Raw genomic sequence first — 1,103,391 nt, forward strand, 5'->3', positions numbered from 1 at the left:
TGGATGGTGTGAGAGTCATTAAACAAAAAAACAACACAGTACAGCAGGGTTTTAAGGTTCGGGGCTAATAGTAGTGAAGGAGGGCTATTAAAGTTGGGGGATTTGGAAGTCCTTTCCCCTTAGCTGGCAAACTGGGAACGAACTGGGAAAACAGGCAAATGCATCTGTGTTCATGTCTCTTAACTCCTCCCCCCCCCACACACTTATTTATTAGTAGCGCCATTTGTGTGCATAGTCGCGTGCACTTATGTGCGCATTCAGCCTGTTTTATAACGTGCATATATATACGCGTCTGTTATAAAATATCCGCGTCCCTGCGCATGTGCCGGCAAATGTGTGCAGATGTGAGCTCGTGTACTTGTTTGAAAGTTACAATCCCAAGCCCAACTTGAATGTGCTAATCCCGATTTTGGCACTTGCCGAACTTTAAAGTCTACCTCTATCTGAATAGTTTAAGAATATTACCAAATTTTCATATTCTGCTTGGGAATGGTATGAGTGTTATTTCAAAACAGGCACGAGGGTACATATATACGTGTGCATCGGCGCATGCCCAGGGATGCAGCAATTGATTAACATAGACGCACGTATGCACATATGTTATAAAAATGACTAGTCGTGAGTATATGTGCACCGGATTATGCAAGCGGGAGCGCACAGCCGCGCCTATCAGTGTATGTGCAACTCAACTGGGGGAATTTTATAAAAGGCACACATCCATGCTATGACCAGTTTCACCCGGTGCCCACCAGTTCACCCAGTGTAGAGGTCCTGCAAACCCCCCCCCCCCCCTGGTTCTTTAGCCTGCATTTCCTCCTGTTACCCCAGACCCATAAACCCCCAGTGATGTTTGGATTTTTTTTTAACTTAACCTCCTCCTTAGCAGAAGTAAATGTCCGCAGCACAGGACCTGGGCATGTGCACAGGCATATATGTAACTGAGCGCACACCTCCTGGCCCTGCCCCAGAATAGCTAGGCCCCCGCCCACTCCATGCTCACGCCAGGGCCCTTTCTCGTTCCAAGTGAGATATTTGCATATCTGGAGCTGTGCGTGCAGCTAGGACCTTTTTTAAATCAGGTAGACACACGCATTACTAAAACGTAAGCACATCTCTGATGTTGACGAGCGCATCCCTTTTAAAATTCATCTGTATATGTTCATACATAGGAAACTACTTTGGGATTTTTATAAGTTATAAGCTAAAAATTCTATCATTTTTACAGCACCAAGTACCATATCAGGAGTTTCTTCAGACAGTTTCTATTTATTACTCTGCTTCAGGTGCTAATACCTAGATACGGTTACTTAAAGTATGACTTCCAAATAAATATTCCGCAGTACAAACTTCCTACTTTTCTATGAGCAACCACCAGTACCTGGAACTACGCATTCAGATTCTTTCCATTTATATTGCTGAATTCTTTTTCTAAACCTCAATTATCTCTTCACTATTAAGAATGCAATGGTGAATTATAGAGTAAGGTTAGAGTTGATTAATCTCAGCTTTCTGCTTTCAGCAGGTCCCAACCACTACAAGTGTTTCCACACCAGGTAATTTTATCTCTTGATAAGATTGTTGTTAATCTGTGCTGACTGTGAGAGCAAATACTTTTATGATTTCATTTGATGTTTCCACTTCTGTTATTTATTGTTTCTGTCTTTCATATTTTGATTGTGTGTTTTCTTTTTATTTATTTGAAATGAAAAATCAAACTGAACATGTTCATTGATGTAAAACATTAAAACAAATTGAAGTTTAACCACAAAGTACCCTATCTCCTGGGCCTCTTCCTATTCCTCCAAGCAGATCCTTTCCCATCTTCCCCTAATGGTGTCTTTCATTTCATGACAAATCTTTCCTGGGCTGGTGCAGGCCTCACATTTCTGCTATGCTTGTAGCCCTAATTGCAAATAATGCCAGCAGATCAACCTGGTGCTTTCTTTTCCAGGAATTTAAGTCTGCTGGCATTATTAGCAATGGCGGAGCGAAAGCAATGGGGGTTTGCTCCTGATCCATGAAATATTAGAAGGAAATAATAGGAAAAGGGATATAAGATTATGGGCAGAATCTGTTGTGGCCCAGGATATTTATTTTTTGGTGAAATGGCAAGGTGCACATAGTAGAACACCCTATATCTCCAGATAAAATGGAAGCTGAATTTTCAAAGGAGTTGTGCATGTAAATGTAACATTCCATGATAGTAATATTTAAAAGCCATGTATCCATGTTAAGTGCACTTAGCACAGGTACAACCCATTGACAAATTAATGGCATAGATCAGTAGCAATTTTGAAAAATCCAGTACCATGTTAAAAGTACATTAACACATGCAAAAACTCAGTGGTAAGCATGTAGATGCTATTGAATCAGGCCTTCTATTTTTAAATGTGATTTCAAACTTTGATGAAACAATATCACTACATGTGCCCTTTCTTCATACTAGGATAACATCCAATGGCAATATTAAGACGAATGAAATAATGTTTTAACCAAAATCTTCATATTCTCCTTGGAAACTGTATATTTCCAAAGATGGGATATACATTTTAAGGTGAATTTTAACAGTCAGGAGTGAGCTAAAATCAGGAGATGCCTGCACAAGTTGGGCTTGCCCATGCCTACCGAATTTCACAAGGTGCCCAGATGCACACGTATCTCCTGCGGCATGCACTTCTCTCTCCAATTGGAAAAGTGGCATGGGTGGGTTTTTTTTTTTTGGGGGGGGGGGGGGAGAGATGTGCACGTAAATATGTACGCACACTGGCACAAAACCAAGATCCAGTATCACTTAAATTTTCGTGTGTATGGAAGAAGTGCAACTTTAAAATTAAAAAACGCCATTTCTGCTGGGTTTAAGTGCTCTGTGGTAACTAGAGGGAGTGCAGGCTTTTATACCAGTGGGGTTTAAAGGACTTAGCTCTTAACTGGGCAAATTGATGGGCGATCTGAGAAGTTGGCAATGGTGTGGGTGCGTGCCCTTTTTAAAATCTGACTTCCATGGTAGAAGCAGGAATTGGGTGCCCATATAAAATTGGGCACTCGTGTGTGCACGCCAAGGCTATTTTCTAAAATGCACGCATATGTTTGCAAGTTATAAAATTGCTGCGTCCCTGGCTGCATGCTGGCTCAGACACACCAAAATGTGCCCGCACAATTGTTTTAAACGTTACTGACTTTATGTTATAAATTATAACCTAAAAATTCTATGATTTTTATAGCAACAGTTGCCAAATCAGGAACTACAACATCAGGTAATTTCTATCTCTGCAAAAGTTTTCACTTGCTCTGTTTCTATGTAGTTCAGATGCTAATACCTAGGTATGATTACTTAAATATTACTTCCAATTAAATGTTCAGAAACAGGAGCTTCCTGATTTTTCTATAAACAGCCACCAGGACTGGAACTACAAATTCAGAACATTTACATTTATATTTCTGTATTTTTACTAAAGCTCAATTATCTCCTCATTGTTAGGTATGCAATTCTGAATTATAGCATAAGGATAAAGTCTGACTGAAATTTTATCTCTGTGCTCTCTCTTTTCATCAGGTTCAACTCCAAGCCCTCCCAAATCAGGTAATTTTCTTTCTTCATCAGATTGTTGTTCACCTGTTCTGATTGTGTGAACAAATAGTTTCACTGATTTTTCACTTCTGTTCTATTTATTATCCCAGGACAAGCAGGATGCTAGTCCTCACATATGGGTGACATCGGTAATGGAGCCCTATGTACGGAAAAACTTCTCTAAAAGTTTCCATGAAACTTTTGACTGGCACCAGAGTGCCTACTGAGCATGCCCAGCATGCCATGATATTCCCTGCCACAGGGGTCTCCCTTCAGTCTTCTTTTTCCGCGAAGCACTTAGCATCGCGGTATTATTGGAGTCCTGAGGTGAATTCACCACCTTAAAAAAGTTTATCTTTTTCGGAAAAAAATTAATCCCACCGCAAGGGTTTCCTTTCGATAACACCGCGGTAACTTTTTTTCCCTTCGGTTTCTGGCCAGTACCGAGATTTTTTGGTCATCGCCGTCGACGGCTGTCCGGCAACATGGCCTCCGGGTTCAAAAAATGCCCGAACTGTGCGCGGAATATGTCGATAACCGACCCGCACTTGGAATGTGTTCTTTGCCTAGGCAAAGATCACAACATAAAATCGTGTAATTTATGTGCGGAGATGACCTCAAAAGGCCTTCGTCTCCGAGCTGAGAAAATGGAGCAATTGTTTAATATACAGTTGCTTCCGAAGGCATCGACTTCCATTCAGTCATCGCCATCAGGATCCGTTCGTCAGGTCCTACTGAAGAAAAGTCGTCCGGAGGCTGGAGACGCTTCCACGCCTTCCCCGTCAATATCATCGAAGGCATCCACTTCTGGGAGTGAAAAACAGAAGGAAAAACATCGACACCGGCATCGACGATGCCAAGCACCGATGACCGAAGACCCATCGACAGGTACGGCCTCACCCGCAAAAATACCTCGGACGAGTGCGGAGGCTTCGAGGCCTACTGATCCAGGGCGATCCCCACCGATATCGGTGCCAGGTTCCGTACCCCCTCAGGGCTCTGAGGGGGTATCGGCATCGCCATCACCGCCTCCCTCCATAGCTGCTCTGGTATCACAGCTATGAGAGTGGAACTTGACTCATACATACGTCAAGCGGTGCACCAGGCTCTGCGCGATGCGATTCCGCCACAGCCACCGACACTTCCATCGATGCCGATTCCGATGCTGGGAGAACCATCACCCTTGAAGCCGCCGGCACCAACGATGCCACGGGAACCGCTCCCGATGCCTACCCCGGTACCCTCACCGGTGCCACCGATGACTACACCGATGCCAGTGGAGGATGTCTCGATGCTCCATCCTTTTATCACTAAATTGGACACTCTGCTGGATATCCTTTCAAATAAAACACCAGAAGAGCCTATTCCAGGCCCCTCTGGAGTACCAAGACCTCCAAGGCCTCATTCTCCTCTGTTACCAGCAAGGCCTAAAGCACCTTCCATAATACCAGTCACTCCTCACGCTCCACAGGAGGTGGCTACTGACACCAGTTCCGAATATTCATCAGATGCAGATATATTTTCAGAACCCTTTCCACCTGACGACCACAGGAAGTCACCTCCTGAGGACCTTTCCTTTAGAAATTTTGTAAGGGATATGGCTGATATCATCCCCTTTCAACTACAAACAGAGGTGGATGCAAGGCAGAAAACCTTGGAGGTTCTACAATTTGTAGATCCTCCTAAGGAAATGTTGGCAGTACCTGTTCATGAAGTGTTTCAAGACCTTCAGGACAGAATATGGGAACACCCAGGATCAGTTGCAGCAGTCAACAAAAGATCAGAGGCAACTTATTTGGTACAACCTATTCCAGGTTTTCAAAAATCACAGTTGCCGCACCAGTCAGTCGTCGTAGAATCCGCCCAGAAAAAGGCGAAGCGACTGAAATCACATTCATCTACACCACCTGGGAAGGAAAGTAGATTTTTGGATAACCTAGGACGCAAAGTTTTTCAGGGTTCCATGCTGGTATCCAAGATAACATCATACCAGCTATATATGAACCAATATCAAAGGAACCTCTGGAAGCAGGTTCAAGACCTAGCTCTTTCTCTCCCTGAGCAGTATCAAGAGCCATTCCAAAATGTCATCCATAAAGGCCTCGAATCAGGAAAACACGAGGTCAGAGCCACTTATGACTGCTTCGAGACTGCAGCAAGACTTTCTGCTTCAGGCATAGCTGCACGCAGATGGGCATGGCTAAAGGCCTCTGATCTCCGTCCAGAGGTGCAAGAATTCTTGGCTGATCTTCCTTGCTTGGGGGACAACCTTTTTGGGGAGAAGGTAAAGGAAGCTGTGGCGACTATGAAAGACCACACAGAAACCCTAAAGCAATTATCCTTACTACCACAGGATACTCAGCCTTCCACAAGAAGGGTTCCAAAGCGTGATACCAGACGTCCTTACTACCGTCCACGCAGGTATTATCCCCCAGCAAATAGACCCAGAGCAGCCCGTCCACCTCAACGCCAACAACCTAGGCAGAGGCCTCCAAGGGCACAACCACCACCACAAACTGCCACTACATCTGGTTTCTGAAACAACCCAGAGAGCAGCAGCCTTATCAACCCGTTCCCACATTTACCAGTAGGGGGTCGAGTAACACATTTCCAAAGCATTTGGGCCTCCATCACCACCGACCAGTGGTTGTTATCCATCACAGCTCACGGTTACAGACTAGATTTTCTTATTGTTCCAAAAGAAAACCCACCAATTCCATCTTGGACAGTAAATCAACATTCCATGATTCTTCAAACAGAATTATCCACCCTTCTGAGAGCCAGGGCCATAGAACCAATTCCTGGACCTCAAAAGGGCAGAGGATTCTACTCCGATATTTCCTCATTCCAAAGAAAACAGGAGGCCTTCGACCCATTCTAGACCTCAGAAATCTCAACAAATTTCTCAAAAAAGAAAAATTCAGGATGGTATCCTTAGGCACCATTCTACCTCTTCTTCAAAGGGGAGATTGGTTCTGCTCTCTGTATCTTCAAGATGCCTATGCTCACATTCCCATCTTTCCTCCTCATCGCCAGTACCTGCGATTTCTGGTAAAGAATCAACATTTTCAATACAGAGTGCTGCCATTCGGCCTTGCAGCAGCCCCATGAATATTCACAAAGTGCATGGCTGTAGCAGTGGCACACCTCCACAAACAAAGAGTGCACGTGTTCCCTTATCTGGACGATTGGCTCATCAAGAGTCAATCAAAAGAAGGAACTCTCACTTCTCTCAAGCTCACTATCCATGTGCTTCACTCCTTGGGATTTCTCATCAACTACCAGAAATCCCATCTGTCATCAACTCATCTTATACAGTTCATAGGTGCAGAGCTAAATACTGCAATGGCAAAAGCTTTTCTTCCAAGAGACCGTGCTCAAACACTTGTCCTCTTGACTCACACTCTTCGAAACCAATTCCAGGTAACAGCTCACCAGTGCCTCATTCTTCTAGGGCACATGGCTTCCACAGTTCACGTAACTCCCATGGCCAGATTGACCATGCGACTACTGCAATGGACACTCAAAGCACAGTGGATACAAGCCACTCAACCAATTTCCACTCCCATTCATATCACACCAGAGCTCAGATCTGCACTCATCTGGTGGACATCAATGAACAACCTGCTCAAAGGCCTACCTTTCCAGCAACCAGTTCCACAAGTAACTTTGACTACAGATGCATCCACCTTAGGGTGGGGAGCACACATCGGTCATCTAAAGACACAGGGCAAGTGGACGAAGCTCGAAGCCTCTTTTCAAATAAACTTCCTGGAGCTTCGAGCTATACGCTATGCGCTGCATGCGTTCAAGGACTGCCCATCACACAAGACTGTTCTGATCCAAACGGACAACACAGTAGCCATGTGGTACATCAACAAACAAGGGGGGACAGGTTCTTATCTCCTTTGTCAAGAAGCAGCACAGATTTGGGACTGGGCCCTGACACACTCAATTCTTTTTCGGGCCACTTACCTAGCAGGCATCCACAACATAGTAGCAGATCGCCTCAGTCGCCAGTTCCAACCGCACGAATGGTCCTTGGATCCAGCAATAGCATCCAAGATCATCCAACGCTGGGGTCAACCGACGATAGATCTCTTTGCATCCCATCTCAACTACAAAGTGAACAATTACTGCTCTCTACTCCGACAGCAGAACAGCCTACCAAAGGACGCATTTGCTCGCCATTGGAATTCAGGCCTTTTATACGCGTATCCACCGATACCACTCATAACCAAAACACTAGTGAAACTACAACAGGACAAGGGGACTATGATACTCATAGCCCCATATTGGCCTCGACAGGTATGGTTCCCCACACTGCTAGATATCTCAGTCAGGGATCCAGTTTGCCTGGGAGTAGCTCCCAATCTCATAACTCAGGAACAGGGTCAGTTGCGCCATCCCAACCTTCAATCCCTGTCCCTGACAGCATGGATGTTGAAAGCTTGATCTTACAGCCTCTCAACCTTCCATCCTCTATATCTCAAGTACTTATAGCTGCACGTAAACCTTCCACTAGAAAGAATTATTCCTACAAATGGAAACAGTTTACTTTGTGGTGCACTCAGAAAGATTTAGATCCTTTCACTTGCCCCACTACCTCGCTACTAGATTACCTTTACCATCTCTCAGACTCTGGTCTTAAGACGTCATCTGTAAGGGTACACTTAAGTGCAATCTCAGCTTACCATAACAAGCTGGGAGATGCACCTATCTCCACACAGCCTCTCGTCAGTAAATTCATGAGAGGCCTAACTCACATTAAACCTCCAGTTCATTCCCCAAGCATACAATGGGACCTGAACGTAGTATTAACTAGGCTTATGCGTTCTCCATTTGAACCCATAAATACCTGTGACCTTAAATACCTTACTTGGAAAATGGTATTTCTCATAGCCATTACATCAGCTAGAAGGGTCAGCGAACTACAAGCGCTAGTCACATACGAACCTTTTACAAAGTTCCTACATGACAGGGTAGTCCTCCGTACACATCCAAAATTCCTTCCTAAGGTAGTCACGGAATTTCACTTGAACCAATCAATAGTTTTACCAACATTCTTTCCTAGGCCGCATTCCCATCAGGGTGAAAGAGCCTTACACACTTTGGACTGTAAGCGTGCGTTATCCTTCTATTTAAACCGCACAACAGCCCAAAGGAAATCCAGTCAGCTGTTTGTTTCCTATGATCCAAACAAACCAGGTAAAGCAGTGGGTAAGCATACTCTGTCAAACTGGCTAGCAGATTGCATACAATTTTGTTATGAAAAAGCAGGCCTTACTCTTCAAGGGCGAGTAAAAGCACACTCAGTCAGAGCAATGTCAACTTCAGTAGCACACCTTCGCTCTGTGCCTATTCTGGACATTTGTAAAGCAGCAACATGGAGTTCTCTTCACACTTTTACAGCTCACTACTGTTTAGACAAAGAAGGAAGACAAGATTCGGCCTATGGACAATCCGTCTTAAAGAACTTGTTTCCAGTATAATCCCAACTCCTTCTATATCCAACCTGCTGTGATCTTCGGCTGATTCATTTCATCAACAATACTTCATTGTTGCTTCACTACAAAATGACTCAGCCTCTAGCTTGCTAATCACCCATATGTGAGGACTAGCATCCTGCTTGTCCTGGGATAAAGCAAAATTGCTTACCTTGTAATAGGTGTTATCCCAGGACAGCAGGATGTAGTCCTCACGAAACCCACCCGCCACCCCGCGGAGTTGGGTCCGATACGTTTTATTATTTTATTTTTGGCTAATGCTAATTGCTACAAAACAAGACTGAAGGGAGACCCCTGTGGCAGGGAATATCATGGCATGCTGGGCATGCTCAGTAGGCACTCTGGTGCCAGTCAAAAGTTTCATGGAAACTTTTAGAGAAGTTTTTCCGTACATAGGGCTCCATTCCCGATGTCACCCATATGTGAGGACTACATCCTGCTGTCCTGTGATAACACCTATTACAAGGTAAGCAATTTTGCTTTTCATATCTTGATTGTGTGGTTTCTTGTCATTTATTTGAAATGAAAAATCAAAGTGAACATATTCATTGAATCAGAATCTTTAAAAGAATTGAGCTAACATAAAGTAACCCATCTTCTGGGCCTCCTCAAGTCTCCCAAACAGATCCGGCTCCATCTTATCCCAATGGAGTTTTCATTCCATAAAAAAACTTTACTCAACTGCTGCAATCCCCTATCACTTCTGCTATGCTCCATCCCCAACTGCAAATAATGCGAGCATTTGAATCTTTGCGATTCCTTTATTCCATGAAAATGGATCTGCTGGCATCATTAGCAATGGAAGCACTGATGGAGCAAATGCAACCGGAGTTCACTCCTGCTCCGTGAGAAATTAAGCGGAAATGAGTATAGCGCTGGGGGAAAAAGTACAAAGCAGATGCTGGGGAGAATCCAGGGAGGCACAATATAATTAATTTGTGGTGCCATTGCAAGTGTACGTAGCTGAACACAATATATCTCTAGACAAGGGGCGCTCATCCACGCCATTCCCAGTTTCACCAGTTTGTCCACCAGTTAGTACAGTTAACACCTGTGTCCTCCCAAACCTCCTGGTTGAATAGCTTACATTCCCCCCAGTTACCACAGAGGCTTGGTTAGTTTATTTTTTAACTTACCCTTGGTCCCTAGCAGTGGACCTGGGTGCGCTCAGGCACATAAGTAGATTTGTGCATATTTCTTGGCCACACTCATACCCGTCCCCCAAACACCCATGCTATGCCCAGACCATGCCACTCCCCTCCACTTTTGACATGCCTGCCCATTAGTGATATGTGCCTATCTTGTCAGCTTTTAAATTTCAATGGGCACACTTACAGGTAAATTTTGAAAGCACAGCATGCACCAAAGCTGGGAGATTCACGAATATGTCGGGCCAGCACTTGCTGAGCAGATTTTAAAAGGTATCTGCGTACGTGCTTACTGCACACACACAAATGTGTTCACAAACAAGGGCAGGTCAGGGGCTTAGTCGAGGTCTCCATGGGCACTCCTGGACTTCACACTGAAAGTGGCGCATAAATACTTAGCCACAAAAGTGCGCGCTGGAGTCTCTGTCCCATAACTTTACTTCTGCTTTGGATGGTGTGAGAGTCATTAAACAAAAAAACTACACAGTACAGCAGGGTTTTAAGGTTCAGGGTTAATAGGAGTGAAGGAGGGCTATTAAAGTTGGGGGGTTTGGAAGGCCTTTCCCTTAACTGGCAAACTGGGAACAAACTGGGAAAACAGGCAATTGCATCGGTGTTCATGTCTCTTAACTCCCCCCCCCCCCACTTATTTATTAGTAGAGCTATTTGTGTGCATAGTCGCGTGCACTTATGTGCGCATTCAGCCTGTTTTATAACGTGCATATATATACGCGCGTCTGTTATAAAATATCCACGTCCCTGCGCATGTGCCGGCAAATGCGTGCAGATGTGAGCTCGCGTACTTGTTTGAAAGTTACAATCCCAAGCCCAACTTGAATGTGCTAATCCCGATTTTGGCACTTGCCAAACTTTTAAAGTCTACCTCTATCTGAATAGTTTAAGAATATTACCAAATGTTCATATTCTGCTTGGAAATGGTATGAGTGTTATTTCAAAACAGGCACGCAGGTACATATATACGTGTGCATCGGTGCATGCCCAGGGATGCAGCAATTGATTAACATAGACGCACGGATGCACATATGTTATAAAAATGACTAGTCGTGAGTATGTGTGCACTGGGTTATGCAAGCGGGAGCGCACAGCCGCGCCTATCAGTGTATGTGCAACTCAGCTGGGGGAATTTTATAAAAGGCGCGCATCCACGCTATGACCAGTTTCACCCGGTGCCCACCAGCTCACCCAACGTAGAGGTCCTGCAAACCCCCCTGGTTCTTTAGCCTGCATTTCCTCCAGTTACCCCAGACCCATAAACCCCCCAGTGATGCTTGAATTTTTTTTTTAACTTATCCTCCTCCCTAGCAGAAGTAAATTTCCATAGCACAGGACCTGGGCATGTGCACAGGCATATACGTCACTAAGCGCATACCTCCTGGCCCTGCCCCAGAATACCCAGGCCCCGCCCACACCCTGCTCACACCAGGGCCCTTTCTCCTTCCAAGTGAGATATTTGCATATCTGGAGCTGGGCGTGCAGCTAGGACCTTTTTAAAATGAGGTAGACACACGCATGACTAAAAAGCAAGCACATCTCTGATTTTGACGAGCCCATCCCTTTTAAAATTCATCTGTATATGTTCAAACATAGGAAATACTTTGGGATTTTTATAAGTTATAAGCTAAAAATTCTATCATTTTTACAGCTCCAAGTACCATATCAGGAGTTCCTTCAGACAGTTTCTATTTATTACTCTGCTTCAGTTGCTAATACCTAGATACGGTTACTTAAAATATGTTTTCAAAATAAATATTCCGCAGTACAAACTTCCTTACTTTTCTATGAGCAACCACCAGTACCGGAACTACACATTCAGATTCTTTTCATTTATATTGCTGAATTCTTTTTCTAAACCTCAATTATCTCTTCACTATTAAGAATGCAATGGTTTATTATAGAGTAAGGTTAGAGTTGATTAATCTCTGCTTTCTGCTTTCAGCAGGTCCAAGCACTACAAGTGTTTCCACATCAGGTAATTTTATCTCTTGATAAGATTTTTGTTAATCTGTGCTGACTGTGTGAGTAAAGCCTTTTATGATTTCATTTGATGTTTCCACTTCTGTTATTTATTGTTTCTGTCTTCGTATTTTGATTGTGTGTTTTCCTTTTATTTATTTGAAATGAAAAATCAAACTGAACATGTTCATTGATGTAAAACATTAAAACAAATTGAAGTTTCACCACAAAGTACCCTATCTCCTGGGCTTCTTCCTATTCCTCCAAGCAGATCCTTTCCCATCTTCCCCTAATGGTGTCTTCATTTCATGACAAATCTTTCCTGGGCTGGTGCAGGCCTCATCATTTCTGCTATGCTCTAGCCCTAATTGCAAATAATGCCAGCAGATCAAACCTGGTGCTTTCTTTTCCAGGAATTTAAGTCTGCTGGCAACATTAGCAATGGCGGAGCAAAAGCAATGGAGATTTGCTCCTGATCCATGAAATATTAGAAGGAAATAATAGGAAAAGGGATATAAGATTATGGGCAGTATCTGTTGAGGCCCAGGATATTTATTTTTTGGTGAAATGGCAAGTGCACAAAGCAGAACACCCTATATCTCCAGATAAAATGGAAGCTGAATTTTCAAGGAAGTTTCTCTTGTAAATGTAACATTCCATGATAGCAATATTTAAAAGCCATATGATCAAGCCATATGATCACATTTGATTTAATGACTGGAAAAGGAACAGTGTGCAAATCCAAGGCTCTCGTGCTAAACTTTCAAAAGGGAAACTTTGAGAAAATGAGAAAAATTGTTAGAAAAAAACTGAAAGGAGCAGCTACAAGAGTAAAAAATGTCCAAGAGGCATGGTCAATGTTAAAAAAAAAACCATTCTAGAAGCACAGTCCAGATGTATTCCACACATTAAGAAAGGTGGAAAGAAGGCAAAACGATTACCGGCATGGTTAAAAGGGGAGGTGAAAAAAGCTATTTTAGCCAAAAGATCTTCATTCAAAAATTGGAAGAAGGATCCTACAGAAGAAAATAGGTAAAGCATAAACGTTGGCAAGTTAAATGTAAGACATTGATAAGACAAGCTAAGAGAGAATTTGAAAAGAAGTTGGCCCTAGAAGCAAAAACTCACAGTAAAAACCTTTTTAAGTATATCCGAAGCAGAAAGCCTGTGAGGGAGTCAGTTGGACCGTTAGATGATCGAGGGGTTAAAGGGGCACTTAGAGATGATAAGGCCATCACGGAAAGATTAAATGATTTCTTTGCTTCGGTGTTTACTGAAGAGGATGTTGGGGAGGTACCTGTAATGGAGAAGGTTTTCATGGGTAATGATTCAGATGGACTGAATCAAATCACGGTGAACCTAGAAGATGTGGTAGACCTGATTGACAAACTGAAGAGTAGTAAATCACCTGGACCGGATGCTATACACCCCAGAGTTCTAAAGGAACTAAAAAATGAAATTTCAGACCTGTTAGTAAAAATTTGTAACCTATCATTAAAATCATCCATTGTACCTGAAGACTGGAGGATAGCAAATGTAACCCCAATAGTTAGAAAGGGCTCCAGGGGCGATCCGGGAAACTACAGACCGGTTAGTCTTACTTCAGTGCCAGGAAAAATAGTGGAAAGTGTTCTAAACATCAAAATCACAGAACATATAGAAAGACATGGTTTAATGGAACAAAGTCAGCATGGCTTTACCCAAGCCAAGTCCTGCCTCACAAATATGTGGTTTAAATGTTACTGACTTTATGTTATAAATTATAACCTAAAAATTCTATTATTTTTATAGCAACAGTTGCCAAATCAGGAACTACAACATCAGGTAATTTCTATCTCTGCAAAAGATTTCACTTGCTCTGTTTCTATGTAGTTCAGATGCTAATACCTAGGTATGATTACTTAAAATATTACTTCCAATTAAATGTTCCGAAATATGAGCTTCCTGATTTTTCTATAAACAACCACCAGGACTGGAACTACAAATTCAGAATATTTACATTTATATTTCTGTATTTTTACTAAAGCTCAATTATCTCCTCGTTGTTAGGTAAGCAATCCTGAATTTTAGCAGAAGCATAAAGTCTGACTGAAATTTTAACTCTGTGCTCTTTCATTCATCAGGTTCAACTCCAAGCCCTCCCAAATCAGGTAATTTTCTTTCTCATCAGATTGTTGTTCACCTGTTCTGATTGTGTGAACAAATAGTTTCAGCTGATTTTTCACTTCTGTTCTATTTATTTCATATCTTGATTGTGTGGTTTCTTGTAATTTATTTGAAATGAAAAATCAAAGTGAACATATTCATTGAAGCAGAATCTTTAAAAGAATTGAGCTAACATAAAGTAACCCATCTTCTGGGCCTCCTCAAGTCTCCCAAGCAGATCCGGCGCCATCTTATCCCAATGGAGTTTTCATTCCATAAAAAACTTTACTCCCCTGCTGCGATCCCCTATCACTTCTGCTATGCTCCATCCCCAACAGCAAATAATGCGAGCATTTGAATCCTTTGCGATTCCTTTATTCCATGAAAATGGATCTGCTGGCATCATTTGCAATGGAAGCACTGATGGAGCAAATGCAACCGGAGTTCACTCCTGCTCCCTGAGAAATTAAAAGGAAATGAGTATAGCGCTGGGGGAAAAAGTACAAAGCAGATGCTGGGAAGAATCCAGGGAGGCACAATATAATTAATTTGTGGTACCATTGCAAGTGTACGTAGCTGAACACAATATATCTCTAGACAAGGGGCGCTCATCCACGCCACTGCCAGTTTCACCAGTTTGTCCATCAGTTAGTACAGTTAACACCTGTGTCCTCCCAAGCCTCCTGGTTGAATAGCTTACATTCCCCCCAGTTACCACAGATGCTTGGTTAGTTTATTTTTTAACTTACCCTTGTCCCTAGCAGAATTAAACCTACGCGGCAGTGAACCTGGGTGCGCTCAGGCACATAAGAAGATATGTGGATATTTCTTGGCCACACTCATACCCCTCCCCCAAACACCCATGCTATGCCCAGACCATGCCACTCCCTTCCCCTTTTGACATCCCAGTGAGATGCCTGCACATTAGTGATATGTGCCTATCTTGGCGGCTTTTATATTTCAATGGGCACACTTACAGGTAAATTTTAAAAGCACAACACTCACGAAATCTGGGAGAATCACGAATATGTCCTGCCAGCACTTGCTGAGCAGATTTTAAAAGGTATTCGCGTACTTGCTTACTGCACGCACAAAAATGTTTTCACAAACAAGGGCAGGTCAGGGGCTTAGTCGAGGTCTGCATGGCCACTCCTGGATTTCACACTAAAAGTGGCGCGTAAATACTTATCCACAAAAGTGCGCGCTGGAGTCTCCATCCCATAACTTTACTTCTGCTTTGGATGGTGTGAGAGTCATTAAACAAAAAAACTACACAGTACAGCAGGGTTTTAAGGTTCAGGGTTAATAGGAGTGAAGGAGGGCTATTAAAGTTGGGGGATTTGGAAGTCCTTTCCCTTAGCTGGCAAACTGGGAACGAACAGGGAAAACAGGCAATTGCATCGGTGTTCATGTCTCTTAACCCCCCCCCCCATTTTATTTATTAGAAGCGCCATTTGTGTGCATAGTCGCGTGCACTTATGTGCGCATTCAGCCTACTGCTGAATGCGTGCAGATGTGAGCTCGCGTACTTGTTTGAAAGTGCAGATGTGAGCTCACGTACTTGTTTGAAAGTTACAATCCCAAGCCCAACTTGAACGCGCTAATCCTGATTTTGGCACTTGCCGAACTTTTAAAGTCTACCTCTATCTGAATAGTTTAAGAATATTACCTACATTTTCATAAGAACATAAGAACATAAGAAATTGCCATGCTGAGTCAGACCAAGGGTCCATCAAGCCCAGCATCCTGTTTCCAACAGAGGCCAAAACCAGGCCTCAAGAACCTGGCAATTACCCAAACACTAAGAAGATCCCATGCTACTGATGCAATTAATAGCAGTGGCTATTCCCTAAGTAAAATTGATTAATAGCCATTAATGGACTTCTCCTCCAAGAACTTATCCAAACCTTTTTTGAACCCAGCTACACTAACTGCACTAACCACATCCTCTGGCAACAAATTCCAGAGTTTAATTGTGCGTTGAGTGAAAAAGAATTTTCTCCGATTAGTCTTAAATGTGCTACTTGCTAACTTCATGGATTGTCCCCTAGTCCTTCCATTATTCAAAAGTGAAAATAACCGAGTAACATCTACTCGTTCAAGACCTCTCATGATAAAGACCTCTATCATATCCCCCCGCAGCTGTCTCTTCTCCAAGCTGAACAGCCCTAATCTCTTCAGCCTTTCCTCATAGGGAAGCTGTTCCATCCCCTTTATCATTTTGGTTGCCTTCTCTGTACCTTCTCCATCGCAACTATATCTTTTTTGAGATGTGGCGACCAGAATTGTATGCAGTATTCAAGGTGTGGTCTCACCATGGAGCGATATAGAGGCATTATGACATTTTCCGTTCTATTAACCATTCCCTTCCTAATTATTCCTAACATTCTATTTGCTTTTTTGACTGCTGCAGCACACTGAGCTGACGATTTTAAAGTATTATCCACTATGATGCCTAGATCTTTTTCCTGGGTGGTAGCTCCTAATATGGAACCTAACATCGTGTAACTACAGCAACAGTTATTTTTCCCTATATGCAACACCTTGCACTTGTCCACATTAAATTTCATCTGCCATTTGGATGCCCAATCTTCAAGTCTTGCAAGGTCCTCCTGGAATGTATCACAGTCTGCTTGTTATTTAACTACTCTGAATAATTTTGTATCATCTGCAAATTTGATAACCTCACTCGTCGTATTCCTTTCGAGATCATTTATATATATATATTGAAAAGCACCGGTCCAAGTACAGATCCCTGAGTCACTCCACCTTTTACCCTTTTCCACTGAGAAAATTGACCATTTAATCCTACTCTCTGTTTCCTGTCTTTTAACCAGCTTGTAATCCACGAAAGGACATCGCCTCCTATCCCATGACTTTTTAGTTTTCTTAGAAGCCTCTCATGAGGGACTTTATCAAACGCCTTCTGAAAATCCAAATACACTACATCTACCGGTTCACCTTTATCCACATGTTTATTAACCCCTTCAAAAAAATGAAGCAGATTTGTTAGGCAAGACTTCCCTTGGGTAAATCCATGTTGACTATGTTCCATTAAATCATGTCTTTCTATATGCTTTACAATTTTGTTCTTGAGAATAGTTTCCACTATTTTTCCAGGCACTGAAGTCAGGCTCACTCGTCTATAGTTACCTGGATCGCCCTTGGACCCTTTTTTAAATATTGGGGTTACATTGGCCACCCTCCAGTCTTCAGATACAATGGATGATTTTAATGATAGGTTACAAATTTTAACTAATAGATCAGAAATTTCATTTTTGAGTTCCTTCAGAACCCTAGGATGCATACCATCCGGTCCAGGTGATTTGCTACTCTTTAGTTTGTCAATCTGACCTACTACATCTTCCAGGTTCACAGTGATTTCGTTCAGTTCGTCTGACTCATCACCCCTGAAAACCATCTCCGGAACTGGTATCTCCCCAACATCCTCATTTGTAAACACGGAGGCAAAGAATTCATTTAGTCTTTCTGCAATGGCCTTATCTTCCCTAAGAGCCCCTTTAACCCCTCTCTCATCTAATGGTCCAACCGACTCCCTCACAGGTTTCTTGCTTTGGATATATTTTTAAAAGTTTTTATTATGAGTTTTTGCCTCTATGGTCAATTTCATTTCAAATTCTCTCTTCGCCTGTCTTATCAATGTTTTACTTGGAAATGTTCTGCTTGGAAATGGTATGAGTGTTATTTCAAAACAGGCACGCAGGTACATATATACGTGTGCATTGGCGCTTGCCCAGGGATGCAGCAATTGATTAACATACACGCACGTATGCACATATGTTATAAAAATGACTAGTCGTGAGTATGTGTGCACCGGGTTATGCAAGCGGGAGCGCTCAGCCGCGCCTATCAGTGTATGTGCAACTCAACTGGGGGAATTTTATAAAAGGCGCACATCCATGCTATGACCAGTTTCACCCGGTGCCCACCAGTTCACCCAGCGTAGAGCTAGGTTCTGCAAACCCCCCCCCCCCCCCCTGGTTCTTTAGCCTGCATTTCCTCCAGTTACCCCAGATCCATTAAATCCCCCAGTGATGTTTGGATTTTTTTTTAACTTAACCTCCTCCAAAGCAGAAGTAAATTTCCGCAGCACAGGACCTGGGCATGTGCACAGGCATGTACGTAACTAAGCGCACACCTCCTGGCCCTGCCCCAGAATTCCCAGGCCCCGCCCACACCCTGCTCACACCAGGTCCCTTTCTCGTTCCAAGTGAGATATTTGCATATCTGGAGCTGTACGTGCAGCTAGGACCTTTTTAAAATCAGGTAGACACACGCATGACTAAAACGTAAGCACATCTCTGATTTTGGCGAGCGCATCCCTTTTAAAATTCATCTGTATATGTTCAAACATAAGAAATACTTTGGGATTTTTATAAGTTATAAGCTAAAAATTCTATCATTTTTACAGCACCAAGTAGCATATCAGGAGTTCCTTCAGACAGTTTCTATTTATTACTCTGCTTCAGGTGCTAATACCTAGATACGGTTACTTAAAGTATATCTTCCAAATAAATATTCCGCAGTACAAACTTCCTAACTTTTCTATGAGCAACCACCAGTACCGGAACTGCACATTCAGATTCTTTCCATTTATATTGCTGAATTCTTTTTCTAAACCTCAATTATCTCTTCACTATTAAGAATGCAATGGTGTATTATAGAGTAAGGTTAGAGTTGATTAATCTCTGCTATCTGCTTTCAGCAGGCCCAACCACTACAAGTGTTTCCACACCAGGTAATTTTATCTCTTGATAAGATTGTTGTTAATCTGTGCTGACTGTGTGAGCAAATATACTTTTTTGATTTCATTTGATGTTTCCACTTCTGTTATTTATTGTTTCTGTCTTTTCATATTTTGATTGTGTGTTTTCTTTTTATTTATTTGAAATGAAAAATCAAACTGAACATGTTCATTGATGTAAAACATTAAAACAAATTGAAGTTTCACCACAAAGTACCCTATCTCCAGGGCCTCTTCCTATTCTTCCAAGCAGATCCTTTCCCATCTTCCCCTAATGGTGTCTTTATTTCATGACAAATCTTTCCTGGGCTGCTGCAGGCCTCAACATTTCTGCTATGCTGTAGCCCTAATTGCAAATAATGCCAGCAGATCAAACCTGGTGCTTTCTTTTCCAGGAATTTAAGTCTGCTGGCATCGTTAGCAATGGCGGAGCGAAAGCAATGGGGGTTTGCTCCTGATCCATGAAATATTAGAAGGAAATAATAGGAAAAGGGATATAAGATTATGGGCAGAATCTGTTGTGGCCCAGGATATTTATTTTTTGGTGAAATGGCAGGTGCACATAGTAGAACACCCTATATCTCCAGATAAAATGGAAGCTGAATTTTCAAAGGAGTTGTGCATGTAAATGTAACATTCCATGATAGTAATATTTAAAAGCCATGTATCCATGTTAAGTGCACTTAGCACAGGTACAACCCATTGACAAATTAATGGCATAGATCATAGCAATTTTGAAAAATCCAGTACCATGTTAAAAGTACATTAACACATACAAAAACTCAGTGGTAAGCATGTAGATGCTATTGAATCAGGCCTTCTATTTTTAAATGTGATTTCAAACTTTGATGAAACAATATCACTACATGTGCCCTTTCTTCATACTAGGATAACATCCAATGGCAATATTAAGACGAATGAAATAATGTTTTAACCAAAATCCTCATATTCTGCTTCGAAACTGTATATTTTCAAAGATGGGATATACATTTTAAGGTGAATTTTAACAGTCAGGAGTGAGCTAAAATCAGGAGATGCCTGCACAAGTTGGGCTTGCCCGTGCCTACCGAATTTTACAAGGTGCCCAGATGCACACGTATCTCCTGCGGCATGCACGTCTCTCTCCAATTGGAAAAGTGGCATGGGTGGTTTATTTTTTTTTTGGGGGGGGGGGAGAGATGTGCACGTAAATATGTACGCACACTGGCACACAACCAAGATCCAGAACCACTTAAATTTTCTTCTGCTATGGAAGAAGTGCAACTTTAAAATTAATAAGAGCCATTTGTGCTGAGTTTCAATGCTCTGTGGTAACTTGGGGGAGTGCAGGCTTTTATACCAGGGGGGTTTGGAGGACTTAGCTCTTCACTGGGCGAATTGATGGGCGATCTGTGAAGTTGGCAATGGTGTGGGTGCGTGTCCTTTTTAAAATCTGACTTGCATGGTAGAAGCGGGAATTGGGTGCCTATTTAAAATTGGGTGCCCATGTATACACGCCTAGGCTATTTTCTAAAATACACGCATATTTTTGCAAGTTATAAAATTGCTGCGTCCCTGGCTGCATGCTGGCTCAGTCACACCAAACTGTACCCGCACAGTGGTTTAAACGTTACTGACGTTATGTTATAAATTTTAACCTAAAATTCTATTATTTTTATAGCAACAGTTGCCAAATCAGGAACTACAACATCAGGTAATTTCTATCTCTGCAAAGGTTTTCACTTGCTCTGTTTCTATGTAGTTCAAATGCTAATACCTAGGTATGATTACTTAAAATATTACTTTCAATTAAATATTCCGAAATATGAGCTTCCTGATTTTTCTATAAACAACCACCAGGACTGGAACTGCAAATTCAGAATAATTACATTTATATTTCTGTATTTTTACTAAAGCTCAATTATCTCCTTATTGTTAGGTATGCAATCCTGAATTATAGCAGAAGGATAAAGTCTGACTGAAATTTTAACTCTGTGCTCTCTTTCGTTCATCAGGTTCAACTCCAAGCCCTCCCAAATCAGGTAATTTTCTTTCTTCATCAGATTGCTGTTCACCTGTTCTGATTGTGTGAACAAATAGTTTCAGCTGATTTTTCACCTGTTCTATTTATTTCATATCTTGATTGTGTGGTTTCTTGTCATTTATTTGAAATGAAAAATCAAAGTGAACATATTCATTGAAGCAGAATCTTTAAAAGAATTGAGCTAACATAAAGTAACCCATCTTCTGGGCCTCCTCAAGTCTCCCAAGCAGATCCAGCTCCATCTTATCTCAATGGAGTTTTCATTCCATAAAAAACTTTACTCAACTGCTGCAATCCCCTATCACTTCTGCTATGCTCTATCCCCAACAGCAAATAATGCGAGCATTTGAATTCTTTGTGATTCCTTTATTCCATGAAAATGGATCTGCTGGCATCATTTGCAATGGAAGCACTGATGGATCAAATGCAACCGGAGTTCACTCCTGCTCCGTGAGAAATTAAAAGGAAATGAGTATAGCGCTGGGGGAAAAAGTACAAAGCAGATTTATTTATTTATTTATTTATTTAACTTCTTTTACTCTACCGACACTCAAGACCAGGTCTTATCGTACCGGTTTACATTAGAACAAGGGGAAAAAAACCAATTAACGTATAAGTGGAAATGAGAAGTTACATTAAAACAGGGAGAGTAAAAACATGGATGTCGGAAGATAGGACAGAATTAAGTAATCAAACAATAAGTTAACAAAAATAAGTTAACAAAAAATCCCCGGATTCTGGGGAGAATCCGGGGAGGTGCAATATAATTAATTTGTGGTGCCATTGCACGTGTACGTAGCTGAACACAATATATCTCTAGACAAGGGGCGCTCATCCACGCCATTCCCAGTTTCACCAGTTTGTCCAGCAGTTAGTACAGTTAACACCTGTGTCCTCCCAAACCTCCTGGTTGAATAGCTTACATTCCCCCCAGTTACCACAGAGGCTTGGTTAGTTTATTTTTTAACTTACCCTTGGTCCCTAGCAGTGGACCTGGGTGCGCTCAGGCACATAAGTAGATTTGTGCATATTTCTTGGCCATATTCATACCCTGCCCCCAAACACCCATGCTATGCCCAGACCACGCCACTCCCCTCCCCTTTTGACATCCCAGTGAGATGCCTGCACATTAGCGATATGTGCCTATCTTGGCGGCTTTTATATTTCAATGGGCACACTTACAGGTAAATTTTAAAAGCACAGCACGCACCAAAGCTGGGAGAATCACAAATATGTCGGGCCAGCACTTGCTGAGCAGATTTTAAAAGGCATCCGCGTACGTGCTTACTGCACGCACAAAAATGTTTTCACAAACAAGGGCAGGTCAGGGGCTTAGTCGAGGTCTGCATGGCCACTCCTGGATTTCACACTGAAAGTGGCGCGTAAATACTTATCCACAAAAGTGCGCGCTGGAGTCCCCGTCCCATAACTTTACTTCTGCTTTGGATGGTGTGAGAATCATTAAACAAAAAAACTACACAGTACAGCAGGGTTTTAAGGTTCGGGGCTAATAGGAGTGAAGGAGGGTTATTAAAGTTGGGGGATTTGGAAGGCCTTTCCCTTAGCTGGCAAACTGGGAACGAACTGGGAAAATAGGCAATTGCATCGGTGTTCATGTCTCTTAGCCCCCCCCCCCCATCTTATTTATTAGAAGCGCCATTTGTGTGCATAGTCGCGTGCACTTATGTGCGCATTCAGCCTACTTTATAACGTGCATATATATACGCGTCTGTTATAAAATATCCGCGTCCCTGCGCACGAGCCGGCAAATTCGTGCAGATGTGAGCTCGCGTACTTGTTTGAAAGTTACAATCCCAAGCCCAACTTGAATGTGCTAATCCTGATTTTGGCACTTGCCGAACTTTTAAAGTCTACCTCTATCTGAATAGTTTAAGAATATTACCAAATGTTCATATTCTGCTTGGAAATGGTATGAGTGTTATTTCAAAACAGGCACGCAGGTACATATATACGTGTGCATCGGCGCATGCCCAGGGATGCAGCAATTGATTAACATACACGCACGTATGCACATATGTTACAAAAATGACTAGTAGTGAGTATGTGTGCACTGGATTATGCAAGCGGGAGCACACAGCCGCGCCTATCAGTGTACATTCTGCTACTACTCCCCCCTCCCGGTGCCAACACTTCATTAAACTGCTTATTTTACTCCATTCTCCCCCCTTCCGCTAACACTCCTTTCTGAAATCTACTTTTGCTACCCTAATGCTTTGTAGAAAATCCTGTAAATTTCCTTTGCCTACCCAGGTCTCTAATCAGTTTATCGACTATATGCCATTGAAGCTTGTAAATTGTTACTCCGTTTCTTTATTAGTTTTTTAGTTCCTTTTTACATAGTTATTGTTCCCTGTAAAGATCCTTTTTACATAGTTTTTGTTCCCTGTAAAAGCATTGCCGAATGTTATCTGTAAACCGATACGATGTGCAATATATAAATTCTAAATGAATTAATAAATAAATAAATAAATAAAATGTGCAACTCAACTGGGGGAATTTTATAAAAGGCGCACATCCATGCTATGACCAGTTACACCCGGTGCCCACCAGTTCACCCAGCGTAGAGCTAGGTCCTGCAAACCCCCTGGTTCTTTAGCCTGCATTTCCTCCAGTTACCCCAGACCCATAAACCCCCCAGTGAATCTTGAATTTTTTTTTTAACTTAACCTCCTCCTTAGCAGAAGTAAATGTCCGCAGCACAGGACCTGGGCATGTGCACAGGCATATACGTAACTGAGCGCACACCTCCTGGCCCTGCCCCAGAATACCCAGGCCCCGCCCACACCCTACTCACACCAGGTCCCTTTCTCGTTCCATGTGAGATATTTGCATATCTGGAGCTGGGCGTGCAGCTAGGCCCTTTTTAAAATCAGGTAGACACACACATGACTAAAACGTAAGCACATCTCTGATTTTGACGAGCGCATCCCTTTTAAAATTCATCTGTATATGTTCCAACATAGGAAATACTTTGGGATTTTTATAAGTGCTAAGCTAAAAATTCTATCATTTTTACAGTACCAAGTACCATATCAGGAGTTCCTTCAGACAGTTTCTATTTATTACTCTGCTTCAGGTGCTAATACCTAGATACGGTTACTTAAAATATGTCTTCAAAATAAATATTCCGCAGTACAAACTTCTTACTTTTCTATGAACAACCACCAGTACTGGAACTATGCATTCAGATTATTTTCATTTCTATTGCTGACTTCTTTTTCTAAACCTCAATTATCTCTTCACTATTAAGAATGCAATGATGAATTATAGTTGATTAATCTCTGCTTTCTGCTTTCAGCAGGTCCAAGCACTACAAGTGTTTCCACACCAGGTAATTTTATCTCTTGATAAGATTGTTGTTAATCTGTACTGACTGTGTGAGCAAATACTTTTATGATTTCATTTGATGTTTCCACTTCTGTTATTTATTGTTTCTGTCTTCATATTTTGATTGTGTGTTTTCCTTTTATTTATTTGAAATGAAAAATCAAACTGAACATGTTCATTGATGTAAAACATTAAAACAAATTGAAGTTTGACCACAAAGTACCCTATCTCCTGGTCCTCTTCCTATTCCTCCAAGCAGATCCTTTCCCATCTTCCCCTAATGGTGTCTTTATTTCATGACAAATCTTTCCTGGGCTGGTGCAGGCCTCATCATTTCTGCTATGCTGTAGCCCTAATTGCAAATAATGCCAGCAGATCAAACCTGGGGCTTTCTTTTCCAGGAATTTAAGTCTGCTGGCATCATTAGCAATGGCGGAGCGAAAGCAATGGGGGTTTGCTCCTGATCCATGAAATATTAGAAGGAAATAATAGGAAAAGGGATTTAAGATTATGGGCAGAATCTGTTGAGGCCCAGGATATTTATTTTTTGGTGAAATGGCAAGTGCACATAGCAGAACACCCTATTATCTCCAGATAAAATGGAAGCTGAATTTTCAAGGGAGTTTCTCATGTAAATGTAACATTCCATGATAGCAATATTTAAAAGCCATTTATCCATGTTAAGTGCACTTAGCACAGGTACAGCCCATTGACAAATTAATGGCATAGATCATAGCAATTTTGAAAAACCCAGTTACATGGGAAAAGTACAATAACACATGCAAAAACTCAGTGATAAGCATGTAGATGCTATTGAATCAGGCCTTCTATTTTTAAATGTGATTTAAACTTTGATGAAAAAATATCACTACATGTACCCTTTCTTCATACTAGGATAACATCCAATGGCAATATTAAGACGAATGAAATAATGTTTTAACCAAAATCTTCATATTCTGCTTGGAAACTGTATATTTCCAAAGATGGGATATACATTTTAAGGTGAATTTTAACAATCAGGAGTGAGCTAAAATCAGGAGATGCCTGCACAAGTTGGGCTTGCCCATGCCTACCGAATTTCACAAGGTGCCCAGATGCACACGTATCTCCTGCGGCATGCACTTCTCTCTCCAATTGGAAAAGTGGCATGGGTGGGTTTTTGTTTTTTTTTTGGGGGGGGGGAAGAGATGTACACATAAATATGTACGCACACTGGCACACAACCAAGATCCAGTACCACTTAAATTTTCGTGTGCTATGGAAGAAGTGCAACTTTAAAATTAAAAAGAGCCATTTCTGCTGGGTTTAAGTGCCCTGTGGTAACTAGGGGCAGTGCAGGCTTTTATACCAGGGGGGTTTGGAGGACTTAGCTCTTCACTAGGCGAACTGATGGGCGATCTGTGAAATTGGCAATGGTGTGGGTGCGTGCCCTTTTTAAAATCTGACTTCCATGGTAGAAGCGGGAATTAGGTGCCTATTTAAAATTGGGCGCCCATGTATGCACGCCTAGGCTATTTTCTAAAATGCACGCATATGTTTGCAAGTTATAAAATTGCTGCGGCCCTGGCTGCATGCTGGCTCAGATACACCAAACTGTGCCCGCACAGTGGTTTAAACGTTACTGACTTTGTTATAAATTATAACCTAAAAATTCTATTATTTTTATAGCAACAGTTGCCAAATCAGGAACTACAACATCAGGTAATTTCTATCTCTGCAAAGGTTTTCACTTGCTCTGTTTCTATGTAGTTCAGATGCTAATACCTAGGTATGATTACTTAAAATATTACTTCCAATTAAATGTTCAGAAACATGAGCTTCCTCATTTTTCTATAAACAACCACCAGTACTGGAACTACAAATTCAGAATAATTACATTTATATTTCTGTATTTTTACTAAAGCTCAATTATCTCCTCATTGTTAGGTATGCAATCCTGAATTAGAGGATAAGGATAAAGTCTGACTGAAATTTTAACTTTGTGCTCTCTTCTTTCATCAGGTTCAACTCCAAGCCCTCCCAAATCAGGTAATTTTCTTTCTTCATCAGATTGTTGTTCACCTGTTCTGATTGTGTGAACAAATAGTTTCAGTTGATTTTTCACTTCTGTTCTATTTTGTTCTGCCTTTTCATATCTTGATTGTGTGGTTTCTTTTCATTTATTTGAAATGAAAAATCAAAGTGAAAATATTAATTGAAGCAGAATCTTTAAAAGAATTGAGCTAACATAAAGTAACCCATATTCTGGGCCTCCTCAAGTCTCCCAAGCACATCCGGCTCCATCTTATCCATAAAAACCTTTACTGAACTGCTGCAATCCCCTATCACTTCTGCTATGCTCCATCCCCAACTGCAAATAATGCGAGCATTTGAATCCTTTGCGATTCCTTTATTCCATGAAAATGGATCTGTTGGCATCATTTGCAATGAAAGCACTGATGGAGCAAATGCAATCAGAGTTCACTCCTGCTCCCTGAGAAATTAAGAGGAAATGAGTATAGCGCTGGGGGAAAAAGTACAAAGCAGATGCTGGGGAGAATCCGGGGAGGCGCAATATAATTAATTTGTGGTGCCATTGCAAGTGTACGTAGCTGAACACAATATATCTCTAGACAAGGGGCGCTTATCCACGCCATTCCCAGTTTCACCAGTTTGTCCAACAGTTAGTACAGTTAACACCTGTGTCCTCCCAAGCCTCCTGGTTGAATAGCTTACATTCCCCTCAGTTACCACAGATGCTTGGTTAGTTTATTTTTTAACTTACCCTTGGTCCCTAGCAGTGGACCTGGGTGTGCTCAGGCACATAAGTAGATTTGTGCATATTTCTTGGCCACACTCATACCCTGCCCCCAAACACCCATGCTATGCCCAGACCACGCCATTCCCCTCCCCTTTTGACATCCCAGTGAGATGCCTGCCCATTAGCGATATGTGCCTATCTTGTCAGCTTTTAAATTTCAGTGGGCACACTTACAGGTAAATTTTAAAAGCACAGCACGCACCAAAGCTGGGAGATTCACGAATATGTCCTGCCAGCACTTGCTGAGCAGATTTTAAAAGGTATCTGCGTACGTGCTTACTGCACACACAAAAATGTTTTCACAAACAAGGGCAGGCCAGGGGCTTAGTCGAGGTCTGCATGGGCACTCCTGGACTTCACACTGAAAGTGGCGCATAAATACTTATCCACAAAAGTGCGCGCTGGAGTCTCCGTCCCATAACTTTACTTCTGCTTTGGATGGTGTGAGAGTCATTAAACAAAAAAACTACACAGTACAGCAGGGTTTTAAGGTTCGGGGCTAATAGGAGTGAAGGAGGGCTATTAAAGTTGGGGGATTTGGAAGGCCTTTCCCCTATCTGACAAACTGGGAACGAACTGGGAAAACAGGCAATTGCATCGGTGTTCATTTCTCTTAACCCCCCCACCCCCCCCCCATCTTATTTATTAGTAGCGCCATTTGTGTGCATAGTCGCCTGCCCTTATGTGCGCATTCAGCCTGTTTTATAACGTGCATATGTATATATACGCGCGTCTGTTATAAAATATCCGCGTCCCTGCGCACGAGCCGGCAAATTTGTGCAGATGTGAGCTCGCGTACTTGTTTGAAAGTTACAATCCCAAGCCCAACTTGAATGTGCTAATCCCGATTTTGGCACTTGCCGAACTTTTAAAGTCTACCTCTATCTGAATAGTTTAAGAATATTACCAAATGTTCATATTCTGCTTGGAAATGGTATGAGTGTTATTTCAAAACAGGCACGAGGGTACATATATACATGTGCATCGGAGCTTGCCCAGGGATGCAGCAATTGATTAATATAGACGCACGTATGCACATATGTTATAAAAATGACTAGTCGTGAGTATATGTGCACCGGATTATGCAAGCGGGAGCGCACAGCCGCGCCTATCAGTGTATGTGCAACTCAACTGGGGGAATTTTATAAAAGGCGCGCATCCATGCTATGACCAGTTTCACCCAGTGCCCACCAGTTCACCCAGTGTAGAGGTCCTGCAAACCCCCTGGTTCTTTAGCTTGCATTTCCTCCAGTTACCCCAGATCCATAAACCCCCCCAGTGATACATGCATTTTTTATTTAACTTAACCTCCTCCAAAGCAGAAGTAAATGTCCGCAGCACAGGACCTGGGCATGTACGTAACTGAGCGCATACCTCCTGGCCCTGCCCCAGAATACCCAGGCCCTGCCACACCCTGCTCACACCAGGTCCCTTTCTCGTTCCATGTGAGATATTTGCATATTTGGAGCTGTGCGTGCAGCTAGGCCCTTTTTAAAATCAGGTAGACACACACATGACTAAAACGTAAGCACATCTCTGATTTTGACGAGCGCATCCCTTTTAAAATTCCCCTGTATATGTTCCAACATAGGAAATACTTTGGGATTTTTATAAGTTATAAGCTAAAAATTCTATCATTTTTACAGTACCAAGTACCATATCAGGAGTTACTTCAGACAGTTTCTATTTATTACTCTGCTTCAGGTGCTAATACCTAGATACGGTTACTTAAAATATGCCTTCCAAATAAATATTCCGCAGTACAAACTTCCTTACTTTTCTATGAGCAACCACCAGTACCGGAACTACACATTCAGATTCTTTTCATTTCTATTGCTGAATTCTTTTTCTAAATCTCAATTATCTCTTCACTATTAAGAATGCAATGGTGTATTATAGAGTAAGGTTAGAGTTGATTAATCTCTGCTTTCTGCTTTCAGCAGGCCCAACCACTACAAGTGTTTCCACACCAGGTAATTTTATCTCTTGATAAGATTGTTGTTAATCTGCTCTGACTGTGTGAGCAAATACTTTTATGATTTCATTTGATGTTTCCACTTCTGTTATTTATTGTTTCTGTCTTCATATTTTGATTGTGTGTTTTCTTTTTATTTATTTAAAATGAAAAATCAAACTGAACATGTTCATTGATGTAAAACATTAAAAAAAATTGAAGTTTCACCACAAAGTACCCTATCTCCTGGGCCTCTTGCTATTCCTCCAAGCAGATCCTTTCCCATCTTCCCCTAATGGTGTCTTCATTTCATGACAAATCTTTAGTGGGCTGGTGCAGGCCTCATCATTTCTGCTATGCTCTAGGCCTAATTGCAAATAATGCCAGCAGATCAAACCTGGTGCTTTCTTTTCCAGGAATTTAAGTCTGCTGGCAACATTAGCAATGGCGGAGCGAAAGCAATGGAGATTTGCTCCTGATCCATGAAATATTAGAAGGAAATAATAGGAAAAGGGATATAAGATTATGGGCAGAATCTGTTGAGGCCCAGGATATTTATTTTTTGGTGAAATGGCAAGTGCTCATAGCAGAACACCCTATATCTCCAGATAAAATGGAAGCTGAATTTTCAAAGGAGTTTCTCATGTAAATGTAACATTCCATGATAGCAATATTTAAAAGCCATTTATCCATGTTAAGTGCACTTAGCAGAGGTACAACCCATTGACAAATTAATGGCATATATAGTAGCAATTTTGAAAAACCCAGTTACATGGGAAAAGTACATTAGCACATGCAAAAACTCAGTGATAAGCATGTAGTTGCTGTTGAATCAGGCCTATTTTTAAATGTGATTTCAAACTTTGATGAAAAAATATCACTACATGTACCCTTTCTACATACTAGGATAACAACCAATGGCAATATTAAGACGAATGAAATAATGTTTTAACCAAAATCCTCATATTCTGCTTGGAAACTGTATATTTTCAAAGATGGGATATACATTTTAAGGTGAATTTTAAAAGTCAGGAGTGAGCTTAAATCAGGAGATGCCTGCACAAGTCGGGCTTGCGCGTGCCTACCGAATTTTACAAGGTGCCCAGATGCACACGTATCTCCTGCGGCATGCACTTCTCTCTCCAATTGGAAAAGTGGCATGGGTGGTTTTTGGTTTTTGTTTGGGGGGGGTGGAAGAGATGTGCACGCAAATATGTACGCGACCTGGCACACAACCAAGATCCAGTACCACTTAAATTTTCTTCTGCTATGGAATAAGTGTTATAAATTATAACCTAAAAATTCTATGATTTTTATAGCAACAGTTGGCGAATCAGGAACTACAACATCAGGTAATTTCTATCTCTGCAAAGGTTTTCACTTGCTCTGTTTCTATGTAGTTCAGATGCTAATACCTAGGTATGATTACTTAAAATATTACTTCCAATTAAATGTTCACAAACATGAGCTTCCTCATTTTTCTATAAACAACCACCAGGACTGGAACTACAAATTCAGAATATTTACATTTATATTTCTGTATTTTTACTAAAGCTCAATTATCTCCTCATTGTTAGGTATGCAATCCTGAATTAGAGGATAAGGATAAAGTCTGACTGAAATTTTAACTTTGTGCTCTCTTCTTTCATCAGGTTCAACTCCAAGCCCTCCCAAATCAGGTAATTTTCTTTCTTCATCAGATTGTTGTTCACCTGTTCTGATTGTGTGAACAAATAGTTTCAGTTGATTTTTCACTTCTGTTCTATTTTGTTCTGCCTTTTCATATCTTGATTGTGTGGTTTCTTTTCATTTATTTGAAATGAAAAATCAAAGTGAACATATTAATTGAAGCAGAATCTTTAAAAGAATTGAGCTAACATAAAGTAACCCATCTTCTGGGCCTCCTCAAGTCTCCCAAGCAGATCCGGCTCCATCTTATCCCAATGGAGTTTTCATTCCATAAAAAAACTTTACTCAGCTGCTGCAATCCCCTATCACTTTTGCTATGCTCCATCCCCAACTGCAAATAATGCGAGCATTTGAAGCCTTTGCGATTCCTTTATTCCATGAAAATGGATCTGCTGGCATCATTTGCAATGGAAGCACTGATGGAGCAAATGCAATCGGAGTTCACTCCTGCTCCGTGAGAAATTAAGAGGAAATGAGTATAGCGCTGGGGGAAAAAGTACAAAGCAGATGCTGGGGAGAATCCGGGGAGGCGCAATATAATTAATTTGTGGTGCCATTGCAAGTGTACGTGGCTGAACACAATATATCTCTAGACGAGGGGCGCTCATCCACGCCATTCCCAGTTTCACCAGTTTGTCCAGCAGTTAGTACAGTTAACACTTGTGTCCTCCCAAGCCTCCTGGTTGAATAGCTTACATTCCCCCCAGTTACCACAGATGCTTGGTTAGTTTATTTTTTAACTTACCCTTGGTCCCTAGCAGTGGACCTGGGCACGCTCAGGCACATAAGTAGATATGTGCATATTTCTTGGCCACACTTATACCCTGCCCCAAAACACCCATGCTATGCCCAGACCACGCCACTCCCCTCCCCTTTTGACATCCCAGTGAGATGCCTGCACATTAGTGATATGTGCCTATTTTGGTGGCTTTTAAATTTCAGTGGGCACACTTACAGGTAAATTTTAAAAGCACAGCCCGCACCAAAGCTGGGAGATTCACGAATATATCGTGCCAGCACTTGCTGAGCAGATTTTAAAAGGTATCCGCGTAGGTGCTTACTGCACACACACAAATGTTTCACAAACAAGGGCAGGTCAGGGGCTTAGTTAAGGTCTGCATGGGCACTCCTGGACTTCACACTGAAAGTGGCGCATAAATACTTATCCACAAAAGTGCGCGCTGGAGTCTCCATCCCATAACTTTACTTCTGCTTTTGATGGTATCAGAGTCATTAAACAAAAAAACTACACAGTACAGCAGGGTTTTAAGGTTCAGGGTTAATAGGAGTGAAGGAGGGCTATTAAAGTTGGGGGGTTTGGAAGGCCTTTCCCTTAGCTGGCGAACTGGGATCAAACTGGGAAAACAGGCAATGGCATTGGTGTTCATGTCTCTTAAACCCCCCCCCCATCTTATTTATTAGAAGCGCCATTTGTGTGCATAGTCGCGTGCACTTATGTGCGCATTCAGCCTATTTTATAACGTGCATATATATACGCGTCTGTTATAAAATATCCGCGTCCCTGCGCACGAGCCGGCAAATGCGTGCAGATGTGAGCTTGCGTACTTGTTTGAAAGTTACAATCCCAAGCCCAACTTGAACGCGCTAATCCCGATTTTGGCACTTGCCGAACTTTTAAAGTCTACCTCTATCTGAATAGTTTAAGAATATTACCAAATCTTCATATTCTGCTTGGAAATGGTATGAGTGTTATTTCAAAACAGGCACGCAGGTACATATATACGTGTGCATCGGCGCATGCCCAGGGATGCAGCAATTGATTAACATAGACACACGTATGCACATATGTTACAAAAATGCCTAGGCGTGAGTATGTGTGCACCGGATTATGCAAGCGGGAGCGCACAGCCGCGCCTATCAGTGTATGTGCAACTCAACGGGGAATTTTATAAAAGGCGCGCATCCATGCTATGACCAGTTTCTCCACGTGCCCACCAGTTCACCCAGTGTAGAGGTTCTGCACACTCTCCTGGTTCTTTATGCATTTCCTCCAGTTACCCCAAAACCATTAAATCCCCCAGTGATGTTTGGATTTTTTTTTTAACTTAACCTCCTCCTTAGCAGAAGTAAATGTCCGCAGCACAGGACCTGGGCATGTAGGTAACTGAGCGCACACCTCCTGGCCCCGCCCACACCATGCTCACACCAGGTCCCTTTCTCGTTCCATGTGAGATATTTGCATATCTGGAGCTGTGCGTGCAGCTAGGCCCTTTTTAAAATCAGGTAGACACACACATGACTAAAAAGCAAGCACATCTCTGATTTTGACGAGCGCATCCCTTTTAAAATTCATCTGTATATGTTCCAACATAGGAAATACTTTGGGATTTTTATAAGTTATAAGCTAAAAATTATATCATTTTTACAGCACCAAATACCATATCAGGAGTTCCTTTAGACAGTTTCTATTTATTACTCTGCTTCAGATGCTAATACCTAGATACGGTTACTTAAAATATGACTTCCAAATAAATATTCCGCAGTACAAACTTCCTTACTTTTCTATGAACAACCACCAGTACTGGAACTATGCATTCAGATTCTTTTCATTTCTATTGCTGAATTCTTTATCTAAACCTCAATTATCTCTTCACTATTAAGAATGCAATGGTGTATTATAGAGTAAGGTTGGAGTTAATTAATCTCTGCTTTCTGCTTTCAGCAGGTCCAACCACTACAAGTGTTCCCACATCAGGTAATTTTATCTCTTGATAAGATTGTTGTTAATCTGTTCTGACTGTGTGAGCAAATACTTTTATGATTTCATTTGATGTTTCCACTTCTGTTATTTTTTGTTTCTGTCTTTTCATATTTTGATTGTGTGTTTTCTTATTATTTCAAAACTGAACATCTTCATTTTAAATTTTAAATCAAACTGAACATCTTCATTGAAGTAGAACCTTCAAAATAAATTGAAGTTTTACCATAAAGTAATCCATATTCTGGGCCTTCTTCAGTTCACCTAAGTAGATCCTGATCCATCTTCCACTAATGGTGTCCTCATTTCATGATAAATCTTTCCTAGGCTGGTGCAGGTCTCATCATTTCTCTATATTGTAAGTTAATTAAGACAGGTTACACCAAGTTACGTATATTACATTGACTGAAACCATTATTAACTTTTGCAGACTTCCATACTGTATTGCAAACTCTAGTCTTCTAAAACCTGGACACCAGCAACTCCTTACTACTAGGTCTTCCAGCAAGTCCCTTAAAACCAATACCACTACTGCAAAATTCTGCAGCAAGACTATTAGGATCTAGGAAATATGATCACATTACACACTCCCTGATATCACTACTTTGGTTACACATACAATCCAGAATCTGCTCTAATGTATTAACGATAATATTCAGCATCATTCACTCCAATAACAGCGGCTTACTAGGAGTGACACTACAACCTTACAACCCTCAATGTACATTAAGATCTCAAAATAAAGGTCTATTGTCTGTCCCCGTAATATGATGCACACATCTTTCACAAATAAGAGATCAAGTGTTTTCAATAGCGGATCCAAAGCTCTGGATTTCCCTGCCTGAGATATTCCGTATTTTAGCAAATAGAAAGATTTAAGCGTGAACTAAAAACATGATTATTGTAAACTGCATATAATCTAAGTTAAAACATCAGAATATACAGAACCACAAAAACAAGAAAGACAAAATAATAATCGAATCATAAAGAATAAAGCAATCAAATGAGAAAATGGAAAAGTCACAAAACACGTCCATGTGAAATCTATCATTTTGTTTGTAATTAACCATACTAGGGATGTGCATTCGTTTGCAACGAAATAGGAAATAAAGACAATATTTCCTATTTCATCGCATTTCAGGGGGGGCGGCTGAAACAATAGGAGAACCCACGAAATTTCTTGTGGTTTTCTTATTGGGTTTTTTTTTTGGGGGGGGGGGAGAAAGGGCACATTAAAAAAAACCCCAAACCCACTCCAACCCTTCAAATATAATTAATTGCAACTCTCCACCCTCCTGACTCCCCAAGATTTGCCCAACCCCCCCCCCCCCCCCAAGACTTGTCGAAAGTCCCTTGTGGTCCAGCGGGGTCTCGGGAGCGATCTCCCCCTCTCGAGCCATCAGCTGCCACTAATCAAAATGGCACCGGTGGCTCTATGCCTTACCATGTGACAGGGGCTACCGGTGCCATTGGTCGGATTCTGTCACATGATAGGAGCAATGGATGGCCCGCGCAGAGAATAGTGAATCCCGCGGTAACAGGGGGGTGGGGGGGCAAAACGGGGGGCCGGCTTTCACAAACCAATAGCGCCACTGTGAAAGGTGGTGCTACTGGCCGCGTTACTGACGGCGATAAGGCTCCTTACCTTTTCGCCATCAGTGATGTCTTCGTGGTTTCCGCCCCAGTGCCACCTCGACTCCTCCCCTTCCGGTGCGGACGCCGCCCAGAACCCGCCCCGATCTAGGTATCATACATGAAAAGTCCCTTTTCACATGCGATCCCTTTAGAAAATGACCCCCTTTGTTTGTTCATAGAGTTATACTTATGAATGTCACTTTGTAAACCATTGTGATCTATACATGGAATGACAGTATATAAAATGTCTAAATAAATAAATATGTTGTAGCTGCATCTGCAAAAAACTGCCAGCAGATCAAACCTGGAGCTTTCTTATTCCATGAATACAGATCTGCTGGTATCATTAGCAATATTAAAAGGAAATGAGACATTATTTAGGAAAAAGTATATAATAGATTGTGGGGAGAATCTGTTGAGGCCCAGGATATTTCATTTGTGGTGACATGGCAAGTGCACGTAGCGGAACACCCTATATCCCCAGATAAAATGAAGCCGAATTTTCAAAGGAGCTAGGCTTGTAAATGTAACATTCTATGATAGCTATATTCAAAAGCCATTTATCCATATTAAGTGCCCTTAGCAAGGGTAAAATCTATTGACAATTCAAAGGCAGATATAGTAGCAATTTTTAAAAAGCTCACTTAAAGGAAAATTGCCTTAACATATGCAGAAACTCAGTTGTAAGCATGTAGATGTGATTGAAAATCAGGCCCTCTATTTTTAAGTATGATTTCAAAATTTGATGAAAAATTTCCACTACATGTACCCTTTCTACATACTGGACTAACAACCAATGGAAGTACTAAAACTTGAATGAAGTCATTATTGGAACAGTAATTATTGTTTATGAACAGTATCAAAATCTCTTCACTGTTAAGCATTCAATGTTGAATTATAGAGAAAGGTTAGAGTTGATTAACTCTCTGCTCTCTGCTTTCAGCAGGTCCAACCACTACAAAAGTTACCACAACAGGTAATTTTCGCCATTTACCCAGGTTAAGTACGCTTAGCACAGGTAAACCTGATTGATAATTCAATGGCATATATAGTAGGAATTTTTTAAAAGCCTGATTACACAGGAGAAGTGCATTAAGACATGCAATATGTGTAAGTGCTATTGAAATTCAGGCTCACTATGTTTAAATGTGATTTTAAAATGTCTTGAAAACATTCCACTACATGTACCTTTCATACTGGAATAAAAACCAATGGAAGAACTAAAATGTGAATGAACTATTATTTTATTGGAACATTACCAAAATCTTCATATTCTGTTTGGAAACTTATTTTCAATGATGGGATATACTGTACATTTTTATCTAATAAATTAGAAACTAAAAATTGTTATGATTTTTACAGCACCAACTTCAACTACAACATCAGGTAATTTCTATTTAAATCTCTGCAAAAGTTCTCTCTTGCTCTGTTTCCATCTAGTTTAGATGCTAATGCTTAAATATTCCTTCCTATTAAATGTCCTGGAAAATAAAGTTCCTGAGGTCGGTATTCAAAATCAATTTAGGTGGATAAGGGAAAAGGTATCCATCTAAATGTCTACCTGGAGCCATATGTGGCTAAATTCTAGTCGCATAACGAGTTATTTATTTATTTTACATAGTCTTCTATTCTACTACTTCCAAACCATGCATTCACTGCAGATTACAATCAAGCAAACATTCATTAATTAAAAACATCACAATATATAGAACCATTAAAACATTAAAACATTAATACATCAGCATCTTAAAATCACATAAGCTTCTGCAAAAAAAACCAGGCCTTTATTCCTTTATTCTCTTCCTGAAGCCTCAAAGGAAGTGTATTCCTTAGTTTATGGCCTACATAAGATAGTGACCTATCACATGTTTTCTGCAATTTAAAATTAGCAATAGCAGGTAAAACCAACAAATTTTCATTCGAGGATCGCAGCATAAGTGGGAGAATATACCAAGTAAATGTCTTTGACATTATACCATTTATATTTAAATATAAAAGTTTATGGATCACTACTAACCTTCTAAATTGAGATCTGCATTTAACTGGAAGCTAATGTAAAGATTTCATAATTGGTGAGATATGCTCACAATATTTGACACCACTGAAGGGACGGTCTCTTCACTGTCACATATCAGTGAAAGGACCAATTACCTTTCAGAAAGCTGTCGTGAAAGGGGATTGGACCTTTCACTGACAAATGTCAGTGAAAAGGACCAATGGGCAATAAATGAAGGATTAAATAAATTAATATTAAGTGCCCGACACTTTAATATTGATTCATTCACTCCTTATGGTGCCGGCAGTCAGGTTCGGAAAATGGATGTTGAATTTATCAGTGTCTGTTTTCCTAAGCCATAGGTGTGCACTGGTTAGGAAAACGGACGCCGAATTTATCTTTGTCGGTTTTCCTAAACCGCACACAGCCAGGGGTTCAGGAAACCGACGCTTGTCAACTGAGTGTCGGTTTCCTGCACCGGACTACCGGTGCTTTTTTAAAATTAATTATTTTTTTAAAGATTTGTACCTCCTACTTAATATCGCAGCAATATTAAATAGGAGGCTGAACAGAAAAGCTGTTTTTTCTGTTTTTCTGTACTATTTTTAGGAGCGCTCAGCAATTAAATTTCTGAGCACAAAAATGTGCGTCTTAGACGCACAATTATTTTTTGCATTTGGAATGAATAGCAATAGTCTCATTCACATTGCATAAGGGGATTAGTTAGCGCCTATACAACCCACGTCCAACAGCAGGTTATACAGTGCGCTTGGCTGAGCACACTGTAATGTTTTGGCCCCTCAGTGTTATAGTTTTTCCGAAACACAAATTGACCTTCATTCAACACAGAATCCTCCATAAAATCCTCTCTCTGCACAAGAACACATTTCTCTGTAATGTTTGACAGTGTAGGGAAATTGGAAACAGGTCTAAAATTTGACTGCGACTAGAGTTATGTGACTAGAATTTAGCAGCAGAAGCAGGAGCATTCCAGAGGCAGGTGCGAGGCATTTTCAGGATGAGCAGCGTTGCGGCTAACTTTACTCAGGCCTTAGGGCTGGCCTAAAGTTTCGCTGGTTTGTACATAACCAGCTAACTAAGATTCAGCAGTGTGACCAGGTTCCTGAATATTCCCTGCTAGTTAGCTGGATACGTATAACTGGCACAGCCGCACAGCAGCTGAATATGGACCTCCATGATTTTTCTATGAACAACCACCAGTACTGGAATTACAAATTCAGATTTTCATTTATATTTCTGTATTCTTTTTGTAAACTTCAAATTGTAAAACAAGGGAGGAGGTGGCCAGGAGACGCCCATGAACTCATTAGCATGAACTAACTCCTTCCATATACAAGTGCTGGATAATTGTAAATTCAGTGGTGGGCGGGCAGCTGGCTCAGTTTCGGGCTGATACAGTACAGTGCCCTCCGGTGGAGCGCACTGTTAGCCCGGGTTTGGCCGCTCGTTTTCGACACGCTAGCTTTACCCCTTATACAGTAAGGGGTAATAGCGTGTCGAAAACGCGTGGCCAACCCCCCTAAACTAATAGCCCCCGCAACATGCAAATGCATGTTGGTGGCCCTGTTAGTTATTCCCGTGCGATCCAGAAAGCAAAATGTTCAGCGAAGCCGCACATTTAACTTGCAAAATTAACACCTGCCCAAAGGCTGGCGTTAATTTCTGCCGGCGCCAGGGAAGTGTTCAGAAAAGCAGAAAAAACTGCTTTTCTGTACACCCTCCGACTTAATATAGCGATATTAAGTCAGAGGTCCCAAAATTAAAAAAAAATTTTAATTTAAAAAAAAAAAAAATTTAATTGGCCCACGGGTCAGAAGATGGACGCTCAATTATGCCATTGTCCGTTTTCCGAACCTGTGGCCGTCAGCGGGTTTGAGAACTGACGCCGGCAAAATTGAGCGTTGGCTGTCAAACTCGCTGACAGCCGTCGCTCCTGTCAAAAAGGAGGCGCTAGGGACGCGCTAGTGTCCCTAGCGCCTCCTTTTACTACGGGCTCTCATTTAAAAACTGGATCTTGCACCCAGAAGAGTGGCCTAGGCTTGCATTAGGAGAGCGGACGCTCGCCTCGGAGCACCGGCTCTTCCGCCGATTTTACCGTATCGGTCTGCTAGTTACCTTAACTGCCACATATGGCTGCCAGAGCTCTACTATTACTCTTCCCAGCAGTGCTCAGTGCATGCTCTCTCCACCTCCCTCAGCCTGGAGATTGGAAACGGGCTAGAAGGACTCAAAGGAGGATGCACAGGAAAGGGAAGAGGAGAAGATGTTGTGTTCGGTGTTTGTGCAGCACAAAGTATGGCCCAGCTATTTGTGCCCTGCATGCTGTCCACTCTAGGGCTCATGATCCAGCTAGGAAGAAGAGGCTTGCATGATGATGCATGTTCTCAGAATGGAACTCCTATACATTTATACCTCACTGCTGGTGTCTCTTGTTGCTGTGAGGTGCTAAGAGCAGAGCCCAGGTGCTGGCCTGGATCTGAGCATCAGAAAGTGGTGACCCCTCCATGGCACAGCTGATCAGGTCTGAAGGCTATGGCATACCAATTGGGAAAAGTAAATACAGAATTGACTAAAATTTTAATTCTATGATATCTGCTTTCAATAGGTTCAACCACTTTAGAAGCTACCACAACAGGTAATTTCATCTCTTGATCAGATGTTGTTACTCTCCATTAGTTGTTTTAAGCAAAGAGTTGATCATTTTTATTTGTTTTTTCCCTTCTTTTCTGTTTTGGTTCATTCTTTTCATATTTAGATTGTGTGTTTTCTTTTTATTTATTTGAAATGAAGAATCAAAGAAAACATGATAATTGACAATGAAACATTAAAAAAAAAACCTAAAAATCCATCACAAAATAGCCTACCTTTTGGGCCTTCTGCAATTCCCCCAAGCAGATCCTGTCCCATCTTCCCCTAATGGTGTTCTCCTTTCATGATAAATCTTTACTGGGCTGCTATAGTCCCCTGTCATTTCTGCTATGCTGAAGCCCCAATTACAAATAATGCAGGTATGATGGTTTCAGAAAGGAGCTCCTACACATTTACAGCTTTTGTTGCTGTGAGGTGCTAAGGGCAGAGCCCAGGTGCTGGCCTGGATCTGAGCATCAGGCAGTGGTGACTTCTGCATGGCACACCTGATCAGTTCTGAAGGCCATGACACACTGGTTGGGAAACACTGATCTATAGATTACAAACATTAGACACAGATACATAGATGCTTAGAACCAGGTGCAAACCATAGGCTCTGGCATATTTTGGTCTTGACATGGGACCTTAAATAATAAACTACATTTTGTTATGAAATAGGCATGCTCAGAATATTAATTAATTTATTTATTTCATAAAATTATAACTCGCTAATCCACAGAGTGCGCCAATAGTTTACAATCAAAAAAATCCCATACAATACAAATTCAATGTCATTTAACAAACCATTCGTGTATACCATTGCTACATCTTCCACACCAGGTAATAAAAGATAGTCTTGGCACTGCTCATGACTCTTGTTCTGTTTCCTCCCGCACAGAAACATTTGGTGGATGTGTGTCAGATGGAATAAATTACATGGTAAGTGACCAATGATTGATAAACCCATTACTGGTATGTAAACCGTTGTGATGGTTAACCAACTTAACGACGGTATAGAAAAGTTTTTAAATAAATAAATAAATACTGTCTTCAGTTTTATGACTTATTTGTTCTTGACTGATAAATGGTAGGGGATTAAGATGACTGGAAGTGAGAGAAATTAGGGAATCTTATCTAGGCAGAAGGATGGAGTACAAAAGAGGAAAAAAGACAGAGCCCTGATTGAGCAGTGATATTTTACAAGTGCTCATACTCTCTGGTTGACAGCATGGATACATCCTTAGCAAGATGGACAGAAATAACTGAACATAAGAAAATAAGAAATTGCCATGCTGGGTCAGACCAAGGGTCCATCAAGCCCAGCATCCTGTTTCCAACAGAGGCCAAAAACCAGGCCACAAGAACCTGGCAATTACCCAAACACTAAGAAGAACCCATGCTACTGATGCAATTAATAGCAGTGGCTATTCCCTAAGTATAATTGATTAATAGCCATTAATGGACTTCTCCTCCAAGAACTTATCCAAACCTTTTTTGAACCCAGCTACACTAACTGCACTAACTACCTTCTCTGGCAACAAATTCCAGAGCTTTATTGTGCGTTGAGTGAAAAAGAATTTTCTCCTATTAGTCTTAAATGTGTTACTTGCTAACTTCATGGAATGCCCCCTAGTCCTTCTATTATTCGAAAGTGTAAATAACCGAGTCACATCTACTCGTTCAAGACCTCTCATGATCTTAAAGATCTTTATCATATCCCCCCTCAGCCGTCGCTTCTCCAAGCTGAACAGCCCTAACTGGGCAGATTGAATTGGTCAGTTGATCTTTTTCTGCTCTCATCTACTATCTTGATAGCTACCTTTATTTTAAGGTCTTAAGATTATTAATTTTAAGCAGCAGAAGAAATAACTAAAGTTTTTAACTCAGAAATTACATGTATCAAAATGACAGTACTGTAATTACATATTGACTATGTTATTAGTTGCGGTACAGAATCATTCATCAAAATGTGTTACGGCATTAACGCACATGATAATGTGTTAACGCATGTGTTAATGCCATAACACATGCAATAATAACGCTAGCGTACGGCACAAATGCAAATTTTGGGAAGGGGCGGGATTAGGGAGGAGTTTGGGTGGGATTTATGAAAATGAGGGGCAATATCGTACCGTGCAATAGCATAACGTACGCTAGTGCATGGTTTTAATAGTGGAAATAACTACATCTTTTTTCCTGGCCTTAAGCTGTGTGATATGCCAAAAACAGCTGTAATGCAATTTGTGTTAAATTTTTTAAATTATATTTAGGCCATTTCTGGGCTTGGGAAGGGAGAGGGGAAGAGTGGAGTGGAGTGGAGTAGAGTAGAGTAGAGAGAGAGAGAGAGAGAAAGAAAGAGCAAGAGCTTCTGAGGAGGCCCTCACAGTGTACAACTATTTATATGCCTATAGGAGTGGCATCTAATAGCTCGAGGTGAGGTGTTGGTGGTGGTTTAGGGGCCAGTTTTTCATGTAGAGTGAGATGTACAAACAGCACAGAAGAGACTGCTGAGGGGGATATGACAGAGGTCTTTAAAATCATGAGAGGTCTTGAATGAGTAGATGTAAATCGGTTATTTACACTTTCGGATAATAGAAGGGCTAGGGGACAGTCCATGAAGTTAGCAAGTAGCACATTTAAGACTAATCGGAGAAAATTCTTTTTCACTCAACACACAATTAAGCTCTGGAATTTGTTGCCAGAGAATGTGGTTAGTGCAGTTAGTGTAGCGGGGTTTAAAAAAGGTTTGGATAAGTTCTTGGAGGAGAAATCCATTAATTGCTTTTAATCAAGTTGACTTAGGGAATGGCCTCTGCTATTACTGGTATCACAAGCATGGAATCTTCTAAGTGTTTGGGTACTTGCCAGGTTCTTGTGGCCTGGTTTGGCCTCTATTGGAAATAGGATGCTGGGCTTGATGGACCCTTGGTCTGACCCAGCATGGCAATTTCTTATGTTCTTACAGTTCACCTCGGTGAAGATTTGACATCATTTAGAGTGAGGAAAGTCTCACAAAGATGACATTTTGTACTATGTTATCTCGCCCTAGCTTGATGGTACCCTGTTATAGAGTCCATCAAGCTAGGGTGAGAAAACATAGTAGAAATGTCATCTTTGTGAGACTTTCCTCACTCCAAATGATGTCAAATCTTCACTGAAGTGTTCTGTGCTATTCGAACGTCTCACTCTACATGAAAAACTGGCCCCTAAACCCTAGATCACCACCAACACCTTACCTTGAGCTATTAGATGGCCCTCCTATAGAGATATAAGTACTTGACTACTATGAAGGCCTTGTAGATATAGTCTCTCTCTCTCACTAACTTACTGGTTCATTCATCAAGATGTAATAGGGCCCTTTGGTGTGATAAATGTTCAAATCTGATAATGAGTATGCAAAAGCTAGAAAATTATGTGAATAAGGGACTCCTACCACATTTCACAAAAATGTAATGCACATTAATGTGGGATTTAAAGTCCAAAATAACACCACCTTTTTATTTTGCAGTAGAGTGGAAAAACTGTTTTTATGGTGCTATAGCAGCTGTTATCACGGCTATTGTCGCATGCGATAATAGCCACTATAGTACCTACACACCCTGCAGGGCCATAAAAAACTTCTTAGCTGCCCTGTCTTCCTAAATCTTCTATGTTAAGGAGAAGTGTACTAGTAGTGGGATACTGGCAGCTCAGCTGGCCCACTTACATGAATGAATCAGGATTTGTGTGCTCCTGTGTGCTTACATTTCAAATAGGGCACACATGTACCCGCTTTCAGCCTATTTGATACCATACGTGCAGATACTTGCCCATGTTATGATTGCGGCCACTGTATTACATAAGTTCGTACAAGTGCATGCAATTTTATGTGAACGCACACAATTGCACACAAATGCTGCCTCTACCACGTGTCGGGGATTTTAAAATACACGTGCATCGATGCAATTGGACATTTTCCCAGTTTATTCCCAGTTCGCCCAGGTAAGGGATAGAACTTCCTAAACCCTCCCCCCCCAGCCCCCCCTAGTTAAATAGCCTCCCTTTTATCCTCTTAGTCCTGACCCTTAAAACTCCACTCATCTCTTTACTTTTTTTATGTTTTGGGACTTACACGCCATCCAGAGCAGTAGTATAGTCACAAGGTAGGGGACCTGCAAGTGCTGCCAGCCTGAGAACCCAAGGGCTCTATCCGAGGGGGGAGGTAGCTGGTTCAGGTGACATCACCTGTCCAGTATACTGAGTCTGTTGACATATCTGCTGCTGCTGCCTGCTGAGGCCTGGATCATGTCTTTATGAGCTAGGCAGCATCAACTAAGCAGCAGCAGCCCAAGGGCTCCCAACCCCTAGAGCATAACAGATTGCAGAGACCATGAACTCCACAGATAGGTCTTCACTGTAGTTTCTCCAAGGTTTGATCTACAGGGTTCAGCAGCAATAGGTTTATCCCCCCACATCACTGGGCTCCTGCAGGGTCTTGCTGCTTGCCTAGATTCTATGCAAGTCAACAGCTTGCCACTTCTAACCCTAGTGGTGGTTCCACCTCCACCAGTGTTGCCGTCAGCGCTAATCCTTCATTTGGCTTCACCACCACATTATAATGGGGACCCCAAGACCTTCCATGGCTTCCTAAACCAACGCCTTATGCATTTTGAACTACAAGTCACCAGATAGAGGTTTATAAAATCATGAAAAGACTAGAAAGGGTAAACATGGATCAGTTATTTACTCTTTCAGATAAAAGAGCTAGGAGGCCTTCCATGAAATTAGTAAGTACACATTTAAAGCAAATCAGAGAAAATTCTTTTTCACACAACTCACAATTAGGATCTGGAATTCATTGCTCTAAGATGTGGTTAAGGACATTAGTGTAGCTGGGTTTAAAAAAGGTTTGGACAAGTTCCTGGAGAAGTCCATAAACTGTTATTAACCAAGTAGACGTAGGGAATAGCCACTGCTTATTTCCAGCATCAGTAGCATGAGATGTATTTACTGTTAGGATACTTGCCAGGTACTTCTAACCTGGATTGGCCACTGTTAGAAACAGGATGCTGGTTTGATGGACCTTTGGTCTGACCTAGAATGGCAATTTATGTTCATATATTTGTAAGAGAAATATAATGAGTACTTAGACATTAAGTTTAATTAGTTATATGTATTAGTTTTCTGACTTTGTGATGTTTTTAATTTAAGTATGTTTTAATTTTGTAAATCGCCATGATCTTTGCAGTGCTGGTTGAAAAATGTAAATAAATATGTCTTCCATTTTCTAAATCCATGTTTGCACTGCCTCATTAATCTATATATTTCCAGATGGCTAGTAATTAGGAATGTATGAGTTAAATCATGAAAGACTTGATTCTGTTGTTCCCATGTGTGGTGATGTCAATCAGTTTGCCCGACACTACTGAGCTCCCCTCAGACTGAATTAATCTTGGTTCATAGATTAGCCCCGCACTTTGGTTATGGGAACTCTTTCTTCTCATTCACAAGCACTCTATCCATTATTTGGTTTCACTCATGTGTTTCTATGATTTCAATCTCTACAGGTTGGACAGACATGGGAGGTGGATTGTAAGAGATACACCTGTGAATCACAAAAACTGATCATTGAATCTCAGTGTGCTGCACCTGCACCTATTCAATGTAAACCTGGTGAGGTGATGGTAACCAAGCCAGATGACACAGATCCATGCTGCCAACAATATGTTTGTGGTAAGTTACATTTATGACAGCATCACAACAATGGGGCAGGGTTATCATACAGTATGGGGTGCTGGTGTTGTGTTTATTTGTAGATGTTTAAGCCCTCGCTTTGGGCCTATGTTTCCTCCCACTTTATATCTATGGAAAAATTGCTTAATAATATATGGGGCCCTTTCTAATGAATTGTTACATGCTATGAGGCCAGTACTACGAAAATTTACAACTGATAACTTATGCAATTGAATAAAGAATCTCTGAAAGCAATGTTGGTGGCTTACACTTCCAGCGTTGCTGCCTGAGCAATGCTAGACGCTGCTGGGATCACAGTGTATTGTGATCCCAGCCCTGAAAAGGGGGCCTCCTTAGTTATAAATTAGCCTGTGCATTTAAAATTGTTTATTTAATTGGTGAAGGTTTTTTTGGTTGGTATGGAATAGAGTCAAACAAGAGATCCTAACCTTCTGTAGGGGGAGGTGGGGGGAGTATATGAGGCCTTCATTTGACACAATCCCTAACTGGGGTGGAGGTGGGAGCGGTGGAGGGAAGGGTAGTGCCAATCACTAATCAATTTTTTATAATACCAGGAAGGGTTTGATGGGAATGTGGGTCAGTTGGATCAGCAAGCCATTTTTTAAACACTCACTGGGGTCATGGATTCAGGCTGCTAGGCCCACTCAACATTTTGTTTTAGGTGGGGGTAACAGGCCATCACTGCTTAACTGGCTATATTATTTGGTTAAGCCAAAGTTCTGGCCACACAAGGCTAAGTAACTTTAGACTTCCTCTCTCGGCCACGTCTTGAGGTAGCCAAATAATTTATATCTATGTTAGCTGGCTAAGTTATTAGGGTAACTTAATCCCACCCAGGAACACCCCTGGGATTCCTTTATTTCGATACATTTTAGCTAGATAATGGCTTATCCTGCTAAATTCAGCTGAATAAGTACCAGAGATATTCAAAACTCTCCATTTAGCTAAATAGCTTTGGAGTTATCTAGCGAAATGGCTTTGAATATTGGCCATTAGGTTAACAGATCAAGAAGGTACTGAAAAATACTCCCTGGTAGGATACAATCCTAAGAATAATTTGCAGGAGGATCTTGTGAGACTGGAAGATTGGACATCCAAATGGCAGATGAAACTTAATGTGGACAAGTGCATATAGGGAAAAATAACCCTTGCTGTAGGGTAATTACATGATGTTAAGATCCATATTAGGAGTTACCAGCCAAGAAAAAGATCTAGGCGTCATAGTGGATAATACATCCAGCACTGACATTGTTGGTTCAGTGTGCTGTGGCAGTCAAAAAAAGGAAGGGAATGGTGAATAAAACATTGGATTTCATAATGCCTCTGTATCACTCCATGATGAGACTGCACCTTGAATACTGTGTACAATTCTGGTCGCCACATCTCAAAAAAGATATAGTTGCACTGGAGAAAGTACAGAGAAGGGCGACCAAAATGATAAAGGGCATGGAACAGCTCCCCTATGAGGAAAGACTAAACAGGTTGCAGCTGTTCAGCTTGGAGAAGAGACAGCTGAGGGGGGAATATGCTAGAGGTCTACAAAATCATGAAAGTACTTGAATGAGTAAATGTCAATTGGTTATTTACTCTTTGAGATAATAGAAGGACAGGGGGAACTCCATGAAGTTAGCAAATCGGAGAAAATTCTTTCACTCAATGCACAATTAAGCTCTGGAACTCATTGCCAGAGGATGTGGTTAAGGCAGTTAGTGTAGCTGAGTTTAAAAAAGGTTTGGATAAATTCTTGGAGAAACCCATAAACTGCTATCAATAATTAATAGCCACTGCTTGTTACTGCATTAGTAGCTTGGGATCTATTTAATGTTTGGGTACTAGCCAGGTGGTTGTGACTTGGACTGGCCATTGTTGGAAATAGGATAATATACGGCACATCTTTCGTTCTTATATAATAGCAACAGGGAATCATGCACATATACAGCAAAACGTTTAATACAAATTTCAAATATCAATGGGGCACATTTCAGCGCTTAATGGTATATATATGAATTTGAATTAGTATTTTTATAAAATTGATATTTGAAATTTGTATTAAACGTTATGCTGTATATGTGCATGATTCCCCGTTGTTTTTCTTAGATTTGAATATAGGCCTCCATATTTTGAAATTACTATTTTTATTAGCATTTGTTGAGAGAAATTCCTCTAAAGCAGATTTGATTTGTTTTCTACCAGAATTGTTACCATTTTTTCCTCCTCATATTCCTTATTCCTGTGGGAGACTAAAATATCTCCATATTTCTCTCACCCGAAGCACTGTCTGATGAGCTTTCGCTTATTGGCATTCCTGCCCTTATAAAATGATTGTGCTGTGTCGGGTAGCAGCTTTCATCCTGGGAGAGCTCCAGAGTGTGATCGTCAAGTCTTTGGTTTTGTAAACTGGCTGCAATTCACTGAGTGGTCAGCTAGTTTTGAGCAGTGCTATCTTTCTGGAAACTCAGATGCCGGTATTCACAAGTTCTTTTGAGGGATCGCAGGGCACATAAAGCAGGTGGAGGAAAAATATGCCAGTACTCAATACCAACAAGTATCCCCTAAAAATAAGTCCTAAGTTATGTGTCATTTAGCCTTGGCCTTCCCGACTCTGCAGGCTGGCTCAGTAATCAGACCTTTTCCTTCTTTCAGAATGTAACATCACGCAGTGCACTGCCGTCACAAAGACCTGCGATCCAGGCTATGTCATGGTGGAAACAACTTCTGAGGATAGCTGTTGTCCTAATGTAACCTGTAGTAAGTGCCTTCTTTTCATACAAAATGTTTACAGAACACAGGATATCAGGGAAAAGAGAAATTAGTAGCAACCCTCGGGCTCCTGGGCTGTGCCCCTGGAAACAGGAGCTCCTGCTATTCTCTGGTTACCTGCCATTTTCACATGAACTTGATTCCTTTGGAAGGGATGTAGTTCAATGCACTACACATGGCCTAACAATGTGACTGAGGACTGGAGAAAGCTAGGGACAACCTGCGACCATGTCCTAGAATATTGTCACAGGTGTAGCTCACTCTAGGACAGCTGAATAGCAGTGTTTGCCCTAACATTTCAGAATACAGTATAGTTCCCTGTTTCCAACCTTTCTTCATTTTACACTGGATTTGGAATTTTAGATGTAATTACTTGTCTTTTCCAAACCTGAGGCCAAGGTGAGTTACAGTTCAGGTACTGCAGTTATTTCCTGCCTAAGAAGACTTGCGAGCTAAATTGTACCTAAGTAAATGGATGGTGAAGCGATTTGCCCAAGACTTCAAGGTGTGTCTGTGGGAGAAGCAGGTTCACCCTGCTGCTCTAATCACAGATACAGCACAGCTCAATAGCAGGGTTTGCCCTAACATTTCAGAATACAGTATATTTCTTTACCTGGCAATCTGTTTCCAGCCTTTTACAATGTTACACTAACGGTTATTTTCTGATTCCTCAGTACAAACTGCATGCATTGCCAATGGACAGATGCATCAGGTAAGAACATGAACTTATTCATAACAGACATTAGCTTATATTTTATAAATACTTGCTATTTCTTTGTCACATGCTGTTAAAAGTGCAATATAATCATCAATGGTTTGATATGAAAAGAGCTCATGTTAATCCATACAAAAGTTTAAATGTGGATTCTTCAGTGCTATTAATTATTTAAAGGCATACAGTCCAGTTTACTGTTATACTGCTTAGTCATAAGGACTGTGGTAACTTGGATGATAGCGGCTTGGATACAGCCAGAAAGAATAAGAAGGATGTTTTCTTTTTCTGCAATTAATTTACAGTGAAAAAAATGAAGTGCAAAGCAAAGCAAATGATGCAGCTCATCTTAAAGTTCAGGTAGCACAGAGGCATCACACATAGGTTTTCTCATACAGTGGCCTTCTGCCTCCTCCCCAGGGCCTTGTCTAATCCTTCTGGGCCTCCCTTCACCCAGAATCCCTTGAGGGGCTGATTCTTAAGGAGGACCAGGCTAGACAGCAGTGGCCAGTCCCTTACAGTGGTTTGAGGGAGTTTCTGGTATACTCCCTTACAAGGACTTAATTAAAATCTTGGCGAGGAAGTTGGGTGGTATTCAGAAAAGATCCAGGAATTTACAATATGGCAGTCAGCAAAGCAGCCTCACAGACAGGGACCAAATAACTCCTCTGGTATATCCCGGTATGGTTGCCTCCCAGTCCTGATTACCACTGAGCCATGATTCAGTGACCCCCAAACGTATCAGTGTCTTCATGCACTATGGTGGACTCAAGCTCACTGATTTTGTTAGTCTATGAACATTTGCACCAATGGCTTCCAAACTGTTTTTCTACCTCCCACTTCTTGTTTTCTCTTTGTTTTTTTACTTTGCTGTCTCAATCACTATCACTCCTACCTTTCATTTCTTAGTTTCCATTTTTATGCAGATAATTTTGAACTTTCTTTCTGTAAAGATAAAAATACCCTTTGTATATATCCCCCAGTTCTTCCAGATTGGAAATGTGCCAGTCTACCCCTCGTCTACCTGTCTCCTTGCTCCCTACACCTTTTGTCTTTCAAGTCCCATTCAGTATCTCACGTCTCTCCTACTTCAGTGTACTTACCTGTCTAGTTGATACAGGACTCTGTATACATCCCCAGTCCCATTACTTAACCCTGTTTATTGTTTTTCTTCTTTACCCAAAGTCTTTTTTCATCATTACCCAATGAACCTACTTTAAAGCCCTTCTTACTAAGTAGCTAACAGTGGTGTACAACGACATTTATAGCAGAGGATTCAGTATCACTCTCTCAGTCCCCTTTCCCCTCCCACAAGCGCTGCCTGTCCACCCTCCCTCCCCTCCCCCCCTGTCTTCAGCAGTCTCACTCCCTCACCCCCTCTCCCCTCGATTCAAAAGGCACATGGAACCCATACGGCATTAGGCCTGTTGTAACACGTAATGGGTGTGGGCTTGGCCCTCAGAAAGCTATGAATAAACAATTGCAATATTGTAAACTTCCATGCCAAAAACAGCACTAACTGTCAGCACTCAAACTACAACCTTACCTACAAAAATGCAACACTGCAAATATTTCATGAGGCTCTAAAACACCAATATACCTCCTATTTAGAAACAAAACAAGTCAGGCTGCCTAAAATACCTGTAAAATAAAAAAATACATGTACCTAAAATATTGTACAAAAGCTTTTAAAACTAAATAAGTCCCTTCTTCAGATGTCAGATGAGAGACATTCAAATCTAAAGAAGGGTCTTTTATGGTCTCAGTAACTCACATACAGTATTTCTGTTTAATGTTTAATTAGCTCCAATAAAAGCTATCATAGCCTCCCTAGAATACAGTTTATCTCAAGAGACAAATCTTCTATTTCAATACTCCTATTACTCAACAGCAGCAATCCTACTCAGGAAAGAGCAGCACTGCAAATAGTACATCAGGCCCTAGAAGACCAATACACTTCCTATTGAAAAAAATAACAAGATGGAATTCTATAGATCCCCTAGAAACCATAAACTACCGGTAGCAGAATCTCTCACCTTAACCACACATACAGAACACAGAAAGACCCTTACCAAAGGCAAAATAAGAGACCAACAACAAAATAAAGAAATATAAAACATCAATCATAAAAATAAAACCTTACTAATAAAAAGAATAAATGTTTAAAAACTGATGAATAGAATAAAACCTCATAAAAAATGTTTATAACATTTCACAAAATACCAATATAATATTTCAAAACAGCAGACTTATCAAACATCCAATAATGAAACTTCAGGATTTAAAAAATTTCCCTCTCTTCATTTCTGGGATGTTTCAATTTCCTGCCACTCTAAGACTGTTGTGGATTGGGGGATGGAGAGCTGTACAAGCTTTATTCTCTCACTCACACACACATGCTCTCACTCCCTCACACATGTACACCCACACAAGCTCTCCACTCAAACTCAAACTCACACACATATACATTGCCTCACACCCTCCCACACTAGCTGTCACCCACACACACATACACATGCACAGGCTCTCACCTATACATCCACCCAGGCAGTCACCCACCCAAACATACACAGACAGTCATCCACCTATACCCACATACAAGCAGTCATACACACACACAGGCTCTCAACCTCCCCCACACATACACACATAGCCTGTAACCCACAAGCATGCACCCAGGCTCTCACCCATTCACCCAGGTAGTCATCCACACACAGACAGGCAGTCATGCACCCATAACCACACAGTCACACATACACACAATGGCTCTCACCCACCCAGGTTCTCACCTCCCACCCACACAAAAGCAGTCACATATACAGGCAGTCACTCACCCACCCATCCCTACACAGATACAGCCTTCACACACAACCACACAACTTCTCACCCACATATACACAGATCTCAGCCACACACACACACACACACACACACACCCAGGCGGTCACCCATCCACCTAGGTAGTCATCCCCACACACACATACACACACACACACAGAGGCAGTCACACATACATATACATCCCCACCCCCTCAGGCTCTCACCCAGCCATGCTCAGTCGCCCACTGACATCCACCCACACAGGAGATGATGTTTGGATAAATGCAACTCCTGCTGCCCATGGGTGGGGGGAGGTGTAGCTAGGCGTTTGGTTTATCCCTGCCTGATCCAATGTATAAATTTGGGGTGGCACTATGGGCTGGGGATTCACTGAATCCCTTAAAGGCAAAGGTACTGTTAACCTTCTTTGTAAAGCATATCTCACCCAGACTCAGGAGGTCATCTTTGTGAAATACTGCACCATTGTGCAAGGAATCAAAGTCCTGTTGTCAATACCATCTGTGCAGTCACGTTCATCTTTAAGATGTGCCTATCCCTTTCCATACCTTTACTGGAAGGTATCCAGGTATCCCTGCAGCTTTCACCTGTACTCCCAGTGTCTTGTGGTCCCATTGATTTGCTCAGGATATTTGCTGGCATATTTCATGCCTGCATGGATAAACAGCATGGAGTAAAGGGCCTGATGAGTTTCAACAATGTTTTCAGGGCTTCTGGCAGGCATCTCATTTCTGGACTGGCACCTCTGTCCTCTATAGAAGGGCGTTGCCAGCAACAGCAACCCCATTTCTCATTCTTTCAGTGCTACACTGAGATCCTCCTTCCCTTATTCTAGGACTGCGTATCTATCCTTTAACTGAACTAATGGGGACTCGACAGTGATGCTGTTTCTGCTGCTGAAGTGACAATATCCAGCTTCCTTCTGCCTGGGAAGCAATGTTTTCCTCATTCTCTCTTTCCTTTGTAACCATCTTTAGCTCATCATAATCTTGGAAGTTTTTGTGTATTTCTTTTAACAAATCTATTCATCCTTTTGTATTTGACTCAGCTTGGTCACTTTCTATTGCAAATCTCTTACCTGCTTCCTGAAGGAATTCATTAGCTGCTGGCATCTCTCACAAGTGTCGTCCATTGGTTCTCACTCATTTGTTGGACTGTACAGGCCTCAGCCCCACAAAGATCTATAATAGAAGTATCCTGAGTAGGATGACTAGCTTCAGCAGGATCCCTACAAGTATGGTTGGAGAAAAAGCTATCTGTGACGCTAGTTTTAGTGATGCAGCACCGAATACATTTTGGTAATATAATATCCCCTTAGGTTTTTACTCTTTATTCAGTAGGGTGACCTGGGATAAGTGATCCTAAAAATATAGGGGTGAATTTTCGAAACATTTATGTGCATAAAATTAGTATATACAGGCACATATATGTTCCATGCAGGTTACCCTAAGCATAACAAGGCTGCAGCCATAAAAGCAGATGGCCAGACTTTTCTCTCCCAACTTTATTTATATATTCCTTCTTGACGATCACAGAGGGCTTACCACTACCAGAAACACCAAATCAGACTGCCTCTGCCTCATTACCATCACGAGTGAACTTGATCAAACTTTGCTGAAGTAATGTAAGCAGCCAGATAGTTAAACCATAAATTTATTATAAGATATGCCCAGATGGATCCCTTGAATGCACCACAGGCTGGTTGTAACTTGTGCGCTGTGCAGGTTACCCCATGCAGAAATGTTTCACCAAACGTCACAGGTTATCCCGGTTCTTCACTTCCATCCTCTAGCCACTAAGGAACCTCTAATGGTAACTTTAAAACAAGCGCGCGCGGGCACCCATAAACGCTCGCACGTGTGCACATGCGCAGCAATTTTTAAATCATGTGCGCATTAGCACGGGCACGATGTAAAGTACACCAAGCATGCATGTGTGTGCTCTTAATTTTAAGCAGTTGCAATAGCAAACGAAGCTCATGTATCTTCCTTAGGATTTGGTTGGCTTTAATGCACGCACATAGGCGGATTTTAAAACATGCTCGCATGAAGGGCAGTCAGTTTTACCCATGAGTCCACCGGTTTGCCCAGTCTATCTCGAGGTCATCCACACCCCTCTGGTTCTTCGGCCTGCATCCACTGCAGTTTACCCAAACCCCTCACCCTGTCGTTTTAGGCTTAAAAAGGAATTTCTGCAGACTTACACCTCAACAAAATGAATGAATAAACCAAAAAGAAATGTTTTATTCTGCACGCCCCTAAGTGAAAGCAATATAAGATTTTCTTGCATGTCCCAAGTTACATGCGTAAGTCAGTGTATTTTAAAACATACGCGCATGAGCAAAATTAACAGTTTACCAATTAGTCCAACATTTTACCCAGTCCTTCAGGTCATCGAGACCCTCCTGGCTCTTCAGCCTGAACCCACCTCCCCCCCCTCCTGTTCACGCAGACCTCCCACCCAATCAATACTACACAATAAATATGGTTATATTACACCAGGTAATTAGCAGGTGTAAAATTATGTGAATAAGTTGGCAAATATACACATGTAAGTGTCTTTTAAAATGACATCTTATGCACGCAACTGTAGGCCCCACCCAGGAATGCCCCTAGTCTGCCCCTTTTATACACACATATGTGTGCATGAAAAGGAAAATGTATTTATTTATTTATTTATTTATTTATTTATTTATGTAAAGCCTTAAAGCTTTTATATACTGACATGTATATTTTAGACTTATAAAATATGGAATATGCATAGACAAGCTGCTTACGTGCCTATATGCTAATTTTCTCACCAGGTAACATTTTGAAAATTCATCTTTTATACAGGAGCACATAGATCCCTGAACTGAACTTTGTTATCATCGACTCCTAAAAATAGTTTCCATACAAGTCAGTCAAGGGAGGCTCTCAGTTCCATAGCACTAAATTGTCACAACAAGTTCATATAGTACTTGTGGATAGAGCATTTCCATTCTGGAAGTTCACAGACTTTGTACAAGAGCTTCCTCCTTTGCTTCTTCTGACTCATATTAATTTCCCCAGCCTGGAGACACATGGACAGCCAACTGCCAGATGTACACCTGTTCAAATCAGTCCATGGTTGCCGTACCTTCCACTTGTAAAACCCCATCTAATACATGCCTGAAGGAAGGACAGGTGTCCAGAACCCAGAAGGACCCAAACAATACGTGCTGCAATGAGACCGTGTGCGGTAAGCTGGCTTTATAAAGAAATCACAAAGAGGGCAGTTACATACGGGTTCTCTATGTTTTGTTCCTGCAGTTTACTGCATTTCTTGTACTGTAATCATTATGATATGTTTCATGCTACAGAAAAAGATATTGTCTGTGGGCGTGAGAGAAACTGAGGGACTAAACAGAGCATTTAAGTATTTAAAAGCTTTCTGCAATGGACAAAGACAGAGAAGCCCTTTTGGAAATTACGGTGTCAGAGTGGAACTCGCTGACAGTCGGCCTGGAATAGTGCAGAGTTCTCCACACTTTCAGGCATCAGAGTCTATGACCTAACCTGTCTAAAGAATGATGCTCGGATAGCTTCTTATCATAAGGGACAGGCTGACCTGGTTCTGGTTTAATCGTTTTCCATCTATGAACATCCAATTCCTGTAAGAACAGCAAGACCTCAAGTCCATAGATGGAATGGGGAAAAGCAGGAGGGCATGAGCATGTAGTCACATTGAGCAAGAGTTTTCTCCCATTCCCTGCCTACTGGGGGATATCATCTCTGACATTCACTGCATACAGGGGGGATATCATCTCTGATTGTTCACTGTATACAGGGGATATCATCTTTGATTGTTCACTGCATACAGAGGGATATCTGACAATATTCACTGCATACAGTGGGATATCATCTCTGATATTTTTCACTGCCTATAGGGGATTATGCCTGATAATAACCTTAGTTCACTTAGCTGTTTTATGTTATATTTGGCTGATTGAGTTGTAATATATTTTATTTTTATCTTTTACTTTTTTATGATTACTTTATATACAATTGTGTATATCTGTTTGTTGTACACTACCCTGAGCTTATTAGATGGACAGTATAATATATAAATGTAAATGCATATATACATACATACTATATATAAAATCTTTAAATCCCTATGCTAATATGACTTTTCCCATTTTGTGGAAAGTAAAATCCTTAAATATCATTCCTGTTTTACTTAATATTTTATTAATAAATTTCCAATCCTGTTAGTAACTCTTTTAAGTGCAAAGTCCCTAGAGAAATATAAAAATTGAAAACTGCAGCTCATATTCTTAGAATGCTGTTTCAGTAAAGAATATTCTAGATCATTACTATGATTTCCAGCTCTTCAGTGGTATATGGTGGCTCTTTATGGGATGAAGCATTTCATTGGTATTATATTAAAACATGTTATTCTCAAAAATTACTGTATATATTGACATTTTAGACACATTCCATGTGTCGTGAATTAGAAGGGTCAGAGAGGGCTTCTTATTTTAGGCATTCTCATTGTTAATTTTAAAGGCTGCATTTTAACTGACTCACACTGTGGAGCCCCACTGCGCCTGTCACCCAGAGCCTGCACTGGCTGAGCCTGCTCCTCCCAACCCCAGGGAGAGGGCGTTTCCTTTCCTTAATCCTTCCATAGTTTAACCCTTTTGGAAATTAAGGAAATGAGACAACGGAGCAATTATAGATATGTAAAATGGAGGTGATTTTGAGAAAATTGACTGATGCCATGAGTAATATTTCCTGTAGCACAAGTTGTATGTTTGTGCTAATCATGGCAGATGAAAATGTGATATTGTAGGGGTAGCCAGCTCTGATCCTAAAGAACCAAAAACAGGTCTGGTTTTCAAAATATCCTCAATGCATATGCTTGTCACAGATTTGCATGCACTGACTGCTGCTTATGCATTGTGTAAATCCAGGCCTGTCGGAGGCTCCTGATGACAAGAGCTGGCCACCCCTGCGATATTACATTGTAGCCTCTTTGCCTATTTATAGTGAGATGATATTAGCATGTAGCAGTCTCAGCAGCTATTTCTCAGTTTTTGCCAATGTAACCTACCTCTGATCCACTTAGTATGGTTGCTTTAATATAAGGTGAACTATAAGATATTTTAAATAAATAATAAATCCAAAAAAGAACCTATTTGTTTCTACAAGTAGCTTGCACCAGAATATATGCTATTTTACAGGTCGATACTCTAAGGCCGTGGTAGAAAGAGTGCGGCAGTGCCTGGCGCACCCTCGTTCCCCGCACGCACAGTTCTCTTCACCTACCGCTCGATACTCTCTTCTAATTGCATGCAAATGCATGCCGCGGCTGCGAAGTGTTAGGGAAGCGTTAGGCCCGCGCAACCCATTTTACGGTATAGAGTGCCTATACAGTAACCTGGGTGCTCGGGCCTAACGCTTCACGGCCACGCTGGTATCTGTCATTTCAAATGTCATTTCAAAATGTCATTTTGAAATGACAGATACCAGGAAGTCAGGATTGCCGTCCCCCTCTCCCCTCCTCCCAAGCAAAAAAAAAAGTGAAAAAAAAAGTTGCGAGAGAGAGAGGGGAGAGGACGGCAATCCTATGCTCGGCGACGTACTTTTGCAGCCCCCCTCCGGACATCGTGGCTTCCCCCGTGCCAGTTCCCCTTCCCCTCCTCCCGAAGCAGGGCGCGAAAAGCGCGAAGCGACTTACTTTTGCAGCCCCCTCCAGACATCGGACGACCTCTCCTGCCTCCAGCTGCTCGCGAAGAAGGACGCCTGCACGGCCGCTGAAGACGTGGCGTCACGACGTTTGGCGTCAGGCATGTGACGTCACGTCTTCAGCGGCCGTGCAGGCGTCCATCTTCGCGAGCAGCTGGAGGCAGGAGAGGTCGTCCGATGTCCGGAAGGTGCTGCAAAAAGTAAGTTGCTTCGCCGCTTTACACTGCCAGTCCCTTCTTCCCTCCCTCCCGGAGCAAGGCTGCTTTTCGCGCCCTTCTTCGGGAGGAGGGGAGGGGGAACTGGCATGGGGAAGCCACGATGTCCGGAGGAGGGGGGCTGTAAAAGTAAAGTCGCCGAGCGTAGATTGCCGTCCTCCCTCCCCTCTCTCTCTCTTGCAACTTTTTTTTCGCTTTTTTTTTTCTTCGGGAGGAGGGGGGAGGACTGGGGCTGCCCCGGAGGCCAGCATCCATGGACGCGGCCAGGGCAGGTGAGAGGGGGCTGGGGGAAAGCTTGCCGCCTACCCTTACCCCTGCCTCTAAACGCAGGGGTAGGGGTAGGCGTAAGTGTAGCAGGTTAAACGCGGGGCAAAATGACAGCGATAGTCGGGGCGCGCGTTACAGTATTGGAGGGGAATAGCTAATTCCTTCATTATACAGCTAATTCGTTCATTTACATATCATATACATGCTGCGTGCGGAAAGGGTTATGCGTCTGTTTTAAGAAGCGCTAAGGACGCGTGAAACTGGAGACTGTATCGTTGGATCGCCTTACGAGTCCGAATTGTGCGCTCCCAGCACGTTACAGACGGGAAATCTTCAACCGCACGTTACAGTATCGACCTGTTAGATACATCAAAAGTAGGAGGTGAATTTTCAAAAAATGTGCACGTAAAAAAATAGCACAAGATCTTATTATGAGTATTTTTGATTAATGTAATTAACAACATAACAACAGTGCATTTAGCAAGCATTTTTTGGAAAATATATTTTTTGAAAACTGTTACAAACATAACCGCAAATGATTGAGAAGAGCGGAAGCCCTTGTTGAACACGAGGGACTTTGTCTGGCTTGCTGATGCGGCTTTAGCTATTATAAAATTAATAAAAAAATAATATTATACACAATAATTGTTACAATAAAAAATTGTGATGATGAGTAAGAGTGATAATACTCTTTTTGCCTTTTTGGAGCTACATTTTCCTTTTTGGTTTACACTATTAAATAAATAATAAACATCTTTATATTCTTCTGTATGACTTTTTTTCTGCAGACTGTGCTATACAGGCCTCCAAAATAAAAGTAATGTAATTAAGTACCAGATCAAATTCTACAACTTTATTTACTTAATATTCCAATAAGCAGATAAGTATGCTGATCTGGAAGTAACTACGGCTGTTTTTACTTTGAAAACGTACTTTGTTTATGTGTTATATTTGTATTTGTCTATTGTTTCGTTGATATATTGTGTATGTAAACTTGTAAGCCACTCTGGGCTGTGAATAAGCAGCATAGAACTCAAACAAAATAAATAAAGTAATAGATATTAGCTCTGGTTTATTGAAACATCAGTGGCTGTTATTTGCAGTTACATTCTTCTTATTTTATGTCCTTTGTCAATGTGACTCATCACTGAGTCTTCTCCATTCTCTGACTTTATAACTGGTCACCTGACTATATCAGCACACGTCAGCCCTTTTTAAAATAATAAGTATGCTGTAACTTGTAAACACTGCATTTATTTCTTATCCTTTTAGAATGCGATGTATCGACCTGCAATCAAACATCAGTGATTTGTGATGTAGGCCTCCAGCCAAATGAAACAATTCCTAAAGGAGAATGCTGTCCTGTTTTCTCTTGTGGTGAGAATCTGGTTTCCTTTCACTGCTTTGAGTGTTGCCTTTCGTAGTCTGATTTCACATTGTTTTGCTGAGGTCCTACCAGGGCTCATCCAAAGATGCCATTTACTCATGGGGCAATTTGCAAACTGTTCATACAGGGTAATAATCGGCAGGCTTTTGCTTTGAAATTTGCCACAGGTGCACAGTGTGCACATCACTGGTATCTGCTTTTTGTGGGGTAGTTTTCCATAGACAAAAAAAATGCATGTAGGTATGAAAATGAAACCTATGGGGTGAATTTTCAGGAGCTTCGTGTGTACAAGTAGCTTGCACTGGAATAAATGCTATTTTAGATACATCAAAAGTAGGAGATGAATTTTCAAAAGATTTGCGTGTAAAAAATAGCATGAGAGCATGTTAAAAAGCATATACACAAGTACTGTATACACTAATTTAAAACCCACAACATAAGCAGCATGTAAATCACGGACTTTGAGTAAATTTTGGCATAAAAAAGGGGCGGGCCAGGAACATTCCAGGGAGGGGCCAACATTTATGCAATAAGTTGCTATTTTACAACCTGCCAACGTGATGCGCATATGTCTTTTTCTTGCATATATTTACTTCTGTTCAATATTTGGTGTAAGGGATCGGAAATATCTTAAAAGTGAAAAAATGACTGCGTTAGGGGTCTGGGTGATATGGGAGGACTTCAGGCTGAAGATCCAGGAGGGTGGTCATAAACTGCAGAAGGACTGGGCAAACTGCTCGATTAATTGGTAAAACTGGTAATTTCAAATCTTAAAATGTGTTCATCAGTACATAGAGGTGCCCCTGAAAGCTTGGGAGCACACAGTGTGAATGGACACTAATTGAAAAACCATTCAGATGGCACTGGAACCATCCAAAGAGTGAAACCAAAGGAAAACAGTAGTAAAGCAGTACAGAGCCTCAAGGCAAAGGGATTAGAAACCCAGAACGCTGGCAGGTGATTATGGATGCTGCTCACAGAGGGAAGTTTGAAATCAGGTTTTGAGACACTGTGGGTGAGAGGACAGTGTCTGTTGTCAGCTTTAGAGAAATTACTGCACATAGGAGAAGTGAGGAGTCCCAGAAGATTATCCATGAAATATGAGCCACTCTATACCATGTCATATTCTGTGTGAGACTGCATGCTGTTTTTCCCATTACTTTTCTCTGAGGGTTGATTTTTTTTTCATAAATACAAAATCTGCATACAAGCAAAATTAGAAACAGCACAAATGAAATGCTTTTAAAAGTTTTAAAAAATGATCTCCAAAAGACTATCATGTATGGATTACAAAAATTAGGCACAAGGGTACACCGATGCTTCAAATCAAATGCAAACCATGGGCTCCAGCAGATTTTGATATTGATGTGGGATCTTTATTTAATTAAAAAACTCAAGACTTGGCTGTTCCGACAAGCCTTCCCAGATCCATCGGACACACAATAGATGATTAACACTTCCCAAGACCTATGGACTTTGACATCCTTTAACTCCCACAAGCACAAGTCTCTTCTAACCATTTAATCTAGCACTAACCATGTTACCGTGTTGGTTTTTATGCTTTTATGTTTACTTAACTTTATGCCTTCTTAGACCTTTCTTTCCAGCTGCTTAAGCTTCCAAGTTTTTACCATCCCTGTTGAATGTAACTTTGATTCTTCTGTTTATCCACTTATTTAAATATGTATTTTCTGTTACTATCCCCTTGTTCGATGTAAACCGACCTGATATGGTATTTAACCATGAAGGTCGGTATAGAAAAATACTAAATAAATAAATAAATAAATAAAAATATATAACCTGCTCCATCTACAGGTAAGACAGTTATTAAGGGTATTTGCTGGTGAATACATGCATGCTGGAACTTTCTATATCTTCTGGTAAGGCCACAGGCACAGGTCATTACTTCTATGAGACAAAAGTTCCATTTCTGCATTGTTTTCATGAGGAATATTTATCAGGTTGCAACTTCTAAATTCTGACTGTGAAATGGTGGCTTACCATGGGATAATAGACTTTTTCTGTTCCCAGTATTTGTATTTATTTTATAAATTTATAACCCACTAATCCACAGAGCCCATAGAAACTTATATTCAAAACAAAAAATTCGATGAATAAATACCTTTGTTTTTAGTTTTTATTTTATTTTGCTTGAGAATTTCAATGCGATAACAAAAAAAAAAAAAATCAGTGGAACAAATACCTTTGTTATTACTCACAGGAAACAAACCAGTAGAAAAGTCACATTAAAGTTCCCATAAAAAAAATAAAATAAAACCTGAAAGTGAAGGCCCTTCTTATAAAATACAAATTCAATGACATTTAGCAAAGCATTCATGTAGTATTACAGAGCTGTGGGCTGGTTACCCTACACTCTGAGCTCTCGTCTCTATTGCTTTCATTTGTTTGCGCTTTTCTACCATTGCTGCATCTTCCACACACTTGCTCATGACTCTTGTTTTGCGTTTCTCCCACACAGTACGAAAGGACGTATGCGTGTCAAATGGAATAGAATACCCGGTAAGTGACAAGCAACTGATAGATCCATTACTCTCGTCAGCTTTGTGACTTATCGCTGGATGACCAGGAATGGAAACAAACTAGGGAATGGAGTGAAGCGTACAAAAGGGAAAAAAGACAAACAGAGTCTCAGGTGAAGAGTGCTATCCTACAGGCATTCATACTCTCTGGCTGACAGTGGGGATACAACCTTAGCAGGGTGGACAGGAATAACTGGGCAGATTAAATAGACCAGTTGGTATTTTTTCTGCTGTCATCAACTATGTTGATAACTACCTTCACTTCTTAGAAATAAGGAGGACTTAAGATGTTTCATTTTATGCAAAAGAAAAAAAATAACTAAAAGTTCTAAACTTTAAGGATTTACGTATAGCACATTTATTAATTTATTTATTATTTTATTTGTTTACAAAAAATGTTTATTCCGCCCAAAACAGAAAACTGTTCTGGGCAGATTATAGTAAATACATCCACAATAAATCAGTTAAAAGAAAACTATAACAATATCTTAAACCGAAAGATATACTATATAAAATAAAGTAAAACATTCGACTAACAGTCACATCCAATGACAGTCCTGTAATTACATGTTGACCATGTTAGTTATGGTAGTGTTATTGTCCTAGGTCTCTGACTAGCAGACAAGCAGCAGGTCGCTGGTAGTGCAGGAAACTCTATATCTGCTACCAGTGCAATTGTTAAACAAATTTAATAAAACACTATTTTTATGGAAAATGAGGCATCAAATGTGGGGCCTCATGAAATAAGTGAAGCACACCACCCCTTGTCATCATTTGCCAGACCCTTTTTTTATTTTTACAGTGAATATATGTGTTCTTTTTTTTTTAAATTTTTCCAAGAAATGTATCAGCTTTCAGTTTTTATTTATCAGACAAGATGCCAATGTCAATCAGAAAAACAAAATACTTAGGGCCAGATCTTAAAATCTACACATGGTCTAGATTTCGTATTTTTGCGCAACCCGGCCCTAGTGCATATTATAAAATCTGGGCTTGGCGCGCGCAAGGAGGTGCACACGTGCACTTGCGTATGCCGAGCCCAAGGGGAGCCCCCGATGGCTTTCCCCGTTCCCCTCCGAGCTGAAAAAATGTTCCCTCCAAGGCCGCTCCGATTTCGGAGCGGCCTTGGAGGGAACATTTTTTCAGCTACCCGCCCCCACACCTTCCCCTCCCTTCTCCTATCTAACCCACCCCCCAGCCCTAACTAAATTGTCCCCCCTACCTTTATTTCAAAAGTTACGCCTGCCTACTTGCGCACGCCAGCTCACCATCCCCCAGCCCCTCACCATCCCCCAGCCAGCTCACCATCCCCCATCCCCCGCTGGACCACCCCTCGACCTCCGCCCCGCCCGCGGACCGCCCCCTGACCCCCGGGCCGCCCCTTTTTCAAAGTCATGGGACATATGCGCATCCCGGGGCTTGCACAAGCCGCCGAGCCTATGCAAAATAGGCTCAGCACACGCAGGGGCAGATTTTCAAAGGCTATGGGGCGGATTTTAAATGCCCTGCTCGCGCTACCCGGCGCACACAAATGTACACACGATTTTATAACATGCGCGCGTTGCCACGTGCATGTTATAAAATCCAGGGTCGGCGCGTGCAAAGGGGTGTTCACTTGTGCACCTTCCGCGTGCCGAGCCCAAGGGGAGCCCCGATGGCTTTCCCCGTTCCCTCCAAGGCCGCTCTGAAATCGGAGCGGCCTTGGAGGGAACTTTTTTTTTGGATCTCCCCACCTTTCCCTCCCTTCCCCTATGTAACCCCCCCCCCCCCCCGGCCCTATCTAAATCCCCCCCTACCTTGTTCGATGGAGTTACGACTGCCTCTGGCCCCGACACAGGCCGCCGTGTCGGGGCACTCGGCCATGCCCCCGGACTGCAGCCACACCCCAGACACCCCCCCATACCACCCATTTTTGCAAGCCCCGGGACATACGCATGTCCCAGAGCTTGCGTGCGCCGCCGAGCCTATGCAAAATAGGCTTGGCGCGCACGGGGGGGGAGGGGTTTAAGGGTTACACGTGTAGGTATTAAAATCCGGCCCATATTGTAGAATGTCAAAATATCTGAAAAAGCTTTTGAGAAAAAATAGGATTTTAAGGCCTTCCTAAATTTCAGGTAATCTCTTTCAAGACGCAGTGATAATGGCAGAGTATTTCTTTCAAAGCTTGGTTGCTAATATTTTCCATTCGGTTTCAAATGCACATTCCACTTTGCATTATTGTGGCCAGTCCTAAAATTACCCCAGAAAGGCTATACCTTGAATGCCGCTCATGTTTGCAGATCTCAGTCTTCATCCGTACAGTGCAGCGGATCTACAGAACTATTTTGTGTTGGCAATCACATTTCCTAGAAATTTTGAAAATGTTGAAGACTTACTATTTACATTTATTTCTTGTTTCTCCTGCAATTAATAGCATGAAATTGGTTTTTATGAAAGCTGCTAAAAGCAAATTGTAGTCTCTTTAATTCCTGACCTGCACCTTACACTGTTATCCCCTGCGGCTGAGCCCTTCACCTTTCCTTGGTGCTTCTGATAATCGCAGAGCACATTTTCCTGCAAGAAATTAATCCTCCAGGAATGTATGAGCTAAATCATGAAAGACTTGATTCTGTTGTTCCCATGTGTGGTGATGTCAATCAGTTTGCCCGACACTACTGAGCTCCCCTCAGACTGAATTAATCTTGGTTCATAGATTAGCCCCTCACTTTGGTTATGGGAACTCTTTCTTCTCATTCACAAGCACTCTATCCATTATTTGGTTTCACTCATGTGATTCTATGATTTCAATCTCTACAGGTTGGACAGACGTGGGACGTGGGTTGTAATAGATACACCTGCGAATCACAAGAACTGATCATTGAACCTCAATGTGCTCCACCTCCACCTATTCAGTGTAACAAAACTGGTGAGGTGATGGTAACCAAGCCAGATGACACAGATCCATGCTGCCAACAGAATGTTTGTGGTAAGTTACATTTATGACAGCATCACAGCAATAGGGCAGGGTTATCATACAGTATGGGGAGCTGGTGTGTTTATATGCAGATGTTTAAATATATGCACAAAAGATTTTCTCCCATTTTGTGTCTATAGAAAAAATGCTTAGTACATAGGGTCCTTTGGAATTCTTACATATTTCTATTCAGCCAATATGAAAAGGCACTTAACCAGAAAACTTACACGTTATCCAGCTAAATGCCAAGGTTTCAATATTGCCAATATGTTTCCATCTAACCATTAACTGTATATATCATTATCAGGCTAAAGATGGGTGTTTTGGGGATATTCTGGGGCAAGACAATTTAGCTGGAAAAGTCATCTGGATAACTTGAGCATTAAGAGTTCACTGAAAACATTTTTCATCTATCTCTAGCCATCCTCTGGGAACTTGTTCCCAGATAACTTTAGCCTTAATCAGTTATATTCAAAAGAGTATAATTGGTTAAGTGGCAATGACCATTAAAAAATATGTTGTGCACAAGCCTCATGGTCCAATTTTCTAACTCTCCCACCCACCTAGTGCCTGAGTCAACTCCTTTCTAGTGCCGAGATTATGATACATTGCAATCCCGAGCGCTACTAATGTTGCTCTCACAGCAATGCTAATAAAGCCATCGACCAAACCCTGTTACCATCACCTTCTGCTATTCAAAGGATATGGAACGTATTGCTGCGATGGGTAGTGTTTGCCACTGCTTCATTACTTCCTTCTGTTTCCCAGTAAGGCAAAAGTAGTACTGGCAAGAGGAAACTTATAAAAATGATGCTAACGCAGGCTCCCCAGAATTCCCCAGGAAAATAATGTATAGCCCAGGCCCTGCAGTCCAGCTATAAATTCCAGCCTTGATTTATGTACAGGCCTACTAGCCTCGTGACTAGGGCAGCAAAATTGGGGGGTAGCAAATTTCCTACCTCTCCCTACTGCTGTCCCACAATCCCACCATGCCTGCTGCCGCTGTCCCTCCCCCAGGCCTCAGCCCCTGGCTCCAGCGCTGATCTTCACAGTGAGATAAGCGCGGGGGCTTTGCTCACAGTCCCCATCTCCTCTGCTCCTCCATGCCAGGATGGGGCCTGTGAGTGCTGGCTTAGTCCCTATGCTTCCTTCCTCACTCTGAGGATCACTGCTGGAGATGGGAGATGAGGTCACACAATTCTCAGAGGTTTTGTGGAAGAGGGGGAGACTGGGGGGAGCAGCATATCACCAGCAATGATATCAGTGCCTAGACCCACATTGTTCCCTCTAAGGAGTGACTAGGTGTACAAATTGTTTTTCACGTGAGCAACAATTTTTTTAAACCAACAATTGAGCGCCAGTATCAGCGTTGCATTTCTGTCTATAGCACAAAGAAAAATTGATGTGAGCAACCATGTAAAACCTGTGAGTGATGCTCCAAAATGTATGAGCAATCGCTCACACACTCAGCTTAGAGGGAACTATGCAGCTTGGAGCAACAGCAGACCAAATCTGTCCTTATATAAAGTTGTGCCTTCTTACAGAATAGCCTACGCAGATTTATTTTCTTTTCCCATTTTTTTTATCCTAAAATTCCTTATTCCAGTGTATTATAGTGGGAGACTAAATATCTCCATCTTTCTCTCACTAAAACACTGGCTGATGAGCTTTCGCTTATTGGCATTCCTGCCCTTATAAAATGACTATGCTGTGTAGGGATGTGAATCGTTTTTTGACGATTTAAAATATCGTCCGATATATTTTAAATCGTCAAAAAATCGTTAGGGCCACGATACAATACCAATTCCCCCGATTTATCGTTAAAAAATCGTAAATCGGGGGAAGGGGGAGGGCAGGAAAACCGGCACACTAAAACCCCCTAAAACCCACCCCCGACCCTTTAAATTAAATCCCCCACCCTCCCGACCCCCCCCCCCCCCAATGCTTTAAATTACCTGGGGATCCGGCGGTGGTCCAGAACGGCGGCGGTCCGGAACGGCCCCCTCAATAGAATCGTGTTGTCTTCAGCCGGCGCCATTTTTCAAAATGGCCATCGCAAAATGGCGGCGGCCATAGACAAAAACGATTCGACGCAGGAGGTCGTTCCGGACCCCCGCTGGACTTTTGGCAAGTCTTGTGGGGGTCAGGAGGCCCCCCCCAAGCTGGCCAAAATTTTCCTGGGAGTCCAGCGGGGTTCCGGGAGCGATTTCTTGCCGCGAATCGTTTTCGTACGGAAAATGGCGCCGGCAGGAGATCGACTGAAGGAGGTCGTTCAGCGGGGGTTCCGGACCGCCGCGGAACGACCTCCTGCAGTCGATCTCCTGCCGGCGCCATTTTCCATACGAAAACGATTCGTGGCAAGAAATCGCTCCCGGAACCCCGCTGGACTCCCAGGAAAATTTTGGCCAGCTTGGGGGGGCCTCCTGACCCCCACAAGACTTGCCAAAAGTCCAGCGGGGGTCCGGAACGACCTCCTGCGTCGAATCGTTTTTGTCTATGGCCGCCGCCATTTTGCGGCGGCCATTTTGAAAAATGGCGCCGGCTGAAGACAACACGATTCTATTGAGGGGGCCGTTCCGAACCGCCGCCGTTCTGGACCACCGCCGGATCCCCAGGTAATTTAAAGCATTTGGGGGGGGTTCGGGAGGGTGGGGGATTTAATTTAAAGGGTCGGGGTGGGTTTTAGGGGGGTTTAGTGTGCCGGCTCACGATTTTAACGATTTTTCACGATAGTTTACACACCCAAACGGCAACAAAACGATTCCCTCCCCCTCCCAGCCGAAATCGATCGTTAAGACGATCGAGGACACGATTCACATCTCTAATGCTGTGTTGCGTAGCAGCTTTCATCCTGGGAGAGTTCCAGGGTGTGATCCTCAGGTCTTTGGTTTTGTACGCTACAATTCACAAAGTTGCCAGTGGTCAGTTAGTGATGTGTCAGTTAGCTTTGACCTTCCCGACTTTGCAGGCTGGCTTAGTAAACAAGACTTTTTCTTCCTTTTAGAATGTAACTACACAACCTGCAGTACGTTCACAAAGACCTGTGATCCAGGCTATAACAGGGTGATAACAACTCCTGAGGATAGCTGTTGTCCTAATGTAACCTGTGGTAAGTACCTTCTTTTCATACAGATGGGCCAATTCTGTAAAGCCCGCTCGGCCGTGCACACTGGGGTTTGGCCGCATGTTTTCGACGTGCATCTATTACCCCTTATACTGTAAGGGGTTTAGCACCTCAAAAACGCGCAGTCAAACCCCCTGAAAACTAATAGCGCTCATCACATGCAAATGCACGTTGATGAGGCTATTAGTTAGTCACCCGTGAAAATGGGTGGCCAATCCGCACATTTTACACTCATAAAAGTGTACAGAAAATACTGCTTTTCTGTACACCCTCCGACTTAATATCCTAGCGGGTTCAAAAAACCAACACTCGTAAAATTGAGCGTCAGTTTCCTGAACCCGCTGACAGAGCCATCTCTCCTGGGCCAAGGAGGCACTAGGGGTGCTTAATCATCCCTAGCACCTCCTTTTAGCGCGATGCTTTATTTAAATATAGGACGTCGCGCCCAGAAGAAATCTCTCTGAAGGATCAGCAACACTTAACAATCATTCCCTTAAAATCCTTATGAAACATTATCCCCACACCTGCATACTTTGATGATCTAGTAGCAGCAGCAAAAAACTGGAAAGGGAAAACATGCCAGTGCAGAAGGTGCTCATAGTGGTTTTTTAAATGCATTTCTTGCAAAAACACTATGGATGCCCCCCAGCTAGACGTTCTGATTTAAGGAGCTGCCTCTTGCGAGGAGTGTTGAGTTCCCGTCCATTCAGGGCTAATGTTCTGAAATCAGCCATCAAGAGAAGCACTAAAAAAGCATTACCCCAGTTCGTAATATCCTCCGCCCCTCGGGCGCCCATAACCCCAGCACAAAAAGAACCTTCCGAAAGCGCCCTCATCATCCCATCTATGAACAATAACAGTGCCTCCAAACCATGATGCCCAAAGATCATACCGGTTTGCAAATGCCTCCCCTGCCCCATAGCCCCATTCCCACCCCTAATCCAACTGCTAGCATACTCTAGCAGAATCATGGAGGAGAACATGATACAACATTATGAAAAATGAGGTAGAAAACTGAGCCCAGTCAGCAGAGCTCCCCTGAACCACCCCCACAGTGTAGGAATATGAGCAGAATAAGCAAAGTGAATCCCTGCACCTTTTAATATATGAGAGGCCACCTGATTATAGAGAGAGAAAAGCTAATCAGACATTGGTGAGTCTAAGAACCTAGATAAAAAAAGGTTTGCTAGAAACTAGGGCAGGCAGATTGGCCTTTTCCACTATCTTTAGAGGATAATGAGTCTCCAGACTCCATAGTCTGCGACCTCCCTTCCCCACTTTTTGCCAGCAAGGTACTTCATATTGAGAAGGGATTGCCAGTGTTTTCTGCAAGAACAGTTTCTTGACCATGACGCTCGCTGCAGCCAAGATGACCTCCGCTTCTGCTACCATTTTCGCCTTAGAAGTGGTGTCATGTATTGTTATTGCTATGCCTGTGGGAAACAACCACAGGTAAGAAAATCCCTCTTTTCGCAAGGCAGAAGTCACTTCTCTAAAGTCCAGCCTCTTCTTTATAGTAATCGGTGATAAATCCATAAAAAACACTATCGAGTGCAATTCCCACAACCATGTTTGTTGTTTCCTGGCCACCGCCAAGACTTGTTCTTTGATCAGGTACCGGAGAAAACAAGCTACTATGTCCCAGGGCCTGTTCCCTACTTTTGGGCCCAGGGATCGATGCACTCTCTCAGTTTCCACCAGCACCACAGAATGAGGAGACTTTTGGTCTTTATTCTGGCCTAGAAAGAAAGCACATATATTTTGCTCCACTTCATGGCAATCTTTATAGTCCTCCGACTCCAGTATGCCACAAAATTGAAGATTGCAATGGCGATTCCAATTCTCCAGGTCCTCCATTTTTGCATGTAAGTCTATAGAATTCAGTGACAAGTGATCATATATATTTTGTAATTTCTTCAGTTTGTCCATGTGGGCCTCCAGGCGCACATCACATTCATCCACTTTGTGGCCAATGCCTGCCATTTCCTCCTTCAAGTCAGAGATCATAGCCATAGGATCCCATTTGGAATCGCACATATCCTTTCACAGAACCATTGCTGGAATTTGTCCCAGGTCAGGAGATCTTGATGTTGCGTCTCCAGCCCGCCATTGTCTGTGGTGTCCTTCATTGCCGGGGTGCTCAGGTCCATGGGCTTATCGGGGGGCTACAGGCCCTTGCGACTCAGGAGTCACTTTAATGTAAGAATATTGTTTAAAATCTGGGCCTTTTTGTTTAGTGCCATTAGCGGTGCTTGCAGACACAATCTGGTCCCCGAGATCGCCCAGATGCTGAAGGATGAGCAGGGATTGCAGGAAATTTGGCTTAAGGGTTGCTGGGGCTCAGATTCAAGTGGCCATCTTGCTTGAAGGCCATGCCTCCACCCAAGAAGTTAGATATTTTAAAGGATTTGTGAAACTTTTATGCACAGTAACTGCAAAAGGAATATCACTCTATATCATGATTTTGTGAGTTTCAATGGACCATTGATTCATGTGTGTTGTTGATATTTCATGTGAATTGCAGTTATTCATGAGGCACAGCTGCTATGCATGGGACCGTATGATAGACTGGCGGAGTATAGGGGAGGGTCATTTTCAAACTGGCCTGAATTCTCAAAGGGGATTTATGGCGCATAAGTCGGCTTTGAAAATGTGCAGGTGTTTTGAGTCCGCATGCTGGCGTATGTGCTCAAAGTTACAACTGCTGTCAAGCAGGTACTTTTGAAAACGAAAGGATGTCAGTAAATCTTTTCCCACCCCCATCTCTGCCTCCCCTTGCAAATGTGCATCAAAATGCAGGTACAATTACACACAGTTCCCTGGCTGATTTTCAAGCAGCAATTTACGTGCATAAACTGGGTTTTGTACTCTGAGATCTTTTGAAACTCAATTCCAAATTGCATGCAGCAAACATGCAGTGGATAAGAAAAATGGGCAGACCTGATAGGCTGGGCAGGGGTTATCTGACACCCGTTTCTATATTCATTTCTCTCTTTTTCCTTCCACACAGTATTGGTTGACTTTTCCTGTCTGGTCAATGGCATAGAACATAAGGTAGGAAAATGTGGTGTGGCTGACACACTTTGCTTTTAGTTTTACTAACCTGCCATTACTTTGCTGCAAAATTTGAAGTCCAATATGATTAGACATTACCAGAGCATATGTATCATTTGTTTAAATGGTAGCAAAGCTAACATAACATTTTTTATATTCACATGCTGATATTGTTACTGGAATTCACCTGCTATTTTTATTCTCTGAGCCATTCTGGTGCAAAAAAATGTTCATAAATGCCCTGCTCATTTTTTTCTCCTGCTGAACCAACATTTTATTTTTATCACAGACCTCCTTATCATGTGGTGCTCAGAAAGTAGGCTTACTGTACTGCTGTAACATTATGTCAAGGCTGTAGAATGTGCAAGCGAGAGACTATTCTTGTTCTTTGGACAGTGGTATGTTTCATGTCCATCACTACACTCGGTACTCCTGCTTTTATTTGTCAATGCAAATTCAGTGATTATCTTCTGGAAACCAGGAGCACATTGCTATAGTGAGAAAAGAATGTAATAAAGGGCTTTTCTCAATTAGAGTTTAGCCAAAACATTTTTTCATCAACCATAGCAAGGTCAATATTCAAAGCCTTTTAGATGGATAAATCACAAGTTATCCATCTAATTTGGAAGTAATTAATCTAATTCCAGGTTATCCATCTAAATGTAAATGTTTAGTTTTGAATACTATTCCACTCGGTACATCAATTCACTCAGGATGGATCTTCATCAAACTTTTGTGTAAGAGATTCTATTCTGATCATCAGAGACAGCCTGAGTATACCCTGCTTTTATCCTATCATGCATAGGGTGTTGTAGCTCTTATTTCTCTAAGAAAATCAGCACTGCTAGTCCATATACATATTCACAGTATACACAATATATAGCAAAAATAAGTATACTGGCCCCCTCCCATATACAGGGTATATAAATTATGAAATACACAAATGAAGCAAAATACTACCTTGAACTATAATCTTAATATTTCAAAATGTTTTGTTATTACAAACCAAATTGTTTTATTTATTGAATGTGTTAATACACTACAAACATGCTCTTAAACCACCCACCAAAATTAATTAAAAATATGTTCAACACTCATTACATACATGCCATGCTCATACTAGTTATACTTCATAAAATGCTTAAAAATACCACAACTATAAATTTCACAGCACCTTATCAGATATAAAACATAAATACTTTGGAAATCTTTTCAAACTGAGGTAGTAATTTGGCCCATTAGATGATCAAGGGGTAAAAGGAGCTGTTACAGATGACAAAGCCATAGCAGAGAGACTAAATAAATTCTTTGCTTCAGTCTTCACTGAGAAATACCCTTGCCAGAAATGATATTCAGTGGTAAGCCCCTCACTTCTGATCCAAAGCACTTCCTGTATAGCCTCTGGCAGTATGCTGTTCCAAAGACCCAAGACAGAACTTCCTCCCACTCTGGACTGCCTTTATAGGTCCCCTAGCTGGGACTTTCTGTGGCACTGGCTATTATGGCTAATGATGTCAAATCTTCCAGAAGTATATAAGAAAGTCTCTTGCAACCAACTAGTGCCTCAGCAACAGCAGGTCTCCTGGTACCTCAGTGGTCCAGTGTGTGGTGCTAGCCTTGACTTGTTCTATGGTCCTGCTTTGTTTCCTTGTGTTGTCCTTCCTTTCCTGTGCTCTGTTCCTTGCCTGTCTGCCCTTGCTCCTGGCCCTGCTTGTTTCCCTTCCTTGCTTGTCCTGTTGGGCTTGTTTGTTTTGTCTGTCATGTTTGTCTTGGACTTAATACCTGGATCCTGGCCCCTGACCTTCCACTGTCCATTGCCTACCCTGACCTCTGGCTGGTTACCTGTTCTGCTGTCTGCCACAACCCTTGATTGGCTTGGACTCTCACTCAGCTTAGCCCCAGGGACTCACCTAAGTCCTGCTGGCTGCCAGAACCCAAGGACTCAACTTGTGGGGGAAAGTGGCTTCATCAGCTGGTCCTGCATATTGACTTCTCTGCCAGCTGCTGTTGTGGGACTAGTGAGTTCGCTCACAAGGTGGTGCTAACCTTGCTGTAGCCACAAGAGTCCACTTCCTTGACAGTGCCACAGGTTGCTGAGGCCATAGATCTGGTGGTCCTGTCCACACTGTAGGCCATCCCTGGCATGGCGCAACATATATAGCAGCAGTCCTGGACTAGGTGATTACTAGACTGCTTGGTGACCATCTTGATGCCTTGCCCCTCCCACAGCTATCTCTACCTTCAGTATCTTCTCCACTGGTATATACCCAGATCAGTACAACAGCTTCCTCCCCCACCTTGATTCTAGGGGAAGCCATTGGAGTGCAGATGGTTCATTAACTAATGGTGGATGCATTTCAACTTGCAGGCACCTCTCTTTCCATCCGACAAGACCAAGTATATGTGGGAGACCTTGCCCTGGCCTGGGTGTTTCCCCTATGGGAGAGAGAGGCCTCCCCCTAGGTCATATTAATTAATCCCCACAGCTGGTAATCCCTTTCTAGGGAGGGAGCCAATATTCAGCTGCAAAACTTCTTGGACTCTGGGGCCACTGGAACTTTATCGCTGGGGATCTTGTGCGCTAGTGCCACATTCCAACTAACTCTCTGGACATCACATTCTCCATATCCATGGTCATCGGAGAGACTCTAACCAGCAGTGTCACCTGCTCCACAGCCCCCCTCCTGATGCAAACTGGCCTGCCCAACAGGAGAAAATCTGTTTATATGTCTTCCTGGGAAGATCAACCAGGCATTCTGTGCCTTCCATGGATAAGACAGCATCAACCTACTATTGATTGGGGCACCCTAGAGATTTCCCGATGGGACCCTTCCTGACGGATGAGCTGTCTCACATTGGTTCTACCCAAAAGATGTCTTGGCCAAATGATAGTTGCCCAGATGCCTGGTCTGCCTGCCCAAAATTCAGAATCTGTGGACATCTTCAGCAAGTGGCAGGCTGAGACCTCTCATCTGAGTTTGACTGCCCTATTGACCTGCTCCCCAGCAAATTTCCACCCAGGAGTTGAGTCTACCTTCTGTCAGTCCCGGAGCAGAGGCCATGACCAAGACATTAAAGAAAACCTTGACATAGGATTTATCCGCCCTTTTTTGTCATTCACCATGGCCAGATTCTTTTTTGTCGGCAAGAAAGATGGTTCACTATGTCCCTGCATAGATTATTTATTTATTTATTTAAGGGTTTTTTTAATACCAATAACCATTTGCACATCGTATCGGTTTACATAGAACTGTAAGATATGGGTGGTTGTGGATAGGATTTCAAAGATGCAACATTTTGTTCCTCTCCCTGTACTCCCATTGGCGCCCAAACATGCTCAACTCTTCACTCAGCACATATTCAGAGTCCATGGCCTAAATGCCAAAACAAAGAAGAACCATTACTCACATCCCCTAATCTCTGAATTCTTTGACTGCCTGCAGGGCACACAAGTCTTCACCAAACTGGACCTCCAGGGAGCCTAAAACTTGAACAGGATCCGAGAGGGCGATGAATGAAAATTCACTTTTAATACCTACGCAGTCACTATGAGTATCTGGCAAAGTCCTTTGGTTGTGCAATGCCCCTGTGCTATTCCAGTCAATGGTGAACGAGATCTTTAGAGACTTTCCCTACTCCCACATAGTTGTACACTTGTATGACATCCTATTGTTCTCTAAATCTCTCTTTGAACACAGAGACCATGTAAAACAGGTCCTGCAGAAACTCCATGGCCATCACCTCTGCACTAAGCTGGAAAAGTATGACTTTGAGCAAATGGAGCTCCCTTTTTAGGATATATTTTGCACAAGGCCTCAAGAGGATGCTGCTAAGATGAAGGTCATTGTGGAGTAGCCCTGACCCATTGATCTCAAGGTTTTGCAATGATTTTTAGGGTTCACCAACTACTACAGACAGTTTATCCCCAATTACTCCTCATTGACAGTCTCCCTGACAGCCCTAACTAGTAAAGGGGCTGACACCAGGAATTGGCCAGCAGATGCCACCTAAGCCTTTGAACAACTCAAGAGATCAATTGGGGTCTGTGCCTTCATCACCCAGAACCAGGAAGATCATTCATTGTGGAGGTATATCCATCCACCCTCGTAGTGAATGCTGTCCTCCTACTTCTGTATTGCTGTACTCCTGCTTCTCTAGGAAATTCTCCCTAGCTGAGAAAAACTAAACTATAGGAGGTTGCGAGCTGCTTGCAGTCAAATTGGCACTGGAGGAATGGCGGTACTTGCTGAATCGAGCCAAGAATCCTGTAACAATTTATATGGCCCACAAGAATCTTGAACACCTGGTGCAAGCACAGAGATTGAACGCCAGACAAGCCGCTGGTCCCTGTTTTTTTAACAGGTTCAACTTTGAGCTGTGCTACCACCCTGCTGACAAGAACCTTTGAGCTGATGTGCTATACTGCTCCTTCGATACAGAAGGTGCACGAAAGCCATGTCAGGCCATCCTCAACGCAGCCAAGACTGTACTCACAGCAGCCTTCACATTTATGGCAAAAGGTTCTAGAATGGGCCCATGACTCCCATCTCTTGCGTCACCTGCACCCTGAAACTCATTGTGCGCCCTTACTGGTGGCCTCAGATGAGAAATGACAATCAGTGTTAAGTGGGCACCTGCCCTACCTGTGCCATGCAAGAGAGTGACTGAGCCTGACTGTGGGGGCTCTTACAGCCGTTGCCAGCTCCCATGGAACTCTGGTTTTGTCTGAAATCTGCCTCCTTTGAATGACCACAACCACCATATGGGTGGTTGTGGATAGGATTTCAAAGATGCCGGTGCACGATCCCCAGCACAGCAGCAAAGGCCCGCTGTGCCGGAGTCCTCGGCCATGCCTCCCGGACCGCTCCCGACTGCCCAGCCACGCCCCCAGGACTGCCCCCGCCATGCCCTTGGACCACCTGCCCTGCCCCCGTCCCGCCCATTCAGAAAAGCCCCGGGACATGCGCGCGTCCCGGGGCTTTACGCGCACCGCTGGGCCTTTTGAAAATAGGCCCGGCGCGTGTAACCCCCCCTAGGCGTGTAAATCCCCGGGATGCGCATATGTCCCAGGGCTTTTCTGAATGGGCGGGACAGGGGCAGTCAATACCCAGAGGAGAGAAAAAAAACAACACAGCAGCATCTCTGCAGGAACTTGTGGCTTGTAGAAACAATTGCCTCTGCTATTCCATTTTAACTTGGTAAATCTGCTTATTAGAAGTATAAGCTGGGAAGATATTTCAGTGGCTTATGTCTGTAGCTTTTAGTCCATAGTGCACTGGCCAACAATGACTATCGCTGCTTACGTCAGCCTTAATTAAATCATTCTGATTTCCTTTCAGCATAATGTTTTACAGTATTATTTCACTCTGGACTGCACTGAGCAACTGTATCAGGCGCTCTCTGGCTGTCAACAGATTGAACTCTCGCATCCCAAAACCACAGTAGATATGGGTGAAGGGGGATGAAGCCCATCTCCTTCCCTCAACCTTTCTCCAGGAGTAGTCTGTACTCTTTCCTGGCAGAAAAGGGGGAGGGGGGGGCATCTCTTCTAGACAGCTCCTGTGTTGTCAGCTCTGCCTTACCCCGGCCCCTCCCACCAAAGAGAAACTGGCTTCCTGCCCGCTCAGGCCCAGGAAGCAAGGCTGGGTCCTCCTCCTGATTAGAGAGTTACAATTGTCAGTCGGTGGATACCAGGTGGTGAGCTCTGGCATCACTGCCTGGGAACCGAGTGCTGTCAATGCAGGATGCCTCTGGTCCTGAAGGTATAATGAACATTTAAACAGCACATATACACTGGGGCCAGTGTCACATATTCACTGGCAAAGGAGCTTTAAAATCTGGAATGCCAGGAGAAGCTTTGTTTATCCTTGATGATAACCCTACGTATTAAATGAGTGCACTTAATAGCAGAGTTTGAATTTCCACAGCCTGTCGATGTCTGGACCCAGGGTTGCCTTGACTATGAATGCAATATAAATAGATCTATGACCATTCAACCTCAGCCATGTGACTCAGAGCCTGCTATCGATTGCACGGAAGAGGAAGTGCTGGTATTCAAACCGAAGCCATCAGATCCCTGCTGCAGCATGCCAGTGTGTGGTAAGCGAGCTTTGTAACTAATTACTGTAACAGCAACAACAAAGATAGCATTTCATGGTACACTCATTGGTTTTGGCAGAATACTGCTCCAGTTTAATAAAAATAAATTAACCCCACTTAGTCTGATACTAAAATATTGGAGTTTATTTAGCACTATAATGTATAGATTTATTTATTTATTTATTTATTTATAATTTTTTTTTATATACCGACATTCAATCAGAAGTATCACATCGGTTTACATTCAGGCACTGTAAGGGTTTCCCTATCCCCAGTGGGCTTACAATCTAAGTTTTGTACCTGAGGCAATGGAGGGTAAAGTGACTTGCCCAAGGTCGCTAGGGGCCATATTTAGTTGGTTACTTAGAGGGAGAAGGAGGTTAATTCGAGTGTTGGTTTCAATATACATTGGATTTTTTATACAGTGATTGTATAACATAGGGATTATATACTCCGGTTTATACACACAGGCTTGTCAGTCAAGGATTATATACAAGGACTCTAATATATGCAGAGGATTATATACAAGGGTTATATATATATATATATATATACATGCCTAGGATAATACAAGAGTTCTCCATGTAAATGCCGTGGATGAGTGGCAGAGGGTGAAAGACAGGATCAGTAGCATTTCCGAGGGAGGATGGTATAATTTAGTAGCTACAGCTGTGCCAGCAGGAGAGCTCTCATGTTCCTGCTGCAGGTGAAGATCCGGCCCCTCTGTCCTGCCTTGATCCTAGCGGATGTGGACAGCCTTCAATGGGAGGGCACTTGCATGGAAGGTGGTGTTCATGTGTGGGCAGAGGCTGTGTTTAAGGGAGGGCTGCATTCATCAAGGGGCTGTTTCCTTTTTTGGCAGAAAGGGATTACATTCATTGGGGGGGAATCTGGCCTTCATGGGAAGGGTGCCTTCCTTGGGGTGAGGGGAATGTCTGGTTTTCATGGGAAGCAGGAGCGTTTCTAGGTAATTAAAAAAACCCAGGGCTTATGCCCATAAGCCCTTCCACCACCACCCCAACCCATCTAAGATTTCGTACCTTGCTTTGGGCATAAGAACTTAGGCAAGGAATAAATTTCCAAATTAAATAAGCTCAATCACGTTCAGCTTCCTCTCCCCTGCCCCAAGAACAAGCCTATAAAAACACATAATTGGTCATCACGCTTTTAAATGTTAAAATAAATGCTGAACAAACAAATCCTGTGTTGCTGTCAGTAATAGCAACACAAGCTCCCTCAACTATTAGTTCATCATAAAGCAATACAAAACCTTGCAAAAAATGCACTCAAACTCGAACATAGGAACAAAGGGGCCGATGTAATAAAAGCCATGCTAAAATTGGAGTTAGATTTTAGCACGAGTTATATTTTAAATGCTCACTAAAACTACTGGTCCTTATGGGATGCAGTGAGCTAATGACATGTTAGTAGACTACATGTAAAAAAAGCATGCTAAACAGTTTTTTATACTCCATGGCCATGCTACCTATCATAAGCTTAAATGCACACACACAAAAGAAGAAAACCAAGTCTGATCTTGCACCTACCGTAAAAAAAACTTAGGAGTTGATATTCAGCCACAGAGTGGCCCAGTAAGTTAGCGGGTTATACATATCTGGCTAACTTAACTGGGATATGCAACGGCAGGTCTGCGCTATTAGCTACATGCAACCAGAGTTAGCTGAATAGCGGAATTAGCCGCTTTACTTGTCTGGCTAACTTTGATCTCCCTGGAGTACCACCCTACTTATCTGGCTATATTCTAGCCAGATAACTCATTATCCTGCTAGAATATAGCCAGATAAGTCATTTAATATCAAGGTTTAGCTATTTACAGGCCGATGCAATATCGTGCACTGAGCCTAGTGCACAGGTTAATGAGCGATTGGACGCGCATTTTGGACGTGTATCCATAACCCCCAATGCAATAAGGGGATGAGTGCTTCCAAACCGCGCATAGCTAAGAGCGCTCATGACATGTAAATTCCATAGAGATGAGGCCATTAGCTATTACCCTGTGATGCAAAAAATCCCCCTGCACCAGTGGTGCACTTTTTAACCGATCAAGTTTTACGCCTGCCCAGACCAGGCATAAAGTCTTCCCGTGGGTCAAGGGCTCAACTTAAAAACAAAAAAATGCTTTTCTGTGGTTCTTCCTACTTAGAGTCATCGCAATACTAAATAGCAAGAACCACAGAAAGCAACATCATGCAAAAAAAAAAAAAGTCTTGATATAAAAAAAAGATTTTGGGGCGCACAATATACACCCACAATATACACGCTCATGGCCGTGAGCATTGTACGTGTTATTGTGCCAGTAAATTAGCTGCTACAGGATAAAACAAATGCTCATAAATTGAACATCTGTTTTGGTAACCTCCACACACAGGGCACTTAATATTAATTTATTCACTGCTTCACTTACTGCCGATTGGTCCATTCACTGTCACTTGTCAGTGAAAAGGACCAATCGAGAACAGCCCTACCGAGGGGTGGGGAGGGAGCATTGGCCAGGCTGTTGAGGTTGCACAGCCACTTCTCCTGGGCACCTGATGGAGAGTGCTAGGGATGCACAAATTATCCACTGTGCGTCCATTTTAGCGCAGCAGCTCATTTGTATATTGCATCGAGCGCCCAGGAGAGGTGGATGTGCACTTGTTCAAAAAATGTGCGTCCACTCTGGATGCACACTTTTTACTTACATGATATTGCATCAGCCAGTTAGATGGATAACTTTTGTTAACTGTCTAAATGGCTTTTGAATGCCCACCTCCTGGCTTTTAGCGGGGGCCTGAGCTGAACTCTCCCCCCAAATCATGTCTAACCCCTACTTAAACTAAGTAGTCACCTTGGTCTGTGAGTCCGGTGGGCCTCCCTGCACTCTCATCTTAAACAAATAAATCGGCCTGAGCCGAACGCCCCCAGTCTTCCAAACTCACTTCTAACCATTGAAGCCCTCCAGGATCCTCTGCCCCAGAAGGCCCTGCCTCTTTCAACAGGCTGTTCTTTCACCTCAAAGCCAGTTGGATCCTCTATTATGAAATGTCAGTGAAAGGACCAATCCCCTTTCAGAATTCTGAAAGGACAGCCTTCTGAAAGGGGATTGGTCCTTTCACTGATAGCAGACAGCGAAGGAATGAATACATTAATATTAACGTGTCCGACACCCATTCCTTCACCCAATATTGGAGAGTCCCATCTTCTGCCCTCCCCACCTATCCCATCCCCTGCTGTGTCACTTCCAGGAGCAAGGAACTTGATGCTGCATTTTCTTCCTCCCCATCATCTTCCCTGTCAGTCGCTGGGCTGCTGCTGCTGCTGTAAAACTTGAGCTTTTTCCTGATAAGGACTCTACTGTTCATAGATCAGCACAAGAGGCTCCACGAACAGCAGTGGCAGGAAGTAAGGAGGAGCCAGCATTGCAGGAAGGAGCTTCAGTTTTACAACACTGGGCCCAGACACGGAGGAGGGAAGATGAGGGGGAGAAGGGCAAGGGCAGGATGAGGGACAGCTGAGATTGGGGCACTTCAATGAAGATTTCTGGCATGGGTCCTTAGGGCCAGAACTAATGATGCCGCGGAGGGGATGTTGCTTCTATGGGGGCCTTCATGGGAGAGGACCTTGATGTTCAGAATGGATCAGGGGTCAGAAGACCTTTGTGTGGGTGGAGCCATCAAGCTCCCATCATATGGTTTATTAGGGAGATCAGAGGTAATGTCAGGGCTGCCAGGTCCCTTACTTCTTGTGCTGGGGCAGGACTGGGATGGGGGTTGGGGGTTGGGGAGATGACATCCCTTATGCTAACTGCCCTTTCACTTTAAACTGGCGGCGCTGGGGATTTTGCAAATCATCGCACGCATGATAAATATTCTGGGCTAGCTTGCACATTGATCAGGTGTGATCACTCTGAAGATAATACTTCTGCAGAAGTGTGTAGGCCAAGTGGTGATTTAGTGTAGGAAGCTAAAGTTTTAGCTCCAGTTTTTTATGTGTTTTAGCGCAGAGGCCCCATAGTTCTGGTCACATTAAGTATAAAAGAAATGGTGTGGTTAGCCCATCAGAAATGAAATGTGTTAAACATAATTCAGTGAAGTGGTTGAGTAAGGAAGCTAAGGATGCATGCACCGAAGATTACTCAAGGACTGTTCTTCAAGCAATGTGAGTCACCACAGTAATTTGTCACAAAATAATTATGAGGGTGGCTGGTAATGGTAATGAACAAAGGTGAATAGATAAGTAAGCAGAATGCCTGAGGAAAGCTATTAGGAGAGGGAAGAGAGAAGAAATGGTGAGGAGCTGCAGAGTGAAGGCTTTTATAGGCGAGTAAGAGGAGCCTGAACTGTATGTGGGAACGGATAGGGAGCCAATGAGGTGACTTGAGAAGAGGGGTTATAGGAGTGCAGAGACTTTGGCGAAACATGAGCTATGCAGCTGTGTCCTGGACAGATTGTAGTGGAGAGAGATGGTTCAGTGGGAGGCTGGTGAGTAGGTTGTACTGGTCTATGTGGGAGGTGATGAGAGAGAAGATAAACGTTTTGGGAGTGTGTTCAGAAAAGAAGGAGCAGATTTTGGGATGCACTGCTAGTCTTGTGGTGCAAAATAGAAAAGATGCACACCGCGCGCGCACCACACACACACACCAAAGTATTAGTTTGAATTGCTCTGGGTGCTTGATCGATAGACCTACAAAGTGAGTAGGCAAAAATGTTACTGACCAAAAAAGTGAAGCAGACATGAATTTAAATTACCAGCTTAAGGCAAAACTGCCTGAGCAATGGCTAACCTGGTTCAGTCATTTATGGACCGGCCCTATCTAATGGGGCATTTAGCATAATTCCAGATTGCCTGACACACTTCCTACCACAGACTCAGAGTGATTCTTCTCTGATGATGATAATGATGTGTAGATGCTTTCTAATAAGATAATATGCTGTGTGATTGGCATAAGGAATCAGCCAATTTATTTCATGTGTCTCTCCATCTGTTGCCAAACGTTATGATCTCCTTTTGGAATGACGGTATATAAAATGCCTAAGTAAATAAATAGATGTAGTAGCACTCTTATACAGTAAGAGGTAGCAGACACAAGTCATATTGATTTCTCCTTGGAACTTCCCAGTGTCACCCACAATATTGTGCAAAGCAATACTGCAACTGTAAAAGATCAACTGTAAATCTAAGGGATAAATTAACGCACACAGGCAATCACCAGAACTAGCCCAGACTAACAGAACATGAGGCATGAGATAATAGCACTGTGCGGCAGCTCTTTACTCTAATACCTCTCTCAAAAAAAAATCAAAAGGTTTCAATAAATAAATATAATAATCAAATGGGCTTCTCCTTTAAATGTTTCAAGAAGTCCAAATAACTCTGATTTTTCTCCTTGTAGAATGACCTGGGGATCTCACAGCCAGGCATGATTTCAGGATGTCCACAAAGAATGTGTAGGAGGCAAATTTGCATTATACTGAGTCTCCATGGTGTGCAAATGTATCTCATGCATATTTGTTGTGGATATCCTGAAAACCCGACCGGTTACGGGATCCCCAGGACAGGTTTGGGAATCCCTGTGATACACGAACCTGCAAAAACCCCTTCAGAAACGTGAGCTAGGCTACGTATCAGATGAAGTCAGTCCTGATAATGCAAGCTGTCCTTATGTAGATTCAAGGTAACGCTGGGTGTGCTGTGAACCGGATGCTCTCAGCGGGGGAAGGGGATTAAGGGTGGGGCAGGAGGGGTCAGGTTTGCCTTTCTGGGCAGGAGGAGGGGGGTGAAGTGAGCTTCAGGGAGGGGGTCTACATTTAAAATGTAGTTTGTGTTTTTGGGGTGGGAGGGGGCTTTTCAGAGCTGTGATTTGGGTATGTTTGGGGGGGGCTTAGGGGGGCTTAGGGGAGGCAAGATCAAGCCTAATGCCCTACTTTTGTTTCATTGGGGTAGAGGGTAGTGCATGAGCCTGGAAGGCCGCCAGGGTGTTTTTTTAAAATTCTTATTTGCCACTTAACCTGCTTCATTCTTTCAGTATAGCCAGCAAGTTTAAAGTTATCTGGGAACATGTTCCAGATCACGTTAACCCTGCTCTACGCACTTCCAGACTTAGCCAAATAACATATTTTGCTAACTGTGAATACTGGAGTTAGCCGGATAAGTTATTCAAGTTAGTGAACTTCACTCCAGAATGCCTCCAAAGTATCCCGATAATGACTTAGCTGTATAACATTCATTTGGATAAGTGGCCAAGATAGCCTAACCTTGGGTTTTTTCAAAAGCTATCCAGATAAACCCCCTTTGAATATTGTCCTTTTAGTTTTTACAATGACACTATGCAATCTTTTCTTTCCATACAGTTCCAGTATGTGTATCCAGTGGAATACCACATCAGGTAGGAAGCTGAACCTGCCACGCACATACCTTTCCTTGCATGACTTTAATCTGGGATTAATAGAAATAATGAGAAAAAAACTGGTTCATTAAGACTTATTTTTTTCATTCTGTCTGTGGGAAAAGCCTTCATAATTTAGACCTGAAATGTACAGGAAGTTTGGTTGGACCTTCTCAAAGTCCTATGTGTACCACCATAAAAACCAGTATAGGGCTGTTGCAATGACCTAGAGCCAGTGTTGGACACTGCTTTGCAGCTGTCCTGTGCTTGATTACTGCACTTGGACCAGCCGGGACCTGAAATAATGCAGAAGCAGCTTTCAGAACTTGCCAGAAGGGAGGGAGATGTTAGCATCACTCTTCAGCGACTCCTCCTCACTAAGGGAAGGGTTTGGGGGTCTCAGGAGCATAATGCATGATGGCGTAATGTCTGCAGGACCCTTATATATGCAGACTTTACCCTACATTTTCAAAGCAAACCTTATGTGCATACATTCTCTTTGAAAACCCTGGGATAGGTGGCTTGCGCGCAAGCTAACCCGCAGAAAATTCCGCCTGCTCTATTGTGAGGTCCTAACTTTTGTGGGTTAACTTACATGCATACGTTTTAAAATATGAATGTATGAACATGAGACCCAGCTCAGGTCTCCCCAGTTCGCATTAAAGTATAGGGAGCATGGAGTTATGTGCATTCCTTTATGCAAACTGAGCCCCAGGCTATTTAATAACATAAAATTGGGGTTTAGCTCATAAATGGCACAAAAAGTGAGGCCCAGAATGTATGCCGGACTTTTCTTTGCTTAAGCTATGGTTCATGAAGCAGATCTGAATCACAGGGTTACGCTTATCTCCCTGCTACAAAGAATATCGCTATAGCAAGCGAGCTATCTTCTTTATAACCACCGCCCTAAACCAAAGAATGCCTTTAACACTGAGCAAGAAAACAAACATAAAATATGAAAAACATGGAAAAAAATCAAAATACACTGAAATTGTAAAGCACTACTACTGTTATTACTGCTGCCACTGCATCTCACTTCTATAGCGCTCCTCGATGAAAGCAAAAACATATAAGAGACAGTCCCTGCTCAGTAGAGCTTACAATCTATTCAAATCAAACAGGACAAAAGAGACTTTGGGGATCTCGTTTATTAAGAAAATGGTTAAAATCAATAATGCTGTGAGTGGATAATTGGGGTTATGATTTAAAAGCAGCCTCAAAAAAGGTGCATTTTTAGACTAGATTTAAATAAGGCAAGAGAGTGGGAGCATGTCCATTTTTGCTCATAGATAGATTATAAACAGTGCTTTCCCTCTCACCCCTTTGAGATGCACATTACTCCATTTTCTGTTTGTATGTGTATCTTTTCTTTTGTGGCTGGCTTGGTTGGCTATAATCCCATTACATTCCATACGGCTGTGGTATACATGATAAAATGAGCAACCATTATACTTCCAGGAGAGAGGTCACCTACTGAATTTTAGTTATCAGCATTTGGATGATTGCCGTATCCTATCTGGATGGAAGGACTCTTCAAATTCCCTTCATCCTGGCCCCTGTCCTTTGAATGCATGTTGTGGTAGGAGCGTTGGGGTGATGGGCATGGCCTTCCTTGATGTGCAAAGGGAGAGAAGGCAAGGCAACGTGCATCATATGCATGGAACCTTTTTCATTCTTTTTAGAGGTTTTGGATTGCATGTGACACTTTCCTAACTCTTGCATAGCATGAATTGTCATGTACTTGAAAGTATGAAAGTTTTTGTGCCAGAAATGAAAAATATTTGTATTTTTCCCCTTGCTTCCTATGGAGCAGGACTGCATGATGATTTTTTACCATATTAAAATGAGGTAGTATAGCTCCTGGCCCTTAATTAAAGCAGACATCATGGCAGGAACATAGTCAGTGTGCTTACTCCAATGAATCCCAGGGATTATAACGTTAGCAGAGCAATGCCTTGTATCTGGAAATGGATAATGAGGCTTGTGCATATTTATAGTAATGTTGAGACTGAATTACACAATTCTGAGTCGAGCTCAGTCTGAAAACCTGAGCAAAGTGGGTTTATTCAGTTTTCCTGAGCCACACAGAAGTTTTGAGTCATTATTTAAAGCTTAGAACATGATTATTTTTTGTTTGTTACAGTCAATAGATGTCCTCCTACTGAAAAATGTTCTAAGTCTTGAATCTGGGTGAATTAAGCCCATTTATTTATTTAAAAGCATTTCTAGGCCACCACACCACAGATCATGGCGGTGTACAAAATCACATTCACAATAATTAAAACATATACTCACACCAAAAGACATCCCTCCATGCGGAAGGATAAGCATTGCTCGGTTGTAAAAAGAAAATACAAAGAAAGAATGCCAATGTTGTTTCAATCTTTCTGCACATGTCCTAAGTTGGAGTTTATTCTTTAACCTGAGATAGCATTTTAAGGATGATCTGCAAAGCCATTTACCTGGGTAAATTGGCCTGTCTGAATTTGTCCTCCTCTGCTTGGCTAAAAAAACATGTGGGCATCCATAGCGTGCATACTTTAGCCGGGTTAAAGGAGGGCATTCCCGTGGAAGTGTCCAGTCGGGAGAGTACATTAGAGTTGCATATGCACTTGCATTATGTTGCCCCCACTCAACTGCTCACACAAATAGCAGGTGCAGAGTGCACGGACGCTTTTAGCATGTGCACGTTGCAGTTGCTCTTTATTAAAGGGAAGCCACTCGGATAGAATGTATGAGGGCTAAAAGTGCCTGCGTACACTACAACAATGCGGCTATTCAGAATCGCCTCCTTTATCTACTGGAAACCTGGAACACTTGTCTATTATGCCATATTCTATTTTACATGTGTTTAACTAATACATTTCTATCATGTTGAAAGAAAACGTTGCTCAGTGGTAGACGCATAAAATCCGATAAATGTCTAGACTGACTCCATGGAAGTCCCTTTTCCTGTGTTCCATTCATTGTGTTTTCATGTCACCTTCCACAGCCCGGCTCCACATGGCAAGAAGAATGTACTGACTACACTTGTGACTCTGTGACACTGATGATCAGCGGTGCACCTCACTTCTGTAATGCACCTGCTAACGTCACGTGTGCGGAAGACGAGATTCTGATAACACAAACAGTGGCTTCAGATCTATGCTGTACTGAGGGAACGTGTGTCCGTAAGTATGCTTTTTACAGCATGGAGAATTACTTCAAGAAATGCGTGCCCATGCAAAGCTAAAGTACTATAACATATGAGCTAAGACATATGGGGGTAGATTTTAAAAAAGGAGCGCGCGGGCGTACATGTATGCCTGATTTTATAACATGCGCACGCAGGCGCATGCACGTTATAAAATCCGGGGTCGGCGCCGCAAGGGGGTGCACAATTGTGAACCTTGCGCGCACTGAGCCCGCTCCGAGCCGCGCTACCTTCTCCCGTTTCCTCCCAGGCCACTCCGAAATTGGAGCAGCCTCGGAGGGAACTTCCCTATCCCCCCCCCCCCCCCCCTTCCCTTTCCTTCCCCTACCTTCCCCGCCCTTTCCCCCTACCTTCATTGATTTCTTTTTATTGTTTTAAAACTTACTTCACTCTGGGGCTGAGGTAAGTTGCGCGCGCCGGCCCAGCGGCCGTGCAGAGGCCTCTGGTCATGCCCATGCCCCGCTCCCAGACTGCCCCGCCCAGCCCCCTCTCTGCCCCCAGACCACCCCTTTTGTAAAGCCCCAGGACTTATATGCGTCCTGGGGCTTTACGCGTGTCGCCGGGCCTTTTTAAAATAGGCCCAGCGCACGTAAGGCCGGTTACGCGTGTAACCTTTTGAAAATCCGGCCTATAAGGAATACCCCAATGTAATCATGCAATTTTTAAGCAACATCCAAAGAATATTTTAAAACTTTACTGTATTTAATCTTTAATCATAAAAGCAAAATTACATTGTTGTTCTCCAATAAAAACTTATAAACTAGTTACACATTTAATGAATGAAATGCAGTATTACAATCCTGCTAATATTCTAATATAAAAACCACATTCACTCAAACATTATTAAATCATTCCAATGTCATAGACAGAGTCAGAGAATCTTTTTCAGATATAACCAATCGTACACACACACATATAGTGAATTCCCATTCCAATGCAAAATCAAAGCTTTTTTTCAAATATTCCCCATCTCACAGCTTTACAATGAATCCATACCAGAGTCAGAGAAACTTTTCAGATATTTCACATACAATGAATTCCCATCAAGGGACCCTCATTTCACCCAATAAGGGTTTCCTCATCGCGGAATGTAGAACAACCTGATATATAACAACAATCTTCCATTCGATGCAAACACTGCGGATCTTGGGGAACACTATATTAATTCTTCTCTCAACCAAATGAAATAATATTCTCCAAGCCTGTACTTTATATTCATCTTTAGAGGTACAAATTTGACACAATCTCAAAAATTGACTCAGTAATGTTAACCTTCAACTGTCATGAATTTGATGTCCCAAATTGAAAATAATTCTGGGTTTACACGAAACTATTGGAATACTCTGACAAGGTTCATACAGGAAATCAAATTCTGTAGATGTATTTAACTTCTAGCCCTTGGAGTTTTCTAAGCTCCTCTTGTAAATCTAACATTGGATCAGCTGATCAAAACTGATAATACTACTCCAAGAAAAATTATATGCAGCTACTATAGTGTTAACCCAGAATTATTTTCAATTTGGGATAAATTACTACCATCAAATAAAAGGAGTAGTAATGAGGTTATCTACGGCCTCTTCAATTGCTTGTTTATATGTCGCACACTTTGAACAATGTTACATCTATTATTTTAGATTCTTATCAAAGATCCTAGTTTGGAAATGTTTTATTAATGACATATTCTGGATCTGGACTGGGACTAAGGCTGAACCTATAGATTTCCAGTCATAGATTAATACATTAGACTCTAATTTAGTTCACTATAAGTTTTCAGGTCCAAAGTATACCATTCTAAGATATACTTATTTACAAGACACCTGAAGACTGGAGGATATACTTATACCATGCTTAGATATACTTATACCATGGTTAGATATACTTATTTACAAGACACTGAAGACTAGAGGATAGAAAATGTAACCCCAATATTTAAAAAGGGCTCCAGGGGCAATCCGGGAAACTACAGACCGGTTAGGCTGACTTCAGTGCCAGGAAAAATAGTGGAAAGTGTTCTAAACATCAAAATCACACAACATATAGAAAGACATGGTTTAATGGGACAAAGTCAGCATGGCTTTACCCAGGGCAAGTCTTGCCTCACACATCTGCTTCACTTTTTTGAAGGAGTTAATAAACATGTGGATAAAGGTGAACCGGTAGATATAGTATACTTGGATTTTCCGAAGGCGTTTGACAAAGTTCCTCATGAGAGGCTTCTAGGAAAAGTAAAAAGTCATGGGATAGGTGGCGATGTCCTTTCGTGGATTGCAAACTGGCTAAAAGACAGGAAACAGAGAGAAGGATTAAATGGGCAATTTTCTCAGTGGAAGGGAGTGGACAGTGGAGTGCCTCAGGGATCTGTATTGGGACCCTTACTTTTCAATATATTTATAAATGATCTGGAAAGAAATAAGACGAGTGAGATAATCAAATTTGCAGATGACACAAAATTGTTCAGAGTAGGTAAATCACAAGCAGATTGTGATAAATTGCAGGAAGACCTTGTGAGACTGGAAAATTGGGCATCCAAATGGCAGATGAAATTTAATGTAGATAAGTGCAAGGTGATGCATATAGGGAAAAATAACCCATGCTATAATTACACAATGTTGGGTTCCATATTAGATGCTACAACCCAAGAAAGAGATCTAGGCATCATAGTGGATAACACATTGAAATCGTCGGTGCAGTGTGCTGCGGCAGTCAAAAAAGCAAACAGAATGTTGGGAATTATTAGAAAGGGAATGGTGAATAAAACGGAAAATGTTATAATGCCTCTGTATTGCTCCATGGTGAGACCGCACCTTGAATACTGTGTACAATTCTGGTCGCCGCATCTCAAAAAAGATATAATTGCGATGGAGAAGGTACAGAGAAGGGCTACCAAAATGATAAGGGGAATGGAACAACTCCCCTATGAGGAAAGACTAAAGAGGTTAGGACTATCCAGCTTGGAGAAGAGACGACTGAGGGGGGATATGATAGAGATGTTAAAGCACTGTATGCTCTAACCTAAATTCCTTTTGTATTATGTTATTATTCCTCCTGCCTTTCTTTCTTCCAGCTTTAAGCTTCCCAAGTTTTTGTTTTTTTTTTACTCCTTGTTAAATGTAACTTTGCCTTATTCACCTCTCTTGTTAATTACTATTTTATTTATTGCTTCAGTTATACCCTGGTTCTATGTAAACCGATCCGATATGGTTATTACTATGAAGGTCGGTATAAAAAAGTGTTAAATAAATAAATAAATAAATAAATGTTTAAAATCATGAGAGGTCTAGAAGGGGTAGATGTGAATCGGTTATTTACTCTTTCGGATAGTAGAAAGACTAGGGGGGCACTCCATGAAGTTAGCATGGGGCACATTTAAAACTAATCGGAGAAAGTTCTTTTTTACTCAACGCACAATTAAACTCTGGAATTTGTTGCCAGAGGATGTGGTTAGTGCAGTTAGTGTAGCTGTGTTTAAAAAAGGATTGGATAAGTTCTTGGAGGAGAAATCCATTACCTGCTATTAAGTTCACTTAGAGAATAGCCACTGCCATTGGCAATGGTAACATGGAATAGACTTAGTTTTTGGGTACTTGCCAGGTTCTTATGGCCTGGATTGGCCACTGTTGGAAACAGGATGCTGGGCTTGATGGACCCTTGGTCTGACCCAGTATGGCATTTTCTTATGTTCTTACCAAGATCACTAATGACCTCAATTTATAGGAAAAGTGTAGCAAAGGATACGCTTCTTCACTATTTTTCATCCACAACAGTTGAAGGATAACATTCCTGTAAGTCAATTTTTGTGGTTGTGTCAAATTTGCACCTCTAGAGCAGTATTTCCTAACCTTTTGAAGCCTAAGGCACACCTATTTTAACAAAAATGTTGTGTGGCATATTGACCACCATGGAGCAGGCAATGCGACAAGGAGAGGACTCATATGGCCAAGAGAAGACCAAGAGAAGAGCTAGAGAAACACTGAACGCTCCATCAGACTCTCTTCCAATTTCTAAAACAAAGGGAGAGAGAGAGTGTGGAGACCCATGTGAACTCATTAGGATAAATTAACTCCTATATAAAAGTGAAGGATAAGGAAGAATTCAGTTGTGGATAAACAACTGTATGACTGCCAGAGCACCACTACTACTGCTCTTCCCAGCACTCTGAATAAGTTATATGCAATGCTTAGTGCATGCTCTCTCCATCTCACTTAGGCCTGGATTCATCATTCATCGCCGAATGATGAATCCAGCGAAGGGGGGCGCGGGCCTGCGAAAGTCCACAGCCTTCGCACCACTGCGGTGTGCCAGCTGCCGGCTTTCACATCAAATAGTGCCACCGTGAAAGGTGGTGCTATTTGGCACGCTACTGCCGACGATAACATTGGTAATGTTATCGCCGGCAGTGAAGACATCGCCAACTCCGCCCCCTCCCCGCCCTGAATCCTCCCCTCCCCACCCCGACTCCTCCCCTCCCCCTAATTTGCATGCTATCGCATGCGATACAGCCATATCGCATGCGATAAGCCTTTCATAAATGACCCCATTAGCTTGAAGAAAGGAAACAGGCTAGAAGAACTCAAAGGAGGATACTCAGGAAAGGTAACATAGGAAGTTGCCATACTGGATCAGATCGAGGGTTCATCAAGCCCAGCATCCTGTTTCCAACAATGGCCAATCCAGGATACAAGAATCTGGCAAGTACCCAAACATTAAATAGATCCCATGCTACTAATACCGGTAATAAGCAGGTTAACTTGATTAATAGCAATTTATAGACTTCTCATGCAGGATCTTGTTCAAACATTTTTTTAAACCTAGATAAGCTAACTGCCTTAACCACATCCTCTGGCAAGGAATTCCAGAGCTTAATTATGCGTTGAGTGAAAAAGACTTATTTCTTCAATTTGTTTTAAATGTGCTACTTGCTAAATTTATGGCGTGCCCCCTAGTCCTTGTACTATCTAAAAGCATAAACAACTGATTTACATTAACCCATTCTAGTCATCTTATGCTTTTATTGACCTCCATCATATCCCCCCTCAGTTGCCTCTTCTCCAGGCTGAACAGCCCTAACCTCTTTATCCTTGCCTCATATGGGAATAATTCCATCCCGTTTATTGTTTTGGTTGCCCTTCTCTGTACCTTCTCTAGTGCATCAATTAGCCTCGTTCAATCCAAAAATTGTGAATTGAGAAGATTAGAAAGGAAGTGGCGAAGAGATCCTATACAGACAAATAAATTACTTTTCAATTGTAAACTTATTTCTTACCTAGATGCCATCAATACTGCTAAGAAAGCATATAATTCCTTGAAACTTTCATCTGTGCTTAATAACCCAAGAGAATTATACTCTTCTATTAAAAAAATCATGAACCCCTCTTCCACATTACCATCTACACACTGTGGGATGAATATTGCGGAGACATTTGCATGATACTTTAAGACCAAAAATGCAGGATACAATAAGACCAAATGCATGATACAATAAGACCAAAAATGTGAACAGTGTTGTTAATAATACATCTATTGACAATTCTGATGATTTGATCCTTGATAGCCAAGCTTGGAACATTTCAATCTTGTCTCAGTATCTGATAATGTCGAGATTATCAACAACATGAAACCTTCTTTTAAATCCCTTAACCCATGCCATACTGCATTACTTAAATTAATTAGACTTGACATTGAACCATTTATTATGGATTTCACCAATTCCTCCTTACAACATAGTGTTCTCCCGGACTCTCTAAAACAGGCTTCAGTCCGGCCTATAATTAAAAAACCAACAGCTGATCCAACTCTTCTCTCCAATTATTGCCCAATCTCTTCCCTATCATTTATAGATAAAATTATAGAGACAGCAATTCTCTATCAATTTTGTAACTTTCTTGATTCTAACAATATCCTTAATCAGTATCAGTTTGATTTCAGAAAACATCATAGCACTGAACTTACTACTACTTTCAAACTTTGACACAGTGAGACAAGGTTTTGACCAGGGCTCAGCTTTCCTTTTATGACTCCTTGACATTTCTTCAGCATTTGACACAGTGGATCATCTTATCTTACTCTGACGTCACGGAGCCTGTCAGTTGCTTGAGCGCGAGCTCCTCCACCCAGCGAGTTCATATCGGCTGATATCTCAGGCATCTGGGTATAATTGTCACCGCTCTTTCTCCCTGCCATTTATCTGTTTACTGATGTCACTCCAGTGAAAATGGTTGATTTCGAAAGTTTTCATATAAGAAGCAGGGTTCAGTGATTGCGGCCGACTCCGACAAAATGGCGGCGAGCGACAGCACAGATTCCAAAACTAAGCAGGATGGCGCTCCTATGCTTTCAGACTCGAAATTACCCACTACAGCAGAGTTTAGAAGCTGGTTTTCGTGATTTGTGGAAAGATATTGAGACCTATAAGACTGAAATGATGGAAGCAATGGGAGAAATGAAGGAAGAAATATCTGACCTGGGACGTTGGCTCTTTGAATTTGAGATGCGCACAGATTTTTTAGATGCCGAGATTAAACAGCTGAAAGGAGACCATAAATCTTTACATTTGGAATGCATTTCCTTACCTGAGAAAGTGGAAGACCTCGAAAACCATTCCCACTGCACTAATCTATGTTTTTGCAGTGTGCCTGAATCTCCTGAGTTCCAAATAGTGCGGCGGTGGTGTTACAAATAGGCTAGGTCCTGCTTGCTACATCGGACCTTGTGGATTCTCTCCCTAAAGAGAACATTAAATTGGAGAGGACACACAGATCTCTTGGGCGGAAGTTACCAAATCGCCCCCGCAATATAATAGCCTGCTCCCACAGCTATACCATCAAGGAGAAAATATATAATGTGGCAAGAAAGCAAATGTGGAAATGGGAAGGCCATGAGGTAATGATTTTTGCTGCTATCTCTCCCATAATGCTACGCAAACGACAAGAACTGCAAGATATTACCAGTATCCCATGCAAAGATGGAATTCGCTATCACTGGCTCCACCCTTTTGGATTGTGGTTCTCCATTAAGGGCATATCTCACCGAGGGAAATCTTTTTAAGAAGCTTCTGCAATACTAGAGGAGGCTGATTATTCAGTCCCAGAGTGGGGACTTCAACAAAAGGAAGACCCCCATCGGTGGCAACGCATTGGAAAGGGAGGAAGTAGATCGTGCAGGAACTCAGAAGGCTCTACTACTGCCGCAGATGCAACCTGAGACTCGGGGATGAGCTTCCTTATTATTTTCTGTCTCTAAAGAGCTGGGGCAGTGCTGCCTGGTGTATATAATTTTTGTATCACAGGGACAGGGCAATCAGAACACTTCGATTCAGAAAAAGATTTTAAAATATAATTTATTCAGCTGTTTATAAGAAAGACAAAGACAAGTGTTCTGGGAGATGCAATATGACTGCCCTCTATTAGTAATAACTTGCATCTCAGTGAATCTCTGACATGCCCTGACTTATATAATCAAAATACAACACTACCGAAGTTTCCAGAATGCCCAAAGATACATTATGCTGTTGTCATGACAATCTATCCTGTATAGAAAATGCTTGTGAGGATCACTCCCCCCATTCTGAGAATTCCTAACCAACTAAACCTGTATCCTCCCACCATAAAAAAGTTCCTTTATCAATCATGGCTTTGCTGGCTTTTGTTCTTCTGTTCTTCTCTTGATATTCTTTTGTTGTGTAAACAGGTAACAAGTCTGGTTTTTGAATAGAAACTCAGCATGAATTCCGTTTTGTGGCACCAGGATTTAATTAAAGCTGCACCCTCAGGGGCATCTTCATTTACCTGGCTCCTGTCAGTTGAAATAGGCATCTGCAAGACAAAAGCTTGCATCCTGATGTCATGTGCACCGAGTTTCCTTATATTGTGGTGCAAACTCTGTCATTGAATAGTCCTTTTCCTGTTGGTGCCAGTAGATCCATCTCAGAGATATTCTGCAAGTCATGCTCAGAAAGGCACTCAAAGTTCATTCACCTCTGACAAGCCACAATACCGCAAAGGCATCTGGGAATTCTTGGTTATCTGCTCGGCCTATTCTTCACTGGGAAGTTACAAGTACTCAAAAAACTCAAACCGCTCCTATTCCACTACGATTTCAGATCCATCCTCCAAGCCATTCTGTTCTCCAAGATCGACTATTGTAACTCCATTCTGCATGGTCTTCCAGCCTCTACCATTAAACCGCTCCAGCTGCTACAAAATGCAGCGGCAAGGATTTTGACAAATACCAATCGGAGAGAGCATATTTCTCCCATTCTAAAGATCTCCACTGGCTCCCAGTAAATTTCCGGATCCTCCATAAATCTCTCACAATCATTCATAAAAATATCCACCATCAAACCCCGCTTGACCTGTCTCATCCTCTCAGACTGCACTCGACAGCCAGGCCTTTAAGGGATGCTTACAAGGGATCTTTACACATTCCTACAATCAAATTAGTGCACCACGCATACCTCAGAGACCGGTCTTTTTCTACCGCAGGCCCTTCCATGTGGAACGCCATGCCTCCGGACCTCAGACTGGAGACTTGTCTAACAACTTTTAAAAAGAAACTAAAGACATGGCTGTTCAGCCAAGCCTTCCCCTCTACAAACTCCATTGCCTGATCTAGAATTGTACACCACACATCTCTGTAAACAAAACTCTCCAAATTTTTCATGCATAATATCCATTAAAGAGAGGTTGGCCCCTTGCCCCCTCTTCTGTATATAGTATTTATTCTATTTTATTTCATTTTATTTATATATTTATTACTCCGTTCACCCCTTCTTTATTTTCCTACTCCAAGTTAAGGCTTCCTTGTTATAATGTAACTGTATGCTCTGTATCTCTTGTTGATTGGTTAATTGTATATTCTGCTTAGTTCATTGTAAACCGAATTGATTTGATTTGTATCAAGAAAGTCGGTATATAAAAGCCTTAATAAATAAATAAAAAAATAAATGTTTGGTTTTGCTTTTACAGTTGACTGGGATTTGCACTTGCCTCGTGGGCTCGCTGGGTGGGGAATCTACTACCAATGGAATCATCATATTTTTTTGACTGTTCTGTAGGGCGATGGGAAGTGGGGTGGGAGGTGTGGGAAACAGCTACCTCTTATTATTTTAGTATTTGTTTTTTGTCACAGACATTTCAATGGTCATTCTTTCTATGGGAAGGTCATTTTTTCATAATAGTATTTGTTCCCCTGAGAATATGTTTCTGCTCAGTTAGTGTGATTTTAAATCTTGGGACAGTATCTTTATATAAACACAGGTTCTTTTCTAGCCATCTTTCATGGCCTCCTTCAAGATATTCTCTTTAAACATTAAAGATCTAAATATGCATCACAAACAGCATTTATCATTCTCTGATTTACAGAGGTTTCCTGTTGCAATAGCTCTATTACAAGAAACACACTTAAAAACTAGTTACAGATATCTTATTTCGGAGTTGTAGTATTCAAAGTGTGTGCAGCACAGAGTGGGGACCAGCTATTTGTGCCCTGCATGCTGTCCATTAATGATCCCACTCTGGGGCTCATGAGCCAGCTAGGAAGAAGAGGCTTGCATGATGATGCATGTTCTCAGGAAGGACCTGCTGCACATTTACAAGCCACTACTGGTGTCTCTTGTTGCTCTGAGGTGCTAAGAGCAGAGCCCAGGTGCTGGCCTGAATCTGAGCATCAGGCAGTGGTGACTTTTCTGTGGCACAGTTGATCAGGTCTGAAGGCCACGGCGCACTGGTTGGGAAACATGGTTATGCAGTAAAGATAGAGTTGACTAAAATTTTAACTCTATGTCATCTTCTTTCAATAGGTTCAACCACTCCAGGACCTACCACATTAGGTAATTTAATCTCTTAATCAGATTGTTGTTAATCTCCATTAGTTGTTTTAGCAAAGAGTTTGTTCCTTTTATTTGTTTTTTTCACTTCTTTTCTGTTTTGGTTAATACTTTTCATATTTTTAATATGTGTTTTCTTTATTTAAAATGAAGAATCAAAGAGAACACGATAATTAAAAATGAAACATTAAAATAATTGAAGTTTTACCACAAAGTAACCCAACTCCTGGGCCTCCTGCAGTTCCCCCAAGCAGGTCCTGTCTCATCTTCCCCTAATGGTGTCCTCATTTCATGATAAATCTTTACTGGGCCTGTGCAGGCCTTGTCATTTCTGCTGTGCTACAGTCCCCATTGCAAATGCCAGCAGAACAAACCTGGTCCTCGCTCATTCTGTGAAAATTGATCTTCTGGCATCATTGTCAACGGCAGCTATGGAGGAGCAAATCCAATGTGGTTTCGCTCCTGCTGCATGAAGATTTGGTAGGAAATGAAGGACACCATTAAGAAGAAAGGATATAATAGATTGTGGAGAAAATCCGGAGAGGCCCAAATTATTTAATTTTGGTAATGTGGCAAGATTACGTCGCTGAACACCATACATCTCCAAATAAAATGGAAGGTGTATTTTGAATAGAGTAATGCAGGTAAAGATAACATGCTATCGTAGCAATATTCAAAAGCCATTCACCCATGTCAAGGGCACATGAAATGGGTAACACCTATTGTCAATTTAATGGCAGAAACAGTAGTGATTTTCAAGTGACCACTTACACAGAAAAACTGCATTTACACACGCAGAAACTCAGTTGCATGCGTGTAAGTGCTACTGAAAATCAGGCCTCTTATTTTTAATATGATTTCAAAATTCCATTAAATAATTGCACTACATACACCCTTTGTTCATACTGGGATAACCATCAATGGAAAAATTAAAATTTGAAAGAAACAATGTATGATTGGAACAGGTTGTTTATAAGCATTATCAAATCTTCATGTTATGCTGGGAAACTATATATTTTTAAAGAGGGGATATACAATTTTATCTTAGAATTTTTAGGTAATAATTTATATGATTTTTACAGCACCAACTGCTGTGTCAGGAACTACAAAATCAGGTAATGTCTATTTATTCTTTTGCAAAAGTTCTCACTTGCTCTGTTTCCATCTATTTCAAATGCTAGTACCTAGATATGCTTACTTTCAATAAAATGTTCTGAAACAAAAACCTTCCTGATTTATTGATGAAAACCAGTAGTACTGGATCTACAAATTTAGATTATTTCATTTATATTGCTCTATTCTTTTTCTATACCTCAATTATCTCTTCTCTATTAAGAATGTAATGTTGAATTATGGGGTAAAGTTAGAGTCGATTAACTCTCTGCTTTCTGCTTTCAGAAGGTTCAGCCACTACAAGAGTTACCATATCAGGTAATTTTATCTCTTGATCTGATTGCTGTTAATCTGTTTGTTTATTTATTTATTGATTGATTTATTTAACAGCTTTTTTATACCGACATTAAAGTACACATCATGTCGGTTTACTTAATAACAAAAGGTAGAAAATACAAATAACAGGGGGAGGGGACGGGAGAACTAAGAAACCGGGGGTCGGAAGGGGGGGGGGTCCCCAACAATTAGAGAGAAGGAGCGAAGCGAGAGGAACGGTAATAAATGGTTAAATAATGTGCAAGAGTACAAAATATAAATGAAACTGGGATCCGCTGGGTCGTGATAGCAATTATACCAAAAATATGCATGGGTTATCAAGATTACCGGAGGGGGGTTCTGTGTGAGATTACCGGAGGGGGGTTCTGTATGAACAAATACTTTTATGATTTCATTTGATGTTTTCTCTTCTGTTCATTTTTATTTCTGTCTTTTCATGTTTTCTTTGTGTATTTTCTTTTTATTTCAAATGAAAAATGAAACTGAACATGTTCATTGATGTAAAACATTCAAAATAATTGAAGTTTTACCACAAAGTAATCTAGCTCCTGGTTCTCCTGTAATTCCCCCAAGCAGATCCTGTTCCATCTTCCCCTAATGGTGTCCTCATTTCATGACAAATCTTTCCTGGGCTGGTGCAGGCCTCATCATTTCTACTTTGCTGCAGCCCCAACTGCAAATAATGCCAGCAGATCAAACCTGGTGCTTCCTTATTCCATGAATATAGATCTGCTGGCATCATTAGCAGTGGCAGAGCAAGTGAAACAGGGTTTGCTCCTGCTCCATGAAGAATTAGAAGGAAATGAAGATACCATTTAGGAAAAAGGATGTATTAGATTGTGGGGAGAATCCATAGAGGCCCAGGATATTACATTTTTGGTGATGTGGCAAGTGTACGTAGCTGAACACCACACATCTCCAGCTAAAATGGAAGGCGCTTTCTGCCAGGTGAATTTTCAAAGGAGCTATGCATATAAATATAACATATTCAAAAGCCATTTACACATGTACAGTGCACTTACATGAGCAAATCCTGTAGACAATTCAATGGCATATATTGGTGCAATTTTGAAAAGCCCACTTACTCGAGTAAAATGTATTTCCTCAAACAAAACCCAGTTTTACAGATGTAAATGAATTTTTAAATTAGATACTAAGTGCACTTCCCATGGGTAAAACCTATTGAAAATTCAATGGCAGATATTGTAGCAACTTTCAAAATACCACTTACATGGGAAAAGTATATTTGCACATGCAAAAACTTGTTTTAAATGTGTAAATACTATTCAAATTCAGGCCCTATATGTTTAAATGTGATTTAAAATATCATGAATAAATTCCACTGAATGTACCTTTTTATACCAATCAATGAAAAAAGTAAAATGAAAATGAAAAAATATATTATTGGTACAGTTTATGAACATTAACAAAATCTTCAAATTCTGCTGGAAACTCTACATATTCAAGGAGAGGATATACATTTTTTCTTTATAAATAATAACCTATATTTCTGTGATTTTTACAGCATCAACTACCACATTAGGGCCTAGCACAGCAGGTAATTTTATCTTCTGATCAGATTGCTGTTAATCTGCATTAGTTGTGAACAAAAAGAGTTTTTTCATTCTATTTGTGTTTTCACTTCTTTTCTGATCTGTTTCATTATTTTCATATTTTGATTGTGAGTTTTTCTTTTTATATACTTGAAATGAAAATGAAACATTAAAAAGATTGCACCACAAAGTAACCCATCTCCAGGGCCTCCTGCAGTTCCTCCAAGCAGATCCTGTCCCGTCTTCCCCTAATGGTGTCTTCATTTCATGAGAAATTTTTACTGGGCCTGTGCAGGCCTCGTCATTTCTACCGTGCTACAGTCCCCATTGCAAATGCCAGCAGAACAAACCTGGTCCTCGCTCATTCAGTGAAAATGATCTTCTGGCATCATTGTCAACGGCAGCTATGGAGGAGCAAATCCAATGTGGTTTCGCTCCTGCTGCATGAAGATTTGGTAGGAAATGAAGGACACCATTAAGAAGAAAGGATATAATAGATTGTGGAGAAAATCCGGAGAGGCCCAAATTATTTAATTTTTGGTGATGTGGCAAGATTATGTCGCTGAACACCATACATCTCCAGATAAAATGGAAGGTGTATTTTGAAAAGAGTAATGCAAGTAAAGATAACATGCTATCGTAGCAATATTCAAAAGCCATTCACCCATGTTAAGGGCACATAACATGGGTAACACCTATTGTCAATTTAATAGCAGACACAGCAGTGATTTTCAAATGACCACTTACACGGGAAAATTGCATTTACACACGCAGAAACTCAGTTGCGTGCGTGTAAGTGCTACTGAAAATCAGGCCCCCTATTTTTAATATGATTTCAAAATTCCATGAAACAATTGCAGTACATACACCCTTTGTTCATTCCGGGATAACCATCAATGGAAAAATTAAAATTTGAAAGAAACAATGTATGATTGGTACAGGTTGTTTATGAACATTATCAAAATCTTCATGTTATGCTGGGAAACTATATTTTTAAAGAGGGAATATACATTTTTATTTTAGAATTTTTAGGTAATTATTTATATGATTTTTACAGCACCAACTGCCGTGTCAGGAACTACAACATCAGGTAATTTCTATTTATATCTCTGCAAAAGTGCTCACTTGTTCTGTTTCCATCTAGTTTCCATCTAGTTCCATCCAGTTCAGACGCGCGCTGCCCGTTCCCTCCGAGGCCGCTCTGAAATCGGAGCGGCCCCGGAGGGAACTTTCCTTCCACCCCCCTGCACCTTCACCTCCCTTCCCATACCTAACCCCCCCCCCCCCCCCCCCCACCACCACCTGTATCTGAAAAGTTTCTACTGCCTCTGGGCAGTAGTAACTTACGAGCACCAGTGCGGCAGGCCCCGACCCAGGCCGCTGTGTCGGAGCACTCGGCCATCCCCCTGGACCGCCCACACGCCCCCCCCCCCCCCCGAACACACCCCTGATCCGAAACCACGCCTCCTGGACACTCAGTTGCGTGTGTGTAAGTGCTACTGAAAATCAGGCCCCCTATTTTTAATAGGGATGTGAATCGTTTTTTGACGATTTAAAACAATTGTCAGATATATTTTAAATCGTCAAAAATCGTTAAGAGTCGCGATACAATAGAAATTCCCCCGATTTATCGTGAAAAATCGTAAATTGGGGGAGGGGGAGGGCGGGGAAAACCAGCACACCAAAAAAACCCCTAAACCCACCCCGACCTATAAAACGAATCCCTTACCTTCCCCCACCCTTCCGAACCCCCCCAAAACGTTTTACGAGTACCTGGTGGTCCAGTGGGGGTGCGGGGACCGATCTCCCGCTCTCGGCCCATCGGAACCATTTTGGCTGCCACTCAAAAGTGGCGCCGATGGCCCGATAAAAAAAAACCCCACCCCACCATTTGAAAATGCCCCGTTAGCTTCCCCCACCCTCCCGATCCCCCCAAAACATTTTAAAATTACCTGGTGGTCTTTAAAGATGGTCGCCGCCGTATTTAAAGATGGCCGCCGTCATAAAGATGGCCACCACCATCTTTAAAGATGGCGCCGGCCATCCAGTGCTCCTACCATGTGACAGGAGCCGGCCAATGGCACGGATACCCTGTCACATGGTAAGGGCAAAGGGCCATCGGCACCATCTTTATGAGTGGCAGCCGACGGCCCGAGAACGGGAGATCGCTCCTGGGACCACCACTAGAGCACCAGGTAATTTTAAAATGTTTTGGGGGGCTCGGGAGGGTGGGGGAAGCTAAGGGGTCATTTTTAAAGTGTCGGGTGGGTTTTTTTTATCGGGCCATCTGCGCCATTTTTGAGTGGCAGCCAAAATAGCGCCGATGGCCCGAGAGCGGGAGATCGGTCCCCGCGCCCCCACTGGACTACCAGGTAATCGTTAAATGTTTTTGGGGGGGGGTTCGGGAGGGTGGGGGAAGGTAAGGGGTTAATTTTAAAGGGTCGGGCCTCACTAAAAAAAAAAATAACGATGTGAATCGGAACTAATTCCGATTCACATCACCCACGATCAGATTTTTTCCCCCCTCTAGCTGAACCCGATCGTTAAGACGATCGGGCACACGATTCACATCTCTAATTTTTAATATGATTTCAAAATTCCATGAAACAATTGTACTACATATACCCTTTGTTCATTCTGGGATAACAATCAATGGAAAAACTAAAATTTGAAAGAAACAATGTATGATTGGAACAGGTTGTTTATGAACATTATCAAAATCTTCATGTTATGCTGGGAAATTATGGGCCAGATTTTAAAAGGGTTACGCAATTAAGCACGTAACCTTTAAAAAACCCCTGTGTGCGCCGAGCCTATTTTGCATAGCTCAGCGGCGCACGCAAGCCCCGGGACGCGCGTAAGTCCCGGGGCTTTGCTAGGGGGGGGCGTGTCGGGTGCCGGCGGGAAGTTCCGGGGGGCGTTCTGTGGGGCGTGGTGCCGGCCCGGGGGCGTTCTGGGGGACGTGACTGAGGCCTCTGGACCATCCCGGGTTCGGGTGATGGCGCGGCAGCGGGCCATCGGCGGCATGAGTTACGCCAGGCGTAACTTGTGCGATAAAGGTAGGGGGGTTAGGTAGGGGATGGATTGTGCGATAAAGGTAGGGGGGTTAGGTAGGGGATGGATAAAGGTAGGGGGGTTAGGTAGGATGGATTAGGTAGGGGAAGGGAGGGGAAGGTGCGGGGGGTGGGAGGGAACGGGCAGCGTGCGCAGGGCTCGGCGCACGCAAGTTCCACAAATGTGCACCCCCTTGTGCGCGCCGACCCCGGATTTTTGTGCGTGAACAAAAGTACGTACGCGCGCCGTTTTTAAAAATGTACCCCCTATATTTTTAAAGAGGGAATATACATTTTTATTTCAGAATTTTTAGGTAATAATTTATATGATTTTTACAGCATCAACTGCCGTGTCAGGAACTACACCATCAGGTAATTTCTATTTCTATCTCTGCAAAAGTGCTCACTAGCTCTGTTTCCATCTAGTTCAGATGCTAATACCTAGATATGCCTACTTTCAATAAAATGTTCCAAAAAAAACCCCTTCCTGATTTATTGATGGAATAGAAGTCGTACTGGATCTATAAATTCAGATTGTTTCCATTTATATTGCTCTATTCTTTTTCTGTACCTCAATTATCTCTTCACTATTAAGAATGCAATGGTGAATTATGGGGTAAAGTTAGAGTTGATTAACTCTCTGCTTTCTGCTTTCAGCAGGTTCAGCCCCTACAAGAGTTACCATATCAGGTAATTTTATCTCTCCAACAGATTGCTGTTAATCTGTTCTGTGTGAACAAATACTTTTATGATTTCATTTGATGTTTCCACTTCTGTTATTTTTTGTTTCAGTCTTTTCATATTTTGATTGTCTGTTTTCTTTTTATTTATTTGAAATGAAAAATGAATCTGAACATGTTCATTGATGTAAAACATTCAAAATAATTAAAGTTTTACCACAAAGTAATCTAGCTCCTGGTTCTCCTGTAATTCCCCCAAGCAGATCCTGTTCCATCTTCCCCTAATGGTGTCCTCATTTCATGACAAATCTTTCCTGGGCTGGTGCAGGCCTCATCATGTCTACTTTGCTGCAGCCCCAACTGCAAATAATGCCAGCAGATCAAACCTGGTGCTTCCTTATTCCATGAATATAGATCTGCTGGCATCATTAGCAGTGGCAGGGCAAGTGAAACAGGGTTTGCTCTTGCTCCATGAAGAATTAGAAGGAAATGAAGATACCATTTAGGAAAAATGATTTAATAGATTGTGGGGAGAATCCATAGAGGCCCAGGATATTAAATGTTTGGTGATGTGGCAAGTGTACGTAGCTGAACACCACACATCTCCAGCTAAAATGGAAGGCGCTTTCTGCCAGGTGAATTTTCAAAGGAGTTATGCATGTAAATATAACATATTCAAAAGCCATTTACACATGGACAGTGCAGTTCATTTCATGATAAATCTTTACTGGGCCTGTGCAGGCCTTGTCATTTCTGCTGTGCTACAGTCCCCATTGCAAATGCCAGCAGAACAAACCTGGTCCTCGCTCATTCTGTGAAAATTGATCTTCTGGCATCATTGTCAACGGCAGCTATGGAGGAGCAAATCCAATGTGGTTTCGCTCCTGCTGCATGAAGATTTGGTAGGAAATGAAGGACACCATTAAGAAGAAAGGATATAATAGATTGTGGAGCAAATCTGGAGAGGCCCAAATTATTTAATTTTGGTGATGAGGCAAGATTACGTCGCTGAACACCTTACATCTCCAGATAAAATGGAAGATGTATTTTGAAAAGAGTAATGCAAGTAAAGATAACATGCTATCGTAGCAATATTCAAAAGCCATTCACCCATGTCAAGGGCACATAACATGGGTAACACCTATTGTCAATTTAATGGCAGACATAGTAGTGATTTTCAAGTGACCACTTACACAGAAAAACTGCATTTACACACGCAGAAACTCAGTTGCGTGCGTGTAAGTGCTACTGAAAATCAGGCCCTCTATTTTTAATATGATTTCAAAATTCCATGAAACAATTGCAGTACATACACCCTTTGTTCATTCCGGGATAACCATCAATGGAAAAATTAAAATTTGAAAGAAACAATGTATGATTGGTACAGGTTGTTTATGAACATTATCAAAATCTTCATGTTATACTGGGAAACTATATTTTTAAAGAGGGAATATACATTTTTATTTTAGAATTTTTAGGTAATAATTTATACGATTTTTACAGCACCAACTGCCGTGTCAGGAACTACAACATCAGGTAATTTCTATTTCTATCTCTGCAAAAGTGCTCACTTGCTCTGTTTCCATCTAGTTCAGATGCTAAAACCTAGATATGCCTGCTTTCAATAAAATGTTCTGAAAAAAAACCCTTCCTGATTTATTGATGGAAAAGAAGTAGTACTGGATCTACAAATTCAGATTGTTTCCATTTATATTGCTCTATTCTTTTTCTGTACCTCAATTATCTCTTCACTATTAAGAATGCAATGGTGAATTATGGGGTAAAGTTAGAGTTGATTAACTCTCTGCTTTCTGCTTTCAGCAGGTTCAGCCCCTACAAGAGTTACCATATCAGGTAATTTTATCTCTCCAACAGATTGCTGTTAATCTGTTCTGTGTGAACAAATACTTTTATGATTTCATTTGATGTTTTCACTTCTGATCATTTTTTTTCTATCTTTTCATATTTTGATTGTGTGTTTTCTTTTTATTTATTTGAAATGAAAAATGAATCTGAACATGTTCATTGATGTAAAACATTCAAAATAATTGAAGTTTTACCACAAAGTAATCTAGCTCCTGGTTCTCCTGTAATTCCCCCAAGCAGATCCTGTTCCATCTTCCCCTAATGGTATCCTCATTTCATGACAAATCTTTCCTGGGCTGGTGCAGGCCTCATCATTTCTACTTTGCTGCAGCCCCAACTGCAAATAATGCCAGCAGATCAAACCTGGGGCTTCCTTATTCCATGAATATTTTATTTATTTATTTATTTTTTATTTTTATATACCGACATTCTTACATCCGATGTAAATCATACCGGTTTACATTAAACAGAATAGCAGGAAATAAATTTCCATAGTCTAATACAATGAACATATGAATATAGATCTGCTGGCATCATTAGCAATGGCAGAGCAAGTGAATCAGGGTTTGCTCCTGCTCCATGAAGAATTAGAAGGAAATGAAGACACCATTTAGGAAAAAGGATGTATTAGATTGTGGGGAGAATCCATAGAGGCCCAGGATATTAAATGTTTGGTGATGTGGCAAGTGTACGTAGCTGAACACCACACATCTCCAGATAAAATGGAAGGCGCTTTCTACCAGGTGAATAGCAATAGCAATTTTCAAAAGCTGTTTACCTGTATTAAGTGCACTTAACATGTAAAATATATTGACTATTCAATGACAGATATTGTAGCAATTTTCAAAAGTCTACCTTCCCGGGAAAAGTGCATTGACACTGCATAAACTCTGTTTTAATTTGTAAATGCTACTGAAGTTCAGGCCCTCCATTTTATATGTGATTTTAAAATATCATGAATATATTCCATTGAATGTACCCTTTCTTCATTCTGGGATAAGAATCAATGACCGAATTAAAACATGAATGAAATAATATATTATTGAAACAGTTTGCTTAGGAACATTATGAAAATATTCATATTGTACTTGAAAACTCCATATTTTGAAAAATGTGATATGATTTTATCTTATAAAGTATAACCTAAAAATGTCTTTACTTTTTACAGCACCAACTGCCGTAACAGGAACTACGACATCAGGTAATTTGTGTTTATACCTCTGAAAAGATTTTCACTTGCTCTGGTTCCAAACAGCTCAGATGCTAATGCCTAGATTTATTTACCTAAAGATATTACTTCCAATTAAATTTTATGAAATATAAACTCCAAAATCTAAGGAAACACTTCAAACTAAGCATTTCACAAAAAAACAATAATTAATTTCACACTGTTATATTTATTATTACAAAAGTTTACAAACATCAAGTTGTTCTTACTAAATTAATGCTTTACACCACTTAAAATACATACAAAAGACATCTGTGTAATACCACATATCCCATCATTCACACCACTCGTACCGTACGTACTAAAATTATCATCATGACAATCCAAACCCAGGAAAACAGGATCCTCTTTGTTTCGCCTGAATCAGGCTTCCTCAGGGGATTTTCTACAATGCTCAAATTTACAATGATGTTTTCTAACCGGAGAGTTCCATGGCATGACTCTTCCCGCTCCAAAATCGCTCATATTCCTTCAACGTGTAATAGTAAGACTGTCAATCTTCATTTATCAATCAGTTAATTCTTAACACATTTCTTCAAATCTCCGGTGCTGATAATGCTTAAATGTTTTCTAGAGGATATCACCACGCAGACCATCAGCGCTCAAATCCAATTTCCATGGAATACCTCTGCTTCAAATTAACTCATTGTATCAGCCTTAAACATTTTTTTATAAACAACCCGTTAATTAGTTTTATCACGGTGTTTTATAGACCAACTATAATTCACTATGAAGCTCACAACTCCCTTCCACTAGAACCTCCTCCACGATTAATCTACATTCACAATATATTTGCTGTTTGGTCTATAGAACATGTATTACCTCCACTATTTACCCCTCTATTTAACAATATATATGAACAATATTTACCAAATTTAAAAGGAGAAACTTTCTCTTTAAAAGATTTTTTACTGCATCGGACTCCTCAAGTCTCCTAATTTGTATCCATGGAAAACTCCTTCAAAAGCGTCGCTGCTATTTAATATGTCAATAAAATTCCTTTTTAAAATATTTCAAACACTTAAACCACATATCTAGCCCATGATTTTCAACTTCCATAAACGCCATTAACTCCCTCAAATATAAACGTCCATTGTTTTCTATGAATAACCACCAGTACTGGAACTACAAATTTTCATTTATATTTCTATATTCTTTTTGTAAACCTCAATTATCTCTTCACTGTTAAGTATGCAATGCTGAATTATAGAGCAGTGTTTCCCAACCTTTTGAAGTGCAAGGCACACCTTATGGCACAGCAACCTCCACGGAGCAGGCTGTGCGGACATGGAGAGGACTCATATGGCCAAGAGAAGAGCTAGGGAAGCACTAAAAGCTCCATCAGACTCTCTTCCAAATTGTAAAGCAAGAGAGGAGATGGCCCGGAGACTCCCATGAACTCATTAGCATTAACTAACTCCTTCGATATACAAGTGCTGGATAATTGAGAATTCAGTGGTGGGCGGGCAGCTGGCTCAGTTTGTTACCTTAACTGCCACATATGGCTGCCAGAGCTCTACTATTACTCTTCCCAGCAGTGCTCAGTGCATGCTCTCTCCACCTCCCTCAGCCTGGAGATAGGAAACGGGCTAGAAGGACTCAAAGGAGGATGCACAGGAAAGGGAAGAGGAGAAGGTGTTGTGTTCAGTGCGTGTGCAGCAGAAAGTGGGGCCCAGCTATTTGTGCCCTGCATGCTGTCCATTAATGATCCCACTCTAGGGCTCATGATCCAGCTAGGAAGAAGAGGCTTGCATGATAATGTACGGTCTCAGAAAGGAACTCCTATACATTTATACCTCACTGCTGGTGTCTCTTGTTGCTGTGAGGTGCTAAGGGGCGGATTTTCAGCGCCCTGCTCGCATAAATCCGCCCAAAACCGGGCGGATTTACGCGAGCAGGGCCCTGCGCGCCGGTGAGCCTATTTTACATAGGCTCACCGGCGCGCGCACAACCCCGGGACTCGCGTAAGTCCCGGGGTTTTCGGAGGGGGCGTTTCGGGGGGCGAGTCGGGGGGCGGGGCCGGATCGCGCGCCGTTTCGGGGGCGTGCCGGCAGCGTTTTGGGGGCGGGTACGGGGGCGTGGCTACGCCCCGGGGCGGTCCGGGGGCGTGGCCTCGCCCTCCGTACCCGCCCCCAGGTCGCGGCCCGGCGCGCAGGGGTCCCGCTCGCGCGCGGGGATTTACGCCTCCCTCCGGGAGGCGTAAATCCCCGCGCGCTCCCGCCCAGTCCGCCGCTGCTGCTCCTCCCAGCGCCATGTTGGTCCTGCTGTGCGCAACGTGCACCGCTGCTGCCCCTCCCAGCACCAAGTTGGTCCCGCTGTGCCCGACGTGCGCTCCCGCCCGCGCATGCGCAGGACAGCAGCTTCATTTCCCAAGGTAGATAGCATGTGTTGCATGTTTGTCCAACAGATGTCACTGTTTTCCCCACACACATGTAAAGGGGAAGGGAGGGGAAGGTGAGGGGAGGGCAAAGGAAAGTTCCCTTCTAGGCCGCTCCGATTTCGGAGCGGCCTAGGAGGGAACGGGGGTAGGCAGCGCGGCTCGGCGCGCACAGGCTATACGAAATCGATAGCCTTGCGCGCGCCGATCCAGGATTTTAGCCGATACGCGCGACTATGCGCGTATCTACTAAAATCCAGCGTACTTTTGTTTGCGCCTGGAGCGCAAACAAAAGTAGGCTGTTCGCGCTCGTTTGAAAATCTACCCCTAAGAGCAGAGCCCAGGTGCTGGCCTGGATCTGAGCATCAGGCAGTGGTGACATCTCTGTGGCACAGCTGATCAGGTCTGAAGGCCATGGAGCACCAGTTGGGAAAAGTAAAGATAGAATTGACTAAAATTTTAATTCTATGATATCTGCTTTCAATAGGTTCAACCACTCCAGGAGCTACCACAACAGGTAATTTCATCTCTTGATCAGATGTTGTTAATCTCCATTAGTTGTGTAAGCAAAGAGTTTGTTCATTTTATTTGGTTTTTTTCCCCTTCTTTTCTGTTTTGATTCATTCTGTTCATATTTTGAGTGTGGGTTTTTTTTTTAATTTATTTGAAACTAGCTGTGCCCGGCCACGCGTTGCAGTGGCAGAGTCAGGTTCTTTCCCCCCCCCCCCCCTCTTCCCCTTGCTCATTTACCTCAGTCACTCATCCTCCTCCCCCTTGGTCACTCACCCCCCCCCCCCCTTTCCTCCCCTGTCCCCACTCCAGCTCTCTCCCCTCACATTCACCCCTCCCCCTTCGGTCACTAATCCCCACCTTCACTCCCCTGTCCCCACTCCAACTCTCACCCCTCACACTCACCTCTCCCCTCTGTGTCTCTCCACTGACACTCACTGCCCCCTTCATTCACCCTCCCCTCACTGTCACCTCTCCCCGCCTACTCCCTACCCTTTTGTCAGTGACACCGCACCCTCTCTCAATCTCCTTCCCTGATTCTGATCCCCTCCGGCTCGCAATGCCCCCCCAGCTGCCCCCCCCCCCCCGTCCCTCTCCCTCTTGTGCGGTTCTGCGTGGCCCGCTCCCGAAGGCGTGAGGTCAGCGAGGATCCCTCCCTGTCGTGCACGTGAGCCGTACCAGATCACCGCCGCAGCTCCTCCCAGGTGTTGAATTTCGGCCGGCCGACACCACCACACCCGATATTGCCGCCGGTCCGCCGCTGCTGCTCCTCCCAGCGCCATGTTGGTCCTGCTGTGCGCAACGTGCACCGCTGCTGCCCCTCCCAGCACCAAGTTGGTCCCGCTGTGCCCGACGTGCGCTCCCGCCCGCGCATGCGCAGGACAGCAGCTTCATTTCCCAAGGTAGATAGCATGTGTTGCATGTTTGTCCAACAGATGTCACTGTTTTCCCCACACACATGTAAAAACATGTTTTTATCTGTAACCGTGTGACATCTATTTAATCTAGATAGAGAAGAACCTTGCCGAAAGTGAAAGCAAGGTTGTGTCCAAATTTGAAAGCAATTGGAGTAAATAACCAATTCACATTTACCTGTTCTAGACTTCTCATGATTTTAAAGACCTCTATCATATCCCCCCTCAGCCGACTCATCTCCAAGCTGAACCTCTTTAGTTTTTCCTCATAGGGGAACAGTTTCATCCCCTTTATCATTTTGGTCGCCCTTCTCTGTACCTTCTCCATCACAACTATATCTTTATTGAGATGCGGCAGATGGTTGACGCTGACAGCAGGTTTGGCCAATCTGTGCTTTGGAATCTGTTTGAGGTGCAGAACCCAACTCTCTCCCACCTAGGGCCCGATGTTTGGGTTCAGGCTGTCTCCCCCTCTGTTTCCAACAGCACCATTGTTGTTGTGCCCGTTGGCATCTGGTTGGGTATCTCTTGGTCCCCTTTTATGTTAGAGAGTAGCCTGTAGCTAGGGATTCACCCATGTGTGAGGACTCCCATCCTGCTTGTCCTCAGAGAAAGCAGAGTTTTTTACCTGTAACAGGTGTTCTCTGAGGACAGCAAGATGTTAGTCCTCACGAAATCCACCCACCACCCTGTGGAGTTGGATTTCTCCTAATTTTTCATTTAGATGTAATTCTGTGTTACAAGATTGGAGTGGTTAGAGTATGCTAGCATGCTCAGTGTGCCAAGGCAAAGTTCTAGAAACTTTGACATAAGTTTTCCGTGTCTGGGCTCCATCTGATGATGTCACTCATGTGTGAGGACTAACATCCTGATGTTCTTGGAGAACACATGTTACAGGTAAGCAACTCTGCTTTACTCAGGAAAATGTCGTGTTATAAAATTGCTCGCCTGATATGGGTAAACAAGTATAGCCTGTGAGCAGAGGCATTCCTGGGGATGGGCTGAGGGAGGGGTTATATGTGCCAGTTTTCAAATAACTCATGGTAACTACCTTTGAAATTTCACACTCTGATATTTTCCCTCCCTCAGGACCAACAGGTGTATGTGTGGTTGATGAAGTATCATATCAGGTAAGAAAATATCTGTGTAGCTGATGAACAATGCTTTCTCTTGGCATGTCCTTATTATGTGGCCGATGTATTAAACACACACTTTGTTTGGAGATTACCAGCTCGCATAGTAAATCTGCCTTTTGTGCCAGATTTATTAAGATTATTGTATGCAGTGTATGGAGTTTTCCTTATAAAAGTCCATCCAGCAGGGGGACAGCAGGTACTTAGTACCTGCATCCATTCACAACGATGGAAAGTACTTTACTTCTCTCCTACAACCTAACCCTGCCTCTTTTTTGATGCAGGTTGTGAACAACACAGGTACTTTTTTCCATACTGGAGAGGGGGCTAGGGAAGGTGAATTTTCAGCAGGGGTTTTAACATGGGCAAACAGCTGTTTTCCAAACATAAAAGCTTTGAGAAATAGCCCCTTAACAAAAGAGGAAGAGCTTCTTATGGAATGTAACCCTTACCTGAGGTGTTTAATCCCAAGGGCACACAATCACATTTATAACCTCTGGGGCTGCTCTGACTAGCTGACTCCTTCCTAGCTTGTCTCTTGATCCATGGGGGAGGGGGATTCTTTCTATGGGGGGAGACTCTCATCTATGGCTCAGACAGTGAGAAAGAACTTTTATGTGTCCCTTGTGTGTTTTGTAGCTTTGGCAACCCCTGGAGGGAGATGCTGCAAAAGAACAGCCAGGACCAGGAACTGGGTGTTTAAATAATAATTTACTGATTAGTTTAAGGCAAAATAAAGTCCATAATTCAGAAGTGTGAGATTACGTCTGACTGATGGTACAGGAATGTCCATTTTTATAGACATCTGGGTAGAGCCCATGGTGATTTTAAATGCGCATACTCTCCCAGCGGCTCTAAGGGATTCCCATGGCGGGGGGGGGGGAGGGGGGGTCCCAACTGCCTTGCAAAAATCCTATCTTTAGACGTCTTCTTCCCCTTAGACACCCAGCCTGTCCTAATTCCTTGATGTCCAGAGATCCAGATGGGGTCTCCTCCTCTTGCTCTTTCGTCCTTTGACTCAGTGCTTCATTTTCCTTAGCTGGAATTTCCCTTGTGGAAAAATCAGAGGATCAGGCTATTTCTCAGCACTGCTATCCCAGTGGAGAAGGGGGATCCAAAAAACCTCCCCACTTAACTCAGTCCAAATCATACTTTCAGAGGTTAAAATGGATATCTTCACTGCCCTCACTGTCTCTCACAGCAGGATCCATCACTGGTGCCTGCCTACCTAGGGTTCAGAGTGGGCTCACAGGTATTTGGTCCCCTGAAGAGAACCCCTTCACCCCAAAGGAGTATCAAGCGAAAACTCTCTCTCTCTGTAAAACAGGAGAAGGACCCTCAGGCAGGGAGTGCACTGGGAGGTGTCACTTCTAAAAGAAACTCCTTTGGGTGAGACTGGAGGCCTCACCAGAGTGTGAAAAAAATACATCTTGGTTCTCTGACTTCTCTCTAACTGAATCCCACAGTGTCTTAAAATGGCCGGACTAAATAGCACTGAGTCAACCAATCAGAACCTCCAGGTGGGAGGGGTTGAAGGTATGGATGGCTCCCTCTCTAAGTGTATTCTAAGGACAGGGATAGTAGCATCTGGTGGTCAGACTGGGAAGATCTGCGACAGGAACTTTGGGAATGTCTTGCAAATGACGTTAAATAGCTCTAGTGGAAGGATGTCTTTACGAACAGGAAAGTTATACAGCTAAGAATTCTTGTTTTAGAAAAGTTCTCCCGATTTTTTTAAGTTTGTCTGAAGATGTGCATTCTCTTGGATAATAATTGTATTAACAGTTAAAAAATGTTCCCAGTTAGTGCCCTATTTTAAGTCTACTTCAGAGGAGCAGAGCTTAGAATCAAAAGTGCAAAGATGCTATGTCCCGCACTTTCCATAGAATGGCGATATTAAACATTTCTTTAGGCTTCTCTAGGATGCAGTGCTGGCAGAGTTCCTCTGAGTCGTCTTCTAATTCCATGCCAGTGGAACTTGCACAAACTCATCCCTCCTGCCAGCAAGTCGGTTCAGGCTTCTACTATATAGGAAGGAAGCCTCCAGGCTGAATAGCAGTCATTTCCACTGATGAATACTGAGGGGCAGTCAGTACCAGGGTCCAGCTCCAGGAACCCTAACAGCAAAACTGACTCAGCACCACTAATTCCTCTCATGAGAAGCGAAGGAAAAGGCTTGGCCTGCTTGTGCAAAGAACATCATGACCCCCGGGACACAGAGATGCAATACCTCCAGGTGCCAGGAATTACCGTAGTTTAGTAAATACCACAGTAACGACCAATGAGCTCTTGGAAAGACTGCCCTGGAAAGGGGTATTTCTCCTTCCACATCTAGGGCAAAACTCCTTTCTTGTTCCTTAGAGTCACATGTAGTGTTCCAACAGTACTCTGCTTCTCTAAGGGCTGTATACACTGGAGATCCTGCATAGTGGTGAATGCACTCCGATCTCCATCTGCCATGTATGTGCAGGTTCTCCACCGGTAATTTCACATGCCTTGTGCTGAACCTGGGGCAGACTAAGACCTGCCTCCTTTCCTCACCTTCCCTCTCTTTTCTTTCTCTATCCAAGATCATCCCTTCTCTGCCATGAAGCTTGCTGCACACTGCACAAAATGCAGAATCTTACTGAATGCTTTTTTTTTCCTTGTATTTATTGTTTTTAGCTGGGGTCACTGATTCAGAAAAATCCTTGTGAAGTCTGCAGTTGCACTAATGAAATGGATCCCGAAACAATGAACAATGCAGTCTCCTGCATCGTAACAGATTGCTTTCCCAACTGCTCACTAGTAAGTTGTGTTTCCCGCCCAGCAATGATATGCAGAAATACAGATACGAAGGATGGAAGAGTGCCCATGAAATATACTTATATTATGCCTCCTCAGGGCCAGCCCTGATGTTAGCCAAAGTAAGACAAAAATACGGTAAGCTAAAATCACAGGGTACAGAAAGGACCAGGTTCTGGTGCTGGCCCGTACGAATCCTGGTCAGATTATAGTTTGGGTCTGGTGGCAAGCTACCACGTATTTTGCTGCTGTCGCTGCTGTTTCTCCTGTTACCCCAGTATTATACTGAGGTTTTCCGCTCATCCTTTTGTGAGAAGCCTTTGATTTTCTCTGTCAGCTCTGAGAAATCTGCAACTCTGACATCTTTGGGCTTTGTACAGTACAGGAAGAAATGCATTTCTGTTTCTTTCTCCAGAGCTGCACTGCATAAAGTTTGAATTAGTGGGGTTTTTCTGTCTACATATTTCTATTTCTAGTTTATGGTCTCTTGTTATGAATTTGGTGAGGGTCTGTGGTGAGGTGTTCTGTTAGCATGTAGTTTCTATGTAGGGATCTGTAGCAGGTGTATTACTATAATAAAATTGGATTTTAAGCCCACCTTTCTTAATAAGGCTCAAGGCAGCTTACAACATTTTTAGAATTCAGATACAAAGTCCCTTCATAAAAGAGCTTACAGTCTTAAGTCGGTACTGGAGACAATGGTAGATAAAGTGGCTTGCTCAGGATTCAAGAAGTATAAGTGGGGGAAATGGTTTCCCTGTTTCTCACCTCGCTACATTATGAATAGGCCACTCCTTTTCCCTGCTGGGAAGAATAGTAATGCTGTTCTTGGGACCAGTGTGACATTTGCATTGCTGCCTTTTCCTAGGCAGAGTTCTTGCTGTTTGAGTTTTGGGAGTTGGTGCTGTTTTTGTTGTGATTGTCCAATCCGGAAGTGGATCCTAGGGCCGACCGTCACGGAGTGACGAACGGGAGGCAGAACTCGATGGAACCGTAGAATCTTCACCTGGAAACCCGTGACCCCTCCAGAGGAGCTGTTGAGGCCCGAGTTGCTAGGACTTAGGGGTCTTCGCCCTGGAAGCCCAAGATCCCCCCAGGAGGAGCCCGTAGGGACCCGGACCGCTGGGACTTAGGTGAAGACTGAAGGATCCAGGAAGGAAATACGAACTGGAGACTGGCAGGCAGCAAGCGGGAGAGTAGGGGTCACGGACAGGAGTCAAGGCGGGCGGCAGACAGGCAGAGTAGAAGTCACAGGCTGAAGTCAAGGCAGGCGGCAAGCAGGCAAAGTAGAAGTCACGGGCTGAAGTCAAGGCAGGCGGCAAGCAGGCAAGGTGAACCAGAGTTAGGCAAGCAGAGATCAGGAACCAGGCAGGCAGGCGAAACCAGAGTCAGGCAGGCAGAGATCAGGAACCAGGCAGGCAGGCGGAACCGGAGTCAGGCAGGCAGAGATCAGGAACCAGGCAGGCAGGCGATCCGACGGCAACTAGCACTCCGAAGAGAGACCTCGTTGCAAGGCAAGTTGGAGTTCCCAGGTCCCCGGTTTAAATACCCCGCTCAGCGTCTGACGTTGGAGGAGGCGTGTCTGCACATCCGGGTGCAGACGCCTTAAAACGCAGCCCTTCGCGCGCGTGCGTTCCCCTGCCGAGGGGAGGAGTCTCTGGCAGCGTCTCCACGAGGAGACGCCGCTGCCACGCGGCCCTGGAGGCCAGAAACCCGGCGGTTCGCGGCGCCGCGGAGCCAGGTAAGAGCCCGGTCACTAGGCTAGTGACCGGGATCACAACAGTTTTGGCATGGCAGGATTCCCATGTAGGTTCTGAGTGACTTTTTGCAGGCTTTTGTTTTATATCATAATGTGCTCGGTAATAGAGGGAGTTTATGTCACAGTTATTGAGGTGAGAAAAGAATATGAAAACTTTTGTTATGCTGAAAAATAAAGGGAAATACCTCTTAGTTCAGATCAGCCATCTATTTCAGAGACTACTTTCAGCCAATGCAGTTTGTAGTGGCCTAATGATTGGCACAGCAGGTAATCAATCAGGAGAAACCAGGGTTCAAATCCCGCTGCTGCTTCTTGTGACCTTGAGCAAGTAACCTCACCCTTCATTATCACAGCTAGAAATGTAGGGGATGATTTACCAAGCTGCACTAGGGATTTACCAACTGGTAAGCAGCCTAACAGAGATAATGCGTGGTATTTCAAATACCACACATTCATTTTTACGTCATAAAAATGGTACAAATGCAGGTAAATCAGCTCATAAATGGGAATACAGGAGTAGCCTAGTGGTTAGAGCAGCAGGCTGAAAACCAGAGAAGCCAAGATTCAAATTCCACTGATACACCTTGTGACTTTGAGCAAGTCACATCACTCTCCATTGCTTCAGGTACAAATTGAAGATTTGATTTACAAAGATTTTCTCCCAAAGACACAGAATGGAAGAAAACCCTTAGTAAAGGAGGTCCTAGACTGTGCCTTGAGCTACCAATGGAAAAAGGTGTGAGCTAAATTAAATAAAACAATAAATAGGTAGATCAGATGGAAATCAAATAATGTGGTTTGCCTCAAAATTCACAACCCATACAAGCCTTCCCATAACCTCTCACCTCAGCCTTGGTTTTAACCGCACCTTAAGGACACTATTCGGCCTTAGGCCTTCATAGTCCGCCCCTACTTAGCTTCCCGGTCTCCCGCACAAGTTATACAGACCCAATTCTCAACACTTGCTCCACCCATATTACATTGTACAGAAAGGGGTAGATTTTAAGAGGCGCGCGAACAGCCTACTTTTGCTTGCGCATCAGACTCAAGCAAAAGTACGCTGGATTTTAGTGGATATGTGCGGAGCCGCGCGTATCCACTAAAATCCTGGATCGGCGCGCGCAAGGCTATCGATTTTGTATAGCCTGCGCGCGCCGAGCCGCGCTGCCTCCCCCCGTTCCCTCCCCTCACCTTACCCTCCCTTCCCCTACCTAACCCACCCACCCGGCCCTGTCTACACCCCCCCCTTACCTTTGTCGGGGGATTTACGCCTCCCGGAGGGAGACGTAAATCCCCGCGCGCCAGCGGGCCTGCTGCGCGCCGGGCCGCGACCTGGGGGCGGGTACGGAGGGCGCGGCCACGCCCCCGGGCCGTAGCCACGCCCCGTACCCGCCCCCAAAACGCGGCCGACACGCCCCCGAAACGCCGCGTCGACCGGGCCCGCCCCCGACACGCCCCCAACACGCCCCCCTCCGAAAACCCCGGGACGTACGCGAGTCCCTAGGTCTGCACGCGCCGGTAGGCCTATGTAAAATAGGCTTACCGGCGCGCAGGGCCCTGCTCGCCTAAATCCGCCCGGTTTTGGGCGGATTTAGGCGAGCAGGGCGCTGAAAATCCGCCCCAATATGTTCTTTTTTCCAGAGTATTTCTACCCTATTTAAAGAGTTATTCCAGGTTATTTCTACCCTGTTCATTGTAAAACAAGACTTTGTCTTTGTTATTTTTTGGTTGGTTGTAATGTAAACCGAAGTGGTAATTAACTCTGTTGATTGAACTCCGGTATATAAAAAGTTATAAATAATAAATAAATAAATTTGATTGAAAGTTAGCTATACCTTAAGAAGTGTAACTAAATTTCCCTGGAAGCACTGGGTTGTTAACACATGTCTCTGTGCTCCTGCGCCTAAGCCCTGGGTAGTAATATCAATCGGAGTCTACAGAGACATTCACCCCCCCACCCCCAACCCCTGAGGCCCTCCCGCCATGTTCCAAAACCCCTCCCTTTTCTCCAATTCACTTTCACCTCCCCAGGTAGATTACAAACGTCCCTGGTGGTGTAATATGGAAGTTAGAGCTCCCCCTAAACTGTAGTGCCAACACTATATTCAAAATGCTGCTGGCTGCCCTCAAACATTCCTTTTCCCGTCATGTGACAGAACTAAAGGAGCACCTGAGCCCAACTGGCGCCATTTTGAATATCAGGTCTGCACCACAGCATAGGCGGTACACTGTCCTTCCACACTAGACTACTTGTACGTTGTCAGGTTAGAGACCAGTGCATCATACTGCATTCTGAAACATGCTTGTGTTATATAGTTATTTATTTAGAGCTTTTCTATACCCGCATTCATGATATAATCACATCATGCTGGTTTACAGGTAACAGGGGGTGAACAGTTAACAGGGATAGAGAAGCAAAGAAGTTACAATAAAACAAGGATGTTAGAACTGGGGGAAGAAGAAGACAAAGCTAGAGTAACTTAACAGAAAGAGGAGCAATTATTTACATAGTGCTGACAAGTCTCTAGATAGAAATTGCGGTGATTCAATTAGGTTCGGGAAAGGCTTGTTTAAGCAGCCAAGTCTTAAGCCTTTTAATTTTAACTTTTAAGTTTCAGACCTGAACCTTTTGATGCAAAGTTTGCAGGTATGTTTACCTGTGGATTTAGCACCCATTCTCAGAAGGATACTATGAGCACATGTTCCCTTTACCATACACACTTGTAGGGGAATTAGTGTGGCACTTTTAAATAAAAAAAATGTATCCCCCTTATGTCCAATTATGTGTTTTTACAGGATTGTTCTGGGGGTTTGTGGGGGGGGGGGGGGTCATTATGAATGGTGAGTTCATAAAAATCTCAGGAGTGGGGCAGTGTTTTATGGATCTGAATATCAATGGGGTAGGGGGAAGAGCGCGTAAGGCTGAAAGTTCACCGGGAGTGCCCAATGCCCTTGCACTGCCCTGTGCCTCCATTCCAGGAATAGCAACTTCTGTCAGATTAAATGATTCAAAACACAAACGGAGGCTTTCATTTTCTGCAACCCTGAAGCAGGCTGCCTCTTGCACCTGGTGGGTTGGATTTCAGGGATAAATGAATTGGCACATTGTGAGGCCAGGACCTGCTTTAATGAGAGCCTCGACCATTGTAGGAAAGCCCCCTCCTCCTTGATTTAAATAGTCTGATGGAAATTTCTAGCATTGCTGAGGGACTTCCTCATCTCCAGGAGCGAAGGTCTTATGGTGCATTAGCAGCAGGCTCTGTAATTAATGATAAAACTGAGAATAGGAAAATCTGCACAAACCTTACTCATACTGCAAAAGTAGAATGTTCCTTAATTTGACTCTTCCACACTCCATGTAACTCACATAAGTCTTGCTAATTAAGGAGGAACATTATTCTCACTATCAAGTCTATCATCTTCTACAAATGCATGCGAACACTGCATGGACGCAGCCCAAGGAAAGTGTAAAGATCTCTAGCCGATGGCTAAGATTCGGCCTGTGATTTTGTTTCCTCTCTAGGGATTCCAGTATTTCCCGAAGGATGGACAATGTTGTGGGGAGTGTAAGCAGACAGACTGTGTCGTACCTCTGGAGTCTGGGGCTGTCACAATCAAGGTTAATATGGCTCACTCTATAATAGGACACTCTTAGGAGAGTGATATGTAATTCCTATTATCATGCTTTCATTTTTCATCCTATGTTCTTACCAATATGTTGTTTAGACTTAAGTGTTAATTTTAATTGGTATTGGAGAGGGATTTTTTTTTTCTTGGACTGGTCACCTTCCAGCCCAGTGAAAACCTGCTAGGCCCAGAGTCCGTCCAGGAAGAAGAGCACCTAGGGCTGAAGATTCATCCCTGTCTCATCTGGAGGTATTTGCCAGGTCCAGTTTTACCACAACAATCCTCTTATCAGAAGACAGAGATCATGGCTTTCTCAGAAGCCTGGCCAAGGTGCACCCCATCAGTGGACAATAGATACCACTCCATTTAGTTCAAAATTTACAATTATTACTCTCAAGATTACCATATTTAGAAGGCCCATGTAATTAGAACATGCCCATTGTTACATACTGATCATCCCTGGTCAATGCCCCACCAAAGTGTTCTCTTTGTAGGTCCAGTCACCCTGATACGTAGCCAGGCCTAGGTGGTTTAACTCCTGTTATTAGTACGATACAAATATTGTCTTGACTGGAGAGTTGCATTTTATATTGCTCTTAGATAACATGGACCAAAAGCCTACAATGTGAAAATGATGAATAATAATTTATTGTGAACTAACAGTGCTAAGTGTAAGAAATGTGCTCCACATGGTGTGCTCCACTTAAGCATTCATCCAGAACAGAAATACATCAAATACTTAATGCTGGATACCATGACTTAAGACACAACATTTGGAGCTTAGACATATAAACTATTAATTATAAAAGTTCCCTGATGATCATCTTTCCATTGTTCTACGTAAACTCATTTTCTTAAATCTCTTTCCAGCCTGGTGAAATTTACAATGTTACAGGCGACTACTGTACTTATTATGAATGCATCTACATCAATGGTTCCTTTATCACAGAGGAAGTACATACATCCTGCTTCTACCTCGACTCTTCCATGTGTGCCCTAGTGAGTATTATTTAGCTTGATACTTAAGCAGAACAAATGTCCTTTGCTATTACCAGGGAGAGTAATTTTCAACAGTCCATGAAAGTCAGCGAGTATGCCTGTAAATTGGTGCATATAAAGTTACAGGAGGTGCGCAGTTTCTAAAATAGCATGCACCTGTGCCCCGAAAGTACGTGCATATGTTTCAGTGCACACATATGTTCGTAATGCAGGGAAACATATTTTCCTTGTTTCTTAAAAATATGTATGGGGAGGCTGATATTTAGTGCTTCTTAGCTGGATAAAAAGGGACTTCTCCGGGGAAATGGCAGCTGCTGAGTACCTAGCTTCGTTCAGCAGCTGCCACTTATCTGGATAAGTATTTATCCAGCTAAGTACATGGCTGGATATCTTGGGAGAGGGTACTTGGAGGATCAGGATATCTCGTTACCTGAACTGGATTCGGAACGATATTCAGACTTATCTGGTTAAATTAACCAACTAGGTTAGGCCTGTTCAATATTCAGACTTATTGCGTTAACAGATTAGGATAGAACTGCTCGATATTCAGAAATTTCTCGTTAAGTTAACCTAACCGGTTAGATCTGCTCGATATTCAGACTTATCTGGTTAAGTTAACCAAATTGATGAAACCTGCTTAATATTCAACCTTATCTGGTTAAGTTAATCGAATAGGTTAGACCTGCTGATTTGCATCTGGTCTCCCAATAAATAGGGAGATCAGATGAAATCAAATAATGTAGTTTGCTCAAAATTCACCACCCGTATTATTTGATTGAAAGTTAGCTATACCTTAAGAAGTGTAACTAACTTTCCCTGAAGTACTGGGATGGTAACACAAGTCTCTGTGCTCCTGAGCTTAGGCCATAAAGGAGCTGATTTAACCCTGGAGCTCTTCTCCTCCCCTTCCGCTCTGGGTAGTAAAATCAATGGAAGTCTATAAGAGACCTTCACCTACCCCCCAACCCCTGAGGCCTCACCGTGTTCCAAAACCCCTCCCTGTTCTCCAAAAACTCAACTCCTTGGCCCTTCTATTCAATTTGGCCTCCCCAGGTGGGTTACAAATATCCCTGTTGGTGTAATATGGAAGGTCTGAGCTCCCCATATACTCTAGTGCTAACACCATATTCAAAGTGGTGCCAGCTGCCCTCAAACACTGCTTTTCCCCATCATGTGACAGGACCAAAGGAGCACCTGAGCCCAACTGGCTCCATTTTGAATATCAGGTCTGCACCATAGCATAGGCCGTACACTGTCCTTCTACACTAGATGTCTTGTAAGTTGTCAGGTTCAGGACCAGTGCATCATACTCACACAGGAATTGTCTCTCAGTACTGATTTCTTGTTAACAGTGGTCACAAAATAGCATTGCCTGACTTATGTACTGCAGTTAAAACTTAAACAGGTGGTTTGAGTTCACAGTAGTTTCTCTTCATAGACAAAACACAGACACAGCAAGAAACAAGACTTCTACTTACAGAAGTGGCTCACAGTATCACATAATGATACATTCATCAGACACTATGATGCGATTTTCTGAACCATGCTTGTATTATATATAAAAATAAGTTAAATTTTTAAGTATGGGGGAATTTTCAAACCTTAACCTTTTGATGCAAAGTTTGCAGGTATGTTTACCTGTGGGTTTAGCACCCATTCTCAGAAGGATACCATGAGCACATGTTCCCTGTTACCATACACACTTGTAGGGGAATTAGTGTGGCACTTTTAAATAAAAAAATGTATCCCCCTAATGTCCAATTATGTGTTTTTATAGAATTGTTCTGGGGGTTTGTGAGGGGGGAGTGTCATATGAATGTTGAGTTCATCAAAATCTCAGGGGGTTGAGGGGGGCAGTGGTTTATGGATCTGAATATCAATGGGGTAGGGGGAAGAGCGCGTAAGGCTGAAAGTTCACCGGGAGTGCCCATTGCCCTTGCACCGTCCCGTGCCTCCACTCCAGGAATAGCAACTTCTAACTTCAGTCAGATTAAATGATTCAAAACACAAACAGAAGCTTTCATTTTCTGCAACTCTGAAGCAGGCTGCCTCTTGCACCTGGTGGGTTGGATTTCAGGGATAAATGAGTTGGCACATTGTGAGGCCAGAACCAGCTTTAATGAGAGCCTCGACCATTGTAGGAAAGCTCCTCCTCCTTGATTTAAATGGTCTGATGGAAACTTGTAGCATTGATGAGGGATTTCCTCATCTCCAGGAGCGAAGGTCTTATGGTGCATTAGCAGCAGGCTCTGTAATTAATGATAAAACTGAGAATAGGAAAATCTGCACAAACCTTACTCATACTGCAAAAGTAGAATGTTCCTTAATTTGACTCTTCCACACTCCATGTAACTCACGTTATTCCCGCTACCACGTCTATCATCTTCTACAAATGCATGTGAACACTGCATGGACGCAGCCCAAGGAAAGTATAAAAATCTCTAGCCGATGGCTAAGATTCTTCCTGTGATTTTGTTTCCTCACTAGGGATTCCAGTATTTCCAGATGGATGGACAATGTTGTGGGGAATGTAAGCAGACAGACTGTGTCGTACTTCTGGAGTCCGAGGCTATCACAATCAAGGTTAGTATGGCTCACTGTATAACAGGACACTCTCAGGAGAGTGATATGCAATTCCTAATATCAGGCTTTCAACTTATGTTCTTACCAATATGTTGTTTAGACAAGTATTAATTTTAATTGGTATTGCAGAGGGATTTTTTATTCTTGGACTAGCCAGCTTCCAGCCCAGTGAGAACCTGCTTAAGGCCCAGAGTCCTTCCAGGTAACAGAGCACCTAGGGCTGAAGATTCATCCCTGTCTCATCTGGAGGTGTTTGCCAGCTCCAGATTTACCACAACAATCCTCTTATCAGAAAACAGAGATCGTGGCTCTCTAAGAAGCCTGGCCAAGGTGCACCCCATCAGTGGACAGTAGATACCACTCCATTTATTTCAAAATGTAGTTATTATTCCCAAGATTTTACCAAAATTTACAGCTCTTACTGCCAAGATTACCATATTTAGAAGGCCCCTGTAATTGGAACATTCCCATTTTTTAGCACTCATAGGTCCAGTAATCCTGATAAGTAGCTAGGCCTAGGTGGTTTATCTCCTGTTATTAGTACGACACAAATATTGTCTTGACTGGAGAGTTGCATTTTAAATAGATTGCTCTGAGGTAACATGAACTAAAAACCTACAATGTGAAAATGATGAATAATAATTTATTGTGAACTAACAGTGCTAAGTGTAAGAAATGTGCTCCACATGGTGTGCTCCACTTAAGCTTTAATCCAGAACAGAAATACATCAAATACTGAATGCTGGATACCATGACTTAAGACACATTTGCAGCTTAGACATATAAACTATTAATTATAAAAGTTCCCTGATGATCATCTCTCCTTGGTTCTACGTAAACTCATTTTCTTAAATCTCTTTCCAGCCTGGTGAAATTTACAATGTTACAGGTGACTACTGTACTTATTATGAATGCATCTACACCAATGATTCCTTTATCACAGAGGAAGTACATACATCCTGCTTCTACCTCGACTCTGCCATGTGTGCTCTAGTGAGTATTCTTTAGCTTGATACTTAAGCAGAACAAATGTCCTTTGCTTTTACCAGGGAGAGTAATTTTCGACAGTCCATGAAAGTCAGCAAGTATGCCTGTAAATTGGTGCATATAAAGTTACAGGAGGTGCGCAGTTTCTAAAATAGCATGCACCTGTACCCCGAAAGTACGTGCGTATGTTTCAGTGCACAAATATGTTTGTAATGCAGGGAAACACATATTTTCCCTGTTTCATAAAAATATGTATGGGGAGGCTGATATTTAGTGTTTCCTGTTCGTACCCGGATCAGTCCAGACAGTTGGTTGAGTCTCCTGTCCAGCAGATGGAGATAGAGAAAAAACTAAAGGGTATCCTATATCAGAACAGTGCTGACCCTGCATCCCTTCAGTATTTCTCTATCTCCAGCAGATGCAGATAGCAGACCATGCGGCTCCCCTCTAGTCAGCTAGATTGTTTGGGAAAATCTACTTTCTCCCTCTTTCTGTCTTATTTGGATCAAGCAAGTACTTAATTTCTAATTTCAGTTTTCAAAAAAAAAAAAAAGATCTTAAAGTTTTCATTTCTTTCTGGGTGCCTAGGGAAGTTTTGCCCCTTGAGATCCTCAGCCTAGCACCCTACCCAGTGACCTGTGTCCCTGGCTAGGGGTGAAACTGGTGGTCCAGTCCCTCCCCTGCACAGACCCAAAGACGCAGCATACCTCGGGTCTGCTGCAGAGAAGTTCCTCTGCTTCTTCAACTTTACCAACAAGTTAAAAAAAAAAACCCCAAAAACCCTTCCATTGGGGGAAAGAGCGGGTGGCTGAAATTTCACTTCCCTACTCTGAGCCAGGCACCAGCGATTCTTGCCGTCTCACACGTGACAGATCTGCCCCCCCCCCCCTCTCTTCCTTAGGACCCTTACTTTTCAATATATTTATAAATGATCTGGAAAGAAATACGACAAGTGAGATAATCAGATTTGCAGATGACACAAAATTGTTCAGAGTAGTTAAATCACAAGCAGATTGTGATAAATTGCAGGAAGACCTTGTGAGACTGGAACATTGGGCATCCAAATGGCAGATGAAATTTAATGTGGATAAGTGCAAGGTGATGCATATAGGGAAAAATAACCCATGTTATAGTTACACAATGTTAGCTTCCATATTAGGAGCTACCACCCAAGAAAGATGTAGGCGTCAGAGTGGATAACACATTGAAATCGTCGGTTCAGTGTGCTGCGGCAGTCAAAAAAGCAAACAAAATGTTGGGAATTATTAGAAAGGGAATGGTGAATAAAACGGAAAATGTCATAATCCCTCTATATCGCTCCATGGTGAATACTGTGTACAATTCTGGTCGCTGCACCTCAAAAAAGATATAATTGCGAAGGAGAAGGTACAGAGAAGGGCAACCAAAATGATAAGGGGAATGGAACAGCTCCCCTATGAGGAAAGACTAAAGAGATTACGACTTTTCAGCTTGGAGAAGAGACGGCTGAGGGGGGATATAATAGAGGTGTTTAAAATCATGAGAGGTCTAGAACGGGTAGATGTGAATCGGTTATTTATTCTTTCGGATAATAGAAAGACTAGGGGGCACTCCATGAAGTTAGCGTGTGGCACATTTAAAACTAATTGGAGAAAGTTCTTTTTCACTCAACGCACAATTAAACTCTGGAATTTGTTGCCAGAGGATGTGGTTAGTGCAGTTGGTATAGCTGTGTTTAAAAAAGGATTGGATAAGTTCTTGGAGGAGAAGTCCATTACCTGCTATTAAGTTCACTTAGAGAATAGCCACTTCCATTAGCAATGGTAACATGGAATAGACTTAGTTTTTGGGCACTTGCCAGGTTCTTATGGCCTGGATTGGCCACTGTTGGAAACAGGATGCTGGGCTTGATGGACCCTTGGTCTGACCCAGTATGACATGTTCTTATGTTCTTATGCCTCGATGGGCCTTTTGCCTCGCATGTGGAGAGCCTGCCTCGGAGGTGGCAGCTCCTCTGCGCCGGAGAGTTCAGCTGGTCGTTCCTGGCCCTGCAGATGTGCTGCAAGGATGGCCCCGTGCCTGCAAACTGCGGGAACAGCATCCATTTTGGCTTCAAACCTCGCTGAAGATTCTGAGCCTGATGGGGGCAGGGACTTGATTTTTCCTCACACACACACACACACACACCCTCACAATTTAAGCCCCGTGGACCCCCCAGATGCCAGTTCTGACCCAGGCAAAACTCCAGGGCTTTTTTCAGCTGATTTTGTTCTCCTCATGCATAAGGCTTATGTTGCCAGCCTTCTACAACAGGATGACCCACCAGATTCTCAGCTGCCTGCCTGCCCTCCTCCTGCCAAGGTCCCTAGATCAGCGGCAGTGCAGATGCCCAGGTCCCCAGACTCTCAAGGGCGAGCAGGGTTCAGTGGTCCCAGGGGTTCCGGTCCCTCCGGCCCCCACTGATCCGTCTGCTCCAATACCGGACCCTGACCCGGATGCCAATGTCCTCGCTCTGAATCCACCAATAGAGGGGGACGACCCCAGGGTGTTGCGGCAGTCAAAAAAGCAAACAGAATGTTGGGAATTATTAGAAAGGGAATGGTGAATAAAACGGAAAATGTCATAATGCCTCTGTATCGCTCCATGGTGAGACCGCACCTTGAATACTGTGTACAGTTCTGGTCGCTGCATCTCAAAAAAGATAATTGCGATGGAGAAGGTACAGAGAAGGGCTACAAAAATGATAAGGGTAATGGAACAACTCCCCTATGAGGAAAGACTAAAGAGATTAGGACTTTTCAGCTTGGAGAAGAGATGACTGAGGGGGGATATGATAGAGGTGTTTAAAATCATGAGAGGTCTAGAATGGGTGGATGTGAATCGGTTATTTACTCTTTCGGATAGTAGAAAGACTAGGGGGCACTCCATGAAGTTAGCATGGGGCACATTTAAAACTAATCGGAGAAAGTTCTTTTTTACTCAACGCACAATTAAACTCTGGAATTTGTTGCCAGAGGATGTGGTTAGTGCAGTTAGTATAGCTGTGTTTAAAAAAGGATTGGATAAGTTCTTGGAGGAGAAGTCCATTACCTGCTATTAAGTTCACCTAGAGAATAGCCACTGCCATTAGCAATGGTAACATGGAATAGTCTTAGTTTTTGGGTACTTGCCAGGTTCTTGTGGCCTGGATTGGCCACTGTTGGAAGCAGGATGCTGGGCTTGCTGGACCCTTGGTCTGACCCAGTATGGCATTTTCTTATGTTCTTATGGATCTGCTTATACCCCATGTTCTGGCCGAGTTGGGCTTAGATGCCCCTCCAGAGGGCAACGCTTCTGCCACAGCTTCTAGCAACGTTGACTCAGTCCTCACCAGCCTGAGGGCACCCCCGCACACCTTCCCTTTCCATCCGATGCTAATGCAGTTCCTGCTCCGGGAATGGGAGACACCAGAAGCCGGTTTAAGTGGCTTCTGGTGTCTCCCAGCTTGTCCATGGCAGAGCCATGGACAAGCTGTACCTGCTTCCAGACCCGTGTCTGGATATGCTCCGGGTCCCTAAGATGTATGCCTCGGTCTCCGCTGTCATGAAGCGCACTACTATACCAGTCGTGGGGGCGACTGCGTTGAAAGATCTTCAGGATCGCAAATTGGATGTCTACCTCAAAAGGGTTTTTGAGGTCCTAGCACTTGGAGTCCGGGCGACAGTCTGTAGCCGTCTCATGCAGTGGGCAAGCCTTAGGTTGGTTCAACAACTATTCAGCACCCAGGACCTACCGTCTGCAGAGCCAGAACAGGCAGAGCGGCTGGAAGGCGCCAATGCGTATGGGGCGGATGCCCTCTACGATCTTCTCAGGGTGCAGGTCAGAGCTATAGTTTCGGCGGTGTCCACTAGACGTCTCCTCTGGCTTCGTAATTAGAAAAGTGGACTCCTCTTCTAAATCACAGTTGGGCACTCTCCCATTCAAGGGGAAGTTGCTCTTCGGGGAGGACCTGGAGCAGCTTATTAAATCTCTTGGGGACAATAGGGTGCATAAGCTGCCAGAGGACTGCCCTCGGCAATCCAAATCCTTTTTTCCTTCGCGCTCTCGGTTCAGGGGTCAGCGCAGATACAACAGGCCGAGAGGGGCTTCCCAAAGACCCACCTCCACTAGATCCCAGTCTTGGTCTAATTCCTTTCGTGGCGGACAGCTGTTCTGGGATACGAACCGTTCAGGTTCCACCTCAAAGTCCTCCCAATGAAATGCGGCCGGCCCATTCCTCCGCTCCCGCTTTAGGTGGACGTCTGCCCCTTTTTCTCCGGGAATGGGCCAACATCACGTCGGATCAGTGGGTCCTCGATGTGATCGCCAATGGCTACGCGTTAGACTTTGCTCAGGAACTCCCCGGCCGCTTTCTAATCTCTCCCTGTGGCTCTTGGAAGCGTCCAGCGGTGTGCCAGACTCTGGGTAGGCTACAGGAGCTCGGGGCCATAGTCCCTATACCCCTGGAGGAACAGGGATCCAGCCAGTATTCCATCTATTCGTCGTGCCCAAAAAGGACGGCTCCTTCCGACCGATCCTGGACCTCAAGAGGGTCAACCAAGCTCTCTGGGTGCCCCATTTTCGGGGACATAGCAGCGGTTTTCTCAGGCGAATTTCTGGTCTCTCTCGACTTGACAGAGGCTTACCTGTATATCCCAATCCGCCATGACCATCAGAAGTATCTCCACTTCGCCATTCTGGGAAACCACTTCCAGTTCCGGCCGCTTCCGTTCGGCCTGGCCACCGTGCCGTGTACGTTCACCAAGGTCATGATAGGATCAGTCATCCAGGTAAGGGTGGACCAGGACTTTGTCGGGAGGGAGTCCTGATCCACCCTTACCTGGATGACTGGCTCATCCAGGCCAAGTTGGAGAACCTGTGCACTGCAGCGGTCGACAGGGTCATGACTTTTCTCTCCTCCCTCAGGTGGATTGCCAACTTCTCCAAGAGTCACCTCTAGCCCTCCCAGGTCCTGGAATTTCTAGGAGCTCATTTCAACACCCGCGTGGGCAAAGTCCTACTGCCCGAGCACTGGGCGCTTAAGCTCATGAACCAGGTACAACATCTCTTATCTCTTTCGGTACCCACGGCCTGGGACTATCTCCAGGTCCTGGGGTCCATGGCTTCCACCATAGATCTGGTTCCTTGGGCTTTTGCGCATATGCGTCCTCTACAGAAAGTGTTGCTGTCCCACTGGAAGCCGGTCTCGCAGGAGTTCCAAACACCCCTACCACTCTCAGACTCTACCATTGCCAGCATGCAGCAGTGGCTTTCACTCGCCCATCTCTTGAAGGAGTACCTTTGGAGATACCCCAGTGGATCGTTGTGACAACGTATGCCAGCCTCTCCAGCTGGGAAGCGGTGTGTCAGCAACAGTCTACACAAGGACAGTGGTCTCCTGTGCAATCCCGATGGCACATCAATCATCTGGAAGCCCGAGCTGTCCGTCTGGCACTCAAGATGTTCCTGCCCTTGCTCCGTCACAAAGCCGTGCGGGTCCTCTCCGACAATGCCATCACAGTGGCATTGTCAGAGAGAGCAATGGCCTGGTGCCACCCTGACGATTGATGTAAGCTGCTTACATCAATCGCCAGGGTTGCACCAGGAGTCGTCTGGTGAGTCTGGAGGCCAGCAAACTGCTCTCCTGGGTGGAGAGATACCTGAGTCATCTGGCAGCTTCCCACATTACGGAGACGGAGAATGTGCAAGCAGACTTCCTCAGCCAACAACACCTAGACCCCAGAGAGTGGGAGTTGTCCGACGAGGCGATGAATCTTCTGGGGCACAAGTGGGGAGTTCCTCACCTTGACCTGATGGCTACCCTGAACAACACAAAGGCTCCCAGATTTGTCAGCTGCAGACAGGAGCACTGCTCAGCAGGGGTGGATGCCCTGGTTCTTCCCTGGCCTCACGACATTCTTCTCTACATGTTCCCACCTTGGCCTCTGGTGGGAAAGGTACTCAGAAGGATAGAACTCCACAAGGGGCCAGTCATTCTCGTAGCACCGGAATGGCCTCGGAGACCGTGGTTCGCGGACCTAGTGAACCTAACAACTGATGGTCCTCTTCGCCTCGGTCACCTCCCAAACCTGCTCCGCCAAGGACCAGTATTTTTCGATCAGGCGGATCATTTTTGTCTAGCGGCCTGGCTTTTGAGCGGCGGCGCCCGAGAAAGAAAAGATATAAGGAAGAAGTTATCTCCATTCTCCTGCAGGCAGGGAAGACCTCTACCTCTCTTACTTACATCCGCGTATGGAGAGTGTTTGAGAATGCATATGCTGAGTCTGGAGTCCAGGCACCCAATGCTCTGGTGTCTTAGGTCCTTTCTTTCCTGCAGTCTGGTCTCTCCAAAGATTTGTCTTTCAGTTATCCGTGGGTGCAGGTTTCGGCCCTCTGTTCTCTCCTTGGGCGTATCAATGGTTACACGGTGGCGACTCATCCGGATGTCATTCGCTTCCTTAGAGGGGCCAAACATTTAAACCCACCTGTCTGGCCTACTTGTCCGTCTTGGAGCCTCAATTTGGTGCTTCAAGCCCTTTGCGAGCCGCCTTTCGAACCTCTCCGACAGGCCACGCTTAAAGACCTCACTCTTAAGACAGTATTTTCGGTCTCTTTTTGCTCTGCCAGGAGAGTGTCCGAGCTCCAAGCCTTGTCTTGTCGGGAGCCCTTTCTCCGCTTTTCTGACTCAGGTGTTTCCCTCAAGATGGTGCCATCCTTTCTTCCAAAGGTCGTGTCTTCTTTTCACGTCAATCAGTCAGTGGAGCTTCCTGCCTTTTCTCCTGAAAACATTGCACACACCTCTGGCGGGGACCTCCAATACTTACAGGTTACTAATGAATTTCGCATCTCTGATCATCTCTTTGTCCTATGGCGCAGCCCAAATAGAGGTAACAAGGCCGCTAAGGCTACATTGCTTGCTGGCTGAAGGAGGCCATTGCGTCTGTTTATATCTGTTGTGGCCGATCGGTTCCGTAGGGTTTGAAGGCCCATTCTTTGCGTGCGCAATCTACTTCTTGGGCAGAGAGTAAGTCAGTCTCTCCTCAGGAAATCTGCAGGGCGGCTACGTAGAAGTCTCAGCATGCATTTGCTTGTCATTATCGCCTCGACATCCAGGCGCCAGTGTTTGGCTCCTTCGGCAGGCAGGTGCTTTGAGCGGGTTTGTCTCGATCTCACCCTCTTTAGGGAAGCTTTGGTACATCCCACTGTCTGGACTGATCCAGGTACATACAGGGAAAGGAAAATTGGTTCTTACCTGCTAATTTCCATTCCTGTAGTACCATGGATCAATCCAGACTCCCGCCTGGGCTATGGTTTCTTTTTGATTTGTCCACTTGAAGGTTTTTTCCTTTTTTGTTTGGTTCTTAACAGCATTTTGGATCCAGTTACTTCCTATCAGAACTTCAAGGCACCGGAAGTCTTTCTCAACTGGATATATATGTAAATGCGGTTCTTTCACGTGTTGATAGTTCACATTACATGTTGGTTGTTACTTGCTTGATCTTCTACTGGGTAACTGTACCTTTTCTTGCTTTGATAACGTTTATATTGAAGGGATGCAGGGCTATCACTGTCCTGATATAAGATACCCTTTAGTTTTTTCTCTGTCTCCATCTGCTGGACAGGAGGCTCAACTCACTGTCTGAACTGATCCGTGATACTACAGGAACGAAAATTAGCAGGTAAGAACCAATTTTCCTCTACTTAGCTGGATAAAAAGGGACTTCTCCGGGTAAACAGTGCTATGGTTTTGAGGTGTTGGAGTGGATTCTTGGGTACTGCGGTGATGACCACTCCCATGGGGAGAAGCCCCATGAGGAACCGCAGTACTAGGCTAGACTCTAGACATGCAGACACAGAGAAGTTGTATTTATTGTACAGCTCAATGGTACTGCCTGGGGAGCAGGCAGCAATGGAGGTAACCCGTGAAGTAGTCCAGGGGTCTTCAGCAGAGGAGACCAGTCTCACACTTGAGTAGATGATAGGCAGCGCAGCGTAGCAGGGACAGGTCCCGGAAGTAGAATGGAGCGCTGAAGATGAAGGGTTAGTACTCACTGAAGCAGAAGCTGTAGTTGAAGGTCCAGTCAGGCAGAAGTTGTTCAGTGGCAGGCACCAGATTAGGGAGAGCAGGCCCTCGAGGAGCGAGTACCTGGTGTCACAAGATAGGTACCTGAAATAGAGCAAAAGGGCCCCCGAGGAGCGGATACCCAGGTTAGAGATGAATTACCCCGAAGGGCAGAAAGGGCTTCCAGTGGCAGCTGGGATGCGGCAGAGCAGCTTAGACCGGAGGCAATCCAATCCTTGCTAACTCGGTTTGTTAGCAAATGAAGGGCAGGCTAAATACCAGGATGTGATGACGTCACTCGGAGGTGACGCCCCGAGGTTACCGCCATGACGTCGATATAGACGTGGGTGGTGTGTACGCGTGCACCCTAGGAGGCCCTCAGGAAAATCATGGCAAACACCGTCACAGTTGTCGATCCAGGGATGCCAGAGAGAGCGGCATGAAGACGTGGCAGCAGCCATCTTCCCAAGGCTTGGCAAGAGAGAAGGAAGAAATGTGAGGCACAGAGGTCAAAGCGGTCTGAGACCGACGGACACAACAGTACCCCCTTCAAAGGGCCCCCTCCAGACCCCCTACCTGGTCTAGGTTTTTGAGGATGCGATCGATGAAATTGACGAAGCATCTCCTTGTCCATGATATTAGCCAAAGGTTCCCAAGAGTTTTCTTCAAATCTGTATCCCTCCCATGACAGGAGGTATTCCCAAGCTCTGCCTCTCTTTTTTACATCAAGGATGGCATTAACCTTGTATTCGATGTCTTCTTCTGCATCAAATGGACTAGGTTCAGGTGTCTTGGTGGAAAACTCGCTAAGAACAAGCGGTTTCAGCAGTGAAACATGGAATGCATTGTGAATCCGCATAGCTGGAGGTTGTCTTAGACTATAGGTGAGAGAGCCCAACCGTCGGAGAATAGGAAAGGGTCCGACAAAGCGTGGAGCAAAATGAGCAGATGGAAGCTTAAGTCTCAGATGTTTGGTAGAAAGCCAAACTTTATCTCCAGGCTGGAATTCAGGAGCCTTACTTTGGTGCGCGTCATAGCCTTTCTTTGCTCTTTGTCCTGCTTTTTGGAGCATCTCTTTAGTATTTATCCAGAGCTGCTGTTTTTGGCAGTAGATTGAGCTGCCGGGGACGATACGGAAAGTGGAAGTGGTAAAGGTTGTCGTCCGTAGAGCACTTCAAATGGAGTAGATCCAGTAGATGACGCTGGATGCGAATTGATGGCAAATTCAACCCAGGGCAACAGTTCAGCCCAGTCATTCTGTCGTGAACCAACATAGGTGCAGAGGAACTGTTTGAGAGTTCTATTTATTCTCTCAGTTTGGCCATTTGACTGAGGATGATATGCAGAGGTGAAGTCAAGTGTGATGTCGAATTTCTTACATAAGGCTTTCCAGAACTTTGCTGTAAATTGAGCTCCTCTGTCAGAAACAATATGTTTAGGCATGCCATGTAGGCGAAAGATGTGACTGATGAATAACTTAGCAAGTTCCATGGCTGAAAGCAAGCCAGGGAGAGCCACAAAGTGAGCCATCTTCGAACATCGGTTCACTGTAACCCAAATGGTGTTGTTACCTCTGGAAAGTGACAGGTCCACCACAAAATCTGTTGCAATGTGGGTCCAGGGCTCATCCGGTGCTGACAAGGGTTGAAGCAGGCCCCAAGGACGTACGGGCGGAGGTTTCTGTCTGGCACAATTGGAACAGGAGGATACGTAAGCTAGAGTGTCTTCTTTCATGGTGGGCCACCAATAGTACTTTCGTAGCTTGGCCAGTGTTCGCCATTGACCAAGGTGTCTGGCCAGTTTCAAACCATGAGCCCATCTTAGCAATTTCTTTCTTAGATTGCAGGGCACAATGATCTTACCTGGGGGTACCAGATATGTAGCTGTGAGAATCACTCTCTTCGGGTCAATAATATGCTGGGGTTAATCAGGTATGTCCTTTGAGAGGAAAGAGCGAGATAGGGCATCTACTCTGACATTTTTGTCACTAGAGCAGTATTTCAGCACAAAGTCAAATCTGTTGAAGAACAGGGACCACATCGCCTGTCGATGGTTGAGGCACTGAGCATGACAGAGATACTACAGATTTTTGTGATCAGTGTAAACAGTAATCTGATGTTGGGCACCTTCAAGCCAGGGGCGCCATTCTTTGAATGCCATTTTTATTGCCAACAGTTCTTTATTCCCAATACCATAATTCTTCTCCGCTGGCGAGAAGCGTCGGGAAAAGAATGAACAGGGGTGCAGGATCTTTGAATCACTGGTCTGGCTTAGCACGGCCCCTACACCTAAATCAGAGGCATCGACTTCCATAATGAAGGGTCAAATAGGGACCGGATGGCGGAGACATGGTTTGCTTTGAAAGGTGTCTTTTAACTTCTGGAATGCCATCACAGCTTCCATAGACCAATTAGCAGCGTTGGCTCCCTTCTTAGTCATTGCTGTTAATGGTACAGTCAATGAAGAGTAATTTTTAATAAAGGTCCGGAAGTAATTGGTAAATCCCAAAAATCGTCTTAGAGCTTTTAGGCCCATGGGTTGTGGCCATTTTTGAATACTCACAAGCTTCTGAAGGTCCATTTGGAAACTATTGTTTCAGACAATGTAACTTTAAAAAGGGTATGGATTCTTTATGAAATTCACATTTAGACAAATTGGCGTACAAGCAGTTCTCGCAAAGTCTCTGCAGAACTTTTTTGACATCTTCCTGATGGGATTGCAGGTCCTGAGAAAATATCAAGATGTAGTCGAAGTAGACAACGTCACATTGATAGAGTGTCTCATTCATACTCATCAATACTCGTTCTATAATTTAAAAAAATCCCTCTATTCAATGACCTACTCAGTGACAACAAACCTGATTTCATTGCAATTACTGAAACCTGGCTCAAAAACACAGATTCCGTTCTAATAAACCAACTATCCAATCAAGTTTACAACACCTCTTCAATCCACAGAAAAAATAAAAAAGGAGGTGGTCTAATGCTTATATCTAAAAAAAAGCCTTCAACTAACAATTCGCCCATCTAACATTCCTCCACCATTTGAAATGACTCACCAAAACTCCAAATATGCCTCATTTACTGTCCTCCAGGAGCACTCGATAAAAACTGCTCACCTCTAATTGAATATATTATGAACAACATCTCCCTCAACAAACCCATAATCATACTTGGTGACTTCAACATACATTTCAACTTACCAACTCACTCAAAAACCTGCCAAACTATCACTGATGCACTATCAACCCTATATCTAGAACAAATAATCCTACCTCAAACTCATAAAGCAGGCCACACAATTGACCTCATCTTTGTCAACACTGAAATCTGGAAATCAATCTCTACCCACACCCCTGACCACCATCTAATCCAAGCTAACTTACATACCAACCTCAACCTTAAACCTCCTCAAGTCACCACAAACAAAATATCCTACTGTCCACCATTCAACATAGATCTTTTACAAAAAACTCTTCAATCCGAATTAAACAGTCAAGTTGTTTAATGAATCCTGTTGTTCGGAGATTCGCTGGGCTAGGCCCGGATTGGCCTGCAAAGCGGTGAGAAGAGCCGAATCCATAGAGTTAGCAATCTGTTATGATTTTGAGGTGTTGGAGTGGATTCTTGGGTACTGCGGTGATGGCCACTCCCAAGGGGAGGAGCCCCGTGAGGAATCACAGTGCTAGGCTAGACTCTAGACATGCAGACACAGAGAAGTTGAATTTTTTGTACAGCTCGATGGTACTGCCTGGGGAGCGGGCAGCAGTGGAGGTAACCCAGTGAAGTAGTCCAGGGGTCTTCATCAGAGGAGAACAGACTCACACTTGAGTAGATGATAGGCAGCGCAGCATAGCAGGGATAGGTCCCGGAAGTAGAATGGAGCACTGAAGCTGAAGACAGACTGAAGAGTTAGTACTCACTGAAGCAGAAGCTATAGTTGAAGGTCCAGTCAGGCAGAGGTTGTTCAGTGGCAGGCACCAGATTAGGGAGAGCAGGCCTTCAAGGGGCGAGTGCCCGGTGTTCCAAGATAGGTACCTGAAATAGAGCAGAAGGGCCCCCGAGGAGCGGGTACCCAGGTTAGAGATGAATTACCCCAAAGGGCAGAAAGGGCTTCCAGCAGCAGCTGGGAAGCGGCAGAGCAGCTTAGACTGGAGGCAATCCAATCCTTGCTAACTCAGTTGGTTAGCAAACGAAGAGCAGGCTAAATACCAGGAAGTGATGATGTCACTCGGAGGGGACGCCCCCGAGGTTCCCGCCATGACGTGGATATAGATGTAGATGGCGTGTGCGCACGCACCCTAAGACGCCCACAGGAAAATCATGGCGAACACCGTCGCCGTTGCCGATCCGGGGACGCCGGAGTGGCATGAAGAAGCGGTAGCAGCCATGGCAGCAGCCATCTTCCCAAGGCTTGTGGAGAGAGAAGGAAGAAAGGTGAGGACAGTGGTCGAAGCCGTCTGAGACTGACGGACGCAACAAACAGCAGATGCTGAGTACTTAACTATGTTCAGCAGCTGCCAAATAGCTAGATAAGTATTTATCCAGCTAAGTACATGGCTGGATATCTTGGGAGAGGGTAATTGGAGGATCAGGATGGAGCTACTTATCTGGTTACCTGAATTGGATTCGGAACAATATTCAGACTTATCTGGTTAATTTAACCAACTAGGTTAGGCCTGCTCGATTTTCAGTCTTATTGGGTTAACTTAACTGATTAGGATAAAACTGCTCGATATTCAGAAATTTCTGGTTAAGTTAACAGAATAGGTTATATCTGCTCGATATTCAGACTTATAAGATTAAGTTAACCAAATGGGATAGACCTGCTCGATATTCAGACTTATCAAGTTAATTTAACGAAATGGGATAGACCTGCTCGATATTCAGACATATCTCGTTAAGTTAACCAAATCAATGAAACCTGCTTAATATTCAGCCTTATCTGGTTAAGCTAACAGAATAGTTTAGTCCTGCTCAATATTCAGACTTAGCTGGTTAAGCTAACTGATTAGGTTAGATCTGCTCAATATTCAGACTTATCTGGTTAAGTTAACCAAATAATTTAGTCCTGCTCGATATTAAGACTTATCTGTTTAAGTTAATCGAATAGGTTAGACCTGCTCATTTGCATCTGCTCTCCAAATAAAAAGGGAGATCAGATGAAATCAAATAATGTGGTTTGCCTCAAAATTTACAACCCATATTATTTGAAAGTTAGCTATAAAGAAATGTAACTAACTTTCCCTGAAGTACTGGGATGATAACACAAGTCTCTGCGCTCCTGAGCTTAGGCCATAAAGGGGCTGATTTAACCCTGGAGCTCTTCTGCTCCCCTCCCACTCTGGGCAGTAAAATCAATGGAAGTCTATAAGAGACCTTCACCTACCCCCCAACCCCTGAGGCCCTCACTGTGTTCCAAAACCCCTCCCTGTTCTCCAAAAACTCAACTCCTTGGCCCTTCTAGTCAATTTGGCCTCCCCAGGTGGGTTACAAATATCCCTGATGGTATAATATGGAAGGTCTGAGCTCCCCATATACTCTAGTGCCAACACCATATTCAAAGTGGTGCCAGCTGTCCTCAAACACTGCTTTTCCCCATCATGTGACAGGACCAAAGGAGCACCTGAGCCCAACTGGCTCCATTTTGAATATCAGGTCTGCACCATAGCATAGGCTGTACACTGTCCTTCTACACTAGACATCTTGTAAGTTGTCAGGTTAAGGACCAGTGCATCATACTCACTCAGGAATTGTCTCTCAGTACTGATTTCTTGTTAACAGTGGTCACAAAATAGCATTGCCTGACTTACGCACTGCAGTTAAAACTTAAACAGGTGGTTTGAGTTCACAGTAGTTTCTCTTCATAAAACACAGACACAGCAAGAGACAAGGCTTCTACTTACAGAAGTGGTTCAAAGTTTCACATAATGATACATTCATCAGACACTGTGATGCGATTTTCTGAACCATGCTTGTATTATATATAAAACAAAGTTTAATTTTTAAGTATGGAGGAATTTTCAAACCTTAACATTTTGATGTTTAGCACCCATTTTTTTTTTTTGATGTTTAGCACCCATTCTCAAAAGGATACCATGAGCACATGTTCCCTGTTACCATACACACTTGTAGGGGAATTAATGTGGCACTTTTAAATTAAAAAAAAAGATTCCCCTTATCTCCTATTATGTGTTTTTACAGGATTGTTCTGGGGCCTAGTGGTGGTGGTGGTGGGGGGTGGGGGGTGTCATATGACTGATGAGTTCATCAAAATCTCAAGGGGTTGAGGGAGGCAGTGGTTTATGGATCTGAATATCAATGGGGTAGGGGGAAGAGCGCGTAAGGCTGAAAGTTCACCGGGAGTGCCCAATGCCCTTGCACCGTCCCGTGCCTCCACTCCAGGAATAACAACTTCTAACTTCTGTCAGATTAAATGGTTCAAAACACAAACGGAGGCTTTCATTTTCTGCAACTCTGAAGCCGGCTGCCTCTTGCACCTGGTGGGTTGGATTTCAGGGATAAATGAGTTGGCACATTGTGAGGCCAGAACCAGCTTTAATGAGAGCCTCGACCATTGTAGGAAAGCTCCTCCTCCTTGATTTAAATGGTCTGATGGAAACTTCTAGCATTGCTGAGGGACTTCCTCATCTCCAGGAGCGAAGATCTTATGGTGCATTAGCAGCAGGCTCTGTAATTAATGACAAAACTGAGAATAGGAAAATGTTCAGAAACCTTACTCATACTGCAAAAGTAGAATGTTCCTTAATTTGTCTCTTCCACACTCCGTGTAACTCATGTTATTCCCGCTACCACGTCTATCATCTTCTACAAATGCATGTGAACACTGCATTGACACTGCCCAAGGAAAGTGAAAAGAACTCTCACCTAAGAATGGCTAAGAGTCAGCCTGTGATTTTGTTTCCTCACTAGGGATTCCAGTATTTCAAGATGGATGGACAATGTTGTGGGGAGTGTAAGCAGACAGACTGTGTCGTACTTCTGGAGTCCGAGGCTATCACAATCAAGGTTAGTATGGCTCACTGTATAACAGGACACTCTCAGGAGAGTGATATGCAATTCCTATTATCATGCTTTCATTTTTCAGCCTATGTTCTTACCAATATGTTGTTTAGACGAGTACTAATTTTAATTGGTATTGCAGAGGGATTATTTTTTCTTGGACTAGCCAGCTTCCAGCCCAGTGAGAACCTGCTTAAGGTCCAGAGTCCTTCCAGGTAACAGAGCACCTAGGGCTGAAGATTCATCCCTGTCTCATCTGGAGGTGTTTGCCAGCTCCAGATTTACCACAACAATCCTCTTATCAGAAAACAGAGATCATGGCTCTCTCAGAAGCCTGGCCAAGGTGCACCCCATCAGTGGACAATAGATACCACTCCATTTAGTTCAAAATTTACAATTATTACTCTCAAGATTACCATATTTAGAAGGCCCATGTAATTGGAACATGCCCATTGTTACATACTGCTCACCCCTGGTCAATGCCCCACCAAAGTGTTCTCTTTGTAGCACTCATAGGTCCAGCAATCCTGATAAGTAGCAAGGCCTAGGTGGTTTATCTCCTGTTATTAGTACGACATAAATATTGTCTTGACTGGAGAGTTGCATTTTAAATATATTGCTCTTAGATAACATGGACCAAAAGCCTACAATATGAAAATAATCAATAATAATTTATTGTGAACTAACAGTGCTAAGTGTAAGAAATGTGCTCCACATGGTGTGCTCCACTTAAGCATTCATCCAGAACAGAAATACATCAAATACTTAATGCTGGAAACCATGACTTAAGACACAACATTTGGAGCTTAGACATATAAACTATTAATTATAAAAGTTCCCTGATGATCATCTCTCCATGGTTCTACATAAACTCATTTTCTTAAATCTCTTTCCAGCCTGGTGAAATTTACAATGTTCCAGGTGACAACTGTACTTATTATGAATGCATCTACACCAATGATTCCTTTATCACAGAGGAAGTACATACATCCTGCTTCCACCTCGACTCTGTCATGTGTGTCCTAGTGAGTATTCTTTAGCTTGACACTTAAGCAGAACAAATGTCCTTTGCTATTACCAGGGAGAGTAATTTTCAACAGTCCATGAAAGTCAGCAAATATGCCTGTAAATTGGTGCATATAAAGTTACAGGAGGTGCGCAGTTTCTAAAATAGCATGCACCTGTACCCCGAAAGTACGTGCATATGTTTCAGTGCACACATATGTTCGTAATGCAGGGAAACACATACTTTCCCTGTTTCATAAAAATATGTATGGGGAGGCTGTTATTTAGTGTTACTTAGCTGGATAAATAGGGACTTCTCAGGGTAAACGGCAGCTGCTGAGTACCTAGCTACGTTCAGCAGCTGCCACTTATTTATCCAGCTAAGTACATAGCTGGATACCTTGGGAGAGGGTAATTGGAGGATCAGGATGGAGCTACTTATCTGGTTACCTGAACTGGATTGAAGTGAAAAGAACTCTCACCTAAGAGTGGCTAAGAGTCGGCCTGTGATTTTGTTTCCTCACTAGGGATTCCAGTATTTCAAGATGGATGGACAATGTTGTGGGGAGTGTAAGCAGACAGACTGTGTCGTACTTCTGGAGTCCGAGGCTATCACAATCAAGGTTAGTATGGCTCACTGTAGAATAGGACACTCTCAGGAGATTGATATGTAATTCCTAGTATCAGGCTTTCAGCCTATGTTCTTACCAATATGTTGTTTAGACTTAAGTGTTAATTTTAATTGGTATTGGAGAGGGATTTTTTTTTCCTTGGACCTGGCAGCTCTCAGCCCAGTGAGAACCTGCTTGAGACCCAGGGTCTTTCCAGGTAACAGAGCACCTAGGGCTGAAGATTCATCCCTGTCTCATCTGGAGGTGCTTACCAACTCCAGTTTTACCACAACAATCCTCTTATCAGAAGACAGAGATCATGGCTCTCTCAGGAGCCTGGCCAAGGTGCACCCCATCAGTGGACAGTAGATACCACTCCTTTGTTTATTTCAAAATTTACAGTTCTTACTCCCAAGATTACAAAATTTAGAGTTCTTACTCCCAAGATTACGATATTTAGAAGGCCCATATAATTGGAACATGCCCATTTTTACGTACTGATCACTCCTAGTCAATGCCCCACCAAAGTGTTCTCTTCGTAGCACTCATAGGTCCATTTGCCCTGATAAATAGATTGCCCTAAGGTAACATGGACCAAAAACCTACAATGTGAATGTGATCAATAATAATCTATTGTGTACTAACAGTGCTAAGTGTAAGAAATGTGCTCCACATGGTGTGATCCACTTAAACATTCATCCAGAACAGAAATACATCAAATATTTAATGTTAGATACCATGACTTAAGACACAACATTTGCAGCTTTGATACATAAACTATTAATTATAAAAGTTCCCTGATGATCATCTCATTTTCTTAAATCCCTTTCCAGCCTGGTGTCATTTACAATGTTCCAGGTGACAACTGTACTCATTATGAATGCATCTACATCAATGGTTCCTTTATCACAGAGGAAGTACATACATCCTGCTTCCACCTCGACTCTAGCACCTGTGCCCCAGTGAGTATTCTTTAGCTTGATACTTAAGCAGAACAAATGTCCTTTGCTATTACCAGGGAGAGTAATTTTCAACAGTCCCTGAAAGTCAGCAAATATGCCTGTAAATTGGTGCATATAAAGTTACAGGAGGAGCGCAGTTTCTAAAATAGCATGCACCTGTACCCTGAAAGTATGTGTCTATGTTTCAGTGCACACATATGTTTGTAATGCAGGGAAACACATACTTTCCCTGTTTCATAAAAATATGTATGGGGAGGCTGATATTTAGTGCTACTTAGCTGGATAAATAGGGACTAAGTGGCAGCTGGTGAATATCCAGCCATGTTCTGCAGCTGCAACTTAGTCAGAGAAGTATTTATCCAGCTAAGTAGATGGGTGGACATCTTGGGAGCAGGTAATGTGAGGATCAGGATGGAGCGACTTATCCAGTTACCTGAACTGGATCCAGACTGAAAACAGACTTATCTGGATAAGTTAACTGAATAGGTTAGACCTGCTCGATAGGTGGAAAAGTATATGTATACGTTTGGTGATAGATCTGCTTACAAACGTTCAACTTCTGTGGAAACCACTGAACCCCGCCTAAAAAAAACCCCCTTTTTTTCCCCTTTAAGATGTACATGTGCCACTTCTATTATGCATGTACTTTAGGCTTTTTTCAAAATACCACTTTCACGTGGACCTTCTGATTTTATGTGTAGAAACATTTTGAGAATTCACCCCTACATGTTATTTGTAGTACATAATGGTAATCTCTGCATGTAGAGCATGTGTAACATGCAAACCAAAGGAGAGGATAATGGATAAGAAATACATTTAACTCAAGTCCCGATTTCTCCTGCATATACTAAATGATTGATGAAGATTAAAATGACCCATCCATTCTACCCAAAGGAAATGCGTCCACTTTGGGTAAATATGTGTTAAATCTCCTACACCAACCCCCCTTCCCCCATGTTTTCATACCCCCCACCACCACTGCGTGGCAAAACTCTACCTCAGTGACAGCCTCCACCACTTCCACTATTAGGCCATCCCATGTCCCACCATCTTGCCTCCTACAACATTAACAGCCAAGTAAACATCTGGATTCCATTTGTATCCTGTTAAACTCTGCAATAATCTCCATACCCAAGGTCCCCTCCATGTCCTGGTCTCTGTAAGAATATGGAAACTTCCAGCGACAGGTGTTTCCAGTGATGGGTATTAAATTATTCAGTGATAGGAAGGGCTGCACCCTGACCGGGTGAGTCATCGGTCCATATCAGGAAAGTTGAATCCACGAGAAAGGTAGGAAGGGCTGTGACTCTCTGAGCTCTGGGAAGGGAAATTGGTTTTGCCTTTTGATTGGGAGGAGTATTCACCCTCTGAAGTGGGTAAAGGGATTCCAGCAGAGGTCCTATAGTCTGCAGTGCTCCGGAATTTGTTTCTCCCTAATTCTCCGGGGCAGGACAGCTTGTCCGGGTGGCTGAAGACACCAATTAGATATTTAGGTATCTTTTTCCTAGGAGGATTCTCAAGTTCCTGGGGGGGGGGGGGGGGGTGTGAAGAGAGAAATTACCACATTGGGAACAAGAGGAGGACTCTGATTTTCTGGGGATAGGGAGATATCTATGAAGCTGAATTGCCGAACTGAAGTGCCAAAAAGTGGAATATAAATCAAAGAAATAAATAAATGTATACACGTGTCACTCAAGAAGCAGGAGAAGCTGTGAGGTCTGTATTCAGACATAGTCCGAATAGCAAAGTTAGCTAGATAAACATATCTGGCTAACATTGGAGGCATATCCAACAGTACAGCCACACTATTGAATATAGTCAATTATCTTAGTTATCTGGCTAACTATAGATGGCTACCTTAATTAGTTATCTGGTTAACTATAGCCAGCTAACTTTAGGACAGCTCTTTGACTCGACCAGACTTAGCTAGATAAGTCATATGGCTAACTCTGAATATCGTAGTTAGCCAGCTAACCTAGCCGGTTAACTCAACTCCTCCCAGTTACACCCCTGGACCACCCCTAACTTATCCGGCTAAATTCTAGCTTCCTAACTTATTAGCCGGCTGGAATTTAACTGGTAAATATTGAATATAGCTGGGTAAGTCATTTAGACAGATAACTATGGCTTCTGAATATGAACCTCTGTGTTTTTGTAATCAACTTGAAATTCTACAAATTGTTGTTCCTATTTTTGTACTGCTGACACTTTTGTAGGATATTAAGTGGAGCCAGCAGATAGGTGGGAGCTGTAAAGTCACAAACATAATACAAGAAAAAGGAGCAAGAGAACCTGGTCATGCCATACACGAGAGTGCCTTCTGCTGCACCCATAGCACCTTTGCTTTTGTCTTCAGGAAAATTATATTTTGAGTTTGGAACTGCACCCAGTTGTGGCCACTCCATGTGTGAGCGACTGTGCCTTTGCTGTTGCCATGGAAGACTCCTGATCCAGAGCTGCAGCCAGGATTTCCTCCACGCTGCAGTATTTGAAGGCGACCTCGTGCCTGCTTTCTGGGAGTGCCTAGAGAATGGGGGTCAGACTACGACAAAGTTGGACATGGTCTAAGGTTTCGTCCTAAGGCATCCTTTCTAATTCTATTTCTTTCCCCTACAGGGAACCCTAACCACATCTCCAGATGGATGCTGTCAAACATGTAAGGAAATGCTTGTTCCCTCCAAATTGAATTTATACCTTTCTAATACGTCACAGTTCTAACCTTTGCCTCACTCTGGGCTTTTATCAGTAAAGTTTATTAAAATACTGTATTTACTTCCCAGAATGTAGACATAGTGCATGTAATTAATGAACTCCTACTAGCCATTTCTGCGGCCTTTTTTCCCCGAAGCCATCTTTATCCTAGGCAGCAGGTTATGGGTAGCACAGAGGGCCGCACTGCCCTGAGGGACGGAAGGGCAGATCCTCTGAGATCTATTTATTTATTTAGTTATAACATTTATAAATCGCTTTCCAGCTTTTACAATAAAATCTTCCAAAGTGATGTACAAAACAAACAACATAAAACTTCAAGGATGGCCCTCTGTGCCACGCACTGCCAGTAGAAGCCACTATTGAAGAGCCACTGCCTTCACTACAAGCCTGGATCTGTGGGGGTTTTCAGGCCCAAATTCCTTGCACCTCAGCACTGCCTGGGCCGCGGGGCTGGCCCTGGCACTTTTATATGTGCACATGTGCGTAGTGGATTTATGAGAGATATCGCATGGACCTCTATTCTGCAAAATGTGCAAAACTCAGAGGTGTGTAAAACATGCAGAGGGTCAGAATTGACTATTTCTGACCCAGCCTGAATTGTTTTGTTGCGTCCGTGCAAAAGGATGCTACACAATGAATATCTCCATCTATGCAGCCCTTTATGGAGCTCAGAACTGACCCCCGAGCACTTTATCATCCATATTTGCACAAGTAGAGTAAGCGACTCCTTCAAGGACACACAGCGAGCGGACGATAAGGAATCAAACTAGATTTGCAGCTCTCTCCTCTACTACACTGTGCTGCCTTATAGACCATTCTGACAAGAACCTTTTTGTAACTATTAAGATTTTCCAAATAACTTATGCAGAACAAGACTGTTTAAATTCAAGCAAAATTTTCCTGTAGTTGGTGGCCTTGAATCAGTCACTAAAGTTCATAGTCCTCGTGCCATCTTTTGAGAAAAAAACCCATTAAATCATCAGCCTCCCCGGAGAAATTGTACTGGCTACAAAAGCTAATTATCAGTAGTGCACAAGCCCTCGTGCCTGAGGACCCTTTCAACACAGATACTGGTGAACATGGCTGTGAGAGTCAGTAGTGTGGTATTCCTTTGTTACATTCTCCAAGTGTTTTTTTATTCCTATCTTATATTGTGCTGCCACATGAACGCAGGGCCCTCTTCCTCAACAAATCTTGCTAAATTTGGTAGCAGAGTCTCTTTCTGAGCTGCCAACATGCTTATCAAATTTCAGCCAGATCCATACATGGGGGGGGGGGGAGGACAGCAGAGCACAGAGTACAAAGCGTGCTTTCTGTGTGCTATGCTAGAAGTGTACACTTTTATTCTCATAAAATGGACTACATCAGATACACATGCTGTCTGAATGTCACGAAGTCACCCTTCTTTGCCCCCATAGCTAACAATATGGATTATTATTTATGTTGTATAGCATTGTATGCACTTATTATTCACACATGGTGCAGTTAGTCTGCCTTCAGTAGCTGAGAGTCTCCCTTTATTCACAGGTCACAGGAAAATTGAACAAGGTCTCAAGCAGTTTTATTCTACCAGTCTTACTTGATGTCTAGCTCCAGAGTAAACTCAAGTATTGTACTTTTATCTGCATTTGAGGGAAGTTATTGGCTATCTGTTTGCTTTTCTAGGTGAACTTATGCCAGAGAGTTGTAAAATAAAAACGGAAAACATTACGCTCACTGTGGATGAATGTACATCAGCTGAAGAGGTCACGGTCAACTCATGTGAAGGAGCCTGCAATTCATTCTCGCTGTAAGTTGGAACAGGGCCAGTAAAAGGTTTTTTTCAGCCCTGTGCGAACAATTACTGTGCTGCCCCCCCCCCCCCCCCCCGCCATTCATTCATTCTCTGTCCCGGACCCACCAAAAAACGCCCAGCTCCCTCCAGTGACACAAACTTTAAAAAGTGACACCACTACTCCCCCACCCCCCTACCGACCTATAGCTGGTGCAAGGGTATTAGGTGCCCCAGGCGAACCTTACAGCCTTGCACAACACCCCCCCCCCCTGCTCCATTCCACACACACAGTTAAGAGTTATGAATTTATATTATAAATGAAAAATATTAAAGTACAGAATTCTGAGGTAAAAATATCACATTATATTTACATGCACTGCTGTGATGCCAACCAGAAATCCCTGTAAAAAAGACACTTGGAACCCATATGGTATCAGTCCTGTTGTGATGTGTGTTGGATGTGGACTTGACCCTCTGAAAGCCCTAAAACACTAATACACTTCCTATTAGGAGAATACCTCACCTCATTCACACATGCAGAACATAAACAGACCCTCACCAAATACAGAATAGAGCAACCATAAAGTAGAAATACAAACACGCAGAGAAAAACTGTATCGGAAACCGCAAGAAGCCAGACTCTCTATGCAGTGCAACAATGAAAAAACAGAACCATCACCATTCCTAAAACATCAAACAATAAAATCAAGAAATAAAATAAATACATAATAATACTAAAAACATACTAATAATATAATTTCAAAAAAGCTGATGAATAAAAGATTAAATAATTAAAAACTCATATTCAAGTTTTTTGAAATGTCTCAATCACCAATAAAATATTTCAAAACAGCAGACACATCAAATAACATCTGAAAAATAAAACTAAAAAGGATTTTAAAAATTCATACTCCTCATACCTGGGAACTTTGATTTCCAGTCACCCTGAGATTGTCATGGAGTAGTGGGAGAGGGATACACAAACTTTCTCCTGTCTTTTTATATATATATATATATATATATATATATATATATATGAATGAGAGCCTGCCTGGGTTGTGCATGTGAGAGAGAGAGAGAGAATGGGAGCAGCCTGGGGGGTGTGTGTGTGTGTGTGTGTGTGAGAGAAAGAAAATGAGAGCCTGCTTGGGTTGTGTACATGAGAGAGAGAGAATGGGAGCTGCCTGGGTTTTGTGTGTGTGTGTGTGTGTGCATATATATATATACACACACACACACACACACAAGCTCATACACACATACACTCCCTCTCAGACAAACCCACAAGTGTCTCCAGCTCTTCTTTGGTTGCGTGACACACTGAATACATGACCGTCATGGGGCTAAATGTAAACATATGCACTGCATCCACAGGAACTCCCTCCCCCCTAACAATGGGTGCAATTCACCATATAAAAAATATATTCTGGTTCTGGTGTCATCTGAGTTTAGCCCTCCTTATGAAAAGACAGTAATTTACCAGCAATGCATGTCCTATTGAGAAAACACAACAAATAAGATTGATACAAATGCCTCCATGCTAGTAAAATACCTCACCTCGGGCACACACATAGAATCGACCTTCACCAAGTACAGAAAGGCTGCAAATTACAAATATGGAGACAGAAACTGGAATGGAAATCCAAAAAAGCCAATCTGCATGCAGTGCGAACCTGGAGTAATGGAAAGAGAAATATAGCACCTAACACAGTCCCAGGATCTGCAATAATGCACACAAACTAACCCGCACAAAGTTACACCTGTATTATGGAACACACACAAACAGTAACAACCCTATCTAAGCAACACAACTATTAAACCAGGCCCTAAACACTATTACATTTCCTATTGGGAAAACAGAATAAGCCAAGCTGCTATAGAGCCCCACACAGAAATAATTGTAAAGCTATACTAATAAATGTTACAAAACAGCTGCTGAACAGAATAATATCCAACAATTAAAAGCTCATAAAAATTATTTAAAATTGTCCAACTATCAATAAAACATTTCAAAACAGCAGACATCACATAATAACCAATACTTAAAATGGTAGTTAATCAAGAAAAATAAACAAAAAAAGTCACCGTTACTTACTCTCTCCAGCAACTCTCCTATTCCCTTTCCCTTGCAGGCCAATAGCACTCACTAGAAACAGCCACTGCTGTTTCATCTGTCTTCATGGTCCTTGTCCTTAGGGCCCACGACCGGACACAGACACTGACACACACATACACACACATACACCCATAACCAGTTTCTGTCTCTCATACTAGTGATCTCCCCGATCAGTCTCTCTCTCTCTCACACACTAGTCACCTCCCTGACCAGTCTCTCTCTCACATACACACCACTCACCTCCCCGACCAGTCTCTCTCTCTCACATACACATTAGTCACCTCCCCAACCAGTCTCTCATATATACACACATCAATCACCTCCCTGACCAGTCACCTTCCTCACACACACGTCTTTTCTCTAATCTTTCTCCCTCACACACACCAGCCATTTCCATGACCAGCCTCTCTCTCTCACACACACAAACACGTCACCTCCCTGACCTGTCTATCTCTCTCTCACTCTCTTGATCATACACATGCTCTCAATCACACATATGCTCTCTCACTTAGACACATACTGTCAAGCAGACTTGCATGAACATAAACTCTCTTACTTATATACATGCTGTCAATCACACTTACATGCTCTCTCTCCTTCTGGCTTGTTCTCACTCATGACACCCCCCCCCCCCCCCAGCACAAATGGTAGCTGCACTAGTCTCCTTCTCTAGTCCCTGCGGCTCGAGAATGAAGAATCCTATCGGCTGCGGGGGGCTAACACTGCTCTTTCTCCCGTCGCTGATTACCGGCTGTTTCATTTTAGTCTGGGCTCATGCTTCTGCTGCTACTTTATGCAGCATGGTCTTTTCTTCTTCCTGTTTGTCCCACTGTACATCACTTTCTGTTCCAGGCCATGGAGGCAGGAAGAAGAAAGGTCCATGCCGCTGATGTTGCCAGCTTCCACTAATGCTGCTGCCGTTCCTGCCTGGACGGAACAGCAGCAGTGTTAGTGGAAGAATCTCGCTGTGATGGAGGAGAGGGAGGGAAGCGTAACTGGGGCAGCGGCACGCCAGGAAGCCGCGACATACCTGCCAGTGCTTGGGGACAAACTGGTGTGTCGCAACACACTGGTTGAGAATCGCTGCCCTAGGGAGCTTACTCTTGATCAGCAAGCTGTAAGTGCCCACTCCAGAGAACAAATGCTTGCATCCAAGGCCCTTTTGGCAAGGAATGACAAGTAAAATTAAAGCACATGCTCTGGGATGGGCACCTACGGCTGAACAGGATGCCATAGTCAGATGCAATGAGCCAAAGCGCACACTGTTTTGCTAAAAGTGCTTGTCCCAGAAAACTTAAGCCCAGATTTTTCTTCCCATACATACCTTGCCAGAATGGTATTGCACACGAGATTGATGCTGTGAATCCCAACTTGTGGGCAGGTTCTCTCATTCAAGGCCATATTGACAAGGAATGGCAAGCAAATTAAAAGTATAAGCTCTCTCTGGAAGGTACCTACAACTAGAGGAGCAAAGCACTGGCTGGGTGAGCACCAACAGCTCAACAGTACACACTTTAGCACTGCGTGTGCGTGTGCTGTCCAGCTGTCCAGGAAAACAAAGAAAACCTGTGACTGGTGCCTGCCTCAGAGAGCTTACACTGGAAATTGAACTCCTGGGTCTGAGGTGGAGTAAACTCACATTTCTGATGGCTAGTGTTGGCTACTGTTGTGCCCAGTGGGGTATTCTACTTCAAAACCAGGAAGGATTTAAATTGGCAATGTAAGTTCCCTGAGGCTAGAACATACAGCTGAGCAATACATAAAGCTGTCTGGGGCAAGTATTTGCAGTTGAACTGTATGCCAAACTCGGGATGCACAACACCAAAGAGTATACTATTCAGCTGAAGTTCCCTTCCCCATAGAGCTTATGTTTTGTTCAGCTGTAGATGCAAACCTCAAAGGGCTTATGCTAGGAATGTAACTCTTTCTTTGGTCTGAGGTGGAATAAATTCACATTTCTGGTGGCCAAAGTTATTCTATTGCTGTGCCCAGTGTGATAGAAACAGCTAGACACTACCACATGGGCACAGCAATAGAATGTCATGGCCACCAGAAATGTGATTTCACTTTTCACTCCTGTTTAGGCCAAGGAGTGCTTTAAAACAAGAGTAAAAGAGGTAAGTGCTTGAAGCTGAAAGAAGTGTGACCAATATAGCTTTGCATGTAAAACTGGGACTGGGCATCCCAACTCGGGCTTAATCTCGCATGCCAAGTGAAATCGAAGGGTAAATTCTGTGGAATGAGCAGCTACAATTAAAAGGATGCACAGCACTAAAGTTTGGCTGCAGGTGCCCACCCTAGAAAGCTTACCCTTTGATTTCACTTGGCATGCCTTGGCACGGCCTTGCATGTGACATTGTGTCCAAGTCAGGATGCCTAGTGCCAATCTTGCGTGCAAGGTCATTTTGGTCACACTCCTTCCAGCTTCAAGCACTTACCGCCTTACTCCTGTTTTAAAGCACGTTTTAAAGGTGGTCTTCTGCATTAGTGTGGATTTTTCAGGTTAATTCATTTTAGTATATTTTTTTTCTTTTAGCGTGCTATTTTTTTTTTTTTTTATTTAGCTCTGCTTGATTCACATCCTATTAGCCTACTGATTTCCATGGGGCTCCCTGTTTTTAAAGCGCGCATTAAGTAAAACTTGCACTACAATTTAGCTCTGATTTTAGTGTGGGTTTTAGTCTATCAGCCACATCCAGCACACATTATAAGTCTGTCATAGTGACAGATCAGGATTTGGCCCCGTCTGTGTTCACGTTGAGCTGAGCCCTCTGTGTGTTCTGTTCCGTGCAGGTTCTCCACCGCCAGCGTAATGCCGACCAACTGCAGCTGCTGCCATTCGGAGAGGTCTAGCATTAAAAGTGTGGAGCTGTACTGTAAGAACGATACCACCGTTAACTTCTCCTATACTTATATTGAAGCCTGCGGGTGCGACGAGCAACCCTGCGAAGCCTGGCAACCATAGAAAGCGCTCGCAGAAGCCTCCTCTGACAACAGGCCGAGAAAGGAGGGGGAAAGAACATAACGCAGAGATGAACGCATTCTTTAGCTTCTTTGACTTTGCTTTCCACTTCACTAATAGCGTCCTATAGGGATTATTATTTAAACCAGGGGGTGCTGAAACGTTTCACAAATCTTGTCGCTGTCTCAGGAGGGAAATCTTTAAACGGAACGTCTTGCTCGCAGGCTGCGGGTACTCTGTAGTTATGGGCCTGCAAGTGAAAATGTGGGGGACTGTGGGGAACGGGATACTTGTGCAGCTGCATCGTACGGGGGGGCAGAGGGCTTGTAAATATTTCTAATGAGATCCCCTGCGGTACTTTACCGCTAAAAGTAAGCGTGCTGTCATATAGCGCGCGTGCATTCAGGGGGTTCCTTTTCAGATGGTGTCTTACCTTCAGAAACGCTTTTTTAAATTGCCCCCCAGATCAATGCTTATAGACGCTGCACTCTTTTTTTTGGAGGGTCTTTGAAATGTTGGGGGTCTTTTTTGGGGCTCACACATTGGCTTCAAGGAGTTGAGCGGGGGGGGGGGGGGGCTGCTGAAAAGAGAAAACTAGAGAGTGGACATCTCCACTTCTCGCTCCCTTCCCCATTCTGCAGCAGAAAAATATTTTAAAAGCCTTCCTGCAGAAGATAGACTGGGCGAGAGCAGAGCCAGATTTACAGCTTCAGTGCTTCTAGGGGCAGGAGGAGAGTCCCCCTCCAAGCACCTATGCAGGAGAGACCAGGGCAAGGGCTGGATGGGAGGAGCTCTTCTCTGTCTTGGGGCTGGACCCACCCCCCTTAAATGTGCAGGGGTGAGCCAGAGGCAGTTCTCTGTTACAGTGCTTTGCTTTCGATTTTGCCTCTCCCCCGAGTTCCCCTTGCCGTCTTTTCCTGTTTCCTGTAACCGGGTTTCCTTTCCCATGCCTCTTCTCCTTTCTCTGTTTGCCTCTCTTTCTCAAACTATTTCCTGTCATTTCTTTTTCCTTTGTCCCTGTCTTCTGCACATCAGATTCTCTTCACGTTCCACCTTCCTCTCCATCCCTCACCTCATTCTGGTTTTATTCCTCCATCTCCACGTCTCACTTCCTCCCCCCCACAGTTCCCTTCTCTCGGATTCTCCATCCCCAGCAGCATCTCACCTCTCTCTCCCAGCAGGCCCCCGGTTGTCTCTCTCTTTCCTCTGCTAGGCACGTCCCCCTCCTCCTCCTATATTGGCCACGCTCTGACCCCGGTCCCCCTGTTCTGATCTCACTTATATAGAGGCCCAACCTGGGCCCTCCTCATCCTTCTGCAGACAGCACTGTCTTCAGCGTAGTTCCTCCTACACCTGCCCCACGAGCTCTGCTTAGGTTTCTAGAGGGAAAGCAAACTCGTCTTTGTTTTCTGTGGAGGGAAAGAAGAAAGCCTGATGAGCCAGATAAAAGTGCTGGCGGGCCAGAAATGGCCTCCTGATAATCACTGGGGGATCTCTGATTGTAAATAGTGCCTGTGGTGACTTGCTCCAGATAAAAGCAAACTACTATCCAGTATAATGTAACTAACTGCTTGATGCTGCTGCCAAATAAATTTTATTTCACTGCACTTTCTAGGCATGGCTGCATTTATTTGTTTTCTGAAAAAATACTCCTTATGAGATTTCTGACTGGTAAAAATGATAATTCCAGGAGTAAAGGTTAATTGGTATTTTGATGTGATGCACTGTGAACTATTTTTAGTACACTCTGTTAAACTGAACCAAAAGGAAGATAATGTTCTCAGTAAAATGTTCTTTCTGGTCCTGCTAAATTATTTCACACTAACCCTGCCACCAAATATAAAATGATAACGTTTGCAATTCATCCATCTCCTTCTTTTGCATGTGCTGAAGATACAGAGGTCCATATTTCAGAAGCATTAAGATGGATAATTCAGAAGTTATTTGGGCCCTTAGCTGGTTCCTTTATTATCTGGCTAAAATGTAGCCAGGGTGTTCTGAGTAGGAGTTGCATTAGCCAGCTAAGTTACCTGGTTAACTCCAGTTTTCAGAATGATCTGGCTAAGTCTAGGCAACCTAAGGAGCTGTCCTAAAATTAGCTGGCATTATTCAATAGTGTGGCTGTACTATTGAATATATCTCCAGTCAGCCAGATACATTTATCTGGCTAAGTTTGCTATCCGGACAGTGACTGAATATGGATCTTGTAGGTGGCCAAAAAATACATCACAAAATGTTTTATTATGGTTAAGGATTTGCAAATGTTTGGAAATAGGCTCACGGATACATTTGTGGATTTTCCATAAAATCCAAACGTCAGGTTTATCCATAAGCCTTTTCCTTTTTAAAAATTAAATCCATGGTAAATTGATAGAAATCTGCTCAGGTTTTGTGCACTATTGTAGATTTTCACCACTTATCCATGGATAATACAGAGATCTGTGACAAAAAACATCTGCCTGAATTTTGCTATGAATCATGGATTTCTGCAGAATAAAAATGTTAATATCCATTATTCAATGGACTGATCTCCAAATCCCTAATTACAGTTTTATGAGGTTTAGTAGGCCTGTAAATGATTGACCTCAACAGGAACGGAGTTTAATGTGCTGTGTAAGAGTACAGTAATGTGGAACACATCAGGGTCTATTAATTTAACGACAATAAAGAAATCATACTTTTGCACAAATTTATTGCCAAATTCAATAAGGCATAATGGCAAGGAAATATCTTGCAGTGAGTCCTTTTTACCATATTGATAAGTTTCTCAGAAAGAAAATCAGTGATATGGAAATCATCATGCATATCTGGGAGTTTTGTATAATAATGAGCAGCAGTATTGTGCAAAATGGAAACAGCAAGCTAGCGGTGAAAAGCCGTGAACTTTAGTATTCAGCAGCTATTCATTAAACTGTCATAAGCTCTGATAGCCACATCATAAATGAATTAATGCCACATTTTCAATACCACAACAGCAACGAGAACCACAGTTTAATACATTACATACAATGGACCTCATAAACTGGGGCCTTCTGCGCTCCCTTAAAAGCTGTTCCTAATATTCTTCAAAGGACGCCAAGCGCTGAAAGCGCTCACCACTTTTAATCATTGGTCCCATATACTTTTTCAGTTTTTTTTCAAACTCAAAAACGTGCTCTTTATACCAGCTCCAGCGAGGCGCTACTGAATGCACCCAGGGAAGAGGACTTTTGAAGTGCTAGTGCTCGTCTGCCAGCCTGAGATCCAGACAGGGTCAGACGGAGAGAGAGAAGGAGTATCTCACAGTAGGTGGGAGAGTGACAGCTCGCCAGAACAAGGAAGTGCTGGAGTGGAAGAGAAAAGTGGAAAAACCTATAACCACCTTACAGGCACTTTCAGATCAGAGTGCTACAATAAGGCAGATGAAAAATAAAGTTCTAGGGCTTCCGTTTGTAGGTATTTATAAAATTGTAAATTTAGGTGTTTAATTCCAGCTACGTAGAGGCTCTATAAAGACACAAAGAATTGGTGTTTTCGCAACACAGGTACTATTGCTCGGTACATTTTCTGGTTGAATCAAATAAATACATTTGCATAACACAAATCTACTGCCAAAACAAAACAATAGTCACATTTCCCCAGTAAGGAGCAACAGCACTCACATTCCCCCTGCCACCAGCACATGCCCCCCTCCCCCCACCTAGCCCCAGCCCTCCGCTACCAGCATGTATTCAACTTTCTCCCCACCATACCACTCTTAATTCCCCACCACTGCTCATTCTTTCCTCTTACAGCACCTCAGATGCTCTTGTTGGGAAAAGCTGTGCAGTGGATCAGGAAGGAGGAGGTCGCAAAATCTTGTGCAGCCAAGGAGTCGCCGGCATGCATGAAACAGTGGAGGATCCAGAGCTGGTGCAAGGCTAATAGGCAGTGGCACCCAAGGCAAGCCTTCAGCCTTGTTCCCCTCATAACATTTTAATAAATAAACAATCTTGGCAGCACAATCCTGTAGAACTGGACTTCAAAAACCATTTCTGAAGGTAAATCCGGATTTCCTAGGGTAAAAGGACTTTCTGAAAATTGCCCACCCTGAGTGCACATTGAAATTTAATGTGGATAAGTGCAAGGTGATGCATATAGGGAAAAATAACCCATGCTATAATTACACGATGTTGGGTTCCATATTAGGTGCTACAACCCAAGAAAGAGATCTAGGTGTCATAGTGGATAACACATTGAAATCGTCGGTTCAGTGTGCTGCGGCAGTCAAAAAAGCAAACAGAATGTTGGGAATTATTAGAAAAGGAATGGTGAATAAAACGGAAAATGTCATAATGCCTCTGTATCGCTCCATGGTGAGACCGCACCTTGAATACTGTGTACAATTCTGGTCGCCGCATCTCAAAAAAGATATAATTGCAATGGAGAAGGTACAGAGAAGGGCTACCAAAATGATAAGGGGAATGGAACAACTCCCCTATGAGGAAAGACTAAAGAGATTAGGACTTTTCAGCTTGGAGAAGAGACGACTGAGGGGGGATATGATAGAGGTGTTTAAAATCATGAGAGGTCTAGAACGGGTAGATGTGAATCGGTTATTTACTCTTTCGGATAGTAGAAGGACTAGGGGACACTCCATGAAGTTAGCATGGGGCACATTTAAAACTAATCGGAGAAAGTTCTTTTTTACTCAACGCACAATTAAACTCTGGAATTTGTTGCCAGAGAATGTGGTTCGTGCAGTTAGTATAGCTGTGTTTAAAAAAGGATTGGATAAGTTCTTGGAAGAGAAGTCCATTACCTGCTATTAAGTTCACTTAGAGAATAGCCACTGCCATTAGCAATGGTTACATGGAATAGACTTAGTTTTTGGGTACTTGCCAGGTTCTTATGGCCTGGATTGGCCACTGTTGGAAACAGGATGCTGGGCTTGATGGACCCTTGGTCTGACCCAGTATGGCATTTTCTTATGTTCTTATGTTCTTATGTTCTTCTTATGTCAATTGGTGCAGAGCCTTGCACGACTTAAAGTCAAAATGTACAATTTTGAAAATTGTCCCCTATAACTTTAAATAATATAGGTACACGGTATATATAAATAAATATATGTGTGTGTGTATTATAGATACGTACTATATGTATCAGGTATCACATCCCAGTGTCTCATGAACATGTCATCTCTGGTTCTGGCGGGTAGACGGCAAAAAATAAAATTCAAGAAATACCTAAAATTTCTAAATTAAAAGAAATCCTTAAAATTGGCTGAAGACAGTCTCTGAAATGGCTGGCTGGTCTGAACCAGCATATGTTCCCTTCTTATTCATCATACAAAATATTTTCTCATTGTCAAACCTGTAACCATGTAACAAACTCCCTCCATTATCAGGCACATTGTGAAGTAACACAAAACCCTGCAAAAAAAAAGGTCACGCAAACCTCCCACGCTGTAACAGCACTGACGCCCAGAACTTAAACAGCACGGCAGATATTACCCCAGGCCCTACAACATCATTACTGGGCTTTCCAGCGGGAAACAGAAGTGGCCTAATGATTAAAGCAATGGGCAGAGAGCAAGCAAAACCGGCGTTCAAATCCCACTGACACTCCCTGGGCAATTAGCTTTGCCTCAGGTTACCCACAGATTTTGCAAAAGTATTCACGTGCTTAAAACTGGGGTTTACATATGCAAATGACCTTACCTCTGTAAGTGGGCTTTTGAAAATTGCTACAATTTATGCCGTTGAATTGTCCATAGGATTTATGTGCGTAAGTGCACTTTACTCAAGTAAATGGCTTTTGAAAATTGCTAAGAGAATATGTTACATTCACATGCATAACTCCTTTGAAAATTCACCTGTATCAGTATAAGCTCTTTAGAGCAGGGACTTACTACACATGGATTCTAAAAATGCTGTAAGCTGCTTTGAGCATGATTTGGAAAGAGGGGTTACAATGCAAATTTATTACTTGCTTTACACCTCCTATTAGGGGAACAGATCCGGATGAACTACATATTAGCAGAATTCTTACTGTTAGTCACACACAGAAAATCCCTCACCAAATACAGAATAAGTGACCCCCAAATTCTAAAACAGAAACATGTAGAGAAAACTGAACTCTTGTCTACTTCAGCTTTACATCTCCCTTCCTGTTCCCGGCAGGACAGAAGAGGATGGGCTGGATTAGGGAGCTATTACTCAAAAAAGCCAAGCGATACTTTAGAAGGAATTTTTAAAGACATTTATACCAATGTTTTAAAATCAAAAAACTTTTTCTGTATCATAATAATTATAGATTATTCTTTTGCCGCACCAGCAAGCCTGACAACGCGCCTCATTCGTTTTCAAAAGAGGCCGACCGGACTTTTCAATCATTGGCAGTCTAAGAATCTGAATTGTATCAAAAAATGTATCAGCGGTGATACCACTTATGTCTCATATCATCTTAGTTCAGGCTCAAAACCACTAAGCTCTCTTAGACCCCAAATGATTGAAAAGTCCGGATTTTTTATTTAAAAACATTGGTAAAAATTTCTTTAAAAATTCCTTCTCAAGTATCGATTGGCTTTTTTGAGTAATAGGTATCTATGGTTTCCTTTTTTTAACGTCTTACTGTGTGGTGGAAATCAATTTGGGCTTTTTTCCTTTTGCTGGATTAGGGAGCACCATGCCTCTTCTTTGCTTTGTCCACTCTGGCCTCTTCCACCTCACCTCTTTTCCCTGCATGGATACTGCAAGGGAGGGGCTGGAGCAGGAAGCAGACGGCTCTTCTCTATAGTAGCCAATAGAGTTATTGGGCAAACCCCTGTATGGCCATGCATAGAGAAACCTCTGTTGCTATCCCCAGAACTGCTCTGCTCTAGGCCTTTGGCTAAGTCTTCCTAATGGAAATGCAGGCCCGGAGGCAAGTTAAGAAAGAATACGAAGGGAATCTTGTCAGAGACAAAAACTAATAATAAAAGCTTTTTCAAGTACATAAAAAAAAAGTCTGCAAGAGAATCAGTTGGACCATTAGAAGCCCAGGGATAAAAGAGGTGCTCAGAAAGGATAAAACAACAGCATAAAAACTAAATGAGAGGATGTTGAGGAGACACCCACGCCTGAACCATTCTATAGATTATGATTTGGAGAAAATGGAGCAAATCATTGTGAGTCTGGAAGAGGTGCAAGAGCAAACTGACAAACTAAATAGTAGCAATCGCCAGGAGCAGATGGCATTCCCTCTGAATTCTGCCATGCTGGGTCAGACCAACAGTCCATCAAGCCCTGCATCCTGACTCCAACAGTGGCCAGTCCAGTCCAGATCCCAAAGAATGGGTTAATTTCCTTGCTGCTTACTCCCCTTGGCTTTCCCCAAGGCTACTCACTGTGTGTGTAAGGAATCTGTCAAAACCTCTTTAAACCTCCGCTATACTAGACATTTACCATATCATCCACTGCAAATTCCACATTTTACTTGTGCATAAACAGCTAAACTTTCAAATGCTGGTGCACATAAAAACAAGGAGATATGCGCGTGGCCAGGCTGTGTGTGCGCCGCAGGGATTTTTAAAGGGCCCTGGCCACACGCATATCTCCTTGTATGCGCCAAAGACCGGTTGGAAGTAAAAGGGGCAGGGTCTGGGCAGGGGCCGACAGGGTCTGGGCAGGGGGCCGGCTGGGACAGTGGCCATTAGGCCCTGTCCCACGGAAGCGCGCACCGGAAACCAGCTGTTGCAGGGAACTTACTGCAGCTCAACAGAGCGAGTAAGTTTTAAAACAAAGAAAATAGGTTAGTTGGGTGGGGGGAATTAGGGGTCTGGGAAGAGAGGGGTAAAGGGAGGAAGGGGTAGATAGGGGGATAGGGAAATTCCCTCCCAGTCCTTAACTGGAGCAGACTGGGAGGGAACTGGGCAAAGGCCCAATCACGTTGCTGCGTGTGCTTTAAAACATCCCCCCCCCCCCCGCGTGCGTGAGTCTGCACCCGTGCGCACATGCGTGCGCTGATACAAAATTGGGCGTGTGCGTGGGCATTGGATTTTAGAACGTGTGTAGCAACGCGTGCATGTTACAAATTTGGCGCTTCTTTAAAAATCTAGCTTTAAGTGAAAAATACTTTCTCCAATTTTGTTTTCAATCTGCCACCTGCTGGTTTCAGTGTCTTCCAGTCCTTGCACTATTTGAAAGGGTAAATAACTGTTCTCTATTTGCCTGTTCCACTCATGATTTTATAAACTTCTATCAGAGCCATCTCCTCTTCAATCTCTTTAGCCGTTCTTCGTAAGGAATTGTTTCAGTCCTTTTATCATTTTTGGTCGCCCTTCTCTGTACCTTTTCTAATTCCACCATATCTTTCTTGAGATAAGTCGACAAGAACAGTGCACAGATCTATACAGAGGCATTATGATATTCTCTGTTTTATTCTCCATTCCTTTCCTAATAATTCCTGACTTTCTATTTGCTTTCTTCACCACCACACACACTAATCTGAGGATTTCAACATTTAGTGACTCCAAGATCTCCATCCTGATTGGTGATTCCTAATTCTGAACTCAGCATTCTGCACCTATGGTTCGATTATTTTGTTCTTATGTGTATCATTTTGCACTTACACACATTCATCATCATCGTTTTAAATGTATGATATGTTTTTCTAGCAAACGAGTTCAAAGCAAGTCAGGTGCAATAACAAATTAAAAGCCTCGTTCACTAAGCCACGTTAGGCCATTTTAATGGAAGGCGGAAGCCCCACCCCCACCCTGCAATCCTGCCCTTTCACCGAAAAATACAGACCCTGGAGACCGGGAGCCAGGACTTCCTCCCCCAACCCTAACCCACCCCCTGGACCCCACCCTCTTTAAAGCACACAGCAATGGGGGCCCAGTGGACTGCCAAGCCCCCACCTGACCCCTCTACAAAGAAAAGGCTCCCTCGGACCCTCACCTCCGTGCCCTCTTTTACTTCATAAAAGGGTCATCCGTGGTGCAGTGCAGGCCCAGAGCCACTATGGCTGCCGCCTGAGCCACCACTGCACTGCTGACCTTTTTTCAAGTGAGAGGAGTGATCTAGCGGTAGGCTTGGGAGGGGTCTGGAGTCACTGGACCACCAGGGAGGCTTTTTCTGTAAAGGGGTGGTGTGGGGGGTGGGAGGTCGGGTGCTTCACCAGACCACCAGGGCCTTGTGTTTTCTACAGGGGTTCAGGGGGGTGGGCTAAAGTGGAAGAGGGGTTCTGCCTCCTGGCACCACATTTCTCTTTGAAGGGGCAGCGCTTCTGCCTTCCATTAAAAATGCCTTTTTTTTTTTAACCTTTCCTCAACTATGGGTCACATGCAAGGGCAGTGGAGGGGAGGTGTTACGACTGCTGCTCAGATTTAGTGGAACCACCGTTGTAGACCGCTTACCTTAGGAGGCGGGAGCCGGAACTTGGAGAAAGACAGCGAAATTCGATAGACAGTCCAGGTCAGGGCAGGCAGCAGACGATCAGGAACCAAAGCAGATAATCCAACAGGCAGGCGGCAAGCAGGGTAATCCAGTAGACAGTCCAGGTCAGGGCAGGCAGCAGGCAATCAGGAACCAAAGCAGATAATCCAACAGGCAGGCGGCAAGCAGGGTAATCCAGTAGACAGTCCAGGTCAGGGCAGGCAGCAGGTGATCAGGAACCAAAGCAGATAATCCAACAGGCAGGCGGCAAGCAGGGTAATCCAGTAGACAGTCCAGGTCAGGGCAGGCAGCAGGCAATTAGGTCAGATCAGACGGAACACAGCAGAATCCAGATGCGAGCACTCTTGAAAACACTCGTGGCCGAAGCAGAGAGCAAAGGAAAAGGCTCTCTTTAAATAGCCCGGGTTCCCGCGCAAGTGCTCCACCGTCGGCGTCTGACGTCATGGGGGCGTGTCCTGGCTCCGAATCCCGCGGGACCTGAGTGCCGACGTCAACGTGGAAATCCCGTTGACGCCGCCGGAGGGAACGCCCCGATGGGCACGGGACCGCGCTGCCGACGCTGCCGAGCCAGCCCTGCCGCCATTGAGCCCAGAAACGCCATTTCCCGCGCGGGTCCCCGCTGGTAAGCTTGTGGCAGCGGTAACAGTACCCCCCCTGCAAGGCCCCCCTCTCCTCCTCCCAGGTCCAGGTTTGGAGGGAAAAAGAAGATGAAACCGTTTAAGTAGACGAGGAGCCTGTATGTTATATGAAGGCTCCCACGTATTCTCCTCGGGCCCAAAGTTTTTCCAAGAGATTAGATATTGAAGTTGACCTCTAAGTCGTCTGGAATCCAGGATCTCCCGTACTTCATATTGATTATCATCTGGCACTACAGGAACAGTAGCCCTCCGCCTTCCCTGAGGCCAGGATAGGATGGCAGGTTTACGTAACGAGATATGGAATGCATTATGGATCCGCAAGGAGGGCGGTAAACATAAACGATACGTGACTGGGTTGATCTGTTGTTTGACAGGAAAGGGCCCAATGAAGCGAGGAGCAAATTTAGTGGAGGGCAACCGCAAGCGAAGGTGGCGGGTGCTTAACCAGACAAGATCACCCCCTTGGAGACGAGGAGCCGGACACCGCCTTTTATCCGCCTGAACTTTCATGGCGGCGGCGTGTTTGACCAGTAAGGCTCGGGTCTCAGTCCACAATTTGGTCATGGAGGCAACCGTGGCATTAACCGCAGGACAATTAGAGGAGGTACTGATGGGCAACGGAAGGTGCGGATGCCTGCCAAACACCAAGAAAAAAGGAGATCTACCGGTGGCCTGATGTACATAATTGTTATGGGACATCTCAGCCCAAACCAGTAGGGAAGCCCAATCATCATGTCGTTGGTTGACATAGGCTCGAAGAAAAGTTTTCATGGATTGATTCGTCCGTTCAGTGAGTCCATTGGACTGAGGATGGTAAGCAGAGGAGAATTCAAGTTTGACCCGTAAAAGCTTGCAGAGATTAGTCCAGAACTGAGCCGTAAATTGTACCCCTCTATCGGAAACAATGCTAAGCGGAAGCCCATGGAGACGAAAAATGTGATGCAGAAAGAGATGTGCTAGGTCAGAAGCAGAAGGCAACCCCGGCAGGGGAATGAAATGTGCCATCCGGGAAAAACGATCCACCACCACCCAGATAACGGTATTACCGTTGGAAGGCGGGAGATCCGTGACAAAGTCGGTGGCAATATGCGTCCACGGAGAAGTGGGAATGGGGAGCGGCTGCAACAATCCAAGGGGTCTCCTCCGTGGCGTCTTCTGGGCCGCACAGACGGAACAAGAGTCCACATAGTTCTTGACATCCAGCTCCCATTTCGGCCACCAATAATGTCTGGAGAGAAGTTCCTTGGTGCGAGACACCCCGGGGTGTCCAGCTAGCTGAGCATCATGGGACCAACGAAGCACCTTTAACCGTAAGCGCTTGGGAACGGCGGTTCGTCCTATCGGAACCGTGAAGGTGGCTGCCAGCTGGATGTGTGCCGGATCAATGATGTATCGAGGGGGGTCCGGAGTATCCTCACGATCAAAGCTTCGGGAGAGAGCGTCTGCCCTCACATTCTTCGGAGCGGGCCGGAAATGCAGAATGAAATAAAACCTGCTAAAAAAAAAGAGCCCATCGGGCCTGTCGTGGATTCAATCTCTGGGCTGTCGCTAAATATTCAAGATTTTTATGATCAGTATAAACTGTCACGATATGTTGAGCGCCTTCCAGGAGGTGGCGCCACTCTTCAAAGGCCAATTTGATAGCCAAAAGTTCTCGGTCACCAATGGTGTAATTCCTCTCCGCGGGCGTAAATTTCTTGGAAAAGAAGGCACATGTCACCCATTGATCCTCCTCCGACCTCTGTAGAAGAACCGCCCCTACACCTACAGCGGAGGCATCAACCTCGAGAGTAAAAGGTTTGGTGGGATCAGGCCGTCGGAGACAGGGATCCTTGGTGAATTCCTCTTTCAAGCGGTGAAAAGCCAATACCGCCTCCTCTGGCCAGGTCTGTATGGACGCTCCTTTTTTAGTGAGCGCTGTGAGAGGTGCCACTAAGGAAGAAAAATTGGAAATAAACTGTCTATAGTAATTGGAGAATCCCAAAAATCTTTGCAAGGCTTTCAACCCTACAGGCTGGGGCCAATGTAGGATGGCTTTGAGTTTGTCATGATCCATAGATAATCCTTTGTTGGAAATAATATATCCGAGAAATGGTAATTGGTGTTTGTGAAATACACACTTCTCCAACTTGGCGAACAATTGGTGTTCTCGGAGACGTTGTAAAACTTGGCGAACATGAAGCAGATGCTGGGGCAGGGTATGTGAAAAAATCAATATATCATCCAGGTAGACAATGACATGCGAGTAGAGGATATCACGAAAAATGTCGTTTATCATGTCCTGAAATACCGCAGGGGCATTACACAGTCCAAAGGGCATAACCCGGTATTCATAATGACCATCGTGGGTATTGAAAGCGGTCTTCCACTCGTCTCCCTCTCGAATTCTAATCAAATTGTAAGCCCCCCGTAAATCCAATTTAGTAAAAATTTGTGCTCCTTTGATCCGGTCAAACAATTCGGAGATAAGAGGAATTGGGTATCTGTTCTTGCGGGTGATATGGTTAAGTCCACGGTAGTCGATGCAAGGTCTTAAAGACCCATCTTTCTTCTTGACAAAAAAGAAACCTGCTCCCGCGGGAGACGTTGAGGGTCGGATAAAACCGCGAGCTAAATTCTCCTCAATGTACTGATGTAAAGCTGTGGATTCAGGCTCTGATAAGGTGTAAATCCGTCCTTTGGGTGGAGTTTTCCCGGGAAGAAGTTCAATAGCGCAATCGTACGGTCTGTGGGGCGGTAAGGATTCCGCATGTTGCTTACTAAAAACATCTTCAAAGTCTTTATAAGGAGCAGGAATGCCAGAAGAGAGTTGCGTGGAGTGAAGGGAAATCTGCGGAAGACCCGTAATACAGTTCTGGAAACAGAATGGACTCCAAGCCGTGAGATGTAAGGAGGCCCAATCTAGGTGAGGCTGATGAAGCCGCAGCCAAGGCAAACCCAAAATGATCTGATTGATGGAAGAAGGAAGGACATATAGCTGAATGCGTTCCTGGTGGAGGAGACCAGTACTGAGCAGCAGAGGTTTAGTGATATAAGAAATACGCATTCCTACGGATTGTCCGGACACCGAAGTAACAGAAAGAGGAATGGGTAAAGAGTCCACCGGAATGCGATATCTCTGAACCAGATGTTCCTGAATAAAATTACCAGCCGCCCCAGAATCTATGAAGGCTTGGCAGTGCAAAACATCATCGTTCAGCCAAATCGTTGTAGGCAATAAGAGTTGATGAGAGGGAATGGTGGGACCCAGGGAGGCCTCTCCTACCCGTCCTAGGTCCGGGAGTTTCCCGACTTGTTGGGGCATTTATTGATGAAATGACCTGCTCCCGCACAATATAAGCAGAGGTTCCATGCTCTTCTACGATTCCGTTCCTCTGGAGTCAACCGGAATCTATCAATTTGCATCGGTTCCTCCGTATCCCCAGATGCCTGGGCGGTCTGTGGAAGGACCATGGGTTGTTGAAAAGTAGGCGCCAGACGAAAATTCCTTCGTGTAGCGGCTCGCTCTCGTATCCTCTCTTGAAAACGTAAATCCAGTCGGATGGCTAGTCGGATTAATTCTTCTAAGGTCTCCGGAGGATCTCTGCCGGCCAATTGATCCTTTATATTCTCTGCAAGACCTTGTCGAAAGATGGCCGTAAGACTATCCTGGCCCCAAGCGAGTTCTGCTGCTAGGGTTCGGAACTGGATGGCATATTCTCCTACCGATCGTGAACCCTGCCTGATCTGGAGCAGATCATTCGCGGCTGAGGTAGAACGTCCTGGCTCATCGAAGATAAGACGAAATTCTTTAAGGAATCGATCCAGTGTATTGAGAATAGGATCATCTCTCTCCCATAAAGGGGAGGCCCATGCCAGAGCTGGTCCCTCCAATAAGGACAGGATGAAGGTAGTCTTAGTCTTATCATTAGGAAAAGAAGCGGGTTGTAATGAAAAATGCATTCGACATTGATTGATGAAGCCTCTGCATAAGGCTGCCGTTCCATTAAAACGAGGTGGAGGAGGTACTCTGATGGGAGAAGAGGTAACCACCGTGCTGGTTACTAGCCCAGTCGGAATATGGGCGAGGGCATCCATACGAGCGACCAATCGATCCAATACCCCTGTTACTTGGTCCAGAACTCCTTGTTGTTGTTGGATTTTGTTAGCCATGCCAGGAATGGCTTGTAAGGCGGTCAAATCAACTGGTTCCATGGCTTCGGCCAACTGTTACGACTGCTGCTCAGATTTAGTGGAACCACCGTTGTAGATCGCTTACCTTAGGAGGCGGGAGCCGGAACTTGGAGAAAGACAGCGAAATCCGATAGACAGTCCAGGTCAGGGCAGGCAGCAGACGATCAGGAACCAAAGCAGATAATCCAACAGGCAGGCGGCAAGCAGGGTAATCCAGTAGACAGTCCAGGTCAGGGCAGGCAGCAGGCAATCAGGAACCAAAGCAGATAATCCAACAGGCAGGCGGCAAGCAGGGCAATCCAGTAGACAGTCCAGGGCAGGCAGCAGGTGATCAGGAACCAAAGCAGATAATCCAACAGGCAGGCGGCAAGCAGGGTAATCCAGTAGACAGTCCAGGTCAGGGCAGGCAGCAGGCAATTAGGTCAGATCTGACGGAACACAGCAGAATCCAGATGCGAGCACTCTTGAAAACACTCGTGGCCGAAGCAGAGAGCAAAGGAAAAGGCTCTCTTTAAATAGCCCGGGTTCCCGCGCAAGTGCTCCACCGTCGGCGTCTGACGTCATGGGGGCGTGTCCTGGCTCCGAATCCCGCGGGACCTGAGTGCCGACGTCAACGTGGAAATCCCGTTGACGCCGCCGGAGGGAACGCCCCGATGGGCACGGGACCGCGCTGCCGACGCTGCCGAGCCAGCCCTGCTGCCATTGAGCCCAGAAATGCCGTTTCCCGCGCGGGTCCCCGCTGGTAAGCTTGTGGCAGCGGTAACAGGAGGGACAGGGTCCGGGGGTTTTCCTAACTTGCCAAGCGGTCCCTTTAAACGATGACGGTCTTACAGTCCTGGTCCACCACAGCACAGTATCTGGGGGGGGGCGGGCGGGGGCTTTTGTGACCACAGTATTTCCTCAGGGGGAAAAATACCACGGGATTAGTGAAGGACCCCATAAATGTGGCATTTCAGTACAAACTCTAAAGAGGGACATACAACACGTTCCAATAGTAGGGAACTGCAAGCCTCCAGCAAACTGACTTGCTTGGTAGATTATGTTTAGCAGGTGAGCAGGGTGTTTTCCGCCGGTTCAGAGAAATACAGATGTTTGCTATCTGCATATATGTCATGGAGGTTTGGATTGGGCACTAGCAGATGCTAATGACACTGGGGTAGATTTTAAAAAGCATTTACTCGAGCAAAACTGGTTTTTGCTCGAGTAAATACACTTTACTCAAGTAAGTGGGCTTTTCAAAATTGCTACAATATATGCCATTGAATTGTCCATAGGATTTACTCAAGTAAGTGCACTTTACTCGAGTAAATAGCTTTTGAAAATTGCTACGATAGTATGTCACATTTACATGCGTAACTCCTTTGAAAATGACCCCCTAAGACTAGAAGCTGCCTCAGACAGGTTTTTACTAGCCTTCTGAAAGATAGGAGGTCAGGGGTCAGTCTGATGTGGTGTGGGGGACAGGAAGTTCCAAAGGGTTGGGGCTGAGCCTGCTAAAGTTTAGTTTCTAATGCTGGTGAGGCATGCATTTATGTATGTATGTATTTATTTATTTAACGCCTTTTTTATACCGACATAAAAATACACATCATATCGGTTTACATAATAACAAAAAGGTGGAAAATACAAATAACAGGGGGAGGGGAGAACTGGGAGCGGGGGGTCGAAGGGGAGGACCCCAAAACTAAAGAGGAGAGAAGCGAAAGGAGCGGTAACAAAAGTTAACTAAAATGCAAATATACAAAATATACAAGAGTTACGAGATAGCGGGGGGTCATGGGAGAAAGTTGTAAGTGTACAGAATATTCAAGGGTTATAGAATACAGGGGTACAGGGAGGTCATAGGAGTTAGTCCGGGAATGCTTGATGGAAAAGCCAGGTCTTTAGCAATTTTCTAAATTTAGAGGAGCAGGGTTCCATACGAAGATTGGGAGGTAGATCATTCCAATGCGTGGGGTTCTCAGACGTGGGATCACAGGGTGAGCTTGTGACTGGGATCACAGCGGGTAGGTGGGCTCATAAGGGGTGAGGGTGATGCTGAAATACGGCAGGGTTAGGTCTTTTGAGAGATTTGTATGTCAAGGTCAGGATCTTGAATTTCATAGTGTTGGTAGTCAATGTAAGCTTTTCAGAACTGGGGTTAGGTGATCAAATGTATGTGCCCTCATATCTGTCGGGCAGCAGTGTTCTGGATAAGTTGTAAGCAGCAGTTTAGGGTGATAGGAATTCCTACATACAACACGTTATAGTCCAGGCGTGAGAAGACAGCGGCAGCATTGTCCAATAATGGTTGGAGGTGGCAGAGCTGGAAGAAAGCCGTTTGGTTACTGCAAGGATCTGAGCCTTGGCGGTGGGTTTGGAGACTAGTATGATGCCAAGACTCTGGCCTTGTGAACTGAGTGCAAGAGTTATTCCTACAAGGAACACTTTCGGGAGAGGGTGTTCCGGCTCGATTTTCCTGATCCACAGTATCTCTGTCTTTTCGGGGGTGGAAGCTCTATTTGTTTTGGTGTAACCAGCTGGCAATTTTCTTTAATGATCTATTGAGGTGAGTGATGACTTGATCCTGGTTTTACCAACTAGGAGTAGGACCTGGATGTCATCGGCAGAGGGGCCATGGGTGATATGGCATTCTCTGATGAGTTCACATCAAGGTGTTAGCTTAAGTATTTAATAATGAGGGTGCGAGGACGGACTCTTGAGGTACTCCACAAGAGAGCATGGGGGTCGGAAAGAGCTGCTCCCAAGGAGACAGTTTGGATGCAGTATCAGAGAAAAGATGTGAACTAGGCGAGTGCTGGGCCAGTCAGCCCTATGTCCCACAATCAGGAGAGGAGGGGACTGCAGTGTCAGACGCTGCAGAGGGGTCCCAAAGGATGGGTAAGGCGGTACTCCCGTTGCCATCTGCCATTTAGATGCTCAGTTTCTCATTCTCGCAAGGTCTTTCTGCAATTATTCTGCCGGTGTTTTAACTACTATGAATATTTTTGTGTCATCTGCAAATCTGATCACATCACTTATTGCTCCTTTTTTTTTTTTTTTTTTTTTGCAAATCATTAATGAACAAGTTAAACAACACAGAACCCAATGTAGATCTCTGGGTCTCACCCCTATTTACCTTTCTTCACTGGGAAAACTGATCATTTAGTCCTTTGCTTCCTTTTAACCAGTTACAACAAAACATTACCTCCAATCCCCTGACTTTTTAGTTTTCTGAGGAATTTATCAAATGCCTTTTGAAAATCCAAATATGCTCTCTTGGTCAGCCCTTTAACCACATGCTTAGTCACACTTACAAAGAATCCTAATAGGTTACTAAGGCACAACCTCCCTTTGCGAAATCCATGCTGGTCCTTCCCCAAAGTCATGTTATTAGCTAATCAAAAGAGAGAAAACAAAGAGTAGGATTAAACGGTCAGTCTTCTTAGTGGAGAGAGGTAAGTAATGGATCTGTACTGGGACAAGTGTTGTTTAACTTATTCATTAATGATATGGAAAAGGGAACAATGAGTGCAGTGATAACATTTACAGATGGCACTAAAGAACTAAATATTCAAAGTAGTTAAATCACAAGCAGACTATGGGGAATTGTTCATGGAAACTGCCAGATTATGGAACTGAAGAGAGACGGCACCCTCCCTTCCCCCATATTGTGCGTGAAAGAGTATGAAGAGAGGGTCTTTGGCTTAAACCTTCTTTCCCTAGGTGCCTGACATCAGTTAAATCACCGGAAGGGAGCTTAGATACAAAGGTATAACCGGGGAGGGGTTGCCTCTGCCCCCCTCAATTTTGTCTTAGGCCCCCAGCCGCACTAACACGTGGGTCATGTCCCATCTGCGTGAGTTAGAGGGTCTGGATGCACTGGAGTCACTGCCAGTGGATGATCCCCTTTTAAGGAGGATAACTTCAGTGGGAAACACCACTGCCCTTGGCTAGCCATGTAAAAGTTTGAAGCCATCCAAGTCTTTGTTTCCTGTTGGCAGGTAATTCTTTATCCTCCCTCCCCTCAGCCCCTTCACAGTCCAGGAATGCCTGGGCTGGCTAAAAGCCTGTTTACATACTTGTTCTTTGGTAGCCTGAGAGATTAACACTTGTATACAGGAGATGCCTTTAACCACAGAGGGAAAGTGAGTAACAGCAGAGCAGGCTAGGGAGAGAAGAGACATGAGATAAAGCATTGCCAGAAATTAAAAAGGGATTTGTAGTCCTTGCTGTGAAGACCTACATGGGAAGGGATAAGAGATGGGGTTAGGGTGGGGGTTAGTCACAGTGCTCACCCATGCTAAACGTATCCCCCCAAATCACTTCTGGCTGTGCCCCTGCTTAGAGAATGTCCTTGGTGGCTCCATGTGTGAGCAGAGATTGCTGAAACATTCTTACCTGTGGAAGAACCAAGGGATGGAGGTCACCTGGAGCAACCCCACCCCAAGGACCAGGAGTATACAGAGCTAGTCCAGGCAACTGGCAGATGAAGTTTAATGTGAACAAGGGCAAAGTAATGCACATAGGGTAAAAGAATCCTAACAATAGGTACACAGTGCTGGGTTCCCATAGGAACAATTAGCCTAGAGCCAGGCCTGAGGCTATTCTCACTTATTTTTCAACCCTAAGGTTGATTACAAGCTGCCACAAACCCGAGAATGAAATTCAAAATCTAGAAAGGTGTTCACTTGGTAGCTATGCTGTGAATTCCTGGTACAGCCTTTGAAAAAGATGCAGACTGTCTATCCTGGATTCTCTGACAAAACAAAATGAGAGCGTAGACGAGAGAAAATACACAAAGGGGGCAAAAAAAAAAAAATAAAGGAAAGGTTGGCTGAATTTTCAGGTTTAAAGATGGTTACAGCAAGCATCGGCTTTCCCCAACCCTCAGATCCTATTACAGCGAAAGAGAACCCAAAAGTAAAGCAGCAATGAGCAGCCACCACTGCAGCGGGCGCTCAGTATTGCCAGCTTTAATAGAGGCCTGCGGTGAACACAGTCCAGGGGAAAAGAGTTTTCTTCGTCCGGTCCACACCAGTGGGAAAAGCTTGGGACCCCCTCCTGAGCTTCACATCCAAATCCCTGCAGGAAGCGGCTGCAATTCCCTTGATGTTTGGGTAAAGGAATCCCCCAGGGGCAGGACTGGAGCCCCAGGCAGGGGGTTGCACTCCATCTGGCTTTTAGCTATAACACAGCGTGACCCTGTCACACCCTGTGCATGGAAAATATAACAAAGGTTAAGTGTTGGCAGGCCGAGGAACAGCTCCTCTAGAGAAATTAAGCTTTGCTCGTACTTTAAAAAAGGCTGAGTGACTTTGGTGGCCAAATTTAGGTGCCTAGGCTTAAGGTTCAAAATATATCTAAATCTAGGCTTGCCAAAATTGGGTTGTCTGGAGTAGACCTGGGCATCTAAACTCTGCATTAGCTGGCTATGTCCTCTCTAAATAAACAAACTGCCTTCCTCCCCCAATAGTTCTTTGCTTCACTCCCTTCCGCCTCCATACTTTCTAAGACTTCCTTCCAATCCCTCTTCCTCCTGCCTAGTTTTTAAAAAAATATTGACATCCCCCAGAACCACCTAAAGCTCTGAATACCAAGTTGGCAGGAGGCCCGGGGATGTTGCAAGGGGTGAGCACCAAGCCGTGGTATGTTCCTTATTACCATTTTGAGTGAGTCTGTGAGCATGCAAGCTCAAAAGGTAAGGAGGAGGGCACCATTTTGTCCATTTTGACTACCCTGAGGAAAACAAACTTATCTTCTACTGGCTCAGCATTCAGTGTTCCTTTGCAAAACTTAGCTTCAGACCCCTGCTGGACACCAGGCTGATACAAGGTAAGCTTGTGTCTTACCAACTTAGCAGTGGATGCTTTAGGGGTGGTTATGGGAAAAGGTGGTTGTCAGGCAACATTTTTAAAGTTTGGGCTAGTGGAAGAGGGATCGGAGGAATGCCCTGAAGGGTGGAGTTTATTTGAATACAACTAGGCAGATGCATATCCTTAGTGGATTTGAAAAAAATCTGATTGATGAGTTGGGGTTGGCATCACTGGCTAGATTTTGGCCAACTATCCCCTGTGCCTAAATTTAGAGGTCCAGCACTGAAAATAATTTTTATCTGTAACTGTCTTCACATCTCATGAACACAAAACTTCAGAAGCAGTAGTAGTATTCCAGAGTGCAAATGAAAATTATTAAAGAGAATCACCTCATAAATTAGAAACATCTTTCATTCGATATTATTTATCTAGTGTGATCAATATCCCACGACTTACATAAGGAAACCTATTACTCTTCCTTTAAAGAAAAAAATCAAAACAGCTATTCAACCATGCTTTTCTCTGAATCTGCCCATTTTACTGCTAGGTATCCTCCCTATATTATGAAAACAGAGTACAACTTTATTATGTGCCATGTTTGTTTATTTTATTGCTAGGTATCCTTCCTTTACAATGAAATCAGTATACATCGTGTATTTTTACCTATACAGTTTTGCACCAACTACACCCCCATCCCCACACACTTTTACCTTCCGAAACAAACACCTCCACATAGACACAGTCACAACACCTGCAAAGATGCTACCACAAACCCCACATCAACTCCCCAGACACCCCCTCTCCCATATACACTACACACACACACTACTACATACCTCCATTTATCTGTCCCCCCTACTTCTCACATCCACATACAAAACCCACACATTTCTACACATACACACCATAAACTCCTCACAAACTCACACATACCTACATCTACAACGCATACTCAGCCATGCTTGCCCACACATTGCCCCACTGTGTTTATCTTTTCCTTTTTTATGTAAAAGAAGCATGCATGTGTTTGTTGTTTCTGTCTAGTTTGTCTGTGTGCTTTGTTTAGTGGGTGAAAAGGGAGAGTGTCCTCCCTTCTACATTCCCTCTCCCTTCCTTTAAACCCCACATACTTTCTCAGTCATTCACACATGCCTTCACCCCCAATCTCAGCAAAGTCACAGCTGCATCAGTATTTAGTTCTTCATCTACCATGCATTACATATTGCAGGCCACACTTTAGATCTATACGGGGCATTTGAAAAATCATGAGATGACAGGTTTGGAAAGCGTTTTTGTTAGGCACTGTTCCTTTCTCTTTATGTAAATTTCATGAAGATTATATAACCATGAAGTGTTAGATATGTGTTAACTGATAAACGTAGTTGTAAATGTCTGTTCATTTTATGAAATAAAAATTATTTTTTTTTAAAGGAGAGCATCTGCGTCTGCTAGGCGAGAGAATGTTGAGTGGGTGTGATAGGCGTGTGCATGGGGCAAGGGAGGATAGGGGGGGGGACAGGTGAAAAGGGTGGGGCAGGAGCAGGCAACGGAGGAGAAGAACCCAAGTAGTTATGGGTCCAGAAGCAGCAGGAGAGGCGTAGAGCCAGGGATTATGGCAATATAAACCAGGGCCAGATTTAGGCATAGCAACATAAAAATGTTATAGGTGCCAAAAATTGAGATTTTTGGTACCTTCTGGCACCCTGCAGTCTGCTTTTCAGGGGAAGGGAAAGGAGGCACTCTTGCTTTAAGTCCTCTGCATATAGGTGCTGTCATCTTAAATCCATCCCTGTATCGAAGGGCAGGATCTTCCCAGCAGGGCAGGGTTTCTCAGCCTTCCTTTTGTTTCCATGGCGACGCGATACCATTATAATTTTGACAGCTGAGATGCTCACGCACCAAATCTTTCATAATCTCTTGGGACTTTCAACCTTTCTGTGTGCTGACGGCTTCCGTAGTGAGCTAGGACCTGCTATGCACGGCTAACGTGATGACATCTTCCATAGGAAGTACGATCTGCCTTTGACCAGGGCTAGGACAGCTCTCGCCACATGATAACCAGAGACCAATGGAAGTGCAGGAATAACGGAAGTGGCAAGTGCAACAGCTGCAACACAGCGGCTTCTACCGGAGTGAGCTGCCAACACCGCAGGTAAGTTCCGCCTGCCCCTGTTGCTTCAGACCTCCCCAGCGTTCGCGACAGCACCCGCTAATTTCTCGGCTTCGCCGCTCAGGGCCAAGTCATTTTCAGAGCGGGATTGTTGCTCGCGCGGCTCCGCCCATGTTCTGTATCCGCCAATGGTAGTAGGGTGAGTGAGGCCTGGAGGTGGGGTGAAGGTGGCACGCGCGTCGCCGAGTGCAGCGTGTGATAGAAGTAGTAGTTGGCGCGTTCCTGGCACCGGAACTCGCGCTTTCTTGCTCCGCCCCCCCTTGACGTCTTAGTAATGACACATCCTACGGAAGGAATGGGAACAGTGTTGGGGGGACGTGTGTTAGCAGCGGAGCCGCTTCTGTCGGTACCGAGATTTGATGTGGCATCCGCAGTTTAACAGAAACTGAGGCAGATTAGCTGTACAAGACCCGTTCCTAGTGCAGCCGGACCAAGCCTACCCTCTCGGATATTCCTCTCACCTTGCATTTATTCCAGAATTTGAGTTCGGTTTAGGGCGGGCAACTTTTCCATGGACCATAACTGGACACCCCACTACACTTCATCCCTTAGGAGGAGTGGGGAGGTTACAGCCTATTTTCAACTGTCGATCCACTCATTACTTGGCTTTCAACCCCCCCTCCCCTCAATATACTTGTTTTATAAAATGTTATTTCGACTGTCCTCATTAACACATCAACCTCTCTCGTGCAGTTTTGCTCTTATCACAACTAAAGCCTTTGTAATACACACCTCCATACTTCTCCATAAACACACAGCCTCCTATCATACACACACTCCCAAATACACGTCTCCTATCTCGAGTCACATGCACACTCCCAAACATACAGCCTCCTCTCAGACACAGGTGGGTTGCTTTCTCTTTCCTTAAAACCTTCCCAGCCTTTCATCTGACTTCCTTGTGCCACCTGTCTCTCAAGATGTTCCCCCTCCTCTGTGCACTCCTCTCTTGTGCTGCCCTCCTGTCTCTAATTCCCTTCCCATGCTCTTGTCTTTCTCTCCCTCCTGTCTCTCTCCTCCCCAGTGCCTTCCTCTTTATTTCCTTTCCTCTTGTTTCCTTTGTGCCTTTTCCATTCCCCCCCCCCCCCATCTTTGTTGCCTACCTTCCCTTATTCGCCCCTTGTGCCTCTCCCCTACCTTGTGACCTTTCTTCCATACCTCTGTGTCTCTTTCCTCCTTTGCTCCCCATGTGTCTTTCTTCCCCTTTCCCCCCACCCTGTGATTCTGACTATCTCCTCCACCTGCCCCTTCTTTGTTCCTGTATCCTTGGGTTGGCTTGCTCTAGCCCATATCTCAGATCTTGGCCCAGCACTCAGGGAAGGGGAGGGACCCAGAGGGCCATTGCTGAAGAGATCTGTAGAGCCACTAGGAACTGAGACAGAGAGGAGTTGGGTGCTGCTCTGAAACCTGGACAGCCTCAGGCATTTGAGAGAGGGAGTCTACTTGACTCCCCTGCTTAGAGTAGCCTATCTTCCCCTCCCCCAAACCTCCCGCCCTTCCTCAAACTTCCCTGCCCCTCCCTGCTTCGGCTGCCACTGCCAGCTGTGAAAGGCAGAATAGAAATACATTTACATTTTTTATTTTTATTTTTCACTTATTGTCAATCATTTTAAGCGAGTTATAACATAATAAAGGCATCTGTAGTACTAAACTAAAAAACAAAATAAACACCTTATAGTTACTAGCCATAATCATATGCTTCTCATAAAGCCTTCTATACATCACCCACCCTAGTACATAATACTTATGTTACTTAAGCAATAACCTTTCCATATGTTCCCTTCCCCCTCCCTCTTTTGCTTTCTCCTGGGTTAATGTTTCCAAATGGATTTGTTCTGTGCAAACTATGATAGGAATGAAGCAAGCCTCGATATGTTGAGAATGATCACAATCTCTTAAATTTACTGCTAGTGCTCTTTTTAATACTTGCTTTATGCCAAACAGAGCTTCCTTCCTGAGCTCAGAGGTTGTAACATACAGGCAACATATCAAGGTGTGCGTATACATTGTTTTTAATCAGGCCTGTATTGTCCAGTACAGCTGGGACTATAATTTTCTGACATGCTTTCTTGGTCTAGAATGCATCTCTTGGTACTTGATCGCTTTCTTCATATGTAGCATAGAATAATCATTTGCTACTGACACTTTTATCAGCAGTGTCATGTTGGTTATTAAGTTGGTTTGGATATTGTTTGTTAATGTTATTGATTAAAACTTGTACATTTTTTTTAAATAAAAGTATTGATTTTAAATTGCTTCTAGTTTACCACTCCTTTCCCGTATTATAGGGAAACAGACCAGGCAAGAATAATTTAAGTGAAATCTCAGGGAAGGCAGACCACAATTTGATGTCATCGAGCATTTAAGCTTACCTGCCATTGGTTGACATCAAGCAGTTTCGAAGCTGCCTTGCTATTGGTTCATACCTGTGGTCACCAGCTTACTCCTTGTGACCTTGGGCAAATCACTTCACCCTCTGTTACCTCATGTTCATTTTCAAACAATGTGGTTGCAAAAGCATGTGCGTGTGTAAAATAGCCCATAAGTGAGTGAACGATATTTTAAAAGTTGCTACATACATCAGGGACTATGAGTAAATTTGCATGTACAGTGGACCCTTGACTTATGAACTCAATCCGATCCAGAGGGCTGGTTGTAACTCAAGTTGGTTGTAAGTCAAGACTATTTTTTCCATAAGAAATAATGGAAATACCCGTAATGCGTTCTGAACCTCCCAAAGCACCCCTTACCTAACATTTTCATAATAAAAAAGGGTTGTATAATGTGTGTAATTACCAGAAACATCTATAATTTTCCTAGTGTACTCACCAAAAAGTTATAAAATGTGCCTAGCCTACCAGAAACAACAATTTCATACTGTATTCACCATTCAAGTTGACATCTTTAGCTTGCAGGAAGGGAGGAAGGGGAGGATTCCCCCCGCCCCACCTCCTCAGAGCACATCTCTGGCCCCCAAACACTCATTTCCCCCTCCCAGCATACTCATTCCTCCCCTCCTGATACCTTGCTGTAGCCAGCTGAGTGCTACACTCCCTTTCTGCTGCTGCACAGAAGCTTCCTTTGTCGCCAGTGTTGCTGTTGCTTGCTGCAATGCCGTGCCGGGTCTGCCTATGTGCTCCTGTGAACATTTGCATCTCTGGGTGCGCTTGAGATGGACAGGCCTCATCGGCAGCAGCAGCAGCCAATCACTGCAACAGCAGAGCAGAAGTCCCACTCACCAAGCCCAAAAAACCGCGATTGACAGGAAAAAACGCCCAATTAGAAGCAACTGCATGCACGAGCGGATACACATGGCCTTGGCCGGCACTTAGGTTGTAACTCAAAACTTTGGTTGTAACTCAAAACAAAACTTTTGGTTGTAACCCAAGTTGTTTGTATGTCAAGCTGGTTGTAACTCGAGGGTCCACTGTATATAAAGGGGCAGGCCAAGGGCATTCTGGAAAGAGGCCAACATATTTGTGTGTAAGTTGTTATTTTACAAACTGCCAAAGTGACGCGTGCATTTTATTATTTGCGCATGTTTATTTCTGCTCAATATCTGGTCTAAGTGATTGTAAGCATCTTAAAAGTGAACAAATGACTGGGTGAAGGGTCTGGATGACATGTGGGGATTTCAGGTCCATGAGCCAGGAGGGTCTGCACGAGCTGCATTTAGACTGGGCTAGCTGGTGGACTGATTGGTATAATTGGTAATTACCATCTCACGCACATATTAGAAAATTTAATGAATTTCATGCGTAAAAGCCAACAATTGCTAAGAAAAGTAAGTGAGTTAAATCTTCTCATATAAATGACTGCAATTAAGAGCAGAAATGCGCTTGTCGAGCAGATTTGCGCCACTTATCCGGCCAAGTCTCAAAAACCGCTACAGATCACTAGAACTGGAGGCTAGAGTGGCAGACCTGGAGGAACTGAGGCAGACAGAGAGGTATATAGATGAGACCTTCAGGGACATAGTAATCAAGTCCCAACTTCAGACTGGCAGCCCTGGTGCTGCCTTGGAGGAAGAAGGTCTCATGATGGGAGAGCACCAACCAGGTGCAGCAGGAAAGGATCCTGTAGCAAGGACCTGCTCTCCAGGTGATGCATTGTCCTTTCGCACTGAGGATATCTCCCCAAGGCCTACTGCCCAGGAGGGAAGGGTTAGGTCGGCCGTCATAGTTGGTGATTCGATTATTAGGAATGTAGATAGCTGGGTGGCTGGTGGGCATGAGGATCGCCTGGTAACATGCCTACCTGGTGCGAAGGTGGCGGACCTCATGCGTCACCTAGATAGGATTTTAGACAGTGCTGGGGAGGAGCCGGCTGTCGTGGTACATGTGGGCACCAAAGACATAGGAAAATGTGGGAGGGAGGTTCTGGAAGCCAAATTTAGGCTCTTAGGTAGAAAGCTTAAATCCAGAACCTCCAGGGTAGCATTCTCTGAAATGCTCCCTGTTCCACGCGCAGGTCACCAGAGGCAGGCAGAACTCCGGAGTCTCAATGCATGGATGAGATGATGGTTCAAGGAAGAGGGATTCAGTTTTGTTAGGAACTGGGGAACCTTTTGGGGAAGGGGGAGTCTCTTCCGAAGGGATGGGCTCCACCTTAACCAGGGTGGAACCAGACTGCTGGCACTAACCTTTAAAAAGGAGATAGAGCACTTTTAAACTAGAACAAAGGGGAAAGCCGACAGTCGCTCAGCAGCGCATGGTTCGGAGAGAGGTATCTTTAAAGGATACTAATGATGCATTAGAATTAGGGCATCCCAACAGTGAGGTTCCAATAATTAGAAAAGTAGTCCAAGTGCCTGTAACTAAAAACTCACCTGAGCTAAAAAATTCTAACTTATCCCTATCAATTAAAAAGCAGAATGAAAATACAAACAAAAAACAAACTTTGAAATGTTTGTCTGCTAATGCCAGAAGTCTGAGAAGTAAGATGGGAGAATTAGAATGTATAGCAGTGAATGATGACATAGACTTAATTGGCATCTCAGAGACATGGTGGAAAGAGGATAACCAATGGGACAGTGCTATACCGGGGTACAAATTATATCGCAATGATAGAGAGGAGCACTCAGGAGGAGGTGTGGCGCTTTATGTCCGTGATGGCATAGAGTTCAACAGGATAAACATCCTGCATGAGACTAAATACAAAATTGAATCTTTATGGGTAGAAATCCCTTGTGTGTCGGGGAAGACTATAGTGATAGGGGTATACTACTGTCCACCTGGTCAAGATGGTGAGACGGACAGTGAAATGCTAAGAGAAATTAGGGAAGCTAACCAAATTGGTATGCAGTAATAATGGGAGACGTCAATTACCCCAATATTGACTGGGTAAATGTATCATCAGGTCACACTAGACAGATAACGTTCCTGGATGGAATAAATGATAGCTTTATGGAGCAATTGGTTCAGGAACCGACGAGAGAGGGAGCAATTTTAGATCTAATTCTTAGTGGAGCACAGGACTTGGTGAGAGAGGTAACGGTGGTGGGGCTGCTTGGCAATAGTGATCATAATATGATAAAATTTGATTTAATGACTGGAAGAGGAACAGTGTGCAAATCCAAGGCTCTCGTGCTAAACTTTCAAAAGGGAAACTTTGATAAAATGAGAAAAATTGTTAGAAAAAAACTGAAAAGAGCAGCTACAAGTAAAAAATGAGGTGTGGTCATTGTTAAAAAATACCATTCTAGAAGCACAGTCCAGATGTATTCCACACATTAAGAAAGGTGGAAAGAAGGCAAAACAATTACCGGCATGGTTAAAAGGGGAGGTGAAAGAAGCTATTTTAGCCAAAAGATCTTCATTTAAAAATTGGAAGAAGGATCCAACAGAAGAAAATAGGATAAAGCATAAACATTGGCAAGTTAATTGTAAGACATTGATAAGACAGGCTAAGAGAGAATATGAAAAGAAGTTGGCTGTAGAGGCAAAAACTCACAGTAAAAACTTTTTAAAATATATCCAAAGCAGAAAGCCTGTGAGGGAGTCAGTTGGACCGTTAGATGATCGAGGGGTTAAAGGGGCACTTAGAGAAGATAAGGCCATCGTGGAAAGATTAAATGATTTCTTTGCTTCGGTGTTTACTGAAGAGGATGTTGGGGAGGTACCCGTAATGGAGAAGGCTTTCATGGGTAATGATTCAGATGGACTGAATCAAATCACGGTGAACCTAGAAGATGTGGTAGGCCTGATTGACAAACTGAAGAGTAGTAAATCACCCGGACCGGATGGTATACACCCCAGAGTTCTGAAGGAACTAAAAAATGAAATTTCAGACCTATTAGTAAAAATTTGTAACTTATCATTAAAATCATCCATTGTACCTGAAGACTGGAGGATAGCAAATGTAACCCCAATATTTAAAAAGGGCTCCAGGGGCAATCCAGGAAATTACAGACTGGTTAGCCTGACTTCAGTGCCAGGAAAAATAGTGGAAAGTGTTCTAAACATCAAAATCACAGAACATATAGAAAGACATGGTTTAATGGAACAAAGTCAGCATGGCTTTACTCAGGGCAAGTCTTGCCTCACAAATCTGCTTCACTTTTTTGAAGGAGTTAATAAACATGTGGATAAAGGTGAACCAGTAGATATAGTATAATTGGATTTTCAGAAGGCGTTTGACAAAGTTCCTCATGAGAGGCTTCTAGGAAAAGTCATGGGATAGGTGGCGATGTCCTTTCATGGATTGCAAACTGGCTAAAAGACAGGAAACAGAGAGTAGGATTAAATGGACAATTTTCTCAGTGGAAGGGAGTGGACAGTGGAGTGCCTCAGGGATCTGTATTGGGACCCTTACTTTTCAATATATTTATAAATGATCTGGAAAGAAATACGACGCGTGAGATAATCAAATTTGCAGATGACACAAAATTGTTCAGAGTAGTTAAATCACAAGCAGATTGTGATAAATTGCAGGAAGACCTTGTGAGACTGGAAAATTGGGCATCCAAATGGCAGATGAAATTTAATGTGGATATGTGCAAGGTGATGCATATAGGGAAAAATAACCCATGCTATAATTACACAATGTTGGGTTCCATATTAGGTGCTACAACCCACGAACGAGATCTAGGTGTCATAATGGATAACACATTGAAATCGTCGGTTCAGTGTGCTGCGGCAGTCAAAAAAGCAAACAGAATGTTGGGAATTATTAGAAAGGGAATGGTGAATAAAACGGAAAATGTCATAATGCCTCTGTATCGCTCCATGGTGAGACCGCACCTTGAATACTGTGTACAATTCTGGTCGCCGCATCTCAAAAAAGATATAATTGCGATAGAGAAGGGCTACCAAAATGATAAGGGGAATGGAACAACTCCCCTATGAGGAAAGACTAAGGAGGTTAGGACTTTTCAGCTTGGAGAAGAGATGACTGAGGGGGGATATGGTAGAGGTGTTTAAAATCATGAGAGGTCTAGAACAGGTAGATGTGAATCGTTATTTACTCTTTCGGATAGTAGAAAGACTAGGGGGCACTCCATGAAGTTAGCATGGGGCACATTTAAAACTAATCGGAGAAAGTTCTTTTTTACTCAACGCACAATTAAACTCTGGAATTTGTTGCCAAAGGATGTGGTTCGTGCAGTTAGTATAGCTGTGTTTATAAAAGGATTGGATAAGTTCTTGGAGGAGAAGTCCATTACCTGCTATTAAGTTCACTTAGAGAATAGCCACTGCCATTAGCAATGGTTACATGGAATAGACTTAGTTTTTGGGTGCTTGCCAGGTTCTTATGGCCTGGATTGGCCACTGTTGGAAACAGGATGCTGGGCTTGATGGACCCTTGGTCTGACCCAGTATGGCATTTTCTTATGTTCTTAGAACAACCACCGGCAGGTTTTTATGCTGGTGAAGATTTTAAAGGCTTGCACAATCCATCAACACGATCACAGAATTGATTTCTCATCATTTTATGATGGTCTTTAATTCCTGAAAATTTTACTCCACCACCCCTCATCAGTTTTTGTTCTCCAAGTCATACACCCCTGGAGCAGCTGGCGGCATGTTTTTGTGCTGGTGAATCTTCTCAGTTTCCGCTCATCCTGATTCATCTTTTGAGTGCTTTGACGTCTGTCTACACTCTGACACTTGGTGTCTAACAGAACATCAATTCATTCACCATAAAAACGTTTCTTTCACTGATAAAACCTAAAACACACCGGTATAAAAATGTGCTGGCAGCTGTTCTAGGCTGTAATCCCCCCCCCCCCCAAAAAAAAAATAGCCAACTATCTGGCTAAATAATATAGCTGAGTAAGTGTTAAAATACTACTTATCTGGCTATGTTCAACATTATATGCCACATATCTTTTAGGTACGTGACTGTGTTGGGTAGATTTTCGCATATTTTATATCGTGCATGCACATCTGTGTGCATGAGGTAAAATACATGTGCTTGCGTGTGCGTGTCCATATATACTTATGTATGTAGGCATGTGCACACGTGTTTGAAAGTTACCCTCCCTGATTGTAAGCCCTCTGGGGATAGGGAAAAACCTACAGTAGCTGAATGTAATCCGCTTTGAAGTAGCTGAAAGGCAGAATATAAATAAGATACTCCATTTCTTGCGTATTCTACTGTAGTGTACTTAGTACATAGAAATTCCTATAACACATTATCATAAACGTGCAAGTTTCTGTACCTAAGAAATTAATCAGACATCATGAAATGTTCACAACTCCTAGTTGTAGTGTCAGGCACAAATGCTAGTCATTTTTGGGATGCACCCTTCTGGTCTGCATTTTCTGGTGAGGTTTCAATACAATATACCTCAGTGGGTAGGACAGCTGTCACTCAGTGGTAGTGAGTAAAGATTGCAGAGATGGAAAAATATGTTTTTAATGATTTCATACATACTGACCTATGCCAGGCATTCCTGATGCTTGTATCTTGCTAAGTAGTTGAAGACTTTTCTGTGGGCTCTAACATGAATGATTTTTGACTACCTTGTTATGTTTTTTTACTACTTTTGCTTTATTTTTACACTTTTTTTTTTCTTTGCTTTCCTCCTCTCCAGCCTTTCTTTAGCACTTCTCTCTGGCCTGGGGCCACTCAGGATTGAGCCAGCTGCAGTGGCAACTCCTTTGAGGGTTAGGCCAGCTAGAGCAGTGAGTGACTTGTGCCCAGGATTTTTCCATCTCGGTCCCTATGTATCTGGTTCCCGCCTTTCTCCTATCTCCTGTGGATCTAGAGCATATGTAATTGAGACTGTATTGTGGTTGTTGAAGTGTGGCAAATGTTTTTGGCTTCTTGTTCCTAGATCATAGCTGCAAAAAAGTGAGAGGAAAGCCAGAGATCAGCAGGAGTCTATGGCACTGTGCCAGGAATGAAAATGAGCAGACTCGATCTACAGTCATCTGCTCTGTTCTGTGTTAGATCATGCTGACATTACTCCTTGAGCGTGCTCAGGGCATTTTGCTTTAGGTGATCAATGTCCTTAGCATGGTTTTGCCTGTCCAAGCAGGAATAATGAGCCTTCGTTCTAGTTTAATGATACATGTAATACATAATGTACCGCAGAGAGGGTCCAGCTATTTGCCATCGCCTCCTTGCTGGCCTCAAGTGGGTGAATTGCTCCTTAATATTTAGGGTTTTTTGGGGGAAAAGGCTCACAAAAACATGCCTGTACCTGTATGCAGGCAAAAATCCTCATTACATTACATATAAAATAGAAGATAATGAGATTCATTAAAAGATGCGAGAGGAACAATGCTTTGGTGAAAATACCTCGTTTGTCATAATAGTATTAGCTTAGTGAAACATTTATACTTACGGCTTCTGATTATTGGTTATACAGAACATAGAAACATAACGGCAGAAAAATATATATGGCCCGTCTAATCTGCCCATCTGCACCAACAGCTCAGCTCTACAATCCCTGCCACTCGCTTAGAGATCCCCTATGTTTGTTCCATGCTTTTGTGAATTCAGATATCCTTGTCTCCACCACCTCCACTGGTAAACTGTTCCATGCATGTTGGGCAATTTATTATTTTCTCTGGAACTTGTGTTTGAGCTGGCCTGCAGGTAGGTTTTACAAAAATGTTAATGCTGAGGTTTGGGATACTTGTTCAGAGTGAGGCTTGGACAGACTATAACATCTTGCTATGGTATTGATCAGAAAACCATTGCTAATACTCTGTGCTTTGATTGGCTCTTTCAACAACTAGGCCTGAACTAGCTGGGAGTAGAGGGAGACCAGATATGTGCTAAGGCCCTGTTACAAGTGGTGTTTACAGCCCTTTTCTTACCTCCCCCGCACTGGATGAGTACAGGGTCATTCAATATCAACTGGACCAGGGGCCCACGCTCAACCTCCTCCAAATCAAATAACATTTTGTGGTCTGAAACAAAACCATGCTAAATTTTTCACCTGGATTTCCATTGGTTGGAGAGGTAGAGGCAGTTGAATGGAGGTCCCCACTGAGTACCATGCTCCGCACGATCTAAAATGGCCATTTTGTCCAGGTGTTGCAGCCTGAGAACACTTCAGAGGCCTGAAATTTTGTGAATTAGTACGTGGTAAGTCCCAGTGCAAAGTTTGGAACATAATGTGAGCTTGCCTCCCTTATTATGGGCCAGCAAAGTATGTGAAAAATTTAACAAAAGAAATATAAGGTCTACTTTGACTCCTCATTGCTCCTGACCTATATTTTGATTCAGGCCCTGACTGGAACAGTAGTCCTGGCCTATAGCATATACGTATAACATTTGCACCAAGAGGCTTTACAGGCAACTGGAAGCAAAGCTATAATTACATAAAGACATGATGCCACTTTTTTATGCATATTTTTGCCAATTTTCAGGTGCAAATATCTCTAATGTGTAGTTTTTAAATCTTTTCTTTTTTATGTCATTTGAAAGACCATGTTTTTTTTTGTTTTTTTTCTACAAAAGTTGCCCTGTTTCATTTTGAACCCAGTCTTGCTTTGGTCAGAATTAAGGCCCCAACGATATGCATCATTTGCATGCATGGGTGTGCTCTGTTAAAAAAAAAAAAAAAAAAAAAAAAAAAAAAAAGAGGCATCTTTGGCACCCTGCTGTGTAACACGCAAATGAGCTAGAGATGTGAAATTCTACAGTGCGGCGAAGCTTGTGGAGCTTACCATGCTTGTAGCATATGACACATCTTGCTTCGACATACTTTTTTTAAATGACCCCTCAAAATGGACATTTTATTGTGCTGTGATACTTTTGCATGTTCAGGCTTGCATACAGTAAATATCACCTTCACAAGGAGCCATGGTAATGTCATGTTAGCAGTGTGTTGTGGCAGAGAATTTGGAAACATGCCCTGACCTGTGAACTATTGTGTTCTTTGTGGTATCAAATTTTTCTTTGTCCCAAAGGAGGACATTAAAGCAATCAGACCTGTTCAGGATGACAGGTGTAGCAAAAGTCATACAATTGCTGGCACAAGGGAAAATCATCAATTCAAGCCGATTGATGCAACTCAAATTTGCATTAGCAAAGTTTTGAATGATGTCACCTCATTCATTGCAAGTGTTCTAGGACATGAACGTGAATATTTTCCTGCCCTTCAAGAATCCAACTTCCAACTTGATCAGTATTTAGCTTGCATCTATGATAATTCCTGGTGGATTGGCCATATATGTGAAGTTTTAATTGAGGAATGTGATGTCTTGGTCAATTTCTTGCACCCCGTAGATCCTGCCAGGTCATTTTACTGGCCGCCCCGTAGAAACATCTGTTGGGTTCCAGAAGAGCACATTATCGCTACCCTTGCTGCACCCATAACAACTTCATCAGGGAGGCAGTATATTTATTCACAAGCCACTTTGTCATGCATTGATGGGACATTCAAAAGCATGGGCAAGGCAGGAGAAAAGGCTAAGTGAATTTTTGTGAAATCTGCAGTTTAAGCAATTTTCGTATGTAGTGTCTAGCCTCTTCTTGATTTGTGCTTAAATTAAAGCTTGGCAACCTGTGGCTGGTACCTTGTCTGGCTGGAGTGGCCCCTAGGCGATGGGGTTGTCAACTTTGCTGAATTGGCAGTGGCTCAGCCACCATTGACCAATGCAAGGTAACTAATCAGTATACAAAGTTTTGCACTGACTTTGATAACAAATTTATGAAAATATGCCTAAACAAATGTGTCAAAAGCTTAAAGTGTGGTAAGCACAGTAAACGGAGCTGCATTGTAAAAATTTGCATCTCTAGCTCATTTGCATGTTTCACAGTTGGGTGCTAATAATGTCTCTTTTTAACATAGTGCATTCATGCTTTCAAATGATGCTTGTCTTTGGGACTGTAATTCTGACCAAAGCAAGGCTGGGTCCAAGACAAATGGTGATTTTTGTAGCATAAAAGATGCTCTTTCAAATGGCAATAGAAATAAAAAAAAAATTTAAACCTACACAGCAGAGATATTTGCACCCAAAAAATGTTGAAATTTTGCATAAAAATGTGACATGTTTTTATGTAACTATATATTTTCTTTTTTTTTTCTTTTTTTTATTTTCTGTTTGTGCAATTTTACATATTTAAACAAGATTATATTCTTGATTAGAAATACAAAGAAACAGTAAGTAATAAGTTTCACAAAAAAGAAGAAAATCATACAGCAATTACAAATTATTGTTTCTTTAACTTTAGTCCTCAAATTGAGGGGGCATAGATATACACAACCTAAAGAAATATTTGTAAAATACTTCAAGAAATTAAAGCCAATCAATGTAGCATTCTAGACCGATTTTCTTTTCAAGAGGAACCGGGTACATTGTCACAGGGTTCTATGGAGCCCACGGGAGTCTTCCCTGCCAAAAACTGAGACAGCTGAGGGGGCTCAAAATCCCTATGTGTATCCTGCAAACTTCAGCCTCCTCTGGAAACTCCATTCATGTCATTACCAATAGATTGGAGCTGCTTTTGAATATCTGATAATGTGGCAATTGTATTCATGGTAAAATTAGTGCCTCGGTTTGTTTTGGGTATTTTCTTTTCTAAAAATGGTCTTATGAAGGCTGGGACTTGACCTTTGGACTAAGCAGACACTGCAGAAGGTATATTATGATTTTGATAAATGAAGGTACCATAGTATTTTCTTGTTTTGTAGCTGTCCAAGGTTCAAAGGATAGGTATACTACAGCTTCTGACCCTTCTCTCTTTATTCTCTGCTGCTGCCCCATCTTTCATTTGTGTTGTGTAGCTTGGGTGCAGTCCTCATAGTTCACAAATGACAGATCAAAGCCAGATTCTAGTTTTAGCTTAAGTGCATGGAAATCACGAGGGCAATGAAAAGAGCATTCTGACCAAATAATATCTGCCCCATCATTGACCAGGCATTGTAGTCCGAGTCATGGAGCGCTGATCATGACAGGAGAGAAAATAGTTTAGCTACCACTTCTTCCCCCAATAGGTTAAACAATTTGTCTATGTCCTGTAGGCTCTGTATAGGGGTGTACAGGGATAAAACCTAATTTGTTTTCATTTTTCGGTTCGTTTTTCAGGAGGTTCTTTTTTCATGAAATTCAATTCGTGGAATGTTTGCTTCATTTCATTCATGTGAAAAAAATGAATCAAATGTTTAAAAGAAAATACCAAAAATGAAGAAAAAAATGAAATCGAGCCCTCCTGCCCCGCCAACCCCAACCAATCCAGTGGGAATCCACCGGTGAGGCCCAGGCCCAAGCTGAAGCCTTGGCCTTGTGTAGGCTAAAGCCGTGATAGATCGACGCAACCTCAGTCTTGGCCTGTGCAAGGCTGAGACTTCGGCCTAGGCTTGAGCCCGGGCCCAGTCTTGTCTCGGCCTGGAAGCCGGGTTCCAACGCTAGGGCTTCGGCCCAGGTCCAGGCCCAATGCTGGGTCCCGATGCCAGGGCTTTGACCCAGACACATGCCCAGTGCTGGGTTCTAAAGCATGGGTCCAGGCCGAGGCCCCAACATTGGGCCCTGGCTTTTGGGTCAGGTCCTGGTGTCTGGCCTGGGTCTGGGCCAAGTCCCTGTTGTTGGGACCCATCCTTTTGGGCTGGGCTGCAGCATTGGGCCAAGGCCCAGGTGTCGGGTCATGGCTTACAGACCGGGTCAAAGCATTGGGCTAAGGCCCCAGCATTGGAGACCTTACGTGGTCAACTCAGGAGCATTCACCTCAATGGAAAGCATCAGTTGGAATAGAAGAGCCAAAGAATGAAGAAGCAGAAGAGGATCTCTGAGGCCTGGGCTTGACCCTGGGCCAAGGCCCCAGCTTTTTGACACAGCCTTTAGGTCAGGTCCTGGTGTTGTGCCTGGGTCGGGCTGAGACCCCAGCATCCGGCTCCAGCCTTCAGGTCAGGTCACAGCATTGGGCTGAGGTCCTGGCATCTGGACCCTTGCGTAAACTCTGGAGCATTCATCCCAGCGACTGACATCAGTTGGCATAGAAGAACTGAAGAAAGAAAAGGCAGAAGAGTATCTCCGATGCTGCGGATCTGTGCCGAGGCCCAGGCATCTGTCCCAGCAGGTTGGGTCTGGTTCCAGGTTGAGGCCTTGGCATTTGGCCTTGGCCTGGGCCCCAGCCTAAGCAGAGGCCCAGGAGTTGAGCTTGGGTCTGGGTCAAGTTCCTGGCGTCAGGAACCAGTGTCAGTGCCTGGGCCCTGGCCAAGCCCTAGACCTTGGGACCTGGCCTCCATGTCGGTCCTGGATCCAGGGTCGAGATCTGGCCTCCAGACATATGCCCAATTCAGTCATTTAAAATGAATGCAATGAATAAGGTTAGTTTCATTTGGGGTGCCTCGATTTGTTTCAAGGTTCCCTAAATGAAACAAATTGGCCTTATTTGTTGCATTTTCCATATTTGTTTTAAACAAATGCATATCCCAACTCTGTTATTGTCAAGCCCCAAGGGGACACTCTAGTTTCCCTCCCTCCTCACATCTCTGATTGCAAAGCCCAGTGGATCCAGAGGCAGTCTGTAGCACCAAGCTGCTTTATATTCACCTACCGGTAGGGCTGGTCTTAGCCTCAGTGGCACCCTGTGCAGCCAGTAGAGGGTGGGAGAGATGAGGAGTAACCTGGGGATCCAAAGAGTGGGGTGAGTGGCTGAAGTGCTAGTGGTAGCTGTTGTACCTGCTTTGGTTACATGGATGGAAAGCTGTTCTTGCATTGAACCAGCAGATGTCGCCACTGGTGTGCTCTTTGGCACTTTCACTTCTGCGTAGCAAAGAATCAGGATTGTATTAAAAGCTTACTGGGCATTTTCTCTTTGTTCCAAAGTACCTTCATGTTAGTCTGATTTCTAAACAGGTTGCAGAATGTGCTTATTTAAAGATGATTTATATTATAAATATTCTATAACTCTGTGTTCTTGGCATCCCCTAATCTCATTTTGTTTGTTCTGAAGTGTCAGTAGTTTTTGATATGAGTTAACTTTGAGACACACTCTTAGTTTTTTTGTACAAGTAAGGCCTCTGGCTTTGCTGTGTTTGCCATGTCTTTAAGTATATCATACAAACATCATCTGAATGAATTTAAGAGGAATTTGCACAAATTTATCTCTTGCTTATGAACTGATCACATACTTCTCTGACTTTACGAATCTCATGAGCATGAGTCTGTATTTTCTATTGTGCTGTGACTCCTTTGGTTTTAATTCTTGTGTCTCTCTCCGTCTGTCTTACAGTGGCATTGGCATCCTCAGTGTGGTATAGTCATTGAGTAATATGAAGGGTCTCTGCGCTGTACTCTGCTTGACTGTGGCTTATCAACTGACTGGTGCAACTCTGTCAAAGGCGGACTCCAAGAAAGCCACTTCTAAAACCCTGGAGGTGAAGGTAGGAGGGCAAGCCTATCGCTCAGCAGAGGTCATATGCCATTGAACCCAAATCTAGAATTAGTCATAGTGTAGTGTAGAATAGAAAAAATGCGTAACATAGCTTTTCTTTAATGTTCACTATTATAAGAAAGAAAAGAAATAGGCCGTACATAGGGTGAAAGGAGTGGCCCAATGATTAGGTTCCTGGTGTTTGAAGCTGCAGGTTTGAGGATCGGTGGTGTGCTTTGGGCCTAATGCAATATGTCAGGATAGGAAATGGGGCTTGAGAGTGAATTGACAGTGTAGGGGAGCGGGGTGATTAGCATTCAGGGGCAAATTTTCAAACTCTGCACTGAGACAAAGACCATGCATACGTTTTTCTCAAAGCAAAAATACACATGTGCTTTTGCTTTGAAAGCTGCTGCGATCACTTTTCTGCAGGAGACAACACTGGAGACTTTGTTGCTTTCAATTTTTGATGTATTTCGGTGAGGCTTTGACTGTGGCACCGAACACTTTTTAGTATTGTTTGCTTTCTCTGCAGCATTGAACACCATTGTCCATAGGTTGTTGCTGCAACAGCTAGAACTTATAGGAATGAGTGGTACCCCCTTAAATGGTTCACTTCTGTTTTTGGATCAGCAAACTCGGAGCGTACATTTGCTCAATAAACCGCCATCAGCTTTGTTTCAATTACACAGGAGTCCCACAGGGACTCCTGTGTAAGTGAAAGTGGGGTTGAAAGTGTAAGTGAAAGTGGGGTTGAAAGTGGCCTTTCAACCCCACTTTTTAATATTTATAGTGCTCCCATTTGCCAAGTTTTGGCAGATATGGATGTCGATTGTTGACTTTATGCAGACAACATCCATGGGGATTGTGCTGGTGTTTGAGCTCTTGCATGCTTCAGGATGGGCTTCCGCTTCGCAGTCTCCCCCATCAAGTAATGCTAGTGATGGATACTTTTATAAAGGGATGGGGGCACCCACACAGGATCCTTTCGGACCCAAGGCGTTTGGTTTCTATTTATTACAAATTTATTGTCAGCATTTGTTGCACAACTGTCCAAGGCGGATTACAGATTAAAACATACATAATCCTTTTGATAAACTTTGCCCAATAAACCAGAGTAAAACACAGAACACATTTTGGTCTGCGCCACATATAATTCAAGGATAAATAGCCACGAGGATTTATCAGACTGCTTTTTTTTTTTCTCCATTTAAATTTTTTTATGGAACTGCTTCAGCATATGGGGACAGGTAATTAAGCCTTCATTATCATCAAACAAACGTAGTATTACAAAGCCAAAACCCCAGTACATTAATCAGAATTATACATGTTACTTTATTTGAGACCCACCCTCTGCCCCCACATAAATCCAACCCTAAGGCAAGCCATAACATCATACCCTAAATTAAATCGCACATAAGTCTTCAGGTAATGCAGTGCAGTAGATAGACATGAAATATCCAACAAGCACAAAAACATATAAATAAAAAGAAAATTACCCCATATGGAGATGCTTGCCAGTACCCTAAATGGTAAGCAAAATCATACAAAAAATAACAATAATTGACCAGGGGACTGTATGGCCCATCTATGCGTTATTTTCTCTATTATCTTGTAATGATATAACATAGGGCATTCAAACCCATGCAAATCTGGTCAGGGAACCATTCCTATTGCTGTCAATTTTCCCATATATTAAACTCTGTGAAGCCTTCCCTGAATTGATAACAGACTTGGAACATCTGTTAGACACCATTTATAAGTTTTCTCACTTTTAACAGCCAACAACACTTGCACCAACAGTTTGTGCTCTATCTCAGGAAATGACTAGTTTGGGATCCCCAACAAAGTTTCAGATCCCTCTCCATGGTCTGTCCCATTAGTGACTTAAAGAATTAAATAATCTTGGCCCACAACTTCTGCACCTTAGGACAACCCCACCATAAATGAAAAAAAGTACCCTTATCCTCACATCCCCGCCAGCATGCTTCTTTAACCACTTGATATATTCTATGCAGCTTAAACGGGGTCAAATGCCACCTAAAAAATATTTTATAACCAGTCTCCATTATGGTAGCTGAAATAGAGCTTTTCTTTACAGCTAAAAAGCACTGATCCCACCCTGCTTCTTCTAATGGCCTCCCCCCAGATCTCGCTCCCATACCCCAATATGAGCTGGTTTATTCTTCAGATCAGCATTTAAAATACTATAATGTTTTGAGATTAATCTTCCTAATTAGTCGACTTGGTCACAGAAACCCTCAAATAGTGTCTTGCCTTTCTTAAGATCAGAAACAATCCTCCTCTGATTCACAAAGGGGCAGATTTTAAAAGCCCTACGCATGCCAGGCCTATTTTCAAAAGGCTCGGCTGCTTGCGTAAAGCCCCAGGACGCGTGTAAGTCCCGGGGCTTGCAAAAAGGTGCGGGACATGGGTGGTCTGGGGCGGGGTGGGGCCAGAGGCTCCAGGCACAGCAAATAAAGTCAACTTGTAGTTAGTCTTGCCAAGCTGAGTTCATCTAATTCTCCCTTCCCTGCAAATGGCTCTAGTGATAAGGGGAAAAGCAGGGGAGACAAAGGGCACCCCTTTCGGGTTCCCCTTTTAACTTTAAAGGTATCAGTATACCCCCATTTATCTTAATACATGCCTGTGGATGCAGATACAATTTCGGTATCCATGTGATAAATTTATATACCAGTTGAAACTTTTTCTAATACCTGAAACAAATAGGACCAATTAACTCGATTGAAGGCCTTTTCGGCATCCATTGCCAACAAAACCGCTGACTTACCTTGTTCCTTGCCCACCACAACAAATTAAGAACTTGACGACCATTGTCTGAGGCAAGTCTTCCCGGTACAAATCCTGATTGGTCCTCGTGGATCAAGGTCTGAGCAAACCCAATCTGTTAGTTAACACTTTGGCCAATATCTTCAGATCAATATTTATAAGGGAAATAGGACGATATGACCCACACAGCGTGGCATCTTGACCTGTCTTAGTCATAATTGTAATACCTGCTACATTTGCATTAGTAGAAAGTGCCCCTTCCCCACAGAGAGAGTTAAACATTGCAACCATTGGACCACCAGGACTGTCTGGAATGTTTTATAAAATTTGGACATGTAGCCATCTTAATCCAGGTGACTTGCCCAACTTCAGGTCTTTAATAAATTGCCATATTTCATCATTGAGCAAACTTCTGCGCTCCTCCTTACCAGCAAAGGAATATCCTTGAGAAACTCTTTCATCCCCACATCATCCATTGCACCCTCATTAGAGTATAACTCCTCATAAAATTTAGTAAAACGCAATCCAATGCTTGTGGAATCCATCAAGAATTTCCCATCCCTAGCTTTGATTTTTGTACATGATTCTGAGTAACTCTCTTCTTTAACCTCCTGGCCAATAATTGCCCTGGTTTGTTTCCAAAATAAAAAAAAATAGGTGTTTGGATAAATCTAATTAATGAGCAAACTTAGCAAGTTCTGAGGACCACAATTCCTGTTTCGCCCGCTCCAGTTTGCTCCAGATATTTTGATCTAACGATCTCTTATGTAAAAGTTCCCACTTGGCTATTTTTTGTAGCAATGCCAGTCGAGCTCCCTCCTTTTCTCTCTCGACAAACAAGGCTCTAGAAATCAATTTACCTCATACCACAGCCTTCATGCATTCCCACAGTCTCATTATCTAAATCAGACTGCTTTTGAGGTTGATTTAAAACTAAGTAACATCTCAAAAAAGATATAGCAGAATTAGAAATGGTACAGAGAAGGGTGACCAAAATGAAAAAGGGGGTGGAAAGGCTAAAGAGGATACGGGTCTTCAGTATGGAGAAGAGATGGCCGAGGGGAGATATTACAGAGGTCTTTAAAATAATGAGTAGCGTGGAATGGGAAAATTGCTTATTTATTCTATCAAAAAATACAAAGACTAAGGGAGATTCAATGAAGTTACTAGGTGATACATTTAAGACAAATAGGAAAATACATTTTTACTCAATGCATAATTAAACTCTGGAATTCATTGCTGGAGGATGTGGTGAAAGCTATTAGTATGCCTGGGTTTAAAAATATTTAGACAAGTTCCTAGAAGAAAAGTCCATAAGATGGATTTAAGGCAATCTACTGCTTATCCCTGAGATAAGGAGCATGCAATCTATTTTTATGTATGTATGTATGTATTTATTTATTTATTTAAAAGCTCTTCTATACCGTCGTTAAGTTAGATAACCATCACAATGGTTTACAGCAAGGCACGATAATGCATAAAGTAAGTGGTATAGGTTGCAATTAATCATGTGCCATCATAGTGCAGTAACAATTCACTTCAATAAACTATGTGTGTACATTAAGTTTGTCTGTAGGGAGCATATTAGACGGAAAGAATTTAACCTTAATGTGCATTTGTAGGTTACAAATAACAATTTCTAGTTTGGTGCATCAATCAACTGTTTTTTTTCCTTCTCTTTATCTTTATAAAAAGCTTGTTTAAATAGCCAGGTTTTCAGATTGGATCTGAATATTTTGAAGTTTCTCTGCAGTCTTATTTCGAGTGGCATGGTATTCCATAGCACGGGGCCAGCCAGTGATAGTGCTCTCTCCCTAACTTGCGTGAGGCGTGCTGTTTTGACAGAGGGAACAGTTAGTAGAGCCTTATTAGCAGATCTTAGGTTTCTTTGTGGGACATGTACGCGCAGAGCAGTGTTAAGCCAGTCAGCTTTTTCATCGTGGATTAGTTTATGTATTATGCATAAAGCCTTATATTGAATCCTTTGTTCAATTGGGAGCCAGTGTAGATCGGTAAGCGTTCCTGTAATGTGATCATTCTTTTTTTTTGCCAGTCAAAATTCTAGCGCCTGAATTTTGTAATATTTGTAGGGGCCGAATTGTGGATTGTGGTAGTCCTAAAAGTAGGGAGTTGCAGTAGTCTGTACTTGCGAATATCATTGCCTGCAAAACTGTGCGGAAATTGTTTGGTGTTAGTAGAGGTTTAAGTTGTCTTAGGATCATTAGTTTCGCATATCCTTCCTTTATTTTCAAGGATATGTGTTGTTTCATGTTTAGCTCAGGGTCAATTATTACTCCTAGATTTCGTACTTTAGTTGCTAGCTCAACGGTTTGGTTATTTTTAGTTGTGAGTGTTGGTTGGATGTGGTGTATGTTTTTACGTTCAAGGTGTAGGAATTCCATTTTGTCGATGTTTATTACCAGTTCCATCTGATTTAAGAGCTGTTTAATTATCTCAAGATACATATTAGCAAGTTTCATTGTTTCCTCAATGGTGTTTACAATTGGTAGCAGTAGCTGTATATCATCTGCGTATAAGTAGTGTACGATTCCAAGTCCTGCTAGTAAGTGACATACCGGGAGGAGATAAATGTTAAAGAGTGTTGCCGACAGGGCCGATCCCTGTGGGACACCAGTTAGCAGTGTGAATTTGTCCGAAAGTGTATTTTTAATTTGTACTTGGAAACATTTGTTTTTAAGGTATGACTCAAACCATTTTATTGTTTTATTAGTGAGACCTATTTCTTTCAGTCTATTGAGTAGTGTTTTGTGATTTACTGTGTCGAATGCTGCGGAGAGATCTAATAGAACTAGAATGTAGTATGTTCCAGTATCAAATCCTCTTAAGATATTATCTGATAAAGCTAATAGTAGAGTTTCAGTGCTGTAGTGTTTGCGAAACCCATGTTGCGCTGGGTAAAATATGTTGTTACATTCAGTATGGTTTGACAATTGTTGTACTGTTTTTTCAATTAGTTTGGCTAGTAAGGGTAAGTTAGAGACTGGTCTATAGTTATTGAGAACTAGTGGGTCAAGGTTCTTTTTTTTAATTATTGGTTTAATAATGGCTCCTTTCAAGATATCTGGCATTACTCCTTCATCAAGTGAGAGACTGATGATTTTAGTTAGGGTTGGGGCTATTGTGTTGGTGAGTTTTTTTAGTTCAGTAATGGGAATGGTGTCAATTACGTGGGTGGCAGGGTTCATTTGATTTATCATTTTCTCGACTTCGTCTTGTGATACTTCTTCAAATTCTGACCAGTTACTAACATCTTTAGTGGGCATTTTAATCTCTTGTTTGGTAGTGTTAGGGATTTTTTTTCTCAGGTTCTCAATTTTCTCTTTAAAGAATTGAGCTACCTCATTGCATTGGTTCTCTTGTAATGTTTGGCAGTTGTTTGTGTTATCACTAGTTAGATTCTTTACTATGTTAAATAGGGTTCTGGCGTTATTTGAGAATTTTTCTATTTTTGAGCTGTAGTATTTTTTTTTTAGTGTCTAGGATTGTTTTTTTTGTAGTATGCAAGTTGTTTCCTGTACTTTGTTAAATTATCAGCGGTTTTGATATTTTTCCATTCTTTTTCTTTCTTTTTGGGATTCTGCCAGGAACTTGTGACTTGGATTGGCCACCGTTGGAAATGGGATAATGGGCTTGATGGACCTTTTGGTCTGATCCAGTAGGGAAAATCTTCTGTTCATATGGTTGTGGTTTCAATATCGTGTGAAGCTCTCAGCTCTCTCCTCTGCAGAATCAGGCTGGCGCCAAAGGGACAGGAATGGAACATGGGTGTGTGTCCCGCTCCCTGTTATATTTCTGATTGAGAGATGAAGCAGGGCACCTACGGGTTTGGGATTTAAAAGCCACAAATAGATTATATGGCTCCAGTGGAGACTTGCCTCTTCACCCTTGCCCAAATGGAAGCATTCTTATCCCCATGGCACTGAATTAGCATGCCTGCTGTTTCTACATAAATACTCCAGTGGGGGAGGGAGAGAGACAGCCATCAGAGGAGAGACAGAATGAAGGAGCTGGGGGTCTGGGAAGGGGAAGGAGTTGTGGGGGAGGAGGAGGTAAGCTGTGAGGACCTGGTGGTTGGAGAATGTGCAGAAGAAGCAAGGGTGGAGTGCGGAGGAGCTGGGTAGGGTTTAAGATAAAGGGAACATTGAGGATGTAGCTGAGAAGAAGATGAGAGAGTGTAGGAGGCAATGCAATGGGTCAGAGGATAAGAGAATGCAGAGGAGATAGCTGAGAAGGAGGAGGGCTTATGGGTTGGGAGAGGTGATAAAATGGGAAGAGGTGGGAAAGGTGAAAATCAAGGTTGGGAGAGTGGAAGATGGAGAAATAAGAGAATTAAGACCATGGGAAGATGGAGATGAGGGGCATGTGAAGAGGTTTGTGATAGAAAGAAGGGAGATAAAGTTGTGGGAAACAAAGTTGGAGCAATGTGATATAGAAAAAAGAAAGGTGTCAGAGGGTAGAACATATTTTTATATTTTCTGACTTTTCAGTTTACATTTTTTGGAAAATTCTAATTTAAATTCTATATGTTATTGTTTGTACTTTTTTTTTTTTTAGTTTTTAAATTTGTAACACCTAGCTTGGAGAAGAGACAGCTGAGGGGGGGCTGAGGGGGGATATGATAGAGGTGTTTAAAATCATGAGAGGTCTAGAACGGGTAGATGTGAATCGGTTATTTACTCTTTCGGATAATAGAAAGACTAGGGGGCACTCCATGAAGTTAGCATGGGGCACATTTAAAACTAATCGGAGAAAGTTCTTTTTTACTCAACGCACAATTAAACTCTGGAATTTGTTGCCAGAGGATGTGGTTAGTGTAGTTAGTATAGCTGTGTTTAAAAAAGGATTGGATATGTTCTTGGAGGAGAAGTCCATTACCTGCTATTAATGAAGTTGACTTAGAAAATACCCACTGCTATTACTAGCAAAAGTAACATGGAATAGACTGTTTTGGAGTACTTGCCAGGTTCTTATGGCCTGGATTGGCCACTGTTGGAAACAGGATGCTGGGCTTGATGGACCCTTAGTCTGACCCAGTATGGCATGTTCTTATGGTTCTGATGTGCTCTACTGCACTATTTGTCAAATGAATTTTTTTTGGAGGGGGGGGGGGTGTTCATATTATTTAAAAGCCACCAGAGTATGGAATTAATAAAGGTCTGGTGATATACAATATTTTATTCATAGGAACAACTCCTCTTGTCTGAGCATTCGCAATTCACTCCTCCTATATTGATGCTTACAACGAGAGAAGCTTTTGGAATCTTTGTCGTGGTCCCTCCCGACACAGCCTTTGGGCGAAACACAGGGTCCGTGTCAATGGACTATTTTTAAGACTGGGAATTGTGAATGCACAGACAAGAGGAGTTGTTTCTATGAATAAAATATTGTATATCACCAGACTCCTGTAAGGACCTTTATTGATTCCACACTCTCAAAAAGCCAGCAATGTTATTCTGAGTGAGGGTTTTCGCTCTGGTTTTTTTTCTTTTTGGGTTCATATTATTTAACCACTCCTTGCCTCCCAGGAAGTCTCTCTGAAGTTTAATAGTTCAAACTTGCACTGATGGCAGCTCCTTAAGCATGGTGATCTGCTTGGACTGGAGTCCCGCCTTAAATTGATTTGCCCACCAGGTGGCGCTGCTCCCAAAGAAAGGAAACGTGGAGCTGCTGCTCACTGAGACCCTTTGATAACCTGAGAGATGGAGCGAAGCTGTTCTGTTTTTCATTAGTGGATATTTGATCATTTTGTACACTTGAATTTGATGAAAGACAACAGGTTGACAGCATCAGAACCTGAAACCTTCCATTTATCCGTAGAGCTGTTGCGAGTTTCCCTAAACTGCTCCTACAAAACGTGTTCTCTAAGCAGAGGGTGACCATAGAGCTCTGTCCTGCTTTAGCCTCAATGCATGCAAGGAGAATTGTTTGTTTGTTTTCTTCCCCTGCTGTGTTATTTTTTTTTGTCATATTCAGTTTTATTAAATGTATTGTAATTTTTATTAAAGTTGTACACTGCTTTGGGCAATCCTTTTAATTAGAACCAGGGAAGCATTTTATACATTTTTGAAATAAATTAGGTAAAATAAGTAGAGGGGGATTTCACAGTGGCAGTTTTTTCTTCTAGGTTAAGCTGGGTATTTGGTCCAGAGCCTCTCTGAACTGTGGCAAATTCATTTTTGAAGAATTTGCTCCATTTCAGGACTCTGAAGACCAGGCAAAGGTGCCGGCACTGCGGGCTGGGTGGCGGCACTTGCTGCCTGCTCATCTCCTCAGCTCAGCAGCCAGGAAGCACCGGTGCCCAGCTTTCAAGTTTCAAAGTGCTCACGGTACTGGGAGAGGGCAGCTGCCCTCCCTCCAACCCCCTGTGTCAGCGAGCGGTTCTCATCCCACACCCCCCCTTCTTCCCGGTCTGTGCTGGGGCAGCTGGCAGAGCTCGTCCTGCCAGCTGCCCAAGACAGGAGACTGCTGCCCGCCCATCCTCTTTGGGAAGACATGGAGAGAGGAGGAGGAGAAAGAGAAGACTGCCTCAGGTTCCCCTCCCCCTCCCCACCCCGGTACCTTTTTTTCTCTTAGAGAATCACCCCTTCTAGTTCTAATTTCCAAAGGGGGAAAAAAAAGCCCTAATTGCCATGCATGAAGTGGGGTGAAAGCCCGGCCGTCTCGGCCTGTAGCCGTATGATCGCCCTGTGCGGATGCCTCCGCTGAGGCTAGCAGCGAGGACGATCAGTAGTGAGCACGTTTCTTTGTACTAATGAAGCCATTTGTGCACTGACTTGAGGACAGGAGGCTGACTCTCTCCTGAAAGTTTTTTGTTTCCATTGAATTGACACCTACTTGAAATTAGTTCTTAAACCTAATTAATTCACACTGCTTTCCTTTGCCTGATTCCTAAAGAACATTGAACTGCTTCCAAATAATTAGATTCTGTGCTGGTTCCTTCATTCGGGTTTCTCTTCAGGGCAAATAACTCTTTAGAGAGTCTGGTGGAAAGAATAGAACGTGAGGTGCGGAAAACTTTCAAATGCAGTCAGTATGCAAGTCTAAAATGTCTAAGTTGTGTATCTTTTTTTTTTTTTTATCCCCTTATTTTTTTGTTTTAGACTTCAGATAGCCCAGTACAAGATCGAGGACTAGTGGTCACAGATCCCAAATCTAAAGACATCGTGCTGGAGCAGAAAAGTTACTGTGCGAAGAAAGCCAAGGAGCGGCACTTCCTGGGGAGTGTGCTCGGATACATCACGCCTGTATGTATACCTGTGTGTGTGTGTGTGTGTGTGTGAGATGTCATGCCTGTACATATACCTGTGTGTGTGTGTGTGTGTGTGTGTGTGAGACGTCATGCCTGTACATATACATGTGTGTGTGTGCGCGAGACATCATGCCTGTACATATATGTGTGTGTGTGTGTGCGCGAGACATGCCTGTACATATATGTGTGTATGTGTGCACGAGACGTCATGCCTGTACATATACGTGTGTGTGCGCGCGAGAGACATCATGCCTGTACATATATGTGTGTATGTGTGCGCGAGACGTCATGCCTGTACATATACGTGTGTGTGCGCGCGAGACATCATGCCTGTACATATATGTGTGTATGTGTGCGCGAGACGTCATGCCTGTACATATACGTGTGTGTGTGTGCGCGAGACATCATGCCTGTACATATATGTGTGTGTGTGCGCGAGACGTCATGCCTGTACATATACGTGTGTGTGTGTGTACGTGAGACGTCTTGCCTGTATTACGTATGCATATATGTGGTGGGACACAGATCATCAAAGTGTTATAATACTGCATTCATAGCACTTTGGTTTGTAGTTTTCACAAGGTGGTGTTTGTGCCCTGTTCTGAAACACTCCACCTAGCCCCAAAACATCCAAGTGACTATGAAAACTGGCAGAAGCAGTGCCTTTTATTCTTCTTCAAAGACTGTTACTTCAAAAATCACAACATGGTTACTTTCTTGAGTCAGTGCATATACTGTAGCTGACAGGCAGAGCACTCCTCACAAAGGCCTAAAAGCCCCTTTAAGCCTGTAGCCTACCACTTTCTGAGCCAGTCTTTAAACTGCAGACCCCCTAGACGTCTTACTGGATCGCACCCACCTAGAGTAGTAGCTCTAGGCTCTGACTGGCCATAGGTTCTTTGGCCATTTGCCCTCTGGAAAACACCTGCCAACCTCTTTGACCCTTTTGCTTATCACCTGCCCTGTCCAACTTTTCCAAGGGATTTCTTCTAGCTTAAACCATGCCCAGATTGTTTACCCGTCTCCATGGCTCTTGTGCCCTTGGAGCTACATTTCCATCAGTGTTTGATGATAGTGACATCACTTTCTTTCTGCGTTTTCTTCCGGGCAGTGCCCTCTTTTTCCATGGCAGACCAAATGCATCTTGGTTCTAGGCTGTTCTAGTCTAAAACAGATAGAGTGCTTATGTAGCTTAGGTGGCTTCTTAATATGTAAACCCTTGGTTCCATCACAAAACCACTTCCTTTTGTTCTCTACATATTAGACCCAGGAGTCTTTGCTGTGATTACCATAGCTACTGATATTGATGGGATACTGATGGGATACTGATGGGATTCATCCAAGGATACTGAGGGAGCTCAGAGATGTGCTGGCGGGACCGCTGTGCGACCTGTTCAATAGATCCCTAGAAACAGGAGTGGTGCCGAGTGATTGGAGAAGAGCGGTGGTGGTCCCACTTCACAAGAGTGGGAACAGAGAGGAGGCTGGTAACTACAGACCGGTTAGCCTCACTTCAGTTGTGGGAAAAGTAATGGAGTCACTGTTGAAAGAGAGAATAGTGAACTATCTACAGTCCGGAGAATTGATGGACCAGAGGCAGCATGGATTCACCAGAGGAAGATCCTGTCAGACAAATCTGATTGACTTTTTTGACTGGGTAACCAAGGAATTGGATAGAGGAAGAGCACTCGATATCATATACTTGGATTTCAGCAAAGCTTTTGATACGGTTCCGCACAGGAGACTGGTGAATAAAACGAGAAGCTTGGGAGTGAGTGCCGAGGTGGTGACCTGGATTGCAAATTGGTTGACGGACAGAAGACAATGTGTGATGGTAAATGGAACCTTCTCTGAAGAGAGAGCGGTTTTAAGTGGTGTACCGCAAGGATCAGTGTTGGGACCGGTCCTGTTCAATATCTTTGTGAGCGACATTGCGGACGGGATAGAAGGTAAGGTTTGTCTTTTTGCGGATGACACTAAGATCTGCAACAGAGTGGACACGCCGGAAGGAGTGGAGAGAATGAGACGGGATCTAAGGAAACTGGAAGAGTGGTCGAAGATATGGCAGCTGAGATTCAATGCCAAGAAGTGCAAAGTCATGCATATGGGGAGTGGAAATCCAAATGAACTGTATTCGATGGGGGGGGGAAAGGCTGATGTGCACGGAGCAGGAGAGGGACCTTGGGGTGATGGTGTCTAATGATCTGAAGTCGGCGAAACATTGCGACAAGGCAATAGCTAAAGCCAGAAGAATGCTGGGCTGCAAAGAGAGAGGAATATCGAGTAAGAAAAGGGAAGTGATTATTCCCTTGTACAGGTCCTTGGTGAGGCCTCACCTGGAGTACTGTGTTCAGTTCTGGAGACCGTACCTTCAAAAAGACAAAGACAAGATGGAGGCGGTACAGAGAAGGGCGACCAGGAAGGTGGAGGATCTTCATCGGATGACGTACGAGGAGAGATTGAAGAATCTAAATATGTACACCCTGGAGGAAAGGAGGAGCAGAGGTGATATGATACAGACTTTCAGATACTTGAAAGGTGTTAATGATCAAAAGACAACTACAAACCTTTTCCGAAGGAAAAAAAATCAGCAGAACCAGGGGTCACGATTTGAAGCTCCAGGGAGGAAGATTCAGAACCAATGTCAGGAAGTATTTCTTCACAGAGAGGGTGGTGGATGCCTGGAATGCCCTTCCGGAGGATGTGGTGAAGACCAGAACTGTGAAGGACTTCAAAGGGGCGTGGGATAAACACTGTGGATCCATAAAGTCAAGAGGCTGCCAATGAAGAGTGGGTGACTCGCCAGAATGATGGCTACTGCCTGGAGTCAATACCCTTATTAAATAAACATACACAGGCTTGACTCCAACATCGCTCTAAGCTTCAACAGCAAGAGGAAATGTGGAAAAAAGGATTCACACTCACAAAGAGGGGAGTAGCTGGCTTGTTACGGCGGTTACTACCCCAAATCAAATAAGCCTGATACTTCACTTTCAATGCATATACAGCATAGTTCTCTGATTCAACGGCAGGGGAGAAGAAAAACTGATACTTCACACATCCAACAGAGCTCTCTGCTTCAACGGCAGGGGAGAAGAAAAGAGGGTTCGCACTCACAAAGCGGGGAGTAGCTGGCTTGTTACGGCGGTTACTACCCCAAACCAAATGTGCCTGATACTTCACTTTCGATGCACATCCAGCATGGCTCTCTGCTTCAACTGCATGGGAGAAGACTTATACGTCACGCATATCCAGCATAGCTCCCTGCTTCAACGGCAGGGGAGAAGAAAAACAACCAATAAGGGCTAATAACATAGTCTGGGTAAAACAAATAAGCATGGGTGCAGCTTGCTTATTGCGGCGGCTACTACCCCAAACTAATCAAGCTAGATATTTCACTTGGATGCAGCTCCATCACTGCTCTCTACATTAAAGGTGGGGGTGGAAGGGAAATAGAACCAAGAGCTAAGAGAAACAGATAAGTATGAGAGAAAATATGTGTGAAGCTTGCTGGGCAGACTAGATGGGCCATTTGGTCTTCTTCTGCCGTCATTTCTATGTTTCTATGTTTCTATATGATACTATTTCTCATTGCTATAGCGCTACTAGACATGATAATGTCTAAGAGACAGGCCTTGGTTATCAAATATGTGGATGATACGAAATTATTCAGAGTAGTTGAATCACAAGCGGATTACATTACAGGAGGACCTTGCAAGACTGGAAGATTGGGCATCCAAATGGCAGATGAAATTTAATGTGGACAAGCGCAAGGTGTTGCATGTAGGGAAAAATAACCCTTGCTGCAGTTACATGATGTTACGTTCCATATTAGGAGCTACCACCCAGGAAAAAGATCTAGGCATCATAGTGGATAATACTTTAAAATCGTCAGTTCAGTGTGCTGCAGCAGTCAAAAAAGCAAATAGAATGTTAGGAATTATTAGGAAGGGAATGGTTAATAAAACGGAAAATGTTATAATGCCTCTGTATCGCTCCATGGTGAGACCACCCCTTGAATACTGTGTACAATTCTGGTCGCCACATCTCAAAAAAGATATAGTTGCAATGGAGAAGGTACAGAGAAGGGCAACCAAAATGATAAAAGGGGATGGAACAGCTCCCCTAAGAGGAAAGGCTGAAGAGGTTAGGGCTGTTCAGCTTGGAGAAGAGACGGCTGAGGGGGGATATGATAGAGGTTTTTAAGATCATGAGAGGTCTTGAACGAGTAGATGTGAATCGGTTATTTACACTTTTGAATAATAGAAGGACTAGGGGGCATTCCATGAAGTTAGCAAGTAGAACATTTAAGATTAATCGGAGAAAATTATTTTTCATGCAACGCACAATAAAGCTCTGGAATTTGTTGCTAAAGGATGTGGTTAGTGCAGTTAGTGTAGCTGGGTTCAAAAAAGCTTTGGATAAGTTCTTGGAGGAGAAGTCCGTTAACCGCTATTCCCTGTACGTACCAGGATCAGTCCAGACTGCTGGGTTAGGCCTCCCTTCCAGCAGATGGAGTCAGAGAAAAGCTGAAAAGCATCCCCTAGATAACCTGGTGTGCTACCTATGATCCTTCAGTATATCTCTGACTCCAGCAGATGAGAGCATAACCTACGGTCCTAATCCTTGTCAAATTATTTGCTACCTGGGTTAACAGGTTTGATTTTTGGGATATTCCTATGGCTAGATCAATTTGATTTTGAAAAAAAAATGGTTAAAAAGTTAAAAATCCTGTCTGCAACTTGTGAGCGTCCTAAAGGGCAGGCAAGGCAGGGCAGTGCCCTAATGCCATTCTTTCCCGGAGATAGTGTTACTGCCCGGTGAGTTGGGGAGAGTATTAATCGGTGGGCCGGTCACTCTTCCCCCTTCAGCCCAAAGACAAATCCTTTCCTCTGGAGGGTGCTGTTTTCATTCAGGAAAGTTTTTTCTTTGCCCCTGTTGGCTGGCTGTGTTTAAAAAAAAACAAAAAACAAATAGCAACGATAAATAAACCAGCCCTTACTTTTACAAGCTGTTCTTCAGCACTAGCCTGCCGTCTCTCCCGGGCCTCCGGAAGGGGTGGAATGCTTCACCCAGCTGCCTTCTCTTATTTCGCGCGCTCAAAATACTGAGTGGTTCGTGCTGCGGGGCTTGTGGGGAGCCAGCTTCTCGGCTCTCACGCAAAGGTCTGTGCTCCCAGTGTATTCCCGGGGGCAAGGGACTTTTGTGGAGGCCAAATTCAGAGCGGAGGTCTCCCTGCTGCGATCGCATGGCTCGGGGAGCGATTTGGCGGCTCGCAGGCAGAGGCCTGCTTCCTCCCCGAGTGGCTCGGGAGCAGCAGCCATCTTGCCTGCTCCGATTTCAGATGCTGTGCCAGGTTCAGAGGGTGAAGATCTCCCTCTTCTATCCCCGCCGGTTTTGAGCCCCCAACGGCCCCACGATTGGCAGCCAGACACAGACCCTCCCTCTACTTTACTTTACTTCCGGGGGGGGGCCCTTAAAGCGACAGCACCCATTTTCCTCCCAATTTGTGTTACTCCTCCATAGGGCATATCTGGAAGCGGAGGCTGACTGAGACGCGCAGCATCCGGCCCCAGCAAAGCAATTTAGAAGGGCTGTGGACCCAGGGGGTGCTGGACCTCGGCTTCCTCCCTCGGTTCCATTTAAGGGTTTCCTGGACCCTCCATTCCATTAAATCCACCCCTCCACGTTAGACTTGGCGATGATGTGGATAGTGCCACCCCGCTGGAGGGAGATGATCCACAGGTGCTCCACCTGTTCAGTAAGGAGGAACTGGATCAGTTAATCCCACATGTTCTTCAGGAGCTGGAGATCCCGACTCCGCAGGCAGTGTCTGATTCTTCTCCGGGGGATTCGATGTTATCGGGACATCGCAATCCACCTCAAACTTTTCCTTTTCATTCAAAGCTTTTCCACATTCTGTCCTGTGAATGAGATGCGCCTGAAGCCACCTTACAAGTCAGCAGGGCCATGGAAAAGCTTTATCCGCTACCAGGTGAGACCTTGGATCTTCTTAAGGTTCCAAGGTGGACTCGGCTGTCACGGCCATAGTTAAGCATACCACGATTCCCGTCACAGGAGGAGTGGCTCTTAAGGATCTTCAAGATTGAAAGCTGGAAATTTGCTCAAGCGGATTTTTGAGGTGTCCGCACTGGGAGTGCGGGCCGCCTTCTGTAGCAGCCTTATGCAGAGGGCTACCCTCCTCTGGATTCAGCAGCTGCTCACATCCCAGGAACTCCCTCCAGGGGAGACGGAGCAGGCGAACCGCATGGAATCGGCAGTTGCCTATATGGCGGATGCGTTATACAATCTTCCCCGTACTTCTGCACGTACCATGTCTTCGGCGGTTTCCGTGAGGAGGCTGCTGTGGCTCCATAATTGGTCGGCTGATGCCTCTTCTAAGTCTCAGTTAGGTTCCTTTCCTTTCAAGGGGAAACTGTTGTTTGGAGAAGATCTTGAACAACTCATTAAGGCCTTGGGGGACAACAAGGTTTACAAACTACCTGAGGATAAGCCCAGATCATCTCTACCCTTTGCGCCTCCCGAGGTTGTTTCCGAGGTCAACGTCGCTTTCATTCTGGCAGGGGGGTGCTTCCTTTGCTCCTCGGCAAACATTGGTACGGTCACAGACATGGGCGCATTCCTTTTGTGGCAGGCGCCTCCACGCAGTGGTTCCTCTCAAGGTTTCGCCACTAACAAAGCTCCCCAATGAAGGTGCGCCGGCCCATTCCTCCATGCCGAGGATAGGGGGACAGCTCTCCCTGTTTCACAAGGAATGGGTCAAAATCACGTCGAGGTTATGCTTTGGATTTTGCTCGGCCTCTTCGGGATCTGTTTCTTGGGTCTCCTGGCAGGGTGCCAGCAAAACGTCAGGTGATTCTTCAAACCCTGTCTCGGTTGAAGGACCTGGGAGCGATTGTCCCAGTTCCGCCAGATGAATGTTGGACCGGTCGGTATTCCATTTACTTCGTAGTCCCCAAAAAGGAGGGCTCATTCCGCCCTATTTTGGATTTAAAGAAGGTCAACAAAGCGTTGCGAGTCCCTCGGTTTCGAATGGAGACTTTGAGATCCATCATTGCAGCTGTGCACAAAGGTGAATTTTTGGCCTCTTTGGATCTGACGGAAGCTTACCACATAGGAATTCAAGCGCACCATCAGAGGTTCCCGAGGTTCATGGTTCTGGGAGAGCACTACCAGTTTTGCGCTCTTCCGTTCGGACTGGCAACGGCTTCCCGAGTGTTCACCAGGGTGATGGTAATAGTCACAGCCTGCCTTCGACAGGGGAAACTAGTGCATCCATATCTGGATGACTGGCTCATTCGAGCAAAATCAGCGGAGCTATACAAGGCCTTAAGGCCTGTCTTACACCGTCTGCATTCGCTAGGCTGGGTAGTCAATTACGGCAAGAGCCAGCTGGTCCCATCTCAAATATTGGAGTTTCTGGGAGCTCGTTTCGACACATCTGCGGGCAAGGTTTCCCCTGCCTCTGTTGAGGATGGAGAAGCTCATGGCTCAAGTTCGCCATCTATTGGCCCTTCCTTTGCCCACGGCCTGGGATTATTTACAAGTTCTTGGTTCTATGGCATCTAACCTGGAGATGGTTCCTTGGGCCTTTGCTCATATGAGACCGTTGCAGAGGGCATTGCTTTCCCGTTGGGATCCCAAGTCAGAGGAGTTTCACCTACCCTTGCCGTTGCAGGAGCCCGCCCGGGCCAGCCTGGATTGGTGGTTGGTAATGGATCACTTGCTTCGGGGTGTGGACCTGGAAAATCCACAGTGGCTAATTGTGACAACGAATGCTAGCCTTTCTGGGTGGGGGGCAGTCTGTCAGTCGCGAGCAGCACAGGGTCAGTTGACACCTCTGCAGACCAAGTGGTCCATCAATCGGTTGGAAACCAGAGCAGTTCGTTAGCGCTCTGCCAATTTCTTCCGATAGTTCGGCAGTGGGTGGTATGGATCCTCTCCGACAACGCGACCACCGTGGCTTACAAAACCGGCAAGGAGGAACAAGGAGTCGGCCGGTAGCCTCTGAAGCAGACAAGCTAATGTCCTGGGCAGTACGTCATCTGGCCATCATAGTGGCATCTCACATAGCCGGAGTGGACAACATCCAGGTGGATTTTCTCAGTCGTCAACGACTAGATGCCGGCGAATGGGAACTGTCCGAGGAGGCGATGCAGCTCATGATGCGCCGTTGGGGGACTCCTCGGCTGGATTTGATGGCGACTCGTCTAAACACAAAAGCAGCTCGCTTTTTCAGCCACAGATGGGAGCATGGGTTGGAAGGGGTGAATGCCCTGGTCCTTCCATGGCCTCCCGACATTCTCTTATATGTGTTCCCTCCTTGGCCGTTGGTGGGAAAGGTTTTAAGGTGAATAGAGTCCCATCGGGGGCTGGTCATCCTTGTGGCTCCGGAGTGGCCTTGGAGGCCATGGTTCGCAGACTTGATCAACCTCGCGATTGAGGGCCCCTTACGTCTGGGTCATCTACTGAATTTACTGAGACAGGGTCCCATATTTTTCGATCAGGCGGCTCGCTTTTATCTCGCAGCTTGGCTTATGAAAGGAAGCAATTGAGAAAGAAAGGCTATCCGGAGGCAGTGATTACCACTCTACTTCGTGCGCGAAAGACTTCAACTTCCCTCACCTATGTTCAGGTTGGAAAGTGTTTGATTCTTGGTGCAGCAGATTGAAGGTGTCTCCACGGCAGGCTTCTATCGTCCACATTCTTGCATTTTTGCAGGAAGGCTTAAAGAAAGGTTTGGCGTACAGCTCGCTTCGGGTCCAGATGTTGGCGTTAGGCTGTTTGAGAGGTAAGATTTATGGTTCTTCTATAGCAGGACATCCGGATGTAGTCCATTTTTTGAAGGGGGCCAAACACTTGCACCCACCAGTATGCGCGATATGTCCCTCGTGGAGTTTGAATTTGGTTCTCCGTGGGCTTTGCGGTTCTCCGTTTGAGCCTCTCAATCGGGCTACATTGAAAGATTTAACACTCAAGGCGGTTTTTCTCGTGGCTATTTGTTCGGCTAGACGAGTTTCCGAACTTCAAGCGTTGTCATGTAGAGAGCCGTTCTTGCGAATTTCAGACTCTGGGGTTTCGCTTCAGACGGTACCTTCCTTTTTTGCCAAAGGTGGTTTCGGCCTTTCATGTCAACCAGACAGTTGAGTTGCCAGCCTTTCCAGACATGGATTGGAATTCTCCTCAGGCCTGGGATATGAGGAGATTGGATGTTTGCCGGATTCTTTTGAGGTACTTGGAGGTGACTAATCCTTTTCGATTATCTAACCATCTGTTTGTCTTATGGAGCGGTCCTAAGAAGGGGTGTAAGGCTTCTAAAACTACTATTGCTCGCTGGTTGAAAGAGGCTATTGCCTCGACTTTTACATATGTCACAGGCGGCAAGTACCAGATGGTCTTAAAACGCATTCCATCAGGTCGCAAGCGGCTTCCTGGGCTGAAAGCCAATGTGTGTCGCCTCAAGAGATCTGCAGGGCAGCCACTTGAAAATCTTTGCACACGTTTGCTAAGCATTACTGTTTGGACGTCCAGGATCCACAAGTGGATACTTTTGGCAGCAGTGTACTTCGAGCGGGACTCTTAGGGCAGCTTGGGTACATCCCAGCAGTCTGGACTGATCCTAGTACGTACAGGGAAAGGAAAATTGGTTCTTACCTGCTAATTCTCGTTCCTGTAGTACCAAGGATCAGTCCAGACGCCCGCCCATGGGTATATATGGCGAGTCCGCTCAGCTAATTGTATTTTTCTCTTTGCAGAATTTTACGAAGATTGTGCACCTATACTATGACGTGTTTGGTTTTTTCACATGTTCTGGTTTTTTAAAGTTTGGATTGATCTAGTCATTGGTTTGTTAAATTTACTTCATTCTGCTTTGATATTGATTATACTGAAGGATCGTAGGTAGCACACCAGGTTATCTAGGGGGTGCTTTTCAGCTTTTCTCTGACTCCATCTGCTGGAAGGGAGGCATAACCCAACAGTCTGGACTGATTCTTGGTACTACAGGAATGAAAATTAGCAGGTAAGAACCAATTTTCCTTTAATCAAGTTTACTTAGGGAATAGCCACTGCTATTAATTGCATCAGTAGCATGGGATCTTCTTAGTATTTGGATAATTACCAGGTTCTTGTGGCCTGGTTTGGCCTCTGTTGGAAACAGGATGCTGGGCTTAATGGACCCTTGGTCTGACCCAGCATGGCAATTTCTTATGTTCTTGTTCAGTGGAGCTTACAGTCTAGTCATTTTTTTTATTTAGAAAATGTTTATTCCATTCCATGCAACATATAGTTTTTCAGGGCGGATTAAGGAGATGGTTAAAATTTGAAAAGACTGAAATATGGAAGAGCGAGATTTAAAAGTAGCCCAAAAAGGGACGGGTTCTAGATGGGATTTGACTGGCCAGAGAGGGAATTCTAGTCGCATAGAGAGGAAATTTGGGGACAAGGTCTGCAGGTGCTTTACCATTGGTTTTGCCCCATTTTACAAAGGGAAATACCTGCAGACTTTTCCTTTGAAACTGGCCGTGTGGACATTTGTGGGTTTTTCATGGAAAATAACAGACTTAGGGGCAGATTTTAAATACTTGCGCGATCGCGTACTTTTGTTCGCGCACCAGGCGCTGGATTTTATAAGATACGCGCGTAGCCATGCATATCTTATAAAATCCGGGGTCGACGCGCGCAAGGGGGTGCACATTTGTGCAACCTGCGCGCGCCGAACCCAGCACGGCCTGCCTGTTCCCTCCGAGGCCGCTCCGATTTTGGAGCGGCCTCGGAGGGAACTTTTCTTCGCCCTCCCCCCACCTTCCCCTACCTAACCCACCCCCCCGGCCCTATCTAACCCCCCCTACCTTTGTCGGCAAAGTTACGCCTGCTAAAAGCAGGCGTAACTTTGCGCGCGTCGTCTGGCAGCCCCGCTCCGTCCTCCGGTCCCGGGGGCTGGTCCGGAGGCCTCGACCACGGCGCCACGCCCCCGGGCACGCCCCTGAAACGCCGCGTTGTTTCGGAAACGCCCCTGGACACGCCCCTCCCTCCCCTTTTTGAAAGCCCCGGGACTTATGCGCGTCCCGGGGCTTTACGCGCGCCGGCGGCCTATACAAAACAGGTGCGCCGGCGCGCAGGGGCCTTTTAAAATCCGCCCCTTAGTTTTTAAAATACAATTTCCATGCAATATTTTCCTCTCCCAACCTAAACATGCCTCCAGGAATACCTCCTTTCTGTGCAGCTAAATGTATTCGTGTTGGGGAACCCCTTATTTATTTATTTATTTATTTATTTATTTATTTATTTATTTATTTAAAGTTTTTGTATAACAACATTTGTTTGGAGATACATCACATCGGTTTCCATGGAACAAAAAAATGGCCAACGGGGCTTTACATTGAACTGATAATAGAACTGGGTGGGGGAGGGGGGGGGGAAACAAAAGGTAATGCTGTACAACAAAGATAAATGCAATAAAATGGTTGTATAAATGCAATAAAAATAATTATATACAAGTGTATTATTTACAGTAAATATAAGGTGGAGGGAGAAAGGGGGGGGGAAATCGGACTTATGCTAGGGGGGGTGAATGGAGGGGTGTGGGAGAAAGTGGGAGAATAGTAGGGGAAAAGAAAGGGGGTTCATGTGTAGGCTCGTGTAAAGAGACAGGTCTTGAGATTTTGTCTGAATTTTTTGGAGCAGGTCTCAAGGCGTAGGTGGGTGGGCATCGAGTTCCATAGAGAGGGTCCAGCAAGGGATAGCGCACATTGTTTAGTGGCTGTTAGGTACAATTTACAGATAACCAGTGAACATTGGAAAATTGCTATTTATTCGCATAAATGGCTCTAAATTTTGCCCTTCCTGTTAGAATGTCTCTTTTTCTTTTCGTAAACTGTAAAAGGGTGCACAGACATACTAAATCCTAATTAGTAGGCCACAGCCGTATGCTGCCTGCACTGTAGCAATAAAATATGGCTGTGCTTTAACTGTATAAATTCATGGAGGACAATTTGAAAAGCTATCTAGCTGGGTAAACTGGTATGTCTGAAAACTGCCCTCAGTCAGCCCAGCTAAGAGCACACACAAGGGTCCAGGGCATGCTTATTTCTGGGGATGGGGTAGAGAGACAATGCATGGAAAACTTGATTTTCAAATCTGTTCACATTTGTTTTCCAGCTAATTTTTACCCACAGTAAAAACAGGTGTAAGGTCTGCAGGTACTTTTGTATTTGCAAGCAGTTTTTCAAAGGAAAGCTTCCTGCATAGTTTCTCTTTTGAAAATGAACTGCAAGGCGCATGGGGACAGACTTTGCAGCTACGCTCGCTTTCTGGAAATCACTCCAGTAGACCCTGTTCATGACATGGTTAGGACAGACCTGCCAGCGTTGCCAGAAGCACACATTTGGTTTATGGATAAGGAATGCATGAATTGCAGGGCTGCCTCCGGCATTGGGACTCATCTCAAATATACAGTGACCTCATGGAAGCAATGAATTGGATGATACAAACCGGGAGCAAAGAGCAACAGAAAGGTATTGCTTGAACAAATCCCAAACCCTCTTGTTACATAGGACCTCCCAAAGATTTCTGGGTAAGCCATTTCCCACCTGGGGGCACATACACACCACATCTTCTCTCAAACAAGACACTTCTTTTCTGGTTTGGATGCAGATGTGACATGGAAGTCAAAGGTTGACCTAATATATAATGATTCCCCCTACTCCACCTCATTTCTATTTTTTTTTAATTTATTCTTTATTCAGATTTTTAACAAAGTTTTTACATTTGCAAAAAATCAGGAAAATAACTTTAGTACATAGAAATAAAAAAGAAAAATATCTCTACAATATTTACTGTACCTCAGTAGTAAAGTCCCCAAATACCAAACCGCTACAAATGGTTCAGAACTCTGCAGCCAGAGTCCTTACAAACTCCAGGAAAATAGACCACATCTCACCTATCCTCAAAAACCTCCACTGGCTACCGATCCACTATAGAATCATGTACAAAACCATCAACATCATATACAAAACTATCAACCAAAACACGCACCTCGACCTACAAATACCTCTAAAAAAATACACTTCCGCCAGACCCATCAGGGAATACTACAAAGAGTCACTCCAAATTCCAAAGGCCAAAACCTCCAACATAAATCATTGAGTCTCAGAGCCTTCTCTTCAGCAGGTCCAACTCTCTGGAACTCTATCCCACCAGATTTGAGACAGGAGCCTTGCTCTCTAACATTTAGGAAAAGAATAAAAACTTGGCTTTTCAAAAAAGCATTTCCAAGCCTTGAATAAAACTTCCATTAAATAGCACAAACTCTTATTCAATAACTGGACCAAATACAATCCAACCAACCTTAAATTTACACTCATCAATACCTGCTGAGCTTTTATCATACCACTGTCGTATTTATGCATCTGGTTATTTATGTACCGTTTCATAGTGATGTATCGCCACAGTTACTCACATATTCTTATTTACTCACTATGCTACTCTATTACATTAATAGGCCAAAATGTAAATATTGCTCTGTACAATCTCTCCCCTTTTCCAGTTCCAAGTTGATTTCCCTGATTTATTGTAACTTTCTCACATCCTTTATCTGATTCACTGTATTTAAAGTTCAAGGTTCTTATTGAGAACATTGTTTTTACGTTATGTTATGCTTTACACACTCTGTTAATTGTAAACCGGGTTGATGTGATGCCTGTCATGAAACTCGGTATAACAAAAACAATAAATAAATAAAATAAATAAATATGGGAGGATATACAAGGTATTTTTAACCAAAGGTTAATTAAAGGAAAAGTATATGAAGATATACATCTGAGACTATTACATTCTTTTCCTACAATATCTTACCTCTGCTCTTTATCATTCAAAAATACCTCAAGATGGGTAGGATCTAAAAATATACATTTATTTTTTTGAAGAACAACTAGGCATTTACATGGGTACTTTAAATAAAAAGATGCACCTATTGCCAGGACCCTTGGTTTAAATACTAAGAATTGTTTGCGCCGTAACTGCATGTTACGGGCAACATCCGGAAAGACTTGGACTTTATGCCTACAAAAGGAAATATCTTTATTTCTAAAGAATTTTTGTAGTATTAAACTCTTGTCCTGTTCTCTACAAAAAGAAACCACTAATGTAGCTCTGCAAGGAATATCATCTAAGGATGCCTCAAGAAAGGAAGTTAAATTAGGAGATTCCTGTTGTATAATGTCTAGTTCCTCTACTCCATCTTGAGGTTGAATCTTTGATTTAGGAATATAGTCCAACTTTGAAATACTTTTTTCATCAATATTTGAAATAGATAAAATTTCAATCAAATATTTCTTAAGTAATTCAAATGCAGATAACAATCTGGTCATCGGGAAATTAAGAAACCTTAAATTTCTAATACGATTTTTGTTTTCTAACATTTCCAAATGTCTATGAATTACTAAGCTATCTTTAATAAATGAATTACTAGCTACTTGTATCGATGTTACCTGAGCATTTATAACCTTAACATTTTCATCTAAGATATTTAATCGACTTGTATGTTGTTCTATTTTATTATTCACTTTTTCAATATCTTCTTTAAATTGTGATGTAGAAATAGTTAAAGTTTTTCTTAACTTCAATAAGCAGTTTCCAAATATCACTTAATGTAACATTTTGCGGGTCTAATAATTCCATATTCATATTCAAATCTCCCCTTGATGACATTTCTTGAATTAATAACCCTCCCGCCCCATTTTGTATACCTGCAATTTCTAAATTCCCGGGTAACTCAGTGCTTACTGTTTCCCCGGTCCCCTGTACCATAGATTGCAAGTTCGAACTTGATGTCTCCATCACCGGCTGAGGTGATTGTAGAATGGCCAGACTCTCTGGTGAACCTAATGAGAAAGAGATTTCAGGAATAGAATATCTTTCAAGTTGACCCACACGCCTTATCACATGGGAGTCCATAGGGCATCTTGTTGGTACTGCTCTAGGGGAAGATGTAGCAAACTTTGTCTTCCTTTTCCTACCCATATATTAGGGTAGGATTCCAACAATTAAAAGTAAATCTGAAAAGAAAAATTTTAGAAGGGGCGCGCGGCTTCGTTCCGCTGTCCTTCCAGTTTTATTGGGAGTCCCGTCACCGCTAGATGACGTCAGCAGGGCCGGCAAAAAGGTAGATGTTCCCTCAGCTCCCTAGGTCCCCTGGTCTCACAGGGTTCCCTTCGCTGTCCTTTCGCACTCCTCGCCGACGAGAGGCACGTCTCACCAAATCCTCCAGGGACACGCCGCTGTCCTTCCGGTTTTATTGGGAGTCCCGTCGCCACTAGATAACGTCAGCAGGGCCGGCAAAAAGGTAGGTGTTCCCTCAGCTCCTTAGGTCCCCTGGTCTCACAGGGTTCCCTTCGCTGTCCTTTCGCCCTCCTCTCCGATGAGAGGCATGTCTCACCGAATCCTCCTCCACCTCATTTCTATTCAGATTTTCTCTCTCTTCCTTGTTGGTCCTATTTTTTACGTGTGAGATCCCCAGTTTACAGAGAGCTAGAAGAGACTTCTGAGCTGAACTGAGCCATTCATTGGTACTCTAGATAAGATGGAGCATCCCCACATCCCACCTCTCAAGGCATTAATGCAATAGTACTACCAAGCTGTGAAACCAGCCAGGTGTCCTAGAAGAGCAATGGCGAACTTACCCAGAATCTCTGCTTCTTTGCGGTCTGCCTGCACCCTGTTCCATTTCTGCTTGACAGTAAATGTATGGAAGTGAGCTTCACAGCCTGAAAGAAATCAGACCTTGGAATATAATGGGCTGGATTTTAAATGCCCTGCGCGCCGGCGCGCCTATTTTGCATAGGCCGCCGGGACGCGCATAAGTCCCGGGGCTTCGTAAAAGGGGCGTGTCGGGGGCGTCCCATAAATGACGCAGCATTTCGGGGGCGGGCCCGGGGCATGGCACCGGCCCGGGGGCGTGGTCGAGGCCTCCGGACTAGCCCCCGGGTCGGGTGATGACGCGCCAGCAGCCTGCTGGCGCGCGCAGATTTACGTCTGCTTTCAGCAGGCGTAAATCTGCCAACAAAGGTAAGGGGGTTTAGATAGGGCCAGGGGGGTGGGTTAGGTAGGGGAAGGGAGGGGAAGGTGGGGGTAGGGCGAAGGAAAGTTCCCTCCGAGGCCGCTCCAAAATCGGAGCAGCCTCAGAGGGAACAGGCAGCGTGCGCTGGGCTCGGCGCACGCAGGTTGCACAAATGTGCACCCCCTTGCGCGTGCCGACCCCGGATTTTATAAGATACGCGCGGCTACGCGTGTATCTTATAAAATCCAGCGTACCTTTGTTCGCGCTCGCGCAAAATTATAAAATCTACCCGAATGTGTGACTGCTCCGTTCTGGCAGTCACTGCAACGACTTATGTAAAGTTGGTAAATAAACCAGCCAGTAATAACTTATTTATTTTATTTATTTAAATGATTTTATATACCGATAGCCGTTTGCACATCGTACCGGTTTCCAGAAAACTAAAACTTTTGACAGTATCATTAAACAGAACTTTTGGCACTGCCATTACATAGAACAGTAAACTTTGTTACCAGGAATGTATGTATAGCCCAGTGTCGTATTTCTTTGTTTTATTGTTCTCTTGACAGTGGAACAGCCGAGGTTATGACATTGCTAAAACGTTTGGAAACAAATTGCCACTGTTGTCACCAGTCTGGCTGCAGGTGAAAAGACGAGGGAGGGAGGCTTACCAGGTCACGGGACTTCATGATGCCGACCAAGGTAACCTGCTTTCTTCTCTTACTTAATTTTGTTATGGAAAAGGATGATGTTATTTTTATAATATGCATGTGACAGTAAGATGAATACTAGACAATGACATATAACAACCGAATAGTACAAAACTTCCTTGCCTCCATTTCATTTCATTGATTTCATTCAGTGGTTCTTTTTCTGTCTTGTGCCATTCCTCTTTTGTTTGGATAAGTAACAGAAAAGTTCTTGATATTTAATCTGTACAAAAGTATTCTCAAGCTCAGACTCTTCACCACTGGGAACCCCAGACTGGACGGGTGCTAGGGCTTTCTGCTTGGCTTTGCTTTCTCCTGAAGCTGTGAGTAGTACCTCAAACCCTGTTGCTTCCAGGAGCAGTAGTGTACCTGCTAATGGAAACCAGGCCTCCTGCTTGCTAGTACAGCTCTGTTTTATCCTAGATTCTTATCTGTCTTTTACAGATCTTTATAAAGTTATATTGCCTAGTATTGTAAAATCAGTACTACTCCTGTCTGACCAATTGCAGACTGTAAGGATTTGGGTACCATTGTGTAAAGAGAAAAATCTCCATTTGAAAATGACATTTAGAGTCCCATTTCCAGATTATATCAACGAGTATCTTGGGTTATTTGTGATAGTGGAGAGGAGGAGGAGCAATGACTTACGAACCAGGGAAGACAGGGTTTAAATCCCACTGCCGCTCCTTGCGACCTTGGGCAAAGTTCTTCACTCTCCATTGCCTCAAGAAAAACCTTATATTGTGAGCCCTCTGGGGACAAGGAAATACCCACAGTACCTGAATATAACCCACATTTAAGTGGCTGAAAGGTGGAATATAATTCAAATAATATAAATACTTCTTTTTTATGTAAACTAAAGCCAAAGCCACAGAAAATAAGAATAAATTGTTGGATTCCTTCTCCTCCTGCTAGACTAGCATTACTTCAAGGATTTCCCCCCTCTACAGCTTCCAGAGACAGAGGACATCTTTTTCTCCCTTGTGACGTCATGTCAGGTATGAGGGAGGTGTGGCCTTAGGGAGTTGTCAGAGTTCCTGTCTCCAGCAGACTGCAGACTAGTGAGGACAAGTCTCTATTCCGCTCCCAAGGCCTTGGTATGGCCTCGGCCTAGTTAAGGCTATTGGCTTCTGGGACAACTGTCTGTAGGGATGACTTCCCCCATTAGTAACTCACTTACTTGGTGAAGGGAGGGAATAGAAGAAGAAGAAAGGCCTCTTGCCTGCCTAGTAGTTGAGCTCGTTCAGGCTTTCTCCCAATACCCCTAGGGTTTTGTGGAGCTGCCTTGGAAGGGATGGTGACTTAGTTGACCAATGCTGAAATGTCAGGGTTAGCCAGTTAGCAGCCAGTTATTTAGCTGTCCATAAGTAAATTAAAGCACAATCCAGCTAAATTGAGTTGATTATTCAGCTGCCACCTATGTTAAATTGCAGCTGGAAGTTCATGTAAAAATAGCTGTGTTTCCCCAAAAATAAGCCCTACCCTGAAAATAAGCCCTAGCTTGAGTTTTCAGGATTTTTGGAGTGGGCTCGAAATATAAACCCTACTCCAAAAATAAGCCCTAGTTATAGGTGGACGTGCGGTTGCACCCCAAGACTTGCCCGACACCCCTCCCCCCCCCCCAAGACTTAACAAAAGTCCCTGGTGGTCCAGCGGGGTCCCGGGAGTGATCTCCCCCTCTCGGGCCGTTGGAGATGAAGAGCCCGCCCCGGCTGTCCATTGCTCATACCATTTGACAGAGTCCGGCCAATGGCACCGATAGCCCCTGTCACATGGTAAGGGCAAAGGGCCATCGGCGCCATTTTGATTACTGGCATCCAATGGCCGGAGAGCGGGAGATTGCTCTTGGACCACCAGGTAATTTCAGCAAGTTTTGGGGGGGTCGGGAGGGTGGGGTGGTTGCAATTAATTACATTTGAAGGGTTGGGATGGCTTTGGGGTTTGTTTGTTTTTTTTTTTTTTACAACCCCGTTGTACGGTAATGGGTTGAGGTGGGTTTCGAATAAGGTTTCGGGGGGCAGCCAAAATAAAATCGTCCTGAATCGTGGGAAAATGAAATTTCCCGCGGCGGGCCGATAACGAAAAAAAAAAAAAAGACATCCCCTGAAAATAAGCCTTATCCTTTTTTTCGGAGCTAAAAAGACCTGTGTTATTTTCGGAGAAACACGGTAGTTGGCTAAGTTGCCACTCTGGCTTACGAAAATCTACCCACTAGTGAATGTCATTGTAATATAGTGATTAGTTTCATAAAGAACAGTCTGTGATTTCACCACTAGCAAATCTAATGATGCATCTGTATAGCAACCAAGAGCAGCATATTGACTGGAAAAATGAATTGCTTCTCTTTTGTAAACATGACATGCTCACTTTTATTATGTTCCACAATTAACCATGCTGGATTTTTCCCAGATCAAGTTGGTCTCTTTGAGGAATGATCTATAGAAATAATTATGCTTCCAAAATCTTTTTCCTCCTTCAGAAATCTATTCCTCCTTGAGAATACAGTGGTTGGAAATCTTGGATTCTGGTCATGTTCAGCCATACTAACAAATCAAACAGAGATGGGAGATGGGAAGTGAGACAGGCCATTAGATCAGCCATTTTATTTCAAATGCTTCATCTTCAGTGGATGAGCAGTGCATGTAAAACCATCTCAGTCCTTATTGCTGTCAAACTCCCTGTGACTGATGAAGGCGAGTAGCATTGCACTTAAGTTTTTTTGCTTAAAAAAAAAGGAGTAATTTAGAATGTCAACAAGAGATACACTGCTTAGTTGTAGTACAGGATAACGGCATCAGTGATGGAAACAGCTCATTCTTTTAATGAAGAAGAGGGTTAAGAGCTTGGCAGAATTACCTAGGGGGCCAGGAAAGGATAAGCAGGATGCAGAATGAAATTTGGTTGTCTTTCTATGAGTTTTAGCTCATTTTGTGCATGGCTGATTTAGATATGGTAAAAGTGTACCTAAATAGCTCTTCAGATGTTCTTTTTTTGTTTTGTTTTTTTTTCATTTGGCAGGCTGGATAAAAGAGGTAAAGAAAAATTCTAAAAGTACCCTCATAGGTGAGTGCTAATATTGTACAGGTATGTAAATGCTGCATTCTTCTCCCTTAGAGCCACCTACCTGCATACAATGTTCTAGACCATTTTAACTGCAGTATTCTAGCGCTTCAGATGTCTCGGGTGTAATGGCTGGTGGTGTTGGTCTTCTTTTTAATACTGCTTTGACTGTACCTTACCAATCACTGTAACCATCCATGGACGAGATTGCTACTTGGGTCTCCTTTAAATGGGAGGGCTTGAACATCTGCTGGGCTGTCCATGAATGGATATGGGGAAGACAATTCTCAAAGCCATTTCTGCGCATAAACTGGCTGTTTGAAAACTGCCATCCCTCAACACAGCTACAAGTATGCACGTTACACAATGTGTATACTTTTAGCTACGTTTCAGGGAGGCTTTTAAGTGAGGGAGTGTATGGTTCTTGCCCCAATATACCAGACATGAGTCTCTGAGAAAATTTAGAAATTTAGTAAAATGTTTATTATAGTAAATAAATGATTGCCAATCACAATATGTGTGCCTGGGAAGGAGAAATACAGGGTCAGTAAGAAACACTAGACGTCTTAAAATTCCTCCTTCCCTATGTCACAGTCTTACAAGGCTTATATACATTTTTTCTGATTTCCTTTGCCAAGTATTGATCATTTCTAAATGCGTCATTCTGGCCTGGCTTCCTTTCCCTAGACCATCTGTAACCCAAACATCTATTCTCTTTCTTTCATGTCCAGATGTTTGTTCTTTTTTTGGTACTACCTCCCCACAATTTGTAGGAAGACATCGATCACCTCTTCTCAGTATCTACATTTTCCTTTGTAGTTGACTTCCACACAGACCACACGTGCATCCTATGTGGGCCATTCTCGTGTCCTTCACTTCTTGCTGCAACCGAGCTGCTTTCCTTTCAGCACATGTTGGACATTGGCTGACACCAACAGTAGGACATAGTCCAGCAGTCAGTAATATACATTTTCTTCTTGAACCTTGAGTCACCGCTGAAACAGCGAGGTTCACAATGGAGAAGGGAAAGTACAGAGGACAGGTACACAGATAATCAGTAACACTTAGGAACACTGCAGCATGTCAATACTGCATAGTGCTCATGGCAGAGGCAGAGCAGGAAGAAGAAAGAGAATCAATGTTATCACCAACCCAAATTAAACTAAACCCAATTTAGAATCACTGAGAGGTGAAGCCAATTAATGAGCCAGGAACCAAAAGAATTCATTGACCAAAGGTTTGGCAAAGGAAAGAGACTCAATACAACAGTCTCTCAGTTACTAATAATATCATAAGCAATAAAGAATAAGCAATACAAGTGTAAATATATATGTATATATATGTAAGATTTAAACTTGCATTTCCTGTTCATACCACAGATCAGTCCAGTCAAGTGGGTTTTGCATCCCTACCAGCAGATGGAGGCAGAGAACTAAAAGCTTTGAGGTACCGCTACATAACTGAGAGTTCCACCTGCAGTCACTCAGTATTTCTCTGTCTCCAGTAGATGGTAGAGGTGCAAACCTGCAGTTAAGAAAGAGGGAAGAGAAGTTAGAAGACGCTCCCTGAGGTGTTAGGTTCCTTCGTGGGCCATTCCTTGGGTTGAGCTGGGCGAGTGGCGGGGTTGGTAATCCCTAATCAGCTTTAGGCCGCATCAGATTCAGGGGTCTGACAGCCAGGGGTCCTGGTTCCCCATTATCCTGAAGACTCCTTCCCAGAGGTGTAGCCAGCAGCAGGGAAGTATTCCTTTTTTCGCTTGAATTTCTTCCTTTGCTGTGGCTGCTGCTTCTTTAAAAAAAGAAAAAGTGTTACATTTATTTCAGCAGCAACAGCTCGAGCTGTTCCTGGCTTGATCATTGGGGCAGGCCCAGGCTGGGGAAAGGAGCAGTGTAGCCCCTCTGTTTCAGCTTCAGGCTGCACGGGGAGCTGGAGGCTGCGTTGGGCCGTGTTCCCCTCCTCTCCTGTGCACTGCGATCACATGGCTTCTGTTTCTCTGCAGCAGGCCCGGCTGCATGGAGACAAGATGACTCTGACAATGATTTCCTAGCGCGGGAAAGCTTCGGGGAGCTGAAGCTTGCATTCGGCCATGTTCCCCCTCCTCTCCCACGTGCTGCGATCACAAGGCTTCTGTTCCTCTCTAGCAGACCTGGCCGCAAGGAGACCAGATGGCGCCGACAGAGGTTTTTCAGCCTGGATCGGGGTCAGTTGAATGCAGCAGCGCTATGCTGAAATTCGTTGCTGGAGGGGAGGGGCCCTCTGGGGGGAATGAGGCTGGTAGGAGAGTCACAGTTTCCCAAGGCCCTGTCAGGATCAATAATAGAAGCCTATGTGACCTGTCAGACAGGAGAAGGGCTACAGCTCAGAAGGTGATGGACTCCCCAGAGCCCAGGGACACTCCTCCCTCGTTGTCTCCGGCAATCCCATTGGGGGAGGGGGGGAGGCGGTGGAGATGTGAGCTCTGGGCCGGACAGGGGAGAGGATAATGTGGAGTTTTCCCCAGAATTTGTCTTGCTTGTGCATAAGGCCTTTTTAACCAGGAAAAGCACTGGTTTGAAAGGGCATTTCTGTCAGCCGTCTTGTCCTGCTGCAAAATGGCTGAGGGACTCCTTGGCCAGAGGGTCAGGGGACCTCCTTAACTGGCTGGGCCTGGACCACCCTGAGGGGTCTGGTGGCTTGGATGATTTGGATCTTGATGACCCGGAAGATGGTTTTGGGGGTTGGTCCGAGGGTGGATCAGGATAACCCAGCAGATCTCCTGGTGGATGTTTATCAGGATGGGGATAAGGACATGGCTGATCCAGAAGAAGTCTCAATAATGAAGGAAAATGACCTGCGGGCGGTTCGTCTGTTCCTGTTTGGAAGGAACTTGGCTATTAAGGTGGTCCAGGAGGAGTTGGGCAATGAAGGGGTGGATCTGGTGTTGGTTGGATTCTGGAGCCCACGAAAGCCTTTCCTTTCCCTAAAAGGATCAAGAACCTGGTGAACCAGGAATGGAACTTCTCGGAGGCGAGCTCCCAAGGTGGCTAGGGCTGAAGCAAAGTTGTATCCCCTCGCAGAGGATATCCTGCCACTGCTGGTATTGGTGAAGGTGCATGCTTTGGTCTCGGCGGTCACTAACAAGATGACCATTCTGGTTGCAGATTTGGCAGCGAGCCTGTGGAAATCTGATGCAGAGGGCCTGTTTATGCTGGGTCGTAAGTCTCAGAAGCCTTCAGCAGACGCTGGCATTAATAGCCAGGCAACTCAGGTGGAGACTGGGATTGCATATGAGGCTGATGCGCCTTATGACTTGAGCTGGACTTCGGCCAGGAATATGGCTGCGGTGGTCTCGGTGTAACATCTGCTGAGATTGCGGAATTGGTCAGCTGATATGTGGTCTCTCAGCTCTGTAATCTTCCCTTTAAAGGAAGTAAAATTATTGTTCGGGGAGGACCTGAAACAATGAAGATTTTGCAAGAGTCTAAAGGGAATAAGCTGCTGGAGGATAAGATGACAGGAATTTTTTTCTGCCTCTCTCTAGGTTTCGGGAGGTGTGGCGTTTTTTTGTCCCAGTAAGGGTTCTGTACTGTCTTTTGAGGCACCTATAGACTTCCCTGAGAGGGCTCTGGCTAGGGGGCCAGCAGCAGTAAGGCTTCATTATGAAGCCAGGCTGGTCCACTCTCTCAAGATGGCTGTGAAAGGCCATCTATCACAGTCTTATGTTAAGTGGACCAGGATTATCTCGACCAATGGGTCCTGGAGGTAATAAGAGACTGTTATGCTTTAGAATTTTTTTGCCCCTTCACAGAAGCTTTCGTGGTGTCTCATTGCAGTGTCTGAGGCAAACAAGCAACGATTTGGGACACATGTCTCCTTCAGTTGCTGGCATGATTGTATCAGTGGCGGTCAGGGAGCATGGTCGCAGGAGGACCTCGATTTACTGTGTTGTGCTAAAAAAGGAAGGAGCCTTTCTTCTCATCCTCAATCTGCAAAAGGTGAAACGTGATACTGCGAGTTCCCTGTTTTTCCGTATGGAAACATTGCGGACGGTGAATAGCAGCAATTCATCGTGTGGAGTTTTTTGGGCCTCGCTGGAATTGACAGAAGACTATCTGCACATTCCCATTCGGGAAAAATAATGTTTCTTCATGGTATGGTTCTGGGGTAACTTTTCCAGTTTTGGGTCCTCCCATTCGGTTTGGTGACTGCACCTTGCACGTTCACAAATGTGATGGTGGTGGTGGCAGAGGCTCTCTGCAGAGAGGAGATCATAGTTCATTCTTATGTGGTTGACTGGTTTATCCAAGGGAAATCAGAGGAGGGATGCCGGCAGTCTGTGATCACGGTGATGGATATTTTGTGGTCCCTGAGCTGGGGGGTGAATTTGACAAAGTCACCTGAGCTCTACTCAGATGCTGCAATACTTGGGGGCAAAGTTTGATATTCAGCTCGGCAGAGTGTTTCTTACTTCTGAGAGGTTTCAGAAATGACAATCCCAGGTGGTGCGGATTTTGCGGATGCCAGTGCTCAGGGTTTGGGATTATGTTCAGGTCTGGGTTCAGTGGCATCTATGTTGAATTTGGTGCTAAGGGCTTTTGCCCACATGTGCCCTCTACAGTGGGTGTTGCTGTCATGCTGGAATCCATTGTCAGAGGAGTTTCATTAGCCTTTACTGCTTTAAGGTACTTCCAGGTCCAGTCTCTCATGGTGGCTGTGTTGGCCCAATTTGGAGAAAGGGATTGGCCTCGAGTTTCTGGACTGGATTATAGAGATCATGGATGCCAACCTCAAGGGTTGAGGGGCGATTTGTCAAGAACAGATGGCACAAGGACTGTGGTCGCCACTGGAAGCATCCTGGTCTATCAATCGCTTGGAAATGAGAGCAGTATATATATATATATATATATATATTTATTAATTTAATCTTTATTGAAGTTTTTCAAAAAGAAACACAAATATTCACAATTCTGTGCATAAACAGGAATTTTGATAGACAACATAATACTTAAATATAAAGTATTCATCCATTCAAAATTATACAAGTTTGTCTATCAAAAATAAAATAATGCGGGGACTGAACCTTATATAAACCTATATAATAATAATCAATAAAGAGAGGGTGCCTAATTATTTATTCCAATTAGTTGACCATTTCGTCAGATGTTACTGTTGGTATTATTTTATTCAAACTAACCTCATTCTTATCCTTCAAAAATATTTCCAGATGTGAAGGCTCTGTGAACACAAATTTTTTCCCCTGAAAATTAATAAAACATTTACTCGGATACTTTGTTTCTGAGCTCGAGTTTGATAGCCTTCAGTTCAGGTGTGAACCACGGTTTTCTGTTGTCCGGGGACTGGTGTAGAACTTTAGTGATTAGGGGGCAGGTTAGGTCTGCTACTTTATTGGTGATAGTATACCAAGAGGAGATAGCCGCATTTGCGTCCGAGAGGTCGAGATGTGACAGTTCCTTGGAGAGTTGGCTACTTAGGGAGTCTGAAGAACAGGGTTTCCTGTAATGGACAGTGGTTTTGGGGAAGGAAGGGGGGAAGGTGATTGACATCTTGAGGACCATAGTGATGACCTGGTGATCTGACCAAGGTATAGATGTACATGTAGGATTAGAGGAGAGTGAGATGCCTTAATTCACGAAGATTAAGTCCAAAGTATGGCCCGCTTTTTGTGAGTGGGGCTGTTGACGATCTGTTTGAAACCCAGGTGTCGGAATGTAGATAGGAGAGTATCGCAGTTGGAGCGTGGGGCTGAGTCAATGTGTAGGTTGAAGTCTCCCTTTATTATTGCTGGGGTGTCATAGTTGATGTATTTGGCGATGTATTCAATGAGGGGAGATGGGTCTGTTTCTAGATTTCTAGGAGGCACGGAGATAAGGCAGATTTGGAGCTGTTTGGATTTGAAGTATGCACATTCTAGGTTGGAGATTGAATTTGAATGTTGAAGGGTTATATTTAGGCCTTTCTTTGCTGCCAGAAGGAGTCCGCCTCCTCTTTTCTTGAGTCTTGGGATCGAGAATATGTCATACGTTTGAGTGGGAAGTTGATTTATTAGAACTGTGTCCGTGGGTTTCAACCAAGTTTCTGTGATAGCACAGATGTCTGGTTTGGCTTCCAAGAGATAATCATTAAGAATGTGGGGGTTTTTTTGGAGAGAGAGTGGGTGTTGAACAGAGTCAATGTGAAAAGCGAGAGGCCCAGAAGTTGTGTGACTGGTGAGATTATGATCGGAATTAGCCTTTTTTGCTGGATGGTGTGAATTGGAGGGAGTTTCTCTCTAGTTCTGAGGTGTTTGGTGATGATGGGGATGGTGAAGGTGTGCATCTTTAAGTGGTGTGGAGAGCTAAACGGAGTAATTGGCCTGTTACGGTTTCCGGTGTAGTCAGTGGTTGAGGAGGAAGGCGAGAGAAGCAGAATAGGGTATTGGTGGAATTCCTTCCACAAGTTAGAAGTCAAATGGTCAGAGTGTTTTCAGACAGTGCAACAATGGTAGCTTATATCAATTGGCAAGGGTAAATGAAGAGTCGCGCAGTTGCTCAAGGAGCCCAGGACCTTTTTGCCTGGGCAGAGCAATATTTGCACAGGATAGCCACTTCACATGTTGCGAGAGTGGACACTGCGCAAGCGAACTATCTCAGCAGGCAACAGTTGGACTCAGGAGGATGGAAGCTGTCGAAGGAGACCTTCAGCCTTATCCAGTCTCGTTGGGACAGTCCCCATCTGGATCTAATGGTAACAAGGAGCAATGCCAAGACAGCAAGTTTAGTATAGATGCTTGGGTTCTTCCATGGCCGCCAAGGATCCTGCTGTACGTGTTTCCTCCATGACCATTAATAGGTCGAATGTTTTTAGGTGCATCGAGAGGCATCCGGGCCAGGTGGTTCTGGTGGTGCCGGAGAGGCTGCATCATCCTTGGTTCGCGGATCTGGTTCAGTGTGCATTTGAAGGGTACCTGAGATTGGCTCAGTTGCAGGGGCTGTTAAAGCAAAGTCCTATTTTCTCGGATCGGGCAAATCACTTTTGTCTCACGACTTGACTTTTGTGAGCAGGCACATGTGATAAAAAGGATACTCTGAGCCCATAATTTTCAAGGGCTTAGTTTACAATTCCTTGCAGGTTCAGGTGGAAGCCTTAGGTAGTCTCAGAGGTATACTCCAGGGAAAAGGTCGTTGGCCTCACATCCAGATGTTGTGAGTTTTTTGAAGGGGGTCGAGTATCTGCGACCGCCAGTGCATAGATTGGGTCCAGCATGGAATTTAAAATTGGTCTTGCGGGTGCTTTGTGGGCCTCCATTTTGAGCCGTTGAGGAAGGTGTCGTTAAAGGACCTCATGCTGAAGGTGGTATTTTTTTGTGGCGATTTGTTCATTCAGAAGGATCTCAGAGCTGCAGACTTTGTCCTCTAGGGAACCATTTCTTAAGATTTCGGATGAGGGGGTGTCTTTGCGTATGGTATCCTTGTTCCTATCTAAGGTGGTATCTTTGTTTTACCTGAATCACTGTGGAGCTCTTAACTTTCCAAATTGATCTGCTGAGTTGCCAAAGGCAAAAGTCACAAACAGTTTTCGATGGTCAGATCATTTCTTTGTATTGTTTGGAGGTGCCAGAAATGGCACGATAATGCATTGGCTGAAGGAAGCTATTGTTTTGGCCTACCTTTGTAAGGGGAGAATTATTCCAAAGGGGGTTGCATGCGCATTCTACTAGAGCACAGGCAGTGTCGTGGGCCGAGTGTCAGTTAGTGTCGCCACAGGAGATTTGTAGAGCGGTGACATGGTCTTCTTTTCACACTTTATCTTGCCATTACCATTTAGATGTTCAGATTCCAGGAGAGCCAACCTTCGGCGAAAGTGTGTTGAGAGGGGGTCTTTCATGGGCCCGCCCAGTGAAGGGGTACTTTGGTACATCCTACTTCTCTGGACTAATCTATGGTACGAACAGGAAAGGAAAATTGGTTCTTACCTGCTAATTTTCATTCCTGAAGTACTACAGATCAGTCCAGAGATCCAGCTCCTTAATGTTCTCAAGACCGATACAGCTAACCCGTGTTCTGGCATGCTTACTGGGAAGAACTGTCAAAATGTATATATACAGAACTTAAAGAAGTTTGCCAGGTTGTGGCTAGATCCTTGGGTTGATTTGTGGGTTTTCTGTTTGGGGGACTTCAACTTTTGGGTTTAGCGTTTGCCCTCATTTAGGGGGTGTTGAGTTGTTGAGGAATTGTTACTCTACAGTTGCTTGGGTACAGGTCAATACTGAGAGACTGCAGGTGGCACTCTAGGTTATGTAGCAGTGCCTCAAAGCTTTTAGTTCTCTGCCTCCATCTGCTGGTAGGGATGCAAAACCCACTTGTCTGGACTGATCTGTGGTAGAGATGAGCTTTGTTGTTTTGGATCGGGTTTCAGTGCGGGCGCTTCGTGGGAAAACGAGTTTTCCCACGGATCGTGTTTTGCCAAAAACGAAACTGGAACCCGATCCGAACCCAGAAAAACGAATTTAAAAAAAACAAACCCTGAATCAGAAAAAAACCCCACCCCCAACCCTTCAATTTTACTTTCTTACAACCCCCCCACCATCCAGATCCCTCACCAAGACTTACTAAAAGCCCTAGTGGTCCAGCGGGGTCCTGCGAGCGATCTCTCCCTCCATGCCGTCGGGCCTGCTACGAATCAAAATGGCGCCGATGGCCCTTTGTCCTTACGATGTCACAGGGGTTACCGGTGCCATTGGTCAGCCCCTTTCACATGGTAGGAGCAATGGACGGCTGGCGCCATCTTGTGCTTCTACCATGTGACAGTGGCTGAACAATGGGACCATTAGCCCCTGTGACATAGTAAGGGCAAAGGCTATTGGTGCCATTTTGAATACTGGCAGCCAACGGCCCGAGTGCAGGAGATCACTCCAGGACCGCCACTGGACCACCAGGGACTTTTTGGATAGCACGGAGGAGAGATCACTTGCGGGACCCCGCTGGACTACCAGGGCTTTTAGTAAGTCTTGGGGAGGGATCGGGGTGGTGGGGGGGATTGTAAGAAAGTAAAATTGAAGGGTTGGGGTGGTTTTGTTTTGTTTTGTTTTTTTTAAATAAATGTGCCCCTCCCCCCCGCACTAACCCGAAAAACGAATTTTCCCCGAAGTTCGGGGAAAATCCTTTTTGTGGTTCAGGTCCCCCGAACCACTACGAATTAGGCAATTTCGTTGAAATTGCCTAATTCGTGATAAATGAATGCACATCTCTAATCTGTGGTACTTCAAGAACGAAAATTAGCAGGTAAGAACTAATTTTCCTTTCTAAGCCATGTAAGATACAGGAATAAGCTACAGGAACATAAATTGATTCAGCATATATGGGAACATGAATAGAAACAGTGGAATAAATGATAGCAGAAATTTCTGGAGGAAAATCATCAAATGATGGTGGTAAAGGGGGAAAAGGAAGAGGTGGTGGTAGTGGCTTAGCAACTGGTACTGTTACATGCAAAACGCGGACCATCATACAATTTTAGAACTTTAATAGAATTTAATAGAACTTTAAAACAATTTAATAGAACAAGCAACAAACAAAGCTAAAATAATACAGCCACCAAGGCCTATAGCAAGATATAGGAGTATTTTCGTACCCCAGCCTTTTACTTGTTTCCCAGAACGATAAAATGGATTTACGCCACTCCGGATCTACTATCCAGCCAGAAGGTAAATTATAATTTTCTGCTAGGTGTTTGTTAAATTAAGAATGATAGTTGTACGGTCAGTAACTGTCATACAACACTGACGACTATAATTAGTCCTTAAACTATGGCACAAGCCACTTTAGGATAACAGGAGCAAATCAAAGCAAAACAGTGATCCTGAAGGGTTTCAGTAATCTCACGTAACTGAAGAGCAGTATGTTTTAAGGTCTCAACAGTTTTTGCTGACTTAAGCCTACCTTCTGCAGCTGCAATGAGTTGCTTTCCTTACAGCACGTATTGGACATGTGCTGGTACCAACAGAAGGACATAGATCAGCAGTTCAGCCGTCAGCATTATACAGGAGGAAAATAACACTTGTAGACTGCATTTTCAAATCAATGAGGCCAATGTAATAAACTGCGCTGAGCCTACCGCAGGTTTTTACTCTGGTTTTAGTGCAGGTTTTCGGTGCTAACCTTACTCAGGCATGTAATATGGGTTTTAGCACCGATGAACGATGAATCCCACAGTATGCTTACCATGGATGCATGTAAATCGCATGAAAACAAAGCTATTAGCTATTACAGGCCTTTGCAGAGAGCTGCATAAGCAGGGAAACATCTTAGCGCTTGTTTTTTAACGCAGGAAATTTAGTGCCTAGGTCAGGGCAGGAGTAAAACTTAACTCACATTTCTCATGGCCATTTTAGTCCATTGTGGTGCTTTTTTGAGTTTTTCTGTGGCAAATATGGATTATGTACCTTCTTTTTTTTTTTTTTTTTTTAAATGCTTTGGTACATTTTGTGGGTGAGCTGAAGAATTAGAGCAGCAGAATCTTTAGAGCAAGGAAGAGAGAGAGTTTCTCATCGCGGAAAAACCAAGGAGGATCCGAGAGGAGCAGGCTGTCCTGGCTCAAGCTGTTGGCCGAAGGGCATGCAGGCAGTGGATATTTTGCCTGAGGACAACATTGCTGGGGTTACCTGAGGCAGATGATGTTTGGTCATATAGACTGTGCTGCAGGGAAATTTTCTCTCTCTGTGAAGAAATTGGAGATGATAATCTTCTAACCAATCATGGACATGACATTCCAGGCTTGGTCAAGCTTCTTTGGTAACTTGCATTTTCTTGCCACTGGTTCTTTCCAGAATTCAGTGACTGAAGTGGCCAATTTGAACCAGTCAACGTTTTCAAGGCATTTCAGCTAGGTACTGAGGGCCATGATGAAATGGGTCAAGGAGTACATAAAGTATCCACAGGAACTTACAGAGTGGCAAGAGATGAAGCGTGTTTTCTTTGATATTTTTTATTTATTTATTTTAGTTTTTTCTATACCGGCATTCGTGAGGGTATCACATCATGCCGGTTTACAATAAACAGTGGAGTGAAAAAAGGAACAATGAACGAGATAAATAATAGGTGCTAAACATAAAATAGTTACAGTTACAATAAAACAGGGATGAGTAAAACTGGGAGCAAGAGGAAAAATGAAAGGAACTTTAACATAGTATATTAACCGAAATATGACGGGGTGCATTACAAGAATTATTTGATTTACAATGAATTGTTCAATTGAAATATTACAGGTTTTTTTTTATATAAGGGTAGTGGTCATAAGTGATGGTTTTCTGCATAATGGTAGTACTTGGAAGTTGGTTGTAGGTGTTGGAAGTTGGTTGTAGGTGAGGTGAGTAATGAGTTTATGGCTGACTTGCCAAATGTAATGGGTACAATTGATTGCAACCATGTCACTCTCACACCCCCCCCCCCCCCAACACAAGAGAGAAATGGTATACCATAACAGGAAACATTTCTATTCCCTGAATATATAAGCTATGTGCAACGGGCACATGAAGATCCTCAGTGTTTCCAAGTTTTCTGGAAGCAGCCATGATGCCTTCATCCTTGCGTAGTTGATGATGACTTGAAATTTCATGGAAGGGAAATATGGCAAAGGCTGGTTTCTCGGTAAGTGTGAAATAGAAGACAAGCCAAAGCATAAGCTAAAATGTCAAAATGTAAGCTCTTTGGGGTGAGTACTGAAAGCATTTGGCACCTTGTGCACATTTTTGGTTCATGGTGCCAAAAGTAATATTCTGTTATACAATCAAGTGTTAGCTGTCTAAGGTAGGTACATGTAAGCACTCTGAGGTGGGTACTGAAAGTGTTGACTGAACTATGGGATGGATATCAACAGGTCGACAGCACGATTGATTTTGGTGCCTTGCACACAGCAAGTTAATGGATTGTTCTATTTCCAATTTTTTGCAGGAGATCCTGGCTATGGCTGCAAGACATGACTGTTCACACCCCTGTCTGCATTAAGCATGGTGGCAGAAATCTGCCATAGTAAGGTGCACACGAGAACAGGGGTGGTCGTAGAATGTACATTTGGCCTTTAGAAAAACTGGTCTTGCTGCCTTGACCACTCTGAAGGAGCACTACAGTATTCATCAGAGAAAGAAGCGGATATCGTCCTGGTATGCTGTATAACATTGCCTTCTGGGATTGCGTTCATCTGGATGTGGATCCAAACCTGGGGCCTAAGCCGAATGTTTGCACCTGCTGCAGAGGGAGATAGTACAGCAAGGGGAAATGATCTCCACTGGAAGGTCATAGTGGACTATTCTGGAAGTACATTTTTGCACACATGGGGGTAGAGGAGGTTTGTGGAAGAGATTCTAACTCCAACATTTGTCTCATCTTAGATCGGCATGAACCCCAAGGAAGATGAATGCCATGAAAAATACACACTGTGGCCATCTATCAGCTTTTGAATATGTTCTGAAATTTAATGTGATTTTAATAAAATAACTTTTTTAATGATTGACTGGTCTCCTTCATTAGTGTAGCTCTATTTTATCACAAGTCTGTCACCCTTGAGCCAGATTATCCCACATCAGTATGGAAATCCCTGGCCCAATGAGGCATGGTCCATGACAGGCCTTTAGATCTTTGGGCCAGGGATTCCCATACCAGTGTGGAAGTCCATGGCTTGTGACAGCTGTGACCCATTTTCCAACCAGATTAAAACCCCCAAAAAAACCATGTAACATTTTAAGATTTTTGTTTATTTCACTTCAAAAGTAATTGCAGAGTCAAAAATGCAAGGTTGACTTCAAAGAAATTGCATACATTTTGAAGAGCCATGATGACAGCCTGGGAAATACAGCATAGCAGGCAAAGTAACATATGCAGGGAAAGTCAATAAATGCAATCAACAGATCCATAAACTAGAGAAACATTTGGAAGACCAACGCCGACAACCTGGTAAAGTAGACGAAGCATCCACCGTCCGATGGTGCAGGAATGAAAACATTTTTGCAGACTGAAGTTATGAATGCTGATGGTAAACATGCATCCACCTGCAAAAAGAAGGGGAAAGAAAAACAAAGTGAAAAATGCAAATCAGAAGTCTAGAGATGTATCATCCAGCACCCACTATGGAACCTGAAAGAGTAGTACACAGGAATGTTGGTGTATAAATACTCATTGGAGGAGAAGAGACCAGCATCGGTGGTGTGGTGAGTGATGGGAGAAGTGTCCACTTAGAGATGAGGCATCCAAGTGGATGGCAGAGACAAGGGGGAGAAGTATCTGTTTAGAGAATTCCGAGTGGGTGAAGGGTCTGCACTGGAAGGAAGAGCAGGAGTAATAACCATCATTTCAACACACTGCAGAAAGGGGCGCTGATAATGCACCCATCTGCAAAAGAAAGGAAAAAGAAAAAAAAAGTGAGAAATGTAAGTCTGAAGCTCACAGAGTGACCATCCAGTGCCCACTGGGGCAAATACTCATGGGAGGAGAAGATACCAGCATCGATAATCTGGCAAGCAATGGCTTTAACGAGGCATCTGAGTGGGGCTTACCAGAAAAAACACTATTGGGAAAACAGAGCCTCTCCCACCAAGCAGCGGGGTTCAGAACCATTATTGGTGGTCTGGTATGGTAGTTGACAACCAATGTTTTTAGGTTCTCCATGGGAGGTGGTTCTTGGGGGCATTGTGCCTCGCTGGTGCAGGTGGTCTGGAGTGGGCCAGATGGGATTCAGAGGCAGTCATTAGTGGTTCGGCATGACAGTTGACAGCAGTTGTGTTGCTGTTCCCATGGGAGGTGATTTCTGAGACTGTCATTGGTGTTCTGGTGTGGGCCTAAAAATGAAAGAGTACCATACCAACGGGTCCAGCTCCGACATCAGTATCAGCTGCACATTGAGGGAGGAAACCTGACAGACAGCTATGTGCCAGCAACCAGTCACAGAAGAGAACACAGAGAAAGTAATTGTTGGTGTAACATGGCAGTAGATTGCAGGATACTTATTGGTGGTCCAGTGTGGGGTCGGGATGGGTGATTTAGTCATCAGGGTTCCAGCTGAAGTTGGGAACACTTCAGCATGGTGGGAACTTGCTTTGAGGATACGGCCTCTGTCCATGGTTCCTACCTTTGGCTTTATGTGGGGGGTTGCTGTTTTCCAGGGTTTGAGATTTGGATTATGAATTTGACTCCTAGGGAAACATGAGCCCAACCACATGGGTAAGGGTCCTGTTCCTTTCCCATCAAGTCCTCATAGGACACAGACAATGCCATCAGTTGAATCTGTAACTTGATTATCCAAAACATTGGCTGCCCCGATGCTTTCTCCGTCAGACAGTGTGGACTCTCCACAGCAGACGCATTTCCTTCCTCGTGTGTTCCATTTCCTGGTTTATTGCTGTTTATCCCACTATCATACTGGCCTCAATGAATTCTTGCCTCGTAAGCAATTATGCAGCTACCTGTTCTGCCACTGTGTCAATGCCAAAGAGTGGTGTTACTATTGGTGGGAGAATCCATGATATGGAACCTTACTGCCAATCACAATGGTGCCTGTAGAAATGATGCTACACTGGTACAACCTGGATGTTTAAGAACATAAGAAAATGCCATACTGGGTCAGACCAAGGGTCCATCAAGCCCAGCATCCTGTTTCCCAACAGTGGCCAATCCAGGCCACAAGAACCTGGCAAGTACCCAAAAACTAAGTCTATTCCATGTAACCATTGCTAATGGCAGTGGCTATTCTCTAAGTGAACTTAATAGCAGGTAATGGACTTCTCCAAGAACTTATCCAATCCTTTTTTAAACACAGCTATACTAACTGCACGAACCACATTCTCTGGCAACAAATTCCAGAGTTTAATTAAGAACATAAGAACATAAGAAAATGCCATACTGGGTCAGACCAAGGGTCCATCAAGCCCAGCATCCTGTTTCCAACAGTGGCCAATCCAGGCCATAAGAACCTGGCAAGTACCCAAAAACTAAGTCTATTCCATGTAACCATTGCTAATGGCAGTGGCTATTCTCTAAGTGAACTTAATAGCAGGTAATGGACTTCTCCTCCAAGAACTTATCCAATCCTTTTTTAAACACAGCTATACTAACTGCACGAACCACATTCTCTGGCAACAAATTCCAGAGTTTAATTGTGCGTTGAGTAAAAAAGAACTTTCTCCGATTAGTTTTAAATGTGCCCCATGCTAACTTCATGGAGTGTCCCCTAGTCCTTCTACTATCCGAAAGAGTAAATAACCGATTCACATCTACCCGTTCTAGACCTCTCATGATTTTAAACACCTCTATCATATCCCCCCTCAGTCGTCTCTTCTCCAAGCTGAAAAGTCCTAACCTCTTTAGTCTTTCCTCATAGGGGAGTTGTTCCATTCCCCTTATCATTTTGGTAGCCCTTCTCTGTACCTTCTCCATTGCAATTATATCTTTTTTGAGATGTGGCGACCAGAATTGTACACAGTATTCAAGGTGCGGTCTCACCATGGAGCGATACAGAGGCATTATGACATTTTCCGTTTTATTCATCATTCCTTTTCTAATAATTCCCAACATTCTGTTTGCTTTTTTGACTGCCGCAGCACACTGAACCGACGATTTCAATGTGTTATCCACTATGACACCTAGATCTCTTTCTTGGGTTGTAGCACCTAATATGGAACCCAACATTGTGTAATTATAGTTTGTCATGGATGTGTCTGGCCATGAGAAGTGAAGCTCAATTGTCTCACTGTCATCGTCTTGTGTTTTGGGTGCCGATGTCTTGTTTGGCAGCTGCAGACTACCATTGGGCTGCTCTGCTGCCCCTATCATCAAATGTGGATCCCGAGGTGCTAGCTGGTTCCCTTTGGCCTTGGCCTCTGTGGCAGGCACCTCTGTGTCCATCAGCTAATGATCACTTGGGAAAATAAGAAGAGCTATCGGAGCCAAGTACTATTACATCCTTTTGATCCCCCTTCAGCCAGCTCTTTTCACTCTGGAGATATATTTTTCCCCCAACATATTCACCTGTTCCTTCTACAACTTCAGTACTACCAGTATGGACACTAGCAAAATAGTCCTGCTGAAGAGTTCCCCAGATCAACTCTTCCACCGGCATCAGCTGCATTTCACATGATGGGCTTCCTCCCATCTGGCACTTGGATCTCTTGAGTGCCAGCTTGATCTTGACAATCGCCCTGGTGTCCTGCCATTGATGCTTCAAGCTGGTCCACTGTCCTGGTTGACACTGACAGGTTGCTGACATCCTTGGCGATGCTGTCCCAGATCTTTCTTTTGTCCTTCGAGAAGGTCTTCTGCCCGAAGAGTGCACTGTACGTCTCACAAACCCATCGCGCTAATGATACTTCTTTTCCTCTTTGAAGCGCACATCGTGTTGACACCAGTTTTCTTCCAACTGTTGGCTGCTGGTTCCTGCTTGCTCGTCATTCCCAGATGATGGCAAAGGTGGGTCACTGCTTCCCTGAGCATTAGTCCCACTACCTGCTCCCTTCCTCTTTCTCCACTCGCTTTCTTTTCTTCCTTCCTCTAGCTGCCCCCATTAGCTCACACATGCCATTCTCCTCCTGCCCAATCTCCTCTCCCTGGCTACATTCTGATACATGTACCACATTCCTCTTATGCTCTCTGTCACCACTAGCTCGCCTGCCACACTCATCCACTCCTGCACTTGCACCTCCTCTGTCACGCTCCATTTACTTCTTGGCCATGAACACCAACTCTACTCTTTCAGGAACCTAAACACAAAATGGACAAAAAGACAATCACAGATCAACAATCAGATGCACTCTAAAGATTCACTCAAGAAGACAAGACAAAAGGATGGGAAACGGCAAGGGAAAAACAAGCAGCACAAAAAACACCACTCAGCTATCTCAAGAGCAACCACCACTCCTACACCAGTATCACCCAGCACTGACAAAATGGTCCTGGAAGAGGTTACCTTTTCTTTCTCTGCAAGGTGGAGTGTCCAAGAAAACAGATGGACATCTATGAGCCATCAATCACCTGTCAGCCTAGGTGACTTCTATCAACCAATAGGGAACACTGCAACACTTCTCAAACTAGCACCAGTTTTTACAGTGGATTTCTGCATGTCAGTTTTAAGGCTGGTTTTGGTGCACCCCTTGGGATTACTACAGATTTTTAGCACCGGTTTGATTTGCTTACTATTAGTTTATAGCATTGATTGGGGTCCTGGGTTTTTGATATGCCTGGTATTAAAAATAGGAGCTAACAATTTGCACAGGTTTTATTACATCAGCCTCTGTGAGAGTTATTTTCCATGCAAAAAGCACACACACAAAATGCAACTGCAAAATCTATGAATATTAGACTAATTTTATCCATTATTTGATGGATGTTTCAATTGTTTGATTAGGTTTAATTACAGGGTTTTCTTTTTTTATGTTTTTATTTATCTGTTATTTTGATGATAATTATGCAACACCAAAAGAAAACCAACGCTAGGTTGAAATACAAAGCATACATAGAAAGACTACCACTTATAACACGGTCAGATCCTTTAATCCTTGAAACACTAGACTTCTGCAGTAAATATTGCTAAAACAGAAATCCCACTTTATAATCATTCAATTCCATCATGTTGAAATGTTCTAAAAAAGTGTCCTTTTTTATTTTGTATGTGCATGTAACAAATAAAAAAACCTTGTATAATTGCAATGTGTATACATTATATTCCATGTTATTCTTTTTCAATACTTATAAACAATGTGAAACCAAAATCAAGACACTCATCTCACAAGGAGCGTGCAAAAGTCAGCAAAATGCATGCATCAAAAAAAATCCCTAACACTGCTTCCGGTTTTGAATTACTTGTCTGCATTAGGGGATGGTTCCACACTCAGTGGAGTCCTGGTAATGACTTAAAAGAATGGAAAAAAGGAAGTGATCTTAACCAATCAATTCAGTCTACAATGATACATTCTGATTGGTGACACTTTGAAGTCTTTACATAAATGCTATCTCCAAACGGACATTAAAGGTGCCGTAAAACTGCAGAAGTAGCCCATGGCTTGGGAGTGTACTGGAGAACAGAAGTGTCTAGACTCCTGTTTGTTCAGGCAAACTTTTATTATGGACACAAACTAAACACAGAAAAGGCGACTTACCTCAACAGTAGTAGAACAAAAGCAATAGCACTTACATATATCTGTATACAGTTTTAATGTAGTTCCTGCTTCCTATCCATCTCTGGGGCCTGGCCAGTTATCCCTCTGCTAAGGGAAATGCCCTGGAACCAGGATTCCCTGCTGGTGTATGTTTTAAGCTGGACCAGGCCAGCTACCTGGAGCCAGTCCCTTAAGGTGTTCTGAACCTGCTTTCTGTACACTCCTTCACATGCCCTCCCCCTCAGCTCAACCTTCCTGTTGCGTTCAGACTGCCGGTACATCCTGCGGCCCATTGCTCTTACCTCCAGCCCGGGGCCATCCTCTCTGCCTCCTGACGCCACACCAGCCTTCTGAGACTTGACCGCCCACCACATCTGCCTCCAGGCTTCCATCTGCTCCCTGGCATCAGGTCCTCCTCTGGGCACGGCAAGAGGCCATGCTGCAACTGCTCTTCGTCTTCGTGGCAGGATGCCGCTGGATCCTCGGGGCACGCCTGGGACAACTGCCCTAACTTTAAAGGGCCAATGGCAGAAAACCTCCGGAGGTGCCCCTTAATAACATCATTCAGCCAGTCCTATAAAGGGCTGAGACCGAGAACCCTCCAATGCCTTGGCAATAGATTGTCTCACTTTGAGAAGTGCTTTGCCACCGCATTTTTGTTCCTGTTCCTTCTGTGTGTTCCAGAGTTCCTGTGTCTTGTTCCTGATCCTGTTTGGCAGCCCAGTTTGTCTGGAGTTCTTGTCTCCATGGTCAGTCTTCCTTGTCTGTCTACAGCATCTCCTGCTCCTGTGGTCCCCGTCCTCCATTCTAGTCACCCAATCAAAAAATCGATCAGATTTGTCTGACAGGACTTTCTCCTGCTGAATCCATGCTGCCTGGATTTTAGGCAGTTCACTATTCTTTCTTTCAGTAGAGTCTCCTTTAATGTTCCCACCACTGAGGTGAGGCTAATTGGTCTGTAGTTTCCATCCTCCTCTCTGCTACCATTCTTGTGAAGCGGGCCATAACTGCTCTTCTCCAATTTCACAGCACTACTCCCATTTCTAGGGATTTATTTAATGTATTTATTTATGAGAATTTTATATACCGTCTGCAAATCATGTTAACCAAGCAGCAATACAATAAAAAAAACAAGCAGAAATAAAATTAAGTTAAACAAACCAGGGGTACATTAAAACATAATGTAGTTCCTGCATTAAAATTGTTTTATTGTTAAAATATCTCATAATACCACTACATATCTGAAATAAAATTTCATTCATTAAACATAACAGACAACACAATAAACAAAAAATGGCAGATTACATTATTACAAGTTGATGTTAAATGCCTGTGTAAAAAGCAAAGCCTTAACTGCTTTTCTAAACTTTGCAAAATTACCTTTTGATATTCATGCTGAAACTAATATATTCCAAAGCAAAGGACTTGTTAGCTGAAGAAACAGCGTCTAGTTGACTCAAGATGGATCACAGAGAGTGGAGGTAAAGATAATAAACCCTTCTGAGAAGAACAAAGGGACTGTACTGTTACAAAAGGAGATAGAAATTTAGCAAGCTATAAGAGGGAGCCCAGTATGTATTGCTCGAAAAGTGAGACATACAGAGCAGCTCACTGCTTCAATGGTGGTGGGGGGGGGGGGATGAAGAAAAGAGGATTTATATTAAGCCAACCAACAAGGACTAAATTGCACAGGCTGGGTAAACAAGCGTGGGAGTAGCTTGCTTATTGCGACGGTTACTACTCCTAACCAATTAAGCTTGATACTTCATTTCTATACAGCTCCAGCATTGCTCTCTACATCAGTGGCAGAGGTGGAAGGAAATTAGAACCAAAAAGTTATCAATAAGGGCCCTGACCTCAATGGTCAGAGTAACAGATAAGTATGAGAAAAATAACTGTGAAAGCTTGCTGGGCAGACTGGATGGGCCATTTGGTTTTCTTCTGCCATCATTTCTATGTTTCTATGAGACATAAAACTTTGAATCGAATACAGTAGATAATTGGTAGCCAATGCAATTGATAAGATGAAGATATGTGATCAAATTTCTTGAGCCTGTAAATCAATCTAGCTGATGTGTTCTGAAACAATTATAATCTTTTGATAATTTGGTAGCCCCAACAATAAGTTACACTAATAAGTTACAGAATAACAGGAACGGCACTTGCATGGTTCAAAACGTTCCTGTGTAACAGAGGCTACAAGGTTAGAATTCACAATAAAGAATCCCCCCATTACAATTCCATCCTAGGAGTACCACAGGGTTCTTCCCTATCCCCCACGCTCTTCAACATCTACCTTCTTCCACTGTGCCAGCTGTTAACTAATCTGAATCTAATACACTACATATACGCTGACAATGTCCAGATCCTAATCCCACTTAAAGAAACCATCACAAAAACACTTGAATATTGGGAAAATTGCCTTCGAGAAATCAACTGCCTCCTCGCTAGCCTTAACCTGATTCTAAACTCATCTAAAAGTGAACTCCTTCTAATCTCTCCAGAAAATAGCAACTTCACATTGAATCCATCAGCCAACCTACCCATCACCCAAGCAAGAGACTTAGGAGTAATGATAGACAATCGTCTGAATTTAAAATCATTCATCAATCGCACAACTAAAGACTGCTTTCATAAACTACATGTACTGAAAAGAGTAAAACCTCTCCTTCACTTTCAAGACTTCCGAACGGTTCTTCAAGCAATAATCTTCTCTAAGATAGATTATTGCAACTCTATTCTACTAGGTCTCCCTTCTTCCTCCACCAAACTGCTTCAGATGATCCAGAACGCTGCTGCCAGAATACTGACACATACGAAGAGAAGAGACCACATCACTCCCATCCTCAAAAGTTTACATTGGCTGCTAATACACTTCAGAATTATCCATAAGTCCATCACCATGATCTACAAAGTCATCCATCTCCAAGCTCCTCTAAACCTTTAAATCCCGCTCAGACAACATTCCTCCTCCAGTCCCATTAGAGAAGCATACAGAGGATCACTTCATGTACCACATACCAAAACTACACAACACATAACATTCAAAAACCGGGCCTTCTCTACAGCAGGACCACTGATATGGAATTCCATTCCACCGGATCTACGACAGGAGCCCTGCCTCCCAACTTTCAGAAAAAGGCTTAAGACTTGGTTATTCAAACAAGTCTTTCCAGACCCTACCTAAATCTCAAATCAATAGGGATGTGAATCGTTTTTTGACGATTTAAAATATCGTCCGATATATTTTAAATCGTCAAAAATCGTTAGGGCCACGATACAATACCAATTCCCCCGATTTATCGTTAAAAAATCGTAAATCGGGGGAAGGGGGAGGGCAGGAAAACCGGCACACTAAAACCCCCTAAAACCCACCCCCGACCCTTTAAATTAAATCCCCCACCCTCCCGAACCCCCCCCCCAATGCTTTAAATTACCTGGAGATCCAGCGGTGGTCCAGAACGGCGGCGGTCCGGAACGGCCCCCTCAATTGAATCCTGTTGTCTTCAGCCGGCGCCATTTTGCAAGATGGCCGCCGCAAAATGGCGGCGGCCATAGACAAAAACGATTCGACGCAGGAGGTCGTTCCGGACCCCCGCTGGACTTTTGGCAAGTCTTGTGGGGGTCAGGAGGCCCCCCCAAGCTGGCCAAAAGTTCCTGGGAGTCCAGCGGGGTTCAGGAAGCGATTTCTTGCCGCGAATCGTTTTCCGTACGGAAAATGGCGCCGGCAGGAGATCGACTGCAGGAGCCGCTGAACGACCTCCTGTAGTCGATCTCCTGCCGGCGCCATTTTCCGTACGGAAAACGATTCGCGGCAAGAAATCGCTTCCTGAACCCCGCTGGACTCCCAGGAACTTTTGGCCAGCTTGGGGGGGCCTCCTGACCCCCACAAGACTTGCCAAAAGTCCAGCGGGGGTCCGGAACGACCTCCTGTGTCGAATCGTTTTTGTCTATGGCCGCCGCCATTTTGCGGCTGCCATCTTGCAAAATGGCGCCGGCTGAAGACAACAGGATTCAATTGAGGGGGCCGTTCCGGACCGCCGCCGTTCTGGACCACCGCTGGATCCCCAGGTAATTTAAAGCATTGGGGGGGGGGTTCGAGAGGGTGGGGGATTTAATTTAAAGGGTCGGGGGTGGGTTTTAGGGGGTTTTAGTGTGCCGGCTCACGATTTTCACGATAGTTTACACTCCCAAACGGCAACAATACGATTCCCTCCCCCTCCCAGCCGAAATCGATCGTTAAGACGATCGAGGACACGATTCACATCTCTACAAATCAACATTAACTTCAGTCAGACACTCCAGAATATTGTACATTCTGTAAATAATCACGCCTCGTTCTGTTAATGCTCTCTAGCTTTCCATCTTCTCCCAGTTGAACAGCTTGTTTTATTGTAACTTCTTGGTTTCTTTGCACTCGTTCCATGTTGTTGTTTTCATCCACCCCCCTTGTTAATTGTAAACCAGCATGATGTGATTCTTTCATGAATGCCGGTATATAAAAACCCAAAATAAATAAATAAAATAAAATAAATAATCAATTCTAGATGTTATAAATGCATGAACTGAAGTCTTCAAATCATATGATTCCAGAAAAGGCTGTAATCAACAAATAAATCTAAGGTAGAAAAAAGCCTTCTTAACAGTAGAAGAAATTTGAGGAACCATAATAAGTTGTAAATAGAGAACCACTTCCAAAGTAATTATAGTATTTTTCAATGGTATATTAATTCCAGTCATAACAGGAGTCAGTAAAGGAAAAGAGGCTTAAAGGTTAAACCAAAGAGCCTCACATTTATCTGGGTTTACTTGTAAATGGTGACCTAATAACCAGGAAGCAACAGAATCCAAAGGAGTTCAGAATATTAAGATTGCATTTAGAATGGGTTTTAACAAACATTGTGATCTGAATGTCATTGGCATAAAATGACGGCCGATTGCCATGATCTTGAATAAGAGTTGCCAATGGTGAGTCCCTTGAGGGACTCCTGTTGATGAACCCCTAATGTCAGATTTCTCATTAGACCAATCCACTTGTAATGAATGATCCATGAGATAAAATATAAACCAATTCAAAACACCATTCGCAACACCAATTTCTGCTAAATGATTGATAAGTAAAGAATGATAAATGGTATCGATTGAACAGGTCTTTCAATGGACTCAGCAGGACATCTGAGCTCCCGTAGTATCCTGGGATGTACCTCATCTGGCCCCATGACTTCGTCCCCTTTCAGTTTTCCTAGCTGTTCCCATACATTCTGTTCTTTAAAAGAAGTTTTGTCTACCCCATTCTCATCTACAGTCTTGTCAACCAGCAACAGTCCTCCTCCAGGGTCTTCTTTAGTGAACATAGAACTGAAGTATTTGTTTAATATTTCTGCCATTTCTTCATCTGTCTCTACATCTTGCTCCTCGTCATCTTTCAGTTTCACTATACCACTTCAGGCCTTCCTTCTGTCTCTGATATATCTGAAAAATGAATTGTCACCTCTCTTTACCAATCCTTTCTTCTGCATGACCTTTTGCTTTCCTGATTTCTTTCTTCGTCTCCCTCGGTTTCACCAGGTATTCTTCTGTGTTCCTCTTTTTGGGATCCTTTATACTTCTTGAACACTATTCTTTTCCCCTGTATTTTTTTCAGCCATCTCCTTTGAGAACCAAATCGATTTTTTTTTCCTTGTACATTTGTTTACTTTTCTAACATATAGATTTCTTGCCTTTGTAAAAGCTCCTTTTAATTTGGTCCACTGTTGTTCCACCTTGCCCATTTTCTCCCAGTCACATCTCCATTTTAAATAACGCTTCCTCCCTACCCTGTGTCCCTTGCATTTTGGTAGCATTGATATTGTCTTTGACATAAAATGCTACTTATCCCACTTTTCTATCCTCTCTGCCCTTCTTTAACAATTTATAGTCTGGGATGGCCATAGCCTAGTCATGGGACTCTGTGAACCATGTCTCTGAAATGGCAACAATGTCCAAGTTCATCTCCACCATTAGGGCCTGCAGATCTTGGATTTTGTTGCCCAGGCTTTGAGCATTTGTGGTCATAACTTTCCAGCTTTCCTCCTTGGTTTGCTTATCTTCATAATCACCTTTCCTGCTCCTTTGCTTAGGTGTAGAAGCTTTTACTTTATCCTCTTTGAAAAAAGAAGTGTGATATAAAGGCTAGCCAAAAAATACTCTCTACAGCTATGTAAAAGAAAGTTTTCAGTTAGCAAGGCTTATTTCAAACAACTATTAATAAATGCCAGCTGGTCTAAAAGCAAGTTCACTGTGAATATATACAGATGGGATAGCGCAAGTTAATAAAATCAGATGCAGGAGAAAAGAATCAAACAGCAGAACACAAAAATTTCTAAAGTGCACACTAAGATAGGAAGATATATAACTATATTGAACCAAATCACTTAGCAGATTGAAGTTCTGTATGCTTTTGAATCAGACTGCACACTGTAAGTGTGCCTCGATCTTGTTGGCCTGGTATTCCAGCCTAACCAAAAGGCTGTAGAGCATGTTAAAAAGAGAGAACCTTTAAATAAGCAATGATTCAGAAAAAGAAAAGTGATGATAGTCCAAATCCTTTTTCCTTTTGTGCCCTGTGTAAGGGGAATGGACATGGAGAAGACTGTTGGCTTTATGATAAGCAAAGAGTTGCAGGAACCCATGAGGAAAGCAATGAGGGGAAAGTAAAAGAAGCCGTCTGGGAATGCTTCTATTGTAAGGCTACAGACCATACAGCCGAGGCTAGAAGGTGTATAATGGGAGTGTGCCTAGCAGAGCAGAGTAAAAGAGATTGCAGCAAACCAAGGGAAGAGAAGGATGAACCCTTGGTGAGAACAGTTAAATGTAAAGTGAATGAGCATGTTGGCAAGGATGACTCCCACCTTGAGAATGAAGAGTGGGAATGGGAGTGGTCCCATAGTTTGGTGAAGCTGCAGGCTGGTGGATGGTCCATGTCTCTGATGGACTTTGTTGTCCCAGCCAAGTTGAATGAAGTCCCTACCTAAGCTTTGATAGATTTGGGGATGCAGAAAGACACTTGTGGGAAAGCAGCTAAATGGAAGACTAGGGGGTTAGCCATGAGAGAGGTAATGCTTGCCCATACATGTACATGGGAATCAATAGTACCCCACTGGTCAGGTGCTACTGACAACAACTGAGGACAGGTCTGTATGCAGTTTGAAATCCTGCCTCAACTTCCATATCTAGTACAGGACAACTTCAGATTATAAAGGATATTGCAAGCAAATTAAAGTGGTTGGACCATGGAAGAACCAAGAAAGGAGGAACCCTCACCTAGTTCAGGGTTCAAGAAATGAGGGGAGTGGGACTTCCAGGGACAGGGGCAAAGAGCCTCACTTGGTTATGTATAGGAGGTCAGTAGCAGTTAAGCCAACCTCTGAACCCACAGCTGGGGTAAGAGGGCACAGGCAAGCACTCAACCTTGTAAGGTTAAGTTGAAGGGGAGGGTATGTGACAGGATATATACCCAGGAACCATGGTACACCTTAAGAACAGGGCTTGGCTATCTGGCCCCGGTCCACCTTAAGACAGGGAATTTTGGGTACAAGCTGTCTCTTCTGACCCAGGGATATAATGTAGGATGAGAGGAGAAAAAGGGAAGCCCATTACTCCAGGACTGAAGGTAAGCAGAGAAAGGCAGCCCCTTGAAAATAGTGACCTGTTTATGTTGATGTATGTTTATAGGAGAAGGCAGCGAGCGCCTTGCATAGCTGACCTGAATTTGTGTTGTGCATACTGTCAATACTGATGGTTTTGTTGCATTGTAAATGAGACAAAAGCCTTGACTGTACTACAAAGGAATAATTGATATAACAAAGGAAGTGGTTGGGGTGGTGGGAATCAAACTAGTGACTTCTTGCTCAGGAACCAGTATTCACACCTTTTCAGATCAAGTAAGTGACCTTTGCAAACTCGCAATTCTCTAGAATGAAGTACCGCATGGCAGAGGGCCTCTAGGCTACAGAAAAGTCCTTGCAGCTTTAGTCACAAATGCATTTCAGACCAATAAAATACATCGAAGATGAAGGAACCGGTTAGAGACTAATTCCAGAGTCATTTGGTGAGGAAACTTATATGAAGATAGTGGTGCACGATATCTTTGCTTAAGGTTTGGTGTGGAACTTAACAAATTTCAGAAATAAAATCTGTTTGTACAGCTTTGTATTCAGAGGGGGTTCAATGATGAAAAATGACTTTTCAAAACTTGAGCTCTGGTCTTTCTGCTCATGACATCAGAAAACATTGGCTTACCTGTATGAGAATGGCCTGGATACATAGGTCACAGTCTGAGTTTTGTGCAGTATTTTTGCTGAGTAGTAAGTGGGTATTTAGCAATAGCTGTAAACCAGCAGATAAGATCTAGATGTTACAAAGCAGATACACATGCCACAATGAAAGCAGCTGCTAATTTCAACTTTACATTTCTTCTAGTACCTCGCATTCTGTTTGATGGCTGGTCCTACCAAGACTTTGAGAGTGTTTTTGGCAGCGAGGATGAAATAGAGGAGCTTTCCAGTGCCATGGTGCAAACAGCAAAGGTAAGGCTATCTCTGACTCACCAAAGAAACCACAGATGATCAATTCTGTTCCTTAGGGAAATAGGAAAAGTCTGTGATGGGAGCAGAGAACTATTACTTACTAATCTCCTATTTTGCTATGGTCTCTGTGTTTTTTTTGGCAAGCCTTTATGCCTCTGTATGACTCTTAGTTCCTTTGTTACCACTGGGTTGTGATTGTAACGATGACACAATTGCTTCTTTTTTCATGGCTTTCTGAGCACTGCAAAATTGCTCACACTGATGTCTGCTAGGACCAGATGCAGGAAGCCCATAGCCCCCTGTTGTGTCTTTCGTTTCCTGATGATGGTCTCCAGTGGGTCAGTGTCAATCACTTCTCTCTCACTTTCATCCACAATCTCCTGCTTCTCGGGGAGTAGTGTGCAGCTCGGCAAACCCACCGGTATTTTATTAAACTAATCATTCTTAAAGACCTAAGACTGTCCAGAGCCACTAAAGAAGAATGTAGATATGACCACAAAAACACAAACCCATCTACAGTGCTGTCAGTCTGTTCTCTCCTTTTCCAGATTCACAGTTTCTCAGCACACATGTAGCAGGGCCCCACTGAAAGGGAGAAAAAAGCACAGCAATCTTTGTAGCTCAAACTATCAATTTTTCCTTCCCATTTAAATTCAAGGCTTTCCTAGCCCAAGTACATCAGTGCATAGCTGAAAAAAAATAAATTTAGAAGTCTTTAGTCCAATTAGTAGTCCTTTCTCTTTTTAAATTCAAGGCTCTCTTAGTCCAAGTGTAGGAGAGCACAGTTGAAAGGGAAAAAAAACCCAGCAGGCTTTAGCCCAATCAATCAGTAGTTCTTTTGCTTTTTAAATTCAAAGGCTTTCCTAGCCCGAGCGTAGCAGTGCACACAAATAACTTGCTTCTAATTGGAGCTGGGTTGTTTGCCTCCACCCTCTTGTAGAGCCTGACTATCTGCAAAAGGTTTTTTTTAAATTGCATTTTCTCAGCCTCAGCTCAACCACAGCCACCCATGCAAACCATGTTGGTTTAAAGTGCTAGCTTCTTCTCTCGCATTTGATATTCGAAGATTCTCCTCCTTGGTTAACTTCTTGGTTTCCATAGGCTCCTCTGTACTGGCTTGCTCCAGTGTTCAGACTAAGACCTCCTCATAGTGATTCCCTGCAGGAAGGAGTTTCATTTCCTGTCTCCACCCTCCTTCCTGCTTTCCTTGGAATCTCAGTAACTGCTCCTCTCCCACTCCTTGGAAACTGACTCCTCCCACTCCATTGGATGTTCCATTCTCTGCCAGTCACTCTAGGAGGGGGCACCATTCATTTTTCCTGCCTCTTTTTCCCTCCTGGTGTAGATTTATCCATGTTCCTAGTAAGAGTTCGTCCCAGCCCAGTGCAGGTTGATACTTTATTTAATTTTATTAACTGCTCAGTTTGAGAAATCTCCGGTTTGTACAGTATTCAGCAAATTAAACAATACATAATACAGCACAATAAAAACAAATACAATTATTACAACTCAAAAACTATGCAAAATAAAACAAAATATAACTAAAATAAAATAAATAATTACAGTGAAATAGGAAATAGACTTGTAAGCAGTAACTCGGCTCTTGCTTAGCCATACAATTCAGCTTCACCATACCATCACATTACTTTGAGTTATTTGCATAGATTATTGTGGATAACTGCAACACTTTAGCAGCTGACAATGTACTGGTCAGAAATTAACTCACTGCAAAGCACTTTGACATCCTTTTTGTAGGAACAGTAGAAATCTGAATGGTTACTGTTAAGTTATCTGTTACAGTTTAAGGAAATATTTTAGAGAGAGAGTATTTTTGGGGACATGTGGTAGAGTATACAGGCAAACACAGTATGCAGTTTTGCACATATGTTTTCCAGCTCTCACAGGAAATTGATTGGTGGTATGAAGCTGCAAGTAACAGATGTTAATTGTCTGTTGTGAAGCGGACATTATATTCTGCTTTAACTTAAGATGAATGAAAGTAATTAGATGCAGAACAGTTTTGATTGATTTTATTACTATTTATATTCTTGATATGAGCATTTGCTATGCTGTGCCCTGCCAAAAGCAAGCTATTTAGATTACTAGGTTAGAAATGTTTTACAAATAAAAAAACCCAACAAACAAGGATGGCAGTATTAAAAGTAAACACTGCCATTTTAACACCACTACAGTCTGCATTTTCTTACAGACTATGTAAAGTGGCCCTGAGAAATATGACCACTTAATACAGGCTGTAAGGGAACCCATAGACTCCTACTGATTATGAGCAGAAGGAACCCTCCTGGCTGAGACCCTCTTATCCCCTCTCGAAAGTCACATTTGGGCAACCAAAATCTTCAGATATGGGGTCAGAGCATCAGTGGTGCCATTTTGAATTTGGTACTGCTGCTGGCTGTAAAAAAAAAAAAAAAAAAAAAAAAGCAGTTCCCTTCTGCTGGTGAGATTCTTATTAATGCAGTATTGTGGGACTAGTAGAGGGTGGTAACATGTAGTTACAGAAGATTATTTTGAATTCCAAAAAGGGAATATAAAGCCCATAGGCCCTAGTTTGAGTTTGATGAGAAGGTGGATGAGGTAGGCATCCAGTGGCCCCATTTTGAGGACTTTAGCACAGAAGCCCAATTTTATATTTACTATTGGGGAACCTAACACTAATGTGCATACAAATACCAGTGATTATATTCATGATGCAGTCTTTTTAAAGACTTCATTTACTATGTCTATGAGTGTATATGGCGCCTCTATATGATGATCATGATGATCAGTATAATGATGAAATTTAGTGATTTATTAGGAAGGGAATTATTAGGAAGGGAATGGTTAATAAAACAGAAAATGCCATAATGCCTCTGTATCGCTCCATGGTGAGACCGCATCTTGAATACTGTGTACAATTCTGGTCGCCGCATCTAAAAAAAAAGATATAATTGCAATGGAGAAGGTACAGAGAAGGGCAACCAAAATGATAAAGGGGATGGAACAGCTCGCCTATGAGGAAAGGCTGAAGATGTTAGGGTTGTTCAGCTTGGAGAAGAGATGGCTGAGGGGGGGATATGATAGAAGTCTTTAAGATCGTGAGAGGTCTTGAACGAGTAGATGTGACTCGGTTATTTACACTTTCAAATAATAGGACTAGGGGGCATTCCATGAAGTTAGCAAGAAGCACGTTTAAGACTAATTGGAGAAAATTCTTTTTCACTCAACGCACAGTTAAGCTCTGGAATTTTTTGCCAGAGGATGTGGTTAGTGCAGTTAGTGTAGCTGCGTTAAAAAAAGGTTTGGATAAGTTCTTGGAGGAGACGTCCATTAACTGCTATTAATCAAGTTAGGGAATAGCCACTGCTGTTAATTGCATCAGTAGCATGGGATGTTCTTGGTGTTTGGGTACTTGCCAGATTCTTGTGGCCTGGTTTGGCCTCCGTTGGAAACAGGATGCTGGGCTTGATGGACCCTTGGTCTGACCCAGCATGGCAATTTCTTATGTTCTTAACCATCTAAGAAGGTGAATCGTTCAACATTTTTGTCTATTTGGTTTCACCTGTTTGGAGTTGTTGAATATTAGTATTGTCATACAAATAGCATACAGCACTATTATATGGGCATTGGTTAAGGCATGTTAATGCTAGCATCTTTTAGTACATGTATTTATTAATCTATTTATATGTCACTTTGGGTATGCCCAAATAGAAATTGAAAAATGTCCCATACACTTGATCATGTACATGCACCTTTTAAAACAATTTTTTTCCAAATAAAACAATTTTATTCACTTTATTATATTATTTGGAAATTCTGTTTGGGTTTCTTTCCAAGTTGTTGATAACTAATGGACTTTGTGGACTTTACTTGTATGACTTCAGATCAGATATGAGGCCTTGAAAATTCCCTTTTACAAATTAGGGTACATTTTCAATAAGTTACACACGTACTTCACAGTTTGTGTGTGAAGATCAGGTTATTACATGCATAAAAAGTACATATATGATGGAACAATAGGATGAAAGAGGTGGGGGCTAATCCAAGATGGCAATGGCATAGCACACATTGACATTTTTTGTTTTCTGGGCCCTGAAATCTTTAGATACTTGCTGTCTTAATCTACGGGGACTCGCAAAGCAAAGCTCTGTCCTGCATGCTTTGGGAACGTTGGTGCCTACTCCTGCACTGGCTTCTGAATCGGACACAGAGTCCATTGGAATGCCACCAAGCTTGGGGGAAAATCCCACCTGCGATCCCTGTGACAAGTGATCTGTGGGGGGAACATTGTGAGCCCTGAAGTCTAGCTGAACTGAAATTGGGCGTGAAGCCTTGAATTCTGTTCCTGACTCAGAGATGACAGAGAGAGTACTATGGAAGATGGCGCCTTCTGTGAGGGAGCTGGAAGGAACAGGAAAGACTGGAGTCATTATTTAGGTCATTGAGGAGTCAGTGGTCCCTGATTCACCAAATGCAAGTATTTCTCATGTTTTGACTAAATTTATTGTGGCATCTCATCTATTCCTATGAATAGATTTTAGAGCCAGCAGGGGGACACTTGCCCCTGGAAAAATAACCATGGAGGCTGTATGGTTGGTTCTATCTTGACTTGAGGGCTTGTTGGTGGAGGGGCTAAAGGTTACAGGTGTGGAAGGTCAATCTTTGAACTCCCATTTGAACATAAAGAAGATTGTTGAAAATGTTCAGAGTGGATTTTTTCAATACAGAATAATCTTTTTCTTCTTCAAAAGGTAGAAAATTTGGAAAGCAAGGAGTAAAAATCTAAGACTGATAAACTGTCTAAGACTTGACTCTCTTCTTTTCCTGTGATATGTTTTGATGATATCTCTTGGATTCGTTGAAGGTGCCTGAGATGTCTCTTTCCTTTATGGCTAAGCTGTTTTATCTGCCTATTTCATAGCATGGCGCTTCAACTAGAGAGGATGAGTCTGGGATATTGCAGGAAGATATTTCACCAGAGATGAAAACCGAAAGTTGATTGTCTAGTTTATCATATATTTTTCTGTAAAATTAATTTAAAATGTTTTTTAATTACATGTCTGCGTGTAAAGGTCCATATTCAGCTGCCATCTGACTAAATAAATTAGTAGGATAAACCTGTCCGGGTAACTTGGCCAGGATATTCAGTGGTGCATCCGTATCACTGAATATACTTGGCTATCTAATGGTCAACCAGATAAGTTTTTATTTGGCTAACTTTAGACCCACTCAATAGCAGATCTAACTATCTGTCTAAGTTAGGCGAATAAGTAGCTCCAACTTGGAATACCCCTGTGCCACTCCCCATTTAGCAGGATAAATAGCTGGCTAAGAAGCGGCTGCTAAATGCAGCCACATATTGAAACAGCACCACTTAGCTGGATAAGCTCATATGTATCTAACTAAGGGGGTCATTTTCTATCGATATCACACGCGAAAAGGAACTTTTCACATGTGATAGCTAGATAGGGGCGTAGTCGGGGCGGCGTTGGGACCGGAAGAAGAGGAGTCGGGGCGACGTCGGGGCAGACGCCATGGAAACTTCACTGGCGGCGATAAGGTAAGACCCGTTATCACCGCCAGTAGCGCGCCAAATAGCATCACCTTTCATGGTGGCGCTATTGGGTGCGAAAGCCCCCTCGCCCCCCGTTACCGCGCGATTCAGAAAACTTTGCGAAGATAGGAAATCCAGACGTAAGTGGTGCTGAATATCGACCTTGTAGTTTTGTTCCCCACATAAAAGATGAATGTTCCAGTTTAGCTGGGTAGCACTGATATTAAGTGCCAACTGGCTATACTCACTTGGGGAAGTCTGGTCAGAAAAATACTGTCTTACATGGCAGGCGATTATATTCAGCGACAGACTTTCCTAGGTAACTTCCTGCTGACGTTCTTGGCTAATGTTACCCAGGTAACTTCCCGCACTGCTGACTATGAACATCTTTTTAAAGATTTGTGTGTTACTTAGTTTCATTGTTTCGATTATTGATAGAAAGCCACTAAAGATCAGATAGCCTAAAATAACTTTTAGATTTTTAAGATTTGACCCACGGGTCTCTATTTTCATAGATTGTGTAGAACTTAAGCTAATAGAGAGCCCTGAAGGAAAACTTGAGAAAACAAAATATCTTTTCTTAGTGCATGAGGGAGGTAGGTCAAGTTCATTTCATCACTTTCTTGAAGAAGCACCTTAGCCTTTCTGAATGAAAAGTTGAGTTGGTTGGCAGGTGTCTCTCTCTCTTGGGTTGATGATGAGAGGTCCTCTCTTGAAGTAGGTTCTTTCTTGTCATGGGAAGGGCAATTTTCAAAGCCATTTACATGCCTAAATTGTTATCTGAAAACTGCCTTCCTCAATGTGGCTAAACTGCACCCATTGTTTCACAGTACACATACTTTTAGTTGCACTCTGAGGAGGCGTTCTTGGGGGGGCTATTTAGGTCAAGTAAAAAAAATAACACAGCATATTCAGAACATAAGAAAATGCCATACTGGGTCAGACCAAGGGTCCATCAAGCCCAGCATCCTGTTTCCAACAGTGGCCAATCCAGGCCATAAGAACCTGGCAAGTACCCAAAAACTAAGTCTATTCCCTGTTACCATTGCTAATGGCAGTAGCTATTCTCTAAGTGAACTTAATAGCAGGTAATGGACTTCTCCTCCAAGAACTTATCCAATCCTTTTTTAAACACCGCTATACTAACTGCACTAACCACATCCTCTGGCAACAAATTCCAGAGTTTAATTGTGCGTTGAGTAAAAAAGAACTTTCTCCGATTAGTTTTAAATGTGCCCCATGCTAACTTCATGGAGTGCCCCCTAGTCTTTCTACTATCCGAAAGAGTAAATAACTGATTCACATCTACCCGTTCTAGACCTCTCATAATTTTAAACATCTCTATCATATCCCCCCTCAGCTGTCTCTTCTCCAAGCTGAAAAGTCCTAACCTCTTTAGTCTTTCCTCATAGGGGAGCTGTTCCATTCCCCTTATCATTTTGGTAGCCCTTCTCTGTACCTTCTCCATTGCAATTATATCTTTTTTGAGATGCGGCGACCAGAATTGTACACAGTATTCAAGGTGTGGTCTCACCATGGAGCGATACAGAGGCATTATGACATTTTCCGTTTTATTCACCATTCCCTTTCTAATAATTCCCAACATTCTGTTTCCTTTTTTGACTGCCGCAGCACACTGAACCGACGATTTCAATATGTTATCCACTATGACGTCTAGATCTCTTTCTTGGGTTGTAGCACCTAATATGGAACCCAACATTGTGTAATTATAGCATGGGTTATTATTCCCTATATGCATCACCTTGCACTTATCCACATTAAATTTCATCTGCCACTTGGATGCCCAATTTTTCAGTCTCACAAGGTCTTCCTGCAGTTTATCACAATCTGCTTGTGATTTAACTACTCCGAACAATGTTGTGTCATCTGCAAATTTGATTGTCTCACTCGTCATATTTCTTTTCAGATCATTTATAAATATATTGAAAAGTAAGGGTCCCAATACAGATCCCTGGGGCACTCCATTGTCCACTCCCTTCCACTGAGAAAATTGTCCATTTAATCCTACTCTCTGTTTCCTGTCTTTTAGCCAGTTTGCAATCCATTATACTCCTGCCTCTAGCCTATAAAACTCTTCAAGCTTGGCACCCACCTACCTAAATCTGACCCCATATGTGCCTACCCATACCTTTCATTCAACAATGCCTTCTCCCAGAGAAATGTGCCTCACCAATACCAGAAAGAGAACTTTTGCAGGATCAGTGACTATCTTCTGGAACTCCTTACTACCTCGCATCCAACTGGACCAGGATCTCCTTTCTTTCAGAAAATCAGTGAAGATCTGATTATTTGAAGTAGCTTTAGGAGCAAACCATTAACTCAAACCCCCTCTTCCCTTTGAACTGTACCTCTTATTCCTGTTTCCCCTATAATTACTCATGATTTAGTCTAGCTCCTGTTTTGTTGTACTCTGTACAACAGTTTCTTTTATTCTTTATCGTACCCTGTACAAATGCTAATTCTGTATATACAAGCTACCTTGTGCAATGCTCCCTTTATTGCTCACAACTCTTGGAGGTCAATATTGAAAGCTAACTGGGTATGTAACTTAGCCGAATATAACAGCTATGCCAATGAATAGTGGCGTAGAAGTCGCTACTTATCTAGATAAATTATATCTGGCAATGGCAGGTCTAACTTATCCGGTTAACTTAACCTGATAAGAGCAAATATAACTACTTATCTGGTTATTAATCGGATAAGTAGTACTGCCCACTGCCCTTCCACTGACTATTTGGTTAGTCAGATAGCTAGATAAGTCCTACTTATCCAGCTATCTAGCAGTCACTGAACTTAATCGAATACTCAGTGGCTGCTAGATAGCCGGATAAGACCTAAGTAGGACGTATCTGGCTAGCTAGTGCTAAACGCACTTTGAATATGCTGGCCCAGGAGTCTGTGACTCTTTATTTATTTTGTAATGTGCCACACTCTAAATGAACTCTGGTTGTATCACACTTTGATTTCCCTGGCTAGAAAAGCATGCCATAGATAAATGATGATGATGTGCATAGATTGCATTTCAAATCTCTGTGCATTCTTTTCCATGAAAAAGCAAGTGCAAATGTCCATGGACAATGAATGGATATGCATACAGACCGCCGCAGACGTAGAATAGCATCATTGCACACCCTGTGTGTGAGCATAGACAGCAGCAGATGTACACCCAGTATGCATCTTCAAGGACATAAAATTCAGACACTGTGACTTTCAGCTAATTGCCAAATTCTCTAATGCTCCTCAAGAGAGCTAGGATATCTGAACAAGAGGCAGATTTCCCATACCTAAATTTACTCTTCATTCCTTTTCTAGAATGAGAAGTTTGATGGCTTTGTGGTTGAAGTCTGGAGCCAGCTGGGGGGGAAGAAACGACAGTGAGTATTCTGTCTTGAGATGCAAATGCAGGTTTATTCCTGAAGAAGCTGCTTTCTTTACACTGTTTTTAGAGGCTGATGTAATACGCTGTGCAATAAAACCGCGCTGAAATTCAGCACACAGTTTCTTAATGCACACTTTAAAAAATAATTGTTTACCTCCTGATGCAGTAGGCTAAGTTAGGCTACTGTATCAGGAGCTAAAAAAAAAAGTGCGTTGACATGAATATGTGCATACAGACCTGAGCTAAAATGTGCACTCAGCTTTTTGCACAAGATGAGTGCACATTTTAATGGGGAAAGAAGAGTCTCTTGCAGGGCTGGGCAGAGCAGGGTGTGAAGGGATGAGCTCTTCAGACTGTACTGCAAGTGGCAACATACAGTCCTCATCTAGCCAAGTTAGCCTTCTTCTCGATACAGAAAAGATCAGTGTGCTTTGAACTCCTTCCAAGCCGCACAGTAAGCAAAATAGAAGACACATAGGGGTAGATTTTCAAATAGCGCGCATAGGCGTACTTTTGTTGGTGCTCCAGGCGCCAACAAAAGTAAGCTGGATTTTAGTAGATACGCGCGGAGCCGCGCGTATCCGCTAAAAACCGGGATCGGCGCGCGCAAGGCTATCGATTTTGTATAACCGGCGCGCGCCGAGCCGCGCAGCCTACCCCCGTTCCCTCCAAGGCCGCTCCGAAATCGGAGTGGCCTCGGAGGGAATCCTCTAACGCCCTCCCCTCACCTTCCCCTCCCTTCCTCTACCTAACTCACCCGCCCGGCCCTGTCTAAACCCCATCCTTACCGTTGTCGGGGGATTTACGCCTCCCGGAGGGAGAAGTAAATCCCCGCGCGCCAGCGGGCCTCCTGCGTGCCGGCACGCGACCTGGGGGCGGGTACGGAGGGCGCGGCCACGCCCCCGGACCGCCCCATGCCGTAGCCACGCCCCGTACCCACCCCAAAACGCTGCCGACACGCCCCCTAAACGCCGCGACGGCCGGGCCCGCCCCCTGACACGCCCCTGACACGCCCCCCTCGGAGAACCCCGAGACTTACGCGAGTCCCGGGGCTCTGCGCGCGCCGGTAGGCCTATGTAAAATAGGCTCACCGGCGCGCAGGGCTCTGAAAATCCGTCCCATAGTTGTAGAAATAAGCATAATGTTTGAAACTTTCCCTGCCTGGAAGCCACAGAAAGAAACTTCCCCAGCAGCACCTGCTCTGGTGTGACAGAGCGGGCACTTCCAGCCCCCCAAACTTGCTTTCCCTTCACAGTGTGTCCCTCTCTCCTGTGTTCACCTGGAAGGGAAAGCTGGCCTTGCGTCACAGAGAGCTTCACTCCACTTCTTGCTGAGTTTCTATCCCTTGGGCTTAATTTCCCCAGTTTCACAAATTGGCATGGTGGTAAGATGAAGCCTTTGTGAGGCTGGAGAGAACCCTGACATCAGCAGGTCTCGCTGAGCAGGTTCTGGTTTTAGGTACAAAAATCATGTTTTGTGTGCATAAATAATTGTTTTATGTGCTCACAACCTAATTTCCAAATTATAATTCACCAGAAGTTAAATTCCTAGCATAAAAAAATTGTGTTAAGTTGTCAGGGCTTTACACTCCTCTCTGCATTGGGGAGTAATAGCGAATGCCTTCATTAGCATCGGATTAGCATGCAAGGATGCTAACCTTTATGCACATTGTTACATGCACATTTTTATGAACAAAACTCCTTGTTATAATGGGAGTAAAATTTGTGCACAAAAAATGTTAACCCAACCACTTGCTAACATGTGAACACAGCGTAGTGCACCTTATTACAGCAGTCTGACAGTGGTGCCGAGCTCTCTGGGCCAGCAATACTTTGTAGCAGGACATGGGAAGGGATTATAACTACCGAGTACAAAGACGGCCTTGAGCTGATGAATACATGTGTAATTAGAGCTTCTTGCTTCAAAAATGTTTATTTTAAGTACATTTAGTTGGTATTATTTTAAATAGTGTAAAACTAATACTCAGACTCCGAAAAAAACCAAAACAAAACCCCAGGATCATTACAAAAAGAAAAACTACAGAACCAAGTTTCAATGGTAGCAGGCTAAGCATCGTTAATTCTACTAAGCAGAAATGCTGGGGCTCATAAAGGTTTTCTGATATATTTCCCTGAATTATTATTAGTTAAGAATAAGTTAATCTGCAAAGTTTTCCTCTTTGGAATGAGGCAGGGTAAAAATGAATCTGCCTTCTATTCTGCTGTTTAAATAGCACATTTCTACAGGCATTTGGGCCAAATGCTGACTGTTCCTCATTACTCCTAATCCCAGAAGTGCTTAAATTATAGAATTTTTTAATTTGTTCCTCTGTTTTTTTTAGGCAACTCAGAAAATTTACTGGTGAAGATGATTTGTCTGAGCTTTGTCAATTAGTTTAGTTTAGTTTATTAGCATTTCTATACCATCACATCAGACATGCCTTCACAACGGTTTACAAATTAAAACACACAAGAAAATACATTGTTTTGTTAAAATAGTAATGGCTAAAAACTACATAAAAGAGGAAATTAAATAAATTAGCTGTTAAAGTAAAAGATAAAAAATAAAATAAAAAGGTTAAATCTAAAACAAAATATTAAATTGCATAAAAATATAAATAGTACTAATAAGCTGTTAAATTTAATTAATGTTTCTAAGAGAAATAAAATAAAAGTAAAAAACAGAATTCATAAATGTTAAGCACATAATAGATTCTGGTTTCTATGTAGGGATTTGCATTTGTTAGTTTTTGGATGTCCATTCGTTTCATTTGTTTCGCATATAAGCATATATATATAACAAATGGATGAATGTACACACTTTGGGGCAGATTTTAAAACCTGCACACAAGCGCAGATTTGTTCGCACAACCCGTCGCGAACAAATCTACACCCGATTTTATAAAATGCGCATGCAGCCGCGCGCATTTTATAAAATCCAGGGTTGGCGTGCGCAAGGGGGTGCACAATTGTGCAACTTGCACATGCCGAGCCGCGCAGCCTGCCTCTGTTCCCTCCGCGCCCCCTCGCACCTTCCCCTCCCTTCCCCTACCTAACCTGCCCCCCAGCCCTATCTAAACCCCCCCATACCTTTGTTGAAGAAGTTACGCCTGCCTTGATAGTGTAACTCCATCATTGCTCTCTGCTTCAACGGCAGTGGGAAAAGGGGAATTGGATGCAGACAGCAACCGAGGGCCCTGACTTTTGCAGTTTGGGGAACAAATAAACATGGGGGTAACCTGCACAGTGCAGCAGATACTGGCATAAACTTGTTGGGCAGACTGGGTGGACCATTTGGTCCTTTTCTGCCATCAATTCTATGTTTCTATTCTATTTTATGTATGTATTTGGTTTTATTTTATTTTAATCTATGAATGTGATTTCTGTGAATCATTGTGATTATCTAATAGAACGATGGTATAAAAATAAAAAATTGCTGAACATATAGATTAGCATAGTTCAATGGGACAGAGCCAACATGGATTTAGCCAGGGGAAGTCTTGCCTCACAAATCTGCTACTTTTTTATTCTTTTTAAATTTCTTTTTATTGAATTTTAACATTTATCAATAAGAACTAAACTGATCCAGCAATTTTGGTGGATACAGCAATTATCTACCAAATCATTTAACATATATCCAAAACAAAAGCAAATTTATACAAACCACCAAATTTAAAAAAAGAAATTGGGAGAGAGACAAAGAAAGAATGAGATATTACCAAAAGAAAAAGATACATTTCAAGAAAATAACTCTTGAACTACTCCGATTTTAATACTTATGTCAGTGGCTCTACTTGCAAGCCCAACAGGCCGATTCAGTAAAGTCCGCGGGAGAGCAGACGAACGCCCGCTCTCCTGGCGCGTGCACCGGCAATTCAGTATTTAAATTAGGTGGTGCGGTAGAAACAGGAAAAAGGAGGCGCTAGGGACACTAGCGCGTCCATAGCGCCTCCTTTTAGCCCGGAGCGGCGGCTGTCAGCGGGTTTGACAGCCGGCGCTCAATTTTGCCGGCGTTGGTTCTTGAGCCCGCTGACAGCAACGGGCTCGGAAACCAGACGCCGGCAAAATTGAGCGTCCGGTTTTCAGCCCGACAGCCGCCGGCCCATTTAAAAAATTTTTTTTTAACTTTTTTTTCTTTTCGGGACCTCCGACTTAATATCGCCATGATATTAAGTCAGAGGGTGCACAGAAAAGCAGTTTTTACTGCTTTTCTGTGCACTTTCCCAGTGCCGGCAGAAACTAGCTCCTACCTTTGGGTAGGCGCTAATTTCTGAAAGTAAAATGTGCGGCTTGGCTGCACATTTTACTTTCTGTATCCCGCGCGCATACCTAATAGGGCCATCAACATGCATGTTGAGGGCGCTATTAGGTGCTGCGGGTTGGACGCACGTTTTCCGCCCCTTACTGAATAAGGGGTAAGGGAAAACGCACGTCCAAGGGCAGGTTAACAGTGTGCTCCGTCGGAGCGCACTGTACTGTATCGGCCTGCAAGAGCAGTTTAAGTTGCTCCGGGTCAGTGAAAATATACCTTTCATTATTATGACTGACAATACATTTGCAAGGAAATTTAAGCAGAAAGTGCCCCCCTTTATCAAGTACAACTTGTCTATATGCTAGAAATTGTTTTCTTCGCTGCTGAGTGTTCCTGGCCAGATCTGGATAAATCCAGACTTTCTGGCCATAAAAAGCACAGATCTGAACTTAAAGAAGAACCTTAAAACATTCTCTTTATCCGCCAGAAAGGCAAAGTTCACATTGAAAGTTCCTCTTTGTTTAATCTCATAATCTTGAGAACTTTGGAGAAATTCCGATAAATTCAGTGACTCATCTAGTGGTAATAGCTTTTCTTCTCTTTTAATATATGTTTGTTCTTTCTTCTGAGAAATGTAATAAGCCTTATTTCAACAGTCATACACTCTGAAGGCATTTTTAAAACTTGTAATATGTAATTTTTAAACAGTTCCACAGAGTTCATCTGCTTTATAATGGGGAAATTTAATACCCTCAAATTTAATGCCCCTATATTATTTTCCATATATTCTATTTTCTTTGAAGTATCATTCTCTGCTTTAATTTGTTGGAATTGTATTTTTTACACTTTACTTAACTGACTATCCAGGCTCTCAGTTAACTTTTCTTGGTTCTTTAATGTTTGGGAATTTAGTTTCAAGGTGTTATTTATTTCTGCAACTGCTTGAGTCTAAGTTGATATAGAAGAATCCATTCTTACAATTAAATTCCATAACGTTTCTAGGGGTTTTATGGAGGTTTTATGATTATTTTTTCACTGACCTGTGCTCTTGGGCTTAGCCCCAATTCCTGCAGATTTTCCCGGTCAGTGTCCTTCGAGATCGGCGTACTAGCCGCCATTGATGTTGAGGGAGGAGATTCGAAGGCCCCAGAGGCAGACATCTCCTCAATTGCCTGTCTACCGGGTTCCCTCTCCACACTCCAGGCATCCTCTCCCTTTGCTTCCCGAAGGCTCACCAATTCCAAGGCAGGTTTTCGGGCAACCCCCAGTTCCTGTGCTGGACTCAATCCGCCAGTTCCGGGGGGAAACGGTGTAGCCGGCGCTCCTGGGCTTAACAAGATCTCTTTGCCCTGGAGGTCAAGACCTCGCTCTAGGTCTCTGGCCTCAGCGATCATCACTTCGGGAGTACTGCTACATTTTTTTGAGGGTGAAAATAAACGTGTATAATGGTGAGCCAGTTGATATGGTGTATCTGGATTTCCAGAAAGCATTTGATAAAGTTCCTTATCAGAGACTTCTTAGGATATTACAACGTCATGGGATAGAGGACAGCGTCCTGTTGTGGATTTCCAACTTGTTGAAAGATAGAAAACATAGAGTAGGGCTAAATGGTAATTTTTCCCAATGGAATAAGGTGAATAGTGGAGTGCTCCAGGAGTCTGTTCTGGGGCCACTGCCTTTTAATATATTTATAAATGACCTGGAAATGGGAACAATGAGTGAGGTGATCAAATTTGCCAATAATCCAAAATTATTCAAAGTTGTTAAATCACAAGAGGATATTGAAAAACTGGGAGACTGGGCATGCAAATGAAATTTAATGTGGACAAGCACAAAGTGATGCTCTTAGGGAAGAGTTACCCAAATTATAGCTACCTAATGCAAGATTCCATATTAGGAGTCACCACTCAGGAAAAGGATCTAGGTGTCATCTTTGAAAATATGTTGAAATATTCTGCTTAGTGTGCAGCAGCTGCCAAGAAAGCAAATAGAATGCTAGGTATTATTAGGAAAGGAATGGAAAATAAAACAGAGCTCCATGGTGCATCTTCATCTTGAGAATTGTGTGCAGTTCTAATCACCACATCTCAAAAAAAGATATAGCAGAATTAGAAAAGTTACAGAGAAGGGTGACCAAAAATGATAAAGGGGATGGAACAATTCCTCTATGAAGAAAGGCTAAAGAAGTTAGAACTCTTCAGCCTGGAGAAGAAATGGCTGAGGGGAGATATGGTAGAGGTGTATGAAATAATGAGTGGAATGGGGACACACAATAAAGTTACTAGGTAATACATTTAAAACAAATAAGCAAAATATATTTTTTTACTCAATACATAGTTAAGCTCTGGAATTTGTTTTCAGATGATTTGGTGAAAGCTATTATGTAGCTGTGTTTAAAAAAAGGATTGGACAAGTTCCTGCAGGAAAAATCCATTAACCATTATTAAGGTAGAGTTGCAGAAATCCACTGCTTATTCTTGGGATAAGAAGCTGGGAATCTGTCTACCCCTTGGAATCCTGCCAGGTACTTGTGTCCTGGCCTGGCGACTGTTGGAAACACTGATACTGGGCTTGATGGGCCTTATGTTCTTATGGAGAGATAAGTTGCATAGCTGAATTATATATGGATTGTAGTGGAGAAAGATGATTCACAGGGAGACCTGTGAGGAACAATATGCAGTAGTGTAAGTGGGAGGTGATGAGACAACGGGTAAGGGCTCTGGGAGTGTGTTCAGAAAGGAAGGAATGGATTTTTGTGATATTACTGAGAAAGAAACTGTACATTTTAGCAGTGATTTGGTTATATATAGAGAAGAAGAGAGAGGAAGATGGACCCCAAGGTTACAGGCTCAGGGCTGGGGGAGGATTACAGTGTTGTCCACAGAATTAAAGAAAGAAGGAAGAGGGGAAGTGGCTTGGGGAAAAGATAAGGAGCTCTGTCTTGGCCATGTTGAGCTTAAGGTAGCAATGGGACATCCAGGCAGCAATGTTAGATAACCCAGCTGAGAATTGGGACTGAATTCCTGTTTAAATCTCTTGGGTAGAGAGGTAAATCTGGGAATCATCAGCATAAAGATGGCATTGAAAGCCATGAGAGGAAATCAGAGCACCAAGGGAATCAATATACAGAGGGAAGAGAAGAGGGCCTGGGATAGAACCCTGAGGCACACCAATTGAAAGTGAGATGGCAGTAGAGGAGAAAATACTAAAAGTGCAATAGGAGAGGTAAGAAAAGAACCAAGACATGAGAGAGTCCCAAAATCCAGTGAGGATAGAGTATCAAGGAGTAGATGGTAATTAACTATGTCAAAAATAGCTCAAGAAGGATAAGGATTGAATAAAGGTTTTTTGTTTTAGCCATAAACAGTTCATTGGAGACTTTGGCAAGGGCTGTTCCTGTGGTATATAGAGGGCAAAAACCAGACTGGGGTGGATTGAGAGTGGCTTGAGATGAAAGAAGGTCAACAAAGCGGCAGTGAGCAATACATTGAAGTAGTTTGGTAGCAAAATGGAGGAGGGTGGTAGGATCCAGGAAGAGTCCAGTGAGGGACTTTCATGGCAATTAGGGTACTCACTAGACCCTACCTGCCATTCTAATTATCGTTCCATCATCCTCCTTCATTTTGCTTCCAAACTACTTCAATGTGTTCCTCACTGCGGCTTTCTTGACTTTATCTCAAGCTATTCTCAATCCCCTCTGTGAAAGCAGTGGGAAGTGAAAGATTGAGGATGTGACAGATGGAAAGGATGACTGCAGGGGAAATAGAGCTGAGAAATTGGGTGGGAGTTGGGTCAGAGGAACAAACAGTGAGTTTGAAGGACTAGAGAAGATGGATAGTTTTTTCCCACTGTGATTTCAAAAAAGGAGAGAGTGACAGGAGCTAGGGGAAGGTTAGAGTAAAGAAAATGGGAAGAAAGATGTGACCTGGTTGAGAACTTGAAACTAATTTTGAAAACCTTCTTATGGAAGTAATCAGCCATTTGGGCAGAGAGTGAAGAGGTGATGGAGAGTGGGAGACAAAGGAAGTTTGAGGGAATTAAGTGTGGAAAGAGATGGTGAGGATTGGAAGCAAGAGAGTTTGTCAGATGGACTTATTTTATTTTAAAATCATTTCTTAATGTTTAATCCACAGATCATGGTAGTTTACAATAAAATATACATAATTTAATAACATAGGATAAAAATATAGACACATTATAACATTACCTGCATTGTACCACATCTAACTTAGTATTAGTCAGTTGCCAAATCATGTATTAATCATGTCTAATTCCCAAGGTCAGATTCTCCAGAGGCCAATTTAAAAAGCCATATTTTCGTTCTTTCTTGCAAGCTTTTCCATCTGCTAGAGTATGCAGTTATTCTGGTATAGAGTTCCATAGGATAAGTCCATATCCTGTACCTTTCCCAAATGTGCTATTTGAATTGTAGGAACAGCTAACGAGCCTCAATTAGCCGAATGTAAACAGCCTTGAGGTGTGTATAAATGAAGACTTGTACCTAATCAAGAAGTATCAGTATTATGAATTTTTTTTTGAATTAACATAAGGACCTTATCTTTGATTCTAAATTGGTCTGATAAACAATGTAATTTAAATAACAGATGCAATATGATCATATTTGTGAAAACCAGTTAGAATTCTAATTGCTGAGTTTGTAAAAATTTTAGGGGCCTGATAGTACTATGGATGCCCCTAAAAGGAGAGAATTACCACAGTCTAAACTGAAGAAGATAACTGTTTGTAAGACCAGACAAAAATCTTAAAATTCCAAAAATGGATATAATAGTCTTGCTTGGCAAGTGCAATATGATGCTGGATTTTGACAACTATTGAAAGAGTGACACTGGCAAGCAGTAGCTGCAGTATTCGGTCTGAAAATGGGAGGAATTACAGTGAAACAGCCACTGTATGGCTTAGCTAGTTAGCCGGATGAACTTATCTGGCTAACTTAGGCCTAGATTTATCAATCTGCTATAAATATCACATGCAATAGGAAAAGAAGCATGTTTTATGGTAATAGCGCATATTGCGCTAATTAGGCAATGTTAGCTCTTTGCATAGGTATTACCACAAATTGTGTTAACTTTTCGCACTTTGCGGTAATACCTACATAATTGCATTTTCCTACCTGCAAAGTGCTCATTTCACCACTGGCGGGGGAAGAGGAGAGAGAGAGTGTAGGGGTTAGGGGCCACTTTTACATGGAGTGTGAGACATATGATCACAACAGTACACTTGTGAAGATTTGATGTCCTTCGGAGTGAGGAAACTCACACAACGATGAGATTTGTACAATGTTTTCTCAACATAGCTTGATAGACTTTGTTAGTTTGTATATTCAGTGGTGTAGCCAAGCAGCTAAATTTATCCAGCTATCTTTAAAGTTAGCCAGATAAGTTTATCTGGCTAAATTTAGGGCAACCCTATGGGCTGACCAGAGTTAACCGGATAACTTATCCAGCTAACTAGACTCCTCTCATTTATGCCCCCAGAATACCCCTCACATATCTGTCTAAATTTAGCTGGATAACTACTTATCCAACTAGAATTTAGCTAGATAACTGACTTAATATGCTAGATTTGCAATTTAGACAAATAACTTTTGAGTTATCCTTCTAAGTGGCTTTTGAATATGATCTTCAGGGAGATTGAAGATGGTGAGTAATAGCTCCCTGAAGAGAGATGGTTAGGATGGACTAAAAGGAGAGAGGGTTTCAGTGGATGATCACTCTTGGCTGTGATACATCCCTGACTTTTCATAGCTAGGTGCAAGGGTCTAGGGATTTCCCAGCGATAGCAGGCTGAATTAGCCATGCTGTCTGGGAGCGTCGCTACCGGGTCAGTAGGCGGAGTTTTCTCATATACAGAGTTTGTACGGCTGCGCGGTGAGGTTCCCGCGCAATTGCCGTTTTATCTCAGTCTCTTTTTTTCCACGAGCAGGACTGCAAGCGGGGTTTTTTCTCTCTCCTCGTCTCTGAAGATTTTTTCTCAAATTTTCAGTTTTTTTCCCGTTTTTTGGCAGTAATGGCTCCTAAGCCATCAGGCTTCAAATATTGCCAACATGAAAAAATTATGTCCATAACAGATGGACATAATTATTGTTATATCTGTTTGGGCCCAGAGCACAACCCAGCCTCATGTCGAGACTGGTTGAATGTCGCCCCGAGCCCGAAGACAACGTGCTGAAAAACTCGCGCACTTAATCTCCTCACTGTTCACCAGGCCCGGCAAAGAAAGTGAAGAAAACTTAAGCCAGAAGATCGGCATCGCTGGAAGGTGCTTTGGCTAGGTCAGTACCACCACTAGGGCCGCTGAAGGATGTCGAGGCCTCGACTCCTCTAAAAAAGAAGTCCCTTCATGCGCCATTTGGGTCACAGGGCTCTGTACCCACTCGTTCCCACTCCTCGACACCGCAGCATTCGGAGCATGGGAAGTCAAAGCGTCCGAGGCATTCGACGCAAGACGCATCTGTGCAGAGATCGCACAACGCATCAACGCATAGCGCATCGAAGCACGGCGCATTGGAGCAAGACGTATCGGCGCAGGTTGCATCAGACAGTGCATCAAGAAGAGCTGTATCACCAGATGGGGCATCACATCTTGACGTTTTAAAAAGAAAGCGTTCCAAACCTCCCAGCTCCAAACATGGTGATGCAAAACATGCGAAATATTACGCTCAACCTAAAGTTCCAACACCTGCCTCTGCATAATCTTCAATTCAAGGCCAATATCATGCCAAAAAGACATCAAAAACAAAACATCTCCAGCCATCTGATTCTCCACGAACAGATTCTAACCACGACTCTTCAAGTGCAGAAGGTTCTCATTCTGATTGGTCTTCTCTTAGTCGACCTCATTCACTCCATCTCCCAGAACCGTGCCGACCTTCTGAGGACTTGCTTCTAGGAGCACTGCCTCCATCTCCAACCCCATTTCCAGCACCTTCACAGCATAGCCTTGCATCAAAAGTGATGTCACAAATTTCATTGGCGTTAAATACTGTGTTCCAGGATCTGGAGGCCGCGCATCCTCAGCTTCCAATTCCATCTTCACCACTTTCTCCTCCAGTGATACCAATTCCTCTATGTCCAACTCAGCAGGAAGAACAGATTCCAATCCCAGATCGACCAGATTCTCCGCATTCACAATGGTCTACGCCATCACCGTCCTCATCTACTGGATTCCTGTCAGATCCTCCTGAGGAGCTTCTGGAACCTTATTCCCTTCCCGAAGATTTATCCTACGCAAAGTTCATCGAGAAAATAGGATCTCTATTAAATATTGAAACGGGAAAGGTTCCCGACCCTTGTGCAGAGGTTCTAGGGATTCTTAAAATTTTTGAAATGCCACCAGAACCCACAGCTCTGCCACCACATATGGTACTAGATGCTGTTCTGCATAAGATGTGGGAGAAACCCTTTACTACCACAGCTGCATCAAGGAAAACAGACTTAAAATACTGTATGCGAAACTCCACGATCTATGAGTCCACACAATTACCCCACAACTCCATAGCAGTGGAATCTGCATTACTGTGAGCCAAAAGATCAAAACTTCATGCAAATTCACCACCGGGCAAGGACCATAAATCAATGGATGACTATGGCCGTAAGGTGTACCACTCATCCATGCTAGCCACAAAAATCCAGCACCATCAGTTTTACGTAATCCGATATCTATTTGAATGTCTCCAGAGATTACGTCCCATATGTCTAACTTCAGATAACTCCTTACCACAGCCATTTACAGACATGGAGGAAGGTCTTCGACATTTACTTCAATCTGTTTATGAATCATTTGAATCTTCTGCTAGATCCTCAGCTACGGCAATAACAGCACGGTGCGTGGTATGGTTGAGAGCCAGTTCAATATGTGACGATGTCCATGACAAGTTGGTTGAGGTTCCATTAAAAGCAAACATAGTCCATGTGCCTATATGTAAAAAATCACTGAAGCTAATGATTTCTAAATTATCCCTAACAACTGAAAAGCAGGTTGTTAATACAAACAAAAAACTCACTTTGAAATGTCTATATGTCAATGCCAGAAGTCTAAGAAGTAAGATGGGAGAGTTAAAGTGTATAGCAGCAAATGATGAGATTGACATAATTGGCATCACAGAGACTTGGTGGAAGGAGGATAACCAATGGGACAGTGTTATATCAGGGTACAAATTATATTGCAATGATAGGGAGGATCAACTTGGTGGGGGTATGGCACTTTATGTCCGAGAAGGTATAGAGTCCAACAGGATAAAGATTATACAAGAGACTAATTGCTCAGTAGAATCTATATGGTTACAAATCCCATGTGTGTTGGGTAAGAGTATAGTGATAGGAGTATACTACCGTCCACCTGGAAAAAATGGTCGTACAGATGATGAAATGCTAAGAGAAATCAGGGAAGCTAACCGATTTGGCAGTGCAATAATAATGGGAGATTTCAATTACCCCAATATTGACTGGGTACATGTAACATCAGGACTTGCTAGAGACATAAAGTTCCTGGATGTAATAAATGACTGCTTCATGGAGCAATTGGTTCAGGAACCAACAAGAGAGGGAGCTATTTTAGATTTAATTCTTAGTGGAACGCAGGATTTGGTGAGAGAGGTAACGGTGGTGGAGCTACTTGGCAACAGTGATCATAACATGATCAAATTCAAACTAATAACTGGAAGGGGGACAAAAAGTAAATCTGCAGCTCTAACACTAAACTTTCAAAAGGGAAAATTTGATAAAATGAGGAAAATAGTTAGAAAAAAACTGAAAGGTGCAGCTGCAAAGGTTAAAAGTGTTCAACAGGCATGGACATTGTTTAAAAATACAATCCTAGAGGCGCAGTCCATATGTATTCCGCGCATTAAGAAAGGTGGAAGGAAGGAAAAACGATTACTGTCATGGTTAAAAGGTGAGGTGAAAGAGGCTATTTTAGCCAAAAAAACATCCTTCAAAAATTGGAAGAAGAATCCATCTGAAGAAAATAGGATAAAGCATAAGCATTATCAAGCTGGACCACCAGGGAGTTTAGGCAAGTCTTGGGGAGGACAGGAGGGTGGGGGTTTATTCGTTAATGATATGTTGTATTCGTGGGGGTTCGCCATACATTTCACGACCCCCACGAATACAACGAATATGGCATATACGTTGCGGATTGCCAATACGTTGCAAACAAATGCACACCCCTAGCAGACACCAGGTCAGCTGGAGCGCTGCGAGCAGCCGGGAGTGGAGTCTGTTGTGAATGCTGCATGCCGGTGGTAGGTAGTAAAATATTGATTCGGGGGGAGGGGGATTTGTGCCATACCAGCACAGCTATTATTTTAAAAAAACAAATGTGCTTACCTGAGCAGTACTGGCAGCTGACAGATGAATTTGTGGCTTAGAAGGCACTGGTAGGGGCAGAGAAGAATGGAGACACGGGCCCCCATAGCCAGGTTTTTTTTGTTGTTTTTTTTTTAATTACAGCTCCATCTTGCTCTGTGCTGTGGCTAGCCCACCTGACCCCAGTGACCTCACAGTAGCTAATGGCTGGGATGGCAGTGCACCAGCAGAGGGGGGGGGGGGGCATAACTAATCTACGCAGAGGCAGGCCAGAAGCAAGCAGGAGGACCAGCAGCAGAAGCTTTGAGGCGGGGAGGAGCTGGTCAGAAGCGGAAGGAAACTGCCACAGGTTAGGAAAATGGATGCTCGTTAATTGAGTGTCCCTTTTCCTAATCTGACCGCTGGCAACTTTTTTTAAAATTAATTTTTTTAAAGGTTCTCCTCCTTTTTGTTCCTCCGACAATATCACTACGATATTAAGTCGGAGGAAATACAGAAAAGCAGTATTTTCTGCTTTTCTGAACACTTTTTGAGTTGTTCAAAAATGAACCCCTGTTCCGGGCAGACAATTTCTGAGGGTAAAAATGTGCTCATTGGGTGCACTTTTTTTTTTTTTGCATCAGAGGGGATTGGACGCGTGTTTTCTGCATCGCAGGGTGTTGGATGCGTGTTTTGGATGCGCTAATCCCCTTACAGAATAAGGGGTTGTGGATGCCGTTCCAACCACGGGTTAACCTGTGCGCTCGGCTGAGCGTACTGTATTGCATCGGCCTGTGTGTCAGTCTACCTGGGGCTGGGGGACGAGGCAAGCAGCAAAGAGGAAGAAGAGGTTTTGGGCAGTAGAGAGGGCCAGAGGACAGTGTCAGCTTTATTGGAGCTGGAAGAGGTAACCTGAAGCAAACAAGGTTTTGAGCTGAGGGAGTGAAGAGGGCAAGGAAAAAACTGAGCAGGCCATTGAGCTGAGGGAAGGGGCACAGGATAGGGAACAAACTGGACAAGGTATTGAACAGAGGGAGGAGCACGGGGCAGAGAGCAAATTGTAGGGCATTGAGGGAAGGAAGGAGGGGGCAAGGAGCAAACAGTGCAGGGCATTGAGAGGAGGAAGGGGCATGGGGCAGGGAAAAACTGTGCAGGGCAGGGAGCAAATTGCGCAGGGCATTAAGCAGAGGGAGGGGCACGGGGCAGGGAATTAACTGGGCCAGGGCATGGAGGGAGGGAGGGGCAGGGAGCAAATTGCGCAGGGCATTAAGCAGAAGGAGGGGCATGGGGCAGGGAACTAACTGGACCAGGGCATTGAGCAGAGGGGGAGGGATGGGGCAGGGAACAAATTGGATAGGGTATTGAGCAGAGGGAGGAAGGGGACATGGGGCAGGGAGAAAATTACAGGGCATTGAAGGAAGGGAGAGGTCAGGGGGCAAACTGCACAGGGCATTGAGTGGAGGGAAGGGCAGAGAAAAACTGTGAAGGGTGTTGAGGGTGGGGGCACTGGGCATGGAACAAACTACAGGGCATTGAGGGAGGGAGGAGTAACACTCATTTCAGCTGCTGGCAAGTTGGGATCCACCTTCAGCCCCATTCTTTCATACTCACACCCAAAAAAACCCAGGCAGGCTTCCGTTCTGCCTCTCTCACATGCCACACACACAATAACCAGGCAGGCTCCCATTCTCTCTCACATATATTCTCACACACCCAGGCAGGCTCATATTCACCCACACCCAAATCCCAGGTAGACTCCCATTCCCACTAATCTCAGGGTGACTGGAAAATTAAAAGTTCCCAGAAATGGAAAGCGTGAATTTTTAAAATCCTTTTTAGTTATATTTTCAGGTGTTATTTTGAAACAGTAAACACATCAAATATTTTATTGGTGTTTTGGACATTCTCACAGGACAAGCAGGATGGTAGTCCTCACATATGGGTGACATCATCAGGATGGAGCCCAATCACGGAAAACTTCTGTCAAAGTTTCAGAACTTTGACTGGCCCCTACTGGGCATGCCCAGCATGGCACCAACCCTGCAGCCAGCAGGGGTCCCCCCTCAGTCTTCTTTTTTCCGCGCAGCAGTAGCCTCGTGGTTTAGGAGCTCTGAACTGATTCCTGACAGGAATTTTCCTAACGGAATTAATTAAAAATACTTCCCCCCACAGGGGTCCCCCCTCTAACTTTCCTCGACCGCGATACTCCGGTAAGTTTTTTTCACCGTTTTTCGTCGGTTACCGTCGAGTTTGGCCCTCACGGCCTACTGGTCGTCGACTGTACCGCGGCTCGATTTTCTATGGCCATGGCGTTGGGGTTTCGTCAGTGCCCGGACTTTACTCGCACCATGTCTATCACAGACCCTCATGGAGTCTGTGTTTTGTGTTTAGGCCGTGAGCATGATGTCCTAACTTGCACCAAGTGTGCCCTCATGACACCTAAGGGTCGCAAAGCCAGAATGGAGAAGATGGGACTCCTTTTCCATGCTCACACCCTGACGCCGTCCATCGCATCGACGTCCTCGGAACCAGCATCATCGAAGTCGCACCATCGACAACCGTCCGGTGACCGCCCGCCATCAATGTCTTCACGGCCATCGAATCCCGTATCTCCCCCTCAAGATCGATGGGATCATAGGGAGAAGCATCGCCATTGGCATTGTAGGTCTCGGACCGTCAAGGGAGCAAAATCATCGACCTCGCCACTGTCCGAGCCACGGTTGAAGAAGCCCCATCCAGGAGTGGCACCGACCACTCCTGCGACCGGGACATCGAGGCCACCCTCACCTGATCGGGGTTTGGGAGTCACGGTTCCGCCTGTAAAGGTGGTCCCTCCGACTGTGCCTCAGCCTCCCTCTTCCGTCACGGAGCCGGAGCTGATTGCCCCAGGTCTCCAGGAAGAACTGGACCGGCTGGTCCAGGAGGCCATCGACAAAGCGATGCAACGACTCCAGGTCCCTCTGGCACCGACACCGGCACCGAGAGTGGAACCGGTCACCGACCCGATTCCAGCAGCGCTGGCACCGCTGCTATCCCGGATGGAGGCGCTCATGACTGCCCTTCCACCGGTGATTCCCGGGTCTCCGATGGCTCCGGTGCGCTCCCCGATGACTGCTTCATCGGGAGGAGAAACACCGTTCCGCATTCCTCCTTCGGAGGTAGTGCCTCAGCCATCGATGCCATGCCGTCCCTCGCCACCGATTCACTCATCGGGGGCGATACGCACATCAGTGGCACCAATGCCACCCAAGGTGTCCGCGGTGCCCTCGGCGATTCCTTCGATTTTCTCAGAGCCTCAGCCGGGCCCTTTGGGTATCCAACCACCCTCTCGTCCTACAGGTCAGCCTTCTGATCGTTATGACACGGGGTGATGATACCTCCACAGACACCGATGATTTACCTTCACCTCCTTCTCCTACTGAAAGTAGACAGCGTTCTCCTCCAGAGGACCTCTCTTTCATTAATTTTGTGAAGGAAATGTCTGAGATGGTCCCTTTTCAGCTTCAGATGGAGCAAGATGATAGGCACCAGATGATGGAGCTTCTCCAATTCCTGGATGCCCCCAAAGTGATCACCTCTATTCCCATTCATCAAGTTCTTCTTGACCTCCTCAAAAAAACTGGGAAAATCCTGCATCCATAGCCCCAGTACACAGGAAAGCTGACACTACTTATCTAGTACAGTCAGCCCCGGGCTTTCAAAAGTCTCAGCTTGACCACCACTCAGTTGAGGTAGAGTCAGCTCAGAAGAAAGCAAAAAGAACAAAGCCACACTCCTCTACCCCTCCTGTCAAGGAACACAAGTTCCTAGACAATATTGGTCAACGAGTGTTCCAAGGGGCCATGCTCATCTCTAGAATTGCTTCTTATCAGCTGTACATGACCCAATACAATAGGGTCATCTTTAAGCAAATACAATACTTCTCTGAAACCCTGCCTGACAAATTCCAAGAACATCTTCAAACCCTTGTCAATAAGGGCTTTGAAGCAGGAAAGCATGAAATAAGAACAGCTTACGATATCTTCGACACCTCCACTAGAGTGTCTGCAACTACCATTTCGGCATGGCGTTGGGCCTGGCTCAAGTCTTCGGACCTTTGCCCAGAAGTACAAGACAGGCTCTCCGACCTGCCCTGTATTGGTGACAATCTATTTGGTGAACAGATTCAGCAAATAGTGGCTGAGTTAAAGGATCATCATGAGACCCTCAAACAGCTCTCATCGATACCTTCTGACTTCCTGTCTAGACAGCCCTCCAAGAAGGACCCTAAGAAGTCATTCTTCCGGCCAAGGAAGTACTATCCTCCACCGACAAGGACCCGAGTGACGAGGACTTATCATAAATCCCAGCCTTGCCAGCCTCGCAAGCAAAAGTCACAAGCAGCTCCCCAGCCAGGGCCTGCTTCAGGCTTTTGACTTTCACTTGGAGAGCAGCAGCCTAATTCCTTTGCCAAGCATACCAGTGGGAGGTCGACTATGCCACTTTCATGGAATGTGGCAAACAATCACAACCGACCAATGGGTGCTGGCAATCATTGCTCAGGGTTACCATCTGAATTTTCTTGCTGTCCTATCGGACTCCCCACCGCTACAAGAGTGGGGAGTATCCGACCACTCTGTCCTTCTGGAGCAGGAGGTTTCCCTTCTTCTCCAGTTAAGAGCAATAGAACCCGTTCCTCTTTTGCAGCAAGGCCTAGGGTTCTATTCCCGGTACTTTTTGATTCCCAAAAAATCCGGGGGCCTTCGTCCAATTCTGGACCTACATGCCCTCAACAAGTACCTCAAGCGGGAAAAGTTCTAAATGGTAACCTTGGGCTCACTTCTACCTCTTCTACAAAGAAGACACTGGCTCTGCTCTCTAGACCTCCAGGACACATACACCCACATTGCGATAGCTCCAGCTCATCGCAAGTACCTCCGGTTTTTAGTAGGCCCCAAAGCACTATCAATACCGGGTGCTTCCATTCGGCCTAGCATCGGCTCCACGAGTCTTTACCAAATGTCTCGTAGTTGTCGCAGCCTTCCTCAGGAAAGAAGGTGCTCATGTCTACCCCTATCTAGACGACTGGTTAATCAGGGCCCCAACCCAGCCAGCAGCTCGATCGTCCCTGGATTTGACCCTACACACTCTAATCTCTCTAGGATTTCTCGTCAATTACAAGAAATCCTATTTAGTCCCATCTCAAACCTTGTCTTTCATTGGGGCAGACTTGGACACCTTACAGGCAAAAGCCTTCCTACCTCAACAATGAGTACAAACCCTCGTGTCTCTCACTCATCAGTTGCAGTCTCAGTACACAGCAACTGCTTGGCAATTCCTTGTCCTTCTCGGACACATGGCGTCCTCAGTCCATCTAACTCCAATGGCCCGCCTGGCCATGAGAGTCATGCATTGGACTCTACGGTCACAATGGACTCAAGTGACTCAGCCTTTCTCAACCATTGTCCACATCACCGACGCACTCCGTCTGTCTCTCGCCTGGTGGAAGGATCAGAACAATCTCCTCCAGGGACTGCCTTTTCATCTACCAGATCCTCAACTCATTCTCACCACCGATGCTTCCAACCTCGGCTGGGGAGCTCATGTAAACGATCTACAGACACAAGGATCTTGGTCTCAAGAGGAATCCAAACACCAGATAAATTTCCTGGAGCTTTGAGCAATGCGATATGCTCTCAGAGCTTTTCAGGATTACCTATCAAATCACGTCATCCTGATTCAGACGGACAACCAGGTGGCCATGTGGTACATAAACAAACAGGGAGGCACAGGCTCCTTCCTTCTGTGTCAGGAGGCCGCTCAGATTTGGGCGGAAGCGCTCTCCCACTCGATGTACCTCAGGGCCACCTACTTGCTGGGAGTGAACAATGTCTTGGCGGACAAACTGAGTCGTGTCTTCCAACCGCACGAGTGGTCGCTCAATCCCTCGGTAGCGACCTCTTTCTTCCAGCAATGGGAATATCCCCAAATAGACCTCTTTGTGTCCCCTCAGAACCACAAAGTAGACAATTACTGCTCCCTCATTCGGAGCGAGCGCTCTCAGCCCAGAAATGCATTCTCCCTCTCGTGGGCAGCCGGGCTGCTTTATGCATTCCCTCCACTTCCTCTTCTCTCGAAGACTCTCATGAAGCTCCGACAGGACAAGGGAACCATGATCCTGATAGCACCCCACTGGCCACGCCAAGTGTGGTTTCCAATACTCCAGGATCTCTCCATCCGCAGACACATTCCCTTGGGAAAGGACCTGCTTCTGATCACTCAGAACGACGGATGTCTACGCCATCCCAATCTTCAGGCCTTGTCCCTGACGGCATGGATGTTGAAAGGTTAATCCTTCAGCCACTTAACATTTCAGATTCAGTTTCTTGTGTCCTCATTGCTTCACGGAAGCCTTCCACAAGAAAGTCTTATTCCTATAAATGGAAAAGCTATACATCATGGTGTTCTTCACAGTCCCTTGATCCCTTTTCCTGTCCAATCCTGAGATTTTTGGACTATCTCTGGCATTTATCGGAATCCGGTCTAAAGACTTCCTCAATCAGAATGCATGTCAGTGCAGTCGTAACACGTTTTCTTAAAGGCTTGCTTCATATCAAGCCACCCTTACGGTCTCCAGCCCCTTCTTGGGATCTTAATCTGGTTCTTGGTCGGCTCATGAAACCTCCATTTGAGCCTCTTCACTCCTGTGACCTAAAATATCTCACATGGAAGGTGATTTTCCTTTTAGCTATCACTTCAGCTCGCAGGGTTAGTGAATTACAGGCCCTAGTTACCTATCCGCCTTACACTAAACTCCTGCAGGACCGGGCGGTACTCCGCACTCACCCTAAATTCTTACCTAAGGTAGTTTCGGAGTTTCACATTAATCAATCCATCATACTACCTACCTTCTTTCCCAGGCCCCATTCCAATCCAGGAGAACAGGCTCTGCAAACCCTCGACTGTAAACGGGCTCTAGCGTTCTACCTAGACCGTACAGTTGCCCACAGGAAGAGCACTCAGCTATTCGTCTCCTTCCATTCCAACAAATTAGGGCAACCTGTGGGTAAGCAGACTCTCTCCTCCTGGTTGGCGGACTGCATATCTTTTTGCTATCAGCAAGCAGGCATTCCTTTTCACGACCGTGTTAAAGCACACTCGGTGAGGGCCATGGCGGCTTCAGTAGCACACCTACGATCGGTGCCGCTTCCTGTCATTTGCAGGGCTGCCACCTGGAGCTCACTCCACACTTTCGCAGCCCACTATTGCTTGGACAAAGCCAGAAGACAGGATTCCATCGTCGGCCAATCTGTCCTGCGTAACCTGTTTCCAATGTGACGTACCAACACCCTTCCGCCTGCCCGGTGGGGTTCCGGATGCCCTCTACCAAATTCCACCCCAGTTGTTGTGCCTGTTGCACGCCGTTGGGTACATTTGGTGCATGTTCGAACATCCTCAGCTCGGTACTCACCCATATGTGAGGACTACCATCCTGCTTGTCCTGTGAGAAAGCAAATGTTGCTTACCTGTAACAGGTGTTCTCACAGGACAGCAGGATGTTAGTCCTCACGAAACCCGCCTGCCGCCCTGCGGTGTTGGGTTCGTAACGCTTTGTTGTTTTATTTTTTCGTCACTGCCTGTAGCTATAAAATAAGACTGAGGGGGGACCCCTGCTGGCTGCAGGGTTGGTGCCATGCTGGGCATGCCCAGTAGGGGCCAGTCAAAGTTCTGGAAACTTTGACAGAAGATTTCCGTGATTGGGCTCCATCCTGATGATGTCACCCATATGTGAGGACTAACATCCTGCTGTCCTGTGAGAACACCTGTTACAGGTAAGCAACATTTGCTTTTTAAAAAAAATTGTAGTTTTTAATTATTCAATCTTTTATTTTTCAACTGTCTTTTAAAAGTTATTAGTATGTTTTTACTGTTCTGATTATGTATTTATTATATTTCCTGATTTTATTGAATGATATTTGAGGAATGTAATGGTTCTGTTTTTCATTGTTGCAGTGCATACAAAATCTGGCTTCTTGCAGTTTACAGTTCAGGTTTTGTCTGAAAGTTGGTATTTCTACTTTATAGTTGCTCAGTTCTGTATTTGCTGAGGGTTTGTTTTTGTTCTGCATGTGTGCTGAGGTGAGGTATTCTCCTATTATGAAGTGTATTATTGTTATAGGGCTTTAGAAAGGGTTGAATCCACACAGAACACACGTTACAACAGGCCTAAGACCACATGGGTTCCAAGTGTTATTCTTTTTTTCCTGTGGGGATTTCTCTAGTAATATGTTTAACTCAGAACACTGTACTTTGATATTTTTTCATGTAAAGTGTTATAAATGTAAACTGTGTATGTTTGTAGAAGGCAGGCGTGTGTGTGTGTGTGCGTGCACATTGTGCAAGGCTATAAGATTTGTCTAGGGCAACTAATACCCTTGCGCCGGCCATGGATTCCAGGGCATGGGGTGAAGACCCGGGGCTTGGGGAAGGTGTCAGTTTTTAAAGTTGATATCGTTGGAGGGTGCTGGGCTTTATTTGACAGGTCCAGGACAGAGACTGCATAAATGGGGTGGGGGGATAGCACAGTAATAGTTTGCACAGGGCAGCAAAAAAGCTAGCACTGGCTCTGGCGATGTTAAGTAAATCCATGCCTGTCAGGTATAAACAGAATCGGTATGGCACTATTTGGGCCAATAAATGAATGAATGAGTGAGAGCCAGCAAGGAGGTGTATGGAGCCCTGATCATCCGTACGAAATATAAAGAATTACTGGCAGCCATTGCCTTTAGCTTGGATATTTTTACGTCATTTTTCTTTATCGTGTTTAATTTTATTTTCATTTTATTTTTATTTGATTTGATTGTGTTTGCTGTATATTATATTTGCATGTACAATGTGTCGATTAGTCTTTGGACTTGAAAGAGTTATATAAAACATTTTAAATAAATAAAATGTCCGATTCCTTCAGCGCTCTCAGGGCCACAGCAGGAAAAAAACAAATTCTGAAATAACTTTGCAGTTATATCATTGGTAGCAAACACAAGAACTTTGCCACTCTCTGTCTTCCTCTTTACCCCACATTGGAACTGTAGGTTTCCGATTGCTCCCTGTGGCCTCTTCCGTGTCCCTCCTTTCTTTCCCCAGCCTACACCAGGGACATTTCCAACAGTTATTGATTTAAAGTAAAGGTTTTGAGAGTGGTTCAAAGCTCTCTTTAAAAATCTGTCTCTCGAGTTCCTTTCATTTACACTTTTGCAGCACAGGATAATTTCTTTTCTAAGGTATAGTAATTTCGAGGTTCCCATACAATAGTTTTATACTTCAGAGATGATGGTTTGAGTTGTATTGCATAATTTGGTCTGTAGGTGGCAGAATTGCATTAACGTTCTCTACATGTAAACCTCAACTAGAAATGCTGAGAACAGGCTGGTGACAATGATAAAGCAGTCCTTTATGCTAGACATAGTTGGGATATATAATTAAAAATACATATTTCAGATAAAATAAGGCTACTTTTTTTTTTCTTTTTTCAACAAACCTTTGTCAGTGTAAATCGTGACCTTATTTAAAAGTTATAATGTGATGAGTTTGCAGGAAATGCAAGTTACTTAAATGCAGGTCTTTTTTTCAGGATGTATGCTAAGTTAGAAGAATCTGAGCTACCGTTTCTTGGATACATCATCTCTTATCAAGGATTTAAGATGGGCCCTGCCAAATTCTCGGCTATCTAGGACTGGCTCCAACCTGTACGCCTGAAGGCGCTGCAATGCTTTTTGAGGTTTATCAATTACTCTAGACAGTTTATACATAACTATTCTTCTCTAGTAGTGCCACTCATGGTGTTAAGTCGCAAGGGGGCTAACACTCGAGATTGGCTCGAAGAGGCAGTTCAAGCATTTCCGCGGTTGTATACTTTATCTAAAGTTATCCAGCTTCATATAGTATGATAATTAAAAAACCGTACTGGTTATGTTTGAATATAACCGGTTACATTTTTCAGTTATCCAGCCTTGTGTGGCCAGATAACTTACTACCTAACCAAAAGATATCTGGTTTAGCGCGTTAAAAAAAAAAAAAGAAGTAGTAAAGGACCTATGGCCCGATTCTCTGATTTCCCCCCACAAACTTTTCTATATACCCTGTTTGGCCATGCACTTCCTACTCCCTAATCCCCTTTAAAATTTTAGGGAAGTGTTCTGGCCTTTGCTTGTGGTCACTCCCTTGCCCAGATCTGTCATTATTGAAAATAACTTAAGATTTGCTATTCTGGGTAAGACCAAAATCCATCAAGCCCAGTATCCTGTTTCTAACAGTGGCCAATCCAGGTATCAAGCACTTGGCAGGATCCCAAGGGGGTCGATAAATTCCCAGGGATAAGCAGTAGAGTTCCGCAAGTCCACTTTGATAATGGTTTATGGACTTTTCCTCCAGAAATTTGTCCAAACCTTTTTTTAAATCCAGCTACACTAACAGCTTTCGCCACATCCTGTGGCAACAAATTTCTGAGCTTAATTACGTGTTGAATAAAAAAATATTTTTTCCTATTTGTTTTAAATGTACTACTTAGTAAATTCATTGCATGCCCCCTAAATCTTGAAAGAGTAAACAACCGATTTTCATTTACCCATTCCGTTCTCATGATTTTATGGACCTCTATCATATCTCCCCTCAGCTGTCTTTTTTTTCTAAGCTGAAGAGTCCTAACATCCATCCCTTTTATTATTTTGGTCGCCCTTCTCTGTACCGTTTCTAATTCTGCTTTATCTCCCCCTCAGACTTTCATATATGCTCTGCTGGGCCGTACATTTTTAGGGAAGTGTTCTGGGGTCCGCTGGTAGCCCCCCTTCCCTGAGTCTGTCATTATTGTAAATGCTGCCACTGGGCCCTTCCCCTCTGGTCTCAGTGTTCTGTGCCGCAACCCCCAGGGCCCTCCCATCATCACCCCGAATCAAATAAAAATCCCTGCCGGGAGCAGGATATGAGCTTACCCGCTCCTGGCTTGCTTCAGTGCAGCTTCTGTCAGAAGCAGCAAAAACTGTCATAAGCTGCACTGACAGCAGAAACTTTATATGGTTTATGCTTCCAGCATTGGAAGAGTTAAGTGCACTTGTGACAGAAGCTGCGCTGGAATGCATTAGGAGCAGGTAAGCTTATATCCCACTCCCGGCTGGGACTTTTATGGTTCAGGGGGATGGGCGAGGGTGTGGGGGAGTGCCGTGTGGAACATTGAGATTGCAGGGGGTAGAGGTGGGAGGGCTCGGCAACAGCATTTATAATAATGACAGATCCAAGGAAGGGGGTGGGAGGGGCACAAATGGACCCTGAAACATTTCTCTAAAATTTAAAAGGATTAGAGGGTGTGGGGGAGCATGGCCCAATTGGGCATATATAAAAGTTTGTGGGGGAAGGCAAAGAATCGAGTTGTAGGCCCTTCACTACTCTATTGAAAGTATCTGGTTGAGTAGCAAGTTATCCAACCACATAAGGCGGGATAACTTTAGACCTTCTGTGAAGCAGGCCTAAGTTATCCGGCAAACTTACCCCTAGATTCATCAGAATGGTATAAGGAAAAGGGGTGCAGTTATGATAAGATTACTTCAGTATTCTCTCACCCTAGCTTGATAGTACCCTGGCTAGGGTGAGAGAATATTGTAGAAATCTCTTCTTTGTGTGACTTTGCTCACTCCAAATCACATCAAATCTTCTCCGAGGTCAATTGTGCTATTCGTACTTCTCACTCTGCTTGTAAAACTGGCCTCAAAACCCTAGACCACCACCAAATCCTTACCTCGAGTTACTAGCTGGCTCTCCTATAGTGGTATAGTTGACTACTATGTGTGCCATTTATTTATTTATTTAAAGCTTTTCTATACCGGCATTCATGATACAATCATATCATGCCGGTTTACATATAACAAGGGATGCAATAACTTTCTTTTAACCAGTGTCGAGGAAATAAAAAGATACAATATAACAAGGTTGTTGAAACTGGGAAGGAAGGAGACAGGGAAAGACAAGAATTATATAATCTTAACAGAGGTAGCTTATTTACAATGTGCCGTGGTGTCCCTTAATGGAAATTATTTACATTGTGCAGAAGTGTCTCTCAATTGTGCAGTAAGGTCTCTCAATGGGTATTACCGTAGGTTCTCTCCCTGCCGTAGGATCTCCCCCTGGCTATTAGATTCGGGAAAGGCTTGTCTAAATAGCCAGGTCTTGAGCCTTTTTCTAAAGGTTAATAGGCAGGGTTCAAGTCTAAGATCCGGTGGTAAGGTATTCCAAAGAGCGGGGGCCGCTGTAGAGAAGGCCCGGTCTCTGAGAGCAATATGGTGTGTGGATTTAGTTGGGGGAACAGTCAGTGAACCTTTGTAGACTTCTCTGATGGGTCTGGATGATGTGTGTAGTCTGAGGGGGATTTGGAGGTTGAGCGGGGCTTGGTAGTGGATTGATTTATGGATGATGGTGAAGGACTTGTAGAGGATTCTGTAGTGTATTGGCAGCCAGTGTAGATTTATTAGAATGGGAGAGATGTGGTCTCTTCTTCTGGTATTAGTTAGGATTCTGGCTGCCGAATTCTGAAGTATCTGAAGTGGTTTGATGTAAGAAGACGGGAGACCTAGCAAGATAGAGTTGCAATAGTCTATCTTGGAGAATATTACGGATTGTAGGACTCTTCTGAAGTCCTGAAAGTGTAGGAGTGGTTTCATTCTTTTGATTACTTGCAGCTTGTAAAAGCAGTTCTTGGTTGTATTGTTAATGAATGTTTTTAGGTTCAAACCATCCCAGAGGTTTGCTCTCTCTCTCTCTCCCTGCTTACTCCACTCCCTCTTCCTCTCCCCATGGCCAAAAATGCACGAAACCAAATATGTGATATGTATCGCAAATTGCGTTTTGGCCATTTTGGTCAAACATGTGCGATATTATATTATTATAATTGATCACACCCAAACCCCTCCCCAATCCTGCCCCTTTGAATAAATTTTACAAATTTGCATTTGCGCTGCACATTGTGATAACACCATCATGCTTGCGATAGTTATCTCGTGCATTAATGCCATAACACATTTTGATGAATGACCCTGTAAAGTGGATATAACTGAAATCTGGCTGAGTTAGCCGGATAACTGAATCCCTCCTAGAAATGTCCCAGAATGCCTCTTTATTTATCTGGATAGATTTTAGAAGGATAAAGCCTGCAACCAACTGATTACAAAAGTTAAATCATACAGCAAAGGTAAAAAAAAAAAAAATCATTTTTGAATTTTTAGTGATTGACATATGTTATCTTTGGGAATGTGCAAGAGTAGCACTTTCTCTTTGCCGTTCTCACGATCTACGAGACCAGCATGGAGGAAATGGAAACCCTGAAAATTTTTAATAACACGGGGCCTGCACAGAGGAGGCAGGAGAACGAGCTTCAGTGCCAGTAGCAGCGATCAGCACCTCCCCAATAGCCACGCGGCAGCAGAGGAACGAGAGATGCTCCGAGGGTGCTGGTAAAAGAAAGAGAGGGGGTCTGCCTTCAGTGTGTGCATGTGTATGAATGGTAGGCTTGTGAGAATGGGGGCTGTAGGTGGATTCCAACCTGCCAGCAGTTGAAATGAAGATGAGGGCTTGATGCTGCTGGTAGATCCCAACCAAAGAAGAGCTGGAGATACCTGCGGGTTTGTCTGAGAGGGAGCTTATGTGTGTATGAGCTTGTGTGTGTGTGTGTATATATGAAAGAGAGGAAAAAGTTTGTGCATCCCACTAATCCACGACAATCTCAAGGTGACTGGAAATCAGAGTTCCCAGGTATGGAAAGCGTGAATTTTTAAAATCCTTTTTTGTTTTAGTTTTCAGGTGTTATTTGATGTTTCTGCTGTTTTGAAATTTTATTGGTGTTTGGGACATTTAAAAAAATGTGTAAATGAGTTTTTAATTATTTGATCTTTTATTCGTCAGCTTTTTTCAAAATATGCGTATGTTTTTAGTATTATGTATTTATTTTATTTCTTGATTTTATTGTTTGATGTTTGAGGAATGGTGATGGTTCTGTTTTTTCATTGTTGCACTGCATAGAGAGTCTGGCTTCTTGCGGTTTCCAGTTCAGTTTTTATCTGTGCGTTTGTATTTCTACTTTATGGTTGCTCTATTCTGTATTTGGTGAGGGTCTGTTTATGTTCTGCATGTGTGACTGAGGTGAGGCATTCTCCTAATAGGACAATAGGCCTAATACCATATAGGTTCCAAGTGTCTTTTTTGCAGGAATAGTTGGCATCACAGCATGATGCAAGTTGGCATCACTTATAATGTAAGTGATATTTTTACCTCAGAATACTGTACTTTGACATTTTTCATGTAAAATATAAATGCATAACCCTTAACTGTGTGTGTGGAATGGGGCAGGGGGACGTTGTGCAAGGCTGTAAGGTTCACTTAGGGCACCTAATACCCTTGCACCAGCCATGGGTTTTGGGGGGGGGGGGGGGGGGGGGAGGAGATGGTGTCAGTTTTTAAAGTTTGTATCACTGAAGAGAGCTGGGCATTTTTTGGTGGTCCCAGGACCGCAAATGAATGAATAGCGGGGGGGGGAGCACAGTAATTGTTTGCACAGGGCAGCAAAAAAACTTACACTGGCCCTGTTCAGTAGTACTACACTTCAGCAGGCTTACAAATCACGGACTGTTAAAGCTCATCAGCTGAGAGCTAGGACTTCTTCCATTGCTCATCTGTGAGAAGTGCCTCTCCAAGATATCTGCAAAGCTGCAACCTTGTTGTTTGTTCACAGCCATTACTGTCTAGACAATCTCTCAAGTTCTCACAATAAAATTGGATAGGATCTCATCTCCTCACTGTAGTTTACTCTGCATGATGGAGCCCGGGTTGTTTACTCAGTAGAGGAGGCACTGCAGTCCTCTGCTTAGGACTCCCCACGTGTCATGACTAATGCAGGCTGCTTATGGATGGAAAAAGCAAGTTTTCTTGCCATAAACAGTGTTTTTCATAGATAGCAGGATGAATTAGCCATGCTAAATACCCACCTGCATCCCTGGAAAGTTGACTACCTAACCCTGTTATTGATTGAGGATGCTCATAAGGCAGCACCCATGCGGGAACTCTGCACATGCTCATTGAGCTCAAAGCTGTACTAACTAGAGGATGCCATTGGATATTGTCACCCGTATGTTATTCATCCTACTATCTATGGAAAAAATTGTTTATGGTAAGCAAACTTGCTTTATTTGGAACAGACTACAGACTTTAGAAAGTCTCCAGATTTTTTTTTTTTTGCATCCAAGCCTAGGATTGCTATGTTAAAAAAGCATTATCTAATTGAATAGCAGACTGCATATGCTTTACTTATGCCCAAGCTGGTCTGCCTATGGAGGGATATATCAATGTTCCTAATGATCGTAGCACTGCATACATCATTACACACATTCACGCCCCATTAATGTTGAGCTATCGGGTTTGGGCAGTTTGTTTTCTAGGGTGTTTTTAAGGGGTAGAGACCAATTCCAGTCTACCTAGGACCCTTTTTATAACTTAGTGTTACTTTCTTAAAAAAGAAATACATATATACCTAACATAAAAGAAAAAAGGCATAAACAGTTAATTGCCTTGTTGGCAAAGTTGTTGTTTTCCACTTTTATTGTCTCAAAGCAGCCAAAGGCTAGGAAGCCCTGATGATCCACTTGTTGGGAGAGAACTTGAAGCTGTTTGCCTGCAACGGTCTTCTCTTTAGACCGGGGACTCACCAGACACACGCTTCCTCCTCTCCCCTTCTGCTGCCGAGCTTTTTTAGCATTGGAATTGGACTGAGGTGTGCTGCAGGCACATGGGACCACGGCAGCTGCTGGGCCTGTCCAGAAGGATGTCTCTGTTCAACTGGCAGTGATGTCACTCATCTGTGCGACTGGTGATTCTCCTGTCTTCAGAGTACATTTGTTACAGGTAAGCAACTTTACTTTCCTTGTAGGAATTTAGCAATAGACTAACAATTACTCTCATAGTGTATAGTATATGGAAACATAGAAGTGATGGCAGAAAAGGACCAAATGGTCCACCCAGTCTGCCCAGCAAGCTTATGGTAGTATCTGCTGTGCCATGTAGGTTACCCCCATGCTTATCAGCTTCTCAGACCGTAAAAGTCAGGGCCCTCGTTGGTTGCTGTTTTGAATCCAATTCCCTATAACACTTTATCAGTCAAGCAGAGAGCAATGTTTGAGTTGTATCAGAGTAACAGGCTTATTAGTTAAGGGTAGTAATCGCTGCATCAGCAAGTTGCCCTCATACTTATTTTTTTCCCAGGCCGTAAAAGTCGTTGATTGCTGATTCTCCTTGTCCCCCTGCTGCTTGAAGCAAAGAACAACATTTGAGTTACATCATAATATCAAGCTTATTGGTCTAGGTTAGTAACTGCCACACCAGCAAGTTACCCCCATGCACTCATTTCTTCATTCCCATCCTCTAGCCTTTAGGGATCCACCATGTTTATCCCATGGCCCTTTGAAATCTTTCACTGTTTTGGTTTTCCCCACCTCATCTGGTGGGGAAAAAGGCATTCCAGGCATCCACCACCCTCTCCGAGAAGAAATATTTCCTGACATTGGTTCTGCGTTGTCCTCCCTGGAATATTATTACATGACCCCTAGTTCTACTGATTTCTTTCCAACAGAGAAGGTTTGTTGAATGTGCAGCACTAAAACCTTTCAGATATCTGAAGGTCTGTATTGTATCTCCCCTGCACCTCCTCTCCTCCAGGGTATACATATTCAGAATGTAAATGATCATAATGAGGTCAATTTACCGGTTATCTTCAGCTGAATATTTTTCTGCACTTACCCAGGTAAATCTGACCACAGAACATTAGTGCAATCAGATTTAGGACTTCTCTTTAGATGGCTGCACTTACCCAGCTAACTATCATATTAGCCAGGTACATTTAAAAAAACCTCCTGTGCCTTTTATACCTGGTTGAATTTGTGCAGGTAGCGATTTTACCATACAAATTTGGTCTGGTAAAGATGGGGGAGGGAGGAGGAGCAAATAAAACCTGGCTGAGCCCTGACCTCGTAGGGAAAAGTCGGGGTCAGTGCCTGGAAAATAGGGAGCAAGGGAAAAGAAAACTGTTGGGAAAGAAACCTAGATTCTTTATGCACAAAGAAAGCATTGAGAAGAAAATACAATAATACTTTAGGGACACCTCCAATCCTATATTAATAAAAGGTTCTGTAATGAAATTCTACTTTGTCAGGTTATAAATGGTTTAGTAAAACAAGAGCAGTACACCCAAACAGGTAATAAATAGATAATTAATTCTATAGAAATAAATATTCAAAAACACGTAAAATAAAATATTACCAATTTAGAGCCTCATTTCCCATGCATTTTTCCCATAGGTACAGAATGGGAGAAAAGCCTTAGTAAATCAGGCCCTTAATATCAATAAAAGCATACGTACTATAAAAATTCTCCCTTATTTGCAAAGAGAAAGGCAAAGCACTCAGCAGACAGTCTGCAGCACTGCACCATAGGGAAAACATTGGTTTATTTATTCTGTGTTCCCTATGGTGCAGTGCTGCAGACTGTCTGCTGAGAGCTTTGCAAATAAGGGAGAATCGTTTTTCCATAGAGATGTTTTTAGGTTTGTGATTTAACATCCCATTTATGGTCCCGAGGTTGTCCTCTTGGCTAGGCGGATCTAAGGATGATCATTTACATAATCTCTCCTGATGCAGACACTTTGTCGAAACATAGCCGTGTTGGGTGTATTGGATCAGTCATCGTGTAACTTTAATGTTTTGAGCTGTTGTTGTATTTATGATTTTATTGATATTAAATTTGTTATTTAATTTACATGTTTTTTAATATCTACTCACATAGGTTTAGGTCTGTTTATAATTTGTATACTGCCAAATCATAAAATTTCAAAGCAGTTTACAAAAACATTGAAAAAAACATACACAATTATCCATTTATTACCTTTTTGGTTTTTTTTATTCCGCTCATGTTGTTTTCCTATTTATTTGTATGGTTCACCAACCTCTCTTTTTATCTTTCCTATAAATGGTTTAGGACATAGTAATAAGTGATCTATAAATTACAGAGTAGCCTCCAACCTGGTGTCACAAAGAGCACAGCTGTATTTGTAGAGGCTAAGTTTCAAACAGCCCGCATAAGCTGAAATCTGCCGGTGTTTTTCAGCCATAGACTTTACTCAGAACTTTCAAAGCAAAGTTCTGCATCCAGTTTTAAAATTATGGGTGTGTGTGTGCATACATGCACAGAAGTACCCTATTTGAGAACAAGTGTAAATACCAAGCCTGCTACAATGCCATCTGCGGAACGTCTATTTAGTATGAAGCCAATAGTGCTCCTTAATTGGATAAGTGGTGGGCAGGATAAGGGAGATCTGGGGAGAAGCTACTTATCTGGGTAACTTAGCTGGATAACTAGCGATATTCAGTCTTATCTGACTTTGTTGACTCAATAGTAGGTCTAAAATTAGCTGGCTTAGACTTATTCAGATAACTAACAATTTATTTGGGGATATTTAGCAGCATAGCCGTACTGCTGAATATCCCTTGTAAGTTAACTGGATCTGTCTTATCTGGTTAACTTACAGCAAGTTTAGTTTTGAAAATCTAAACTTGTGAAATCATGTCCTGCTTTACTTTTACTCGCATACTGTTATGTCTGGCCGGCTGCAGGGTGGGCCCATGACAGGCCTCACTCTCCAACTCACTCCAGCAACCTCTCAGCGTGGCAGGAATGATGCCGCACACTAACAGGCCCCAGTCTCCAATGTTGCCTGAATTCTGCCATTCTCCTGCCTCTCCCTGGGGTCTCTATGGTTGCACGTGCATAGTCTCTTAAAGAGCCCACAGCGGAAAAAGCCCCGCGGTGCCCTTGAATGACATCAGCAGGACCTGACTATATAAGGGTTCTCTGGACTGCCTAAAATCTCCTTAACAATGGGTCTCCTGCCTAGAGCAGTGCGTGTTGCTTCTATGTTCTTCTTGTTGTTCCTGCATTCTGGTGTTCTGGCTTTGCCTTGTCTAGCTTGTCTCGTCCAGCCTTGGCTTGCCCACCAGTGTCTCCTTTCCTGTCCTCATTCATCCTTCAGCCTTGTACTAACTTATTGCCTTGGACCTGACCATGCTTGCCTACCACTTGGACCTGACTAAGTCAGCTGTTTGCTTCAATGGCAGTGGGAAAAGGAGAATTGTATTCAGACAGCAACCAACGAGAGCCCTGACTTTTACAGTTTGGGGAACAAATAAAATTGGGAGGTAAGTTGCTGATGGGGCTTTTACTACCCTTAATCACTAAGCCTGATACCTTTGATACAGCTCCATTATTGCTCTCTGCTTCAACGACAAGGGTTAAGGGAAATTGGATTCAAACAGCATCCAAGGGCCCTGACTTTTGTGGTCTGGAAAATTGGTAAGCATGACGGTAACTTGCACAGTGCAGCAGATACTGGCATAAGCTTGCTGGGCAGACTAGGTGGATCATTTGGTCCTTTTCTGCCATCATTTCTATGTTTCTATTAACATTCATACTTAAAGAAAACCCTCACCAACTACAGTATAGGTAACACAAATTATAAATGGAAAATGCACTCAAAAAGTGAACTCTTGTCCACTGTAGTCTCATTCTCTCCCCTCTTACTCCCCTCTTCCTTGCTGTGCTTTGTCTGGCATAAGCTGATCCCTCTCCTGCCTGTGATGAGAGGGGCTGGACCAGGAAGTGGAGAGCTGTTCTCTGCCGCCTGAGATTCTGGGCATTGTCCAGTAGCGTGATCTGGACAGAGCCTTGTGTGCTCATGTACAGTAAAACGCCTGGGGCCGCCCCCAGAATTTCTGTGCTGTAGGTGTTGGCCTGCTTAATGGAAGGGCTGGCTCTTCTTGTTCCTTCAGAGGCATCAACTATCTGAAGACTGTGGTGATTAAATAGCTCAGGGGCAATTTGATAGATTAATCTTTTCATCCTGGTCTTCAGCAGCTTCAGAAATGAAGTCTGATATAGGTCAGGAATGGAGCAGCAACATTTTTCTCTTCCATTTAGCTTGTGTTTGTACGGGTTTCACATTTGGCTAGGTTCAGCCACGTTTTAGGTCAGTGTATGGATTAAATTTTTGGAAAGGTTTCTTGCAATCCCTTTGATAATTAATTTCAGACAATAGTATCCTTAGCTCTTTTTGCAGTGATCTGATAAAAGAAGCACAACTTTCGAAAGCTTAGTCTCCATAGTATTGATGTTCTCCAGTAAAAATATCTTCTCTCTCTCATGTCTTGCTGACCTATATTTTTACACATTTTGGGAATAATTTTTTTAATTGGCTGCATAGATGCAAGGTTAATTACCTGTGGACTTCATACCACTTTTCAAAAAGAAAGTACGTGTGTACAGTATTTCCTTTGAAAATTAGCTCAGAAAAAGCTACCCGCACACAATGCTAATTTGTGCAAGAACATTTTTAGAAAAACTATGTTCATACGTGTGAAAACTCAAAAGTATGTGTGCATATCCATTCCCATGCCTGACCCCAAGAAGGCCTCCAGTTTCTGGCCCTACATGTGTATATTTACCAGCAGAGGAATTTTCAAAAGCCCATTTTCAATTGTAAAGCACCATTTCACCTGACTGAATAAAACACTGCTGGCTGTCCTTGTGAAATTCTGTACTAGATTACTAACAGGGAAGGGTGTCAGCAATAATATACTGGAGCAGGAAAGAGCTGGGTGCCAGAAGAAGCAAAATGTGCTATAGCATGAATCTTTCATCAGCTTGTTGCACTATATTTTTAATAAATAAGCAATGAAAAAATTATGTTTTCCCAGTAAACTGGTCCCTTACATGAGTGCACCTGAATCATTTTATTCCTGATGACTCCCAGCGGTTATTCTTGGGGTAGTGTCTCCAAATGGGCTCGTTTTTTTGCCTACCACGACAGGAGCAGTTTGCAGTGAGTGCAGTGCAACGGTGCGTCCTGCCCCCACGTTCTGCTGACAGACTCCAGTCATTACCCTGCCTTCTCCGTGAGAAGATGGGGAACTAGAGGCCTGAAGGGAATTGGTCAGTCTGGTCTGTGGATGGAAGAGGAGATTGAAGTGGTGGGAAAAAAACCCCAACCTTTTTCAATTTATTTGACATTTTGAAGCTCAACTTGGAAACCTTTCCAGAAAACAAAGCTGCAAGAGGTTAAAAACTGCAGTTTACCGATTTCAAAGGATGTTGAGTTCCCCCCCCCCCCCCCCCCCCAAGTAAGTCCTGTCTAGGCAGTACCATTTGTGATTGTTAAGTTCATGCAAACAGGATAATTTTGTAGATGGCTATTTCTGCATGAAAAAAAATTGTTTTAGCTGCAGAAGTTCCTTTTGAAGATGACCCTTTATGTGGTAATGTATACTGTTCATAGTTAATTATATAGTTCGTGTACCACTGTCCTATAATTCTACCATTTCTGGCAGTGGCGTACCAAGGGTCTCTGGCGCGCAGGGGCCAATGCATTTGTGTACCTCTCCCCCGCCCCCCCCAATCCTTCTTGTACTAATGCTTAAGATCACAGAAAATCAGTGGCATCTCTAGACAGAAGAGTTTCAGGGGGGGGGGGGGGCAAGCCAAAATGACATTTCCTCATCACACCCCACCTCCATAGCATGGTCCCTTCTTTAAAATTGGCTATAAAAAAAAGTCTTAATAAGAAAGTCCAAAGGGTCTTCTACGTAATTTTAAAAAGCTGGTTAGTTTCACACTTCTAGTAAAGCTACTATTACAATTATTTGATAGCCTCATTCAACTAATTCTATATGGCTATGAGAGTGAAACCTGGAATGTATATAGGAAGGGACAGAATGTCAATATAAATCCTGCACCTCCAGTTCTCTAACTCTGTGCATCCACTGAAATTCCCCCAAACAATGGAGCTTGGATGTTTCCCTTACAGCTCAACATACAAAAAGATATTTTCAAATTCTGGTGTCACCTCACAGTAACAGCAGCACAAATACCTTCCACTGCCAGGCACATTGGGGTAGATTTTCAAAGGGATACGCGCGTATCCTACGCAAACCTACCCCAAACCCCCCCTGCGCGCGCCGAGCCTATTTTGCATAGGCTCGGCGCGCGCAAGTCCCGGGGCTTGCATGGAGAGGCGTGCCGGGGGCATATCGGGGAGCGTGGCGGTCGTGACGCGGCGTTTCGGGGGCGGCGCCGCTGGCGTGGTTTCGGCCCGGGGACTTCTGTGACTCGGGAGGCTTGCAGCAGAACTGAAGGAACTGCTGCCAGTGAACTGTTTTCATAATTGCCTGGCTGCAAAAATATATAGTAAGAGTAGTCTGAATTGACGGATCCTACTGCATTCTCTATCACCCAACAAATTGAATCTACCAAGCTAACCTAGTTTTGTCATCATTGGCTGAGTTGGTCTCTAGTTACCAAGCTGCTGTCTGGATCTCAGAATGAGATCCAGACAGCAGCTCTGAACACTGAGCATCCCATATCTGTGTGCTTCATTTGATTTTGTGAATTTCTGATGGGAAAGGAGAGAGAAATAATAAAAACTGTATTTAAACTGAGGAAGTACATGAACACAGGAAACAATAATTCAGCTGTAATAGGAACTCAGTAAGAAGAATGGTCAGGCAACCGTCATATAATGCCACAGAAACTTAATGGCTTATAAAGTCAAGCCCGTAAAGTACTGGGCTTGTCTAATCATAGGTTGCTTATGATTAGACAAGCCCAGTACTTTACGGACTGAAAAAAAAATGTAATGTAGCCCGTTTTAACGGGCTTAACGGCTTGTTAAGATAATAAGCAATAGTAGCTTGTGATCTAATTATTGTAATAATTTATGGATTTAACCTCTAGGAACGTATCCAAACATTTTTTAAACCCAGTAACTAACTGCTGAAACTACATCCCCTGGCAATGAATTCTAGAGTTTATGCACTGAGAAAAAAATAATTTTCAGGTTTTCATTCACAATAGATCTGCATTCAAAGGAGACAGTGAATGAAAATCTCTTATGCATATTCCTTGTGGATGTCCTGAAAACCTGACAAGCTAGGTATGCCCAGAGAACTAAGCTGAAAACCCCTAGTATAGAGTTTTAACATGACAGTAAAAAAAAAAAATTAATAATCTTTTCCTTGGATTTTAAGTTGAACAGGAATACGTTCCTAGAGGTTAAATCCATAAACTGCTATTACAATAATTAGATCACAAGCTACTATTGCTTATTATCTTAACAAGTCGTTAAGCCCGTTAAAACGGGCTACATTACATTTTTTTTTCAGTCCATTTTCTAACACAGCACCCTTCTACACTTTTTCTCCCTCTCTCTCCCTTCCCCTCGTTCACTCCTCCCCTTTCCTCCACTCAGTCTTACTCACCCTCTGTCTCCCACTGCCTTCTTCCCCTCACTCTCACCTCCCTCCCCTTCCCTCAGTCACTCCCACCTCTCTCCCCTTCCCTCAGTCACTCCCCACCCTCTCTCAATCCCATCCCCTCCCCCTCAGCCCTCCTCCACTCCCTTTTTCTCTGCTCCACAACTTCTTACCCTTCCACTTACTCACTCCCTGTCTCTCACCTCTCCCTCATTCTCCCTCTCCCCCTTCCACTTACTCACATCCCTGTCTCTCACATCTCCCTCATTCTCTCCTCTCCCTCCCTCACTCTTCCCTACCCCCTACTCCCTACCCTCCCTCCCACACACTCACCCACTCCTCCCTCCCTCTCACTCAGTCCCTCCCCCTCCCACCTCAGTCCCTCCCCCTCACTCAGTCCCTCCCTCCCCTCCCTCCCTCTTCACATCCCTCCCTCCCCTCCCACTCAGTCCCTCCCGTCTCACTCAGTCACTCCCCTCCCTCCCACTCAGTCCCTCCCTCTCACTCAGTCACTCCCTCCCACTCCCTCCCTCCGTCCCTCCCACTCCCTCCCTCTCTCTCTCTCCTCCCTCCCCTCGATACTGTCCAGCCGCCGCCACCCTGCTGCCACCGCCGCCGGGGCCACCGACCCACCCGCACGCCGCCATCAGCGCCGGATGTTTTTTTTTTTTCTGACGCTGGCTAAGACCGACGGCTCTCCCGCACATGCGCAGTAGAGCTGCTCTCTACTGCGCATTTGCGGCACGTCGGTCAACCTTCATTTATTAGGTTGATGTTTGGGTACTTGCCAGGTACATGTGACTTGGATTGGCCACTGTTAGAAACATGATACTGAGCTTGATGGACTCTTGGTCTGACCCAGTATGGCATTTCTTTTGTTCTTATTTCTGAAGACTGTATTAAGAAGCATTATTCTTATCCAGGAGTAGGCAACTCTAACATACATAGAAACATAGTATTGATGGCTGAAAAGGACCAAATGGTCCATCCAGTCTGCCCAACAAGCTTCTTATGGTAGTATCTGCCGCATCGTGCAGGTTACTCCCATATTAAGGGTAGCAACTGCTACTCCATGCAGTTATCTCCAGGCCATATGATAACCCATAAAAAATTTACTGCTAGCAATATTTTTACTGGGTGACAAGCCTTCTTGAAAATTCAGACACTGCCGCTTGACATTCTTTGCTTAGGGACTTGGCCATAGAAGCAGTCCTGTGCTTTTATTCCTTATATCTGCATATCAGTACCCCAAACTGTAAAAGTCAGGGCACGTGTTGGTTGTCATGTGAATCCAATTCCTCTTCACCCCCCACCGCCATCAAAGTGGTGAATGAGGTTGCAGTTGTGTCAAAAGCATCAAAGCTTATTAATTAAGGGTAGTAATCCCATGCCTTCTGTTAAGGGTAGTAATTGCTACTCCATGCAGTTTACCCCCATGCTTGTCAGGGCCCTCATTAGTTGTTTTCTAGATCCAATTACCCTTTTCCACCTGCCATTGAAACTGAGAGCAATGTTGCAGTTGCATCAAAAGCATCAAGGCTTATTTGTTAAGGGTATTAACCGTTGCACCAGCAACTTACCCCCATGCACCCTTTTCTTCATTTCCATCCTCTAGCCCAGGGGTCGGGAACCCATGGCTCGCGAGCCAGATATGGCTCTTTTGAGGGCTGCATCTGGCTCGCGGACAAGTGTCGCCACACTTCGCGGTTCCCCGCTGACCCAGCTGCTCCCCGGTCCTCCGCCGCCCGGGCTTAAAATGCTGTCAGCCCGGGCGGAACGCGGCAGGACAGCTGGAGTCAGCGGCACCGGCGTGCTCTCTTCTCCTCCCCCCGCGGCCCGGAAGAGGAAGTGGAGAGCATCGGGTGCCTGCGCGGGAAGAAGAGACCACACTAGCGTGGTCTCTTCTTCCGCGCAGGCACCCGATGCTCACCACTTCCTCTTCCGAGCCGCGGGGGGGGGGAAGGAGAAGAGAGAGTCAGCGGCACGACTGGAGTCAGCCGGGTGCCTGCGCGGGAGTCATCGGGTGTCAGCCGGGTGCCAGCGCTGGAGTCATCGGGTGCCTGCGCAGGAGTCATCGGGTGCCTGCGCGGGAGTCTTCCCGCGCAGGCACCCGATGCTCACCACTTCCTCTTCCGGGCCGCGGGAAGAAGAGAGCACGCCGGTGCGCTCTCTTCTTCCCGCGGCCCGGAAGAGGAAGTGGTGAGCATCGGGTGCCTGCGCGGGAAGAAGAGGCCACGCTAATGTCCGACGGGAAGAAGACTGCAGCGCGGCTCGGAGGAAAATGAAGAGGTTCAACCGCGACCGATGGGACTCCGCCTTCGCCTCCGCGAGGGCTGAAAATGAAGGAGGTTAGCGTTGGGAAGAGGCTGCTGCTGCTGCCGCGAGTTCCCGGGGTGGGGGAGAGAGAGAGTGAATGAGCGAGCAAGCATGTGTGTTTGAGATCCTGTGTGTGTGAGTGAGAGATTGCATGTATGTGAATGATTGAGAGCCTGTATATGTGAAAGAGAGTATGTCTGTGATTGAGAGCCTGCCTGTGAGAGAGAGAGAGAGCATGAATGTAAGTTTACCATTGGGAACCTGTATGTGTAAGTTTGTGTGAAAGAGTATGTGTGTATGATTGAGATCCTTTGTGTGTGAGAGAAATCATGTGTATGTATGATTAAGAGCCTGTGTGTATAAGTAAGAGAGAGATCATGTGTGTCTGTGTCTGATTGACAGCTGGTTTAGGTGATGGAGTATGTGATTGAGAGCCTGTGTTTCAATGAGAGAGAGAGACCATGTGTGCCTGTGTGTGATTGAGAGCTGATTTAGGTGAGGGAGCATGTGAGTATGTGATTGAGAGCCTGTGTGTAAATGAGAGAAAGAGAGGACATGTTTGTAAGCATGTGAATGAGAGTCTGTGTGTGAGAGAAAAAGACAGCATGTATTTATGTGATTGAAAGCCTGTGTGTGTGTGTAAGCGTGAAAAGATAGACAGCATATGTGTAAATGTGTAATTAAGAGCCTATATGAGAGAGAAAAAACATGTGTATATGTGAGTACTGAGAGCATGTGTGTATAGGTGTGTCATTGAGAGCCAGTGTGAGAGAGAGCACTGGTATGTGACTGAGAGAGGAGAAAGTTCCAAGCAAACCACCCCACCTCCTGCTAATTCAGAACAATCTCAGGACACCTGGATATCAAACGTTCCCAGGTATGCAGAGCAAAAAAATTTTTGTATCCTTATTATTTTTCATTACTGGATCTTTGTGTCTGCTATTTTGAAATATTTTGTTGGTGTCTGGAAATGTTTTATATGAGTTTTTAATTATTGGATATTCCACTCATCAGCTGTTTCGAAATATGTTCTTTTTGTTAGTACAGTTTTACTGCTGATGATTTTATATTTCTTGATTTGTTTTATAAGGATGGGTGATGTTTCTTTTTTTCCTTTGTTACACTGCATACAGAGACTCTGGCTTGTTGCAGTTTCCAATTCAGTTTTTTCTGCATGCTTCTTGTTATGCGTTTTGGTCTCTTTATTCTATGTTAAGTGAGGGACAGCACGTGATTCAGGTGAGGTTTTCTGCTGGTGTGTTGTTTCTGTGTAGGACTCTATAGCAGCCTGACTTGGTCCGTTTTCCTAATAGGAGATGTATTGGTGTCTTAAGGCCTGGTGTAATATTTTCAGAGACTTATTGTACATTAAAAGTGTGATCTTACATAAAATGCACATATTTACTTGTATTTAGTTTTAAACATATTGTATGGCTCTCATGGAATTACATTTTAAAATATGTGGCGTTTATGGCTCTCTCAGCCAAAAAGGTTCCTGACCCCTGCTCTAGCCTTTAGGCATACACAATGTTTATCTCATGCCCCTTTGAATTCTTTGACTGATTTTGTCTTCACCACCTTCTCTAGAAGGGCATTCCAAGCATCCACCAATGTCTCAGTCAGCGGCGTAGCCAGAATTGATTTTTTGGGTGGGCACAAGGTTAACATGGGTGGGCTGTAGGCATGCAGGTCTACTAGTTGTTTTTTTACTGATAAATAATGCCAAATTATGCAGCATAGTATTCACATCTACGCCTAAGTATGAGGTTTACTTAATGATACAAACATAATTCACGGTGATTTGTGGTACTTTAGCCTTCTTATTATTACGATTTTATACACGGCTCCTACCTGTCCATAAATTTTGAGAGAGCGGTTGTGTTGCTTATATTTAAATTGCTAACATCTCAAAATATAGATATATATTTTTACCTTTGTTGTCTGATCTTTGTATTTTTCTAATCAGTTGGTCCTGGTCTCTTTTTCCCATTTTTTCCCTTAGAGCTCATTTCCTAATTCCTTTTCAGTGTCTTCTTCTATTACTGTCTTCTTCCCTTCCACACACACACACACACACACACACACATACACGCTTTCTCTCACAGACTCCCTCTCACACACTCAAGCTCTCACTCTCATATGCTCCCCCCCCCCCCAAAGCTCACATTCAAGTTCTCACTTTCTCACCCCTCCCCAGGCTTATATTCTTATGCACACACAGACGCACATCCAGGCACCCATTCTCACCCACACACATAAACCCAGACTCCCATTCTCACCCACAAACCCATGCTCCCAGTCTCACCCACACATATTCAAGCTCCCATTCTCATCCATACATATACACATTTAAGGTACTATTCTCACCCACACATACACACATTCAAGCACCCATTCTTATCCACATATTCAAGCTTCCATTCTCACCCACCCACACAAACCCAGGCTCTCATTCTCACCCATATATACACACATTCAAGCTCCCATTCTCACCCACAAACCCAGGCTCCCATTCTCAACCACACATACACACATTCGAGCTCCCATTCACCCACATATTCAAGCTTCCATTCTCACCCACATACACACCCAGGCTCCAGTTTTCACCCACACACACTCCCATTCTCATCCACACATACACATTCAAGCACGTGCACAGCTTCCGCTTTCTCCCCCAATGCAGGAAGATCAGCTGCCTCTCCTGCTGCCACCGGACTCCTGCTATCTTCGGGCGTCGGGCCGTACTGCCCGCCGAACTTCCTGTCGGGGGGGGGGGGGGGGGGGAGCGGAAGCGCAGCGCACAACGTCCGCTTCCTCCCTCACCCCCCCCCCCCCAAGCAGGAAGATCGGCGGACCATACGGCCCGACGCCCGAAGAAGATAGCAGGAGGCCGGTGGCAGCAGGAGAGGCAGCTGATCTTCCTGCATTGGGGGGAGGAAGCGGAAGCTGCACGCGGCGCTTCTGCTCCCCCAAACAGGAAATTCGGCGGCCGTTTGGTCCGAGGATAGCAGGAGAACGGGTGGCAGCAGGAGAGGCAGCTGATCTTCCTGCTCTGGGGAAGAAAGCGGAAGCTGCGCGCGGCGCTTCCGCTCCCCCCCGAACAGGAAGACCGGTTGGCCATACGGCCGCAGCAGCGCTTCCCCACGTGTGCCGTGATGGCGCACGAGGCGTGGGTTCTCTTGTTCGCTGTCGCGGGGATGGGATCCCGCGACAGCCTTGCAGTTCCGGTGCCAGTTGGGTGGGCCTGGGTCTAAGTTGGGTGGGCACCTGCCCACCCAGGCCCACCCGTGGCTACGCCACTGGTCTCAGTGAAAAAATATTTCCTGACATTGGTTTTGTTTCATTTTGTGACCCCTAATTCTACTGTTTTCTTTCCAGTGGAAAAGGTTTGAAGTTCGTGCATCATTAAAACCTTTCAGGTATCTGAAGGTCTGTATCATATCTTCACTGCACCTCCTCTCTTCCAGAGTATACATATTTAGATCCTTCATCCCTTCCTTATAAGCCTTCTGATACTGACCCCACACCACTTTGGTTGCCCTTCTCTGAACTGCCTCCATCTTGTCTCTATCCTTTTTTATATACAAGCTCCAGAACTGAACACAGTACTCCAGGTGAGGCCTCACCAAGGACCTAAACAAGGGCATTATCACCTCCTTTTTTTACTTGTTATTTCTCTCTCTATGTAGCCCAGCATTCTTCTGGCTTTAGGTATCACCTTGTCATATTGCTTCACCATCTTCAGATCGCCAGGTACTAATACACCAAGATCCCTCTCTTGGTCCATGCACATCAGTCTTTCACTCTCCCATCAAATACAGCTTTTTTGGATTATCGCAAATCTTCGACCACTCTTCAAGCTTTCTTAAATCACTTTTCATTCTCTCCTTCAGGAGTGTCCATTCTGTTGAAGATCTTAGTATCATCTGCAAATAGACAAAAGTTACCTTCTATCCCTTCCGCAATGTCACTCATAAAGATATTGAAAAGAGCCGGTCCCAATACCGATCCATGTGGCAGTCCACTTAACAAAGTTTTCTCTTCAGAGTAGGTTCCTATCAGTCAACTAGTTTGTAATCCACTCTACCACCTTGGCACTCACTCCCAAGCTTCTCATTTTATTCACAAGCTTCCTATGTGGGACTGTATCAAAAGCTTTGCTGAAATCCAAGTAGATTGTATCAAGTGCTTTTCCTTGATCCAATTCTCTAACCACCCAATCAAAAAAAAATCAATCAGATTTGTCTGACAGGTCCTTCCTCTGGTGAATCTATGCTGCCTCGGGTCCAACAACCCACCCAATTGTAGATAATTCACTATCCTTTCCTTCAACGGCGTCTCCATTAATATTTCCACCACTGAGGCAAGGTGACTAGCCTGTAGTTTCCAGTCTCCTCTCTGCTACCATTCTTGTGAAGCAGGAACCACAACCGTGCTTCTCCAATCCCACAGCACAACTCCTGTTTCCAGGGATCTATTGAAAGGTCCTTCAGCGAACCCACCACCACATCTGTGAACTCCCTCAGTATCCTGGGGTATGTCTCAACCAGCCCCATGGCATTGCCTAGCCCTTCCATACATTCTTTTCCATAAATGGAGTTTCATCTACCCTATACCCATCTTTGGTCTTGTCAACTAGCAGTGGTCCTTCTCCAGGGTCTTCTTTAGTGAAGACCGAACTGAAGTATTTGTTTAATATTTCTGCCATTTCTTCGACTCTCTCCACATATTGCTCCTCATCACCTTTCAATTTCACTATATCACATCTGGCTTCCCTTCTTTCTGTGATATACCTGAAAAATGTTTTGGCACCTCGCTTTATCTCTTTGGCAATCCTTTCTTCTGCTTGACCTTTTGCTTTCTGATTTCTTTCTTCGTGTCCCTCAGTTTTACCGGGTATTCTTCCCTTTGTTAGTCTTTTTGGAACCCTTTATACTTCTTGAATGCTGTTCTTTTTTACTTTATTTTTTCAGCCACCTTCTTTGAGAACGAAATAGGTTTCTTTTTCCTTGTACATTTGTTTACTTTTCTTACATATAGATTTGTTGCCTTTGTAATAGCTCCTTTAAATTTGGCCCACTGTTGTTCCACCTCACCCATTTTCTCCCAGTTTTCTAGTTCTTCTTCCAGGAACATTTCCCATTTTATGAGAGTCAGTATTTTTGAAATCCAAAACTCAGGTCTTTGTGTGACTTTTCTTATTTGCGATATCAAACCATACCATCTGATGATCACTGGTGCTCAGGTGCGTGCACCTATCCAGACATTAGAGACATTCCTTTAAAAGGCCCTGGTGCATAAAATCAGGGAGATATGTGCATGGCTGGGCCTTGTGTGTGCCGAGCGCATTTTAAAAAAGGTAGGGTCACGTGCATATCTCCTGCTCTGTGCAGAAGTACTGGGCCTGAAGAAAGGGGTGGGCTGGGGCGGGGTCTGGGTGGAGGCTGGCTGGGACAGCAGCCATTAGGCTCTGTCCTGGGCAAGTGCACACAGGCAGCTGGCTGGCGTGCGGAACTTTCTTCTGCTTGGTGGAGCAGGTAAGTTCTTCAACAACAACAAAAAAAATGCTAGTTAGGGTAGGTTTAGGGGTCAGGGAGGAGAGGGGAAGAGGAAGGAAGGATAGGGTTAGGGTTAGCGATGTTCCCTCCCAGTCCGCTTCTTTATTGGAGCGGACTGGGAGGAAACTGGGCAAAGGCCCAATTGTGTCACTGCGCGATTCCTTTAAAATCCACCCACCCCCGCGTGCAGAGGAGGCTACCTGCCCGAACACGCACACACGAATATTAAAATCCGGCGCACATGTGCGCACGGGAATTGCATTTTATAACGTGCGTGCGCCAAAGTGTGCATGTTATAAAATAGCCTCGTCCATGTGCTCACACTGGGAACCGCACACACATGCACGTGTACACGGGCCTTTTAAAATCTAGCTGCTTATCCCCATTAGTGAGCACTAGGTGAAGTATCAAACCCTCCCTTGTGGGCTCCATTACCATTTGTTTGAGCAGAGCCCCTTGAAGGACATCCGCTATCAATCTACTTGGTCAGATTAAAATCTCCAATGAGCAATAAGTCTCCTTTCTTTCCTATCTTTTGGATGTCTTCAACCCTTGCATTTTAGTTGATTAGATATTGTTTTTGACATAAAGAGCTACTCCTCCCCCTTTTCTGCCCTTACTGTCCTTCCTTATCAAATTATAGCCACGGATGACCATGAGACTCTGTGTAACAGCAGCTATGTCCAAGTTCGCTTCCACCATTAAGGCTTGCAGGACTTGGATTTTATTGCCCAGACTATGAGTATTTGTGGTCTTAGCTTTCCAGCTCTTGTAGATACCAACCCTTTTTTTTTAAATTAACACACAGGCCGATGCAATAAAATGTGCGGGAGAGCCAGCGCTCAAAGTTGAGCACCCGCTGTCCCGACGTTCGCCCAGGCACCTCTATGCTGACAGCCACAGGTTCGGAAAACAGACGCTGGAAAAATGGAGCATTTGTTTTCGAACCCGCCGACTGGTGGCCAGATTTTTTTTAATTGTATTTTTGGTGCCTCCGTCTTAATATCGCTATGATATTAAGTCGGAGGGTGTACAGAAAAGCAGTTTTTTTCTGCTTTTCTGTACACTTTTCCTGGTCCTTTACCGGTGCTTTCAAGTTAACGCCTGCCCTTGGGCAGTCGTCAATTTCTGAGAGTAAAATGTGAGGCTTGGCTGCACATTTTATTTTCAGTATTCTGGGGGAATAACTAATAGGCTCATCAACAAGCATTTGCATGTGATTGGCCCTTATCCCTCCCTCACTTCCCCCCTTCCTACCCCCTCCCCTCTCTTCTCCTCCCCTCCTCAACTTTCGCACCTTCCAATTGTAAATTTTTTGCAAAAATCACCTGTAGCCTCTTTACATATGTCATGCATCTTTGTTCTTATCCTTATTATTATTTATTTATGGGTTTTATATATACCGCGGCACGTGGAGCACATCACCTCGGTTTACAGCAAACATTAATTCAGCAATAAGCTTTACAATAAACATAATAAGTAGAACAATAGCAAACAGCATGCATGCCAGATGATTTGAGAAGAAAAAAATATTATAAACGTAAGCATAAAATGATAACCGAGAATTTAATGTACATCAAGAATTATCCTGTGGGGAGTTTTCTAGGGGGATAGGGAGTGGAGGGATAGGGAATAGGCAGGGCGGTTGAAAGGTGAAGTACACGGCTTGAAAGTGTCTCAGATGGTCAAGGGTAGGCTTTTTTGAATAGCCAGGTTTTTAGGTTTTGTTTAAATTTCTTGTGGCAGGGTTCCTGGCGCAGTTCAGAGGGCATGCTGTTCCATGTTGTGGTTCCTGCTATAATGATCGAGCATTCTTTTGTGGCTGCATGTTTGGTAAATTTAGGTGAGGGGGTCAGCAGTCTGGCCTGATGTTGGGATCTGGTCGGTCGGTTTGTCTTTTTGAAAATCAGGTGTTCAGGGAACCATTGCATGTCTCGGTTATGGATGGCCTTGTGTATTAGCGTCATTATAGTTAATCCCTCCCCTTTTTCTTTTGCTTCTTGCATTTGTATTATTATCCAATGTTCTGTGTTTATTGTAAAGCCTGTGGCTACATTACTTTTTCTGTAAAACCGATTAAATGTTCCAAAAGATTATTGGTATATAAAAAATGCTAAATAAAAAATAATAAATAGTAGTTTCAGAGGGGTTGGCCACGCGTTTTCCACACGCTATTACCCCTTACAATATAAGGAGTAATAATAGCGGTGTCTAAAACATGCGGCCAAACGGGAGCTAAATGGTGCGCTCGGTGGAGCGCACCATTCTGTATCGGCCTGACAGTAATTTAATACAGACCAGAAATATCTATAGCTTGGAAAAATAGAGAGAGAGATTTCAAATCATACAGTACAGAAATGCAGAAGAATGAATCTCAGCAAGAAATCAATCTATATTATGGCTAACTTGAAATAAAATTCAATGTATCTGGTCACACGGACAGGTAAACGTGTGTGCCGCTACCTGCAATGCACTTTACTTACTTTTGCCTAAAGTTCTTGATGACCCCCTGCAGTGCATCAGTCTTTTAAATTAACAAACACAGTTAATACAGACTAGCAATATCTATAGCTTGGAAAAAGAGAGGAGGATTTCAAATCTTGTAACACAGAAATGCAGAGCTCTGGTTCTGGAGTTCCACAAAAATCGGGTTTTCAGGATATCCACATTCTTTGTGGCACTCCAGGCCCAAATTACCCATGCACAATGAAGTATATTTGAATGCACTTCCCTCAGTGTATGCAGATATATCTCATGCATATTCAATGTGGATGTCCTGAAAACCAGATCTCTTTGTGGCAATTTGGGATTGGAGTTGCCTTCCCCTGCTTTACAGTCAGGGATCCCCTTATGCAGACTTTATGAAGGCAGTTTTGAAAGCCGTTTATCTGGGTAAACTGGCTGTCTGAAAAGTTCCTTCATTCAATCTGGCTAAAAGTATATGTAGGGCCAACAGCGGATGTACTTTTAGCTGGATTGAGGTGCGGGGGGGGGGGGCTGTTTTGTGTGGGATTAGAAAATATGTATTTCAATTGTATTATCAACTCTCAGCACATTGCTTTTTTTTTGTTGATAAAACTTTCCAGGAAAAGAAGCCTGTGTTAACTTTTAGAGGAGATGTGCACGCATACTTTCACTGTGGACCATTAAATACAAGCTCTGTACCTGCAAAGTTCACACGGAGGTGGGCAGTTTGAGGAGCAAAGTCCACACCCACTCCAGGACACATGCACCTTGTAATACGTTTTGAGGTACTAATATCTCCTCTAGCATGGAATACCTGTGGGTACTGCATTTGCAACATTCTAAGTTGGAGGAATTTCCCAGCCATCCTTACACTACAGAGACATCAACTGCCTGGTTTCAGAGTATGATGGGTGGGCCAGCCTTGGAGCTTAGTAGCAATGGACAGTGCCGTGCAGGAGAATTGGAAGCCCCCACATATAGAGGCCAATATTCAGAAGCCATTTAGAGTCATAACTGAAAAGTCATTTGTCTAAAGCGGTGATATTAGAAGCTGTATTATTTATTTATTTATTTATTTATTTATTTAGCACTTTTATATACCGATATTCATGTAACAAGTTACAAATCACCTCAGTTTACATTATAACAATAACCATTGCAAAAGAATGCATTACATTAAACAAAGGAAAACAAAACTTGGATCAACAAATTGGGTTTAACAGCGAGCGAACTGGAGGAAATATTTTTTTACCGGCGAGCCAGGTGTCTAAGAAAATGACACTGGGATTAGGTATTGCGGAAGAAAACATGTGTTAGATCGTATGTGGCTGAATTCTAGCTGTATAACAAGTTATGTGGCATAGGTTATGCGGCTAACTCTGGTTGTTCCGTAGGGCTGTGCTAAAGTTAGCCAGATATACTTATCCGGCTAACTTTAAGAAAGCTAAGTATATTCAGCAGCACTGCTATCTAAATGACTTTTGAATATCAACCTCAAAGTGTCATATAATTCTTTTTTTTTTTTTTATATTTTATTCATTTTCAGACAATTATAACAAGAGAAAAAACTTGTATGGAATACAGAAACAATTATATATAGGAAATATTTTCCACATCCATGTGTACTTAGCCAATACATACAGATGCACTTATACCAACAACTTTCAATAGTATTTTCATTGGAACATTAGAGAGGGGAGGGGAAAAGGAGGGGAAAAAAAGGAGTTACATAAAGAAATCATACCATTTTGCTGCTGCAAGGCCTCATATTACATTATATCCCCTGAATATAGGTTATGTCCCTCCCTCCAAGAACTGTCTCAGCTGTTCGGGCATAAAAAAATATAAGTATTTCCTGCATACTTTATAACACATTTACATGGAAGTCTTAATAGGAAACTAGCCCCCTTGGCCAAAACCTCAGGGCGCATAGTAATAAACATTTTCCTCCGCTGTTGGGTAGCCCTAGACAGGTCCGGATAGACCCTGACTGTGGCTCCCATAAAGAGAGTACTAATGTTTTGAAAGTATGCTTTCATTGTCTGTGTCCTTTCTGGTTCTGTGAAGAATGAAACAAAGAGAACTGCCCTTTCTATCACTTCCATATTTGAATTCTCTAGATACTGAGTTAGATTATCTAAATCCATCCTGTTTCCCTCATTTGGTAATTGAGAAGATTCTCTTCTTGTAGGCAAAAATATTACTTTCTTTAAAGCAGGTTGAGATTCTACAGGGATCTTTAGTATCTCTACTAAGTATCTTTTAAAAGTCACTATATGGAGTTCTCCCAATACTTTTGGAAAGTTTACCACTCTTATATTCATATGTCGTAGATAATTTTCGATTGATTCAATCCTCCTCTGAGCTGTTATATGGTCTTTTATAAGAGCGGTATTTAAATCTTGAAGCTGTTTCATTTTTACTGAAATATCTTGAATAGCCACAGTTTGTTCCTGAAGTTTGTCCTTCTGTTCTTTCTCCACTTTCTCCATTCTTTTATCCATATTCCCCATCTGCTGGGACTGTTCCCTTAGGGTCTGGGCATTAGCCATCATTAGGTCCCATAGGGATTCTAATGTAATGTCCGCTGGTTTTTTAAACTCCCAGGGTAAAAGAGTGTCAGTTCCTACCTCCTCCCGTCGGGGCCTCCCGCCCGATGTTCCTGGCAATTCGACATCCGTTCCAAGGTTTCCCTTCTCCAGAGTCTCTCGCCCATACTCCGGGCTAGGCAGGCCAAACACTCCTGTCCCTGTTCCCGTGGTGTTAGTGGTTCCTCCACACTGATTCCTCCCAACCAAACTCGGGTTGGCGAACGCAGTCCCTCCAACCTCAGGGAGTGGAGAGCTACACAGCGGCACACGGGGATCTGGGGGGCTCAGAGTAACTTCGCCAAGCGAGATTCCCGCTCCTCTCGAGACATCCGCAGCGGTGCGTGAAGCCCCAATCTGAGCGCCTGGGATCGCGAAGTCGGTGATAACACGCTGCCCTATCGGGCCAGGTATGTCCGGAGGAAAGACTCTGACCTTGCCCTTCCTCTTGTGGGGCATGATATCAAAATTAAGCTGGTAAAATTATTTTAGAATGTTGGAAATATAGAGCAGCCGACTCAGCGTCCCGCAGCAGAGGCCATCTTGACTCCTCCCCCTCACGCCACCGTGTCATATAATTCTACCCAGGTTAGCTTAACCCTTTTTATTTATTTATTTATTTATTTTATTTTTATTGCATTTTAACACAATTTAACAAGAAGTCTCATGCATAAGTAACATTGGGGCTTACATCATAATTAAACAGGAAGCATATAATAATTTTAGCAAAAACAACTATTCTTGGCCCCAAATATATAAGGAAAAGTTGGGAGAAACAGAAATAATGAGCGAGTACCAAGCAATTAGTAAGCAATTGAAACACTGAGCCCCCCCAGCTGTAATTACATTGTCGGATGCTCAAGTTACAATACCCAAGAGCCCCTTAAGTTGTTCCGGATCGGTAAACAAATAATTCTCATTATTATATTTTACTGTGCATCTGCATGGATATTTTAGGATAAAAGCCCCCCCCTCCCCAGATATCACTTCTTGTCTAAGAGCAAGACATTTTTTCCTTCATAACTGCATATTCCTGGCTAAGTCTGGGTAAACCCAGACTTTTTGCCTGTAGAATATTAACAATCGTGAATGAAAGAAATATCTTAGTACATTATCTTTGTCGGAGGCAAAAGCAAAATTAACTAAGAGTGTCCCTCTGTGTTTAACCTCAATATCTCAAGAGTTTTGAAGCAGCTCAGAAATATTGATAGATGTTTCCACAGGGGGTATTTCCTCTTCATCTTTTTCTCCATGCTGAGTTTGATCTTTCTTTTGCAGAAAGTAATATGCCTTAACAATTACTGGCATACACCCAGGTGGGATTTTCAAAACCTGGGTCACATAGTTTTTGAAAAGCTCAGCGGGGCTCAGTTGTTTGATTATTGGAAAATTTATTACTCTCAAGTTCAAAGCCCAAGTAACATTTTCAATATTTTTTAAATTTCCCCCTCGATCTGTATTTGATGTTGCTGAATTTTTTCTATTTGGTTAATACGTTTATCCATATTTGCAATTTTCCCTTCTTGACTCGTTAAAGTATTGGTGTTCATCTTGAGGGCATTATTAGTGTCTACCTCCGCCTCAGTCAGAGAGGAAATCGACAATTCCAATCTTACAATGAGATTCCATAACGTATCAAGAGTAACGGTAGGCGGTTTTATAATTACAGTTTTACCGACCTGAGCTCTAGGGTTTGTCCCAAAATCGTGCTTGATGTCCCGGCCAGAGCCCTCTGGTAGTGGCGTGCTTCTCTCCACCGGGGTCGGAGGAGAGGTTCCAAAAGCCCCATAAACAGGCGTCTCTGGTTATGCCTGCAATTCAGGCTGCTTCTCCGGCTGTATATCCCTCTCCCCCTTTGCTCTTTACAGGTTTTGTGGATCTATTGCAGTTTCTCGGGTGTCCCCCGGCATTCTCTCAGGCCTATTCCCGCCAGTGCCGGGGGGAGATGGTGTTTCTGGCGCTCCCGAACTTAATGAGATCTCCTCGACCTGGAAAGTAGGGCCCAGCTCCGTGTCATCTCTTTCAGCAATCCTCTCAACGGGAGTAGCTGGGGGCATGTTAAACCACTCCGGTATTCTCCTCTGCGATGACTCCATATCTAAGGTAACAGAAGTAGCCTTCAACTTAGCCTTCCTTTTAGTGTGTGGCAAAGTTATCGTCGCTGTAGGAAATCTGAAATCAAGAAATTCAGCTAAGGAAACAGGAGAGGAGCAGTCGCATGGCTTTCAGTGAGCAGCCATTTTGTTTCTCCCCTCAACCCTTTTTATTTCTTAATGTAGGCTCTCAACTTAGATGCATTGTAGAGCTAATTTTGGTTTTATGAGCTATTTTAACCTTTTAATCTTTTTTATCTTTTTTATAATTCTTTTTATGCATGTTTTAACTATGAGCCACTTAGGGCTGTGAAAAATGGCATACAAATTCCTCAAATAAATAAAATCTACAGCAAGTGAACGGTAGCTTAGTGCACAGTCAATACAGAAAATAAAGTTCAAAAATAAATTATAGTCTTTCTTAGCATTCAGATAGGTGGATCCAGTGGCTTATGCACTGCTACCAGCAGATGGAGACGGAGTAAAGCTGATGTCATGGCATATATATATATAACCCTGCACTGATATCAGCCTGCCAGTATTCTCCGTCTCCAGCAGATGGTAGATATGCATCAGTCTACTGAGGATTGCCTTCAAAGATTTTATAGAAGGAGAAAAGAAGACAGACGTTTATTGCCCCACTGTCCTTAAAGTCCCTCCCTCAGTCCAGTTTCCTGAGGTGATTTCTTCAAATTCTTCCCTCAGATGAGTGCCTTCATCCAGTTGCTGTTTTTTGCTGGCATGGACTTAGCTATTAAAAAAACCCCAAAAAACAGCTGAAAGGCAAGTGGGTGCAGGAAGCCGAGTGCGGCGGTGAAGGTATATGCTTTCTCCCCTATAGCCAGAGACCGACTCTGTACTTGGCCAGGACGGGCTGAGCTCAGGTAAAGAGTATTTAAAAAAATGAAAAATAAAAGGAGGGGGAGTTGATTTTAGGGATTCCTCTCCCCTCTGTTCTCCTTGCTCGGCGTGACGATCTGACGTCCATTCCCACCTTCAGGAGAGCTTGGGGAACTTGGGCAGCTTGGTGGGTTGATCAGCCTTCTGGGCTGGGCCCTGCTCTCAAGCTTAGATTTTTCACCATGTGGTAAGCCATGTCGGTGTTCATGTGCTTTTTCTGTGCGCATAAGGCTGCCCTCTTCAGGTACATTGGTTTGTGCCTGTATGCCTGGCTGTACGCCTAGTTATGCGCCTAGCTGGGCACTCAGTTGGGCGCATAGAGGTGTCTAGTTGTACGCACAATGGTGCACTTCAGGGTGTCAGGACAGGCTCTCAAGATGGGCATCTGCCTGAATAGTGCATTAGTTGCCTATTTTTTGAGTGTATATTTTTCACAAGCGCCTATTGTGAGCACAGTTGGGTGCACACTACTCAGATGCCTATTTAGAGCATGCTGTTATATGACTATGGCGCTGATAGCAAAGAAGCCTAAGCACCTTGCCCTTTTCCCTGCTTGCCATATTCAGGCTTCTCAGCCTGGTGTTCCCTCTAACTTGTCAGAACTGTTTGGAGGCTCAGGGAGATTTGTCTCCATCCTGGTTCTTCCCAACATGATGCGGGAATGGAAAAAGAATTGCCAGAGGTTTTGCCTGGAAATGGGGATCCCCCAACTGGTTCTTCAGTTGGGGAAGGTAGTTCTGCAGGCGCAGGTCTGACACCCCCTGGTTTTGGCATGGACCCCTCTGCCTTTTCTTGGGTGGAATTTTTTCAAGGGCTGCAGACCTTTCTTCAGGTGCAATTGTTGGCCTTGGTCAATCTTATCAATTCAGGATTGCAGGCTGCAGATTTTCGCCTGCCTGGTGCTGCAAGTGTCTGAGTACATCTAGACACTTGCAGGTCACGCTGATAGGGAGCTGGATGGCATGGTTGATGAAGCTGATCCTTACTCCCTGGAGGATAGGAAAATTCCTCCGGGGCTGGAGCCATGTAGAACTATGTTGCGTTTCTTTCATAGAGATGAGTTACTGGTTCTGATTTCCCAGACACTGAAGATGCTGGGGGTACTGAGGGCTGATTCCATATTTGAACCAATGAAAGATCCCATTTTCATTTCTTTGCGTAAAGCTTCATGTTTCTTCCCTAATATGGTGGCTAGTCAAGAATTGATTGATCTTGAATGGGGTGCCCTTGGAATGGGGATGAACCTTGGAAGGGCTGTATCCCCTGGATCCGGCTGAGAGAGAGCAATTGTGTTTTCCGAAAGTGGATGCACTTGTGTGTGCCATCACTAAGCGGTGCCTGTCTCCATAGAAGGGAGAGCAGCACTGAAGGATGTACAAGATAGAAGAATTGAGGCCGTCCTTAAGCAGGTCTTTGAAGCGATGGCAATGAATTTGCAGATAGCTTCTTGTTGCTCCCTGGTGGCTCGCTCTTGTTTACTTCTTTCTCAGGAATTTGATGCATCTGGGGTGAATTCCAGGGCAGTGGATGAACTGGCAGCTGCCTTTTGGGCAGATGCAGGTTGCATCCTGGGGTGGCTTTGGTAATAGAAGCCAGGTGTCAGCTGTGGCTCAGGAATTGGTCAGCTGATTCAATTTCAAAGTCTATTCTTATGAAATTACCCTTTAAGGGATCACTCTTGTTTGGGAGTGAGCTGGAAAAAATGGCCAAAAGTGGGGTGAGGCCCAGGTTCCTCAGTTACCAGAGTATAAGAAGCAGATGCTACAGTTCTGTGGCACGAGAGGTTGTGCCAGGGGTTTCAGATGCTTTCGATCCTACAAAGGAGCAGCTTCCCAGATGCCTTGGCCTTTGGGTTGATCTAATTACTTTCATCCCAGGCAGCCCAGAAGGTGTGCAGGCTCGGGTAGTGGTGCCCCCTGAGCCTCTCAATGAAAGTGTGCTCCAGGAACAGAAGTTTGGGGTTGTCTCTCTCTTTTTTTTTTTTATTAGAGATGTGTCAAGATCACGTCAGACCAGTCTGTTCTGGATAAGAGATAGTTATACTCTGGAGTTTCTCAGTGTTCATCAGGATGTCTTCATGGTGTCTCCCTGTAACTCTCCATGGTAGAGTCAAGCAGTGGAGTGTATGTTGTCAAGACTCCTCAGTCTTTGGGCTGTAGTTCTGATGCCCAGGTCTCAAGAAGCTATGGGCTGATATTTCATTTATTTCATTGTGCCCAAGAAGGAGGGCTCCTTTTGTCCCATTCTAGATCTCAATGGAGTCAACTGTCATTTGCATGTGACTCGCTTGGAAACCTTATGCTCAGTGATGATGACAGTACAGTCGGGGGAGTTTCTGATGTCCCTGTATTTGTCAGAAGCGTACCTTCATATTCCCATCCACCTGGAGCAGCAACAGTTTCTGTGTTTCACTGATTTGGGGCAACATTATCAGTTCACAGGAGTTAACAGCACATGAGCACTGGCATACAGAAGAGTCTCTCTGGAGCATCAATCGGCTGGAAGCCCGGGCCATCCAGTTGGCATACAATTCGTCGTCAGATTGCAGGGTCGAGCAATCAAGATAATTTCATACAAAGGAACAACAGTGGCTTACATCAATTGCAGAGAGGTAATTGAAGAGCCAGCAAGTGTCGCAGGAAATAGCCCAACTCATGGAATGGGTGGAAATGCATCTTCAGGAGATCTCAGTCTCCCACATTGCAGGAAAAGACAGCGTAAGAGCCGACTTTTTCAGCAGACAGTCTAGACCCACGAGAATGGGAACTGTCAAACGAAGCATTTCAGCTCATAGTGGACCACTGGGGGTCTACCATTTTTAGACCTGATGGTGACATCTCACCATGTGAAGGTTCCTCACTTCTTCAGTTGAAGGAGAAATCAAAATTCCTTGGGTATTGATGCCCTCATGCAGGAGTGGCCGGTGGGCAAGCTCCTATATGCTTTTCCCCCTTGGCCCATGTTGGGCAGAATGATTAGGAGGATCAAGAATCACACGAGGATGATGCTTCTGGTGGCACCAGATGGCCCAGGAGACCAAAGTATGCAGATTTGTGAAAGCTCCTGGTAGACCCTCCTATCTGATTACTGGTTCACAGGGATCTGCTATGTCAGGGGCCTGTTCTTCACGAAGATCAGAATCAATTTGTCTTACGGTATGGCCCTTGAGAGGGCTTGGATGCTGAAGCGTGGATATTCCACTGCAGTGATTGCCACCTTGCTTTGAGTGAGAAAATTCCTATGTGCAGGTTTGGCGAGTGTTTGAGGCTTGGAGTGAGGATCGAAGGATTCTTCCTCATTTGGTCAAAATCCTGCTCATTTTGGAATTTTTGCAATTCAAGGAGCATCATGAGACCCTTCGCCAACTCTCTCTGATGCCTTCTGAATATTCAACCAAACAATTATTTAGGAAGGACTCCAAAAAGTTGTTCTACAGTCCAAAGAAGTCCTGTCCACCACCGTCTAGAGGTCACACTACGAGGCTTTCCAAAAGGCCCAGTCCCAACAACCTCGTAAGCAAAAACCACAAGCAGCTCCTCAACTGGGACCTGCTTCCGGTTTTTGACTCCTGCATAGAGAACAGCAGCCAGCTTCCACTACCGCATATACCAGTGGGAGGTCGATTGTGTCATTTCAACAACATATGGCTCACAATCACCTCGGACCAGTGGGTCCTAGCCATAATCTCTCAAGGTTATAAGAACATAAGAATATGCCATACTGGGTCAGACCAAGGGTCTATCAAGCCCAGCATCCTGTTTCCAACAGTGGCCAATCCAGGCCATAAGAACCTGGCAAGTACCCCAAAACTAAGTCTATTCCATGTTACCGTTGCTAATGGCAGTGGCTATCCTCTAGGTGAACTTAATAGCAGGTAATGGACTTCTCCTCCAAGAACTTATCCAATCCTTTTTTAAACACAGCTATACTAACTGCACTAACCATATCCTCTGGCAACAAATTCCAGAGTTTAATTGTGCGTTGAGTAAAAAAGAACTTTCTCCGATTAGTTTTAAATGTGCCCCATGCTAACTTCATGGAGTGCCCCCTAGTCTTTCTATTATCCGAAAGAGTAAATAACCTATTCACATCTACCCGTTCTAGACCTCTCATGATTTTAAACACCTCTATCATGTCCCCCCTCAGCCGTCTCTTCTCCAAGCTGAAAAGTTCTAACCTCTTTAGTCTTTCCTCATAGGGGAGTTGTTCCATTCCCCTTATCATTTTGGTAGCCCTTCTCTGTACCTTCTCCATCGCCATTATATCTTTTTTGAGATGCGGCGACCAGAATTGTACACAGTATTCAAGTTGCGGTCTCACCGTGGAGCGATACAGAGGCATTATGACGTTTTCCGTTTTATTCACCATTCCCTTTCTAATAATTCCCAACATTCTGCTTTTTTGACTGCCGCAGCACACTGAACTGACGATTTCAATGTGTTATCTACTATGACGCCTAGATCTCTTTCTTGGTTTGTAGCACCTAATAAGGAACCCAACATTGTGTAGTTATTGCATGGGTTATTTTTCCCTATAATGCATCACCTTGCACTTATCCACATTAAATTTCATCTGCCATTTGGATGCCCAATTTTCCAGTCTCACAAGGTCTTCCTGCAATTTATCACAATCTGCTTGTGATTTAACTACTCTGAACAATTTTGTGTCATCTGCAAATTTGATTATCTCACTCGTATTTCTTTCCAGATCATTTATAAATATATTAAAAAGTAAGGGTCCCAATACAGATCCCTGAGGCACTCCACTGGCCACTCCCTTCCACTGAGAAAATTGTCCATTTAATCCTACTCTCTGTTTCCTGCTTTTAGCCAGTTTGCAATCCACGAAAGGACATCGCCACCTATCCCATGACTTTTTACTTTTCCTAGAAGCCTCTCATGAGGAACTTTGTCAAACACCTTCTGAAAATCACCCGAACTTTCTCTCCATCCACCGGATTCCTCACCTCGGCTAACGTGGGGAACATCGGACCATTCACAGCTACTGGACCAAGAAGTCTCCCTCCTTCTTCAATCCAAAGCAATTGAACCAGTGCCCTACTCCCAACAGGGCCTCGGATTCTATTCCTGGTACTTTCTAATACCCAAAAATTCAGGCGGCGTTCGTCTAATTCTGGACCTGCGTGCCCTCAACAAGTATCTCCAACGAGAAAAATTAAAAATGGTAACCTTGGGTTCCCTCCTTCCTCTTCTTCAAATAGGGGACTGGCTCTGCTCTCTAGACCTCCAGGACGCATACACCCACATAGCAATTACTCCGTCTCATCAGAGACTTCTGAGATTCCTGGTAGGCCCAAAGCACTATCAGTACTGTGCTCCCGTTTGGCCTAGCATCTGCACCACGAGTCTTCATCAAGTGTCTCGGAGTAGTATCAGCCTTCCTCAGGACCCAAAGTGTTCACGTCTACCCCTATCTCAATGATTGGTTAATCATGGCTCCCACTCAGCAAGCTGCTCTGTCGTCCCTACATCTTACCTTACACACTCTGATTTTGCTAGGATTTCTCGTCAGTTATGTGAAATCCTGCTTAGTCCCATCTCAAACTTTGTCGTTCATAGGGGTAGACTTGGACACCTTTCAAGCAAAGGCATTTTTGCCTCGACAGCGAGCTTTCTCATTTCTTTCGCACACCAGCTACAGTCTCAACACTGCTCAACTGCACGCCATTTCCTCATCCTGCTGGGACACATGGTGTCCTCGGTACATGTTACCCCAATGGCCCGCTTGGCCATGAGAGTCATGCAGTGGACTCTAAGGTCACAATGGACTCAATGCGTTCAACCACTATCAACCATTGTCCACATCACCAACCCACTTCGTCAGTCTCTAGCTTGGTGGAAAAATCAGACCAAACTCATCCAAGGCCTACCCTTCTAGGCTCCAGATCCTCAAATAACTCTCACCACCGATGCTTCCAACCTTGGTTGGGGAGCGCAAGTTGCCAATTTGCAAACACAAGGAACTTGGTCTCCAGAGGAAGCAAAACACCAAATAAATTTCCTGGAACTAGGAGCAATCAGATATGCTCTCAGGGTATTTTGAGATCGCCTGTCCAACCAGATCAGGGTATTTTGAGATCGCCTGTCCAACCAGGTCATCCTGATTCAGATGGACAATCAGGTGGCCATGTGGTACATCAACAAGCAGGGACGAACAGGCTCCTACCTACTGTGTCAGGAAGCGGCACAGATATGGGCGGAGGCCCTTTCCCACTCGATGTACCTCAGGGCCACCTACTTGCCGGGAGTGGACAATGTGTTGGCAGACAAGCTGAGTCGCACCTTTCAGCCGCACGAGTGGTCTCTCAACCGCACAGTAGCAGACTCAATATTCCAATGTTGGGGTTATCCTCACATAGACCTCTTTGCGTCACCTCAAAACCGCAAAGTAGAGAACTTTTGCTCTCTCATTCGCAGCCAACACTCACAGCCAAGAGACGCGTTCTCCCTCTCATGGACCATGGGTCTCCTATGCATTCCCGCCACTTTCACTTCTCTCAAAGACTCTCGTGAAGTTACGTCAGGACAAGGGAACCATGATCCTGATAGCCCCTCACTGGCCATGCCGTGTGGTTTCCAATTCTTCAGGACCTCTCCATTCGCTGGCACATTCCCCTGGGGAAGGACCCACTTCTGATCACTCAGAACGTCGGGTGCCTACATCACCCCAATCTTCAGGCCTTGTCCCTGACTGCCTGGATGTTGAGAGGTTAATTCTTCAGCCACACAACCTTTCGGAGCCAGTTTCCCGTGTCCTGATTGCTTCATGAAAGCCTTCCACGAGAAAATCTTATTTTTACAAATGGAACAGGTTTAAGTCATGGTGTTCCTCACTGTCACTTGATCCCTTTACCTGTTCCACCACAAAGTTTCTAGACTATCTCTGGCATTTATCAGAGTCAGGTCTAAAAACCTCTTCCATCAGGATGCATGTCAGTGCGATAGCCGCCTTCCATAAAGGTGTTGGGGATGTGCCCATTTCAGTACAACCCCTTGTGACACGCTTTTTGAAGGGCTTGCTCCACCTTAAACCTCCAGTGCGCCCTCTGGCCCCTTCTTGGGACCTTAACCTGATTTTGGGTCGGCTCATGAAACCTCCATTCGAGCCTCTCCAAGCCTGTGATCTTCGCCATCTTACATGGAAAGTGATTTTTCTTCTAGCAATCACTTCCACTCGCAGAGTTAGTGAGTTACAGGTCCTAGTTACCTATCCGCCTTACACTAAACTTCTGCACGACCGGATAGTACTCCGCAGTCATCCTGAGTTTTTACCTAAGATAGTATCAGAGTTTCACATTAATCAATCCATTATACTACCCACCTTCTTTCCCAGGCCCCATTCTAATCCAGGAGAGCAGGCTTTGCATACCCTTGACTGTAAACGGGCTCTAGCATTCTATCTAGACCGTACAGCTACCCACAGGAAAAGCACTCAATTGTTTGTTTCTTTCCATTCCACCAAATTGGGGCAGCCTGTGGGGTAAGCAGACTCTCTCCTCCTGGTTAGCGGACTACATATCCTTTTGTTATCAACAAGCAGGCATTCCATTTCAAGACCGTGTTAAGGTACACTCTGTCAGAGCCATGGCAACTTCAGTAGCACACCTATGCTCGGTGCCGCTTCCTGATATTTGTAGGGCTGCTACCTGGAGTTCTCTCCATACCTTTACAGCCCATTATTGTTTAGACAAGGCTGGAAGACAAGATTCCATCTTCGGCCAGTCTGTCTTGCGCAACCTTTTTGCAACTTAATGTACCAACACCCTTCCGCCTGCCCGTTAGGGTTCAGGATGCCCTCTACCAAATTCCACCCCAATTGTTGTGCCTCTTGCACGTCTTTGAGTACATTTGGTGCATTTGTCGGACATCCTCAGCTTGGTACTCACCCATATGTGAAGACTACCATTCTGCTTGTCCTGAGAGAAAACAAATGTTGCTTACCTGTAACAGGTGTTCTCAGGACAGCAGGATGTTAGTCCTCACGAAACCCGCCCAACACCCCGATGTTTTGGGTTCATTATGTTTTCTTATTTTATTTTTGGCACTGCCTATAGCTTTAAACAAGACAGAAGGGGGACCCCTGCTGGTTGCAGGTTTAGTCCCATGCTGGGCATGCCCAGTAGGTGCCAGTCAAAGTTCTAGAAACTTTGACAAAAGTGTTCCGTGATTGGGCTCCATCCTGTGATGTCACCCATATGTGAGGACTAACATCCTGCTGACCTGTGAGAACACCTGTTACAGGTAAGCAACATTTGCTTTACATACGGAACTCCTTTGAAAATTTCCCTGTTAGGATTTAGGGCAAAGTCTAATTTGGTTGAAGCCCAAAAGAGCAGGATGTGGATCCACCTCCCCACCCCAAAATAGAATGAGGTATGAATGGGAGCAGAAAAGGGCAATATTAATGACTTTGTGCTTTACCTGCCAAATGAGGAGCAAGGTTCAATTCCCATTTTATTCCCACACTGTGAACTCTACCATCTCCTGGCTATAAAATGCTGACTGAGAGGTCTGGAATTCCAGCATGCTAAACTCTGGGCTCTAAGCTGGCTTACCATGGATGGCAGCTTGCCTCTGATGGGATGAACCTTTGTGATCCACTTCCCAAGTCCCCAGAGATGTTCACTGTTTTGCTCCTTTTGTAACTACTATATTTATTTTTTGAGTCCTCCTTGTGTTTGGGTATAATCTATTCCCTCTATGAGAGAGAGAGGGATTGGGTGGATGGTTATTTTTGGAATAAGGAATATTGTAAATTATAGTTGCGATGGGAATTTGCCAGTCACCAATATTACTCCCAAGTACTTTTTTCCAGCAGTGAACCGAGGGAGGGTTTTTGATATCTAGTATTCCTCCCCTTGCCATAACCTCACCTTTTTTTTAGGAGAGGCTTGGGTGGGATATAATTATCCCCATGAGCATGCTCAGAGGGAAGGTGACAGAGGAAGACAGAGGAGCTTGAAACTATCACTGGATTTCATGAGAGAGTTTGTTGGTTGGAAAGTGGCGAGAGTTGTTCTGGAAGGTCCTGGCCTCATCCCTGGGGGTCCTGTGATTTGTCTGGAGGAGCTAAGGAGTAAGTGTGCTGATTTTTGTACATTTTTGGACTCTGATTGATCTGTCTAGAGAGAAGGACATCCCCCCTGTATCCCAAAAGGCTGTATCAAAGGACTTTGCTTTTTGCCTCTGCTACTGATATCAGCTAGGGTGAGAGACAGTTTTGTAGTTAAGAAGAGAATCAAAAGACTTGAGGAGACTTTTACAAGTTTGGATTACAGTTAAGGGGGGTCAATATTCTAAACTGGCCGGTTAAGTAACTTAACCAGTTAAAACCTATCCGGCTAAGTTACAACGTATGTTCAGTGGTACGGCTATGCCACTGAATATACACGGATAACTTAGCCACATTAGTCTAACCGGCTATGGCATGTCTACCTTAGCCGAAATAACTTATGCAGCTAAGTCAGAATAACGACAGTTAGTTGCATAAGTTGTACGGCTAACTCTCTCCATCCCTATCTGCCCATTACACATGTAGTTATTATGCGGCTACCTTATACGGTTAAGCAGCAGCCACTGAACTTGCGCAGATATTCAGCAGCCACTGCTATGCCACGTAAGTCCCACTATCTGGCTAAATAGCACTGAACGCATTTTTAATATTGACCTCCTCATTTTTACTCAGTTTGGGATTTTTTTTAAAGTTTTTATGCTTGGGGACATTTTTCCACCTAATTGCCAAATTTATGCTAGAACTCATTCAGTTATCCCTCTCTCCATGGGGAGGATATTTTCTCTATGGATGAAGGTGCAAGAGAACCAAAAAGTGAGATAACACCTAAGATGGACAAAGATTCAGTATTTTTTATCACACTGATATTTTTAATGTTATTTTTGATCTTTGGAATATTGGCCTGGCTCCATACGATTTATGTTGAACACCACTCAGGACTTTGTGTGGTCATTTTCCCAGGCACAAATGAATGGGTAGCCCATGGTTTGAATCTCTGTTGTTGCCTACTCTATAAGAACATAAGAACATAAGAAAATGCCATACTGGGTCAGACCAAGGGTCCATCAAGCCCAGCATCCTGTTTCCAACAGTGGCCAATCCAGGCCATAAGAACCTGGCAAGTACCCAAAAACTAAGTCTATTCCATGTAACCATTGCTAATGGCAGTGGCTATTCTCTAAGTGAACTTAATAGCAGGTAATGGACTTCTCCTCCAAGAACTTATCCAATCCTTTTTTAAACACAGCTATACTAACTGCACGAACCACATTCTCTGGCAACAAATTCCAGAGTTTAATTGTGCGTTGAGTAAAAAAGAACTTTCTCTGATTAGTTTTAAATGTGCCCCATGCTAACTTCATGGAGTGTCCCCTAGTCCTTCTACTATCCGAAAGAGTAAATAACAGATTCACATCTACCCGTTCTAGACCTCTCATGATTTTAAACACCTCTATCATATCCCCCCTCATTCGTCTCTTCTCCAAGCTGAAAAGTCCTAACCTCTTTAGTCTTTCCTCATAGGGGAGTTGTTCCATTCCCCTTATCATTTTGGTAGCCCTTCTCTGTACCTTCTCCATCGCAATTATATCTTTTTTGAGATGCGGCGACCAGAATTGTACACAGTATTCAAGGTGCGGTCTCACCATGGAGCGATACAGAGGCATTATGACATTTTACGTTTTATTCATCATTCCTTTTCTAATAATTCCCAACATTCTGTTTGCTTTTTTGACTGCCGCAGCACACTGAACCGACGATTTCAATGTGTTATCCACTATGACACCTAGATCTCTTTCTTGGGTTGTAGCACCTAATATGGAACCCAACATCGTGTAATTATAGCATGGGTTATTTTTCCCTATATGCATCACCTTGCACTTATCCACATTAAATTTCATCTGCCATTTGGATGCCCAATTTTCCAGTCTCACAAGGTCTTCCTGCAATTTATCACAATCTGCTTGGACTCTTTTGTACATAGTGGGGAACATCCAGTTTTGTACATAGTGGGGAACATCCAGTTACAGTCTGACTCTTTTGATGTATTAGAGACTGACCATGCCAGGGGCCCCGAAAGATAATGCTTTCTCCCCATCTGGACTTGAACTCAGACCCTTAGACCCTCTGGTTGATGCTAATTGCACAAATGGGAGACCTGCTACGTAGTATTTTTTGCTGATGGGTTTGCTTTATTTTTATGATATTTTTATGCTGATGTAATTGTTATTGGAATTGTGCTGTAAATCGCTCTGGGTCTCTGGAGAAGAGTGGTCCATATGTGTAAGAGTAGAACAGAGTTATCTGAAAGTTTGTATTACTCCTTTGCTTTACCTTTTGAATGTCTAAGCAGCTTGATTCTTTTATTGTATTATGTGGCATCTGCTTGTTTTTCAGAATCATATTGTGTGCACAGGCTGCTGATTTGGCTTTGGTAAACATTTCTTTACTTACTTAAACTGATAGTTTAAGTCTGTGACCCGTTCTGTTTTAATGTTCAATCTCTGAGGGCTTTGTAGATGCAAATATGCCAAGATATAAATAATACTGTTAACAAACAACTCAGACACTGGCTCTTGCTGCTGTACAGGATGCCTTTGAGTAGTATCTCACCTTATCTGTCAAATACACACACAGCATCTTTGTTATAAAAAGTATTGAAGTTTACTGATTTGTATTTTCACAATAACAATAGGTATGGATGGCGCCAACCAAAATTAGAAGGAGAACAGGCTTAACAGTTATTAGTAACTAGAATTCCTACGGGTTCTCACATAGCTGGGGACCTAGGAGGCAACAGCCATACTAGTACGAGTACCTATTTAGAGTGGGATGTAATGATAGTATTAAACTAGCATCTGGATTTGTCTGGCAGACTGTAAAAACGAGGAGGTCAATGTTGAGCAGCACAGTTTAGCCAGATAAACCTTCAGCTCGCTGAAGGTTTATCTGGCTAAACTTATTCAGCAGAATGCAGCTGATTAGATGACCAGCCAAATATTGCAAGATAAAGTCCTAGTTATCCAGCTAACTTTAGAACTGCTCTTCCAACCAGACTTAGCCAGATAAATTTTCCAGCAAATTTTGAATATTGGAGGTAGCAGGACAAGTTATCTATTTAATTTAACTCTTCCCCAGAGTGCCCTCAGAACCCTTCCAGGTTATCCAGCTAAACAGCTGGATAAATTAGAGCTGTTCAGAGTGGTGGGAAATTAAAAAACCCACAATTTGGCTAACTCCTGAATTTAGCTGTACAAACCATCTGAATATTGACCTCTAGAAGTCCTAGGGGCAATGCAGATGCTCACATAGCTGGGTCAGGCTTCACAAGGTACCTAGGAGACTCGATGTTCGGGCAGTATCTGTTGTGTTCCGCGGCCGTGACGCCCCACGACCGCGTCCCCCTACCTGACCCGCAGCACCCTGGGAGCCCCGGGGGAGGGCTCCGACTCGGGCCCCCGCTGCCCGTTGCAGGGCAAGCCGTCCTGCTTCCTCTCAGCAGCATCTCCCCTCCAAGGAGGAAATCCAAGACGGCCGCCGCCATGCTTCAGCACTAGGCCACGTCCCCTCCACAGAATTAAAGGGACCCATCCCTTTAATGACCTCACCTGTTCTCTATCAGCCAGGGCAGAGGAAGTATAAAAGGCAGCTTCCTCTGCTCATCCAGTGACTTGGCAACGTCTCTTGCGAGTGTTGTTTGAGTCTGCTTGCCTCGGTGAGTTCCTGCTTCTGTTACGTCTTGGTGATTTTCTGGTTCCTGACTTTGGATTGGCTTACAGTGATTCTCTGGTTCTTGACTTCGGATTGGCTTATGGTGATTCTCTGGTTCCCGACTTCGGATTGGCAAGCGGCGATTCTCTGGTGCATGACCTTGGACTGGTGAGCGACGACCCTCTGGCACTTGACCTAGGACTCCTCCAAGACTCCGTCTCCAAGGGCCCACCTAAGTCCCAGCGGCCCGGGTCCCTACGGGCTCCTCCTGGGGGGACCGCGGGCTTCCAGGGCGAAGCTCCAGTTGGCCTTTGCACCATTGCTCTGACGTCCCTAGGTCCACCTAAGTCCCAGCGGTCGGGTCCCTACGGGCTCCACCCGAGGGGACCGCAGACCACAAGTGGTGAAGACTCAGCGCCTCATCTCGTCTCTTCATCGCCTCCGTATTCGCCTCAGCCTCCAGTGCCAAGGGTCAGCTGGTCCCACCTCCTGTTCTGCCTCGCCACCCGACAAGAGACCCTACGGACCCTCCGAAAGGTTTACCATCCTCTTGTCGGCCAAGGGTCCACAAGCCTGAGCGTAACAGTATCCTTGCTAATTTTGCTAGCTGTTTAGATTATTTCAAAACTTTGTGATTAGGCATGGAAAGTGAGGGTACTGGGTGTGAACTAAGAGGGGGATTTTGTATGCCTTTCTGCCTGAGGTGGTAGAGAAAAACGAAGAAGACAAGTTTTCTGGATAAGGAGCAATATCTTACAAGTGGTCATGCTCAGTGGCTGACAATTGCACTATATCCTTAGTAGTGTGGAAAGGTAAGTGCCAGCAGGTCTTTTTCTGATGTCATCTGTATAACTATGTTTGTTTTCTCTTTTTTTTTCTGCATTTCAAATCAGTTTTGCTTATTCACTTTATTTTTATATGGTCTATATTTGCTTATCCCCTTCTCCTTCCCTTCTAGCATGTCCTATCACTCCCCTGGTCTGACCACCAAGTTTTTCATCTAATGCAGCCCTGCAGTGGCTTCTCTTTGATCTGGCCTCAGCTGCAGTGGTCATTCTTCCACCCTGACATTTTCTATCTTCATTTATATAGCACCCAAGTATGATTGCCATTCCCTGACCTAATTCAAAGGAGTAATAAAAATGTTTCCCTAAATTATATATCTTCCCCCCCCCCCCAAACTCTGATGGGTGGTATGTTTTCTCTCCAGGCATATGCAGGTAATTGTCAATGGAAAACAGCCTCTAATCAGAAAGAAGGGGGGCAGTATCAATGCGATATTAAGTCGGAGGTCCCAAAACTTTCCAAAAGTAAAAAAAAAAAAAAAATAAAATTTGAAGTCGGCCCGCGGCTGTCAGGTCGAAAACCGGATGCTCAGTTTTGCAGGTGTCCAGTTTCCGAGCCCGTGGCTGTCAGCAGGCTCGAGAACCGACGCCGGCAAAATTGAGCGTTGGCTCTCAAACCTGCTGACAGCCGCTGCTCAGGTCCAAAAGGAGGCGCTAGGGACACGCTAGTGTCCCTAGCGCCTCCTTTTACCTGGTTTTACTGCCGGGCCTAATTAGCATACTGAATCGCACATCCAGGAGAGTGATCTGTGCGCGCGCCGGGAGAGCGGGTGTTCGCCTGCTCTCCTGCGGACTTTACTGAATCGGCCCGATAGTAACTTGATCAACAAGATATAAATAAACTCTGTGTGGGAGTATTTACAGGAGATTTGCATCGACATGTTAGGAGGAATGTACAGGAGATGAGGGATACAAGTTGGCATGCAAGTTGGCAAGGGAGTGGTGTGGGGTTAAGAGAAGGCCTGTTTAAAGAGGGCCTGTTTAAAGAGCTCCCTCTCTTATTGGTTCAGGAACCAATAAGAGAGGGAGCTATTTTAGATTTAATTCTTAGTGGAATGCAAGATTTGGTGAAAGAAGTAACGGTGGTGGGGCCACTTGGCAACAGTGATCATAATATGACCAAATTTAAACTAATAACTGGAAGGGGGACAATAAGTAAATCTGCAGCTCTAACACTAAATTTTAAAAAGGGAAACTTTGATAAAATGAGGAAAATAGTTAGAAAAAAACTGAAAGGTGCAGCTGCAAAGGCGCCATTTTGCAATACGGCAATATGGCCATATGGCTGGCGCCATTTTGCAAAATGGCGCCGGCTGTACGGCAACACGATTCGAGTGCAGGAGGTCATTCCCAGACCCCCGCTGGACTTTTGACAAGTCTTGTGGGGGTCAGGAGGCCCCCCCAAGCTGGCCAAAAGTCCCTGGGGGTCCAGCGGGGGTCCGGGAGCGATCTCCTACGCTCGTGACTTCAGGGGACAGGAACCAAAATGGCGCCGGCGCTACCTTTGCCCTGTCATATGACAGGGCAAAGGTAGCAGATTTTGGTTCCATCAACGCACCCGTGGCCCGAGAGTGGAAGATCACAACAGGACCCCCCCACTGGACCCCAGGTAATTTAAGACCTTTTGGGGGGGGTTCGGGAGGGTGGGGGATTTATTTTAAAGGGTCGGGTGGGTTTTAGGGATGTTTTAGTGTGCCGGTTTTCCTGCCCTCCCCCCTTCCCCGATTTACGATTTTTGACGATAAATCGGGGGAATTCCTATTAAATATCGCCTCTAACGATTTTTGACGATTTAAAATATATCGGACGATATTTTAAATCGTCAAAAAACGATTCACATCCCTAGTATCCATAGCTCCTTAGAATCCGTGTTTTTCAGGCTTTTCCTTTCCAGCAGCTTTTCCCCACTGATCTCTCGATCCCACCTCCCTTGCTCATTCTGTCCTGTTACCCCAGCTCCAGGGCTTGCTGTTGGGCACAGCTGTACACTGGAGCCAGCAGGAGAAGGAGGCGGCACATGGAGGCATAAAACATCTACCCAGGAAAGACACAAAGCAATGGGTCTGGGACAGGCATGAGGGCTGGGGGTAAGGGGGAGAGTGTCTTTCAGTGTTTAGCCAATAAGCACCCAGGATATTTTATCAGTGGTTATCAGATAAAACCTAAAGTACATGAATTTTCAAGTTCTTGCAACTCATGTGCTACAGCATCTATGCGTTATTCTTATATTAGTCTAATAAATGATATCACAACTTGCAAAGAATCCTTTCGAGGGCAAATTTACGAAAATCCTGAACTCCTTTAAAATCTGACTATGCTTTCAAATATTTTCAAAATAATGAGAAATATTTAAAATGCTCCTAAAAGCAAAAAAAAAAAAAAAGCTTTTTTGACTGTTTTAGCAAGGATGTTTATGCAATAGCTTAGGCATCCAGTACTGTAAATGGCATTTTGAGCTGGCTCAGCACCAAAATATGTTTTTCCTGTCATTGCATAACAGTTATTTCTGAATCCAGTAAAGCTTGACCAGGTAATTCTTTGTCCAGCCAGTGAAGCAAAAATACATTTGAATATATTTTCTGCATTTCCAACCTGCGAGTAGGCATATCTACAAACTCTCTACTGCACCTGTCGCTTGCAGCATTAAAGGCTCTTGAATAGCCTGATTCTCCTTTCCTATCCTTGCTTCCAGCAGCCACCAAGATATAGAGCTGCTTCTCTGACACTGCGCCAGATGTACTAAGCATTTCTCCCTTTAGCACATCTGGCTCACAGTGTTCTAAAGCAGATTGACTTTAGAGTTGAATTTATAATTGGCAAAGACTTTGAATAAGAACAGAGAACATTATTGACTATCTCACTGTCTGCAAATGTTTGATAAACTAAACTGCCTGTATTCTGAACCACAAAAGAGGAAAACTTTGTTGCAGACAGCCCCTCCGTATTTCTAAGTTTCTACTGGTAATGCTATCATTCCCTAGCCAGAGAAAGGAGAAGCACGCAACCACAAATAAATGCTGTGCAAGTATGGAATGGTCAGAGAAATGGACAACCTGTCAAAGAATGTATATACACATGTACAGGAGGGGTATTGATAACAGAAGAGAGGGATGTGGGGATGGATTTAGCTTGGGTGATTTGAAATGGGGAAATTGTACTTTTGTAGATTGTTTTAGGTTCTTATGTTGCATTATTTGATTGTATTGTATTTTTATGTAAGCGCTGTGGGTCTTATTAAGAAGAGCAGGGTACAGATTGAAAGTTAGATGTATCAGAATCATCATAGAAAGGGAAATCGCTTGATGTTTTTAATCATTAACCCAGAGAATTAAAACCAAACTTTTCCTGGAAAATAAAACCCCCTAAAATCTATATTTAAAAAAACAGCAAGAATCCAAGAAAATTGAACAAAAAAACCCCATCAAGGGAACTATTCAAAATGCAAAAAAAAAATTGGGAAAAAACTCCCCAAACCTTGCAGGCAGTGAGTAAAACTGGGACTGAATTAGCCTGTTCTAAAAAGGTGGCAACACCGGCTGAGCACATTATCTGTTAATTCTCTCATGCTGTTTAACCCCTGAATGAGCTGGGGTTTGTTATTCAAAGGCGGACCTTGTTAAATGGCAGGCTCAGCTGCTTGCTTCTCACTGGGAAGTGAGAGCTGGAAGATGTTCGGCCTTTGAAGGACAAGCTTTGGCCCAAACTGTGCTAGTTTGTTAAAATATGTTTACTGTGTAATATGAGGCTTTAGAAGGGGAGGACTCTTTTACAGCCTGAGAACATTTAATACATGTTTTGCTCTGTCTCTTTGTTTACAGCATGTCTCTGCTTTCAGGAGCTTATTCCCTCTGTATAAACAGTATTGTTTATTTGCTTAACTAGGCAAATGAAATGGTTTTGATGACATTTTAAAGCTGTTTTTGAATGCTGGGTGTCTGTCTCCCAGCTTTGCTTACAAATGGGCAGCTGTAAGATATTTAATGAGAATACAACACTGCAGGCTTACCAACCATGACTGTGCTTGGTTATGTTGGTTCATTAATTTTTCTTATAGCCACAAATGGGTTTTCTTTTCTGCCTTTGTCATCTAAAATAAAGGATTAAAATATTAATTTTATCTGCTTTCTTGAATGTCTTTTCTTTTGACAGGATTGTTTGAAAAACTGATTAGCATACCAACACTTTGGTCTTTTTAAATTATTGCTTCAGGGAAGACATAAATATACTTCATTAAATTGTTTGCACAGTAATGGAATTTCATTTATTTTTGCACAGAAATTAATGCAGAGAAGGTTTTGAATAACGGGAAGCTGCTATGAGTTTTTCGTTAAGTGATAGGGGCATCAACAATAAGTGCTATATGCTCAGTATTCTGCAATTCATCCCCTTATGGAATTTAAGAACTCCAGGGTTGTTTTTTGTTTTTTCATTTTTCTAGTTTTTGCATTTTGAATTAATCCCTTGATGCAGGCAACTATGTCACCTATGGTGGCTGAAGCATGGTTCATGTTGGGGTTTGATGTTGTTGTTTTTGCTTTCTGTTTGCTAAACTTTTTTTTTAATATTTTAATAAAATTGTGGTTTTAATTCTCTGGCCTAATCATTAACAACGTCAAAGGTCAATTTTCAGCGAGCTGGTGAGCAGGAAAGTTATTTGGGTATTTGGCAGAACGTACTTGGATAAATATTCCCTTGAATATGCCCAGTTAAGGTTAGCTATATAAAGTTATCAAGGAAGTTTTAGGACAATTGTTTTTCTAACCAGTCTTATTCAGCTAAGGAACACCTTCATCACTGCCTCTCTTTATCTGGCCAAATTTTAGCCAGATAGCAAGCGCAAAGATTCAGATCACAGGTTTTGTCTGGGTAACTCCAAAAGTCTGAATATTGACCTCCAGGATGACTGTGATTCATTTACCCATAATATTCCTTGTGTACCTAGTGAAGATATATTAATTCTTTGGCCGTTTGTCCATTTCTTTGACCACTCTGTATTCAGTGTAGTTCCTTTCCATATCTGTCCTATATCTGAAACTCTTTGGATTAGTCTTTGCTCAAATTATGCTTGGCAGTACACTTGATATACAGTTTGATTCTAAACTCTCAATGGTTCCGTACATTTCTAGTACAGTTCAGAAAGCTTTCTTTTTTCTCCATTATATTTGCTGCCTATGCTCAATGCTTGCACCTCATGATTTTAAACTTCTCAACCATGCTTTTCTGATCTCTAGAATTGATTATTGCAATTCCTTTTTTTCTTGGTCTCCCAAACTATCATCTCAAGTGTCTTCAGTTACTTCCAAATACTACCACAAGGGTGTTCTTTGGCCTAAATAAATGTGATCAGATAATCCCAGTACTGCAAGCACTTCACTGGTTCCCTGTAATCTACCAGATTACAGGTTTAAGGTATTCTGTCTGACATTCCATGGCCTTCTTCTCTATCTGGTTCATCCCGCACTCTACATTCCTCACAGAAAGGCCTTCTGCACCTTCCTCCTCCGTCTAGGCTTGAAGGCTCTAGAGAGACAGAATTCATGTACCAATTCCCTGCCCGTTGGAATACCTGCCCCTTGGAAATCCGTTCAGAATTAAAGTATTTGAAATTCCAGAAAGCTGAAAAGGCGTATTGTTTTATCCAGGCATTTGGTTGCTGAAGCAGATTTATTATTTTTTCATGGGCTTTGTGTATGTATTTATTTATTACTTGTCCTTGACTGTATTCTTTGATTAATTTTATACTTGTTTTATTTTGTAAACCGCTTGGATATCTGTTATAGGCGGTATAGTAAGTTCAAAAAATAATTATACTAAAAAGCAGAATTAGGTTCTATTTTGCTTTTTTTTTTTTTGGGAAGGGGCATCGGCATATGGTCTTTCCCTTTTTCCTCATGATTTGAAACCTCTGCATGGTAAGATGCAAAGCTAAAAATAGAATAATATAGCTCAGCAGGGCCAAATATATAAAAGCATGTGTGTATGAGAGAAATGCTTAGTGCATCTGCTCCTAAATCATTTTTAGCCCCATAATCTGTACCTTTTTTGCATCGCCCAAGTAATACTTTTTGATTACCTTAATCCCCCTGCTTCACCTTAGCGGCTCAAAAGAACACTTGATTAAGGTATATTAGAAGCCTTAAGGTATGGATATAGTGCTTATTCACCTACTATTATTTAGGGGGTTTCCATCCAAGAAGTGATAACATTGAAATACTTTCAAAATTCATTGCATGTTTCATGATTTCCAGAAGGAGCTGGAATAGTTATATATGAAGAATTTAATTCAAAACTGTCAATCTGCAGTTTGGAGAGTGTGTAAACTCCATCACAGTTGTAAGGATTATGGATCTTATAGCTATATGTTTTCTGCAGTCACTGAGTTGCTAAGAGAAATGGACAGGTCAGTGTTGTACACTCTGCACTTTGCATTTAATTGTTACAATCCATGGATAGGTTCTCTGAATTTTGGGGGGAGTTTTCTGCTTGCTTGTTGAAGCTTTAGGTGTTTTCCCATTTCTGTACTTTTCATCATATTGTTTCTTCTCCCATCTATTTGTGACCCTTCCCAGAAGAGTACATAAAGCATCAGAGCAGGGGTGGGCAATTCCAGTTCTCGAGGGCTGCGAACCAGTCGGGTTTTCAGGATATCCCTAATGAATATGCATGAGCGAGATTTGCATGCACTCTACCTCAGGTGTATGCAGATCTATTTCATGCATATTCATTAGGGATATCCTGAAAACCCGACTGGTTCTCGGCCCTCGAGGACTGGAATTGCCCACCCCTGCATCAGAGTGTCTGGCACCTGTGTGGGCTGAGTCCCATTCTCCTGGTAGGGTTTTATCATAAACTAGAGTCAAGCAGATGGTGTAGTGGACCTGGCCCAGACTATGGCAAGGGTAGGGATTTCATTTTTTTATTGACTGGACAAGGAACTTCGTACTTTAAGATGAAATAAAACCTGTTAAAGAACAGGGACTACCTCGCCTGTCTATGGTTGAGGCGCTGGGCGTGACGAAGGTATTCTAGGTTTTTATGGTCAGTAAAAACCATAATCTGGTGTTGAGCACCTCGAGCCAGGGTCTCCACTCTTCGAATGCCATCTTTATCGCCAACAATTCTTTATTTGTCTGTCTGACTGCTCCTTCACTCTAGCTCCCCAGGAACTCTCATAAGTAGATAAATCAGGGACTCACTCCAAAACATAATTTATTTATTTAAAAATAGGGATAAATCGCTTTCCACATTTCAATAAATTGCTCAAAATGATAAAAAAAATTAAAAGCATCAACAAAAAAAAACCAAAACATTAAAAAAAAACCCGTAGAATGGGACCTGATTCACACCATTTTATGCAAACATTCAACTGGTGGTTCCAGCAGTCAGATATTACATTTGATTTCAGGGTACCAAAATGGGTTTAGGGGTTTGTAGGTTTCTATATTCAGGTGGCAAACAACATTTATCTTTTATCCGAACAGGTTGATGCCCTTGACGGGAAAATGTAAATGTAACATACTATCGTAGCAATTTACATGCGTAAAACCTATTGACAATTCAATAGCATATATTGTAGCAATTTTCAAAGGCACCTAATGTGGGTAAATAGGCTTTTGAAAATTGCTGTGATAGTATGTTACATTTACATTTTCCTTTGCAAATTGTCTCCTGTGCCTGTTCTCCCTTTACTTCTGAAACTGTACTATATGCAATGATATTAGTTCCTCACCACACATTACTCCATGCCATCCTTTGAGGAAAAAAAAAGCCACTTTACAATCTATTTTCCTCATGGCTGTGAGTGTTCTGTAAATCCTTCCTCACTCAGACTTTAGGGATCACTTTATTGCCGACTTTCCCACTGAGGAACTAATGGCATAACTAGTACTACAGTTCTTAGATGCTTACCTGTTCGTAAGCATTTTTTAGCATTTCATACTGCAAAACAGTAACTATGAGTTCTCTGTGACCTTCAAACTAGTCTTAGTAAATGTCCATTACAGACCTCTCTTCCCATCCTTCCTAAGAGAGATATTTGCCATTCCAGTTCTTTAAACACTCTTTCCACATTTTACTCAGTAGCACAAGTGCAGCATGTAATTTTTCCATACAGGGTGCCATCTAGCGGCTTTTTACAATACCAAACTTTCTGACAGTAACTGGCAGCTTCTGCTCTCCTATAGTATAGTATATCCACACTCCCTTATGCCACAAATTCAGCAGTAGCACCCAAGTAGGGATTAAGTTCTCTCCCCCATTCAGATTCCTCTCTGGGGGGTGGTCTTAATGACAAAAAGGGCTCTTTCTTGGGAAACCTATCACAGACAGCAAGTATGACAGTGTTATATGTCCGCCTTCTTGGGAAAGAACTTGGGATCATTATAACTGACCTATTGCATAGCCAGAATGATTCTTAATCAAAATAATTCCCTGCTGACTGAACTATGGCAGTGTCTTCGTTGTAGGCTTAGAAATGCAGCCTTGCAGTTTTTCCCATTGATCTCTACTGAGAATTCTTTTTCTAAAGATATAAACTCTATGCAGGCATAAAAACCCAGTCAGTCCACAAAGCTTCCACCAATAAACCACGCCTTCATTTTTCTACATTAATAGGCAAAGTCATTTCCTATGGATTTACTGTCTAGTCATTTAAGTGATTCATTTTCAGTACTCTAAAAATGACTATAAACACTTAAAGGTGAATTTTGAAAGTGTGGTGCATGCATTAAAGGGTGCACGAATAAGTTGAACTTGTGAATGCCGAGTGGATTTCAAAAGCCGCCTGGATACGCACGTATCTCCTGCAGTGCGCACATTTCCAAAGTTTTCAAAAAGAACAGAGTTATGATATTGAAGTGTTTCGATTCCCAGGGGCAACAGTGATGTTATCCCCTACGGGGAGGAGCCCCATAGGGAACTGAAGCACCGGGCTAGACTCAGAAGCACAAACACAGAGAATGTATCTCTTATTATACAGCTATTTTGGTCCACCAGAGGTGGCAGTAGAGAGTAGATAGATAGCAACAGTCTGTGATCCTTGGCGTAGGAGACCCGTCCTACAGTGGTGGTGTAAGGCCCCGATGCAGATGTCCAGTAAGGCACTGTAGGAGAGACAGACTGGCAGATGTTATACACACTCCTTGTAGCTGAATAGAGTTCCCAGTGAGCAGTAGAGAGAGGATAGCTATCAACAGTCTTGAGGTCCTCGGCAGAGGAGATCCATTCCACAATGGTGGTGTAGGGCCCGATGCAGATGAACAGCGAGGAGCTGAAGATGGACAGACTGGAGAAGTAGTGCTCGCTCTCTGTAACTGTAGGTAGTATTCCAGCAGGTTGAAGAATATGAAGCAGGCATAAGGATAGACACACAGGCTCTCGAGGAGTGAGTACCTGTATCAGGATAGGCACCTGGAAATAAGCAAAGGGCCCCCGAGGAGCGGTTATCCAGGTTAGTAGACCCCGAAGGGTGAAGGTAGCTTCCAGCAGAGTAGAAGCGGCAGAGCAGCTTCAGACCGGAACAAATCCAATCTGTTGCTAACTCGGCGAGAGTCAGCAAAAGGGCAACCTTATGAAGGAAGAAGCAGTGACGTCACTCGAAGGGGACGCCCCTGAGATTCGCGCCAACACTGCTATAAGACGAGAGGCGTGCGTGCGCGTGCGCTGCAGTAGGCCTCAGGTCAACATGGCGGAATGCCGCGCCAGAGCCGCTCCGGGGAAGCTGGAGGGTGTGGCAAGGAGACACTACGGACGCCATTCTCCCAAGGCTGGTGGAGAAGGCTGAAATAGAGGTGAGGCATGTCGGGCGAAGCCGTCTAAGACCGACGGACACAACAGTACCCCCCTTCAAAGGGCCTCCTCCAGACCTCCTACCTGGTCTTGGTTTCCGAGGATGTGAACGATGATACCGGTTCAGCATCGTTTTGTCCAAAATGTTAGACATAGGTTCCCACTAGTTATTTTCTGGTCCAAAGCCCTCCCATGACAGGAGGTATTCCCATACTCTGCCTCTCTTCCGTACATCAAGTATAGCATCTACTTTGTACTCGAGGTCCTCTTCTGTGTCAACAGGAGGGGATCTGGTGTCTTGGTGCTGAATTTGTTGAGAATGAGCGGTTTCAGTAAAGAGACAAGAAATGCATTATGTATGTTCATTGCTGGAAGAAGTTTGAGACTGTAGGAGAGATTGCCCAGACGTCAGAGGATGGGGAATGGTCCGACATAACGTGGAGCGAAGCGAGCAGATGGCAACTTCAATCTAAGGTGCTTTGTAGACAACCAGACCTTATCACTAGGCGTGAGTGCAGGAGATGGCTCCCGGACCCCCGGCTAGACCACCAGGGAGTTTTGGTAAGTCTTGGGGGGGTCAGGAGGGTGGGGGGTTTGTTTAAATTTGCTTCTTTAGACGGCCGAATAATTCGGTGAAGATTTGTTGTATTCGTGGGAATCGCGATACGTTTCACTTCCCCACGAATACAACGAATATGGCCCTATACATTGCAGATTACCAATACGTTGCAAACGAATGCACACCCCTACCAGAGATGTGCGCGTAAATACTTATGCACCCAGATCCCCTGTCACTTAAGTTTACTACTGCTATGGAGGAGGTGCAAGTTATAAAATAAATAGGAAGATCTACATTGTTTTAAGGGTCAGGGATAACTGGGGAGCGTGAAGGCTATTAAATAAACTAAGAGGTTTGGAGGACCTTAACTGGATGAACTGGGGATGTCAGCAGGCACCACTTTTAAAATCTCCTGACTTACATAGTAGAAGAGGGATCTGCGTGCAAAGGAGCTTGCCCACTTAAAATTTGGGGCATGTTTGCACACAGCCAGACATGTGTACACATGCTCACATTCGCAATACAGATTGAACTAGTTCAGGCCCCTGCTCCACTAAACATGAACAGCTAGAATGTTCTCGTCAGGAATAGATTCTGAATGGTACTCTTCAAACTGGGCTTCTATTTTTCATTCTTTGAAAAATGATACAATGAAAACCAATTGTTTTTAAAATCTGAAGGAAATTCCAACTTTCAAAATGGATCCATTACTTGAGCAGTGTACCACAATGTTGAACTGCAATGTCAAAGGTGGCAAAGGATGAGTATCATTTGCATAACATGGTGTGTTTGTAAAACAAGTGGATGTTTTCTTCAGTTTCTTGTTGCTCTTTAAATGGCAAGCAGTTCAGCAAGGCACAAGTTGCAAGTCCAAATTCTGTAAACCCTTCAGTGATTTTGCTGTCAAATAGGATTTTCACTTTAAATCTTAGATAAAAACTTGATGTATCTAAGTACTCTCATTTTGAAGGAACTTCATGATAGAAATCACTGGCTTCAAGTTTTCTCTGAGAAATGTTAGGAGACAAAACATCTTGAGGCCAACCACTAAGTAGCTTGGCTAGTTAGCTAGTTAGGGCTGTTCAGCTTGGAGAAGAGACAGCTGAGGGGGGATATGATACAGGTCTTTAAGATCATGAGAGGTCTTGAACGAGTAGATGTAACTAGGTTATTTATATTTTCAAATAATAGAAGGACTAGGGGGCATTCCATGAAGTTAGCAAGTGGCACATTTAAGACTAATTGGAGAAAATTATTTTCACTCAACGTACAATAAAGCTCTGGAATTTGTTGCCAGAGGATGTGGTTAATGCAGTGAGTGTAGCTGGGTTCAAAAAAGGTTTGGATAAGTTCTTGGAAGAGAAGTCAATTAACAGCTATTAATCAAGTTTATTTAGGGAATAGCCACTGCTATTAATTGCATCAGTTCACCAACTTAGAACAATAAGGGAATACTTATTCGGTGGTTGTCTTGTACGGTGGTTAGTAAATAAGGATAACCAATTTGCAGTTATCCTCTTCTTAACCTCCGTCTATTGCTTTTTTATTTAATTCAAACAGTATATTCAGTTTTTTTAGGTTTTCCAATTTTTTCTTTTTAAAATCCCTTCTCCCCTGCTGCTTTTCCGTCCCACTTCAATGTCTGTTTTATACTTATCTAGGTCGTCGCCTTTTGATGTTTCACGGGTACGGAGCTGCACGTCCGACACGGGCCATGTTTCGGCACATGGTGCCTGCTTCAGGGACTGTGGGAGAAACTACTGTGTCCTGTGTGGGTTCACAGCATTCACTTTGCTTTCAGTGTGCCTCTTGTGTCAAGCGTGCGACGCCTTCTTTGCAGACAAGCAAGGTCTTGTCTGCAGAGGATAACTGCAAATTGGTTATCCTTATTTACTAACCACCGTACAAGACAACCACCGAATAAGTATTCCCTTATTGTTCTAAGTTGGTGAATTGTTTAAAAGGGAAAGAGGTTTGTTGGTGACTAATTAATTGCATCAGTAGCATGGGATCTTCTTAGTGTTTGGGTAATTGCCAGGTTCTTGCAGCCTGGTTTGGCCTCTGTTGGAAACAGGATGCTGGGCTTGATGGATCCTTGGTCTGACTCAGCATGGAAATTTCTTATGTTCTTATGTTCTTAAACATATCCGGCTAACTAGCAGGGTTATTCAGCAGCTAACTTTAGGACAGCCCTATGGCGTGACCAGCGGTAGCCGCATAAGTTAAGCAGCCAACTCCAAATATCAGAGTTGCATAACTTATGCAGCTAACTCTACCTGCCCCCGGAATGTCCCCGACATATGTGGCTAAATTCTAGCTGCATAACTTATTATACGGCTTTTAACATTGCCCGTTAGCCATCTAGATGGATTCCTTTTCAATTATCCGTCTAAATGGCTTTTGATTATCAACCTAGACTTTCTCAGAGTTTCACATTTCTTACCTTTACTACTAGTACTGTTGAGAGAGGTAACAAATGGATGCCAGACTTTGATCAGAAGGCTACTTTTTCTTCATCAGCCCTCATGGGAGTCGATTGACTCTCTCTTTTATTGGGCCTGAATAAGACCACTATTGCTTCCTTTTCCTCTTTCTGGCCCAGAGGGAGGCTGTTTTCTTCTTCTCCCAGATCTCAGAGCAAGATATCACCAACTTCTCCTTCTCCCAGATCTCAGAGCAAGATATCACCAACTTCTCCTTTTCTGGGTCTGATGGGACACCAACTTTATCTTCCTCTACTGAGCTTGGAAGTGATGCTGCTGATGCTCTCTTCACCCTGTTGGGGGGTGGGGGAAAGGGAAGGAGGTTGGGGATGTTGGGCAAGGAGAGGCGGAAGAGAAAGAGAATGTGGGAGCTGCTGAGCAATAAGTGGTTGGAAAAAGGGGGCTGAGGGCAGCTGCATTTCTTCTATTTTTGTACTTTGCTTAGTGTAAGAGGAAATGTTTTTCTGTTCTAGTTCTCCAGTTTGGCAGTACATGATGGCTGTAATTTGTGATCTTTTATTCTGCATTTGGTGAGGGTCAGTTTTGTGTGTGTGACCGAGGTAAGGTATTTTACTAATGTAGGCATTAGTATCAATCTTATTTGTTGTGTTTTCTCAATAGGACATGCATTGGTGATGCATTGCTGCCTTTTCATTAGTAGGGCTATTGATGTTAGCGTTCTCAGAGTTAGTGCTGCTATGGTATGGAAGTTTTGCTACACATGTGCTGAGTGTTTCTTTTTCAGATTTTGTATTTTACAATGCTCCTGGTAGTAGAGGGAGTTTGTGTTGTTACTGAGATGACATCAGAATCAGAATATCTTTTTTATATGGTGAGTTGTATAGGGAAATATCCTAGTTCTATTTATTTGTATTTATTTATAAAATGTATAAACCACATTATTGACATTTCTTGTTCTGTTCTGTATCCATTGTGGAAGGCGGGGGGGAGGTCATGGGGATTCCTGTGGATGCAGAGTATATGTTTATATTTAGCCTTTTGAGAGTCATGTGTTCAGTATGTGACACGTGAGCATTATCTGTCAGGTATGTCCCTACACAAAAAGGGGCAGATTTTAAAACCTGTGCGTGGGCGCAGATTTGTTCACGCAACCCGGCGCGAACAAATCTACGCCCAATTTTATAACATGCACGCACAATTGTGCAACTTGCGCGCGCTGAGCCACGCAGCCTGCCTTTATTCCCTTCGAGGCCGCTCCGAAATTGGAGCGGCCTCAGAGGGAACTTTCCTTCCGCCCTCCCGCACCTTCCCCTATCTAACCCTCCCCCCAGCCCTACCTAGAATCCCCCCTTAACTTTGTTGAAGAAGTTACGCCTGCCAGCCGACCACCATCCCGCGATCCCGGGCACAGCGGCCATTTGCCGTTGTGTCTGGAGGCTAAGGCCATGCCCCGCCCCTCCCCTGGACCTCCCACGCCCCGCCCCTTTTTGCAAGCCCTTGGACATGCGCGCACCACCAAGCCTATGCAAAATAGGCTCGGTGCGTGCAGGGGGGTTTAAGGATTATGTGTGTACCTTGCAAGCGTAACCTTTTAAAATCCGCACCAAAAAATGTTGAGCTACTGTTCCAGTCTATTGTGTTGTCTGCGAGAGTCCAGGATTTCTTGTACCTTGTAATGTGAGGAATCCTCTGAAGAAATCTCTGTAGATTTGGGAGGCTGTTGAGAAGGACAGGAGAGGACCAAAGGATTCAACAGGGACACATGGAATATGTCGTGCATCCTCAATGTGGCAGGAAATTTGAGTTAACAGATTACTGCTCCAATTTGATGTAAGACTAGGAAAGGACCTATAAATTGAGGTGCCAGCTGGAGAGAAGAGATGCTGAGGCACAGGTGCTGCATGCTTAACTCTGCCAGGTCACCCACTTGGAATTGTGGAACTGGTCTGTATTTGATATCAGTATGTTTCTTGGCCTGAGCTGCAGCCTTGGATATTAACTGATTAGTTTGTACTTATATATCCTGGAGTTCCTGTGTGGTAAGCTGGGCTGCAGGGTACTCCACTGAGAGAGGAAGTAGCAGAGGGAATCATGGATGCTTGCCATAAACAACCTGAAACAGGGAAGAGTTGGTGGCATTACTAATGTGTTTTTTGCGAGAGAACTCAGCCCACGGTAGCAGGGTGGCCCACACATCTTGTCTCTCGTTGACATGTAAGCCGAAGAAGATTTTGAGGACCTGGCTGATTCTCTCTGTCTGCCTGTTGCTTTGAGGATGGTAAGCAGTGGTAAAGTCTAGGGTAATGCCAACTTTTTGACAAAGGCTTTTCCAATAGCAGGCTATGAATTGGACACCCCTGTTGGACAGAAGGTGAGAGGGTAATTCATGAAATCTGCTGGACAAATTCTGGAGATGAAGGCAAGCTCGGGAGAGGTATGAAATATGCCATCTTGGAAAATCTATCCACCATGATCCATATCGTGGTGGATCCATGTCAGAGAGGGAGGTCCGTGATAAAATCTGTGGACAGATGGGTCCAGGGTTCTCTGGGGGCCGGCAGCAACTGTAACAGCCCCCCAGGGTCAGGCACAAGTAGGTTTATGCTGCACACAGACAAGATAGAACTCCACATAACTTCTTAAATCCATCTTCATTTGGGATCATCAATAGTGGTGGTGGAGAGGTTCAGGGGTATGGGCACTCCAGGATGTCCTGCTAGGCAAGAATCATGAGCTCATTTTAGCACTTTGTCCTGCAGACATTTGGGTGCTATCATCTTCCCAGGCAGAACTGGGGTATCTGTAGCGACGACAACCTTTGCAGGATCAATGATGTGTCGAGGCATCTCTGCTATGTCCTTGGTTTGAAAGGCACGGCAGAGGGCATCCGCTTTCTGATTTTTGGCTACTGGTTGGTAACGGAGCTTGAAATTGAACCGGTTAAGGAAGAGGGACCCTCAAGCCTGTCTAGTATTGAGCTGTTACTCCTGTTGCAGGAGTTCTTGTGGTCAGTGTAGATCATGATCTGGTGTTTGGTCCCCTCTAGGAGGTTCTGCCACTCCTCTAATTTGAATTTCACCACAAGGAATTTGTGATCCCCAATTGTGTAATTCTTCTCTGCCAATGCAAACTTTTTAGAGAAGAAGGAACATGGCAGAAGGCTCCCTTGGTCACTGTGCTCACTGAGGACAGTTCCCACCCCAAGGGTAGAGGCTTCTACTTCCAGGACGAATAGGCAATCAGGGTCTGGATGTTGAAGTCAAGGTCCTTGAGCGAAGGCTTGCTTGAGAGCCTAGAAGTCATCAATAGCATCCGTAAGCCAACATCAGGTATCTGTGCCCTTTCTGGTCAAGGCAGTGATTGGCGCCGCAAGAGTAGACTACACAGGAATGATTTGGTAGTATTTATTTATTTATTTAGACATTTTGTATACCATCATTCCATGTATAGATCACAACAGTTTACAAAGTGATGTTCACAGTCAATACTTAACAGACAAACAATGGTTGGTTACTGCATTGGTATTCTTAGACACGCATTAATATTAACAAAAGAAATTATCTAGAGTGTATTACTAAATTATCTAGTATTTAAGCTAAAGAATATGTTAAGTTAAATCAAATGATAGCGTTTGCATTATAGTCAGTGTTGTATGAGAATCTTATTTTCTCATTTGGATTATTCTTCATGATTTAATTATTATCTTTTTTTCTTAATGTCTTTGTTGCTCAGTATATTCTGCAATTTTTAGGTTAGTTTGTAAGCATTTTTGAATAGCCATGATTTTAGTTCACATTTACATTTCTTTCTATGTAGTAAAATATGTAGCGTCTCAGGCATAGAGTTCCAGAGCTTTGGTCCCGCTATGGAGACTAATCCTAAGAAATGCTGTAATGCTCAAAGACCGACCAACTGGGGCCAGTCTAAGATGAACTTTTGTTTAGCAGGATCCATGTGGAAGCCAGTTTGAGAAATGATATACACCAGCAAGGGAAGCAGCTCTTCTCAGAGGCATTTTTCGAGTTTCGCGAATAGATGATTTATTTTATTTATTTATTGGTTTTTGTATACCGACATTCATGTGTACATATCAAATCAGTTTACAGTAATGGACAAGTGTCAATTAAAAACATTTGCAATTCAAAATTTAAAAGGAAATTATAAATACATAATATCAAAGTTGTATAAAATTAGCTAAAATTAACAAATAAAATATAATATTAAAACTTGAATCTATATGGGTAGAAATCCCTTGTGTGTCAGGGAAGACTATAGTGATAGGGGTATACTACCGTCCACCTGGTCAAGATGGTGAGATGGACAGTGAAATGCTAAGAGAAATTAGGGAAGCTAACCAAATTAGTAGTGCAGTAATAATGGGAGACTTCAATTACCCCAATATAGACTGGGTAAATGTATCATCGGGTCACGCTAGAGAGATAACGTTCCTGGATGGAATAAATGATAGCTTTATGGAGCAATTGGTTCAGGAACCGACGAGAGAGGGAGCAATTTTAGATCTAATTCTCAGTGGAGCACAGGACTTGGTGAAAGAGGTACCGGTGGTGGGGCCGCTTGGCAATAGTGATCATAATATGATCAAATTTGATTTAATGACTGGAAAAGGAACAGTGTGCAAATCCAAGGCTCTCTTGCTAAACTTTCAAAAGGGAAACTTTGATAAAATGAGAAAAATTGTTAGAAAAAAACTGAAAGGAGCAGCTACAAAAGTAAAAAATGTCCAAGAGGCATGGTCATTGTTAAAATATACCATTCTAGAAGCACAGTCCAGATGTATTCCACACATTAAGAAAGGTGGAAAGAAGGCAAAACAATTACCGGCATGGTTAAAAGGGGAGGTGAAAGAAGCTATTTTAGCCAAAAGATCTTCATTCAAAAATTGGAAGAAGGATCCAACAGAAGAAAATAGGATAAAGCATAAACATTGGCAAGTTAAATGTAAGACATTGATAAGACAGGCTAAGAGACAATTTGAAAAGAAGTTGGCTGTAGAGGCAAAAACTCACAGTAAAAACTTTTTAAAATATATCCGAAGCAGAAAGCCTGTGAGGGAGTCAGTTGGACCGTTAGATGATCGAGGGGTTAAAGGGGCACTTAGAGAAGATAAGGCCATCGCGGAAAGACTAAATGATTTCTTTGCTTCGGTGTTTACTGAAGAGGATGTTGGGGAGGTACCCGTAATGGAGAAGGTTTTCATGGGTAATGATTCAGATGGGCTGAATCAAATCACAGTGAACCTAGAAGATGTGGTAGGCCTGATTGACAAACTGAAGAGTAGTAAATCACCTGGACCGGATGGTATACACCCCAGAGTTCTGAAGGAACTAAAAAATGAAATTTCAGACCTATTAGTAAAAAATTTGTAACTTATCATTAAAGTCATCCATTGTACCTGAAGACAGGAGGATAGCAGATGTAACCCCAATATTTAAAAAGGGCTCCAGGGGCGATCCGGGAAACTACAGACTGGTTAACCTGACTTCAGTGCCAGGAAAAATAGTGGAAAGCGTTCTAAACATCAAAATCACAGAACATATAGAAAGACATGGTTTAATGGAACAAAGTCAGCATGGCTTTACCCAGGGCAAGTCTTGCCTCACAAATCTGCTTCACGTTTTTGAAGGAGTTAATAAACATGTGGATAAAGGTGAACCGGTAGATATAGTATACTTGGATTTTCAGAAGGCGTTTGACAAAGTTCCTCATGAGAGGCTTCTAGGAAAAGTGAAAAGTCATGGGATAGGTGGCGATGTCCTTTCGTGGATTGCAAACTGGCTAAAAGACAGGAAACAGAGAGTAGGATTAAATGGGCAATTTTCTCAGTGGAAGGGAGTGGACAGTGGAGTGCCTCAGGGATCTGTATTGGGACCCTTACTTTTCAATATATTTATAAATGATCTGGAAAGAAATACGACGAGTGAGATAATCAAATTTGCAGATGACACAAAATTGTTCAGAGTAGTTAAATCACAAGCAGATTGTGATAAATTGCAGGAAGACCTTGTGAGACTGGAAAATTGGGCATCCAAATGGCAGATGAAATTTAATGTGGATAAGTGCAAGGTGATGCATATAGGGAAAAATAACCCATGCTATAATTACACAATGTTGGGTTCCATATTAGGTGCTACAACCCAAGAAAGAGATCTAGGTGTCATAGTGGATAACACATTGAAATCGTCGGTACAGTGTGCTGCGGCAGTCAAAAAAGCAAACAGAATGTTGGGAATTATTAGAAAAGGAATGGTGAATAAAACGGAAAATGTCATAATGCCTCTGTATTGCTCCATGGTGAGACCGCACCTTGAATACTGTGTACAATTCTGGTCGCCGCATCTCAAAAAAGATATAATTGCGATGGAGAAGGTACAGAGAAGGGCTACCAAAATGATAAGGGGAATGGAACAACTCCCCTATGAGGAAAGGCTAAAGAGGTTAGGACTTTTCAGCTTGGAGAAGAGACGACTGAGGGGGGATATGATAGAGGTGTTTAAAATCATGAGAGGTCTAGAACGGGTAGATGTGAATCGGTTATTTACTCTTTCGGATAGTAGAAAGACTAGGGGGCACTCCATGAAGTTAGCATGGGGCACATTTAAAACTAATCGGAGAAAGTTCTTTTTTACTCAACGCACAATTAGACTCTGGAATTTGTTGCCGGAGGATGTGGTTAGTGCAGTTAATATAGCTGTGTTTAAAAAAGGATTGGATAAGTTCTTGGAGGAGAAGTCCATTACCTGCTATTAAGTTCACTTAGAGAATAGCCACTGCCATTAGCAATGGTTACATGGAATAGACTTAGTTTTTGGGTACTTGCCAGGTTCTTATGGCCTGGATTGGCCACTGTTGGAAACAGGATGCTGGGCTTGATGGACCCTTGGTCTGACCCAGTATGGCATTTTCTTATGTTCTATGTTCTTATGTAAATTAAAATTATTAAGACAGAAAGACTAAAAAGAAATCAGAATAAGTTATTGGAAGGCTTGATAAAACAGCCATGGTTTTACTCCTTTCTAAAAAAACTTTAATGTTAGATTCCATCCTAAGGTCTTGTGGTAGGGAGTTCTACAATCGAGGCCCGGCTATCGGTAGTACTCTTTCACGGACTGTATTCAAATGCGCAGCTTTTTCGGATGGAATTGGAAGCAGCCCAGTATTCGTTGGTTGTGTTGTTCTTGAGGGAATATGGAAATGTAATGATGCTGTGAACCATTCAACTTTGTTGTTATAAAGTGATTTATGAATTAAAGAATGAGCCTTGTGTTGAATTCTGTAACCAGTGGATAACCAGTGAAGATCTTTCAAGATGGAGTAATATGTTCAGCTTTTTTTGAATTAGTCAAGAGTCTAGTGGCAGAATTTTGGAGTAGTTGAAGAGGTCTTGTAGAATAAGCAGGTAGGCCCAAAAGGAGAGCGTTACAATAGTCCAACTTGGAAAAGACAAGATGATGATGTTGCAGGTGTTGCAAGACCTGTTTAACATGCTCCTGATGGGATTCCAGAGACTGGGAGTAAGAGAGTTTGTCATCGAGATATATGACCATATGGGTGTATAAGAAGTCCTGAAGAATCTCATTCACCATATTCTGAAATGCTGCTGGGGCATTGCAAAGCCCAAAATGCATACAAACATACATAAGAACATAAGAATTGCCATACTGGGTCAGCACAAGGGTCCATCAAGCCCAGTAACCTGTTTAGAACAGTGGCCAATCCAAGTCACAAATACCTGGCAAGTATTTATTTATTTATTTGTTTGTTTGTTTTTATATACCGACATTCGATCACATCGGTTCACAGTGAACAACAGATGAAATAGGATTAGGGCATCCTATTTCTTACAAGAAAAATTAGTAACATTATAATGCTATAGGGGACTAGGGTCTTACAATATAAATTGGAGAAACACAGAGTAACTTGGATATTTAAATAACAAGTAAGTACCCAAACATTAAATAAATCTCAAGCTACTATTGTTTATTAATTAATAGCAGTTTATGGATTTTTCCTCTAGGAACTTATCCAAACCTTTTTTTTTATACCCATTTACACTAACTGCTGTAACCACATCCTCTGGCAATGAATTCCAGAGCTTAACTATGCTCTGAGTGAAAAAGAATTTTCTTTGATTTGTTTTAAATGAGCTACTTGCTAACTTCATGGAGTTCCCCCTAGTTCTCCTATTATCTGAGAGAGTAAATAACCGATTTACGTTAACTTTTTCAAGACTTTCACAATTTTATAGACCTCAAATATATTGCCTCCCCCCCCCCTCTCAGTCGTCACTTCTCCAAACTGAACAGCTTTTAACTTCCTTAGCCTTACTTCATAGGGCAGTTGTTCCATGCCACTTTTCATTTTGGTTACCCTTCTCTGCACTTTCTCCGGTGCAGCTATATCTTTTTTGAGATGCGGCAACCAGAATTGCACACCGTATTTAAGACACGGTCTCACCATGGAGCGATATAGAGGCATTATGACATCCATCATTTTATTTGCCATTCCCTTATTAATAATTCCTAACATTTGCTTTTTTGATTGCCTCAGCACACTGAGCCGATGATTTCAATATATTATCCACTATGATGCCTAGATCTCTTTCGTGGGTGGTAATTCCTAAGATAGAACCTAACCTTGTGTAACTATAGCCCTATATGCATCACTTTGCATGTCCAAATTAAATTTAATCTGCCGTTTGTAAGCCCAATCTTCCAGTCTTGCAAGGTCCTCCTGCAATTTATCACAATCCGCTTGAGATTTAATTACTCTGCATAAGTTTGTATCATCCACAAATTTGATCAACTCAGTCGTACTCCTTTCCAGATCATGTATATATAAAAAAAAGTACTGGTCCAATTACAGATCCTTGAGGCACTCCACTGTTTACCTTTTTCCACTGTGAATATAGACCATTTAATCTGTGTCCTGTTTTTTAACCAGTTTGCAATCTAGAAAAGGACATCGCTTCCTATCCCATGACTTTTTAGTTTTCTTAGAAGCCTCTCATGCGGGACTTTATTGAATGCCTTCTGAAAATCCAAGTACACCATATCTACCAGTTCACCTTTGTCCACATGTTTATTCACCCCTTCAAAAGAATGTAGGAGATTGTGAAGCAAGACATCCTTTGGGTAAATCCATACTTGCTGTGTCCCATTAAACCATGTCTATCTAAATGTTTTGTGATATTTTTTTTCTTTATAACAGTTTCCATGATTTTTCCCGTCACTGAAGACAGGCTCACCGGCTCCAGGGGTAATCCGGGAAACTATAGATCAGTGAGCCTGACTTCAGTGCTGGGAAGTTTCATGGAAACTGTTATAAAGAAAAAAAAATCACAAAACATTTAGATAGACATGGTTTAATGGGACACAGCCAATATGGATTTACCCAAAGGAAGTCTTGCCTCACAAATCTCCTACATTTTTTTTTGAAGGGTTGAATAAACGTGGACAAATGAGATTGTAGGCTCCTTGTAAATCCAACTTGGTGAAGATCTTAGCTCCCTGCAGGCAGTCAAACAAATCTAAGATCAGAGGTAATGGGTATCAGTTTTTCTTTGTAATATTGTTGACCCCTGTAATCAATACAGTGGTGGAGATTACTGTCCTTTTTTCCTATGAAGAAAAAGCCCGCTTCAGCAGGAGAAGAGGATAGGTGAATGAACCCTATTGCCAGGTTTTCCTCAATGTTCAGGCTGATTGCCTCTGTTTCAGGAACTGATAATAGGTAGACCCTTCCCTGTGGGGGCACCTTGTCTGGAAGGAGGTCGATGCCACAATTGTATGAGTGATGCGGGGGTAGTGTCCCTGCCTGTTGTTTTGAAAATACATCTGCAAAATACGCATATTGAGGTAGTAGCCCAGGTATAGCAGCCACTAGCATCAGGCTATGCGGAGGGGACACTATAGTGAGACAGATGGTGAAGCAAGTGAGTCCCCACCGTGCCAGTTCCAGAGAGTTCCAATTGATGTTTGGCCGGTGTTGATGTAGCCAGGATAGCCCCAGAATGATTGGGTTCATGGCCCGAAGGATAACATAGAGAGAATCTCCTGATGGAGAAAGCTGGCATTGGGAGAGTGTGGCATGGTTACTTCAGTGAACTGACTAGAAAGGGGCTCCCCAAAGACAGAGGAAATAGTTACTGGATGGTCCAGTCTGATGGTCGGAATTCTGTACTGGAGGATTAAGGCTTGAGGAATGTTTTTGTGTGGAATGTACCGTTCTCTGTGGAAATTGCAATGGGGACCAGCAATTGTGGGGAGAAGAGTGTCCAACCTAGGTTTGTCTCTCCGGTCAATCCTAGGCACAGAGGTTTCCCAACTTCTCTGGGCATTGGGATGCTATATGTCCATGGCCGGCACAATGTAAACAAAGGTCCCGCTGCATGGGTTCCTTGGAAGTCTTGGATTCCAGTGGAGAAGTGGAAACAAGAGGGCCCTGAAAATGTGGGGGCCGATGCTACTGGTCACCGAGCGCCCTTGAACTCCACAGCCCTTTCTTGGAAGCGGCGATCAATACATTCAGCCAAGGAGAACAAGGCATCCCTTGACTGTGGAACATCTCATCTGGCCAGTTCTTCCCTGATTCTGCTAGAAAGGCCCTGCCAGAAGATGGTGGTGAGACTATACTCCGTGCAGTAGAGTTTAGAGGCAAATGTGCTGAATTCTATGGCATATTCCCCAAGAGGTTGGGAACCCTGCTGAGTCTAAAACATGTCCACTGCAAGGAGGAAGCTTGACTCAGTTCTTTAAATATGAGCTTGAACTAGAGAGGGAACAAGATGGTGGCATGAGGATGAATATGTTTAGCTGCTTGGCCTTCTCGTTACTTTTTTGATCTGTTTTGCTTTGAAGATGCCCTCAAAAAGAAAGGGGAGAATGCGGATCTCCCCTCCCCCCCCCCCCCCCCCCCTCCCCAAGACCCAGTATTTTTCTGGCCAGTAACAAATCACCATTTACATGTCTTGTCCAGCTCTGAATACAGAGGCTGAAGTCTTCTTTGGCGTTTGGGGTGAGGGAGCACCTCCTATGCCTGGGAAGGAGGTTTCACTCAGCCCCCTGGACATCAGACTACTACTGGAAGAAAGTGCGAGCTGTATCTGGGTCTTGCCGCGTCTCAGGATGATGATGTTGAGGTGACTGTGGTAGGAGTAGAGTCTGCATCTGAACAGTCTTTCTCTATTTTGCTGCATGGGGCTCCTGTTGAAGACAAGGCCAATGCGATTTCTTCAGTTTTGGCCTCTCCGAGTGAAAAATTGTTTGCAGAATTAGAACTTCCTTCTGAGTGGCATCATCAGTTGGGTGAGCCCTTTGTTACTCCTATCAAATCCATGGTAGTGACTCTAGATTCTCTCTGGGATCTAATGGTGGAGTTTGGTAAATCCTTAAATGACTACCAGAATGACCACCAGAATTAACTCTTTGTCTACTAAGATTGAACCAATGGTCGAAAGACATGAAGGGCAAATAACTGAGATTAACTGCAAGATATCCTTTATAGATTCCAAGATAAAGGGAATTTAGTCCTTCACTGATGCTGCTATAAAGGATCAGAATGCTTTATCTAGGAGGATGGAAATGCTGGAAAACCGATCTAGACATTTTAACCTGCGAATGTTTAATTTACCAAGAATTATGAGGGAGTTCCCCCTGGTTATTTTGAAAAGGTTCTTTCTTGAAGTTTTGCTTTTCAATCCAGTGTGAGTTCCATTGGCTAGTAGAGCTTATTTTTTTACCATCTGCTTCTCGGCCTGCTAATATGACAGTGGACTTGGATAATTTAACTAACTTTCTTGAGAGTTCCACCACAGAAATCACTGATTGAGCTACATTGCTTGTTTCTTTTATTAATGAAAAGCTTTGAGTTCTGTTGTGCAGAAATACGTTAGATCTATGTCATAATTATTTCATGGTCAAGGAGTTAGAATATTTCCTGATTTAGCGCCGATAACTGGAAGAGAAGGAAGGGGTTCTCGGCCTTACGTCTGACCACTATTGCTTTGACCTGTTCCTTTATACTCAGTTGTCCATGTGAATGTTTTAAGTTTCAGGATGACTGTTTTATTTTTTTCTATCCAGAACAGTTAAAATCCTTTTTGGATTCAAGAAGAGTATTATCCTCTTTAGATAACAATTGAATCTGGTGCAGTGATTCATTATAGAATAGCAGCTATCATGTTATGTTAGGTTTCTTTATTTTTTAGGTTTGGTTTTTTTTTCACTCCATTTATTTCTGTTCCCCATTTTCTTCTTAGCATTGATATTCTGATATGAGTGGTAACTTGTTGATTTATATATTTTTCTTTTCTTTTTGTGATCATTTATACACTGGTGTTAAAGCTTTGTAAAATTATAAAAATTCATTAAGTAAAAAAGATTAAAAAAAAAAAAATTCAACTGTTGAAGGAAGTCAGGAAGGCTCTGGAGCAACAGGTCATTGTGCTCCCATAAAGGAGATGCCCAGGCCAATGCGGTGCCACCCAGCAAAGGGGAAAGAGCGGATTGTAACTCAAAATGCATGCAGCATTGGTTAATGAAGCTACAACATTCCTTGAGATCCCCCATGTGTTGAGGAGGTGCTGGGAGTTGAGGAATCGGTCTTGAGGAGGCTCCGAGCTAGTGGGAGGCAGAACCACAGGAAGCAGAACCACAGGAAGCGGAACTGGTGTTGGGGTCAAGGCTTCCAAGTGGTGTGCTATGATGAGTTGTGAATGGCAGTATATCAAATTTAAACTTGGGACTCCCCACTGTTATGGCTGATTTAATCCTACTTTTTGATGGAGAAGACAAAGTTGTTTACCTGCAACCAGGGTTTTAGCAGGATAAGCCAGCCATTCATTTATTACCCACCTGCCTCTGTTCAGAATTGACTACTCAGTTGAGGTTAAAGCTCTGGAAGAGACCAAGGGGCTTAAGAGGCAGAGGCATTGAACATGCATGGGAACCCCTGTGCATGCTCAGAAAGACTTCGGAGCTCTGAGAGCCGAGTCCATGTTGGTGTTGTCAAATGAATTCACTCCACTAGTTATGGCTGATTTATCCTGTCTGCCTACAGAGATCTCTAATTATAAGAATGCAACTTTGCTTTACTCAAAATATGAAAGTAATCTCTATGTAAGTTACAGCATATTAAAAATAATAGAAAAATACAATTTAAAAAAAATCTATATATTTTCAGCTGATGATGCATAAGCAAATAGAAGCAGTGGAAGACAACTGTGGTACAAATGGCTTACAATGAAATAAGCCTAGGTTACAGGTACTCTTACTGCTTCAAATTAAGGTGCTGGATGCAGCAAACACTTCTATGCATAGAGGGAATGCATGGAATAGAAGATGTTCTCTGGGATCTTAAGTTGATTAAAATTTGATTTTTCCAGCAAAGTCTGAAGGCGTTACTATTTTCAGAATGAGTGATTAGTTGGTTGTTTACAAGAAGTGGCGTGCGCCTGCAAGTAATTGTTTCCTGGGAGCAGAGAAGAATATTTATTAGGTGTAGTGCATGTCATTTGGAAAATGTATTTTAACAGGTGGTAGAAACGGAGAGTTGTGTCTGCATTTTGCAAAATAAAATGAGTTGGACTAAATCCATCATAGCACATTTACCTGGGTAAAATGGCATGGCTTGAATAATGCTGCCCTCACACGAGGCTTTCAGAATAGTACATTTACTTTTAGTTGCCTTAAAAAGAGGTGCTCCTCTGGGTGTGTTTAGCTCTGGACAGGAAACCAGCACATGTACGTGCATTATTTCAGTCCTGCTTGGATACCTGCACAAATAGCAGGTGCAAAGTGCACGTACTTGGTACCTGCTCATTTTCAAGGGAAAACAGTGCTGGTTGTTTTCCTTAGAGAACACACAGGCCGATACAGTAAAGCGTGGCCGCGGTTACCCTGCTTCTAACCCACTTTGTACCCACAATTTGGCCGCGTAAGTCCAACCCGCGATTCACTATCCCTTTTAACCCATCCTTACCGCTTCTTTAAATCAACGGGGTAACCCTTTCCACCTGCGGCATGTATATGATATGTAAAAGATCGGATTAGCTATTCCCTCCCATACAGTAATGTACGCCCCGATTATCGCCTTTTTAACCTGCAGTTTTGCCGCGTGTTTAACCTGCTAATTTACCGCCTACCCTTACCCCTGCATTAGTGTGGAGCGTCAGGTAAGAGAGACAAAATTTCACAGGCAAATGACCCCCTCACTCCCCCGGGACAAGACCTTTAGAGGAGCCAGGATCGGGCAAACTTTCCCCCAGCCCCCGCTCACCTGCCCTGGTCGCGTCCATGGGTGCCGGTCTCCCGAGCGGGCGCACTGACGGCTCCGGAGCAGGAAGGAAGGACCTGTTGTTTCCAAGCCTAACCTAAACTCTTGCCTGCCCAACCTAAAATCCAACGCACCGGGAAAGCCACTCTTCAGATCGCGACTAATCCCATCACTGGAAGGATGAAAGATTTTTTTAAGCGTCTCAGTTCCTCTCTCCGCTATATCAATGCATTCTCCTTTCCACTGCAATGCGAACAGTATTCTGAAAAATAACTTTCAAACCCAGGGTGGTGGAGCATTGTTGTGCTTGATAAAACCTGCATTCAACAGGATCGGGCAAACTTTCCCCTAGCCCCCGCTCACCTGCCCTGGCCGCTTCCATGAGTGCCGGTCTCCGGAGCAGCGGCGAGGGTGCATGAACGCACGCCGTGACCAGAGCGCCCGGCTGGACGTCCGAGGTCACGGCGTGCGCTCCTTCACCATCGCCGGCGAGGGCTGCTGGAAGCCGCCTCGCATGGGGAGCGCCCGATCCGCCCCTGGCTGCTGAAGCCGCTCTCACCGCCGGCTGCCCCCGGGAGGAGGGGAGAGAGGACTGGGGCTGCTCCGGAGACCGGCACCCATGGATGCGGCCAGGGCAGGTGAGCGGGGGCTGGGGGAAAGTTTGCCCGATCCTGTTGAGTGCAGGTTTTATCAAGCACAACAATGCTCCACCACCCTGGGTTTGAAAGTTATTTTTCAGAATACTGTTCACATTGCAGTGGAAAGGAGAATGCATTGACATTCTCATTGACAGGAACTGGGACGCTTAAAAAAAATCTTTCGTCCTTCCAGTGATGGGATTAGTCGCGATCTGAAGAGTGGCTTTCCCGGTGCGTTGGATTTTAGGTTGGGCAGGCAAGAGTTTAGGTTATGCTTGGAAACAACAGGTCCTTCCTAATATGTTTTTCTTTTGGTCTGATTTGATTGTATTTTTTCCCCCTAGGGGAATTGTCTTGCTAAATCATGACCCTTGCTGTTAATCGCCAGCTGATATTTCTCTGATCCTTTTCTTTTGCTTAAAGTTGGGTTCCACTTCCTGGTACCTGTCATTTCAAATGTCATTTGAAATGACAGGTACCAGCGCACCCAGGATACTGTATAGGCGCTGTATAGCGCTCTATACAGTAAAATGGATTGCGCTTCATGGACGCTTCTTGGACGCGCTTTGGACGCGGCTTGCATTTGCATGCCATTTAAATACTGTATCGAGCGGTATGTGATCCGAACTGTGCGCGTGGCAAACGAGTGGGCACCCGGCACTGCCACACTCTTTCTACCGCATCCTTACTGTATCGCCCTGTAAGGGAATATATGTGGGCTATAGCAGATCACTTTCCAAACACTCTGGATATTGAAAATTGCCTCCTATGCTTTTTGAGGGTAATTTTCAAAGATGAGAAAGTCTGCCAGCCCTTTTTACTTGCAGATTTTCCACAAATCTTGGAAAGTGAAAATGCATGCATACTTTCACTTTGAAGATTCCTGGAAAGTAGATGCACAAACTACTGCACACAAAGTTACAGGTCTGCTGTTGGATTTACATGCATACGTTTTAAAATTGAAAGGATGTGTGTAAATAAATTTCTCTTTTTTGCATGCACAGAACATGCAAAATCGAATTGCATGCATACTTTTTGCTTGCAAAGACTATCAGTTTGTCTAATGAGCCATTTACACAACTAAAACTGCATTTTTGTGTGTGTGAATGGCTTTGAAAATTCAGTCCTGTAAGGCTAATTTATGCTTAAAAGGCAGGTCTTGTGGTCTACAAAGGCCATTTTCTTGGGCAATATCTTGAAGGCTAGGACCTAGTAGAAATTAATAGAATTGTACTAGTGCCTTTTATTGTCAGTCTTAGAAAAGGATCCTCACTATCCAGCTACTTTATTGATTTTCTTTTAACCCATTCTGTTTTGAATGGTGATAAATTCTTACTATAAGTGAAGTAAGCAGCATATGCTACCTTTGTGATATCTTTCTCCCTGTTCTTGAGGGTCAGGGAGCTGCCACCAGGTGGCACTGTCTTCACATTGCTGTGGCTGGAGCGAGAGCTCAGCGTCCTGCTCAGACTTTGACCTTCAGGCATCTTATTAATGGTAGTGGGAGCAAGGAGAACAAACGTCTCTGCCGGAGCTTCCATCCTTCACTGTGTGCCCTGAAAATATCATCTGCTCAGCACAAATTTGCCATAGCTCATTACAATTTCAGAGCATTAACCAGAGCACGGAAGGGCAATTTGTAATATAAGCAGACAGGTTTATCCTTCCTGGTGTTCCTAACTAGTCATTCATTCAAAGTAAGCAGTATGCTTAACAATCTTAAAATAAGAATGAAATTTGAAAAAATAAAGATTTAGATTAGCAGGACCAGTAAGTGATTGGACAGATATAATTAACAAATGCAACTGTTTCTTTTAAGGCAGGGATGGGCAAACTTTTTCACCTGAGGACCACATTATATTACGGAACTGTTCCATAGGGCCAAGGAAGGGAGATCCATAGAAGCCAGAACCTTGCATTCAGTTCCGTATTGCTCTTACAGGGTAAAGGAGGGCAGTTGCTGGCACTGTCTGTCTCTGTGTTGTCAGTTAATGCGCACACACACACATTCTTTCTTTCTCACTCACACACACACACACACACACACACACATTCTTTCTTTCTCACTCACACACACACACATTCTTTCTTTATCTCACACACACACACACACACATTCTTTCTCACACACACAGACACACACACACATTCTTTCTTTCACACTCACATACACACATTCTTTCTTTCTCTCACACACACACATACACATTCTTTCTCTCTCACTCACACACACACACACATTCTTTCTTTCATACTCACACACACACACATTCTTTCTTTCTCAGTCTCACACACACACATTTACACACACACACACACACACACATTCTTTCTTTCTCACTAACACACACAATTTCACCAGGAGAGAGAGAAGAGATCTTCTCCCTCATCATGTGCTCCCCTCTACTTTTCCTAGCAAGGAAAGCATCAGACAGTGCAGAGGGGAGGCTTCGGATAACTGCATCAGAAGGACTGGCCTCTCAGTCAGATATACCAGTGAAGGAGACTCCGACCAAGGGAAGTGATGGCAGCAGCAATTAATGTCATAGAAGCTGGTACGTCCTCTGATCTCATATCACCCCACACATTTTGAACCTGCTTGCAGTTCAGGCACAGACAAGCAACTCTGAGTGCAAATGGACACTAAAGAGGAGGCAGTACCAGTAATGTACTCACGAAAAGTTCCAGTAAAACTTTCCAAAAAGTTCCAGTAAAACAAAAAGTTCCAGTAAAACACGAAAAGTTCCAGTAAAAAAAAGTTCAGAAAAGTACCAGTAAAGTTCTCACGAAGTTAGCCCTGTTATTTGCACCCTCTTACTCAATGTAATTATCTTGTTACTTAATTTTTCCTGTTCGATGTAATTTTTCTAATTTTTTTCTAATTTTTTCTAGTTTTCTAATTTCTTGTTCGATGTAATTTCCAACTTTGGTTCTATGTAAACCGACGTGATATGTACCAGTACATGAACATCGGTATATAAAAGCTCTTAAATAAATAAATAAATAAATAATGTCTGCATGGCTTTTTCCTGGCTGAGGAGAGGCCAGGTCTGCACCTGCTGCTGCATTCAGAGAGAAGTTAGCTCTCACATATAGCTGCCCACAGCCTATGGGCTCCCAGTCTGGCCGGGATGGTGAGAGCAAGGACAGGAAAAACACTTTTTTGTTGTATGTGGAAATCTGCTTGCAGGCCAGACAATATGGTCAGGTGGCCAGGATGTGGGCCACGGACCATAGTTTGCCCGCCTCTATTTTAAGACATCATGAACAAATAACTAGTATTTTTTAAATATTTTGAAGCATGTATTAGAGCTGGTTCATATCTTTCTGTCACTCCCAGATTTCCAGTGTTGATCTTTCCCCACTTATTCAGAGAAGAGTAGACAATTGTGAATTCAATTATGCAGGGTATGAAAACTTTTCTTACCAAACATTCCTCGTATGCAATCCCCAGTATTGTTTTAGTCTTCTCCTAAAGACCAAGTATTCCTCTGACTGAAAGCAGGATGTGACTCTGCAAAGGGCTACCTCCTTGCTGCTCTGCCTGACCACTATTTATCATCATAAGAACAGTGTTTGGCTTACTCTTCCCCCTCCTAATGCTAAGCCCTGGGCAGCTTGATGAACCAGGGCAGACCAATAACCAAAGGGCCATTTGGCTTTTCCAACAAATGCTATGAGTAAAACTAGTTAGGGGGAAAGATTTCTTTCTGCAGATGGCATAAACATCCATAACAGAGTGGGCACACCCAAAGGAGTAGACAGAATGGGAAGTGATCTGGGTAGTTGATGACTTGGCACCTAAGTTTCAGTACTTAAAAATGCAGAGCTGTGCATTTGGAGTGCAGAAATTCAAGGGAGCAGTACATGATGGGAAGAAAGAGAACTCAGTATGTTTAAATATGATAATTTCAAGGTAGTGAAATACTGCTGCAGGATGGTGGACAGAGGCATAACTCACAGGAGCAATTATATTATTGAAAAGGCTGCTGAGAGCTTACCCGAAGTATTATTTCAGTTCTGGAGGCTGTACTTCTGGAAGAATATAGACAGAGAGGAGGTGGACCCAAGAAGAACTAACAAACTGAAGCAGGGAATGCACTAAAAGCCCAATGAGATGAGTCTAAAGGACCTCAATAAGTATTTGGTGAGGAGAGACAGGGGAAATATGATAGAGACATTCCAATACCTGAAAAGTATTAATTCCCAAGAAGTAAACCTTTTTCAGCAGAAAGGAAGTTATAGAACAAGTTATAATCATACGAGTCTCCAAGAAGGAAGATTCGAGCAACCTCAAGAAATATTTTTTCATGGAAAGGATGGTAGATATGTGGAAAGAGAGAGTGCAGGCTAAAACACTAATGATTTCAAGAAGGCATGAGATAAGCTTAGAGGATCCTTTGTGGTAAACAAGTGAAGAGATAAAGGAACATGGTCTAATGGTATCACAGACCATGGGGGTAGCTGAATTGGTACCAGCAGGCTATTGCTCCCTCTGTTTGGTGCTGCAAGTTGGTGATTATGAGGTACAATCTAAAGAGGCTATGGAGACCAGATGTCTGTTGGACCGGAAACGGCAGATTTGAATTGGTACAGCCACATCTACCTGGTAATCAGTAACAACTGGAGTTCCAAAAGGTTTTGCCCTAGAAGCCACGCTATTTAATATTTATTTAGCACCTTTATGCAAACTTCTTGTAGGTCTAGGATCACATTTTAAGTTTTATGCAGATAACATCCAATTTTGTATCCCTGTTTGTGGCTCTTGGGCTACTATATTCAAACATGTGGCCATTTGCTTATCTTCAGTCAAGAGTTGGTTACATCATAATAGGCTAGCATTAAATATCTCTAAGACATAAATCTTTATTTTGAGTAGATACACTTTTTCTGATATACCACCTACCTTTGAGTTTGAAGGACATATCTTACCATTGCATCTCCTGTGATCTATGAGTTACCCTTGATCCTGAATTATCATTGAAAACACACATAAAGGGCCTTATGAAAACCAGCTATTTATAAATTACAAATGCTGTGTTGGTTAAAACCTTTAGCAGAAATTGGGGACTATAGAATTGTATTTCAGTCTCTGATATTTTCAGGATTTGATAATTGCAACTCACTTCTGATTGGACTTCCTGACAATACATTAAGATCCCTACAAATCTTTAAAATTCAACTACCCATATTTTAACTGGCATAGGTCTTCATTATCATGTAATATCAATTTTTATGAACGCTGCCCGCAGAGCTAACCCCCGCGAGCAGGCACTCACCTTCCCCCCATGCTGCCGTGCCCGACGTGGCTGGACGTCGCCGAAGTCGGGCCTTCCTGTGCGGCTGGAGCCGCGGACTCAGTTTCCTTCGCAGCCCGGAGGCCGCCCATCCTGTTTTGTCTTCACCGCGGCTGGTGCCGCGGACTTCCTGCCATCCTTGCGGCACAGAGCCGCCGCCGATGTCACTGTTCTCTTCACGGCTGGAGGCCGTAAGCCCCGAGCTGGATTGGCGGCTGGAGCCGCTGTTGGGGCTTCCTGCAGCGGCTGGAGCCGCTGCCGTCATCGGGGCCTGTCTTCAGGCCCAGCCCTGCTGCTATGTCGCTACGTCGGTGCAGGACCGCTGTCCATGGTCCTGCACAGCTTCCTACTTCCTCTAGGTGCACGGCCGCGCCTCTCTTCTGAATTTAAAGGGCCCACGGCCCGATATGCTCTGGGCCCCACTAGTGATCATTTCCTGTGCTAGCCCTATAAAAGGGCTGTTGCTGCATTTCCTCGTTGCCTTGCATCGGAGTGACTTCACTCCTGGAGGTTTCTGCCTGCCAGAGCTCTGTCAGGTCTTCTGTCTTCTTTGTGGAGCTTCTTGTCTTGTCTTGTCATCTTGTCATGCCATGTCTTCATTGCCTGATGTCCCCGACCAGGTGTCCTGTTGTCTCATCTCCTGATGTCTCGCTTCCTGGTGTTCTAGCCCTCCTTGGTGTTTGTTCTTGCTCCATAGCCTTCTGTTCTGCCAGCCGAGGATTTCCGGGTGACGGGTCGCCGTCATGGGAGATGCCGGCAGTAGGCTGGTGTCCTGTGCCTCTGATCCGTCTTGTCCTGCAAGCCCTTGTGGAGCTCCGGATGACATCTGGCTCCGTCGTCGAAGTTCTGCCTCGGCTGGATTCTTCCCTGCACTTGTCCCGTTCTCCGCGTGGTCCATGACCAGCCTCCTCGGGCTGTGTAGGTCGCGCAGTGGGACAGGGTGGTCCGCGACCAGCCCATTGGGTCCACCCGTGAAGGTGGGCTGAGTAGGGCGCCCTGAGAGACAGTGCCAATGTCTACCTGCTCAGCTTCTCGTTTCGTCTGGACATTGTCAAGTTCCTCGTCTCATTTCTGATGCCGTTGCATCAGCCTTAGTGATGTCTTCGCTTCACCAGGGCTGTCTTCAACAGCCCTGGTGTCATGTCTTCAACAGCCTTGGTGTTATGTCTTTGCTTCAACCCTCGTCTGTGATGCCGTCGCATCAACCTTGGTGTCATGTCTTCGTGTCAAGGCCTCCGTCTGCCCTCATCCTCAGGCCGGCCTGCTGCTCCATGCCGATCCAAGCGGCAGGTCCAAAAGGGCTCGGAACGGTTGGAGGACCGTTCACCTACCAACATCATCTTGTTGTTGGCGCTGAGTGCTTGCAGGCCCGGCAGAGGGTAAGACCATGATCTGCCATGCTGGGACACGTTGCCAACCCTCGGTTCAGTCCTGGATCCATCTGGGGTCGGGCTGAGGCCCAAGGGCACATTAAAATACCCACTACATAACACCAATTCTTTTCTTCATTCGCTTCCTGTTTGATGGAGAATTAAATTCAAGGTTTTGATATTAATACATAGATTGTTTAATAATATATAACCACTATGGATAGCAACCCTTTGTTATGCGCCGCGGCCGCCCCGCACATGGCCCTGCTCACCTTCATGGTTCCACAGCGGGTCCCGGGATGACCTCCCTCGTGGTAGTTGCCAGCCCTGCCAGGCCCCGGCGTCCCATGGCGGCGGTTGCCGAGCCTTCCACTGCATGCCAAGCCTCATGCCAAGTCTCGGCATCCTCTGCCATGTTAGCAATGCCCCTACGTGCGCGCAGACCGCTCAGACACATGTAAGGCCAAGGGCAGGTCTTAGCCCCACGGCGCTCCCTGATTGATTCCTCAATATAAGGAAGTTCCTGTCTATGCTTTCTGGCCTTGGCAATCGGGTCGGTTTGTTCTAAGATTGCCTCTGCATTTGTTCCTGCTCTTGCCTGTTCCTAGTCTCATTCCAGGATCCTTCTGTTCCAGTTCTGTTCCTGACATTCCTGCATCCTAGTTCCTGTGTCCTGCTTGTTCCTGTGTTCGTCTGTCTGTCTACCCAGGTAGTATCCTCGGACCTCAGCTTGTTCCTGACCTGTCTACCTGCCTGCCGCCTGCCTCAAGACCTCAGCCTGCCTTTGACCTCGTCTGACCTCCGGTACATGACCCCTGCTTTACTGACCATTCCTCGGACTGACCTCTGGATCTTGACCTTTGCCTGCCTGATCTTGACTCCAGATTCTGGCTCTGTTCCTCGCCTTGTCATCACCAACTCTGTTCTCCTTGTTCCAACTAGCTTCCAACTTCGAACCCGATCACGCTCCCCCTGTGTCCATGGGCACACTGGACTTTCATTCTCTCAGGAGACCCTGCGAGGTCCACCAAAGTCCAAGAGGCCCGGGTCCCTATCGGCTCCTCCCGTCGGGACCTCGGGCTTCCAGTGGTGACGCTTTTCACAGCCTCTGTTTCCTCCAGTGCTCCACCCCCTGGGGGCAGTTACCTCGTGTTCCCTTTCAGGAGGCGTTCCTTCACTGTCCCAGGACAAGGGTCCACCCCCGAGCGCAACAGGTTGCCAAGGCCATGGACGGCAGAGTCTCCCGCCTCCAGGGCCCTACCAGGACTGGCTGCCACAGTGAAACAACATCAAGCTTTAGAGACGCTGGCCTCTTCGGTAGAAGAACTGCGCTCTCAATTACAAGATACAGCAATGGCCAACCCGGTGGGCCTCTTGGCCACTATGCTTCCCAAAGCAACTTTGGCACTTCCTGCACCCCCCAGGTATAATGGTGATCCACGCTCCTGTCGTGGCTTCCTTAATCAGTGCTTTATGCAGTTTGCACTACAAACCTCGTTGTTTTTGAAGGAGATCACTAAAGTCACCTTCATTCTGTCCCATTTGGAAGGGAAGGCTCTGGCATGGGCCTCTCCCTCATGGGAAAGTTCTGACCCATCCTCTCCAAGCTATCTGATTTCATTGCTCTATTCAAGCTGACCTTTGGAGACCCAGGTCGCATGGCTATCGCTAGTCATCACTTCCATGAAGGGTCAAGGACCCTCTCCAAATACATGGTGGAGTTTCGGACCTTGGCCACAGAACATGGGTGGCAAGAAGATTGTCTGCAAGCCATCTTCCTAGATGGATTCTCCTGTGCTCTGAAAGATGAGCTCTCTGTCCGTGAGACTCCCAAGTCTCTAGGAGATTTGATCTCCCTTGCTGGGAGGATTGATCATTGCCTCCGGCAAAGATGCCTAGAAGTAAAGGCTCCATGCCCTCCTCCAGTACTCCCCACAATTGCACCCTGCACTCCAGCGAAGAGTCCTGCACCACCACCTTCCTGGCGGGGGTCCCGAGCTTGGGAGCAACTGTTTCTGGCCCTCAACTCTTGCTTCCTGTATTCCTGGGCATTAAGGCCCACACCTTTGCGACCACTGCTCTCATCGATACCAGAGCAAGCGGTAGCTTCATTATGGACGACATCACCAAACTCTTGAAAATACCTCTCCAACCCCTAGAGGTGAGTCTTCGTATTGCCTCCATCCAGGGGGAACATCTTCCAGGTCTCATTACTCACCAGACAGTGGTTATCCGTCTCACTGTAGGTACCCTCCATGAGGAAGAGACATCTTTCTACGTCCTAAAGCACTCAACTCATCCGGTAATACTGGGGCTACCCTGGTTCCAGGTGCAAGAACCCCAGTTCGATTGGCAGTCCCTGCAGTTGGTACAATGGGGCCCAAAATGCCAAAAGACTTGTCTGCACTGGGTATCCCCCGTGATACCCATCTTGAAATCAGTTACCCTTCTAGGTTTACATCCGCAGTATTCTAACTTCAGTGATGTGTTTTCTAAGCTGAAAGCTGATATCCTGCCTCCATTATGCAAGTTCAACTGTCCTATTGAACTTCTGCTGGGCACTACGCCTCCCAAAGGCAGAACCTATCCATTGTCCCAGCCTGAGACTCAGGCTATGTCGGAGTATATTAAAGAGAATCTAGAGAATGGCTTTATCCGTCCATCTGATTCCCTGCAGGAGTGGGGTTCTTGGTGAAGAAAAAGGACAGTGGACTGTGTCCCTGTATTGATTACAGGGGTCTCAATGCGATAACTCATAAGGATCGATACCTGCTACCCCTCATTAGCAAACTGTTCGATCGCCTTGAAGGGGCACAAATCTTTTCCTAGCTGGACCTGAGAGGTGCGTACAATTTGGTACGCATCCAGCCTGATGACATTTGGAAGACGGAATTTAATACCAGAGACGTCCACTACAAATACATAAGAACATAATAACATGCCATAATGGGTCACACCAAGGGTCCATCAAGCCCAGCATCCTTTTCCAACAGTGGCCAATCCAGGCCATAAGAACCTGGTAAGTACCCAAAAACTAAGTCTATTCCATGTTACCGTTGCTAGTAATAGCAGTGGCTATTTTGTAAGTCAACTTAATTAATAGCAAGTAATGGACTTCTCCTCCAAGAATTTATCCAATCCTTTTTTAAACACAGCTATACTAACTGCACTAACCACATCCTCTGGCAACAAATTCCAGAGTTTAATTGTGCGTTGAGTAAAAAAGAACTTTCTCCGATTAGTTTTAAATGTGCCACATGCTAACTTCATGGAGTGCCCCCTAGTCTTTCTATTATCCGAAAGAGTAAATAACCGATTCACATCTACCCGTCCTATAATAATTACCATCCTATTTCGAACCTTCCCCTTCTTGCAAAAATGATAGAGAAAGCCGCACTGATACAGCTGAATGAACACCTGGAAAGCAACAAAATACTACACCCTTCTCAGCATGGTTTCAGAAAAAAATCGCAGTACAGAAACCCTGCTACTAAATTTATCAAACAAAATAATAAGAGGATTTGACAATAAACTTATCCACCTACTAATCCGTCCATCTGATTCCCTGCAGGAGTGGGGTTCTTGGTGAAGAAAAAGGACAGTGGACTATGTCCCTGTATTGATTACAGGGGTCTCAATGCGATAACTCATAAGGATCGATACCTGCTACCCCTCATTAGCAAACTGTTCGATCGCCTTGAAGGGGCACAAATCTTTTCCTAGCTGGACCTGAGAGGTGCGTACAGTTTGGTACGCATCCAGCCTGATGACATTTGGAAGACGGAATTTAATACCAGAGACGTCCACTACAAATACATAAGAACATAATAACATGCCATAATGGGTCACACCAAGGGTCCATCAAGCCCAGCATCCTTTTCCAACAGTGGCCAATCCAGGCCATAAGAACCTGGTAAGTACCCACATTGCATTACTCAGAAAATAATTCCCCAATACCACAAACAAACCAGGAGTCAAGAAAAGGAGATCCATTAGGCTCAGGTAGGACCCACAGTCACCCATTCTTGACAGAAGAGCAGCCAACAGGTATACCCCCCCACTCAAACAGGTCATTAGGAAATTCTTTAAAAACCAGGAATACAGTTGGCTCTGGTAGAATTAGACCTGTGATGAGGAGACACACAATGTACCAAATGCAAAAAGAACAACAAGCCTTCTCCAAAATAAAAACTGAAGAAGTTCTTGAGAAAAGCATTGCAGTATTACCAGAAAAGAGAGAGATAACACAATGCATGCAGTATTTCAAGATCCATAAGCAAAAGAAAAATCTAATTGAGATGGATAACTCTGTCAACAGTGGCACTACCGCAAAAAGAAATAGTGAAGTGAATAACAAATCTCAACAAATATCTCACAAGGAGTCCAGGAAATGCAATAACCGTAAAGAGAGTACCTGGAAGGCTATGACCACAAATGCTCATAGTTTGGGAAATAAAATCCCAGATCTGCAGGCCCTAATGGCTGACGCAGAATTGGACATTGTTGCTATCACAGAAACATGGTTCACAGAATCTCATGAATGGGATACAACAATACCAGGCTACAACTTGTTAAGGAAGGACAGAGAGGATAGAAAAGGGGGAGGTGTGGCTCTTTATGTCAGAAACAACATCCAAGCAACTGAGCTACAAGAAGTTGGGGTATTGAAGAAGCTCTATGGGCCGACCTAAAAAAAGATGACGGAGCGTCCATTTATATTGGAGTGGTTTACAGGCCTCCAAACCAAAAGGAAGAGCTGGACAGAGATCTGGTTCAAGACATCCATAAGATAGGTAAGAAGGGAGAAGTGGTGATCGTGGGTGACTTTAATATGCCAGATGTAGACTGGAAAATCCCATCTGCAGAAACTAAAAGTAGTAGAGCGATAGTGGATGCCATGCAAGTATCTTTGTTCAAACAAATGGTGTTGGAACCCACGAGAGAAGGAGCTATACTCTACTTAGTGCTCACTAATGCAGATAATGTCTCAGATGTCCAGGTGGGCGCCCACCTCAGCAGCAGTGATCATCAAACAGTATGGTTTAATATCACTAAAAGAATAGGGAAAAGAACCACAAAGACCCGAGTTCTACAGTTCAAAAACACAGACTTTGAGGAAATGGGGAACTACCTGGAGGAAGAACTTAAAGGATGGGAGAACAAGAGAGATGTAGATCAGCAGTGGACCAATCTAAAAGGAGCTATCACCAAGGCAACTGCACTATATGTTAGAAATGTAAAGAAAAGCAAAAGAAAACTGAAACCTATCTGGTTCTCAAAGGAGGTGGCTGACAAAATTAAAGCTAAAAGAACAGCATTCAAGAAATATAAAGGATCCCAAAGGGAGGAGCACAAAGAAGAATATTTGTATCAACTGAGGGAGACAAAGAAATTAATCAAGTTGGCAAAGAGTCAAGCAGAAGAGAGGATTGCCAAGGAGATAAAAAATGGTGACAAAACATTTTTCAGATACATCAGCGAAAAGAGAAAGGTCCAAAGTGGTATAGTGAAATTGAAAGGTGGTAATGATCAATGTGTGGAGAGAGACGAAGAAATGGCAGAAATATTAAACGAATACTTCAGCTCTGTGTTCACTAAAGAAGACCCTGGAGAAGGACCATCTCTAAACAACAAGAAACTGGAGGGAAGGGGAATAGATGAAAATCCTTTTACAGTAGAAAATGTGTGGGAAGAACTAAAGAACCTGAAAGTGGACAAAGCCATGGGGCCTGATGGGATTCATCCAAGGATATTGAGGGAGCTCAGAGATGTGCTGGCGGGACCGCTGTGCAACCTGTTCAATAGATCCCTAGAAACGGGAGTGGTGCCGAGTGATTGGAGAAGAGCGGTGGTGGTCCCGCTTCACAAGAGTGGGAACAGGGAAGAGGCAGGCAACTACAGACCGGTTAGCCTCACTTCGGTGGTGGGAAAAGTAATGGAGTCACTGCTGAAAGAGAGAATAGTGAACTATCTACAGTCTGGAGAATTGATGGACCAGAGGCAGCATGGATTCACCAGGGGAAGATCCTGTCAGACAAATTTGATTGACTTTTTTGACTGGGTAACCAAGGAATTGGATCAAGGAAGAGCACTAGATGTCATCTACTTGGATTTCAGCAAAGCTTTTGATACGGTTCCGCACAGGAGACTGGTGAATAAAACGAGAAGCTTGGGAGTGAGTGCCGAGGTGGTGACCTGGATTGCAAATTGGTTGATGGACAGAAGACAATGTGTGATGGTAAATGGAGCCTTCTCTGAAGAGAGAGCGGTTTTAAGTGGTGTACCGCAAGGATCGGTGTTGGGACCGGTCCTGTTCAATATCTTTGTGAGCGACATTGCAGATGGGATAGAAGGTAAGGTTTGTCTTTTTGCGGATGACACTAAGATCTGCAACAGAGTGGACATGCCGGAAGGAGTGGAGAGAATGAGACGGGATCTAAGGAAACTGGAAGAGTGGTCGAAGATATGGCAGCTGAGATTCAATGCCAAGAAGTGCAAAGTCATGCATATGGGGTGTGGAAATCCGAATGAACTGTACTCGATGGGGGGGGAAAGGCTGATGTGCACGGAGCAGGAGAGGGACCTTGGGGTGATAGTGTCTAATGATGTGAAGACAGCGAAACAATGCGACAAGGCGATAGCAAAAGCCAGAAGAATGCTGGGCTGCATAGAGAGAGGAATATCGAGTAAGAAAAGGGAAGTGATTATTCCCTTGTACAGGTCCTTGGTGAGGCCTCACCTGGAGTACTGTGTTCAGTTCTGGAGACCGTATCTACAAAAAGACAAAGACAAGATGGAAGCGGTACAGAGAAGGGCGACCAGGAAGGTGGAGGATCTTCATCGGATGACGTACGAGGAGAGATTGAAGAATCTAAATATGTACACCCTGGAGGAAAGGAGGAGCAGAGGCGATATGATACAGACTTTCAGATACTTGAAAGGTTTTAATGATCCAAAGACAACGACAAACCTTTTCCGTAGGAAAAAAATCAGCAGAACCAGGGGTCACGATTTGAGGCTCCAGGGAGGAAGATTCAGAACCAATGTCAGGAAGTATTTCTTCACTGAGAGGGTGGTGGATGCCTGGAATGCCCTTCCGGAGGAAGTGGTGAAGACCAGAACTGTGAAAGACTTCAAAGGGGCGTGGGATAAACACTGCGGATCCATAAAGTCAAGAGGCCGCCAATGAAGAGTGGGTGACTCGCCAGAATGATGGCTATTGACACAATACCCTTATTAAATAAACATACACATGCTTACTGTGACTCCTACATCGCTCAAAGCTTCAACAGCAAGAGGTAATGGAAAAAAGGATTTGCACTCACAAAGAGGAGAGTAGCTGGCTTGTTACGGCGGTTACTACCCCAAACCAAATATGCCTGATACTTCACTTTCAATGCATATACAGCATAGCTCTCTGCTTCAATGACAGGGGAGAAGAATAACTGATACTTCACACATCCAGCAGAGCTCTCTGCTACAACGGCAAGGGAGAAGAAAAAGGGTTCGCACTCAAAAAGCGGGGAGTAGCTGGCTTGTTACGGCGGTTACTACCCCAAACCAAATGTGCCTGATACTTCACTTTCCATGCATATCCAGCATGGTTCTCTGCTTCATCGGCATGGGAGAAAGACTGATACATCACGCATTTCCAGCATAGCTCTCTACTTCAATGGCAGGGGGAAAAAAAAAAAACAAAAACAAAAAACTGATGCTTCACGCATATCCTGCATAGCTTCAACGACAGGGGTGAAGAAAAAAAGGATTCGCAATCACAAAGCGAGGAGTAGCTGGCTTGTTACGGCGGTTACTACCCCAAACCAAATGTGCCTCATACTTCACTTTCAATGCATATCCAGCATGGCTCTCTGCTTCAACGGCAGGGGAGAAGAAAAAAAAACCAACAAGGGCTGTACAACATAGTCTAGGTAAAACAAATAAGCATGGGTGTATCTTGCTTATCGCGGCGGTTACTGCCCCTACTACCCCTAACTAATCAAGCTAGATATTTCACTTGGATGCAGCTCCATCACTGCTCTCTACATTAATGGTGGGGGTGGAAGGGGAATAGAACAAGGAGCTAAGAGAAACAGATAAGAATGAGAGAAAAAATGTGTGAGGCTTGCTGGGCAGACTGGATGGGCCATTCGGTCTTCTTCTGCCGTCATTTCTATGTTTCTATGTTTCTATAATTCTACTAGATCTCTCCGCGGCTTTTGACACCGTAGACCACAAAAGCCTGATATCCAGTCTTGCAAACATAGGTCTGTAAGGAAAAACTCTCGACTGGTTCACCTCATTCCTAAAAGACAGGTTCTTCAAAGTAACCTTTAACAACAATTCCTCTGACCCCCTCCCCCTTGAAACTGGGGTTCCGCATGGTTCCGCCCTCTCGGCCACCCTCTTTAATATCTATCTACTCCCACTCTGCCAACTTATCTCAAGTCTAGGCGTTACATACTACATGGACGCCGACGACATTCAACTCCTCATTTCAATAACCTCAACAATCGAAGACGCCCTGAGTCGAACAGCTAACCACCTCATCGCTATCAGAAACATGCTGAACCACATAAAACTATGCCTCAACATGACCAAAACTGAGTGCATCCTCATTGAAAGAAACAACACTGGCCAAATTACCCCACTGCCGCCCTTACAAATCGACAACACCAACATCCAACTGAAGAACAATACTAAAGACCTCGGTATCTGGATCGACAATGAACTAAACCACAAAAAGAACATCGCAACAAAAAATAAAGTATGATTTTACAAATTACACATATTGAAACATCTAAAACCACTCCTACATCAACAAAAATTCAGAACCGTCCTGCAATCACTTATTTTCAACAGTATCGATTACTGTAACTCGCTCTTGATAGGTCTTCCCAAATCGACCTTAAGACCTCTTCAGCTCTTGCAGAATACTGCAGCCAGAGTCCTAACCGGCAAGAAAAAAATGGACCACATCTCACTGGTTCTGAGAGGTCTACACTGGCTTCCAGTGGAACAAAGAATCAAGTTCAAGACTTTAACTATCCTACACAATGCCATCTACAGAACAGAGAACAACGCTCTTGATAACATGATCCAGATACACAAACCACAACAAATAACAAGAACAACCAGCAAACTACACCTAGCAATACCCCCTCTCCCTTCAGCTAAGCTCTCCAACACTAGGAACAGAGCCTTCTCCATTGCGGGACCGAAAGCATGGAATTCCCTACCAGACTACCTAAACACAATCAGTGACTCCAAATCATTCAAAAAGGAGCTCAAGACCTGGCTTTTCAGGCAATCCTTCACATCTGGTGTTGGCTAAGCTGTCCGCCTACACACCGAGACCCGAAGTCGCATGCAAGTTTTATATGCAACTCGTGCTCACTGAATCCATATCTGTATACCATATCTCCCAATTAGTCCTTGTTTGTACAATGCCTGTTATCAGTTGATGTTTAATATAATATAATCCCTTTTCTATTTGACTGTACATAGAAGAATGTAGTGCGTTAATGTTTTCAGTTATAGTTTTCACCTGTAATAAGTTGTTTAAAATGTAAACCAGAGTGAAGGCAGCTTGCTATACCTCGGTATATAAACTTTTCTAAATAAAATAAATAAATAAATACCCGTTCTAGACCTCTCATGATTTTAAACACCTCTATCATATCCCCCCTCAGCCGTCTCTTCTCCAAGCTGAAAAGTTCTAACCTCTTTAGTCTTTCCTCATAGGGGAGCTGTTCCATTTCCCCAATCATTTTGGTAGCCCTTCTCTGTACGTTCTCCATCGCAATTATATCTTTTTTGAGATGCGGCGACCAGAATTGTACACAGTATTCAAGGTGCGGTCTCACCATTGAGCGATACAGAGGCATTATGAATTTTCCGTTTTATTCACCATTCCCTTTCTAATAATTCCCAACATTCCCAACTGCTTTTTTGACTGCCGCAGCTTACTGAACCTACGATTTCACTGTGTTATCCACTATGACGCCTAGATCTCTTTCTTGGGTTGTAGCACCTAATATGGAACCTAACATTGTGTAACTATAGCATGGGTTATTTTTCCCTATATGCATCACCTTGCACTTAGCCACAGTAAATTTAATCTGCCATTTCGATGCTCAATTTTCCAGTCTCACAGGGTCTTCCTGCAATTTATCACAATCTGCTTATGATTTAACTACTCTGAACAATTTTGTATCATCTGCAAATTTGATTATCTCACTCGTCGTATTTCTTTCCAGATCATTTATAAATATATTGAAAAGTAAGGGTCTCAATACAGATCCCTGAGGCACTCCACTGCCCACTCCCTTCCACTGAGAAAATTGTCCATTTAATCCTACTCTCTGTTTCCTGTCTTTTAGCCAGTTTGCAATCCACGAAAGGACATCACCACCTATCCCATGACCTTTTACTTTTCCTAGAAGCCTCTCATGAGGAAATTTGTCAAACGCCTTCTGAAAATCCAAGTATACTACATCTACTGGTTCACCTTTATCCACATGTTTATTAACTCCTTCAAAAAAGTGAAGCAGATTTGTGAGGCAAGACTTGCCTTGGGCAAAGCCATGCTGACTTTGTTCCATTAAACCATGTCTTTTGGGCTATGTAATGCTCCAGCCGTCTTTCAGCGCCTCATGAATGAAATCTTCCAAGATCTCCTGTACAGTTTCGTAGTCGTATACCTCGACATTCTGATCTTCTCTAAGGACATAGAATCCCACCGTGTACATGTCTGCATCGTCCTCCAATGTCTGAGAGAGATTCATTTGTATACAAAACTAGAAAAATGTCTGAGCGGAATTGCTTACCCTTTCTGGGATACATCATTTCTGATCGTGGATTCTCAATGGACCCGGAAAATCTTCAGGGAATCCGTGACTGGCCTCAGCCAGTAGGCCTTCGGGCGTTGCAATGCTTTCTAGGCTTCACCAATTATTACTGGAGCTTCATTACGAATTACTCCTCCATAGTTGCCCCACTCATTGCTATGACTAGAAAAGAGGCCAACACCCGAGTGTTATAATTAGTGAGGTGTGGGTGGACCCTTGGACACTGTGGCAGCTGACCACACCTACGGGGGTCAGTCCCGTGAGGGGCAACAGGTCAGGCTCTGCTGAGGACACAAAAACACAGAGATAGATGTTTTATTAAACAATGTTGTGTTGCCACCAGAGGTAGCAGTGATGAGTAGTTGAAGTAGCCCGGCTGGGCTGGTATCCTCAGGTGCTGGAACAGCGACTCCTCCAGTAACAATCTGTAGTGGAAAGAACTGAGAATAATGAGTACAGTGGAATATGACCAAGCCCCAGTATGTAGAACCCAGGATAGGAAAAGCAGGCCCTCGAGGATCGAATACCTGATCCCTGAGAGCTGAGAGGCTTGAAGGAGATGTACTCACACAGCGGTTCCATGTAGGAGATGGCATCAGGGCTGGAACGGAGGCAGGCCCTCGAGGAGCGAGTACCTGGTTCCAGGGAAAGCTCTGAGGTGGAGATGGTAGTACTCACTGGTGTTGAAGATAGCGAATCCTTCCAGGCAGAAGAGAAGGTAGGAGCAGGCAGCGAGTCAGGGAACATGGGCCCTCGAGGAGTGAGTACCGGTTTCCTGATAGCGACCTGAAAAGCAAGTGAGGCCCCCGAGGAGCAGGTACCCCGTTAGCGTTAAGAGTCCAATGAAGATTGGAGGCAGAGTAGCTGGGTACGGAGAGCCAATCCCATCCATAGAATCCCCTTGATAACTCAAAGGCTAGCAAACAGTGTAAGCTTTAAATATCCGGGCAGCGTGACATCATCACAGGGGGACGCCTCTGAGGTTCGCGCCAAGTAGGACATAAGAGCGAGGGCTGTGCGGCACGCGCGCTCTAAGGTATAGATGGAGCATGGCGGGAGACAGCGCCCAAGCCGGTCCGGGGACACCGGAGAGGACGGCAAACAGACGCCGCGGCAGCCAGGCATCCATTAACAGCAAGAGGAGGAGCAAAAGGAGAGAGGTAGGAGGAGTGCAGCTGTCGGGAAGGGACAGTTGCAACACTGAGTTTGGATGCCTAAAGCAATTGCTGCCTTCCAGAGGATTAAAGAAGCCTTCAGCTCCGGCCCCTGTCTCTTTCATGCGGATCCCAAACGTCCATTTGTTGTGGAGGTTGACGCCTCTGCAATTGGCGCTGGAGCCGTTCTGAGTCAACACTCTCCCTCGGGCAAGCTAATACCCTGCTCGTTTTACTCTCATAAGTTTTCCCCCACAGAACAACATTACACCGTTGGTGCCCGTGAACTCCTTACATAAGAACATAAGAAAATGCCATACTGGGTCAGACCAAGGGTCCATCAAGCCCAGCATCCTGTTTCCAACAGTGGCCAATCCAGGCCATAAGAACCTGGCAAGTACACAAAAACGAAGTCTATTCCATGTAACCATTGCTAATGGCAGTGGCTATTCTCTAAGTGAACTTAATATCAGGTAATGGACTTCTCCTCCAAGAACTTATCCAATCCTTTTTTAAACACAGCTATACTAACTGCACGAACCACATTCTCTGGCAACAAATTCCAGAGTTTAATTGTGCGTTGAGTAAAAAAAAACTTTCTCCGATTAGTTTTAAATGTGCCCCATGCTAACTTCATGGAGTGCCCCCTAGTCTTTCTACTATCCGAAAGAGTAAATAACCGATTCACATCTACCCATTCTAGACCTCTCATGATTTTAAACACCTCTATCATATCCCCCCTCAGTCGTCTCTTCTCCAAGCTGAAAAGTCCTAACCTCTTTAGTCTTTCCTCATAGGGGAGTTGTTCCATTCCCTTTATCATTTTGGTAGCCCTTCTCTGTACCTTCTCCATCGCAATTATATCTTTGTTGAGATGCGGCGACCAGAATTGTACACAGTATTCAAGGTGCGGTCTCACCATGGAGCGATACAGAGGCATTATGACATTTTCCGTTTTATTCATCCTTCTTTTTCTAATAATTCCCAACATTCTGTTTGCTTTTTTGACTGCCGCAGCACACTGCACCGACGATTTCAATGTGTTATCCACTATGACACCTAGATCTCTTTCTTGGGTTGTAGTACCTAATATGGAACCCAACATTGTGTAACTATAGCATGGGTTATTTTTCCCTATATGCATCACCTTGCACTTATCCACATTAAATTTCATCTGCCATTTGGATGCCCAATTTTCCAGTCTCACAAGGTCTTCCTGCAATTTATCACAATCTGCTTGTGATTTAACTACTCTGAACAATTTTGTGTCATCTGCAAATTTGATTATCTCACTCGTCGTATTTCTTTCCAGATCATTTATAAATATATTGAACAGTAAGGGTCCCAATACAGATCCCTGAGGCACTCCACTGTCCACTCCCTTCCACTGAGAAAATTGCCCATTTAATCCTACTCTCTGTTTCCTGTCTTTTAGCCAGTTTGCAATCCACGAAAGGACATCGCCACCTATCCCATGACTTTTTACTTTTCCTAGAAGCCTCTCGTGAGGAACTTTGTCAAACGCCTTCTGAAAATCCAAGTATACTATATCTACCGGTTCACCTTTATCCACATGTTTATTAACTCCTTCAAAAAAGTGAAGCAGATTTGTGAGGCAAGACTTGCCCTGGGTAAAGCCACGCTGACTTTGTTCCATTAAACCATGTCTTTCTATATGTTCTGTGATTTTGATGTTTAGAACACTTTCCACTATTTTTCCTGGCACTGAAGTCAGGCTAACCGGTCTGTAGTTTCCCGGATCGCCCCTGGAGCCCTTTTTAAATATTGGGGTTACATTTGCTATATTTGCAGTCTTCAGGTACAATGGATGATTTTAATGATAAGTTACAAATTTTTACTAATAGGTCTGAAATTTCATTTTTTAGTTCCTTCAGAACTCTGGGGTGTATACCATCCGGTCCAGGTGATTTACTACTCTTCAGTTTGTCAGTCAGGCCTACCACATCTTCTAGGTTCACCGTGATTTGATTCAGTCCATCTGAATCATTACCCATGAAAACCTTCTCCATTACGGGTACCTCCCTAACATCCTCTTCAGTAAACACCGAAGCAAAGAAATCATTTAATCTTTCCGCGATGGCCTTATCTTCTCGAAGTGCCCCTTTAACCCCTCGATCATCTAATGGTCCAACTGACTCCCTCACAGGCTTTCTGCTTCGGATATATTTAAAAAAGTTTTTATTGTGAGTTTTTGCCTCTACAGCCAACTTCTTTTCAAATTCTCTCTTAGCCTGTCTTATCAATGTCTTACATTTAACTTGCCAATGTTTATGCTTTATCCTATTTTCTTCTGTTGGATCCTTCTTCCAATTTTTGAATGAAGATCTTTTGGCTAAAATAGCTTCTTTCACCTCCCCTTTTAACCATGCCGGTAATCGTTTTGCCTTCTTTCCACCTTTCTTAATGTGTGGAATACATCTGGACTGTGCTTCTAGAATGGTATTTTTTAACAATGGCCACGCCTCTTGGACATTTTTTACTTTTGTAGCTGCTCCTTTCAGTTTTTTTCTAACAATTTTTCTCATTTTATCAAAGTTTCCCTTTTGAAAGTTTAGCACGAGAGCCTTGGATTTGCACACTGTTCCTTTTCCAGTCATTAAATCAAATTTGATCATATTATGATCACTATTGCCAAGCGGCCCCACCACCGTTACCTCTCTCACCAAGTCCTGTGCTCCACTGAGAATTAGATCTAAAATTGCTCCCTCTCTCATCGGTTCCTGAACCAATTGCTAAATAAAGCTATCATTTATTCCATCCAGGAACGTTATCTCTCTAGCGTGACCCGATGATACATTTACCCAGTCTATATTGGGGTAATTGAAGTCTCCCATTATTACTGCACTACCAATTTGGTTAGCTTCCCTAATTTCTCTTAGCATTTCACTGTCCATCTCACCATCTTGACCAGTGGACGGTAGTATACCCCTATCACTGTAGTCTTCCCTGACACACAAGGGATTTCTACCCATAAAGATTCAGTTTTGTATTTAGTCTCATGTAGGATGTTTATCCTGTTGGACTCTATGCCATCCCGGACATAAAGCGCCACACCTCCTCCCGACTGCTCCTCTCTGTCATTGCGATATAATTTGTACCCTGGTATAGCACTGTCCCATTGGTTATCCTCTTTCCACCATGTCTCTGAGATGCCAATTAAGTCTATGTCATAATTTACTGCTATACATTCTAATTCTCCCATCTTACTTCTTAGACTTCTGGCATTAGCATACAAACATTTCAAAGTTTGTTTTTTGTTTGTATTTTCAATCTGCTTTTTAATTGATAGGGATAAATTAGAATTTTTTAGGTCAGGTGAGTTTTTAGTTACAGGCACTTGGACTACTTTTCTAATTATTGGAACCTCACTGTCGGGATGCCCTAATTCTAATGCATCATTAGTATCCTTTAAAGATACCTCTCTCCGAACCATGCGCTCCTGAGCGACTGTCGGCTTTCCCCTTTGTTCTAGTTTAAAAGCTGCTCTATCTCCTTTTTAAAGGTTAGCGCCAGCAGTCTGGTTCCACCCTGGTTAAGGTGGAGCCCATCCCTTCGGAAGAGACTCCACCTTCCCCAAAAGGTTCCCCAGTTCCTAACAAAACTGAATCCCTCTTCCTTGCACCATCGTCTCATCCACGCATTGAGACTCCGGAGCTCTGCCTGCCTCTGGTGACCTGCGCGTGGAACAGGAAGCATTTCAGAGAATGCTACCCTGGAGGTTCTGGATTTAATCTTTCTACCTAAGAGCCTAAATTTGGCTTCCAGAACCTCCCTCCCACATTTTCCTATGTCGTTGGTGCCCACGTGTACCACGACAGCCGGCTCCTCCCCAGCACTGTCTAAAATCCTATCTAGGTGACCCGTGAGGTCCGCCACCTTCGCACCAGGTAGGCATGTTACCAGGCGATCCTCACGCCCACCAGCCACCCAGCTATCTACATTCCTAATAATCGAATCACCAACTATGACTGCCGACCTAACCCTTCCCTCCTGGGCAGTAGGCCTTGGGGAGATATCCTCAGTGCGAAAGGACAATGCATCACCTAGAGAGCAGGTCCTTGCTACAGGATCCTTTCCTGCTACACCTGGTTGGTGCTCTCGCATTATGAGAACTTCTTCCTCCAAGGCAGCACCAGGGCTGCCAGTCTGAAGTTGGGACTTGACTACTATGTCCCTGAAGGTCTCATCTATATACCTCTCTGTCTGCCTCAGCTCCTCCAGGTCTGCCACTCTAGCCTCCAGAGATCGGACTCATTCTCTGAGAGCCAGGAGCTCTTTGCAGGTCAAACTAGCGCTTCAAGAGTGGTGTCCCTGGTTGGAAGGGGCGCAACATAAGTTTACCATCTTCACTGACCACAAGAACCTCGAACATCTCAAAGAGGCTCAACTTTTGAACCCCCATCAGGCCCGGTAGGTCTTATTCTTCGAGAGGTTTGACTTAAACCTTTGCTTCCGTCCTGGTTCCAAGAACCTGCGCGCTGATGCGCTGTCCAGATCATTCGAGCCTGAAGACATCCCGGAAGTTCCAAGCTTCATTATCAACCCTGCTTGTATTTCCCTTGCTGCGACTACCAAAGTCCCTGTTGGGAAGACCGTCGTTCCTCGCCGGCTACATGAGCATGTCTTAAAGTGGACCCATGACTCCAAACTGGGAGGCCACCCTGGTCATGCCAGGACCCTGGAATTGCTGCGAAGGCACTATTGGTGGCCTACTATGGTGCAAGATTCACGAAACTACATGGACTCATGTTCCACTTGCGCCCAGCAAAAACCGCCAACAGGGAAGCCTTGGGGCTTGCTTCAGCCTCTCTCAGCACCTACCGAGCCATGGTCCAGCATTTCGATGGACTTTATTACTGATCTACCTCCTTCCCAGAATAACACAGTGATTTGGGTCGTCATCGACCGTTTCTCAAAAATGGGTCACTTTATCCCCTTGCTGGGCCTTCCTTCAGCCTCGGAACTGGCAAAGCTCTTCCTGAAGAACATCTTTCACCTCCACCGACTCCCCAAGGAGATTGTATCCGATTGGGGACCACAGTTTCCCGCCAAGTATTGGCGTTCCTTGGGTCGAAAGTTCGATATTTCCCTGAGTTATATGTCGGCCTACCATCCCCAGGCCAGTGGGCAGGCTGAAAGGACCAATCGGACCTTGAAGACATTCCTACGCTCCTATGTAAATGATCAGCAAAATAATTGGTCTTATCTTCTTTCCTGGGCTAAGCTGTCACACAATATTCATGTCACAGCAGCCACCGACATATCCCCGTTTGCAGTAGTCTTCGGCCGGCAGCTCCGACTGCCTCTTTCTGTTCCTCTGAAGGTTCCATCTCCAGCGGCTCAATCCATGGATCAAACCGTTTGCCTAATGTGGACCCGGGTAAAGGAGCGACTTTCGCAAGCTGCTGAACGTGCCAAGCGCACTTCTGATCTTCATAGATGACCCGCTCCACTCTTTTGACCTGGCCAGAAAGTGTGGCTCAGTGCTCGACACATTTGACTGAGACTTCCCTCTCACCGTCTGGCTCCAAAATACATAGGACCATTTCCTGTCATCCGAATAGTGGGAGCTGTCTCATATCAACTCCAGCTACCTCGTTTTTGGGTATCCACAACACGTTTCACGTGTCCCTGTTGAAGCCGTTGGTCCTCTCCTAGCCCTCACACAAAGACCCTCCTGTTCCACGTATCTCTGCAGAACCTGACCCTTCTCTCCAGGTAAGAGAGGTGCTTGACGTCCGGCGACGCCAAGGCAAGTGGGAATACCTTTTAGCCTAGGAGGGTTATGGGGCCGAGGAGAATTGTGGGAACCCTCCCAAAACATCCTTGACATGGATCTCCTGAGGACCTTCCATAGAATGTACCCCGAGAAACCACAGCCGTGTAGGAGGAGGCCTAGAAGAGGAGGTACTTTTACGCGCCCCGCCCGTGGCCGTCCCGCGCATGGGTCTGCTCACCTTCATGGTTCCACAGCGGGTCCCGGGACGACCTCCCTCGTGGCAGTTGCCAGCCCTGCCAGGCCCCGGCGTCCTGCGGCGGCGGTCGCTGGATCTTCCACTGCGCGCCAGGCCTCACACTGAGGCTTGGTGTCCTACGCCGCGCGCGTGTGGACTGCCCGGACTCATGTAGGGCCAAGGGCGGGTCTTAGCCCCGCGGTGTGCCCTGATTGATCCCTCCATATAAGGAAGTTCCTGTCTATGCTTCCTGGCCTTGGCAATCGGGTCAGTTTGTTCTAAAATTGCCTCTGTGTTTGTTCCTGCTTTTGCCTGTTCCTAGTCTCGTTCCAGGATCCTTCTGTTCCAGTTCTGTTCCTGACTTGTTCCTGCATCCTAGTTCTTGCGTTCTGCTTGTTCCTGTGGTCGTCTGTCTGGCTACCCAGGTAGTACCTTTGGACTGTCTTATTGGTACTGACCTCAGTTTGTTCCCGACCTGCCTGCCTGCCTGCCGCCTGCGTCAAAGACCTCAGCTGACCAGCCTACCTGCCTGCCGCCTGCCTCAAGACCTCAGCCTGCCTTTGACCTCATCTGACCTCCAGTACCTGACCCCTGCTTTATTGACCATTCCTCGGACTGACCTCTGGATCTTGACCTTTGCCTGCCTGACCTTGTCTGCAGATTCTGGCTCTGTTCCTCGCCTTGTCATCACCAACTCTGTTCTGGTTCTCCTTGTTCCAACTAGCCTCCAACGTCAACTTGATCGCGCTCCCCCTGTGTCCTTGGGCGCGCCAGACTTCCATTCTCTCAGGAGACCCTGCGAGGCCCACCTAAGTCCAAGTGGCCCGGGTCCCTACGAGCTCTCACCCAAAATAGACTTGTATAGTATGAAGGTGGAAGACAGCAGAGTGGTTTGGATAAGGCATTGGTATCTTATAGGTAGTCATGCTATATTGCTGACAGTGGAATATATCTGCCGCAACATGAACAGCAATAACAGGACAAATTGCAAAGGTGAATTGGTCTTTTCTGCTGTTATCTACTATGCTACTATGATCATAACTACTCTTCTAAAAATGTTACAAGGAGCATCAAAACTACTGGGTGTCATGAACACTAGAAAAAATATAAACAAAAATGATAAAAGGATTACAAACTTATCCAAAATTAGTAAAGTATGGTGTTAGTTCCACATGGGGGTAACCTGTGAGGATCAACAATTACTTCCATAAAATCTTACTGGACAAGACTGGCATGACCATTGGGTCTTTTTCTGCCGACAGTACTATGTTACTATGTAACTATATGCAGCATATTGTTTTTTAAATTTATTGTTATTCTAATTTCATTTTGGGTGTGAGATTATTTTTTAATCTAAAAAATAAAATGGTATTCCAGCGAGAATCAGGGCTCAAATAATGGAAAAAATTGCTGCGCAGCTGACTCTGAGCCAGCTTCTTTTCCTGCCTCAGTTTTCAAATGCTGTAAAACAACATTGCTGGTGCCCTGCTGCCTGACCTCACTGGGAACAAGAAATTGTTTGTACCCTGGGCAAACTGGAGGCATTAAACTTCCTGTAAACAAATATAATAACAGAGGTAAAAAATAATGCTTCTTGGTAAAATTGATGTCAAGAGCAATGAGAATAGTTTATTTGTATTTTATGGGAGGACTAGAGGAAAGTGGAATATGACAGTGCAGTTGTAATAATCACTATAACATAGTTTTCAGTGTTAAAATATGACCTCAGTTGTGGGTACATAGAAATCTAGTAAAAGCTGAAACTAGTTCTTCTGCTCAGACCTTCCCTTGGTTTGTACTGACACCCTTGGCTAAATGATAAAGAAGTAAAGTCTTAATTGGTCAGAGATAGATTTTTGGAATGAGAGTGTCTGAGAGAGATGGATGAGCCTGTGAAGTTGGAACTTGACATTGTGAAATATACTGTAAATATTTTATAAGGAATTTGCATAGAAGATTTTTTCCTGTTTGCCTTATTATACTAAATAGTTCTAAAATGATAGGTTTTTTTTTTAATTTGTTAAAATGTGAATGATTATGTAAAGTACATAATTTAGGTGAACTGCTGCATAGAGAGTCTGCATCCAGTTATCTCCGCTGTGTGGTCACAGAAAGAGAATGCAGGCTTCATTTACATAGCACTGTCCTGCTTGATAAATGGCATTTTGCCTTAATGAAGTCTTTAAGCGTTGATCATAAATCCTGCTTTATTCTGCATGCAGCATTTGGGGCCAGGTAGGGGTGGAAACAGAATTGATTTGCAACTTGTGCAGAACCTTTAAAGGTGAAACAAATGAAAGTCAGCCCTTTTTTAGCAAGAGATGTATATACAAGTGCAGTGAAACACTATTTTTGGAAATTTCTGGTGGTGGGAATGGTAACATTTAAATTGTTTAACCAATTTCCAAAATAATTGTTTGAGTTGATCAAAATAGATTTGGGGGGCTGAGGCGAGGAGGAGGTGCATAGGGATGGAACTATCTAGATCTCAGTAAGGCATTTGATACCGCTTCACAGAAGATTAATAAGCAAGTTAGCCAGTCTGGCTCTCAGAGTTGACATAATAAATCTCTACTCTAAAATCTTCCATATTCTCAATTCATAAGATTGAAAAGACTATGGGCCAGATATTCGTACCTACGCTTGGGTGTAGATTTGTGAGCGGAAACCGGCGCGCACAAATCTATGCCCGATTTTATAACATGCGTGCGCAGCCGCGCGCATGTTATAAAATCCAGAGTCGGCGCGCACAAGAGGGTGCACACTTGTGCACCTTGCGCATGCTGAGCCCTAGGGGAGCCCCGATGGCTTTCCCCATTCCCTCCGAGGCATCTCCGAAATGGGAGCAGCCTCGGAGGAAACTTTCCTTCCGCCCCCCCCCCCCACCTTCCCCTCCCTTCCCCTATCTAACCCGCCCCCCAGACCTACTCTTATTTTTTTTATTTATGCCTGCCTCTGGGCAGGCATACATTGTGCACGCCGGCCGAGTGGCAGTGGAGAGGCCTCTGGCCACGCCCATGCCCTGCCCCCGAACCGCCCAGCCCTGCCCATTTTTTTCGAGCCCCGGGACTTACACGCGTCCCGGGGCTTGTGCGCGTCGCCGGGCCTATGCAAAATAGGCTCTGCTCGCGCAGAAGCAAGTTTTTGGGGTTACTTGCTGTTGGGTTTGTGGCATATTGTGGACTCTTGGTAGAAGTGGCAATGACTCCTACCACGGGGAGGGGCCCCGTGGGGAACCACAACGATTGGCTAGACTCTAGTAAGCAGACACTGAGGAAAGAAAGCTTTATTATACTGCTGTTGAAGAGTTGAATCTTGCCCAAGGAACAGACAGTGCTGCAGTCCAGCGATATCACAGTAGCTCAGACTGTCTCTGTAGTTGATGGTCTCACCTAGATGTTGCAAAGGTCCGGTAGTGTTTCGCAGTGAGGGATAGGCTGTGAATCTGAAGGGTGGAATGAGGAGAGCTGGAGCGTAGCGATACTCACAGTGCTGATGACTTCCTTAGGTAGTTGAATGAAGAGAGGGACCAGTGGTCCGAGGTGCAGGATACCCTGAGTAGAATAGGGCCCTCAAGGAGCGAGTACCTAGGAGCACCAAGGGTTCCTGAAAGAAAGCAGACAGGACCCCCGAGGAGCGGGTGTCCTTAAAGTTAGGCAGATTAGCCCCGGAGGGCAAGTAGAAGTGAGAGTCCCCCGAGGAGCGGGTACCCAGAGCTTCTGTAGGAGCGAGATACCCCGGAGGGTAGTGAGGAATCCAAGCGAGCAGCTAAGAAGTAGTCCGAGAAGCAAATCCGGTTTTTGCTAACTCGTATTGGAGCGGAGCAGTAGTTTAAATACCCAGAGGTACTGATGTCATGCGGTGGGGCCGTCCTCGAGGTTCCTGCCATGACGTATACAAAAACGTAGGCAGCGTGTGCGCGCATGCCCTAGGAGGCCTCAGGAAGAAGCATGGCGGATGGGGACGCCAAGGGTTTTGGCAAACAGCAGCGGAGGAGGAAAAGAACATAAGAACATAAGAAAATGCCATACTGGGTCAGACCAAGGGTCCATCAAGCCCAGCATCCTGTTTCCAACAGTGGCCAATCCAGGCCATAAGAACCTGGCAAGTACCCAAAAACTAAGTCTATTCCATGTAACCATTGCTAATGGCAGTGGCTATTCTCTAAGATAACTTAATAGCAGGTAATGGACTTCTCTTCCAAGAACTTATCCAATCCTTTTTTAAACACAGCTATACTAACTGCACTAACCACATTCTCTGGCAACAAATTCCAGAGTTTAATTGTGCGTTGAGTAAAAAAGAACTTTCTCCGATTAGTTTTAAATGTGCCCCATGCTAACTTCATGGAGTGCCCCCTAGTCTTTCTACTATCCGAAAGAGTAAATAACCGATTCACATCTACTCGTTCTAGACCTCTCATGATTTTAAACACCTCTATCATATCCCCCCTCAGTCGTCTCTTCTCCAAGCTGAAAAGTCCTAACCTCTTTAGTCTTTCCTCATAGGGGAGTTGTTCCATTCCCCTTATCATTTTGGTAGCCCTTCTCTGTACCTTCTCCATCGCAATTATATCTTTTTTGAGATGCGGCGACCAGAATTGTACACAGTATTCAAGGTGCGGTCTCACCTTGAAGAAGGTAGAAGAGAGGTAGAAGAGAGGTGAGGCAGAGCGGTCGCAGCCATCTGCGACTGACGGACGCAACACATGAGTAATATACACGCGAAACCCTTTTAAAATCCACCCCTATGTGCAATGTACTAGGCAAGGTCGATAGAAATGAAACATAGATTCATGGAAAAAGAATATCCCGTAAAACAGATCCTTCAACAACTTCTCATAAGTCTTCCGATGCTGACCCCACCACCATTTTGGTTGCTCTTCTTTGGACCGCCTCCATCCTGTCTCTATTATTTTTGAGATAAGGGTACCAGAATGGTGAATAAAATGGAGGATGTCATAATGCCTCTGTATTGCTCCATGGTGAGAGCGCATCTTGAATACTGTGTACATTTCTGGTTGCCGCATCTCAAGAAGGATATAGTTGTACTGGAGAAGGTACAGAGAAGGGCGACCAAAATGATAAAGGGGATGGAACTGCTCCCCTATGAGAAAAGACTAAAGAGGTTAGGGCAGTTCAGCTTGGAGAAGAGATGGCTGAGGGGGGATATGATAGAGATCATTAAAATCATGAGAGGTCTGGAACGGGTAAATGCAAATCGGTTATTTACTCTTTTGGATAATAGAAGGACTAGGGGGCACTCCATGAACTTAGCATGAAGCACATTTAAAACTAATCGGAGAAAATTCTTTTTCACTCAGCACACAATTAAAATCTGGAATTTGTTGCCAGGGGATGTAGTTAGTGCAGTTAATGTAGCTGGGTTTAAAAAAGGTTTGGATAAGTTCTTGCAGAGAAGTCCATTACCTGCTAGTAATCAAGTTGACTTAGAAAATAGACACTGCTATTACTGGCATCAGTAGCATGGGATCTTCTTAGTGTTTGCGTAATTGCCAGTTCTTGTGGTCTGGATTGGCCACTGTTGGAAACAGGATGCTGGACTTGATGGATCCTTGGTCTGACCCAGTATGGCAATTTCTTGTGTTCTTATGCAGCACTCTAGATAAGGCTTCATCAAGGTCCTGCACAAGGGCATCACTACCTCTTTTTTCTTATATTCTTATGTTCTAACACATTTCATCCGGTTTCAATAAAGCATCTGAACGCAATAGAAGTAAACTTTTTAAAAATAACTTACACATACATCACACAAAATTATAACCATTCTCAACAAACATTGGCCGGTCATGAAATTATTACCTATTTTCGAAGGTTAAAATGTAATGATAGCTAACAAACGAGATAAAAATATTAAAGAATATGTTTCACCATCAGCACTCCCATTAAATATTGCTTGAGACAATAGACACCTGTCCATCAACCTTGTGGCAATTGTTCAGTGTGTTGCGTCAGTATGAGAGTTACTAGCTTACGTATACCAGGTCAAAATAAAGATTTCAAACTTTGCTTTTACAATTTGTGAAAGACCTAAGGAATGATTTACGCAGTAATTTGCCCGTGCAAAGGAAATAAGCTCGTTACTACAAGGCCCATTCTTATTAAGTGGTTATGCTTACAGAGTTTCAAACGGAGGGGATGAACTAACTACTGGGGAAAATCTTTCACATAAAAAAGAGGAAAGCTGTGAAGGGTTATAGAAAGTGTATGAGGCACTTTGATACTTTACAAGGTACTTATATGGGAATTTTAGGAAAAATGCAGCCTCCATTTCTAACACCTTAGGTTTTAAAATAAGAAATTGTTTCCTCTTTTTTTGAGTCTCTTTTGCCAAGTCCGGGAAAACTTGAACTTTCAGACCCATAAAACTTTCAGATTGAAAACGAAAAAGCCTCTTAAATATCCATTCTTTGTCCGACTCCAGCAGGAATGACACAATGGGCCGGATTTTAAAAGGGTTACGCACCTGGGCCTATTTTAAAAAGACCCTGCGACGCACGTAAGTCCCGGGGCTTGCAAATAGGGGCGGGGCGGGGTCAGGCTCCCGGCACAGTAGCCGACACGTGCAACTTACTTCAGCCCCAGGGCTGAAGTAAGTTTTAAAACAAAAAAAAGAAGAAAAAAGTAGGGAGGAAAGGGTGGGGGGTGGTAGGGGAAGGGAAGGTGGAGTGGGGGGGTAGGGAACGGGGGAACGCTGCGTGGCTCGGCACGGGGTCGGCGCACGCAAGGTGCACAATTGTGCACCCCCTTGAGCGTGCTGACCCCTGATTTTATAACTTGCGCGTGCTTGCGCACGCAAGTTATAAAATCGGGCATACGTGTGCGCGCAACCTTTTAAAATCTACCCCAATAAGCATAGCCGGAGTGACCTGCTCACTCATCGTATTTTCAATAATGTTAGTCACATCCATTTGAGGTTCTAGAATTGAGCAAATCTGTCCCCCATGATGCTCTTCATTACCCCTTTTTAGGGGTGGTATATAGTAAATCCTTGAGATTAAAGGCAAAGTCTGTTCAGGGATTTTAAGGGTCTCTAGAAGATATCTTTTCCACATATCCCTCGGTGTGATTAGAGGGTCTTTAGGAAAATTTATAAGCCTAATATGTTTTGCTCGAGCCTGGTTTTCAATAGAGTCTATTTTCATTTTCATACTTACATTTTTTTTTATAATGGAATACTGAACATCTTTAGTTGAATTAACTTCCTTTTTTTTTTTTTTAATTTATTCTTTATTATAATTTTCAAATATATAAAGTAAGATACAACTTACAATGGAAAAGAGATATAGCCATTACAGTTATATACATTTCCATGTACAATATCACTATACCTAGCCTAATCTTACAAAAGAAATTGAGGAGGTGAATTCATAGGAGTAAATATAGGTAATTCAAATTTTAAATTAATCAGCTGACGTCTAGTGTCTTATTAAACAAACTAGATCCCACTTAGTGCGTGCTAGGAGATATTACAGATACAACCCTAGCGTTAACAAATGACTTAAGTTATTCTGGGTAAAAAAACACAAAACATTCATCCCCTTTTTTCACAATGCATTTACTTGGATACCTTAAAACAAAGGAATATCCTAAACTTTTCACTTGTGCTCTTAACAACAAGAATTCCCTTCTCCTTTGCTGCGTTAAGCGAGCAAGGTCCGGGTAAATTCTTACCTCTGCTCCATAAAATGGAGAAGAGATATTCTTAAAGAAATTTCTCATAACAATTCCCATATCTTGCACATTAGCAAAGGTAACCAGAAGAGTTGCTCTATCATATAATTCTAAAGATGAATCCTCCAGGTATCCAGTCAAATTTTCCATAATCTCAACCTGTTTTGAGGTAGATGGTTTAACCAATTGTGAGGCATTAAGGAAAATTTGCTTCATGATACAGGGTAAGCCCTGTTCATTTAGCTTTAAATTTTCAAGGAAATATTTTTTCAGAGTAGTCTCTATTGATTGACCCACAATTCTAGGGAAATTAGTAAATCTGAGGTTAAGATGTTTGGAATAATTCTCAAGATATTCTATTCTACGAGAGGCTGATGTAACATCTTTATAAGCCTAATATGTTTTGCTCGAGCCTGGTTTTCAATAGACTCTATTTTCATTTTCATACTTAAATTTTTTTTTATAATGGAATACTGAACATCTTTAGTTGAATTAACTTCCTTTTTTATAGTCTCAATTCTTCATGATTTGTCTTTACCTCCCTTTCTACATTCTTCATACAGTCTTCCAACCCATTTAAGGCATTAACTGTAGGCTTCAGTTGACTAGCAATGTTCCCATTCAGTAAACATGTTGCGTCCCAGATTGTGTCAAGAGTGATTTGAGCAGGTCTCACCAACTCGAAGAACCGTGGTTCAGTCTTGCCGGTTGTACCTCCATTTTGTTGCTGGACTTCAGACAAGTAAAACTCTTCACCAGATCCCCCAGTCATTTAGGGGACCTCTTGTGGGGCTTGCTCCCCTTGCTCGGGTCTCAGCGCTGTGCTGCTTGCTTCCAGCGACGCTGACTCCCAAGGTAAGCTTTGGGTTCTAGGCTCAGCCGGATTGGCTGGGGCACACTGCTCTTCCGGGGACAGAGATGTCTGTAGCTCTGGGGGAGCACTGAGTACATCTTCCTCCTGGGTGTTCCCCAGCGAGCCGACTCCCGGAATCTCCAGGCCTCGCCGCATGTGAAAATCTATCGGGCCCGTCACCACAGGTAATTGCAATTCGCATTCTTTAGCTCTCCGTTTTCTGCTGGAGTGCCGCATTATCACAGGAAATCTGGACCCGCGGAGCCGTTCCAAGTGCGTCTCACCAACTCGCGGCCATCTTGGATCCCGTCGATTTACAGTACATTTTATACACTTCTTTTAGTTTATCAGATACACCGTCAAGTTTATATGTTACCATTTTATATGATGTCTTATACATTATGGGGCGGATTTTAAAAGGCCTGCGCGCGTAAATCCGGAAGGATTTACGCGCTCAGGGCCCTTGCACGCCGGTGCGCCTAAGTCCCGGGGCTTTCGAAAAGGGGCGGGAGGGGGCATGTCCAGGGGTGTTCCCGAAACAACGCGGCGTTTCGGGGGCGGGCTCGGGGGCGTGGCGCCGGCCTGGGGTCATGGTCGAGGCCTCCGGACCAGCCCCCGGGACCGGAGGACGGAGCGGGGCTGCCGGCCGGCGTGCGCAAAGTTAACTTTGCTGACAAAGGTGGGGGGGGGGGGGTTAGGTAGGGGAAGGGAGGGGAAGGTGGGGGGAGGGCGAAGGAAAGTTCCCTCCGAGGCCGCTCCGAAATCGGAGCGGCCTCGGAGGGAACAGGCAGCGCGTGCTGAGCTCGGCGCGCGCAGGTTGCCCAAATGTGCACCCCCTTGCGCGCGCCAACCCCGGATTTTATAAGATATGCGCAGCTACGCGCGTATCTTATAAAATCCAGCGTACTTTTGTTCACGCCTGGTGCGCGAACAAAAGTACGTGATCGCGTATTTTTTAAAGATCTACCCCTATGTATTTACTGTTTTTTAATTTTTATAATTTAATTATATATGTTTGTTTATGTTTTGTAGCCCCTGAGACAGCCCCAAATACAAGCGGCGAAACTCAGCCAGAGTCGGGCTTGCTTATAACACTTTGTCTCCATTTGAATAAGTATTCGGATCGGATATCTGACATCTATTCCACTTTGTTTACCCTCACAGCGTTCATAGAGTGCCTTCCTTGCTGTTTTCTGGGTCTGTCCCTTTGAAATCCTTTACAGTTTTAGTCTTCACCACTTCCTCCGGAAGGGCATTCCAGGCATCCACCACCCTCTCTCAGTGAAGAAATATTTCCTGACATTGGTTCTAAGTCTTCCTCCCTGGAGTTTCAAATCCCCTAGTTCTACTAAATTGTTTCCAATGGAAAAGGTTTGTTGACAACCATGGATCATTAAAACCTTTCAAGTATCTGAAGGTCTGTAGAGTTAACCTCAACCTGAAACAATTGAAAAATCTCAGTAAAATTCCAGGCTCTGCCAGGCTCACCAAGGAACACAGGCATACTAACAACTTGTCCTCCAATAATAAAATATTATTAGAAAGATAAATAGCTTTAACTAAGGGTGTAACAGTATTTGGGGAAATCAAGAAATCCATATAGAATTTTCTTAAAGAACAGTACAGGTTAGAAAATTTAATAGCCTTAAATTGTGTCTTCTAGTATAATTCCAAGTGTCTTCTAGTATAATTTTCCAAGTTTTTCATTCTCGATTTAACACTTACTTTTCTCTTATAATAACAGACTGAGTATCCTTAATAGACTAAATCTGATCTTCAGTTCCAGAAACTTTATTACTATACTCATTACCTTGTAATTGTAATTCACCAAATTTCAGAATAGAATTGTCAGTTCTGTCCAACAAAGATTTCTCAAGGCCTTTGATAGACAACAATAGCATCTCCATATTAGTTGTGTGTACAATCTGCAAGTGGACCAAGTCAGCATTGCCCAATACTCTTTTATTAATTAAATTAGTAGAGTCTGAAGGGACTGAACCCTCCACATCAAGAGGCACAGTTCTAGTAGCAACTTTGGCAACTGAAATGGTACCAGGTTCAGTCCTAGACTGCAGAGAATTAGCAGGAGGATGATGAGTGTCAGGGCTTAGAGATAATACTGATCCTTCCAAAGTAGCATGATTAGTGCCTAGCTGATTAAGCCCAGTCCTATGATTGGCTTCAGAATTCCTCATAAAATTCACTATCGACAGTTGGGACGTCTTGGGGATAAACCAGCTTTCGCGATGGGATGAGTCTGATGGATCCACTCCATTCCTTTCCCATATCCAAGGACAAGACCGGAAAAAATGCAGGAGGAAGATTACTTACCGTTTTTAAGTCCACAGCACTGCATTCAGACATTTTAGTAGGGGTGCACCCTTTTGGCGTGCGGCTTTGGCTGTGTGCTGGCAGCTGTATACTGAAGCATGCTGGAACTAAATAGGGAGGCCAGGCACTCATTGATGATGTCAGAATTCATTTGGGGCATAAGGGTGAATCCGTCACTCCCATCGTATGCGCTTTATCCTGTGCTATATAAAATTGCTTCAAAAATGTATACTGAAGTTCCCTGTGAATGTGTCATGGGCAAGGGATGATTGAAGGGTTTTGCTATAAGTCACTATCTTAGGTTTGTGCAATTGAGATGCTAGGACTATATCATGAAGGGACCAAAAGTTAGAGGAGACTCCAACCTCACGCCGCCGTGCCAATAGAAAGCTACGTAACTGCAAGTAGGCATAAGCATCTTGTGCAGAAAGAGAATATGAAGTTTGGAGTTCAGGAAAGGTCAGCAATTGCCCCATAGTTTTAGAAAAGAATTATTAATTCCATATCAATCCTTTATTCTTCCACCTATGGAAGATTGATCTATTGGCGGTCGGTGTATATAGACAGAAAATGGTAATATCTCTACCTTTCAGATTACCCATGACCATTACCATCCTGCAATCAAGATCTGTAACCGTGTTCTAAGCTCAAAAAGAGGCATCTTTATGTATCAATAAGGCCACACCTCCCTTCTTCCACTGTGCTGGGGAATAAAGACAGGAGCCCACCCAGTTGCGCTGTAGTTTCTGACTCTCCAGCGCTGTAAGATGCATCTCTTGAAGGCAGACCACTGTAGTATTATATTTCTTAAGTTGTTGCAAAACCTTATAGCTTTTTATAGGGGATCTCTATTGCATTCACCCATGTTGTGAATTGGAAAATGCGAAAAACTGAACAGCTAATGACATTCACGAAATTAGATTTATGTCAGTACTAGCCCCATCTTCAGACTGTTGTGAAAAACAAGACTCATCTGCCACCAGACCGGCGATGAAGGTACAACATTCCTGGACCACAATTGGTATCTAAGATTAATCTTTGGAGTTATCCAAAAGTTATGGAGATATTTGCATTCCTCCCTAGTGAACACACGTTCCCTCCCTCCCCTCGCTATGACTTCCCACCCCCCTCCCTCCCCCCTCCCTCCAACCAACATTCACTCTTCTACAACCAAACAAAAACTGATATAAGTCCTGGAACCCCAGCTATGGGGTTGGGAATCACGTTTCTGTGTGGTTGGGTGCCACGATCTGATCATCTGCAGCTCCTTACTGCTTCTGAATGGAGAGGACTGCAAAAGCCCTTTATAATCTAGCCAGTCGGGTCTCTCGCACATCAGGTTTCCTTGAGCCGGTGCATCCTTGAAAAATTTTTATGATCGCTAGTGATACCGAGGCTATCGTATGGGGGCTCTTCATTGACGCACTGATCCAGTCTTTTAGCGTCCTGTCTGAGCACGGCCTCCACAGTGTAAAGGACCTTCACTGCATCGGGAGATATAAGCTCCCAATATTAGCTCATGCTCTGTATCCTATCCTCTCACTCCTCCATCCATATTACTCCATCCTTAGCAGTCTGACCGACTCCGATGTAACAAGAGACATTCCTATTGTTTCCATTTATCACCGCAGGTTTCAGTCCTCAGCATCCCATTAGTCTCTTCCCACGACTCCTGTATTCATGGGGGTCTCCTCGAGCTGCACTCTTCCACGATTCAAAATAATGACAACAGTAAACAAATCATTGGCCCAGAGCCAAAAACAGTCGAAACTATGGTACAAGAGCTAGGGCCATTAAAGTAAAGAGTGATAAAGGTCTTACTGGAGCACTCTTTCACCTCCGTCTGTACTTAGTATAATTGAACCAGCGCCCATCTTCTGTTGTGAGAAGATCAGCTGCTGAACATAAGAACATAAGAAATTGCCATGCTGGGTCAGACCAAGGGTCCATCAAGCCCAGCATCTTGTTTCCAACAGAGGCCAAACCAGGCCACAAGAACCTGGCAATTATCCAAACACTAAGAAGATCCCATGAAAATGGCCACTCATCTCTGAGCTCTTCATTTCAGGTACATCGTAATGTATTTCTGGGCTTCTTCCGGGGATTCATAAAATAGCATTTGATTCTCATGCCAGATTTTTAGTCGGGCAGGAAATTGTAAGGCGAATTTCACTTGTTTATCGCACAGCTTAGAACAAATCGGCGAGAAACCTCCTCTCATCCCAGACACATGAGCCAAATAATCTTGGAAAATCTTAATTCTTTTTGAATTATAGGCCAAATCAGGGGTCTTCTGAAACGCCTGCATGATTATTTGCTTATGCGCAAAATTTAATAACTTCGCGATGACCAGCCGTGGACGGACGTCCCCTTCTTTTCTTTGCCCAAGCCGGTGGGCCCTTTCTATCCAAAAGGACGGGGCAATCTCTGGGCTTCCAGGAGTCAGGATTCTAAAAAGGACCCAAGATTTCGCTCAATTAAAGACTCCGGCAGGCCCAGCAGGCGAATATTTGACCTGCAGGCACGATTTTCCAAGTCGTCCAGCTTGGCGGTGTGTGCTTCAACCTATTTTTCCAGCTGATGTATCTTGGCGGTCAGGGCTAAGTTGTTGTCCTCTAAAAGACTCTGTTACGACCATGGCTGCGATGCAGCCGCCTCACCACCAGAGGTCCCCCACGAGCATGCTCTTCTGGCTGGCCACTCCTTCCTTCCTGTCTATTCTATTTCCCAGACTCCCTTTTATAACCCTATCTAGTAGTTCCATAGGTGCTTCGGCATCGAGCTCATTTGGGCTCCCTGCTCTAGCCGGTCTGTTGTCTGCCTACTGTGTGTGGCCTACGGGCCTTCTGTCTGCGGTGTGTGGCCTACGGGCCTTCAGCCTACTGTGTGTGGCCTACGGGCCTTCTGTCTGCGGTGTGTGGCCTACGGGCCTTCTGCCTACTGTGTGTGGCCTACGGGCCTTCTGTCTGTGGTGTGTGGCCTACAGGCCCTCTGTCTGCTGTGTGTGGCCTACGGGCCTTCTGTCTGTGGTGTGTGGCCTACGGGCCTTTAGCCTGCTGTGTGTGGCCTACGGGCCTTCAACCTTGCCTTTCTGTGTGTGTGTGGCCTTAGGGCCTTCAGCCTTGCCTTACTGTGTGTGTGTGTGGCCTACGGGCCTTCAGCCTTGCCTTACTGTGTGTGTGTGGCCTACGGGCCTTCAGCCTTGCCTTACTGTGTGTGTGTGTGTGGCCTTAGGGCCTTTAGCCTAGCCTTACTGTGTGTGTGTGGCCTTGGGCCTTCAGCCTTTCCTTACTGTCTGTGTGTGGCCTTAGGGTTTTCAGTCTTGTTCTGCTGCCTTCGGGCTTTATATTTCATGTTCAGTGTTAGTACTGTCCTAGTTTGTCTGTCCAGTTCTTGGTCAGTATTGTTTCCCCAGATTCCCTCACCTCAGTCACTTATACCTCCAGCCACTATCACTCTTACCTGCACACCTCCTGAATTCATCCTTACCCGCACCCAGCTCCAGTTTTCTGTACACTTTTACCTGCATTCACTTTCACACATACCTCCATGCTATTTCAGTATTTGAGTTCACCTTTACCTCCATGCATCTGGTATCTGATATTTCTAGCCAGTATAAGACTCCATTTGCCTATTCCACCTTCCCACTTGCCATAAGGTTCACTCATTCCTTCCTACACCAGCCAGTATCAAGAGTCTTCTGCAACCCTGCCTCTCTCCATCCTGAGACACCCCTGTTAGTGGTGTTCACCACTCCTGGCCTGAGCCCATTCGTAACAGACTCACTCTCCCCTCCACTCATTCAAATCATGGGTTAATTTCCGCCAAGCCAGTGCAAACCTCAGAAATCTGGGTAGAGATCACTGCCAGTTTCAAATCAAGAGCTTCCATCAGCAAAGCTTTAATATGCTCCGACATGACAGGGGACAAATCCGCCGCATTGCTAGCTACTGAAAGTGTCGCCATCTTGGGGTCGGCTGTCTTTGGTTTTTCATTGTCTTTTTTCGCAGGTTTAATCGGCATACCTGGCGGAGATTTTTGCATATAAGTGGTGATGGACATGTACCTTATATGCTCTCGATGTTTAGGAGATAAATTGAAAAAGTTCTATGCCACGGTTTTAAAAGGAGCAGAACGTGGCACCTGGAGCCCTCCCTAAGCATGTCCTTCCTCGCTCACCACATCACGTGATCCCCCCCGTGCTATACATTCTAATTTTCCCATCTTAGACTTTTTAGACTTCTTGCATTAGCATGCAAACATTTCAAAGTGTGTTTTTTGTTTGTATTTTCAATCTGCTTTTTAATTGATAGGGATAAATTAGAATTTTTTTAGCTCAGGTGAGTTTTTAGTTACAGGCACTTGGACTACTTTTCTTATTATTGGATCCTCACTGTCGGGATGCCCTAATTCTAATGCATCATTAGTATCCTTCGAAGATACCTCTCTCCGAACCATGCGCTGCTGAGCGACTGTCAGCTTTCCCCTTTGTTCTAGTTTAAAAGCTGCTCTATCTCCTTTTTAAAGGTTAGCACCAGCAGTCTGGTTCCACCCTGGTTAAGGTGGAGCCCATCCCTTTGGAAAAGACTCCCCCTTCCCCAAAAGATTCCCCAGTTTCTTACAAAACTGAATCCCTCTTCCTTGCACCATCGTCTCATCCATGCATTGAGACTCCGGAGCTCTGCCTGCCTCTGGGGACCTGCATGTGGAATAGGGAACATTTCAGAGAATGCTACCCTGGAGGTTCTGGATTTCATCTTTCTACCTAAGAGCCTAAATTTGGCTTCCAGAACTCCCTCCCACATTTTCCTATGTCGTGGTGCCCATATGTTATAACTTGAACTGAGTTTTCAGTTGATCCCACAGTGGCAAGTGATTCTTCTGTAGTCTCTTGACATCTTTAGCCTGACTATCCTGTGACTTATTCATGCTTTTCTCTTTTGAGGCTTCATCCTGTTCTTCATCCTGAAAATCTTGTATAACCTACCGTTGGCTGTCTCTTCCCATGCTGGAGATATATGGATTGATAGTTAAAGTTCAAGGAAAGGAGTTGGCAGATCTTCTATATGTTTCTGCTCTAATATTTTCTCCTTCATGCCTGCCTGTATCTCTCTGTGTCTGAATTAGCCCAACTGGGTAAGAATTATGAAGACAATTTTCAAAGTGATTTATCCATATTAATTTACTGTCTGAAAACTGTACTCTGCTGTTGCTCCTTGTAACCTTAGGCAAATCACTTTACCCAGCATTGCCTCAGGTACAAAATTAGATTGCAAGCCCTCTGAGGATAGGAAAATACCTACAGCACCTGAATATAATCCGTTTTGAAATGCCGAAAAAAAGGAATAAAAAAAAATTGCAGCTAAAAGTCTATGCATTGCGTAAATATGCATGTACACTGTTTTTTATTTTATGGAAAATGGGTATATTACAAATGTACCATTACCATGTCCTGTTAGTCACTTTAAGAGGAGACATTCCTTGAGGTAGGATTAGGCTGGGGGAGGAAAAACATGAGTGTATATGGCATTTCCCAGCTGAAGCAGGTGAATGTGACAGTGCACGCTTCAAAGCAAAATTATGTGTGTAGCTCTGCTTTGAAAATTGGTGCAAAGACAGCGGGTAAGAAGTTTGAAAACTGCGCTCAAACGTTTACGTTTAAAATTGTGAAAGAGGTTCAGTTTATATGTAAGGGTCCATCTTTCATTTCTAAATTATTATCTTTTGACATGTCCTTAATCTTGCTTGGTTTATCTAAAGTAGACATTTTTATTTTTTAATCCTAAATACACATTGGCATCACCAATTGATGTGCACAGTCAGGTCCTCTGTGCTCTGTTGGGAATAGCTAAATGAGTTGCAAATTTACTTGGGTAGATGACTGAAAATTTCTCTCTGTTACTATACTCCCATGGAGGAGCATTTTCACCTACTTTACATTTTGGCTGCTTTAAGGGGAGCTGGGTTTAGAGATGCTTTAGCCTTGTACTAAACAGCCAGTGAAAGATAGGAACTGATTTGCTGAAAGTTCTTGACATTTCATCTGCATGAATATTCACCCAATGTAATTAAACTAGCAGAGGGATGATCTTTTCAGGATTTCAGGCAGTGCATGCTGATATAGGCTTTTTCATCTAAAGTAGTGAAAAGCAATTTAATTCAATTTGTTGCTGCAGTAAATTCCTAGATGCTGATCATAGTTTTTTCATTGTTGTTTTTTTATATAGGCTTCCTGGAGATAATCGAGACTAGGTGATTATAACCAGTGTAACCCCTTCTCCGGGTGCATTCATAACACCAATAGGGCCTGTGAGGCAGTACCCCTATGTTCCCCCTTAAACCATGCAGGACCAGGATAGATGCCTGGTCCCTTTTAATTCCCCTTATGAGAGAGAGCTCTATGGGTGAATCCTGGTAGGGGAGGAGTAAGAGCTGGGATCCAGCTGGGGATAGTCAGACCAGGCCCAGGTCTTCAGGAGGAAGGCAGCTCCTGTAGAATATTGCTGTCTAAACACTTAACTATAACAAAGTCGTATGAGTACTGCGGGAAGCGGTACTAACTGTGAGTATTTGGAATACACTGTTCTGAAGGTAAAGGCAGTTTACTGATGTGTATGTGTTAAAGTGGCAAATAAAGATAAAAGTGTTTTAAGAAAGGCTGAAGTCATTCCAGGTTTGTGCTAGGGGATCACCGCTCGGCCCCACATCAGTATGACAATTGTTATGTACTTCTCCTTGCTGCCACATTTCCTTCTCCCTACTGCTGCCTCTCCTTCTCCCTTGCTACTATGTATGTTTACCTGCTGCTAAATCTGGCAGAGGTAGATAGGGTTCTCTTATTAGCTCAACTTTAGCCTAACAGTGGATTTCCTGGTTGGGGGCTAAAAGTTTGCAGGTTCCCTAGTTGGGGAAATAGGTTGTCGAACTGTGGAGTACACAGTAAGTGTGAAGTTTTACACCCCGCCCCCACCCCGTCCCCTCTGCAGACTTCCCTCCCTCGTGCTTCCAGGATTGGCCACTGTTGGAAACTGTGTACTGGGTTTGATGGACCTTCAGTATAACTCAGTTTGAGGCAATGCCTCTATTTTCCCCCTTGAACAGGTGCAGGACCAGGCTAGGTACCTGGTCTCCTTTAATTCCCCTTGTGAGAGAGAGGGTGGGGCCTAACAGGGGAGGAATAAGAGCTGGGATCCAGCTGGGGATAGTCAGACCAGGCCCAGGTCTCCAGTAGAATATTGCTGTCCAAACACTGAGCTGTAATGAAGCCGTATGATTACTGAGGGAAGCGGTACTAACTGTGAGTATTTGGAGTAACTGTTCTGAAGGTAAAGGCAGTCTACTAATGTGTATGTGTTAAAGTGGCAAATAAAGATAAAGTGTTTTAAGAAAGGCTGGAATCACTGCTTGGTCCTACGGGGCCATAAAAGATTCTAATGTCTCTTTAGGACTGGATCTACTCCTGACTAGCTCTTATTTTTCAAATTTTTGTTTTCTGGGGAAAAATGAAACACCCTAGTTAGTATAACCAACAACAGCAAACACGGAGGCATCAAAGCTCCTATGCTGGTACATACTGGACATGGTAGGGAGGTGGAGAAATAATATCAAGACCCCTATGATGGTATAGGTAATACCGAGACCTTGTGTTGGTGTAAGAAGCATGGCAGGCAGTAAGATTCCTATAGTAGTATAAGGGGAATGGCATGCACAGAGAGCAGTAGCACCATGATCTGTATGGTGCTGTAAGGGGCTTGGCAAGCAGGCAGAGCAGTAGCATCAAGACCCCTGTGGTGCTGTAAGGGGATTGGCTGGCAGGCAGAGTGGTAGCAGTAAGACCACTAGGGTGGCATCTCTGGGGCATGGCAGGTAGGCAGAGCGTCAGCAAGGTCTTCAAGGTATTTTCATTCAAATACCTACAATACTTGAATGGAATCCGCTTTGAAATACTGAAGAACGGAATATAAATAATAAATTAAATAAATCTTGCCACTTGCATAGAAAATCTGGAAACCCAAGCCAAGGCAGATGGACTTTCAAAAACACCAGCTTGAAGAACATAAGAAATGCTATACTGGGTCAGACCAAGGGTCCATCAAGCCCGGTATCCTGTTTCCAACAGTGGCCAATCCAAGTCACAAGTACCTGGCAAGTACCCAAACATTAGATAGATCACAAGCTATAGCAGTTTATGGAGTTATCCTCTAGGAACTTATCCAAACCATCCTCTATGGCATCAGCCTTGAACAATGAGGGCTCACGATGTCTCTTGTCATTGAGAAGACGCGTTCACTGGGCATGCTGGTTGGTGGGTAGGAAAGATAGTGCTGAGCAACCTTTGGCTAGGTCTGGCCCGTCAGTGAACTTGCGTACCCAATATGCCAGCACATCTTAGTCTATGTCTTTGATGGGGGCACTGTGAGACTGCTTACCACAGACATTTATGCTGGGGTCTCCTTTGCTTGGGTGGGCCAAGAGCCTTGCCAGCTGCTTTCACTATGATCCTTGCCAGGAGAGCCCTTTTTTTCTGGGCAACATGACTTTGGTATATTGAGGTGGGGGAGGAAATGCTAGCTGGCAGGGTACTGCCCCTGCTTGCTCTGTTCTCTGAGAAGGTCACTGTTTCCTTCTGTGCTACATCCCTACTCTGGTGCTCTTCTTGACATACCTTATCTACCAGCATCTTCTTCATGAATATGAGACTCTGGGACTGGAGGGTGAGATTCTTTTTCACCTGGAGATCTTAAAGTGTAGCAAGCATGAATATATGGTTGTTTGTGAGAAGTTTTAGTCTCTCATACGTCTGTTGCTGCAAGGAGTCCAGAAACCTCCACACTTCTGCTTTCATTCCTTCTCTGTGATGGAAGCCCTCCAACTTTACCTCCAGAATATTTACTATAGGGATGACCCTACTCAGTCTGGAATTTCAGGAACTCCATAGCATTCTTGAAGGGCTTCAGGATTTGTACCAGCTGCCTCATGACTAACCAATCAACAATCTAATTTTAACCAAGACTACCAACCATACTCATGCAAAAGAGATAATGAAATATCGTCTGGCAACGACCATCATAATAGCAATATGAACTTATAATTAACAACACTAGAAGACCATCCTGAATATGTTTAAATACCAATACTGTTACCACTATCCTTTTCCCTTCTTTTCCTTATGCTCCCTTTTTCACTACCAACCTCTCCCCGATCCCTTCTTCTTTTCCACTATTAATTTATGCATCAATGTTTTTAATGGTTTATTCTCTGTTTGATTTTTGTAAACCGTTTATGATGGCTGAACCGAATGACGGTATATAAAACTAAACAAACAAATAAATAAATAAATTTCACACCTATTTCTATTTCCCGAGATAGATCATGAAGCGGTCTGCTGCACTAACCTCTGCAGCAACATATAGGTGGAATTCAGATGGGTGCCAATATCTTGAATGAAATGCTTGTGAGGCATCCCAAATTCTTACTGCTTTTCTTGGAGAAGCTGCCCTGCCTTCATGCTCATATGGAAGTGGCTGCTATTTTCTTACACTTCTGGATCACCTCCTGCAGGTATTCATTCTTACGGTCCTTGGACTCCAGCCCCAGGGCATCCTTCACTGCCAGGTGCAGAGTATGTGCAAGATATCAGATTCCCTGAAAGCCCCTATTGTCTTTTCCCTTAACTATATTTTGACTGTTGTCAAAAGAAACCTGCTTGAAAATTCCTGGCTCTCCAATCTAGCTGCCAACTCTCCAGCATCTCTCTTATGGCTGATAGAATATTCAACGAAGTATGGGCATCATCTATCATCTAGATGTGCAGCAACGACCATCTGCACCCTGATGCTCTGTCCTCACTAGAACGTCTGCCTGCCCCTGCCTCAGCCATGTCCCACCAGTGTACTGACAGGGAGAGTTAAATGTGCATAGCATTCATGGCAGTCCAGATGTCACTGGTGAAATGCATGCTACTCCCCTTTCCTTTAGCAAGCAGCAAATGGATGCAACTATGGCACTAGTAGAACAGGCTGGGGATGAACTTTCTAAATGTGATCCTGGAGGAGACTTTCTAATTCAGTGCTAAGACTTGTAGCAGATCTTAAAACTCACATTATTCACTGTCTGTAGGGGCTGATCATCAAGGGCAATTGTTTCTGTAATGCTCCTTAATATAACTTTTGATACTGCCTGGTTCTTGTCCCAGGACAGTGCTAATGAACACCATCCCATTTTCCCCATGGTGAGTTGACATTTCTGACACATGGCAGATGACTGTTGGTCTACCACCTGATTGCTGGAAAAGGTGAAAGGCATGGACAGCTTGGGGGAACACTTCCCTTTTTAAACCATTTTTCTCTGACTAGAAGAATGCGTCCCTAGGCTGGTACTGCCACCCTTCCCAGATGCTAATGCTAGTGGGTGCTGCTTCTGCAGGTGATTCTGCATTTGTTAGATGCCGCACTTGTTTCCTGCGCTTGATGTCCTTCTTGAAACGTGATTATCCCTGACTTTAAAGTGCCTTCAGATCAAATGTTTCTTCCACAATCCCTTCTCTACATCCTTGAAGGCAGATGCTAGTACTGGAGATAGAAGGTAGACCCTGAGGAACAATGCCAGGGACATCATTCATGGTCTCTACCTGCTCTGACTGCTCTTTATCACCATCCTCAGTTTGCTCTCTTTCTTTTTTTCTCCCAACAATAAATTGGATGCCAGGACACTATTGTATAATTCTTCAAAATTTTCTTCCTCTAATTTCACTTCAATATCTTCTAATCCAGAAATCAAAGCAAGATTCTTCATTTGAATCAGTTGATGAAAATAGTTCATCAGGGGTAGTAAATAAATAAGAGCGTGCTGCTGGTTTTTGCATTACTCTTCTGCTACCCATGCCTTGGATGCCTTTTCCACTGTATTCCTGTGTTCTAAAACAGAAGGGAGAGAAATATCCTCAGCAGTCTGCAGTGGCGCATGCTCTCCAAATTGCAGTTTCTTCTGGATATAGCTACCTTCTGTTATTCTGGCTTTAAAAAAGTCCCGCTTCAACTTAGGTGCAGGACTACTTGTTTTCTCCAACCCTGCCAACATTCCTTTTCCCTCCTCTGCATTCCCCTGACATTATGGAATTGTCACTGCCAATGCCTGAGAGTTTGGATATTACACAGGTTTCTTTCTTTATTAGTAGTATCATAACTGACTGTACAGTACATCCACTTACTATACCACTGGAAGTATGTGTATGTGTGGAGAATTACACATATACACACACAATGCAGTGTCATGCTGTGCTCTGCTAAAACTACAGACACGCTCAATAAAACACTGGCAACCTAGTAAGCATCAGTTTCTGTGCACCACTCATCTTACTAGACTAGTGCTTCCCACCCAGACAGAGAAAGAAAATCACTCAGCACTGTTGCAACTCTCCCCACTCTCTCCACCCTCCCCGAGGGAATAGAAGAATCAACAGCAAAGTGCCAGTTTTGGCACTGCCTGCCTTCTCTGATCACTATCACAACGGGTAAGACCAGCAGCAACCAAAAAAGGTTTTTTTAAGGCTAATTGAAGTTTTGAAAAATCTGAGAAAGTCAAAAAAAAGTGTCCTTCCCAAAGTCTACATAAGAAATGAACAGTGCTTCTCACAGATGCTTAGACTTCAGGTTTCACATCAGTGGATCCAGAGAGCAGTGATAGTCTGAATTAGGAAAATGCTTCACTGTGATATGTTGTCTCTGTGGTATCCTTGTCAGCATATTCTGCCCAGGCTCTGACAAGGCAGTGAGGTCACACATGACTCAAAGGGAAAGGTTGGTTGCTATAACTACTTTCATCTGTTCCCAATTGATTTCTATGGCCCATAAACTTTAATGGTACATAGAAATTAATAGGAAACAAAACAAATGGGATAAATAGGATTTGTTTCATTCATGCAACCCTTCCATTTATTTTGTGGGCCACAAAAGAAACAAGTAAGGTCCCATTTGTTTTGGAATGCCTATTTGTTTTAAAACAAATGCACATTCCTAATCTGTATTACATGAAGGTCTGTTCAAATAAATGTGCTTTCACCTTTTTCCAAAAGGACAGATAATCTGTTTCTCATTGAAGCTCAAGGACTGGGCCAGAGACACAAAAGATTTCTCAGGATTTCTCTAATACGCCCACCCCCCGACACGGCCCCGACACGCCCTTTTTACAAAGCTTACTTAAGCACATCCCGGGGCTGTGCGCGCGCCGGCGGCCTATGCAAAATAGGCGCGCCGGCGTGCAGGGAATTTAAAATCGCCCCTTTGTGTTTTACATTGAACTAATATAGAAGTTGCAGAATATAAAAAAAGGCTAATAAATAAATAAAGACTGCCAGACTTGGAGGCCTATTCAGAACTGCTGCCTAAAGGGAAGCATCAGCTCTGTGCTTCCTGGTTATTATGGAAGTAAAGAGAGAGTTGCATTCAGAGAAGCAGGTACCAGTATAAGTGCCTAAAAGAAAGGCTGCTTGTCTCAGAGTACTTAACTGAGTTCATTTTTTTAGTTTCTAGACTTTATTTTTCTGTACTGTTTTGGTGTACTGATCTTAGTGAATGGTGGGGGGTAGTTGTTTTCTTTTTCGTAATTGGATGACATAAAGGCTTTTATTATTTTGGATACCTACTGTTTAGTATATGGTTTTTTTCAACCATGTCTGGACTGTTTGCAGAAGAGCTCCAGAAGATGGAGAAGGTACAGAGAAGGGCAACCAAATGATAAAGGGGATGGAACAGCTCCCCTATGAGGAAAGACTAAAGGTTAGGGCTGTTCAGCTTGGAGAAGAGACGGCTGAGGGGGGGATGTGATAGAGGTCTTTAAGATCATGAGAGGTCTTGAACGAGTAGATGTGAATCGGTTATTTACACTTTCGAATAATAGAAGGACTCGAGGGCATTCCATGAAGTTAGCAAGTAGCACATTTAAGACTAATCGGAGAAAATTCTTTTTCACGCAACGCACAATTAAGCTCTGGAATTTGTTGCCAGAGGATGTGGTTAGTGCAGTTAATGTAGCTGGGTTCAAAAAAGGTTTGGATAAGTTCTTGGATGAGAAGTTGAAAAGCCGGCGAGCGAGCGGGGAGGCCATCCTCCATCCTCGGGCCCCCGCAAGAAGTTAACAGCAACATGAAAACAAACAAAAAAAAAAAAAGGAAACTAACATCAGGAGGTGAGGGGAAATGGTGAGATGTGTTGACTGAGATGTGTGACATGCCCCCCCCCCCCCCCGACAATCACTGAGAGCTCCATCGGCAGTTGAAAAGCACCTCACCACCAGGCGCTGGCGAGCGGGGAGGCCATCCTCATCCTCGGGCCCCGCAAGAAGTTAACAGCAACATGAAAACAAAAAAAAAAAAAAAGGAAACTAACATCAGGAGGTGAGGGGAAATGGTGAGATGTGTGACCATGCCCCCCCCCCCCTGACGTCACTGAGAGCTCCATCGGCAGTTGAAAAGCTCCTCACCACCAGGCTCCGCGCGCCAAAGGGGCGCGACAAAGGTGTTCTCCCCTTTGTGCGCCCCTTCATGCAATCCTTTGTGCTTCATTTAAAATTCTTTCATTTATTTTTTCTGTTAATTAATTTTTTTTCCAAGTTCTTACCTTATGGCTTGTTAACAATTCTTTATAAATGTTCATTGTATTTGACTATGGAAATATATTTCCTGCTTTTTCTGTTTTATGTAAACCGGTATGATTTGCATTTGATGTAAGAATGTCGGTATATAAAAATTATAAATAAATAAATAAATAAATAAATAAATAAATAAATAAATGCTATTAATTAAGTTACTTAGGGAATGGCCTCTGCTATTACTGGCATCAGTAGCAGGGGATCTTCTTAGTGTTTGGATAATTGCCATTTCTTGTGGCCTGGATTGGCCACTGTTGGAAACAGGATGCTGGGCTTGATGGACCCTTGGTCTGACCCAGCATGGCAATTTCTTATGTTCTTATGTTCTTAAGAGGAAAAGTCCCTAAGGATCTTGAAAGACTGATTCTTTCTCCCCATGCGGGAAGAAGGGAAGAGCCTTGGAAGCATGGGTCCAGTTGGCACAAAACCTCTTCAATGAGCTTCTGTGCCTTGTTGGAAGTCAGAGCAAGGGCTACATGTAGAAAGTGAGCACTTTGGGGTTTCACTTTTTTTTTTTAGCAGCCTTGCCCTTGTTCTGATTTTGTGGCTATCTATAAGGAATATTTGAAAATCCAGAAAAAAAATTTTTAGTTGCTAATATAATTTTTGTGTATTCATAGTGTATTATTTTTCTCTTTGTGACTAAATTAAAAGAAAAGACAATGATAAATGAAACATAGCATATTTACCTACTGAAAGCAACTCTAGATTTCAGAATGATTTTCATTTCCAAGTATAAGCTTCTATGAACATAAGAACATAAGAAATTGTCATGCTGGGTCAGACCAAGAGTCCATCAAGCCCAGCATCCTGTTTCCAACAGAGGCCAAACCAGGCCACAAGAACCTGGCAATTACCCAAACACTAAGAAGATCCCATGCCACTGATGCAATTAATAGCAATGGCTATTCCCTAAGTAAATTTGATTAATAGCCGTTAATGGACTTCTCCTCCAAGAACTTATCCAAACCTTTTTTGAACCCAGCTACACTAACTGCACTAACCACATCCTCTGGCAACAAATTCCAGAGCTTATTGTGCGTGAGTGAAAAAGAATTTTCTCCGATTGGTCTTAAATGTGCTACTTGCTAACTTCATGGAATGCCCCCTAGTCCTTCTATTATTCGAAAGTGTAAATAACCGATTCACATCTACTCGTTCAAGACCTCTCATGATCTTAAAGACCTCTATCTTATCTCCCCTCAGCCGTCTCTTCTCCAAGCTGAAAAGTCCTAACCTCTTCAGCTTTTCCTCATAGGGGAGCTGTTCCATCCCCTTTATCATTTTGGTTGCCCTTCTTTGTACCTTCTCCATCGCAACTTTTGAGATGCCGGCGACCAGAATTGTACACACTATTCCAGGTGCGGTCTCACCATGGAGCGATTATAGAGGCATTATGACATTTTCTGTTTATTACCATTCCCTTCCTAATAATTCCTAACATTCTATTTGCTTTTTTGACTGCTGCAGCACACTGAGCTGACGATTTTAAAGTATTATCCACTATGATGCCTAGATCTTTTCCTGGGTGGTAGCTCCTAATATGGATCCTAACATTGTGTAACTACAGCAAGGGTTATTTTTCCCTATTTGCAAACACCTTGCACTTGTCACATTAAATTTCATCTGCCATTTGGATGCCCAATCTTCCAGTCTTGCAAGGTCCTCCTGTAATTATCACAATCTGCTTGTGATTTAACTACTCTGAATAATTTTGTATCTTCCGCAAAGAACTACTCCGATCTCATGCCTTCACTTTTTTTTTTTCTCCTCATTACTGGAAGCAGATCCTACAAGACTTCTAGGAGTTCTAGCTCATTTGCTCAGCTTACAATTGCCTCTGTGTTGCCTTACATTTGCCCCTGTAATCTGGTGTTTTTATTTTAATGAAATGGCTTTTCTTTCAGGGAACTGGTTCACATGCTTACTCACGTGGCTGAAGCTTTACACAAAGTCATGCTGAAGTTTATACTGGTGATCCCTCAGCTGTGGCACCGGGGTAAGTACAAAAGCCTTATGGCCTAACGGACACACAGCTGATGTTTTTTTTTTCTGCATTTGGTTTCATATCACCAAACAGTAGACCATGCTTTTTCCAGTTATTGATATCTTAATTTTAATCTTCATTTGTGATTTAAAGCAACAGCACTATTAAAAGTATAGTTTAGATAAAGCATTTGAAGTTTAAACTATCATTTAGAGTACTCTTTTTACTCTTGATTTCATTTGGGAAGCGACTGATGTTTAAAAGTAGTAGGATTATGTCCATTAATTTATTTGTTTCTGTCTTGGTCCTAGGTCACCTTATTTCCTTTGACCTGATATATCTATATTTTAATTTGTTAAAATCTACCTCTTTAGATTTTAGATTATAAGAAAAGGTGTGTTACTTTGTTTTCTGTTTTAAGAGTCTCCTTCATTAATTCCACCCTTCAGTTGTTCATGGTACATTCATACTTTGTGGTAGTAAAATGCCATATGAGGTAGGGATGTGAATCGTGTCCAGCGATCGTCTTAAACGATCGATTTCGGCTGGGAGGGGGAGGGAATCGTATTGTTGCCGTTTGGGGGGGTAAAATATCGTGAAAAATCGTTAAAAAATCGTTAAAAAATCGAAAAACCGGCACATTAAAACCCCTCTAAAAACCCACCCCAGACCCTTTAAATTAAATCCCCACCAATAACTTAATATACCTGCGGGGTCCAGCTGGCGGTCCGGAACGGCAGCGGTCCGGAACGGGCCTCCTGCTCTGAATCTTGTCGTCTTCAAGCCTGCCCATTTTCCAAAATGGCGCCGAAAAATGCGGCGGCCATAGACGAAAAAGATTGGACGGCAGGAGGTCCTTCCGGACCCCCCGCTGGACTTTTGGCAAGTCTCGTGGGGGTCAGGAGGCCCCCCACAAGCTGGCCAAAAGTTCCTGGAGGTCCAGCGGGGTCAGGGAGCGATTTCCCGCCGCGAATCGTTTTCGTACGGAAAATGGCGCCGGCAGGAGATCGACTGCAGGAGGTCGTTCAGCGAGGCGCCGGAACCCCTCGCTGAACGACCCTCCTGCAGTCGATCTCCTGCCGGCGCCATTTTCCGTACGAAAATGATTCGCGGCGGGAAGGAGAAATCGCTCCCTGACCCCCACTGGACCTCCAGGAACTTTTGGCCAGCTTGTGGGGGGCCTCCTGACCCCCACGAGACTTGCCAAAAGTCCAGCGGGGTCCGGAAGGACCTCCTGCCATCCATCTTTTTCGTCTATGGCCGCCGCCATTTTTCGGCGCCATTTTGGAAAATGGCGCCGGCTGAAGACGACAAGATTCAGAGCAGGAGCCCGTTCCGGACCGCCGCTGGACCCGCAGGTTATTTAAGTTATTTGGGGGGGGGTTCGGGAGGGTGGGGGATTTAATTTAAAGGGTCGGGGGGGGGGGTTTTTAGGGGGTTTTAGTGTGCCGGCTCACGATTCTAACGATTTATAACGATAAATCGTTAGAATCTGTATTGTATTGTGTTCCATAACGGTTTAAGACGATATTAAAATTATCGGACGATAATTTTAATCGTCCTAAAACGATTCACATCCCTAATATGAGGGGATTTTGCTAACGATCAGCACAACAGTGAGAAAAGAAATTTTAGAACATTAGTTTTTATGCTGAGTAAGTAGCCAGAAATAAAGTTAGAGAAAAAAGTTTTCCTATATAATGATAATAGAATACAAATCTCACAATATGTTTCTTGATAATATCAGCTCCATTAAGATCATATCCTACTCCAAACTTGATATACCACCTGTTCTCAGTGATTGTTCAAAAAAATCTAATTGTAACCAAGGTGCAGATATGAGCTGGTTGTCTGACTTCAAGAATCTAAATTTTGCAGCACATTCTTGCAACTTGGGATTGCAGGGTTTGAACATGCAGTTTTCTGGTGCCATACCAGGGACTTTAGCAGTAAGCTAAAGGAGTCAAATTCTAGCTGGGATGAGAACCGTCTATTGCAGCATAGCAGTTTTATTTCACTCCAACATACCAAAGAATTCATTTTTATACAGTGACTTTTATCACCTAAGAGGATTTGTCAGGATAACTTTAGGAATTACCAGGACATAACCAGAGATTTGAATATTTCTCCACTTCCTGGGTAAATTTTGTCTTGCCAACTTGTTGCTGTCAAGGCCAGGTAATGGTATTTTCCCAACAGGGACAGCTCAGGGCTCCAGAACAGGCCAGGGCAGGGTCTTCTGCCTATCTAGCCACCTTCCCCTTGATTGAGCCTGCAGGTTGTGGTGGCTGGATGGAAATAGCTTGGTGAGCAGGCTATGGTTAGGGCTGACAGAGTTCAAGAAGAGATAAAAGCAGACAATGGTCAGGGCTGGCAGAGTACAGGCAACGTCTAAGATCAGACTGGGTCAGGTTGCAAGAGGCAAAGAAGATGTAGAAGAAGCAAGGCAAACAGGAGCGGTAAGGGCAAGGCTTGGAACACACTGGCAGGAACAAGGTAAATAAATAGGCAGGAATGAGGTAAAAACACACCAGCAGGAACAAGGAAAACAAGGGCAAAACTGGAACAGGGGTAAAAAGGGTACAGACAGGCTAGATGAGCCACCGGGAGGCCTGGAAAAGACAAAAGCAAGTCAGCCAGCCCAGAGACAGGACACGGTCAAGGAATGCACAGACAAGGACAGCCACCTGGAGGCCCAGACAGGGAACAGGAAAGCCATTGAGAGAGCCAGACAGGACAGGAACAAGGCGCTGTACAAGCTTGGCTACCAGGAGACCTAGACAGGAGGGCTGCTGAGAAGCCCACACAGAAACCAGGGAAACAGGCTGGCAAGGAACACAGGAACAAACAAACTAGGCAAGGCAAGAAGGCCTCTAAGGCCGCATGAAAACAAGGCAAGGCGCAAAGTTGGCCAAAGCAAGAAACCAAGGTGACTCGATGCTGAGGTACCAAGCAAGCTGTAAGGGAGGGTTTTATGAGTCTGGCCTTGCTGTGTCATGCAGCCTTCAAGACAGAGTCTAGAGCAGGATTGTGTGTGGCCCTCTGAGGGCCACTGCTGACAGAGAGGGGCCATTTAGCAGCTAATATTGTTATAGATTCCCACACAGAATTCAGCTTGATAGAGGCGTTGGGGGTATTGCTGGAGAAGGATTTCAATTTGTCTGGACATCACTAATATTTAGCACTGCCCAGACAAAGTTATCTGAGTAAGTCTGGTTAGCCAAATATCTGTTCTAAAGTTACCCAGATAATGTAGAGAAAAAAACCTAACCGGCCAGTGATATCCCAAGTCTCTCTCCCTCCCACCACCAAGATAAAGACAAGTACCAGCTAGGGGTTGCACCAATCCCCTCATCCTCTTTAAAAATGTGGGGGTCACATCCCCACCTTCTGTCCCATCCCTGAACTCTCAAGATATCCACCTAGCCCTGCAAGAGGAGCCAGCTCTCATCATTTAATTTTCAATTGTACATTGTACTCTGGGGTGAATAGACTAATCTGTTTTCAGAATTCACAGAACAGGAAAGGTGCTAATCCTTGATTTTTGAATGGGGATTGGTCTATTCCTCCAGAGCATAGTGAATACATAAATATTAAGTGTTAGTGTTACGGTGAGGTGAGCTGGAGTTAAGGAGCATCCCCACAGAAATGGCATAGGGCTTCAGAGCAGGTTGAGCCCTTAGATTCTAGGGGCCAGTAAGACTTTCCTTCTAGAGAACATCATGGTTTGTGCTGGATTCAAACACAGACTGGGAGCTGGATACAGACAGGGCTGGAGGAAAAGCTGGTATTAATGGCAGATAGGAGCTGGATAGAGACAAAGCTGGAGGCTGGCCTGGTATGAGGGCAGACAGGAGCTGGATATAAGCAGGGCTGGAACACGGTAAAGGCTGGGACCAGAGGTAAGGGCAAGGCTTGGGAAGGCATACAAGGGACTGGACTGGGCAGGACCAGACAAGGACTGGACATGGACAGGGCTAGACAAGGACTGGACAGAACAAGCAACAATAAACAGGAAAGCCCAACAGGGCATAAGGCTGGCTAGGCAAACCTAGAAGGCCGAAGGCCACAAGGTAGGGCACTGAGCAAGGCACATAGGCTTGGAAGCCCGCAGAGTAAAGCCAGAAGGCCTGGGAAGGCAAAGCGCAAGGCAGGCAGTCAGGCCTGGAATGCCACAGAGCAAGGCAGGAGGCCAGTGTAGGCCGCAAGACAAGGTAGAAGGCCTGGGTAGGCCATAAAGTAATGTAGGATAACCACGCAAAGATGGCCAGGTCAAGGAGCCAATCCTCAATGAAGAGGTACAGAGGGAATGGACAGACTGGGTTAGGTAGGACTGGAAATGAGATGTCATGTATTTAGCGAGGAGGTAACTTGCGCAGGTCCTAGTCTTCATTTATACACACCTCAATGCTGTTAATGTGGCTAATTGAGGCTTGTTAGCTGTTCTATAATTCAACAAACGCATTTGGAAAAGTTACTGGAGCAGATTATCGCAGTAGCTGGACCTATCCTATTGAACTCTATGCCTGAACAATTGTATACTCTAGCAGATGGAAAAGCTTTCAGGAAAGAACTAAAAATATGGCTTTTTTAATTGGCCTTGGTAATTAGACCTGATTAATACTTGATTTTGCAACTGACTAAAACTTAGTTAGTGTGGTAAAATGCAGGCAATGATATAAGGTATCCATGGGCGGATTGGCCTTTCGGGGCTTTGGGCATGCCCTGGTGGGCTAGTAGGCCCCATCACTTGGTCTTAGTGGCCCATGCCTGCGGAGCCACTCTGTCCAATATCAGCCTGTATCAGACTGTGCTGCTGGCTGCCACTGGAGACCAGGCCGGCAGGGCTAAAGATTGGAGCTGCTCAGCTAGGGGCCGGTGTGTGTGTATGTTTTGAGATCAGGAAGATGCTTGTTGTGTGTTGCATGTATTTGAGATTGGGAGGGTGTGGTGTGTGTGTGTGTGTGTCAGTGTACAATAAACTCAGAAGTCTTTCTGCAATGGCCTTATCTTCCCAAAGTGCCTCTTTAACCCCTCTATCTAAACAGCTCCAACCGACTCTCTCACAGGCTTTCTGCTTTTTTAAAAAATTTTTATTATGAGTTTTTGCATCTATGGCCAACTTTTATTTATTTATTTTATTTAGGAATTTTATATACCATTATTCCAAAAGAAGATCACAATGGTTTACAAAAAAGCAATACTCATATTCTAGATCTATATTCATAATCTAGGTCTTTAGATCAACAAATACATGTTCTAGGTCAACATAACATCAGATACAAGTTATTCAGAGGTCAGGACAGTAGTTTGTAATATGTAAGTTCCATTTCAGTGATCTTCATGTGTTAGTCAATCCAGATAAAAACATTCCAAAATGATCGGAATAACTCAAAGGATAAAAATCCATGCACTAAACAGACACTGAGAAAAACAGAGAAGCAATGGCGGAAATGCCCATCGGCATTTCCGCCATTGCTATGCAGAATCTCTAGGAAAATACAGATCTCTTCTAACAAAATACCATGCATAAATCAATATAGCTAAAAAGGAATACTATGCTAAACAGATCCACAGTATGATATTTAATTCCAAATTACTCTTCGAAACAGTCAAAAATCTATTTAAAAACCCATCTTCCTCAATCACGAGAAACTATTACTTTTCAAGGAATTCGTGCAACGAATAAGCCACTTCTTTGTTAGATAGAATCAGTAGATTAAAAACCCAATTCCTTGCCTACCAATAAAAGAAACTGAAGAAAAACATGAGCAAGCAAAATGGGACACATTCCACATAGTAACTAAACTCGAAATTAACCAAATCATTACAAGAATTAAGGGGGTTATTTTCTAAAGCTATTGCACGTTTGCACTACCAGTGCAAGTGTGCGATAACTAGAAAGCTTAGCACATGCTTGCGAAAGCAACATTGGGGCAGATTCGGCCCCGGAAGAGGAAGAGTCGGGGTGGCACCGGGGCCGACTCTGCAAACCCAGCGCGGACAGCGAAACGGTAAGCTTCCGTTTCACTGCCTATTTCGTGCCGAATAAGTACACCTTTCATGGTGTACTTATTCGGCACAACGCCGGCAGCAGTTGCACCGCGGAGGTGCGATCGCTGCCAGCTAGCGCAGGACCGCCCCCCTCCCCCCCGCTTCGCCCCCCGTTACCACCGGGATTCACTATGCCTTGCGGCATTAGTGAATCCAGGCCTAAGCTTGTTATGCACCTGCTAGACCCAATCCCAGCAAGTTCCCTGAAAATGGTACACAATGTAATTACCCTGGCAATCACTGCCATAATCAACTACTCGCTATTGGATGGATTGGTCCCTGCAAAGGCAAAACAAGCATTGATAAACCAATCCCAAAAAATAAAACTGGCAGAATTGACGATTGGGACAACTATCGACCCATATCAAACCTGCCATTTATCACAAAGGTCCTAGAAAAATCAGGTTATCTCAACTAGAAAACAACCTTGAAGACAATAATATTCTATATTCAAACCAATTCAGCTTCAGAAAAATATTGATCTGCAGAAACCTTACACATTTCTTTCATGGAGCCAGTACTACAAGTGTTTGAGAACGACTAATCTTATATACTGGCACTAATTGATTTAATAGCAGCCTTTGGCTCTGTGGACCATATACTGCTAGGTAATCAAGTGAGAAAAATTGGAATAGACAGAAATGTTCTCTTGGTTCTCTTCCTTCTTAGCAGAAAGGACAATCCAAGTCAAACTAGACAATCACACACCTGATACCTTCCCAGTCGATACTGATGTCTCTCAAGGTTCAACACTTTCAGCAACACTATTCAACATATACATGCTGCCTCCATGTAGATTACTAGTGGAACTAGGAATCAACTTCTTATATGCAGACGATACACAGTACTTACCGATTCTCTTCAACCACCAGCAAATTGATTATTTCCTCTCGCTGGATTGTAGGTTACTGAGCTCTTACAGAGGGGATACAAGGGAGAGCAGCACCACTCCCACCACCACAATTCACATCCTCTCGTCTTTGACTTTGGATTTTGTTCCTCGGAGCCAGAAACCTCTGATTTTCTGGAACCTAACTCCCCGACCCTTTCTCCTCTTCCTCAATCTCATAGCTTCCTTCCCTTTCTATTGTTTTCCCATCCCAGGTTTCTGATCTCTACACCCCTACTTCAACCTTCCTTATCTCCTATCTTTGTTCCTCTCTCCTTCTCCTTTGCTCTCCCCATTCTCAGTCATCTCATCTTCTTCTCACCCCTCTTCTCCTTCTCCTTTCCTCATCCCTGTGATTTACTCCCTGTACCAATATTTGAGATTACTTTTTCTCACCCATTAAATGGAAAATAAATTATACAGACGCAAGTAAGGTTTATTATGTAATATAAGAGATGGAAATGTTTGTCAGTATACGTCATAGTTTTCAAATTTTTCTCATACAATCTGCCCCTAAACTGCTGCAGGAAACTTGGGGCTGTGCCTCAGAACTATTCCCTTTTATCCAATATCACCAGGGGTGTGGAGTTTGGTGCCACAACATCATGAGTGCCTAGAGGTAGCAAAATTCTAAATATGTCACTGCTTCATGGGACACTGTTCCACAACATAAGCCATGATGGGGATGGTATCTCAGTGCTGGTTTATTAATAGATAAGGTGAAAACATAAACATTCCCTGATTTATGATGTACTGAAGGTACAAATCAATCAGGTAACTTCAATCAAGGTTGCAAACATTCACGATTAGGGAAAAGCTTAAATCCAGTCTACTATTTAGTCGAGGTCATTTTCCACAATAATTCCTCTTCAGGGACATTCACAGTAACTACTTGAGAAACATTTGCTTACAGGATTAACACAGAATTTCAATACTTTCATATCGCATAACATCAGTATACCCAGGGAAAATAGCTCACGAGTCTTCCTTTGGGATCTCACACCCATAATATGTGATCCGGCCTCCTAGCCATCTAAATGCTAGGAGCTTTCCAGGTGTCTCAGCATCCCTCCTGAATCCCCTGGGGACCAGAGTCCTCAGAAGCAGTGCCATACACCTGAATAAAGTAATCTGAGCCTGTGACTTCATTCTCCTTACACCAACTCCAAACTGAGCAGATCCTGGTAAATGGCCAGCTGCAACACTTTACCCTAACATATATCTTCATGGTGTCAGCTTCCTGTCTCCTAACCCTGAGAAGAAAGAAAGAAGAGGTTTGTTGGCAATCTATAAACTGTGAATAACACATGGGTGTCACCAGTTTTTTTTTTAACTTATAAATGAGAATTGTTATTTACTCTTTCGGATAGTATAAAGACTAAGGGGCACTCCATGAAGTTAGCAAGTTAGCAAGTGGCGCATTCAAAACAAATTATTTTTCACTCAACACAAAATTAGGCTCTGGAATTTGTTGCCAGAGGATGTGGTCAAGGCAACTAGTGTAACTGGATTTAAAAGGGGTTGGATAGGTTCCTGGAGGAGAAGTCCATAAACTGCTATTAATCAATAGGGAATAGCCACTAGAGATGTGAATCGGAATCAGAATCGGTTCCGATTCCGGTTCTGATTCACATCATGAAATTTTTTACGTGCAGTCTGATCGGTTTTTTTTTATCGGCTGCACCCGAGCCGATAAACAAAAAACCCACCCGACCCTTTAAAACAGATCCCTTAGCTTTCCCCCACCCCCCCAACTCCCCCCCCCCCCCCCCCAAAAAAAACTTTTTAAAAGTACCTGGTGGTCCAGTCGGGGTCCCGGGAGCGATCTCCCGCTCTCGGGCCATCAGCTGCCACTAATAAAAATGGCGCCGATGGCCCTTTGCCCTTACCCTATGACAGGGTATCCGTGCCATTGGCCGGCCCCTGTCACATGGTAGGAGTAATGGACGGCTGGCGCCATCTTTTTCCCGCCTGCCCCCAAAACAATAAGAGAACCCCACGAACAATTTCATGGGGTTTTCCTATCGGTTTCGGGGAGCCCCCGATTTCTGATGACTTTGAAAATATCGTATGTTATTTTCAATCATCAGAAAAATGATTCACATCCCTAGCCACTGCTTGTTGCCAGCTTTAGTAACATGGAATCTATTTAATGTTTGGGTACTTGCCAGGTACTTGTGCCTTGGATTGGCCACTGTTGGAAACAGGATACTGGGCTTGATGGAACCTTGGTCTGACCCAATATGTTCCTTTGTGCCTCTCAGCCTAGTTGTGGTGATCTGGCTGTCAGGGTGTTCACATGATACAGTAGATTTGATTACATGGAAACTAAGACCCAAGTGAATTTGCATATTTCTGTTTCCCCTGAAAATCAGACTGGTTTGTATTTAATTTGTGGGGCTTTAAGACCAAGTTGTGATCCCCTGAGCAGAATCTTCATATTACATGGGAAAGGTTTAGAAAAAGTGAACTTTAATAATAACGTTCAGGCATTTTTTGACTAAAGTAGTTAAAGGTGGTGAGTAGTCGAGAGATGGAAAGCAAAGCCTGAGCTAAGATGGCTTGCTTTCAGGTTTGAAATTTCTTGCACAGGAAAATAATCTTTTGGTTACAGGCAGGCTTGAGATATGTCTGGTTGCAGTAAACAGAATAACCTGACAGAAGCAGAAAAAGAACATGAGCAGCAACAAGATCAAATCAAAACCATGCAGCCAGCAATTTGTCATAATATGTTTCCTCCTCTTTTCTAGTAAATAATTTCTGACTGGTTCAATTACTTGATAAATATTTGAAGAGACTATGAATGCCTGTTCTGCATTATTTATTCAGAAGTGCTAGTCACATGGTACACCATGGTGTGATTCTAACATGATTGCAAATTGCTAGCCACATGGCAGTACACCAGAGTGCGATTCTGACGTGCTTGGAAGACAATTAAGACCTTTTAGAAGAATTGTACAACAAAGTGACTCCCTGTCCTGCTTTTATCTCTTGCTTAGTTGGGCATTATGTTGTGCCAACATATTTTCAAAGTTTAAAGCCTGGTTTATAACAGTTGTTTGTTTAACTAGCTTAGACTCCATGTTGATGCAGTCATCGAAAGATATAGCTATCCAGCTAACTTAACTGGGATATTCAGGGGTGCGGCAGCCCCGCTCAGTATACCCAGCTATCTTAAAGATAGCCGGCTAAGTATATCCAGCTAACTTTAGGACAGCCCTACAGCATGACCAGAGTTAGCCACAGTTATCCATCTAACTGGCTTTTGAATATCGACCTCGATGTGTGTATACTGGGTGATTTAGTTTGACATATGTGGGTTGATATGAGAGCACAAGGAATAAGAGGAAAGAAAGAAAGTCAAAGAATGTTTTTGTTTCATTTTTCTGTTTTGTTAGACTGCATTTTTGCATAAGAAGATACTGTTACAATAATATATTATAGGTTCATTGTCATTGTGCTAAGATTGCACAGTATTCAATTTCCAAGAAAATCCTAATTCCTTAAAATGAAGCTCAAATAATTGTATCTCTCCAGCACTTGCAGGTTCTGAGCTTTAACCCACAATTCAATATGTTCTGCAAGCTGAAGAATCCAAGCTGTAAAACGTTTGTTGCCCTTCACCAAGCTGCCATTAAAGTGCCGTCTAGAATAGTGATATATTCCCATTTGCCCTTCTCATTCTCTTTCCTCAGTGGTGTCAATAGTTTGGAATTGTTAAAGGATAGTGGCAGCTGATGAGAATTTGTGAGCATAGTTGAAAGTGCATCTTAGTGTTTACTGCAGATCCACAGGGTTAATAAAGATCTTAGGCTGCATGGGTACAAAAGGAGTCAGGTGCCACCTCCTTAGGATGTATTGTGTAGAAAATGCTCAACAGGACAGGGCTTCCCAAACTGTGAGGCAGGACCCCAAATGGTGTAACAAAAGCTTCAGCTGGGGTCACAAGTGCACCAAAACGCAGCGGTCTTCAGGTACCAAAAGCAGCATCATTAGTAGTGAAAGAATACAAGGCCTGTGAGCGCTCATGGGCCTTATAGTGGCCCCACCCTTGTCCTGCATGAGGAGGGATGGGGCTGCTGTAGAGCCTGTGAGCTTGCATTGGCTCTCAGGCCTTGTGCTGATTTTCATTACCAATGATGCTGCCACTTGCATGTTACGGATGTGAACCTTTGGACTGTGGAATGGTTGACACAGCCTAGCAGGCGAACCTGCTTGACCCACACAAACAGTTGGTGGACTCACTCGTTTTGGCACTAGAGCTGGAGCTTCACCTGTACCAGCCCCTTTCCCTGCAGGTTGAGCCCTTGAGTTCCAGGGGCCGGCAGGGCTTAGGCAAAAGTCCTGTAAGGAGCGAAGTCAGGGTACAGGCCAAGGTTAGGGCTGGCAGCGAGGGACAGGGTCCAGGTGCAAGCCGAGGTTGGGACAAGCAGTGAGAATCAGTATCCGGATCTAGGCCAAGGTCAGGGCAGGCAGCAAGAATCAGTATTCTGGTCCACGCCAAGGTCAGGGCAGGCAGAAGTTCAAAGAGAAGTTGGTGTCCATAGCAGAGGTTAGTACCAGGTGGCAGGCAAGAGTGATCAGGTCCGAAACAGAGGTCAGTACTAGGAGGCAGGCAAGAGAGTGATCAGGTCTGAAGCAGAAGTCAGAACTGGGAGTCAGGCAGAGAAGACAGACAGGACAAGACTAGGTACACAAGCAGGACAACCAAGGCAGGGCAGGACAAGGCAACAAAGAGGCAAGGCATAAGAACACAAGTAGCAACACGCTCTGCAAGGCAGGTGAAGATTTCTCCAATTTCTCCTCGCTCAATATTGAACTTGCCCAAGAGAAATATGTTGTCCCTTTCATCAGTGTTATAGCTGGTGGGGTTTAGAATACCCTCTTGTGAACAGGACAATACCATGAGGCAGGGGCTGGATCTGTCTTCTTCCTAGCCAGCCCCCTCCCCTGCAGGTCGAGTCCTTAGGTTCTGGGGCCAGTAGGACTTGAATACAACCACTGAACATGACAGTGAAGGCTGGGTTTGTCTTCTGTCAACCCAGCCCCCTTCCCTGCAGGTTGGGTCCTTGGGTTCTGAGGGTCAGTAGAACTTAGCTGGAACAGGCAAGGCTGGACTGGAGGCTGAGACAAGGCCGGACTGCAGACAAGGGCAAGAGACAAGGGATGGATATGAAGGCATACAGGGCTACAGGCAAGGGCTGGATACAAGGGCCGGACCAAGCCAGGACAAGACAAGGACTGGACAACACAGATAACAAAAAAGGCCCGAAGGCCACAGGGCTAGGCAAGGCAGAGAGTGTGAACAAGAAGGCCCTAAGGCAAGGCAAGAAGGCCCTTGGGCCACAGAAAGAAGAACAGAGGTCAGGGCAAAGAGCCAAGAGTAACTCAATTAACCAGCAAGAAGGTTCTAGCAAGGCAAGTCTAAATAGAGCTGGAGCTGGGTGTGGAACAAACAGGGAGCCTGGCAAGTGCTGGAAGCCAGGCATGCTGAACACTCCTAGTGGAGAGAGAAGGCTGTACCACAGACTGAGTCAGGTTGGACACTGGCTCTGGTGGCTGAGAGTAATGTTTGTTAGAGACCTTTGTGGGCGAGGAGGTGTCATAGCACGAGGCAGCAGGAAGGACAAGGCTGTGTAGCAGGTGAAATCCTAACAATCAGTCTGCCCTCTTTTCTCTTCAGTTGCATCCAACTTTGACCTGGGAAATTGTTGCCTCTGACTCTGGCTCAGGCAGATGTTTAGATAAAAAGTTTAGATAAAAGTTATTTTTACATTGTTTACCTGTTATCTTATACAGTTTGCTGCTCTCGCTTGCCAGCCTCGACTTTTTATCTTCCTCTTCTCTGTAGTCCCATCCCCAGTACCCGTTTGATGTATTTTCTACCTGCAGCTCTGATGTAAACCGTTATGATGTAACCACTAATACCGGTATAAAAAAAAGCTTTAAATAAATAAAATAAAGGTCTATTTAAAGAGAGGGATCAGATGCAGGAGGGGTTTGTGGGTTTGATCAGTTGGAGAGGGATTGGCTGTAGAGAGTGAGAGACGGGGAATAAAACAAGATTGACTGGAGGAAGTAAGAGAGGAGCTGGGAGTGACAGGGGATCATCTGGAGGATGTGAGACGGGTTGGAGAAAAGGTGAGAAGGAGGGGATGATGGGATCAGTTGAGGATTATAAGAAAGGTTTGACGGGATGAGAAAAAGGCTGAATAGGGTGAGAAAGAGAGGGTTGGCTGGGTGGTGAGAAGAGCTGGGAGATGTAAGAGGGGATCAGCTGGAGGGATAGTGGTTAAAAGTGGAAGTCCTCTGGAGGGGTAGATGTTAGAGCGGATCAGCTGGAATGCAAGAAAGGTTAAAAGGAGTGAATGCTGGGAGGGGAACAGTACCTTTGCTAATTCTGTTTTGGATATCCTCTGGGGTCATATACATTTTTTAAGGGCTAAAATGGGGTTACGTTTGCTAAATGTTTGGAAAGCTCTTCTTGTGATATGTACTGTAAAAGAGCACTGGGTAGCACATTTGTGCTTTTCTGTAGTAGCATACAGAGCCTTTGATGTGTAGCGTGTGCTCAGGATATTACTGGGAGGCAGGAGTAGGCAACTCAGAATGTACCCATTTTCTGACATAAAGTAACACAAAACAGGGAGGATAACTTTCAAACATGCCTGTGTTAACACTTATATGCATGTATAGGTGCGCATGCGCTCATGCTCATGTATTTTATATCATGCGTGCAAATGCACGCACACTATATAAAATACACTTAACTCTACTCAACATGTTTGTGTATCCAAAAGAAATGCGGCATGTATTTTCAACATAACTAGATAAGTAGTGTTTTATCACTTATTTGACGATATTTAGCTGGATAAGTAGAGGTTTTTATGGCTAACTAGCAACAAATCCACCACTTACCCGGAGAAGTCAAAATTTATTCGGATAAGAAGCTCAAATCTCCTATCCTTGCATATTTTGTGCTCCTAATTTTAATTATTTGCACGTAGAGATTTAACTTGCGTAAATCATCAAAATTTGTAACATGCGTGCGTGAAGGAAATGACCAGTTTTACCAATTAGGCCACTAGTTTGCTCAGTCTATCTCTAGGTCATCAAGACCCTCTTGGATCTTCAGCCTAAATTCCCCCCAGTTTACCCTGACCCTTCACTCAGTCAGTATTTGGCTATAAAGAATATTATTCTCACTTATGCCTGATAATTAGCAGGTATAAATATGCACAGATTACATACATACGCACATCGCTTTGGTAGGTTATTAAATAGCAGCTTATATGCATAAATATTGACCCCACCCAGGAATGCCCCTGATCCGCCCCTTTTTTACATTAGCAAATGTATTCCCACACCATTACTTGCACGCATATGTTTGAGGTTTATAAAATAGCATTTATGTGAATATGCGCTATTTACGTGCCCATATGCTAATTGTTATGGGCCGAATTTTAAAAGGTGCACGCAGGTGTAGATTTGTTCGCACAATCCGGCGCGAACACATCTACACCCGATTTTATAACATGTGTGCACTGCTGCCAGCCCGCGATCCCGGGCATAGCAGCAAATGGCCGCTGTGCCTGGAGGCTCTGGCCACGCCCTGGACTGCCCACGCCCCGCCCCTTTTTGCAAGCCCCGGGACATACGTGCGTCCCGGGGCTTGTGCGCGCTGCCGAGCCTATGCAAAATAGGCTCGGCGCGCGCAGGGTTTTTTTTTTAAGGGTTATGCGCGTAACTTTGTAAATCTACCCCTATGTGCGCAACTCTGAAAATTCACCTTTTACAGTTTACTGTTGGTCCATTGGAGCACCCAATACTCATGCAGAGGCTTCCGAAAAAGGTTTAATGTGATTCTATTTAGAAATACTATCAAGATCAGTAGAGTCAAAAGTCTAAAATAATTGAGCCTTTAACTTTATTTTATTCTTTCATGAGAGCTGCATTCCCTGTGCAGTACAGCAAGATGAATACTTTTGCAGCGGGTAACAATTTTACAGCTAGATCATTGTTTTTGAAATTCTTTTTGTCTTCCCTGTAATTTCCATGAACCCCTGGGGACAGTTCTTGTTGAAATAGTGTCATAAATGGCCTTACACTGAATTGGAGCCAATTGCTTCATGCAGTGTGTGATGTGATGTGATTTTGGACATCACTGAAATGAGCTAATTAGAATGAGGGCATATGTGGATGTGACCACTACATCGCAGAAAAGATATAGCAGAATTAGAAAAGGTACAGAAAATGGTTACCAAAATGATAAAGGGGATGGAACAATTCCCCTATGAGGAAAGGCTAAAGAGGTTAGGATTCTTCAGCTTGAAGAAGAAACAGCTGAGGGAAAATATGATCGAGGTCTTTAAATAATGAGTGGAATGGAACGAGTAAACATTAATCAGTTGTTTACTCTTTTGAAAAGTACAAAGACCAGGGGCCACACAATAAAGTTACTAAGTAATATTTGTTAACTCAACGCATAATTAAGCTCTGGGATTCTTTGCCAGAGGATGTGGTGAAAGCTATTAGTATAACTGTGTTTAAAAAGGTTTTGGATAAGTTCTTGGAGGAAAAGTCCATTAACCCGCATTAAGGCAGAGTTGCAGAAATCCACTGCTTATTCTTGGGAGAAGCAGCTTGGAATCTTTCTTCTCCTTGGGATCCTGCCAAGTACTTCTGACCTGGATAGGCCACTGTTGGAAACAGGATACTGGGCTTGATGGACTTTTGGTCTGACCCATTATGGCAAGTCTTATGTATTCTATTTATTTATTTATCGCCCTTTCCAGATTTAATACATCGCTCAGAGCGATTTACAAAAATAACATATAATACAATAAACATATAACACTAAAACTGAAAAATAGAACATTACAAAAAAACACATTTAAAACAATGATCCTCTTGCATTGTATACTAATCAGTTGTTTATACTTCAATGCAGCCCAATAAATGAGGTTTTAATATCCTCTCTTCATTAACCATGTTTTTACCCCCTTCCGGAATTTCATCAATTCATTTTCTTCCCTTAACACTACTGGTAATTCATTCCAGAATTTCGGGACCACAGAATAAACGGCTTGATTTTGCAGGGGCTTCTACTCCTAAACGTTAAACAATTTCCAATCTTACTTAATAGTAATTTACAGACTAGAAACGTTGCTGCTCTCATATACATAGGGACGGTAACTTTCAAATGGGCACGCTGGCGCACGTATACTCATGCGCTGGCGCAAGCCCAGTGATGAGGATAATTTTATAACATAATTGCACATACTTGCATGTGTTATAAAATAGCCTTTGCGCGCGTATGTGTCACAGCCATATAAAGCTGAGTATGAGGTACGCAAGTGGGGAAATTTTATACTGGGCGTGCATCCATCAGTTCGCCCAGTCTGGAGCTAGGTCCTCCAAGCCCACCTGGTTCTTTAGCCTGCGTGCCCCCCCCCCCTGTTATTCCAGACCCGTTAAACCACCCAGAAATGCCTGCTTTTTGTTTTTTTGGGGTTTTTTTTACTTACATCTATTCTATAGCAGAAGTAAAATTACGTGGCACTGGACCGGGGCACATAAGTACTTGCGTACACTTAGCTCTGCCCCAGAATGTCCATGCCCCACCCACACCACGCCCCTTTTTCTCAGATGCAAGATGTGTACCCATCCCCCTCATTTTATAAAATTGAGTGAACATGTGCACATGCTACATTCGCGCTCATCTCCCAATTTTGGCGCGCATGTCTCTCTTAAAATTCACCTCGTAATTTACATCACTTTTCAAAGTGAATGTATGGACATGTCCTTGCTTTCAAAATTCTCCAAATTTACCTGCAAACAATTACACGTTGTCAGGGCCAGTTGGTCTTGAGGGTTGCCTGGTTTAGGGCTGGTATCCTGTATCTGAATGTAATCCACTTTGATCTTGGTGAAATGTGGAATATAAATTAGATAATAAAATAAAATAAATAAAAGCAGACTGGCTCAGATAAAGCTGTCTTTCAACTGCAGACAGCTGGGTGTGTGGCCCTGCCCTTAAGGATTCAGATCGCTCCTTGGGGGAAGGGATTCTGAGACACCTGGAAAGTGTGTCCCGTTTAGATAGCTCGGAAGCCAAAGTACAGTTTGGGATCCTGGAGGAATATCCAGTAGCTCTTCTGCTTATGTGCGTGCATTTTATATTGTGGTGTTATGTCTGGAAGCTTTTCTGCCATGTTGTGTCATGTCTCCTGCTGTATATGCATTTTGTCTATCAAGAAAAAATACTCTGAACTGACCCAAACTGAATACCTGGACTGGATTTAAGCTTTACTCAAACCGCAAGTTACCTATTTGTGTTAACTGCCGTGCATAAGTCAGGAAATGCAGTTTTGTCACTGTTAATATTCCAGTATTGAGACACAACCATGTGGGTGCGCTGCAGAGGCCCCAGCCTGACATAGCTGCTATTGTGTGTGTGTGTGGACATTTTTTGAGAAAATGTATGTGCAAAAATATGTGGGTCAATGGAAACCCCCTCCTACCTCTGCCCTGGGAAGCCTCCGTTCAAACCGGGTAAACTCACGCATAAACAGGACATTTGCACATAGGTTGTACTAACATATTAGGCAGGTAATTTTATAACAAGTTATCTCCGCAGGTACAGCAGTGTTTTCTCCATCAAATCACCTTTGAAAATGACCTCCTGTGTGACAGATGAGATGTCAAAACAAGACCCTGACTACTCTGCGTACATTAAAGATGTCAGAACTCTTTTCACATGAGTGAATATATTAGTACCAGCGTCATGGTCATATGCTGAAATCCCTCCTTTAGAGAGAAGTACAGAAGGAAGAATGGCCGGTGGCTGTAGGGGTTTATTAAAGCTTGTTTTCTTGTGGCTCAGCTCCAGGACAGCTGGACAGCTCCTGGGACAGACACGCAGAGCTTCATGGTCAAAGGCTTTGGGAGTTCCCCAGCCAAAAACCGAGAGCTGAATATTTCCCTCAACTCTCTGGCTAAATGTTATCTGGGTAACTCATTACCTGCAGAAAATGTAACTGTCTAAATAGACGGCGATGGACATGTTCCATGGGCATGCTTAAACTGTATTCATCTAGCGCTGATATCCGGCACTAGCCAGATAAAGCTATTTGGCTTCTCCTAGACAGTAAAATAGTTGTCCTAAAGTTAGCCAGATAAATTTAACAAAACAACAAAAACACATATGGGCAGAGAGTAACTGACCCCTTCTCCCTTCTGCCCTCATGATAAAAAATTGGCCCCCTTCCCCCTGCCCCCCCCCCAATTTACAAAAAGGTAGAACTGAGTTCTGAATAGGGATTGGTCCCTCTACTGACAGCTGGTAGTGAAGGGACCAATTATTGGTTTATTCATTGAGTGAAGTGAATAAATGAATATTAAGTGCTTATGTAGCTGACAGCTGCCCTGGAACTTAGCATTCTGCCCTGTGAGAGGAGGCGGAGCCTTTCCTCCTCCCTCTGGGCTTCTGGAATGTTTTTTAGTTTGGTGGTGGGGACATGTTTTAGATTGGGAGGACTGGTACTGTTTGGCCTGCACAACCTTTACTGAAATATCTTAGGGGTGGGTAGAAGTTGGGAGGTGGGGCTCGACCCAGCTACATTTTTTTTTGAATAATTCTGGGAGCAGTAGGAAAGGGGGTTCGGGATGCTGCTGGTCCATACTTTTTTTTTTTTCTAATATTCAAAACCCCAGCGAGCAGCAAAATTACGTAGGTAACTTTATTCATAATTATTCAACAGCACTTTTACTCTAAGTGCTGCCGAATATTAGACTGCAGTTACCTAGATAAGTTTAGCCAGATAACTTCTCTGCTTCCTGAATATTGATCTCACTGATGCTCACCTCAAAATTAATAGCACTTTTGAAATTTTAAGAAAACTCCTCTGTCTAGTACTATTGCATATGTTGTCTGCTGACTGAAGAATACAAAGCTATCTTAATGAAATAATGATTCTGTAGAAACAAACCATCTCATTTTAATAAACTGACAATAGCTCTATAGAGATACTTTGAGGCCAATATTCAAAGGCATTTAGCTCAATAACTCACAAATTATCTTGCTAAATACCAACCTTTAAAATAGTGGAGCACTTATCCATCTAAATTTTAGCCAGGTAAGCCATTATTTACTTAACTTATTTCTTTATAAAAGTTTTAGCCTGCCAATCCACAGGTTTCAGTGGGTTACAACAAATAGACACAGTATTAAAAGAAACAAGAGTTCAATACAATACTGAGATGTAACATTTAAACAGACAGGATAAAAACTTTCATAAACATAAATTTAGAGCAATAACGTAGGGGCATTTCAGGGACATTTGGGGTTAGCCAAATAAGTTATTCGGCTGTATCCAGACATGAATGACAGGAGGTTTAAGTTATCCAGGAACATATTCCCAGATAAATTTAACTTAACCGGAGATATTCAAAGAAAATCACCAGTTAAGTAGTGTTTAAAAAAACCCAAACACTTGTGCGAGGACCTGATCCAGTGATTCCATCTTCATCCCAAAGATTCCCCCCCCCCCAAAAAAAAAAAGCTAAATAAAGTGGTGGGTCTCTAGGCCCAATAAGCCTTCCACTACCTCATCCCCCCCCCCCCCCCCCCCCAATTAAAAGAAATTTTGTTAGTGCTGCTGCGTTTTAAACATTTCTACCTCCTCTTTCCCTCTCTCCACCCCCAAACCTTGAAAGTGGGCTGGAAGCTTGGATCCTGCATCCAGCTCTCAGCACATCAGCCACATGACCAGCGAAGCTGTCAAAGCGACACTATGCTGGTAGCTTACATGGCTGGAGTGGCCATCAACTTAATGCGGGGAGCCACATACAAAATCCACGCTCATGGCCTGTTCTCATGGTTTGGGCGCGGAGAGGATAACTTTCAAAACTTTTTGCAGTAGAGCTCTTAAGCGCATAAACGGACTTGCAGAGATTTACCCTGGTATTTTATTAACTGTGCAGGAGGAGCTGTGCAGTTTTATAAAATACCACATCATTCTGTTGTGAAAGTCTGTGCAAAGGTTTCCAATGTGAGGAAAGTGCATACTTTCTCTACCTATTTTATAAATTTGTGCATGTCTATTTTACGTGTGAAAAAATATAACATGTCCGCATAAAACCCTGATTTATATGCGGCAGCAGGTATATTTTAAAATGTGCATGTACTTGAAATCACCAGTTTGCCGATACTTCCACCAGCTCACCCAGTCTGTCTCCAATTCCCCAAGACCCTCATAATACTTCACACTGTCTCCCCCCAGGTCACCCAGACCTCCCACCCAAATATAGCAGACAATAGACAAGTCTGATATCTATTGTGCAGTTAATTATCAGGTGTAAAATTGCACAAATAAGTTGCATGATGAATTCATGTAAATCTCTTATAAAATTGCAACTTTCACACTTACCTTTTGGCTGTGCCCCAGAACACCCCTAGTTTGCTCAGGTAAATATGTGAACGAAACAGAAAATACATGTGTACTTTTGATGTTTGTAAAATAGCATGTACATGAATACAGGATACCTATGCATGTATATACTCATTTTCTACACATACGTTCTTTGAAAATTTACTCAAAAGCTTTTAGCAGAGGTGGGAGAGGAGGTGAAAATGTTTAAAAAGCAATGGCACTAACAAAATGTATTTATTTTTTAATTTGGTTGGGGATGGATGGCTTTTTGGGCCTAGAGGCCTGCAACTTTATTTAGCTTTATATTTTGGGGTGGAGGACTTAGGGAATCTGAGGGGTGGTGACAGGTTTGCAGGATCAGACCATGAGGCCCTTACATAAAGTTGTTTTTTTTTAAACACTACTTATAGAAACATAAATGATGGATCCTAATGGTCCATCCATTCTGCCTAGCAAGCTTATGGTAGTAACTACTGGCCATACAAGCCACTTTTATAATTATCATTTTCCCAGACTGTCAAATCAGAGCCCTTGTTGGTTGCTGTTTGATTCCAATTCCCAGTACCCTCTTGCCATTGAGGCAGAGAACAATGATGGAGTTGCATCAACAGCATAAAGGCTTAATGGTTAAGGGTAGTAACTGCCACACCAGCAAGTTACCCCCATGCACTCTTTTCTTCATTCACATCCTCTAGCTGGATTCTGAACTGTAATGCTGGTGAAGCACAATCTAGCATGATCAGACTTGGACAAAACATTCACAGTGAGTAGTGGACTTTGCATAGCCAGGGGTGGGAGGAGGCGGCAGAACACTGCATGGAGCGGCAGTAGCCACAGAGGCATTCACGGAGCGGGATGCCAGTGGTCGGTGTTCCACCTTCACGGAGCTGAAGGCTGGAGTGGCATTCACGGAGCAGGATGCTAATGGTATACCACCTTCACGGAGCGGAAGGAAGGAGGGCTGCCATCTCCAAAAAAAAAAAACAGAGGGGGTGGGTAAGAGTATGTAAATTTACGAGTTAGGACATAGGCTATAGGTATTGCCAATTATTAGGCTTGTTCAATATTTGTTGATTGTTAATGTGGCTCATGAGAATGAGGGCTACTACCTGGAGATAATGCCCTTGTTCGATGTACATGCACACGGTTGGTGAGACTCCAGCGTTGCTCTGGGCTTCAACAGCAAGAGGAAATGTGGAAGAAAAAAAGGTTTTGCATTCACAAAGAAGCGAGATGTAGCTTGCTTGTTACGGCGGTTACTTCCCCAAAACCAGATAAGCCAATTCTTTGCTTTCAATGCATATCCAGCATAGCACTCTGCTTCAACGGCAGGGGAGAAAGTCCAACACTTCTCTTTCAACGCATAACTCTCTGATACAACAGCAGGGGGAATGTAGAAAGGAGGATCTGTATATGGACAACAGCCAACGGGGTCCGAATTGCGTAGTCTGGGTGGATGGAGGCATGGGTGTAGCTTGCTTATTGCGGCGGTTGCTACCCTTAATTTAGCTAGATATTCGCTTGGATGCAGTTCCAGCAGTGCTCTCTGCATTAATGGTGGGGTGGAGGGGAAATAGAACTAAAAGGTAACCAAAAGCCAAGAGTAACAAGTATGTGGAAAAAAAAAAAGTACATAGCTTGCTGGGCAGACTGGATGGGCCATTTGGTCTTCTTCTGCCATCATTTCTATGTTTCTATGTTTCTATGACTGGACTAAATTCAGTAACTGTAAATAAACCTTTGTCCTTTGAATAAACCCCCTTGCATTTATGTATAAAGGAGAATTGCATTGTATCTAGAGGACCCTCAAGTTTTTTTCATGTTTCTTAATGTTATTGTTTCGTTAGTGACCCCTACAAGGGCACTATTATTTTGTTTTTCCTTCTGGTGATTTATGTATATTTTTATTAGAGTTGAAATAAATAAAGAGAATAGAAAACAAACATGGAGTTCTTTTTTTCTATGATATGTTAAAAATCATGTTAACTTTTAAAAGATGGAAGTACATTTTTTAATATTTTACTACATATATTACTATTGATAAAAATAACATTGTCCTCCAAAAATATATTGTTCAAATATTATTACAGTATTTTCTCTAAATATTTAACAAACAAAATAAAAACAAATAAAATCAGGCATGCCTCTGGAAGAAAAAAGAACAAATTGAATTTCGTTATTTCTTCTAGAGCAGGGGTCAGGAACCCATGGCTCGCGAGCCAGATATGGCTCTTTTGAGGGCTGCATCTGGCTCGCAGACAAGTGTCGCCATACTTTCGCGGTTCCCCGCTGACCCAGCTGCTCCCCGGTCCTCCGCCGCCCGGTGGCTTAAAATGCTGTCAGCCCGGGCGGAACGCGGCAGGACAGCTGGAGTCAGCGGCACCGGCGTGCTCTCTTCTCCTCCCCCCCCCCTGCGGCCCGGAAGAGGAAGTGGGGAGCATTGGGTGCCTGCGCGGGAAGAAGAGACCACACTAGCGTGGTCTCTTCTTCGCGCAGGCACCCGATGCTCACCACTTCCTCTTCCGGGCCGCGGGGGGGAAGAGAAGAGAGCACGCCGACTGGAGTCATCCGGGTGCCTGGGAGTCATCGGGTGTCAGCCGGGTGCCAGCGCTGGAGTCATCGGGTGCCTGCGCGGGTCTTCCCGCGCAGGCACCCGATGCTCTCCACTTCCTCTTCCGGGCCGCGGGAAGAAGAGAGCACGCTCTCTTCTTCCCGCGGCCCGGAAGAGGAAGTGGAGAGCATCGGGTGCCTGCGCGGGAAGACCCGCGCAGGCACGCTAGTGTCCGACGGGAAGAAGACTGCAGCGCGGCTCGGAGGAAAATGAAAATCTTCAACCGCGGCCGATGGGACTCCGCCTTCGCCTCCGCGAGGGCTGAAAATGAAGGAGGTTAGCGTTGGGAGGTGGCTGCTGCTGCCGCGAGTTCCCGGGGGGGGGGGGGAGAGAGAGTGAATGAGCGAGCAAGCATGTGTGTTTGAGATCCTGTGTGTGTGAGTGAGAGATTGCATGTATGTGAATGATTGAGAGCCTGTATATGTGAAAGAGAGTATGTCTGTGATTGAGATCCTGCCTGTGAGAGAGAGAGCATGAATGTAAGTTTACCATTGGGAACCTGTATGTGTAAGTTTGTAATTGAAAACCTTTTTGTTTGAAAGAGTATGTGTGTATGATTGAGATCCTTTGTGTGTGAAAGAGATCATGTGTATGTATGATTAAGAGCCTGTGTGTATAAGAGAGAGATCATGTGTGTCTGTGTCTGATTGACAGCTGGTTTAGGTGATGGAGCATGTGAGTATGTGATTGAGAGCCTGTGTTTAAATGAGAGAGAGAGACCATGTGTGTCTGTGTGATTGAGAGCTGATTTAGGTGAGGGAGCATGTGAGTATGTGATTGAGAGCCTGTGTTTAAATGAGAGAGAGAGACCATGTGTGTCTGTGTGTGATTGAGAGCTGATTTAGGTGAGGGAGCATGTGAGTATGTGATTGAGAGCCTGTGTGTAAATGAGAGAAAGAGAGGACATGTTTGTAAGCATGTGAATGAGAGTCTGTGTGTGAGAGAAAAAGACAGCATGTATTTATGTGATTGAAAGCCTGTGTGTGTTTAAGCGTGAAAAGATAGACAGCATGTGTGTAAATGTGTAATTAAGAGCCTATATAAGTGAGAGAGAAAAAACATTTGTATATGTGACTGAGAGCATGTGTGTATAGGTGTGTCATTGAGAGCCAGTGTGAAGAGAGCGCTGGTATGTGACTGAGAGAGGAGAAAGTTCCAAGCAAACCACCCCACCTCCTGCTAATTCAGAACAATTTCAGGACACCTGGATATCAAACGTTCCCAGGTATGCAGAGCAAAAAAATTTTTGTATCCTTATTATTTTTCATTACTGGATCTTTGTGTCTGCTATTTTGAAATATTTTGTTGGTATCTGGAAATGTTTTATATGAGTTTTTAATTATTGGATATTCCACTCATCAGCTGTTTCGAAATATGTTCTTTTTGTTAGTACAGTTTTACTGCTGATGATTTTATATTTCTTGATTTGTTTTATAAGGATGTGTGATGTTTCTTTTTTCCTTTGTTACACTGCATACAGAGACTCTGGCTTGTTGCAGTTTCCAATTCAGTTTTTGTCTGCATGCTTCTTGTTATGCGTTTTGGTCTCTTTATTCTATGTTAGGTGAGGGACAGCACGTGATTCAGGTGAGGTTTTCTGCTGGCGTGTAGTTTCTGTGTAGGACTCTATAGCAGCCTGACTTGGTCCGTTTTCCTAATAGGAGATGTATTGGTGTCTTTAGGCCTGGTGTAATATTTTCAGAGACTTATTGTACTTTAAAAGTGTGATCTTACATAAAATGCACACATTTACTTGTATTTAGTTTTAAACATATTGTATGGCTCTCATGGAATTACATTTTAAAATATGTGGCGTTTATGGCTCTCTCAGCCAAAAAGGTTCCTGACCCCTGTTCTAGAGGTATGCCTGATTTTATTTTGGTTGTTAAATATTTAGAGAAAATACTGTAATAATATTTGAACAATATATTTTTTTAGGACAATGTTATTTTATCAATAGTAATACATGTAGTAAAAAATTAAAAAATTAACTTCCATCTTTTAAAAGGTAACATGATTTTTAACATTTCATAGAAAATGAAGGCGCGCGCAAGTTATAAAATCAGGGATTGGTGCATGCAAGGGGGTGCACAATTGTGCACCTTGAGCACACCGAGATGCGCTGCCTTCCCACCCCTTTCCATAACATTTCCCCCCCAACCCTACTCTAACCCCCCCCCCAAAACTTTTATCTTACCATTTGCGCCTGCCTTTGGGCAGCTTGCTGGCACTCGATCCTTTGACACAGCGGCAATGGCCGCTGTGTCAGAGGCCTCTGGCCCCGGACCGCCCCTTTAGTAAAGCCCCGGGACTTACACGCAGCACCGGGCCTTTTGAAAATCCTGCCCATAGTGAATACACTAATACATTTAAAGGACCCTAATTAGACACATTCTTATTCCCATAGAAACCTAAAACTTAACTAGGAACTGAACAAATTTGAGATGAAGGCAGCAGTCCAGCAGCAAGAGGGGGCCTCCCAGTCTTGTACATCGAGTGTCACATGTATGATTTTTTAGCCGCCGATGAGAAGTTGTACATGTGCATACGATGCAAAGAGCTCATGTCTTTCAGAGAACGAGTCCGATCTCTGGAGGCTAGAGTGGCAGACCTGGAGGAGCTGAGGCAGACAGAGGCACCAACGACGTGGGAAGGAAATTCTTGAAGCCAAATTTACACTTAGGTAAAAAGCTGAAATCCAAAACTTCCAGGGTAGCATTCTCTAAAATGCTTCCTATTCCACGTGCAGGTCCCCAGAGGCAGGCAGAGCTCCGGAATCTCAATGTGTGGATGAGACGATGGTGCAAGGAAGAGGGATTCAGTTTTGTAAGGAACTGGGGAACCTTTTGGGGAAAGGGGAGTCTTTTCCAAAGGGATGGGCTCAACCTTCACCAGGGTGGAACCAGGCTTCTGGCACTAACCTTCAAAAAGGAGATAGAGTAGCTTTTAATCTAGAACAAAGGGGAAAGCAGACAGTCACTCAGCAGCACATGATTCGGAGGGAGGTATCTTGAAAGGATACTAATGATGCATTAGAATTAGGGCATCCCGACAGTGAGGTTCCAATAATAAGAAAAGTAGTCCATGTGCCTGTAATTAAAAACTCACCTGAGCTAAAAGATTCCAATTTATAGGGATGTGAATCGTTTTTTGATGATTTAAAATATCGTCCGATATATTTTAAATCGTCAAAAATCGTTAGAGGCGCGATACAATAGGAATTCCCCCGATTTATCGTCAAAAATCGTTAATCGGGGGAGGGGGGAGGGGAAGGGGGAGGGCGGGAAAACCGGCACACTAAAACAACCCTAAAACCCACCCCGACCCTTTAAAATAAATCCCCACCCTCCCGAACCCCCCCAAACGTTTTAAATTACCTGGGGTCCAGTGGGGGGGTCCCGGTGTGATCTTCCACTCTCGGGCCATGGCTGCGTTAATAGAAATGGCAACCGGCGCTACCTTTGCCCTGTCATATGACAGGGCAAGGTAGCGCCAGCGCCATTTTGGTTCCTGTCCCCCGACGTCACGAGCGCAGGAGATCGCTCCCGGACCCCCGCTGGACCCCCCAGGGACTTTTGGTCAGCTTGGGGGCCTCCTGACCCCCACAAGACTTGCCAAAAGTCCAGCGGGGGTCCGGGAGTGACCTCCTGCACTCGGGCCATTTTGCGATACGGCAATACGGCCCGAGTGCAGGAGGTCGCATGCAGGATGTTTATCCTGTTGGATCTATGCCATCCCGGACATAAAGCGCCACACGCCTCCTGGGTGCTCCTCTCTGTCATTGCGATATAATTTGTACCCCGGTTATAGCACTGTCCCTTTGGTTATCCTCCTTCCACCATGTCTCTGAGATGCCAATTAAGTCTATGTCATCATTCACTGCTATAAATTCTAATGCTCCCATCTTACTTCTTAGACTTCTTGCATTAGCATACAAACATTTCAAAGTTTGTTTTTGTTTGTATTTTCATTCTGTTTTTTAATTGATAGGGATAAGTTAGAATTTTTAGCTCAGGTGAGTTTTTATGTACAGGCACTTGGACTATTTTTCTAATTATTGGAACCTCACTGCCGGGATGCCCTAATTCTAATGCATCATTAGTATCCTTTGAAGATACCTCTCTCTGAACCATGCGCTGCTGAGCGACTGTCTGCTTTCCCCTTTGTTCTAGTTTAAAAGCTGCTCCAACTCCTTTTTAAGGTTAGTGCCAGCAGTCTGGTTCCACCCTGGTTAAGGGTGGAGCCCGTCCCTTCGCAAGAGACTCCCCCTTCCCCAAAAGGTTCCCCAGTTCCTAACAAAACTGAATCCCTCTTCCTTGCACCATCGTCTCATCCACGCATTGAGACTCCCGAGCTCTGCCTGCCTCTGGTGACCTGCGCATGGAACAGGGAGCATTTCAGAGAATGCTACCCTGGAGGTTCTGGATTTAAGCTTTCCACCTAAGAGCATTAATTTGGCTTCCAGAATCTCCCTCCCACATTTTCGTATGTCGTTGGTGCCCACATGTACCATGACAGCCGGCTCCTCCCCAGCACTGTCTAAAATCCTATCTAGGTGACGCGTGAGGTCCACCACCTTCGCACCAGGTAGGCATGTTACCAGGCGATCCTCACGCCCACCAGCCACCCAGCTATCTACATTCCTAATAATCAAATCACCAACTATGACGGCTGACCTAACCCTTCCCTCCTGGGCAGTAGGCCTTGAGGAGATATCCTCAGTGCGAAAGGACAATGCATCACCTAGAGAGCAGGTCCTTGCTACAGGATCCTTTCCTGCTGCACCTGGTTGATGCTCTCCAATCATGAGACCTTCTTCCTCCAAGGCAGCACCAGGGCTGCCAGTCTGAAGTTGGGACTTGGCTACTATGTCCCTGAAGGTCTCATCTATATACCTCTCTGTCTGCCTCAGCACCTCCAGGTCTGCCACTCTAGCCTCCAGAGATCGGACTCGTTCTCTGAGAGCCAGGAGCTCTTTGCATCGCATGCCCATGTACAACTTCTCACCAGTGGGTAAAAAATCATACATGTGACACTCGATGCAAAAGCCTGGGAAGCCCCCCTCTTGCTGCTGGACTGCTGCCTTCATCTCAGTTTTGATCAGTTCCTAGTTAAGGTTTAGGTTGCTATGGGAGTAGGAATGTGTCTAATGTCCTTTAAATATATTAGTGAATTCACTATATGTCTGGTAGTGGCCTACGGGGTCTGATATAACTCTCAATAAAGTTTTTGTTGTTGGGTTGTTTTTTTTAATGTGAAATTGTCACCTGCCTATAAATTAAAGGATGAGCTAGGGGTGGGTGGGCAAGGGGGGGGGAGGGTTGGGAAATGCAAACAGTCTAACTTTAGTTAGTCAGCCAGAGTGACTCACTGCTCTCTTGATTAACAAATGTTGGTACCTATTCAAACCAAATCACACTACCTCAACACCTTTCCAAGGTGAGTAACTGAGCTGAACTTTTCAACCTTTTTACTTAGGTATACACTGCTCCTAGCTTATTTCTAGCTTCTGGCTACTTTTTGGGGATTTTTTTTTTTGTGTGTGTTTTTTTTTTAAATACACTTAGGGGCAGATTTTAAATACTTGCGCGAGCACGTACTTTTGTTCGCGCAGCAGGCGCGAACAAAAGTACGCTGGATTTTATAAGATACGCGCGTATCTTATAAAATCCGGGGTCAGCACGTGCAAGGGGGTGCACAACTGAGCCCTGCACGCGCTGAGCCCAGCGCGTGCTGGGCTCAGCTGGGCTCAGTTACGCCTGTCGGCCGGCTGCCCCGCTCCGTGGTCCGGTCCCGGGGGCTGTTCCAGAGGACGCGGCCACGCCCCTGGAATGCCCCCGGGCCGAAACCACACCCATGTCGCCGCCCCCGCCCCCTAAACGCCGCGTCATCCTGCCACGCCCCCGACAGGAAGCCCCGGGACTTACGCGCGACCCGGGGCTCTGCGTGCGCCGGCGGCCCATGCAAAATAGGTGCGCCGGCACGCAGGGGTTTTAAAATCCCGCCCCTTAGTTTGTATTAAATAGAAACACTCAGTTCTTAAAAGTCTGCAGAACACTCAGTTATGCAGACTTTTAAAAATAAACACACTACCTACTGCTTACTAGCTGCCTTATTGACTGACTATGACTGACTATTTAAAAATACAGACAGTCTAATTTGTTTATTCACTGCCTTACTGACTATTAAAAGCACAAACACACAAACACTCTAAATAATATTCCCAAATAGTTAACTTTGCCCCAATACTTTTAAAAAAGACAATGTCTCATGCAAAATCTTACTGATTCCTTTCAGCCACCAGCAAGGTGATCCTCTCCTCTCCTCTCAGTGCTACTGTAAACCTAGATGGATTATTTTAATCTTATTAGTGGTATATAAAATCTTTTAAATAAAATAAAAGAATAAAATAAATAGCTAATTAGATCATGGGATGGAAGGGAGTGTAAAGTATGTACCCTCATGTGCCCTTCCATGCCAGGCTGCAGCCCACCAGACTTGCCCCCTGATCTCCCACAACTCCACCAGGGCTTCCCAGTTCCAATATAAGGTCTGAATTTTATTGCATTTGCTGCAAAATCGCAGGAGTCCAGGGTCCCTGAGTAGAAATACCTTTTTAAAACAGGCCCGTGAACAAGGAGTACTTTTCTTGGTATTGTAGATGAGGGCACTTTTTGTCGAATGTTATAAAAAAGTATTGTAAAAGACAATGAGAATGGAAAAATGATACATGACAGTGGAAAATGCAGAAAAAGCCGGAATATGGGAGAACTGGAAAGATGCCTATAGGAATGTTAAAGACTTTCAAAGCAGAAGAATATTTAGTTGAGAAAAAAAAAACATTTTTTTTTTCAAATCACTGATGTTTCCTTGCTATCTTTACATTTGTCCCTGGGGAAATTACAATTTGTTCAGCCATTTGTAAAGTAAATTTCATTATCTGGTACAGTATGTAATTTGTTGTGCACCAAGATAGAGATTGCAAACCCTAATATCTGAGTAAATCTCCTCCCCAAGGGCTATACTTCAGCTGTATTCAATGCTTGGATGTACAGTGGATTCAAGAACTGCTTTTCTAAAAGAGTTTCATTATCTCTTTTTCAAGGCCTCTCTCTCCTCATTCCATCCTTTTCATTATGAAGCTGTCACGTGATAAATAACTCCCACGATTTTTGCCTGTTCTTCGTGCCTTCTGTATCCTCTCCATAGTGGCCTTGCTGGGATAGAGAGAGCAACGCGCAGTTTCCCGGCTTACACAGTGGCCAACAAACAGGTACCCCAAAGAGAGGCACTTAACCCTGCCTTTCCCAGGGTAAGGCAGTACAAATAGAGTTTCAGAGTCTGAGTAGGACAGGGCCGGTTTAGTCGGTTGATAACCACATATTGTATTTTCCACAAACTCTTTTAATGTTTATTTTGTTTGAAATTCATTTAAAAGGGTTTCCTGCTATTTTTGTCGTGCACAAAAAAAAAAACCATTTAAGTTTTTAATAGGTAGTTCCTCTAATAGTTGTCCAAGTATTTTTTTTTTTTTACTATAATGACAGAAAGTCTCAAGCCAAAGAGAATTTCACAGGAAAGTAATGTGGTGCAGGTGGTTGAAGATATGCTTCATACACCTGAAAATTGCATTTATACCCATGGGCTGAAATAGAAAAAGTTATACTCGGCTATATAAATTACCTGCCACTTCATACTTTAGACACATTTTTCCATGACAAATATACAGGTTGAGCCAATTGGAATCCTCAGTAATAACACCAACTAGCACACAGCACATACTGTCCATTAGCTCGAGAAATGCTCTCTTTTCTATTTCTTTTCATTTATTTTAGTATGTGTGTACGGTTTAAAAAAAACCCCATTTCTCTTAAGTATTTCGTAACAGATAAATCCATTATTCAGCTTTCTCCACATAGTATTTCCCAGCCCCAGCCTAACTACTGCAATCTAAGAATTTATCCGCTCACGGTTGGACTGATTTTGTGTTATGTGTAAGTATGGTTGTCTCTTACTGCAGTGATTTAGTTAGTCCTGATCTATGCCTTCATTTTTTGTTTAATTGGTAAAGATTTCTTTCACAGCTAACTAACTGAAAGGCATATAACACCAAAAACCAATCTATTTGATCCTGCTTTAAATTTGAACCTCTGACTGCTCTTAGTCCTTGCCGTCTTGATTCTAGCCACATTTTCTATAATAAATTCCCTAAAGCCTCATTTGTCTTGTCTGTGTGCCTTAACTTGATTGTAAGCTCCATAGAGCAGGAACTGGCTCTTCGGTGTAGCTGCATCTGAATGGCAGAGGAAATTAAATATAGAAAAGTGCAAAGAAAAAAAATCCCAATTATAGGATTATTGGGATGCTAGGTTCTGTACTGGGAATCACCAACCAAGAAAAGGATTTTGGAGTCTGTGGGCGATTCATTGAAATCCTTAGCCAAGTGTGTGGTGGCAGTGGTCAGAAAAGCAATTGGAATGTTAGGGATGATTTATATATTTAAAGTATTTATAAACAGCATATATCCAAGGTTCAAAGCAGGGAATAAAAGCACATACATAAAAATCAAATAATAAGCTTTACTACCTAGAATAATAAAACAATTTTAAAAAATGACCATGATAAAATGGTCTGAAAAGGAATGGAGAATAAAATGAAAAATATCTTATTGCCATATCATAATGCCTCTGTATCGATCCATGGTATAACTGCACCAGTAGCATGTGGTCTGGGCCTTCAAGGGATTTAGTGAATCCCCTGCGTTAATCAACATTTGTTTTGTGTTTTTTCCCAGCTGCTATGCTTTTCCTGCTGGGCCAATGGAAGCAGCAGTGTGCATCTCTTGACTACAACCACAGGGGGCCTAGTCAATAGGAAGGAGCAGAGTAGGTGGAAGCTTCATCTCAGCATCAGCAGTCAGGGGCTCAGGCCCATTATGCACGTCAAGCAACACAGCATAGGGGCAGAAGGCAGGCGCTTGCTTCACTTCAAAGCAAGCTCCTGTCTTCTGCCCCCATGCTGGTGCTGTTGGCTGACCTGTGCGAAAAGATGCAAGCGCTGGAAGTGTAGGACCTTTAGAGCTGGCCGGTGAGCTGGAAGGTGAGGGAGACAGACATCAGAAGAGGTGGCAGTGCCGCATGGTGATAGGAGGATCAGCGTCGGGCATTATCCATTAGATCACCAGCATCTCAAGTCCAGCAGAAGGTCACTGTTTGAAAGATTTTATAGGGGAGGAAGGGGTCCAGGTTCAGAGTGAGTCTGAATGGAACTCGGGGAGGGAAAGAGGACTGAGATTCTCAACCCCCCTTCTCCCCCTCCACCAGAGTCTCACTTTCAAAACCCCTCTTCCCTGAGACTTCTGGGAAACCAGAGGCTAGAAGGGGAAGGGAGGCTTGAGGGAGCAAAACTGATGGAGACTGGAGATTGAGAGGGGGAGGGGTTGAAGGGGCAAAACTCATGGGGACTAGGAGGGGGGAGGGATTGAGGGGGCAAGACCTATGGGGAGTAGGGGTTTAGGGAGCAAGACTGATGGGGATTGGGGTGGGTGAGTAGAGGGAGTTAAGGGGGCAAGACTGGGAGGGGAGGGTGGGAGGGGAGAGTGGGGGCAAAACTGATGGGAGTGGAAGGGAGGAAGGTTGGGTGCAAGACTGATGTGGACAGGAGTGGAAGGTGAGAAGGGATTGAAGGGGCAAGACTGATGGGGTGGAAGAGGAGAAGGGGTTGAGGGGGCAAGACTGATGGGGACAGGAGATGGGAGAGACCTCTGGGGACAGTGCGGGGCTCAGGGGATGAACTGTAGCTGCGGTTTCTTCTGTTTCTCAGATGAGAAATGGCAAGAATTTGATTTTCTCTAGGATAAAGTAGTTTGGCTGCTTTGTTAGTGCACTTGAATGCAGAGAAATAAAGGTTAACAAATGTTTGAGAAATGTCATGCATCGCTGCATATTTGCATTTTATGCAGTACAGGAAAAATGTTTTTCTTTTTCCAGTATTTCACTGCAGGCAGAGTCTGGCTTTTGGGGAGTTCCAGTTCAGCTTTTGTCTCCATGTTTCTTTTTCTAATTTATGTTCAGTTATTTCTATTTGGTGAGGATCTGGCTGTCTGTGCTTTGCATGTGAGATCGGGTGAGATAGTCCACCAGAGTGTAATTTCTGTATCAGGGTCTGTGTCAGTCCAGCTTATTCTGTTTTCCAATCTATATGAGGATGTATCATGTTCTAGGGCAGTGAGTCCCAAACATTTATGACTACTGTACCCCTTTCAAGAGTTTCAGATGTCTTGTGTACTCCTAGGGTCACAAAAATTCAAAACTCTGCCAGGAAGGTGAGGGTAGGTGGGAGCAGGAGGGAAAGTGAATATGCCAGGGTGGGGGGGGGGGAGGGGAGGAGAGAAGAAAGGGAAGGTGATTATGCCAGGAAGGTGGGGGTGGGGGGAGGAGAGGGAGGGGAAGAAGGGAATGATTAAGCCCGGGGTTGGTGGGGGAAGGGAAGAGAAGATGATTATACCGGTGAATGTCACCGCATCTCGCCAGACTGCACCGTGAGTATTGTGTGCAGGTTTGGAAACCCCATCTGAAAGAAGACATAGCAGAAGTAGAAAAGGTGCAGAGGAGGGTGACAAAAAGGAGAAAGGGAATGGAATGGCTCTTCTTTGATGAGATGCTTTGCATGCTAAGGCTCTTTAGCTTGGAAAAGAGACAGCTGAGAGGGTACGTGATAGAAATGTATAAAATAATGATTGAGGAGGACGTGGTAAAGAAAGAACCTTTCAAATAATGCTAAAACTAGGGGATGCTCCATGTAACTAACAATCAGCATATTTAAAACAAATCATGGAAAGTACATTTTCACTTGGTGCACAATCAAGCTGTGTTGCCAGAAGACATGGTCAAGGGTGACTGGCTTAGTGGGCGTTTAAAAGAGGTTTGGACAAGTTCCTGGAGGAAAAATCCATTGCACATTGTTAACCAGGAAGAATGCCTGAGAGTGAGTCACATATCTACTTGATGGGATCTGATGGGATTGGCCACTGTTGGAGACAGGAAGCTGGACTCAATGGAGCTTGTTCTGACCCCGCATGGCATTCCTTATGTTTTAATCTGCTCCACTGCATACATGGACTTGTAGCTCTGCTTTTCTTAGGGAAATCAGAACCACAAGCAAAAAAAGAGGTAAAAACAGGAATGGATCAGCCTGTCCTGAAACAATGGAATTAGTTTACAGCCCAGACTCCATTCACAGTTTTTCCTGCCTCCAGCAGGAACGTTATATTCAGATCTTAGGGCTGCAAGAACAAAGTAATGGATTTCTATGATTTTTTTTTTTTTTGTGAATAAGCTTTTGATCCACTGGTAAAGTAGAGTGTGTTAATAGAGAATTTGTGCCGGCTCCATCTCCTATCTGCTCTGAATATCTTTCACTTTGAATGTGTATCTTTCTAACCACCCTGAATGTATCCTGACTATGCCCTTTTATGATAGTTCCTGTTTGGCAGAACCTGAATATCTAGATTAACCTTTTGGTACCCACAAATAAGAGGGATTGAATCGAATCCCAAATGCTGAGCTATATATTCGTCAACAATGGAGAAACATGAGGGCAGAAAAATACCATACGGTCTATCCAGTCTGCTCATCCACCCAACTGCTCAGCTCTACAATTCCAGCAACTCGCCCAGAGGAAGCCTGTAGTTATCCTATTCTTTCTTGAGCTCAGATACTGTTCTTGTTATTCATGAGGATGCTGTTCCATGTGTCCTCCACCAATGTTTTTGACAGGCTGTGTGTGCAAAAATGTTCTTTTGTGCAACTTTTTATAAGCTGACCTAAAATTTGTGCGCTACAACCCAAGTGTGCTCGAGCAAGAATATTGCTGTCTGTGTCCTATTTTATTGCACAGCAGAATAATTTTCAATGACGAACAATTCTCTTAAGACTGCTCTATATTTCTACACAGAACCTAAATGGGAGCAGAATACCTCACCTCAGTCACACATGCCGAACATTTTCTTAAGAAAATAGCAATTATTACATCTTGCATTCACTAGGAATGAAAAATCCTCATTGGGTTTCGCAAAATATTTTTAAAAACACAACAAATCTTTTGCTTCTTCACAAATATTCCTTTTATTTTGAACATTTTGTATATTACATTGGCAACCAGTGTCCTTAGGGGTCTATCAATGCCCCTCTTCAGCAAGATGAGAAAGAGAGAGAGAATCTAGTGAGAGGATGAGGGTAAATTTGAGACACTGCTGGGGTCAGGGAGGGCATACGGGATGAAACCCTCATCCCCTACACAACCCACCTTTCCCAAACAGCCTCACACTTATCCCCCCCCCCCCCTCCCACTCCAAGCCCAGCTCTGGCCCCCTTGGACTCATTCCCCCTCTCCAGCCCCCTCACTCTCATTCCCCCCCCCCTCCCCCCCCCTCTTGCACTCATTCCCTCCTCCAAGTCCATCTCTACCCCTCCCACACTGATTCGCCCTCTGTCCATCTCCAGCCCTCTCACATTCATTCACCCTCCCTTCCACTCCCCTTCCCCCTCCAATTCCGGCTCCAGTCCTGATACCTCTGCTTTTTGACTGCTGCCAAGTGCCTCACTCTCTTCCGCGTTCAACCTTGCTGCTCTGAATAAAAGCTTTCTCTCCTCTGCAGATAAAGAAAGGTGTAGTGCAGGCCAGTGCGCCCTGCTGTGCCCAACTCGGTCACCCGTTGTGGTTGCTCCCATTAGACCAGGTTCTGCCAAGCTGTCTGCCCACGTGCTCCTGTGACCTCTGCTCTGCTGCCGTGAACTGAAATGCCTTCTCCATGCAGACTCCTCTTGGGTGGCGTGCACCAGCACTGTGTCTGCTGGGAATCCTGCCTGGATCACCGACTGCCTGTCTCCTCGCTTCTCTGCAGCGTGCTTCCAAAGGGCGGCACTCTTCGACTTTCCAGGGCATTCACAGCGAGTGAGATAATGGGTTCCTTCCTTCCTGCGCTTCTTGCTTTGTTTTCCCGCTAGGTGCCATGCTGCCTGCTTCCTTTTGGCCGCAGTGGCAGAAAGCTGACTGAGCTGGTCACAAGTGGCGCAGGAGGATCAGGAAGCTGCAGAATGCAGTGTGGTACTGGTCAGAAGATTTAAATCCAACAATTTGTCAACCCCGCGTCTGAAAAAAAATCCAGGAACCTGACAGGAGAGGAGCTTGTGCACACACGTTCAGCTGTGTCCGCGGGTCCAGAGGCTTTGGTCGTGCTCACATCTTAGAGGGGACAGTGTCTACATCTTTAGATCACTGCTTAGTCTATCCCATTTCACTCTCATCCATTGACACCTCATTCCAGAGTCTCCATTGAAAGAGAACCACCTCCAGTGCATTTGTTTGTCATATGCATTTATACAAGAACTGCATTCAGTGCTAGATTATTACAAGATATACTGCAATATTTTACAGCTTTTATATTTGTAGTTACTTGAAGCAGCTGTGCATGTATAATATAAAATAAAGATGTGTGCATATTTGTAGTTATTTGCTAGTACTGTAGCAAGCAGATTCTGGTGTATTGTAGATGGTACCAAGGCAGACTACAGAGATTTGTATATTTAAAGTTGTCAGTCACTTGTTAATAGTTGAAGAACATCTTTGTTCTGTCATAGACTGAAGCTAATTCATGTCTATATAATTAAGCAATATCATATACACATGTAGCCAGTTAGGGATCAGGTGGCAAAACCAAAGAGACTTTGGGTGCTGTACTTCTCTGTTAGGTGCTAATGTACTAAAGTGCATTAATGCTATTGCAAGCTGTTAACACATACATCCTAATTTTCATGCATTAAAAACCTTGTTAACGTATGCAAACTAGCTTGTGATAGTGGTTGTTACGAGCGCGCGCGGGCGCGGTCGTCTCGGGCGGGTGGTGAGCCCTTGGGCCACGGCAGGACCCCAGGAGGAGCCCAAGGCCCCACCGTGGGAGGTGAGCTGAGCAGGCATGAACAGAAGCAGGGAGTCCGACCCTCAGCCGGACCTGCATGCCCATGGTAGCCAACACGGGGAAGTTGACTAATGAACGGTCCTCCGACTGTTCCCGGCCCTTTCGGACCTGCCGCAGGGAACGGCAATGGGCAGCAGGCCGGACAGAGGCGAGGGCAGACAGAGTCCTTAAACAGAAGACATCAGACGGGGCAGAAGCAGGCTGAAGCAAGACGGAGACATCAGGACAAGGGCTGAAGCGAGACACAGGAAAGGTCCAGGCGAGCAGGAACTCCGATGCTGGGATACTCACATCCGAAGCCCCCTCGGCTGGCAGAGGAAGACATCCGGGCAAGGGCTGAAGCAGACACTGTAGACAAGGCTGGACGGAAACATTGCACTGTCCATCAGGGCGCCCTACTCAGCCCACCCGTGGGACTGAGTCGTGGACCACCCTGTCCCAGACGCGCCCTACACAGCCCAGGAAGGCTGGTCGCGGACCACGCTGAGAAGGAGGGTGCGGGGAAGACCCAGGCGAACAGGAACTCCGATGCTGGGATACTCACATCCGAAGTCCTTACGGCTGGCAGGCACAGGAACAAACAACGAGGCACACGTCAAGGCAGACATCAGGAAACAAGGAGGACCTGGACCGGCAAGGTTACAGACAACTGTAATGCACAATCCGAAGGCCAAGACACAGTGAACAGAAAGTCCTTAAATACTGGAGGTAGAAGGCAACTCCCTGGGAGGAGCTTGCCAGGACCGCCCACCGCTGGTCCTATAACTAGGGTAGAGAGCTGCGGGCCAGCCCCTAGAGAAACGGGCGTGGCTGGAAGCAGGAAGTCCAAACGCTGAGGCTTGCAAGCCACAGGCATGCCTCAGGAGCAGCTAGGCCTCTCAGGCCCTGGAGCAAGTCCTGGATGATGCGCAGGCGAGGCCCTGGCTTCAGAGCGGCCTCTGGAGGAAGGTAAGAGACCTCCTGTAGCGCAGCAGCAGGGGGGATCGCAACAGTGGTGGTGTAAAATCTATGCTAATTTATTTATTTTTATTGATATTTATATATTTCCTTTTCTTTATAGAATTTAAGGCAATTTACAATAAAAAGTTTTTTAATGCACACTATCAATATTTAATATACCGATATCTCCCCCCAAAAACTTAAAATTAAAAACATATCCATAAAATTAAAAACATATCCATAAAATTCCTTCCTTCTGCCCTCCACAGCGTGAAACTTATAAATTCTAAACGCCTGTAATATTCCTAAACTAAATAATATCTAAAAATCATCAACTAAATAAAATTCCCTTTGGTCTCTATTAATATCAACTCCATTATTCTTAATCAGCCTTAACTTATCACACAGTGAGGTAATGAGATACAAAATAGCTCATTACCTATTAGTGTGTGCAAATTGTTTCTCAGACACATTAATGCAAGAAGCTTAACTACATTTTGAGAAGGTATAGTTAGGGTTTTGCAATGCTTTCCAAATCTAAATGTGTACTTTAGTGTCTGTGTTAATCCATGCTTCATTTGCATCTCATTAACACTGGTTTTTAATACACATAATTGACACCATGTTTATGCATGTTAACAGCTGGTGATGGCTGTCTATTAGAGTGATTTGTAGTGTGGGATTGAATGGATGGGAATGGGAGGTTATGGAGTAGAGGGAAGGGTGTAGAGGGGTGGGAATTGAGCATGGTTTAAAAAACTAATGGGAGAGAATGATTGGGAAGATTGCAGGGAGGAAAGGATGGGTGGGTTGTTGATGGTACATTAGAGATCCATATTCAGTCACTGGTTGGATTGCAAAATTACCCAGCTAAATTTGGAAGGATATTCAGTGGTATATTAGTTTTATTGGAGGTAAAATTATTGCCTGGAGTTATCTTTTCCACTCTTTGCTTTCAAAATTTCGTGAATGTCTGGCACAAAAAATGTGCAGCCATGTCATTCAGGTGAATTTTCAAAGGAGTTATGCATGTAAATAAATATAGCATACTTTCATAACAATTTTCAAAAGCCATTTACCCGCCTTAAGTGCATTTAACGTGAGTAAAATCTATTCACAAATCAAAGGCATATATTATAGCAATTTTCAAAAGCCCATTTACTTGGGTAAAGTGCATTTACACATGTAAATCCCAGTTTTAAGCATGTAAATGCTTTTGAAAATTAGACCCATTGACCCCCAAGGATGGCTACAGTGATCATAAAGCTAAGATTATGTCTAATTAGAAGCAGTATAAAATCCAAATTATTATTCTCCTCTGAAAGGCAATATGGTTTTCAATTCTTAAATATCTTCCTCTCCCCCAACCTATTTTCTTCTGGTACTGCTGCAGATTTAGTGGTATGAATACATCTCCATGATCACGCTAAGCAAGAGTTTAACATGGTCAAAATGATTGTGTTTATGTGGCAATCCCGTATCGTGTAGAAAATGCATTGTTGTAAACAGTATACTGTTCTTATATTTCTCTCTGCCTTTATATAGATGTTTTTGATTTAAAGTTAGTGTAATACATTTTTTCCTGACTTTCAAGAATTAAACTCCCTTTATCTGGTTGGTAGAAAATGAACCTATGCGCAGCCTCAGCTGGGAGATATGTGTGTGACTCAGAAGTGCGTGGGCCGCGCGGATTTTAAAAGGCCAGCAGCCACGCACATTGGGCTAGATTTTAAAAGCCCTGCGCGCGTAAATCCTGCCAGATTTACACGCACAGGGCACTCGCGTGCCGGCGAACCTATTTTGCATAGGCCGATGGCGCGCGCAAAGCCCCGGGACGCACATAAGTCCCGGGGCTTTGTAAAAGGGGCGGGAGGGGCGTGTCCGGGGTCAAGGGGCGGTCCGGGGTGGGTCCGGGGGCGGGCCGGGAGGGTGGTCCCGAGTCCCCCGGCACTGCGGCCTGTGCTGGGGGATGCTGAGGCGGCGCAAGCAAGTTACGCCTGCTTCCAGCAGGCGTAACTTGCACAACAAAAGGTAGGGGGGGATTTAGGTAGGGCTGGGGGGTGGGGTAGATAGGGGAAGGGAGGGGAAGGTGGGGGGACGGGGAGGGAACGGAGGCAGGCTGCGTGGCTCGGCGCGCGCAGGCTGCCGATTTTGCGCAGCCTTGCGCGCACCGACCCCGGATTTTATAAGATACGCGCAGCTACGCGCATATCTTATAAAATCCGGTGTACTTTTGTTCACGCGCGTGTACGTTTTTAAGATCTACCTCACAACTCCTGGTACGCACATTACAAAGGTTTTGAGCAAAAGGGGCGGGACGTGGGTTGGGGGTCTGGGTAGGGCATTGGCGAGAAGTACACAAAAAAACCGCCGAGAGCCATTATGATGCAGTAACGAATTTTTGCCCTTGAGGAAGGACGACATCGTCCGAAACCTGTACAGCGTTGGGCACAGACTTAGCAATGTGGTATCGGTCGCATTGCTGGATTATCCGATTGGAAAAATTGGGCAGGAGTTGTGATTTCGCAACTAAAAGCTAAGTACTAAAGAACTGAGTATTAAGTACTAAGAAGATATAAAGCTTGGTTAGAGGTGTTAACAGCACAGTGGATAATTTTAGTATTTTAAACACACGGAGCACTACAGCACTATAAAAATCCTTAAAAAAAATGTACTATGGACTGACCTATGATTAAATATAAGGCAGAGTGATTGACAGGCATGGATTGCCACACAATGACGCCTATTATGAAGGTCTATTAGGAATGCGCAGGTAATTGTTTACATCAAGAGGTGTGGGGATTGAGAGTTATTTACATAGGGCATTGGCAGACCAGGACAGTGCCATGAAGGAGTCAGGGCTAGTAAGGTAAAAAGGAGGAAAGGTAAATAGGAGGTTTAGGAAGTCCGCTCCTTCACTGGGGCGAACTGGGAGGGAACTGAGAAAAAGGCCTAATGCGTCATCGAGCGTACTGGCTATACGCATATACGCTTGCATGTTATAAAATCGGCACACCCATGTGCACGTGCCGGTGTACACGTGTGGGTATTAAAATTCACCTCTTGGATATTCATATATTCAGACAACTTCTTAAGTAGAGGTGTGTGCAGAAATTATTTTTTGTTTTGATTAGTTCATTAAGGGGTACATTTTATAAAATTATACGCGCACGTACTTTTGTTCGCACACCAGGCGCAAACAAAAGTACGCCGGATTTCAATAGATACACGCGTAGCTGCACGTATCTGTTAAAATCCTGGGTTGGCGCACGCAAGGCTGCCCAAAATCGGCAGCCTGCGCGCGCCGAGCTGCGCAGGCTGCCTCCGTTCCCTCCGAGGCTGCTCCGAAATCAAAGTGGCCTCGGAGGGAACTTTCCTTCCACCCCCCCCCCCCCCCCCCATACCTTCACCTCCCTTACCCTACCTAACCCACCCCCCTTACCTTTGTTGCAAAAGTTACGCCTGCAATGCAAAGTACTTGGGATAAAGAATGTGCAAGGATTTAAAAATGAATTTCCTGTGCATACTTTCCCTGTCCTGCCCTAACCCAATTGCCTCATCATGCGGACTTTTCCTCACATATGGAGGGGAGGGGGTTGCAATTTTCAGGGCTTTCCCCCCCCCCCTGTGGTGAACGTGTCTGCCTGCAGAAATCCCTTTGAAAATTGCCCCTCTTAACGTACCTGTGTAATTGTATGTATTGTTACAGAGCGCCCTGGAAAGATATTTGCCTCCCCTGTTCGTAAGAAGACACTTCACACACTTTTACTGCTGGGAGTTTTCTTTCATTTTTATGCTCGTCTCCCTCCCCACCATCTGAAATACCTAGAGAATTTTATTTATTTATTTATTTAGATTTATATTCCGCTTTTCACACTTTTTCAGCGCTTCGGTACTGTAGGTACTAGAATGGTTGCACTTGCTTGATCAGAGGAGGTAAGACTAAGTGAAGGATCAGTTGGCCTTCCTTTCTAGCTACCCATGGCTTCTCCTTATTTTTTATCTTTCATCCATTCTGTCTTGCCTAACCATTGCAGAGACAGTCCTCTGACTGAGAGGCACAGGCGTGTCTGCCTCTGAAGCCAAACACAAATAAGAGTTAAACAATGACCAAACTGGGTTTGTGCAGGGCCGCCAGGGAGTGGGTAACATCCGTCGCCTCATTGCTGCACTCAGTTATCAAGCTCAAGCGGAGGCCCTGATTCTGAGTTTGGATGCCGAGAAGGCCTTTGACTCAATATCGTGGGAGTATTTGTTTTGGTCTTTAGGAAAATATGGCCTTTCTGGTCCCTATTTACAATGGCTATCCATTCTTTAGAGTAATCCGAGTGCCACCATCTTACTTAATGGGATGCCCACAGCGGCTTTTCCTATACACTGTGGGGTTAGACAGGGATGCCCTCTCTCCCCCCTGTTGTTCGTTTTGGCTTTGGAGCCCTTGGCCATCCGACTGCAGGGGGACAAGACTTTCTGTGGTATCAGTGTGGGAGGCCATCCTTTAAAGATAGCGCTTTTTGCAGACGATATTTTGTTGTTTGTAGGTCGGCCACGTACTAGCGTCCCAGTTATTGTTCAGTTATTTAATCAGTTTACCCTAGTGGCGGGTCTCCACATTAACTATACTAAGTTGGAGGCATTGGCCCTGAATGCACACTTACCAGACACTTGGGTGGGCCCTTTTCCTTTCCAATGGGCCCCGACGAAGATCCACTTGGGGGTGTGGGTCCCCAGGGATTTAAAGAAACTATGTGCTCTAAATATTACTACTTGTGTTGCTAGGCTGCAGACACAGTTGAACACGTGGACCCCCCTCCCACTGTCCTCTTTTGGCAGGTGTGCCCTGATTAAAATGGTTTTGGTGCCAAAGCTTTTGTACTTGCTACACATGATACCTTGCTGGCTGCGGGGGGCTGATATTCGGTGCCTGCGTTCCAGTATACAAAACTTCCTGTAGAAGGGGAAACGAGCGAGACTCGCATATCCAGCTTTGGAATTGCCGAGGGAGCGGGGAGGGCTCAATATGCCAGACTTCCGCTTATATAACGCGGCTTGCCAGCTGCGGTTCGTGGGAGAATGGCTCACGGGATTCTATCAGTTCTGCGCAGCAGGAATGCTGGCTCGTATGTTGGCCCCTAATTCACCTATGAGTATAATCCAATCTTGCGCGGCTGTGCACTGTGCCATACCCTACCCTACTGTGTTACTATACCCCTGTATTCGGGCTTGGAGGTGGTGGCGCAAGCTGAATGCGTTGACAGGTCTCTACTGCTCCCTTTTGTACACAATGTGGAATTCTTACCGGGGCGGGACAGTGGAGCTATTTTTCAGTCTTGGGCGGATAAGGGAATATTGTTTGTATACCACCTGTATGATGCTGCATCCTGTCTTTTGTTGGACTTTGAAACATTAATGCGTACCTACCAGATTCCTTCCAAGCAGTTCTATGCTTTTCTTCAGGCCCGGCACTACGTCCGCTCCTTTGCATGGACCACAGCTGAATTGGAGGCGGAACTTAAGTTTGCAAATGCCTTTTTTGACACTGCCTACCTTACCAATACTATTACTGGTTGGAAAAACCTGGGGCAGAAGCTTCGCTGTATGGATCGGACGTCTCATTTGGCCAACCGCTGGACTAATGCACTGGATCTCCCTGTTTCTGGCGCTCAGCTGCTTGCTTCTTTCACCCGACTACATAAACTGCTTCCTGATATCGGTCTTCGTGAAGTACAGTTTAAAATCTTGCATTGGCTTTATTGTGATGGTGTTCGTCGATTTCAGATGCGGCTGACTCCTACCCCATTGTGCATCAAATGTGGCATGCAGCCTGGGACTTTAGTCCATAGACTGTTTGCTTGCCAATCTCTTCAAACATTTTGGGCGGATGTCTCGGCGGTGATTGGTGCTTGCACGGGAGTCACTCTCTGCTTCACAGGGACTGTGCTTCTGTATGGCTCCATCCCGAATTCTCTGCCCAGCAGCAGCTCTAAGGCCAAATTTGAGAGAGTTGCTATCATGCTGGCGTGTCGCACTATTCTGGCGGAGTGGCTGGAGCCGGCAACAAGCCCATCCTTCTCTGCCTGGGTTCATCGCATGGCCTCAATGGTGCAACTGGAGCGTTTGGACTTTTTAGTAGGTCATCGGAAACCGGACAAGGTTTACTGTGCCTGCTGGGAAGCTTGCGTCTTGACCTTTCCTAAGGAGCTGCAAGATGGACTTAGATCCAATGGTTACACATCTGATTGGTCTGTTAAGGGGGGGGGATGAGGGTAAGCAGTAGAGTGCGAATGTGGAATGTGTGTGGTATGTCTGTCAGGTGTTTGGGGTTGGGGGGATGGTTTGGGGGAGTTTGTAAGTTTACAAAAGAAAAGGAGTATCAGGTGGGAGCAGCAATAGAGGACATGGTGTTCTAAACGTTATTTGAGCTGTTTGTTACCATTGTTTGTATTGCTCATGATTTGATGGGGGATGTTCTGCTGTTGCCTACCTGATCTTAATAAAAAAGTATTCTGATAAAAAAGAATTAAACAATGACTGAGACTGCCTCTCTCATAGGAACTGTGAGCACTGTCTCCATAGCATCCTGCAGCTTTGCTTGGTTCACAAAGGAATGTAAATTTAATTCATATGCTATTTTTGGGCAGAGAGGGGTTTTAAAGCATGCTTTGAGGCCCTTTTCTTCTAGTCTTGTCCTTCTATGACAAGTCTCTCATACTAAGAAACTGATTCTTCGAGAGAGTAATTTTCAAACTAAACACTTTGCTGCAACATCTGTGGGCACTTTTTGCACAAGGACTTTGCACCAGATTGCAAGGGGAAAGAAAGTGCATCCTTTCCATTTGAAACTTTCCACAACTACAAAGTACCCACGCACTTTTGCACCTGCTTTTTGTACAGGAAGTTTTTTTTATGGAAAATAATATGCGTAGGTTAAAAAATGTAAACTGCGCACATTATTTTCCAATTCCAGCCAAACTGTACCCCTGGGAATTCCTCCCCAGTATGTAGTGAAACTTCACAGGTTGTAGACCCCCTTCACACACTTCAGGTGGATTGAGGGAGGTCAGTTTTCAGACAACCAGCTTCCATGGGTAGGAACATAAGAATTGCCGTACTGGGTAATAATGAGGGTCTGTCAAGCCTAGATTGGCCCCTGTTTCCAACAGGGGCCAATCTAGGGTAATTTCCAAATTACCCTGTTGGCCCCTGTTTCCAAATTACCCTGTTGGCCCCTGTTTCCAACAGGGGCCAACAGGGTAATTTTCAAAAAGATTTGCACACGTAAATGTAACTACTATTGTAACAATTTTCAAAAGCCATTTACTTCAGTATAGTGCATGTGCTCGAGTAAAAGTTTTTTAAAATCAGGCCCAAGATGCGTAAATCTACCCAACATGTTCACATATAAAATATGTGGCATGTATTTTAAATATAGCACATAAGTTTTGACTTATCTGGCTAAGTGGCGAAAAATATCCGGCTAAGTAGAGCTGTTTAAGACTTATCTGGCTAAGTAAGATAGTTGGATGAGTAAAAGAAAAGGGCTACATAGGCGGATAATTAAGAGAAATGGATAACTGGCGTTTAAAGACATATCCAGCTATCTTACTTATCCAGCTATGTAGCCGGATAAGTTTTTAAGACTTATCTGCATAAGTAAAAATTAGCCAGATAAGTGGTGGACATCTGCTATGCGTACATATTTGTGCTCCTAATTTTAATCATTTACATGAGAAAATATAATTTGTATATTTTCCTTAGCACATGTTGGGTTTTACATGTATAAATTATAAAATTTTATAACGTGCATGTCTAAAGGAAATTACTAGTTAAACCAATTAGTCCACCAGTTTGCCCCGTCTGTCTCTAGGTCATCAAGACTCCTTCTGGTTCTTCAACCTGCACGTCCCCTAGTTTACCCAGAACCCCTCACCCAGTCAGTAATTGCCTATAAAGAATTATATTCTGACTTACACCTGATAATTTGCAGGTGTAAATAAGTGCAAGTAACATCCATACACGTGTTGCATTCACGGGTTTTAAATAGCACCTTATACATGTAAATGATGGCTCTACTTTGGAATGCCCTTGGCCCGCCCCTTTTTTTATACAATCAAATTTATTTGTACACCATTACTTGCATGTGTATGTTTGAAGTTCATAAAATAGCATGTGAATATGCGCTACTTGCACATTTATGTGCAAACTTTTATGCACACAACTCTTTTGAAATTCACCTTTAAGTCTACTTAATTAATAACAGTTTATGGAATTCTCCAGGAACTTGTCCAAACCTTTTTTAAACCCAGCTATGCTAACTGCCTTGACCTCTGGTAATGAATTCCAGAACGTAATTATATGTTGAGTGAAAAACAATTTTCTCTGATTTGTTTTGAATGTGCTAGTTATTACTTTCATGGAGTATTCCCTAGTCTTTGTAATTTTTGAAAGAGTAAATAACCGATTTACATTTATGCCTTCCATTGAGTGATTTTATAGTCCTCTATCATATCCTTCTTCAGCCTTCTCTTCTCCAAGCTGAACAGCCATAGCCTTTTTAGCCTTTCTTCATACATGAGCTGTTCAATCTCCTTTATCATTTTGGTCACTCTTCTCTGTATCTTTTCCAATGCAACTATATCTTGTTTGAGATGGGGCAACACCAAGTGCAGCCTCACCATGGAGTGATACAGAGGCATTATGACATTCTCAATTTCATACTCCATTCTTTTCTTAATAATTCCAAATGTTCTATTTGTCTTTTTTATGGCTGCTGCACACCAAGCTGAGGATTTCAAAGTATTATCCTCTATGATGCCCATAACCTTTTCATAGCAACTCCTCCTAATATTGAACCTAACATCGCATGACTACAGTGTGGGTTACTTTTCCCCATGTGCATCACTTTACACTTTGTTCACATTAAATTTCATCTGCCATTTGGATGCCCAGTCTTCCAGTCTCTCAAGATCCTCCTGCAATTTTTCACAATCCGCTTAGGATTTAACAACTAGGAATAATTTTGTCTCTGTAAATTTGATCACCTCACTTGTTGTTCCCTTTTCCAGATCATTTATAAATATATTAAAAAGCACAGATCACAGTACAGATCCTCGAGGCACTCCACTGTTTACCCTACTTTATTGAAAGAACTAACCATTTAATCCTACTCTGTGTGTTCTATCTTTTAGTCAATTTGCAATCCACAATAGGACATTGCCTCCTAGCCTGTGACTTTTTAATATTTTCAGGAGTCTCTCATGGTACACTTTGTCAAATGCCTTCTGAAAATCCAAATACACTACATCCACTGGTTTACCATTATCCATGTGTTTACTAACCCCTTAAAAAAAATGTAGCAAATTGGTGAGGCAAGATTCTCCTTGTGTAAATCCATGCTGGATGTGTCCCATTAACCCATGTTTTTCTATATATTCCGTGATTTTGGTCTTTAGAATAGTTTTCACAATTTTCCCAGCATCTACAGTTTCCCAGATCACCCATGTAGCTCTTTTTTATGATCAGCATTACATTGGCCACCCTCCAATCTTGGGTACAATGGATGATTTTAATGGTAGGTTACAAATTACTAGTAATAGATCTGCAATTTTATTTTTGAGTTCTTTCAGAACTCTGTGGTATATACCATCTAGTCTGGGCAATTTGCTAAGCTTTAGTTTTCCATTCTGCACGATTTTATCTTTCAGCTTCACTGTGATTTGTTTCAGTTCTTTTGACTCATCAGTACTGAATACAGTTGCTGGCATCCTCTTCAGTAAACACTGAAGCAAAGAATTCATTTAGTCTTTCTGCAATGGCCTTATCTTCTCTAAGTGTCCTTTTAACCCCTTGGTCATCTAACAGTCCAACCGACTCTCACACAGGCTTCCTGCTTCGGATGGATTTTAAAAATGTTTTATTGTGAGTTTTTGCCTCTATGGCCAGCTTCTTTTCAAATTCTCTTAGCTTGTCTTATCAATGTTTTACATTTAACTTGCCAATGCTTATTCTTTTTCCTATTTTCTTCAGATGGATCCTTCTCCAATTTTGGAAAGAAGTTCTTTTGGCTAAAATAGCCACTTTCAACTCACTTTTCAACCATACCAGCAGTTATTTGGCCTTTCCTCCTCATTTTTTTAATGCGTGGAATATATCTGGACTAGACTTCCAAGATGGTATTTTTATACAATGACCATGCCTGATGTTAACGCTTAACCTTTGTAGCTGCACCTTTAAGTTTTTTCTATTTTCCTCATTTTATCTTTTGAAAATGTAATGCTAGTGATGTAGATTTACTTAATGTCCTTCCTTCAGTCATTAAGTTAATTTGATGGCACTATGATCACGGTTGCAGATAGGGCCTACCACCATTACCTCTTGCACCAAACCCTGCATTCCATTAAGAATTAGATCTAAAATGGCTCCCCTTCTCATTGGTTTCTGGACCAGCTACTCTATGAAGCAGTCATTTATTTTAGCTACAGACTTTACCTGTCTAGCATGTCCTGATGTGTACATTGCTATTTACCTACATGAATGACTTTTAAAATTGTCCTCTAAAGCTTTTCCCCATAGACACAGAAAGGGAGAAAGCTTTAATGAAACAGGCCCTTAATTTTGAGTTTTTTTCAATACTATGATTGAGCTGAGCACTATGATCCTATCCCCTGTGGCCTCCAGATAAGCATACATGGGCCTACTCTTCTGTGATTTTGAAAACCAGCTATTGGATTTTCTTGGAAATTAGGAATTCAGAAGGAAACAGGTTCACAGTGACAATTTATAGGTAAAGATTTTGTTTTTATTTTTTGCGTTTTGTTGCAAAGATTAGTCCATAATGTATTATATTGTATTGTTTATATCTGAGTATTTCATATTATTGGCTATATCTATTTTTTTTTTTTTACTTTGCTCTGGTTGCTTCACAGATAAGGTAAGCAAAAAGTGTGGCAAAAAATCACATTCTCATATATACCTGTAAAAGATGTTTAAAAGCAAATTTTTGGCTCTCGTATGCCACAGGTAGACAGTCTTTCCTAGAGAAGTACCCAGTGTTATAAAAAGTGAACTTTCATTTCAGCTGTTATATTGTTGACTTTAGAATTTTGTGTAACTGCCAGCAAGATTGGGGAAAGATGAAATTCTGTTGCAATTTGAATCAAGGATCTAGAGGATTAGAGTGGTAAATTTCATTAAATTCTACTGGAGAAGAAGAATTCATTCAGTATCACAGTACAAAATATAGGAAAGTATGTTACTCCTTCTTCTCTACTTTTCTCATGCTCACTGTGGAATACCTCTATATTTGTAGCAAGCTTGCCTACCTTCATGACCTTTTCTTTTTTTCTCTCTCTCATACTCTCCATCTTCTTGCTTTGAGACTTGTATTGGAGAGGGGCAATAAAGATAAGGGGACTGGAATTCTCTAATAATTGTGGGGCTGTTTTGTAGATATTCATAACGTACTAGCATTGAAAGTCTGTGTGATTGACTTCGTCATGGTGCACATATTAGAGACAGTCATATTTCATATTCTGTTATGGGCTGAAATTTTTTCCCACTTGTTTTTACCTGTCAACTTTGCACCAAAGTTCAAAGGAGAAAGTACTTGGCTACTTTTCCTTTGAAACTTTCCTTGGGTGATAGCTGTGTATTGGGTCTCAAGACTATGACTCCAAAGACAACATGCAGGAAAAGCTAGAATACAGGAACCGAAGGAGAAAAAGGAAGGTTGCTTCTATAAACAGCAGAGATACAAAGAGTGTAAGAAAATACTTAACAAAGACAACAACCTCTACAGCAACACAAGAAAAAAAACAGAAGAATAATGATTCCTTGAAGATGAGAAAACTAGAATAATAGCAGTATATAATCAGAAAAGGATAGTGGTGCATAAGAGATCACTGGAAGTGAACTAACAGACCAGAACACGAAGTGCCAAACAAAACATGGGAAATGTAGAAAATTGTATTTCTTAGCATCCCGACAGATGAATCCATAACCAGTGGGTTATGTACCTCTACCAGCAGATGGAGACGGTGCAAACTGCTTGTATGTGGGATCTTCATTATAGTACAAAAGTTTTTGATTATATGGTGAACCTCTGAAAATGGGGATTTTTAAGTGAGAAAAAAAGAGAATGGTGAATAAAATAAAATTGGACTCGTGAGTAGCAGGATGTTTTGTACATTCTGAGTACTTGAAGGTCCTTCAAAAATAAAAATAAATTTAATAACAAGAAGAACGATATAAGATACTAGTGGTGAAATAGATTAATAAGGATATTACTGAGCGACATTGTATATTGTGGCATCACTTGTTGGTGCTCAGATTACGTTGATTTTGGGATTTGGTGATTAGATTTATCAAAACGCTAATGTAGCATGAACCATGACAGACCCAAAATAATTGCGTTGACTGCCTTGGGCAACACATAGAGACTGATCTGCTCCCCATGCAGGATCCCTGTTTACAAGATCAGTTGCAGTATGGCTCTTATGGTTCTCTGTAAACAAAAGAGATCAGAGTGGGGTGTCTAAAGAAACTGTCGGTATACGGTAGTGATAGACAAGAGCTTCGTGGATAAAGCTACCCCTAGCACCGGTAAGCAGAAAGGCAAGACCATTGGCAAGAATGTCCCCAAGGACTAGGCATACTGGTACTAACAGTTGTGAAGAGGTGCAAGGATGACCTAGGATGGCCTCTCCCACCAGGTGTAGATCCTTGAGTTTCCCAGCTTATTCGAGCAACGAATTGTGAAATACCCAGATGCAGAACAGTATAAGCACAGATTCAGGTTATGGCATCTCTGCTTCTCTTTGATTGATATCTTGAAGCAATCCACCTGAGTGGCTTCCACTGATGCAGGTCCTAGCTTCGGAGGTGAGCAGGAGGTTAAAGGGAAATTTGGGGTGAGGTGAACGGGGCGGTGACCTGAGCCTGTTCCTGGAACCTCAGGTCTTGCCATATGCAAGCGACAAACAAACTAGCTCCCATCACATTAAGCTCGCAACTACAACTACACACTTCCTCCAGACCAATCAGAAGCGCATACAGAGGAACACTGCTTGCTCCACAAATAAAATCATCATTGAGCAAACGAGCGCTATCTTCAGCAGGCCCACACCTATGGAACACGCTTCCCCCAGATCTTAGACTAGAACCCAGTCATCAAGAATTCAAAAAAAGACTGAAGACTTTTCTCTTCCAACAAGCTTTCCCAGACGCTTAAGTGACAGACAGACTCCCTAATTATTAAGTATCCTAATTACCCTAATTATGGTCACTGTATCCAGTACTAATTCTAAAATATCTACAACTGGACAATTATCTTTGAGATCAAAAAATTTACTTTATTTCATATATATATTTGGCATTGCTTATATTTATATTTATTGCTACGTTAAATAGTTATACTGCTTATATAATATATTATATTTCTTTACTTATTACTATTTATTACCAGTTAAACTATTATTTCTTTATTTAGCTCTATGTTAAATTGTCAACCAGTTATACTGTTCCATATGTTCTACTGTTCCATGTAAAGCTCAGCTCTCTGTTGAGCAGTTCTTCGTTTTATGTAAACCGGAGTGATTTGTAGTCCCTACAAGAACTTCGGTATATAAAAATTAAAAATAAATAAATAAATAAATATGGCTAGGTTAATCAGGCCTTCCAAGGTGTCCAGTAGGTTTCAGGCAGTCAGCTTGTCTTTAATGCACTCCAAGAGTCCCAATGAAGTTCAGAGGCCATGGTGCGGAAGTGCACAATGTACTCTCCCACAAACCAGGAGCCTTGCCTAATCTGTAGGAGTTCAGAATCCTTGGAAGCCATGCAACTGGGCTCATCAAACCTTTTGCCAGAATTCTTGTAGGAAACATGCCAGGTTCCCCAAGAGAGGATCATCCCTTTCCCAAAGGGGTGAAGCCCAAGCCAGCATGGCGCTGCCCAACAAGAAGAGAATATAAGGCACTTTGGCTCAGTCCATTGGAAACCAGGGTGCCTGTAATTCAAATTGCACCTGACATTGGTTGAGAAAGCCTCTATATTTTAATGGGTCTTCATTGTATCTCTGAGGTGGAGGCAGGTAGAGCATGGGAGTAGCAGGCTGCAAGACAAGTGCTGGAGCTGAAGTTAGAGCAGGCCAGGCCACAATGCCCTGAAAAGGTCCAGCCTTATCCTGCTGCTGGACTAGTCTGCTAGGCTGGTGATAGCAGAGGTGATTTCGATGAGCTCATGTCCTCAGCAATCTATGAAGGGTAGTGTGTATGTGAGCCAGTCTAGAGCTTCACCTTTACCAGCCACCTCTCCTGCAGGTTGAGCCCTTGGATTCTCATGGCTAGCAGGACTTAGGCGGGTCCCTAGGGCAGTAAAGATAATGAAAGTCCAAGAGCACACTGGGGTCATGGCAGGCAGCAAAATCAGAGTCAGGCCAAGGTCACTAGCAAGACTGGTCAGGTCCAGGCAAGGGGCCAGATCCAGGCAGCAGGCAGTCATAGTCAGGCTTAGACAAGGGGTCTGATCCAGGCGGCAGGCAATCATAGACAGGTCCAAGCAAGAGGACAACATCTGAGAGTCTGGCCAAGGGAGGACGAAAACACACTGGAGACCCTGGAAAAGATGAATAGGTGAAGGCAAGACTGGACAGGATGGGCAGGTTCAGGGAAATCGAGGTTGGACAACAAGGCTGGACAAGGCAAGGTACAGGAACAGGAATGCAAGGCAACACACACTGCAAAGCAGAAGAGGTGAGGTGGTACTGCAGGGTCCTTGATTAAAAAGGCCAGTTGGCCTGATGTTAGAGGGTGCCCCTCAACATTTCCCACCATGAGGTCTTTATTATGTACACGTATGCACCTATGAAAAGGGGGTGGCTGGCTGTGTCAGTGGCAGTCAGTAGTGTACAACGAAGGTGGCATTCCACCATTATAGGAAGTCCTCAACAGCGTGGGTCAGCTATGGGGGTGAGTGTGGCAGATCTAAGGGACTATTCTGTGAGCCGCGAAACGTAACATGTTGTATGTTTAGTTTATCATGGCCTGAATAGTGTCCAGCTTGGCAGTAACATCTGTCTATTTCCATTGTAAGCACTTCAGTGGAGCTAGGCTCAATGTACTTGTCTCACCTGCCAGGGGATCCCAACCTCAAGCTCCAGAATAAGATGATTTCATGCCGGTTCCTGTCTCACTTGCCAGGCCTGTTATTGTGTTTAAGAAAATAAGAACATAAGAACATGCCATACTGGGTCAGACCAAGGGTCCATCAAGCCCAGCATCCTGTTTCCAACAGTGGCCAATCCAGGCCATAAGAACCTGGCAAGTACCCAAAAGCTAAGTCTATTCCATGTTCCCGTTGCTAGTAATGGCAGTGGCTATTTTCTAAGTCAACTTAATTAATAAAGGTAATGGACTTCTCCTCCAAGAACTTATCCAATCCTTTTTTAAACACAGCTATACTAACTGCCCTAACCACATCCTCTGGCAACAAATTCCAGAGTTTAATTGTGCGTTGAATAAAAAAAACTTTCTCCGATTAGTTTTAAATGTGCCACATGCTAACTTCATGGAGTGCCCCCTAGTCTTTCTATTTTCCGAAAGAGTAAATAACCGATTCACATCTAACCATTCTAGACCTCTCATGATTTTAAACACCTCTATCATATCCCCCCTCAGCTGTCTCTTCTCCAAGCTGAAAAGTCCTAACCTCGATAGTCTTTCCTCATAGGGGAGCTGTTCCATTCCCCTTATCATTTTGGTAGCCCTTCTCTGTACCTTCTCCATCGCAATTATATCTTTTTTGAGATGCAGCGACCAGAATTGTACACAGTATTCAAGGTGCGGTCTCACCATGGAGCGATACAGAGGCATTATGACATTTTCCGTTTTATTCACCATTCCCTTTCTAATAATTCCCAACATTGTTTGCTTTTTTGACTGCCGCAGCACACTGAACTGATGATTTCAATGTGTTATCCACTATGACGCCTAGATCTTTCTTGGGTTATAGCACCTAATATGGAACCTAACATTGTGTAACTATAGCATGGGTTATTTTTCCCTATATGCATCATCTTGCACTTATCCACATTAAATTTTATCTGCATTTTGATGCCCAATTTTCCAGTCTCACAAGGTCTTCCTGCAATTTATCACAATCTACTTGTGATTTAACTACTCTGAACAATTTTGTATCATCTGCAAATTTGATTATCTCACTCGTCGTATTTCTTTCCAGATCATTTATAAATATATTGAAAAGTAAGGGTCCCAATACAGATCCCTGAGGCACTCCACTGTCCACTCCCTTCCACTGAGAAAATTGTCCATTTAATCCTACTCTCTGTTTCCTGTCTTTTAGCCAGTTTGCAATCCACGAAAGGACATCGCCACCTATCCCATGACTTTTTACTTTCCCTAGAAGCCTCTCATGAGGAACTTTGTCAAACGCCTTCTGAAAATCCAAGTGTGCTATATCTACCGGTTCACCTTTATCCACATGTTTATTAACTCCTTCAAAAAAGCGAAGTAGATTTGTGAGGCAAGACTTGTCTTGGGTAAAGCCATGCTGACTTTGTTCCATTAAACCATGTCTTTCTATATGTTCTGTGATTTTGATCTTTAGAACACTTTCCACTAGGGATGTGAATCGTTTTTCAACGATTAAAATTATCGTCCGATAATGTTAATATCGTCTTAAATCGTTATAGAACACAATACAATAGAAATTCTAACGATTTATCGTTAAAAATCGTTAAATCGTGTTAGTGCGCACTAACGGGAGTTAGTGCGCACTAACTCCCCGTTAGTGCGCACTAACTCGATTTAGTGCGCACTAACTGAAAATGATACAAATAAACACTTTCCAGGTCACTGAAGGTCAGTTAGGAATGAATATGTGTTCCTATTGGCTGGCTGCCCTCTTATCTATTGATGTTACCACTGAGGTGATGGTTGGGGGGATGGGAAATGGAACTGGAAACTCATGAACACCAACAGAAAATGAAACAAAGTGTTCACACTTCCCAGGTCAGTAAAGGTCACTTAGGAATGAATATGTATTCCTATTGGCTGGCTGTGCTCTTATCTATTGATGTTACCAAGGTCACGTGACTAGAACTTGTTTGTTTATTATTTTTGTTAGCAGGCACGTGAAATTTGCCAATCACAGTGCATTTTAGAAAGGTGGTCCTGGCTGGAACTGTACACAGTTCAAATATATGTAATTGATTGTTGGTAACTTGGTAAGTGTATTTTTTAAGTAGCCACACTGGCACCAGTATGTTTACTTTTCCTCCTACTTAACTCACTAGCTCAGCTTTGTAAGAAGGGCTTCTCTGCTTGTGTGTTGCTTTTGTTTGGTGTGAGGAGAGCAGAAACATCAGATCTTTATTCAATCTACTACAGTCATCTCTTATATTAACCTACTCAATTTTTTTTAAATGATTTTAAAAATCAGGAGGGTGGGGGATTTATTTTAAAGGGTCATGGTGGGTTTTAGGGTTGCTTTAGTGTGCTGGTTTCCCTGCCCTCCCCCCCACTGGACCCCAGGTAATATAAGGCACTTTGGGGGGGTTCGGGAGGGTGGGGGATTTATTTTAAAGGGTCGGGGTGGGTTTTAGGGTTGCTTTAGTGTGCCGGTTTCCCTGCCCTCCCCCCCCACTGGACCCCAGGTAATATAAGGCACTTTGTGGGGGTTCGGGAGGGTGGGGGATTTATTTTAAAGGGTCGGGGTGGGTTTTAGGGTTGCTTTAGTCTGCCGGTTTCCCTGCCCTCCCCCCCACTGGACCCCAGGTAATATAAGGCACTTTGGGGGGGTTCGGGAGGGTGGGGGATTTATTTTAAAGGGTCGGGGTGGGTTTTAGGGTTGCTTTAGTGTGCCGGTTTCCCTGCCCTCCCCCCCACTGGACCCCAGGTAATATAAGGCACTTTGGGGGGGTTCGGGAGGGTGGGGGATTTATTTTAAAGGGTCGGGGTGGGTTTTAGGGTTGCTTTAGTGTGCCGGTTTCCCTGCCCTCCCCCCCACTGGACCCCAGGTAATATAAGGCACTTTGGGGGGGTTCGGGAGGGTGGGGGATTTATTTTAAAGGGTCGGGGTGGGTTTTAGGGTTGCTTTAGTGTGCCGGTTTCCCTGCCCTCCCCCCCACTGGACCCCAGGTAATATAAGGCACTTTGGGGGGGGGTTCGGGAGGGTGGGGGATTTATTTTAAAGGGTCGGGGTGGGTTTTAGGGTTGCTTTAGTGTGCCGGTTTCCCTGCCCTCCCCCCCCCCCCCCCCACTGGACCCCAGGTAATATAAGGCACTTTGTGGGGGTTCGGGAGGGTGGGGGATTTATTTTAAAGGGTCGGGGTGGGTTTTAGGGTTGCTTTAGTCTGCCGGTTTCCCTGCCCTCCCCCCCACTGGACCCCTGGTAATATAAGGCACTTTGGGGGGGTTTGGGAGGGTGGGGGATTTATTTTAAAGGGTCGGGGTGGGTTTTAGGGTTGCTTTAGTCTGCCGGTTTCCCTGCCCTCCCCCCCACTGGACCCCAGGTAATATAAGGCACTTTGGGGGGGTTCGGGAGGGTGGGGGATTTATTTTAAAGGGTCGGGGTGGGTTTTAGGGTTGCCTTAGTGTGCCGGTTTCCCTGCCCTCCCCCCCACTGGACCCCAGGTAATATAAGGCACTTTGGGGGGGTTCGGGAGGGTGGGGGATTTATTTTAAAGGGTCGGGGTGGGTTTTAGGGTTGCTTTAGTGTGCCGGTTTCCCTGCCCTCCCCCCCACTGGACCCCAGGTAATATAAGGCACTTTGGGGGGGGGGGTTCGGGAGGGTGGGGGATTTATTTTAAAGGGTCGGGTGGGTTTTAGGGTTGCTTTAGTGTGCCGGTTTCCCTGCCCTCCCCCCCCCCCACTGGACCCCAGGTAATATAAGGCACTTTGGGGGGGTTCGGGAGGGTGGGGGATTTATTTTAAAGGGTCGGGGTGGGTTTTAGGGTTGCTTTAGTGTGCCGGTTTCCCTGCCCTCCCCCCCACTGGACCCCTGGTAATATAAGGCACTTTGTGGGGGTTCGGGAGGGTGGGGGATTTATTTTAAAGGGTCGGGGTGGGTTTTAGGGTTGCTTTAGTGTGCCGGTTTCCCTGCCCTCCCCCCCACTGGACCCCAGGTAATATAAGGCACTTTGGGGGGGGGTTCGGGAGGGTGGGGGATTTATTTTAAAGGGTCGGGGTGGGTTTTAGGGTTGCTTTAGTGTGCCGGTTTCCCTGCCCTCCCCCCCACTGGACCCCAGGTAATATAAGGCACTTTGGGGGGGTTCGGGAGGGTGGGGCATTTATTTTAAAGGGTCGGGGTGGGTTTTAGGGTTGCTTTAGTGTGCCGGTTTCCCTGCCCTCCCCCCCCCCCCCACTGGACCCCAGGTAATATAAGGCACTTTGGGGGGGTTCGGGAGGGTGGGGGATTTATTTTAAAGGGTCGGGGTGGGTTTTAGGGTTGCTTTAGTGTGCCGGTTTCCCTGCCCTCCCCCCCACTGGACCCCTGGTAATATAAGGCACTTTGGGGGGGTTCGGGAGGGTGGGGGATTTATTTTAAAGGGTCGGGGTGGGTTTTAGGGTTGCTTTAGTCTGCCGGTTTTCTCGCCCTCCCTTTCCCCTCCCCCTTCCCCCAATTTACTAGTAAACTAGTGTGTTGTCTTACACTAGCCAGCCACTACCCCTGTGTTGGTCCTGGACTTGCAAATGCACGTGAGCCTTAAATTTATAAATAAATTGTTTGTGTTAGTAGTGCAAGTATAAGTAAATATAATATTATGGGGTAGCCTAGTGTCAATGGCTAGTGGCTGGCTAGTGGCTACTAGCCACGCCAGTGAGCCACTAGTCAGATTACTAATCACACAGTGACCTGTCACTGACTGACGAAGTCACTCACTAACTGTATTTAACCCTTCTATATATCTTATCTATTAGGTGCTGCTCAGTACACTGCTGTGCCAGCTTACTTGTTGGTACTGGACTGGACTTGCAGCCATAACGTTTTAAAATGTTTGCTGGTAAGAAGAAGAGTGCTACTGGAAAGAAAATTCCAGTCAGTAGGAAAAAACTGCGATTTGATGATACCCCTTCTACTTCAGCGAATGTAAAGGAGCAAGGTAACTTGCAGGACAAGGAAGGAGCAAAATCTGGAAAGGTGAAAGTGAAATCTGTGCGGCAGCAGCAAAGTTTATTGATGGATGAAGTGCTACAGAAAGTGCTGAATAGAGAATCAGAGGACTCTGAGTCTGAGGAGGAGGATGACAATGATGATAATCAGGATGAGGAGAAAAACACCGCCAATGACAGTGATAGTAGTGATGATGAATCAGATGATGGTAGTCCGATTGTCAAAAAAACCACTGTCAGCGCCAGTAGTATCCTCTCTAGTCCTAAACCAGTTGAACTTTTGCAGGTTACTACAAGAACAACTTCTGCTACTTCTACTCCTAGTACTACTACTCCTACTCTGATGACAACACTGACAAGAAATGTCCAGCCTAGAGTAAGGGACAGTAGAAAAACATCTAAGGTTTGGAATCATTTTAATGTTACGGATGATTGGAGATGTGCTCAATGTATCCATTGTAAAAGGATGGTGAGCCGTGGAAGAACTATTGGACATCTTACTACCACCAACATGAAATATCACCTTGAAAGAGAACATAAAGCACTGTTGCTTGCAGAAGAAGCTGCAGGGAAGCCACAGAAGGAAATTACTTCAGAAGATTGTGTGTATGTGAAGCAGAAGCAGTCTTCTTCTTCTTCTCCTCTTCCCCGGCAGCAGCGGCAAGCTACTGTTGAGCAGATGGGGTGGTGTCCTTCTTCAATTTCACAGACTAGGAAGCAAGTAGTATCCAAAGTGGTGACACGACAAATTGCTGTAATGATTGCTGAGGATGATCAGCCACTGCAGATTGTAGAGAATAGTGGATTTAAGAAGCTGATCCATCTTTTAGCCCCTGACTACAAAATTCCTTCAAGAACTACATTTACCCGTCAGGTGATTCCTTCCCTGTACTCACAATGTCGTGCTGAAATGCAGATTGTGATGGCAAGGGCAAAGGGAAGGAGCATACATCTCACCACTGATCTTTGGACTAGTAAGAATGCAACACATGCATATTTGTCTCTAACAGCACATTGGTGGCAGCTGGATGAGGCATTAACTGACAGCACAAGCACAAGCAGTGGCAGTAGCACCAGCAGCTCCAAAAAGCTTTCTCCAGGATACCGGTGGGCTTTACTGCATGCTCAAGTGCTAGACCAGAGACATACTTCTGCAAATATCTTACAGACAATTCAGGGGATGATGGAAGGATGGAAAGGGCTACTTAGAAGCAGTGATATGGAATGTTTAAATGGATATATCATTACTGACAATGCTGCCAATATGATTAAGGCTCTGGAGGATGGTGGATTCAAAGGCATCTGATGCTTTGCACATACACTGCACCTGGTAGTGAGGGATGCGTTGGGGCTAGGTGCCAAGGAAGTGCAAGGTACTAGTCGTCAAGCCCTGAAGCGGTTGATTGAAAAGTGCCGCAAAATAACTGGGCATTTCAATCGCAGTGTGAAAAGTGGGAAGGAACTCAGAGAAAAACAAAAAGCAGTTAGGGCACCATTGCATAACCTCGTACAGGATGTGCCTACCAGATGGAATTCCACCTATCTTATGTTGGAGAGGTTGTCTGAACAACAGACACCTCTGCATGATTTGGCAATGGAATCTGAAATTGGATTGGAAAATCCACTTGGATGTCAGGACTGGACAAACATTGCACAGATGGTGCATGTCCTCAAGCCTTTCAAAGTATATACTGATGCACTGAGTGCAGCTACAGCCACGTTAGGTGATATCATTCCTGTAATATATGATCTGGAGCAGGTATTACAGGAATATCTGCATCAGACAGATTTGTCGAAGGAAGTGTTGCAGCTTGTGAGATGCTTAAAAGAGCAAGTACAGAAAAGGTTGAAACCTCTAATGGAGAAGGATAGCTATATCTTAGCTACTATGTGTGACCCACGTGTGAAAGGCAATGTTGCTCTCAAGTGCAATACTCTTGCATCCTGGACAAATAAGTTGATTGAAATGGTTAAAAAGATTTCAACTCCTCCCACTCCATCCTGCTCAGCTGCTTCCAGTTCCACCAGCTGCTTCCCTCCCATGATGACAACCCATTCTCCTCCCAAATTTCATGAAACTGGTCCTATTTCAATAGCAAGAGCAAAATTTGTCACATTTCAGAGTGGTGGGGCTGCTAACCAGCAGCACCTGCAAGAGAAGGTTGCAGAAATTCATGTGAATAATTTTCTCTCTGAGCCAGTTGAGAGCATGGAGTCAGATCCCCTGAGATATTGGGCAGAAAAAGCTTCAATGTGGCCTTATCTTACCAGAGTAGCACAACACTTTCTTTCCTGCCCACCCACCAGTGTGCAAAGTGAACGAGTATTTTCATTGACAGGGAATATTGTGAGTCCACTCCGTGCACGTTTGAATCCAGACTTAGTAGAGGAATTGGTTTTCATCAAAATCAACCTTCCGCTGCTTCATAATGTGAAAATTCGCTGTGACTGGGAGGAGGAGTGAGTCTCTTGTCTAGGATGGGGATGCAAGGTCATTTGGGAACACAGCAGGATGGAGCATTCAGCAGAAGCACTGCCAGTGCCTCATGATAGAACTGCCCCTGCCTCTTCACCTCAGGTGTCTGCTGTGCTGTTATCATCTATCTTGTCAGCTTGATGAATAAGGACTTTGTATGTGCAAGAAAGAAACCTAAGTTTGTGTCTATCAACTGTGTGCGCTTATTTAGCAGCTGTTAGAAAACAGGCAGTTAAAGTACTTTTGAGTTTTGACCATAGTCTCTCTAAGCAGTTAATGTATATCATACTGTGATAGGGGCATGGTTTATTTTTCAGGCTGAGACAGTTTATAGCTCAGCTTACCAAACCGGTCCTGGGGATTCCACAGCCAGTTGGATTTTTAGAATATCCACAAAGAATTATGCATGAAATACATTTGCATATCATGGGGACTCAGTATATGCAAATTTACATCATGCATAAAATCCTGCTGAGTGAGTGGTTATTTATTTGGAAAACCCTGGTTTGTAGGGACCAATTTGTCTCACTCTCTAAATAAAGCCTGACCACGTAAGTTAGTGCCTAAATCAAAACCATCTCCAGTTGTGTCATGAGTTACCTAACCTCCCTGTGGTCAGTAAAAGGTTTCTCTGGCCGAGATTTAATTATTTCTCCCTGCGGAGCAGATACATGTTAAGTTGAATTTTCAAGTTGCATTAATAAAAACAGCATTTACGTGTTTACATAAATAGCATATACTTCTTTATATAGTACAACATGAGTAAATCTACACGTGTGAAAAAAGGGATGGTCTAGGTGTTCCCAAGTGGAGGCCAACATTTATGTATGTTAGTCGCTATTTTATAAGAGATTTACTGTATGTGTAGATTTGGCAGCTTTATATTTACTCTCACTCTTTATCTGGAGTAAGTGATAGTATAAGAAGTCTTAACAGTCAAATCATGACTAGGTCGTGGTCTGGGAGAAATGGGGGAAGCTGAGGCTGATCTTGATGAGTTGCAGATGGACTGGATTGGAAACTGAAAGACTAATTGATAACACTGGTAATTTTATTGCTGTGTGCATGTTAGAAAATCTGTTGACTATAAATCCCAATTTATAATAATTTTAATAATTGAGTCCACTAATATTTCTCAAATTTAAAACATTTTATTAACTACAAAACTATAACGAAATTAAATAACACTGTTATAAAAATATAACTTTACAATGACAACATACCAAAAAAAAATTGTGTTTTAGCACCCAGTACTCAAGGATGTGGAGAGGAGAATGGCAACCCGAGAGGAGGATCCTGCTCTGGAGCAGAGGGCAGTGGCATCTCCTCCTCACGAGGCATCTCATGAGGAGGAGATACCTGTGCCCTCAGCTCCTGAAAGGCCTCCTCCATGGCTGACAGCCTCCTCTGCACATCCTTGACATCTGCCCTGATGCTGTTTACTCCCTGCAGGAGCTCCTTCAGCATGCCAAACTGCGCATGTGCAGTACATACGCAGCTTGGAGGAAATCCTGCAAGGAGTAAAGCAGCAGTGCTGGTGCTGGTGCTGCTGGGCCCGGCTGTGGCTGCCTCCATCCTTTGGGCACTGGCAGTGGCACTGGTGGCTGTGGCTGCCTCTTCTTGCCCTGTAAAGAAATGTAAAAAATTCTACATAAGATATAGAACAGGGGTGGGCAGTTATGGTCCTCGAGGGCCACAAACCAGTATTGTACGCACCAGCAAGTTTACAATATTAAAATACATTCAACCCCTTAGTTTACTAAATTGTAGGGTTTTGGAAAAATGAGTTTATAGTCTACAACCTCGGAGAGGGAGAGTGGAGGGATATCATTCTAGATAATTAGAGATAATATTATATAAATATATAACATAACATACATCTATCCCACCCTATATAACTGACTGATCACAAACAATAATTTTGATTTTCTGCCTCAGACAGATACTAGACAAACTACTACTACTAGTACTACAACATACATACTGGCCCTGTGGGCCAAAATACAAGCCATTAAGCCCGTACACACGTGCTACATAAAAAAAAAATGTTTTTCAGTTCATTTTTTAACATGGCACTCTTCTACAGTTCTTCTTCCTCACTCATCCTCTTTCTCCCACTGCCTCCCTCCCCTCTCACAGTGACTAATACCCCCTTCCCTCAGTCTCACATTTATCCCCCATTCACATTTGCAGCATGTTGGTCAATGGTCAGGGCTCAATTATCTAATAATATAATACCTGGCCCACCAGTGACGGTTTGCTCCGTCCTCCTCTGCTGACAGCTACTGGGCCCAGGAAGCCCTGCCTCGTCCCTGCTGGTGTGTGGTTCTGTACGAAGACACAGATCAAATTTCACAGAACAACAGTTAAAATTTAAAAAAAAGGAATTGGAACTGACACAAACAATATTAAACACAAATTCCATTACAATTAATTGAATAATATTTGTGTACTTGTGGAGTATTCTCAAACAGCCTACCAGGCGAAGGACGCGCTAAAGTCAGGCGGACCTCCTCAAGCCAATCACCCTCGTGAAGTCTCAGATGCCGACCTGAGAATTAGAGGTAGAAAGGAAATAGAATAACATTAATTGATTAATAAATTACTTACAAACACAACATGCCCTGCTAGGTTATTTTTTTATGCAATATATAACATTTAGTAATAAAAAAAAAATTAGCTATCTTTTAATGTGGCATTCAAAATTCCCAAATACAAATCACATCATTTCAAAATGATAAATAAATATAAATAAATATAATACACCACTAACATTATCTCTCACCTTTCTTCTTGAGATCTTCGATCTCACGCGGGTAAGAGGCTCTCCGGCAGAACTCCTCCTGGAGAGCCACCCAGGCTGCAGACTCCCTTTGAAGGTTAGGCCTGCTGCCTGAGGGGGTGTAGAGATGCTCCTCATCCAGGAGGAGTAGCCGGGCTAGGAGGTCCACATCTGCCTGTGTGAACCGTGGCTTCCGGGACCTAGCATCACGATCGGCCTTTGAGGAGGACGGTTGGGCTGACTCCCTATCATGATCCATCTACAATGAGAAAATAAAAAAGAAGATGAAAAAAAGTAAGTTCAGAAGCTCAGACTGGAAAGGGCTGAAGTATCCCACCCTTCACATCCCCCACTGCTGGTATATGGGAGAGAGAAGGGGAAGGGGAGGGGGTGGGGGGAGGTGAAGGGGCAAGCAGCCCCACTCCCTGTGAGGGATGGGAAGGGAGAGCCAGCCCCACTCCCTGGGAGGGATAGGAAGGGAGAGACAGCCCCTGAATGCAGGGGCTGTCTCTCCCTTCCCATCCCTCCCCCCCCCCCCCCCCCCACCACTCACCCACACACTATTCACTGGCTGGGACATGGGGGAGGGGAGGAGTCAGGGTCAGGCACTGTGTGCAGGAAGATCACAACACCCCTGGTGCCAGGGTTAGGGCACTGTGTGTGCAGGAAGATCACAACACCCCTGGTGCCAGGGTTAGGGCACTGGGTGCAGGAAGATCACAACACCCCTGGTGCCAGGGTTAGGGCACTGTGTGCAGGAAGATCACAACACCCTGACCCTTGAAAATAAATCCCCCACCCTCCCGAACCCCCCCAAAGTGCCTTATATTACCTGGGGTCCAGTGGGGGGCAGGGCGGGGAAACCGGCACGCTAAAGCAAACCTAAAACACACCCCGACCCTTAAAAATAAATCCCCCACCCTCCTGCCAGGGTTAGGGCACTGTGTGCAGGAAGATCACAACACCCTGACCCTTGAAAATAAATCCCCCACCCTCCTGCCAGGGTTAGGGCACTGTGTGCAGGAAGATCACAACACCCTGACCCTTGAAAATAAATCCCCCACCCTCCCGAACCCCCCCAAAGTGCCTTATATTACCTGGGGTCCAGTGGGGGGCAGGGCGGGGAAACTGGCACGCTAAAGCAAACCTAAAACACACCCCGACCCTTTAAAATAAATCCCCCACCCTCCTGCCAGGGTTAGGGAACTGTGTGCAGGAAGATCACAACACCCCGACCCTTGAAAATAAATCCCCCACCCTCCTGCCAGGGTTAGGGCACTGTGTGCAGGAAGATCACAACACCCTGACCCTTGAAAATAAATCCCCCACCCTCCCGAACCCCCCCAAAGTGCCTTATATTACCTGGGGTCCAGTGGGGGGGAGGGCGGGGAAACCGGCACGCTAAAGCAACCCTAAAACCCACCCTGCTATGGCCGGCGCCATTTTCCTTACGAAAAAACGATTTGCGACAGGAGATCGCTCCCAGACCCCTGCTGGACCCCCAGGGACTTTTGGCCACCTTGGGGGGGCCTCCTGACCCCCACAAGACTTGCCAAAAGCCCAGCGGGGGTCCAGACATTCACCACCACCTAATAATAATGAATTATTAATTCAGTGATATAACAAATCATTTAAAAAAAATTGAGTAGGTTAATATAAGAGATGACTGTAGTAGATTGAATACAGATCTGATGTTTCTGCTCTCCTCACAGCAAAGAAAAGCAACACACAAGCAGAGAAGCCCTTCTTACAAAGCTGAGCTAGTGAGTTAAGTAAGAGGATAAGTAAACATACTGGTGCCAGTGTGGCTACTTAAAAAATACACTTACCAACAATCAATTACATATATTTGAACTGTGTACAGTTCCAGCCAGGACCACCTTTCTAAAATGCACAGTGATTGGCAAATTCAACATGCACTAGCATTTCAGGTGCCTGCTAACAAAAATAATAAACAAAGAAGTGCTGATCATCACATTACTTTTTTTGTCAAGCTTCCAACTGTTTCCATTTCACATCCCCCCAACCAATGCCATTACCTCAGTGGAACCTTGGTAACATCAATAGATAAGAGCACAGCCAGCCAATAGGAATACATATATTCATTGCTAAGTGACCTTTACTGACCTGGGAAGTGTGAACACTTTGTTTCATTTTCTGTTGCTGTTCGTGAGTTTCCAGTTCCATTTCCCATCCCCCCAACCATCACCTCAGTGGTAACATCAATAGATAAGAGGGCTGCCAGCCAATAGTAACACATATTCATTCCTAACTGACCTTCAGTGACCTGGAAAGTGTCTATTTGTATCATTTTGAGTTAGTGCGCACTAAATCGAGTTAGTGCGCACTAACGGGGAGTTAGTGCGCACTAACTCGATTTAGTGCGCACTAATCGGAAAAAACGATTTTTAACGATTATTTCAATGAAATAATCGTGCCTAAGACGATTTTCTTGCCCTGCCACACGATTTCTATCGTTAAGACGATATGGAAAACGATTCACATCCCTACTTTCCACTATTTTTCCTGGCACTGAAGTCAGGCTAACCGTTTGCCAGCACTTAGCTCACAGTCTCCTGAATCTTTGCTTTTTCTCCTATGCCCTCTGTCATTGCTATTCCCTGTCCTCTTCCTTTGCCCTGTGCCTTCCTCCTTTTCATACTTATGTTGTGGTAATCTGAGAGCCATTACTATATATAAAAGAAGAAACAGGCCATTCTTGAATATAGTAACTTGTATCACTAGTAAGGATGCGTGCTGTACCCAACAGGGAGAGCTATGACCATCCATAATTGTGATGTTTATAATTTTATCTGAACTTAACCGTGAAATTGGCTACAAATTCTGTGACATCTCACTCTCTAATCATGATCTAATTTATTGTTCTGCATATGTAAATTGTTAGCAGTGTCATTCATTTTTGTTTATGTTTTGCTTAACGAAGCAGCAACAGACAGTTCATTAAATGTAATGAGACAAAAGAGTAGCATTAACCTTTTTGAAGAATTCTAACTTGGAATGCAAAACATCTTAACTCCCTTTAATCTCCACCCAGAACATTTTCTTTTTTTCTTTTTTGGTTTGTTCAATAAATTCATGTTTAGTTTTTTGGGGTTTTTTTTACTTTTTATTTAAACATAAAGCAGACACAAACATAAGTATATATCAATATGCCAGCAATCAGAATCTCAGAGCTCCCAGAGACATACAATCGAGAAACATCACATGTTATGAAGGTACATCAAGCTAGTGCATTAAAGGCAAACCAATTTTACAGTTATTTAGTTTTTATCGTGCCCTTTCTTGAAACCACTGAGCACAGAAATTTCTGTAGTTCTGCTTCATTTTCTGAGTTATATGTATGTTTCCTGTGATCTCCATTTCAATCAGATGATATTCAGATGGTTGAACAGGTGGAGAAGTTGATTTCAAAAGCCAGAAAGATGCTTGGTCATAAATAAGGTGATATTGCCCCCTGTATAAATTCCTGGTGAAACCTCATTTGGAATACCTTGTAAAAGTCCAAAGACTACATCTTCATAAGGATATAAACCAGATGGAGTTGTCCAGAGGAGGCTACAAAAGTGATGAGTAATGTTTGTTATAAAGTGTTTGGAGACAGACTTAAAAATCTAAACATGTATACCCTAGAGGAAAGGCGGGACAGGGCAGATATGATGGAGACGTTTAAATACCTGCAAGGTATCAATGCACAGGAGGAAGGCCTCTTTCAGTGGAAAGGAGGATCTGGAATGAAGGGTCATGGGATGAAGGTGAAAGGGGAATGCATGGAGCAACCCTCCAGTGGAAGTGGCAGATACAAAGACTGTATCACAATTCAAGAAACAGTGGGGGTGGTAGGGGTTGTAGAGCTCAGCAGTTAGTATGAAAGGGCAGACGATTAAAAAAAAAAAAAAAGCCTTCACATAACGTACCCAACATCTTATCCATCTATTCCCTTCATGCATTTCCCTGTGACTAATCTTATGTAATTATGTAAATATGCTTTTTTTCTTCTGAATTACCAAATTTTCGCCTTTTTAATACCTTTTTGTCGCCTAGTAATCTATTGTACTTCATTTAACCCCTGTATTAATTTAATGTAATTATCTCTTTTCTACTACCTCATATTCTCCCCCCTCACCCCTTCCCTGTTTGCATTGCCATGTATCATTTCTTCCTTTGCTCTAACTTAGCATTGTTATAATCACCTAATGTTCTTTCCTTAAGTTGAATATTAATTGTAAAGCACTGCCGCTAATCTCTATCTGTTCTAGCGCTGCTGCTAAAATATCGTTGAATGTGAACCGACATGATGTTACTAAACGAATGACGGTATATAAAGAACCTCAAATAAATAAATAAATAAATAAATAAATAGGTTGTATGATCTTTTTCTGTTATGTTTAGTGTGTGAGTAAAGAAAATGTGCATTGATGTTCATAGAGAAGTGCTTCAGGCTTTATCTAGTGCTCATTTGGACTATTGTAATCATTTATATGTAAGTCTCCTTGCAAAATATGTCAGAATCCTACAAATGATCCAGCATGCTGCTGCTTGTGTGTTGATGGGTACAGGATGTACCCGTCAACTGCATATAGTTGCTGTATAGGCAAAATCCGTGTTTTTTTAGTATTGAAGTTACAAAAGTAGGATCTGCAGAAGTTACGTTACTCGGGAAAAAATATGTAATGTAAACCCTCAGTCAAAGATAGTAGGTTGCAAGCAATTCATTTACGTTTTTTTCTTGTACTTGATCTCTGGAATTCATTACCAGTAGTTTTACATAATGTGAGCGATATTAAGATAGTACATTTTAAACAGGCGCACATGGGCGTGCATTCGTTGGCCACGCCCAGGGACGTGGCCATTTTATAACATATGCACGTATATGCACACCTGTTTTAAAATAGCCTGAATGCGCACACATGTGCGTGCAATTTTAAGTGGACGCGCACAAATGCTTCTACTGTGTAAGTGGGGGAATTTTAATAGACATGCGTGCCAATGCCATTACCAGTTTTTCCAGTTCATTCCTAGTTCACCCAGATAAAGGATAGGACTTCCAAACCCCCTTAGTTTAATAGCCTCACTTCTCCCTGTTAGTCCTGACCCTTAAATCCCTGCTGATCTGTTTATCTTTATTTTATTACTTACACATCCTCCATAGCCGAAATAAAGTTACGCGACAGGGGATCCCCAGTGCGTGCCTGTGTGCATGAGTATTTATGCTCTAATTCGATGCTGAAATCCTGGAATGCCCATGCCCCTCCCAGACCACACTACTCCCCGCCCCTTTTTTGGAACTTTTCATTTGAGCGCACAGTGGGAGATATGCATGTACTCGGGTGGCTTTTAAAGTCCGCTCACGTGCGCTGGCCCAACATAATTTGCGTGTCTCCCAGTTTTGGTGTGCATTGGGCTGTTAAAATTCAACTTTTTCTAATTCTGCTATATCATTTTTAAGATATGGTGACCAGAACTGCATATAATACTCAAGATGAGGTTGCACCATGGAGTTGCTACAGAGATATGATATTCTCTTTCAGTCTCCATTCTTTTCTAATAATTCCTAGCAGTCTATTTGCTTTTTTGGCTGTTATTGCACACTGGGCAGAAAATGTCAACAAATTATCAATAATGACACCTAGATCCTTTTCCTGAAGGGTGACTCCTGATGTTGAAACTTGCATTGTATAGCTATAATTTGGGTCATTCTTCCCTAAATGCATCACTTTGCATTTGGTCATATTAAAATTCACTTGCCATTTGCATACCCAGTCTCCCAGTTTTGCAAGGTCCTCCTGCAATTTCTCACTGTCCTCTTGTGATTTAACAACTTTGAATAACTTTGTGTCATTGACAAATTTGATTACCTCACTTGTTGTTCCCATTTCTAGGTTGTTTATAAATATATTAAAAAGCAGTAGTCCCAGAATGGATCCCTGGAGCACTCCACCTTTCTCCACTGAGAAAATTTGCCATCTAGCCCTACTCTGTTTTCTAGTCCCTATCCCACGACTATTTGATTTCTTAAGAAGTCGCTCATGAGAACTTTGTCAAATACTTTCTGGAAATCCAGATACACTATATCAACTGGCTCACCTTTATCCACATGTTTATTTATGCCCTCAAAAAATATAGAAGATTAGTGAGGCAAGACTTCCCTTGATTAAATCAATTTTAGCTTTATCCCATTATGCCTATCTTTATGTTCATCAATTTTGTTCTTTATGATAGTATCTATCATTTTGCCTGGAACAGATGTCAGACTCACTGGTCTGTAGTTTCCTGGATCACCCCTGAATCCCTTTTTAAAAACTGGCATTATATTAGCCAAGAATCTTGGCCCTATTTTACTTAAGGCTTTAAAATTAATGGTTAACATTTTGGAATATGAGACTTTAAAGGGGAGGAATATGTGAAGGCTGACAAGGAAAAAGTAGAATTGCCTTACAAATATTCTTTTTGATGATCAGTGAGTAATGGCCAGGAATAAGACCACAGAGAACAACACAAATAGGATTAGAAGTGAGGTAAACCTCAGAACGATTTTCAGAAAGTGTGTTCGTAAGGAGTTAGCTAAACTAAAAGTAGATAAATCAATGGGACTGGATGAGATATATCCAAGGGTAATAAAGGAAAGAAGATCTGACATTACTGTTGGCTTGAGTTGGGAGTAGTTCTGGAGGATTGGAAACAGGTGGATGTGGTTCCTTATTACAAAAGTTTAAATAAGGAGAAGGCTGGAAACTACAGGCCAGTTAGTCTGACTTCAATGGTGAGTGAATAAATATAATCACTGCTACAAGAGAGGATAGTGCAGTTTCTGGAATCCACTGGATTACAAGAACTTAGGCAGCATGGTTTTACCAGAGGTAGGTCTTATCAGATGAATCTGTCAATTTCTTTTACTGGGTCACCAGAGATTTGGATCAGGGAGAGCATTGACAAAGTGTACTTGGATTTCAGTAAGGCCTTTTACTTGGTTCCACATAGGCGAATTATAAATAAATTAAGCAGTCCAGTGGCGTAACAGTGTTCATACCCTGATGACCATGGAATTGCTCTTGTGCAAGCTTTCTCCTTCCTTTTGGATTAAAAAGTGAATCCTAGATGCCTCGATGCCCTACATAATGTCCTTACCACACAGAACTCTGAGCCAAATTTTGAATGATCTTTATTATAAAAATGTGGTCGGATATTACTATTTCTTGTCTTCTCAGCAGAAGGGGTGGGTAGAGGGGGAGTTTGTTTGGGGAAGGGTAGGGTAAGTCTTGCTAATTTTGTTGTCATTTTTGGATCATGGTATGAACATCTGGCATGAATCAGAACAAAATATGCACCATGTGCTTTGAGCCTACATTGTTTCTGTACAGTATTCTTAATAAACAGATTTCAAAATAAATAAATTAAGCACCCTTGGTATGGGATAGAAATTGGTTAAGTATGCAGCAACAAAGGAATGTGGTAAATAGAGTTCACATTGAGGAGAAAGGCATTACTAGTAGTGTGCCACAGGGATTGGGCATTGCATCAGTTCTTTTCAACATTTTTATAAGCAATCTTGCAGAAGGACTATCTGGAAAGGTTTCTCTTTTTGCAGATGATACCTAAATCTGCAGCAGGGTAGACAGCCAGAAAGGTGTGGAAAACATAGGCGGTATCTAGCAAAACGTAAGGCATGGTCTAGGGTCTGGCAGCTAAGATTTAATGTTAAAAACTGCAGAGTCGTGCATTTGGTACACAAAAACCCAAAGGAGTATGGGGTGAAATTCTTTTTTTCTGATGAAATGGTAGTAGAAGAAAGGAGATGATATTGCACTTGTATAAATCCCTGGTGAGGTCTCATTTGGAATACTGTGTACAATTCTGGAGACTGCTGCTACAAAATGATGTAAACCAGATGGAGTTGGTCCAGAGAGTGACTGCCAAAATGGTGAGTGGTCTTCATTGTAAAGCATATGGGGATAGATTTAAAGTTGTAAACTGTAGAGAAAAGGTAGGATACAGGAGATATGAAACATTTCAGTACCTCTAAGGTATCAACACACAGGAGGTGAAGCTCTTTCAACAAAAAGAAGGCTATGGAATGAGGGTCATAGGATGAAGGTGAAAGAGAATCAACTGAAAAGTCCATCTAAGGAAATATTTCTGTACATTATGGGGCGGATTTTCAGAGCCCTGCTTGCGTAAATCCGCCCAAAACCGGGCGGATTTACGCGAGCAGGGCCCTGCGCGCCGGGAAGCCTATTTTACATAGGCCTACCGGCGCGCGCAGAGCCCCGGGACTCGCGTAAGTCCCGGGGTTTTCGGAGGGGGCGTGTCGGGGGGCGTGTCGGGGGCAGGCCCGAACCACGCGGCGTTTTCGGGGCGTGTCGGGAGCGTTCCGGGGGCGGGCCCGGGGGCGTGGCTACGGCCGGGGGTGTGGCCGCGCCCTCCGGACCCGCCCCCAGGTCGCGTCCCGGCGCGCAGGAGGCCCGCTGACGCGCGGGGATTTACGCCTCCCTCTGGGAGGCGTAAATCCCCCGACAAAGGTAAGGGGGGGGTTTAGACAGGGCCGGGCGGGTGGGTTAGGAAGGGAGGGGAAGGTGAGGGGAGGGCAAAGGAAAGTTCCCTCCGAGGCCGCTCCGATTTTGGAGCGGCCTTGGAGGGAACGGGGGTAGGCTGCGCGGCTCGGCGCGCGCCGGCTATACGAAATCGATAGCCTTGCGCGCGCCGATCCAGGATTTTAGCGGATACGCGCGGCTCCGCGCGTATCTACTAAAATCCAGCGTACTTTTGTTTGCGCCTGGAGCGCAAACAAAAGTAGGCTATTCGCGCTCGTTTTAAAATCCGCCCCAAAGGGTGGTAGAAGTCCTCCAGTGAAGGTAGTGGAGACAAAGACAGTGTCTGAATTCAAGAAAACATAAGACAAGCACAAGGGATCCTTGAGGGAATGGTAGGGATTGTAGAATAGATAAGCCACATGGTCTTTTTCTTCTGCCATGTTTCTATGAATTTGGTAACCAATGAAAAGACTTCAGAATAGGCTGATATGCTCTCTGTAAGCATGGGGCTTCAGGGAAGGGTGTTGGAGGATAGAAAATCACCTGGCCCTCCAGCTTTCAACAAAAGAGCACTTTATTATTTATAAACAGAAAATAGCAAAAGCCTCCTTACCTCAGCAGTGCCAAATCAAAAAGTCAGGCATTGAAATGTACAGGGTTTTGGCATAGTTCCTGGAGCTTACACCTCCTCTTCTCCCTCCCGCCAATGTTCAGGAAACATCTTGTAGCCTGGATTCCCTGTTTGCACGTTTCTTAAGTTAGATTAGGCTACATAGCTGTCTCGGTCCTAGGGTTCTAGTCTATACACCCTTTCACACTTTCTATTTGCATCCTGTCAAAATCCTAGCTGGGGAATTTTGAAGCAATTGGTCTTTTCAATGACAAAATATAAACTGATATAATAATCTAATTGAGAAACATATGCAGGCTAGATTGACATAAATTAATGGCGCATGTGGCAGATAGCTTATAGAGAATAGAAGATCCCTTTAGAGATGGAATATGCTTTTCCATGTTCAAGTGTTATCCAACATTATCCCTGCCTTTCTCACACGGTCAACCACTGCGATCACTATAGCCTGTAGTGTCACTCAAAAATACAATTCAGACTGTGTTTCTATGTCAAGTAGGAACCCTAGTCTCATGGATTTATATTTCTCCCCTGATTTATTTTTCATCTGTATCTTTCAGCCAGGAGGACTGAAATGATCACATTCCAAACAGGAGTGTAACAATCTGATTAGTCTTGTTTTTCATATACATTTTTCTTGCTCAGGAGTTAGTTCTTTGATTTGGGGTGGTGGTTGGTTATAATGGTTATAATTCTATTGTGGGAATGTCTTAATAATAATAAATGCTCCCCATTTGATCTAGATTTAATCAAAACAGAAAGCTTGTTTGAGAGATGTTTATAAAGTTATTCTGATAGTAGATGTGCAGCCTGTAATTTAAAACTATTTGGGTTTATTGTGTTTTCCTTTTCTTATTTCTGTGCTATTGTATGATGATGCACTAATTTTTTTGTGGTTGGATGGAGATCAGAATAAAAATAGTACAATAAAAAAGTGGAATAAGTGCTCTACAGTCATTGCTAAAGGCCTTAGTTCAAAGAGAGTCTGGTTTGGATGAGAAGGAAGGGCAAAACAGCTGAAAAAAACTGCTGGAGCAGAAAAAAATGACTTAGAAAAAAAGTTCAAGTGTGGGCTTTCTTATGTCTCTAAGGACATTCCCATTAGGAAGTCAAGGTGATACTACTGAGCTGAGTTCTTTCAGAGTGCTTAGTATGTACCAGGAGCAGAACAGTAGGGCCAGTTGCACTTGGTGCTTCCTTCCATTTTTTAGACTGCTGAATAACATTAATTGCACAAAACCAATTATTGTCCGTTTTGCAATACTCCCATTGTCAAAGCTCCATTCATTCCAATGTGGGTCTTTGAGAATAATGCCACATGTTAGCTTCTGTAGTAGCCCTCTTCAACAGTGTGGCTTTTTGAACTTGTAATGATACAGAGAAATCTGCACAATGACACTCTAGAAAAAAATGGCTGTTAATGGCACTTAGATGAGATATAAAAATGAATCCAGACATTCAGTTCAGGGTAGTGAATATTACATAGGTTCTTGAGTTAACTACAGTGAACCATTGATTACTTCTTAGAATCAAGTGGACCCTTTTCAAATATATCTCTGAGCTGAATTTTAAGTAGAGTACAGGGCTTCATTAAAAAGGGTATGCAATTATAGTTTGAAGTACTTGCCTAATAGAAGAATTGACTAATACATGTAGCATAGTTTTCTTCATTATTTTCGAGGACTAGCAAGCACTTGGCCACTTGCTACAGAACTGAGTTTCATCTTAGAAGGTCTTTCCTGACGTATTTGTGAACTATCTTGTGATGCATTTTCTTATGGGTTAGCATTTTTAATAAAGCATAGAGGAATCAATCAGACTTCATGAATGATTGAAAACCCAAGAGCTATACATATTGGGGCTTATGCAATAAAACTCAGCATTCATGCTAAGGCCTTTAAGCACATGCTCAATATAGTGTACACACTAAACGGGGCAAAAAACCTAACGGGTAGATTTTAAAAATGATGGAAAGGAGTTGATTTGTACAATGCAGCTAGCAGAGACTGCATTGTACAAATCAACTCCTCTTGTTAGAATTTTCATCACTTATAAGCTCTAAATTTCTTTAATGATGTCAATTTTGCAATGAATACCTCTGAATGTGTCTGCAACAACACCCTCCTAAACCAACCCAAAAGTTTATTGGATTTTTGGCCTATTTGGTGGATCAAGGCAAGCCCTGCCTGGAGTTCCTGAGTAAGATCAGGAGGCGGCCCTACCAGTCCATTCACTGGCTGATTGGACTTACCTCTGAATTGTTTTGCCTTTTTGGTTGTAGGAAGTGTTGTCTGGGATCAAGGCACGGGGAACTCAGTTCTTGGGGTGCCCAGGGTAGGGAAAACCTGGCCCTCTGGAACCTCTTCAGGGATCAGAGGCATGGTGGTGACCTGCTTCAAGGACCTTTCAGTGTTTGGGACTCTGTTCAGGGAAAACGATTTTGTTAGCAGAACCAAGAGGAAGATTTATGCTGCGCCTCCCACATGTACAGGAACATCATGAGCTACATGTTCCTAAGAACATAAAAACATGCCATACTGGGTCAGACCAAGGGTCCATCAAGCCCAGCATCCTGTCTCCAACAGTGGCCAATCCAGGCCATAAGAACCTGGCAAGTTCCCAAAAACTGTCTATCCCAAAAAGAACATGCCATACTGGGTCAGGCCAAGGGTCCAAAAGATTAAATCTAAATTTGTATCTGAAGTAAGGGAGGTTGAAGTGACATTGTAGGTCACAAGGAGCAACAGTGGAAGTAGCAGGATTTGAACCTTAGCTTCTCTAGTTCTTAGTCTTCTGCACTAACCACTTGGCCAGTGTTTCCTGAGGGGGTCCCTTCCAACTTGAGGTTTGATATAAGAGAAAAGATATTGAGAAAGTGAAAGAGATATCTAAATGTAAGTAAGAACCATCTGGAACCTGTTTGAGGACCCTCATTCAGAGTCCTCTAGCCCTGGGGAGAGAGGAGTCTGGACTCTCTGTGTATAGACTGCAAACTACCATTTTTGACCACATTTGAAGAAGCTTCCCTACCCTAATAAAAGGATACCTTGACCACATGGGGACCTCGCTTAGCCAAACTCTGGAGGGTGAATGATTTCCCATGGCCTGGAATGTGAAACACATGCACAGATAGAGCGAAACTGAAAGAAAGGAAAGATTATCTGTGGTGTATGGAATTGTATTTATTGTGCCATTTATTACCCATCAGTAAAGATTTCATTTTGAACACTAAGTACAAGATTTTGGTGTTTTATTTGCACTTACAGCACCCTCAGTGGGGAAAGAACACGTTTTTCCCAGAAAAAAGAAAAGCAAAGGAACCCTTGTCACTCTGGGCTTTGAAAGAGAATTCCATTCCCAGCACCCAACAGGCCCAGGGGAAAGAGATGGTAAAGAGCTAGCTCTTGAAATCTAGCCCCAAGGAGAAAAAATACTTTTATGCCCCCATTGATGTTAGGACTGCACCCGAGGATGGGGGTTACGTATGGAAGCCAGCATATCATGCACTCACTCAAGCCAAAAATGTAACTCTTGTATCAGACCAGGTGTTAACTTTTAAATATCACAATGTTGAAAAAGAACTGCCGCTAGCATGCATTATTGAGACTAATTCTACAAGGTCATACAGGACAGCATGACTCTGTTAACCATTGCAGTGTGATGCCAAACGGTCAGGACTATCCAGAGAAGAGACTCCAGGTTGGACTCTGGCAATAATCTTTATAAGTATCTTTATTGTTAAGAAATAACAGCTAGTTTGAGCATTTAAAAAAACAAAACAATTGTAACTTACAGTTCATATTCTCAAGGCTTCTGTCTCTCTCTCCTTCCCTCTGGCTCTGGTCTCTTATCCTCGCTTGCGGTGCTTCACCGATCCCAGAATCCCTTCCTGGGTTGGGAGTTAAGGAGCACTGGTACAGATAGCTGTAGCCAGTCTGGGAGTTCCTTACATGCTCCCTCACACACCCTCCCCCTCAGCTCAGTCTTGTCAATTACCCCAGTATTAACTGAGTCAAGGTATCATCGGAATATGCTAGAGGTTAAGTTTCCAAATGTGGCTGCCTAGATTTAGAAATCTCAGTCTTGGCTGAAAATGGGCACCTAATGAAAACCTTCCCCACTCCCAAAGCCTGATGTGGTAAGGGGCTCCTTGCCTGAACTCCAGTATTATAAGGGCACCACCACCACCACCAATTTTCTCTGTATAGAAGTATAAGGGGCAGTTTTAAAAGGGATTTCTATAAATGGGAGTTTACCTGCAAAAAAACAAAAAACCACAGATAAACAGCCTTTTTGCTAATTTTTAAAGGGCTTTCTGTAAATGGGTGTTTACCCATAGAGAACCTCCCTTTAAAAATTGCCTTCTCTCCTCTGAGGGATAAAGGGGCAAGCCAGAGTGGACCAGCTGAAGTATATGTAGAGATTTCATTTTTAAATTCCAGGGCATTCTTTACCCCACATACTTTGCACCTGTGGGGTAAGATTTTCTCCATGGCACTGGCCAGCCAATGGAATTTTATAGGGAAACTCCGCTTGCAGGCCAGTATCCGCGGGCTTACATATTCCCCACATGCTCTAGATATTGCCCTCATAGTATCTCAGAATGCTGCAGAGGAAGGAAAGCAGATACATGAGAGTAAACAGCATAGGGGGAGGGTAGGAGATTTATAGGGAAAAGGCACAAGGGAGATAGATGTAAGAGTGGAGAGAGGCACAGAAGGGAAACAGGTACTTAGGACAAAGAGGCAAGCAACAGGGGAGAGGTATGTGATGGGGTAGATGGGGTGAAAGAGGCACAGAGAGGAGCCATACCAGTATAGATTTTATTTAAGTAAAAACAACCAGACAAATGTGCACGCCAGATTTCATTAAAACATTTGCCTCTTTAATCTCTAAAGTAGCACAGCCTGTTATAAAGCTTAATGTTCTCTATAATTACATTTTATGCTTTCCACCTCATGAGTAATCAAAATCAATTTACAGCAAATGTATTTTACAAGGGGTAGGGAGCATGTCAGCCTGCAGGCATGCAAGTCCCTATACCATTGTTCTAGCAGCACCCGTCACTTTATTTGCTGTTGTAGAACAGTTTGCAATTTAGCTTTCTGATAAATGACATAAAGTCAGGCCAAAGTTATAAAGACCAAGGACCTACAAGTCCCTTAGCACAGAAGTGGCCAATTTCTCAAAAGCCACAAGCAGGCCTGGTTTTCAGAACATCCACAATGAATATGCATGAAATAGACCTAAATGCAGTAGAAGTAGCATATGCAGATCTATCTCATGCATATTCATTGTAAATATTCTGAAAACTAGGCCTGTTTTGAAGTTCTTGAAGACTGTAGATGGCCACCTGGCCTTAGCACAGCGATTCTCAGTCTGTCCTCGGAATACATCCAGTCTGGTTTTCAGGATATCTACAGTGAATATGCATGATACAGATTTGCATGCACTGCCTTCATTGTATGCAAATCTATTTCATGCATTTTCATTGTGGATATCTTGAAAATCTGACTGGTTGTATGTGTCCTATGATCCAGGTTGAGAAGCATTAACATAGCAGACAATTATTGCTAAGTCTTTTCTCCGGCTCATCCGAGAGCTGGAAGGAAGAATTTCCTCTTTGATGCTGTTCTTTTGCTAGCAGAAGTCACTTTAGTAGCAACTGTTACTTTCCCTTCCATTCTGTTTCACCGATCGACCATGCAGGCCGTGGCCGACCAAACTTACCCGCCTTCAAGTCGGATCGGCGGCCCTGAAGACGCCAAGATGCCTTTCTCCGTGGCAGGAACGCTGCCGCCGCCGAGGTCACACCCCCTGACGTCGCCTAGATGCGCGCGGCGATGCCAAGCCCTTTTTTAAAAGGCTCCACCGCGGAAATTCCCTGGGTCCAGGTATTTAAGCCTGTTATCCTTGCTAGTATTTGAGTTTATTTTATTTATTTATTTATTTGTGTGTTCAGTTTTATATACCATCATTCGGTGCAGCCATCATAATGGTTTAAAGAAATCAAACAAAGAATATACAATTAAAACATAGTTGCATAAATTAACAGTGGGAGAGATGAAGGGAAGGGGGAGAGGTTGGTGGTGAAAAAGGGAGGACAAGGAAATAAAGGGAAAAGGAGGAAGGTAATAGTCTTGGTATTTATTCATCTTTGGAATGGACTTCTAGTGCTGTTAATTATAAGTTCATATTGCTGCTACAATGGCTGATGCCAGATGTTAATTCAGTATCTCTCTTGCATGAGTCTGGTTGGTAGTATTGATTGAAGTTAGATTGTTGAATTAAATCATTAATGCAAACTTTGTGAAAAGGAAAGTCTTAAGATCCTTCTTGAATGTTTTTATATTAGTTTGAATTCTTAAATAAGGTGGTAGCGAGTTCCATTTTTTAGGACAGGCAATGGAGAATGCTCTGTTTCCTGTTGATAGATGGGCATCTTTGATGGGAGGAATTAATAGACGAGAGGTGTTATTTGATCGAAGATTCCTATTGTTATTCTGTGGAGTGATTTTCAAGCTTGTTTGTTTATGGTGATTGGACTGTGTTAATTTGTGTATAATGGTCAAAGTCTTATATTCAATTCGGGATTTAATAGGAAGCCAGTGTAGTGAATTTAAATTGGGGTGATGTGATCATTCTTTTTTTTTCCAGTTAAAATTCTGGCTGCTGAATTTTGAAGAATCTTGAGTTAGCAATGGATTGGATTCATTCCGGTCTGAAGCTGCTCTGCTGCTGCTGGAAGCTATCCTCACCCTCCGGGATACACCCTCCTCGGGGGCCCTTTGCTTATTTCCAGGTGCCTATCCTGTATCCAGGTACTCGCTCCTCGAGGGCCTGTGTGTCTTTCCTGGTGCCTGCTACCAATTCTTCTACCTGCTGGAACACTACCTATCAGGTACAGAGAGTGAGTACTACTTCTCCCAGTCTGTTCATCTACAGCTCCTCGTTGTCTATCTGCATCGGGCCCTACACCACCATTGTGGGACAGGACTCCTTCTGCCGAGGATCGCAGACTGTTGTTATCTAATCCACTCTCTACTGCCACCTCTGGTGAACCATACAAGCTGCATAATAAAGATATATTCTCTGTGTTTGTGCATCTGAGTCTAGCCTGGTGCTACAGTTCCCTACAGGGCTCCTCCCCATAGGAGTCGCTATCACTGTTGCTCCTAAGAATCCACCAAACATCTCGATATCATAACACATTCAATGTCAACATAGTATTTCAGTTATTTAAAAGCATTAGTTCAACCAGTCTGTTCTTAAAAACCTTTTGTGAAAATGTTTTATTAAATAATGAATGGATAGTTATTGTTTAATATGTTATATATGGTAATACTATTTATGTCCAAATTAGTTGATAGAATTGAAGGTGGTGCAGTGACATCCTCGGGGGTCACATAGTGACTGGTGGAAAGATGATTTGAACTGAGTTTTCCAAGTTTTCAAACTTGATGCTGTGGTCCACTGAACTCGATTACTATGCATCTAGAAGGATGGAGTGATATCTAATATGCTTTTCCTTCTTGACCTTTTTGTTTCTTTCTCATCTCCTCCATAGACTCTGTACCTTGGCCCATTTATAGTGATATTTTTACATTTGAAGTGCCATTTGGGTCAAACTAATGGTCCATCAAGTCCAGCATCCTGTTTCTGGCACTGGCCAATCCAGGTCACTTGGAACATCCATTCTTTGTTCATTTCTAGACATTGGAGGTGGTGACGCCCATGCTTGCCTAGCTAATAAGTGTTCTCCAGGAACCTGTCCAAACCGGTTTTTAAACCCATCTGTGCTTCCTCTCACACTGAGACACTTTATAAAAGTGTCTGATACCAGACTTCCTCTTAGCTGAGACATGAGTATTTAAGAGTCTTAAAAAGTGCATCATTCCAGATGTCTTACAGAGCAGAAGCTAAACTGTTAGGCAGCTGGCCTTTGAAAAGTAGGTCTTTGGGAGAGAAAAATGAATGTTATTCTTTTGAATGTATGTGCTGATGGGAGCAGGGTAGATTCCCTTCACCAAACAAGCTGAGCCTTAACTGTAAGGATAGGCTGTGTAATTATGGAGAGGGGTAGGCTAGATGCAAGTCAATTAATGAGACACATTTATTAAGCCTAGTATGCCTTCCATCTCAGTAGTTAAAGCAAACTAAGAAATATTTTCTGTTACTGTGGAAATGTAGGGGGCATGTAGCTCACTCAATGAACGTTTCAGTCTCAGCTTTCCTCTGGACAATTCAGTTCCTATCAGCATCGTTAAGTATCACCTCATCTCTGTTCTGAAGTGTAGTGATTGTGTCAGGGCTACCTCTTGTGTTACTCTTCTTTCCCTATGAAGTGGTTTCATTTCAGGGGATATATAACATACTAGAAAACGTATAGACTAAAAGCTTGCCTGGGGTTTGCCAGTACTCACATCAGATGCCTTTTAGGGAGGTAAGTGATACCTGTGGATATATATCTGATTGTTGGGCTTCCTAACTGGTACCAGTTTTTGAGGTGCAAACTTAGCACAAGTCAGTTAACTACCTATGCTGATGTGAGGGGAGATGATAGGTGTTTAAACAATACAGCATGGCAAACTACATGCAGGGCAATGTGTGCTTTGGAGATCAATGGCTCTAGGATAACCTTTAAGGGACTCTACAATTGTTTGAAAAAAATCTTTCAGGCCAGTTTTAAAATGAGCTTGCATGTTCCTATACACACACACATGGTGTTGAAGCAGAGATATGCTGTAATTTTACATCACATGCGCACTTGCGTGCATATGATTTAAATATGCCTTCTGCGTGTAAGTATGTTCCAAATTTTAAGAGGTTACTTGAGCAAACCTACTTTGTGTATCTTCCATAGAACTTTGCTAGCTTTAACATGCATAATGTAAGTGTATGTTAAAATATGCTCGACAAGGGACATTTTCAGTTTTCCAAATTAGTCCATCAGTATGCCCAGTCAATATCAAAGTCTTCTAGGCCCCTCTAGTTCTTCATCCTGCATGCCCCCAAGTTGATCCAGACTCCTCACCCTGTCCTGTTAGCCCTAAAATCTGAGACCTACAGACTTGCTCCTCATTAGGAACAACAGTAGTTATGCAGCTATCAAGCCAATATGCTCTGTGACCTCCAGTTTTAAAATATGGAGTTATGCACATAAGTGTTGGCCCCACCCCAGAATGCTCATGCCTCTTTTCCGCCCTCTTGTTTTTAGCATGGCATGAATACATATGCGCGATGATCATGGCTTTTAAAATCTGCGTTTGAACTTCCAGGGATGAAGCTCTGCAGAGCAGCTGTCACAGCTCTGAGCTCCTCTGGGGTCATCTCATATCCATACCCATCCAGTGCCTATTTTTGGGAATCAGCGTTTAAAATAGTTGTTGGGAGAGCAGAGTACTTACATGGACAATCTGACTGGGGTAAATTCGGTGGAAATCAGCAGGCAAAAAAGAGTGGTGTTAGAGAAAATCGATACCCAGGAAGAGAAAATGGCATGGGAGCCATCCATGTCAGTGGACACAGCATCATAGGCATTGGTGCGGGAACTAACACAGGTTGTGTTGACGGCACTGTAAGGTCAGCTACAGAAGTTACAATCATCCTTGGACTAGTTACATGAAAAATTTGAGAATAACAGCAAGCTTTCTCTTCGCTGAATGCCCATCTCCCAGCATGAGGAAAACCTTGACTTGATGGAGGGGAAACTGAATTGTTTAAAAAAAAGCAGTCACAATTTGGAGAATAAGATCAATGACTTCGAAAATCGCAGCAGGCAACATAATATCCGCATTTTAGGTTGCTGGAATTGCTGCAGGGCGAGGCCCTCATTAGATGGTGTGAAACATGACTTCCGGATACTGTGGGTGTTGCGGGCATGGATCGTCTGATTTAATGGAGCGTGCTCATTATCTGGGACCTACAATGCCTGATTTACAAAAACCCAGGCAAGTCATCGCTAAATACTTGAATTTTACAGAGAAAATTCTTGATACCAGAAGAAAAAAAGAGCTTTTGATGGAAAATAACAAGATTCTAATTTTTCACGATTTCTCCGCAAAAGTTTTGGCAGCCACAAGGGAAATGGCTCCATATTGCTCAGCCTTGTTTACCCAGCGTGATTATGCATATTCTACCATGGAGAATCTCGAGTGTTTCATACTAAAGAAGAGAGGCCACTATAAATTATTTTTTCTTTTGTCAATGGTTCTTGCTGAAGTTGGGGATACAGGGTAATTCCTGGACTCCAGAGGTCCTAAGAGTGGTCTTTGGATTACAGATCAATGGAATTTGTCACCAGAAGTAGAGTTCATTGGGACCTGACCGCAAAGGGACTATACTGGGACTTGGGGCTTTAATTGGGGGAAATATGTGGATTAACCAAGAGAGTATGCCAGTAGTATGGATGATTGGGTGTGCATTTTTGGTCATTCACTGTGCTCTTCATCATTGGGAGGTAGTGAGGCGCAAGGGGTGGAGTTTGTACTGAGGGGCTCCATACGCTGGATGTAGCTTTTCTATTGCTAATATGGTATACCATTTTTGTCATTATGAGTAATTTGAATTTCTGCATGATAAATATTAAAGGCTTACACTCCTTTTTTTAAACATAAGAAACTGCTCACCATCCTCTGCATTCATAAAATTTCTGTAGAATTTGTACAGGAAACCCACCTGGAATATAAGGAGCATGAGATGCTCAAACATGAGTGGGTAGTTCATAGTTATTATTCATCCTTTACTTCCAGTCAGTGTGGTGTAGCAACCCTGATCCACAAAAATGTACATTTGAATGTGAAAAGATTTTAGAGAATGTGAATGGGAGGTATAGTATTGTTGTGGGAGTGTTGCAGGGGTTGAACATTTTATTGGCAAATATGTATGACCCTAACCAGTATTCACAGACTTTTTTTGTAATAACATCCTGGTAAAATTATTGCAGTAGGAAGATGATTCCATAATTCTTGATGGCATCTTTAATGTCGTGGATAATCCCTTAGTGGACTGTAAACCTTCAAACCCCCTCCCCCCCCCAAAAAAAAACAAACCAAAAAAAAAAACCAAAAAAAACAACAGGAACTGTGAATGGGATATTTTTGCCAGGAACTTTGGCTGTTTGATGCTTGGAGAACATTACACATAAAAGACAAAGAATTAACTTTGTTTTTACATATTGGTAATATATATACATGTATAGATTATATATTAATAGCTGAAGATCTCGTCAACAAGCTATCCCACAGTCACACTGCCTATGTTTCTTTTTCTGACCATTCACTGGTGGTAATCACATTAGTGTTAAAGACAGGGGAATATGGTGCAGGACACTGGATATTTCAAGACAAAGTTTTTGCATCCTGGTTATTTCAAGACAAAGTTTTTGCATCCTGTATTAGGGACCGCTGGAAGGATTATGTTGATTTTAATTATTCTTGTGAAGTGGACCCAGTATTACCGATATATTGGAATGCTGCCAAGGCGATGTAAGGTGACTTACTTTAGCATATCGGGCTACCAAAAAGGTGTAAGAGAATGCTACATTTTTAGAATTAACTAAAAGAATAGCTGCATTAAAGTGTATCCAGGTACAGGAGTTGACTGACCCAACAAGAGAATGTTTGCAAGGTGCATGGCGGGTATTAGATGAGCTCTTAACACACAAAACACAAAATGTGTGGATATATTATAAATTCAAACTGTATCAATAGGGTTGCAAAACTAGGAAGTTGCTTGCGAGAATGGTGAAGGGTTCCCCTCATCCCAAGAAATTGGTTACACAATTTAATTTAGTGGCTGTTTAAAAATGCTTATAATCTAACTTAAATGCTAACTGAATGAAGAAGCAACAATATCAACAACAAAAACACTTCCAAGTAATGAGAGAACTAAGCAGCTTTTGACTACTCTTTACGACCATGTATACTACCAATCCTACTAACCCTTGTACCCCTCCTCAGTCGAGAAGTAAAAGAACTGTGTGCTGCAATGTATTTATCTTACCAAATGTGTTTCATGTCAAAGTACATGTAATACTATATTGTATAGTACCAATGTATGTGTTTTACCAAATTGTGTTACACCAATGTATGTAATGACCCAAAGATGAATGTTACTTTTGTAAACCGTATATAAAATAACTAAATAAATAAATTCACAAACTCATGTGGCTACACCCATAATTTTGAACATTTTCCAAGCATATTATAAAAAATTATATCAAGCTGGGGATAGGGCTCTTTCAGAATATTCTTCCTGTTGTTTTGGATCTGCTTCTCCCACAATTAGATCAGTAATTGGTGGCGAGACTGAGCTCTCCCATTAGTAAATGTGAAATTTTTAAGGTTATTATTTATTTATTTATTAACTTTTATTTACCGACATTCGTGAAGCACATCATGCCGGTTTACAATGAACTCAAGGAGGAAGATTACAATAAAACAATAGAGCAATAAAACAAGGGAGGAGGGTGGGGAAGGAGGATACGGAGGGGTGGGAGAGGGAGGGGATAGGGGGATGGGAAAGAGGCTTGAAGCTTGCAAAATCACTTGGGCTAAACAGATTTGGCCCCAAATTCTGTAGGTTGTTGGGGGGGACAAATTCTCACCCCTCTGAATAACATGCTTAGTGCAGCTTTCGAGAGGGGAAGCTTTGAGAATGGGCATAATTTGGCAATGGTGATACTCCTTCCTAAACCTGATAAGGATGCTAGATTCCCAAATTCATATCGCCCAATATCCCTGTTGAATCAGGATATAAAAATTGTGGGGGTGGTACTAGCTCATAGATTGAATGGAGTGGTACAGACCTTAGTTGCTGTGGGCCAAACTGGATTTTGCTGCTTCAGGCCACAGATCGGGGCAATAAGGATGGAGACTGATATGTTTAAATGCCGAAAAGGCATCCGATAGGGTTGAGCGGCCCTATCGTTTATGAGTTCTAGAAAAATTTGGTGTGGGTGCACTATTCATAGATTGGGTATAGGTCTTATATCAAACACCAGGGGTGCAGTTGTTGATGAATGGGTCTCTTTCAGCACTTTTCTTCCTAGAGAGGGGTACACAACAAGGGTGCCCCCCTCTCCTCTTTATTGTTTGTTCTCGCCCTGGAACCTCTGGCAGTTAAGTTGCAATCTTTGACTATTTTTGCAAGTGCACACATTCGAAATGACATTGTAAAAATGAGCCTTTTTGCAGATGATATGATGCTTTTTGTGGGTAGCCCTATGGAAAGCCTGGATGTCCATTATACATAGGTTTGGCACATTCTCTGGGTTAAAAAGTTATCATTCTAAACCAGAGGCATTTCCATTAGATAGCTCATTACCGGCACAGTGGGTGGGGACCTTTCCCTTTTTATGGGCTCAAAAACACATACGGTATTTGGGAATACACCTAGCATGTACTACTGTGGATTTATATCGATATAACTTTGTTGTGTTATTGGACAGAATTTGGCTTATGTTAAATAGTGGCAATCCCTTCCTCTATCAGTGATGGACAGATATGCCCTAGTAAAAATGGTTATCCTCCCTAACTTTTTATACTGTTTATAAATGCTCCCCATTTGGATAAAAAGTAAAGACATCAATTTATTTCGGCCTCTAGTCAGCTCTTTTGTTTGGAACAGTAAAAGAGCGAAGGTAAAATTCGTTGTTTTAAGATTAGATAAATTCAAAGGGGGGTTGAATATTCCAGAGCTTAGGCTCTATAATATATCTGGATCTCTGGACATAGTAAATTTGATGTGGAGGGACTGATAAGAGGATTGGTCCCAGCCTTATAAGCCTAATAATTTACTCATAAACCTGTGGAATGGCTTGGGAGGCAAGGAAATCCAACCCCTGGTTTATTACCATAAGGAATACATGTATTTGGTGGAGGAAAAGATTGAGATGAGATACAGATTTCCCCTTATTTAATGATGGTAGGCATTGCTGATTTTCTTCCAATCCTTACTACTAGAATCTTCCATGAGTGGCCCCAAAAAGGAATCAATGGGTAGATCTGGAATCCTTCATTTTATTTTCTTTTGAACAACTGAGGGAACAATGGGATATACCTAGATCACAGTTTTATGTATTTTTGCAAGGAAACATAGAAATGACAGCAGAAGAAGACCAAATGGCCCATCCAGTCTGCCCAACAAGCTTTCATACTTATTTTTCTCATACTTATCTGTTACTCTGACCGCTGAGGTCAGGGCCCTTATTGGTAACTTTTTGGTTCTAATTTCCTTCCACCCCTGCCATTGATGTAGAAAGCAGTGCTGGAGCTGCATCAATGTGAAGTATCAAGCCTAATTGTTTAGGGGTAGTAACCGCCATAATAAGCAAGCTACTCCCACACTTATTTGTTTGCCCAGCCTGTGCAATTTAGTCCTTGTTGGTTGTTGTCTGAATATAATTCCTTTTTTCTTCATTTCCCCCCTGCCGTTGAAGCAGTGAGCTGCACTGTATATGTATTCAAAGTGAAGTAACAGGCTTGATTGGTTCAGAGTAGTAACCGCCTTAGCAAGCAAGCTACTCCCATGCTTATTTGTTTTTCCAGCCTGTGCAATTTAGTCCTTGTTGGTTGATTGAATATGAATCCTCTTTTCTTCATCCCCCCCTGTCATTGAAGCAGAGAGCTGCTTGGATATGCATTGAAAGTGAAGTATCAGGCTAATTTGGTTTGGGGTAGTATCTGCCATAACAAGCAAGCTACTCCCATGCTTATTTGTGAATGCAGATCCTTTTTCCCACATTTCCTCTTGCCGTTAAAGCATAGAGCAATGTTGGAGTCGCATTAACCATGTGAATGTTTATTGAATAAGGGTAGTAGCCATCATTCCCGTAAGCCACCCGCATGCTTCTTCTCTTCATTTCTTTTACATTCTCTAGACTTTATGGATCCACAATGTTTATCCCTCACCCTTTTGAAATCCTTCACAGTTTTGGTCCTCACCAATTCTTCCGGAAGGGCGTCCCAGGCATCCACAACCCTCTCCGTGAAGAAATACTTCCTGACATTGGTTCTGAGTCTTCCTCTCTGGAGTTTTAAATCTTGACCCTGGTTCTGCTGATTTTTTTCCAACAGAAAATGTTTGTCGTTGTCTTTGGATCATTAAAACCTTTCAAGTATCTGAAAGACTGTATCATGTCACCTCGGTTCCTCCTTTCCTCCAGGTATACATATTTAGATTCTTCAATCTATCCTCATAAGTCATTCGATGAAGACCCTCCACCTTTTTGGTCGCCTGTCTCTGGACCGCCTCCATATTGTCTCTGTCCCTTCTGAGATACAGTCTCCAGAACTGAACACAGTACTCCAGGTGAGGCCTCACCAAGGACTTGTACAAGGGGATAATCACTTCCCTTTTCTTACTCGTTATTCCTCTCTCTCTGTAGCCTAGTATTCTTCTGGCTTTAGCTATCGCCTTGTCGCATTGTTTCGCCGACTTCAGATCGTTAGACACTATCACCCCAAGGTCTCTCTCCTGCTCTGTGCACATCAGTCCTTCACCCCCCATCGAATACATTTCTTTTGGATTTCCATACCCCATATGCATGATTCTGCACTTCTTGGCATTGAATCTCAGCTGCCATATCTTCGACCACTCTTCCAGCTTCCTTATATCCCATCTCATTCTCTCCACTCCTTCTGGCATGTCCACTCTGTTGAAAATCTTAGAATCATCCGCAAATAGACAAACCTTACCTTCTATCCCATCCGCAATGTCGCTCACGAAGATATTGAACAGGACCGGTCCCAACATAGACCCTTGCGGCACTCCATTCATCATCGCTCTCTCTTCCAAGTAAGTTCCATTTACCATCACACATTGTCTTCTGTCCTTCAACCAGTTTGCTATCCATGCCACCACCTTGGCACTCACTCCCAAGCTTCTCGTTTTATTCACAAGCCTCCTGTGCAGGACTGTATCAAAAGCTTTGCTAAAATCCAAGTAGATGACATCAAGTGCTCTTCCTTGATCCAATTCTTTAGTCACCCAATCTAAAAAGTCTATCAGATTCGTCTGACAAGACCTTCCCTTGGTGAAACCATGCTGCCTCTGGTCCAGCAATTCTGCTGCTTGTAAATAGTTCACTATTCTTTCCTTCAGCAACGACTCTAATACTTTTCCCACCACCGAGGTGAGGCTAACCGGCCTGTAGTTACCAGCCTTCTCTCTGCTTCCACTCTTGTGAAGAGGGACCACCGTCGCTCTTCTCCAATCACTCGACACCTCTCCCATGTCCAGGGATCTATTGAACAGGTCACGTAGCGGAGCCGCCAGCACATCTCTGAATTCCCTCAGTATCCTGGGATGAACCTCATCAGGCCCCATGGCTTTGCCCATTTTCAGTTTTCCTAGCTCTTCCTATACATTCTCTTCTGTAAATGGAATTTCATCCATTCCATTCCCTCCATTTTCTTGTTAACTAGCGACGGTCCTTCTCTGGGGTCTTCTTTAGTGAACACCGAACTGAAGTATTCATTTAATATTTCTGCCATTTCTTTAACTGACTCCACCCAATCATCTTTTTCACCTTTCAATTTCACTATACCACTTTGGACTTTTCTCCTTTCACTGATGTATCTTAAAAACGTTTTGTCACCTCGCTTTACCTCTTTGGCAATCCTTTCTTCTGCTTGACTTTTCGCTTTCTTGATTAATTTCTTCGTCTCCCTGAGTTTTATCAGATATTCTTCCTTGTGATCCTCCCTTTGGGATCTTTTATATTTCTTAAATGCTGTTCTTTTATTTTTTATTTTATCAGCCACCTCCTTTGTGAACCAGATAGGTTTCATTCTTTTCTTGCTTTTTTTTTTCTACTTTTCTTACATGTATATTAGTTGCTTCAGTTATTGCTCCTTTAAGTTTGGCCCACTGTTGTTCCACATCTCTCGTTTTCTCCCATCCTTCTAGTTCTTCCTTCAGGTACTTCTCCATTTCAACAAAGTCTGTGTTTTTGAAACATAAAACCCTGGTCTTTGTGCGACTTCTCCGTAATGTATTAGTGATATGAAACCATACCGTTTGTTGATCACTGTTGCTGAGGTAGGCACCCACCCGGACATTAGAGACATTATCTCCATTAGTGAGCACTAAATCGAGTGTAGCTCCCTCCCTTGTAGGCTACATTACCATTTGTTTGAACAGAGCCACTTGCAGGGCATCCACTACTGTTAGATTCAGCAGAAGGGATTCTCCAGTTTACATCCGGTAGATTAAAATCTCCAACAATCACCACTTCACCCTTCTTACTCATCTTTTTTATGTCTTCAATCAGATCTCTGTCTAGTACTTCTATTTGATTTGGAGGCCTGTAAACCACGCCAATAAAAACGGATACCCCATCATTCTTTTTTAGGACAGTCTATAAAGCTTCTTCTTTGCCTCATTTTCTCTGCATACATTATTGTTTACACCTGACAAAAGGAAATTTTGACTTGTTGCCATTGAATGACTCAGAGGAGTCCTTTTTGGATACTGTACCAAAATATAATAAGATTGGCATTTGATCTATGCATGTTAAGTCATTGCTGCCATCTCTTCATTTAACTAGATTAGCTGCGCAGTGGAGTGTGTATTCAGGAAAGGAGGACATAAATGATAACCTCATGATTCTGGCATTTACTAAATTGTAGAGAATATTAGACAGTCCAACACTTGTAAATTGTAAATCAAAAATTCTTTGTTTAATTTTTACTCTTTCCAAGCGGCAACTCCAAAAGCTCTAAAGCAATACAGTAGTTTTCAACCAGGTCCCCCGACACGGACCGTGTTTTGCTAAGAGCTGCGTCGGGAGGGACTGAGTACAGTGTATAGTTTCAACCACTACAAAAGAAATAAAATGTATACATTAGTAACCTGAAGACTGTACAGGGGCAAGGTTAACTCTAAATGCCGGGACACATAACCTTGCCCCTGTACAGTCTTCAGGTTACTAATGTATACATTTTATTTCTTTTGTAGTGGTTGAAACTATACACTGTACTCAGTCCCTCCCGACGCAGCTCTTAGCGAAACACGGTCCGTGTCGGGGGACCTGGTTAAAAACTACTGTATTGCTTTAGAGCTTTTGGAGTTGCCGCTTGGAAAGAGTAAAAATTAAAGAATTTTTGATTTGCAATTTACAAGTGTTGGACTGTCTAATATTCTCTGCTTTCTACTTTCATGTGTGGTTAATATTTGGAGAGCAGAGTATCACCTCTTCCTGTGTTGGATTTACTAAATTGTATAAATATTTCTTATCGGCTGCTTTGAGGGTCATACAATTTAAACTGCTTCACAGAGTATACATTACTAGACTGTTAGGCTATAAAATTTAACTTTGGCCTTCAAATTTATTTGAAATGTAATTTTTGAGAAAGGTAGTTTGTATCACATGTTTACAGACTGTCACAAATTGAAAGCTTTTTGAAGTGAAATTTTTGCATTTAATGAGCGGATTTTTGGGAAGCCAGTGGTATGGAAGAGATCTTTTGTCTACTTACATTTTGATAATAACACTCTGAATTTATCTGGAGCGGGGGGGATTTTTGTGCAATGGCTTTTCTGTAGCCCAAAAGGTAATTCTTACTTCTTAGAAGACTGATGAACTTCTGGCTTTTAATAACTGGAGATCTTTAATGTTGCAAAATGCTTAGATGGAACATAGAAGTAAGCTGACCATTCACCATCCCAGATCGTTGGTGGCCCAAAGGATATTTTTTAGATTATGGGATAAGGTGATGAGTTGTTTAAGTGAGGTTCTTTAAGTGCTAAGATATTGAGATCTGTACTGGGATTTAATCAGTAACATTTGGGTGCTCACCAGTTTTGGATATTTTCTAATTCTTGACTCCTATATGATGAAGTGAGATAATTTTGTCCAATGATTCCGTGAATGGTTTGGATGAATGGATTGGTGTATGTGGGGAATTGATCTTTTTGGATTAAGTAACGTTAAAAAAAACATTGTACCTCTGAGGCTAGTTGCCCTTATGTTTCTTGTTGTGGCTCATACAGAATCTTTTTGTTTTTTAATGTCTTTTTTTTGTCTTTTCTTTTGTATATTCTTGAATCTAACTTCAAACAATGGTTGTACTGTCTTGGTGGCTCAATAAAGAGAATTTGAAAAAAATTCTGCGTTGCTCACGCTCAGCCCACATACGTGTATAAGTGGGAATTTTTGCACAAGCAATGCTTTCAAAATTGACCTCTTTGTATGTAATCAGTGATGAACACACATAAACACCTAAAAATGTAAGAAAAATTTACTCTTAAACATTTAGAACTTTTTAAAAAACTGTTAACATTTAAAAAAAGGGGGGGACAAGGTAGGGCAATCTAGGTAGGCAGGGCACTGCAGACTTAAGAATCTGGTTCATATAATTTAGCCTCATAACTATAAACTGTACTGCCATAGTGAGGCGCAAGAGCACCTCACCCTGGCAGCCACCATATTAGGCAGACCCTGGAGGTCAGCCCTCATCCCTCTAACCCTCCTGTACCACCCTTTCCAGACCCTCTCCAGAAGTCCCGTGATTTTAAGGTTCTTTGTCTTGGGTAGGCACATCAGACAATTAGCCTGGCTCAGAAGCCCCAGGCTGGGTAGGAAAGGATGGTTGGGGGTGGGGGGGGGGGGGGGGTTCCAAGCCTCCCTCAGCCAGCCAGCAAGGTCTGGCCTGCCTGCATCCCTATATCCCTGGGTAAAACAGGGAATTGGCCCTATTGGGATGGGGAATGGGAGAGGCCAGGGGCTTGCTGGTTGGAGGTGAAGGGGCTGGACCTTCACCGCTGGCTCCCTTGGTGGTAGATGGGGGTAAGGAGGAACATCCAGCTCCTCCCTAGTGGTAGAATTGGCTGCTGGGGTAGGTGGGGCCAAGATTTTGTCAGTGGCAGGAGCTGCCATCTCCCCCCCCCCCCTCTTCTGCCTCCTACTCCTCCTGCTTCTGCTCAGATGATAAGAATCTGTCACCTGTGAAGAGAACAGAAAATGTGTTTCATTAGATGTGTTCATGTACTGCAGGGTGTGCTGGGCACTATCATACTGGCATTTAGCGAACATTCCTTTTCAGAGAGAACTGCATGAGAAAATAACAATGGCATACCCTTCTCATATTGAGGGGCAGGACCATACTATGATTTCTATACATACGGAGGCTTGCTTTCAGCGTTAGGCAACTTTATGGTACGTTGCTTGTGACAGAGATAGACTAGGTGTCAGGATTAAAAGCATTGGCTTGTTTAAGGCCATGATGCTGTACCAATTTTTATATATGATAGAGGCCATATAAATCAGTGGGCAGCTATTTGAGTGGGTGGAAAAAACCCTGCAGGTATTACAGCTAGTGAAACACCAATATTATATGCTAGATTGTCCAAAAGACAAGATAGATAAAAGATAAAATTCTGATAAAAGATAAAATGTGTGTTTTCACTTAGTATTACAGCTAGGCCAGAGGTGCTGGCCATGACCCAGACACATGACTAGAGGAGGGGTGCTCGTTTCGGTCCTCTGGTGCCTTTCTGCCAGTAGGATTTTCAGGATATCCCAAATGAATATGCATGAGAAGTATTTGCATATAAAGGAGGTAAAGCTACCAAATACATCTATTGCATATTCATTAGAGATATCCAGAAAACCCTACTGGCTTGGGGACCAATTGGAGTGTCCCTGACCTTGACTAAAGCGTATGCGAATGAGTGTTTAAGCAAGCAGAAGGCAGAGAAAGGGTCATGCTGAGCCGGTGATGAAAACAGGACATAGACAAACCTTGTGCACATCTCCCTGACGGCAATATTTATTTTCCTCTGGCCCCATCTTTTTCTGCTCGCAGCTGGTCCAGCTACCTCTATTGCATGTGGTTTAGACACCGGGCCTTTTTCTTCAGAACCTCAATCTATAAAGAGAAATAGGATAACAAAGTTAAGGGTGCACTCTAGCTGTCACTGTAATATCCATACTAGTATGTGGCAATGTAGTTTACTGACATCTGAAGTGAGTAGCATGGCTCTATGCAATCTCTTAATACACCTGGAGATGATTGCTGCTGCTCCCAGGTCCAAAAGCAGGCAACAACAAGCTATGATGTCCAGCCAAAAGGAATGTCCCTTTCCATACAGCTTAGGGGAGTAACTGGAACCATGCTACAGGTCCCAGTCAGTCCCTTCTGAATTCAGGCCATAGGATTTCCTCTGCTCTTAGACTTATTTGTATACTTTACCCCGCAGCCTTGGGAGAAGACTCTGGAGTTCATTCTGAGCTATGTAGGCTTCAGTCTTCACAGTGTTTTGAAGGTCACTGACAGACAAATATGAAATAAATCAATAGACTAAAAGTACTTTAGATTATTTTTACATTCCTACTCCCTTAGAAATTTGAACTTAATAAATCAACAAAATTATAGTGCAGATTGTAGTCCAGCAGCGAGAGGGAGGCTATCCAATCTTTTACACTGAGAGAGGGTTGGTGCAAGCCACTGTGCAAACTGTGCACTTGCACAGGGTGGCGGCTCCAAGGAGGCAGCGGACTGGGCAACCCGCAGCCAAAATGGAACGGAGGCTGTAGGGCCGCCTGGCGCACTCCACCCTGCTGGTAGCTAAAGTAAAGAAAAGGCCGGCAGACCACTCGCGGTATAGGAGCCACTAAAGGAGGCTTGCCAGCTCAGATTTAATTATTGGATTGGGCAGAGGTAACCCTACTCATAGATCTCCCACACCATGTCCTGCTGTCCCTGTGCTGCCTTATTTATTTATTTAGAATTTTCTTATACTCTGCATGTTCCATGGGGAAGTTCACCTGGAGCGAGAAAGGTTACCTGGAGAGAGAGCATTACCTTGATGAGGCAGGAAGTAATCCTGTAGCTAGGACCTGCCCTCAAGGTGATGTAGTATTCTCTCACACTGAGGATATGTCTCCAGGGGCACGTGCCCAGGAGGGTGATTCAATTATTAGGAATGTAGGTGGCTGGTGGACGTGAGGATCCCTTGGTAACTTGTCTGGTGCGAAGATGTCAACATCATGCGTCACATAGATAGGATTTTAGATAGTGCTGGGAGGAGCCAGCTGTCTTGGTACATTTGGGTGCCAAAGACTTAGGAAAGTGCAGGAGAGAAGTTCTGGAAGCCAAAATTAGGATTTAGGTAGAAAGTTGAAATCCAGAACCTTCAGAGTAGCATTCTCAAATATGCTTCCCATTCCATGTGCAGACCACCAGAGGCAGGCATATAGGGTACTTAGCATATAAATTATACACAACTTTACCCTATTAGTTTTGGTTAGAGTTTATCAGAAAGTTCACAATTCTGTTTGTCTTATAAATTGAGTTCTATTGTGGGGAGAGTTAGATTATCCAATAGGGTTAGTACACAACTTAGAAATGGTCAGAAAAGAAGAATTATACACTACCAAAACTTTAGAATAGGTAAATAATTCTGTTCTTACACAACTGTCATAAAATCAACAAGGCACTAGCATCAAATTAACTTTAACTTGCACTTTAGTAAGTGACTTGGTTTGATTTGCCTCCCACTAGTAAGAGCTTTAAAAGAAATGCTCCAGTGTCTTACCAGCATAGTCTATGATGGCCCTGGGAGCCTTGACCAGGATGGCTCATACAGAACCTGTTTCTGCTGCTGGCTGCTAGGGCATTCATCTCTGCCTCATGGGAACAGCACTCAGCCGATACAGAGACTTGGCCCTAGAGGCTGAAGAATGGCTGGGAGTGTATCTTGCTGCTTCAGGTCTTCTGGTGCTGCTCCATTGCTTCCTTCTTCTCCACATTATAAAGGTTTAAATTTGCATTATTCATCGATGCATACAAACATGACAATGCAAAGTCCACGAGTAGTGGTATGATCAGTCTACATGGAGCTGCTTTTTCACAATGTTTTTTTCTTAAAACTATGAGGTCATCTCTTGGGCAGAGAGGCATTCACCAAAGATTTGAAGTAAACGTCTTTCAAATAAATTTGTTGCTGTTGATAGGAGGTTTCATATAGCTAAGCTAGTTTCAGGGGACGCCTAACTATGCCTGTTTTCCACACATACAGTCCTTGTGTTCAAAGAAGACTCATTCCTTGTTTGTTATTTGCTCTGCAAATAATCTTTCTTTGCAGAGAAAGCTATGCAATGTGTTCAGTTGCTTGTCAGGAGATTCCTTCAGGTTTGCATACCGAGTGTAGAGAAAAACAGGTCCAGCATCCATTTTGTTAGTCCAGAAACTCCATTTTGGCAGCATTCACAGTTAGTTATAAAGTGGCTTTGTTCTTTAAAGCAGAGCTCCAGAATCTCAATGCATGGAAGAGCCGATGGGGTAGGAAAGAGGATTTTAGGTTTGTTAGCAACTGGGCATCATTTTGGGAAAGAGGGGGGTTTTCCCCGAAAGGATGGGCTCTACCTTAACCAGAGTGTGACCTGGCTGCTGGGATTAACCTTTAAAAAGGAGATAGCACAGCTTTTCAAACTAGATGAAAGGGGAAAACTGACAGTTGCTCAGAAATGCATGGTTTGAAATGATGTATCTTTGAAGGATACAAACAGAAAAGGGAAACAAGGACATTCTAGGAGAGGGGTTACAATAAATACTAAAATGTCCCAGGTGCCTTTAAGTAAAGATCAGACAGAGCAGAAAATCCCAAATTACCCATGTCAACTGATAAGCAGGTTGTTAATACAAACAAAAAACATACTTTGAAATGTCTATATAAAATGCCAGAAGTCTAAAAAAATAAGATAGGTGTCAATGTTCTATTGGGAATTGGTTAAAAAATAGAAAACAGAAAGTAGGGCTAAATGGTAAATTGTCTCAATAGGGAAAAGTGGAATAATCTGTTCTCGGACAACTGCTTTTTAACATATTTATAAAAGACTTGGAAATGGGAACGAGTGAGGTGTTAACATTTGCTGATGTCACAAAATTATTCAAGGTTGTTAAATCACAAGAGGATTGTGAGAAATTGCAAGAGGACCTTGGAAAACTGGGAGACTGGGATTCCAAATGGCAAATGAAATTTAATGTGCATAAGTGCAAAGTGATGCATTTAGGGGCGGATTTTAAAACGAGCGCGAATAGCCTACTTTTGTTTGCGCTCCAGGCGCAAACAAAAGTATGCTGGATTTTAGTAGATACGCGCGGAGCCGCGCGTATCTGCTAAAAACCTGGATCGGTGCGCGCAAGGCTATGGATTTTCTATAGCCGGCGCGCGCCAAGCCGCGCAGCCTACCCCCATTCCCTCCAAGGCCGCTCCGAAATCGGAGCGGCCTCGGAGGGAATCCTCTAACGGCCTCCCCTCACCTTCCCCTCCCTTCCTCTACCTAACCCACCCGCCCGGCCCTGTCTACACCCCCCCCTTACCTTTGTTGGGGGATTTACGCCTCCCGGAGGGAGGCGTAAATCCCCGCGCGCCAGCGGGCCTCCTGCACGCCGGGCCGCGACCTGGGGGCGGGTACGGAGGGCGCGGCCACGCCCCCGGACCGCCCCGGGCCGTAGCCACGCCCCCGTACCCGCCCCCAAAACGCTTCCGACACGCCCCCGAAATGCCGCAACGACCGGGCCCGCCCCCCGACACGCCCCCCGACACGCCCCCCTCGGAGAACCCCAGGACTTACGCGAGTCCCGGGGCTCTGCGCGCGCCGGTAGGCCTATGTAAAATAGGCTTCCCGGCGCGCAGGGCCCTGCTCGCCTAAATCCGCCCAAAACCGGGCGGATTTAGGCGAGCAGGGCTCTTAAAATCCGCCCCTTAGAGAAGAATAACCCAAATTATAGCTACACAATACATGGTTCCACATTAGGAATCACCTTTCAGGAAAAGGATCTAGGCAACAATGTTGATCCTCATTGACATCTTCTGCTCAGTGTGCAGCAGCAGTCAAGAAAATAAATAGAATGCTAGAAATTATTAGGAAAGTAATGGAGAATAAAACAGAGAATATCATAATGCCTCTTTATCCCTCCATGGTGCAACCTCATCTTGAGTATCGGGTGCAGTTCTGGTCATCACATCTAAAAAACAAAACAAAACCAGAATTAGAAAAGGTACAGAGAAGGTTGATCAAAATGATAAAGGGGATAGAACTATGAGGAAAGGTTAAAGAAGTTAGGGCTGTTCAATTTGGAGAAGAGATGGCTGAGGGGGGGATATGATAGAGGTCAACAAAATACTGAGTAGAGTGGAATGAGTAAATGTTATTTGATTGTTTACTCTTTCAAAAAACACAAAGACTAGGGGACACACAATGAAGTTAATAAGTTGTACATTTAAAAGTAATAAGAGACAAAAATTTTAACTCAGCACATAATTAAACTCTGGAATTTGTTGTCAGAAGATGTGGTGAAAACTATTAGTGTAGCTGTGTTTTAAAAAGGTCTGGACAAGTTCCTGAAGGAAAAGTACATAAACCATTATTAAGGTGAATTTGCAGAATTTCACTGCTTATCCCTGGAATAAGCAGCATCGAATCTATTTATTCTTTGAAATCCTGCCAGGTACTTGTGACCTGGATTTGCCACTGTTGGAAACCGGATACTGGGCTTGATGGATCTTTGGTCTGAACCAGTATGGCAAATCTTATCTTATCTTAAATATCTCAGAGGAAGTTATAATTTGTAATTTCACCTTTACTATAATTTATTTATAATTTTTTATATACCGATGTTCTTGTAAGAAATACAAATCACTCCGGTTTACATAAAACAGTGAAATGCCTAAAAAAGGGGTAGGGGCTTTACATGGAACAATAGAACAAAATACCAATTGAACATAGTAATATTATAATATAGTGTAAATACAGTATAAATACAGAATAAATACAAGAAACGTTTGAACTCAAAATCATAGTACAGTTGAAAAAATCATAATAGTAAAACTCAGTGAGGTATCCCATAATTTGGGTTTATCATCGCGTATAGGCAGCATTAAGAGTCTGGGAAGGCTTGGCGGAAAAGCCAGGTTTTTAGCTTTTTTTTGAACTCCTGATGACTTGGTTCTAGTCTTAGATCTGGGGGGAGCGTGTTCCATTGGTGGGGGCCTGCTGAAGATAGTGCTCGTTTACTCAATGATGATTTTACCTGTGGGGCATGCAGTGTGCCTTTGTATGCGCTTCTAATTGGTCTGGAAGATGTATGAGGTTGAAGTTGAGTGCTTAACATGATAGGAGCAAGTTTGTATGTTGCTTTGTGAACGATTGTGAGCACTTTATAGCGGATCCTGTGATTAATAGGAAGCCAGTGTAGGTTACGAAGGATTGGAGTGATATGATCTCTTTTGTTAGAGTTTATGAGGATTCTAGCGGCGGCATTCTGTACCATCTGTAAGGGCTTGATGGTATTTGTGGGGAGACTGAGAAGAAGGGAGTTGCAATAATCGAGCTTAGATAATATGATGGATTGGAGTACTAGCCGGAAGTCAGTGAAGTAAAGGAGGGGTTTTAGCTTTCTGAGGACTTGCAGTTTGTAAAAGCAGTCCTTTGTGGTAGTGTTTATAAACATTTTTAGGTTTAGATGGTTGTCTAGCCAGGCTCCAAGGTCCCTGACGTCAGGTGAGAACATGCTATTTGAGTTTGGTTGAGAGGAACTTGATGAGATGGTGAGGGGGTCATGGGAGATAATTAGCATTTCAGTTTTATTGGCATTCAATACTAAGTTGAGGCTAGAGAGTAAGTCTTTAATTGGCTGAAGGCAGTCATTCCAGTGGGTGGTGGTTTTTTGAAGATATTCTGTAATCGGGAGAAGGATTTGTATGTGATCCGCATAGAGGTAATGGGTAAGCTTGAGGTTTGAGTGTAATACTTGAGACTAATGGTTTAAGTCTTTCCTTGTTATCATCACATACTAAATCTGTTATATTACATTGCCAAAATCCAGATCTGAGCTCGCCCCCCCCCCTCCCCCAGTGTCCCACATGCACATCCTGAGCTGAGACCACCCCTACTCCCACCTCCTAGAAGCTTCCCCAATGACACCCGAGGAACGGGTGCCAGACAGGGTCCAAAGAAGGCAACAGACGATGACTGGAGTATCCGCAGCAGTTGAGTCCAAGGATGGAACTTGTTGCCAAGTCAATTTCCTTGGGGTGACGGCGGCGCTTAAAAAGGGAAGGCCAATGACGTCATCACAGCAGGATGCCCCCGAGGTTCCTGCCGAAGAGGCTTCATAGGCGGGGCCTGTGATGCACACACGCGCCTAGGAGGGCCCAGCGTCAGAGCAGGGAGCAGCAGCGTCCATGCCGCTGAGGAGAGTCCCTCGGGATGCAGCGTTGCAGACAAGCCCTTGCAGCAAGCAGCCCCGGGGAGGGCAGGAAGGCAGTGTAGGAGATGAGCACTCACGGTCGCAGCCATCTGCGACCAACAGATGTAACAGTTCTCTCTTCAGAGTAGGTTTCATTTACCATTACACTCTGTGTCCTATCATTCAACCAGTTTGTAATCCACGCCACCACCTTGGCGCTCACTCCCAAACTTCTCGTTTTATTCACAAGCCCTCCTATTCGGGTCCATATCAAAAGCTTTGCTGAAATCCAAGTAGATCGCATCTAGCACTTTTCCTTGATCCAATTCTCTAGTTACCCAATCAAAAAAATCAATCAGATTTGTCTGACAGGACCTTCCTCTGGTGAATCCATGCTGCCTTGGGTCCAGCACCCCATCAGATTGTAGGTTGTTCACTATTCTTTCCTTAGCAGAGTTTCCATTAATTTTCCCACCACCAAGGTGAAGCTAACATCTATAGTTTCCAGCTTCTTCTCTGCTCCCACTCTTGTGAAACGGGACCACCACTACTCTTTTCCAATCCTGTGGCACCATTCCTGATTCCAGGAATCTATTGAACAGATTCTTCAGTGGACCTGCCAGCATATCTCTGAGCTCTCTCAGTATCCTGGGGTGTATCTCATCTGGCCCCATGGCCTTGTCCACTTTCAGTTTGCCTAGCTCCTCCCATACATTCTCTTCTATGAACGGAGTTAGTTTACTCCATCCTCTCTATAATTTCTAACCTCACCAAAACAGCTCCCAAGACATCCACATGTGAAGACCCTAGCACCAAATGCAACCAGCTTGCCCAATATTTCCACAACACAATCTCTACCCTTGCCTCCCGCTTTCCCCTTGCCCCCTCACCTAACAAATTCACCCCCAAAGAAATAGACCACAAAATGGATGCATTCGAAAGTACCTCCTCCTCTGAAATATCTGCCATACTCAAGAAAATGCGACCCGCTACACACCCCTCTGACATGATCCCCTCCAAAATCCTGCTGACCATCCCAGATAGCATCTCCCAACCGCTAGCTGATATTATCAACACCTCCATGTCCATCGGAGATGTTCCTACCCAGCTCAAATTAGCCATAGTAAAACCCATCCTTAAGAAACCGAAACTTGACCCCTCCGATTTATCCAACTACTGACCCATCTCCAATCTCCCCTTCGTTGCCAAAGTCCTTGAAAAAACAGTTAATACCCAACTGTCAAACTACTTAGACCAGCACCAGATTCTCTTTCCATCACAACACGGCTTCAGAAAGCGCTTCAGTACTGAAACTTTACTACTCTCCCTCACCGACCTCATCATCAGAGGCTTTGACAAAGGTCACACATTCATCCTTGCCCTATTAGACATTTCCGCAGCCTTCGACACTATCAACCATTCTATATTACTCGACAGGCTAGCCGACATTGGCATCTCTGGGACCCCTCTTCGCTGGTTTAATTCATATATAAAGGACAGACACTACAAGGTAAAGATTGAAAACCATGAATCCGAGCCAATCGACATCACAAGGGGCGTACCCCAGGGCTCCTCCTTATCATCCACACTCTTCAACATATACCTCCTCCCCCTATGCCAGCTACTCTCAAATCTCGGCCTCCCGCATTTCGTCTATGCCGACGATGTGCAAGTGCTTATCCCTATCACCGACTCCATCCCCAACGCCCTAAAAGGATGGGACAGTGCCCTCTCTTCCATTAACAGTCTACTCACTCAACTCAATCTAGCCCTAAATCCTAACAAGACGGAACTCATGATCATCTCACCACAAGCCATCATCCACGTACCCATACTCTCAGCCAACTCCCCCCACATACCCATACCCTCAGCCAACTCCCCCCTTCTCCTCCAGTCCTCTCGCAACTTGTAAGAAACCTAGGTGTCACACTTGACCCACAATTCAACCTACAGAAATTTATCTCCACCATCAAAGACTGTTACTTCAAATTACACACCCTCAAAAAACTCAAACCTATTCTGCACCTCAATGACTTCAGAACAGCCCTGCAAGCCCTCATTTTATCTAAAATAGACTATGCAAACACTCTGCTTTTAGGTCTCCCGAAGAACAGCCTTGCCCCCCTGCAACTACTTCAAAATGCTGCTGCAAGGATATTCAAAGGCACCCGCAGAAAAGAACACATCACACCTATCCTCAAACAACTTCACTGGCTCCCCATCACAGCCAGAATTCAATTTAAAACCCTCATACTTATCCACAAAGCCATCCACAATCCAGACATGCTCTGGTTCTCAGAATATTTACTCATATGTTCCTCTTCCAGACCCACCAGAGCACCCTACACCGCAAACATTAACACACCCTCTCCCAAACTCTTCCATCTAAAAACCACCAAGCAACATGCGTTATCCCTAGCTGGACCCTCCCTATGGAATTCTATGCCCACCCACCTTCGCCTTGAAACCTGCTCTAAGAAATTCAGACAGAACCTCAAGACCTGGTTGTTCGCCCGAGCCTACTCATGAGCCCCCTATTCCTTCCTTCTGGCTGTGATGGGGAGCCAGTGAAGTTGTTTGAGGATAGGTGTGATGTGTTCTTTTCTGCGGGTGCCTTTCAATATCCTTGCAGCAGCATTTTGAAGTAGTTGCAGGGGGGCAAGGCTGTTCTTCGGGAGACCTAAAAGCAGAGCGTTTGCATAGTCTATTTTAGATAAAATGAGGGCTTGTAGGGCTGTTCTGAAGTCATTGAGGTGCAGAATAGGTTTGAGTTTTTTTGAGAGTGTGTAATTTGAAGTAACAGTCTTTGATGGTGGAGATAAATTTCTGTAGGTTGAATTGTGGGTCAAGTGTGACACCGTCCTTTACCCCGCCTCCACTTCCTACCCCTCCCCTCACACCCCTAGGCCCCCACCGAATACCCCATTCTTAACTCTATCCTCCTAGTTTTCAATGTACATTATCTATATTTATATTAACTATAATTCTCATGTACGCTAATTATAATTGTATTTAACTATGTTTTTATGTTAACCCATATGTACATTATAACCCTGGTTTCCCACACCCTCTAATCCCACTCCCCCTCCTCCCCGCCCCCTCCTTCTTCACCCCCTCCCCTGTTTATTGTATCAGGTTCATTGTAAAGCCCTGTTGGCTATTTATTGTTCTATGGAAACCGATGTGATGTTTTCCTAACGAATGTCGGTATACAAAACCTTCAAATAAATAAATAAAATCTACAGTCTTGTTAATGAGCAACAGGCCTTCTCCGGGGTCTTCTTTAGTGAACACCGAACTGAAGTATTTGTTTAATATTTCTGCCATTTCTTCGTTACTCTCCACACATTGCTCCTTGCCACCTTTCAGTTTCACTATACCATGTCTGACCTCCCTTCTTTCACTGATATATCTGAAAAATGTTTTTTCTCCTCGCTTTACCTCTTTGGCCATCCTTTTTTCCACTTGACCTTTTGCTTTCCATAATTCTTTCTTCATCTCCCTCAGTCTTAACAGATATTCTTCTGTGTTCCTTTTTTTGGGATCCTTTATACTTCCTAAACATTATTCTTTTTGCCTTTATCTTTTCAGCCACTTCCTTAGAGATCAGTTTCGCATTCCTCTTACTCTTGTTTACTTTTCTAACATATAGAGTTGTTGCCTTTGTAATAGCTCCGTTTAACTTGGCCCACTATTGTTCCAAATCACCCATTTTTTCCCAGCCTTCCAGTTCTTCCTCTAGGTATGTCCCTATTTCAACAAAGTCTGTATTTTTGAAATTCAAAACTCAGGTCTTGGTGGGTCTTCTCTATATCTTATTTGCAAAATCAAACCACACCGTCTGATGATCGCTGGTGCTCAGATGAGCTCTTACTGAACATTAGAGACATTATCACCATTAGTAAGCACTAGATCAAGTATCACACCCTCTCTCGTGGGTTCTATTACTATTTGTTTGAGCAGAGCCCCTTGAAGGGCATCCACTATCTCTCTACTTCTCGTAGATTTCGCAGAAGGGATACTATAGTACTGCAGGTCTCAGCAAGAATGCAGAGAATTAAGCAATGGAAGCAAGCATTAAAGTTTGGATATTCCATGCTACTTTAGTTTAATCCTAAGTTGACTGTAACTGGGTTTAGGTTCTTATATGTGATGAAACTCTGCTTGGAACTTTCCTGTGCAGCTTTGGCATATGTCATAGATTGAGATTCTTAGGAGCAGATTTTAAAAGGGTTACGAGCGTAATAATTTCTCATAACCCTTTTAAACCCCTCTTGCGCGCGCTGAGCCTATTTTGCATAGGCTCGGCGACATGCGCAAGCCCCGGGACGCGCATATGTCCCGGGGCTCGTAAAAAGGGGCGGGGCGTGGGCATGGCCAGAGGCCTCCGAAGGCCCGCTAGGCCGGGGGATCATGCAACCTACGCCTGTCTGGAGGCAGGCGCAACTTAAATAATAAAGGTGGGGGGGATTTAGGTAGGGCTGGGGGGTGGGTTAGATAGGGGAAGGTGGGGGGCGAAAGGAAAGGTCCCTCCGAGGCCACTCCAATTTCGAAGTGGCTTCGGAGGGGACGGGGAAAGCCATCGGGGCTCCCCTAGGGCTCAGCGCGCACAAGGTGCACAAGTGTGCACCTTGTGCGCGCCGACCCCGGATTTTATAACATGCACGCGGCTGGTTATAAAATAAGGCGTAGATTTGTGCAAGTCGGGTTGCGCACACAAATCTACGACCGCGCGTAGGTTCGAAAATCTGGCCCTAAATCTTTTTATTTTCATTTCTTTCACACATTGATTCTTCTGAATTTCTTTCATGCTCTTGGTTTCATTTTAATCACAGTGATTTCATTATATTTTGGGGATTTTCCTCTCTTTTTAGCACTTTTCATCTCATATAAAATAAACTCTTAGATACTGGTTAAGTCCATTCATGAGGCACAATAACTTCCACAAAATTTCATCAATCTTGTCCAAATTTGAGAGTAACATGGAACATAGGCCTGACATATACTCTGTTGAAAATAACCTTTACCCAATGAAGCTGAGATTGCTCTCAGGAGAATCATTCCCTCCTTAATAACTTTGCCAGAGGCTTAACTTTAATGTTGAAAATTAAACCTTTATGCAAAACTGTCTGTCTCCAGACAGCCCATCACCCTAGACTTTCTCTTGGGTGCTGGGATATTTTGATCATTTAAAAATCTATTGACTAGTATTTGAAATTTTAATTCACTATAATTTAAATTCATTTTAATGGTCATATTTATTGCTTTTATATCCGATTTAATAATTACTGACTTTTGAAAATTTCGTATCTGTTTTAAATATTGAGGTTGATATTCAAAAGGATTTGGCTAACTTTTAACTTAAAATTCCCTTCCTCTCTGCAGTGAATTTTACCTGTGTAAATCATTACCTAGGTATAATTTAGTTGGATAAAAATAGAATTCTGGAGATGTATCTCTAAGCTAGGTAAGTCTGGGGAGGAAAATGCTATCCTAAATATAGCCAAATAACTTTATATGTGTAAAGATATCCAAGTATTTTTAACAGCAGATTTATCCAGCTATGTTTGTTGAATATCTGGGTAAAGTTATCCGAATAACTTTTGTACTCGCTGCTCCTCTGAATATCAACCTCATTTTTTCTCTGTTTGGCACAATATGGTCTAGTAGCCAGACTGTTCATGCTACTTCATTACTACTACTATTATACCTGCTGAGTGTTAATGCTACTGCTACCTAAAACTATTTTTAGTTTAAATTAACAGCACAGAACTGTGAAAAATAATAATTTAACATTGTTTCTTTTTCTAAGGACTAACCAGTTGGGAATGTTTGGGCAGAAGGAGTTTGATCAGTTGGCCGCAGTTGTGGACAGCTTCAGCCTAATGACTTATGACTATTCAACTCCTCAACGGTAAGCACAGGGGAAAACAAAATGAGCTGCTGGGGACTATATGATTCACTAGGTTATAGAGAGACAGTTGTGATTGATAAAATGGGTTTGGTGACATTTATTTAATGCTGTGATGCAGCAACAAAGATATGCAAATTGAAACAGAGATCCACGTATAGCTTAGCAGAATGGGTCGGAAATTTTACTTGTTTTGAGGTTCTAGTTATCTGGACTGTTGTATAACACTGTACTCAATAGCCTCACCTGTAGCTCGCAGCTTATAGTACCAGCCTAATAGAGGCAACAAGGACCCATGGTTTTCATGGGAGCTTGGATCATCTATATGACGCTTGTACTTAGAATGGCACTGGTGTAGTTCAAAATTGTTTATTCTTATTATAATGAAAAATACATCCATGCAGTAAGATGTGCAAACAATAAGATGGAGCTGGTATAAATCCCACTCTGACTTAGACTTGGTACAATATAAACATATCCTTAACAGGTACAGAGAAGAAGGCTTTTATTTACAAGACTTTTCAAGCAAAAGGTAATAAACTCTCGTGAATTATTCCGTGTAGTTTCCCGTCTTACCAGTTGTACAAATAATATCTTGACTAATCAGCCTCAATGTCCAAATCAATTGCATCCTGATACCTTTGCTTTACAAACAGGTAGCTGACTTAATTATTCAATTTTCATCAGTTACAAATAATATCACTGTTAAGTCATTAGATCCTGAGAATTGATAGAGATAATTTGAAATAATTTCATAAAAGGAAATTACAAGTATTGTAAAATCTGTAAGTTTGGCAAATTGTTTGTTGCACCCATGTGGTATAGTGGTGTTAAAGGCTGTAATCAATGACATCAGTGTCTCGCTAACCCACTTAGTTAATGCTTCCCTGATGAAGGATTATTTACCTCCATTATTAAAGCAAGTATCAGACCATTGCTAAAAAAAAACAAAAACCCTGCAATCTGAACCAATTAATCTTGCTAAATTCTGTCCAATTTCACCCATTTCTTTTGTGGCAAAAGTAATTGAGTCAGCAGTCCTAAAACAGCTTCATGAATTTATAGACCAATATGATATCTTCTATCTTTTTCAATTTGGCTTTCATCCAAAATACAGTACAGAATGTGTGTGTTGTCTAGACAATATTCATCTTGGCTTTGATGAAGGTATTGAATACATACTTGTGTCTCAGCAGCTTTTTACACTCTGGAACACAGCATACTTATTTCAATTAGGAATCTCAGGTACGAATTTACTTTCAGATCGTTTGCAACTAGTCAGATATAATTCCCAGCCTTTATTTTGGTATCCATTATCAAATGGAATACCCCTGACATCATAACTGTCTGTTATGATGTTTAATATTTATCTCAGCCCCATATGCAAATTGTTTGCTGTATGCAGATGACATTCAAATGTTTTCTTATTATATCTGATACACTTTGTCTTGTAGCCATTTATTTGAGCTATTAAGAGCTGACTCACAAACAGTAAATCAGTATTGAATTTGGTCAAGACAGAGATAATCAATCTTAAGCAGATTTTCTTCTCCAGAATTTCCTTGTAGCTTTCAGTTTGACAGATATTTGATTCCCATTGTCAATAAGGTTAGAAATCTGGGAGTCATATTTGACTCTAAGCTATCATTCAAAGCTCAAGTGAGAGTAGTGGTATAAGATTGCTTTTTCAATCTCAGGATGCTTCATAAACTCAAACCATATTTGGTAACTAATGACTTTCAAACAGTTTTACAATCTTTGGTCATAACAGGCTGGATTATTGTAATTCTGTCTATCTTGGTCTCCCCTCGTCTGCTTTGAGAGTGTTAAAGATTATTCAGAGTTCAGCAGCACATATCCTAACAGAATGGGGTAGATTTTACAAATCTACGCGTGCGCGTACTTTTGTTTGCATACCAGGCGCGAACAATAGTACGCGGGATTTTATAAGATACGCGCGTAGCCTATAAAATCCGGGGTCGGCACGCGCAAGGGGGTGCACATTTGTGCACCTTGCACGCGCCGAGCCCTGTGCGCACTGCCCGTTCCCTCCGAGGCTGCTCCGAAATCGGAGCGGCCTCGGAGGGAACTTTCCATTCACCCCCCAGCCCTATCTAAACCCCCTCCCTACCTTTATCTTAAAAGTTACTACTGCCTCCGGGCAGTAAGTTACTACTGCCTCCGGGCAGTACTAACTTACGCGCACCGGCACGGCAGGCCCCGACACAGGTCGCTGTGTCGGGGCCTGCCGATTTAAAAGGGTTACGCGCGTACCTTATGCTCGTAACCCTTTTAAAATCCTGCCCAATATTTCTTCAATATAATAATCACTTTGTTAACTGGTGAATGAAATATAAGATCTTATCGATGGTTCATATGGTGCTGATTAACAATACCCTGCAGTGTATTAGCTCTCTGTTAAAAATATACCAACCAGAGTGAAAGTTAAGATCATCTGGGCAATGCCTGCTAAATATTCCTTTGGTCCTGTGTGGTCAGGTTAGTTGAATCTATGACAGGTTGTTCTCAGTGGCAGTTCCATTGCTCTGGAACAGGCTTCATGATGCCCTTCCGAAGGATTTAAATTTTTTTTATTTAGGGAGGTGTTTAATCTCATCTAGTTTAACTGGATATGAAGGAAACTGATGTTTGTTGCATGACAATTTAGTCATGTTTTTAATTTTATCTGCTTTATATATTTATGAATGGTGTGATATAAGTCACTGTAATGAGCAAAGAATGAGGTATTTGCCTTGTAGTCTGGATCATACAAACACAACTAAGAAAATAATTACACTTGACTACAACTTATGTGAAAGTATGAAAAGCTGTTTTTTTTCTGTGTAATATATGCATAAACCAAATGCTTATAAGAACTTCTGGGAAACAAATAACAAACAGATTATAATACAATACCGGAGACTCTGAGCCATTTCTCTCTGTTCAGCTCTTGTCATAAGTCCTGCCTATCCCACCTCAAATCCTGTATTATGTCCTTGGCTGGCGCATGTTCAGAACAGTTTCCTTTGTTCTAACTCCTGAAGTTTGGCCAAAATGACTGATAAAGAAAAACTACTGTGTGTGTCTCAGGACCACTCTAAAAATGGTGAATTTCTCATGGTTTGTACACTTCCTGTAATCACCATCTTGTATAGACATTTTCTCTCACATGTGCTCTTGCATTTTTCTCTGAATCTAATAAAAAATCAGCACATGTATAACTAATGTCTCGGATAATAAAAGTCCTGGGCATTTGCCTGGTGTTTCAGCTCTCATCACTAGTAACTGCTTGCAATGGACACAAAGAGGTGAATTTTAAGACCCGCGCACATACACACGTGTGCACGTTTGCCGGCTCGTGCAGATGGACGCTGCAGTTTTATAACATACATGCATATATGCACGTGTTATAAAATCGTCTATATGCATGTACATTTGCACAAACTTTATATTGATGCGCATATGTGCGTGCAAATGCTGCCTCAAGCTTGTTAGTGGGGGGGTTTCCCCAATTCATTACCAGTTCGCCCAAGTAAAGGATAAGACTTCCTAAACCTAGCTGACTTGCCTTCCTTTCACCCTATTAGCCCTGACCCTTGAATCCCCGCTGACTAGCCTAGTTTTTGTTATTTTATTACTTACACGCTGTACATAGCAGAAGTTAAGTTATGTAGAAGGGGACCCCAGCGTGCCCTTTTGCACGTAAATACTTATACAAGACTTCATGTTACAGACTTGGCCCGCCCATGCCCCACCCTATTTTTGAACTTTTCTATTTGTGCGCGTACTGGGAGATCCGCGCGTACACGGGCGCTTCTTAAAATCCATGCAGCATGCGCCGGCCGGAGACACATGTGTTATCTCCTGGCTTTGGCACGCAAAGGGCTTTTAAAGTGCGCCAGAAAACCTTTAACTTTCTCTCTCCTGGTTTTCTCTAAGTAAGTGGTTTTCTTATACCTTTAATTAAGTTCTGTCTCCATTTTGTACTCATTATCTATCTGCTTGTGATCTTGAAGCTTGCAGACTTCAAGTTAAACGAAGGGAGGGGCTATAGGCTGTGAAGCGTTCCAAACTAATTCTAGCAAAGGGTGAGTGGAGGGGGAAGTGCTAGGGGAGCAAGGGGTTATGTAATAGCTCAGAAGTCTGTAATTTCTTTAAGCAATACTATGTGTCTGTGTTATTTTTTTCTGGCAAAAATATTCAGTACTTTCCAACAAGCTTCGTGCTGACCATGTACATATAACTGTATTTTCTCTGTCATATAGGACTAAAGTAACTCTTTATGCTTCCCTTACTAACTAGTACAGCCACTAAGGATCATGGTATAGGAATTTTAAATAAATCCATAATATATCGGGCTTGGAGTGTGTCCGTCAGTGATCGCGGATGTTCCGCAGCCCGCCAATAGATGGCGCTACAAAATATATTTATTTATTTTTATTTATTTAAAATCTTTTCTATACTATGGTTAAGTGAATTCACCATCACAACGGTTTACAAAAAGGCACAAATAGAATTAAAAGTTGATTGGTATAGATTACATATTATAGATGTGCCACTAGTGAACGGTTACATGTTTTTTATAATATAAAAAGCTATGTGTTGATTTTGCTTATATGTTGGTTGAAAAAACTTCTTTACAGTTCCTATATAAATTTAACACTCTAATATGTATTAGGAGATAGGAAAGAAAAATTTTAAAAACTGATTGTTTGGTGCTTACTTATGCGCTCATTTGTTTTCTTCGTCCTCCTTATAAAAAGCCTGTTTAAAAAGCCAGGTTTTTAGACTTACTTTGAAAAGTTTAAAGCTTCTCTGCAGTCTAATTTCGAGTGGCATTGAGTTTCCCAGCCGCTGATAGATGGCTCAGGCGGCTCAAACACGGCAGAGGTAGGAAGGACAGCGGCCATCACGGGAGGGGCAGAATATAGCAGAGGAGACCCTGGCATGCAGCGAATGGAGCACGTCCTGCGGCACACACTCCATTCGCGGCGAGAAGGAAGGCCTCTGTGTGCCATGATCGGCGCACCCAGGCCTTCATCTTCGCTGCGAACGGAGCGTGTGCTGCGGGATGCGCTCTGTTCACGGCATGCCAGGGTCTCCACTGCTATTTTCTGATTGCGCCAAAAATAGAAGGTCCTCGTGTGTCGCGAACGGTGCACCGAGCCTTCATCTTCGCCGCGAACGGTGCGCCAGGCCTTCATCTTCGCCGTGAACAGTGCGGGTCCCGCTTTTTGTCAGTGAGAGATAATGTATGTCGGGGAGGGGAGGGTGAGAGAGAGCAGGAGGGTATGAAACAGAGCATGGGGGATGCCAGTGAGAGACAATGTGTGTGTGAGAGAGAGGGGGTGACAGAGAGCATGGTTGGTGAGAGGGGGGTAGGGAGGGTGTGAGAGAGCATGGGGGGGGATGCCGGTGAGAGAGAATGTGTGTGTGAGACAGGGGGGTGACAAAGAGCATGGGAGGTAAGAGAGGATGGGTGGAGGGATGCTTGAGTGTGGGTTTCAGAGAGAGAGGGAGCCTATATGAGGAGAGGGGGATGCCGGTGAGAGAGAGAGAGCATGGGGGGGGATGCCGGTGAGAGGGAATGTATATGTGAGAGAGGGGGGTGACAGAGAGCATGGTTGGTGAGAGGTAGGTGGGGAGGGTATGAGAGAGAGCATGGGAGGAAAGAGAAGGTGGGTGGGGGGATGCTTGAGTGTGGGTTTCAGAGACAGGGAGCCTATATGAGGGGAGGTGTGTATGTGAGAGAGGAGGTGTGACAGAGCACGGACAGAGGGGGATGGGGAGGGTGTGAAAGAGAGCATGGGGGGTGATGCCGGTGAGAGAGAATGTGTGTGTGAGGGGGGGTGACAGATAGCATGGTTGGTGAGCAGGGGGTGGGGAGGGTGTGAGAGAGAGCATGGTTGGTCAGAGGGGGGTGGGGAGGGTGTGAGAGAGAGCATGGGGGAGAGATGCCAGTGAGAGAGAATGTGTATGTGAGACAGGGGGGGTGACAGAGCATGGTTGGTGAGAGGGGATGGGGAGGGTGTGAGAGAGAGCATGGGAGGTAAGAGAGGGTGGGTGGGGGGATACTTGAGTGTGGGTTTCAGAGAGAGGGAGCCTCTCTCTGAAACTGGCACTGGCAGTAGGTGGAACACCAACTACTGCCAGTGGCCAGTAGTTGGTGTTCCACCTTCACGGAGCGGAAGGATGGAGGGCTGCTATTTCCAAAATAAATAAATAAATAAAACAAAACAAAACAAAAAAACAGGGGTGGGTAAGAGTATGGGGCAAGGGGGTGGCCTGCTTGTTACAGCGGTTGCTACCCCTAATTGAGCTGGATGTCACTTGGATGCAGATACAGAGCTGCTCTCTAAATTGGGTGGAGGGGAATTAGGGCTGGAGGGTACTGGAAGCCAATAGTAACAGGTGGGAGAGAGAAAAAGGGAAAAAAATGGATAAAGTGCGTAACTTGCTGGGCAGACTTGATGGGCCGTTTGGTCTTCTTCTGCCGTCATTTCTATGTTTCTATATGAGGGGAGGGGGATGCCGGTGAGAGAGAATGTGTGTGTGAGAGAGGAGAGGGGGTGATGGGGAGTGCGAGACACAGCTGGTTGGTAAGAGGGGGAGTGCGCGGGATGCTTGACTGTGAGTTTCAGAGAGGGAGCCTATATGAGAGGATGTGTGTGTATGCCAGAGAGTGAGGGAGCCTGTATGTGGAAGGGAAATTCGGCTCAAAACAAGAGCAGATGTCCCAATAAAAAGGCTCGCCGCCCAGGCGTAGAATGGGTACAGTTGCTAGTAAATATATAAATAAATAGCCTGTATAACCAACTATGTTGTACCACATAGGATAACCCTACTTTATAACTTGCTTTGAACTCCCTGGCTGGAAAAAACATATCATAAGAACATAAGAAGTTGTCATACTGGGTCAGACCCAGGGTCCAAGTCCATCATCCTGTTTCCAACAGTGGCCAATCCAGGTTACAAGTAGTTGTCAAGTACCCAAACATTAAATACATCCCATGCTACTAATGCCAGTAATAGCAGTGGCTATTCCCTAAGTCGATTAATAGCAGTTTATAAACTTCTCCTCCAGCAACTTTTCTAAACCTTTTTTAAACCCAGCTATATTAAGTGTCCTTACCACAGCCTCTGGCAGTGAATTCCAGAGCTTAATTGTGCATTTAGTGAAAAATAATTTTCTTCAATTTGTTTTAAATGTGATACTTGCTAACTTCATGGACTGCCCCTAGTCCTTCTATTATCTCAAAGAGAAAATAACTGATTCACATTTACCCGTTCTAGATCTCTCATTATTGATCAATTCGAACCCACATCAGCCAAAGAAATCCAATCTATCTTAAACAAAATGAGACCCTCTTCTCACCCTGCGGACTATATTCCCACCAAATCCCTCCTATCCATCCCAGAAATCATATCACAAAAACTAGCAGACATCATTAACTGCTCCCTATCACAAGGCTTTTACCCAGATGACCTTAAGATGGCAGCCATTAAACCACTCCTAAAGAAGCCAAATGCGGACCCCAATGACTTAAACAACTTCAGACTGATCGCAAACCTACCATTCTTAGCTAAGATAATGGAAAAACTAGTCAACTCGCAAATTTCAGATTACCTAGAAGACAAAAAACTCCTCTATCCCTCACAATATGGGTTTCGCAAAGCATCCAGCACTGAATCCCTCCTGGTATCACTAACAGACTACCTGATCATGGGTATGGACAAAGGCCAGTCATTCCTTCTGATCCTGTTGGACCTTTCAGCTGCCTTTGACACGGTTAACCACTCCAGCCTCATAAAACAACTCTCATCCATTGGAATTGCAGGTACCGCCCTAGCATGGTTCAAAACTTTCCTTAACAGAGAATACAAAGTGAAAATACACAATAAGGAATCCTCCTGTTTCAAGGCCCCCATAGGAGTACCTCAGGGATCCTCCTTATCTCCTACCTTGTTCAACATATACTTACGCCCACTGTGCCACCTTCTAACGGACCTCAATCTCAAACACCTTATTTATGCAGACGATGTTCAGATAGTGATTCCCCTTAAAGAATCACTAGGCAAAACACTTGAATACTGGGAATCTTGCCAATCAAAAACCAATGACCTCCTCACCAGCTTAAATCTCATCCTAAACTCCGCCAAAACCGAACTAATTCTCATTACTCCTGAAAACATTAATCATCACTCTCACACTTCAAACATCCCCCTATCTTCTCAAGTCAGAGATCTAGGAGCCATTATTGACAACAATCTGAACCTGAAAGCTTTTATAAACCGCACCACCAAGGAGTGCTTTTATAAACTACAGGTATTAAAAAGAATTAAGCCTCTATTCCACTTTCAAGATTTCAGAACCATACTTCAAGCAATAATCTTCGCAAAATTAGATTATTGCAACGCCATACTCCTGGGACTTCCATCCTCATACACCAAACCGCTGCAGATGGTACAAAACACAGCGGCCAGAATCCTTACAAATTCCAGAAGAAGAGACCACATCTCACCCATCTTAAAAAATCTTCACTGGCTCCCTATCCAAGCCAGAATCCTCTACAAAACTATCACCATCATCTACAAGTCAATCCATCACTACACCTCCCTGGACCTTCAATAACCGCTCAGCCTTCATATCTCTCAAAGACCAATCAGAGAAGTACATCGAGGATCCCTTCAGATACCGAACACAAAATCCACACGACACACAACAGCAAGAGACCGGGCTTTCTCAACAGCCAGACCCTCACTTTGGAACTCCATCCCCACTGATCTGCAACTAGAACCCTGCCTACCAACTTTCCGCAAAAGATTAAAGACCTGGCTTTTTAAACAAGCCTTCCCGGACAACTCATAACCATCACCTGCTACTGTAACAATGTTACTGTAAATATTCATTAAGTTATTATTATTGTTAAGTAATTATCTCTTTATAAATCTTACGCCCCACGTTCCTCTTTTTTCTCTCTCCCAGTTATCTTACCCCTGTTTTTTGTAACTGCTTCCCCTTGCACAAGTTTAGTTCTACTGTTCTATGCACCCCTTGTTTCTATGTAAACCAGCATGATGTGACTTGTTCATGAATGCTGGTAGATAAAAAACCTAAATAAAATAAATACATTTTAAACACCTCTATCATATCTCCCCTCAGCCATCTCTTCTCCAAGCTGAACAGCCCTAACCTCTTCAGCCTTTCCTCATAGGGGAGTTGTTCCATGCCCTTTATCATTTTGGTTGCCCTTCTCTGTACCTTCTCCATTGCAACTATATCTTTTTTTAGATGCAGCAACCAGAATTGCACATGGTATTCAAGGTGCGGTCTCACCATGGAGCGATACAGAGGCATTATGACATTCTGCTTTTTAATCACCATTTCCTTCCTAATAATTCTTAACATTCTGTTTGATTATTTGACCGCTGCTGCACACTTGAGACGATGATTTCAATGTGCTATCCACTATAACTCCTAGATATTTTTCCTGGGTGGTAACTCCTAATATAGAACTTAAAACAGTGATGATGATATATCTTGGCCACTGTATCAAAAAGGGAGATAAAAATGAAATAGAAGATTCAAGCAGAATTTGAATTTGTGTTGCAAAGTATTCAGCATCATCGTCATTTATTTATATCACATTTTTCCAACAGGAGAGTTTAAAAGTTGTTGCAGTAGACAGTCAATTATAGTAGATGACAGCAATATTTACAGGGCAAAATGACTAGTATTACACCACAAAATGGATGCATAGGCTAATTTTAAAATGAGCGCATGTACACCTGTACATGCATGTTTTGGCACAAGTGGAGATACACTGGAATTTGAAATCATGCATGCATTTGCCCACATATGATTTAAAATATGCCTATTGTACCCAAGAATGCTCCTAATTTTAAGAGGTTATTCAAGCAACCCTACATTTCATATCTTCCACTGGACTTTTCCGGCTTCAACATGCATCTCTAAGTGGATTTTAAAACATGCTCACACAAGGGACATTTCCAGTTTTTCCAATTAATCCCCCAGTTTGCGGACCATCCTGGTTCTTTATCCTGCATGCCCCCCGGATCACCCGAACCCCTCACTCTTTTCAGTAAGCCCTAAACCACAAGATCTGCAAGCTTGCTCCTGTCTAGAGCAGCAGTAGTTATGTGGCTAACAAGCCACTATGCGCTGCAGCCTCCGGTTTTTAAAAATTTGGCCATGTCCCAGAATGCCCATGCCCGCCCCTTTTCCACCCCCCTTATTTTTGACACACACGCATGTGTATATATGTGCATAAAATGCGGTGTATAAAATCTGCATTGCTCACGTGTGGCCCACATATGCGTGTATGTTGGCATATTTGTGCGAGCAATGCTTTTAAAATCGACCTCACAGTGTATAAGAAATAATTTTTGCATTTTGATATAAAATGGAGGTATATACAAACAAACTTATATTTACAAAATGGCATTGAATACAGCACACAAAAATGTACAGTGCAAAGACACCATTAGTATCAGTGTATAGTGTGGGATCATACTGGCAGTCGGTTGATGTCTGTTCTGGAGGAACAGTATAGATACTGTGAAGTACAGAATTAATTTCCATGATATGTTTAATGCTGCTGATTAATATGTCTATAGTACTGCATGCGTAGAGGGATATTGGGGGGGGGGTTACCATGGAAGCCCCTGTACAAGAGAGCTATGACCCAAAAGCTGCTTCAAAGAGTCAAGTTTCCTGAAGGATAGCAGATCTGAACCTAGTCTGATGCAAGGTAGTATAATGGAATAACTTCTGTAAATTTGTTTAATTTCATCTTCTAGTGGGGCAGAGCAGCAGAGAAATGCAGATTAAATCAAGAAGATCAGCCAGTTCTGCTGAGCAGTACTAATCTTCGAACTTTAAACAAATGCAGTGTGGCTCCCCATGGCTGTTCATTTCCTCAGTTCCATATCATAAACCATGAAAAATCCAGAAAATTTCTAAATTGATGCAAGGCATCACAATAATTGTAGAAGAGGAGTTGCATTTGGACTAAGTTGCTTTTTTTTTTTTTTTCCTACATATCAAGTTAGCAAGGTAACAAATTTACTAGCCTGCAGGAAATTACAGATGGTCTAGAATTGACTTTGTAAAAATATAAATGAGAATCATAGATTTTAGATCATACCAATGTATTTTAATGTTATAATCCATTATTTTCAAACATACACAATATGTGAGGATTAATTATGTCTTAACATTTTATCTGTTTATTTTTCACCTTCAGAAATTGGTATCAGACTGCGTGCTCAATCGCTTAGGCTCTTGCCCTATACAGGGCTACAACCTCTTTCATGATGGCAATGGCACTAGAATAATAACTTCATTTACCAATTTCACTAATGTATTCTTTTTATTATACATGCCAATTTTTAACTTTTTAATCGTTTAAAAAAATTTTTAAAATTTTTTTTTACTTATCTTGCCAAATTCATGACAACCTCTCCACACCGTTGTGTGAACTTGTCCCGTAAATATCCAAATCAACTGCCTGACAGGCAGTGCTATCAACCAATATGTGTGTGTGACTGCTAAAATTCTACCCTCCCGACATTGCAATGTTTCGGCAGCACAGCTCGCCTGCTTCAGGGGATTCCTCCTGATAAGAGAATATGAAATACCATTTTCATTAGTACACTATTCACATTTACTGGTATTTTTTGCAAACATTGTACTGTTAAACATAGAACACACATCTCTTTACTATCCATTGCCAGTTTTTTAGCGCAAAACTTACAGCACACATGCGGTCAATATATATTCACCACCACTCCCTTATTTTTAAACCTCCCCCTATCTTCAACAATTTTACTGTCTCCATTTCAATAAGATTCCTTTCAAACATTATTAGACATAAGATGCTCAACACAACGGTACTTACTCGTTTTACTGACCATTACCGGTTCCTTCCCCACAGCACAAAACTTTCAGCGCGAACTCTCAGTATATACTGACCATTACTTCCTGGTTTTTAAACCTCCCCCTGTCTTCAGTATCTCACCAATCAGAGAAAAACTTTCAAGTTCCAGCCAATCTCTTGTGTTCAGAGTGCATTAGCATTTTGAAGAGCTTTTCTAAAACATTCTTATGTTTAAAGTTACCTCCTACCCTTAATTCTAAAACATTTCAATGTTTGTAGTTCCCTCCTGCACTTAATTCTCAAATAATCAAAAGAGCCTACTACCAGAGCCTACTACCAGCATCAAAAAGCACTAGTACATCCTACAGGTCCACCAGGTATTTGCTGAACGGCCGTGGGTGGCGTTCACAAGAGGCAACAACATTAAGGACCGAGTAGTTCATTCTATGTTTAAAACATTTCAAGTACAGGAGAGTATAACATTGGGTCATTTCCCATGTGGTGCATGCACCGTGTGTGAGAATGCTTGTTCTAATATAAGCATTCCAATAGAGAAACTACGTTTTTATAAACCTCAGGCAAGGTCGACCTGTATCAGTCAAGGAGTGGTTTACGCTATATGGTGTCCCTGCGCATTGGTGTATATAGGGAAAACAGTAAGAAGCCTCAAAACACGTTTGATTGAGCACAGGAGTGCTTTAAAATTATGAGGTTAGAAGCACCAATGGTGTAACATTGCATCGAACAAAATCATTCTTTTAGTAGCATGAGATGTACAGTGCTAGAAGTGTTGAAGCAGGATATACGGGGAGGTGATTTCAATTTAAAATTACTACAACAAGAACAAAGGTGGATTTTTAAGTTGCGGACTATGGAGCCATCGGGCTTAAATAAGGAGTTAGACTGGTCAGTCTTTATGTAGGCAGTGAGTGCCCATACGAACTGGTAGCAGGCTCTTTTGATTATTTGAGAATTAAGGGCAGGAGGGAACTACAAACATTGAAATGTTTTAGAATTAAGGGTAGGAGGTAACTTTAAACATAAGAATGTTTTAGAAAAGCTCTTCAAAATGCTAATGCACTCTGAACACAAGAGATTGGCTGGAACTTGAAAGTTTTTCTCTGATTGGTGAGATACTGAAGACAGGGGGAGGTTTAAAAACCAGGAAGTAATGGTCAGTATATACTGAGCGTTTGCGCTGACAGTTTTGTGCTGTGGGGAAGGAACCGGTAATGGTCAGTAAAACGAGTAAGTACCGTTGTGTTGAGCATCTTATGTCTAATAATGTTTGAAAGGAATCTTATTGAAATGGAGACAGTAAAATTGTTGAAGATAGGGGGAGGTTTAAAAATAAGGGAGTGGTGGTGAATATATATTGACCGCATGTGTGCTGTAAGTTTTGCGCTAAAAAACTGGCAATGGATAGTAAAGATATGTGTTCTATGTTTAACAGTACAATGTTTGCAAAAAATACCAGTAAATGTGAATAGTGTACTAATGAAAATGGTATTTCATATTCTCTTATCAGGAGGAATCCCCTGAAGCAGGCGAGCTGTGCTGCCGAAACATTGCAATGTCGGGAGGGTAGAATTTTAGCAGTCACACACACATATTGGTTGATAGCACTGCCTGTCAGGCAGTTGATTTGGATATTTACGGGACAAGTTCACACAACGGTGCGGAGAGGTTGTCATGAATTTGGCAAGATAAGTAAAAAAAATTTAAAAAAAAAATTTTTAAACGATTAAAAAGTTAAAAATTGGCATATATAATAAAAAGAGTACATTAGTGAAATTCGTAAATGAAGTTACTATTCTAGTGCCATTGCCATCATGAAAGAGGTTGTAGCCCTATATAGGGCAAGAGCCTAAGCGATTGAGCACACAGTCTGATACCAATTTCTGAAGGTGAAAAATAAACAGATGAAATGTTGACATAATTAATCCTCACATATTGTGTATGTTTGATTGTATTGAGTGAGGACAGTAGCCCTTCAATTTTGTCATAATCCATTATTTGTAATATCTCTTCATCCTGCATATCTCTTCATTCTTGGTCTCATTCGCTTTGGAAACTGCAGTAGGTACAAAGTGCCTGCTGTCTTTGCAGATGCTTTTTCTGTGGGCAAAGGTCTGCTGGAAAATACCACATGAGCTGTAGATTTGGAAATCCTATATTTGTGCTTTGTATTTCTGTCCCATCCTGCGGAATGCCTCCCCTCAATCCAGTGTGAAGGTGAATATCTAGATACATCTGGAGAGCCTGAACCTTGGAAAGTGTTAACTTTTTACCCTTGCCCTACTCTCACTGTGGTGCCTGTTTCTGCAGAATACTATTTTGAGATGTATGAGCAAGGGAAACTTGTGGGTGGCAAGGAAAACAGACGTTATAAGCAATACTAATTGTTCCCTTTGGTTGGCATTGCAAAAAGCTATGCGGAGGACTTTAGTGCAGACCCTGACTGATGATTTATTTTTGACAAGACAGAAGTGGGAATACCAAAAGGGGAAGCAGATGCTGGTGTAGTTGATGTAAGGGATTGGGGAAATAAAATATATTCATCCAACACTTGATGGCATTTATAGTTCACTGTGAAGTTTTGTATCCCTACACAAGGGGAAATTGGAAAATATATGATAAAAATATAATCAAGAGGGATGTAAGGGTGGGAGTAAGTGAATAATGAGACATAGGAAAAATGTGTCCTGGCATCATGGAGCAAGGATTTATTACACACAAGATATTGTAAAAATCAGGTACATAAGGAGGTACAGAAAGCCTGAGAATTTGGGAGAAGGCTAGCATATTTGCTGAGGCATGTGTCTATGTTATTTTGTGGCACGCCTTACCTTCTTCCCAGGCTGAATGAATAAGAGAACTGATTTGGGATATTGCTTTTGTGCTTTTTAATAATACTTATAGCTGAGCACAAGATTATGATTATTATGCAAATTATACGTATAAAAGAAATGATTATAACTAACTTGTAGTAATTTTCATATTGTTACTAATAAAAGAATTATAAAAAATATTTCTGAATACCCCGTTATACTCTGAGGCCTTAATGGCCCCGATGACCTCCGTGTATGTACTGCAGTCTGAGCCCGTGCATCTCCCATCTTTTCTCAAGCGTACAGCCCTTGTGAGGCCACTTCGTCAGACTTGGAAGAAGGTGATGAGACTATTACAGATACCCGCCTTGTGTGCCTACTTTCTCCTGGTGTCGGGGAATACCGAGTTTACACCGGGCACACAATCCTTTAGCTTTAAGGTCTGGACATCCTGTGGTATCACCCGCTTGTGTCACTTGCTCACGCAAGATGGGATGATAATTTCTTTTAAAGAGTTCCAGGCAGTGTGCTGACTGGAGGTCACGCACACCTTCCCATACCTACAAATTGGACATTATATCCAGGCCATCTTGGACACCTATAAAGCCCCTTCAGTATAGCAAACTTTAGATCAGATGTTTCGTTTTGAGAAGTCTAAAGCCCCATCCCTGTCGATTTACTACCAATATATAAGGAAATGCTCTGAAGGAGACATATACTCCACCTTAGATTCCCTTTGGAATAGAGATGGCGACTTTATTGTAACTCAGAATATTTGAAAGGTCTGTTTTTGGCGCATAACCAGGATCTCAGTCAATATTTACTATAGAGAATTGCAATTTAATTTCTCAGCCAGGCGTATGTGTCACCTCAAGTAGCCTTTCATTTAACCATAGCCCAGTCAGCGGGTTTCACCCATTGTGGACATCTGATGGGCACCCTGTCTCCTGTATTTTGGTCCTGCCCTCCCATATTGCGCTTTTGGCGCCATGTGGCGGACTACCTGGCGGACTTATTGGATGTCACTTTCCCCGTGACACCGTTATGGCTGCTGTTTGGGTGTATATCCCTATTCGGATTCGAGATCCTGGTTCGCGCATGTTTCTGCGCAAAGCTTGTCTTGTGGGCAAAAACATAATTCTGTCAGTTTGGCGATCCTCTGAGGTCCCATCCTTTTGGGCTTGGAGAAACTGTCTACATGCAGTGATGTCACTGGAATGCCTGGCCTCTCACCACTTGCCACGCTATAGATGGAGCTTTCTTACTATCTGGCAGTCCTACCTTCAGTCACTCCCACATCGCATACGTAGCCTTGTACTCAATGATTAATCACTCGGTATTATAGATCGGAATTTATTGGATGGATTTATTGCCTTAATGGTTTGTAATACACCTACCTGTCTCCTGTGGGGTTTGTGGGTGGGAGGGGATGGGCATACTCTATTGATGTTGTTCGTATTACTAAGCGTTGAGGTCTGAGGAGGGTTCAGGAAACCACCTTTCTCAAGGTTGTACTGTTCACTGCTATTAAAATGAATAAAAAACGTTTAAACATAAAACATATATCTGAATACAAGTCTTTCTCTTCCTAAAATATATATATATATATATATATATATATGGTAAGAGAGAAAAGGAGACATTTGGGGGGAGGAAGGTTTAGCCTGATTAAAATTGGCTCTTTTTTCTCCTATAAAGGAGAACTGAAACAATCCCAAATTCCATAATTATAATTAGAACAAGTAGGGTAAAGTTCAGTCGGGCTAAACACTGGCTAAATGTGTGCACAATGTGGAAGCATGCACATACTTGTCGCTGGATAGAGGAGGATAAATGGCTTTCAGAATTGCCATCATAATGGGCGTGAGATTGGAAGCTGACTCTGCTCTCTGTTTCTTTGAGCTGTTTTCCTGAACTATGCTGTCTAAAAGGAAAGGGAAAATGCATGTTTCCCCCTCAGACTCTCAACCTTCTTCCTGGGCATCAGCTTTTGCCATCCCATGTGTCTGGACTGGCAGTGAATGTGGGGACAGTTAGCTCCATTGCAACTATAGGTGAAGGAGCACACATATTGCCCGGGGAGGTCACCATGCATCCCCCAGATTCTTGGCTTGCGCCGGCTTCAAGACTTGTCTTCCTACTGCAACCACTGGTGCCGAGAGATGACATGTAGCTGGCGCTTGTGTGTGTGTGTATGTGTGGGGCCAGTGAGTGGAGGTTCGGTATATCAATGGCCACTGCCTTCTTCGTCGTTTGAGGACACGGGAGGAGTTAGCCTCGCAGATTGCTTGGCTTCTTCTTCTGCCACTGAGAATCAAGAGGAGTCGATGAAATTTGCAGCTTTGATGTTGACTGGTGCTCCAGGCCCTGAGAGTCATGGGTTTCCTGATGAGTCTTCCTCTTTTCCTCCTAAACCGGCAGTTGTCACTCTGGAAGCAATTTGGGACCTGATGGTAGGCTTTTGTCACCCTTTGAAAGGCTGTAACACAAAAATGTGTCGTCTTTTGAACAAAGTCTACACCATGGTGAATTAAAATCCAAGATTTTTGCTACAGAGGTTGTTATTGAGAATATCTGACTGTGGTGAAGAATCAGAGTAATTTCTCTCAAAGACTGGAGTTTGAGAATCATATCAGGCATTTGGATCTACGGTTTTTGAATTTCCTTAAAGTGGTGGGGGAGAAATTTTCCCTTACCTTGAAGAAATATTTTCTTGAAATTTTTCACTTTGATTCTGATAGTTTCTTCTATTAATAAAGTGGTTTTTCCTTCCTTTTGATAACAAAGTGAGAACTTCTTAAGCTCAGCTTGCTCAAGTGCCTAATGTTCTAAAAAATTTCACTGATTTCCTTAAGGACTTTAATGCCTTGATTATTGAACGCTCCACTCTTCTTGTTTCCTTTATTTCAGAGCAGGAAGTAAGTGAGGTGATGAAAAGATATTTTAGGAATATCTCCTCTTTATTTCACGATCAGATGATTCATATTTTTCTTGCTCCACACAAGAGAGGCAGAAAGATTTCCTAGTTCTAAGGTCCCAGGCTGTATTTTTAGGATATTCTTTTTTTTTTCTTAGATATTCCTGAAAGTGCGTAATTAGATATCATAACGATTGTTTTGTGTTTTTGCTTCTGGAACAACTTAAGTCTGTTATTAATTCCAGGAGTGCTTTATCTTTATCTCCTGGTAATTAACAGGTCTACATTTTGATCCTCTAGCTGTATCAGTGCTTGAAGTACATGCTAAGCTAATGTCTAATATTTTTTCTTTTATCTTCTATATTTTCTGCCTCTTCAAACATGTTTCTTTATGAGATGATTTTGTATTGGATGTAATTATTTGTGACTTTGTATTTTCTTTGTTTTGTTTTTTTTTATTTGTGTAACTAATCAGAGTATATTCCTTCTTCAAATTGATGAAATTGATAAATAGAAAGTTAAAGACGTGACACGGTGAGCAGGGAAAGATGCAATTCTTGTGGCTCTAGGTGCCTTCCCTCTAAATCCTCTACCATCCAGATCGCAGGATATTAGTTTTATTTACAAAACTACATCAGAGGTGATCCTGACCTATTTCAGCCGGGGGCATGTCCACCCAATTGACAAAGAAGGACAAGGAAAAACCAGCTATTGTGGAAAGGAAAATGGCTGCATTTCATGATTCTTCTACGGCGGTAGGGCTTAGTGAAACTGCTGTGGCCAAACTAACAGCAGCAGAAGTAGCTGATCTCTCGCCCAGATTTGATTTGTTTCTGCAAATTCTGGACAATAAAGGCTCTATTTTGGACATTAACACATGACTGGATACTTTCGAGGGGCGAGTGAGCCTAAATGAAGATGACACATTGGCTTTGACTGCTAAGATCGACAAACTAGAGAAATTGGTCGGAGCCCAAGCAGATAAAATAGATGATCTAGAGAATTGGTCAAGACACTCTAACTTACAGTTTGTGGGATTCCTCGACAATATCTCAGATGGTAAGCTACACGAAATTTTGGAACAATAGCTGCCATCGGAGTTGGGCCTAACTGAGATTCAGGACCATATCAGAATTGAGAAAGTGTATCGCTTAGGCTTTGTAGCTACAAATAGAGCAAAACTGAGTGAAAAAGAATTTTCTCTGATTAGATTTAAATGTGTTACTTGCTAACATCATGGAGTGCCTCCTATCCTTCTATTATCTGAAAGAGTAAATAACAGATTCACATTTACTTGTTCTAGAACTTTCATGATTTAAAGACCTCTATCATATCCCCTCTCAGCCATCTCTTCTCCAAGCTGAACAGCCCTTACCTCTTTAGCCTTTCCTCATAGGGGAGCTGTTCCATACCCTTTATCATTTTGGTCGCCCTTCTTTGTACCTTCTCCAGTGCAACTACATCTCCTTTTTTCCTGCAGAGCTCCCATATATCTAGGGACAGAGCCCACATAATTGACTCAAACCAAAAGAACGCTCTAACATCCAGATCTTCCACACCTCAATCTAGTGCTTTGCCTGTTGAACGCTCAGCAAATGCTCATTTCCTTCGCTTAGAGCGATCAAAAATATTTTATTTCCAACTAGAAAGTTATCTACCAGAAAGAGCTGTACCTTCAAATGGATACAATATTCCTAGGGACCTTTATTTGTAGTTATTGTTCTTTATGTAACCCGGGCACTTTTCCGGGTTACAGATAAGCCTGAGAGTATACATATTAGTGCAGTAAGGGATAATTAGGAGGAGGATCCATTCATGGGCAACCCCCTCCCATTGAGGGTGCTATAATGGATATCCCCTGCAGAAGGTTTTATAGCAGAGCTCCACAAAGGGCTCTAGGGGCAATCTTAGTTGAAGATTTGAGAGGAAGTTTGGAGATTTTCTTGAGTTACATTTTGGGCCTACCTGGAGCCTTGGAAGCCATCCGAGATCCTCGGCTGTTCTATTCACTCAACGTGCAGAGTGGTTATCCAGGAACTAATTTGGCTTTTTGGACTTTTGCTTGGAAGGAGACTATGCTGAACACTTGGGCCCTTCCAGGATGCAGGGACTGGGGAACCCTGTGCTCTAGATGCCCAGGGATAAGGAAGACCTGCCTGTCTCCCACTGCAAGGGAGATTTGGTGTTATTTACTTTTTGGGGAACTGAAGAAGTTTATTTTCAAGAACTGGGAGGAAGTGTTTTTCTGCCACTCTTCCTACCCATCAGTGGACCTGTGAAACCTGCAATTCCATCAAGGATACCTTCTACCAGGAATCCCATCAAGATCCAGGATATCTAACTTTGAGTAAGAAATAATTTTTAATAAGAGAGGACACCCAACAAAACTTTAGACGGAAAGAGAAATTCACTCTCTGTGCAGAGAGAGATTTTTGCCATCTGGGAAGGGTTTCCTACCACTGAAGGGGCCTGTACCAATCTGCTCAACCTAATCCAGGAGGGAGTTTGCATTCCCAGCCTTGTTAAGAGACTCTTGCACAAATAGAGAACATACAATTATAAAATTGAGCAAGAGAAAGGGAAAGAACTGTGGAGCTGGAGATTCATAATTATTGTGCCAGTAATTCAGAACTGTTTGCAGTAAAGTATTATTTTTGAACACTAACCCAGTGGTCTCTGCATCTTCTTTGGCACCCAGCACATGGTGTCTAGGAATTCATCTCACCCAGGGAATTCAGGAGAGGAAGTCAGTCACCCTACTCTGGCACCTGAGAGGATGCCTTTCTTCCCCCAGTCGAAAGAGTGTACACCTTGGGAAGTAAGGGAGACAGAAGAGCTAGCCAGGGTCCCTGCCCCGAAGAGTTATAAATTATTTTATGGCCTCACCTGTGCAGGACTTGCACACTGGGGTGGGGATTAGATTTATTTTTCCTGGGAATTTATCAGGGTTTATTATAACCAGAACAAAAACAAGAGAAAATCAGTTGAAAAAAAATGACTCATTAGTTTTCCAAGTAAATATCAGAAATTATTTTGATGGACAAAAGCCATGACAAAACAATATTAAGCAGATTCTCCCGCCCACCTGCTGAGTAACATCCCCATCTGTCTCCCTAGTCCCTGCCTCCCCCCCATAACCCCAGTGCAACCCCATTCCTCCTTACTAGTGGTGGCTCCAGGCTTCTTCCCTCTCCGTCGGTAGCATGCTTACTGAGGCTCCCAAACTCTGCAGCACTGCACTTCTGTTTTAATGCAAGGCCGGGGAACATGCTGGAAAATGCTTTTGGAAGACAGGGCCTGCTTCAAATGTATTTGCAACATCAGACAGCAGGTATTTTGGTTGCTTGGGAGGTGAAGAGGTGGGACTTGACACATGGCATGGGTGGCACCGGAAGATGAGCGCTTTCACTGCTGGAGGGATGGAGCTTGAAACCCAGCATGCTCTCTGGCCCCCACTGGCTTTCACCATTGGCTGCATCTGCAGGTCTGGAGCAGCTTTTTAATCAGCCTAAAATTAGGGTGAATATCGGTTTAAACTGAAAACGAAGGTCCCTAAATATTCTGAATGTGGTTACCTAATTTCCTTCAAAGTGCCGACCTTTTTTCTTTTCCATTCTTCCAACACAGTTGTTTTACCAGGTTCAACTGTACTTACAATTAGTCTTTACTCAGAAAGATATAATTTACACACACATTCTAATTTAACAGTGAACAACTTCTGACAGAGTCATAATAGAAACAATGCAAATTTCTGTCAAATTTGTTTTCATTTAATTTTTGGTCATTTGCCTTCAAATCAAAACACTCCTCAATCCAATACAAGCATCATAGACTCCCTGCGAGCTCTACTTCTCTATTTTCTCTATACCTATCCTGGAACTATTATCACAGATCTTAAGTAAGCTTAGGCTGAAGAGGAAAGCCAGGAGAGATTAGTGCAATAGTTAAATATCTAAGCTTTGTTACAGTGTAGAAAGAAGAGCATATCCAAGGCCCACATTTACAGCTGGAAAATAAACTTACATAGAACTGCCGGAGGTCTGAGAATTTAACACTAGATAGTGTTATTGATACTCCTTTAGACCAGCTCACTTGACCAATGGCTTGGACATTTAGTCTTGGAAGGCTTTATCACATTTTTATTTTATTTCTTTGCTTGTTGACTGGGAAAGGAGCTGTGACTTGATACAAGTCCTATTTTTAGCCATCTTTCAATATGAGCGGCATGCATGAATGCATTCAATCTCTGATGGGCATGTAGCTCTTTAATGCATTTAGCTTGTAACCAAATGCAATGCAGCTCTAACCCCTAGGTTGAAAGTGTGACAGCAGTAGTGAAAATTTCTCATTTCAAGCCACTTGCTTTTGGAAGTGAGATAAGTACTCCTCTGACAAACTCTTCATGTTTTATCCTTTTTGTTTTATCCTTGAGAGCAATGAAAATACTTCCTACCATCGGGCCTCCTATGTGAAGACTTGGGGTCAAAAGTTCAAGATTTTTCATGATTGTACTAAGCAGTGCATGTTATATAATGTGCCCTGGCAAACTTACATGTGATAAAAGGCAACCTAGAGGATCTCTTCCTTTTTGGGAGTGTGGATCCCTTTTCAACCTCCAGGATGGACTGGTAGAAAGAGAGAACAAGAGACTGGCAAGAATGAGATTGCTGGATGAAAAGAGTGAGAGGCTAGTAGAGATGGACTGGTAGAGGGAGAGAAAGGTAGACTGTTGGAAATGTACAGAGAGAGAGAGACAAACTAGGTGGAAATGGCCTGGTGGAGGGAGATGGAGAGAAGGACTGGTGGAGGGAGAGAAAGAGATTGGTGGTGATGGACTGGTAGAGAGGGAGAGAGATTGATGGGATGGACTGATAGCAATGGACTGGTGAAGGGGGGAGAGAGAGAGAGAGACTGGTGGGAATGGACTAATGGAGGCAGAGAGAGCAACTGGCAGGAATGAACTGGTGGAAAAAGAGAGTGACTGGGCTGGACTGATGGGGGGAGAGAGAGAGAGAGACGTAGGATGGATAGGTGGGGGAGAGAGGGAATCTGGTTGGGTTGGACTTTGGAGCAGAGAGTTCATCTGCGCCACCAAGGACCGACAACGTGCTGGGAGAGGGCGTACATCTTAGTCTAATGGCCAGGTATCAGAAAAGATATCCAAGAGGATAGTATACACTGCAGGTTCTTCAAGAAGGAAGCTTTCATAATAAACTGCCTATCAGACCTTCCCTGGCAGCAGAATTGTGTGAATTTTCTGGAAAAATAATTTCTAATAGTATTTTACTACTAATTTCACTGGATTGAAATACTATAGCTGTCTACAACCACTAGTACTGCTGTTTTATGCAAACTGGAGTATCTTTGCTAGGTTTGTCCTGTCTCAGTCCTTACCAACACACAATGGCCTATAGTTTACCTCCCTTTTTCTCAATGAATTTGCACCTGTAAGTGATGTTAAGTGCATAAGCACAAGATCATATTATTCATTAACAAATGAGATGTTTTAGCAGATAGTCCAAATTGTTAAAATAACAGTAAAACACAAATAATCTTGGATGCCTGTGATTAAGTTCCCAATAATCTGCAACCACACCTACCAGAGGAAGCTCAGCAAGGCTGTTAGAAGGTTCATTGGCTTCTTTCCATGCTACCTTCTTTACTAAGTCTATTGACACCTGTATGGCAAAATCTACAAATTTAGAAGTATGCTGAACAAACTAAATAAGCATATAAAAAGTTTTAGAACCAGCACTACTCTGCTTATCTTTCCCACTCTTGCATACATGTGACCAGGAAGGGAGTGGGGGGAGGAGGGTACAGCTGGACACAGACAAAGCATGGAAACCATATATGTGTGGTAAAAACATTGCACAGAGAGCATGAACACATTCTATCAGAAGAAACTGGAGATACCCCCAAATAAATCCACAGGGACTGCAACGGCGTCACTTAGATCAGTGACAAGTGGGTTTAGATACAACACCCAGACAGAAACACAATTCTGGTGGAGACCACTAACACCTTCACCCTCAAGTGAAAGTACCAATGGACGTTGAATTGCTCCATGATCCGGCTGTAGATATGCTGTTGATCAGGACTTATAGCACAGAATAACTTTCACACTGTCCTTACCACAGGTATGCATGGCAGTGTGCCAAGGCATTAGGGTTTATACCCAAATGTAGAAAAAGGGGAATGTGAAACTAACAATTGTGGAAACAATATCTGTTTTCAGCAATGTATGGGACATAATAAGAGGCGGTGGGGGTGATGTAGTGTGCGATTGCTCACGTTGCGGTGCTCTAATGAAGTTGTTATTGTTGAAGTCCCTGGGGACTGTACTGTACATAGTTTCCATTTAAACAGGTAGTTGTCTTACAGCAGGCTGCATCTTTCTGAGTTCTTGATCAGGCCTGAGCACAAACCGGCCTAATCCTGACAAATAGATGCTGCCAGTTTTGAAAAAAATTATTGGTATAAGCCGAGAGTCCTACCTAAATTATGGGATGAACTTCAAATCATTGTAGCAGACTAGCAGATCAGACAGAGAAATAATATTGATTTTTATAACTTTTTAATGAAAGTCAGTATTACTTTTCAGTTATACATATTTGCTTTATAGTTTTCTCTGTCTTGTCTGTTACTCAGCTGTAGCAATTGATGTCCATTCCATAGTTTAGATTAGGCCCCATATATCTTTGACAGTATAAACGCATGGCAAGAACTGCTGGAAGATTTTCCTGGCTATTCGGGATTGTTTTTAGGGGCAGGGCAGTGCTGGTGAAAGGGTGTCCAGCTGCCCAAGGCGGTGATGTCATCACGTGATCTCTCTTTCGCTCTCTCTCATCGCACAGGACAAATGACCCCAACCAGGTACTCTGCTGCCCCATCCACTTCCGGCACCCTAGGCCACGGCCTACCCTTGCCTAATACTTCTGCCGGTTCTGGGGCAGGAGAGAGGAAAACGTCATCTAATCACATTAAAAAGCACTGAGTCTGCTCTGCATTATGTTTTTTTCTAGGTAATGATCAAATGAAAACATTTTTTCAACAATGAGAGACACATTAAGGCTGAGAAGGTTGTTTCTTCTGATATTTTTGATTGAACAATCATTTAAGGAATAACACAGCTTATGTAACTTTATAGCTGATTTTTTTTTTTTTTTTTTAACGTTTTTAGGGGTTTTACCTGGAGTACCAGTCCAGCTATTAAGAATATATTGAAATCTGGTTGTTAGATCTAAAGAAACCCTTTTAAAAAAGTGCTAAAGCACAGGTGTCTATGTCATTTAAATCATTCTGAGATATTTTCAGAATGAAAAATTTTCTAAAAATATTTAAGTTCATTGTTTTATGCAATGAAATGTCAGATTGCCTCTTCTTTTCCAAAGCGTGAAACATCAGGCAATGTTAGGATTTCTCAAGGCTTTTCCCATGGCTTACGTCCTATGTAAATATTTTCCTTCAGCAAAACTAGGTCTGAAACACCCCATTTGTAATCCTCTTCCCTAGAATTACTTATACATTAGGAAGTTGTAAAAAATTGATACCTAGAGAATACAAGTGGTTTTCAAATCCAGTCCCTGAGATTTGACCTGGATTGCAAGATATTCACAATGAATAGTCTTGGCTACATTTGCATACATTTTATCCAAGCCAAATGAATTTCGGTTTCTATCATATTGTCCCCTTTCCTTCTTTCCTCAAAAGGTACTCACTGGAGGAAAGAAGGGAAAGAGGATTTCTCAAGGGATGGAATAAACGACTGCTTCATGGAGTAATTGGTTCAGGAAGCTACAAGTGAGGGAGCTATTTTAGATCTAATTCTTAGTGGAACGCAGGATTTGGTGAGAGAGGTAATGGTAGTTGGACCACTTGGCAATAGTGATCATAACATGATCAAATTTGAACTAATGACTGGAAAGGGGACAATAAGTAAATCTACAGCTCTAACACTAAATTTTCAAAAGGGAAACTTTGATAAAATGAGGAAAATAGTTAGAAAAAAACTGAAAGGTGCAGCTGCAAAGGTTAAGTGTTCAACAGGCATGGACATTGTTTAAAAATACAATCCTAAATGTGCAGTCCAGTTGTATTCCACGCATTAAGAAAGGTGGAAGGAAGGCAAAACGATGGTTAAAAGGTGAAGTGAAAGAGGCTATTTTAGCCAAAAAAATCCTTCCAAAACTGGAAGAAGGATCCATCTGAAGAAAATAGGAAAAAGCATAAGCACTGTCAAGTTAAGTGTAAAACATTGGTAAGACAGGCGACGAGAGAATTTGAAAAGTTGGCCGTAGAGGCAAAAACTCATAACAACATATTTATATATCTGAAGCAAGAAACCTGTGAGGGAGTCAGTTGGACCGTTAGATGACCGAGGGGTTAAAGGGACTCTTAGGGAAGATTTTATTCATTTATTTCTATGTTTCTATTTATTTATTAAGATTCTGCTTTTGGGCACTTCAAAGTGTACATCAAAGTGGATTACATTCAGGTACTGGAGGTATTTCCCTATCCCCATAGGGCTTACAATCTAATTTTGTACCTGAGGCAATGGAGGGTAAAGTGACTTGCCCATGATCACAAGGAGTGACAGCAGGATTTGCACCCTGGTTTTCCTCAGTCGTAGCCTGCTGCTCTAACCGCTAGGATACTCCTCCACCCACTCCCCTAGCTTAACCCCAGCATACTCTGACCTCCATCGTCCCACCACTCCCTCCATCCTCCTCACTGCCCCAGTACTTTCTGTTCCCTCTTTCCTAGCCTGAACCCAGCACACTCTGTCACCTCTCTAGTTCAACCCCAGTACGCTGGCCCCTTTCCTAGACCAATGTACCCCCTCCCGCCTAAACCCCAGCACACTCTGCCCTACTTTCCCCAACTCAACCTCACCAAAATGACACCCATCACCGGCCATTCCTCCCTCACAGGCCCAGCCCTAGTGCTTTCTGCCCCACTCTCAGCCTGACCATAGCATGTTCTGACCCCACCCTCCCCAGCCTGACCCCCAGTACATTACAACACATCCCCCACAGTTGAACCCCACCGACCCTCTTCACCAGCCAGACCCCACAGCAGTGGACCAGCCCTAGCATACCCTGGCCCCTACAGCTTCCCAGCCCAACCCCAGAGGACTCTACACCCCCTCTTCGGCTCAATCCAGGCATACTTTGCCCCCCCCCCCCCCCTCCCGTCACCAACCTGAACCCAATGCTCCTTGTCCCTCTCCCCAGTCTCCTTATCCCTCTCCCCAGTCCCCATAACACAAGCTCCCCTCCTTCCATTAGCTCACATAAAATCAAGTGGACAAAAAGTCACCCCCCCCCCCCCAAAAAAAAAATCCAGATTGATAAAAAGTAAAATAAAGTAAACATACTTTTACTTTTTGTCATTCTGGATTTTTTTGGTAGGTAGGGCCCAATCTCATGGCCCAACGCACAGGCTCCCCTGACCACCCACCACCCCACGTTTACCCCTTCCTGATGCCATGGCACTTCTGAGGGCAGGAGGAATTCCTAGTTGCTTCTGCTTGACTGCCTGGGATTCCAAAATGGTTGCCAGGGAACCTGAGGCTGGCGCTATTTTGTTGTATGGCAGAATAATGCAGCACAACATAATGGCTCTGGCCTCAGATTGACTGGTGGCCATTTTAGAATCCCAGAGCATCTGGGCAGGAATGACTGGGATTAGCTTCTGTCTCCGGATCCATGACTGGGTAAGAGCTGGAGTGGGGGGAGAGGTAGGGGATTCCTGGAGCCATGATGGGGTAAGGACTGGGGTGGAGGAAAAATTGGGTCCTGGAGAACTGGTGAGGTCATTGTTTGTGGTTTCATGGGAAGAGATGGAAGCAGGACCCGGATGTTTTTGGCTGGTGGGGTCTGGCTGTTGGGGAATGCATGCACACCCTTCCAGCCACTGATAGACAAAATCCGCCTAAGTGCATTATTTATGTGGACATTTAGAGCTATGGGAGGATAAACTCAGAATTATTTTTCGGAGCTGCCAGTGCATGCACTGCCATATAGTCTAACAAAGTCTTATTTTAACTGGCAATAGTTTTTATTCTTTTGACTAGAAAGAGAGTTCTGTTTTTCTATTTTCGTGCTGCCTCCTCTGAGGGATCTGTAGTAGCTATAATGGGCCTATTTGATAGAGGGATTTGGAAGAAAATGTTCGAGACAAATCATCCGAAGTCTTCAGGCTGCACAAGCTGCCCACCCTAGATCTCTTGGGCTGCCCTGCATTAAGCGGCTGCCAGCCCTGGAGAATGGCCATGCCGCAGTTATTTTGTCATCTGTCAGAGTAATTATTGCTGACTGTAATCTTTGCCAGTTTTAAGAACCCTTTTTTTTTTTAAAAAGTGCTTATCATCCCACAGGCCTGGTCCAAATTCTCCTCTTCCTTGGGTACGAGCTTGTGTTCAGATGTTGGATCCTGAATCCAAGTGGAGAAGTAAAATTCTTTTGGGGCTTAATTTCTACGGAATGGACTACTCAGCACTGGGAGCCTCTGGAGAGCCTATCCTTGGGGACAGGTAAGGTTATGTCAACACTGCAGGTGGGAGGGGCAATGGGGAAAAAAAACCCAGCACATATTTTAATATGTCATGTAACAACGAAAGTTACTTCTTCAGAGGATACTTGGGAATATGTCTGCTCCTACCTATAACTTACAATTTGTAGAAACAAAAGATGATAGTGAATTCTAGCATTAATTGTGGTGACTATTAAAATTCAGTTAGCAGCCCTTCTCTCACAGGCGGAGATAAAATGCACACAAATGTTATTTTGTTTATCAGGCTGTGGAGTACTGGCCAGTGGAGTGCTCTGTACATTTCCATGACTGATGAGCTCTGTTGATATGTTGCCCTATTGGTGAATGTATGTATCTTAACAAGCTTTTGGAAATCTTAACCAACAGCACAAAGAATATCCCTTTTAGTCCTGAAGGTAGGGGACTGGAATACCCAACTCTAGTAATCTCCTTATTAATATAAAGATTACTGCAGTATATTTTAAAATAGTTTCTGAAATGTTTGGATGACTATTGGAATAAAATAACATTTATGCATATTTATGTATCAGTTTACAAAGAATATGAAATAAAAATAAAGCGTCCTTAGATTCTAGCTAAGTCTAGGCTTATATCTAAAAGGTGAAGAATGGTACAGAAATGTGAGGAGTAGCCTTCAGTGACATTGGTGCTATAGCACCACCTTTAGGAATAAGGCAGCAAATTTCAAACCCCTCAGGGAGCTTCCTTGATCTGCAAGCTAATTTTCAAAGCAAAACGCCCTGTGGAGTTTCCACTTGAAATTTCGGGCCAGCAATGTAGTACTTAATGTGCAGGAAATTCAATATGAGATTGTTGTTTGTACCTTCCTCAGTCGTGCTCTGCTCCATTTTTCTGCAGACATCTGTGCTTTATGAAACTTTTGGGTGCTGCGGAGAAGGCATTTTTCAGCCTGTGAGATGTACACAGGTAATGTCTTGGTCACCTAGACAAATTCCATTGGCAATCACCTTACCCATGAGTTGGCCAAGCACGTTGGCTTATTCAGACAGAGATATGTTACTGAATAGGATCTGTAGTGATTCTACCTGAAAACATTTTATCACAGTGAGGAAGAGATTCTGACCTCAGTCAGGCACAGCCTGGACAGGTCTAACAAGACTTACTCAGTTCTTTTTGCCTTCGCGTGGGAAGGGGTGGCCTAATGAATAGATCAATAGATTGAGCATCAGGAAAAACACAGTTCAAATCAAATCCCACTGTCCCCGCTGACACTCCTTATGACTTTGGGCAAGACACTTTATCTCCGTTAGCCCCAGGTACCCACTCAGGGGCTGATGCAGTAGCATGAGGGTTAAAACTGTGTACTGAAATTCAGTTCTCAGTTTTATAACACACAGATTAAAAATGTATTTAAATCCTGATGTAGTACGCTAATGGTATGCTAATGCATGAGACGTTAAAAAAGCTTGCTAAGTGGAAAATGTGTGCACAAAACCCGAGTTCAAATGTGCACTCAGCACAGACTGAATTTTAAACTCAGGGAAGAGGTGGAGTCTCTCAGCCATGATTTATATGCACAAAATGCTTTCAGCTCAGAAAGCATTCTTTGAGTGAATTTAAGGGTGAATTTTCAAAATTTTAAGTGTTTAAAAATTAGCATAGACACTCACGTATTCCATATTTTATAAAAGTAAACACTAAATGCCATTGAATTGTCCAAAGGATTTACCCACGTAAGTGCGCTTTATGCAGATAAATGGCTTTTGAAAATTGCCACAATAGTAGTTACATTTACTCGTGTAAATCCTTAATACAAAAAAAAGAGACAGTCCCTGCTCTATGGAGCTTTACAGCCTATTTGAGAAACTCAGACAAGATAAATAATTTCTAGTAATCCCTTAAATATTATACATACAGTTCAAGCTTCTCTTACCGATAAATGCTTTCACTCTAGCTCCTTATTACCTATCTTCTCTCTCCCTACATTCCTCCTCATGAACTCCTTTCATTCATCAAGTTCTTATCTGTGGTTTTCTCCTACAGTGCCAACACCACGCTTTCCACTTTGCTATGCTGTATGCCTGGAATAGTGTTCCTGAGTCCATGCGGGATGCTCTCTATCTGGCCATATTCAAATCCAAAAATAACCCCACCTTTTTAAAACTAATTTTAAATCCTAAGTACTTTTCTATAATAAATTCATTTCCCATGGATTCTTGTTTGGCACAGATGTCTGTACTAGATTGCAAGCTCCATGGAGCAGGGACTGTCTCTTATGTGTATAGCGCTGCAAATGTCTAGCAGAACTTTAGAAATAATAGTAGTAGTAGTATTATGCTTATTTAATTTTATTTTGTTTGGTTTTATTTTATATTGTATATGTATTGATGATTTATCATTTTAATTTTAAACTGCTGTGATTTTTTTTGTTTATGATTGGTGATATATCAAACCTTATTAACCTTAAACTTAAAAACTTAGTAGTAAAATATTTTAATATGAGAAGGCCAATATCTGTAAGAGTCTAGCTATAAAAACAATCCCATAAGTTGGGTTTTTAAGCAGGATTTGAATAAAGCCAGAGATGGAAGACGACACTCCAACTCAGGAAGGCCGTTCCAGGCAAACGGTGCCACAAGACAGCATGGCATCTGGAGTTAGCAATGGAAGAGAAGGGCACAGATAGCAGCTGCTTGCCCAGCAAAGAGAGGTCATGAGAAAGGACATAGGGTAAGATGAGAGCTAGTGTGGTGCAGTAGAATGATGCACTTAGAAGTAGTTTGAACTAAATTCCTAATGCTATCGACAATGCATCAATAAGATTTGAAAGCAGATTGTTCAGATCTTTATTAATCATGCTGTGGAGAGCACCATTGATTTTATTTTATGGCCCAGCAGTTTACTCTTGCTCATGAGCTGGAAGCATACAATCAGTCAGAACCTGCCCAACCATGAGCCTTTACATATGGCTACATTTTTCCCTATTTCCATTCCCTGCCTCTACTTCATCTCAAACCCCAGTCATTGCATCAAGAGTCCTACAGGGAGGGGCCGCAGATCACGTCTTTCCTTGGCCCCAGAATGTATGCAGCCTGAATCCCAACTGTAGATGGTAGTGTGTGATGGGTGAGATTCATTCCCTCCTATAACTATGAACTCTAAAGCCCCTGCTGGTCCAAAGAGCACAAAGCAGAAGCCAAATCCGGGAATCAAACGCTGGTCTCCCACATGGCAGTACTCAAAACTACCACAAGGCGCTCAGGCTAGCCCTCCTGCTTTTATTATCAATTAAATGCATCCTTGACGAGCTTTTGTGGTTCGTGAAATATAGTGCATATTAGAGTTCAATCTTAGAGGAGAATTTTAAATTCTAGAACACAGTTGTCATGTGCCTCCTTGGTTGCCACCTTCCCAAATTAAACACTCCTCCTCTCCTGTCACTCAGCATAGAACAGAGTAGCCATTCTTTGAAAGCTCTGGATTTCTTGATGTATTTGTTTTATTATGGAGCAGAAATAAATCTCAAATAGAGGTGTGTATGGTGTTGAAATGATAATATTGCCACTTCTCCCAATTACAGATAAACCTCTTTATATAACAGAATCCTCTGCGCCTTGTCAGCAGGCTATATTTGGCCTGATTAAAATGGAATCCTATCAGCATCTCCAGTGCACTCCTACCAGTTTGTTCACACTATGAGTGCTGGGATCTGCCTAGCTAGGACCTCTGCCACTGAAAAGTCAAGGCAGGCTCCTTTGCTGTGATTGCACAAATTGTAAGCTAATTTAGTGTCTGTCTAAAAGGTTTTGAAGTCTACTAGCATTTTACTTGGATTAAATATTGGTAAGACACTTGTATCGCCCACTCAAGTCAGTTTTATATGAGATATTGTTTGTTTGCCTTACTGACCTTGCTGTAAATTATGCTGTTGTCAAATACTGTAAGGTTACTTTACCTTTACTTAAGGCCACTTGTCACCAAGAATACCAGTCAGTTTTACTAAAATATTTATGAGCAGACTTCTTCAGTTAAACCTACTAGTTTCAACTTTCATTTGGCTATAACTTCTGTACCTTTAGGACAAGTGACCCTGGTTCACAAATTTCACACGTGTATTGTAGTTAGAATACATGTAGATTGGTAAATAATTTGTTCTAACCAACTGCTGATTTTATAAACCAGAGGTACAGCTCTCTGGGCCGCACCTGTTTAATAAGAGAACCAGGATGTTTCTAAAGACCAGAACTGTATGCCCAATAGCAATCTTAATTAACAACTCTGTGTGCGTGTCTTTGTGCATATTTCTTGGTAAGAAGTTTAATTAATTGTGAGAGATAAATTATACATTTTCAGTTGTCTGAACCAGCCATCATTCCAACTAAGCTCCGCCTCCAGACTGGGCTTTATGCTTTGGGCTTCATTCTGTAATTCTGTATTTTGGGTTTTTTTGTAGACATTTTATAAGTTAAAGATTCAGTAAGTTCATATTAATAAAGATGCCATCTCATGGTGGCTAAGAGAAAGAATCCCCACAGTGCAAAGTACTAAGAGGGTCTTTCTTCCCCAGCAAAGACAAAGTGACAGTATACTAGCAGCAACTACAGATTCCATTTCTCAGGTACATTATACATTTTTTTAAATTAAAAAAACAGAGAAAAGGAAGGTGCCTAGCTTGTACAGTGGCGTGTTGCTGTTGCCTTGTGCAAGAGAGCAGAAGCACATAGACTAGGATGCAGACAAGAATATGGTGATCTGGTAGATTGCCCTTTCGCCCCACCGTCTCCATGTTTTATGAAATAAATAATAAAATGGTACCGTATAGTTTGTTGTGTTAAAGCCTACAAGATCTTTCTTCCTAGTCTGGAGCTGCTCCAGAAGTTGAACACAGACTTTCATGTACCTTATGTTTTGAATCAGTGGGTAGCACACGAGACGAAGGATTTTAATGCAGGGCCAGTATGGGGGAACTCTTTCCTTAACATTATTCTCTGGAATCAGAAGAGAGCTGTCCTACTAAGCTGGAATGCTGGAATGCCTGCCTCAGCAATATTAATTCCTTCCCACTGTTAATAACACTTACTGAGCCAGATGCACTATGCATTTTTTTCTGTTTTTGAAAGGCTTAATCAGCTAACTTTAGTCTAGTTTTAATTTATTAAATTTGATATATGACTTTCAAAGCAGTCAAAGTGGTTTACAAAATTAAATGCAATCATACTATATAAAATGTACAAAACAAAATACATGATCACAAGTTCATAAACCTCAAAAAGTAAACCTACTGCAATAAAAAAAAAACAAAACAGAGATCCATTTTCAATCACTGTCTGAATAGCAAAGATAGCCAGATAAACTACTCCGGCTAACTTTGGAGGTATATTCAATAGTGCAGCTCCCCTGTTGAGGTAGCTCCGCAGTAAAAAAAAAAAAAAAAAAAGTATACAAAATGTTATGCCATGTGGCAACACCCTGCTCTCCTTCCTAAACACCTGGGTTTCAAGCTCCTCCCACAAGGAATCCTGCACACCCCCAATGTTAGAAGTAGTCCCTGGTATCTAATGGCTCCTCCCCACCCGCTGATACCCACTTTCCTAGTAATAAATTCCTGGTTTCTTATGGTCACCCTGGATTCCCCATACCTTTAGAACAAATCCCTGGTTTCTTTTGGGCTCAGAGCGCCCCCTAGGCTCTGGGCCAGTCAACGCCGTTTTCCAAAATGTCACTGACCGGCCTTCATAGGGACAAAGGCTAGCAGGCCTAGGGGGCGCTCTGAGCCCTTCTAGACACCAGGAATTTTTTCTAAAGGTAAGGGGAGGCCTGGTGTGGGCTAGCAGGGTGCCACCAGACACCAGGGACTTTTTTTTAATGTTGGAAGGGTGGGGAGGCAGGTTTCTTTTGGTGGGGTTTGGGGAGGGGGGGGTGGAGTGTTGCCACATGGCATTAAAAGTTTTTATTTATTTTTTATTTTACTGCAGGGCCACCTTAACATGTGGGTGGGGGTCTCACCAGACCTTCCAGGGGATTTTTACACATTGAAGGGGGAGGTTTCTGGGCCACATGGCCCTTTAATTTTAGCGTGGGATTATTGTGACTTGCATTAACGTTCTGATGCCCTCGTTGAAAAATTATCTACAACACCTGATTTGTAGCTAATTTTTTGGCAAATGATGTGGCTCTGGCAAGCCACATTATTTTATTAGTATAGGATTACCTATGCATTAGCTGTTTTGCATGCATTAGTATTTTATGCATTCAAATGTATACAAAGCAGCTAATTTCAATAGGAGGAAGATTTTTTATCACAATATGCGATTTTGCAAAATATAGATGTGATAAACAGCATTTTACGCACAATAAATTCTCTTTTTAATGCAATAATCAGTTATCGTGGGTTAGTAAATCTGCCACCTAATGAGCTGGCTATTTAGAGAAAGGCAAAACTTTAAAATCATTCCCAGGGGTGTGATGCTTTGATGTGCAACTTTGGCAGCATGCTGGCAGCTGCACACCACTGAGTGCTGTAACTTATGGAGATTGACTTGGCACTAAAAGATGACCTCAAATACCACCCTTGAGGAATGAGCAATGATTGGCTGCCACTCCAGTCCCTTGGGTAAGGCCAGCAGGAAGAATTCTGCCTCTCACAGCCTCCCCACCCCAGTCTTTTTTTTTTTGTCTGAACTGGATGTCCAGCTCCAAGAAGGTCCCCTCCATTTGCCTCAAGAACTGGATCTGTGGCCATAAGATGCCCATTATCAATGGCCATGATATTTGTTACAGATGGCTCAGTCCCGACCACGATTTATTCACTGCTGTGGTTGGATGTCACCAAGGTCCCAAATGGCCTACAAGATGGAGGAACTTCACAGGTCAGTGAAAAGCTGGAACCATTCCTCCTGGAGGGCTCCAACCTCTAGGGGGTTGGAACCTAATCTAACAAACTCCTTGGGCAAAACTCCCCCAAATGCAGTGCTAGCCTCCGGATCTTTCTTAGTTCCGGGACTGAGCAAGATGCAGAAGCATCAAGCTTAGGAGTCCATGAGCTCCTCGGCACACCCAGATGATTTCCCTGCCTCATGGGGCCGGTTGGCACTGAAGAAAAAGAAGCACCATTCCTCAGAGCTGGTGGTGCAGTTGGCATCGCTGAGGCAGAAGTCAGCACTGAAGCAGGCTCCGTTGACACGGCACAGGGCCTCAGCCCCTTCAATACACTGGTCTTTGCCACCATTGATAAACCAGCCATCAGCATCAGCTTTCAGAGATGGTGACACACTGGTCCTCGATACAATTGTTGCACCAGTCCCTGGCATAGAAGCAAGCATTGGATCAGGAGGAGACTCCTTAAAGTTATCTTCCTTCATGTGGTATTCTTGTCTCCATCTTGGTTCCTTGGTCCGGACCATGGGCCTTTTGGAGTTGCTTTCTTGGGTTTCATTTGGAGACACTGGACCCGATATGCTCCATTGTGCCTCTGGTCTCTATGCAGCTGCCAGTGCAGTTAACCCAGGAGGGAGCCCCTTCCTGGAGTTCAGTATCTGCTTCTAGGAAACATGACCTTATACTGATTTCAGAAGAGGATATCTCTTCCCCCAACTCTAGGTCAAAGGCCACATCAGCCCATAGACCACATGGCTGTACTGAAGACTTTCTTTACTTTATTATTGACTAGTGATAAGGAGGGCCCTATTCAATCTCTCTTGTCCAAAATGTTGGATTTGCTCCCACAAGGGTGAGTCCTTCTTGCCTCCATGCCTCGGAAATTCCCAACAGAAGGCCCAGTGGTAGGGTCTAGCCCTCTGCAGAGGAATCCAGCCAGTCTGAGGATTTACAGGATGTCATCATCTGTAGAATGCCCCAAGAATATTCCCCTGCAAGACAACTGAAGACCTTGCCCTAATTGCCGTTGTCTCTAATTGGGGACATGGGTTAGAGCCTCTACACTTCTGGATTCATTGGAAGGGTATATGGGGAGTCTATCAGACCCCCTTTACCTGAACTGCCAGAGCATTCACCTACACCCAGAAGAGTTCTTGTACTCTGAATTCCCAGATAAATTGGGTAAAATGATTGGAGTCAGTGTCCATAGGGACAAAGATTCCCATACAGAGATGTTGGGGATCTTGCAGATTTTGGAAAAACCTGCTGAGGTTGCAGCATTATCAATTCATTCAATCCTGTGGAATCTGAAAATGAGAATATGGGATAATCCTGCCTCCTGCACCCCAGTAGCCAGGAAACTGGACCTCAAATATAGGGTTCAACAATCTCAAGGGTTTGGTGTGGTTCACCTACTGCACCAGTTCATAATTGCGGAGTCAGCATAGAAACAGGCAAAATGACCAGGATTTTTTACAACACCATCTTAGGGAAGGACCCTAGAGTGTTGAACAAGTTTGGGAAGAAATTCTTCCAGAGCTTGATGCTCAGTGCCCATATTGCTGCCCATCAACTTTACATTGTACAAAACTTACAGGGCTACATCAATAACTTCAAGCCTTCTGTAGTGTTTCTCAGTATGAAGCAGGAAGGCTATCAGCAGGCACTTCTGGATGCAGAAAAATTTGAGCTTCATCTCCTCCAGAGTATTAATTGTTCCACACCATGGAAAGATCTTCTGTAATAGTGTCAGGGCTGGGCAGACCGATGCAAGTTATTCCATAAGCAGGAACAATACAGAACTCAAGGGTAGAGCAGTGCAGGTTCTTCTGCCTGACTAGCCACCCCCCTCCCCCTCCTGCAGGTTCTGATGGCCAGCATGACTGTGCCAGCAGGGCATTTGGAGCAGGGGTTCAAGCAGAAACAAGGCAGGCGATGGTCTGTGCAGGAAGGAAATAAGACATGCAAGGATACAGGAACTGGGGAGCTAAACATAGCACAAGGCAGGAATAAGACACAACACAAGGGAAAGCACCCCCAAACAAGAAAGGTCACTGGAAAGCCTAACCAGAGGAAGAAAAGAGGCTAGGATAGAAAAACAAGAAAGGCCAATGTGGGGGCCTACGTAAAGCAAGGAACAAGTTGAAAAGTCCCAACTTCTTTAGTATTTCTTCATAGGGGTATTGAGTTCCACAAACTAGGCCCAGCAATTGAAAGTGCTCGGTCTTGAACCTCAGATGACCGCTTCGAATGGATGGAATACTCAGCAGCCCTTTATAAACTGATCTTAAATTTCTTTGGGAGTATGGAAATGCAGTGCTGCTCACAGCCAATCTGCATCTTTATTATTGTGTGAATGGTTCTTAGAATCTTATATTGAATTTGATATTTTATTGGCAGCCAATGTAAAGATATCAGGACCAGGGTGATATGATCGTATTTTTCTCCCCTGATCAGCACTCTTGCTGCTGCATTCTGCTGCAGCAAAAGCAAAGGTCTTAAGGTCAATGCTGGTAATCCCAATAGCAAGGCATTATTTTGTCAAAACTAGAAAATACTATGGTTTGTAGCACAGTGTGAAAATCACTTAATTTCAGCAATAGCTTTAATCGTTTCAGTAGGTGAAGTTTATTGTAGCCGAATTTGATCACCATATTGATATCTATAAATACACCTAAGTCTCAGTAATGTTCAACAGACTTTATCAAATGTGTTCCTATTGTAAACTGTAGAGGTGTATTAATGACATATTATATAACTTAACATAAGGTCATCAAAAACACTTAAACTATTAAAAAAAAGGCTCTCCACCATTTCAAAAACAAGGAGAAGCAGAGCACCGCACTCTCATGTGCTCAAATATAAATAGCAACGGTGGAGTCAGAAAGCACAGCAGTGGAAAAAACATAGGCTACCTTTCTTGGTGCTACAGCAGACTTCTTTAAGGCCTAACTTGAAACACCTGGTTGGGCAGGAATCTGAGCTTGCATGAAGGACCCAGATGACTAAGGAGAAATCACAGATGTTGAACTGAAACTACCTGGATGAGTAGGATTCCCAGGCACAGAGCTAGGAGCTAGCTGACTGATTAGGGCCTCCTAAAGGTGGGTTCTAGAACAGGATTCAAATTTACAGGTACGATTTCTTAATAGTTTGGCTAGACTGTGGCTGGAATACTTGCAGGTTTAGCAGAAGTTAGAGTAGAAGCAGGCTTTCATAGTGGGGACAGAAATGGCTTTTTTAAAATCACAGATAGTACCTTTAACTGTGGCTTGCAGGTCTCTACCGTCTCAGGGATCTACTGTGCTGGAATAGCCTCAGAGTGGGGCAGGGACTCCTGTGAGGCAGAATTCAGGTTGTCTGGAATTAGAGATTGTGTTACAGGGGTCGGTCTTGGGGCAAAGCAGAGGAAGTAAGTTACTGCAGATAGGCTATTCTTTTGGCAATTCTCACATTCCTAAAGAAAGTGCAAGATCAGTCTTCATTGGTGCCAGGGCTGATGTTGCAGAGAAGAATTAATACTGGACACACAGTTCAGAGGAACTCAAGCCATCACATAGCTAAACCAAATACCAAGGGTAATATTAGGAAGCCAGGTTTTTAAGGGTCAGAAGCAGGCACCGTCATAGCTGGCTTCCTTGTGGGGGTCATCTGAATCAACAGGCTGCAGGGGAGTCCCAAAGCCATGCATATGAGGTTTGTCTGGCCTCATCATACTGTCGGGACTTGGCAGGCTGGTGCAAGTTATTCCCCCAGCAGGAGTAGTACAGGAGTCAAGGGTAGAGCAATTCAGGTTCTTCTGTCTGGATGGCTGCCTCCCCCTTGGATTCAGCTCGCAGATTCTGGGGGATGGCAGGACTTCACTGGCAGGGCACTTGGAGCAGGGGTTCAGGTAGGAAAAAGGCAGGCTAAGGTCTGGGCAGGAAGGAAACAGGGCAGGCAAGGATACAGAAACTGGGGAGCTAAACAAAGCTCAAGGCAGGAACAAGATGCAGCACAAGGGAAAGTACCCCCAAACAAGAGAGGTCACTGGAAGGCCTAACCAGAGCAAGGAATTAGGCTAGGACAGAAAGACAAAAAAGGCCATCAGAGGCCTAGGTAAAGCAAAAAACAAGTTTGGAATGTACAGGCAGGAACAAGGTAAAATAAGGACAGGACAAATCAAAACCAGACTGCAGGACAAAACAGGGATCAAACAGACAAGATAGGCCACTAGGAGACCTAGACAGGACAAGAGCAAGACAGGCTAGATAAGCCACCAGAGGTCTAAACAAGACAAGGACCCACAAAACAAGAAGGGAGGCTATTATGAAAGCTGTAATGAAAGCTATCAACAAACAAGATAGATGCCAAATGTCCTTTGTGAACATTTATTGAAGTGGAGACGTAAAAATGTCCAACTCAGGCCAAGTTTCACCACTACCCAAGTGGCTGCCTCAGGGGCTATGATACAATACAAAATATTAATACATATTTATGCACATACTCACAAAACTAAAACCATGAATATGGTACACACAATTGCATAAATAGAATACTGAATAAAAAACATAAACAATAATTGCAAATAAAATGGTGACATCACATACTGATAAAAAAGCAAATAAAAACAAGAACCTTAAATAGATAAAAATTGTCACTAAACCAACCATCTCAGTGAGCATATTACACAACTAAAATAATGAATAAAATGGACAAAAAAGGAAGGCTACTAATATTGAGCAAAGAAACATTTAAAATGGCTATATACGAGGTATTGTGAAATCTAATGTGAACTGCACACATAAAAATCAGTAAAATCAAAAAAGACCCATGTAACCAAAGGTGAAAAAGAACAAGAAGGTTTCTGAATGGTCATGAGATTACCTGACTTGTTCAATGATCTGAACCTATATATGTCGTTTAGTTTGCTATCTAAGCAGGTTGAGGACATCATGATTTGGCCAGGATGCTATCTACCAGACAAGGATACAGTTTCAAATGGAGGCAGTTTTCATCTTAGTGTCAGGCACGCTCCTTGAACCCATTTGCCTGTACTACAAAAGATATACTTCATTACTTGTTCTCCCTCTTCTGTTTCTGTCTCAGTATGTTGTTGGTCAAAGTGCATCTTAGTGCCATTGCCACTTACCACCCTCAAGTTGACAAAAAGCCAATCTCCATCCATCTTCTGGATGTTCATGAAGGGTTTGTGACATACGAGACCTCTGGGTACAAAGCCACTGGTGCCATGGGATCTCAATGTCTTTTGGCATAACTAATGGAACCTCCCTATGAACCACTGGAGTCAGCTTTCTTAAAAGTTTCTTTCCTGGAAGGTGATATTTTTAGATGCCATTACTTCAGCTAGAAGAGTCAGTAAGCTATGAGCATTGGTTCTAGGGATGTGCAGAAGGAAAAAATGTGTTTTGTTTCATTTCGCCAGGACCCAAATTAATTTCATTAGTTTCATTGAGGGAAAAACAAATTTGTTTATTAGTTTCATTCGTTTTGCCATTAAAGTCAATGGGGGAGGTATTTGCAGCCTATTTTTGGCTGCAGAATTGAAGTTTTCTTATCAATTCTGATGAAACATCTGGGGAGCAATCAACAGAACAAGAAAAGAGCTCCAAGGTACTTAGACTGTGGCAAAGTGGCACCAAAGTGGCATGAATAACCTAAGGCACTGTAAAGGGGCAAAGGGGTACTAGGAGTGTCAAGAGTGCTTTAACAGAGGTGCAAAGCAGCAGCGAGAGTGTCAAAAACACACCACAGCTTCAAAAGAGAGCACCAATAACAGTTGCATGAACCCTCAAAGGCAGCACCACAGGCAAAGTGGCAAGCAAGTGGCATCAACATCCTACAGCACAATGAAGGGGGAACAGAGCAAGCAGAAAGGGTGTCATAAAAAACCACAAGGTGCCGATAAAGGGACAAAGAAGCAGAAAGACTAGCATCAACACACTGAGGAACCATGATATTGGCAAGACCCACCAGAAGGAGTAGAATCATCTGGTGTATGGCAGCAAGGCAGAGTGGCAGAAAGTTGATAAGTGCAAGACAGGATGGCAGAGTGGAGATAGTCTGGTCCCTGTGGTTTTGATAGGGGCAATACAGGCTGGCAGAGCTGAGGTAGTCTCAGATAGAAACCAAGAAGAAAGTGAACTGTGTTCTGTGCTTGCTTAAGGTAGAAATACAGTGGACCCTTGACTTACAAACTCAATTGGTTCCAGAGGGCTGGTTGTAACTCAAGTTGGTTGTAAGTCAAGACTATTTTTTCCATAGGAAATAATGGAAATACCCAAACCTCCCAAAAGCATCCCTTACCTAACCATCAGCCTTATTATTGAGCGGTGACCGACGTGCCTCGAATGCGCAGTAGAGAGCAGCTCTCACTGACGTGCCACGCCTGCGCTGCAAATGAGCAGAAGGGAGCAGCTCTGTCTGCGTGGAAGAGAGCTCTGACCAATGTGCCGTGAACATCCAGTGCTCTGACCGACGTGCTGCGAACATTTTGCCCGTTTTAACAGGCCCATGAGCAGCTGTTACTGTGCAGAATAGACAGCTCTGGCCGGCACACCTCGCCCGTTTTAACGGGCTTAAAGGCTTGTTTCTATAATAAAAAATGGTTGTATAATGTCTGTAATTACCAGAAACACCAATAATTTCCTAGTGTACACACCAAAAAGTTATAAAATGTGCCTAGTCTACCAGAAACAATTTCACCTCCTCCACCAGTTCCTTTATGATATCTGCATATGGACTCCCTACCTGGGTAGCATCAAGCTAGGTTGAGAGAACATTGCACAAATCTCATCTTTGTGTGAGTTTCCTCACTCCGAAGATCATCAAATCTTCACAAGAGTGCACTGTTCTGTTCATACGTCACACTCTGCATGTCAAAGTGGCCCCTAACCCCTACACTAATACCTACACCTCACCTCGAGTAACTAGGTGGGCCTCATATAGGGGTATAAATACCTACCTAGTATGAGGGCATTATGGTTAGGTGCTCTCTCTCTTTCTCACTCTTACACTAATACTAATATGATGTTTCATTCATGGGGGATTGCTATTTGTTTCATGGACCCACGAATGCAATGAATAGGGACCTATTTGTTGCGGATGATACATTCGTTGAAACGATTGCACATCTCTAATTGGTTCATTACTCTCCATATGTCATACATAAAAAGGGAAGAAGGCCCTCCATTCACTGGATTGTAAAAGGGCCTTGTACTGTTACTGAAGAGAACTCAAACACATTGTTGGGCTTCTCAACTTTCCATCTCTTATCACCCTAACAGACTGGGTATAGCTGTTGTTAAGCACACATTGTCCAACTTACTAGCAGACTGTATTACATATTGCTTTGCTCTAACTGACCTCCAGATCACATACTCTGTCAAGGCTCATCAGGTAAACGTAAATGCTCCCCTAAAAGACATTTCAATTGAAGACATCTGCAAATCTGTAACTTCATTGTCAGTTCACACCTTCACATCCCATTACTGTGTGGACAGCTCTGCTTGTCAATAGAGAAAGCAAAGTTGGTTTCCATAAATAGAGCTGTCTCTAGACAGCAGGATGAATTATCTAGGCTTAATACCAACACATCTTCCTTGAGGGTTGATTACCTTATAATCGACTGAGGGGCTTGTGAGGCAGTATGTACAGGAACTCCCATGTATGCTCAATAACCAAAATTTGACTGAATTAGAGAGATGGGTTGGTTTGGCACCATCAGATAACATCATCCACATGCCATGGCTAATTCATCCTGTCAGTGTTTACGGTACTGCTTTCTATTAAACATCAGGCAAGTGGAAAGGGGATACTTTACAAGATTGGACTTAGCCAGTTAGTGCAGATTTTCAGTTCTAACTAGCCAACCCCAGTCACTCAAATGGCAGGTGACTGATTAGATATGGGAAAATTTTAAAACAAAAACCTAGGCAGTTAGATTTAATAAAATAACTAGCTAAATTAGCAGGTTATTTTCACTGTCTGGTGACTTTTTCAGTATTGACCCTAAATTGTGGAAAACCCTTTAATACATTTGGCCCATTATGACCCATTTATTTATGGAAAAGATGGGGATCGTCCCACTGTGGACAGGGAAGAAATCACTAACTCATGTGATATAGAAAAGAATGGAAGAAGAAAATGGTAATGGTGTACCCAACTGTTAATGCTACATAGTAATTAGATGAAGAGTGACACTGTATAAAGCAGAGCTTCCCAAACATGTCCTAGGGACTCCATAGGATTTTCAGGCTATCCACAATGAATATGCTAAGATAAATTAGCATTTATTTATTTATTTATTTATTTATTTAAAGTTTTTATAGACCAACATTCCTTGGGAACATCACATCGGTTTACATGGAACTCAATGCAGCAAACAGAAGGCTTTACATGGAACTGAGATCAAACCAGGGTAGATCTAGTTTACAGTCTGTAACTTTAGATAACATTGACTAGGGGTATAAAAAGGCAGAAAATTACAATGGAACAATTGTATATCGATTAACTTAGATCAAGTGACCAAACATATATTTATATTTGGTGACAAAAATTTTACATTAGGTAGCGATTATCTTAGGACAGGTGAGCAAACAGAGATGAGAACCAAGATATCATGTAGCAAATGTGTTGTGGTGGGGGGAAGTGATATTTAGATATGGGAATTGCGTTAAATGAGTGTTATGTAGAAGAGGGTTTTCAAATTTATCTCATGTATAGTCATTGTGGATATCTTGAAAACTGACTGATCGTGGAGTTCCCCAGTAAAGGTTTGTGAAGCCTTGGTATAAAGAATGAAAAGAAGACATTGCTTCCTAAAACCTACTATTATGAGAGCCATATTGAGTAAGCCGGGGAGGAGTACAGTTACCAAGGAACTTTACTTGGATACATGTTCCACTGAATAATCCTGTCTAAAGTAGAAGTTACCCAGAGAAAGTTAGCTGGATAACTTTAAGACAGCCCTCGGCATGACCAGACCTACTCGGATAACTTTCTGGATAGCACTATCAGCTCTAATTGGCTTAAGTTGGAAAACCCCATCACTGCTTCTTTTTTATCCAGCTAAGTTTTATGCAAGTAAGGAATTACATGCACAAAATTTAACCAGAGAGCTAGAGAATATTTATGAACCAAAGGTTTGCCGGGTAACTCCCAAGTTACTCAGATAAACTTTTGAATATGGACTGCTCTATGAATAGGGAAAGAACTGAAAGTGGAAATCCTACATATTAAGCCAATAGCTGGATTCTGCAACAATAATGGCACAAGATCTTGTTTTTTAACATTAAAAAAGCTGCCATCCTCTTTTTACAGAAACGAAGTCCAATTTAGTAGGATATTTATAGAGATTCTGTATATGCGTACAGTCTTTCAGCACTAGAGGAAACAAGACCTGTTAGCACTGGAAGCAGAGATTCATAGCTATATAGCTGACTGGGCCGCCCTATGACATGAGTGAGTCTTTGTCCAAATATGAAGCAGATTTGACTTGTTCTGAAACTCTAAAAGCAAAGGAGATGTGGCAAACAAAAATTAAAATAAAGTTATACCCAACTGTTCATGTTGGCATAAATTAGTCTCAAATTGAAATTTCTACGTTCTGTCTTGTAAGGTAATATAAGCATTGAACATTACAATAAGCATTTCTACTTACTGATTATAATCAAAAGCAATCAGCATACCCAATATTTATTTTCTCATCTTGTTTGTAGTAATCAGTATTGTTTTAATGCGCATACTTATCAGATTGGCATTTGTTCCAGCTGCACATTTGGATAGCAAATGCATGAATAGTTCTGTTACCAGCTTGAATATAAATTCATGTACAGATCTTGAATGGGGTTTGCATATCCCTTTTCAGACATTTCAAGCATGCATAGTGAAATGCAAGTAGAAATATTGCCTAAAGTGATCTGGCATTGATTTGTAAAATTAAATGATTTAAAAGACCCTCTTTGCTCCCTTAAAGCAGAGGATAGGAGACTCCGCAGAGAATACTGTAGTCTATTTGTCATTATCTTAGAAAACAATTAAGAAGAGATATGCATATGTGCCTAAAGGCTAGCTTTGCCCAGTGCTTTGACCATGAGGCAGATGGCAATGATCGAATCAGTTCACACAGGAGATGGTAGAGATTGTGGATGGCTGAGAGCAGACGTATTTCAGGACTTATGCAAAGCTCCTTGTCCTCATATTACCCATTGAAAGTTACCAGCTACTCTTAATTGCTTTCCCTATGATATCTAAGGTTCCATGTTGTCTTATGTTGTGAAGTATTTTCTCAGCACTGTGTTTGGTATGTTGAATATAAGCTAAGGATGCTTAATGCTTATGCAAAGCTTTCTGAAACCTGCTGACCCAAAAGCCAGTCGGGTTTTCCAAATATCTGCATTATGATACAATCTACAAAAAAATGCTATAGTAAAGTCAGTAATTAAAAAAACCCTGGGTCCAATCCAATAATCTTGATGTACTATTGCTTTGGCTCTAATCTTCCCTTTGTGGAAAAATTGATTGAAAAGGCTATATATAGACACTTCCTGGCTTACTTTAATAAAGTGGGTACAATTCATGGCATATGGAACAGAAACAGTTTGGATATCCTTTATGAAGCTATTCAGATGACTGTGGTCAAGGGCAGGGACATATTGTTGATATTTCTGGAGTTGTCTGCAGTATTCTTGGGGGGCGGGGGGTTGTGATTCATGAGCAAAGAGCAGGTGTAATGTTATATGGGTTAGTGAACACTTGATGTGATGTATCTGGATTTCAGCAAAGCTTTAATACTGTCCCATATAGGAGGCTCATGTTCAAAATGAAAAGCCTGGGAGTGGGTCCCAAGGTGGTGGAAATGAATACAAATTGATTGATTGATAGACATCAGTGAGTAGTAGTAAATAGAACCTATTGTGAGGAGAGAAGAATGATAAGTGGAGTGCCTCTGTGATTGGTTCTTGGGCCAGTTCTATTCAGTATCTATGTGAGCAACATAGCAGAAAGGTTATAAGGAAAAGTTTATCTTTTTGCAGAAGACACTAACATCTGCAACGAGTAAACTGTTGTGCGTCCCATCCGCGTGCGAGCCCGCTCACCCCGCTAGCTCCTCTGCAGGTCACGGGTCAGCCTCCCCAGTGGCAGCTGCTAGCTCCTCCAGGCCTCTGCGTCCCACCGAAGCAGTCGCCAAGCCTCATGCCGGAGTTTGGTGTCCCCAGTGGGCGCTGTCATCTGCCATCGGCCCAGGGATTCACTATTTCTACTAAGTGTTACTTCCTACACTAATAGAGCGGTATTATTCATCTTCCACTCTGTGGGAGCCAACCCACATCAGACCATTACACCTCTCTCTGCAGAAACTGATCCATATCAGATAGCTATCTCTCCATAGGAATCATACAGGTTGCTGGTTCATCTTTCTTCAGGAACAAAGCATAACAGTTGCTACTCCTTCCCTCTGGAAGACCAGAGCACTAACAGATTGCTACTCCTTAGCAAGATCCGTAACAGAGTGCTAACTCCGCTTTCCTTGGCGGGGTGATCGCTAACAGATTATTAACTCCTCCTTCAACGGGAGTATCCAGCAGCAAGATTCATAACAAATTGCTAACCTCTCCCCTCTGGGGGAGTAGATCTATAACAGATTGCTAACTTCTCCCCTTTGGGGAGCCGGTCGCTAACAGCTGGATATGCATTGAAAGTAAAATATCAGTCTTATTTGGTTTGGGGTAGTAACCGCCGCAACAAGCAAGCTACTCCCCAGCTTTTTTGTGAATGCAAATCCTTTTTTCCACATTTCCTCTTGCCATTGAAGCATAGAGCAATGTTGGAGTCGCACTAACAGTATGTTTATTGAATAAGGATATTAATCTCCAGGTAGTAGCTGTCATTCCCGCAAGCCACCCCCATGCCTCTTCTCTTCATTCACATCCTCTAGACTTTATGGGTACACAGTATTTATCCCACGCCCCTTTGAAATCCTTCACAGTTTTGGTCTTCACCACTTCTCCAGAAGGGCATTCCAGGCATCCACCACCCTCTCCATGAAGAAATATTTCCTGACATTGATTATGAGTCTTCATCCCTGGAGCTTCAAATCATGACCCCTGGTTCTGCTGATTTTTTTCCAATGGAAAAAGTTTGTCATTGTCTTTGGATCATTAAAACCTTTCAAGTATGTGAAAGTCTGTATCATATCACTTCTGCTCCTCCTTTCCTCCAGGGTGTACATATTTAGATTCTTCAATATCTCCTCATAAGTTATTTAATGAAGAGAACTTAGAAATAGGGTTCATTTGTCCCTCTGATTCTCCTGCTGGAGCGGGCTTTTTCTTCATCAAAAAAAAGGACAGCAGTTTACACCCTTGTATTGACTACAGAGGGCTCAACGCCATAACCCACAAAGACCGGTACCCCCTGCCCCTTATCAGTGAGCTGTTTGACCGCTTTCAAGGGGCATGGATCTTCACCGAGGGGTGCGAACAATCTGGTACGTATCCATCCTGAAGATATCTGGAAAACCGCATTCAATACGAGGGATGGTCACTATGAATATACCATGATGCCCTTTGGGCTATGCAATGCCCCAGTGGTCTTTCAACGCCTTATGAACGAAATTCTCAGAGACCTCTTGTACTCATTCGTAGTGGTATATCTTGACGACATCCTGATCTTTTCCAAAGACCTTGAATCCCATCAAGATCATGTTCAGATCGTCCTCCAACGTCTAAGAGAAAATTACCTTTATGCCAAGTTAGAAAAGTGCCTCTTCGAGCGAAATCGCTTACCCTTCCGAAGGTACATCATATCTGATCGAGGGTTGTCCATGGATCCAGATAAAGTCCAGGGGATCCGAGACTGGCCCCATCCAGTAGGCCTATGGGCCTTACAATGTTTCCTTGGCTTTACTAATTATTACAGGAGCTTCATTATTACAGGAGCTTCATTGCCAATTATTAGTCAAGGAGGCGAGCGGAATGTTGGGAATTATTGGAGGGGGAATGATGAATGAAGCGGAAGGTGTCATAATGCCTCTGTATCGCTCCATGGTAGGACCGCACCTTGAATACTGTGTACAGTTCTGGTCGCCGCATCTCAAGAAAGATGTAATTGCGATGGAGAGGGTACAGAGAATGGCTACCAAGATGATGGGGGGAATGGAACAACTCCCCTATGAGGAAAGACTAAAGAGGTTAGGACTTTTCAGCTTGGAGAAGAGACGACTGAGGGGGGATATGATAGAGGTGTTTAAAATTATGAGAGGTCTAGAACGGGTAGATGTGAATCGGTTATTTACTCTTTCGGATAGTAGAAGGACTAGGGGACACTCCATGAAGTTAGCATGGGGCACATTTAAAACTAATCGGAGAAAGTTCTTTTTTACTCAACGCACAATTAAACTCTGGAATTTGTTGCCAGAGAATGTGGTTCGTGCAGTTAGTATAGCTGTGTTTAAAAAAGGATTGGATAAGTTCTTGGAGGAGAAGTCCATTACCTGCTATTAAGTTCACTTAGAGAATAGCCACTGCCATTAGCAATGGTTACATGGAATAGACAGTTTTTGGGTACTTGCCAGGTTCTTATGGCCTGGATTGGCCACTGTTGGAAACAGGATGCTGGGCTTGATGGACCCTTGGTCTGACCCAGTATGGCATTTTCTTATGTTCTTATGTTCTTATTCTACCCTAGATGCTCTGCTCACCGCCATGACCAAGAAAGGGGCTAACACTCGTGTGTGGACAGCCAAAGCACAAGCCGCCTTTCAGACGCTAAAACAAGCTTTCTGTTCCGATCCTTGTCTTCAGCATCCAGACCCAAGACGCCCATTCGTCGTCAAAGTCGACACCTCTGCAATTGGAGCAGGAGCCGTCTTAAGTCAGTTTTCTCCAAAGGGTAAATTGATACCTTGTTCATGCTACTCACACAAGTTCTTTCCTACAGAGCAGCACTACATCGTTGGTGACCGAGAACTTCTAGCTGTTGTTGGCGCTCCAAGAGCAGCGCCCCTGGTTGGAAGGGGCGCAACATAAATTTACAATTTTCACTGACCATAAGAATCTTGAACACCTTAAAGAAGTTCAACTCTTGAATCCTAGACAAGCCTGATGGGCGCTCTTCTTTGAACGGTTCAATTTCGTTCTATGTTATCGCTCAGTTTCCAAGAACCTCTGTGCGGATGCACTATCAAGATCCTTCAAACCAGAGAATGTGCCTGATGTTCCCAGACACATCATAGATCCTGCCTGTGTATCACTTGCTGTGCCAGTTGGGAAAACTGTCGTTCCATGTAGATTATGTGAACAAGTTCTGAAATGGGCCCATTATTCCAAGTTGGCAGGACACCTGGGTCGTACCAGGACCCTAGAGATGTTGCGGAGATATTACTGGTGGCCCAACATGGTGCAAAACTCTCGTAACTATGTAGATTCATGACCCGTCTGCGCCCAACAGAAGCCACCTACAGGATTGCCTTGGGGCCTACTCCAACCGCTTCCAGCACCTACCGAGCCATGGTCCAGCATCACAGACCTGCCTCCATCCCAGAACAATACCATAATCTGGGTCATCATCGACCGTTTTTCGAAAATGGGTCACTTCATTCCCCTGCCAGGCCTCCCATCAGCCCCAGAACTAGCCAAGTTGTTCCTGAAATACATTTTCCATCTCCATGGACTCCCACAGGAAATTATATCTGACTGAGGCCCACAGTTTGCTGCCAGGTACTGGCGCTCTCTATGCAAAAAGTTTAACATTGCCTTGAATTTTACGTCGGCCTATCACCCACAGGCCAATGGTCAAGCTGAAAGGACCAACAAGACCTTGAAAACATTCCTTCATTCCTACGTGAATGACCAGCAGGACAACTGGTCTGATTTGTTACCCTGGGCTGAGCTGTCGCATAATACCCACATCACTGCTGCCACTAATATGTATCTCCATTCTCCATGGTATTCGGACGACAACCTCGGCTGCCACTTCCAGTTCCTCTGACTGTTCCTTCTCCAGCTGCGCAATTCATGTCCCACACCATTCACCAGGTGTGGAATCAAGTCAAAGAATGCCTTACCCAGGCCGCTCAGCACTCCAAGCGCACTTCTGATGCCCATAGACGTCCCGTTCCACACTTCCGTCCTGGTCAGAAGGTGTGGTTAAGCACCCGACACATAAGGTTGAGACTCCCTTCTCATCATCTGGCTCCCAAGTACATAGGCCTGTTTCCAGTGCTTTGAAGAGTGGGAGCAGTGTCTTATCAACTTCAGCTACCTCGTGCCATGGGCATCCACAACACATTCCATGTCTCTCTGTTGAAGCCTTTGGTCCTCTCCTGGCCCTCTCGTAAAGATCCTTCACCTCCGTGGACCTCTACTGAACCAGATTCGTCACTCCAGGTAAGAGAGGTCCTTGACGTCCATCGGCATCGAGAAAGATGGGAATACCTATTAGCCTGGGAGGGTTATGGGGCCGAGGAGAACTCATGGGAACCTTCCCACAACATTCTTGAGAAAGAGCTCCTCAGGATTTTCCATAGGACCTATCCTGAAAAGCCATGGCCGCGTAGAGGGAGGCCTTGAAGGGGGGGGGGGGGTACTGTGGCACACCCCTTCAGCGCCCGGCCCGCGCACAGGCCTGCTCACCTCACTAGCTCCTCTACAGGTCACGTGTTGGCCTCCCCAGCAGCAGCCGCCACGAGCTCCTCCAGGCCTCGGCGTCCCACGGCGGCGGTTGCCGGGCCTTCCACTGCGCACCAGACCTCATGCTGGACTTCGGCATCCCCAGTGGCGTTGGCCATGCCCCTGCGTGCGCACGTGGACCGCCCGGCCTCTTGTAGGGCCAGGGGCGGGTCCTAGCTCCATGGCGCGCCCTGATTGAACATACGATATAAGGAAGTCCCTGCCTGCACTTCCTTGCCTTGGCAATCGGGTTGGCACTGTAAGTGTACTAGTTTGCCTCCGCGTTCACAGTCTTGTTCCAGCGTCCTACTGTTCCAGCGTCCTACTGTTCCAGCGTCTGTCTGTCCTGTCTCCCCAGGTAGTACCCCCGACCTGTCTCTCTGGTACTGACATCGGCCTGCTCCTTGAACATTCTGTTTGCTGCCTGGATCCTGACCTCTGCCTGCCTTGTGACCTCGTCTGACCTCTGGAACCTGACCCCTGCTACTCCTGACTACTCCTTGGACTGATCCTCGGATTCTGACCCCTGCTGCCATTGACCACGTCTCTGGCTTTGTCCCTTGCCTTGACATTGCCTACGCTGTACTGGCCTTCCTTGCTGCTCCTGATCTACAGCCTAGAGTCCGACCATGCTTTCTTGCTGTTCGTGGGCACACCTCTCTACTACTTCGGGAGACCCTGCTAGGCCCACCTAAGTCCAAGCGGCCCGGGTCCCTACGGGCTCCACCCTGGGGGACCGCGGGCTTCCAGTGGTGAAGCTCATCCTAGCCTCTGTCTCCTCCTGTGCTCCGCCCCCTGGGGGCAGGTGCTTCTTGGTCCCTACCAGGGAGCCGTTCTCTACTGCTCCAGGACAAGGGTCCACCTCCAAGCGCAACATGAACACCTAAAGAAAGAATGAAAAGTGATTTAAGAAAGCTTGAAGAGTAGCTGGGATTCAATGCCAAGAAGTGCAAAGTCATGCATTTAGGGTGCAGAAATCCAAAGTGATGGGGAGAGGGGCTAAAGACTGATATGCACTGACCAGGAAAGAGACTTCAAGGGAGTGTTTGAGATCTGAAAAAAGTGAAGCAGTATGACAAGGCAGTGGCCAAGGCCAGAAGGATGCTGGGCTTGCATAGAGATACCTGATGTTTCCCCTGTTCAGGAGAAATGTATTCAGTTCTGGAAACCATATTTCAAAAGGGATAGAGAGAGGATGGAAGCAATCTAAAGAAAGGCAACCAAAATGGTGTGGAGTATCCACGAGAAGACTTATGAAATGAGACTGAAAAACCTAAATATGTTGACCCTGTAGCAGAGAAAGGGACAGGGGAGAAATGATACAGACTTTTAAATATCTGAACACTATTAATGATTTACAAGAATAACACCTTTTCTGCTGGAAAGAAAAATGTAGATCTAAGGGTCATAATATGAAGTTCCAAAGGGATGGGCTCAGAAAGAACGCCAGGAAATGTTTCTGCATGAAAACAGTAGTGGATGCTTGAAATGCCTCCCAGAAGAAGTAGTGAAGACAAGAACGGTAATGGAATTAAGAAAAAATCTTGGGATAAACACAGAAGATCCCTAGTGGCTAAAGGATGCAAATGAAGAAAAGAGAGAACCTGCATGGAGAGAGAGTTACTACCCTTAACAGAAGACATGGGGGTAATATGCATGGACTGGTAGTTATTACCAATAAAAAAATGAATAAAAAAAATAAAATAAAATAAAACTTGCTGGGCAAACTGGATGGATCACTTGGGTCTTTCTGCCATCATTTACTATGCTATTTATTATTTATTTTGTTTATTTATATTCTGCCTTTCAGCACTTCAAAGCAGATTACCATGTTTATGTTCTTAGGGATAATTTTCAAGGTGAACATATTCGAATAAGTTACATAAGAACATAAGAAATTGCAATGCTGGGTCAGACCAAGGGTCCATCAAGCCCAGCATCCTGTTTCCAACAGAGGCCAAAACCAGGTCACAAGAACCTGGTAATTACCCAAATACTAAGAAGATCCCATGCTACTGATGCAATTAATAGCAGTGGCTATTCCCTAAGTAAACTTGATTAATAGCAGTTAATGGACTTCTCCTCCAAGAACTTATCCAAACCTTTTTTGAACCCAGCTATACTAACTGCATTAACCACATCCTCTGGCAACAAATTCCAGAGCTTAATTGTGTGTTGAGTGAAAAAGAACTTTCTCCGATTAGTCTTAAATGTGCTACTTGCTAGCTTCATGGAATACCCCCTAGTCCTATGATCCGAAAGTGTAAATAACCAATTCACATCTACTCGTTCAAGACCTCTCATGATCTTAAAGACCTCTATCATATCCCCCCTCAGCCGTCTCTTCTCCAAGCTGAACAGCCCTAGCCTCTTTAGACTTTCCTCATAGGGGAGCTGTTCCATACCCATTATCATTTTGGTTGCCCTTCTCTGTACCTTCTCCATTGACCTCATTGTTTCTATAAAATTGTACAATGCCCTGGGTTTAATGATAGAGCATGTAATCAAATTAAATATGATAAATAAATACAATGAATATTGTAAATACTGGGTTTTCAACCTATGCAAATTTACCTCATGCACATTCATTCTGGATATCTTGAAAACTCATCTGGTTGTGGAATGACCAGGACAGGTTTATGTGTCCGTGGCACTACACTACCTAGTTAAAAGAAAAAAAGACAGACTTGTATTTGGAGAATTGTGACTGACATACACAGTATACCGCTGTTACTGAACAACTGTTCCTACTATGTATGGGGTGGAAAAACTTATAACCTTTCATTGCTACCCTGATGTTTTCATGAGCTGAAGCACCTTTTGGCAAGTGACTGTGGGTTGTTTTTTTTGTATCATTCACAGTCTCAGCATAACACTTCTCTGGTGTTGGAACAAAAGCTGGGAACAATATTCAGTGCTCACCTCATAACAGGAAAAAACTTGATAAATCAAGTCATTTCATTGCAGAAAAAGCAATATGTGAAGCTAATAGAAATAAATGAAAACACCAGTATGTTATCAAAAAAATTTCCCTTCCTTGAGGTGCAATTCTGTCTAATAAACATAGTAGTCGGGTATTGGCAGCTGCAGCTGTATTTTCATCAGATAAATAATTTTGGAGCCACTGGCCACACATTCAACTAGCAATGTGCTTTTAAAGCAGCAGTAATGCCAACCCATCAGCTTGTTAGTTTCTTAACTCTTAACATTTTTTTTGTCATTTGTAGTTCTCCTCTCTTTTTTCTTCTCCCTGTGCACGTATCATAACTATGCCTAATATGGCAATTTTCACTAGCCTGCCAAGGAATAGGTGCAAGGCCCTAGGTACTTTTGTATCCGCATATCTTGTAGCTCAAAAAGTATAACATCTATGCTCAAAGGGGTACATTTTAAAAGACAGCGCGCGCGCGTAATTTTGTTTGCGCTCCAGGCGCGAACAAAAGTACGCCAGATTTTATAAGATACGCGCGTAGCCTATAAAATCCGGGGTCGGCGCGCGCAAGGGGGTGCACATTTGTGCAACTTGCGCATGCCGAGCCCTGCGTGCGCTGCCTGTTCCCTCCGAGGCCGCTCCAAAATCGGAGCGGCCTCGGAGGGAACTTTCCTTCTGCCCCCCCCCCCCCCCCCCCCCCCCCGGCCCTATCTAAACCACCCCCCCACCTCTGTCGCACAAATTACGCCTGACGAGGCAGGCATAAGTTTGCGTGCGCCGGGCCGGCTGCCGTACGCCATGTTCCGGTCCGGGGGCTGGTCCGGAGGCCGCAGCCACGCCCCCGGAATGCCCCTGGGCCGCAACCACGCCCAAGGCACCACCCCCGGATGACGCGCCAACCGCGTCACGCCCCCCAACACGCCCACCCCAAGAAAGCCCAATGACTTACGCACGTCCCGGGGCTTTGCGCACGCCAGAAGCCTATGCAATATAGACTCTGTGTGCGCAGGGGCATTTTAAAAGGGTTACGCGCGTACCTTATGCGCGTAATCCTTTTAAAATCTGGCCCAAATTGTGCCTAAGCATTAAAAAGCATGTGAATGTTGCATGAAAAAGTACATAAGAACATAAGAAATTGCCATGCTGGGTCAGAACAAGAGTCCATCAAGCCCAGCATCCTGTTTCCAACAGAGGCCAAACCAGGCCACAAGAACCTGGCAATTACCCAAACACCAAGAAGATCCCATGCTACTGATGCAATTAATAGCAGTGGCTATTCCCTAAGTAAACTTGATTACCGTAATAGCAGTTAATGGACTTCTCCTCCAAGAACTTATCCAAACCTTTTTTAAACCCAGCTACACTAACTGCACTAACCACATCCTCTGGCAACAAATTCCAGAGTTTAATTGTGTGTTGAGTGAAAAAGAACTTTCTCCGATTAGTTTTAAATGTGCCACACGCTAACTTCATGGAGTGCCCCCTAGTCTTTCTATTATCCGAAAGAGTAAATAACTGATTCACATCTACCCGTTCTAGACCTCTCATGATTTTAAACACCTCTATCATATCCCCCCTCAGCCTCCTCTTCTCCAAGCTGAAAAGTCCTAACCTCTTTAGTCTTTCCTCATAGGGGAGCTGTTCCATTCCCCTTATCATTTTGGTAGCCCTTCTCTGTACCTTCTCAATCACAATTATATCTTTTTTGAGATGCTGCGACCAGAATTGTACACAGTATTTAAGGTGCGGTCTCACCATGGAGCGATACAGAGACATTATGACATTTTCCGTTTTATTCACCATTCTCTTTCTAATAATTCCCAACATTCTGTTTGCTTTTTTAACTGCCGCAGCACACTGAACTGACGATTTCAATGTGTTATCCACTATGACACCTAGATCTCTTTCTTGGGTTGTAGCACCTAATATGGAACCTAACATTGTGTAACTATAGCATGGGTTATTTTTCCCTATATGCATCACCTTGCACTTATCCACATTAAATTTCATCTGCCATTTTGATGCCCAATTTTCCAGTCTCACAAGGTCTTCCTGCAATTTATCACAATCTGCTTGTGATTTAACTACTCAGAACAATTTTGTATCATCTGCAAATTTGATTATCTCACTCGTCGTATTTCTTTCCAGATCATTTATAAATATATTGAAAAGTAAGGGTCCCAATACAGATCCCTGAGGCACTCCACTGCCCACTCCCTTCCACTGAGAAAATTGTCCATTTAATCCTACTCTCTGTTTCCTTTTAGCCAGTTTGCAATCCACGAAAGGACATCGCCGCCTATCCCATGACTTTTTACTTTTCCTAGAAGCCTCTCATGAGGAACTTTGTCAAACACCTTCTGAAAATCCAAGTATACTACATCTACCGGTTCACCTTTATCCACATGTTTATTTACTCCTTCAAAAAAGTGAAGCAGATTTGTGAGGCAAGACTTGCCTTGGGTAAAGCCATGCTGACTTTGTTCCATTAAACCATGTCTTTCTATATGTTCTGTGATTTTGATGTTTAGAACACTTTCCACTATTTTTCCTGGCACTGAAGTCAGGCTAACCGGTCTGTAGTTTCCCGGATCATCCCTGGAGCCCTTTTTAAATATTGGGGTTATATTAGCTATCCTCCAGCCTTCAGGTACAATGGATGATTTTAATGATAGGTTACAAATTTTTACTAATAAGTCTGAAATTTCATTTTTTAGTTCCTTCAGAACTCTGGGGTGTATACCATCCGGTCCAGGTGATTTACTACTCTTCAGTTTGTCAATCAGGTCTACCACATGTTCTAAGTTCACCGTGATTTGATTCAATCCATCTGAATCATTGCCCATGAAAAACCTTCTCCAGTACGGGTACCTCCCCAACATCCTCTTCAGTAAACACCGAAGCAAAGAAATCATTTAATCTTTCCGTGATGGCCTTATCTTCTCTAAGTGCCCCTTTAACCCCTCGATCATCTAACAGTCCAACTGACCCCCTCACAGGCGTTCTGCTTCGGATATATTTTAAAAAGTTTTTACTATGAGTTTTTGCCTCTACAGTCAACTTCTTTTCAAATTCTCTCTTAGCCTGTCTTATCAATGTCTTACATTTTGTTACGGCTATGGCTGCTGTGCAACCGCCTCACCACCAGGGGTCCCTCTAGTGCTGGCTCTCCTGACAGGCCCAGTCCATCTCCCTTCTCCTCTCTATGTTCTGGGCTGTCCCTTATAACCCTGCCTGACAGTTCCCTCAGTGCTTCGGTATCGAGCTCGCCTGGGCTCCCTGCTCTAGCCTTCCTTGCTTGCTGTGCATTTGGTCCCTGGACCTTCCCTTGCCTTGTGCGGCCTTCGGGCCTTATTCCTTGCCTTGCCTTGCCTTGCGTGGCCTTCGGGCCTTATTCCTTGCCTTGCCTTGCGTGGCCTTCGGGCCTTATTCCTTGCCTTGCCTTGCCTTGCGTGGCCTACAGGCCTTCTGTGTGTGTGTGGCCTACGGGCCTTCTGATCTGCCTTGCCCTGCTTACTGTGTGTGGCCTACGGGCCTTCTGTGTGTGTGTGGCCTACGGGCCTTCTGACCTGCCTTGCCCTGCTTACTGAGTGTGGCCTACGGGCCTTCTGTGTGTGTGTGGCCTACGGGCCTTCTGACCTGCCTTGCCCTGCTTACGGTGTGTGGCCTACGGGCCTTCTGTGTGTGTGTGTGGCCTACGGGCCTTCTGACCTGCCTTGCCCTGACCCAGCCTGGACCCAGACACTGCTACTTGCCGCCTGCCCTGACCCAGCCTGGACCCAGACACTGCTACTTGCTGCCTGCCCTGACCCAGCCTGGACCCAGACACTGTTACTTGCCGCCTGCCCTGACCCAGCCTGGACCCAGACACTGTTTATAGCCTTTCCTGTCTCTCTCCACCTGGAGCCACCCTGCTGGGTGGTGTTCACGAATCCTGACCGGAGCCCAAGCGTAACACATTTAACTTGCCGTTTATGCATTATCCTATTTTCTTCTGTTGGATCCTTCTTCCAATTTTTGAATGAAGATCTTTTGGCTAAAATAGCTTCTTTCACCTCCCCTTTTAACCATGCCGGTAATCGTTTTGCCTTCTTTCCACCTTTCTTAATGTGTGAAATACATCTGGACTGTGCTTCTAGAATGGTATTTTTTAACAATGACCACACCTCTTGCACACCTTTTACTTTTGTAGCTACTCCTTTCAGTTTTTTCTAACAATTTTTCTCATTTTATCAAAGTTTCCCTTTTGAAAGTTTAGCACAAGAGCTGTGGATTTGCATACTGTTCCTCTTCCAGTCAGGTCCAAGTCCAAAGCAAGAGATTAGTACCAGGAGGTCAGGCCCAAAGAGAGGACAAGGACAGATGAGAAATGTTGGATGAGGCAAGATTGAGGCGAGGCAAGGAATGCTGAGCAACACATGCTGTGAAGGCAGGAGACCCGATACGAAGGCAGTGATAGAGAGCGCGACTGGGGCTTAAGTACACAGCTGTGCTGATGTCATCTGAGGATTTTCTCATCATGGGCCTTTAAATACATGTGCGGTGTATGCACCTAAGGGGCTAGCAGGAGAGAGATGGTCTGAATGTGGTGGCGGCATCTCTGCCGCAAAGATAGGCCAGAAGTATCGGGCAGTGGTTGAGGTGAGCACGACCAGTCACAGGGCCATCCCACAGCCAACCAAACAAAAGACCTGGCTCTCCTAGTAGAAGAACACATATATAACATTTTTAAACACATTCAGTTCTTCATTCACTAGATACCTCAATAGTAGCTCTCCTGGTAGAAGAACCAACTTTTGGGAACATCATACCCAGAATGTGCACAAGGGTCTCCTTCCATATCAAATGGTACAGGTAACATGAGAACACAGGGCTCCTTCCAAATCAATCCATGCAGGGAGAACCACCATTAGCGGAGAAACTATCCTATGGCAGAGCCACCCACTCCAAACTGGCTGGGAAACACTACAGAAAAATGTAAAGCACTATTCCACACACCTCCTTGAGGAAGAAAATGGCAAAAAACATCCAATGCATGATGTTCTGAGTGGCAAGAATAATATTTCTATCCCAGGGAGGAATGCTAATTACTACACAGTAGAGATACATAAACGAAACCACTAACAACCAGTCCAAGTTCCCTTAAATGACCTCATCTCAAAACTGGTAAAAGTTTCTTAGAAAATGGTATAAAGAAATATACTGAATACCAGGACATTTTTATGTGTTTTTGTTTTCTATTGATATCCTGCAATGTTATAACACCTCTATTTTCTATATACTATATAATTTGTAAACAAAATACACTATATAATTATGCTATCTATAAATATTAGAGCTAAGGGAGACAGTTATATAGTGGAGACCTTTAGGGACATAGTAGAGAAGTCACACCTCTAATCTGGTAGCCCCTGTGCTGCCTTGGAGGAGAAAGGTCACTTGGAAGAAGAGGATCACCTTGATGAGGCAGGAAGCAAGCCTGCCCTCAAGGTGATGTAGCATCCTTTTGCACCAAGGATAGATCTCCTTGGGCATGTGCCCAGGAGGGAAGGGTTAGGATGGTTATTATAGTTGGTGATTTATTAGGAAGTTTGATAACTGGGTGCCTTGTGGATGTGAGGATCCCTTGGTAACTTGCCTGCCTGGTGCGAAGGTGGTGGACCTCATTCATCACATAGTTAGAATTTGATAGTGCTGGGGAGAAGCCAGCTGTCTTAGTACATGTGGGTACCATGACATAGGAAAGTGCAAGAAGGAGGTTCTGAAAGCCAAATTTAGGGTTTTGGGAGAAAACTGAAATCCAAAACCTCCAGGGTAGCATTCTCAGAAATGCTCCCTGTTCCATGTGCAGGACCGCAAAGACAGGCAGAGCTCCAGAGTCTCAATGCGTGGATGAAACAATGGTGCAAGGAAGAGGGTGTTAGATTTTGCAGAAAGGGGGGCTTTCCGAAAGGATGGGCTCCACCTTAACCAGAGTGGATGCAGGCTGCTGACACTAATCATTAAAAAGGAGATGGCACAGATTTTAAACTAGATGATGGGGGAAAGCAGACAGTTGCTCAGAGGTTCATGGTTTGGAATGATGTATCTTTGTAGGTTACTAAGAGAACAAGAAAAATAGGGCATCACAATAGAGAGGTTGCAATAAATGCCAAAGTGGACTTGGTATCTCTAAGTAAAGTGCAGAAAACTGCAAATTACTCCTGACAACTGATGAGCAGGTTATTAATACAAACAAAAATCATACTTTGAAGTGTCTATATACAAATCCTAGGATGGGAGAGTTAGAGTGTATAGCACTGGATGAAGAGGTAGATATAATTGGCATCTAAGAGACCTGGTGGAAGGAAGATAACCCGTGGAACACTGTGATACCAGGATACAAATTATATCAAAATGATAGGATGGATCAAAATGGTGGAGGGGTGGAATTATAAGTTAAAGAGAGCATTGAGTCAGCAAGATAAAACTTCTGCAGGAAACAAAATGCAATGTTGAATATTTATAGATAGAAATTCCAGGTAAAAAGGGAATAAAATATTAGTGGGGGTGTAATACCATCCACCTGGCCAGAATGAACTAACAGACAAGGAAATTTTAAAAGAAATTAGGGAAGCTAACAAAATCAGTACCATAGTAATAATAGATTATTTCAATTACCCCAGTATTGACTGAGTGAATGTTACATCAGGACATTCTAGAGAGGTAAAATTCCTAGATGAAATAAATGACTGCTTCATGGAGCAGCTGGTACAAGAACCAACAAGAGGGGAAACTATTTTAGACCTAGTTCTTAGTGGAACACATGATTTGGTACAAGAGGTAACAGTGTTGGAGCCACTTGGAAATAGTGATCACAACATTATCAAGTTTGACTTAATTACTGGAGAGAGTGCACTACAGATATTTCTGGGGGTACTTCTCATGGGAAAAAGTAAACTGGGATCAGGCTACCTCAGTATTGTAATCCCAGTAGGGAGTAGGAATCCAAAAACCTCCCCACGCTGTTCATGTCCAGTAAATACTTCTAAGGTTAAAACTGGATACATCTTCTGCCCTCACTGTTTTTCACAGCAGGATCCATCACCGGTGCTTGCCCACTGAGGGTTTAGAGTGGGCTCACAGATCTTTGGTCCTCTGGTCAGAGCCCTTTCGCCCCTAAAATGTATCAGATGTAAAAATCTCTCTCACTGTAAATTGGTAGGAGAAGGACCCTCTGGCAGGGACTGCACGATGAGCTGTCACCTCTAACTGAAACTCCATCTGAAAGAAGTTGAGTAAAACTTAGGCATCTTTATCCTTCCAATGCTTTCTCAAACTGATCCCAAATTGCCCTAAAATAGCGGGGCTAAATAGTGTTAAGGCATCCAACCACAACCCTCCAGGTGTAAAGGACTGAGAAAGACGGTTGGCTCCTTAATGTGTTCTGTACAGGGACAGTGAAGTCTGTTAGCCAAGCCTGGGGGTTGCCTCATAATTAAACCAAGTTGCAGGCCATTGTGGCCTAAGGGACCCCTCCCCCCCTATTTTATAATGAACAGAATGGCTCTGGTCCCTCCTGCCCTGACCCCACCCTCCCAGCCTATCTGGAACTCCTACCTTCACCCTCCAGCCCTACTCGAAATCCATTCAAACCCTGAAGACTGAGCTGGAAGGGTCTTAGCACGTTCCCGACCCCATTCGGCACTGCTCTGATAGCAATGCTTAAAGTGCACACTAGTAACCTTGCTGTCAATCTTACCTGAAAAAAAAAAGACACTGGAGAGTGGGAAGGGAGGGGGTATCCACAGCGGACATTCTCCTTTGTGGGGTATTAGTGGCATGTAAAGAAGAAAGGGAGCAGCCAGGGGGGTATCCACAGCAGACATTCTCCTTTGTGGGGTATTAGCGGCATGCAAAGAAGAAAGGGAGCAGCCAGGGGGGTATCCACAGCGGACATTCTCCTTTGTGGGGTATTAGTGGCATGCAAAGAAGAAAGGGAGCAGCCAGGGGGGTATCCATGGTGGACATTCTCCTTTGTGGGGTATTAGTGGCATGCAAAGAAGAAAGGGAGCAGCCAGGGGGGTATCCACGGCGGACGTTCTCCTTTGTGGGGTATTAGTGGCATGCAAAGAGGAAAGGCAGCAGCCAGGGGGGTATCCACGGCGGACATTCTCCTTTGTGGGGTATTAGTGGCATCCAAAGAAGAAAGGGAGCAGCCAGGGGGGTATCACAGCGGACATTCTCCTTTGTGGGGTATTAGTGGCATGTAAAGAAGAAAGGGAGCAGTCAGGGCGCTGCTTTTGTTGGCGGGAGAGAAGGAGGGAGGGGGTAGCCTCATTACCCAGAAGGCTTTGTTTTCCTACTTGTGGGCTTTGGGAGGGGGAGAGGAAAATGGTTCTCCTGCCTGGCTGCTTTTCAACATTTTTCAGCCTCTGGAGAACAGGAGGGAAGTTACTCCCCTTCCTGCAGTGTTTTCTTTAAATTCATCGCCTCTGGAGAATGAGAGGGAATTTGTGCTGCTACTGGGGTGCTTTCATTAAAAATGAGAGAGAGCAAGGGAAGGGGGTCAGGCCAGAGTGGGGAAGAGATCACTATTTCCTCTTTTTTTTTTTAAGAAATCTTTGCTGTTTGGTGCCTGATTTTCAGCACTAACTGGTTAAATTTAGCAGGGAAACCCAGCTTCACTAAATGTAGCCAGTTAACTTTAGTTGCGTATTCAACGTAAAACCTAACTACTTAGATTCCGCTGCTATTCTCCTAAAGATAACCGGCTATAATTATCTTATCCACTGAGCACTTAAAGGTGAATTTTAAAAGCCTGGTGCACGCAATAATTAGGGGATGCACGAGTAAGTAGGACTTCTGCGCGCTGACTGTATTTTAAAAAGCACCTCAGATATGCACATGAATGCTGCAGCACGCACATCTCGCAAATTTTCCAAAAGGAGCGGGGCTTGGGCGTGGTCTGGGCAGAGCAGGAGGGTATCTGGGCCCGGCCAAGAGATGCGCGCGTAAATATTTACGTTCCCCAGAGCGTGCCAAGGTCTTCTGCCACGTAACTTTACTTCTGCTATGGATGCCATGAAAGTTTAAAAAAAAAAAAAAAAAAAAAGAGATCTAGCCATTTTGGAGGGGTTTAAAGGGACTGGGATAACTGGGTGAGTAGAATCTATCAAACCATGGGGGTCTGGAGGTTCTGTTAACTGGGAGAACTGTTGGATGAACTGGTAAACTGGTAATTAGAGATGTGCAATCGTTTATCACGAATTAGGCAATTGCAACGAAATAGCCTAATTCGTCGTGGTTCGGGGGCCCGAAACCCGAAAAGGATTTTCACCGAACTTCGGGGGAAAATCCGTTTTTCGGGTTTGTATGGGGAGAGGGGCACATTTTTTTTTTTAATTAAAAACCACCCCAAACATTAAGATTAACTATAATACAACCACCCTCCCCCCATCCCGATCCCTCCCCAAGACTTACTAACATCCCTGGGGGTCCCGGGTTCCATTTGTCCCTCCATGCCCGGTGTGCCACTGCCAGCCGTGCTCAAAATGGTGCCGAATAGCCTCTGAACTACTATGTCACAGGGGCTACTGACGCCATTGGTCAGCCCCTGTCACATGGCCATTGGCGCCATCTTGTGCTCATACCATGTGACAGGGGCTGACTAATGGCGCCGGTAGCCCCTGTGACATAGTTGTTCAGAGGCTATTCGGCACCATTTTGAGCACGGCTGGCAGTGGCACACCGGGCACGGAGGGATAAATGGCACCCGGGACCCCGCTGGACCACCAGGGATATTGGTAAGTCTTGGGGAGGGATTGGGATGGTGGAAGGGGGGGGGGTTGTTTGTAATGTATTAAAATGAATTTAAATGCTTGGGGTGAGGTTTTTTTTAGCTTCGTTTTCCCGCGTCGTTTTTTGGGCCGGTTTCGGTTTTTCCCATTTAGTTTTTTATCGGTTTTCAAAAAAACTAAACGATAAAACCCAAACTTTACCACGAAGTATCCGAGTCAAAAAACGACCCGGTAGAAAAAAACGAAGCACATCTCTACAAATGGCGTCTCCTGATTTACATGATAGAAACGGGATTTGCGTGCCTTTGGTGCACATATGAGTTTTATATTATTGGATGTAATTCTTTTTGTCAGCTTTTTTGAAATATTCTTTTTATTCTCTTTTATTTTTTTTATTTATCTATCAAGTTTTATATACCATCATTCGGTAATGCCATCACAGCGGTTTACATATTAGTATGGTTTTACTTTTAGTGATGATTTATATTTTCTAGGGATGTGAATCGTTTTTTGACGATTTAAAAAAATCATCAGATATTTTTTAAATTGTCAAAAATCGTTAGAGTCGCGATACAATAGAAATTCCCCCGATTTATCGTGAAAAATCGTAAATCGGGGGAGGGAGGAGGGCAGGAAAACCAGCACACCAAAACAACCTCTAAACCCACCCCGACCCTTTAAAACAAATCCCCCACCCTCCCGAACCCCCCCCAAATGTTTTAAATTACGTGGTGGTCCAGTGGGGGGGGGGGGGGTCCCGTCGCGATCTCCCGCTCTCGGGCCATCGGCGCCATTTTGGCTGCCACTAATATAAATGGCGCCGATGGCCCGATAAAAAAAAAAAAAAACAAACCCACCCGACCCTTTAAAATGACTTACAGTAGTGTTTCCCGGCCTGGTGTCCACTTCAAAGTCAGCGGGGGGAGGGGGAGTCAGAGCCCTGACTTTTACAGTCCTGGGTACTGATACACACAGACATTAGGGGAAAAGCGCAGGTCTGCTTCTACGGCCAAGTCCAAAAGCACAGCACGTTGAAGCAGCAGCATTGTGTGAATCAAGAAGACTGCCCACCCTGTAAAAACATTGCTAGCAGTAATTTTGTAATGGGTTTGAAAGTGCTTAATATTACTGCCCTTAACCTAAGGCTTGGGGGTAACGTGTACGAGTGGTAGTTACTACCCTTGACAGAAACATGGGCGTAATCCGCATGGAGCTGCAGTTACTACCATAAGCAATTTGCTGCGCAGACTGAATGGTCTCTTTCTGCCATCCTTACTATGTTACTATGGTCCTGGACCTTAACCTAGCGAGCGTGTTCTTCCTGATATCTCCACCGGATATGCATAAGAAATGTCCTGAATACCAGTCTGGACAGAGGGACTGAGAATCAGTGGCATGGAAGTAAACCTCTAGGACACCCCCACGTATTTTGTTTTCTGGTTTTTGAATCCAGGCTTGACAGAGGGCCTTCTTGCAGTGTTTGTGGTTTCTTCTTGGACTTTGGCTGAGACTGAGAACCAGCACAACACGGGGGATTAATGTTGTGCCACCAAGCCTCGTTGGGGACTTGATTATGTTACATCCATGGCCAAAGCAGGAAGGTTGAATTTCCTGTTAAAAATAGTTAAGATTAGTCATCTTTTAAATAATTTTAAAGTAAAAATTTCCGTGAAATTCTAGTCCTAGAACTCATTTCTGCTGGGACTTTCTGTTGTAGAAATGCTTGCTTATTATATTTCAATATATTAAAGTTCTGTTAGTTAAATAGAGGCAAAATGTTATTTTTGGCGCTATAATCTGCAACAGAACAAAATGGCTGATTATTCATTAAACAAAAACTCAACAGTAGCTTCTGAAGTAAAGTTATTACTATAATTATACAACAGCCTGTGTTATAAATACAGTCAAAGCGGTGACTATGAAGCTAGATAACAAAAGTCATTACAGGATCCAAAGGCTACAATTTCAGGGCTTAGCCTTTAACTTGTTTTAAAAAAGGAAAAGGTAGTTTGCCTCTACTCACTAGATAAATATTTCTAATTATAAGGGTCGATACATGAGTATGAGAAGAGCAGCAATTGAGGTCTTGTGGTAATAGGATCAGTTTTTATTCTGTGCTTGCTTTACTGCAGAGCCTGGGAAAGGTGATGGAAATGCAATGTTTGTTGCTCAGAAAATCCTTTATGGGAAGTTATTAACACTGTGTGTGTCTTATTTTTCCTGCTTTGACGACTACCATATTGAACTATCTGCTGTTACTTCTTTCTAGGACATCTCTGGCTATTTAGTCCTACAATATTGCTCCAGGTCACTCTAAATTTGCATAATTACCTCGATCCAAACTCAGGTTTACTGCAAAGATCCAGTGCCAATATATTATTTATTTACTTATTGATTGATAAGCTTTGGATACCCATCATTAATTTCAAGTAGGCCCAAGGCAGATTTCATAAAATAACAAGGAAGTGAATGCATAATTAACGGATACACACAGATATAACAAATATGAGGTAGATTTCTAATAAATCTACCACAACTGCAACAACTCTCTCAGCTTCGGCGGGAATAAAAATGGGGAATTGTACTCAGATGACAGTCAATGCTGAGCCCTGACTTTTTACGGTCAAGGGTCCTGATACGGAGACATTAGGAAAAAAAAAGCACAGGTCTGCTTCTATGGCTAAAGTTCAAAAGCAAAGCACGTTGAAGCAGCAGGATTGTCTGAATTATCAAGAAGGCTGCTCACCCTGTAAAAATGTTGCTAGCAATAATTTTTTTATGGGTTTGACCGTTGCTTGGTTCTGATGGTAAATATTATTACCCTTAACATAAGGCTAAGGGGTTACTGGCACGGAGCGGCAGTTACTATCATGAGAAACTTGCTGGGCAGACTGGATGGACCATTTGGTCTTTTTCTGCCATCAATAATATGTTACTTTGTTATAGAAGGAGTGGTTTTATTAGGTGGGAATAAGGAAGTGGGTGTATTGTGTATAAATTACATATGTGTAGTTAAGTAGTAAGGTTAACATCAGCTGTATGATACATTACTGAATTAAGAATCATTTGGAAGGAGATAGCCCAGATGTGGGCAAACCTTATGCGATTCACAGTCAGGAAGAAATCCTCAGTGACCACTGTTAAACATATTCAGCAATCTTCATGAATTGCTAAATCCAACAAAGATCTTACACTGAAACAAAAAATGTTTGCTTTATCCACTGGGGAATCTTGTCTTCCAGCCACACAAGTGAAATAGATGCAATAGTGGGGACAAACTGTGCCAGCAACCAAAGCTAGTTTGAAAAATCTTATGGCCAAGATAGAAACAGCACACTTAGGAATGAGCTCTGATGCATGGCTCCCAGCCCAGGACCGTCACTGCAATGCTGGACTGAACAAGTTTGGGGTGCTTATGGCACCAAGATCCCGGTTCTTGATCTGATGGAGCTGGAAACCCTAAGAAGCAGGAAGAACCTGCTGAGTCAAGGTTCAAAAACCTTACATTTAACAGTTTCCCAGCTCATGGTGGTGTACATCGTGTTCAGGGAAAGGGTGTATTTATTTACGTGGCCATAGGTGCCAAATGGTCTGGCTATTGCTCTGCTGGCATGAATACGATGTTAATTGTCTTGTATTTTGAGAAGGTCCAGTGCAAAGGTATTAGGCACCCTAGGTCAGTGGTTCCCAAACCTATCTTGGAGGACCCTGGCTAGTCAAGGTTTCAGGATATCCACAATGAATGTGTATGAGTGTTATCCAGCTAACATAACAAAATTACTTTAGGACAGTTGAAGAGGAGTCCTAAAGGTAGCTGGATAAACTTATCTGGGTAACTTTAAGATAGATGGGATTATATTCAACAGCACGCCCACACCTCTGAATATCCTAGTGAAGGTAGCCAGAAAGGTTTATCCCGCTAACTCTGCCAGCTGCCCAGCAGTTGAATACAAACCTTCTGTCTATCTATAGATATATATAGATATAGATATAGGTATATATATATATATCTATAGTTAGAGTACAAAAAGATACCAGACAACCTTCACTGGTTAATATGATGCTGTACCAGTAAATATCTATAATAATAATTACCCCTAGGGTAAAACAGCACGGAAAAATAATTCATAACAACAAGACTAACTTTTCACTAAACCTTTATTCAAAACTTATGCAAAAAGTACATAACTAAAAATGCATGTACTATCACAAAAATATTAGTTTGTATATTACAAATGTTTATTTATTTGGCCATTTTATATACCGTCATTCCAATAGAAGATCACAACGGTTTACAAAATCAAAATCATGGGATTAAATACATACAATTAAAAAACTTTTACAAATAATATAGTGAAAGAAATCCTATATATAATGCACATACACCACATACATACTCACATTTGACCGAATTTTAAAAACCTATTTAGATGAAGTAAGTTATGAAATAAAGGAAAACATGGTAGGGAAAGGGGTTTTAGGGGTCGGGGAGGAGAGGGGAAAAGGGAGGCAGAGTAGGAAGGGGATAGGGAACTGGGAATCAGTGGAAGTTGTAAGATTACAGGCTGGCTGATGGGAAGGGCAGACCCACTCTCCTGAGAGCGCACATCAGTCGGCATGGATGAGGACTTCACCTGGGAGCCTGGAGCTGCAAGCTGCAGTTTCCTTTGGAAAAAGCCACATGGGGTGCACGAGACTCCGGTTGGCTACCCCTGCACTAAACTTTATTTCCTAGGCCCCTGAGTCTCACGTCCATCTTTTCTCACTCAAGTAACAGTATTTTTCTTACTTGTTTCACTGAACAGTCAATTCACTCAACATGAGCAAGAATGAAAAGTGACATGCTCTTTCAGTAGATTTATAGAGAGATATAATATATGCAATTGATCTCACTAATAAAAAAAATGACTTTTCTTAACTAGATTGTAAGTACCTATAAAGGGAAAATATGTTTTGTAGCTGTGCAGTTCTTGCCATCCACAACCCACATCAATATAGTCTGGGTAGATATCCATTTCAAAGAAAACTAAATTAAATTGAAGTTTTGCTGGAGCTAGCCCAGGATGTTGGCCATGTTCCAGCAATCTAACCTTCCTCAGTGCCTTATGCAAATTTTGTCAAATGATTGAAGATAAAAACCTTCTTCAGGCTGTATCTGCTGACATTCTCTGCCCCATGACAACCAAGCCTGCTCCCTGTCTATCTTCCAAAAGATTTTACTTTGTGGTTGTTCTTTTCCAATTCTGCTAATTAGGAACAAGCAATAGATTTGAAGAATCTGTCAGCTTTCAGCGAATCTTTCTATCTTATTTCAGATGAATGCTAAGGCTCCTTATAATTGGAGATTTGTTAGATGAGAGCTTTTTTTTATGTTTTTCTAACCTTTTTGTACAGGCTTTTGTCATTCAGAAGAGCAGATTTAAAAATAGAAATTTCCTGTTTTAAATTAGGACTTGTGAATTAAAATATTGAAACAAATGTAGAATTACATGGCAAATTAAAAGAGCACTTGTTAAAAAAAAAAAAAAAAAAAAAAAAAAAAAAAGAAACTTTTTTGACTGATAGTGCTAGTGTGTAACACCTCTTACCTCCTCAGCAGCACCCTCTGGTCACAAGCTCTTTTGACATAACTCCTGGCACTGTACTGTATCCAGTGATCCTAACTAGAAGGAGACTGCAGCTTTATATAGGCTCTGCATCCGGAACTTCTGTGGCACTGGCTGATGACATCATCACTGCCTGAATATATAAGGAAGCTCAGTGCACCTAGCCAGCACCTCAGCAACAGAAGAGGACTGGAAGGCTCATTTGCAAATATTACCCAGCAGCCCCCCTGGGAGAGGACTCCAGAGGTCACTGAAAATGAATCCAGGCTTCAATCTCCATAGCTCCAGCTTCCAGAGGCCTTGAATCCCTTGCAGCATAGAAGTACTGGAAGGCACATCTGCATATCCTACTCAACAGCCCCCAGGAGAGGACTATAGAGGTCACCGTGAGCGAATTCAGGCTTCACAGACCCAGCTTCCAGAGGCCTTCTGACATCAGTACATCGCATCCAGCAATGAGATGTGTGACCGGTTCCAGTTCTGTTCCACAAAATCTGCATTTTTCTGTTTTTACCATCCTTTTCTATGCTGGCTTTCAACCATCTTGTCCGTAGCCCAATGTCCTGTGTAGCAATTATCAACTTATTATTATTGTTGTTTATTTATATGCCGCCTTGTCCAAAGACCTTAGGCAGTGTACATAATTATATATATAATCAATTTAAAAACATACATCGAAAACAGGTAAGACAAAGTACCTCAGCCTGATAGATGGGAATAACAAAAATTTTGAAGGCACATTCTTTTACAGTCTGGAATCCAAATATAGCATCCAGCTCACAAAAACCAGCCTGCAAAAATTCCGGTGTTTTAAGTCTTGTGACATTCGGTCTGCCACAGTTCTTGAGGTAGAGTTCCAGAGAATTGGAGTAGCAACAGAAAATGCATGCTCCCTCATATCATAAAGCCTGGCATGATGTGCCGAGCCCCCTTGTGAAGATTGCAGTGATCTCCTGGGATTGTACATCCACAATAGGGCATTAGCCCAGGGTAGCAAGTCCAGAGCCAAAAGTTTGAGTCAAAACCACAATTTTATATTTGATTCTCCCCTGCACTGGTAACCAATAGATGTGAGATCTAATACTGCACCCAGATATCAACTGTGCAGCTGCATTCTGTAGCAGCTGAAGTGCTTTGTTGCTAGTCAGAGGTAAGCCAAGATAAACCCCATTGCCATAATCAATAGTAGGAAAAGTAGTCTGCACTACAGTGCAAAAATCTGCAGAATCTAATACTGGCTTATTCCTTCGTTAACAAATGTAGCTTATAGAAACCAGATTTAAGTACTGCCTTAACTTCTCATCTATAGGTTTGATTTCACCTTTCCTTAACAACTGCTGTGTCAAATCTGAAGTAACTCTCTACTTCCCATATATTTGTGCTTCTGCCAATTATTTTCCTTATTTGCTGGCCTGATTCTTCAAATAGTTTATCTAATTCTGTGTTGTCTTTCCATTATTTTCAGTCATGCCCTCCATTCACTGGAACGATTGTCCAAGCTTAAAGACTGAGACTGATGATGCTTGCTCGCTTTCATACTTCAGCACTATTTGAGCATTTGGATCTGTTTTTACCAAATTAAGCATGCCTGAAGGCCTATTATGATCTCTATATTTTATTTATTTTATTTATTTAACAACTTTTAATATACCGACGTTCGTGGGGCACATCACGCCGGTTTACAAGTAACTCAGTTAAAGGAGGAAAATACAATGAACAGGGGGCCGGGGGATGGGAGCAGGCCAGAAAGGGGGGGGGGGGGGTAAGGGAGACAGGAAGAAGAGAGGGAAAGATAGGTAGCATGAGTGAGAGTATAAAAAACAACCGTTAACATAAGAAATAAAAGGAACTTATTTACAGAAAAAGGAATATTTATATTAGTGACAATTAGCATAGGATTGATTATATCGGACTAAATTGAACAATTTTGTAAAATTGTAGGAAGATAAAAGGGGAAGGGCGGGCAAGGAGAGGCGAAAGGGAAAGCCTTGGGGGGGGGGAAAAGCCTAAGGAGGGGGGAAAAAAGGGAAAAAAGGGAAAGCCTTAGGAGGGGGGGGGGGGGGGGGAAAGGGCGGGTGGGGTGGGGGGATGGAGGCTGGGAATCTGAGTGGGGGGGGGGATTATGTGGGAATGTATAGGTTTGGTTGGATTCTGGGTAGATTATGTGGAAATGTTTAGGTTTGGTTGGATTCCGGGTAGGCCTTTCTGTGTAATGTGTAATCAGTTTCAATATGTGTAATCAGTTTCAATAAGACCCATACCATCTTCAGCTCTAAGGATGTACAATCTCGACATGCACTGGTTCTTATAGATTACCTGATGGGCATGGATTTCTCAGTTTTATATCCGGTTCTTCAAGATATTTATGGGACCAGTTTACTATTCCAAAGTCGAATTGCGAGCTAAGTAATTGCTTATATGTCATTCTGTGCTGATCGGGAACTTTTCAGCATCAGCTTCAGTCTCCTATCTCTTTAATGATTTTTTCTCTCAGTACTTTATGACAACTTATTCCACCTTCCTCTTTTCCTAGATACTAATATATCCATCTTTCTGTTCCTTTATATTGTAATCTTCAGACAGGGAGGTGTTTTCAGTTTTGCCTAATTTTCCACTAAGGAAAGTCCCCCTAGCACATTTGTCCAGGGAGGTTATGGAAAGGCCGTGTGCTCCTTTCCAAAGAATGTCACGCCCGTTATTTATTTATTTATGGAATTTCTGTTCTGCCCGTATCAGACCAGCTGTGCCTGGTAGATTACAACAAAAACATTAATTAAAATAGACAACAATAACACATGCAAATAATGTTCCACACTTAGCAGGTGAATAGGTTTACAGAGAGCTTTCATACATGGTTGCTTATCTGATGTTCTAGAGATTTTTTATGTATAATTTTATTGCATTAAATACAAGTTTCCCATGCCATCCTCTTCCTTATCAATCTCTTCCAAATGATTTCCATGACAGGCAGCTCCCATACTAACCTCCTTCCACTGATAAGATTAGTAGATTCCCACAAAACAGTGTCTTCGCAGATTTGAATTGTGCAGCCAGCCTGGTTTCTACAGAGCAGAACAGAATTATGATAGGAGGAGAGGCTGAAGAAATTGTTGGCCTTAATCTTGAAGATGCAGTAGAATAATATCTTTAAGATTTAATTCACTTGGACCTACACCATGTCTCAGGCTGCAGCAGACTTACATTTGAGTCTGTTATCCATTGGGGATACAGAGGTTATTTATTTATTTTGAACTTTTTTTATACTGACATTCATGTGGCAAGATACATATCATATCGGTTTACAGTGGAACACAATTTTGCAACAAGCATTACATAGAACCAGGGTTACAAGGAACTGGGAAAAACAAGGGTAAAATACAGCAGTTAACAATAGAGACATTTAGCAAACGAAGAGACGATTAAGCAAAAAAAACTGAAAATCAACACTGGAGAATTCTAAAATAAATATAAATAAATATCATTGCAATAATAGGCCTGTGAAAGATGGTCATGGAAATGTTCGAAGTGGTATGTTATTGGTAATGTTCGTCTGGTTATGGGGAAGCTTGTTGGAATACTATGGAAATGGTAATGATCGTCTGGTTATGGAAAAGCTTGTTTGAAAAGCCAGGATTTGAGGGGTTTTTTGAACGTCAATGGGCATGGTTCTTGCTGGAGATTTGGTGGAAGAGCATTCCATTGAGAGGGCCCCGCAGTGGATAGGGCACGTTTCCTTAGGGCTGTCTTTACTTGGGGGGGCAAAGAGAGTGCCTTTGTAAGCAGATCTAATCGGTCTGGAGGATTCATGGAGACGTAGAGGTACGTTAAGATCAAGAGGTGTTAGATTGTGCATGGCTTTGTAGATTATCATAAGGACTTTGTAGAGAATTCTAAAGAATTATACTGAATATCATAGACCGGGGTCCCCAAACATTTCATGACAAGGGCCATATAGAAGGTTTAAAGTCACTGAGAGGTCTGCGGAGAGGGGGGAATGTCATTCTCCCTACCCCCCCCCCCCAAGAGTTTGGTGAGCAGGGAGAGGGGCAGAAGCACTGCCTGGCTCTCTTGCTGATTTGAAATACTGGAGAATGGGACCAGCATGGATCCCAGGGGTGCAGCGGATAGAGTGGCAATAAACATATTTTTCAGACGTTTGCAACCCTGCTGCACACCTGGGAACTCTACCCCCTGCCTCCGCAGCATCTCCCCTTCTCTCTTTCCCTCTCCTCGCCCAGTATTTCCCCCTACTATCTTCCTCCAGAATCTCCTCTCATCCCCTTTTTACCCCACAGCATCTTCTCTTCCCCTCTCTCCAACATCTGTCCTTCTCTTTTCCACTATTTTAACCCCCAACTGCGCATCTCCTCCTTTCTTCTTCACCTATTATGGTGGCTCCAGCCTGGGCCTGCCTCCTCATGCTGACAGCAAGGGCCAGAGTTTTCCTCCACCTCCCACCGTTAGCAAAATGCCTGGGCCTCCCCCCACCGTCCACCACTGCACAACGGAGCAGGCCTCTGTCCACTTGCTGCTGCCGCCACAGCCAGGACTCCCTCCACTTGCTACCACCCCTGCTGGAACAGCTGGATCTCCTTCCCCCTGCTGTCGCCGCCACCAGACCAGCCGGACCTCCCTCCGCTTTGCACATGGCGGGTCCCTGTCAGACGCCGTGCACACCCTCGCATCCTACTGCCAGTGACGCCGACTGCAGGGAGGCACAGCTGGCACTGCAGGCGCTTCAGTCTGGTGTGAAAGATGGGTTATTTGTTGGTTTTTTTTAATGTGCTGTGATGCTGGATTATTTTTTTATTCTTAAAGGTTGGTAGGCCAGAAAAATGGCCTCAGTTAAGCCATAGTTTGGGGACCTCTGCCATAGATAAAGGGGAAAGTGGTTGCCACTGCCGTGTCAGCCTCCCACAACCATAAAGATTGAGGGGGTCATCACCACATGAGCACGCCATCAGGTTTGGGGGGGGGGGGGGCTGGGAGGAGGTGACTATAAACAGGTTATAAAGGGGGGGGGAGGGAAGAGCAAAGTCATTTCACATGAAATTTCTATTATTGCTTTTCCCTGACAAAGAAGCCTTTTCTGCGTCTTTAGCGGATCCTTGATTTCCTTTTCACCCTTCCTTACCGTGCACATAATTGTTCAGATGTATTTTTTTATTGCTTCATAAAGTCAGTATATTTTCCGCTCTCTTGCAAGTTACAGTAGCCAGCTGCTTGGCCTGGAAATGTGATACTGTTGCAAAGCCCAAAGCAAGTATATGTGAGGCTCGGGAATGCTCAATAAAGGTTTTATACATTCTGCTTTCACAGCCTTCCAAAACAGAAGCCAGAATCTATTGTTTCCACTTTCTTTGTCTTTGATAATGTAATCTATTAATATTGTTTACATGCTGATGTAGTGATTTTTGCTCACATCTTGATTTTATTTTTAGATTGTCATAAAAACAGATAGAAAAAATAATAAATGTTTAAGTAATACAATAAAATTAAATTATAACGGTGACTTGGGTTGATTTAGTAATTTGTTCTAAATACTGTAAGAGGTGACAGCATGATTTCTGTTTCTGACTTTGCATAAGTGGATAGTGGCAGCGTAAAGCTGTGCAGGTGTCTTTGCATTTGAGGTCCAGGCTGACAGGATATCTGATCAGGACGGTATCTGTTTTGCATTTTCTGTGTTTTGGAACTTTTCCCAACCCCCTCTGGACTCCCCCTAGGGAAGACCTCCCACCAATACTTCTTTTCAGCCTTGGTCACTCCCAGAGTCTCACTCGCAACACTGTCCAGTTCATTAGTCCCATCCTATAATTTGGCTTCAGTGGGGTCCTGCCCCCTGAGTGTATAACCAATTCCATTTCCTTGGTAGCACTGAGGTCTTCTCTGTCATCCCCAACAAGGGAGAAATCCTCCTTTAGTTCTGCCATCTGTTCCTTTGAAAGTGGCTCGTCCAGGTTACAGAACTGCTGCTGGACTCCCTGAACCCAGGTCATTGTTGCTTGAGGTTCATCATCCCTGCAGCCTTGATGAACTTGCTCCCTCTTTCTGAAGGTTTGCTCAGCCTCAGTTTCAACTGGTAACTGCTCCTGAGTCTCTTCCTTCTGCACTGCGACCAATATGTCCACACTGGGTGTTATCCCCTCAAGTCTTCAGACTTGAGTTGACCCCTCCAGATTTTCCACCTGGGCTGGGCTCTCTGGCTTCATTATTTCCTCATCTTCATCACCTTCTCTGAGGTTTCCAGCTGCTTCTTCACCTGCGGTACTGGCTGTTCTTGTGGCAGCTCCTGCACCAGTCTCTGTAGTCTCTGCTGCCCTTCTCTCAGGGTTTACATCTGCTGCTGCTCCTGATGCTAGGCTTGCTGATGGCTTTTAAAGCAGTGTCCCAGCTGCTTCTGTTGCTCTAGCAAGGACTGACACAGGGCTTCCATGACCTCCATGAATCTTGGTAAGGGCTTTCTTGGCTGCCCTGTCTTCTCCCACAGGTATAAACTTTTCCTTTTCCTTCAGGGAAGCAGTGAGACAGCACAGGGGTTTTCTTAAGGTCCCCGCCCTGTTTAGGAAGGCACCCCAGAAAACCTTTCTCTTTTTTCCCCCCAGAAAGGAAAAAAGCTACATAACACCCCCCCCCCCCCCCCCCCCACCTTGCTTGTCCAGCACTTACTGACTTTTGTATACTATCTATCTGGGCAGAACTACCTTCCTTAGCCCTTTATAACTTCAAACTTTTAGGTTGTGACTGCAACCAGGCCCCTGGGAAAATCTCTTCTTTCCAAACTGTGTTTATCTGGCCAGTGTCTCATGTGGCCCAGATTTCTCAGTTTAGAAAAAATAAGTGTCTCTTTCCTTTCTTGGTAGAGCCTTGCTCTGGGCTGCTGTATCACTCAGAAATTATTCCTATAACACCAGTCTCTACTTTGTATAACTGTTTTACAGCAAACAAGTTTTCACAAATTGAAAACATTTTTTCTATCTTATTCCTCTTTCTGGAGGTATGGGTTTCTGCCTGTGCAGTTGTGTAGTGCAGAAGATCCCCGACCTGACACCATATGTGGTATAGCACAAGCGGTTTACAGCCTGCCAGAGGCCAAATACATGCAGGACTCTGGCTTTTCTTTGCAAACATTTTTTATTCTTCACAACATTTAACATACATCCGAAACTGCTTACCTTGCAGTATTTTGCAAAACATCATAAACAAAGCTGCCTTCGCCTTGTCTTCCTAGGGCCTCCCTGTGCTCTCCTCTGAGTCTAACCTACATTTCTGCTCAGAGGAGCTGCTCTGCACCCAGAATGCTTTGCCGTAAGGTGGACTGGGGCCAGAGCTCTGGGTCTAGTCCTTGAAAGTGTTCTGAGGGTTTCTCTGGTGCACACTGTTACAGGGGGATTAAGCACCAATGCAGAGATATATCTGAATGTACAGAAGAATTGAGTTAAGATCTATCTGTGAAGTTCTAAATGTTCTGTTAAAACAATATAGAAAAGAGTTTTGGATCTCATTCCAGAGCATCATATCTTTATTTGAACTTTACATACACACTAGGGATGTGCAATCGTTTTTCCCGAATTAGGCAATGTCAACGATATTGCCTAATTCAGAATGGTTCGGGAGAACTGAAAACCGATTTAATTTTTTTCTGAAATTTTGGAAAAAAATTCATTTTTGAGTTAGTGCACACTATCAGGAGTTAGTGCGCATTAACCGAAAATCGTGGCCCCTGAAAAAAAAAAAAACACCGAACCGCGGGAAAAATGAAATTCCCGTGAGGAGGGGGGGTGGCCTCGAAATGAAGCCCAACATTAAATTTTTACCCAAAGCACATCTCTAATACACACTGGGAAGTGGAGGAGACAGGAAGATACAGCTGCAAGATGTATACCAAGATTCTCCTAAATGTTTTTGTAACAGACTAAAAATAATGCACTCCAGGCCACCAGCAAGCTACAGGACAGGGCACCTGGTTATGTAGGAAATTAAGAAAGACTAGCATGAATTTCACCTCTCAAGAGAAAGGAAGACAAGACACAGAGAGGCCAATATTCAGCTGCTCTCTGGCTGCCCAACTTAACTTGGCCAAGATATTCAGCAGCATGGCAGCATCACTGAATATACTGCTATCTTTTGGACAACTGGATTCAGCTAACTTTAAGATAGCCAAATAGCAAGTCCTACACGTATCCAACTAACTAAGCTGGATAATGCTGAATATTGGCATTTGTCCGGTTAAGTTAGCTGAACAATTGACCTTGCTCTAGAATACTCCTGTCCCACCAGTCACTTAGCTAGCTAATGTTTTAGCCAGATAAAAAGTTAGCCAGCTAAGCAGAAGCTGCTGGCCATGCCCAGATTTTTAAATGGTGTCACTTAGCCAGTTTAAGTCTAAAGTTAAGTGGCCTGTTTGGAGTAGCCAAAACTATGGGGCTGAGCTTGTGGCCTCCTCTCTAGTGGGTGAAACACAGTGCAGTTCCAGTCTTGCATCTGGGGAGAGAAAGAGGCCCAAAGCCTGAACTTGGACAGTATTTGATTGTATGTGAGCCCATTACCAGGTCTTATGAGACTTTTTGTACCCAGGAAACTTTATCAGCAACTTGGAGATCTGACACATAACCATAGCGTTCCACAGTTCAGAGCTGGATCAGCCCCAGCTGGCTTATTGTACTCTCAGTGATGCCCTATTCTCTGCTGTCAGCCTCCAAAAGCTAAACTTCTCAATCTCCAGATAGCTTTCGACATATTCAGCTCACTTTTCTGAAGTTATTCACCACAGCCTCCTTTCTGGCCTCACATTAGGTGAACTGACTCTATACATTTAGTTTGGATGGAAGAAGATATCAGTCTTTTGAGTTCACCCTTCTGACAATTACTCAGACTTGGATAATAGTTTTCAAAGAAAAATTCAGAGAACCTTCAGGCAATTACACAAGTTCTTCTTGATACCTAGGAAATAAATGTTAATCATGAGATTTGATATAATCAGGATTTCACTGAATCTGAACACCCCAGGGAAATCTTGATATTTCTTCTCCAGTAGCTAAACATTTTAATGTATACAAAAGGGAGGCTTGACATCTTTTTATTTATTTTGCAGTAGTAGATAAGATTAATCATCCTTTGAGAGTTGGTAACTTCACAGGAAAGAAACAGAATAGATTGGTAGATTGGGTTTTTCAATTTACAAGTGAATTAAATGAAGATTTTAATCATCTGCCATTTATTTAATTCATTTTGTCTTATACATTTAAAACTGATTACGGAGATCAGTGGGGAAAAATATTCACTTGATTTTCTAAAATGATCCTTTTCATGTTTAAAATTGGTTTATGTTGCAGAGGTGAAATGACCAATGTGTACATTTTACTTTTGTATTTGCTTTGACTGCTAGGAGAAGCATTTGCAAAACATGTGCTTCTCTTCCACTCTTTGGTGTGTTTTGGAGCTTCTAAATTACCTTTATATATTTCTATTAATATTTTGGTTTACCGTGTGTGCTACACTTTTTGTTTGGTTTTTGTCTGGTTTTGTTCATCTGTACCCAGGACTGGTGGTGATACTTTGCTGGAACTCTTGGAATACCCAGTTGTATCATTTATCTCTAGGAAATTATTTTTAAATTTTTATATTCTGCTTTTATTTTGAATTGCCATACCTCCATTTTTTTGTATGTGACCTTGAAGCTTGCAGACCAAGGAGGGCTGGCGAGGGGAGGGGGTGACTGTAGGCTGTGAGACATTCCAAGCTGCTTCTAGTAAAGGAGGAGGGGGGGAGAGCGAGGGGGGCTACCTAACAGCCTACAAGCCTGTAATTGCTTTAAGCAGTACGGTGTGTCTGTGTTATGTGCTGACATATATATATATATAGCTGTATTTTCTCTGTCATATGGGACTAAATTAACTCGTTTTGCTTTGTTTACTAACTAATACAACCCTCTAAACAAAAAAGGACAGACAGACAAACAAGACTGACACAACAAACACTCTCACTCAAAAAAAAGCACCAGACAAAAGAAATGGCAAACACAGAGGAAACAACAAAAAGACAAGATATTCCATTCCAGTAATCAAATTCCAGAAACACTCCTCTCGCCTCTTCCCTAACTCCTCTTTCTGCTAACACCCTGAGAAACCCTGAAAAGTAGTTGCTGCAGAAGGCTGGGTTTCATAGTACAAGAAAATACGGCATGCGGTGCAATATTTTCCCACTTGCTTAAACACACTCCCTTTTTTTAAATGCATGATATTTACTCCTAACATGGCTAATATACCCCTAAACCAGGATACATTCTATTTGTCTTTTGTGCAGCAGATGGCAAAAATGCTGTCCCTGTTGAATGCGTTATCTATACTGTTGTTCTTTTGCTATGAGAAAATAACTGAAGCGTTAAATTCCAACACCTCTAATGCCAGCAAGTGGTGTGTGAACTTTGAGGATGTTCCGGAGCTTGGGAGAAGCTCTTCTAATCTGTCATGTAATAGATCACCAATCGGTGTGACTGCTGAAATGTCTTCTTCAAGCAGTTACAGGAAAGTACTAATCCTATATCCACTAATTACATTTAGTAAATAAAATGTCTTCATATTATTTAGGAGAACTGTTGAGTAATTGAAATGTGTTTATAAATCTGTCTGAAATGTCTCTGCATATTTTTTTACCTGGTAGATTTCAGCGTGTCCTTTTCAGTTGTTTAGAATGTAATTTTATTATGAAAGAACGTTAACATCTGGAAAAGCATAAATGCTTCTAATTTTCTGGCTGGCACCTTTGGGAGATGTTTTTTTATCATTCTTCTCGCGCATCATGCTCCTTCCAAAGATTCCAAACTGTGAACACAGTGGTGGAAAAAATGAAATCACTTAAGTTTCATTACCTTTTAATTTTCCCATTAGCATCTGTGCCACATCTGGTATCCCTAGACATTTAAGTTTCCAAATTGCTTAAAAGTGACTATTTGACAATTGTAAAATGTATTTATTTAGATTAGAAATAGCCTTTCCAGAAAGCCCAAGGTGATGAAGAAAAGAAACTGTGGACATTATTCAGTTATGAGCAACATAAAGCGAGATAACATCAGACACACTGAGAGCGTGTGAGCTCTGCACACCCTGCGATTAGCCAGGGGGTGGGGGTCGTGGGCTTCCCCAGGGAACTACTTTCTTCTTAATAGTCGCTATCAGATAATAAAATAGTTTGCAGTTTTTGATGTCATTGGCTTGATTTTTTGGATCAGCATCTGGTTTTATCTCTCTTCCTTTCTTTGTCTTCTATTTCTGGTGTCCTCCTTTCATTTTCTGTTTTCCTTTCTTTCTTTATCTCTTTCCATCAGCAGTGAATACTTTCTCTTCCTTCTTTTTCTCTCCCCTTCTCCAGCCTTTTTCCTTCCTTTCTCCTCTCCCTGTTCATCCTACCTACCCTGCTTGCATCATTCTTCCTCCTGTTTCTCCTCCATTCTTTATCCCCTTTCTTCTACGTGATCCCCCTAGATTCCTCCCTGCTCCCCCGCCCAAACTAGTGTCATCTCCCTCCGTCCCTGGACCTCACCCTGTATCCCTTTCTCTTCCTCATCCCCATTCCCCCATCTGTTCCCTTCGGTTCTCTTGATCTTATCTTCCCCTGATTCATCCCTCTCCCCTCCTTGCCTTCACCTTCTCCCACTATCATCTTGCTTTCTCCTTTCCCCCTCTCTTTCTATTCTTAAATTCTCCTCTCTCATCCTCTCATGTTCTTGAAATTTGTGGGTATTTGCTGACTTTCTTATGCAAATATGTTAGGCATATTGGATTTTATTTTCAAAGTATTTTATTTTATTTATTTATTTAAAACTTTTCTATACCGTCGTATAGTGGAGCACCATCACAACGGTTTACAGTTAGGCACAAATATGTGGTTTCTAATTTATCCAAAGGGTGCCATTATTATACGGTTACATAGTTCGATAATATACTCTAAATGGGAAAGGGTGTGATTACCATTTATTATTAACTGTCTTTATAATTTAATACTTAAATATGCATCCTTAGCAAAACTTGAAAAATAATCTTATATTACTAAAAGCCTGCACATTAGTCTCTGTTCTATAAAATTATTTGGCCACAGTATTTTTCAATGAAAGTAAAACAGGGTTTATTTGATGCAGTGGGTATAATTGTGGCACAGACAATTTCATGTATTTATTTGCCAGCATCTAATGGAGGAAAGATATGTATCAAATTAAAGACACATTGCACTGAAACAAGAAGAGAGACAAACTGCACAAAAGCAAAAGTGCACCCAAATTTAAACAAGAATTATAAGATTGACAAACATTGTCAGTTATGGAAAAGTCAATATAAAACAGTTGAAACAGAATTGCACACTTTTATTCAAGCATATGCACTTAATCCAAACCTCCTCCCAACTCCACACCCAGGAATTTACACATGAACAGGACGTGTATATTTCCCAGATATCAGACAGAAGAATTTATAAAAGCCCATTTCTGAGGTAAAAATACTGTTTTACCTGTGGAAATACTTTTGAAAATTACTCTCAGGCTGATTCAGTAAAAGTCGTGGGAGAGCTGGTGAGCGCCTGCTTTCCCGTCGTGCGCACAGGCCACTCTCCTGTGCACGTGATTCAGGAGGGAACAACATGCAAATGAGGGCCCGCGGTAAAAGGAGGCGCTAGGGACACTAGTGCGTCTCTAGCGCCTCCTTTTTGACAGAAACGGCAGCTGTCAGCGGGTTTGACAGCTGACGCTAAATTTTACCGGCGTCAGTTCTCGAACCCGCTGATAGCTACGGGTTCGGAAAATGGACGCCAGCAAAATTGAGCGTCAGTCTTCCGACCCGCGGGTCGCGGGCAGATTTTTAATTTTTTTTTTACATTTTTACTTTTTTTTTAACTTTTGGGACCTCCGACTTAATATCGCTATGATATTAAGTCGGAGGGTGGACAGAAAAGCAGTAAAAGTACACTTTCCTGGTGCTGGCCGAAATTAACACCAGCCTTTGGGCAGGCGTTAATTTCTGAAAGTAAAATGTGCGGCTTGGCACATTATGAGGGTGAAAAGACAACCCCTTACTGTATAAGGGGTAAAAATAGCGCATTGAAAACGTGCGGTCAAACGCAGTGGAGCGCACTGTACTGTATCGGCCTGTCTGAGAGGTCTATGTTTAGAGGCATTTAGCCAGAGAACTCACAAGTTTTCCGGCTACATGTTGACTTTTGAATATTTGGGCCCTTATCTGGCTAAACTTTAGCTGGATATCTCATTATCCAACTACAATGTAGCCAGATTATGTAGGTCTTCTGGGAGGAGTTAAGATGCAAAATATGAACTAAAAGTGGCAACATACTTTACACAATCTTAAGCCTGATTATCCCTTTTCAGCCTCAATAACTAATTTTAACCATTGTCTTACTATATGAAACCCCCCAAGTCTTGATTAGATTGTAAGCTCAAGTGAACAGGGACTGTCTCTTATGAGTTTGTACAGTGCTATGTACATTGAATAGAACTATAGAAATGTTAAGTAGTAATAGTAGTAGATGTGGTGAAAGCCAATACTTACCCTTGGGTATTACAGCATAGGTTTTTTGTTTGATTCCCAGTTGTCTTTTCACCCTCATATTCATCATATTTTATGGGTGGTTTTTATAAATTGTGTCTTCTCAGATGTTAAGATATGTCTTGGAAAAAGATAATTTTCGCACAGTTGTACAATCTTTTGGGCTTACAGTGATCGACTGTTGTAATGTATTATTCATTGGGCTTCAGTGGGCTTTTACACTGTGTGCCCACTTCAAATGTTTCAGAATTCAGCCGCTCGCTTGATTTCAGTGGGGCATAGATGGGATCACATATCTCCAATGTTAATTGATCTTCATTGGCAACCTGTTAGCAAGCTGTTATAATTAGTGAGGTTTGGGTGTACCCTTGGACACTGTGGCAACTGACCACGCCCTCGGGGGAAGTCCCGTGAGGGGCCACAGGTCAGGCTCAGCTTAGGACACACAAACACAGAGATTGATCTTTTATTAGACAATGTGATGAAGCCACCAGAGGTGGCAGTAGTGAGCATGGTGATTTTAAATGCGCATACTCTCCCAGTGGCTGCTGCTTTGGAGTGCTAGTGATAGGATCCCCTCTGCATTGCAAAAATCCAACCTTTAGTCATCTTCCTTCCTTGGACACCCAGCCTGTCCTGGTCCCTGGATGGATGGAAATCCAGATGGGATCTCCTGTTTCACGTTCTTCCTTCCTTCCTTCCGTTCAGTTGTTACTTTGTCCTTGATTGTTTCTTTTCCTGGGGACTTCTCTTAGGGAAAAGTCAGTGGGTTCAAGTTTTCACATGTCTCTGAAGTCCAGTGGGGAAGAGGGATCCAAACCCCCCCCCCCCCCCCACACACACACACACACTTAACTCAAAGTCCAAAATATTTTAAAGTTTAAATTGCATATCTTTTCTGCCTTCAGTGTCTCTCACAGCAGGATCCATCCCTGGTGCCTGCCTACCTAGGGTTTAGAATAGGCTCACAGGTCTTTGACACCCTGGATGAGAGCCTTTTTACCCTTTAGCCTTTTTACAGTTCCTAAAAGGGCTCTCATCCAGATTTGTAAGGCTTACAAATCTCTCTCTCCCTGTAACCTATAAATGAGAAGGACACTCTGGCAGGGATTGCATGATGAGGTATCTATTCTGAAAGAAAATTCCTTTTGGCTAGACCGAAAGGCCTACCAGAGTGTGGAAAAAATAAATCTTTACCCTCTGGCTGTTCTCTGAAACTGAACCCATGGTGTCTTAAAATGGCCGGGCTAAATAGCACTGAGATATCCAATCAGAACCTCTAGGTGGGAAGGACTGAATGGTATGGATGGCTCCTAAGAAAAAGGTGTTAAGGACAGGGATAGTGGCATCTAGTGGCCAGACCAAGTGGATCTGCCACATAATTATTATCAAACACATCAAACTTTTCACTGTTGAGGGATTAACCAACTCTAATTGACTCCAAATATGCTACCTCAACCATCTATTTTCTTTTAACAACTCCAAAAGAAATCCTTAATTCAATAAACACTTGAACAGTGCTATATCAGTTAAATCACCACTATGAAAAAATCTATAAACCAAACATTTTTTAAGGGTGGAGTGGAAGGTTTCATATAATTTAAATATTACCGTCCAGTAATGATATAATCATTTTTTAATCATCAACCCTCCAACCTCCATCTGTTATTTATATTTCTGAGCGTGATGAATCGATTCAATTAATGTGTTGTGATTTTTTATCAAAAAAATAAAAAATTATGTGCCTCTCTGTTCACGGTTGTTTAATCTTACAGTTCCATAACCTCAGCAATTTTATTTTTTGCTTATTTGGAGAATACTGTACACCACATTTTATCCAAACTGCTTGCTTTCCAGTTGTTTATGTAACTGTACCTAGAAATCACAGCCTGGGCTTTCTGGCTTTTGTCTGTGTGCAGTTCATTTTAATGTCAGTACTGCGATTAGGATATTTTAAATATTGCTGTCAATAGACATAAAAATGTCTGACACAGAATGGGTAAAGTACGTTAGGTCATTTACTGGCTATAATATAAAAGTGCCCAGAGGCCAGTCATGAATTCCTAATATATTTTTAAAAAGATTAGTTACTGCTTTAGTGAAGGAGGTTATTACTGTAATGTGTGAAGGGAATGATAATCCAGACTTTCTTTCCTGTATCTTCCTATATAGTTACTCGATATCATACAGCTCTTAATCTTAGTTTATCCACCTTTACTTAATGTTCTATTCCCATTCCTCTGTTCTTCAGAGATGCACAGCATAATAAAGAGAGGCTCTAGGCTAGATTTACAGAAATGATCTTTTCTTATTCCCTGTGTTGCATCAAAGAAACATTGGATTACGGTTTCTTAAACTAATCTGCATTTTGGCTACATTCTGTGTGTTTCTTTTGTTACACTGAATATGTTAACATCAGTTTGGGAATTAAAGGAAAATGTTCACATAGCTAGTGCTCTATCAAGATTCTAAAGTGGGAGACGTTGGACTGGGCTTCCTCATATCCCATCTACTTTAACCCTCACAGGAAGTGGCTACCTCTGTTAGTGTCGACATTAATTTATAGACAATCCCAGAAATCCAAATTGGACATTAGAGGATAATATTTAAATGCTTTGCCTGGCTAATGTTTGCAATCAGCCAGACAAAAACTAAGGTTTGAATATCGCTCCCCACCAAGTCGATTCATTTTTTTTAAATAACTCTGTGCACACAAAATTTATCTGAATAAAAAGAGACAGTGCTGAAAGTGTTCCAGTGGTGGGGCTAAACTTTAGCCAGCGAGAACATTTATTGAGCACTCTCCAGCTAAAGTTACATGCATATGTTCTGGTCAGAAAAACACCTGTCTTAAAGTTATCTGGGAAAAGTTATTTGCATAATTTTATCCAGGTATATTCAGTGGCAAATTTATCCAGGTACGTCCCATCGAATATCTGGATCAAGTTAAATGAACAACTTTATCAGGATATCTTAACCACTCACCAGCTCTCTGAATAGCAAATTCAATGTCTCCTGTATTCTTATGAGCTTGCAAGAACTCCCAGACATTTGCAGGAAGAACAATGGAGGAGACGGCCCTTGCAGGAAGTCCAGCAGGAAGTCCCAGAAATCAGCATGGCAGAAAATACCAGCTATTGTCTCCTACATTGTGATGTCCTGGAGTCTGTGCATTAGCTGGAAAAGGAGGCATTTGGTACTTAGTTAGAGGGGTGGGCATTGTCTCGTGACATTATTGGGTCCAGAATAAAATTCCAGAAATCTGCATTAGAAAAAAATCAGGATGGTGTTAATGCCTATATTCTGAGGTCTTTTCAAATTTCCAGGGTAAATTAGGGATAAATTAAAGATTTTCATTTCACTTCATTTTGGTGGGGATTTTTATTTGTTCTCATTTCCTTTTCTGTTTTGTTTTGTTTTTTGTTCCAATTTGTTTTTTTTTCATATTCGAAGATTGGGGTGATTTTTTTTAAATGTTGAGCACATAAAAATTAGCATATACACATGCATATTTTATAAGTCCAAAATGTGTGCCATATTTTCACTTTTGCATACACATAGACATGCGTAAAAAGGGGAGGTATAAGGGCGTTCCACGGCGATGTCAACATTTACGCAAGTAAGTTGCTATTTTAAAAGAGAAGGATGCAGATTTGCCAATTTGTGTAATTTTATACCTGCTAATTGTCTAGCATAAATGATAACATTGGGCAGTACAGACTGGGTGGAGGTCTAGGCGAACTGGGGAAGGTTCAGGTTGAAGAATCAGGAAAAGAATCTTGATTACCTGTAGAAGGATTGCGTGAACTAGTGTCTTAAAAACGCCAACTTATGCAAGTAAGTCCTAATTTATTTTTGTTTGTAAAATACATGTACGTATCTTTATAAAATAGGAAAAGTATGTGCATTCTATGCATTAATTTAACGTTTTTTCACATATGTGGGTGTGTTGTGGGGCAGAGATATGCATATTTTATAAAATATGCGAATATCATATGCGCAGGTTATAAAATACTAGCATAGATCTATTTGGGGCCACACATGCGTGTGTCACTGTATGCATTTGTTTGAAAATTATCATATTGTTGCATAATTGCATACAAAAAAAGTATTTCGTGTATGCACATCAGTAGTTATGTGCATAAATTACTAATTTGTGTTTACAAGTTCTGATGTGCACTCACACACAGGTCGATTTAAAAATGAGCGCACGTGCACCCATACATGCACATATCGGCATGTGAGCGAGGATATGCTGGAATTTTTAATCGTTTACTCAAGCATAGCTAGCGCATGAATCTTTCATAGGACCTTGTCGGCTTTTACACATGTATGTCAGCAAAGTTTAATTTGTGCTCGCATGAGGCACATTCCCAGTTTTCCAATTAGTCCACCAATTTGTCCTGTTACTAGCAAAGTCTTTCAAACCTATCTGGTTCTTCATCTTGCACACTGCCTATTTGACCCGTACCGCTCACCCTGTCCTCTAAGCCGTGCAACTCGTGATCTACAGAGTTATCCTCATCAGGTGCAGCAGTAAAGTTAACGAATGTGTAGTGTACGCGAACTGCGGGTTTCATTTTTAAAATTCGGAGTTACGTGCATATGTCTTGGCCTCGCCTCTTTTCCGCCCCCTTATTCCTCACCCACACGAGAGTACATATGTGCATACTTTGTGGCTTTTTAAATACTGTGCTGGTCACATGCGGCCCACATACGCGCATATGTGGTTGTTTTTGCGCGAGCATCGCTTTTAAAATCGACCTGACAGTGTTTTTTTTGTACGCACACACAAACTTCCAAAAATGAATGGAAATGAAAGTTTTCATTGTTTTCAGAAGCATTGCTGATTCAGTTTATTCCATCTGGAATAAACCAAAAATTGACTTTTCATTTTGAAAATGCATTTGTTTCAAACAAATGCACATCCCTAATTTAAATGTGTCACTGTCCCTAAGAGGTCCATTTCAAGCTATTCCTGGTGGGCAAAAATAGTTCTCCATAAAAGAGGTGGTACCACTTACCCTATTTCGTTGCTTTTTATGTTTCATATTTCTGTGTGTGCCTAGAGATGACCACAGGCTGTTGCCTTTTAAAGAGGAATCATCCTATTACTAGCACATTCAGTGCTTCAAAATCTGTTTCATATGAACCGAACTCCCTTGCTGACTAAAGCACAGCCAGCCCCAATGAATGGTTTTAAACTGTGAGGACTATGTGCCATGTAAGTGTCTGCTGAAACGCAATTTTAAATCCCAGTCCCCACATACAATTTCACACACACAACATAATTGTCTTGCACAATTCTGCACCAGACCCACTGCCTTCTGTATATCTGATTGGAAGTCCCAAAAATGTACCCAAGAGAGTGCCTTAAAAAAAAAAAAGATTTTTTTCACATTCTGTGCCTGTGGAAAACCTCTTTACGGAAGGATATTGTCACCAGCACTGTACGATTCTGTAAGAAAGCCCTGCAATCTGTCAGTGCCATCATATTTAGATCCATAAGTATTTAAGAAAATATATTGAAAATGTGGTGCAATTGTATAGAGTAGAAATCTGATCTGGCAGGTGTGCTGAGACTTCACCTAGTGTTCCTCCTCGTGCCCAGCTTTTCTTTCCCCGTATCTCAGGCTGGCAGATGTTTTGCTTAATGAACAGCAGTTCTAATTTGGCCTTTCTTTGCATTGGGGATGTGTCCATCTTTTGTTTATACCACAGGGAGCCCTCTTGCAATTTGTAATGAGAGATAAAAAAAAAAGAACAACTGAAGGAAATGTCTATAAACAAAAAAATGAAACTGGGTATGCGTTAGGAATAATCATAGAAAGCCCTCAGAATGTATTGTACTGTTAACATCATAATAGAATTGTAGAAGTTATGTCAGAAAAGGACCAACAGTCTATCCAGTCTGCCCAGCAAGCTTATAGTAGTCTCCACCGTGCCATACAAATCACCCCCATACATTTCAGTTTCCCAGAGGTGTCAAAGTGAGGGCCCTCTTGGCTGCTGTTTGAGTCCGATTCCCTGTTACCTCCTGCTGTTGAAGCAGAGAGCAATGTTGCAGTTGCATCAAGAATTTCAGGCTTTTGGTTAAGGGTTGTAACAGCCACATCAGCAAGTTACCCCTATGCTTAATTGTTTTCCCAGACCACAAAATTCAGTGTCCTTATTTGCTGTCTCAATTTAATTCCCCTTTTCATCTTTTCCCCTGCTATTGAAGCAGAGAGCAATGAAGGAGTTGCATCAAGCATTAATCATGAAGGCTTATTGGTTAAGGGTAGTAACCGCCACTCAACAAGTTACCCCCATGCACTCATTTCTTCAGTTCCATCCTCTAGCCTTTAGGGATCCACAGTGTTTATTCCATGCCCCTTTGAAATCTTTCACCATTTTTGTTTTCACCACCTCCTCTGGAAGGGCATTCCAGGCATCCTCCACCACCCTCTCCCTGAAGAAATATTTCCTGAGGTTGGTTCTGTTTCGTCCCCCCTGGAGTTCAATACCTGGGATAAGCAGCATGGAATCTATCTACCTCTTGGAATCCTGCCAGATACTTATGACCTGGATTGTTCCCTGTTGAAAGCAAGATACTTGCTTGATGGACCTTTGCTCTGACCCAGTATGGCAGTTCTTATGTTCTTAAATTTTAGGCATGAAATAATTATGTTGGTGTGCAAATAAGCATCCTCAAATAAACACTGAAGCAGATATTTTACAAAATATGTGCATATACCATTTTGAAAATACTTGCTTTTTCCAGGTAAAATGTATGCATTAAATGGAAAATATGCAGGTATTCTTGACATTTATAAAATAACATATTTCTGGCTGTCAGATATCGAGTCTGATCTCTGGAGGCTAGAGTGGCAGACCTGGAGGAGCTGAGGCAGAAGAGAGGTACATTGATGACAACTTCAGGGAAATAGTAGCCAAGTCCCAAATCCTTCTGGCAGCCCCAGTGCTGCCTTGGATCAGAAAGGTCTCCCGGTTGGAGAATAACCCCCATGGTATAGCAGGAAGTGATCCTGTAGAAAGCACCTGCTCTCCAGGTGATGTGTTATCCTCAGTGCAAGAGGATGTCTCCCAGGGCTACTGCCCAGGAGGGAAGGGTTAGGTCATCCATCATTGCTATGTTTAGCAGCATCTAACCGGCTAAAGTAGCAGCTAAATATCTGGTTAATCCACTCTCAAAAGGAGATCACGTGACACCTTGAGCTGGTAAGATGTGACTGGCCTAGCTCTGTTCTCTGTTTTCACTCCAACTTCCCCCATCCTTTGCTCTGGTGGGGTTTTTAGTTGCCTAGTGGGTTGTGAGGGTCTGAAAGGTTCTCCCGTGTACCTACAAGGGAATGTCGACTCACTTAGCCAAGAAAGACAAAGAAAAGGAGAAGGATAAAAGCAAGTCGGGGACCGGCAAAATGGTGAATGGGCCTCAATCGATTGTCACAGTCATGCGGCAAGAACCAGTGCTTACAGACATCAAAGCAGCGGTGGTGGAAGCATTGGCCCCTGAATTAAAAAAAATAGTAAATTAGAAGATTTTACCACCCACATGACAGCCTACGAAAAACATTGTGGCGAGCTCAAACAGCGAGTATCTGTCAACCAGGACGCCATTACTGCACAGTATGAAAACACAGCTCTGTCAACAAGAAGAGTGGCTTGAAGAGCTGGAGAACTGCTGTCGCCGCAATAATTTAAGATTCATCAGGTTGCAAGAGCATTTGAGTGATAAAGAATTGCTCTCCTTTATGGAACATTGGCTGGTGAGTGAGTTGGGCCTACCACTAACATGGGGCCCTCTTAAAATAGAGCGGGCCCATCAACTAGGCAACTGGGAAGCCGAGGGTGGTGATTGCCAAATTTCTTGATTTTGTGTACAAAACTGAAATCCTGCAATCCCTGCAAGAGCAGGCAAAACTTTGACTCACAATAGCATGAAAATTCTGGTATTTCAAGATTACTCGCTTATGTTATCCACCCAGAAGCGAGAATTTGCCCCTGTCTGCAAAAGACTTTATTCTTTGGGGGGTCAGATTTGCCTTGATTTATCCGGCAAAACTGTGGATGATCCTGCCGGGCAGTATCAAATGGTTTTCCTCTGAAGCGATGGCATAGCAGTTAGTGGAGTTAGTGGAATTAGTGAAGGCAGTCAAGGTGCCTGCAAACACATGAAAGTCGCCTTTTGTTGTTCCACCTTTATTTCTGGCTACTATGTACACCAATAGACGAAGATTACAGCATTGAAGTACTATTTTGGGAAGCCTAGTACCTGGAGAACACAACAGTTTTTTGGGGATTTTTTGTGTTTCTGGAGTTTGATATTTTTGCTGTGGACGGCAACAATGGTGGTGGCTTGTATTGGCTTTTTTTTTTTTTTTTGGCCTGTCCTGTCAAGCCCAGTCTATATTGTTCTTCATTATTTACCGTTAAGTGGATATCTCTCAGTGCTTTGTCTGCGTTTGGCGACCAAAGTGCTGAGCAGCCCATCTGGTGCTCTCGAGGCGGAAAGCACCTGGACCCTTTCTTGTATTTCCTAGGGATGTGAATCGTTTTAGGACGATTAAAATTATCGTCCGATAATTTTAATATCGTCTTAAACCATTATGGAACACAATACAATAGAGATTCTAACGATTTATCATTATAAATCGTTAGAATCGTGAGCCGGCACACTAAAACCCCCTAAAACCCACCCCCGACCCTTTAAATTAAATCCCCCACCCTCCCGAACCCCCCCCCAAATGACTTAAATAACCTGCGGGTCCAGCGGCGGTCCGGAACGGCAGCGGTCCGGAACGGGCTCCTGCTACTGAATCTTGTTGTCTTCAGCCGGCGCCATTTTCCAAAATGGCGCCGAAAAATGGCGGCGGCCATAGACGAACACGATTGGATGGCAGGAGGTCCTTCCGGACCCCCGCTGGACTTTTGGCAAGTCTTGTGGGGGTCAGGAGGCCCCTCCCAAGCTGGCCAAAAGTTCCTGGAGGTCCAGCGGGGGTCAGGGAGCGATTTCCCGCCGCGAATCGTTTTCGTACGGAAAATGGCGCCGGCAGGAGATCGACTGCAGGAGGTCGTTCAGCGAGGCGCCGGAACCCTCGCTGAACGACCTCCTGCAGTCGATCTCCTGCCGGCGCCATTTTCCGTACGAAAACGATTCGCGGCGGGAAATCGCTCCCTGACCCACGCTGGACCTCCAGGAACTTTTGGCCAGCTTGGGGGGGGCCTCCTGACCCCCACAAGACTTGCCAAAAGTCCAGCGGGGGTCCGGAAGGACCTCCTGCCGTCCAATCGTGTTCGTCTATGGCCGCCGCCATTTTTCGGCGCCATTTTGGAAAATGGCGCCGGCTGAAGACAACAAGATTCAGTAGCAGGAGCCCGTTCCGGACCGCTGCCGTTCCGGACCGCCACTGGACCCGCAGGTTATTTAAGTCATTTGGGGGGGGGTTCGGGAGGGTGGGGGATTTAATTTAAAGGGTCGGGGGTGGGTTTTAGGGGGTTTTAATGTGCCGGTTTTGCGATTTTACGTTTTTTCGATTTTTCATGATTTTTCACGATATTTTACCCCCCCCAAACGGCAACAATACGATTCCCTCCCCCTCCCAGCCGAAATCGATCGTTAAGACGATCGAGGACACGATTCACATCTCTAGTATTTCCTTTGTTTGTGTGCAGTGTTGTACCTGAACCTTGGGTGTGTTGGACTCCTCAAGTACAGGGAAATCTTTGTACCTGGAACATAAAGATCCTGCTGATACCACGGAAGGATAGCCCAACTGCACTCATCTTTAAGTCTGACATTCTACTGCTTTTTGTGATGGTGGTAACTTATTTGCCTATCCCAAGATAACTACAGGTAGCTGAGTGGTTTCTCAATAGTTGGATGGTTGTGTTACATGATACAGTTTGTGCATTATTCATATACTGTTCCTTTTTCATACTGTTCCTCAGTGTCCAGGCTCATGCTGCTTTGGGAATGTGTGGGCATGTGGTGTCTTTTGTGTGTAATGAAGTTTTTGGTTGATAAATACAGCTACACATAACCATTTTAAAATCTTGATTATGGGTATCTTGAGTGTTTATGGGGGTCGATGGGAGTGGTTGATGGAGACTAGGAGTTAATTGTGATCGGTATGATTGTTAGGGGAGTGAGGTTAGGGTGGGTTTGTATGGTGGGGGGGATGTGGGGGAAGAGGGGGGTTGGGTTTTTTCCTTTTGAGGGTTCAGAATCTCTTACCACTTAGTATTCTGTACATTCTTTCTAGGGTCGCAGAGAGAATGATGAGGGCCTTAGCTGGGAGGGTCCTTATTTTGTTGATTTGTTTTTATATCACACTTTCTGGGAAGCAGCACCTTTTAGGATTTTTTAATGCTAGTACTAATTTAAAGGTAGTTTCCTGGAATGTGTGTGGCATAAATACGCCCATTAAGCGCACTAAAATTCTTACTGCCTTAAAAAATATTTCAGCAGATATTGTGTTATTGCAGGAAACACATTTGAATGATCAGGAGCATTTGAAGCTTAAGCTATGGTGGGTGGGCCAAGTCAGTTATGCCTTGGCCAGCACCAGAGCGAAAGGGGTTGCGATGCTGGTTCACAAAAATTCACCATTAAAGATTATGAAAGAAGTCAAGGATCCTCAAGGGTGGTACATCATTACTTTGGGTGAGTTAAATAGGGAAAAGATAGTCCTTTGCAATGTGTATGCCCCCAAAAATTCTGATCACCAATTTTTCATGAATTTGATCCTCCAGCTGCTTCCAAATTTAATTGACTTCATTATTTTGGGGGGAAATCTCAGATTGGTTGTGGACCCTTCTTTAGACAAGTCTCAAGCTCCTAAGGGGCAAATGGTTGGCAATCATAAAGGAATTTCTCTTTTATAATCAAAATTACACCTTATGGACATCTGACAGGTCCTTCATCCATTGAGGCGTAACTACTCCTATTTGTCCAGGGATCATTCTACATTCTCTAGAATTGATTACGTTTGGCCTCCTTCAACAGCTTTTCTAAAATTGAGGAGGCGGGCATTGGGGAGATCAAAATTTCTGATCATGACCCCATTTGGATTTCATTGCATAATTCTAATGGAAGGATTCCTGGCTTGCATTAGAAATTCCTGTACTATTTAGCCACTGGCACGTCTTTCCAAGCTTACCTCAGATCAAAACGGAAAGTAAACAATACAGCTTATTGAGAAGTAGACCCAGTTTTGTTTTCGTACACGGCTAAGGCTGTAATAAGGGGGATATTATAGCTTTTCTCATTAAAAGGCATCGAGACTTGAATAAACGCATCCTGGTTTTGGAATCCAGCTTGCGAAAGTTGAAGATTGCTTTGGCAAATGCTAATACAGTTGCTAATAAGGAAGCATACCTCTCAATACAGGTTGCTGTGAACACTTTATTGCATCAAAGGGCAAAAAAAAGCATACTGTACTACAAGTTCCAATTTTATCAGCATAGCAATAAAGCGGGGAAACTTATGTCCACTCTGATTAAATCTACTGCTGGACCTAGATATATATCTCATCTAAAAGGTCAGGGGGGACGAGTACTGAGTACCACTCGGTCCATATTAACTTCATTTGAAGAATACTATGCTACTCTTTTTTACACATCTGAGGGATTTAATAGTGTTAGGTGTCAGGAATATTTAAGGAAATTACTTTTATGTTCCTTTATGGATTGCCAATTCCAAAAGTTAAACAGACCCATTAGCTCTGAAGAAGTCTCATTGGGTATCCACGCAGCTAAAGCATTACAGGCCCCAGAACCTGATGGATTTTCTAGTGAATTTTGGTGGACCAGTTGTCACCTTTATGTTCCACTTTTGAGGCGTTGATTGCTAAGGCCCAGTATTGCCCAAATGAGAATAAAGCCATAATTACTGTAATTCCTAAACTGGGACGAGACCCAACTTTAGTATCCTCATACCATCTGATTTCATTAATAAACTATGACCAGAAGCTGTTAGCTAAGATTATGGCAGATTGGTTAGCCTTGATTTTGCCAGATTTCATTGGACTGAGATAGGTAGGATTTGTGAAGGATAGATATGCCACAGTGCATTTCCATAAGCTACTATTGGCCATTGCCAAGGGTACCATGGCCAACATCCCCTTCATGGTAGTCAGCTTTGACGCTGAAAAAGCCTTCGATAGACTGGAGTGGCTGTACTTATTTGAACTTTTACTCAGATTTAGTAGGAAGGTATATTTTGGGAATGGGTTACATCTGTTCTATGCGGATCCAGTGGCAGAGGTTACGACCAATGGCAGCAGCTCCTCCATATTTTCTATCTGTAGGGGAACTTGACAGGGATGCCCAATGTTCCCTTTGTTATTCCTTTTAGCATTGGAGCCTTTATTAATGGCCATACAACAAGCCCCAAAGTTTTTCCCTTTAAAACGACCACCTTTAAATATGTGGCTTTTGCTGATGTTTAGTTGATGTTTTTAATGGATCCAGTCACCTCTCTTGTCCATCTGCTCCAAATTATTGAGGATTATGGGGTCTTCTCTGGTTTTAGACTTAAAGACAAGTCTAAGCTATTGCATATCCTGATACAATTCGGCTAAATTGACAGGGATTATTCCCCTTGAAATGGGCTTTGGGTGTTTTTATACAGATATCGAGAATGACAAAATCATGACTTCTGAAGTGGATTTGTGTTATATTCTGCACACATCTGCTGGTACTTTACCCTTGGGGCTGGCTGGCAATCTATTGATTGCACCGCTGCATTGGGCTTGGAAACGGTTGGCGTCGCTTCTGCAGTTCCATGGCAATTGTTCCCCGTATTTACTTATTCAGGGAAACCCAGATTTCTGCCCGGGGTCTCATTCACGGACATTCTTTCATTGGAGGTGACGAAATATTAGCACTCTTTACCAAGTACTAGTGGGGGATGGGACTTCGTTTTCCTTTCAACAGTTGAAAGACCAATTTAATTTGCAAGACACTGATCTATTCTCTTACTTACAATTAAGGCACTATCAGGCTGATACAGTACAGTGGGCTCCAGCGGAGTGCACTGTTAGCCCGCGTTTGGATACACGTTTTTGACAAGTTAGCTTTACCCCTTATTCAGTAAGGGGTAATAGCGCATCGAAAAAGCGCGCCCAACCCCCCCCCCCCCCCCCCCGAAACTAATAGCGCCTGCAACATGCAAATGCATGTTGATGGCCCTATTAGTTATTCCTGCGCGATTCAATAAGTAAAATGTGCAGCCAAGTCGCACATTTTACTTTCAGAAATGAGCGCCTACCCAAAGGTAGGCGTTCATTTCTGCCAGCACCGGGAAAGTGCACAGAAAAGCAGTAAAAACTACTTTTCTGTACACCCTCTGACTTAATATCATGGCGATATTAAGTCGGATGTCCCAAAAGTTAAAAATAATTTTAAAAAAATTTAAAATCGGCCCGCAGCTCGCGGGTTGAAAACCGGACGCTCAATTTTGCCGGTGTCCGGTTTCCAAACCTGTGGCTGTCAGTGGGTTTGAGAACCGACACCGGCAAAATTGAGCGTCGGCTGTCAAACTTGCTGACAGCCACCGCTCCTGTCAAAAAAGAGGCGCTAGGGACGCGCTAGTGTCCCTAGCGCCTCTTTTTACCATGGGTCCTAATTTGAATTTTTTTTTTACTGAATCGCGCGCACAGGAGAGTGGCCATTGTGCGCGCCGGGAGAGCAGGCACTCACCCGCTCTCCTGCAACTTTTACTGTATCGGCCCGTATGTTTGTTTCTTACCTATGGAGGCTCTGAACATGGCTAAGGTACAACTGATAGACAATTTGTTTCAGGTTGAGAGCACAAGGCTTTCGCTCACAAGTCTATTTAAAGGCCTTCAAAAACAGAGACAGGGTACTTGGGTCATGCCACTTTGGGAGAAATGGAGACTGGAAAGTAATTTTTCTCTCTCCCCAGGGGGCTTGCTTTCTTGTTTTCAGCATTTGAAATCTGTTTCTTCTAATGTGTACCTTAGGGAAGTGCAATTTAAACTCTTTCATAGAGCCTACGTCTCACCAACTATGGCTAAGGCCAGACTTGCACTTTCTGAGGCTTGCCCAATATGTCTACAAGAGACAGGATCTTTCACTCATATGTTTTAGAATTGCCCAGTTGTTTACAAATTTTGGGAAAAGGTTTTAAAGTACTTGAAGGATGTCTTGACTGTTAGAATTCCCATGGTCATCAAGGTAGTGTTATTTGGTATAGGCTTTCCTACTAGTCTGCGGAAGGAAGGAGATAGACTTTTTATACATAAAGCACTGGTGCAGGGGAAACGTTCTATTTTGCTGCAATGGAGGGAGAAAGATCCCCCATTTTTTGGGCAATGGAGAAATGCATTGCATAGCATGATGCATATGGAATCCCTGTCAGCAACTGCAACCCCTACTGCCAAAAGGAAATTCCCGATTATCTGGACTAAATATATCCAGGGTCTTTCTGGTAGGGCCAGGAGCTTACTTTTAAATAATTTATAGTTTATGTACCCTTGTGCCACATTTACTGTTCCCGTTTGCTTCTGACTCATATGTTTTGCATGTTATCTTGAAACGTGAGGGAGAGTTTGGGTTTGGGGGGCGGCGGCAGGGTGTTCTGGGACCCTAGATAGTCCATGTTGGTTTCTTTCATTAACTTGACTGAACCTGAGCGTGCCAGAAAGGAGGACATAGGTAGATATTGATCTGTTCTGTAAGAGCCAAGGTGGAGACCGAGATTCATTTTAGCGGGGGGGGGGGGGGAGTGCTTGCAACACTGATCAACATGTTCTGTGACAAACTCACATACAGTTACTTATTATGTAGTCACTTGACTGCTTCATTCTTGTTTGTTTTGTGAAGTTTGTGTTCAGCTCTTGATTTTTTCAATAAAGACATTTAAACTAAATCCACTCTCACAAAACTGGTGAGGTTAGATTTAAGGCAATCCGTTGTGTAGCTGCACTATCCTAACCAGCTACATTTGATAACCCTGCCTCAGGTACCCTGTTAAATCTGTGTGGTGTGGACAGATTTTAGCTGCTTGGAAAGTTTGAGGCAGGAGGATTTTTATCTAATTAGATTTATGTAGGTAAAAGCTGATTTTAATCACATAAATCTTGAATATCGACTCCTTAGTCTTCAAGCTTCCTTTCATAGGAAAGCAAAACCTTTTATAAGAGCTTAGTTAAACAGAAATGCTTCAAGTAGAACTCTCTGCGGTATAAGAGTAAAATTCTAAGCAACAGTGAATACAGATAAAGTCCGTTGGGGTACTCATTAACATCTTGCTACAGGCAAACCACCTCAGTACCTTTATTTCATCTCTTACCATCATTGCAGCTCAGAGTTTACTTCATAAATTATAGATTTCAAACTAAAAATATGCTACCCCATGTTTGGAGATGTAGTGTTTTTTAGCCAGTGCTTTCTACCATGTATATCCATTACTTTTAACAAACTTATTGAAGAGATTCAAAGCCTTGTTCTTTGAGCATATTCATTCCATTTAATTGAATGCTGCTTTCTAGGTTTTATAAAGCTGCGACTAGCTCAGAGACATGTATTTTCTCTTTTTGAACATGTATAGGGAACTTATTTAGTAGCAACCTGTAATGTATTAAAAGATTGATGAAACAATTTTTGTAGCCTATGTGAGCTTCAGCGTGTTTTCCAAAAGATGAAAACAAGCTTGCTTGCTACCTTTGTGAATTTGTAGGAGAGAAATTATTGTTGCTAAAGTTTATTTGGGGAGAAGGTGGAGGGGATTTCTCACATGAAATCCCTTTTGATTTATAATTGAATGTTGGATTGTCTTTAATCCCCCCCTTCCGCATTCCCCAGAACCTTTAAAAGGAACCAGCATAGTGGCCGGGTGCACCCGGATCTGGTTGATGCCATTTTCCAAAATGGCATCAACCTCAATTTGCCCCACCCATGTGACTTGGGTAAGGTCCAGGGATTGGACTTCAGCCACATGGCCTGTTATGAGGGTGCACCCTTTTAAAGGTTAGGGGTGATACGGGAGAGGGGTAGCTGGAGAGTGGGACCTTTTTTTTGGGGGGGGGGGTTCTCTGCCACTTGGGTATGGCAGCAGGGGGCCAGGGACACATTTTATGTTTTAGCTTTTGTGAGGGGGACGGGAGGGCCAGGGCCATCACCACGTAGTTCTTGCTTTATTTTTCTTTTCTGATAATATTTTGGCAGAGTTGGGGCTGCCTCGACTGGTTGCCCAGGTTGAGATGGGGGTCAGCACTGATGCCTGCTCTACCTCCCTGTTTGTGACTTTTTTTGGGGGGGGGGGGGCAGTGGCCCTTTAAGGCAATGTTGGTCCCATGAGGTTGGGGCTGTTCGTCACATTCTTTTGTCCCATTGTATTTGGCAGATAGACTAAAGGAAGCGCTATATATCTGCAATGCCTTTTTGGGGAAAGGGCCCCACTATCACAGCGACACCCCCTGCAATAATGGGCCCACCACTCCCATGAAAAAGCATTGCAGCTTACTGCATCGAGCGGTTAGATTGTGAGCCCTTTGGCAATAGGGAAATACTTTCAGTACCTGACTGTAATCCACTTTGAAGTGCAGAAAAAGCAGAATCTAAATAAATAAATAACATAATAATAATACATAAATAATAAATATGTAACTCCCCTGTTTGCCACAATGCTTCCAACATAGGGACTCATTTCACTAAACCTAGAGAAATAGAGAAGGTATAGATAGGTTCGATGTTACAATCTGTACAATTTCTGGTTCTTATTACAGATAGACAACTTAGCAATGGAACACCATATTAATTGCCAATCAGTCATCTAATTGGAGATTCAAATCTTGATTCCAGTGAGTGATTAAACCCGGACTAGTCATCAATTCACTATCTCCAAAATTCAATAAGTGATAAAACTTGGTGATTAGCTTAGAAGCTATGGGGTAGATTATCAAAGGGTTATGCGTGTAACCCTGAAAACCTGCTCCTGCACACACCGAGCCTATTTTGCATAGGCTCGATGGCACGCGCAAGCCCCAGGACGCGCATATGTCCAGGGGCTTTGAAAAAGGGGTGGAAAGGGGGCGGGGGCATGGGCGTGGTGCCGGTCTGGGGGCGGTCCAGGGGCGGGACTGAGGCCTCCAGCACAGTGGCTGTGCCGGGGGATGGCACGCTGGCAGCTGGCCAGCGCGCACAAGATACGCCTACCAGAGGCAGGCGTAAATAATTGAAATAAGGTAGGGGGGATTTAGGTAGGTCTGGGGTGTGGGTTAGATAGTGGAAGGGAGGGGAAGGTGGGGGGAGTAGAAGAGAAGTTCCCTCCTAGGCCGCTCCGATTTCGGAGCGGCCTAGGAGGGAACGGGGAAAGCCATCGGGGCTCCCCTAGGGCTCGGCATGCACAAGTGTGCACCACCTTGTGCGCATCGACCCTGGATTTTATCTGCGCGCATGTTATAAAATTGGGTGTACATTTGTGCGCGCCAGGTAGTGCGCACAGATTTTAAAATCTGCCCCTCTCTGTAACTGTGTATGCAACAACTTCTTCCTTCTTTTGCATCTGAAAAAAGTGCTAACTGTAGAGTCTATAAAGATACCACATCCTAATTGGAAATAGAGATAATGTGTGTGCATTGTGATGTTGAATTCAGTTTATAGAGATAAGAAAGTCTTAAAACTCTTCCCCTCCCAGATCTGTCCAAGAAATCTGAGCCCTTTCCTATGCAAGTGAAGCATGTCCTTTGAACATGAAATATGAGATAATTCAGAGTTAGTAGCAAGATGGAAGAATATTGCTCCATAGGAGTGCCCAACACGCCCCGTGAAATCCGCCACATTTTTGGAATGTGTGACAAAATAGTAGTTGTGTTAGAACTGTTGGGGTAAAATAGTAATGCAACTAAATCATGTCCCCCTGCCTGGGCTGCTTCCAGATCATACTCTTCATCTACTCTTATCCACCCACACAGGCAAGCTATTTGAGTTGCAATATATGGTAATAATTGTAAAGATTGGGAAGTTTTAGCCCTTCACAGTCCCTGGGCAAGGCAGCTGTAATATAGTATATTTAATGTGCAGCACTTAATTTTTCCAGACAAAAGAGGAAATGGAAGAACTCTCATTTGGGGATAGTACAAGGAATATGCTGGAACAAATAAAGAAGTTTTGGTAATGCTACCATTTTAACCATATTAACCTGCTCAAGAAGAGATAGCAGAAAAGAGGTCCATTTTTCAATCTCTATTTTGATTCCAGTACCCAAGGGAAATTAGCCATGTTGTGGTCTGCAAAAATAGGGGGAACAGTAATCCCCAGATACTTTTTGCCATTCCTGGCAACTGAGAAAGTACCTATGCATATCAGAATTTGACGAGTGGGACCAGTGGGCAAAATATTACATTTAAGGAAGTTTATCTTATAATCAGATTGTAGACTATATCTTTGTAACGTGTCAACTAGAGCTGGGCCAGAGCTGCTAGCATCAGTGAACAAAAGCACATCAACTACATGCATTGCCAATTAATGGCAAGAGTCATTAAACTGAAATCCCTTAATCTCACCCTCACTCTGAATCAAGGATGCCAAGGGCTCCAAAGCTAAGTTAAATATCAGAAAGGATAGTGGGCATTCCTGTTGTGTTCTTCTGCATATATTAAAAACGATGAGATAGAATACCATTGGTCATAACTTGAACCTTGATTTTTTATAAAGGATTTGTATCCAATCAATGAAATCAGAGGGAAAATCAAACATCTTAAGAGCAGCAAACATAAAGGGTCAGGACAAGTGATCACATGCTTTTTCTGCATCTAAAGAGAAGACCAGACCAGGAATTTTCTTTTGCCTGGCCAAATGTAGTAAGTTAAACAACCTCCGGGTGTTATTTACTGAGATTTTCCCTTGATAAACCCTGTTTGATCTGGATGAATCAACAAGGGAAGAATGCTGTTCAGCTATAACTGAAGCATTTTCACCAGTAACTTGATATCTGATTAATGAGAGATATAGGCCTATAAGAGGAACAATTATTAGGGCCCTGTCTTTTTATGTATCAGGGTAATAACTACATGCAACAATGTACTGGGAGAGGTATCTGGTGTTTGTAGGTAGTTAAAAAGTTCTCATAGCAAGAGAAGATATTCCGTCTTGAAATGCCTGTGAGTGAGGGAGTCATGTGGGGGAGGAGAAACCAGAGTGAGGGAGGGGTTTGTGGGGAGGATGAGGGAACCAGGGTGATTGAGGGGATTGGATGGGGGGAGGAAGTGAAAGAGAGAGAGAGGGGGGATCAAAGGAGCTTTGGAAAGGAGGATAAGAGAAAGAGGGGATGGGGTGTGATTCTAATACCACACATCTCAGTTACTCACTTCATACACTTCACAGTATTTCCTCATCCATGGATGGGCTTTTACTACTAGAAATAATAATATCAAAGTATTACAGCCAATTTGTCAACAGAGCACATTCCATAAGGCTGGGTGTAGAAAATCTCTGTGCCAGGATATACAAACAGAAATTTGCAGCAGATCCTCTTGCTAAGGACAGGAACACAGCAGGTGAAGTTCTGATATTTTCATCAAAAAAGGAGAGCCAGAAAATGTAGCAATCTCTCATTAAGTGCACTGATAGGCAATATAGCAGCAAGAAATCAGGGGGAATCATGTGGAAGCTCAATAACGGCCCAAGAAAAGCAAAACACCACCACAATATCACTGCAAACCATGGCAGCAATTCCTAGAAAAGAGCAAGAAATCAAACAAGCAACCCAAGACAGAACATACACAGCATGAAGACCATGAAACTGATTGTAGTATGCAGTACACAACAATCAGGCTTCACTTTGGAATTTGTGCCCTCAAGAATGGCAACGGCATAGGTTTAGATGATATGCACACCAATCAAATCAAACACCCTATTACGCTCTCCTCCTCCAGAGGGGAGGAGTTAGCAATCTGTTATCGCTCACCCCGCCAGGAGGGCGGAGTTAGCAATCTATTCTGCTTTTCTCCTGAAAGGGGGAGGAGTTAGCAATCTGTCATGATCTGCTCCAGAAGAGAGGAGTTAGCTATCTGTAATGCTTACCCCGCCAGGAGGGCAGAGTTAGTAATCTGTTAGCGAACTGCTGTTAGATGCTCCTATAATGAAGGAGATGGCAATCTGTTATGGATCAACTCCCCAGGAAGAGGAGTTGGCAATCTGTTCAATGATACTCTTCTGAGGAGAGGAGCTAACAATAGGTATATTGTACTTCGCTACCAAGATAGCAATCTATCATGCCTCCGCTACGGAGTAGAAATCTGTTATATATATATATAGGCTGCTGGCAAGTCCCATAGAACGAGAAGGTAGCTATCTATATAATACTTCCGTAAGCGGGGTTAGTGGTCGGTAGTGGTTGGCTCCCACAGAGTGATAGTAGTGTAAGGAATGACCACTTGGAGGAAATGGTGAATTCCTGGGCCGATGGCAGATGACAGCACCCCCAGGAGGAGATCCTGAGAGGAACCACCGGCTAGGCTAGAATATGAGATAAACACAATAGTTCTTTATTAGGCTGGAAGCTGGACCACCAGAGGTGGCAGTAGTGAGTCGATGTGTTCGGCAGGGCTGAAGTCCCTCTGGTACTGGAATTTAATCTCTGGGTCGCTGAGACTAGAAGTAGACTAGAAGTAGTGAGTAGACAGGGTTAGGGTACTGGAATTTAATCTCTGGGTCGCTGAGACTAGAAGTAGACTAGAAGTAGTGAGTAGACAGGGTTAGGGTACTGGAATTTAATCTCTGGGTCGCTGAGACTAGAAGTAGACTAGAAGTAGTGAGTAGACAGGGTTAGGGTTAGACTAGAAGTAGTGAGTAGACAGGGTATACTGGATACAAGATGGTACACTCACAATAGCAGATGTCTGCAATGGCCTCTATGCCACAGAGAGTCTTCAGTATATTTAGGAACAGGAGCCGTAGGCGAGCACTGGTTCCCACAAACAGTCTGTAATAAGAACTCACAATAGTTGTATCTAGAATGGCTTCTAGAGTAGAAGAGAGTCTGTAAAGGATTCTAGGAACATGGGCCCTCATGGAGTGAGTACCGGTTCCTATCTGCAATCTTGCCCATAGAACTCTCGATCTCCATTACCTGCGATAACTTCTTGGACGGAAGGGAGTCTTCAGAGCTATAGGAATGTAGGCCCTCGTTGAGCGAGTACCGATTCCTATCTACAATAGAACTCACTGTGTTCACGTCTGCGATCGCTTCCAGGCAATGAGGAGTCTTCCGAGTATTCAGGGACATAGGCCCTCGAGGAGCGAGTACCGGATCCCGTCTTGGCAATCTGAAATCAAGAAGAGAGAGCGGAACCCCCATGGAGCGGGTACTCCTGGTAAGTTTGAAAAGGCCGAGCAGTGGAGAAGGATTCCCCTAGCTGACTCAGATCGTTGTTGCAAGTATAGTGGACTGCCGAAGCAAGTCCTGATGGAGTTCCTTGCTAACTCGTTAGAGGTTAGCAAACAAAGACCTTTTAAAGTGGAAATGGATGATGTCACTACGGGGGGACGCCCCTGAGGTTTGCGCTCTTGCTAGTACAAAGTCTGGAGCCCGCGTGCGCACCCTTACATCATCAGGAACATGGTGGATCCGTAGCGTCAAGCCAGCCCAGGGACACCGGGACCAAGAGGCAGAGAGAAGCCGCGGCTGCATCTGTCCATCTGAGCCGAAGGGAGTCGCCACAAAGGTAGAGAGGGTGCAGCGAGGGGCGAGAAGAGGCACGAATGCAACACACCCTAGACCAATAAAATAAAAGTGGCTTCTCAAGGTGCTTAATATTTGCCCAGCCATGTACAAATGTTGGGCCAGCCTAGGGGTGCAATTTTAGCTGATCATGTTTGATGGGCACTTTATACTAGTATATCAATTAAGAGGAGGGTATAGAGTACATTTTAGTGATCAAAAATGTTAGCTTGCTAAAAATTTCCTTGTTAAGAGAAAAATAATTAAATGATTGTGTGCTAACCTCTTTAGAGGATAAGTGAGGATACTGTAACTTCTTGCCACTTTTCATATTTTCAGCACTGTTGGGGCTTAGTGGATGTAAAAGTAACCCAGTCACATGAGTACTTTTACACAAACTGAAGAGACGTATACCAGGGACGGAGCTGAGGAATCTACATACATACTTTTTTATTTTATGCATGTAAATTAACCTTCACAAATTATGTATAATTTTAAACAAGTTATTCTGTGTGAGTACCATGCCAATTTCTCATGAATTTTCACAGAAGTTTGCTAAATAAAGTCTAAGGGGCGGATTTTAAAAGCCCTGCTCGCGTAAATCCGCCCGGATTTACGCGAGCAGGGCCTTGCGCGCCGGCGCGCCTATTTTCCATAGGCCTGCCGGCACGCGCAGAACCCCGGGACTCGCGTAAGTCCCGGGGTTTTTTGTCGGGGGCGTGTCGGGGGCGGGGCTGATCGCTGCGTTTTGGGGGCGGGATGCGGTGTTTCGGGGGCGGGCCCGGGGGCGTGGCCGTGCCCTCCGGAATCGCCCCCGGGTTGCGTCTCGGCGCGCGTGGATTTACTTCTCCCTCCGGGAGGCGTAAATCCGTGGACAAAGGTAGGGGGGGGGTTTAGATAGGGCCGGGGGGGTGGGTTAGGTAGAGGAAGGGAGGGGAAGATGAGGGGAGGGCGAAAGAGAGTTCCCTCCGAGGCCGCTCCGATTTCGGAGCGGCCTCGGAGGGAACTCGTACTTTTGTTTGCGACTGGTGCGCCAACAAAAGTACGCGAACGCGCATTTTTTAAAAATCTACCCCTAAGTGTAAAAGTTATACAATCATAAAAGTTGGTTACCTTCCCCATCCCAGTTGCTGTTAATATGGTAAAGATCTTATACAGATGTCTCATGTAATCCTAAGGCTTTTGATTTATCTTTTGTCAGCCCCCTCCCCCTCAAAAGAAATATCATCCTGGCTGATTTGAATGCACATTTGAATATGTGAACCAGTCTCCTGTGGAGAGGATATGGATAGAGCTAAGAGATCAGCAGCTGTTTGGGTTTTTTTTTCTGCTCTTTGTGTACAGAGCAAGAATCTTCTGTAAAGTCCCTAAAATCTCAGATTTAATTAGAACATCTTCTGTGGCTCTTAACTAGAGATTTTTTTATTTAGCTTAGGCTGTTGACCTTGTACAGACATTTATGCTATTTCAAATGATTATCAATAATACAGTATGTGCATTACAGAATGTACTGTTGATAATTACCAGAGAAGCATGAAACAGATTAGTACTCACAGCCAATGACAGACATGGGAGAAAGAAAATCATTTTGGCAGATCATGCAAAAGTGCTTCATTAATACTCAACACCAGGGACTAAATAAATAATGTCGAATTTGAGAAGCCAGTACAGCTTGTGAAAATAGAGCTTCCGTTTGTGTTGACTAGAATCTGCTATATTTTTTGCTGCTTGTATGCTCATTTTTAGGCTGCAGGTTAACTGGGCACCTTGAGCAAAGCCGCCTGGTATTGTATAAAATAGTAGTTGCATATGTTGCTATAATTTGCGCACGTCATGATCTGACATATGCCATCTTATCACCACCTCATGAGTACAATAGATCTTCAGAATAAATGTAACAAAATATTCCTTTGCTAGGGCGTCATGAAAGAGCAAACTAACACTTTATTTTACAGCACTAATATATATATACCACCAAACTAAAAAATATATTTCTCTGGCCTCACCACTGAAGAAAGGATATGATACTGACTATATTAACATTATAGTGACTAACATTTTGTGATGCATTTAGGTTTGATATTCAAAGCAAATTACACAACTAAAGCTCTGTTTTATGTGCACAAGTGATACTTTGAAAATCAATTAAGGGATTGTGCAAAAGATCCCATTTCATGCATAATTTTACTTGTACGAGGAAGAAGCATTTTGGGGGAAGAGCATTTACACACACATACATTCAATTTTCAAAGGTATGTGCATAAATGTACATTTTAGAAAAGTGTGCTTGCTCCAGAGCACTGTGCGAATATGTATGCATGCACTGGAAAGTAAGCCTGCTTTTAAAATTTGGGTTATCGTCTACAGGTATATTTGAAAATTACTCTCCTAATGCTACATTAGTCCATAGACTAGTATTTATATCAACATTGGAATAAATCACATTGACTTATATCTAGGAAGGCAATTTTCAAACATCCTGCATAACTTATGTAACAAATATACACACAAACTACACCGGTTTTCAAATAGCCTTGCATACTACTACTGTTACGGCTGTGGCTGCTGTGCTACCGCCTCACCACCAGGGGTCCCTCTAGTGCTGACTTTCCTGACAGGCCCAGTCCATCTCCTATGTCCACTCTATGCTCTGGGTGTGCCCTCTTAACCCTGCCTGACAGTTGCCTCGGTGCTTCGGCATCGAGCTCACCTGGGCTCCCTGCTCTAGCCTGCCTTGCGCGGCCTTCGGGCCTACCCTTGCCTTGCCTTGCCTTGCGCGGCCTCCGGGCCTATCCTTGCCTTGCCTTGCCTTGCGCGGCCTTCGGGCCTATCCTTGTCTTGCCTTGCCTTGCCTTGCCTTGCGCGGCCTTCGGGCCTATCCTTGCCTTGCCTTGCCTTGCCTTGCGTGGCCTTCGGGCCTATCCTTGCCTTGCCTTGCCTTGCGTGGCCTTCGGGCCTATCCTTGCCTTGCCTTGCCTTGCGTGGCCTTCGGGCCTATCCTTGCCTTGTCTTGCCTTGCGTGGCCTTCGGGCCTTTCCTTTCCTTGCCTTGCCTTGTGCGGCCTTTTGGCCTTCTTCCTTGATTTCCATACCTGGCCTACGGGCCTTCCGTGTGTGTGTGTGTGGCCTGCGGGCCTTCTGACCTGCCTTGCCCCGCTATTGGTGTGTGGCCTACGGGCCTTCCGTGTGTGTGTGTGTGGCCTACGGGCCTTCTGATCTGCCTTGCCCCGCTATTGGTGTGTGGCCTACGGGCCTTCCGTGTGTGTGTGTGTGGCCTGCGGGCCTTCTGACCTGCCTTGCCCCGCTATTGGTGTGTGGCCTACGGGCCCTCCGTGTGTGTGTGTGTGTGGCCTACGGGCCTTCTGACCTGCCCTGCCCTGCTTACTGTGCCCTGACCCAGCCTGGACCCAGACACTGCTGACTGCCGCCTGCCCTGACCCAGCCTGTACTTGACACTGCCACTTGCCGCCTGCCCTGACCCAGCCTGTACTTAGACACTGCCACTTGCCGCCTGCCCTGACCCAGCCTGAACCCAGACTCTGATTCTTGCTGCCTGCCCTGACCCAGCCTGGTACCTGACTCTGTTCGAGCTTCCTGTCTCTCTCCACCTGGAGCCACCCTGCTGGGTGGTGTGCACGACTCCTGTCCGGAGTCCAAGCGTAACAGTATGCCGAAGCCATCACATTTTCCAGGGGAAGAGATAGGTCTGTGTCCTGCCGGTGAGTCATCTTTTCACTAATTCAAGATGCCTCCTTCTTTAAAGTTTTATACCTGCCATTCCTGTCAGACTTTGAATTATCCAAGCTATCAGAACTGTCTTGCCTGTGAACTTGTTGGTCAGGAACACTGGTCATGCAATAACTGCAACAAGAAAAATGTCTCTGTCTATCAGGAGTGTTTGAACTGTCTGGCTCCTAAACCAGGGTGGTGGAAATGCTCCTGTCTCCCGTGTTTGTTACCTCCAGGCAAACCCTGCCCCTGTTGTTCTGCTCTAGGACCAGCTGTGCAATTAGAAAAAGCTATCAGCTCTCCTAACCAGTTTTCTGTTTCTGGCTCGACTAAAACAGACATTTTTGCTGGCAGTTTGTGGGTAGAAAAACCCAGGACTTACCTGGCCAAGAAGGCTTCTGTGAGACCAGTGCTAGAGCCTCGGGAACAGGTTTCTCTACAACGGAGAGAGCTGATTAACTCTAGCAGGGCTCAGCTTCCCACAGCTGCCAAGTGGACACTAACGAGCACCTTCCCTAGACGTCCTAGAACTGCCTGTGCCTTCTCTAAACTGCTCCTCCAGAAACAAAATCAGGAGCATCAGACTTTGGCTCGAGGTATCAAGCCCACGGCAGTACAATCTGTGTCTTCCATGCACACCACCTTTAACCATGCTACTCTGCCATCTGAACCTGCTGCACTACCCCGAGAAGAGTCTGAGCCTGCCGAACCGGCCCTGCTGCCGTCTTCAGAGGGGTCCGAACCAGTCCTACTGACAGACTTCCTGAGTCAGCCATCGGAGTCTGCTGAACTGGCCCTGCTGCCACCCCGGGAGGGGTCCATACCGGTCCTGCTGCCACCCCTGGAGGGGTCCATACCGGTCCTGCTGACGCCCCGAGAGGGGTCCGAGCTTGCTTCATCGCCCCGAGAGGGGTCCGAGCCTGCTTCATCGCCCCGAGAGGGGTCCGAGCCTGCTACAACGCCCCGAGAGGGGTCCGAACCTGCTACAATGCCCCGAGAGGGGTCCGAGCCTGCTTCATCGCCCCGAGAGGGGTCCGAGCCTGCTACAACGCCCCGAGAGGGGTCCGAGCCTGCTACAATGCCCCGAGAGGGGTCCGAGCCTGCTTCATCGCCCCGAGAGAGGTTCGAGCCTGCTTCATCGCCCCGAGAGGGGTCCGAGCCTGCTACAACGCCCCGAGAGGGGTCCGAGCCTGCTACAACGCCCCGAGAGGGGTCCGAGCCTGCTTCATCGCCCCGAGAGGGGTCCGAGCCTGCTACAACGCCCCGAGAGGGGTCCGAGCCTGCTACAATTGCCCGAGTAGGATCCGAGCCTGCTGTACTGGCCCAGCTGCCGCCCCTGGAGGGGCCTGTACCGGTCTTAATGCCGACCTTGGAAGGGTCCGGACCGGTCCTACTATCGCCTCAAGAAGGGTTACGGACTATTTCTCTGCCCCAGGTGGGGTTTGTGTTCCCCTTGTCACCCCAGGAGGGGTTATGGAAATCTGCACCGCCTCTGCTACCCCAGGAGGGGTCTCACCCTGCCGCCTTGTCCCAGGAGGGGTTATGGACTGCCTTTTTGCCTCGGAAAGGAGTTGAACCTGCCGCATCACCCCCGGAGTGGTCTCCCGTTATTCTTGACTACCTCCTGCACAGATGGGATCCAGGAGGAGGGGGAGGCCTTGAGGGGGGGGTACTGTTACGGCTGTGGCTGCTGTGCTACCGCCTCACCACCAGGGGTCCCTCTAGTGCTGACTTTCCTGACAGGCCCAGTCCATCTCCTATGTCCACTCTATGCTCTGGGTGTGCCCTCTTAACCCTGCCTGACAGTTGCCTCGGTGCTTCGGCATCGAGCTCACCTGGGCTCCCTGCTCTAGCCTGCCTTGCGCGGCCTTCGGGCCTACCCTTGCCTTGCCTTGCCTTGCGCGGCCTCCGGGCCTATCCTTGCCTTGCCTTGCCTTGCGCGGCCTTCGGGCCTATCCTTGTCTTGCCTTGCCTTGCCTTGCCTTGCGCGGCCTTCGGGCCTATCCTTGCCTTGCCTTGCCTTGCGTGGCCTTCGGGCCTATCCTTGCCTTGCCTTGCCTTGCGTGGCCTTCGGGCCTATCCTTGCCTTGCCTTGCCTTGCGTGGCCTTCGGGCCTATCCTTGCCTTGTCTTGCCTTGCGTGGCCTTCGGGCCTTTCCTTTCCTTGCCTTGCCTTGTGCGGCCTTTTGGCCTTCTTCCTTGATTTCCATACCTGGCCTACGGGCCTTCCGTGTGTGTGTGTGTGGCCTGCGGGCCTTCTGACCTGCCTTGCCCCGCTATTGGTGTGTGGCCTACGGGCCTTCCGTGTGTGTGTGTGTGGCCTACGGGCCTTCTGATCTGCCTTGCCCCGCTATTGGTGTGTGGCCTACGGGCCTTCCGTGTGTGTGTGTGTGGCCTGCGGGCCTTCTGACCTGCCTTGCCCCGCTATTGGTGTGTGGCCTACGGGCCCTCCGTGTGTGTGTGTGTGTGGCCTACGGGCCTTCTGACCTGCCCTGCCCTGCTTACTGTGCCCTGACCCAGCCTGGACCCAGACACTGCTGACTGCCGCCTGCCCTGACCCAGCCTGTACTTGACACTGCCACTTGCCGCCTGCCCTGACCCAGCCTGTACTTAGACACTGCCACTTGCCGCCTGCCCTGACCCAGCCTGAACCCAGACTCTGATTCTTGCTGCCTGCCCTGACCCAGCCTGGTACCTGACTCTGTTCGAGCTTCCTGTCTCTCTCCACCTGGAGCCACCCTGCTGGGTGGTGTGCACGACTCCTGTCCGGAGTCCAAGCGTAACAACTACTTAACATTTCTATAGTGCTACTTGATGTATACAGCGCTGTACAAACACATAAGAGACAGTCCCTGCTCAATATAGCTTACAATTTAATCAAGACAAACATATAGGTCAGGAGACTTGAGAAGTTTCACATCTATCTGTCACCCATCTCCCACAGCGGTTACGGAATCCCAGGAAAAAATATTTTACAGTGGGCTTAGGTAGAACTAGGCATGTGACAATCAGGCACCCACCTTCCCCAAGTTTACAGCAACCTGTACCTCAACCCCCACTCCCACAGAGTTATCAGACATCCAGGATTAAAAAACCCAGAATCAGTCAGATAACAGTAGGTTCTGGCAGAAAAAGACCTGTGACGGTCAAGCAAAGGGAAAATAGCAATCAATCAGCACAAAAAAAACCAGAAACGGTTCTTAGGAAGTGCAGCATAGCTAGGGAGAAAAATTGGAAAGCTATGACTACAAATGCTCGCAGTTTGGGCAATAAAATCTCAGACCTGCAGGCCTTAATGGCGGAGGCAGACTTGGACATTGTTGCTGTCACAGAGACATGGTTCATGGATTTTCATGACTCTGATATGGCCATACTGGGCTATGACTTATTAAGGAATGACAGAAAGGACAAAAAAGGGGAAGTAGTAGCACTTTATGTCAAAAATAATATCCAAGCAACTGAACTGCAAGGAAAGTGGGGTAGAGAAGAGGCATTATGGTCCATCCTAAAAAAAATGATGGTACATCCATTTTTACTGGAGTGGTTTACAGGCCTCCGACTCAAACAGAAGAACTAGACAGAGATCTGATCAAAGACATTATAAAGGTGGGAAAGAAGGGGGAAGTGTTGATTGTTGGTGATTTTAATCTGCTGGATGTGGACTGGAGAATCCCTTCGGAGGAATCTAACAGAAGTAGAGAGATAGTGGATGCCCTGCAAGGGGCTCTGTTCAAACAAATGGTAATGGAACCCACGAGGGAGGGAGTTTTACTTGACCTAGTGCTCACTAACGGGGATAATGTCTCTAATGTCCGGGTGGGTGCCTACCTCAGCACCAGTGATCCTCAAACAGTATGGTTTGATATTGCTAATAGGATCCGGAGAAGTGTCACAAAGACGCGAGTTTTGAACTTAAAAAAAACAGACTTTGTCGAAATGGGGAAATATCTGGAGGCAGAACTTGAAGACTGGGAGAAAATGGAAGAAGTCGAACAACAGTGGGCCAAACTAAAAGGAGCAATTACAAAAGCAACAAATTTGTATGTTAGAAAAGTAAATAAAAGTAAGAAAAATAAGAAACCAATCTGGTTCACAAAGGAAGTGGCTGATATAATAAAAGCAGAAAAAGCAGCTTTTAAGAAATATAAAGAATCCCAAAAAGTGGAACACAGGGAAGATTATCTGGTGAAACTGAGGGAGATGAAAAAAGTAATCAAGAAAGCAAAAAGTCAGGCAGAGGAAAGGATTGCCAAGGAGATAAAACGAGGTGACAAAACATGTTTCAGATATATCAGAGAAAGGTACATAGTGGTATAGTGAAATTGAAAGGGGAAATTAAAACACCCAGATTCAGTCAGATAACAGTAGGTTCTGGCAGAAAAAGACCTGTGACGGTCAAGCAAAGGGAAAATAGCAATACTACCCTTAAGAAAAACATGGGGGTAACCTGCACAGAATGGCAGTTACTACCTTGCGAAGCTTGCTGGGCAGACTAGATGGACCATTTTGGTCTTTTTCTGCCGTCATTACTGTGCAAGTAAGACATTATTTAAAATTAATTAAAGAGGCTGATGGTGGACAATCAGGCTTAAGATTTAAAAAAAGCCTCAAAAAGGTGAGTTTTTAGATGGGATTTAAACAATGCGAGAGAGGGAACATGATGTATCAACTCAGGAAGTCTATTCCAAGAACATGGTGCAGCCAGTTGGAAAACACAGAGTTGTGAATTGGCAGTAGAGGACAAGGGCATAAATAGGAATGACTTATCTGAGTGCAGTGTACAAGGAGGGGAATAGAGAGAGATAAGAGAAGAGGTAGGAAGGAGCTGCAGGACAGGGACCCAGTTCAGTGACTTCAGAAGAGAGGTTATATAGGTGTAGTGACTTTTGAAAGATAAGTCATGCAACTGAATTTTGGATAGATTGTAGTGGAGAGAGAGATGGCTTGCTGGGAGACCTCTGAGAAGCAAGTTGCAATAGTTTTAAGTGGGAAGAGATGAAAGTGTGGATAAGGGTTCTGGTAGTGTGTTCAGAAAAGAAGGTATGGATTTTGGCAGTATTATAGAGAGAGAAACAGCAGGTTTAGCAGAATTTTGGATATGTGTAGAGAAGGAAACAGAAGAGAAAGATAAATCCTAGCTTAAGGACTGAGGAGATTGGGAGGAAGACTGTGTTATCCACAGAAATATAGAAAGGAAGGTGGGCCTGGGGGGAAAGGTAAGGAGCTATGTCATGGCTATACTGGGCCCGATATTCAAAGCACATTCAGCACTATTCAGCTGGATAAATGGAACTTATGCAACTAAGTAGCGGCTGTTGAATATGCACCTATATTCAGTGGCTGCCACTTAGCTGTACAAGTCCCTTATATGGATAAAAGTTACACGCACAAAAGGTAGGCATATTCTGGGCAGATCAGGGGCAGAGCGACTTAGGCATATAACTTATATGGCTAACTACCAATATTCGGAGTTAGCCACATAAGTATATGTGTAAGTTTAGATGCACCATAGAACAGGTCTAAACTTCGTAGAGTACACATATCCAGCTATGTGCATATAGATACACATATATTCAGCAGCTTCGCTGTGCTGCTGAATATACATTGTAACTTAACCAGATAAGTTCTAACCAGCTAAGTTACTTATATAGCCAGCTTTGAATATATACCTCGTTAGATTTAAGGTGGCAGTGGGTCACACAAGCTGAGATATGGGACTGGATTTCTGATGAAATTTCTGATGTAGAGAAGTAAATCTGGGAGTCATCAACATAAAAATGGTATTGAAAGCCATGAGAGGAAATCAGAGTACCAGGGGAATTAGTATACAGGGAGACAAGAAGAGGACCTAGGACAGAACCCTGAGGCACACCAGTTGATAGTAGGATGGCAGTAGAAGATGATTCAGCATAGGAAACACTAAAGGTGTGATGGGAAAGGTAAGAGAACCAAGACAGGACAAAGTCCTGAAATCCAAGTGAGGACAAAGTATCAAGGAGTAGGTGGTGATCAACAGTGTCAAAAGCAGCAGATAGGTCAAGGAGCATAAGGACTGAGTAAAGACCTTTGGCTTTAGTCAAGGGCTGTTTTAGTTGCATGTAAAAGGCAAAAACCAGACTGGAATAGATCAAGAATGGCTTGAGATTCAAGAAAGTCAAGATATTGAAGGAGAAGAGCAACTTCAAGTAGTTTGGAAGCAAAAGAGAAAAAAAAGATGGAACAGTGAGGGGTTTTTAAGGAGTGCTATGATCACAATATGTTTGAAGGCAGCAGGAATAGTAGCAGTGGAGAGTGATAGATAAGGATATGGAAGGGATGACTGCAGTGGAGAGAGAGCTGAAGAACTGAGTGGGACTAGTGTAAGAAAAACAAATAGTGAGTTAGAAAGAAGAGAGAGGACAGGCAGTTTCCTCCAGTATGACTTCAGGAAAGGAGGAGGGAGTGGTGGAGCTTAAGGAAAGGGTGAAGAAAAAATGGGGGAAAGGGAGGTAAAGATGATCTGGTTGAGAGCACAATTTATGCGAAGCATTCCACTTTGAAAATTATTCCACCAAATTTACCTACAGAAGTTACACCTGCTATTTGGTGCACATAAAATCTTTCTGAAAAAATTGCCTGCATATGGTTGAATTTTAAGTCCAAACCTTAACCCAACAATGCCCTCAAGAATACCTCTGCTCGGTCTGGATAAACATACAAGTAAAAATACACACCTAAGTTTATCTGCCTATTGGGTGGACAACTTTGTAAAAGAAGAAACAAAGGGTGATCAGTGCAAATCAGCCTTTATTGGAAAGACCCCGACTCTGGCCGAGTTTCGCTCCTAAAAGGAGCTGCCTCAGGGGCTGAAGGTAATGGTGAAAGATGGTCAAACACAGAAAATACATAAGATGCAGAGAATGAAAATACCTATCGCTGTGGATTATCTTCGATTGTGATTAAAGCGCTAGGCGATGTGCGGAACAATGACCTGATATAATTTCAGAATGTGTTTCTGAACACGGCTCCAAGAGGAGTGTATTCATACCGGTTATGTCGCTATACCATTTTAGGGACGGACCCAAAAAACAAAGCGGTAACCGATCCAGTGAGCTGTGTAACAGTGACGACAATAGGAATCGGATGATGACAAGCCCTTTATTAAAATGCCCGACTCTGGCCGAGTTTCGCTCCCTTGCACAGAGCTGCCTCAGGGGCAATTCATTTTACCAGGACTTGATTTGATCAATGTAGAAAAAATCGCATTGATTATGCCTTCGGTGCAGATGAATTCTCACTCAAATAGACTTTCTCTTATCAGCATAGTATTGCTACGTAATAGCTGCTTTGAAGTCAAAAACGTTCTGTACATGACAAATTTAGATAGACGAGCCGTCTTTTAGCGAAAAGACGGCTCGTCATCATCCGATTCCTATTGTCGTCACTGCTATACCATTTTATACATTTAATCAACAAACGCTGAAGACTAACACACCAAGTTGCACAGTCTGGACTGTACATACTTTCTGATAGTACAGTGTTTAATAGGGATGTGAATCGTTTTTGAACAATTAAAATTATAGTCAGATAATTTTAAAATCGTCCTAAATCGTTAGAGTGCACGATACAATACAAATGCCCCCGATTTATCGTCGGGGCATTTTATTGTATCGTTAAATAGGGCTCGGGAATTATTGGGGGGGGGGGCAGGAAAACCGGCACACCAAAACAACCCCTAAACCCACCCCGACCCTTTAAAACCAATTCCTTACCCTCCCAAACCCCCCCAAAATGTTATTACCTGGTGGTCCAGTGGGGGGAGGGTCCCGGCGCGATCTCCCGCTCTCGGGCCATCGGCGCCATTTTGGCTGCCACTAATTAAAATGGCGCCGATGGCCCGATAAAAAAAAAATCCCACCCAACCCTTTAAATCGACCCCCCTCTCCCGACCCCCCCAAAACCTTTTAAAGTTACCTGATGGTCCAGGGGGGCCTCGGGGGCCTCGGGGAGAGATCCAGGGGGGCCTCGGGGAGAGGAGAGATCCAGGGGGGCCTCGGGGAAAGATTTCCCGTTCTCAGGCATCAGCTGTTTTAAAAAAAAAATGGCGCCGATGCCCCTTTGCCCTTACCATGTGACAGGGTATCCGTGCCATTGGCCGGCCCCTGTCACATGGTAGGAGCACTGGATGGCCAGCGCCATCTTTAAAGATGGCGCTGGCCAGCTTTACTCATTAGCCCCTTTCCCCGAGGCCCCCCGAGGCCCCCCTGGACCACCAGGTAACTTTAAAAGGTTTTGGGGGGTTGGGAGGGTGGGGTCGATTTAAAGGGTCGGGTGGGTTTTTTTTTTAGCAGTGCAAAAAAAAATTAGCGATGTGAATTGGAATCGGAAACAATTCCAATTCACATATCTTAACGATCAGATCCCCCCCCCCCCCCCCAGCCGAATCTGATCGTTAAGACGATCTGGCACACGATTCACATCTCTAGTGTTTAATCACAATTGAAGACAATCCACAGTGATAGGTATTTTTATTCTCTGCATCTTATGTATTTTCTGTGTTTGACCATCTTTCACCATTACCTTCAGCCCCTGAGGCAGCTCATTTTAGGAGCGAAACTCGGCCAGAGTCGGGCTCTTTCCAATAAAGGCTGTTTTGCACCGATCACCCTTTGTTTCTTCGCTCTTAGGCAATTTGGATCGGCTTCCGCTTTGTTTCTTGGGTCCAATTTTGTAAAAGGCCATTTCTGTGTGTAAAATATTGATTTTCTAGCAGCAGTCCCTTTGAAAATGACCCCCCATAGAAGATAACTTTATAACAACTCACAGTGGGAAAGTCTGCATGTGCGTTGTACACAAAAACTTTAAGTATTTTCAAAGCAAATTTATGCGCTTAAGTTTGCTTTCAAAATCGTCAAATAATCAGCTATGTAGAAATTACTTCACACAAGTAGGGCGTAACTTGTGTGGCGTAACCTAAGCGCATATGAGTACATTTTCAAAGAGGCTGTGCATGGAAAAATAGCATATATGCATATAAGTAGCATGTATTCACATGTTATTTTATAAACATCGAAAGTATGATGGTAACTTTCAAACCGGTGTGCACATTTGTTGGCTCGCATCCAGGGATGTGGCTATTTCATAAGTTGTGCGCATATATGCGCGGATGTTATAAAATAGCCTGGTCGTGCACACATGTGCACCACATTTTAAGTGGGTGTATAAAGTGCATGCAAAAGTCACTTCTACCACATAAATCAGGGGATTTTAAAAGGGGTGCATGCTGATGCCGTTCCCAGTTTGCCCAGTTAAGCAGGAGGTCTTCCAAACCCATTTGGTTTAATAGTCTTCACTCCTCCCCGTTGTCCCCGACCCTTAAAACTCTGTTGATCTGCCTGTTTATTTTTATTTTATAACTTAGCCGGCATCCATAGCAGAAGGGGGCTACAATGCGCACTAGATCACATAAGTATTTATCTGCACATCTCAGCCTCATGCTCTGAAGCACCCATGCCACACCCTGACCCTTTTTGAAAACTTCCAAGATGTGTGTGCTATGGCATTGACGCGTGTCTTTGCCCAGCTTTTAAAATCCGCTTGGCGCACGCAAGCCCAACATATCCACGCATCCCCCTATTAATACACACGTCAGGCTTTTAAAATTCACCTTCAAATTCATATTTTCAGTTTCACATGCACTTTTTACTGGCATAAAAAAGGGGAATTCTAGGGCGGAGTCAAGAAGTATGCACGGAAGTTACTATTTTATAAAACAAACTAGCAACTGTACCCGTTCTACGCCCGGGCGGCGAGCCTTTTTATTGGCACATATGCTCTTGTATGGAAGCATTAGCTGAAAAGGAAAAACTAAATTGTTTTCACCCAGGGCAAGGGACGTGGAGGCACACTTGCTAAAGCCAGGGCTGGCAAAGTTTATTTACCGAGCTGTCTCTCGCACTCCCCCACACCCCCTCTCCTCTCTCACACACCCATTCTCTTTCACCGGCATCCCCCTCCCCTCATATAGGCTCTCTCACTTACCTCCCATGCTCTCTCTCACACCCTCCTCACCCCCTCTTACCAACCATGCTCTGTCACCCCCCCCCTCTCTCACACACACATTCTCTCTCACCAGCATCCCCCCCCATGCGCTCTCTCACACCCTCCTCACCCCCCTCTTACCAACCATGCTCTGTCACCCCCCCTCTCTCACACATTCTCTCACCGGCATCCCCCCCCCCATGCTCTCTCTCACACCCTCCTTCTCTCTCTCACCCTCCCCTCCCCGACACACATTCTCTCTCACTGGCATACCGCAGGACTCGCGCCCTTCGCGGTGAAGATGAAGGCCTGGCGCGCCGTTCGTGGCACACGAAGGCCTTCCATTTTCACCTTGAGCTGAAAATAGCAGCGGAGACCCCGGCATGCCGCAAACGGAGCATGTCCCGCGGCACATGCTCCGTTCGTGGTGAAGATGAAGGCCCAGGTGTGCCAATCGCGGCACACGGGGGCCTTCCCTTTTTGCCGCAAACGGCGCGCCGGGCCTTCATCTTCGCCGCAAATGGAGCGTGTGCTGCGGGACATGCTCCGTTCGTGGCATGCCGGGGTCTCTGCTGCTATTTTCTGCCATTCCTGCGATGGCCGCTGTCCTTCCGGTTATGAATAGTCTTCCGGTGAGGGAGGAAATTGGCAAGATAAGGGAGGAAATCTGTGGGAAGGAGGAATTCTGCGCAAAATGTGCATTCCGCAGTAGCACTGAATTCCCCCAGGAGTACCTCTTGTAGCTGGTGTTGTGACATGGCAGCTGTACGGTGTGTTTGAGCCTCCAAGGCGGCCAGGGAGCCACCTGCGCCATCTATCGGCAGGCTGGGGAACATGCGCGAGCACTGACGGACACACTAACAAGCCCAGTATATTATAGCGCCATCTATCAGCGGGCTGGGGAACATGCGCGAGCACTGACGGACACACTACCAAGCCCAATATATTATAGCGCCATCTATCAGCGGGCTGGGGAACATGCGCGAGCACTGACGGACACTCTACCAAGCCCAATATATTATAGCGCCATCTATCAGCGGGCTGGGGAACATGCGCGAGCACTGACGGACACACTAACATAAGAACATAAGAAATTGCCATGCTGGGTCAGACCAAGGGTCCATCAAGCCCAGCATCCTGTTTCCAACAGAGGCCAAAACCAGGCCACAAGAGCCTGGCAATTACCCAAACACTAAGAAGATCCCATGCTACTGATGCAATTAATAGCAGTGGCTATTCCCTAAGTAAAATTGATTAATAGCCATTAATGGACTTCTCATCCAAGAACTTATCCAAACCTTTTTTGAACCCAGCTACACTAACTGCACCAACCACATCCTCTGGCAACAAATTCCAGAGCTTTATTGTGTGTTGAGTGAAAAATAATTTTCTCCGATTAGTGTTGAATGTGCTACTTGCTAACTTCATGGAATGCCCCCTAGTCCTTCTGTTATTCGAAAGTGAAAATAACCAAGTCACATCTACTCATTCAAGACCTCTCATGATCTTAAAGACCTCTATCATATCCCCCCTCAGCCGTCTCTACCAAGCCCAATATATTATAGCACCATCTATCAGCGGGCTGGGGAACATGCGCAAGCACTGACGGACACACTACCAAGCCCAATATATTATGGATTATATGTGTACAAATTACCGAAATTATTCATACAGTTTTAGACCTACTAATTGACTAGCACAGGTGAAATTGGACTTCTCTACGATTTTTGAGTGGGAGGCTAGATGAACTGGTTGGAATTCAGAGTTTAGATGAACTGGAGATGGACTGAGTAAAGTGGCAGAGATATTGGCAAACTGGTATGTGCACAAGTATTTTCAAAATGGTACACACGCATACTTTATAAGATATATGCCTCTGTGTATAAATCACATACATGTTATATTTTTTCACTCATAAAATATACATGGATAGGTTTATAAAACAGAAAAAGTAAGCGCTTTCATTGCATTGCAGATATTCATGCTTACTGAAACATGTGCCCCCATACTTTCAGAGCAGAACTATGTGGTATTTTAACTGCTACTAGAATAAATCTCTGTGCATCCACTTATGTGTGCAAATGTATTACTGGGAATTGGCTTTGAAGTTATGCTCCCTATTTTTTAAATCAATTCTGCTTCAACTCTGTCCCAAAATATCTCTTCTTAGTGCACATCCAAGTATGTACGAAACCAAGAACACTGGCCCCAGCTGAGTTTCAAAATTCCACTTTATAAAGCAGAGTTTTATGTAAATCAACCACAAAATATATATTTTGTTCTTTATGTTGGGAGGCAATGGATGTAATTCCTTAATAAATGATCCAATCCATATAAGAAACAATTTGAGTTAGCTCACATTATTGCATAACTTTTGCTCCTATGGACCTTGTAGCCAATATTCAAAGTGTTTGGGTAATTGCCAGGTTCTTGTGGCCTGGTTTGGCCTCTGTTGGAAACAGGATGCTGGGCTTGATGGACCCTTGGTCTAACCCAGCATGACAATTTCTTATGTTCTTATGTAAGGGAAACAATACAGATATTGTAGTTTCCCTTTGAAAATTGTCCACAAACTATTGCCCGAATTTTCAAACGCCAGCATGTATAAAATCCAGCAGATACATGCAGGGCCGGGCCCTGTGCGCAACAAGTGCATTTTAGAAACAGCCTGACCACGTGCATTTCTACTGGTATGCACAGAAGTACTGGCAGTTCAAAAAGGGGCAGGCTGAGGGCCTGCCGGGACAGTGCCATTATATGCTGTCCTGGGGAAGTGTGCGTCAGAAGTAACTTCTGCTCCAAAAGAGCAGCAAGTATTAAAACAAAAAAATTGGGGAATGCTAGGTAAGGGATAGGGGTCAGGGAGGAGAGGGGAAAAGGTAGGAGGGGCAGTTAGGGGAGTAGGGAAGTTCCCTCCCAGTCTGATCCTTTTTTTTTTTTTCTAATTTAAACTTTACTATTTTCTTCAGTAGTTAACCATGAAAATACAAGAAAAAAAATGTCAGTAAATATCTTTCAAGTAGATCAAAACTAATAATCACATTATTTGTAACACATATTCCATAAAATGGGGGGAAAAAGAATATAATGTATGGAATAATTTCGATACATATAAACTTTCCCATGTTATGCCCAGTCTGTTCCGTAATTGGAGCAGACTGGGAGGGAACTGGGGTAGGCCTACTTGCGTCGCCTTGCATTGTTTTTTAAAATTCCCCTTCTGCGTACGCGAGTCACGACCCACGCCCACATGGAGCGCTTGTTTTAAAATTGACCCCTATATGGGCACAAAAGTGCCCATGTATTTTGCACCTGCTGTTGCTGCAGGTGGCAGAACCTGGGCAAGTCACTGTCTGCGGATTTGAAAATCTAAATACAGTGCATGTATGTTGCTTACCTGATCCAGGAATGTTTTTTTCTATTCCAGCCAACAGCACACATGTGGAAGCCCACACATACTTACAGCTGCTCTAAGGAACAATTTTCATCCAGGGCAGTCTAGCTGGGTAACTTCTTAGTTAACTAGCTAAATCCCATAGAAAATGATCCTTCCCCTGTAAGACTGGTTAGTGGTTTTTATTTTCAGTTTTTTCTCTTACTATTCTTATTTTCTCTGAGACGTTTCTAGGCTGATTATATATACTAATCTCAAATTTGGTACACAGTGTAGAAGGCAATGAAGAGATGCAGAGGCATAGGGAGAGAAAAGCCCTGATTTAATGCCAGATTCCTTCTGCTCTGACCACAACAGTATATCCCATTCACAAAGCGCCTGTGTGTTTATATAGAACTGATACAAATACAAGATTGATCTACACAAAATGTGTGCGGATCAACACAGCATATTCCTGTAATCATTAAAAATTCTATTGCTTAATGTACCTACATGCTGTAAATATAGTTACCACCTTATAGCTATGATCAGTTAATTTGGTTAGTCTTTTTTTTCTTTTTTTACAAAATGTATTTTGGATTAATTGTTTATATCTTTCATATCTAAATTATTAGTCACTCATGGGTTGCAGCATCATTTTCCGTTACAAAAACTTTATCCAGCTGTTTGCAGCTGCCCTACCACAGCTGTTAAGTCTACAAAAAATCCTTTGTGCTAATTACCAAACGACAATAAATGTGGGAACTGTTTTCTAAATGCAATTCTGAAGCACATTATACTGTTTGAAAATACAGTTGCCCATCCAGAAAAATGTACAGTTAAATGGGTTTCCCATTTGATTTTATTATATTGGAGGGGGAGGGATTATTACATACTATAACACAGGAGATGATACAACCCAGAGATATTGTGTGAGGAATAACACATTTCAGTTATGCCTAAAGGAACATTGTGAGGTACCAAGGGGAAAGATAATAACACTGTTTGGTTTGTAGGTCTTTTAATGAAATGACTCAGTTGTAATTGTAACCATTATTATTTGAAAAATATACCATCTCTGTACTGCTGCAAAGACGTCTGAAGAATGAACCTCTGGGGCACTAATAGCTCATGTCAAATGCATACAAATTTGTTGCTCTTACAAAAGATATGCCACCCCTCCACCTACCTTGTGTTTTTCTTGGAGCAATATAGCAATAACTGTACAAAACAAGAAAAACATCCTAAATATGTAATGTCATATATATATTTCTTTTGTTGTCAGACACTGAAAGGCTTATTTATTAGATTTATCTACTTGAAAAATGGGTGAAAAAGCCAGTTCATACCAACAATTAATTCTGCTGCAAATGGAAGCTTTGCAATATAATCACGACTGTAATGAAAAATCTTTGTTTTTTTTTATATGTTCAAATAAAAATATGATATTAGTGATCATGCAACCTATCTTAGGCCTAGATTCATCATTTTATTATAAATTTCACGAGAATAGCGCCCGCGATTAAAAAAAAAAAAAAAAAAAAAAAAAGGGGGAGCATGGTTAGGGTAATTTTCCAGGTACCGCATAGTTATTTTACTGATTGCATTCTGGGCTGCTGAGAGAGAGAAACTATCTACCTAGCTGCAATCAAGTTAGGTAGAGAGAACATGTTACAAATCTACTCTTCTTTCAACTTTCATCACTCCGTGCACATATTATAAAATCTGATGGCCGCACACACATGGGTGTAACTGCCGGTATTTGTACGCGTGGCCCTTTGAAAATTAGGGCTTAAGGTAAGTAAAAGCATACAAACAAAGTGGGTGTGTTGGGGCGAGTCAGGACATGGTTTGTACATATACATGTAATGGGCTATTTTTAAAGTGACTTATGAGTGAATATCATCAACCCTATGGGGCGGATTTTAAGAGCCCTGCTCGCCTAAATCCACCCAAATCCGGGCGGATTTAGGCGAGCAGGGCCCTGCGCGCCGGTGAGCCTATTTTACATAGGCCTACTGGCGCGCGCAGAGCCCCAGGACTCGCGTAAGTCCCGGGGTTTTCGGAGGGGGGCGTGTCGGGGGCGTGACGGGGGCGGGACCGAGCGCAGCACTGTTTTGGGGGCGTGTCGGGAGCGTTTCGGGGGCGTGGTTACGGCCCGGGGCGGTCCGGGGGCGTGGTCGCGTCCCGGCGCGCTAGTGGCCCGCTGGCGCGCGGGGATTTACGCCTCCCTCTGGGAGGCGTAAATCCCCCGACAAAGGTAAGGATGGGGTTTAGACAGGGCCGGGCGGGTGGGTTAGGTAGGGGAAGGGAGGGGAAGGTGAGGGGAGGGCAAAAGAAAGTTTCCTCCGAGGCCGTTCCGATTTCGGAGCGGCCTCGGAGGGAACGGAGGTAGGCTGCGCGGCTCGGCGCGCACCGGCTATACAGAATCCATAGCCTTGCGCGCGCCGATCCCGGATTTTAGCGGATACGCGCGGCTCCGCGCGTACCTACTAAAATCCTGCATACTTTTGCTTGCGCCTGATGTGCCAGCAAAAGTACGCCTATTCGCGCGGTCTGAAAATCTACCCCTATGCGAGTAGATTTACTACAGCTTATTTATGTGCTAAATTCAAAGCTTTATGGTGTTTTTCAGCTTGTGTTTGATGGTCTGGCTTTGGGTGAGTGGCCACAGCAGGAGGCTAGGTAGAGGGAGTGAGGGTGACTGGGAGGTGGGTGTCAGCGATCTTAAGACAAATTGGGACATACTGGGGGTGGGAGTCAATGGTGGAGAATCTATTTTCAAAATTACTCTAATAGGCTTCTCCTAGGACAAACAGGATGGTAGTCCTCACACATGGGTGACACCTGTTACAGGTAAGCAACTCTGCTTTATGGATATGCATGACACAATGGTTGAAGAGGGAGAGAGAACAGAGGAGAAGGAGATACCCACCAAGGAAATCATATTGTACCTATACCAGCAATTAGAGCAGGATCTTCTCCTATCTACAGGGGCCATGCCTTGCCAATACACATCAAGGTCACTACCGTCCTGGCATTCTTTGGCCACCAGCACTTTCCAGACACCTCTAGGGTCACATCTAGAATAAGCCAGTCTGCATCTGTCAGGAAATCACACCACTATATATCTTTCCCTCAGAACAAACAACAACAAAAAATAATGACTGATTTCTAACACATTGCAGGCTTCCCCTCTGTCTTGGGGGCTATTGGTTTCACTAACATCCCGAAAGCCACTTACTGCAAGGGCTTCCACGCCCTCGGTATGTAGGTGGTCTGCAAGGTCAAGGAGGTTGTGGCCAAGTTTCCAAGATCCAGTCACAATGCCTGCAGCCTCTCACAGTCAAGAATTCATGATTGCTTCCAGGAAGGGCACATCTCCAGGGGCTGGTTTATAGGTAGGAATGTACTTATCACTATCACCGCACAACAACTTACCTCTTCTTTTTTCTCTCTCTCATATCTAAGTGTACTTACAACATTGGTCCAGGAGGACTGTTCCAACTACTACCAGAGAACTGCCCCAAGGCCCAACACTAAGAGATATGTAATTCTGCTCTTCTCTGCCTTCTCTTCTATAGGTGATAGAGGATATCAACTCAAAACATAGCTCATGATCCTGCTAGCTAACCCACAGACGGCCAAGGATGTTGGCTACAACAGGGTGCACCGGCAGACCAGGGCAGTCATCAAGAGAACCTTTGGCCTTTCAAAACCATTTCCACTACCTGGACAGATCTGAGAGATTTACTTCTCTACAGTCCTAAGTCCTACTTAGTCCTACTAGTCCTACTTAGGTCTGTGAGATGCTTCATAACTTTGACAAAACCAGGGGCCTGCCTTCTTGGGGTGGGGGAAAGATAGAAGATAATCTGGCTGAAGAGGAGGAGGAAAAGGAAACACACAACCTGAATCAGGAATAAAGGAGATACATCTCCAGACTCAACAGCAGGTTGAACCAAAAAGGAACAAAAAAAGTTTTTAGAAGATGAAGGTGCATTTATTTACATGAGTAATAGATGTGCAGAAAAATATATTCAGTCAATGCTTCCTTGGCCACCCTCTTTTTTTCTGGGGAGAAGCTCCACTGCCTTCACCTATCCCAGCCAAGTGCTTTTCCTCAGAAGGGTCTGATCACTGCTGACCATGCCCTCAGAGGGGCTGGAAACTGGGGCATTGGCAGAGGTTGATAGCTGTTGGAGGGCCTGGAGTTATGTGTTGTTCCATCAAGAGGATGTGAGGCTGCAGAGGAGATAGCCTGGGAGAGGTGTTGGGCCTCACCTCTTCAGCCACTGCACTAGGTGAAGCCATCCCCATCATAGCAGAAGGTGAGGATCCCACCTGTGCCCTTGGAAAGAGGAAAGTCTCTCTCTGTGGTGGTGGCAGTGTTGGTGGAGGCAGCATCAGTGCAGGAGATGTTGGAACTCTGGGAGGCGGAACCATCATAGGCGGTGGTGGAGCAAGGGGGTGAGCTGCCAATGAGGCAGGTGGAAGGTGCATGGGGAGGCACCATCCAGGGTAATGATGCAGCAAAGGCTGATGGAGGCTGCATCTAGAAAGACATCAGACACCACGAGCATTCTATGGTGGCAGCTGGCAGGGTGGCATCCTCTGCAACATCTCCTACACTGCAGTCTGAGCCTGCATTTCTTCCCAAATGTTCCTTAGCTCCTGCTGCATACCCTGCATCTCCTACTAGATGACATTGCTTAGGCCATGGATGTCAAGCCTGAAGCCTGTTATTTCCTCCACCAGTCGATCATTCAGTTGGAGTATATACCTCTCTGCTGCAATTGTCTCTACTTCCTCTTCTCATCCAGAAATGAGGTCTTCCTCTGCTGGGTTGCCTTCCCTCTCGCCAACTGCATACTGCCAGATATCTGGTGTGTGTGACAGGATATGAGTTGACAGGATTGTCATCTCCTCCTCCTCCATGACAGGGTGGCAATGCTCTGGTGATGGGTGATCATCAGCTGGACCCTCCTCCTCATCTGTGTCCTCTTATGAGCTTGTGGGTAGCACCCATGAATGCCACCTTGCTCGTTGGAGGGTACTGAGTCCTCTCCTGGCTCCTCTGCAAAAAGAGAAAGTGTACATATTTTCAATATGCATGTGATGTGAGCTTTTCTCTTCACTGGACCTTCTTTTTTGGCTAATAGAACTGCTTCATGGGCCCAATTCTAGCATCTCCTGCTACTCCACAAACAGTTTATTAAGCCTTTTCATTGCTGAGAAGGGTACCATGAAGCACTTGTAAAGCACCAGCAGGCATGGACAGAGAGAGGACTCACAAAATGGCATGACGTTTGACTGCTGGCCCTATGAACCTTGAGCACCATTTCATATTTTTAAAATATTACATCTCTATATGTAAGAACTTGGCCTTTCTCTGACCCATGTAAAATTTCTCAGCTCCTTTCAAACATGCTGTATTTGGCTTCAGCTCATCTGAGTATGAGCCCTCAGTATGACAAAGCCTATTTAATGTGAGCAATGTGTCAGTATGCAAGGGAGGAGGAGCACTCCCCATTGGGCGGAGTGTCTTGGGGCACACTCCCCATTGGGGCACACTCTTGGGGCACACTCCCCATTGGGCGGAGTGCATAGGGCACATTTAAAACTAATCAGAGAAAGTTCTTTTTTACTCAACGCACAATTAAACTCTGGAATTTGTTGCCAGAGGATGTGGTTAGTGCAGTTAGTATAGCTGTGTTTAAAAAAGGATTGGATAAGTTCTTGGAGGAGAAGTCCATTACCTGCTATTAAGTTCACTTAGAGAATAGCCACTGCCATTAGCAATGGTTACATGGAATAGACTTAGTTTTTGGGTTCTTGCCAGATTCTTATGGCCTGGATTGGCCACTGTTGGAAACAGGATGCTAGGCTTGATGGACCCTTGGTCTGACCCAGTATGGCATTTTCTTATGTTTCTTATGTCTTCACTGAGAGTAGCATAGGCCCGGTATCTCCACAGATAAGGCTCAGAGGAGAGTTGACAAGAAGGGTTCCAGAATAGGAGTTCCAGGAAATGCAGAAGAATGAAGAGAGAAATAGGGTCCAATGAACTGGAGACCAGTGTATAGGGAGGCAAACAGGTTAGGACATCCTGCCAGGAAATACTAGTGTCTGAGTCTGATTCTGCCTCAAGCACTTCTAGTCTGAAAGGAGAGAGAAAAGGACCTAAGAGAAAAAGACCAGCAAATTCACAACTATTAGGGTGGGCAAAGGTGGAAGTGGTACCTGTCCAGAAGAGCTGGCCTATTTTGGGGTCAGAATGTGAAAAGAAACAAATTTGTGTAATTTAGAATAGAGATACTGTAGGAACACTATATAGAAGTGTTTCATGTTTGAACATTCATTTCCCAGCCATCAGTTAGTAAAGTATTTTCTATAGCAGCACAAGTATGCAGAGTTTCTTTTTGGAGAGAAAGACTAGAGAGCAGAAAGAGTTTCTGTGAGAAAAAAAGCATTATGGCAATGAAAATACTCCGCTTTCCTGCCCCCCATGCAGAAACTCTGGATGTCTTGAGGCCTTGCATGGTCCATGGCCCTAAATGCCCAGTACCTTAATTGGACAGGGGCTACTTATATAAATGTATGGTAGTTTATATTATTATAATCACTACATGCAAAAACTTTATATGCCTTTCCTGTATAAAGTGCTCACCTTGATGGCCTTCAGAATGCAAGGTGTCCAGTGCTCTCACACCTCTCACAGTTGCCTCCAAAATGGTACTGAATACTATCCATTCTGCTGAAGAGAAGGTGATCTGGCTTGAAGGCCCCTCAGCTCTGGCCTGCTTCATCTTTAACAGGCATTGAAGGTCTTGCCACTTGTGGCTCAGGTCTTTCACACTGCAGACAGCATTAAACTTACAATGGATCTTCTCAAATGTACTCTTTTTTTTTTTTTTATGAGCACATTGTCCAAGACTCTGGCCTATACAGGATATTGTGTACCTTCATGGCCTCATGAATCAAGAGGTTGTCCTTCCTTGGCTGGAAGTTGGCCTGCCTAAGCAGGGCTCCCTTCCTTACATACATGTTACAATTAGAAAGACAATTACGCAAGTAAGAACATAAGAACATAAGAAATTGCCATGCTGGGTCAGACCAAGGGTCCATCAAGCCCAGCATCCTGTTTCCAACAGAGGCCAAAACCAGGCCACAAGAACCTGGCAATTACCCAAACACTAAGAAGATCCCATGCTACTGATGCAATTAATAGCAGTGGCTATTCCCTAAGTAAAATTGATTAATAGCCATTAATGGACTTCTCCTCCAAGAACTTATCCAAACCTTTTTTGAACCCAGCTACACTAACTGCACTAACCACATCCTCTGGCAACAAATTCCAGATCTTTATTGTGCGTTGAGTGAAAAAGAATTTTCTCCGATTAGTCTTGCTAACTTCATGGAATGCCCCCTAGTCCTTCTATTATTCGAAAGTGAAAATAACCGAGTCACATCTACTCGTTCAAGACCTCTCATGATCTTAAAGACCTCTATCATGTCCCCCCTCAGCCGTCTCTTCTCCAAGCTGAACAGCCCTAACCTCTTCAGCCTTTCCTCATAGGGAAGCTGTTCCATCCCCTTTATCATTTTGGTTGCCCTTCTCTGTACCTTCTCCATCGCAACTATATCTTTTTTGAGATGTGGCGACCAGAATTGTACACAGTATTCAAGGTGTGATCTCACCATGTACATTTTTTTAAATTGATAAATTTATTTATTTATTTATTTTTAATTTTTATATACCGACATTCTTGTATAATATACAAATCATACCGGTTTACATTTGTCATTTCACGTATAGCCACTGTAATGTAGTGGTATATGTGTACTTTTTCCATTTGGGTGAGTTCAGAGTACTGTATTTTCCGGCGTATAAGACGAGTTTTTAACCCCTGAAAATCTTCTCAAAAGTCGGGGGTCATCTTATACGCCGGGTGTCGTCTTATAGGGCGAATAATTACCGTATTTGTCGCTCCATAAGACGTACTTTTTTCCCCCAAAAGTGGGGGGAAAATGTCTGCGTCTTATGGAGCGAATATAAAAAAAAATAAAAATCTAACAAAACCCCCCACCCTCCTGACCCCCCCCAGACCTGCCAAATTAATTTACTACAACCCCCCACCCTCCAAGACCTGCCAAAAGTCCCTGGTGGTCCAGTGGGGGTCCGGGAGTGATCTCCTGGACTTGGGCCATCGGCTGCCAGCAATCAAAATGGCGCCGACGACCCTTTGCCCTTACTATGTCACTGGGGTCGACCAATGGCAGCGGTAGCCCCTGTGACATAGTAAGGGCAAAGGGCCGTCGGCGCCATTTTGATTACTGGCAGCTGACGGCCCTTTGCCCTTACTATGTCACAGGAGCTACCGCTGCCATTGGTCGACCCCAGTTACATAGAAAGGGCAAAGGGCCATCGGCGCCATTTTGATTGCTGGCAGCCGACTGCCCAAGTCCAAGAGATCGCTCCCGGACCGCTCCTGGACCCCCGCTGGAACACCAGGGACTTTTGGCAGGTCTTGGAGGGGTCAGGAGGGTGGGGGGTTGTAGAAAACTAATTTGGCAGATCTTGTGGAGGGGTCAGGAGGGTGGGGGGTTGTATTTAATTAATTTGGCAGGTTTTGGAGGGGTCAGGAGGATGATGGGTTGTATTTAATTCATTTGGCAGGTTTTGGAGGGGTCAGGAGAGTGGGGGGTTGCATTTAATTAATTTGGCAGGTTTTGGAGGGGTCAGGAGGGTGGGGGGTTGTATTTAATTAATTTGGCAGGTTTTGGAGGGGTCAGGAGGGTAGGGGGTTGTATTTAAGTAATTTGGCAGGTCTTGGGGGGGTCAGGAGGGTGGGGGAAGCTGAGGGATTAGTTTTAAAGGGTCAGGGTGGGTTTTTTGTTTATCGGCTCGGGCGCAGCCAAAAAAAAAAAAACCTGATCGGGCCGGACGAAAAAAAAAAACATGATGTGAACCGGAATCAGAACCGATTCTGGTTCCGATTCACATCTCTATTACCAGTACCTCCTTCTCTGCCTCTCAGATCTCGCACATGCACGTCTGCGCCACTTCACTGCAGTCCTCAGGAGCGAGATCTGAGAGGCAGAGAAGGAGGTACCGGTAGTAGGATACAAGGGTGGGCCAGAGGGATGCGTTACCGCTCTGATAGTCTTGGAGACAGGGAGGGCAGGGCAGGCAGGGAGAGCTGACCAATCCAAGCAGGATTTGTATACAACAACCAGCCAATCGCCGGTAAGGTACATCGCTTGCCGTGATTGACTGGTTGTTGTATACTGGGTACCACATACAGTATGGTTATGTAGTGACACAGAAGGGTAGTCTTATACGGCAAGTATATCCCAAACTCTATATTTTAACTGGAAAAGTTGGGGGTTGTCTTATACGCCCAGTCGTCTTATACGCCGGAAAATACAGTAGTTTATAAATGGGATAACAGCAGGCTCCAGCTCATCAGGGACTTTCAGAACTGGTCTAGTGTTTATCCCTATTGCTTGCAATGGTGGGTAAGACCTAGACTGACTTTGCCTGTCCCTGATGACATGGAGCCTGCTGCTATCCCATTTCCAAAAGATATATCTTGGGTGTTAGGAAAGCAAGGCATGTATACATGATGATGACCTCATCATCAGAAAACTGGATGACTTACATTTTGATCTTGGCTTTTATTTATTTAAAGGTGAATTTTCAAAAGCTTACTTGCATAAAAAAGGCCATAGATGCGTGTATGTGGCCCAATCACACGTAATTAATATTTTAAAAAGGGGCCACATATGAGTGAATATGCACATACACAAGCAAAAGTTCACGAGCATGAAAGAATGTTAAGGGCGAGTTGGGGCAGGGTTTGCATATATATGCATAATGAGGTATTTTAAAAGCGACGTACATATAAACATCAAACTTATATGTGTTCATTTACTACTGATCATTTATGCACACAAATACAAAATTTCATTTTGATGTTTGCCTTGAAGTTTGGTGGGTTGGCTTCTTCAAGTGAGTGGATTCAGAAGCAGGCAGGCTAAGGGGTAGGAAGGAGTTTACTTGGGACTTACTGGCCCAAACTGGAACACAAAGGATCATATGGGGCGTGAGGATACCTGGGATAGACAGGATTAAAAAAAAGGAGGTAGGTATACATAGAATAGACTGTACCATACTGGATGCTAACTGGGACATACAGGTTTATACTGGGGGTTACTGGAACAAATTGGGGGGTAACTGGAACATATAGTGTTGGGAGTATTTGTTACAGGAACTTACTGGGGGGCTACTCTTCTCCAAGAACTCTGGTGCCAAACAATTTGGGAAAACAGTATGTGTCCTCTGCACAATCATTTTAGAAAAATTCTTAATGCCAGTCCCTTTGGGGTAGATTTTCAGCCATGCCAGGAACATTTAAGATCATTTATTCATTCATCTTAAACACATTTTCATTCACAACAGTTTGTAGGTGAAAATTCTACTAGCACTCCATGTCACACTAGATCTGTTCTGTATACTGGGGCTAAGGGGTGGGCACTTTTGTCTGATTTTAAAAACTATTTATTTTAGAGCTCAGCTCAGCTGCAATATTTTATTTATTTCTTAAATGTATTTGATTTATATTCTGTCTTTACATGCTTCAAAGCTGATTACATTCAGGTATTTTCCTGACCCGGAGGATTCACAATCTAAGGTTGTACCGGATGCAATGGAGGGTTAAGAGACTTGCCCTAGGTCACAAGGAGCAGCAGTGGGATTTGAACCCTGGTTTGTAGCCCACATCTCTAACCACTAGGCTAATCCTCCTCTCTGACTCTCATCTCTTAGGACTCTGAGTGGTGACAAAGAATTTGGGAGCACTTTCTCTGTTCTTCACACAATCATTTTAGAGAAGGTTCTTCACACAATCATTTTAGAGAAGGTACAGAGAAGGGCTACCAAAATGATAAGGGGAATGGAACAACTTCCCTATGAGGAAAGACTAAAGAGTTTGGACTTTTCAGCTTGGAGAAGAGACGACTGAGGGGGGGATATGATAGAGATGTTTAAAATCATGAGAGGTCTAGAATGGGTAGATGTGAATCGGTTATTTACTCTTTCGGATAGTAGAAAGACTAGGGGGCACTCCATGAAGTTAGCATGGGGCACATTTAAAACTAATCGGAGAAAGTTCTTTTTTACTCAACGCACAATTAAACTCTGGAATTTGTTGCCAGAGGATGTGGTTAGTGCAGTTAGTATAGCTGTGTTTAAAAAAGGATTGGATAAGTTCTTGGAGGAGAAGTCCATTACCTGCTATTAAGTTCACTTAGAGCCATTAGCAATGGTAACATGGATTAGACTTAGTTTTTGGGTTCTTGCCAGGTTCTTATGGCCTGGATTGGCCACTGTTGGAAACAGGATGCTGGGCTTGATGGACCCTTGGTCTGACCCAGTATGGCATTTTCTTATGTTCTTATGTTCTTAATGCCAGTCTCTTTGGAATAGATTTTCAACCATGCGGGGAGCATTCATAATTATTTACTCAGCCATCTTAAACACATTGATGTAGATTTTCAAAGGGTTATGTGCATAATATATGCGCGTAACCCTTTAAAACCCACCCCTGCGTGCGCCGAACCTATTTTGCATAGGCTCGGCGGTGCGCGCAAGCCCCGGGACATACGGGAAGGCGGCGGGGTGGGGCCGGAGGCTGTTCCGAGTCCTCCGGCATAGCGGCTGGCCGGCACGCGCAAGTTGTGCCTGTCAGAGGCAGGCGGAACTCCTGCAATAAAGGTGGGGGGGATTTAGATAGGGGAAGGTGGGTGGAGCAAAAGGAAAGTTCCCTCCGAGGCCGCTCCGATTTCGGAGCGGCCTTGGAGGGAATGGGGAAAGCCATTGGGCCTCCCCTAGGGCTCAGCACGCGCAAAGTGCACAAGTGTGCACCCCCTTGTGTGCGCCGACCCTGGACTTTATAACATGGCGCGGCAGTGCGCGCATGTTATAAAATCGGGTGTACATTTGTGCGCGCATAAGATTAGAAATCTGCCCCATAGTCATTCACAATAGTTTGCAGGTGAAAATTCTATTAAATCTATCTGGTCAAAATGTGGCCATTTAGATTTAGGGAAGCTAATTGTGCAGTTCAGATTGACTGCATACATTTCGCTGGCTAAAACTGAAAAGCTACTCTAATCAAATAAGTCATAAACCTAACTCAGAAAAACCTCTGGATCTGTCCAGTTTTTGACCAGAAAAATATAACTGCCTTGTGAATTTAAGCAGCTATATTTAGCCACTCAGCAAAGGGGGATTTTTATCTTTGATTCAATGGAAAGAGAGGCTTATAAGATCATGCTGATGTCTGTGATACCCCTTTTTTTGGAGGATTGCTCCTAAGGACACACAACTAATTTATTTCTTCAAGGGCTGCTCCAGCTAACCATTCCATCCCACGCTGACTCGTAATCCCTGGGGGAAATCACTTTTTTTGGGGGGGGGGGGGGAAAGCTCTTGTTTATGGCCCAGATGATGAGAAAAAGTCACCAGTGTATGTCAGAACTGTAGGTGCTTCTCATGGGGTGAGAGGCTGAAATGATTTAGACAGGACCAGGTCTGGGTGTTAAAACAATAGTTTACTAATTGATAATAAATTAAAGTCCATTATCCAGAAGTGTGAATTTATAACTGACTGATGGTACATTCATGATTTTCCTTGGTAGGTAGGTGTCCATTAACCAGACCTCCTGGGTAGAGCCCATGGTGAATTTAATTGTACATACTCTGTGAATCCTATTAAAGGGGTTCCCCACTTCACTTTAAAAATCCTACCTTTAGTCATCTTCTACTTGCACACCCAGACCGTCTTGGTGGAGATCCAGTTGGGGTTTTCTGCTCTTGATCTTCCTTCCTCCGTGTTACTTCAGGGGATTTTTCTTGGGGAAAATTCTTTGGAATCAGGCTCTACAATCCCAGTGGGGAAGGTTGATCCAAAAACCTCCCCACTCTTCTAAGTCCAAAAAATACTTTAAAAGTTAAATTGGATACATCTTCTGCCTTCACTGTCTCTTGCAGCAGGATCCGTCACTGGTGCTTGCCCACCTAGGGTTTAGAGTAGGTTCACAGGTCTTTGGTCCCCTAGTGAGAGCCCTTTTGCCCCTAAAGGGTATCAGGCTAAAAAATCTATCTCTGTAAACTAATAGACAAAAGACCCTCTGGCAGGAAGTGCATGGTAAGCTAACTTCTAAAAGAAACTCCTTCTGGGTGAAGCTGGGAGGCCTCACCAGAGTGTTAACTCTTTGATTGCTTCCTGAAACTGAATCCATGGTATTCTAAAATGGCTGGGCTAAATAGCATTCAGGCATCCAATCCAGACTGTCCAGGTGGGAGGGACTGAGGGCTTTGGTTGGCTCTCTTACAAAGTTTGTTCTAAGAGTGATCTCTATAGGGACATGACATCTGGTGGCCAGACTGAGAGGGTCTGCCTCATCTGCATCTATTTCTGTGTGTTTCCCTACCCTGCCCCCTTTATTTTTGGGAAACTACTATGGCTGTGAGTCCTAAAGTGTGGACACTCGGAGGAACATGAAGGGATATGGGACTTTTAATGTTTTCAGGAATCGAGAGTGATTACAGAGATGTTAGTTCCACACAACAATCTAGGCAAGGGACATTGAACTGTGCAGATTGTCAAAACTCAATGCTAGGGAAACAATAGAATGAAGGCTATTTAGAACCAGCCAACTCCTGAAGTTATCCAGTTAAACTTTTAGAAAATTCCCTCCCTTTTGTGAAACTTACATTGCAGATATGGTTAATGTTAGAATTTGTGGGTTTCGTGGATCCTTGGCCCGAGGTGGAGGTTGATTCTACCTGAGGGGCGAGGTCAGCTGCAGCAGGGACATGACTATAGTTCAGTAGAGTGAGAACGTTCTGCATCACTGCCACGTGATCGCAGGTACCTGCACTGCGATATACGGTGAGGTGCCCCGAGGAGCGGGACGGAAAGGCACAGTTCAGTGGGGTCACGGTACTTAGGCAAGGCTGAAGATACAATGTACCAGAGAAGGAACATCCAAGGCAAAGGTGCGCGGAGAGCGGAAGGAACGCGGAGACAGGATCTCTGAAGGAGTGATGTAGAGAATGTCTCGAGGAGCGGGACAGCGTAGCAACAGTCCCTGGTGTAATGACGTAGGGGCTGCCCCGAGGAGTGGGGAAGCACAGAGTGAAGTCTCTGATGTAGTGACGTAGGCTGCCCCGAGGAGCGGGGAAACATAGAGTAAAGCCACTGGGTTCCCGAGCCAGAGTCCAGATCAGCAGGTAGAGATCCAAGGCAGGACCCTCAGATCCGGAGAGACAGGAACAAGCACCAGTGAGGCGAAGGAACTTGTTGCCAAGTCAGTTTGCATAGGCCAAAGGAGGTGCTTAAATATCCCAAGGTAATGATGTCATCAGTCGGGGAAGGCCCAGGGATTCCCACCATTGGCCTAGGAAGGCCCAGAGTCGGAGTGTAGACTGGCGGCATCCCAGCCGCCATGTGGAGCCAGGAGGGCCAGGAACAGCACGGCGACAATGGCTGGCCAGAGCCACGAATTCCCCTGGAGTGGAGGGCCAGGCATGGCAGGATGTGAGCTGGGTCGCCCATGGCCGACGGTCATAACAGTTCATACTTCTTTCAATACTTTATTGTCTTCATTAGTTCCAATTTATCCCACTCACTTATTCCTTCTTGAGCAGGAGGAACCTGTTTAGTACTTCTGGTTGCTGAGCCACAACATCTGTAGAATAAAGAATCTTATGAAAATTGGAGCAGATAGGGCACCAATAGAACTTTATGATCTGATGCGAGGCTGCACTATTCCCATAGTTCTTTATATGTAGCAGTATCTTTTCCAGACTTGAAAGAAGCATTTCTCTAGGCTCCTTGGTGGGGAGACTTGAAACCCTCTGTGATTCTGGTAGGGACCTGAAAGGTTTAACCTCTGCATTTTATATTCTGTTATTAGGCAAACTACATCAAAATATGCTTAGATAACAGTATAAATGGAAAAGCAATTTTAGCTCTAATTCCTTTAACTACCAGTTGAAGGTTTGGGAGAATATTAAGAAAAACTTTTATTTGCACCAATTAATAACTTACAATGTATCAAATTGTATATATTTATAGATAAATGGATAGATACAGATATATATGTTTAGATAGATAAATCCTATATATATATAGTTAGGTATACTTGATGCTAATTGGCTGGGATGTGTTCAAACGTATGTGCTAAACTGTGAGAATGAGGTGTTTGGTATAATGAATAAAATAAGTTCTAACCTGCCATTGAATTCTTCTCAGATATGTTGGACTGCCTTACTAGGACTCATCAAATAAAAGCTGCTCGTTATCTTTTGCCAGCAGCCAGAATTACCATTGCTGTTAAGTAGAAAAATGTAAGTTGCCTAATAATATTCCAGAGTCTAACAGATTTTAGTAATGACGAGCTTAAACATGCAGAACCAAGACAGAAATTTCAAAGTGGACTTACACGGATAAGCCTGTTTTGAAAATTATGCCACCAAATTTACCCGTATACAATTACACCTAGAGCTTTTAAGAATGTTAAGCCAAAGTGTCCCTAGTCCAATATTGTTTTAAATCAATTAATGGTTTTATTGTATTGTTTTAATGTATTGTTTACTTTTGCTGTACATCACTTTGGAAAGGCATTATAAGTTTTGGAGGGAGATTCATAAATCTTATAAATACATTATGTACATGAAAAATTGTAGGGAAACTTTACGTGCATACTTTTGAAATGCTGAAGTATGCACTGCCCAAACCCCTCCACAACTCTGCCCCCAGAAACACTTCCGCGCAATCTTGGTAAACTTATGAACATACAGACTGTACAGGTGTAAGTTTAACCGCATATTGGGTGGGCAGTTTTATAATAAGCTATTTCTGTGGGTAAAGCACCATTTTCCACATAGAAATGCCTTTGAAAATTATCCTCTAAAACTTTAGCAAGAGCACGCTAAACAGTTTGCATGAGTTTTAGTGTACAGATCTCTTAGTTTGAAAGAAAAATAGAGGTAGACAGAAATTTCTTGATGATTAGCAACTGTGCCATTGCCTGACTTTACTGTTTCACTTCTCAGTACTGTCACCAAACGGAATACAATGACCTTTCTTATAATGTTAGAGCCATCATTTATAGAGCTGTCAGCTTATCACATCGATTTCTCCACACTCATCTCCTGCTTTGCAGGTTTGGGTGCTTTTGGTGATAGTAACATTAGAAGCTCATTTGACTCTGCTATTGAGTTAATTCACCCCAATTTTTTTTTCTGCTTGTGTTAATTAGGACATGCTTAATTAATATGGCAACTTGCAGAAAATAAAAATAAAACTCAGCAGGTGCAGAGAAATGAGTGAAAATATTGTCATCGTTTGCAATTAACTAATGACACAGCAAATCATCATGCTTCTGCCATTAATTAATCAGCTGCCACTTCCATTGCTGGTTGAGCGTGCCAGGAATTTGCAGGAAAGAGTGGGGGTTTTTTTCCTTTATTACAGAAATCTCACTACATTCAGATAATTAAAATGTCGCAACAGTTTTCACATTTCATCAACTAATTATCAGCAATAAAAAGCATCTTAAGCCAGAATGAATCTATAATGTTTGTACCAACCCTATAAATGCCAGTATCGGCATCTTTAATGAGATGCACAGAGCTGAAGGTAATGGGAGTTGCGGCTGTTTGGGAAATCAGGTTGAGAATATGCTGCCAGGAATTCCACAGCAAGGATTATTCTGTTTTGTTTTTTTTTAATTAATTATATAATTGCAAATGGGAATTGTAACATGCTTCAATTACTTTAATTTGTGAAAATCATGTACCACAGATGCAGTCCTTATCTATTGAGAATTAAAAATGGGATTTTTGTCATGTCTCTCTCTCTCTCTCTTCACATAATCACTTTGAACCGTTTTATATTTTCAGTTGGAGTTAAATTTACTTGTATGCCTTCTTCAGTCTGGCGTATAAGCAGAAAACTGAGAAAATTAAGAACTATACAGACTAGAGAGTATCTTCTCATACTCCCTTCTCGTCTTCCTACTTAGGGGGGTCATTTACTAAGCATTTTTCCCATACATACAGAATGGGAGAAAACCTTTAGTAAATGACCCCCTAGAGTTGCCAACTTTTCTACAGACCAGGACTGGACACTTGAGGACCGGGTGGGTGGGTGGGGTGCATTTTCATACATTTATATAAATTCTTGATCCCACAGAGTATATCTGTTATGCATTAAAGAATAATGAGCTGAGAGGCTACACACAAGCAGGAGTTTCTCTTCCAGCATCTCAGGGCAATAAAAGGGGAAACCCTGCCATTTAGATGCTCCCCATTTCTTCTCACTAGCTCAGCTACATTGGACAAACTGTGGTGCATAGCTCTGCAGTCGTGGCTTCAGTGTTGGGTGCCTTGTTGTTGGCTGCCATGGGGGTGGTCAGAGCCTACTGGTGAAGAGATCCAGGACTGGTGCTAGCTTTTTAAGCTGCCTTGTACAAACAATTAGTGTACCCCAATCAAAGCCAGTACAAGATTATTAGGTGCCCTAGGCAGGGCCGTCGGAAGCACTAGGGGCCGGATTTTATAAAATTGCGTGAGGGCGTACTTTTGTTCGCGCACCAGGCACGAACAAAAGTACACTGGATTTTATAAGATACGCGCGTAGCCTATAAAATCCGGGGTCGGCGCGAGCAAGGGGGTGCACATTTGTGCAACCTGCGCACGCCGAGCCCGGCGCGCGATGCCTGTTCCCTCCGAGACCACTCCGAAATCGGAGCGGCCTCGGAGGGAACTTTCCTTCGCACTCCCCCCACCTTCCCCTCCCTTCCCCTCCCTTCCCCTACCTAACCCACACCCCCCCCAGCCCTATCTAAACCCCCCCCCCCTACCTTTGCACGCGCCGGGCCGGCTGCCCCGCTCCGTGTTCCAGTCCAGGGGCTGGTCCGGAGGCCGCGGCCATGGCCCCGGAACGCCCCCGGGCCAAAACCACGCCCGTGGCGCCGCCCCGAAACACCGCGTCACTCGAGACACGCCCCCGAAACACTGCGTCATTCCCGGCATGCCCCCCGACACGCCCCTCCATGCAAGCCCCGGAACTTACGCGTGTCCCGGGGCTTGCGCGCGCCGTGGAGCCTATGCAAAATAGGCTCGGCGCGTGCAGGGGGGGTTTGGGGTAGGTTTTTGGGGGGGTACGCACGTACCCCTTTGAAAATCTACCCGTAGGTGAACTAGGCCTGGGCGTAGGGCGCCGACCATTAGGGGGCACGAGCCATGTGGGGCTGCGAGCGGCTGCACCAAAGAGGAGTGGAGATTCGGCTGTACTTTGAATATCCTTTTTCATGTAACATCTGTTGTTATAAATGCATAATTTTTAATTGTGTGTAGAGAAGACTGTGGGGGGGGAGGGGGCACAAGTCTATAAGGCCAGGGCTGGTGCAAGGGGATTAGGCGCCCTAGGCACCGTCTGCCTTGCACCCGCTCCCCCCTTGTCGTGCCATCCTCACCTGGTTGCGCCACCCCCCCCACCCCCCTGGTCACGCTGCTAGCAATCTCCACTCATCTTTGGCGTCGCCACTCACGGCCCCACATGGCTCATGCCCCCTAATGGGGGTGGCAGCATGAACGGGTCAGAGCGGTGCAGCGGGGGGCGGGTGCAAGGCAGAAGGTGCCTAGGGTGCCCAATCCCCTTGCACTGGCCCTGGCCCTAGGTAAACCTTAAAGACCTGTGCCCCCTCCCCCCACAGCCCTCTTCACACACAATTAAAAAGAATGCATTTATAATCAATTTTACATGAAAAAGAATTTTCAAAGTACAGTCTTCTGAGGTTAAAATATCAATTTATATTATATTTATATTTACTGCTGTGGTATCAACAGTAAACCCTGCACAAAAAAATACCTAGAACCCATATAGTATTGGCCTATTGTAATGTATGTTGGGTGTGGGCATGGCCCTCCAAAAGCCATAAGTAAACAGAATATAGTAAACCTCCTAGACCAGCACTAATTTCCATCACTCAAACAGTAACAACCTTACTTTTGAAAAAGCAATCCTGAAAATATTCCAGGCCCTAAAACACCAAATCACCTCCTATTAGGAAAACAAAACAGGCCAAGAAAACTATAGAGTCCTACACAGAAACAAGAAGTCAGACATATTCAATGAAACAATGGAAAACAGAAACATCACCATTCTCCATAAAACAACAAATAAAATAAGATATATACAATATCAATCATAATAGTAAATTCATACTAATAAAAAAAAATTAAATATTTCAGTACCGCTGATGAGCAAAACATCCAATAATTAAAAGCTCATATAAAAAATTGTTACATTTTCAAAATATCCATAAAATGTCAAAATAGCAGACATCAAATAACACCCAATAATTAAAATTAATAAGGATATAAAAATCTCTTGCTCTCCATACCTGGGAATTTTTTATTTCCAGGATTGCTGTGGATTATTAAGGGTAAGGAGAATGGGGAAGTATCAAAAACTCTTCTCTCTCTCTCTATCTCTCTCTCTGTGTCATATACACAAATGTTCATTATTTTACACCCATGCTCATTCATACATTCCTTCTCTCTCTCACACTACACACACACTCATCTATCTCTCACACATACTCTCAAGGGAGCCAGGACTGTTGGAAGGGGTGGGCATTCACCAGGGTGGAAGACCTAGTTGGGGGGTGGGGGGGGGGGGCACTGATGTATCTCACCAGGGGATTGGGTGCCAGTGCTGCACAGTCGTATCAGTGCCCCTTAGCCTGTGGCTTAACTGGCTGGTTATTTCATCCAAGAAGGCACCTCTCCCCAGTCCCCACCCCCTGCTTCCTGGGGCAATGGGCAGCTAGCAGCAGGCCTGAGGGGAGCAGGATAATAGGCAGGAAGGAGATAGACTGGGGTCAGGATAGGGGATGCTGGGCAGGGAGAGGGACAGGAACGGTGTCACTGCGGTACACTAAATGTTTTTGTGTACACCAGGTAATTCTAATGTGATAAGGGGCAAGGGTAAGATGGTTTCTGGGTTTTCTTTTTTTCTTTATAAACAATTCCTGTTTATCTGACTGCATTGTCTGGCTTTGGCTGCAGCAGCAACAGCCAGGCAGTCAGCTGGGAAGGGCGTCAGCGAAAAAAGTAGAATAGAAAACAAGAAAGCAGGAAAATAGGCGATCAGGGAAGGGAGTAAAGGGGAAGGGTGCCAACCACCAGCAGCCAGAAGCTAAACAAGCAGCCAGGCAAAGTGAGAGCTGAGGGAGGCAGGGAGCTACCAGCAGAGGCAATTTGTAGAGAGCAGTGACTTGGGAAGAAGAGGCTGCAGTACTGATGGGCTTGGCCATGATTTGAGCTATCAGTGTAGAAGAGGCAGCAGTGGTGGAACAGCACGACTGACTGAACAAGCTGTAGGGAGCAGAAGTAGACCTGGTTTTGGCCTCTGTTGGAAACAGGATGCTGGGCTTGATGGACCCTTGGTCTGACCCAGCATGGCAATTTCTTATGTTCTTATGCGGCTTGAACACCCAGGGGCGGATTTTAAAAGGCCCGCGCGTGTAAATCCTTCCGGATTTACGGGCGCAGGGCGCTGGCGCGCCTATTTTGCATAGGCCGCCGGCGCGCGTAAAGTCCCGGGGCTTTCGAAAAGGGGCAGGAGGGGGCGAGTCCGGGGGCGTTCCCGAAACAACGCAGCGTTTCGGGGGCGTGCCCCGGCGTTTCGGGGGCGGGCCCGGGGGCGTGGCGCCGGCCCGGGGGCGTGGTCGAGGCCTCCGGACCAGCCCCCGGGACCAGAGGACGGAGCGGGGCTGCCGGCGACGTGCGCAAAGTTAAGGGGGGTGGTTAGATAGGGCCGGGGGGGGATGGGTTAGGTAGGGGAAGGGAGGGGAAGGTGGGGGGAGGGCGAAGAAAAGTTCCCTCCGAGGCCGCTCCGAAATCGGAGCGGCTTCGGAGGGAACATGCAGCTCGCGCTGGGCTCGGCGCGCGCAGGTTGCACAAATGTGCACCCCCTTGTGCGCGCCGAGCCCGGATTTTATAAGATACGCGCGTATCTTATAAAATCCAGCGTACTTTTTAAAAATCTGCCCCCCAATGTGCAGGCACAGTTTCTAGCTGCCTCTTGCTGCTCCTCCTCCTGAGGCTGTGTCAGCTTCTTGATACAAAGACCAGGCTTCTGATTGGAGGGAGGGCAGGCACCAGAATCATTCAAGCCAATCTCTTATTGGATGATGTGCAGTATAGCCAGTATAGTTTGATGCTGTCCCAGGGACATGCAAGCATTCAGTTTTGACTGGACATTACAGTGTCTGGTTGCCTCTGGAAATGGACACTGTACAATTAGCTTAAAAAACCGGCTTGTCTCTTCCAAAACCAGGCAGTTGGTCACCCTATTCCTACCTCCTTGCTCCATCACATGCACAGCTCCACTGTCTTCCACCTCTGCTACATGTTCCCCCCCCCCCCCCCCCATATTAACATATGTGATTCCTTAATAAAGCTATTCCCTTCTTGCTCCATAAATTAGGATCTATTCCTTCCTTTCTCCCTTCACAGACAAAGCTTTGAGTAATACCTTAGTTATCACCTTGCCTATAGCAGCCTCCTTTCTGGCTTTCCTTTCTCCTACATTACTCTTTTGCAGATTTTTGAGAGTAGCAACAAGAATCATTCCCTTTCCTTCAAATCTGTTTCTTCCTCCTTGACTTAAGTCTTACCACAGGCTCCTCATCTATCTTCATACTACACATAGCGGTCTGTATTCAAAGTGTTTGTTCGGCTAACCAAACAGTGGCATTTGAATTCCCTACTGTGAGGACCACCGAGTTATCCGGCTAAATGTTTAGCTGGATAAAATTTATTTGGATGAATCAGAGGCATTTAGAAGTGGAACTAAGTTAGCCAGATAACATTGATATTCAGTATTATCTAACTGTCATCTGGCTAACTTCCTAGGAGGAGGCCTAAAGTTAGCCATCTAAACTTATATTATTTATTTTAATATTTTTGTATTCTGCATTATGGGATTACCCATTCTAAACAGATATCTTTGATATAGCTGGGTATATTCAGCAGCTGAAGGACCTGTTCAATAGATCCTTGGAGACGGGAGTGGTGCCGCATGATTGGAGAACAGCAGTTGTGCTCCCACTTCATGAAAGCAGTAGCTGAGAGGAGGCTGGAATCTACAGGCCGGTTAGCCTTATTCAGTGGTGGGAAAATTAATGGAGTCTCTCAGGGATGGATTTGCCTATCGGGAGATCGGGCATCCCCTGGTGGGCCGGACACTCTAGTCACGTGGTCTGCCGAGCGCGGCCGTGACAGAGCCGCACTCAGCAGACCACGTGGTATCTCCAGGGCCGGCCTGGGCGGCGAATCCCCAGGCCGGTCGTCATCGGGAATCCGCCCCTGGAGTCTCTGATGAAGGAAAGCATAGTGAACTATCTACATTCCACTTGGTTTCAGGATCAAGGCAAAATGATTTTACCAGAGGAAGGTCATGTTGAACAAATCTAATTGATTTATTTGACTGGGTATCTACAGAATTAGATCGGGGTTGGGCATCTGATATGGTGTACTGGAATTTCAGAAAAGTTTTTGATACTATCTCATGTAGGAGGTTCATGAATTCAATGAGGCATGGTGAGAATGGGTCCCAAAATGGTGGAATTGATTAGAAATTGCTTAACTGACAGCAACTCACTCTATAGAGAGAAGGATGTGCCTCAGGGATTGTTTCTGGGGCTGATTCTGTTCAATATTTTGTGAGTGATATTGATACTTGGGAACAAAGCCAACACCCAAAAACTCTGGGTGCTCCTCAGAAGCAGGCCCCTAAAGCTGTTGATATTAGAAGTGTTCTGTACAAAACTCCCATCTGTCTAGTATCCTGGCTCCATTCTTCTGTACCTAGTCATCTGTTAGCCTCCTGGTTTCCAGTCTTCGGCCTTCTTGTCTCTGTTTGGGTTCCCAATGCCTTCCCATTGACATCTGCCTCCATTGATTTCTCTATTATCTGCCTGCCCCCCATCTCTGGATTACAACTACATGGGCTGTGTTTGGGGATTTTCTCACTTGGTTGCCTGCCCCCATCTCTGGACTGCAAATACATGGACTGTATTGGGGTGAGATGTATTGGCCTATGTACTTGTGTCTGCTGTTCCTGGTGGTAACACTATTTCATGTGTGGTTGCCGCTTCCACAAGATATGCTCTTTGCTTTGAAATCATCAATGTATATAAGGATGAGTCATATGCCTTGTCGCCTAGGTCCTATGTGGCTATACTTGTTTTGACACAGAGAAAATACCTGGGATGCATATAGTAAATATATGCTTTTTTCTCTTGTCATTTATATGTATTGTTATTTGGCAAAGGTGCACTACCATTGACAGCTGTGAATCAAAATGTTGTTAATTAGGTTCTCACATATTTAAACTTACATTTCTGGTCTTGTGTTTTATTTATCTGTGCCATGGTGTTCCTTTATCTGGGAGCACAAGATTTTTCTACACCATGTCTGAGAGTATCAGCTCCTCGGCTCCTACTCTGTTACATTTTGCGGTTCACAGGGCAGTCCTGAAGCTATCTCACTCACCGAGCCACTGGCTTTCCCTAGCAGCTGAATGCCGTCAATAACTACCCGGGATGCCGCCATGCCGCCAGCTGCTTCCCTTAGGTGCATGTATGCTCAACAGCCAACCATTTAAAGAGCCCATGGAGGGAAACACTGCCCGGTGCACCTTGATGACAAAGTCAGCCCTCCCTACATAAGTGTTCCTTGAACACTCATCATTGTCTCAGCAACAAGAATCCTGCCTATGAGTTCGTGTTTCCAGCCTTCCTGAGTTCCTGCGTTTCCAGTTGTTCTATGTTCAGCCTTGCCTTGACTTCTCCAGCCTTGCCTTGCCTGCCTCGTCCAGTCTTCCTTGTTTGTCTCGTCCAGTGTCTTCAGTGTGTCTTCGTCCTCCTTTGGTCTGACTATCTGGATCTTGACCTTCTGCCTGAAACCTGATCCATTTTGCCTGCCACCTGGACCTGATCTTCTGCCTGAATCTGACCATGTTTTGCTGCCATCTGGACCTGATCTTCTGCCTGGGCCTGACCACATCTTTGCTCAGCCTGCCCTGACCTCGGCCTGTCTTCGACTCTGTCTGTCCACTGCCTCTCCTGACCCCATGTGCTATTGGATTCTTGTCTTGCATTTGCCCTGGGAACCCACCTAAGACCTGCCAGCCATCAGAACCCAATGCTCAACCTGTGGGAAAGGTGGCTAGTATAGGTGAAGCTCCAACCTGTCCCGCTACAGGGTGCATTCTCTAGCTGCCGGCATAGGCCTCATAGGTTCGCCTATGAGGCTGCATCAACCAAGCTGCAGCACCAAGGGCTCACGCCAACCTTTACATTCTTAACATCCCTGCCATTTCCATTCCTTCCACCTTGCACTCACCTACCTTCCAATAGGCTTTTGGCAATTGCATGAGATACAACTCTGTTGTGAACAAGCGGGTTGCCGACTAGACCCCTTAAAAAGCCCAAGTGATGGGGAACCTTGTTTGCAGGAAGAATGCTGTGAGGATCTTGTGTGGCAGCTGAGCTGTTTTTCCTCCCCCTCAAAGAGCAATCAGACAGATGTCACTATCTGAGTATGAATAATCATACAACATATACCTGTTTATATTTTTAAACAATATCTTACTTTATTACAAAAAAATTTCCTTTATAAAAACATTGACATTACATATTTAATTATCACTCATACCTCATTCATTCAAACAAATGCAATACAATCAGTATTACATCTTTAAAATATACATCAAAAAGCAGCTTTATTTTAATTAAATTAATTTAATTATTCCCCTTTATACTATTGTTACAATTTTTCCCTTATTATCCTGTCATTTAAACTGAGTATGCCAGACCTACTTAAACAGTGGTCCTGTGGTATGATAGTGGGGAATCTTGTTTGCAGGAGGAGTGCAGCAGGGATTTTGTGCAGTAGCTTAGCTGTTTTTCCTCCTCCCGTAAAGAGCGACCAGATGGAAGTCATCATCTGGGGCCATCCAGGAGCTACTTAAATAACTCTGCCAGCGGCATGTTTCCCCATGAATTGCTGCTACATTTTATCATCCAATGGGGAAAAAGAAGAAAAGTAGGATGTTTGCTCATTCTTCTTCCGTCCAACGTCCCATGGACCAACATGTGACTCAAACTTGGAGACTTCTATGTCTTCAGATGTCTCATTGAGTCTGGGCCCTTCTCTGTCACCACCTTTGCCTGTCACTTTAACAGGCCGATGCAATACAGTGTGCCTCAGCTGATCGCACGACTTTACCAGTGCTTGGACAAGCGTTTTGGGCATACGTCCAAAACCCCTCATGCAACAAGGAGATTAGCGCATCCAAAACATGAAGCTAATAGTGCTCATCACATGTAAATTCATGTTGATGAGGCTATTAGCTATTAATCCCCAATGCAAAAAAAAAAAAAATGTGCACCCAATGGGCATATTTTTACTTTCAAAAGGTTTACAGAAAAGAAGAAAAAAATGCATTTCTGTAGTTCCTCCAACTTAATATCATGGCAGTATTGAGGGACCTAAGAAAGGAGAACAAAAAAAGTGTCACTAGCAGTCAGGTTAGGAAAACGGATGCTCAATTAACGAATGTCCATTTTCTTAACCCATTGCTGTGCACAGGTTAGGAAAATGGATGCTCGTAAATTTGAGCATCCGTTTTCTAACCCACTGACCTCTCCTGGGTGCCCGACACCGGGGAGGTACTATGGATGCAAAAGTTTCCCTAGCACCTTTTTTCTACTGAGGCAGTCTATTTAAATATTAAATTGGGTGCCCAGGAGAGGTGGATCGGCATGCTTTAAGAGAGCGTGTTTAAATGTGCCGATATTGGATCGACCTGATAGTTAGGAAATGTTAAGGTCACATTATTGAGTGGGAATGCCAAGGGTTTTCTTTAGTTAATGGAAGGGAGGATCTTCAGATTATTCTGAATCCTTCTGAGGAATTAGCCAATAAACTGCTAGATGAAATGGCCAAAACTCCTTGTTTTGGATCAAGTGAATTTAATGTCTCATCAAGTGATGCTAATTTGTCAGCACTGGGGAGTCCTAATATATATCAATCAAGAATTCCACTTCCGTCTGATTTACAATTATCTAAAGAGGTATCTGATAGCAATGAGCCTGATAATGTTTCCTTATTAGACATTTGGCGCTTAGCCATTTAGGTTGAACGAGCTATATTCAATTCTCTGTTTCAGCTAAGTAAGATCCCATAAGACACCAAACTCCAGAAGCATGAAACACGTTTGGATGATGCTGAGAACTCGTCTAGTACCCTTAGGTCTCAAGTTGCTACTTTAAAGGCAATAAATGCTGAACATATTAAAGATAACATCATATTGCATACTCATCTGGAAACAAGTGAAAACCAATTATAAGGGAGAAATTTATGTTTTGTTATGTTTCCTATGTCTAGATTATTATCTGTGTTAGAACTGTAAGAAATATCTTAATTAGATTTTGAGGATTTCGGAAGATAATATACCTTTACTCTCTAAGATTTAATATTTTCCTAAGCCTAAAAGGATGCCTGTAGATTAGGAGGCAGGAATGGATTCCTTATTGTAGGAAAGTAATGCTCTAAGGGGAGGATTTTAAAAGGGTTACGTGTGTAACCGCTCCTGCGCATGCCAAGCCTATTTTGTATAGGCCCGGCGACACGCGCAAAGCCCCGGGATGCGCGTATGTCCCAGGGCTTTGTGAAAGGGGTGAGGCACTGGTCTGGGGGCGGGTCCAAGGCTTCCAGCACAGCGGCCATTTGCTGGTGTGCCAGGGGATTGCGTGCCAGCAGCCACCCAGTGCGCACAAAATAAAGGTGGGGGGATTTAGGTAGGGCTGGGGGTGGGTTAGATAGGGAAGGGAGGGGAAGGTGGGGGGGGGGGGGGGCGAAGGAAAGTTCCCTCCGAGGCTGCTCCGATTTTGGAGCGACCTCGGAGGGAACGGGGAAAGCCATCGGGGCTCCCCTAGGGCTCAGCGCGCACATGTTATGAAATCGGGTGTACATTTGTGTGCACCGGGTAGCCCCAAAAGTTTCAATTGATATTCCTATAAGATCCACTTTATTAGTTGCCTTTTGTAGGGAAGAAGATAAAGGAGAAGATATTCAAATACAACTGAGCTCCTAGTTAGGCCATTAAATTAGGTCCCTAAGTTTTAAGCTGAAAATTCATATAAATTTAGGTCTGTAAAAGTTAGACTCATAAATTTAGGCCTGCTGAGGTAGATATTCAAAAGCCATTTACACAGATAACTTACAAGTTATCTTTCTAAATGGCAAATGTGGCATATTCAGCCACTTATCTGGCTATAATTTAGCTGGATAAAAAAAGGATGTTTCAGGAGCTTCATGGGAAGGGGTTGAATTATCCAGGTAACCTAGCCAAATATCGAGTATATCTGGTTAGATTAGCTGGATAACTTTAGACCTGCTTTCATACAAAAATGGGTATGTGCTGGAAGCGTGAATTGTGTAATTTACGCTTCCAGCACTGCCTATCATTAACAGCGCTGGAGCCACTGGGCGCACGGGAGTAAGACCTAGCTTGATGGACTCTCTACCTGGGTAACATCAAGCTAGGTGGAGAGAACATTGCACCAATCTCATCTTTGGGTGAGTTTCCTCTCTCTGAAGGTCATCAAATCTTCACAAGAGACCACTGTTCTGTTCGAACGTCTCATGTTAAATGTCAAAGTGGCCCTTAACCCCCTACACTAATACCTAAACCTCACCTTGAGTTACTAGGTGGGCCTACCATAGGGATATAAATACCTATCTAGGGAGAGGGCATTATGGCTAAGCTTTCTCTCTCTCTCCCTCTCCCTCTCCATTAAAAATGGTCCCCCAAACTGTCTATTAGCATAAAACACACCACTTTTGCTATCGCATGCAATACTTATCTCATTTTCATAAATCCAAGCCTTTGTTTCCCTGCCCTCATTCCGCCCCTGTAACCACTCAATTTTTAAGCTCCTAAATTTATACTAATGAAACTAGGAGCCTACATTTAGGAACTCAGCCCAAGTAAATTTTCAAAAGGGCTAATTTAGGTTCTTAACTCTAAACATTAGGAGCCTAAATTCTCTTTAAAAAATTGGTCCCATGGTATTTCTGAGATTTTATAGAAATAAGGATCGCCTATTTTAAGGGCAGAAAGTACAATTATTTCCTGATGTTTCTAGAGAGACTCAATGTTGTAAGAAGCAATTCCTTCAAGTGAGAAATAGTTATATCTTTGGGTGCATCCTTTCTCATTAAATACCCATGAAAATGTGTGATAACCTATCAGAAAAATAGAGGGCCACATGTCGAGTCGATTTTCGCCCTGCGCCTTGTTTCGGGAGGGGGAGGAGAGAGGACTGGCAATCCCCGATGCCCGAGCGTAGGAGAACCATCCACTTCCATCCACTTCCTGGTACCTGTCATTTCAAATGTCATTTGAAATGACATTTGAAATGACAGGTACCAGCGCACCCAGGATACCGTATTGGCGCTGTATAGCGCTCTATACAGTAAAATGGATTGCGCTTCATGGAAGCTTCATGGACGCGCTTTGGACGCGGCTTGCATTTGCATGCCATTTAAATACTGTATCGAGCAGTATGTGATCCGAACTGTGCGCGCGGCAAACGAGCGGGCGCCCGGCACTGCCGCACTTTTTCTTACGCACCCTTACTGTATCGGCCTGAATGTTCCATATTAGGTGTTACCACCCAAGAAAGAGATCTAGGCGTCATAGTGGATAACACATTGAAATCATCGGTTCAGTGTGCTGCAGCACTCAAAAAAGCAAACAATGTTGGGAATTATTAGAAAGGGAATAGTCAATAAAATGGAAAATGTCATAATTCCTCTGTATCGCTCCATGGTGAGACCACACCTTGAATACTGTGTACAATTCTGGTTGCCACATTTCAAAAAAGATATAGTTGCGATGGAGAAGGTACAGAGAAGGGCTACCATAAGACATAAGAACATAAGAAAATGCCATACTGGGTCAGACCAAGGGTCCATCAAGCCCAGCATCCTGTTTCCAACAGTGGCCAATCCAGGCCATAAGAACCTGGCAAGTACCCAAAAACTAAGTCTATTCCATGTAACCATTGCTAATGGCAGTGGCTATTCTCTAAGTGAACTTAAAAGCAGGTAATGGACTTCTCCTCCAAGAACTTATCCAATCCTTTTTTAAACACAGCTATACTAACTGCACGAACCACATTCTCTGGCAACAAATTCCAGAGTTTAATTGTGCGTTGAGTAAAAAAGAACTTTCTCCGATTAGTTTTAAATGTGCCTCATGCTAACTTCATGGAGTATCCCCTAGTCTTTCTACTATCCGAAAGAGTAAATAACCGATTCACATCTACCCGTTCTAGACCTCTCATGATTTTAAACACCTCTATCATATCCCCCCTCAGTCGTCTCTTCTCCAAGCTGAAAAGTCCTAACCTCTTTAGTCTTTCCTCATAGGGGAGTTGTTCCATTCCCCTTATCATTTTGGTAGCCCTTCTCTGTACCTTCTCCATTGCAATTATATCTTTTTTGAGATGCGGCGACCAGAATTGTACACAGTATTCAAGGTGCGGTCTCACCATGGAGCGATACAGAGGCATTATGACATTTTCCGTTTTATTCATCATTCCTTTTCTAATAATTCCCAACATTCTGTTTACTTTTTTGACTGCCGCAGCACACTGAACCGACGATTTCAATGTGTTATCCACTATGACACCTAGATCTCTTTCTTGGGTTGTAGCACCTAATATGGAACCCAACATCGTGTAATTATAGCATGGGTTATTTTTCCCTATATGCATCACCTTGCACTTATCCACATTAAATTTCATCTGCCATTTGGATGCCCAATTTTCCAGTCTCACAAGGTCTTCCTGCAATTTATCACAATCTGCTTGTGATTTAACTACTCTGAACAATTTTGTGTCATCTGCAAATTTGATTATCTCACTCGTCGTATTCCTTTCCAGATCATTTATAAATATATTGAACAGTAAGGGTCCCAATACAGATCCCTGAGGCACTCCACTGTCCACTCCCTTCCACTGAGAAAATTGCCCATTTAATCCTACTCTCTGTTTCCTGTCTTTTAGCCAGTTTGCAATCCACGAAAGGACATCGCCACCTATCCCATGACTTTTTACTTTTCCTAGAAGCCTCTCATGAGGAACTTTGTCAAACGCCTTCTGAAAATCCAAGTATACTATAGCTACCGGTTCACCTTTATCCACATGTTTATTAACTCCTTCAAAAAAGTGAAGCAGATTTGTGAGGCAAGACTTGCCCTGGGTAAAGCCATGCTGACTTTGTTCCATTAAACCATGTCTTTCTATATGTTCTGTGATTTAGATGTTTAGAACACTTTCCACTATTTTTCCTGGCACTGAAGTCAGGCTAACTGGTCTGTAGTTTCTCGGATCGCCCCTGGAGCCCTTTTTAAATATTGGGGTTACATTTGCTATCCTCCAGTCTTCAGGTACAATGGATGATTTTAATGATAAGTTACAAATTTTTACTAATAGGTCTGAAATTTCATTTTTTAGTTCCTTCAGAACTCTGGGGTGTATACCATCCAGTCCAGGTGATTTACTACTCTTCAGTTTGTCAATCAGGCCTACCACATGTTCTTAGGTTCACCGTGATTTGATTCAGTCCATCTGAATCATTACCCATGAAAACCTTCTCCATTACGGGTACCTCCCCATCATCCTCTTCAGTAAACACCGAAGCAAAGAAATCATTTAATCTTTCCGCGATGGCCTTATCTTCTCTAAGTGCCCCTTTAACCTCTCGATCATCTAACGGTCCAACTGACTCCCTCACAGGCTTTCTGCTTCGGATATATTTAAAAAAGTTTTTACTGTGAGTTTTTGCCTCTACAGCCAACTTCTTTTCAAATTCTCTCTTAGCCTGTCTTATCAATGTCTTACATTTAACTTGCCAATGTTTATGCTTTATCCTATTTTCTTCTGTTGGATCCTTCTTCCAATTTTTGAATGAAGATCTTTTGGCTAAAATAGCTTCTTTCACCTCCCCTTTTAACCATGCCGGTAATCGTTTTGCCTTCTTTCCACCTTTCTTAATGTGTGGAATACATCTGGAATGTGCTTCTAGAATGGTATTTTTTAACAATGACCACGCCTCTTGGACATTTTTTACTTTTGTAGCTGCTCCTTTCACTTTTTTCCTAACAATTTTTCTCATTTTATCAAAGTTTCCCTTTTGAAAGTTTAGCAAGAGAGCCTTGGATTTGCACACTGTTCCTTTTCCAGTCATTAATCAAATTTGATCATATTATGATCACTATTGCCAAGCGGCCCCACCACCGTTACCTCTCTCACCAAGTCCTGTGCTCCACTGAGAATTAGATCTAAAATTGCTCCCTCTCTCGTCGGTTCCTGAACCAATTGCTCCATAAAGCTATCATTTATTCCATCCAGGAACGTTATCTCTCTAGCGTGACCCGATGATACATTTACCCAATCTATATTGGGGTAATTGAAGTCTCCCATTATTACTGCACTACCAATTTGGTTAGCTTCCCTAATTTCTCTTAACATTTCACTGTCCATCTCACCATCTTGACCAGGTGGACGGTAGTATACCCCTATCACTGTAGTCTTCCCTGATACACAAGGGATTTCTACCCATAAAGATTCAATTTTGTATTTAGTCTCATGCAGGATGATACCAAAATGATAAGGGGAATGGAACAACTCCCCTATGAGGAAAGACTAAAGAGGTTAGGACTTTTCAGCTTGGAGAAGAGACGGCTAAGTGGGGGATATGATAGAGGTGTTTAAAATCATGAGAGGTCTAGAACGGGTAGATGTGAATCGGTTATTTACTCTTTCAGATAGTAGAAAGACTAGGGGGCACTCCATGAAGTTAGCATGGGGCACATTTAAAACTAGTCGGAGAAAGTTCTTTTTCAGTCAATGCACAATTAAACTCTGGAATTTGTTTCCGGAGGATGTGGTTAGTGCAGTTAGTATAGCTGTGTTTAAAAAAGGATTGGATAAGTTCTTGGAGGAGAAGTCCATTACCTGCTATTAATTAAAGTTTCTTAGAAAATAGCCACTGCTATTACTAGCAACAGTAACACGGGATAGACTTAGTTTTTGGGTACTTGCCAGGTTCTTATGGCCTGGATTGGCCACTGTTGGAAACAGGATGCTGGACTTGATGGACCCTTGGCCTGACCCAGTATGGCATGTTCTTATGGTCTTAGGTGTGTTTGGAGGAGTTTCACAAAAAACTAAAAAAATAAATAAAAGGGGGCGCATTTTGTATGTTATTTTGTCGAAATGCAAATGCTGTAAATATTTGTTCCTGTTTTGTGCGATATTTACTTAAATAATATGCATTATTTTAATGCAGAAGCCCTCATTCACATGAAATTTTATTTGCATGCACATTGGCAAAAAAAGTAAAATATTGTGTGATATTTCAAATACTGTACAGTAAAGCCCTACCACAGTATCGTAAATGATCCCCCATATTAGATGACAAGATTATCAGCATAGCAAGGAGATACCTAGTTTCCTTCTTAGGTACAAAGAATTGCAATGGTTACAACATTTGTTATATGAATGTGTGTGGAATAAGTAATGTATATTAGAGATGTGAATCGGAACCGGAATCGGTTCCGATTCACATCGTTAATTTTTGTTTAGTGAGGCCTGATTGCGTTTTTGTTTATCGGCTGCGCCCGAGCCGATAAACCAAAAACCCACCCCGACCCTTTAAAACTGACCCCTTAGCTTCCCCCACCCTCCCGAACCCCCCCCCCCCCCCCCCAAAAAAAAAATTTTACAAATACCTGGTGATCTAGCGGAAGTCCCAGGAGCAATCTCCCGGTCTCGGGCCGTCGGCTGCGCTAATAAAAATGGCGCAGATGGCCCTTTGCCCTTACCATGTGACAGGGTATCCGTGCCATTGGCCGGCCCCTGTCACATGGTAGGAACACTGGATGGCTGGCGCTTGTGGCCCAGACGATGTTAAAAGGTTCCCAGGGGCGGATTTTAAGAGCCCTGCTCGCCTAAATCCGCCCAAAACCGGGCAGATTTAGGCGAGCAGGGCCCTGCGCGCCGGTGAGCCTATTTTACATAGGCCTACCGGCGCGCGCAGAGCCCCGGGACTCGCGTAAGTCCCGGGGTTTTCTGAGGGGGGTGTGTCGGGGACGGGCCCGAACCGCGCGGCGTTTTCGGGGCGTGTCAGGAGCGTTCCGGGGGCGGGCCCGGGGGCGTGGTTACGGCCCGTGGCGGTCAGGGGGCATGGCCGCGCCCTCCGGACCCGCCCCCAGGTCGCGTCCCGGCGCGCTAGTGGCCCACTGGCGCGCGGGGATTTACGCCTCCCTCCGGGAGGCGTAAATCCCCCGACAAAGGTAAGGAGGGGGTTTAGACAGGGCCGGGCGGGTGGGTTAGGTAGAGGAAGGGAGGGGAAGGTGAGGGGAGGGCGTTAGAGGATTCCCTCCGAGGCCGCTCCGATTTCGGAGCGGCCTCGGAGGGAACGGGGGTAGGCTGCGTGGTTTGGCGCGCGCCGGCTATACAGAATCCATAGCCTTGCGCGCGCCGATCCAGGATTTTAGCGGATACGCGCGGCTACGCGCGTATCTACTAAAATCCCGCGTACTTTTGTTTGCGCCTGATGCACCAGCAAAAGTACGCCTATTCGCGCGGTCTGAAAATCTACCCCCCAGTGCGTATGTACTGTAGATGCTTCCCATGAGGTGAGAGGCTGTAATGAATAGACAGGACCAGGCTTTGGGTGTTAAATAAAAGTTTACTGATTAGTAACCACAAAGTCCATTGCCCAGAAGTGTGGATTTACATCTGACAGATGGCACATTAATGATTTTCTTCTGTAAGCAGAGCCCATGGTGATATTTAATGCATTAACTCTCCCAGCGGCTGTCCAGGAATCCTAGTAGAGAGGTCCCCAACTTTACTGCAGAAATCCTCCCTTAGTTAGTCTTCTTCCTCGGACACCCAGCCCGTCCTGGTGTTTGTGTGCAGATCTGGCTGGGGTCTCCCATTCTCAGTTTATTGATATTTCTGGGGGACTTCTCTTGGTGGAAAGCCTGTGGGATCAGGCTGGTTCTCAGCACTGCCATCACAGAGGGAGTGGGGAATCCAAAAGCTTCCCCATTCTGCTCAAGTCGAAAAAATACTTCAAAAGTTAAACTGGATACATCGTTTGCCCTCGCTGTCTCTCAGCAGGATCCATCACTGGTGCTCACCAATCTAGGGTTTAGAGTAGGCTCACAGGTCTTTGGTCCCCTGGTGAGAGCCCTTTCACCCCAAAAGGGTATCAGGCTTAAAAATATCTCTCTCTGTAAATTAGTAGGAGAAGGACCCTGTGGCAGGAAGATGTCACTTTTAACAGAAACTCCATTTGGGTGAAGCTGGGAGGCATCACCAGCATGTACAAATCAGACATCTTTACTCTTCAAATGCTTCCTAAATTGATCCTAAAGTGTTCTAAAATGTCTGGGCTAAATAGTGTTCAAGCATACAATCCAGACCCTCCAGGTGGGAGGGACTGAAGGGGATGGATGGCTTCTTACTAGAGTGTTATAATACAGGATCAGTGACATCTAGTGGCCAGACCAGGAAGGTCTGCCACACGTTAATCTTCATGTGTTGGTGTGTAATTTTTTTTGGGCAGGCACACAACCAAAAGAGAAATAGAAACAAGGCTATAGTTATTGTTTCATCAACATATGGCATCAGAGTGAGGAGAGCAGAATGAATATCAGTGAATGCACATGGTAAGCCAATGGAAGGGTTAGACAGGAGGGGCTGAGTTCAGTCATTTTACACAGACAGTATAGAAGTGTGCTGTTTTGATTGATTGATTCAGACTTTTCTTGGAATAAAGGCCCAGTCTATAGGTGCATAACAGTGATTGAAATGTGCTCAAGAGATTTAGGAGCCAATGTAATAAAACGTGCTGAAGTTAGCACAGGTTCTAACCCACAATTATGCATGCATTTTTCTGCACAAATTTCTCTGGTATTTAACATAGTTTTTGCATGGAAAAACCACAGGTTAAAACCAGTGCTAGGATTAGTGCATGTAAATGTGATTCCCGTGTTAATGAAGCTTATTAGCTCTTCCCTGCAAAGTAGGGAGGCGCTAAAGGTCGGACTGCATTACTCTTATTTTTTTTTTACCACAGGAAATTTAACTCTTTTGGTCAGAGGTGGAATTAAACTTTCCCCTAGGATTTGCCTGCTTATCAGAAACCCAGCACCTATGCTATCTGCCCCCACACACACCACACACACACACACAAACACACTCTCACTCACAAACAAACACCAAGAAGAAAAGAAAGAAACCACCGGACCCCTTACCCAGAAAATCACATTTATGCCAGAACTTCCCGGATGTTACCTAGGCACCCACAGATGCTCCTCTTGGCTCTCGGTGCAGAATGAAGTGGTTCTCCAGCCACTGCCAAGACTTAGAGTCAGTGGCAGCTCAGTGCCCACTCTGGGCACAGCCTCGTCCCGATGCAGTGCTGTGTTATTCCCAACCCAACAGAGCAGAGAGAGAGACAGGCAGCACAGCTAAGAGTGATAGGAAGCAGCAAGAAGGGTTGTGCTCCCTATTGCATGTGACATCTCAGTTTGCACTGCTAAATCAAGATTAGGATTATCACAAACTCGGTCCAGAGCAGAGGTTAAAATTGCTCCATCTGCCACATGGTTTCAGTATTTAAATAAAATACCAAAAAGTCTTGGGTTACCGCAAAATTACAATTTGTTTTACTTAACTTTTTATTACATTTGTTTTTAACTCCATTTTTTATCTCAGATTTTCAGTTTTCTTATTTTTTATCAGGGGTTTATCAGGAGTTTATCAGGGGTCACGATTTAAAACTCCAGGGAGGAAGACTCAGAACCAGTGTCAGGACATATTTCTTCACGGAAAGGGTGGTGGATGCCTGGAACGCCCTTCCGGAGGAAGTGGTGAAGACCAAAACTGTGAAGGATTTCAAAGGGGTGAGGGATAAACACTGTGGATCCATAAAGTCTAGAGGATGTGAATGAAGAGAAGAGGCATGGGGGTGGCTTGCAGGAATGATGGCTACTACCTGGTGATTAATACCCTTATACAATAAACATACACACGGTTAATGCGACTCCAACATTGCTCTATGCTTCAAACACAAGAGGAAATGGGGGAAAAGGATTTGCATTCACAAATAAGCATGGGAGTAGCTTGCTTGTTGCGGCGGTTACTACCCCAAACCAAATAAGCCTGATACTTCACTTTCAATACATATCCAGTGTAGCTGTCTGCTTCAATGACAGGGAGGAATGGAGATAAGAGGATTTACATTCAGACAACTACCAACAAGAACTGAATTACATAGTCTGGGTAAACAAATAAGCATGGGAGTAGCTTTCTTGTTGTGGTGGTTACTACCCCAAACCAATTAAGCCTGATACTTCACTTTGAATACACATACAGCGCAGCTCACTGCTTCAACAGCAGGGGGCATGAAGAAAAGAGGATTTATATTCAGACAACTACCAACAAGGACTGAATTGCACAGGCTGGGTAAACAACTAAGCGTGGGAGTAGCTTGCTTATTGCGGCTGTTACTACCCCTAACCAATTAGGCTTGATATTTCACTTTGATGCTGCTCCAGCACAGCTTTCTACATCAATGGTGGGGGTGGAAGGAAATTAGAACCAAAAAGTTACCAATAAGGGCCCTGACCCCAGCAGTCAGAGTAACAGATAAGTATGAGAAAAATAAGTGTGAAAGCTTGCTGGGAAGACTGAATGGGCCGTTTGGTCTTTTTCTGCCGTCATTAAGAAAGGTGGAAATAAGGCAAAGTGATTACCATCATGGTTAAAAGGTGAGGTGAAAGAGGCTATTTTAGCCAAAAAAATTCCTTCAAAAATTGGAAGAAGGCTCCATCTGAAAAAAATAGGATAAAACATAAGCATTGTCAAGTTAAGTGTAAAACATTGATAAGACAGGTGAAGAGAGAATTTGAAATGAAGTTGGCCATAGAGGCAAAAACTCATAATAAAAACTTTTTAAAATATATCCGAAACAAGAAACCTGTGAGGGAGTCAGTTGGACCTTTAGATCAGTGGTCCCCAACCCTGTCCTGGGGGCCCACCAGCCAGTCGGGTTTTCAGAATACCCACAATGAATAAGCATGAGAGAAAATTAGCATGTTATGGAGGCAGTGCATGCAAATTTTCTCTCATGCATATTCATTGTAGATATCCTGAAAACCCGACTGGCTGGTGGGCCCCCAAGACAGGGTTGGGGACCACTGTATTAGATGACCGAGGGGTTAAAGGGGCTCTTAGGGAAGATAAGGCCATTGCAGAAGGACTAGATGAATTCTTTGCTTCTGTGTTTACTAATGAGGATGTTGGGGAGATACCAGTTGCGGAGATGGTTTTCAGGGGTGATGAGTCAGACGAACTGAACGAAATCACTGTGAACCTGGAAGATGTAGTAGGCCAGATTGACAAACTAAAGAGTAGCAAATCACCTGGACTGGATGGTATGCATCCTAGAGTACTGAAGGAACTCAAAAATGAAATGTCTGATCTATTAGTTAAAATTTGTAACCTATCATTAAAATCATCCATTGTTCTTGAAGACTGGAGGGTGGCCAATGTAACCCCAATATTTAAAAAAGGCTCCATGGGCGATCCAGGTAACTATAGACCAGTGAGCCTGACTTCAGTGCCGGGAAAAATAGTGGAAACTATTCTCAAGATCAAAATCGTAGAGCATATAGAAAGACATGGTTTAATGGAAAACAGTCAACATGGATTTACCCAAGGGAAGTCTTGCCTAACAAATCTGCTTCATTTTTTTGAAGGGGTTAATAAACATGTGGATAAAGGTGAACCGGTAGATGTAGTGTATTTGGATTTTCAGAAGGCGTTTGACAAAGTCCCTCATGAGAGGCTTCTATGAAAACTAAAAAGTCATGGGATAGGAGGCAATGTCCTTTCGTGGATTACAAACTGGTTAAAAGACAGGAAACAGAGAGTAGGATTAAATGGTCAATTTTCTCATTGGAAAGGGTAAACAGTGGAGTGCCTCAGGGATCTGTACTTGGACCGGTGCTTTTCAATATATATATAACTGATCTGGAAAGGAATACGATGACTGAGGTTATCAAATTTGCGGATGATACAAAATTATTCAGAGTAGTTAAATCACAAGCGGACTGTGATACATTACAGGAGGACCTTCCGAAACTGGAAGATTGGGCATCCAAATGGCAGATGAAATTTAATGTGGACAAGTGCAAGGTGTTGCATATAGGGAAAAAATAACCCTTGCTGTAGTTACACAATGTTAGGTTCCATATTAGGAACTACCACCCAGGAAAAAGATCTAGGCATCATTGTGGATAATACTTTAAAATTGTCGGCTCAGTGTGCTGCAGCAGTCAAAAAAGCAAACAGAATGTTAGGAATTATTAGGAAGGTTAATAAAACAGAAAATGTCATAATGCCTCTATATCAATCCATAGTGAGACCTCACCTTGAATACTGTGTACAATTCTGGTCGCCGCATCTCAAAAAAGATATAGTTGCGATGGAGAAGGTACAGATAAGGGAAATCAAAATGATAAAGGGGATGGAACAGCTCCTCTATGAGGAAAGGCTGAAGAGGTTAGGGCTGTTCAGCTTGGAGAAGAGATGGCTGAGGGGGGATATGATAGAGATCTTTAAGATCATGAGAGGTCTTGAACGAGTAGATGTGACTCGGTTATTTACACTTTTGAATAATAGGACGACTAGAGGGCATTCCATGAAGTTAGCAAGTAGCACATTTAAGACTAATCGGAGAAAATTATTTTTCACTCAACGCACAATAAAGCTCTGGAATTTGTTGCCAGAGGATGTGGTTAGTGCAGTTAGTGTAGCTGGGTTCAAAAAAGGTTTGGATAAGTTCTTGGAGGAGAAGTCCATTAACGGCTATTAAACAAGTTTACTTAGGGAATAGCCACTGCTATTAATTGCATCAGTAGCATGGGATCTTCTTAGCGTTTGGGTAATTGCCAGGTTCTTGTGGCCTGGTTTGGCCTCTGTTGGAAACAGGATGCTGGGCTTGATGGACCCTTGGTCTGACCCAGCATGGCAATTTCTTATGTTCTATGTTTCTATTCTTTTTTTTTTACCATTAGCTTACTGCATCCCACATTAACTTGTTTTTTTAAGCTGTGAGTTTTAAAAAAAAATCTGCACTAAAAAACTCAGCGCTCTGATGGCAGAACTTCTCTCTGCCTTTGGGGATTTGACTATTTAGTGAGAGCACTACTGCGCTGCTTTGCACTGCTACGTCGCAGTCCAGAGCTTAGGGGCCCCTGCCCCCTTCTCTAGAGCAGCAGTTGGGGTATGCTCTATACTGAACAAACTTATGGAGCTCAAATCCTACTCCTGCCACTTACTGTTTGCGCTTAAGTGTGTCATTAGGAGACCAATATTCTAAATATATAGTAAGTTCTGCCATCAGAGCGCTGAGCACATCTTCAGAAGCCGTCAGCCCTAGTGTGTGTCCTGATATCAGATCAAAGCTTTTACAGTCCCTAGAGTTCTGTGGTCTCACAGTTCCCAGACCACTTTAGCTGTGCCTGCATTTCCCTGATGATATACTTTGTTTCGCTTAATGTCAATTATAGGCTAAAATATATTTATATATATTTTATATATAAGGATATATATATTTTATATATAAGGATATATATATTGTGAAGGCTCACCGCCCGTGCTGCCCTGGGTGCCGCTCCGCTGCCTCCAGCTCAGGCCCCTCGCGAGTCCTGGATATCCCTGGAGTCCCTCAGTCGCACAGGACTCCCTTGGTTCAGGTCTCCGCAGGCCCTGGTTTTGCGGGGCTTCTGGGTTCTCTTTGAATGGAGTGGGGTTGAAGCAGTCCCCCAACCCCCAAAGATAACACAGAGAGAAAGAGGTTCCTCAAAGCAATTTTATAAAGCAGAGTAGCTGAATCTGTTACATTGGCTCCGTCCCCTCAGGAGCTGAACAAATGACCCTGCCCCCGCTCTCCAGCAGTCTAACCCCTTGACACAGGTGCTGGAGCAAAGGCACTGTTTGAGCCCCCCTGGCTCTCCAGTTCACCAGCAAACCCCCTTAACACATGTGCTGGATTAAAGGTACTGTTTGAGCCCCCCGGCTCTCCAGTCCACCCGCAAACACACCTGCCCTAACTTCCCTTAGGGTACAGGTTCTCTGTTTCCCTTTTCAGGCTAGGCTGTGCCCCTGAGACAGCTGGAGGATTCCTCTCCCCCGGAACCTACCTCCATTTCCTTCTCTTTGCTTCCTGGCACTGGCTTTTTCTGGCCACTGCCGCTACCTAGGCACGCCCCCTTCCTCTAGCTCCCTAGGCTCACCTGTGTGACTCATTAGTCCAAGTCTGCCACCTGCTGTCCTCCAGGCTCTCCCTACAGGTCAGGTGGTGGTTCTAGGAACCTGGGATTTGTAGTTCTCGCCTTCACCTGCTCCCCCTGCTGGCTGGCTCTAGTATTACCAGCCGCCTTATGGAATCTTATCCATTCCTGCCTCCGGCAGCGCTGCACTCCATCACACAATATATATCCTCACTTTCCTCCTGATAAACGCTCAGTCGCTAACAAAGAAACTAATGCTCATATCAGACCTGATAAACACAAAGAACCCTGATTTCTTTGCAATAACTGAAACATGGCTTAAAGAAACTGACACGGTTCTCACAAATCAACTTACAAACTATGAATATGATTTATTCTCCATTCCACGAAAATCACGCAGAGGGGGCGGACTCCTACTCCTTATAAAAAAACATTATAACATGAAACTGATACATCTTAACCTCCCTTCAAAATTTGAAATTGCTCTACTGGAATCTAATTCTCTTCAAATCTGCTTGTTATACTGCCCCCCAAAACTCCTCGACACTGAGATCTCCACCCTGATTGAATTCCTCATTACGAATATCAATGTCAAAAAACCTTCCATTATACTTGGAGACTTTAATCTCCACACCAATAACTCTCCAAAATCACAAAATTATCAAACACTTCTTGACATGCTCTCCAGCCTCGACATGACTCAAATTATAAACAACCCTACTCATAAAGCAGGTAATACCCTAGATCTAATTTTCATCAACCATTACTTTTATAATCCTACTACATCTATCAAACCCGTCCCATGGTCTGATCATTATCTCATTAAATGCAATGCCCAAATTATCTCAAAAAAATCAACCGAATACAATACACCTCTATCTTTCAAATACAGACCCCCCTTCCAACTCAACTCTCTCAAACAAGAATTAGGAAAACAACTCACAAATTTAGACTTATCTAATATCCATAATGCCACCCAGTCCTGGTTTAATCTAACAAAACAAACTGCAAATAATATAAATCCAGAGAAAACAAAAATTATAAAACATAACAGAACAAAAAACAATCCCTGGTTCAACTCTGATCTCTCAAATTTAAAATCTAACCTCAGAAAACTGGAAAAAGAATGGCGCAAATCCAAATGCCAAATAACCACTCAAAGATATCGCTCAAAACTTGCTGAATATAAGAAAGCAATTCTAAATGCTAAACGAGATTACTATAGCATAAAGATCAAAAATGCTACAAATAAATCAAATTCCCTCTTCAACTTAGTAAAGAACCTCATAGAAAACAACAACTCTTGCAAACAAACCTCCAATACTAACAACCTGAGCCAAGACCTGGCAAAGTTCTTTAAAAACAAAATTGACAAAATCTCAGACTCCTTCAACAACGCTCCTTCTTTTAAGATCCCTCACAATACCTCTCCACCAACTTTCTGGTCGAAATTTGAACCAATTTCCAACATTCAATTAGAATAATTACTTCAAAAAATAAACCCTGCTCGACATGAACTAGATGCTATTCCTACCCGTATCCTAAAGGAAATTTCAAATATTATTTCTCCCATACTTGCCTCAATTATAAACAAATCACTTGAAGAGGGTATTCTACCATCTAATCTGAAAACTGCAACTATCACTCCTATCCCAAAGAAAAAGAACATAGATCCCAATGATCTTAATAACTATCGTCCTATCTCAAACCTTCCTTTACTTGCGAAATTGATCGAGAAATCTGCTCTGCTTTAACTAAATGAACATCTAGAAACCAACAACATACTTCACCCCGCCCAACATGGCTTCAGAAAGAACCGCAGTACCGAAACCCTTCTGTTAAACCTAACTAACAAATTGATAAGAGGCTTTGATAACAATCTGAACCATTTACTAATTATGCTCGATCTATCTGCTGCCTTTGATACAGTGGATCACAATTTACTAATATCAAGCCTTGCTAACATTGGCCTTACTGGAAATACCCTTGATTGGTTTTCTTCATTTCTAAAAGACAGGTTTTTCAAAGTCACCTTTAATAATGTCTCATCTGATCCCTACCCGCTTGATACAGGAGTACCACAAGGATCTGCCTTATCTGCCATCCTTTTCAATATTTATCTGCTACCACTCTGTAATTTCATCTCCAATCTTGGCATCACCTTCTTTCTTTATGCTGATGATATTCAACTTCTCATCCCCATAACATCTACCATTGAAGAAGCCATATTTCTCACAGTAAAATACCTCAACTCAATCAAAACCTTCCTCAACCAACTAAAGCTATGTTTAAATATGAACAAAACCGAATGGATCTTAATAAAAAGAAACTTCTCAACCCATTCCTCTCAAATTCCATACATTCAAATTGACAACTCCAACATACAAATGAAAAATCCAATAAAGGATCTTGGCATCTGGATCGATTATGACCTGAGCTTCAAGAATTGCATTGCTATAAAAACGAGAGAAGGCTTTCATAAACTCCAGATACTAAAACATCTCAAACCATTACTGTACCCGAATGACTTCAGAACAATTCTTCAGACCCTCATCTTCGCAAGCCTAGATTATTGCAACTCAATTTTCTTAGGTCTATCTAAAGCCTCCCTAAAACCTTTACAATTACTCCAAAATGCTGCTGCTCGCGTGCTAACCAGAAAGAAAAAGTTTGATCACATCTCCCCAACCCTAAAAAACCTTCATTGGTTACCTATTTCACAAAGAATTAAATACCAATCCTTAACCATCCTACATAACGTAATTTACAAAGACAATAACTCATCCCTGGACAACATGATTACAATTCACAAATCACCCCGCTCTTCAAGATCTTCTGACAAATTACAGCTATTCATTCCTCCTCTCTCATCTGCAAAACTATCTTCTACTAGACATAGAGCCTTCTCTATAGCTGGACCAAAAGAATGGAACTCTATCCCAGGATACCTAAGTTCCATCAAAGAGCCCAAAAATTTCAAAAAAGAACTAAAAACATGGTTGTTTAGACAATCATACACTGAATGATATGACCCATATATACCAATCCCAACCTTCTTCCTAAACCCTTACTTCTTTAATAAGATGATGCAAACTAAACCTGTACTATTTCTTTCTAACATATACTCTGCTGTTGCTGAGATGTTTTTATATATATATTTTTCTCTTTGTATTGTATTATGTTATAATTTATAACTGTTCATTGTATGAATTTGTTACACTGTAAACCGGAATGAAGGCACTTAGCTATATTTCGGTATAAAAAAGAATACAAATAAAATAAATAAATAAATATTTAGCAGCAATCTGATTGGCTGAAGTACAGGGACTTTAATTCCCCAGCAATACCTTTCTTCAGAAATGGAGCCAGGTCATCCTGCTGGTAAAGATCAGCAACTGAAAGTATCAAACACATTGTAGGATATCATATATTCATTGCTTGTGACTAGGGAACTGACATTTAATCTCTTGACTGGATTTTAAAGGCCTGTTTTTATTTAGTCATTTAATATACTGCATGATTTGGTTAAAGTAGCTGAGTAGATGGAGGTTGAAAGAAGACCAGATGCCAAGCGAATCCAAGGAGCTTCTAATTGCTTGATAGCCATCTATACAGTAATGCAGAGTAAGGTGAAAAGGCCTTTCAAATAAAATGGCAATAATTTCTCACCCCAGATATGATGATCAGTTTTTATCCCCAAAATCTCACTACATCATTATACCAACTTCCCTTTCCTTCCCAAAACGTATTCAGTTTTATTTTGAAGTTATTTGGTGTTATATCTGCGCTTTGGGGAAAGAATATGTTTTTTTCTGAACTTAGTGAAATCTATTTCGCCTTAGCCATACAGGCTGCCCAATGGGTTTCTTTGCTGTTCCTGGAATTAATGATCACCTATGAATTCCCTGTAAGTTTTAATATATCGAGTAATTGAATCACACCTAACTCTTTTTTTTCCTAAAGAAAACAAGCCCATCATGGAGAATTTATTGGCATGCATAAAACTTCCAGGGAATATCTTGCAGCACAAAGATTAGGTAGCGGTCACTGCCACACAAGAAGAACTATGTATAAGAATGAGTCAAAATCATTCTCCACACTGTACTTATAGAGTAGACTTCTATCCTCCAACCCTCATTTCCAGTTTCTCACTTCCTTTCAGCCTCTTGCACCCTCAGCAGCAAACTCCTCTGCCCCCGCTCCGCCAGACAGGGCTGTGGCCTGACAGAGCTGATCTTGCGGCGGCTGCAGAGAGCCTGCTCCTATCCCTCCCTTTCGAGTATCAGCTGCACCTTTCCATGGCAGTAAGAACCACATCAGGCCACTCTCCCAGCCTGTTTGCCTGATGGCTATTTCACTGCCACACCATGGAGCCAAGAAGGGAGGAGGCAAGTAAGCTGGGAGGGACGAGGGTGGCGCCGAGGGCAACAGAATGGGTCAGCCGATCAGTACAGCCTGGGATGGGAGGCGAGAAGATCGTTACAAGTTGTGAACCTCTGTGACAAGCAATGCAATCTCTGACATTTATACCTTAAAGACTGTTTCCCTTTATTAAGTTACTGTGCCTCTGAAATGCTTTTTCTGACATTTGGGTTTCATTTTTTAAAGATGGGTACCCAAAACTGAACCCCATAATTCAAATATGCTTGAACAGGAACTTGGCATCTCTCTTTCTTGTTTAATGCATACTAACAATTAGGGCTTTGCAAATCTTTCAAAACTGGTTTCATGAAATCTAGTCAGATCGCCATAAATTCCAAAAAATCCATTGAATCTGAGACCCATTTCTAAAAAGGCAAAATAATGTTTCATATTTGTCCCAGAGATGATGATAAAAGCGGCTATTTCCAAAAATGCTTGTAGGTTCCAGTTAGGATTAGGAGACAGAGGAGAGAGGCAGGAGAAAGAGGGGGGCGTGAGTTGTTTTACAATTTATGTAGTGTTGGGATGTGCATTGTTTTGTTTATTTTTATTTTTACTTATTTATTTATTATTATTATTTATTTATTAAAGGATTTTATATACCGACTTTCTTGATACAAATCAAATCAACTCGGTTTACATAGAACTAAGCAGTAACTATAACCAACCAATCAACAAGAGACAATTTAAAGGAGCAAAAAGTTACATTATAACAAGGATGCCTTAAACTGGAAGTAGGAAGTAAAGAAAGGGAGAAGAGGATAAAGAACTATATGCATGGGAGGGAGGCAAGGAGCCTACCTCAAGGTAGCTTGTAAGCATGATTTAGCATTAATTTATTTACATAGGTGATGGAAAAGTTCTAAGTCAGGCTGTGGGGCTTGTAGTGGAGAAGGCTCGGCAGAACAGCCATGTCTTTAGTTTCTTTTTAAAAGTTAGTAGACAAGTTTCCTGCCTGAGGTCCGGAGGCATGGCGTTCCAGATGGAGGGGCCTGCGATAGAGAATGTCCGGTCTCTGATGTTTGAGGAACATGTAAGGTCTCTGATGTTTGTTGGAGGAACATGTAAGGATCCCTTGTAGGCATCCCTTAAGGGTCTGGCCGTCGAGTGCAATTTGAGAGGGTGTAGCAGATCAAGAGGGGTCTGATGGTGAATATTTTTATGGATAATTGTGAGTGATTTATGGAGAATCCTGAAGTTTACTTAATATAATGTAATAATCATATAATGTAATAATATAATATAATAATCATTACTTAATATAATGAGGACTGGGGTACAGAAAAGAGAGCTGCTGGAGATTTTCCTTCCATCACCACAGCTTTACCATTGCATCGTCTGATGAGCACCAGCCCCTGCAGTGGCTACTGCTGAGTACCACTGGGGATCCAGCAGCGGGAAAGGGTAGAAGCGATGAAGGAGGAGAGGTAAAGTAGTCCCATGCCTGCGTGTGTCAGGAATCCTGGGTATGGGGATATCTGAGGCTGTCACTGGACTGCAGCATATAGACCTCCACTGCAAAAAGTGCGGTGCTGTCTGTGGGGAGAAGAAGGGCATGCCCTTAGGGATGACACCCCCTGATTTGATACATCTTAAATTAGGGATGTGCATTCAGTTTAAATGAATGAGATGAATGAGCCTGTTTTTCTTTCATGTCAAAGAAAACAAAAATGAGGGGGAAACACAGAATTTTTTTTTTTTTGGGGGGGGGGGGGGAGTGTTTGGTAAATACCGCAAAAAAATATATTCCCTTGAAAACTGAATGGATGAGCAGAAAATGAAAACATTGAGGGTGCGCATTCCTGTCTTAAACTGGCAGAAACCTATAGAGGCAGAGCTTATGGCTCCCTTGCTGCGTTACCCCTATACCACATCCTTCTGCTGTACCAAATGTAAGAGTCATTGGGGTTGGTAAGAGGATTTTGTGTCATCAAGGGGCTTAAGGAGAGGTTTCTGGGCATGTTTTATTTTAATTGGCATGTTTAATCTAATATTGCTTTTATTCTTCGGAGGTGGTCAGCCGTTGCAAGCTGGTGTATGTACCCAAACCCAGACAAGCAGGCTGTTGCATTTCTCTCCCTACCATCCCATTGAGAGGGTCATTTATCAGGCTGGGTCAGCCATTTACCACACAGTAAAGGCCTTGCTCTAGCAGTAACACACGGTATTTTAAATAACATGCATTATTTTGCCCCCAGTAATGCCAAAATGGTAATGAGCTGCTTTGCATGGAAATGCCTTCCAGATGCAAAGCAGCTCATTACTAGGCAATTTCATGGATTTAAAAAAAATGTGGCTTGCCTGAAAAGTTGCAAACTGTGTTATTTTCATGAAAGGTAGCAATAATTCTGAAGTTGAGCTGCCTTTCCCCGGGAGTATCGGGACACTAAGGTGCATTCTGATGCTCCCGGGATTGTGCGTTAAAAGGCCAGAGTGGCCCCCCCATCAAGTATAAAATAAACCCTGGGGCTTATCAGAGCCCCTGTCCCACCCGCCTGCTGCCTCTAGTTATGAGTTATCACTAAGGCAAGGTGTTAAAAGGCCAGAGTGGCCAATGCCAAAAATAAAAACAAGAAGTTTTAAATTGTGTGACACTGATCCCTCTCCTTCCTTTCCAGCCCTGCCCTTTTGTCCAATTTGCCCTCCCCCGGCCTTCAGACTGCATCCCTGCCCCATCACATGATATGGGCGTAATTTGGAAAGCAGCTGGCCAGCGCAGGTTTCACCCAGATGATGCAGGGCCTGTAGCCCGGGAGCATTCTGGGATACAAAAGTGTGACCAGAAGGGGTCGGGGTGGGGAGTGCTGAAGGGCAGACAAATTAAACACAAAGGGACAGGGTTGGAAAGGGAGAGGAGGGGCCAGCACCATGTAATTTAAAACTTCTGTTTTTTAATGTTTTGGCTTTGGGCTGGCCTCAGGAGGCGAGGGTTAGGATATCTCACAAGGGGAAGGGTCAGGATATCTCACAAGACCCCAGTGGGGTTTTTACACTTTGTAGTGGAACTTTTGGCTGCTCTGGTCCTTTAACAAGACAGTAGCCCCGAATTGAGGGGTTGCCATCATACTGCATTTGTGGGGCAACTAACCCATGGTATTTTCCCTTCGGTACTGCCAGGGAAAATACCACATGGTTTCCTAAGCTGAGATACTAAATACCTCAGCTTTGTAGATGAGCCCCTGAATTTGAGCGTTTGGTAGCATAGACCTGTTCTTGTTAGGGGATTCAGAGAGTGACAGTTACCACTAACTGACTCCGACTGAGTAGCAGGAGGTGCAGGCACCAGTGTAGCCAGTTATATCAACATGAGGCAAGATACACAGAGCAGCATTATAACAACATGTTTAAGTGACACTAGCACCATGAGCACTATAGATGTACTGGCTCCACTATTACATAGGAACAAGCAATGATAGAATGCCCCCTTACCCAACCAGTACTGACAAAAGAGACTAAAAAAAAAGGCTTCCTGGAATTTCAGACATACGGAGAGCAAGAGTGGGGGCAAACTATTAGGGACAGACAAAAGTATTATGAGGAAAGCTTAAAAAAAAAAATCACTCGAACCATCCAATATGGCTAACTATCAGCCCATCTCATCCTTCTTACCCGTCTTCATAAAAGTGCCATCTGGGTGATCATGCTATCATTTCCCCTTCTCTGCATGCATGCAACAGTCTTTTTATCAATGACTTCCAGCATAGCACGCAGAATTTGCCTTGGGGTAGATGATCTATAGTTGCCTGGTTCGGAGCAATTTTGAAACCCTGGATGGGATCTGCAGGCCCACAGTGACAATGACCTAACATGCCTGCAGAGGTGGTGAGCTACCCTGCCGCAACCCCAGAAACAGTCACAGTCCTCTGGGGATCACGAGTGGGGACCAGAGAATTCTCTGGGAGACTCGGGAAGAGAGTTACCAGGTTCAAACCAAGTCCAAAGGCGACATCTGAGTATTCCATGTAAAAATAGAGTTTTATTATAAATTCAGAAAAAAAGCACCTCAAACTCTTGAGCTACAACTCTTCAAATGACCAATTGGATACAGTCCAAAACAAACACAATCAAAACTCTCACCCTAGAAATTAGCTTCTTTGGGAATGAGAGGTCAAAAATTAGCTTCAGTCCCAAGGCATTCAGGGCTGCATTCTTCAAGTCAATGCTCTTTCCCTGGAGCATCCATAGCTAGGATTTATACCCTTTAACTAGGGACCAGGCACAGGCCCGACACCAAACCACGGCCCAAATCCAGGCTTCTGCACATAAAAATGGAACCCTCCACTGGGGAGGATGTGCCCGAGTTAACTCCACCATGATCCCAGCGAATGGCATCAGCTCAAGAACAAAGAAGAAGAAAGGAGATGCTCTGGGCCTGCGCCTAGGTCCATGTCGAGGCCCTGACTTTGGGATCTGGTCTCCAGACCAGACCACAGCATTGGGCCTGGGCCCAGGCCCTGGCCTAGACTGAAGACCAGGTGTCAGGACCTGGCCTGCAGATCTGATCCTGCCCTGGGTCCTGGGGTCAGGCCCTGGGCTCTGGCTGAGGCTGAGACCACGGAATCCAGCTTAGGTTGAGGCCCTGGCATCCAACTTAGGCCCTAGTGTCGGGCCAAGGCCCAAGCATCGAAACCCGGTTTCTGGACCAGGTGCCAGCATTGGGACTGGGCCTGGGCCTGGCCTCCAAACTGGATCTCAGCATCAGACCCCAAATTAAACATTAACTGAATCAGAATTTGTGAGGAAAAACCCTCCAAAAATGAACTGAAAAGCAAAACAAAATTTTTACCCCTTGCACATCCCTAATCAAATCCTTCTTCCACCCCTCCTTAACAGAAACTGTAAAAACACAAAGCTCAGTGACCTCTATCTGACTCTAGAGAGCAGGAACCCTCTATCACAAACTTGTTAGTGCCTTAGGTAGGGTTACACACATTTTCAAAAGGAAGCTCCCTGTGGAGCTTCACTTCAAATCTGTTTTGTAACAGGGACACAGTTCACAGCTTAAACCACACATGAGGATTTTAAAATGAAATTCCCAGGTGATGTCAGCCAGCTGTGGTAAAATCTGATGAAAAGCATCCTCTCTGGACAGCATGAGCTCGTCTTTATCCTAGGGAGCTTACCCTCTGAGGTAGTTAGTTCCTGAATCAGTAAGTACAACAATGATGCACGCATGTCACTCATTTCTCCTATTGCCCCTGCATGCATTTCAGCTGGACCTGGGTCCTTAATAACTTTACTTTGATCTAGTGCTTTCTTTACCAAATATTTTAGTATACAAACCTAATTTTCCTTGCTTATCTATCCCAGTCAACATTTTTTTTTTCGCATTAAATACAGGTTCAGTAAAAGGAAGTAAAGAGTAGTTTTGGGCTGCTTCCTGTTTCGTGCAGTGGAATCTCTCCCTTTTGAAGCTTCCTTTAAATCAGTTATTAAACAGAAAGGTATTGCTCAGGTTTATGCTGCAGAGCTGTTTGGTCGTAATGGGCTAACTCATTACTTAGGGTCTATCAGCCCACACTTATTGGATGTTCCATCTGTGAAACAGGCTCTGCTCTGTGAGACGCGAGAGTGTGCCTTCTCGGTAGCAGCACCTTTCATTTGGAACTTATTACCCGCGGCTTTATGGCGCATAGAATGCACAAAATGATTTAAGGCAGAGCTCAAAACTGTTCTGTTTAGATTGGCTTATGCACTGTAATGTGTTTTGTATGAAATATTAGTCTGATTTGTCTGTTTTAGAAGTTTTATTGTTTTAACATATTTTGTTTTATTAGTTCATTTTATTTTATTTTATCTCTTATTTTGAATTATGAATGTTTAAGTTGTCCATCACTTAGTGGCCTTGGCGTTAGCTGATTAATAAATTCCAGTAAAGTAAAAGTAAAGTAATAAGTGTTTATTTTTCCTTCACTAGCTGTTATCGCATTTTGCTTTGCAGCCACCCTAGAACTGGCAAGCCAAAGATGGCAGCATCTGTTCAGAAATGATTCTTTCTGTGCCAGGTATTCTTCCTTTTTCAATCCAGAATACTCCTCTTCAGATCATTTTATAAATCTAAAATAAATTGTTGACACTTGTGTCACTAGCAAATAGAATGTTAAAGTGTGCAGCAATGGTCTTCAATAGGAAACATTAGCTTGCACTGCTTAGAGCAGGGGTGGCCAACTCCGGTCCTCGAGAGCCACAAACAGGCCAGGTTTTCAGAATATCCACAATGATAGGGCATGAGATAGATCTGTATACAATAGAGGCAGAGCATGCAAATCTAGCTCATGCCTATTCATTGTGAAAACCAGGCCTGTTTGTGGTTCTCGAGGACTGCCCATCCCTGACTTAGAAGAAACTGATGACAGGTTTTAGTTAGATGCAGAAACATAAAGTCAGTCCCAAACTTCAAAATTTGTATGAACAAATATTTAATTCATTATATCGGCAACTCCATTGCTTAAAAGACGCAAAAGTTTATCAACACTGCGTCCCCCGACACGGACCCGTGTTTCGCCAAACGCGGCTGCATCGGGGGGAACAGTAATTTCTTTGCGGTATTCAGAGCTTTAAATTTTAGCGTCTTGGCAGCATTTCATGCTGGCTCTCCTTGCATGAAATGCTGCCAAGACACTAAAATTTAAAGCTCTGAATACCGCAAAGAAATTACTGTTCCCCCCCCCCCCCGACACAGCCGCATTTGGCGAAACACGGGTCCATGTTGGGGGACACCGTGTTGATAAACTATTGCATCTTTTAAGCAATGGAGTTGCCGATATAATGAATTAAATATTTGTTCGTACAAATTTGAAGTTTGGGACTGACTTTATGTTTCTGCATCTCCCTGGTGACTTGAATATTATATTTGGAGTGCAGCATTTGCTCCTCTGTGGTGCTTGAGGTTTTAGTTAGAAACATTTTTTAGAATATATTTTCAGATCAATTGCTGCAAATGCAGCAAAAGTTAGAACCTGCTAGTTACCCCAAAGGATAAACTGCTTCCTAAACTTTCCCTGTATGAATGAGGCGTGCTCGTTACATGGCTTATTACAAGCTGAAGTGCAAGCCTCTGAAAACCTGCACATTTCTATAGGAAATGGGCTGCCTGCAGGTAGCTCCATGTAAAATAATAGGGTTAGCTGCCAGTGCCTGTGGGAACCTGTAACTTGGTTTCAGGTTACATTTGTACATAATTTTATTTTCCACTTCACAGCTCTGCATCAGTTTCCCCATCTCTGGTGCCCTCTTTATGTATAGTCAACTTCTGCCCCTTATATTCTGCACCATCCTAACTACTGAGGCAGACATAACTACTCTGCCATGTTAACATTTGTAGAACCTTCAAAATAGAAAGTACATCATCATGGATACTACATGAATCTGCAAGCCTGGACAGCATACAGATGAGATTTTTGCTCTTTCAGTAGCTGATGGAGAGATCCTGCTAGGCAGGAACATGAAGCCTGGTAAAGTCTATGGAAGGGAGTGATGTGAAAAGAAAGAGGCAGAAGTTTTCATAAGAGGGTGTGCCGCACAAATGAGAGTGAGTTGATAGCTCTTTAAGAAAGAAATTGTTTTGCTCTAAGGATGGAATTGCTTGCTGTGATTTCTAGTAGAACAGATTTTTAGGCTGTCATTTAGCAGGAGATGTAATGGCCTGTAGCATTTATCAAGACCGTGTAATGGTGTAAACCGTGAGTATGCCAAAGACTCAGACAAATATTCTTATAATGAGCTTAAACAAAGTCATTTTAGGCTATTATTCTCCGTACATTCTCCCTCTACGTTCCGCATACTGTCATTTCTCCAAGCTTTTTGCATTTTTTTGTAGACAAATGTAAAACTGTTAGATCTTTACTATGGACTAACTTGTAAATTTTTAGCAGTAGGTATGGGGAGAATAACTAGTGGTGAATGATTGATGTGGTTCATCTCTCCAGGCTGGGTCCCTTTTCTCAGAACCTGTAAACATACAGATTTCACCCGGAGACTCCGGGAATTTGCATCATTTGCTGGTCTATGGGACCATGCTAAAAAATGCCCCCAGCCACTCCCACTTCAAGAATCTTGCAGGGAACAGGAGGGGGGGAGTCAGCTTAGAGCAGTGATGGCAAACTCCAGTCTTTGAGTGCCACAAACAGGCCAGGTTTTCCGGATATCTACAATGAATATGCATGAGAAAGATTTGCATGCACCGCCTCCATTGTATGAAAATCTATCTCATGCATATTCATTATGGATATCCTGAAAACCTGGCCTGTTTGTGGCACCTGAGGACTGGAGTTCACCATCACTGGCCTAGAGCTTGTGGGAAGAAACTTGAGAGATGCTGCAACGCACACAGCTCACCTGCAGATGTATTTCCAGGACATGGGACTCAGCTGAATGTAGAATAAGGGAACGTGTCAGGGAGCTGCTGGGTTCAGGAAGGCTTCAGAAAGAAATGAAGGCGAAGAATTCTGGGGTTGGGGAGAGAGGAAAGGGGAAGAATTCTGGGGTCATCCCTGGAAAGGGAAAAAGTTGTAATGGCAGAGAGAGTGCGTGTGGATTAACAGTGGTGGAACAGAGAAAGCTGATATGCATTAGGGATGTGAATCGTGTCCTCGATCGTCTTAACGATCGATTTCGGCTGGGAGGGGGAGGGAATCGTATTGTTGCCGTTTGGGGGGGTAAAATATCGTGAAAAATCGTTAAAAATTGTTAAAAATCGAAAAACCGGCACATTAAAACCCTCTAAAACCCACCCCCGACCCTTTAAATTAAATCCCCCACCCCCCACAAGCTGGCCAAAAGTTCCTGGAGGTCCAGCGGGGGTCAGGGAGCGATTTCCCGCCGCGAATCGTTTTCGTACGGAAAATGGCGCCGGCAGGAGATCGACTGCAGGAGGTCGTTCAGCGAGGCGCCGGAACCCTCGCTGAACGACCTCCTGCAGTCGATCTCCTGCCGGCGCCATTTTCCGTACGGAAAATGGCGCCGGCCATCCGCGTATGGCCCGCGCCATTTTCCGTACGAAAACGATTCGCGGCGGGAAATCGCTCCCTGACCCCCGCTGGACCTCCAGGAACTTTTGGCCAGCTTGTGGGGGGCCTCCTGACCCCCACGAGACTTGCCAAAAGTCCAGCGGGGGTCCGGAAGGACCTCCTGCCGTCCAATCTTTTTCGTCTATGGGCCGCCGCCATTTTTCGGCGCCATTTTGGAAAATGGCGCCGGCTGAAGACGACAAGATTCAGGAGCAGGAGCCCGTTCCGGACCGCTGCCGTTCCGGACCGCCGCTGGACCCGCAGGTTATTTAAGTTATTGGGGGGGGGGGGTTCGGGAGGGGGGGGGATTTAATTTAAAGGGTCGGGGGGGGGTTTTTAGGGGGTTTTAGTGTGCCGGCTCACGATTCTAACGATTTATAACGATAAATCGTTAGAATCTGTATTGTATTGTGTTCCATAACGGTTTAAGACGATATTAAAATTATCGGACGATAATTTTAATCGTCCTAAAACGATTCACATCCCTAATATGCATTATTTCTGCTAAAGAACAAAATGACAGAACATATAGAAAGACATAGTTTAATGGGACATATTCAACATGGACTTACACAAGGGAAATCTTGCCTCACCAATCTGCTATTTTGTTTTTGAAAGGGTTAATAAATAGGTGAGCCGTGGATATAGTGTATTTGGATTTTCAGAATATGTTTGACAAAGTGCCCCATGAGAGATTCCTGAGAAAATTTAAAAGTCACAGGATAGGAGGCAATGTAGATTGGAAATTGGATAAAAGATAAGAAGCAGAGATTAAAACTAAATAAATGGTCAGTTTTCTCAGACGAGTAAGGTAAACAATGGAGTGCCACAGGGATCTGTATTGAGACCAGTGCTTTTTAATATACTTATAAATGACCTGGAAAGGGGTACACCGAGTGAGGGGATCATATTTTCAGATGAGACAGAATTATTCTGAGCTGTTACATCACAAATGGTTTGTGAAAAATTGCAGAAAGACCTTGCGAGACTGGAAGACTGGATATTCAAATGATGATGATATTCAGATGAATTTTTAATGTGGACAAGTAGAAAGTGATGCATATGGGGGAAAGTAGTTACACAATGTTAGGTTCCATATTGGGAATTACCACCCAGGAAAAGGATCTGGGTGTCATACTGGACAATACTTTGAAATTCTTGGTTTAATGTATGGCAGTGGTCAAAAAAGCAAACAGAATGTTAAAACCGATTAGGAAAGAAATGGAAAATTAAACAGAGAATGTCATAATGCCTCTGTATCATGCTATGATGAGGCTATACCTGGAGTATTCTGTGCAGTTCGGGTCGCCACATAAGAACATAAGAAATTGTCATGCTGGGTCAGACCAAGGGTCCATCAAGCCCAGCATCCTGTTTCCAACAGAGGCTAATCCAGGCCACAAGAACCTGGCAAGTACCCAAATACCAAGAAGATCCTATGCTACTCATGCAATTAATAGCAGTGGCTATTCCCTAAGTAAACTTGATTAATAGCAGTTAATGGACTTCTCCTCCAAGAACTTATCCAAACCTTTTTTGAACCCAGCTACACTAACTAAACTAACCACATCCTCTGGCAACAAATTCCAGAGCTTAATTGTGCGTTGAGTGAAAAAGAATTTTCTCTGATTAGTCTTAAATGTGCTACTTGCTAACTTCATGGAATGCCCCTAGTCCTTCTATTGTCTGAAAGCGTAAGTAACAGATTCACATCTTCTCTGTTCAAGACCTCTCATGATCTTAACGACCTGTATCATATCCCCCCTCAGCCCTCTCTTCTCCAAGCTGAACAGCCCTACCCTCTTCAGCATTTCCTCATAGGGGAGCTGAGTGGAATAGAAAGAGTACATTTAAATCAGTTATTTACTCTTTCAAAAGAATAAAAAAACATTCCATGAAATTAGTAAGTAGCACATTCAAAACAAATCAGAGTAAATTATTTTTCATTCAATGCACAATTAAACTTTGGAATTCATTGCCAGAGGATGTTGTTAAGGCAGTTAGTGTACTTGGTTTTAAAAAAGGTTTGGACAAGTTCCTGGAGAAGTCCATAAACTGTTATCAAACAAGTAGACTCAGGGAATACCCAATACTTATCACTATGCAGTCGCAGCATGGGATCTATTTACCATTTGAGATCTTGCCAGGTACTTGTGATCTGGATTGGCCACTGTTGGAAACAGGATACTGGGCTTGATGGACCATGGGCAATTCTTATCTTATGAGATGACAGAGTATTTATTTATTTTATTTATTTAATATTTTTTTATACTGGTATTTGTGGGAACATCATATTGGTTTACATATAACTTGCAACAAAAAGTACATTGAACAGGGAGAAGGTAACTTGGAGGGGGAGAAAGATGCAAATAGAACAACAACAATGCAACTCTTATTAACAAGTAGTGGTGGGAGGGGTGTAGGGAGGGGTGCATTACGGGTGTGGGATACAAGAGCGGGGGGAAGACGGGGAGATCAGGGGAACTGAGCAAAAAGGGTAGAAGTGGAGAGGCGCAAAGGATTAATTTGGGAATGCTTGTTTAAAAATCCGGGTTTTTAGCTTTTTTTAACATTTTTGGATACATGGTTCAAGTCGCAGTTCTGTCGGCATGGAATTCCAGAGGGTGGGTCCTGCAATGGAGAAGGCTCATTCTTTTGTGGATGACAGGCGATAGGTCTTGTGGGAGGGAATGTGTAGGGTGCCTTTATAAGCGGTTTTGATGGGGCGATTGGTGGCAGAGCGGAGGGCTTTGTCAAATCAATGTATGCTGCTGTTGTGAATGGTTTTATGTATAATAGAGAGGTTCTTATAGAGGATACGGGAGGAGATCGGAAGCCAGTGTAGTTCCTTGAATATCGGTGTGGTGTGGTCAGTTTTCCGGGTGTTGGTTAGTATTCTGGCTGCTGCATTTTGAAGAATTTGTAAGGGTTTGATGGAGGCAGGGAGGCCTAGGAGTAGGGAATTACAGTAATCTATTTTTTAAAGGATTGTGGCTTGCAGGACCTTGTGGAAATCATTAAAATGGAGGAGAGGTTTCAGTTTTTTTAGGACATGGAGTTTGAAGAAGGAGTCTTTTATTGTTGCATTGATAATTTTTTTTAAATGTAGTTGGTTGTCAATGGTAATGCCAAGGCTCCTTGCATGTTGCTGGAAGGAAATTGGCAATGTGGGGGGGGGGGGGTTTCATGTCAGAGGGGCACTTGGTGATGTTATTTTGTGCAATAATGAGTTCAATTTTTGCCATGTTCAAGGCAAGGTGGAGGTTGGTGAGGAGGAGGTTTATTGCGGTGAGGCAGTTCTCCCAGGTTTTGATCGATTTAGATAGGGATTCTTGGATGGCTATAAGAATTTGGACATCGTCCGCGTATATGAAGTGTGGGAGGCCAAGATCTGTAAGGAGATAGCAGAGGGGAAGGAGGTAGATATTAAAGAGGGTGGATGAACGGGAGGAGCCTTGGGAGACACCTTGTGTGAGTTGTGTGGGCGAAGATTCGGAATTTCCAATTTTGACTATATATTGCCTGTTCTCTATGTAAGAAGTGAACCAATGCAGGGCTGATCTGATGATACCAATTTCTGTAAGGCATCTGGTTAGTATGTCATGGTTAACAGTATCAAAGTCTGCTGAGATGTCGACTAGGGCAAGTATATAAGAGTGGCCATGGTCTAATCCTTTGAGGATGGTGTCTGTAAGGGAGAGCTGGAGGGTGTCCCTGTTAAAGAATTTTCGGAAGCCGAATTGACTGGGTGATAGAATATTGTGCGTTTCAAGGTGTGCTGAGAGTTGGGCGTTAACAACTTTTTCCATGATTTTGGTAAGGAAGGGAAGGTTAGAGATGGGTCATTAGTTAGAGAGGTCCGGGGATCTAAGTTGGGTTTTTTTTTAGAATGGGTTTAACTATGACCGATTTTAATGTGTCAGGGACTATTCTAGTGGTGAGGGAGCAGTTGATTATTTGCGCTAGGGGTTTGGAGATTATGTTTGGGATGTCTAGCAGGGCTTTGGAGAGAAGTGTGTCATATGGGTGCGACGAGGGTTTGAGCTTCTTTAAAAGCGTTTCAATTTCTGGAGCAGAGGTGGTTTCTAGTGAGTCCATAGTAGTGTCAGGGTTACTGCAGAGGGAGAATGCTAGGGGGGAAGGTGGAGAGAAGCGAAGCAGGAGTTTCGCTATTTTGTTGTGGAAAAATAGCGTGAGTTCTTCGCATTTGGCTTTGGATCCCTCCTCAGGGATAGGAGGGGGCAGCAATTTTGGTGAGTTCAGAAACGTAAGCGAATAGGGCCTTGGGGTTGTATTGGAAGTCATGAATTTTCGCTGCATAGTTGTCACGTTTAGTCTTGAGGAGGGTGGTTCTATAAGTGTGTAATGAGGATCTGTATAGAGGGGTCCTTGCGCCATTTTCTTTCAAGCAGTCAGAGGTCAAGTTTTAATTTTTTTAGGCTTGGGGTGTACCAAGGTTTTTTTGCGTGTTGTGTGTGTTTTATTTCCTTAGACGTGATGAGGCAGAGATTATTGGCTATGCTTTTTGTGATGTTGGTTCAGGAGGAGAGGAAGTAGACACATTTACACACACTTGAGCACTTGAAAAATAAATCCACCTTTCTATACACAAGGCAAACATTTCCAAGCAATAGATTCACAGAGGATAATGCTCTTTGCTATCACTGATACTGTAAGTGTGGTCACAAATCACTGTAAACATTCAGAGGCTTGAGGCTAAATAGCCTCAAAATCTTTTTAAGTTGACCTGTTTTTGTTTGAATACAAAACTCATGTCTGTGTGCTTTGAGCTAGAAAGAGACTTTTGGTGCAGCCATTATGGTATCTATATAACCCTACAGGGTGTTCATAGAGGGTCAAATGTTGGTGCCTTTCTAAGTTGAGGTGGCCAAATTTCTCCCTGGAGCTCTGCTTTGCATGCTTCGTTCTGTCCCTGTACTGCTTGGAAGCCAGCAGGAGGAGTCAACAGGAAAAGAGCTAGGCCTGCTCAGTATGGCCTGCTCATGCTAGTGCACACCACGGGTGAGTGCTGAGTAAAGGTTCCACAGTCCAAGAATTCCAAAACAAGTTATATCACCAAAAATGATTTTATTCCTTCTAGCGGCAACTCCACTGTATAAATCAAGATGGTTTTAAACCAAAGGGTCCCCCGACACGGACCCGTGTTTCGCAAAGGGCTGCATCGGGGGGGACGCACACAGGGTTTTAAATATACTCTGTAAACAAAACATAAAACATAGGACTGTGTCAAAGAATGCATGCCAATGCCGTACAGAAACCAAAAGAGTAATAACATTTTAGTTAACTCACCAAGTTGAAATATCCATTGACAAGTGACAGGGAGCGCGTAGTCTGTCATTAAACATGGAGTTTTAAACAAATGAAAAAGGCGCCAAAGGCGTTCACAGACCAATCAGCTGAGGGCATCCCTCCACCAATCCGAACACAGAATTTTTGTCCAATCAACAGATCGCACAACAATCAGATAAAATGAACCCATTCAATTTCTTTGTTAAGACCTGCTGGAACCACAGTGTTTAACCGATGAATCCACCGTTGTGCACAACGGATCAGATAAGTGTCAAAATCACCCCCTCGAGGAAGGGGGGCGATCACTTCAACTACGAAGAAAAATAAATCAGAAATTGTGTGGGATAACGCTGTCCAGTGATCTACCAAGGGGGCTAATGTACGTGAATGCTTAATATTTGAGCGATGCTCTATAATTCTAGTCCTGATTTGTCTATTAGTTTTTCCGATGTATAACTTATCACAAGGGCAACGTATAGCATAAATTACTCCCGTGGAGCTACAGTCAGACAAATCAAAAAGTGTGAATAACTTCCCCGAGCTAGGGTCAAGAAAATTGGACATCCGAGAGGTATGTTTACATGCTAGTACCATAATATCAGTAAATTACATGATCACAGTTTTTTAGACAATGCATTTTTGGGTTTCCATGCATGAGAATGGTGTGAGCCAGCTCTTTGTGATGTTTTTTTTCATCACGAGCCTGCTAAATCTTTTTGCATTGCTCGTTAAGTGGCGTTTTAACATGCCTGTTAAATGTTTGTGCAAGTCCATGCTAAAACTGGTTTTGCAAGAGTTTTATTGCATATATGCCCTTTATAAGAGAAGCCTGAGTCAAATGGCATTCTAATCCCAACATCTGATGCTCCTTTCACTCTCAGCTACAGAAAGTAACTGTGATGCCTGAGGCCTGATTCATCTAGGACTTTTCCTGTGGACCCAGAATGTGAGAAGGGCCTCAGTGAATCAGGTCATTGGTCTCATGTGGAAGAAAACATTGAGAAAAATAGAAATAATGTGTTTGATGGCTTCTCCTGCAAAAGTCGGATGAATAAGTAAGAAAAGAGGCCATTTAGAGAGCTATAAATAGAAACAGAAACCCTACTCGGTACTGCTGGGTTCAGGATCAGGAGGGGGGGTGCTCAAAGGCCCTTTCTGCTGACACGTGGTTGCTTCTAGTTTCAACGGCTAGAGAGAAAATCTTAGCCACCAGGATCACAGTAACTGCCTGGGTAGAATATGTGGAAAGCACATTGCATTTGTTATTATGTGATAATAACAAGTAATTATGACATTTGGCATATGCATCCATTTCTTTCTTTATAATTCTTGTGATTGGAAATGAAGACTAGCACAAGGTAAGTATAATGTTTCACATGTGTATTTAAGCTAGCAGTTCACTTAAAAAGTGATGAAGTGTACTTCAGCTGGCATTAACAAGCAGATATTATATGATTATATATATGATTATATGATTATATGATTATTCCTTAGGTGCACCAATCAAATAACTTACCTAAATGAGTACTATTCAATGCAACTGCTGTGGAGCCTTTATACTGAGGGTAATCATATGGAAACTTAAGGCTTGCCCCTTTTGTTCAAAACTCTCTACCTTGGAAAAGGAGCTGGATGACTTTAAAGCTGAATTAGCTTCAATAAAGAGAGTCTCAGCCACGGTACATTATTCAGGAAATAATTTCCACTTACCACTGAATAACCAAAACTCAAGAAAAAAGAGATTTACCGTGGGCTCAGGTAGGATAAGACCTGTAACCCACAGACACCCATTATTGAAAGCTGTGCAACCCACAACTCTATCCCACCACTCACACAGGCCATTAAGGAACTTAAAAAGTATTACAGTGGGCTCTGGAAGAATAAGACCTGTGTTCCGTAGACACACACTGTATCAAGTGCAACAAGTACAAAATGCCTTCTCTGTATTAAATTCTGAAGAAGTCCTTGCGAAAAAGATTGAAATGTTATCGGAAAAGAGAGAAAAAACCCAATGCATACAGAAATTCCAAATCAGAAACCAAAGGAAAAAGCTCACAGTGAAGGATGACTCTGTCATCAGAGGCATTAATATCTTCCCTTGCACAAATGCAAAGAGAAAAGTGGATAACAAAACTCAACTAAATAGGTCACAAAAGGAGTCCAGGAACAGCAGTAACCTGAGCAAAGAAAGCTGGAAAGCTATGAGCACAAATGCTCGTAGTTTGGGTAATAAAATCCCAGAGCTGCAAGCCCTAATGGTGGAGGTGGACTTGGACGTTGTTGCTGTCACGGAAACATGGTTTACGGAATATCATGACTGGGATACGGCAATACCAGGCTATAACTTGTTAAGGAAGGACAGAGAGGATAGGAAAGGGGGAGGAGTGGCTCTATATGTCAGAAACAATATCCAAGCATCTGAGATGCAAGGAAGATGGGGCAAAGAAGAAGCACTATGGGCCAACTTAAAAAAAGATGGGGCATCCATTTTTATTGGAGTGGTTTACAGGCCTCCAAACCAAAAAGAAGAGCTGGACAGAGATCTGATTGAAGACATCCACAGGATAGCAAAGAAAGGAGAAGTGGTGATCGTTGGAGACTTTAATATGCCAGATGTAGACTGGAGAATCCCATCTGCAGAATCTAATAATAGTAGAGAAATAGTAGATGCCCTGCAAGTAGCTTTGTTCAAACAAATGGTAATGGAACCCACGAGAGAAGGAGCTATACTCGACTTAGTGCTCACTAATGGAGATAATGTCTCAGACATCCAGGTGGGTGCCCACCTCAGCACCAGTGATCATCAAACGGTATGGTTTAATATCACAAAAAGGACAGAGAAAAGAAGCACAAAAACCCAAGTTTTGATGTTCAAAAACACAGACTTTGATGAAATGGGGAAGTACCTGGAGGAAGAACTAAAAGGCTGGGAAAACGAGAGAGATGTGGATCAACAGTGGACCAATCTAAAAGGAGCAATCACCAAGGCAACTAATCTATATGTTAGAAAAGTAAAGAAAACCAAAAGAAAATGAAACCTATCTGGTTCTCAAAGGAGGTGGCTGACAAATAAAGGCTAAAAGAACAGCGTTCAAGAAATATAAAAGATCCCAAAAGGAGGAACACAAAGAAGAATATCTGGTAGAACTGAGGGAGACGAAGAATTAATCAAGATGGCAAAAAGTCAAGCGGAAGAGAGGATTGCCAGAGAGGTAAAGAGTGGTAACAAAACATTTTTCAGATACATCAGTGAAAAGAGAAAGTTCAAAGTGGTATAGTGAAATTGAAAGGTGGAAAGGATCAATGTGTGGAGAGAGACGAAGAAATGGCAGAAATATTAAATGAATACTTCAGTTCTGTGTTCACTAAAGAGGACCCTGGAGAAGGACCGACACTAGTTAACAAGAAACTGGAGGGGAATGGAGTAGATGTAACTCCATTTACAGTAGAAAATGTATGGGAAGAGCTGGTGAAACTGAAAGTGGACAAAGCCATGGGGCCTGATGAAGTTCATCCCAGAATACTGAGGGAGCTCAGAGATGTGCTGGCAGGTCCGCTGTGTGACCTATTCAATAGATCCCTAGAAACGGGAGTGGTGCCGAATGATTGGAGGAGAGCGGTAGTGGTCCCGCTTCACAAGAGTGGGAACAGAGAAGAGGCTGGTAACTACAGACCGGTTAGCCTCACTTCGGTGGTGGGAAAAGTAATGGAGTCACTGTTGAAAGAGAGAATAGTGAACTATCTACAGTCGGGAGAATTGCTGGACCAGAGGCAGCATGGATTCACCATTGGAAGATCCTGTCAGACAAATCTGATTGACTTTTTTGACTGGGTAACCAAGGAATTGGATCGAGGAAGAGCACTCGATGTCATCTACTTGGATTTCAGCAAAGCTTTTGACACTGTCCCGCACAGGAGACTGGTGAATAAAATGAGAAGCTTAGGAGTGAGTGCCGAGGTGGTGGCCTGGATTGCAAACTGGTTGACTGACAGAAGACAATGTGTGATGGTAAATGGAACTCTCTCTGAAGAGAGAGCGGTTTTAAGCGGTGTACCACAGGGATCGGTGTTGGGACCGGTCCTTTTCAATATCTTTGTGAGCGACATTGCGGAAGGGATAGAAGGTAAGGTATGTCTTTTTGCGGATGACACTAAGATCTGCAACAGAGTGGACACGCCGGAAGGAGTGGAGAGAATGAGACGGGATTTAAGGAAGATGGAAGAGTGGTCGAATACATGGCAGCTGACATTCAATGCCAAGAAGTGCAAAGTCATGCATATGGGGAGTGGAAATCCGAATGAACTGTATTCGATGGGGGGAGAAAGGCTGATGTGCACGGAGCAGGAGAGAGACCTTGGGGTGATGGTGTCTAATGATCTGAAGTCGGCGAAACAATGTGACAAGGCGATAGCTAAAGCCAGAAGAATGCTGGGCTGCATAGAGAGAGGAATATCGAGTAAGAAAAGGGAAGTGATTATCCCCTTGTACAGGTCCTTGGTGAGACCTCACCTGGAGTATTGTGTTCAATTCTGGAGACCGTATCTCCGAAGAGACAGAGACAAGATGGAGGCGGTCCAGAGAAGGGTGACCAAAAAGGTGGAAGGTCTTCATCAAATGACTTATGAGGAGAGATTGAAGAATCTAAATATGTACACCCTGGAGGAAAGGAGGAGCAGAGGTGATATGATACAGACTTTCAGATACTTGAAAGGTTTTAATGATCCAAAGACAACGACAAACCTTTTCCGTAGGAAAAAAATCAGCAGAACCAGGGGTCACGATTTGAAGCTCCAGGGAGGAAGATTCAGAACCAATGTCAGGAAGTATTTCTTCACGGAGAGGGTGGTGGATGCCTGGAATGCCCTTCCGAAGGAAGTGGAGAAGACCAGAACTGTGAAGGACTTCAAAGGGGCGTGGGATAAACACTGTGGATCCATAAAATCAAGAGGCCGTCAATAAAGAGTGGGTGGCTAGCCAGAATGACGGCTACTGCCTGGAGACAATACCCTTATTCAATAAACATACACATGGTTACTGTGACTCCAACATCGCTCTAAGCTACAACAGCAAGAGGAAATGTGGAAAAAAGGATTCGCACTCACAAAGTGGGGAGTAGCTGGCTTGTTACGGCGGTTACTACCCCAAACCAAATAAGCCTGATACTTCACTTTCAATGCATATCCAGCATAGCTCTCTGCTTCAACGGCAGGGGAGAAGAAAAACTGATACTTCACGCATATCCAGCATAGCTCCCTGCTTCAACAGCAGGGGAGAAGAAAAACTGATACTTCACGCATATCCAGCTTAGCTCCCTGCTTCAACAGCAGGGGAGAAGAAAAACTGATACTTCACGCATATCCAGCATAGCTCTCTGCTTCAAAAGCAGGGGAGAAGAAAAAAGGATTCGCACTCACAAAGCGGGGAGTAGCTGGCTTGTTACGGCGGTTAATACCCCAAACCAAATAAGCCTGATACTTCACTTTCAATGCATATCCTGCTTCAACGGCAGGGGAGAAGAAAAACTGATACTTCACACATATCCAGCATAGCTCTCTGCTTCAACGGCAGGGGAGAAGAAAAACTGATACTACAAGCATATCCAGCATAGCTCCCTGCTTCAACGGCAGGGGAGAAGAAAAACAACCAATAAGGGCTGAATAACACAGTCTGGGTAAAACAAATAAGCATGGGTGTAGCTTGCTTATTGCGGCGGTTACTTCCCCTACTACCCATAACTAATCAAGCTTGATATTTCACTTGGTTGCAGCTCCATCACTGCTCTCTACATTAATGGTGGGGGTGGAAGGGAAATAGAACCAAAGAGCTAAGAGAAACAGATAAGTATGAGAAAAAAATGTGAAGCTTGCTGGGCAGACTGGATGGGCCGTTTGGTCGTCTTCTGCCGTCATTTCTATGTTTCTATGTTTCTATATCAAAGTCATACCTCTTATAATAACATCACATTAAAACTGAAATTATTCCAGTCAGGGCTGAAGGAATCAGGGAAAGCAATATTTGTTGTAACCAGATCATGAGCATGAAACAACAACAGGAGTTGTCAGTGAATGAGAAAGCATAAACACTCCTATTTTCCATCAGTATTAGATTATTAGTGCATTTGTGCATTCAGACATGTCCAGTTTATAGCAATCAGAGCTGATTCTTAGAATGCAAAGGCACAATGCACCTGTGAAATATATAAACTAAAATTACATATGCATGTTGCATAAGATGAATTGACGAGTACCATAGTTAAAGCTACATAAATGACTGAAGCCGTCAGTAACTGTTAAGGGGTTTTGTTATTCTTACTGTATGTGACTTTCTCATACTTCCTTCTTTTATTGGTATTCAAGAGGTCCATATTCAAAGGATTTATCCAGGTAACCTTGGGAGTTACCAGTGTAATTCTTTTCATGGAAGGGGCATTTTCTTTCCGGGCACACACACAGAATTTTTATATTGGGGCTGTCTTTCTTTGCACCTGTTCCCCCCTCCTTGTGACCCTGGGGGTGAGTCCTTTCTGTATGAGGGAGGGTGGGGGGGGGGGGGGATGGGACCAGTGTTTCTGGCTGAGTTGGTGAAGTGTTTTCCTTTGTCAGTGTGTAGCTTGTTGGCTGAAATGGTGATGTGATGGTGCTTAGCGGGGCCAGGTGAAATGGGACACAGGTCTGGGTGCTCAAATAAAAAGGTTTACTGATTTCTTCAAAGGTAATCAGTGTCCATGTGCACTAAAGAACTTACAGATGAGTTTCCTTTCTCTCTGTGTATGTGCCAGTAGCTCAGGTTCCTGAGTGATTCCTGAATCTCCTGAACTGAGAGTTTGAGTCCCCGACTCTGTGAGGGAAATCTCCTTAGAGGTTGAAACAGTCCTGCCTCAGTTCCAGAAGACTTTAGACAGTTTCCCAGTCCCTGCCTGTGTCCCGGGGAGAAGATCCTGTGGAGGGTCTGCAAGTTGACTCCTCATTTTTTAAAATGTTTCCTGTCTGCAACCTCTCAGTGGGAAAGGTCTGAGTTCTAAGCTGATACCGCCCCAGCCCCAAGTGAGAAGGGGTGGCAAAAATAACCTCCTCTGAAATAAAACCTGACAAAAATCTCTGCAGCATCAAAATCTTCTCTGGAGTGAGTACAGTCACTCTAGCCCTTTTTTTCTTCAGAATGGAAAACGAGAGGTCTTCAGATCCAGGTTAAGGCCATCTCCAGGATCTCACTTCCAGTCTGTATATATTACCTGACTGTGTAAACGGCGCTTCTCTGCTACAGGACACACAAGGATATCACAAGGAATTTAGTAAAAGCAAAGATAAATTTATTATTGCATATCCTTGGGAGACACAGCCAGACTTTCGACAAAGGGGAAAGCACTTCAGCTTGTCTCTCCCAGTATCTTGTAAAAGCTGTATTATATAGGTTTAAACCATACACAGAATGCCTGTGACGAGGATCACTTACGCAATATGACAGTGAAATAAACTAAACTTCTTTAACCTGAGAACTCTCCACCCACCTTAAGGTCCCTTTGTTCTAGCCTTGCTTTTGCCAGATGTGTGCCGCCACTTCTTCTGAATTTCTTTTGTCCTGTCAATGGATCAATCATTTCATCTCCAGGGGGCAGGGAGAAACTCTGATTTCAGCTGGAGTCTCTTGGAGCCAGATAAGCCAAGAATGCAGCCTCAGCCATTTGCCATCGATAACCTCATGACCTTTAAGTATAGGCTTTGCAGAGCCTAAAGGTATTCCAGATATCTTCCAAATTCTTGAATCTGAGGTCAGTTAAAGGTTTTTCTCTATGACCAACATTGCAAGCAGGCCACATCCTGAAGGATTCTGGGAACTGAGTGAGCAATAGCATTAGGCTCCATATTAGTCTATCCATATATCGTCCAAAAATTCTTAATTTAGATAAAAATCAGAAACAGTTTCTCTGTACTCTCAGAGTAGCCCCACACCAGCAGGGAGTGCCTGGAAGGGATTTCCCTTGACCAAAATCTTCACCTACTGAGGGTTATAGGCCCCACATAGGCAACAAAATGAAAAGGAGCTCTTTCCTCTTCCAGCGCTAGAGCAAAAGATCACACCTCTCATTCCCTAGTTCTAGGCAAGGTCCACCCACCCAAGCTGCCTCTAGAGGAGGAGCTGAAATGTGGGACTTCCTCTAGCTGGCTAAAGAACCTAGGGACATCTTATGTACAACCTTAGGGGAGCCACACCCGCACAAATCTTTGGTTTGAAAAGTCCTGGCCTTCACCCCCTCCCCCAGCTGATTATTTACATTTTGTCTGGATAAATCATTACCCATGAAAAATTTGGCGAGTTAAAAAAAAGGCAGTGATAGGGCTTAACTTTGCTCAGATAGTGTTGATGCGTAGTACTGTCCATATAAAGTTATCCAGGTATGTCTGGTCATGCTGGAGGGCTGTCTTAAAGTTATCCAAGCATATTCAGTGGCATGTGTAACCACTGAATATCCGAATAAACTTTACAGGTTAAATTTCACGCTCTCCGGTTTAGTCAATATTGAGCTCCAAGTTTGTAACATAGAGCTGGACCATTGGCAATGCTATACCTTGTGGAAGAGCTGAGTTCAAGACCTGTATCAGGTTTTTCACTCCATGGGTCAGCCTGGGAGCACTGCAAAGACAGTTCCTGGTGGAGATGGAGTCCCAAGGTGAATCACCAAGTCACAGAACTAAGAGACATCCTCCAACTGTGCCAACATGGAACATGTTCCCAGGGTTTTCTAGGTGCCCCTGGACATGCACAGCAGTTTCCGCACTCACAAAGCGTGCCTCGGTTCATTTTCTCCCAAGAGCAACAGGCACGCATATTCACTAACTACTGCATAGGGAAGGTAATTTTCAAAGGGACTTCTGCAGGTAAAAATGACCCTTTAGAACACTATGCTATGATGCATGTGTAAAATTATGTGCATACACAATTTCTGTGCGCATAAGTGAGAGGCATTCAGGCTAGTAGAGTCTGGGTGAGGTTGTGACTTACGTGCATACTCCTTGATTTTAAAAAATCTTGGCAAAACTATGTGCACCAAATAGAAGGTGTAATTGCTGTTGCTGTTAAATGTTTTACTGTTTTTTTAAACTGTTACATGTAAAGCCTGTTGCTAATTTATTGTTTCACTGTAAACCGAGGTGATGTATGTCTATACGTACCGCGGTATAAAAGAATCTATAAATAAATAAATAAATAAATAATTGTGTACGTTTAGTTTTGCCAGGAGAATTTCCAAAGATGACTTATGTGAATAAGTCTTCTTTGAAAATTGGTGTAACCTATGTGCATATTTGCTGGCTAACTTATGCACAATTTTACAAAATTACCCCCTCAGTTGCTGCACTGCTTTCAGAGCATAGTTTGCCCTCTTTTCAGGCCAAACCTATGACATAGTACTTTTTTTTTCCTCTTACTATTTCAATTAAGTTTTTTTGTGTTTTCAAGTCACAAAGGATCTTGGAGGAGCAAGGTCACCTGGTCAGAGAGCATCACCCTGGGGTAGCAGGAAGTGATCCTGTAGCAAGGACTTGCTCTCCAGATATTGCATTATCCTCTTGCACTGAAGACAAGTCTCCCAGGCTTACTACCTAGAAGGGAAGGGTTAGGTCAGCCGTCATAGTTGGTAATTCAATTATTAGGAATGTAGATAGCTAGGTGACTGGTGGACATGAAGATCACTTGGTAACTTATCTGCCTGATGCGAAGGTAGCGGACCTCATGCGTCACTTTCTTAGGATTTTACACAGTGCTGGGGAGGAGTCTGCTCTCTTGGTGCATGTGGGCAATGACATAGGAGGGTGTGGAGGGAGACTTTTAAGTAGAAAGTTGAAATCCAGAATCTCCAGGATAGCAATCAAACAATAAAAAACAAAAGAAAAACAAAATCTAAAAGGAAACAGGGCCTCCCATCCCCACCACTCATCCTTCCCACCCAGAAAAATGCCAGGGCTAGGATCCCCTCCGGCTCCCACTTACCTAGTCCTGTGGGGATCTGCTGGCAAAGCTGAAACCTCAGCCTTGCATAGGCCTAGGCCAGGTATGCCAAACTCCAGTCCTCAGGTGCCACATACAGGCCAGGTTTTCAGGATAACTATAACAAATATGCATGAGAAAGATTTGCATGCATTGCCTCCATTGTATGCAAATTTATCTCATACATATTCATTGTGGATATCCTGAAAACCTGGCCTGTTTGTAGCACTCAAGGTTTGGACTTCACCATCCCTGGCCTAGACCATGGTAGGTCACAGCAACCTTGGCCTAGGTTCTGTGCAAGGCCGAGGCTTGGAGGGCTGATTACAGCACCTTGGCCTAGGCCTGATGCCACTCAGCTCCTGGGCCTTAGCCTAGGCCAGAGCCCAGGTCCAGGCCCAATATCTAGACCCAGTCCGGAGGCTAGGTACCGACCCCTGGGCCTCAGCCTGATGCCTGGACCCAGGCTTAACGCCGGGCCCTGCTCCAGAGACTGGGTCTTGACTTCTGGGTCTTGGCCTAGGCCAGAGCCCAGGCCTGATGCTAGGGCCCAGCTTGGAGGCAGGATCCCAAAGCCTGGGCCCTGGTCTGATGCCGGGTCAGGCTTACAGACTAGGTTCTGATGCCTGTCCTCACCCCAGGCCCAACAGGCTCTCTCCATACCTTTGCATGCTCCATGTTTGGCCAGTCCGTCTACTCTTATCCTTTTCGGTTTAACTACCCAACATCCTTCCACCAACCCGTTACGGGTTTTAGGATGCCCTCTGTTTCAAATTCCACCCACGTCATTGCGCCTTTTGCGCATCTTGGGGGCATTTGGTGTACTCTCGGGCATCCTCAGCTCGGTACTCACCCAAATGTGAGGACTGCCATCTTGCTTGTCCTGTGAGAAAGCAAGTGTTGCTTATCTGTAACAGGTGTTCTCACAGGACAACAGGATGTTAGTCCTCACGAAACCCACCCGCCACCCCGCGGAGTTGGGTCTGTATACGTTTTTACTTTTATTTTAGTTTCACTTGCGCTTTTAGCTATAAGACGAGACTGAGGGAGACACCTGTGGCTCACAGGGATAATTGCAGGCTGAGCATGCTCATTGCACTCAGTGTGCCAGTGTCAGTAAAAGCTTTGTAGAAACTTTGACAGAAAAGTTTTCCGTACAGGGCTCCGTCCTGTGATGTCACCCATATGTGAGGACTAACATCCTGCTGTCCTGTGAGAACACCTGTTACAGGAAAGCAACACTTGCTTTCCTTACCATACCAATTGAAGGTCAGTTCTCCAGGCTGTGTTTTAAGATACTCCTGTTAATTCATCCCACTATGATGTTGGCACAGTCTTTAAACCCTTATATCAAGATATCTGGATCTGACCATCTATTGCCACTGAGCATGTGCCACCACTGCTACTCACTCCTCCTTATTCCTACCCCACACCGAGGATCCTCTCTCCTTTCTCCTTTCTTTTTACCCCTCCTCATGATAAGGCTTATCTTCCTCCTCTTCCTCCATGCTCATTCCTTCCAATGCTAGCACTCCTCCTTCAGAACCCTAAAATGTGCACATTTTTACTATTTTTGTTACCGTTCACTGTTGTGTTATTGAGCTTCAATGTTCTATCATCCTTGTACAAACTGAACACAACAGTGAACTGAAGCGCCATTAGTGACACATAGCCTAGAGAAGGGACATGTGTTTTCATATTACACCTTCGCAGTTTTAGAGACAATCAAGGAGAATATACATGGGGGTGATTTTGATGCCATACTTATTCGTAAAGAACAATAGTGAGTATATACATTAGGTCCCATAGAACCATATGGCCTTAATAAAGATATAGAATGGGGCATGTGTTAATATAGTGGAGTGTTGATGTTGTGCATGATGACAGGAATGACGCTTACATATGTATTGTTGCAGATGAGAGCTTGCAGTGTGGCCGCAACACAAAAAACATTGCTCATTATTCAGCATCTATAGTGCATGCAGATGGGTTCAGGTATCCCTCCTCCCCATGAGGATCGTGACTGTCTGGACCGATAAGACCTGAATCCAGAAGTAGAGGCCTATTATGTGGAAGGAAGGAGATCTTGATGCACTTGGGAAGATACTTAGAGGAGGGAGTTTCATGCCCTAGGGAGGGATTCCTGATGCACCAGGCAAGGAGAATGCATATTGGGAAGGTGATTGTGCTCAGAAGGATGAAGGAACAGAAGGGGACTTTTTGCTCTGCACCAGTTGTCAGCAAAGAGGAAATCTCCTGTGCTAACCTACATAAAGTGAAAAGGCCACTTAGCATGGAGAATTTTGGGCTGCAGCTAACATGGATGATAAGTATTTTTGTGTTAACTAGACTAAAAAAATGTTTTTTGTGCCCTCAAAGTGACTGTATAGCACATTTAATGTCACATTAACATGCACCTAAAGATTTTACTGAGATACATGGTAAAACATTCTTAGTGCTAGTGCATAGGCCCCTCTGACTATAAGACCTCCTGAAAATTAGAAACACTGTTTGAGGAATATATAGCAAAAGAACTGAGAGGAATGGTTTCAGGATTGATGTAGTTTTCATTTGTGCTGGCTCATGATATATTGCAGTTTATGAACTGGTACCTGATTTGAGTTGTGCAGAAGTCTATTTAAAAGTTAATGTACGGTTTTTAAATGCAATATATCATAAGGTATATAACTGCAGGTTGCTTGCTTCATGTCACAATTGAAAGTCAGTTTTGAAGCGTGGCCTCCTGATGATATTGACTTGTTCCTGGCAAATAATGTTCCTTGCTTTAGAAGATCAGGGCTTTTGCCTCCCCATAGGTCATATTCAGCCCACTTTCCAAAAGAAGCTCCTTTCCCAGCCTTTTATACTTTCTGTATCACCTCCCACCCAATTTTGGCTCTTTCTGAGGGTAAAAAGTGCAATAGAACAAGGAGTTAGAGCCTTCCCTTCCCTGCCCCCCCCCCCTCCCCCCTGCAGTATATACACATTTTTCCACATGCAGACACTGGGCTCTGTGTTTCCGATTGTTAAATATCATTCCTTAGATTTATAAATTCCTACAGAATAGCATGTATGCAAGCACAGCAATTACATTTCAGTGGCACTAATTCATTAAAGAATAATAAAGCACAAAAGATAAAGCTCAGGAAAAATCCTTTGGTCATTTTATAATTGTATGAGTAGTTCCAGTTCCTCACACAAATTGATTAATTGTTACTTAACTATACTTTAAACTTTAGATCATTCTCTCTGGATGCAAGAGCATCTTTTATCACAATTCCTTAAAATGGGGACTTCCTCCAGCAGAAATCTTGTCAAAAAAATAAATAGTGGGAACATGAAGAGGTCCATATTCAGCAGCTGTGTGGTTATACTAATTAGCCGGATATATTTATCTGGCTAACTAGCGCTGTATATTCAGTGTGCAGCTGCACTGTTGAATATAACAGAATTGCTTCCCTGTAAAAAGTGTTCTTCTAGGACAGCAGGATATTAGTCCTCACACGTGGGTCCTCACACATGAGTGACATCAACGGATGGAGCCCGGCACAGAAAGCTTATATCAAAGTTTCTGGAACTTTGACTAGGCACACTGAGCATGCCCTAAACTATGCGTCTACGTGGGGTCCCTCTTTAATCTCATAACATAGAATTACGATAAAGATGATATAAAAAAATAGGAGAAACCCACGAGGGTTCATGAGGACTAACATCTTGCTGTCATAGGACAACACCTGTTACAGGTAAGCAACTCTGCTTTCTCCTAGGACAAGCAGGATGGTAGTCCTCACACATGGGTGAATCCCTCGCTACAGGCTGCTCCCCAACACAAAAGGGAACCAACAAGCACCAATCAGGTGCCAACAGGTACAAAATCCACAGTGCTGTTGGTAACAGAGGAGGAGACAGCCTGAACCCAAACAATGAGCCCTAGGCAGGGAGGGTTGGGTTCTACAAATTGAAGAGATTCCTGAAGACAGACTGGCTGAATCTTATTGACCGAGAGGCTCCTGTCTGAGATGTGATCTTGACCAGGCAATCATCCAGGTAAGGGAGAAAATGAATCCCACCCTTCAAAGGTGTGCCTCCACCGCAGGCAGGCATTTTGTGAAGACGTGGGGTTGATGTGAGCCCCAACAACAATACATTATACTGGAAGTACTGTTTTCCCAACACAAATCTGAGATGCTTACTATGACTTAGGAAGATCTCGATGTGAGTGTATGTGCCCTTCAGATCAAGGGAGCATAGCCAGTCTTCTTTTTGCAAGAGGATAATTGGGGTGCCCAGGGAAACCATCTTAAACTTTTCTCTTTTTAGAAACTTGTTCAAGGCCCTCAGGTCTAGGATGGGATAGAGTCCCTCTGTTCTCTTTGGAATCAGGAAGTACCAGGAGTAGAATCCATTCTCTCTTTGCCTTGGTAGGACAGGTTTAACAGCTCTGGCCATTAAAAGGGTGGAGAGCTCCCATATCAGTACTTCCTGATGCACTATTGGCCACCAAAAAGGGCACAGAGGACAATTTGGTGGGACACCCAATAAGTTTAATTGGTACCCTTGACAGACGATGGACAGAACCCACTGGTCTGAGGTTATACTGGGCTACTGATCCGCAAAGACCAGTAGCCTCCCCCCAACCAGGGGATCCAGCATCTCAGATTCAGGTGACTGGCTTATACTTGCTACAATCCAGTCAAAACCCCATCCCGGGATTTGACTGGGGCACAGACTAGGGTTTGGGAGGTATCTGCTGCCTGGGACAGCCGTGGGAGCTTACCCTCTGCGAACGGGAGTGAAGGACTAGAGGATAGTATTTCTTCTGGCAGTAGAAAGACTTCCTCTGACCCTGTCTTGTCGACCTCCTTGCTGAGGTGGGAGGGTCTGAAGTGCTGGTGGAGAGTTGTAGGAGGGTCTCATGGTGGTACCAGAACTAGGCTACTGTATCCCTCACCTTATCTCCAAGAGATTCTCCCATACATGGCAACTCAGTGAGTCTTCATATATCTCCAGGCAGAGGTCCGCGGCCCGCAGCCATGCTATTCTGTGGGTGCGGGCGCGGGGAGGTGTTGCATAGAAATGGTCTCTCACACTAAGCCGGAAAACCTATGGCATGAAGGTAGTGCCATCTAGTAGGCGACCAGAGGGTCCCCACACATTTCTGAAAATGCAGAAGTATATATGTAATGCCCATCCCCAGCCCGATCCCACCCACATGAGCACCTCTTCTCACTCTGGGAAGAAGCACGCACACACAGGCCCGTGGCGCATGCTTTTACACAGGGCAGGCAATTTTCTAAAAGCCTATTTTCACAGGCAAAGCACTATTTTGCCCCTACAAATGGCTTTTAGCACCATTTTACCCCTGCAAATGAATTACAGATGTCATAGATATTTACAGCCCTAGCAGTTCTTCCTGAGCCTTTTTGACTCAAACTGATCACCTCATTATAATTCTGAGTTGTAGCCTCCTTGGGCTCTTACAATGCATGTCAATTCAATGATTAATCACCTTTCCTCTGCCTCTATTTTTGTTAATCTGCTATATCATGCAATTATTTTATTAATTTCTTAAGCTTGAACAAAATAATTAAATCTAAATAGCCTGCATGACCCAACTTGATAGGCTAAGGAATATGTGATAATACAGCTGAAGGGACGTTAAATGATCAGGGTCCATAGATGAGGAGGTTATTTTTGTTATCGTTGATACAGTGTCTACATTTTTATGAATGTTTTATGAATGTTGTAAGCTGCATTCAATGGAAGATAGTCTGGCTAATGATTTTTATAAAATAAATAAATACATAAGTAAATGGTTTTGAAACTTGCCCTCTTAGTTTTAAAGAGGTCCATATTCAGCAAGCTGGAGAGTGGCAAATATTCAACATGGCAAGTCTCCCACTGAATATACTCCGATAAAGTTATCCAGATGACGACAGCTGTGCCACTGAATATACATCACTAAAGTTATCCGGGTAACTTTAAACCTAACCAGTTATATTCTGAATATAGCTGATTAAGTGCAAAGAAAAAAAACCTACCAGATAAGCAGGCCTGATCCCTGCAACATTTCCACCTCTCAATATCATTTGTAAAAAAAAATGTCCGCTCCTAGTACCTAATCCCAGTTTCCCAAAATAATTTTAAAAAGACAAAATCCAAAGCAACCCAAGGACCCATGCTCCAGCCAGATATAAAAATCAAAGGCCTGCGCTTCCTCCTGCCCCCTACCCCACCCAGAGCTCCTATCTCCAACCTCCTGCCCCACCTGGACCTCCCAACCCTTAAAGCTAAGCTGGGAAGCAGTAGCATCTTACTGGGTTCCTGGCCACATCCAGCGTTGCTCTGAAAACAACGCTGGAAGTGTACAGCATTGCTGTCAGAGTAAGGCTGGTTGCAGCAAGGAGCACGATAAGGCTCTACTGCCTCTCACTCTGGCCTTAGGGGATTCTGAGTGGGGCAGAAACATAGGGTAGGGGTTCTTGTGGGTTGGGAGGCAAGAGAAGGCTTGAAGCCAGACTTTTGACTTCAATATCTGGTGGGGGGGGGGGGGGGGGGAGGAGCCTTGGACCACTATAGGCTCCATCTTCTTTTAATTATTTTTGATGGTGATCAGGCACTAAATGCCAACATTTTTTACAATTATTTGGGAAAGGGTGGGAGCTTGGACTTACTTACCTGCTAGATTTTTTTTCTTTAACCGGCTATAGTCAGCAAACAGCAGGTTAGGTTTAAACTTATCTGGGTACACATATCCAGATAACTTTAGACCTGTTGTCCACCATGGCCAAACTTACCCATTTTGCACCAATATTCAGTGCTAAGTCCCTAAGTTGAAGCTTCACCCTCATAGGTCTGTGAGTAGCCAGCCAAAACTTATCTGCTCAGCAGGGGGATCTATTTAATCCATAGGTTGCTCCGGTAAGTCCCAAACTTAACCAGACAAACCCTTTTGAATATGGACCTTAAAACATTATGGGCCCAGGCAGATCAGCTTTTGAAGTAGTCCCATGGCAATACTAAATGCCACTCTTGATGACCTTCGCATGAGAGCTTAATAAGGAGGTATAAGACGAAAAGACATGCATGATGGCTTCTTGAGGGGAAGGAGTAAGGAGAGTAGATGCAGTTGATGAATCTTCAATGAAATCAGACTGGAAAGGAATACGGAGAGAGACTGGGAGTGATGACTCTGTAATGAAAGCTGATCAGAATGAATAATGAGTGAGACTCTGCATGATTCTTCCTCAGTGAGACCCAAATGGGAAGAAATAAGGAGAAAGACGTGGCATGACAGCTCTTTGATGGGAGTTGAAGGGAAAGGTGAGAGGCTATGCATGATATCTTCATAGTAAAACTGGATCAGAAGGAGGATGGAGAGTTGCTGTACTTATGCCTTTTTAATAGGATCCATATAGAGATCATTATATTTTTCTGTAAACATACTTTGAAAATAGAATCCTTGTTTTCTATTTTAGTCTCCTCTTTGCGATTTCAGTTTCCATTCTTGGGTGGTGAACAGTAGTATTGGTCTAGTATTTGTTGGATTTTAACATTTGGCATGTTTAAATGTATAACGTTATTGATTTTTTTTTTTTAGCTTATAGACAGAATGTATTGTAATTTTCAGCTGGTAACCCTTTGATTTTGGGAATGAATTTATAGTAAGCATATGTAAAACCTAGTCACAAATTATATATTTCATTTGTGCATCACTGCAGCTGGATCCATAGGTTGTCAGTCTTTTATATATTGTATGTAACAGTGGTGTCCATATTCAAAGACATTTAGCCAGAGTTGTCCAGCTAAATGCCAACTTTTGAATAATTGAGGAACTTAACTGTCTTAAATTTAGCCAGATAATGTAGGACATTCTGGTGCAGTGTTAAGTCAATAACAGTGTTAAGTCAATAACAGTTAAGTCAATAAGTTCTTCAGTCTATTGTTTTCTCTAAAATAGAATACTGTAACTCTCTCCTCCTCAGCCTCCCCTCAACATATACTAAACCGTTACAACTCTTACAAAACGCCGCTGCACGTATTCTTTCATGCTCTAAAAAAAGAGACCACATCACTCCTACCCTCATTGAACTTCACTGGCTTCCTGTACAATCACACATACTCTACAAAGCACTCTCCCTCATCCATAAAAGCCTTACAAATGACAACCTCCAATGGATCAACCCCCCGCTCCTTCCTCGCACAACCACAAGACCTACTCGTCCTGCCCTCCAAGGAACACTCCGCACCCCTTCAGTCAAATCCATCAAACTGACTTCTACTATGAACAGAGCCTTTTCCTTTGCTGGTCCCACCTTATGGAATTCCCTACCCCCTGACTTACGCGCCGAGACCTCCACTCAAATTAAAAACAAAATTTAAAAACATGGTTGTTCCTTCAGGCCTACCCTCTACTCTCTTCCCCCTCCACGAATAATACCTGACAGCCAGTAAGTTATTTCTTAATCACCAGAAACCTCTCTCTCCCCCTCCTGTCATCTATACTCCCCTTATTGTTACCCTTATTTTTCCCACTCCCAACCTCTCTTTACCTTGTATTATAGTTTATGTATTATGTATTATACAGGGTATAAATTATGCCTAACATACCCATTTTATTGCTCCTCCTTTCACATTATATATAGTTTGTTTCCTTTTTTGCTATTGTTCTATGTAAGGGCCTTGCCCAATAGTTCTTAGTTGTATGTAAACCGATACGATGTGCAAACGGTTATCGGTATAGAAGAAATTCGAAATAAATAAATAAATAATACTAATTTTTTATTTATATTCTGCCTTTCATGACATGTCAAAGTGTATTACATTGTGTCATGGTTCACCCTGCTATGCAGCCTCCCTGCCAGCAGAGGGCATCAGTCAGCCTCACTCACAGCTGCTCTAGTCACCTCCTCGCAGATCACATGCCACAGAAGTTCAAGCCCTACATAACACAACCTGTCCATTTCCTCCTTGCTTCTTCATCGAGGCATCTCAGCTCCTTGACCTGGCCATCTTTGCTGTACTTTCCTACCATGCGTTATGGCCTTCAAGGCCTCAGTTTTTATTTTTTATTTATATTCTGCTTTTTTCAGGCACTTTCAAAGCAGATTACATTCAGGTAACGTAGGTATTTCCCTGTCCCCAGAGAGGTTAAACTGTACCTGAGGCAATGCAGAGTAAAATGACTTGCCCAAGATCACAAAGAGCAACAATAGGATTGAATATTGGCTTCCCTGGTTTGCAGCCCGCTGCTCTAACCATTAGGTTTCTCCTCCATTCCTTGCCTTGCTCAGTGGCCTCTTGGGCCTTTCTGCCTTGATCAGTCGCTTCCTGGGCCTCCCTGATCTGCCTTTCAACCTTTGGGCCTTCTAGATTTGCCTAGCCAGCCTTGTGCCCTATTTGGGCCTTCTTGTTTATTATTGCCTGTACTAATCCTGTCCTTACCTAATCTTGTTTTGTCCTGTTCAGTCCTGTCCTTCCAAGTCTAGTCCTTGTCCTGCCTTGCCCAGTCCAGTTCAGTCCTTTGTTTTTCTCCAAGGCCTATCTCTTGTCCTTTGTCTCAGGCCTTGCCCTTGTCTTCTGGTTCAAGCCTGCCCTTGATCCCAGTCCTTGTCTCCAGCACTGCCTGTGTTGTGTTCCAGCTCCCAGCCTGTGACGTGTTTCAGCACCAGCCATACTTCCAGTTAAGTTCTTCCGGCCATCAGAACCCAAGGGCCCAACCTGTAAGGGAAGTGGTTGGTATAGGCAGTAGGCAGAAGACCATTTCTAGTCCTGCTCTGTGTTACTTCTTCAAGGGTGATCCCTGATTCCAGCCTGCCAGACCATGACATGTTCAGGTAGATATTTTCCTATCCCTGGAAGGCTTACAATCTAAGGGGCTAATTTATTAATCCACAATATTTTTTCAGAGGGAAAAATACTGCAGGATTTATAAAGCGGCAGAACTTGTCACTGCTCCATTGTGAATCCTGCGGTAAAGGTCCCACAAAAAATGCATGAGGGAGGCTCTGGGACTGTGGGGCTACCATGGCTTAAAATAAGCCCTCCCCCCCAAAAAAAGGTTAATAAAATACCCCAGGGGTCTCTATAGTCTTACCTCTCTCCACCGCTTCTGGAGGTGACCATAGTAATTAAAAAAGACTTTAAATATCCTGGTCAGACCCTGCCCCCAACCCCTCCCCATCAAGTACAATTTCTAGTACCCACAAGCCATGACACATACCCTCTGAGTCTCCCCCTCTGAACTTAAAATTTAGCCCTGGTCGTGGTGTGGCTTCGGGCCCGGAAGCAGCCATTTTAATAAAATGGCAGCAGCAGCAGTTATCACATGATAGAAGCAAAGGCCAAGCACGGTGGGCCATGCCATTTAAAATAAATGGTGAACACTGGACCTGGAGCTTTGGGGGTCACTTTGGGCCCCCACTACACCACCACCAAAGAAAATATGTGAGTTCTTGAGGGAGCTAGAGGGTGGGGCTCCCAACCTTTGAGAGCCAGAATTTGTACTTGATGAGGAGAGATTGGGGTAGACCTGAAAAGGATCTTTAATATTTATTTATTTAACAATTTTTCTTACTATGGCCGCCTCAAAGGGCAGCTGGGAGAGTTGAGATGGGGGGGGGGTCTGTGGAGACCCCATTGTTTTTCTTTTTTGAAGGATGTGTTACTCGGGGCCAAGCAGTTCTTTTAAACCTAGGCCCTGGGAGTACTGGGATGTGTATTAGTGTCCTGATGCTTCTGGAGGAAATTTGCAGTTAGCTACAATTCTTGAGTTGCAGCTAACTCCAAATTAAATAACTTGAGGGGTCATTTATCAAAATGCACTATGGCATTTTCGCATGCGTTAAGGGCTTATCGCATGCGAAAAGCCCCGTTAACGCATGCGATAGGCCCTTACCGCATGCAAAAATGTGTTTACCGCGTGCGATTCAAATATTGAAAATAGGAGGAGTTAGGAGCAGGGAGTGGGCTGGGTTTGCCTGTCTGTGAAGAGCTATCGCACAGACTTAACGCCAATTTTAACAACACCTTTTTGGATAGCGTTAAGCTGTGCGATAGCTGCTGTGACTGGGTGGTAAACTTTTATCGCCTTGCACAATGTCTCCCGCAAGGCCTATTTTAGGTGACGAAGCTCCCAGAGCATCCAACGAGCCATCAGGGCCCTCCGGGGGGAGAGAGAGGGAGAGAGACTGGCCGAGACTGGCCATAATGTCTTCTCCCTAGATAGGTATTTGTATCCCTATGGTAGGCCCACCTAGTAACGCGAGGTGAGGTTTAGGTATTAGTGTAGGGCCTAGGGGCCCCTTTGACATTCAATGTTAGACGTACAAACAGAATAGTGGTCTCTTGTGAACATTTGATGACCCTCGGAGTGAGGAAACTCACTCCAAGATGAGATTTGGGCAAGGTTCTCTCCACCTAGCTTGATGTTACCCAGGTAGAGAGTCCATCAAGCTAGGTTGAGAGAACCTTGCCCAAATCTCATCTTGGAGTGAGTTTCCTCACTCCGAGGGTCATCAAATGTTCACAAGAGACCACTGTTCTGTTCGTACGTCTAACATTGAATGTCAAAGGGGCCCCTAAGCCCTACACTAATACCTAAACCTCTTCCCCCCCAGTGGTTGTATGTGGGAAATTCAACAGGTCTGGCTCCTATCGCACAGTCTGATAATGTTATCGCAATTTGCACTAACTTAGCTCTTCGCATAGGTAATTAGCGCAAATTGTGATAAAATGAATATTTGCATAAACCACGTCCCTTTTGCGATACTTACTGCATTTTGATAAATCTAGGCCTTGGCTTGTAATTTTTGAGTTAAAGCGCATTATTTTATTTAGGCTATTAATTAGCTGATTAGTGTGCATTTGCATACTGATCAGCTTATTATAATTCATCCAGTGCCAGCAGCAGAATAATGCAAGATATTTGAAATACTTTACTTTATCCCTGTGTTAGGTCATTTACTGCTTGGTAAATGGCCTAATGCGGCTTTGTGAATGAGCCCTTAAATTTATATCTGAGGCAACTGAAGGTGCAGTTACTTGCCCAAGATCACAAGGAGTGTTAGAAGGATTTGAATCCTGGCTTCCCTGGTTTGTAGCCTGCTGCTTTAACTACTAGGCTACTCCTCCATAAGGGTTTGTCCAATTTGGAACCAGAAAAGGTTCTGGGAAACCTAGGAAGAGACTTATCCTAGAAGCACAGTCCAGATGTATTCCACACATTAAAAAAGGTGGAAAGAAGGCAAAATGATTACAGGCATGGTTAAAAGGGGAGGTGAAAGAAGCTATTTTAGCCAAAAGATCTTCATTCAAAAATTGGAAGAAGGATCTGACAGAAGAAAATAGGATAATGCATAAGCGTTGGCAAGTTAAATGTAAGACATTGATAAGTCAGGCTAAGAGAGAATTTAAAAAGAAGTTGGCCGTAGAGGCAAAAACTCACAGTAAAAACTTTTAAAAATATATCCGAAGCAGAAAGCCTGTGAAGGGAGTCAGTTGGACCGTTAGATGATCGAGGAGTTAAAGGCCATCACGGAAAGATTAAATGATTTCTTTGCTTCGGTGTTTACTGAAGAGGATGTTGGGGAAGTAGCCGTACTGGAGAAGGTTTTCATGGGTAATGATTCAGATGGACTGAACCAAATCACGGTGAACCTAGAAGATGTTGTAGGCATGATTGACAAACTGAAGAGTAGTAAATCTCCTGGACCAGATGGTATACACCCCAGAGTTCTGAAGGAACTCAAAAATGAAATTTCATACCTATTAGTAAACATTTGTAACCTATCATTAAAATCTTCCATTGTATCTGAAGACTGGAGGATAGCTAATGTAACCCCAATATTTAAAAAGGGCTCCAGGGGCAATCCGGGAAACTACAGACCAGTTAGCCTGAATTCAGTGCCAGGAAAAATAGTGGAAAGTGTTCTAAACATCAAAATCACAGAGCATATAGAAAGACATGGTTTAATGGAACAAAGTCAGCATGGCTTTATCCAAGGCAAATCTTGCCTCACAAATCTGCTTCACTTTTTTGAAAGAGTTAATAAACGTGGATAAAGGTGAACCGGTAGATGTAGTGTACTTGGATTTTCAGAAAGCGTTTGACAAAGTTCCTCATGAGAGGCTTCTAGGAAAAGTAAAAAGTCATGGGATAGGTGGCGATGTCCTTTCGTGGATTACTAACTGGCTAAAAGACAGGAAACAGAGAGTAGGATTAAATGTTTATAAATGATCTGGAAAGAAATACGACGAGTGAGGTAATCAAATTTGCAGATGATACAAAATTGTTCAAAGTAGTTAAATCACAAGCAGATTGTGATAAATTGCAGGAAGACCTTGTGAGACTGGAAAATTGGGCATCGAAATTGCAGATGAAATTTAATGTGGATAAGTGCAAGGTGATGCATATAGGGAAAAATAACCCATGATATAGTTACACAATGTTAGGTTCCATATTAGGTGCTACAACCCAAGAAAGAGATCTAGGCGTCATAGTGGATAACACATTGAAATCGTCGGTTCAGTGTGCTGCGGCAGTCAAAAAAACAAACGGAATGTTAGGAATTATTAGAGAGGGAATAGTGAATAAAATGGAAAATGTCATAATGCCTCTGTATCGCTCCATGGTGAGACCGCACCTTGAATACTATGTACAATTCTGGTGGCCGCATCTCAAAAAAGATATAGTTGTGATGGAGAAGGTACAGAGATGGGTGACTAAAATGATAAGGGGAATGGAACATCTCCCCTAAGAGGAAAGACTAAAAGGTTAGGACTTTTCAGCTTGGAGAAGAGATGGCTGAGTGGGGATATGATAGAGGTGTTTAAAATCATGAGAGGTCTAGAACGGGTAGATGTGAATCGGTTATTAACTCTTTCAGATAATAGAAAGACTAGAGGGCACTCCGTGAAGTTAGCATGTGGCACATTTAAAACTAATCAGAGAAAGTTCTTTTTCACTCAACACACAATTAAACTCTGGAATTTGTTGCCAGAGAATGTGGTTAGTGCAGTTAGTATAGCTGTGTTTAAAAAGGATTGGATAAGTTCTTGGAAGAGAAGTCCATTACCTGCTATTAAGATGACTTAGAAAATAGCCACTGCTATTACTAGCAACAGTAACATGGGATAGACTTAGTTTTTGGGTAATTGCCAGGTTCCTATGGCCTGGTTTGGCCACTGTTGGAAACAGGATGCTGGGCTTGATCTGACCCAGTATGGCATGTTCTTATGTTCTTAGAGTCCACATCACAAATATTGGTTCTAAACATAAAGAATTTATTGCAAATTCCAGAAGATCAAAAACAATGAGATTGCAGGAAACAAAATTCAAAGCAGCAAATGCGAGTGGGAAAAATGATAAACAGTTACTTCCAACTCTCTTTAAGGCAATATAAAAAACACAAATGCACTTCAGAGGTGATATAACTCCTTTTCTCAAGTGTTTTAGGTTAATAACTCCATAAATCTTTTCCAGTTCTTTCACTGTGGGCTTCCCCAGCCCGTTCTCTCTTTCTTCCTGGGAGTGAACAAATCTATTGGGTGGTTCTCCAGTGATCTTGAAATTCACCCAATTTACAAACACAGCTTCATTCTTCCTTTCCCAAGGTCCCTTAGCTAGGAGAAATGAACTCTAGACCCATGCTGACACTTAGTGCCAGCTAAAATAAATCTTAGCAGATACTATTTTCAAACTTCAACTCTTATCTTTATTCCTGGGTTTTTCCTGCCAGCAACTATGTACATTGGTTTAAATAGGTTAACCATTGCACATACGGAATACATCAGAATTTATGGGAATCAAACAGTCAGAATCACATCTTATCCCCACCTATATGGTATTTACGAGGCATACAGGGGTAGCCTCTCAATCTTCACATGAAACTCTTTAGATCTTCTCGCATAACAACTCTTCGAAACATAATGGTTACATTCCCCAGTTTACACCTTTTCATTATCTTTCCCATTGGTACTCATTTTTCTTCTTCTGTTCAACCCACCCCATCCAGCAATGGTCAGGTTAAACTTTCAAATTCCTCTTAGGTTTCCTCAAATTCCTCTGCAGGTTTCCACTGTACCAATTGTTCTCCTGTTGGTATCGTTTTTCTTGTATACTTCCTCGTGTTTGTGGAAATGCATGTCTTCGCAATAAAAATGATTTTGCAAAAAAAAAAAAAAAAAAATCACATCCAGAGGGGATAGTGCAATTTCTTCTCTCAGAACTACTAGTGTCTTCTCTGATTCCAACTTCCTACACAAATTTCATACCTCTCCTGTCACATAGCATGTAGGCTTTCCTTGACATCCTCCATGCAACAGACCTCTTCAGGCACGCTTCATTTCGGATCACACTAGACTCTTTGTCTTCTGTCCTCATTCCTCAATGGATGGAACAGCTGCAGTCCACTCTGGTCACTTCCCCTAGTGGAGGAGAAAACCTCTCCACTTCATAGCCTTGGGCCTCTGTCCTTGAGAGGAAGAGCCTCTACAGGGCCCCAATCCCACTGGAAGGGTCCCCGGGCCCAACAGCCTGCATTCTGGCCACTCCAGGTGGCTATAACCCTAGAGGTCCCTCTCACTCACCCCAACTTAAAAAGGGCAGGAACAAAAGGTCAAAACCTGCCAAAAACTTCCCATTTTTATACATTCTACTAAACCTTTGTCATCCAATGAGAGAAATCCACATTCTTAAAGGAAAACAGAAACCTTAACCGAAACCACAGTATTACATTAAAATGCAGGGCCCCTGTTCTAAAATTGCCATTCATTGTCATTTGCTAGTACTGCTATAACACATAATCAACAGTTATAAGCAAGTCATGATAACATCATGTCTTCCCTACCCAGAATATCTTGTGCCACTAGAAACCAGAAAAAGAAATTCAATATTTGGGGGTCTCCCCACACTAATGAACAGGATTTTTTTCAATTCCCAATGTGGCACCTCTACGGATTGACCACCAGAGGTGCCTAGGTCCTTATAGATGTTAGCCAGCTAGAGGGAGTCCCACATTTCAGCTCCTCCTCTAGAGGCAGCGTGGGTGGGTGGACCTTGCCTATAACTAGGGAATGAGAGAAGAGTAGGTGTGGTCTTTTGCTCTAGCGCTTGAAGAGGAAAGAGCTCCTTTTCATTTTGTTGCCTATGTGAGGCCTATATCCCTCAGTAGGTGAAGATTTTGGTTAAGGGAAATCCCTGCCAGGCCTATCCTGCAGGTGTGGAACTACCCTTAGAGTACAGAGAAGATTTTGATGCTGCAGAGATTTTTGTCAGGTTTTCTTTCAGAGGAGGTTATTTTTACCACCCCTTCTCACTTGGGGCTGGGGCAGTATCAGCTTAGACCTCAGACCTTTCCCACTGAGAGGTTGCAGACAGGAAACATTTTAAAAAACGAGGAGCCACCTTGAAGACCCTCCACAGGATCTTCTCCTTGGGACACAGGCGCAGGCTGGGAAACTGGAACTGAGGCAGGACTGTTTCAACCTCTTAAGATTTCCCTCACAGCACAGGATCTCCCCAGAGTCGGGGACTCTGAAACTCTCACTTCAGGAGATTCAGGAATCACCCAGGAACCTGAGCTACCGGCACATACACAGAGAGAAAGGAAACTCATCTGTAAGTTCTTTAGTGCACATGGACACTGATTACCTTTGAAGAAATCAGTAAACATTTTTATTTGAGCACCCAGACCTGTGTCCCGTTTCACCTGGCCCCGCCAAGCACCATCACATCACCATTTCAGCCAACAAGCTACACACTGACAAAGGAAAACACTTCACCACCTCATCCAGAAACACTAGTCCCCCCGCCCCCTCCCTCACACAGAAAGGTCTCACCCCCAGGGTCACAAGGAGGGGGGAACAGGTGCAAAGGAAGACAGCCCCAATATATACATTCTTTGTGTACCCAGAAAGAAAATGCTGCTTCCAAGAAAAGGATTACACCTATATCAGGGATTTCCTAATTACAGCGCTAAAAAGTTATAACTGCTTCAGAATCCAGCAGCTAGAATACTGTCTGGGAAAGAAAGGTTTGACTGTATCACTCCCATTCTATGCAGTATGCATTGGCTCCCTATTGAAGGAAGATCCAAGTTTAAAATCCTCTGCCTGACTTTTAAAGGTTTACATAAACATCTCCCCAAATGTCTGTGGGAGCATGTGCATACTTACATTCAGATCTTTTAGGACTTCACCCCAGATCTGTTATCCATGCCATCAGTTTTCACTAGATGACTGCACCAGTGATGTGCAATTCTGCCCCTAAGGAATTTTAAGAAGAGCTAAACTAGGCTTCAGAAAGCTAATTAAGGTTTGGCTTTTTGACCAAGGTTTTGGAAAAGAAGCTTAATCTTCCTTGATCGATCTCTTCTCCTGAAATCAAATGGGCTTACTGGGCTGCTTAGTTTGGATTTAATTTCAATTTGTAATTTAACTCACTACACCGTACCTGATTTATTGTCAATTTAACTTGTTTTTTTAATTACAGTACTGCTAAAGAATGTGTGATTAAATTCTTTTTTGTATTATTTGTATTTTTGTATAATGTGTTTTTATTGTAAGCTACCTTGGTATTAACTAACACAAAGCAGGGAATACAGTTTTAATAAATGTAAATGGATTACCCAGACTCAGTGCAATCCGTATTGAGTAAACCGGTGAGCAAGAAAGTTATCTGGATAAAGTTACCAGACCTGGATTACTGTACCCAGATATTCAGTGGTACTTACAAGGATAAGTATTCTGCTGAACATACCCAGGTAAAGTTATGTAGATAACTGTGTAATTTATCCAGTTAACATTATCTGGGTAGTTATCCAGATAAAGTTACCAGGTAAAGCTGTCCAGATAAAGTTATCCAGATAACTTTAGGAGAGGAATTTATCTGACCAGATTTACCTGGCTGGGCAGGACAGAACTCCGAACAAGTGTAACTTTCTTTGTATATGGCAGCACCAGTTACATGCAAACCATGAATTTTCAAAGCAGATTTATCCACATAAATCTGCTTTGAAAATTCTGGCTAAAGTTTGCTGATAAAAAGTACCAGCAGACTTTAACCTATGCAGGCTGTTTGAAAATGACCCTCTTACAGAGGAAACAAATAAATGTCTTTGCAACAATAATTTATATCACCATAATGGGGCGGATTTAGGCGAGCAGGGCCCTGCGCGCCGGTGAGCCTATTTTACATAGGCTCACTGGCGCGCGCAGACACTGGGACTCGCGTAAATCCCGGGGTTCTCCGAGGGGGGCGTGTCGGGGGCGTGTTGGGGGGGGCGGGCCCGAACCGCGCGGCGTTTAGGGGTGTGCCGGGAGCGTTTCGGGGGCGGGCCCGGAGGCGTGGTTACGGCCCGGGGCGGCCCGGGGGCATGGCCGCGCCCTCCGGACCCGCCCCCAGGTCGCGTCCCGGCGCGCAGGAGGCCCGCTGACGTGCGGGGATTTATGCTTTCATGGGCTTGTCTATAAAACCAAGTTGAATTTTTAAAGCTAAACTTTCCAGTTAAAAAGTTATCCAACTTGGTATTTTTAAACTTCTAGGTTTGGGAGACTTTTGAGGGACTGTGATTTAAACGTAACATTCTAGATATACACAAATGAAGGAATGTGGGTTAAAGATATAGTTCTCAAAAGTTAGTCCCAAATGGATTGTTAGTCATATAAAAAGATGTTTGTTGGAGGTTCACATCGGGAGTGCTAATCATTTATATCAGGATCATAGAAAATATAGGTTTATTATAAGAACCAATGTGCCTTTCTTTTAGCAGAATGTCTAAACGGGGACATTTTACTAATCTAGTGAATTTACAGAGTAATACTTAAGATACACTCAGTTGCATCAAGTGTATTCAACAAAAGAATCAATTTGTGCTATGTGCGAGTGCTGCTAAGAATGAAATTCACCTGCTATTGGCCCAGTCAGCTGCTCTGGCAGTTGGTATTCAGCCGAAGGGTGGGAGAAGGGTTAAGGGATTTGGGGAGAGGGGAGAGGAGAGGGCTTGGGAGAGCGTTTAAGGAATTTGTGGGGAAGAGAGGGGAGAGGATCAGGAGGGATGGAGGAAGTAAGTGTAATCTGAATTGTTTAGATATTCAATGCAATACAACCCATTGGGGACCAGAATTACTCTACACTTAGGAGGGGTTTTTTTTGTGGCAGCTTAAACACATAGGGGCGGATTTTCATACTCCGCGAATAGGCCTACTTTTGTTTGCGCTCCAGGCGCAAACAAAGGTACGCTGGATTTTAGTAGATACGCGCGGAGCCGCGCGTATCTGCTAAAAACCTGGATCAGCGCGCGCAAGGCTATCGATTTTGTATAGCCGGCGCGCGCCGAGCCGCGCAGCCTACCCCCATTCCCTCCAAGGCCGCTCCGAAATCGGAGCGGCCTTGGAGGGAACTTCCTTTTGCCCTCCCCTCACCTTCCCCTCCCTTCCCCTACCTAACCCACCCACCCGGCCCTGTCTAAGCCCCCACCTTACCTTTGTCGGGGGATTTACGCCTCCCAGAGGGAGGCGTAAATCCCCGCGCGCCAGCGGGCCTCTTGCGCGCCGGGCCGCAACCTGGGGGCGGGTACGGAGGGCGCGGCCACGCCCTCGGACCGCCCCAGGCCATAGCCACGCCCCTGTACCCGCCCCCAAAACGCTGCCGACACGCCCCGAAAACGCCGCGACGACCGCAGAGCCCCGGGACTTACGCGAGTCCCGGGGCTCTGCGCGCGCCGGTAGGCCTATGTAAAATAGGCACACCGGCGCGCAGGGCCCTGCTCGCGTAAATCCGGGCGGATTTACGCGAGCAGGGCTCTTAAAATCCGCCCCATAGTAGTTTAAACTTACATCAGACATTGTTTTAATTTTTAGCATAATATATAAAGATCATTTTTAGGTTCAGATGCTTTTTAAACATCCTGTGCCAGCTTAGTTCCACCTCATGCTTCACAAATATATTTGGAAGCTAAAATAACCAGTTTAAGAGAATAATTAATTAGCTCAGTCTTACATATCTTGACAGGAGGGTGCAGATGTCGACAGTCTCTCAGCAGTAGGCGCAGCTGTCAGGTCCAAGGTCTGCTCTCAGGTCTGCTTAGGGTCTCGTCATAGCATGAAGGCAGGCAGCTGCTCCTTCAGCTAGGAGGCAACAGGTTCACCCATTACCATAGCCCCAAGGCATCAATCCTGGAGAATTTACAGAGGACTCTGAAAGTTCAAGGCAGGCTGAAAACTTGTCTTACAGGGGCACAGGTTTTCCTACAAGGGTAGACCCTTTTCTTTTGTGTTTGACCTCTTCTATCAGGCCATCATGCAAATGCACAGAACCCAAAAGTAGATATTGTGATTGGACGTACCACAATCTACTGGTATAGGATTGGTGGATTTAGAAGCTGCTTCTTCTTAGTAGACACATTAACATGTGCTGAAAACACCTAGGGGCCGATACAATAAATATGTGCAGAAAGCGGGCGCTGAACAGTCAGCGCCCGCTTTCTTAATGTGCCCCCAGGCGCCCCCCTTGGAGGCGCCATGCAATATTTAAAATAGGGGGTCACGTTAGCAAGGAGGTGCTAGGGACGCGCAAGCTAAGAAGAACCTGATTGGCATCAGCCATCTGCCAGTTAGGAAAACCGACACCGAGTTTATCGGCATCTGTTTTCCTAAACCCGCACAGCCAAGGGGGTTCAGGATATGGACGCTTGTCAGTTGAGTGTCTGTTTCCTACATCCGACTGACGGTGTTTTGGGGGTTTTTTTAAACTTTTTTTTTAACTTTATTTTGTTTTGTTTTCCTCCTACTTAATATTGCAACAATACGTTTGCTCCAGGCAGGTGTTAATTTCTGATCGCTAAATGTGAGTCCTAGACGCATTTTTTTTTTTTCCATCGGGAGTAAATGACTAATAGCCTGAATCACATGCATTAGCATGTGATGAGCGGTATTAGATTCACTCCACGTTGGACGCACGTTGTAGAGGCGCCAATACCCTTATTGCTTTGTTTTAGCAGAATGTCTAAACGGGGACGTTTTACTAATCTTGTGAATTTACAGAGTAATACTTAAGATACACTCAGTTGCATCAAGTGTATTCAACAGAAGAATCAATTTGTGCTGTGTGGGACTGCTGCTAAGAATGAAATTCACCTGTTATTGGCCCAGTCAGCTGCTCTGGCAGTTGGTATTCACCTGAAGGGTAGGAGAAGGGTTAAAGAATTTGGGGAGAGGGGAGGGCTTGTGAGAGGGTTTAAGGAATTTGTAGGGAAGAGAGGGGAGAGGATCAGGAGGGATGGAGGAAGTAAGTGTAAGGAAGATAAAATTGCATAAGGGGATTAATTAGCCCCTATACAACCCGCTTCCAACTGCAGGTTATATGGTGCGCTCAGCTGAGCGCACTGTATTGTATCGGCCCCCTACTTAACTGGAATGGGCCACTCAGTTAAATACAGTTTATCAAGGCTATAACTCAACAAGTCTGTCTGGCTGTAAAGTGAAGAAATGTGTCCATTCCAGCAATAGTGGGTTTCATCTCAGTGCGGTCTCTCAGCATCCATCTCAAAACTGCAAACTAGCTTGTTTGGTTAGTTAGTTAGTTGTTTATATTCTGCTTTTTGGCACTTCAAAGTGGATTACATTCAGGGTACTGTAGGTATTTCCCTATCTCCAGAGACTTTTAGATTGTAAGTAAGTTACTAGATTGTAATTTATCTTCTTTAAATCAAGTGCACAGGTATATGGATTTGCGAATGCATGCACATAAGAACATAAGAAGAACATAAGAAAATGCCATACTGGGTCAGACCAAGGGTCCATCAAGCCCAGCATCCTGTTTCCAACAGTGGCCAATCCAGGCCATAAGAACCTGGCAAGTACCCAAAAACTAAGTCTATTCCATGTAACCATTGCTAATGGCAGTGGCTATTCTCTAAGTGAACTTAATAGCAGGTAATGGACTTCTCCTCCAAGAACTTATCCAATCCTTTTTTAAACACAGCTATACTAACTGCACGAACCACATTCTCTGGCAACAAATTCCAGAGTTTAATTGTGCGTTGAGTAAAAAAGAACTTTCTCCGATTAGTTTTAAATGTGCCCCATGCTAACTTCATGGAGTGTCCCCTAGTCCTTCTACTATCCGAAAGAGTAAATAACCGATTCACATCTACCCGTTCTAGACCTCTCATGATTTTAAACACCTCTATCATATCCCCCCTCAGTCGTCTCTTCTCCAAGCTGAAAAGTCCTAAACTCTTTAGTCTTTCCTCATAGGGGAGTTGTTCCATTCCCCTTATCATTTTGGTAGCCCTTCTCTGTACCTTCTCCATCGCAATTATATCTTTTTTGAGATGCGGCGACCAGAATTGTACACAGTATTCAAGGTGCGGTCTCACCATGGAGTGATACAGAGGCATTATGACATTTTCCGTTTTATTCATCATTCCTTTTCTAATAATTCCCAACATTCTGTTTGCTTTTTTGACTGCCGCAGCACACTGAACCGACGATTTCAATGTGTTATCCACTATGACACCTAGATCTCTTTCTTGGGTTGTAGCACCTAATATGGAACCCAACATCGTGTAATTATAGCATGGGTTATTTTTCCCTATATGCATGTATGTTCCCCGAGGACAAGCAGGGTGGCACAATGCATGCACATGATATAAAGTACATATAATTCTACCCAACATAGTCATGTATCTAAAATATACGCAGCATGTGATGTTAAACATAGCCAGATAAGTAACATTTTGATACTTATCTACCTATCTTGCGTAGCCAGATAAGTAGTTTTTTAGACTTATTTAGATGAGTGGCAGCAAAGCCACCACTTAGAAGAAGTCAAAATGTATCTGGATAAGTGGCGCAAATTTGCTATATGAATGTATTTATGCTCCTAATTTTAATCATTTACACGATATGTACTTTGGTGATAAAAGCTGGCATTATGGTGTAAAAAGTACGTAAAAGGAATGGCGGCATGTGTGGTAAGCAGATGATATGACTGTGAGTGAAAGGAGATGGTTTATGGCGTTTTATTGGCAGTATGTTTGCGACTTGAGGTTTTTACTGTTATGGTGGACATCTATTGAAGTTCATAATTCTGGCATGCCTATATAACAAGTTTTTGGTATGTATGAATATTTTTAAAAAATCATTTATTGGACAAAATTGTGTTGTGTACAAGAATAAAGATATTAATAATTTATATATTTCCCTTTATTGTTTTGATTGTTTGTATTGTTGGGGATTGTTATTTTTATCTTAAATTTTCTCACTACCTATCGATGTAATCTCTGCCATCAAAGGAGTGGCTGGTATTGCCCTCCCAGCACATATAGTGTGCTTTAAGAGTGTGACACAATTTATTGTATTGGCCTTACTGATTGCACATAAGAGCCTGGATAGAGGTGAATCCACCTTCCTTCACTCTCTGGCAAAATAAAATGGTGTAACTGATGCACTTGGAAATGTTATTTTGTCACATAATGTGTGTTTAATATGCATCCTGTTATACTTTTTGCTTAATTGTTAAATGTATTGCAAGTTGAACCTTGTAAACCATTATGGTGGCTTTACCAAATGACGGTATATAAAACTCAAAAAATAAATAAATAAACATAAGAAGGTATGTGAGGAATACATACATTTATGGAAACTGTTCCATAGTCAATTACCAGACAAAACATGTACATCATTATGGAATATGGGATACTCAGTTTAATGGAGCTAATGCTGTTTAGGTGCATGGGGAGGACGGGTGGGGATAAACGAGTGTGGATTTGAGGCAGGGCTGCTTCGCAGATTTTGAGGAGGGTGTTAAAAAGGCAATCTCAGCTCTGTTCTATAGTTCCAGCTTTGTGTCCTGGTTTATTACGAATTTCTATCTGCCATGCTGTGCTGTTATGAATCATATGAGTGCCAACTTTGTATTGCTGTTTCATTTGTGAATACAACTCATTATAAAAAGAAATCAGCGTTTACATCAGATAACGTAAACTAGCACTGTGAGTGTCTAAAGAAAGGGAGAAAAAAGTGCACAACTAGAGTTCTCATTTTGTTTTTACTTGAACTGCAGATATTTTGTTTTTGAGAATTCAATTTATTTTTGGTTGCTTTAGTACAAAGACTATGGAGGTTCTAAATAGAATGTTTAGTCTTGTTGGTTTAGTAACCATGTGCCTGTGTACATGTAAAGTATATTTCTGCTATGTCAAAGTTCATCATATTCATTTAGTAAAGCTGTCTTGAATTATATTTATTTGCTTTTCATCTGTGTGAGGAGAGAACCCTGGGTCTGTGCAGTCATTCAGTGCTCCTTTTCAGTGGTGAAAGATTGTGTGGCCTATAAAGCAATTACCAAGTTTTGGAATTAATGGCCCTGAAACTGGTTTTTGTTTCCTGTAATCCCAAAAGAACCTGCAGAGTGCACAGGTCTAATGATAAAACTATTTTTCCAGGTACAGGTGGTGACTCTTGCCTGTTTCCAGTGTAGCGTGAATGGCGAACCCTTGTCGGCCCAACCCTTGTCGGCCCATCCAGACTCCATAAGGGCCCCCTTGCAGTTGCCGATGCCCTTATGGAGTCTTAATCTGGTTCTGAATTTTCTGGAATGTCCCACCTTTCGACCACTGTGTAGCCTCTCCTTGAAGTTACTTATTAGAGGATGGTGTTCTGCACGTAGTTTCCAAACTGCGGACTCTGTCTTGCCAGGAACCATTCCTGCAGGTGACTCCAGGGGCAGTCCAATTGCGAACTGTTCCATCTTTTTTGCCAAAGGTGGTATCGAATTTTCACTTGAATCAACCAATTTCCCTGCCGACTCTGGGCAGGGAGAGAGATGTGGATGAATATCACCTGTTATGGACCTTGGATGTCAAGTGGCATATCGTGAGGTATTCGGAGTTTTACAAACCTCTCAGGAAGACGGACCAGCTGTTTATACTCCATGGTGGGACTAAACAGGATGAGTCTATGATAGCCCACTGGATTAAAGAAGTTCTCATGGCTGCGTCGGTGGATGCAGAGCAGTCATTGCCTAGTCAAATTAGGGCTCATTTCACTAGGACTCAGGCAGTGTCATGGGTGAAGATTAGATTATTGTCTCTCATCAAGATTTACCGAGCTGTGATGTGGTCCTCCTTACACACCTTTTCCAGGCATTACCGCCTGGATGTGCAGGCCTGGAAGGACGCAGCCTTCATACGTGTGGTGTTGATCGGATCATGGGCAGCCTCTCGCCCTTTTCAGGAGTAGCTTTGATACTGTTACGGCTTCGAAAGTGGACCCCTGTTCCGAAGTAGGGTCAGCGCTACCAAAGAGGGGTAAACCCTCTCGGGTCCCTACTGTCGGAGGGCAAGACTTGAGTGTTCTCTCGTCGAGTAAAGACTTCGCCCTGGAAGCTTGCGGTTCCCCCAGGAGGAGCCCGTAGGAACCCGGCCGCTGGGACTTAGGTGACTCCCACAAGACTGAAGATAAGTCTGGATGCAGGCGCCTCCTGCAGGTCGTGGGTTCCAGACGGCTGGCGCACGGCTCTAAGCAGCCAGGAAGGGGGAGGAGTCATCTCAGCCCCGAGGATATCACATCGGTTTGTATGATGTTTAGTGAGATAGTGTGATTACAGGTCACTTTATCTTTACATTGAGGCAATAGAAAGCTGGAGCAAAGTATACAGCGAGGTATAGTTATGAGAAAGTTAGGATTATAATATGTAGTAATAAACATTGTAAAGGAAAGGACTATACATTGTAATTACATGACAATATAATAGCTTGAAATTTGATATGACTGTTAAGAGGACTCATTAGGATATATGTGGGGGGTAATAGATCTGGTTGTTGTTGATCTTTGGATATGCTGTGACATTAACTGCTGGCTGGGTAGGCTTTTTGGAATAGCCATGTTTTTGTTTTTTTTTTATTTAAACTTTATCGTTTTCATTACAAACATCTTCATGAAATAACAGGAAAATATGTTATACATTCAATATTCACATCATATAATATATAACCAACTCTTTATACTTGCAAACATATCATATAATAGGGGGAAATTAAGGAAATAATATATATTTATTCATATATATCTTATAATCTAGGAATTCTTTTCTAGAAATGAGCTCCTAGTACAAATTTCACCTAAGAGAGAAGGAGTGCTTTACTTTTATTGGACCTCATTCTCTGAACACACTGCTTGATTTTTATCTGACAAAAATACTTCTAGATGTGATGGGTCAGAAAAGGCAAATTTTTTACCCTGATATGTAATAAAACATAAACACGGAAATTTCAAAAAGAAAGTGGCTCCTAACGCCAACACTTGATCTTTTCATTTCAGGAAATGTTTCCTCTTTAATTGTGTGGCCCGAGCCAGGAATAGCCATGTTTTTAGTGATTTCTTGAACAGTTGTGATGAGGGTTCCATTCTGAGATTTGCTGGTAGTTTGTTCCATAGTGCGGGTCCTGCTATTGAGATTGTTCGTTGACATGTTGAGGTGTGATGTGCTTGTTTGTTGGATGGATGGAATGGAAAGTAATCCGGAGTTGTTTGACCGTAGGTTTCTTCGGGAGGAGTATGGATGAAAGGCTGTCCCTTAGCCAGTCTGTTTTTTCGTTGTAAAGGGATTTGTGTATTAGGGTAAGGGCTTTGCATTGAATTCAGTAGTTTATGGGGAGCCAGTGGAGGTCTTTTAGTATGGGGGTGATGTGTGTGGAGCCGTTGCTGTTTGGGAGGGATCTGGCTGTCGCATGTTGGTGTGGCTTGAGGGTGGAGGTTGGGAGCCCAAGTAGGAGGATCATTAAAGAAAATTAAATGATCAGGTAAGCAGTAGTTTCTCCATCTGCTTTCAGCAAATATTGTCAGCTGTAGTATCTGTTGCAAAAGAGGATTGTTTCACAGAAATAACTGAAAAAGAGATGTATTTCTAATAGGAGCAATTTTCAGAAAGCCACATAGTGGCAAAGTATACAGGTACTTGTCTATCCGCCTACTGTTAGTAAATTCTTAAAGAAAAGCTGCTCATATCCCACATGCATTACCCCTGCTCTTCCGTGGATGGGTTTAGGCAGGGGAAACTTCACGCATGGTTTTCTCCACTGACCAAGTTTCACTCTCCTGACTAAATGTAGCCGCTTAATGAAACTCCATGGTTAAAGTAAATCCTTTTTGAAAATTGTCCTCCTAATGTGTTATGTCCTTCTTGAAAAAGTAAAGTTCTGCAGGAAATGGGGATACTAGGGGATCACTAGGTAAGGGGGGGGGGTGTCCCAAAGTCCAGGCTGTGCTGCTGGGGACAGCTTTGGTACTATGAGTGAAAAACCTGTCACAGCTTACTGTCAGGGCCCAACATCAATGGCCAGTACCATTTCCTGCCAAGAAAAGATTGGTTTGTAATCCCAGTAGAGCCTTAGAACATAGCAGTAAAGTGGGGAAGATAAGGAGAGAAGAAATAAATGTATACAGCTCAGTCATTAACGGCCATGAAATGTTTATCCATTAGTTTAAATGTAGCCATCGCTCCCTGACTGACAGTTTGGATTTAGTAGGCCACATATATTCTCTTACAAGGTCCTCCTTTGTATGTGAGGGAGCTAAGCTAATGAGTATTCCACAAATTACTTCATTCATTTAGCCCACATGTTTTGTGGAGACAGCCGGCACATTAATGTCACTCATCAGCACTTCCTTTGATGTATTTAATGTTCTCTAAGCGACTAGAAGCTATGTTTGACATTTCATGTATAATGAATGTCTCTTGTGCCACTCTGAACTTTCCTGAAGCTCTGCTTTCAATGTCCAATTTTATTTTTCCTTGGCTCAAAAAATCTATGGGCTGGGAATTTCACTTCTCTGGGCCTATTACTTCAGTGTTTTTCTGTAAGTCAAAGCCAAATCATTTGAGAGCTCACAGTGCATCCCAAAATAATAACAGTAATAAAAAGCTGGCTTGTGTTCATCAGCTAAGGATGGAGCTCTGTCTTGTGCTGCCACTGATAATGCGTTGAGGGTTATTTTGTCAGGATTATTTAATTGAGCATTAGTGGGCTCACAGAGAGCTTTTTAATCACAGTAATCAGAATAAGTGGTGCAGAAAGCCCCAGTGGTGCTCATTTTTGGTTGTATCACTCTGCGGCCCCCAACCCAGCGTCACTGTTCAATTCTGAGAGAACAGTGCCGGGGGAGTCCCAGGGACAGATGGACTTGCTCAGTTGAGGTTTAGATCCCTGCCTGGTGGTAAATTCTGCCCTAGGGAGCGCACAATCAGGTTAACAAGATCAATTCATTAGGCAAATAATGCCCCTGTCTCCTTTTCAAAAAACAGAAATGAGTTTGTCCTCCCAGCTCCTAATCTTCTAGTTTACACTGAAGCTGCTGAAATTCACTCTTACATTGTCTTCTCACCCTCAGGAGCCAATTTTACTGTCCCCAAAATGCCCACATAGCAGTAAAACTGTATACTCTTCTGCAACCAAATTATGTTGTTTTGTTCAAAAGAGAACAATCAAAAAATTTTTGCTCATATATTTGTCAGAACTTGATCTCTTCAGTGTTGTAAAATATTTAAGTATGAAAATTACTGCACCACTAAAATCCCTTTCTTTTCAAAGGGGAAAAGCTGTATCATTAACTGGTAATTAGCAGGTTTTTTAAATATATGAAAACCAGTTCAGAAAAACAAACTGCATTGTCTTCAGCTATATGACTCTTTCAGGCGTGGACCCTTGCACCTAGGTGGAGTTGGCGCAACCTGCAGGGTGGAGCCATGCATGTCCCCACAGTCGGCTGGTGGCAGAGGCCTAACTGGAGCGTCACCTATATACCAGCCCACATTCCCCTTAGGTTGAGCCCTTAGGTGCCAAGGCCAGCAGGCGCGGGCCTCTGCTGTTGAGGCAAAGATCCGTAGAGGAAGTCGAGTCACAGGCCAGGATTCTGGGCAGGAAGAATACGGACGGAGTCAGTCAGGCAGCGATCAGTCAGAGTCAAGGTTCAGGCAGTGGTCAGTGGCAGGTGGCGATCAATCAGAGTCAAGGGTCCAAGCCGAAGTCAATAGCAGAAATGTGTCTGAGGGAACCAAGGGATGGAGAGGCAGGCAGGCAGGGAGGTAAGGATCAGCACAGACGGGCAGAGAAGAAACTGATGACTGATGACTGAAGAGGAGGAATTGAAGACTGACCACAGAGGAGACGAAGATGAGGAACTCATTTTTGGATTTTGTGGTATATAAGATTTTAAAATAAGTTAATAAATAAAATAAATAAACACAGACCAAGACTAGCAGACAGGAACCAAGGAAATAAAAACCAGGAACTCAGCAAAACAGACAGGAACAGAGGAACAAGAATCAGGAACCTGCTGAGGCAATGCACTTCTACCAGGGTAGTTGACTTATTACCGAGGCACTGGAGAGGTGTCTGCAGGGGCCTTTTATAAGGCCTGAAGAGTGATGTCATTAGAGGGTGCCTCCTGGCTTCTCCCGCTGCTGGCCTTTTAAATTAGATTAGGTCAGGCACCCGCACCCTAGGAGGTGCGGGACCCAGTTCTGACTTATTTAAATCAGATAGCATGTGCATCAAGTTCATGTAAGGGAGTGGCATGTCTACACCTTTTAGAGGTAGATAATAGGAATTTTATTAAAGCAGCACAAAAATACAATAGTTTTGTATATGGTAGATATTTGCGATGATCTTTCAGAACTCTCACTATATGGCCCGAGTTCTAAACCCTTTTGAGCTAGAGTTAGGTAGTGAAGGGAGGGGTGCACCATGAGGTTGCTGTAATGGCCAGCCCCCTGCCAGTATAAAAGCAGTTTTTTATCATAGCTAGGTGTGGCATTTTGAGTTGGAAGTTAGAGGTGTAGGAGTGTTTCCTAAATTGCTATTTGTTTCCCTAATTGGTGTGCTAGACCCAAAAGCCTGGAATCCTGTACTAACTATTTATTTATTTAGCATTCGTTTATATACCGAGGTATAGCAGACATTGCCTTCACTCCGGTTTACATTATAACAAACCAGTTACATTTAAATCCATAACAGTATAACAGTAAAAAACTAGTGAGGAAGCAAGGGCTTACAGGTGCTAACCTCGGGGGTTGATTCAGTGATTTTTGGAATTATATTTTGGGAATTTTTTTTTTGTCAGCGCCCTGGTACCCCTGGCGTCAGAGGATTTCAGGGAGTCCGTGGCTAGGTTAGATGAGGTAAGGAAGATTCCGCTGCTCTTCATCTCACACATAGTGGATGGAACGGGGACGACTTGCAGAATAATTCCAGATTTTTACCATTTTTGTGATGATTTGTGTTTTTTTTTTTGGGGGGGGGGGGGGGAGTTTGCTGCCACCCTTCCTACCCTGAAGAGTGAGAATAGAGGAGCTGCTTGTTCTTAGCTGTTTATCCTTTCCATCTAGAATATCCTGTGGATCATCTGGAGGAAAAATCTATGAGTAAGAACTTTTATAATTCTTGGAGAACCCCCCATCTGGATTCTTCACCCTGGGGAGAAGAGATACATTTTCGGAGTTTGTTCAAAGACACAAATTCACTATTTTTGCCCATCAGTATTTTAATTTATTTTCCACCTTCCGGGGGCGTGGCCGCGGCCTCCGGACCAGCCCCCGGGACCGGAACACGGACGGGGCAGCCGGCCGACGCGCGCAGATTTACGTCTGCTTTTCGCAGGCGTAAATCGTGCGATAAAGGTAAGGGGGGGTTTAGATAGGGCCGGGGGGGTGGGTTAGGTAGGGGAAGGGAGGGGAAGGTGGGGGGAGGGCGAAGGAAAGTTCCCTCCGAGGCCGCTCCGAAATCGGAGTGGCCTCGGAGGGAACAGGCAGCACGCACTGGGCTCAGCGCATGCAGGTTGCACAAATGTGAACCCCCTTGCGCGCACCAACCCCGGATTTTATAAGATACGCACAGCTACGCGCGTATCTTATAAAATCCAGCGTACTTTTGTTTGCGCCTGCTGCGCGAACAAAAGTACGCGATCGCGCAAATTTAGAAAATCTACCCCTGGGTGTACACAACCAAATACATATATTTTTCAAAGTACCTCTAATTATTTCACTCAAATCCTTACACAGCATATAACACTGATACCATCATATACACAATAAAATAGGCCTAAATATAAAACCACCATAAGCTAATCCCACAATATATATATAAAGGCATCCTCTTCAATGTTTTCATATCTTCAAAACTTGCTATTTCTTGGTATCCCATAACTCTGCTACTCAACACCATAAGGGTCCTGAATTGAATTAATCTTGTTCCACACTACAGATCTTGCTCTCACAACGTATCTATTCTACACCATAGGCATCCCGACAAGGACCCTTGTTTCACCCGAATCGGGCTTCTTCAGGGGAACATTTTCATCCTCCATTTCTGCAATATAAAACATTTTAAATCACACCTCTCTCTAATCCCATATACCCCCCAAAAAAACTAAATAAATATACAATACCAATAGCCAGAATTAGTACATATATCCCGCTGAAACCAGCTATTAAATTTCCAAAAACATTCTTTAAATTAAGAACAAAATTGAGCGGAGTGCTGTGAGGCAGCAGCGGTTTGAAAATTTAAAGGACTCTGGCGTCCATGGCACAAATTTATTGCACCTTCACCCAAAGTTTGATGTTAATAGTGGGCAGGACTTCCACTGGTAGAGGAGCTTGGGGAAAGAGAATGTGGCCGTGACTGAGAAAGACAATCAATGTGTGATAATTTATGATTCTTACTTTGTATTGCCTTTTTCCCCTCTCTCTCTTCAAGCCCACATGTATTGCCTTTTTCCTCTCTCTCTCTTCGAGCCCACATGTGCCCACTGCTTAACTCTTAGTGCCTTTACCTGTTCCCTCCTCTTTACCTGTACTTCCAGGAATGGGGAGGCAGGTTCTCTCCTTCTGTTGACATCAGCCATCCAGCTCTCTATCTCACACATTTTGAGGTTCATATTCCCAATATGGTGATTGGGTAACTTTATCCAGATAGTCAGTGGAACTTGTCCAGATATCTATCCAAGTAGTTGAATATCCAAATAAAGTTATCCAAACAAAGCTATCTGGATAATTTTAGACCTGCCATTTGTGCAAACTGACTTGAACATACAAATTTAATCAGATAGTGCTTGATATAAAGTTAATTTTCAAAAACTGCACGCACAAATTATAGCACTTGCTCATGTGAAATAGCATGTCTGTGAATATATGCTATTTTAGAAGCCTCAACATCATGCAGAAAGGGTCCATGAGAAAATTTGTGCATGTAAGAAAGGGGTCAGTAGGGGCGTTGTGGAGAGGGACCAACATTTACGAAAGTAAGTTCTATTTTATAAACAATTTACACATTTAAATTTGGCACCTTGCGTATATTTATTCCTGTTCAATATCTGGTTGGGGGATCTGGGTGAAATGTGGAGACTTCAGGGTGAAGAGCCAGGAAGGTCTTCACGAGCTGCAGATGAACTGGGCGAACTAGGAGACTGGTAAAATTGGTTAGTTCATTGTCATACATATGTTAGAGAATTCCCTGACTTATGTAAAAGCCAATTTACAGTAGGTAAATGCATCTAAATAATGTGTGAAAATCTACTCACAATTTAAAATGTGAAGTAAAAATATGCGGGTTTATAATTTGTGCACACTTATCCGACTAAATTCCAACTTATCCAACTGAGTAGCTCCTTTACCCTATAGACAAATTCAAACTTATCCAGCTAAGTAGCACCGCTTATCTAGCTAAATATTGATTTATCTGGCTAAGAAGCAGCAGGTATTTCTTAGCCAGATAAATCTGAAAAGCGCTACTTGTCCATCTAAGTTGCGCTTTTATTTATTTATTTATTTATTTATTTATTTATTTATTTAGTTACTTATTTAGTAATTTTCCTGTACCATCAGTGGAAGGGAGTGGACAGTGGAGTGCCTCAGGGATCTGTATTGAGACCCTTACTTTTCAATATATTTATAAATGATCTGGAAAGAAATACGACAAGTGAGATATTCAAATTTGCAGATGACACAAAATTATTCAGAGTAGTTAAATCACAAGCAGATTGTGATAAATTGCAGGAAGACCTTGTGAGACTGGAAAATTGGGCATCCAAATGGCAGATGAAATTTAATGTGGATAAGTGCAAGGTGATGCATATAGGGAAAAATAACCCATGCTATAATTACACAATGTTCCATATTAGGTGCTACAACCCAAGAAAGAGATCTAGGTGTCATAGTGGATAACACATTGAAATCGTCGGTTCAGTGAGCTGCGGCAGTCAAAAAAGCAAACAATGTTGGGAATTATTAGAAAAGGAATGGTAAATAAAATGGAAAATATCATAATGCCTCTGTATCGCTCCATGGTGAGACTGCACCTTGAATACTGTGTACAATTCTGGTCGCCGCATCTCAAAAAAGATATAATTGCGATGGAGAAGGTACAGAGAAGGGCTCCCAAAATGATAAGGGGAATGGAACAACTCCCCTATGAGGAAAGACTAAAGAGGTTAGAACTTTTCAGCTTGGAGAAGAGATGACTGAGGGGGGGATATGATAGAGGTGTTTAAAATCATGAGAGGTCTAGAACGGGTAGATGTGAATTGGTTATTTACTCTTTCGGATAGTAGAAACACTAGGGGGCACTCCATGAAGTTAGCATGTGGCACATTTAAAAGTAATCGGAGAAAGTTCTTTTTTACTCAACGCACAATTAAACTCTGGAATTTGTTGCCAGAGAATGTGGTTAGTGCAGCTAGTATAGCTGTGTTTAAAAAAGGATTGGATAAGTTCTTGGTGGAGAAGTCCATTACCTGCTATTAAGTTCACCTAGAGAATAGTCACTGCCATTAGCAATGGTAACATGGAATAGACTTAGTTTTTGGGTACTTGCCAGGTTCTTATGGCCTGGATTGGCCACTGTTGGAAACAGGATGCTGGGCTTGATGGACCCTTGGTCTGACCAAGTATGGCATTTTCTTATGTTCTTATGTTCTTACCATCATAACGGTTTACATTGAGGCACATAAAATAACATAAAATAACTAAAATAAAATAAAGTACCAATACAATAAAATTGGTTACAAAGATTCATATCATAAAATCTAATTTCAATGATCCATATCTCATTTTAAAGTTATATGTAGATTTCTTAATCTTAAAGTTTGTATCATGCAAAAGTAATAAAAATGGAGTATAAAAATACTAAGTACAAAACACTGGGTAAATCGAACTAATTCCTCTATGGATACAATATTATTCAATTCAAAAAGAGGATAGCATACACTTTTTAATCATTTATTGGTACAAAACATTATTAACAAAATGTGTCCAATTTAAAAAAACACACACATCCATACATACACACTCACACCCTAAAAATATACATATCTAGGAAGGTACACATGAAAACCCACTTAATACCCGTATTCACATATTCACCATGTATGTGGTTATCCAATAAATACTTCTCCCTGTGGGAAAATCCCACTTACAATCTATCACCACACTATATAATGTTATACAATATTTTTCAAAAGCGGTACAACTTCTCCAGTGTATCCTCCCTTCTTGACGCTTTTGTAATTTATGTCTGGCTTGTCTCGATGTAATCAACCCCAACAAGTGGCCCCTGTTTCGCACTCGTTTGCTTCCTCAGGGGGAATGAAAACCTCTGAGAAAACCAAACGAAACATAAATTTAAAAAGACCTTGGACACATCCCCATATTACAATTTGTATCTATATTGTTTCAAAAATCGAATAACACCAAACAATTTCTGCCCTAACACTCACCGGACCAGCACTCCTATGTCCTCAATTTCAACTTCAACCTCAAAACCTCTCCAACGCGGTCTTCTTCATGTCAACGTTATTTCATAACAAGAATGTTCCATCTGTAACATATCCATGCATTTCACTATAAGTTTCTACTGTTTCAACCCTCCTATACTATTTAACTATACCCATATTAAAACTCACATACCTTACGAACACTTTTTCAATCGCCATTAAACGTCCGAAAACGCCCAAAGGTAAACCACCATTTTGTACTGCGTCATTGTTTGATAACCTTATTCTAACAACTCCGAACTTTATTATCCCGCGTCGGCAACCACTCCCATCTACGTCCCAAAATTTAGAATCACGTGTATACGCAACCGTGCGCCCTGCAAGACAAAAAACTAACAACCAACAGACGCACCACGTCCCCTGCCTATTCAAACGACATAAATAGATGCAGATAACTCATTACAAATGGCAAAGTTGTATATAAACCCTCCTCAGTGGAGGAGTATAAAGTCAAGGCTCAGGAATTATCTAATTGCTTTGTGGAGAGAGGTTATAGTAGGAGGATTATCAAGAGGGCATACAAAAGAGGATTGTTTGCCAACCGCGATAATTTATTATCTGTGCAGACTAAGAATAAGATTTCCAGAGTAGTATGTACTCTCCCATACTCCACGAAAACCACAGCCATTAAACAGAGTATTAAGAGACAATGGAGAATTATATATTGGTCACACTACTAGAGCCATCAGGCAGAGGATAATAGAACATAAAAGTTGCATCAGAACAAAAAAGGAATTTGCCCCATTGGTAACACATTGGTTGCAGAAGCAACATGCTGTGGAGGATGTTAAATACTTTGTTATAAGACAGTGTATTAGTAAAGAGGGTGATATTCATCGATTACTGATAAAATGGGAGCAACAGTGCATATTTAAGTGGCAGACTTTGATGCCGACTGGTTTGAATGCAGAAATCGAATGGCAGGCTTGCTTTTAGGCTGTGTTCTATTTGGGGTTAAAAGCTTAGTCGATATATTCTTAGGGTAAAGATGATGATTGGTGATATCTGAGGTCAAGAGTGAAGTAGATATATCTTTTGATACGTGGCACTCGTTCGTAGATACAGAGCGGGAGGTGGAGTAAGGGAGATCGTGAGTATGTTTGTTATTCTGCATCACTTAGAAAAGCATTCTTTTCGTTTGGTGTTGTGATGAAGGAGGGTTTATATACAACTTTGCCATTTGTAATGAGTTATCTGCATCTATTTATGTCGTTTGAATAGGCAGGGGACGTGGTGCGTCTGTTGGTTGTTAGTTTTTTGTCTTGCAGGGCGCGCGGTTGCGTATACACGTGATTCTAAATTTTGGGACGTAGATGGGAGTGGTTGCCAACGCGGGATAATAAAGTTCGGAGTTGTTAGAATAAGGTTATCAAACAATGACGCAGTACAAAATGGTGGTTTACCTTTGGGCGTTTTCGGACGTTTAATGGCGATTGAAAAAGTGTTCGTAAGGTATGTGAGTTTTAATATGGGTATAGTTAAATAGTATAGGAGGGTTGAAACAGTAGAAACTTATAGTGAAATGCATGGATATGTTACAGATGGAACATTCTTGTTATGAAATAACGTTGACATGAAGAAGACCGCGTTGGAGAGGTTTTGAGGTTGAAGTTGAAATTGAGGACATAGGAGTGCTGGTCCGGTGAGTGTTAGGGCAGAAATTGTTTGGTGTTATTCGATTTTTGAAACAATATAGATACAAATTGTAATATGGGGATGTGTCCAAGGTCTTTTTAAATTTATGTTTCGTTTGGTTTTCTCAGAGGTTTTCATTCCCCCTGAGGAAGCAAACGAGTGCGAAACAGGGGCCACTTGTTGGGTTGATTACATCGAGACAAGCCAGACATAAATTACAAAAGCGTCAAGAAGGGAGGATACACTGGAGAAGTTGTACCACTTTTGAAAAATATTGTATAACATTATATAGTGTGGTGATAGTTTGTAAGTGGGATTTTCCCACAGGGAGAAATATTTATTGGATAACCACATACATGGTGAATATGTGAATACGGGTATTAAGTGGGTTTTCATGTGTACCTTCCTAGATATGTATATTTTTAGGGTGTGAGTGTGTATGTATGGATGTGTGTGTTTTTTTAAATTGGACACATTTTGTTAATAATGTTTTGTACCAATAAATGATTAAAAAGTGTATGCTATCCTCTTTTTGAATTGAATAGTATAAAAATACTAAAACAGTAATAAAACATTAGTCATACATTAAAATTGTCAGGTAAAAACTATCCACATATCAATATCTCTATAACACTTGCTTTTCAAGTAATCAACAGAATTCTAATATGTGCTGCCCTTAATTTGTTATCGCCATTCAAACTTATCAGCTATTACTTAGCTAGATAAGTCTTAAAACGCTACATACCCAACTATCTCTGATTTAGCCGGATATGTAGCACTTTTTTGACTTATCCAGCTAAGTCTATAAGACTTATCTGGCTAAGTAGCACTATTTTTTTAGACTTATCCAGCTTTCTTACATAAGCAGATAAAAATGCTATTTAGGCAAGTAGCACTTTTCAGACTTTGCGACTAAGGTATCTTCATGCCAGTTCAAATCGGATGCCAGAATCTGGAATTCTATGGCATATTCTGCTAGAGTTCAGGAGCCTTGGCAGAGGTGGAGCAAATAGCTCCACCTCTGCTGCATGACAGGCTCCTCAAAGATAGTATGAAACTGCTCCATGAATTGTTGTAGGTTATGCAGGAAGGGATCCCCTCACTCCCAACGGGGAGACACCCTCGTTAGTGCTGTTCCATCAAGCAGGGAAAGAATATACATAGTTTTAGCCTGATCATCGAGGAATAGCGGAGCCTGTTATTGGAAGAGCATTTTACACTGGTTCAGGAATCTCAGACATCAATTGGGATCCCTGGCATACCGGGGTGGAGCTGGCAGATGTGGGACAAGCCAACTGGATGCCGCGGGAAGTGGTGGTACTGGTGCAAGTGAAAGTGGAACTATGGGGCTGGTCAGTGTGTGCAGGTGGGCAGCTTGCTGGTCATGACAGTGGCCAAGTGTTCCAGAGTGCCTTGTTGGTTGTGTAGCCTTCAGACTATGCCAGGAATAGCCTGCAAAGAAGTCCAAGCCTGCCGAATCCATGGCCTCAGCAACCTTTTGTAAGTGTGAACCCTTGGACCAAAGCAGGATTGGCACTTCCTGTAGGGAGGAGCCCTGCAGGTTCCATCATTGGCAAGTGGATCCAGATGAGGCAGAGACCTGACTGGACCTTCACTATACCAGCCCTTGTTCCCCTTAAGTTGAGCCTTTGGGTGCTGGGGCTGGCAGGACTTAGGTGGGGAATCTGCTGATGGCAGAAAGGGAGGTTCCTGGTGGGCTAGGAATGTAGGAAGGCGCGTGTGAGGTTCAGGCAATGGTCAGAGACAGGTAGTAGTCAATCATATCTGAGGTCCAGCCAAAGGTCAGAGGCAGGCAGCTGTCAGTCATTTCTGAGCTCCAGGCAACAGACAGAGGCAGGCAGTGGGCAGTCATATCTGAGATCCAGTCAATGGTCACACCAGGTATTCATTCGAGGGATGGGTAGGCAGGGTGGGCAGGCAAGGTCAAGAGCAGGCGGGCAATGAGGATGGACTGGAATGGACACAGAAGACAACCTGAAGCCAGCAGGGTGAAGATCAAGACAACTGGATGAGGACTGAAGACAAGGCTGGGATGTAGACAGGAATGCTGGAAACAACTCACTCTACTGAGGAGTAGTGGGATCTGTTGCTGAGGCAGTGAGGGAAGGAGAGAGCGAGCCCTTTATAGAGCTTGGTGTGTGATGTCAACTTTTGGCGCCGTGGACCTTTTCCCGCCGCTGACACATGTGTCAGAGCGCGGCAGCCCACCATGAGCAGCAGTGCGTCGGGAGCTGAAAGTAAGGGTCTGTCCGAGCCGGTGAGTTCATTGGTCCGTTGGCGCTGCCCTCTGACTGCCAAAAGTAACAGGAATGCACTCTGAAAGTGTCTTCTCTGCTGCCTCCCACGCCAGCCAAGAGCCCCCGGCCTGTGTTCCTTGGGCACAGCTATTAATCTGGTCCTGCTGTGTGGTGGATGCTTCTGATACACAAAATTCATATGTAAAATGCAGTGCTTATTAGCCTCAGATGCCAGTAAGTGCAGAGTAGGAGATGATAGTGCTTCTGCATTAAAAATGTGGACACATATTCAGGTACATGAACATTCTGAGGGTGCCCAGAAAAGCATGTTGTGAGCTGTCTCTATAATACACAAGTCTGATCATTTCATTTCTTGCTGCAACTGCATGCATTTCCTTCCTGACTACTTAGTCCTACAGCTGCTTGGTACTCTCATTTCTTCAGTATCTCTGTCAGCTGTGTTTTATTCCCTTTTTATTTCTTTTTGCTTCTGCCATTCATTGACACTCACTGGCAGGAGTGCTCACAGATGCATTGTGCTGGCAGCTCCACAGAGCATTTCCCTGTCTGAGAGGCATGTCGTCAGCAGCAACTGGACGATGTGACTGAGAGAACCTGACTTCTAATGGACTCACCTGGGGTTCTCACCATATTTGAAAGGCCTCAGTTCCTGCCTTGGAAATTGAAAATTCAATCAAATGGGAAGTTCATAATAGATTGGGTAGACTAAGTGGTCCTTTTCTGTCGCAGTCAACTGTGTTTCAATTAATAGTAATGATGCCCTCTGTAGAGTCAGTAGTTCCAGAGGACTGGAGATGGGCAGATGTGGTTCCTGTTCACAAAAGTGAAAGTAAGGAGGAAGCTGGGAACTGGAAACCAGTTAGTCTAACCTCTGTGGTAAGCAAATTAAAGGAATAGAGGGTAGTTCAGTTGCTGGAATTCAACAGATTCCAAGATCCGAGACAGCATGGCTTAACTAGATATAGGTCTTGTCAGACAAAACTGCTCAATTTCTATGATTGACTAACCAGAGAGTTGAATCAGGAGAGAGCACTAGATGTACTTGGATTTCAGTAAGGCCTTTAACATGGTTTCGCATAGGCTACTTGTAAATAAATTGAACACCTTTGGCATGGGTCCTACAGCGACTGACTGGTGTGGGAAATTTATTGCCTAGATTTCCGTGGTTCTTTTTTACTGCTGTATTAGACTTAAAAAATAACAGCCAGTGCCCAAGGTTATTATAATTGTGCACAGTGAGAACCACATAGATAAAATAACTAAAGCAGTTCTGTTCAAAACAGGAATATGTCAATTATTTATTTTATGTAAAGCCAATTAATCTCCATAATAAGCATAATCATCATGTTCAATCTATCACTTTTATTTTATAAGCCTAATCACAATACAAGAATAATAATTTCACCGCACATCCCTATTTCCTACCAATCATAATTTTGTTGAAGTTCCTTTTTCTTACCTAAAATGTACAGTAGTCCTTAGCTCATTATCTTACTACTTCCTACCAATAATCTGCAATGCCTAGCAAATTAAACTTCAGAAGTAAGCAGCTTTGTTATAACACTGTCACAAGACTCTCACATTTTCCCTTACTATCTTTTCACCTTCTTGTGGACAATGCTGTCTACAATACTTTCAGTTCTTCTTAGTGTTGTTTGCTTCTGCAAGGTGGTGTAAATGAGTTCCAGGGCAGTTCTGTATTGACCTATAAGCTATTACACAGTCTCCAGTGTTAGCTTGGAGTGGAGGAGTGGCCTAGTGGTTAGAGCAGTGGGCTATGAACCAGGAGACCAGCATTCAAGTCCCACAGTTGCTTCTTGTGACCTTGGGCAAGTCACTTTACCCTCCATTGCCTCAGGTACAAACTTAGACTGTAAACCCTCTGGGGATAGGGAAATACCACTTTGAAGTGCTGGAAAAAAAAGTGCACTGAGCAGAATATAAAAATCTAAATAAAAAAATAACTGAAATATATAGGTCTTAAACCTGTTTGGTCCTTCTAATGACCACAGTAGGTTAGAAAATGGTTGAGTGGGAGGCAAAAAAGGGTAATGATAAATTAGTTTACTCTGAGAAGAAAGATGTTACAAGTGAGATCGATCCTTGGATGGGTTCTTTTCAACATGAATGACATTGCAGAAGGATTATTGAGAAAGGTTTGTCTTTTTGACGATGCTACCAAAATCTGCAACAGGGTAGACAGCCAGGAAGGTGGGGAAAACATGAAAAGGGATCTAGCGAAGCTTGAGAAATGGTGTGGGTTCTGGCAGCTAAAATTCAATGCTAAAAAATACAGAGTTATACATTTAGGATGCAGAAACCCATGGAAGAGTTACAGTTAGAGGTGAAATTCCTCTAAACCCACAAGAGCGGTATCTAGGGTGATCATAATTGATGATCTTAAGATGGCCAAACAGGTAGATAAGGTGACAGTAAAAGTGAAAAAGATGCTTGGGTGCATAGGGAGAAGAATGATCAGCAGAAAAAAGGTGATATTACCCTTGTATAAGTCTCTAGTGAGACCTCATTTGGAATACTATGTACAATCCTGCAGACTACATCTTCAAAAGGATATAAACCAGTTGGAGTTGGTCCTGACTGTGGCGACTAAAATAGTCAATAGTCTTTATTCTAAACGATATGGGGACAGACTTAACGATATGAACCTGTATACCCTCAAGAAAAGTGGAGATGGGGAGATATAATAGAGGCATTTAAATACCTCTTTTCCATGCAGATTAGTGAGCATCTTTCAGTGGAAAGTAGGCTCTCGAATGAGGGATCATGAGATGAGGGTGAGAGGGAGTAGTCTCAGGAGTAATCTAAGGAAATCTTTCTTTACAAAGAAGGCAGTGGATGAATGGAACGGCCTCCCAGTGGAAACAAGGACAGTATCAGAACGGAAGAAGGCTTGGGATAAACGCAGAGGATCTCTGAGGGGGAGGTAGGGATTGTAAAGCTGAACAGCTGGTGTAGATGGCCAGACTAGACAGGCTATAATGAACGTTTACTACCATCATATTTCTGCCATCATGTTTTGGTGTATTCCAGGCATTTCTATTATAATTAAGGCCATGAACTCCAGAGGATGCATGTTTGTATGTGTTTCGGCACTCTCATCCCTATCACAAAACCCCTCTCTCGCTTCCTCTCACTGTATTTCTCTCTGTCACCAGGCCTTTAATCCATTCCTTCTCTCTTTGCATGTCTTTTTTCTGGGGGTTTTTTTTTACTCTTTCTGTCATTGTATTTCTTTTCCCATCTATCACTCTTTGTTGCTAGCATATATTAGGCTTTCCTTGCCAATCCGTGTGATAAATAGTGGGTCCCTTCTCTGTAGCAATCTTGGTTGCAGACTCTGCATTATTGGCAAATAGAAATTATTTTGTATTTCATTGAGAGTAAGAAAAATAATCAGTTGTCCCGAGTGTTTATGAATGTACTGACAGTTGACGAGGCTTGTTTTCCTCTTGAAAGGAATAGCTGGTACTTGATAGATGCCACTCGCAGCGAAAGATTTTAACAAACCCATGAATATCCTCCTCACAGCATTACAGACCTACAAAGCAAACAAAGGCAAAGAAAACAACTTTAATTATTTATAATGTTTACTTCATCCATCAAAATTGCTTTCTCTATGCAGCAGAAAAGCTTTCTGAAGAAAATGAAAACAAAAGTGTAAATGGAAATTTTTTTTCTCTGAGTTTTGGATTAAAGACCTCAGCTTCATCCTCAAGTTTGTGAAGGGCAAATAGTGAATGTTAAATAAAGTGTGGGAGTGAGGCCAGGCAGAGTTCCAGGCAGCAGGAGCCTGAATTGATCTGAAAAGCATTCTGTTATCATTCAAATCAGAGCTGCCTGAATAAGCTAGGCCTAGATAAGGATTTGTGGAGGGCTCACAAGGCAATTTTTAAGTTCTCCTGGTAGTTTGCCTCTCAAGTACCTGCCATGGACTTGCAAACTGATTGTCAGAGGGGATGTCCCTGTGGCGTTTCCCTTTGAAAATTTGGGCCAGCAAAGTCCACTCGGAAACCAAGTGCAGGAGGGATTTGAGAATGAAATCCCCCAGATGAACTAATTCTTCCCTGCCCCTGGGCTCACTGCTTTTGCCCCTGGCTGAACATGCACGTGGGGGGGGGGGGGGAGGGGGGAACTGTTTTAAACCAACATCAGGAAATATTTATTTTCGGAAAAGGTGGTGGATGCCTGGAATGCCCTTCCAGATGAGGTGGTGAGAACAAAAACAGTAAATTAATTCAGAAAGGCATGGGGTAAAACACTGTGAATCCTTAAAGGCTAGAAGTTGTAAATGAAGAAGAGTGCACAAGGGGGTAACCTGCATGGAGCAGCAGCTACTAATCCTAACAGAAGGGATAGGGACTGCTACCCTTTACCAATTACAGAGAGATTTTAAAAGCCCTACGCACGCCAAAGCCAGGAGATGCATGCGGGTCTTGGGCCAGAGCACGCTGTGTGGATTTTAAAAGGCACGCAAGTACACGTGTATCATCTGGTACGCGCAGAAATCAGGGAGTAAAAAAAGGGGCGAGGTGGGGGTGGAGTCTGGGCGGGGAATGGGTGTTCTGGGTCCGTAACCTGAAATATGCGAGCAAGTATTTAGACGCACAAGCGTGCGCCGGGCTCCCCTACCATGTAATTTTACTTCTGCTGTGGATGGCGTGTAAGTTTTAAAATAAAAAAAATCCGAACTAGTCAGCAGGATTTGAAGGGTTGGGTCTAATAGGGTCAAAGGGGCAAGATGGCGTCCTGAATGGAGCCACGAGTGAGAGCTGCTCTCAATTTCTTTTTTTCTGATTGTTTTCTGCTAAAACTATGCCGCCCAAACGGAAAGGTAAAGTGAGGGTTTTTCCCTCTATTCCAACCCAGCTTACCGAAGAGCCTCTAAATCCCACTTTCATGGCTCCCTGAGCTGTAAATCTCGGTGGGGTTTCCCCCGCTGCAATCTCGATTGGAGGAGAGCCGTTTTCGCCTGGGGTGGAGGTTGCCCTCAGCCCCCCGATACTCGACCGCTGGCAGCTAGGAGTGTGTTGGCCTCAGATGCCCTGCAGTCGTCGCTGCATGATGATGCCGGCGGGTTGGAGCTGCGGGAGGGAGAGCTCTTGGCGTCTGCACAGTCGGGGATAGGAAGAGATTCGTCGGTGGAGGTTTCTGTGATTTCAGCTGGATTTCCTATGTTGCCGTCCTCTGACTGTGTCCCCTCCTATTAAACCTGCAGTCATTACGTTGGACACTTTGTGGGAATTAACAGCTGGGCTCTCAGTTGCAGTAAAATCCTGCAACAGTAAAATGGATTTACTTACTGCCTCCCTGAACTCTAAAATCGAAGCTCAGGAGGACTCTCTCCATACTTTGAAGTCCTCCGTAGCCAAAATAGAAACAGATATCCAACAAATTCAAAAATTCAATGTACCTACAGCAGCTTTATCCAGGAGGCTTGAATTACTGGAAAACTGGAATCAGCGTTTGAATCTTAAGACTGATGAATTTCCCTAGGGTTATGGGAGAACTCCCATTAATTACCCTTAAGAGATACCTTCGGGAAGTACCAGAGATGGAGATTCCTCCAGTTAATAAAGTGTATTTCCTACCCGTTACCTCAGCAGAAAGACGCATACCAATGGACCATGGAGGACTTTCCTTAGATATGCAAAATTTAACTACTTTCTTGGAATCCTCAGGTATCGAGATTATTGATCGCCCTACTTTACTTGTCTCACTTATAGTTGAACAGGACATTAGTAAGTTAATGTTCTGTTATTTTCGTCATTTAAACTCTCCTTTTCATGGCTCTAATGTGCGAATGTTTCCTGACATTTCTAAAATTACACAGGAAAGGTGAAAGGGTTTCTTGATAATGAGGGACAAGAAACTATTTCCTTAGGGGCCATTTGTGCACGCGCGTACGTTTTGAAAATCTACCCCTTTATGCGCATAAATGACCTTTTTGAAAATAGCCTGGAAGGTTGTGCATGTAAAAGCTTGTACAAAAGTAATTTGGCATGTTTTTTTTTTATGTGCACTACAATGAGGTACTCCAGGTGGTAAAGTTTGGGCAGGGACTGGACTTGACTCTTAAAAAGTTTGAGTTTTGAAAGTATGTGCATGAATATACCGAATGAGTTTACGCCTGCTCCCAAGCAGCTGTTAACGTTATGCTTGTATGTTGGTATCGATTATGCACAGCCGCAATTTTTAAAGTCGATTTATGTGCATAAATCGCCTTTCAAAATTCTGGCTAATGTTTGTGAGTAAAAAGTAAGTGAAGTCTTTAGCCTATGCAGGCTGTTTGAGGATTATCCACTGTAAGTCAGAATTAATGCCAAAAGAATGTATTTTATCTTTCTCCGTCATTGCAGTAGCATGTATCGTTCAATACTAATTGTGAGCAAACTAGGGTAATGTGCTTTCTTGGTTTTGTGGTCCCCGCAGAAGTCTCCCGGATATCTCTTTCCTCTTCCTTGCACCATCCAAAACACTACAGTAAGTCACCAAGGAGGCCCGGGGTTCAACCAGTGGGGAGGAGGACCAACCTCTGGGGCCCTGGGGGGTAGGTACCTGGTACAGTCACAACCAAATAGTCTCTCTCCAATATGCACCTATTTATTTATTGATTGAGTTTTATATACCGTCATTTGGTAGCGCCATCATAACGGTTTACAAAAATATACATATGTAGGAGGATCTCACAGTTCAGTAGGCTCTTGAGGTGTAAAAGAGCGAGCAGAGGCTTGGAGTGGTGTTCAACAAAAATAATTTTACTGTAACTTAAAGTCCAGCAAGAATGGAAAAATCATCCAAAGAAAAACAGGATAAATCTCCAAATACTACAGTCTCTATCCAGGGTCAGCCTGTGAATCAGTGCCCTAGTGTCCAAATCTTTCCCCAGAGAAGGGAAAGAAAAGTTGTCTCCAGAAATAAGGCAGGGAGCTGGTGGTGGTGGAAAAAACAACCCCCCTCTTTCAAAACAAGATGATAAAGAATCTTCTGCAAAAACTGAGGTGGCCTTCTCCTTATAGGTCACTGCAGTTCCCACTTTTGCTGGATGCAGGGCAAAGTAGCACCCCAGGTAACTGCGGACCCCACATGGACTGGCAGCAGGAGAAACAGCACCCAGTCCTGGTCCCTCAGGCAGGGGTTGCCCCTCCTGAACTGGGAGCAGGTAAAAGCAGAACTCAGCAGCTCTCTCAGAAATCAAACGCCTGAGAACTCTCCTGGTGTATCGCAGCGGTGCAGACCAGGGGGCCTCCTGGGATCCACTCAGGACAGCAGCTTCCACTTCCAACAAATTCCTCGCGCTCAACCAATCTCAAAATAAGGGGGTATGGGCATCCAACTAGGGAGGATGTAAAAGTGCAACAAGCTCTCCCAGCAGCTGGAAAGAAGGCAAAAACATCTAGTAAGGAGCAAAGCATTCCTTACAGCAGCAAAGTAATTTTTAAAACTAAATTTAACACAAATCACAGTATTTGTTACTGTATATATGTTCACAGGGATGTGCATTTGTTTTTTACAAATATTTAAGATGCAATGAATGAGGCCATTTTTGGTTTCAGGGAAGCCCTGCTGGGCCCAGGCCCTGAGATTTTCTTTGCTGGGTGGGGGAAGAGGATCTCTACGAACCCCATTTTGTTTTTTGTTTTTTGTTTGTTCCTGAAATTAACCAAACCACAAAAAAAATCATTATACAAACTAAAAAAAAACCAAAATCCCGAAACAAAATACAAGCAAACCAAGCTTAAAGTTTTATGGCTGCACTTCCCTAATGTTCACACTTAGAAGCCTGTGTCCTTTATACAGCCGTTGTCATACACAGAGCCTCTGTCTCAGAACACACAATCTCTGTCCCATGTGCATACTCTGAAATTCACACACATATCCAAATAGTTCAAACCTATTGCCACTGGAGTAGTTATCATTCTGGTAGGAGTGGATTGATATTCATTTCAGTTGGAGATGCAGAGAAGTTTGATAAGAAGAAGTGAATTGTCTGCTTGATGGTGTGATCACACAGCAAACCTAGGTTAGCAGTTTTGTGTTGTCCTAAATTTCCCCAGGAGCTGACATATCACGTCTGTTTGCCTTAGAACAATCATAAATTTTAGTGAGCAGTGAACTACACAGGAAGGTCTAGAAACTCTTGGTAGGGGGTAGCAGGATGACTCTTACTCTGATTGCAGGGTGATCATCACCCGGAGAGCTGAGAACAAAGAAATCATGACCATAACCTACAGTATGCCAGTTAATAAAGGTTAGAAAGAGACCTTTCTTTTCTTTCTTTCTTTCTTTTTCTCTTTCATAGTTATTTGGCATACTTAACCAGGCATCTTATGAGACATGGGATAAATTTTCAAAGCCATCAAGGTGGCTAAGTAAGGACTTAGCCAGCTAGATCTAAAGCTTTCAAAATTTACTGGGGATGAGCAGCTAAGTACTAGGCCCTGGAATTTTGGATTGGGGTGAAGAGAAGACTTGGTGGCTAGCAAATGTTAGCTGGTTAACTCTGAGCATGCTGATAGTCTAAATCTAGACAGTCGATTCAAGTGAATTTTCAGCACTGGCACTCATCTTCCCCTTCTCTCCATTCTGCCTCCTCAGTATTTAAAGGAAAAGAAGTTCCCTGAGTGCCAGAAACCCCTAAATCCCTTCTCCTGCCTATCCAGTCTATAAAATGCAGAAATCCCCTGAGAGCCCTCATTCCCCAAATATCCCCTCTCGAACTCCCACAAAAGTCCCAATTCCAAGCCAGCAGGAAGACTCTCCTTCCCAGCCTGGTACCCAGCATTGTTCTGACAAAGCAAAGCTGGACGCTGAGCCAGTAGTAGGAAAGGGTGAGTCTTCCTGCTGGTTTGGCATTGGGAGTTTTTGTTGGGGTTTTGGAGGGTGAGAGAGGGGTTAGGAGGATGTTGGAACTTGGAAGCCTTCTTCTTTTACAGATTCAGTAGGAAGAGAAGTGAAGGAAAGAAGATTGATTTTATAGATTGGATAGTCAGAAGAGAGAGAATCATGATGGGAGGGGGTACTTTTTCTATGAAACTGGGTAATTGGGGGGGAGGGGGGGAGGGGGGAGATCACCAGCTTGAAGGTGTAGGGGTCTTGAAAGGAAAGGACATAGCTGGCTAGCTCTGATTTTTTTTGTGCTAGCTGAGCAACTTTTATCTAATAGTCTATAAAGATGAACAAACCAATAGTGTTAAGCAGTCATTGGAGAATAACAGAATAGACAGGGGATTATTAGAAGACATTATTATAGAAATGTTTTTAATTTCCAAAAGGCAATGAACATACTGATGCATTCTTACTGTACCACCAAGACTTCTGACAACATCAACCATTACTAAACCCCAAGTATAGGTCAAGGGACTTCTTCACCCAGAAATTCTCCAGGGGCAATACACTAGTGACATAGGCCTAGCTTAGGAGCTTGTAATATTAGGATGCTAAATTTAGGAGCCTAGTGAAACTATGAGCTTAAATGTAGGCATTCATAAGAACATAAGAAAATGCTGTACTGGGTCAGACTGAGGGCCCATCAAGCCCAGTATTCTGTTTCCAACAGTGGCTAATCCAAGTTACAAGTACCTGGCAGTTATCCAGAGATTAAATAGATCCCATGCTACTGAATGCCGGTAATAAGCCGAGGCTATTCCTACGGACAGTAACTTTCAAATAGCCGCACAGGTGTACAAGTACGCACATATGCCGGCTCACGCCGAGAGACACGGCCATTTTATAACATACGCACATATGATATAAAATCGGCTGTATGTGTGTACATGTGCACATAATTTTAAATGTACGCACACAAATACAGGCTCTAATGTATAAGTGGGGGGATTGTATTAGATACGTGCACTGATGCAATTACCAGTTTCCACAGTCTGTTCCCAGTTCTCCCAGGTAAAGGATAACCCCCTTGTTAATATGCCTCCCTTTTAGCCCCAACCCTTAAAAGCCCGCAAACTAGCCTCATTTTTTCTTTCATTACTTATATGCCATCCATAGCAGAAGTAAAGTTATGTGGTAGGAGACACCAGCGTGCGCACACATTTCACGTAACATTCCTGGACTGTCCATGTTCTGCCCATACCTACCCACACCCCATCTCTTTTTTCCCTTTTCCATTTGTGCACATACCCAGGTGCCGGGAAGCTCAGAATCCATGTGAATCACGCCTGCCTGAGATACTCACATATCTCCCGGCTTTGGCACGAGCAGGGCTTTTAAAATTTGCCTTTTTGTCAACATGATTAATAGCAGTTTATGGACTTCTCCAATAACTTATTCAAACTTTTTTTAAACCCACTCTATCCACATCTTCTGGCAATGAATTCCAGAGCTTAATTGTACATTGAGTGAAAAAGAATTTTCTCTGATTTGTTTTAAATGTGCTAATTGTTAACTTCATGGAGTGCCCCTAGTCCTTCTGTTCTCTGAAAGAGTGAATATCTGATTCACATTTACCCATTCATGTCCTCATTCAATAGTAAATTTTCAAAAGGGCCAATTTAGGATCCTAACTCCAAAAGTTAAAAACCTAAATTGTTTGAAAACCAGACTCAAAGAGGGAAACTGTCAAACAACTCCATGTGGCCCCATATATGCTCATATGCAGAGATCTACAATAGTATTTTATAACCCACTTGTATCAGATACGTGCATATTATAAAATATGCATATTTCTACCTCGTAAGATACACACATATGTATGCAAATACGTGCAGTGCATTGAGAGCAAGTGTTTCTTACTTTACATTCTTTTCTTACTGATTTAAAAAATGTGTGCATATTTTATGTGCTAAAAAAAAGTAGGACTTGCTCTTGTAAAATCCAATTTACACAAGGAAGTCAGTATATTTTAAAATATCCACGCTTAATTGAAATTACCAGTTTTATGATTTCTCCACCAGTTCACCCAGTCCTTCTCTAGGTCATTGAGACCCTTCTGGTTCTTCAGCCTGAACTCCCCACCTGGTTCACCCAGACCTCCCAGTCAGCCAATAGTATACAATAAACAAGTCTGATATCAATTACACAAGATATTTTGCAGTTGTAAATGTTGCGTTTCGCAGCTCGCAGGAGATCCCCACAAGCTTCACTGCTCACTCTGACACCACCAGCCTTCCTTAGCGCACGTTCGCACACCGAAGCTAAGCCTCTTAAAGGGCCCACAGCAGGAAAACCCCAGCAGCACCGATGATGTCATTAGCTTCTCCCTATTTAAGGCTGCCCTGGACACCCTCCCAAAGCGTCAGCAACAGGTCCTTCTACATCGGTAGTGCGTGTTGCCTTCTAGTTCCTGCTACTACTACCATTTGTATAGTGCTACACAACATATGCAGCTCTATACAAGCATACAAAAAGACAGTCCTTGCTCAATAAAGTTTACAATCTAGTAAAATAAACATACAGGACAAGAGACTTGGGATATTTCATAAAGCAAGACAATGGTTAAAAAGAAAAGAAAGTTAGTTAACAAGACTAGAAGCAGACAATCAGGCATAAGATTTAAAAGCAATTTCAAAAAGGTGGGTCTTTAGATGGAATTTAAACATGGCAAGAGAGGGAGCATGACACCAGTTCAGGGAGTTTATTCCAAGCATATGGCACAGCCAGGCGGACAGCACAGAGTCTGGAATTGGCAGTAGAGGAGAAGGGCACAGATAGGCTTGACTTATCTGACGTGCAGAATGCACGAGAAGGGGTGTAGAGAGAGATAAGTGAGAAAAGGTAGTGAGGTGCTGTAGAGTAATGGCATTTGTAGGTGAGAAAGAGGAGCTTGAACAGGATGCGGGAGCAGATTGGGAGCCAATGCAGTGACTTCAGAAGAGGAGTTTGTGAGCATAGCGACTTTGGAAAAAGGTAAGCCGTGCAGCTGAATTTAGGACAGATTGCAGTGGAGAGAGATGGCTTGCTGGGGGACCTGTGAGGAGCAGGTTGCAATAGTCTAAACAGGAGAAGATGAAAGAGTGGATAAGGCTTCTGATAGTCTGTTTAGATTATAGTCTGTTCAGAAAGGAAAGGACAGTGTGATAGAGTATATTAGAGATGTGAATCGTGTCCTCGATCGTCTTAACGATCGATTTCGGCTGGGAGGGGGAGGGAATCGTATTGTTGCCGTTTGGGGGGTAAAATATCGTGAAAAATCGTGAAAAATCGTGAAAAATCGTAAAATCGCAAAACCGGCACATTAAAACCCCCTAAAACCCACCCCCGACCCTTTAAATTAAATCCCCCACCCCCAATGACTTAAATAACCTGGGGGTCCAGCGGCGGTCCGGAACGGCAGCGGTCCGGAACGGGCTCCTGCTACTGAATCTTGTTGTCTTCAGCCGGCGCCATTTTCCAAAATGGCGCCGAAAAATGGCGGCGGCCATAGACGAACACGATTGGACGGCAGGAGGTCCTTCCGGACCCCCGCTGGACTTTTGGCAAGTCTTGTGGGGGTCAGGAGGCCCCCCCCAAGCTGGCCAAAAGTTCCTGGAGGTCCAGCGGGGGTCAGGGAGCGATTTCCCGCCGCGAATCGTTTTCCGTACGGAAAATGGCGCCGGCAGGAGATCGACTGCAGGAGGTCGTTCAGCGAGGCGCCGGAACCCTCGCTGAACGACCTCCTGCAGTCGATCTCCTGCCGGCGCCATTTTCCGTACGGAAAACGATTCGCGGCGGGAAATCGCTCCCTGCCCCCCGCTGGACCTCCAGGAACTTTTGGCCAGCTTGGGGGGGCCTCCTGACCCCCACAAGACTTGCCAAAAGTCCAGCGGGGGTCCGGAAGGACCTCCTGCCGTCCAATCGTGTTCGTCTATGGCCGCCGCCATTTTTCGGCGCCATTTTGGAAAATGGCGCCGGCTGAAGACAACAAGATTCAGTAGCAGGAGCCCGTTCCGGACCGCTGCCGTTCCGGACCGCCGCTGGACCCCCAGGTTATTTAAGTCATTTGGGGGGGGGTTCGGGAGGGTGGGGGATTTAATTTAAAGGGTCGGGGGTGGGTTTTAGGGGGTTTTAGTGTGCCGGCTCACGATTCTAACGATTTATAACGATAAATCGTTAGAATCTCTATTGTATTGTGTTCCATAACGGTTTAAGACGATATTAAAATTATCGGACGATAATTTTAATCATCCTAAAACGATTCACATCCCTAGAGTATATGACAGTCTCAGACTGCCTGTGATAGAGTATATGACAGAGAGCCTCAGACTGCCTTAACGGACCGGCTCCAGCTATCTGGCCCAGTCCACTTTAAGACAGACAGGAAAGGGATCCTCGGGTGGGGGCGTTTCCCTGAGGTAAGGGATACAATGGTGAGGCCCTGAGAGAGTTAGAGAGTCCCCAGGATGAAGAAGGAAGCTGTAATGGAGTGCTGTGATCTTTTGGAAAAACTGTTCTTGCATTGTCAGTCTGCTGAGTTAAGCAGCTATTTTGATTCTGTCTTGCTGAACTTTTTGTAATTAAACTGTTGAAAAGCAGAACAGACTCCAGCCTGCTCTGTCCTCTGACCTTCTCCTGTCTTAGACCGCTCCAAGGGCATCACATATGGTGGCAGAAGCGGGATTACCTGTTCTAAGCATCACAGTCAGGGACCCACACTAGCAGGGAGGGGGAGGGGGCCTGGCTGCAATGGTAGCCACACAGGATTTTTTTTTGTTGTTTCTTCGTACCGGCTAAGGAGAGAAGCTCTGCCAGAGGGAGGGAACAGAAGAAGTGAGTTAGAGCTGGTGAAGCAGGCTTTTGTTTTGATTGGAAGAAGGGGAAAGGTTTCCGGGCTTGAAGGGGCAGGAGCTCAGAATAGCCTCTGCAGGAACCTCCCTGAGAAATGGAGCAGCTACTGCAAGCCCTGGTAGAGAGACAACAACAGCTCCAGGCAGCCGCTCAGACCCAGTATGTACAGCACCAGCAACTACTGCAACAATTGCAGCAACACCTGGAAGCCCAAGCACAGCTTAATGGCCAATTACTACGAAGGACACTAACGCCAGGGACCGATGGGGTACACACCGGAATGGAACAGAATCCAACCCCACCAACACTGGAAATTTGGCTGACAAAGATGGGGCCCCAAGATGACTCGGAAGCATTCCTGGTCACCTTTCAAGGGTGGCGGAGGCCATGGCCTGGCCTAGGTCCCAGTGGGCCATGAGAGGGGCCCCACATTTAACCCGTGAGGCCCAGGCCGCATACCAGGCCCTTGACAACCAGCAAGCCCAAGACTATCAGGAGGTCAAGGCTGCCGTACTCGATAGACTGGGACTATTTAAGGAATCTTATTGGAAAAGTTTCCGGGGCTTAACCTTTACACCAGGAGAGAGACCCTGGGTTCTGGCTCAGAAATTAAAGGACCGGTGCTGGCGGTGGCTAGAACCTGATAATAAAAGGGGAGTTGAAGTTGCGGAGACTGTCATGGCAGAACAGTTTGTAGACGTTCTCCCCCTCCCGAGTGCGTGAATGGGTGCAGCAACAGACAGCGGGGACCCTGAAGGATGTGGTTTCTCTAGTAGAGCATTATTTGGATGCTGCAGACACAAGCCGTGGACTTACTCCGGCAGAGAAGAATTCCCGAATAAAGGGCTTGGAGAAAGGAAGAAGAGTATCGAGGGGCGGAACCCTAAGCCACTATATCGACCCATATATATATATATATATATATATATATATATAGCGACCCATCGGGGTAAGGCCTATTTAAAACCTCTTACCCGGACGGGGCCTCCGCCGACAGCGCGACCAAAGGAAACACCGCTCCAGGCCCGCTCCCCTCGCGGCCGAAGCCCGCCCCCCACCGAGAACCGGCCAACCAGCAGACGGCTGCAAGGCAGCCAATCAGACAAGGTCAGATGGCTTTTTAAAAATAAATACAAAGCCGCGAATCGCTCTCTCTCTGCTTCCGCTTACCTGGGAAGAGCTGCTGCCGCTCCAGCTGCAAGGCCTGCGCAATCGGCGCCGGCGACCCATCGGGGTAAGGCCTATTTAAAACCTCTTACCCGGACAGGGCCTCCGCCGACAGCGCGACCAAAGGAAACACCGCTCCAGGCCCGCTCCCCTCGCGGCCGAAGCCCGCCCCCCACCGAGAACCGGCCAACCAGCAGACGGCTGCAAGGCAGCCAATCAGACAAGGTCAGACGGCCTTTTAAAAATAAATACAAAGCCGCAAATCGCTCTCTCTCTGCTCCGCTTACCTGGGAAGAGCTGCTGCCGCTCCAGCTGCAAGGCCTGCGCAATCGGCGCCGGCGACCCATCGGGGTAAGGCCTATTTAAAACCTCTTACCCGGACAGGGCCTCCGCCGACAGCGCGACCAAAGGAAACACCGCTCCAGGCCCGCTCCCCTCGCGGCCGAAGCCCGCCCCCCACCGAGAACCGGCCAACCAGCAGACGGCTGCAAGGCAACCAATCACACCAAGACTAGTAGACTATCAGCACCTTTAAATCTCAGTCATCTCAGGCGCCGCGCGCCGAGCGTCGCGCGCCAAAGGAGCACGACAAAGGGGCTTGCCCCTTTGTCTCGCCCCTTCGGCGCAGCCCCTGAGGGAGCACCGAATCTACCCCAGGATCCTCGGTTTCTCATCAGCCAACTATCTATTTCAACTCTATCAGCACAACAGTATCTTCAGCAACCTTATAAATCCTTAGACCTCATACATCAAAATTCAACCACATCTACCCTCAAGCTCGATCCACTAGATACAGTTCCTCTCAATCCACTTCTAGATAGCTCCACCCAATTCCTACTCTACACCTGCGCTAATCACATCAGCTTCACCTGAGAATCCGTGGAATAGCCAGAGTCTTCATCTAATTCTACAGAGAAAGTTCACTAATTTGATTCTATAAAAGAAAAGTTTTATTTACATTCACCCAGCTTTTTCTTCTATCTGCATTCTACCTGGATTGTCCAGCTTTCTTTTAATTTACAACATCCCCAGCTTCTAATCTCTACAACCAATCTCATGCATACCTATAATATCCCAATCATTCAATACCAAAGGAGAAGCTCCATAATTATCTCCACCCACAACATACAAAAAAGAATTATTCCAATCATGACCTCACCTCTAAATCAACTACTAGGCCTCACACTACTTTCAGTAACCCTTTTCAATGCTCAATCCTTAACAAAAAAATCACACATCCTCAACGATTATCTCCAAGATTCAAATCCAGATATCTGTGCTATTACAGAGACCTGGCTAAAAGATACTGATACTGCTCTAATCAATCAACTTCCTACTCATAGCTATGACATCTTCTCCTTCTACAGACACAAAAAAGAGGAGGTGGCCTTCTCTTAGCCACCAAAAAAGAACTCAAACTATCCACTCATTCCATCAAGTCTGAGTCTAAATTAGAATTGGGACTAGTCAAATCAAAACATCTACAAATTCTACTAGTCTACGCTCCTCCTGGAGTTTTAGAAATGAACCCTTCATCACTTATAGAATCCATTGTGAAACATTTCAATTTAGACCTCCCATCTATTATCTTAGGCGACTTCAATCTTCATACTGATGTTATACCTCGCTCCTCAAACTGCGAAGCGCTCCTCACCTCTCTCAGTGCTATGGGATTCACGCAGATCATTAATAGCCCTACGCATAAAGCAGGTCACACTCTGGACTTAATTTTCATTAATTCTAATTTCTCCTGCACTTCAGTACCATCTTGTACACCAATCCCCTGGTCAGACCATTTCTTGATAGAATCCTCCTTTTCCATAGATAAAAAGATTCACACTTCTCATCTCCTTTCTACTATTCGATTCAGGAAACCTTGCCCTTCGGAAATACTTAGTGATCAGCTGTCTAAGGAACTCACCAACCTAGACCTTTCGAATCCTGACTCAGCCCTAACTTCCTGGCACAAGATCACTGAGACGGTTGCTAACAAATGGTGTCCAACAGTCTCTAAAACAATCAATCCTACAAAAAAAGGTAATCAACCCTGGTTTACCACTAAACTAAAACAGATGAAACAGGAGCTTCGCCACAGAGAAAATATTTGGCGAAAAACACCCAACTCAACTACCTTATCTAAGTACAAAGGCTTTCTACATCATTACAGGACCTCTATTCTTCTAACAAAAAGAGAATTCTACGCCAATAAAATTCATCATTTTCAATACGATGCCCAAGCCCTGTTCGCATACGTCACTCAAATCACAAAATCAAATCCTCCTTCCATTCCAGATGATCAAGCTCTATCTAAGGCTAATGAACTTGCTTTATTCTTTCAACAAAAGATCCTGAATACGCTCGCCCTTCTTCCACCAAATACTCTACCTCTTACCTCAGACAAGAATCTTCAATCAAGCAAGGGAGCCAAACTAGAAAGCTTCGAATCAATTTCTATTAAAGAGATTGAATCCCTTCTAAAAAGACAAAACCCATCTAGCCATCCTGCAGATAATATTCCTTCAAAGCTCCTACTTCTCATTCCAAACACGATCGCAAAACCTTTAACAAGTATCATAAATTGCTTTTTAACCCAAGGAAGTTACCCTGACAGCCTAAAAACTGCCTCACTCAAACCCCTTCTCAAGAAACACAATCTTGACCCTAATTTACCTGCCAATTTTAGACCCATCTCTAATTTGCCATTTTTAGCCAAAATAACAGAAAAGCTGGTAAACACCCAGCTTTCAGAATACCTAGAAGATCAAAATATTCTACACCCCTCACAATATGGCTTCCGCAAAGCACGCAGCACGGAAACCCTCCTTATCTCACTTACAGATCATATTATAATGGGTCTTGACAAAGGCTACTCCTTTTTATTAATCCTGTTAGACATCTCCGCGGCGTTTGACACAGTCAACCATTCCATTCTTCTGGATCGCCTAACAGACATTGGTATCTCAGGATCTGCCCATAATTGGTTCAAATCTTTCCTTTATAATAGATCCTTCAAAGTTAAAATCAACAACAAAGAATCGCCATTAACAAAATCCAATCTAGGAGTACCTCAAGGATCTTCCCTTTCCCCAACCCTTTTTAATATTTACCTCCTACCCCTTTGCCAATTGCTATCCGACCTTAATTTAATTCATTATCTGTATGCAGACGATGTACAGATTCTTATTCCTATTACAGAATCTATTTCAAAAGCACTTTCCCATTGGAATAACTGCCTTACATCTATCACTAACCTCCTCAATAGATTAAATCTATCAGTTCCCCTATTCGATGTGAACCGACCTGATATGGTCTCTACCATGAAGGTCGGTATAGAAAAGTGTTAAATAAAATTAAATAAATAAATAAATCTGGTCTTTAACTCTTCAAAGACGGAGCTCTTCCTCATCTCTGCAAATGAAGAAAATACTCCCATACCATACCCTCACAACGCATTCATCACTCATAAGCAGGTGAGAGATCTAGGAGTAATTCTGGATAATAGACTAAACCTTAAAAAAATGGTCAATACCACATCCAAAGACTGTTTTTACAGACTCCAGGTTTTGAAACGACTCAAGCCACTTCTTTTTTTCAAAGATTTCAGAACAGTACTCCAGGCGTTGTTATTCTCTAAGATAGACTATTGCAGTGCTCTTCTCCTTGGCCTACCCAAAGCGACCACTAAGCCACTTCAGATGATTCAAAACGCTGCAGCAAGATTACTGACTAACACCAGCCGAGGAAATCACATCTCACCCATCCTCAGAAACCTACATTGGCTACCAGTAAATTTTAGAATCCTTTATAAAGCAATCACCTTAATACATAAGTCCATCCATCATCAACTCCAACTCGACCTTGAAATCCCCTTCAAAATTCATTCCTCCAATAGGCCTATTAGAGACAATCATAAAGGTACTTTGAATTACCCCCCAACCAAAGCCTCACGACTTTCCTCGACCAAAGACCGAGCTTTTTCTATAGCAGGTCCATCTATTTGGAACAACATTCCTTCAAGCCTCCGACTGGAACCCTGTCTCATTACGTTCAGAAAAAAACTTAAGACGTGGCTATTCCACCAAGCCTTTGATGAGCCTCCAGACAACCCTTAGTCTTCTTTTTCCTCACTTGGATTTTTAGAAGATGAAAGCCCTACAACCTTTCAGACGAAGAACTCTGGCACTCACCGATTAAAGCATCTTTTTGCTCTATTCCAAATTCCTTTGGATAATGCTTCTTCAATTATTTTTGACCTTTAACTTCCTTCCAGCTCTTAAGCTTCCCAAGTTTTTACTCCTTGTTAAATGTAACTTTTATCTTATTCTCTTCTCTTGTTAATTACTTTTATTTATTGCCTCTGTTATACCCTTGTTTTATGTAAACCGATCCGATATGGTTTAATTTACTATGAAGGTCGGTATAAAAAACTGTTAAATAAATAAATAAATAAAATAAATATCGGTCGAGAAGTGAACAGTCTCCCTACCTCACGAGACCCTGATAACGCATTAGAGGGACCTGAAGGCAGAACGAGTAAACACCTAGAAGCAGTGAAGCCCAAAGGGACCTGCTTCAACTGTGGGGAGAGGGGGCACTTTGCTCGGGACTGCTATCGAGTGGAGGATGAATTTATGGACGTCAATTTGGTGGCCCCTAACTCCTGCTCGTTTGTGGACATTCCCCACTCGGGATTTACAACCTTCTTGGTTCCGGCGGAGCTAGATGGCAATTCAACCCAAGCCTTAGTAGACTCAGGTAGTAAAAACTCTCATTCGGAGGGAACTGGTCAAAAGAACACAGATTTTGAACAGACAGTGACCCTTGCTTGTATACATGAAGACCAGAGGCAATACCCAGTCAGTCAGGTCCTATTGAAGACTACAGTGGGACAAGCGACAGTAGAAATGGGAGTGCTCCTCTGGATACCATATCCGGTGATACTGGGACGAGATTATCCAGACTTTGGGACTCTTTGGGCCCGGCTCATGAGGGGCCCAGATGACTTCGGCAAGGAAGAGACCTCATTTCCGGAGATCTTTCCGTTAGAAGACCTGGACTTGTATATTAATAATCCTAAGATAATCAAGCCTCGTAGACAACGTAGGATTATTCCCAAGGTTTAGTGGCAGTTGTAGAGTTAGAGGGGGCTCCCCTACCCATAGAGGTTCCCTCAGACTGGATAGGAGAGGGAAACCCTGTGAATTTTAGGCAGGCCCAACAAGAAGATGGGACACTAAAACGGGCGCAGGAGAATATACAGATAATAGATGGGGAATTAGTCTCTGGGATCGAGGGTCAAAAACCAGCCCCCCCTTTGTTTGTACTCAAGAAAAATCTAGTATACAGAGTATCAAAGGGGAATCTGGAGGGCAAAACGGTTGAGCAGCTTTTGGTTCCCCAGCAGTATTGTCAGCAAGAGTTGTGGCTCGCCCATAGTCACCTTTTGGGGCGCCACCTAGGGGAAGAGAAAACACAAGAAAAGATTTTAGCCCAGTTCTATTGGCCTGGCTTGTATCGACACATTCAGGACTATTGTCAGTCCTGCCCTACCTGTCACCTGACCAGACCGGCAGCAACGCACATAGCTCCCCTTGTGCCTATGCCAATTATAGAGACACCTTTTGAGAGGGTCGCTATGGACTTGGTAAGCCCCTTAGAGAGGTCTAGCCGCGGAAACAAATATATCCTGGTCATTCTCAATTATGCAACCAGGTATCCAGAAGCTATTCCCCTACGAGATATGAAGACTCAAACAATAGCCACTGACTTGGTGGAGATGATTTCCCTGGTGGGGTTACCCAAAGAGATATTAACCGACCAAGGGTCCCCATTTGTCTCTAAAGTGATGAAACAAGTTTGCACATTATTTCTGGTAAAAACCCTGCGAACATCAGTTTACCATCCACAAACTGATGGGCTCGTGGAGCTTTTTAACAAAACTCTCAAACAAATATTGAAATAGTTCATCGCGGAAGATGGCAAGAATTGGGACTTACTCTTGCCATATATATTGTTCGCCATTTGAGAGGTCCCTCAAAGTTTGATCGGGTTTTCCCCGTTCAAATTATTGTATGGTAGAAGACCACAGGGAATCCTGGATGTAGTACGAGAGACTTGGGAGGAGGAACCCAATTCTGGATGGAATTTGGCCGACTATGTGATCCAGATGCAGGACCGACTGGGGAGGACAGGAGAGGCTGCCCGACTATGCCTGGAAAAGGCCCAGGCTACCCAAGCCCGGCAATTTAACCAGTCCGCTTTCCTTGGGTCTTCCAGCCGGGAGACTGCGTACTAGTGCTACTACCGACATCGGAAAATAAATTGCTGTCCCGTTGGCAAGGTCCATATGAGGTGCTGGAGAAGATGAGCCCAGTAGATTATAAAGTGGCCCAAACTGACAGACAGAAGAAGGCCCAGATCTTCCACGTAAATCTACTAAAAAAATGGGTTGCTCCAACTTGCAGTCTGGTCCAAGAAGAAGACTTTGGTCCAGACATTTCACAAACTTTTGAGCCCCAGATGATCCCATATGGGGACCAAGTTTGTACAAAGCAGAAAGTGGACCTGGATAAACTAGTGACTAGGAATAAAGATGTCTTCTCGACTATGCCCGGGAGAACTCACTTAGCTTGTCACGATATTATTACAACCACAGGAGTAATATTAAACAACGGCCCTACCAGATTCCTGAAGCCAGGAGGCAGGTGGTAGAAGCTGAGGTGAAAGAAGTGCTTCAACTTGGAGTAATAGAGGAATCCAATAGTGATTGGTCCTCGCCTATTGTAACCGGATGGTAGTATCCGGTTCTGTATTGACTACCGGAATGTCAATGAGGCTTCAAAGCTGGACGCATACCAGATGCCCTGCATGGATGAACTTATTGAATGCTTGGGAACTGCCCAGTTTATCTCCACGCTTGATTTGACAAAGAGGTACTGGCAAGTTCCCCTGGCGCCAACTGCAAAGGAGAAGACTGCTTTTTCAACACCGAAGGGACATTTCCAGTTTACGGTCCTGCCATTTGGACTTCATGGGGCTCCAGCTACCTTCCAACGCTTGGTAGACCGCTTACTACAACCACAGGGTTATGCAGCGGCCTATCTTGACGACATCGTCATTTACAGTGGAGACTGGGAGACACACCTAAGGCAATTACAGGCCATACTTACAAGTCTACGAAAGGCTGGATTGACAGCCAACACCAAGAAATGTAAATTAGGGGCTCAAGAAGTACAATATCTGGGAAACTCCCTTGGGAGAGGGAAAGTCCACCCACAGACACGGAAAATAGAAGCAATTACCCGAATCCCAGTCCCACAGACAAAGAGTATGGTGAGAGCCTTTTTAGGTCTCATCGGTTACTATCGACGGTTCATACCAAACTTTTCAGAAAAAGCGGAGCCCGTCACTTGCCTATTACAAACGAAAGCCCCAGAGAAGGTTAGATGGTCTGCAGAGGCGGAGGAAACCTTCCAGGGTTTAAAGAAAGACATATGCTCGGAACCTGTTCAACTAAGTCCGGACTTTACCAAGCTCTTTATAGTACAGACAGACGCATCAGAGGTGGAGCTAGGACGCAAGAGAAAGGAGACGAAGACACCCAATAGCCTTCATTAGCAGGAAGCTACTACCCCGAGAGAGACCCTACTCAATGATAAAGAGGCCTTAGCTGTCAAATGGGCCTTGGAGGCTTTCATTATTACCTACTGGGCCGCCAGTTCACGCTGGTAACAGATCACCAACCCCTTGTCTGGGTCGCTCGGAATAAAGAGTCCATTGGACGAGTAATAAGGTGGTTTCTGGCACTCCAACCATTTGACTTAAAAATCCGACACAGTGCAGAGAAGGCGAATATAAATGCAGTCTTCCTTTCCAGAGAAGTCTCTCTTGTATAGGCAGGCTATCAACTAAGGAAGATTGAGCTGAGGGGGAGGGAGTGTGATAGAGTATATGACAGAGGGCCTCAGACTGCCTGTGATAGAGTATATGGGTTGATAAAACAAGAGGGTAGGCGATCTAAAAATGCCGTGGGGGCAACACAATGGATTAGATGCCAAGAATAACGGTCTATAAAACTCATCAAATAAATAAATAAGAAATGTCCGTTTAGAATCTTTATTATGGAGACTCGTTCATCCGATAAAAAGCCCTCTCTTTCTTGAAGTCTTGATAATTAAAATCATTAAGTCTAATGAACATTTATTTAAAATTGCTTCCCAAGCAATCATAAATTCAGAGTCTTCTTGGATCATCGTGGGCGGTTTATTGACGCGTAGACCTCTGGGTATTCTTTTGTATCTGCAGAATTGAGTAATGTAGATGCGTGAAGATTGCTTCTTACAAGACTTTTACTGATGTTAATAGTGTCTTCCCATTTCTTAAGAAAGTCCTCAAAACCATTGTTATCGTCATCTTTAAAAAATGGTTCTTCAGGTAATAATTCATTCAAATGTCCATCATTAAAACTCAATATGTCTTTCCAAGGTGAAAAGGACATTGTCCTCAACAGTGATGGATTGATAAAACAAGAGGATAGGCAATCTAAAAAAGCCGTGGGGGCATCACAATGGATTAGATGCCAAGAAATGTCCGGCTCCAGCTATCTGGTTCAGTCCACCTTAAGCCAGATAGGAAAGGGGATCCTCGGGTGGGGGCATTTCTCTGAGGTAAGGGATACAAAGGCCCTGAGAGAGTTAGAGAGGCCCCAGGGAGAAGAAGGAAGCTGTAATGGAGTGCTGTGCTCTTTTGGAAAAACTGTTCTTCCACTGTCAGTCTGCCTAGGTAAAGCAGCTATTTTGATTCTGCCTTGCTGAATTTTTTGTAATTAAACTATTGAAAAGCAGAACAGATTCCAGCCTGGTCTGTTCTCTGACCTCCTGTCTTAGACCGCTCCAAGGGCATCACAGTCGGATTTTGGCACTGTTATAAAGAAGGAAATGACACGTTTTAGCAGTGTTTTAAATATATGTAGAAAAGGAGAGAGAGAGGAGTCGAAGAGGACTCCAAAGTTACGGGCTGATGGGACTGGGATGTCGATCATGTTATCCATAGAAACAGAGAATGGAGGAAGTGGGCTAGGGAAGAAAGATAAGGAGCTCCATCATGGCCATGTTGAGTATCTTAATGATACTTCATCTTGGCCATATTGAGTAACAAATTAATGATGTTAGTGACTTAACAATGTTGAACAGCATGGCAGGATTGCCATTTGTTACCTGAATTTTCTCCGAGTAGTATGATTTTTTTTGCTATATCAATTTATTTTCTGTATTATTTTGCTAGAAAGGCCATATAAGCATTTTTACATGCAGGTAGTGGATTCTTTTCCCATCGTCACGCATGGCATCCTAATATTCTTTTCAAATTTTTCAAGTGTGGTATTAACCAAGGTGCATTGTGTTTTTGGTTAGTGTTGACAGATTTTACGGGAGCAATGGAGTCCAGTGTCTTAATAATAGAGGTATTCCACTCTGATATATGGGCATATACCCTCCATTGCCTCAGGTACAAACTTACAGGCCGATACAGAAAAACATGCGGAAGATCCGGCGAGCGCCTGCTGTCCCGGCGCACACACAGGCCACTCTCCTGGGCGCGCGATTCAGGAGGGTGGCCTATGCAAATTAGGGCCCACGGTAAAAAGAGGCGCTAGGTGTCATGAATCCTGCCCGTGAGCTTCCCCCGCGAGCAGGCTCCTTACCTTCCTGCTGCTGCCTTCGAGATGCGGCCGGACGCCGCCAACGTCGGGCCTTTTCCGCGACCAGTGCCGCAGACTCCATTGCCTTGCGGCCTGGAGGCCGCCCATCAGCTCTACTTCTTCACCAGGGCAGGAGCCGCGAACTTTGTGCTGCCTCCCTGGCACAGCAGGCCTGCCGCCATGCTTCTTCGCGGCTGGAGCCACCGCCGAACCCAGTGTCATCTTCGCGGCCAGAGGCTGCAATCCCCGGGCTTGCCTGGCGACCGGAGCCGCCTCTGCTTCCTCCTGCAGCGGCAGGAGCCGCTACCGATGTCGAGGCCTGCTCCTCGGCCCAGCCCTGCTTCGTCCTCATCGGCGTCTGTGCAGGGCCACTGACCATGGTCCTGCACAGCTTCCTGTTCCTGCTCCTAGGTGCGCGGTCACGCCTCCTTGCTAGATTTAAAGGGCCCATGGCCGGATATGCCCTGGGCTCCACCTAAGGACTGTTTCCTGTGTCAACCCTATAAAAGAGCTGCTCCTGCATTTTACCCTTGCCTTGCATCGGAGTTACTTCACTCTTGGAAGTCCCTATCTTCCAGCGCTCCGTCAGGTCTCCGTCTTCATTGGAGCTCCATGTCTCGTCTGTTCTTGTGGTCTGTGTCCTCGTCTCCTGAGGTCCCTCATCCAGGCTTCCTGATGTCTCGCTTCCCGATGTCTCGCTTCCTGATGTTTCAGCCTTCCTGATGTTCTTCTCCAGTGCCTTCAAGTTCTCCTGACCTGCCAGCTCCGTGGCTCTCCGGGTGACACTTCTCTGTCATTGGAGTTGCCTGCAGCTGGATTTGTTTCCTGCGCTCCTGAGCCTTCCTGACCTGCCAGCTCCATGGTTCTCCAGGTGACACTTCTCTGTCATTGGAATTGCCTGCAGCTGGATTCGTTTCCTGTGCTCCTGAGCCTTCCTGACCTGCCAGCTCTTGCAGTTCTCCGGGTGACACCGGCTTCATCATTGGAGTCTCACCTTGGCTGGATTCCTTCCTGCGCTCGTCCCGCTCCCACGTGGTCCGTGACCAGTCTCCTTAGGCTGTGTAGGGCACGCAGTGGGACAGTGTGGTCCGTGACCAGCCCATTGGGTTCGCCCTGAGTAGTGGGCTGTGTAGGGCGCCCTGAGAGACAGTGCCAATGTTTAACCTTCCCAGCTTCTCTCTCGTCTAAGAGTCTTCCAAGCTCCTTGTCTCGTCGAGAGTCTCCCAAGATTCTCATCTACTTCCAATGTCTTCACGTCTTGAGTCCTCTGTGTCGCAAGGCCTCCATCTGCCCTCATCCTCAGTCCAGCCTGCTGCTTCATGCCGTTCCTAGCGGCAGGTCCGAAAGGGCTGGGAACAGTCGGAGGACTATTCATCTACCAACATCAACTTGTTGGCTCCGGAAGCATGAAGGTCCGGCAGAGGGTAAGACCTTGTCTCCGCCCATGCTGGGACACACCGTCAACCCTCGGTTTGGTCCTAAATTCATCTGGGGTCGGGCCAAGGCCCATGGGCACACAAAAACCCCTCAGCTGGGATTGCTCCCTAGCGTTCCCAGAAAATGTGACACTAGGGACACTAGCGCATCCCTAGCACCTCCTTTTTGACAGGAGCGGCGGCTGTCAGAGGGTTTGACAGCCGATGCTCAATTTTGCTGGCGTCAGTTTTCAAACCCGCTGACAGCCACGGGTTCAGAAAATGGACGCCGGCATAATTGAGCATCCATCTTCCGACCCGCAGGCCAATTTTAACTTTTTTTTTTTTAATTTTTAACTTTTTTTTATTTTTGGGGCCTCAGACTTAATATTGCTATGATATTACGTTTGGAGGGTGTACAGAAAAGCAGTTTTTTCTGCTTTTCTGTACACTTCCCCGGCGCCGGCAGAAATTAACGCCAGCCTTTGGGCAGGCGTTAATTTTTGAAAGAAAATGTGCGGCTTCGATGCACATTTTGCTTTCTGGATCGCGCGTGAATAACTAATAGGGCCATCAACATGCATTTGCATGTTGCGGGTGCTATTAGTTTCGGGGGGGGGGGGGGGTGTTGGCCGTGCGTTTTCGACACGCTATTACCCCTTACTATATAAGGGGTAAAGCTAGCGCATCGAAAACGTGTAGCCAAACCTGGACTAACAGTGCGCTCCGGTGGCGCGCACTGTACTGTATCCACCCATTAAATTGTAAGCCCTCTGGGGATAGGGAAATACCTACAGTACCTGAATGTAAACTGTTGTGATATCTCAGATTGAATGTAGGTATATAAAAATAAATTTAAAAAAAATGTTTGCGCAAGCAAAGCTTTTAAAATCAATCCCATAAGGAGTAATTTGACTTAAACATTGGATAAGTTGTTTACTTCAGTTAATGAACTTACATTTAAAATTGAGCATTCTCAACAAATTAAGGAGCAAGAAGGGAAAATAAGACATGTTGAAACAGGTTGAAATTTCATCTACATAAGAACATAAGAAATTGCCATGCTGGGTCAGACCAAGGGTCCATCAAGCCCAGCATCCTGTTTCCAACAGAGGCCAAAACCAGGCCACAAGAACCTGGCAATTACCCAAACACTAAGAAGATCCCATGCTACTGATGCAATTAATAGCAGTGGCTATTCCCTAAGTAAAATTAATTAATAGCCATTAATGGACTTCTCCTCCAAGAACTTATCCAAACCTTTTTTGAACCCAGCTACACTAACTGCACTAACCACATCCTCTGGCAACAAATTCCAGAGCTTTATTGTGCGTTGAGTGAAAAAGAATTTTCTCCAATTAGTCTTAAATGTGCTACTTGCTAACTTCATGGAATGCCCCCTAGTCCTTCTATTATTCGAAAGTGAAAATAACCGAGTCACATCTACTCGTTCAAGACCTCTCATGATCTTAAAGACCTCTATCATATCCCCCCTCAGCCGTCTCTTCTCCAAGCTGAACAGCCCTAATCTCTTCAGCCTATCCTCATAGGGAAGCTGTTCCATCCCCTTTATCATTTTGGTTGCCCTTCTCTGTACCTTCTCCATCGCAACTATATCTTTTTTGAGATGCGGCGACCAGAATTGTACACTGTATTCAAGGTGTGGTCTCACCATGGAGCGATATAGAGGCATTATGACATTTTCCGTTCTATTAACCATTCCCTTCCTAATAATTCCTAACATTCTATTTGCTTTTTTGACTGCTGCAGCACACTGAGCTGACGATTTTAAAGTATTATCCACTATGATGCCTAGATCTTTTTCCTGGGTGGTAGCTCCTAATATGGAACCTAACATCTTGTAACTACAGTAACGGTTATTTTTCCCTATATGCAACACCTTGCACTTGTCCACATTAAATTTCATCTGCCATTTGGATGCCCAATCTTCAAGTCTTGCAAGGTCCTCCTGCAATGTATCACAGTCTGCTTGTGATTTAACTACTCTAAATTATTTTGTATCATCTGCAAATTTGATAACAAGTTTATATGAATGTGATTTGGCCTTGATTAAGGATAATCAGGTAATACATCAGCATTTACAGAATATAGAAAACTATTGAAGAAAGTCCATCATTTTACATTTTTATGGGTTTTTTTAAATTATTATTTATTTTTAAATTTTACAAAATTTTACAAAATATCAATACAAGTATAACTTGCTTGAGAAAAACATAGCAATATAGGGGTAGATTTTAAAAGGTTGCACACGGGCATACATGTGCACGCCAAGCCGTGCTGCCGTCCCCCGTTCCCTTCCCCCACCCCACCTTCCCTTCCCTTCCCCTACCCCTACCTCTCCCGCCCTTTCCCCCCTATCTTTTTTGTTTTCTTTTTGTTGTTTCCAAATTTACTTCAGCCCTTTGCCGGTGCGCGATCCCTGGACCTGTGACCCCTGTCCCCGGCCCGCCCTGCCCACGCCCCGCCACCTTTAGTAAAGCCCTGGGACTTTTGAAAATAGGCCCGGCGCGCATAACCTTTTTTAAATCCGGCCCATAATATACAAAAGAAAAACGAACAATGCCGTTCATTAGACCCCCCTATATGGAGAAGAGAAAAAAAAATATAAAAGGAAAAAGCACATTAAAACTGTAATTGGCCTAATAATACCCCTTTATTTTATGAAACTGCATTCCCAAATACATTTGGAACAGTCCTACTCATCAAAACATTATCAAGCTGAAAAGGTTAAAAAAAAAAACTTATATTGGACACCTTAAAACTTAACAGGGACGGTAACTTTCAATGCTCGCCCAGGCACACATTTGCGCGTGAACATTGGCCCACATTCAGGGATGTAGCTATTTTATAATTAGCATGTGTATATGTGCGCATATTATAAAATAGCTTGGCTGTGTGCACATACGTGCCTAATTTAAAATGGATGCATGCATGGGCAATCAAATACTGTAAATCAGGGATTATAAAAGGGGCATATGCCTAGGCCATCGCCAGTTTACCAGTTCATCCAGTTAACAGCTAGGACCTCCAGCCACCCTGGTTTGATAATCTACACTCCTCCCCCCCCCCCCCCCCCCCCCCACACACACACATATCCCAGACCCTTTAAATCCCTTAGAAATGGCTTGATCCTTTTATTTTATAATTTATATGTCATCCATAGCAAAAGTAAAGTTATGCAGCAGGGGACCTCGACACAAGCCGAGGTGTATAAGTAGTTATGCACATTTCTCTTGGCCAGGCCCCGAAACTCCCATGTCACACCTCTTTCTGGAAACTTTTGAGATATGCGCAAAGCGGGAATTACGCACTTATCTGAGCCCTTTTTAAAATACGGTCGGCGCACGCAAGCCCGACTTCTTTGTGCATCTCCTAATTGATGCATGTGCTCGGCTTTTAAAATTCACCTTTAAACATTTACATGGAAAACGCAACAGCAGTCAGTGCCAAAACTCTGGGTTTCAGTTGAAGGAAAGCCCCCCTCCTTGCCTGTGTTTCTCTTGTGACATCAGGAAATAGGGAAATATAGTGACCTAAAAAGGAGCTGTTGAGAAGTTGGAAAAAAAAGTTTCATTGTCCAGTGCTTATCCTTTTTTTCAGCAAAAGTGACTAGTAACTTACTACACTTTAAATTTTCCATATTGGATTTTCCAAAAAACAAAATCGACAGGTGGTTGCTGATTATTTTCCCCCAAGGAATCAGATCAATAAGGAAGATAGTAAGCCTTAACATAAAACAGGAATAACTTCCTTGGAAACCCTGAGGAAGTCCAACTAGAATTTATACAGCTTCTCCAAAGCTGACACCATAGGGCTTTTAGGAAAGTTAAGAAATCTAAGTTATACGTTTTCTTAATTTACCTAAAAGCTCCTTATTGTTACCTTTGGAGATGTTAAAAAAAATTGTTTATAGATTTTTTGAATGTACCTAAATGATCTGTTCCTCTAATATCAAAGCTATACTATTTGCCTGTACGGAAATTGTCTCATTCTCCTGTGGACCCTAATGAAGTCCAAGATTTTAATGTCTCAGGTTTGCTAGAACAATCTCGGGAAGGTAATTTTCAAAAGCATTTACATGTGCAAAGCTAGGTTTTACACATGTAAATGCACTTTACCCATGTAAGCGGGCTTTTGAAAATTGCTACAATACTATGTTATATTTATTCGTGTAACTCCTTTGAAAATTCACCTGTTTATGCAAGTAAATGGGCTTTTGAAAATTGCTACGATAGTTACATGCATAACTCCTTTGAAAATTACATCCTAAGGATAGAGCTACATTGCTTATTTGTTTTGTTTTGGAGTCTGATAAGCAACGTACTCTCAAGATGCTTTTTCATATAAATAATTTTTTAAGTCAAAAAATTGTAGTATTTTCTGATAGTGCAGTAGAGAAGAAATTTGTTCCTTCAGGAAAAATAGAGTCCTTGCCTTGGGTGCTGTTTTTCTTTTACAGTCTCCTTGTAAATGTTTCATTAAGTTGGAGGGAGCCTGGGGTACTGAGAGGTCAGGAATAGCCAGAGAACGGACCCCAAGCTGGAATCTGGCCAAAAATGTTTAGATACTTTTTTATTGATGAAAAGTAACAAACCGAACAACCTCGCTGTTTCATGCAGTTCAGCAAAACAAGTACGGCAATGGCACTTACCAGTCAGTTATATTCACTTTCTCAGGGCTTTGTTCTTTCTCCTGGGACCCTCCTAATCCCTCCCGGTGGGGGGGGCGGGCATGGTGTCTTATCTCAGTCTGCAGGGATCCACCCTAGCCCAGAATCCCTTGCCGGGTTGGCACTTAAGAGGACAGGTATGGATAGCTGTGGCTAGTCCTTTAAAAGTGTTATGAGAGAGTTTCAAAAATGCTTCCTCACATTGTCAAATATGTTTTCTTTGAGCCTCACAGTTAGAGGGTTTTCTTCAGAACAGGACTCCTCGTAGAGAGACAGAACCACAAGTTGTGGCTCAAATCCTAATTTGGAAAGATAACTTTATATATGTCTATACATCTTTTTTTCCCTTATTGTGATCTAAATTATGGAAGATTATTATTCCACATTTTCTCTAGATTTACTTTGGTTTATTAGGGGTAGATTTTCAGAGCCCTGCTCGCCTAAATCCGCCCAAAACCGGGCGGATTTAGGCGAGCAGGGCCCTGCGCGCCGGGAAGCCTATTTTACATAGGCCTCCCGGCGCGCGCAGAGCCCCGGGACTCGCGTAAGTCCCGGGGTTCTCGGAGGGGGGTGTGTCGGGGGCGTGTCGGGGGGCGGGGGCCGGTCGTCGCGGCGTTCCGGGGGCGTGTCGGCAGCGTTTTGGGGGCGGGTACGGGGCGTGGCTACGGCCCGGGGGCGTGGCCGCGCCCTCCGTACCCGCCCCCAGGTCGCGGCCCGGCGCGCAGCAGGCCCGCTGGCGCGCGGGGATTTACGTCTCCCTCCGGGAGGCGTAAATCCCCCGACAACGGTAAGGGGGGGGTGTAGACAGGGCCGGGTGGGTGGGTTAGGTAGGGGAAGGGAGGGTAAGGTGAGGGGAGGGCAAAGGAAAGTTCCCTCCGAGGCCGCTCCGATTTCGGAGCGGCCTTGGAGGGAACGGGGGGAGGCAGCGCGGCTCGGCGCGCGCAGGCTATACAAAATCGATAGCCTTGCGCGCGCCGATCCCGGATTTTAGTGGATACGCGCGGCTCCGCGCGTATCTACTAAAATCCAGCGTACTTTTGCTTGAGTCTGATGCGCAAGCAAAAGTAGGCTGTTCGCGCGCCTCTTAAAATCTACCCCTTAGTGTTTTCTGCATTGATAATCAACCATCTGTTTCTCTTTCAATACTTTGAGCTAGTAATGATTTTGAAAATTCAGAATAAAGATTAAATATAAAAAGAAATAGTAATTATAGGAGTACAGGCTACTTACATTAATATATTTAATTTTTACACTCATATGAGGAAATTTAAATCCCCAGCGCGTGCAAATATGGGGTAGATTTTCAGACGAGCGCGAACAGCCTACTTTTGTTTGCGCTCCAGGCGCAAACAAAAGTACGCTGGATTTTAGTAGATACGCGCGTAGTCGCGCGTATCGGCTAAAATCCTGGATCGGCGCGCGCAAGGCTATCGATTTCGTATAGCCTGCGCGCGCCGAGCCGCGCTGCCTCCCCCCGTTCCCTCCAAGGCCGCTCCGAAATCGGAGCGGCCTTGGAGGGAACTTTCCTTTGCCCTCCCCTCACCTTCCCCTCCCTTCCCCTACCTAACCCACCCGCCCGGCCCTGTCTACACCCCCCCCTTACCTTTGTCGGGGGATTTACGCCTCCCGGAGGGAGACGTAAATCCCCGCGCGCCAGCGGGCCTGCTGCGCGCCGGGCCGCGACCTGGGGGCGGGTACGGAGGGCGCGGCCACGCCCCCGGGCCGTAGCCACGCCCCGTACCCGCCCCCAAAACGCTGCCGACACGCCCCCGGAACGCCGCGACGACCGGGCCCGCCCCCCCGACACGCCCCCGACACGCCCCCCTCCGAGAACCCCGGGACTTACGCGAGTCCCGGGGCTCTGCGCGCGCCGGGAGGCCTATGTAAAATAGGCTTCCCGGCGCGCAGGGCCCTGCTCGCCTAAATCCGCCCGGTTTTGGGCGGATTTAGGCGAGCAGGGCTCTGAAAATCTACCCCTATGTGCGTATTTTCTAAGTGGCCCAGCCAGGCGCTCCTGGTACATGCAGAAAACCAGCAGCAGCCAAAAGGGGCAGGTCGGGGCGGAGTCTGGACGGGTCAGGGGTGGAGGCCGGCCGGGACAGTCATTAGGCTTTGTCCCACTGAAGCGCATGCTGGTAGCCAACCGGCGCACAGAAACTACCGCTGCTCCAGAGAGCAAGTAAGTAGCAGAAACATAAAACATAGATAGTAAGGGGGGGAGGGGTTTACAGAGGACAGGGGAAGAGGGAGGAAGGATTGGGGGGGGGGGGGATAGGGAGGTTCCCTCGGAGCGGACTGGGAGGGAACTGGGGAAGGATTGGTCACATCGCCACGCGCTTTTAAATAAAATCCCCCCCTTGAGCACACGAGTGGGCAACTGCGTGCACACTTGTGCGCCAATATGAAATCGGCTAAACGTTTGCGTACAGGTATTGGATTTTATAACATTTGCATGTCGACACCCGTGCATACTTTTCAAAATGTACCCCATATCTCTTTGAAAGTCATATAAAAGTGTTTAGGTACACTGCTTTGCATGTTTGTTTGTTTGTTTGCTTATATAAATGTAAAAAAATAAAAGCAGAATGAGGATATAAGAGGACCAACACCATGGAGAGATTGATCAGTTAAGAGCCCAGGATGTAGTCTTGTGCCCAAATTTTCAGAGCGCTGCCCACGGTAAAACCAGGGGAAATGCGCATGGCCAGGTCATGTGTGCACCAAGCACCTTTTAAAAACGGCCCGGCCATGCATGTATCTCCTGGTACACACAGAAGTGCTGGTCTGTCTCAAAGGGGTGGGCTAGGGGGCGTGGTCTGGGTGGAGAGGGACGGGAGCCAGCTAGGACAGCGGTCATTAGGCCCAGTCCCAGGGAAGCTCACTTCTGCTCCAAAGAAGCAGGTAAGTTATAAAAGAAAAAAAAAATCTAATAGGTAGGGGTTAGGAGTCAGGGAGGAGAGGGAGGAGAGGGAAAAAGGTAGGAAAGGTAGTTATGTGGGAATAGGAATTCCCTCCCAGTCCGCTTCTTAATTAGAGCGGACTGGGAGGGAACTGGGAAAACCCAACTCCCGTCGCTGTGCATGCATGCGTGGACATTAAAATCCGGCATGCATGTGTATGCAGGAATCATATTTTATAACATACACACGCCGATGTGCACATATTATAAAATAGCTGTGTCTATGAGCATGCGCCAGAAACTGCGTGCACATGGGGAATACCAATCGATAGAGGGTAAAGATCAGAAAAAAGTTATTAATAAGAATATTGAAGAACTGATTTGACAGATAAGAGGAAAACTAATTCATTCTGGAGTCAGTCACCTCACGTGAATAGTTTCTTTAGAATTTTGATGGGCAACTTTGGTCCTTGAGTAATCAAAAAGGTTTAGATTTCAGAATATCTGTAGTGAATATGCGTGCAATATATTTTCTTGCACTGCCCCTCCATTGTCTGTCAAACTTGAGAACTGGCATTACCTACCCCAGATTTAGAGGATAACGTGTGTTGAGCACTACAGAAGGGTGAAGATGAGCCAGACAGGTGACACCTCAGCAGTAGTTGAAATGATGCAGTAAAACACTTTCAGTTGATTTAGCAGGATGGAAAGCTGATTGAAAAGAACTGAGCACAGGAGTAAAATGCAGTAAGTTGAGAGTATACACCCCAGTCCAGGATTTTGGAAATAAAAAGGAAGAGGAAATTAAGGCAACAAGATGATCAAAAGAGTATTTCTTCATTATAGAGCTAATAGACGTTATTTTAAAGGCTGATGGGAAGATGTCGGACAACTGGGAGATATTAAAGACAGTAAAGATAAAAGGGAGAAGTAAACCAAGACCAGAAGGGAGAAGAAGATCATTAGGCAAAGTAATAGGTCTGAAGAGAAGCAGACTGACATGCTCATCTCTGAAGAGAATTGAAAAATTATCAAGCTAAGTCTGAGGTGCATGGGGAATGCTTACAGTCATCCTTATTAATGAAGTAGTGATGAAAGGAGGTGATAAAAAGAATAGATGGGGTCAGATGAGAGGGTAAGTAGAAGGGTGAGTGAGAGAGCCACTGGATGCATGCATATATTTTAGTTAAGTGAGCTGGAGTAAAATTAATGCTATTTCTTTTTTCTATACCTGTGGATGTGAACTCCTTTTTCCAGATGCTTACAATGCTGGAGTTGCAGTTGTACTTCTTTTAAGCTTTTGTTAATTTCTTGTTTCTCCCTAACTCAATCAAATCACCTGAACAGAGCGGAAATAAATAAGCCCATGGATGTGTTGCCCGCAGCTCCCATATTATATTTGTCAGTATCCTCACTGAGGTATAATCATTGAGCAAAGTGAGTCTAAAATGTTTCACCTAAATCTATCCAAGCAAGGTTGGAGCTGTACAAAGCCTGGTTTTCATTTAAAGAATTTCAGTGAAAAAAAAAAAGAGAATGGGCATGCAAAATGTTAAGTTCAGGTAAGAGCATAAAAAAGTCCTTTGTATTATTTATGAGACTAATTCTCTTTTCACAGCAATTAATTTGAATGCTCTTAAGACTCATTGTTTCTTGTATTTATACTAGAAAGAAACTGGAGTGTGATCACCACATTAATCCTGCAATAACTAATCCTATTTATGGATGTGGTTTCATGTTTACAATAGTTACTTTGGGAGTGTTGAGACATGCAGCAGTCATAAATTACACCCTGCTATACTAAAAAGAGTTCACTCTATTGGAAGGCCACCAGGTGGCACTGTTCTGTTTTAGGGCTTTCAAGGGAGAGGAGCGGGATGTTTTCTGTTGTTGCCTCTCCTTCCTACTGTATTTTAGTTGTGGTGTTCATTGATTTTACTTATCCTTTCAGAGGAGATGCTACTCCCTCCCTGTATCAAGTTGCAACAAGATGAAAAGCCTTATATACTAAAATCCTGCTGCATCTTGTTCTTGAATATATTGAAACAAACCCACCCTGTAACAGGAGAAACTAGTAACAGTGGATTAATTGTGTGTATGGATGAAGTTTGGAATTCTCACCAATATCAAGTGTGAGCACAACAGGAACTTGATTGATGATTAACCCAGAAGTGGTTTCCCCAGCATGGATAGAATTGGAATGTAAGGCAGATTAATCCAGAATTAAATAGTGGTGTAACTAATCCATTTATTGAATAGTTTACATGAGAGCTGGGGTGCATTCTTATTGCTTCAGTACTGCTGTATCTACAAAGAGACTTTTTCAAATGCTTTCTGGGAAAGATAGAGGAATTGCTTTCATTTATGGACCTCAGTTGAACTGGATTAGCAAACAGGCTATGATTAAGTACTTTTTAAAAATTATTATTTATGGTGCAATAAAATCTGTAGTGCACATTAATCATGATGAGCTCATCCATGTATTTTAATCAGATCGTTTTATTTCTAATGAATAGATGGCTCATCCTTGAGCAAAGTAGTCAAAAGCCTGCCGCAGAAGGGGGATAAACCCTCCATAAAAGAGATGAAATGCAAGTAATTAAAGTTGCATGGATAGTTAAAGGAAGAATTAATTAAACAAGAACTGAGGAAGAATCACCTTTTGCTGCAAGTTCATGACCAATATCTTCAACCAGAGTCTGAGGAAACTGAGTGAAGATCATTGAGAGATGTGCTTTGAAAGCATATTTCTTCTGTGTAGCAGGCATAATGTACACTAACGCCTATTCTTTCTGATTTTCATGTGCTGATGTTTCTAACTAAAACATTTAGGGCAAGATGCAGTAAGCATTCTTCCTATAGACACAAAATGGTATTGGCAATTTTTAAAGGCATCTGTGTTGTTAATGATTAATGTGCCTAGTGCCTCTCCCTCCCTCGGTGCTGTGAAAAGTAGGAATGGGGTGTTCCAACGCTCATATTATTGGCCCTGATGAAAGGGGATTGCGAATAGGTTGATGAAGGGAAGTAGGCACAGAGATTTCATTTTGAAATCCCCACATGTACTTTCCCACTTTTGAACCTTTCAGATTTGCAATAGATCTGGATTATTAATAATGTATTTTTACTTATTTTTTATTTTATTTATATTTTGCTTTCATGCCTTACCACCAAAAGGCCCTTGAAGTGTGTTACTTTTAAACACCAAATCAATTCAATTTAAACCAGTGGTTCTCAACCTTTTTTCCATCGTGACACTCCTGACAGTTGATGCTCAAGTGCGTGACGCACTGCACGCCACAGCTGAACTAAAAAAACTTCTAAATATCTTAATGTTAAACATGGCACAAAAGAAAGATTAAATATTCTTATCAAGATTATTTTTTACAAAGCTTTTATTGAAATTAAACTTATTACATTTTATTTTTTCACAAAAAATGTAATCTTTGCTTCATCAGGGAGAAATTTGTGCTGCAGAGTTTTTCAATATAGGGTTGAAGAGAAGGCAAACTCTCGTGAATCTCACTGTCAACATCAAAATATTATGACCTATTCTGGAGTTTTATACAGTGCAAAATTTGGATGTTTCCCCTTTCAACTCACCATACAAAAAATAGATATACAAATTCTGGTCCCACCTCTGTAACAGCAACTCAAAATCTCTCCACTATCAGGAGCCATATATAAAGATATAAGAAATGCACATTCCCAAAGTTCACATAGTCCAATCACTAAAAAGTGAAAATAGAATCTGTTTCTACCTTTCTTGGATGATATTTTATTTGGGGTGGGTCTGGTCTCTCAATTCTATACCTCTGTTGTTGGTCGTCTCCTAAGTCCTTGTGTAGAGTGAAGGAACTGGAGGGCTGTAAGCCAGCGTTCAAATCCTACTTCTCTCGCTCATGCAAGTTACTTCACCATCCATTGCTCGGGTACAAACTTTTAGGGCCTGATTTACTAAAGCTTTTCTCCCATTCTCTGCCTATAGGAAAAATGCTTAGTAAATGACCTTCAGACTGTAAGCTTCCTCTACCTCGAGCTCAGATTTGGAAAGGCAAGTAATTAAATCTAAATCATGTATTTTCCATTCCTTCCCTGACGTGATCTCTCATATTGATCTTTCAACACTTTTCTCAAGTTCTCTTCCTTGCTTCTCTAGCCATTCATTGCTAGATTTCACTTCTCCTTCTCCTGCAATCTTCAGTCTCCCTCTTTTTTTTTTTTTTAACTCTCACCTATCAGGTTTCCATCTCCCACTCTCACTCCTTCCATCAACCCATTCCCCATGTATCTCACTGCTTCTCCAGCCTTCTATTCCCCGTCTCACCCTAGTCCTCCATTTTCACCCTCTGTACTCACCCTCCTATCTACCTGCCTTTGCCTTTCGTTTCCTCCCCAGCTCCATCTCAGTTACTGTCACTCTTCCCCTCCTGGCATGCAGCTTTTTTCTTGTTTCTCTTACCCTCTCTCCAGCTTTCCATTCCCCTGCCCATTTCCACACGTTTACCCCCTCCTCTACCCCTCCTCTACCTTCCTCTGTCTCTCATCTTCTAACCATCCCCCGCTCTTCCTCTGTCGCTTATCTTCTACCTGGCCTCCAGAACTTTCTTCTCTTACCCATTTTCCTCCTCAGCTTCCCCTTGTCTCACCACCTTCCCAGCCAGTTTCATACCATCTCTTTTTCCCTATCACACTGCCCCTGCCCATCTAATACACCCTTAACCTTACTGCCCACACAATCACTTAGGACCCTTTAATCCCTGAATCCCCACTCAATCTCTCAATCCCCATTCCTCTATCCCCATCCAGTCACTAAGAACTCCCTCGACCCCAAGTCCCCCACCCAGTCTCAATCCTGCAAGATACTTTCTTGGGAGAGAGAGAGGGGCACTTGCCACCCCGGCTCCCCCTCCCCCCAATAGCAACACCACTGCACCATGATCATCCCCTTGCTTTCATGACCCCCAGGCATCACCTACTCTCTTGTTCCTCTTTCAGTATCTCTTTCCCCTCCAGACCCCCCTTTTCAAACTCACTCTCTCTCTGTGCAACAATCGGAACCATCAGGAAAAGAAAAACGGGGGTGTGACTGAGCCATGTCCACCTCCTCTGCAACTAGCAATGGTGGTGACCGCAGCCATGGGGCAGGAAGCAGAACCTCACATTTCCAAGCCAGGCTGATGGCAGCGGTGATTATGGCCACAGGAGAGGGAGCAGGATACAGCAGTTGCAGTCTGAGCTAGTGGCTACGGTGATCTTTGTGGCGGCCCAGCTGAGTGCAAGATGTGCCAACAGCGATCGCCATGGGGACAGGGGATGGGAGAGGGAGACAGCAGAGCCACAACATTTCCAGCTTGGGTTGACAGTGGCAGGGATTGTAGTGGTGGGAGAAAAACAGCAGCAGAGAGCAGCGATGGAGATATGAAGTACCTGGCTCCCGGCTCTGTGCTCGCTTCAGCCGGTAGGTACATACGACTATTATAGAAGGCATAGGCCTGCTGTCTTTGGCAAATTTTGGAGGCACACCTCCCAGATCTTTGTGACACATGCATAAAAGAGCATTTACATGCGTATGACCGATGGACTATAATGGCATATATTGCAGCAATTTTTAAAAGCACACGTACACAGGTAAATTGCATTTATACATGTAAAACCCAATTTTAAGCATGTAAATGCTTTTTAAAATCAGGCTATAATAGGATAAGCCATTGGATGAGACTGCATCATAGTATCTACTTCTGGAATTTCCCTAGGAACATACAGGAATATTTTAGCTAGGTAATGCCCTCTTCAGTTTGAGAGTTGTGTTGGCGCTTTTTCTAAACTGTGCACAAAAAGCTATGGTTTTTATGGCATTCTGGAAAAAGGAAGAGCTTACCTATAAGAACCACAAAGTGCTACTATTCCAGGATTTTTCAAATCAAGTTTTGTGTAGGAGATGGGAGTTCTTGCCAGTGTGCACCAAGCTGATCATTAAGAATATATGTTTTATAAGGAAATATCGAGCAAAACTAAAATTGTGGCACAGTGGTAAAATACACATGCTAGAGTTTGTTGCAGCCATCAGAAAGTTGCTGGGGCAGTTGGATGGCGGTTCTGGATAGTACGAATTTTGTTCTATGGCTTGAGATGCTGTGCATGAAATTGGGCACAGTTGAGAATGGCCACCGTTAGAACTTTTGCATAAAATTTTTGATGTGTTGTAACTCTCTATTTATTGGATTGGAAATTTGGGGGCGGGGTTGTATTTAAACTGAACTATCAGCTGGTGAAACTGCTTGTTTTATTGCAAAAAGACAATAATATGGGAGCCTATTGATGATGTTCTTGATTCACCAAATTTATGTGCTGAAGTGCAATGCTGTGGTCATTCTTGTCTTTGGGCCTGAAAAACAAAGTGCAATGTGTGCTGAGCAATAGCTGGCTCCAAGAACTCTGTTTAATCTATGACTTGTATAGCTAGGGGCTTATCTTTTTGAATAGACTGAGCATTTTCCTACAACCTGATGATATTTGCATCTTTACACTATGCATACTGGACTTTAATCAAAATGAGAGTGATACCTGAATGTGTTGATATGACTGAAAATCTGGTGGGAGTGTAATGCTATTGAGTTGTTGATATTATTATGTTTACTTGGTTTGTTTTGCATTTGAGTGGTTTGAAAGGGAAGGGAGATTAGGGGGTGGCAACGGGATGTGGAGGGGTTTACATTTTGTGAGAGGTCCAGTTGCTTGTGTTTACTTGTCTTACTTTACTATTATTCCAGCTGCGAAATTCACTACTGTTTTATATGCAAGGGGCCTACGGTTTGGGCTGAGACAAATGGGCCCCCTCATACTGACATTATTGTTCTTTGCTGAATAAGTTTAAAATTGTCACCTGGAACATAGCAGGATTTGGCACTCCTATTAAGGAAGAAAAGGTTTTTAAGTCATTTGCAAAGATTAAAATGTACTTTTTTTTTTTTTAATTTATACATTTTAAACATTTACATCAAGAATACCATCTTGAACTGAAAATTATAGAGATTTTTCAAAAACACCATTACAAGGAAATCTCCAAAATAAAAATTGAATAATTAAGGTCTCTGTATATAAAGTCCCCAGTATGAGGGGGGGGGGGGGAGGGCAGGTTATACACAACTCTAAGAAAACATAAGAATACATCTTAATCTATTTATTATTTATTTATTTTTAGATTTTTATATACCGGTGTTCCTATATGAAATAAAGATCACATCGGTTTACATTGAAACAGAACATGAAAATTGCCAAAAGGCATTACATAGAACAAGGTTATGAAACTTGGAACAGTGTACATAAGTTCAAAATTTAACAATAACGTTGTAACATTGATGACCAAAAGATAAAGGAGAAAAAAAAAAGACTTAAACAATTAAGTTGACAGGTCTTATTGAGCATAAAAATTATAACGTATAAGTGAGAAAGTCTCAAGTGTCCTGCAGCAAGAGATTAGATACCGAAGTAGGTAGTGGTATGGAAAATGGGGGTTTGTGAAGAAGATATGTTCTTGCTGGTTGGAGGGGAAAAAATGATGATCATGGTCCTGGAAAAGCTTGGCTAAAGAGCCAGGTTTTAAGTTTTTTTTTGAATGAAGAGTGGCAGAACTCAAGCCGAATGTCTGGTGGGAGCGCATTCCATTGATCTATCCCATAAATAGCTAGGAGAACCAAGATCATATTACTATGAGGGACACACAGTTTCAATATTAGTGTCAGCTGATGTTGCTACAGTTTTTCCTACTAAAAAATGGGGTGGGTAAAAAAAAATATATGTATTATTACTGTGTTTTATAACACACTTACAGTGAAATTTTAAATAAAATAACCCCCCAATATGCAAAACTTGAGGTCTTAATAGAAGGAAGGGTATTCTTCTTTTTTGTGTTTCTCGCGAAACATCTGGATAAACTCTTATCTTACATCCCAGAAACATATCATCCCTATGGGGTAAACTTAAATGGAATAACCACTCTTTATTATATTCCAGTGCTAATGTCACTATTAGTGTCACTGGTGTTGCCACATCTGTATCTGAGGTCTCCAACAAATTTGAAATATTCAAGGGTTGAACCTGATGGCTCATTTGGGGGTCTGCCTTCCGTTTGTTCCTCTGGTCTTCTCGGACAAGGTAGGTAGAAAATTTTCATAATCGGAGACACGGCAGACTCCTCTATCTGCAATATATCCAAAAGATATTGCTTGAATAAATCTCTAGGAGCTCTTAAAGGAACCTTTGGGAAATTTATATATCTTAAATGTCTGGTTTTACTTAGGTTCTCTAAATTTTCCAATTTTCTTGCTGTGTTATTTTTCTCTTTGATCATTGCAACCTGAGTTGTTTTTATTTCACTTATCTGTTGCCTATTCAACAAAATTTGGCTTTCCAGATCCACCATAGCTTGAGTTAGCACAGTCATTTTTTCTTCAAATTGTTTAACTTTAACATTTATCGGAGTCATTTGTTGCAAGATAGAAGCTCTCATTTTGATAATGGTTTCCCAAATCGTTTCTAAAGTAAAAGAAGAAGGTCTTACTACTTCTGGCAAAGTTATTGTAGACATTCCTGCAGCAACTCCTGCTTGCTCCAATAAAGAAGCTCCTGTCCCAATGCCGAGTTGCCCTTCAATAGGTCCTGGGCTTCCTGAAGAGGCCGCAAGCCCTCTGATCCCTGCAGGGTCATGCCCCATGGCACTTCGGTCAGTCAGCGTTCCCATCGGTATAGGGGCAGCTCTTCCCAGCTGGATTCCCCGGCAGTGTCCCTTCTGTGGGACTAAATGGTGACATTGAGCCAAGGAGAAAGGGGAGCTCTTCTTCCCCTCCCCGTCTCTCCAGCGGCTGTAGACTTCCCGCACTTTGATCCCGGCGCACAATGTGTGCATCCATGGGTCCTTGGATCGGCGTCAACGTAGAGGGGACTGCAGGGAAAGGTTCCCTTCTCAGTTTCCGCTTTCTCCCCATAAGGTAAATAGCAGCAAGAAAACAATAATTACCAACTCAGGAGCTCACAAACGCACAGCTGTCCTAGGCGATAGCCATCTTGGAACTGCCCCTATGTGATCTAAAATGTACTTTAACCTTTTTATAGAAACTCATTTATCTAGAGAGGCAGATCATAAACTAAAGAGAAAGTGGGTTTCCCCCTTGTCTTTTCTGCACATGCATTTTTTGTTAATTTAATTTTACAGATAGTGTCTTTAGGGAATTATCCTGTAATTTTGGATGGAGATTTAAATTCTGTAGCAGATCCAGATCTGGATAAATCCCCGAGGACTATGATTGTTAAAATGTGTGTCAGCAAGAAGATTCCTTTTCTTGGTCAGAACTTCACTTTGGTACATGTTTGAATAATTCTTAACCCTATAATTCAAGACGAAACCCAATTAGCCAGGGCCCACGATACTCAGAAGAGCATAGATTATTTACTATTGTCTAAATGATTGCATAACAGGGTAGGGAAGACTCGGATAGAGTCTTTGGTGCTCTCAAACCACTGTCCAGTCTCTTGTCATCTGAATTTTGAAAATCCTTGCCCACAACACATAATTTGGAGAATGTCATCCTGGATTAATACAAAACAAAAATGTTCTAGCTTGCCTAGTAAACAGCTGGAAAGAGTATGAATCCACCAATGGGATTCATATGATTGAACCTGTTCTATTTGGGGAGGCAGGAAATGTGGTGTTAAGAGATAAAATTGCTAGTTAAATAATTGCCAAACAGAAAAATCAAACTGCAGAAATTCTAAATTTGGATAAGCAGGTCAGGGCATATAAACAACAATGGTTAGAGATGTCATTCTACAACTGCCAAAGAAAAATATTTCCAAGTTGTCTGATCCGATTCATTAAAGAGCTGGACAATCTTTGCAATCTCTGAAACATACATTTTATTTACACAGAAATGAATCCAATAAGATGCTAACCAACTTGATTAAAGCCCAGGATAGTTCTAAATGTATTTCCAATATAAGGGATGGTATAGGGAACATTTGTAATTCAGCTACTTGCACGCATAAATCGGGGTCTGTGAGTAACTTTGCACATGGAAGAAAGGGGTGTGCCGGGATGTTCTGAGGCAGGGCCAACATTTACGCAAATAAGTTGCTATTTTAAAACCTGCCAAATTGATGTGTAAGTCTTTTACTTGTGTATATTTACTTCTGTTCAATATTTTGTGTAAGTGATCATAAACATCATTAAAATGAAAAAATGACTGGGTAGAGGATCTGGGTGGATTGAGGGGACTTCAGGCTGAAGAGCCAGGAGGATCTTTAAGAGCTGCAGATGGACTGGGCTAACTTGTAGACTAATTGGTAAAACTAGTTATTTCATTGCCATGTGCATGTTATAATATACCCTGACTTATGCATTTAAATGCCAACTTACGGGGGATCAAATTAATGAAATTAAATTCTGCATGCGTATCCTTTTATAATTGGAAGTACAAATATGCAGGTATAAGATTTGTGAACACTTATCAGGCTAATTTCCAACTTATTCAGTTAAGTAGCGGCTTTCAAGCTACTTTAATGGACAAATTTGAACTTATCTGGATAAGTAGTGGCACTTCTCTGGTTATATTATTTTTTTTGCCTCTTCATTGTGGTTAATGTCAATGTTATGGTTAATGTTAAATCCCCTTGTTCCTTGTAAACCGATATGATATGATCTGTATCATGAATGTCGGTATAAAAAAGTACTAAATAAATAAATATATTCTGATTCATCCAGCTGAATAGCAGTATGCCTACATAGTTGGATAAGTCTGAAAAAGGCTACTTGCCCATCTAAATAGCCCCTTTTTGACTTATCCTGCAACGTACCACTATTTAGCCAATAAATTGGCTTTTATCTGGCTTAGTCTGCACTTGCATGGCACGTGGTTTTTACTTACATGAGCATTTGTGCATGCATATGTACTCGTACTTTATAATCTGCACATATCCTTTCCATGCAGGTTATAAATACAGTAGCAACTTTGCATGCACCCATATACACAGATAAATGGGTGCATGCAAGCAGCTTTGAAAGCTTTTATCCCTGTGCACCTTATATGATTATAGAAATTCAGGCAGTAATTCAATCTCTTCAAAATTGTAAAAGTCCAGGACTGGATGGACTGGATGCTTGCTTTTTCAAAATTATGAATAAGTATATAGCCGAGGATCTTAAATAATTATTTGAAGCCTTGTTCTATTTGGGACATATGTCAGATCCTCTTAAAAATGCTATGAAAATAGTTTTGCCTAAGCCAAGTAGAGATTTGCAAACTACCAGACCAGTTTCATTATTAAATCAGGATATAAAGATCTATTCCAAACTGCTTGTTAATTGGCTTATTCTGCCTAGGATTATTCTGCTGGACCAGGCAGGATTTGTATATGGCAGTGTGACAGACTATGTATCCAGGAGCTCCACAACACATTAAGGACAAGCTCTAGGTATCTGGCCAGGTTCACCTTGAAGCTGAGGGTAGCAAGGGATTATAGTCCCAGGGAGGTTCAAACAGCTGTAGATGAGTCAGAGCCTAGAAGACTGAGAGAGGACCTGGGATTCCAGGAGAAGGAAACTCCTTAGATTGATGACCTGATTGAGAGGGAAGTTAATTACATAAGTAAAGAGGTTATAAGCAGCCCCTTCAAATAGCCAGCCTTATTTTGTGTTTGGTAACTGTGAAGCCAAACCCAGAACTAAGAAGGGAAAGGCAGTCCTTTGAGTATTGCTGGCCTGTTTTGTGTTTAATGTTAAAGTGGAACACTGTTGTTTGTCTTCTATGCTGTAAAATAAAAGCACTTAAAGGAGAAAAGCCTTGACTGCTCGTATTTGTGCCACAGGCAGGAAATCAAGCATTAATGTTAGGAAACAGTTAATAGCTTAGAAAAATGTCAGAGAGGCTTAGTCAATGATTCTCTGTTGATAGGATTTAATGCAGAGAAAGCAACTGATAGGGTATCATAGTCTTTTCTTAAATTTGTATTATCTATGTATGGTTTAAGTGGGAAAATCTATAAAAGTATAGTTGTATTATATTCTAATCCTACTGCTCAAATTTACATAGTAACATAATATAGTAATTGACAGCAGTTAAAGACCAAATAGTCCATCAAGTCTGCTTGTCAAAACCTATTTTGCTTCAGTGTGGCACACTCCAGGGGTGCCAATTATTTCCACTGTTATTTATTTTGAACTTGAAGCCTCTAGTATACAAGTTGGAAGGAGCTACACAGATAACTGGTCTGCAGCTGGAATGTTGACAATTGAAAGCTTTACTCTTTGCGGATGATGTTCTGATGGTGCTTTCCAGTTCTTGTTCAGTACTCCCAGTGGACAAATTGGAAGCCTTTATTCATCTTGGGCAGGCTGTATCAAGATTGGACTAATTTCCCTTTAAAATGGAGAGAGAATACTATAAAATATGTAGGTCTCTGCATTCATAGAGACTCCAAAATGTGACACATTTCTAATATTTCTCCAGTCATTAAAGAATTTCAGACCAAGTTGGCATGCTGGCCTCATTCCTAGTACTTTTTCAGGGCAGAGTGGCACTAAATAAGCTCTGAAACTGTTATATGTGCTGCAAATGCTTCCAATTAAGTTACTGAAGAAAGATATTCTTTATCTGCAAAGATCATGTATTAGATTTCTTTGGAGCAATAAAAACGTGTGATTTTCCATTTATAAACTGGTGATGTCCAAGGACAAAGGGGATCAACATTTTCCAAATTTTAAACATTATAATATTGCCTACCTACTGAGATGACCTAGAGACTGGCTATGTGATACTTCTGTTTACACAGATCTAGATTTTGAACAACACATGGTAGCCCCCCCTCAGTTTAAGGTTTGTGCTATATGAAAAAAAAACAGAGAATATCCCAAAACAGTTAGACAATTCTGTTTTATTGAAAGCTATGAGACGTGTTTACAGCTTTGTTAGATGGATTTTAATCTTTCTGTTTCAGTGTCCTTGTTCCTTCTGTTGGTTGGGAATCCAGAGTTTGCTCCAGGGACATTCCATGACAAGTGGACCAATTTAGAAAATCATCCACCCTCTAGCTCTCCAACCAATGGAGATCCAGGTGAAGAATTTAGTACGGTTTTGTTTGAGACCCTAGAGAACATCTGTGCAAAATTTTGTTCAATTTGGAGGAGGATGAGAATAGACTCCAGGTCCATTTGGTATGGAATGACCCTCCATGCAGTATGCATCCTATATACTTTGCATTATCAGCTAAGGGTTTTAAAGCCATTTCTGCTTTCCTTTCAGATGGCAGTACTCGGGTTAAGTCTTTTGCAAAATGTAAAGAAATGATGGGGCTGAATAACAGGGCTAATTTTCTTTATTTACAGGTGCACCATTACATTAGCACTATAATTAAGTTAATTTCCAAAACATTTCAAGAATTCATAAATCTATATGTGAAATGTAAGGTTCGATGTCCAGGTTATATAAGTATTTACAGAATAACTCATCCTGTGCATTATTAATGGCATTGGCAGATGTGTGGCAAAATATCCCTTTATTAGATGAAGATCTATGCTCCTGTATTGTGTTAAGTCGCTCCAGTTCTAAAAATGTCATATTAAGAGAACATCGATTTCATATCGTTCATAGAATTATTTTGTCCCCACTACAAGAATGTAAAGCTGGCCAAACAGATTCTCATGCATGTCTTACATGCAGTCAAGCCAATGCCACTCTTGTACATCGCCTACGGGATTGTCCTGTGAAAGCCCATTTTTGGCATAGGAGAGTTAATGCTTTTGACTAAAAAGGAACCTTTTATGGCTGTCCTGAGCTGTGCTGATTACTATCATCTTTAAATATATTCCTTCTACTGTTACATATCCATATGACTATTTGGTCATATTCTTAATTCAAACTTATTACATTCCTTACTATTAGAAATTTAGAATATTGAGCAACTTCTTCTTGTATTTATAGTACTTTGCAGGGATAATTTTCTGTCTGCATTGTTGCAGAGTGCACTGGTAATTATTATTTATGAACTCTGCACTAATTTTGCATTCTTTAACTGTGAAAATTAACTCATGAAAGCTGTGGGGCAGATTTTCAAAGGGGTACGAACGTAAGATACGTGCATACCCCCCGAAAACCTGCCCCAAGCTCCCCCTGCGCGCGCCGAGCCTATGTTGAATAGGCTCGGTGGCGCGCGCAAGCCCCGGGCCACGCGTAAGTCCCTGGGGGTGTGTGTTGGGGGCGTGTCATGATGGCGTGTCATCAGGGGCGGGGCCGTGGGCGTGGTTCCAGCCCGGGGGCGTTTCAGGGGAATGGCCGAGGCCTCCGAAACTGCTCCCGGGCCGGGGAATCGCGCGCTGGCGGCTGGGCTGGTGTGTGCAAGTTACGCCTGCCTTGGGCAGGCGTAACTTTTCAAACAAAGGTAGGGGGGGTTTAGATAGGGCTGGGGGCATGGGTTAGGTAGGGGAAGGGAGGGGAAGGTGCAGGGGGGTAGAAGGAAAGTTCTCTCCGAGGCCGCTCCGATTTCGGAGCGGCCTTGGAGGGAACGGATGCAGGCTGCGCAGCTCAGCGCACGCACGCTGCCGATTTTGCGCAGCCTTGCACGCGCCAACCCCAGATTTTAAAAGATATGCGCGGCTACGCGCATATCTATTAAAATCCGGCATTTTTGTTTGCGCCGGTCGCGCGAACAAAAGTACGCATGGGCGTACTTTTTTAAAATCTGCCCCTATTTGCTCACATTTACACCTGCTGAGTTATGCAGGTAGTTTTTTACTTAAAATTCAAAAGAATGTGTATAAGTACAAGCCCCTCCTTAAAACTCCAACCCACAGGTAAAGTTACAGTTGTAGTGGCTCTGTGTGCATAAGTTTACTGAAATGCAGGGAAGGCAATTTTTTCAAACCAGTTTTACCTGTAGAAATGGCTTTGAAAATTACCCTGTCTACAGGATTAGGAAGGATATGACTGTAAAGACAGATGTGAGCAGCTGGCAGTAAGGCTCAGAAAGCTGAATGAGGCAGACTATTCCTGGATGAGGCTTAACTTTGAGGCAGTACAGAAGAAAGCCAGAGTATTCTGTAAAGATAAGTCGTTCACCTAACATATGCCAAGGAGAACTTTCTAGATCTTTACAGTAAAGCGTTTTAGAGGTCCGTAGCCAAAGGCATTTAGCTGGATAACTCACAATTTATCCAGCTAAATGCCAACTTTTGAATATTTCGGGCATTTATACAGTTAAACTTTAGCCAGATATCTCATCATCTGGCTAGAATTTATCCAAATAACATAGGGCATTCCAGAAGCATTTCTGGGAGAATAGCCGGCTAACTCTGGCTGTGCTGTAGCCATATATATTCAATGGCTGCACCATTGAACATCTCTCCAAAGTTAGCCAGATAATTTTGTCTGGCTAACTTTGCAATCTGGCGAGCGATTGTATATGTATATCTGTGTCTTTACTGAGCATGCCGGACACTTCTTGTTTGCTGTTTTCAGTTTTGTTTCCACCATCCCAGTCAGATATACTGTTGGAACGTCCACGGCTGCTTCAGCAACTTTCATCTGTGTTCTAAAAATTTGGATAAAACATGTATTATTTTTCTTACTTTTAACTCCCTAGTCTAAATTTTTGGTAATAATAAGTTTCATTCCGTTTTTGTCAGTATTCTTCTTGATGTCTTCTTCCCCTCTGAATTAACTATCAGGATAATACTAACTTTGAGCCCTGTGTAGTAAGGGAATTATTAAAACTGTGCACTCAAATTTAGCGCACAGTTGCTCACCACGCTTGCTAAAATATGTTTAACTCCCAATGCAGTAAGTGAATGGTATACTAATGCATCAAGAGTTAATAAGTGTGCTGACCTGAACAAAGTGCACAGAAACCCAAGTTAAAATGTGCCCTTGGTCTTTTGCATAGGGTGAGTGCACATTTTTAACCTGAGAGAGTCTCTACAACATGCACAAGTTTGAAAAAACAAGAATAAATCATGTTTATATATCAACAGTTTACAGGCGTAACACAACAGTTATAACATCAGTTACAAAAAAATATTAACGACTACATTCATAACTGTGGGAGGTGATGTAGGCTTTCCCTCCGAAAGAGAAACATTACAGAGAAATATGTTTTTAAGAGTAGATATGAGGAATAGAAAGTGACTGTGGGAAGTGCTAAAACTAGAGACAAATGAATCGTCAAGCTGTGTATGTTAATGCAGTCGGGTTTTGTCATGGTATTTATGTCATCTAGCGTTAGTTAGATGACATATAGTTTTCTATCATATAGTTTTCTATCATAACCTGAAATATCCAGAGGAAAGAATAAATCCTGAAATCAAAGATTTCCAGTCTGAATCTCCAAGGCTTCATACTGTGCATAATGCTTAGTGCTTAGCTATTACCCCCAGCACAGAGTAGTGTGCAGGCTTACATCAGGTTTTCTTAATGCTGTAAATTTTACTCCTGGTCAGAGGTGGAGTAAAGTTTCAGTGCTACTGTTAGTCTATGGGCTGAAGCAAAAGGAATGCATGTGTTCTGCAGATAAAATATGATTTATGTAAACAAAAAGGGCCAGATTTTATAACATGCATGCGGGTGTAGATTTGTGCACGCAACCCGGCGCACAAATCTACGCCCGATTTTATAACATGCGCTAAAATCCGGGGTCGGCGCGTGCAAGGGGGTGCACACTTGTGCACTTCCCCGTTCCCTCCGTTCCCTCCGCTCCCCCCCACCTTCCCCTCCCTTCCCGTATCTAACCTGCCCCCCCAGCCCTACCTAAATCCCCCACCTACCTTTGTTGTCTTAGTTACGCCTCTGGCAGGCGTAACTTGCGTGATCCTCTAGCTCAGCCGCCATACCGGAGGCCTCGATCCTGCCCCCAGACTGCCCCTTCATGCCCCTGTACCGGCGCCCCGCCCCCTTCCTGCCCCTTTTTCAAAGCTCCGGGACATATGCGCGTCCCGGGGCTTGCGCGCGTTGCCAAGCCTCTGCAAAATAGGCTCAGCGCGTGCAGGGGCACTTTCTCTGGATTATTTATTTATTTGTTGAGTTTTATATACCGTCATTCGGTAAAGCCATCATAACAGTTTACAAAAGTTCAAACTGAAATACTTTTAACAATTGAGCAAAGGGTATAACAGAAGGCATATTAAACAAAAAGAGAGACATCCAATTGCAAAGATATTTACTGGAATTTGCACTACGGATTGCACTAAGGGGTGCACAAAGGGTAGAGCCCCTTTGTCACACCCCTTCGGCACGCGACGCACGGTGCGCAGCGCCTGGTGGCAAGGCGCCGTTCAACGGTTGGTGCTGCCCTCGATGATGTCGGGGGCGGGGCTCCCGATCAGGTCTCTCTACTCGCCATTCTCTCTCATTTTCTGCTGGTTTTTCTTTTTTTTCATGGCGGTGGAGATGTGCCACAGGGTGCCTGAAGATGGTGGGTGGTTATGCGCGTAACCCTTTGAAAATCTGCCCCAAAAGGTGCTCGTACTGAAAGCATTTATGTGCACATAAATCTTATTTTAGAGCCACAAAACAAGCACAAAGCATATTTTGTGCACATAAAAAATTGTTAAGCACATAAATCTATTGTTATATATAACATTTTGTGTAACTGATGTTATACCTGTTGTGTTACACCAGTAAACTGTTGTTATACCTGTAAACCGGAGTGAAGGCCTTTCGCTAAACTTCAGTATATAAAAGCTTACAAATAAATAAATAAAAATATTAACAGCTAACTTTCTGACTTTCATCAATGTGATACATCAGTAGGTAAGGTTCATTAGATTTGATAACGTGGAGTAAGCCCTCTGGGGATAGGAAAATACCTACAATATCTGAATGTAATCCACTCTGAAGTGCCAAAAAGCTGAATACAAATCAAATAAATATTTAAATTATTGAAGTTATTACTTCCTGTTTTATGCAGTAATTACATAATTACATTGTTTCAGTACAACTACAGCAACCAATTAGTGAAGTTCAAGAGGTCCCACAGTGATGATATTCTTGGTTGGCTACCAGTACAAAAAGTATCATCTTAATCAACTGTAGGGCAACTGCAGTTCTGCAGCTTTCATTTTGCAAAGTGAAAGGCGGCAAAATAAAATAATTGAGACTTTTTCTTCAATTTTTAATCCCATTTGGTTTATGGCCCACTGAAAATTCTGGTGGAGACTTTATAGGTGCTTCTGATCTTGCCTCATTTGTAGTAGTTTATTGAAAATGTTGTATAACAGAGCTAATTCAAGCTTATGGGCAAAACATTTGGGAAAGACACAAAGAATAAGAAGACAGTGAGTTTTTTCATTGCAAAGTAAATAGTAATAGAAATTTGGAGGCAATATTAAAATTGTTTAGGTGCAAGTACCCAAGGATCTTGTACTTGTGTACTTTCCCGTTGAAATCTGCCATGGGTAAAAAGTGCCTGCAGACATTTGTGTGGCCAGATAACTTAAAAAAAAGAAAAAAATCAGATTAAGTAGCGCTTTAAAAAACACAAAAGAAGAAGAAGGGCCAATGCCCAGTCTCTGCCTTCCCCTTTTATATATGCCTTATCGGGCCGGGCACACACACACCCTCCCCAATCCCCTAATCCCCTTTTAAATTGAAATGAAGGGTTCCCACTACCTCTCCACCAGTCTCACTGTTCCTCGCCATACCTCCCACCCCTGGACCCTCTACTATCCCCCAAACCATAAATCCCTGCCAGGGTGTGTGTGAGTGAGATAGAGAAAGGAAGATACTGGGAGTGAGTGAGGGTATGTGTTTGAGAGAAGGAACCTGTGTGTGTGCACGCATGCACGCATATGAGTGAGAGAGCATTACGTGCAGTATAGCATGCCTGGTGGGAAAGCTGTGTGTGTTTTGGAGAGAACGTGTATGTATATGAGAGAAAGGAGAAAGTATGTGTGAATCACCCCCCCCCTCTCCTCACCACACCACTTAATCTATGACAATGTCAAAGCATCTGGAAATCAAAAGTTCCCAGCTATGGGGAGCAGGTGATTTTATATCTATGTTTTAATCATTGGGTGTTATTTGATGTGCCTGCTGTTTTGCAATATTTTTTGGTGTTAGGAACATTTTTTTAAATATATGAGTTTCTAATTATTGAATGTTATTCTATTTGTCAGCTATTTTAAAACATTGTTTTTATTAGTATGGTTTTACTATTATTGATGTTTAAATATTTCTTGATTTTATTATTTGATATTTTATAAGGAATGACAATGTTTCTGTTTTTCTGATGTTGTGCTGCATACAGAGTCTAGCTTGTTATGGTTTCTAATCTCCCAGAGCTACTACCCAGGAGGGAAGGGCTAGGTTGGCCATCATAGTTGGTGATTCAATTATTAGAAATGTAGATAGCAGGGTGGCTGGTGAACATGAGGACCGCCTGGTAACTTGCCTGCCTGGTGCGAAGGTGGCAGACCTCAAGCGTCACCTAGATAAGATTATAGACAGTGCTGGGGAGGAGCCAGCTGTCATGATTCATGTGGGCATCAACGACGTAGGAAAATGTGGGAGAGAGGTTCTGGAAGCCAAATTTAGGATTTTAGGTAGAAAGCTGAAATCCAGAACCTCCAGGGTGGCATTCTCTGAAATGCTTCCTGTTCTACAGGCAGAGCTCCAGAGTTTCAATGCATGGATAAGACGATGGTGCAGGGAAGGGGGATTCAGTTTTGTAAGGAACTGGGGAAACGTTTGAAGAGATAGAGCAGCTTTTAAACTAGAACAAGGGGGAAAGCCGACAGTCACTCAGCAGTGCATGGTTCGGAGGAATGTATCCTTGAAGGATACTAATGAAACAGGAGAGCTTAGGGCTAGTTAAGCCAAGAAAACATCCTTCAAAAATTGGAAGAAGGATCCATCTGAAGAAAAGCTTAAGCATTGTCAAGTTAAGTGTAAAACATTGACAAGACAGGCGAAGAGAGAATTTGAAATAAAGTTGACCGTAGAGGCAAAAACTCATAATAAAAACTTTAAAAAATATATCCGAAGCAAGAAACCTGTGAGGGAGTCAGTTGGACAGTTAGAAGATCGAGGGGTTAAAGGGGCTCTTAGGAAAGATAAGGCCATTGCAGAAAGACTAAATTAATTCTTTGCTTCTGTGTTTACTAATGAGGATGTTGGGGAGATACCAGTTCTGGAGATGGTTTTCAAGGGTGATGAGTCAGATCAACTGAACCAAATCACTGTGAATCTGGAAGATGTAGTAGGCCAGATTGACAAACTAAAGAGTAGCAAATCACCTGGACCGGATGGTATGCATCTTAGGGTTCTGAAGGAACTCAAAAATGAAATTTCAGATCTATTAGTTAAAATTTGTAACCTATCATAAAAATCATCCATTGTACCTGAAGACTGGAGGGTGGCCAATGTAACACCAATATTTAAAAAGGTCTCCATGGGTGATCCGGGAAGCTATAGACCAGTGAGCCTGACTTCAGTGTCGGGGAAAATAATGGAAACTATTCTAAAGAAGAAAATCACAGGCATATAGAAAGACATGATTTAATGGAACACAGTCAACACTGATTTATCCAAGGTAAGTCTTGCCTCATAAATCTGCTTCATTTTTTTGAAGAGGTTAATAAACACATGGATAAAAGTGAACCGGTAGATGTAGTGTATTTGGATTTTCAGAAGGCGTTTGACAAAGTCCCTCAGGAGAGGCTTTTAAGAAAAGTAAAAAGTCATGGGACAGGAGGTGATGTCCTTTCGTGGATTACAAACTAGTTAAAAGACAGGAAACAGAGAGTAGGATTAAATGGTCAATTTTCTCAGTGGAAAACAGTGGAGTACCTCAGGGATCTGTACTTGGACCGGTGCTTTTTAATATATTTATAAATGATCTGGAAAGGAATACGACAAGTGAGATCATTAAATTTGCAGATGATACAAAATTATTCAAAGTAGTTAAATCACAAGTGGATTGTGATACATTGCAGGAAGACCTTGCGAGACTGGAAGATTGGGCATCCAAATGTCAGATGAAATTTAATGTGGACAAGTGCAAGGTGTTGCATATAACAAAAAATAACCCTTGCTGGAGTTACACAATGTTAGGTTCATATTAGGAGCTACCATCCAGGAAAAAGATCTAGGCATCATAGTGGATAATACTTTGAAATCGTCAGCTCAGTGTGCTGCAGCAAGCAAAAAAGCAAACAGAATGTTAGGAATTATTAAGGAGGGAATGGTTAACAAAACAGAAAATGTCATAATGCCTTTGTATCGTTGTATGGTGAGACTGCACCTTGAATACTGTGTGCGATTCTGGTCACCGCATCTCAAAAAAGATATAGTTGCAATGGAGAAGGTACAGAGTAGGGCGACCAGTATGTTAAAGGGGATGGACCAGCTCCCCTATGAGGAAAGGTTGAAGAGGTTAGGGCTGATCAGCTTGGAGAAGAGACGGCTGAGGGGGGATATGATAGAGGCCTTTAAAATCATGAGAGGTCTTGAATGAGTAGATGTGAATCCATTATTACACTTTCAGATAATAGAAGGACTATGGGGCACTCCATAAAGGTAGCAAGTAGCACATTTAAAACAAATAAGAGAAAATTATTTTTCACTCAACCCACAATTCTGGAAGTCATTGCCAGAGGATGTAGTTAAGGCAGTTAGTGTAGCTAGGTTTGAAAATGTAATGAATAAGTTCCTGGAGAAGAAGTCCATAAACTGCTCTTAATCAATAGGGAATAGCCACTGCTTGTTGCCAGCATTAGTAGCTTGAGATTTATTTAATGTTTGGGTACTTGCCAGGTACTTGTGTCGGATTGGCCGCTGTTGGAGACAGGATACTTGGCTTGCTGGACCCTTGGCCTGACCCAGTATAGCATATCTTATGTTCTTATGTTCTCAATCAATATTGTTGATTTAGTACTACTGTAACCTACTTTAAACTTATTGTAATGTGCTTTGAGACCATTCACGTTAAAAAGTGCAATATTCAAATCCAATAAATTGTCTGTGAGTTGAGCATCTCATGCAATGGTACTTCTAAAAAGCTACAATTGGCTGACCTTGGTCATCATGAAGGAACATAGACACGCAGCAATGAATTAATCCAAGAGGCTGAAGTAAGAGTTTATGTATTAAAGTGACTAATTTGAACTGTAATTTCCAGAGCCAGTGTAATGAATACAGAATAGATGTTATGTAATCTTGAATGGTGCAGCGTTCTGTGCAATTTTCAATACCCTCAAGGTGTTTGCAGGTAGGCCCAGTGATGGATTTAGGGTTTTGGTGCCCTTAGGCACCGTTGGTGCTGTTGTCTCCTATCACCCCCTCCCCCCCTTCTGAGGTTGGACAACAGGAAGCAGAAGGTCTAAGGCACAGTCCCCTAGTTTCCTGTGGCAGCTCATGGGTAGATTCTGTTGTGGCAAAAATGTAAAAATTCAGAGGCAAATTGGAAAACATTTCCATCTTTTATATTACATTTTACAAAAGGTTTTACACTATGATTAGTATAATTTTTCCAGGATCTGGGGTAAGATCTAGGGAGAGAGGATTTAAAATGCAGTGGGTAGGGAGGAGAGGAGGGAGGTGTCCCTACCATTCTCCATTTCTGTTCTTCCTTGCATCCACTTGTCTAATATCCCGCCCAATATGACTTACACACATACTCCCATACACATACAATCTCCTTCATACACAGATCTATGCCCTCTTACCAATCTCCCTGTTACCCCCAGCCTCTTTTCCCATCCTCTAATGATCTATATTCAGCCACACCCAATCTCCCAAAAATAATGCCCCTTTACCCTCTAATGATCTATATTCAGCCACACCCAGTCTCCCAAAAATGATGCCCCTTTGATGTGACTGCTGCAGGCTGCCTGGAAGGGAGGTGCTGGGTCAGGAAGGAGAGGGCTGTTCTCTGCTGAGTGAGATTCAGCACAACTGAAAGGCAGTAAATCTTCAGCCAGCCTTCTGCCCCCCAGGTTTTTGCTGCCTAAGGCACAGGCCCACTGTGTCTATTGACAAATCCAGGCCTGGGTAGGCACATAAAAATTGACTTACAGTAGTCTATTCCTGTTAGAACGAAAGCTTTAATACTGTACGAAAGTTATTAAAATGTAGAAAATGTTTTAGCCTTCAGGGCATCCGGAGCTTATAGAATGCGCTCTTAGGGGTAGATTTTCAAAGGGGTACGCGCGTATCCCCCCTCCCCGAAAACCTACCCCAAACCCCCCCTGCGCGCGCCGAGCCTATTTTGCATAGGCTCGGCAGCGCTCGCAAACCCCGGGACACGCGTAAGTCCCGGGGCTTGCATGGAGAGGCGTGGCGGTCGTGACGCGGCATTTCGGGGGCGTGTCACGGGTGACACGATGTTTCGGGGGCGGCGCCGCGAGCGTGATTTCGGCCCGGGGGCGTTCCGGGGGCGTGGCCGTGCTCTCCGGAACAGCCCCCGGGTCGGGTGATGGCGCGCCAGCAGCCCGTTGGTGTGCACAGATTTACGTCTGCCTCCGGCAGGCGTAAATCCGGCGATAAAGGTAGGGGGGGGGTTTAGATAGGGCCGGGGGGGTGGGTTAGGTAGGGGAAGGGAGGGGAAGGTGAGGGGAAGGTGAGGGGAGGGCGAAAGAAAGTTCCCTCCGAGGCCGCTCCGATTTCGGAGCGGCCTCGGAGGGAACGGAGGCAGGCTGCGCGGCTCGGCGCACACAGGCTGCCCAAAGTTGGCAGCCTTGCGCGCGCCGATCCTGGATTTTAATGGATATGCGCGGCTACGCGCATATCTATTAAAATCCCGCGTACTCTTGTTCGCGCCTGTGCACGAACAAAAGTACGCGTTCGCGCTAAATTATAAAATCTACCCCTTAACTACTGTTTTAATGTTTGCTCACATAAATAGATCAGATTCTGGAACGGGGATGTTACAGCCTTCAAAAACATATAGCTGGATTTATTAAATTGCTATAAATATCTCATTTGGTAGAGAAAGGGGTGTGTTTTATGTTAATTCCTTATTATTGCAATGTGTGCTACATGAGAGAGAGAGTAAACCTATCTACAAGGCCCTTCTAGTAGTAAGCTATTTATATCTCTATAGGAGGCCCACCTAGTAACTCGAGGTGAGGTTTAGGTAGTAGTGTAAGGGTTAGGGGCCACTTTTACATGCAGATTGAGACATATGAACAGAACAGCACACGCTTGTGAAGATTTGATGTCCTTCAGAGTGAGAGAACCCTCACAAAGATGAGAGTTGTACACTGTCCTCTCACCCTAGCTTGATGGACTCTCTACCTGGGTAACATTAAGCTAGGTTGAGAGAACACTGTACAAATCTCATCTTTGTGAGGGTTCTCCTGTTCCGCTCACCCCGATCGGGCTCCCTCGCCGATCGCCGGCCCTTTCTCTCCAGCTGCTTACTTACCTGAAAGGCCGCGATCCTCCGCCTCCAGCCGGCCTTGATCGGAGCCGCGAACCCTCGCCTCCAGCCGGCCTCGACCCGGACCACGAGCCCACGCTGCCAGTAGGCCCCGAGCCGAGCCACGAGCCTTCGCCCCGAACCGCCCACAAAAAACGTCGCGGCGGTGACGTCACAGGTGCGACCGGCGGGGTATTTAAACCGCCGCTCTCCTCTTCATCCTCCTTTCGATCCATGGGGCTCCAGCGGTGAACTTGGCCTGCGCGATCGGCGCTGAAGCCCGTCGGGGTAAGGCCTCCTGTTCCGCTCACCCCGATCGGGCTCCCTCGCCGATCGCCGGCCCTTTCTCTCCAGCTGCTTACTTACCTGAAAGGCCGCGATCCTCCGCCTCCAGCCGGCCTTGATCAGAGCCGCGAACCCTCGCCTCCAGCCGGCCTCGACCCGGACCACGAGCCCACGCTGCCAGTAGGCCCCGAGCCGAGCCGCGAGCCTTCGCCCCGAACCGCCCACAAAAAACGTCGCGGCGGTGACGTCACAGGTGCGACCGGCGGGGTATTTAAACCGCCGCTCTCCTCTTCATCCTCCTTTCGATCCACGGGGCTCCAGCGGTGAACTTGGCCTGCGCGATCGGCGCTGAAGCCCGTCGGGGTAAGGCCTCCTGTTCCGCTCACCCCGATCGGGCTCCCTCGCCGATCGCCGGCCCTTTCTCTCCAGCTGCTTACTTACCTGAAAGGCCGCGATCCTCCGCCTCCAGCCGGCCTTAATCGGAGCCGCGAACCCTCGCCTCCAGCCGGCCTCGACCTGGACCACGAGCCCACGCTGCCAGTAGGCCCCGAGCCGCGAGCCTTCGCCCCGAACCGCCCACAAAAAACGTCGCGGCGGTGACGTCACAGGTGCGACCGGCGGGGTATTTAAACCACCATTCTCCCTGGCGTCGCGCGCCGGGCGTCGCGCGCACGAAGGAGCGCGACAAAGGGGCCTGCCCCTTTGTTTCGCCCCTTCGTTTCGACCCTCGCTTCCCCGAGCAGTTTTCACACCAATACCGCACTAGAGCTCAACCAGCATCCAACATGCTCACGTCCTTCCAGCTCTCTTCCGCCAAGCAACCATCCAGCGCCCATACTGCGCCCTCTAAGTAATCAACCATCCTGCACCCTCTCAGCAAGCACTCAGCAAGCATCCAGTCTGCGCCCTCTCAGCAAGCAACCATCCTGCACCCTCTCAGCAAGCACTCAGCAAGCATCCAGTCTGCGCCCTCTCAGCAAGCAACCAGTCTGCGCCCTCTCAGCAAGCAACCATCCTGCACCCTCTCAGCAAGCACTCAGCAAGCAACCAGTCTGCGCCCTCTCAGCAAGCATCCAGTCTGCGCCCTCTCAGCAAGCAACCATCCTGCACCCTCTCAGCAAGCACTCAGCAAGCAACCAGTCTGCGCCCTCTCAGCAAGCATCCAGTCTGCGCCCTCTCAGCAAGCATCCAGTCTGCGCACTCTCAGCAAGCACTCAGCAAGCATCCAGTCTGCGCACCATCAGCAAGCACTCAGCAAGCATCCAGTCTGCGCCCTCTCAGCAAGCACTCAACAAGCATCCAGTCTGCGCCCTCTCAGCAAGCATCCAGTCTGCGCCCTCTCAGCAAGCACTCAGCAAGCAACCAGTCTGCACCCTTTCAGCAAGCAACCTTCCAGCGTTCTTCCAGAGCACTAACCAACCAATTATTTATCTCCTAATCCCAGCCTATCCTCCCATCTGCCTTCCGCCTACACTCTGCGCCAGCCAGCTAACCATCCACAATGTCTCTTGCTCTTCCAATACCAACTCTACAATACCGCCTCCTACCTAAAAGAACATCTACCAGACGAGCCCTTCACAATAACTTAAAAACCCTCACCCCTATCTTGATTACACCAATCACCCAGCTTCTAGGCCTCTCCCTCTTCTCACTCTCTCTTTTCAATGCACAATCTCTAACGAAGAAATCCCTAATTTTCAATGATTATCTCACCGACGCCAAGCCAGATATCTGTGCAGTTACCGAAACATGGCTTAAGCCCTCAGATACAGCTTTAATAAACCAACTACCTACACAAACCTATGATTTCTTTTCACTCCCGAGACTGAAAAAAAGAGGAGGTGGTATCCTTCTGGCTACCAAAAAAAGCCTCAACTTCTCCCAACATCCTTTCAGCTCTAACTCTAAACTGGAAGTCGGCTTCTTCACCTCACAACATCTTCAAATCCTTCTTGTCTACGCCCCCCCGGGACTCCTAGAATCCAATGTCTCCCCCATCCTTGAAATCACCACCATGCTCATCAACCTGGATACTCCAGCAATCATTTTAGGAGATTTCAATCTGCACATAGACAATCCCTCACCATCTAACAGCTGCGTAACACTCATCACAGCCCTGTCTGCTATGGGATTCCAACAACTAGTCAACGAACCCACACACAAAGCGGGTCACACTCTGGACTTGATTTTCGTCAACAAGGGCATTACGACTACATCCAATCTGAAGAACAAAAAAGTTCCATGGTCAGACCACACTCTCATCTCTACTTCATTCACGCTGAAAAAATCCAACACTCCCTACATCCCCTCTCCTTCATTCCACTACAAGAGGCGATGCTCACCAGAAGACCTTAACAACCAATTGGTCTCACAGCTCCCCCTATTAGACCTCACCGACCCGAACACTGCCATTCGCTCCTGGAACAACATAACAGAAAACATAGCCAACAAGCTTTGTCCTTCAACTACAAAAAAATCTCACACCAATGCATCCAACAGACAACCTTGGTTCACTAATGAACTCAGAAAACTAAAACAAAGTTTAAGAAAAAAAGAAGCGACTTGGCGCAAAACCCCTTGTGACATCACCATCTTTTCATACAAATCCACACTATACCAGTACACCTAACATTGCTCTTCCTACCAACCTACATACCACACAAGTTAGAGACTTAGGAGTGTTATTGGACAACCGGCTAAACTTCAAGGCACACATCAACAAAACAACCAAAGACTGCTTCTTTAAACTCCAGGTTTTGAAAAGGATAAGACCTCTCTTCCATGCTCAAGACTTCAGAACGATCATCCAGGCAGTCATTTTTTCAAAATTAGACTATTGCAATTCCCTATTGCTAGGTCTGCCTTCTTCCTATTCCAAACCATTACAGATGGTGCAAAATTCAGCAGCCCGACTACTAACTGGCACAAGAAAAAGAGACCACATATCACCCATCCTGAAAGAGCTACATTGGCTACCCGTATACTTCCGAATCATGTACAAAGCCATATGTATCATTTTCAAAACTATACATCAATGCACTTCCCTCGATCTTCAATTCCCTCTCCAAGTATACAACTCGACAAGACCTACCAGAGATGTTTATAGAGGCACACTCCAAGATCCCCCTGCGAAATCGACTAGACACATTACCCTAAGAGATCGCGCCACCTCCACAGCTGGCCCCCTTCTGTGGAATTCCTTACCCACAGATCTCAGACTAGAACCCTGCCTCCTAACTTTTAGGAAAAGACTTAAGACTTGGTTATTCAAGCAAGCTTTCCCAGACACAATTTAATGACACAATCCAAGGACACAATCCAAGGACTCCTCTAAAACATCCAGCCATTAATCATGCCATTTGCACATAACTTGTAATTTGACTTGTATATCGTTTAACCACTTTATTCTTTCCTATTTCTTCCTCTTCACCAAGTTTTGCTACCCTTGTTAATTGTAACTGTACCTTCGGTCACCTCAGTTCTAGTTTGATGTATTTAATGCACTCCCGTTTCATGTAAACCAGCAAGATATGTTCTCATGATTGCCGGTATATAAAAACCTTAAATAAATAAATAAAATAAAATAAATACATAATTGAATCTTTATGGGTAGAAATCCCTTGTGTGTCAGGGAAGACTATAGTAATAGGGGTATACTACCGTCCACCTGGTCAAGATGGTGAGATGGACAGTGAAATGCTAAGAGAAATTAGGGAAGCTAACCAAATTGGTAGTGCAGTAATAATGGGAGACTTCAATTACCCCAATATAGACTGGGTAAATGTATCATCGGGTCACGCTAGAGAGATAACGTTCCTGGATGGAATAAATGATAGCTTTATGGAGCAATTGGTTCAGGAACCGACGAGAGAGGGAGCAATTTTAGATCTAATTCTCAGTGGAGCACAGGACTTGGTGAGAGAGGTAACAACGGTGGTGGGGCCGCTTGGCAATAGTGATCATAATATGACCAAATTTGATTTAATGACTGGAAAAGGAACAGTGTGCAAATCCAAGGCTCTCGTGCTAAACTTTCAAAAGGGAAACTTTGATAAAATGAGAAAAATTGTTAGAAAAAAACTGAAAGGAGCAGCTACAAAAGTAAAAAATGTCCAAGAGGCGTGGTCATTGTTAAAAAATACCATTCTAGAAGCACAGTCCAGATGTATTCCACACATTAAGAAAGGTGGAATAAGGCAAAACAATTACCAGCATGGTTAAAAGGGGAGGTGAAAGAAGCTATTTTAGCCAAAAGATCTTCATTCAAAAATTGGAAGAAGGATCAACAGAAGAAAATAGGGTAAAGCATAAACATTGGCAAGTTAAATGTAAGACATTGATAAGACAGGCTAAGAGAGAATTTGAAAAGAAGTTGGCTGTAGAGGCAAAAACTCACAGTAAAAACTTTTTAAAATATATCCAAAGCAGAAAGCCTATGAGGGAGTCAGTTGGACCGTTAGATGATCGAGGGGTTAAAGGGGCACTTAGAGAAGATAAGGCCATCACGGAAAGATTAAATGATTTCTTTGCTTCGGTGTTTACTGAAGAGGATGTTGGGGAGGTACCCGTAATGGAGAAGGTTTTCATGGGTAATGATTCAGATGGACTGAATCAAATCACGGTGAACCTAGAAGATGTGGTAGGCCTGATTGACAAACTGAAGAGTAGTAAATCACCTGGACCGGATGGTATACACCCCAGAGTTCTGAAGGAACTAAAAAATGAAATTTCAGACCTATTAGTAAAAATTTGTAACTTATCATTAAAATCATCCATTGTACCTGAAGACTGGAGGATAGCAAATGTAACCCCAATATTTAAAAAGGGCTCCAGGGGCGATCCGGGAAACTACAGACCGGTTAGCCTGACTTCAGTGCCAGGAAAAATAGTGGAAAGTGTTCTAAACATCAAAATCACAGAACATATAGAAAGACATGGTTTAATGGAACAAAGTCAGCATGGCTTTACCCAGGGCAAGTCTTGCCTCACAAATCTGCTTCACTTTTTTGAAGGAGTTAATAAACATGTGGATAAAGGTGAACCAGTAGATATAGTATACTTGGATTTTCAGAAGGCGTTTGACAAAGTTCCTCATGAGAGGCTTCTAGGAAAAGTAAAAAGTCATGGGATAGGTGGCGATGTCCTTTCGTGGATTGCAAACTGGCTAAAAGACAGGAAACAGAGAGTAGGATTAAATGGGCAATTTTCTCAGTGGAAGGGAGTGGACAGTGGAGTGCCTCAGGGATCTGTATTGGGACCCTTACTTTTCAATATATTTATAAATGATCTGGAAAGAAATACGAGTGAGATAATCAAATTTGCAGATGACACAAAATTGTTCAGAGTAGTTAAATCACAAGCAGATTGTGATAAATTGCAGGAAGACCTTGTGAGACTGGAAAATTGGGCATCCAAATGGCAGATGAAATTTAATGTGGATAAGTGCAAGGTGATGCATATAGGGAAAAATAACCCATGCTATAATTACACAATGTTGGGTTCCATATTAGGTGCTACAACCCAAGAAAGAGATCTAGGTGTCATAGTGGATAACACATTGAAATCGTCGGTACAGTGTGCTGCGGCAGTCAAAAAAGCAAACAGAATGTTGGGAATTATTAGAAAGGGAATGGTGAATAAAACGGAAAATGTCATAATGCCTCTGTATCGCTCCATGGTGAGACCGCACCTTGAATACTGTGTACAATTCTGGTTGCCGCATCTCAAAAAAGATATAATTGCGATGGAGAAGGTACAGAGAAGGGCTACCAAAATGATAAGGGGAATGGAATAACTCTCCTATGAGGAAAGACTAAAGAGGTTAGGACTTTTCAGCTTGGAGAAGAGACGACTGAGGGGGGATATGATAGAGGTGTTTAAAATCATGAGAGGTCTAGAACGGGTAGATGTGAATCGGTTATTTACTCTTTCGGATAGTAGAAAGACTAGGGGGCACTCCATGAAGTTAGCATGGGGTACATTTAAAACTAATCAGAGAAAGTTCTTTTTTACTCAACGCACAATTAGACTCTGGAATTTGTTGCCGGAGGATGTGGTTAGTGCAGTTAATATAGCTGTGTTTAAAAAAGGATTGGATAAGTTCTTGGAGGAGAAGTCCATTACCTGCTATTAAGTTCACTTAGAGAATAGCCACTGCCATTAGCAATGGTTACATGGAATAGACTTAGTTTTTGGGTACTTGCCAGGTTCTTATGGCTTGGATTGGCCACTGTTGGAAACAGGATGCTGGGCTTGATGGACCTTGGTCTGACCCAGTATGGCATTTTCTTATGTTCTTATGTTCTTATGCCTGTATCACCGGTGCCAAATCAGTTCCAACTAACACTTTTCACACATGCACTGCAAAGTTAAATACCTAGCATATAATGAATAAATTAGTCTATGTCATATGTAAATTTATTCAGCAGCATGCAGCATCTGGCAATCTCCCTGCAGAAGTCTTGCTGTCAAGTCCAAGGTCTTGTATCTCTTATCAGTCCCAGAACAGCAGAAAACATCTCTCCACAAGTTACAGAAAAGTCCTTAGACTCAGAGGATAGTCTGTCTTGCAGCACATGCAGACAAGCAAGAAGTTTATTGGTGTGGCATACAGGAACTTTGCAGCAGGCATGGACAGGGGTTTAAGGGGAAAAGTATAGCAGGAAAACCCCATTTTCCTTAGGTTTCACCTTTGTCAGACTGTCAGGGCCCCCAGGTCCTCATGTGAATGCTCCCAATCTCCCAAAAGTGAGCATTGATTAGATATGCCATACTCCATTGGTATCTCATTGGAGGGCTTTAGAAGCTGATTTTCTCCTTAGCAGCAGTTCACGTGGTGATTGATGGACTGTTAGACACAGCTTGTGATCAGAATATGCTGCTTAGAGCCTTTAAACTAGAACAAAGGGGAAAGCCGACAGTCGCTCAGCAGCGCATGGTTCGGTACTAATGGTTCGGTACTAATGATGCATTAGAATTAAGGCATCCCGATAGTGAGATTCTAATAATTAGAAAAATAGTCCAAGTGCCTGTAACTAAAAACTTACCTGAGCTAAACAATTCTAACTTATCCCTATCAATTAAAAAGCAGAATGAAAATACAAACAAAAAACAACTTTGAAATGTTTGTATGCTAATGCCAGAAGTCTAAGAAGGGAAAATTAGAATGTATAGCAGTGAATGATGTCATAGACTTAATTGGCATCTCAGACATGGTGGAAGGAGGACAACCAATGGGACAGTGCTATACCGGGGTACAAATTATATCGCAATGACAGAGAGGAACACCCGGGAGGCGGCGTGTCACTTTATGTCCGGGATGGCATAGAGTCCAACAGGATAAACATCCTGCATGAGACTAAATGCACAATTGAATCTTTATGGGTAGAAATCCCAAGTGTGTCAGGAAAGACTATAGTGATAGGAGTATACTAATGTCCATCTGGTCAAGATGGTGAGACTGACAGTGAAATGCTAAGATAAATTAGGGAAGCTAACCAAATTGGTAGTGCAGTAATAATGGGAGACTTCAATTACCCCAATATATTTATTTATTTATTTATTTATTTATTTATAGTCTTTTTTATACCGAAGTATAGCAATCTGCCTTCACTCCGGTTTACAGTATAACAACTTGATACAGACAACGAACAATATAAATGGGTATCCAAATTAATACAGACAACGAATAATATAAATATAAATGGGTAACATATTGACTAGACGTTATGGAAACTTTGTAGTAAATATTGAGGTTAAATATGTCTAACTATGTACAAATATTGCCTAAACAGGTTATAAAACATGTCTATCTATATATAAATATTGCCTAATCAGGTTATAATCAAGTGCAGATGCATTAATTCTATGAAACAAGCAGGATAACGTCAGAGAGTCTTTTGGGTGTGTGCTTGGTGTATATAGACTGGGTAAATGTATCATCGGGACACGCTAGAGAGATAACGTTCCTGGATGGAATAAATGATAGCTTATGGAGCAACTGATTCAGGAACCGACGAGAGAGGGAGCAATTTTAGATCTAATTCTCAGTGGAGCACACGATTTGGTGAGAGAGGTAACGGTGGTGGGGCCACTTGGCAATAGTGATCATAATATGATCAAATTTGAATTAATGACTAGAAGGGGGACAGTAAGCAAATCCACGGCTCTCATGCTAAACTTTCAAAAGGGGAACTTTAATAAAATGAGAAAAATTGTTAGAAAAAAACTGAAAGGAGCAGCTACAAAAGTAAAAAGTCTGCAAGAGGCATGGTCATTGTTAAAAAAAATACCATCCTAGAAACACAGTCCAGATGTATTCCACACATTAAGAAAGGTGGAAAGAAGGCAAAATGATTACCCGGCATGGTTAAAAGGGGAACTTAGAGAAGATAAGGCCATCACGGAAAGATTAAATGATTTCTTTGCTTCGGTGTTTACTGAAGAGGATGTTGGGGAAGTACCAGTACTGGAGAAGGTTTTCATGAGACAAAACAATGCAGCAATTCTGCCGCGATATTTTTTTGGGGGCAAAGTATCGCAGGAATGCTCCCTGAAAAACTGGGCCCCTCTGGCAATAAAACATTGCAGTTTAATGAATCTAGGCCTAAGGTTGGACTCATTTGAATAAGTGGTGCCATTTCAATATTTGGCTGCACTCAGTGGTCACCAGCTGGCTGAATAAAGTGGGGGTGGGATGGGGGTGTTCGGGGCAGATCTGGTTATCTTAGCTGGATAAGTGATGATATTCAGCCTTATCCGGATAAGTTAACTGGATAAGTTAGACCTGCTGTTGAACAATTCTAGTTAGCCAGATAAACTTATTAGAGAGCTGGGTATATTCAGTGGCATGGCAATGCCGCTGTAATCCTGGACAAGTTAGCTGGATAACAGCTGAATATTTACATCCTCATGCCTAGATTTTAGTTTCATCTAGTTTTAACACTGAAACCTTGCTTTAACCTTGTAAAAGTACAGCCTCATAACTTTGACCCTTTCACTTTACCAAGCTGGCGTTTGACTCCACTGTTATGCAATGTTTATATATTATTTATTAAATTATCTTTTTATTATTTATGTAACTTATTCTGTAATCCCCTACCTTGCTCTGAGTACTCCAGTAGGAGAATGAGTAAAATATCCTTGTAATAAATATATTAATACATAGGTGCTGTACAGTCCAGTTAAACTGACCCCTTTTCCCTGGCTGTGTTTATTAAGCTCTATCATTTTTCAAAGCAATGTATTGGTTGTAGTCATGCTGATATTCTTTAGATGGCTATTGACAGTTTCCAGTTTGAAAACCACCAACAGAACCTACACACAGGGCAATTGATCTGTTTTCTTTTGTAACAATAGCTGATGCTAGGGAGCCAGTTAGGGAATGTCAGCTGCAGCTAATGATACCTAAGGGAAAATAATAAGAGTTCAATAAAACATATAATGATAGTTATTTTTCCTGAAAATAATAGCCAATTACTTTCTGAAGGTGGTATAAAAAGTTGCCTCCATTGTAAATTAATGGTCATGACCAAATCTTGTGGACTTTTACAAACCTTCTGGTCAAAGTTTACTACTATTGCTCTCAAATGCTGTAAATAAGTCTCTTTAGGCTTGTGAAGCAAACAGTTTTATTTTTAGTGGTTGCTGTTCCTGTAGCATACAGCCTTTTAGAACTATAGAAATGAATGTTATTCTTTTATATCAGGGAAGGTAAGATTCATTTTTTTTCTACTTTCTCTCCCATAGCCTTACACTCCAGTTTATCTTACTGTAGATGGCACAGAAATGTGGATTACTTTATTCTTAATTACCCTCCAGAAATCCCATTGCGCAGATAGATGCTTGGGGCCATTTGCATGCTAGGATCTCAGCATCATTTTTCTGATATTTTAGTGCAAGCCTGGTCCCCTGTAGCTAATGTCCTATTCTATAAAAAAAAAAAAAAAAAGAAATTAAAGTTTATTTGGCTTTTCTTTAATGTCAGCAATGGAAGCCAATGAAAATAAATGAATGTTCTTTAAAAAGAATTATTGATTATTGGGCTTTTCTGCTTTGGTTTTTATAGCACAAATCAGTGGGATTAGTGCAACCTTTTCCTTCTAATCTTTTGCTCCGGTTTCTCTTCCTGATCCTTCACCTCTGTTCCTGCAGTCTTTCTTCCTGATTCCTTGCCCTTTATCTCCAGACTCTTCTACTTCTCCAATTTCTTTTCCTATTCCTAGCCCTCTAATCCCTCCTACATCTCAGCCACACTCTTCAGCCTCTCTGCTCCTCAGTTGTATTCCTTTACTGCTTCTCCAGCCTTGCTTCTCCCTTCTGCTCTGCCTTGTATCCCCTGTATCCCTCCTTCTTCCTAGCATTCTATTCCAGCCTTTCAATCTAGAAGTGGGTAAGCCATACAAGCCAAGCCAAGCAGTCTAACTTATCTATCAGAATCAAAACACAAACAGAGACATGATGACTTCTTGAAGAGAAGGTGATCAGTTACTCCGCCACTCTGGTGATCCCCTAAGAAACAACAGGAATAAGGGTATTTGAGTGCTCTTGAGATGTACGCTGATGAAGGAAATTGTGAGTCAGTTTAGAAGTTGAATAGTGCCCATTCCCCTGATGTAGGGACTCAGTGCTGATACAGTGCAGTGTCAGGATAAAAGATATAAAACAAAGAATGGAAGGATATGAAGTATGATAAGAAGTATGGAAAAGTGGAAGTTGGCAGGATAAACCGACAAAAAACAATAAAGAAGAGTAAAAAAGAAAGAAAATAAAATAAGAATTTGAATTTTAGACAAGTGACAGGAAAATGGAGAAGATTACTACAACATAATAGACAATCAAGTGGATAACAAATTGATTTCAAAAAGCCCTCCTCCATTCACTTACGAGTGAGTATTGAAAGATCTCAAGGCTGCTTGGGTTGTCTAAACATCAGAATGATGGTAATGATTCTTGAAATTGTTTTAATGTACTGTGATGATATGTGTGTATTGGTGAAAGGAATACATTTTTCTAAATTTTAAATTTTGTATGTTAAAATATTTTCATGTATGGTTATATTTTGTATATTTTGTGGTTGTATGTGGTATGAATGGGTAGTGGGATATGGTCTGAATTTGGTTTGTTTATTATGGTCCAATCGATCTCAAATAGAGTGTACGCAGTGGGCCGGATTTTAAAAGAGTTATGAGCATAAGGTATGCGCGTAACCCTTTTAAAACCCCCCTGCGCGCGCCGAGCCTATATTGCATAGGCTTCCGGTGCGCCTAAGTCCCAGGGCTTTCTTGGGGTGGGCGTGACGAGGACGGCGCATCATCGGGGGCGTGTCGGGGGGCATGACGCAGTCGGCGCGTCATCCGGAGCGGTGCTGCGGGTGTGGTTTCAGCCCGGGGGCATTCCGGGGCGTGGCCGCGGCCTCTGGACCAGCCCCCGGACCGGAACACAGCGCGCGGCAGCCAGCCCGGCGCGCGCAAAGTTACGCCTGCTTCGAGCATGCATAACTTCTGCGACAGAGGTGGGGGGGTTTAGATAGGGCCGGGGGGTGGGTTAGGTAGGGGAAGGGGGGGAAAGGTGGGGGGAGGCGGAGGGAACAGGCAGCGCGCGCAGGGCTCGGTGTGCGCAAGTTGCACAAATGCACAAAAGTACGCCTGATTTTATAAGATACGTATCTTATAAAATCCGGGGTCAGCACGCGCAAGTTGCACAAATGTGCACCCCCTTGCGCGCGCTGACCCCGGATTTTATAAGCTACGCACGTACCTTATAAAATCCAGCGTACTTTTGTTCGCGCGCGCGTAGAATTATAAAATCTACCCCAGTGTGTTATTATAGTTGGTTCTGATGATTTAGGGGACTGCTCTTGTAGTGCTAAACTGCATTCATCTTTGACTCATATTGTACCTTCCCCCTTCTCCAAGATATAGTTTTGGTTGTACCTGTGTTGCTCATTAATAAAAATGATTTTGACAAAAAAAAAGAAATATTTTGTATTTTTTGTGTGAGATTTAGGTGTAATCACCATTAATAAATAGTGAAAAGAGTGAAAAGAATAGTATTTTACTGTTCTATGGATGTTTTGTGTTCAAAATTAAGATAAACCACTTTCCAACCTATTTGTACCTCTGCTTTAAGTTGTCTTCTCTTTTTCTTCTTCCTTCTCTTTTTGGTATTCTCCAACTAAATTTTACCTGTTTCTTCATTCTTTCTCTTTTAAAATTTCTCAAAGTGAAGAACATAGAGTCATAGAAGCAAAACAGAGGCACATCAACTCATATATAATCTATAAAACTAAAAAGTAATGAATTCTAATAATTAAATTGTACATGTATATAATATGTAAAGGCATATATATATATCATTTTTTTTACATTTGTTGTTTTTTCTTCTCTTCTTTCATCTTAATTTTTTCTGCTGTCATTCCCCTTTTGTTTTTACCATTTTACTTTTCCTGTATGTTTTTTTGGTTTTCTCCTTTCATTTCACTCCAACTCTATCACTCACCCTCTCCTTCACCAATGTTTTGTTATCGTATTGATGGTTGAACCTGGATAACCGTTTCAGAGGCCATATCTCACACTTGTATTTAGTTGGACACCATAGCTTTTCCTTTTAATTTATTTCCAGGGTTTCCTGAGTGGGGGAAAACTTTCCTTTCAAGACCCTCACATCGCTCTTTACTTTTCCCATAGTTAAGTCTCTTATACAGCACTGATAATCTCAGTATAGAGAATAACAAAGTCACTACTCAATAAGAAACATGAAAGTTGTTTGGTGGTTTTTAACATCTCTCTTTTTACTGATAAAGTTCAATGATGATTTAGAGTCTTTACAGCTGTGTACTTAAGTTTCAAAATGATACAAATGCTTTTAGAAAGTTTGTGGCTTCTCAAAATCTTAAGGCCAAATGTTATTCCAATTTAATTAGTTCTATCAATTATTTGATCTCTTCCCTCCCATTGGATTCTAGGCAAAGCTTTTGTGCTTCCTTCCCATGATAGCTGAAGCATCAAAGATGTACTTTAAAATCTTTAACCTTTTATCTTCTACCTCTTGTAATATCAATGGTAGTACTTCTTACACCTCTTTCTCCCAGTCTTCGGTAGATATGCATGGGCCATTTTGGTGGACCAGCTCCTCTCCTTCTCTCCTTCTTCCTTCTCTCAGGATGGCTGGAAGTCATCCTCTCCTTGGATTCTGTTGATCTCAGGTTACTCTTGCAAGAAGGAAACCTCTTCCATTACATAGTACAGTTAAGTAAGTTTAACTGAATCAAAAAACATTTGGCACTCCAAAACTAAATTTAAAAGTAGCAGACAAAGTGGAAAGAAACTCTCATCCAAAACATGTGTCTCCACGGAGCTTAAAGTTAAGAATTTGAAAAATGAGAGCATAGCTTAAGATATGCTGCTGTCTTGAAAGCAAAAAGGATCCACAAGGGTAAAATGGTTATCTCTCTAAAAAAAACAAAACAAAACACTAGGACACTACCTAGCTATCACATGAGGGAACTGCAAACCCAACAAATACAAATCTGTCTCTCCCCATACCACACGGTACACTCCTTATTGAGTATTAGTAGGGGACTAACAGGATCTCTACATTTTTATCTGCCAGTTTTCTCTAGCTCTCATCCTGTCCTTCATCTCTAGTTCTAACCCATACAGTTTGCCTTCTCTCTGTCCCTAGCTTTCCCTTACCATGTCTTGGCCACAGCATCCTTCAGCCTCTCAGTCCTCTCACCATCTATCAGCATCCCTCTTTGTCTTTTAGCTCCCCCAGTTCCTCAGTCCCTTAAATTCTCCTCTCCCTTTCTTCTTCATTTCTTAGCATCTTCAGCTCTTCCATCCATAACCTATATCCCTCCTGCTTCTCCAAGTTCCCCAGATTGCATATCGCCTTTCCAGTCTCAACCATATTTCTTCTCCATTTCCCAACCCTGCTCTCCCTGTTCATCTTTCAGAATCTTCAGATCTTTCTTTTGTCAGACAGGCTGTTATGTCCGTTGGTCTCAGATGGCTTCGACCTCTGTGCCTCACCTTTCTTTCTGCTCTCTCTGCTAGCCTTGGGAAGATGGCTACCGCCGCGTCTGCATGGCGCTCTCTCCGGCGTCCCCGGAACGGCTATGGCAAGGCTATGTACCATGTTTCTCCTAAGGGCCTCCTAGGGTGCACGCAGGCACGCCACCCACATCTTATCCGTGTCATGGCGGGAACCCTGGAGGCGGTCCCTCCGAGTGATGTCACACCATCTGGGAATTTAGCCTTCCCTTCGTTGCTATTTGAGTTAGCAAAGATTGGAACAGGATTGACTCCTCCCAGCTGAGCTACTCTGCCGCTTCCGTGCTGCTGCTGGAAGCTCTCTCTGCCCTTCGGGGTATTTCTTCTAACCTGGGTACCTACTCCTCGGGGGCCTTGTGCTTTCTTTCAGGTGCCTATCTGGGATCAGGTACTCACTCCTCAAGGGCCTGCTCTCCCTGCCTAGTGCCTGCATACCAACTACTTCTGCCTGCTGGGATCTCATTCTATACAGCTACCAACTTAGTGAGTAATCTAACCATTGTCAGTCTGTCTCATCTACAGCTCAGCACTGGGAACCTGCACCTGGAACTCCCTATACTATTGTGTGCTGCTAACATCTACCATTGTGGGACGGGTCTCCTCTGCCGAGGGCCCCTGGGCTGCTACTACCGGATCATCTCACTACTGCCACCTCTGGTGGTATACCTCAAGCTGTATAATAAAGACAAATCTTCTGTGTTTGCATGTCTCGAGTCTAACCTAGTACTACGGTTCCTCATGGGGTTCTTCCCCGTGGGAGTGGCCATCGCCACAGTACTCAAGAATCCACTCCAACACCTCAAAGCCATAACACAGGCCAGTTACCCCATCAATGCTGCAATATATTATTGTGGTCAGACAACATATTCCCTGACTTGTCTGCATGCAGAAGTCTGCTTAGGCTTCTGTAGCCATCATATAATGCTGTTGTTTCCTCAGTCAGTTATGATATTGCTGTTTTACTTCCCAATAGCAAGCATTAAATTTGTACACAACCATTCAGAAGGCTAGAGTATCAGCATACAAAAATGTAGCCACATTGCTCCAAGTGTGAATTCTAGTAATATTGTTCCAAGCTGCTTTCTATGATGCTGAACACGTCACACGTTGTAGGTGATTATATTAGTTACAATAATAGATATAGGTGCTCATGTAGCCAAGTTTATCTAGAAAACTACATAGGAGATCTAGGAAGATGGATATTCGGACAGCAGTTATACTGATACACTGATAGCGACTTAGCTTCTTACAAAGAGAAGTAAAGAACCCTGGCCATGAACTAACAGGGAATCTTGTATGTTCATCTGCCTAAGATGGTATAGTAAAATAGAAACATGACAGCAGAAAAGGACCATATGTCCTTTTTAATCTGCCCATCTCTATAATCCTGACCACTTCTACAGAAATCCCCTCTGCTTCTCTCATGCTTTCTTTAATTTAGATACTGTTTTTGTCTCCACCACCTCAATGGGAGGCTGTTTCATGCATCCACTATACTTTCGGTAAAGAAATATTTCCTTTTATTACTCTTGACCCTTCGTTCCAGAGTTTCCTGTCTGTTAAAAGAGGCTTGTCTCCTGTACCTTGATACCTATGAGGTATTTAAATGTCTCTATCATATCTCTCCATCCCACTTTTCCTCTAAGGCAGTGGTTCTTAACCTGTGGTTTGCGGACCTCTAAGAGTCTGCCAGACCATAACAGAGGGCCTGTGAAGCCTGCACCAAGAAGAAGCCTAAGAGGCCAGCATTGGACCCCATACCGCATTGGCTGCAGAGTAAAGGAGGCCCGACAGGCTGCCGATGCACCCCAACTCACCGGCAGCAGAAGAAGGACGAGGGCTGCTGGACCACCAGCGCATCCCATCTCACCAGCAGCAGAAGGAAGGAGGTCACTGGGCTGCCAGCATCAGAAGAAGGAAGAGTGCCGCTGGGTCACCAGCTCACCACATCTTGCTGGTGGCAGAAGAAGGAAGAAAGCCACAGGGCCGCTGGCGCATACCATCTCACCAGCGGCAGAACGATGAAGCAGGCTGCTGAGCCACTGGTGGCAGAAGAAGGAAGAGGGCCACTGGCGCACCCTATCTCACTGGAGGCAGAAGTACGAAGCAGACTGTGGGGCCATTGGTAGGCTGGATGAAGTCTGGTGAGAGGGGATTTGCATGAGAGAGAGCCTGTGTGTGTGAATTTGAGAGGGAGAGAGCATGTGTGTGTGTAAGTGGGAGAGCATGAGCATGTGTGTATGAGAGAGGGAGCCTGAGTGTATGAGAGCATCTGTGTTTGTGAGAGAAGGAGTGTGTGTGTGTGTGTGTGTGTGTGTGTGAGATCATGTATGATTGATAGAGAGGAAGTGTGATGTGAGCATGTGTGTGTGAGATGAAACATATATCCAAGAGAGCATGTGTGTATGAGAGAAAGGGAACATGTGGGTATGCATTAACGTGTGTATATGAAAGAGGGAGCTTGTGAAAAAGAGGGAGCATTTATGTGTGTATGAAAACGTGTGTATGAGAGGAGTCGTGTGTGAGCATGTATGTATATGAGAGGGAACATGTATGTGTGAGAGAGAGGGAGCTTGAGTGTGCGTTTGTGAGTGTGTGTTTGTGAGTGTGTGTAAGACAGAGAGAGAGAGCATGTATGTGTGGGAGTATATGCATATGAGAGAAAAGAAATGAGTTTGTGTGAGCATGTGTGTGTGAGTGAGAATGAACGTGTACATGTGTGTGTATATGATAGAGAGGACAAAATTTGTGTGCCCTCCCTCCCACCCCCTACTAATCAACAGCAATCTCAGGATGACTGGAAATCAAAAGTACCGAAGTATGGAGAGTGGGGAATGTCCTTATTAGTTTTAATTGTTATTTAAAAATGTATATAAGATTTAAATTATTGGATGTTGTGTATGTCAATTGTTTTGAAAAAGCCTTTTTATTAGTATGGTTTTATATTATTCATATTTAATATTTCTTGATTGAATTTGATGTTTTATGAGGAATGGCGATGTTTCTGTTTTTTCACTGTTGCAATGCATTCAGAGTCTGGCTTGTTGAGATTTCCAGTTCAGTTTTTGTCTGCACATTTGTATTTATACTTTTGGTCTCTATATTCTATATTTGGCGATTGGTATTCTTCATGTGACTGAGGTGAGGAGTTTTGCTAGCGTGTAGTTTCTATTTAGGGATCTATAGCAACATGACATGTTCTGTTTTCCTAATTAGAGATATATTGGTGTTTTAGGGCCTGATGTAATGTTTGCAGTGTTGCCTTTTTATAGGGAAGGTGGTTACTTTTTGAGTCTGGTAGCTAGGATGTTATGGTATAGCAGATTTCCTATACATTCTGAGTACATTTTTTGCAGGATTTTATATTATACAATATTCCTGGTAGTGGAGGGAGTTTGTGTTGCTGTTACTGAGGTGACATCTGAGTTTGAATATTATTTTTCTGTGGCAAGTGCTAAGGGGAAATGTCCTTGTTCTGCCCTGCACCCTTTGTTGGGGGAGTTTCTGTGAATGCAGGGTATTGTAGAACTTGAGGTGCAGGTTTTATATTGGGATTTGTCCCACTCCTATATAGAAGAATTTTTGATTGATGCTCTTGAATAATTTTAGTGGTAGTTTTACTTAGTGGTTGAAACTGGCCAGGGTTTTTTTTTTGTTACTTAGAAAGTTCTTTTAACTAGAGATGCTACATGTATCCCCAGTACCTTGCGATGTGTTTGTGCAAAATGTTTGTAGCAGTGCTTCTTGCTTTATGAACGGGGGTATTCTCTCTGCATATATCGAATTTGGTAACAGAGAGGTACCAACATCAAACTAACAAGGTGGTTTCCCTTTAATAGGTGATTTTCTTCAAAATAATAATTATAATTTTTTTAAAAATACCATGATTGGGGGGGTTTGAGAGGGAAATATGTACATCAAACCTCTCTCAACATCTATGTTTTAGAGAGGTGATCCTGTCTTAAACATTCCTCATTCTCCCTTCTCCACCTGTGTCTCATTCTGTCTTTGCCCCATGATCCATCCCAACCAAACTCCCTCTCACTCCACCAGTCCATCCCCGCAAGTCTCTCTCTCTCTCACCCTCCACCACCCCAGCGCCGCTAGTCACTTTCTCTCACCCTCCACCAGTCCAGCCCCACCAGGCACTTTCTCTCTCTCCCTCCACCAGTCCATCCCTGCCATTTGCTCTGTTTCTCTCTCTCCATGAGCCCATCCCCATCAGTTGCTGTCTCTCTCCACCAGTCTTTCTCTCTCTTCCTCTACCAGTCTATCCCTACCAGACTCTCTCTCTTCTTTTACCAGTCTATCTCCACCAGTCTGTCTCTTTATCCCACCCCTCTACTCTTTCTCCAGTCCATTCCATCCAGTTGCTTCAGATCCAAACAGATCAAGCTGTGTGGCTGCCTCACTACATAAGTTACTGAATATGAGTACATTCTTGCACATTTACAGCTGTGCCTTGCAATTATATGTATTCAGTTTATATCAGTAAGCATTATTTAATGTTTTATACATTATCAATGAGTTTGGTGTGTATATAATTATTTCTTTGTTATTACATTAATAGCTTCTCTATATACGGCACATAATTACAGGTATATATAAAAGAGAAGCATGTAGGGGTCGACAAGAATTTTAGAGATTGAAAAGGGGTCCACCCTCTCAAAAATGTTTGGGAATCTCTGCTCTAAGGTATACATGTTAGATCTTTAAGTCTGTCCCCATACAACAAAGACCACTGACCAATTTAGTAGCCACCCTATGGACCAACTCCAGCTGGTTTATATCCTTTTGAAGTTGTAATCTGCAGGATTGTACACAGTATTCCAAATGAGGTGTCATCAGGAACTTATACAAGGGCAATATCACCACCTTTCTTCTGATGACCGTTCTTCCAAGCATCTTTCTATTTTTTGCTGTCATTTTATCCATCTGTTTGCCCACTTTGAGATCATCAGCTATGGTCACCGCTAGATCCTGCTCTTAAAGGTAGATTTTTAGAATTGCGCACACGTGCGCGTATTTGTCGGCACACGGACGTACCAGTTTTATAACATACGCACATATATACGCATGCATGTTATAAAATCCACTACCTGCTTGCACTTGCACATGTGTACACAAATGCCATCTTCAGCACATAAGTGGGGGAATTGTAGTAGATGCGCACGGCGACGCATTAGGGCCTATTTCCCCGTTCCCTCCCAGCCTGTAAAGGAGCGGACTTCCTAAACCCCCTACCTAACCTGCCTTCCTTTTACCCTACTAGCCCTGACCCCTAAAACCCCACTGAGTACCCTAAATTTTTTTATTTTACTACTTACAGTCCATAGCTGCAGGAAGTTATGCAGTTCTCGGTTCCCAGGGGCGCGACTCTGACTTAATGGCGCTTTCCCAGTCTGCCCCCAGCCTGCGTACCAGGAGATACACACATGGCTGCGGGCCTCTTAAAATCCATGTGGCCCACGCATGTACCCAGTCACGCGTGTATCTCCCAGATTTGCCGCGTGTAGGGCTTTTAAAATGTGCCCTTAAATTCATGCATGCAAGAATTTCACTCCTCTGTACTGTACCACTCCCTTGGTTTGTTCAGCACAAATGCACGGCCCTGAATATTTTAGTATTAAATCTTAGCTGCCAGCTTCTAAACCATTCCTCAAGTTTCCCTAGATCCCTCCTCATATTTTCCACACCTTCTAGGGTGTCTGCCCTGTTGCAGATTTTAATATCATCCTTTCCCAATATTCCTTTGTGAATATCGCTTATGAAAATGTTGAAAATAATCGGTCCAAGAACTGATCCCTGAACTTCATTTACCACTACCCTTTTCTGCCTCCCATTTAACCAGTGTCTAACCCAGTCATTCCCTTACCAAAGAAACTTAATTTTATAAGTCACCTACTCAGAACTGTGTCAAAGGCTTTACTGAAATCCAAGTACACTCATCTTAAGTTCTCCCCTGATCCAGTTCTTTGGTCACTCGGTCAAAGAAATTGATCAGATTGATCTCACAAAACATATCTCTGATTAAAAAAAAAAAAAATCATGCTGCCTTGAATCTTGTAATCCATTGGATTCCAGAAACTGCCCCATCCCCTGCAGCGATTCCATTAATTTGCTTACTACAGTGCTCAGACTAACCGATCTGAGGCTCTCATTCTCTTCCTTACTTCCCCTTTTGTGAAGAGGATCCACATCTGCCTGTCTCCAGTCCTCCGGATCTACTTTTGACTCTAAAGAAGCGTTGAAAAGGTCGGGCAGTGGAGGTGCCAAGGACTTCTGTACGTTCTCGCAGTTCCCTTGCATTTTTGCCATCACTTTAGCTAGTGCCTCATGATCACACTTTTCTGATAATCATTTGAGGTTTGCCTCACTTCCAATCTGTGTCCCTTTTCTGTGGTCCTTCTCCTGACTGTTCCTCGGTGAGCACTGAACAGAAATCCTTGTTAAGCATTTCTATTTTTATACTCCTCACTCTCTACATGTTCCTCTCCTTCACCCCACAATGTTCCTTTTGCAGTTCTTCCTATCACTAACATACATGAAAAAAGCTGAGTCCACCCATTTTACTATATTTGCTATTTTTTCTTTCATCCTTCCTTGACCAAAAAAAACCCTCAGGTAAGTAAAACATTAAATACTTGTATTGGCATGGGGAAAAAAGGGCGAAATCTATGCATACTTCCTCAAGCCCATAGCAGAGGAAATAAAATCCCGGATCTAGTGGCAGTCGTGGAAAAGAGGGATTTGGGTTTATAGTGACTCTCGTGGAGACGTATTACCTGGAAAACCACAACTGGCTTGCAGTTATTCTGGGCCACAACCTATTCAGGAAGAAAGGGAGGAAGAGTGAGGTGGACGACAAACACTGTCCTGGATTAGCAGTGGTATCCTATAAACCATCTCACTTTTCAGATGGAGGCTAAGCTCTATCCTTGCAGAGTAGGCAGGAAGAACTGGGCAGACTGGATGGTGGCATTTGGTCTTTTTCTGCCATCATAAACTATGTTTCTGTGTTCTCAATTCCAGGCTGACAGTCTGGTTGCAAATGAAAAGTATGCCACATTATTCCTTGAACAGCAGCATAATGTGACTGGTGGCATGAGCCTATTTAGATTTTCACATTACAAGCGAGCCTTTGAACATTTTATAAGAATTTTTATTTTGATAAGGCTGGAAAGTGACGCTGTACAATGGAAAGGTTTGTCATTCTTTTCTATATTACTTTGCCATCCATTCCCTCCAAGAAACCCTAGAGACCTGCTAAATTCCAATTATAGGGAAACAAGAGAGCCATATATAACTGCAATAAAGGGTAAACTTGCCATGCACCTGCATCGCTCCTATGCAAATTGAACTCTGCCCCTCTCCCTGTACTCTCCAACTCCGCCCTTCTCTCTGTATAGAAATTGAGCTCTGCTACTCCCTCTCCCTGTATTCTCCAGCTTTGCCCCAGTGGCCAGTTCTGCCTCCCCCCATATTGTCCAATCCACTGACTACTACTACATATGGAAACTGAGCTCCACCCCTCTCTCTGACTGTCTCTTCAGCTTTGCCCCTCTCTCTCTACTACTGCAAGGTACACCCAAACTCAGCCTGCACTCTCTACTACCACATCTCTCAATTATACATGTCCTACCTTCACAGTATTCCCTCTCTTTGGATGGGCTTTTACCACTAGTAAAACAATAACATACTGGGGTAGATTTTATAATTTAGCGCAAACGCGTACTTTTGTTCGCGCACCAGGAGCGAACAAGAGTACGCGGGATTTCAATAGATACGCGCGTAGCCATGAAAATCCGGGATCGGCGCGCGCAAGGCTGCCAATTTTGGGCAGCCTGCGCACGCCGATCCCGAAATCGGAGCAGCCTCGGAGGGAACTTTCTTTCTCCTTCCCCTCCCTTCCCCTACCTAACCCACCCCCCCGGCCCTATCTAAACCCCCCCCCTACCTTTATCGCCAGATTTACGCCTGCCAGAGGCAGGCGTAAATCTGCACACGCCAGCGGGCTGCTGGCGCGCCATCACCCGACCCAGGGGCTATTCCGGAGAGCGCAGCCACACCCCCGGAACGCCCCCGGGCCGAAACCACGCTCGCGGCGCCGTCCCCGAAACGCCACGTCATGACCGCCACGCCCCCCGGCACGCCCCTCCATGCAAGCCCCGGGACTTACGCACCTCCCGGGGCTTGTGCGCGCGCCGAGCCTATGCAAAATAGGCTCGGCGCGTGCAGGGGGGTTTGGGGTAGGTTTTCGGGGGGTACACGCATATCCCGTTGAAAATCTACCCCACAATGTTCAGACTCTTGAAGTTTTCATATAAAAGACCATATGAATTAAACACCAGACAGGGGTTTTTCTAAATGACTAATTACTGATGTTTGAAGGTTGTGAAGTTATTTTTTTTTTTACTGCTGACAATTCCATCGGTTTTCATTCTGCATTTGGCCACAGCATTACTGGTATATTCCTGTGCGATTTCTGCACAATGTGAAAAGCTTCTTTCTAGATTTTTAAGAAGTGTCAAAAGCTGTTAGAGATCACACAACCTAATTGAAATCACAGTGTTATGCAATATAAATGCTGTTTGGAGTTTAAAAGAATTTTTAATTTGATTTTTATTTGTTTTGACATTTATATAACACTCTACAGCAGATTACAAAGGAGTATAACAAATCCTTGGCCAAAAAAGCTTGTCATACCCAAACCAACAGGAGATGATGTGAGTTGGCCAAGATCACAAGCAACATCATTGGGAGATGCATGCAATACTAGGTCAGACTAAGGTCCAACGAGCCTAATATCCTGTCTCTGATAGTAGCCAGTCTGGGTCACGAGTACCCGGCTGATCCCTAAAAATAGATGTGTTTCTTGTTTCTCGTTTCTCAATCCCAGGAATAGCAGTGGCTTTCCCTAGTCTACTTGGCTAATAATGTTTTATGGCTTTTTCTCTTGGAACTTCTTCAAACCTCTTTTAAACCCCCTATGCTAGTTGCTTTGACTGTGTCCTCTGGCAATAGATTCCACAGATTGATTGTTCCTAAGTGAAAAAGTACTTACTATGATTTGTTTTAAATCTGCTGGTGGTTAGTTTCATGGTGTGTCCCCTTGATTTATTATTATTTGAAAGGCCAAATAACCGTTCTTCATTCTCCTGTTCCACCTGACTCGTGATTTTATAAACTTCTAACATGTCCCCTCTCAGCTGTCTCTTTTCCAAACTTAAGAGTCCTAGCCTGTTTAGCCTTTTCATCCCCTTTATCATTTTTATTGTCCTTCTCTGTACTTTTTCTAGTTCCACTTTATCTTCCTCGAGATGAGGCTATCAGAATTGCACACAATACTCAAGGTGTGGTCACATTATGGATCGATACAGAAGCAATATATTTTATTTTTCATTGCTTTTCGGATCATTCCTGACATTCTATTTGCTTCTTTGACTGCTGCAGCACACTGAGCCAAGGATTTCAATTTATTGTCCAGAAGGACTATAAGATCCTTTTACTGGCTGATGAATCTTAATATGGAACCCAGCATTGTATACCTGCAGATGGGGTTATTTTTTCCCTATGTGTATCACTTTGCAGAATTTGATCTCTGGTCTCTTGCTTTCCAGCTCATTACTCTCACCCAATTATTGCAGTACTTGGTTCAGTTGAATTGTCTTATCAAGCAGAGAAAATAAAAGCAAATAGCAACTGGGGCCCTATTTTTCTAACAGTGATGGCTAATATGAAGTGAATCTCTGCAGCGAGAAAACAACCTTGGTTTTATTAACTGATGTTTATCTGTTCCTAATGAAAATCATGGTAGAGAGCTTATAGGCCATTACATTGCCACCTTCTTACCCTGACTCCCGAATTTCCAATGTACTGAGTTGAACTTGTTGATCTTGCATCCAAGCAGAGAAAGAGGTGAACCATTTTCTCATCAAATACAGAAAAGCTGAGAAGAAAAGATTGTGGTTCTCACAAGCTGGGATTTTCATAAGGCCATAATCATAAATATGAACATGATTTTAAAAATGTGTGTATGTGTTTATGGGGTAAATTCTCAAAGGTATAGCTGAGATGATCTACACACCTGATATATGTAGGTGAATTATCATTTGCAAAAGAGTACATGTATACATTCACAATGCATATACTTTTAGTTGTATGAAAAAGAGGCATTCTAGATGATTTTTCAGAGGCTTCTATTTATTATAAAAATTTGTGACTTGCACTACTACCGAGATATTCAGAGTAAGGTACAGAATGTACATACATAGTACAAATTCCACTAATGCACAGAATTTATTCAACAACACCTATGGGTACAAACATGCTTTTAGACCTCAAATTCAGTTTACAAAGATACTTTATGTTTGAAAATCAGGTAGATTTGTATGAGCTTAAAAATACCCATCTGGCGGGTGCAGTCGGATTATTATGCATGCATGCTATAAAATGTCTGTGTCCCGGGGTGCAGGCCGAGGAATGCGCGTACATATGTACCCACGTGCCTGTTTAAAAATTGCCATGTCTGGTTGGAGAAGGAAATTAAAGCTCATAAATGTGAATTTTAAAAGAGATATTCATCCAAACAGGGCCACATATGTGCATGTATGTGGCCCATGCACAAATACCATGTATGTTATAAAGGGTTGACAACCGCGTCCATATGTGCATGCACGAGCATAATAGTATGTGCAAAAAAGGGGCAATCCAGGAACGTTCCTGGGTGGGGCCAGCATTTACATGTATAAGTTGCTATTTTAGAGCCTTCCCAAACAAGGCACCTGTGTCTGTTACTTGCGTATATTTACAGCTGCTAATTATCTGGTGTAAATGAGAATAAAAGGATTTATTGCCAGATACCAACTGGGTGAGAGAGGTGAGTAAACTGGGGGGTGTTCAGGCTGAAGAACCAGGAGCAAACAAAGAGAATAACAACACTCACTATTTCTTATGTGAAACAATGAAAAGCTATATTTTCTGTATAATATATGTACAGAACAGGTGCGTATGAGAACACCTGAAACAAATAAAGCAAAATATATACAATATATCAGTACAATAAGCAAGAGTAAATTCCCCAACTAATAGGGTATAAGTATATACAAAGGCCTAGCAAAAGTTACCACTTTCCTGAAAAATGCCTTCTAAAAACTTCTCAGTCATTGGTAATCAAGCAGTTCTCTTGTGGAAGGCTGGACTGCGCAGGGAATTCTGGGTCTCTGCCAATCTGGTCGTGCTATTCTGTGTAGCTCCTGACAAGAATTCATATATTCTTCTGTGTACTGAAGTTATATATCTTTTGGACTACACATGCTCAGAAGGGATTTCTTTGTCTAACGTTCCTGAAATATTGCCAAGCTACTGATAGGAAAAACTTACTGCATATGTTCTCTAAGATGGTGGACTTTCTGTCTTCGTTCTCTGCTGCTAATCATTATTTGTGAAACACCCCAAAATAATAGCCAGAAATCAGCACAAGTTTCATGTAACAAGTAATCACTACTGTTGTGCATCCCACAAGCTAAAGTGTATCCCTGAAGGCCTAGGCAGTTGCCAGATGTTTCAGTGCTCAGCTATTAGCAGATCGTTTGCTCTGCTGGACTGTTGCAGCCTGTCAAGGTCAAATTTTAACTCTCAGTATGCTAGCTGGCTTTAAGTAAGTATTAGCTTTATGCTTTTAATTAAGTTGTGTCTCCATTTTGTACTCATGACCTTGAAGCTTGCAGGTTTCAAATTAGAGAAAGGGAGGGCTGTGTAGCGAAGGAGGGGGGGAACTGCCTAACATCCTACAAACATCCCTCAAGCCTTCATTTTCTTTCTGTGTTACTGCAGTACTCAGTAGCAAGTTATGTATTGACCTTGTGCACATTAATGGCATCTAAGTTGTACTTTCTGTAATACTAAGGGGCAAAAAGGTGAGAGCCACAAAGCATGAAGCAAGAACTGTCCTCCCAGTGACATAAAACCATATGCAATGCCCATAAACAAATCATAACTTTATGACAGTATTTTTCTTTAACACAAGCCTTCACCCCATCCTCTTTTCTTTTTCTCTCCTCCATCTTATGCTCTTCGGGCTGCAGTGCTGTAGAGTTTTGTACAGCATCAGCAGCGATAGCTGCAGAAACTCAAAACAGCATGGGGCCTGTGAGCCATCATATGTCCACAGGCCCTCTGCTACACAAGCTTTTTAATTGCAAATATCCTGAAAACTTGACTGGCTGGGGGTCCCCCAAGACAGGAATATGAATCACTTCCCTAGGGCCTTCAGCCTCCCCCCCGCCCCCCAACTAATTTTCAGGCCCATAGGCTCCCTGAGATTTGGATAAATAAACTCAACAATCATGTCCCCATTATAACCCTTCTCAGAACAATCCTGTAAAATCACATAATTGGACAGCATACTTTAAAATATTAAACATTATTTGTAAATATATATATATATATATCTATATAATATACAAATATGTTCCAGAAATCATATCATAATATCTGATGAATGTGTCATCTGTGATTTTTGGAGATAGACTAGGAAAAAGAAAAATATCTTAAAAAAAAAAAAAAAGACTTCTACACTAACAAAATAAACAAATACCAACAGAACCCTAAAATGCTCTTCCACATAGTAAAAAGCCTAACCAAATCACCTTACGATGATCAACCACAATCAATACCAAAGATCACTAGTAATGACTTCGCAGACTTCTTTAATGAAAAAAATCAAAATCCTCATAAACATCAACCTAAAAAATGACTCACAAGACCAGAAAATACCAAACATTCAAACAAAAAACTGACCCAACTTTGAGACAACATCTTCTGTAGAAGTCCAAATGATCATTAAAAAAATGAACCCAGCCAAACACCCTATTGATGCCTACCCATTACAACGATAAAAAATCTCGAACCACCAATAACTAAGACAATAACTGAAATCGTAAACCTCTCCCTCATGGAAGGAAACTATCGGCAATCATCAAACTCATTCTGAAAAAGAATAATCTTGATCCAGAAAACCCAATGAACTACCAACCCATATCAAACCTCCCAATCATTGCCAAAATCATTGAGAAAGTTGTTCACACACAGCTCACTGACCATCTAGAAGAAAACAACATCCTGCTACCCGTTCAATTTGGCTTCAGAAAACAACTGAATACTGAGACGCTACTACTAGCAATGAACGACTTCGTACTCAAAGGTTTTGAAAAAGGTCACAGCTACCTTCTAATCCTACTCGACCTATCTGCAGCCTTTGATACAGTAAACCACTCCATCATGATTGACCGTCTATTCGAAATTGGAGCTAAAGAAACAACCGTACAATGGTTCTCCTCTTACCTATCTCAAAGATCCTACCAAGTGCTACTCAATGATTCCCTCTCAAAGAAAATCAATCTAAACACTGGAGTTCCCCAAGGATCCGATCTGTCAGCGACACTCTTTAACATCTACCTGCTTCCATTATGCCACTTCCTATCAAATCTCAATCTGACCCACTTCATCTATGCTGATGATATTCAAATATTATTCCCAATAAAAAAAATCACTAGAAGAAACATACAAATTAACAGCAACTTACCTAAACAATATAAAGGAAATACTAACCAACTTAAAACTCATCCTCAACTTCAACAAGACTGAATTGATCTTATTAGACAGAAGGAACAACTCTCCTCAAATCCACCACTCAGCCTAATGAACCAAAATACGGTTATATCTCCAATCAATCATGCTCGCAACCTCGGAGTAATAATTGACAGGGAACTTTCTTTCAAAAACCATATCACAACAAAAATCAAAGATGGATATCATAAACTACTTACACTCCATCATTTAAAACCTTTTCTTTCCAACAATGACTTCAGATCAGTCCTCCAATTACTAATTTTCTCCAACACAGATTACTGTAACTCGCTCCTTTTCAACTTACCTCTAAACACTATTCGCCCACTCCAGATCCTACAGAACGCAGCTGCAAGAATCCTAACTGGATCTAAAAAGCATGACCACATCACTCCAATACTTATTTCACTACACTGGCTACCAATAAGATTCAGGATTGAATACAAAGTACTCTCCATCCTACATAAAATTATATATGAAAAACAAGAAAATTGGCCTATGCAAGATAGGCTCGGCGTGCGCAAGGGCAGGCAGGGGCCTCACAATGTTTTTCCCAACCATAAGTGGATAGAGGTTAGATATTCAGCAAATTGCTGTAATTGGTTCACTGTGTATCCCAATGGACAATTTAGTACACAGATAGTCCAATTTTGCACTCTAACTACTAATGATTCTGTCAGGTAGGTGGGCTAATGATCAAGCTACTTTTGTAGATAATTAATATTCCACCACCTCTCTTCCATAAATGACCACGTTGAATGTAACCAAATCACAGTGGGCATAGTTGGTTCAGTTGAAAAATGTCACATTCTTTATGCCCGGATTCAGTTATAAACAGAACGCCAAGTTTTGACTGGGCAATGACATTTAAGGGTACATTTTAAAAAGGCTGCACGGGCATCCATGTGCGCTTGGTTCCCAGCGCACACACATGGACTCGCTGATTTTATAACATGCGCACGTCGCGGTGCACATGTTATAAAATTCGATAGCCGTGCGCATATGTGAGCGCAAATTTTATATCGGCACACGCATGTGCAACTCGCACGTGCAAGGGGGGGGAATGTTTTAACAAACGCGCTGACATGACTAGGCCTTTCCCCAGCTCCTTCCCAGTCTACTCCAATAAAGGAGTGGACTGGGAGGGAACTTCCTAAACCCCCTAGCTAACCTGCCTCCCTTTTCCCTTCTCTGCCCCGACCCCTAAACCCCCCCCAACTAACCTAATTTTTTTTTATTTTGGAACTTACCTACTCTCCCGAACAGTAGTAAGTTCTATGCTCCGGCCAGCTGGCCCCCGCCCAGACCCCACCCCCGGTCCACCTCTTTTTTTGCAACCTGGCTCTTCCGTGCATACCAGCAGATACGCGTGTGGCTGGGCCGCTTTGAAAATGTGCTTGGTATGCGCGTGGCCCAGCCACGTGCGTGTCTCACGGTAGTGGCACGCGCTGGGGAATTAAAATTAGGCCATTTATATATAGCTTTCTTTATCCTTGACTGATCCTGTATTAACATATCCAATACATTAGGCCTGGGCAAGCCTGCATACATTCTACCTTTCACTATTACAGGTAACAGATCCTTTATTGTCCATACTGCTAACCACCACCACACACTCCTACCCACCACCATTGTCTGCCCCCCCTCCCCCCAAAAAAAAACATAGACAATGAGCACATGCCTGAACTTACACAATTTCCCTCAAAGTACTATTTCCAGCATCCAGCAACTCACTAAAGGGCACACAAAAGGATGGGCCCTTTGGCAAAGGCCCCCGCCTAAAGCACCTTGCCTTTATCCGGGTCCCTCAGCTTGTCCTGAAGATGTCACTATGATGAGTGTGGGCTGTAGAAAGCCAGCAGCAGATCAAGAAACTGTTAGCACAGGACTTAATGTGCAGAGTGCAGTGCGGGCAGAAAAAGAATCTGCAGCAGAAAAGCTGTTACCAGCAGAGAGGGATAAGGCACAGTCCTCAGTGGCCCTGAAGCACCTCCAGTTTATCCGGGTCCCTTGGTGCGACCTAATGAAACAAAGTCCTTTCATGACCAAAACAGCACTAACTCCCACTATTCAAATAGCAAGAAACATGTATGAAAAGGTAACACTGCAAATAATCCACCAGGTCCTAAAACATCAGTGCACCTTCTAGTGGGAAACAGAACAATCTGGACTGCTACAGATACCTACACAGAACCTACAAGCTAGGAGAATACTTCACATTGGTCATATATACAGAACATAGACCATCAGCAAATATGGAATAAGGGATCACAAATCAGAAATAGAAATATGCAGAGAAAAACTGAATTTTTCTTTGTTCTGCTATCCGTTCCAGCTTCATTCCTCCCTCCCCCACCCCATAGTCAGGAGGGAAGAGGGGAAGGAGAGGAGGGGTTGGATTAGGGAGCAGAAGGCTCTGTGCTCTGACTGCTGCAGGTTCACCCCTGACCCCTGCCCCAACAGTGTTCCTTGTATGCTGCCTAGAAAGGGAGGGCTGGAGCAGGAAGCAGAGGGCTGTTCATCTGAGATTCAGGGCACTGACTTAATACAGTCAGGACAGAATCCTGTGCACTCATGCAATAGCCCCCCTGTATTGCCCATTGGTAAAAGCAGCCCTGCCTATGATGGCCCCTTGGACATGATACTAGCCCCCTGCCCTACCCCACATCCCCACCCACCAGTTCTGGCCATGGAAATAGGAAAAGCTAAACAGGAGTAGATTGTGTAAGACAAGTTTACTGAGAATCAGCCTGTGAACTAGCAGTTTTGCAATAACTTATGAAAGAAAGGGGCAAATTTACAATAAAGTATACTGCATGATTTACTTTGGCATGGTTTTGGTGTCGTAGAAGGAGAAGAAACAAGAGAATCCGAGGGGATCAAAGGATACACCAAGATTTTTAGCAGAGAATAAAGGCTGGGATAATGGAAAATAAATGATACAGAAAGGAGAGTGAACAGGAGGAAAATAAAGCATCTCAGCCTTCCCCCCTAATCCTACTTCTTGTCCTGAGCATATCTTGCACATTTAGCTGCCTTTACCAAATATGTCTCCATCTGGCACTGTGAGGCCTGAAGATAGAATTCTGTCTTACAGTGAGAGAGGGAGATGCTGCTTGTTCAGTTCCAGAAGGACGCTAGCATTGTCTTTCTATCTGCAGCCATCTTCATGCCCCAGCTATCACTGGGCCCAGGGAAATAAACATCAGAAAGGAAGAAAGGTTGCCAAACTTGCTTCTGATCAGCAGTCTTGGAAATTCACCCTTCTAAGTAAAAACGAGACCAAGTTTAATCATGTGAGATGATTTTTGCCTTCCTATGGTTTGTAGCACTTTATAATAGTTGATAGCCATTGAGGGAGATGAAAGCATCACTGGAAGACAGCAAACCTTTGATATATTTTACTAGTAAGAAAGTGTATTTTCTATTGACGGATTTTGTAAAGTTGAGTGAAATTGACACTATAGTTTGCTGCATTCTGACTTCATTTGGGCCATACATTGTTGTATCATTTTGATATAGAAAAGTACATTATGTCAGGGAAGAGCCTTCAGAAAAAAATGTTTTCATTCAACCAGAAACATTAACTGCTTTCTTCAGGTGGAGCAATTTTTAACTATTAGTATTTATTGCTTCATATTCTGTCTTGCGCTCAATGAGCATGACATGGCAATGGATGAAATAATTTTACAGCTTGTCATCAATCGCACAGACCAAAGATCATAGTTTGATGTGATGTAATGACACTGTCACTGGTATCTGCCTGGCAGCAGAGCTGTTCTGAATTCCCAGGAGGCTGGTCAGGCCCACCCATGATAACCAGGGCACAACAGGGGTCATGTTTGAGTCCAGTGCTCCGAGGAACCCTGATGGCTCAGAAACAGATATTTTGTAGGTAATTTTATTCTACTAAAAGTAATATATATTTGAACTCAGTCACACTACAATATCCTAACCTGAAAAATGGATGTCAATACACAGAAATTAATTCTAAATATTTTCAGCTTTTTTTCTAACCCCTATTTCCAGAGATATCATTCAGTGGGCTGTTGGTTATTAACAGCATTGCCAGGGTACTCCCCTTCAGTCCTATTATGTGCTATACTTCTCCCTGGACTCTCAAGAATTCATATTTTCCAGTAGTCATTCTTCTATTAAAGGAACTTATTAGTAAATCAGTTCTTAAATATAGCACAAGATAGGATTATCTCCCAAGAGCCAAGATGAGACAAATGATTTCCTTGAAATGGATTAACCTAACAGTGCTGTAAAAAGGCCATTTAAATTGGGCCTTTACAGTCACTCTTCTGGTTAGATAGCAGACACTGAAAGAGGCATTAATTTATAACCTTATTTACATCTACCTAGTAATAAAATTAAATTGTCAGTACTTTAATAGAAGGCCTGTTTTATAAGACTGTCAGAGATAAAAAGCCATACTCGCCTTCTGCACTGTAAGAACAGGAACATCCATTACCCTGCTTTCCTGTTTCACAATGAAAGTCGATTCTTTATATATTTCCCTTTGCCTCTACACAGGGAAGGCAATTTTAAAAGCCATTTCTGTGGGTATAAAAGCATTTTATCTGCAGAAATGGTCTGTTACAAAATTGCCCGCCCAGTATGTGGGTATCCTGTTCGTGCATTAATTTACCGGACTGAGCAGAGGTGATCCCGGGAGAGGAGTTGGGACATATACGAGTACTTTTGTGTTTTCAAAAATATGCACACATTTTCTCAAACCTTTTCTGTGCGCAGAATAGCCCATGTAATTGTGTGTGGATAAATTTGGAGGGATAAATTGGAGTGCTTTGAAAATTACCCTTAAAGGACATTTCCCATGCAGTTTTGCAGTATGTGAAAATCAAATTAGCAGCACCCATCTAAAGTTTCACAGGGAAACTACTCCTCCATCTGTCCCATCTGTATTAATAAATGTCCAGGGCGATGCAGTATAAGAATATGGATAATAGTGAAAGACATTGAGTGAGGTATGGAATGTATCAGAGGCTGGCATTGTGCTTAAAAAGCTAGCAAACAGAAAACAATTACAGACAGTATTTCTCTACATCTCAGTTGGAAAATGGGAATCAAATGTTTTCAGTTATGAAGTGCTTCCACTTCATTGAAATAAATGTTTTGACAGTTTGCCTTCCAAATCGGAAGGCATTCTGTAGACCACTGCTTTGATTGTAAATGAAGGAACCTACCACACCAACAAGATATTCTGGCATATTGCACATACGTTTTCCTGGCAGCTGTTTTAAAGCTGATTTTAATAACAGCCAAGCAAGGGCCACCTGTAAGTTAAAATGCACAGTTCAGGATGTACAGCACTGTTACATAGTGTTAGGCAAGTCACTTCACCCTCCATTGGCTCAGGTACCCACTTAGATTGTGGGTACAGGAAAAATATCTACTGTACCTGAATGTAACTCACTTTGAGCTACAATGAAAGGGCATGAGCTAAATACACTAAATAAATAAATAAATAAATAAATAAATAAATAAAATAAGTTGCCAAATAGTGAAAAACCATAGCAGGGAAGCCAAAATTGGAAAAATTGGGAGAAACTTGGAGGAACAAAGGGGTGCTTCCATTCCCTAATACGACAGAAAGGCTTGAACTGGTAGAAAAAAAACATTCTTGAGTCTGTAATAGGTATTCAGATGACATAGTCTTTAACTTAAAAAGGATGAGTCAGGCCACAATATCAAAAATAGCATTAGAAAAATGATGGCAATTAATATTATTGGACCCAAAAAACAAAGCGGTAGCCGATCCAATAGGCTGTGTAACAATGAAGACAATAGGAATCGGATGATGAAAAACAAGCCCTTTATTAAGAATGCCCGACTCTGGCCGAGTTTCGCTCTTCTGATTTGATACAAACTCAACCACGCTGGAGGTAGTCCTTTACAATTTTTCATCATTCACGTTTTTTTTTTTCATTTTTTTCATTTTGTTCATTTTTTTCATTTTGGGGCGGATTTTAAAAGCCCTGCTTGCGTAAATCCGCCCGGATTTACGCAAGCAGGGCCTTGCGCGCCGGCGCGCCTATTTTCCATAGGCCTGCCAGCGCGCGCAGAGCCCCGGAACTCGCGTAAGTCCCGGGGTTTTTTGTCGGGGGCGTGTCGGGGGCGGGGCCGATCGACACAGCGTTTTGGGGGCGGGATGCGGCATTTCGGGGGCGGGCCCGGGGGCATGGTTTCGGCCCAGGCGGTCCGGGGGCATGGCCGCACCCTCCGGAACCGCCCCCGGGTCGCGTCTTGGCGCGCTAGCGGCCTGCTGGCGCGCGGGGATTTACTTCTCCCTCCGGGAGGCATAAATCCCCGGACAAAGGTAGTGGGGGGGTTTAGATAGGGCCGGGGGGGTGGGTTAGATAGAGGAAGGGAGGGGAAGGTGAGGGGAGGGCGAAAGCGAGTTCCCTCCGAGGCCGCTCCGATTTCGGAGCGGCCTTGGAGGGAATGGAGGCAGGCTGCGCGGCTCGGCGCGCGCCGGCTGCCCAAAATCGGCAGCCTTGCGCGCGCCGATCCTGGATTTTAGCAGATACGCGCGGCTACACGCGTATCTACTAAAATCCAGCGTACTTTTGTTTGCGACTGGTGCGCCAACAAAAGTACGCGAACGCGCATTTTTTGAAAATCTACCCCTTTCTTTATTATTTCATTTTTTATTTACTATATTCACTTTTGCTTTTTGTTGGATGTAAGAATATCATTCAATCCAAGTCTTGGTTCCATCAAGTAAGCATCATGCTTAATGTTATTGCAATTACTATGGGGCGGATTTTAAAAGCCCTGCTCGCGTAAATCCGGCTGGATTTACGCGAGCAGGGCCTTGCGCGCTGGCGCGCCTATTTTCCATAGGCCTGCCGGCGTGCGCAGAGCCCCGGGACTCGCGTAAGTCCCGGGGTTTTTTGTCGGGGGCGTGTCGGGGCGGGGGCGGGGCCGATCGACGCAGCGTTTTGGGGGCGGGCCCGGGGGCGTGGTTTCGGCCCGGGGCGGCCCGGGGGCGTGGCCGCGCCCTCCGGAACCGCCCCGGGTTGCGTCTCGGCGCGCCAGCAGCCCGCTGGCGCGCGGGGATTTACGCCTCCCAGAGGGAGGCGTAAATCCATCGACAAAGGTAGGGGGGGTTTAGATAGGGCCGGGGGGGTGGGTTAGGTAGAGGAAGGGAGGGGAAGGTGAGGGGAGGGCGAAAGAGGGTTCCCTCCGAGGCCGCTCCGATTTCGGAGCGGCCTCGGAGGGAACGGAGGCAGGCTGTGTGGCTCGGCGCGCGCCGGCTGCCCAAAATCAGCAGCCTTGCGTGCACCGATCCTGGATTTTAGCAGATACGCGCGGCTACGCGCGTATCTACTAAAATCCAGCGTACTTTTGTTTGTGACTGGTGCGCCAACAAAAGTACCTGAACGCGCAATTTTTTAAAATCTACCCCTAATATTTCATAATTTTTTCCAATTTGGTTTCTAACCATTATTGACTCTATTATTTATTAGTATATTTGTAATTATTTATGACACAAAGACAGCCCCTCCAATCCGTTTGCTTTGATTCAACTTCTGTACCATTTTGATGTCTGCCATACATATATGTTGTCTTTTTATTTACCACATTCATAAGTCTGTACACTTATATATGGAGTTGTTTTTAGTTTTGATTTATTTTTGTTGTTTTGAGACATGACCATTTTATGACATACATATATGTTTTATTTTATGTACTGTATATTTTGAGTATGTACATTTATATATGTTATTTATTTTGTTTTTAATTATTCATATGTCTATTTTTAGTTGCCCCTGAGGCAGCTCTGTGCAAAAGAGCGAAACTCGGCCAGAGTCGGGCATTCTTAATAAAGGGCTTGTTTTTCATCAATTAATATTATTGTCAATTTCTCTATCTTAGGTGTCAATGCACTTCTCACTTCCCTTGCACCATTATCCATGGAGAAAACATTCTCACCTTGTAATGTTTGGTAACTGCAATGGGGTTCCAGGATAAAGGCAATCAAAAGGTCTAAGAATATCCCCAAACACAAAACTCTACTTCAGTCAAATTCTTAAACTTCTTTCTCAAATGGGAAAATTCCTAATAAGGGTTAGCCCCTTAGGTCCTTATCTCAAAAATATATAGAGGCTGATGAGGAAAAACAAAATTATTTAACAAGTATTTTTATTCAGTGTTCACCGTGGAAGGACCTGGAGCAGGCCCACATAAAACAAACACAAATAAGATTGGAAGTGAGGTAATCCTCAATTGATTTTCAGAATAGTGTATTGTGAGGAGCTAACTAAAGTAGATAAGGTGATGGGGCCAGATGAGATACATCCGAGGGTACTAAGGGAAATTAGAGATTAAGGATATTCATCGTTGGTTGATTCGTTTCAATGGTACACACATATCTCACGAATGGAGAATAGTCGTGCAAAACTGATGGTATGCGCATATGTGGGTGGCAGCCTACATATGAGCATATCATCAGTTTTGTGCATCTACTATCCATTTGTGAAATACATGTGTATTGCCAAAAAGAATGAAACAAATTGGCCAACAAACTCACATTCCTATTAGACATGTCCTGGCAGCTCCACTGGCTGAAATTTTGAATGATTCTTTAGAGTCTGGCGTAGTTCTGGAGGATTGGAAAAGGACGGATATGGTTCCTATTCATAAAAGTGGAAGAATCAAGAAGGCTGGGAACTACAGGACAGTTAGTCTGACCTTTATGGTGAGCAAACTAATGGAATCACTGCTAAAATAGAGGATAGTGCAATTTTTGGAGTCCAATGGCTAGCAAGATCTGAGGCAGTATGGTTTTACTAGAGATAAATCTTGTCAGATGAATCTGATCAATTTCTTTGATTCAGTGACCCGACAGTTGGTCGGGTCACTGAATCAAAGGGAGAGCGCTAGACATAATGTACTTTGATTTCAGCAAGGCTTTTGACACTGTTCTGCCCAGAAGACTTATAAATTTTGTACCCTTGGTGACTGACTGAGTTAGAAACTGGTTGAGTGGGAAGCAACAAAGGGTAGTAAAAGGAGTTTTCTCTGAGGAGGGAGTTGTTATTACCGGTGTGCCTCAGTGATTGGTCCTTGTACTGGTTCTTTTCAACATTTTTTGTGAGCAACATAATAGAAGGGATGTCTGGAAAGGAGTGCCTTTTTGCCAATGATACCAAAATCTGTAACAGGGGTAGACAGCCAGGAAGGAATGGACAACATGAGGGATCTAGCAAAGCTCAAGGAATGGTCTGAAGTCTAGCAGTTAAGACATAATGCTAAAAAATGCAGAGTAATGCATTTAGAATGCAAAAACCGAAGGGAAATGTACAGTATTGGAGGTGAAATTATTTTAAGCACAAAGGAAGAGAGGGTCCTGGGGTTAATTGTATCTGATGATTTTAAGGTGGCCAAACAGGTGGATAAAGTTACTGTAAAAGCCAGAAAGATGATTGGCTGCACAGGGAGAGGAATGGTCAGCAGAAAACAGGCAGTGATATTGTCTCTGTATAGGCCCCTGGTGAGACTTCACTTGAAATACTGTGGACAGTCTGGGAGACCCCACCTTCAAAAGGATATAAGTAGGATGGAGTTGGTCCAGAGGGAGGCTACTAAAATGGTCAGCGGTCTTCATTCTAAAGCATATGGGGATGGACTTAAAGATCTAAACATGTATACCCTAGAGCAGGGATGAGCAAACATTTTTAGCCTTGGTCCCCTCCTCCTTCAATCCATACAATTTATTGGGCCCCCCACCCACCAAAGTTGGGCTACATCGTGTATATAATATATATGTATATATCGCTCTCTCTGCCAACATATATATATATATATATATATATGTCAAAGTTTCTCACCAACCAATCAGCTGTTGAACCGTTTGCTAAATAGCAGGCAATCACACTGCCAGCCAGAAACTCAAAATTCCAGTTTTGATTCTCTTCAGGTTGCTGATAGGAGCAATCAGATACACACAAACACAAAGAGAGGCAGATACCTCACCACATCCAGTCAAGCACCTCACAGTAACAGTAGTACAAACTCCTTCCACTGCCAGACACACTGTAAAAAGGACAATCAAAATCTAGACTGCAAACTTATAATGTAACAGTAGTAACATCAAGAACTCAAACAAGAACCCTACTTGTGAAAAAGCAGCACTGTAAATATTACACTGGATCCCAGAATAGCAATACACCACCTACTGGGGAAATGAAACCATCCCGATCGCTATAGATCCCTACACAGACACTACACACTAGCAAAATTTCTCACCTTGGACCTTCACAAAATACAAAATAAAGGATCACAAATTAGAGCCAGCAATATGCAGACAATAACTGAAATAGAAACCCCAAGAAGCCAGATTCTGTCTACAGTGTAACACTGACAGAGCCACCATTCCTTATAAAACAATTAAGAAACATAAAGCATTAATTATAATAGTAGAACATACTAATAAAAGAATAAATGTTTCAAAACTACTGACAAATAGAACAACATCCATTAAAGTCATATACATATTTTTTTTAAATTTCCCAAGTACCAATAAAATATTTCTGTTGCGATCCTGTTTGTGAGCTAGGCCCACAAGCAGTCCCTTACCTCTCAGCTGCTAGCTGGTTCCCCAATGCCGTCCGTTCATGCCTCCATGCAGCCTGGAAGCCGCTGCCGCGGCCTGGAATCACCACTGCTGCGCTTTCCCTTGCGGCCTGGAGGCCGCTGACATTCTCCATTCCTTCTGCGGCCTGGAGGCCACCGCCAGCGCCATTCTTTTCTGAGCCTGGGAGCCGCCGCCATCTTCACAGCCCAGAGGCCACCGTCGAGCGTTGCCCCTGTTTCCTCTTCACGGCCTGGAGGCCGACGCCGAACAGCGCTGTCCTCCATGGCAGGAGCCGCCTCCAGTTTCTTTTTCTTGCGGACAATAGGCCGCCCCGGAGCTCGTCTTCGCGGCCCAGAGGCCGCTGATGCGTCTCCTCCCCTGCGTGGGGAGTCTCCGCCTTCAAGTCTTCCTTCCACGCAGCCTGGAGTCGTCCCCAGCTTCTCTTCATGGCAGGAGCCGCCCCGATGCCTCGGGCCTCCTTCTCTTGCTTTTGCTTCCTCTTCTCAGCATGGCTGCTGCCTGCTCCGTCCTTCTTAGGCGCGGGGCCGCACCTCTCCACAGGATTTAAAGGGCCAGACCTCCTGGCTCCTCTTTGTGATGTCATCCTGGGCGTTCCTCTTCAGCCCTACAAAAGGGCTCAGCCTTCAGTCCTTCATCACCTTCGCAAGGAGTTGGTCATGGAGTCGGACCTCTCCTGGTCTTCAGTTCCAGCTCTTCCTTCCAGGAGTCCTCCATGATCCTTCTTCACTTCTTCAAGGCACTCTGTTTCTCGTTGGTACTCCTTGTCTTTGTCCATAGTTCCTGAACCTCCATCATCTTCTTTGTTTTATGTTCTGGTCTCTCAACGGATCCCATCCTGATGTCTCCGTGACTCCAGATGTCCAGACGTCTCCCTTTTTCTGGATTTCCTGACATTCCCTTGTCTTCAGATGTCCAAACGTCTATGTCTTCGTCCATCATGTTCCAGATGTCTCTGTGGTCCTCTTCTCTAGAGGTCCCTGAAATCCAGAAGCCTTAGATGTCCAGATGTCTTGATGTCCTTTCGTAACCGATGCCTTACGTTCCAAGTATCTGAGTTCCAAGTCCTGACCTTGATGTCCTGTGATCCAAGTCCTGATTTTGATGTTCCAAGTTCCAAGCTTCAATCCTGATGTCCTTCATCCAATCCTGATCCTGAAGTTCCATCAGTTTCTAGCTCCGGGTTCAGCTTCACTAGTCCTGGACCTTGTCTCCAGCTGACCTTTCCTGGGAGTAAATCCGTATCAATGTGGTGTCCGTTTCTGGTGGCTGGAGTCCTCTTCCGGCAGGATCTGTCTTCGAGCATTGCCCGGATTCCTCCTTTGTCCTGAGCTTCAGTCTTGTGCTTGTTCCGCTCTCCGCGTGGTCTGCGGCTCACCATGGGACAGGGTGATGTGCGATCTGCCCACGTCGGCTGTGTAGGGCGCCCTGAAGGGCAGTGCCTATGTAAGTCTTCGAGTATCCTGAGTCCTTGTCCTCGCTGCTTCCAATTTCCAAGAATCCTTGTCTCGTCCCATCCGAATTCCAAGTTCCAAGAATCTTTGTCTCGTGCCATCTGAGTTCCAAGTGCCAAGAATCTGTGTCTCGTTCCATCGAGTTCCAATTCCTTGACTGAAGTTCTTCCAAGTTCCAAGTCCTCGTCTGAAGTTCTTCCAAGTTCCAAGTCCTCATCCGAGTCCTTCCAAGAGGATTACTCATCTGGAATCCTCTTGTCTGATTTCCTTCCATGCATCCTCGTCTTGCGTCTGAGTTCCAAGTGTCCTTGTCTCATCTTGAGTTCCAAGTTCCAAGTGTCTTCATCTTGTCTGAGTTCCAAGTATCCTCGTCTCGTCTGAGTTCCAAGTTCCAAGCATCCTCGCCTTGTCTGAGTTCCAAGTTCCAAGCGTCCTTGTCTCATCTGAGTTCAAGTTCCAAGTATCCTCGCCTTGTTCAAGTTTTCAAGCCTAGTCCAAATCCGAGGTCCCATCTTGTTCCTAGTTCCAGTACCATCGCCTGTCCTCGACCTCTGTCCATCCTGCCGCATCTGCCACTCCCTAGTGGCAGGTCCAAAAGGGCTATCAAGTGGCCAGAGGGCTATCCCAGAGACCAGCATTGCGTTGCTGGTTCTGTACCGGTGTGTGCAGGTTCAGCAGAGGTTGGGGCGGAGGTAAGCCTGTCCTCCCATGCTTGGACACATCTTGCCTGCCGCGGCGCTTCCACGGAGCTCATCTCTGCAGTCACATCGTGGTCCAAGGGTACACATCTCCCCGGAATCGGGAGCGCTCCCTCCTACAGATGCCAACACTTTCAAAACAGCACAGATATCAAATAACACCCAATAATTAAAACTAATGAGATTATTAAAAACCCTGCTGTCCATACCTTGGAACTTGATTTCTAGCACCCTGAGATTGTTGAGAATTAGAGGGCTAGGGGGACACTCAAACTTTATCCACTATCACTCACATGTTCATTCTTTCTTACACATACACATACATACATGCTCTCATTCATACCCACCCACTCTCATACACACTCACCCACTCTCATACACAGGTTCTAAGTCCCTATCCCCCTCATACATACAAAAGCTCTTACTCCCCCAGATTCCCTCATACACACACAGACTCTCACCCATGCAGATCCCCAAGCAAGCACCCATTTATTCTCAAACACATGGACCAATACACACAGTCAGACAACCCCCCTCCCCCAAGGCAGACACTCATTCTCTCTCTCTCTCTCTCACACACACACACACACGCATACAGACTCTCAGGCAGGCAAGACAGACTCTCAGGCAGGCACCCATTCTCACACACACACAGAAGCTCCCATTCATACGCATACACACACTGAAGTCATGCCCCTTTTCTTTGTTTTGCCGGCAGCCTTGGAGCCTATCTCATTCCTGCTGCTGCTTTCACTGCCACCTTGTGGCTGTTGGGGAGGAGCTGATCACTCCTCGCTGCTTCTGGCATTGAAACCCATTCTGCTTCCTCCTCCTCTGTGTAGGCCTCATGATATTAACAGTTGGCAGGACTAGCACTTCCTCCATGCTGATCTCGTGCATCACGAGATCAGCATAGAGAAAGTTCTACTCTTGTGAGTTCTAATACCTCAAGCCTGCACAGACAGAATGTCCTCCTCTGCTCAGTGGGCTGAAGTGCACTGACTGCTGCACGGCCTCTCTCTGTTTTTCAGCCATTGGTGGGATCGAATCACCAGCGGCCACATGCACCTTCCCCTGCGGTATGACATTCACGGCCCCCTGAGCCTTTTTCAATGGAAAGGAGACTTTAGAACAAAGGGTAATGGGATGAGGGTGAAAGGGGGTAGATTCAGGAGTAAGGAAGTAAGGTGGTGAAGACAAAAACAGTATCTGAATTCAAGAAAGCATGGGATAGATACAGGGGGTCTCTAAGGAAGTGATGAAAATTATAATGCTAAATTAATTGGATGGATAGGCAGACTGGATGGGCCATACCGTTTTTTTCTGCCATCATGTTTCTATGTATCTTACTCTTGCTTCTTCAGGTCGCTCAGGCAACAAGATCCTTGCCCCAGTCCTTTGGGATACCGGGGTTAAGCCCTTCCCATCAGCCTGGTCAAGTTCAAAGTCCAAAACTGTTATTCAGAAGTCCATCTAAATATGAAAGATGATAAGCAGAGGCCCATCCAAAAAGTATCTGTCAGTCTTATCTTGAGACCATTTGAAGAATCTCAAACTCTTCTATTCTTCCTCAAAATTGGGGGGTGGGGGGGGGATCCAAACTTCTGAATAGTGACTGAAATCCTGAAAGGATATTTTTCCTAAGCTGAAATCCTGGGGGATCTCCTATTTGTCCAACAACTGGCTTGAGATCCTTGAGGAATCTCTGACAATGACTCCTATCTCTTCCTCTGTCGTCTTTCCAGGGGATTATTTATTTTATTTATTTAAGAGTTTTTATATACCGTCATTAAGTTATTCACCATCATAACGGTTTAAAATAGGGCACCAGTAAAAAATATGGGTCGTACATTACATAGGTGGTGCCAGTAGTATTCGGTAACAATAAGGCGTTTATTAGGGGGATTAAGTGTTTCATATCAATATGTCCTGAAGGTTGCCTACAGTTAAAAAAATGTTGAAATAATTCAGTAAGGATTTATAAAATTAGGCATTCGGTGCTTTATGCCGCATAACTTTTACTTCATTGCCCGCATCAGTTTTCTTTCTTGAAGGCTTGTATGTAAAGCCAGGTTTTGAGCTGTGTTTTGAAAAGTTTATGATTGCTCTGGAGTCTAAGGTCAAGGGGCATGGAGTTCCATAATATGGGACCGGCTAGAGACAGAGCTCGCTCTCTTACTTGGGTCAGTCTTGCGGTTTTCACAGAAGGAATGGGAAGAAGTGCTCTGTTTGCTGACCTTAGATTTCTGTGTGGGACATGTACTCTAAGTGCTGTGTTCAGCCATTCTGCTTTATCGTCGTGGATAAGTTTGTGTATTAGGCATAGTGCTTTGAACTGTATTCTTTGTTCTATGGGAAGCCAATGTAGGGTGGCGAGCGTATCTGTTATGTGATCTCTTTTGTTTTTTCCAGTGAGAATTCTTGCAGCAGCATTTTATATACGCTAGATGCCATATCCCCAGAAAGGTGGTGTTACATCAATGGGAGAAATTCTAAAATACAAAACCCCTCCTATCCCTAACTAGAAAATCACTGGGAAATATTAGTGGCTGGCGAAGCCCAGTCATACCAGTCTCTCTCTCTCTCTCTCTATTTTGTTTTTAGCCTGTTTTGGGCTCTTTTTCTTCTTCATTGTAAAGTATTTGTTCCATTGCCTCAGCAGCCCCTCAAATCTATTCAGTACTACAAAATAAGAAGGTTAGAGATGGAGAAAGCTGTGCCCAAGAAGACCACGTTAGTGGTTTTAAGGCCTGTATTTGTGGGCATTACATATCCTTGGATCATGACTCTGTCAACTGCAACTACTGTGGAGGAATGTTCCCACAGGCTGCACATGGAGAAGGCACAATGGAGCCACACCTCATCTCGAAATGAGGCATCAGACTCAGCACAGAAGGTCGATGGATGCCTCTCCCTCCTACAAGCTGGGAAAGGGGCCCCTCAGCCCCTCCTATGGCACCTGTTTCCAGATCCATCTCAGGTCAGGAGTTGGAAATATTACCCACAAAGAAAGCAGGTACCACTTGCACTTACAACCTTCTCTTAGGACAGGAGCAGCTTTCTCCTGGAGACACATGGGCCTCTTGATCCCAGCTGGGCTCACACACTTATCCCCTCTCAGCAGGGTCCCACCCACAGAGTGCTCTCTCCCTGTAGGATTTAAGTTGACCAAGCTAGATGCCTGGTCCTGTTCAAGTTAAGGAGGGGTATTAGGGCCACTCCTTCACATGGCTTTTGAAAAGTGCTACAATATATGCCTTTGAATTCTCCATAGGAGTCATTTTTGCCTATAAACGCGGTGCCTGCTTGATTCCTTGATAATAATGAGTTTGAAGCAGTACAGGTTTTTATTAGTCGTTTTAGGTTAATTAAAAAACAATTTCTTTTGATATTAAGAGCACTGCAGTTTCACATACACTTCACGGAAGGAGGTTGGCGCTTAATGATTAGAAAAACAACTTCCGTTACCGCGTGCTAGAGAATATGTATGAAACCAACAACCTCTTTCCACAATAATGTATTCATGTAATGATTAAGAGTATGATGTTAAGTAGGCTGGTTTGATTTTTCAAATATTTATGAAGTTAGTAGGGTGAAATGTATTAAGTTTCATTGGAAGAGTTGGTAGATTAGGTGATTCGTTATTAGTTTATCATATACATGTCAAGATGCGCCTGGGCTGTTCATGTCTGGCACTCTCAGTGGTGTGTATCATACACAAAGAACGTGATGACAGTTTCCATTAAGTATAAGCTCACTGTTGTATATGTGTGTGAGCTTGAGTGTCAGTTTACCTAATTTGTATTGACTGGAAAGTGTCTTTCAATTTAGAGATTCTAATCTCATTTTCTGTTCATGGTGGCTGTGTTTTAAGGCCTGTGCAATTTGGCTCTACAAACTGCTGTTACAAAGAATCAAAGAGTTACATTGATTTTGACTTTATTAATTCCTGCACAAGTTCCTTGTCTTCCTGCGGTTCAGTACTTTCTTTGCACAAAGATGCAGTGAAAAGACAGAGAGAGTGCAGCACTTAGGCAGTGATACCTTTTAGCAAATCAACAAAATACATGAACTAGAGATTAGACCTGAGGCACTGAGCTTTAGTGACAGAACCAGGGTTAGGAGTAATGTTTGGATTTCCGAATCCCACTCCTGTGCTGTAATCCGTAGCCCACACTTCTTGCAGTTCAGCACAGTCCACAAAGGTGCAGTAAAAAGACAGTGAGAGTAAAGCATTGTTAGCCTGTAAAACTGAACCAGGGCTGCCTTTTATTCTGTATGATAGGGCTATGGGAACAGCAGGGAAAAAGGAAATGGAGAAGAAAACATAGAGGAAAGGGAAAAAATGGACTGTAAACTATAAATGCCAGCTAAATTATATATATATATATATATATATATACTGATTTATTCTATATAATGCAACAGTCTCCAAAATCAGCAGAATTAAGGCAACAATTCACACCTTATGACTGAACCTTGATTTATGAAACCAAATACATTCTCTGTTAACCACAACCTGGTTATATTCAGTCTATGATAATTTATATTATATGTGAAAATATGATGGACAAAAGTTTAATCCTTTGTGGGGATTGCTCAAGCTCTGAGTTATAGAAAAACCTTTTATTCAATAAAATAGCAGGGATCTTAAGACACAGCTTAATGTTAATAGCCACAAACAAGTTATCATAGATAGTACAAATGAGGATGTAAGAGACTTATTTATTTAGCTGTTTTTATATACCGAGGAACGTTGGGAACATCTCATCGGTTCACATTAAAATGAAAATCAGCAACAAGTGCTTTACAGTGCAACAAAGAACATGAGAATATACAGATAGGGTAAAATTGCAACGAATCACAACTTATGAATAAAATACGAAGCTTAAAAATATCATTTTTTACAAGCGTATTACTATTTACAGTAGTGCTGCGAAGGCCAGTGGGGAATAGACATCATGGGAGGGGGTAGGCGTTATGGGAGGGAGGTGTGCTGTTCAGAGTATGCTTGTTTGAAAAGGAAAGTTTTCAGGTGCTGTTTAAATTTTTTTGGGCATGCTTCTTGACGTAGTGAGGGGGGAAGCTTGTTCCAGAGGGCGGGGGCGGCTAATGATAGTGCCCGAACTTTAGTGGAGTTGAGTTTAGAGTCTTTGCGTGACGGAATATGCAGTGTTGCTCTGTGTTGCTGTCTTGTGGGTCTGTTTGTGTCGTGAAATGTAAGGTGTTCTTCTAGCCAGTGCATATTTTGGTTGTGGAGGTGAGAGATTTGTAAGTAATTCTTGCAGTGACTGGTAGCCAATAAAGGTGTTGCAGTACTGGGGTGATGTGGTCGCGTTTGTGAGTGTTGGTTAGGATCCGGGCAGCAGCATTTTGGAGTAATTGAAGCGGTTGCAGCGTGCTTTTGGGGAGTCCTAGGAACAGAGTATTACAGTAGTCAATTTTGGATAGAATGAAGGCCTGTAGAATTTTGGATAGAATGAAGGCCCGTAGAATGGTGCGAAAGTCACTGATGTGTAGGAGTGGTTTTGATTTCTTGAGTAAGTGAAGTTTGAAGTAACAGGCTTTGATTGTATTGTTTATGAATTTTTTGAAGGTGAAGTGGTTGTTGATGGTGATGCCGAAGCTGCACACATGTTGTGTGTGGGCAGTGGCGGAGGGGTTGTTTGCCTGAAGGGGTAGGGAAATGCTTTGGGTTGCAATGTAGAGAAGCTCTGTTTTGGCAGTGTTGAGTGCAAGGTAGTTGCTTGTTAGGAGAGTGTTAATGATCGATAGGGTGAAGTTCCAGGTCTCTAAGGCTTTGTGAAGTGTATCATTTAGTTACAGGTATAAGGATTTGCACATCATCAGCATAGATGAAGTTTGGATAGAAGGTTACAGAGGGGGAGGAGATAAATGTTGAATAAAGTGGAGGAAAGGGAAGAGCCTTGTAGAACATCTTGTGCAAGGGGGATTGGTTTGGATGTACAACTGCCTAATTGGACACTGTATTGCCTGTCCTGTAAGTAGGATTGAAACCATTGGAGGGCTGAGCCTGTAATGCCAGTGTCAGTGAGGCGTTCTGTTAGTATTTTGTGGTTGACTGTGTCAAAGGCAGAAGAAATGTCAAGGAGAATCAGGATGTGTGAAAGACCTTTGTCAAGGCTTTTAAGGATGTAATCAGAGAGATGAGTAGGGTCTCAGTGCTGTGATGTCGCCGGAGGCCGTATTGTGACTGCGAGAGGATATTGTTTTCGTCGAGGTAATCGGTTAATTGCCGATTGACTGACTTTTCTAGGATTTTGGCTATTAGGGGCAGGTTCGAGATGGGGCGAAAGTTGGCAAGGTCGGATGGATCAAGTATGGGTTTTTTCAGAATGGGTTTGATGATGGCATGTTTAAGATTTTTAGGGACGATGCCAAGTGTGATGGATCTGTTGATGATATTTGATATAGGCTTGGCAATGATGTCAGGTATGGTGAAGAGGGTTTTTGTAGGGATGGTGTCTAATGGGTGTGAGCATGGTCTCATTTTTTTTTATGATGGATTCAATTTCCAGTGAGGAAGTTGTTTCGAGTGTAGGTTAGTGTTATCGGAGATGAATTCAGTGGATGTCTGTGTGGAGGGAAAGCGAGACATAATGTTAACAATTTTCTTGTGGAAGAAAGTAGCTAGGTCCTCGCATTTGTCTTGGTCATCTGTGTCTAATGTGAAATTTGGGCTGGATTGTGTTAAGCTGTTTACTAGTTCAAAGAGGGCTCGAGGATTGAATTGGAGGTTGTGGATTCTGTTAGCGTTGAAGTCTCTTTTAGTTTTATCTATAGCTGTTCTGTATGAGTGGAGGGAGGATCTGAAGGTATTGAGTTGTGCAGGGGTGGGATTTTTGCGCCAGTTTCTTTCTAGTTTTTTGAGGTTGTGTTTCATAGATTTTAGCTCGGTGGTATACCATGGTTGTTTTTTCGTTTTCGCTGGGTCGATCACACAAGTTTGTATGGGGCATAGCTTGTTGGCTATGGAGTCGGTACAGTGATTCCAGGAGTTGTTAATCAGTCTATGAGTATTCTCATGCATTTATGATTTATGTAGGAATTACGATGCAAAGCTGTGTGGTTCTGTCATCAAAAGGTGCAGTGAGAGCACTCTTATAATGATCAGTGTGCTAATGGAGGCCTGACTATGGAACATGTAAAACCTATTAAACATTTAGAAAATGTTGTTATTTTTCACCCCCATCAGCAATTGTCTTCCACATAATTATTTATCAAGATGCCTTAGAGTAGTAGTTCCCATATCCATTCTTTGAGAATCTCCATCATGTCTAGTTTTCATGATGTCAGCAATGAATAGTCATGATATATATTTGCTTATATTTGGAACTAAAACCAAGTTAAATTGCAGATTGCCCTGAAAGCGAAATCTGTTGGGGTTCTTGAGGTCGGTATTTTGGAACCAATGTCTTACATTAAGGTTATCATTCTCCTGTATTACTCTGTGTAATTTGAATAATGAGGCCATTAAGAATTTCTTTTGCTTTTGAGAAAAAGCTAGCATATGAGGAGGATGTGTCAGATTCTGATTTTTAAGATGGTATAAAATGTTAGTGCACTAAACATACTTTTAAGTTGTGATACACTCTGATATGGTGATCCGTGAATTTACCACTGATCACCACAGTGATATTTTAGTCATTTTTGCAAAATTCTCTTCTTTCTTAATTATATGTTTGTATAAATTTTGACTTATCTACAGAAATAATGTAGTGATATTTTTGACGATGCAGGGCTGAATTAGGCAAGCAATTACTATTACGTGCCCCACCCGCGGTTGTCCCACACATGGGACAGCTCACCTTCGGGGTCACACAGCGGGTCTCGGTCCTGTCTCCCTCACGGCCCTTGCAAGTCCAGCTAGGCCCCAGCGTCCTGCGGCGGCGGTTGCCGGGCCTTCGATCATGCGCCAAGCCTCAAGCCAGGCCTCGGCGTCTCAGCAGCTAGCCAAGACCCTACGCACGCACGGACCAGCCGCCCTGATGTAGATTCCAGGGCGGTGCCTAGTTCCGTGGCGCACCCTGATTGAACTCATGTTATAAGGAAGCTCCTAGCCTCACTTCCTTGCCTTGGCAATCGGGTCGGTTTGTTCCTGAGATTGCCCTTGCTTATGTTCCTGCTTGCTTGTTCCTAGTCTTATTCCAGGATCCTTCTGTTCCAGTTCCGTTCCTGTTAGTACTTGCTTCCTTGCCCTGCTTGCTCCAATGTTCCTTGCTCGTCTCCCTGGTCTTACCTCGGACTAACTTTCTGCCAAAGACCTCAGCTTGTTCCTGACCTGCCTGCCTGCCTGCCGCCTGCTCCCCAGCCTGTTCTTTGACCTTGCCTGACCTCTGGATCACTCCTTGGACTGATTCTTGGACTTTGATCCTGCTCGTCTGACCTTGCTTGATTCTGGCTCTGTCCCTAGCCTTGTCCTCACCAACTCTATTCTGGTTCGCTCATCTCCAACCTGTTTCTAGCTTCGAACCCGATAGCACTCTCCCAGTGTCTGTGGGCATGCTGGACTCTGACTCTCCCAGGAGACCCTGCGAGGTCCACTTAAGTCCCAGCGGCCCGGGTCCCTACGGGCTCTTCCCGGGGGACCTCGGGCTTCCAGTGGTGAAGATCCACACTGCCTCTGTCTCCTTCCGTGCTCCGCCCCCTGTGACCAGTCCCTGTACTGCCACAGGACAGGGGTCCACCCCCAAGCGCAACAATTACAAACACCTAAATAAAAAAAAAAAAACAGAACTAAACAATGTGGAATCATAAAACTTTCTTCCTAGGTGCTGGAGTGGTATGGAGTCCACCAAAGGTATTAGGGTTAACAACTATGTCAGATGATATTTGAAATAAACAGACCTAAAGATGTTTGTGACATCCATCTTAATCACTATCGGTGCTGCTCATTTATTTGTGGTTTTACGTTATTCACATTTTATCCACTAGAGAACTATTTAGATCATCTCTAGAACTCACTTGAACTTTGGCAGTCTAATATCAAAACCCAGTCTTATAACTATCAACTGTTTATTTAGCCTACATTAGGCACCGTATCTTTTACTTATGTTATTAACCCCATATGTACTAATCCAAGTTATATCGACCTGTTCATTGTAAGACATTTACTTGTCAATGTTATTGTTTAGAATGTAAACCGAATTGATCAGTAATTCTGTTATTGGAAAGTCGGTATATAAAAATGCTAAATAAATAAATAAATTGTACTTCACAGGGAGCATATATTTAGAATCTGCAGGTTAAACGTGCTCTTAAATAAATATCTGCTTAATAGGTGAATTTTCAAAACATTATACATTTACCATCGAAATTTCAAAGGAGTTACACATGTAAATGTAACATACTATCATAGCAATTTTCAAAAGCCAGTTACACAGGTAGATCTTATGGAGAATTCAAAGGCATATATTGTAGCACTTTTCAAAAGCCATGTGAAGGAGTGGCCCTAAAACCCCTCCTTAACTTGTACAGGACCAGGCATCTAGCTTGGTCAACTTAAATCCTACAGGGAGAGAGTGTTCTGTGGGTGGGACCCTGCTGAGAGGGGATAAGTGTGTGAGCCCAGCTGGGATCAAGAGGCCCATGTGTCTCCAGGAGAAAGCAGCCCCTGTCCTAACAGAAGGTTGTAAGTGTACTGCTGAAGCTAAGCAGTCTACCTGATTATTTGTTGATTGATGTGAATAAAGAAAAGTTTGTTAAGAAGAAGTGTGATACATGTCTCTAGCCTAAGAACGTTTCTTGGCTGTCCAAGTGTCAGAAGTAGGATTTATTTCTGTGCTTGACACAGAGAAACCCCAGTTCTCCAGGAGGAGGACAAGCAAGTGAAAAGGTTTATTGTGTGTGCCCTACCTAAAGAAGTAAGTTTAGGACAGAAAATAGCACTGCAGAGCACTGAAGTTTTGAAGCATTCTGGGTCAAAGAAGAACACAGAAAAAAAAATTATTTTCTTTAAAACAGAGAGTGGTCTTTGGGGCCTGTAGGAAGATCAGATCTAGGATTCTACAGTGCTGGTGCAAGGATGTTCAGCCGCCCTAGGCAGTGATGTCTCCCTACCATATTATATCTTTCTCTCTCTGGCGATCTCGCAGAGAGAGAGAGATTTTGCACGGGCACCGCATGATGCCCTCACATCAACTGTGGCGCTTGTGGCACCCTGCCTGCTTCTGGCACCCTAGGCAGCCACCTAGTTCGCCTAATGCCTCCCACTGGCCCTGGGGTTATAGCAAGTAAGGAGACCAGTTCTGCTTGCTTTGAGTCAGGGAAATCCAGTGGATAAGTGGTTGGATAAATAGGGGTTTTTTTTCTTTTTACCTCTGCCCAGACAGATAAAAAAGGAAAGAGAAACAGGGAACAGAATAGGGCGTTGTCCCTACAGAAGGTGAATCTGCCTGAGGGCTGTGTATGTGAATAGGTTGTGGCCTCCAACAGCAAACTGAAGCTGCACTGAGTACAAACAGCAGCCAAGTAAAAAGCATGACCTAGCTTAGGGGTAGATTTTAAAAGGAGCGCGCAAGTTATAAAATCAAGGATCAGCACGCACAAGGGGGTGCACAATTGTGCACCTTGTGCGCACCGAGCCGCGCTGCCTTCCCCCGTTCCCCCTAACCTTCCCACCCCTTCCCCTAATCTTTCCTCCCCTAGGCCCAAGGGCACACTAAAGCACCTGCTAATCAACAAAAATGACTGGGTAAGGGGTCTGTGTGACATGAGGGAACATCAGGCTGAAAAGCCAGGAAGGTTTTCACGAGCTGCAGATGAACTGGGTGAACTGGTAGACTAATTGGTAAAACTTATTTTATTGCTGCGCGCATGATATAAAATCTTCTGACATACATGTGTAAAAGTCAACTTAAATGTGTGTAAATAATGCAAGTAAAATCTAGTCGCGTATCCCTCCAAAATTCAAAGTAGAAATGCATGTGTTTGCACACACTTATCCGGCTAAATTCTGACTTATCTTGCTAGGTAGTGCCAAATTTGACAGACAAATTTGAAATTATCCAGATAAATGGGTTTTTTTAGACTTATCTGGCTATCTTATATATCTGGATAAGTCCAAGAAGTATTAATTATTTATACTTTTCAGACAAATCCTGCTAAGTGCCGCTACTTAGCCACACAAATTGGAAGTTATTCAAATAAGTGTGGCTACTTTGCCTGGTAAGTCCAAAATTGCACAGCTTGCAGTTTTTACATACACGAGCTTGCATGTGCACATATGTACTTGTATATTATAACCTGTGCAGGTTATAAAACACAGTAGTAAATACCGTGTACCCATATATATGTGTATATGGGTGCATGCGAGCAGTTTTTAGAAATTGTACGCTGTGATGTCTAACCCTATAAACAGGGAGGATAATTTTCAAACAACTTTGTGTGGAGGCATATGCATGTGAATGTGACCACATGTATATCTGCTGTAGTATTTTATAATATGCACATACGATATGTGTGTGTTTTATAAAATACATGTAACTCTACTATGGAACATATGCACATATGTAGGTTTACGTGCAAATACATGCAATGGATTGAACGCGCTTACTTTACCTATCTATTTTAACTATATGTGCATATATTTTACACATGAATGTAAACTAGGTCTTATTCCCAAGTCCAAATTTACACGCTTAAGTCTGCTAATTTTGAAATATGCGCCTGTCGAGAAATTAACCAATTTACCAATTAGTCCACCAGTTTGCCCATTCCTTCTCCAAGTCATCAAGATCCTCCTGGTTCTTCAGCCTGAATTCCCCGCAGTTCATCCAGAGCTCCCAACCTGTCAGTATTACTCTGTAAACGTTTAATGTCACTTATACTAGACAATTAGCATATGTAAAAATATGCAAGTAAGTTGGAAATACTTGCATATTTTTGCAACGGCAATAGAGATGAGACAAGGAATTTGACGAAGTCCAGACAAGACGAGAAGCTGGGAAGGAGGACATTGGCACTGTCTCTCAGGGCGCCCTACTCAGCCCACCTTCACAAGCGGACCCAATGGGCTGGTCGCGGACCACACTGTCCCACTGTGCGCCCTACACAGCCCGAGGAAGCTGGTCACGGACCACGCGGAGAGCGGGACAAGTGCAGGGAAGAATCCAGCCGAGGCAGAACTTCGACGACGGAGCCAGATGTCATCTGAAGCACCACAAAAGCTGGCAGGACAAGACGGCTCAGGAGCACAGGTCACCAGTCCACTGCCGGCATCTCCCATGACGGCGACCCGTCACCCGGAGATCCACAGCTGGCAGAACAGAAGGCTCCAGAGCAAGAACAAACACCAAGGAGGGCTAGAACACCAGGAAGCGAGACATCAGGAAATGAGACACCAAGACATCTGGACGGGGACCTCAGGCAGTGAAGACATGGCATGATGAGACGACAAGTCGAGACGCTCCACGAAGAAGACAGAAGACCTGACGGAGCTCTGGCAGGCAGGAGCCTCCAGGACTGAAGACACTTCGATGCAAGGCCAGGACATAATGTAAAGACAGCCCTTTTATAGGGCTGCTACAGGAAATAGTCAGTAGGTGAGGCCCAGGGCATATCCGGCCGTGGGCCCTTTAAATGTAGCAGAGAGGTGCGGCTGTGCGCCTAGAAGGCAGGAAACAGGAACTGTGCAGGACCGTGGACAGCGGTCCTGCACCGACGTCAACGACGTAGCAGCATGGCTGGGCCTGGAAGCAAGCCCCGATGATGGCAGCGGCTCCAGCCAATGATGGCAGCAGCTCCAGCCGCTGCAGGAGGCCCCGGGGGCGGCTCCAGCCACCAATCCAGGCCACGAAGATAAAGAGGATGGCGGCGGCGGTGGCTCCTTGCCGTGAAGATGGTGCTGAAAGTCCGCGGCACCAGCCGCGGTGAAGAGGAGACCCAATGGGCGGCCTCCAGGCCACAGGGGAAAGGCAAGTCCGCGGCTCCGGCCGCAAGGAAGGCCCGACTTCGGCGGCATCCGGCCGCGTCGGGAAGCAGGCAGAAGGAGGGAAGGTGAGTGCCTGCTTGCAAGGATTAGCTCCGCGGGCAGTGTTCATAACAATTTTTTCACTTTTAAGATGATTATGATCACTTACACCAGAAGTAAATATACACAAGTAACAGACGTGTGTTACTTCGGCAAGCTGCAAAATATTAACATATATGAATACATGTTGGCCCTGCCCCACACCTTCTCATTACCTGATTAATACTGACTTGAAAGAAACATCTTCAATTTTGCATTTTGAAGCACAGTGACTATTTTCAGTTCTGTACCCCATAACATATTTTTGTAAGGTAAGTCACACAGCGATAGCCAAAAGAAAATAGAGAAATCATAGGTGACAAATGGTGTTTTGTGTCTTGCTGCTTGATTATAAGGTGAGTAATTTTAAAAGGCATTTATGTGGGCAAACCCATTTTGTAAAACTGTCTGCTCAGTATGCAGGGAGAAAATGCATGCAAACAAGATCTATGTGCATATTTTTCTCCACATATCAGAGAGGCTTTCCAGAGGATGGAGTCTGGGTAGGGACTGATGTGCATAATTTTTAATTTTAAGAAGTCTGAACATAAATTCCACCGGGGATTGGACTTATGCACATAACTTTTCATTTTAAAAAGTCTGAACATAAATTCCACTAGGAAAACTACCTGTACCCATTTATTTTATTTTCATATATTTATTGGTATTTATATACTGCCAGTACCAAAACCCTAGGCAGTGCACAAATGGGACATATAATTAAAACAGTAAAAAAAAAAAAATTAAAATTAAACAGAAGAATACCATCCTTCTCAATTGCATTCTCAATTGCATCATCTCAATTCTCATTCTCAATTGCATCTCAATCATCATTCTCAATTGCATCTCAATTCATCTCAATCATCAATCATCTCAATAATCAATAATAATAATAATAATCAATAATAATAATAATAATAATAATAATCAATAATCTCAATCATCTCAATCATCATTCTCAATTGCATCTCAATCATCATTCTCAATTGCAGGACCATTACAATGGAACAATCTGCCCTCGGAACTCCGAACAGAACCCTGCCTGCGGACGTTCAAAAAAAAACTGAAGACCTGGCTCTTCTCAAGAGCATTTACTTAAAGTCCCATACCTGTCCTTACTTTTTAGAACTTAGGTTCAATCGTGTCTAACCGATCGAAGTTCCCCGTAACCTCTATAATGTACTCCCTGTGCTGATTATCATTTTTTTTCCCTTTTTCGATATTCCCTATATTCCACTCGTTATGCTTGTTCAACTACAGTTCTACTCTAGTACAATTTTGTTAATTATGTTCTTATTGTTTGCTGTACAAGGTTTAGTTAAATTATGTTTTTATTGTTTGATGTAATTTCCAACTGTTGGTTCACTGTAAACCGAACCGATATGTACTTGTACATGATCTTCGGTATAGAAAAGTATTTAAATAAATAAATAATAAATAAATAAATAAATCCTGCTCAAAATGATTTCACCCCATTTGTAAATCCTGTATCACAGTGCATAAACTAAAGAGAACAAGTGAGTCTTTATCTTTAAATGCTTTACTGCAATTCAGCAGCTGCAACTCAAGGAGAAGGGAGTTCCATAACACTAGGGCCTCCACAAAGAAGGCTCGCTTTCTAGCCTCTGCCAAATGAGCTTGATGCACAGTCGGAATTTCAAGTAGTCCTCTATGTGATGAACGTATTGCCGGTATTGGGTTGTAGATTCGGCGGAGGGCATTCACCCATGGACAGGAGTCCAAAGCTAGTAATTTATGTACCAGCATTTTGATTTTGTAAGAGACTCTCCAATGAACAGGAAGCCAGTGTATCTCTGAGCACCGGGGAAATATCCTCTCTCATCAACAGGACAGAGATCAATCGTGTGGTGGCATTCTGTAACAACTGTATTGCTCTAAGTGATGTGGTTGGAAAACCAATATATAGCGAGTGACAGTAGTCAAGGATTGGCATGATGAGTGCATGTATGACTGAACGAAAATCCGTACAATACAGAAGAGATTTTAAACCATAAAAAATTCACAATTTGGAGCACACCAAACACATAACTGCCTTAATTTGATTATTAAAGGTCAAGGCAGGATAAAAAAAAAAGTCCAAACTCTTCACCTGGGGAGAGGATAATATCAAGGTACAATCAACTTTAAAGGAAAGGGATCTTATCACTGGATTCCCATGTTGAAGTTTTACAATTCCATTTTTGTGAGGTTTAATGTCATCTTGTTATGAGAGATCGACTGTCTCACATTGGAGATACAACAAAATATCACTGCAGATGTTTCTGCCCATGAAGATCCAACTTGGACATAAAATTGTACGTCATCTGCATATAACTGGTATTCCAAATAGGTGGACAGGATAGCTGGCCAGATTGCATGGGGCAGGTGATCTTTTTCTGCTGTCAGTTACTATGTTACTAAACTATGTTACTAAACATTCTCCAGTTTAACCAACCAATGCACTTCAGTTTTGTTCAGACATGAAAATATTTTATGAAAGTGAATTTTAAAAGCCCTGGATTCGTTAAGCTGAGATATTTTATCATGGAAAAGGCCCAGTAGTGCAGAGAGGGGGGTGTAATCCCGCAATAATTTGTCCCTGACCAACAAATATCACAACAGTATCATCCCATTCTTTTGACTTGTGGAAAAAGCCAACAAAACCAAAGAATGCTGCTGAAGCCTAGTGAAAGTGCAATGGCAGCCTGTAACGCATGGGGCCACCATTGCCTTAAAGGGCCCTGCGACCCTAAATGACATCCCTCCAGAAAGTCACCGAGGATCTTACTAGACCTCATCCCACCCCTGGGCTACCATTCAAGGTAGCCCCGCAAATAAAAGTGAAAATTTAGGCGAAATGTGGCGTGCAATAATGACTCCCTCCTCTGGCCCATCCCCTCCTTATTGAGTCAACACCCCCCCCCCCCCCCAAAAAAAAAGAGATCTCCTACCCCTGGCTCCCCTCCATAGAAATAATATGCTGGAAGCATCCCCCCCTAAACCTCCCTAACTCTTCAAAAATAATATTGATGGCCTAGTGGTTCCCCACCCTGGATCCCTCACACACCTTAAAATCTGCATTGGTGGTCAGGGTTTGGGCCTTGAGGCATCCTTTAGCTCTGGGCCTGGTCGGCACCATTTTCTAAAATCGTGCTGCCCTGTCACAATTATATTTTCTCAAGGAATTATTTTAGAATAACCACATACAGCAACGAGAGAGGAAAATAAAAAGTTGTTTCTGTGACCTTTGCCATTTTTCCTTTTTTGGGAATTTTTTTGAACCATCAGTTTCCTCTTTCTCCTTTCAGTTTCTGTCACAGTCAGAAATGGCCTCTAATTAACTCTAACACCATAAGCCTTCATTCACAACTAAACCTAGCTGCTTACCTGGGAATTCTCTGGATCAGACCACAAGACTCCAGATTTAGAGCCCGGTCTCTGGATCCTAGAAATCACCCTCTATGCCAAGCTGCCTCTTTCCTCTGTCAGTGCTATATAGTTGACAGGCATTAGGACAGAGTGTAGGAAGGAAGCTGATTCTCCTGCTGCTGATTCTCCGCCTCCCATCCCTGACTGGCTCTCGTATCACAATGAACCAATCAGCAATGAGAGGCAGGGCAGCACTGTCTCCCTCTGCAGCCCTGCATGGATCCCAGTAAAGGAGAGGGAGAGCAGAGGGCAAAAGAGAGTATGCATATGTGAGTAAGTGAGAGATCAAAGGTGAGGGGAGAAAAAAATTGTGTGTGTAGTGGGAGAGGGGGTTCAATGAGAGGAGATAATAAGAGTGAGTATGAAGAAGCATTGCGGCCAATGTAATAAAACCCCTGCTACAGTCAGAGTTACATTTTTGCACAGGTTTTATTAAACACATGCGTAAAATCCTTGGGTCCCCGCGGGATGCAGGAAGGCGATATTCAAATAGACCAGGTGGAAAAAAAGCTAAACTGAAAGAACATGTATTCTTTGCCCTTGGCCAATTTGCATGACAATTCATGCAAATCCCCACCCCAAAAAACATGTTCCCAGCCTCCCAGGTTCCGTGACCGAGCTGACAAGCTTCCTCCTTCCCTCCCTCCCAATGCAGAAACCCTTCCCTTGGGCACTTGAACGTTTAGTCATGGTCTGGCTTGGGTCTGGGGTCCTTTCTCGTTCGATGAAACTAATTACAAAAATTCCCCCTCCTGATCGGGAATCCCAGCTGGAGAAGACTCCTCTAACTGGGCTGTTCCTTCCTTTTCTAGCAGGCAATTGGTCCCTGCACTAGGACATGTCAGTGAAAGTATCAATCCCATTTCAGAATTCTTGAAAGCCAGCCTTCTGAAAGGGGATAGTTCCTTTCACTGTCAGCTGACCATGAAGGGACCAATCAGCAATCAGTGAGGGAGTGAATAAATTAATATCCATTGTCTGGCACTTGTTGTAGGACTGCGTGGTTTAACTCCTGCCTTTTAGGTTTTTTGGTGCTAAAACCCTTTTTACATACCATGGCAACATTAGCACAGAAAATCCTGCACTAAAACTGAATAAAAACCCGAGGTAGGCTTAGCGCTGCTTATTACATTGACCCTAGTGAAAGAGAGTGCTGAGTGAGTGCTGGAAAGGGCAGTGAGAGAAGAGAGAGTGTGTGTGTGTGTGAGAAAGAGAGAGAGAGTAGTAAGAAAGAAGAGTGACAGGAATTTGAGGGAGAAAGAGTTTGGGGAGAGAGCAAGAGTTGGGGGACGAGAGGAAAAGTGGAGTGCAATAGTGTTGGGAAAAGAGATTGAGAGAGCAAGATGAGGTAGGGAAAAGACAATAACAAGGAAAAGAGAGAGTTGAATTAGAGGAAGATGAGAGTAAGAGGGAAGGGAGAGAAAAGGTGGGACATGGGCAGGAGGAAGGGGCAGGGGCAGATTGGCCTGTCGGGGGATTGGGCTTCCCCTGGTTGGCCGGTCTAGCTGGTCATGTGGTCTCGACCGCATGGCTAATGGTCTCTTGCAGCCTGCAGTATCTTCCTCAGCCCTGCAGCCTGACCTCCATCAAGGTAGGTGGCGATTGCAGCCTCGCAGGCCCAGATTGAAGCAATAGTACCCCCCCTGGAAGCAGGGCTGACCGACACAGGTGGTAGCTGCAGGAGAACCTGTCACCTAGGCCAGCGATTCTCAACCAGTATGTATTGTCGCGTCACGTGTGCTACTCACGGCCGAAGAAATGAAGATTGTGTGGCTGCCAGCCACCCCCAGAGACCAAGCCAGTGGGGGCCGAAGAAATGAAGATTGAGGCCAGCGAGGCCGAAAAAAAGAAGATGGGTTCCGCATAGCCAACCCTGCTAGAGACCAAGCTGGTGGGGGCCGAAAAAATGAAAATCGAGGCCGGTGGGGCCGAAGAAAAGAAGATGGGTGCCACGCAGCCAGCCCCCGCTGGAGACCAAGCCGACGGGGGCTGAAGAATTAAAATCAAGGCTGGTGGGGCCGAAGAAAAGAAGATGGGTGCCTCCCAGCCAGCCCCCGCCAGAGACCAAGCCGGCGGGGGCCGAAGAAAAGAAGATGGGCACCTCCCAGCCAGCCCCCACCGGAGACCATGCCGGCGGGGGCCGAAAAAATGAAAATCAAGGCCGGCAGAAAAGAAGATGGGCGATGCCCAGCCAGCCCCCTCTGGAGACCAAGCCGATGGGGGCCGAAGAAATTAAAATTGAGGCAGGCAGGGGCCAAAGAAGTGAACACCGGTGCTGCTAATCGCCACCGGAGACCAGCTGTTCAGCTGGGGGCCTTTGTGTGATGTATTTGAGATCAGAAAGGTGCTTCTGTGTGTGTGTGTGTGTGTGTGTGTGTGTGTGTGTGTGTATGTGTATGGGAGAAAGGAATGTTGCTTCTCTGTGTGTGTGTGTGTGTGTGTGTGTGTGTGTATGGGAGAAAGGAATGGTGCTTGTGTGTATGTTAGAAAGGAATGGTACTTCTGTGTGTGTGTGTGAGAAAGGAATGGTGCTTCTGTGTGTGAGGTAGGGAGGGTGCTTCTGTATGTGTGTGGTGTATATGTGAGCCAGGGAGGGTGCTTGTGTGAGTCAATGTGTGCGTATGAGAGAGAGATGGAGCATGTTTTTGGCTGGCTTGTGGCTATGAGAGAGAGGGCATGTGTGTGATTGAGCCTGTTTGTAAGTGAGATAGAACATGTGTATGATTGAGAGCTTCTGTGTAAGTGAAATAGAGAGAGCATGTGTGTGATTGAAATCCTGTGTGTAAATAAGAGGGAGCGAGAGCATTGTGTGATTGAGAGAGACTGGCCAGAGAGGTGACGTGTGTATGTGTGAGACTGATCAGGGAGATGACTGGTATGTGTGTGCTTGTGTGTGAGAGAGAGAGACTGGTTGGGGAGATGATTGGTGTGTGAGAGACAGAAACTGGTCTTGAGGGTGTGACGGGTGTGTGTGTGTGTGTGTGTGTCTGTGTGAGAGAGAGAGAGAGAAGAGACTGGTTGTGGTCCCTAAGGAAGAGGACTATGAGGACAGCTTCAGCAGCTACTGCTGCTTTTGGTGTGGCCTGCAAGGGAAAGGAGTAGGAGAACTGCTGGAGAGGGTAAGTAAAGGTGGCTTTTTAAGTTCATTTTTCTTGATTGACTACCATTTTAATTATTGGGTAGTATATGATGTGTCTGCCGTTTGAAATATTTTATTGGTGTTTGGTAAAGGTTTCAAAATTTGCTTGAGTCCTTAATTATTGGATATTCTATTCATCAGCTATTTTGAAATTATTTTATTAGTATGATTTTATAATTCTGATTCATGATTTATATAATCTTCATTTTATTGATTGTTTCATGAGGAATGGTGATATTTTTGTTTTTCCACTGTTGCACTGTATAGAGTCTGGCGTGATACTTTTTACAGTTTAGTTTTTGTCTGCACATTTCTATTTATACTTTATGTGGCTTTATTCTGTATTTGGTGAGAGTTTGTGTTCTGCATGCAAAGACTGAGATGAAGCATTGTTTTAGCATGTGGTTTCTCTGTAGGGATCTGTTTTAGATTCTGGTATAATATTTGTGGTATTCTTTTTCATAGGTGGGGTTGTTATTCTTTGAGTGTTGGCAAATAGTACTGTGTTGATATGGGAGGACCATGCTGAAATTTAGGGGTTTGTACATATATATGTAAATTATATATGTAAATTATATTGTATATGTAATTGGGTACCCATGGGCCAGTATGGAGAAAAATCCCCCAGGCCACTATTTTCCCACAATCCGCCCCTGGGAAGGGGTGACAGGGAGGACCAGAGATGGCAGGTGATAGAGAAGAAAAGAACCCAGGATTGGGGAAGGAATCCAGGTGGTATGGGGATGAGGAATGGAGGAGAGCATGCACGAGAGAGAGAAAGAAGAGCTATGAAAGTAGAGAGGCTAGGATAAATAGAAGAGAAGGAAAAATCAGGAGGAGAAATAAAAAGAAAGAAGAGAAAATATTAATTGGCTGCTGAAGAAAAGAGAGAACTGAAACTGAAAAGAAAAAGGAAGGACAACACCAGAGAAACAGGAAACAAAGAAAAGAATAGAGACCAGAGAATAACAAAAAAGACACAGAGCCAAGAAATCAAGCCAAAGTTGCCAAAGGTTGGAAACTATTTTATTATCTGCTAGAGAATATAGATTAAGAATAAAATTGTTGTTGGGTAGGAAGATGGAGAAAGAGAAAAAATCTGATATCTCCTCCCTCCACCACCCTGTTAATCTCAGGGTGAGTTGCCAGGTTTTCTTAGCTGTCAAGTAAACTGTGGCTCCCTCCAGAACCAACATAAATGTCATTGATTAATGACTTAGAATATTTTCCCTCAAGACATGTGAATGCTTCTCCCACAGGGAGCAGAAGCCTGATCTGGGAATCAAGCTCAGGTAATCTACAGCACTTGCCACTGAGCCGTTGGCTTGATCCTACCTTTTAACTGCTCTTGATTTCCATGAAGTGCAAGCCTCTGGGTACTGCCAAGTATCATAAAGACATAACCTCACTGTTAAACAGAAGCAGTCATCAAAACAAGAGCCAAAGCAAAGAAGCAAACTAATTACTCCCCTGCTGTACACGTTGACCCACTGCGCAGTCAGTTTTATTACTTTTTGCTACAACTAAAATAGTTCTAGCAGAATATCCTGTTACACGTCTTTGCTGACCTGTACCTGGTAGACCATTAGGATGGCCGTTATATGAGATGTGTAATGAAGTAATCATGAACAATGGGAGATGTTCCCAGCAGGACTTTAACGAACAGGAAATGCCTAACCTGAAGGTCATTATTATTGGAATAAATCATCCAATTGTAAAACAGCTGAGCATAGCAGTGATTTTCTGAGCATTAAAAACATTTATTTATTTATTTATTTTTAGATTTTTATATACCGGTGTTCCTATATGAAATAAAGATCACATCGGTTTACATTGAAACAGAACATGAAAATTGCCAAAAGGCATTACATAGAACAAGGTTATGAAACTTGGAACAGTGTACATAAGTTCAAAATTTAACAATAACGTTGTAACATTGATGACCAAAAGATAAAGGAGAAAAAAAAAAAAAGACTTAAACAATTAAGTTGACAGGTCTTATTGAGCATAAAAATTATAACGTATAAGTGAGAAAGTCTCAAGTGTCCTGCAGCAAGAGATTAGATACCGAAGTAGGTAGTGGTATGGAAAATGGGGGTTTGTGAAGAAGATATGTTCTTGCTGGTTGGAGGGGAAAAAATGATGATCATGGTCCTGGAAAAGCTTGGCTAAAGAGCCAGGTTTTAAGTTTTTTTTTGAATGAAGAGTGGCAGAACTCAAGCCGAATGTCTGGTGGGAGCGCATTCCATTGAATGGGGCCTGCTGTAGATATGGCACGTTTATGATGCGAGGATTTTGTTGAAGGTACATAGAGAGTGCCTTTATATGCTCCTCTGATGGGTCTAGAGGAGGAGTGAGGGCGTAGTTGGTTACATAATTGAAGAGGAGAGATATTGTGAATGGATTTATGAATTACGGTGAGTACTTTATATAGGATCCTTTGCTTTATAGGCAGCCAGTGGAGGAGCTTGAGAATGGGGGTGATGTGATCTCTTTTATTCGTATTGGTAAGGATTCTGGCTGCAGAGTTCTGTAGCATTTGGAGGGGTTTGATGGATGAATATGGAAGGCCAAAGAGAAGCGAATTGCAATAGTCGACTTTTGATAGAATAATGGCTTGTAGGACCATCCGAAAATCGTTGAAATAAAGAAGAGGCTTCAATTTTTTTAAGACTTGTAACTTATAAAAACAGTCTTTGGTGGTTGTGCTTATGAATTTTTTAAAATTGAGTTGATTGTCTAGCATGATACCTAGATCTCGAACATGTGGTGAGTGAGTGCCGATGTGGTGTGCTTATGAATTTTTTAAAATTGAGTTGATTGTCTAGCATGATACCTAGATCTCGAACATGTGGTGAGTGAGTGCCGATGTGGTGACCTGGATTGCAAATTGGTTGACGGACAGAAAACAATGTGTGATGGTAAATGGAGCCTTCTCTGAAGAGAGAGCGGTTTTAAGTGGTGTGCCGCAAGGATCGGTGTTGGGACCGGTCCTGTTCAATATCTTTGTGAGCGACATTGCGGACGGGATAGAAGGTAAGGTTTGTCTTTTTGCGGATGACACTAAGATCTGCAACAGAGTGGACACGCCGGAAGGAGTGGAGAGAATGAGACGGGATCTAAGGAAACTGGAAGAGTGGTCGAAGATATGGCAGCTGAGATTCAATGCCAAGAAGTGCAAAGTCATGCATATGGGGAGTGGAAATCTGAATGAACTGTACTCGATGGGGGGGGAAAGGCTGATGAGCACGGAGCAGGAGAGGGACCTTGGGGTGATAGTGTCTAATGATGTGAAGACAGCGAAACAATGCGACAAGGCGATAGCAAAAGCCAGAAGAATGCTGGGCTGCATAGAGAGAGGAATATCGAGTAAGAAAAGGGAAGTGATTATTCCCTTGTACAGGTCCTTGGTGAGGCCTCACCTGGAGTACTGTGTTCAGTTCTGGAGACCGTATCTACAAAAAGACAAAGACAAGATGGAAGCGGTACAGAGAAGGGCGACCAGGAAGGTGGAGGATCTTCATAGGATGACGTACGAGGAGAGATTGAAGAATCTAAATATGTACACCCTGGAGGAGAGGAGGAGCAGAGGTGATATGATACAGACTTTCAGATACTTGAAAGGTTTTAATGATCCAAAAACAACGACAAACCTCTTCCGTAGGAAAATAATCAGCAGAACCAGGGGTCACGATTTGAGGCTCCAGGGAGGAAGATTCAGAACCAATGTCAGGAAGTATTTCTTCACGGAGAGGGTGGTGGATGCCTGGAATGCCCTTCCGGAGGAAGTGGTGAAGACCAGAACTGTGAAAGACTTCAAAGGGGCGTGGGATAAACACTGCGGATCCATAAAGTCAAGAGGCCACCAATGAAGAGTGGGTGACTCGCCAGAATGATGGCTATTGACACAATACCCTTACTAAATAAACATACACATGCTTACTGTGACTCCTACATCGCTCTAAGCTTCAACAGCAAGAGGTAATGGAAAAAAGGATTTGCACTCATAAAGAGGGGAGTAGCTGGCTTGTTACGGCGGTTACTACCCCAAACCAAATATGCCTGATACTTCACTTTCAATGCATATACAGCATAGCTCTCTGCTTCAATGACAGGGGAGAAGAATAACTGATACTTCACACATCCAGCAGACCTCTCTGCTACAACGGCAAAGGAGAAGAAAAAGGGTTCGCACTCAAAACGCGGGGAGTAGCTGGCTTGTTACGGCGGTTACTACCCCAAACCAAATGTGCCTGATACTTCACTTTCCATGCATATCCAGCATGGTTCTCTCCTGCATCGGCATGGGAGAAAGACTGATACATCACGCATTTCCAGCATAGCTCTCTGCTTCAAGGGCAGGGGGAAAAAAAAAAAACAAAAAAAAAACCTGATGCTTCACACATATCCTGCATAGCTTCAACGACAGGGGTGAAGAAAAAAAAGGATTCGCAATCACAAAGCGAGGAGTAGCTGGCTTGTTACGGCGGTTACTACCCCAACCAAATGTGCCTGATACTTCACTTTCAATGCATATCCAGCATGGCTCTCTGCTTCTACAGCAGGGGAGAAGAAAAAAAAAAAAAAAAAACCAACAAGAGCTGTACAACATAGTCTAGGTAAAACAAATAAGCATGGGTGTAGCTTGCTTATCGCGGCGGTTCTGCCCCTACTACCCCTAACTAATCAAGCTAGATATTTCACTTGCATGCAGCTCCATCACTGCTCTCTACATTAATGGTGGGGGTGGAAGGGGAATAGAACAAGGAGCTAAGAGTAACAGATAAGAATGAGAGAAAAAATGTGTGAGGCTTGCTGGGCAGACTGGATGGGCCATTCGGTCTTCTTCTGCCGTCATTTCTATGTTTCTATGTTTCTATGTTTCTATGATTTAATATGGGAGTGGATGAGTTGAGTAGGTCAGCTGGGTTTAGAAGTTTGATGTTGATGTCTTGATTGATGATTAGGATCTCAGTTTTGTTGTTGTTAAGAATGAGGCAAAGGCTGGAGAGAAGATGATTGATCTGTTGCAAACAATTGTTCCAGTGAGCCAAGGTTTTTTGTAAGGATTCTGAGATTGGGATGAGTATCTGGATGTCATCCGCGTAGAGATAGTGAGTTAGGTTTAGTTTAGTAAGTAGATGACATAGAGGTAAGAGGTAAATGTTGAAGAGGGTAGGGGAAAGGGAGGAACCCTGAGGGACCCCCCGGTTGGAAGGGATCGGTTGTGATTCTTTGTTGTTAATCTTTACTTTGAAATGTCTATTTGCTAGGAAGGATTTGAACCAGCTGAAGACTGTTCCTTTAATGCCTATATCTGCCAGACATTTTAATAGAGATGAATGGTTGACAGTGTCAAAGGCTGCAGAGAGATCTAGTAGTATCAAAAGATGTGGTTGTTTTTTGTCCATATTAGATAGAATAGAATCGGTAAGAGAGATAAGGAGAGATTCAGTGCTTAACAATTTCCGAAAGCCATACTGGGAAGATACAAGAATGTTGTTTTCTTCCAAATATTCAGATAGTTGTTTATTGACTATCTTTTCCATAATTTTGGCGATAAATGGCAGATTAGCTATTGGGCGGAAGTTAGCTGGATCTGTGGTTGGAAGGTTAGGTTTTTTAAGTAGAGGTTTGAGAATGGCTAATTTAAGTTGGTCAGGAACTAGACCCTGGGAGAGAGAGCAGTTAATGATGTCTGCAGTTGGTTTTGATATGGAGTTTCTTATTGCGATGAGAAGGTTAGTAGGAATTGTGTCTAAGGGATGAGATGACGGTTTCATTTTTTTAAGTATGTTTTCTATCTCAAGTGCTGAAGTGGTCTCAAAAGTTTCCAGCGTTGTATTTAGTTGAGGTGAGGTAATGTGAGGGAAAGGGGGATATGAAAAAGATGATGAGAAAGAGATAGTCAGTTTGTCAATTTTATCCTTAAAGTATTCTGCTAGTTCTGATGCTTTGTTGAGTGCTTGATCATCAGGAATGGTAGGAGGTGATGGTTTAGTGAGAGCTGAAACGTAGGAGAAAAGTGCTTTTGAATCAAATATGAAATGATGTATTTTTTTTGAGAAAAAATCTCTCTTTGTTCTCAGTATGGTGATCCTATAAGCATTGAGGGAGGTTTTATAAATAGCTAATGTTGTGGGGGATGGGTTTCTCCTCCAAGTGTGTTCTTTATTTCTTAGCTCTTGTTTAAGCAGCTTCAGTTCTGGGGTGAACCAGGGTTTCCTGTTGTCTTGCGAAGGTTGTACTACTTTTGTGATGGAAGGGCAGGTAATGTCTGCGATCTTTTTGGTGATGTTGCACCATGAGGTGGTGGCTGTAGATGCGTTGGAGAGATCGAGATGTAATAATTCATTAGTGAACTGATTGATGAGAAGGTCTGTAGAACAAGGTTTCCTGAATTGAATAGTGTTTTTTGGGAACGAAAGTGGAGGATGTTGTGAAAGCTTGAAGGTCGTGTTGATGATTTGATGGTCCGACCAAGGGACAGGTGAACATGTGATTGTATTTGTGTTTGAGATGCACTGATTAATGAAAATAAGGTCTAAAGTGTGACCTGCTTTGTGGGTAGGGGCTTTTATAATTTGTGTGAAGCCCATGTAGTTGAGAGCCGAGAGTAGGGTAACACAATTTGGGGATTGTGGTGAAGCATCGACATGTAAGTTGAAATCACCCAGTAAGATGGCAGGTTTGTCTGGGTTGAAGTATTTGGCAGAGAGTTCAATGACTGGTGAAGGGTCAGAATCTAAAGATCCTGGTGGAGCGTAGATTAGGCCAATTTGTAAATGATCAGATTTAAAGAAAGAGAGCTCTAATTTTGATGTGGTATATGAATGTTGTAAAGATATTCTTAGACCTTTCTTGGCTGCGAGAAGCAGACCTCCTCCCTTTCTTTTGGTTCTAGGTATGGAGAAAAAATCATAAAGCTGAGTTGGTAGTTGATTTAACAGAGCTAAATCTGAAGGTTTAAACCACGTTTCTGTGATTGCACAGATATCTGGGTTTACTTCAGTAAGGTAGTCGTTTAAGATATGAGTTTTTTTTGAAAGTGATTGAGCATTGAATAGAGTAAGAGATAAAAGAGAAAGGCCGAGGAATTGTGTGATTGGTGAAATCATTATTGGAATTAGCCTTTGATGACGGTTGTAGTGTTGTGGGAGAGGCTTAGTTTGATGTTTACGTTGATTCTTGATGATTGGTATGGAGTATTCGCCATGGCAAACATGGTGATGTATAGGGATAGGGAAACCAAGAAGCATGTTGATCTGTTTGTGTGGTATAGAGAGAATATTAGAGGCTTACTCGAGTGCTCCAAAGAAGATGAAGATTCAAGGGCCAGTAAACTGGCTTATTATTGACCCGAAGCTGGCTTTAGGATCAGGGAACACTATCTGTTGAGGTTCCAGGGTTTGTGGAGATTTTGGATTACAATTTCAATTTGTTTTCCTGTTGATGAATAAAGCTTGGGATCTATTCTCGTCTCCCTTACACGAATCAGCTGACTTGAATCTTGTTGCCAATGTAATTTATAGATTTAAAGATGATATGCTGAATTCTAATCAAGGTATGAAAGGAGAATTAAGCAGATAATGAAAAAGAGTATGATCTCAGGGGTTGCACGAAGGGGCGCACAAAGGGGCAAGTCCCTTTGTCGCACGCCTTTGGCGCGCGACGCCGGAGAGATGTGAAATTTAAAATCCCTCTCGTCTCCCCGATTGGATGGTAAGTCTGGAGGGAGGGACTTAGCTGTTGTGCTGTGATGCTGTCTGTGCGATCGCAGATCAGGCTCGCCGGGGGGAAGGGAACAAAAAGGCCTTACCCCGACGGGTCTGGGCGCCGATCGCGCAGGCCTTCCTCTTGCAGCGGCAGCAGAAGCGGTAGCGGTAGCGTCAGCAGCAGCGGCGGCCTCAGGTTGTTATTGTCAGCGGCGCCATTTCTTTGCTCTATACTGAACACAAAGGTAGGGTTATGGGAAATAATTTTAAGGGACCAAATTGTTTTAATTTAAAACGTTCTTCATTTAGAAATGAAAATTATTGCATATTTACATTTGAACAAGGCATGTGCTATGCTGATAGGATAGGGACAAATTCCTTAGAAGGGTACTTGAGATTAGCAGCCACTTCAGAGTGCAGTAGACCTACTGTATATTGGTTGCACTGAATTCACCAACTACAAATTGGATAATATTTGTCAATAGGACAAACATTAATTACATCAGTAGCTAGTCACAGCAGATAGATTTCAAAGCTCTGTGGGATTAGCCAATAGTATCCAGGACCTGCCTCTCATTATTGAAAAAGATTCAAGCAAGCTTCATGGAATTTCATCACTATATATCCTTAGTGTTAGAATTGTGAGTTTGCAACAGTCACTTACTTGATCTGAAAAGATGAGAGCACTGGTTCCTGGGCAATTAGTTACTAGTTTGTTTCCCACTCACCCACCCACCCACCCCAGTCTCATTGCTTTTTAAATATACTGTAGATATTACCTCTACTAGGAGGAAAGTCTTCATAATAAGTATTTTGGTTATTTAAAATAACATTCAGTTAACTCTAATTTTAGTCATTGACCTGGCAAGTACTGGTCATTCAAAAACATACATTAATCACATAAGCCCAAATTTTAAAAGCCTGGCGCGTGCAAAAACCAGGGAATACACATGTGGCCGGGCCGTGCGCACATCAAGGGCATTTTAAAAACGGCCCAGCCATGCGCATATCCCCCGGTATGCCCTGTCCCGGGGAAGAGCACGCAGAACTTACTTTTTTAACCCCTTTTCCTACCTTTTTAAAAAAAAAAAAGGTAGGAAAAGGGGTTTTAGGGGTCGGAGAGGGAAAAAGGGAGGGGGGATATGATTGAGATGTTTAAAATCATGAGAGGTCTAGAACGGGTAGATGTGAATCGGTTATTTACTCTTTCGGATAGTAGAAAGACTAGGGGGCACTCCATGAAGTTAGCATGTGGCACATTTAAAACTAATCGGAGAAAGTTCTTTTTTACTCAACGCACAATTAAACTCTGGAATGTGTTGCCAGAGGATGTGGTTAGTTCAGTTAGTATAGCGGTGTTTAAAAGAGGATTGGATAAGTTCTTGGAGGAGAAGTCCAATACCTGCTATTAATTAAGTTGACTTAGAAAATAGCCACTGCTGTTACTAGCAACAGTAACATGGAATAGATTTAGTTTTTGGGTACTTGCCAGGTTCTTATGGCCTGGATTAGCCACTGTTGGAAACAGGATGCTGGGCTTGATGGACCCTTAGTCTGACCTAGTATGGCATGTTCTTATGTAGAGTAGGAAGGGGGATATGAAAGTTCCCTCACAGTCCTTAATAGGAGTGGACTAGGAGGGGACTGGTGTAGGTCTGATAGCATCGCCAAACATATTTTTTAAAATCCCGCCCCTCGCATGCGCGCGCCGATATAAAAATTGGGTGCGCATGTGTGTGCGAGAATCGTATTTTATAACATGCGTGTGCCAATGCGCGCATGTTATAAAATTACCTCATCCATGTGCGCACACCGAGAACCAAGCACACATGGACGCATGCGTGCATCTTTAAAAATCCACCTTAAAGTTATCACATTTAAAAACCATAGCTTTAACAACCCTTGAATTGAGACCTACATTTTTCTGTGGCAGGAAAGAAGCTGCTAAGTGAGAAATTCAGATCATCCATTATCAGGAATTTAAACTAGAAGGCAGGGATGGCCAATGAAATTGGCATGTCAGCCCCAAGCAATACAGTGTAACCCTTTTGTTTGAAGGGGCATTATCCTTCAGGCAGGGCCGGCGGAAGCACTAGGCGAGCTAGGCCTAGGCCTAGGGCGCCAACCAGTAGGGGGTGCGAGCGGCGGTGGCAAAGAGGAATGGGGATTTGAACTCCTCCTTGCCTCCGCCACTCGTGAGAAGTAGGAGCTGGGGCTGCGACTGGGGGTGGGGGTGTGTGTTGGCACGACAGAACTAGAAAGGAAACTGTAGAACTAGAGGTCCTGAAATGAAACTCGAGGGGATAAGACTTAAAACCAGCATCAGGCAATATTTCTTCACAATGGGATAAACATTGTGAATCCCTAAAGGCTAGAGGTTGGAAATGAAGAAAAGGGTGATTGGGGATAACCCGCACAGAGCGGCAGTAACTACCCATTACAAAAGGCATAGGGATCACTACTCATTACCTAGCATCTCAGGAAGGAACTTTTGTGGTCTCTAAAGTTTGTGCTTTGTCTTTTTGAGGGCCTTTGAAAGTTATCACAGCTTTTGAAACAGAACAAAATGCATACACACATATGTACAGATTACCTTAGAAAACATTGTGAAGTTTGCTAGTTCATTTCTAACTCCTCTGATACTATGTCAAGCCGCCGCCCTTGCATTTCCCTCTGAGACATGACTGCACAGGAAAAGGTGCTGCCATAGTCATCATTTTGCCAACAGACCGCATCAGGTGTCAAAAAATAAGGGTGTCATGGTCTGGCAGGCTGGGATCTGGAATCAACCCCGCAGAAGCAACACAGGACTGCAGGGCAGGATTTGAGATGGTCTTCTCCCTAACCAGCCCCTTCTACCTTGGTCTGAGCCCACAGGTTCTGGGGGCTGATAGGCCTTTCCTTCTGGAGAATATCAGGTGAAAAAACAGGAAGTGGAGACCCAGGCTGGCAGACAGAAGCTGCATACAGGCAGGGTAGGAGACATGGCTAGAACCAAAGGCAATCAAGAGCTGAATACAGGCAGGGATGGAGGCACTGGCTAGTGTCAGGGACCAGGCTAGGGCCGGAGATAAGCAGGGAGTGGATACCAGGCTGGCCTGGAGGCAAGGCAGGCCTGTCTGAATCAAATGCAAGGAATGCTGGACCAAAAATAGGCAGGCAGGGATTGAATTGGATAGGACAAGGACTGGATTGGGCAAGAGAAAACAAGGATAGGATGAGGACTGGACTGGGCAGGACAAGACAATACTAAACAAGGACAGGACTAGAACAGGTAACAATAAACAAAAAGGCCCAACAAGAAGGGCACAAGGCAGGACTAAATGAACCTAGAAGGCCTGAAGACCACAAGGCAGGTCAGAAAAGCCAAATAGGCCACTGAGCATGGCAGGTAGGCCTGGAAAACTGCAGAGCAAGGCAGGAAGGCCCCAAGACAAGGCAAGAGGCCAAGGTAGGCGGCAAGGCAAGGAAACAAGACAAGAATGGCCAGGTCACGGAGCTGAGGTGACTCGATGAAGAAGCAAGGAGGAAATGGATAGGCTGGGTTAGATAGGGCTGGAACTGCTGTGTCATGTGATCAACAAGGAGGTGGCTAGAACAGCTGTGAGTGAGGCTTCTGATGATCTCTGCTGACGGGATGACTGTGTAGCAGGAGGAACCATGACAATAGGATTAAGATTATAAAGTTCACAATACACATCAGCACAAATTTGTCTCACAGTAAATAACTGCACTTATCCAAAGGCAATTTCAAAACTACTCACTCTGTTTATCAGACTCTGGTCCTCAAAGGCAGTGTGTGAACCCACTGCATTTTCAGTAATGGAACTCCTATCTCAGTGTCAAACCAGAATTTATAGATTACTGAAGAAACCAATCAGATTCAAATACCACTGACCTAATCGATCAAATTGACCGGTAAATGAATAGATTGGACTAACCAATCACAATATTGGAAGGTTATTCATTCATAAAAATATTCTCCATTCAATACTTCTATTTAAACCTGCTGATTCTATAGTATGCAGATGAAAAATCCAATACTGCTCTAATTCTAAAAGTAGCCACCGTGATCTCCATCTCTCAGTGATCTCTTGACATGGTCTAAAAGAAAAGATTTCAAAGAATTAAAAGTATGTCTTTTCTACAAGCAATGTTGAAGCAGAGCAGCTTTAAAATTTTGAGTTTTCAAACAATTATGGTGCTCCAACATCCTAGTCCAAAATGCTCTTTTAATTTAGTTTAGTTTAGTTTTACTAATATACAAAATAACCTCCTATGTTATATAGGAGGTTATTTTCAAAGTTACTCGTGTAAACATAACATACTAATGTAATAATTTTTAAAGCTTTTTATGCACATAAAGTGCACTTATATATGAATATTTATAATGGCATATATGTTAGCAATTTTCAAAAGCCCACTTATGCAGATAAAGTGCATTTACTCATGTAAAACCCAGTTAGCATGTAAATCTTTTTGAAAAATATCCTCATAAACTACTAAAGTAGTAAAACACAAGTAAAAACATTCTGTGTATCCAGTTTTGGACAATGTTGAAGCAATAAATCTGTATTAGAAAATAAAGCTTGTATGTCTGCCTTAAGTATACAATGTATTGTAGCTCTATTGCTGAAGGATTGTGGTAGACACCACCTCCAGAGTGGCGCAGGGAGCTTGGGTAAGGCTGAAACAAGACAGGCTGTGCAGGCTAGGCTGGAGCACAGGAACGAGGTGCAGGCTGGGCTGGATCTCAGGAACAGAGTGCAGGCTAGTGTGGAATTGGAATTGGAACTGGAACTGTATGGAGGTAAGGGTGAACTCAGGGACAGACTGGAACTCAAGACTCAGACAGGATAGGACAGGACAAGGACAACACAGAACATAGAACATGAAAGCCTGAAGGCAGCCTAGAGTCAGGAAGAGACCAAGGGAAGCCTCAGGGCTAGGCTGGGCCTAGGTAAGCTGGAGGACAGAGACAAGGCCGGATGGCCACAAGGTAGGGACTGGAAACAGAAGGCCCAGAGGCCACAAGGTAAAACAAGGCAGGGCTGCAATTAGAAGGCCCAAGGGCCAGAAGCAAGACAGAGAAAGGCCTAGGAAGGCCTCGAGGCAAGGATGGCTAGAGCAAGGAGCCAAAATGAACTCAATGCCAAAGCACTGATGCAGGGGCTAGACAGTATTAAATGATGCTGAAATCTGGGTGTGGTGCAGGCAGGCAAAAGGGGCTTGGCCAGCCAGGGGAGTAAGTTCGTGGAGGTCCCCTGGTGGAGCTGAGGCTGTAGGGTCTGACTGTGGCAAGAAACAAGGGACGTGCTGGAGAGTACATATGAGAGCAAGGTTCACTAGAGTCCCCTGGTGGGAGGGGAGGCTGCACAGCAGCCGGAACTGTAACACAATGAATACGGATAATCTCTACACATCAATTTCTTGGAAAATGATTGAGTGATTTATAATCCAAAATATTAGAGCAATTTCTTCTCAACCTTCCCCTCCCTTCCTCTACCTAACCCACCCGCCCGGCCCTGTCTAAACCCCCTCCTTACCTTTGTCGGGGGATTTACGCCTCCCTCTGGGAGGCATAAATCCCCGCGCGCCAGCGGGCCGCTAGCGCCCCGGGACGCGACCTGGGGGCGGGTCCGGAGGGCGCGGCCACGCCCCCGGACCGCTCTGGGCCGTAACCACGCCCCCGGGCCCGCCCCCAAAACGCTGCCGACACGCCCCCAAAACGCTGCGCGGCTCGGGCCCGCCCCCGACACGCCCCCCTTGGAAAACCCCGGGACTTACGCGAGTCCCGGGGTCTGCGCGCGCCAGTAGACCTATTGAACATAGGCGCACCGGCGCGCAGGGCCCTGCTCGCCTAAATCCGCCCGGATTTAGGCGGATTTAGGCGAGCAGGGCTCTGAAAATCCGCCCCAATGTGAAGTAAACAGGAGGGGGTTTTGCAAATTACAAGTTTAAAGAAAGTGATCTGATAAACCCTATGTGATTTACCCAAAACTGAAATGCATCCTGTAATTGTGATGGAACAAATGACAATCCTTTGGTCAATACTGTCAATTCTGCATGTGTTAAAAACACAGTCACATAACTTGTAAAATTTGTTACTTTGGGTTTGCATAGTTCTGCCTGAGAATTTGCAGTTTTTTAAGGTCATGATATTTACAGTCAAAAAGATCAATAGCAATCTCGCTAACTAACTATTCATCCAGCTATTGTTTAAGCTGGTTGTCCAGGTCTTTAGAGGGCTCAATACTTAAGACCATTATGTCTAAATAGCACAAGTTTAAGATGGAATTTCACTTCAACAAAGATCTTATCTTCCATAACCAATCGGAGCTCCTTCAGCATTCTGAGACCTTGGAGTATTATCTCAGTGAATGTTGCCTGGTGTAGCTCCATACAAACCAATCTTTGATATAATACAAAAAATTTCAGATCACTATGTAGAAATGGTTAATTGGGAGCTAGTTTGGAACAAAGAAGGTTTCCTTAAAAGATTTGATACATACACCTGAAAATAACTAAGTGATTCTTAGCATATTGGGCTGAATTTTCAAAGGCACTGAAGTGCATAAAAGTGGTTGTATGCATGTAAATGGGCTTTTGAAAATTGTTGGGCATTGTACATATCAAAGTATAGATAGAAGCGAAATAGTGTGTACTTCTATGCGTAGAGCAAAGAGGCATTTGGGAGGGAGGCGTGCAGAGTTGTGGCAGGGATATCATTTACATGCATACTTTCGATTTTCAAACATATGCACATAAATCTACTTGCACATGTTTACACCTGTCAGTGAGTATATGTGAATATGTGTGCATAGCCGAAAATTTTCAAAGCAGATTTATTTGTATAAATCTGCTTTGAAAATTTGGTTTAAAATTTGTGTGTACCATGGACCATTGAAAACTGCCCTCTCTAGATTAAGGAGGTATTTTCATGCTTCAGATTCTAAGTAGTTAATTATCCAGATTAATGAAAGCGCCTCTCTGTTTAACTCGGGTGCGAATACTCATTTTCTACCAGCAACAATAGAACAGTGATCATACCTGGGAACTTGTGTGATGTGGTGACCCTGATACTGCTATTGATTAAAAAGGGAAAGGAGAGCAGGATGCACATCAGCTTTCTTTCTTCATTCAAAGCAGAAAACAATTATTCTCCTCCTTTCCCCAGTTCCTCCTCTCCTGTTCCCTGCAGGCTTACTGAGGAAAGGGAGGAGATTAGTATGGAGCAAACACTGCAAAGCAGAAAACAATTGTTTTGTTCCCTTCTTCAGCCCTTCCTCTTCTATTTTCTGAGGGCCTGCTGAAGAAGGTTAGTGGCTAGAGCAATAAACAGAGAGGCCTTGAGCTTTCTAATGTTACCCCAGGGATCTGGCAATTGAAACAAATTCCCAGTCTCTGGGTGAAATCTGGAGAGTTTCTACGTATGACGGTGATATGAGGAAGTCTTCCTTATTCTGGGAGAAAGGTTTATGATATCCCTCTATATTCTACTGTTGCTAACACCCTATAGATCAGGGGTGGGCAAACTTTTTTGTGCTGGGGCCACATTATAAGTTCTCGTCCACAGCAGGGAAGGGGGAAGGGACCCCATTGGAGCTCCTCGAGTGGTGGAAGAGGTCCCCCTTAGAACTTTGGAGAAGCGAGAGACTGAAACACCATAAGTAATGTTAATAATTATATATATAATATTATATATATAATGTAATAATATTATATATATAATGTATGTATATATATACTGTACTATTGTATATAATTAACCTCCTCTTTCTCTCTCTATTTTTCTCTCTCTATTTTTCCTCCTCCCAGTTTACAGCCCCTGTTAATTGTAACTGCATCTCTTCATCACGTTTAGTTATGTTCTTGGTTTGTTCTTCACACCCCTGTTTCATGTAAACCGGCATGATGTGAACGCTTTCATGAATGCCAGTATAGAAAAACCTTAAATAAAATAAATAAATAAATATAATTATAAGACGCTCAGGTATATTTCCATATCTACAATAATTGCTGGTTTAGAGCTAAATATGCATTTACTGTAGATTTTGGAACTGCAATTGTCGAGTATCTTATACTTATTATAATTACTTTGGATCTTCCAGACTCTCATTTCCTTGGAAACACTTATCATCAGATACTGGCGCAGAACTAATGTATCTTAAGTTAGGAACATTATAGAAACTGAAAACCCGATGGCAGATAAGGAAACAAGACTCTGGAACACCAATAGCAACTATAATAAATATAAAACAAGCACCAGTTGTATTTCCAAATCTATAGCAATTGCCTGTTTTAGCATACATCAGTCCAGCATATCCTCAGCTTCTACTCGCATTGTTGCACCCTCTCCTTTAAAATCATAACTTCTAGTGCTGCCCCTGTATCTAGATCATAATGACACCATCAGCCAGTCAAAGGACATTGTCACCAATGTGGGAGATAGACATAAGAACATAAGAAATTGCCATGCTGGGTCAGACCAAGGGTCCATCAAGCCCAGCATCCTGTTTCCAACAGAGGCCAAAACCAGGCCACAAGAACCTGGCAATTACCCAAACACTAAGAAGATCCCATGCTACTGATGCAATTAATAGCAGTGGCTATTCCCTAAGTAAAATTGATTAATAGCCATTAATGGACTTCTCCTCCAAGAACTTATCCAAACCTTTTTTGAACCCATCTACATTAACTGCACTAACCACATCCTCTGGCAACAAATTCCAGAGCTTTATTGTGCGTTGAGTGAAAAAGAATTTTCTTCGATTAGTCTTAAATGTGCTACTTGCTAACTTCATGGAATGCCCCCTAGTCCTTCTATTATTCGAAAATGTAAATAACCGAGTCACATCTACTTGTTCAAGACCTCTCATGATCTTAAAGACCTCTATCATATCCCCCCTCAGCCGTCTCTTCTCCAAGCTGAACAGCCCTAACCTCTTCAGCCTTTCCTCATAGGGGAGCTGTTCCATCCCCTTTATCATTTTGGTTGCTCTTCTCTGTACCTTCTCCATCGCAACTATATCTTTTTTGAGATGCGGCAACCAGAATTGTACACAGTATTCAAGGTGCGGTCTCACCATGGAGCGATACAGAGGCATTATGACATTCTATTAACCATTCTATTAACCAATCTCTTCCTAATAATTTTTAACATTCTGTTTGCTTTTTTGACTGCTGCAGCACACTGAGCCGACGATTTTAAAGTATTATCCACTAAGATGCCAAAACCTTTTTCCTGGGTGGTAGCTCCTAATATGGAACCTAATATTGTGTAATTACAGCAAGGGTTATTTTTCCCTATATGCAACACCTTGCATTTGTCCACATTAAATTTCGTCTGCCATTTGGATGCCCAATCTTCCAGTCTTGCAAGGTCCTCCTGTAATGTATCACAGTCTGCTTGTGATTTAACTACTCTGAATAATTTTGTATCATCCGCAAATTTGATAATCTCACTCGTCGTATTCCTTTCCAGATCATTTATATATATATATTGAAAAGCACCGGTCCAAGTACAGATCCCTGAGGCACTCCACTGTTTACCCTTTTCCACTGAGAAAATTGACCATTTAATCCTACTCTGTTTTCTGTCTTTTAACCAGTTTGTAATCCATGAAAGGACATCACCTCCTATCCCATGACATTTTAGTTTTCGTAGAAGTCTCTCATGAGGGACTTTGTCAAACGCCTTCTGAAAATCCAAATACACTACATCTACTGGTTCACCTTTATCCACATGTTTATTAACCCCTTCAAAAAAAATGAAGCAGATTTGTTAGGCAAGACTTCCCTTGGGTAAATCCATGTTGACTATGTTCCATTAAATCATGTCTTTCTATATGCTCTACGATTTTGATCTTGAGAATAGTTGCCACTATTTTTACCGGCACTGAAGTCAGGCTCACTGGTCTATAGTTATCCGGATTGCCCCTGGAGCCTTTTTTAAATATTGGGGTTACATTGACCACCCTCCAGTCTTCAGGTACAATGCATGATTTTAATGATAGATTACAAATTTTAACAAATAGATAAGAAATTTCATTTTTGAGTTCCTTCAGAACCCTAGGATGCATACCATCCGGTCCAGGTGATTTGCCATTCTTTAGTTTCTCAATCTGGCTTACTACATCTTCCAGGTTCACAGTGATTTCGTTCAGTTCGTCTGACTCATCACCCCTGAAAACAATCTCCGGAACTGGTATCTCCCCAACATCCTCATTAGTAAACACGGAGGCAAAGAATTCATTTAGTCTTTCTGCAATGGCCTTATCTTCCCTAAGAGCCCCTTTAACCCCTCTGTCATCTAATGGTCCAACCGACTCCCTCACAGGTTTCTTGCTCTGGATATATTTAAAAAAAATTGTATTATGAGTTTTTGCCTCTATGGCCAACTTCATTTCAAATTTTCTCTTTGCCTGTCTTATCAATGTTTTACACTTAGCTTGGCAATGCTTATGTTTTATCTTATTTTCTTCAGATGGATCCTTCTTCCAATTTTTGAAGGATGTTTTTTTGGCTAAAATAGCCTCTTTCACCTCATCTTTTAACCATGACGGTAATCGTTTTGCCTTCCTTCCACCTTTCTTAATGTGGGGAATACATATGGACTGCGCCTCTAGGATTGTATTTTTAAACAATGTCCAAGCCTGTTGAACACTTTTAACCTTTGCAACTGCACCTTTCAGTTTTTTTCTAACTATTTTCCTCATTTTATCAAAGTTTCCCTTTTTAAAATTTAGTGTTAGAGCTGCAGATTTACTTTTTGTCCCCCTTCCAGTTATTAGTTTAAATTTGATCATGTTATGATCACTATTGCCAAGTGGCCCCACCACTGTTACTTCTCTCACCAAATCTTGTGTTCCACTAAGAATTAAATCTAAAATAGCTCCCTCTCTTGTTGGTTCCTGAACCAATTGCTCCATGAAGCAATCATTTATTACATCCAGGAACTTTATGTCTCTAGCAAGTCCTGATGTTACATTTACCCAGTCAATATTGGGGTAATTGAAATCTAATAACCAAAAATGTGGAACCCAAAATACAACACTTCAATTAATAGCCTATGAAGGTGTCAGCAAGCCTTGACGTTATATGTCACTTTCAAGTAGACACTAACCGGTCTTATCTATCATCCACCTTCATCATTATTTTAATGCAACAAAATATTTTTTCTTCTTTTTTCAAATTAAAACAGTCCTCCATTCATATGAACAAAAATGACTCTTTCATATGTAGTTAGTAGATATACAGATTACCATTATTGATGGGAAGTTTGTCACATCTCTTTTTCGGAAACCAGTCAGTTCTAACACCTACCTACATTTCTCCAGCGCACATCCAAGGAACTTTAAATGCAATTTACCTGTCAGCCAGTTTATTCATCTGAGACGTCTTTGCACTACTACAGCGGACTTTGAATTACAATCTAAGATTCTACGTGACCGCTTTTCAGCCAGAGGATACCCTCATTCAAGCATTCGGAAGGTTTATTTACGGGCGAAATACTCACATCGTGAATGGCTGTTTCTTCCCCGACCTGTGGAGGATTCTTCACGTCACACCTGTATCTTACCATATTCCTCTGTGGCCTTCAAGATTCGCCAATCTATACTTAAATATTGGCATGTTTTGCAAACTAATGCTGTTTTTAGTTTACCTCCGAGAATCACTTTCTCTCGTGCCATGAATTTAAAAATTATTTTGGTGAAATCGGACAGTTCTTTGACGTCATATACACCACACATGAACCCGGAGCTAGGAACTAGCAGTACTTCAGGATCAGAACTGGACAAAGGACATCAGGATCAGAACTTGGAACATCAGGATCGGTACTTGGAACATCAGGATTGGAACTTGGAACTTGGAACATTAGGATCAGAACTTGGAACTCGGAACTTAGAACATTAGGATCAGAACTTGGAACTCAGAACTTGGAACATCAAGATTAGGACTTGGAACTTGGAACATCAGGATCAGGACTCGGAACTTGGAAATATCAGGACTGGAACGTAAGGCATCAGGTACACAGGACACCCGTACCTCTGGACACTAGAACATCTGGACATCAGGGACATCTGGAGATGAGGACATCAGAGACATCTGGAACATGAAGCATGGAATATCAGGTACTTCTGGACCAGGGACATCAGGACAAGGAACATCCAGAGACTGGACATCAGAAGAAGAAACATCGGAACATCTAGAGACAAGGAGATCTGGACATCTGGAGACAAGGAAGTCTGGACAAGGAGATGGGATCCGATGCAAGACCAGGACATGGAACGAAGATGAAGATGAAGGTTCAGGAACCACAGATGAAGACAAGGAATACCATCGAAGAACAGAGTGCCTTGAAGAAGAGAGGAAGGATCACAGAGGTCTCATGGAAAGAAGACCTGGAACAGAGGATCCAGGAGCAGTCCAGCTCCAGGACTGGCTCCTTGTGAAGGCGAAGACTGACTGAAGGAATGCCCTCTTTATAGGGCTGAAGAGGAAACGCCTCAGGAATGTCAGCAAGAGGAGCCCAGGAAGGACTGCCCACTGCTGACCCTTTAAATGGAGAGAAGGGGCACAGCCACGCCTAGAGGAAGGAAGCAGAACCTTGGAGAGCGGCATCCTGCTGTGAAGGAGGAAGCAGGCCCCGACGTGAATGGCTCCTTGCCTCAAAGAAAAGATGATTGCGGCTCCCAGGCCGCATGAAGAGGAGCTCCGGGCGGCTTCCTGGCTGCGGAAGAGGACCTGGTCAGCGGCTCTTCCTGCCACAAGTGAAGCAGCTTCGGCGGCGGCCTCCTGGCCACAAAGAGGGAAAGCAGCAGCGGCTCCCAGGCTGCATAGAGGGAGGCGGCGTCTCGCCCACCGCAGAAGAGGAGCATCGGCGGCGGCCTCCAGGCCGCGAAGAATAGGAGGGCGTGGCGCCCAGGCCCCACAGAAGGTAGTGTTGTCAGCAGCGGCCTCCAGGCCTGAAGAAGGCAGACATCGGCGGCCTCCAGGCCACATGGAGAGCTGGTCTGTGGCGGCTCCCTGCTGCAGGCAGCGGCAGTGAAGGCGGCAATGGTGGCAACCTCCAGGCCGCGAGGAGAGCAGGCAGCAGTCAGCACCATGCATCGTTGAAGGTCTCTAATATGATGGATGTTTTTGTGGAACAGATTGAGGAGTTTTTTCAGATAGAGATGTGAAATCAGGTGGGGATTTCACACATTTGTACGTTTCTGGGCAAATTGTGGCCTAGGTTCACTGGGGTTGACTTGTTGGCCAAATGGAAAAAGGAATTTCCCAATAACCTGGGTGATTTGTCACTCTCCCTTTCCTTTGCATGTATTATTGAGTCAACGAAGGAACAATTCGCAGAGAAATCCAATACAAGTTATTGCAGAGAGCATATTTACCATCTACCTGGCTGCACAGAGTGGGTTTTTTAGAGTCTGAATTATGCCACAAATGTCTCCAAGGCAGAGGTACATTGGAGCATTGTTTTTGGTTTTGTCTAACAATATAGAGGTTTGGGGAAAAAATCCACAAATACTTATCTTCTTTAGTTGGGCACTGGGCAGGAAATATATTTTACTCCCAAGGGTGTCCTTTTTTTTTTATCTTTCAGCCACTTTTCAAATTCGGGGGAAAGGTATGCACCTGTTTATTAGAAAAGCCTGCCTAGCTGGGAAAAAGTCCATTCTGTTTGCGTGGTGTGATTCGTCCCCACCCTCCTTTTGGTATTGGAGAAATAAAATGCATGGTCTGATGCGTGATCTTGCTTAAGAGTGAGATTCATTTATTGCCATCTGGAACCCTTACTTACATGGCTTGTCTCCAAGGGCAAGGAGCGAGTTGATTAACTATCCTGAAACTATCATGTTCTGTTGTAAGGTCTCACACCTAATTTGTTAAGCATTTTGTTGGAAATCTTAACACATGGTTTTGACTGTATTGAGTTGATTTGATTCTGATCGTCCCCAGGACAGTGGATGGGAGAGTGGTTTTGGGTTAAATGGGGAGGGGATTCAAATTGAAAATGTTAACTGTTTCATGACTGTTGTTGTGCATTGGCGTAACATGCTTCAGAGCCAAGGTGTGTCGAGCTCTATGTATATGTGCTTTCTTTTCAATAAACAGTTTGATATAAAAAATTACAGGTAGTTATTGCTGGTGGAGGTGGGTATGCCAAGCAACACTTAAGTCAAGACTTTGTCTCTGGTTCTGTATACTATGCAAAGATTACCTAGACTGAGCCATGAAATAGTTTATGGCTCTGTATTTCACACCACCTTGAAAGTTTTGGAAAAGCTGCAGTGAGCCCTGAAGCATTATTGATTTTTCTTAAAGCAATAAACAGTAGCGATCCTATTTTCAAAGAAGCCTCCTGCTTTCTGCCAAAAAAAAAAGACCCTTTGAAAACAGGGCTTGGAGTGTTAAGATATCAGTGTTATCAATCAAGCCCTGGCTGGGTTCTGCACTGCCAGTCCCTGATAGATGCTATGCAGCTGCAGTCCAGGAAAAACTGAAGAGCCATGCATTGATCTCCGTCAGAATCCCCAGACGTTCCTGACACCCTTCTGTAGTCCGCCATATGGCTTTATAACTTTTATTGTTTGCCCATTTCCAATATCTCTGTGCATATTTATAGAAAGCAAACCATGAAAAAATGGCACTTAAATATTAGGGAAATTAACTTTCCTGCTTAAGAGTGAAGAAGCATTCAGCAGGACAAATGATCTGCTCTGTGCAAAGTGCTGTCACTGCAAGTCAAATAGCCTTCAATGAAAGGGAAAGGAAGCTTTTCCATCTACCTCAGCAATCAGCACCATATTTTAGATAGACAAGCTGATAGATTTTCAGGGCTGTTAGGGTCAGGATAATACTGGATGGAAATCAGTTCCAATCATTTTACTGCCTCTTTTAATTCAAGTGTCAGAAATATTTCATTTAAAAAAGAAAACTGAGAGAAGAGCTTCCCATTTCAATATCGGACTGTGCCTGTGAGCTGAAGATGTTATGAGAGAGATGTTTTTAATCAGGCCCAGGGAAATGGAAAGCCAGAGTGCGGCAGGCTGGTATAATAGAGGTTACTTTACACCAGGGAGCCTCAGGTCTCCGTTCAGTCTCATTTTTTTCCCAGGATTGATTCCACGCTAACTAGAAGAAAAATAATTAATTTCTAAATGTAAATGCCGTAATATCGGGTAGATTTTAAAAGGGCCACATGTGCGCCCATATACATGCGTATCTCGCCGCTCGCAAAGATACGCGTTATTTTATAAAGTGTGAGCGTAAGTTCCCTGTACGTACAGGATCAGTCCAGATGGTGGGTTATGTCCCCCGTCCAGCAGATGGAGTCAGAGTAAAACTTCGAGGGTGCTGGTATATAAACTGGTGCACCCTCCTAGATCCCCAGTATCTCTCTGACTCCAGCAGATGTGAGGAGGGGATCTCGTTGTTTCCCCAAATTTAGGGTTTATTACTCTATATATATATTATTCTTTCTTTTGTTGATGGATCAAGTTCTTTGAAAAAAAAAAAAAAAAAAAAAAGTATTTTGTTTCGGTCAGCAGGGAGCCGGGGTTTCTGGGCTCCCCTGATCAGCCTGCCATCAGGACTGCCTCTTACCTCGTTTATTCTTCTCTTCTTGGGATCTGCAGGGGTAAGCTTGGGGGTAGTTTTTATTGTCTTGTGTTCCTTTTTCTTTCAGCGCAGGTTTGGGCGCGTTTTGAGGTGGATGCTGGTAGGGCCAGCCTCTCCCCTCCTTACCGTTGCGGCGTCTCACCTCCCCCGCGGCCCTGCGACGCTTCATTCCCCAGGGCCGCAGACGGCACGGAGGTCCCATTCCCTTGCCGTCCCCGGGGTTGAGGGTGTTTGGGCGGGTGTGGGCAGGCACGGCGAGCCCGCTCTTCCCGCGCCGCGATCTCAGGCTTTCCCGGGGGGGGGGGCTTCTCCTGGCGTGCGGCACTCGGAGGCGTCCCTTCGGCGCGATGCAACGCGCGCGCTGTCCGTCCTGCGGCGGCCCGGGTCAGGGCGCCTCGAGGGACGGGCCATGCGGTCGTTGTCTCCCCGGGGGGGAGACGAGCGGCGCCCCGCCGACAGTTTCGCCGCCGCGCCAGGAGCGCCGCGGGCCTCGAGGGCTAGCCCCGCCCCCGTCTTTGGCGGGAGCGGCGGCCATCTTGGACCTAGAATGCAGCGCGGACTCGGACACGGAGGAGCCCGCTGAAGATTTTTTGCCGTCCGCCCCCCCGACCTCGGATTCGGGGCCTCTGCCTTCCACATCTGGACTCCCCAGGGACCCGCTGCCCTCTCCCTCGACGGGCCCGCTCAGTTTTTCAGCGGACTTTGTGGTGCTTATGCACCAGGCGTATTTGCAGAGCCTGAGCCCTCAGGGGGGGACAGCTTTCTCTCCTCCTCCCGCCAAGGTCCCCAGGCCCTCGGGTGTTGCGGCTGCGCTACCGGGGACCGGAGGGGGCGGCACCAGGTTGCCCCTGAGTATACCACTCTCCCTGGGGGGCCCGTCACCCGCCCCGAACCTGGGGGGCGATCCAGTGTCACAAGTGGATGACGATTTGGCCCTAGCAGCGCACCTGGAATGCGATGATCCGCGGGTCCTTCGCATCTTTCGCAAGGAAGAATTGGCGGAGCTCATTCCCCACGTTCTCAAGGAGTTGGACCTCGACCCTCCCGTGGAACCCCCGGGACCCCCGGCTCCCTCCGTAGCCTCAGCTACCTCCAAGGGTGACCCTGTCTTAGCAGGTCTGCGTCCCGTAGCGAAGACCTTTCCCATTCATGATTCGTTTCTCCATCTTCTGGTGCGGGAGTGGGATAACCCGGAGGCGTCCCTTCGGGTTGGCAGGGCGATGGACAAGCTCTACCCTCTTCCGGGGGACTTTCTGGACCTACTCAGGGTCCCCAAGGTTGATTCAGCGGTGTCCGCCGTCACCAAGAGAACTACCATCCCGGTCACAGGGGGCACCGCGCTGCGAGATATTTCGGATAGAAAGCTGGAGGTCGCCCTCAAGAAGATCTTCGAAGTCTCGGCGCTGGGGGTCCGGGCGGCTATCTGCGGTTCGCTGACTCAGAGAGCCGGGCTTAGATGGGTTCAACAGCTCCTCACCTCTCAACAGTTACCGCCCGAGGAGGCAGCCCAGGCTGACCGCCTGGAGGCGGTCATTGCTTACGGGGGCGGATTCTCTGCACGACCTGCTGAGGTCCTGGCAAGGACCATGGCATCAGCCGTCTCTGCCAGAAGACTCCTGTGGCTCAGGAATTGGGCGGCGGACGCCTCCTCTAAGGCGAGTCTGGGAGCTCTGCCCTTCAAGGGCAGGTTTCTCTTTGGTGAAGACCTTGATCAGATCATCAAGACCCTGGGGGAAAATTCGGTCCACAGGTTGCCTGAGGACCGGCAGCGTGGTTTTCGTTCGTACACTGGAACTTCCAGGAACCGCTACCGCCCCCAGAGGCGTTACCGAGGCTCCAGAACACAGAGCCCTAGGACACCTTCCACCAGGTCGCAAACGTGGACGCGGCCCTTTCGAGGTCGCAGACCGGCCAGGGACTCCTCGGCTCAGGGAGCCTCAGGTAAGCCTTCCCAATGATGTCAGGCCAGTCCACTCCTCGCTGCCCCGGATTGGAGGTCGCATCGCTTTGTTTCGCGAGGAATGGACCAACATCACCACGGACCAATGGGTCCTGGATATTGTAAGAGAAGGTTACGCGTTGGAATTTGTGCGGGCCCCCAGGGATCGGTTCGTCTTCTCCCCCTGCGGGTCAAGTATCAAGAGACAGGGGGTGCAGCACACTCTGGACAGGCTGCTGACCCTGGGAGCCATCTCGCCCGTCCCCTTCGGAGAGGTGGGCTCGGGGCATTATTCGATTTACTTCGTGGTCCCCAAGAAGGACGGAGCCTTTCGTCCCATTCTGGACCTCAAGGAAATCAACAAGGTGCTCCGTGTCTCCAAGTTTCGCATGGAAACACTCCGCTCGGTCATTGCGGCGGTTCATCAAGGGGAGTTCTTAGCTTCCCTCGACCTCACGGAAGCATATCTACATATCCCTATTCATCCGGCCCATCACAGATTCCTTCGTTTCAAAATCTTGGGTCAACATTTTCAGTTTCAGGCGCTGCCTTTCGGCCTGGCGACCGCGCCCAGAACCTTCACGAAGATTATGGTGGTGGTAGCGGCCGCGCTCCGGAAAGAAGGCGTCCTGGTTCACCCGTACTTGGACGACTGGCTCATTCGTGCGAAGTCTCTGTCGCAGGGACGGGCGGCAGTCGACAGGGTGGTGTCTTTCCTTCAGTCCCTTGGCTGGGTGGTGAACTTCAGCAAGAGCAGCCTGAAGCCAGCCCAACAGTTGGATTTTCTGGGAGCGCGGTTCGACACGGCTCTGGGCAAGGTATTCCTGCGTCCGGACAAGGCTCAAGCGCTGCGGGATCTAATCGTCCGGTTTGCGTCTCTTCAGACACACACGGCGTGGGACTATCTCCAAGTTCTGGGTTCCATGGCGTTTGCGATCAGCTTGGTGCCCTGGGCCTTTGCACACCTGCGGCCTCTGCAAATGTCCTTGCTATCGAGATGGAAACCAGTTTCCCAGGACTACCAGGCGATTCTCCCTCTTCCCCCGGCCGCCCGGTCCAGTCTGAGGTGGTGGCTGGACCCCAGGAACCTAGCTCAAGGATGTTCCCTGGAAACGCCGGACTGGGTAGTGGTCACTACCGATGCAAGCTTGTCCGGTTGGGGGGCAGTGTGTCTCCGGAGCTCGGCTCAGGGCAGGTGGACGGTGGAGCAGTCTACCTGGTCAATCAACCGCCTGGAGACAAGGGCGGTTCGGCTAGCCCTGGTACAGTTCCTGCCTCTGATCAGGGGACGAGCGGTTCGGGTCCTCTCGGACAATGCGACGACGGTGGCATACATCAACCGGCAGGGGGGCACCAGGAGTCGTCTTGTCGCAGGGGAGGCCGCGCGCCTGATGGCGTGGGCGGAACGTTTCCTGGACCAGCTGGCGGCATCCCACATTGCTGGGGTGGACAACATTCAAGCAGACTTTCTGAGTCGTCAAGCGTTGGATCCGGGGGAGTGGTCTCTCTCCGACGAGGCGATGTCGCTGATCTCCCGCAGGTGGGGGACGCCGGCGATGGATCTCATGGCGTCCGCCGCCAACGCAAAAGCTCCTCGGTTCTTCAGCCGAAGACGAGAGCGAGGCGCGGAAGGCGTCGATGCTCTGGCTCTCCCCTGGCCCACTCAGATTCTACTGTATGTTTTTCCCCCCTGGCCACTGGTGGGAAAGGTGATTCGGAGGGTGGAACGGCACCACGGCCAGGTCATCATAGTGGCTCCGGAATGGCCGCGGCGTCCGTGGTTTGCGGATCTGCTCGGCGTGTCGGTGGACGGGCCCCTCCGACTCATGCACCTTCCACGGCTCCTGCATCAGGGCCCAGTATTTTTGGAACAGGCGGAACCCTTCTGTCTTGCGGCGTGGCTTTTGAGAGGAGGGCGCTTCTGAACAGGGGCTACGCTGTTTCTGTGGTGGACACCCTCCTCAAGGCGCGTAAGGCTTCAACGTCGATCGCCTACGTAAGGGTCTGGAAGGTCTTTGAGGTCTGGTGCTCGGCGCGGGGGGCCCTCGCGACCGCAGCTTCCCGCCATCACATCTTGGCGTTTTTGCAGGATGGGCTGGAAAAGGGTCTTTCCTACAATTCGCTCCGAGTACAGATGTCGGCCCTCGCGTCCTTGGCTCGCGCCTCCGGTAGACCGGACCCATCGTCTCATCCGGATATATCCCGGTTCCTTAGGGGAGTTAAGCACTTGCGGCCGCCGGTGCGTCCTCTTTGTTCCTCCTGGAATCTCAACTTGGTGCTGAGAGCCCTGGGGGGGCTCCCCTTCGAGCCCTTGCGTCACGCTTCCATCAAAGACGTCACCCTAAAGACGATTTTCCTGGTTGCAATAGCTTTGGCAAGGCGTATCTCGGAACTACAGGCGCTGTCGTGCAGGGAGCCCTTCCTGCGGTTCACGGACTCCGGGGTTTCCCTGCGGACGGTTCCTTCGTTCTTGCCTAAGGTGGTCTCATCGTTTCACATGAACCAGGTGGTGGAACTTCCAGCCTTCCCAGGGGACGCCCCGGCGGCGCTTCGGTGCCTGGACGTCAAACGAGCGCTTCTTCGCTATTTGGAGGTGACGAATGACTTTCGACTCTCCGACCATCTCTTTGTACTCTGGTCGGGTGCTAGAAAGGGCCGGCAGGCGTCCAAGACTACCATCGCACGCTGGCTTAAAGAGGCGGTGGCTGCTGCTTACATTGGTTCCGGGAAGGATCCTCCGGTGGGTATCAAGGCGCATTCGTTGCGAGCTCAGGCAACTTCCCATGCAGAGTCTCAGCTCGTCTCCATACAAGAAATCTGCCGGGCGGCGACTTGGAAGTCTCTCCACACTTTTGCCAGACACTACCGTCTCCACGTACCGATGACGGAGTCTGGTTCATTTGGGGACAGGGTACTTCGAGCAGGGTTCTCAGGGACCCACCCGGTGTAGGGAAGCTTTGGTACATCCCACCGTCTGGACTGATCCTGTACGTACAGAGAAAAGAAAATTACTTCTTACCTGCTAATTTTCGTTCCTGTAGTACTAGGATCAGTCCAGACGCCCACCCGGTATGAACCTGCTCGACTATTCTCTACTGTCCTTCTGCTCGCTGCTCCTTCCCTCTCGGGGGTAGTGGTCTTCTGTGTGTTGTTATGTTTAACAGTTCTTATTGCATGTTGCATAAATTTGTTCACAGTTTCAATCTTTGGTTGAGTTTATGCTTGATCCATCATCCTTGGTCTGTCCAGTTTTCTGGCTTGGCTTTGATATTCTCGATACTGAGGATCTAGGAGGGTGCACCAGTTTATATACCAGCACCCTCGAAGTTTTACTCTGACTCCATCTGCTGGACGGGGGACATAACCCACCGTCTGGACTGATCCTAGTACTACAGGAACGAAAATTAGCAGGTAAGAAGTAATTTTCTTTTATAAAATAACCCTTGCGCACATATGACTGCAGCTTATGCACATATTTATATGTTATGTGCGCTGAGAGAGAGAGAGAATCTCTTTATAAGGCTCAGCCTGACACTCAATATATGGACCATTGTAAATGGGCACTTTGATTCTGGTGAGTTTTCGGGAGGTGGGTTGGGGTTAGGGAGGTATTACAGACACATTCAGAGGTATTCATTCTAAAGTTGACATCAGTAAAGAACTATTGCCCTTATAAGTGATGAAAAGTAGTTGATTTGTACAATGCAGCTAGCAGAGACTGCAGTGTACAAATCAACTCCTCTTGTTAGAATTTTCATTGCTAGAAATTATCAATGGTAGTTTTTCAGATACTAGTGGCCTCCTCTGGTCACTACCTCCCATATTACCTTTTGCACATCCATTCTTCTTGTAGGGGACCTCCACACTACACTGAAATCATCAGAGACAGAGTCCCTCTTATCCAAGGACAGAAGCATGAGTTGTGATGGTGGTATGTTAATGGCAGGGCTAAGAGAGGATCCCAAAATATATGAAGCCTCTACTTTTTCACCTCCCATGGCTAAATTACCCAAGCGTTCGACATGCAAGTCCTTAGAGCCTTGGATAACAACAGGAGAAGAAGAAATAACCTGACCCTTGCGTTTCTTTCCCATAGGGTCCAAAAAGGGCAACCAGCCAGGAGTGCGCCCCTTTTGGTGCATGGCTCTGGCAGTGTGACTTTGGCAGGGCGCCGGCGGCTGCACGCCGCAGGCCCGCTGGATTTATTGGCCTTCCTGTCTTGCTCCAATAACGTAGAGAGCCGCTTCGGAGGGAGGGGGAATGGACCATCAGCTGACAACAGGTCCCTCTCAATGCTTACTGCGCCTCACCTTTCACTCGGGAAGCCCCCTAGTGGTTTCACTCTTAAAGGGTCTCCCTGTTTGTTTACCAGAATTTGGCTATTCCAGGAGTTTTATGAAACTTAGAAGCCGAGTCACTACATTTCAAGCAAACATTTGTTTTTGGCATGGAGGTGCTACATGTTTTGACATGCATGCTAAATTCACGTTTACAGTCTGTTTCATTAAGAGGTGAATTTTCAAAGGGATGCACATGCCAGAATCGGGAGCTATACGTACATGTAGGACATGCATGTGTCCACCCAATCTTAAAAGCCACCTACATGCGCACACATCTTCTGATATGCGAATATCTCACTTTGAATGAAAAAGGGGCATGGTGTGGGTGGGGCATGGAGGTTCTGGGGCGGGGCAAGGAGCTATCCATGGAAGTTCCTATACACCTGGGCACGAGCCCAGGTCCAGTGCCGCATAACTTTACTTCTGCTATGGAGGTGATGTAAGTTTTAAAAAAAACCAAGCATCCCTGGGGGGTTTAAGGGGTCTGGAGTAAAGAGCCAGTGAGGTTTCGAGAACCTAACTCTAGACAGGGTGAACTGGTGAACAAACTGGTCATATTAGTCACAGCATGGACGCACGCCTGTTATAAAATGTTCCCACTCGTGCAGCTCTTACCCAGATGTGTGCGGCTGTGCACACTCACTTGCAAAATTGGACACACACACATATGCACACTCAGGCTATTTTATAACATACGCACATATGTACATGTATGTTCTAAAATTGCTGTATGCCTGAGCTCATGCTGATGCACACGTGGATATGTGCACCCATGTACCCATTTGAAAGTTACCGTCCTTGAGTGTGTGAGGAGAAAAAAAATTCACAAATGTATTTGGTTTATAATCTGCCTTTTAGACACTTTTTGAAAATGCATACACTAAAATGTTTACATGCATGCTAGCAGAAAATTATTATGTGTTAATATGTCTGCTTGCCATGCTATTTAAGACCTATGCACTATTTTGCATATGCATGGTGCATCTTTTCTCTAAGCTTTTCCTCCTTTTTGCAAAAATATGTACATTGGATTTATTTGAAGGAAAAGAAGTATTATTTAAAAGTTTGGTGTGTTGTGTCTTGTGCTTCTTGTTTCCTGTACTGTTTTCTTTCCTATTATTAGGGTTTGCAACAGAGGAATGACACTGGAGAGCATAAAACATGGCTAGGCAACTCTGGTCCTTGAGTGCTACAATCAGGACTTTTCAGGTTTCAGGATATCTACAATAAATATACATGAGGTGTATTTGCATGCACTGCCTCCATTGTATGCAAATATGTTTAATGCATATTCATTGTGGAAGTCCTTTAAACCAGACCTGTTTGTGGCACACTAGGCTGTTTGTGGCACTTCAGGACTGGAATTTCCTACTTCTGGCACAGAGCATGGAAAGGGGGTGAGAGATAGTCTAGGTGCATGACTGTCCTAGGTGTTTATAGAAACATAGAAACATAGAAATGACGGCAGAAGAAGCCCATCCAGTCTGCCCAGCAAGCTTCACACATTTTTTTCTCATACTTATCTGTTTCTCTTAGCTCTTGGTTCTATTTCCCTTCCACCCCCACCATTAATGTAGAGAGCAGTGATGGAGCTGCATCCAAGTGAAATATCAAGCTTGATTAGTTAGGGGTAGTAGGGGTAGTAACCGCCGCAATAAGCAAGCTACACCCATGCTTATTTGTTTTACCCAGACTATGTTATTCAGCCCTTATTGGTTGTTTTTCTTCTCCCCTGCCGTTGAAGCAGGGAGCTATGCTTGACTGCTGAGTGTGTGCTTAGGGGTCAAGTGCTGAGGTGAGAATGAGCAGGAGGAGAGAGGTCATGATAACCAAGAAGCAGTGGAGTGCAGGTCATGGCCAAGAGAGAGGAGATGCTGGACAGAATAAGGAGAGGGACAAGCAGCAGAGTAGCTAGATGATGGAGGTACAGAAGGGAGGGCTTGACCCTAGCCCCTCTCATCTTACTCCATAACCATGGGTCCAAAGGAGGCAGGAATAATCCCAGTCATTCCTGCCCCACTGATTGCCATACTTCAAAATGGTATAGGCGTACTCCAAAATGGCACTGGCCTCAGGTCAGCCAGTGCCATTTTGATATATGTCACCAGGATTGGGGATCAAGCCTGCCTCCTTTGGACCCCATTATCATGGGGTAGGATGGGGCGACTGGGATCAAGTCCACATAGAAGGAGTTTATTTAAAATTTGATGGTAGTTCCTCTCCCTAATGATAGCTTGACTTTACAATGAAACAATTTTCTAATTTCTTTTCATCTACTAAGTTGTTACTCCAGCAGTGGGGTAGATATCCCCTATCACACACTGGGAATATACATTTAATTTGCATGATGATACTCCTGAAATAGTTATATGTATTTCAACTTATACCTATTTATTTGACTACAAAGGAGATTTCAATGCTACAGGATTATCGAATACTGGAAATTCCCTCAGTAAAAAACGCTGCTCTGAATGTGACAAGGAATAGAGCTTTTTCGTTCGTGGGTCCTATTTTATGGAATGCACTGCCAGACCCTTTAAGGCTAATACCCAATCGAAAAGAGTTTAAGAAGGTTCTGAAAACCCATCTTTTTCAGGAAGCTTTTAGGGATATTGAACTTTCTAGCCAGAGTAAATAAGGTTAGGTATGTATCATATTTAATGTCAATTAAGGAATTATTGAATTTTAAAGTATCTATTGACTTGTCTGCTTTGCTTCTGACCTTTAAGTTTTTTTAAATATAATGGCCAACTTTTATTTTTGTCACTTTAATTTTAATTGATCATATAATATGCTGTATTTTTATTCATTTCTAATTCTATTTTATTTTATTTTATTTTAGTATTTTACTTAAACAATTTAAACTTAATTTTTAAATTGTGTTTTGTTTATAATATTTGTTTTATTATTGTAAACCGCTTTGGTCAGTGCTATACTGGTAAAACGGTATATAAATATTGTCACGATCACGCCCATCCACTCAGCATGCTGTGGGGCTTTGCTGGGCTTCAGGCCTCCGGCTTCGCTCATATACCACGTCCCGTCCAGTTGCACAGCTCATGCACAGCGCTGCTATGGATTCCTCCCGGCCTCTAGTCAGAGTGCCAGGCCTAGTCCTGGCACTCCCAAACAGTACACAGAGAAAAAGGCCTTTATCACAAAAAGGGTTTAAGGTAGTCCTGTAGCCTCACCGGCTGCAGCCCTGCAACAATGCCTGGTTGACCTTACAAACCCCAAGCCTAACTGCTTAGGTTCTCTTTAGCAAGCTCAGAGTTAAACAGCATTCAAACCATAATTTCCTTCTAACCTCTCTTCAACATCCTTGTATAAACCCAGGATTTACCATCCCCCAACCTCCTGGTTATTCCACCTCCATAGAGGAACAGCTGGAGCTTTCCTCTTCCCAGTTTACCTCCATCTCCTCCTCCAGAGACTCTGAGGAGCCGGGCTTTTGTGGCCAGCTCCACCACGGTGGCACGCCCTCTTCCTCAGCTTCCATAGACTCTGCTGAGTCATAGGGATCAGTCCCAATTTCCTCCACCTGTTCCTGCTCATTCTCCAGCCAGGGGTCAGGTGTCGGTTCAGGGAACCTGGGAAGTGTAGTCTTTGCTACCTTCCTCAGCGCCCTCCGGTGGCTAGGTTTGGTACTGCCAGCTTCTGCTTTTCTGTGTCCCTGCTGTTTCTGCCCCTGACCAGGTCGTACTGCATCACAATATACAAAATAAATAAATAAATAATATTTACTCCCAGGTTGTATCTAAATTTGCAAATGTTTAATTTCCTGTATCCCAGTTATTTGTATTTCCTGTTCCTTGTAACGCTCCCGTGCGACATTCAGTTTCATTGTAAACCGGTGTGATTTGTGTTTTATACACGAACGTCAGAATAAAAAAGTTAAAAATAAATAAAAAGGAATTTTCCATGGGTGGGGAAGATGGCTAGAGTGTCCCTATTTAACCTAATGACACCTATTAAGCATGGAAGATTGGGCTTGCCTAATTTTAGATTATATAATATAGGATATAACTTGTGTCACCTGGGTGACTGGTTATAGGCTACATCATGCTTTACCCCAGTAGAGTTAGAGCATCTGTTGGCCAGTTCTTTGGATTTGGTATACTTGCTTCATGCTTTGTCGTCTCAAATTCCGCTAAATCTTAGAATATGCAGTTTAGTTAGATTTACTGTGAAAACTTGAAAGTGGCTCTGTGGTTTGAGCTATAGCAATGGTTACATGGAATAGACTTAGTTTTTGGGTACTTGCCAGGTTCTTATGGCCTGGATTGGCCACTGTTGGAAACAGGATGCTGGGCTTGATGGACCCTTGGTCTGACCCAGTATGGCATTTTCTTATGTTCTTATGTTCTTATATATACCTTTAATTGGCAACAGAGATTTTATTCCAGTGTTACAGAAAGGAGTTTTTCAGTAGTGGAATAGTAAAAGCATCCATTCTTAATGATGAGGGTGGAATACGAGAGTTCCAGGAATTGAAGGATATGCTTGATAAAGATGAAATGCATTTTTATGCTTGCCTTCAAGTGCAACATTATGTGTATATTTTAAATATAAGAAACATGGTCAGTGGTTTCAGTTTTTATTCTGAATTTGTACAGAAGGCAGGTACAGAGCTGGCTAATGATTTAGTGAATAATGGAAGCAGGAGATCAATACAAACATGACAGCACAGGCCCATCAGAATTGCTTCAGACGGATTCGTTTAATATCCATAAACACCAGTTTGAGAGGAATACAATACAAACTTTTGATGAGATTTTATGTCTCCCAGAGAAGGACTTTTAGGATGAGAATTACCTAGACAGTTGTGTTAAATGTGATTTAGAGATAGATACACTGGGACATAATTTTTTGGTCTTGTAATGTTGTTCAAAAGCCTTGGGGGATTAATTTTGACTTACCTGGAGAAGATTCTGACATGTACATTATCTTCACAAGTAGAAATGGTATTATTTGATGATCTGATTATGCTTGTGGGTCTGAATACATTTCAGAAACTGTGGTTGAGAAAAGCTTTACTGTTCGCTAAGAAGTCTATATTGCTCAAGTAGAGAGGAGTTTCTGCCTTCATTAATCCAATGGAGGAATGAATTATATAAATTAATGATAATGAAAAAATATATATGTACATTTCAGAAAGTTAAGAAGAAAATGATATTCTTGGAAATTTGGAATGATTCTATTTCCTCCCCCATATAGAGCTTGCAGCTATGTGCTTAATGATTTGTAAAGATTATTCGGGATTGTTGCAGTGAAGGGTGAATTAGTTTGGTGCTCATTCGAGTGTTAGCAATATAGTCATCTTGGGTGCTTGACTGAGGCTGGGGAGGAGCCGGCTGTCGTGGCACATGTGGGCACCAACAACATAGTAAAATGTAGGAGAGAGGTTCTGGAAGCCAAATTTAGGCTCTATGTAGAAATTCAGAACCTCCAGGGTAGCATTCTCTGAAATGCTTCCCATTCCACGCTCAGGTCCCAAGAGGCAGGCAGAGCTCTGGAGTCTCAATGCGTGGATGAGATGATGGTGCAAGGAAGAGGGATTCAGTTTTGTAAGGAACTGGGGAACATTTTGAGGAAAGGGGACTCTTTTCTGAAGGGATGGACTGCACCTTAACCAGGGTGGAACCAGGCTGCTGACGCTAAAAAGGAGATAGAGCAGCTTTAAACTAAAGGGGAAAGCTGACAGTCACTCAGCAGCACATGGTTTAGAGGGTGGTATCTTCGAAGGATACTAATGAAGCATTAGAGTTAGGGCATCCCAACAGAGAGGATCCAATAATAAGAAAAGTAGTCCAAGTGCCTATAAATAAAAACTCACTAGAGCTAAAAGATTCCAATTTATCCCTGTCAACTGAAAAGCAGATGTTAATACAAACAAAAAACACACTTTGAAATGTTTGTATGCTAATGCCACAAGTCTAAGAAGTAAGATGGGAGAATTAGAGTGTATTGCAGTGAATGATGACATAGACTTAATTGATATTTCAGAGACATGGTGGAAAGATAACAAATGGGATAATGCTATACTAGGTTACAAATTATATCGCAGTGACAGAGAGGGGCATCTTGGTGGCGGAGTGGTGCTTTATGTTCAGGATGGCATAGAGTCTAACAGGGCAAAGATCCTGCATGAGACTAAATGCACAATTGAATCTTTATGGGTAGAAATCCCTTGCGTGTTGGGAAGTGTATAGTGATAGGAGTATACTACCATCTACCTGGCCAAGATGGTGAGTCAGACAGTGAAATGCTAAGAGAAATTAGGGAAGCTAACCAAATTGGTAGTGCAGTAATAATGGGAGATTTCAATTACCCCAATATTGACTGGGTAAGTAAAACATCAGGACATACTAGAGAGATAAAGTTCCTGGATGGAATAAATGACAGTTTTATGGAACCGATGAGAGAGGGAGCAATTTTAGATCTAATTCTTAGTGGAGTGTAGGATCTGGTGAGAGAGGTAACGGTGGTGGGGCTGCTTGGCAATAGTGATCATAATATGAACAAATTTGAATTAATGACTGGAAGGGGGACAGTAAGTAAATCCACGGCTGTAGCACTAAACTTTCAAAAGGGAAACTGATAAAATGAGAAAAATATAAAAAAATTTGAAAGGTGCAGCTACAAAGGTAAAAGCTGTGCAACAGGCGAGGACATTGTTAAAAAAATACCATCCTGGAAGTAGAGTCCATATGTATTTCTTAAGAAAGGTAGAAGGAAGGTCAAACAATTGTCAGCATGGCTAAAAAGTGAGGTGAAAGAGGCTATTTTAGCCAAAAGATCTTTATTCAAAAATTGGAAGAAGGATCCATCAGAAGAAAATAGGAATTAAGCATAAGCATTGGCAAGTTAAATGTAAGACATTGATGAAACAGGCTAAGAGAGAATTTGAAAAGAAATTAGACATAGAGGCAAAAACTCACAATAACATTTTTTTAAATATATCCAAAGCAGAAAACCTGCGAGGGAGTCAGTTGGACCATTAGATGATTGAGGGGTTAAAAGGGGCACTTAGGGAAGATAAGGCCATCCCGGAAAGATTAAACGATTTCTTTGCTTCAGTGTTTACTGAAGAGGATGTTGGGGAGATACCTGTTCTGGAAATGGTTTTCAAGGGTGATAATTCAGATGAACTGAACCAAATCATGGTGAATCTGGAAGATGTGGTAGGCCAGATTGACAAACTGAAGAGCAGTAAATCACCTGGACCAGATGGCATACACGCCAGGGTTCTGAAAGAACTAAAAAATGAAATTTCAGAGCTATTTCAATTAATTTGTAACCTATCATTAAAATCATCTGTTGTACCTGAAGATGGAAGATGGCCAATATAACCCCAATATTTAAAAAGGGCTCCAGGGGTGATCCAGGAAACTATAGACCAGTGAGCCTGACCTCAGTGCCGGGAAAAATCAAGGAAACTGTTATAAAGAATAAAATCACAAAACATTTAGATAGACATGGTTTAATGGGACACAGCCAGCATGGATTTATCCAAGGGAAGTCTTGCCTCACAAATCTCCTACATTGTTTTGAAGGGGTGAATAAACATGTGGACAAAGGTAAACCAGTAGATGTGGTGTATTTGGATTTTTAGAAGGCATTTGACAAAGTCCCAGATGAGAGACTGCTAAGAAAACTAAAAAGTCATGGGATAGGAGGTGATGTCCATTTGTGGTTTGCAAGCTGGTTAAAAGACAGGAAACAGAGTAGGATTAAATGGTCTGTTTTCACAGTGGAAAAAGGTAAACAGTGGAGTGCATCAGGGATCTGTACTTGGGCCAGTTCTTTTTAATATATTTATAAATGATCTAGAAAGGGGTACAATGAGTGAGGTGATCAAATTTGCGGTTGACATAAAATTATGCAGAGTAGTTAAATCTCAAGCAGATTGTGATAAATTACAGGAGGACCTTGTGAGACTGGAATATTAGGCTTCGAAATGGCAGATGAAATTTAACATGGACAAGTGCAAAGTGATGCATATAGAAAAAAATAATCCTTGCTGTAGTTACACAATGTTAGGTTCTATCTTAGGCGTTATCACCCAGGAAAGCAATCTAGACATCATAGTGGATAATACATTGAAATCGTCGGCTCTGTGTGCTGAGGTGATCAAAAAAGCAAACAGAATGTTAGGAATTATTAAGAAGGAAATGGCAAATAAAATGATGGATGTCATAATGCCCCTGTATCGTTCCATGGTGAGACCACATCTTGAATACTGTGTGCAATTCTGGTCGCCACATCTCAGAAAAGATATGGTTGCACTGGAGAATGTGCAGAGAAGGGTGACCAAAATGATAAGGGGCATGGATCGGCTGCCCTATGAGGTAAGGCTAAGGAAGTTAGGGCTGTTCAGTTTGGAGAAGAGATGACTGAGGGGGGGGATATGATAGAAGTCTACAAAATCATGAAAAGACTTGAAAAAGTTAATTTAAATCACTTATTTACTCTCTCAGATAATAGAAGGACTAGGGGGCACTCTATGAAGTTAGCAAGTAGCTCATTTAAAACAAATTGAAGAAAATTCTTTTTCACTCAGCGCATAGTTAAGCTCTGGAATTCATAGCCAGAGGATGTGGTTACACCAGTTTGTGTAACTGGGTTTAAAAAGAGGTTGGATAATTTTCTAGTGGAAAAATTCAGAAACTGCTATTAATTTGCAAACAATAGTAGCTTGAGATTTATTTAATGTTTAGGCACTTGCCAGGTACCTGTGACTTGGATTGGCCACTGTTGGAAACCTTAGTCAGATCCAGTACGGCAATTCTTATGTTCTTATAGCAGTTCTTTGGATAGAATGGTTCCTGACTGCTTCACGGGTCCTCTTTAACCCTTCTAGGCCCTGAGTTCTTATACACTGATGAGGAGCTCCTCCGTTCACCCAGGATTCCTTGCAGGTATGGATCTTAAGGAAGACTGGGCGAGACAGCTGTGCCCAGTCTCTTAAGCGGGTCTGAAGGAGCTTCCTATAGACTCCTTAATAGGGATAAATTCAGAAGATATCTGAGAGAGTCATGGGAATTGTATGGGCTAGATAATTTGGTTAGATGGCCAAACCAGATATATAATATGGTCTTTTTCTGCTGTCATGTTTCTATGTTGCTATGTTTCTATGAGGGACTTTGTCAAACACCTTCTGAAAATCCAAGTACATTATATCCACCTACTCACCATTATCCACATGTTTATTAATCCCTTCAAAACGTCTAGCAGTTTAGTGAGGCAAGACTTCCCTTTGGTAAATCCTTGTTTATTATGTCCCATTAAACCATAGTTTCTATGTTTCCCAGCACTGAAGTCAAACTCAGTGGTCCATAGTTTCCCAGATCACCCCAGGAGCCCTTTTTAAAAATGTGCGTTACATTAGCCACTCTCCAAACTTCAAATTAATAATAGTATGTTTGTATAAACGTTTTTGCAAAAGGTTATTGTTTTTGCAGTGGTAAGATGTGAGAGCTGTTTTTTGTAGGAACAGTGATTACTGGTGACTCACCTGAGTCACATTTTTTTAATATATAGACTGTAACTCCAATTAGGGGGCCATTTTTCATAATAAGAGTAATTTAGGGACTTCTATCAACAAGTGAATAATTAACTCTGCCCTTATCAATGGATTAATTGTAGTTCTATTGCTGGTTATTGACAAATAGATATAAAATACATCTAACAAATTTAAGGGATTTCAAATTAGATTAAGCATCCCCATTCCTTAAAATATGTTAAATAACTTTAATAACTCAACTACTTTAAGATGGAGACAGCAGTCTAGCAGCAGGATAGGGGGCCATCCAGTCTTTCCATCAAAGGTCACATGTATGATTGTATACCTGTTGGTGAAAGATGGTATGTGAATACCCAGTGCAAAGAACTCCTGGGTCTCAGAGAATCTAGAGACTAGAGTGACAGACTTAGAAGAGCTAATGCAACAGAGAAGTATATAGAGGAGACCTTCAGGGATATAATAGAATATTCCTACCTACATTTTGGCAGCCCCTGTGCTCTTTGGAGAAGCAAGGTCACCTGGAAGGAGAGGATCATGTTGGTGTGGCAGGAAGTGATCCTGTAGCTAGAACCTGTCATCTAGGTGATGGCGATGCATTATCCTCTAGCACTAAGGATGACTTTCCAAGGGTGTCTTCCTAGGTGGGAAAAGATAGAACTGCTGTTGAAATTAGTGATTCAATCATAAGAAATGTAGATAGCTGAGAAGCTAGTGGACATGAAGATTACTTGGTAGCTTGCCGGGTGCAAAGGTAGTGGAACTTTTGCATCACCTAAATTTAATTTTAGAGAATGCTGGAGAGCAGCCAGGTGTCATGGTACATATGGATACCAACGGTATAGGAAGGAGCAGGAGGGAGATTCTGGAAGCTAAATTTAGGCTCTAAGTTGGAAAATAAAATTTAGAACCTAAAGGGTAGTATTCTCAGAAATCTTCCATTTTCCACACACAGGACCGCAGAGGCAAACTAAGTTACCGAGTCTCAGTGTATGAAACAATGATTCATGGAAGAGGGATTTAAATTTGTTTGGAAATGGGAGCTATTTTGCGGAATAGGGAGCCTATTCCAAAAGGATGGACTCTACTTTAGCAAGGGTGGAAATTAGCTGCTGGCAATAACTTTTAATAAAGAGTTACGATAATAAGGAAACTGTCAACTCTGCTGACTAATCTTTTCAATGGTTCTTTAGTGTGAGTAGTAGTAGTTCTAGAGGGCCGAACTCAGGTGGATGTAGTTCCTATTTACAAAAGTGGAAGTCTGAAGAAGGCTAGGTTAGTCTGACATCTGTGATGAGCAAATTAATGGACTCCCTTCTTAAACAGAGGATAGTATAATTTCTGGAATCCAGTGGATTATATGATATGAGGCAGTATGGTTTTTACCAGAAGGAAATCTGATCAGTTTGACTGGGTGATTAGAGAGATGGATCAGGAAGAGCATTATATGTAGTGTACTTGGATTTCAGTAAGGCCTTTGACACATTTCAGCATAGGTGACGTTTAAATAAATCAGGGTACATTCCAAGAGTACTCAAAGTGAATGACTTAGTTAGAAATTTGTTTAGAGAGGGAAGTTACAAAGAGTAGTGGTAAATGGAGTTCACTGTGAAGAGTGGGGGTATGCTGCAGAGATCAGTCCTTGGACTGATTCTTTTCAACATTTTTGTGAGTGACATTGCGGAAGGATAGTTGAGAAAGGTTTGTCTTTTTGGAAATAATGCCAAAATTTGCCATAGAGTAGATATCCAGGAAGGAGTGAAAAATAGGAGGGTATCTAGCAATGCTTGAGGAATGGTCTAGAATTTGGCAGTTAAGATGTAATGCTAAAAAATGCAGAATTATGTATTTGGGCTGGAAAAATCCAAGGGAGAGATACAGTATAGAGGTTGAAATTCTTCTAAGCATGAAGGAAGAGTGGGATCTGTGGGTGATTGAATCTAATGCTTTTCTAATCACAGAGCCCTGCAAGCAAGGACAGCAAAGGACTAACTGTTACTGTCTTAAACCTCTTTGCATTGTACATATGGACCTCTTTGTATTGTGTTCCAGTACAAATTTATTAAATATACAGGTATCAGTCTTAATAAGCTTTCATTAAGTATGCTGGACAATTGGCCAAAGAAAGTCTTTTACTTGCTAACAACAGTTGTAAGAGACAGGGGTTGAGAAACTACAGTCTTCAAACAAAACTAGCTTACTACGGACAACATACAAATCTTATTGCAAACCAACAGGCTGTAAATGTAAGGCTTCCTGCACTATAGCCCAAACAGGGGTTAAATCTTGATTCCTTGCTCTCATAAGGGGGAGGGGAGTGTGGAACTAATCCTGAACTCTGGGAATCTAATCCGGTGCCTATCTTACGCTCCCATGTAACCATAGACATGTTAAAATAATGCAAATGTCGTGTTAAAGACTTTCCTGTCTTTTTTATGCTTAATGAATTACAGCAACCAGGGCTGTAAAGCTGCTGTCCTCAGGCCAGCTCATGAATGCTTCCCGTTCCGCCCACACTGCCCATTTCTTACAATGCTTAGTAATAGTTTTAACTTTGTGTGGAAATAATTCACAAACCAATGCAAGGGGACTGGGGAATCCTGTACCTTGTAACATGATGAATTTAAACTTAGAATGCCTTAGAAAAAAACAAATTGCCAACTTTAAGTTACTATGTAACAAAAACTTAGCAAAAAATGTAAATGAAAATACTCATATATAGGAATGAAAAATATACTCATGTGGTCTCATGTACCTCACGTGGTGCCTAATCGTGCCCGTGGCTCCGTTAGGTCCTGATTTGTCTTACCCGTGGTCCCGACAAATTCTGGCTGTACACGCGGTTCGACCAGTTCCAACCGTACCCGCGATCACGACTGGACCTGCCGCGCTCAAACCATTCTCTGCTACCAAAATGTTAAAAACCTTGAAACTTACCCCACCTGGTTTCCTCCCCAGAGATAGCCAGTGATGAAACAGACTTTCAGTTTCAAAACATAACATTTATTAAGTAGCTTAGAGATCTTATAAGAGCTGGCAGGATTTGTTTATTTCATGCATGCATACAAAGTTAAGATAGCGGAAACTATAAGGAAAATCAAGATTGTGTTTTCCTTATGGAAGTAAACGGAGCCCAGCTTACAGAATATACTGTTGAGCAATGCCAACAGTAAACATGGCTCGCATATGCTTCCCCCCTCCCCTCTCTCATCCCCTATGTTTGCTCGTAATTTTCATTCATGCGCCTCTCAGACATCACATATTCTGCTTACTCAGTGCTTCCTTTGTTTCTTGTAACTTTCTTGGCACCTTTCTTATCAGGAATTCACTCTGCACCCTCATGCCGTTCTCAGCCTAAGTTGTTCTATCTCTGGGCTGAATTTTTTTCTCTTTGGGCCTTTTTATTCCAGTTACTAGTCAACATGGGGCAGTTTTCTTAAAGCAGTAATTAACCTAAATCCTCAAGGGATGGAAGCATTTTGTTAATTTTCAAAATTCTTGTTAATTTAACGGCAATTGCTCAGGATACTTTAAAAGATTATGAGTTTTTATTTGCAAAGTTTTAGTCATGTGTCATCCTTGTCCTATATCAACCACCTGGGTCTGATAGTGTAGATCTTATGACTATTGAAGAATTTATTTCAACAATTTATCTTAAACTAACAAAAGTGCCCATTGTTGCTCTGGTAGTCTGGTCTATAACAGCTTGTGCATGTATGTATACCTAATTTCTACTAGGCTGCTGTATTTCAATGTCCATGCCACCTGCTTTCTGCTCCCTGTCCGTTCCAACTTCTCTGCCTTCCACCTGAGGTCCAGCCCTTCTTCCAACCCACAATAAGTTAGGACCTGATTCACTAAGGGTTTTCCCCATAGATACAAAAAGGGAGAAAAGCCTTAATGAATCTTGCCCCTAATGAGTTAGAAAGGGATAATGTATCATGTGCAGTCAATACTGGCACTGTTGCTACTCTGCAGGTTATCCTTGTAATGAAAATCTAGGGATGCAGGCACATTTTTGCTCTCCCCTGCTGTTTTTCTCTCACTCTGTTCTCTCCCCTCCTCCTCTTTCTACTTATTTTCCCTATCTCTGTCTACCTTTTCTCCTTGTTTTTTTGTTGGACAAAACACCTCCATCTTTTCCTATAAATTACCTCTAGTCCGCAAATAGATTTTATAGTACTGTAAGTGCAAGTGGTGCCTGCCTAACATGTGGTCAGGAATGGGCAATACATTTTGGGCTGTAACATACAGTCATTCAATAGCGCATGGTTTAATGAAAAGGATAATCATTTGCATGAGCTTAATATGTATTCATTTGAAACTCATTTAGCTCATTTTTCTACACCTACCCATTGTGGTTTACTGTCTGCTCCCTAAGACATTAGAGAGTGCCTTAGCGCACAGCTAAGAGGCACATGCAGCCATGTGCAGATAAATTTAACTGACAATTTATCCATATACTTAGCCTAAATATCTCATCTAAAGTTAATCAACAAAGTTGTTCAATTAACTTTAGGCCTGCTTTTTGGTCAACCAGAATTACCTGGGTAATTTAGTTCAGACAGTACTGAACATCAGCACTCAACAGCCAAAAATGTAATCTCATCCCAGGAACATCAGCAGTGCCTCCTATTTTTATCCTCCTAAATTGTGCCGGATGCGATTTGACCTGACAAAATTTAGCCAATCAATGAGGGTGGAGGGGAGAATTGAAATAGCAAGTTTGGTCTCACTATCTCTCAAAAGTAGTAGGCCAAAACCTTTGAATATTGACTTCTATGGCTTTCGTGATCAGTGCAATTTGTTACGCATGCTGTTAGCAGCCTTTAGTGGATCATCTACTTGGTCACAGAATATCCTTATGTCCTTTGCATGGAATTTTCTGCTCCTTCACATTTTCTTTAATCACGTTCTTAACTTTAGAAATGCAAAATGTAAATTCTACAATAAATAGTTTTTAAAATCATAAATGTTAATTTTCAGTTCTGTTTGGCAATTTTGCAGGTACATTGAGATTCTAAAAGAGCACAAACCGAAGATCATGTGGGACGAACAGATAGCAGAACATTATTTTGAGTACAAGAAGTGAGTTGTGTGTGCCCATTTTTTATCTGCTTATAATGTTTTATTGTAATGATGTGCAATTGCTCCTGTACGCATTACTTTTCTTAAAAATGCTTCTTTGAAATGTTTGGCAGATTGAAACTCTCTTTACTTCTGTGAACCAATTTATGCACACTTGAAAATAGGGAGGATATTTTTCAAAACTACTCGTGTATATGGGCGCATGCAAAGTTGCTACTGTATTTTAAACCTGGGCGCTACTGTATTTTAAACCTGGGCGCATGCAAAGTTGCTACTGTATTTTAAACCTGCATGGGAAGGATATGCCCAAGTTATAAAATCTGAGTACATATGCGTGCACAAATGCTTGCATATGTAAAAACCTATGTACAGCCATTCACATCTGTGTGGTCTTTGTCTATATCTTTCTGGGCTACTTGAGCCTTAAACAAAACCTCTCTACTGGTATATTCTAACTTCCCTGTTTTGCAGGTATCTTTTGAAGACCTTTCCCTCCAAACCATGTGCTTCTGAGCGACTGTTGCCTTTCCCTCATGGTCTAGTTAAAAATCATCTCCTTTTTAAATGTTAGCACCAGCACCCAGGTTCCACCCAGATTAAGATAGAGCCTATTTATTTGTTTTATTTATTTAGATGTTTTATATACCGTCGTTCCAAAAGAAGATCACAACGGTTTACAAATCAGCATTCATATTCTTGGACACATTCATATTCTAGATCAACAAGACATGGGCTGTCTGATGTTGAGCCAGTTTTGTCAATAGAAATGTTTAGAGGAAAGATTTTAAAAAACAGGACTATATTAGTGTCACTCATGTATTGTATTCAGTGGCAATTCAAACCAATAATCAATGTCACCAACTCATAAGGAACTGGTGCTTCAATTCTTATTTCAGTGTTTTCTGTTAGCTTCTCAGTATAAAACTCTTGAAATATTAGTTGACAAAGCTTGTTCCTATCAACCATCCATAGCTGGTTATATATTATGGTAGAGGAAACCAAATTTGAATACCAGAAAAGCTTCCGTGATCATTTCTCTCCTATTATAAAGTACTAGGGAGCATTCATTCAATCAGATTGCTTGGTTAGCTGGCACACCTTTTACCAGTTGTTGAGGCTCCAGTTCAGGAGGAGGGTAGTGGACACCACCTCCAGAGTGGCGTGGGTCAGCATGATGACTGGAGCTAGGCTTGGGCAGTCCAGTAAGGCTGGAGTAAGTGCAGGCAATGCTGGAATTCAGGAACAGTGAGTAAGTAAGGCTGGAGTTTAGGAACAGACTGGAACAGCGAACAGGTAAGAGTGGAAATGAAACTCAGGAACAGACTAGAGCTGCGTGCAGGTAAGAGTAGAGCTGGAACTCAGAAACAGACTGGAGCTGCATGCAGCTAGAACTCGGGATGAGACTGGAGCTGTGTGCAGATAAGAGTGAAGCGGGAACTCAGGAAAAGACTGGGGCTGCATACAGATAAGAGTGGAACTGGAACTCCGGAACAGGCGAACAGTGCGCAGATAAGATGAAACTGGAACTCAGGAACAGACTGAAACTGCGTTCAGATAAGAGTGCAGCAGGAACTCAGGAATAGACTGGAGCTGCGTGCAGGTAAGTGTGAAGCTAGAAGTCGGGACAAGACTGGAGCTGTGTGAAGATAAGAGTGAAGCGGGAACTCGGGAAAAGACTGGGGCTGCATACAGGTAAGAGTGGAACTGGGATTCAGGAACAAACTGGAGCTGCATACAGATAAGAGTGGAACTGGAACTCAGGAACAGGTGAACAGTGCGCAGATAAGATGAAACTGGAACTCAGGAACAGACTGGATCTGCGTTCAGATAAGAGTGCAGCAGGAACCCAGAAATAGACTGGAGCTGCATGCAGGTAAGAGTGGAACTGGGATTCAAGAACAGACTGGAACTGTGTGCAGATAAAAGTGGAAATGGAACACAGAAACAGACTGGAACTGCGTACAAGTAAGAGTGAAGCTAGAACTCAGAAACAGACTGGAGCTGCGTGCAGGTAAGAGTGAAGCTAGAACTCAGAAACAGACTGAAGCTGCATGGAGATAAGAGTGAAGCTGGAACTCAGGGTGAGACAGATGCTTCGTGCAAGTAAGAGCTGGAACTCAGGAGCAGACAAGAGCTGCGTGTGGGTAAGTGTGAAGCTAGAACTCAGGACGAGACTGGAGCTGGTTATAGGTAAGAGTGGACTGGAACTCAGGAACAGACTGGAGCTGGGTTCAAGTAAGAATGGAACTGGAACTTGGGAACAGACTGGAGCTGCGTGCAGGTAAGAGTGAACTGGAACCCAGGAACAGACTGGAGCTGCATACAGGTGAGAGTGGAACTGGGAATCAGGAATAGACTGGACCTGTGTGCAGGAAAGAGTGGAGCTGGAACTCAGAAACAGATGACCAGCATGCAGGTAAGAATGGAACTGGAACTCAGGACAAGCTGGAGCTGCGTTGCAAGTAAGAGTGAAGCTGGAACTCAGGAACAGACTGGAGCTGCTTACAGGTGAGAGTGGAACTGGAAATCAGGAACAGACTAGAAAGGACAGGACATGAAACATAAAGTCTGAAGGCAGCAAGACAGGAAGAGGCCTAGAGTCAGGGAGAGGCCAAGAGAGGCCACAAACTAAGCAGTCTGGGTAGGCCAGAGGTTCAAGGCTGCAAGGAGGGAAGGGCTCGAAAGCCCAAAGACCACAAGGCAAAGCTAGAAACTGAAGGCTGGATGGTCAGAAGCAGAAGCTGAAGACCGGATGGCCACAAGGGAATGACAAAGCTGAAGGCTGAATGGCCAGAAGGCAAGACAAAGAAGGGCTGTAGACAGAAAGCCCAAAGGCCAGGAGGCAAAACAAGGAAAGGTCTGAGAAGGCCACAAGGCAGAAGTGGCTAGAGCAAGTAGCCAATGGAAACAAGATACCGAAGTGTTGAGGCAAGGGACAGACAGTGTTAAGTAGTCCTGGAGTTTGGGTGTGGAGCAGGCAGGCAAGAGGAGCTTGGCAGCCTGGGCAGCATTTTTGCTGAAGAGTACAGTTCAGAGCAGGGCTCACTGGAGTCCTCTGGTGGAGGGGAGGTTGCACAGCAGCCAAAACCATAACACCGGTTCTCTAAGGTTACTTATGTACAGACAAGAGTGGATTATTTCACTTGCCAACACAGGGAATACCTTTCCTACACTAAAAAGATGGTAAAACACCTACTAATGTGCAACCTGTAGGTGATGTATGAGAGGTAAGTGGTACACTTTATTGTACCACAAGCTTGGGCTGGTATAGCCACTCTATCTGCATTCACATTTCTCTTGCCCAAACTTGCAAATGATGACACAACAAAATAGAAAGAGACATGTCTCACAACTTATAAACTCCCTTGTCTTCTCCGATTCCTCCCCCCACTGCAAGTCATCAGCCTTCTACAGCAGAGGATATGATGCTTAAAATATTCCATTATCATTCCATATTCAAGATGAAACCCTCTGAGACGTTTTTCACCCTTCACCCCCATCTCACCTCTCAATAGTTGGGCTGCAGGTAGTGAGAAGCTGTAAAATCTCTTTCAATTAGTAGACCTCCAAGTATGGTAGCTTTTTTTTTTTTTTTTTTTTTTACTGAGAAACCACTAGAACAGATTCATAGCAAACTCAGTAACTAAAAGCAGAATTTAGGAATTCAAATATTGTAGTAATTTTCTTAGTCCATGAGAATGCCCTTTCACTGGTTTCTCATTAATGGAAACATTGTGAGCAGTCTACGTAGAACAGCCTCTTTCCTCCACATATTGACATCTTTTGAACGAGACTCATGCTTTAAAGGGCATACTGTGTGCTTCTCTATGACGGTAATTTTAAAACGAGCGCACATGCGCCCATACATGCACATATCGGTGCGCAAGCGAAGATCTGCTGGAATTTTTAATCACGTGCGCACTTGCACACATGTACGGTAACTTTCAAAGCGTCACTCGGGTGCACACATTCATTGGCCCGCATCCAGGGACGCGGCTATTGTATAACATACACACGTATGCGCGCGCCGGTTATGAAATAGCCCAACTGCGTGCATGTTTGCGCTCAATTTTAAGTAGGCGCGTGCCTGTGCATGCAAATCCCGCTTCTACCACATAAGTGGGGGAGATTTTAAAAGCGACGTGCACCAACACCATTGCCACAAAAACCAGTTCATTTCCAGTTCACCCATTTAAGGGATAGGTCTTACAAACCCCCCTAGTTTAATAGCTTTCCTTCCTCTCCAAGAGCTCTGACCTTTTAAACCCCGCTGATCAGCCTAGATTTTTTTGTCTTATCACATACATGTTATCTATAGCAGAAGTAAAGTTACTTTGTCAGGAGACCCCAGCATGCGCCAGTGTGTGAAATATTTACACGCAAATTTCAGGTTAAAATCCCAGAATGCCCATGCTCTGCCCAGACCACGCCCACACCCCGCCCCTTTTAGAAAACTTTTCATTTGTGCACACAGCGGGAAATGTGTTTTTGTGGGTGGTTTTTTAAATCCGCTCAGCGCGCGAGCCCAACATATCTGCACATCCCCTAATTGATGTGCACGGCGGGCTTTTAAAATTCATCTGGTATGTTGTGAAATACACTAACTGCGCTAAGTATGCACCTAATTTTAAGAGGATACTCGAGCACAGCTATCATGCGCGTGCCTTCCATAGGACTTTGTCGGCTTTTACGTGCGTATGTCAACGGATTTTAAAACGTGCTCGCACGAGGCACATTCCCAGTTTTTACAATTAGTCCACCAGTTTGTCCAGCTAATATTGAGGTCTTTCAGACCCCTCTGGTTCTTCATCCTGCATGCCGCCCAGTTGACCTGGACCCCTCACCCTGTCCTGTAAGCCCTAAAACTTGAGATTAGAGACCTGCCCCTCATCGGGAGCAACAGTAAAGTTACATGGTTCTAAAATAGGGAGCTACATGCGTAAGTCTGGACCACGCCCCAGAATGCCCATGCCTTGGCCCCTTATTCCTCACGTGTGCATGGGTACACTTGTATTTTGTAGCCTTTTTAAATCCACGTTGCTTGCGCACAGCCCACCTGTGCGTGCGCACGTCGGCATTTGTGTGCAAGCAACGCTTTTAATATCGGGTATGATTTTATCTGAACACCAGACATTCTTGCTTGCCTCTGTGAAAAACAACTAGTGAATCCTACTCTCTGCTTCTGATGTTGACCTGTACCTTTCATTAACAGCACTTTTTTTATACCTACACTTCCGAAGTTTTTACTGCTGCTGACATTAAATGCTCACATTACCCTACACCAATGCTGTAGTTTTACAAGAGAATCAACAAGAGGTCTCTATCAGTGGTTCCCAACCTGGGTCCTGGGACCTCCAGGGGATTAGCTGAGCTGCTATCACAGGCCAGGAGAATGTGAGGGAAGGGCCTAATATCGTCCTGAAAACTTCACCACACTGCTGCATATCAGGAGGAGGAAGGACAGTTCAAGGCTATTCACATCCATTAGAAGCCTCATCCCGCACTCCTGCAAGTATAGTGGAGGTAGTGAAGAAAGCAGTTGCTGCGCACTGCAGAAAGCTGGGGAAAACTGGGTTATCACATTGATAAGAAACATTTCCCATTACTGCCATGTGTTCTGCCACTGGCATGACAGAGAGAGAGAGGAGAGGAGAACTGCACCAAAATAGTGAGTAGAATGGCTGAAAGGAAGAAAGGAGGAAATGGAACTGGGGTTGACAGTATGAGGAGAAAGCCAGAGGGAATAAAGAATGAGAGAGGAATGAAAAAATGGAGGAAAAAGAGAGGGAAGAGTAATACATGATTGACCTGGTTAAGGGAGTGAGAGTGGATGGCAACCTATCAGGGGAGAGATGGAGTGGACCCCTGGAATTAGGCTGGATAGACAGAGGATCACCATGGTTCAGGAAGGAAGAAGGGAATGATGACCTCTAGGGATGGAAGAGGTAAGAGGATGAGACAACAGGCAGGTGTGGATATGACATTAAACACAAAGGGGTAGATTTTAGAAAAGTACGCCCGCGCGTACTTTTGTTCGCGCACCAGGGGTCGGCGCGGGCAAGGGGGTGCCGAGCCCTGTGCGCGCTGCCTGTTCCCTCCGAGGCCACTCCAAAATCGGAGCGGCCTCGGAGGGAACTTTCCTTCGGCTTCCCCACCTTCCCCTACCTAACCCACACACCTAACCTACACCCCCCCCCCCCCCCCCCACCACCACCTTTATCACGAAAGTTACGCCTGTCGTGCGATTCCCCGGCCCGGGAGTGATTTCGGAGGCCTCGGCCACTCCCCTGAAACGCCCTTGGGCCGGAACTACGTCCCCCGGAATGCCCTGAACATCGCGCCGCCCCCGACATGCCCCCTGACACGCCCCCCTAGCAAAGCCCCGGGACTTACACGCGTCCCGGGGCTTGCGTGCGCAGGGGGGGTTTAAAGGGTTACGCGCATAACTTATGCACGTAACCCTTTTAAAATCTACCCCACAGGTTATTAAGGGGGATAGACAGACAGACATGGAGATCTCATTAGCCTTCCCTTTGAAAAGCAGGCTATTGTTTTTGAATTTTCTAAAATCTGAATTATTTTGTGACTCATTTTCTGTATGTGTTTGGAAGAATTATAAAAGAAAATCATAAAGTATAAAAGAAAAGCAGGCTGAAAGAGGGTCAGTTTTCAGGGAGGATATGTTTCACAGTTTTTTATGTGGGTAAACACCTGTTTACCCACATAAAAAGGCTCTTTGAAAATTACTATTCCCTGTCACTGAGGGTAAAAATACCTACACTCAGGTCAATACTCTAAGGCTGAGGTAGAAAGAGTGCGGCAGTGCCGGGCGCACCGTCGTTCCCCGCACGCACAGTCCTGCTCACCTACCGCTCGATACTCTATGTAAATTACTTGCAAATGCATACCGCGTCTGCGAAGTGTTAGGCGAAGGTTAGGCCCGTGCAACCCATTTTACTGTATAGGCGCTTAATACAGCGCCTATACAGTATCCTGGGTGCGCTGGTGCCTGTCATTTCAAATGACAGGCACCAGGAAGTGGATGGTTCCCCCCCCTCCCGAAGCAAGGCGCAGGGTGAAAATTAAAACAAAAGGGAATAAAGTGTTATATATATATATATATATATATATAGTTTACCGCCTACCCTCTACCTGGTGTTAGTGTGGTGTTCGAACAGCTACGTACCGGACTGCACCATGGACGACCTCCATATATACTAACATTTGCAGCGTAAAGTTGTTACATATATATATATATATATATATATATATATATATATATAAATAAAAATACCTTGTCACTTTCCGAATCCCCCATCTCCACACGGGCGGGCGGGCGTGCGGTCATCGAGGTGGCGGGAGCCGGCGGGCGGGTGGGCGCGCGTTTGATCCAGGCGGCGGCGGGAGCCGGAGGGCGGGTGGGCGTGCGTTTGATCCAGGCGGCGGCGGGAGCGGGCTGGTGGGCGAGCGTTTGATCCAGGCGGCGGCGGGAGCGGGCGGGTGGGCGCGCGTTTGATCCAGGCGGTGGCGGGAGCAGGCGGGTGGGCGCACGTTTGATCCAGGCGGCGGCGGGAGCGGGCGGGCGTGCATTCATCCAGGTGGAGGGAGCCGGCGGCGAAAGCAGCCTCTGGCAGCCCCCGCCGGCTCCCTCCACCGCGGTGAAAGCGGCGCTCGCACCAAAATCCTGGATCAAACGTGCACCCACCCGCCCGCTCCCGCCACCGCCTGGATCAAACGCGCGCCCACCCGCCCGCTCCCGCCGCCGCCTGGATCAAATGCGCGCCCACCTGCCCGCCGGCTCCCGCCACCGCCTGGATTAAACGCGCGCCCACCCGCCCGCCGGCTCCCACCGCCGCCTGGATCAAACGCGCGCCCACCCGCCCGTCGGCTCCCGCCACCGCCGCCTCGATGACCGCACGCCCGCCCGCCCGTGTGGAGATGGGGGATTCGGAAAGTGACAAGGTATTTTTATATATATATATATATATATATATATGTAACAACTTTACGCTGCAAATGTTAGTATATATGGAGGTCGTCCATGGTGCAGTCCGGTACGTAGCTGTTCGAACACCACACTAACACCAGGTAGAGGGTAGGCGGTAAACTAACAGGTTAAGGACGCAGCAAAATAGCGGGTTACAAAGGAGATAATCGGAGCGCGCGTCACAGTATCGGAGGGGAATAGCTAATTCGTTCATTAAATAGCTGCGTGCGGAAAAGGTTATGGGTCGGTTTCAAGAAGCGCTAAGGATGCGTGAAACTGGAGACTGTATCGCAGGATCACCTTACGCGTCCCAATTGTGCGCCCACAGCGAGTTAATCTCCAACCGCACCTTACAGTATCGAGCTGACTGTGAGCAGCATGCAGACATTTGCCTGCAGGGTATAAAAGGAGCAGGGGGAGAGAAAGTGCACGCAGAGATTTAATTTTAACGTCTTCTTGCAGATGAAAAGAACGCAGGAACAAAAGTGCTAGCTTTCCCCACCAGTCCGAGTTTTCAAAAAGAAACTCTGTGGGCAGTCTCCCTTTATAAATTAGACTGCAGGTCTGCGGGTACCAGTGCTGATTGCTGCCCGGCCTTACCAAGCTGGCAACCTGGACTTTTTGGAACCTGCTTCCTTTTCCCCATTGCAGCTGAATTGGAAGCTGGAATGGCCTCCACCTTCAATTATGAGGGCAATTTTTAAATAGTTTTGGAAATTGTCCTTCCTACGATTTTAAGTTAGTGTTAGCGTTTTGAGGTGTTATTTATACCTACACTTCCTGCGGAGATGGCCACTCCCACGGGGAGGAGCCCTGTGAGGAACCGCAGTACTAGGCTCGACTCTATACACGCAGACACAGAGAAGTATTTATTATACAGCTTGATGGTACTGCCCGGGGTGGACAGTGGTAAGGCAACCCAGTAGAAGCAGTCCAGGGGTCCTCAGCAGAGGAGACCAGTCCCACACGAGTAGATGAAAGGCAGTGCAGGGTAGCTAAGGCAGGACCCGGATGTAGACTCCAAGCGCTGAAGCTGCAGGTGGAACAGACTGAGAGAATTGGTACTCACTGAGTAGTTAGCTGTACTGATGGAGATCCTGGCAGGCAGAAGCGAAGCAGTTGCAGGCACCAGTGTAGGGAGCGCAGGCCCTTGAGGAGCGAGTACCCGGTTTCCCAGATAGGTACATGAAAGAGAGAAGATGGGGCCCCCAAGGAGCGGGTACCCAGGTTAGCGATGAATTACCCCGAAGGGCAGAGAGAGAGAGCTTCCAGCAGCTGCTGGGAAGCGGCAAAGCAGCTTAAACCGGAGCGATTCCAATCCTTGCTAACTCAGTTTGTTAGCAAACTAAGGGCAGGCTAAATACCAGGATGTGCTGATGTCACTCGGAGGGGACGCCCCCGAGGTTCCCGCCATGACATGGATAAAGACGTGGGTGGCATGTGCGCACCCTAGGAGGCCCTTAGGAGAAACATGGCGAACGCCGTCGCCGTTGCCAATCCGGGAACGCCGGGGAGAGCGGCATGAAGACGCGGTGGCAGCCATCTTCCCAGGGCTTGAGGAAAGAGAAGGAAGAAAGGTGAGGCACAGAGGTCGAAGCCGTCTGAGACTGGCGGACCCCACATTTAGATCAAAGCTTTATACATTATGGCTGTTTCTCAAGTGCATATTATTTTTTTTTTTGTTGTGGCATGCAAAAATTAGAGAAGTGTGTTGGGTCCGTGAAACTTTTTGACTCTGAAAAGGGGGTCTGTGTTCCCTGAAAGATTGGGAACTCGTGCTCTGTGCTGCAATTCCACCATAGCTACAGACATCGAAGATCTGAGTTGATGATAATGACTGGATATTCCTAGGTGGCTACCAAAGTAAGGTTTTAAGACCACCAGGACCCCCTTCTTATGCCGAAATTTGAATTGTGAAGTCCAACAGAAAAATAGAATTTTAGATAAACTGACTTCTGATAGAAACCAAAAGAAAACATATACTCGGTTTTAAAAGTAATTCATCTAAAAATGCTACATGCAAACAGCTATGAAGTAAGTTATGATGGGCCCTATACGCACAAAACCTGAAGAAAATAAGAAATGCACGTCTTTAAATAGCACAGGTGTTTGAGTGGTCTCCAGAAGCGATGTTTTGATGGGAAAGGGTAGTGTAGATATTTATAGAAGCCCATCTGTCACAGAGATGGTAAGGAGTGCTTTATCGGATGACTTGTCAACCTCTTAATGTAAGCAGGCCTGAACTTCAGAGAGTAATACAGAGTCCTTTCCTCCTTACCCGCTGAAATGGCTCAAGGCTGACGATTGATCGTGATTACTGAAATCTCATGTTAACAGAACTGGTGCACATCACTGTCTTTCAGTACTCTTTACAGCATTGCCAGCAATGCAAAGGACGTCAGGAGTCTTAACATGAGTGATGTGCTGTATAAGATAAATAGGATATCTGTAGGAGCCTGCACCATTTTAAATAAGAAATAGGATTAAATGGTTTAAGCATAATCTCTCTCCAGCAGTTTTTTCCACACATTTCTCTATTTGAGCATTGGTAAACAAGATCCTGTCCTTGATTTAGTGCCCTTATTCAGTATTAGCATTGTATATTTACACTGAAATCCAAGAGACCCAAATGTGTTTCACCTCTCTCTTTAAAAAGTCAGATTTCAAAATTAATGCACCCAGGGCACTGCAGGGGAAAGGAATGATTTTGTCATCAGGCCATCCTGTGCTGTCATATGAGAGGCAATAAAACGATTCAAACTTAAATTAATTTTTTCCTTTCAGCCCCTGGCTAGCAAAGCAACTGGAATCATCGAGATGTCATCCTTGTAATGAGTGGCGTAAAAGGGAGCCCTTTCTGCTGCGGCGTAGTTGATGCAGCCTCGAAGGCGACCTTGCGAGGCCTTCACCAAGAACTAGCCAATGTGCCCTGTAGCGGGACAGTCTGGAGCTTCACCTATACCAACCGTCTCCCCTGCAATTCGATCCTTTTGGTTTTGGCGGCCGGTAGAGCTTAGGAGGGTCTCTAGGGTGGTGAAGAGAGCAAGAGTCCAGGGGCATTCCGGGGTCAGGACAGGCAGCAAGCTGGAGACAGGCCAAGAGTCGGGGCGGGCAGCAGGCAAACGTGATCAGGTCCAGTTGGCAGGCAAACATGGTCAGGTCAAGGCAGCAGGCAAACGTGATCAGGTCCAGGCAACAGATCAAGATCTGGAAGGCAGGCCAAGACAAAGACATACGGAAGATGTGGATGAGACAGGGCAAGGCAAGGCTAGATGAGGAGCAATGGACAAGGCAAGACTGAATAAGGTGAAGCTGGATGAGGCAAGGCAGGACAAGGCAAGGCGCAGGAATGCAGGAGAAACACACACTACTAACGTTTTAAAATACGATTTATGCGTGTAAATCCTGAAACAAGCAACTCCTACTTTATTTTCATGCATAAAATGTACGTGTGTATATTTTTAAAATAGGTAGGAAAAGTGTGCGCATTCAATGCATTGATATATTTTTTCAATGCATTGCATGTATTTGCACATATGTTGCAGGGTAGAGATACATGTATTTTATAAAGCGCATGTATATCACAAGCATGGATTACAAAATACTAGTGTAGATTTATCGCGGCCATGTACACTTATATATGACAATGCACGCATTTGTTTGGAACTTATCCTCCCTGTGTAGGATGTAATACCTGGGGTTTCCTAAATTCTGAACGGCCATTAATCTTTCTCCCTGGATTGTCATGCATCGACACTGTTTATACTCCCAACTGTCCAAATGAATAGGAAATGTAAAACTTGTTTTCTGTGCTTCACCATACTACTGCCTTGCTTTGGAACTGGCCTTTTTTAGCTAATGAAATGGTACTGGAGTTTGGTATCAGGAAATTTCTGCTCTTAGAAAAAAGGCAGCAATTTTCAAACTGTCCACTTTGAGAAAAGATGCCTTAGGATTTTTACTCAAAAAGTCGGAGTATATTGTAATGATATAAAGCCGGGATGGTGAACACCAGTCCTCGAGTGCCGCAAACAGACCGGGGTTTCTGGATATCCACAATGAATATGCATGAGATAGATATGAGGGGTTGGGGTGCTTGGGGCAATGGGGTTTGTGAGTTTTTGGGGGGAGTTTGGTTTTGGAAGTTTGTTTAAGGGTTTAGGGGATTAGCTTGTTGGGGATTAGGGATGGGGAAGATTTATAGTGTTGTGTTACATGCTGAAGGACTCTGCGTCCTGATAATTGTCCCAACGTGAATCACTCTATCAGACCTGTGTTTTGGCTGAGGTGCCAGTAACAGCTTCTCAAGGTAATGGCTTATTTTTTTCATTGGTTTACTCTATTATACCCAGTTGCACATTTCTGCTTTGGTTCAGCACAAGGGTTTCCTGTGGGGGTCATTGTTTTCAGATGATCTTTGTGTAGGGGAGTGTGGGTGATGGATTGTATAGAAAAGTTTAAAATTCATGGTCACACATTGGAGTTACCCCCTTTTTTGGAAGTGCAAACCTATATTAGGAGCTGGCTACATTAATGCTTATGGTCCGATTGCTTTTGACACTTTTTATTCCTTTAACTTATTGTTTCTTATTAGTTATGCCAAGTCAAGATAAATAGTTTCACTTAACATCAGGGGGTTTTCAAAAACAATTAAGAGGACATGTTTATTGCATTATTTAAAAATCTGCAGAGTGCAAATTGTTTTGCTCCAGGAGATCCATCTTTCACATTTAGAACACGACACATTGAAAAAGGACTGGACTGGACAGCTTGTTGCACCACTTACACTTCACATAGCCAGGGGGTATGTGCACTGGTACATAAGCTTCTTCCCTTGCAAATTTTACATACAAAAATAGACACAGGGGGTCACTATATTTTAATGTATTGTAGTCTCTTTTCTCAGGAATTTGTGTTTCCATTCCTAATAATGATACAAAGTACATAGAGTTCACTATTATACTGGGAGACTTTCCTGCCGTCTTCCTGTTGTTGGTTAAGGATTGGAACACTTGTTTGAACTCTAGCTTGGACTATTCAACATCATTTGTCAGCTGAAATGTAGCTAGGTCTCTAGTATCTACAGTTAGCATATACAGCTTTAAATGTCTGGAGGCATTTATACTTTTCCATTTGTATTCTACCCAGGCACAACTCTTACAGCTACATTGATTTTTTTTCTTGTGATCTGATGGGCTCCTTAAAGCTGTCCCTCAAAATGATGTTCTATCTTGTCAGCTTTTACATAAACACTCAATAGCAGTGACACTGTCCTTGGGTGAGGGGTATTACCCATCTCGCTCCTGGAAATTAAATGTATCTGTTTTAGGAAAGCTAAATCAGTGGGGTTAAGTTTGAGGGGTCTAAGCATAACATTTAATTATAGGATTCTGGGGCTTGGGGAACCCATCTGGAGTGCGGCATGGCAGACCTCTGGATGAGACCGCCTAGCCAGGCCCCTCCTCCACAGGTTGAGCCCTTGGGTTCTGGGGACCAGTAGGTCTGTGCGGTGACAGTACATTATGGTCAGTCCGTACAGACTGGAACCAGACTAGGTAAGGCAAGGCCGCTGAATAAACAAGGCTGAGCAGGCAAGACGGGGCAGGCACAGCTGAAAGCAAGGCTGAAAGCAAGGCTTGGATGAGGCATGCAAGGTTTGGCAGGCTTGACAAGGCACAGCTAGGCTGTATACTTGACAGGACTTTGATGCAGGCAAGACTGGACAGGATACAGGAACAGACAGGATTGGCAGGGCAAAACAAGGCAAACTAAGGACAAGACCAAACTAGGCAGATTAGGGCAGGAGTTAGGCAAGGCAGACAGGGATAGCACCAAACAGAGAACATAGAAGCCCAAAGGCAACAAGGCAGATGCCCATAGGCCACTAGGCAATAGGAAGGCCTGCGGAGACCACAGAGTAGGCCCAAAGGCCTCAAGGCAGGCCTGAAGGTAGGATGCAAGACACAGTAGGAAGGCCCAAAGGCTGCAAGGCAAGACAAAGCAAGAATGTAAGAAGGCCCGAAGACTACAAGGCAGGAAGGCCTGAAGGCCACAGAGCACAGCAAGGAATAGGGGCCAGGACACGGAGCCAAGAGTGACACCATACGACGGCAAGATACAATGGCAAAGTAGGTTTACATAGGGCTGAAACTTGGGCATGGCAGAGGCAGCTTAGCAAGGCTGGAAGCTAAGCTTGCTGGAGACCTCTGCTGGCAGGGTGGCATCATTGCAGGCAGCAGCAGGCTGTGTAGCAGGTAAAATCCTAACAGTGCTGATGATGTCTTGATTTTCTTGACTTGTCCAGAGAAGTCCACTATATATTTGATTTAGCTTCTGGATTATTTGAGGGAGGGGGAATGTTTTGGGATATCAGTTAACTTATGTGAAATCTGACCTCTTCCCCTTGGATCCTGGTCTCAAAAATACTCAGAGTTTGGGGAATTTTTGCAGTAGTCCTGGAGGGCTTTAGTTATCTGGGGTTCAAGTGTCCAGAAATTGTAGGGGTCTTTTCAAGCGTAACTATGCGCCTATGATAGCCTTTATTCACAAGGACTTGCAAAACTGGAATGATTAATGTATTGCTTGGTTATATGAACATGCCATACTGAGTCAGACCAAGGGTCCATCAACCCCAGCATCCTGTCTCCAACAGTGGCCAATCCAGGCCATAAGAACCTGGCAAGTTCCCAAAAACTAAGTCTATCCCATGTTTCTGTTGTTAGTAATAGTAGTGTCTATTTTCTAAGTCAACTTAATTAATAGCAGGTAATGGACTTCTCTTCCAAGAACGTATTCAATCCTTTTTTAAACCCAGCTACACTAACTGCACTAACCACATCCCCTGGCAACAAATTTCAGTTTAATTGTGCATTGAGTGAAAAAGAACATTCTCTGATTAGCTTTAAATGTGCCACATGCTAACTTCATGGAGTACCCCCTAGTCCTTCTATTATCCGAAAGAGTAAATAACCGATTCACATTTAATGAGTAAATAACCGATTTACATATAGTAAGTTTCTATAGCTATTTTGGTTCCTCTCCACTTTCTCTTCTTTATTTTGTTTCAGTATTCTACTCTTAGTCCCTCTCGTTCCCAGCCCTTCTTTTCTCCCCCTTTCTTGCCTACTCCCCTACTCCCCTCTCCCCACTCCAGTTAAATGATAAGAGGAATGGAGCAACTTCCCTACGAGGAAAGACTAAAGAGGTTAGGACTTTTCAGCTTGGAGAAGAGACGACTGAGGGGGGGATATGATAGAGGTGTTTAAAATCATGAGAGGTCTAGAACCGGTAGATGTGAATCGGTTATTTACTCTTTCGGATAGTAGAAAGACTAGGGGGCACTCCATGAAGTTAGCATGGGGGACATTTAAAACTAATCAGAGACAGTTCTTTTTTACTCAACGCACAATTAACTCTGGAATTTGTTGCCAGAGGATGTGGTTAGTGCAGTTAGTATAGCTGTGTTTAAAAAAGGATTGGATACGTTCTTGGAGGAGAAGTCCATTACCTGCTATTAAGTTCACAGAGAATAGCCACTGACATTAGCAATGGTAACATGGAATAGACTTAGTTTTTGGGTACTTGCCAGGTTCTTATGGCCTGGATTGGCCACTGTTGGAAACAGGATGCTGGGCTTGATGGACCCTTGGTCTGACCCAGTATGGCATTTTCTTATGTTCTTATGTTCTTAATTTTCCTTTCTTTGAGTTAATTGTAAACCGGCGTGATGTGTTCTACGATTGTCGGTATATTTAAAGTAAATAAATAAATAAATACCCATTCTAGACCTCTCGTAATTTTAAACACCTCTATCATATCCCCCCTCAGCCATCTCTTCACCAAGCTGAAAAGTCCTAACCTCTATAGTCTTTCCTCATAGGGGAGCTGTTCCATCCCCTTTGTCATTTTGGTCACCCTTCTCTGTACCTTCTCCATCACAACTATATCTTTTTTGAGATGCAGTGACCAGAATTGTACCCAGTATTCAAGGTGCGGTCTCACCATGGAGTGATACAGAGGCATTATGACCTTTTCCATTTTATTCGCCATTCCCTTCCTAATAATTCCCATCATTCTGTTTGCTTTTTTGACTGTTGCAGCACACTGAACCGATGATTTCAATGTGTTAACCACTATGACGCCTAGATCTCTTTCTTGGGTGGTAGCTCCTAATATGGAACCTAACATTGTGTAATTATAGCATGGGTTATTTTTCCCTATAGTGCATCACCTTGCACTTATCCACATTAAATTTCATCTGCCATTTGGATGCCCAATTTTCCAGTCTCACAAGGTCTCTCTGCAATTTATCACAATCTACTTGTGATTTAACTATGCTGAATAATTTTGTATCATCTCAAATTTGATTACCTTTCCAGATCATTTATAAATATATTGAAAAGTATGGGTCCCAATACAGATCCCTGAGGCACTCCACTGCCCACTCCCCTCCACTGAGAAAATTGTCCATTTAATCCTATTCTCTGTTTCCTGTTTTTTAGCCAGTTTGTAATCCATGAAAGGACATTGCCACCTATCCCATGACTTTTTACTTTTTCTAGAAGCCTCTCATGAGGAACTTTGTCAAATGCCTTCTGAAAATCCAAATACACTACAATTGTTTAAGACATATGCCTTCCCTAAACTTTATACCTGTTTCAACATGTTTCATTTACCACAACCCAAGGCATCTCTGGATGATCTTTTAGGTAGTTTATTTGGCATTACAGGGTGGCATGCATCATCTTAGCTACACTGTGTTAGACCCATATTGCAAGGAGGAATGGGATTGCTTGATTTATGCTGTTAATACTAGATGGTGAAATTAATGTGTTTTTGGAAATGGTTCACTCTTGACCTGTCTAGCTCTTGTTTCCAGCTTGAAAGAGCACAGAAACAGGGTTTTGAGCTTCCACTGTTCTTACCTTTATCTACCTTCTCTCTGACAGCTAGGAAGATTATTTAGACTAATCCTATTGTAGCCGGGTATTTAGATTCAACCAGGAGTGGTATGGATCCGGGTTTGAGTCTGGAGGGGGAGAAAGGATTATCTTTTGGGGCCTCTGGCACAGTCAGTCACTATTGTCTCTAAGGAGTCACACTCTAACTATATATTCCCCACAATTTACAAAAGAGTCCAATAGAAGAGCAAAGAAGTCAAAAGTATCAGAGTAGGCATTCATCTGGGGTTGGAACATGACTACAGACAGACCAGAGTGGTGTTCAAATTAAAGTCTTTACTGCAACTTTCCAAAGATCAAAAATAATATAAAGTATATTATTGCAACAAAAACAGTAGATACTTTGTCCATATTAGGTATTAACTCCCTTCTAGGCTCTCTTGCACCCTCATCCTTAGAGAATATATCCTCCCCTTGGAGGTTGAGATAACTGGAATGGGGTTCAAGCATAAATTTGACAATCTGGTAGAAAGATATTCCCCAACACAAACTTTTGAAAAACTCCCAAACATGGGACAAAACTCTTAACTGTAATCCAATCACAAAGTTATCCAGCTGTCTCTAATACAAGAGCCCAACCCTCCTTCTCAGCTGTCTCTAATACAAGAGTCCAAAAAAACACTCCTCATCTTTGGTTCTTCTTGCACTTAGGCAAAAAGATCCTTCTGACTTCAGGATAGCGGACTGAACCAGTCTGCATGAAAAATCCTTTCAATACTTCAAAAATCCAAAAGCCCCAATCGTCGACCCAAATCGTCTTCGGGTGAAGAAAAGGACACCACAGTAAAGCTCCAAAAGCTCCTTTCACCTACTCCACAGACATCTTATTGAGATTCTGAGTCACTAGCATTTGCATTCCACTCTCTCCTTAACTTGAAATCCGGTGGGTATTTCTCTCCTCTCTCTGACTTCTTCCCTCTTATTCAATGCGTAACCTTCTCTCCAGTTGCCTGCCCACTAAATCACTGAGCATGCACCAAAGGATTTTATACTCCACTGAAGCCTTCCCCAAAAAAGGTGGGGTTATAGCAATGGGAGGATTCACAAATCTTCAAAAACCCTTCCTATTACTCATTGATGAAAAAATACAGGGAGCAATTTTGATGATGGCATAGCTCTTTCACACTATTATTGCTCATACAGTTCAAATATGGAAAAAAGGTTTGCAAATATCTTACCCTTTCCGATTCAGATTTATCTCCTATTAAATCTTTGGTTAAAAAACTGGGGGCTATCCTATTGTCCTTTTATCCAGACATGTGGGAGTGGCAGATCCATGGTTTGAGGTTTCTTTGACAGATCTGGATAGAAGAGCCACAGATCTAGTTAAGGCCCAGCACATTGATTATGCTACACATCACATTTATGTACAGTTGAGAAGGGTGCTGATAAAGTTGTTGGCTAAACTCCAAGTCCCATGGAACGGTTCCTAATTGACCTCAGTCTTCCAGGTAGAGTTATTTCCTTCCTCTATAATATTACAGTTTCTGACCAGCTCACAGGAAGGATTTTCAGACTTCCTTGAACGAGTCTGACTGGAACAGGATCTAGCAACTGGCACACACTGTCTCAGTCTGCTCCAGAAGGGTTGGTTTATGGTGCAGCTCCTTCACCATACCTATCATTGTCCAATGTTTTTTGCTGCCTTTTCCCGAACCACTTCTTCTCTATGTCAGGTTATGGGCATTCTGGTACCTATTTTCATGTTTGGCGGGCATGTTCACCGGTATCCATTTACTGGGGTGAGATAGCTGCTAAAATCAAGGTACTCTGTAAATGTGCTTGTAAACTTTCTCCATTGCTGAGCCTGTTGGGGTAGTGGAGTGATGTGACCCTGCAAGTTTCCTCATTTGATAGAATTCTTATCACACAATGCTTACTTGCCGCTAGGCATACCATTGCTGTGTTCTGAAAAAGTGCTCCTCGTATCAGTGGAAAAAAAATTAGTAGAGATTGCAATTTTGGAGAAATTCACTTATTCATTTCAAGATAAATTTTGAAAATACAGGGAACATTTGAATCCTCCTGATGTCTGGCTAAAGGCTTCCTCCTATGGTCTCATTTTGATTTTTCTTTCTTTTCCTGCTTTGTGTTTGTATCAGTCCTATGAGTTTTACATTACATAAAGAGCATAAGATATCCCATACTGGGTCAGACCAAGGGTCCATCAAGCCCAGTATCCTGTTTCCAACAGTGGCCAATCCAAGTCACATGTACTTGGCAAGTACCTAAACATTAGATAGATCACAAGCTACTATTGCTTATTAATTACCGGAATAGCAGTTTATGGATTTAACCTCTAGAACAGTGGTTCTCAACCTTTCTAATGCCGTGACCCCGTAATACAGTTCCTCATGTTGCGGTGACCCCTCGCCCCGCCCTCGCCCCGTGAGGGCGGGGCGAGGGCGGGGCTTTGGTCATATGGGGGCGGGGTTATGGATGGGGTTGGATTTTAGTGCATACTTATTTATTATGACATTTATAAACAGAACCACCATTCCTCATAAAACAATAAAATTAAGAAACATAAAGCATCAGTTATAATAGTAAAACCATACTAATAAAAGAATATTTTACTGATAAATAGAATTTCTATTAATTAAAATCATATACATTTTTATAATTTCCCAAACACCAATAAAATATTTCAAAACAGCACATATATCAAATAACACCCAATAATTAAAACTAATAAGGATTTTAAAAAGCCCCTGCTGTCCATACATGGGAGCTCTTGATTTCCAGTCACCCTGATATTGTCGAGGATTAGGAGGTTATCCTCTCTCTCTCACACATACTCTCACATGTCCATTCTCTCTCACACATACACTGTCACATACATACACATTCATGCTCTTATACCCACCATAACCTCTCGCTCTCACAGACACTGATACACTCTCAGGGTGTAAGACACTCTCTCCCCCCCCCCCCCCCCCCCACTCACACACACTCTTACTCCCCTGGATTTTCTCATACACACTCATGCTCTCACTCTTACTGGCTCCCTCACAACCTCAGAGCCTCTCAGATAAAACTCTATGCAGCAGAAATAATGCTGAATGTTGAGAATTGTGTTATGCAGACTAATCTGGAAAATGCACTAATTTCTACATGAGTCATAATGAATCAGTCCTCAGCTGCAGGCTTCAATTGATTATCCTGGCTCCCTTTAATTTAATGTTTGCCAAATACAGTTCATGTGTAACAGCAATCCTAATTCTCCACCAGATCAAGCTGATTTCACATCCCACTTCATACTTTGTCACCTCCAGCTGAGTCAAACAATTAATCTAATTACTGCCACTGCTGCCACGTGGCTATTGGGGAGGCGCTGATTGCTGCTATTGGCACTGAAGCCCATTCTGCTGCTTCCTCTGTGCAGGCCCCCTGGGTTTCCACTTCCTCCATGTTGATCTCGTACATTGTGAGATCCGCCATAGAGAAAGTGCTACTCTTGCACATTCCCAAAGATTACATGTACCAATCAGTAAAAAGTATTTTTTTTTTTACATCTGCTTCCCTTTATTTTTTTGCCATTTCCTTTTATATTGCCTTTTTTTCTGTTTCTTTTCTCTCCACCTGTCTTCTTCCCTCAAACACACAGTCAGGTTCTCATTCTCACATGCATTTCTCTGTCACACACACATACACACACAGGATCTCACTGTCATATGCTCTTTCTGTCATGCAATCATTCATACACACAGTCTCTCACTGGCACAGGCTGTCTGAGTCTCACACACAGGCTCTCTCACACCCCCACATGCTGCCTTGCTCAAGCACAGGCTCTCACTGTCACATGCTGTCTCTTTCACACACACAGAGGCTCTCATATGCTGTCTCTGCAAACACACACAGTCTCTCAATTCACTCTCACACACAATCTCTCAACTCATCTCATACTTGCACACACCTCTCTCTCACCTCTGGGCCTCTTCTTTACGGGTTGCCACAGGATGGGCTCTGCAGCGGTCCTAGTCTTCCCGGCCCCGCTGTTCCTCTTCTGCACGCGGCTGACGCGCCTCCTCCTTCCTGCCCGTGCGGCTCCGGCAACATTTGTCTTCCGGGGCAGGGCGGGCAGGAAGTAAGTAGGAGGAGCACCGCGACGCGCTCCCTTTTGGGGTTGGAGGAGGCAGGTCTCCAGCTTCGCCCCGCCTCCCCGCAGCAGCCGCGGCGCCGCGGACCGGCAAAAAACCCCAACGGCCCGGTACTGGTCTGCGGACCGGGCCGTTGGGGTCAGTCCGCAGACCAGTTTTGGTCGAACGACCTGTGTTTTGGTCGTTCGACCCCCGCCGGGGTCGCGACCCACAGGTTGAGAACCGCTGCTCTAGAAACTTATCCAGACTTTTCTTAAACCTAGTAACGCTAACTGCTGAAACCACATCTCCTGGCAATGAATTCCAGAGTTTAACTATGCACTGAGTGAAAAAGAATTTTCTTCGATTTGTTTTAAATTAGCTACTTTCTAACTTCACGGAGTAGCCCCTGGTCCTTCTCTTACCTGAGAGATTAAATAACCGAATTAAATTAACTTCTTCTTTCATGATTTTGTAGACTTCTGTCATATCCCCCTCAGTCGTCTCTTCTCCAAACTGAATAGCCCTAACTTCTTTAGCCTTTCTTCATAGGGCAGCCATTCCATGCCCCATATCATTTTGGTCACCCTTCTCTGCACTTTCACCAGAGCAGCTATATCCTTTTTGAGATGTGGTGACCAGAATTGCACACAGTATAAGAACATAAGAAATTTCCATGCTGGGTTAGATCAAGGGTCCATCAAGCCCAGCATACTGTTTCCAACAGAGGCCAAATCAGGCCACAAGAGCCTGGCAAGTACCCAAACACTAAGAAGATCCCATGCTACTGATGCCAGTAATAGCAGAGGCCATTCCCTAAGTCAACTTGATTAATAGCAATTAATGGACTTCTGCTCCAAGAACTTATCCAAAACTTTTTTAAACCCAGCTATACTAACTGCACTAACCACATCCTCTGGCAACAAATTCCAGAGCTTAATTTTTGTTGAGTGAAAAATAATTTTCTCTGATTGGTCTTAAATGTGCTACTTGCTAACTTCATGGATTGCCCCCTAGTCCTTCTATTATCTGAAAGTGTAAATAACCGATTTACATCTACTCTTTCAAGACCTCTCATTATTTTAAAGACCTCTATCATATCCCCCCTTAGCCGTCTCGTCTCCAAGCTGAACATTTCTAACCTCTTCAGCCTTTCCTCATAGAGGAGCTGTTCCATCCTTTTATCATTTTGGTTGCCCTTCTCTGTACCTTCTCCATCGCAACTATATCTTTTTTGAGATGCAGCGACCAGAATTGTACACAGTACTCAAGGTGCGATCTCACCATGGAGCAATACAGAAGCATTATGACATTTTCCGTTTTGTTAACCATTCCCTTCCTAATAATTCCTAACATTCTGTTTGCTTTTTTGACTGCTGCAGCACACCGAGCCGACGATTTCAAAGTATTATCCACTATGATGCCTAGATCTTTTTCCTGGGTGGTAGCTCCTAGTATGGAACCTAACATCGTGCATCTATAGCAAGGATTATTTTTCCCTATATGCAACACCTTGCACTTGCCCACATTAAATTTCATCTGCCATTTGGATGCCCAATCTTCCAGTCTTGCAAGGTCCTCCTGCAATGTATCACAATCCCCTTGGAATTAACTACTCTGAATAATTTTGTATCATCTGCAAATTTGATAAGCTCACTCATTGTATTCCTTTCCAGATCATTTAGAAATAATAGTTCAGAGGTTTACCAGTAAAGGGTTATTAAATGAAAAATTGTCAGTGAGAAAACCAGGAACAATAACATTAAATGAGCACTGATTGGAAAAACCAACAGCATCACTAGATTCAAGCGATGTCAAGTTGCATTAACCTCAACAACATTTAATCAGTTAACTGGAAAAATATGTCAGTTAGCATTAACAGTCAAATTGAGCATTTCTGTCTGGGTACCCCAAAATATAAGCTGTGATCTCTGTGTGCATAAAGAAAAAAACAAAAACACAGATGTTCTGGACAAGCTACCAAATGATGAGGTATGCACCTCTGGGCTGCCTTCCTCCCGTGGTGTGTTCACAGTCTTGCCCCTCTATCTCTGGCTTGCTAGGTTTTCCCAGTCAAACAAAACTGCCTCAGAGTTGTCCGACAGTCAACTGTGAAAGTGTCAGTAGTAATCTAAGGAAGTATTTTCCTGAGTGCTTCCATGGAATGATAACAGCTCCCTTCTGATTCTAAATTCACTTATCTCAGTATTCAACTGTTGAAAGCTGCCTAGTCTGAGCTGCTGCAGCTTCGAACCTCCAGCACAGCTCTTTTCTGGATCTTTGGAAACACAGATGAACTGCTCCTGTTTTATTTTTCCCCAGAGCTGATAGAGAGGCAGAGACAAGCATTTCTCCTCCTCTCTGCTCCTAAGGATGATTCTAAACAAAACAAGTCTGTGCTGCTTTCCTCCTAGTGCATGGTTTGCTCAGGGATTCTCCAGCTCCTATTGGCTCTGGGGGACAGCTGACTCTTTTCTCTAAGTTCAGCTCCTCCCAGCTGGCTTTTTTTCTTAAGTTGATGTCACAGCTCAGTCTCACTGCTTGTTAACTCTTCAGTGGTAAGTTCTGCAGAGCAGCCTTCAGAGCTTACAATGTAAGAGGTTTAAACCCACAGCACTTCCTGGAGTCCTCTTCTACTTAATGTCAGGGGCAGTTAGAAGCAATGGCATAGCCACTGGTTGGCCTGGGTGGGCCATGGCCCACCCACTTCATGCTCAAGCCCACTCACTCAAAGTTACCTGGCGCCTGAGAAGAGAGGCCTGATACAGGGCCATTGTGAAAATCATCCCGTGCGGCCCGAGACCTGACCTGACCTTCGCAGGGCCATCACAGAGCTCATCCCACACAGCCCAATAAGAGAGGCCTGACCATCAAAGGGCCATTGCAGAGTTCATACCATTGCCCATAATGGACCGAGAAGAGGCTCGACCATCACAGGGACATAACAGAGCTCATCCCGCATGGCCCTACACCTAAGAAGAGCCCTGATCATCGCAGGACTGTCATGGAGTTCATCCCGCATGGCCCAAGAAGAGTGGCCCGACAGTTGAAGGGCTGTTGCAGAGCTCATCCCACGCGGCTCAACACCCGAGAAGAGGCCTGACAATTGCAAGGCTGTTGCGGAGCTCATTCTGTGCGGCCAGCCAGTGCTCCTACCATGTGACAGGGGCCGGCCAATGGCACGGATACCCTGTCACAAGGTAAGGGCAAAGGGCCGTCGGTGCCATCTTTATGATTGGCAGCCGATGGCCCGAGAACGGGAGATCGCTCCCGGGACCAGCACTAGAGCACCAGGTAATTTAAAAATGTTTTGGGGGGATCGAGAGGGTGGGAGAAGATAAGAGGTCATCTTTAAAGGGTCGGGTGGGTTTTATTTTAATCGGGCCATTGGCACCATTTTTGAGTGGCAGCCAAAATGGCGCCGATGGGCCGAGAGCGGGAGATCGGTCCCCGCGCCCCCACTGGACCACCAGGTACTCATAAAAGGTTTTGAGGGGTTCATGGGGGTGGGGGAAGGTGAGGGGTCAATTTTAAAGGGTCGGGCCTCACTAAAAAATAATTAACGATGTGAATCGGAACCGATTCATATTCACATCTCCAGCGATCAGATTTTTTTCTCCCTCCAGCCGAACCCGATCGTTAAGACGATCGGGCACACGATTCACATCTCTAGTTGAAATGTTAGCCTGTGAGATTCTGATCTTTTCTCTCTGCTTTTTTGTGACTCTATGACCCTCCATCACAAGTTTTAGACAGCTCCAGCTGCTATCCAGATGTCTCCTGTAATTTCTCCAAATTATTTATTTATTTATTTATTTATCGAGTTTTATATGCTATCGTTCGGTTTCGCTATCACAACAGTTTACAAAGTTTCGATGTGTAACAGAGTTTCCAAAGATTCATGTGATTGACAACATACATATTGTAGGCTTTATAAACATACTTGCATTGGTTCCAAATGTTTGTATAGGGTCAGTAGGAGTGGAGTAGTATCTGAGAGTCATTGGGTGTTTTGGTAGGCTTTCATAAACATCCAGTTTTTTAGTTCTTTTTTGAAGGTTTTTAGACTTTGTTGTGTTCTAAGTTCAGTTGGTAGGGTGTTCCAGAGTTTGCGTCTTCCTAGGGATATGACTGTCTTCCGAGTTGAGGTAAGTTGTTTGGCATGAGTAGGTGAAATCTTTAGAGTCAATAGGTCATTTAAGGTTCCCATGGCCAGAACTGCAAGCAGACCAAGGCAGCAGAGGATTCTGGGTCAATTATAGTCTCCATGTTGGTCTCAGACTCAGGCACACATATCAATATGAAAGTGAGCAAAGGAGTAGGAAGTCATATATATGTATGAGTGAGAGCATGGGAGTGAGAAGCCTGTCTGTGTGTGTATATATGAGAGAGAGCATAGGAATGAGAAGCCTACCTGTGTATGTATGGGAGCACGGAAGTGAAGAACCTGTGTGTGTATGTATGAAAGAAAGCATGTGAATGTGAGAGACAGTTGATGTGAGAGAGAGCATTTGAGAGTGGACGCTTGCATGTGGGAGAGAGCATGTAAAAGAGCCTGTGTGTGTATGTGGGAGTAGAAACCTTCATGTGAGAGTGGGAACCTATGTGTGTGTGTGAGTAGGAGCCTGGGTAAAAGAGTGTGTGGGAGTGAGAGCCTGCATGTGAGAGTGAAAGCCTAGATATGAGAGAGAGCATATGAGAGCGAGACCTTGTATGTGAGAGAGAACATATGAGAGTGGGAGCCTGTGTGAGAGAAAGCATTTGTTTGAAATAGTGTATGTGAGAGAGAATCTGTGTTTGTGTATGAAGGAAAGAAGACAAGAGGAGAGAGAAAAATGGAAAGAATAAGAGACCCTGAAAAAGGAACTAGGAAAAGACAGACAAAGGGAACAAAGAGACTGGGACCAACTGATTAGAAAAATAAAATCAGACATCAAAGGTAAAAAAAAATTATTTTGACTTTCAGCAATTGGAATATTTATTTATTTATTTATTTATTTTAAGCTTTTTTTATACCGGCATTCATGATAAAATCACATCATGCTGGTTTACATAAAACAAGGGGAGTGATAACACTGAACGATAAACAAGTGTTGAGAAGCAGAAAAGTAAGTTACAATAAAACAAGGGAAATTGGAACTAGGAGAAGAAGAAGAGTAGAAAGAATAATTTAGGCAGTAACAATGAGAGGAATTATTTACATGGTGTTGACGGGAAATTTACAAGTGGTTGTAAATATGCCATCTTTGGGTATGTGCATTTCTCATATATTTGTATTTTGCTGTTTCTTCAGTATTCCAGTGTTCTCAGAAGCTGAGGCTGGTTTCTCAAGCTTTCCATTTCAGTCTTGTCTGTATGCTTGCTTCTAATTTGTAGTTCCTTGTTCTGTATTAGGTAAGGCTCTGTCCATGTTACATATGTGTGACAGAAATGCAGTATTTTGCCTAGTGTGTAGTTTCCCAGTAGGGATTTGTAGCAGTCCGGCTTGTTCTTTTTGCCCACTATGTACATAAGAACATAAGAAATTGCCATGCTGGGTCCATCAAGCCCAGTATCCTGTTTCCAATAGAGGCCAAACCAGGCCACAAGAACCTGGCAATTACCCAAACACTAAGAAGATCCCATGCTACTGATGCAATTAATAGCAGTGGCTATTCCCTAAGTAAACTTGATTAATAGCTGTTAATGGACTTCTCCTCCAGGAACTTATCCAAACCTTTTTTGAACCCAGCTACACTAACTACACTAACCACATCCTCTGGCAACAAATTCCAGAGCTTTATTATGTAGTGTATTAGTGTTCTAGGGCTTAGTGTACTGTTTGCCTTTGCTGTCATTTTTTAGATAAGGTTACTGCTGTTTGAGTCTTGAGATTTAATGCTGTTATGGTATGGCATGGAAAGGTTCTAGGTGTTGGTTTGTTTTGGGTTTTTTTGTAGGGATTTGTCTCCCTTCACAAAGTGTTTGGCTTTGGAGGAAGTTTGTTTTGCTGTCACTGAGGTGGCACCAGCATTTTTTTTGCATGTCCTAGTTCTGTTCTGCACCTGTTGCAAATCTTTGGTTCTTATGATTATTATGATTATTGCTGTTTTATAATACATCTGATATTCTCTGCATTTTTGGAAAGAGGATTCATAAAAGAATTCTTTTTATTTTTGTTTTATTTCATAATTGGGTCTGATGTTTCTGTTAAATGTCCATTACTTTTTATATGATATATATTTATAAACTGCAATAAATATATAATAAATTAATATAGATTAATAAGGTATTGTTAATGCTGCTAAGTGCTTGAAATAATAGAATTAAAATATTTTAAGGCATCACTCATGATGAAACTACTTAGAAATCCATTGTCAGATGCACTCTAAGGCATTATTTATCGATAAGAGTACAACTAGTAGAGTCTAGTCTTGTATGTCAACTGCCCACCCATGTTAACCTTGGGCCCCCCCAAAATTCATTTCTGGCTACGCCACTGGTTAGAAGCTGAGCACCCCAAGCTCAGTTTACTGAAACACCAGTTGAAGAGCCAGGTGGACTGTCTGTCGGTTTATAGTCCCTGGTAGCATAAGCTCAGGGAAGCAGGGAGACAACCCTTTTGAAACCCGGATCACACAAAGTAAATTGCTTCAAAAGGTATAAATATTCCTTCTGGCTACTTTTAATTGGTGCTTTTCTAAAAAAAAAAAAAAAAAAGTCCAGCTCTGCTTATTGCTCAGGAATTCATATAACAAACATTGTTATAACCACTTGTAAAATTCTGTACTAGAAAACAAAGTATCATGATATGTTCACACTTTTCCTTGTTATTTTTCTGCTTTGCAGAAATAAAGGAGGAAAACATGCAGTTTTCTATCCAACATTAAAGGTAAGTTATCCGCCTTCTGTAAGATGCAATCACACTGAAGGAAGGGCATCAAAATCATTCCAATACATTATGCATTTGTGTTAGGATTTTGTTTTCATTTATATATTGTGGAATATGATTATGTGTGTAATATTTTGTAATCTGCATAGAACAATTGATTTGGATATGTGAAATATAAGTAATTTTTAATAATAATTATGAGATAGTACCCAAGTTATCCTCCAAACTGCACTGTATATATTTATCAGCCATCATAACACTGTGGCCACTATTCAGAAAAGCCTCCAACAGATATAACTTACTTGGTTACAGTTAACTGGATAAGTTATCCTGGATATTCAGCAAGATAAATGTCCTGCTTAATATCCCCGATTAAAAATATCCAGCTAATTTTAAACCTAACTGGATATCTTTTGAATATCGCTGGTTAGGTTTAAACATTTAACCTCGATATTCAAAAGAATATCACTGGTTGAATGTCAAGCAGCAGTTTAAAAATTAAAGGTTGCGCTTGTAGCTCCCCCCCCCCCCCCCCCCAAAACAAAAACCTCTGTCATTTTTAAAAAGCTGGTGCTGGCTTCCCCCCTCTCCCCCAGCCACTCTCCAATCCTGCCAAAAACAAGCCAAAATTTGCCTTCCCGAGCCCCCCTCTTTCCCTCTGCTACACTCCCAAACCCCCGAAGCCGCCCACCCTTTCAGCACCTTTAAACTGTACCTCTTCAGCCCAGATCACGGTAGCAGCCTCCAGATTTCCCTAGAGACAAGAAACGTGCATCGGTTGCTAGGTCTCTGGGAAGCACTAAAGAGCTCAGGGCCTCACTGTTTACTGCTCCAGCCAGTCCAACCTTCAGTAAGCTTGCAGGTAGGGGAGGAGAAAGCCTGGAGCACATGCACTGCAGGCAGCATGTGGGGAGAAACTGCAGCTCTGATTCCAGGACTTGAGACTCAGGTCAGGGTAAAGTTAAGGGCGCACAAGCTTGTCAGCTGTGACACATAGGAGGATGGGAGCAAGAAGAGTGCAGGGGTCATGGAGGAAGGAAGGAAAAGAATGCTGGGGTCAACCCTGAAGGAGAGAAAATGGTGGTGGTGGATAGTGATAGTGTGAATTAGCAGGGAGGAGTGGAATAGAGAAAGTTAATAGGATGACAGTAAGGAAATATTTGTTTTACAAAAAAGATAGTAGATGAATGGAACAGCTTCCCTATGGAAGTGACGGAGAAAAGGAGAGTATCTGAATTCAAGAAAGCATGGGATTAGCACAGGGGATCTCTGAGGGAGTACTAAAGATTATAAAGCAAAGTAATTGTGTGGATAGGCAGACAAGATAGGTTGTCACATTTCTGTTTCTATAATACTATGATAAGCATTATTCCTTCCTCTTACCTCCCTACTACCCCTCTCCTACTAATCAACAGCAATCTCAGGTGAACACAACTCAAGGTTCCCAGGTATGCCTCCCACAACCTGGTTCCAGTGCTTCCAAGGTTGCCAGGGGAGCCAGTCTGCAAGCATAAGCTCAGTGAGTTGGGCCATTGATGATTTGACTGAGGCCTAGGGATGAGAGAGCATCTGTAATTAATTTGCATGTGTGGGAGTGGGGGATGGTGTCAATATGGATGTTAAAGTCTCCTAATAAGATGATGGGTTTGTTAATTGTTAGTTTGGTAAAGAAGAATTCTATAAGTGGTGAGCACGTAAGTATACTCCTAATTTTAAGCGGTTACTTGAGCAAATGTACTTCGCGTATCTTCCTTAAGACTTTGTTGAATTTAAAGCTCGTAGATAAGCGGATTTTAAAACGTTCTCGTGCAAAGAACATTCCCAACTTTTACAATTATTCCACCAGTTTGCCCAGTCAATTTCAAGGTCATCCAGACCCCTCTGTGCTCTCTCCAACTGACTCAAACCCCTTACCATATCGTGTTAGGCCTAAAACTCAATTCTGCAGACTTACTCCTCATCAGAAACAGCAATAAATATATGTGATTAACAAGCTGCCACACATTGCAGCCTCCTGTTTTAAAATACGGATCAATGTGCAAAACAGCCAGCCCCAGAATGCCCAGCCCCCCATTTTTTAAAACTTGCGTACATGCATATACATGCATAATTAGCGGCTTTTAAAATCCACGTTCCTCACATGCAACCCACATTCTCACGTATATGTGCCTTTTAGCACTAGCAATACTTTTAAAATTTGGCCCTTAGATTTTTCTGATGTTATGTCTACTGTGAATCATTTGGACACTGTTCTTCAAGAAATGGCAAATGAACTTATATCTCTTAAGTTTATACCTAAGCATCATAGCAACAGTATTGTGGTAACCATTAGCATTGCATAAGATGAGGTGCCATCTGCATTCATTAGAGCATAGATGACGTAAATCTCAATCCTCATCTGCTCACAATGATTATAAACAATATTTGGAATCTTACAAAACTGCAATTAATAACACTAAGAGAGATTATTATAGTGAGAAAATTAATCAAGCTTTTAATTATGTGAATTTTTTCAAGCTGTGGAAAATTTAATCTGGTCGAACTTTAATGGTTCTTCTGATCCACAGGCTTTACTGGCTCTGTCGAATGGTGAAGCATTTGCTACTTATTTCCAGAGCAAGATCAGAGATATTTCTCATGTTTCAGAACCTTCCATTACCTATTGAGACTTCATGTTCCAGTCATAAATGGGAGCAGTTTAAAATTGTTACCCTTTCAGTTGTTACTCGACTTATAGCTGCTATGAATGATAACTCGTGTCCTCTTAACCCTTGCCGACTGTGGCGCTGAACGTTATTAAAGAGAATATCTCACCATTTTTGACAAAAATAATTAATCCCTCATTCACAGTAGGTTATCTTCCTGAAAGTTTAACGTGTGCATTAGTTCAGCCTTTATTGAAAAGTCATTGTTAGATCCAAAGGTATTTGGAAACTACCATCCCATTTCTTCATTGCTGATTTTGGCAAAATTGATTAAGATTGTAGTTGTAAAACAATTCTCTAGTTCTGGGCCCAGATAATTCCATTTTCTAAAATTGCGTCAGCCTGACTTTGACTTTATCTCGTGAAAGGGCAAAGTCAGGTCAAGGCCATTTTTGAAAATGGTGTTTACCGAGCCAGGGCTAGGGAGCACAATTGGCCCCCATTATACAACAAAGTGCCTTCTGAGAGATAGAGGGACCAGGGAGGGGGGTAGGGTAACTCACCCCCCCCCCCCCAGGCCACTAGGATCTTTTTTATTCTGGCAGAGAGATGGGGGAGGGACAGGGGAGCCATTGGACATCGGGGATCGTTTCATATATTAACCAGGGAGGTAGGGGGAAGGCAGTGGGGGCTGCTGGGGGGGTATTATTGGAAGGTCGGGGAAGTTGCTTGGAGTGGGGGGTTGGTTTAGTCCATGAGTTCTGCCTAGGGTTTGCTTCATCTTCCCACACCTCATGAACTATGTCCAAGATTCCTCTCGGTCTTCTAAAAAGGAGAGCTTTAGGAATGGGGGCAGAGCATCACTGCATAGTTTAATTGTATTTAAATTTTTGAGGAGCCCAACCCATCTCCACAGGCAGCACAGGGATGGGAGGTTCTCTCAAAAGACTCCCAGAGAGGGAATTTGTCACTTGGGGATGGGAGAGTTTAGGGCCTTGGACCTTTAAATACGATGGCAGCCCCGGCTGAGGTGAGCCGCCATCACGCGAGTAGGCCCCATTTTATCAAGCGATTTTTGATCGTGCTTTTCTCCTGCAATCAAAAATCATGCGGCATAACTGCCATAATAGTTTGTCAGGGAGGGGCTAAATATAGCAGGGATGCCCCCCATGAATTTGGCCCCTCTTGCGATAAATATCTTGGCTTAGTAAATCACCCCCTCAGATTGCAAGCCCTCTAGGGACAGGGAAATATCTACAGTACCTGAATGTAATCAGATTTGAAAATTCATGAAAGGCTGAATATAAATGAAATGTATTTATTTATTTATTATTTTTATATACCGACATTCGATCTCAACTGAGATATCACATCGGTTTACATTCAGGTACTGTAGGTATTTCTCTATCCCCAGAGGGCTTACAATCTAAGAAATAAATCAATACTCTCCCTATGGTAAGCATCGGGTCCAGTATTATTCCCTCCCATTACCAGTTGATGGAACAGTTCTCTTTGGAAAGAATCCAGGATCCCCCTGCTTCTAGAAGACACTTCAGCTGGGATTTCCCATTCAGTATCCAACAGATTGAAATCATCTAATACTTGCACCTCCTCATTCACAACACCACTGTAAATATCCTCCATTTCATTTCTGCCCATTTCCCCTGCCTGCGAAGGTCTGTTAATCACAACACTATAGATAGATGTTCCATTCTGTCTGTCAGAGTAGAATCGCTAGGCCTCCCTCATTGCCCAAAAGAAAAACAGATAGGACCCAAGATGGTAGAATCTTGACTCAGCTTTATTGCCAATGAATTCAATGGGAGGATTTACTCACATAAGCATTCTGGCTTACATTACACGCAGCAAGACCTTTATATTATTTTCACACAAAGAAAGGACTTAGTTTTAATGTATTTTTAGCCAGCTAGCCTTTTGCTTTTGTTTTAATGTATTTTAGCTATGTATTATGTTTAATGATATGTTTTTAGTATATATGTCCTTGAAGGTTGCTACTGCAATTTCAATCAATGTAAACCGCCTTGAAATGAACTTGAAAGCCGGTATATAAGGTTGAACAAATAAATAAACAAATAAATGCAAGGCTATGGTGCGAAATTTCACTTTTGCTATGTTTTGCTTCAAACCTTGAGTTTCAATAATTTCTGCAAGCAGGCAATAAATGTTTCAGCTCAGCATATCTGCAGAGATAAGAGAGAGACTATACATTTTTAATTAATCTTTGAGACCTTGTCTCTGAATCTTTTTCATGGTCTGGTAGTCTTAGTTCTTATAAACATATAGCAGTCTGGTAGTGTGTGACCTCAAAAGTATTGACCTGCTAAAATGTGAATCTTAAAAACCCTGCGCGGGCCAACGCCTGGAGATATGTGCACTAGTCAGGCTGGTATGGGCCAAGCGGATTTTAAAAGCAAGCCCGTGTACGCACACATCTCCTGCCAGGTGCACGAGTAACCCAAAAAGGGGTGGGGCATGGATGTGGTTTGGGCAGGACATAGGCATTCCGGGACTTTAACATGAAATGTGCGCATAAGTTTTTACGCGTATAGGTGTGCACCAGGGTACCCTGTCATGTACCTTTACTACTGCTATGGATGGCGTGAAGTAAAAAAACAAACTAGGCTAGTCAGCAGGGTTTTAAAGGTTGGGGCTAACAGGGAGAAGAAAGGGAGGTTAATACTCTAGGGAGGTTTGAAGTCCTATTCCTTTATCTGGGCTAACTGGGAACAAACTGAGAAAACTAGTAATGGCATCAGCATACATGTCATACATGTCTATTAAAATTCTCCCACTTATGCAACAAAGGTGGCATTTGTGCACGCTTGCACGCGTCCATATAAAATTGTGCATACATGTACGCGCATTCAGCCTATTTTATACCATGTATGCATATACGCGTGCATATTATAAAATGACCGCGTCCTTTGGCGCGAGCCGGCAAACGTGCGTACATATGTGCCCGCACACTGGTATAAAGTTACCATCTATCAACATCTACAGTCTCTTGTTTTGTGTTTCTGTACATAGTCTCGATCATTCTAATATCTGACTTTTGTAAGATTTCCCTTACGTTTAAAATGTCTTTCACCAAAAGCTTCCTTCATGAGCCAAGCTGAAATACGGGATTATTAATGCAAACATGTCTGCATTAGCTATGATTCTCTTTCCCTCTGATGAAACTTCCTCCAAAGCTAACTGAACCGGGAATAGGGAAACAATCACATCTGTTATAGTAGTTTTATTTATAGGTTGCCTGCATAAGGAAATCATACATTGTCAACTTAAACATAAAGCAATACACAATACTGAACAAACAGCCTTTATTATAACAAAGTACATTAATGTTTTATCTAAGCCACCTTTGTGAATTAAGGAATAAAACCTGGAATTTTACTTTGTTGTCTAAACTTCAATTTTTTGAAGGCGAGGACTGATGAGGCAAAATATAATGGGAATTGTAAGAGGTATCACAAGTAAAAAAAACAAAAACAAAAAAAACCACATCTGCATGACAATAACTATCTCACATATATCTGGCTTGCATTCTCTTGGGGGCTCAACCTTTGAGTCACCACCATCTGTTCTTTACTCCTCGTGTCTTTTCCGTATCACAGTCACTCACTTGCATACAGGAAGGAAAGTAAACAATATAAACCTTACAAAATACAGTTGATTGCTATTTTTCCTTGGCCATGTCTTTGTTTTCTTATGCCTAGATTTACTAAACTGCGATAAGGTGAAATCATGAGTTAAACAACATGCAACACATGTTAAATGCTGTTTATCTCGTGATATCGTCATTTTGCTGCAATATCGTATGATATACCTGCAGATTTCCTCCCCCCATGGGAATAAGCTGTTTTGCATGCATTTGAATGCCTAACATTTCGTAATGCATGCAAAGCAGCTTATGCAATGAAAATCCTATATTAATAAAATAACGCAGATGACTTAGAAAAAAGTCAGCCCAGTTATTTTTGCGCATTTGAGGGAGGAGTAGATATTTTCTTGAGAGCACTTTGGGATGCTAACACAGGTCCCCGATGGTCTTGTGGGAAAATTAAAGGGCTAAGGTGCCCAAACACCCCCCCCCCCCCCAATTAGTCAAAAAACACTTTGGAGGTCTTTATAGACTCCTGTCCACCCCCAACCTCTGCTGCCTTTCGAACTAACTTTGCCTCCAAAAGAAAAAAATATTGCATAGTGATGGCCTATACCCTTACTGACCCCGCCCTTTAATGTTCAAAAATGCCCCCATAACCTTACGATCCCACCCATCATCCCCGTAATCTCCCCACCCCCCATCCAAGCTCCCTCACCCACTCCCCAATTCAAAAAACTTATCCTGGTGGTCTGGCGGCCAGGCAGACCTTCCCCCCCCCCAGTTAACTTAGGGGGTCATTTATCAAACTGCTATATGGCGTTTTCACATGCGTTAAGGAATTTATGCATGCAAAAAACACCTTTAACGCATGCGAAAACACCTTTAACGCATGCGAAAGCACCATAACGCATAGTGCGATGCAAATAAAAAAAGGGAAGGAGTTTGGGACAGGTTTTGTGGCCAAGTGGGCTGGCTTCATGATTTACGAAGCCATATCGCACGGCTTTAATGCATATTTTAACTACACCTGTTTCATTTGCGTAAAGCCGTGTGATAGGGCTTTATCGCGCTTTGCGATGTTTCGCAAATGCTGTTTTTAGCTCCTGGAGAGCCAGCCTAGCTATCAGGGCCCTCCTACAACCAAGGGGGGGGGGGGCAGGGGAGAGGGAGAGGGGGTAGAGAGTCCATCAAGGTAGGTTGAGAGAACATTGCACAAATCTCATCTTTGTGTGAGTTTCCTCACTCCAAAGGTCATCAAATTTTCACAAGAGAGCACTGTTCTGCTCGTACGTTCGTAGAACTCACTTTGAATGTCAAAGTGGCCCCTAACCCCTACACTAATACCTAAACCTTACCTCAAGTGACTAAGTGGGCCTTATTTAGAGGTATAAATACTTACCTACCGTGTTTCCCCGAATATAAGACAGCGTCTTACTTTCTTTTTACCCCCAAAAGTCCCACTATGTCTTACTTTCAGGGTATGTCTTATATTGGAAAAAAAACCTGAGTGTTCAAAAAAAAATTATTTTTAAATACCTGTCGGAGGGCCGCGTGGGTCCAGGCGGCTGGCGGCGGGAGCCGGGTGGTCGCGTGTTAAATCTAGGCCGCAGGCGGGTGGGCGCTTGTTCCAGGCGGCGGTGGCGGCGGGGGGGGCGGGTGGACGCGCGTTAGTTCGAGACGGCCGGCGGGCGGCGGGTGGTCGCGTGTTAAATCTAGGCCGGGTCGCACAGGCGCGCATTCATTCACTGCCGGTGGGGGCTGCCGAGGCAGCCCCCACCGGCAGTGAATGAATGCGCGCACAGGCCCACAGCCCGCAGCCCCCAGCGATTCGGCGCTGGGGGCTGCCGGTGGGGGCTGCCGGTGGGGGCTGCGGCAGTGAATGAATTCATTCATCCAGGCGGAGGAGCCGGCTGCTTTCGGCTGCCGCTGCCGGCTGCTTTCGGCGCTCAAGGCAGTCACATGCCGTGACGTCACAGCATGTGACTGCCTTGAGCGCCGAAAGCAGCCGGCAGCGGCAGCCGAAAGCAGCCGGCAGCGGCAGCCGAAAGCAGCCGGCTCCTCCGCCTGGATGAATGAATTCATTCACTGCCGCAGCCCCCACCGGCAGCCCCCACCGGCAGCCCCCAGCGCCAAATCGCAGGGGTCGCACAGGCGCGCATTCATTCACCGGCAGTGAATGAATGCGCGCCTGTGCGACCCGGCCTAGATTTAACACGCGACCACCCGCCGCCCGCCGGCCGTCTCGAACTAACGCGCGTCCACCCGCCCCCCCCCCCCCCCCCCCCGCTGCCGCCGCCGCCTGGAACAAGCACCCACCCGCCCGCGGCCTAGATTTAACACGTGACCACCCGGCTCCCGCCGCCAGCCGCCTGGACCCACGCGGCCCTCCGACAGGTATTTAAAAATAATTTTTTTTTGAAATGACAGGTAAGTCTTACTTTCGGGGGATGTGTTACATTAGCCGACCCCTCTAAAATTCCCACTACGTTTTACTATCAGGGGTGTCTTACTATCGGGGAAACACGGTAGTATGAGGGCATTATGGCTGCTCTCTCTCTCTCTTTAAAAATTGTCCTCCCAGTGGTTGCATTTATCACAAAGTGCGAAAAGGTTTCGCAGTTTGCGCTAATACCTATGCTAAGATAGCGCACTTTGCGATAAACTGCCTATTATCATAAAACACGCCCCTTTTCCTATTGCATGCGATATTTAGTGCATTTTGATAAATCCAGGCCATAGCCGGCTAAGTCTGCTCGGGTCGAAGAGCTGGCCTAAGTTAGCCGGTTAAACGTAGCCGGCTAACTTTGGAGGTATATTCAATAGTGGAGCCACGCTATTGAAAATAGGCAGCTATCTTAACATTATCTGCTAACTTTGGGAAAGCTCTTTGTCCTGAGCAGACTTGGCCGGCTAAGTTATCTGGCTATCTCTAAATATCAGCGTTAGCCAGCTATCAGTTACTCCCATGGAGTGCCGCTAACTTATCCGGTTAAATTCTAGCCAGCTACAATTTTCCCTTTTTTTCCAATTTATTTATTTATTTATTTATTTATTTATTTAGAAATTCTTATATACCGGTATTAGTGGGGACATCATACCAGTTCACATTTGAACAATTTGTATACATGTATTTATTGTCTTACCTGCAACCTTTCTTCACCCATCCCAGATGTATATAAAAATCAGTTTTAAAAAATGTATCATTTAATAATAATGTAATCTTTTAATAAAATCCTTCCTAAACTGGATGAAAAATCCAGTTCATAATGCTATCATTATAGCTGTCAAATGAGCATAGGATGTTATAGCATTGCTGCATAAGTTGACTTTGAGATGTAATCATCACTGATAAAACACATCCATGTGAAAAACCAGATGACACAAAATTCAACCAAGTGTAAAGCCAATGAAAATGACCGGTACGCTTTCATCTTTATAAATGAGATTCCTCAACATTTTATAAATTAACATATACCAGTTGTCATATCTTACATCCTTGTATAAAAAAAAGTTCTTCTGTAAAATATGAATGTAAGACCCTTCCAGAACTTATGTGAAATATTTCTATTAGATTGTGTTTAATAAAAAAAAACCCTCCACAACATACCTGAACACTGACAGCGTTTTACTTCCAGTAATGCACCCGACAAACCTTAGATGCTGGAAAAAGTTTGTAATAGCCTCTTGCCCGCACCTCTCAAATAGCTGCCAAACAATCCTATATCAGATGTTCATTAAAGGGACTGCTACACAGATACTGCTTCTACCTGAATCGTGAGTGTATTGCTGAAATAGAAAAAAACTAAAACTGAAAAGCAAAAGCAAAATATTGCCTCAATTACAAAAATAAATTCCTACTCTATTGCCAAGTTTAATCCATGCGGATGATCGGTTTTCCAAAAACCCCTGTTCCTGCCACAGTAGTAATGTTCCCGCCATGTGGCAGACTGAAATGCTGTATCACAAGAAATTTCAATTGATCCAAGGTGTGCTGTTTCTTGATCTAATGTTTCAGCAGAGGTGCGTCTTTCTTATTAGTCCTGATACACAGCTGAATTTTTAAAGGATTTAGTCAAGTAAATGCAACATACTAGGTAGCAATTTTCAAAAGCCATTTATGTGCGTACAGTGCAATTACACGAGTAAATCCTATAGACAGTTCAATGACATACATTCTAACAATTTTCAAAAGCCCATTTACATGGGCAAAATGGATTTGCATGTGTAAAACTCAGTTTTAAGCATGTAAATACTTTTGAAAATCAGGTCCATAGCTTTTATGCTAGATAACTCGAATCTTGATGGAATGCTTAATTTGTCCTATAGAAATTTTCTGATGGGGACAAATAATTGCTTATATAACATGAGAAGAATCACAAGTAGATTGACCCCAAATTACATACTGTAATGGCAGGAAAGGATGTTAAAAAGATGTGATTTCAAAATAATTAAAACACATACAGCATTGTAAAATACCCACTGAGTAGAATCTGTAAGGTGGAGACAGGGGAGTGATGTAGTTACTAATCTGTCTCTTAAATTTTGACCTCTTGTGCGTGCAAATTCCACCCTCTTGAAGGTGCATATTATAATCTCCTAGGGATAACCTCTTTGAAAAAATCTGTCTCCCATTCATTTAGTTAGAAACTTGTATTCATCTGGTCTCATGCATAAGCATCATGGTCATAAAAACTGCCCTATGGTTAGAGTGGTAACTGGAAAAATGGAGAACATTATTTCTATCAGTTGGTTTAGTGAATATGGTGGTCAGCAATGTTCCCTTAAATGTATACACCATAATATCCAAAAATGAAATTGTGGAAACATGACACTGTATAATAAACTGAATTTAACCAAGTCCAAATGTGTGTGATAAATCAACAGAAAGTGACCAAATGAAAAATATGTTGTCAACGAATCTACAAAAAGATAAAAACAAGTTGAATTAAAAGTCAAATGAAAATAAAAAACCAGAGGGTTTTGAGACGTATGACTGTACTGAGTACTATCCAAGCTATTGTGGTTTATGCTCAATTTTGAGGTCTTTTCCTCCTCTAGAAGTGTGCTCTTCTTTTTTAGATTTTTTTAGTTTGTAGACTCTTGTCATATATGTATATGATTTATTTATTGAGTCTTTTACCTGACGTTTTGTGGTGAGTCAATGAATCTGACCCACAACTTAATGCATGCCAGTATATGGAGTCATCAATTAATTATTTAATTAATATAATTTATAACCCGCTGATCTTCCGTTCTCAGCGAGGAACAGAGAATACATACATAATAACCAACAACCATAAATGTGTCTATCTTCAGACTTGGGCACATATAGGTTTGCCACTGAGAAGGCCATTGTGACTCAATTGAATGTGAAAATATTTTTGTTGGTCCCACTGTGGCTATATTAACAATGAAATATTTATGATCCTCTGATAAATCTGTGTGTTCTAGAGTAACTGTGATAGTTTGGAGAGTTGCAACTTGTAGGATATTTGTGCAGAGGGTCACAGTATCGGCCATTGTCAAATAGAGATGTGAATCGTGTCCTCGATCGTCTTAACGATCGATTTCGGCTGGGAGGGGGAGGGAATCGTATTGTTGCCGTTTGGGGGGGTAAAATATCGTGAAAAATCGTGAAAAATCGTAAAAAATCGAAAAAACGTAAAATCGCAAAACCGGCACATTAAAACCCCCTAAAACCCACCCCCGACCCTTTAAATTAAATCCCCCACCCTCCCGAACCCCCCCCCCCAAATGACTTAAATAACCTGCGGGTCCAGCGGCGGTCCGGAACGGCAGCGGTCCGGAACGGGCTCCTGCTACTGAATCTTGTTGTCTTCAGCCGGCGCCATTTTCCAAAATGGCGCCGAAAAATGGCGGCGGCCATAGACGAACACGATTGGACGGCAGGAGGTCCTTCCGGACCCCCGCTGGACTTTTGGCAAGTCTTGTGGGGGTCAGGAGGCCCCCCCAAGCTGGCCAAAAGTTCCTGGAGGTCCAGCGGGGGTCAGGGAGCGATTTCCCGCCGCGAATCGTTTTCGTACGGAAAATGGCGCCGGCAGGAGATCGACTGCAGGAGGTCGTTCAGCGAGGCGCCGGAACCCTCGCTGAACGACCTCCTGCAGTCGATCTCCTGCCGGCGCCATTTTCCGTACGAAAACGATTCGCGGCGGGAAATCGCTCCCTGACCCCCGCTGGACCTCCAGGAACTTTTGGCCAGCTTGGGGGGGGCCTCCTGACCCCCACAAGACTTGCCAAAAGTCCAGCGGGGGTCCGGAAGGACCTCCTGCCGTCCAATCGTGTTCGTCTATGGCCGCCGCCATTTTTCGGCGCCATTTTGGAAAATGGCGCCGGCCGAAGACAACAAGATTCAGTAGCAGGAGCCCGTTCCGGACCGCTGCCGTTCCGGACCGCCGCTGGACCCGCAGGTTATTTAAGTCATTTGGGGGGGGGTTCGGGAGGGTGGGGGATTTAATTTAAAGGGTCGGGGGTGGGTTTTAGGGGGTTTTAGTGTGCCGGCTCACGATTCTAACGATTTATAACGATAAATCGTTAGAATCTCTATTGTATTGTGTTCCATAACGGTTTAAGACGATATTAAAATTATCGGACGATAATTTTAATCGTCCTAAAACGATTCACATCCCTATTGTCAAATACAATGAAGGATCTCACTCAGGCATACTTTAAGTAATGAGCTGAATCCTGAATATAAGAACTTTATACTGGCATTTGGCACCAAAGGCTGCAAAACATTATCCATATACTTAGAGAGTTGTTCTAGTATGCAACCATACAATGAGGTGTCCAGAAGGATACTTGAAGTGATTTATGGATTTTCAACACCAAGTAGAATAAGATGATTCAAAAAGAAAATGTTATTACCTAGAGAAGATAAGTTGCTGTTTTACTGCTCTTTCCAGCAATTATTTAATGAGATCTGTAATTCATTTGTAAGATCTGTATCAAGTGGTTTTTAAACATTTTTATCAAACAATTGACAGTATGCTTTCCTCACTGTACTGGTCTATATCCATAATTATCAGCTGGAAGGGTGACAGTGGTGGTATTTTGACTCAAAGAATCATAAGTTAATCTCTCATTTCTAGATAAATTATTAAAACAATTCTGGTGAAACTTAAAAGTTGATTCCATAGCAGTAATATATTATATCACTGGTTTTTCAAATGCAGCTATTGTGGGGTCCGGAGGACCAGGGGAATAGGATCTTGATTTGCGTGCAATCACACTCGTATCAAATCCAGGAGTCTGATTTGCAAAATGCAAGGCAATCTTGAGCCAAAGAAAGTACTTGAAAAAGTTAACTCGAACATTAAAAGGATTATATTTATTCACCAGGACAAATGACAGTCCTTTTTTCAAAAGATTAAACTTATTAGCTAAAGCTTGTGATGAGAGGTTAAACACATTTTGAGAAACCATCAGTGCAGCTGGTGAACATGTTTGTCCTGATTGTATCTCACTAGTGTTGTAATTGGTTCTCAATGATTGTTGCTTGCATCATGGGTGAAAGTGTAAAATATCCCTGCCCTGTTCATACTTGTCAGATGGGCTGCGTGCTGTAAAGTCAGAAGAAATTGATTTGCCAATTTTATCTATGACTTTCTTAGAAATAGCCTTTCCATCCGAAAAATCACTCGAGGAGGAATTAAACCTTTGAAGGCAAATTTTAAAAGCCCTATGTGCACCAAAACTGAGAAATATGCGAGTATCTTGGGCCAGCGCATGCTGCACGGATTTTAAGTACGCGCATATCTCTCAGTACGCGCACAAACGGGGAAAGGCAAAAAAGGCATGGGTGGGACGTGTGTGGTATTTATGTGCACAAGTGCATGTCGGGGTCCTCTACCGCATAACTTTACTTCTGCTATGGATGGCGTGTAAGTAAAGAAACAAAAAAAACCCAAGGCTAGTTAGCTAGGTTTACAGTTTAGGGCTAAAAAGGAGGCATATTAACAAGGGGGGTTAGGAAGTCTTATTCTTTACCTGGGAGAACTGAGAATGGATTGGGGAAACTGGTAATTGCATCAGTGCATGTATCTAATAAAATCCTCCCACTTACACGGTAAAGCCAGCATTTGTCCTCTGCAGGTCCCAGGTCGGCCTCTCCAGCAGCAGCCACAAGCTCCTCCAGGCCTCAGCATCCTGCGGCGGTGGTCGCCGGGCCTTCCTCAGCACACCAGGCCTCACAGTGGGGTTCGGCATCCTCCGTGGCATCGTCCTTGCCCCTAGGCGCGTGCACGCGGACCGCCCGGTCCCTTATAGGGCCAGAGGCGGGTCCTAGCTCTGCGGCGCCCCCTGATTGAACGTAGTACTAAAGGAAGTGCCTGCCTGCACTTCCTTGCCTTGGCAATCGGGTTACCGTGTGTGTACTATTTTGCCTCTGTGTCTCATCGCCTGTTCCAGTCTCGTTCCAGGGTCCGTCTGTTCCTACTTCCCTCAGGTAGTACCTCTTGGACTGACTCTCTGGTACTGACCTCTGCCTGTTCTTGACTACGCTGATCGCTGCCCGGATACTGACCTCTGCCTGCCTACTCGACCATGTCTGAACCCTGGAACCTGACCTCTGCTTTGGCTGAATACTCTTGGACTGACCTTTGGAACTTGACCTCTGCTTTGGCTGAATACTCTCGGACTGACCTTTGGAACGACCTTTGCTATTTCTGACCTTGCCTCCTTGATTCTGGCCCTGCTCCTAGCCTTGTCATCACAGACACTGTTCTGTTCTTCTCTGGTCCTCCAGACCACCTGCCTTGACGTCAACCGCGCACCCTTGATCCTGGTGGACACACCATTGAACTTCCTTTCTGGGAGACCCTGCGAGGCCCACCTAAGTCCAAGCAACCTGGGTCCCCAAGGGCTCCACCCGGGGGTACCGTGGGCTTCCAGTGGTGAAGCTCCAGCTAGCCTCTGTCTCCTCCTGTGCTCCACTTCCTGGTGGCAGGTGCTCCCTGGGTCCGACCAGGGAGCCTTTCAGCACTGCTCCAGAACAAGGGTCTACCTCCAGGCGCAACAGGATAGCCTTGAGCGACTTGCTTTTATAATATTAAAGATTTTAAAAGGTCTTGAGATCGTTCTCTTTTTGTTTACCCTCACAGCTTTGATAGATCAACTTCCTTGTTGCTTTTTTTTTTAATTCTTTATTTATGCAATTTTTAAATACATTTATCCAAGAAAACAATCTTGTGACAGAAAATGAGAAGAGAAGATAACACGATAAGTACATACAATGCAGTACATACAATTTATAATAACAGAAGAGAGGAAAAGTAGCTCTTCAATTCTAATTAGTCCTCTAAGCATGGGAACCCAGTCAATAATCTTATTAATATATACTCTTTCCAATTTTACCAAGAATTTAAACATTAAACATCTCCAAAGTATAAACATATTATAGAGCACTCTCTATCCTAGAGGGAAGCCAGAAATCTCAAATAACAACCAGACCCATTAATTCAGAAGTTCTTTAATATTACCTCTAACCCTTTGTCACTATTTATTTATTTATTTATGATTAATTTATTTTATTGATTAATTTATTTTATTTATTTATTATTAATAAATAAAGACAAAACGTCAGTTGTGAAGGAGAGAAAAAAAACATACTTATGACCCTTATATATAATTACAGACAGGTTTTTTTTTGCTGGTCCAATTTATAATAATTCTTTTTTATTATGAAAACGGCAACTCCACATTAACACTGAATTCATAGCCAGAAAGAACCGAGACTACATGTGGACAATAAGGAGTTTATCACACGGTGGAATCAGATCCTGAATAAATACACGTTTGATCTTATGATCCTCATTATAGAAACCACCAAAACATTGACTGGTACATTGAAGGAAGAACTCACGGGACATTTGGAAAATATTAAAACCAATATTCCAGCAGAATTGTATGACCAACAATTAGCTGAATTTAAAGACAATTCGACCAAATTTACCAGTGACCTGAAAAGTATTAAGCATAAAAAATTTCAACGGGACACGTTTGATTATCAAAAAGGGTATGTTTATACGTAGATGGCCACAAATAAGGTGCCTAACAGGAAAGTAACTTTTGCTCAATCATCATCTGACGATTCTTCGAGTGAAGAAGGGGTCCCAATACAACACCGTGAGTTATGTCCGGAAAGATCTTCAGCATGGGGAGGAGCAACAACTACATCCTCATCATCATCATCATTGGGAGCTGCTTTTTTAGACTCAGGCCAGACGGCCCGAAATCCGAAATTCACACGCCAGCGAGGACAAACAGTTCCACAAACGCAGAGAGTGACACGATCAACGAAACAATACAGGGACCCTTGGCAATGAGTAACCAGGACTCAGTATTTAATCTTTCCTCTAGGACTCTTTCCACTGTAGAATTAAGCATTCTCAAAAAAGGTCTATCATTTGTTCCCACAGTATTGCCAGATCACTTTGATATGCAAGTTCACCTTTATCGATTTTTCAGGTCATTAAAAATTAAGGCTTGTTTTATGGAGTCACCCTCAGTTCAAGATCATTCTTTAGTTTTTCTGAAGTCACGATGGGTCCCGCCAGGACCACATGATCCAACATTACAGCTGTTTGAGCATTTAGTACGAACTGAGAGTAAAGGGCTAAATAACAACAAGCAGTATGTACATTACAATTTGAGTATGGATCAAAATATAGCTTTAAAAGCTTTGGCACAGGATGTGAGCATTGTAATAAAACCCGCGGATAAGGGAGGGAAGATTGTCTTAATGGATAGTGAGAATTATTTAACTGAAAACAGGCAACAATTAAGTGACACTACATCATATAGACCTCTTATGTATGATCCTACTGAGGAACTGAGCAATCTCATGTGGGAATCACAATTTTTGATAACTGAACATCCAATAGTTCCAGTCTTTTCACGGTCCCAAAGATCCATAAGACTTTACACAACCCACCTGGACGCCCTATAGTAGCAGGGATAGGTTCGGTTCTGGAACCACTGTCAAAATTTGTGGCCTTGTTTTTGAAACCGTTTGTGGCACTTAGTAGATCGTACGTAAGGGATTCATCCCATTTGATTACGATATTAAGTGAATGTGACCCTCCTAGGTGAGCCATGTTTTTTAGTCACACTAGATATAACATCACTATACACAAGTATACCACAGGAAGAGGCAATGTCAGTAATTGAACATACTTTAGAATTACGTACAGAGCATAGAAGGGTGCCTACAAGTTTTTTGATGGTCCTAGCTAGGATAGCTCTAACTCGTAATTAATTTTTATTTCAAGGGAAATTTTATCAACAGATAAAGGGCACGGCTATGGGGGCCACAATGGCCCCCAGCCTGGCCTGTTTATATGTTTCAGATTTTGAGGAGCGGAATATTTATGTATCAGAATGGCAACAGTTTATACATCGATGGTTGAGATACATAGATGACGTTTTGATGATTTGGACAGACACGGAATCCCAGTTTCATAATTTTCTTGAATGGCTGAATCAGTGTAATCCGAATTTGCAATTCAGCTATATGATTCATATTAACCAAATAGCGTTTTTGGATGTAATGATAGGGGTAGATTTTTAAAAATGCGCGTTCGCGTACTTTTGTTGGCGCACCAGTCACAAACAAAAGTATGCTGGATTTTAGTAGATACGCGCGTATCTTCTAAAATCCAGGATCGGCGCGCGCAAGGCTGCCGATTTTGGGCAGCTGGCGCGCGCCGAGCAGCCTGCCTCCATTCCCTCCGAGGCCGCTCTGAAATCGGAGGGAACTCTCTTTCGCCCTCCCCTCACCTTCCCCTCCCTTCCTCTACCTAACCCACCCCCCCGGCCCTATCTAAATCCCCCCTACCTTTGTCCACGGATTTACGCCTCCCGGAGGGAGAAGTAAATCCACGCGCGCCAGCGGGCCGCTAGCACGCCGAGACGCGACCCGGGGGCGGTTCCGGAGGGCGCGGCCACGCCCACGGACCGCCCCCGGGCCGAAACCACGCCCCTGGGCCCGCCCCCAAAACGCCGCGTCCCGCCCCCAAAATGCTGCGTCGATCGGCCCCGCCCCCGACAAAAAACCCTGGGACTTACGCGAGTCCCGGGGCTCTGTGCGCGCCGGCAGGGCTATGGAAAATAGGCGCGCCGGCGCGCAAGGCCCTGCTCGCGTAAATCCAGGCGGATTTACACGAGCAGGGCTTTTAAAATCCACCCCATAATGTAAAAGGTAGGAATTTTCAGACTTCGATTTTTCGAAAAGCCACGGATCGTAATACACTGCTGGCATATGATAGTTTTCACCCACGGAATCTTAAGGCCAATATTCCAACAGGGCAGTTTCTGAGACTGAGACGGTTGTGTCCCACGAAGCAGGAATACGTGTATCAGCAGATGCAGGCTCGGTTCCAGGAAAGAGGGTACCCCAGAAAGATTTTAAAACGAGCTTTTAAAAGAGCTTTGTATGTTAACAGAGAGTTATTATTTTTGCAACAAAATAAAGATTCCAGCCCGCAAGTAAATTGTATTTTGTCGTTCTCTACTAAGAGCCACATAGTATCTAATATTATTAGGAAACATTGGACAGCATTAGCTTTGGAAGATTATCTCAATTGTGGACTTAGGTTCACGTATCGCAGGGGAAAAAATATACGAGACACTTTAGTACATTCAGGGGCGGATTTTCAGAGCCCTGCTCGCCTAAATCCGCCCAAAACCGGGCGGATTTAGGCGAGCAGGGCCCTGCGCGCTGGTGAGCCTATTTTACATAGGCCTACCGGCGCGCGCAGAGCCCCGGGACTCGCGTAAGTCCCGGGGTTCTCCGAGGGGGGCGTGTCGGGGGCGGGCCCGAACCGCGCGGCGTTTAGGGGGCGTGCCGGGAGCGTTTCGGGGGCGGACCCGGAGGCGTGGTTACGGCCCGGGGCGGCCCGGGGGCGTGGCCGCGCCCTCCGGACCCGCCCCCAGGTCGCGTCCCGGCGCGCAGGAGGCCCGCTGACGCGCGGGGATTTACGCCTCCCAGAGGGAGGCGTAAATCCCCCGACAAAGGTAAGGGGGGGGCTTAGGGCCGGGTGGGTGGGTTAGGTAGGGGAAGGGAGGGGAAGGTGAGGGGAGGGCAAAAGGAAGTTCCCTCCGAGGCCGCTCCGATTTCGGAGCGGCCTCGGAGGGAACGGGGGTAGGCTGCGCGGCTCGGCGCGCACCGGCTATACAAAATCGATAGCCTTGCGCGCGCCGATCCAGGTTTTTAGCAGATACGCGCGGCTCCGCGCGTATCTACTAAAATCCAGCGTACTTTTGTTTGCGCCTGGAGCGCAAACAAAAGTAGGCCTATTCGCGGAGTATGAAAATCCGCCCCTCAGTATATTTGGATCTGACCATTAGACCCCCATCTGGGACACATAGACCATGTGGTCAATGTTCAATCTGTGAACATACATACACAATAAGTGAATTCACACATCCTATCACTAAAAAAATATACAAATTACGTAATGATACAGATTGTAATTCCACCGAGGTAGTGTACATTATTATTTGCCCGTGTCACAAATTATACGTGGGTAAACATCTAGAAAAATTAAAACCCGTATCATTGAACATAAATCATCCATCAAGACAGGTAAAGAAAAGGCGCCATTAGTGCCACATTGGACTCAGTTCTCACATACAGTATCAGATCTACGGTTCTTCATAATTGATGTAGTTGTGCCGACAGTAAGGGGAGGAGATCTAGTGACGGCTTTAATTAGAAGGGAACAAAAATGGATTTTTACTCTAGACACTGTTTCCCCAGCCGGCCTAAACGCCGAGCTGGAATGGAATTATTTTCTTTGACAGATCATACGTCATGGAGGGGCTGCGCTGTGATTGGCCAAGAGAGGTCCCATCAGACTTCGGGGCACCCGTTTGGCGCCAAAATGGTGGGTTTAAATGGCAATGCATTTCGTAGGACTGAGGCGCTCCTGTATAAATGTTCATCTGACTAAGGTATGTGTAGTCTTTGACACTATTAATAACAAAAATGTTGCCTAGTTGCCCTATTTTCCTTATATTAGCTTGGTCATTGTATGTATACTTTGGTGTTATTACAGATATCCTTGTTGTTGAAATTGCCCCCCCCCCCCCCCCTCGAGGCAGCCAGACAGGCGAAACACGGTATGAAAGGGGGACAGGCTATGAATTCAGTGTTAATGTGGAGTTGCCGTTTTCATAATAAAAAAGAATTATTATAAATTGGACCAGCAAAAAAATTGTCTGCACTTATTTCCATTGAACTCTAGTTGCTGAGTTCATGAATTAGCTCCAGAGTGCTGTTTCACCTTATATATAATTATACATTTACAGGGAAATTTTAGGGTATAAGATGCCCCAATCTGTAAAACTCTGGGTCTATGCAAAAGAAACTGCTGTCTCCTTCTCTGCGTCTGTCTAGTTACATCCGGATATATTCTAACTTTAAACTTTAGAAATTCTTCATTTCGTTTTTTAAAGAAAAGCCTTAAGACCCAGTCCCGGTCTGATTCAAAAATAAAGGACACTAGCATTGTAGCGGCTTGTGCCACTTCACTATCCGACTGTTCTAATACCTGTGAGATATCAGTACTAGGAATTAGTTGGTCTATTATTTGAACTCCAGGTCACGTTGATTGCACTTCTTGTTTCTTATATTGGGGTAAATAATAAGCTTTAAGCAATGGTGGTAAAGCATCTTCTGGAATCTTGAGAATCTCTACTAGATATCTTTAAACATTTCTTTAGGCACTGCATAGGGTACCTTAGGAAAATTAATTAAATGCAAGTTTCTTCCTCTAATTGAGTTCTCAAGATTCTCTGTTTTTAATTGCAATTGGTGATTTTCCTTTATGATAGAATCTTGCACAGACTTCCATTTACTTATTTCTTGATTAATTTCAACATTTTTTTCTGATCTAATAGTCTGTGTGTTTTCCATCTTTGAAACCCTTTCTTCAATATTATTTATCTTTTCCACAATTGAATTAAACTGTGCAGTCATTGCATTTCCTAAACTCATTATAGCTTCCCATATAGAATCAAGTGTAATTAGAGCCGGTCTTAACAGGATTGAAGTCTGTATCATTGATAATGGGCTTGAGGTTATGAATTTTTGCTCAAGATGTTCCTGAAGTGCTCCTTCGGGCAGTGAGCCGGTCAAACCCCCAATTGGGCCTTTTCCGACGCTTCCTGCATCCTCTACCGGGTGTTCTGTCTCCGCCGGATTTTCAGGGACATTCACATCTTCGGTGTCTGTCTCTGCCTTCGGTTCACATCGGTCCCTGGAGACCACCGGATTAACCGGTGGAGCCCTAAAAATCGGGGAAAATGATCCTTGTTGCTTTTTGGGCCGTTACCTTTTATGCCTAGACCAGCAGAGGTTCAACAAATTGTATTACATCATTAGGACATACTTACGATACATGAAATCTATAAGTAACAACCTATGGGGCGGATTTTAAAAGGCCCGCGCGCGTAAATCCTTCCGGATTTACGCGCACAGGGCCCTCGTGCGCTGGCGGCCTATTTTGCATAGGCCGCCAGCGCGCGTAAGTCCCGGGGCTTTCGAAAAGGGGCGGGAGGGGGCGTGTCCGGGGCGGGCCGCGGCGTTTCGGGGGCGGGCCCGGGGGCGTGGTCGAGGCCTCCGGACCAGCCCCTGGGACCGGAGGACGGAGCGGGGCTGCCGGCGACGCGCGCAAAGTTACGCCTGCTTTCAGCAGGCGTAACTTTGCCGACAAAGGTAGGGGGGGGGTTTAGATAGGGCCAGGGGGGTGGGTTAGGTAGGGGAAGGGAGGGGAAGGGAGGGGAAGGTGGGGGGAGGGCGAAGGAAAGTTCCCTCGGAGGCCGCTCCGAAATCGGAGCGGCCTCGGAGGGAATAGGCAGCGTGCGCTGGGCTCGGCACGCGCAGGTTGCACAAACGTGCACCCCCTTGCGCACGCCGACCCTGGATTTTATAAGATACGTGCGGCTACGCGCGTATCTTATAAAATCCAGCGTACTTTTGTTCGCACCTGGTGCGCGAACAAAAGTACGCGATCGCGCAAGTATTTAAAATCTACCCCTATATTTGCATGCAAAGGGGTAAAATTTAAGAAACAGATTAGTAACCATATCATCTCCCCATCTCCAGATTACAGTTTTTACTCAATGGAGAATTTTTCAATGTGGAAATTGCTGTATATGCATTAAGGGGCTGATTTTAAAAGCCAGGCGCTTGCAAATCATGGACAGGTAAGTTGTCAAACAAAACAAATTAGGCTACATAGGTGGGGCTTAGGGGTCAGGGAGGAGAGGGAGGATAGGGAAAAAGGGAGGAAGGATAGGTAGGGGGTTAGGGAACTGGGGAAAGAGCTGTTTGTGTCAGCTTGTGTGTCTAAAAAAATTCCCCCCCCCCCCCTTGTGTGCACGCAAGTCGACACTCACACGCACTGATATAAAATCGGGCATGCATGTTCGTGCGGGTAGCCAATTTTATAATATGCGCTCAGCAACACGTGCATGTTATAAAATCAGCATGTCCATGTGCACGTGCCAGGAACTGCGTGCGCATGGATGCCCACACGCCGATTTGAAAATTTACCCTTAATTGATTTGAAATCACATTTTGTCAATATCTTGTCCTGCCATTACAGTATGTACTTAGAAGTCAATAAACTTGACACATTTCTCAAGTTATATATGTAATTATTTGTCCCTGTCAGAAATTTTATGTAGGACAAATTAAGCATTCCCTCAGGACTTGAATTATCCAACATAAAAGTTGTAAGGAAGTAGCACGTTTGGTGAAAAATTGCATTAACAAACAGCACATCTTGGATCAGTTGAAATTTTTTGTGATATAACATATGTTTCAGCATCATGGAAATATTTATTACTGTAAGGTGGGAACAGTTTATCTATTCTTGGAAAACAGTTCATCCGCATGGATTAAACTTGGCAATTGAGTGGGAATCTTTTTGTAATTGGTGCATTTATTTATTTTTTGCTTTTCAGTTTGTTTTTTTCTATTTCAGTAATACACACACGATTTAGGTAGAAGCAGTATCCGTGTAGCAGTCCCTGTAATGAATGTCTTATATGGGATTGGTTGGCAGCTATTTCAGAGGTGCGGGCAAGAAGCTATTACAAACTTTTTTCCGTGTCTAAGATTTGCCGGTTGCATCACTAGAAGTAAAACGCTGTCAATGTTCAGGTATATTGTGGAAGGGTTTTTACTAAATGCAGTGTAATACGTTTGGCTTTAAGAATTATTTAACATAGGTTCTGGTAGGATTGAATCTCACATTCATTTATTTTTTCTTTTCTGATGCCATTGAAATATTAAAGCCAATGCAACTGTAACATCTCTGCGGGTACAAGCAGAAGCTAGCAAATAAGTTTAGCATTTCTCATTACCTTATATAATCCCCCTGAAGAAGCCTCGCAAGAGATGAAATGGCGGCCTTTGTTGGGGTTATAGGTCTTACATTCATATAATACAGAGGAACTCTTTTTTACAAGGATGCAAGATATGATAACTGGTATACATCAATTTATAAAATATTGAGGAATCTCATTTATACAGATGACAGTTGGTATACGCCAAATGCACTAGTCATTTTCATTGGCTTTACACTTGGTTGAATTTTGTGTCATCTGGTTTTTCACATGGATGTGTTTTGTCAGTGATGATTACATCTCAAAGTCAACTTATGCAGCAATGCTATAACATCCTAGGCTCATTTGACAGCTACAATGGTAGCATTTGAACTGGCTTTTTCATCCAGTTTAGTTTATTAAAAGATTACAATATTGTTGTTAAACATACTCACATTTTTTAAAAATTGATTTGGATATATTCATAACATTTGTTTGCATGTTCTTCACAGTTAGGTTAGTGTTTGCCTTTTGAGGGGAAACACAATTTTCTAATATTCACTGCTATTTTTGTTGTATATGTATATCTATCTATCTAAATATATCTATCTTTATATATATGTAATATAGTTATATATTATAATTTTGCAGGACTGAGCAATTTAACTAAGCATATCTGAGTAGTTTTGCTGCATGAACTATGAAAGATGGCATTAGTCCTGGTCTCAAAGATGTTTATAAAAAGACCCTTAGAACAGTGTTTCCAGGGACCTGGTGTGGTAGCTCAGTGGCTGTATACTCCTGTATACTCCCATACCAAGGACCTGGGCTCATTTCCTGGATCAGATCTTCTGCCTCCTGAGCTGGGGAAACTGTGCAAGCAGAGCTCACAGTCATCATACAAAAGGCCAGAGTCAGGGACTGTGTTTGCAGGATCTGAAAGGAGGCCAGATGCATGACCTCCAGCCAATGACTGTTGTTGTGATGACTGGGCTAAGTGATTTATGAAGGGATATAAAATAAGGGGGAGGATAAAGGAACAGTGTTTTTCAATCAAGGCCTAAAAGCACACTTAACTATTCTGAATTTCAAGATAGCCACTATGAATATGCAATGTCTGAAATAGATTTGCATGCATTGGATCTTCAACACATGGAAATCTATCTCATGCTCATTCATTTCAGATATCCTGAAAATTAGACTGGTTAGATATATTTCCAGGATACTCTATTTCCACTAAAGGATAAAACATTTTATTATGATTATAAAATAATAAAATAACATCATATCTGCAACATTCCTGATCACCTTTAGAGATAGGTGAGTTCTTAAAATTCTTGTTTGACTAATTTGGATTTGCATATAACACAAGATAATAGATAGAAAAGCTACTAGAGTGAGGGCGAGAGCCAAGATGGTGGCGTGATGAAGCCACGGACGCGCTGAGCCCTGGTTCCAGATGTTTTCTTTGTAGCGCATTGAATTATGCCTTTGAATAGGAAAGGGAGGGTGAAGTTCTTTCCTTCTGAAATATCCATGCACCCCAGGTCAGGTTCCTTTGTGAAATTCATGGCTTCTCCTTTTCTTATGGGGGACTCTGATTCTGTTGCTGCAGCTGGGGCGGAGGCATTGTTCCCTGGATGATCGTCCCCCGCAGACTGAGCATGCTCCTCTCCTCCTTGGTCTGTCAGGGTCACAGAGCAAGAAGGAGATTCAGAGGATGGTGGGGTTGGCGCTATGTCAGCATTTTGTGGGTGCTTTGGTGTGTCATCTGTAGTTCAATTTCAGCAGGCCTGAGGTTTAGAAGGTGAGTCCCAATCCCCTTGTATTCCATCGAGTTGCTGAGTTTTCTTCCCTTTAAAAGCCAGCTGTGATAACTGTAGACTCACTATGGGATTTGATGCACAAACTTGAGACAGCTTTTGTGCATTGCTTGCCCAAGGTGAGCTTGATATCCAATAGATTAGAATCCTTAGCACAAGACTGTGAAGTGAAACATCAAGATTTTACTGGATGAATGTCGGTATTAGAAGATAATGTTAAAACCTTGCAAGCCGTTAATTCTGCAATTTTACAGGAATGTGGGGCTTTATCTAGAAGAATAGAATATGTGAAAAATCATTTTAGACATTTAAATCTCAGGCTCCCTTTTACGGAGAGTTATCTAGGATAACTCTGAGAAGATATTTGATTTAATAAGGTTTATTAAGGTCTATTTTTTGCCTGTTGGGTAGCGTACAAAACAACCCTTAGCTGAAGAGATGAATTGAACTGCTTTTTTGGAGTCCTCTGCTTATGGGATATTAGAAAGGGCCATATTATTAATTTCCTTTATGTCTGACCATGATTTAAGTTATATTATTAAATGTTACTTTAACTCAATTTATGAGTCAGTTGGTTAGACTTTTTCCAGATGTGGCAAGGGCTACCCAGGAGAGAAGGAAGGGCTTTCTGGCCTTGCGCCAGGAGTCCTGTGCTCTTTGGGCCTTCTTTTTGCTGAAATATCTCTGTAAATTTGCATATATTGCTTCTTCAACACATGCAAATCTATCTCATGCTCATTCGTTACAGATATCTTGAAAATTAGACTGGTTAGGGGTATTTCTAGGGTACTATATTTCCACTATAGGATACATTGAAAAAATATATTATGTAGATGTAATTATATCTGTAAATGTATAGTTAAATTTAATACTGATTGTTATGTATTTTTTTCTTCCTGATCAGTTAAAAAGTTTCATTCATTCTAAGAAGCTTATTATGTCATCTTCCCATAATTTGAGTGCTGAGTAGATGATCTTTGAATAATGTAGGTGCTTTCATGCTATTGCTGTTTCTTTCTTAAATTTCTTTATCAATTACTCTTACATTTTTTTCTCATCCTCTGTTTTGTGCTCCAAAGCTAAAGAGATAAGGTTTAACTAAAGGTGATATTGTTGTAATTCCCATTTGTTTCTGTGCATAGTTGTTTGCATTATATATTTTGTTCTACTGGTAGTTAATATAAAATTATAAAAAACAATAGTAATGTATGCATCGGATATCATCCACTTTAAATATGAATGTATTACTATATACTATTATTAAACATTGTACAATTTCATTGTTGTCATTGATAAAACTCAAACACATAAATGTAAAATAAAACAATGGAATAAACTATAACCTTTACAGCATCCATTGGACCAGTTAGTTGTTACTCTGGAGTATAACAAATTATTCCACTGCTCCTCCAGGATACAGTGGGACAGTTATGTACTCCTCCAAAGCATAATTGAATTGTATATTGTTTTTTCATCGCACAAAATATTAACTGGACTGTCAGTGTCAATTACTAGTATATTCCAGATGACTGAATGCCCCAAAGTGCTTTATAATGAAGCTTTTATCCAGTGAGATACAGTCACCTCACCATGCCCGTTTTCTTTTTCAGTCCATCCAACTGCGCTTGGAGCTTGCCAAGGAACTCGGTACTGGAATCTCTATTTGGGAACTGGGACAAGGCCTAGACTATTTTTATGACCTGTTTTAAACTGACAGAACAACATGAAATTTGATGAACTAAATATTTGTCATACATAGACTGAGCCTTCCTTAATCGGGGTGTTAATGAGCAGATGAGTTTTTATAATTTTTTTGTAAATTGATACTGTATTTCAAAACTCTACCTAGGCCACGCATGTCTTTGTGTGCCTCTTACTGTGAAAGGGGTCTGTGGGGCATGGGAACGAGTGTTTGGTTCAGCAGAAATGGGTCTTTTCCAAACTGCTACCTTACAGGATCATTAAACCCTAGGATCACAACTGATATGTGTGTGTGTTTTATTTTAATAAAAATGAACTTGTATGTGTGTATATTGTCAATAGATAATGTGCTAACTGCCTGCAGATAGGCATGTACATTTTGCACTGGATGATCTGGTGTTCTGACATAGAGACACTCAGAGTCTTTCCCTTCCAGATCACCAGTTCAGGTTTGTATGAAGCTAGTAATTCCCAAAGTCATTAGTACTTAAAAGCAGGTCTGTAGTGGAGTAGTAGCCTAGAGGTTTCTGGTTAGAGCTATGAACCGGGCAAGCCAGGATTCAAGTCCCACTGCTGTTTCTTGTGGGAAAGTCATTTCACCCTCCATTGCCTCAGTACAAACTTAAAGGTGAATTTTAAAAGCCCGGCACAAGCATAAATTAGGAGATGTGTGCACAATTCGGGTTTACGAGCTGACCGAATTTTAAAAGCCGCCCAGATGTGCGTGTATCTCCCGCTGTGCTCAGGGGGGATATGATAGATGTCTTTAAAATCATGAGAGGTCTTGAAGGAGTAGATCTGAATCTGTTATTTACACTTTTGGATAATAGAAGGACTAGGGGGCACTCCATGAAGTTAGCATGTGGCACATTTAAGACTAATCGGAGAAAATTATTTTTCACTTGACGCATAATTAAGCTCTGGAATTTGTTGCCAGAGGATGTGGTTCGTGCAGTTAGTCTAGCTGGGTTTAAAAAAGGTTTGGATAATTTCTTGGAGGAGAAGTCCATTACCTCTATAAATCAAGTTTCATTAGGGGTAGATTTTCAAAGGAAAATCTTACGCGCGTAACCCCCAAAAACCTACCCCTGCATGCGCCGAGCCTATTTTGTATAAGCTCGGCGGTGCGCACAAGCCCCGGGACGCGCATATGTCCCGGGGCTTCGAAAAAGGGCCGGTTTGGGGGCGGGGCCTTGGGCAGGGCCGCGGTCCGGGGACGTGGCCGAGTGCCCCAACACAGCGGCCTGTGTCGGGTCTTGGCACGCTGGCAGCCAGCCAGTGCACGCAAGTTACGCCTGCCAGAGGCAGGCGTAACTCAACGAAATAAGGTAGGGGGGATTTAGGTAGGGCTGGGGGTGGGTTAGATAGGGGAAGGGAGGGAAAGGTGGGGGGGGGACCAAAAAAAAAGTTCCCTCCAAAGCCCCTCTGATTTCGGAGCGGCCTTGGAGGGAAAGCCATCAGGCCTCCCCTAGGGCTCGGCGCGCGCAAGGTGCACAAGTGTGCACCCCCTTGCGTGTGCCGATCCTGGATTTTATAACATGCACGCGGCGGCGCACATGTTATAAAATCGGATGTACATTTGTGCGCGCAATATTAAAAATCTGTCCCTTAGGGAATAGCCACTGCTATTAATTGCATCAGTAGCATGGGATCTTCTTAGTGTTTGGGTACTTGCCAGGTTCTTGTGGCCTGGTTTGGCCTCTGTTGGAAACAGGATGCTGGGCTTGATGGATCCTTGGTCTGACCCAGCATGGCAATTCCTTATGTTTTTATATTCTTACCAAAGTGCACCCACTTGCCAATTTGTGAGCCCTCTGGGGACAGAGAAAATATCTATTGTACCGGAATGTAACTCGCCTTGAGCTGCAATGAAAACGCATGAGCTAAATGCAATAAATAGTTTCTATCCAGTTCTTAATGGACAAGTGTTGACATCACTACAAGCAATCAATTCCTCATCAAACCTTATCAGCAATATTAATTTGTTTTGTTAATTTCAAAGTTGAGTGTTCTGCCTGTTAGACAAATCATTTCAGGTCCTCTTTTTTTTATGTAAAATGTCAGCAACTGCCTTATGCCTTTGATATCCAGTTGTAACATAAGGGAGGTAATTTTCTAAATCCCCATGTTGCTTTTTTGCCTTGTGGGTACTTTGAACCCTCAGGCTTGCCGGTATATTTTCAAAGGGAAACTCTTCATGGAGTTTCCTTTTGAAAATTCAACTGGCAGGGAATGCGGGTAATTTTGTCCCCATGTATTTTACACTTGCTTTTCAACAGGTTCAAATTCATTGCATTAAAGTCCGCATGGGGATTTCAAAATAAATCCCTATGAGTACTTCCACCTCCCCCAACCTAACCCTGCCCGCTGCTACCAGCATTAAGGTGGGGTATAGTTTCCAAAATCCATTTTTTACAGTGGTAAACAGTGTGTATAAATGGGCTTTTTTGCACCCTCATCCCCAAATGCATTTGTTTTTATGTCTAGTGAGAGGCAAGAGTAAAAATGATATCTGTTTTCTATGACACAACAAATTTTTTAAATCAAAAATACATCCAGAATTCTGTGACCAAAATTGTAAAACTGGTTGTCAGGTTTTTTGGCAGATGTGCAGTCTAAAGTGTTTCCATAGCAATTTAGATAATGTATGTTTGCCTTTGGTGACCTTTAGATAATGCCATAAAAAAATAACATAGTGTGGGTGCAATGTTTGTTGACGTGGAGGCCAATATTTTAGCTGCTATCCAGCTGGGCAAATTATTTGGATAAACATATCCAGCTAAATTAGCCAAGATATTCAATGGCCCGACTGTGCCTCTGAATATACTTGGCAATCTAATAGCTAGATAAGTTTATCTGGATAACTTTAGACCGGCTGCATAACAGGTCTACCTTGTCCAGCTAACTTAGGGCCTCATTTAGTAAGCATTTTTCCCATAGACACAGAGGGGTATATTTTATAAAGTTGCGCACACGCGTACTTTTGTTCGCGCACCAGGCGCAAATAAGAGTACGCGGGATTTCAATAGATACGCATGTAGCTGCGCGTATCCATTAAAATCCGGGGTTGGTGCGTGCAAGGCTGCCCAAAATCGGGCTCCCCCGACCTTCCCCTACCTAACCCACCCCCCCGGCCCTATCTACACCCCCTCCCCACCTTTGTCGCAAAAGTTACGCCTACTCGATTCAGGCGTAACTTGCACGCACTGAGCCGGCTACCGGCGCGCCATATTCCGGTCAGGGGGCTGGTCCGGAGGCCGCTGGTCCGGAGGCCGCCCCTGGGCCAGAACTACGCCCGCGTCCCCGCTCCCAATGACGTGCTGGTCGCAACACGCCCCCAACACGCCCCCCCCCCCCCCCCCAGGAAAGACCCGGGACTTACGCGCATCCCGTGGCTTTGTGCGCGCCGGAAGCCTATGCAAGATAGGCTCGGCGCACGCGAGGGGGGGTTTGGGGTAGGTTTTCGGGGGTTACGCGCATAACATACGCACATAACCCTCTGAAAATCTACCCCAGAATAGGAGAAAAGCCTTAGTAAATCTGTCCCTTAACTGGATAAGAATTAATATTGGCACTTATCTGACTAAGTAACTCTACCCTGGAATGCTCCTGTCCCAACCCTCACTTATCCAAATAATGTTTTAACCAGAAAAAAATGTATCCAGATAAGTGACAGCCACTAATTGTGGCTGAATATTGAAACCATGCCAAAGGGCACTGAATTTCAACCTCAGAGATAATATTGCCTACAGATTGTTTGCTGACTTTTTTAAGCATATCAAAGAAAACTGTTTCTTTTACTAATTAGATACTGAACCATTTAACTACTTACAGGAACTATTAGTTGATCCCACAAGATCACTATTTGCCTTTGCTTCTTACCTTGGCCTTTTCTGCAGTGTCCTTAGAGGTCAATCCAGAATAGCCCCAGGAACATAAGAGGTACCTTACTCCCTGCAAGGCTTTTCCAGGTCTCCCATGTCCTTTAGCTTGTGGGTGGGTGGTGAATGGAGGAGAAAATGGGAAAGGAGATTGAAGGAAAAAAAAAAAAAGCAAGGAAGGGGAGGGTGGGGTGGGCAATCTGTGACCCCAGAATTTTTTTTAAGTCCTCAGTGGGGCTTGACCCCAGAATTTTTTTGAAGTCTTCAGTGGGGCTTGCTAAGTCTAGCAGGGCCAAATAAGACATATTGGGGAGAAGGGTAGGAATGGGGCCACAGGCCCATATGGCATTTTTTATTTTTTGCGATATATTCAGAGCTACTTAAGCAGGTATCTTTTAATGATATCCAGGCACAGAAGGTTGGCTAACTTAAAAAGGTAACTGGTTATATTCAAACAGGTCTTTAACTTACCCAGCTATATGTAGCCAGATAACTTTAGGTGAGTGTATTTAGCAGGACGTTTATCTCGCTGACTATCTGGGACAAGTTATCTGGCTAATTTTAACTGGATAACGTTTCTGCTCCCTGGCTTTATGAATATGGACCTCACACACAGTGATTATTTACTTTGGATTATCTGCACACCATCAGATCTGAAGAAGTAACTCATTTATTTCCTCTACCATCTATTCTGTTGAACCAGGTTGAACAAGGATTTCTCAGAAGCCTCCAGCTAAATATTTCAGCCTGGTGCACCCCACAGGCATGATAAGTTTGTTTTTTTAAAGCAAAGGACTATAAAAACACAAAGAGCCATTAATTTTCCAAGGGGGATTACCTTAAGGAGTAGGGCATGTGCTTTTCCTTTAGACGACTGGTTCTGGGATGTGGTGAAAACTTGGTTACCTACACACAATAACCCCTTATAGGGTCTTTTATCATTTGGTTTATTTCATTAAATTGCTGCATTTTGTATTTATTTTCTGTTCATATTTCAATGAGTTAACCCTACTTGCCTACAATAGAAAAACCAAAGACCATGAAATCCTTCAGCACTTCCAAAGTATTTAAATACAAAAGAAGGAAATAAACATTGAAAATTACATATAAACTTTAAAAAATATATATTTTTTAAAAGTTGTATCAGAATCTTATCTGTGCCAAAGTTAGAATCTAGACAGAATCATAAAGAGCACAAAGAATCAAACTTGTAACAAAAAATAAATCTGTTTTCATATCTTCATAGCGACCGCTGCAGACAACAGCAGGAATTTAATCCATAATTCACAAGTTGCACACCATGATGTTTTGACACTTTACTATCTGCTTCAGGGGGCAACTGCAAAAGTGAAAATAGCAACATTGCCAAAAATCCTTCCAAAGCCTAAATTAGATAAAACATACCACTTATCTTAAGAACGCTACATCTTGTAAGCATTTCAACATTCTGATCTTCATGGTCAACCTTTACAAATGACTGGAAACTCAACCTGCTTCCAACAACCAACCATTAACCATCTACAACTATCCATCAAAAAGGCAGCAAAATGGTCAAGATCTAAATATATACAAAAATTCACAGAAAATTCACTACCAAAAAATAGACCAATTTACTTCTTTAATTGTAATCAGTATATTAAAGACTGCTCCAATTGCAACAAACCATCAGGAGTAGGTCTGGGCTTGTCTGAAACTGAAAAATTTGATTCCTGAAAAGTGTGGCCCAATTACTAACAATGTTGAACAGGGCTTCCACTCTCTTATTCCATAAACAGCTGCAATGTTCTATAATACATTGTTTTAATATCCATTTAGTCCCTTTAGGGAAGGATTCTGCTGATATTATAAAGCTGTTGGAATCTTATGTTGCATTTTTTATAATCTGTGCTAAGTTACCATTGACATTGTAGCTTTGTGTTACGGGTCCCGGAGTCCAGAAAACCCACCTGGGGAGCAGCACAGCACTGGAAGGCAGGACTTGGAGCAAGACCAGGGTAGGTCATCTGCCTAGCCAGCTCCCTGCCCAGCAGGTTGAGCCCTTGGGTTCTGGGGGCCAGTAAGTCTCTGCAACAGCAGTACATCATAGTGGGGAGTCCACACAGGCAAGGCTTGGTAAGGCAGGCTGGACGCTAGGCTGGGCAGGCAGGTTGGGCAGGCAGGACAAGGCAGGCAGGCTTGATACTAAGGAGGTCCTGAATCTAGACGAGATAATATGAGGCAAGGATAAGACTAGTACAGGCAGGACTGGACAGAATACTGGACAGAAAGGACAAGACCAACAAAGCAGATTAGGGCAGGACTTAGACAAGGCAGACAAGGGATACAGAACACAGAAGCTCGAAGGCTGCATGACTTGGAATAGACAGAATAGGTCCAAAGGCCCCAAAGCAGGATACAAGAGAAAATATATCAAAGACTTCAAGACAGGGAACAAGGCAAGATAGGCCCGAGGGCCTCAAGGAAAGGCAAGAGACTAGAAGGCATATAGGGAAAAATAACCCATGCTATAATTACACGATGATGGGTTCCATATTAGGTGCTACAACCCAAGAAAGAGATCTAGGTGTCATAGTGGATAACACATTGAAATCGTCGGTTCAGTGTGCTGCGGCAGTCAAAAAAGCAAACAGAATGTTGGGAATTATTAGAAAAGGAATGATGAATAAAACGGAAAATGTCATAATGCCTCTGTATCGCTCTATGGTGAGACCGCACCTTGAATACTGTGTACAATTCTGGTCGCCGCATCTCAAAAAAGATATAATTGCGATGGAGAAGGTACAGAGAAGGGCTACCAAAATGATAAGGGGAATGGAACAACTCCCCTATGAGGAAAGACTAAAGAGGTTAGGACTTTTCAGCTTGGAGAAGAGACGACTGAGGGGGGATATGATAGAGGTGTTTAAAATCATGAGAGGTCTAGAACGGGTAGATGTGAATCGGTTATTTACTCTTTCGGATAGTAGAAAGACTAGGGGGCACTCCATGAAGTTAGCATGGGGCACATTTAAAACTAATCGGAGAAAGTTCTTTTTTACTCAACGCACAATTAAACTCTGGAATTTGTTGCCAGAGAATGTGGTTCGTGCAGTTAGTATAGCTGTGTTTAAAAAAGGATTGGATAAGTTCTTGGAGGAGAAGTCCATTACCTGCTATTAAGTTCACTTAGAGAATAGCCACTGCCATTAGCAATGGTTACATGGAATAGACTTAGTTTTTGGGTACTTGCCAGGTTCTTATGGCCTGGATTGGCCACTGTTGGAAACAGGATGCTGGGCTTGATGGACCCTTGGTCTGACCCAGTATGGCATTTTCTTATGTTCTTATGTTCTTAAGGCCCAAAGGCCACAAGGCAAGGCAAGAGCAAGACAAGACAGAAAGCCTATAGGCCACAAGAACAAGTGTCAGGTCATGGAGTCAGAAGTGACAGCATAAGAAGACAAGGCAGATTTACATAGAGCTGGGGCTTAGGCGTGGCAGGGGCAGGGAGGAAGAACTTGACAAAACTAGTGATGAGACATACTGAGGGCCTCTGCTGGTGGGGAAGCATCATGAAGGTAAGATAAGGCTGCATAGCAGGCAAAATCCTAACACTTTGTACATTAACATCCCAAAGGGTGATGCCATCCAAGTTTTGAGAGATCATTTAAATAGGAGATTGGATCCAATTTGTGTACTTACATATTCTCTTTACAATTTGTCCACTTTTTCTTTGACAAATAATTTCTTTGGGGTAGATTTTAAAAGAAGCGCGATCAGCCTACTTTTGCTTGCGCATCAGACTCAAGCAAAAGTATGCTGGATTTTAGTAGATACGCGCGGAGCCGCGCGTATCCACTAAAATCCTGGATCGGCGCGCGCAAGGCTATCGATTTTGTATAGCCTGCGCGCGCCGAGCCGCGCTGCCTCCCCCCGTTCCCTCCAAGGCCGCTCCGAAATCGGAGCGGCCTCGGAGGGAACTTTCCTTTGCCCTCCCCTCACCTTACCCTCCCTTCCCCTACCTAACCCACCCACCCGGCCCTGTCTACACCCCCCCCTTACCTTTGTCGGGGGATTTACGCCTCCCGGAGGGAGACGTAAATCCCCGCGCGCCAGCGGGCCTGCTGCGCGCCGGGCCGCGACCTAGGGGCGGGTACGGAGGGTGCGGCCACGCCCCCGGGCCGTAGCCACGCCCCCGTACCCGCCCCCAAAACGCTGCCGACACGCCCCCGGAACGCCGCGACGACCGGGCCCGCCCCCCGACACGCCCCCCTCCGAGAACCCCGGGACTTACGCGAGTCCCGGGGCTCTGCGCGCGCCGGGAGGCCTATGTAAAATAGGCTTCCCGGTGCGCAGGGCCCTGCTCGCGTAAATCCGCCCGGTTTTGGGCGGATTTACGCGAGCAGGGCTCTGAAAATCCGCCCCTTTATGTTTAATGGACAGTATTACCAGCAAATAAAAAGAATTGCTATGGGAGCCAGAATAGCTCCTGATGTAACTAATCTTTACATAGGTAACTTTGAAGATTGGTTCCTGAGCAATTTCCCTTTTAACAATACATTTATATCTGACAGAGATACATTGATGTTATTCTGTTAATATGGACTTTGGGTTCTCTTGAATTTTTGGAATGGTTAAATCATTGTGACAGTAACATTCGTTTTACCCATTCAGTTTGTTTAAAATTGGTGGACTGTTTGGATATTACCATTTCTTTAGATGAAGGAAGATTTGCATTTTCTATTTACCGTAAGAACACAGACTTTGTTGCATTATTCAAGTTGTCACTCTAGAAGGTTTAAGAATAATTTATCATTTGGCCAATTTTTATGGCTCTGGAAGCTGTGCTCTGCTGTGTCTGAATTAAAAATGTGTGCATTGGAAATGAAAAAAAGATTTCTGGATAGAGATTATCCCCCTTGTACCAAGAAAGTAAATAGAATGCTAGGGATTATTAGGAAAGGAATGGAGAATAAAACAGAGACTATCATAATGCCTCTGTATCGCTCCCCGGTATGACCTAATCTTGAACATTGTGTGCAGTTCTGGTCACCACATCTCAAAAAAGATATAGCAGAATTAGAAAAGGTACAGAGAAGGGTGACAAAAATGATCAAGGGGATGGAACAATTCCCCTATGAAGAAAAACTAAAGACGTTAGGACTTCATCTTGGAGAAGAGACAGCCGAGGGGAGATATGATAGCGGTCTTTAAAATAATGAGTGGAATGAAACGTGTAAACGTGAATCAGTTTTTTACTCTTTCAAAAAGTATAACGACTAGGGGATACACAGTGAAGTTACTAGTTAATACATTTAAAACTAATAATTAAGCTCTGGAATTCATTGCTGGAGGATGTGGTGAAAGCTATTAGTATTGCTGAATTTAAAAAGGCTTGGTTAAGTTCCTGGAGAAAAAGTCCATTAACCATTGTTAAGGTAGAGGTGCAAAAATCCACTACTTATTCTTGGGATAAGTAGCTTGGAATTTATTTACCCCTTGGGATCCTGTCAGGTACTTGTGACCTGGTTATTGGGCACCGTTCAAAACAGGATACTGGGCTTGATGGACCTTTAGTCTGATCCAGTATGGGAAGCCTTATGTTGTTATCATTAAACAGGCTTATATTAGGGCCAGATGAGAACATCATGAGTTATTGTAACAATCATAGAAGATAACTTTAAAACATGTACATTCATAAAGATGGGTGCGCATGTGTAATTGCATGTCTTTTGTATGATGCAGACAAATGTAGTCGCATAATACAAACTACACATAAGTAGAACTAGCAGATTGTGAATGTACTTGTGCATACATTTCCACATACAATTTATGTGAACAGTGCACATGTACATATATGCGCACGCTTCCGCAAAGGCAACACTTCCTGTTTTTCTGGGGTGTGGAAAAGAGTGAAAATGTCGCTACCAGCCAGGGAACTCAACTTTATCATCAAGGATGACACCCATTGGGTGTCCCAATATTGATGTATGAACATAAGCTGTTCTCCATCCCAGGAGTCCACAATAACCTCAGGAGGAGCAAGCTGGCCTGGTTTGCAGAGCGCTGGGCCTTTAATAGGGGAGCATCCTACTTTGAGGGGTAAGTATAATGCAAGTAATGGGGCTAAGTAAGGTAGTGCATGGTGGGCATTGGGGGGGTTCAAGGGGGTAGAGGAGGTGGTTGGACCACCTGTGAGTTCAGCTGTGTTCACAAGGTCCGTATAGGTCCTGTTTCTATCATCGGACGCAATATTGGCCTACTGCTCTGCACGACCCTATCTCTGTCTTCACTTTCAAAAAATGTCATTCACACGTACTAATGTACAGGCAGCACTGACATGAGGTGTTCATTCCCAATCATTCCATTTATTCCCATAGGAATTATATAGACCTTATCATAGACAACTATGTACAGCCACATTGCACACGATGCCTTGCTATGTAGACCACAACCTATTGCTTCAAACCCTGTCACAGACTCTAACTCTGAGGCCATTGGACGTGCAAGGCTCCATAAAGCAACATCCTTCTGAAATTATTATTCTGAATGTCAAAGGATATTTCTATGGATGAGCCACCACCTATAGGATGTGTTAGTCCCATACCTATGAGCAGGGGCGGATTTATTTATTTATTTAAACGATTTATATACCGGAGGTTCCAATAGGCCCGGGGGATTTTTCTCCATCCTGGCCCATGGGTATCCAATTACACATACAGTTTGGTGAGTCACCAAATACAGAATAAAGGGACCATAAAATATGCACAGACAAACTGAACTGGAAATCACAACAAGTTAGACTGTATGTAATGCAGCAATGGAAAAACAGAAAATACCATCATTCCTCATAAAACATCAAACAATAAAATCAAGAACTATAAAACATCACAATAGGAAAATCATACTAAAAATATATATTTCAAAACTGCTAATGAATAGAACTTCCAGTAATTTAACTCAGGGGAATTTTCAAAAATGTGTATATAACACCAATAAAATATTTCAAAAAGAGCAGATATCAAATAATATTCAATAATTAAAACTAATAAGGATTTTAAAAAGCCCCTGCTGTCCCCTTCTGTGGGAGCTCTTGATTTCCAGTCACCCTGATATTGTCGAGGATTAGGAGGTTATCCTTTCTCTCTCACACATACTCACATGTCCATTCTCTCTCACACATACACTGTCACATACATACATATTCATGCTCTTATACCCACCATAACCTCTCGCTCTCACTGACACTGACACACTCTCAGGCTCTAAGACACTCTCTCCCCCTCCACACACACCCCCACACACACACAAACTCTTATTCCTCTGGATTTTCTGATACACACTCATGCTCTCACACTCACTGGCTCCCTCACATACACACAAACACACACACCCAGGCAAGCTCCCAGTCATTCTCACATGCACACACACTGACCCCCCAGGCAGGCTGCCATTCATTTTCACACCACTCCCTCCCCATCCCCCAGGCGTGCACACATTCATTCTCATACACACAGACCCCCAGGCAGGCACCCATGAATTCACACACATACACCCCCAGGCAGAGTCCCATTCATACACATGCACACACTAAATGTAGACCCCCCCTCTCTTTTTCCAGCAACCGCGGAACCTCTCTCATTCCTCTGCTGCCACATGGCTATTGGGGAGGTGCCGATTACTGCTACTGACCCTGAAGCCCATTCTGCTGCCTCCTCTGTGCCGGCCCTGTGGGTTTCCACTTCCTCCATGTTGATCTCGTACATTGTGAGATCCGCATAGAGAAAGTGCTATTCTTGCACATTCCCAAAGATTACATGTGCCAATCAGTAAAAAGTAATTTATTTTTTTTCCCTTTGCTGTCTGATATTAGTTTTCTAATTGGTTGGTCACAGGCTTTTTTTTCCCACCTTCCCTTTCTTATTTTTTTTGCCAATTCCTTTTATATTGTCTTTTTTTCTGTTTCTTTTCTCTCCATCTTCTTCCCTGAAACACACAGTCGGGTTCTCATTCTCACATGCATTTCTCTCTCTCACACATACATAGGCTCTCACTGTCAAATGCTGTCTCATATAAAATCATTCATACACACAGTCTCTCACTGGCACATGCTGTATCACACACACAGGCTCTCACATGCTGTCTCTGCAAACATTCAGGTCCTCATTCTCACACACAATCTCTCAACTCATCTCATACACACACACACACACACCCTCTACAGACCCTCAGCCTCTCTCTCACCTCTGGACCTCCTCTTCGCGGGTCGCCACAAGATGGGCTCTGCAGTGACCCTGATCTTCTTGGGCCGCAGCGACCTTGCTACCAGGCCTCTTCCTCTTCTCGGGCCGTTGTGACTTGGGATTCGTGGCGGCCCGTAAGCGCTGCTCCTCTTCTGCACGCGCTGATGCTCCTCCTCCTTCCTGCCTACGCGGCTCCGGCAACATTTACTTCCGGGGCTGCGCAGGCAGGAAGGAGGAGGAGCATCAGCGCGTTTAAACGCGATCTTTTTCTTCGGGCCGTGGTGACGTGAGCCTCACCACGGCCCTGCCGATCTGCCTGTCGCAGCGCCACATGAGCCTCCCTGCACCCGGGGGCATTGGCTCCCCTCGGGATACCACTGCTCGCAGCGTCCCAGGCCCAGGCCTAGTGCTTCCACCGGCCCTGCCCGCAGGTTTCTCTTCGGGCCGCAGCGCCAGCAGACCCTCTTCTTGTCTTTGGCCGGGAAGTTTAAAAAAAACCCAAAACACGTGATGGGAGTGACCGGCCCACCGGGGGAAGCCCGATCCCCCGATGGGCCAAACCGCCCCTGCCTATGAGCATGTCCTTTTCCCTACACCTCTCCCACTAAAAGAATGCCCTCTAACAGAATGAAAGCACACAATATGTCACACCATTGCTGTTCTCTTTACAGATAACCACACCTCATCGCCAGAGGAGGAGGAGCAGGAGGATGCAGAGGACGGGGACGAAACCAGCAGCGAGGACCCAGGCCGTGACCCCCACCATTACAGTTGCCACTGCTGGGGAGGAGCAGTGTGCTCCTCCCCCAGCCCCAGACACCATTAGGGGATCTAGTGGTGGAGATCCAACCCCTACATCCCCACTGGCGCACCCTGGACCACAAGACCCACAGCATCCTCTCCCCATCCAGTTAGGCCTCCTTCCCCTTTCAACCAGGGAAGAAGGGATTGCTGGCTGAGAGAGGCCTGGATTCCCCTCTACCTCCACCAGCATCATCTGTTGCCCTGGCTGCAGAACCAGGCTCGGCCTCTGGACCACCTGTTCCAGGCGATGAGCTCTATCTCGGCGCCTTTTTGATAAAGGGATGCAGATGATGGTGGAGGAAGTGAGGAGGATGTGAGCAGCCCTTGGCAGTCAGCGCAATACGGTGGGCCATCATGGTGAGCCACTACAGCAGTGGTTCTCAACCCTGTCCTGGGGACCCCCCAGCCAGTCGGGTTTTCAGGATATCCACAATGAATATGCATGAGAGAAAATTTGCATGTTATGGAGGCAGTGCATGCAGATTTTCTCTCATGCATATTCATTGTGGATATCATGAAAACCCGACTGGCTGGGGGGTCCCCAGGACAGGGTTGAGAACCACTGAACTACAGCATCTCGCCATGGCAGTGTAGCTCATGGCTATGAAGCTGGCGCTCCTTAAGTCTGCTGTCCCTGGCCTCCCCTACTTTTCTGGCCCTTATATTTTTTTTTGTATACTTTATTAAATGCAATAAGCAAGGTAAATCAACAGTACCACAGTGAACATAAACTCAGCGTGGGTTACATTTATATTCTCCTTTTAACTGTAACAAGACAGCTCATAAACACCCACACACTTGCATGCCACTTCATTAGGGATCACCACTGTTTCCTAAACTAACCCCTATGTCATTACAATAGCAGATAATTTATTTCATGCTTCTACATACAGCTTAGAAAATTTTAAAACTTTTCTAAAAGGGAGGGGAGTGGCCATGGTCTATGCAGGTCATGGGCATTTTGGGGCGTGGCCAAAAGATATGCACGTAAATACTTACGCTCCTGGGTGCGCACCCGGGTTCGGTGTAAGATTACTTCTGCTATGGAGGAAGTGTAAGTTAAACATAGTAAAATTAAAACTAGCCATAACTACAGTGATTTAAGGATTTGGGGTAATTGGGGGGAGTGAATGCTATTAAACTAGGGTGGGGGGTTGGAGGATCTAGTTGTTAACTGGGTGAACTGGTGGATGAACTGGTGAAACTGGCAATGGTGTGGATACACACCCCTTTTAAAACTTCCCAATTTATGCAGTAGAAGTGGCATTTACACGCATAGGCACATGCTCCCTTAAAATTGGGCGCCCATATGCGCGCGGTCAGGCTATTTTATAACATGCATGCATAAACGCGCACAAGTTGTAAAATGGTTGCATATCCGGGTGTGCACTGATGCACCCATGTAAAGAGTTACCTGTGTGCTGGATTGAAAGTCACTGTCCCTGTGTCCTGCCTGGTCTCTGAGAGTAGAAAGGTGATGAGTTCCTAGGCCAAAGAGCTTACTAAGAAGGACCATTCAGGTACAGGTATGTGAGTGTAATCAATGACTAGAGAAAACAGGTCCTGAAACATAATTATCTGCAAATACTTTATGGATTAGTGATGCCTACCAAGGCAGTTTATAGAGACAAGTTTATACCCTGCCTGCTTAACAAGGTTTGTTCTCTCTGTGAAATTGCTTATGTGTTGAATAATAGAGTTAATAAACTCGGCAAAGCTTGTGATTTTGTCTTTCAGTTTAAACTTAATAGGAAAACTGATACAGAACAGGAAAAAGACTGTTTATTTTTTATTATCTTTCTATAACATTCAGTGATGTTGAATAATTCAAAATATGTTGTTGGTTTTTTTTTGTCCCATTAACATGCATTTGTGATGCCTCAGTGACTATTGTTTTGTTCTGATACATCAGTCCGCTTCATCCCATCCAGAAGACTGCATGTTAGTTTTTCATCACCCAGATAGAACGTGACTCTCTTCTCTAGAAGAAGGCTGGCATGGTAAGTGCTGAGTTCTTTTTACTGGGAATGCCACAGAAATTAAGAATTCTGATGCCTATGGTATAATAGCTAAGTAAAGCACTTATAAAGTAGCTATACTACCAATATATTTTTATGCATCGTTCTCTTTTACACCTGCCCATCTCTCTCTCATGAGGGAGTCATTATATATGCACAGCTCCAGAATATATGTTATTGTCTTTGACATCCATATTCTCACACAGTGGACACATACTGTGCAGTGACCTCCTGTGATAGAAAGTCAACCTGAAGAGTGTGGGCCATGATATTCTGCTTTCCCAATCTCCAAAGGTCAATTCAGTTAACTGCCCAATCAGTCTTTGGCTAGTGCTACCTACATTTCATGATTTCATGGTCACTCACAACTCTGTGTTACTAAGCAATATTATGGAAAATGTATGCATGCTGCCTCTCTCATGGAGCTTAATTCCAGGTTAGAAGGAAGAACATAAGACATTGCCATGCTGGGCCTGGAGAAGGGGTTGAGAGAAACAGAGAACGTGATGGAAGGCTGGTAAAGAATAAGAGAGAAAGAAGGGAAAATGGAGCTCTGATGAAGGGCAGTTAGGGACTATTGAAAGATGGGCGAGAAGAGATAAAGATGGATAACTGATGGAAAAATGGAGATGAAAGAGAAGGTTGTAAAGAGGCAGATGGTGGGACAGAGAGAAATGGAAATGGAGAAGAATCAGTTCAGGATATGACATGAATTGTACAATGAGGGGAAACTCAGACATGTGGGAAGAAAATACTTCTTTTCAATCTACCAGCATACATGACTTTTGAAAGCATTAAACTATAATATATTGGAGGTAAAATTAATTTGTAATTATTTTAAAATTATGAAGTAAATGAATATGGGTGTGTTGGTACTTTTACTTGCAGGGTTTGTAACGATAATCGAAGCAAAAGTACATTGGCAGTTTTGCTTTGATTATTCCCCACAGAAAACCTTTACGCAGAGACTTGTTCTTGCTTTCTGTGGGTAATTCTTTGACATAAAACTACATATAAAATTTTGTATAATCAAAACTGTGCACATTGTTCCATTCTCCCCCTAACCCCAGGAATGCCTCCAGAGAATCAGCCAAATTCAAAAAGGGCTGCACACACAAACTCATGGGGATACACGCACATGTCTTACCGACACGCAAGTATGTTATTTTTTGTAGCTAGTATTTGTCTGCATATATATTCTTGAGTGTACAAACATACGCGTATCGAAAATAGGCGTGTTGGGGCGGACCACTGACATACGCGCATTTGACGTATATTACAAGGGCCGTGCGCTTCTGAGACAACATGTTAAGAACAAGAATATGCCATACTGGGTCAGACCAAGGGTCCATCAAGCCCAGCATCTTGTTTCCAACAGTGGCCAATTCAGGCCATAAGAACCTGGCAAGTACCCAAAAACTAAGTCAACTTAATTAATGGCAGGTAATGGACTTCTCCTCCAAGAACTTTCCAATCCTCTTTTAAACACAGCTATACTAACTGCACTGACCACATCTTCTTGCAACAAATTCCAAAGTTTAATTGTGCGTTAAGTGAAAAAGAACTTTCTCCAATTAGTTTTAAATGTGCCACATGCTAACTTCATGGAGTGCCCTCTAGTCTTTCTATTATCCGAAAGAGTAAAAAACTGATTCACATCTACCCATTCTAGACCTCTCATGATTTTAAACACCTCTATCATATCCCCCCTCAGCCGTCTCTTCTCCAAGCTGAAAAGTCCTAACCTCTTTAGTCTTTCCTCATAGGGGAGCTGTTCCATTCCCCTTATCATTTTGGTAGCCCTTCTCTGTACCTTCTCCATCGCAATTATATCTTTTTTGAGATGCGGCAACCAGAATTGTACACAATATTCAAGTAGGGGTCTCACCATGGAGCGATACAGAGGCATTATGACATTTTCCGTTTTATTCACCATTCCCTTTCTAATAATTCCCAACATTCTGTTTGCTTTTTTGACTGTCGCAGCACACTGAACCGACGATTTCAATATGTTATCCACTATGATGCCTAGATCTCTTTCTTGGGAAGTAGCACCTAATATGGAACCTAACATTGTGCAACTATAGCATGGGTTATTTTTCCCTATATGCATCACCTTGCACTTGTCCACATTAAATTTCATCTGCCATTTTGATGCCCAATTTCCCAGCCTCACAAGGTCTTCCTGCAATTTATCACAATCTGCTTGTGATTTAATTACGCTGAACAATTTTGTATCATCTGCAAATTTGATTACCTCACTTGTCGTATTTCTTTCCAGATCATTTATAAATATATTGAAAAGTAAGGGTCCCAATACAGATCCTTGAGGCACTCCACTGGCCACTCCCTTCCACTGAGAAAATTGTCCATTTATTCCTACTCTCTGTTTCCTGTCTTTTAGCCAGTTTGTAATCCACAAAAGGACATCACCACCTATCCCATGACTCTTTTTATTTTTCCTAGAAGCCTCTCATGAGGAACTTTGTCAAATGCCTTCTGGAAATCCAAGTACTCTAAATCTACTGGTTCACCTTTATCCACATGTTTATTAACTCCTTCAAAAAAGTGAAGCGGATTTGGAAGGCAAGACTTGCCTTGGGTAAAGCAATGCTGACTTTGTTCCATTAAACCATGTCTTTCTATATGTTCTGTGATTTTGATGTTTAGAACACTTTTCACTATTTTTCCTGGCACTGAAGTCAGGCTAACCAGTCTGTAGTTTCCCAGATCGCCCCTGGAGCCCTTTTTAAATATGGGGGTTAGGTTACGGCCCCGGGCCGTACCCCAGGTCCCCTACTTACCCCGAGGCCGGCCCGGGTCGCCAAAGATCCGTCGAGGCCTGTTCAGGCCTCTGCCGCAGCTCTCCCTCCTCTAAGGAGACGCCGGCGTTTCGCCATGGCTGGCCCCGCCCCCTAGGCGCATGCACACGCAAGGGCTGGGGATTTAAAGGGGCCAGCGCGGGAAACCTCTGGGCCGTCCCAGGATGACGTCAGACGGAATCAGGAGCCCTGCTTCCTGGTTCCTTCTTCGCCTTGCAACGAGGTTCCTCAGGTCTCCTGACTGCTAGTTGCTGCGTTCCTTGGATTGCTCTTCGTCATCGACCCGGCTTGGCTCTTGACCTTCCTCCATCTTGTCCCTTGGGTCCGGTATCTCCTTCTGACTTCAGGTTCTGACCCGCCTTCGCCCACGACTTTGTCTTCAGCTTCTGTCCTTGGCTTGTCATCCTCCGACCTCTGGTTCTGACCCGGCTCCGTCCACGACTCCATCTCCTATCTCATCCCTGGCTTGGTTCCTCCTGCGACTCTTGGTTTCCGACTCGGCTTCGTTCCTGGACTTTGACCTTGGCCATCGTTACTCCTCTGGTTCCTGGTGTTCGCCAGCCCCGAAGATTCGCCTAAGTCCCAGCGGCCGGGCTCCTACGGGCTCCTCCTGGGGGGGCTATGGCTTCCAGGGTGAATCTCCAAAAGTCCCAGCGGCTGGACTCCTAAGGGCTCCTCCCGGGGGAGTACCTGTCTCCAAGGTGAAGACTCTTCAGTCACCAGGGCCCAACGTCGTCCGTTCTTCCTCTGGCTGCCGAGTCCTTGGTCGCATAGGACTCCGCCTTAGTCCAGTGCCGAAGCCTTCTCCAAGTTCCCCGAACCGCCTCCCAGTTGGGACACTTGCTGTGGACCTCTACAGCGCTCCATCCCTTGTCCCAACCGGCCCAAGGGTCCACAACCGTAACAGGGTACATTAGCTATCCTCCAATCTTCAGGTACAATGGATGATTGTAATGATAGGTTACACATTTTTACTAATAGGTCTGAAATTTCATTTTTTTGTTCCTTCAGAACTCCGGTCCAGGTGATTTACTACTCTTAAGTTTGTCAATCAGGTCTACCACATCTTCTAGGTTCACCGTGATTTGGTTCAGTCAATCTGAATCATTACCCATGAAAACCTTCTCCAATACAGGTACCTCCCCAACATCCTCTTCAGTAAACACCGAAGCAAAGAAATCATTTAATCTTTCCGCGATGGCCTTATCTTCTCTAAGTGCCCCTTTAACCCCTCGATGATCTAATGGTCCAACTGACTCCCTCACAGGCTTTCTGCTTCAGATATATTTAAAAAAAATTTTACTGTGAGTTTTTGCCTCTACGGCCAACTTCTTTTCAAATTCTCTCTTAGCCTGTCTTATCAGTGTCTTATATTTAACTTGCCAACATTTATGCATTATCCTATTTTCTTCTGTTGGATCCTTCTTCCAATTTTTGAATGAAGATCTTGTGGCTAAAATAGCTTCTTTCACCTCCCCTTTTAACCATGCCGGTAATCGTTTTGCCTTCTTTCCACCTTTCTTAATGTGTGGAATACATCTGGACTGTGCTTCTAGAATGGTATTTTTTAACAATGACCACGCCTCTTGCACACTTTTTACTTTTGTAGCTGCTCCTTTCAGTTTTTTTCTAACAATTTTTCTCATTTTATCAAAGTTTCCCTTTTGAAAGTTTAGCACGAGAGCCGTGGATTTGCTTACTGTCCCCCTTCCAGTCATTAAATGAAATTAAAGCACACTCATGAACGTATATTTGCTACTGCCTGTTTATGCGAGGCAGTGCAAACTTTCATTTTGGCTCGGGTGTTTTCCGTGGCTGGGTTAATCGCTCTGGGTCAGTGGACGAGGAGCAGGGCAGGAGGTGGGAGGGAGTGTTTCAATGACAGACTGGGACTTACTGATGGAGGCTGGGCAATAGGCCTTTTCCCCAGTTCCCTCCCTGTCTGTTCCAATAAAGGAGCGGACTTCCTAAACCCCCTACCTGTTGCGGTCCTGGGCCATACCCCGGTCCCTCCTCTTACCTCGGGGCCGGCCCGGGACACTGCGTCGTCACTGGAGCCTGGTCCGGCCTGCCTGGCTCCTGCCTGCGGCATCCCTCCTCGAGGGAGACGCCGCCGATGCGCTGCAGCTGGCCCCGCCCCCATAGCACGCACGCGCAGGGGCTCAGTATTCAAAAGGGCCAGCGCGGGAAATGTAGGACAGCCCCACGGATGACGTCAGACTCCCTCAGGGTTTAAAACTCTGCAACTAGCTACACTCCTGGCCTTGCAATGAGGTTGACTCCTTGGAGTGTGCTAGTTGCTGTTCCTGCCTTGCTTGTCCTTCTGACTTTGGCTCGTCCTCTGGCTTCTGCCTTCAGCTAGTCTCCTGGTTCCCCGCTCGCTGCCTGCCTCAACTTTGGTTTGTCTCCACTTCTGCTGTCAGCTGCCTGCCCTGAATCCTGGCTGGTTCCTTCCTTCTGCTCCTCTTCATTCAGACCACTCCGTCCAAGAGGCTCAGGTCCTAACGGGCTCCTCCTGGGGGGACCTCGGGCTTCCAGTGGTGAAGTTCCGGTTGGCCTCCTGGTTCCAGTTTCTCCTCTCCTCAGCAGTCCTGGACTTCTCTTCGGATACTCGCCCTAAGGAGACCGTACGTGTCCAAGCGGCCCGGGTCCTTAAGGGCTTCTCCCGGGGGATCTCAGGCTTCCAGTGGTGACTGGTCTCCTAGCTTGGACCACCTCCCAGCTACAACCTCCACGGTGGGCCTTCCCACGGTGCACCATCATCAGTTCTAGCCGGCTCAAGGGTCCACGAATCCAACACTACCTGACCTGCCCCCTTTTACCCAACTAGCTCCAACCCTTAAAACCCCGCTAACGTCCCTAGAATTTTTTGTTTTTATACTTACCCGCAATCCATAGCAGCAACAGGTTATGCAGGCCGGTTGGATACCGGTGAGCAAGTGTGCGGAACTCTGCCTAATGGCGCTGTATCGGCCCATCCAGACTTCCTTTGGAGCAGTAGCAACATGTGCGTGCCAGCAATCCCTTCCCCGGTACGGCGGCAATGGCTGCTGTACCGGCCGCCTCCAGCACCACCCCTCCCCGCCTCTGGAACACCCCTCCCCGCTCCCCAGACTGCCCCTTTAACTGGGCCTGGCACTTCAGCACGTAATGGGGGTTACACGCATAGCCGGGCCCCTTTGAAGATTCGCGCGGCGTGCGCAAGACCCGGCCATGTGCGTCACCCCCATTTTTTGCACGCGGGGGGATTTAAAATTTGTCTGTATATCTATCCAGTAGAAATATTTAAAGGGCCTTCAGACCATGGGCTGAGTGCATCGCAGAGCTCATGCAGCCTCTGAACCATTGCCACGCCCACTTTCCATAATCATTAGCCCTGCGCCAAATGGCTTTTCATATACATTTTTTTTAAATAATTTAATTTTTATTGGCTTTTAAAGAAAAATGTACAAAGACCCAAAAATAGGTAAAAGAACACAGAGCCAGGAATTATCATCAAGAAGAAAATATATAAGAACAAAATTTACATAAAGCTCAATTACTCAAAGTCCACATTATGGAGCCTTCAAAGGAAAATAGCAAAATAATACTAAATACATGTACTGTGGCAATTTATCAAAACCCCTTTGATGTACCCCTAGATCACATTTACTTCCTAAATTAGAGATGTAGTATCTATGGATTAAAGGTTTCCAGGTGGGAGGGATCAATGAAAGTGTATCTATTCCCCTGGAAGATAACCTTCTCTATAGCGGGCTCTGTACTATGGAACTGTTTGTCCTCGATTGTACGTAACATTAAGAAAGCTAAAGCTTTAAAAAAAATTCTGAAAACTTATTTAAGGCTGCATTCAATCTTCCAGCCTAGGCCAGGGTTTGTTTTTTTTGTTTTTTTTAAATAAGGCTCAGATTCTCTTAACTTTTCTCTCAGTGGCCTGTGCTATTGTTGTCAGTATGTAAGAAAGTAATATGCGGAGTCTGTTGATCGACCATTATTGGCCTGGACATTGATCCATTTATTATTCAATATTTAGGCCAGTACTGATTGTCACTTTTGTAGCTGAAGTAGACAGAGAACTGATTCTCCATCAATACTTTAAGAATAAAAGAGAGAAATTTTGTAGCGCCACGGAACAGATATTTTTAGATGTTTATGAGAGACACAGCTGAGGAGGAGATCCTTTTTGTCTTTAAAATCCAAGGTCCAGGCTCTGGGGGGATTATTTTATTTAAAGTTTCCTTGTAAATGCTTGATTCTCATCCAGGTACACGACTTTAGGAAATGGGAAATCTATAGGCCCTTGACTGGATGACCGAAATATACTAGCCGAGGTATACATTTTCAGAGAGGAGGTGATTAAAAGGGAAGTCGCATTATTTAGTAAATTGTAAATGATGCCAGCTAATTTATACTGGACATGCCAATAAATTGGAAGCCATTGCAGAACCTGAGGACTAGGGTGATATAATCACATATTGAGATAGAAGTGAGCAATAGGGCAGCTGAGTTATGAATAATTTGAAGGGATCCCGATCCAGACCCAACAGGGGGCCTCGGACTGGAGGCCAGCTTCTTTCACCTATGCTCGGCCCAGGGTCAGGCCCAGGCCTCAGAGACCAGACCTGGAAGTTTCTCTTGGGTTTCTTTTCTTTCTTCAGTTCTTCAATGCCAAATGATGGAGTCTGCTGGGGTCGAGTTGGAGTTAATTAACTCTGGTGCATTCACCCCAGCGGACAGTACCATTTTGATATACGGCACTGTAGAGCATTGCCCTACATCAAAATGGCACAGTCTGCTGGGGTGAATGCACTAGAGTTCATTAACTCCGATGCGACCCCAGCGGACTCTGTGATTTGGCATTGAAGAGCCAAAGAAGACGACCCAAAGAGGAGCTTCCAGACCTGGGCTCTGAGGTCTGGTCTGATCTTGGGCCTTAGCCCAGGCATCAGGACCCAGCCTCCTGGCCAAGGTCCTAGCATCAGGCCTGTCTGGGCCTAGGACCCGGCAGCTGGACCTGGCATCCTGGTTGAGTCGCAGCGTCGGGTTGGGCTTGGGTTTAGGCTGAGGCTCCGCCATCAGGACCTGGCCTCCAGGTTGGTCACGGCATCAGGCCTGAGTCTGAGCTGAGACCCCTGCTTCAGGAACCTGCCTCCAGGTCAGGTTGTGGTGGCAGGTCTGAGCTCGGGCTCAAGCCTAGGCCAAGGCCCAGGCGTACAGACCCAGCCTCTGGGGTGAGTCACAGCATCAGGCCTGGACTCAGACTCCAGCATAGGAGGCAAGACATAGGCTGAGGTACTGGCATCGGGATCTGGCCTCCAGTTTGGGTCATGGCAACGGGATTGGCTGAGGCCCTGACATCAAGACCTTTCCTCCACGTCAGGTCATGACTTTGAGCCTGGGCTCAGGCTTGGACTCAGGCTGTAGCCTAGCCAAGGCCACCGAATCAGGACCCGGCCTCTGGGTCGCATCACACTGGCGGTCCTGGGCTCGGACTCCAGACTAGGCTGATGCCCCAACGTCAGGACTCTGCCTCTGGGTCAGGTCACAGCATCAGACCTAGGTTTGGGTCAAGACCCCAGCATCTGGCCTGAGCTTGGGCTCCAGCCTAGGCTGAGGACCTGGCATTGGGTTGCGACATCAGACCTGGGTCTAGACCAAGGCCTTGGCATTGGGACTCAGCCTCCAGATTGGGTCGTGGCTTCAGGTTTGGGCTTGGGGCAACCTACCGCAGCCTCAGCCTATGCAAGTCCAAGGCTTCAGCCTAGGCCTTGCCAGCGGATCTGCATAGTGCATGGTGAGTGGGGACTGGGGGGGGGGGGATCCTGGCCCCGGAATTTTTCTAGGAGGGTGGGAGGGAGACTTTATTGCTTGATTTCTTTTTTTCACACAAATAAAATTAATCAAGAAATTCACAAACCAAAATTAATGGGGGGAAAAACTTTCTGAAAATGAAGCGAATAATGAAAACAAATGTTTTTCCCCTGAGCATCTTTATATCATAATGCCTCTGTATTTGCCAGGTTCTTGTGGCCTGGTTTTTGGCCTCTGTTGGAAACAGGATGCTGGGCTTGATGGACCCTTGGTCTGTCCCAGCATGGCAATTTCTTATGTTCTTATGTATTGCTCCATGATGCAAATTCACTTAGAATACAGTGTATAATTCTGGTTGCCACATCTAAAAAAAAAAATAGCAGAAATAAAAAAAGATATAGAGAACGGTAACCTAATGAGGAGGGGAATGAGGAACAGCTTCTCCTTGAGGAAAGGCTAAAGGGATTAGGGCTCTTCAGCTTGAACAAGAGATGACTGAGGGGAGATATGATAAAGGCCTATAAAATCATGAGAGGATTAGATCAGGTAAATGCAAATCTGTTTTTTACTCTTTCAAAAAAATACAAAGACTAGAGACTAGAGAACACTCCATGAAGTTACTAAGTAGCACATTTAAAGCAAATCAGAGAAAATTTTAATCATTCATTTATTTAGAGACATTTGATATTCCACCTTTTACCAATAATAGCTTCAAGGCAGATAACAATTGATTTCAGACAACCTATGCAATTTACATAAGTTACAGTGGTGATCAGATTCACAACACAGTAAATAATTTCAAGTCCTTAGTCACTCAACATACAATTTAGCTCTGGAATTCATTGCTGCAGTGTCTGGTAAAGGCAGTTAGCATAGATGGGTTTAAAAAAGGTTTGGACAAGTTCCTGGAGGAAAAGTCCATAAACCATTATTAATCAGGTAGACTTGGGGAAAACCACCCCTTATTCCTAAGAGTAAGCAGCGTGGAATCTTATTTATTTATTTTTCTATACCGACATTCGATTTGACATATCACATCGGTTTACATATAACAAGATGTCTAAGCTGAGCCTTATAATGACATGATACAATATAACAGCTTAATTGAGTAACTGGCTACGTACATATAACTGTTTTACAAGATAGTAATACAATATAATGTGCTTAATAGCATAACTTCTTACAGAATATATTAAGAGTTAAATTAACTATGTACAATGGCAGGATTGGGAAGCTGGGGGGGCTGGGAGGCGGAGGGGGGGAATGGGGGGGAATGTTGAATGGTGGGAGGAGGGGCTGGGGGCGGGATTATTTGTCTTGTGTGAAAGCTTTCCGGAAGAGCCAGGTCTTGAGGTTCTTTCAGAAGGTGGGTGTAGATGGGTCAGTTCTGAGAGCAGTTGGAAGGTTGTTCCAGAGGTGAAGGCCTGCAGCTCTGGATGCAGCTCGTTCTCTGGTGGAGACTCTATGTCCTTTTTTGGCGGGGGGAATGGGGAGAAGGCCTGGGTTGGTTGAGCGGAGATTTCTAGTGGGGTTGCAGGGGGTCAGAGGTCCTTGTAACCAGCTGGCTTTGTCATTATGGATTGATTTGTGTATGAGCATGAGTATTTTGTATTGGGATCTGAATGGGACGGGCAGCCAGTGGAGTTGTTTGAGGGCGGGTGTGATGTGATCTGTTTTTTTCTTATTCGTTAGTGACCGTGCAGCAGCATTTTGTAGGAGCTGGAGGGGCTTGAGGGTGGATGCGGGAAGGCCAGTTAGGAGGGCATTGCAATAGTCTATTTTGGCGAAAAGGAAGGATTGCAGTACTATCCGGTAGTCTGGAGGATGTAGTAGAAGTTGGAGTTTCTTCAGGATCTGGAGTTTGTAGAATCCTTCTTTTATCAGTGTCTTGATATGCTGTTTGAAGTACAGTTACTGGTCCAGGGAGACTCCGAGGTCTCTAACCGTCAGGCGCATGTTATAATTGGATAGAGTTGTGTGGTCAGCGATGGGTATTGAGGTTTTTCTGGAGAGGTGAAGAATTTCCGTCTTGCTCTGGTTGAACGTTAGTGCCATTTCTGAGAGGATGGATGTTATGTCTGTCCGGTATGTTTCCCATCGGTTTAGGGTATTGCTAACATTGTCTCTGATGGGGAGCAGGATCTGTACGTCATCAGCGTAAAGAAAGTAGGTGAGCCCTGTTTTGTCTAGGTATTTGCATAGTGGCAGCATATAGACGTTGAAGAGGGTAGGGGATAGGGATGAGGCTTGTGGGACTCCCTGTGGGAGGGGGATTCTTTCTGATGTTGTATTTCCTTGGGCTACTTTAAACATTCTGTTGGTGAGGAATGATTGGAACCATTGGAGTATGGTGCCGGTGATGCCTATTTCTTTTAGTCTGTGAATTAGAATCTTATGGCTGAAGGTGTCAAATGTGGTGGAGATGTCTAGTAGGATTAGGAAGGAGGTAGTGCCTTTGTCGAGCCCTCATAGTATAGTGTCTATGAGGGTGAGTAGTAGTGATTCGGTGCTGTGAAAAGTTTTGAAGCCGTGTTGGGCGGGGGCCAGTATGTTGTGGGTTTCCAGGAATTCTGAGAGTTGGTGGTTGAACGTTTTCTCAATGATCTTGGCCAAGAATGGCCAAGAGCAGCCACTGGAGGAAATAGAATGCTGGCCTTGATGCACCTTTGCTCTCACCTGTACAGTAGGTTTCATATTCCAATCTAACATTTGTTAGTGAAATAGATTACCAATTACAGTGGAATTCAGCAATTGTGAGATAAGAACATCAAGACTTTCTATACTGGGTCAATCAAAAGTCCATTAAGCCCGTTTCCAAAACTTTTCCAATCCAGGTCACAAGTACCTGGCAGGATCTCAAAAGCTTGATAGATTCCATGCTGTTTATCCCAGGGATCGGCAGTGGATTCCCCCAAATTCACCTTAATATTAGGAAGAACTTGTCCAAACCTTTTTTAAACCCAAGTACACTAATATGATAAAACCATATTATATATAATTATATATAATATGGTAAAACTAATATGGTAAAACCATATCCTCTGACAACGAATTCCAGAGTTTAATTATTCATTAATTAAAAAAATATTTTCTCCTATTTGTCTGAAATGTATTATCTAGTAGCTTCATTGTGTATCCCTTAGTCATTGTACTTTTTGAAAGAGTAAATAACTGATTCGTGTTTACCCATTCCACTCCACTCATTATTTTATAGTCCTCTATCATATCTACCCTCAGCTGTCTCTTGTCGAAGCTGAAGAGTCCTAACCTCAGCCTTTCCTCTTAGGAGAATCATTCCATATACTTTATCATTTTGGTCGCCCTTCTCTGTAACCCTGTGCATGATATTTTTTTTTAGATGCAGTGACCAGAACTGTACACAGTATTCAAGGTGCAGTCTCACCATGGAGCGATACAGATGCATTATGATATTCTCTGTTTTATTCTGCATTCCTTTTCTAATAATTCCTAGCATTCTGTTGGCTTTCTTGGCTGCTGCCACACACTGAGCACAGGATTTCAACATATTCATGATGACGCCAAGATCCTTTTCCTGGGCGGTGACTCTAAATGTGGAACCTTGCATTGTGTGGCTATAATTTAGGTTGCTCTTCACTATGTGCATCACTTTGCCCTTGCCCACATTAAAGGCCTGATTTTCAAATGCATTTACACAGTTAAAAATGGTTTTTACACATGTAAATGCACTTTACCCAGTTAAGTGGGCTTTTGAAAATTGCTACAATATATGCTATTATATTGTCAATAGGTTTTGCGTGCATAAGTGCACTTTAAAAGGTGAATTTTCAAAGCTGGGCGTGTGCCAAAACTGGGAGATGGGCATGCATGTAGCACATGCACATGTCCACCTGTTTTTATAAGCTGGGCACATGCTTGCACAAGTTCTGATGCGTGAATATCTTGCATGGGGGGGAAAAGGGGCGGGATGTGGGCATTCTGAGGCAGGGCCAAGAGATGCATGTGCCTATGTGCCTGGGTATATTTCTGCGAAAAGTTACTTCTGCTATGGAGGAGGTGCAAGTCTCAATATAACCTTTTCCAGGCATCTCTGATGTGTTTGAAGGGTCTGGGTTAACTAGGGAGAGTGCAGACTAAAGAACCCCAGGGGGTTTGGAGGACCTAGCTCTAGACTGGGCAAACTGGTAGCCAAAGTGGTGAAACTGGTCATGGCACGGACGCGCGTTTGTTATAAATTTCCCTCACATGCACGGCTCAAAGCTGACATTAAGCAGCTGGGCATGCACACTTGTAAAATTAGCACGGGTGCAAATGCCAGGGCTTTTTTATAACATGCACACATACGTGCGCACAGGATATAAAATGGCCGCATGTCTGGCCACCCGCTCATATACCGTCTCTGGGCTTTTGAAAATTGCTACAATGTATGCCATTGAATTGTCCATAGGATTTACCCGTGCAAGTGCACTTTACGGGAGTAAATGGCTTTTGAAAATTGCTACAACAGTAGTTACATTTATGCACGTAACTCCTTGGATAATTACCTCCTAAATATCATCACTTTTGTAAAGTTCCATATCCTTAACACCCCCAGTGTGTGCTAAAGGTTGACACGTTGCAAGAAAACAATAAACAAAGATAATTTTCTTACATTTAAAAGTAGCTTGGGGAATTCAAGACTGGGGAAATTGCAAATCAATAAGCATAAATCGAGACACAAGCTTTACATACTCATTCATGTTCCTCAAGTCACTCACCAAACTCACTATTTCCTCCCTCGGTCATTCATCCTAATGGTGGATTTATCTACCCCTGCTGATTCCAAGCATATAAATCCCACTCTAATCCATGAGTGATTAAAGCTCCATTGATTTTAACCTCTTTTATTTAGTTCCAGCTTCTTTAAACTCCTGAAACTGTAAAGTGGCCAGGGGGGTTTACTAAGCAGACCTGCTTTTTTGTGCCATTAGTACAGAAGTAATTTGCTATCTGGATCATCTTGTTAAATTAACCTGAACTTTCTGGCTCAGTCAAAGGCAATTACATTTTCAATAACAGTTTGACCAGTACATGGATCTAATCTTACTCTTCTGTGAACTTTCAAGGTGATTAGAAATCTTACATTTATTCTGTTTTAATTAGGCTATTGAAGCCACCAATGGTTAGATGTAGCAACTATGGAACAGGATCACAATTCAGTCTTATTTACTAAATGAAAATCCTATTATTTAGGTTTAAGAAACTTCAGGATCTTTAAAACAATATAGTCTTTTCCAACGTGTGGGGTTTTTTTAAAGTAATTATTTTAGATGTAGACCAGATAATATCCAAATGGTTATCTAAAGCACATTATAAACTAACTAGGCTTTTCAGAGGTATGGATGGTGATGTTTCCAGAGGGGCATCCATGTTTGTAGCAACAAAAAATGACAGAGAGGCTGGTGGCATCTTCGAGATTAACTGATTTATTAATGACAAGGGCTCATGGCACTCTGCTGTACAAGGAGAATGCGCAGTGCTTAGGTACGCGTTGCACAGAGAGATCCGGCTGGGCTCCAGGCTCTCGGGTGAATACAGGTGTGTTCAGGGGAAAGGTTTATTTATGAGGCAATGAACAGAGCCACAACAACAAGGGGGGACATGCAGAAGCAAGAGAAAACATCCTGCTCTCTCTGAGAACGTAGACTGAATGGACCCTGTGTGTTATGGAACGCTGCCCGCGGGTCCCCACGAGCAGGCTGCACTCACATTCCCCCATGCTGCCTTCACCCGATGCGGCCGGACGCCGCCGAAGTTGGGGCTGGCTACGTGGCCGGAGCCGCGGACTTAATTTCCCCTCGCGGCCCGGAAGCCACGCTTCATGTTCCTTTTCGCGGCCGGAGCCACCCCCGATGTCCACGTCATCTTTGCGGCACGGAGGCCGCTGTCCACGGTCCTGCACAGCCAGCTTCCTGCTCCTCCTAGGCGCTGGCGCACGCCTCTCTACAAGATTTAAAGGGCCAGACACAGGAAATGTGCTGGCGCCACCTAAGGGACTGATTTCCTGCTCCAGCCCTATAAAGGGCTGCTCCGTCACTTCAGTCTTTGCCTTGCATCGGAGTTACTTCACTCTGGAGGCTCCTGCCTGCCAGAGCTCCGTCAGGTCTTCTTCGTGGAGCTCCTCTTCGTTTCATCTCTTCATGTCACATCAAGTCAACTCTTCATGCCTGATGTCCTCGTCCAGGTGTCCTGATGTTCATCTCCTGGTGTTTCGTCCCTGGTGACCTGCCCTTCTTGATGTTCGTTTCGGCGCTCCTGAGCCTTCTGGTCCTGTCAGGCCGTTGCTCTCTCGGATGACATCTTTCCCGAGCGTGGAGTTGCCTACAGGTGGAATTTGTTCCTGTGCTCCTGAGCCATCATGTCCTGCCAGCCTTTGTGGAGCTCCAGATGACATCTGCCTTCGTCGTCTGAGTCCCACCTCAACTGGATCCTTCCCTGCGCTCATCCCGTTCTCAGCGTGGTCCGTGACCAGCCTCCTCAGGCTGTGTAGGGCGCGTAGTGGGGCAGGGTGGTCCGTGACCACTCCCACGGGTGGACTGTGTAGGGCGCCCTGAGATACAGTGCCAATGTCCTTCCGCCCAATCTCTCATCTCGTCTGGACTTCGTCAAGTTCCTTGTCTCGTCCTGGATGCGGTTGCATCAGTCTTGGTGTCAGGTCTTCGCCTCAACGTCTTGTTCCTGATGTCGTCGCATCGACCCTGGTCCAGGATGCCGTCGCATCGACCATTGGTCCGTGATGTCTTCGCATCAGCCTTGGTGTCATGTCTTCAACTACCTTGGTGTCATGTCCTGTGCCAGCCCTCGTCTCTGATGCCGTCCACATCAGCTTTGGTGTCATGTCTTCGTCTGCGATGCCGTAGCATCGACCTTGGTGTTATGTCTTCATGTCAAGGCCCGTCTGCCCTCGTCCTCAGCCCAGGCCTGCTGCTTCACGCTGATCCAAGCGGCAGGTCCGAAAGGGCTCGGAATGGTCGGAGGACCATTCACATTCCAACATCATCATGTTGTTGGCCTTTGGAGCTTGCAGGCCTGGCAGAGGGTAAGCCCGTCAACCATGCTGGAACATGCCGTCAACCCTTGGTTTGGTCCGGATCCGTCTGGGGTCGGGCTGAGGCCCAAGGGCACACTAAACAACCCCTTCATAACAGAATGCAAGGCCTTTCAAGGCCCACCTCGTAACACTGTGGTGGTCTTCTTCTGCCGCCTTCCTTCTATGACTTTATGTAACAATCACAGTGCCCTAGTTGCCATGGGCCAGGCTAAAGGGATAATTTTCAAAAGGATTTACACGCTTAAAACTGGGTTTTACACATCTAAATGCACTTTGAGTGTGTAATTGGGCTTTTGAAAATTGCTACAGTGTATGCCATTAAATTGTCAATAGGTTTTATGCCAGTAAGTGCACTTTAAGAGGATAACGTTTGCAACTGCTTGCGCCTGCCCGAATATGCATGGATATGGGCATGTGCAAAGTCGTTACAGTATGTGTGCAAACATGCTCACGTATGTAAAACCACAAGCCATGCAAGTTTGGACTTAGCCAGCTAAGTAGTGCATTTTTTTAGTCTCAGCCGGATATCGTACATTCCGGTGTAAGTTCAAAAGCACTGCTGAGTTAGCTGGCTAAATGCTTTGAATATGAACATCCTTGTTTTTTGGAATCAGACAAAACACTAATAAAACACCTAATGAGGTTTTTAAAAACTTTAAAGATATTTCATAAGTAAGTCCAGGGGTATTGCTAGCTATGGGCACACAGAGCCCATGCCCTGACTCTCTGCTTCCCACCCCCCAGAATGTTACGCCTTGGGGTTTTTTTGGGGGGGGGGAGGGGGGTTGGTGGCTGCTCCTGTCTTTTTTTTCTTCCCCTCATCTCCCCTTCTTCATTCCTTGTCTCAGTCTTGTAACTGAGCTGCTTCTCCTCCTTGGTTCCAGCACAGATCAATGACAGTGCATTCAGTATAAGCTCACTGAAAGGATGCATAGCCTGAACAATAATGTGAAGTCCCCCATTGAAGGGAGAGGAGGAGATGGAGAATGGAGAGGAGAAGTAGCAGTGGTCCCCAAACCTGTCCTGGAGGGCCACCAGCCAGTCGGGTTTTTGGGATATCCACAATGAATACGCATGAGAGAAAATTTGCATGTTATGGAGGCAGTGCATGCAAATTTTCTCTCATGCATATTCACTGAGGATATCCCAAAAACCCGACTGGCTGGTGGCCCTCCAGGACAGGTTTGGGGACCACTGAGTTAGAGAGTCCATAATGTGTAAGGAGAACAAGCATTCAGAAATCGAATGTGAGGGAATGAGAGGATTTTGGAATTGAGGGGAGAGCAGGAACTCAGCAGCTGAGTGGGGATGATTGATTGCTTGATTGCAGCTAGGTAGAGAGAACACGGCACAAATCTACTCTTCTTTCACCTTCCATCCCTCCAAATCACATTAAGTCTTCACTCAAATTCTCTCTCTCAGAAAGTACTCCCGCTGCACGCACATCTCAAAAGTTTTCAAAAAGGGGTGGGGTGTGGGCATGGTCTGGGTGGGACATGGGTGCTTTGGGGTATATCCAAGAGATAAGAACATAAGAACATGCCATACTGGGTCAGACCAAGGGTCCATCAAGCCCAGCACCCTGTCTCCAACAGTGCCCAATCCAGGCCATAAGAACCTGGCAAGTACCCAAACACTAAGTCTATTCCATGTTACCGTTGCTAGTAATAGCAGTGGCTATTTTCTAAGTCAACTTAATAGCAGGTAATGGACTTCTCCTCCAAGAACTTATCCAATCCTTTTTTAAACCCAGCTATACTAACTGCACTAACCACGTCCTCTGGCAACAAATTCCAGAGTTTAATTGTGCGTTGAGTGAAAAAGAACTTTCTCCGATTAGTTTTAAATGTGCCACATGGTAACTTCATGGATGAGTGCATAAATACTTACACACCTGGGTGTGCGTCCGAACCTCCTGCCATGTAAGTTTAATTCTGCTAGGGATGAGGTGTATGTTAAAAAATGTTTTTAAAAGAGCCATTTCTTAGGGGTTTAAAGGATCTGGGGTAACTGGAGGGACTGTAGACCATCAAACCAGGGGTGTTTGAAGGACCTAGCTGTTAACAGGGTGAACTGCTGGACGACCTGGTGAAATTGGCAATGGCATGGATGCGTGACACTTTTAAAATTCTCCGACTTACGCGGTAGAAGTAGGATTTAGGCGCACGCCCACTTAACATTGGGCAGACATTTGCATACTGTGAGGCTATTTTATAACATGCGTGCATATACATGAGCAAGTTGTAAAATGGCCACATATCTTAGAGTGTGCGAACGCACACGTGCCAAACAGTACCTGCACGCCATTTTGAAAATTACCATCCCTTTTATGTAGAGGAAGTGGGGAAGAGCTCAACAGCAGTTAGGACATTCTTTTCTCCTTGTTTCCAGCCTCAACTAGCTCTAAATACATAATGCAGACTCAGCATGGAAATCTTCTGCCCCAGCTATCAGGCCCAGCCCAGGAAGTTCTTGGCTATCAATCATAACAAGAATTGGATCCCAGCACTTTTGTCTCTTATGAGCCAACAAAAGGAGCAGAGATCATTCAGTGCTCCAGCATAGTGAGATGGGGAGGAACAACTGAAAATACAAAAAAATGAATGTATGGATACCATACATGCATCATATTAAAATCCTTGCTGCAATTTTATTATGTAAAATGCAACATAAATAATATTGAATAAATAATACATAGTTAGGGACCTTTATTTTTTATTTTTATTTTATTTTTCTTGGGAAGTTCAGTGCTTGAACAAAAAAGAAATCAGTGAAAAATTGACTTTTTTTCTCCTGTGTGTCATTTTTTCCAGACTTTTTTTGATATAACAATGAAATTCCCAGGCAAAATAAAAAACTAAAAGCAAAGGTCTCTATACATAGTGCAATTCTAATGATATTCACTGTGAGGACGAGGATATAGGCCTTGAGATATTGCAGATGCACTGGGGCAGAAAGGGAGAATGAATCCTCTCTGCCTCAGGCTCTGAACTAGATGGACTGAGCAGGAAAAGAGAAATGCTGAACAAGTACAACGAAAGAAATATGCAAAGGGAAGAGAATGATACAAGTGTGAGGAAAGTTATTTTAACAACTGTTTGGGATATAATTCTAGAAGGTGGTAGTTCTACAGCTTTATGATCACCTATTTACCATCCCAAAACTGTAGGTATGTTATTAGTGCTACAGAAAATGTATTTATTTTCAGACACTTCAAAGCAGATTACATTCAGGTACTGTAGGTACCTGTCCTCAGTGGGGTTACAGTCTAAGGGCCTGATTCAGCAAGGTTTTTTCCCATAGACACAGAATAGAGAAAAGCCTTGGAGGTAGATCTTGAATAAGTACACGCATGCGCGTACTTTTGTTCGTGCAACCGGCACGAACAAAAGTACGTCGGATTTTATAAGATACGCGCGTATCTTATAAAATCCGGGGTTGGCGCACGTAAGGCTGCGCAAAATCGGCAGCCTGCGCACGCCGAGCCGCGCAGCCTGCCTCCGTTCCCTCCCGCGTCCCCCCACCTTCCCCTCCCTTCCCCTATCTACCCCAGCCCTACCTAAATCCCCCCACCTTTGTTGTGCAAGTTACGCCTGCTTGAAGCAGGCATAACTTGTGCGCGCCGCCTCGGCATCCCCCGGCACAGGCCGCAGTGCCGGGGGACTCGGGACCGCCCTCCCGGCCCACCCCCGAACCGTTGCTACACCTCCGGACCCACCCCAGACCGCCCCCTGACCCTGGACATGCCCCCTCCCGCTCCTTTTACGAAGCCCCGGGACTTACGCACGTCCCGGGGCTTTGCGCGCGCCGGCGGCCTATGCAAAATAGGCCGCCGGGGCGCGAGTGCCCTGCGTGCGTAAATACGGCAGGATTTACGCGCGCAGGGCTTTTAAAATCTAGCCCTTAGTGAATTAGGCAGTAAGTTTGTACCTAAGGCAATGGAGAGTGAAGTGACTTGCCCAAGGTTACAAGGAATGGCAGTGGGATTTGAACGCTGGCTTCCTGGTTTAAAGCTCACTGCTTTAATCACTAGGTTATTCCTCTACTCTATGAAGTTATTACTAGTGCTAGGTAAAATTTATTTTCCATCTATATCTACTGTATTTCCAAACAAGGGATCAATACTTTTATTAAGCAAAAGGTATTTTGCTTAGAGAACATATTGATCCACTCAGACAGCTGCACACGAGAAAGAGTTATCTGACTGGAGCTGTTTTCTCTGGGAGTCATGTCATACTAGAGTGTTGCACTTTGTAACTTTCTGCTAGAAAGTGACATGTCAATGCGGGCTGTAGCAGTAAAGGCCATTTGTAACCACAGTGCACACATATGGACTTATACCTTTACACACCAGCAGCCAGTGAGATATGCTGCCAGACTGACACTGAAAAAAATGTATATATTGTTGCGGTCCCGGTCGCTAGGCTAGCGACCGGGTCCTTACCTTTCTGCTGCCTCTCCCGGTCTCGCCGCGTTCCGTTGCTCCTGGGGCCTGCAGGGCCGCATGGTAGCGTCTCTCTCCACGTGGAGACGCTGCCGAGGGACGACTCAGACTCCTCCCACTGCCAGGCAACGCGCGTTAAAGGTCCAGCACCCGGAAGTGCTGAACCGCCCCGTTCCTGACGTCAGACGCTGGCCGGCTATTTAAACCAGCGTCTGACTTCCTTGCTTTGCCTTTGCAACGAGGTCACTCTACTGTGTGCTTAGTTGCTTCCCAGCGTTGCTTTCAGCCTTGGTTCCTGCTTGTTCCAGCCGTGCCTTGCTTCCAGCTCCGGTTCCTGCTTGTTCCAGCCGTGCCTTGCTTCCAGCTCCGGTTCCTGCTTGTTCCAGCCGTGCCTTGCTTCCAGCCCTGGTTCCTGCTTGTTCCAGCCGTGCCTTGCTTCCAGCTCCGGTTCCTGCTTGTTCCAGCCGTGCCTTGCTTCCAGCCCTGGTTCCTGCTTGTTCCAGCCGTGCCTTGCTTCCAGCCCTGGTTCCTGCTTGTTCCAGCCGTGCCTTGCTTCCAGCTCCGGTTCCAGCTTGTCCCAGCCGTGCCTTGCTTCCAGGTCAGGTTCTGTTTGGTCCTGCTGTAACTTGGCTCCAGCTGGGCTCTACTTGCTGTCTACATATCCTGACTCCAGCTCCGGTTCCTGATTCTCCTTGTCTTCAGCCAGCCACGAACCTTGGTCTTCTTCACGATTCTCCTTTGTCTTCAGCCAGCCACAAACCTTGGTCTTCTTCACGATTCTCCTTTGTCTTCTGCCAGCCTCGAACCTTGGTCCTCTTCACGATTCTCCTTTGTCTTCAGCCAGCCACGATCCTCGGACTTCCTCACGATTCTCCTCGTCCTCAGCCAGCCACAGACCTTGGACTCATTCACGATTCTCCTAAGTCCCAGCGACTCGGACCCCTACGGGCTCCTCCTGGGGGGGTCTTGGGTTTCCAGGGTGAAGACGCCATCAGTCCGCTCCAGCTGAGTGCCGCCTCCCGGCTTATTAACTCCTGTGGACGCTGTCCACCTCAGCCGGCCCAAGGGTCCACTATTGACTTTACTCATAACATAACAGTTTGCAAAGGCCATGGACTCGGCGGACTCCGCTCCTATGCAGGCCATCCCTGGCATGGCCCAAAGAATCCAGCAGCAACAGCAATGTCTGGAAGTCTTGGCTGCTACGGTGGATCGCCTAGCCAGTCGCTTGGACGCCAATCCTCCTCCGGTGGCACAACCCCCGCCTCCACCGGCGGTTCTAGCTCCCGCGCAGACTCAGCTTCCAGCGCCTACTCGATACTCCGGGGATGCCAGATCGTGCAGGGCGTTTTTGAATCAGTGTTTCATCCGCTTCACTTTGCTACCAGGGCAGTTCCCGTCTGATGCCGTCAAGGTAGCAAATATTTTGTCTCTGCTCGATGGGAGAGCTATGCTATGGGCCTCTCCCATGTGGGAGAAACAGGACGCCATGCTGCACAATTTACAGGATTTTGTGACTCACTTCAAACAGACTTTTGACGAGCCAGCTCGTGCTACCACCGCTACCACTGAAATTCTACAGCTACGACAAGGATCCCGTTCTCTGGCGGAGTACGCTATTGAATTTCGTACTCTGGCGATGGAACTCGGCTGGCAGGATGACTGTTTGCGGGGTATTTTCCTGGAAGGCCTTGCAGGCCGTATCAAGGACGAGCTGATGGCTCGCGACCTGCCCTTCACTCTGAACGGGGTGATAGACTTGGCCGGGAGGATTGACCGGCGATTGCAGCAACGAGCTAAGGAGGGTCGAGTTCCTCGTCGGCCTGTCTCTTTGGCACCCTCCTTCTCCAGGTCTCTGACTTTACCTCACAAGACACCATCAGCCTCCCACAGTCCCTCTGAGGAACCTGTGCAGCTTGGTCGGGCGCCCCTAACCGAGGAGGAGAAGACACGTCGCCGCACTCAAGGCCTGTGCTTATACTGCGGCACTAAGGGTCATTTCCTGGGTCAGTGTCCGGGAAAAGCTCAGGTCTAGGGAGAGATGAGGAGGTTCCCCTAGGCTATGTTAATGCTACTCCTCAATGTACAGTTCCTATAACGTTGGAGTATCCAGGTGGCTCTTTTCAGACTCTAGCTTTCATTGATTCCGGAGCCGGAGGGAACTTTATCTGGAGAGAACTGGTACACCAATTAGGACTACCTACTAAGCGCCGGATACCTCCATTACGGGTTACCTCTATCCAGGGAACCCCTCTACCTGGATCCATTTCTGAAACTACGATGCCTCTCACTTTACGGACGGGAGTGCTTCACACTGAGACAATCTCCTTTTTGCTACTTGATAAATCGGTGCACCCTGTGGTCCTGGGACTCCCTTGGTTGCAACAACATGCTCCGGTGATCCATTGGGACTCTCTCCAAATTGCGCAATGGAGTCCTTCCTGTTTCCAGAATTGCCTGGATCCCGTTCCTAGACCGGAGATATTACTCTCTCACTCTGCCCTGGATCTTCCTTTGCCGTACCAGAATTACGCTGACGTGTTCTCCAAACAAAAGGCTGAACTACTTCCATGCCATCGGCCCTTCGACTGTGCCATTGATTTACTACCTGGTTCCACTCCCCCGCGGGGTAGGGTATACCCTCTTTCTCTGCCAGAAACCCATGCAATGTCAGACTACATTACGGAGAATCTTGCCAAAGGGTTCATTCGTCCTTCGCACTCCCCTGCAGGAGCAGGATTCTTTTTTGTGTCCAAAAAAGATGGCTCCCTCCAGCCGTGCATAGACTATCGAGGTCTGAACTCCATCACTAAGAAAGATCGCTATCCCTTGCCTCTGATCCCAGAACTGCTCGATAGACTTCAGGGGGCCAAGATCTTTACAAAATTGGATTTACGTGGAGCATACAATTTGGTTCGTATTCGTCCCGGTGACGAATGGAAGACAGTGTTCAACACGCGAGATGGACATTACGAATACTTAGTAATGCCTTTCGGCTTATGTAATGCCCCTGCTGTCTTTCAGAATCTGATGAATGAGGTACTCCGGGAGATGCTTCATTCTTTCGTCATAGTGTACCTTGATGACGTCCTGATCTATTCCCAAGATCTCTCTTCCCATCGCCAACACGTCAAACAAGTCTTACAGGCTCTAAGGGACAATCATCTATACGCTAAATTTGAAAAATGTCAGTTTGAGCGCGAGTCGCTTCCGTTCTTGGGATATATTGTTTCCTCGTCCGGTTTCCAGATGGACCCAGAGAAGGTGGCGGCCATTGTCAATTGGCCTCGCCCGTCTGGCCTGAAGGCGCTACAGTGATTCCTTGGATTCGCCAATTTTTACAGGCATTTTATACCACATTACTCCCAGAAGGTAGCTCCTCTCACGGCGCTTACTCGCAAAGGGGTTAACGCTCACGATTGGTCCACTACCGCCTCGGCTGCCTTTGAAGACTTAAAACAAGCATTCCTAGCCGCTTCCTGCCTACGACACCCAGATCCACAACGACCCTTCATCTTGGAGGTCGATGCCTCGAATCTGGCTGTTGGAGCGGTGCTCAGTCAACACAATACTTCGGGCAAATTGATGCCATGTTCTTACTTCTCTAAAAAGTTTTCGCCTGCTGAATGTAACTATGGCATCGGAGACAAGGAACTCCTAGCCATTAAGTTAGCCTTCGAGGAGTGGAGGCAATGGCTGGAGGGGGCTAATCATCCGGTGACAGTGTACACTGACCACAAAAATTTATTGTACTTGGCCCGAGCTCAACGACTAAACTCGCGGCAAGCAAGATGGTCACTCTTCTTCAGTCGTTTCAATTTCATCCTCAAGTTTCGACCAGCTGAGAAGAACGTTCGAGCCGATGCTCTATCTCGTACCTGTCAGCGGGAAGAAGAGGACGACTCTCCACGAACCATCCTGGATCCTGCCTGTGTTCAACTAACTACTACTTCCATTTGTTCCTCAAGTAAGACTACGGTTCCTAAAAGGCTTCGGAGGGAAGTCCTGTCTTGGGGCCACGACTCCTTGACCGGGGGGCACGCTGGTAGACTAAGAACTTTGGATCTTATAAATCGTTTCTATTGGTGGCCAGGTCTTCGACGTGATGTTTCCCTTTACGTGAGTTCTTGCCCCACTTGCGCTCTGCAGAAACCGCTTAATGGCCCCCCGAGAGGGTTACTACAACCGTTACCTATACCCACGGAACCCTGGACACATATTGCCACTGACTTTATGGTGGAACTCCCGCCTTCGCAAGGCAAGACTGTGGTATGGGTCACGGTGGACCGCTTCTCTAAAATGGCTCACTTTGTGCCTTTACCCAAATTACCTTCCGCCACTGAACTGGCTTCTCTGTTCACACACCATGTATTCCGTATTCATGGTCTGCCTCAGGACATTGTTTCAGACAGAGGTCCTCAATTCACAGCCAGGTATTGGAAGGCCTTATGCAAAAAATTTAAGATCCAGTTGAGTTTCTCTTCCGCTTTTCACCCGCAAAGTAATGGGCAAACTGAACGCATGAATCGTTCTTTAAAGTTGTTCCTACGAGCGTTCATTAACCACAAACAAGATAATTGGGTGGAGCTTTTGCCTTGGGCTGAATTCGCCTATAATAATCAGATACATACGGCGACGGGGAAATCCCCTTTTCAAATTGTGTACGGTAAACAGCTCAAACCACCGTTACCTCTACCTGTACCAACCTCCTCACCCGCTGCTCAATTGTCCGCGGACCAATTGAGTAAATTGTGGTCCTCAACTCAACACCATCTTCAGAAAGTCGCACGCACTGCTAAACGCTACTATGATCGACACCGAAAACCTGCATTCACCTTCCTCCCAGGCGATCGAGTGTGGCTTAGTACAAAGAACATTCATTTGAGGCAACCTTCCAAGAAACTCTCTCCCAAGTTCTGTGGTCCCTTCCGCGTAGCAGAAAGAGTAGGGTTGGTCTCTTACCGTCTACGACTCCCAACCACTTTACGCATTCATGATGTCTTTCACGTCTCTCTCTTAAAACCAGTAATTCTTTCCAGATTCCACCCCAGGCCTCTTGACGACGCTTCCACCACCACGGATGGGGATCCTACGTTCCAGGTACGAGAGGTCCTGGATGCTCGTTTCGCCAACAGACGTTGGGAGTATTTGCTGGCCTGGGAAGGTTGTGGAAACGAAGACAATACGTGGGAGCCTGCCCGCAACATCTTGGACAAGACTCTCCTACAGCAATATCATCTGGACCATCCTGACAGGCCTAGTCCTCTGAAGAGGGGGCGTAAAAGGGGGGGTACTGTTGCGGTCCCGGTCGCTAGGCTAGCGACCGGGTCCTTACCTTTCTGCTGCCTCTCCCGGTCTCGCCGCGTTCCGTTGCTCCTGGGGCCTGCAGGGCCGCATGGCAGCGTCTCTCTCCACGTGGAGACGCTGCCGAGGGACGACTCAGACTCCTCCCACTGCCAGGCAACGCGCGCGCGCGAGCAGGGGGCTCTTAAAGGTCCAGTACCCGGAAGTGCTGAACCGCCCCGTTCCTGACGTCAGATGCTGGCCGGCTATTTAAACCAGCGTCTGACTTCCTTGCTTTGCCTTTGCAACGAGGTCACTCTACTGTGTGCTTAGTTGCTTCCCAGCGTTGCTTTCAGCCTTGGTTCCTGCTTGTTCCAGCCGTGCCTTGCTTCCAGCTCCGGTTCCTGCTTGTTCCAGCCGTGCCTTGCTTCCAGCTCCGGTTCCTGCTTGTTCCAGCCGTGCCTTGCTTCCAGCCCTGGTTCCTGCTTGTTCCAGCCGTGCCTTGCTTCCAGCTCCGGTTCCTGCTTGTTCCAGCCGTGCCTTGCTTCCAGCCCTGGTTCCTGCTTGTTCCAGCCGTGCCTTGCTTCCAGCTCCGGTTCCAGCTTGTCCCAGCCGTGCCTTGCTTCCAGGTCAGGTTCTGTTTGGTCCTGCTGTGCCTTGGCTCCAGCTCTGGGCTCTACTTGCTGTCTACATATCCTGACTCCAGCTCCGGTTCCTGATTCTCCTTGTCTTCAGCCAGCCACGAACCTTGGTCTTCTTCACGATTCTCCTTTGTCTTCAGCCAGCCACAAACCTTGGTCTTCTTCACGATTCTCCTTTGTCTTCTGCCAGCCTCGAACCTTGGTCCTCTTCACGATTCTCCTTTGTCTTCAGCCAGCCACGATCCTCGGACTTCCTCACGATTCTCCTCGTCCTCAGCCAGCCACAGACCTTGGACTCATTCACGATTCTCCTAAGTCCCAGCGACTCGGACCCCTACGGGCTCCTCCTGGGGGGGTCTTGGGTTTCCAGGGTGAAGACGCCATCAGTCCGCTCCAGCTGAGTGCCGCCTCCCGGCTTATTAACTCCTGTGGACGCTGTCCACCTCAGCCGGCCCGAGGGTCCACTATTGACTTTACTCATAACATAACATATATAGACATCAATATTCAGTCATAGCCAGCTAAAGGCCGATACAGTAAAGTTCGTGGGAGAGCTGGCGAGCGCCCACTCTCCTATGCGCGCGTTTCACTAAAAAAAAATATTCAAATTAGGGCCCGCGGTAAAAAGAGGCACTAGGGACACTATCGCGTCCCTAGTGCCTCTTTTTTGACAGGAGCGGCGGCTGTCAGCGAGTTTGACAGCCGACGCTCAATTTTGCCGGCGTCGGTTCTCAAACCTGCTGACAGCCATGGGTTCGGAAACTGGACGCTGGCAAAATTGAGCGTCCAGTTTTCAACCCGCGAGCCTCAGGCCGATTTTAAATTTATTTATTTATTTATTTATTTATTTATTTTTAACTTTTGGGACCTCCGACTTAATATCACTTTCCCGGTGCCGGCAGAAATTTACACCTACATTTGGATAGGCGCTAATTTCTGAAAGTAAAATGTGCGGCTTGGCTGCACATTTTACTTACTGAATCACACGAGAATAACTAATAGGGCCATCAACATGCATTTGCATGTTGTGGGTGCTTTTAGTTTCGGGGGGGTTGGATGCACATTTTCTACACGCTATTACCCCTTACTGAATAAGGGGTAAAGCTAGCGCGTCGAAAACGCGTGTTAACACTGTACTGTATCGGCCTGTAAGTAAGTAAGCCGGTTAAGACTTCAGTGATACGGCCGTGCTGCTGAATATACTGAATAAATTTAAAGTTAGCTGGATAAGCTAACCAGCAGGACTAAAGTTAATTGGATAGCTTAGCTGGATGTTTGAATATTGCTACTTATCCAGCTAACTGGGTCATTTGTCATTTTGCGTTAGGGCTTAATGCCCTAATGCCATTGTGCGTTATTGACCGAAAAGGAAGGAAGGGAGGGAGAGAGAGAGAACCTCTGTAGAGACCAAGCTGCAAGTTTACTATTTATAGCACTGTAACAAGGGGCACTTTTATCTTGGGGTGAGGTTTGGGGGGTGGGGTAGGTTTTGGAGGGACGTTTTACATACACAGTCAGAGGTACGAACAGCAAAGTTGACATCACTGAAGATTTTCTGTCATTTGGAGTGATGAAAGGTAAAAGAGGAGTTGATTTGTACAGTGTACTCTCTACCTAGCTTGATGCACTCTCTGTCCTACCCCCAAACTTCACCACGAGTTAAAATTGCCCCCTCTTTCAGTGGTATAAATAGTAAACTTATAGATTGGTCTCTTTCTATCTCTCTCTCTGTCTCTCTCTCTCTCCCCCCAAACCAGCATTTGCAATAAAAACCTTTTCGGTAATGCGCCTGCAGTGCATAAATCAGTGTGTGATGCAAAAAATAGCGAGGATGTGATAAATGTAGTGGGGCGGATTTCAAAAGGAGCGCGAATAGGCCTACTTTTGTTTGCGCTCAGGCGCAAACAAAAGTACGCTGGATTTTAGTAGATACGCGCGGAGCCGCGCGTATCTACTAAAAAACCTGGATCGGCGCGCGCAAGGCTATGGATTTTGTATAGCCGGCGCACGCCGAGCCGCGCAGCCTACCCCCGTTCCCACCGAGGGGGGGAACGGGGGTAGGCTAACACCCTCCCCTCACCTTCCCCTCCCTTCCTCTACCTAACCCACCCACCCGGCCCTGTCAATACCCCCCCTTACCTTTGTTGGGGGATTTACGCCTCCCAGAGGGAGGCGTAAATCCCCACGCGCCAGCGGGCCTCCTGCGCGCCGGGCCGCGACCTGGGGGCGGGTACGGAGGGCGCGGCCACGCCCCCGGACCGCCCCGGGCCGTAGCCACGCCCCCGTACCCGCCCCCAAAATGCTGCCGACACGCCCCAAAAACGCCGCGACGACCGGGACCGCCCCCCCGACACGCCCCCCTCGGAGAACCCGGGACTTACGCGAGTCCCGGGGCTCTGCGCACGCCGGTAGGCCTATGTAAAATAGGCTTCCCGGCGCGCAGGGCCCTGCTCGCGTAAATCCGCCCGGTTTTGGGCGGATTTACGCGAGCAGGGCTCTGAAAATCCGCCCCATTGCGTATTGCGGAAATTACTTATGTGATGCAGGAGCAGGAAAATTAGCCTAACCACACCCCCTTTTTTATTACGGGCACAATTTCCACAATATTTATAGCATTAATCTAGGTCTAAGTTTGCTGGTTATGTAGCTCCTCCCAGTTACACCCCTGGAACACCACTTTTTTATCCTTCTAGAGTTTAACCAGATAGTGACTTATTCAGCTAAAATCTAGCTGGATAAGAGGCAGAATATACCAAAACTAGGCATTTAGGCCTAGATTCATCCTTTTGCAATAAATATAGCAAAAATAGCGCCCATGATAAAAAAAAAAAAGGGGGGGGTGTGGTTAGGCTAATTTTTCTGGTACCACATCACATAGTTATTTTTTCGCAATGCGAGATTAATTTATTGCACCCATGTTATTTTCACATCGCAAGCTAAGAAGTCCCAGGACACGCTTTTAAATCTTTGCTGATGTAGATTTGTACCATGTTTTCTCTACCTAGCTTGATGCTCTGTCTATCTAGCTGCAGTCAAGCTAGGTAGAGAGAACATGGTACATAACTACTTTTCTTTGACCTTTCATCCCTCCAAATCACATTAAATCTTCACTGATGGTAACTGTGCAGTTCATACTATGATTGTGCATGTAAAATTGCCCCCTAAAACCCAACTCACCCCACAAACCTCACCCCGAGTTCATAATGCCCCCTCTTACAGTGGTAAAAAGAGTTAAAAAATCAGTAGGCCTCCACAGAAGCTCTATTTCTCTCTCTCTCCCTCTTTCCCTCCCCCCTCTTGAAATGGGATTTGCGATAAATCCCATTTCAGCCATAACACACAGCTATCGCAGGCATAATGCTCAGGAAAAAGGTGTAGTTATTTCCGGCGTTAAATCCTAGGATAGTGTGCGTTACATTATCGCAACGTTAACCAGCCCTTATTTCCATTTTCTCTGCCCAAACTCCTCCTACTTGAATAAAATGTTCCAATTTTCATACGCATTTCACTATGCGGTATTTCCGCATGCATTATGGCGATTTTATAAATGACCCCCTAAGCTAGATAACTTAAAATTATCCAACTAAATGGCTTTTCAATATCTACCTCATAGTTTATGCAGGTATATTTTTTTTCATATGAAATTAGTCTAAACCTGAATCAAAGCATTATTACATGTTTTCTATCTTAGGGGCTATATTATTCAATGGCATTTAGCCAACTTGTGAGTTCCGGCTAAATGATGACTTCTGAACATTTCTGACATTTCTCCTGCTAAATTTTTAGCCGGTTAACCTAGCCGGTTAATCTAGCTAACATTCAAGCCTGCTTCAGAGCAATGCTGAAGTTATCCAGCCAGATAACTTAAGAATTAACCAGCTATATTCAAAGGAATATAGTGCTTAAGTGGTACTGTTTGGTTTAAAAAAAAAAAAGTTCAGTGCGAGCCTGCAGAATGATTCTTACCCCGTCTTCCGCCAGTATTTCACAAATGGCTCTGCCGGGCCAAGCATCCCCCACTCCCCCATACTCTTCTGGATATTTTTTTTATGTTAATCTGGCTCCTTCTTGCTCCCCTTCTCCACCCTCCACCTACCTGCAACCTCATTGCCACCTTTTCCCTCCCCTGATCTCTAAAGCCCCAGCGGGGAGCAAGGTGTTCTCTCACCTGCTCCCAGTGCTTCTATTGTTACTTTGACAGCTGTGCTGTAAGCATAAGCTGTCAGAGCAACTATGGAAGGACCAGGAACAGGTAAGAGAATACTTTGCTCTTGGCTGGGGTTATAGAGATCCAGGGAGGATGGGAGGGGGTAGGAGGATGACAACAAAATTACGAGTGGATAGATGGTACAGAGAACTGGCAGAATGGATTCAGATTAAAATTTTAAAAAAGGGGCAGGGCAGTGTTTGAACTCTGCAATATTTTTTAAATGCACTTTCAGATGCCCAGTAAGGCCATTTGTAAAATAATGGTAGGGGAAGGTGAAGAGTCTGCCTGCAGGTTCACACAAAATTATTATTTTTTTTACCCAATAGTACACTTAACCAGCTATATTCTTCTGAATATAGCCACTTAAGTCTTAGTTACTAGACTACCCAAGGCCAGATATTTATATTGTTATTTATTATTATTTTTATTATTTATTAAAATTGTATATACCTTCTGTAAATCATGTTAACCAAGTGGAGGTACAATAAAACATAATGGGAATAAAATAAATAAAAATAAACATGAGATACAAAAAACATAAAACTCAAAAATTTACAGTGAACAAAGTACCATTATAAATCAAAAACATAGGATTCTTTCATTCATTAAAATAAAAAACAATACAATAAATAAAAGGCAGATTACATTGTTTATAAGGCGATGTTAAATGCCTGAGTAAAAGGCAAAGTTTTGACTTTTTAAACTTTGCAAACTTTACTTCAGCATGAACATCAAATGGTAACAAGTTCCAAAGCAAAGGAGCTTGGTAGTTGAAGGAATTGATTTAAGATGAAGATTGATTTAAGACGAATTACAGATGGTGGAGGTAACGATAATAAACTCTTTTGAGAAGAACGGAGAGGACGTGAGTTACATAATGAGATAAAAGTTTAGCAAGATAGTATGGAGAACCAGTAGGTATTGCTTGGAAAGTATGACATAAAACTTTGAATTTAATACAGTAAATAATTGGAAGCCAAAGCAATTCTGACCCAATGGTGGTTATGTGATCTAATTTTTTAAACCCATAAATTAATCTAGCTGATGTATTTTGAAGTTATTGTAATCTTTGAAGTTGGTAATTTGGTAAACCCAATAATAAAGAATTACAATAATCAATTCTAGATGTTACAAATGCATGTACAAAGTTTTTAGATCATGTGGTTCCAAAAAAGACCATAAGTGACAGATGAATCTAAGATTAAAAAAAAAAAAAGCCTTCTGAACAGTAGATGAAATTTGAGACACCATGGTAAGTCATGAATCAAGAGTCACTCCCAAAGTATATACAGTATCTTTCAATTATATATTAATTCCAGCCATAATAGGAGTCAATTGGAAAATAGAAGATCTAAGGTTAAACTAAAGAGCTTCAGATTTAGCAGGATTTACTTGTAAGTGGTGGTTTGTTAACCAGAGAGCAACAGAATCCAGACAAGAATTCAAAGTATTAAGATCAAATTTAGAACAGGGTTTAACAAACAATTGAATCTGAATGGTGGCCAACACCTGTGGTCTTGGATAAGTGTAGCCAAAGGTGAGAAAGATATTGAACAATAATGGAGAGAGTATAGAGCCCTATGGGACTCCTGTTGCCAAGACCCTAGTACTAGAATTCTCATTAGCCCAATCCACTTCAAATGAACGATCTGTAAGATAAGTTATGAATCAGTTAGAAAATCATCTGCAATACAAATTTCCTCCAGTCAATAAGTAAACAATGATTAATAGTATCAAAAACAGCACTCCTATCAAGAAAAGCAGTAATGGCAGCATCACCCAGATCTGAATGAAGTCTAATGTCATTTGTTAATGACAGCAGAGCAGATTCCACACTATGATTAGTACGGAAACCAGGTAGATTGCGATTAAAACATTTGTCTTTTGAACAAAATCATGAAGTTGATTGAAGACAACATTCTCAATGGTTTTTAAAATTATTGGTAAATTAGAAATCGGTCTGTAGTTAGCCTACATGTTCAAGTCTATATTTTCTTTTTTTTTAATTGGTTTGAGTCTAGCAATCTTTAACAGACTAGGAAAGCAACTACTAGACAATGAATTATTAATCATGTGGAAAGCAAGGTCAAAAAGAGAGAGAGATGGTTCCAGTAGTAACTTGGAGGGAAAAGGATCTGAAGCTGCTATGGTAAGATGAAGTCTTCAAATGAAATTCAACACCCAGTCTATTAATTGGATTAAATGAGGAAAAGCATGAAGCAGCAAACTAGAAATGACCAATACAGAATAGATGGGAAATGAATAACAAATATTCTCCATTTTTTCTGAAAAATTTGAGGCAAAAGCATTTGCTGAAAGATCAGTGTTTACAGAACTAGAAAGAAAAGATTGATTAGTTAATTTATTTGCTATTTTGAATAACTGTTTAGGGCAGTTTTTGGCAGTTCGAATACTATTAGAAAAGTATTTCTTTTTCATTGAAAGCACTTCCAAAAGAGAATGTCTATTAGCTTCTGACCATCTCCTTTTATTACCTGTTGACTTATTTTTCTGCCAGATCCATTCATGATGGCGCACTTGTCTTTTTAATATCCTCAAACCTGGATGATACCATAGATTAGACAAAGTATGACCTTGGCTATGCTGAATGAGAGGAGCAGTAGTATCAATTGCAGTTGACAGAACATTATTCCAAGTATCTATTTGTTTGTTAGAAGACAGAGAAGCAAAATTATCTGGAAAGGAGTCTAATTTAACAGCCAATAAATCCATGTCAAGATTTTTAAGATCTGTATATTGATAAGAAAGAAGAGTAGAAATAAGAAATGACTTTGGTACAATCTGACTGAGATAAAATAAAATTAAACAATGATCAGTCCAAGGATGTTTTACAAGAAAAAAAAGAATCAACCAAAAAGGAAGAATCATTCATAGAAAAAATTAAATCTAAAGTATGACCTGCGTCATGAGATGGAAAATGAACCCACTTGTAGGAGACCAAGTTCGATAAGTAAAGAAATAAAATTCTTATCTGAAAGACTATCAGGTTTTTCAAAAGGAACATTAAAGTCTCCCAAAATAATTAAATTTTGATATAAAGTAACAGCTTCAGTCAAAACTTCCATGGTTTCATTCATAGACGCAGAGATGAATCTGGAGAATTGTAAATAATTTTAAAAAAGACTGTTTAGATAAAAAATGAGATTATACCAAAAGTGCATCAATATGGGGCAGATTTTCAAAAGGGTACGCGCGTACCCCCCGAAAACCTGCCCCAAGCTCCCCCTGCACGCGCCGAGCCTATGTTGAATAGGCTCAGCGGTGCGCGCAAGTCCTGGGATGCGCGTAAGTCCCGGGGCTTTCCTGGGGGGGACGTGTCGGGGGGCGTGGCGTGTCACCCGGGGTGGGGCCGCGGGCGTGGTTCCGGCCCGGGGGCATTTTGGGGGCATGGCCGAGGCCTCCGAAAATGCTCCCGGGCCGGGGAATCTCGCACCGGCCGGCCGGCACGAGTTACGCCTGCCTCAGGCAGGCGTAACTTTTCTAACAAAGGTAGGGGGGTTTTAGATAGGGCTGGGGGGGTGGGTTAGGGAGGGGAAGGGAGGGGAAAGTGCGGGGGGGTGGAAGAAAGTTCCCTCCGAGGCCGCTCCGATTTCTGAGCGGCCTCGGAAGGAATGGAGGCAGGCTGCGCAGCTCGGCGCACGCAAGCTGCTGATTTTGGGCAGCCTTGCGCGCGCCAACCCCGGATTTTAAAGGATACGCGTGGCTACGTGGGTATCTATTAAAATCCGGTGTACTTTTGTTTGCGCCTGGTGCGCGAACAAAAGTATGCGCGGGTGTAGTTTTTAAAAATCTACCCCTATATGAGTAAGTTTTAAGAGATAATTCTCTCAGACTTAATTGTTTGTCAGAAATTATAGCCACCCCTCCCCCCAAGCATTTGTTCCTACATTTATAATAAAAAAGTGAAACCTTGTGGACAAGCCCGTGTCAACAGTAGATGTCACCATTCTTTAAGCATGTTTCAGTTAAGACGAAACATTGCAGCTTGTGAGAAATAATAAAATATTTTAAGTGAGAATATTTAGAACTCAATGATCTAACATTTAAAAGAGCACCCCAAACCAGAAAATGAGACAGGCGAGAATCAGCCTCAGAAATTGGGGTAAGAGAAAGATTCCTACACAGATAATCAGGCTGATACAGTACGGTGCGCTCAGCCAAGCATTTAGCGCCATGCATTTTCGACGTGTGTCTATTACCCCTTATACTTATACTGTAAGGAGTAATAGCGCCTTGAAAATGTGTGGCCAACCTCGCGAAAACTAATATTGCTCATTATATGCAAATGCATGTTGATGAGGCTATTAGTTACCCGGGATACTGAAAGTAAAATGTGCATTCAAGGGCAGGCGTTAAGATCTAAGCAACCCGGGAAAGTTTACAGAAAAGCAGAAAATACTGTTTTTCTATACACCCTCCTAGCGATATTAAGTCAGAGGCACCAGAAATAAAATAAAATAAAAATCTGCCCGCCAGTCAGTAGGTTAAAAAAAATGGACACTGAATTTTGCCGGCATCCGTTTTCCTAACCCGTGGCTGTCAGCGGCTTCGAAAACCAACACAGGTAAAATTGAGCGTCGGTTGTTGGACCCGCTGACAGCCACCTCTACCGCTAATAAGGAGGTGCTAGGGAAGCACTATTGTCCCTAGCGCCTCCTTATTAATGCAATACCTAATTTAAATAGAGAATCACGCACCCAGGACAGCGGCCGCTCAACATGGAGTGCCGGCTCTCCCTCACTTTTTACAGAATCAGCCTGAATGTGAATTAGAAATATGATCTTCATCCAACGAGCCATACCGCCCATTGCCTGCTACTACCAGAACTGCAGACATCAATGAAAAAGAGAGAAAATGTAAAATATATATACTATAGGAGTAATGAAGAGGCCTCAGACAGCTTTCATCGCAGGCAGGAAGAGAGAAGGCAAAAAGAGTTTGCCCTCACGAGCCTTTTCCTTTTATTGTACATTCATACAAAGGCAGATGATGTGTCATTACATGATTGGCTACTTTCCCATAGCAACAGAAGAGTCATTACACCATTGGCTTTGGCTCAGGGGGTGTGCACGGATCATTTCATTGGCTGCTGAAATCTATACCTCCTGACTTTGTCCTGCCTCTGACTAGGGAACACCCAGCCCCTCCCCCAGGAATTCAGGGCCAACAGGTATCCTTTCCCAGGCAGAGACTTAAGCACAAGTGATGCTTTTATTCAGGCAAATGTCAGGGAGAAGGGAAGTTAATGTTTAAACCCTGATGAAATGGCTTGCTGGCAAGCGCATATTTCCCACATCTCACCCTTTCTGTTTTTGTTTAGGGCAGCTCAGTAAAGCTTTAGACCCTTACTGAAATCTGTTATGTCTTGGTATGGGCTGGAAATAGGGGAAGAGGGATTATGGAGAGAAGAAAGCTATAATTCGACGTGGTGTGCCAGCTGTCGATGAGCTTCTGAATCTCCATATCACCCAGAGCTGGTGCAGGTGGTGTGCCAACTCTGCAGGGCTCCGGATTCCCTATTAGGCATCTTACAAGACATCTTTGTATTCGGGCTGAGAGCAAGGTTTCAATATGGATATGAGGTTTGGGTATGCACTGAATACAGCATCACAGGCAAATAATTAAGACAATTACAGTAATTATAATAGAAATCACCCTTTTGAGACCAGAAATATCAGGGAGCCAGGACCATAGCCAGTCCCATGGAGAAGTTGGTATTCTGTCTGAAAGTGGTGCATCAGCAACCATGGTTTCTATCTGCTCTGTGGTATGTGTGAGGTTTGCTTTATAGTCTGATATGTACACACAGCAATGAGATCCAATTAATGCACAAACACCACCCTTCAAGGCTAAAATGGTTTCTAAGATATAGCTGTTCTGTAATGCTACTTCTCTAATCTGAGAGACTTTTGTTGTGAGTAATTTTAATGCATGGACTGTCTGATTAAGTATGGCAGTCGTCCAGTTAGCTAGGATGTGTAAGTCCCTGTAATTCATAGCTGTTCCCATTGGGGGAAACAGGCTTCTAGCTATCTGAGTTTCTGTATACTTTTCTATGGGATTATTTATCGCCTCCCTTTTGTTACAAAGCCTTGCTTTGGGTAACTTTTTGACTGCATAGTATGAGGGGAGGATGTAGCCTAAAGTGCATCTGTCTCTTCATCTTGGGGAAATGTACATATATGCTCTACGCCCACATAACATCCATATGTTTCCTAACAGATTAGTGGACATGTCATTGGTTATCATTTGGGCTATATAACTACAAAAGGTAAATCCTTCATCCCCTCTATACTTTCTGTACTTGCTTGGGTCTCCCACTGCACATCCTGAAATCTGCCAATTGCATACATATATGTGGTATAACTATGTAAGTGTTCAGTGATTAATACAAAGGTTCGGTTACAATATGGATATTTCCCACCTGAATTCCCTTTCCCATCCCCTGTATCATAGTCCCAACAAAGAGCGGCAGTCTCTTGAATACAGCTACCAATGTGTAGTATGGTAGTATTAACTGGAGAGTTAATGAAAACCTCTCTGTAAAGGATAATTAGTCCATACTGTAAGGTTAAATGGTACAGCATGAATCAGTAGTTCTCCGCAGGCTTGGGTTGGCATATGTGTGCAGATCCAACAGTCTGTTCGATTCAACAGGTGTGAAAAGTTCTGATTCGAGGATGTACATGTTGTCCTGTCAGAGTCCTTGTTCTGAAATCACCATAGCTGGAGAAATAAGGCAAAGGAGGAAGATGCAGAACACAATTGTTAATGAGTTGGCATTCAGGCAAGAAAAGACGGCTAATAAGTTCTCTGGAGTTTTCTCAAGGCCTTGCTGTTCTAAGAGTTGTGCAGATTGGTTGGATAGGGCCTTGATCTGTCCCCAGGTCATGTGATGCTGCTTTTTGCAAGGAGTCCGGTCTCTGTCCTTCTGAGGGCTGTGGAGGCTCAGGGAGAAGTTGGTGATCGGGTCCTGTAGACCTGGACACCTTTCCATCTTTCCACGGCTTGATACCTGTGGAAGCAAGCAGAGAAACATATCCTCGTTCCCCATTTTAAGGGAACGGGACCGTACCAGACATTAAATATTCTATACAAAACTGATGGCTGTGGGTGACTAACCCTAGTCCCATAATGATTACTCATGGCTGTGGTCTTAAATTTGATATGTTTAGATGATTTAAAGTAATTTAAAACAATACTTTGTTCTTGTTCAGCCAGTCCTTCTTAGGGAAAAATCCAGGGGCAATTATCCCTCCTTTTTGTTTTTGTTTGGTCCAGAGCTCTTAAGGGTATGATTTGCTCTCTCCACAATGGCTTGCCCTGTGGTGTGGGATGCCAAATAAGTATTTAATGTTCAATTATAGACAAAATTCATGTAAAGGAATGGCTGCAGTAAGCAGAGCCATTTTTAGTTTTCAGAACGTAACCCCATTATCAAGAAAGTTTTTATGCAGTGATCAATTTTCATTCAGTAAAATAGCAATAAATGTAAATTAATCCTTTAAAGGAAAAGTCATTTGCAGTAAGCAGAATCAAATGACAAGTATATTAGACATTACATTAAACATATGTTACACAAGACTGACATATATTCATTCATCTTGCAAATATTAATTTACACAAAACTGACACATTCATCCATATTCATTCATAGTCTTCTTGGCATCAAGACAGACAACAGATAACACATAATTTGAGCTAAAAATCTTACCAAAAAGTTATCAAAAACAAAATTAGATCAAGGATCAAAAGTCAAAAGGTATTAGAAAAATGTTTGAAAAATGTTAAAATAAGCTGCAAAGTGTTCATCTTCACATCTCCTCATGGCAGCGTCAATCTGGAAAATATTAAAAACTGGCATACAGCAAAAATTTATTAAGGTAAGGATTAAAGTGAAATTCTTACTTTTAAGAAATCAATTCTATGATTCAATTTAATAAAATCAATTTGGATTTGCAAGAAAAGGTTTGGGAGGGATTGCTTTATATGTAGCAACCTCTGTCAGTAAAAATTTTAAGGTTCAGAATTCTGTATAAATTTTGTGAAAAAGAAAATAAAACTGAAGTTTCTTTAATACAGAAGGTCTGTAGGCCTGAAAAATAAAAACTATTATACAACAGAATTATTAAAACAATAATATAATATAACTTGTAGAATAACATAGCGCCTCCTAGTGGAGACACCATCATTACTTTATAGATTGCAACTATTGTTCCAGGTTGCAATCAATAATACTCTGAGCTTAAATTCAATGTGGAATATCAGAATAGAATTTCTTCTTATAATTATTAGAATAGGAAATTAAACACGCTGTTCGCTCATCTCTGTCTGCTGCACGCTAAAGTTTGAAAGTATTAAAAGATTAAAGACATATAGAAAGTAGAGAGAGAAATTGCAGGACTAAGTCCAGTTTTTTTTTTTCTTTTCAAAAGTTCTCCCTCCCTCCCCCATGAGTGGCAAGCAAGAGTGGCAAGCAAGAAAGACAGAAAAGGGGGGGAGGAGCAGTGTTTCTCAAAAGAAAAGAACTGCACCCAAGGAATTAATCCTTCAGTCAATAGGAACTTAAAGATAGCATTGTTTAACAAATCAACCAGAGACAATGGCTTGGCAGGGACTTGCTGATTCCTTGCAGGCAGATACTATTTTTTAAAAATCGGTGCGCTGGCAATTCAAGCAATTGCTTATAAACTTAAATCTCAGAGAAATGGAGTCATTTTAAATGTGAGCCAAATAAACTTTGCAAAAGGGAAATTTTCACATGTAATTTATACAGTATATTATTCAAATTTCAGTACAGTTCCAACACAAGGCTATGCATTCACTTTGTGGGGGAAAATACTCTCAAAGTATGCAGATTTTTGTAACTGAATTTCAAATAGAAACTACTCCTTAAGTATGCAGTCCCTCTGCAACTGAACATCGAAGACCAGGAGAAACCATTTTTTCCAAATTTGTACTGTCTGCACAGTTACTTTGTCTAATCTGGTCTGCAAGAGGTCATTGAAGTGTATAATTAAATCAATTTTTTCATAGTGATATTTTCTTTGCTTGTAACGCAGGAGTCTAATTAAATCCTTTTTTTCATAATGATATTTTCTTTGCTTGTAACACAGGAGTCTAATTAAATCCTTTTTTTCATATTGATATTTTCTTTGCTTGTAACACAGGAGTGCAGCTGCCTGGCCCAAGGTCTTATACGCTGATTTCTTTGAAGACCTGTGGGCATAGTCACTGCACATGGCACTCAACTCTATTGCTGCCACACCTAGTTCTTTGTTTCTTTCTGTAATGGGAAAGGCTTGAATCCCTTTCAATAATTCCTCTCTTGTGAGATTTCCATGTTCTAGATGAAATCCCATGCTGACCGCTGCACATAAATTGTTACCGGGAGCAGTGGTTTGAGATAGTAATTTACCTGCACAAATTGATGATGCAGAATTAATGACTGTCTCAGGCAATGGCAAATGAATGTTCAGGGAGTGGTTAGTGGGGGAAGGGGGTTGCAGGCAAGATGGAGGAAGGCTAGTTTTTCTGACCTCAGTGTTTTCTATTTCCTGGGGTTTTTTCTCTGAGGTGGATGCAGAGGAAGCCACAGGAGCCATGTGATTGTGTGTCCCCAGATGTTCTATTTCATTTTCTGTCCCCCTTTGTTCATGGTTCTTTTCTGGGATGGGGAAGGCTTGAAGTCCTTCTAATAATTCTGTTTCTGTAAGGTTTTCTTTCTGCAGTTTCTGCTGAAATTCAATGCTAATCGCCCCACCCAGGCCAGGTTGTAGCTCTATTGTTCTCAAGGACTGCTTTTCTGAAGAAATGGGGAAGGTGTGAATGGGCTTGGGTGTGGGTATTGAGAGCTGATACAAAGAATTTGCTGTCTCTGAGGAAGACTGAGAAGATGGGGGAAGGGTATGTCTGCCTGCTTCTAAAAGCACATGGTTTGAAACTGCTGTTTTTAAACCTTTTTTTTCTTCCATGTGTTCGATGGCCTCCGTGCATTTTTGCCAAATTAATCTTTGCTTTATGGGAGCTCTGGGAGCCGTATGAAGATAATTGCCGATTGAGATCCATTCCTGGGTATTTAGAGTTCCAGACTCCATCGAATACCAAGGGCAACGGCAAGCTATTTCACTTATTAATTTTTCTAAGTCCCCCAGGCTGACTTGAGCTATTTTTCTTCTGGTGATGAAATAATGATTATTGATGATTTGCTGCAGCTTCCTGGCATGTAGCCGCTGCTGTACAGTCAAATCATTGCCCATGCTTACGAGTGTGGGGAACAAACTTGCTAAAAAATACTTAAATATACTAAAAAGTACTTTAATATACTTACGATTAGCAGATCTGTTGAACGGTACGTACCTTTAAGCTATGACCAGCCGAAATAAGCATGGAGTTTATCATCACGGTCGGGCTCACCAGATATAGGAGTAATGAAGAGGCCTCAGACAGCTTTCATCGCAGGCAGGAAGAGAGAAGGCAAAAAGAGTTTGCCCTCACGAGCCTTTTCCTTTTATTGTACATTCATACAAAGGCAGATGATGTGTCATTACATGATTGGCTACTTTCCCATAGCAACAGAAGAGTCATTACACCATTGGCTTTGGCTCAGGGGGTGTGCACGGATCATTTCATTGGCTGCTGAAATCTATACCTCCTGACTTTGTCCTGCCTCTGACTAGGGAACACCCAGCCCCTCCCCCAGGAATTCAGGGCCAACAGGTATCCTTTCCCAGGCAGAGACTTAAGCACAAGTGATGCTTTTATTCAGGCAAATGTCAGGGAGAAGGGAAGTTAATGTTTAAACCCTGATGAAATGGCTTGCTGGCAAGCGCATATTTCCCACAATATACTAGCCCATGTAAGGACCCCGAAGATAAAACAATCTGAAAGTGCCTTCATAACTTTAAATAGAATAGAAAAATACTCCAATTAAACAAACATTATCAAAGATGTAGAAAACTGGTGTAGAAAACACCAATAAATGGCACTTCAGCAATGAACAAGTATATACTTAAAACTCAAATGGCCCGATTTTAAATGGCCCGCGCGTATAAAAAGGGTTTATGCGAGCGGGTCGCGCCTTGCACGTACCGTGCACATTTTAAAGGAGCCCAGCCACGCGCTTAGCCCCTGTTACGCGCACAAGAGCTGGGCCTCGGCAAAGGGGCATGGAGGGGCGGTCCAGGGGGCGGGACTGAAGGCAGCTGGTACAGCAGCCCTCCTGGCACGCATAACAGTAGCTCCTTTGGAGGTAAATTTAAAAAATTGGGGATACCTAGGATAGGGGCGGGTAGGAGAGGGGAAGGGCGGGTAGGGTAGGGAAATTCCCTCCCAGCATTTGCATGTTATAAAATCGAGTGTCCATGTGTGCATGCTCGTATTTTTTTAAAAATCTACCCGAAAGTGAACACTAAGGGGCAAGCCCCTTAGTCGCGCCCCTTCGGTGTGCACCAAGGCAAGTGCCCCTCCGGTGTTGCTGTTGTATTTAAAAAGCCCCAGTTAGTGATGTCATCAGGGGCGGAGCTAGCACTCGACCAAGGGGAGAGCTGGAAATGGGCCAAAAGGTGTCCTGGCAGCATCCTGACGCATGGAGGGGATGAAAGCTCAATCCAGCAAGTAATAAAACTTTAGGGCTCACGAAAACAAGGCACCTCCGGCATCGCTGCCGGATTTAAAAAGCCCCAGTTAAATAACTTTAAACTCTAACCCAGGGCTTCTCATACCTGTCCTGGGGACCCCACAGGATATCCACAGTGAATTTGATTAGGATACATTTGCATACACTGGAGACTCAGTATATACACATTTATCTCATGCATATTTATTGTGGATATCTTGAAAATCTAACTGACTGTGAAGTCCTCAGAACAAGTTTGGGAAGCCCTGCCCTAACTGGCTACATTCAGACATGGTTTTAAAGTTAACTGGCTGCATGGATAGGGGAGTAAATTCAGCAGGACATTTATCTAACTGAATATCCGGGACCAAGTATCTGGCTAAATTTTGCTGGACAACTTACCCACTTGCCAACTTATTGAATATTGACCACCCTGTGCCTTCAGTGGGTAGAACACAGTATTAAACACATGCTGTAAAATGTTTAGAATGCTACACTAAAAACAGAAAAAAATATACCATTTGCATATTAACACTAGTTTAGTCATGATATTTATTTAAAAAATTTATGACCACATGATGTAAAATTCTCAGCCATGTATGGTAAAAATATTCATAATTACAATAATGTAATGCAGTCAGACATTAATACAACAATCTACAGATTCCAATTACTTATCAAGAATATTATGAAAAGTACCTTCTTCAAACTCTACTAGCTGAAAAACCTGAAGCCTTTCCTTCACAATTCCAATCTGAGGATTTTAATTCAAGCTCTTGTCATTGCACCAATAGACATATCTGGGAACTTTCAATTTACAGTCACCCTGAGATTTTCATCGATTAACAGAGGGGGGCTGTGTGTGTGGGGGGGGGGGGGTGTTATGCCCTGAGAGGGTAAGTTGGGATGTATGTGTATAAGCTTTTTCCTCTTTCACACACACACGCACTCTAACACACTTGCATGTTCACTCTCACACTCTCTCACACACATACAAACTCATTTTCACACTCATGCTTACACACATTCCTCTCATTCTTCCCCTATACACATGCCCACTCACATACATGCACATACACAAACACACACTTTCTCCATCCCTAAACATACATACCCCCTTACACATATATCCCCCTCCCATACACTCTATCCCTCAACACTCACTCACTCAGTATCTCTTCCCACCCTGAACCCACCAGTGGCAGCAACCTCCTCCTTAGGGCACCCACAGATGATTGGACAACTCTTTACAGTCATGCCCCTTGTGACATCATTGAGGCACTGGGTGAAGAGGTCTCATCGGATGCTGGAGGCACTTACTACCAAGTCTGCTTCTAGACTGAATCTTGCCGCCATCTTGGAGCCCTCTTTCTCCCTTGCCACTGAACTTTGCTGCTGATTTCCATTACACACAGCCCCTTTCCCCGATGGGACATTTAGCCTTGTGACATCATCGGGGTGCTGGGTGAAGAGGCCTTTCTGGACTCCAGAGGCACTTACAACCAAGTTTGCTTCTGGATTTGTTCTTGTCACCATCTCTGAGCCCTGTTTCTGCCTTACTGCTGAACTTTGCTGCTGATTTCAATCAGACGCAGCACCTCTCCCTGGTGGGACATTTAGCCCCCGGCCTTTCTGACATCATTGGGGTGCTGGGTGAAGAAACCTTGCTGGACACCGGAGGCACCATGCATCAAGTGGCATGTACCTCTGTGGGGGCACAACGAAAGGGATTGCCCTTTTGTGCTCCCCCCATGCAAGCCTCATGTGCAAGGTTATCCTGTATCTCATCAGAACCTTTTTTTCTCACAGTCTATATTATATTTATATTGCTTAACACTATTTTACTGCTTAATTCCAGGATGCGAACTTTCTATATCTCAGTGATCACTAGTCAAGGTAAATATGGCACTTTTTCTAATCTCTGTTGTGATCACCATCTCACTAGGTCTCAACACCTGAAAAAGATAATAACAAAGCCTCTATCCCTTATATGTAATGCATCTGTTCTTTCCCTTCTGTTTTTGAATGTACAATTCATCAAAAAGAAAATTCCAATCATACATAACCTATTAACTACTGAATCCCCCAATTGCTTACTAATAGCTGAATCCTGGCTCACAGACACCAACATAGTTATTCTTAATCAGTTAAACCCACTAGGCTACTCTGCTATTTCTCAACTAACTATCATGGCAGTGGCTGTTAGCCATTATTAAAGACTATCATCTACCCCCAAGTTTGCATTGACTATCATGATCAATATGAGATACTGTTAATTCTACAACTCCTGTTAACATATGTCTAGTCTTTTGCACCCAGGCTCTTATTATATATCTCATCTCTCATTGAAATTATTTCTACATTACCCATTGACACAAATAATACCATCACTTTAGGGGACTTTAATTGACATATTGATGCTGACCCCATCCCTCGACTAGCTGAGATTTTTCTTGGTCTAGAACAATTTATCAATTTCCCCACTCATAAGCCCGATCATATACTAGATTTTCTGTTCAATAATCCTAATTTAATTCTTCCCTCCACTATCCTATACCTACCTAATCTCATTTAAATGTACCTTAAACCTGCTTGGAAAAACCAACACATCAACCAAAAATGCCTCTCCTTCTATGATCATATTGACCCCAACTTTTAAAAAACTTCTCTTCTTTCTAATTTTCAGTCCTTTTCACTTGATGATATTGAGACAGCAATTACCAGTTGGAATGTCACCATAACATTAATGATGGCTGAAATTGCTCCATTAAAGATATTTATTAAAAGGCGCCATTATGTTCCATAGTATACATTTGAGGTAAAAACAATGAAACAAAAACTTAGACGTAAACACTAAATTCCTCAAAGAAAAGCAGACAACCTATCAAAATAAAATCCGTGCCACAAATAAATCCTTTTATTCAAGGAAAATACATTCAGCAGGTAACAAATACACCAAACTATTTAATATTGTCAAGCCATTGTCCACAACTCGCCCTGTTAAATCCCTACCAGCTACAACTGAATTTTGTAATCACTTAGCTCACATATTTATCAATAAAACATCCAAAATTTATAACAGGTTTTCTCTTTTTCATTTCCTGTAGTTTCTAACACAGCTGATTGTTTCACACCAGTTTCTACCAACATCATATCAAAACTAAATGCTTCAACATGCCCACTAAATCTATGTCCACCTGCATTACTGAAATATGCAAAAAATGATATTGCCCAATTTACAGCTAATCTGGTTAACTTATCTTTAACATCAGATAAAATGCTGGCAGTACTTTAAGAAGTCTGTCATTTTAATACCAAAGAAACCATCTGTATATCTCATTGACTTCATTAATTACCATCTGATCACTTCCAGTTCTTACCAAAATTTTAGAATCTGTGGTCCTTCAACAACTCACTGATTTTTATTGAAGATTATAACATTTTTGACCCTCATCAACATAGCTTTTGAAAAGGTTACAGTACTGAAACACTACTCCTTTTATTTTTTGATATTAATCTCCGTGGCTTTGACCTAAACACTGACTACATCATGGTACTATTGGACATATCTGCAACATTCAGCACTGTTGTCCACTCTATTTTATTGTAAGATCACAATCCATAGGTATCTCTGATACTGTGTTATCATGGTCCACTTCTTATTTAGAAAATCTTACGCAACAAATCAGAACTGGATTGGCAATCTCTGACTGGTTCAATATCACTTCTGGTGTTCCCCAAGAGTTAGCCTTATCTTCCATTTTATTTAACTTGTATTTGGCTCCACTTTGAAAAGTTTTTGCCTGTTTAGGCATTAATTACAATATATCCAGATAATATTCAATATTTTGTGCCTTATTCAACCTCTTGGTCGTACATCCTTGACCTGGATACCTCTATGTTTAAACTTGGTGAAAGGATGGCTGGAGCATCATAGTCTACGACTAAACATTTCAAAAACAGAAATTATTTTACTATCTGGGATCAAGTCAGCATCTTACCTGATCCCTACCACTCTAACTTTTTTAAATCATCAGCTGACCATTGGAAGAGCAACCAGAAACCTCAGTGCAATTTTGGAATTTAACATTTCTATGAAAAATCATATCTCAGCTTTGGTTAAATCTTCTTTTTATAAACTACATCTACTAAAACATGTCAAACTACAATTAATACCATAAGATTTTATATCAGTGTTACGATTTGTGATGTAGCGCAGCCCAGCCGCAGGCAGGAGCTGACAAGCTACTATAAGAGCAGCAAGAATACCAGAGCCAGACAGCAGGGGGCGCAGGGGAAGAGAAGGACTACGAATCCCAGCTTCCCTGAAACACCACCAGACAAGGAAGGAAAGCCTGAAGGCGAACAGGTGGCAGGCATAGACCTTAATGAGGCAGACACAGATGAGCCCATGGAGGTGGAGAAAGAGGGCGTGCCCCCTTGGTGGAACTGGCCACAAAAACCCAGCTCTTCGGAGTCAGAGGAGGAAGAGATGGAGGTAGGTTCAGGGGGAGAGGAGTCCTCCAGTTCATATATGGATACCGAGTAAGCTGTGTGGGGTAAAGGATACTCCTTAGCCTAAAGGGGAAGCCCGGGAGGAGGGCTCTAAAGGGGCCTGTGGGTTAGCTCCTGTGATAGAGCTAAGCATAAGAAGTAAGAGGGTTACTCTGTAATAGCACTGCTTGTAAGAGAACCGGAGGGTTGGAGGGGGATGGGACAACCCTCATGTAATGTTTCCAGCTGGTACTTGATAAACTGCTTTGAAGGAACTAGCACTCTCTCTCTCTGTGTTGTCTTTGGGGGGGATCGGGGGCTTGCTTACCCCCAACCCTGCTTGAAGTGAACTTAGGAGCCCAGTCAAACCAGGGCCAGCGGAGGCCCGGACCCCGGGATTTACTCGAGCCTGGCAAATTCCAGGAACCTTGGCCGCGGGTGGCGGCACAGGACGGCCGACGGAAGGGCGGCGACCAAGGCCTCACGGACGGTGAGCCATCACAAATTTCAGTGTTACAATTCCCTCGATTACTGTAATTCTTTATACCTTGGCCTCCCTGCTAACACTACTCATCCCCTTCAATTTGTACAAAACTCCACTGCTAGGATCCTGACCATATTTCACCTGTACTCTCAAAATTAAATTGCTTATTTATAATATCATCCTTAAAGATTCATCTGCTTGGCTAACCTCAACCCTCCACTTATATAAGCCATCCAGGCATCTAAGATCAGCCAACAAAAACCTACTGGAGGTTCCGACAGTCAAGCTGGCAAGACTGGACATCACTAGAAACAGAGTTATACTAGCCACTGACCCGTGTCTATGGAACGCAATCCCAGAACAGTTATGGTCTGCCCCATCTTGAAATCCTTTTAAAAAAAGGCTTGGAGACTTATCTGTTTTCATCAGCCTTCAAGTAAGATTTCTAAATAACTTGTCTTTCTATACAACCTGTTGTAATTGTTTATTTTTTTTACTCTGGATGTACCTCTATGTAATCCACCATGAACTACTATGTAATATGTGGAATATACATTTTAAATAAATGAAATAAAATAAAAGTGAAATATTCTGCTTCTGCCCTTGGCCAAATGGATTTACATATTCTTCCTGCTCTCACAGGACAATCAGCGGCCTCCTCTTTCTTTCTGCCAGCAAGGCAGATTAGAAGTTTCCTCCCTTCTTCCTATCTGTGGGCAGGAGACAGGGAGGAGGCCTGGCATTGGCCTGTGATGATAGGAGAAAGGAAGAACATAAGAACATAAGAATTGCCATACTGGGTCAGACCAAGAGTCCATCAAGCCCAGTATCCTGTTTCTAACAGTGGCCAATCCAAGTCATATGTACCTGGCAAATACCCAAACATTAGATAGATCACAAGCTACTATTGCTTATTAATTACCGTAATAGCAGTTTATGGGTTTAACATCTAGGAACTCATCCAAATCTTTTTTAAACCCAGTAACACTAACTGCTGAAACCACATCCCCTGGCAATGAATTCCAGAGTTTAATTATATGCTGAGTGAAAAAAAATTTTCTTCAGTTTGTATTAAATGAGCTACTTGCCAACTTCATAGAGTGCCCCCTGGTCCTTCTATTATCTGAGAGAGTAAATAACCAATTTTCATTAAACTGTTCAAGACCTTTCATGATTTTGTAGACTTCTATCATATCCCCCCTCAGTGGTCTCTTCTCCAATTTGAACAGCCCTAACTTCTTTAGCCTTTCCTCATAGGGCAGCCATTCCATGCCCCATATCATTTTGGTCACCCTTCTCTGTACTTTTTCCAGTGCAGCTATATCCTTTTTGAGATACGGTGACCGAATTGCACACAGTACTCAAGGTGTGGTCTCACCATAAAGTGATACAGATGCATTATGACATCCTACATTTTATTTTCCATTCCCTTCCTAAAAATTCCTAACATTCTATTTGCTTTTTTGATTGCCATAGCATACTGGGCCGACAATGTCAATGTATTATCCACTATGAAGCCTAGATCTCTTTCCTGGGTGGTAACTCCTAAGATAGAACCTAACATTGTGTAAATTCAGCAAGGGTTATTTTTCCCTATATGCATCACTTTGCACTTGTCCACGTTAAACCTCATCTGCCGTTTGGAAGCCCAATCTTCCAGTCTTACAAGGTCCTCCTGCAATTCATCACAATCCACTTGAGATTTAACTACTCTGCATAATTTTGTGTCAACCAGAAATTTGATCACCTCACTCATCATACCCCTTTCCAGATCATTTATAAATATATTAAAAAGCACCGGTCCAAGAACAGATTTCCACTGTGAAAGCTGACCATTTAATCTACTCTCTGTTTTCTGTCTTTTAACCAATTTGCAATCCACAAAAGGATATCACCTCCTATCCCATGACTTTTTAGTTTTCTTAGAAGCCTCTCATGAGAGACTTTGTCGAATGCCTTCTAGAAATCCAAATATACTACATCTAGTGGTTCACCTTTGTCCACATGTTTATTCACCCCTTCAAAAAAATATAAGAGATTTGTGAGGCATGATTTCCCTTGTGTAAATCCATGATGGTTGTATCGCATTAAACCATGTCTGTGATTTTATTCTTTATAACAGTTGCCACAATTTTTCACGGCATTGAAGTCAGGCTCACCAGTCTATAGTTTCCTAGATCACCCCTGGATCCCTTTTTAAATATAGGGGTTACATTGGCCATCTTCCAATCTTCAGATACATCGGATGATTTTAATGATAAGTTACAAAATTTACTAATAGTTCTGAAATTTCATTTTTTTGTTCTTTCAGAACCCTGGGATGTATACCATCTGGTCCAGGTGATTTACTACTCTTCAGTTTGTCAGTCAGGCCTACCACATATTCCAGGTCTCCTACTGGTCCATGGGGCAATAGACAGTGAGGAGGTCTCTAATTCATATATGCAGGCCAATTGGATGTCATCTAGTCTCTGCAGCCACAGTAGCAGCTGCAGGAGGGCATCCAGAGATTTTAGGTGTTGGTCCAGAAATATGGCAATTCTATTAGAATTCTGGAGTTCCTGGGTTAAATACAGAGGGTTCCCTGGTATGCCAATAGACTATTGTAACACCTTGTTTGTTGGCCTACCACAAACTAATCAGAGAGTTGATCCAGAACCTAGCTGCTCATTTGGTTTCTGGACTCCAAGTTAAAGAAAATATCACACCTATACATGCAAAGCTTCATTTGCTCCTGTCATATGGAAAATTCAATTTAAACTATTAATTTTAATTTTCAAAGCCATTAATAATCTTGCAACTCACAGTTTCAACTCAGTGCTAAAAACATATTGCCCGTGTTGGTTGCTCTGCTCCTCGTGTCAGAACCTACTCGACATTGCTTCTGACACATCTCTCCGCCTGACCGAATCCCATCAATGGATCCTCAAGGTTGCTGGCCTTCTCCTCTGGAATGTTCTTCCAAGGAAACTTAAGAATGAAAAATCTTTGATCCATTTCAGGAAGCATCTAAATGCCTGTTTACTCGAGCTTTTAACAATTAATTTTGCAAGTTTTCAGAGACCTTTTATCAAGAGAACTAACTATGTCTCATTCTTTAGTTTGAACAACCTGTCATTTCTAGTGTTATAAACTTACCACCCATGTGCAGAAGTAGCCTTACATTTAGTTCAATGGTTCTTGACCAGTGATGTTGATTAGTTCACGTTGTTGTGGCTGATGTATTGTGTGTCCTGTATATGTACAATTGTCTGATGTGTCTGTTAATTATGTTATTTTCATTTTATGCCTGTATCCTGTAACCCATCTGGAGCTGCAGATGGAGTGGGAACTAAAGATTTTAATTGTATTATTTATGTATTTATCACCATTGCAGAAACTCATGTCATGCATTCAAGTTCTGAATATAAAATTGTGTGACGACACTTTGGGATCATCATGATATGGCCCTGTGAGCTAGGATAGAAAAGGTACCAGAGGGAGGGGTGCACCATTCAGAACAGCTCCTCCATGAGGTTGCTGGAATTGCCAGCCCCCTGATGTGAGCAGCATTTCACAGAATGGCATTTTGCTTAGGAGTTAGAGAGAGTAGGTGTGTTTTCCTTGGGTTGTTCCCCTGCTTGGGTACTGGGTTACACCTCCTGGGCCATTACCCTAGTAGGAAGGGGATGAGTGCCTGCTTTGGTGCTAGTTCTATATTTTGAATGAGAATTTTGGATGGGGTTTTTTTGCCTTTTAGAGAATACCTTTTGTGAGAATCCTGGTACCCCTGGCTGCAGAAATTTGGGGTATCCACCAGTTAGGTTAAATAAGGAGGTAGGGAAGATTCCAAATGCTGACCCACTTCAGAGGATTTCTACTTTTTTTGTCCTTTTTGTGAATATTTTTTCTGAGTTCCCAGGAGGAAGTTTTCAGCCACCTTTCCTGCCTGAAGAGGGGACTTCTGTAGAGAGCTGCTGTGTTCCCTGCTACTGAACTTTTCCTAAGGAAAATCACATTGAGACAACTGAAGAGGAGAACGTGAGCAAGACCTATAATGCGATTCTGAGGACACCCAATGCAGTCTTCTCATTGGGAAAGAGTCACTTTAGGGAGACTGTATGAAGACTGTAATCCTTTTGACATCAGTATTTTTGGAAGGGGTTTTCCATCCCAACTAAGGATTTATTTATTTATTTAATTTATTTTGTGTTTTTCTATACCGGCATTCGCGATAAGAATGACATCATGCCGGTTTACAATTAACAAAAGAGGTGTAAAAAGAAGATACAATAAGAACATTAACAGGTGCGGAACGAAAAACGCAGTTACAATATAACAGGGAAATACACAACTGGGAGCAGTGAAAATCGATAGGAATTTAACAGAGAGAAAGAATTTACAAGTTTATGGTATTTACTAAGTTATGGACTTTCGCAGGGATATTGTTTACCATGATAAGGTAAAGTCAGAGTTGGTTAATGGATAGTTAAGGTTCAGTCAGGGTCTGGAAAGGCTTTCTTGAATAGCCACGTTTTGAGTCTTTTCCTGAATGTTGGAAGGCAGGGTTCCTGTCGTAGATCCAGTGGAATGGAGTTCCATAGAGGAGGTCCTGCTGTGGAGAATGCCCTGTCTCTGAAGGTTATATGCTAAGAAGTTTTGGTGTGTGGTACCTGTAGGGATTCTCTATAGGCCTCTCTGATGGGTCTGGAGGAGGTATGTTTTCTGAATGTGATTTGTAGGTTGAGCGGAAAGTGTTGATGGATAGCTTTGTAGATAGAGGTAATGGATTTATATATGATTGGATTTATATATGATGATAAAGTTCCTAGTTGGGCAGGATACCCTGCCTAACTAGGAACTTTATTTAGCCAAATATTGGATGGCGAGAGGTTCCCTGCCCAGTACTGAGAGACACTTACACAGATACATTGAACTGTATATTCCACCTTGTGCCAAGAACTGATGTGAACAGTGCAATTTTGCTATTTAAGAACTCTCTCCAAGTTGGGTGTTAAATTTTAACTTTTAATCGGGTACATAGTAAATAGCAAGTGAAAAAGGCTCCAGGGGCGATCCGGGTAACTATAGACCAGTGAGCCTGACTTCAGTGCCGGGAAAAATAGTGGAAACTATTCTCAAGATCAAAATCGTAGAGCATATAAAAAGACATGGTTTAATGGAACACACTCAACATGGATTTACCCAAGGGAAGTCTTGCCTAACAAAGCTGCTTCTTTTTTTGAATTGGTTAATAAACATGTGGATAAAGGTGAAACAGTAGATGTAGTGTATTTGGATTTTCAGAAGGTGTTGACAAAGTCCCTCATGAGAGGCTTCTATGAAAACTAAAAAGTCATGGGATAGGAGGCGATGTCCTTTCGTGGATTACAAACTGGTTAAAAGGAAACAGAGAGTAGGATTAAATAGTCAATTTTCTCAGTGGAAAAGGGTAAACAGTGGAGTGCCTCAGGGAGCTGTACTTGGACCGGTGCTTTTCAATATATATATAAATGATCTGGAAAGGAATACGACGAGTGAGGTTATCAAATTTGCGGATGATACAAAATTATTCAGAGTAGTTAAATCACAAGCAGACTGTGATACATTACAGAACGACCTTGCAAGTCTAGAAGATTGGGCATCCAAATGGCAGATGAAATTTAATGTGGACAAGTACAAGGTGTTTCATATAGGGAAAAATTACCCTTGCTGTAGTTACACGATGTTAGGTTCCATATTAGGAGCTACCACCCAGGAAAAAGATCTGGGCATCAGATTGTTAAAATTGTTGGCTCAGTGTGCTGCAGCAGTCAAAAAAGCAAACAGAATGTTAGGAATTATTAGGAAGGGACTGGTTAATAAAACGAAAAATGTCATAATGCCTCTACATCACTCCATGGTGAGACCGCACCTTGAATACTGTGTACAATTCTGGTCGCCGCATCTCAAAAAAGATATAGTTGTGATGGAGAAGGTACAGAAAAGGGCAACCAAAATGATAAAGGGGATGGAACAGCTCCCCTATGAGGAAAGGCTAAAGTGGTTAGGGCTGTTCAGCTTGGAGAAGAGAGGCTGAGGGGGGATATGATAGAGGTCTTTAAGATCATGAGAGGTCTTGAACGAGTAGATGTGACTTAGTTATTTACACTTTCGAATAATAGAAGGACTAGGGGGCATTCCATGAAGTTAGCAAGTAGCACATTTAAGACTAATCGGAGAAAATTCTTTTTCACTCAACACACAATAAAGCTCTGGAATTTGTTGCCAGAGGATGTGGTTAGTGCAGTTAGTGTAGCTGGGTTCAAAAAAGGTTTGGATAAGTTCTTGGAGGAGAAGTCCATTAATGGCTATTAATCAAGTTTACTTAGGGAATAGCCATTAATTGCATCAGTAGCATGGGATCTTCTTGGTGTTGGGTAATTGCCAGGTTCTTGTGACCTGGTTTGGTCTCTGTTGGAAACAGGATGCTGGGCTTGATGGACCCTTGGTCTGACCCAGCATGGCAATTTCTTATGTTCTTATATGTTCTTATGTTCTTTCATGTGCGCCTGCTAGAGCATAATTTACATTCTATATTACATAATTTACATACAGATATGCATTAATTTTAGCATATAGCCATTAATATTATTTGATGTGTTTATTGACTTACTTACTGTTTTTATACATGCTGTTCACTGACTAGGGTAAAGCTTAAAATAAAAAAGCAGATGTGGTGCCCCTACCGGGTCCGGCCACTAGATGCCACTATCCCTGCCCTTAGAATACACTTAGAAAGGGAGCCATCCATACCCTTCAGCCCCTCCCACCTGGAGGTTCTGATTGGATGACTCAGTGCTATTTAGCCCGGCCATTTTAAGATTCAAGGGGTTCAGTTAGAGAGAGTAGCTGCAGAGTAAGCATGTATTTTTTTCCACACTCTGGTAAGACTTCCAGGCTTTTCCCAAAGGAGTTTCTTTTAGAAGTGACACCTCACCGTGAACTCCCTTGCTAGAGGGTCTTTCTTATAGTGAGATAGACTTTTAAAGCCAGATACCCTTTAGAGCGAAGGGGTTGTCTTCAGGGGACCAAAGAACTGTGAGCCTACCTCTACTCCCTAGGTAGGCAGGCACCAGTGATGGATCCTGCTGCCAGAGACAGCAAGGGCAGAGAAGCTATCCAGATTCAGACTTTTTTTGGAACCAAAGAGTAGTGGGGAGGTATTTGGATCCCCCTTCCCCAGTGGGATTTCAGAGCAAGATTAATAGCCTGGTCCCCAGGTTTTTCTAGACGAGAAATCACCTGAAGTAACAGCTGAGGAATAAAGAACAGCATAACCAAAGGAAGAAAGTACAAGAGAAGGAGATCCCATGCGCATTTCCACCTAAAGAATTAGGACAGCCCGGTGTCCACAGGAAAGAAGATCTGTAAAGGTAGGACATTTACAGTTAAAAGGGAGCCCTCTCACTAGGATTCCACAGGACAGCCACCGGGTGAGTTATGCACATTTAAAAACACCATGGGCTCTACCCAGAGGTCTGTAATAAGGACACCTACCTGCACAGCAAACCCCTGTAACTACAGTCAGGTGTGCACTCATCGTTTGGACAAATGGACTTTAATTTAACTTTAAGAATCAGTAAACTTTATTTTAACACCCAGAACCGGTCCTGTGCAATTATTGTGACAGCCTCTCACCCCATGAGAAGCTCTTAAAGTACAGCACACACACACTGGTGACCTCTTTTCAGCGTCTGGACCATAAGCGAGTGCTTCTCCCCATAAAAAGAGTCCTCCCCAGGGGTTAAGAGTCAGCGAGGGGAGTGAATGATTAGCTGGAGCAGCCCCAGAAGATATAAATAAGATTGTGTGCCTTTGGGATTTTAAACACCCCACTAAGGGTTACACAGATAACAAATTATAATAAATAAAATAAACATTCTCTGACCCTCGTTTAGCATGCATAGTAGGGCCATAGTGCATAGCACATTATTTATTGGGCACACTAACCTTTTGTGCATAGATTAATTTGGATTTAGTTCACATTTTTTTCATTGGTAGTTCAACGACAGCTACATTGAGATTTAGTATTTTCTCTGTCCACAGAGGGATTACAATCTGTGTGGTACCTAAGGTAATAAAGAGTGAAGTGACCAAAGTCACAGGGAATGTCAGTAGGATTTGGGCCCTGGATTCTCTCCCACTGTTCTAACCATAAGGTCTACTCCTCCATTCCCTAAAATTAATAACGAGAGCATGCATCATCCCTCTGTTTCCTACAGACATGCAATAGCAATACCCATTATCTCCCATTGCTAGGCATTGATCTAGTTCTACCTCTATATAGGAGACATAATAGCCTACAGCATCCTATGCAAGAGGAAGACTGATCAATGTCTGTATTGCATTCTCTTATCTCTAGACCGCTTCAGTAAGGAGCTTGATCTATCTGCTTTTGTGAAAGGGAATACTTTATCTCATTTGTTACACAGTCATTGATTTAGTTCCTAATTTGTGTTTCTAAACCTTTTTATTCTGCAAATTTCAGAGCTATGCAAACCTTATACACATGAGTAAATCTCCATGGGATAGAGCAGTGTTTTCCTGCACAAGAAAAATACCACCAGCTAAAGGTTTCTATTCATATAGTTCAGGTATTTTTCAGGATTGAATCCAAGAGCCTATTGATAAAGATCCAATGAATTATTAATACTTTTTGTTTTCATACATGATTAAGTGAGTCAATGTCAGTATGACTGCCTAATAATATGAATTAACCTCTTATTTGCTCTTATACAAATCGTAATGGTTGGCTCTTTGATGGCCCTTAAGATACATGCGTGTATGTAGATATGTGTGTGTGCGTATCCTGGGGCCCTTCCAACTGATACCCCGGCAGAGTGCTAGCACCATGCAAAGTCTTAATACAGCTAAATATGAGGGGAAAATTACAAGGACACTGAGAAATGGAGGAAAGGAGGTTGCCGAAGGTCTGATTCCTTTGTGGGTGAGGACTGGGGACTGGGAAACCTGGTATCAGGGAATGAAGAGACTTGGTAACACTTTGGGTGAGAAAGCTGAGTCATGCATCCCTAGCTACTGTACATCATTTAGTTGCAAAAAATTTAATTTCTGGCAGGCTTTTTCATTGTGCAACACTGTATGTCCAAGAGAATGCCATAAAGTAACATGGAGTCGTCTGTTTTTCTCTGTTGAAACAGGAATGCCACTGAGTAAGCCACGTTTAATATGAGAAGCTCCAGATCAGGAAGAGGCAGGGCTTCTGGTTTAACAACAATGTCAAAGAGGTGAGACTGGAGCCTCATTACTAAGAAAGCATTTTCGTTCTACACTAAAGGTCAGAGGACGTTGGAAAGGAACAAATGTTTCACTTCTTTCTGCTAAATGCGGCCAGATATTCAGTCACCACCACTTAGCCAGATGTCCGTGTTTTATCTGGTTATGTGGTGCTGAATATCTATCAAATTTGAATGACATGAAATTGGGAATCAACCTTTGACTTTATTATAAGTGATCTTGCATCACATTGAGCTGCATTATATTGAGTCTACAGTATTTATGGTTATATTTAATTTAATGAAGGTGAAGAGAGGCCTGTTACCTTTATGTTATGAATAAGCCCTGCATTGTATCCTGTGTTTCATATCCTGTGGCAAGCAACCTGACACAGAAGCATCCTCTCATTACCATCAACACACACAAAGCACCACCCTAAAACACACACACACACACTTGCACCACCCATATCCACACCTCTATATACTTTCACTTTCACATACATCCAGGGCCGGTGCAAGGGTATTGGGCGCCATAGGTGACCCTTGCACTGCCGCCCCCCTACCTGTTTCGGCGCTGACTGTGTGCTTCTGAGGGTGCCGAGCCATAGGGGGCGCTGAAGAGCAGCCACGTGGTGCCACAAGCGGGGCTTATCCCGCTCACGGCAAAGAGAAATAGAAACAGTTGGCGCCAAAACAGGTAGGGAGGGGGGGCACGACAGTATGTGCTTCTCAGGGCCGCGAGCAGCGCGCTGCTCATAGCCCTGAGAAGCACATAGTCTCTATTTCTGTTTGCTGTGAGCGGGATAGGCCCCGCTTGCAGCCCCACGTGGCTGCTCTTCGGTGCCCTCTACGGCTCGGCACCCTAGGTGACCGCTGAAGTTCGCCTAATGGAGGCGCCTGCACTGTACATATTCCACCCATCTTGGATAAACTGAAAAACACATACCATAAACTACAAGAGATTGCAGAAAGGGGAAGAAAAGCAATAATATTTGGAAAAGCTAAGAGAACCTGGGAAAGTAGTCAGGAATGCAAAAATGCAAATGAAAGAAAAATAACAAATATGGTAAAACAGGGAACAAGACTTTCTTTGAGATATGTTATTGATAAGTGAAAGAATAAAAGTAGCATTCTGAGATTCTGTGGTGAAGGGGGGCTTCTAGTTTAAGCTGATGGGGGAAAAAGCAAAATTACTTAAATATTTCTGTTCGGTGTTCACTGTGGACGCAGCAGGTCTACATAAAATGATCACAAATAGGATTGGAAATGAGGTAAACCTCAATCAGTTTTCAGAAAAGTGTGTTTGTGAGGAGCTAACATAGTAAATGTTGGCAGATAAAGACCAAATGGTCCATCCATTCGGTCCAGCAAGTTACTTATGATAGTAACTGCCACTCCATGCAGGTTATCACTATGCTTTCTATTAATGGTAGTAATTACTGTTCTGTGCAGGTTACTCCCATGCAGAAATATTACATCCAAGGTTACTCCATTTCTTTATTTCCATCCTTTAACTTCTAGGCATCTCCAGTGTTTATCCTATGATCTCTTGAACTCCATTATTGTTTTTGTCTTCATCACCTCTTCCAAGAAGGCATTCCAGGCATCCACCATCCTCTCTATGAAGAAATATTTCCTCATGTTGGTTCTGAGTCTTCCCCCCCTGGAGTTTCATATCATAACCCCTTGTTGTACGGTTTCCTTTCCAACCGAAATGGTTTGAAGTTTGTGCATCATTGATATATTTCAGGTGTCTGAAGATTTGTATCATATCTCCTCTATAACCCCTCTCCTCCAGGATATATATATATATATATTTAGTATATATATATATTTAGATCCTTCAGTCAGTTCTCATGGATCTTCCAATATACCCCACACCATTTTGGTTGCTTTCTTCTGGACTGCTTCCATCCTGTCTCTAATCTTTTTGAATTAAACTGAACACAATACGCCAGGTGATGCCTCACCAAAGAATTGTACAAGGGCATTGTCACCTCCTTTTTCCTGCTGGTTATTCCTCTCTCTATGCAGTCCAACAACCCTCTGGATTTTGCTACCATCTTGTCACCAGACACTATCAACCAGACTCTATCATCCCTCTATCATCCCTCTCTTAATTCATGCACACAGGGGCAGTGCTAGGGTATTAGGCACCTTAGGCAAAACTAACAGCCTGTCACACCCTCCCCACACACATTTATGCATTTATAATAATAGATTTTACATGAACAAGAACATTTAAAGTGCAGTCTTTTGAGGTAAAAATATCACAACATGCATATCATGAGGTTGATATTCAAAAGCCATTTAGATGGATAATGTAATAGTTATCCATCTAAATGGCTTATCCAGCTATATTTAGCACTTATCCGGCTAAATTCTAGCCAGGTAACTAATTAACCAGCTAGAATTTAGCCAGATAAGGGAGCAGTGGGGAGGCGTTTCGGGGCAGCTCAGAGTTAGCTGCATAAGTTATGTAGCTAACTCTGATATTCGAAGTTAGCCGCTTAACCAATGTGGCTACCCCTGGTCTGTCCATAACTGGCTAACTTTAGGAAAACAGCATTGCAACCTCCTATGTGGTACCATATCAAAAGCTTTGCTGAAACCCAAGTAAATCATATAGAGTGTTTTTTCTTGATCTAATTATCTAGTCACCCAATCAAAAAAATCAATCAGATTCATTTGACTTCCTTTAGCGAACCCATGTTGCCTCAGGTCTAGCAACCCACAAGATTGTAGATAGTTCAATATCCTATTCTTCAGTAGAGTCTCCATTCATTTTCTTGCTACCGAGGTAAAGCTAACTTGCCTATAGTTTCCAGCTTCCTCTCTGCTACCACCTTTGTAAAGCAGGATCACAACCACTCTTCTCCAGTCTTGTGGCACCACTCCTGTTTCCAGGGATCTATTGAGTAGGTCTTTCAGCAGACCCGCCAACACAGCTACCTTAGAATCCTAGGATGTATATCTTCCAGCCCCCATGGCTTTGTCCACTTTCAGTTTTCATAACTCATCCTATACATTCTCTTCCATAACTGGGGTAGCATCTACCCACTCCCATCCAGGATCTTGTCAATAGGCAATGGTCATTCTCCAGGGTCTTCACTGAACTGTTTGTTTAATATTTCTGCTATTTCTTCAGCTTTCTCAACAAATTGCTCCTTGACTTTTTTCAATCTTACAATACCACTTCAGGCCTTCCTCCTTTCTCTGATATATCTGAAAAATGTTTTGTCACCTAACCTTACCTTTCTTCCATTTGATCTTTTGCTTTCCTGATTTCTTTCCTTGTCTTCATCAGCTTCACCAGATATTCTTCCCTGTGTTCCTTTTTTAGAAATCCTTTGTTCTTCTTGAATGCTGTTCTTTTTGCATTTATTATTTCACCCATCTCCTTTGAGAACCAGATCGATTTCTTTTTCCTCTTATTTATATTCACTTTTAATTTGGCCCACTGTTGTTCCACTTCACCCATCTTCTCCCAATTCTTTCTCAAGATACGTTCTCATTTTACTATAGTCTGTAGTTTTGAAATTCAAAACTTGGATCTTTGTGTGTCTTCTCTCCATCCTAGCTGCTATATCGAACCATTCTGTTTGATGATCAGTGGTGCTGAGGTAAGCACCAGTCTGATCATTAGGCACATTATTCCCATTTGTGAGCACTAGGTCAAGTATCACTCTCTCCCACATGGGTTCTATCACATTTGTTTGAGTAGCGCCTCTTAATGGGCATTCATTATCTCTCTACTTCTTGCAGATTCTGCAGCAGGGATATTCCAATCCACATCCAGCAAATTAAAATCTCCAACAAGAAACACTTTTCCTTCTTTCTTTCCCAATTTTTGGATGTCGTTGACCAGATTTCTGTCCAGTTCTTCCATTTGAGATGGAGGCCTGTACACTATTTTAATGTAAATCAAAGCGAATCCTTCTTTTTTTTTTAGGACAGCCCATAGTGCTTCTTCCCTGCCCCACAACCCTTGCTGCAGGTTTTATAGCACAGGTGTTTCCAGCACTAAAACAACTATTATTTACCAGATTTAAGTTACTGCTGAAAAACCCCTACTAAAACGGGAATTAAACTCATGGTAAGGTCAGTGCTGCTTATTACATTGGCCCCTTTGAGAACATTTCCCCTATTATCACTAGCATCAATCTCCAAACATCCACATTCATCAATTTTTTGTTTAACTGTTAACAATAAGTCTGCAAGAGTTGAAATGCAATACCTGTATTCCTTAATGAGTTCTTATGAGCCTCACTTATTTGAACTAAGCCTGAGGCTACTTTGATTTTCCTATGCCATCATGCAGTCTTTGTGACCAGAGTATCAGTTCCATAACTTTAATCCGGAATCACTAAGAATAGAGATGTGCGTCGTTTTTAGATTTCAGATCAGGCTACGGGTGGGCATAGCCTGATCTGGGGCTACCGGTGTCATTGGTCGCCCCTGTCACATGAAAGGAGCAATGGATGGCCCATGCCATTTTCTAAGATGGCGCCGGCCGTCCATTGCTCCTACCATGTGACAGGGGTCGACCAATGGCACCAGTAGCCCCTCTCACATGGTAAGGGCAAAGGGCCACCGGTGCCATTTTGATTCCTGGCAGGCCCGACGGCCTGAGAGTGGCAGATCCGGGAGCCCCACTGGACCACCAGGGCTTTCAGTAAGTCTTGGGGGGGATCGGGATGGTGGGGGGGGGGTTGTAATTAAGTAAATTTGAAAGGTTGGGGTGGGCTTGAGTTTTTTGTTTGGTTTTTTTTTTAATAAATGTGCCCCTCCCCCCGTGCTAACCCGAACAATGAATTTTCCCCGAAGTTCGGGGAAAATCCGTCTCTGGATTCGGGCCCTCCGACCCATGCTGAATTGGACAATTTCTTTGAAATTTTCCAATTCGGCAAAAACGAATGCACATCTTTAACTAAGAGTTGCTTTTTTTCTAATTGTTCTATCCCTGCTGGGTGAACACATTTTCACAGCTACTTCTACCACCCAACATATGAAAAGCAAAACAAAACATTTCATTTTCAATAACAGTGTAACCAGGGATAAAGCTTATACCAAACTGGGCCGAAATGTTTCCATGATTCAGAATATTTTGTCGAGGGAAAACTTTTCAGTGAAGGCTGTGCTGAAGTTTCTTCCTTAGACTGAGAAATGTCACTTGGACCCTGTAAATTTAACCTGACACTGTCACTGCCGCTGATAGCCAGGGAGCTGCCAATGATTCCTGGGTCTGATGCACTTGGACATTCATTATCTATGTTTTCATTATCATCACTGTCACTCATGTTAATGTCAGAGATTTCGGATTCGCTACTCAATGACTCACCTTCCCAAAGTATCCCTGTGCTGCTCTGACTTTTAGAGCAAAATAAATCCTGATCATGACTCACTGTACCATCAAATATTTTTCTGATTTTCTCTTGGCTTTTGAAATAAAAATATAATGACCCTGCTGTAGCTGCACATTTATGCTTAAGACACTTATTTTTCAGGTTACAAAAAGCAATAATATCTCAAGCAATACAGTAAAATCTGTTAAGTCTTAGACTTAACAAGATAGGCTAAAGCCAGCTGTGCAGTACTATGGCAAGAGAACTTGAACAGAATGCATGATCAGGCACTGGATTCTTGCTTTTCCTCTACCTCCCAGCTACTGACACAGTGGCTTCAGTGGGCAGTGTAGTTGTGTGAGAAGTTGAACAGACTGCACCAACAGGTTGCCGGCCTAGTGACTAGATGGGGGGGGATCGTAGGACAATATCAGCCTGGGGAATTCTTTCAAAACTGGTCCGTGGGGTATCTGACTGATTTCCTCATGTGCTTTCTGAGCAGCATGTGCTTAAACAGTTCCCAAAAAGCTCCAATACAACATATTCATCATTACCTCTGTATTACCACCTGCCTTCCTCATATTACAGTCACCAGATATATCACCATCTCTTGTTACCTCCCACCTACTCCACTTCTAAAAATAAATAAGCCACCTCCTTCACAGTAATATCTCCCACCCACTCAATCCCAAATACCTCTAGATTAAGGAAGACATCAATTTAACTTCCACTATCTTAAATCAACTCTATAGAGAACTCTTACACCTTGAGCCACGTTTTCACAGCAACAAGGTCTAAAAGAGATCATATTAGGGGTGAGGAAGGGGTGTGGTCTGGGCATGACTATACGTACGTGCATAATGATGTATTTTTATTCAGACCTATGAGCTGACATGCGTGCACTTACACATGCGAACAGTGCCAGAGAGACTTTCAATTAACCTTTTCTCATTTGCCAGGCCGCCTTCTCTCAACAAGTGGAAGCAGAAACTGACAGTGGCGGGGCGGGCGTGTAGAACCTCCAATGTTGACTGTGATCCATTTGGGGTGGGTTAGAGGGGGAGTAGCAATCACTTGTATTGAGGGGTTCGAGACACAAGGACTCACTTTCATAGCAAAATGATTATAATCACAGTATGGGTGCTCATGGCTTTAAAGCGCAGGGGAGAGAGAGAAAGAAAGGAGAGGAGAAGGAGGAGAAGGTATCCCGCACACACAGGACACAGACTCAGTTTTTAGATCTGTCAGAGGAGGAAGTCATGAATAGGTTCAAGTTTAATAAGGAAACCATACAGTACCTATGCCAGCAATTAGTGGAAGACCTACAACCCATCAGCCAGAGGGGCCGTGCCTTGCCAGCACATTTCAGGATTACCATTGCTCTACTTGTTTTTGCTACCGGCACCTTCCAAACTCCTCTGGGGGTTATGGCTGGCATAAGCCAATCTGCCCACTCTTATGTGCATCGATCAGATGCTTGCCATCTTGCTAAGGAGGACATGCCAGTATATATCCTTCCCTCAGAACAAATGGCACCAAGAACAAATCATGCAGGATTTCTATCAGGTAGCAGGCTTTCCCTCCATCCTGGGGGCTATTCATTGTACACACATCCCTATAAGGGCACCAGGGGAGATGAGGACCCCTACCGCAACTGCAAGGGATTCTACTCACTCAATAGGCAGGTGGTCTGTGATGCTAAGGGACTCATCCTGGATGTCATCACAAAGTTTCCTGGATCCACTCACGATGCCTACATCCTCTCACAGTCTGGAATTCATGACCGCTTCTAGGAAGGACACATCACGGAGGGCTGGCTACTAGGTAAGAAACAATCCATTGATAACACCATTTCACAACCAGCCTGTCAGACTGCATCAAGCAAATTTATTATGGGTATCCTGAAAACCTGACTGCCTAGGTGTCCCCTGAGGAATGGTTTGAGAGGTATTGCTATAGATAGCAACATGAAAAGATTTTATTATCGCTGAGAAAATAAGTGGCATCTCTTCCTTACAGCATTACTATACTTGTGCCTATAAGGCTTCATTCATTCCATGTAAATCTGGCCTACTATGTCTGTGATCTGGTATGACACAGTCAACAAATGAACACCTATGCTAGTAATGTCAGGTTAAACTATTACAGTCTCCATACTTACCTATTTAATATCACACTATATGGTGGCCACTTGGGGCCCCCCCATGCCTAATGATACCTAGCCATCCCCCAGTGCCCCCCTTATGCAGTAGCTTACCTAATCAGATTACCCACATTCTACTTACCCCAAGTCAGTAGGATGCCCGCTGATTGAACTCCTGCTGAAGGTCTTTTCATGCCCTATAGATCACTCAAGAGGTTCCTCCTCCAGCCAGGCACTGGAAAGAGCTCTTCCTCCTTTGCCACCATCAGAGACGTCAGATGGGCAACCAAAATGATAAAGGGGATGGAACAGCTCCCCTATGAGGAAAGGCTGAAGAGGTTAGGGCTGTTCAGCTTGGAGAAGAGACGGCTGAGGGGGGATATGATAGAGGTCTTTAAGATCATGAGAGGTCTTGAACGAGTAGATGTGAATCGGTTATTTACACTTTCGAATAATAGAAGGACTAGGAGGCATTCCATGAGGTTAGCAAGTAACACATTTAGACTAATCGGAGAAAATTCTTTTTCACTCAACGCACAATAAAGCTCTGGAATTTGTTGCCAGAGGATGTGGTTAGAGCAGTTAGTGTAGCTGAGTTCAAAAAAGGTTTGGATAAGTTCTTGGAGGAGAAGTCCATTAACGGCTATTAATCAAGTTTACTTAGGGAATAGCCACTGCTATTAATTGCATCAGTAGCATGGGATCTTCTTAGTGTTTAGGTACTTGCCAGGTTCATGTGGCCTGGTTTGGCCTCTGTTGGAAACAGGATGCTGGGCTTGATGGACCCTTGGTCTGACCCAGCATGGCAATTTCTTGGTTTGGTAGAGGTTGGTTTGCTTATCTCCATAGTCACCTTTTCTGCTCCTTTGCTTAAGTATGACATGTAGAGCTGATTGATTTTGTTATCTACTCTCACTTCCGGTGTTGCTTGGGAGTGGCATTCCAATTTCATTTTGTCTCTATAGCCATTGGGGAAAATATCATGTTGCAGATGAAAGCCCTTGGGCTGTGGCATGGTTGACACAGCCTAGCAGGCGAATCAACTAGGCCCACACCGACAGCAGATGGACTCACTCCTAAAAGGACTGGGTCTAGGGCTTCACCTGTACCATTCACATTTCCTGCAGGTAGAGCCCTTGGGTTCCAGGGGCCGGCAGAGCTTAGGTGAGGGTCCTGTAAGGGGCAGTGAGAAGATGTTGAAAAGCAGGCTGCAGTCAGGGCGGGCAGCGAGCAAATGGTGTCTAGGTCCAGGCTGAGGTCGGGGCAGGCTAGGTCAGGCAGTGTCGAGGTCCAGGCTGAGGTCATGGCAGGCAAGATTAGGCAGTGTTTAAATTCAGGCTAAGGTCAGGGCAGGCAGCAATCCAAGGGTATAGTCAAGATGCAAAGCCAGGGTCAACATCAGGAGTCAGACAGAGATGGGCAGACAGGGCAAAGACAGGGGTCCAAGACATGAATGAAACAAGTAAGGCAAGGCAAGGCACAACAAGAACAGATAAGAAGACAGCATGGCATGACAAGGAAAACAGAGAGACAAGGCAAGGCAAGCACAAATGCGGTTAGTGTAGCTGGGTTCAAAAACGTTTTGGATAAGTTCTTGGAGGAAAAGTCCATTAACTGCTATTAATCAAGTTTACTTAGGGAATAGCCACTGCTATTAATTGAATCAGTAGCATGGGATCTTTTTGGTGTTTGGGTAATTGCCAGGTTCTTGTGGCCTGTGTTGGAAACAGGATGCTGGGCTTGATGGACCCTTGGTCTGACCCAGCATGGCAATTTCTTATGTTCTTAAGGCAGCAACATGTACTACAGGTGCAGAAGGGTCTGTTGCTGAGGCATCGGATCATATCGTGGCAGGGGTTTAAATACTCCACTACATGACGTTATCAGAGTGCGCTGACTGAGGGTTTTCCCGCTGCAGTGAAGAAAGAGAGTATTTTTTCTGCAGAAACAGGGGGATTTTTTCCTTGAGTCAATTAGGACTAAATCTGGTAATGGAAAGAAAAAGAGGGCTAGGGTAGGCCAAAGAAGAGACTGTGTAAAGGGAAAGAAGCATTTTTGTTTTGTGAGGAGAGAAGACCCGATTTCTTTTATTACTGTTATTGCTCATGGCATTTGACCATGTTTTACCTTGAATCAATCACAGTAAACTATTTTTCTGTTGGAGCAAACATATTGAGTGGACATTTATTTCATGGGAGTGTCCTTGGCCCAGTTCTGGCTCTGCAGATTATCCTGTCCCCAGCCCATGGCCCAAGAGATTGTTTCCCGCACGTGGGAAAGTAGTCCCAGTGCTCCCCAAGGCTCAGAAGATGACCTCCAGTGGAATTGGGGTTACACTTCAAATCCCATCTCTTCAGTCTGCTGACTTCTAAAGCCAAGTGCTCCCACATGGTGCAGTGACAACAGCAGGGGAGCAGCCATGTTGCAGTGTCCCAAACAGTCTCCACCTCATTAATCAATGACAGCCATGTTATAGATGCTGCCTCAGCAGTGACTCTCTTTAGTGTCCTGGCTGTTTTTCCAGGTAAGAGGGTACTACAGAAGGAAAGGATTGTCACTTTCTCAATTTGAGATGCAGATACATTGCTCCAGTTTCGCTTGTGTAGTGGGTTCCATTTTGGGATATTTAGGAGCAGCTCTTGGGTTCAATTAAGGTTGATCATCAGTTGGTGTAGTGCAGTGGTTCTTCACCCTCTCACAAGGGATCCCCCAAGGCTCTTCCCTCTCCTCTACTCTGTTTAACATTTACATCCTCCCCCTCTGCTATCACCTTTCAGAACTCGGCCTCAAATTCTACATATACGCAGACGATATCCAAATCGTCATCCCCATCCAGAGCTCACTAACTGTAACCCTAGATTTCTGGAAAGAATGCCTCCTCTCTATCAACACTTTCTTGACCTCCATTCAGCTTGCTTTCAATGCCGCCAAAACTGAACTCCTTTTCATTCCCAACAAACAGTCTCTCAAGGTCTCCCCTTCCATTGACCCCATGATCGCCACCCTCACCTCTCAACAACCAGTACGTAATCTTGGCATCCTAGTTGACACACACCTAAATCTGAAAAACCATATCACATCGGTGTTAAAAGGGGGATTTTACAAACTTATGGTCATAAAAAAACTCAAGCCCCTTCTCCACACACACGATCTCAAAACTTTCATTCAAGCTACCCTATCTTCAAAACTTGATTACTGCAACTCCCTCTACCTTGGCCTTCCCCTATCCACTATCAGACTATTACAGATACTCCAAAATGCGACAGCAAGGATGATTAGCAATGCTCGGAAATCTGACCACATAACCCCTATCCTGAAGGAATTACACTGGCTCCCCATTTCATACCGTATTCTTTTCAAAACCTATACCATCTTACACAAAGCCATTTACAATCAAAACTCCTCATGGCTAAATGAACCACTCAAACCTACCCAGTCCTCCCGACCTTCTAGAACGAACCGCAAATGCACTCTGCAAATCCCCCCACTTAAGAAAGCCCGCCTTACTGCCACAAGAGATCGTGCCTTCTCGATCGCTGGCCCCACCCACTGGAATACCCTACCCCCCATCTCCGCCTTGAGCCATGCCCCCTAAAATTCTGAAAAATGCTAAAAACTTTGCTTTTTCTCCAAGCCTTCCCAGACTAATCTTCTCACCCCCTCCTGCCCATGCCTGCCCACTCGCGCTCTACAGATGTAACTTTCATTGATCCAAGGAATTTTTTGCTGAATACTGTAATTATGTAATTTCTATGCCTTCGCTGCATTTTTGTAAATATTCTTGTTCCAATTGTTTTACCTCTCATTTATACTACACTATTAATTTCGCCTCTGCCTTACTTATTCTTTCTATTTATTGGTTGTCCTGTTACCCTTTCCCCTGTTCATTGTAACTTTCTATTTCCATTACTTTCATTGTTATAATGTAAACCGATATGATGTGCATTTTAATGTCAGTATAGAAAAACTGTTAAATAAATAAATAAACACAGGGCTTAGGACCTGCTCAACTAATCTGATTTTCAGAATATGTGTAACAAATACACATGAGATAGAAACATAGAATATGGCAGCAGATAAAGACCTTGCGGCCCATCCACATCTCCTGCTCAGCTTTATAGGGTTTAATTGTTTGACATAAAATATAAATCATGAAATGACTTGTTGGGAGGAATTGGTGGAAGAAAAGATAAATAGGAAGGCATGGAGAGACTAAATTTCAGTCTTGAGGGAGTTGCTGCTAAAGTAAGAGCTGCTCAGAGCACAGCAGATCTTGGCAGTAAATAAAAACCAAGGTGTGTCTATTGCTTGCTAAGGTGAGTTTGATTGATTGTGCTTTGAGTTATATTCCTTTCTGTTTGGGAGTTTGATTGATTGTGCTTTGAGTTATATTCCTTTCTGTTTGGGAGTTTGATTGATTGTGCTTTGAGTTATATTCCTTTCTGTTTGGGAGTTTGATTGTGCTTTCAAGTATATTTTTTTCTACTTAGGAGTGTAATAGAGCTGTTTTCTTGTTTATTTTTCCTACATACCAAACCTACATTTATGGACTATTGCCTAATTAGGGAGCAGGGAGAAAATCTATATAATAGGGACCAACTAGTACTTGGTTTTTGTAATATCTACAATGAATATGCATGAGATAGATTTTCATACAATGGAGGCAGTGCATTCAAATCGTTCTCATGCATATTCATTATGGATATCCTGAAAACCTGGCCTTTTTGTGACTCTTGAGGGCTCCAGTTGGCCACCCTGTCCTAATGGAATTAAAAAAAACAACTAATATGATAAAACAGGGGGACAAGACCTTTTTTAGATATATAGTGACAGGTAGAAGTGGAAAAATGAGATTGTAAGACTAAAAGGTGCAGGGAAGACTATGGAGAGGCTAATAAGGAAAATTAAGAAATATTTCTGTTCGGTGTTCACTAAGGAAGGGCTTGGAATACGAGCAAAGAAAATGGGCAGTACTGTGAACAGAATTTTAGAAAGGAGCTAGCAAAACAAAAAGTTTAAAAGCTGCTCTACCTCCTATCTTTATCTCCAGTCTGAACTGGAGTCCCTGTAGTTGAGAATGTGCTAGAGGCTGTCAGTAATCAGGAGGAGAGAGAGGAAAACGCAAGATGCCCCTTATCTTGTAACCTTGTGCTTATTCCCTTCTCTTCCTCACTGATATAATGAAGGTAGAATAGAAAAATACAGAAAGTGAGAGCTGCCACTGATGGGATGGCGCTCACTGTACTGCACTCTACAACTGAGAGACCTCATGGCATGTGATGCAGCTCTCAGTAACTGCAGGACCTCCACATATCCAGATCTTCAGTATATGGTGAAGTCTACTCTTCAAACCTTATCTTCTCATGTGGACCAATCAGAGATCACAAGTACCTTTCTATGGTGGATAATGTTCATATCCACTGACTCAGCCTGATAAGATCTTGATGTAAAATTATGGTAACCTTTACTGAGTAATTTGTAAAGAAATAATCCAGTATCCGCACACATCTGCACTAAGACATTAGAACTTTAGGCACTCGTTTCAACTGATTTGACTGAAAGTCACACCAGTAGATCCTTGGCCTTTGCTGCTAGAAGTAACCATATGGGACTAACTCCCCTCTACTTTGGATCACTTATTGATCCTTTCCAGTTTCAAGATCCTTCTTGAATCTTAAGAAAATTTCCCAAGTCCTGGGGCCTAAGAATCCCACCCTAAGGTTTCAGCCACCCTCTCAGGACAGGAGATTGAAGCAACAGAGCATAAGAACTTCCATACTGGCGCCACCCCCATCAAGTTCAATATTTTGTTTCAACAGTTGCTAATTCAGGTCACAAGTACCCAGCAAAATACTAAATAATAGATAGATTCCCAGAGAACGAGAAATGTTGCCTTCAAAGATTGTTCGGGGTAAAATTAGTTTGGGTTTACAACCAAGCTTGCAAGCCCTGTCAGCGCTGCATCTTCTTGGCTGTATACCCGAACTCATTATATCCCCGAACTATCTTTGAAGGCAACTTTTCTCGTTCTCTGATTGGTGGTCCTGCACCACTATAAATTGGCTAGATTATACTTATACCATTCTACAGGAATTAAGCCATTTCTTGTTTAGTTTACCTTAGAATTCCTGTTTTGGGGGATTTCATGCTCAAACTACCAGTTCCCTCTCTCTATTTTGAGTATTCAGCTTTCTTCTAGTTCCCTCCTGATGTAGCCTTTTAGAAACACAGCCCATGATGGGGGACTATGAAACCTCTGATATGTATATTTTTGGCCAGATGCTGACAACCTGAATGATTCGCTTGCTTAGCAAACAAAAATTTGAAATTTTTAGACATTAGTTGAAAACTCAAGATCTCTCACCGAAAATACTCCAGTGTGACCAGAAAAAGAGCAAGGCAAGAGTCCCAGACTGGGTAATAACATGTCATAATGCTTCTGTATCGCTCCATGGTGAGACCGCACCTTGAATACTGTGTACAATTCTGGTCGCCGCATCTCAAAAAAGATATAATTGCGATGGAGAAGGTACAGAGAAGGGCTACCAAAATGATAAGGGGAATGGAACAACTCCCCTATGAGGAAAAACTAAAGAGGTTAGGACTTTTCAGCTTGGAGAAGAGACGACTGAGGGGGGATATGATAGAGGTGTTTAAAATCATGAGCAGTCTAGAACGGGTAGATGTGAATAGGTTATTTACTCTTTCAGATAATAGAAAGACTAGGGGGCATTCCATGAAGTTAGCATGTGGCACATTTAAGACTAATCAGAGAAAGTTCTTTTTTACTCAACGCACAATTAAACTCTGGAATTTGTTGCCAGAGGATGTGGTTAGTGCAGTTAGTATAGCCGTGTTTAAAAAAGGATTGGATAAGTTCTTAGAGGAGAAGTCCATTACCTGCTATTAAGTTCACCTAGAGAATAGCCACTGCCAGTAGCAATGGTAACATGGAATAGATTTAGTTTTTGGGTACTTGCCAGGTTCTTGTGGCCTGGATTGGCCACTGTTGGAGGCAGGATGCTGGGCTTGATGGTCCCTTGGTCTGGCCCAGTATGGCATTTTCTTCTTCTTCTAAACATTGGCTCTCAACAATAGAGCAAGGAACTTAACCAGAAGATAGGCACTGTGAGAAGGGCAAAGCAGTACCAACAGTGGCATGAACACGCCAAGACACCATGAGAGGGGCAAAGCAGTACCAACAGTGGCATGAAGACCCCTAGGCACCAAGAATGCAACCAGGACACCTAAACAGTGGCATGAACACCCCAAAGCATAGAGTGAAGGGTATGGCATCAAGCACAGTGGCATCACCACAGCAAAACACTGAGGAGTAAATTTTCAAAGAAGTTTCATATTTAAAAATAGCAAATACATGCACAAATAGCATATATTTTTATATTTTATAAACATTGAGAGAACTCACGTATTTTCCATTTCATGTGTATATTCTACAGGCGGAAAAAAGGGGCAAGCTAGAAGCATTCTGGGGCAGGGATCAGAAGTACCTGTGGTAGTACTATTTTGTGTGTATTCATTGCCGTACTTATTTGTTCACTTTCACACCTGCTAATTGACTTGCGTTAGTGAAATCCGGCTTGGCCGTTATCTGAAGGATTTGGGTGGGAGGGCTGAGTGAGCTGGTGCGGGGTCAGGGTAAACCAAAGTGGGCTCATGGGTTTTGTTAAACACAAGCTTCCTGCAAGACACCTCTTGCTGGGGCGTGGCAGAGAACACACGCCTATTGACCTAGTATCTTGTCCAAGATATTCCCATTTTCTTCCTGCTTACTAGATTTGATGATTTGTTCTCCCTTTTTTGGTGAGTTATTGTGCTTTCAGCTGGAGGTAGATCCCCTTTGTATAATTCATTCCATTATTCCGCATGTTGGACTGCATAAAAATGGGCCTCTTTTATTTTTAAGCTGACACTGTTCCTAAAACTGAAGCTTTCACAGCCCTGATTTGTTAATTTACAGTAACATGCACAATGAGCCCTTTTATTTATTTATTTATTTATTTATTGTTTTTGTTATACCGAGTTTCATGATAGGCATCACATCAACCCGGTTTACAAATAACAAGGAGTGTAAAGCATAACGTAACGTAAAAAACAATATTTTCAATAAGAACCTTGAACTTTAAATACAGTGAATCAGAAAAAGGGAGAGGGAAAGTTACAAAAAACAAGGAAAATAAACTTGGGATGGAAGGGGAGAAATTGAACAGCACAATATTTACATTTCAGCCTATTGATACATTAGAATAGCAAGTGAAAAAATAAGACTATGAAACGGTACATAGGTAATCAAATGAATAAATATGACACAGTTGTGAATGGTAATAGTATGATAAATATTCAGCAGGAATTAGTGAGAGAGGGTTTGAGGTTTTTTAAAAAATAACTCTACTGTTATCTGTACCTCTAGGCTTGGGTACATAAAATGATGGCTCATCTTGCCCGAATCCATTTGGAGGGGCTTTTAAGTGAGGTCACGCAGAAGGTGAAGTGAACCTGTATAGAGGCAGCTCTCTTCTCTGACTGGAAAGGGTGGACACACACAGCTCTCCTCTCCATGAATTCTGGCCCCATGCTGTCCATTAGTGCCGGCTAAAATGGAGCGCAGCAGACACCACTTTCAATTTCAACATTTATCTTTATTTCTGAGTGTTCCAGACATTGATACATTGCTTTTAGGAGGATAAAATTGTCCATACTGAATCCATCAGAATTCATGGGACTCAATCAGTTAGAATCACATTGTATCCCCACATATATGGTACTTGTTTATTTATTTAAGAATTTTTCTATATCGATATTAGTGGCGACATCATATCGGTTTACAGCGAAACTACAGAATGGAAATTATAATAAACAGGGAAACAGGGGGGGATTACACAGGAACCGAGGAATAGCAAAGAAAGAGAAAGAACAAACGCAATGGGCTGCTTGGAAGCAAGTGCAGACCAGTAAACCGCAAATGCAATTGTAACATAACTTTGTACATAGTTTCAGTTAATAGCTGGCGTAGCAGGGGAGAGCAGAAAGCAGCAGGGCTAAGAGGGTAAGCTTGCTTGAAAAGCCAAGTCTTTAAGTGAGATTGAATTTCGTAGTGCATGGCTCAAGCCTGAGGTTGGTAGGTAATGAGTTCCAATGCATAGGCCTGGCAATGAAGAGGGCTAGATCCTTAGTGGATGTGAGGTGTGCCTTCTTTAGGGAGGGCACATGAAGGGTCCCTTTGTTGGAGGTTCTGGTGGGCCGGTTAGAGCGTGTGAGGCGGAGAGGATCATCAAGCCAGTTAGAGTTGTGAGTGTATATGGCTTTGTGGATCGTGGTAAGGGTTTTCTAGAGGATGTGGGATGGGATCGGGAGCCAGTGAAGGTCTTTAAGGATAGGAGTGATGTGGTCGTATTTACGGGCGTTGGAGATGGTTCTGGCTACTGCATTCTGCAGCTTTTGGAGGGGTTTTATGGAGGAGTAGGGTAGGCCTAGGAAGAGGGAGTTACAATAATCCATTTTGGTTGAGAGTGTGGCCTGGATGACAGTGCGGAATTCACTGGCGTGAAGTAAGGGTTTTAGTTTTTTCATCATTTATGAGGCATACAAGGGCAGCCTCTAAGTGAAAATCTCTTAGATCTCCTCCCATATTTACTCTTCCAAACATAATGGTTACATTCCCCAATTTACACTTTTCATTCTTATTTTCATAGGTACACATTTCTTCCTCTGTCAACACACCCCATCCAGCAAGGGTTAGGTTAAACTCTCAAATTCCTCTTCATTGTTACCTCCGTCCCAACACTCTTTTAAAGGAATGCGGGTCTCTCCTTTGGACTACCACAATACACCCACATCACAATTGATATCCAAAGGGGACAATGCATTTTCTGTGCTCAGAACTACTCATGACCCTTGGTCTCTGATCTCCCACTCGGTTTCCATACCTCAAGTCCCAGAGTGGGTAGATTTCCCCTGGCTTCCTCCATGCAATGGACTTCTTCTTGGAATAACTCCAGACTCCTGTTCTCCTGGCGGAACAGGTGCTACTTCACCCAGGCCATGGAGTGAAACATCTTCACTCCATGGCCTGGGGCCTCTTCTCCTTAAGGGGAAGAGCCCCTGCAGGGTCCCACTCCCATAGGTCCCTGGGCCACCTGCCTATGAGCTCCAGGCGGCTGCATCCCTGGAAGTCCTTTTCACCAACCCCACCCTGAGAAGGGCAGGAACAAAAGGGCAAAACCTGCCAAAAGCTTCCTACTTTTATACCTCCTGCTAAATGTTTGTTACCCAATCAAGGAATCCCACATTCTTAAGAAGACCCACATGCCCCTCAATCCAAACCACATAATCACATTAAACTGCAATCCTCACTTCTCTAAAAATGCCACCCAGTGGTCATCTGCCTGTACTACAATAGCAACATATATAACATTTCCCAAACAAGTCAAACATGAGAATCCGGGGTCTCCCCCACCCAGAACATCTTGTGCCACTAGAAACCATGAAAGATGCTTAGTATTCGGGGTCTTCCCAAATATCCACTGATAAGTTCTCAGGAGAATGCAGTCTTTCATATTCCATTGCTCTCAAGTAGCAACCAAGGATATGAAAAAGCTAGTTTTAAGCAGTAAGCTGAGCAGGTAAGGCTATAAGTCAGAGGACAAACTGAAGGGCTCAGTTTTATACATTGACAGTTCCAAACGAGCACTATAAATTCGTCTGGCATTTGCTTTTAGGTTTTATTGGGTCACATCCCTAAACTGGAGGATGGCAGGTCCTAATTTTTTCCAACATTATTTTTCCTTGTCAGGTTTAAGTAACTGTACAAAAACTACCTTTTATGTACATTTGAAAGATTTATGGCCAGCAATCTTCCCCACAGTTCTGGGGGAAGATATATTTGCAAACACAGGTGACATTTTAATAATGCAATAAAACTGATATTGTGTCCTCTCCATAAAGCATTTGGTCACTGTGCTCCCTGTCAGCGGACGATCCTGGCATGGCGCTGCTTCTTTTGTCTGTGATTGGGATGATGGTGCTAAAGAGCACACCTTCTTCTTCTCATGGCTTGCAGCCGTGATTTCTGTGCCAGTGCCTTTCTATTTTGTGTGTTCTGCGTGTTGGACAGCATAGTTTCTCAGAGGAGATGACAGAATAGGCATGATTTCATTGATTGAAATTGTAAATGTAAATGTTTTTTTGTGCAAGGACTTTCAGGCCCGGCGCAACTGGGTGTGCACACTGTGCATTTGCATGGGGCGGCACACTTGTGGGCGTGGCAGCAGCAGGAGAGGCCACCAGGCCACCAGCGGAGCTCAACCAGCTGGCAGCCAAAAAATGAGGAAAGGCCGCAGCAGTTTTCTCTTTTAGTTGTGCGCATGCACTCACAACTTTCCAGCTCCCCCCTCCCCCCTCCCCCTTTGCAGAAAGACCAGTTGGGCCAAAGGAAAAGAGGCTGGTTGAGCCATGGTGGAGCCCATCCCACCGTGGCCTGGAGAAAGGAAGCCGTGTCTGTGAGAACCTGTGTACATGTGTCTGTGAGAGTATGGATGTGTGTCTGTGTGAGAGCCTGAATTCATGTGTCTGTTTGTCAGAACTTGTGTGCATGTATGTATATCTGTGGGAGAGCTTGAGTGTGTATCTGTGTCAAAGCTTGTATTCATGTGTCTGTGTGTGAGTCTGAGTGTCTGCATGTGCCAGAGCTTTTGTGCATGTGCCTGAGAACTTGAGTGTGTATGTGTCAGAGCTTGTGTTCATGTATACTTGTCTGTGTCTAAGTGAGAGTTTTGTGTATCTGTGTCAGAACTTGTGTGCATATGTGTGTCTGTATCTGAGCTTGTGTTCATGTGTATGTGTGAGAACTTGAGTGCATGTGTATGTATTGTGTCTGAGATCTTGAGTGTATGTCTATGTCAGAGTTTGTGTTCATTTTTATGTGTGTGTGTGTGTGTGCCTGTGAGAGCCTATGTTGCTAAGGCCAGAGGGATGCTGGGTTGCATAGAGAAAGACATAACCAGTGGGAAAAAGGATGTGAGAATGCCCTTGTACTGGTCATTGATGAGGCCTTCTATGGAGTACTCTATTCAATTCTAGAGATCATATCTGAAAAAGGATACAGACAGGATGGACCCGATCTGGAGAAAAGTGACCAAAATGATGTGGGATCTGCACCAAAAGAGTTATGAGGTGAGATTGAAGAACCTAAAAATGTATATACTGGAGAAGAGGAGGGATGGGGTAATATGGTACAGACTTTCAAATACCTGAAAGGTATTAATAAAGCACAGGAATCAAACCTTTTTTGATGGAAAGAAAACTGTACAACAAGGGGAATTAATATGAAGCGCCAAGAGGGTTGAGTCAGGACCAACGTCAGGAAGTATTTCTTCAAGAAAGGGTGGTGGATACGTGGGAATACCCTCCTAGAGGAGGTAGTGAGAACAAGGACAGTAAGGACACTCAAAAGGGTATGGAACAAATACAGAGGATTCATAGCAGCTAAATCATGGAGCCAAAGAAAAGGATAACCTCTATTGACTGGGATAATCTGCACAGAGCAACAATTACCCTAAGAATATAATTTAAAAAAATTTAAAAGGGGCTTTCTGGGCAGACTGGATGGACCACTTGGGTCTTTTTCTGCTGACATGTACTATGTTACTATGTGTCACAGGCATGCTCACAGAGATAATGTGTCTGTGAAGGAGAGAGAGCAAGTGTGTGTGAGAACAGAGGTATGTACATAAGAGATGGAGTGTGTGAGAGAATGAATATGTGTGTGTTTTTATGTAAGCATGTATGTGTGTGTGTGAAGATTAAAGTTTGTAAGGCCCTATCTCCCCAATCCATGACAATCTCAAGGTGACTGGAAATCAAAAGGTATGGAGAGCAGGAGATTTTTAATCCTTAGTTTTAATTATTGGTTATAATTTGATGTTTCTATTGTTTTGAATTATGTTATTGTTTTTGGGGGAAAATATTTGATATTCTATTTAACTGGTTTGAAATATTTATTCTTTTTATGAATATGATTTTGCTATTATGATTCTTATATATTTCTTGATTTTATTTTTTGTTTTCTGAAGAAATAATATTTCTCTTTTTCCATTGTTGCTCATGTAGAGGCTGGCTTGTTGTGGGTTCCAGTTCAGTTCTTCTCAGCATTTTTCTATTTATACTTTCTGGTCTCTTTATCCTGTATTTGGATCAGGGTCTGCTGTGTTCTCCATATGTGACGAGGTGAGGTATTCTGCTACCATATAATTTATCGGTAGTGATCCATAGCAGTCAGATTTGTTCTGTTTTCCTAGTAGAAGGTGTATTGGTGTTCTAGGTCTTGGTATAATATGTGCAGTGTTACCTTTTCATAGATAAGATTGTTACTGTTTGAGTGCTGGCAGTTATGATTGTTTCGGTATGGGAAGTTTACTATATTGTAATGGTAATTCAGTTTATTCATGGCTTTCTGAGGACCAAGCCCACATCCGCACTCATTACAAAAATGTAATTCCATAGGAGTTCCAGCTCCTTGTGTCCTTGGGCAAGTTACTTTACTCTCCATTGCCTCAGGTACAAACTTGGGCCTGGATTTATCAAAATGCGATAAGTATCACATGTGATCACAATTTGCGCTAATTAACGCTATTCAAAAAGGTGTAGTTAAAATCAGCGTTAAGTCTGTGCAATAGCATTTTGCAAACTGGCCCACTCCCCGTCCCTAACTCCTCCTCTTTTTGAAATTTGCATTGCACCATACGATATGGTGCTATCGCATGCGATAAAGACGTTTTCGCATGCGGTAAGGGCCTATCGCATGCGTTAATGGGGCTTTTCGCATGCGATAAGCCCTTAACGCATGCGAAAACGCCTTAGCGCATTTTGATAAATGACCCCCTTAGATTGTAAGCCCTCTGGGGATAGGGAAATATCTACACTACCTGAATGTAATCCACTTTGAAGTGCTGAAAAAAGTGCAAAAAGCGGAATATAACTCTAAAAAATAAAATAGTGTCTTTTTTTGCAGAGTTTTCTGGTTGACAACACAGTAGTGCATGTAAATATAATATGCAGGCTGTAAGTAATATTTTTGCCTCAGAAGACTGTACTCTTGAATGTTCATTTTTCATATAAAATGTGTTATAAATGCAAAATTGAATTGTGTGTGTGCATCTGTAGAGATTCCATGGTCAAGGGGGTGTCAGTTTTTAAAAATATAGATTGCTGGAGGGAGCTGGGCTTTTTTTGACCCGGGACATAGACTGAATGATGCGGGGGCGTAGGGGGGTTGCAGCTCAGTAATTATTCGCACAGGGCAGCAAAAAAGCTATCATGTTTCTCCGAAAACAAGACAGATCTTATATTATTTTTTAGCTCCGAAAAAACGGTTAGGGCTTATATTCAGGGGATGTCTTAATTTTTTCCATGATTGGTGAATGAGGACAAGGATAAGCCAGCCTCCTTTTTCATTCACCAATCAGATTCAATTTTCAGCTGAACTTTTTGGTTTGGCCTTTGTTATCAGCCCGCCACAGGAAATTTTGTTTTCCCTCGGTGTGGGCCGATTTTATTTCATTAAAAAACAAAAATACAACCCAACCTATCCCAACCCTTCAAATTTAATTCATTGCAAATGCCCCCCCCCCCCCCCCAACCCCCCAAAAACTTGCCAAAATTCCCTAGTGGTCCAGCAGAGGTCCCGGGAGCAATCTCCCGCTCTCGAGCCGTCGGCTGCCAGTAGTCAAAATGGCGCTGATGGCCCACCCTTACCATGTGACAGAGGCCGGCCAATGGCACATTTTGACTACTGGCAGCCAACGGCCCGAGAGCAGGAGATCGCTCCCAGGACCCCCGCTGGACCACCAGGGAATTTTGGCAATTTTTTTTGGGGGGGGGGGTCGGGAGGTGGTGGGTTGCAATGAAGTAAATTTTATTTATTTTATTTATTTATTCGTTTTTATATACCATCATTCGGTTTAGCCATCACAATGGTTTACAGAATCAAAACAACAATCAGATAAATTATACATAGTTGCAAAAGAAGAAAACAATAACAATAGTGAAATGATAGGTAGAGGAGGATGGTGGGGTGAAAGAGAGGGAGAAGGGAAAGATGTAAAAAGGAAAGTAACAAAAATAGTATTAATTCATCTTAAAGGAGGGCTTCATATTAAATTTCTGAAATTGTAATACTTAAGGTTGATGCCAGTTGTAGTTAGTTTTTTTCTTGTTTGGGTTTGAATGGTTGAATTGATTGTAGATGGATTGTTGTTAAGGATGATCATTGATGTAGACTGTATGGAAGAGGAAAGTGTTTAGGTCCTTCTTGAACTTTTTGATGTTAGATTGAGTACTTAAATAAGGCGGTAGAGAGTTCCATTTTTTTGGGGAAGCAATGGAGAATGCTCTGTTTCTAGTAGTTGATAGTCGAGCATCTTTAATGGGAGGAATTTTTAGACAAGAAGTGTTGTTAGATCGAAGATTTGTTCTGGTAATTTGTGGAGTGATTTTTAAACCAGTATGTTTATGATGATCAGCATGTATTAATTTGTGAGTGATTATCAGGATCTTATAATCTATTCGAGATTTAATAGGAAGCCAATGAAGTGACATTAGTATTGGGGTGATGTGAACATATTTTTTTGTTCCTGTTAAAATTCTAGCTGCTGAATTCTGAAGAATCTTCAGAGGTTTGATGCTTGTTGATGGAAGGCCAATCAGAAGAGAATTATAATAGTCTATTGTTGAGAAAATTATAAGTTGCAAGACTGTTCTGAAGTCCATTGAATTTAAAAAAGGTTTTAAACATCTGGGAACTAGGAGCTTATGATATCCTTCTTTGATTTTAGTTGTTATGTGTATATTGTAGTATAGGTTCCTATCCATGATAATTCCAAGATTTGTGATTGACAGGGGAAATAAAGTTGATTTGATTGTTAGTGGTGAATTGAGGTGGTGGAATTAAGTTGGGTTTTTTGTTCATGATAATTAATTCAGTTTTATCAATATTGATTATTAGTTTTAAATTTGAAAGGAGTTGTTTTAGTGCATCAAGAATCATGGAAGTATCTTTGTATGCTTCATCAATGGATTTTTTTTATAGGAATAAGTTGTATATCATCTGCATAGAGGTAGTATGTTATTTGAAGATCATCTAGTAGTTGGCAGATTGGTAAAAGGTAAATATTAAAGAGAGTGACAGATAATGCAGATCCTTGTGGTACTCCAGTTTTGAGGTCAATTTTCTTTGATACGTTATTATTGAATGAGACTTGGTAGCTCCTGTTATTAAATGATGTGAACCATTGTAGAGTATTGCCAGCTAGATCAATTTCTGATAATCGATCTAGAAGTATTTGATGATTTATAGTGTCGAATGCTGCAGAGAGGTCAAGTAATACAAGTAAGTATTGTTTTTCATTGTCAAAACCTCTTAATATGGTATCATTTAATGAAAGAAGGAGCATCTCGGTATTGAGGTTTTTTCTAAAACCATATTGGTTTGGAGACAATATATTGTTTGATTCAAGGTATTCATCAAGTTGTGAGTGAACTACTTTTTCTATTATTTTGGCAATGAAGGGAAGGTTTGAAATTGGGTGGTAATTTGATAGTGCATTTGGGTCAAGGTTGGTCTTTTTTAGGATAGGTTTTATTATAGCTGACTTAAGAGAATTTGGGTATGAACCTTCAGTAAGAGATAGGTTGATGATCTTTGTGATTGTATTTGAAGGGTTGGGTGGGTTTGGGGTTTTTTTTTGTTTTGTTTTTCTTACAAACCCCTGTCTTCCCCCCCTCCGGGTTTCGAGCCCCCCCCCCCCAGGGACTTTCGGTAAGTTGGGGGGGGGGGGGGGGGTCAGGCAAGGCTTGGGGTGTAACCACGCATCCACCTATGAGTAGGGTTTATATTTCAAGTCCTACTCCAAAAATCCAGAAAATCAAGCTAGGGCTTATTTTCAGGGTAGGGCTTATTATCGGAGAAACATGGTAGCACGGGCCTTGAGGACTGTGCATCTGCCACTGGGGATCTGACTTGCTCAGGCAAGTCCTGGTATTTGTGGCTCTTTGGAATTCTCAGACTTTGCAGAGACTGTGATTTCTGGAAGAAACACCAGGAAACTTCATCAGGAATACTCAGCATGCCTCTTGACAGGACATTTAAAATAAAATGGGATCAAAACCAGACAAAAAGCAATTAACTGCTAGGGTATGCATGCATATAAAAGCAATCCCCATGGAGGCCAAAACTGTGGCCTAAGGTGCATACTACATGAATGCTTGCACCATTGGAGACCCTCACATAGGTCAGGTCAAGTCAACAAAGTAAGTTACAGCGTGCTTTGGATGTAGGTAACAGGAATGCAGTTTGGTATATTTTAGAGACTTTTTAAGCAAAGTGATAGGCATGATTGCCACCTGTCCAGTTTTCGATTGCTTTTTCTCGGTGGAAATTAATCATGTCTACTGTCCAGTCTTCAGCAGCTCTGTCTCACTTTGGTGTCACAGCCAGCTTCTGCTCATCTGCCACCAAGACGAGGATGGGTGACCCTGTCGCCTCAGCTCCCACAGAGGATCCTGCCAGAGGTTCAGGAGGAAATCTGTACACCCCTTCGCCCCTACAAGAGAGGGTTGCAGAGACTTGTGAATTAGATCAAATATTTTTGCCAGATTGAATTCTCAGCTTTTGGTCAGGAAGAATTTTTGCTGGCGCCCTTTCTTGCCCAAATTTGAACTGTAATATCTGTTCCAGAATTGGCTCTTCCCTCAGGAGGGTCAGTGAGCTATTCTTTAAAAGAGGACCATGTAGAAGACAACCATCAGGAGACCCCCAACCAGAGTTTCCACCCTGGGACATAGGACTGCCCTTCTGGAATCAGGTACTGTTGGGAAAAGGAACTTCCGCCCTGGTTAGGATACCCCAGCCACTTGGGATAGATATTCATTCCACATCATGGATGGATTACAAGTTCCAAGTTTCAGTAAAAATGGACACTTCCACAAAGGAATTACATCAGTTAAACTTGTATTATAGCAAAGACAAGCAATCTGACTTTGGATATTTTATTTATTCACTTTTCTACAATCATTATCAGTAAATATTATTTTGATCCAGCGAATCCTGTCTGTTTTGTCCAGGTACCTGTCCCAAAGGGCAAGGGTAACACACATATAGGAGGTTTCCATTGCCTAGGCCCAGAATGTTAGCCTTTAGCCCTGCAGAAAGGACCAACACCTTGGGGATACAGGAAAGGGGAATGAGAAGTGTAAAGACAGCCCTAGTTATAAATTCTTTTGTGTACCCTTGGAGAATATGCCCCTTCAAAGAAAAGGGTCACACTTCAAACATACAAAAGGAGGTGGGGGGAACTAAGCAGGAGAAGAAGGGTGGACATGAGGGGAAGGGGAGAGAAGCAGCTGAGAAAAAAGGGCAGGGAGAATAGAAAAGAGGAAGAAAGGGGAGGTAGAAGCAGAACCAAGGAGGAAAGAAGAGAGAGAAGGAAAGGAGGAGATGACTAGGTCTGGAGAGCAGCAGAGTGGAGGCTATGGAGAAGAGGACAAAGCAGCAGAGAAAAAGAACCTGTTCCACCCTACTCATGATTTTATATCCTCGCTCAATCTTCTCTTCTCCAGGCTGAAGAGCCCTAGCCTTTCTTCATAAGGGTCTGTTCAGCAGAGTTGCTGTCCTGTAACAGGAGCTCTCCGAGGACAGCTTTTGAGAAGGAAGTTTCTAGAACTTTGACTGAGCCTCTCTGAGCGTGCTTGGGCATGCAATATACCATGCAGGGTCTGATAATATAGCTAAACAAGAGACGTGAATACCCAACTCCACGGGAAGGTGGGAGAGAATTGAGAGGATTGACATCCTGCTGTCCTCACAGAGCACCTGTTACAGGCCTTTCCAATTTCGGAGCGGCCTCGGAGGGAACGGGCAGCGCGCGCAAGTTGCATAAATGTGCACCCCCTTGCACGCGCCGACCCCGGATTTTATAAGATACGTGCGGCTATGCGTGTATCTTAGAAAATCCAGTGTACTTTTGTTCACGCCTGATGCGCGAACAAACGTACGCGCGCGCGCTGTCTTTTAAAATGTAACCCTAAATCTTCTTGTGTAAATGATTAAAATTAAGAGCACAACTATGCGCGTTGAGCAGATTAGTGCCACTTATCCAGATAAATTTTGACTTTTCCAGCTAAGTGGTGGCTTTGCTGCCTCTTAGCCGAATAAGTCTGAAAAACCGCTACTTATCTGTCTATGCTCTACAATATGGGGCGGATTTTAAAAAGCATTTACATGCGTAAATCTGGGTTTTACGCATGTAAATGCACTTTACTTGAGTAAGTGGGCTTTTGAAAATTGCTACAATATATGCCATTGAATCGTCCATAGCATTTATTCGCATAAGTGCACTTTACGTGAGTAAATGGCTTTTGAAAATTGCTACAATAGTAGTTACATTTATGCGCGTAACTCCTTTGAAAATTACCCCCTATATGCCACGTATCTTTTAGATATGCAAATATGTTGTTGGATTGATTTACGCACATTTTATATCGTTCACTCGCAATTGTATGCACGATATATCGCATCCATATATCTGCGTATGTTGTGTTATTAATCTACTTTAATAAACTTTAAATTACAAAAAAAAAAAAAAGAAACGTTTCTTGCATGGGGGTGAGATGTGCTGTTCTGTGAGGATTGGGCTCTGTTATGTTGTGACATATTCCAAATGATGTGACCTTTCCATTCCAGCTGCCAGTGGGGAAGCTGTTTATTTTATAATTTCACAAACATTGACTTTTAGAGCTGGATGGTGCATTTTATTAGGCTTTTGGTTCTCGGTACCAGGAGTAACATGGTTGACATTCATCATTCAGGTGCAGAAGAGAAAGCTACAATTTAGCCATACTAGTGCCTTGCACATGAATAATGATGTGTGGACTTTAGAAGACGTTCACAAATAATTTGATCAAGCTGGAAAAATTTCAATGATTTGCTCAATCAGTTTGACAGTTCTCTCTAAATAAAAAAAAAGATGCCCTTTGAAGGCAAAATCCATGTGGTTTGCAAATCCTAAGGTCTGCAGTGGAGTTCGCTGAGATCTATAGGGGAAAATGTGAGATTTTTTTTCAGTAGATCTTGCTAAATGTATGTTTCTCCAGGCTGAAATCTGCTTGCTTTCTATTTGATGGAAAGTAATTTGCATATCTTTAGAGATGGGCAAACCATGCAGTTATGGGGGCTCTCAGTGAGTACATAATCCATGTTAGAAGGCATAACTCAGGTGATCAGCACCAATGCACCAGGATGCATTGGTGCTTAAAATATCTGCTTACAGTAATGATATAAACACGGTGATCTTATTAAAGCTTTGTCATCTGTTTCAAGGATGGTAAAAATAAATCCCAGATGGTGACATTCAGTAACCTCCAATCTCCTTGCATGGCATGCTGGGCATTTTAATTAAAAGTAAACTTAATATAAATGTTTATATGATTAATCTGCCTGTTTTAAGGCATCATGGTTTCCCTTTCTACTGATTTTGGGGGCAATTTTCAGGATGCATGCAGGTGATTAAATACCCAAATAGTTTCCCTTTGAAAACTGCATGGGCATGCATGTTTTTGTGGGCAGGGTAAGAGGGACCATGCATGTAAACGGATCCCCAGGGAACACCTCTTTTTAATCTGTCTAAAAGTCTGCACATTGTGACATCCTGAACATACTTTTAGATGCTGCAAAGGGGGTTGCAGTTGTCACCCAGGAGGATCTAGCCGAGTGACTAGTTAGTGATCCAGCTAAATCCCTTTACAAACTGTCCTTCCCATTTGATGAGCCATTATTGATTACAGTTTCTGAAAACATCTACATTAATGTATCCTCGCCGCTGCACCGCATGCACCAACCAACACACTCTTCCCATCAACTCACCCCATTCAAAAAATCAGAATCCAACGGCATTTACTTGTGGAAATACGTCAGCTGCAGCTTTATTAATAAAACGAATTACATAATATAAAATTAAAGTTAACAACATTCAAGGTTATATAATTGTAATTTCCCTACTACATGAATGGGAGGGCCACCATTTTGCCAACAAAACTGAATACATTAGTCTACCTGACCCTCGCACTGCCCGCAGTGCGAGGGTCAGGTAGAATAAAACTTCTTTCATCTGGACAGGCCATAAACCCACCTGCCCTGTAGTGTGGTGGGCTCTTCAGTTGTGCCTGACCTTTAACTAAGCCACTGGACTTGCACGTGATGGATTTAAAGTGGAGGGTCCTACAGCCACAGGCAAGGATAGTGACACTTCCCCTTACTCCACTCTCTATGAGCTGTGGCCTCTCGCCCTGGTTGTTGCCTGAAAGATTAAAGATGTTGGTACTGAAGTTAGCGAGAGCCCCAGGCATCCTATTATATCAGATCATCAGGTCACTAATCACACATTATATATATATAGTTCCGGGTCTTAAAACATGTATATCTTAACACACTTATCCTCCTTATATTTTTTTTTTCTTTTTTTGTTACTTGTCTTTCGATTGTTATTTGTAAGGGCCATGCCCAAAAGTTATTTGTTTTATGTAAACCGATACGATGTGCAAACGGCTATCGGTATAGAAGAGACTCTAAATAAATAAATAAAAAATAAAATTATGTTCTGTCCCTTTATGGGCTTTTGTCTCAATCAAAATCATTTTCTGAATGTTGGACCAAATGAGGATTGATCCACTCAGAAGTGACCGCAAATATGCCAAATTCCTTTGAATTTTAAGTATGAATTCACTAGTTTGTTGGTGTCCAAGGTTGTTGTTACTGTCCAGATAGATAACGAACATTTATGAACAGGAAATTTTTCTCCTTGTTTGGATAAATGCTGGAATGAGTTAGTTCTACCATATTCCTCTTAATCCTATCTACACAATCTTACCATTCCTATATGCTAAACATAGGTGATCTGATTAATTTCTTATTACTGCATACTTTGTTTTTACCCCAAAGATGAATGAGTGATTGTGAATCCACATTGCAGCCTGATTATTCAGACTTCGCCTATCAACATCCCCCAGGCTAACCCCAGTAAAAAGGTATTTAAAATCTTTGTGAGCTGATATTTTGTATGAGGGGGCGCATTGGTGTGAATTAGCACGTGCTTGACTTCATATAGCTTTATTTCTAAATATTCAGCTAGGCAGGTTTGCCCATTAATGGTCCCATTTATCCACAATCCTCTTGCATAGTTGATGTTTTTTAGATCTTTGCATAGAAAGAGATACCCAACAGTTTGACACAACTACATAGTGGAGCAGAAGCGAATCTATGTGAAGATATTTCTCTTTATAGTAAAGAAATTCATCTTTGCTTTCTGCACCAAAGAATGCCAGCATAAGTGCTGTTTGGAACAATATTGGCTCCTACAGTGAGGAGCCTCTAGGAGGGAAAATGGTATCCTAAAGTGATAATTAATTTACATTGGGGCCCTTGCCACCCTGCTTGGCTCATCCATTTCAGCAACTTTTTAATAGTGAAACGCTTAAGAGACAGATCAGGCTGCTCATTCAGCCTTAAGAAGAATGAATGCCCAACTAAATAAGAATAATGATATTGTGATGACACCTACCCCAATCATTTGCATATAGTAGCAAACACAGAATCTACTTCCCAGTTACAGGTCACCTATTTCCTTTAATGAATTGTAGGAATCCATACAAACCAAGCACAGAATCCTAGGTTTTAAGGCAATGTTTCTCAACCCTCTTCTAGAGGCCCACCTATCCATTCAGTTTTTCAGGATTACCATAATGAATATACATGAGACAGATTTGCATACACCAGGTCTCCAATGTATGCAGATCTATCTGCATATTGATTTTGGTTAGGTGGGCCTCCAGAAGAGGGTTGGGAAACACTGTATTAAGGAAGTCTGAGCTGGCAACTAGCTGATTTGCTTACTGGAGCCAAACTTCCATACTTCCACCAGGAATTGCTGCCCCTCCTCATTCATTTCTGGGCACTGCCATCCCGCTGCTACAGAATCACTCCCCTGCACACTACTGTACAAACCCTGTCCTCATTTCCTGCCCTCCACCTCAGGCACAGGAGGAGAGGCTGAGTCGCATTTTGCATAAGAACATTAGAAATGCCATGCTGGGCCACGCCAAGGTACATCAAACCCTGCATCCTGACACCAACAGTGGCCAATCCCAGGCACAAGCACTCGGCAGATCCCATGAAGATCTATTTCCTGTTACTCGCTGTTCACCAAAATAAGCCCAAACACAAGTGGAGTGGGAAGAACTGCAGGAGGACCTTGCAAAACTGAAGGACTGGGCATCCCAATGGCAGATGAAATTTAATGTGGAGACGTGCAAACTGGAGTATGGTCCTGGTCCCAATTCTGGGCTCTGTGCCACTAGTGTTTGCTCCTTAGCTTCTACTTGAGCACCCAGTATTTACCTGTGTTTTCAGTGATATAGTATCTGGTGAACAAAAGGGGAACTTGTGCCTTTAAGTATTGGTGATGTCACAGGAGCAAAACTTTGAACTCTCAGGATTTCACCCTGAGACTCAGGGAAGTTGCATCAGTTGCAGGGTCTCAGGGGAAACAGGGCCTCTCTGTATACAGCTCAGCCACTCCCCTTCCTCAGTAAGCCTGCCAAGAACAGGAGATGTGGGGCGAGCCTGGGGCAGACACTGCAAGCAGCATGTGGGGAGGAACAGGAGAGAGGCTGCAACACAGGGCAGAGTGAGGATGCATGTCATGGAGCTGTAACTTATAAGGGGTGGGAACAAAGAGAGCTGGAAAAGGAAAAGGGAAGTATGGTGGGATCATCTCTGGAGGGGGAGAGGTGATGGGTTGAAGAAAGAGAGAGAAACTGTGGGGGTGGAAGAGAAAAAGCTGGAGGGAGAGTGGCAGAGAGAAAGTTGATACATATTATTTCATTACATCCTCCTCCCTGCCATCTGCTCAACAGCAATCTCAGGGTGACCACAGCCCCAAAGGTTGCCAGGTATGCACAGGGGGGACACCTAGGGGTATAAAAGGTGAGTCTGTCTTGCAGCATTTTGATTCCAGTCGTTCTGTCTGCTTTTGTGTGAGTTCCCTGGGACAGAATCCAGTGAAGACTCATTTTTTTCCATGGCAAGATAACACCTAAAACTCTACTGCTACCTTCCTTTTGGAAGAGCCTCTGGAGGACACCACCAATGAGAACAAGCCATTTGGAAGTCTCCTCGTTTATCATAACTCCTGCTTTTTGCATTCATGAACTTATTTATTTTATTTATTTAAACATTTTTCTATACCGTCGTTAGGTTAAATACCATCACAACGGTTTACAGAAGGGCACAATAAAGAGAAATATGGGTGGTATAGATTACAAATCACTCGTGTGCCATCATAGTACGGTAACAATTTAAAATAATAAACTAGGTGTGTAAGTTAAACCTGATTGTTAGGAACAAATTAGGCAGTTTGATTTTAACATTAATGTGCTGGATTTGTGCCAGGAGTAAATTCCATGTGCCAAGGAGGTACGTGACGCGTATTGGGGTTTTTTTGCTTCGGTTGACTGCTTTTCTGTGGAACGGGAAGTTGTAAGGACATGATATTCTTGTGTGTTTAATACATTTTGGAAATACTGGAGTCCTTATCCCAGGGTTTATGTTTGCCTGTGAGCTGTTATGTACCTAATGAAACCCAGTGTTGTATGGGGATGTCCATTCATCCACATAAGAATTGTCAGACTGAGGGTCCATCAAGCCCAGTATACTAACAGTGGCCAATCCAGGTCACAAATACCTGGCAGGATCCTATGCTGCCAATAGGGATGTGAATCGTTTTTTGACGATTTAAAATATCGTCCGATATATTTTAAATCATCAAAAATCGTTAGGGCCACGATACAATACCAATTCCCCCGATTTATCGTTAAAAAATCGTAAATCGGGGGAAGGGGGAGGGCAGGAAAACCAGCACACTAAAACCCCCTAAAACCCACCCCCGACCCTTTAAATTAAATCCCCCACCCTCCCGAACCCCCCCCCCCCAATGCTTTAAATAACCTGGGGATCCAGCGATGGTCCAGAACGGCGGCGGTCCGGAACGGCCCCCTCATTTGAATCCTGTTGTCTTCAGCCAGCGCCATTTTGCAAAATGGCCGCCGCAAAATGGCGGCGGCCATAGACAAAAACGATTCGACGCAGGAGGTCGTTCCGGACCCCCGCTGGACTTTTGGCAAGTCTTGTGGGGGTCAGGAGGCCCCCCCAAGCTGGCCAAAAGTTCCTGGGAGTCCAGCGGGGTTCAGGAAGCGATTTCTTGCCGCAAATCGTTTTCCGTACGGAAAATGGCGCCGGCAGGAGATCAACTGCAGGAGGTCGTTCAGCGGGGGTTCCGGACCGCCGCTGAACGACCTCCTGCAGTCGATCTCCTGCCAGCGCCATTTTCCGTACGGAAAACGATTCGCGGCAAGAAATCGCTTCCTGAACCCCGCTGGACTCCCAGGAACTTTTGGCCAGCTTGGGGGGGCCTCCTGACCCCCACAAGACTTGCCAAAAGTCCAGCGGGGGTCCAGAACGACCTCCTGCGTCGAATCGTTTTTGTCTATGGCCGCCGCCATTTTGCGGTGGCCATTTTGCAAAATGGCGCCGGCTGAAGACAACAGGATTCAATTGAGGGGGCCGTTCCGGACCGCCGCCGTTCTGGACCACCGCTGGATCCCCAGGTTATTTAAAGCATTTGGGGGGGGGTTCAGGAGGGTGGGGGATTTAATTTAAAGGGTCGGGGGTGGGTTTTAGGGGGTTTTAGTGTGTCGGCTCACGATTTTAACGATTTTCACGATAGTTTACACACCCAAACGGCAACAATACGATTCCCTCCCCCTCCCAGCCGAAATTGATCGTTAAGACGATCGAGGACACGATTCACATCTCTAGCTGCCAATGCCCAAGGGTAAGTATTGGCTTTCCCAAGTCAATCTATTTAACAACAGTTTGTGACCTTCTCTTCTAGGAACTTGCTACTAGTTAATACATTTAACTTGGCAATGCTTATGCTTAATCCTATTTTCTTCTGATGGATCCTTCTTCCAATTTTTGAATGAAGATCTTTTGGCTAAAAATAGGCTCTTTCACCTCCCCTTTTAACCATGCCGGTAATTGTTTTGCCTTCCTTCCACCTTTTATAATGTGTGGAATAAATCTGATCTGTGCTTTAGGATGGTAATTTTTAACAATGTCCACGCCTATTGCACACTTTTTACCTTTGTAGCTGCACCTTTCAGCTTATTTCTAACATTTTATCAGTTTCCCTTTTGAAAGTTTAGTGCTAGAGCCGTAGATTTGCTTACTGTCCCCCTTTCAGTCATTAATTCAAATTTGATCATATTATGATCACTATTGCCAAGCGGCCCCACCATTTCTTTCACCAAATCCTGTGCTCCACTGAGAATTAGCTCTAAAATTGCTCCCTCTCTCGATTTCTGAACCAATTGCCCCATAAAACTGTAATTTATTCCATCCAGGAACTTTATCTCTCTAGCATGTCCCGATGATACATTTACCCTTTATTTGCGTCTTTGTGTACTCGTGCACAACTTTTCCTGCAGGTGTGAACAACTTCTGCTCCCCCCTCTCCACAAGCAAAGAAGGTCAGTGGGGCCATGGTGAAGCTCATCCCACCATGGCCCGATGACAACAGGTCATGTGTGTATCTGTGTGAGCGAGTGAGGGCTTGTGTGTGTCTGTATGAGAGCCTATGTGTGTGTCTGTGTGAGAGCTTGTGTGCTTGTGTATTTTTGTATCTGTGAGAGCATACAGGCTCTCATAGACACTCACATAATGTATCTGTGAGGGCGAGGGAGCCTGTTTATTTGAGAGAGATGGAGTAAGAGAATGAATGTGTTATTGTGCGTTTGTGTGTGAGAGAAGATAAAATTGGTGCGGCCCTACCTCCCCCAATCCATGACAATCTCAGAATGACTGGAAATCAGAAGATTCCAGGTCTGAAGAGCAGGAGATTTTTTCATCAGTATTAGTTTTAATTATTGGGTGTAATTGGATGTTTCTGCTCTTTTGAAATATTTAATTTTTTTGGGAGGGGGAATAGAGCATTTTTTAACTATTGGATTTTTTATTCATCAGATGTTTTGAAATATTTTATTGGTGTTTGGGAAATTTTGAATATTCTATTCATTAGCTGTTTGAAATATTTATTCTTTTTATGAATATGATTTTACTGTTATGATTGATGCTTTATATTTCTTGACTTTATTATTTGTTTTATGAAGAATGGTAATGTTTCTGTTTTCTGCATGTAGAGCTTGGCTTGTTGTGGGTTCCAGTTCAGTTCTTCTCAGCACGTTCCTGTTTATACTTTCTGATCTCTTTATTCTGTATTTGGTCAGGGTCTCTCTGTGTTCTGCATGTGTGACCAAGGGGAGGTATTTTGCTGGCATGTAATTTCTATGTGGGGATCTACAGCAACCTGGTTTCCTAATAAGAGTTGTATTGGTGTTCTAGGGCCTGGTGTAATATGTGCAGTGCTGCCTTTTCATAGATAAAGTTAGGGTTGTTTTGGTATGGGAGGTTTACTATACTGAAAGGGTAATTCAGTTTATTCATGGCTTTCTGAGGGCCAAGCCCACACCCAGCATGCATTACAAAAAGTCTAATTCCACAGGAGCTCCAAGTGTCTTGTTTGCAGAGTTTTCTGGTTGACAACACAGCAGTGCATGTAAATATAATTTGCATGTGGTAAGTGATAGTTTTGCCTCAGCAGACTGTACTTTTGAATGTTCGTTTTATGTAAGATTTATTATAAATGCATAATGTAATTGTGTGTGTCTGTAAAGGCTGTGGGAGTGTGCGTGTGTGTATATGTTTGTGTGTGTGGGGGGGTGGGGTGGGGTGGGGATGCTTGGGTGCAAGGCTGTAAGGTTTGCCTAGGGTGGCCAATACCCTTCCCTATCCATGGGTTCTGGGATGGGGGGAGGGGGCATGTCAATTTTTATAAATATAGATTGCAGGAGAGAGCTGGGCTTTATTTGATGGCCCGGAACAGACACTAAATGAATCGGGGGCAACAAAAAAGCTAGCACCGGCCCTGACCATAACAAATTGTATTAAGACAAAAAATAAAGTCCTAGCAATGAGACTGAAATGAGTTAAAAGAGACACGAAATAGACATCCTGAGTGACTATAATTTTCCAAAGAGTTTTAGACATTCAGTGTAAAGGACTTTCCTCTAAGCATTATTTGGTATATAGGGGATTGACACAGATGAGAGAGAGCAAACTCTTGTCTTGAACTATTACAAACAAATCCAGTTTCCTGGACCACACCCAACAGTAATGAGATGCATTTGCACAGAGTAGCCTTAATTAATTATGACATCTTTCAGCAAGCCCAGGTAATATGCATCCCATTATGAGAGTCTTTGTGCTCACCAGGGCTGTGCTGTGAAATAATATGACAGATGTCGGATTGTAAGCATTAATAAAGAAGATTTTAATTGGTTTGTTTAAGAAAATGACATGTTTAAATATATATTTTTACCCCCTGTATACACGACGCACAGAAGAAAGAGCTGTGTATATTATTCTCATCATGCAATGACGCCCAAATCAAGCAGTTCAGGAGGAAAACCAAACATGATCAGGTAGAAAACCCAGAGTGTGTGCCGCCTGTAGGCCACCTGGAGCATATAGCAGTATACAGGTGTGATCTGGCAAGCTGAATCACATCTACCCCTGACCTGATAGAGCACCTTCCCCTCTCAGAACCCCCCAGGCTATTACAGTGGAGGTGCCTGATGCATGTTCACCATCTCTTACAAATGATTTTTTTTCTTGGTAGGGATCGTTTAATGAAATTACATGACGAGATGTAATGTATGAACGTTTTGAGACCACACAGGCCCCTTTTTGCAAATCACCTGCTGTTTCTTCACTAGGGTTTAGCAGAATATTGCAGTACACTGAGTTTAAACATATTAGTTATTTGAGAGATGCTGTCAACAAAGCAGCACCTTTATATATATATATATATATATATATATATAAAAAAAAAAGTAAAATAATAACTCCTCCAGTTACGAATGTGCACTCAGCACACTTGGGTCTTTGCATGTTCACTTTTCCGTCAGTGCAGATGAATAGCATTTGTATAGTATCACGTAATAATGGAGAAGTTACGATTTTTGGTCCTTTCCTTAATTTCACCAAACAACTCCATTTCTGTGGTGCGTTCCCATGACAGCTGGCCGTTTTTAAGGAAAGTAGAATAGATGATCCACCAGCAGCAGAGGGCAGGGATGCTCACAGGACCTTGCATGCTCCACCGAGGAACTTTGCTTCTGGAAGATGCATTTATCTTCCAGCCTTTTTTTTCGTATGGTTTTCGTTCTGCCATCTTTCAGACAGGATTGGACATGAACAAAGGCTCTTCCTCCGTTAGTGCTGTAAAATGTATTTTACAGTTAACTAATTGCTTTCTAAGTTACTTTTCAGACATGGGTTCTTCGATGGTTACAACTGTATTATTATAAAAAAAAAATTAAGTACACTTTGAATTCTGTGTAAAAAGGAATGACCAAAAATGAATTAAACTTTTATTTATAGGCTGTTTGAAATTTTGTAAGTATTTAAAAGTTTATATTCCATTCTTTTGAATTATATTTGTTCTTAATAAGTCATTTATGGAAAGCGAAAATCACAGGGAATGTTTTGTCCTATCACAAAAGTGAGCGGACAGTCATATTTTTATGGCAAAACCCCCAGTGATATATGTAGAGCCTTTCAGAAAATGCTGCGCACCTGAATTGAGGTACCTGAATATGACTGCTTAATGCAGCCAGTGCTCTTTCCTTCCCCCCTACAGTAAAATAAAGCCCGGGGGGGGGGGGGGGGGATCTGCTAGATCCCTGGCCCAACCTCATTCCTCTCTCATTTAGTCTGTGTTAAAAATCTGTGCTGGGGGGGGGGGGGGGTGTCTCCAGCCCCCTGACATATCACCCGTCTCCAGGTACAGAAAGGAGCTGATAGCCACGCCCATTACCACCCTCCTGACCCTCCCATTGTCATCTCTAGCACCCCCCAACACCACACACACAACCTTCCCCAAGCTGGATACTAAAAGGTGAATTTTCAAAGAGATGTGCACATACAAATTGGGAGATTTGCGTGTGAATAGCACGTAGTCACATAAATGCTATTTTATAACGCGCGCGTTTGCATGTTACCTGTGCATATTTACACCTGCTAAGCCAATAAAATTCTTTATAGCCAAATACTGACAGGGTGAGGGATGTGAGGAAACTGGGGGGAGGTTAGGCTGAAGAACCAGGAGAGCAGAGGTCCTAGAGATGGACCGGGCAAACTGGTGGCTGAATTGGTGAAACTGGTAGTTTAGTTTCCTTCACTCATGTATGTTTTATAATTCTCTGATTTGCGCATGCAAAAGCCGCTGTGCTAAGGAAAATCCGCCTGTCACATCACCGCGAGTAACTGTTTAAATAGGGAGCACACATACATGCATTTCACAGATATGTGTCACTTATCTGCATAAGTCTTAAAAAGCTCTGCTTAGCCCGATAAGATATCCAAATAAGTTTCCAAAAGGTAGTTATCCGGCTATTTTACTTCTCTGGCTAAGTAGCATTTTTCTTTTCCTCATCTGGCTCTCTTACACAGCCGGATAAGTAATGTTTTCTGAGACTTATCGGTCGGATTTAATGCCATTTAGCCAGATAAGTAAAAACATCCAGCTGTGCTGCAAATATATGCTACATAGGGGTAGATTTTCAAAGGGTTGCGAGCGTAAGATACGCACACACACACACCCCCCCAAAAAACCTCCCCCTGCGTGCGCCGAGCCTATCTTGCATAAGCTCGGCGGCGCACGCAAGCTCCAGGACACGCGTAAGTCCCGGGGCTTGAAAAAAATGGGTGCTCCGGGGGCGGGGCCATGGGCGGGGGCGCCGTCTGGGGCGTGACTGAGGCCTCCGGAACAGCCACCGGGCCGGGGGATGGAGAGCTGGCGCGAGCAAGTTACTCCTGCCCGGAGGCAGGTGTAACTTCTTCAATAAAGGTCGGGGGGGGGGTTTAGATAGGGGAAGGGAGGTGAAGGTGCGGGGGGGGGGGGGGGGATGGAAGGAAAGTTCCCTCCGAGGTTGCTCCGATTTCCGAGCAGCCTTGGAGGGAACGGAGGCAGGCAGCTCAGCTGGACAGCCTGCCTCCACAGCCTGCCTCCATGTGCCGACCCTGGATTTTATAATATGCGCGCGGCAATGTGCACATGTTATAAAATCGGGGGTAGATTTGTTCGCACCGGATTTTAAAATCTGGCCCATGTCTTTTAGATAAGCGAGCATGTTGTTGGGTAGATTTAAGCATATTTTATACAGTGTGCACACATTTGTATACATGACATAAAATATAAGGTGGATTTTTAAACTCGCGCGTGGGTGTCCATGTGCACAATGGTTCCTGGCGCGAGCACATGGACGTGCCGATTTTATAACATGCGCGTGTCGACATGCGTTTGTTAATAAATCCGCTGCCTGCACACACATGCACACCCGATTTTATATCAGCACGTGCATCTGTGCGTGAGTGCTGACTCGTGCGCGCAAGGAGGTGAAAACTTTAGTACGTGAGCGGCGACAGACTAGGCCTTTTCCCCAGTTCCCTCCCAGTCTGTTCCAATAAAGGAGTGGCCTGGGAGGGCACTTCCTAAACCCCCTAGCTAACCTGCCTCCCTTTTTTCCTATCCTCCCCAACCCCTAAAACCCCTCTATCTTTTTTTTTTGCTAGTTTTATCCCTACCTGCATTCTGGAGTAGGAGGTTGCGCGGGCGTGCGCGCAGGCTGGCTGCCGGCGCGCTTGAGCGGGCCAGCACCTAATGGCGCTGTCCTGGCCTGCATATGCTGACCTCGACCCGACCCTTTTTTAGCCCGCCAGTCTTCGGCGTGTACCGGGAGATATGCGCGAGGCCGTGGCTGCGGCCTGGCCATGCAGGTATCTCCCAGTTTTTACACACGCTGACCATTTAAAATTAGCCCGTACATGAGCAAGAGCCATCGCGCCCCTATTCATGCATATACGGGCACACGCACACGTTTTAAACTTATCCTCCCAATGTGCATGCTTTTACAGCTTCAAACAATTAACTATTCATTTATTCACAGCAGTTGGTGAAGCAGCCAATCCCTATTGAGAACTCAATTATTAATGGAAATCAGTCTCTATACAGACAGTAGATAGAGAGGCTCAGAGCCAGCAGATATTTAAATGAAAAGCCATCTAATTCTTACACTTAGGCACTTAGAGGCTTTTCAATATTGGATTCTTACCTATTAGCTGGAAAATCAACTTTTCACTTTATTGAGTAACTGGTATAAGCAGCTCCTGTCCCTTCCAGCACTGCCCTCTTTCTAAATCCTCTGCTGAAGCCCCTGCCACTGCAGGTGACCTTCCCCTCCTTCCAGTACGGTACAAGTCCTGATTTATTTTCATGGAAAGACCCATCACAAAAGGCTGCCTTTGGAAGAGAAAGCTAAGTTACTTATCTTTAGCAGGTGTTCTCCATGAACAGCAGGATAAATCAACCACAGAAGTGGGTGATATCACCCAGTGGTGCTGAGAAAGAATGGTCTCTCAGAGCTCAGAAAAAAACAGAAGGTCTTTCTAAGCTCTCTGCAAGTCTTCTCAGACTTAATAGCAAGCTAAATTGTTTACTAAGCCACACTAAAAAATTTACAAGTAAAAGATAGTGTTTAGCGTGCATAAAATGCTGTTTATTGTGCAATAAGCACATATCGTGGTGATATTCGGCCTAAAATCCACCCCCTATTTAGTCTGAAAATTTTATGCATGCAAAGTAGCTACTACATAGGTAATCTTATGTAAATAATATATCGCAGCTGGACAAAGCATGTTAGATCTAATGCTCAGTAATTAACACCTGCCTGGAGCAGGCGTTAATTGCTGAGCGCTCCTTAAACCAGTACAGAAATGCAGAAAAAAAACAGCTTTTCTGTACTGCCTCCTACTTAATATCGTTGCGATATTAAGTAGAAGGAAAAACAAAATTAAATGAAGTTAAAAAATAGAAAAAAACCCAAAACTCGGCATCAGTTTTCCTAACCGGCGGACTGCCGACACCGATTGGATTCGCGTTAACAAGGAGGTGCTAGGGGTGCGCAAGCAACCCTAGCGCCTCCTTACTAACGCGACCCCAACATTTAAATATTGCATGGTGCTCCCCTTGGGGGCGCATTAAGAAAGCGGGTGCTGACTGCGCATATTTATTGCATCTGCCCCTAAGTAGGGACTCCCAAGCTGGTGACTGCAAATGATTAACTGGATATTTTTGCATGTCATTAGTAGATCATTGCAACTTGCCTACCATTCCTGAGGATGGAAGGTAGCGTTGAAGGAATTAATTAAATAAGCTTCAAAGGACTGGTGCTGTCGTCACGTGAGGCAGTCGCTAGGCCGTAATGAGCAGGGAAAGCATAGATAAAAGACCAGGTAGCAGCCTTGCAGATATCTTCTCTGGAAAGAGTGCAGATGTATTAAAGAAATTGCTGTAGCCCTAACCTGATGGGCCTTTAAAGATGTAGTCCTGCTTAACTTGAGCAGTCAGCGATACAATCAGAGATTCAGATAGAAAGAGGTCTTTTGGTACCTGAAAACCCTTGTTTGGTTGGATTAAAAGGAAGGACTTTCTGTGGGCCCTGCATCCACTACACACAGAAAACCTCTTCTGCAGTCTGATGGATGAAGAACCTGCTTGCCCTTATGGGCATTGCGGTCTCAGAAAGAATGTAGGCAACACCATGGATGGTTTCAAATGAAACTGAGAATCCACTTTTGGGAGAAATTTAGGATGAGTTTTTAAAACCGTTGTGAAAAAATTTAAAGTGAGGGCAATTTTCAGTAGCCTGCATGAGTTGCAATGCATGCAAGTGCTATTAGCCCATGTACACTCCAAGCAATTTTCAAAGGCAAACCTGGATCTGTAAGATACACTGAATTCTGATTCGTCAATAATGGCTGAATATTTTTATAAATGGAAACTGTGACCAAATCCAATCAAGACAGTTGTCTCCAAATTTCATTTTGAAAAACCAAGGGCACTGAAAACCCTAAATACCATCTATTATGGAGAATGTCACAGCTCGATTCCCACCTATCTAAGAAACAGAGCAGTTTTTAAACTAGAACATGGGGGCAAGCCAACAATTGCTCAGCAGTGCATGATTAGGAGGGAGGCATCTTCAAATGTTAGTGGGAAACCAAGTAAGAATGCTGAAAAAACCCAGATGTGTTTATATACAGAACATACAGATAAAATTGACTCCAAACTGCCTGCATCATCTGATGATAATCAGGTTGTGGGTACAAATAAAAACAGAATTACAAATAATATTTGTATGCGAATATCAGAAGTCTGAAAAATAAGATGGGGGAGTTGGATTGTATGGCGCTAAAGGACGTTATCTCAGAGACCTGGTGGAAGGAGGACAACCAACAGGACACTTACACTCTAATACCAGGGTACAAATTATACCAAAATGACAGGGGCAGTGAAAATGGGAGGCACTATATATTAAAGATGGCATAGAATTAAGCAGGAAACAAACTGCTCTCTGGAATCCTTATGGAGAGAAATTCCGAGAGTAAGAGGGAATAGTGGAGATAGACTACCACCTGCCTAGCCAGGATGAGAAAAGAGACTATAAAATGCTAACAGAGACTAGACTGGCTAGTAAAATGGCCAATGCAGTAATAATAGGGGACTTCAATTACCTTAGTATTGATTGGGTAAATGTCGCATCAGCACATGAAAGGGAGGTAAAGTTTCAAGATATGTCATGGGACCAATCAGAGAGGGAACAGCATTAGATCTCATTCTCAGTGAAACACAGGACCTGGTGCAAGAGATAAAGGTGATGGATTCGCATGGCATCAGTGACCATAATGTAAATCTGATATAATCTTTGGAGGGCGAATACAAAGGACCAACTACTTCAGTAGCATTTAGTTATAAAAAAGGAAGCTATGATAAAATTAGGAAATTTGTTAGAAAAATACTAAAAGGAGCAATTTACAAGGTTAAAATTGGCAGGAGGCATGGACATTGCTTAAAATTCCTTCCTTGAGACCCAGACAAAATATATTCCATCCATTAAGAAAGGCAGAAGAAAAGTCAAACTACTGCCAGCATGGTTTAATAGTGAGGAGAAAGATGATCTGGAGAAAGGAATGATGAGTGAGGTGATCAAAATTGTTTCAAGTTGTTAAAACAGCAATGGCTTGTGAGGAACTGTGTGAGACTAGGAGACTGGGCATCTAAATGGCAGGTGCAATTTAATGTGGACAAGTGCAAAGTAAGCACGTAGGGAAAAATAATTCCAACTACAGGTACAAGATGCTGGGTCCTGTGGTTGGGAGTCACCACCAGGAAAAGGACCTCAGAGTCCCTGTGGATAATACCTTGAAATCTTCAACTCCGTGTGCAGCAGCGGTCTAAAATGCAAATATAATGTTAGAAATTATTTGGAAAGGACTAGAGAATAAAACTGAGCCTATCCTAATGCCTATGTGTACATCATGGTGCAACTGTAGCTTGAGTATTGTGGGCACTTCTGATCACCCCATTAAAAAAAAAAAGACAAGGAGGGCTTAGAAAGGGTACAGAGAAGGGCGACACAAATAGATTGGGGTTCTTTAGCTTGGAGACGAGATGACAGAGGGGAGACGGCTGAGATTTATAAAATCATGAGTTAAACCGGGAACAAGTTATTTACTCTTTCAAACAACGCGAAGATCTGCAGGCACTCCATGAAGCTAGCAACCGGCAGATTTAAAACAAATCGTAGAAATATTGTTTTTCACTCGGTGCACGGTCAAGCTATGGAATCTGTTGCCAGAGGACGTGGTCAAGGCAAGTGACATAGTGGGGGGTCAAAAGAGGGCTGGACAAGTTCCTGAGGGAGAAATCCATAAAGAGTTATTAGCCAGGCAGACGTGGGAAAGCCATTGCTTATCCCCGGGAGTGAAATAGATGGACTATCAGTGACCTGGACTGGCCACTGTCAGAGACAGGATGCTGGGCTCAATGGACCTTGGCCTGACCCAGCATGGCACTTACGTTCTTATCAGCAATAAAAATAAAGGCCCGAGTGAACATCATTTGAAAGCCTGCCGGGCACAATTTAAGGTACAAAAACTGCTGCTGTCCTCTGCAGGTCTGCTTTAGCCATAGTCGTCTCAGCAGCAGCAGAATGCCATTCAATCTGATGGGCTACATGTTCATATACTAAACTGATTGATCCCACTGATTTTCTTTTAAATTATAATACTGGAGGATAATTTGGGCGGAAAACACCTTTTCAAAAAAACAGCTTCAGGTCAATATTCAGTAGACCATTTAGTGGACAAATTATCTGACTAAACTTAGCCGATTAACTTGTTCCATATATTCAGCAGGATAAACATCCCACTGAAAATTCTGGCTACACATGGCTAGATAACTGAAAATCCTAACTGGCTGTGTTTGAATATAGCATAGCCGGTTAGGTTTTTAAGTTGTCTGGCCTTGTGTAGCCAGATTATTTCCTATTGAATTGGGGGTATCTTTAAAAGATAGCCAGTAAGTAGCACTGTCAACATTAAAAAAATAAGAAATGAAACTACCAGTAGCCGAGTCCCCCTCTGTCCCTGCACCACCCCCCCACCCCCCAATACCTCTCCTACATAGTTAAAGTCCCAAGGTTTGCAGCCCGGGCTCCTTCCTCCCTGGCTCCCTTAAAAAGAGGAGATCAGGCTGCCTCTCCAGAGTCAAGCCCCACCCACCTACCCGCAATGTGTATGTGCTGTGTCAATTCCCCCACCCCCCCACGACCCTCCCCGATACCACAGCCGGGAGCAACATAACCATCTCCCCGCTCCCGGCACTTCTAGCAATGCCTTGTCGGAGTCAGCGCTGGAAGCATGGAGGGTACACTTCTGACAGAGAGGGTTTGAAGTGCTTACCTCACTCCCAGCCAGGCATTTTAAGGCGGGGGGGGGGGGGGGGGTTGTCAGGGGGTGGGGGCAGGTCAGTGTGGCACATATACTTTGTGGGTGGGAGGGCAGCCTGATCTTTTAAGGGAACCAGGGAAGGGGGGGGGGGGGGGGGGGGGGCCTGACCTACAGACCCTGGAGTTTATATCTATGTTGGAAGGGTGGGGGTGGATGGTGCATGGTCCAACAGGGTCACGTATGATGGAATGGAGGGGATTCAGCCACTGGCCCTTTTATTTCTTATTAATTTAATACTGACCGTGCTACTTGTCCGGTGATCCAGTCACTGGAGGCTGTGTAACCTCAGGCCTGCTCTGAAGCAGGTCTAACCTTGCCTGGCTAACTTGGCCAGTTACAGTTGAAAATCGGGTAAGTTAACCAGATAAGTTTGTCATGCCTCAGAATGCTTCTTTTTTATCTAACTAAATTATAGCCAGATAATGACTCACCTGGCCATAATTTAGCCTGGCAAATGACCAAATATCTCAAAACTTGCCATTTAGATGGATAACGTGTGAGTAAATCCTATGGACAATTCAATGGCATATATTGCAGCAATTTTCAAAAGCCCACTTACTCGAGTAAATGCTTTTTAAAATCAGGCCCATACTTTTGATTTTCAAATGTATGCACACAAAGGGGCGGATTTTAGAAAAGTACGCCGGATTTTAAAAGATACGCGCGTAGCTGCACGTATCTTTTAAAATCCGGGGTCGGCGCGCGCAAGGCTGCGTAAAATCGGCAGCCTGAGCGCGCCGAGCCGCGCAGCCTGCCTCCGTTCCCTCCGCCTCCCCCCACCTTCCCCTCCCTAACCCACCTCCAACCCTAATTCCCCCCCCCCCCCCACCTTTAATCCAAAAGTTACGCCTGTCCGAGGCAGGCGTAAATTGCGCGCGCCGGGCCGGCTGGTCCGGAGGCCACGGCCACGCCCCGGGTCAGAACCACACCTACAACCCTGCCCCCAGAATGCCCCCCGATGACGCGCCGGCCGCGACACGCCCCGGGACTTATGTGCATCCCGAGGTTTTGCGTTCGCCGGCAGCCTATGCAACATAGGCTCGGCGCACGCAGAGGGAGCTTGGGGCAGGTTTTCGGGGGGTATGCTCTTATCTTACACGAGTACCCCTTTGAAAATCTGGCCCAAATTATCTTGAGAAAACTCTGCCCAGAAATGACCAGGTGTAAATTTCTGCAGGCAGTTTGGATGGGGCACTTTTCAACGTGAACGCAGACGTGTAAGTTCGCTTGGGAAAATGGTGGAACTGATGTGTGCACTTGCTGACTTTCTTATGTGGTCTGTCCCCTTGATGTGAAAACGATACCTGTAAACTTCTCCTTTTGCAACTGTGGAAATCCTGCTTAAACTGACATCTTGCCCCAGACATCAGTCCGAGGATATTATGAAGCTGCATTCACCTTACGGTGGGGAATCTGGGGTTAAAACTATGAAGGCCATATTCATTAGACCAGCGAGTGGCAACATTATCCAGATAAAGAGGGACATGTCTCCCACTGAATAGAACTGGCTAACATTATCCAGGCACGTTTATCTGCTGTAGCTCTGAATGTACCTAGCTAAAGTTATCTAGATACGTTTACCCAGCTAACTCTAAACTTTACCAGCTACATTTTGAATATAGCCAGCTGAGTGCAAAAAGAAAATACTGATCCTATCCCCCACTTCCTTCCATCCCCCCCAAATAATTGAAAAAATGTTGGCACTTTGTGCCTGATCACCTTCCACCTACCCCCAAAAAATAGCTAAAAGAAGACCCGACTCAGAGAGGTCTGAAGCCTCCTCTTGTCCCCTGCCAACTATACCATGCTCTGAGCCCCCGTTCAAAATCTGCTCTGCATCTGCCTCCCCAGTCTCCAGCACTGTACCAGCCTGTGCCTATTAGTTGGCAGGAAGGTGTGGCTGCTGAAAACAAAGGCCCTGCCTCTGGGCCCCCTCTGGATGCTTATGCCCCCAACATTGCTGGCAGAGTAAACTAATGCTGGATGTTGCTGAGAGTGCACAGAGAACCCAAGTTTCCTATGCAATACTGCATTTGCATGCATAAGGTGATGCACAGAGATTTATCCTAGTATTGTATAAGCTGCAGTGGGAGCTGTACAAATATTTCCAATGCAAGAAAACGCTCAACTTTCTCTACTTATTTGCATGTATAATTTAGGCATGAATATATATTAAATGTATGAACAATAACCCTGATTCATGCATGGAAGTTGTTGCGACTGTCGCTGCCCGATGTCTCCACTGCGCCAACCTTACCTCTTTAGCGACTCCCTCTTTGCCTGTTGGAAGTTTGGCTGCCGAGGCGTCATTGTGCTGTTCTCCTCTGGCGTCCCCAGACCGGCAAGATGCTGCGCTCCGTCATGTTTCCCAGCAGCCTAAAGGCGCGTGCGCGGCCCGGCCCCGACTCAAATACCAGCAAAGGCGCGAACCTCAGGGGCGTCCCCCTAAGGTGATGCCATCTTCACCGGATACTTAAGGTCTCTGAATTCACTAACTAATCGAGGTAGCAAGGAAAGGTTTTCATATGCTCCTAGCTACTCTGCCTCCTCAGACTTACCAGGGGTACCCGCTCCTCGGGGGCCTCGCTTTCTCTTTTGCTTTTCAGATCGCAGTCTGGAACCGGTACTCGGTCCTCGAGGGCCCATGTTCCCGGACTTGTTATTGAATACCACTTCTGCCAGGACGTCATCGCTGCCTACAACACCAGTGAGTTACCATCTCTCTCTCAGAGCGTTCCCTGGAACCAGGTACTCGCTCCTTGAGGGCCTAATCCATTCCAGCCCCTGGGCTGCTTCTAAGAGACTATTGTGTGAGTGTTACCACCAAGGTTCTGTTCCTGAACTCTGCATACCCTGCCTGCTCACTATATTCAGTTTCTCTATAGCTCAGCCTCTAGGGATCGCTGTTCCAGTGCCTGAGGGACTACAGCCCAGCCGGGCGCTTCCAGCTCACTACTGCCACCTCTGGTGGTTCAATATACTTTTTAATAAAAGAACTAGTGTGTGTCTGTCTCCATACTCTGAGCCTGACCAGTGGTCCCTCTCGGGATCTATCCTCCGGGGGCGTGGTCATCTGCCACCGGTCCAAGGATCCACCCACAACTACCTCAAACACCAACACCAACACTAGTCAATTAGCAATTAGTAAAATGTTACGAATAAGTTTGATCATTTATACACTTACATCTCTTATAAAACAGAAACTGCCATGGCTACTTTTGACCTTCGCCCCGGAACTCCCCTAGATTTTTCTTTTTTTGCACTGGTAAAATGTGTGTGCAAAACCCAAAATATGCCCGGACTTCCGATGTTTATAAAATAGTATACACATGAATACAGGCTTCTTATATGTGTATATATGGAATCCCTTTTAAAATGTACTCATAAGACTCTACTGCTTCCCTGCTTGCCCTTGGGGATGAGGTTCTGGGTGAGATAGGTTTGGAGAGGCCTTTGATTTTAATATCTAGCAGGGGGAGGTCTTGGACCATTCTGGGTTGCTTCTTTTAAATATTGATTATTAGGTCTAGTATTTTTAGTTCTTGCTATCTTAGTGTTATGATGATGGTGTTTGTTATTATGTTGCTATTTTATTTTATTACAATATTTTATATTTTATGTATTATGCTATATTGTATTTTATGCATTTTTACTGTATACCATTTTGTATTTTAATTGTTGGTATATCAAATAAACTAACTTATGTTGGGTGGATTGAGGAGGGATTCGCACTAAGCACCAGCATTTTTTTATATTATTTTGGGGGTGGAAGATTGAACCTCCTTATCTGAGAGGGTTTTATTTTTCTTAACTGGCTATAATCAGTATTTAGCTGGTTAGAAGTCATCTGAGTACAGGTACAAAAATCTGCTCTCTACAAATAGACTTACCCGGTTAAACTATTCCGTGCTACTCAGCTAAGCTGTAGCTCTGTCCCCAGAATGCTCATGAATCCTCTTTTATCCAGATATGTTTTAGTTGGGTAATGACTTATCCACCTAAAATGACGTATCCAGTCAATAGGGGAAGATACTTAATCCCCAGTTTTGTCTAGCTACATCCAGAGTTTAGCTGGGCAATTCTTTTAAATATGGATCTCTATAATGATAGGGTTTATGCTCCTAAAGTCATACAAAAGACGTTCTGTCTTCTCCTGTCATGGGTCTCTTTTCTTAATAATCATTTTAGGGGAATTGTCTAGCTTCTGATACTGTCTTTGCGAACATGGGTTGCACTTTATTTAGTGGTGGAAGCAGACTTAGAGAAAACTGTGCAACTAAATCTGAAGCCTGGGGGACAAACTACACTTTTGCATTAGCTACGATCCAAAGAAAAGAAATCCAGGAACTCGTTTGTGGTGTTCTCTTAATCTGAAGTTGTGCAGACCATGAGCAGGAGCACATTTGCACAGTGCTAATTAACATGTATGCAAAAAAAACAATGTACTTTACATATTTTAACATACCAGACACTGTAACATGATTACAAGAAGTATTGACAAAAATCCATGCTATACGTCAACACAACCCCCAGCTTTGGAACTGTGCCTTTTTAATTGCTAACATTTAAAAAAGAAAACCCTCTCACTCTCCTAAGTGCAGTAGAGTTTACGGTCTGGGATTCTGCTTTAACAACTCATCCTAGCCCTGAGAGTCTTACAGGCCTTGGGCCTCGCCACCCAATGAGAGTGATGCTTGGTGAGAGACCAGGAGCCTAGGCCCTCTGTTGCTTTGGCTAAGTCAGTTGATAAGTAAGAGGGGCAGGGAGGCTCAAATCTAGTCATATAATTGCAACTTCCGTGATTATCATAAGAGAAACGTTTCTGTTTTCTGAGCTGCAGCAATCAGAAGTACAGATTTGTATCTGGTTAATGCCCCATTATGGCATGGTAGATGTAGGGGAGTAATTAAACATACCACCTGCTAATTCTCCACTTTTGGCTGGATGAGGGTCTCCACTTAGATTAACATTCGGCATATACCACACAGGCTGTGTTGTTAGAATACTTACAAAACCTAAAAAGTGGCTGAATATCATCAGACATACATGGTTGTTGAATAAATTGGCAAATGATTATACAAATATAGAAAAATGATATACTAATCACGTATTAAGGTGCACTCTATAAAATATTTATAAATTCTAAGGATTCTTCCTGTTTCTGAGGCTGTTTGAGGAGCATATTAATAAACAAGGAGGATAAATTGGCATAAATGAGAAATTAAACAGGTTTGCTTGGCAGAACACAACAGCTAGGCCATGTTAGTGTCTCTTACTTGGGACCACAGAGATGCCAGTGTCTGGCCTATCTCAGTCATGTACATTGGGCAATAGGGAACTAACTTTCATAATCCTTGTGTGCAGACCTATCAGGACTGCAGGCTCTCTTATCGAAAGAAAAGTAGTCCACAGCACTGTACAGCATGTGCCATCAACAGAAGCCACCGGTCCAGCCCATATCTGTCTGAGAGTGAGTTGTTTGCATCAAGGGCATCCACAGTGTTACTGCGCAGGCTAAGACTGCATCCATACCCTGGATGTGAGATGCTTTAGGCAATGTAAAGAAATGAGCCTGCAACTCGTGGCTATGTTCCCTCTTCCAGGTGATACTGTCCGTGTCGGAAGGCCTTTGGGCCAAAGCTCTTCTAGACTTTTAAATGCAGGTGAGATAGTGGGAAGAAGCCTTCTCTGTTATCCATTGATCTCATACTATTTGCCTTAAAGGATATTGGAACTAAACTGCAACCCAGCAGAGCTCCAGTATGGAATGCATTTACTAAAAAGAGGGGATTGTACATGTCAAGGATGATGTAGATTTGCTGTAGACATCAGTTTGGTTCTGCATTGAAGTTTTCTGTAGCCTAGTGGATAGAGCAGTGGGAAATCAGGATTCAAATCCCACTGCTGCCACTTTCCCCTCCATTGCTTCGGGTACAAAACATAGATTATAAACCCTTGGGGGGGTGGGGAGGGAAAAACCTACAGCTCCTGAATGTAATCCCCGCTGAAGTGCCTGAAAGGCAGAACATTAATAATTACATATCGTGATCAATGCAGACGGCTCCGTTCAACAATGTATTGCTAACTGGTCTGTCATGCCCCCCTCATCCCCATGTTTTTCCTGAATGTATTGTGTGGGATCTCTCTGCCATTAAAAACATCTGAATTTTTTGGAGCCTGGAGGTCTGAACTCTTAAATTTCTAATGCATTGTGTCAAATCCTTACTGCAGCTCTAAAAGGATTAACACTGATTTGTATTGTACTCGTTTCCTTCAGGGAAGTGCCAGGTCTGTGTCCACGCCAGCTCAGAGTCAGGAGGAAGCAGGCGAGTGCCCAGGCTGAGGATGTGAGGGGTTTTGGTTTGTACTCAAACCTTCCCTTCTGCCCCGTCCCAGAAATCCCAAACAAGAAAAGTGCTTAGAAAAGAAATTGTTAGAATGGGAGAACTTGTATCTCTGTCGTGCTGTGGTCTTCTGCCTCCTGTACACCCAGCGCTATACCAACTGCAATAAAAAGACATTTTCAGTAATGGAACCTGCAATTACAAGTCCTTGCCCTATTCCCAAGAACCATTTCCACTTCCTTTCCCCCGCGAGCAGGGCCTGGATTGGGTGAGGCCTCCTCTTATATTTCCATGGTGCCCCTCACATGCCTGTCACCTTCTCAGGAACTCCAGATCCATATCCTCATTTACAGTCTTTCTATCTAAAGAGAATATTTACTTTTCCCTCATACCCTCTGTACACAAATATCTTCCCTTTGTCCTTTTCTGTTTGCATTGTCAGTAAAATATTATGGGATGGGACTGACAACTCTGTCAGCGTAAGTATCGTATGATGTAATTTACAGGGGCCATGGGGAAAACAATATCAGATGAAGCAGCGTGAAGGAGAATCCGCCCACGTCCTTCTCGGAGAGCAGAGTCCAGCAGCCTTGCGCTCTTAGGCATAGAATGTGTCTGCTTTCACCACCTGGCAATACATGGTCATTGCAAAGGACAACCCCAGAATCTGTGGAAACAAACAAAAAAATCAGTGACCCGGACCATTCTGTCAGTCCCCACAGGGAGAGCGACTGCATGTCCAGTATTCAGTTAGAGAAGGAAGTAATAACCTAAGGGTTAGACATCGCCTCAAGGCATTAATGGAGAGGAAAAGCTTGAGCTAGAGAAGTCCATATTGGTTATTTTAAATCATAAGAAGAAAATCAATAACCTAAAAACAGTTCTTAATTCTTTTCATTGAGAAATCTTGTGTTGCTGGTGGTAAGTAGCACCTTTCTTGGGACTCTCAGCCAGAGTGCAGATCTTCCATTCCAGCCCCTGGGTTTTGCAGGCCCTCCCTTACGGCTGGCAGTAAGCAGAGTTGTTTACCTGCAACAGCTGTTCTCCTAGGACAGCAGGATGTTAGTCCTCACACATAGGTGACATCATCAGATGGAGCCCAGCATGGAAAACATCTGTCAAAGTTTCTAGAACCTTGACTGGCACACTGAGCATGCTTAACATCTACGCAGGGTCCTTCTTCAGTCTCGTAACATAGAATTATGAAAAAATAAAACAACAAATATAGATGAAACACAACTCCATGGAGTGGCGGGCGGGTTTCATGAGGTCTAACAACCTGCTGTCCTAGGAGAACACCTGTTAGAGGTGCCAGTGTTGCTTTCTCCTAGGACAAGTAGGATGGTTGTCCTCACAAATGGATGAATCCCTAGTTATAGACTCTCCTCGAAGACAAAATGACCAAGAGACACCTAACCACATGCCAGTAGGCACAACAACAGTGGTGCTGTTAGTAACTGAGGGAGACAGTCTGAACCCGAAAAAAGGGCTCTCTAGGCAGGAAGAGTTGGGTTTAGAGCTGAAAGAGATTCCAGAGGATGGACTGGCCGAACCTACTGTTGCATCAGCCATCCCTATCCAGTCAATAGTGAGAGGCGAACGTGTGGGGGGAACTCCACGTCACAGCCTTGCAGATCTCCTCCATAGACACAGCCCTTAAGTGGGCCATCGAAGTTACCATGGCTCTGATGGAATGAGCCTTGACAAGACCACCAAGCTGTAGTCCCGTCTGTGTATAACAGAATGAGATGCAGTCTGCTAACCACTTGGACAGTGTCTGCTTACCAACGGCAACTCCCAATCTATTTTTGTCAAAAGAGACTAAGAGTTGCGTGGATTGCCTAGGACCTTCTGTCCATTCCAGATAGAAGGCTAAAGCTCTCTTGCAATCCAGACTGTACAGGGCCTTCTTGCCTTGGTGCAAGTGAGGCTTGGGAAAAAAGGTCTGCAGGACCTCTGACTGGTTAAGATGTAACTCCGTCACCACCTTGGGTAGGAACTTGGGGTGTGTCCGGAGAAACACCTGGTCATGAAAATCTTCGTGTATGGAGGGTACATCACCAGCGCCTGAAGCTCACTGACTCTATGCGCTGAAGTGACCGCCACCAAAAATATGACCTTCCAAGTCAGGAATTTCAGGTCACATGAGCTCAGTGGCTCGAAAGAAGCCTTCATCAGCTGAGAGAACACCATGTTGAGGCTCCAAGACACAGCGCCCCAGCAAAGGTTGCAGGGAGATGGGCAAGCCATCCATCCCCTGATGGTAAGCTCCGATCACGCTCAAGTACACCTTAACGGAGTTGGTTTTTAAACCAGCCTCTGAGAAGTAGAAGAGGTAATCAAGCAGCTTGTGAATGCAGCAAGAAAAAGGATCTAGGCCACATTGCTCACACCATACTGAAAACTTCTTCCACTTCAGTCCATAAGACTTCCTAGTAGAAGGCTTTCTGGCAGCCACCAGGACCCGAGAAACATCCTCCGAGAGGACAAGGGGCCACTGAATCAGCCTCTCAACATCCAGGCCATGAGAGACAGGGCCTGGAGGTCGGGATGCCGTAGCCTGTCCTGATCCTGTGTAATGAGATCCAGGGAAGTTCCCAGGATGATCGGTTACCAGAGGGAGAGAATCCGCAGGAGCGGGAAACAGATTTGCCTTGGTCAATGTGGGGCCACCAGGATCATGGTTCCCTGGTCCTGGCAAAGCTTCAAGAGCGTCTTCATCATTAGCGGGATCGGAAGATTTGCATTCAGAAGGTCTTGGCCCCAGCTGTAGGTAAAGGCGCCCAAGGCTGGGATACTATCTGCTTGATACAGAGAGCAGAACTGAGCCACCTTGTTGTTGCAGGGGGATGCAAACAGATCCATGTTTGGAGTGCCCCAGAGACAGAAGATACGGTTTGCCACTGACTGGTTCAGGAACCACTGGTAGGCTGGAACGTTCGACTGAGCCGGTCCTCTATTGCGTTGTCCGTTCCGGCCAAGTACCTGGCTCGGAGCATCATTCCTTGGGATAAAGCCCAGGATCAGATCTGAACCACCTTCTGGCACAGGAGGAATGATCTCGTGCCCCCTGCTTGTTGATATACCACATCATGACCTGGTTGTCAGTCTGGATCAGGACCGTCCTGTCGGCCAACCAATCCCGGAAAGCCCAGAGGGCGTACCTGATTGCTCAGAGCTCCAGGAAATTGATCTGGCATTGTGCTTCCTGGGCGGACCACAGGTCTTGACTGCAGAGCCCTGCTACATGGGCTCCCCACCCCAAATGAGATGCATCCATGGTGAGTACAGCCTGAAAATGGGGATATTGAAACGCGCTCCAGGTCGGAGAGGGTCCCCCACCAGGATAGAGAGTCACGGAGAGACTACATTATTTGGATGCAGAGTCCGAGTCTCTGAGTGGCCTGACGCCACTGAGACCGCAGAGCCCATTGGGGCCTGCACATATGTAAGCAGGGCAAGGCGAGTAACATGGATGGTAGCGGCCATGTGTCCAAGCAGCTTCAACATCTGCCTGGCGGAGACTCACTGGCTTCATGCACCACTCCCACCAGGGAGTGCTGTGGGTAGAAAGGCCTTCACCTGTGTCATGTCCAGTAGGGCTCCAATGAAGTCCAACCGCATCGATGGGCTCAGGTGAGACTTTGGGAAGTTGATAATGAACTCCAAAGACTCCAGCACCTGGATGGTTAAGCGCAGGGAACGCATCGCTCCCACCTGGGTAGTGCTTTCGACTAGCCAATCATCCAGGTAGGGGAAAACCTGCATGGGTACGTCCCCACCAAGGCCAGACAATTGGTAAAGACCCATGGTGTGGAGGCCAGGTAGAATGATAACACCTGGTACTGAAAATGGCGATTGCCTATTACAAACTGGAGATACTTCCTGTGACCTCGGAAGATCTTGATGTGGGTATAGGCGTCAATTTGAGGGAGCATAGCCAGTTCCCTTTTTGCAAGAGTGGAATCAGGGTGCCCAGGGAGACTATCTTGAATTTTTTCTTTTTAGAAACCTGTTCAAGGCTCTCAGATCCAGGATGGGACGGAGGCCCCCAATTTTCTTTTGAATCAGAAAATACCGGGAGTAGAAACCCCATCCCAACTGTCCTGGAGGGACAGGCTTGAATGCACTGGCAAAGAGCTCCTCCAAGAAGGTCTCCTGACACGCTGATGGCCCCCAATAAGGGCTTGTGGAGAATCTGGTATGAATCTAGTGTACATCTAACAGATTCAGCTGGTAACCCTGCCACACTATGGACAGAACTCACTTGTCCAAAGTAATCCCTGGCCATCGATCTGCAAAGAATCATAGCTGACCTCTGATTGGGGGAGTCCCATGGCATGGGGATGGGCGGCTGGCTGCTGCTCCCTCCCCACCAATCAAAACTATGTAGTGGGGTTTGGCTGGGGAGCTGGATGTGGCTTGGGTGCTCGCTGCTACTTAGATCAGCCCCGAGAGCTCACTCTCTGCAGGCGGGAGCGAGACGCAGGTGGGTAATACTTCTGCTGATGATAGAATGATTGTCATGGCCCTTGCCATGTTGACCTCCTGGCCGAAGATGGCAGGTCAGAGGTACTAGTGGAAAAATGCTGGAGGGTCTCAAGGTGGTCCCGCAACTGAGCCACTGCATCCCTCACCTTATCACCAAAAAGATTTTTGCCAGTACACGGCAAGTCAGCGAACCTCTCCAGGAGGTCTGAGGCCTGAGCCAAGCCATTCTGTGGGCGCCAATCCCAGCAGCTGCAACTCTTGCATCATCTGAAATATATCATATGTGGAGTGTACCTCATGCTTCCCGCATTCATGCCCCTGATGCATGACTGCCAATAGAGCATCCTGCTGCTGTTGGGGCAGACGGTCAGCCACCTCATGAACCTGCTTCCAGAGATTACGGGAGTACTGGATCATATAGAGCTGGATGGTCTCAAGGTGGTCCCGCAACTGAGCCATGGTGCCCTGAAAGACCTTCCTAACCAGTGCATCCAGCACTCTGTGTTCTCCCTGGAGGACCCAAGGCATGGGTCCGTGAGCACTTGGCCTTTTTCAGCGCGGATTCAATCACCACCAATTGGTGGGGGATTTGATGCTTTTCAAAACCAGTGGCATGCTGGACCAGGTACACCCCATTCGCCTTCCTATTTACAGCTGGAATTGGGAGGGGGTACCCTCAAATCCTGAAAATCAGCTCCTTAAATATGTCATGGATTAGAACGGCCATAACCTCCTTAGGGGCATCCACAAACTGGAGGACCTCTAGCATCTTGTGCCTAGCATCCTTCTTCGTTAGCAGGTGGAAGTGAATAGCTTCCGCCATGGCTTGCACAAAACCTGCAAAGGTTAAGTCCTCGGGCAGGGACCTCCACTTTCCTCCGGGGGAGATGGGTCTGAGGGAAGGCCCTTGGAATTCTCCAAGGAGGAATCAGAGGTGTCATCACCCCGGGTGTCATAAGGGGCATCGTCCTCACTAAACTGAGCTGGGAACAAAGGCCCAGGCATGCCCAAGGAATAGGCATTGCGGGCACCGACGGCTGTGAATGACCTGCGGGCAAACCAGGTAGGGCCGGCCGAAGAGCGGGAAGGCGCCGCAGGGCTTTCCTCATCTGAGGGGCTATGAACAAGGATGGCATCTGGCTGAGGGAGCGACAGTGCCCTATGGTGCATCGAACGCCCCCAGGGCACTGGAGCCAGCCAAGTAGGGAGGACACCAAGAAGAACATTGAGGAGCTCCAGAAGTGGCTCCAGCTGGGAGGCTGCAGGCACTGGCAGCGGCATGGGCTCGATGCCCTGCAGGACTTGATCCACCGCCAACTAAACCCTGTGCTCCAGCTCCTCCTTGAAGGTCGCAGATACCAGAACTGGCTGCGCTTGGAGGAGGGGGTGGCACGATCCTCTTTTGGAGCCTCAAGGGAGGTCAGAACCCAGCACCAGAATTGGCTGGGACTGCCCCGTAGCCCTGGCATTGATGGAGGGTGTAACCTCCTCATCTCAGGGATGCTTTGGGGGCATCACGGCAAGAACCGGTGCCATCCCAATTCCTGCTTCATGCACCAACGATGACCAAGTCGATGCTTTCTACAGTGCTCAGCTCGGTCTTTCCCCAGTGCAAAGATGGGAGGTGAAGATCCAGATATCCTCGACCTAGAAGAGACCGAAGAGGCTCGATCCTCTGCTACTCTGAGGGAGGATCAATGCCCATTGTTTTCCCCTGATCCTTCAGAGTTGATGACACTAACGCTGACGTTGAAGGCTTGGACCTCTTAGGGCCGAACAGTTTCTCCATCTTATCGAGGAGGGCCCGCTGACCCTTGGGGCTCATCTGGTCACAGAGGTGGCACCCCCAAACATCGTGGAATACCTCCAGGCAGAGGATGCACATGTCATGTGGATCCATAATCAACTTGTCTGAAGGCACTGGGTTCACCAACAAAAACACAGCAATGCCATGACAAAAATAAGGCCGACAATGAATGATGGCCCCTGGACCCCGAAGACACTGCTATGGGGAACCAACCACGAATCAGAACTTACCGCGCCACAAGACTGACTAAGGTCAGGTGGAACCAAGAGGGACCCGGCACAGGAACAAGGCAACAAATAGCCGAAAAAGGGATTAGTTTTCCAGAAAAAGAGCACGAGCTTCAAGCCCGCAAGACTATGGCTCCATGGAAAAAAAAGAGACTGAAGAGGGACACTGCATGGACGCGTGGATTAGGGCATGCTCACTGTGTCAGTCAAAGTTCTAGAAACTTTGACAGAAGTTTTCCGTTCCGGGCTCCATCTGATGATGTCACCCATATGTGAGGACTAACATCCTGTTGTCCTCGGAGAACGGTGCAGCAGCCTTCAACTTACTGCTCAAAACCCCTCCAGCTCTGATTGTGCTGGCTTGATTGCAAGGTAAAGCTTGCACACAGGGATGGCCTCATAATTAGATAGCTATCAGCCAGCTAATCAGATTCTGAATGCTGCGGTCTTGATTAGACCTTTTTTTTTCCAGGTTGCAGGGGGATGTGTTCAAAAACTGATTCACTGCTGCTCTTTATTTCTAATTTATAAACCCATCATCTAATCACAAGCCTCCGCTTCCTCGCACATAAGCGTGAAATCCTAAGAAGCAGTAGCTCAGGTTTAAGGATTTGCCTTGTAATCAGAATAAAGCAGTGAGAAGCTGGCATTTGATTTGATCCTGCAGTGCAAGGAGATGGACTGTCTTGATGTCATATGAGCCTCTAAATGGTTCAGAAAGTTGAAATGATTTTTCATGCTCCAGTTTGAGGAAGGCATCAAACAGGGCCTGCCAGCTTGTCCATAGACTAAGGGCACCCTCTTCTGGGAGCAGCATAACACCCAACAGTTTAACATCCTTACTCTGCTGGACCATCACACTGCTCCTGGCTGCACAAGAGGAGAAGTGTGAGAATTCATCTTTCATCTACAAGGACATTTCTAGGATGTCCGACTCAATCTGTGCCACTGTCCTTTCACCTTTCTTCCATCCAAGATGTCCTGCATGTGGACCTACATTAAAAGTCAAGTTTGATTATGGCATGAATGTGTCTGTTCTTCAGCCTCTATGTTAATCCAGCTACCCAAAATATCCCTTGTGCAAACTGTGATGGATTGAGAAATTTGTCACCCCCTAAGCACTGCTGGTGCTGTCACGCCCTCTCCTCCCCACAACCTCCCTGCCCAGGACAGAGGGGTAGGAGTTAGATTAAGCAGCAGAGCAGATTTTTTTTGCTCTGCTGTCTGTGCCAGTATCACTCTCTCCTCTCCTGTTGTCTGCATGTTGCCTGGGAGGAGCTGGAACTGGACTGTTCTCTGCTGACTGAGATTCAGAGCAGCTGGGAGTCAATAAATCTTCAGCCAGCCTGATGCCCCCATATTTTGCCATACTAGACACAGGTCTACTGTGCCTATTGGCAAATCCAGGCCTGTTTACAAACTCTTAGGGCCCAATATTCAGTGCTACTTAGCTGGGTAAGTTTGGACTTATCCGGTTCAGTGATCCTGTTTGATTATTCGGCCACTTTTAGCAGCTGCCACTTAGCCAGATAATTGTTTATCTTCCTAAATAGTTATCCAGCTAACGGGCCGATATAGTACAGTGCGCTACGATGGAGCGCACTGCTAGCCTGCATTTGGATGCGCGTTTTCGACGCGCTAGCTTTACCCCTTATTCAGTAAGGGGTAATAGCGCATCCAAAACGCGCGTCCAACCCCCCCCCCCCAACCTAATAGCGCCTGCAACATGAAAATGCATGTTAATGACCCTATTAGTTATTCCTGCGCGATTCAGAAAACAAAATGTGCAGCCAAGCCGCACATTTTGCTTTCAGAAATTAGCGCCTACCCAAAGGTAGGCGCTAATTTCTGCCGGCACCGGGAAAGTGCACAGAAAAGCAGTAAAAACTGCTTTTGTGTGCACCCTCCGACTTAATATCATGGCGATATTAAGTTGGAGGTCCCGAAAGTTTAAAAAAGTAAAAAATTAAAAAAAAATAAATTTAAAATGGGCCCGCGGCTGTCGGGTCGAAAACCGGACGCTCAATTTTGCCGGCGTAAGGTATCCAAACCCGTGGCTGTCAGCGGGCTCGAGAATCGACGCCGGCAAAATTGAGCGGCGGCTGTCAAACCCGCTGACAGCCGCCGCTTCCATCAAAAAAGAAGTGCTAGGGACGCGCTAGTGTCCCTAGCGCCTCTTTTTACCGCCGGGCCTAATTTAAATAAATTAAGATACTGAATCGCCTGCACAGGAGAGTGGCGTTTTTACTGTATCGGCCGTAAGTGAGCTGGATAAATTAGATCTGCTATTGAGCAGGTCTAAAGTTAGCTGGATAAACTTATCTGGCTAATCATTAGTTATCTATGTATATTCAATGGTGTGGCCTTGCCACTGAATACCCCAGACAAATTAGCCAAATATGTTTATCCCTCTAACTTGTTCAGCTGAATAGTGGCTGAATATGGACCTCTAACCTCTCAGGGAGAACAGCTGATAAAGGTTCAGCTTGCTTTCCCTGCAGACATTGCCATAAGCAATATCCAAATACATCCACTCTATATCAGGGATTAAAGCTACTCTCTTCTCCACCAACATGATCCGCATGCATTTAAGAGCAATTCAACCACACGGTCACAAGCACAGACGAGTGCAGTTTCATTCAGACACAGTACCTGAACCAAGGCGGTGCAGAGTCCAAAGATTCCCACTGCTAGCAAGTTTTCTTGCAGCCACACTTTTACTCTGTCATAGCATGGCTGGGGAAAAAAGGAGGAATTAGACCGTTAGCGAGAGAAGCAGGCAGTGAATAATTGGGTGATGTTGCCAGTGATGCTAGGTGAGGCTGGAAGAGCAGTGCTACATTACATAATAGAGGGAAGCAGTATTGTAAGATGCTGAAATGCATTCACTTGCAACACATCTGTCAAACACTAAAGCAAGCGCTGCTGTCTCCTGATCCTCTAACTCGCATTAAACAAGTAGCTTGTTTCCATACATTACATACGTGTGTGTGTATATATATATATATATATATATATATATATATATATATATTTTAAATGGGCACATTTTAATTAGACGTCTTCAAGCTTCCTCAGTTTTTAGTTTCTTTTCTATGAGGACTGCTCTGAATACCTGGCCATGAGAGGGAAGGCTGCAAGCCATGGACTTTCTGAGATGTGACTTCTCTGACTCTTTTTAGTGACAGGAGAGAAGAAAAGATTGAAAAAGGTCCACGAAATGTGAACAAAGGATGAAATCTGCCTGGAATGTCGAAGCATCCAGAATTCACGTTTCTGCAGTGGGTCTGTGGTTCTTGCATTGGAAGAGCCAGGCTTGTAATACAGAATGACGTTACTTGCCAAACACTGAGGCATGCAGACACATTGCATGAGTGTGTGACACACTCAGAAAAGGGTTTGTTAGTGGGAGAGAAGTTGCCAGCTCTCACCCTGAGGGTCTGCGCCCTTCCCCAGTCTCTGGGATGTATATGCATGGCAGACAAGGGCTTTTGTTCTCTCTCTCTCTTACAGAATGGGGGGGGGGGGGGGGGGGCGTTACAGGCGCTGTGGTGCAAACTGCTGGGTGTCAGAGCTGCTCCCAGTCTCCGATGTAGACTGCTGGGGGCTATGGGCCCTCTCTTCCCCTAAATCTTTGACAATCGTAAGCCTGTGACCTTGGGAGGTAGAAGAGAAACCTGCCTTGGACTGTGAGTAATTACTTACATCTTTCCACCAGGTCCCAGGGGAATGAAATCCACAATTCTCACTGAACTCCAGGCAGCAAGAGTCTGGCACTCTGCTGGCATTGTATACTTCAAACCAGTCTGTGTAGTTTGCGACCCCACAGCATCTGAACTGAAAAAAAGAAAGCAGACAGAGAGCAATTCATAAACTAGAAAACAAGATATTAAAAATAAAACCCAAAGAAAACGTTTTAAATTCATATTTGTTTTCCTTGGATGAATAGACAACCTGAGCAACTCTCCTTGGGTTCTGCACACAATATCCATAGTAAGAGGTATCGAACATTCATTCTACGATGTTTCAGATCATAAGAACATAAGCAAAGGTCCATCAAGCCCTGTATCCTGTTTCCAACAGTGGCCAATTCAGGCCAAAAGTACCTGGCAGGATCCCAAGGGGTAGACAGATTCCAAGCTGCTTATCCCAGGGATAAGCAGTGGATGTTTGCAACTCTACCTTAATAATGGTTTATGGACTTTTCCTGCAGGAACGTATCCAAACCTTTTTTAAACACAGCTACACTAATAATTTTCCCCTGTTTTTTGTAACTGCTTCCCCCCCTGCACAAGTTTAGTTATACTGTTCACTGCACCCCTTGTTCTATGTGAACCGGCATGATGTGACTTGCTCATGAATGCTGGTATATAAAAAAGCTAAATAAATAAATAAATAAATAAATATTCTGGCAACAAATTCCAGAGCTTAATTATGTGTTGAGTAAAAAAATATTTTATTAGTTTTACATGTATTACCCAGTAACTTCATTCTGTGTCCCCTGGTCTTTGTATTCTTTGAAAGAGTAAACAACCAATTTGTGTTTACCTGTTCCACTCCACTCATTATTTTATAAACCTCTATCATATCTCCCCTCAGCCGTCTCTTTTCCAAGCTGAAGAGTCCTAACCTCTTTTGCCTTTCCTCATAGGAGAATCGTTCCACCCCCTTTATCATTTTGGTCGCCCTTCTCTGTGCTAGGGTGCTTCGTTTTCATGTAAAACAATTTTCACCCTCATTATAGGATGATTAAAGAGCAGCTCCTGAGCCCCAGATTCAGTGTCTGAAGGCCTTCAGCGACTGCGGGCCAAAGCAACTGCGGTATTTCCAGCCCTGCCCCTCACCAGCGACAGTGCTCACCCACCACTTCAGCTGATAAGTCCAGCTTCTCCTTCCCTTGTGCAGCCAAGGTGCCCATGCAGCATTTCAGACGTGCCATGCTCCCGGCAGGCTCCCTCGGCCTGCACAAAGGCAGAAGTGCAGCGCTGCTGAAGGATTGAGCAGCGTCCTGGAGCCACCACTAGTAAGGAGGAATGCTTTTGCAATTGTGGGGGAAGAGGGAGATTCTTAGGGGTGAGGGAAGAGAAAGGGATGCTGCTGAGTGCGCGAGTGGGAGAATCTGCTTAATATTGTTTTATTGTCTTGCCTTCTGTCCACCAAAATAAACTCTGATATTTACCCAGAAAAATGAGTCACATTTTCCACTGATTTTCTCCTGTTTTTGTTCTTGACATAATAAATCCTGATAAATTAAAGGGAAAAAAAAAATAAAAACCAAAAATGAAGATCTCTATCTGTTACCTTTTCTAATTCTGCTATATCTTTTTTTGAGATGTGGTGGTGACCAGAAGAGCACACAATACTCAAGATGAGGTTGCACCTTGCAGGAATACAGAAGCATTATGAGATTCTCTGTTGCATTCTCCATTCCTTTCCTCCTTAGCTTTCTATTTGCTTTCTTGGCTGCTGCTGCACACTGCGCAGAAGATTTCAATGTATTTTCAATGATGACACCGAGATCCTTTTCCTGAATGGTGACTCCTAATGTGCAATCTTGCATTATGTAGCTATAACTTGGGTTACTCTTCCCTAAGTGCATCACTTGTCCACATTGAATTTCATTTGCCATTTGCATGCTCAGTCTCCCAGTTTTGCAAAGTCCTCTGCAACTTCTCACAGCCTTCTTGTGATTTAACAACTTTGAATAATTATGTGCCATCAGAAAATGTGATCACCTCACTTGATGTTCCCATTTCCAGGTCGTTTATAAATATTAGGGATGTGAATCGTTTTTTGACGATTTAAAATATCGTCCGATATATTTTAAATCGTCAAAAATCATTAGGGCCACGATACAATACCAATTCCCCCGATTTATCGTCAAAACATCGTAAATCGGGGGAAGGGGGAGGGCAGGAAAACCGGCACACTAAAACACCCTAAAACCCACCCCCGACCCTTTAAATTAAATCCCCCACCCTCTCGAACCCCCCCCCCCCCCAAATGTCTTAAATTACCTGGGGGTCCAGCGGCACACTAAAACACGGCACACTAAAACCCCCTAAAACCCACCCCGACCCTTTAAATTAAATCCCCACCCTCCCGAACCCCCCCCCAAATGCCTTAAATTACCTGGGGGTCCGTAGCCTTAAATTACCTCCGTAGCGGCGGTCCGTAGCTAAATTGGGGGAAGGGGGAGAGCAGGAAAAGCGGCACACTAAATCGTGTAGTCTTCAGCCGGAACCCTCGCTGAACGACCTCCTGCAGTCGATCTCCTGCCGGCGCCATTTTCCGTACGGAAAACGATTCGCGGCAGGAAATCGCTCCCGGACCCCCGCTGGACCCCCAGGAACTTTTGGCCAGCTTGGGGGGGGCCTCCTGACCCCCACAAGACTTGCCAAAAGTCCAGCGGGGGTCCGGAACGACCTCCTGCGTCGAATCGTTTTGGTCTATGGCTGCCGCCATTTTGCGGCGGCCATTTTGCAAAATGGCGCCGGCTGAAGACTACACGATTTAGTGTGCCGCTTTTCCTGCTCTCCCCCTTCCCCCGATTTAGCTACGGACCGCCGCTACGGAGGTAATTTAAGGCTACGGACCCCCAGGTAATTTAAGGCATTTGGGGGGGGGGGTTCGGGAGGGTGGGGGATTTAATTTAAAGGGTCGGGGTGGGTTTTAGGGGGTTTTAGTGTGCCGTGTTTTAGTGTGCCGCTGGACCCCCAGGTAATTTAAGGCATTTGGGGGGGGGGTTCGGGAGGGTGGGGGATTTAATTTAAAGGGTCGGGGGTGGGTTTTAGGGGGTTTTAGTGTGCCGGCTCACGATTTTAACGATTTTCACGATACTTTACACACCCAAACGGCAACAATACGATTCCCTCCCCCTCCCAGCCGAAATCGATCGTTAAGACGATCGAGGACACGATTCACATCTCTAATAAATATATTTAAAAAAGCAAAGATCCCAGAACAGATCCCTGAGGCACTCCACTATTCAACTTTTTTCACTGGGGAAAATTTACCGTTTAGCCCTACTCTCTGTGCAGAGTAACACGAGCAGAACACTAAGGGTAAACTTCCAAAAATGTTCTGGCTACCTAACTTCAGAATTCAGGAAGCCAGACCAAACCTCTTGAAAATGTCTCTTTCCTAAGCAGCTAAATATAGCTGCCATTCATATATGGCCATTCAAAATGCAGGCATCCCCTAGGGCAAGGTTTGATCAGGTGGGCAGCACAGCTCTCTTCACTAGCCTACTAAGTCTAAACTGGTTATGTTTATGAGTATGGACAGCAAGTTTCACAAGTTAGATTTCTGCCTCAAACTAGCTCTCTAGGTTACGGATGAATCTTTGCCAAAAATAGCTGCCTATAATATAATATACCTGCAATTTTGGTCACTGGGTGACTTAATGCTTTTTCATCTCTTAGGGGGCAGTTCTAGAATGTCTGCAGGTAATTTTCCCTTTGAAAAATATCTATGGTAAAACTACCTGCAGAGATCTGCACCCACTTTTTCTTTGATACTTTTCCCCTTTAAAACAACATGCAATAGCGTTCAAAACGAAAAACGATGTGTCTTGCTGCACTCCCTGCCCTTGGAAACGTCTCCATTCAATGCGGGTAAAATCGTGGAGAAATGTGCGTCCCTTTACCCGCAGAGAGGGTGGGCGATTCTCAACAAGGCCCATGTAAGCGGCTTTTAAAAGTTGCTCTCCTGATATTCACCCCTAAGAAATAAAGGCTGTAAGGATTGGGAGAAGGAAAAGACAATGGGGAAAAACAGCAAGAGAATCAGAGGGGGGGGGGGAGGCCTGCGGAAGAAAAGAATAAGAAGCAGGAGGTAACTTGGGAAGTGGAAAGATGGAGGAGGAAAGAAAAGACACTGAAATCTGAGGAATGGTGAAAGAGAAAAGAAGAATGAAGGGGACAATAGAGGCCAAAACCATTCAGAGGACCTTGGAGAGCAGCACTCCATGAGGGTTCACTTTTCACAGGAAAAGGTTCATTGCAATATTAAGAAAACTTTAATAAAAATAAGAAATTCTCTTTCTGCTATGATTTTTTTTTAAAGATGGTGCACCCCAGTGATCATGAGAAAGGCTGTGAAAAATCTCCATGCAGTAAGGCACGTTCAGCCGCATGCACAATTTTATCCGCACTTGGATACACATTTCCAGAGAGTAAACCTTACTGCCAACAGGAAGAGGTTTTACACTCACAAAATGTGCATTCAAAACTGTGCCCTCGCATGGAAATCCAGTGCAAATGAGTATTCTCTGCTGCAGGGAGGTGCACTTGGTCTAACCCAGGTTTTCTTAAAGCTGGAAATTTTACTCCAGGTCAGACATGGAGTTAAGTTTCCAACATGGATCAGAAGTGCAATAACGTGCTGGGGGGAACCAAGTGATGTTTCCCAGGCTAGAGGCACAAAGTCACACGGACTCCAGCCTTTTCTAATGCAGTTTTCACTTTATTTAGCAAAAACACAGCGTAACACTGGACTGCCCACCCTAGCAGTATTCAGGTACACATTCAGGGCTGTAGACTGCCTTCCCTCTGGACAGTGTACACTCCCTCCCTCTGGTTTGGCCAGGATAGATTTACAGGAGCTGCCTCTCCTGGAGGCACAGAGACCTCCTGAACCCAGCTGAGCTTACACTCATGCTCTCCAGCCCATCCCGCCCTCCGGACTCTCCTCTGCCCACCCACAGAGCTCTATCCCTCCATGGGATTTAAAGTGGGCCAGGCCTCTAACCTGGTTCTGCACATACAACAAGGGGAAAAACGGGGTCAGTCTACTACACATTCCCTTCAAGGAATTCTGTTTAGATTACTGAGGTGGGAAACCAGTGGTGGCAGAGCCTTTCATCCAGTGCACATCTCTTCACTTCTGATGACCCCAGTGGCAGCTGCTCAGCATCTCAGCTCTTATTTAGTTAAAAATTTCTTCTACACTGCTTTAGACCAAAGTAGTTCACAGTAAAACATTCGTAAACTTAAAGACTGACAAGACAGCACAAATACATCATCTACATAAAAAGACATCAAATAACATCAGACATCCCATTGGAATATTTGACTACCTTAAAATCTTCCCTAAAAGATTTAATAAAGCTTGTGCAGAAAACCTGCTTTTTCCAAACACACATAATATCCCCATCTGCAAGCATCGGGCGAGTTCAAGATGAGCTAATGAAATCGCTCTGCAGGCCAAGAAATGGGGGTGGCAGGATCCAGTCCCAGGGCTGTAGAGGGGGATGGGTGGGATGAGGGCCGCTGCCTGTGTTGCAGGCTGGGACCTCTCCTCAGTGGAGGGCTGCAGCCGGCTTTGGGGTAAGGGAGAAACACCAGCTCTCTGTGGTGGCTCTCCTGCCCTCCCGAGCTAAAATGTGCATTCAGTCTGTGCTTAACACACGTTTCAACTCATCATATGCACTTATCTTCTGATGCATCAGCTTACTGCATTGGGAGTTAAAAACAAAACGTTTAATCCCTGCGTTAAGAAAGCGTGCGCTGAATGTCACCTGCTGAAAGAATGGGAAAGCAATGAGGTATTATTTTATTTATTTATTTAGCATTTTTATATACCGACTTTCCAATAACAGAATTACTGATCAATTCGGTTTACATTTTAACAGAACAATAACATTGACAAGTAAATGTCTTACAAAGAACAGGTCGATATAACTTGGATAAGTAAATATGGGGTTAACCAGTAAAGATACATTGCCTAATATAGGTATAAGTAAAAGATACAGTGCCTAATGTAGGTTAAATAAACAGTTGCTAATTATAAGGGGAGGCCTAAGTTAAATAAACAGTTGCTAATTATAAGACTAGGTTATGTCTTCGACTGCCATAGATTAAGTGAGTTCTATAGATGATCTAAATAGCTCTCAGGTGGGTAATCATTGGCCGAGATGTTCCACAGGAAGCTGTTATGGGAAAGCTTGGTTGAACAACCAAGTCTTGAGTCTTTTTTTAAATGTAGATGAGCATTGCACTGCTCTGAGTTCTGGTGGGAGAGAGTTCCAGATTTTGGGGCCCGCTGTAGAGAAGGCTCTTTTGCTTAATGCTGACTTCATCGGTAGTGTATGTAGGTTGTTTTTATAGGCTTGTCTTACTGGTCTGGAGGAGGTGTGGAATCGGAGAGGGATTTTGAGCTCGAGTGGTGCCAAGTTGTGTAGAGCCTTGTGGGTTAATGAGAGCACTTTGAATAGTATTCTGAATTTCACGGGTAGCCAGTGTAGGGTTTTCAAAATAGGTGATATGTGGTCTCTTTTATTGGACTTGGTTAAGATCCTTGCTGCTGCGTTTTGCAGCATCTGTAGGGGTTTTATGGCGTTAGCGGGGAGGCCTAGTAGAAGCGAGTTGCAATAATCTATTTTCGTGAGAATGATAGCTTGCAGCACTAAACGGAAATCTTGGAAATGGAGGAGAGGTCTCAACCTTTTCAAAACTTGTAATTTGAAGAATCCATCCTTTACGATATTATTTATGAGAGATCTGTAATTCATTTGATTATCAAGGATAACCCCTAGATTTCTGACTTGTGTGGACATTGTTAATTGAGAAGACAAGATGGTACTGGGATGTATGTGGGTTCCGTCTTGGGAGATGAGTAGGTATTCTGTTTTGCTTTGATTTAGAATCAGATTGAGGCTCGTGAGCAAGTTGTTGATGGCTAGTTGGCAAGAGTTCCAGAAGTCCAGGGTTTTTTGGAGAGATTCAGTGATAGGAATCATTATCTGCACATCGTCTGCGTATAAGTAGTGTATGAGATTTAGATTAATGAGGAGCTGGCAGAGTGGTAGAAGGTATATATTGAATAAGGTTGGAGAAAGTGACGAGCCTTGAGGGACTCCTAAGGTGCAGGTGACTGGTTGCGAAACTTCCTTGTTGACCTTGACCTTGTACTGTCTGTTCTGTAAGAATGATTTGCACCATTTGAGGGCCTCATCTCTGATGCCTATGTCTGACAGACGATCTATTAATGTGTTATGATTGACCGTGTCAAATGCCGCCGAGAGATCAAGTAGGATGAGAAGACAAGGGTGTCGGTTTTCCAGGTTTAGTAATATGGAGTCCGTTAGTGAGATAAGTAGAGTTTCCGTGCTTCGTGATTGGCGGAAACCGAACTGAGCTGGAGACAAATGTTGTTATCGTTTAGGTATTCAGTTAGTTGTTTGTTTACAACACGTTCCATGATTTTTGCGATGAAAGGTAGATTTGCAATTGGGCGAAAATTGATGGGTTTTCTGGAGAAAGACTAGATTTTTTAGTAGTGGTTTTACGATTGCCATTTTTAGTGGATCAGGTACTAGCCCTTGGGAGAAGGAGCAGTTGATGATTTGTGCAATGGGTTTGGAGATGGTTTTAGCGCAGGCGATGAGTAGATTGGTGGGTATGGAGTCCTGAGGGTGTGAAGAAGGTTTGAGCTTTTTTAAGATATTTTCGATCTCTAAGGATGAGGTCGGTTCGAATTCCCTAAGGCTAACCTTTTGTGATGGGACAGCAGCTCGAGGTGTAACTGGTGAAGTGTTGATATTATTCTTGGACTGAGTTAGGAGTTTTGGGATCTTATTTTTAAAGTAGGTAGCCAGTTCTTCTGCTTTGCTTGCTGCTTTATCATCTGGTATAGATGTCAAAGCGGGTTTAGTGAGTGATGATACCAAAGAAAAAAGCGCCCTGGGGTCGAAGATGAAGTGGTGAATTTTTTTGCGAGTAAAGTTTCTTTTTGCTTGGAGAATGGAAATTCTGTATAGGTGCATCGTGGACTTGAATGCTGTGATGTTGGTAGATGTAGGGTTTTTCCGCCAGTGTTGTTCTTTTTTTCTGAGCTCTTGTTTTAAGGATTTTAGATTTGGTGTGTACCAAGGTTTTCTATTGTCCTTGTTTGCTTGATGAGCTTTGGTGATAGTTGGGCATGTGGTATCGGCCACTTTTTTGGTAATGTTGTTCCAGGACGTGATGGCTGATTCCACGTTTGTAAGGTCTAGTTGGTTGAATTCACCTGATAGGCAATTGCTGAGTGTTTCTTGGCTGCACATTTTCTTGAATTGGATTGAGTTATTCTGCCTTCCTGGGGTTGTAGGTAGGTTTATCTTTAGTACGGTGTTGATCAGCATATGGTCTGACCAAGGAACTGGAATGCATGTAGGGTTAGAGGAATGGGTAATTTCCTGGTTAATGAAAATGAGGTCCAGCGTGTGACCTGCTTTGTGGGTGGGTTCTTTAATTATTTGTTTGAAACCCATGAAGTTTAGTGTGTTTAGGAAGGTTTCACAACTAGAAGAGAGGGGGGATACATCTACATGGAGATTGAAATCCCCCAGGATGATCGCTGGAATGTTGGAGTTGATGTGTTTTACTATATTTTCAATCAAAGGTGAAGGGTCTGTTTCGAGGAATCCTGGGGTGGCGTAAATTAGCCCGATTTGAAGGTGAGAAGATCTGAAAACTGCGAATTCTAGAGAGTGTGAGGATATTGAGGTTTGTAGTGACATTCCCAGTGTTTTTTTTGCTGCAAGAAGAAGACCACCTCCTCTTTTTTTGAGTCTAGGGATAGAGAATATATTGTAAGTTTGGGTGGGGAGTTGGTTGATTGTAGCGATGTCTTCTGGTTTTAACCAGGTTTCTGTAATTGCAAATAGGTCGGTGTTTGTTTCCTGAAGGTAGTCATGTAGAAGGTGAGTTTTCTTAGTCAAAGACTGTGCATTTAGCAGCGATAGGGTAAAAAGTGAGAGGCCTAGTAGTTGGTTTAGAGGCGAGATGATGATAGGAATGAATCTTTTTTGTAAGGGGTGAGGTAAGGCTTGATTTTTTGCAGATGATCTCTTGACATTGTGGATGATTGGGATTGGTGAACCTGCCATGTTTGGTTTTGTGAGGGGGTTGAGGCAGGGATTGCTTTGGTGGTGTGAGCTGTTGGATTTAGAGGTGGTTAGTTTTTGAGCCTGGAGTGTGCATTCAGATAAGAAGACTCTGAGTTAGTGAGATATATCTTTGATTGAGAGAGGAGGATTTGTAGGTGTGGTAGATTGTATTTTGGCGTTGCTCAGTACTTACTGCGGTTGTTCGGCTGATATGCACAGATGGTCCGACCTTAGTTGTGTGGTTACTGTTGCCCTGAACGGTCTGTGGTGGTCTTCCCTCGGGTCTGCACGAAGGGGCTCACAAAGGGGCCAGCCCCTTTGTCGTGCTCCTTCGGCGTGCGACGCAAGGCGTGCGACGCCTAGGCGCTGTGGATGATTTAAAGGGTTCCTGGCCCTGCCGTGATTGGCGGCGCTGCGGGGCTTCTGATTGGCTGTCGGCCCGGAGGAGGGCTGAAGGAGGAGCCGGTGGGCCGGGATCAGCGCCCTCGTGGTCGGCGCGGAGGTCTGCCGGGGTGAGGGTGCGTTTAAGGGCCTTACCCCGGTGGGTCTCGGCGCCGGCTGCGCAGGCCTCGCACGTCCGGTCCCGCTGCAAATCGCCGAGGAGGAGGCTTTAGCGTCGCCGCGGGTGAGTTTAAAGGGCTCCTGGCCCTGCCGTGATTGGCGGCGCTGCGGGGCTTCTGATTGGCTGTCGGCCCGGAGGAGGGCTGAAGGAGGAGCCGGTGGGCCGGGATCAGCGCCTCGTGGTCGGCGCGGAGGTCTGCCGGGGTGAGGGTGCGTTTAAGGGCCTTACCCCGGTGGGTCTCGGCGCCGGCTGCGCAGGCCTCGCACGTCCGGGTCCCGCTGCAAATCGCCGAGGAGGAGGCTTTAGCGTCGCCGCGGGTGAGTTTAAAGGGCTCCTGGCCCTACCGTGATTGGCGGCGCTGCGGGGCTTCTGATTGGCTGTCGGCCCGGAGGAGGGCTGAAGGAGGAGCCGGTGGGCCGGGATCAGCGCCTCGTGGTCGGCGCGGAGGTCTGCCGGGGTGAGGGTGCGTTTAAGGGCCTTACCCCGGTGGGTCTCGGCGCCGGCTGCGCAGGCCTCGCACGTCCGGTCCCGCTGCAAATCGCCGAGGAGGAGGCTTTAGCGTCGCCGCGGGTGAGTTTAAAGGGCTCCTGGCCCTGCCGTGATTGGCGGCGCTGCGGGGCTTCTGATTGGCTGTCGGCCCGGAGGAGGGCTGAAGGAGGAGCCGGTGGGCCGGGATCAGCGCCTCGTGGTCGGCGCGGAGGTCTTGCCGGGGTGAGGGTGCGTTTAAGGGCCTTACCCGGTGGGTCTCGGCGCCGGCTGCGCAGGCCTCGCACGTCCGGTCCCGCTGCAAATCGCCGAGGAGGAGGCTTTAGCGTCGCCGCGGGTGAGTTTAAAGGGCTCCTGGCCCTGCCGTGATTGGCGGCGCTGCGGGGCTTCTGATTGGCTGTCGGCCCGGAGGAGGGCTGAATGGAGGAGCCGGTGGGCCGGGATCAGCGCCTCGTGGTCGGCGCGGAGGTCTGCCGGGGTGAGGGTTGCGTTTAAGGGCCTTACCCCGGTGGGTCTCGGCGCCGGCTGCGCAGGCCTCGCACGTCCGGTCCCGCTGCAAATCGCCGAGGAGGAGGCTTTAGCGTCGCCGCGGGTGAGTTTAAAGGGCTCCTGGCCCTACCGTGATTGGCGGCGCTGCGGGGCTTCTGATTGGCTGTCGGCCCGGAGGAGGGCTGAAGGAGGAGCCGGTGGGCCGGGATCAGCGCCTCGTGGTCGGCGCGGAGGTCTGCCGGGGTGAGGGTGCGTTTAAGGGCCTTACCCCGGTGGGTCTCGGCGCCGGCTGCGCAGGCCTCGCACGTCCGGTCCCGCTGCAAATCGCCGAGGAGGAGGCTTTAGCGTCGCCGCGGGTGAGTTTAAAGGGCTCCTGGCCCTGCCGTGATTGGCGGCGCTGCGGGGCTTCTGATTGGCTGTCGGCCCGGAGGAGGGCTGAAGGAGGAGCCGGTGGGCCGGGATCAGCCGCCTCGTGGTCGGCGCGGAGGTCTGCCGGGGTGAGGGTGCGTTTAAGGGCCTTACCCCGGTGGGTCTCGGCGCCGGCTGCGCAGGCCTCGCACGTCCGGTCCCGCTGCAAATCGCCGAGGAGGAGGCTTTAGCGTCGCCGCGGGTGAGTTTTAAAGGGCTCCTGGCCCTGCCGTGATTGGCGGCGCTGCGGGGCTTCTGATTGGCTGTCGGCCCGGAGGAGGGCCTGAAGGAGGAGCCGGTGGGCCGGGATCAGCGCCTCGTGGTCGGCGCGGAGGTCTGCCGGGGTGAGGGTGCGTTTAAGGGCCTTACCCCGGTGGGGTCTCGGCGCCGGCTTGCGCAGGCCTCGCACGTCCGGTCCCGCTGCAAATCGCCGAGGAGGAGGCTTTAGCGTCGCCGCGGGTGAGTTTTAAAGGGCTCCTGGCCCTGCCGTGATTGGCGGCGCTGCGGGGGCTTCTGATTGGCTGTCGGCCCGGAGGAGGGCTGAAGGAGGAGCCGGTGGGCCGGGATCAGCGCCTCGTGGTCGGCGCGGAGGTCTGCCGGGGTGAGGGTGCGTTTAAGGGCCTTACCCCGGTGGGTCTCGGCGCCGGCTGCGCAGGCCTCGCACGTCCGGTCCGCTGCAAATCGCCGAGGAGGAGGCTTTAGCGTCGCCGCGGGTGAGTTTAAAGGGCTCCTGGCCCTGCGTGATTGGCGGCGCTGCGGGGCTTCTGATTGGCTGTCGGCCCGGAGGAGGGCTGAAGGAGGAGCCGGTGGGCTGGGATCAGCGCCTCGTGGTCGGCGCGGAGGTCTGCCGGGGTGAGGGTGCGTTTAAGGGCCTTACCCCGGTGGGTCTCGGCGCCGGCTGCGCAGGCCTCGCACGTCCGGTCCCGCTGCAAATCGCCGAGGAGGAGGCTTTAGCGTCGCCGCGGGTATTACACTCCACTTTTCCAGTAGAAGCTAAATTGGATGTTGTTTTCAGTGGAGAAAGAGACAAGTTGACCTGGGATATTATAATCACTTCTCAGCCTCTTTTTAACCTCAATTCAATTGCAGGGTTTGAGCCATGAGCTTAAGACAATCTCTTCTTGGCCTTTTGGCTGAGATTGAGACATTGCACAATTTATTTATTTTATTTATTTATTTATTGTTTTTGTTATACCGAGTTTCATGATAGGCATCACATCAACCCGGTTTACAAATAACAAGGAGTGTAAAGCATAACGTAACGTAAAAAAACAATATTTTCAATAAGAACCTTGAACTTTAAATACAGTGAATCAGAAAAGGGAGAGGGAAAGTTACAAAAAACAAGGAAAATAAACTTGGGATGGAAGGGGAGAAATTGAACAGCACAATATTTACATTTCAGCCTATTGATACATTAGAATAGTAAGTGAAAAATGAAACGGTACATAGGTAATCAAATGAATAAATATGACAGTTGTGAATGGTAATAGTATGATAAATATTCAGCAGGAATTAGTGAGAGAGGGTTTGAGGTTGGTTGATTCGTGTTTACATTCCATTATTGCATACGAGTTAGTGCTAGTGAGAGAAGGTTTTATTCAAGGCTTGGAATGCTTTTTTGAAAAGCCAAGTTTTAGTCTTTTCCTAAATGTTAAAGAGCATGGCTCTTGTCTCAAATCAGGTGGGATCGAGTTCCAGAGAGCTGGACCTGCTGATGAGAAGGCTCTGAGACTCAAGGATTTATGTTGGTAGGTTTTGGCCTTTGGAATTTGGAGTGACTCTTTGTAGTGTTCCCTGATAGGCCTGGCGGAGGTGAATTTTTTAAGTGTGATTTGTAGGTCAAGTTGCGTGTGTTGGTTGATAGTTTTGTATATGATGTTAATGGTTTTGTACATGATTCTATAGAGGATCGGAAGCCAATGGAGGTTTTTGAGAATAGTGAAATGTGGTCAATTTTCCTGGAATTTGTAAGGACTCTGGCTGCAGAGTTCTGAACCATTTGTAAAGGTTGGTGTAAGAAGCTGGGGAGGCCTAATAGTAATGAGTTGCAATAATCTAGTTTGGAAAAGATTATTGCTTGCAAGATTGTTCTGAAGTCCTGAGTGTGAAACAGCGGTTTTATCTTTTCAGGATATGTAATTTGTAGAAGCAATCTTTGGTGGTTTGGTAATGAATGTTTTGAGGTTGAGACGATTGTCTAGGATGGCTCCTAAGTCTCTTACGTGGGTTGTTTTGAAGGAGTGTGGGTGGTTTAGGAAGTGTGTTATTGTTTTCCGGTGATATGAGCAGGAATTCTGTTTTCGAAGCATGAGTACAAGGTTTAGACTGTTGAGAGAAGTTTAATTCTAATAGGCAACTGTCCCAGTATTCCATTGTTTTTGAGATTGATTCTTTTATAGGGATTACGATCTGTACGTCGTCTGCAAAAAGGAAATGTTTCAGGCTTAATTTGTTAGTAGTTGGCAGAGTGGTAGCAGGTAGACATTGAAAAGGGTGGGTGAAAGTGATGATCCTTGCGGCACTCCTCTATTAGAAGGGTGGTATTGGGATTCTTTATATGAATTTTGACTCTGTATCCTCTGTTTTCTAGAAATGTTTTGAACCAGTTTAGTGTGGCACCTGTTAAACCAATGTTTGCCAGCTGTTTTAGAAGAAGGGCGTGGTTGACGGTGTCAAGGCCGCCGAGAAGTCAAGGAGGATTAGTAAATATGCTTGGCCTTTATCAATACCAGAGAGTAGGTAGTCCATGAGTGAAATTAGTAGCGTTTCGGTGCTTGCGGCTTTGCGAAAACCATATTGGTTTGGGGACAGAATACTGTGGTCCTCTAGGTAGTTGGATAGTTGGGTGTTTACCAGTTTTTCCATGATTTTAGCTATAAATGGTAGGTTGGAAATAGGGCGGAAAGTTGTTGGGATCACATGCATTTAGATTTGGTTTTTTTAGCAGTGGCTTGATTGAGGCAGTTTTTAGGTCATCTGGGAGATGCCATGTGATAAGGAGCAGTTTATAAGTATCTGCTAGGGTTTTTGCTATTGGGTCCGGGATAAGAAGAAGCATTTTGGTAGGGATTTGATCAAATGGGTGTGGATGACGGTTTCATTCTTTTTAATACATTTGTATCTCTGTGATTGTGATGGTTCAAAGGCATTAAGCTGGATGTCTTATTTTGGGGAAGATATGTGTTATCCTGGAGACGTAGTGTTTGGAATCAGCTGATTAAGGAGATCCGATATTTTTTGTAAAATGAAGAGGCCAATTCGTCTGCTTTAGTCTGGGCTTGTTCGGGTGGTATATCTGGAGTGATAGGTTTAGTGAGGCTGGAAACGAAGGCGAATAGAGCTTTTGAGTCAAAGCTGAGATGATGAACCTTTCGGGCATAGTAGTCCTCTTTTGATTTTCAACATGGTACTTTGTAAAGATGGAGTGATCGTTGTAATCAGAGAGTGAGGCTGGTGAAGGGGCTTTGCGCCATTTTCTTTCTTTTTGCCGAAGTAATTGGTTTGAGTTTTCGTAGTTCATCATTATACCCAGGGTTGACGTTTGGATGTATTAGCAGACCTTGTTTTTGGTTGTCAGTGGGCAGAGAGTGTTTGCTATAGATTTTGTTATTTTGGACCAGGATTGGAGGGCAGCGTTAGGGGTAGATACTTCAATGAGTGGGGGGGAGGGAGAGTGGTTAATGACCTCACTGAGGTTAACAATGATGTTCCAAATAATGCCAAAGACAAAACTTCCTGCTTAAAAAAATAAATTGTGGTGATTTCTGGTGACGCCACCCTGGGTAATGGCTGCCAGAGATGAGAACTTCTGGGCCAGTCTAGACTCAAAAGTATTGTTGTGCTTGTGAAAGCTAAAGATTACATCCCATAAAAACTAGGATAAAGAATAAATACAGATAACAATAAAAAAAAAAAAGGGCGTAAAGCAATCTTCAGTCAAGCCTGAAGAAAAGAATGCTGAAAGCAGACCAGCAGAAAGACTCAGAGATGGAGGAGCTGACTGGAGGTTTTTAAAGAGAAACAGCATACAGTTGTGGGCTGATTTCAATAGGTGGGGGAAGGAGAGGTGCAGGGCGGCACCGTTGATAGCTGGGAGGGAGGAGAGGTGCAGGAGGCAGTGGCAGTAATTGTAGGAGACAGAGGAGACATGCAGGAGGCACCGTTGATAGCTGGGAGGGAGAAGAGGTGCAGGAGGCAGTGGCAGTAATTGTAGGAGACAGAGGAGACATGCAGGAGGCACCGTTGATAGCTGGGAGGGAAGAGAGGTGCAGAAGGCAGTGGCAGTAATTGTAGGAGACAGAGGAGACATGCAGGAGGCACCGTTGATAGCTGGGAGGGAGAAGAGGTGCAGGAGGCAGTGACAGTGGTTGGAGGGAGCAGAGGAGACATGCAGGAGGCACCGTTGATAGCTGGGAGGGAGAAGAGGTGCAGGAGGCAGTGGCAGTGGTTGGAGGGAGCAGAGGAGACATGCAGGAGGCACCGTTGATAGCTGGGAGGGAGGAGAGGTGTGGGAGGGAGGAGAGGTGCAGGAGGCACCGTTGATAGCTGGGAGGGAGGAGAGGTGCAGGAGGCAGTGGCAGTGGTTGTAGGAGGCAGAGGAGATGTGCAGGAGGCACCGTTGATAGCTGGGAGGGAGGAGAGGTGTGGGAGGGAGGAGAGGTGCAGGAGGCAGTGGCAGTGGTTGTAGGAGGCAGAGGAGACGTGCAGGAGGCACCGTTGATAGCTGGGAGGGAGGAGAGGTGTGGGAGGGGAGGAGAGGTGCAGGAGGCACCGTGTGATAGCTGGAGGGGAGGAGAGGTGCAGGAGGCAGAGGCAGTGGCAGTGGTTGTAGGAGGCAGAGGAGACGTGCAGGAGGCACCGTTGATAGCTGGGAGGGAGGAGAGGTGCAGGAGGCAGTGGCAGTGGTTGGAGGGAGCAGAGGAGACATGCAGGAGGCACCGTTGATAGCTGGGAGGGAGGAGAGGTGCAGGAGGCAGTGGCAGTAATTGTAGGAGACAGAGGAGACATGCAGGAGGCACCGTTGATAGCTGGGAAGGAGAAGAAGTGTAGGGAGGCAGTGGCAGTGGTTGGAGGGAGCAGAGGAGATATGCAGGAGGCACCATTGATAGCTGGGAGAGAGGAGAGGTGCAGGAGGCAGTGGCAGTGGTTGTAGGAGGCAGAGGAGATGTGCAGGAGGCACCATTGATAGCTGGGAGGGAGGAGAGGTGCAGGAGGCAGTGGCAGTGGTTGTAGGAGGCAGAGGAGACATGCAGGAGGCACCGTTGATAGCTGGGAGGGAGGAGAGGTGCAGGAGGCAGTGGCAGTAGTTGGAGGGGGCAGAGGAGACATGCAGGAGGCACTGTTGATAGCTGGGAGGGAGGAGAGGTGCAGGAGGCAGTGCAGTGGTTGTAGGAGGCAGAGGAGATGTGCAGGAGGCACTACTGATAGCTGGGAGGGAGGAGAGGTGCAGGAGGCAGTGACAGTGGTTGTAGGTGGCAGAGGAGATGTGCAGGAGGCACCGTTGATAGCTGGGAGGGAGGAGAGGTTCAGGAGGCAGTGGCAGTAGTTGGAGTGAGCAGAGGAGACATGCAGGAGGCACCATTGATAGCTGGGAGGGAGGAGAGGTGCAGGAGGCAGTAAGTTAGTAGTGAGCAGAGGAGACATGCAGGAGGCACGGTTGATAGCTGGGAGGGAGGAGAGGTGCAGGAGGCAGTAGTTGGAGTGAGCAGAGGAGACATGCAGGAGGCACCCTTGATAGCTGGGAGGGAGGAGAGGTGCAGGAGGCAGTGGCAGTGGTTGTAGGAGGCAGAGGAGATGTGCAGGAGGCACCGTTGATAGCTGGGAGGGAGGAGAGGTGCAGGAGGCAGTGGCAGTGGTTGTAGGAGGCAGAGGAGATGTGCAGGAGGCACCGTTGAAGGGGAGGGAGGAGAGGTGCAGGAGGCAGTGGCAGTGGTTGGAGGAGGCAGAGGAGATGCAGGAGGCACTGTTGATAGCTGGGAGGGAGGAGAGGTGCAGGAGGCAGTGGCAATGGTTGTAGGAGGCAGAGGAGACGTGCAGGAGGCACCATTGATAGCTGGAGGGAGGAGAGGTGCAGGAGGCAGTGGCAGTGGTTGTAGGAGGCAAGGACGTGCAGGAGGCACCGTTGATAGCTGGGAGGGAGGAGAGGTGTGGAGGGAGGAGAGGTGCAGGGCACCGTTGATAGCTGGGAGGGAGGAGCATGCAGGCATGGTTGTAGGAGGCAGAGGAGACATGCAGGAGGCACCGTTGATAGCTGGGAGGGAGGAGAGGTGCAGGAGGCGGAGGCAGTGGCAGTGGTTGTAGGAGGCAGAGGAGACGTGCAGGAGGCACCGTTGATAGCTGGGAGGGAGGAGAGGTGCAGGAGGCAGTGGCAGTGGTTGGAGGAGGCAGAGGAGCCATGCAGGAGGCACAGTTGATAGCTGGGAGGGAGGAGAGGTGCAGGAGGTAGTGGTTGTAGGAGGCAGAGGAGACGTGCAGAAGGCACCGTTGATAGCTGGGAGGAAGTTGAGGTGCAGGAGGCAGTGGCAGTGATTGTAGGAGGCAAGGAGACATGCAGGAGGCACCGTTGATAGCTGGGAGGGAGGAGGTGCAGGAGCAGTGGTGTAGTTGGAAGAGTGGAGAACTTGTGCAGAAGCAGCAGTGGTAATGAGGGGGGTGGCATAGATGTGCAAGAGTCAGCAATGGTATTTCGAAGATGCAGAAGGTGGCAGCAATGGGGACAATGGTGGCAGGAAAAAAAAAGATGCAGTGCTGGCAAGCCAGAGCAAGAGTGATGGGTGGGAGGCAGCTCAGAGGTCCGGTGGGGCCGGTTGGTAATTTCTAAGATTCTGCAGCTGGAGGCAACTCGGAGGCTGCTGCTGTGGCTGAGGTACTATGAAAAACAGGGACCTCCAATTCCACGATCCACACGGCAGATAGGACTTTATTCCTACATTATATGGAGCAAGCTTCCCAAACTTTTCCTGAGGACCCTCACACAATTCGGGTTTTCAAGATATTCCCAATTAATTTACCTGACATAAATTTGCATATATTAGGGTTTTCAATGTAGGAAATTTTATCTCAGGTATATTCATTATGAATATCTTGAAAACTGACTGGCTGTGGAGGTCCCCTAATACAAGTGTAGTATTGCCTCCTCCTCCTCCAGTTAGTTTCATACTGTATCCATGAGCTTTGCCAGCTGCTGACTTGGTAATGCCGAGGGCCATA

General features: G+C 43.7%; 2 protein-coding genes and 1 long non-coding RNA gene across 3 annotated transcripts; 2 read left to right on the forward strand and 1 right to left on the reverse strand.

Annotated features, from left to right (window-relative positions):
- Positions 1-44,629: 44,629 nt before the first annotated feature.
- LOC115079494 (extracellular matrix protein A-like) lies at positions 44,630-153,142 on the forward strand. Its single transcript, XM_029583119.1, has 37 exons — positions 44,630-44,686; positions 45,467-45,632; positions 48,297-48,401; positions 49,088-49,125; positions 55,014-55,182; positions 59,429-59,533; positions 62,023-62,063; positions 64,880-65,048; positions 68,041-68,145; positions 71,171-71,214; positions 77,142-77,313; positions 83,664-83,698; positions 86,691-86,868; positions 96,688-96,717; positions 97,797-97,829; positions 98,113-98,145; positions 99,689-99,721; positions 100,774-100,806; positions 103,109-103,141; positions 103,427-103,459; positions 104,953-104,985; positions 105,271-105,303; positions 106,484-106,516; positions 109,408-109,437; positions 111,434-111,474; positions 114,142-114,264; positions 119,544-119,639; positions 120,518-120,646; positions 123,134-123,229; positions 124,094-124,222; positions 139,208-139,303; positions 140,194-140,322; positions 140,830-140,925; positions 141,747-141,875; positions 144,492-144,531; positions 146,253-146,376; positions 151,271-153,142. The coding sequence occupies exons 1-37, from the start codon at positions 44,630-44,632 to the stop codon at positions 151,440-151,442; spliced, it is 3,141 nt and encodes a 1,046-aa protein (XP_029438979.1). The 3' UTR covers positions 151,443-153,142.
- Positions 153,143-173,067: 19,925 nt separating this feature from the next.
- On the forward strand, positions 173,068-953,115 carry CHID1 (chitinase domain containing 1). The gene is made up of 14 exons (XM_029582484.1): positions 173,068-173,595; positions 189,250-189,400; positions 199,302-199,445; positions 216,098-216,230; positions 219,257-219,301; positions 245,874-245,980; positions 254,865-254,926; positions 400,149-400,229; positions 503,161-503,172; positions 505,709-505,810; positions 533,837-533,992; positions 897,709-897,789; positions 925,644-925,686; positions 952,742-953,115. The coding sequence occupies exons 2-14, from the start codon at positions 189,290-189,292 to the stop codon at positions 952,838-952,840; spliced, it is 1,176 nt and encodes a 391-aa protein (XP_029438344.1). The 5' UTR covers positions 173,068-173,595; positions 189,250-189,289; the 3' UTR covers positions 952,841-953,115.
- LOC115079215 lies at positions 492,357-497,599 on the reverse strand. Its single transcript, XR_003853224.1, has 3 exons — positions 497,470-497,599; positions 493,443-493,569; positions 492,357-492,644 (listed from the first exon to the last, which is right to left on the reverse strand). It is a non-coding gene; the product is annotated as an uncharacterized LOC115079215 (long non-coding RNA).
- Positions 953,116-1,103,391: the final 150,276 nt, after the last annotated feature.

This window comes from Rhinatrema bivittatum, chromosome 17 (genome assembly GCF_901001135.1).
Source record: "Rhinatrema bivittatum chromosome 17, aRhiBiv1.1, whole genome shotgun sequence".
Taxonomy (NCBI): Eukaryota; Metazoa; Chordata; class Amphibia; order Gymnophiona; family Rhinatrematidae; genus Rhinatrema; species Rhinatrema bivittatum.

What these genes read in the sequence shown, in the direction of transcription:
- LOC115079494 (XM_029583119.1), top strand. Translation starts at nt 44,630, where the DNA reads ATGGATCAGTTATTTACTCTTTCAGATAAAAGAGCTAGGAGGCCTTCC. An exon ending in CTGTCCTGTTTTCTCTTGTG is followed by an intron (nt 59,534 to 62,022) that starts GTGAGAATCTGG and finishes TCTCCCACACAG; the next exon opens with TACGAAAGGACGTATGCGTG. An exon ending in GCCTGCAATTCATTCTCGCT is followed by an intron (nt 146,377 to 151,270) that starts GTAAGTTGGAAC and finishes TGTTCCGTGCAG; the next exon opens with GTTCTCCACCGCCAGCGTAA.
- CHID1 (XM_029582484.1), top strand. Translation starts at nt 189,290, where the DNA reads ATGAAGGGTCTCTGCGCTGTACTCTGCTTGACTGTGGCTTATCAACTG. An exon ending in TGCTCGGATACATCACGCCT is followed by an intron (nt 199,446 to 216,097) that starts GTATGTATACCT and finishes TTCTCTTGACAG; the next exon opens with TGGAACAGCCGAGGTTATGA. An exon ending in CTGGGGGGGAAGAAACGACA is followed by an intron (nt 254,927 to 400,148) that starts GTGAGTATTCTG and finishes CTTTTCTTTCAG; the next exon opens with GGAACTGGTTCACATGCTTA.